The following is a 1,074,885-nucleotide window of genomic DNA, read 5'->3' as shown; positions in this document are numbered from 1 at the left end:
ACGCCTATAATCCCAGCACTTTGGGAGGCTGAGGCAGATGAATCACTTGAGGCCAGGTGTTCCAGACCAGCCTGGCCAACATGGTGAAACCCCATCTCTACTAAAAATACAAACATTAGCCGGGTATAGTGGCAGGTGCCTATAATCCCAGCTACTCAGGAGGCTGAGAGGACAATCGTCTGAGCCCAGAAGGCAGAGGTTGCAGTGAGCCAAGATTGCGCCACCGAACTCCAGCCTGGGCAACAGAGGAAGACCCCGTCTCAAAGAAAAAAAAAAAATTATTGACTTTTTCCCATTATGCATGGGTCCACATAATCTAGCTCTTTAATATTCCAGTTTTGAATCTTCACCCTCCCCAAAGATTATGTAATACTTAGATAAAACTGAGTGACTTGGTTTCCTTCCCCATGAATGTTAAGATAAACATTTAATATTGAGAAGGGCAGAAACATCTTTTACGGAAGTGATAGAAAACTGCCTCACCCTACTGATTCCAATACCAATGCAATGGGAGAGCACAGACGCCTCTTTATGTGCAGTGGCCCGGCAATCCGGCCTCAAAGCAAAAAGCCCCACTCAGAAGTCTAAGAAATGCCTCTGTTTTGGCCGGGCGCGGTGGCTCAAGCCTGTAATCCCAGCACTTTGGGAGGCCGAGACGGGCGGGTCACAAGGTCAGGAGATCGAGACCATCCTGGCTAACCCGGTGAAACCCCGTCTCTACTAAAAAATACAAAAAACTAGCCGGGCGAGGTGGCGGGCGCCTGTAGTCCCAGCTACTCCGGAGGCTGAGGCAGGAGAATGGCGTGAACCCGGGAGGCGGAGCTTGCAGTGAGCTGAGATCCGGCCACTGCACTCCAGCCTGGGCGACAGAGCGAGACTCCGTCTCAAAAAAAAAAAAAAAAAAAAAAAAGAAATGCCTCTGTTTTCTTGGTGGTCCGTGGGTGCTGGGTCACAATCAGCTGATCACTCTCAGACCGACCCCCGAATCCCAGGAAAACCTCGTAAGTGATGTGTTCTGCAGTCTAGTGCATCTTGTAGTAAACAAAAGGCAATTCTGAGCTTCACAATTTCATTAACTCTGAGCTGTTTGAACATAACCCATGTCTAATTCAGCAGAAAGAAACTGATGGAAGACTTTGATGTAATCCTGTCCTTTGACAACAGATCTGCCTTCAACGTTCTAATATTGTTCAGAGCTGTCGTTAAGCAATTGCAGCTACCATCGATGGAGCACTTGGGTGCTGGTGTGCTAAATTTGTTGCTTCTGTAGCTTACAGGACTCCCATGAGAGAAGGGGTTTTTTTGATTTTTTGTTTGTTTTCTTTTGAGACAGGGTCTCCCTCTGTTGCCCAGACTGGAGTGCAATGGCACAATCTCAGCTCACTGCAACTTCTGCCTCCCTGGATTCAAGCAATTCTTGTGCCTCAGCCTCCCGAGTAGCTGGGATTACAGGCGCACGCCACCACACCCGGCTAATTTTTGTATTTTTACTAGATACAGGGTTTTGTCACATTGACCAGGCTGGTCTCAAACTCCTGGCCTCAAGTGATCCACCTGCTTCGGACTCCCAAAGTGCTGGGATTACAGGCGTGAATCACTGTGACTGGCCACGAGAAGGTATTATTATTTTATTAGACAAGGAAACTGAGGCTTGGTGAGGTTGAGTAATTGGTGGAGTCATAAATCAAACTCTTTTTTTTTTTCCTCTGACTCCAAGACTGTTCTCTACAGCTTCCTGAATGGGAGTGAAATGAGTGTGAGGTATAAGGACAGGGAGCATGGAGTAAATCAGCAGACAGGAGTCTGTTGGCTGGCCTCATATGATGTTCCCAAACCCGTCATATGTAGGCTCAGCCAGACCCGCTGTTCTCCCCCGCCCCCCCTTAGCGTCTTAGCCTTTTCATATTTTTGCTGGAGAGTCATGGAGAACAAACGTATGCTGGACAATATACGTTTCCTTTTTTAATCAGCAATGGGAAGCATGATGTAGTATTCTCTATATTTTAAAGATAAGGAAACAGAAGCTCAGAGAGGTTTTAAATAAGAGCCCTGACTGGGCACCGTGGCTCATGCCTGTTATCCCGGCACTTTGGGAGGCTGAGGCAGGTGGACCACCTGAGGTCAGGAAAGAAGAAAAAGAAAGAGAGAGAGAGAGAGAGAGGGAGGGAGGGAGGGAGGGAGAGAGAGAGAGAGAAAGGAAAGAAAGAAAAGAAAAGAGAAAGAAGGAAGAAAGGAAGGAAGGTTTGATTTTCAGGGCTTTTTTTTTTTTTTTTTTTTTTGAGATGGCCCCAGTGCTCATGTTTTTCTTTCTTTCTTTCTTTCTTTCTTTCTTTCTTTCTTTCTTTCTTTCTTTCTTTTTCTTTCTTTCTTTATTTCTTTTCTTTGTTTCTTCCTTCTTTCTTTCTTTTTCTTTCTTTTTTTTTCTCTTTCTTTCTTTTTCCTTATTGAGTTCTTGCTTACTGATTTTTATCCCATCTTATATTTTCATGTCTTCATTTGTCTTGGTAGTTTACCAGGGATTCAGATGAACACAAGATTAAGGAATCTTTGCTTTAGAAAGGACTTTAGTCATTAAAATATGCCTAGTTCTTGGGGAATGTGCCTTTTCTTGGCCTATGCCAGTGCTTCTTGAACTTGAATGTGTATGAATCGTTCGTGAGGGTCTCAGGAAAGTCCGACTCTGTTGGTGCTGCCAGCGATGCTGCATTTTCTAACGAACCCCCTTGTGATGCAGAGGACCACACATAACCCTGTCTCCTTACACCTTTAAGAATCCACTTATTTTGCAGATATTGTGGAGCCTTAACAGCGTGTGTGGCATTCACTGGTTGTTGGAAGAATTCAGCTCCTGGTGGTTACAGGACTGAGAGCTCTGCTCTCTCGATGGCTGTTGACCCAGGGCTTTTCTCAGCTCCTAGAGAGCACACACCACTCCCTGCAAAGGAGTCCTCTCTGCCACGTAGCAGCTCACCTCTTCCAAGCCAGCAAGAGCACCTCTCCCTTCATCCTGCGGAGCCTGAGTCTTCTATAACACAGCATAATCACAGGCGTGATATCCCATCACATTCCCAGGTCCTGTTCATCTTCAAAGAGAGGAAATTATGCTGGGGGATACACCAGGGGTTGGGAATCTTGGAGGGCCTCTTAGAAGCCTGTCTGCCACAGAGGGGAATTCCGATAGGAATTTGTGATCAAAGAAAGGATGTCTGCAAGGGGAGCCCACTGTCTCTGACAGAGAATGAGATCATTGGTTATCATCCTGACCGGCAGGCGTAAGAGAGTGCTGCAGGAGTGTGGAGGGGCTGCCTGACCCAGGCTGGGCATCAGTGAAGGGTTCCTAAGGAGATGACTCTGAGTCCAACATTGACAGGTGGGGCACTGAAGGTCTTCCAGCGGAGGAAACAGTTCATGGGGAAGCAAGATGGCAGGAGCGTCAGGTGTGCTCAGAAGGAGCAATGGTCTGGGGTCACTGACGGGCACCCGGGGCCCTCTCTAGCCTGCGTCCCCTGGCTGCAGGAGGCCCAGTCGTAGACCAGCAACCACAGTGATGACTGACTATGGGGCTTTCAACAGAAAGGAATGGGACTTTCCTAACCGTTCCATGTACTCCCAGAAAGGGTTTGACTGAAATCAAAGGAAAAGGGAGAATTTCCAGGAGTTCTTTTAGGAAGCGGTGGGCCTGGTCATGAGAGCTCCATTCTTGAAGTCAGACGTGCCAGGGCCGCTGTCTCTACTCACCGCTAGACAGCCGGGTGATGGTGAAGCCGATTTACATCTCTGCCCTTGGTTTGCTCAACTATAAAAAAGGAGGAAATCCTGCCCGTCTGTTAAGGCTTTCGTGGAGATGAAAGGCGCTAACACGAGTGTTTATGATGCTTTGTCAACTCCAAACATCCCATCAGTACATGGCGTCGTTTGCTAGAGAACTCTTTATCCGTTATTTTTTTTCTCTTGTTCAGACGTAGTGCTTCATTAAGTGGGAAAAGCGAGCCAAGAGTTTGGTTCTTAAGAACATTCCTGCAACAGAGATTCCTCTGAGGCATTGATCTTAAGAGCTGAGAGCAAACATCACAGGCAGCACTGCAACTGGTTGCTGTACAGTTTGATTACTACAGAGAGAATCAATCATTTCAGAGATGAGAAAACAGGCAAAACGAGCATTATTTTCTAAACTCATTAGCAGAGTAGTCATTGTCTTCTGATTCTGAGTCTCATTTTCTTCACACCTCCCCACACTGACAGAAAGTCAGTATAATTCACTCTCCTCAACTTCTGGAATCAAATACAAATCAAATGCTGGTTATGGTTTGTTTTTTTTTTCTTTTTTGATTTTTGTTTTGTATTATGTCTTGGTTTTTGTTCATTTATTTTTCTTTTTCATACCTTTTATAAAAGAAACAAGATTTTCACACATGCTCTCCTTCTGAGAGCCATGTTTGAATTACAATTTGAATTTGGGACACAGAAAAATGGCCCAAGTGCCTTTGGCAGAGGCAGCGTAAGATCGTCTAAGGAGTGAGCATAGGTAAAGAAGAGAAGGGAGCCTGATATAGGGCCCCAGAATACTTCCAGAAGCCTCCATTTCATTGTTCTCTGGAAGTTTAAACATGGCAAAACTTCCATCAAGATAGAATAGATAAATGAAGGGAAACCACGAGAATATCAGCTACAGTACTGTGTGGAGAAGCCTCTAGCTGTCACAGTAAGTAACCACCTCCACCCTCCTGTCTTCAGGCTTACCTGGGCACTGCTTGAGAGAAAGGACCGTGTCTTATTCACCACTGTGTTCCCACCTCCGGCACACAGGCGAGCACCAAGGGGTGCTGGTACACGCATGCTGAATGAGTGTTGACTGAAATTCCATAATGTTCCGGAGACTGAACTGCTCTTACTTTGGGTCATGCCAGGCATGGTTCTTCCTTTGGGCAATGCATTGGCATTCCATTTTGAAAACCCTGACATTTCTAGGGTGGGGATGTGCCTTTTTCAAGTTCCATGCTCTTTGGAGCACTCTTCGATGAGCCATCAGCAAGACAGAGCAGCCAGGGTGAGCGTTGGGTCCAAGCAGTTCATCAAAAGTACTCTTTCAGAGCCTGCCAGAGCCTGCAAGGGGCTTATGAAGGGGAAAATAAAAGACTCTGGTTGGATGGAGGTTAACAAATAAAGGAAGCAAAGGTTGGAAAGCTTGCAATAAATCTTCCACGGTTTTTCTCAAGATTCCTGCGTGACTGAACAATAAAACTGGCAGGCAGAGGCAGACAGCAAAGGAGGCTCTCGGTTCACTGAAGGTAACTAATGTGGGTTAAGCAAACCCCTGTCCCGGGTCCTCTGCTGGATGCATGGCCGGCATTATCTCATTTAATCCCCAGCCAACCCTATGAAACAGACGCCGTGATCCTCATTTCTCCAGATGGGTCGAGAAGGTGGCATAAGACACTCACAGTCCAGCGGCTGGAAAGGGGCAGAGTGGGGCTATCAGCTCAGGCCAGCCGGACCCCAAAACCCAAGCCTTCCAGCTAGCACATGCCAAGGAGGCCAGAGAGATTTCAAGTGGGGATTCTCAGAAGCAAATGAAAGATGAGTCTGAGGAAGGTGCTTTGAAATGTTGGTTTTACTATTCAGGGATGCCGTTGAAAAGGTTGTTTGTTACGCACCGTTCCAGAGGAGAGGAGGGGGCATGCCACACCTTACAGGGCCACAGGGGAAGCACCAGCGTGGGTCAGGAGGCAGGGGAGTGGGAAGAAAATGTGGGCAATAGCCTTTGGAGGGTTTCAGTGGGGAGGAGCAGGTGAGGTAGGATAAACAGGCTTAGGATTGGCTAGTGTGAATAATTTCAGTGAGCTCTGCGGTGTAAGGATGATCTCTAGTTGCTCGGTACTTGGCCCTGGTATGTTTACAGCAAGGGAATAATGGCCCAAAGTGAAACTGCTTGATTAAGGGAGTTGAGGGTGGTTATAAGCATGGGTTGGGTTAATTTGCATATGGAAGGCAAACTGGCCAGCCCTGGGAGGGCCAGTCTCTCCAGGGTCAGCAAGGCCCCAGATGTCAAAATACCAGACACACATGGTAGATACAGAAGAGCAACACTCAACAAGGCAGGCAGGTTGCCGCACGGACCTTCCAAAGTGGCTTAAGAATGGCACTCCTGGGTCTTCTCTAACTTCTGCAAGCAGAGAGTAGAACTTCATCACACCAGGAGAGACCTCACCATTGAATTTTCATCATTTGGAGAAGCCAGGATGGGCATTCTTTTCAGCATCATGACAGCAAGTAATTGTGGATTCAATGACCCAAGTGGGTAAACTAATTGGAATTTAATGAGATCAATCAGAATAAGCTCTGTAGTTCCTGTATCAGAAATGTCAAGACATTGTTTGCTAAGATGAAGATGTACATGTAAAGTGTGTGCCTGTCCATGCACACACACACGTACTGTGCACACACAAATCAGGCTTGCAGACAGACGGAAGGCAGTTGACCAGCCTGGTTGCTAGAAAACTATGATGTGGCAAGAAACTGAAGGAATTTTTTCCTCTGTGTGTGTGTGTGTGTGTGTGTGTGTGTACTGCTGTTTGGATTTCTTATGGATAGTAGCTGAATCTGCCTTCTCTCTCACTTGTCCGTAACATTGTCAGTGTGGTTAAAGGTAAGGAATGAGAACAAGAATCAGATAAACCCTTCAGCATTTCTTAGAATAAAGATAAAGTCAGCCGGGCGCAGTGGCTCACGCCTGTAATCCCAGTATTTTGGGAAGCCAAGGCAGGAAGATCACGAGGTCAGGAGTTCAAGACCATCCTGGCCAACATGGTGAAACCTCGTCTCTACTAAAAATACAAAAATATTAGCCAGGTGTGGTGGCGGGCGCCTGTAATCCCAGCTACTCAGGAGGCTGAGGCAAGAGAATGGCTTGAACCTGGGAGGCGGACGTTGCAGTGAGCCAAGATCGCGCCACTGTACTCCAGCCCGGGTGACAGATCAAGACTGCGTCTTGGGGAAAAAAAAAAAGAATAAAGATAAAGTTTATATCAAGGCCTACATGGTGCTACAGGTTCTGTTCTCTTTTTCTGTTATAGGAAAGGGGTCCCAATCCAGACCTTGAGAGAGGTAAAGGAAACAGGGCGAGTCCACGGAACAAAGCTAAAGCTAGTTTATGAAGAAAGTTAACTGGTAAAAGTAAAGCTACTCTGTAAGCAGAGTAAAATGTTCCCAAAGTAAGAGGAGGAACGCGTCCACCCTAGGTACAATACTTGTTTATATATAGGATAAAAAAAGATCATGGGGAGATGTACCCTGCTACAAGGGTTTGTAATAAAGAATTAGTTTTCTTAATTACTACATTAATTACTATATTTTGCAAGAATTGATATTATTATCTTTAAAACAAAATTAGGGATGCTTCTGTTCTCAAGATATCAGGATATCAGGACACTCCCAATCTGGGTTTGTTTAGCAAATGTATTAATTTGTTCCTTTAACCGTAAACATCTACAGGCTAGAAATACCGAACTTTCTGGAAATGCAGCCCAGAAAGTCCCAGCCTCATGTTCCTAGTCCTCACTCAAGATGGAGTTGCTCTGATTCAAACACCTCTGACACTTCCATTTCTCCACATCTAACGCCACACTCTATCTAGTTGCCTAAAATGGCCTTTGCTCCTTTACCCAGCAACCTCTCAGGCATTCTTCAGCACTCAGTTCTAGCATCTTTCCCTCAAGAATGCATTGCTTGGCTGGGCATGGTGGCTAACACCTGTAATCCCAGCACTTTGGGAGGCCGAGGCAGGTGGATCACCTGAGGTCAGGAGTTCAAGACTAGACTGGCCAACATGGCGAAACCCCATCTCTACTAAAAAATACAAAAATTAGCCAGGCATGGTGGCAGGTGCCTGTAATCCCAGCTACTTGGGAGGCTGAGGCAGGGAGAATCACTTGAACCCGGGAGGCAGAGGTTGCAGTGAGCCAAGATCGTACCACTGCACTCCAGCCTGGGTGACAGAGCAAGACTCCGTAGTCTCAAAAAAAAAAAAAAAAAAAAAATACATTTCTTGATCCCCCCGATCCAGGTCAATCCCCCCAACCTATGCTCTCACAACACGAAGTACTTCTCCTTCCTAACACCGGTCACTGTTGAATTTCACATTTCTTTGTGCAACAATTTGTTTGATGACTACCTCTTTCTCAAGGCTGTGACTTCTATATATGGGTAAGAACTGGAACTGTTTTTATTCACCAGAGCAGCTCCAGTTCCTAACATGTAGTAGTAGGTCCTAAATAGATATTTGTTTTGTTTTTGAGACGGAGTCTCGCTCTGTTGCCCAGGCTGGAGTGCAGTGGTGCAATCTCGGCTCACTGCAAGCTCCGCCTCCCAGGTTCATGCCATTCTCCTGCCTCAGCGTCCCGAGTAGCTAGGGCTACAGGCGCCCGCCACCACGCCCGGCTAATGTTGTGTATTTTTAGTAGAGACGGGTTTTCACCATGTTAGCCAGGATGGTCTTGATCTCCTGACCTCATGATCCGCCCACCTCGGCCTCCCAAAGTGCTGGGATTACAGGCGTGAGCCACCGCGCCTGGCCGCAGATATTTGTTAAATGAATGGGTGGACGAGTGAATGTAGATTCTCTTCCTAAACCCACCTCTCCACAGCTGCTCATTCTTGAGCAAATTATTACCCTCTCTGAGCTTGCTCTTCCTCGTCTCTAGCATGGGAGGGTTGGTTGAGATGATTTCTAAAGCCCTTCCTGCTCCCATCCTGTTCACGGCTGTTTAAAGGCTTTCGGTGTCCTGTGGGGAGACATGTTATCTCCGAGGGAGGTCTACATCCTCCTCACAGTCAGGAGAAAGTGGCTTCTTTAAGATTAACTTGGAATTGCAGCTACTCATTCCCTCCCTCCCACCTCTGCCTTTTTTTTTTTTTTTTTTTTTTTTTTACCTTCCAAGTAGCTGGGACTACAGGTGTGTGCCATCTAATTTTTGTATTTTTTGTAGTGATGGGATTTCAGCATGCTGCCTAGTCTGGTCTCAAACTCCTGGGCTCAAGTGATCCCCCCACCTCCACCTCCCAAAGTGCTGGGATTACAAGCACGAGCCACTACGCCCAGCCTTCGCCTTCATTTTTTATTGTGGTTGTTATTGTTGGTTGTTTGTTTCTGAGATGGAGTTTTGTTCTTGACGCCCAGGCTGGAGTGAAATGGTGCAATCTCGGCTCACCACAACCTCCGCCTCCTGGGTTCAATCGATTCTCCTGCCTCAGCATCCCGAGTAGCTGGGATTACAGGAATGCGCCACCACACCCGGATAATTTTGTATTTTTAGTAAAGAAACGTTTTCTCCGTATTGGTCAGGCTGATCTCGAACTCTCGACCTCAGGTGATCCACCTGCCTCGGCCTCCCAAAGTGCTGGGATTATAGGTGTGAGCCACCCCACCCGGCCTTACCTGTGTGTCATCACCAGCTTTGGAGAAATTTGGATTTTGTCTCTGAAATTTACCAGCTCTGAGACTGTGGTTAACTAATCATGTAAACTCTTTGAGTCTTGTCTGCAAAATGAATATACGAGCAAAATGAATATACAAACAAAATGAACAGAAATATATGAGTTGATACAGACCGCATGATGCTAGGGTGAAGGTGAAATGAAAACGCATGTGTAACATCCTTAGCATAGGGCCTGGTACCTACTTGGTGCTGAATCGATGCTACTTTTCTTTCTTCTCCTTCCACATGCATGATGGAACAATAATTAATATGGGAATGGAAGGCTGGGATTGTTGGCATATTCAGGTCATGGCAATATTATACATTGTTATGTTCCCTAACACTTTACCAGACAATGTTGTGAGCTATCCAGAAAAGAGATTAATTATCCCCATTTCATAGATGAGAAAAGTAAAACCTAGAAGGTGAAAATGGCTTGCCCAGGATCACAGTGAATTAGTGGCAGAGCAGGAGGTTTAAGTCTCACACTCCTGGTGAGACACATTTCTTTCTGTGTTCTTTTCAACGTCTCTCCCACTTTCGGCTTCAGTTTATTTAACAGTCAACCCATTTCAAAGAACGTTGGCTCTGTGAATGGTTTAAATAACACAGACATTCCTCACAGATATTACTCATACCGTGCCTGAGAATCTCTTCTATTGTCCTCCAGATGTGCAAAACCACATTTGGAAGATTAAAGAAGCTGTACCTCTCTAGGTAGACTAATTCTGCAGGAAGAATTACAGCTGATAAATTCTTGGCTTGTCTTGCTGACAGTTCCCTGCTTCGCTGGCAGAGAAAGCGGCAAGAACTGCCATTCTGGACTCGATTTAGAACATTAAGGGACAACTGACTGGTTGTCTGGAGATGACGAGGAAATGAAAGAAACAGGTCAGCGTGGAATCTGCAGGGGGTGAAGGCAGGAAGCCCCGGGCACTAAACTTTGATAATGCGGCTGTCAAATGGGAAGTGAGATATGGACTTGATCCTGGGAACTGACTCTTCAAAAGCAGAACACCTCAAGTTGGATAACAGGACCCTCAAAATGAGTCTGACAATATGATTCAAAATATTCTTAGCCAGAGATAAAAGAAGATAGTTTAAGCAACGAATGTGGGCTGCACAGATACAACCTATGTTTTAGGTAGGGTCCTTTTGAATGCAAGTAACACATTCACTTTGAGTTAACTGAAAAAATCAAATAAAGGGGAATGCATTTAAAGGATTCTGGGATAAATTAAAAAACCCAAGGGCAGCTACACCTGTGTAGCTTGCTGTTAATCTCAAGCAACAAACTCAGATATACAAGAATATTGCATGACTTCCTTTGATTAAAATCAACTTACATCTGGGTTTGATTCTCTCATTTTGCCAGGCTGGAGGGACACAAAATTTTGATTGTTTTGATGACATCCTCACCCAACTTCATCCAAGGGGCTACCAGAGAGCAGAGGCAGCCTCTCCAGCGTGTGGTCAGCAGTCCAGAGTGCCCATGCATTGTTCCGTTTTTCCTGCTGTTTTAGTCTGCATTTCAGACCTAGCAGCTCGACTACTTTCCTGCTACATGAGAAAGGATTCTATATTACCAAATGTGAAAGTTAAAAACAAAATAGCAGTGACTCAACTAAGATAGAAGTTTACTTCCCGGGCCAGGTACAGTGGCTCACGCCTGTAATCCCAGCGCTTTGGGAGGCTGAGGCGGGCAGATCACTTGAGGTCAGGAGTTCAAGACCAGCCTGACCAACATGGTGAAACCCCGTTTCTACTAAAAATACAAAAATTAGCCGGGCGTGGTGGCGGGTGCCTGTAATCCCAGCTACTCGGGAGACTGAGGCAGGAGAATTGCTTGAACCCGGGAGGCGGAGGTTGCAGTGAGCTGAGATCTCGCCGCTGTACTCTAGCCTGGGTGACAGAGTGAGACTCCATTTCAAAAAAAAAAATCTAGAGGTAGACCATACAGGACTGGGACAGTGACTACGAGATTATTAGAAATGAGCTCCTTTTATGTCACCACCTCCAGCCTCAGAATTCTGCTTCAAGATCCAAGATAGTTTAAAGACCTTGAACTATAGACCAAATAGAAAAAGAAAAGAAGAATGACACTATCAATAAACCTAGTAAGTACTGTGGACCAGAGACTGTCCTAAGTGTTTTACATATTATTTCATTACTTCTAGCAACCCAGTGAGGCAGGTTCTATTATTATCCCATTTAAGAATTGGAAATTGAACCACAGAGAGGTTGGGTGACTTGCTCAAGGTCACACAGCTTCTAAGTGGCAGACCTGGAATTTAAACCGAGCCATTCTGGCTCTGGAGTCTATAGCCTTAGCCATCCCTCCTTTGAAAGGAGATGTCCCCAGAGTGATATGTAGCACATTTGCTTAGCTCGGAGAAACTGTATATAAAATGGACAATGGCCAGACCATATCTGACATAGGAACTCTAACCCACAACCTCTGTAGCAACCAACCAAACCACAACCTCTTCAACAATGGGTCTAGTATTGTCAGAGCTTGGTCAAAGACTGTCAACTGTCCTAGTTTTTGTCTGCTGCTTCCAACACAGGCCCAACCAGAGAAATCCAAACATCCTCCCCAAACCAGTCACGCACGATGTCCCATTTCTAGTTAGCCCACCTCCAGCTTCCCCAGGCCAAAAACCTCCAATCAGAGCACTCCTGAAGCCTTCCCCCTTTTTTCATGAAAAGCTTTCCCACTCTTCAGCCTGCCTTTAAGTCCCTGCCAAATGCACGTGGTGATGGCTGCTTTCATTGCTGTAGCAAGCTCTGAAGAAACAGCCCGTTTGCTCCCACTTTGGGTAGCTTTCACTTATTCCCACACATCTCATTGGCTCGAACTTGGTCACATAACCAAACCTTGCTAAAAGGAGGCTGGGAAATGTAGTCTTTTACAGAGGTGGCCAGCTAAAGATTTGGCATTCTTTTACTAAAAAACAAAAGAAGAAGGAAAGAATGAAAATTGGGAAGGAGCTAGCAGTGTTGGTCATACCCACCATCCCCTGGGCATAGGGACCTTTGGCAAAGCATGCCAGTCAGGCCCTGCTTTCTCAGACTCAGGAGGCAGCCTTCCCCTCCCAGGTGCAGCCCCGTCCTCAGACACTACTCTAGGGTGTTGCACGAGGTGCTGCTCTTCCTGCAAAGGAGTCTGGCTCTGTCGCCCGGGCTGGAGTGCAGTGGTGCTATATTGGCTCACTGCAAACTCCGCCTTACGGGTTCAAGCGATTCTCCTGCCTCAGCCTCCCGAGTAGCTGAGATTACAGGCGCCCACCACTGCGCACAGCTAATTTTTGTACTTTTAGTAAACACAGGGTTTCACCGTGTTGGCCAGGCTGGTCTCAAACTCTTGACCTTAAGTGATCCGCCACTTAAGGTCCACCTAGGCCTCCCAAAGTGCTGGGATTACAGGCATGAGCCATGAAATCTCTGTTCTTTACCTAGTCTGTTTCCTCCCAACACACTCACGGTCTCTGAGGCATTCCTCCATCTTCTTTCACCCTCTGAGACATGTAGTACTACTCTTTAATTAGTTTAAGGCTTGGGGGCAAAACAAGGGTAATAAAAATGACTTGCACTTACTAGTTCCCTTATGATATGATTATAATGGTTCTAAGAACTTTATGTTTTTAATCAATTTAATGGTCACAACAACTCTATAAGATAGGCAGCATCATCCCTGTTATATCTGTGAGCAAACAGAGTGGCTAAGTAGCTTTCCCAGGGTCTCATAGCCTGGTTCGCTGTCTCCACTTCACTTGACATGTCCGTTCATTCTCCTTTCAACAATTCATTTTGTACAATCCAGTCACATTCCACTTCACACCTTCTGAGCTCATACTCTCCCCATTCTGATGACCAGCCCAGACCAAATATGCCAATTCAGTCTCAGCTCCAAATTGCTGGGAGAAAGAGTCTGATTCCTCATGTATCCATCCCTTGTCTACCAAACTTTGGTCAAAGAGCATGAGGACATTACACAAATTCTAAATCTAGCAGTGGGCTCTCAGAAAAAGGGAGTGACCTCAAAGAGTGTCTCCTAAACTCTGTTCTTTAAGCATTTGTAAAGAATACGATGGGGCTCATAACCAAAAAGAAAAACCAACAAAGAATTATATGAACCCAAAAGAATGTGGCTTGGAAGAGCAGAGGCTGACAAAGTTGTAAATAACAGCACCAACAAAGGAAGGTACACATCTTTGGGCAAATGTTAGAATGTTAAAACTTAAAAGGCAGAAAAATAAATGACTCAATTCCTACTTTGCTTCATTGCCAAAGGGAACAATTCCTAACTATAAATGGTAGAAAAGTTATCTTTAAGAGGACACTTCCCTAAAGATAGAAGATAATAATAAGAGAATGTTTAATATGCTTTAAATGAATTCAAATTCCCAGAACCAGAATAATTACATCTCAGGGCACAGAATGTATTAATAAAATGCATGCATGTTGATGAAGTCATCATTACTACTCATTAAGAAATGATGGAGAAGGAGACTTAGGCTGGAAGACTAGAGTAAGGTAAATATTGATTTGTTTACCAACAAGGAAAAAAGGAGGGATTCTAGATATGTATTAATAAGTTTGAAATGAGGGGGGAAAAACTGAAGGAATTATCATTAAAAAGATGGCTTATAAATATTTATAACTTAAAAAGATAATTATGAGGAGTTAGCAAAAGTTTATTTGAGTAATTAACTCATTCATGAAACATTTGTTGAGTGTGAAGTATATCCCAGATATAGAGGTAATAAAAAATTTATAAGATTTAGCTTTGCCATCCATCTAGTATAGCCTTTACTAACAAAAGGTCAGGACAAACTTAGTGTCACTTTCTTTTCTGTTGCTTTTGCCGACTGAATAGAACATTGGGATGCATTTAGACTTCAGCAAGCTCTGTGAGATAGACTCTAATAGCTTATGGACCAGATGGAGATATATGGACTGGCTGGTAGTTGTTAAATTTTGACTCAGCTGGATAGATCACCATAGACAGAGGTTATTGTCTAATTGTCAGCCTTACCATAGTTTGCACTTCTTTATGAGCCAGGCATATTGTTCCCCAAACAGTGAGAAAGATTGAGCTGAAAGACTGTGCAAATTCCCATCACCAAAGTTGGACAGCTATGGCAGAAACTGATCTGGCAATAGAGGCTTGCAATGGGGTTTGAAAGAAGCTAAATAATAGCACCTCTTTTTCCAACTTAATTTACCAAAGGGTGAGAGATATAAAAATAACAAGGAAAGGGAAAACCAAAATTCTGCCTTTATTACCAAGAGTTACTATTGATAAGTGTAACACATCTTCAGGCCAGGAGAATCTTTAGTACTAGAATTAAGCATATATATCCACCATGTCACAGGAAGTGTTGAATCATGTCCAGATTGCCCATGTGACAACAGACCCTATTTCATGTTTGGCATGATCCCAAGAAAAAAACAGAGCAGGAAGTCACTGGCTGATGCATACCCAGTCTCTTCTCCAAAAATCACAAATCAGATAAACAAAAATAGTTAAGTACAGGTGTGTTTCACTAGTTGAGCTCCCTCCACAAAGAGCCATCAGGAGTAAAGAAGGGGCACGTCTTTCTTAACAATGAGCTCCAGAATGGACACATGGGCGTTCCATATCCAAAAGACACAGTATCTTACTGCCAAAGCTGGAAGCAGTTGGCTCTAGGATAAGGCCAGTAGTGTAGAGTGTCAAGGGCCCAGGTAGTGAGCAACACTAAGAGATAAGACTGACTACCAAAAATTTGAGGAAGAAATTGTACCAATTCCCTGTAATCTCTTTCAGAAGATAGAAACAGAGGGAATACTTTCCACATCATTCTATGAGGCAAGCATTATCCTAATACCAAAACCAGAAAAAGCCATTATAAGAAAATAAAACTACATAACAATATCTTCCATGAACATAAATGCAAAAATCCTGAACAAAATATTGGCAAATCAAATTCACCAATGCATAAAAAGAATTGTACACCATCAAGTAAGGTTTATCCCAGCTGTGCAAAGCTGATTCAACATTTGAAATGAACTAATGTAATCCATTACATCAATAAGCCAAGGAAGAAAGATTACATGATCATATAAGTAGATGAATAACAGGCATTTGACAGAATCAAAAAGTCAATCACGATTAAAACTCAGTAAAGCATGAATAGAGATGAATTTTCTCAACTTGATAAATAATACAAAAAACCTGCAGCTAATATCACATGTAGTGGTGATAAATTTAAAACTCTTTCACTAAAATCAGGAAGGATATCTCCTGTACTACTTTTCAGCATCATACTGGCATTACTAGTGAATGTACTAAGACAAGAAAAGGAACGAAGAGTACACAGATGGAGAAGGAAGAAATAAAATTGTTTTTGTTCACAGATGACATGATTGTGTAGAAAATCTGAAAGAACTGAAAAAAAACTCATGGAACTAATAAACAATTAGAGCAAGGTTGCAGGATGCCAGGTTAATGTATAAACATCAATTGCTTTCTTGCATATCAGTAATGAACAAGTGGGATTTTAAATTAAAAACACAAGACTATCCACATTAATACCTTTAAAAATGAAATAGGTAAAAATCTAACAAAATATGCATAAGATCTGTATAAGGAAAACTATAATGATGAATGACATCAAAGAACTAAATAAATGGAGAGATATGTACATGGACGGGAAGACAATGTTACCAAGATATCAGGCCTTCCTAACTTTATCTGTAGATTCAATGCAGTTCATATTTAAATCCCAGCAAGTTTATTATGTGAATATTGGCAAATTGATTCTAAAGTTTATATGTGGAGCAAAAGACCCAGAATAGCCAACATGATATTGAAAGAGAAAAATGAAGTTGGAAGACTGACACTATCTGACTTGAAGGACTTATTATAAAGTGATAGTAAGACACTGTGGAATTGGTGAAAGAATGACTATATCAATGGAACAGAATAGAAAGCCCAGAAATAAACCCACATAAATAGAGTCAGCTGATCTTTGACAAAGGAGCAAAGACAATACAAGGGAGCAAAAATAAATGTTACTGAAATATCATTGTGGGTGACATTAAGCCAAAGTCAGCAGAGTTAGATATTGAATTCTCAGCATCATTAGGTTGGGGAGGAGTAGGCGACGGGAGAGGCTGATCAGATAACGAAGGCTGTGTGGGAGAGGAATGTTGAGGAAGAGGTAGAGGGTCGTCAGATTCAGAAAATTGTGGTAACTGCAGAGGGTCATGGGATTGGTATGTCATTCAGACAGCACGTACCAAGGCCCAATCACCCCAAACAGTGACGGGAACATAATTCCCTGTCGAGACCAGTTCCCGGAATGTTGCACCAACATGATCCCATAGTTCTACATCTAAGGTTTCTTTTTCAGGAAACCAGGGACAGTGTTCTTCCACCACCCTGAATAGAGTGATCATATTTTCTGTGGTTACTTGGACACTGACCTGTTTTAACAGGAGTTTAATATAGCAGAGATAAGCATGATGTTTAGACTCCACGTGACCCATAGTTAACCCGGACAAATTCAGAGACTACTCACCAGTTGTCAGGGAGTTGAACAAGCGTTTCTGTGGACTGAACCAATGACATTTCTCCACAACAACCAAAGGGAATCAGGTTCCCACATGAACTTAGGGAAAAGAAAAACAATGCTGGGCGCCAGATATTGGGGGAAACAGTCCACGATATTTCAACGTAGGTCCTTTCTATTTTCCCTAAGTGTTGGCCAGTCTGAGAAATAAAGAGAAAGAGTACAAGCAGAGAAATTTTACAGCTGGGCCTCTGGGGGTGACATCACATATTGGCAGGTTCCATGATGCCCCTTGAGCCACAAAACCAGCAAGTTTTTACTAGGGATTTCAAAAGGGGAGGAGGGTATGAACAGGGAGTAAGTCACAAAGATCACATGCTTGAACGGGCAATAAAAGATCACAAGGGCAGAGAGGCAGAGCAAGATCTCTTGGCCAGGGTGAAATTAGAATTACTGATGAGGTTCCATGTCCCCCTGGGCACGCGTTGTCATTGATAAATGTCTTAACAGGAAACAGTGTTCGTGAGCAGACAACTGGTCTGACTAGAATTTGCCAGGCTGGAATTTCCTAATCCTAGCAAGCCTGAGGGCACTGCAGGAGACCAGAGTGTATTTCATCCCTTATCTTCAACTGCATAAGGCAGACACTCCCAGAGTGGCCGTCCATAGACCTCCCCTGGAAATCCATTCTTTCCCCAGGGTTATTCCATCCATAGACCACCCCTGGGAATGCATTCCTTCCCCAGGGTTATTCCTTGCTGGGAAAAGAATTCAGCGATATTTCTCCTATTTGCTTTCTGCAAGAAGAGAAATATGAGTCTGTTCTGCCTGGCCATGCAGGCAGTCAGACCTTATGGTTATCTCCCTTGTTCCCTGAAAATCACTGTTATCCTGTTCTTTTTTAGGATGCCCAGATTTCATATTGTTCAAACACATGTTTTACAAACAATGTGTGCAGTTAATGCAATCATCACAGGGTCCTGAGGCAACATGCATCCTCAGCTTACAAAGATGACAGGATTAAGAGATTAAAGACAGGCATAGGAAATTATAAGAGTATTGATTGGGAAAGTGATAAATGTCCATGAAATCTTCACAATTTATGTTCAGAGATTGCAGTAAAGACAGGCATAAGAAATTATAAAAGTATTAATTTGGGGAACTAATAAATGTCCATGAAATCCTCACAATTTATGTTTTTCTGCCACGCCTTCAGCTAGTCCCTCTGTTTGGGGTCCCTGACTTCCTGCAACAACACAACAATATTCACATTAACACCTTTAAAAATGAAATAGGTAAAAATCTAACAAAATATGCATAAAGTCTATATAAGGAAAACTATAATGATGAATGACATCAAAGAACTAAATAAATGGAGAGATATGTACATGGATAGGAAGACAATGTTATCAAGATATCAGGCCTTCCTAACTTTATCTGTAGATTCAATGCAGTTCAAATTCAAATCCCAGCAAGTTTATTATGTGAATATTGGCAAATTGATTCTAAAGTTTATATGTGGAGCAAAAGGTCCAGAATAGCCAACATGATATTGAAAGAGAAAAATGAAGTTGGAAGACTGACACTATCTGACTTGAAGGACTTATTATAAAGTGATAGTAAGACACTGTGGAATTGGTGAAAGAACGACTATATCAGTGGAACAGAATAGAAAGCCCAGAAATAAACGCATACAAATATAGTCAGCTGATCTTTGACAAAGGAGCAAAGACAATACAATGGAACAAAAATAGTCTTTTCAATAAATGTTACTGAAACAACTGGACACCTACATGCAAAAAATACATCTAGAGATAGACTTATACCCTTCACAAAAATTAACTCAAAGTAGGTCATAGACCTAAATGTAAAACCCAGAACTATGGAACTCCCAGAAGATAACATAAGAGAAAACCTAGATGATCTTGGGTATAGTAATGACTTCTAGATACGACACCAAAGGCACGATCTGTGGAAGAAATAACTAATAGGCTAGACTTCATTAAAATAGAAAACTTCTGCTCTGTGAAAGACAATATCAAGAGAATGAGAAGACAAGCCACAGACTGGAAGAATATATTTGCAAAAGACACATCTGATAAGAAACAGCTAACCATAGTATAAAAAGTACACTTAAAACTCAGCAGTAAGAAAAAATGCAGCCAGCTAGTAAATGTGTCAAAGACTTTAACAGACATCTCACCAAAGATATGCAGATGGTAAATAAACATATAAAAAGATGCTCTATGTCATATACCATCAGAGAAATGCAAATTAAAACATGCCACTACACAGCTGTTAGAATGGCCAAAATCTGGAACATTGGCAAGGATAAGGTGCAATAGGAACTCTCATTTATTTCTTTTGGAATGCAAAATGGTACAGCCACTATGATTTGACAGTTTGACAGCCTCTTATAAAACTAAACACACTCTTATCATATGATCCAGCAATTACACTCCTTGATATTTACCCAAGGGAGTTGAAAACTTATGTCCACGAAAACCTGCTTGTGGATGTTTATAACAGTTTTATTCAAAATTGCCAAAACTTGGAATCAACCAAGATATCCTTCAGTAGGTAAATGGATACATAAACTGTGGTACATCCTGACAATGGGATATTATTCAGCTCTGAAAAGAAATGAGCTATTAAGCCATGAAAAGGCACGGACGAACCTTAAATGCACATTTTACTAAGTAAAAGATGCCAGTCTGAAAAGCCAATGCACTGTATGATTTCAACTATATGGCATTCTGGAAAAGGCAAAACTGTGGAGATAGTAAAATGATCAGGGGTTGTCAGGGGTTGGGGAGGGAGCCTTGGGAGCTGACTACACAGAGGAATTTTAGAGCAGTGGAAATACTCTGTATGATACTATAATGGTGGATACATGTCATTATACATTTTCCCAGACCCACAGAATGGACCACACCAAGAGTAAACTCTTAACTATGCACTTTGGGTGATTATGACACGTTAATGTTGGTTCATCAATTGTAACCAATGGACCACTGTGGTGGACTGTGCTGATAGAAAGTCTACACGTGGCCGGGCGTCGTGGCTCATGCCTGTAATCCCAGCACTTTGGGAGGCTGAGGTGGGTGGATCATGATCAGGAGGTCAGCAGTTCAAGACCAGTCTGGCCACAATGGTGAAACCCCATCTCTACTAAAAGTACAAAAAAAAAAAATTAGCCAGGCGTGGTGGCATGTACCTGTAGTCTCAGCTACTCAGGAGGCTAAGGCAAGAGAATTGCTTGAACCCTGGAGGCAGAGGTTGCAGTGAGCTGAGATCACGCCACTGCACTTCAGCCTGGGCAACAGAGCAAGACTGTGTCTCAAAAAAAAAAGCAAAAACAAAAACAAAAAAACAAACAAACAAAAAAACAAAGGCTACACCTACATGTGTCAGGGAAGGCGGCATATGGAAACTCTCAGTATCTTCGTCTCTCAATTTCTCTGTGAACCTAAAACTGCTCTTAAAAAGTAAAGACTTAAAAAAGAAGAAATCAGAATGAGTCACGGGTCAAACCTCAGTTATGAGGTTCCAATCTTGGCAAAAGGAAATGGCAAGAATGAGTACTATTGTTAAATTTGTCAAGAGTTGGTGATTCAGGGTAAATTCCCTGGTCCAGGGTCAGAGGCTTTCAGAAGTAAGAGAAACCTAGTGAGAATTTCTGGAATAGTGTTTCTCAGTTCCTCTGCATTTCCAGACCAGCTCACAGGCATCTGTTGCAGGCAAGGCACCAGTCAGGTTATCTATATCTAGCTTGATAATGAATAGCTTGAGACGTATGTCCAGGCTCAACAATCAGTACACTGCCCTGTTCTTTATCCCATCAATATCGGAAGATTCCCATTCACACTTATAAGAACACTTAGATAATTATTGATATTCAAATAAAACATTGATGCAGAAAGAATAGATTTATCACTGAAGATTATTGTCCATATTTCATTAGACATAAACACAGCATGTGCAAAGATTTAGCTTTCAGCTAATCTTTCAACTTGAAAGATGAATATCAGTCAATTTTTTGGTTGAATATGTCTCTGGAAAATATTTTTACATGATCTGTGGCAGTATCTGGATGTGATTTTTCAAACATCATCAATAATATATCATTAGTTTCTTTCACTGACAAAGGAAGAAAATTATCAGCTGCAATGACTGACAAATTTCTTCACAGCTTGGTCTTCTTAAGACATTCTAATATTGTGTCCTGAGTATTATAAATTATACTCCTTTAGCTCTGAAATGATAGATTCAGTTTATTCTAGATACTGACTACAATTTTGAAATGTATCAATTCATTCTAAGTAATTGAAGTAATTAAATCACAAAGAAATGTTTCCTTTTTATGCCTTTTTTTTAAAAAAGAACTTTTTTTTTTATTGAACCACTATGTACCAGTATTTTATTTTATTTTATTTTATTTTATTTTTTATTTTTTATTTTTTTTTTGAGGCGGAGTCTCGCTCTGTCGCCCGGGCTGGAGTGCAGTGGCGCGATCTCGGCTCACTGCAAGCTCCGCCTCCCGGGTTCCCGCCATTCTCCTGCCTCAGCCTCCCGAGTAGCTGGGACTACAGGTGCCGCCACCACGCCCGGCTAATTTTTTTGTATTTTTAGTGGAGACGGGGTTTCATTGTGTTAGCCAGGATGGTCTCGATCTCCTGACCTCGTGATCCGCCCGTCTCGGCCTCCCAAAGTGCTGGGATTACAGGCTTGAGCCACCGCGCCCGGCCCCAGTATTTTAAAAGTAGAGTTTTGTATTCACTGACCTTTTCTTAACACATCACACTGAAAAGATACACACACACACACACACACACACACACACACACACACACACACATATACTGGCTGCGATTCTCTCACAGTAAAAATTTTCACGGTGTCTTTCAACCTTAGATCAAGATTGTGAGACATGTTGTTGGCTACTGATTATTCTCTGTGAATAAAATGTTAGAGAAAATTTATGTGTACTGTTGGCATAGATCCCAACACATTTTGTGCTGTTCTTCTCATGGCTCACAAAATCACTTTAATGTTTTTAAAGGCTTTTCTTGTACCACAGGCTTTCAGTGATAAGAAGCTGTTGACCACACTCTATGTCATATATACATTACACATATTTGAGAAATTGATTCATACTCTGCATATCAGTGGTTTAATCCAAATGTAAAGCAAAATATGTGCTGGAAATTCATTCTTAATAATTTCTCTTCACTTTCTAAAATTTATTATTTATTTAGTTTTTAGATGGAGTGTCACTCTGGCACCCAGGCTGGAGTGCAGTGGCATGATCTCAGCTCACTGCAACCTCCACCTCCTGGATTCAATCTATTCTCTGGCCTTAACCTCCTAAGTAGCTGGGATTACAGGTGCGCACCACCACACCTGGCTAATTTTTGTGTTTTTGGTGGAGACCGGGTTTCTCCATATTGGCCAGGCTGGTCTCAAACTCCTGGCCTCAGGAGATCCACCTGCCTCAGCCTCCCAAAGTGCTGGGATTAGAGGGGTGAGCCACCGCGCCTGGCCACTTTACTTTATAAAATCATTGACAGTACATAATATCCCAAAGTTTTACTTGATGAAGAAATTTGGCAAAATTTCCATTAAAGTGTTGACTAGTATGGTGGGGTTTTTAGCAATGGTGTGATTTGTACATGTTTCGAATGATACCTCTTCAGTTTTGGACTCTTCTACACTTGAACATAAAATTCTCATATCACCCTAAAAAGCATTATTTGGTGGAAGGACTTGAGGAAAGAACTTTACTGGATTTCCAAAGAGGTTGCTATTTTATTTTAAAATGGTACATTTCTATGGCTACAGCAGTATTTGCAAGGTTTCAAGATCGACAGTTCCCTGAGTAGCAGAAGCCAATGAATTGCAAGTTCGATAAAATACATTTTCAGATACTTCATATTATCTTTTTATTTACATTTTTCATTTTTTGGATGAATTTTGTTTGTTTTTGTTTTTGAGATGGAGTCTTCCTCTGTCGCCCAGGCTGGAGTGCAGTGGCACAATCTCAGCTCACTGCAACCTCCGCCTCCCAGGTTCAAGCGATTCTCCTGCCTTAGCGCCCAAGTAGCAGGGATTACAGGCACCCGCCACCACGCCTGGCTAATTTTTTTTTTTTTTTTGTATTTTTAGTAGAGACAGGGTTTCGCCATCTTGGCCAGGCTGGTCTTGAACTCCTGACCTCGTGATCCACCTGCCTCGGCCTCCCAAAGTGCTGGGATTATAGGTGTGAGCCACCGCGCCTAGCCGGATGAATATTTTTTACTCTATATTGTAGAAACACTTTTCCACAATTTATACTTACAATATCATTACTATTTTCATTACTTTTATGTTTTAAATAACTACTTTAAGCCAATGGTACATTTTTTAAAGAACATTTTGGATCATAATGTAGCACAATATAGTAAAATGAAAAGTTAACAAAAGCAACCACACTAATTATATAAATGATATATAATGTTATAGGATGGCTTTGTGGTATGCATAAAACTTTTAAGAATGTAATGATTTTAGGAAACAATGAGATTGCTATAAACATTATAACTAATTCTAATTAATTTCAAATACATGAACAAAATTATTTCCTGACTTTCATTTCTGACACTGCCAAACTACCTGTAAACCACTGGCTATTTTGGGCAGGGTGTATACTCTTGGCACACAGCTGGAAATGATGAGGTAGGGGAAGAGGAGGTCAGGACGTGGAATGGAATGTACCATGCCAGGAGCGGTTCAGCATGTCATCTTCACTCTCTAATCAGAGGCAGAAGAGAGACCTAAAGGCATAGCTGGGCCACCAACTCACAGGGTCTGAGAGCAAGACTTAACTACAAGCCTTGCTGCTGGCCGGGCGCGGTGGCTCACGCCTGTAATCCCAGCATTTTGGGAGTCCAAGGCGGGCGGATCACCTGAAGTCAGGAGTTTGAGACCAGCCTGACCAACACGGAGAAACCCTCTCTCTACTAAAAATACAAGATTAGCCAGGCATGGTGGTGCATGACTATAATCCCAGCTACTCGGGAGGCTGAGACAGGAGAATCACTTGAACCCAGGAGGCAAGGGTTGTAGTGAGCCAAGATCACACCATTGCACTCCAGTCTGGGCAACAAGAGCGAAATTCCATCTCAAAAAAAAAAAAAAAAAAAAAGCTTTGTTGCTGATAAGGGATGGAAGAAGGTAATCGAACCTTGCTTCAGCTCAGATCTTCTCAGGAGCTTGAGAGAGGCGAAAGCCGATGGTGGTTCCAGATTCCTGAGCCCAGAGTCAGCAGAAGCAAAGGAACTAAAGTGGGGCTATAATCTGTTATCAGAACCCTAGATGTACTCACCAAAGGGAAGCTTATCACACCCACTGGGTAAGATCTAATGGTGAATGACAAAAACAGGACTCAAGATTATCCCAGCAAACTAACGCAATAACAGAAAACCAAACACAGCATGTTCTTACTCTTAAGTGGCAGTTGAACAATGAGATCACATAGACACAGGGAGGGGAACATCACACACGGGGGCCTGTCGGGGGATTGGGGGGCAGAGGAGGGATAGCACTAGGAGAAATGCTTAATGTTGGTGATGGGTTGATGGGTGCAGCAAACCACCATGGCACATGTATACCTATGTGACAAACATGCACGTTCTGCACATGTATCCCAGAACTTAGAGTATAATAAAAAAATATTTTAAAAGATTATCCCAACAGACTGGAATGATGTATCTAAATCAACTAAGTAAATTTGTATAGTGTCAAATGAAAATGTGTGTGTAGGTTCTAAAAAATCAGTTGTGTAAGTGTAGATTGGAAGGACACCCAAATGGACAGAGTTCTTATGAGAATAAAAGGGAGGGTATTTGTAGCACCACAAATTCAATTGTGCCAGTTCAGTCTCTAGAGCACTAATGTAACTCTACATTAATGCAGGCTACATTAATAATCATATCCAGGCATAGATATGTGATAAAGTAATGATAATAATAATGGCTTATCATTTCACAATACAGTTTTAGCAAAATATTTTCATCTTCCGTGTGTTTTTTCCTATTGCAGTTTGCATTATTTGGTCCAAAGTGTGGTAGTTCTTATTTTCACTTTTTAAAAGACGGTGGCACTTTAAGAGTTGTTTTCATGAGGTCATCATACAGAAATAAGATTAGATACGAGAAGCCAGCACAGAGCCTGACACACAGTAGGAAGCTCAGTAAATGACAGTAGAATCTGAATGAATTGAGTCCATAGGGATAAATGGGAGTATGAGGATAACATTTACCTAAATCATTTTATCCAATTGAATCTTCCTGATGACTCCGTAAGCTTGGTTCCACAGTCTTGTCACCTAACTAACTGCTCTATACCCTTAAGGACTTACTTTAGATGTCGCTCCTCAGGGCAAATCTTAAAAGCTTTCCACTCCAATTCCCAAAGTTAGATGTTACATGCAAAATGTTTATTTAGAAACAGAATACTTGTTCCCCAGTGCTGCAAATAAATAGCACTCAAACGTAAATTTAATTCTCTCATCAAGGCCATTTTTACTTTCTGCAGAAAGGGTGCTCATCACAGATGGAACAATGGCAAGAGCACACCTGAACAAAGGGAGTGTAATTTTTATTCCTTACGCAGTTTGTCCTTCCTACTGTATCCCGTCTTCATTGGCTGGAGCCAGACCTCACAATTTAAACTAAAATCCGATTGGCTAACAGTTTAAAACTTTTCTAAACAGATAAAAGTATTGGAAAGACAAAGGAAAAGAGGAAGTTGCTTATGCCAAATAGGGAAGGGGCATAGGCTGTGAGCTGGAATGTGCCTGTGAGCATATTTAACAGCTACATAGGATAGGGCTTAATAAAGAGTTATTAGCACAAAGCAAGGAGGCTTGAAGGAAGTTAGTCTTTAAAAGAAACTATTATTTCTAACACTTATGATTTATTCTTTAATAAGAAGGGAAACTTTGAAGAGGAACTTTTTACTTTCTACATTAAATAACTCTGTTCCATGCCTCTGTCTAATTCTGTAATTTCCACCTCAGGACATCTGTCTCAGTTTCATGTTATGCTTGTTTCGTTATCATTACTCCCATTGGATTCCACGCTTCATGCAGGTGGCAACTATGTCTGTTTATCTCCATGTTATTTCCCTAGTACCTTAGACAATGCTTGGTTAAAGTAACAGTGCTTAATAAAGATTGTTTAAATGAATGAATGAATAAAATTGAGATTCAGTATGTTTGAGATGTTAAAAATCTCATAGTCTGCAAGGGTAGGTGCCCAGACCAACACTCAAATGGTTTGGGAACTATGTCCTGTGCATTTAGCTTAGGAAAGACCTACATTTCTTCAAATCATTGAAAGTCTATTATGTAGAAGGAGTCGACTTATTCTATGTTACTTCAGTCAACAAATCTGTATCTCATTACCTACAGAGCAGGGGACTTAAACTCCAAATAGAAATACTTTTAAAAAAAATTGAATGTTACTGTCTAACAATGACATTTAGTCCATCTGCAGTGAGTCATCGTTGGATGCTTTCGAGAAAAAGCAAGTAACCGCCTGTGAAAAATGCTGGGAAAAGATTTCTGAAGTTGGAGGAAGTAGGGAACCAACAACTTAAAAAAATTTTTAATTGTGATAAAATACACATAACATAAAAATTTACCATCTTAACCATTTGTAAATGTACAGGTTAGGAGTGCTACGAGTATATTCACATGTTGTGCAATAGTTCTCAAGAACATTTTCATCTTGCAAAACTGAAACCCTACACCCATTGAACAGCTACTCCCTGTTTTAGATCCTGGTGACCATCCTTCCTCTTTCTGTTTCTACAGACATTTCCTATAAGTGCTATCATATGCTATTTATCCTTTTGTGACTGGCTTATTTCACTTAGTGTAATGTTCTCGACACCCATCCATATTGTAGCATGTGTCAGAATTTCCTTTCTTTTTAACACAGAAAGTTATTTCATGATATGTACACTGTATACCCCATTCTGTTTATCCATTCATTCATCAGTAAACATTTAGATTGCTTCTACCTTTCAACTATTGTGAATAATACTGCTGTTAACATGGTTGTACAAATATCTCTTTAAGACCCAGGCTGAGCGCGGTGGCTCATACCTGTAATCCCAGCACTTGGGAGGCCAAGGCGGTGGATTACTTGAGGTCATGAGTTTGAGATCAGCCTGCCCAACATGGTAAAACACCGTCTCTACTAACAATATAAAAAAGTTTATGCTCATTCCTCTCATTAAACAAGGGTTTTAATGCATCGTTAGACAACCACCTTGCAGTCCTGATTTGGTTCCTTCTGACTTCTTTTTGTTTCCTAATCTTAAAAAATCTTTAAAGGGCACTCAGTTTTCTTCAGTTAATAACGAAAAAAGAGGGCATTGACATAGTTAAATTCCCAGGACCTTCAGTTCTCTACGGATGGACTAAATGGCTGGTATCATTGCTTACAAAAGTGTCTTGAACTTGATGGCGCTTATGTTGAGAAATACAATTTGTATTTTTTGTTTTTATCTTTTAATTTTATTTTTCCACAAACTTTTTGAAGTCCCCTTGTATGAAGACTTGGTGGGGCATTTTGAGGGTAGGGGCTGTTGTTTTTGCCACTGTTTAAGTTGTTGGAGTTGTTATCCACTTCCCCTCCCCCTCCTTACATACACTCTATGATTACAAGCATCCTGGTGATCACTAAGAGCTCCACCATTTCAACATCCTTTCTTCTCATTATTTCATGAATGGATCAGATTTTAGACATGATGATTTACGCCATCAGTTAAAGATCCTTAGCTGTGGCAGGCATAGTTGATTTCTAACTGCCTACCGAGACTAGGGTATATCTTTTCTTTGAAGACCTCTAAAGGCAGATCTGGTGCCCATGTTCAAAGGGGCTTAGGTTGTCCTGCAAAGTGCTTCTTCCAGGGACTCCCTTCCACTTTGATCCAAACAAACTGAATTTTGGATAAAATTGGGGCTAAAGAATGAAGTTCAGGGAGCACAAAATGATGAGTTGAAGGCTTCGATTCATATTCCAGCTGTCTTCTAAATAATTGCTTAGCCTCTTTGAGACTCAGTTTCCTCATCTGCACAATGGGGATGGTCATCTTTGCTCAGATTTTAGAATCTGTGACAATAATTGAACTAGACAATGAATATGAAAAGACTTTAAAAACTGTAAACCACCACACAAAGTGAAATGACCATATTATTTACTACTGGAATGATGAAACCCACACTTTTGCCTGGAGTGGGTTTCAGGACTTTTATCAAGAATGGGCTCCATGGGTAGTCGCTAACGCCAATGAAGTGCTTGGCTGATTTTACCACTTTCAGAATTAAAAAAAAGTGACCTGAAAACTGTTTATGCATGACTCAACACTTTTTTTTCTTTTCTTTTTCTTCCTTTTTTTTTTTTTGATACAGAGTCTCGCTCTGTCGCCCAGGCTGGAGTGCAGTGGCGCCATCTCAGCTCATTGCAAGCTCCGCCTCCTGGGTTCATGCCATTCTCCTGCCTCAGCCTCCCGAGTAGCTGGGACTACAGGTGCCCACCACCACGCCCAGCTAATTTTTTTGTATTTTTAGTAGAGACGGGGTTTCACCGTGTTAGCCAGGATGGTCTCGATCTCCTGACCTCGTGATCCGCCCACTTTGGCCTCCCAAAGTGCTGGGATTACAGGCGTGAGCCACCACACCCAGCCAATGTTAGCATATTCTTGAAGTGAAATACTACTCAACAATAAAAGGAAAAAATTACTGATACACATAAAATGGATGAATCTCACAGGCATTACATTTACAGAAAAAAAATACCTGACACTAAAGACTACAAAGTATATAATTCCAAGGAATATTTGATGTTCTAGAACAGGCAAAGCTAATCATTGGTGACGGAAATCAAATAAGTGGTTGCCAGAATGGTGACTGGGGTGGGGAATATTGATTAAAAAGAGAAGCAAAGGAACTTTCTGGGGTGATAAAAATGTTTTATATTTTGATAGTGGTAGAAGTTAAATAGATGTGTACATGTGTCAAAATGCATCAAAATATACACTTAAAATACATATAAATTACATCTAAATAAAGTTTTACTTAAAAGTATGTTTTGATATAAAGCTTTATTTAAAGTTTTCAGTGGTTATTGTTAATTCTGTCTTGTTGTGGGTTGAGTTAGCTCTCCCGCCCCCCATGCAAATTCATATGTTGAAGTCCTATCCCTTGCTAACTCAGAATGTGGCTATTTGTAAATGGAGTCATTGTAGATGGAATTAGGTAAGATGAGGTCATCCTGGAGAAAGGTGAGCACCCAATCCAATATGACTGATGTCCTTATAGAAAGGGGAAATTCAGACAAATAGACACGCACACAGGGGAAATGCCATGTGAAGAGGAAGGCAGAGATGGAGGTGATGCTTGTACTAGGCAAAAATGTCAAAGATTGCCAGCAAACCACCAGAAGTTGCTATAGAAACATGGGACAGGCTGTTCTTCACAGTCCTCAGATGGAACAACCCTATGTGACATCTCAGTCTTCTAGGCTCCAGAACTATGAGACAATACTTTTCTGTTCATATGCCACCAATTGTGGTACTTTGTTACAGTCGCCCTAGCAAACTCTTACATATCCCTAGAGTTTAGTTCTCAGTTCACTAACTGCTCAACTCAACTATGTTAATTGAGCACCAGCAAGACCCTGTGAGAAAAACATAAATAAAAATTGTCCTCCTTGGATAACATATATATGAAAAAAAGGGAAAGAAAAACTTAGTTCTGTTAGTTCCCAGTAGGAGTGCTGAGACTGCATCCATGTCAACCAAAATTATGTAAAATAGCTTTAAAAAGTACAGAGCCAACATACTCACTTACAGTGTGCAATCTATCTAGCAATAGACTGAGAATGTATCACTCAGCCAACACATTTCTGTTCCAGTTTAAGAAATCTACTTGGGGAAGTGCATTAAGACTAGAAGATTGATAGGTGCATATAAATTGAATTTGGTTAAGGGATATTTTTAACAAGTGCCAGGAGCAGAATGAATCACCTCTCCCCACCAGAGGTACATAACTGCCCTGAGGTCGTTAGTGATTCAGGGTTCCCACCTGCTAACAGTATTCTATGAATATACTGAAAGTCTACTTACTATTCATTCTTGATCTTTAAAAATGTATTTTTAATTGAAAAATAATATTTTAAATATATTTATGGGACACAATGTGATGTTTTGATACATGTTTACAACATGAAATGATTAAATCAGGCTAGTTAACATATTCACTACCTCACATACTTTTTTTATGGTGAAAACATTTAAGATATACTTTTAGCAATTTTGAATTATGTAATGCATTATTATTTATTATGGTCACCATTCTGTGAAATAGATCACTAAAGCTTATTCCTCTTGTCTAAATGAAACTTTCTACCCTTTGATGGACAGCTCTGCTTTCCCCATCCTCTCCCGTCCTCCAGCCCTTGGTAACCATCATCCTACTCTCTACTCTAAACAAGTTCAACTTGTTTAGATTTTGTGAATAAGAACATGTGGGATTTGCCTTTAGTGTCCTCTAGGTTTACCACATTGTCTCACATGACAGGATTCCCCGCCTTTTTAAGGCTGAATAGTATTTCACTGTGTGTGTGTGTGTGTGTGTGTGTGTATAAATACACACACTTGTTTGGTATATATTCACACTCGTTTGGTTTCAAACAGCAACAACACACACACACACATATAATATACATTGTGTATATATATACACATTGCGTATATACACACACAAATATATACATATATATGTACATATATTTGTAACAGTTTTTTCATTTATCCACTCACTTAATACATATGATGGAGGGCTTTGTATGTGCCAGGCTCTGTGATGAATGCTAGAAATTCAATAGTGAGACTCAGTCTTTGCCTCCAAGCAGCATCATGAGCTAAGTGCTGCAACGAGGAATTGCAAACTGTCGTCATTAGAGCACAGAGAAGGGACTCAACCAGCCTTGAAGAATCAGGGGAAGCTTCTAAGCTAACAGGGTGTGCCTGGGGATCACATTGTTTCAAGCAGCAGTAACAGGATGTGCGCAGGTCCAGATGTGTGTGAGAGAGAGCATATGTGTTCAAGAAACCAACAGTAGCTCCCTATAGCTGAAGCAGGAGTACAAAATAGTGAGTTTAAGTGATGAAGCGAGAGATATGAAGAAGCTTGACCATGCAGCTACACCCGGCAGCATGCCCTCTGAGATATCTCATGGAAGCCAGAAATGGGAGTGCCTTGATACCAAGCCGGAGAGATTATAAAACTAAGTAGATAGACTGAGCAGCACTTCCCTGGGAAGAATGAGACAAGCCTTGAATTTGGAGATAAGTTGTGGATTGGTGATTAGAGGAGAGGTAAGAGGCACCAAAGCAAGAGATAGTATTGATGCAAAGCTGAGGTTAATTGGATGACAACATGAAGAACATAAGGGCTCAGACACAGACTGAGCAGAAAACAAGTAGCATCTGAACCTAGATTGAGTTAGTAATGGATGAGAAAGAGTTCTTAAATTTGATGGCCACAGGATCCATATATAAGAATGCCCAATCTCCCCAAATTGGTCCACGAGTTCAGTGCAATACCAACCAAAATCCCACTAACAAGTTTATTCTAAAATGTAAATGAAAATATAAATTTTTTTAAAAAACAAAGCAATATTGAAAACTCAGGAAAAATTAGGAGGACTGACACAATCTGATTTCAAAACTTACCATTATCAGGACAGAGTGTTATTGGCACAAGGAGAGACAAATAGATACACGGAATGTGGTAGTCTGGAGATGCACCCACACGTATGTGGTCAATTGATCTCTGGCCAAGGCACCAAATCAATTCAAAGGAGCAAGGAAAGTGGTATAGAAACAACTGAATATTGTTTTGGAAAATAATGACAAGGGACTTATAACCAGAATATAAGCATATAAATATAATTCTTTCAAATCAATAAGAAGGCAAATATCTAATAAAAATGAGCAAAGACTTGAAAAGTAACTTTAAAAGGCTTATTAATTAAAAATATGCAAATGTGATTAGTCTTCAGTGGAATTTAAATTAAACCACAAGAGACACTATTATATCTTATGCCCACTAGAATAATCAAAGGAAAAAAGACAAAACAAAATGCTGGTGAGGATGTGAAGCAACTGGAACCCTCATACATTATTGGTGGTAATGTAAAAATTATACAACCATTATGAATAAAGCTTTGGCAGTTTCTTACAAAGTTGAATGCACTTCTCCACGATGACTAGGCTTTTCACTCGTAGGCATCTGGCTCCCTAGAATTGAAAACATATGTTCACAAGAAGACTTGCAAATATATATTCTCCCATGTCAGGAGATATTTGCTATGTGTTTAACTGACGTAAGATTAGTGCTAGAGTTTATAATGAGGTTCTTCAAATCTAAAAGAAAACGCAAAGAATATAATAGGAAGGGGTGCAAAAGATGTGAAAAGGTAATTCACGGAGGAAACATATGGAAGTATCATCAGTTTAGTAACCAGGAAAGTGCGATTAAAACCACTGTGATATACCATTTCACACCCATTTGGTTTCAAACAACAACAACAACAAAAATCTGTTGATACTAAATGCTGGCCAGCCTGTGTGTAAGTGGGCAGTATCTTCCTGGTAGGACTGTAAATTACACTAATTACTTCGGAAAGAAGTTGGCAATATGTATTCAAGTAGACTATGTATACACTCCTTGATGCAGCAGTTTCACTAGGTATGTACCCATCCCTTAAATTCCAGCATGAACAGAGAAACAATAATGTTTAGCATAGCATTCTATTACGGTTTATAAAATATGCAGGTCTGTTGAGGGTTTTTTTTCACATTCTTAATAAGTTAATTTTTGCCTTCTCTCTCCTTTTTGTGATTAATCTTGCCAAAGTTTTAATTTATTTGTTTTTTGAAGATAAATTTGATTTGGTTGATCTTATTTTTTTTCTATTTTATTAATTTTGACTCTTACTTTTATTATTGTTTCCATTGTATTCATTTTGGACTTAATCTGTTATTTCTCTTTGATCTTCTTAAATGTAACCACTTCCTAAATTATTTTCAGTGTTCCTTATTTCTCAATTTATGAATTTAAGGCTAGACATTTTCCATGAACCACTACTTCAGTAATGTCATAAAGGGTTCTGTATGTACTTCATTGTTATATGATGCTAAATGTTTGCTAATTCCATTGTAAGTTTTCCTTCAAACCATGAATTATAAAGATGTGTATTTTCAGTTACCAAGTGACTGTGACTCTGTATTCTTGTTATTGATTTATAATTTTATGGCACTATAAAATATTTATTCTTTGGCACTTGCTGAGATTTTACTGACAGGCTATTCTGTGGTCAATTTTTTCAATAATTTCACATGAGCCAGAAAGCAAATGTATTTTCTTTAGTGGTAAATTTCTTCATTTTGTTCATTAGCTCAACTTTGCTCATGAGATTATTTAAATGTTCTAATTCCCACTAATATCTGGTATACTAAATATATCAGTTCCTGGCATAGACATTGTCAAATCACACCCTATGATTATAGATATATTACTTTTTCTTTGCAATTATGTCAATTTTTGAGGTTCTCTGGCTAGCCACTTACAGGTTCAAGATATATTCCAGACAGTCTCATTTTATCACCTATGTCTCTAACTTTTATTTTATATTTTCTCTTTGTCTCTTTTTGTTGCATTCTGGCTAATTTTCCTGGTGTAGTCATTCTCTCTCTAGTTGCATCTAATTTGATTTTAACCTAACTACTGAGTTTTTAATTAATTGTAGTTACATTTGTTGCTCCTTTAAAAATTCTAAACAGCTTTTTTTGGTTGTTGTTTCCAATTTATTATTATTGTAACCAGCAGCTTAGTAGCTGAGCCTCAAACCGCATTTAAAACCTTTTTCTTCTGTCCCCTTTCCTCTTCCCCATCCCAGTCTCAAGACATAATTTTGAGACAAACTGCATATATGTTACCTTTCATCTTAAAATACAGCCTCTGAATGTGCTGTGAACCTCCACTTCCTTTCCTTTACCATACTATACTCCCATGCCTTATGCACATTTATTTACCTAAGTGCTTGTTAAGCATGGACCATGCTGTCTCATCTGGTCATAGATTTCCTTAGAAGCTTCAGGAGTCGGATCTTGATAGGGGCCAGGCACCGCTGGATATCTCTTTCCAACAAAAGATTACTTCAAGGATGGAACCCACACCTGCCTGAAGAGTGGAATTGCTTTCTGCTCTTCCCCTGCTAGCATGGATAATGAAATCTCACTCCCTTTTATCACAACTCATTATTATTTTTGACTTTTTTCCACAAGTGGTGAGCAGCCAGACCCTTTTGCCAGTTACAGTATTTCTATTTCTTCTTACTATGTTCATTTGAAATATACTTCTAGTTCTTTTAGATTTAACGTATTAGTTGCAGGTTGTTTTTTTTCAGGGGGAGTAATTCTTATTACATCACCTCATAAATATTCATTTCATTAAATATTCTTTTTTTCCCTAGCAAAGTCAACTTTAGCAGGATTTGCTTTTTTTTTTTTTTTTCTTTTTGATCAAGAGGAGAGAACCAGGAAACCACAGAGTTCAAGCATCTTGGGCTAATTTTAGATTTCCTTTCTCAACTTGTGTTTCTTACCATGCATGTTTAAACTTACACGGTTTAAATATACCATGCATGTTTAATTCTTACACTCATGCATGGCAAAGTCATGAATAAATCGGACAGAGAGCAAGTTTCCTCACCATTGATGGCTGGATCCTTAAGATGTCCATATGGCAGTGAGCTCCCTGTCAGTGAAGAAATTCAGGTCAAGCTGCATAATCTCCAGAGGGATGTAGTGGCAGGATTTGGTAAGAGTTGGACTAAAACACCGTTATGGTTCAATTCTAACCGCCCATGATGATCTCTACTCTCTTACATTTGTTACATGTCAAAGCTTGTCCACATCCACTGTCTTACTTGACAATGAGATGCCAGTGATTCGATGGTCTTTAGGCTTCATGTCTTCAATCTCCTATCCTATACAGGCATGTTCAGAAGGCCCAGGACACTTACTTCAGTCTCTCTTTCCCATGATTGGGACAGACTCCATCTTTTCAGACCCTGAGGTAGCTGCCACATCTACCCAATTCCTGTGGTCTCCTGGTAGGTTTGGGCTAGACTGGTCCTAATGCTTTGTGGGAAGGAGCATGGAGAGGAGCAGCAGCATCTACCAACACCTTCATGATTAATTATGGTTCCTTGATCTCAGCCACAGCAGGAGCTCAGAAATTGTCAAAGCTTGAGTTCAGTGTTTACATCCTGCTGAGAAAGTGTTTGAAATTCAGTCTGGCGGAAAAAATCATGAAACTTGCAGGTTGAGGTGTAAGCTGTAGTACTAACCCAGGGGAAAATGTTGGTTTGCTCATGTTCCAGCACTTCCCAAAGAAGATTTTTGGGAGACTTATCACAAGGAACACATACACGCAGTCATGAACAGAAACAGAACATATGAATTCCCAAAGAAAAAGGAAACCAAGCTGGCAACTACTGAGTCTATTATTGCTTTTGGATATAAACAGTTGTAGCAGATTGTCTTTTCCAAAGATGGCACCAGAGTCTCCCATCATTGTTTTATTATGCTGTAATGCAACCTTAACCCACTCGGGCAGGGTATTTCTCCACTTCTGTATTCGTTTCCTAGGGCTGTCATGCAAAATGGGAGGCTCAAAACAATGGAAATTTATGCTCTCACAGTTCTGGAGGTCAGAAGTTCAAAGTCAAGGTGACAGCAGAGTTGGTTCCTTCTGGGGGATCTAAGGAGGGATCTGTTCCATGCCTCTCTCCAGCTGTGGTGGTTGCTGGCAACCCTTGGCGTTCCTGGACTTAAGGTTGCATCACTCATCGCCGCCTCCATCATCACACGGCTTTCTTCCCTGCATCCCTCTGTGTCTGTATATCTCCTCTTGTAAGAATATCAGCCATTGGATTTAGGCCCCACTCAAATCCAGTATGACCTCATCTTAACTAATTATACCTGCAAAGAACCTATAAAATAAAGCCATACCCCAACATTCTGGGCAGATAGAAATTGTAGAGGACATTTTCTACCCAGTATAACTCCTTTGAATCTGAGCAGGTCTTGTGATTGCTTTGACCACTAGAATACTGGAGGAGAGATTCTGTGCCCGTTTCAAGATAGTTTCTGCTTTTCGCCTCCCGCGATGTTTGGTCTTGGACATCTTCTCTTGGAACCAAGCCATCCTGCTACGAGAAGTCCACGCCACCCGGAGAAGCTACATGTAGGGAGAAGATGTTTGGATGGAGCTTCAGTTAAGCTCCTAGATAACAGCTACCATCACTTGCCAACCATATGCCTGAACCACCTTGGACATTCAGTCTAATGAAGCCTTCATGTGACTACAGCCTCAGCCAACATTTGCAACTATGTGAGAGATCTGTTTGTTTGTTAAATGCACCAAGCTTGTCCCAAACTTGGGGCTTTGGAACTAACTCTTCCTTTTGTACAAATGACTTTTCCCTCAAGCATTCACATGGACAGTTCCTTAACATACAGGTCTGAGGGCAAATATTACCTCCTCAAAATAGCCACTCAAATGCATAACGCCTGTTATTTTCATTATAGTACTTATTCATATCTGAAACTCTCTTGTTTATGTATTTGTCTACTGGTTTTTATTCTAGATTTTCTACTCTTTCCCTTAAAATTTAACCTGCATGCAGGAGAAACCTTGTCTCTCTTGCTTACTGCACTATTGGCAACTTCCTAACAGTGTTGGACACATAGTTGATTCTCAATAAAGAAATGTTGAATGAATAAACAAATGAGAATATGTGTTTTCAAGTTAGAAGGGAGTCAAGTAGACTGGGGTCCAAATTTTAGCTGTACCATTTGTTTCAGTCCTCATGCAAGTTATTTAATTTCTCATAGCTCAGTTTTGTGGTCTGTAAAATGGGAATCAAAATATTCATCTCAAAGTGCTCTTATAATTATTTGATGAAATAATTTATGTGTAGCATGTACACATTCCAGTTGGGGAACTCAGATTTTTAAAAAATACAATTAATGTTATTAGAACTTGCTTTTTTAAGATGTGGTGGCTCACACCTGTAATCCCAGCATTTTGGGAGGTTGAGGCAGGCAGATCATCTGAGGTGGGGAGTTCAAGACCAGCCTGGCCAACATGGAGAAAACCCACCTCTACTAAAAATACAAAATTAGCTGGGCGTGGTGGCTCACACCTGTGATCCCAGCTACTCAGGAGGCTGAGGCAGGAGAATCACTTGAACCCAGGAGGTGGAGGTTGCAGTGAGCCGAGATAGTGCCACTGCACTCCAGCCTAGGCAACAAGAACAAAACTCTGTCTCAAAAAACAAACAGAAACAACAACAAAAAATCAACTTGCTTTTTTATTATAAATCCACTGTGTCATAAACATAATCTCAAAACATTGAGGATTCTCAGGTTCTGTTGTCTTGTCACTGAGTGCTAGGTATGTGGGGCAGTCATTAATGCTCATCACCAAACATTTCTATTTTCTTCCTTCCAGACACATGATGAGCAGTATTGTTCCCTTTGAAGGCAGGCATATGCCAATGTGATTCACATTGGCCAATGAAATTTAAGTGGCATAATATATGTCACTTCCTTGAAGGAGCATTGACAGTCAGTGTTTAATATGCCATAGTCTCATTCTGCAAGCATTTTCATTGTGCAAGCACATGGTGAGATGAAGGCTTCATTTGCTAGCCCCCTGAGTGATTTGGATGAGCAGAGACTCCTTGTTGACACACGCTGGATATGTAACATGAGCAAGACTTTTGTAGATTAATTTGCTGGGTGTGAAGGCTGTTACTGCAGCCTATCTTGAATGATGCAATGCATTTCCTAGGGCAAAGGCATTTGGTAGGACATTTTGGTTCATGGGAAGCAGTGTAATATAGAAGTATAGGGCAAGATGTATTCAAAATATTTCACAATTAGTATAACAGAGGCACGCCAATCTAAATGGCAGGAAGAACCAGTTGAAGATGCAGAGAGAAACACCATCTACAAGTCAAGGAGAGAGACCTTACAAGAAACTCATCTTGTCAACACCTTGATCCTGGACTTCTAGCCTCCAGAATCATGAGGATATGTATAAATTTCCGTTGCTTACAAGTTTGTGTTACTTTGTTATGGCAGCCCTAAAAAGCAAAGAAAATTATCTCTTAGGGTGTCACACTACGAGGCCCTTTTCCTAGGGACTCTCACCAACATTGAAGCTAGGTGTCCCCAAAGGATTGTAAATCATGCTGCTGTAAAGACACATGCACATGTATGTTTATTGCGGCACTATTCACAATAGTAAAGACTTGGAACCAACCCAAATGTCCATCAATGATAGACTGGATTAAGAAAATGTGGCCCATATACACCATGGAATACTATGCAGCCATAAAAAAGGATGAATTAATGTCCTTTGCAGGGACATGGATGCAGCTGGAAATCATCATTCTGAGAAAACTATTGCAAGGACAGAGAACCAAGCATCACATGTTCTCACTCATGGGTGGGAATTGAATAATGAGAACACTTGGACACAGGGTGCGGAACACCACACACTGGGGCCTGTCGTGGGGTGGGGGGAGGGGGGAGGGATAGCATTGGGAGATATACCTAACGTAAATGACAAGTTAATGGGTGCAGCGCACCAGTATAGCACACGTATACATATATAACAAACCTGCACATTGTGCACATGTACCCTAGAACTTAAAGTATAATAATAATAAAAAAATGACTGAGGATATCAAAGGTCTAAGAAAAAAAAAAGAAGCAGCTCGGTGTTCCCTCTCCCCTATCACTTGTCTGGGAACTCTTTTCTCATCTGCCCAAGCATACCTCTATCCCAGGAATTCTGATCATGTATTCTCCATGGTCTGAGACCCCACACAGCCTAGACTTTTCAATCCTAGACTAAACATAAGGGAGGAAGGAGGCCAAGAAGGAATGGGGTGAAAGCCAGAGAGAGGACAAGAGGAAGGAGAAAACATGACATCTGTAGACATAGGACACATGTCACATATAAAGGTTCTTAGCACAGGCTTGGCATAAAGTGAATGCTTTACTAGTGGTAGCTGCTATTATTGTATCATCATTGTTGTCATCATCAATCATCATCATCATCTCATCATCATCACTAACACCACCACCACATAGGCTGCTAACAACCTGACTTAAACAACTTCCTATACCTGGAAGTTACCTCTCCTCCACCCTCATTCTGTTCTGTCTCTCCCCAGAGTCTACTCGAAATTTCTTCTTGCTACCTTGCATGCTCAGATGTCTGGACCTGCTTTAGAAAACAAGCTCCTGATGAGGTTTAGCAGCCCTTGGAAAAATGAGAATTTGAATGAGTTCAAATAACTTAGAATTCAAAGCACATTCAACCTTTGAAGCTTTGCAGAGTTTTCCAGGGTTCGTGAATCCCCCAGGCCAGATGATGAATGGTGCGCAGTAATACCACACGAGGCGTAAGCACAGGCTCCTGCTCCCTGTCCCCGGAAACATGGGTTATATTTGGTGTGCAGTCATTTCCTCGTTTTTCTCCATCATTTTGAAGCACTAACTCCAGATTCTAAAAGACTTATGAGTCCATAAGTCAAGCACCTTGCAAAATGGCTGCCATTACTCCCCCATTTTTCACCCTGCCTTGAGAATAGGCCCCATTTATCTGCGGCTTCCATGCTGCACAGCTTTCTTCTTCCCTTTACTGCTCTGCATTTCTGTCAACTAGACTCCAGTGAGACCATCATTTAGGGATGCACTTATCAAAATAATCAGGCCAGGAACTGGAATGCAAAAGCCAAAATAAGAAAGCTAAAGGGTCAAGGCTTTCCAAATACCAGAAGGAAGAAAAGATTATTTTAAGCTAATCTTCAGTCCATCCTCTGCCAGATTCCCACCCTGAGGTAGTTTTATCTTGGTCATATTTTGCTCCCTTTCTCCTGGCGGATGAGCATGACAGAACTCCTCTTTGCCATTGGTTCCCCCTGTCTCCCAGCAGATGAAATCCATGGACTTGTCACTTGCAGGAAACATTGCAAATCAGTGGGTGCCCTTCACTTTGATGCTGTTATAGTTCTTGGAACAGAGGCATCTGCTGTGTGTAGAAAAAGCCATTGGCCTGTGCTTTTCTAAATCATTAAAACGCCATGGGCGTTTTGACAAATTGGCACAGATCTTTAGGCTTAGCAACTGGGAGCAATCTGTTTTGCAGGCTGAGAAAAACAGCTGTAAGACTTTGGTGAAAATCTGTTCTATTGTGTTCAAATAACTTTTAGGCAGAGAGGCAGACTGGTAAAATGAAAATGCATGGTCTTATGAAGCAGAGGGATCTAGTTTGGAACTTTGACCCCTCTGCTCACTGGCTGTGAATGGTAAGTAAGTGAGTTAACAATTTCTGCATCTGTAAAATGGGGACATGCATACAATTCTTTCAGGATTGTTGTGATGATTAGAGATAATACCTTTAAAGTGCCTGGCAAAAGTTATGCATCATAAATGGTTTCTAGTAGAGAGGAGAGCACAACAGCAGAATTAATGATGGTTGTAGTAATAGTAGTAATAGCAATAGTTGTAGTATTATGAGTACTAATAGTAGTTGTAGTTGTAATAGCAAAAAGTAAAGTGATGGAAAGTGCTAGAGAGGAGCCAGGAGACTTGGATTGTACAAGCAGTGGAATTAATGGAGTAAGTGGTAGACTGAGAATCAAAAGACTTGGATTAGTCTTCATAGTTTCTCAACATTTTGAGAGTCAGTATAGAATTACAGAAAATTGGAAAAGTTTTATGGTCTCCTCCAAATCTTCATTTAGATGCCTTCTCTTCACCTGCAATAACATATAAATTGAATAGCAGATGTTTCTTCCTTCTTCTGTGTGATTTAAATGCTAATAAAAATAATGGCACCCTGTGCTAACTTATATTGAGCATGTGCTATGTATCAAACACATTTCAATTTTACACATATTGCTTCATTAAATTCTTTCAAGTGCCCTGTGAAATATATCATAATTTTATTTCTATAGTTAGGTATTGAAATACAAAGGAATCTAATATCTTACCCCTGGTTACAGACCTAGTTGGAGAATCAGAATTACAGCTCAGGAACCTGACTCCAAAACTTCTGTCTAAACTCCTGTTCTGTACTATACCATGAAAGTTGTCACAACCCAGAGTTGAGGACACATGGCTTGCATGTTTGATAGAGAAGATTTACATTTTTTAATGTACAGTCTTGTGCTATAATTTGTCAACAGTGATTTAGCACAGATTAGATGCCAAGATATAAGGACATAAGAACCGTTTTTGTTTATTAAAACAGTCAACAAATCAACCAACAAACAACCAGTATTTACCAATATTTATTTAATCATAGTTATTAAAATGTGACTTTTTTTAAGGGTTAAAGAAGAGTCCATTGGAGAAGGAGAGGGTTAATTCTGGGACAATTGAAAGATTATATTTCAGTATAATAAAGATTATATTATATTGAAAATTTACAATAGCACATGATGGCGAAAGGCCTAGAATGTCAATCTAAGTCTGAACTACAGATGATGAGGAGTTGGACACCTGCTCTCTGGATGGTCATAGAGGTGTCTATGGATGGTCTGAATGGTCTCTTTTTGAGCACACACATGCTTTATGATTATGAACTTACCTATTTGCTTTAGTAAGCTATTTATAAGCTCTTTGAGATCTGTGACAATTTCAAAATTCTTCTGACCAGTGCAGACAACTATGTGTCCACCATTAAGGCCCCATGGGCCAGTCCAATTATACACCCATAATATGAGCCCCACCTATCTCTGAGAAGGGATTTTCTCTCAGAAGTTGGAATAGATTAAGAACCTAAAATTAGCTCAAACTTACCGGCTTTGGGCTTCCTTTCTTTTTCTTGGGAGAAAAAGACATGTTTGTTTTCTTTATGGAAATTCTAGGTTTATAAATACTGTTTTTTTCTCTGATTTTCAGGGTCCTTCTAATCTGCTGCTCTGTAAGGGTAAGACTTAGAAATAATTACTCTAGGAATCTCACCAAAGCAATGTCTCACCATTGCTCTTGAATATAAGAGAGCTGGCACAGAATTTCAGTGTGGCAGTTATTTTACATGAGAAGTTTGAGGCCAGGTGTGGTGGCTCAAGCCTGTAATCCCAGCACTTTGGGAGGCTGAGTTGGGCAGATCACGAAGTCGAGAGATCGAGACCATCCTGGCCAACATGGTGAAACCCCATCTCTACTAGAAAAAAATACAAAAATTAGCTGGGCATGGTGGCATGCTCCTGTAGTCCCAGCTACTAGGGAGGCTGAGGCAGGAGAATTGCTTGAACCCAGGAGGTGGAGGTTGCAGTGAGCAGAGATCGCACCACTGTACTCCAGCCTGGTGACAGAACAAAACTCTGTCTCAAAAAAAAAACAAACAAAACCAAAGAACTTTGAAAATGTCACTCCATAGTTCTCTGAATTCAATTGTTGTTTATGAGACTCTGCTGTCAATCTAACTATAATTATTTTGTAGGATATTTTTCCCCCTCTCCTTGCTTTTAAGGTTTTGCTTTTGTCTTTATTGTTCAGAAGTTTTACCATGATGTGTTAAGATATGGATTGGTTTTTAATTTATTCTTCTCAGGACTCAGTGTACTGTTTCAAGTCATCTTTTTTCCACTCAGAAAAATTCTTAGCCATTGTCTCTCCAAATATTGCCTACACTCCATCTTTCCATTTCCTCCTACTAGAATCTTCTAAGTTTCCTTTTCTGAACATCCTGTAAGATATGTCCTTGCACCTTCTTATGTTATTATTTTCAAATATCTCATAATTTCTGTTCTTATGTTATTATTTTCAAATATCTCATAATTTCTGTGACAAGCTCTAAACTCTACTTTATTTCCTTGTGTTTATCTTCCAGTTTACTAAGTCTCTTTTCAGCTGCATCTAATCTATTTAAATCTACCATGCTGCTTACAATTTTAATGACTATCTTTTATTCCTCAAAGTATTATTTATTTTTAAAATATGCATATTCTTTTTTTGTATTCCCTTTATAATTTCTGTTTTGTCTTTTTGTCTCTACTTATATATATATACACAGACACACACGCATATATATATAAATTATTTTTTCTAGTTAGTGAGATGCTAATTTTCCTCATTATTACTTGCTGAATTTCCTTCATTATACTTTATTTTGTTAGTTTATAATCTTAAGTGCAAACTCATATTTGGATGATGTTGTTTCTTCTGTGGGAGGGTCATGTGTCTTGGAACTATTCTTACATAGTGGTTTTGAATTTGTAGCTGCCAAGATCCTTGTAGTCACACTAATTTCAAAACAAATTTTGTCTTTATTTCTTATTTGGAGTTTTAAAAATTATGGCAATAATGTGAATTTAGATCACTTACAACATAAGCTTCAGGCTTGGCATTTCCATTTCTTATGGTAACTTTATTTTCTCACTTACAGTTAGATAAAAAATTCCTTGAGCTGAATTAAATGTTATCTCCTTTTCATAGATGGAATGGCATTTAAAGGTACCCAGCCTTATGCAAGGGTCTCTGTTACAACTTGTTTCCTTTTTCTTTCTCTCTCTCTCTCTCTTTCTCCACCTACCCCTTTTTCTATCTCTCCACCCTCTCACCTCCCCAGGCCAAATCTCCTACTCACTGTGTGGTTGTAAAACTCCCAGTCACTGGTTGATAAGATCCCTGTGAATCAGTGCAACATTATCTCTTACTTAACACTCTTGCCTTAATTTTCCATTTTGTTTTTATCCCTTAAGTATTTTTTTCTTTCCTTTGAGCTCAGCATAAAGGCCAGCAGCAAAGCTGGTATTGCAGAGAAAGATGTATTTAACTAAAAGACTGTGTATTACTTTTTTTCCTGACTTTGGCCAGTATTTATGGTACTAAGGAAGTCCTGCAACATGAGCTCAGCCTGCCAAGTTGTTAGAGGTTGCCTTCACCCAATATCATGAATGTTTAGTTTTCAGATAGAGCCAATGTTTGAAAGAATTTGCAGGGTTAACTTCAGAGTAGCTTCCATAGCACCACTCTGATTTTGAGACACTAGTCAAGAAGCAGAATAATTGTGCTGGGTAAAATTTTACTCCCGTGTAACATTTGCCTAACAATGTAGCAGTCAGGGTAAGGATGCACTTCCATTTTCGTTATAATGATTTAATTTGAATTGCAGCTATGCTGCATTTATCTGTGTCACTGCTACCCATTGTTATGGTTGGCAAAGAATAACAAAGAACATTTATTGAGCTCTTACCTATGTGCCAGGCAGTGCTCTAAATACCTTAGATACATAATTCCATTTTATCTTTACAACAAAGAACTGAAGCACAGAGAGAATAAATAACTTGCTCGCAGTCACACAAGTGGTAGAGCCAATATTCAAATCTGGGCATTCTAATGCTACAGCCTCATGCTTATTTAAGTGAGCACTTAAATAAACATATGTTGAATGAATGAATAGAAATATGTTGAAATTATTACCATTACTGTGGTCATCATCATCATTATCTTTGGGGAAGAAGAATGCATTTAAAATAGATCCTTGCTGACTGTGAGCAAATAGACGATGGATGAACAAGAAAACCTGCAGGCAAGAATTACATTAAGTAGGTTGCATAGGAATGTGCTCAGCCCAAAGGTTTACTTCTTAATTAGAACCGTGACAAATTGTCCTTTTTTTCCCCATACATAGCTCCAAGCACACTACTTATGTAGCTAAGCATTGTGGAACTTTTACTTTTAGATCCAGAAGACTTGAAATAAAGCAAATTTTAAAATGATCTTTGGTAGCATCCTGTAGATACAATGTTCTGTATAGTGGAAAGAGCATATTTTTAAAAGACAGGTTTGAGGTCAAATCCAAACTTTACTGCTTCCTGTACCTCAGTTTCCCCACTTGTAGAGTGAACAATGGAGAGATAAACTAGTAGGGCTGTTTTGAAGACTAATTTAGATAATGTAACTGGGTGAGGGAGTTCCATGTCTGAGTCATAGTACTTCTGAACTCCTAATGATGGAAAGAGCGGACGCATCATTTCTTTTCTAAGGCCTCACCATTTAAGTTTGGGTTTGTCCTTGGAATTGGCTCTCCCTCTGAGCAGAAGGGGAACCACTGCAGAGCAGCACGGTCTAGTAGTCAGGAGCACTAACTACAGAGCCAAATGACCTGCTGTAAACCTTAATCTGCCACTAGCTGGCTGTATGACTTTGGGCAAGGCTCTCTGCACCTCTTTTTTTTGCAGAGAGCACCTCTGCTCTCTGCAAAAAAAAAAAAAAAAAAAAAAATTAAATGAGCTAATATTTAGTAGCTGTCACTTAGTAGGTGTTCACGTAAGGATCTGTTAAATAAATAATGTAGTCACTCAGAGTTAAAGATGAATGGTGAGTTTCAAATGCATATGCTTTGGACACTTATTTAAAACCTCTACTTAATAATTTAAAAGTTATCTTTATCATAGGTGGATGCATCTCTAGTGAGATGTTTTCATTAAGTTTTTTATTTTGTTGCTTCCTCTTGTGAGGTCCAGAGAATGAGAAAGTATTGGAATTGGAATTGGAATTGCAGGACTTTAAAAGGTGAATTCTTGTCTGGGTAGATAAGTGAAGCTGAGCTCCTCATGGCTACAGGTCAGTGGCTTTAGGTCCTGGTGACAGGAGTGGCCTCCTAGGAACAGACAGGGTGGATGCGTCCTAGAAGAAATGATGTCTGACATCCAGTCACAGTGTAGTGTCCTCATTTTATTTTTGCACTTTGGCAAAACACATCCAACCTGAAGACCTTGTGTTTGCTGTGTATTGGGACTTTGAGAAGACCTTTGGGTCTACTATGGTGGAGAAATAAATGTGCAAAGTGGCCCTGAGAGGCTGGTGGCAATGTGGAGACATGATTTCAAGGCAACCGTGGTGAACAGACTTTAGCTCAGAGAAGCAGCCCAATAGGAGAGGGGACAAGCAGCAAAAATATTTTTGAAACATAAACTAGTCTTTGGAAATTCTCAGAATGCCAGTGTGGCAATTCCTCAAAGAACTAAAAACAGAACTACCATTCAATGTGCCAATCCCATCACTGGGTATATACCCAAAGGAATGTAAGTTCTTCCATAAAGACTCACGCACGCAAACGTTTATTGCAGCACTACTTACCATAGCAAAGACATGAAATCAACCTAGATGCCCATCAATGGCAGACCGGATAAAGAAAATGTGGTACATATACACCATAGAATACTATGCAGCCATAAAAAAGAATAAGATCATGTCCTTTGCAGGAACATAGATGGAGTTGGAGGCCATTATCCTCGGCAAACTAATGCAGGAACAGAAAACAGAATACCATATGTTATCATTTATAAGTAAGAGCTAAATGATGAGAACACATAGACACATAGAGGGGAACAACAGACACTGGGGCCTAGTTGAGGGTGAAGGGTGAAGGTCAGAAAAAAAAAAAAACTATTGTGTATTATATTTAGTACCTGGGTGATAAAATAATCTGTACGCCAAACCCCCATGATGCAAGTTTACCTATATAACAAACCTGCACGTGTACCCCTGAACCTAAGATACAAGTTAAAAAAAGAAAGAAAATAAAGAAATGAAAAGAAAAAACCAGAAATGCCTGGAAAATGCCCTGGCCTTCCAGCAAGCTGTAGGATGAGTGCTTCTATTATTTGATTATTAAAAAATAAAGACTTGGCCGGGTGCGGTGGCTCACACCTGTAATCCCAACACTCTGGGAGGCCGAAGCAGGTGGATCACAAGGTCAGGGGATCGAGACCATCCTGGCTAACATGGTGAAACCCCGTCTCTACTAAAAATACAAAACAATTTAGCTGGGCGTGGTGGTGGGCGCCTGTAGTCCCAGCCACTCGGGAGGCTGAGGCAGGAGAATGGCATGAACCCTGGAGGCGGAGTTTGCAGTGAGCCGAGATAGCGCCACTGCACTCCAGCCTGGGCGAAAGTGCGAGACTCCATCTCAAAATAATACTAATACTAATAATAATAATAATAATAATAATAATAATAAAGATTTAACTATCTGTAGAAGATGGGCATCCAATGTTTATTCTTAAAGCAGCTAACACAGTGCCCAGCACATTGCAGATGCTCAATCAATGATTCCCTTATTTTTCTTTTTTATCCTTTGTGAACTAAGGTCCTCCCAAGGCACCCGGAACTAGTGCCAAGAGGGCAGTGGCTTCCTTGTGTCCTGCTCCCAGGCCTAGAACAGCCTCAACTGCTTTGCCAAGCAGACCGTCCTACCCTGCCTCTCCTGGTTGATCTCTATCAAGGCTCTACCACCCAGGGACACCTCTTCCCCGACATCAGAGTGGATGTGGAAAAGCAGTGTCTTCTGTTGGCATGCTGAGCAGAGGCTTTCTCAATGAACAATTTGACAGCCCTGACAGCCCATGCCAGAGGGACCTTCATCCAGAAAATGTGGAGTATAGAATTATCTGGGTTTCCAGCCAGTGACCTGGCAGGTGCTTGCCTACCCTGCAGGGTCTGCGCTCACCTAAGCATTTCCTGCAAAAGAAGAAAAATCAATCGTGTCCTCCAAACAAATGACTTTGAATAATTGTTCTGATTCACTTCCTCTGGCTGGCAGGCCTGGCTCTGTCTTCTTCTGACAGGGGCTGACATCCTGTGAGCCTGTGGCCTACCTCTCCTTGTTCTTCTAGACACCAGCTCTTTTCGTCCTGTTGCTAACAAGTGTGACACTCTGTGCTGCCTTTGACAAGGCATGCAGGCTGGGATCAGACGCATTATTCAGCTGCCACCAAGGAGCTTGTTGGATCTCGGTTTAGGTTACAGTGGACCCAAGTCCTAGACCCACACTACTCAAAGTGTCATATGTGCACAACGGGTAACAGATGACATGGTTTTCCACGGTACGTGGACTGAACACTTTACTGCAGTAGAAAGACACCTGTTTTCACTTAGCATATAGAGCTTCTCCTTAGGTTAGGTTTTTTACTCAAATCACTTAAGGAAAAAAGTGAGTCAATTGAAAGGAGATAATAGTGCTGGCAGAATATGGGTATGGAAAAAGTCATGAAGGCAATCTATGAAAGAATACCATGTAGGCAAATTTGACTCAGGGAGGAAGCTGAGCTGTCTACACATACAGAGTATTTATTCATCTATCTGTTCACCCAGCACTTTTTGAGCACTTTTTTTTTTTTTTTTTTTTTTTTTTGAGACGGAGTCTTGCTTTGTCCCCCAGGCTGGAGTGCAGTGGCATGATGATCTCGGCTCACTGCAAGCTCCGCCTCCCGGGTTCACGCCATTCTCCTGCCTCAGCCTCCTGAGTAGCTGGAACTACAGACGCCCGCCACCACGCGCGGCTAATTTTTTGTATTTTTAGTAGAGGCGGGGTTTCACCACATTACTCATTATGGTCTCGATCTCCTGATCTCGTGGTCCACCCGTCTCGGCCTCCCAAAGTTCCGGGATTACAGGCGTGAGCCACCGCGCCCGGCCTGAGCACTTTCTATGTGCCCCTCACTATCCTAGACTGTTGCAGAGCTGGGGGCCTACAGGTGGCTATGAGCATACAAGGATGCCGACCAGTGGTGGGGCTGGGTGAGCATTTGTGAATTGTTTTGGGATTGACTGACTGGCGTATAGCAAAAACGAGCTGCGGGGCCAGGTGCTTTGTAATTCTGAGAGGAAGGGTCTGGTACCAGACCTAAAGTAAGATAATGTCAAAGGCTGGTCCAGGCAGAACTTGACATTTTTAGGTAAGTATATAACAAGCACAGTTCCTTGAGTCTAAACCGAGTTGCAGACATGCAAGCCTAATCCAGTAGGTGACCTTTGAGGGGCTGAATTGCATGAGAGCTGCTTCTATTGAACGAGGGAGGGAGAAGTGTGGCGTATGGGTATCACCCTTTTCCCTAACATGGTATAAGAACCATCACTTACTGACCACTTGACAGATCGGGCACTGCACAACCCTGGAGGGCGTCATTCTCATCTTAGGCATTGCTTGCATCTGAATTGTGGCAATTCCAGGCAGATGACAGTAAACTCTCTGGTTCTATCCCAATCAGCCCACTATAATCATTTTCTAGTAGATGGAAGTAAACTATCTTGACGAAAAGGTGCCTTTAGCAAATGCACAGGTTGCTTCTTGAAATACCCAAGTGGCACCACATGAGGCATCACGGTTGTTTTGTTTTGTTTTGTTTTTAATCTGGATGTTGCCTACCATCAAATTCTTGGCTCATTTTCTGCTCAAGCATCTGTCTTGCCCCTTTGACTTATTTCAAGGCTTTAGGAAGCGAACAAATAACAGTCTACTTTCTCCACCCGAGAGGCCAAAGAATCAGGCAGATGGAGATGAAAATATCACCGTTATTACGAATGAAACTGGAGTACAGTGGGTCAGCCTGTTGGAAAGCCATCTTGCTAACTAATCCTGAATAAGGCATGTTTATTCATCCAGATGCTGGCACAACTTCTTCACACCCACATGTCTTCTTTGATAGGGGCAGGCTCTTTACAACGTGTAAGTGAGCAGGTGAGGAAAAGTGTGCAGGTAGGCAGACCCCATTTAGGGGAGACTGGTGGGGGGGTTCTGAAACTCTGTAGTTTGTCATGTTGCTTCCTCTGGGGAAAAAGGCCAGGAATATTACTCAAATGGAGACCCCTCTAGGTGTGAATGAGGTACCTAGGGCTGCGGTAACAAATTGCCAAAAAATCAGGTGCCAAACCAACAGGTATTTATTCTATTGCAGTCTGGTGGCCAAAAGTCCCAAATCAAAGTGTGGGCAAGACCACGCTCCCCTTGAAGGCTCTACTCCTTGCCTCTTCCAGTTTCTGGTGGCTCTAGGGTTCCTTGGCTTGTGGCTGCATCATTCCAGTCTCTGCCTCTGTCTTCACATGGTCTTCTCCTCCTGTGTGTGAGTCTCCTCTTCCAGCTCTTATAACATCACTTGCTATTAGACTGAGAGCTTACCCGGATAATCTAGGATAATGTCATCTCAAGGTCCTTAACTTAATTACATTGCAAAGACCTTTTCTCCAAAGAAGGTCACATTTGCACATTTTGGGAGTTAGGATGTAGACATATACATATATACATATATATATATATATATATATATATATATATATATATATATGTAGGAGGCGGCACCATTCAACATGCTGCAACATGAAAACATGAAGAATGGAGGATAAGTGCTCTCCCCAAGGCCCTTCTTTCTCAGCAGTGCAGACCCCAGGTTCATGCTGGTAACTCTCCCTTCTAGACCCCTCACCCCTAATCCTGGCTGTCTCTCCTGTTGGAGCACTCAGATGCAGCACCCTAGAGGCACAGGAAGGCCCCATGCAGTCTGCCTGCGTCATCAGTGGTGACCACCAACTTCTCTGCCCTTTTTCTTTTTCCTTAAATGTATTTGAAGTGTCATGTTTGAAATGATTCCTTGGTGAGTCCTTCCCTTGTCACCCATCCCACATACTGGCTAGAGCTAAGGCTTTAGTGGAAATAGAGAGAAATTATGTTTTAATGCTCCAGAAAGAAGTAGGAAGGAAAAGAGAGGGAGGGAGAAAAATGGCAAAGAGCCAGCAGAATTAAGTGGAACAAGCTGAAGGGCCAAAGAAAATGTTTAACTGATATATAGCCCGCCCATAGATATTTTAAGAAGGGTAAGGACTATGGTGTTCTTATTGCTACCATACAAACCTCCTTTCCCTTTTAAAATCTTTAGTATAGGCTTAGTGTTCACAAATGATTGGTGGGGCTGGTTCCTATTTGGTGTGTGGAGGTTTCAGGAAGTTTCATATCTGGGTCAACCCAAAGCCCAGAAAAGAGGCAGTCCACAATGAGTCAGTAAGTATCCAGGAAGTAGAGGGGGGTATGGAAAAGGAAGATTCCAAGAATTTTCAAAAATACAAGAAAAGAGCTTTGAACTCCCACAGGCTGTGGATTGGGGAGAGGTACAAGCCGATATAAGTCCGTCTTTTGGGAATAAGGAGATATCCATCTAATAGCTGGGTTACATTTTTTTCTAGTCTTTTTTCCTCAATTATTGAAATAAATGCAAATTTCCTTTGATGAATCTACATTTGCTTGATTTTTAAATTCCAGAATAGGGACCTTGAAGATATATATCCATTTTTAAATAACTTGCATCTTTTTAATGCTAAGAAGCAGCAAAATTTTGACTTTAAAACTATGTCCCAACCTTTACTCAGCAGGTGACCCCTTGCAGAAGAATATCAAGATTGGCAGGAGAGAGAGAGTGGAGACATGAGAAAAAACCTGCACAGGCATTTCCCCTCGATGTTTGTAATTAACCTTGCTAGAGATGTAAATAGCACTAAATTTGTAATCAGAGTTGTGCGTGGAAATAACCTTTGGCTTAATTCCTTTGTGTTATTCCCTCCCTCTCTCTCTCTCTCTCTTTAACAACGGCAAGGTATTAAGCTGAAGATAGATGAACCTTATAATGTTATAAGTTTCTTAGTGATAGGGGGATGTCTGCTTTTGCCTTCAGGTGTGTCTGGGGAGGGTGTGCTGAAGGGGTAAACCCAGGGGTCCCACAGGAATCTTCCCTGACCTTCCAGTTTCTCAGGGCCTCATTCCTGTGGGAGTGAGAAAGAGAGAGAGGAATCGCGAGATCAGAGCCCAGAATCCTTGCTCTAACCATGCAAGGCCGAATCTCTGTCCCCTGCATAGCAAGGGATTACATGCAGCTGTTTATCCGAGAGAGTGAGCATGAAGGATTCAGCTGAAAGCTTTTCCGGGAGATGGCAGGAGAGGGAGGAGGGCAGCCAGCATGAGCCGATAAAGGTACAAGATTCAGAGATTGATTCCTTTTCTGTTCTGCATCCTCTGTTGAACACACCAGACTCCCGGTAGTCAATGGGCAGCTTCAGTGCCGTGCTCAGGCAATTTAAAACTTTCTAAGATTATCCCTCAATACCTGTTCCAGACTCAGAGGAGAGAAGAAACAGGGTCACTGACAATTTTTTATGGATCAGGAAAGTGAAAAGCTGATGTCCAATCTTTCTTCAAATGAAAAGGGAGGGAGGTAGAATCTATTTTTTTTCCCCTTTCACTCCACCCTGTTCTTTTATCTGTCTCTATATTTACTCTGTTCTTTCCCCCTTGTATGCTGACTCTCCATTTCCCTCTCTCTTTAGTCTTTTTGCCTGTTTATTTTTCTGTTCTTCCTTGATTTTCTTCACATTTTAAACAACTGCTAAAGCAAAAACCAAAGCTGACAAAACAGCAAATGTATATCGTTTTATTACCTAGCCTCCGAGTTTCTAACAGTATTACCATAATATCTCTCCCTAGAGAGATGGTCATTTTGAGAAAATGGCTTGAGCTGGCAGCAAACTCAGTAAATTTCATTCCTCCTGGGCTGTGCGTGACCTCACAAATCCAAAGGTGGCCTTTCTTTGTCCTCTTCCATTAACACAGGTTAGCGGTTCTCACAGGAGCCCTCTGCAGTGGAATTCAGGATTGAATCAAATTCACCGTCGGCTGTATGATCCCAGCAGTTATCAGCCCTTGTAGAACGCTACAACAAAAACCAAGGTTAGAGTGGACTGTTATGAGAAAGCATTTTTCTTTTTCTTTTTTTTTTTTTTTTCTCTCTCTCTCTCTTCTCAGGACTAAGGCTGTGTGAGGGGAGGATTCCAGGTCCTTTATGAGAGAGATTGTTGGGAACAAAGTGTCCCTTGTGACAGTGGGGGAGTTTGACCTTCACTGTGGCTCTGTGTTTCAAACTAATTACCTGCTCCGTGGGCAGGCTGAACGGTAAATCCATCAGGCATGGCGTCTGAGTTCTGGTAGCTTCAAAGTGAGGCTCCAGCATCAAGAATAGCAGAAGGTCACTTCTGGCAATGGCTGAACGCCTTTCTGACTCGAGAAGCAATCCTGAGGGATGCTGTCCACTAGGATTTAAGGAGTCAGCACTGGATTTAGGATCCAGAAGAGATGGAAAGTTTGGGGTCCCTTTGCGCAGAAATGCCCTATTGGCTCACACTTTTGTTCATTCACTTATGCAATGCTGCCTGATCCCCTATTCTCTGTAAAAATGCTGTGCTGAATATTAGGAGGGAGACGATATCGTTCATAAAAACCTTTCTCAATATTTAGCCTATGCCAGGTTCTCCTGGGAAGACTGTTAACAAGGCAGATTTTAATCACAAAGACAGAAGATTTTAATTTGGAAAATCTGGAGTGAGGTCCCATGTCTACATCTTTTACAGGCAGCTTTGTAATCCTTGTAGAAATGACCCTTGACTGACACGATGAGAGACACTGGCTTTGTGGTGAAAAGTGCAGGCTTCTGCTGGGCACAGTGGCTCACGCCTGTAATCCCAGCACTTTGGGAGGCCGAGGCAGGTGGATCACCAGGTCAGGAGATTGAGGACATCCTGGCTAACATGGTGAAACCTCGTCTCTACTAAAAATACAAAAATCAGCTGGGCATGGTGGCATCTGCCTGTTATCGTAGCTACTTGGGAGGCTGAGGCAGAATTGCTTGAACCTGCTGAGGCAGGGAGTCTGAGGTTGTAGTGAGCCAAGATCACGCCACTGCACTCCAGCCTGGCCACAGAGCAAGAATCTGTTTCAAAAACAAAACAAAACAAAACAAAACAAAAAACAGTGGAGTGCAGGCTTCTGATCTTATAGTATGGAGTCATATCAATCACAGCCTCTAAAATCTGAAGCCTAGTTCCACCTCTTATTAGCTGTTTGAATTAGTTAAGATAATGCCAGCTGCTGTGTAAACTCCCCAATTTCAGTGCCTCAATACATTTGTTTCTCATGTAGGTGGTGCTTCCAGGTGGATATTCCTGGTCGATTGCTGTAGTCAGAGAGACTCAAGAGCCTTTCTTTACGGTGGGCTCCTTAGAGTTCTCTGCATCTGGATAGCAGATAAAGGCAGAAGTGGGGAAAGGCACAACTGATTCTTTTTTTTTTTTTTTTTTTTTTTTTAGACGGAGTCTTGCTCTGTGGCCCAGGCTGGAGTGCAGTGGCCGGATCTCAGCTCACTGCAAGCTCGGTCTCCCGGGTCCACACCATTCTCCTGCCTCAGCCTCCTGAGTAGCCAGGACTACAGGCGCCTGCCACCTCGCCCAGCTAGTTTTTTTTTTTTTTTTTTTTTTTTGTTTGTTTTTTTTTTAGTAGAGACAGGGTTTCACTGTGTTAGCCAGGATGGTCTCGATCTCCTGACCTCGTGATCTGCCCGTCTTGGCCTCCCAAAGTGCTGGGATTACAGGCTTGAGCCACCGCGCCCGGCCAACTGATTCTTAAATACCTTCGCTTGGAATGGACACACATCAATTGCACTTGGATTCTGTTGCTGGGAACTAGTCACAGGTCCTGCCAGGATGCAAGGTGGCTGGGGAATAATCATGTTGGGTTCTGCTTCCATGCAACCACTCTATATTATGGCAACGAAACATCACATTTTGCCAGACCGTAGCCTTCTTTGCCACATTGTGTAAACTTGGCTGAGTCTCTAAATCTCACTGTCCTTATCTGTAAAATGGAGCTAACACTGCCTACCTCATCAGGTTGATAAAAGGATCATAGGAGCAAATAAATATGATACTATATGTACAGTGCCTGGCACACAGTAGGCACCCAATACATTTTAGCTGTTAGTTATGAATTCTGTCCCAGGGAGATCATGGCATGTATAGACACCAAGGTAGTCAGATGTGAGTACCCTGAGAAAGGAGAAGTTAGAGTGTTACGGGGATTTGGAAGAGGGAAGAGACCACTTACAAATATTGAAATCAGGGAAGACTTCAAAGAATTGACCTATGAACTGCGTTTTGGAGGATGAATAGTATTTGTGCATGCAGGGTATGAGATAAGGGTATTCCAAGCAAAAACAATGGTATGCATATAGGCATAGCAGAGAAAAAGGACTAAAGATGTGCAGAGGACATTTAATATGGTTGGAATATATAGGTGAGTGATGGTGACTTAAATGTCAGAAAAATGAAGTATTCAAGAAGATAATTAAGAAGTTATGGGACCCAGCACGGTGGCTCATGCCTGTAATCCCAGCACTTTGGGAGGCTGAGGTGGGAGGATCTCCTGAGGTCAGGGGTTAGAGACAAGCCTGGCCAACATGATGAAATCCCATCTCTACTAAAAATATACAAATTAGCTGGGTGTGGTGGCAGGCATCTATAATCCCAGCTGCTTGGGAGGCTGAGGCAGGAGAATTGCTTGAACTTGGGAGGCAGAGGCTGCAGTGAGCCAAGATTGTACCACTTCACTCCAGTCTGGGCAACAGAGTGAGACTCTATCTCCAAAAAAAAAAAAAAAAAAAAAAAAGTTATGATAAGGCCAGCTGCAGTGGCTTATATCTGTAATACCAGCACTTTGAGAGGCTAAGTAGGGGAAGATCACTTGAGGCCAGGAGTTCAAGACCAGCCTGGGCAACACAGTGAGATCCTGGTTAAGATGGTAAATTTCATGTTGTATGTTTTTTAAACCATTATTCCTATTATAAGGAATAATACAACAAATTATTTAAGGAATACCGTATTATCAATATAGTTGAAGTCCCCTGTATACCCCTGCAAACTATATATCCTATTCGTTTCCCTCCCAGAGGCAATCACCAGCCTGAACTTAGTATTTATCATTCCCATGCATTTCTGTTTCATTTTACTACTTCAGATGTATGCATTCATGGGCATAATAATATAGTGATTATTTAAACATTTTCTATAATGGTGTCATATGAATGTATTATCATGCACCCGACTTTTTGCCCCACATTATGTTTGGGAGACTAATCTGTGCTGCCATAGCTCAACTTCAGTGGTTCTCAAACTTTAGTGTACACTAAAATTGCCTGAAGGACTTGGTAATACACAGATTGTTGAGCTCAAACCCCAGAGTTTCTGCAGTCAGGCTAAGTAAGGACCTGAGAATGAATATTTCTCATAAGTTCCTAGGTGATGCCAATGCTATCAGTCCTGGAGAACTACTGCTCGTTATTTATTTATTTATTTATTTATTTATTTATTTATTTATTTTTGCTGTTATTGTTAACTACCTATCATAATTTATTCATTCTACTGTTGATAGATATTTAGGTTGCTTCCAGATTCTTTTGTATGATGCTATGAATATTGTGTACATGTGGGAGAGTTTCACTTGCATAGAAAAGGCTTGTCCAAGTCTTTGCTATTGTGAATAGTGCTACAATAAACATACGTGTGCATGTGTCTTTGTAGCAGCATGATTTATAATCCTTTGGGTATATACCCAGTAATGGGATTGCTGGGTCAAATGGTATTTCTAGTTCTAGATCCTTGAGGAATCACCACACTGTCTTCCACAGTGGTTGAACTAGTTTACAGTCCCATCAACAGTGTAAAAGTGTTTCTATTTCTCCACATGTTCTCCAGCACCTGTTGTTTCCTGACTTTTTAATGATCGCCATTCTAACTGGTGTGAGACGGTATCTCATTGTGGTTTTAATTTGCACATTGGTAGAAATATGGATAGTAAATGGCATTCTGATGAGATCTGAGATGAAAATCAGGAACAAGGTTTCAAGCTAGAATATTGGTAGAAATATAGATAGTAAAGGGCATTCTGACGAGAGCTCAGATGGAAATAAAGAACAAGGTATTGAAGCTGGAGGAAAGGCCATCCTTGTTATAAAGGGGCTGAAACCTTAGCTGAGTTATGTCATATCCTCGGACTTTATGGAAGGCAGGGCATAAGAGCAATGAACTAGGATATTTGGCAGAAGAAATCTCTAAGCAGTAAAGCATTCAGGGTGTGGCATGGCTTCTGTTAACCGCTTATAGTAAAATGCAAGAAGAGATAAATGCTTTAAAGAAGGAATTTATAATTAAAAGGGAAGCAAAATGTAAAGATCTGGAAAATTCTCAGCATGACCATATGAAAAAAATAAAGAAGCACATTTTGGAGAGAAAATCAAGGGTGTGGCCAAGTAAGAAAGCTAGGTTGTAGTCACCAAGAAAATGGAAGAATGCCCCTGAAAGTATGTCAGAGATTTTTGAGGCTCCTCCTCACATTGTAGGCCCAGAGTAGGGCCTTGGGGGCAGAGTGGTTTCCAGGGCACCAGGAGGACCCAGGGTGCTCGTGTGACCTTGGGGTTTGTTGTCCAGCGCCACCTCAAGTCTTTACTCCCTCCTTTCTGGTCCAGCACTCCTCAGCTGCCCCAGCTGAGGCCAGGCTGTAACACAAACGAATAAAGCCACATTGCAAAGTCAATGCCCCAGAAAATTCTAATTCTGCCTTAGGTTGGCGAAAACAGATAAATTTCATGTGAAAGACCAGGCTCCCTAGAAAATGGAACCTGAAGGAAAATTCTGCATGCAAACATTTCAGTAGGGAGCCATTCTCTCAGCAAAGAAGGTACGAGATCAAAGAGGGAGTGCAGCAAGGAAGAAGGAAGAGCAAATGGAAGAGTGTGCTGGCGACTGGCCACAGCCTTGTATAGGGCCAGGAGATTCCTTGGTCTCTGAGGTCATCCTCAGAAGGGCTGTCTCAAATGATTGTGTCTTCAAATACATGATGGGAAGAGGAAAGGAGAGGAATTTTTCTATTTGAGCACATTTTTCACACTGGCCAAACATGCCTGTTATTTATATATTTTGCTCCTCCCAACCCCCCAAATTTGTATGTTAAAGTAGTAGACAGGACTTTCAAGGGCAATTAAGTTAAGATTAGGTCTTTAGGTTGGGCCCTACTCCAATATTACTTGTGTCCTTGAAAGAAGAAGAGACAAGGATGCAGATACACAAAGAGAACCCACATGAAGACACAAGGAGAAGATGGCCATCTACAAGTGAAGAGAGACCCCAGAAAAAATGAACCATGTAAACATCTTGATCTTGGTCTTGTAGCCTCCAGAACTGTGAGAAATAAATTTCTACTGTTTAAGATACTCAGTTTGTGGCATAGGCACACCCTGAAGACATTAGAGGTTCCATTTCAGACCACTGCAATAAAGAAGGCGGATCATGAGGTCAGGAGATCGAGACCATCCTGGCTAGCATGGTGAAATGCTGTCTCTACTAAAAATACAAAAAATTAGCCAGGGATGGTGGCTGGTGCCTGTAGTCCCAGCTGCTTGGGAGGCTGAGGCAGGTGAATAGCGTGAACCCAGGAGGCGGAGCTTGCAGTGAGCCAAGATTGTGCCATTGCACTCCAGCCTGGGGGACAGACAGAGCAAGACTCTGTCTCAAAAACAAAAAAAAAAAAAAAAAGAAAAGATAAAAAGAAAATATCACAATAAAGTGAGTCACACAAAGTTTTTGGTTTCCCAATACATATAAAAGTAATGTTTAAATTGCAGTCTGTTTAGTTTGCATTTGCATTATATTTTAAAAAGACAAAGTATAGACTTTAATTTACATATACTTTAAATTTTTATTGCCCCAAAAATGCTAACAATGATCTGAACCTTCAGTGAATCCTCATCTTTTTGCTGGCAGACGATCTTGCCTTGATGTTGATGGCTGCTGACTGACAGGTTGGTGGTTGCTGAAAGCTGGGGTGGCTGTGGCAATTCGTTAGAATAAGACAACAATGAAGTTTTCCGCATTGATTGACTCTTCCTTTTATGAAAGATTTTCTGCAGCATGAGATGCTGTTGGACAGTAGAATTTCTTTCGAAATTGGAGTTGATCCTCTGAAACCCTGCTACTGCTTTATCATTTAGGTTTATGTAATATTCTAAATACCTCATTGTCATTTTAACAATGTTCACAGCAGCTTCACCATGGATAGATTTTATCTCAAGGAGCCGCTTTCTCTGCTGATGCATAAGAAGCAACGCCTTATCCATTCAAGCTTTATTATGAGGCTGCAGCATCTCTACCTCTTTAGACTCTACTTCTAATGCTAGTTCTCTTGGTATTTCCACATCTTCAACTCCTTCTTCCACTGAAATCTTCTACCCCTCAAAGTCATCCCTGAGGGTTGGAATAAACTTCTTCCAGATTCCTATTAATGTTGGTATTTTGACCTTCTCCAATGAATCACAAATATTCTTTTTTTTTTTTAGATGGAGTCTCACTCTGTCGCCCAGGCTGGAGTGCAGTGGCCAGATCTCAGCTCACTACAAACTCCACCTCCTGGGTTCACGCCATTCTTCTGCCTCAGCCTCCTAAGTAGCTGGGATTACAGGCACCCGCCACCATGGCCGGCTAATTTTTTTGTATTTTTAGTAGCGACGGAGTTTCACCGTGTTAGTCAGGATGGTCTCAATCTCCTGACCTCGTGATCCGCCTGTCTCAGCCTCCCAAAGTGCTGGGATTACAGGCGTGAGCCACCGCGCCTGGCCCACAAATGTTCTTGTTAGTATCTAGAATGGTGAATCCGCTCCAGAAGATTTTCAATTTACTTCGTCCAGATTCATCAGAGGAATCACTGTCTATGGCAGCTATAGCCTTATAAAATGTATTTCTTAAATAAGAAGACTTGAAAGTTAAACGTACTTCTTGATTCATGAGCTGCAGAATGGATGTTGTGTTAAAAGACATGAAAGCAACATTAATCTTGTGTATCTCCCTCAGAACTGTTGCATGACCACTTGCATTGTGAATGAGCAGTAACATTTTGAAAGAAATCTTTTTTCTGAATAATATTTCTCAACACTGGGCTTAAAATATTCAGTTAACCATGCTGTAAATGATACACTGTTATCCAGGCTTGTCGTTCCATTCATAGAACACAGAGGGTAGACATGGCATAATTCTAGGGGCCCTAAAGTTTTTGGAATGGTGAGTGAGTACTGGCTTCAATTTAAAGTCGCCACCTACATTAGCCCCTCACAAGAGAGGCAGCCTGTCCTTTGAAGCTTTGAAGCCAGTCATTGACTTCTCTCTAGCTAAGAAAGTCCTAGAGGGCTGTTGTTTGTTTGTTTGTTTGTTTTAACCTTGAAAATCTGTTGTTTAGTGGAGCCGCCTTCATCAACGATCTTAGCCGATCTTCTGGCTTCAGATTCTCCATCAGCACTTGCTGCTTCACCTTGTACTTTTTGTATTATGGAGACAACTTCTTTCTTTAATCCTCATGAACCAATCTCTGCTAGCTTCAAACTTCCTTCTGCAGCTTCCTCACCTCTCTCGGCCATCACAGAATTGAAGAGTTAGGGTCTTGCCCTGATGAGGCTTTGGTTTAAGGGAATGTTATAGCTGGTTTGATCTTTATTCAGATCACTCAAACTTCCTCTGTATCAGCAATAAGGCTGTTTGGCTTCCGTATCATGTGTGCATTCACTGGAGTCACAGCACTTTTTTTTTCTTTGAGACAGAGTCTCACTCTGTTGCCCAGGCTAGAGTATAGTGGTGTAATCTTGGTTCACTGCAACTGCCGTCTCTGGGCTTCAAGCGATTCTCGTGCCTCAGCCTCCTGAGTAGCTGGGACTACAGGTGTGTGCCACCACGCCCGGCTAATTTCTTGTATTTTTAGTAGAGACGGGATTTCACCATGTTAGCCAGGCTGGTCTCGAACTCCTGACCTCAGGTGATCCACCCGCCTCGGTCTCCCAAAGTGCTGGGATTACAGGTTTGAGCCACCACGCCCGACCTCACAGCACTTTTAATTCCCTTTAAGAACCTTCCCTTTGTGTCCACAGCTAGGCTGTTTGGGACAAGAGGCCTAGCTTTCGGCCTGTCTCCACTTTCAACATGTCTTCCTCACTAAGTGTAATCATTTCCAGCTTCCGATTTAAAGTGAGAGGTGTGTGTCTTCCTTTCACTCGAACACTTAGAGCCTTGTAAGTGTAACACTTGTAGCGTTATGAATTGTCCTTATTTCAATACTGTTGTGTCTCAGAGAATAGGGAGGCCTGATGAGGGGGAGCGAGATGGGGGAATGGCCGGTCAGAACATTTACAGATTAAGTTCTCTGTCTTCCATGGTTCCTGGAGCCCCCAAACAATTACAGTGGTAACATCACAAATCACAGATCACCGTAACAGATATAATAATAATAAAAATAAATTTGAAATATTTGAAATATTGAGAATTACCAAAATGTGACACACAGACACAAAGACACAGAAACACAGAATTACCAAAATGTGAGCACAGGCTGTTGGAAAAATAGCACCAATAGACTTGCTGGATGCAGGGTTGCCACAGACCTTCGATTTGTAAATAATGCGACTATCTTCAAAGTTCAATAAAGCGAAGTGCGGGAAAACGAGGTCTGCCTGTACCTGGTTAGGCAGCCAGAGCCAAGGAATGCAAGGCCCCTGGGCAATGACTCTCCCACATTTTTGGGGAGCCACAAGGCATCTGTGATGAGAGCATAGGGGCAGCCTGAGAACAGGGGAGAGCCAGAGAGGTCAGAGAGGTCCACCATCCGCCAGCAGCCCAAGGAACCAGGCCAGGTGAGCCCGTGGCGTGTGAGCACCCACTTCTTCTCTACCACACCGGGAGTGGAAGCATGCAAGGTGCGATGGGTCAGGCTTGAGGCAAGATGCCATCAGGTCATGTCTGCCGGTGATAAAAGGGCTGGGAACAGCCACCATAGCAGCGGGCCTGGTGGCGGGGTAGGCGAAACATCATGAAGGCTAAGACTGAGTTCAAGGAGGACCTTCCTCTGAGGCCTCCAAGAATGAGGTTCAGTCCTGTAGGCCTCCCAGAGCATCATCAGTCGCAGAGGACAGGAAACCATGGCTGAGCCAATCCCAGGCGGCACACAGACCAGATTCCACCGCTGTCGTTCTCTTGTCATTTTACAGAGAATGGGTCCGTTAAGACGAACTTCATTTTTTTAACCACTAGATGTCACCCTTGTGCCACCCCGTCTATCTGCGCCAGGCCGTGCTCTGTGGAGGGCAAAGAGGACGAGGATGCACGCTCCAAAGGCCTGTGGAGGCTGCGAGGGCGGCTGGTAGGGACCCCTGGGTCAAGGACCAAGGTTGAGAAGGAGCTAATGGAAAGCGACAGCCTCCTGGATCTGGAGAACACGGCTCCGGATGACTTTCCAACAGTGTTTCTCAACTTTGGCTGCATACAAGGAAAGCTTTAAAAAAAACGGATGCCTGATTCCCACCCTCAAGAACTTCTGTGTGAATTAGTAGAGGATTGGGGTGGGCACTGAGCGTTTTGAAAAATCCCCCAGTAGTTTTAATGTAGAGCCAAGATGATTCAGATTGAGAACCACAGCCGGGCGTGGTGACTCATGCCTGTAATACCAGTGCTTTGGGAAGCTGAAATGGGAGGATCCCTTGAGGCCAGAAGTTCGAGACCAGCCCGAGAAAAATAGCCAGACTCCATCTCTACAAAAAAATAAAAATACAATCAGCTGGCCTGGTGGTGCACTCCTGTAGTCCCAGCTACTCAGGTAGCCGAGGTGGGAGGATCACTTGAGCCCAGGAGGTCGAGACTGCGGTAAACTGTGATTATACCACAGCACTCCAGCCTGGGAGACAGAGTGAGACCCTGAGACTGTCTCTATTATTTAAAAGAAACGATTGAGAACTGCTACTGTACGCTATGATTGTGAATCCAGATATTGTACGTAGAGCAAATATTTATCAATTGAATTACAGTTGAAATGTACTCTAGGAGTTTGTTCTTATGAGCAAAACTGAATAAAGGAAAGTGAATGGATTTTTTGGAGCAGGGATCAGAGTGTGGAAATTGAACCCACCACATCATATTTTCATATGATTGAATTTAATTTGAAAGGTATCTAACAAACATACATTTTATGTGGCACCCTGTGTGAGTCTCATAATATTCTATCCACTGAAGAGCTCTAATGTTGGAGGAAAATTACCATATATAGCATCTGCTACCTCCTACCTTTGCAGTTGTTAGTTCTGGAGGATGAAGGTGGTGGAAAAGAGCTATAGAAAGAAAGTTAGGCAATGAAAGCGGTAAAGGGCTTAATACACAGTTGTTAAAATGTGACTTGTTTAGTTCAACCATTGTGGAAGACAGTGTGGCGATTCCTCAAGGATCTAGAACCAGAAATACCATTTGACCCAGCAATCCCATTACTGGGTATATACCCAAAGGATTATAAATCATTCTACTATAAAGACACATGCAAACGTATATTTATTGCAGCACTATTCACAATAGCAAAGACTTTGAACCAACCCAAATGCCCATCAATGATAGACTGGATAAAGAAAATGTGGTACATATACACCATGGAGAACTATGCAGCCATAAAAAAGGATGAGTTCATGTCCTTTGCAGGGACATGGATGAAGCTGGAAACCATCATTCTCAGCAAACTAACACAAGAACAGAAAACCAGACACTGCATGTTCTCATAAATTGGAGTTGAACAATGGGAATACATGGACACAGGGAGGGGAACATCACACACCATGGCCTGTCCGGTGGTGGGGGGCTAGGGGAAGGATAGCATTAGGAGAAATACTTAATGTAGATGACAGGTTGATGGGTGTAGCAAACCACTATGGCACATGTATACCTATGTAACAAACCTGCACATTCTGCACATGTATCCCAGAACTTAAAGTATAATAAAAAAAAGTGACTTGTTTTTAAAGGTTAGTAAAGAGTCCATTTGAGACTCTCCTTTCTTCTAGAAGGATGCTTATAGACCTCCAATGACTACTACACTGGGAAAGTTTGGAATGCAGTGACTACAATGAATAACAATGTTTGATCTTTGTGACATAGTTACCTTGTACTTATCTTGTTGATTGCTAAGAAACCCAAGCATCTTTGAAGACCTGGATTGCTTGAAACCTAAAACATCCATGCAAGGTGGAGGGGACTGACATATTCTTAGTTTCTTGGAAGAGAAAATAGAGGGAGATCTTCTAGCCTGTTCTGTGTGGCCTATACAATTTTCATAGATCTCATTTCCTTGGCCTTCCATTTCTAAAATCCTCACCCTAATTCCTCTCTTTTCTAGAACACCTGCATCTAAACAGGTATAATAAGATGGTAAATATACTTGTTGGTGATACTGGAAGCTAGTGCCCCGAAACAGAGCAGTGAGCCTTAAGCATCTCACTCTGTAAAATGAAAGCATGGCTTTCCTCTTCAGGATTGTTAAAATGAGGTAAAGCTAGTTCTACGGCCAACACTCATCCATACCCTCTCCAGTCTAAAGAAAAGACTAGAAATTTGAAAAGATTGCCTCAACTCAATGGAATTTGTGAAAATGTGGAGTAACTGTGCCTTTAGGGGAGAAAAACTTTATTTTTCCCTTTCCCCTCCCCTCCTAATGGGGCCTGCTCCCCACCCAAGTCAAACTAGGGAGTATTCTGCAAGGACCACTTGCAGAGACTACGCATGCCTAGAAGACAAGAGCCTGGCATCCCCTTTGTCCTGTTGGACACCTGTTGGTGCAATGGACTTGCCAATCTTCAATCTGTCTGTGTGAACAAAGGAAAAAGAAAGAAATAGAACAATGGCTGGGTGGAAAAAGAAGCTTGTAATGGGGTCACTGGTACTCTCCGTGGTGGGTAAGGATCATGAGTTTTCAATGGGCCACATGGAAATGAGAGTCAGCCAGTATTGAGCTTGTCTTGCCAGTGCCCTCCCTCCCACCTGCAAAGAATCTAGCCAGCAGGGGAGAAGTACCATAGCAATAAGGTATTTTGGAAAGTATTACCTGGGGCAGAAGGGGAATAGATATTTGGAGGAAGTCAAGTCAAAAAGGTTCTCCCACATAAGAGAATTATGCAGTGAGAAGCCTCAGGGACCTCTGGAAGCACTGAAATAGCAGGGAAGAAGCGTCAACTGTAGCTGCAAAGTAAAAGAGCTTTTGCCACTTACCCATAATCCTCGCTTTCAGATCCTGATCTTAGAGAACTTCAAAGCATTAGGAGGAAAGGGAAGTGGTAATGAAGGAGAATCAAAAGGGCCTACTTCCCAGTGTGCAAGGCAGTTCTGCACTGGAGAGAGGAAATGCTTTGAATTGAATATTAAAAAAAATTTCAAGCTGGACTAACTGGGCTGGACATTTTAACGCCACCTGCGGGATCTGCCCTATATGCCATGAAGGATCTGGAAAGGAACAGCCAACAGCATTTGTTTGAAGACTGATAGAAGAAAAACAAAATCATTTTGTCTCGTAGTCCACCATGTACATGATTGTTCAAAAAACTATTTATGAGAGTTTCACACTAGACACAGAATCCAACTTTTCTCAAAGAGAGTTATTAAGGAGGAGCAGAGACTCATTTGACTGTTCTATGCTTTCCATATGGTTTCTTTTTGACTGCAGGCATGCCAGCCTGCATATATGTCCTTGGGTGACTGGTCATTTGTTCTAGACTAAGTTATCTGTCCCAAAGGACTTGTGAATGAAAGTTTCAACCCTAATGCAAAAAGTCATAGAAAGCATAAATTCGTTTAAAAACATCTGAATCTGTAACTAAGTAAGGCAGTAGGGAAGGGAAAACTTGCATGGCAAAACGGAAATAAGTCATGCAATTTGGTCGGTCGTGGTGGCTCACGCCTGTAATCCCAACGCTTCGGGAGGCTGAGGCAGGCGGATCACTTGAGGTCAGATGTTCGAGACCAGCCTGGCCAATATGGTGAAACCCGTCTCTATTAGAAATACAAAAATTAGGCCAGGTGCAGTGGCTTTCACCTGTAATCCCAGCACTTTGGGAAGCCGAGGCGAGCAGATCACGAGGTCAGGAGATCGAGACCATCCTGGCTAACACAGTGAAACCCCATCTCTACTAAAAATACACAAAAAAATTAGCCAGGCTTGGTGGCAGGCGCCTATAGTCCCAGCTACTTGGGAGGCTGAGGTAGGAGGAGGCGGAGCTTGCAGTGAGTGGAGATCGCGCCACTGCACTCCAGCCTGGTTGACAGAGCAAGACTCCTTCTCAATTAAAAAAAAAAAAAAAAAAAAGCATGGCACAATGGCGGGTGCCTGTAATCCCAGCTGCTCAGGAGGCTGAGGCAGGAGAATCGCTTGACTTGGGAGGTGGAGGCTGCAGGGAGCTGAGATCGGGCCATTGCACTCCAGCCTGGGTATCACAGGGAGACTGTCTCAAAAAAAACCAAAACTACAACAACAATAACAAAGTCACACAATTTAATCAGATTCCAATGAATGTTTTCTCCTGTCTTGAGAAGTACTAAATCAGTGACTCTCCGCATGTATCATATGCTAGAGATGAAATGTCCATTTTTTTTTTTTTTTTTGCTGGAAACTTGACAAAAACCTGTTTCTTGAGTCTTTCTGATGAGTTTTTGGAGGAATCCTACTTAATAAATTCTCCTTTTGTGAAACTGAATTCTGCCGGCTACAGATGAGAATGCTGAGGGAAACACTATTACATTACCCAGGTTCATTGTCCTTAAAACACTGAAACTCTCTTTTTATTTATTTGTTTATATGCTATTTATTTTCTGTCTCCATCCACTGAAATATAAGCTTCAAAAGAACAGAGACCTTTTCTATTTTGTTCAAGTCTTTGTGCTCAGCATCGGGAACTTTTTAAAAGCTGAATTAGGGGTCTGCCTTAGAGATTCAGCTTTGGAAAGAGACTTTCCCTGTGGCTGGCACAGAGCAGTCTCCCAATTTATTTTGTGTATTTTTTATTGTTTTAGTGCATGATCTTTCATAAAATGCAGTAAGTGATGAGGGCCATGTGAGCATTGCCCAGAAGCAAAGGGCTGTATGTTGATCAATTATAGACAGAAGCTTGAAGGGGGCAGCATTTGAGACAGGTCTTAAAGAATGGGTATGATTTGGGGTGGAAATAATGGGACAAGGTGTGACCAGTATATACTGTTGTGATCAGGAGCTACACAGACTGGTAAAGCTATTTTTTTTTTTCAGCCTAACATGTCCTTCATGCTTGTCCATTCATTTGTTTCCATGTCTTTATTCACTTATTTCATAAATGTGTTCTGAGCATTCCTTTGCTGTATTTCATCCATGTGCTAGAATGGAAGACTACAAAGATACTGAAGCTGTGTACCTCCCTTATGTTGCTTTCAGATGCTGGGGAACAGGTCAGGATACTTTCAACAGAAACTTTGTATAGTAATTCCTACAATAGAGGCTTGAAAAAAAATACGGGAATTAGGGCATAAACACAGTGCAAGGGGAACACAGTTGAGGAATGGCCACCTTTGCTGTGTGAAAATGGGAGAGTCTCTTCCCAAAGCTGAGTCTCTAAGGGAGACCTCTAATTTTACCTTTTTTTAAAAAAGGGATTCAAACATATTCCCAGCAGAGGAAATAGCACATTTCTGCTCAAAGGTTTGGAGAAGTGTAAGTGTTTGGAGGTGACTTAAGGTGTTTAAGAGACATTTCTGGGATAACAGTGCTTGACTTTGATTAATTAGGTGTTAGAATCAGGGAGAGTGGAGGTTTATAGGAGTCTTGAAGATACTGAGATTGGGAAGCTGATAAGCCCATTAAGTGAGACGTTTTCAAGCAAAAGGTTTTACATTTTAGTGAAATGCAAAGCTGGAATCCTCTCTGATGATTTTAGTGATCTTCTGAGTTGCAACCCTTTAAATAAGCCATTCTATGACTCTCTTGTGCTTCTGAGATAATAACCATTATTATATTAATTCTGGTATTACATCAATAGCTCCTTCTCTGGCAGTGAAATGAGTTATTTTCTACAACTCAGTAACACTCCCTATCAGTTTTCAGCTCTCTCCAGCCCCTCAATTCTGGTATTTCTTTCCTCAGTTCTGGTATTTCTCCCCTCTCCTAATAACATTGATTTTCCTGCTTTAAAGGCTTTTAATCTGATTTTTCCAAATGTTATATGCATACTGTTTATTTTGTTCATTCATTCATTCATTCATTCATTCATTCATTCATTTGCTCTCCCAAAGATATTAATGAAAGATCTGCTAAGCCTTAGGGACATGCAGAACAATAAGACAAGTTCAATCACACTCCAGGGCCTCCAGGGTTCATGGAAGAAAAATATGGAAATGTTGAGACCCACCTTTAAGTTGTGTAGGGAAGAGGCTATGACGGGCAGAATGAAATCCCTGATTCTACCAGGGTAGGGCCCGAGGAGTGGTGATCAGGCAGAGTTTCGCAGAAAAGGTGAGGCTTCAGCCAGATCTCTGAGAGGCCTGGACTTTCACAAGGCAGAGTCTGTGGGAAAAGCGTTCTGGGAAGAGGTAGCAGCGGCAACAAAGTCACAGAAACCCAAATGCTTGAGTTGCTGGGGAAATCCAGAGCAGTGCCTCGTGGGGTTTTCCTTAGCATGCGTTCTTTCTTTTTTTCTTTTTTTTTTCTTTTTTTTTTTGAGACAGAGTCTCGCTCTGTCGCCCAGGCTGGAGTGCAGTGGTGCGATCTGGGCTCACTACAAGCTCCGCCTCCCGGGTTCCCGCCATTCTCCTGCCTCAGCCTCCCGAGTAGCTGGGACTACAGGCACCTGCCACCACGCCCGGCTAATTTTTTTGTATTTTTTGTAGAGATGGGGTTTCACCCTGTTAGCCAGGATGGTCTCGACCTCCTGACCTCGTGATCCGCCCTTCTCGGCCTCCCAAAGTGCTGGGATTACAGGCTTGAGCCACCGCGCCCAGCCAGCATACGTTCTATCACCTCTGCTTGCCTCCCTAGCTTCATCTCATGCCTCTCTCCCCTCGCTGTAAATAACCTCTCCATCCCCCAGCTGAAAACACTGACAGCTGTGGCAGCCTTCACACCATAACCAACACATGTTGATGTTGTGGGCACACGTGGGAATCCACTGAGCAGTATGAAGTTAAGAAGCCAGAGAAAAGGATCACCGCTCAGTAGTTTTCAGTATCTGAACACAGGGTGGCAGTGTCCACCCACCAAGAGGAAAGGCTAATTCACAAGCCCGGTTCCCGGCATTCTCCTGGGAGATCAGGCTCTAATTATCCTGTATGAGGCTGTGTTGCAGTAGCTCAGAATTTTAATGAGGGAGTGGGAAAGCAGATGAAGTTTCAAGTGTGACAAATAAAAAAATCTAGTTTTGTTTGGGGAGGAGAAAGTGCATCTGTTTATCTTCACTGGGACCTTGAATTGAATCACCAGCCTTTCTCTGTCTGTCTGTCTGTCATTTTCTCTCTCATTCTCTCATGCACACACACACACACATACACACATACACACACACATACACACACACACACACACAGAGTTTAGACTATTTTTCTAGGTTCTATCTTGCCTATCAAACTTTAGAGATACGTTTTTAAAATTTAATTTTTAAAGCCTTATCATATTATTATCCTACAAAAATGAACCATCACTAGCAAAGGGCGGACAAGAACTTGACTAATTCCTGCTAATGCCTTGCTTTCCAGGAAATTTTCTCTTCCATCCATGCTAACTTTTAGGTGCTGTCTTTTCCACTATGTCCTTTGGTTCTTCTTTAAGACAGCCATTTTTCCAGAGAAATCAGCAGGTCTCTGGCTCTTGGGCTCAACCAGATTTGAGGGATTGATGTAAACACTGTAGAACTTCATGGGGTTTCTAGTTATCAGTTGCCATCTCTGAAAATGAAGACCTTGGGGGAAAACAAGGAGAATGAGAAAGGGATAGGAAGAATGGCACTATGCTTTACTGAGCAGCTACTGTCAATCTATACTGTCCTAGACAGTAAACTTCAGGTTACTTAGTTCCCAGACGCCTTTCCAAAGGCAGAAATATTGTAAGCCCGAGGAAATGATGTCTCATCCTTTATTGGCCTGGTATAGAACATAATTTCATGTCTTCTTGAAATAAAATGAATGAAATGAATGGCTTCAAGATCCCTTTGATTAAGAAGGCCAAGCTGGCCTATGGTTTCATGCCTGAGAAAGGAAGTACAGTTATCATGTGGAAAGATAAGGTGGCCATAGTCTGTCCACCCCAGGAAGCACTGAGGTCAAAGAGACCTACCACTCTTGCTGAATGTGGCACAGACTCTGTTCACAGTATAGAAATGGTGGATCATATTCACCTGTCAGGGGCTGGTTTCTAAAGTTTGGAGTGGGGAGAGTAACTCTCTGGTCCAGTGTCCCAGTGCTTCATATCAAAGCAGACCTAAGCTCCTAATGTAATAACAATTGTTACGTTTCTCAGCACAGCAGCCAGAATGATTTTTTTAAAAATTATTTTGTACCATGCCGTGGTACGATCTCAGCTCACTGCAACCTCCGCCTCCCTGGTTCAAGTGATTCTCCTGCCTCAGCTTCCCAAGTAGCTGGGACTACAGGCAAGTGCCACTGTGCCCAGCTAATTTTTGTATTTTTAGTAGAGAAGGGGTTTCACTGTGTTAGCCAGGATGGTCTCGATCTCCTGACCTCGTGATCTGACCACCTCAGCCTCCCAAAGTGCTGGGATTACAGGCGTGAGCCACCATGCCCGGCCCAGAATGATTCTTTAAATGTAACTTGGATCAGGCTACTCGTTTGCTCAAAACACTTCAGTGGATCTCCATTTCGTTCATGAAAAGTTTAAGTTCTGTTGATGACCTACAAGACCCAGCAGGATCTGGCCCTTATCACTTCCCTGACCCTCAGGCCCCTCCACTCTCTTTCTTTACTCAGACCACACTGGGCGTTTCTTGTTTCCAAAATTCCCTCCTGTCCTTCTGCTTTTTCTGGAGTACCTCTCCCAGATGATGACCTGACCGTTTCCCATACCTTTTCCAAACTCTTGCTTGGGTGTCCGCTTCTCAGTGAAAATAAGTTTGACCACTCTATTTCAAATTCCAAGCTGTCTGCCCAATCCATTTCAGTTACCCCTTACCTGTTCTATTTTTCCTTTTCTCCTTTCCTTCCTTCTTTCCTTCCTCCCTCCCTCCCTCTCTCTCTCTTTCTCTTTCTTTTTCTTTTCTTTCTCTTCTTTTTTCTTTTCTTTCTTTTCTTCCTTGTCTTTCTCCTTCCTTCCTTCTTTCTTTCTTTTCTTTTCTTTCTTTTCTTCCTTGTCTCTCTCCTTCTTTCTTTCTTTCTTTCTTCTTTCTTTCTTTTTTCTTTTTCTTTTTTCTTTTCTTTCTTCTCTTCCTTGTCTCTCTCCTTCCTTCCTTCCTTCCTTCCTTCCTTCCTTCCTTCCTTCCTTCCTTCCTTCCTTCCTTCCTTCCTCTCTTTCTCTCTCTCTTTCTCTTTCTTTCTTTATGAGATGGGGTTTCACTCTTGTTGCCCAGGCTGGAGTGCAATGGCGCAGTCTCAGCTCACTGTAACCTCTGCCTCACAAGTTCAAGTGATTCTCCTGCCTCAGCCTCCCAAGTAGCTGGGGTTACAGGCAAGCACTGCTATGCCCAGCTAATTTTGTATTTTTGGCAGAGATGGGATTTCACCATGCTGGTCAGGCTGGTCACGAACTCCTGACCTCAAGTGATCCACCTGCCTCAGCCTCCCAAAGTGCTGGAATTACAGGCGAGAGCCACTGCACCCGGCCCTGTTCTATTTTTCTTTCATTTCATAGCAACCATGACCTTTTAAAAAAATTGAGATAATTCTTATACCAGAAAATCACCTCTTGGATGTATACCATTCAGTGGTTTTTTTAGGATATTCACAAAGTTGTGACGATCATCACCACTGTCTAATTCCAGAATATTTTCATCATCCCCCAAAGAATCTCTGAACCCATTAGCACTCCCTCTCCAATGCTTCCTTTGCTTGGCTCCTGAAAACCACTGATTTACTTTCTGTCTTTGTGGATCTGACCATTCTGTACATTTTATGTAAGTTGAATGACAACATCTGTGGCATTTTGTGCCTGCCTTCTTTCTTAACATAACATCTTCAAGTTTCATCCAGTTTGTAGGATATATCCAGGTTGTATGGATATATTACATTTTGTACATCCATTCATTAGTGGATGAACATTCCAGTTTTTTCTACTTTTTGACTAATAAGAATAATGCTGTTATGAATAAACCGTGAGAAATTTTTTGTGGACATACATTTTCAATCTTTTGGGTATATGCCTAGGAGTGGAATTGCTGGATCACATAGTACCTCCACGTTGAACTTTCTGAGGAACTGCCAAAATGTTTTCTATAGTGGCTGCCCCATTTTACATTGCCACCAGCGATGTACGAGGGTTTTGATTTCTCCACATCCTCGCCAGAACTTGTTATTTTCTCTTTGATATCACCATTATAATGGATGTAAAGTAATATCTCATTGTGATTTACGGTATTTTATATTCTATATAATTTACTTATTTACTATATTTATCTGTCTCTCCCTGCTGGAATGAAAGTTTATAAGGGGAAGAATCTTGGTCGCTTTTGTTCACTGACGTTTCCTAGCAATTAAAAGAGAGTCAACCGGGCATGGTGGCTCATGCCTGTAATCCCAGCACTTTGGAAGGCTAAGGCGGGCAGATCACCTGAGGTCAGGAGTTTGAGACCAGCCTGACCAAGATGGTGAAACTCCGTCTCTACTAAAAATACAAAAATTAGCCAGGTGTGGTGGCAGGCACCTGTTATCCCAGCTACTCGGGAATATGAGGCAGAGAATTGCTTGAACCCGGGAGGCAGAGGTTGCAGTGAGCTGAGATTGTGCCACTACACTCCAGCCTGGGCGACAGAGTGAGACTCCTTCTCAAAAAAAAAGAAAAAAAAAGTGTCTGCACATACCAGGCACACACTATGGACTGAATGTGTCCTCCAAAAATTACTGTGCTGAAACCCCAATCCTCAGTGTGACATATATGGAGATAGAGTCTTTGGGGGTAATTAGGTCATGAGGGTGGGGGCCTTATGGTGGAATTAGTGCACTTATGAGAAGAGACACCAAGGAGATTGTTCTCTCTCTCTCTCTCCACCATGTGAACATTACAGCAAGAAGGCAGCGGTCTGCAAACCAGGAAGAGAGCTCCAACCAGGAACTGAATTGGCTGATACACTGATCTTTGACTTCTCAGGTTCCAAAATGGTCATGGAATAAATCTCTATTGTGTAAGTCACTCAGTCCATGGTATTTTTATAGTGACACCTTGAACTAAGACAGCACACGATAATTAGTTGAATAAATTGAAATAAACATAGAAAACAGTCAATACTGTTGTGTATTTATTCCATGCTACTGTTTTACACCGCAGTAACTCACTCAATCTTCCCCACAACTTTATGGGGCAGATGCTGTTAGTTTCCTCGTTTTAAAGGAGGAAACTGAGTATCATAGAGATTAAGTAGTTTGTCCAAGAGTATGCAGCAAGTAGTTCATGGAACTGTAATTTGTACTCAGGAAAATTTGCCCCCAAAATTTATGCTCTTAACCACTGTTCTTGTGGGTCACCTATACATACAAGCATTCATTATAAGTACATGCATAAACATATCTGCACACCTAGCAGGCTAGACTAGGACAACACGCGAAGACAGGGCAGTTGGCTTAAAGGAATGTTAGCATTAGCTACTCAATGTGTGTAGAACCAGCCCTCTCCAATAACACAGGGCCAGTGTTAAGTTCCAGAAGCACCATTCCTCCCCCAACTCTCTCTCACGATATGTTTTCTGCTTGGTACCCCTAGTCATCTTTCTTGATAGTAAACTCAACCAAGATTTCTCTAGTTTATCAGAGATATTCTAATAAGAATCGACCCCATACAGAAGAGGATACAATCTTGATCATTTTTTTTTAATTGGAGACGGAGTCTTGCTATGTCGCCCAGGCTGGAGTACAGTGGCGCGATCTCGGCTCACTGCAAGCTCTGCCTCCCGGGTTCACGCCATTCTCCTGCCTCAGCCTCCCAAGTGGCTGGGACTACGGGCACCCGCCACCACGCCTGGCTAATTTTTTTTTTTTTTTGTATTTTTAGTAGAGATGGGGTTTCACCGTGTTAGCTAGGATGGTCTCAATCTCCTGACCTCATGATCCACCCGTCTCGGCCTCCCAAAGTGCTGGGATTACAGGCGTGAGTCACTGCGCCTGGCCTTAATCATTTTTTTTTTTAAAAAGGCTCTGTTCTCCTATGCACATATGTCCAGCCTTCCCAAGAGCCTTTCAGCCTTTTATCTCAACTTATGTGGGGATGTGAAGTATCAGGACTCTCTCTGCTGCTGTCTTAGTCTGTTTGGGATGCCATAACCAAACACCATGGACTGGATAGCTTACAAACAATAGTACTTTATTTCCCACAGTTCTGGAGGCTGGGAAGTCCAAGATCAAAGTGCCAACAGATTGTGTCTGGTGAAGGTTTATTTCCTGAAGATAGTACCTTTTTCCTTCATCTTACAGTGGAAGGGGTGAGCAGGCTCAATCGGCCTCTTTCATAAGGACACTAATCCCATTTACAAAGGATCTAATTACCTTCCAAATGTCCCACCTCTTAATCCCCTTGAGAATTAAGATTTCAACCTAAGAATTGTAGGAGAACACAAAATTGAAGATCAGGGCAACTAGTATAGCTAGGACGTGAAGCCAAGCTTGCTAACCTGCCCCCCAAAACCTCATATTACTTTCCTTCAAAACAAACAAAAAGGCCAATTACTGTTTTACATTTATATGGTATGACAAAAATGGGCCACTCAAATTGGTATTTTTCCAAACAAAAATCTCCTCTACCAGTGTAAATGAAAAGGACTGCTTGGTAAATGGTATTTTGTGTGTGTGTGTGTCAGTTTTGATGATAACAATAATCACATTTGGCATTTCTTAGCACCTGTAACACTTCGGTTTTTTGTTTTTTGTTTTTTTGTTTTTTGAGATGGAGTTTCGCTCTTGTTGCCCAGGCTGGAGTGCAATAGTGAGATATTGGCTCACTGCAACCTCTGCCTCCCAGGTTCAAGTGATTCTCCTGCCTCAGCCTCCCAGTAGCTGGGATTACAGGCACATATCACCATGCCTGGTTAATTTTTCGTTGTATTTTTAGTACAGACGGGATTTCACCATGTCGGCCAGGCTGGTCTCAATGAGATACTGTAAAACAATATGTTATAAATCAGGGGTCGGGGGGGAAGCAAATATAAAACATAAAGTAGAGTCAGGGTCAAAGCGAATATGCAAATGCTCATCATAAATTCCTTCATATCTGCTGTGAGGGTAAGACACGGAGTTGAATATGAATGTTCTTAGTCACTGTAAAATGAATTCCTGGCAAGTTTAATTATTTGAAGTTATTATTTGAATTAATACATTGATACCTGGACAATAAAATAGCATAATATTCTGAGCAACATCCTTTACATAGATAAAGCAGTTGGTTTCTTGGACCTGTTTATGACCATGTTACTTACCCAGGCAAATGTCCTAATCAGAGTGCAAATAAGCAAGAACTCTATAGGATGACACCATGACGGTCCGTGTTTTATGGCCACATGGCAGTGAGAGCTTCAGGATACAAATAATTCACTCTCTTTGACTTAATTTTTTGTTTTAAATGCATGCATTTTTAATATTTAGTTGCATTCTGTGTGATCTCAGTCCTTTATATTTTTTTATTTTAAATGCATGCATTTTTAATATTTAGTTGCATTCTGTGTGATCTCAGTCCTTTATAATTTGTCGACACTTGTTTCATGGTCCAGCATATGGTCTGTTGTGGTGAATGTTCAATGCCCACTTGAAAAGTAATATACCATGATCAAGTGGGGCTTACACCAGGGATGCAAGGATAGCTCAACATACACGAATCAATAAACATGATACATCATATAAATAGAGTTAAGGACAAAAACCATATGATCATCTCAATAGATACAGAAAGAGCATTTAATAAATTTCAGCATCTATTCATGACGAAAATCCTCAACAAGACATAGAAAGAATATACTTCAACATAATAAAGTCCGTATATGACAAACCCACAGCCAACATTGTTCTTAATGGGGAAAAATTGAACGAGACAAGGATGCCCACTTTCACCACTTTTATTGAGCACAGTGCTGGAAGTCCTCACCAGAGCAATCAGGAGAAAGAAATAAATAAAAGGCATCCTTTTATTGAAAAAGAAATTGAAAACAAAGAGGTCAAATTATCCCTGTTTGCTGGTGATATGATCTTATACCTAGAAAACCCTAAAAACTCCACCAAAAAATTCTTAGATTTGATAAATGAATAGGAAAGCTTCAGGATGCAAAATTCAAATACAGAAATCATAGCATTTCCTTTTTTTTAAACTTTTATTTTAAGTTCAAGGGTACAAGTGAAGGTTTATTACGTAGGTAAACTTGTGTCATGGGGGTTTGTTGTACAAATTATTTCATCACCCAGGTATTAAGCCTAGTACCCCTTAGTTATTCTTCCTAATCCTCTCCCTCCTTACACTCTCCACCCTCCAAAAGAGAAGTGTTGTCGAGTATGTGTTGTTCCCCTCTATGTATCCATGTGTTCTCATCATTTAGCTCCCACTTATAAGTGAGAACATGCGGTATTTGGTTTTCTGTTCCTGTGTTAGTTTGCTAAGGATAATGGTAAGACCTAAAGGCAGAAATACTATTCAACCCAGCAATCCCATTAATGGGAATATATGCAAAGGGATATAAATCATTCTATTATGAAGATACATGCATGTGTATGTTTATTGCAGCACTATTCACAATAGCAAACACATGGAATCAACCTAGATACCCATCAATGATAGACTGGATAAAGAAAATGTGGTACATATACACCATGGAGTACTATGCAGCCATAAAAATGAATGAGATCCTGTCCTTTGCAGCGACATGAATGGAGCTGGAGGTCATTAACAGTAGCATTTCTATACGGCAATAATAATCTAGCTGAGGAGCAAATCAAGAAGGCAATCCCATTTACAATATCTACAAGAAAATACCTAAGAATATATTTAACCAAGGAGGTGAAAGATCTCTATGAGGAGAACTACGAAACACTGATTAAAGAAATCATAGACACAAACAAATGGCAAAACATTCCATGCTCATGCATTAGAAGAATCAATATTGTTAAAGTGATCATACTGCTCAAAACAATCTATAGATTCAATGTAATCTCTATCAAGTTACCAACATCATCTTTCATAGAATTAGGAACAAAATCCCAGAATTCATATGGAACCAAAAAAGAGCCCCAATAGCCAAAATAATCCTAAGCAAAAAGAACAAAGCTGGAGGCATCACATTACCTGACTTCAGATTATACTACAAGGCTATAGTAACTGAAACAGCATGGTACTGGTATAAAACTAGACATATAGATTAATAGAACAGAATAGAGACCCAAGAAGTAAAGCCACATACTTACAATTAATTGCTCTTTGACAAAGTCAAAAAATATACACTGAGGAAATGATACCCTATCCAATAAATAGTGCTGGGAAAATTGGATAACCATATGGAGAAGAATGAAACTGGACGCACAACTCTCACCATATACAAAAATTAACTCAAGATGCGGTAAAGATCTAAATGTAAGACCTGAAACTATAAAAATCCTAAAAGAAAACCTAGAAAAAACTCTTCTGAACATTGGCTCAGGCAAATAATTTATGACTAAGTTCTCAAAAGCAAATGGAACAAAGACAGAAGTAGATAAATGGGACTTAATTAAACTAAAAATCTTCTGCATAGCAAAATAAACAGTTAACAAAGTAAACAGTTAACCTACAGCATGGGGAAAAGTATTTGCAAACTATGCATCCAACAAAGGACTAATATCTAGAATCTACAAGGAGCTCAAACAACTCAATAAGAAAAAAAAAATCCCAACAAACAACGCTATTAAAAAGTAAGCAAAGGACACAAAGAGACATTTTTAAAAAGAAGACATACAAGCGGCCGACAAGTATATTAAAAAATGCTCAACATCACGATCATCAGATAATTGCAAATTAAAACCACAATGAGATAGTGAGATACCATCTCACACCAGTCAGAATAGCTATTATCAGAAAGTCAAAAAACAATATGTTGGCAAAGATGCGGAGAAAAGGCAATATTTATACACTGTTGGTGGGAATGTAACTTAGTATAACCTTTATGGAAAACAACATGGAAATTGTTCAAAGAACTAAAAGTCTAAATATCATTCAATTCAGGAATCCCACTACTGGGTATATACCCAAAGAGAAACAAATCATTATATCAAAAAGAGACTGGTACTAGTGTGTTTATCACAGCACTATTCACAATAGCAAAGGTATGGAATTAACCTAAGTGTCCATCTACAGAGGGTTGGATGAAGACAATGTTCTATATATATGTATCTCACATTCCATGTAGTATAGTAGTATATATACATATGTGTGTGCCTGGGTGTGTGTGCGTGTGTGCATGTGTGTTTCATGGTATATATATATACTACAAAAGTTTGGAGGGCGAGAGGGAGGTGAGGATTGAAAAATCACTTACTGGGTACAATAGTCACTATTCTGGTGAATATTCCAAAAATTCTAAAAATTCTAGTTTTAGTCTGGTAGCAGAGTGAGACTGTCTCAAATACATACATTTTATGTCATAGCTTGCAGATGTCTTAAAAGTGTCTTTCCTTAAAGATGTCTTTCAAAGAGCAAAGACTCTTAATCTTTATACAATTCAATTCATTAGTATTTTTCTCTTAATACCTCATACTTGTTATATTTTTAAAAATTATTTTCCTAATCAATGTCTTTCTCCTTTTCTGCCCTGCCACTGCTCTGCTCTGGAGGTTGTATATTTTTGCTTTTACATTTAGATTTGTGATCCACTTCAAACTATTTTTTGTATGCATGTGTGGTTTGAGCTGAGGGTCAATGTCAATGTTTTATATATATACAAATTTTCTCTTTTTGTTGCACAGCCTTTTGTTGAAGATCATTTGACCACATTTTAGTGGGTCTGTTTCTGGACTCTATTATGTGGCATTGATCCATATGTCTGTTTATATACCAATTCCATACTTAATTGATTGCTACAGAGTTGTAGTCAATTTTAATATCAGTTCTACCACTGTTATTTTTTAACTGCTTTGCTATTCTCAGCCTTTTATATTTATATAACAATTTTAGTATTAGATTATCAGTGTCTCTGAACAGCCTTTTGGGCTTTTGATTGGGAGTGCATTGGATATATAAATTCATTTGAGGAGAATTGACATCTTTACAAAATTGAGACTTCAATTTTAAAAATATTATACATCTCTTCATTTATTCAGAACTTCATTTATTTAGAACTACTGTTCTCTTAACAGTACTCTTTATTTATAGTAGGGATATTACACTTCTTCTATTAAATTAATCCTAAATAAATTTATGTTTATGTTTTTGGTGCTAGTATAAATGAAATTAATTTTTAATTGCGTTTACCATTTTTTATTCCTAGGAGATAAAACAATTGAATTTTATTAACCTTATATTCTGCAAATTTAATAAATTCACTTTTTAACTCTAGTAATTGTTTTTATAATTTGTTTGAAGTTTATATATAAACAATCACCTTTTCTGTAAATGAAGACGGTTTTCCTTCCTTTCAAACATTTGTGCTCTTTGTTTTATTTTACGTATCTTTGCCTTACTGCACTTCTGGAACCTCTTAGACAAAGTTGAATATAAGTTAAAAGAGCAGGTATCCTTGCTTTGTTTCCACTCTTGTGGGAAATTATTTAATATTTCACCATTAATTATGTTGGCAGGGGGATTTTTGTAGCTATTCTTTAACAGATTTCTTCTCTTACTATTTTTCTGAGTTTTGTTTCCATGAAAGTGCATGGCGTTTTGTCAAATGTTTTTTCTGTTTCTGTTGAAATAATCAAAAGTGCTTTTATTCTGTTAATATATTGAATTAATTCATTAATTTTCAAGTGTTAATCTAACATGGAATTTCTGGGAAAACCACATCATGGGGAATTATCCGTTTTATACATTATGCTAGTATGTTGTATGTATGTATTTTTTTACATTATGCTAGTATTGTGTAGTTCATTTTGCTAGTTAAGTGAGTGTAAAGCCATGAGGCATAGTGGCCTATAATTATCTTTTCTCTTCTTTTTTCATCCTTTCTCACCCTCCTCCCTCTTTTCCTCCTCTTCTTCTTTCTACTTTTTTTATTACTCCTTCTTATTCTTCAGTTCCTCTCTCCCTCTGTCTTCCTCATCCTTTTGCTCTTTCTTTTCATTTATAATATCCTTATTAGTATTTACTATTATTGCTATGGTGATCTCGAAGTTGAATGAAGTAACTGTTCCCTCTTCCCTATTTTGTGAAAAATTTTATTTAAGGTGATTTTTCTTCTTCATTTGCCGTTTGATATAGTTTATCAGTGAAGCAATCTGGGCATGATGTTTTCTTAATAAAAATAATTTTTAATTACAGATTTTATTTTTAATAGATATATGTGTTTGCTTAGAATTTCTGTTTTATCTTGCACTGTTTTAGCTAATTGCTTTTAAAAATACATTTCCCCATTTCATCTAACTTATTAAATTGAATGCAATAAAGTTGTTCACGATATTTGCTTCCTACCCTTTTGAAGTCTGCAGCATCTCTAGTGATAACCCTGCTTTCTTTCCTATATGTTATATGTGCTCTTTGTCTTTTATTGCCCAGTTTAGCTAGGAATTTATCAATTTTATTGCTCTGTTCAAAGATACAATTTTTGGCTTTATTATTTTTCTCCATTGTTTCTCTCTTTTTTATTTTGTTGATACCTGTTTTTATCCTTACTGCTTTTTTTTTTTTTTTTTTTTTTTACTTTGGGTTTACTTTGCTTTTCTTTTTCTGGTTTATAAAGGTGATATGTTAAGAAATTAATTTTAGGCTGGGCGCAGTGGCTCACGCCTGTAATCCCAGCACTTTGGGAGGCCGAGGTGGGCTGATCATGAGGTCAGGAGATCGAGACCATCCTGGCTAACGCGGTGAAACCCGTCTCTACTAAAACTACAGAAAAATTAGCCAGGCATGGTGGCGGGCACCTGTAGTCCCAGCTACTTGGGAGGCTGAGGCAGGAGAATGGCATGACCCCGGGAGGCAGAGCTTGCAGTGAGCCGAGATGGCGCCACTGCACTCCAGCCTTGGCAACAGAGTGAGACTCTGTCTCAAAAAGAAAAAGAAAAAAAAAAAGAAAAAAATTAATTTTAGGCATTACTTCTTTTTTAATAGAAGTGTAGAGTGTCATAAATATTTCTTTAAGCATTGCCTTAGCTGTATCATATAGATTTTAATATATATGCATTTTCATTTAATTTAAACAGTTTTCTAGTTTCTTTTTTGATTTTTTCTTTGACCTATACATTATTTTAAATCTATAATTTAATGTAAATATTTATGGTTTTCTTAGTTACCCTTTTGTTACTTGTGTCTAATTTAATTCTGCTGATGTCAGATAAGTATTCTGGGTAATTTCAATCTTTTAATTTATTAAGATTTATTTTATGACCCAAAATATAGCCAATATTGATAAATATAATATAAAATCTTAAAATTAATATGTATTCTGCAATTATTGGGTCGAGTTTTCTACAGATAGCAGTTAGTTCAGAGTAGTTCATAATGTTCAGATCATTTCTCTGCTTACTATTTTACCAATTGCTGAGTCAGGAATGCCCAAATGTCTAATTATGGAGTTGTCAACTTACCCCTTTTGGAGATATATAGTTATTATATTTAGGAGCATCTGTTTGAAAGAAGGATGTTTTCCTATACTAAAAGTAACCAATTTAAATCTTGATTGAGATATGACAGTTCTGATAACTTGATGCAGACACATATACTACACCACTTCCTGATAAACGCTTGAACAAAGATTTTAAAAAAGAAATCGTTGGTTAATTTATTCCTTTAATGTATTATCCCCTTAGCAAGCTGAAAAAACTTGGGCAACTTTAGGCTGTTGACAGTGTAGTTAAAATATCGGAGCAATGAGTCGTCTAGAGATTTAGGGAATAGCAGATGGTTAAGACTCTGGGCTGAGAGTCAAGAGAAGCACTCTTTCTATCAACCTAGGTTTAATGCTGACTTGTCTGGCAAAAGTCACTCTCTCACTCCGGCTTTCTATTCCCCTTTCTGTAAGATTATGCTGTTGGAATATGGAAGTTTATGAGCCTTCCAGCACTATCATTCTGTGTCCCTGGCATCTCAAGAATGTGGCCTGCAGGGTGGGGCTTGAGAAGAGGCCAGAGAAGAAGCCACAAACCAAACTTTGTGTACTTCCAAGGCCCAGTTGTGACCCTTAATCTTAGTAGAGACTGCAAGAAGTGGATGAATGGAAGTTCTTAACATTCTATGTCAACTTCTCCTGATATCTAGAGTAAAACTATTTCATATAACTCAGACATTAGGCTCAGAAGAGACTAAAATCCAAAATTTAATCAATTGAATAAACTATCTATCTCTAAACCTTGAAAATCAAATGATGGGATAGGAAAATGACAGCTAAAAAAAACTTGGCAAATGACCTTCCGTCCTTTAAATCTGGATGTCTGAGGAATGACTAAGAGTTCATGCCATGAAATTCTCAGGTGAGTTTATATGTTAAGGACGATTGCAATAAAATAAGTCATTTTTCTTGGTTTAGAACTCTTTTCAAAGCACTTTCTTCTGCAATTAATTGATGCCCATAACAACCCCAGGAAACAATTTCACCATAACTTTGGGCAAAGAAACAGATTTCATTTAGCTTTACCAATAGATTTTGAAACAGAATGAAGAAGAGAAGGAAGTCAAATTGGGGTCAATTCTCTTTTAGTCTTTATGTAAATAACTGTGAATTATAAAAAATAAGTATAAAAATTTATGACATGAATAAAGCAGACACTATACAATTTATATTTTATTAACACATATTGTTTTAATAATGTGACATCTATGTTTTATATATGTAAAATTATATATCATATATAAACATATATAATATATAATAAATAACATATAACATATAAAACATGTATAATATAATATATAAACATATAATATATAAAACATTATATAATATATAAAAACAATATATATAAAACATATAAACATATATATAAGTTTTTTTTATAGTCTCACTGTATTTATAAGTTTTTTTGGATAGTCTCACTGTGTCACCCAGGCTGGAGTCCAATGGCAAGATCTCAGCTCACTGTAACCTCTGCCTTCCGGGTTCAAGCAGTTCTCATGCTTCAGCCTCCTGAGTAGCTCGTATTACAGGCATGCGCCACCACACCTAGCTGATTTTTATATTTTTAGTAGAAATGGGGTTTCACTATGTTGCCCAGAGTGGTCTCCAACTCCTGGCCTCAAGTCATTTGCCCACTTTGACCTCCCAAAGTGCTGGGATTATAGGCATGAACCATCGTGCCCAGCCGATATCTATATTGTATTAACCAGATGTGTAATGCATTGCACAGCACATTAATGCATTCTGATTATCTTTCTGATTTCTTGTATCTATCTCTGCTTCTTTCTTTATTGCTCTACCCATATGCGATTTGCTGTGATGTTCGTCCTATTTTATCATTTCTTCCTTTGATTTCTTTACTGTCTCTCTTTTTGCTTCTCACCAATATTATTTAAATGGTTTCCTGCCTATTCTTTCCTTAAATTCTCTTGCTTTTTCACTGATTATATTTTTAAAAAGTAATAAAATGGGTTGTACTTAATGATTTAGATGAAAATATCCAGAAATTAACTAAACTATACTTTTTTCATTCCTTTGTCTACCCACTCTCTTCTCTCTCAGTCTCTCCCTCTTTATTCGTTTTTCCTCATTGCATCCAGAGTATTACACACACACACATACACATACACACACACACATCATAAATGGAATTAGAATAAAGTTACACATGAAAAATAAAAAGAAATAAAATGAAAACTAGGACAAATGGAAAAATTAAAATGCAATTTCAAAATGTTAATTTACTAGTTAATTGATCTTCCACAAAGATACCAAGAACACACATTGAGGAAAGTACAATTTCTTCAATAAATGGTGTTGGGAAAACTAATTATCCACATATGAAGAATGTACTTGGACTCTTATCTCACCCCATACACAAAAATCAACTCCGAATGAATTAAGGTCTTAAATGTAAGACCGGAAACCGTAAAACCATTAGAAGAAAACAGAGAAAAAGCCTCTTGACATTAATCTGGGGAAAGATTTTTTTTAATATGACCCCAAAAGCACAGGCAACAAAAGCAAAATTAGACAAATAGGGTTTCATCAAACTAAAAAGCTTATGCACAGTAAAGGAAATAATTAACAGGGCAAAGAGACAACCTATGGAATGGAAGAAAATATTTGTTAACTGTACATCTGATTTGAGGTTTATATCCAAACTTTGTAAGAAATTCATACAATTCAATAGCAAGTAAACAACCAGATTTTTTTTTTTAAGGGGAAAAGAACTGAAAAGACATTTCTCCAAAGAAGACACACAAATGGCCAACAGGTTTGTGAAAAAAATGCTCAACATCACTAATCATCTGGGAAATACAAATCAAAGCCACAATGAGACGCTGCCTCACACCTGCTGGGATGGTGATTATGAAAAAAGTTCTTTTAATAGGCAGTGGTTCCAACAGAGCGTCAAGGAGCTTTGAGAGTTAACACACAAGTGAGATATTCATCAAAACACCTTTTAGATGTCTCAGTTCCCTCACCTCTAAAAGGGCAAATAATAATTCCTTTTACTAATGCTACCCCTAATGATATGTAAAACTCTTCCACAAAATTTTATGTAGTCACTGCATTTATCTTTCATAAACAATAGATACTAACATTAGTTTTTTGTTTGTTTGTTTGTTTGTTTGTTTTTTTGAGACGGAGTCTTGCTCTGTCGCCCAGGCTGGAGTGCAGTGGCCGGATCTCAGCTCACTGCAAGCTCTGCCTCCCGGGTTTACACCATTCTCCTGCCTCGGCCTCCCGAGTAGCTGGAACTACAGGCGCCCGCCACCTCGCCCGGCTAGTTTTTTTGTATTTTTTAGTAGAGACGGGGTTTCACCGTGTTCGCCAGGATGGTCTCGATCTCCTGACCTCGTGATCCGCCCGTCTCGGCCTCCCAAAGTGCTGGGATTACAGGCTTGAGCCACCGCGCCCGGCCAAGATTAGTTTTTAAAGTAGTTTTCTTAAAACCAGAAGAGAAAATGAAAAGCTTTTTATTTTGACACTTAATCCAGGGTTGGAAAAAAAGAAGTATGTTTAGATGTTTAATGTTCAGTTTTCATATAAGAATCTTCAGAAAAAATTTTCTGATTATGCTTGAAGTCATATGAGAGCCCAGTTCTAAAATGTTTAAGGATTCGCTCTGTTTGATACATTAGTAGGAAAAATCTATGATTAGTTTGCTTAGTGAACACATCATAAGAAACATGTTTGCATGGTCCCTTCTATTCAATTTTAAATTTTTATAATTTTGAATACTTTATTCCTGTAATGTATTTTGGACAAATAAACATGGGCACTGAAAGGGCCACTCACCAATGCCTACATGACCATTCTAGAAACCCTGTAGATTATGTTGTGGCACTCACAAAGTTACATTCTGACACGTGGCCCACTCATGTCTGTGCTCACCTTGCCAGCACCACTGGCCAACATTTCAACAGCACCTGTAACTCTGGGGTCTGAGTGGCATTGTGGGTGAAACCATGGACTAGGAATCTGAGGTCTCCTTTTAGTTCTAAATATCTGATCTTACCATGAAGACCCTTTGAAAACCAATGACATTATTTCAAACGCAGGGATTTTTGAACCTGGTTATGCATCAGACTGACCTATGGGCTTTCCCAAACAGGGACCTCATTAAACATGTCAGTTCCTGGTCACTGCTCCAGAGATTCTGATTCAGAAAAGCCAGAGAAGAGCCAAGATGCAATTTTATTTTTACTATCTCTGTCAATGGTTCTAATAAATAAGTAAGTTTAGGAACTGCTGTTTAAATTCTTTTTTAGTTGTAGCAGAATGTACTTTTTACATAACTTCCTCTGTTTCCATCATTATATCCCAATATTCATCTTTAACTCTATATTTTATGTAATGAAACCCTATGGGCAGTTGTGTAAAATAATATTGAAAAAACATCTTATAAATTTGTTCAATAATTCATTTAGCAAACATACATAAACTGTCAACTATGTCACACACTGTGCGAGTGCTTAAGATACCACATTGAAGAAAACATAGACTCACAGCCTAGTGAAGGAAACAGGTGTTTAAAAAGAGAAATTACAATTCATAGTGCTAAGGGCCATGATAAAACTTAGCACAAGGTGCTGCTATTACCAGGGTGCAGAGGAGAGAGCTTTACCAAATACAGGAAAGGCAAAAAAAGATTTCCCAGGCTATAAGATGCTTAAGTTGAGCCTTGACTAGGAAAAAGAAAGTAGCAGTGAAGGGAGAAATACATTGAGTATAAAATGCATTATTTCAAAGTTGTCTATTTCTACCTTCTACTTATTTTGGAGTCTAGGAGTCCGTGGTTTCTATGGAGAACAAAGGCCAAGAGCAGTAGAAGGAGATATTGAAAAATGTTCATCGCCACCAAGATCTGCATTTGTGGTGAAACTGGTCAGACCCCTCCCAGTGCCCTTCTAGCCTGTTGTCTTCAAGGAAGCCCTTTATAATACTCAGTTCCATTTCCATCTCTCTAGTGGAGGATTCACCTGTACCATACCTAATGTGTACCACTTTGGTTTTGAATTTGAGCTGTTTCAGAGCTGTGTAAATGCGGGTATTATGAGGAATGACATCCATATAAGAAATAAAGATGCTGTGGCCAAGGATGGCTATGAGCAGGGACCACCATATTGCAGCTGAGGCCATATTGCAGCTGGAGCCATACTGCAGCTGGAGAAGGAGCTGTATTGCAGCTGAAGAAGGAGGAAGTGGTCTGGCTGGAGTCTAAGCCATAGGAAGTCTGAAAAAGGAAATATTCAAACTCTGTTGTTTTTATGTACTCTATGGAAATTAAGAAGGCTGGGGAGTAACAGCACTCTTCCCAGTCTCCAAGAAGACCTGGTTTTAAGAGCAAATCTTACTTTCCCAATTCTCTACATAATCCCCCCAGCACTATTGAGCTGCTGCTAAAAAAAAATATTGACCAAGCTCCAAGCTACACATCTCTTCTCATTGCTTACTGCTAATTCAAGTCAGTTTTAAATATTAATTATCTCATAAAAATATGAGCTTAGATAATCCCAGTAGTGTAGACAGGTGAACTAGCCTGGCTTTTCCCTGGAAGGAAAAGCCTTTGTCCGTTTGTCCCTTTGGACAACTTCTTGTGAATACTGGTGTCAAAAGCTTAGATGCAGCCAGCCTGGCTGTCCTTGCTGTGCCCTCTCCCTGTGATAGTGTAACTCCCAATACTCGTCTACCTTCAACTCCTAACTCTGGATCTGGGGTGTATTGCGATGAATATTCCTTGCTTCTGTGAATGTGTGGAAAACTGATGGAACAGTCTGTGCCCTTTCTTCCCAGCTGACCATCTCACCACTCCATTTCCACAATGCTCTTTCCCACATTCCAGCAGCACTGGGGCTTGTTCTCCATCCTTACAACCTCCATCTGGGGAATTATGTGGCAGTCTTTGTTATTGGAACCACCCACAAATTTTACAAAGATTTGTTAATCTTGGAGATCCTTTCCCTAGTTAGGGAAGTAGAGGTCATGTAATTTTTCCTTCTTTCCACTAGAAAGTAGGGCAATAAAAAGAGTGAATATCGTGTATGTGTGTGTACTTGTGTGTGTGTATGCTTGTGTGTGTGTGTGTTAAGGAACTGAGAAAGAAAAAGGTAGAATGTCCAAAAATTTTCCACCATCAGATAATTGAGGATTATTTGGTCATCCATCACCACCTTGGATAGGGAGTTTAGTGAATTTGTTGGTCCTGAGGAAAGTCCAAGTCATTGTGTACTGGCCAAGCTATTACAATGGGAGCTTGGGGACTTCATTCTGGGGTGACAAAACCAGCATTGTGTGCATTTGCCTCCTCTTGGCATGGCTGTGCTAATTCTTATCAGGATGTTGCCCTGCGAGGCACACCAAAGGCTACTGTAGAAATGAGGAGAAAGGTTAATATTCCCACTCTTTCCAGCTTTGTGGACGGACCTCTTGGGATCTCAGATGTTCTTAAACCAGCAATATGGGGATTGCCCGACTGGCCTGTATTGCCCAGTCTTTCTGGCTTTGCCCAGGGATCATAACTTTACTGGGCACCCAACCCTGGCTGAGAGTGCCCATACCTTGTGTCCGTGGTCATTGAAGCCCACTGGGTGGACAATGTTGGTGACCACGTTGACATAGCCCATGACTGCACCTATTCTATAGGTCACTGCTGACAGGCAATAGAGAGGTGCCGTTGTCCCACAACCTCCTGCCAGTGCCTTCCTTGGGATCACAAAACTCAAAGCAGGCAGATCCCCTCACATGAGATCCAAATTGGCAGTGGTCTGGCTATCATATAGGGTGGTTCAGAGTATGGAGTGTGGGCAGTAGGACTCCCGTGAGAATGAGGCTGGCAACTCCTCCCACTCCAAGTGTCATTATATCCAAGCAAGTGATTCAGTGCCTGGTTCCCTTCTGCTGTGTGCTTGTATTTAGAGTCCAGATGGCTTTAGTCAACCTCATTGTTCAGCCGTTGAAGGTGCCCTGCAGTGACCCTCACCTTAGTTGTTGCTTTAGCTACTCTTTGTAATGTTCTCTCAGCCCAGCAGCTTGAGGATGATATGAGTCATGCATCGTCTATTGGATGCCACAAGAGGCTGCCCATTGTCGAGTAGCATTTGCACCAGGCCTGGGGTGAGTTTAGTCTTGTATATCCCATTTCCCCTTAGTGAGGGACCTGTATTGTACCCGCCCCTCCTCATTGGTTAGGATAGTATTGACCCGGTTCAAAATGGGCAGATTGGGCCTCAGCAGCATGGTGGGTTCATGAGTTATGCATCCTGCCTCGATTAGTGTCCAGTAAGAGTTTCTCCTTAATTTTGTGTCTTAGTCTGTCTGGATTGCTATAACAAAATACCATAGGATGGGTGGCTTATGAACAAGAGTATTTATTTATTTACTATTTATTTATTATCAGCACAAACATTTTCTTTTTTAGAAAAAACTTTATTTGATGCATTTAAGTTGAGTATGTTTATTATATACGACATGATGTTTTGAAATATGAATATGTTGTGGAATGGCTAAATCAAGCTAATTAATATAGACATTACCGCACACACTATTTTTTTGTGGTGAGAACACTTGAAATCTATCCTCTTAGTGATTCTGTTTTTTTTTTGAGATGGAGTCTCACTCTGTTGCCCAGGCTGGAGTGCAGTGGCACGATCTCGGCTTGCTGCAAGCTCCGTCTCCTGGGTTCACGCCATTCTTCTGCCTCAGCCTCCCAAGTGGCTGGGGCTACAGGCGACCACCACCACGCCAGGCTAATTGTTTTTGTATTTTGTTTAGTAGAGACGGGGTTTCACCATGTTAGCCAGAATGGTCTCGATCTCCTGACCTCATGATCCGCCCACCTCGGCCTCCCAAAGTGCTGGGATTACAGGCGTGAGCCATTGCACCTGGCCTCCTCTTAGTGATTCTGAAGACTACAATGCATCATTATTAATTACAGTCACCATGTTGTACAATGGATCTCTTGAACTTATTTTCCTTATGTAACTAAAATTTGCTATTCTTCTATTAACATTTCACCACCCCATCCCACCTCACTCTCATCCCCGAGCACCGGTAACTACAATTCTACTCTCTGCTTCTATGAGTTCAACTTATTTAGATTCCACATATAACTGAGATCATGCAGTATTTGTCTTTCTATGCCTGGCTTATTTCATTTCACATAATGTTCTCCAAGTCTGTCCATGTCACAAATGACAGGATTTCCTTCTTTTTAAAAACTGGATAGTATTTATTATGTACATATACCACATTTTCTTTATTGAGCTTATTCATTGATGTGCACATAGTCTGATTCCATATCTTGACTACTGTGAGTAATGCTGCAATGAACATGGAGGACCAAATACTTCCTCAACATATTGATTTCATTTCCTTTGAATATATACCCAGTCATGGGACTGCTGGATCATATGGTAGTTTTAATTTTAGTTTTTTTGAGGCACCTCCATACTATTTTTCATAGTGGCTGTACTTTGAATCACACTGGTGCCTTTCAAAAATCAATTGACCATATAAGTGTGCATCTATTTCTGACACTAATGGAGACAGGATACATAATTCATGAACCTACCATCTTGCTGAACTGAAGGCTTTGAACATTTAGAAAATATATAGATACATAAATTTATATATCTAAATATTTCATCTCTATATTATGAATTAATTTTCAAAATTTTATTTCTCAATGTTTGCTGCTAACATGTAGAGACACAGTTGCCTTATATATTTCAATATTATATCATGTGGCCTTGCTAAACTCATATATTAAGTCTAATAGATTTTTACTTTGCTGTTTTGTTTTTGATTTATTAGAGTTTTCAGTGTAAACAATCACCTTCTTTTTGATACTTATGCTTTAATTTATTTAGTTTTTACTTTATTCCACTGGCTAGGACTCCCAGTAGAATGTCGAGTAGAAGTAATAAGAGTGGTCATACTTAATTAATTTCAAATCTTTAGGAGAAAGTGTTTAGTGTTTCAATATTAAGAATTATGTTAGCTCAAAGATTTTTGTATGTGACTTTTTTTCAGATTGCAGTGGAAGCTTTCTATTCCTATTTGGCTGGGAGATACATTATGAATGGGTGCTGAATTGTGTCGTATACTTTTGCTACATTAATCAACATAATTGATTGTCTTTATTCTGTTAATGCAGTAGCTACTTCTCAAATGTTAAGACAAACCTGCCTTCGTGAGATAAACCTTGTTATGACTTGTTACCTTTTTTATGTATCACTGGATTTGATTTGCTAACATTTGTTGATTTTTTGCATCTATATTCCTGAAAAGTATTGGTTGACATATTATTTTCTTGTTATGTTTTGGTCAAGTTTTGGTATCAGTATTATTCTGGCATTATAAAATGAATTGGAAAATATTGTTTCTTCCTTATTTTCTGGATTTGTGTGAGGATTGATTTTTTTCCCCCATAACTGGTTGATAAAATTCAACAGTGAAACTATGCCCACAGTTTTTTTTGTAGGTTTTGATTATAAAGAACTTTTTAAAGTTGAGTTCTTGAATAGCTACAGAGTAATTCAGATTTTCTATTTTATCTTGTGCTAGTTTGATAAGGTATAAATTCTAGTAATTTTTCTTTGATCAAATTTGTCAAACTTATTGTTATAAATTCTTTATAATATTCCCTTAATATTCTTTCACATCAGTAGGATCACTAATAATAGAGCTTCTTTTGTTCTTAACATTGCTAATTGTGTTTTCTCTCTTATTTTCTTATTAGTCTTCAAAGGCACTTAACGATTTAGTTTTATTAATTTTTGTAAGTAAACTATATTTAGAACAGTTACAGATTCACAGCAAAATTGAGTGGAATTATAGAGAGTTCTCATACGCCCCCTTCCTCACACACACAGCCTCTTCACTCTCAAGATCTCACACCATAGTGGAACATTTGCTGCAATCAGTAAACCTACACTGACATATTATTATCACCTAAAGCCCACAGTTTACATCAGGGATCACTCTTGGTGTTAGATATTCTATGGGTCTCTATGACTTTATAACAAGTTGGATTCACTATTATAGTATCACACAAAATAGTTTAACTGCCCTAAAAATCCTTCATGTTTCACCAATTCATCCCTCTTACCACCTGAATCCTTGGCAAACACTCATCTTTTTACTGTCTCCACAATTTTACCTTTTCCAGAATGCCATATAGTTGGAATCATTCACTATGTAACTTTTTCAGATTGGCTTCTTTCACTTAGTAATACGCACTTAAATTTTCTCCATGTCTTTTTATGGCTTGATAGCTCTTATCTTTGTCACTGAATAATATTCCATTGTCTGGATGTATTACAGTTTGTTTACCCAGTCACCTGCTGAAAAATATCTTGGTTGCTTTCAAGTTTGGACAATTGTGAATACAGCTACTATCAACGTTCATATAAAGGTTTTTGTGTGGCCATAAGTTTTTAATTCACTTAGATAAATACCAGAGAGAGTGATTGCTGGATCGTACACTAAATTATGTTTAATTTTATAAGAAACTATCAAACTGTCAAAGTGGCTGTACCATTTTGAATTCCCAGAAGCAATCAGTAATAGTTTCTGTTGCTTCACATCCTTGTCTGCATTCGATATGGTTAATGTTTTCGATTTAGGCCATAATAAAAGGTGTCTAGTGATATCATGGCATTGTTTTTTTTTGTTGTTGTTGTTGTTTTTTTTTTTTTTTGAGACGGAGTCTCACTCTGTCGCCCGGGCTGGAGTACAGTGGCCGGATCTCAGCTCACTGCAAGCTCCGCCTCCCGGGTTTACGTCATTCTCCTGCCTCAGCCTCCCGAGTAGCTGGGACTATAGGCGCCCGCCACCTCGCCCGGCTAGTTTTTTGTATTTTTTTTAGTAGAGACGGGGTTTCACTGTGTTAGCCAGGATGGTCTCGATCTCCCGGCCTCGTGATCCGCCCGTCTCGGCCTCCCAAAGTGCTGGGATTACAGGCTTGAGCCACCGCTCCCGGCCCATGGCATTGTTTTAACTGACACTTCCTTAACAAATAATATTGAGCATTTTTAAACATGCTAATTTGCCATCTGTATATCTTCTTTGGTGAGATGTCTGTTCAGGTCTTTCGTCTATTTTTAGAATTAGGTTGTTCATTTTCTTATTGTTGAGTTTTAAGAGTTCTTTGTATAGGTACGTTTTTGCAAATATTGTCTCCTATTCTGTAGCTTATCTTTTAATTCCCGTGATTAATTTTTTGTTCTTTTCTTTCACTGATTTCTGGTAGACTTCCTAATTTACTTCCTTTTTATTAACTGTAATTTTAATTTTCTTAGCTTTTTCTAACTCCTATGGTGAAGATTTTGATAACTTACTTTAAGCCATTTTTTCTTATTAATACACAAATTTATAGATATAAAATTTTCTAAAGAATTACTTTAGATACTACTCAATAGTGATGATATGATGTAATTATGTTATAATTAAATTTATAATATTTTTTATTCTCTTGTGATTTCTTCTTCGACTCTTGTTTGTTTGGAAGTGTAGCATTTAGCTTCCAAATATTTTCAGCTTTTCTAGATATTTTATTATAATTTGTTTCTATTGTAATCCTGTTATTTACTCTATAAGATTTCAAGCATTTGAAAATCTTTGGCCTTGTGTCATTGCTCAACATGTGTCTCTCAACAGTTTCAATTTTTTATTTTAAAATATTTAATTAACCAATGAAAATTATATATTTTCAAGGTATATAGCATAAAGATATTATATATATATTATATATATATATACAGAGTACTGATTACCACAGTAAAGTTAATTAACACACCCATTACCACCCACAGTTACCACTGTGTGGGGGGTAGGGGTGGTGAGGACGCTTAAAATCTACTCTTTTATCAAATTTTGAGTAAATAATACAGTATCATTAACTATAGTCACCATGCTGTGCATTCGATCCCCAGAACTTATTCATTTTATAACTGGGAGTTTGTGCCCTTTGACCAACATCTTTCCATTTCTTCTACCCTCCCCCAGCCCCTGACAACCACCGTTCTACTCTCTGCTTCTGTCAGTATGACTTTTTAGTGTCCACATATAATCTCTCTTTCATACAGTGAATATCATCTAGTACTCACCTTTCTGTTTCTGGCTTATTTCACTTAGCATAATGGTCTCCAGAGCAATTGATGCCATCACAAATTTCCTTCTTTTTTATGGCTAAATACTGTGTGTGTGTGTGTGTGTGTGTGTGTGTGTGTGTGTGTGTGTGTCCATCAATAGAGACTTAGGTTGTTTTGCGTGTGTGTGTGTGTGTATCCATCAATAGAGACAGGTTGTTTACTCTGTGTGTGTGTGTGTGTGTGTGTGTGTGTGTGTGCGCGTGTGTTATCCGTCAATAGAGATTTAGGTTGTTTTCAAATCTTGGCTATTGTGAATAATGCTGGGATGAATATAGGAGTACAAATATCTCTTTGAGCCACTACTGATTTTATTACTTTGGAATATGTACCCAGAAGTGGGATTGCTGGATCATGTGGTATTTCTATTTTTAATTTTTTTGAAGAATTTCCATGTTGCTTTCCATAAAGGTTGTAACAATACACATTCCCAGCAACAGTGTATAGGGTTCCCTTTTCTTCAAACCCTTGCTACCACTTGTTATCTCGTCTTGTTGATAATAGGCATCTTAGCAAGTGTGAGTCCTATCTCATTGTGGTTTTGATTTACATTTCCCTGATTATCAGTGATGTTGATCATTTTTTCATGTAGCCATTGGTCATTTGTATGTCTTTGAAAAAATGTCTATTCAGTTCATTTGCCCAGTTTTGCATTGGGTTATTTAACTTTTGTGCTATTGAGATGAGCTCCTTATATACCTTATATATCATATTTTTATATATGTATACATGATACTTCTTGTCAGATATATGATTTGCAAGTATTTTCTCCCATTTTGTAGACTGCCTTTTCATTTTGTTGACTGTTTCCTACACTGCAGAAGGCTCTTAGTTTGATGTAATCCCACCTGCTTAATTTTGCTTTTGTTGCCTGTGCCCTTGATATCAGATCCAAAAAATCATTGCTAAGACCAATGTCATGGAGCTTTTTTCCTATGTTTTCTTCTAGGCATTTTACGGCTTCAGGTCTTACACTTAACTCTTTCATCCATTGAGTTGATTTTTGTGTATGGTGTGAGATAAGAGTCTAATTTCATTCTTCTGCATGTGGATATCCAATTTTTACAACACAGTTTATTGAATAAACTGTTGTTCCCTCACTGTGTATTCTGTAATCAAAGATGAGTAGACAACATAGGCATGGGTTTATTTCTGGACTATCTTCTGTTTTATTGATCAATTTGTTGTTATGTCAGTACCACACTGTTTTGATTACTATAGCTTTGTAATACAATAAAATCAGAGTGTGATGCCTCCACCTTTGTTCTTTCTCCAGATTGCTTTGGCTATTCAGGGTCTGACACAATTTTTTATAAGACTATTCTTTCTCTATTGAATTGTCTTGGCATCCTTGTTGAAAATCAATCATGAACACATAACTGAAAGAGATACAGACACACAGACACACAGACACACACACACACACACACACAATATGAAAGGGAGAAAACAAACAGAAACAGGAAAGAGTAAAAGGGCAAAAAGTTTTGAGTGTTATTTACTAAATTTTGCAGCTGGTCACTTATGCTGTGGGACTATAGAACCCTAATATATAATAAAAAATTCTAAACTCAAATATTAAACATTTCAAGTCTATTGGACTATTTATATTTTACCTTAATCATTTGTTAGTTTCAATATTTGGTTATCGACTGCAAAATAGTCAAGAGTAATATACCCTGTTGGGTGCGGTGGCTCACGCCTGTAATCCCAGCGCTTCAGGAGACCAAGGCAGGGAGATTACTTGAGGCCAGGAGTTCGAGACCGACATGGCCAAATGGTGAAACCCCATCCCTACTAAAAATACAAACATTAGCTGGGTGTGGTTGCATCCACCTGTAATCCTAGCTGCTCAGAAGGCTGAGGCAGGAGAATCGCTTGAACCAGGAGGCAGAGGTGGCCAAGATCGTGCCACTGCACTACAGCCTGGATAAAAGAGCAAGACTCCATCTAAAAAAAAAAAAAAAAAAAAAAAAAAAAAGGCCAGGTGCACTAGCTCACGCCTGTAATCCCAGCACTTTGGGAGGCCAAGGTGGGTGGGTCACAAGGTCAGGAGATCCAGACCATCCTGGCCAGCCGGGTGTGGTGGCAGGCACTTGTAATCCCAGCTACTTGAGAGGCTGAGGCAGGAAAATCGCTTGAACCCGGGAGTCGGAGGTTGCAGTGAGCCAAAATCGCGCCACTGCACTCCAGCCTGGTGACAGAGTGAGACTACATTAAAAAAATAAAGTAATGCAGCCTAATAGCCTAACAATGTGCTCATTTGAAGAATGTCTCAGTTCAAATACTGTCTTTGCCACTTCCTAGCAGTGTAACTTCAGACTAGTTAGGTAAGTTTAGTGAGCCTCAATAACAAATCTTTAAAATGGAGATATCATGCTCATCAATTGATCTGAGATATGGTATAATAATGAAAATACATAAAAAGAGAATATTAACATGTATACAGATAAAACCATGTATCTTTAAATAAAGATTATGTTAATTAAACTGCTGGATTGAACCTCTTCTTCATAAAAATTTTATCCACTGATTTTAGATTCTATTTTAAATTTATAACTCCATTATTCCTTATATAGCTCTACATTCTACTATAAAGAAAAACTTTGCCTTCTTTCCTGTTTATGTATTTACATCAGAATAGACTCATGGGTCTTTAAGCAGCTTTAGTGAGATACAATTAACAGACCTTGTAATTTACCCCCTTTCAAGTGTGCAGCTCAATGGTTTTTCTATTCATAGAGTAGTGCAAATGTCACCACAGTCTAATTTTAGAACCACATCCACAAAAGGAGTCCCTACCTACTTGCTGTCACTCCTCATGCCTATTCCCGATCCTAGCCCCCCGAAATCACTAATTTGCTTTTTGTCTCTGGCTTTGCCTATTCTGGGTATTTTGTCTGAACAAAATCATACAATATGTGCCCTTTTGTAATAGGCTTCTTCCACTTAGAGCAACGTTTTCAAGAGTTATCCAGGTTGTAGCATGTATTCACATTACCTTCCTTTTAATTGCCAAATAACATTCTGTTGCAAGAATTTATCACATTTTATTGATTCACTCATCAGTTAACGGATATTTCGGTGTTTCCACCTTTTGGCTGTTACGAATAATGCTGCTATGAATAATTGTGACACATTTTTGTGTGAACATATGCTTCCAATTCTCTTGGCTATATGCCTAGGAGTGGAATGGCTGGGTTACATGATTACACTATGGTTAACTTTCTGAGGAACTGCCAGTTTTTCACAGTGCCTGCATCGTTTTACATTCCCACTAGCAGGTTCAAGAGTATTAATTTCTCTATGATCTAATCAGCACCTGTTATCTTTTAAAAATCATAACCATTCTTGTGGGCCTAAGGGGTATCTAATTGTGGTTTTGATCTACATTTTCCTATAGCTAACGATGTTGAGCATCTTTTCATGCACTCTTCGTATGTCATTTACATTTGTTTATTTTATCAACTATCTCAAATGTATACCACTCAAATTTATATCGCTCAAGTGTGAAGGGGAGTGTCTTAGTCCATTTCTGCTGCAGTTACAAAATACCTGATACTGGGTAATTTGTAAAGAACAGACATTTATTTCTCACAGGTCTGTAAGTTGGGAGTCCAAGATCAAGGTGCTGGCTGGGGAAGGCCCAGTCTCTCCACTACCAAGATGGTACCTTGTTGCTGCATCTTCCAGGGGGGAGGACTGCTGTGTCCTCACATGGCAAAAGGCAGAAGGGCAAGAAAGGCAAAATATTGCATGACTTCTCTTTTAAAAGGCCTTACTCCCATTCACAAAGGAAGAATCCTCATGATCTATCCCCTTTTAAAGGCCCCACCTCTTAATACTATCACAGTAGCTATTAGGTTTCAACACAAATTTTGGAACAGATGCCATCATTCAAACCATAGCAGGGGATTAAAGTAGTAAATCAGTAAGGAGGAAATTGTATTTGAAGTAAAAAAACCTTTGGACCGGGTGCGGTGGCTCAAGCCTGTAATCCCAGCACTTTGGGAGGCCGAGATGGGCGGATCACGAGGTCAGGAGATCGAGACCATCCTGGCGAACACAGTGAAACCCCGTCTCTACTAAAATATACAAAAAACTAGCCGGGCGAGGTGGCGGGCACCTGTAGTCCCAGCTACTCGGGAGGCTGAGGCAGGAGAATGGCGTAAACCCAGGAGGCGGAGCTTGCAGTGAGCTGAGATCCGGCTACTGCACTCCAGCCTGAGCGACAGAGGGAGACTCCGTCTCAAACAAACAAACAAACAAATAAAAAACAACCTTTGAACCTGCCCGCCATTTCCATAACAAGGAGTCTGCTGGCAGTTGCTAGTCTAATTGAATGCAAATAGAAACCCAGCAAATAAATGGGTAACCCCAAAATTAGTTTAATAATAGGGATAAAAATTGTTGGGATATACAGAAGAGTAAAACACTAGACTGATTTAAGGAGCTACCAGGAGACCACAGTGAAACTTCATAAAGGCAGAATAACAGAAATATTTCCCCAAACAGTACCCATGCATCTTGTCCTCTGCTCTTCTGTCATGAAATTGGCCTCACAGAAAGCATCATGAAGCCATATAAATTTTCATGTAATAAAAGCAAAAACTTTATATTTCCAGGACTATTTCTGTCATTAACCTTGTCCTTAATTAATATGGGAACGATTTTGCTCAAGAAAAGAAAGATCCAGGTATAAGTGTGTAGGGAGCAAAGGGCTTTTCTAGTGCTCCAACCTCATTCTAAATGACAGCTGTCTTCCTCTGTACATGTGGGTGATTCTGATTTAGAATAGCTCCTTCACAGCTTTTGCCCCCATAGCTGCATGTGTGGACTGCTATGGTTTGAATATACCTTCCAAATTTCATGTGTTGGAAACTTAATTCAAAATTCATATGTCGATTGGAGGTGGGATAACGGAGAGGAAATTAGGATTAGATAAGGTTCTTCAGGGTGGGGCTCCCATGATGGGACTGGTAGCTTTATAAGAAGAAACATCAAGGCCTGGGCTGACATGCGTGCTCTTGCCCTCTTGCCGTGTGATGTCCTCTACACTGTTATGATGCAGCAAGAAGGTCCTCACCAGATGCCAGTGTCATGCTCTTGGAATTCTCAGCTTTCAAAACTGTAAGAAATATATTTCTTTTCTTTATAAATTACCCAGTCTCAGGAATAGCCACAGAAAATGGAGTAAGACAAGGATACATACACATTTTATGATAATTCTGGAAACATGAGAGGATGCCAGTAGTTTATAGTTGAGCGTTCAAATATAAATTGGTATAATATGTATGGTTTCAGCATTAGCACTAAATTCACATTGGTATCTAGGAATTATTCAACTCTACTATCCTCTTAGGTATATTGAGGAGGAAGAGAATATTCTGTTCTTCAAGTCAGACTTTTTGAAGAAAGGAAAAAAATTACTGCTTCTCCCCCAGTTAACTTTCATAAAGCAAAACCCCAAAAACTATAGTTTGAAGAATTCATTTTTCATGTTCTGGGTTCACTTTGGACTCCATCCAAACCCTGTTCCTACTCATCAGCTCTAAGACAGCAGTCCCTGAAACCTGTTCATGCCCATTCTAAGCCTCAGCCTCCTTCTGCATAACTTGAATGCCTTTCTTCGTGAGTATCACCTTCACAGGATGCTGGTGTCTTTCAACATCAAAACAAAAGTGGTGGATTCCAGGAATGGCATAAAGACTCCAGTGTTCAGATCAAAGTGGCCTTAATGGTTGTGCAGAACTTCCTTTAAGGCAAGGGGGTGGAAGGGGCCTGGGAAGATATCACTCAGCTTCATGACAAAGGAAGACTTTTGTGTGTATGAACACTGCTCAATATCTTTTGGAAACTCATTTAGCCCTGGTTATCCCAGTGATGCAGGACTTCCTAAATTATAAAATAAATAAAAGTGGTATATTAGTCTGTATTTACACTGTTATAAAGATACTACCTAAGACTGGGTAATTTACAAACAAAAGAGGTTTAAATGACTCACAGTTCGACAGGGCTGGAGGCCTCAGGAAACTCGAAATCATCGCAGAAAGTGAAGGCGAAGCAAGGTAACTTCTTCACAAGGTGGCAGCAGGAGACAGAGTGAAGCTGGAAGAGCCACACACTTATCAAGCAACCAGATCTTGTGAGAACTCACTATCATGAGAACAGCATGAAGGAATACTGCCCCTACGATCCAATCACCTCCCACCAGGACCCTCCCTTGACACATGGGGATTACAATTTGAGATGAGATTTGGGTGGAGATGTAGAGTCAAACCATATCAAGTAAGACGGGGTGATTCTGAGTTGATCCTTTTCACACTAAGTGGTTTCCTACACCATCCCACATCCACCCATTCCAAGCAACCTCTAGTCATCTGTTAAGACTCAACTCAAATATTTCTTCTTTATCTACTTTAGACTGAGATTTTTTTTCTTTATCCTCTAAGATATGAGAATCACAGCGTTATGTGCTAACACTGATGATAGTCCTTGTCATAGGAATTTTGAACCTTGTCTTAATTCTATATTTTCTCTCTTTTTGTGTTATTTGAGGCAGGAGATACGAAGTCTGCATCCAGATTTAGAGGGTAGATTTTGACACTGAACTGACATGCAGTGCATGTTCGTTAAATGAATAATTAAAAGAACAAATGTTCTCTCTAATATATTAAATATCCATATCTATTGTTTTATTTAATAAGGCACTATAATCTTTTCTTCATAAACTATAACATTTTATTATACTTTAAGTTATGGGGTACATGTGCAGAATGTGCAGGTTTGTTACATACATATACACGTGCCATGGGGATTTGCTCCACCCATCAACCCATCATCTACATTAGGTATTTCTCCTAATGCTATCCCTCCCCTAACCCCCCAGCCCTGACAGGTCCCAGTGTGTGATGTTCCTCTCCCTGTGTCCATGTGTTCTCATTGCTCAACTCCCACTTATAAGTGAGAACATGCGGTGACTGGTTTTCTGTCCTTGTGTTAGTTTGCTGAGAATGAAAGTTTGTAGCTTCATCCATGTTCCTGCAAAGGACTTGAACTCATCCTTTTTCATGGCTGCATAGTATTCCACGGTGTATATGTGCCACATTTTCTTTATCCAGTCTATCACTGATGGACATTAGGGTTGGTTCCAAGTCTTTGCTATTGTGAACAGTGCCACAATAAATGTGTGCATGTGTCTTTAGAGTAGAATGATTTATAATCCTTTGGGTATATAACCAGTAATGGGATGGCTGGGTCAAATGGTATTTCTAGTTCTAGATCCTTGAGGAAACGCCACACTGTCTTCCACAATGGTTGAACTAATTTACACTCCCATCAACAGTGTAAGAGCATTCCTATTTCTCCACATCCTCTCAAGCATGACTTTTTAATGACTGCCATTCTAACTGGCATGAGATGGTATCTCACTGTGATTTTCATTTGCATTTCTCTAATGACCAGTGATGATGAGCATTTTTTTTGTAAGTTTGTTGGCTGCATAAATGCCTTCTTTTGAGATGTCTCTATTCATATCATTTGCCCACTTTTTGATGGGGTTGTTTGTTTTTTTCTTGTAAATTTGTTTAAGTTCTTTGCAGATTCTGAATATTAGCCCTTTGTCAGATGGACAGATTGCAAAAATTTTCTCCCATTCTGTAGGTTGCCTGTTAAGTATGATGATAGTTTCTTTTGCTGTGCAGAAGCTCTTTAGTTTGATTACATCCCATTTGTCAATTTTGGCTTTTGTTGCCATTGCTTTTGGTCTTTTAGTCTTGAAGGCTTTGCCCATGCCTATGTCCTGACTGGTATTGCCTAGGTTTTCTTCTAGAGTTTTTATGGTGTTAGGTCTTACATTTAAGTATTTCATCCATCTTGAGTTAATTTTTGTATATGGTGTAGAGAAGGGATCTAGTTTCAATTTTCTAGTCAGTTTTCTCAGCATCATTTATTAAATAGGGAATCCTTTCCCCATTGCTTGTTTTTGTCAGGTTTGTTAAAGATCAGATGGTTGTAGATGGGTGGTGTTATTTCTGAGGCTTCTGGTCTGTTCCATTGGTCTATATATCTGTTTTGGTACCAGTACCATGCTGTTTTGGTTATTGTAGCCCTGTAGTACAGTTTGAAGTCAGGTAGCATGATGCCTGCAGCTTTGTTCTTTTTGCTTAGAATTGTCTTGGCAATGCAGGCTCTTTTTCAGTTTACTTGAAATTTAAAGTAGTTTTTCCAATTCTGTGAAAAAAGTAAATGGTAACTTGATGGGGATAGCATTGAATCTATAAATTACTTTGGGCAGTATGGCCATTTTCACAATATCGATTCTTCCTATCCATGAGCACAGAATGTTCTTCCACTTGTTTGTGTCCTCTCTTATTGTGTTGAGCAGTGGTTTGTAGTTCTCCTTGAAGAGGTCCTTCACATCCCTTTTAAGTTATATTCCTAGGAATTTATTCTCTTTGTAGCAATTGTGAATGGGAGTTCACTTGTGATTTGGATCTCTGCTTGTCTGTTATTGGTGTATAGGAATGCTTGTGATTTTTGCACATTGATTTTGTATACTGAAACTTTGCTGAAGTTGCTTATCAGCTTAAGGAGATTTTGGGCTGAGATAATGGAGTTTTCTAAATATATAGTAATGTCATCTGCAAACAGGAACAATTTGACTTCCTCTTTTCCTATGTGAATTTTCTTTCTTTCTCTCTTTCTTTTTTTCTTTCTCTCTCTCTCTCTCTCTCTTTTTTTGAATCCAGGTGCTCCTGTATTGGGTGCATATATATTTAGTATAGTTAGCTCTTCTTGTTGCGTTGATCCCTTTACCATTATGTAATGGCCTTCTTTGTCTCTTCTGATATTTGTTGGTTTAAAGTCTGTTTTATCAGAGACTAGGATTGCAACCCTGCTTTTTTTTTTCTTTCCATTTGCTTGGTAAATCTTCCTCCTTTCCTTTATTTTGAGCTTATATGTGTCTTTGCACGTAAGATGGGTCTCCTGAATACAGCACACCAATGAGTCTTCACTCTTTATCTAATTTGGCCATCTGTGTCTTTTAATTGGGGCATTTAGCCCATTTACATTTAAGATTAATATTGTTATGTGTGAATTTGATCCTATCTTTATTATATTTTGCCTGCTAGTTGATGCAGTTTCTTCATAGTGTTGATGATCTTTACAATTTCATCTGTTTTTTCAGTGGCTGGTACCGGTTGTTGCTTTCCATGTTTAGTGCTTCCTTCAGGAGGTCTTGTAAGGCAGGCCTGGTGGTGGCAAAATCTCTCAGCACTTGCTTGTCTGTATTTTATTTCTCCTTCGCTTATGAAGCTTGGTTTCATTCTATATGAAATTCTGGGTTGAAAATTCTTTAAGAATGTTGAATATTGGCCCCCACTCTCTTCTGGCTAGGGTTTCCACAGAGAGATCTGCTGTTAATCTAATGGGCTTCTCTTTGTGGGTAACCCAACCTTTCTCTCTGGCTGCCCTTAATACTTTTTTGTTCATTTCAACTTTGGTGAATCTGATGATTATGTGTCTTGGGGTTGCTCTTCTCGAGGAATATTTTTGTGGTGTTCTCTGTATCTCCCGAATTTTAATGTTGGCCTTTATTGTTAGGTTGGGGAAATTCTCCTGGATAATATCATGAAGTGTGTTTTCCAACTTGGTTCCATTTATCCCTGTCACTTTCAGGCACAACAATCAAATGTAGATTTGGTCTTTTCACATAACCCCATATTTCTTGGAGGCTTTGTTCATTTCTTTTTACTCTTTTTTCTCTAATCTTGTCTTCTCACTTTATTTCATTATGTTGATCTTCAGTCTCTGATATCCTTTCTTCCACTCGATTGATTTGACTATTGATACTTGAGTATGCTTCATGAAGTTCTCAAATAGAGCATTATAATCTTGTTACATGATACTTAGCACATTATTATTAGGAGGTGAAGTATACTAATTAGAGTTGCTAGGATGGGGTGGAGAATTTGCATCATAAACAATATCCAGAAAAAATTATATTGCAGAGAAATTTGGGGAAAACACAATTATAATACTCTATTCATTATTCTCAAAAGGATTTATGTGATAGAGAATGTATGATCCATTTTTAACTGCAGATCTCCATAAAACTTTATGGAAACTGGAATGAATTTTATTTTTAGAAAACATGCTATATTATATGTAAACATCACAAAACTCCAAAAACGAGAGTTTATAACCCAAGCCAAAACAAACTTTTGAACTTAACATGATTGCTTGTTCTTGAGTTTTCTCACTAATAGTATCTTTTAGTTGAATCTTCCTTTTTTATCTGCATATACTCACCAGCAGATAAGCAGAAATAATTCTCAAAATATAAAGCTAAGTGCATGAACCCTAAATGTGAAATAATTTTATCTAAGAATTTAGTTTTTTTGCAACTTGAATTGACATTCAAGTGCCTACTTTTCACTAAGTCATTAATTGATACCCATTAAATGACTTCAACTTTTAAAATTTTCCTTGTGAAGAAAATCAGCTCTAAGTTGGTGAAGTGATTTACTCAAATAAAAGAGCCAGTTAGTTGCAATATTCAGTGTCCTTTTGCTTTCCAGCCCAGGATCCTTTCAATGACACCATTCTGTCTCTAATTTTTGTAGGAACTAGACCATTATTCCACTTTTTGTGGACATAATGTCAAAGTGTGCTTGGTTCTCCCATGCTTAGAATTTTTATTTGACTAGATTTCAATTCAACTTCCTAAAAGTGGAGGAGATGCATCTGTATTTTAAACAATATTCCAGGCAATAAATTCTAATACATAACCAACGTAGAGAACCACTCTTGATTAGATTATGCACATAGATTACCCACATTTTGTTTAGTTGTAGAGAAGTTCCCTTTCATATGTGAGGAAAATGAGTATTTGGGAGTTTAAATAATTTATGTCTTTAGAACTGTTTAATGGTAGGTTCAGTATTCAGACCCATTGTTTCCAGACATACAATTAATATGTTGCTGTAAATTATGATAAAATAGCAGCTAACACTTATTATCCACTCACTGTGTTGTAAGGACTCTCCTATGCAGACCACAGGCATATATTTCAAAATACCTCATGTACCCCATAAATATATACACCTATTATGTAGCCACAAATATTTAAAATTTAATCATTAAAAATTTAAATATAATAAAAATAAAAAATCCAAAAAATGTTATATTCAGTAAAAATAGGTGACAAGTCAACTTATGATTGGAACTGAAAAGACCTCTCAGCTGGTGTGATCCAATGTGAGCTAGTGTTTTGGGACCAGTGGGAATCTTATGGCCAGCACAATGCTAGGGCCAGTAGGCACTCTCTTCCCACATGTCATGAGGCAAGGAATCGAAATATTTCTTTGAAATACTGCCTGCACCACAAAAGAGGTGCAGTTTTGGTCAGCGTCAGCCAGCACCAGTCAGCATGCCACTGGGCGCAATCAGAATGTCGCTGTAGCTGGTGGAGAATTCTCAGTTGATGCAGGCAATAGTGGGCTGGTATGTTTCTGGAGGAAAGCTTGCTCTTCAGGCAAGGATTGGCATTGGAAAGGAAATTATGAGGCCTGGAGAGACACGAGCTGGCAGAGCTAGGAATGTGTAAATGCCTACAGGGTCATTAAATAAATTGAAGTTAGAAATCTTCCAAAAAGAGAATTCTCCAGGCCAAGACGATTTCACTGGCAACTTTTATCAAACATTTGAAGAAAAAATAAACACAATTCTATACAATCACTTCCAGAAAATAGATGAGGGAACACTTTACACCTTTTTTTTTTTTTTTTTTTTTTGAGGCCAACATTGCCCCAATACCAAAATCAGACAAAGATAATACAAAGGAAGAAAACTACAAACCAATATTCCTCATGAACTAGATGCAAATATCCATAATACAATATTAGCAAAAGAAATTCAACAATATATAAACAAAATAATATACCACAACCAAGCAGATTTTATTGCAAGAATGCAAGGCTGTTTCAGTGAGCAAAAATCAATCATATTAGCAGATTAAAGAAGAAAAGTCTCATAGTTGTCTCAATGAATGGACAAAACCATTCAAAAAAATTCAACTCCTGCTCACAATAAAACCTCTTATCAAACTAAGAATAGCTTGAACTTCCTCAATCTGATGGAGTATCAACAACAAAAAGACAATAGCTAGTATCATACCATTAACAGTGAAAGACTGAATTCCATTTTGTCAAGAGCAGGAAAAAGGTAAGGATGTCTTCTCTCACAGCTATTTGACGTAGCACTAGGAGCCAATGGAATAAAGCAATTAAAAGAAATACAAGACATCCAACTGAGAATAAAAGAAATAAAATTATTCCTATTTGCAGATGGCATAATTGTCTCTATTAAAATTTCAAGGGATTTACAAAGGAAACTCTTAGTACTTAGTGAGTTAGGCAAGGTCACAGGATACAAGGTAAACACACACACACACACAAGTGAATCATATTTTTATATACTAGCAGTGAACAATTGGAAATATAAATTTAAACAACACAATACTATAAATTATAGCTCTAAAAATTGAATTCTTACATAAAAGTCTAATAAAACCTATAGAGGAAATGTATGCTAAAAACTACATAATGCTCCTCTTCAAAGAAATCAAAGAGGACCAAAATTAATGGAGAGGCATATTGTGCCTAATGTTTGGGAAGACTAAGCATAGTAAAGATGTCAGTTGTCCTGAAATATCTACAGGTTTAATGCACTGCCTCTCAAAACCCCCAGCAAATTTTTTTGAGATACAGACAAGCTGATTCTGAAATTTATATTGAAAAGGAAAAGAACTAGACTAGGGAAAACAATTTTGACAAAAAAAAAAAAAGTTGATGAATCACACTACAGGATTTATAAACTTACTATATAGCTATAGTAATCAAGACAGGATGGTATGACAAAGAGATATGCTCACACATCAATAGAATAGAACAGAGGGTCCACACATAAGCCCATACAAGTAAAAAAACAAATTTATTTTGGCCAACATGCAAACACAATTCAGTAGAAAAATAATAGTCTTTTACACAAATGATGTTGGAATAATTGGATCTCCATAGGCAAAAACTGAACCTTAACTTAAGTCTCACACTTCATACAGAAACTAAAAATGAATGATAGATCTTGAGGTAAACAGAATGGCCTCCTAATGATGATCATGTCTTAATCTCTGGAGTTTGAGAATATGTATTTTTAACTTTGTAGAAGGGATTAAATGTATGGACCTTACACTGGGGAGATTATCCTGAATTTTCAGGATGGGCGCAATCTAATCACATTGTTCCTGAAATGCCAGGGATTCACTATAGGTCCTGCTGCTTGCCCACAGAGAGCCAACCACTGAGACAATGAGAATTGCCAGGGAAGAAGCCTTTAATTGGGTGCTGCAGCTGAGGAGATGGGAGATCAGTCTCAAATTCATCTCTCCTGCTGACTAAAATGAGGGGTTTATTTAGCAGGGAAGAAATGTAACTATGTGTGGGAAAACAGGAACTAAGGGGTGATAAGGAAGCAATCATGATGAACAAGGGGCCTAGTGTCTCATTGTCTGGATGTGATCTGTTGAATTTCAGTTCTTCAATACTTTTTGAGAGGCTTAGGGGTTTTTTCCTGAAGAAGAAACTCAGATAACACAAATGTAAGTTTTAAGCTTTAAGACCAGAAGGGTCAATTTCCACTTTTATTTTAAAAATCCTGTCTATGGGACCTTTGGGTCAGTTTTAACATAGACCCTTAAAACAGAGAACTTTTTCCAACTTATGTGACAGAGAAGTGATTAAAAAATATTAGGTAGAAGGAAGCCACAGCAGAATAGAAATTCAGACAGATCCTAAGCATAAGAAAGATTCAATGACGCATTGCTGGCTCTGAAACTCAAAGACTGGAAAGAGGCCTTTAGAAGCTAAGACTGGCCTCTGTCAGCAAGCCAAGAAATAGAGACCTCAGTCCAGCAACCACAAGGAGCTGAATTTTGCCAAAAACCTTAATTACTCCAGAAGTACAATCTCCTGGAAACTCCCAATAAGAGCCCAGCCAGCTGACACTTTAATTTCAGCTTTGTGAAAAAGTAAAGTAGCTAATTAAACTTATCAGGACTTTTGACCTACAGAAATGAAAAAATAAATTGATATTGTTTCCATCAGCTAAGTTTGTGGTAATTTGTTATGGCAGCAATAGGAAACAAACACAGATCTAAATGTAAAACTACAAAACTTTTAGAAAAATATTTAGGAGAAAACCTTTATGAACTAGGTTTAGGCAAAGAGTTCTTGCACAAAATACCAAAGTATGATTCATGAAAGAAAAAAGACCAATATCGTGGGCCTTATTAAATCTAAAACTTTTGCTCCATGAAAGACACTGTTAAGAAAACAAAAATGAAGCCATAAACCAGGAAAAAAATTTCTGAATCAAGTATCTGAAAAAGCACTTACACTGTAAATATATATTTTAAATCAGTCTCCAAATTTAGTAAGATACCAAACAATCTCATTAGAAAATGGGCAAAACCTAGACAGACATTGCACCAAAGAGGATACACAAATAGCAAATTAACACAAAAAATTTTAATATTTTTAGCCAGTAGGGAATTGCAAACTAAAGCCACAATGAGATATTACACGCCTACTAGAATAGCTAAAATAATAAACTAACATAACTGATATCAAGGATGGAGAGCAACTGAAACTCTCAAACATTGCTGATTGGAAGTAAAATAATACAGCTGATTTTGAAAAAAAATTTTGGCAAAATTTATGTATGAATTTTATACTGTATATATACATTTTATATGACTCAACAATCTCCCTCCTGGGAATCCGAGCAAAATAAAAATTAATGTTCAAACAAAAACTTGTGCATGAACGTTCACAGGAGTTTTGTTTGTTATAGCCCCAAACTTGAAACAACACAAATGGTCTTCAGTGAGGGAATGGATAAACAAACTGTGGCATATTCATGCAATGGCCTACTATTGAGCAACAACAACAACAAAAAATTGACGAACACAACTTAGATGGGTATGAAGTTCATGGTGTTGAGTGAAAAATCCAACAGTAATAGATCACATATTGTAGTATTCCATTTATAATACAGTCTCAAAGTTAAAAACTATAGTGATGGCATCTTAGTCTATTTTCTGTTGCTATAACAGGATACACAGACTGGGTAATTTATAGAGAACAGAAGTTTATTTTGCTCCAGGCTCTGAAGTCTGGAAAGTCCGAGAGCATGGCATTGACATCTGGAGAGGGTCATCCCATGGCAGAAGATATCACATAGCATGTGGGTGTCAGAAAGAGGAAACGGGGCCAAACTCTTCCCTTGAAGAGGAGCCTACTTCCCTGGTAACTTACCCACTCCCATGATAACAGCATTAATTTACACATGAGAACAGAGCCCTCATTTACCTCTTAAAGGATTACTTCTTAATACTGTTACAATGGCAAGTAAATTTCAACATGAATTTTGGTAGGGACATTTAAACCATAGCAGATGGGGAACAGATCAGTGGTTGATGGAATAGATTTGTGTTGTTACTTTATGGGATAGGATGGTGATGTTTCTCTGGGGTAATTAAACAGTAATTAAATTAGTAATTAAATTATCCTAATTGTAGTGGAAGTTATATGAATTTATAAATGTGATGAAATTTCATAGAACTATTTACCCAAAAAATGTGTATGCAAAAACTGCTGAAAACCAAATAAGGTTTGTTTACATAGACAGTCAATACTAAGTTGAATTAGTATTCTTTCAATGTCAGTTTTCTGGTTTTGATAATTGGATCACATATATGTAAAAAGTTATAATTGTGAGAACTGGGTGAGGTTACATGGAAAATCTCTAAATTGTTTTGCAACTCCTATGTGAGTCCAAAATTATTTCAAATACAATGTTTAAAGCATTTTAACATTATTACTTATCTGAAGAACATAAACTAAAACCAAATTATAGTCTATAAACTCACCAAAATGGTTAAAATTTAAAACTCAATAATATGAAATCTTTGTGAGGATGAGGCCCAACTAGATCACTCATATGTTCTTGGTGGTGGTATAAATTGGTTCTATTACTTTGAAAAATCTGCTTCCATTTTACTAATTTTTAAACATACATCTACTCAAAGATCCTCATCACTCAGATGTATATACCTGAAGGAAATGAGAGTTTGTGTTACAAAAGGCACAAAAGGCATACTCAATAATGTATATAACTGCTTTACTTGTAATAGTCTATCCCTGGAAGCCATTCAAATATCCATCAACAGAAGAGTGGATAAACAAATGGTGGTATAGTCATACAATTAAATGGTATACATCTCCATATAATGAAATACTACACTACTGTCACACATAACAGTGTGGGTGAATTTCATTGACATTAGGAAGAGTGAAAAAATACCGGACACAAAAGATTTTATATTTCATGATATTATTCATATGAATCTCAAGAATAGGCAAAGATAACTGATAATGCTGAAGGTCAGACTAATGGGTTGAACACTACAGACATGGCTGTAGACTGGAAGGACACAGGGGACATTTCTGGGGTGATAGAAATGTTTTATAGATTGACTTGAATGGTGGGTCCATGCTTGTATGCATAAGTAAAAATTCCATGCACTCTCTAGATTTTTGCATTTTAATGTATTTAGTTTACAGTTCAATAAAAAAACAAAAACAAAAACAAAACAAAACAAAACCTGCCAAGATTTTTTTTTTTTCCAAAGTGTAGTCCTAAGTAGTATAAAGTTGACAAGATGCTCAGGGAAGTATGCAAGGATCTGGGCCACTTCTTCTGCTCCACCATGGAATACGTGGCTTGGGTTTGCTGCCTGCAAGATGATTGTTGCAAGCCCGAGAACCACATTCTTCAAAGGAAGAAATGGAGAGTAAAGGGCAGAGGCCAAAGCCTGAAGACATAAGCCAACTGAGTCTTTCCCCTTTTAAATATGAATCCTGAAAGCACTACTAACTTACATGTCATTGGAAAGGACGGTGCTTTTTATAGCCACCCTGATTGTAATAGAGACCAATCATATTAGATATCTTCACTGGGCTCATTGAGCCAACTCAAACAAATTAGCTAGAATAGAAATTAGGAAAAAGGGAGAATGGATATTAGGTAAGTAACTACCAGTCTGAAGTAAATTAAGAGTCTAAAATCTATGAAACCTTAGAAATTCTCTCACTTCTATCTTTGACCTCCTGTCTCCAGGTACCACCACCCATGCAATTGTGCTTTAAGGAAATCTCCTGGTGGGAAGCATTTTCATTAGGTCCTTTAAGTAACTTGCTATTTGTCCCAAGGATGTTTACTTTTATATTCATATACTTAATTCCCAATGCAGGTTTGGAATTTGAGCAAGATTTTTGTCCCTTAGAGAGGTGGGAAAAAAATGCTTAATAAAGGAATTGAACGGGAGTTTTCATGGTGTATTCCTAGCAAACTGGCTGGGTAGCTTCCTATCTCTTCCTGTTTCATTGTGAGGTTTCTGTTTGATTTTCCCTATACTTTTGCCACCCAGGATGTTGAATTTTGAGAATGACAAATAAGAAACTGTCAACAAATTGATGAGTTGTTGGTCTTTATTGGTTTCAGTCATTGCTAATACATTCATTTTGTTCAAGCTTAGCCATTGCCAATTTGGTGAGCTATTCACCATTGAATGACACTAGAGGGAATACTTGGGCGGAGAGGAGTAGAAAGCATCTTTTCTTAAGTGCAGAGGTACTTGAGGAAAAGGCCTGTGCTGTTAGTTCCAGCCTTCTGAATTTCCACTGAGTAAATATCCATAGAATACAGTCAGAGAAGTTCCTTTTTCAGACTCCACTTTGTCCAGCTTAGACTGTGGCCACATCATATCCCCCTTCTCAGCTGTGTGATGGAACTTCCTGAAACTTGCTCATGGCTGTCCTTGGCCTCTCCTTGTTTGTTCCTGACCTGGATGTCATTCCTCATGAGACCCACATTCTGAAACAGTGCAATGTCAAAACCGAAGTGGTATACACCAGGGTGGTACAGGAGAATGAAGAACACACTCCAGTGGCCAGGTCAGAATGGTTCTGATGGTTGTAGAGAGCTTCCTGGAAGACAGTGGACTGGGATGGTCCTGGTAATGGCTCATTCAGCTTTATAGAGAAGGCACATGGTGGTAGGGGTGGCATGTCTCAATATCTCCAGGTAACCCAGGTAGGCCTCTTCGTGCTGGTATACCTTGGGGTCCTGGATTCCAAAAGAAACATAAAATAGAATCATATAACTTCAAGGTTTTGTATTTCATAGTACATGCACATCTCCCTCCTTCCCCTTCCAACTACTTTCTCCTCCCCTGTCAGGGCCCAAATGAAGCATTACTACTTCCAAGAAGCCTTTCCTTTCCACTCCAGACTTGGAAAAGTTTTCTTTCTTTGCCATGAGATACCACCTCTGGTATTTACTGTTGCCATAGCTACAAAGGATGATCACAAATAATTGAAATTCCTCTCTTGTCTAGACTGGGAGCCAAGGTCTTACTCAATTTTGTTTCTAAATGTCATTCTCAGTATCAGTTTTAACATTAGCCCTCAAAGTGTATTCAGTGAATGAATAATTAAATGAATAAATATATAAATCAATCTTCAGACAAGCACTGTGATATCTTTTCTTTACTATAAAGCTGAGGGATCACTAGTGGGCAAAAGTTACCTAGAAAAATCCAGGTAACATATGCCAGAATGTAATGGGAGTTTTAAGCAGTGGTGTCCAAACATGCCTGTTTAGTATAACCAGTTGTGAAGCCTTGCCCCCAACCTATCTCCCCATCCCTCAGGGCCAGGTTATGCTGTGGCCCTTGAGAATGAGAATCTCTGGGGATGGAGACTGGGAACTTACATGTTTAACTAGTCCATGGGTGATTCCGGTGCTCAACTAGATTTGAAAATCATTGCTGTAGAGCCATAGAGTTTCAGTAGAAGTTCAGAGTTGACAGGATTCCCATCTGAGCTTAGCCTGGTATACCTCTCAACAGGATGACAAGAGAACAAGAGGCCAACACGTCTGCTGACTCCATATGCCTGAAGTATGACTTAATAAACTTATACTTGGTGGCTCACACCTGTAATCCCAGCACATTGGGAGGCCGAGGTGGGTGGATCATCTGAGGTCAGGAGTTTGAGACCAGCCTGGCCAACATGGTGAAACCCAATCTCTACTAAAAATACAAAAATTAGCCGGGCATGGTGGTGGGCACCTGTAATTTCAGCTACTCAGGAGGCTGAGACAGGAAAATCGCTTGAACTCAGGAGGCAGAGGTTGCAGTAAGCCGCGATCACGCCACTGCACTCCAGCCTGGGCAATAAAGAGCGAAACTCTGTCTCAAAAATAAAGAAAACAAATCTAAAAAATAAACTAATACCTACCCTGTGTGACACCAATGTGAGTGATTTACCCTGATGTACAGCTGCAGGGATAATCTCAAGTTGGACTACATGTGTCCACAGAGTTCTTTTAACATACAGATTTCTTGGGATTCAGAAGCTGTTAGCAAATCAATCTTATGGTAACTCAGGGTTGAGAAAAAAAAATCTTATTGTCATTTGTTACCAAAAATGACTTAACTCAGTGATCAATATTCTCATGAGATCACCTGGAAGAGTTCAACTGGGTCTATGAACACTTCAATCAAAGAGAAACGATGAAAGGCTAATAGAGCAAATGGGTTTTTTCACTTGGTGGACCAGGCGGCCCTGTAAGACTTCTGGGCTGTGGAAGTCCTAGGGGATCTCAAGATTCAAATGGTGGAGGATCTCCTGAAGACTGCACTTCAACCACAAGTAATGAGATGAATGAAGCCAAAAATCCAGAAACTGGAGTAGATGAAAATGGACAAAGTTTCAAGTAGGTTGGGAGATGGGTCAGCTGTTCTTGAAGGAATAGTACTACCAACTTTGTCAAATAACAACATGTTTTTACAATTCCAAGAAATCAGTGTTATTTTGGTCTTCAGGTCTAGCAAACACGACATGCATCAATGTTATGACACACACAGAAAAGGTTATGAGGCACTTTGAGTTGATGTGCTTTCATATTGGGCACAAGAAAATCATTCTGTGTGAATACATTCTGCTTGAAAACTATTCTGCTTTCTCAAACTCATGCCAACTCTAGAGGTTGTTTCTTGGGGACTTGGAGCCTCCTGCCATCTGTGTAGCAGTTATATTTAAATAATCAGTTTGAGGAATCATGTTCTTATGATGATTGAGCATTTGCTTTGCCCATTTCCCATTCTATGTCTTCTGGCTACTGCTCTATCTCTACGTGCTTGGAACATAAAAGATGTATGATGAATAATTCTTGGATGGTGAATGAATTAATACCAAACACTGAATTAGCCAGCTACTCTTTGCCACCACCTTTGGCATTTTTATTTAGTTAAGTGGCTTTCATTTCACTCTGAGATGTCAAACCAATAACAATTTGGTTGCATTATTCTCACTTCTATGAATGCACTTCTTATATTAAACCCTGAATCTGTTATTTGCCTCCAATAATCAACCTCAACATTTATGCAACAACTATATATGCAACAACTGTATATGTGTGTGTGTATATATACGTATAACTCAATATATGCAACAACTATAGAATCAATAATTCTGTAGTTGTCAATACATGCAACAACTATAGAATTATTGATTCTATGCAACAACTATAGAATTATTAATCTTATGATTAAAAACTATAGAATTTTGTTTCAGGAAACACAATTAACTTCAATATGATCAATTACACCTTGAAAGTAGAGTGTTCTAAGTGGTATTAGTCAGTAACCATACTTTGAGTACATGCCTTCAAATTGATACAAGCCATCAATCACTTTTTTGGGCATGAAATCAGGCCGTAATTTCAACTCAAGTGATACTCTTTCAAAACTGAAGTGAAGTTATAAAAGAAAAGTTGAAAGATAATGAACAGTATATTGAAACAGACTTAGGACAAGAGAGATAGTAAATAGAAAACAGAATCAAAAAAAAAATAAAGATTAAATATACGGATGGTCAAACAAAATACATCCGGGAATTAAATCAATATAAAGAAAGGCAGAAACAGAAACAGATACCAAGAAGAGTTAAGACATTAAGAAAATTTTAACATATAAACAATGTAGTATGTTATTGGTTCACTCTGAATATGAGCATCTTCATTTTAAATTTTAAGATTTAATTGAAAGTCAATATAATGGATTTTGTTGTTCATACTCTTGTTTATCTATGTACTAATGATTCCAATTTAATTTGAATGATTTGATATTAATTTTATATGGAAGGCAAGAGTCTTGGTTGCTAGATTTGGCTTCTACTCTTTCTAATATCTTCTATTTGCAATATCCAATTGGCAAGGTTGAGCAGGTGTCTTTCTTTTTGTCCAGAATTATGGGTAATTGTCTTCCGGAGTTGTTCTAATGAAAAAAAGGCACATGCAGGGAAAAGAAAGTGCTTTAGAAAGTGCTCTGGGCTGGGTGCGGTGGCTCACGCCTGTAATCCCAGCACTTTGGGAAGCCGAGGCAGACAGATCACGAGGTCAGGAGATCGAGACCATCCTGGCTAACACGGTGAAACCCTGTCTCTACTAAAAATACAAAAAACTAGCCGGGCATGGTGGCGGGCACCTGTAGTCCCAGCTACTCGGGAGGCTGAGGCAGGAGAATGGCCTGAACTCAGGAGGCGGAGTTTGCAGTGAGCTGAGATCGCGCCACTGCACTCCAGCCTGGGTGACAGAGTGAGACTCTGTCTCAAAAATAAATAAATAAATAAAAAATAAAGAACGTGCTCTGTACTCATGCAATGGGTTAATTTTATTGTGATAGATATTAATAAGAAAACTTACCTGCAATGCTCATAGAAAGAGCTTTTCCCCTTTCTCTGGGCATTGAAGCTCGTTTGGTGACCATCTTCTTACCTGTCCTATGACTGATATATCTGCTTGATTTTTGAAACATTTTGGTAGATGGTTTAATACATTGATTTCCTTCAATATTTGGATTTTTGGCCTCATCAGGCTGAAGTCAGGGTTATTTTTTAACCAGAGTAGCTAAATCTCTAAATATATTAAGGAAAGTTGACCCATTGACATTCAAACTGAAACACTTATGTTCACCAACTTCTGATAGCCAGCCACCTCCAAGTATCATAGCCAAGCCTGGGCCTCTTATGCCAATCAACTTTGTTTTGGCTGTTCCCTTTCTCTTGGTCATTTCATCAATATCACCTTGTGAACCAACCTCTGGCTATTCCAGAGACATGAGAGAAGGAATATGTCTCATTTCCTGTCATCTAAATCCATAATTTTATAGGCTGAAAAAATGATGCCAGGTAGAGGAAGTGGCTTAGTTGATCAAATCGGGGTTAAATATAGGACAATACAGATTTGCCTCCAAATTTAGAGCCCAAACATTTTCCTCCAGTGTCTGTCTCTCCGTTGCTCTCCATATGTTCTGATAACTTTCTGCTTTGCTATAATAATCCTTCTACTGACATCCTCACATGTGCCAGCCAGGCTCTGTGCTTGCCAAGGTAAACCCAAGTTAATCAAAATTGAATTAATTGAGGGTGAGCCTTTGAAAATCGTTGAATGATGAGCTTGGCAGTCCTCACAAAAATCAACAATAAAACTGGGCAAAATAGCAAAAAACAAACACGGAAAACTTTGGAAAATGACCAATGCACACCAAAAACTGAGTATTTATTCAAAACTGTCCACTGAATCTCAGGAAGGACAGCCTGTGGTTTCTTCCTTTGGGGTTACTCTCATTTAACTTCCAGCTCTGGAGTGTAGAAGTTCTACCAGTGTGTGGCAGGCAGAGAGGACTGGCAGCAGAGGGTACTGACTTTAGTTTCAGCAGTAAGAGGGAAATATGCCCAAGGGCACTGCCAGAAACAACAGCATTTTAAGTAGCACATGATCAGGGAAGGCCAACGCCACAGCTAGCCTGAGTTCTTCATACTAGCCGGAGCAAGCAATAGATCCACAAGAAATTTGACGAGGGGGCTGGGGGAATGCGAGAGCCAACAAGGGCTTTGATAAGATCCTATTTATCCATTGTGGTCTGGAAGGCTGTTCACATGCGCAGGCTTCTTTCAAGCTCAGGAAAAGACCAGAAGGAGCAGCACAAAGCCAATTGTCCCTGGCTGACTATGAAGGCTGCAAACACAGAAAGTAAAGGCAGACAGAGCTTGAACATCGCCTGACCTTTGTTTAAGCACAAGCTCTGATCATCATTGGCTGACCACTAACCTATCCTGACCCTGAGACAATCCCTAGAAAGCCAGGCTTAGGATATAAAAAAAGTTTTTTGTTGTTGTTGTTGTTGTTTTAAATAATCAGTAATTTTGAGCTGTGAGAGACATCAGTGGCAACAGAATATGGAATAAATTGGTGGCACCTGAATCCAAAATTGTTACAATCTACTAGTAATGACATTCAAATATAAAAAGTGTAGAATATGCAAAGAAACAGGAAAGTGTGACCCTTTTGCAGGGAGTAAAAGTAATCAGTAGAAATAGTCTTTAAAGATGCCCAGGTATTAGATTTAGCAGACAAAACTTAAAACAGCTGTTATAAATATGTTCAAGAAGCTTACCTTACATATACCAAAAGCGCACCCTGGTGCCTTCACAATTCACTTCATATTGTATGTAGAGTGGGCGCTTGTCTTAAATGGCTTGGAACAGCCTCAGTTTATGTACACCATGCCAATACAATTTCACATTGTATTAGACAGCATCATAACTACGGTCCTTTTTACTCTAAAAATTTTCCTTTGGATGAGAAAATTATCCATACATATAAGTATAATATAGATATAAATTATATGTATTTTATACCTATATGTCTGTAACTATAAAAAGGCAAGAAATATTTAAAAACAAAAAAATTATTTTGCCATAAAGTTTGAGTGTTTTATGAATACAGCAGATAAAATGTAGGTCATATACTTAGTCTTCATATTTTCCATATTTTTCTTCAAACACTAACACTTCTCAGTGATATGTAACTTCTACAAGTTCTACAAGGAACATTGAAGTTTGCCAAACCCTTCATGTGCAATCTTCAAGGCCAGTTTTTAGAGCTATTCTTTTTTGTCATATAAGGAGGATAGATTATTATGTGAATTTCAAAGTGGTGTGTGCGTGTGTGTGTGAGAGAGAGATTCTGAGAATGACTTGACTCCTTTCAGAGTATAAATAATTTTTTCCATAGATCTAAGTAGATATTATGTTCTACTTGTTAATATTTGTGGGCAAAGATGATCTCCAGGATGGCGGCATGAAGAGCTTTAATGACTCCTTCACCAGGAAGCATAATTGTTAAAAAATTTTTTTATGTAAAATATCTTTTTTTTTTTTTGAGACAGAGTCTCGCTCTGTCGCCCAGGCTGGAGTGCAGTGGCCGGATCTCGGCTCACTGCAAGCTCCGCCTCCCAGCTACTTGGGAGGCTGAGTGGGGAGGATCCCTTGAGCCAGAAAGGTCGAGGCTGCAATAGGCTGTGATCATGCCACTGCACTCCAGCCTGGGTGACAGAGTGAGACCCTGTCTCAAATAAATAAATAAACAAACAAACAAATAAATAGTTATGAAGGTTGATATGGTTTGACTGTGTCTCCACCCAAATCTCATCTTGAATTGTAACTCCAACAATTCCCATGTGTCATGGGAGGAACCTGGTGGAAGGTGATTGAGTTATGGGGGCGTGTCTTTCCCAGGCCGTTCTCGTGATGGTGACTGAGTCTCATGAGATCTGATGGTTTTAAAAGCGGGAGTTTTTCTGCACATCCATGTAAGATGTGACTTTCTCCTCCTTGCCTTCTGCCATGATCGTGAAGCCTCCCCAGTTACGTGGAACTGTGAGTCCAATTAACCCTCTTTCTTTTGTAAATTGCCCAGTCTCGGGTATGTCTTTATCAGCAGCATGAAAACGGATGAATACAGAGGTGATATGTTTGGCTGTGTCCCCACCCAAATCTCATCTTGAATTGTAACTCCCATAATTCCCATGTGTCATGGGAGGGACGCAATGGGAGGTAATTGAATCTTGGGGTGGGTCTTTCCCATACTTTTCTCGTGATAGTGAATAAGTCTCACAGATCTGATGATTTTATGAAGGACAGTTCCCTTGCACATGCTCTCTTGCCTGCTGCCATGTGAGAGGTGTCTCTGCTTCTCCTTTGCCTTCCACCATGATTGTGAGGCCTCCCCAGCCATGTGGAACTGTGAGTCCATTAATCCCCTTTCCTTTATAAATGACTCAGGGTATGTCTCTATTAGCAGCGTGAGAACAGACTAATACAAGAGGCTAGGGAGAGAATAGGCAATGAGACATGAGAAAACATCTGGGTATAGGGATAAAGGAAGGCAGAAAAAGGCCATTAAAAAAAGGAAAAACTTCAAACAGAGAGTCACAGTGGCACACTGAGAGAGAGAACACAGTCAGAGAGGGATGGAGACAAAAGTAGAAACTTTGTAGGTTTTACACGGATCCTTACCTTGGGCTATAATAGCAGGTTAAAAGAAGGGAAAGCAGTTCTAATATAAGAGATGTATTTAATTATTCTAGTCCTTAAACAGTACACCCACTTGCAAATCTCATAGGAAGATCTCTTTCAGAAACTTTCCTGAAGCGTTATGACTTACAGATGAAGTTTTTTTATGGTTGCTTTCTCACCTGTCCTGTTCTTGTCTCACTTGCTGAGGGTCAAGGTGTTGAGGTGAATAGTCCAACACTTTGATTTCACTGAATATTTACTTTTCTGGTCTTTCCTGACCGGGGGCTAGTAACCTCATTATTGTTTAGCTAGAAGGCAATTGGGCCAGTTGGCATTCGTTTTTCTGAAACCTATTTGCACAGATAGCCTGGAGTATGCCCATTGCATGGCCTCTGAGCAAGTGGACTTTGAATTTTTTAAGTTATTATTATTATTAGACAGTGTCTTGCTCTGTCACCCAGGATGGAGTGCAGTGGTGCAATCTCAGTTCACTGCAACCTTCTCCTCCTGGGTTAAAGCGATTCTTGAGCTTCAGCCTCCCGGGTAGCTGGGACTACAGGAATGCGTCATTATGCCTGCTAATTTTTGTATTTTTAGTGGAGACGGGGTTTCACCATGTTGGCCAGGCTGGTCTCAAACTCCTGGCCTCAAGTGATCCACTCACCTAGGCCTCCCAAAGTGCTGGGATTACAGGCATGAGCCACTGTGCCTGGCCCTAAAATAGTTTTAGAATGAAATTTGCAAAAATAATAGAGCTCATGTGTGCTTTTCACTCACCTTCCCACGATGATGATACAGTTTGGCTGTGTGTGTCCCCACCCAAAATCTTATCTTGAATTGTAATTCCCATAATCTCCACATGTCAAGGGTTGGACCAGGTGGAGGTAATTGGATCACGGGGGCGGTTTGCCCCATGCTATTCTAGTGATAGTGAGTCTCATGAGATCTGATGATTTTACGTATCTGGCACTTCCTCTGCTTGCACTCAATCCATCCTGCTGCCCTGTCAAGAAGGTGCCTGCTTCTCTGTTGCCTTCCACCATGATTGTAAGTTTCCTGAGGCCTCCCTAGCCATGAAGAACTGTGAGTCAATTAAACCTGTTTCCTTTATAAATGACCCAGTCTTGGGTATTTCTTCCTAGCAGTGTGAGAACGGACTAATACAGATGACTTTTTACATTACTCTAATACAGTGATCAAAACCATGGGATTGACCTTGGTATAGTAATCAAGTATAAAATCTTATTGCGATTTCACCAGTTTTCATATGCTTTTGTATTTTTCTTTTGTTTTGTTGTTGTTGTTGTTAAGTATTGTATGAAAATGCATCAGAGTATACATGCATGTAACCACAACCAAAATTAAGATAAAAACCTGATTCTTCATCCCAGAGAAACTCCCTGATGCTACCCCTTTGTAGTCCCACCTCTCCATCCCTAATTCCTGTCAATCCTTGATCTGTTTTCCATCACTAGATTTGATCATTTACTTAGGTTACATAAATGGAATAATAGAATATATAGTCTTTGGAGGTTATGACTCACCAAATAGAAAATGTCAATTGAAAACTAGCAATTTTTAAAATTTTTATTTTAATTTCCGGGGTATATGTGCAGGATATGCAGGTTTGCTACATAGGTAAACGTGTGCCCTGGTGATTTGCTGCACCTATCAACCCATCAGCTAGTTATTAAGCCCAGCACACATTAGCTATTTTTCCTGATGTTCTCCCTCCCCCAACTCTCCTCATTGTTGTTCCCCTCCTTGTATCCATGTGTTCTCATTGTTCAGCTCCCACTTATAAGTGCGAACATGTGGTGTTTGCTTTTCTGTTCCTGCACTAGTTTGCTGAGGATAATGGCTTCCATCTCTATCCATGCCCCTGCAAAGTACATGATCTCATTCCTTTTTATTGCTGCATAGTATTCCATGGTGTATATTTACCACATTTTCTTTTTTTCTTTTTTTTGAGATGAAGTCTTGCTCTTGTCCCCCAGGCTGGAATAGCGTAATCTCAGCTTACTGCAACCTCCGCCTTCTGGGTTCAAGAGATTCTCTTGCCTCAGCCTCCCAAGTAGCTAGGATTAAAGGTGTCTGCCACCATGCCCAGCTAATTTTTGTATTTTTAGTAGAGACGTGGTTTCACCATGTTAGCCAGGCTGGTCTCGAACTCCTGACCTCAGGTGATCCACCCGCCTCGGCCTCCCAAAGTACTGGGATTGCAGGCGTGAGCCACTGCGCCCGGCCTACCACATTTTCTTTATCCAGTCTATCACTGATGAGCATTTGGGTTGATTCTATGTCTTTGTTATTGTGAATAGTGCTGCAGTGAACATACTCATGCATGTGTCTTTATAATAAAATGATTTATATTCCTTTGGGTATATACCCAGCAATGGGATTGCTGGGTCAAAGGGATTTCTTTGACAAATCTCCATACTGTTTTCCATAATGAGCCACAATGATGGCTGAACTAATTTACATTCCCACCAACCGTGTAAAAGCGTTCCTATTTCTCCACAGCCTCATCAAAGCTAGCAATTATTTTTAAAAGGACAGAATAAAGAAAAATAATTTAAAAATGGTTTTCCTCTGAACAGAACCTCAAACATCTGTGGAACATCATCAAGCATACTAATATATGCATGAGGGGAATCCTAGAAAGAGAAGAGAAAGAAAAGGGGTAGAAAGCACATGAAGAGAGAATGGACAAAATGTTCCAGATTTGATGAACAACATTAACTTACAGTGCCAAGAACTCAGTGAATTCCAAGACAGATGTCAGAAATTCTATCTCCCAATATCTCAGTCTATGATTCTAGGAAATTTATATCATCACTTTCTTTCAGAAAGGGATATGTGGTCTGATTTCTCAGTAAGTCTATCACTTTTGCTACTTATTCAAGGCATGACAATCCTGAAGGGTTTTTTAAATCATACCTTCCTTATTATTACCTATCCCAGTTCCTTGTTCTCTTACCCCTCACTGTCTTCCCCACTATCCTAGAAACAGGAACGTTGTTCTTTAAGTGTGTTTTGGGACAGGAATGATGTGGATCTTTAAAAGAACTGAATATGAGAAAGAACTAGAGATGAAATATTTAAAGAAAAATAAGAGTTCATATTGCTTTCTGTGGTTTACGGTACTTGAGTAAGTTTTTCTTTTCTTTTTCCTGAGGATTGAACAAGACATGCCTCCTGAATGGTCAGAAGAGGTAATTTATGCATCATATTTAGTGAGTTTGACTCTGGACTTGAGTCACTGGCTTGTTCAGAATTCACTAGAGATTCAGTTATGTTCCCGTTGAGACACACTCTTACCTGACCACTTGTGCTTAGGAAGAGAAGGGAATCTTTTTGTTAATCCTAGTTGCTCATTGTCTCAGGGATACCTGGGGACTGGATATATAGGAGAAGGCAGTCCCACTGGAGTGCTAGGGAGGGCTGGGCTGAAGAAAGCTGGGTCCTCCTCTCTCGCTCCTATGCATTCCATTTGATCCAGCAACTACATGATGAGAAAAATCTATTCTCTCAAATGGAACAAATCCCTCTGTTGTCTCTAGAGGGTGCTCAGAAACCACTGATCCAGACACAAGCAGCTTCAGTGCCTAAAGTGAAGAACACTGAAGATGCCAGGAAGGAATAGTGCAAAGAAGGAGAAGAGAGAGCTATGAGAGGACAGAATACGAAGCAAAATCCCCCTGCCTTTGGGGAAAGAATCAGCCATGCTGGATTCTTTGGCTTGGGCCACAGTATTGCAACCCGCATTTGGTCTTCATCTTCCAATATCTTTGGGGACAGAATTTATCTGTGAATTTCACAGTGTCAGGTGCCAGTGGGGTAGCAGTCTATGAGAATGAAGTGAAGCAAATAGAACTTCCATTAAATGTGCACGCATTTTGTACATCACTCTGTTCAAAGTGCTTTACCACACGTTATATCTTGTCCCATAGCAATGCAACAGAATAAGTTAAGTTTGACTACATACATCTTAGAGATGTGAAAGTTGAGTTGCAGAGAAGGGGAGCACCCTGCCCACAAAGAATGCAACTTTTTGGTATTAGAACAGATTTCAAATCCATATCTTCAATACACCACCCAGTCTTTCTTTTCAGACTCTGGGGAAGTTCACAATTGAATTAAGCAAATATTGATTTATATACACAAAGCAAAATAGCAATGCATGATAAAAATTTTTAAATGCAACATATAAAGATTTATAAAATCAAAGAATTTCAGGGCTAACTGTGACCTCAGTGGCCATTTAGTCCAAAACACAAATCAGTGAGTAAGTCTTCATCACATGTTAGAAGAGGCCTCTCCAGCTTTGGTTTGAATGTCTTCAATCACATGGAAATGCCTACTTCAGAAATATATCTTTCCACTGATAAACTGCTCTGTTAAAAAGATTTTCCTCATCTAACCCTAAGTGTGCTCCTGAAACTTCCAGCCATGTCCTAAAGCCATCCTTGGCAGCCACATAGTACATGACCATTCTTCATTTTATATAATAGCTCTTCATATGTTGTGTGCCCATTAAGCAAACCCCATCCCTAGGATTTCTCATCTCAGGGTTATAGAAATAATCCAAATTCCAGCCGGACGCTGTGGCTCATGCCTGTAATCCCAACAGTTTGAGAGGCTGAGTTGGGTGGATCACCTGAAGTCAGGAATTCGAGACCAGCTTCGCCAGCATGGTGAAACCCCGTCACTACAAAAAATACAAAAATTTGCTGAGCATGGTGGCAGGCACCTGTGGTCCTAGCTGCTTGGGAGGCTGAGGCATGAGAATCGCTTGAACCCAGGAAGCGGAAGTTACAGCAAGTCAAGATTGCACCACTGCACTCCAGCCTGGGCGATAAAATAAGATAAAAATGTATTTAAAAAAGAAATAGGCCTGGCGCAGTGACTCACACCTACAATCCCAGTACTTTGGGAGACCAAGGCGGGTGGATCACAATGTCAGGAGATCAAGATCATCTTGGCCAACATGGTGAAACTCCATTTCTACTAAAAACGCAAAAATTAGCTGGGCGTGGTGGCATGCACCTGTAGTCCTAGCTATTCAGGAGGCTGAAGCATGAGAATTGCTTGAACCTGGGGGGCGGAGGTGAGCTGAGATTGCACCACTGCACTCCAGCCTGGCAACAGAGCGAGACTCTGTATCAAAAAATCATAATAATCCTAATCCAAATTCCTTACTACTCTTACTTTATGTGATACAGGTTTCAGGCTTACCCACAATTCTACTTGCCTTACTCTGAACAAATCTGTAAAGGTGGGTCCCGATTATGATCAAATACCTCTTCATCACATGCACAAAAAACAACCTGCTTATGTCCCGTTCATAAACAAACCTACAAACAAGGTGATACTGGTATAATCTGCAAGTCTTTCCCAGACACCCTCTATAATGAGTTCATTGTACCCAACTCTTGGAACCCTTCCTCTTTCTAGTAATGGCATGTAAAATTTCTGGGCTGTGACTGTTTATATCTGTTTCTTTAACAAGAATTTGAAAGCAAAGCTGCCCATCCCCATAAGCAAAGCCCAGGCGCGGTAGATCACACCTGTAATCCCAGCATTTTGGGAGGCTGAGGCGGGCGGATCACCTGAGTCGGGAGTTTGAGACCAACCTGACCAACATGGAGAAACCCTGTCTCTACTACAAATACAAAATTAGTCAGGCGTGGTGCCTCATGCCTATAATCCCAGCTACTTGGGAGGCTGAGGCGGGAGAATCGCTTGAACCTGGGAAGCAGAGATTGTGGTGAGCCAAGATCATGCCATTGCACTCCAGTCTGGGCAACAAGAGTGAAACTCTGTCTCGAAAAAAAAAAAAAAAATTGAAAGCGGGAACTGTACTCATCTTCACAGTCTCAATACAGTGCATGATACATGTAGGATGCTCAATAAATGTCCCCATTCCTCCATGGTAGAGATCTTGTCTGTTTTTTCATGTATGTGTACCCAGCACCTAACCAAATTCTGACTATAGTCCTCAAAAAATATTTGTTGAGTGAATGCCTGAGTGAGTAACTCCACATGAGGTAGGAGGCAGGCAGGACTCATCTCTGGACCAGACTGAAGACTGGTAGAAACCAGGAAGAGTTGCTGAAAGAACCTCCAGTTGCTCTTGCTGCCCATCCCCTAAGACATTACCACAGTTTACCAATCCCTGGAGATGACTGAAGTTACTACCCTTTGCCACAGCAATACCCAGAGAGTTATCACCCATTTTCTAGCTATTTCTGAATAGAACTGCCCTTAATTAGCATGTCATTAGAAGTAGTTATAAATATGACTGCAAACCACCCATATATTGTTACTCAGCTCACTGCCTATGTGCTAGCTTTGCTCCACAAGAAGCGGTCACAGAGAAGTGACACTGCTGCCACTTCAATAACGCTGCTTTCTTTCATCACCAGCTTGCTTTTGAATTCTTTAAATAGGGACAGGGTCTTGCTATGTTGCCCAGGCTGGTCTCGAACTTCTGGGTTCAAGCGATCTTCCTGCCTCGGCTTCCCAAAGGGCTGGGATTACAGGTGGCTCTTGAGTTCTTTCCTAAGCAAAGCCAAGAATCTGGCCTGCATCAGTGATGAGTCAGCCGGAAGCGAAGAGAAGATGGTGGCCAGTGATTGATGAGGCAATGGTGAGAGATAATGTTGGTGAGACAGTGAGAGATGGCAAGAGACAGCAAGCAGCGAGACAGACAGCAAGAGGCAACAATCAGTAAGACAGCAAGAGATGGTGAGGAAATTGGTGATCAAAACTGCAAGAGCAGGAACACTAAGACTGTAATACCAAAGAGCTGCTAACACTGCAGAGAGATGTAACATTAACCAAAAGTTTTTTTCAGAGCCATCATTTTCCCTTCCTTCCTTCCTTCCTTCTTTCCTTTCTTCCTTCCTTCCTTTCTTCCTTCCTTCCTGCCTTCCCTCCCTCCCTCCTTCCTTCCCTCTTTCCTTCCTTCCTTCCTTCCTTTTTCCTCTCTTTGTCTCTTTCTCTCTTTCTTTCTTTCTTTCTTTTCTTTCAAGATGGAGTCTTGTTCTGGAGCCTAGTCTGGAGTACAGTGGTGTGATCTTCGCTCACTGCAACCTGCAACCTCTGCCTCCTAGATTCTCCTGCCTCAAGGGATTCTCCTGCCTCAGCCTCTTGAGTAGCTGGTATTACAGGCACCCACCACCACGCCCTGCTAATTTTTGTATTTTTAGTAGAGATGGGGTTCCACCATGTTGGCCAGGCTAGTCTAGAGCTCCTGACTTCAAGTGATCCGCCCCCCTCGGCCTCCCAAAGTGTTGGGATTACAGACATAAGCCACCACGCCTGGCCAGAGCCGTCATTTATCCTGGCAGGCAGTGGAGCCAAGAGGACAGTCAAGTGGCCATAGCACCACCTCATGTGGGACCTGCCACTTCGGCTGGCAGGTTGCTGGTCTCCACACTTGTTCCCCTCCAGCAGCTGAGCCCACCCAAGCTGGGGGTCACCTAAGCAGGCCTTCGCCCAGTTCCACAAGCCTGGCTGGCACCATTTTGGCTCCTGCACACAGGTGTCTCCATTGCTGAGTACGTTCTCTGGTGAATCAAGGCTCCCAAGGTCTCTCCTTGAGAAATGCTGGTCACCCCTTCCCTTCCTCCCTTCTGTGGTTACTTTCTGCTTAGCCCCTCTCTACCCAAACTAAGATGCTTTCATTGCTCTCTGTAGAATTCACTCTCATCATTCTGCTACTCATTTATAGCTCATAATTGGCTTTTGTAATGCTTTCCTACCTATACTTACACCTTCTTTGCCAAAAGTGAAAATTTGAAAGGAAAATGTGACTAAGCTTTTGCTAGACTTAGACTAACTAAAAAACTCCTGTAGAAATCCTTACTAGACGTGGGAACAGCAGTGAATATCCCATAGGCCTTGCCACTGGGATGTCTTTTAGGCAAGTGGAGTAAATTCAAATCAGATGATTTAAAGAGGAAAAAACCCCTCGTTTTCAAAGGCAACACTGTTTGGGTCGAATACAAATTGGGGGAATCAACAAATTTGGCCTAGAAATGGCTCTTTATGTTATAATGCTATTTTACCATGAGATTTATTCTGTAAAAAGAAAGGAAAATGGGGTAAGTTCTTTATATGCAGGTTTTTATGGCCTTCTACCAAGATCCTAACCTCAGAGATAGCTATAGAATGTGTCTGGCTCATAACACCTCTGGCACCAAGAAGCTACCCCAGATATCCTAGATTACCCCTTCCTAGCTGCTCCAGCTAGAACGCCTGCATGCCCGCCTTGGAACTTCCTCAGTCCTTCATTTCTAAGAAGGTTCCCACCAGTTCTGTAGCACAGAATTCCACTCCAAGGTCATCAAGAACTTCTCCCCCTTATCCAACAGATCCCAGCCTATGCCCCCTGCTGCCCAAGGAAGTAAGCCCAACCAGTACCACCAGGAATAGGGCCCCGTATCAGCCCCTCAAATCAAACCTGTGTCCGTATAAGGAGGTAGCTGACAGAGATGGTGGAAAAATCAGAATATATGTACCGTTTCCATGTCCGATTTGGCTTTATGCAAGAAAATGTGGCCAGTTTTCAGAGGATCCGGGGAAGTTTGTACAGGAGTTTGTTAAATTGGCCATGTCCTTTGATTTAAAGTGGCATGACATGCAAATATTCACTTGTTATGCCATAGAAAAAAATAAAAGAGGCTGGGTGCGGTGGCTCATGCCTGTAATCCCAGCACTTTTGGAGGCCGAGGCAGGTGGATCACCTGAGGTCAGGAGTTCAAGACCAGCCTGACCAACATGGAGAAACCCTGTCTCTACTAGAAACATAATAATTAGCTGGGCATGGTGGTAGGCACCTGTAATCCCAGCTATTCAGGAGGCTGAAGCAGGAGAATCGCTTGAACCCTGGAGGCGGAGGTTGCAGTGAGCCAAGACAGTGCCATTGCACTCCAGCCTGGGTGACAAGAGTGAAACTCAGTCTAAAAAAAAGGAAAAACAAAGAAAAGAAAAAAAGACTCTAGATACTGTCCACGAACATGCAGATGGAGTGGCTACTCATAACCAAGGCCACACCATTTATTGTGTGGGGGGGTTAGACAGGTCCAGATCAGTTCCTAAGATCTTGAATGCAGAAATCACATGCTAACTTGTTTAATAGAAGTCATGAAAAAGTGTGTGGTGAAGCCAGTTATTATGACAAGATTAGAGAAATAACTCAGGGGAAAGATTAAAATCCTCTAACAGAAACAAAATCCAGATTCTTAATTTTCTGGGGAAACAAGGTGATATGGTTTGGCTGTGTCCCCACCCAAATCTCATCTTGAATTGTAGCTCCCATAATTCCCATGTGTCATGGGAAGGACCTGGTGGGAAGTAATTGAATCATGGGAGTTGTTTTCCCATGCTGTTTTCATGATAATGAATAAGCCTCATGAGATCTGATGGTTTTATAAAGACGAGGTCCCTATACAAGCTCTCTTGCCTGCTGCCATGTAAGACATGACTTTGCTTCTCATCTGCCTTCTGCCATGATTGTGAGGCCTCCCCAGCCATGTGGAACCATGAGTCAATTACACCTCTTTTCTTTATAAATTACCCAGTCGCAAGTATGTCTTTATCAGCAGTGTGAGAACAGACTAATACACAAGGGTACCGAGTATCTCTCCACAAGGCCCAAATTTCTGCCTAAAGGGTGAAGTATCTGAGATGTGTGTTTACTCCTGGATAAAGACCTTAGCCCAGGAATAGAAAGGACCATTCTGGCACTCTAGCCCACTCAGACTAAGAAACAGTTAAGTGTCTTTTTGGGAATTGCAAGATTCTGCCAGATTTGGATTGCCAGATTTGGGATCATATCAAAACCACTCTATAAAGCTCTAAAAGAGAGTGATCACAAGACTTTTGAATTGGAACAGAACCTCACAACAGGCATTCTTAACCCTAAAAGAAATGCTGGGAACAGGTCCCAAACCTTTCACTCTCTGTGTGACTAAAAAAGCAAAGGACATCTTTGGGAGTTCTAGCTCAAAGGCTCAAGAATAATCCTAAACCAGTGGCTTACTTTTCTAAACAGCTAGACCAGTTGGCAGCTGGGTGGCCAGGATGCCTTTGAGCTGTGCCCACCACTGCTCTGTTGGGGAGAAAAAAAAAAGGCAATAAATTTACCTTGGAACAACAATTAGATGTTATTACCCTTCCCCTAACCAAGTACAGAGGTCCTAGAGGCAAAAGGACATCAACGGCTAACAGGGAGTCAGTCGTTTAAATACCAGGCCCTTCTGCTTGACACCACAGATGTTACCCTTAAAGTATGTCAAGTTTTCAACCCTGCTACTCTGTTGCCAAACTTCACATCCCAAAAAGCAGATCCCCCAACTCATTCATTCCTGTGTGGAAACCACAGAACAGACCTCTTCTAGCAGGCCTGACCTCAAAGATGAGCCTCTCCATAATCCTGATAGTGAGCAGTTTACAGGCAAGAGTAGATTTATTCATAAGGGAGTAAGAAAGGCAGGTTAGGGCTGGGTGTGGTGGCTCACACCTATAATCCCAATACTTTGGGAGGCTGAGGCAGGCAGATCACCTGAGGTCAGGAGTTCAAGACCAGCCTGGCCAACATGGTGAAACCCTGTCTCTACTAAAAATACAAAAATTAGCTGCACATGGGGGCAGGAGCCTGTAATCTCAGCTACCCTGGAGGCTGAGGGAGCAACTCTGAATCACTTGAACCCAGGAGGCGGAGGCTGCAGTGAACCAAGATCACGCCACTGCACCCCAGCCTGGGTGACAGAATGAGACTCCGTCTCAAAAAAAGAAAGAAAGAAAAGAAAGACAGGTTATGATGTGGTTATCGAGCAAGAAGTCATGGTAGCCGAAGACTTACCTTTCCAGATTTCCACTCAAAAAGCAGAATTAATTACTCTAGTTAGGGTCCTCCAATTGGGAAAAGACTTAAGAGTGATATATGTACACACACATATATATATGCACTAATACCAGGTACTCCACATGTGTCAGTGGCACCCTACAATACCCTTGAAAAAATTAAATGGGCAGAGCAGAAAGTCTTACAAAAAGACCCCTCAGGGTGGTTGCTAGAAAGCAACACACTCTTCCTCCCTGGAGCTAAGCAATTGAAAATAACTAAATATTTCCATGTCTATTCACATATAGGCGTGTATAGAGAGAGAGACTTAAGAGAGTGTGTATATATATATATACATATTTGCTCTTAAGCATATAAAAATATATACTTTTTTTACTGCAAGAGTCAATATATTTACTAATTTCAAATATGGGCTCCTGGTGCACCATGCTTACGTGACCATATGAAAAAAAAAAAAAAGGAGACTATTAACAGCCAGGGTATCCCCCACACAACATCTCTCTGAGGGCTTGGAACTTTTAGCTGCTGTTCAGCTCCCAAAGGAGATAGCAGCTATCTACTGCAAGGGACATCAAAAGGAGACACCTCGATTATCAGAGAAAATGCTCTGGCAGACACGGCAGCCAAGGTCACAACTGAAAAAATACCAGCATTACAGGTCACTGCAGTAATACCAGGTACTCCACATGTGGCACCCTACAGTACCCTTGAAAAAATTAAATGGGTAGAACAGAAAGGCTTACAAAAAGACCCCTCAGGGTGGTTGCTAGAAAGCAACAAACTCTTTCTCCCTGGAGCTAAGCAATTGAAAATAATTAAATATTTCCATGAGTATTCGCATTTGGGACAGGAATCTATTCAACTTGGCTTCTCAAATTTTGAGAAACTGTTCTAGACCATGGGGGAAAAAAAAGTCATCAGGGCCTGGGGACTTTGTGCCCATAACAGCCCAGGAAGCCACCCCATGCCCCCCGCCCTACTCAAACCTATAGAGCACTGAGAAACATACCCTGGGGAAAACTGGCAAATAGATTTCACCCAGATGCCACTTTATAGGGAACTAAAATATTTGCTAGTATTCATATGCACTTCACTGGGTGGATAAAAGAAAGCTTTCCCTAGAAAGATTAAAAAAAAAAAAAAAAGCATTGGAAATGTCCAGATTCTTACTTAAAGAGATCATCCCAAGATTTGGGTTACCTAAATATTTGCAAAGTCATAACAGACCTTCCTTCATAGCTAAGGTGACCCAGCAGTTTTCCTTAGCTTAGACATTACCTATCATCTTCACTCCTCCTGGAGTCCTCAATACCCTGGGAAGGTAGAAAATGCCAGCCATATTTTTAAAAGGACATTAGCAAAACTCTTAAGAGATCTCAGAGGCCCAGTTTCTCTCCTACCCATAGCCCTTTTTGCTCCAAAGGAAATCTTAAAGTTTAGTCCATTTGAAATGACTTAATGGAAGGCCCTTGTTAACTTTAGACCTCCTGTTTGATGAAGAGACACATAGATTGTTCACCCACATTATCAACTTAGACCAGGTTCAAAAGACCCTTCAAGAATATGGAAATGCAGTATTGCCTCTTCCCACAGGGGAAAAAAAATAAACTCTCCCTTTCAACTAGGAGACTTAGTCTTACTGAAACCTTATAAAGATGGATCCTCTGAAGATCAATTACAACCAAAAGAGAAAGGTCACTATCAGGTGGTAATGAGTGCCCACACTACTGTTAAACTCCAGGAAATAACTGGTTGGGGACCAAGATTAGACCTGTTACTTATGAGTCACATGTGCAAAAGGAGGATACCACAGCCTACATCTGTGAACTTTTGGAGCAACGCTGCTACCTATTTAAAAGAATCAACACTCAGCCAGAAGTGGTAATGAGATACTGTGGGTGGGAATTGTCCTTTTTTGTCTCTCTTCTTCCTGATTGTAATACTTCTTTTCTTTTCTTTTCTTTTCTTTTCTTTTTTCTTTCTGAGGCAGGGTCCCTCTCTGTCACCCAGGCTGGAGTGCAGTGGCACGATCATGGCTCACTGCAGCCTTGACCTCCCAGGTCCAAGCAATCTTCCCACCTCAAACTCCTGTGTAGCTGGGACTGCAGGTGCATCCCACCATGTCCAGCTAATTTTTTATTTTTATTTTTATTTTGTAGAGATGGGGTTCCATTATGTTGCCCAGGTTGGTCTTGAACTCCTGGGCTCCAGTGATCCTCCCACCCTGGCCTCCCAAAGTGCTGGAATTATACGCATGAGCCACTGTGCCCAGCCATAATACTTCTTTTGTAATGCTTTGTCCAACTGCCTCCTCCTGGGAAACATGTCTTTTGTCCTTGCTGGGATATAGTTTGGATGTGGCTCCCCATCCAAATCTCATGTTGAATTATAATTCCCAATGTTGGAGACGGGGCCTGGTGGAAGACGATTGGATCATGGGGGCGGTTTCCCATAAATGGTTTAATACCACCCTTTTGGGACAGTCCTTGACATGGTGAGTTCTCGTAAGATCTGGTCATTTAAGTGTGTGGCACCTTCCTCTTTGCACTCTTGCTCCTGCTTTTGCCGTGTGATGTACCTGCTCTCACTTTGCCTTCAACTTGGTTGTAAGTTTTCTGAAGTATCCCCAGAAATTGAACAGATACTGGGGTCATGCTTTCTGTACAGCCTGCAGAACTGTGAGCCAAAAACCTCTTTTCTTTATAAATTACCTAGCCTCAGGTATTTCTTTATAGCAATGTGAGAACAGCCTAATACACTAGGTGTAAAGGTTACTCCAAAGCCCAACTGGACAGCATGCTGTTAATCCTGTTTACTCTCCCAATTAACCTAATCCAGTGCAGGTAGGAACAAAACTCTATAGTAAATATTTCAAAAATTATAGCTTCAGGAAATCATCTTCATGGATGCTGGATTTGTCATCAACACCCCAGGATAGAGACGGTTCCATTTGCTGACTCATCTGGAAAATCTCACAGCCATCTCCCCAGACCTCCTAACTAACCATAGCAATCCCAAAATCCCTAGACCCCTACATGTTGGGTGGAACTTTCCCCAACTTAATGGATTCCACCTGCCCCCCTGCCACCACCACCACTGTTACCTGGACCTGGGAAAGTGGGTATCTGTATCTCCAGTGCACTAATGAGTCTACCTTTCACACCCACTGTGATGTTAATGACACAAAGGCAGAATTTTCCCTGTAATGCTTTGAGCCTACTCTAGATGTGAGCAAGAAAAGCATAGATGGTGCCTCCTCCCAGATCAGAACATACAGGAGGAAAAACAACGGCCTACTCTGAAAAGTGGGAGTACAGCCCACTTCTGGAAAACAGTTGTTCGACCACCTCCATTGGAGCAGGGAAAGAATATCTCTATAGACCCAACTTAGCAGCAAAATATAGATGTCCTACCCCATAGGGCCTCTGTTTGCACCCCACCTGGGCTCATTTTCTTTGTGGTCATGAGTGAGAAAATGTCATACCCCATAACCACTCCTGACTCCCTGGGGAGCCACCTGTTATTTTAGAAGTTGTTTTTCCTTGTATAGCAAACACTTGGAACAGGGTGAATGTACATTGGTCACCCTTTCCCCTCCAGGGGTCACCATCTATATTCCATAAGACCAAAGAACACCAGAAATAAATGATCAATGGGATTCCTTCTGGCAGAAATCAGGGCAGCAGTAGGACTAGCAGCCCCCTGGGGTGGCTTCGCCTACCACAAGTCAACACTAAAGAACTTCACTCAAACTTTAGAATCATTAGAATCATAAGCCACCAACACAGGGCAGGTATTGAAGGAAATTCAAGAGTCCTTAGACTCTTTGGAAAATATAGTTCTTAAAAACAGACTAGCATTGGATTGTTTACTAGCTGAAAAAGGTGGAATCTATGTAGGTATTAATAAAACCTGCTGCACACAAATGAACAACCCCAGAAAGGTTGAGGTTAACATTCAAAAGATCTATGAGCAAGATACCTGGTTACATACATATAACAGGGCGCTAACTAACCCCAACTATATCTGGTTGATCAACAAGAATGCCCTCCCAAGTCTCACCTGGTTTTTATCTCTCCTAGGACCTTTGATAGTTGTCTTGTTACTACTAATTCTAGGCCCTTGCTCGTTTAACGTCTTAGTAAAGTTTGTGTCTTCCAAGTTACAACAGTTCAACGTGAGGACAATGCTGGCACAAGGCTTCCACGCTATCCTGTCTTCCGACCCAAAGCATAAAAGCATCCTGCCTTTGGGCCTCTTAAATCAGGAATCCAGAAATTTTTCCTTCTCCAATGCCAGGCAGGGCCTATGCCCATAAATCTGCAGGAAGCAGTTACGGAAGATGGACCTCTGCCTTTCTGCAGCCCTCTGAAGATTAAGGAGAAGTTCTGATCTCTAAGTGGGGAATGAGGTAGGAAGCAGGCAGGACTCATCTCTGCACCAGACTGAAGACTGGCGGAAACTGGGAAGAGGCGCTGGAAGCACCTCCAGTTGTTCTCACTGCCCAGCAGCGTAAGACACTCCCATCAACCCCATGGCAACACCCTGAAGTCACCGCTAATTTTCTAGTTATTTCTGAATAATTCACCCCTTAATTAGCATGTCACTAAAAGTGGGTATAAATATGACTGCAAATCACCCGTATACTACTACTCTTGATGCACTGCCTACGGGCTAGCCCTGCCCTGCAAGGAGCAATCACAAAGGGCTGTAACACTGCTGCCGCCTCAATAAAGCTACTTTCTTCCATCACTGGCTCTCTCTCGAATCCTTTCCTCAGTGAAGCTGAGAACCTGCCCTGCATCAAACATAATATTCCAGAAAAGACATTAATTCATACGCTATTTTACATAGTATCTGTTGAGCATATACTATGTGCCTGGCATTATTCTATTCAAAGCAATACTATAAATGCAACCCAAAATGCCATCTCATTATTTTGACAGTTTAATACGACCTGACAGTCTAAGGTGGTTTACAATAGTAACAATTCTTTTTTCACAATCTGCTCTTAAGCCAAACCCCTCTTCCCCTCATTGTACTGTTTGGAGGTCTAGAAGCAATGTTCTAGATTTATTTCTAGTACAATTCAGCTTGTTCCTTCTGCCCTTCATGCCAGGCTATTGATAGTTTGGCGAATCCTAATTTTATTATACAATTCATTTATCCTTTCTCTCTGCCTTGGTGCATCCTCAGATTTGATTAGCGAGCCATCATTGCTCTGAAAGGAAACAATGATAAAAAGGTTGAACCGGACAAAACCAAAGCCAGGACTCCTTAACTGAGACCATTTTTCCAGGCTGACATGGGTCCATTAGTCAACATTCTCAGGATACAGCCCTTCAGTTATGATTGCACTTAGCAGTAGTGCCACCAGCATTTTGCCATTTGTTCACAGAGACATAATGAGATTTTGGTAAATGGCTCGTGAAAATCCATATGCTCCATGGGTCCAGTAATCCCCTCAGTCATTCATAAATAAACAAACAAATAAGTAAGGTGATTTTGGTACAATCTGTTCTTTGTAAATGTCTGATGCCTTTTCGTAAGTACTGTTTTATTTTCCAAGTCCTCAGGTACCATCTTCTTGATGTTCCCGTCTAGGAACTCTCCCAGAATTTCCACCAAGCTCACCAACTTATAGCTTCGATTTTCTTTCTCTATTTGGAAATGAAAATATTTTCCTGTAACCTGACCCTCCCCAATCTCCTCAATGTCTTCAAGACCCCCTAAGCTGTTCAAACAGATTAAGCTCCCTTAGAACCCTTACATGTTAAAAAAAAAAAAAAAAGTTACTAATGTGAGAGAAATACTTACAATATCTATGACTCAGGGTAGCATAGGTGTTGTTTGTCCAGTATCCTTTTCTCTGAGGATCTACACCAGGGTGTGTTAGCAACTCAATGCCATCCTCCCGTCTATGCTCTTCCATGTATCAAAGCGGCCGGAAACCTGTGATTGTGAGCCACATATCCCAGAATCTCTGAAAACTAGGGTCTGCCAGTGTGAGGAATTTACACAAGTTTTGCAAGACCAGAATTAGATAGGTAAGTAGGAAGGGTAACTAGGTCGCTAGATGATTGATTGAGAGACAGAGAATCACCGCTCCTTCGGAAACAGCAAGAAGATATAATGAACTTCAGTAGACGTGAGACTTTGAGAGGCCTCTAGGCATTTTCCTGTGACTCACCCACCACAGTACTGAAGATACCTGCCACTGCCAGCAGTTTCCTAGGGCCCTTCACCTTCCTGTTGCCTTGAAAACAAGCAGCATACGAAGATTAGTTGTGACCTCTCTTATTTCCCCCTGCCCCTGACTGTCGTTTTAGAAGCATCTAATGCTCTGTTTTGAATCCCGTGCTACTTGTAAAACATGGAGTAGGCTCTATTTTCCTAAGCTCTGACTGACATAGGAATCTCCGCCTCCTCTCAACAACTAACTCCATCCCCACTTTATGAAAACCTCACAGCGTGCTAAAAATCATGTTCCCTTTTGTTTCCACCCAGAGCATGAGGCTATCTGGCCAGTCAGTGATTGGCCCAGAAATAATCATTGAAACCAATCAGGGAAAGGCAAAAGAGTACCTTAAGGGTTGATCTTAGGGGGCTGGAAAACAACAAATCTCCCCTCCTCTTGCAAAATGGCCTGTTAAGGATGGAGGGTTAGGAGTGCCAGTCGCCATCGACCTGCTACAGTAAGAGCTCCTGCGGGAGACGAAGGTGGATGGATCTGAAATATGAAGAGAAAGACGTTGTCCTGCCATTGTTTAAATCCCTAGGTCCACCCTCGTCAATGTCCACCTTTGCCTGTGATCTGGAATATAAGATTGTTTTTTGGGTGCTGTCCTAGGACACCTAGTGTATTAGTTTTCTAGGGATGCCATAACAAAATACCACAGACTGCATGACTTAAACAACAGAATTTTGTTCACTCACAGTTCTAGAGACTGGAAGTCCATGATGGAGGTGTCAGTAGGTTTGGTTTCTCTTGAGGCCTCTCTTTATGGCTTACAGATGGTCACTTTCATGCTGTGTTATCACATGGCCTTTTCTCTATAGGTGCATCCCTGGTATCTCTTTTTTTTTGAGAAGGAGTCTCGCTCTGTTGCCAGGCTGGAGTGCAGTGACGCGATCTCGGCTCACTGCAGCCTCTGCCTCCTGGTTCAAGCAATTCTCCTGCCTCAGTGTCCTGAGTCGCTGGGACTACAGGTGTGTGCCACTATGCCCAGCTAGTTTTTTTTGTATTTTTAGTAGAGACGGGGTTTCACCATGTTGGCCAGGATGGTCTCAATCTCCTGACCTCGTGATCCGTCCGCCTTGACCTCCCAAAGTACTGGGATTATAGGCATGAGCCACCGTGCCTGGCCTCTTCTCTTCTTTAGAGGGACACCAGTCATATTGAATTAGGGCCTCTCCTTCATGGCCTTGTACATACTTTTTTTTCTTTGAGAGGGAGTCTCACTCTATCGCCCAGGCAGGAGCGAAGGAGAATGGGTTTCACCATCTTGGCCGGGCTGGTCTTGAACTCCTGACCTCGTGATTCACCCTCCTCGTTCTCCCAAAGTGCTGGGATTACAGGCATGAGCCACCATGCCCAGCCTGGCTTTGTAGATTCTTAGTAGGAAAATTCCTATCCCCCACTTCTCATGTCTCCGTATGCTAGGACTGCAACTGGAATATTTTGGGGCTCTTTAAAGGCTCTATCTCCAAATATGGTCACATTGGGGGTTCAGAGCTTCAACATGTTAATTTGGGTGGGTGGGGGGCACAATTTAGTTCATAACACCTACTATCCCACAGATTTAAACGACACACACCAAACATTCATCTGTATCTCCCTCAGTTCTGAACTAGGTAGGAAATGAAAAGAACAGTTTTCAGAACACCAAGGCCCTTCACATAGACCAAGGTAAGGCATATGAATTTAATTCCAAATACAATAAGAAAATTTCAGAGTTTAAGCAGAAAAGTAACGCAGTCTGATTTGTAATACTCTGGCCATTGTGTAGAACACCTATTTTAAATTACTAAGTCTTTTTTCAAGCCTATGTGACAAGGTTCTGTTCTAAGTGCCTTAAAATGCTACATGTTGTCCTCACTACCACTCTATGAGATTACTATCCTCATTTTGCAGATAAGGAAACTATGATTATTCTCCTCGTTTTGCAGATAAAGAAACGATGATTCAGGCAAGTGAAGTTACCTCCCTAAGGTCACAGAACTAGTATCTGCCAATGCCAGAGTTCACACCCGCTATGTTTAACTCAGTTAAATGCGAACATGGCATAGAAACACATTTATGCAGTTGCTTCAAAAGTAACGAAGATACACTAGAAACTATTATTTGTCTCTGGATGATGAGTTTTTTTTAGGTTTGATAATGCAGTGTGAAGAAGTAGCAAATAGAAGTTAAGAGCTTGTGTTGTGGAATTTATAGATAATAATAACAACACATGGGCATAAGCACGACTATTTTCCAGGCACTATTCTGAGTGTTTCATGGTGTGAGCTCCTTGAATTCTCAGAAGAGATCTGCCTACCCTGGAAAGTCCATTCTTTTTCTTCTAATGAGCCTTGCTGGAATAAGTTATGTTGTCCTAACAAGACAGGATAGAAATACTACTGCTACCAATTATATTAATACGAGCTATTAGCTATGAGAGAGCAGGTACTATGATAAGCATTTAGCCTGTATTAGCTAATTTAATCCTTGCAACAGCCCATTGTCACTATTAAGATCCCCAGTTTTCAGAAGAGGAACTGAGGCAGAGGGCTATATGGCTTGCCCAAAGACATAAAGTTAGTAAGTTATACAAGAAGATTTTGAACGAGAGTGTGGTTCTAATGTCTAAGCACACTTCAGTCTACTGGGAGTCCTTATTCTCTGTAACAGTTGAACCAACTGAGGCATAGGGAGATTAAGTAACTTGTCCAAATGAGCAACTCATAGAACTAGCTGTGTGACTCTGGGCAAGTCACTTAAGCTCTCTTGATCTTGGGCTCATTAGTTGTAGAATGAGTAAGTGATACTAGGCATACAATAAGTTTGGGTGATAATTAAATGACAGGCTGGGTGCAGTGGCTCACACCTGTAATCCCAGCACGTTGGGAGGTCAAGGCGGGCAGATCACCTGAGGTTGGGAGTTCGAGACCAGCCTGACCAACATGGAAAAACCCCGTCCCTACTAAAAATACAAAATTAGTCGGGTGTGGTGGCACATGCCTGTAATCCTAGCTACTCAGGAGGCTGAGGCAGTAGAATCACTTGAACCTGGGAGGCAGAAGTTGTGGTGGGCTGAGATCACGCCATTGCACTCCAGCCTGGGCAACAAGAGTAAAACTCCATCTCAAAATAATAATAATAATAAAGTGACATAAATATACATAAAGTTCTAGGCTTACTTCCTGCCATACAGTTGGTGCTCAAAATAGTTTCTGTTGATAGTTGGAGTCTTAAAATGAGCATATATTCCTTTAAAACCTGCAAAAACAGCAAAACATTTGTATTTTCAGTTGAACCCTAACATGTCATTTCTCTGAGCAATGAGACTTGAATGCATTTAATAGAGCATGACATTCTCTCACTATATCTTCATCTCTCTTGGATTTTTATTTCCTCTGACCAATTTTAACACCTGCCCTCCTGACATGATGATTGATTTTCCCAGCACAGAAGACAGAGACAAAGAGGACTAGGGTTAGGGGTGGTACTTCTCCTGTGGGCTTCTTGTACCAGACTAAAAATAGCTTTTTCACACATCTGTGCTGCTTGCAGGCTTTTGTTTCCTGACCCTCTTCAAAAGGACTCCAGCTTGGTTGCCCCACCTGTTCACCATTTGGACACATTCTCTTTGTGTCCTAACTCTCAGAAGAGCTCACCAAGAGAGCGCATTGACCTCTTTAGACAACAACCCTCCCTACCTCTCTCTATCCTTCCTCACCAGGACTATTTATACATTTTAAACAAGATTTCAGTCTTGAAAAGGGCATTTTCTGGCACTCGCTGTCTATTCACTTATTTCATTCATTTAAGCAGCATGCCCCGAATGCACTTTGTGATATTTGCCCACATGACTTCCACTACTAACAATGCTAATAGTCGCTTCCATCTTGCCAGCACATATGATGTGGCAGATGCTGTGCAATGTGCTCTATATGCATTCTCTCATTTAATCCCCTAAAAACTCTAGGATACAGATACTATTAGTGTCCGCCATAAACAATGGCAGAGAAAACCTGAGACTCAACTCAGTGAAGGTTAAGTAACTCAACTGAGGTTAAGTAACTTCCTTGAAGCCATAGCAAGTGGCACAGACATCCAGTTTTCTCAATTCCACTTTTGTCTCTCTGGTTCAGGCTGCCACCCATCCTCTGGACTAGGTCATCAGCCTCCTAACTGGGCTGCCAGTTCCAGCCTTGACCACCTGCAAACTATTCTCTACACAGGCACGGTAAAGTTTTAAAAACACACGTCAAGCTATTCTCTGGCTTAAGACCCTCCTATGGCTCCTCCCTTCTCTTAGGATCATGTGCGAACTCTTTATATGGCTTTGAACTATCTGGATTACCCTTAGCTCTCCAGGCTTAATTTATTTCCTATATTCTATGTTCCAGCTATATTGGACTTTATTTGTCCCCAGGCCTTCCACCGTCTGTTCCCTCAGCTGTAACACTCTTCCTTGCCTTCCACTCTCATCCCTGGGAGAAAATAAAGGCATCTCTCTTGCTTCCCTGCCTCATAATTTCTGCAAAAGCACATAAATTCCTCAGTAATTTCATGCATTTATAAGGTTTCTATTACGTCATTTATTTCATCTCAAACCCCTACAGATGAGGGAGCTGACCTCAAAGAACCTGCTCAAAATCAGAGTTCTAGCAAGAGGCAGAGTTGGGATGCAAATGCATATGTCTCTCTGACTCCATATACTGTGATCTTTCCTCTGATCTTTGTTGCCATGACGTTTTTTGAGGCTATAAACAACAGTAGGTAAATGAGTCTGGAGGCGGGGGGAATTGTCAATGAGGCTGAAATTAATCCAATCAGTGAGGGGAAAGGAATCTTAGCCTATGCCTTTGGGGGTGGAAAGGTCAGGAGTTGGGTTCCAGCTGGAGACTGGCTTTCTGCTTTCCAAATTAGGGTCTTTTCCTTGCCTACCTTTGTGTGGCTACAATCATAGAAGCTGGTTTAGTAACGCCCTTGGTAAAGCCCAGCAAGATGATACATCCTTAGCAAAAAGGGTAGCTGGGGCCGGTCCTATGGAGTCAGAGGCTCACAAGGGTCACTTGCAGGAGAGCAGAAAGGAAATCCACCAAGGAAGCAGCGACCCTGAGAAACGAAGGTTCCAGAAATGGGCTTCAGAGGATTCTTACCACCTCTCCCCCATCTATCCTCAACCCAGCCCTCATCCGTTCACTTGGGGAAATTAGGGAGGTTTGATAATAACTACAACCAGCTCTTCCTAATTAATCGTCAGGTCTTAAAAGTCACTAGTGCCTAGTGGTACGATAAAAGGCTTAGCATCTTTTATCTGTCTTGGGCCCCACCCAGTTTAGCATTCTTTAAATCATGCTAACACACATCATACAGCTTGATCTTTACATAAGCCTCCTAAAAGCACAGCGTTTTTGTTTACCTCTGCCTCACATGGAATTTTCCCCTTTGTTGTTTTTATTATCTAAGCAATACATATTTATTATGAAAGAAATAGGCCAACAGAAAAACAATGACTCAAACCACCACCAGCTTGGCATTGTGACTGATGACCAAATCTGCCACTGTAGCAGAATGCCAAAAACCTCCTGCCAGATGGTAAACAACTTGAGTAGAAGAACCATGTCTGCAGCCGTGCATGGTAGGAAGGCACGGATTGGGGAGTAGCCCCAGTTTGGACTTGGACTTGGAACCAAGTTCCGCGCTGTGCAAACTGTGCAGAAATTCTTACTCAGACTGTTGGAACAATAAGGACATCTGTTGGCCCACATAGCAGGAAGCTTCAGGATTGGCTTTATCCAGTGGTCTCTGTGATTCGCCTGGCCATTCCCACCCCTGCACCAGTGTCATGCACAAGCTTATTGTGAGGTGGCTGCAGCATCCCCAGACCTCAAATCCACACACAGCAATGTCAAAGGATCAAACTGTCTCCTGCTGATGCTTTCTCCAGAGAGACAGGCCAATATCTGCAGAAGCCCCAAAAACATTCCCCTTGCACCTTTTTTACTCAAATGTATGCTCATTTCTGATCTAATCCCTACAGCTGGCAGGATGCTCTGCACTAATTGGCTTAGGCCTGAATCCTCCCATCGGAAATGGAGATGTGATTTCTGTGACTAGCTCACATTAATCAGGCCCCACCCGTGCAGATGGTGTGGGGTAGACATTGCAAAGTCAATAGCAATTGTCTGGCCTTGAACAGGTTATTTAACTCCTCTGAGCATCAATGTCCCCACTTAGAAAATGGGAGTAGTCAGACAGTTTTGGTGGTGGACAGTATCTGAGATAATTTATGTGAAATGAAAACATTTGATGCTGAACACTTAGAGGATGAGTAAGTGTGTTAGTTCACTTTGCATTGCCATAAAGGATTCCCTGAGACCAGGTAATTTACAGAGAACAGAGGTTTATTTTGCTCACGGTTCTACAGACTATGCAAGAAGCATGCTGCTGGCATCTGCTTCTGGTGAGGGCCTCAGGAATCTCACCATTATGGCAGAAGATGCAGGTGGAGCAGGTGGTGTCACATGGCAAGAGCGGGAGCAAGAAGGAGAGGAGGAGATGCCAGTCTCCTTTAAGGAACCAGATCTCCAGTGAGCTCATTATTGCAGGGAGGACACTAAGCCATTCTTGAGAGATCTGCCCACAGGATTCAAACACCTCCCGCTCCCACTAGGCCCCACGTCCAACATTGGAGATCACATTTCAACATGAGATTTGGAGGTGGCAAACATTGAAACTATATCCATAAGTGAATAAATGTTTGATAAAATCCATTAATTAATTATATTTCCTTCAGGTAGCAATAAGCAAATAGAGGTACATTCCCTCATCGCCTTCTGGCTGGACCTTTTGGCAGGGGATGACTTAGGAAAGTCCTTGAATCAGGCATGGTGGTGCATTCCTATAGTCCCAGCTAGTCAGGAGGCTGAGGCAGGAGAATCATTTGAGCCCAGGAGTTCCAGGCTGCAGTGTGCCATGATCATTCCAATGAATAGCCACTGCACTCCTGCCTGGACAACAGAGCCAGATCCTGTCTGTTAACTTTTTTTTTAATTTAAAAAAGAAAGAAAGTCCTTAAAACAGAGTTAAGCATGTCAAAAGTTTGCCAGAGAAAACCCCAACTTTAGCAACTAAACCTGACTTGTTAGATGGTGGAGGGATGGGGTTCTGTGTTGAGACTTCCTGGGTTTGAATCCAGAACTTTCAACTTACTGGCCAGGTGACCTTTGAAATGTGACCTCCTCTCCTCAAGCCTCAGTTTTCTCCTCTGTGAAATGGGTCAATAAAAGGCAACCTTCATTTAACACAATCTATTGGACAGACATTCTTTTAAACATTTCACAGGTAGAATCTTATTAAATCCTTCCCACAACCTCATCAGCTTGGCATTTTTATTACCTCATTATAAAGATAAGAAAACTGGGTCATGGGGAGGTTAAGCTATTTGCCTAAATGTGGAGCCAGGACCTTAACACAAATAATCTAGCTTCAGAGCATGCATTCATAATAATTAAATTCTACTGCCTCTCGGTAATAATAGTAGACACCTCAGGGGCTTTTTGTGGTGATAAATGACATAATACATACGCAATGCTCAGGAGGCTCAGCGGCAGTAGTATAATTGCTAATAATAATATCAGTAATTATTATTATTACTATGTGGAGGTAAATGATATTTCCACATAAGCTCAAAACTTCCACCCCATTGTGAGAAAAATCTTCGCCATAGATTTGATGTACTTACATGATTCTACTAGTTCCCCTGTTCCCAAAGAAAAAGTTCAGCTTTCCCCTGATCCATCCCCCAACCCCCATCCTTCCTGCCCCACTGTGCACAGGGATGAGCCTGCTCACCCAGGTCTCTGTGCCTCTGCTCGTGTCATTACTTGTGGTGGTGGAACAACAGCTCTCTTCCCACCATGCTCACTGGCAAACTCCGTTTCCTTCTGCAGAAAAACCATTCATTCTTCTACGCCCTGGGGCCACTGGGGAGAGCGCTCCACTAACTTGAGCTGTAGTCACTTTCAGTTGCACACCTCTGTCTCCCTCGTGGTGCTGGGATGGAGCACTATGTCTAGCCATTTTTCTTTCTCCAGTGCTTGATAGAAAGCTGGCATAGAATATAAACTCAGTGAATGTTTGTTGAATGAATCACGGACTCACAATTAGGATAAGTACCTACTGAGTACTGAGTGTATATCAGGAAGCACCCTAGGTACCTTATGTGCTGCATTACAGTTACGGTTACAAGTGGCACACGTGTATTTAGATGAAAGTAGAGGAAATCTATAGAACCACAGAACCTGATTTGTGGTTATACAGCATTTGCTTTATAAATATATAATGTAGTACATTTTAATTCAGTCTTCCGTTTGTTTTATTCATTTTCTGTATGCATGATGTCTCAAATTTTGCTTATTTTAATTCATTTTTCAAGCTTCAAACTAAAAAGTTGATGACAAAAAAAAAAAAAAATCCCAAAGAGGAAATCATAAAATTAACTAAAGCCTTTAAAAATATTTATTTATTTTAGAGACAGCGTCTTGCTCTGGGGTAGAGTGGCAAAATCATAACTCACTGTAGCCTCAACCTCCTGGGCTCAAGTGATCCTTCCTTCTCAGCCTCCCTAGTAGCTAGGTCAACTGGTATGTGCCACTGTGCCCAGCTCATTTTTAAAACTTTTTTTTTGTAGAGACAGGGTATTGCTTTGTTGCCCAGGCTAGTCTCAAACTACCAGCCTCAAGTGATTCTCCTGTTTCAGTCTCCTAACGTGTTGGAATTACAGGCGTGAGCCACTGCGCCTGACTGAATGTAGCCTTTTAAATGATCTTTTTTGTTGTTGTTGTTGTTGTTGTTGTTGAGACAAAGTCTCGCTCTGTAACCCTGGCTGGAGTGCAGTGGTGCGAACGTGGGTCTGTGCAGCCTCGACCTCCTGAGCTCCAGCAGGTCTCCTGCCTCAGCCCCCCAAGTGGCTGGGATTATAGGCGCATGCCACCACTCCCAGCTAATTTTTGTAGAGATGGGGTTTTGCCACGTTGCCCAGGCTGCTTCCAAACTCCTGAGCTCAAGCAATCTGCCTGCCTCGGCCTCCCAAAGGGCTGGGATGACAGGCATGAGCCATTGCGCCCAGTGTGATATTTGGAAATATTAAAATACATCATTAAACCTTAACATTTGTTTTAATTGTAGCTTAAAATGCAAATGCCATGAATACATGTTTTTTAAATGTTTGAAAGACATTTTGGAAGTGCTGACTGTGGTGAATCTGAGAGAGAGAGTGTCATTGAAATAGGACCTGAACTCTTCAGTAACGATTTAGTCTCTTACTCTTTTGCATTAGAACTGTTTTCAGTTCAGTGGCTCCCATCGCCACATATGAACGGTTTTTCTCTTAAGTATGGGGAAACTTTGGGATAAAAACCAACCCTGAATTATTCTTGCTGTCTGGGAAAAACTACATGGACATTAAAATGTTAGATCGTCTGAAGAAAGTAAATTCTGATCTCTCTAATCATTTCTTACTGACCTCTTTCTCAATAAAACTTTACTGACATGGGAAAAATCTATTTGGTTGGTGCAAAAGTAACTGTGGTTTTTGCTATTTAAAAGTAATGGCATGGCTGGGCGTGGTGGCTCACACCTGTAATCCCAGCACTTTGGGAGGCCGAGGTGGGTGGATCACTTGAGTTCAGGAGTTCAAGACCAGCCTGGGCAACATGGTGAAATCCTGTTTCTACTAATAATACAAAAATTAGCTGGGCGTGGTGGCACATGCCTGTAATCCCAGCTACTCTGGAGGCTGAGGCAGGAGAATCTCTTGAACCCGGGAGGCGGAGGTTGCAGTGAGCCGAGATCACACCACTGTACTCCAGCCTGGGCGACACAGCAAGATTCCGTCTCAAAAAAAAAAAAAAAAAAAAAAAAAAAAAAAAAAAAGGAATGGCGAAAACTGCAATTACTTTTGTACCGACCTAATGGTAACAGAATTGAATTTCCAGCTGAAGCTCACTCCCATCTGAATTCTTGTGAACCGTTCCTCATTCTGAGCTACTTTTCCAGATCATTCATTCAGGGCTTAGCAAAGGAGTTTGTGTTGTTGGTCAGCTTTTGGTTTTGTCCACATTTTCTACTCATACTCTCACCTGCTGGAAAGTGAGTTCCTGAAGCAACCCTGTCTTTTTCACTTCTGTATCCCCAGCCATTTCCCAGATCCCTGGACAGCAGTGTCCGATCAGTGGGTGATGATTGAACCTGACTCAATGAAGCAATGGCTGCCATAGGCCAGGTCGGAATTCCTTTCTCCACCATTAACAGCTCCCATTATTTAGGGCCTGAGAGTGAGTTTGGGGAGCTGCTTGGACAAACCAAAAGAAAGCCGGGGCCAGAAAGAAATGCAGACATCATCTGGGCTTACATTTTCCTCTTGCAACTGAGAAAAGGGAGACTCTCAGCAGGTAAGGGCATCATTCATTTGACGTGCCTGGTAAGCAATGAAGTTGAGACTAACCCTCGTGCCACTTGGCTTCCAGCCCAGGTTCCTTCCCCTTTGTCACCAGACTTTCCTGCTCCAAGGGATGTATGCCACACCTTTTATACTGGCACAGAACATTTCCAAGCTGTGAAGCATCGTGCCATCTCCACGAAGAGAAGCCTGCTCCCAGCCTGTCTTAGGAGAGCTCATGTTTCACTTACAGCTCTTGGCAATAAACAACTCAGGCGCAACGGGATGTTTCTTACAAGGAGCAGCCGTGCAGTGATTGCTCCACTCTGAGGGTCTGACTCAGCCCTTGCTCAGCTTCTGGGCTTATTTTAGCCCCATGTTTCTGGAGGAGGAAACGAGAACACGATCAAGGATGCCGTGGGAAGAGCCTGGGGCCCTCCAGTTCTCTCGGGGAGCCTCGGGAAGCTCCTCGCAGTTCCAGCTGCTGTAGAAATTCACAGCCAAGGGCTCCTACAGAATTGGGCTGTCAGCCTGACCAGCGTGGGGGGTGCGCCCCGCTGTAAGAAAGCCTGCCATTTGGAAATGAGAATTCGAGCAAAAGGACACATTTGAGGTTGATTATTGACCTGGCAAAGAGTTTCTTTCCTTTCTTTACTAAATGTGGGATAGTAGAAAGAACAAGTCTAGGTCGGGTGCGGTGGCTCATGCCTGCAATCCCAGCACTTTCGGAGGCCAAGGCGGGTGGGTCACGAGGTCAGGAGTTCGAGACCAGCCTGGCCAACATGGTGAAACCCCGTCTCTACTAAAAATACAAAAAAAACAAAAATAGCTGGGCATGGTGGCACACGCCTGTAATCCCAGCTACTTGGGAGGCTGAGGCAGGAGAATCGCTTGAACCTGGGAGGCAGAGGTTGTGGTGAGCAGAGATCGCGCCACTGCACTCCAGCCTGGGTGACAGAGCGAGACTTCATCAAAAAAAGAAAGAAAGAAAGAAGAAGTCTATTGAAGTCCCAGCTTCTATTTATGAGCCGTGAAAACATGGGCTTGAGATTCACCTTTCTGAGGCTGGGAGCTGTAGGGAAGGAGCCTTGGGCTGGGTCTTGAAAGACAAGGGAGGGAGGCAGAAAGGGAGTTATAGGGAGAAGAAGGGGTCTCTGCAAATGCCTGGAGATATGAAAATGCATAACATATTCAGAGAATTGTCTGGAATGGCCTCAGCCAAGTCAGACAGGGAAGATAGATGGGATCGGTGGCAGCCTCCGCAGTCTTCCTATAGCACCCCTTGCATATTTCTGCTCACACAGTTGTGCTTAAATCACCCCCTTACCCGAAGGCTTTCCCTGTTCTCTCCAGCTACCAATTCTTCCCATTGTCACTCGCATGTGCCCCATCTCTCCTATGGAGCATTTCTTGCTGGCCTAGGCCACAGGGTCCCCTCCACAGGCCTCTATCAGCATTTACCATCAGTGCAGCTCATTTAGCCCCTAGCCCTTGCTCTGTGTGACTAGTGATACTTTCATCTCCAACAGAAACGTAAATCATTCATGTAGGAGCTTTCTTATCCTATCTGTCTTTACTCTCGCTCTGTGTTGATTTTCTACTGCTAGGTAACAAATAATGGCAAACTTAGAGGTCCAAAGAAACTCCCACTTATTAGCTCACAGTTGTACATAGGTCAGAGGTCCAGCGACGGCATTTCTAGGTTCTCTTTGCAGGGTCTCACAAGGCTGAAATCAAGGTGTCAGCCAGCCTGTGTTTCTTTTTGGATACTCTGGGAAAAAAAAAAAAAAAATCCATTTCTGTATTAGTCTGTTTTCACGCTGCTGATAAAGACACACCCGAGACTGGGTAATTTAGAAAGAAAAAGAGGTTTAATGGACTCACAGTTCCATGTGGCTGGGGAAGCTTCACAATCATGGCAAAAGGTGAAAGGCACATCTTACGTGGTGGCAGACAAGAGAGAAGTGAAAGCCAGGTGAAAAGGGTTTCCCTTTATAAAACCATCAGATCTCGTGAGACATATTCACTACCACGAGAACAGAAAATGCCCCCATGATTCAGTTATCTCCTCTTACAACACGTGGGAATCATGGGAGCTACAATTCATGATGAGTTTTGGGTGGGGACACAGCCAAACGATATCAACTTCCAAAGTCATTAAAGTTGTTGGCCAAAATCAGCTCCTTGAGGTTGTAGACTGAGGTACCTGTTTCCTTATCAGGGGCTTCTCTTACCTCCTATAGGACACCCACATTCCTTGCCACATGGTCCTCATGGATAGCTTGCCACATGGTTGTTACTTCTTCCAGCCCGGCAAGAGCATAGCTCTGACTCCTTCCTCAGTGACCAACCTGAGAAACACTTCTGCTTTTAAAGAACTCATTTGGTCACTGTCAAATGCTCCATAGGAGAGATGGGGCACATGTGAGGTCAAGTGCACCTGAATGATCTCCCTTTTTTTTTTTTTTTTTTTTTTTTGAGATGGAGTCTCACTCTGTTGCTCAGGCTGGAGTGCAGTGGTGTGATCTCGGCTCACTGCAAGCTCCACCTCCTGGGTTCACGCCATTCTCCTGCCTCAGCCTCCCGAGTAGCTGGGACTACAGGTGCCCGCCACCATGCCCGGCTAATTTTTTGTATTTTTAGTGGAGACAGGGTTTCACCACATTAGCCGGGAAGGTCTCGATCTCCTGACCTCATGATCCACCCGCCTCGGCCTCCCAAAGTGCTGGGACTACAGGCATGAGCCACCGTGCCCAGCCGAATGATCTCCCTTTTTAAAGTGAATGTGTCATTTCACATAACTTAATCACAGGAATAATATCCCTCATGTTCACAGACCCAGGGATTATGTAGGGCTTATACACCGGGGGCAGAGGGGGGATCCTAGGGGACGTCCAAAAATTCTGCATACCACATCCTCCAAGATCCTTTCTATGAAGGAAGAAGTTTTTTCTTTTGGGGTCTGTTTCTGACTCTCCCTTGTTATCCAGGAAATGGGCAGATTTCAACCCAGACACAGTGAGAAATGGAGCCAGATTTCCTCTCCTAAGAGATTGCAAGGTGTGGAAAGGGCTGGGAGTGCAGGCTCGTAGAAAGGGAATCGGGGTGCCAGGTGCAGTGGCTCATGCCTGTAATCCCAGCACTTTGGAAAGCCGAGGCGGATGGATCACCTGAGGTCAGGAGTTCAAGATTAGCCTGCCCAACATGGCGAAACCTGGTCTCGACTAAAAATACAAAAAAGTAGCCAGGCATGGTGGCGGGGCACCTGTGATCCCAGCTACTCAACAGGCTGAGGCAGAAGAATCACTTGAACCCGGGAGGCAGAGGTTGTGGTGAGCCAAGATCGTGTCACTGTACTCCAGCCCGGGCAACAAGATTGAAACTCCGTCGAAAGAAAGAGAGAAAAGAGAGAAAAGAGAGAAAGAGAGAAAGAGAGAAGGAGAGAAAGAGAGAGAGAGAGAGAGAGAAAGAAAGAAAGAAAGAAAGAAAGAAAGAAAGGAAGGAAGGAAGGAAGGAAGGAAGGAAGGAAGGAAGGAAGGAAGGAGGGAGGGAGGGAAAGAAAAGAGAGAGAGAGAAAGAAAGAAAGAAAGAAAGGAAGGAAGGAAGGAAGGAAGGAGGGAGGGAGGGAAAGAAAAGAGAGAGAGAGAAAGAAAGAAAGAAAGAAACAAACAAACAGAAGGGAGGGAGGGAGGGAAGGAAGGAAGGAAAAGGGAAGTGAAGGGAAAGAAGGAAGGAACAAAGGAAGAAAGGAAGAGAGAGAGAAAGAGAAAGAAAGAAAAAGAGAAAGAAAGAAAGAACAAAAGAAAGAAAGAAGAAAGAAAAGAAAGAAAGGAAGAAAGAAAGAAAGAAAGAAAGAAAGAAAGAAAGAAAGAAAGAAAGAAAGAAAGAAAGAAAGAAAGAAAGAAAACAAGCAGGCAGGCAGGGAGGGAGGGAGGGAAGGAAGGAAGGAAGGAAGGAAGGAAGGAAGGAAGGAAGGAAGGAAGGAAAGAAAGAGAGAATGGGGGCCAGGCGTGGTGACTTATACCTGTAATCCCAGCACTTTGGGAGGCTGAGGCTGACAGGTCATGAGGTCAAGAGATCGAGACCATCCTGGCCAACATGGTGAAACCTCATCTCTACTAAAAATACAAAAAAGTTAGTTTGGCGTGGTAGCATGTGCCTGTAGTCTAAGCTACTCAGGAGGCTGAGGCAGGAGAATCGCTTGAATCCGGGAGGCAGAGGTTGCAGTCAGTTGAGATTGCACCACTGCATTCCAGCCCGGTGACAGAATGAGACTCTGTCTCAAAAAAAAAAAAAAAAAGAAAGAAAGAAAAGAAAAGAAAAAAGAGAGAGAGAGAAAGGGATTGGGCCTATGAACATCAGGACTGGAGAAAGAGGAAGGAACTGAAACAGCTTACGGCTGAGGGGATGGGCATATGAGAGAGGCGAGGCTTCAGGCCACTGCATGAATGGGAAATGGAGAGAAAGAGGCAGGAAAGAATCACAGACTTCATTTCAGGTAACCATTTGGTAGGAGAAAGAATAAGAAAGGAAATTGAAAGGAATTTTTAAAAAAGATTTTAAAAGCACTGCTTTCAGTTATAAATTGCATCCTTTGGGACATGCTTTGAAAGGAACCTACAACATAAATTTGTTTTGAATAATGTTGGCTGCTGCGCTGTCTTTCCTTGAATGTGACATTGTGCAGGGACTGAGCCTGGTGACATATCTTCCTATTGCACATGTAGGTACCTTATCTGCCTGGTTAGGCTACAAGCAGGGTTGCCCTATAACGTCAACTGAAACACCAAGCAGCAAGTTAAAAGAGAAGCATTGATTTTTATAGAAATGTGTGCCGTCTAACATCGTGAGACATCTACCTCATTGATTAAACACAATACATAGAATCTCATTCCCAAAGACCCATGCCAATGCCAGACATCTGGGAATCGTGTCTGAGAGTCATTCAAGGTCAGAAACTGGGTCTTGATCATATCTATTTTTCCTAGTTCCTAGCACAGCATAGATACATGAGAAAATGTGTCTTGCAATCGAACCTATTTCATTAATAAATCTAATAGCTAACATGTATAGATTACTTACAGAATTTCAGATAACATCCTAAGATATTATTATTTTCTCTGTTTTGATTATGAAAACTGAGACACAGAGAGGTCAAGTGACCTGTTCAAGTTCACACAGCTGATAAATGCTAAAGCCAGAAATTTAATATAAGGATTTAGGTCTTTAGTCCATGCACCAGCCATAAGCTATGAACCTCTAGTAAGGAATGGTGAGGATTATATAGTGCAGGTCTTCTACCTCCAAAGGCGAAATAAGACCACGAGTGGATGTGAAAGAAGTTAACGCAGGCCAGGCACGGTGGCTCATACCTGTAATCCCAGCACTTTGGGAGGCCGAGGCGGGCAGATCACCTGAGGTCAGGAGTTTGAGACCAGCCTGACCAACATGGAGAAACTCCGTCTCAACTAAAAATAAAAAATTAGCTGGGTGTGGTAGCGCATATCTGTAAACCCAGCTACTCAGGAGGCTGAGGCAGGAGAATTGCTTGAACCTGGGAGTCCGCCTCCCAGGTGGCAGTAAGCCGAGATCGTACCATTGCACTCCAGTCTGGGCAAAAAGAGTGAAACTCCGTCTCAAAAAAAAAAAAGAAGTTAATGCAGAAGCTCCCTTGGCACCACGTATTTTCTAGAAGCACTGGAGAACAAGATGCAGTCTCTAAGCTCTTGCTACTAAATGGTGGTGGTGAACCAGCAGCATTGGATTGCCAGGGAGCTAATTAAAAATACAGAATGAATGAATCTGCACCTAATGAATCATTCTGCATCTAATGAATCAAACTCTGCTTTTTGACAAGATCACCAGGTAATACATGTACACATTAAACTTGAGTAGCACCACTCTAAAAATATTACCTAGACCAGTGCTGTTTTACTTTTTTTTTTTTTTTGAGATGGAATCTCGTTCTGTCACCTAGGCTGGAGTGCAGTGGCACAATCTCTTGGCTCACTGTAACCTCCGCCTCCTAGGTTCAACTGATTCTCAACAGCCTCCCGAGTAGCTGGGGTTACAGGCATGCACCACCATGCCTGGCTAATTTTTTTTATTTTTTATTTTTTTAGTAGAGATGGGGTTTTGCCATGTTGGCCAGGCTGGTCTCGAACTCCTGACCTCAGGTGATCCACCTGCCTCAGCCTCCCAAAGTGCTGGGATGACAGGTGTGAACCACTGCACCCAGCCAAACTTAGATTTAAATAGCCTCATGTGTCTAGTGGCTACCATTTTAAACACTACAGGTTCTAGATTTATTGTTCCCCTGTGTTTATTTCTCTGTGATCCAAAAATCTCTATAAAGTTTTATTAAGAGCCCAGTCTTGAAACAGCTGTTATGGAAATGCAGTGGAGGATTTTGTGGTCTCTTCCTGACTCAGGTCAGAGTGTCATAGGAAGCGTGAAATCACAGCACTGAAGGCATTTCATGATCTGGCCAATCCTGTTCCCTGCCTGGCACACCTATGCACCTCTTCAACAACCTGTGCATTTTCCTATGCTCACATATTTAGTGTCATCCTCTGGTTACTCAACTATATTCAATGCCAACTACAAGCTGTCCAAGCCCACAATCAAATCTTATTAGGAAACATAATACAACCTTCAGGATGCCCTCAGTCATAAGTAAGAGGAAAGAAATATTCACCGGGAACACGCCTTGCCCACCATCTTATTTTCAATTAGCATCCTCGCTGGGCACGGCGGCTCAAGCCTGTAACCCCAGCACTTTGGGAGGCCGAGGTGGGCAGATCACCTGAGGTGGGGAGTTCGAGACCAGCCTGCCCAACATGGGGAAACCCTATCTCTACTAAAAATACAAAATTAACTGGGCATGGTGGCGCATGTCTGTAATCTCAGCTACTTGGGAGGCTGAGGCAGGAGAATGGCTTAAATCCGGGAGGCCAAGGTTGTGGTGAGCCGAGATCAGGCCCTTGCACTCCAACCTGGGCAACAAGGGTGAAACTCCATCTCAAAAAAATTAATTAATTAATTAACTTAGCATCTTCCTCTTCCACACGCCATAGCTATTTTCCATGCCTTATTTTGCTCTGTACCATTTCACACGTATTCAGAAGGATAGAAAACCTTTTTCCTCTACCCTCCTAGGTTCTCTGGCTGGGACCCTGCATATTAGACTGACACAAAATAGATTAAGAGGAGAGAAACAGAGTTTATTAACACATGGGAGAAACCTAATGATGGGTAACTCAAAGGGGTGGTTAGAATTTGTGCTTATGTAGCATCTTAACAAAGAACAATAAATTTGTAGAGAAATGATCAACAAAGGATAACGTTTTAGGCCTCTTAGGCCTCCAAGGTTGGCATCTGTGGGAAGGTAAGCATATGGGGAAACTAATAGCGTGAAGCTTGTTTATTCAGTTCCATCTTGGTACTCACTTTCTGTCCTCTTCACGGCCATGAAACTTCCCTGGAGAAAGTGCGGTGGGGGGTGGGATTTATAACAGTCCTCATTTCTCAGAACTTTCCACTTTCAGTTAAAGAAGGCAAGCTCTAGGAAGGCTTCTTTCTGCATCTATTGAATCACAAATGCCTCCAGCTCAAAGTAAGATTTGCACCAAAGTGGCACATTTTGGGGTAGCATATTTTGATTCCCTCCACATACTGTGTTTTTTATTTTTATGTTTTAAGTTTGTTAATTTAATTTTTGAGACAGGGTCTTGCTCTGTCACCCAGGCTGAAGTGTAGTGGTGTGTGATCATAGCTCACTGCAGCCTCAAGCCTCAAGGGATCCTCCCACCTCAGCCTCCAAAGTAACTGGGTCTACAGTCATGCACCACCATGCCCGGCTAATTTTTTTTTTTCTTTGACTTTTGGTAAAAACAAGGTCTCACCATGTTCCCAGGCTGGTGTCGAACTTCTGAGCTCGAGATCTTCATGTCTTGGAATGGCTAACCTGGGAGGTGGAGCTTGCAGTGAGCCAAGATCGTGCCACTGCACTCCAGCCTGGGCGACTGAGTGAGACTCAGTCTTAAAAAAAAAAAAAGAAAAAAAAAAGAGATCCTCCTGCCTTGGCCTCCCAAAGTGTTGGGATTGCAGGCATAGACCACTGTGCCTGGCTTATATATTTTACTAGCTTATTTGTATGGCCTCATTTCAATAAAAACTTTATGAAGGCAAATGCTAAGTGTTTGACATAGAAAAATGGACATTCCAAGGGTTTCATGTATTCAGTTATATAGTAATGGCTACCATATAATTAAGTTATTGATGTATGCCAGGACCATTCAAAGGACTGGACAAACATATCATTTAATTTCCTCAATAACTCTGAAAGAGTTGTGATATTATACCCGTTATTTTAGATGAAGAAACTGACAATCAGAAAAAGTACAACCACTTTCCTCTTATTTGACCTCAACTGTTAATTCTTTAATTAGCTATAACCATATTAGAAATAATTGGAATAACAAAGATCTCTTAATAGGAGGCACTGGAGCTGATAGTGCTAATATCCAGAGAAAGGGAGCTAATTATCTTGGAAATAGGTGTCTTCAGAGGTTATTAAGATACAGCACTCTGTACTGACTTATGCTTTACTTGGGGAAAAATCAAATTAAACTTGATTGTCTCTTCTGCTGCTCCTTTTCTCCATATTAATAGTTTAATCTGCATCGTGGGTGTTGAATGTGCACCTTACGGCTGTTTATAGCAATTGGTGAAGTACTTAACATTTTGAAGAAATTAACTATCTGGTGAAGAGGACTCCAGAGGACAGAAGGGCAAGATATAGACAGGATGTCTGATAATTCTGCCATTCTGGGGGAAGGAGAATAAATGGAGTTGCTTTCTCCTGGTTCTCCTCCAGGCTTCCTGACCTCTCTCATTTTTTTCTTTTGCTATGGTTTCTTTCTTTGCTAATCCCCTGAATGTACATGTGCCCAGGGTTTATCCTAGGCCATTTCTTCCTCCAGTGCTGTGTTTCCTCCGTGGGCTATCTCATCCATCTTGTGTCTCAGGAGGCAAAGAAAGGGGGCCCAAGTGAGGAGCATAAAAACCCCAAGACATCCAAGGGTGGTACTTAAACACTCACTCCTTCTTTCCTTTTATGTGTGTGTGGAAAATCCTCCAATTCCAGCAGAAGAAGCCTCTGGAGAGTTATTTGGGGGTTCCCCAGTCTTGCCCAGATTAAAACTATAGCCAATCATCTGCAGTAAAAGAACTCAGATTTGAACATATCCGGTCATCAAGTGAATAGACCCAGATACTTTAAAAATGCTCCAGATCCTCCAGAAAACTCTAAAAAGAATGAGTCCAGAAACCCCAGAAGAGTTCCTTGGAGATGCCCTGGCTTAGCCCATCCTCTAAGTCTGGATGAATTGACAAAAATCACAAATGAGTAACTGATGGAGGGCATGTTTCCATTGTTCAAAAAAAAAAAAAAAAAGGAGCCTGGATTGAACCCAACATTACTGAGAGAAGCAGAGCAAAGAGACAGAGAGTGATATGAAGCCTTGATTACATCATTAGGACCCCTGGATCCAGCCATGCTCAAAGCAAAACTATTCTAGGATTTTCCAGTAATATCATTAATATACTTCAAAATCCCTATTGCTATGGTGGCTCTTACAAACCACCATGCCTGGCTGATTTTTCTTTTCTTTCTTTTTTTTTTTTATTTCTTTTTTGTATTTTTTTTAGTAGAGATGGGGTTTCACCATGTTGGCCAGGCTGGTCTCAAACTCCTGACCTCAGGTGATCCACCCACCTCAGCCTCCCAAAGTGCTGGGATTACAGGCGTGAGCCACCATGTCTGGCCAAACCTAGGCAAAATATTGGACTACACTTTCCAGTTGAGTATTCCCCAGGGTTCAGACTGCCCTTGGAATCCAGTAATCTCAGATGCCCTGAGCCTTATCAATAGTGTTATATTCACTTATTGATGGTTTTTTTTTTTTCATCAGACTATGTGCATTACTGAGCAAATACAAAACAGGCCATGGCTTCTGGGAGCACTCAGTCTAAGACTGGGAGTACTTTGTATAGATAGTCTGAAAGAACCTAAAACAGTGCTGAATACATACAATTATTGTATGTATTAAAGGAAGTGCCGTGGATACCTAGCTAGTGTATCAGTTATTTTTTGCTACATAACAACAATCCCACGACTTAGCAGTTTAGAACAATCATAACCTATTAGCTCATGTTTCTGTGGGTTGTCACTTTGACTTGGGATCTCTTGGGCAGTCCTTCTTGGCTCATTCACACAGCTGACAAGTCAGCTGAGAACTTGTTGTTTTAAGAGGGTCTCATTGATATGTCTGACAGTTGGTGTTGGCTATTAGTTGGGGTGATGGAGATGACTGGGCCATATGTCTCCAGTAGATGAACCTAGGCTTACTCCCACAGCAGTTGCCGCTCCAGCCTGGGCAAAGAGTGAGACTTTGTTTCAAAAAACAAACAAACAAAAGAACAAAATAAATGTTGAATGCTAAATAACTAATAATTAGCTTCATCAATGACTTCCATATTTCCTATCTCAACTACTTTGAGAAACTGGTAGTTGAGAAATTGCTGACTTTTTTTTTTTTTTTTTTGAGACGGAGTTTCGCTCTTGTCACCCAGGCTGGAGTACAGTGGCACGATCTCATCTCATTGCAACCCTTGCCTTCGGATTCAAGCAATTCTCCTGCCTCAGCCTCCAGAGTAGCTGGGATTACAGGCATGCACCACCATGCCCAGCTAATTTTTGTATTATTAGTAGAGATGGGTTTTTACCATGTTGGCCAGGCTGGTCTCAAACTCCAGACCTCACGTGATGCACCTGCCTCAGTCTCCCAAAGTGCTGGGATTACAGGCATGAGCCACCGCACCTGGCCTGGGTATTGTCTCCTTTCTACGAATGGGGAAATAAAACTCAAAGGAAAACAGAGTGGAGGAAGTGGGACTTGTTTCAAAAGAGGCCATGGGTTAATTCTATGCCTAGATGCAGAAAGTAAAATCCCCACAGCTGTCAAGTGGGAGCAGGATCCAATGATCCTAGGGGAATGGGGGTTCCAGCTGGACTCCCATGCTCCAAAACTCACTGCTAGGAAGGTCCTGAATTAGTCATGAACACTCTGGTATCAAACACACGGGTAGGTCTATTTAAAGCTAAGGGGCTCAGGGTGAGCTGAGGACTGCAGAGGACACACTACTGGGAAGCTCAGGCACATCGCGGGGAGGAAACGATGGTTGAAGCCACATCTTATTCTCTGTGACCTCCGTGCCTAGCACAGGACCTCACATAGATGGGGCACACAGTGAATATGTGTATATTGAGATAACTTATTCTGTCCTTCTTCTTTCATTTATTCCTTCATCATTTAATGGGCATTTTTATGCACCTTTTATAGACAGTGGCAATGCATAAACATATAAAGCCTAGCGCTGTGGATCGAATTATGTTCTCCTCCAAAAAGATATTTTTGAAGTCTTCACCCTCCCCGTACCTGTAAATATGACCTCATTTGGAAATAGGGTCTCTGCATGTATCAAGTTAAAATGAAGTCATTTTGGAGTAGGGTGGACACTGATCCAGTGACTAGTGTCTTTATAAGAGAAACGAGAGGGAGATTTGGACAGGACACAGTGACACAGGAAAGAAAGCCATATGACAACAGAAGCAGAGGTTGAAATGACACAGCTGCAAGCCAAGGAACAATAAGGATTGCTGATAATTATCAGAAAGTGGAAGAAGCAAGGAAGGATCCTTCCCCAGAGCCTTCAGAGGGAGTGTGGCCCTGCTGACACTTTGATTTTAGCACTTCTAGCCTCCAGAACTGTGAGAGAATAAATATCTGTTGATTTAAGCCACTTTGTGATACTTTGTCATAGCAGCCCTAGGAAAGGAATATAGACTCTGTGGAGGAGATAGATGCATGAACAGAACGTTGTAATATGATAAGCCAAGAATAATACAGTGCAAAGTGCAATGCAATGCAAAGTGCTATAAGAACACAGGGGATAGGTTGGGCACGGTGGCTCATGCCTGTAATCCCAGCACTTTGGGAGGCTGAGGCAGGAGGATCACCGGAGGTCGGGAGTTCAAGACCAGCCTGACCAACATGGAGAACCCCTATCTACTAAAAAATACAAAATTAGCTGGGTGTGATGGTGCATGCCTGTAATCTCAGCTAGTCGGGAAGCTGAAGCAGGAGAATCAGAATCGCTTGAACTCGGGAGGTGGAGGTTGCAGTGAGCCGAGATTGTGCCGTTGCACTCCAGCCTGGGTGACAAGAATGAAACTCTATCCCAAAAACAAAACAAACAAAACAGAACACAAGGGAGGGAGTCAGAAACTCTTCCTGAAGGAACCTCATGGATGAGGTGGTATTTGAGTAGGATGTGAAAGAATGGATGAGAAGAGTTCATTAATCAAAAAAAAAAAAAAAGAAAAAAGTGGAGAAAGAAATTATATCAGGTGGAGTTGACAGCAAATGCAAAGGACTGGAGGTCTGGACACGAATGGTATTGTCAGAGGGTGGCGAAGAATTTTGAAAGGCTGTAGCTAAGGATAGGCTGGATGTGAGGCTGGGAAGTTCAGCTGAGAGCAGAGTGTGGATCATGTAGGAGCCTGATTGCCAGGGGAGATGCTGAGGGGAGCATCACCGTCAGTCACAGAGGGAATTGGAGTCGACAGGGAGGCAGGGCCCTGGTAAGATCAGTTAGTGTAATGGTCCATGCAGGGGATGGGGAGCCTCTAACCCGGACGGTGGAGAAGAGGGCTTGATTTGGCAGAACAACCAGCCCTCATCACGTTCCAGACAGGCTTTTTCCTCAGCTCCTTAACTCCCATATCAAAATGGTTATGCTGGGGCTCAGAAAATGATAACCCTGAAAGAATGGTGCTTTGGGCTCAAAAAATGATTTCCCAAAAGTATGCTCAATGCAAGCTGAGCACTTTGAGCTAAAATAGGAAGGCCTTAGAAGTTGCCTTAGAATAGCCGGGTGCAGTGGCTCACACCTGTAATCCCAGCACTTTGGGAGACTCAGGCAGGCAGATCACCTGACGTCGGGAGTTTGAGATCAGTCTGACCGACATGGAGAAACCACATCTTTACAAAAATACAAAATTAACTGGGTATCGTGGCACAGACCCGCAATCCCAGCTACTCAGGAGGCTGAGGTAGGAGAATTGCTCGAACCCAGGAGGCAAGAGGTTGCGGTGAGCCAAGATCGTACCATTGCACTCCAGTCTGGGCAACAGTGAAACTCCGCCTCAAAAAAAAAAAAAAAAAAAATTGCCTTAGAATCAAGGACTTTCTGACCACTCCAGTCAGCCCCTCCACCCCACCGCCCCCACACCCAGAATAGAATTTTACTCTGATATTCCCTTACCTGCCTTAAGACTAGACCCACCAAAGAGAACACAATTGCCTTCCATCTCATCCCTGAAATTTTATCATCTATGGCAGGAAAGAAGACTGAGGAATGTAACCAGACCTGGATGGACTTTGTTACAAGATATTCTCTCCCTCTCAGGCTCATTCAGATTCCAAAGAAAATCCTTCACAAGATAATTTCTGTCTCCTGGGTCCATTTACTTTTACTGAAATTATTTACTACCCCTCAAAATTCTCCCACCTCTACCTCTCCCATGAAGGAGGATATATAAGCATTACTGGGTTTTGGGTAATCACTCTCCTGTGGTTTTCCCCATACATGTTAAATAAATTTTATGCCTTTGTCTCCTATTAATCCGCCTATTGTCAGTTCATTTTCAGAGACGCTTCAAAGGGCAATGGGGAAGCCTTTCTTTTTCACCCCTACAGTTACAACCATTCAGGGAAAATGTCTCCCTTATCATCAGCTTTAGATGAGCAATGAAAGTCAGACTCATTGCAGAGCTGTGCCCATGATGTTCTGAAATAGTTAGAAAGTTCTGTTACATCTTTGTCCCATATTGTCAAGAAAGGAGCTCACTCTCCTGGGTGAAAATAAGTTCACACTTTATCTGAACATAAATTAGTTCAACCATTGTGGAAGACAGTGTGGTGATTCCTCAAAGATCTAGAACCAGAAATACCATTTGACCCAGCAATTCCATTACTGAGTACATACCCAAAAAGAATATAAATCATTCTATTATAAAGATGCATGCATGCATATGTTCACTACAGCATTATTCACAATAGCAAATACATGAAATCAACCCAAGTACCCATCAGTCATAGACCGGGTAAAGAAAATGTACCTAAACACCATGAGACTCTATGCAGCCATAAAAAGGAGTGAGATCATGTCCTTTGCAGGGACATGGATGGAGCTGGAAGCCATTATTCTCAGCGAACTAATGCAGGAACAGAAAACCAAACACCACGTGTTCTCACTTATAAGTGGGAGCTGAACAATGAAAACACAAGGACACAGGGAGGGGAACACCACATACTGGGGCCTCTTGTGGGCTGGGGTGGGGTAGAGGGAGGGAGAGCATCAGGATAAATAGCTAATGCATGCAGGGCTTAATACCTAGGTAATGGGTTGACAGGTGCAGCAAACCACCACGGCACATGTTTACCTATGTAACAAACGTGCACGTCCTGCACATGTATCCTGGAACTTAAAATAAAATTAAATTAAAATTTAAAAAAGAAAAGAAAAGAAGTCCACACTTTATTTGTTATAAGGTTAGGCAGCCAGGACATAGACAGATCACTTGAACCCCTCCTCCCCATGGGACTTGCCCATGACTCCAAACCACCTCTACAGCCTCTGAGGAGCTGGACCTGGAGCCAATGAAACTTCTCTCCTGTATTTCTTACTTTGTTGAAGAAAATAGAAAAAAAACAAACCTGGAGATTCGAGATAGTCTTACTAAGGATTTAGAAGAAGAGCATAGGCCGGGCATGGTGGCTTACGCCTGTAATCCCAGCATGTTGGGAGGCCGAGGCAGGCTGATCACGAGGTCAGGAGTTTGAGACCAGCCTGACCAACATGGTGAAACCCTGTCTCTACTAAAAATACAAAAATTAGCTGGGCATGGTGGTGGGTGCCTGTAATCTCGGCTACTCAAGAGGCAGAGGCAGGAGAATGGCTTGAAGCCAGGAGGTGGAGGTTGCAATGAGCCGAGACCGCGCCACTGTACTCCAGCCTGGGCGACAGAGTGAAACTCCGTCTCAAGAAGAAGAAGGAGGAAAAGAAGAGGAAGAGGAAGAAGAAGGAGAAGGAGAAGGAGAAGGAGAAGGAGAAGGAGAAGGAGAAGAAGAAGAAGAAGAAGAAGAAGAAGAAGAAGAAGAAGAAGAAGAAGAAGAAGAAGAAGAAGAAGAAGAAGAAGAAGAAGAAAGGGAAGAAGAAGAAGAAGAAGAGGAAGAGGAAGAAGACGACGACGACTATTTCTGCTGGGGACTCAGGAAGCTGGATTTTGTGAGATTTGATTCTTGAAATGAAATTCTATGGCAGATAGTGGAAGGAAAAGAATACTAAAGGAACAGAGGAGATAAAGAAATTAACTTTGAACCTCTATGAGGTGCCAGGCAACTGTAAACACATCAAATCACTAAACTCTCACAATGAATCTCCAGGGTTGGTATTACCATTTTCACTTTACAGATGTAGAAGTAAAGGTTCAGAGAAACTAAACCACCTTTCATACCACACTGAAGGGGCAGAGCTGGGATTTCCATCCATGTCTATCTGACTTCAAAGTCTTTTCGTTTTACCATGCAATCATCTAGAGCCTGACCCAGACCAAGGGTAGGATGTCTCTCTTTATGTCTCTCTTTATTTATTCATTTAGTTATTTTTTTGAGATGGAGTCTTGCTCTGCCACCCAGGCTGGAGCGCAGTGGCACGATCTCGGCTCACTGCAGCCTTTGCCTCCTGGCTTCAAGCCATTCTCCTGCCTCAGCCTCCCAAGTAGCTGGGATTACAGGCGCCTGCCACCACACTAGCTAATTTTTGTATTTTTAGTAGAGACGAGGTTTCACCATGTTGGTCAGGCTGGTCTTGAACTCCTGACCTCAAGCACTCCACCCACCTCTGCCTCCCAAAGTGCTAGGATTATAGGCGTGAACGACTGCGCCCGGCCCAAGGATGGCATGTCTCTGGTCTGGTCTTCCCCAGCTGGACACACCTGGGTTCTCTTCTAGGCATCAAATATATTGACCTGCAGCAGAGTCAAAGGAGAGAGATCTGATGCCGGACATAATTGTCATGTGAGAAATGATAGCAGGAACTGGAGTTGATTGGCTTGGGGAAGAGAAAACTCTAGGGATGTGGCAATCGTCTTCAAATATTTGAAGGGTTGTCATGAGGAAGAGAGATTATGTTTATCCTGAAAGGCCTCCAAGGGTTAGAAATAAAGATGATGGATGGCAGTGACAGGCCGACAGATGTCAACTCTATAAAAGGGAGACTTCTACCATACTGGACTAGAAAGAGGGCTGCCTTGGGAAGAAGAGAGCTCCCTATCACCAGGTGTCCAAGAAGAGGCAAATTGACTATATGGTACCAATGCTTTGTAAAGAATTTGAGGATTGACAAGCAAGAGAACTCAATATCCTTAAAGGCCTCTGACAGCTCAGGCAATCTAATTTTGTGGTCTATTTATACTGTCACTGCCTAAATCAGACTTGAAATAATGAGGGAATAGGAACTCTAACCCCATGGTTACATCCTGTGTCCCCAGATAATTTTGTTGGAAGTAAAACTCATGGTCTTTACAATGTCCTACAAAGCCCTACATGCTATGGCCCCATTGCTCTCACTCCACTCCAGACACATCAGCTTCCTTGCTGTGCTTTGAAAGTTCAGACACGTTCCCAACTGAGAAGTTTTCCAGTGCTACTTTCTCTGCCATTCACCCACTTCCTCCAAAATAGCCATGTGGTTATCTCACGACCTCTTCCAAGCATGTGCCCAGTGCTCTTCTCAGTAAGACCCTCCTGGAGAATTCTGTTTAAATTGTTACCCAACCCTACATCTCATACCTCCCATCTCCCTCAGTCAGCTCATTTCTTTCAGGGCTTATAATTTTGTAACATAGTGAATAATATGCTTATTTACGATTATTTATTGTCCAACTCACCCCACTGAGATGGAAGCTCCATGAGGACAGGAATTTATTTTTTTATTTTATTTTATTATTTATTTATTTATTGAGATGGAGTCTCGCTCTATCACTCAGGCTGGAGTACAGTGGCGCGATCTCGGCTCACTGCAACCTCCACCTCCCGGGTTCAAGCAATTCCCTGCCTCAGCCTCCTGAGTAGCTGGGATTACAGGCGCTCACCACCACATCTGGCTAATTTTTGTATTTTTAGTAGAGACGAGATTTCACCATCTTGGCCAGGCTGGTCTCGAACTCCGAGGGGAGGAATTTTTTTATCATTTCATTCTCTGTTGACTCCTAAGCACATAAACAGTATCAGACACAAAGTAAGTGCTCAGTAAGTATTTGTAGAATGAATACATGGATAAATGAATGAGACTCCATTTCACTCTCAGTCTGCTTCTTAAGAGGAAGTTCTTCTGTAAGGCTACATAAAGAAGCAGAAAAAGGTCAGCCATGGTGGCTCATACCTGTAATCCCAGCACTTGGGAGACCAAGGCAGGAAGATCACTTGAGCCCAAGAGTTCAAGACCAGCCTGGGCAACATAGTGAGACCCCCATTTCTATAAAATATGTAAAAATTAGCTGGATGTGGTGCACCTGCCTGTAGTCCCAGCTGCACAGGAGGCTGAGGTGGCAGGATCCCTTGAGCCCAGGAGTTCAAAGTTGCAGTGTGCTATGATCATACCACTGCACTCCAGCCCAAGTGACAAAGCAAGACCCTGTTTCAAAAAACAAAAAACAAAGAAGAGGAAGAGGAAGAGGAAGAGAGAAGAAGAAGAAAGAAGAAGAAAGAAGAAGAAGAGGAAGAGGAAGAGGAGGAGGAGGAGGAGCAGGAAGGGGAAGGGGAAGGGGAAGAGGAAGAGGAAGAGGAGGAAGAGGAAGAAGAAGAAGGAAGAAGAGGAAGAAGAAAAGAAGAAGAAGAAAGGAAGAAGAAGAAAGGAAGAAGAAGAAGAAGAGGAAGAGGAGGAGGAGGAAGGGGAAGGGGAAGAGGAAGAGGAAGAAAAAGAAAAGGAGAAGGAGAAGGGGAAGAGGAAGAGGAAGAGGAGGAAGAGGAAGAGGAAGAAGAGGAAGAAGAAAAGAAGAAGAAGAAAGGAAGAAGAAGAAAGGAAGGAGGAGGAGGAGGAGGAGGAGGAGGAGGAGAAGGAAGAAGAAGAAGGAGAAGGAGAAGGAGAAGAAGGAGAAGAAGAAGAAGACCTAGCATGGTAACACATCTAAATTCAGCTGTGAGGTGGATTTGGTGGTCAAAGTCAGCGTTGTCTTAAGAGATACTCTGTTCTGAAGAAAATGAAAGACTTACTGTCTCCTCCAGTGGTGAACCGGATCTGGAGTTGTAATGACCTAGTTTGAAACCAGGATACTGTTGGAACCCAGAGGAACTCGTGAGGAAGTAGATGGAAAGGAATCACAAAAGGAAGGAAATTCCCAGAAGCTCATCCATGGGGGACTCAGCATGGATGATAACAATTGCTAACCATTTCTTGAGAACTGAACATGCACCAGGCACTCTTTTAAATACTTTCTTTCCTTTTTTTTTTTTTTTTTTTTTTGTCGAGATGGAGTCTCCCTCTATTGCCCAGGCTGGAGCAGTGGCGCAATCTCGGCTCACTACAAGCTCCACCTCCCAGGTTCACGCCATTCTCCTGCCTCAGCCTCCCAAGTAGCTGGGACCACAGGCGCCCCCCACCATGTCAGGCTAATTTTTGTATTTTTAGTACAGATGGGGTTTCACCCTGTTAGCCAGGATGGTCTCCATCTCCTGACCTCGTGATCTGCCCGCCTCGGCCTCCCAAAGTGCTAGGATTATAGGCGTCAGCCACCGCGCCCGGCCTTAAACACTTTCTAAGGAATATCTCAGTAATTAACCTTGTGAAATAGGACCCAGTATTATCCCCATTTTCCAGATGAGAAAAATGAGAGATGGCAAGTTAATGTGCTCAAAGTCTTACAAGTACTAAATCCTAAATCTTAAATTCTCTAGAAGTTGGAGATTCAAAACCCTAGGCTCTTGAGCCTGTACGCTTAACTATTAAGTTCCACTGCCTGAAGAACAAACAAAACTATGATTAAGTTCTAGTGTCTGGGGCTGGGCGCGGTGGCTCAAGCCTGTAATCCCAGCACTTTGGGAGGCCGAGACGGGTGAATCACTAGGTCAGGAGATCGAGACCATCCTGGCTAACACGGTGAAACCCCGTCTCTACTGAAAATACAAAAAACTAGCCGGGCGAGGTGGCGGGTGCCTGTAGTGCCAGCTACTCCGGAGGCTGAGGCGGGAGAATGGCGTAAACCCGGGAGGCGGAGCTTGCAGTGAGCTGAGATCTGACCACTGCACTCCAGCCTGGGAGACAGAGCAAGCTCCGTCTCAAAAAAAAAAAAAAAAAAGTACTAGTGTCTGGATTTTGTGTGTAACTGATTGACTAACAGTGAGACATCTCTCTCTCTGGTATTGACTGAGCCTACACATGCTCTGCCAGTAACACGGGCCTCCCTGACAACATAGCAAAGCCATCCTGCTTCCTATGACACGGATACTTTCTGAATGGGGTGGCATTCAGCCCGAGACAGATTTCCTACTGGCACAGACAAGATAAAAACACTAACATTTGGACTGTGTTTTAAAACCTGTGAATAGAAATATTTTTATTTGATCCTCACAGCAAATATGTGGAGTATTATAAGCTGTCTCTTTTGAAGAAGGGAAATCTAACACACACAGCTAATGAGCTGTGGCATGGGGACTACAACCCAAGTCATTTGGCCCAAGGTTCAGTGCTTCTTCCATGACTCCATGCTGCCCTCAACTACAGAAGGTTGTCTAGACCCCTCCAACCTCTACTATCCCCACTAGTCTATTAAAAATTGGATATCATCTCTGTGTGATTGATCCTAGATTAGAGAATGGTTAAGTATGATGCAACTACACGTAGATCTTAATTTCTGGGTGTCAGATGTAAAGTTGGGGTATATATCAACGGTGTGTGTGTGTGTGTGTTAGGCCGGTGCTGTTCAATACAGTAGCTACTCTGGCTACATGTGGCTATTAAACACAGTTGATTTATGACTAGTGTTACTGAGAAATTAAATTTTTATTTTATTTTATTTTATTTTATTTTATTGAGATAGAGTCTCACTCTGTGGCCCAGGCTGGAGCACGGTGGCACGATCTCGGCTCACTGCAACTTCCACCTCCCAATTCAAGTGATTCTCCTGCCTTAGCCTCCTGAGTAGCTGAAATTACACGCATATGTCACCAAGCCCAGCTAATTTTTGTATTTTTAGTGGAGATGGGGTTTCACCCTGTTGACCAGGCTGATCTCGAACTCCTGACCTCAGGAGATCCACCTGCCTTGGCCTCGCAAAGTGCTGGGATTACGGATCTGAGCTACCACGCCCAGCCTAAAATTTTTATTATCAATTTGGATTTAAATTTTAAAATGGAAACACCATAAAATACTTTTCTGTTAAACTCAACATTAATGTTTTGATTGAACTCTACCTCACTTTAGCCTTTGCATGGCCTCAGATAGCAATGCTGTATACTAATGCACTTTTTCGATACATATGTTGCTTCCACTATTACGCATAAGTACAAAATTGATCCAGCCAGTGTGGATGGATTGATTCAGTTTAAATGTTTTTTTCCTACAAGGCAAGGCAATATTGTAGCATGTATCTTTCTATATTTTATGTTAACAACTCCAATTACTGTTGTATCTATGTGAATCTTAATTGGTAATTAAACTGAAGAACTTGTTATTATTTTAATTATAATACAATTAAATTATTTTTTAGTATAAAAAATAAATATGGACAAATTTTTCTACTTAAAATAATGGAGATGCAGAAACTAATACTATGATTAGAATAGAAAAAAAAGAGAGTGGAAGAAAGCATGTTGTAAACTTTACAATGAATGATAATTACAGTTTACTGCAGCAGAACAAATCTAAGAAACCCACTGTTTTGAAAAGAAAAAGAGAAAGAAACAAAGCAGAAAGAAAAATGTAATAGACAATATCGAGACATTTATAGCAAATACTTAGTGAATTTGATAAGTTACTCCTGAACAATTAAAAAATGATTAACTGAACTAGCCACCTGGCATCAGAATTAATCAGTCAAAAAATTTAAATGATTTTTAACAGAATCCAAGCTTATAGCAAGGAAAAGACTAAAAATGATATTTTACAAAAAGTGGGGCCGGGCATGGTGGCTCACGCCTGTAATCCCAGCACTTTGGGAGGCCAAGGTGGGCAGATCACGAGGTCAGGAGATTGAGACCATCCTGGCCAATATGGTGAAACCCCGTCTGTACTAAAAATACAAAAATGAGCTGAGTGTGGTGGCACGTGCCTGTAATTCCAGCTACTCGGAAGGCTGAGGCAGGAGAATAGCTTGAACTCGGGAGGCAGAGGTTGCAATGAGCCAAGATCACTCCACTGTACCCTAGCCTGGTGACAGAGAAGGACTCTGTCTCAAAAAAAAAAAAGTAGAAGACCTTCCATTATGCCACCAAACAATTGTCCATACAATTGAAGACTTTTCTAACACTAGCAAAGATAAATTTATTCAAATTTGAAAAAATTGAAAGGACTGCATTTTAGCTTTAAATGAGTTGAAAATAATAGAGACACTACCCAATTGATACCTTGGGGACAGGTTGTCTCAAAATGCTTGCAAATTTAGAAGAAGAAAAAAAATCTGTTATCAACCTGTGACCTAAAATATGGAACTTGTTGCAAAGTTATTTTAAACTCTTTTATATTTGCCAAAGAAGAATTTTACTTAGATGTGGGGAGGGGGGGGGGAATGTTTCTATCATGGTGGATGGTGTTCAAGTTATTTTAGATTTTTTTTTTTTAAATCCAGATTTACTGGAATTCAAAACAACAGACTGATACTATCTTTATTGCTTCATTTCACTAAGTACTGTGAAAATATTTGTACTCCAAAGTGTATTTTTCTGAAGCATATTCTGTGAAAGGTCTCATGTGCACAGGTGTTAAAATTCTTCAGTATATACATATAAAAGTTGTGAACCACTGTCAGTTATCGATCTATTGAACAAAATAGAACAGTTAACTTAATGATCTTATGATATTTCCAGTGTTCATCAGTCATGTGGTGGAACAGTTATACAAAAATTTACTGTATTATCAACTTCAAGACTTGCTTGAAGCAAAATTCACCAAATCAAAGACAAAAAATGACATTGTGATTTACATTCCTAGACAATATCACACTCATATAAACAAGCTACATTTGAAGTTTCATGGAAAGGAAATGTTTATTTGTGACGCAGCAAGACCAGTATGAGAATTTGCTGAAATTATAATTTTCATTATACAAATCAACAATAATTATATTACACATTTTTCTAATGTGAATTAATATGCAGATTGGAATTGACAGTATTATGTACATTGGCTGCAAAAATGACAAGACAAATTTGAAGAACATTGTATTGATATTAGTAAATTTAGAGCTGCTTTCCAATGTTTGCAATACCCTTTTGAACCCAACGTTGATACTGAGTTGACATGAGTTAGTGAATTTACGGTGGACAGACATGATTTTGAAATGAATATGCTTTGGCTTCAAAGTCAAATTGATTGTTCTAAAAATGATGAGTCAGTTTCTTCAATATAGATTTAAAAATTAAATGAAAATGATGTTTTGGTCTTCCATTCTGTTTTTGGAAAACTTTTAAGTATGTTTCAAACAGCTTGAGCATGTGATTCTACTGTTTATTTTTTTATTTTTCTTTGAGATGGAGTCTCACTCTGTTACCCAAGCTGGAGTGCAGTGGCACGATCTCAACTCACTGCAACCTTTGCCTCCCGGGTTCAAGTGATTCTCCTGCCTCAGCCTCCTGAGTAGCTGGGACTACAGGCACGTGCCACCACGCCTGGTTAATTTTTGTATTTTTAGTAGAGACGGGGTTTTCCCATGTTGGCAAGGCTGATCTCGAACTCCTGACCTCAGGTGATCCACCCTCCTTGGCCTCCCAGAGTGCTGGGATTACAGGCATGAACCACCGTGCCTGGCCAATTCTACTGTTTTTGAGAATATATTTTATAAAATCCAAATACAGATAAAATATTTTTGATAAAAATTAGCTTATAAAGATGTGCTGTCAATGTAAAGTACTCACTAGATTTTGAAGATGTTAGGATAAAAAGAATGTGAACTATTTTATTGATAATTTTCCATATTGATTAGATGTTGAAATGGTAATATGTGTATATATTGAGTTAAATAAAGTACATTATGAGCATTAATTTCATCTGTTTCTTTTTACTTTTTAATGTGGCTGCTAGAAAATTTGAAATTACATATGTGGCTTACATTATATTTCTGTTTGTTTGTTTGTTTGTTTTGTTTTTTGAGACTAGGTCTCACTCCATCGCTCAGACTGAAGTGCAGTGGTGCTATCACGGCTCACTGCAGCCTCAACCTCTTGGGACTCAATCCTCCCACCTCGGCTCCCAAGTAGCTGGGACTACAGGTGTGAGCCACCACACCTGGCATTTTTTTTTTTTTTTGAGAGACTAGGTCTCACTATGTTGTCCAGACCAGTCTCTAACTCCTGGTTTCAAGCCATCCTCCCACCTTGGTTTCCCAAAGTGTTGGGATTAGAGGCATGAGCCACTGTGCCTGGCCTTGCATTATATTTCTGTCAGACAGCAATGAGAGTATAGAGATCAATAAGACCTAGTTCCTTCCCTCAAGCAGAAAACTAAACATGGAGATAGCCCATCATAAAACATTGTGGAAGTCTCAAGGGATAGAATTCAAAGATGCTGAAGAAGCATCACAGAGTGTACCTAACTCGGCTTGGGGAAAGCAAAGAGGACTTCTTGGAGGAGGTGGTAACTGGATTTGACCTTAAAAGAGAAGTAGAGATTAAATAAATGAGAAAAAAGAAACATTACTTTCCAACAGAGTGGTCATTATCAACAATGGGCTATAGGAGTGAAGTAGCATACTCATGTGGGAGACGAAAAGCAGTTCTGGTTTACTGCGGTGTAACGTGTAAGGAAGATATGGCTGGAGATCAGGCTAAAGGGCAAATTAGATCATGTGGGGCCTGGTAGGTTGTGCTAAGATTGGGACTTATTCTATAGGTGACAGCTAAGGGTTTAAAGTTGAGCACTCAAGCAGTAAACCCTATAAACTCTATTTCCAGGAGGTTTTCCTTTCCCAATCTGTTTCACTGTGGAAATGGGAGTACTGATCATTTTCATTGCTTGATTGAACTGAGTCAGTGGCAGGGACCTTTCTTGAGAGATGACATCTTACATTGTATGGCAGCTGGTTTCGTGTCACTAGAGACAGTCCTCCCTCATATAACACACTTTAAACTCACAAAGCTGATTAATTTAGCCTTGAATTTCAGCATTTATTTATTCCACTGATCACTATCTGATACAATATTATATATTTTTTCGTGGTTCAGACTTTCCCCCACTGAAATGTAAGCTAAGTGAAACAGAGACTCTGTCAGTTCATGACTGTATCCCTAGAGACTTTCATACAGCAAGTGCTCAGTGAGTACTGTCGAACAAATAATCACATTAGATAAGACAGTGACACCTACTGACAATGTGTAGTATTGTAATCTAGCTCTACTGCACTCTGTAATTACTTGGATATGACACCTAAGGAAGACAAATTCCATCAGCAGGGAGTCCCTATCTGAATGATGCTGACTTAACTGGGCCAAAATTACAAGTGAAAAGCCAAGAAAAGCAAATGCATATCTAGAAAATTATGGCAGCCTAGCATAGTGAAAGAACAGAGACTTGAAACTCACGTTGGCATGGGTTTTCCTCCCCACTTCAGGTACTTACTTGCTGTGTGACACTATGCAAAGTAAGTCACATCTCTAAGCCTTAATTTCCTCGTTCGTAAGAAGGGGCAATAAAACCAACAGTGTTTTGATATTAGAAGTGATATATTTAGAGTGTCTACTGTAAACAGCAGTTTATTAAGTATTAGTTTCTATATAAGGCTTTACGGAGGGGAGGGAACTTGTCTGTTGCTGTCTCTCCTTCATTGTGGTCCGGAAGGAGCCTTGAAATCATTCCCATGCATTTGGTTTTTCAGAGAAGGTATTTCTTTGCTCATTTCGTTGCAGGCCATTTCCTGGTCTTGCACAGTGAGTGAATAAGTAAATGCGTAGATTGCTCAGACTTCTGAGATCAGAAACCTCTCTCAGGAGATTTTCCAGGCACAAGAAAATCAATATCAGATGTCAAGCAGCTTCAAAGCTGATTACCTTGAAATGAATGGTCACACCTCCTTTCCAGTCATGTCTCCATCTTTCTCTTGTTCAAGGATCAGCTGCAATACATTAGATCCCTAATTAAGAAAGAAGATGATCTGCAAATGACTCCTCTGAGCAGAATACTAAACAACCGGAAGGGTCTTGGAACAGATCTGCTGGCATCTGCACAGAGGAAGAACATGTAGATAGAATTGAAGCTGCCTTAATTGGTAGTGGTGTAGGGATTGTATTTCACTGCTCTGCTGGGAGTAATAAAGGCCGACATTATAATCAGTGTGGCAGTAGAGAAATAGAAACTTAGAATCTGAGCTGCTCTGCTATTCAACTAGAGCCAGTGAAAAGGAAATGGATATGGCCTTGGCTGGTTGTAAAGGTAGAGCCTCCACCAAATAATTAAAATATCCTTGGCAGGGTAAAACTAGACCCTACACCTAATAACAACAACAACAACAACAACAACAATAATATCTATGGAGTGAAGCTGACCTTGATTTAAATTCTTTGTCTATTACCCATTTAGCCTAAAGCATATTGCTTATCCTCTCTGAATCTTGGTTTTATCATTTATAAAATGGGATCATGAAAAATGTTAAATAATTAATCTATCATAACTGGCAGAGTTCCCAGCACAGAGAAAGCTTGCAGACAATGAAAATCTCTTTCTCCCCTCCCTTTCCCTATGTACTATTCCAAGTGCCTTTATATTTGTCAGATGTTCCCAGTCTAGGTTCTGGATAGACATGAGGGTAGAAGGCTACAAAACCTCTGGTATTTTCTGCAAAGTGTCATATGAATGTGGTCTTTTCTGATGAACATGTCCATAGTTTTCAGCAGATTCTCAAAAAGGGTTAATCCCTCAAAAAGGCTGAAAAAAATCCCTGGTATATGTTATCTTTCTTTTATGACTTGGCCCCTGCTTCCCCCTGCACCCGTACTGCCTACTGTTTTCTTCCTCATCACTGTATTCCAGCTACTCTGACTCATTCTGTTCCTCAAAGATGCCATGCTCCTTCCTGCTTCAGTCTTTTACTTATCATTCTTTCTCCTCCCTAGGTCTTCACATGCAAAACTCAGCTCACAGGTTACTTCTGGAGATGGTCCTTCCCTGACATCCTGATCCAAAGAATCTTCTCCAGTTACTTTCTATTGTATCTATATTAATCTGTTCAGGCAGCTATAGATTGCTGCATAGACTGGGTAATTTAAACAACAGACATTTATTTCTCACAGTTCTGGAGGCTGGGAAGTCCAAGGTCAAGGTGCCAGCTAATTCAGTTCCTGGTTAAGGTTCTCCTCCTGCTGGGTGTGGTGGCTCACGCCTGTAATCCCAGCACTTTGGGAGGCCGAGGCGGGTGGATCACAAGGTCAGGATATCGAGACCATCCTGGCTAACATGGTGAAACCATGTCTCTACTAAAAAAAAAATACAAAAAAAATTAGCCAGGTGTGGTGGTGGGCACCTGTAGTCCTAGCTACTAGGGAGGCTGAGGCAGGAGAGTGGCATGAACCCGGGAGGTGGAGCTTGTAGTGAGCTGAGATCATGCCACTGCACTCCAGCCTGGGTGACTGAGCAAGACTCTATCTCAAACAAAAAAAACAAAAAACAAACAAACAAACAAAAAGTTATCTTCCTGACTTGTAGATGGACACTCTCTCATTATGCTGTCACATGGCAAACAGAAAGTGATTACTTTCAAAAGGCCCTATGTCCACATACCTCACACTGGGGAATAGGAATCCAACATATTAATTCTGAGGCAAAACAGTTCAGTCCAGAACAATGTGCCAATTGATACAAGAGTGAATGGATGGATAGATGGATGGATGGATGGATGGATGGATGGATGGATGGATGGATGGATGGATGGATGACTTCTGAGTGCATCCCTGTAAGGTATAGAAGAAAAGTTTATTTTCCCGAAACTGAACAGTGGACAGGTTCAGTGCCTCAGAAAATGTTTATGGACAGCAGATAAAAGTATTCTCTGGAGCTAACTGCCTGAATTCAAATCCCAGCTTTGCCACTTATAAATTATGTAACCTTGGGCAAGTTACTTAATCTCTCTGTTCTTCAGTTCCTCATCTGCAAAATGCTGCAAATAATTATATATTGTATCAGTCATTAGAGCTGTTCACCAGCATTCTGATTCTTCTACTTCTAGGCACATAAGCCATGTCTTCCATGCCCACGTGAAGTCAGGTCTGGATACAAAACGCGAGCTGAAGTGACTGTGTCATCCCCTTGTGGAAGCTTTTAAGAGCCAATGTGAGAGCCAATTTTAAGAGCCAATTTTATGTTCTCTGACATAAAATCTGAGACATTCTATATGAAAGTCATTATCTTAGCTTGCATCCTGGGGTGGAGACGGAGTGGAACAGAATTCCCATGAACCTACAATGAACAAAGAGCATGAGTGAGAAACAAACTACTGAGATTTGGTGGTTGCTTTTATCACAGCATAACCTAGCTAAGCTTGACAAATACACATATATACCAACTCACTGAGCTCTTGTGAGAATTAAATGAGGTGATGCAAGTAACATGATTCCAAAACATCTGGCACATAGTAGACACTATGTAAGTGCTTGCAATAATTACTACTCAATGAATGTCGAAGCTAAGACTAAAACTCATGTTTCCTGGGGCTATAATTATAAAACAAATTTTACTGCACTTTTTAATTCTTAAGTCTACAAAGGAACAGTTGAGAGGAAGAGGGGAGGATCCACAGAAGCCTTACCTCCACATACCTGCCACCTCTGGCTCTAAGAAACCCAGCACTGGGAGGGAATGAGGACAAGTTCCTGAGCACATGCAAGAGGACAGTCCCCCGATGGCTCTTTTGTGTTCTGCCAGGCCAATGATGCCACTGTCGGAGAAAAGAGCCGTGATCACGGGTTTTGCCCTCAATAGGTCATTCCTGTTCATCTTTTCCTTTTCTTTTTTTTTTTTTTTTTTTTTTTTTTTTTTTTTTTTTTGAGACGGAGTCTCGCTCTGCCGCCCAGGCTGGAGTGCAGTGGCCGGATCTCAGCTCACTGCAAGCTCCGCCTCCCGGGTTCACGCCATTCTCCTGCCTCAGCCTCCCGAGTAGCTGGGACTACAGGCGCCGCCACCTCGCCCGGCTAGTTTTTTGTATTTTTTAAAGTAGAGACGGGGTTTCACCGTGTCAGCCAGGATGGTCTCGATCTCCTGACCTCGTGATCCGCCCGTCTCGGCCTCCCAAAGTGCTGGGATTACAGGCTTGAGCCACCGCGCCCGGCCCCTTCTTCTTTTCTTAGGGCTCAGAGTAAAATTATGTCTTAAGGGGAAAGTTCCAAGCAACACTATTTGCTAGGTTCTTCTAAGCAGAATGGACAAGTCATTTATTGCCAACCAACTGTGTAAGGAAACCAGAGTTTCCTTAAACAAACTGGGTTGGTACCTCTGAAAAGCTTAGAGACACTTGAAAGCAAATAATAGAGTGTGGTCCAGTCTAGTCTATCTTATCAGTAACATAGCAGTGAGGAGTCAATAGGCATCAAAAATAATAAAATTTGTAGGTAATAAGAATGATAACTAGATGGCTGGGCGTGGTGGCTCACACCTGTAATCCTAGCACTTTGGGAGGCTGAGACGGTTGGATCATGAGGTCAGGAGATCGAGACCATCTTGGCTAACACAGTGAAACCCCGTCTCTACTGAAAATACAAAAAATTAGCTGGGCTTGGTGGCAGGCACCTGTAGTCCCAGCTACTCATGAGGTCGAGGCAGGAGAATGGTGTGAACCAGGGAGGCAGAGCTTGCAGTGTGCCAAGATCACACTACTGCACTCCAGCCTGGGCGACAGAAAAAAAAAAAAAAAAAAAAGAATGATACCCAGATATCGTGGAGACTTATGCCAGGCACTGCTGCTTCTAAGGACTTTATGCACCTTAATCATTTAACCATCACACTACACTACCAGGGAGTTACTAGTATTACCATCCTCATGGCATAGATGAGAAACTGAGGCACAAGAAGCTAAGGAACTCACCACTGACACCAAGGAGAGCCAGGTTCAAACCAAAGCCATCTGGCTCCAGCATCCATGCTTGTAGTTAGTGTGCTGTGCTGTCTCTCACCTGTTTAAGGTGTTATGCAGTTTCACACTTCCATGCCTTTGCACGTGATGTTTCCTCTGACATTTTAAAACCTAGATCAAGAGACATCTCATCTGTGGAGCTTGCTCTGACCTCACCTCTAATCCTCTCCTTTGAGGCAGTCACTTACTTTTCTGTCACCTTCTCTGCCTTTATTACAATAAATTTCACACTAAGTCATGAGTAGTTTAGGGGCAGAGACTACATCTTACAAATCTTAGCATCTATGGTGTCTTGCACTGTCCCTGGCACAAAATAAAGGCTAATTCAATGTTACTAAATTGATTTGTAAGGATTCAAAAAACATGAGTACACAGAAGGCGATACAATATAGTGACAGACAGCATTGGTTGTGAAGTCAGACTGCCTGGCTTCAAATCCTAGTCAGTAATTTTCATAACTAACTGGTATGACCATGGACATATTAATTTATGTTTCTGTGCCTCAATATTTTCCTCCTATCCAATGGGTACAATAACAGTACATGTTGTAATGGATTATTACATGGATTAAATTAGATAATGTAGCAAAGAACTTAACCTAGCACATAGTAGGTGCTCAATAAAAGTTGGCACCTACTGCCTGAGCTTCCTGGTACATTTCTCACTAAAGATGTATTATAGCTATACCTATCACTGACTAATGAGAAAAGAGCCTCATATGAATATGGCTAAATGATGACAACTTGGCAGACTTAGAGGTGTAAACCAAATTATCTGTAAGCTGCAGGACTCTAGGTAATTTAGTCCATGACCAACAGCAATCAGCAAAAGCACCCAGCATTTTTTTCCCATTCAGATGGACAGAGGCAAAGCAGTCAAAACTAGGGAAAGAGAAATCACCTGAGAAAATTGATTACACCATTACCAGTTATTTTCTGGGACAATACTAATGTAGCTTTCATTATTTCTTTTTCATGCCAGTCTTCTACTGCAAATTGCAAATAGTACATGCAATTCAGATTTCGCTGAAAAGGAGACTAGTTTTGAAAAGAGAAGGAAACGAAGCAATGGTGGGTAAACACATTCATCCTGGATGGGCATGAACTACAGATTATTATACTCAGTGTATAAGTGAAATGTAAAGTGAAGAATGTTCAGTATTAAAATTTAGACTAATGATGAAATGAATCTTAAACTGCACCATCAAAATTATTTTAATAACTGAATTAGAGGTGAAGACAGTAAACCAAAAAGCATAAAATGTTCTAATCCCTGTGTTAAGATGATCAGGTAAAGTATGCATAGTATATGTTTAGGATCTACATGCTAATTATACTGATTGGAAAAGGCATGGACAAATATCCCTTCTCTTTCTATCCCCTCAAGGAAAAAAGATTAAAATGTTGGAAATTCATCTCATTTTATTGTGAGATTGTTATAGCTCAGTATTAAAGAAAGACTTGATCACTTACAGAAAATGCCCCTTTCATATCCAATCTGCTCTCTACATTACTAACATTACGGAATCCAAACATTGAGAAGCAGTAAAGTCGTGTCTTATTTAGACTTATTAGTCTTTTAAAACCTAAATAAGAGCCCAGATTTCTAGACAGCCTAGATTTAAATCTGAGTTCCAAAATTACTATCTGACTCTGGGGTAGTTACTTACGCACTCTATGAGGTTCCTCACTTTATAATGGGAATAGTAATAAGTACCTAGATCATGTACTGTTGTAAGTAATTAGTAAATTAGTATGTCTGGTACATAATAAGCACTCAATAACTTTAATCATTATTATGTAACTTGTGTGTGCTATTCCTAAATCTCCTTTAGAAAAGGAATGCAAACAAGGGGTAATAATAATAATAATAATACATAGCACTTACACTGTTGCAGGTTCAATTTTAAGCATTTCTTGTGTATTAACTCTTTTGATCCTCATAGCAACCCTTTGAGATAGTCTTATTGGGTAGAAGTGACATGACTTGCTCAGGGTCACACTGCCAGTGAGTAGTACAACCCCAATAGGAACACTGGCAGTCTGATTCCAGAGACCTCCTACTTGAGCATTAAATATATATCCAATTCTTTGAGCACTGTGACTGAATTTATTCACTGTTCACTAAAAAAAAAATCCATTGAGAATGAACTCGGGGTCAAGTAACATCCCAGTTCTAAAGATACAAGGCTAAAGAAGAAAGAGTCTCTCTCTCAAAAAAGTTATGATTTCCATAGGTATATGGCTTATCTTAAGCTTATTTGTGTTCATTTTGTTTATAGACATATGGATAAACAGTGTTTGACAGATCTGTAGGCGTTTATGAAGTCTAACTCTTTCTCTTTTATCTTTCCCTCTTCTAGCTGAAATATTCATACTTGAAATCTGAAGGACTTGTATAATACAATTCAGCACCACGGACAGCAGGAAAAATCCCATTGACAGAATAAATCTGAAGTTTTCCTTTCAGTATTCATGAAAATCTGGTGCTTCAAAACAGATACACACACATCCAATTAGGTACTCAAAAATATCTTCAGAAGAATCCTAGAAATTACAAAACACAAGTCCTTGGAACAGAGAATGCAAATTGCATCCACAAGGCCACACAGCTGAAGCCAAGAACTAAGTTCCTAGAACTAATCTACTTATAATAAATCCCATCACAAGTATACTGTCACCATCAAGCAGAATTGTGTGTATCTTCAGTGACACGAGTGTGGTTTACTATGGCACTTTCTCAAATACGAATTAAGGAAGAAGTCAGGTACTCTGATTTAAGTATCAGAGAAATTCTTATCCAATCAGTTAGGGAGACTTATTTCCTAAGAGTATAACTTATCATTTCCTGTTTCCTAATATATTTGAAATCATGGGTTGAAAATGAGTTTCAAGGTCAGGTAGAGGAGAAATAGATCCAAGTTACTACTGTCCTTGCCATAGACACTGACTTTCTTTGACCTTGTTGAATACATTAGAATTCTTTCCAGCCTATCGATGTTTATTAGATTTGATACTGCCTAATTCTGACATCCCAAAGGAAGGTGACTCACTCACAGTAAACGTGTTATCATTTTCTAAAGATATGTCTAATCTGCATGACATCATCTTATCTGGAAGATACATTTTAGGTGGATAATCCCCAGAGCTCATGAAAGGAAAATTTTCCATTTGTTATGTTTCTCTAATCCTATTCAATTATAATAGCTATGAGAAGCATCTTTGAAGGGGAAGGAATGTGATACTGTGAAGGAAAATAGAATTATAGATTTAATTACTCAAGACCATATTTACTATAATAGTGCAAAGCTTTTCAAAGAAGTCTTCATTGAGTAAATAAGAGTTGCCATAAATCTTTCTCCTCCAAGATCCTTTCAACAATTATTCAGGTTCTACCACCTACTAGCGATGTAATTATGGAAAGTTACTAACATTCTCCAAGCCTTAGTACCTTTATCTATATGATGAGGGCTGTTTTACTTAGGATTCCTCAATGGGGCATTGAGGAATAATGAGACAATTTCTCACCACATGGTGTAGAATTGTAGGAAACAGAAGCAGAGGAAATGAGGCACAGGTGACTGATTCACCTAAGGGAGATCAAATACATTTTTTGATAAAATGAATTAAGTAAATCCTCCTACAGATAGACATAGGATTTTCTTTGTGACTACTAATGAAATTCTTCAACTGTTCTAAAGTTAGAAGACCATGATACTTGGAGTAAGAAGATCTGGACTTGATTCCATCTCTGTCACATAATAGCTACCACAACTCCCTCCCTGCCAAGCCTTTACCTTTTCAGGCTACAGAAACATAGCTATTTCACTGAAATGATGGCTATCACTATCTCTTGGTAAAGAATCCAATTAGCTACTTGGATTAAAAGGGAGAAGCAGGTGTTGCATAGTGGTTAATGGTGCAGGCTATAACACTGGTATACGTTTAAATCTTGGTTCCACCACTCATTGCCTGAGTAACTTTGGCCAAGTTACATAAGCTCTCTGAGCTTGGAATTCCTCATCAGCAAAATGTAGATAATGTGAATAACTATCACATGCCTATGTTATGAAGATTTTTAAATGTTAACAAGTGTAAAGCACTTAGAACAATATCTGGTACATAATACTCAATAAATGTCAAATATATAGAGAACACGCTGGACTAAAGTAATCCAGGCCCCTAGGGCAAAGACCCCCTTCACTTACTTCCCAGATATAAGACTAAAGACAAAGGACCCTTTCTCCTCTGTAGATCTGCTTACTATGGAACAATGTTTTCCCCTCTCCCCTTTTTTGTTTGTTTTGTTTGTTTGTTTGTTTCTGAGATGGAGTCTCACTCTGTTGCCCAGGCTGGAGTGCAGTGGAGTGATCTCGGCTCACTGCATCCTCCATCTCCTGGGTTCAAGCAATTCTCCAGCCTCAGCCTCCCGAGTAGCTGGGACTACAGGCACACGGCACCACGCCTGGCTAATTTTTGTATTTTTAGTAGAGACGGGGTTTCACCATGTTGGCCAGGGTGGTCTGGAACTCCTGACCTCAAGTGATCTGTCCACTTCAGCCTCCCAAACTGCTGGGATTACAGCCATGAGCCACCACACCCAGCTGGAACAAAGACTTCTATATATTTATTTTTCTTAATACCATTCCTTGCTCAGATCATGATTCACATTGTGGTCATGATTATGCAGGAAAATCTTATCAAAGGTACTTTATTGCAACTCACAACAATGTATGAATGAGTGGAATTCTATGGAGGAGAGAGGTGGGAAGGGGTCCCGGTGAAGGAGTAGGTGATCCTGGCCATAAAGGAGAAGAGTGAGGAGGTAGACACAAAGCCAAGCCACATGTTCTCCTCCTGACATTTACAAGTGCTGAGCTAGATCTCAGCTGATTCAGCCAGTCACGCTGCTTTCCTGTTGACATCAGTCCAGAGCATAGAAACATAGTATGAATCACCAGAATGAGCAGATAATAAGCCTGGACGAGTTTAAGGGGAAAAGGAGAGAGCCAGAGCCAGGAAGGAAGCTTCTAGTTAGGAAAGGTAGGAGATGTGGATGCCCTCATGCTGCCATGGGAGGATTATAGGAATAGCATTACTTCCAGTTGCTGTCTGCAGGGCTGTGGTCTGCAGTACATATGATAACCCCAAACGTACATGTGAAGGAGGTAAGGTTTATTAGCACGTATATGTTCTCGGCTACCATATCCTCTACCTCACTCCTATTAAAGAAATTTTCTTTTTACTTGGTTAGCAATCAGTGATGTTTTGGCTTGCTATCCCAATTTGTAGGGTTTTGTGATATCAATTCAAAAGAATATGAAGAATGTGAATGGGAAGACAGGCTCAGAGATCCAAAAGAAATGCCAAGAGGAAATAAAAATAAAAGTTGCAGGGTATCAGAGAGAGTGGAGGAGACTTTATGAGGGGTGGGCTCTACAGCATCTAAGAGGTGGGAGAGAATGGAGGGAAAGACTAAGGAGGAGTTTAGAAAATTGTTCTAGGTTATCAACTGGATTCCATGTACTGGTCTTCAAGAGAACCAGGCATAGCTTGAAACTCCTTTAAAATTCCTTTTGATTGGTAGATTGGACTTTTAAAAATATGATTTTGAATATTCAGAGGCTGGTCCAGGGTTCAATAATCAGGCTTATGTATGTGCACACAGATCCTTGAAACTTCAGCCCCACTCTACAGAGATGGATTAGGACCTGCAAGACCCTTTATTGTACAGAAGAGTTGTTGATGAAGGCAAATGAGAAAATGTCTGCAAAGTTTATTTAAACTTTAGGAATGAAGTTTAAAGTACATAAAACAAAATCCTCTGTCTTTTCCTGAACAGAAATAGAAGGTATTTCACCACTACCCCAACCCCAATGGGGAAAAAATCGGTCAACAGATGACCTGTTTAAATTGGATGAAAGTTGACATGATGTTCCCATCATCAGGGAAATTATGAACTGTAATGATAGGAAACACACATCCTTTGAGACGGCTGCAGGAAAAATTGGTTTTCTCCCTTGCCCAGAAATGTCTGTGCTGAGCATTATTCACAGACGGTGTGGCCGGAGTGAAGGCCAGCCCTGGGGTTTCATAGACCAGTGTTTGACAGCCAGGACTGTGAACAACCTTCACTGGCACGAGCTGGGCGGGAGAATGAATGAGAAAGGATCTTCAGGCTATGCCCTGTGGCCTGGGGTGGGCGACGCTGAGTTTGGATTTAGACTTGGGAGAGAGAGTCAGAACTGACTGAATGAGAGAATGAGATTGTGCCAAGCTGAGAAGTGCTCCATCACGGACCCACACTAGTCCACCACCCACCAATCCAGGCTATGCATTGGTATCTCCACGGAATATTTTTAGAAATATACATTCAGGTACTTTACCTTTGGAGCCCTGATTCAATAAATCTCAGATGAGGCCTGAGCATCACTTTTTTGTAAGCTTCCCAAATGATTCTGGTGAAGTTTATCCACCAGCAGGAATTTGAAAACCACCAGTTAAGTGAATCACAACTGTCTATTCTCTCCTGATCAGCCAGCTAAATAAATGATTCCCCTTGCCATGAACCAGTCGATCAAGGCCTTTTTACTGTTTTTCATTTCCCTGGAAAATCCTATCCAGGACAAAATGAAGAAAAGTGCTCCAGCCTCTCTTAAAATACCACACAGACATCTCCTCCTCCTCCCCCACCTCCTCCTCCTTCTCCTCCTCCTCCTCTTCTTCTTTTTAATTTGCACATCAAAAATAAAACAGAGCTTAACTGTGTACACAGCCTACATTAAAACAGAAATGTGTTTTGCCTCATAGGCATTTTCGAGCAGATCTCGAGAGACACTCTTGTGGACCTAGGGATGTGATGGTATACCATGAGGGAGGAGTACATTCTGCATGTGGAAGGCAGGGAGGTAGAAACCAGAAGCAAGCAACCCATTTGGCATCCAGTAAAGTGATGGTTCCCATCAGGGTTTGGGCTATAAAGGACCTGTAGTGCTCCAAGCTACATTTAGAGGATCAAAACAAGATCAGAAACAGCACGGTAGTAGCTCCAGAACAGAGAATTCAGAGGCTTGATAGCCCCAAGTGGGAAGAGTCAGGAACAGCCAGCGTAGGAAGGCTGGGGCCTTGATCTCGGTAGACCAATTAAAGAGACCTCATCTCTGATTAGCAGCACAGCAGTTCCCAAATGTGGGCCCCTGGACATCAGAAGTAATCAAGTGACTAGTTTACAATACAGATTAATAGGCCCTTCCCAATTTCTGATCCTCACCGCTTTCTGTCTTATTTATTACGCTAGTCATTCCACCAGTCCATAAACATGTATTAACATAAAGTATCATCTACATGCTTGTTTGTCTGTTAACTGTGTGAGAACAGGGACTCCATGTATCTTGTTTAGCCTCAATGCGTTGTACAACGCCTGAAAACAATATCCATTTATTCATTTAAAAATAGGAGCATGTGCCTATCATCTGTCTGGCTTATCTAGGCACTGGGATACAGTGATCAATAAATGTGCCCCCTACAACAAAACTTTCAGAGTCTGGTGGAGGAGACAGCCCGGGAATCAATAAATCACAGCATCATGACACACACTTTAACAACATATATAAACGTCTCCTACCTACTGAATCCACCTTCACACAGAAGCCAGAGAGATCATCCCAAAACTGAAAGACAATCCATAAATATCTTCATAGCCTGTGGCTCCTCTTCCCAAAAAGGGGTCTGTAGAATCCAGGTACCTAAGTGTCTGGGAAAGAAGTTTTCATGGTCAAAAACCTTTGGAAGAGTCTGGGTTAAACTAAATGAAATCAGTCAAGTTTCTTTTCTTTCTTTTTTTTTTTTTGTTATACTTTAAGTTCTAGGGTACATGTGCACAACGTGCAGGTTTGTAACATATGTACACATGTGCCACGCTGGTGTGCTGCACCCGAAATCAGTCAAGTTTCTTTAATGCAGGATTTGTCAGAGGCTGCATGATACCAACATGCCTTGCAAATCTCTGAAAGGGGAGGAGGCAGCAATCACTACTTTCTCATTCTTATTTGATGTTGGCTTTTTTTATTTTTTTTTATTTTTTGGCATGTGTTGAAGGACTGGTGTTTAGAAAACAGACTTTGTAAATGCTGGCTGATCGCATCACACCCAGCTCTCCACGATTGCCTGCCAAGACTCTGCTCCCACTCTTGTTCTGTTCTTGCACTTTAAGGAACCCAAACTACTTTTTACTTTTGAGCCTTTGCTCATGCTGTTCATCCTTTCTGCGCATTTCCCCAAGTCCTGCAGCTTCTCCCAGAACACGCAAAATGTGCCTGGAACACTCACACATGTTCTTGAAGATTCCCCTCAGACACCAACTCCGCCAGAAACCTCAGCTGTACAGGTGCCTCTTCTCTATTTCTCACAGTCCCGCCCCCTGCCCAGCACTTAGTGTGCTATGCTCTCATGGTTGCACAGAACAAGAGCTTTTGGAGGGAAGGGGGCATTACAAGGCTTTGTTTATCTCCGTTCTATTACCAGGGCTTTTCAGTTTGATGCTACGGATATTGGGGCTGGATAATTCTTTGTGACGGGGGCTGTGCTGGTTACCGTAGGATTTTAGCAGCATCACTTGCCGCTACCCACTAGATGCCAGTAGCACCACCACCACCTTCTCTATCCCATCCCACAAGCTGTGAGAACCAAAGACAACCCTAGACATTGCCTGATATCCCCAGAGGGATCGAAGTCATCTCTGGTTGCAAACCATTCTCCTATACATAGCACAGTGTCCAGCCTTCATTAAACAAATACTTACTGAACATGTACTATACACCTGGCCCATGGCCAGGCACAGGTAATAAAAATGTGAACCAAACACATACCGGGCATTTAACATGCTTGCAGGAATTGCAGGTGCTTGCAGGAATTGAGAAATAAACAGATATTATTAAGAATGTAATAACAGGCTGGGCACAGTGGCTCATGCTTGTAATCCCAGCACTTTGGGAGGCAGAGGCGGGCGGATCACCTGAGGTCAGGAGTTCGAGACCAGTCTGACCAACATGGAGAAACCTGTCTCTACTAAAAATACAAAATTAGCTGGGCGTGGTGGCGCATGCCTGTAATCCCAGCTACTCGGGAGGCTGAGGCAGGCGAATAGTTTGAACCTGGGAAGCAGAGGTTGCGGTGAACCAAGATCATGCCATTGCACTCCAGCCTGGGCAACAAGAGTGAAACTCCGTCTCGGGGAAAAAAAAAAAAAAAAGAATGTTATAACAGTCATGGTTTCATGAAGGCAGAGAGACACTTACCTTTTTTTGATTTTTTTAATATCCAGAGCCCCTAGGGCAGTGCCTAGTACATACAATGTATTCAATAAATATTTATTGATGGATTGTATTAGCAAAAATTTTAGAGTACTTACGGTGTACCAGAAACTATTCTCAGCACTTCATGTATATGAAATTATTTTAGCTCATGATGAACCTATTAGGTTCTATTATTACACTCACTTTACAGATAAGGAAACTAAAGCCTGGAAATTGTAAGTAACTTGACAGTGATCATGTGGTGAGTATGAGGCCGAGCTGAGACTTGAGCCCAGGCAGCCCGGTTTCAGATTCTAAGTTCAAGAGCCCCAAGTGTTATCTCCAAGGATGGCCAACTTTCCTTTGTGCTTTAATTCTCATACTTAACATCATTTTATTTGAGAAAACGTGACACAGACAGGTTAAGTAACCTCCATTCTCCCATAAGTAGTAACTGGCTGAACTGAACCCTGTGCTCTGTCTGGCTGTGAGTGTCTGAATCTTTAATCACTATGCTTCATTGCCTCCATTAAGGAAGTGAAATAAAGCATTGTTAGATAGCCTCATGAAGAATGGTGTCTAAATGGTTTCTGCATCCCTCACACCACAAGCAGGGAGTCTAATACATAGACGGTGCCACACACATGACTTGAAATGATGGCAATGATGTATAAGGAATGAAACATTAGACTAGGACCAGGAGATCCAACTTGTTCACAGAGTTTCTTTGTAACCTTGTGGACTTCACACTCACACAAACAGGCCTCCACTTAACCAACAAAAAGGAGAGGTTTCTAGTTTCCTGGGTTCCCTCCAACTCTGATGCTGATCCCAGCAACCACAGCCCTGAGTTCACCCCGAGAGCCCCTTTTCCATCTTGGAGGCCAACCAGGTAAACCTTTTCCTTCAAGCGTTTTGATTGGTTTGTTCACCTCCTGACGCAGGTGTGGTTTTGGTTGCCTGGCAACACAGTGATGGAGACTACCAATTCCCAGAAGAGCAATGAACGAATGAGCAGAGATAGTCACTCTGGGAGCAGTGGCCACAGCCAGAGGAGTGCATTGCAGAATTCCTAACTCTATCTGTCTTGAATATGCTTTGCCCATCCTGCTAGTACAGCAGCATAATGGAGATATTTGGGGGAAAGAAGAAGAATTTCCATTTTGAAGGTGGTAAAAATCCTTATGCACAATCTCAAGGGATTAAAATGCTACCTGCCCAAAATGAGGTGACCCAACCACAAAAATCACAACCACAGGTGTGTTTTAGTATTAATAATAAAATATTTCCCTCCATGTAAAAAGCCATGGTTTTCTCTGTTCCACTTGCTTTTAATGATACATTCCAGGTTCTGGATTACAGGACAGGTCATATAAATTGGTGCAATTGATCCCTATGATCATCTCACAAGACAGGAAGAGCTGAACTTCAATAGACAGAAAGGTTTTTTTGTTGTTGTTTGTTTGTTTTTTTTGAGACAGAGTCTTGCACTGTTGCCCGGACTGGAGTGCAGTGGTGTGATCGCAGCTCACTGCAACTTCCGCCTCCCTGGTTCAAGTGATTCTCCTGCCTCAGCCTCCTGAGTAGCTGGGATTACAGGTGCCTCCCACCATGCCTGGCTAATTTTTTGTATTTTTAGTACAGACAGGGTTTCACTGTGTTGGCCAGGCTGGTCTCAAACTCCTGACCTCATGGTCCTCCCGCCTCGGCCTCCCAAAGTGTTAGGATTACAGGCGTGAGCCACCACACCCAGCCTCAGAAAAGTCTTTAGAATGAATGGTTAAGAGCAATGCTTTTCAAAGAACGTGGACCTCAGTTCAATTCCTGACCCTGGCACTCATAAAGTGTGTGACTTTAGTAAGTTTCCTAGCTTCTCTGAGCCACTATGTCTCCATCTGTAAAATGGGGATATTAATACCTATCTTAAAGTGTCACTGAAAGAATTCAATAAGATAATGAAGGTTAAACACTTAGCAAAGAGGCTGCTGCATAAGTGTATTATTATTAATCGTTATTATCATTAACATTATTGCTTAAGATCACACACACTATGAAAGTGGTAAAGCCGGGATTTGAACCCAAATCTCTAGTAATGCCAAGGTAAATTTTTGCCATTATCTCATTTCTTCTTTGAAAGGAAAAGCCATTAGAATGTATTCTTTCAATGATTATTTTCAACTACTATGTGATATAGTATTTTTTAGACCAAGCAGGGCTTTCAAATGCCTTCTTTCACTGAATATGGTATGCTTACTCCTCTTAGGTCCAGATGGAGACAGTTTTGAAGAAAGCAATGATCTGCTTCTTGAAGTTAAGCTCCACTCTCCTTCCAGGTGCTTGAAAACCAGGAGAGGGAGCCCCTCTCCCAGTGCAGTGGAGCCAGCCCGAGCAGAAGGTGACCAGGAATGCTGCTGGAACTCAGCATCCAGACTCACAGAGCCTGAAGAAAGGCCAGTCAGCTGGTCCTCCTCTTATGCCTGTTCTGCTGGACACAAAGGACTGGAAGCATCAGTGTGTCTCTGGAGTCCAGCGTGGAGGTACCGGTGTGTGGCCAGATGGCTGGAGTTCAGGCTGAATCTGTTCTTGCTGATGGCAAGTTAGAGATATCCCAGCCAGGTGCTTCTCCACTGCCTCCCCGCAACACACACGGTACAATTTAAATCCAGTTGTCTAGCTTCTGTTGCTACTTGCCTCTGCTTAGAATAGTTGAGCTGAATGGATCTTAGAAATCCTCTCTTTTGCATGTCAATCATATCTGAATAAAGTGGTTCTTTTACAAAAGAAATCTTTTCCCTCTCTCTCTTTCTCTCTCCCTTTCTCCTCCTTCAATTCTCCTTCCTTCTCTCTCTCCTTTTTACCCTCTTTGTATTTGTCTTTATTTCTCTATCTCTGTCTCTCCATGCCTCACCGCCCCCTGCTCCAAACACATGCACACACTTTGCAATGGCATTTGAGCCACCTCTGGCAAATCCTGGGGCACCTGAGCCACCTCTGGCAAATCCTGGCTAATCTTAAGTAATTAGAAAACCATTGACTAGGCCCAAACCCCTCATTCTACAGAGGTGGAACAGAGACCCAGAGGAGGGAAGTGACTTGCTGGAGGTCACACAGCCGAACGCCCTGACTCCCAGTCTCGTGTGCTTCCTTTTTTATGGCACTGAACACAGAACCCTTTTTCAAGTTTCCATTCTAAAAACCTCCCATTTTAAAATACGGTACTGTATTGTTTAAATAAAAAAAGAAATTGCAAGAGTTTGGATTTTTAATTAAATTTTAATTACTGTATATCCATAATAATTATAACATCATAAAAATTTAAACATAATGGAAAAGGCTAAAGCCTTCTTTGGAATCCACCCACAAAAATACACTTATAATGAGGTTCCCTCCTTGCTGCCCTTAGAGATAATTATTAGCACTTTCTGTGTGTGTGTGTATGTGTGTGTGTGTATGTGTATGTGTTTTGATGGAATTTCACTCTTGTTGCCCAGGCTGGAGTGCAATGGCGCCATCTTGGCTCACAGCAACCTCTGCCTCCCAGGTTCAGGTGATTCTCCTGCCCCAGCCTCCCAAGTAGCTGGGATTACAGGCATGCATCACCATGCCTGGCTAATTTTTGTATTTTAGCAGAGACGGGGTTTCTCCATGTTGGTCAAGCTGGTCTCGAACTCCCGACCTCAGGTGATCCATCCGCCTCGGCCTCCCAAAGTGCTGGGATTTCAGGCGTGAGCCTGGCCCCTTTTGTGTTCTTAGAGTAGATGTGTATGTGTATGTATATGTGTGTACATACATGCTATATCAATTTTTCTTCGATTTGCCTTATTCATTGAGCAATAACATTTGGCCATTAGAACACATATGGATCTGCCACATTCTTTTTACTGCTTTGTAATATTCCACATCTATGGCCCTGCCGTTGTATACTTACCCATTCCCTATTGATGAACTGTTGGATGATTTCAGACAATGCTACAATGGGTATCGTCATATTGTGCCCTCCTCCTTCAGCACGTGAGAGAACCTGTCATAAGGGACAGTCCCTAGAGGTAAAGCAGCTGATTTATGGCATATGAGCATTTTAAATGTTGAGACAGCCTCATCTCCTTCCTCTTGATGCACATTGTCGTTTGAGGGTTACTGCTGCCGAATTATTCCTTCGACACCAAAGAGGAAATGAGATAAAATATTTTCTTGATTAAATAACACCACATGCACGGGAACAGATGGGTCTGGAAAATAGATCATGCACAGAAGGGATAAGCTGATGTGTAAATGGAAGAATTTGAAAGGTGTCCAGAGTCCCATGACAAAGCACAATCCCTGTTAGCCTGCAACCATACCTGAGAGTTCCCTTATTAATGGCCCTCCTTCAGAGAAAAAGCATTAAGTCTCCAGAAGGTTCTTACAAGAACATAAATACACTATCTCAGAAGGGTGGCACACAATGCATGGATTAATCAGTTTAACCAACAAAGAAGTGCTAAAAACTTGAACAAACAGTTCCCTTCTCTAAGCAACAATAGTACTAACTTTAGAGGGTTTTGTCAAACCTAAGTAAAATAAAAATATGCAAATACTATTGAAAGGGCTTGACAAATAGTACGTACTCAATAGAATGCAGTCTTTAGGATTGGCTTAGAGTTATAAAGGACAAAATAGATACATTTCAAGCTGGATACGTGACTGGGATTGGAAAATGTTTGGTGAGGAAATGTCCTAAATTGATCTTCACTAGGGTGTAGTTAGCCCCTAACATCAGAAGGCACTTGAATAGTTCATACCCATTGTTCCAGGGTCAATGGTACCTTCAGCCCTACCCTCTCAACACTAAGAAGCAGCTATTATTATGAAGTAGCTGAGGCATAAAGAGTGTCTCACAGCTAGGAAGTTCAGAGTTGGAACCCAAACCAAGGTGTGTATGGTTTCAAAGCCCATTTTACTTTTTTTTTTTTAAACGGAGTCTCACCCTGTTGCACACGCTGGAGTGCAATGGTGTGATCTCGGCTCACTGCAACCTCCGTCTCCCGCATTCAAGTGATTCTCCTGCCTCAGCCTCCTGAGTAGCTGGGATTACAGGTACACGCTACCTGATTACAGGTACAAGCCTAGCTAATTTTTGTATTTTTAGTAGAGACGGGGTTTCACCATGTCGGCCAGGCTGGTTTTGAACTGACCTTGCGATCCACCCAAAGTTTGGAGACATGAAGACGCTAGCAGACAAGAAGTTGAAATGAAGAGGCTAGACAAGGTCCAGGAAGTGGATCTGAGATGTTAACTTCAGCTCAGGTCCTCTCAACCTTGACTATACATTAGTGTCATCTGGGAGGCTGAAAAAACACATATACCTTCTGAAACCCTGGCCCCGCTCCCTGTCAACTGATTTGGTTGGGGAATCAGGGGCCAGGGCATCGGAGGCCAGGTCACTGGTGCATTGTAAGTTCTAGAGGTGATTTTAACATGCAGCCAGCAGTGAGAACTGCTGCCAGGGTGTTTTCATGGCTGTTCCCACTGGACTTAGTCTTCTCTCTGCCTTGCTGCAGCTGCTCCCTGGTGAGTCGTGGAGGCAGATGTATTAGAACAGCACCTTTGAAAGTGACATGATCAGCTAAAACCTTCAAGCACCCTTAATTACAAATGAACACCCACTGACATCTGCCTCCCTTTAAGGGGGACTCCAAGGACTTGGAAACTTATGTCTCTGGTTGCCATGACAATCCTTTGCAACGTCAGCAAAAATGCTCTGTGCTGCAAACAAGCTAGCACAAAAATCTCCTAACGTCTTCAGCTCAGAATGAACCTCAGCACCCGGTCAGGACTTGTCACGTCTGAGCCTTTACTCAGGAATCCCAGGAAAGAACCACAGATGTTAGGAAGTTCTAAACACTCTCTTCATTTGACCAGGTCTCAGAGATAAATTGCCTCATGTTGAGGAATAAACTTATATTTTCAAATTTTCTTTTATTCTATCCTTAACTTCCCCATCTAACTAAAAGATTTTTTTTAATTCAAATAGGAAACAGGTGAAACCAAACAGTTGTCCTACTTTCACCTTGTGGTTGAAACCTCTTTGAAAAGACGCAAGAGTACTTTACTCCTCCAGCTGATAAAACTTAGCATTTTACCCCTCAGGGACAGGTTTGAATTTGTACCCACACTCCCATCAGTTTTCACACCTAGCAATTCATCTTTAATGATGTGGAGTTTAGGCACCATGATAGGTATGTAGGGGAAAATATTAACAAGCTTTTCCTATCGCCTTAAAAATCTTGCTGTGGATGGACAACCAAAAACACTCCACTCTTGCCGGTCAGTATAATTAAGCCTTAGCTGAATGAAGTGGAAACTGTACTGAATTAGGACCTAGCTCCCAGGTACAGCTCTGTCACTCACCAGCTATGTTACATGACACGAAGCTGTGTGTGCTAAAACCACACATGACCTTTGTTGTCACAGATAACTGAGTTCGAGTTCTCACCTCAACTATGTATTATCTGTGTGAGCTTGGGCCAAACTCCATTTCTTCATCCATAAAATGAGGATATTAATACCTCCTTAACAAGATCGGCATATGGGTATATAAAGCATTTAGCAGTGCCTGGTACATAACATGTGTTCAGTAAATGGTAGCTATGATTATAATAATCTATAAACTGTGAATACTATCTATTCTGCCTACTTCACAGGAGTGCATATGAAATGAGGGAATTTATATGAAAGTACTTTGAAAAACTACAAAATTTACATACGAGAGGGCTATTTCTAGAGTGGTTTTGTTATTATAAGAGCCTGCTCACTTAAAAAAAAAAAAAAAAGTCTGTTAAGAATAGCAGACTTGGGTTCTTTTAAAAAACAAATAACCTTTTAAACACTACCACCACCACCCCACGGGGTTGGATTTCTTACTGAGTAGTGAGGGAACGTGTATACCTATCACCCTGTGTGCATCCATCTGTATGCAAATTCCTGCGCTGAATTGCTGCCCTGGGGAAAGGATCATATGATGCAATGTGTTTCTTGTCTTCCTAGATCCATGAGGATTTTTGGTTAAAAGCAAGAGAAATAATTGGAGTGGCTAACACAAGAAGACAGTTTAACAGAGATGGGAGACTCACAAAATAAGATTGGGTAGGGGACAGGGATGGCAGGACCAGACTTGAGAAACAGAAATCTAGGAAATTCTTGAGGTTGGGCGACAAGATTCACGACCAAGAGTCCAGGAAACTGCTGCCACCACCATCATTGTAAGCAAGCAGTCTTATGTCCAATTTCTCTCTTCATCTTTGTCACTTTTGGGAGAGGGAAAGTCCCAGGAGTGAGCATCCAATTGGCTCAACTTAGACGACATCCTTTCTTCAAGGATTTTTGGGGGAGTTGGGGAGTGGCAAATTGTGAAAGAATCTGTCTCTGGGAATTGCCAGGTCACCATACCAAAAAAACAAAAAACAAAAAAACAAAAAAAATATTCCCCCAAAAGAAACATGGAGTACAAATAGAAATTTAAAAATCTTCTAGGAAGCTACCTTTTGTCAGCTCTCATTCTACTGATGAAGAAGGTTCAGAGAACTTATTCAAGGGCTCAGTGTCAGGTCTCCTGGTTCCTAATCCATGTTGACCCTCTTACACAAAACTCAGCAATTTATAAAATCATAAGCCATTTCTCCAGCTTTAAATGATGTCTAAGGTGGAGGAGATAGGAGCAAAAGGGACTGACTCTACAGAAGGTGATTTTCTGTTTTCAGGCGTTTTTCATTACATGAGCTCAGTACATAAGAATAAATAACGCTAGAATGCAGCTGACCTCCAATGCATGATGGGAGAAACTCATTACTGCAAAACCGTTGGTGATATATATTGAGAAGTGGCTACAATACATTGAATTTTCAGTAGAAACCATTAAGCGCCCCTGCATCTAATTGCCGTTTTTTCTTATTCAGAGTGCAATAAAAAATAATTCTCCATGCAATAATTTGCCTGGCTTCTCATATAAACCTCTATCTCATTCTGCTTCCTCTTTCCTTCCTTGCTTCAGATTGACAGTACTGAGGACTTTTAGATTTTCAGACCCAGACATGAGCACACACCTTCCATGTTTCCCCAAGCAACATTCCTGTGCATATTTGAAAACCAGTAGTTAAGAAAAATTACGATGATGTTACAGCTCCAAAGGTTATAGTTGGGAGAAGTCTTGGAGGAGCTGTGCTCTAGCCTGAGGGAAACTGAGGCTTAGAAGATATATGCCAGGTAGATGGAGGTAGGGGCGGGTCAAATGCCATTAAAGACTATGCTGGGTTTGATCCTCTTGTTTCCCATTATTGTTCTCATCCAATCTGGACAGACACTATGAGGGTTTCTTTAAAGGGCTGATGGTATTGTCTAATCCAGAGGTGGAAATAGTTACTAAGGGGATAAATCCAGACTATACATGGGTTTGATCTTGTCCAACAGTCTTGGCCAATACAGTCTTTTAAAAAGTTTTAGTTAATTGGCCGTGCACGGTGGCTTACGCCTGTAATCCCAGCACTTTGGGAGGCCGAGGCGGGCAGATCATGAGGTCAGGAAATCGAGACCATCCTGGCTAACGCGGTGAAACCCTGTTAGTGATTTTAGTAGGTGAAACTACTAAAAATACAAAGAAATTAGCTGGGTGTGGTGGTGAGCGTCTGTAGTTCCAGCTACTCGGGAGGCTGAGGCAGGAGAATGGTGTGAACCCCGGGAGGCAGCACTTGCAGTGAGCCGAGATCGTGCCACTGCATTTCAGCCTGGGTGACAGAACAAGACTCTGTCTCAAAAAAAAAAAAAAAAAAAAAGTTTTAGTTAATTACCAGCATTTAAAAAACTAGAGCTTTAACACAATCTGAATTTCTGGCCTCATTATAAAAATCAAGGTCTGGCACAGTGGCTCATGCCTATAATCCCAGCACTTTGGGAGGTCAAGGCGGGTGGATCATGAGGTCAGGAGTTCCAGACCAGTCCGGCCAGTATAGTGAAACCCCGTCTCTACTAAACATACAAAACTTAGGCAGGCGTGGTGGTGGGTGCCTGTAATCCCAGCTACTCTGGAGCCTGAGGCAGGAGAATTGCTTGAACCCAGGAGGCAGAGGTTTCAGTGAGCCGAGATGGTGCCACTGCACTCTAGCCTGGGTGACAGAGCAAGACTCAGTCTTGATAAAAAAGAAACAAACAAACAAAAAACAGAACATCTGGCAACTCTGGGTCTCCATTCCCATTTGGCAAAAATCAGTTGGAACTGAGCAGTGACTGTACCCTTAGGCAGGTGTGCATACCTCAGTCTGTCACAAGCCCCACCCCTCCTTTCTATTACACCCTGCCAACCTCACTTAGTACATGACTACCTAGCCACATCAGTATTAAAGTTTGGGATCCTTCAGCTAGTCTTATGCCCTTTTAGTTACTGAGGTTAGAGTCACTCCCTCTTAGTTACTGAGATCATGTACTAAAGCTCATGCAGTAAGTGGAAGATGCTGGGTGAGAACCTTTCTGATCTTGGTAATAGTACCATTACTCCACAGTGGCTCAAGTTAAACACCTAGGAGATTTTCTTCTTTCATTCCTTTATGTCAACCCCTGTCATAGTCTATTTTGTGCCACTATAACAGAATATCACAGACTGGGTAATTTATAAGGAACAACAATTTATTTGGCTTATGGCTCTGGAGGCTGGGAAGTCCAAGTATGAGGGGCTGCATCTGGTAAGGGCCTTCATGCTGAGTCATCCCAGGCATCACAAGGCAGAACAAGAGAGCAGCAGAGGAGTGGGGAGAGGACCACTCCTGGCATTAATGGAATCACCTCTTAAAGGTCCTACCTCTCAACACTCAACTACCTCTCACCTACCTCTCAACTACCTCGTCCTACCTCTCAACACTCAACTACCTCAACTACCTCTCACCTACCTCTCAACTACCTCAACTACCTCTCACCACTCCTGGCATTAATGGAATCACCTCTTAAAGGTCCTACCTCTCAACACTGTTGCATTGGGGATTAAGTTTCCAACATATGAACTTTGGGGGTCACATTCAAACCACACCATCCCCTAAATCCAGCCTAATCCATCATCAAGCCTTCCTGTGCTACTTTTGACACATATTTTAGTGGCTCCACCTTTTCCCCATCTTGCTGTCACCACCCTGGTCTTCATCACCATAATCTCTTGCCTGAATTGTTCCCTCCAGATTGATATGATGAATCCCTGATCCTCACGGTGGCCTACAAGGTTCTGGGTGATGGTGATTCCACACTAGTCTACCTCTCTGGCCATAACCCACTCTCCCCTTGCTCACCTCACTCAACCATCCTGGGGGCCAGTTCCAGCTTCAGAACCATACATCTGCCGACCCCTCTGTCAGCAATGCTCCTGCTTCAGCCCTGGAATCGTTTTTGTCCTCCAACTATCAAATATCACAAGTGTCCCAGAGACTACCCTGGGTATAGCAGTCCTAGATCTCTTTCTTTTCTCTCTTTCTTTCTCTCTCTTTCCGGAGACGGCATCTAGCTCTGTTGTCCAGGCTGGAGTGCAGTGGCGCTATCTCGGCTCACCGTAACCTCTGCCTCCGGGTCCAAGCAATTCTGCCTCAGTCTCCCGAGCAGCTGGGACTACAGGCGCGCACCACCATGCCCAGCTAATTTTTATATTTTTAGTAGAGACGGGGTTTTATTATCTTGGCCAGGCTGGTCTGGAACTCCTGACCTCGTGATCCACTAGCCCCGGCCTCCCAAAGTGCTGGAATTATAGGCGTGAGCCACAGGCGCCCGGCCGACATTCTCTTGTTTTTTTCGTTTGTTGTATATAACCTACCCCTTCCCCCACCCCATGCAAAGTCCACGAGGACGATAGACTTTGTCTTGCTCCCTGTTGCATTCTGGCCCTAGGACCTAGCCCACAGTCTGGGACGTTTGCTGACCAGGGGCCCTGGTTTCTCTGAGGTGCCACTTGAGGTCCGGGAGGTCAGCTGACTTTCCCGAAGGTGGATTCCAAGGACACTGCAGTCTTCGTACTCCCCGAGGGGCGTCTAGACACTCCTGAGACCCAGAATTATTAGTTAACTGGGCTCCTCAGCCCGGTGAGAGCTCAGAGTCTAGAAGCAACTTTCCCAGCCTGGAGAGGTGAACCCGGCAGGGCGGAGGGGAGAGGCGTGGGCGAGGGAGTGGGCGCGGGTGGGCGGGGCCGTCCGGGGGCCTCTTTGCCCGAGCCAATGGGGCGCCGCGGCGCGGGGAGGCCGGGCCGCCGGGCGGGGGCGCTCGCGCGCGGTGAGGGGCAGAGGCTGAGCTCCCGGGACCCGGAGCGGATCTACTGGCGGGCGCCGCGCCGAGGCACCACCGGGCGCCGAGTTCCTGGCGGCTCGCACGGTAAGCGGCGCGCCGCCGCAAAGTAGACTTTGTAGGGTTCTGACAGCCGGGAGACCCCACCCCGAGCGGGGGCTGCTGGTGCGTTCTCGCGTCGGGCTGCGTTCCCTGGAGCTCCGGCTCTGTGTCCGCGGGATGCGGGCGCACGCAGGGGCAGGTAGGGAGGCAGGGAGCCGCGCTCCACGGTGTCTCCCCAGGCTGCCGCTGCCGGGGCCCTGGGCCGGTCCCTGGGACAGACAGATCGGCGTGATGGGGCCGTCTGCCGGGCCCGGGAGCCGGGGGCGCGCAAGACTGTGGATCCTAAGACTGCCTCCACCCAGCGCCCGGCCCGGGGAAGAGCTTGCGGGAAACCAGGAACCGCAGCGGCTGGACCTCTGCTCTGCGCCGGCTCCTAGGACCTGCCTTAGGTCCCCAGACCCCTCATGATCTGTTGCCTTGGGTTTGGGGGGTCAGATTTGTCACGCTGTGGCCAATTTCCAGTCAGCCTGGGGGCAGGACGAAATCTCAGAGTGGTTGCCTGGCCAAGCTAGAAGCAGAGAATAGCTCTGGATACAGCACCTCGTGTATCTATCCAGCACTTACTTGGCTCTTTCTGAGTGCCAGGCACGGTGCCAAGCCCTAGCAGCATGAAGAATGGCCTTGGGGAGCTCCTGGGGCTAAGAGGGACAGTAGGAGGAGCAATTGCAGTGCAGGGTAGTGCGGAAGACTCGAGATGGAGAAGAGGACGGTGAGGAAGCCAGGAAGGCTTCAGAGAGTAGGTGACCATTGACTAGAAGTCGGAGGTTTTGCCTGGCTGAAAAGTGTGTTGGGGTTCGGAGTTGATGGGGAGCAGGAATTCCAGGTGGATTTTCTTGTGTAAAGGTAAAGAAACTGAAAAGGTCCGGTGTCCTGACCTAGAACATCAGATAATTCTACAGCAGATAATGGAGTAGGACCGGGTCTTGTTATAGGTAGGAAATAAGTTGTCGACATGGCAGGGAGCTAAAACATGCACAGACCTTAAAGTGCAGCCTTAGAATATTTAGAATTTTATCCTGGAATGAAGGAGGGCCGTGGAAGATTTCTGATCAGTGATCAGGTCTCTCTGGCAGCTCTGGGGACAACGGATGGAGACCGGAGCATCAGAAAGCTGGTAAGTTGTAGCACTTTTTGGACCTTGGCTGCAAATGCTCTTCCCCGCCTAAGGGAGCCCCCTCTGCCCGGGAGCCCTGCTCCCTGGCTTCTGGACATGGATTCAGGCGAAGAGATGCTGTCTGTGTAATGCTTGCTTCTGCAGCCTGCACATCAGTTTGATATTGTTTCTGGAGCCTTGTGACCTCGGTCTTGTCATCAGGACTCTGAAGGGTGCCTCTGCTCTTCTTTTCTCATCTTCAGGCCCTCTGTGTGCCCTTCTGCTCTCCCTGGGCTCCCCTTTCTGTTTCACAGAGACCCAGTCTCAGCCATTGGAGGCAAGGCTGTGTGTAGATTGGTGTAGTAGAAAGAACAAGGGCTAGCTGGGAAATCAGACTAGAATGTCACTTTAGCCATAGGCTTTGGGGACATTAGTAACCTTCATGAACCTTCTTTTTCTGATTTAAAAGGAAATCGTCATACTCATCTGTCATGGGTCAGGTTCCCTGGAGAAAGACTTGGCACTTCTGAGATTTGTGTGCAGATAAGGGAAGCAGGATTGGGCAGAGGGAGATGTTGATCTATGGTGTAGTGCAAGAGAGGCCTCAATCCATCCCATGAGACAAAGGGACGAGGCCTTTGAAGCTGAATGTCGATCAGCCAGTGGGTGCAGGCTGACCCTAGGAAGGGAGCTAGGATGTCCCTTCAGCAGGCCAGTTCCTGACTAGGTACTCAGCTGAGAGCTGGAGTAACCAACACTCTGGCAGCTGGACATGGGGAAGTCATGAGTGTCTTGGTCTTGAAGGGGGGTTGAGAGTTTCCCCAGGGCATCCGCTACACTACCTCACAAATGAGGTAGTGCTTTTTACTGTACCTGGTGTGTAGTATTTATCTTAAAAGTATTCATTTCTCTCACCTTTAAATTTCGTGACTGCACCTGAAAATGAGTTTTGGAATTTGAGTTGAGTCAGCTTTTGTGAGGAGCTTTTAATAATAGCCACAAAAACTACTGCTTTCCATTTTTGAGTGTCTATTATGTATATACATTCTCTCCTAGTTGTCCAGTAATACTCCAACTTAGGTACTTTTATTCTCATTTTAAAGTAAACCCAGTCTCTTCCAAAACCCAACAGAGTTGATGTTCTTTTGCCACAAAATAATAATTATAATAGTGAGAACAATCACTCACAACTCTGTGATTTGTTACACTTTCCAAAGTGCTTTCATTGGTGGATTGATTGATTAATCATTCATTCATCCACTAATTAATCAATCAATGTGTGTTGAGTGCCTCTTGAGGGGCAGGTGCTGTCGTAGGTGCTGGGGAGAAAGCTCAGTCTGTTAGAGGAGATGGACATTAAATACTTGGATTCATCAAAAGCAAGCGTTGAGGGATGGAACATTGCACTGCATAGCCAGGATGTGATAGAGAATAACAGGCTCTTTGTCCAATTGACTCCTTGTCTTTCAGCTTCAATATAACCTTCTCGGAAAGGCCTTCTGTACTCCCTCCTTTTTATTCTCCCTTCGTAACAGTCATTTATCTATTTCACTTACTTTCCTATTGTTGGTCCTCCCCTTTAGACTGCAGACTCCAGGGGATCATATGTTGCTTCATCCCAGGAGCCTACCACAGGGTTTAGCACGTATTTCTTAAATGAGTGACATGAATGAAGGGTGGATGTGCTTAACAGGGTAGTCAGGGAAGGTCTCCCAAAGGAGTGATATTTACACTGAGATGTGGGGGACGAGAAAGATCCAGCAATGCCAAGATCAAGAGGCAGAGAGAACAGCTTAAATTCAAAGACCATGAGGTGGAGGAATGGAGCCCACTGTGGTTGGAGCACATAGTGGGCAGACTGTGTGGAGTGGCCTGAGATGAGTTAGAAGGCGATGAAGTCTTGGAGGCCATGCTGAGCTTAGATTTTTATCTGAAGTGCAATGAATCATTGAAGGATTTTAAACCTGATATAATAGTGTATATTTGTGTGTTGTCTGTTATGCCTCTGGGAGGCAAACTCCTTGAAGAAAGGTGCTTAGTAAATATTGCCTAAATGAATGGATGATCTGGTTTATGTTTTGAAATGAGCCCATCTCAGCTACCAGGTGAGAAGTGGAATAGAGAGAAGAAAGAATGAGATCTTGTCACAGTTGGAAGCTCAGTGAGAGATATATTGGTGTCTGGGCTAAAGGACAGCAATAGTGTTGGAGAAAAGTAAAAGGATTTGAGCTCTATTTAGGAAGCAAAATGGATAGGATTTGCTGATACTTTAAATGCAGGGAATATGGGAAGGGGGAGGGGATGAAGGGTGATGGCCAGCCTTATGGTTTAAGATTCGTTGGCTACTGAAAGTCTGGCAGCTCCATCAGTAAGTGACTGAATAAATAAAATGTAGTGTAACATATAATAGAACGTTACTCAGTCATAACAAGGAGTGAAGTACTAATATGTGCTGCAATGTGGGTGAACCTTAAAAATACTATGTGAAAGCATGTTTTAAAAGCCAGACACCAAAGGTTATATATTGTATGATTCCCTTTATGTGAAGCATCCACAAGAGGTAAATCCATAGAGACAGAGAACAGATTGGTGATTGTGCTGGTCTGAGGGGGAAGTGGGACTGGGGCTTGACTGCTTAATGGCTCAGTGGTTTCCTTTTGGAGTAATGAAAATATTTTGGACCTAGATAGAGGTGACAGTTTGCACATCATCATGAGGATAGTAAATGCCACACATTGTTAGTTTAAAATGGCTAGCTTTGAGTTATGTAAATTTCACCTAGTTAAAAAAAAACAAAAACCGGTTGGGTGGATGGGAGGATTATTCACATAACAGAGACTAGGTGAGGAGCAGGTTGTGCTTAGGGGATACAATTCAAATACTCTCTTGGAGATGCCCGTAAAACATCCACATAGAGACGGGCTTTGGCTGTGAGTCTGGAGTCTAGGAGGGGAGTCTGGGCTGGAGATATAAATATGGCAATTGTCAGCACTTAGATGTCAGCCAATAAAATGGAAGAGTTTGAGCGTGTGAGAGAGAGAGAGAGAAGGAGAAAATCAGAGCCTGGATCATTCTTTAATTTGATCTTTATAACTATTCATAGGAGAGTGCTATTCTCCTCATTTTTAGATAAGGACACCAACCCCCTCTCCCCTGTCCAAACGAACTTGCCCAGAATCAGTTTGTTGCTGTGAGTCTCCAGACTTCCAATCCTTTGTCTTTCCCATCTCAGTGTGATGCCGTTTAGAACTTTGGCAAACACTTTCCCTTCTTTCAGTCATGATTGAGTATTCGCACGTGGCAGGCGCTGTCCAGGTATATGTTAGTGGAGAAAGTAGACATAGCTCTAATCTCATGGGGTTTATTCAGTAAACAAGTAACTGCAGCCCACGACTCCAGGAGACCTTAAGAGCACAGAGCAGGGGCATCTATCCCTGGTTTGGTGGTTGGCGGGTGGTTGGGGAAGGCTTCCAAGAGACAGTGATGGTTAAGCTGAATTTGCAACAGAAGCAGAGGGAATGAGCCCAAGAAAGAGAATAATCCACCATTGTCTTCATTTCCCCATTCCTCCCAGGCTCCTGGCATTTTCCAACTCAAGAGTGTATATTTTCTGTAACTCTAGAGGCAATAAGTAAATAAATGGCTTGGTTTGACTTCGAGCGGGAGCTTCAAAAGGGTAGCAGGGTCAGGTCCAAACAGCCCATCTTTCAAAGCGAGGCTCCATCTCTTGCTCAAGTGACTTATCCTCTCTCTCTCTCTCTTTTTTTTTTTTTTGAAACAGAGTCTCGCTCTGTCAACCCCAGGCTGGAGTGCAGTGGCGTGATCTTGGCTCACTGCAACCTCTGCCTCCTGGGTTCAAGTGATTTTCCTGCCTCAGCCTCTGGAGTAGCTGGGATTACAGGCACCCGCCACCACGCCCGGCTAATTTTTGTATTTTCAGTGGAGATGGGGTTTCACCATGTTGGTCAGGCTGGTCTTGAACTCCTGATCTCAGGTGATCCGCCCACCTTGGCCTCCCAAAGTGCTGGGATTACAGGAGTACTTATCCTCTCTCTCTCTCTCTTTTTTTTTTAGATGGAGTTTCGCTTTTGTTGCCCAAGCTGGAGTACAATGTCGTGATCTTGGCTCACCGCAACTTCCAGCTCCCAGGTTCAAGCGATTCTCCTACCTCAGCCTCCGGAGTAGCTGAGATTACAGGCGTGCGCCACCATGCCTGGCTAATTTTTTAATATTTTTAGTAGAGATAGGGTTTCTCCATGTTGGTCAGGCTGGTCTCGAACTCCCGACCTCAGGTGATCCGCCTGCCTCGGCCTCCCAAAGTGCTGGGATTATAAGCGTGAGCCACCGCGCCTGGCGACTTATCCGCTCTTAACCTGGCTTTGTATACTTGGGATATGGAGCCATTGTTCAGTGCAGGAAATAAATGAGATGATGTAGCAAAGTGCTGGACACGTGAAAAATGCTCAGAAAAATGTTATCTTGTTTGGAGAGGAAGACTTTCTGAGTTGATCAGTGGTTGCCACGCTCTGTACACTATTTAAAATACAGTTATCCATGCTCTCTTTGTTGGTTCTGATTTAGATGGCTTGAAATGAAAAAATGATGATCTGTATGTTTAAAAAGCACCCTGGATGATTCTGATAAAAGCAAGTTCAGGAAGTGTTGATTTAGATCAAATCCTCTTTGCTCTGATGAGCATGAAAGGGTTAAGCACCTAGAAGCAAAATTTTGCCTTCTAGGAATTATTAGCCAATGACGGTGCTGACCGATGATGTAATGTCTTTGGCTGGTGCTCCATTGGTTAAGTGTATTGTTTCTCTTGCTTCAGCTGTTCGAGGAGCAGAGCTGGAGCACAAGGGTTAATAATTTTGTGGAAGCAGTTAGAGCTCTCTCTCTCTTTTTCATTCCTCTTCTGCTAGGTGTGAGTATACAGCAGGGCCCTGCAGATTGTTGCCCTTCTCCTTCCAATAAACATCCACACTCTCCTTACACATCCACACTGTCCTCCTTACCTCCTCCCAAGCAGAGCACATGTGTCCGTAGTACTACGGAGGAGGAGAAGGAGGAGGAGGAGGAGAAGGAAGAGGAGGAGAAGGATTCTTTAGAGAAGAGAGCCCTTTCAAAGTTCCATGCTGCAGTCTCTTACTGCAGTCTCTCCTTGCCACCGGGGATGGGCACAGCCCCAGGTCCCTCTGAATGAATTGCTAAACTGCCACCTGCTTCTGAGTGTTGTTCAACCTGGCAGAATCCTTAGAACCAGGAGGTGAGCCCAAGGTTTTGGAAGAGGGAGTGGGCCGGGTGGGAAGGAGCCGTGCGGTGCGGGGAGGACTAGCTCTAGACTGAAGGTCAGGTGCAAGCTCAAGCCAGTGGCTGCCACTGGCTAGTGATATAAGCTTGGGCAGGGTGGTCTCCCACTCCAGGTCTGTTTGCTAAAGTGCATGATGTAAGGCTTGGATTAGGGCCCTCCTATTCCAAGTTTTAGCAGACACTGTCTAGGGAGTGTGCTCACCAGGAGCTATAAGGAAGCATGTTCTTGGTGTAGCTTTAGCTTTCTGTCAGATACTCCCTGAAGATACATGCTTTCTTTCAGGAATCTGGGCAGGAGGGGAGCTGGTCACGTTATCTCTATATCTCTGAAACCAGTTCTAATCTGGTTCCTCGTTATATTGTCTGAGCTCCCCCTAAAGCACTCCAACTCATTCCAGTGGCCCTTGCAGAATCTGGGCTGAGGTTTCTCCAGAAACTCCTGAATGGTCTCACAGATTTTGATCATGTCATTTGAGGGGAACCTTTGGGTCCCTGACCCTTGAGTTGTTGGTGTGCCTTAATATATTTGGGCACTTTTCTAGGTGTCCCCGGCTGGGGCTCTTAGGGTTGGGGAGAGGAATTCTTTTTGTATTATGGATAGCGTAATTGTGATTTTTGTTTGTTTGTTTGTGTTAAATGGGACATGGATTATTGCCTCTGCCTAAAACTTCTCACCTTGTCCTGAAAAGGTCCCAAGGTAGGCGCGTGTGTCTCAAGATGTAAATTGAAATGAGTAGATATGGGGAAGGGAGAGGGGAGCAGAGCAGCTGGGGAAAACTGCTAGCAAGAAACACTGACCTTCATTTCATAAGTAATTCAAGAAATCCTTGCTTTTGATAGACACACTGCGATGCTGGCTATCTCTGGTGGTCCTCCAAAAATATACAGAAATAGAAAATCCTTCTATTTTTATTTTTTCCGAATTGGATTATAAGTGAGGGGTTCTCAGTTTTGGAGAATGGAGCCTAGATAGGGTTATCTTTGTGTGTTGTGTGGTCCTTGGTGTTTGCCACCCTGTGTTCTAGGCCAGGCTTTGCTGATGTAGGTCCTTGAGCAAGTCACCAAACCTTTCTGAGCCTCAGCTCCCTCACTTGTAAATGGCAGAGGTAGAGAGGAGTTGGGCTTGCTAATTTCTGCAGCTCTTCTAGGTCTGGCCATCTGGGCTTCAGATTGCTATAAGCCTTTGGAATTTGAATATGTTGAAGTGGGCCCAATGGGTCAAGAATGTTTGAATAAAGGGATACACAGCATATGTCTTCTAGGTACTGGGTGCTTTACACGGGTTTTAACTTATTTCACCATCCCAACTGCACTGGGAGTGGGTAAAATTAACCCCATTCTACAGATGTGAAAATCAAGGCTAAAGGAGGTTGAGTGACTTGTCCAAGATGATCCACTTGCTCAGTGGCAGAGCTGGTATTTAGACCTGTGCAGGTAGATGTACTGAGGGAGGGATCCATGGCAGGATAGTGGTGGGGATGGAGCAGGAATCTTTTGTCTGCCTTTGTTTCCTTGCATGCTGTTCTCTGTACTAGAAGTCATGTGCTGGTTTTGAGATAAACTAGCTCAGCCAGGTCACTGTAGCTTATCCACTCACTGTCTGGGACCACAAAAGATTGGAGGACCCTGGGTCTGAAAAGGACCTTACAGTTCTTTGGATCAAGCCCCTCAATTTGTTTTGCTTTGTTTTGTTTTGTTTTGTTTTTGAGACAGTCTCGCTCTGTCACCCAGGCTGGAGTGCAGTGGCATGATCTCGGCTCACTGCAACCTCCACCTCCCAGGCTTAAGAGATTCTCATGTCTCAGCCTCCTGAATAGCTGGGATTACAGACATGCGCCACCACACCCGGCTAATTTTTTGTATTTTTAGTAGAGATGGGGTTTCACTATGTTGGCCAGGCTGGTCTTGAACTGCTGACCTCAAGTGATCCACCTGCCTCAGGCTCCCAAAGTGCTGGGGTTATAGACGTGAGCCACCGTGCCTGGCCAAACCCCTCAATTTGTAGCTGAGAAAATGGAGGTCCACAGAAGTTAGGGGATTTGTTTCACGTCACTTGATGAGTTGACAGATGGGAAGAAATGAACACAAAGACTCCCTGTCTTAAGTGTTTGGAGTTGTATTTTTATAACTTTTTTTTTTTTTTTTTTTTTTTTGAGATGGAGTCTCGCTCTGTCGCCCAGGCTGGAGTGCAGTGGCTGGATCTCGCTCACTGCAAGCTCCGCCTCCGGGGTTTACGCCATTCTCCTGCCTCAGCCTCCCAAGTAGCTGGGACTACAGGCGTCCGCCACCGCGCCCGGCTAGTTTTTTGTATTTTTTAGTAGAGACAGGGTTTCACTGTGTTAGCCAGAATGGTCTCGATCTCCTGACCTCGTGATCCGCCCGTCTCGGCCTCCCAAAGTGCTGGGATTACAGGCTTGAGCCACCGCGCCCGGCCTACTTTTTTTTAAAGAAAAAAAAAACAGCACTCATTTTTTTGAGACACATGGGGCGAGTGAGTTGCATTTAGTTATTCTCACCTCCAGGCCCCTTTCCAGTGCGAAAAGATTGGAGTAGGCTTATGGAACACCTCCTCTGCTTGGCTGTGTGGCTGGTGTCTGAGACACAGAGGGCGACAGGCAAGCTGAGTATGAGACCCGGTCACTTTCCTTGAGCAGGCTCAGGCTGTGTTTCCTGGGGGCTTCTAGCTCACAGGTTAGCAGTCCCTCCCGATGGATGGGCCGAAACCCTGACCCTTTCCTCCTGCGTGAGGCTGGCACCCAATTTGTGCCACTATAAGAGCACTTGCCACATGATGTGTGGTTTTTGTTCTTTGTCTTCCTGACTAAGAGGCACGCTTCCAGAGCACAGCTCCCAAAATACTGAATTTAATTAATTGGTGGAGCTGCCTAATGGGGAGGCGGGTGTCAATAGCTTGGATGAGAATAAAAACCATCCAGTAGTTATTAAAAAGCACAATGCAGATACTTGACCCTTTTCATGATCACTATAGCATTAAAAAAGTATCACCCAAATAACAGGCTTCAGAAACTCAAATTATTATCGTAGGAAAGAGAAGTTATAATTATTCTGCAGGGCTAGAGGGCAAAGCTAGCTGCAGCAGTGGAATTTGGAGAGGAGCAGAGAGCAGATAGAGGAAGAAAGTGCTGGTGGTGGAGCTGTCCAGCAGGGGGAGCCCACCTTCCAAGGCCCTGTCATCACTGAAGCCCTGGCAAGGAGTGGAACTTGGCAATCTGTAACTTCCTTTTTAGATCTAACATTTCTTGATTATCTATCAAGCGGGAGTATATTAGAGGAAGCTGAGGGTACAGCAACATTGTGTCTTACTTATTCTTTAGGCCCTGAACCCATTGTATGGTGTGAAAATCATGTGTAGCCAAAAATACCCTAAAAATATTTTTAATTGCCAGAAAGTTGCATTATACATGGTTTTTGTGTATGAAACCCTGCATAGTAATTCCCTGTGCTACCCAGTGTGCAAAACTCTGGCCTACAGCAAAATAACTAGAAAAAGAAGGTCAAAAAAGAAGTTGTCTGCATTTTCATGCTGCTGTGTTTTTAAGGTAACTGTCAAATCTCTAGGGCATGGGGTTCTTAGGAGTGCCTACTTGCTTGCAAGGTTTCTGTCATTCAGTTTGGATAAACAACCTCTAATACCTTCAGACATGTTGTTTCAGTCCATTTTGCATTGCTATAAAGGAATGCCCGAGACTGGGTAATTTATAAAGAAAAGAGGTTTATTTGGCTAAAGGTTCTACAGGCTGTACAAGCATGGCACCAGCATCTGCTCAGCTTCTGGTGAGACCTCAGGAAGCTTTAACTCATGGCAGAAGGTGAAGGGGTAACAGGCATGTCACATGGTGAGAGAGCAACAGAGAGAGGGGGACGTGTCAGGCTCCTATTAACAACCAGCTCTTGTGTGAACTAATAGGGCAAGAACTGACTCATCACCAAGGGGAGGACACCAAGCCATTCATGAGGGATCCACCCCATCACCAAAACACCTCCCACCAGACCCCACCTCCCGTACTGGCAATCACATTTCAAAAATATTTTTGAGGGTATTTTTGGCTCCACACGATTTTCACACCATACTATGGGTTTAGAACCTAAAGAATGAATAAGATGCAGTGTTGCCATATCCTAATGCTATTTGGAGAAGGCAAACATCCAAACTATATCACATGTTAATAGTTTTTTTTTTTAATGATAATGAAAATTAAATGAGATAATATATGTGGAAACCTCCAGCCAAGAACTGTTGCTACATGGTAGGTGTTCAATAAAAGTAGGTAATCAGCATCTTGCTTCGGCAGACTGGTCCATGCTGGTCTTTTTAAAAAATTTTTTATTTTTAAATTTTTTTGAGACAGAGTCTCACTCTGTCGCCCAGGCTGGAGTGTAGTGGCACGATCTTGGCTCACTGCAAGCTCTGCCTCCCAGGTTCACGCCATTCTCCTGCCTCAGCCTCCTGAGTAGCTGGGACTACAGGCGCCCGCCACCATGCCTGGGTAATTTTTTGTATTTTTAATAGAGATAGGGTTTCACCATGTTAGCCAGGGTGGTCTCGAACTCCTGACCTCATGATCCACCCGGATCGGCCTCTCAAAGTGCTCGGATTACAGGCATGAGCCACCGCACCCAGTCCATGCTGGTCTTTGAAACATCTTAGAGAAGAAACTGGCCACTAGTGTCCAGGTGTTGGCTAGTGTTTTCTACTTGAGGTTGGGATGTTCTGCCTGCCTCCTCCTGACACTATTCATTCTTATACCCCTGAATATTGCTCTAAAGTCCAAAGTGGAAAAAGAATGGAGTTGAAGGCAACACAGACCTGAGTCCTCTCTGTGTTGGTTTTTTTTTTTTTTTTCCTTGACAGAGACTTGCTCTGTTGCCCAGGCTGGAGTGCAGTGGCGTGGTCTCGGCTCACTGTAACCTCCGCCTCCCGGGTTCAAGCTATTCTCCTGCCTTAGCCTCCCGAGTGAGTAGCTGTGATTACAGGCGCCTGCCACCACGCCAGGCTAATTTTTTGTATTTTTAGTAGAGACAGGGTTTTGCCATGTTGGCCAGACTGGTCTCGAACTCCTGACATCGTGATCCACCCGCCTCAGCCTCCCAAAGTGTTAGATTCTACCATGCCCAGCTAATTTTTTGTATTTTTGGTAGAGACAGCGTTTTATCATGTTGGCTAGGCTGGTCTTGAACTCCTGACCTCGTGATCCGCCAGCGTCGGCCTCCCAAAGTGCTGGGATTACAGGCATAAGCCACTGCGCCCAGCCTAGGAGTGTGGATTTTATTCTATGTTGGAGGTCTTGAGCAAGGAGGTTACATAGTTTGAATTGTGCTTTTAATTGATTTTATCTTTTAAATTGTCATATGGTAAAATTGACCTTGTTTTGGTGTATCGCTCTATGACTTTTAACACGTGTATCCAACCACCACCACCACAATGAAGACACAGAACAGTTCCACCATCCAAAATACTCCCTCCAGCTGTGCTTTTAGTCACAAGCTCTCCATCTCCAACATTTGGCAATGATAACTCTGCTCTCTATCACTATAGTTTGTCTTTTCACAAATGCCATCTAGGCTGGATGTGGTGGCTCATGCCTGTAATTCCAGGACTTTGGAGGCTGAGGTGGGAGGATTGCTTGAGGCCAGGAGGTTGAGGCTGCAGTGAGCTACAATTGCACCACTGCACTCCAACATGGGCCACAGAGTGAAACCCTGTCTCTAAAAACAGAAAAAAAGAATGAAGAATGTCATATAAATTGAATCACACGGTATGTAACTTTCAGAGACTGGCCTCTGTCCCTCAGCATAATGTCTTCAAGATTCATCCGTGTTGCTGTGTGTCATTCACTTTTCTTGCTGGCTAGTATTCCACTGTAGAGATGTACCATGGATTGTCCGTCTATTGCTTGGATTGTTTCAAGGGATTATGGACACTTGGGTTGTTTCTAGTTTTTGTTTGTTTGGTTTGTTTGTTTTTTTGAAACAGTCTCACTCTCTCGCCCATGCTGGAGTGTAGTGGCGCGATGTTGGCTCACCTCAAGCTCTGCCTCCCGGGTTCATGCCATTCTCCTGCCTCAGCCTCCCTAGTAGCTGGGAGTACAGGCGCCCACTAACATGCCGGGCTAATTTTTTTTTTTTTTTTTTTTTTTTGTATTTTTAGTAGAGACAGGGTTTCACCATGTTAACCAGGATGGTCTCGATCTGCTGACCTCATGATCCGCCCACTTTGGCCTTCCAAAGTGCTAGGATTACAGGCGTGAGCCATGGCGCCCGGTCTTACTTTTTTTTTTTTTTTTTTTTTTTTTTGAGATGAAGTTTTACTCTTTTTGCCCAGGCTGCAGTGTAGTGGCGCGATCTCGGCTCACCACAGCCTCTGTCTGCTGGGTTCAAGTGTTTCTCCTGTCTCAGTCTCCTAAGTAACTGGGATTACAGGTGCATGCCACCACATTCAGCTGATTTTTGGATTTTTAGTAGAGACGAGGTTTCATCATACTGGTCAGGTTGGTCTCGAATTCCTGACCTCAGGTGATCCGCCCTCCTCAGCCTCCCAAAGTGCTGGGATTACAGGTGTGAGTCATCGCACCCAGTCAGGTTGTTTCTAGTTTTTAAGGATTATGAATAAAGCTGCTATAAACACTTGTATTTAAGTTTTTGTGTGGATGTGAGTTTTTGCTTCTCTAAGGTAGATACCCAAGAGTTGGATTGCTAGGACATATGCTAAGTTTACATTTAACTTCATAGGAAATTTCCAAACTAATTTCTAGAGTAGCCATGTCATTTTTCATTTCCATCGGCAACATATGAAAGTTCCAGTTGCTCTGCATTGGAATCAGTAGTTGGCATTGTTGGTATTTTTTATTTTAGCCATCTTTATAGTTTAGTAGTATCTCAATAGTTTAATTTGCATTTCCCTAACTTGCTAATTATGTTGAATATCTTTACAAGTGTGTATTTACCATGCCTATATTCTCTTTGACAAAGTGTCTGTTCAGGTCTATTACATGTTTTTTGTTTGTTTGTTTTTAAATTACTTTTTTATTGTTGAGTTTTTAGTATTCGATATATACCAGTACTTTCTTGGATGTGTGACTTACAAATATTTGACATGTTTTTAAAGAATCATTCTGAATGCTGTGTGTTAAGAGAGCCGTAGTGGGGGAAAGGTGGGAGCTATAGGATCAGTGAGTGGGTCGTTGTGGTAGTTCATGGGGGAGCGATGATGATGGGCTGGACTAAGGTCCTTGGGGTGAAAGAAGTGAGAAGTGGTTAAGAAAAATTTTTTTTTTGAAAGTAGAACCACCTGACCTGGTTGATGAATGAGATGTGGAATATGAGGGAAAATAGAAGGCAAGAATAGTAACACACCTGGAGATGTTGAGAATTTAAATATAAATCAGGCAAGGTTTCTATCCTCAAATGGCTCCCAGTCTGGAGAGAGGAGATTTACTGTAAACAGTTCACCTGGAACACAGCCAGGTGTGCTGTCAGAGGTCATGTGCAAAGTATCAGGGGAGCAGAGGTGAGGGCGAAATTACTAAGTGTCAGGTTTGCAAGGCTAGATGTCTGGACAGCCGCTCTCAAACTGTAATGTGTTTAAGAATCATCTGGGTCTGGGCGCGGTGGCTTATGCCTGTAATCCCAGCACTTTAGGAGGCCAAGGCAGGTGGATCACCTGAGGTCGGGAGTTCAAGACCAGCCTGACCAACATGGAGAAACCCTGTCTCTACTAAAAGTACAAAAATTAGCCGGGTGTGGTGGCGCATGCCTGTAATCCCAGCTACTCAGGAGGTGGAGGCAGGAGAATCGCTTGAACCTTGGAGGCAGAGGTTTCAGTGAGGCAGAGGTTACATTTAACTTTATAAGAAACTTCCAAACTAATTTCTAGAGTGGCCATGTCATTTTGCATTTCCATCAGCAACGTATGAAAGTTCCAGTTGCTCTGCATTGAAATCAGTAGTTGCCATTGTTGGTATTTTCATGCCATTGCACTCTAGCCTGGGCAACAAGAGCAAAACTCCGTCTCAATTAAAAAAAAAAAAAAAAAAAAAAAAAAAAGAATCATCTGGGAAAGTTGTTAAAAATGCAAGTGGCTAGACCCTGATCCCTCAAGTAGGAGACCTGTGATTAGCAAACACCAGAAATAATTCTGTGTAGGTGATTGGTCGAACGCACTATGAGAAACCCTAGGGGGAGCTGGGGAGAGTTCACAGAAAAGATGATGTTTGAAATGGGATTTCAGTGTTTAGTAGGAATTCTGACTTGGAGAAAGTTAGAGAAATGACAACCAGGCAGAGGCACAAGCAGAAGCAAAGGTCTGGAATAAGGTTAGAGAATGGCTAGAGGCTAGAATAAGCTTATGTTGGGTGATGGTGATGATGACCGATCGAAGACCACGTGTCTGTTTAGGGATGGGATGGGAGTCACTTGACCGCCTGTGCTCAATGAGTCTGTGAGTCTAAAGTGATTAAAGCAATTCATCAGCTCCTCAGTTATTAACAGGGGGCCTGCCGTGGTGAAATACCCAGGCAGTCCAAGAGCCAGGTGGACAGAACGTCTGTTATGCCTTCAAAGTCTCACGTGACTAGGCATGTTTGAGGAAAGCTACTGCTACGGTGAACCAGCTGGCTGGAGGTGTTGTGTTGGCAGAAGGTTGGTGGAAGAACGCACTGTACCTAGTACTGCTTTGGGCCTTCCTTGAAGCTCAAAGACTCTACATCTTCTTTTTGTACATCATCCTGCCCACTTTCCGAGCATGCTGCAGCCACATCTCCTGTGGCCTAACTCCTAGGTTGTTGCATCCTCACTGTGTGCAAAGCACAGTTCAATGCACCTTTTTTTTTTTTTTTTCTGAGACAGTCTCGCTCTGTTGCCGGGATGGAGTGCAGTGGTTCAATCTCGGCTCACTGCAACCTCCGTCTCCCAGATTCAAGTGATTCTCCTGCCTCAGCCACTCGAGTAGCTGGGACTACAGGCGCACACCACCACGCCCAGCTGATTTTTCTATTTTTAGTAGAGATGGTGTTTCACCATGTTGGCCAGGATGGTCTCAATCTCTAGACCCCATGATCCGCCTGCCTTGGCCTCCCAAAGTGCTGGGATTACAAGCATGAGCCACCGCACCTGGCCCAGTTCAATGCACTTTATGTGGCTTAATTCACTTAATTTTCACCACAAGCTTGTCGATAAGTTAGAATTATTATACCTGTTTTACGATGAGCAAACAAAGACACAGAAGGATGAATGACTGGCCCAATGTCACAGAGCTAAGAAACAGAATTGCTGGGATATTAACCCAGGTAGTTTTGACTTCATGTCTTGTACTTTTATTTATTTTATATATATATATTTTTGGGATGGAGTTTCACTCTTGTTGCCCAAGCTGGAGTGCAATGGCACGATCTCAGCTCACTCCAACCTCCGTCTCCTGGGTTCAAGCGATTCTCTTGCCTCAGCCTCCTCAGTAGCTGGGATGACAGGTGCCTGCGACCACACCCAGCTAATTTTTGTATTTTTAGCAGAGATGGGGTTTGGCCATGTTGGCCAGGCTGGTCTCGAACACCTGACCTCAGGTGATCCGCCCTCCTCAGCCTCCCAAACTGCTGGGATTACAGGTGTGAGCCTCTGCGTCCAGATTTTGCTTGTGCTTTTAAACAGTATGCTGCACTAACCTTGTAGGGACATTGTTAGAGAATGAGAAGCAGGGGAAGTAGTAGCAGTGGCAACAACATACATAAGGTACTTACTATAGACCAGTCACTGGCTTATGTGTTATTCTTAGAGTTAGTTCCGGTAAGGACTATTTCAGTAATACACTTTTATGTTCTAAAGATTTTTCTTTTTGATGTTAGTCCTTGGGTTGAAACTTTCTATTTTTCTTCCTTCTCGTCTAGTTAATAACAAAAGGGTATATGGCCTGTGAGACTTGAAAGAGCAGTAGGAAGTATGAGAATATCATGGGAGCAGGAAGGCAGAAGCCCCAGAACAACCCCAGGGCTTCCACCTGCAGCTCAGAGATCCTTTGGCCAGGGCTTCATGGAGCACGACTTTAGCTAATCACGGCACAGTTTAGGGGCGGGAGAGCTGCTCAGTTCTAACCTGACTCCTACTCAAGATTCCTAACCTGACTCTTCTGTTACATAGGATGACTGGCTGCCTTGGGTTGGGTGGCATGGGCTCCAGGATCATGGGATTTCTCCTTCCACTCCTGGCTGCCTCTTTAGTAAAGTAGGGTGCTGCAGCATGCTGGGGACAGGAGCAGGTGCGACCCAGTGTCAACCAGCCTTTAGGGTGGTTGTTCTGTGTGAGACTGTTTGCTCTTATGAGAAAGGGCCCTGGATTACTATGTTTTTAGAGTTCTTCAAAATCTGTCTTTCGGCCGGGCGCGGTGGCTCAAGCCTGTAATCCCAGCACTTTGGGAGGCTGAGACGGGCGGATCACGAGGTCAGGAGATCGAGACCATCCTGGCTAACACGGTGAAACCCCGTCTCTACTAAAATATACAAAAAAAAACTAGCCGGGCGAGGTGGCGGGCGCCTGTGGTCCCAGCTACTCGGGAGGCTGAGGCAGGAGAATGGCGTAAACCCGGGAGGCGGAGCTTGCAGTGAGCTGAGATCCGGCCACTGCACTCCAGCCTGGGCGAGAGAGCGAGACTCCGTCTCAAAAAAAAAAAAAAGAAACAAAATCTGTCTTTCTCTCCACCTTCTCTTGCTTCAAGCAGCTGGTATACTTTCCTCCAGCAAGATTCTTTCTAATTTACCACGTCCATTGGGCTAAAGTCTGGGAAAACAAATGACGAAATATACGTGTATTGTTTACTAAGGAAGAATTATCTGACTAAAGGGCTTTGTTTCTTTTTGTAAGGTTTAGAGAGAGGTGCTGTAGACAGGTGGGCCTGGAGGCCTTTCCTGCCCCCGACCCCCACACTTTTATTTTCAAGTTCTCAATTGTGTTGGTATCTTAGTCAGTTTGGGCTGTTATAATAACTACCAAAGCTTAAACAACAGACAGTTCGGGAGGCTGGGAAGTCTGAGATCAGGGTACCAGACTGGTTAGGTTCTGCTTGGGGGCCCTTTTTCCTAGTTTGCAGATGAGATAGGAAACGAGCTCTGTGTCTTTTCTTATAAATGCATTAACCCCATCATGTGGGCTCTATCCTTGTGACCTAATCGCCTTCCAAAGGCCTCATCTCTAAATACCATCACATTAGGGATTGCAGTTTTAACATATGAATTTGGGGGACACACACATTCAGTCCTCAGCAGCTGAGTGGTTGAGTTTGCTGCACGGAATTCCTCCAGGTAATGCAGGAGTATAGCATGATCTGGGAGAGACAGGTTTGAACTTTCCTTTGGCAGAGGGAGAGAGGGAGTACCTGGGAAGCTTCCTGAGCAAGCTAATATCTGAACTAGGTTTTGAAAGCTGCATGGAGCTCATTAATCCAATGGGGTGGGGAGGGATTTTGAAGTGAATAAAAAAGGATGGGATTCCAGGAAGCAGACACAGCATGTGCAGAGGCATGATATGCATGACAGGTAAGAGGATAAGTGTCAGGGAGCTACTGTGCAAGGATGCCCTAGTGGGAGAGGAAGCTGGCACAAGTTAGAATTACTAGTGCAGGCCGGGCGTGGTGGCTCATGCCTGTAATGCCAGCACTTTGGGAGGCTGAAACGGGTGGATCATGAGGTCAGGAGATCGAGACTCATCCTGGCTAACAGGGTGAAACCCCGTCTCTACTAAAAATACAAAAAAACTTAGCTGAACGTGGTGGCAGGTGCCTGTGGTCCCAGCTACTCGGGAGGCTGAGGCAGCAGAATGGCGTGAACCTGGGAGGCGGAATTTGCAGTGAGCCGAGATCGCCCCACTGCACTCCAGCCTGGCGACAGAGCAAGACTCCATCTCAAAAAAAAAAAAAAAAAAAAAAAAAAAGAAAGAAGGAAGGAAAGAAAGAAAGAAAGAGTTCCTAGTGCTACATGGGAGCTTTGACATTGTATTAGTCCACTGTCATGCTGCTAATAAAGTCATACTTAGGCTGGGCACGGTGACTCACGCCTGTAATCCCAGCCCTTTGGGAGGCCGAGGCAGGCAGATCATGAGGTCAGGAGATTGAGACCATCCTGGCCAACATGGTAAAAACCCATCTCTACTAAAAATACCAAAAAAATTAGCTGGGCATGGTGGTGCGTGCCTGTAATCCCAGCTACTCGGGAGGCTGAGGCAGGAGGATCGCTTGAACCAGGGAGTTGGAGGTTGCAGTGAGCCGAGATAGTGCCACTGCACTCTAGCCTGGCGACAGAGCAAGACTCTGTCTCAGGGAAAAAAAAAAAAAAAAGACATACCCAAGCCTGGGTAATTTATAAAGGAAAGAGGTTTAATTGACTCACAGTTCAGCATGGCTGGCAAGGCCTCAGGAAATTTACAATCATGGTGGAAGGGGAAGCAAGGCACCTTCTTCACAGGGCAGCAAGAGGGAGAAGTGCAAGCAGGGGAAATGACAGACGCTTATAAAACCATCAGACCTTGTCAGACTCACTCATTATCATGAGAACAGCATGGGGGAAACCACCGCCATGATTCAATTCTGTCCACCTGGTCTCTCCCTTGACACATGGGGATTATAGGGGATTACAATTCAAGATGAGATTTGGATGAGGACACACTAAGCATACCAGACATATATCAAGGAGCAACTGTAGTGTTTCAGTAGGGAACAATGTGGTTAAACTTATGTTTGAAAAAAAAATGTGACAGTCAGTGATATGGAAATGAATTTGAAGGAGAACTAATTGGATGCGTGGAGAGCCGTGGGTGCATAGTTTTGCTGTGGTCCGTGAAAGAGATGATGCATGTCTGAGCTAGGGATTGAGAGAGATTAAGGGAGGGTCAAAGCATCCCTTTCATTCGTCCACTCTCAGAATAAACTCATGTTCTCTGTTATGGGGCTGGATGGAGGTGAATTTGGTAGGATCCCTGTCCTTAAAAAGTGTATAATCAGGCTGAGGTGGGCGGATCATGCAGTCAGGCCGGGCAACAGAGCGAGACCCCGTCTCAAAAAAAAAAAAAAAAGGGTGTAATCTAAAGGCATCTAAGAAACCAGTGATAATACAAGAGATGGAGTCACTCAGTTTTTTTGATTCACAAATATCTTTTGACCATCTACTATGAGCTAACCCTTTCTGGTAGGTGCTGGATGTATGACAGTGAAAAATAAGCAAAAATCCCTGTCTTTGTGGAGGTCACATACAAGTTGGGAGGGCACAGAAGTAATACCCTACAACAGTAAATATGTAATAAGTTAGATGATAATGGGTATGACAAAGAAAATACAGGGAATGAGAGAGGGGTGTTGAGGGGAGGGCTACCATCTTTAAAAATGTGACATTTGAGGCCGGGCGCAGTGGCTTATGCCAGTAATCCCAGCACTTTGGGAAGTTGAGGTGGGCAGATCACATGAGGTCACATGAGGTCAGGAGTTCAAGACCAGCCTGGCCAACATGATGAAACTCTGTCTCTACTAAAAATACAAAAAAATTAGCCAGGTGCAGTGGCAGGTGCCTGTAATCCCAGCTACTTGGGAGGCTGAGGCAGGAGAATCGCTTGAACCCGGGAGGCGGAGGTTGCAGTGAGCCAAGATCACACCAGTGCACTCCAACCTGGGCGACAGAGTGAGACTCTGCCTCAAAAAAAAAAAAAAAAAAAAAAGGTGACATTTGAATAAAGAACTTAAGGAAGTAAGAGAATGTTATCATAAATATAAAAATATAGAGGCTAAAACACCTCCTGGAGGCATCATGGCGTAGTAGCTTTGAGCATGGGCTTTAGGGTTAAGCAGACCTAAATTTGAACGCTGGCTCCACACCGTACTGCCCAGTTGACCTTAGACATGCCTTCTCACCCCGTTGAGCGTTGATGTCATTATCTATACAATAGGATCGGTGATACCCATCTCCCAGGATTGCAGGAGCCTGGCACACAGAGTCCTCGCTAAATAGCTCATATTCAGAATGTTGAGGATGAGTCAGGTGGAGGCATCTCAAAGGCTTTATGGAGAAGGGACCCTGGGAGATGAGCCCTGGAGACTTTGAAGCAGGAATTCCTGCCCAGGGCTCTCTGCTCTGCTGTGGCAGGTTTTGTAGAACAGAGTGCCAGGGACTTGGAGCAGAGAGACAGAAACCCCAGAACAGCCCCAGGGCTTCTACCCACAGCTCAGTGATCCTTAGGCCAGGGTTTCATAGAGCACTACCTCAGCTAATCATGGCACAGTTTAGGAGTGCAAGAGCTGCTCAGTTCTAACCTGACTCTTACTCAAGATTTCCAACCTGACTCTTCTGTAATATTGGATGACTGGCTGCCTTGGGTTGGGTGGCAGGGGCTCCAGGATCGTTGGATTTCTCCTTCCACTCCTGGCTGCCTCTTTAATAAAGTAGGCTGCAGCAGCACGCTGGGGATGGGGCAGTCATGGGTCCTGATGTCATGCCCAGTTCTGTGGCCCTAGAGGTTCTCTTGAAGGCCCCAGAGCTTGCTTTTCTGCAGTTCTGAGGATTGTGTCCCTAAGCAGGTCCAGACCCTGGGGGAAAGGATGTAAGAAGTGCTCAATTGGAGCTCACAGTGGAGGTTAAGAGAGCGTGGGTGGGCTGGAAGGCAAGTTGGCTTTCCTTCAGCCGCTCAACCAGCCAGTGCTGCAGGGATGACTGTTTTCTGCAGAGCTGGAGGAGGCAGCGCGGCGGCAGTCATCCCCATCCTGGCTGTGAAAAATCTCTTCCTTGCCTGCAAGTGACAGCAGCTAGGGATCTTTTGGTGGAAAGCTGCCGCCAGGATGTGAAGACTCTGCTTCCCTCTGCCTGTGGTGCACCATCACCCTTAGGGATCCTGGTGCCTGGCCTAAGGGGGTGTTACTGCTGCTTGGCAAAACCCAGCCACTTCCCAGGGCTCAGGAAGCAGCTTTTGGTGGGGAGCCTGGGAGGCGGCAGCCCCTGATGAGAAAGGGAGCCCGCAGGGCACTGGATTCCCTGGGTATTCTTTTAATCTAGTTCTTGTTTCTTGTTTCATTTTCTGGATCTTTTGTTTGTATTCCTTTTTTTTTTTTTTTAATTTTTTTACTTCATTCATTCTTATTATTTTATTCATTCACTGCATTTTTCTTCTTTACTTCCATCCTAATTTTTATCTTTCTTTCTTTTTCTCTTTCTTCTCCTTTTCTTTCCTGACTTTCATCTACTTATTTGTTAATTCAGTATCAATCCATCTAGCATTTTCTCAGCCTCTTGCTAAGAGCTGGAGGTGCAGGTAACACCTTCCTTTCCCTCTGGAGGAGCTCAGACGCTGTGGGAATGTGGGGAGAGAAACAGGCAAGCAGGCAGGACTAGTACTTAAGAGCCTGCTAGTTCTAGACGCTGGAGTCCCACCAGCGGCTTCCTCACTGGGCTACCTTGGGCAAGTTACTGAACCTTTCTGAGCCTCAGATGCTTCAGTATAAAATCAGGATAACAGGAGCTGCTTCACTGGATTGCTAGAAGTGCTAGAGAGAGTGCAGGGAAACTGCCTAGTCAAGTGCCTGGCATGTAGCAAGAGTGCAACAGACTGATTAATATCGTTTGACAAACACTATTAGAAATCAGGATAAAGGAAAATAGAGAAATAAAATACTTTTCTGGATCTGGTTCTTGCTCTTGAAAATGAGAATCAAGGTAGGCACCTGAGTTCTTCAGGACTGAGCCCCTCAATTTCAAATGAGGAAAGAAGAGAAGCCCAGTGGTAGGTTGTATGGGGAGAAAGGAGCTCAGACTTTGAAGCCAAAACATCTGGGCCCAGTTCTATGGCCGTGGCAAGTGGGCAAGTAACGCCACCTTTCTGAGCCTTAGTTTTCTCCATACGTGAAGCAGAGATAATAACAAAGGATTGACATACATGCGAGAAAAAAAAATACACTTTTTCTGCTATTTGTCTTAGGTGCATTGTCCAAGGCCCTGTAAATTAAACTAATGAAAGATTAACAAGAGAAAAACAAACAGAAGTTTATGAGGTGCATATACTTAATTTATTAAGTGCAGCTGTGCATACACGTGGACGTGCTTGGAGTTCAGTAACTCAAAGGGGTGATTAGAACTTGGGCTTGGCTGGGCATGGTGGCTCATGCCTATAATCCCAGAACTTTGGGAGGCCAAGGCGGGTGGATCACCTGAGGTCAGGAGTTCGAGACCAGCCTGACCAACATGGAGAAACCCCATCTCTACTAAAAATACAAAATTAGTCAGGCGTAGTGGTGCATACCTGTAATCCCAGCTACTCAGGAGGCTGAGGCAGGAGAATCAGTTGAACCTGGGAGGCGGAGGTTGTGGTGAGCCGAGATTGCGTCATTGCACTCCAGCCTGGGCAACAAGAGTGAAAACTCTGCCTCAAAAAAAAAAAAAAACAAAAAAAACAAAAAAACAAACTTTATAGCATTTAAAAAAAAAAAAAAAAAAGCATTTTTAGAGAAGGGACAAGACAAAGGAAAAGGATTTTGAATTTCCAGGGCAGCAAATTGTGGAAAATAAATATACGGGGAAAGTGATAGAAGCCAGTAAAGTTCGTTATATAGATGCCCCTGGTGCCTTGGGCTGATGAGGGTTTAAAGTTATCAGTGATTAATTTCTATCCTTTCTGCTGGAGGTTTGGGGGATAAGCTTTGCAAATTTCTGTCCTGCTTTTAGGCAAACACAGGGAGGGCAGAGAGCTTTTCTTATATCTGCTTCTTCTCAACTGCCTTCAGCTCAAAATAATCCTTATGCCAAAGTGGTATATTTTGGGATAGCGTATTCTGGTCCCCTATGACAACTGAAATGAGTGACTGAGGCATAAGCCTCAATCATTGAGGTTTATGAAGGCAGCTTCAGGGCACGTCTGGGAAAAACATAAGCCACAGACACATCTGAGGCTGCTTTTCCAAAGAGGTTTTCCGGAAATTTAGTCTTTATACATTTTCTTAAACAGGAGGAAGGCATGTAGGAAGAGGGGCAGGTAGGCGGTAAGGCAAATGGTTATACTCCCATGGGACTTTCCTTAGTGCCCTGTAAATCTCCATTTTACATAAGATAAGGTGAATGATGAAGAGAAAAAAGGAGAAAAGGAAGAGTGAGTTATGGATGTCTCTGGGTGGATGGAGAGTGAGTCTTGACTTTGTCCTGGACCTGGGAAGATAAACTTATCGTCAACATTATTAGCTTATCATAATGTAGAATCAGAGTTAGACTTAGGCTGGTGCTGTGGCTCATGCCTGTAATCCCAACACTTTGGGAGACAGAAGACAGGAGGATCACTTGAGGCCGGGAGTTCGAGATCAGCCTAGGCAACATATCAAGACCCCTGTCTCTACAATAAAAAATAAAAAAAATTATCTGGGCCTGGTAGTACGTGTCTATAGTTCTGGCTATTCAGGATGCTGATGTGGGAGGATCACTTGACCCCAGGAGTATGAGTCTGCAGTCAGCTGTGACCGTGCCATTGCACTCCAGCCTGGGTGACAGAGCAAGACCATGTCTCAAATAAAAATAAAGACCTTGATTTAGCTCGTGGACCTAAAGTTGCATTTGGCATGTCCTTGTTTAGGGGAGGCCAGCCAAGGTCACTTATGGATGATCTTTGGGGGCAATCCTTTGCAGATGCCTGAGGCCTTCCACCTTTCCATGGGGACCTGGCTGATGCATGATGTTAGTAACAGCTATTCATTTGGAAGAGGGTGTTGCAATGACTCAGCTGCTGTGCTTAACTGACCCTTTTGCATAAGAAGTTTGCTGGGGGGGTCCCGAGATTTTTAATTTTTCTTTCCACCTACAACTGTTAGGATTAATTGGTTTAATATATGAACAAAGCTTAAAATAGTACCTAGCACCTAGGAAACATCATATGAATAGCTGCTATTATTATCATTATAATTATTAGTATGATCATCATCATTATTATTGTTACTATCACATAGCAAGTCAGTGCCGGTGACCGCCCAGCTTCCTTTAGTGACAATATGCCCACGCTGCTCCCTTCCTTCAGCAGTAAAGCTGCCTGTGCCTAGCCTACAAATGGGGAACGTGTCCCCATACTTGCCACTGAGCCTGCTGTTGATGGAATTTTCTGAGCCTGTGACCAGATTCAGCTCTCCAAGGTGAAGGGCACTGCAGTGGCTGCCACAGAGTCCTGCCCAGAAGGCATCAGGTATCAAAGAGAACTCTATTGATCTTGGCACCAGGAGAGGAGACAAAAGGGCCGGGCAGTAGACCAGGATATCATAGTGGTTGAAGGGCTGCATCTTGAGATAGACTAGATGGATCCAGAGGCAACATACCTGGTGCATGATGTTCTGCAAGTTGCTGAAGCCCCCTGAGCTTCGGTTTCCTCATCTGTAAAATGGGGTTAAAAATAGTTTTTGCTTTATGGGGTTGTGTGGGGAATAATGATATGGTGCTTGTAATTAGCTCAGTGCTTGAGTAAACAGCCACATGATGGTTGTTCTTAATATTTAGTTATTTAGGAGAAAAATGCTCCCCATCTGGAGAGAGGGTGAAGTGAGTGGCTAGAAAGTAGTACACACTGGCTGGGCGCGGTGGCTCATGCCTGTAATCCCAGCACTTTGGGAGGCGGAGGTGGGCGGATCACGAGGTCAGGAGTTTAAGACTAACCTGGCCAACATGGTGAAACCCCATCTCTCTAAAATACAAAAATTAGCTGGGGGTGTGGTGGCGGGCACCTGTAATCCCAGCTACTCAGGAGGCTGAGGCAGGAGAATTGCTTGAACCCAGGAGGCAGAGGTTGCAGTGAGTCAAGATCGTGCCACTGCACTCCAGCCCAGATAACAGAGCAAGACTCTGTCTCAAAAAAAAAAAAAAAGCCGGGCGCGGTGGCTCACGCCTGTAATCCCAGCACTTTGGGAGGCCGAGGCGGGCGGATCACAAGGTCAGGAGATTGAGACCACGGTGAAACCCCGTCTCTACTAAAAATACAAAAAATTAGCCGGGCGCGGTGGCGGGCGCCTGTAGTCCCAGCTACTCAGGAGGCTGAGGCAGGAGAATGGCGTAAACCCAGGAGGCGGAGCTTGCAGTGAGCCGAGATCGCGCCACTGCACTCCAGCCTGGGCGACACAGCGAGACTCCGTCTCAAAAAAAAAAAAAAAAAAAAGAAAAGAAAAGAAAGAAAGAAAGAAAGTAGTACACACTGATATCTTGAGAATCTTGTCTTTTAATTGTGATTTTGTTTTTTTTTTTTTGAGACAGAGTCTTGCTCTGTCACCTAGGCTGGAGAGCAGTGGCACAATCTCGACTCACTGCAACCTCTGCCTCCTGGGTTCAAGCGATTCTCTTGCCTCAGCCTCCCGAGTAGCTGGGATTACAAGTGTGCACCATCACACCCGGCTAATTTTTGTATTTTTAGTAGAGATGGGGGTTTCATTGTGTTGGCCAGGCTGATGTTGAATTCCTGACCTCAGGTGATCCACCTGCCTCAGCCTCCCATAGTGCTGGGATTACAGGCATGAACCACCATGCCCGGCTAATTGTGATGGTTTTTGATTGTGATAATTGTACCTTGGAGATCTGTGTTGTGGCTTTGACCTTGCGTCTGCTTGGCTGAGTGACCTTGGACAAGTCCGTTCCCTCGTCTGCGCCTAGTCTCCCCCTCGGCCAATCAGGGTTGCAGAAGCTGGAGCAGGTGTGCCGCAGGGCGCAGTGCTGTTATTCCACGGGAATCTTTCTCCCAGAAACTGTGTTTCTGCCAGCCCAGAGCCCATGACCTCCTGGAGACCCAGAGTCCCCCAAGACATTTGCCCCTTGTGAGTTCTGTGTGCAGGCCCTGGGTGAGGCACCAAGACTAGGGGGCTGAGTGAGAAGGCTCCCAGACCATTCCATGGGGGGAGTCTGACAGGAAATAGAGCGCTTCTTGCTAAACAGAAAATACCATGGGATAACAGAAGAAGTGCGTAGTTAAGGCTGAGAGGTGTTGGGGGTTACAATAGAACTCTGAGGAGGTGACATTGGGGATGGGTCCTGAATGACAAGGAGGGAGCAAGGAAAGAACATTCCAGGCAGGGGAACGGCTGGTACAAAGGCCTGTGAGCAGGAAAACCAAGCTCTGTAACATATTTTAAAGAAGTTTATTCTGGGCTGGGTCTAGTGGCTCACACCTGTAATCTCAGCACTTTGGGAGGCTGAGGTGGGTGGATCACCTGAAGTCAGGAGTTCGAGATCAGCCTGACCAACATGGTGAAAGCTGGTCAACATGGTGAAACTCCGTCTCTGCTAAAAATACAAAAAATTAGCTGGGCATGGTGGCAGGCACCTGTAGTCCCAGCTACTTGGGAGGCAGAGGTTGCAGTGAGCTGAGGTTGCACCATTGCTCTCCGGCCTGAGCAACAAGTGCGAAACTCCATCTCAAAAAAAAAAAAAAAAAAAAAAAAAAAAAAGTTTATTCTGAGCACACATGGGTGACCATGGCCTAGAGAGTAGTCGAGGGGCCCTGAGAACGTGTGCCTAAGGCCATCAGGTTACAGTTTGGTTTCATACATTTCATGGAAACAGGAACTATAAGTAAAATCATAAATCAACACATTGGCTCAGCACAAAAAAGCAGGGCATCTTGAAGCTGGGGTGGGTGATGTTGGGGTGCTTACAAGTCGTAGGTAGGTTTTAGGGATTCTTTAGTTGGCAATTGGTTGAAAGAGTCCAGCTTTGTCTAAAGGCTTAAAGGAATGCCTCAGTAAAGATACCAGAGTCAGGTTGGAAAGTAAGCCACCTTATATGGGATGAATTAAAAAAAAAATTAAAAGGATGTTATGGTTTGTAGGGCATGACTTAATGTTTGTCTTGCATGGCCTCAGGTCTTGTTTATAATTTGGTAGCTTATTGTCACAAAGACTAACATTTTGTTACTCTAATGATCTTTTTTTTTTTTTTTTTTCACTTTTTATTTTTGAGATGGAGTCTTGCTCTGTCATCCAGGCTGGAGTGCAGTGGCGCGATCTCAGCTTACTGCAACCTTCGTCTCCCAGGTTCAAGCAATTCTCCTGCCTCAGCCTCCCAAGTAGCTGAGATTATAGGCACCCACCACCACACCCAGCTAATTTTTGTATTTTTAGTAGAGACAGGATTTCACCATGTTGGCCAGGCTGGTCTTGAACTCCTCACCTCATGTGATCCACCTGCCTCACCCTCCCTAAGTGCTGGGATTACAGGTGTGAGCCACCATGCCCGGCATTTTTTTTTTTTTTTTTAAGATGGAGCCTCGCTCTGTCCCCCAGGCTGGAGTATAGAGGTGCAGTCTCAGGTCACTGCAACAACTACCTCTCAGGTTCAAGCAGTTCTCCTGCCTCAGCCTCCTGAGTAGCTGGGACTATAGGCACCCACCATCACACTCTGCTAATTTTAGTATTTTTAGTAGAGATGGCGTTTCGCCATGTTCGCCAGGCTGGTCTCGAACTCCTGACCTCAGGTGATCCATCTGCCTCGAGCCTCCCAAAGTGTTGGAATTACAGGTGTGAGCCACCATGCCTGACCAGTGATGTCTTTTTCAACATTAATGTTGGTCAATTGTGCCTAAACTCCAAAATGGAGGGCGTAGAATGGGGCATGTCTGGCCTGCCTTCCCATCACAGCCAGGAATTCAGTTTTTCAGGTTTTTCTGGGGTCCTCTTGGCCAAGAAAGGATCCAACCAGTTGGTTGGGGGCTTAGGATTTTATTTTTAGTTTACAGACCTGAGAAGGGCATGGGGGACAGGGGCGCTGGGGGAATGGGGTTGGCTTATTTGAGAAGATGAAGGACAGCTCGGATGTGGAAAATGAGAAGGGGAAGAGGGCCCTCAGGCTATGAAGGAAGCTTGAATTACCCAAAGGACAGGGGGACACAGAAGGATTAGAAGGGGGCAGCTGCCTGTGAAGAGTAAACAGGGAGAACCTGTGCGGAGGTGGGAAGCCAGAGGAGAGCTGCCTTCGTCCAGTGGAGAGATGTCCGTGGCTTGGCTCCCAGTGATAACCATGGAGTTGAAAGGACATGGATTCTGGGGCTGTTTTAAAGTGAAGGGTTGGTGGTGGTAGGGGTCTGGGAGGTGAGAGGAAGGGAGGAATCCTAGAAGACTCCCACATTTCTAGTTTGAACACTTAGTGGGGTCATTTCCTGAGATGAGGAGGGTGGGAGAGGAGCAGTTTGCAATGGGGGTGGCAGGAACCCAGGAGTTCTGTCTTGGACGTGATGAGTTTCAGACACCTATTCACTTTGCTTTCTCTGCTTTCCAGAGGGAACGCGCCAAATTACTCAGTAGGGCAGCACTCAGCCGCCAGAAGTACCGCCCAGCTGGCCATCTGCCCTGCCTTAGGCAGGGGGCCGTGGGCAACTGAAGGTGGTAAGATTGAGTGCTGCCGCATCCACAGCTGGCGCTCAGCAGGGTGTGTTCTCTGTGCCGGGGTCTCTCTGTCTCTATCTCTGTTTCTCTACATCTCTGTCTCTGTTTGTCTCTATCTCTCTGTGTCTGTCTATGTATATCTGTCTCTCTGTCTCTGTACCTCTATATATCTTTGTCTCCATCTCTGTCTCTCTGTGTCTATTTGTCTCTGTGTCTCTCTGTCTCCGTCACTATCTGTCTCTCTGGGCTTCAATGTTCCCATCTGCAAGGGAGAGTAATACCAGTACACCTACCTCCTAAGGCTGGAGGGAGGATGGTATGAGTTCAGGGGTCGGAGCAGTGCCTGACACAGCTGTAATTATTGTATACAAGTTGAGTGACCATAAGTAAGTTATTTATCATCTTTAGGGTGGGGCATGGTGGCTCACACCTATAATGCCAGAGCTTTGGGAGGTTGAGGTGGGAGGATCACTTGAGGCCAGGAGTTCCAGACCAGCCTGGGCAACATAGCAAGACCTTGTCTCTACAAAAATAAAAATTAACATAAAAAATCTTGGAGGTGGTGGCCTGTACTTGTAGTCCTGGCTACTTGGTAGGCTAAGGCAGGAGGATTGCTTAAGCCAAGAAGTTTGAGGTTAGAGTGAGCTGTGATTGTGCCACGGCACTCCAGCCGGGGCAACAAAGTGAGACCCTGTCTCTTAACAAAAATGTCATCTTTGGACCTCAGTGTCCTCATCAGTAAAATGAGGTGATAGTACTTTCTGACTTCCTGACCAGGGTTGTTGTGAGATTTGGGGATCATCTAGGAACTGTCTGAGCAGTGCCTGATTCTTAAAAGGGGCTCAGTTGATGGTAGCAACCCCACTGCCACCAGCACCACCATTACCATCATGGTTCTTATTATACTTCCTAGTGGGCTCTGCCAGCCCCTCCTTGCTGCTTACTCCCTTCCTCAGCCCAGCAAGCATCATGGATCATCCAGCCTGGAGACTGGAAATTACAGGCTATAAATCTGGGCCATGGTTGCCCTGGAAAGATGATCTGCCTTTTGCTGGGCAGCAGCAATTCAAATGCTTTGCTGGCTGTGCAGGCAGCTGCTTCCTCAGCCTTCCCCTAAGCCACATGAAAGGCCAGCAGCACGGCCTTCTCTGAAGCTGGTGCGCATTAGCATTCCCCACAGATGGCTTCAGGGCTAGGCGCTGAGAAGGAAGGAGCTATGTTAAATCCGGGGAAATGCTGAGGTCGTCCAACTCTCTGCTCCCTCCACTTATGTGGAATTGGATTTCCACTCGTGCTCCTCACTGATGATGAGACTGGAGCCAGCATGCTGGAGGGGAAAGGGCAGACTGTGGGAACCACAGGCTGGGATTCCTCTCTGCTCTGTCCTTGTCTGTTTCTGATCTGGAAGGCAACATTCTGTAATTAAAACTGGACCCAGGACCCAGACTACCTGGATTTGAATGCCAGCTCCACCACTGAACCAGACACAGCCTTGGGGAAGATGCTTCATCTCCCTGTGCCTCAGCCTTCACGTCTGTTAGATGCAAAGAGTGTTGATAAGCCTTTGTAGTCATACATCTCATAAGGTTGTTATGAGGATGCAATGAACCAATGTTCAATAAAACTCACCTCTCTTTGCTCAGCTCTTTGTCTCTTCGTTATGAAATGATGTTGTTGAACTGGATCCTCTGAAGATTCTAGTTGAGAATTTTAGGCACAACAATTTGTGAAGTGAGCTCTGCTTTTGCCACTGACCTACTGTTTGATCTTGGATGAGGAACTTAACCCAACTGAAGTTTTCTTTCTTTTTTTCTTTTTCTTTCTTTTTTTTTTTTTTTTTTTTTTTTTTGTTTTTTGAGACAGAGTCTCACTCTGTCACCCAGGCTGGAGTGCAGTGGCGCAATCTCGGCTCACTGCAACCTCCACCTCCTGGGTTCAAGCGATTCTCATGCCTCAGCCTCTGGAGTAGCTGGGATTACAGGCGTCTGCCACCATGCCAGTCCAATTTTTGTATTTTTAGCAGAGACGGGGTTTCACCATGTTGGCCAGGCTGGTCTCGAACTCCTGACCTCAGGTGATCTGCCTGCCTTGGCCTCCCAAAGTGCTGTGATTACAGGTGTAAGCCACCGCACCCTGCCTGAAGTTTTCAATTTATTTGTTTAAAGGAAATGATACCTACATGACAGATTCTGGTTAATATCTGAATTAGAATATATACGTCATATATATATATGAGTATGTAGATAGATATATATCAGAGTGTTTGGCACTTTATAGGTCCTCAGTAAATGACAGCAATGAATTTGACATTGGAAACACTATAGAGGGAAGTTCTATATTGAGTAAGAAATCACATCAACTCTCAAGTCTGTTTCAGATTCAAATTTAGTTCCTGAAAAAGCAGCTCTGATTTAATGGAGAAATGGAAGATATAGAACCAAGAAGGAGGAAAATAAAGAAGAGAGGCAGGAGGGAAGAAGGAAAGAAAATAAAGAAGGGAAGAAGGAAAGAAAGATGGAGTTCCCAGGAACGAGCCTCCTGTGAAGTGCCCTTTTCTAATGGGATAAAAGCAGAAAAGATGAAGTTTGTGCAGTATACAGTCGCCAGGTTTTCTCAACAAAATCAGGATACCAATGCTTTCTGGGTTTTCTTTGTCAGGGATTGAGGGAGCATTTTCAGCCCTGATTCTGGAAATGGCTAGGGTGTGGGTTCCCAACCAGGTCGATGAGCTTGGCAGCCATAGCTCTGGGAACTCTGGATGCTCTCTTAGGAGTTGGGGGTTTGGTCCTCCCAGGGGCAACAGGATCCCAGTCAAGGAGTGAGATTCAAGGCAGAGCCTAGACCCTGGGACTCACTGGATTACTGGGAACTGGCTTCACTGAGAGCCCAACTGGTCAAAGAAAAAGGAGGAACCCAGGCTAAGGTCAGCTGTTGGTTCACTCAGATATTTTATTTTTCGGGTAGTATTTTGACCTGAAGATAATGCAACAGCCCAGGGTACCATTGGACACCAAGCTCTGAGTCTGACTGGCAGAAAAGGTGATCTGGAGCACTCCAGGAGCTTTAGCCCTGGTGGTTGATTTTGGAAAAGTGATTTGATCATCAGCCCTTTCAGACAGGGCCACAGAGAGTATCAATCAGAATTTTCCCAGAAAATGGAGAAAACCTCCATTTATTCTGTTATTAACTAAGGGCCTACAAGGGGTTATGGGTTCAAAGCTGAAATACAGATACACCGTCAGCAAGCCTGAGACCTGAACCAATGTTCACTATCAGGAGTTACTATAATAAACAACACAGACCCCCGAAGGCATGAATGAAAGGCATTTGTTTTGCTCATGTGCCTTCAGGTTGGCTGGGAGTTGACTCTTCTTGGCTGGGCTCTGTATGCAGCCATCTAGCTAGTTCTAAGGTGCATCTCGAGTCCAGGTCTCCTCTCACTTGGATCCGTGGGACAGCCAGGACATGCTCTTCTCATGGCAGTGACAGAGGTGCAAGAGGGCAAGTAGACACATGAGATGTCTCTTTAGTCCATGGTTCAAAACTGGTCACTATCAAGGCTCCCGTGATTAATCAAAACTGGTCACATGACTACCCAAAGTCAGTGGGCAGGAGAGTCACTCAGCTTCTACTGAGAGAACTGAAAACTCACTTGGCAAACTGTGTAGACCTTGGGCGGGGGGGGGGGCCGATGAAGAATTGTGGCTAATAATTCAAACTGTAAATTGCCCTCCCCAACATAAGCATATTTATAAATCATGAATACTGAGAAAGTAGTCATGCAGATACCAGGATGAAATCTTTTTTTTTTTTTTTTCCAGACGGAGTCTTGCTCTGTCACCCAGGCTGTCACCTAGTGGCGTGATCTCAGCTCACTGCAGCCTCCACCTCCTGGGTTCAAGTGATTCTCCTGCCTCAGCCTCCTGAGTAGCTAGGATTATAGGCGCCTGCCACCACGCCCAGCTAATTTTTGTATTTTTAGTAGAGACCGGGTTTCTTTTTTCTTTTTCTTTTTTTTTTTGGAGACGGAGTCTTGCACTGTCACCCAGGCTGGAGTGCAGTGGCGTAAGCTCGGCTCACTGCAACCTCCACCTCTCGGGTTCAAGCAAGTCTTCTGCCTCAGCCTCCCGAGTAGCTGGGACTACAGGTGTGCGCCACCATGCCTGGCTAATTTTTGTATTTTTAGTAGAGATGGGGTTTTACCATATTGGCCAGGCTGGTCTTGAGCTCCTGACTTCATGATAAACCGGTCTTGGCCTCCCAGAGTGCTGGGATTACAGGCGTGAGCCACTGTGCCTGGCAGTAGAGACCAGGTTTCACCATGCTGGCCAGGCTGGTCTCGAACTCCTGACCTAGTGATATGCCTGCCTCGGCCTTCCAAAGTGTTGGGATTACAGGCATAACCACGCCCGGTGAAATCATTTTTGTCAGACTCAAGACAAAATGGGGCCAGGAAGGAGAGGAGACTCACATGTCTGAGATGAGAACTGTTTTCAAGGACTTTCTAAAATCACTTTCATGTCCTTCATGCATCTCTTGCTTTGATAAATCACTAGACATTCTTTAGGACTGCAGTAATTCAGATAAGATGTTCTCAGAAGAACGCTTGCCCAGTAACGGCATCTCCCCACAATGAACTAACAACAGCCTCTGGAACCAATGAACTGTCTTTCTAAGCAGCTTATGTAAATCTCTCATTGCTATAAAAGCTCCCCTTTATCCTTCTCTCATCGAGTGCACTGGTGGCTTGTCATTTCATGCATTCCGGATTGTAATCTTTGTTGTATTCCAGGGCAAACCCAACATAGCTAGAGAGACTTTTCTCTAGTGTCTTTTTATTTTTAAGATTGACAATACTTTACCAATATATGGTGTCCAGAAAATGTACATGCCAAAAAGAAATTTAAGGGTGAGATCAAAGATTGGAATGAAAGTGCTAAGCATTTTCGCCTGTACTCCAATGTATCATCTTGGAAATCCCTAGGGGACAAGTGTCCCATTTTGGAGATCAAGACCAGCTGCAGTGAATCCTTTGGGTCATTTAGAGAGCTTGATCACATGCAGATTCCAGGCTACTACTTTTCCACCTTGTGGAATCAGAGCCTCTGGAGATGAAGCCTGGGAATCTGTATTGGTTAGAAAGCTCCCCAGATGATATGGGTGCATATTAGAGTTTGATACTTATAAATCAAAAAAGCTATCACTCTGTGATGGAAAGAAGCTCAAGAGTGGCCTCTAAGAACACTGGAATTCCACTCCACCATACCCAGCCTGGAGGGTGCTGGTGGGTGGTCAGGAAAGCCATTCTGAATGATTGATACAGGAGTTCAGTTCTGAGAAATAACAAGACCTAGTCATGCCACAAAAGAGGAGGAGGCTGTGCCCGGCAGACATTGCTGCCTGTGGGAAGAGCTTTCATTGAGAGAGCGCCTTCCTTGCTCAGGGAACGTATGGTATGTGTCCACACTCAGGAGAGGATCTAGCCGAGAGGGGCCAGCATTCTAGATGATCACCAAGGCGGACACCTCTCCAGCTTCAGTTTGGAACCAAAAAATCCAGAAATAATATTGTGAAATAGACTAGAATATATATATGATTTGATTTTAGAGTAGGTGAGTATTGCTAAAAATCATTGAAATTTATTTTGAAGGGTTCATCTTGAGCAGCAATCACAGAGGGGCCAAGGTGACACTTGAGCTCCAGACCTCAGCTTATCAAGGGCTTCCATTTGGGTTTTGTTTGTGTGTGTGTTTGTTTGTTTGAGACAGCATTTCACTGTGACCCAGAGTGTCTAGAATCATGCAGATTGTGCAGAGACACAATCATGGCTCACTGTAGCCTCGACCTCCCAGGCTCAAGTGATCCTCCCACCTCAGCCTCCTGAGTTGCTGAGACCACAGGCATGTGTCACCACCCCTGGCAAATTTTTTGATTTTTTTTGTAAAGACAGTGTATTAGTCCGTTCTCATGCTGCTAACGAAGATATACTTGAAACTGTGTAATTTATAAAGGAAAGGGGTTTAATGAACTTCCAGTTCCACATGGCTGGGGAGGCCTCACAATAGTGGTGGAAGGTGAAAGAAAAGCAAAGGTACGTCTTACATAGCGGCAGGCAAGAAAGTGTGTGCAAGGGAACTCCCCTTTTATAAAACCATCATATCTCATGAGACTTATTCACTGTCACAAGAACAGCATGGGAAAGACCTGCCCCCATGATTCAGTTACCTCCCACTGGCTCCCTCCCATGACACATGGGGATTTTTACAATTCAAGGTAAGATTTGGGTGGGGACACAGAGCCAAACCATATCAGGCAGGGTCTCCCTGTGTTTCCCAAGCTGGTCTCGAACTCCTGGACTCAAGCAATCCTCCTGCCTTGGCCTCTCAAAGTGCTGGGATTACAGGCATGAGCCACCATGCCTGGCCACTTAGATTTTTGACATGACCTTCAGATGAGGGTCCTGATAAGCTAGAGGCAATCCAGCATGATTGTTAGATAATTCAAAACTTGGGCCCCAGGCCTGGCTAGTGCTGCCTGTAGGGCTCTATAAATTCTGTTTGTAAATAAATCCTGTGAATATTTTTTGGGAAATTCAGTTATTATGACCTTATAATCTTAGGAGATTAAATGCTTTAATTTGCTAAATGTAAGTGTTCATTTACATGAAAATTTTTTTTGGACCTTGTTTTGGCATTTCTCTATTTGAATATATTTCAATTGTGTGAGTGGTTGCAAATAAATGGAAGAATCTCATCTCCTCTTTTGACTTCGAGGAGACCCTCTCCCACAAAATTTCCTGACACCCTGGGGTGTTCTCCAACCAGAGGAGGGAGTTGTTTGTGCAGGAGGCTCACTCACCTACAAATCCTGTTTCCAAAGCCCAAATTCTTCTTGTCTGGGGACCCACGGTGTCCCACTCATGAGAACAATGTTGCCACCCACAGGAGATCAAGGCCTGTGTGGGTGGATTTGAACTCATCAAAGACAGTGCAATGTTTTCATGTTGATATGGCTGGAAAAGAGCTTTGGGGACAAAAGGGCCAGCAGGTCTGTGTGTGAGAAAGGAGCAGGACGGAGCTGCTTCCTCAGCAGGTGCATGTTGGACCTGCTTTTCGGGAAGTTAAGCATCTCTTAGCTTTGCAGCTGGAGTGACACAGTCTACGGGGTTCTCAGCCTCTCCCTAGACTTCACTGCCTATGCTCATTAATACATTGATGAAGCCCAGGTTATGTTGTCTCCATGAATTTTTAAATTTTCTGCTTGTGCAGAGGGGATTTTAGCATTTCAGGATTAATTACCCAAATACTGATTCCTAATAGGGAAGTAAAAAAATTGTTTTAGCCCTAATCGAGTGGAGAATTTATGAGCCGTGTTGTGTTTACATGGGGGACAGGGGGAATCAGATAGTCCTTTGCATTATTCCAATTTTCATTCAACTTACGTTTATGTGTCAGGCACTGTGACAGCTGCTTTCTTTTGTATAACCACAGATTTAATATTCCCAAACAACAAGTGAAGATAGTTTAACTTCATCCTTGTTGTTTTAAACAGGTTTACTTAAGAAATATATATTGAACCTCTACTATGTGCTAGGCACTGTTCTAGATGCTTAGAATACATCAGTGGACAAATCAGACAATAGTCTCTCTCCCTGGGGAGCTTACATTCTATGAAAGGGAACAGAAAATGAACAATAAGCAAAAAAATAGGTTACAATATATAGTTTATAGAAGATGGTGCATGCTATGGAAAAAAAGAACAAGTAGGATCCAAAGTACCAGACAGTGGCAGTCAGAGGGGAGGCCTCACCGAGAATGTGACATTTCAGCAGGACCTGAGGGAGAGGTGGGTGGGCCATGCATGTGTCTGTAGAAAGAGAGTTCCAGATGAAGGAACAACCAGTGCAAAGGCAACTTTTGTGCAGGAAGTTCAATCACTGGAATTCATCTTCTTTCTTTGTTATCTAAGAAATGTGCCAGGCTTTGAATATTTCCTATCTAATGGAAATATTCAAGGAGAGCCAGGTGTTAGGCTGTGAAACACTATGTCATCAAGATTAAAAAGCTTGATGTGGGGGGGGGGGGCGGTGATGGAACTCTTCCATATCTTGGTAGTGGTGGTTCCATGAATGTGCTAAAATTCATAGAACTATACACCCCAAAAGTCGATTTTATTCTATGTTAACTTAAAAAATAAACATTTGGAAAAGCATTTTAGTGCATTTTATTTTGGTCTGCTCAAAGACCTGTGAATTAGGAAGGGCAGGGTATTGGTATCCCCACTTTGCAGATGAAGAACCTGTGGCGTACATGTCACTGAGCTGCAAGAGGCAGAGGTGAGGCTCAAAGTCAGATCCATGCCAAAGCTCATTCTCATATAAATACTGCACCTGCCATGTTGCCTTCCAAACTAACCACACGGTCAGACTTTCTGGCAATGGGAAACACATTGTCTAAAAAGAAATCGGAATAATAATAGCAGCTGACACAGATTGTTTACTATGTGCCAAGCACTGTTCTAGATACTTTGCGTATATTAAGTTGCAGGAACTCTATGAGGCATGTACTATTATACCCATTTTGCAGATAAGAAAACTGAGGCACAGAGAGGCTAAGTAACTTTCCCAAGGCTTTGTAGGTGGTAGGTAGCAGAGTTGGGATTGGAACCCAAGCAATCTGGTCCCAGGATCCATGAGCTTAACCTTCAAGCTTACTGGCTCTGTCTACCTCTGTCCAGCACCAGAGTGCTGAGGCCGTTGTGGTCCTTAGCCTGGGTTTGGGAGGGGGCTTGCACTTGAAGAGTCCATTTTATACAGGATTTGTTTTCAAAGTGGTATAGGTTGGGATTTTTAGGCCTTTTGTATGACCCAATCTTGCAGAAGAAATTTCTCCCATTTTGCCTGTCATGGTGCCCGAAGTACCATCATTAGAGTCACCTCATTGAATCTTAAAGACTGAGCAAAAAGACTGCTTTCAGGCCTTATACCTTATACCATTGGAAGAATCATTTTAATAGCGTGATTGTATTGAGGTGCTGGTACTCTGGGCTGGGCATCTGGCCTGTCCTCCTCTTCAGATATCCTCTCTTATTCTTAAATACCCCATCTCCTATGTCCTGAGGCTTCTCTGCATTAGAGGCTCCAATGACAAGGTCCTGCCAAGAGAAGTGATCTTAGGGGTGAGGTATTGAGAAGAGGAAGAAGTGAGGAAGATGGGTTTTGAAAGAGGTACATGATGCAGAAAATAAACCTCACCACTTTCTCCATTTTCCTAAGATTGGATCTATGTGAACAAACATGTTTCCATGGTTAACTATTCAACTGAATACTTCTCCTCTGGAAGAATTAAACCTGAAGGTGTTTGGTTAAGTGCTTTGGGGCTTCTGTGTGACTGTGGGGCCTCTGTGTTCACGGAGTCTCTAAGCATTAATGACTCTGTGATGGCTGAAGTCAGGAATAACAATTGTGCATCCTGATGATATTGTAAAGATACCACTACTTAAAACAATGTTTCATTACTATTATTTGTATAATCATTCATTATTTCAAAAGCACTTCTGTGCATTCTTTCATCTGATTTTCCCAATAGCTTCATGTGGATTGGTAAGAATAAGCAGTGGGGCTGGGCATGGTGGCTCATGCCTACAATCCAAGCACTTGAACTCAGGAGTTGAAGACCAGCCTGGGAAACATGGTGAAACCCCTCCTCTACAAAAAATAAAAACATTAGCTCGGGGTGGTGGCATGTGCCTGTAGTCCCAGCTACTTGGGAGGCTGTGGGCGGTAGGATGCCTTGAGCCCAGGAGCCAGAGGTTGCAGTGAGCCAAGATCGCGCCACTGCACTCCAGCCTAGACTCAGTCTCAAAAACAAAAGGAAAACAAAAAACAAACAACAACAAGAAAATCAGTTGTAATAAATAAATAACAGTAGTTTTAGCCCTCATCGAGTGGAGAATTTATGAGCCGTGTTGTGTTTACATGGGGGACGGGGAATCGGGGACAGGGGGAATCAGGGACAGCATCTCGTTCAGTGTTCACATCAATTTGTAAAGTAGCCATTATTTGTTATTCCTGTTTTATAGATGAGGAAACTGAGGCACAGAGGTTGAATAAGCCACTCCAAACTCTCACAGATATTACATGAGTAAGGGGCAGAGCTGGGATTGGAACCAGAGTCTGTCTGCCTTTGAAACCTGTGTTCCCAGCTACAGGTTTCATGGCCTCTCTAGGTATCTAGACAGTGAAGGAAAAAGGAAACAAGATGCAGTATTCCAGGCAGAGGGGAAAGTATATACAAAGGATATGGACTATTGGAAGAGCATGACTCATTAGAAGAGTTTCATCTTGCATGACCAAAGTAGCAAGGAAAACATTGAAGAAGATGGCAATGATTAAGGTCTTTCTGGGTTAGGGTGTGTCCTTTATCCTAGGGATATGTGGAAAGTCATGAGGAGGCTTCCTCTGGTTAGGGCTGTAGTTTGGAAAGCTCTCTTCTCTCTGCTCTGTGGAAAGTTGACTGAATGAATGAGCTTAGAGGGAGGGAGCTGATTAGGAGGCTGTTGTAATAGGCAAGGGGAGAGAGAGAGCTTTAGCAGCATGTGAACCAAGTCTATGGTAGGAATGATGGAAAGGAGGGGATGATGCTGAAGATGTTTGTGGAGACAGAGATGACAGGACTTGGAGACTGAGTGGCTGAAACTCACCAGGGTTAAGGCAGGATTAATTAAGGAGGAGCAAAGTGTGAGACTTGGGTTCACAGGGTTCCAGAAATGGGGAACTCAGCTGCATAAACTCATCTGAGGGTGAGCAAGGAAACAAGTTTGGGGTGTCGATGAGGCACCCAGGCAGACATGTCCACTCTCCTGTCCAGGCTGATCAGTGGCTCATCTCTTCTCAAAGTAGCTGTTGCCACTGTGGGGCAGCTCTCATTCCTCCTGCTTTGATGCAAAACCTGTCCTTACGATTTTCACCTTACTTCTGGCTCTGGCTTCACCACCAAGTATGGAAAGTCTTTCATACTTTCTTTAACCTTTCCTAATGAAGTTTTCCTTCATGTCACAGCCTCCAAGAAGTAAGCTTGCAAAGTTGCCTTATAAAGTCTTTTTTTCTGTCTGGTATGGTCACTCCTGCCCTCTAGTGGCTAGTGCTAGGGCAGCACGGGGCTGGGTACCCAGCAGGCCTACTGGGTTCTATCCCAGCCTGTCTTCCTGCCCATCTTTTCCTAGACCTTCACCAGAATCCCTCTCATCCGCACCTTGTCTTGCCATCAGATTAAGTTTGGCATTGAAGTGATATCCTGTGTCCTATCCTAATGATTCAAGAGGAAAAGACCTTGAAAATTACATAACCCAGCTCCCCACTTTCACACCTGTGGACCAAAATAACTACAACGGCCTTCTAACCTGTCTGGCTCCTTTCATAGACACATCCTCTAGGTCTATTTCTACACAGTGGCCAGGTAGACCAGATATCCCTCTTGTCTCTAACCCTCCAATGGCTTACTTTCACAATTGGCTTCAAATCAAAATTGTTTTCAACATGGCCCTTCATGATCTGACCCCTCTCTGCTTTTCTAAACATTCTCTTACAAGAATCTTGTTCTAACTTCCTGATGGAGCTGGCCATCCTTCTGTTCTTCAAATGTGCCTTGCTTTTTCCTACCTTAGTGCCTTTGCTTATATACCTCTCTCTCCCCATCCTTTATGTTTCAGCCTAAAGATCACTCCTGAAAGAAGTAAAATTGTCTCTGTTTGCTGATGACATGATCTGAAATATAGAAAATCCTAAAGAGTCTACAAAAAAACCTGTTAGAACCAATAAACAAATTCAGTGAAGTTGCAGGGGACGAAATCAACATGCAAAAATCAGTAGCATTTTTTTACACTAACAACAAACTAACTGCTAAGGAACTTAAGAAATCAATTTCATTCACAATAGCACCAAAAAATGAAATGCTTAGGAGTAAATTTTACCAAGGAGGTGAAAGATCTTCATACTGGAAACTACAAAACATTGGTGAAAGAAATTGTAAGTGACACAAATAAATGGAAAGGTATCCCGTGTTCATGGATTGGAAGAATTATATGTCCGTACTACCCAAAATGATCTGCAGATTCAATGCAATCCCTATCAAAATTCCAATGTTACTTTTCATGGAAATAAAAAAAATCCTAAAATTTGTATAGAACCACAAAAGAATCTGAATAGTCAAAGCAATCTTGAGAAAAAAGAAGAAAGCTGGAGGCACTTGAAATCTATTACAAAGCTATAGTAATCAAAACAACATGGTACTGACAAGGACACAATGACTGATAGAACAGCAAAGAGATCCCAGAAATAAACTCACACACTCAATTGAAATAAACTCAATTGAAATTTGACTAAGGTGACTAAGGTGACAAGAACACGCAATGGAGACAAGACAGTCTCTTCATAAGTGATGTTGGGAAAATTGAATATCCATAGGCAGAGTGAAGTTGGACCCTTATCTCACATCATACAAAAAAAAATCAACTCAAAATGGATAAAGACTTAAATATAATACCTGAAACTATAAAACTACTAAAAGAAAACAAAGGGGGAAAGTTCCATGACATTGGTCTGGGCAATTATTTCTTGGACATTGTCCAAGTGTTTCCAAAAGCACAGGCAACAAAAGCAAAAATAAACAAGTGGAATTGCATCAAACTAAAAAGTTTCCGCACAGCAAAGCAGCAATAAATAAAGATGCAACCCAGAGACTGGGAGAAAACATTTGCAAACCATACATCTGATAAGGGGCTAATATCCAAAATATATAAGGAATTCAAACAACTCTATAACAAGAAAACAAATAACCCAGTCAAAAAATGGGCAAGGAAACCAAATAGACATTTCTCAAAAGAAGACATACAAGTGGCTAACAGATACATAAAAAAATGCTCATTATTACTAATCATCAGGGAAAAGCAAATTAAAACCATAATGAGAACTCACCTCACACCTGGTAGAATGGCTATTATCAGAAAGATGTTAGATACAAGTGTTGGAGACAGCGTAAAGAAAAGGGAAAACTTGTGCACCATGGGTGGGAATGTAAATTTTTTTGTCTTTAGGATAAAATAATAGAATAACATTATTTACTTCCTTTTATCAAAGAAGTTAATTGATATGCAATAGGAGACTTGGTTTCAGGACCAAAGGTAGCAGCAGCAACATTAATAATGGAAATAATTGAATGGTTATGTGTGTAATGCCTGTCACCAGCAGGCTATTTCAAGCTCAGCAGTAATGACTCCATACATATTATTATTTCTATAACTACATTTAAATCATTACCAGGAACTGCTTGTTTTATAGTGAACCTTGAATATGTGCTGTTAATGTACCAAATTGGGGGAAAAAATAAGGGATTAATTTCAAAAGTTCAAAGAAACAAGTATGTAAGAAATTATTTTGCCTATTAAATGTTTAGTAAATGGCATTCTCTTGTCAGTAAAATGGAGAAATAAGCTAAAAATAATTGGCTAAGTCCTATTAAGTTATAGGATTAAATGTATTATATTTTCATTCAAAATTGGATGCTCATTAATTTATAATCGGTAGTATAGCTAAATTGCTATCTTTGTATAAAAATTGAGCATAAAGTTCCTGATAAATCTCTCAGTAAGAACAGAAGTTGAAACCTATTTAGTTCAGCAGGGCAGCTCAAGGATTTATTTACACAACATGTATATCTTCCCATTTTAAGTTAGAATTATTTTACAATATCTGGTATACATAAACAGCTGGCCCTGGTTGTCAGCTACATTAAAGTAGTAATGATCAATTAGTTTTGTTGGTATCTGAATAATAGCGTTGTTTCATAGCTTTGTATTTCCTAATGAAGTCTAAGGCTTCTAGCTTTCATTACCAATTCGCCCTGTGCAGTAAGTTCTTTGCTCTTCTCTGGATTCTTCATGTCTTTGTTTTCAAGGAAAATGTTCTTCAAACGCCTTTAAAAATCGCATGGTCCTTTTGGATAGTCTCGTCCAAGATACAGCAGATTTTTTTTTTTTTTTTTTTTGAGACGGAGTCTCACTCTGTCGCCCAGGCTGGAGGGCAGTGGCCGGATCTCGGCTCACTGCAAGCTCCGCCTCCCGGGTTTACGCCATTCTCCTGCCACAGCCTCCCGAGTAGCTGGGACTCCAGGCGCCCGCCACCTTGCCCGGCTAGTTTTTTGTATATTTTAGTAGAGACGGGGTTTCACCGTGTTAGCCAGGATGGTCTCGATCTCCTGACCTCGTGATCCGCCCGTCTCGGCCTCCCAAAGTGCTGGGATTACAGGCTTGAGCTACCGCGCCTGGCCTTTTTTTTTTTTTTGAGAGAGCGTCTTGCTCTGCGCCCAGGCTGGAGTGCAGCGGCGCCATCTCAGCTCACTGCAACCTCCGCCTCCCGGGTTCACGCCACTCTCCTGCCTCAGCCTCCCGAGTAGCTCGGAGTACAGGCGCCCACCAGCAGGCCCGGCTAATTTTTTTTGTATTTTTAGTGGAGACAGGGTTTCATCAAGATACAGCAGATTTTTATAAAGATTTAATACTTCTCCTCTGAAAGAGTTGGCCATTTTCATTTATCATGTAAATTATCCACCTTTATGCATAACGTACTTTGCCTCCAGACCCCAGGATCCCGGAAACGGAACAAAACTCCGCGGCGGCGGCACTCACGCACTTTCCGGCACGCCGGAGCCCGGAGCCGTAAAAGCCTCGACCGTTTCTATGACTCTGTCCGTGGACTGCGAAGCTGGCGTTTTTGAGACGGAGTTACGCTCTTCTTACCCAGGCTGGAGTGCAGTGGTGCGGTCTCAGCTCACTGCAACCTCCGCCTCCTGGGTTCAAGCGATTCTCCTGCCTCAGCCTCCCGAGTCGCTGGGACTACAGGCACGTGCCACCACGCCTGGCTAATTTTATATTTTTAGTAGAGACGGAGTTTCTCCATGTTGGTCAGGCTGCTCTGGAACTCCGGCCCTCAGGTGATCCGCCCACCTCGGCCCCCTAAAGTGCTGGGATTACAGGCGTGAGCCACCCCGTAAAAAAAGTGCTGGGATTACAGGCGTGAGCCACCGCGTCTGGCGGGAATGTAAATTAATATGGCCATTACGGAAAATGGTATGGAAGGTCCTCAGAAAACTAAAAATAGAACTACCATGTGATCCAGCCATCCCACTTCCAGGTATGTATTCAAATAAATTGAAATCAATATATCAGAGATATCTGCACTTCCATATTCATTGCAGCATTATACCCAGTAGCAAAGATATGGAACCAGACTAGGTGCCCATCATCAGATGAATGGATAAAGTAAATGTGGTATATATACACGCCATGGAATACTATTCAGCCTTAAAAGGAGGGGGAAGCTAGGGCCCAGTGGCTTATGCCTGTAATCCCAGCACTTTGGGGTTCAAAGCAGGAGAATTGCTTGAGGCCAGGAGCTCGAGACCAGCCTAGGCAACATAGCACCTCCCCCTCCCCGAATTCTTTTTTTTTTTTTTAAACTAGCTGGTTATCTTAGTACACGTCTGTAGTCGCAGCTACCCTGGAGGCTGAGGTGGGAGGGTCATTTAATCATGGGAGGTTGAGGTTGCAGTGAGCTATGATCGCACCACTGCACTGCAGCCTGGGCAACAGAGTGATACCCTATCTCAAACACACAAAAAAAGGAGGGGAAAATTCTGTTACTTGCTACAACATGGGTGAACTTGAAGAACATTATGCTGCGTGAGATAAGCCAGGGACAAAAAGACAAATACCACATGATCTCACTTGTAAGTGGCATCTAAAACCATTAAACTCATAGAAGTTGAGAGTAGAATAGTGGTTGCCTAAGGCTGGAGAGGGGGCTGAATGGGGAAAGGGGACATGTCGGTCAGAGAGTACAAAGTTTCAGTTACGAGAGATGAGCTCTTGTGATCTTTTGCACAGAATAATGCGTTGTAAATAATGCATTGTAAATAATGCATTGTATATTTCAAAATTGCTAAAAGAGTAGATTTTAAATGTTTTTTTCCACAGAAAATGATAAGTATGTGAGATGATAGATTTGTTGATTAGCTTGACTTAATCATTCCACAATGTAAACATAGCAAAACATTACAGAAATATATATAATTATTGCTTGTCAATTTAAAGTGAAATTTTTAAAAGTAACCTTCTCAGAGAGGTCTTCCCTAACCATCCTCTCTGCAGAAGTCCTGCCCCAGGTGAATTTTGATGACCACACTCTGTGTATTCCTTATGTGCACTTACCCCAAACCATAAATGTTTGTTTGCATGTTCACGATTGGCCTTCCTTTGCCAGCCTATAAGTTCTACTGGGGCCCCTAGTGGGCAGCAGTTACCCGAGAAGCCTTTGACTAACATTGGAGTAGGTTAAAAGATTACAAGAGGTGATGGTTTTCAAAATCAGGGAATTCCTACCAATGAAAGGTTGACCAGAGTTCCTGAAGAAAGAATTGTTAAATAAACGCTGAAGATCCCGTCAACCCTAACATTTTGTTAACTTTTCTGTCTGGTATTTGAAAAATGTAAGAGGCTCAGTTCCAGTAATGATTCCGTAGCCTGTGTTGGACTAAACCTCTCACAGATGATAATGATGAACTTTGGACAAAATATTTCAAACGATTTGAGGTTGTTGGAGAAAAACAAAAAAATAGGATGTGGACAGGATTTGACCCTTGAGGGAAGGAAACCACACCCACTTAGTGAAATATACATTTAGGTGGCTCTTCCCAGGCCACTTGGCATGGAGCAGCTGGAACTAAAGTGGAGAACTGCAGCTTTGCTGGTTTGACAAATCAGTGGTCAGAGTATAAGCTTACAGAGTGGCTGGAAAATGAGGACATCGAAAGAGATGCCCCAGGTCCATGTGCCCACTAGGATCAACTGACGCTTCTGTTGAACCTTTGGTGGGTCTATCTGTCTCTCAGCCCACATCTGCTTTTCATTCCTGCCCACAGTTGTTGAGCATGGATGGAAGCACTGCCTAATAAACTTCCTGCTTGCAAGTGACCAAGGGACTGTCAGCTACCTGGGGAATTGGACTTGAAAACAATCTAAGTAATATTTGCAGAGCATTACACCCAACAACTGCAAAATACGTGTTCTTTCCAAGTGCATCTGGAACATTCATCAAGATAGACTATATTGAACCATACAATTAATCTTTTTTTTTTTTTTTTTTTTTTTTTTGAGATGGAGTCTCGCTCTGTCCCCTATCCTGGAGTGCAGTGGCGCACTGTTGGCTCACTGCAAGCTCTGCTTCTCAGGTTCACACCATTCTCCTGCCTCAGCCTCCCCAGTAACTGGGACTACAGGCGCCCGCCACCATGCCTGGCTAATATTTTTGTATTTTTAGTAGAGACAGGGCTTCACTGTGTTAGCCAGGGTGGTCTTGATCTCCTGACTTCGTGATCCGCCCTCTCAGCCTCCCAAAGTGCTAGGATTACAGGCGTGAGCCACCGGACCCGGCAAAATTAATCTTAATGAATGGCAAAGATTTAAAACCTTATAGACTATGTTCATGAATCACAAATGATTTATATTAAAAGCATTAACACGACAATAATTAAAAAGCACTGAAATCTGAAAATTAAATGCATGTTTTAGTAATACATGGGTCAGAAAATTATAAGGGATATACAGAATAATGTGAAATGAATGATAATGAAAATTCAACATGTGAGAATTTCTGGGAAGGAAGCACATTGCTTTAAATACTTTTATTGGTGGAAAAAAGGGTTTAAAATTAATGATCTGTGTTCCCAGCTCAAGACTCTAGAAAACAGAACAGCAAATTAAACTTAAACCAAAAGTAAGGAGAAGAAAGTAAGTAATAAAAAACAGAAATAAGTGAAATGGAAAACAAACAATGGAGAAGTTGAAAAGGCTGCAAGTTGGTGCCCTGAAAGAGTAATACAATTTATAAATTCTTAGCAACATGGATCAGTCAAAAAGAGAGAAAAAGCAAATTACCAATATCAGGAATATCAGGAGGAATCATAAGATCCTACAGAAAGGATATATTATGAACAACTTTATTGCCAGTAAGTATCACAACCAAGATGAAATGGACAAAATGCTCGAAATCCCATATTGTCAAAATTGAGATAAAAAGAAAAACAAAAGATGAATAGCTTTATAAAGGAGATTCAATTCATCATTAAAAACTTTCCCACAAAGAAAAACCAACCCCAGATGGTTTCACTGTTGAATTCTGCCAATAATTTAAGAAAAAAACCCACAATATTACACAGACTCTTTCAGAAAATAGAAAAGGAGGGACTATTTCCCAATCTATTTTGTGAGGTTAACATTACACTGATACCAAAACCTAGCAAAGACATTGCCAAAAAATAAAACTACAGACCAATGTTTTTGTCATGAACATAGACAAAAAAATAGCAAAATGTTAACAGATTGAATCCACCAGTATATAAAAAGGGTAATACACTATCATCAAGTGGGATTTATCCCAGGAATGCAAGTTTGGTTTAACATTTAAAAATCAATCAATGTAATTTACCACATTGTTAAGCAAATAAATGGTTTCAAAAACACATAATCCTCTCAATACATTTAGTAAATCACTTGGCAAATTCAACTCCCATTCATGATAAGAACTCTCATCCAAATAATAATAAAGGGAACTGCCTGAATCTAGTAATTTACCAAAAAACCTACAGTTAACACCACATTAATGGTGAGATACTGAGTGTTTTTCCCCTAAGATTAGGAACAAAGTAAGGTGTGTGTTTTCATGATTTCTGTTCAATATTGGAGGCCCTAGCTAGGACAATCAGATAAGGGAAATTAGTAAAAGTCATTTAGATTGGAAAGAAAGAAGTAAAGATATCTCGCTTTGTAGATTACGTGATTATTTAAGTAGAAAGTATTAAGGAATCTATAAACAACTAGTAGCAACAACACTTGAATTTAGCATGTCGATATATTGAAAATAATATTATACTGGCAGCAAACAAATGGAAAGTGAAACTTAGAAAACAGTGTCATTTTAAAAACATGCAAAAAACCCCCAAACAAAGTAGGATAAATTTAGCAAAGTGTATGCAAGATCTCTATATTGAAAATCACGAAAAACTTTCTGAATATAGTAGTCCACTGTGTTCATAAAGCAGAAAAACCAATATTGTTCAGTGACAATTCTGCTCAGTCTGTGCAATCTTGAACAATATTCCAACAGACTTTTTCATAAAAGTTGATTTTAAAATGCATATGAAAATAAGACCTAAGATACTTAAGACAATCTTAAGACAGAAAATTTAGGTGGGAGGACTCACTTTACCTGATTTTAAAACTTTCTGGAAAGCCATAGCAATCAATAAATATAAGAATAGATCAATGGAGTGTATTAAACAGTCCAGAAGTAGACCCACACATATACAGCCAATTGGTGCCAACAAGGCCACCAAAGCAATTCAATGGGAGAAAAATACTTTCATAAATGGTGCTGGCAACCTGGATAAATGAACGGGGGTGAAAAGGAACTTCATACTCTACTTCATATCACTCAAAAATCAAGTTTAGATGGATCCCCGACCTCAATAGAAAAGGTAGAACTATAAAGCTTCTATAAGATGTTACAGAACGGTATGACTGTGATCTTGGGGTAGGCAGATTTTTTTTTCTATCGTTTTTTGAGATGGAGTTTCGCTCATGTCCAGGCTGGAGTGCAATGGCGCGACCCTGGCTCACTGCAACCTGCACCTCCTGGGTTCAAGTGATTCTCCTGTCTCAGCCTCCCAAGTAGCTGGGATTACAGGCATGCGCCACCATGCCTGGCTAATTTTGTATTTTTAGTAGAGATGGGTTTCGCCATGTTGGTCAGTCTGGTCTTAAACACCCGACCTCAGGTGATCCATCCACTTCAGCCTCCCAAAGTGCTGGGATTGCAGGTGTGAGCCCCCACACCCGGCCTGGCAGAGATTTTTAAGAACAGATACAGGAACACCATAAATGAAAAATTTGATAAATTCGGTTTCATAAAAATAAAAGTTTCTGACCGGGCACAGTGACTCATGCCTGTAATCCCAGCACTTTGGGAGGCCGAGGTGGGCGGATCAACTGAGGTTGGGAGTTCACAACCAGTCTGACCAACATGGAGAAACCCCATCTCTACTAAAAATACAAAAGTAGCCAGGTCTGGTGGTGCATGCCTGTAATGCCAGCTACTCGGGAGGCTGAGGCAGGAGAATCGCTTGAACCCAGGAGACAGAGTTTGTGGTGAGCTGAGATCGTGCCATTGCACTCCAGCCTGGGCAACAAGAGCAAAACTCGGTCTGAAACAAAAAAATAAAAATAAAAATAATAAAAATAAAAGTTTCTGTTTATCAAAACATCTGCAGATATGTATAATAGACTTTATATATGTATATATATTTATATTACATACATATATATATGTGTGTGTTTAGATACATATATATGAAAGAATATGTAAAGTATTCCCAATACCAGTGTGATCTCATCCTATGGTATGATTTTTTTTCTTATTGGGATGCTTTTATCTCAAATAATTCACTTTTTTAAGAGTTGTTTTATTCTGCCATACTTCTGCTCATGAAGGAAATGAAGTAGCAAGCCACAGAATGGTAGAAGATGTTTAGAATGTACGTGTCTGGCAAAGGACTTGTATCTAGAATATATAAAGAACTCCTACAAATCAAAAATAAAAAGATAAACAACTTGCCTTTTAGAAGTGGGCCAAAGATTTGAATAGATACTCCACAAAAGAAGATATGTCACTGGCCAGTAAACCTGTGAAACTTGTTCAGTCTCATTAAATATCAGGCAAAATAAATTTAAAACACAATAAGGTACTGTGCTACACCCACTAGAACGGGTAAGATGAAAAAGACAACAACCAAATGTGAGAAAGGATGTGGAGGAACGGGAATTCTCAAATGGGGTGTGCAAAATCAAACAACCACTATGGGAAACTTTTTGACAGTTTCTTATTAAGTTAGACATACACTTACCCCGTGACCCAACAAATTAACTCCTGGGTATTTCCTCAAAGAAAAGATCTACTTCTCAATCTGTCTATCCATCCATCCATTCATCATCTATCTCTCTCCACAAAAAGACTTAAATAAAAATTTCTTGCAGCAATTTATTCATAATTCCTGAAAACTGGAAACATTTCAAATTTTATTTTTCTTTTCTTTTTCCTTTCTTTTTCTTTTGTCTCTCTCTCTCTTTTTTTTTTTGAGACAAAGTCTCACTCTGTCACCCAGGCTGGAGTGCAGTGGCGTAATTTTGGCTCACTGCAACCTCCACCTCCTGGGTACGAGCGATTCTCATGCCTCAGCCTCCCAAGTAGCTGGGCGTACAGGTGCACACCACCACACCCAGCCTTTTTTTTTTTTTTTTTTTAAATTATTTTTATTTTTAGTAGAGAGGGGGTTTTGCCGTGTTGGCCAGGCTGGTCTCAAACTCCTGGCTTCAGGTGATCTGCTGAAGCTTCCCAAAGTTCTGGGATTCCAGGTGTGAGCCACCATGCCTGACCTCAAATTTTCATCAACAGGAGAACAGAGTAGCAATTTGTGGTTTATCCATCCATTAGAATGATATTCAGCGATTTTAAAAATAGAATGACTGCTATACAACATATTGCATCTAAGAACCATTGAGGGAAGCAGTTATTAACAAAAGCATAATATATTTGATTACATTTATATGAAGCTCAAGAACAGATAAAATTAATAAATGGTGACATGCATCAGAAGAGTTTGCCTATTGGGGGTATGGATGGACTACAGGGGCACAAAAGAACTTTCTGAGGTAATAGAAATATAATAAACATTATACCAGTATATATATTTATCAAAACTCAAGTATATACCTAAGAACTGTGCATTTCAATCTTAAGTAAATTTTACTACAATAAAAATACTGGCTGGGCACAGTGACTCACGCCTGTGATCCCAGCACTTTGGGAGGCCAAAGCAGGCAGATTACTTGAGGCCAGGAGTTTGAGACCAGCCTGGCCAACATGATGAAACCTCATCTCTACTAAAAATACAATAATTAGCTGGGTGTGGTGGTAGGTGCGTATAATCCCAGCTACTTGGGAGGCTGAGGCAGGAGAATCTCTCGAATCTGGGAGGTAGAGGTTGCAGTGAACCAAGATCATGCCGCTGCACTCCAGCATGGCTGACAAAGTGAGACCCTGTTTCAAAAAAAAAAATGTATATAATAATCTTAACAAAAAATATAAAGTCTAATGGTTTAAATACTCATTGTTCTCAGTGGGATGTTTTGATCTCAAATGAACAGTGTGGGTTGTTTTTCACTTATGTTATTCTGTTTAGAAAAGCAATGGATGTGTATATTATCTGCTTCTGCTGACATAACAAAATACCATAGGCTGGGTGGGTTAAACAACAGATACTTATTTCTCACAGTTCTGGAGGCTGGGAAGTCCAAGGTCAGGGTGTCACCTCTGCCTGGTTCTGGTGAGGGCCCTCTCCTAGTTTGCAGATGGCTGCCTTTTACCTTCGCTTTCACATAGTGCAGGGAAAGCAAGCTCTCTGGCATCCTTTCTTATAAGGGCTGTGCTTCCATTGCGTGGGGCACACCCTAATGACCCCACTAACCATAATTACCTCCCAAAGGGCTCAATTCCAAAGCATCATATTCAGCATTATCTTCAACATATAAGTTTGGTAAGGTGGGGGGCAGGCCAGTCCAAAATAATAAGCATTCTAAAAAATTTGAAAAATATAAGTAAGTGGAAAGAAAAAGAAAAAAAGGCATGTACTTGGATTACCAAAATATAATCACTGTTAACACTTTGATTTCTTTTATTTCCAAAGTTTTGTTCTTTCAACTTGTACATCTTTGTAGTCATTTGGTTCCTATAATTTTGAATCATTATCTTTTAAATTTGTCATTAAAACATGAAATTGTTTCTGTTACCAAAATCCCTCCTTCAAGACACCTTTAAAAATAGCCACAAAAGGTTCATTGAGTAACTGTGCTGTAGTTGACTTATTCGTTAAACTGTGGTTGAATGTTGAGATACTTCCCAGTATTTTGCTAGTGTAAATAACCTGTGATTAACATATTTGTGCATGAAGCTTTTTCTGTAACTTAGAATCTTTCTTTGCAATGTAATTCCAGAAAATGGAAACTGTAGGCTAAAAAGCTATCCTCCTAATACATGTAGCCAAATTCCTTTCCAGAAGGATGTCCTAATTTACACTGCCACCTGCAGTGGGGCAGGAAAATGCTGTATCTGTTTGCTTTTAAGGGGGTGGAGGTCATTTCCACTTATGTATTTGTTGGCTTATTTCCAGCAGGTAAACAAAGGCAGCTAAAGCTGACTGCTGGTTGTGCAAAATCCCCCTGGCTCTTCTGGCGGAAGTCCTACCACTCCCTGTACCTGGCAGCAGCCTGTCCTCTGGGCCTCACCTACACACGTCCGGGTAGGAGCCAGTCATCTCCATCCATCCACAGCCATGAATTTCCTCCGGCGACGTCTCTCTGACAGCAGCTTCGTGACCAACCTGCCTAATGGCTATATGACGGACCTGCAGCGCCCAGATAGCTCCACCAGCTCACCTGCTTCCCCGGCCATGGAGAGGAGGCACCCCCAGCCCCTGGCTGCCTCCTTCTCCTCTCCAGGATCCAGCCTTTTTAGCTCCCTCTCCAGTGCCATGAAGCAGGCCCCTCAGGCCACCTCAGGACTGATGGAGCCTCCAGGTCCCTCCACGCCCATTGTTCAAAGACCCAGGATCCTGTTGGTGATTGATGATGCCCATACAGACTGGTAAGCAGGAATTTGCAAGTTCTACTGCCTTCTGGGGCAAGAGAGGAGTGGGGATTATCTCATCTCTTGGGGAAATAGAAGGGGAGTGCTATGAGAGGCTCAGGTGCTATCAGAGCCTGGCTGGAGAGAAGGAAACTAACATGTACCAAGTGGCTGCTGCATGCTAGGCCCACAGCACCTACTCAGTGCCACTTTCTCTTCTAACAGCTTTATATTTACGGGTCCACAGTCTCTTGCCTGCAAATCCCAAATCCAACACACTCTGGAAACTAGAAAATATTTTGCAATTCTTTTGGTAGCAAAGCCTAATCTGCAGGAAAGTGAGGCTGTAATTATACTAAGTGTGTTTGTTCATATGATTTGCTGCAAGCATCTGAATGTGTTTGATATGGAGCATAGTTCAGAGCCTGCTAGAAGTGTTGTATAAAATATGGTATATTCACCATATTACCTTCCTAAAAATGGAAAACTTTTAAAATCTGAAATACATCTGGTGGTACTTGCCAGATTAACCTGTCAGCCTCAGCCACCCTCCTTCCATAAAATGAGCTTATTATGAGGATAAAAGAAAGCAATACAAGTCCACAGTCCTTATCCCAGACCCTTGGGATCAGAGTGCCTGAGTGTACATCTCAGCTCTTCCAGATACTGGCAGTCTGGCTCCAGAGCCTGTCTTCTGAACACCAAAGGTGGGCAGAAGTGACCACTGCCAGCCTCTTCTCAGGCAGTGCCCCCTAGCTGGTAAGTTCCCCAGTGGCAGAGACCTGACACCTGTGTCAAGATCACTGTAGCAGTGATTCACCAGGTAGTTTACTGAGCACTGATTCGGTGCCAGGCATAGCTGAGATGCATGGGTATAGTGGGGAACAGGCTCCTGCTTATGTGGAGCTGCATTTGGAGAGTAAGTCTCTATCCCAGCTGTTAGGTACTCAGAGGTGATAAATGTTATCAGTCTAGCTGGAGACATAGAAATTGCAGTTCAGGCCGGGTGCGGTGGCTCACGCCTGTAATCCCAGCATTTTGGGAGGCCGAGGCGGGCGGATCATGAGGTCAGGAGATCGAGACCATCCTGGCTAACATGGTGAAACCCCGTCTCTACTAAAAATACAAAAAATTAGCCAGGCATGGTGGTGGGCGCTTGTAGTCCCAGCTACGTGGGAGGCTGAGGCAGGAGAATGGTGTGAACCCGGGAGGCAGAGCTTGCAGTGAGCCGAGATTGCGCCACTGCACTCCAGCCCGGGAGACAGCGAGACTCTGTCTCAAAAAAAAGAAATTGCAGATCAGGGGGTAAGCCCAAACATGGAGATGGAAGCATTGCATCCAGAGCAGAGGAATACATGGATGGGAACCAGAAATGTCTGACAGTGGACACGTGCATGGCCTTTGGGATGGAGAACAGGGTTGCATGTGCGTGTCTCCAAAGGTGACCACGTAGTAGGTGTATTAGTCTGTTCTCATACTGCCTAAAGAACTGCCTGAGACTGGGTAATTAATAAAAGAAAGTGGTTTAATTGACTCACAGTTCCACATGGCTGGGGAGGCCTCACGAAACTTACAATCATAGTGGAAGGCACCTCTTCACAGGGTGGCAGAAGAGAGAATGAATGAGTGCCAAGCGAAGGGGGAAGCCCCTTATGAAATGATCAGCTCTTGTGAGAACTCACTCACTGCCATGAGAACACCAACATGGGGGTAACCGCTCCCGGGATTCAAATTACCTCCCTCTGGATCCCTCCCATCACACATGGGGATTATGGGAACTACAATTCAAGATGAAATTTGGGTGGGTACACAGCCAAACCATATCATTCCACCCCGGCCACTCCCAAATCTCACATTTCAAAACGCAATCATGCCTTCCTAACAGTTCCCCAAAGTCTTATTCCAGCATTAACCCAAAAGTCCAAGTCCAAAATCTCACCTGAGACAAGGCAAATCCCTTCCTCTTAGAAGCCTGTAAAATCAAAAGCAAGTTAGTTACTTCCTAGATCCAATGGAGGTATAGGCATTGGGTAAATAAACGCATTCCAAATGGGAGAAATTGGCCAAATCAAAGGGGCTACAGGCCCCATGCAAATCTGAAATCTAGTGAGGCAGTAATTAAATCCTAAAGCTCTGAAATAATCTCCATTGACTCCATGTCTCACATCCACGTAATACTGACACAAGAGGTGGGCTCCCTCGACCTTGGATAGTTCCATCCCTATAGCTTTGCAGGGTACAGCTCCCACTCCCAGCTGCTTTCACAGGCTGGCATTGCGTGTCTTTTCTAGGCTCACAGTGTGAGCTGTCAGTGGATCTACGATTCTGGGGTCTGGAGTACAGTGGCCCTCTTCTCACAGCTCCACTAGGCAGTGCCCTAGTAGGGACTCTGTGTGAGGGCTCCAACCCCACATTTCCCTTCCCCACTGCCCTACCAGAGGTTCTCAATGAGGGCCCCACCGCTGCAGCAAACTTCTGGCTGGACACTCAAGTGTTTCCATATATCCTCTGAAATCTAGGCAGAGGTTCCCAAACCTGAGTACTTGATTTCTATGCATCTGCAGGGCCAGCACCACGTGGAAGCTGCCAAGGCTTGGGGCTTGTACCCTCTGAAGCAACAGCCTCAGCTGTACCTTGACCTCTTTTAGCCAAGCTGAAGTGGCTGGGACATAGGCAGCAAGTCTTGAGACTGCACACAGGAGCGGGGGCCCTGGACCCAGCTCATGAAACCATTCTTCCCTCCTAGACCTTCTGGCATGTGATTGGAGGGGCTGCCTGCAAGGTCTCTGACATGCCCTAGAGACATTTTCCCCATTGTCTTGGTGATAAACATTTGGCTCCTTGTTACTTCTGCAAATTTCTGCAGTGGGCTTGAATTTCTTCCCAGCAAATGGATTTTTCTTTTCTATCACATTGTCAGGCTGCAGGTTTTTCAAACTTTATGCTCTGCTTCCTCTTGAATGTTTTGCTGCTTAGAAATTTCTTCTGCCAGATACCCTAAATCATCTCTCTCAAGTTCAAAGTTCCACAGATCTCTAGGGCAGGGGCAAAATGCTGCCAGTCTCTTTGCATAGCAAGAGCTACCTTTACTCCAGTTCCCAACAAGTTTTTCATCTCCATCTGAGACCACCTCAACCTGGACTTCATTATCCATATCACTATCAGAATTTTGGTCAAAACCATTCAACAAGTCTCTAGGAAGTTTCAAACTTTCCCATGTCTGCCTGTCTTCTGAGCCCTCCAAGCCTCTAGAAAGTTCCAAACTTTCCCATATTTTCCTGTCTTCTTCTGAGCCCTCCAAACTGTTCCAGCCTCTACCTGTCATCCAGTTCCAAAGTCAGTTACACATTTTTGGGTATCTTTACAGAAGCATCCCACTCTCTGGGGTACCAATTTGCTTTATTAGTCCATTCTCACACTGCTATAAATAACTACCTGAGAGTGGGTAATTTATAAAGGAAAACAGGTTTAATTGACTCACAGTTCCACATGGCTGGGGAGGCCTCAGGAAACTTACAATCATGGTAGAAGCCACCTCTTCACAGGGCAGCAGGAGAGAGAATGAATGAGTGCCAAGTGAAGGGGAAAGCCCCTTATAAAACCATCAGCTCTTGTGAGAACTCATTGTCACAAGAGCAGCAGCTTGGGGGTAACTGCCTCCATGATTCAGTTACCTCCCACTAAGTCCCTCCCACAACACATGGAGATTATGGGAACTACAATTTAAGATGAGATTTGGGTGGGTACACAGTCAAACTGTATCAGTAGGTACCAAGTAGCATGTATTAACTGAATAAATGAATGTATCCCATTCATTAAATGTGCCAGATGCTCTGTTAGTCCAATGTGTATGTATATACGCACATTCACTCCTTGAGACATTAACAGGTTGGGAATGATTAAACCTATGCCTCGCTATTTATAGTTTTGTGTTTTTGGGTTTTTTTTGAGATGGAGTCTCGCTCTGTTGTCCAGGCTGGAGTGCAGTTTCACGATCTCAGCTTACTGCAACCTCCACCTCCCGGGTTCAAGTGATTCTCCTGCCTCAGCCTCCCGACTAGCTGGGACTACAGGCAGCCACCACCACGCCCGGGTAATTTTTTTGTATTTTTAGTAGAGACGAGGTTTCACCATGTTAGCCAGGAGGTTCTTGATCTCCTGACCTTGTGATCCGCCCACCTCGGCCTCCCAAAGTGCTGGGATTACATGCGTGAGCCACTGCACCTGGTGCTCTTTATAGCTTTTAATGCATACTCTATATAAAGTCAACATTAAAGTATGTTCAGCAGATTCAGACGTCAGTCTCCACTTTCCCGCTCAGAAATTGCTTCTTCTTAACTGGAGTGGTCGTGTGAATCACCTGTGTTCCAATCCCATGTGAATCATCTTAGGTGTTGCTGCTTGCTTAAGGGCATTTATCATGAAACTTTGTTTGTCTCTGCTTATGTGTTTATGTAAAGCATCACTATTAGGCTCTGAGCTTAGGGGTTGATATCTGCCGGGGTGTTGCTTTTAGGCCCTCTGCCCTGAACAATGCCTATCTGCTTGGTAGTCAGAATGCCTACATGGCCCTTGAAGTTTTCTATCTCTCTTGAACCCAACATTTGACTTTGATTTTGAGTGTTCTCTGCTGGCTGTGTTATCCCTGGCTCAGCTGTTTGTCAGGGAAGTTACATCTTTGCGTGGAGGTTGATCTTAATAAATGGCAGTACGGTGCAGTGGTTAAGAATACAGACATCAGAGCTAGGCTATCTGGGTTCAAATTCCATCTCTACTCTGAAGTAACTATATAACCTTTGTAAGTTACTGCACCTAAATGGGAATAATGATAGTACCTATGTCGTAGAGTTAATATATGTAAGTGGAGTTAAGATCTGAGTTAGTGTAACAGTGCATAGGATGTGCCTGGTAGACAGTAAGTACTGCATAAGTGTGTATTATTATTGCAGACTATCATGATCCTTCCTGTGCAACATTAATCATCTTAACAGTAGCCCCTTGTAGGCATGCCTGTTTAATTTCTTCATGCCAAATATGCTGGGCAGTCAGGATTAGGATTTATCCCATTGTACTATTTATTTAACCCGTTCGTCTGTTGGTTACTCTTCCCGTGAGTCCTAGGTGATAAAGTTGGGTCTTATTAATCTCTGTCCCTCCAGTGTCCATGTGGTGTATAGTAGGGTAGGGAAATAGTGAATGAGGTTGAAATGCAATGAATGGCCTCCGCCATAACATTTAAATTTTGATTTTGCTGTTCAGTCTGTCTAATCCATAGGAAGGACCAGTGAGTGAATTTTAGGCTATGTGCATGGCGGGGGACACAGCTTTGGTCAGAGGAATTTTTCCCAATGTATTTCAATCATACGTCCTATGCCCACACTTTAATTAGGACTTGACAATCTTAGGTTTATGGTGTTCTTGCCCCTCAGTGGGTGAAAAAGGGGAGAAGAAACTAAGATTCATTAACTCACCTGGCAGTTGGCTCTGCAATTATTAGACGTTTGTGACAGAGACTTCCTACTGCCAACATACCAGCTTCCCCTACAGAACTCCATCCTAGATTTTTCATGAACTTGTTAACCTCTCTGAATCTCAATACCTTCCTGGCTTTCTCCAAATTGATGCTGGCTGCCTTAGAGTCTCAGTCCTGCCCTGAAGAATCCTGGAAAAATGCCTGTCCCCTGCCACCAGGAGCGGCCAGCAGGTGGCGGGGCAGCTCCGCATTGCCTGGGCGGTTCTGCAGAGCCTCCATGCCTCTGGGTCAGCCCCCTCTCCAGCCCCTCGTGCACTGTGTGAGTGGTCTCCCAGGGGAGGAAGTGGTTAAAGGGATGAAGCCAGCTCACAGGCCCCCTTCTTTCCCCTTTCAGATGATAATGAGCAGGAGAGGAACTGCAGTCTGGACAGACAGTGAGCCCATCCCCACCCCAACAGGAACGATGATGCTGCTGCCCCTTTTTCTACCCTTCTCATCTCTTCTCAGGAAGACAGACATTTCTCTGTCTTCCCATTCCTGGTCCAGGGCCTTCCAGTAGAATCAGGTTTCGTTGTGGACAGGTCGGGGAGTTGCAGGATACCACTGTCCCCCACCTGATGTGTCCAGCTTGTGGACTCTGAGCCAGCCTGGGTCCCCTGAGGACGATCCAAAACCTGGCCAGTGACCTGGAGAAAGACCTTTCATCTTCAGGAGAAATAGAGGGTCACAAAGCCATCTTTGCTGGGAGAACTCATGGCCAGGCATTTAAAGATACTCTCTCCTGTTGGGGGTGTCTGAGGAGACGAGCCTGGTTAAGCTAGCCCGGCTCCGGGTAGGTCTGAACTAAAGGTGATACTCTTCTCTGGGATGGTGGGGGACAGTCAGCAGTTTGTTTGTTTGTTTTTAAATGAGATGGGGTTTCACTGTGTTGCCTAGGCTTGTCTTGAACTCCTGGGCTGAAGCGATCCTCACACCTTGGCCTCCCAAAGTGCTGGGATTACAGGTGTGAACCACCGTGCCCGGCCTGATCTGTCGGTTTTGAGAACCATAAGGGAAAGGAGAATTATAATTAATTGATGTCAAACTCAGTTCTCTTCAGCCCCGCTGCCACTCCACTGCTTCTCTTGCCTAGAATTTTCCAGCAGCTTCACTGGTCTGAAGCCTCCCATCTTGAGTTCACCTCCTGGTTACCTTCCATGTGACCACCCGAGGGTCGTCTTTCTGAAACACAAATCTGACCAGTTTCACTTTGCTTCTGCCTGCCCCCTCCCCATGCATCTCCTTTTATTAATATAATCCTGTGGTGGGGGAATCGTTGCCCTCAAAGTCAAAGTCATAAGCATGCCTGCCCTGCCCTCCCTCTAGTTCTGCTTCCAGCTCTGCTTCCTGTGCTATTACTGTTTGTTTTTATTTTGTTTTATGTTTGTTTTTTAGAGACAGAGTCTCACTGTGTTGCCTAGGCTGGAGTGCAGTGGTGCAATCTTGGCTCACTGCAACCTCCGCCTCCGGGGTTCAAGCGATTCTTGTGCCCCAGCCTCCTGGGTATCTGGGATTACAGGCACGGGCCACCACACCCAGCTAATTTTTGTATTTTTAGTAGAGATGGGGTTTTACCGTGTTGGCCAGGTTGATCTCGAACTCCTGACCTCAAGTGATCTGCCTGCCTTGGCCTCCCAGAGTGCTTGGATTATAGATGTGAGCCACCGTGCCTGGCCCTGTGCTGTTTATTCTGCAGGAAGAGTAAACAGCTTGTAGTTCTCAAACACACCTTTTCGCCTTAGTACATTCTGTTCCCTGTTACCTGGAATACCCTTCCCTATATTGTACACCTGGCCAGTTTCCATTCATGTTTGAAATCCTGCTCAGGTGTCCCCTCTTCTGAGAAGTCTTCCTTGACGCCCCCCACCCTGCAGTGTTAATATTGACCTCCCTCGAGTAACTTAAAACATACTTCCTTATGCTGTGGGCACACATACCACACTGTATCTGTATTATTATTATTATTATTATTATTATTTTTTGAGATGAAGTCTCGCTCTGTCGCCCAGGTTGGAGTGCAGTGGCGTGATCTCTGCCCACTGCAAGCTCTGTCTCCCAGGTTCACACCATCCTCCTGCCTCAGCCTCTGGAGTAGCTGGGACTACACACGCCCACCACCACACCCGGCTAATTTTTTGTGTTTTTAGTAGAGACGAGATTTCACCGTGTTAGCTAGGATGGTCTCGATCTCCTGACCTCGTGATCCACCCGCCTCGACCTCCCAAAGTGCTGGGATTATAGGCGTGAGCCACTGCCCCCGGCCTGTATCTGTATTATAATCATCTCTTCTGCAAGAACAAGGCCTGTCTCTTACTCTTCTTAATATTCCTGGAGCTCAACACACAGTAACTGTTCAATTATCATACGTCATTGCCCTACCCTCGTCCAAGCAGGATAACTTGTCCTGTGCATAATGGAGTCTGAAACTCACCTCACCTTAGGGATCAGTAACACAGAACACACGGTGGAAGAATTTCTATTTTTATTCACCTCTGTATAAAATCTTGACTCTTTACTTACCAGGATGCCAGAGTCACTGTAAGGCTGCTATTTGAAATTGTTTTTAAAAAGGGGGATGGAGGGACTTTTTTTTTTTTTTTAAACTATTCTTATAGAATGTACCAGAACCCCAGGTTTGATTTTCAAAATCAAAACCTTTAACATGACCCAAAAAATAAAAAAGACAGGTGGAGCTGGTGTACCTCCCCGCCCTCAGTTTATCCTACAAGGTCTCTGGAGCCTGGATAGAATGGGGAGGAGGGGTGTTGGGGGAGCGGTGGATAGAAGCTCTTCCTCCCCAGCTCACTGCAGTCCTGCCTGGGTGGCCTCTGGAGCCCTGGCTCTCCCGTCCTCTTACTCTGCTGGTAGCCTTTTTCTCAGAATATCTGCTATTCCATTTCCACAATGATCTATTGTTATCTTCGCTTTTATTGCCCACCCTTCCCAATGGTTTCTTTTTTCTTTTATTTGTTGGGTAAGAAATAAAAAGGGTGTCCTTGGTTTGAAACCCTCCGAAACCCTCCCCAGCTACCATCCATCTGGTGGAGGAATATCAGACTACACTTTCCTACTAAACAAGGATTAATGATGCCCATTGTTAAGCACCTTGTGCATTTCTAGATATTCCAAGAGTTATTACGCTGTATGGTCATCACCTGTGTGCCCTTCAGCACTACCTGCCCACCCACTTCTACATGGTGTCTATTTGCCCATGCCTAGAACAGGGCAGATAATAGGTACGTAGGAAATGCCTGTTGACTGAATGAGGAATGTGGGAGGTGGTGTGTTACTGGCAATGACAAGGTTGGGGGTGTGACAGTGAAACTGAGGAATGACATTGGTGGCATTCTTAAAATTCTCTTTTTCCCTCTCACCTTGACCCAGTCCAGCCGAAAGTCACATTGGCTGTTGCGGGAGCATTTACACTGTGGAAATTGGCAAATGCTAGAAAGCAGGGCTTTTTGTTCCCCCATCCAGAGAACTGGTTGTTAAGCATTTGCCAATGAGCAGGAGTTGACTATTGGCTCATTTAAAGGTGAGGGGGGCAGAGCATAGAGAAACCATGCACCTGCTCAAGGAGACAGAAGGGGGGCTGGGCTGGAACTTGAACTGGGCTAACTTCGTGAAAGGAATTTCTGATGGTGCCACTCTCCTGCTGACCACTGCTACTGCTTCAATGTGTGGCACGAGATAGATGCTGAAGAGTGTTGGTCGAATGACTGAACAAGCACATGAATGACAGATCTCTTTGAGGATGGGGTCATGTGTGCATCATCATCTTTTGGCAAGCATCTGTGCACTTCCCCTGACCAGGGGTTCAATGGCTTTCACAGATTCTCTAATTTAGCCCTCCCAATAACTGTGTGGAGCCCTAATACTATTCTCATTGTATACGTAAGGAAGACTGAGGCTCTGAGTCCAAAATCAAAGCAAATGCCAGTAACATCTGTGATCTGGCTCAGGCCCATCCAAAGGACCAGCCTGGGCACCGCAGTTCTTATGCCACTCCCTGATCTCTCCCACCCGAAGCTCAGCCCCTCCTGTACTGCTCCTGAGGACATTGGCCTTGGGGAGCAGGACCCTGGGGCCTCACACCCCGGCACACACCCAGCATCTGAGAGCAGTGTTAGGCAATGGGTGGCAGCACTCCATGTTACAGTGCAAAGCCAAGCACAGGATTCCGGTGACCTCACCCTCAGAGGAAGGCGCCCCACCTCTAGCCAGGCGGCCCCGCCCTGCTGGAGCCCTCCGGGAGGCCAGAGCATTAAGGGTGTCCAGGGAAAAGGGAATTCCTTTAGCCATACACATACTTACGAGTTCAGGTTTGCAAATTGGACCTTCTACAGAAATTGTCCTTGGATGTGCATAGAATATTTTCCTCTTTTTAAAGCACCAAGGGATCTCAGGCAAGATCTTTTCTGTTCTTTCCCCTTTGTTTAGATAGTAAAGATGTGATTTCCTAACACACATCAGACATATTCCTGAGAGTTAAATGGGAAAGAAGATAATACTCGAGAGAACTCTAGGCAGGTGGTAGCATGGGCTTGAAGTCCCAGCTCTGCCACTCACTATCTCTGTGATCTTGGCCAAGATACTGTACCTTTCGGCACCTCAGTTTCTTTGTCTGTAAAGTGGGATCACAATGCCATCATCTTCCCTATACCACTAACTTCGCAGGGATGTTATGAGTGTCCAGTGAGAATGCTGAGTTCCTCTCCTCCACGGCCATTTTTCAATGTAGGTGTGAGTGACTTTGTTTGGTCCATATTGGACCAGCTCTGACTCAAAGTTAGAGTTTATGCCTTTCCTATGCAACCCCTGACTCTCAGAGCCTAGCACAGTGCCTGGCTAGGATAGATGGATGGGAGGCCGGGATAGATGGATGATTTAAGGAATGAATGGATACTCTTGCCAAATGCTGTTACTATTAAAGGGAAAGTTCAGGATTAAGGATGCCCTGGAAGAGAGCCTTAGAAAATATTCAGTTGCCCTGGAATTCAAGGAGAGCACCTGATACTTGTATGTTATTTACAAAGCTTCCCCTCCTTCTGGTGCAGCTGGTAACTCAGAGGCCAGCATTTCCTTTAGGGAAAAAAAAAAAAAAAAAAAAAAAGGGCCAGGCGCGGTGGCTTATGCCTGTAATCTCAGCACTTTGGGAGGCCAAGGCAGACGGATCGCAAGGTCAGGAGATCGAGACCATCCTGGCCAACCTGGTGAAACCTTGTCTCTACTAAAAAACAAAAATTAACTGAGCGTGGTGGTGCATGCCTGCGATCCCAGCTACTCAGGAGGCTGAGGCAGGAGAATCGCTTGAACCAGGGAGTCAGAGGCTGCAGTGAGCCAAGATAGTGCCACTGCACTCCATCCTGGCAGCAGAGGGAGACTCCATCTCAGAAAAAAAAAAAAAAAAGCAGCTTCAGGCTGCTTTGACCAAAGGCATGAGGACTGCAGGGCATCTTGGCCTGTCCCTGTAAGGACTGTATTGGGCTTGATCAGCCCTGTGATGATCAGGACATTCTGCATCCACCTGTGCCACCTGGAGGAAGGATAGGGGGGTGAACTCAGAACTGGCACCACCAGCAGTGGCTTAGGGGTAGGGTTGTCAGATTTAGCAAATAAAAATACAAGACACCCAGTTAATAGATAGACAATGAATAAGTCTAAGTATATCCCATGCAATATTTGGGATAGACTTATACTACAAAATGATGTATTGTTCATTGGAAATTTGGATTGGATGGAAAATTTGGATGTCCTGGATTTTATCTGGCCTCTCTGCTTATGGAGGGCAGCAATAAGAGACACTGCTGGCTCTGCTACCATGGGGTCAGTGAGAGGTTGGCCTTAGAGCTGCTTTGTTTTCTGGCTGGAAGAGCCAAACCAGATCTCCCTATTGACCCCATTCTCAGAGAGTAGCTTTCCTTGCCTGTGACGAGGACTGTCTGTCACCAGCAAGGAGGGAGGGAGCAAAGCTGAAGGGACAGTCCAGAGCCAGACGGTCTGGGTACTGTGGGCTCTGGTCCCTGTTTTCCTTCTCAGTTATGTGACCTTGGGCAAATGCAACCTCCGAACCTCACATTCCTCAGCAGGAAGGCAGGGTCATGGAATATCTTCCTGGAAGGGTAACTGGAAAGATTAGAGATAATGACATGGGTGGAGCTGGTACATGGCTTAGGCTGTCCTAAGAGGCCCTGAAATGGTAACTGTTATTAACAATTAATTGCAATTACTAATTGCTTGTGAATATAATCATTGTGGAAGCCAGGGGGAAGGAAGCCACTTGGCCTGCCCCTCAGCTCAGCTGGATGTGCTGGAGGGCCGTCTTCCAGAAGCCCTAGAGGAGGGTGTCAAGATCCTGGCAGGCTGGCAGTCCCTTCGCTGGGAGGATGAGGTGCCGACTCCAAGTCAGTCCCCTCCTCCTAGAGTTGGTTGAGAGGCTTAGAGTGGAGACACACAACTCTCTGTTGAAGACACTTGGCTCTGAGGAACGAAATCCTTGTGCCTCTCTCCACCGCTTCCCCTACCCCTAAGGCTCTCCTTGAACAAGGGCAGGCCCTGCCTGTTTGCGTGGGGAAATGAAGGAGTTTCTGGGATGGCTGGAGGGGCTGGGGGTGGAGATAGGAAGGGCCTAATGAAGGGAGTTTTGTCACTTTCTGCTTGCTTCATTCCATGACTCAAACACACCACCCAACACCACCTGGAGGGGCTCTGAACTTCATTCCTCTCCCTCTGGGCACCCACGCTGCACCCCCTGCCCCTCCCTACCCCCTCGCCGTCCTGGCCCTGGTGTCTGGGGGAGGGAGGGGTCCTGGGCATTCCTCAGCAGCCTACCCCGTCGCCTAGAGACGGCTCCGTTTTCCCAGGCCCGGCCCCTTTTATCAGGGAGACAATGTGCACACAGTGAGGGCCTTGTGCGGCACCCAAGCCCCGAGCCCTTTGACTTGAGGAATTTTTCAAGTGCTGACCCCTCTCCGTGAGGTCTACATGCCGTCCAATCCAGCGGCCTGGTGCCTCTGCTGCTTCCTACCCAGCTCTTTTGGGGAGGAGGGGGGGAACAGTGAAGAGTTGTTACCCCCGTCCTAGTGGAGTCTTGGGGGAGAGCTTCACCCTCGGAAATAGGAGCTAGAAAATCTGGAGGAAATGTCTTTGAGCAGAAGAGAGTGTGGGGAGAAATCTGATGGGTGCTGTTTCTTCCTAAATTTTTCTCTTCTTGGCTGCCTTTCTAAAGAACTCTGCAGATGCTGTGGGGTCTTGAGGCTGGTACTGAGGGATCACCTTCTCTGGCCTCTGTTTCTCCTATGTTAAACAGTGAGGATGGACTAAGAGCATGGCCCCCAAAAGACTTTCCATCACAATGACATTCAGATTCCCAGGCACCATCTACACCCTCTGTGTTGGATACAGTTCTTTGCACGAAAAAGAAATAGACTTTGGGACGGGCGTGGTGGCTCACGCCTGTAATCCCAACACTTTGGGAGGCCGAGGCGGGTGAATCACAAAGTCAGGAGTTCAAGACCAGCCTAGCCAACATGGTGAAACCCCATCTCTACTAAAAATACACAAATTAGCAGGGCGTGGTGGCGGGACCCTGTAGTCCCAGCTACTTGGGAGGCTGAGGCAGGAGAATCACTTGAACCCAGGAGGTGGAGGTTGCAGTGAGCCAAGATTGCACCACTGCACTCCAGCCTGGGCAACAGAGCAAGACTCCGTCTCAAAACAAAACAAAACAAAACAAACAAACAAAAGAGGTTTATTGAAAATGTATGGGGAAGCTCTCAGAAGCAAAGGAAAACAGGGAGACCTGAGTGTCAGAAAGATGGGGACGCTGGGTCCCTGGATCCCTAGACTCCTCCACAGATGTAGGTGGCAGGAACAATCTCGGGATAAATCAGCTCCTGCTTGCTTTCATCCTTGTTTCTCTCTGTTCAAAAATCAAATTCCTGGGGAAGAACAAGCCCGGCTTGTTCCACTCCTTGCTCTGCGGGCACTTTGGGACAGTCGCACCAGGACTGCACAAAAAAAAGCCTTGCTTCCATCAATGCGAATGCAAATAGAGCTGCCGTTACCAGAAGAAGGCAGAATGGATACAGGACAGGCCACACTGAGATGTCCCCCTGCAATGATGGAATCAGAATATCTAGATTGGAGCTCAGGAGATGAACTTTCTTTTTTTTTCCCTAGATGGAGTCTCGCTCTGTCACCCAGGCTGGAGTGCAATGGAGTGATGTCACCTCACTGCAACCACCGCTTCCCAGGTTCAAACAATTCTCCTGTCTCAGCCTCCCCAGTAGCTGGGACTACAGATGCCCACCACTACACCTGGCTAATTTTTGTATTTTTAGTAGAGATGGGGTTCCACTGTATTGGTCAGGCTGGTCTTGAACTCCTGACCTCAGGTGATCCAACCGCCTTGGCCTCCCAAAGTGCTGGGATTACAGGCGTGAGCCACCATGCCTGGCTGAGATGAATTTTTTAAATGATGTAAAGCCAAGTTTAGAAATCCCCCAGCTAGAGGACTTGTTTCGTGAGACTTCCACCTGGTAGAACTGGAACCAATGGGGGAAAACAAAGAGGGAGACATATTTCAGCTCAATATACAGAAAATTCATCTAATTGACCAAGTCATCCAGAGACTGAGTGGGCTGCCGGGTGAGGCAATGAGCTCCCCATCACGTGCAGGTGTTCAGACACAGCTTGGCTACCCATTTGGGAAAAATAATGGGGCTTAGACCATGAAGGGGTCAGGCTGCAAGCCTTTAAAAAGGAAGTTCGGACTTGAAACCTTTTGTTTTCTCTCTGATGTCTTCTCTAGTCACTTCTCATGCCCTTGCCTTGGGCAAACTCTGAGGAGTTTCAGCATTTCACTTGTGAGTCGTGTTTTATCCTCCACAACCTGGCTTTCTGGCCCAGGCCCTCCAAGTGACCTTCTTTCCAAAGAGTCCCTCGGATGCACGAGTCTTCTTGAGCAATAGCTACTCCTGGGGTGGAGTTGATTTCTGCCTGAGTTACAGCCTTGCCCTGGGGGAGGCAGGGCTCTGGGCAGATGCCAGCCTCATTACAGAACGTCTAGGAAGCCCTGGGGCCTGTGGAGGCCTGCCTGGGACGTGCATCTTCGACAGGAGAGAAGCCATCTGTGACGGCAGGAGAAGGGATGGTGCTTCATTTCCATTTTCCTGACTTCCTGCCCTGGGTTTGCAGGAGGGACAGGAGTGCGGGTTTCCTGAAGATTTGCGCTGAGCTAATTGCCATCTTCAGAATAGGCTTAGCGAAATTAGGGGTTGCCTGTGCAGCTGCTCAGAGGGGACAAATCAGTCTGTGAGTGAAGGGGCAGGTGGTAGGAAAAAGCACAGGCATAGAGAAATATTTCCCTGCTATAAGAAAAGCAGCAGCATAGGCTCTCTGACAGATGATATCTGCCACTTGGCTTCGGCTGCAGAGATGACAGGGAGCACTGGGAACTGTGTTGGGTGTGAGAACTGATGCCTCCTCTGAGGCAGCAGCTGCAGGCCATGCAGCCAGTTTTTGCCATATGGGAATAAGGGCCTGGTGTTGTCGAGTTACTGATTTTCAAGAAAAGTCAGAGATACGAATTTTTATATGAATGTTCTATTATTATTATTATTATTATTACTATTATTGAGATGGAGTCTCACTGTCTTACCCAGGCTGGAGTGCAGTGGTGCAGGTTCGGCTCACTGCAACCTCTGCCTCCTGAGTTCAAGCTGTTCTCCTGCCTCAGCTTCCCCAGTAGTGTGCACCACAATGCCGGGCTAATTTTTTTTTTTTTTTTTTTGAGGCGGAGTCTCACTCTCGCCCAGGCTGGAGTGCAGTGGCACTGTCTTGGCTCACTGCAACCTCCGCCTCCTGGGTTCAAGCAATTCTCCTGCCTCAGCCTCCTGAGTAGCTGGGACTACAGGCACACACCACCACGCCCGGCTAATATTTTTTGTATTTTTTTAGTAGAGACAAGGTTTCACTGTGTTGGCCAGGATGGTCTCAATCTCTTGACCTTGTGATCTGCCTGCCTTGGCCTCCCAAAGTGCTGGGATTACAGGCGTGAGCCACTGCGCCTGGCCATTTTTTTTTTTTTATTTTTAGTAGAGATGGGGTTTCGCTATGTTGGCTAGGCTGGTCTCGAACTCCCAACCTCAAGTGATCCGCCCACCTCAGTCTCCCAAAGTACTGGGATTACAGGCGTGAGTCACCTTGCTAGCGAATGTTCTATTTTAAAAGTAAAATTATACAATTTAAGTGCAACAAAACAAGACTGTGGATTCTATGAGGTCTACTAGTTAGCAACTTCTGATAAAGAAGACAGGCGTCAGAGTAACTATTTGGTCTAGTTCCTCTTCTGGGACTATCTCCTGGCTAGACAGTAAAAACCAGGATGGCAAGGGGGCTGTTTTGTTCAGTGTAATTTCAAGGGCCTATCTAACACAGTGCTGAGAATATAGTATATCCTAGATGGATGGATATGTGGATGGATGGGCGAATGTATGGATGGATGGGTGGATGGGTGGGTAGGTGGGTGGATGGATGCATGGATGGATGCATGGATGGATGAATATGTGGATGGATGGATGGATAGATGGATGGATGGATGGATGGATGGATGGATGGATGGATGGATGGATGGATGGATGGTTGGATGGATTCATGGATGGGTAGTTGGGTGGATGAATAGATAATAAATGCTCTTAGCCTCTCTTTTGGTGCTCTGCACTTTTCACCTTGACAGGCTCCACATTCCCTTGCCAAACAAGACACACAATATCCCCATGATCCCCTTATCTTCCTTATGCCATCAAAAACCCTTTTCTGGAATGATCAGATATTAGTCACTTGCACCTTGGTATGAATTACTTTTTAGTATATTACTTTTCCTGTGGGGATTTCCTCAGTTGGGCCCTTAGTAGATGCTCAATAAGTGTTTGCTGAAGGCATGATGTAGCCTTCCAAATGTTAACCCTTTCTGTGGTACGAAGACTGTGAACTTGCAGACATCTGTAGGAATGAGGGTCACATAGTGCTGTGTCTTTAGAGAGGAGAGGGGTAGAGACTGGGGGATGACATTCTAGCCTGTCCTCTGCAGTCACAGGGAGTGGGTGTTTGATGACTTTTTTTTTTTTTTTTTTTTTTTTTTTTTAAGATGGAGTCTCACTCTGTCGCCCAGGCTGGAGTGCAATGGCTTGATCTTGGCTCACTGCAACCTCCACCTCCCAGGTTCATGTGTTTTTCCTGCCTCAGCCTCCCGAGTAGCTGGGATTACAGGCTCATGCCACCATGCCTGGCTAATTTTTGTATTTTTAGTAGACACGGGGTTTCACCATGTTGGCCAGGCTGATCTTGAACTCCTGACCTCAGGTGATCCACCCACCTCGGCCTCCCAAAGTGCTGGGATTACAGGCATGAGCCACCTTGCCTGGCCCTGATGACTCTATTTACCCTAAAGGCCTATGCTGGAGGGGAAGGGAGCTCCCAGGGATTAGACAGGGAAGGTCTCCATCATGCTCAAAACCAAGTAGGATTTCATTTAGAGCAAGGCAGACACTGCCATCTTCTTCCTCTTTGAGGGAGAAAATGTCCTGTCATGTTCTCAGGGACATACCCAGCTAGTCTCCACCCTCCACCCATCATGTTGACGCACAGGAGGGAAAGAGGTGAACATTAGTTAAACACCTGCCATGTGTCAGGGGTATCATTCATGGGGTCCTTACAGCAGATGTAGTAATGTCCTTATTTTTACAGATAAGGAAACCAAGGTTCAGGAAGGTTGACACTGGCCTGAGGCAGCACTAGGAAATAAATAGCTGAATGGGACCTGGGCTTGTCTCCAAGGCGAGTTGTGCTCATGCACTTCCTTACCTGGGGAGATCAAGTTCTACCCCTGCAGCCCACCGGGGAACAGCTCACTTGCTAGCACATTCTTGGCAGGTTACAGAGGCCCTTAAATCTGTGTCTTCATATAATCCTGTTGACAACCCTGTGAATAGATATTCTTATCCCCATCTACAGAAGAGGAAGCAGAAGCTGGTCCAAAATCAGGCGGCAGGTGCCAGAGCTGCCCACTCAAACCCAGGTCTTCTGCTCTGTGCCTGTTGTACATTAAAGGACATACCCAGGAACATTCATCTCTCTCTCGGGTGCCCCCAGGGTGTACCTACCTCCTTTGTCCTTGCCTGTGTGCTTTCAGCAGACACATACATCCAGATCCTGCTGCACTCACCTTTGCAGCCCTGGCAAAGACTAGGTACCAAACATTGGCTGGATGGATGGACCGTGACCTCAGGAAAGTGACCCCTGACCTTCAGGCTGAGTTGGCTGCTTTTTCTGTGAGTTGAGAGTAATATTTGTGTGAATGCCCTGTGTGGTCATTTTCTATTTTTGTGTCTGTCCCTCCCATTAGGTAGTAAGCCCCCTGAGGCCAAGAGCTAGCTATGTTGTCTCTGTGCTTGTTTCCTTAAAGCCCGTACACTCTAGCACATAGTAGATGGTCTATCTGTATATGTTCAGTGTCTTTGAAATAAACTTTTTCTACCAGCTGAAGTCCAATTTCCTCTGCACCCCACTTCTTATCCTCAATCACATTGGTTGTGCATTTTATTCATAGTACTCTTCTCTTTATCTATTTATTTTTAAATTATTATTATTGTTATTATTATTGTTTGACACAGAGTCTGGCTCTGTTGCCAGACTGGAGTGCAGTGGCGAGATCTTGGCTCACTGCAACCTCTGCCACCTGGGTTCAAGTGATTCTCCTGCCTTAGCCTCCCAAGTAGCTGGGATTACAGACATGCACCACCACACCCTGCTAATTTGTGTATTTTTAGTGGAGATGGGGTTTCACCATGTTGGCCAGGATGATCTCGATCTCTTGACCTCGTGATCCGCCCACCTTGGCCTCCCAAAGTTTTGGGATTACAGGCATGAGCCACTGCTCCCAGCCTCAGTGTCTTTCAAAGAAGCCTTTTCTACCAACTGAAGTCCAATCTCCCCTGCACCCCACGTCTTATTCTCAATTCCATTGATTTTGCATTTTATTCATAGTACTCATTCTTTTTATCTGTTTATTTATTTATTTACTTTTGTCTTTTCAATGAGCATGTAAGCTCTCCAAGAACAAAGACTACATCTGCCACTGTATCTGCTGTATCTACTCCTATGTCTGGTGTGGTGCCTAGTCCACCTAAGGCTTAATAAGTAGTGATCGAATGAGGGAGTGAATAAGTGATGTCAACTGTGATCAGATCCTTCCCACAAAAGTCTCCTTCTCTATTGTTCTCAGAGGTGAAAGGTGGCGATCATTTGTCACATCCTCTGACCCTGTTATGTCTCAGTCTTTTGCCTCCGCAGATCCCCATACAGGTGTAGGGAGTCTCATCACTCTTAGAGCATTCCTTCCCTTCCTGGTTCACTGGACCTTGCTAATTGCATGGAGGACTGAGAGGCTGCACCATCGTTTGGGGTGGGGGAGTCCCTCTATCTGGCAATGGGAAGGTGCCAGGAGGGTGAGCTGTTCTCAGGAGAAAATAATGGAGCTAGAATCATCAGATCTTGGGTCCCTCTGTGTTCCAAGGTCTTTCTTCTCCCACATCTCTGCCCATCCAGCCTGCCACGTGACTCTCCTGTTAACTGGCAAAGCCTGAATGTTTTGCCTTCAACCATTTTCTGCATGGCCCATTGACTGTCTCCCCTACTTCTGCCTGGGCCACAAATCAGCAACCGACGTGTTGCATCAGAAACATGAAAATCTTTCTCTATCTCCATCCCACCCCCAGTGGGGGTGACCTGCGGAGAGACAGCTGTCCCTGGGACAGGACATTCCCAACCTCTCCTTCCTTGGAAGGTCCATCACCAAGCCCTGCCTGCGTTAACTCTACATACAGGATCAATTTATTGGGAAAAAAAGTCCTGTTTGAAGACAGATCCTGTTTGTATGAATTCCCCTTCTTCTGCCCCTGCTGCAGCCACAAAAGAGCACCATACCCATTCCTCATCAATCTGTCTTGTGCACACTTCCCGCCTCCCCCAACTAGGCATTTCCCATCCCAGGCAGCACCAGTTTTATAATATTCTTCTTCCTGGGGCCTCAGATGTGGCAGTAAAATATGAGACCACCCACAGAGACAGAATCTTCGTGGAATCCAGAGCTCTCCCCACCTTCTTCCCCAGGCCAAGGACTTGATTGATTGGCTGAGGTATTCAGGGAGCCCGTTATGAGATTGAACATACTAGGGTGTGAGGAGGAGGCGGCAGTCGTGAGAGACAGAGCCCTTAGGCACAGCGGGTCCATCCATTTTGCCTGAGGTCAGACAGCCAGTCAATTACAGAGGCAGCAACCCCAGCCCCCAAAGGCATCTAGAATTCCAGACCATCCCTACCCTTCCCTCTGCCAGACAGAGCCGTTCAGAGGCGGCTCAAGCCTGAATGAGCCCCCGGCAAGGAGGCAGCAGTCTGTGTGGCCCATCAGGAGACAGACTTCTGACTTGCAGCCAGGCGGGGGGATGGACTCCCTGACCCTCAGCTTCAGCCCCAGTCCGTCTGCCAGGCCCTGCAGTAAACATTCCAGAGATGGGCAAAACAAATGTTTCTCCTGGGAAGGTGAGGTCTCATTAAGACCACAGCTGCTTGGGTGGTATTGGGGTAGTGCAAAGTGCTTTGGGTTCCAGATTAGAATCAAGTCGAGGAATGCCAGTTGCGCAGGTTGGCCTGGTACATGCCCCCACATCGCAGTGGCTGTAGATCTGTAAATGTATTACAATGGTGCACCAGTAGATGGCAGTCAAGTATTTCCAGGAAAGGCCGGCCTACAGACAGTATCTCCTTACCCGGTCAGGGAACATTTGTTAAGCCTGTGCGCTGTGCCCTAGTTGATCGTGCTGGATACTGGAGACAGTGAGCATGGAGACTCAGTTTCTGGTTTCCAGGAGCTCACAGAATAGATGTTTGGGGGCAGAGGGCAGATAGGTGATGTGTAATAACAACGTGGAGTGATAAGGGCTGGAATGGTCGTAAGTGCAGCGTGCTGTAGGAACCAAGGGAGGACGCTCAGCCCAGCCAGGCAAGGGGGTGCTGTCAGGGAAAACTCAACAGAGTAGATATCACTCATGGGATCTTGGAACATGAGACAGAGACAGTCAAGGAAGCTCCAAGCAGAGGGGATGGCCTGTGCAGAGGCTCAGAGGCATGACAGCACAGGGAGTATTTAGAGAAGCGCAGGAAGTTGGATGCGACCATGAAATAGACAGCAAACCGGAGGGGAAGCAGACCCCCAGTCAGCAGGGTCCAGATCATGAAGGACGCCAGGGCTCTGGACTGGATCCAGAAAATCTGAAAGACCACTTAGTGTCTCCAGGAAAGGCTGGAAATTCTTCCCTCTAGGATTTGGGTACCCAGATCACTCGTGTGACTTTGAGCAGAGACTTCTCCATCTGGAACATGTGGGGAGTGATCCCAGTCCTACCACCCCTCAGGGTTGGCATGAGGGTCAAATAGGAGGAAGGATGTGAAGGGGCTGGCTGTCCTTATAGACCAAGGCCACCTCTTTGTCCCCATCACCAGCCATCACTCTTTGCACCTATGAGACAGATCAAGGTGAGTCATAATTCTGCTTTGTAACCCCCAAGAGGGTCAGATTGTTTTATTTGTGGGTCCCCGCCATGCAGCACCCACTAGGTACAGGGTAAACACTGGATAGCTCTTTGCTCTTGTGCATTGTTTCAGGCCGTGGGCTATACACTTTGGAGCTTATTATGTGCCAGGGACTATTCTCAGTGCTTTGTATGTCTTGTTTCATTTAATCCTCATAACAACTCTCAGAGGTGGCTACTGCTATTATCCTCATTTCCTAGGTGTGGAAACTAAGGCATTCAGAGGTTGGCTTACCCAAGCTTGCACAAGCGAGTGGAGGAGTTGGGGGTCCTATCCAGGCTGTCTGCCCTGAAGCCATTGCACTTTACTGCCTTGTTGCATAGAGGATTATGTGAGTTTCTCACCACACTCTTCCCTGGTAGTTACTATCACCACTTGACAAATGAGGAAACTGAGACCCAGAGGGCTAAGTGTCTTGTCTTAGAACACATGGTGGATGAGTAGTAGAGCTGAGATTTTGCCCAAGCCTGTGTGATTGCAAATCCATGTTTTTGTTTTTGTTTTTTTTTCCAGTATGCCGGTGATTGTAATCATAGGTTACCATTCCCGGTCCCAGGCCCACCAAATACTTCTTTTAAATTTGGAGCTTGGATTTAAAAGCTAATGACTTGTTTAAATCCACAAAGGACACCTACCTTGGATCCTGCTCTGGTCTTTATTAGCCACACCTCTTTTGACAGAGGAGTTAGGACTGAGGGGATATTCCCACCAAGACCCTGCAAATTGCACTCTTAAGCCATGCCCTGGGTACCCAAACTCTAGAATTCCCTCCTCAAAGGGACCTTAACCCAACTTCAGGGCCTATATAGGCCAATTTCTTGGTCCATCTTCCAAGAGGTGGCCAAAGGACAACCATTTGGGGAGGGGAAGGGAGTAGATGAAGCTTAGCCACGTGGTCTGGGTCATCCACATACCCGCACCAGGAGCCTCAGTGATGCAGGACAGAGGAGAGTGGGTGGGGAATTAAGGAGGATCTTGGGTGAGGTCTGAGAACCAAGAGCTGGCAATCCTCATGCTACCCTGTGCTGGGTAGAGCGCAAAGAATTCTCAGAAGTCTACATTCTGAATCTTTAAGGTCATTGTGAAGTTGTATCTGCCAAGGAAGGGAGACAGACGTCTTTTTTTTCTTTTTCTGTTCTTTCTTTTTTTTTTTTTTTGAGGTGGAGTTTCACTCTTGTCACCCAGGTTAGAGTACAATGGCACAGTCTCGGCTCACTGCAACCTCTGCCTCGCGGGTTCAAGCGATTCTCCTGCCTCAGCCTCCCGAGTAGCTGGAATTACAGGCACCTACCACCACGCCTGGCTAATTTTTTGTATTTTTAGTAAAGATGGGGTTTCACTATGTTGGCCAGGCTAGACTCAAACTCCTGGCCTCGTGATCCACCTGCCTCGGCCTTCCAAAGTGCTGGGATTACAGGCATGAGCCACCATGCCTGGTGGACAGATATCTTTTATTTAAATGTTTGCTGGCTTGATTTTGTCAATTTTAAATATTAGACGTATGACACACAGGTTTCCATTTGTCACTTTGCCCCAGGCGCTGTAAATACTAGACATGGGCATGTCCTTGTGTCTGGAATTTGCCGATACCACCTTTAAGGATTCATGCTAAAATTCACAAACTATATGAAAAGATTCTCTTTGCATGAGGCTGTCCACACAGGCATTTATTTGAAGACCATTGCTGAGAGAAAAAAATCAAAATCTTGCTTTCGAGTCACACTAATAGTTCCTTTCCTACTAAAGTACTGCCTAGTTGACATCTAAGCCCATCAGAATGTAAGAAAAAGTGGTGCTAATATCAGAACTGTCAGTCAGTCTTGGGAAGAGATTAACTTCACCGGCATCAGCTAAGAGTAGGTAGAGAGACTTTGGAAGCAGACAGACTGAAGCTATTAGTAAATTCGCAAAAAGGATTCTTTCACAAATGGAAGGCTGAAAAAAATGGGTGATGACACCCATCTTCCAAGGAAAAGAATAGGAGACTAAGAAGGTTGTTTAATGCTTAAAAAATTATCCATTAGAAATCAATCTTGTGGCTGCACCCAGCCGATGGGAGAGTTGGGGTGCACATTTTTATGTACCACTCTGTCAACTCTCTTACTGTGGAAAAAGGGGAGAATGAGTATTAGGAAGCAAAGAGCTATCTCTGTCCCAAAGAAGTTTATGGAAATGCTTAACACAATGCCCAGTTCACAGCAAGTCACCAAGAACTATTAGTGTCATCATACCAATAATCAGAAAGAGAAAATGGAAATTTTGTTACTTTTTGTGAGACGATATCCAAACCCATAAAGACCCCAGTTTTCACTGCTATTTTTCAGAGTTGAGCAAAAGCACAGATACGGAATTAGAAGTCCTGGGTTCAGATCCCTTAGGCAAAGTGTTTAGTCTCTCTGGGTTTCAGTTTCTTCATCTGTAAGTTGGAAATAACGACGTCTACTTCGTGGTGGTGGTTGTGAGCACTAATGAGAAAGGATGTACGTTAAACTCTGTAGCAGAGTTTCTGGCTTGATAGAGTTGATACTCAACAAGGGTTTTTTCATCATTCTCTTCACTCATGTATTCATCTAACAAATATTAGTCAAGCTCCTACTATGTGTTAAGCACTCTAGTAGGTGTGAGGAAGAAAATGATGAATATGATAGGTTGTTTCTGACCTCAAGGAGCTGTGTTGTAGTTTAGTGGTACACAGGCATTAAACCCAGCTATGAATTATAATTAATTGTCATTGTAATAAATAGTATGAAAACAATACGAAGAGACTCTCAGTAGAGAGATGAATCATAGGTCAGGATTAGGGTGCTTATGGAGAAAAATGACCAGGCAAATGAATTTGAGAAATAATTAAAATGTAGAATCAGTGAGTACAGGGATGATGTCTAAGCAATGGGTAGATAGGGATATCATGTATTGATGATGGAGAAGATGGAGGCAGGGATGTAGAAGAAAGTCCATGGAAGGAAAGAGGGAAGGAAGGAAGGAAGGAAGGAAGAAAGGATAGATGGATGGACGAATGGACAGATGGATGAATGGATGGATGGCAGATGGACAAAGGAATGAATGAGGACTGCTTTATTAGACACACAGAAAAAATAGAGAAATGGGTGAGAGTGGATAGATCAATAATAAGTCTTTGGTGGAGTATATGGGGTATATAGGTAAAACTCAATAAAACAATACTGCATTATTTATGTAGGATTCTCTTTTTTGGATAGTTAGAAGATTTGGATATGGATAATGGGCATCACTAAAACATTGATTTTTGTTAAGAGTTAAAATGCCATAACATTTTTAATGTTAAAAGAACACAAAAATATATACTTGAGAATGAAACTGGATCGAACAAAACTGTATTTTCTAAAGACTTTAAATTACACACTTTCTAGCAATCATCATTGTTTTATACATTCAACATATTTCTGAAGACTAAATTGGAGGGTTGGAGGATACCAAGGTAAACCATTTGTGGTTTTGCCTTCAAAGGGTAGGGGACACAGGATTAACATATATGTGAAGATAACATGATGAGAATCATGAATTTAAGATAAATATGGATAAAACATTATAAACATCCTTTCGTTCTTTTAAAATCAATACACAATAATTTGCATATTTATGGGGTACGTATTGGTGTTATGATACATGTAATGTATAATGATTAGATTAAGATAGTTAGCATAGCCATCATTTCAAATCTTTTTATGTGGGATCCTTTTTCTTATTTAATCCTCAAAGTAACCCTTAGAAATATGTAGCACAATTTTTATTACTATTATTATTGTTTGAGACTGAGTTTCGCTCTTGTTGCCCAGCTGGAGTGCAGTGGCGTGATCTCAGCTCACCGCAACCTCTGCCTCCTGGGTTCAAGCAATTCTTCTGCCTCAGCCTCCAGAGTAGCTGGAATTACAGGCATGCGCCACTACCCCTGGCTAATTTTGTATTTTTAGTAGAGATGGGGTGTCTCCATATTGGTTGGGCTGGTCTCGAACTCCTGACCTCAGGTGGTCCACCTGCCTCAGCCTCCCAAAGTGCTGGGATTACAGGTGTGAGCCACAGCGCCCGGCCTGTAGCACAATTATTAATATCATTCTTTTACAGATGCTAAAACTGTGATGCAGGGAGGTCAAGTGACGTGACAGAACCAGAACTTGAGCCTCCAGTCTTCTCATCCACCCTCTCCCCTCTACCACACACCACCTATAAAGAATGAGAAAATCGGCCGGGCACGGTGGCTCACGCCTATAATCTCCGCACTTTGGGAGGCCGAGATGGGTGGATTGCCTGAGGTCAGGAGTTCGAGACCAGCCTGACCGACATGGTGAAACCTCATCTCTACTAAAAATACAAAAATTAGCTGAGTGCGATGGCGAGCACCTGTAATCCCAGCTACTTGGGAGGCTGAGGCAGGAGATTTGCTTGAACCTGGGAGGCGGAAGTTGCAGTGAGCCGAGACTGGGCCATTGTACTCTAGCCTAGGCAACAAGAGTGAAACTCCATCTCAAAAAAAAAAAAAAAGACTGAGAAAATCAGCAGTGAAGGTGGGAGGAGACAGTAGGATGGCCGAGGATGTGTCTCAATATGCACCTCTGGGGTAAGGCCTGTGGGAGAAGGGAGAAAAGAGTAAAACAGCCTGCATCCTTACTCAGCTGATTTCTTCCCCTTTACAGGTCAAAGTATTTCCATGGGAAGAAGGTGAATGGAGAGATTGAGATCCGAGTGGAGCAGGTAGGTGGGAGCTTATCTTTAGCAGTGTCGTCTGACCTTTTCTGCAGCTGGGACTGTTCTTACACGCAATCTTGGTCCCCATCTTATGTGGTCATAATGAGCTAAGATTACCAGAAAAGTCCAAGCTTATACCTGGGAGTCTCATTAAATTTCAGAATTATTTGGGCCAGTGGTTTTCAACCTTTTATGTTTTAGCAGAGACCCTTTCTTCAAGGGAAATGTCAAATAGGAACTCATTCTACAAAAGAGAGATACGTAGAGCTGCTTTGATGGAAATAGGCAGGTGGAGCCCAACGTCTGTCTGTTCCATACTGCTCCTTTTGGCCCCTGGGGCATCTCCTTGCAGCCACCTGGGCTAGAGAGCATGGTTTAGGAACATAATGAAGCGCCTTGAATCCTGTGTCTCTCATTTTCTAGATTTTGGGCAGGTGACTTAATCTCTGTCTGCCTCAATTTCCTTGTATCATTGTGGGGATTAAATTATTTAAAACCTCAGAAGGGATCAGAACCGCAAATACTATCTCTTGCTATTGCTATTAATATCAATATCCAAGTCCCTTATTTTATGTGGAAAGAGACACGGATTTGTTTAGGGCTGTGTAGGGAGGCAGTGGCAGAATCAGGAGTAGAAGGTGTGGTTCCTGGCTCCAGATCAAAGCTTTCTCCTATTCGTTCAGCGAGGAGCTCCTCTCTGTCAAACACTGTGCTCAGCCTTAGGAGAGCACATTTGAGCTTGGGCTCCGGAGCCATACTCCAGATTTGAATCCCAACACCACCCGCTACTAACCTTGTGACTTATGCTCTCTCCAGCTCAATTTCTTCATCTGTCCAACTGGGGCAATAATAGCATCAGCCTGCGTTCATAGGGGGCTGTGAGGATCAAACGAGTTAGTCTGTGAAAAGTGCTCAGAACAGTACCTGGCACATACTGAGCACTTAGTAAATGTTACCCATTTATCATCAGCATCATTATTCGTTATCCTCCTCCTACTCCTCCTCCTCATCAAAGGCAAACAGTAACTAACATAGACAAGGTCCTTGCTGTAAAAATGATTTCAAAATACAATTTTTAAAATAGGGGAGTATGACTGTTCTTCTCCCTGCACTTTTTGAGCTTAGTGTGTCAGAGAAACAGAAAGGTCTCCTAAGCATCAAACTGAGTTGGTTTAATATTAAAACACCTACACTTTGAATTTCAGTTTGATTCTGTGGCTTTCAAGTCAACCCAATGTCTCCTGGTTTTCCTTCCATGGCAGAGAACAGGTTATTTTTGTTCATTTTGCAAATATTTGTCAAGAGTCTACTATGCTAGCTAGCTAATATGTGGAGAACGAGTATATAGAAGAAGAGGCCCAGTCTCCAAATGCCTGTGGTCTAGGAGGAGAGGTGAGCTAAGTCTTTTTTCTTTTTCTTTCTTTCTTTTTTTTTTTTGAGATGGAGTCTCACTCTGTTGCCTAGGCTGGAGTGCAGTGGCGTGAAATGCAACCTCTGCCTCCCGAGTTCAAGCTATTCTTCTGCCTCAGCCTCCTGAGTAGCTGGGACTACAAGCATGTGCCACCATGCCTGGCTAATTTTTTTTTATTTTTTTATTTTTAGTACAGATGGAGTTTCACCATGTTGGTCAGGCTAGTCTCGAACTCCTGACCTCAAATGATCTGCCTGCCTTGGCCTCCCAAAATTCTGGGATTACAGGCATGAGCCACCGCACCTGGCCTACAGAACAATAACATTGATGATGGTAGCAAACTTGTATTGAACGTTTACTATTTGCTAGATGCCATATTAAGTGTTTTCCATGCAATAACTCATTCAATCCACACAATTTGCCTGTTGCTGAGGAAACTTGGGCTCAGAGAGCTTAATAAATTGCCCAGGCAGGTCACACAGCTAGTAAGAATGCAGTGAAGCTGGGGTTTGAACTTACAGGTAGAAACCAGGGATGAGAGGTCCAAATTTAGCGCTCCCAGCAGCAGAGGTCACAGTCAACTGAAAGACTCAGATGTGGCCTCGAGGAGGGAGTGGTGTTTGAAATAGATCAAAGGATGGATAGGATGTCAACAAGTGGAGATGGTGGCATGAAGAGTGTGTGAATGGAGGAGGCAGTGTGAGCAAAGATAAGGAGACCAGAAGTACAGGGTATGGAGTGACAGGGAATGCGGTGTGGTTCTCCAAAACAGGACACATCATCTTCCCCTGCACCCACCTTACTCCTCCCTAATTCTCTCTCTCAGTAAAGAGTGTGACCATCTACCTTCCACTTTTACCAGAAACCTGCTCCGGCTCCCGAATGTGTCCCTCTCCCTGTACCACTGCACCCATTCAATGACTGGATCCTGCTGACTCCACATCTGATATTTCCTAGTCCCTGCACTTCTCCCTTCATCCCCATCACCTAGATCCTTGGCTGGACCACCCTCAACTCTTGTCCAATCTTCCTCATCAACAGCCTCACAACTTCATGTTTTCAACCCATCTCCAATGTATTCTTCATACCAAAGCTAGAGTGATCTTCCTCAAAAAGCAGATTAGATCCTTTGAAGTGTTAGCTTTACAATCCTTTCCTCAAAGACTCCTTCTCTGAGCCTTTTCCAGATTTATATCAGGTAACCTGGTTATTCCCTTTCATAGCTCCTCAACTTTTCCTTCCTGGCCCTTATCTGAGTTTTTAGCCATACATTTTGAGTGGGATGATTTGCCTGAGGGTAGAGACCATGACTGTCTGGATCTCACCCTAAGTAGCACTGGGCCTGGCACAAAAGAGAATTGAAGGAAATATTTGCAGAATGAATAACTGATAGATTCTACAGATTCCAGGCTGCTTGTGAGTTTCCAAGGGCGATAAGTCACCATTCACCGCTTCTTTTGTTGACAGTCGCACCCCGTCGCCAGGCTGGAGTGCAGTGGCGCAGTCTCGGCTCACTGCAACCTCTGCCTCCCGAGTTCAAGCGATTCTCCTGCCTCAGCCTCTCAAGTAGCTGGGACTACAAGCATCCCCCACCACACCCAGATAATTTTTGTATTTTTGGTAGAGATGGGGTTTCACCATGTTGACCAGGATGGTCTCAAATCTCTTGACCTCGTGATCCGCCAGCCTTGGCCTCCCAAAGTGCTAGGATTACAGGCCACCGTGCCCAGCCACCACTTGTTAATCTCCCCTCAAAACTCTGGGTTTTCCATAAGCCATCTGGTAAATACTTGGTTGCCAGCTGAGCTCACCCTGCCTCATCCCATTTGTGGAAACCCCAGGGGCATGTTTTAATTTTCCACTTTTATCTCAGCAATGCCATTGGCCCAACTTGTAGGTACAAAATCTATGAGCAGGACCATCAGGGAATTGCCCTAAGAATAACTCACCCCGGGGCTCTGGGGCCCCTCAGCCCGTCTATGAGGTCTACAATCACACTGAAAAACCTTGGCTAATTTAGAGTCATTCTGATTTCCAGCCATGCCCCTCTGTGAAAGCCAAAAGGTGAATTAGCCAGGAAACCAATTAGCAGGTCATTTGGGCATTTTTCCCCAGAAGACATACCTTTCCAAATCCATCTTGGAATCAGAATCACTTGTCTTTGCCCATCTGTATCAATGGGCGGGACACACAAATAACCCCCCCAGGAATCTCACATGCATCCTTTAGCACTTGGGAAAAGTCTCAGGACGGAAGCCACTGTTTAGTCTGAGCTGGCCTCACATTTTGGGATCCTGTCTCCCAACCAAGGGCCAAATTAACCAGATAATTGCACTGTCTGGGTTTTGCTGGACAGAGCGAATGAGTTAGTTGTGGTTGGCCTAGAGGAAGCCTCCACCCATTCTCTCCATCCTCTTCCCCCACCCCCCCTCCGAGTCTAAAAACTGCTTGCCTCAACTTTTACAGAGCCAGGAATCAAGAAACCCTAGGGAGGCCCGTGGGGGAGATAGCATCATTTTGCATTCTGTTACCCAGAATGCCCTACTGGCTCTGCAGGGCCCTCACAGCAGTATCCTAGTAGGGTCTGAGAGGATCAGGCCAGGATGGTTGGCATGTCAAACTCTCCTCTGTTTATATTTGAAGTAAAGGGTCTTTTTCTCCACAGGCACAAGTCATCCCTCTGTGGGACCAAGCAATGAGGTTGATGAATGGATTAATATTAAGTAGACTCACAGTTCTGGGACATCAGTGGGCTAGGACTTGCTAAGGTAGAACCTCAGTCTCTGATTTTTAAGAGAAGACTGAAATCACCACCGCTAGTCTTTCCTCCGTGTTAATGGAGGTACGGAGGCAGAAAGAACACTAATGCCTTGCTCTAGCAGGCGGAGAAAAAGGCAAGAGAAGGGTTTATACCTGCCCTTGAGCAACTCCCAGCCCGATGAAGGAAGCCAGATGACCCATGGATTTACGTATGAATACTAGTTGCTCCTTTGAGTACTGTCCTTGTGTAATATTGGGTTGGGTTGGGGTTAGGAAGCTGTCCAGGGGAGGCTGCTGTTGGGAGACTGTTCATCTTCTGCCCTTTATATATTTAACATCAATGTCTTCTGAATGGAAAGGTGAGATATTCCTCTTAAGATATTTTAAACACTGCAGACCCTGTATTTATATTTTTTTATATGCACTTCAGCCTTCAACCCACAATTCTTTCTGGGACAACATTTCTTAGAATGGATCTTAGCTGTAGATACTGACCATAAAGACCTATATTTCAAGAAACAGTTGTCAACAAGATAGAGAAGTGGAGGTTGGATGTTAATTCAGTTTGGTGGTTTGGTGACAGGTTGAACATCATCCTCGTTAGGAAATGATTACTTGATAGAAATAAATACACCTTGGGAGAAATCTAATGGCTTGCCAAAAGGCTTTGTAGTTGGCTTTGTTCTCCTTCTTACTAGTGACTTATGAAATTATATATGCTAATGACTTTTAACTAGACGGGAGAGAGAATACGCAGGATTAAATTTGATGTGATCAAATTGAATAGGAATACAATACAAAGTGGAGTAGGTGGCGGCAATTCCTGCAGCCTCAGTGAGAGTGCAGGAGAGTGCAGGTTCGGCTGGTTACAGTAGCTCACACCTGTAATCCCGGCACTTTGGGAGGCCCAGGCAGGACTGCTTCAGCCCAGGAGTTCATGACCAGCCTAGGCAACATTGTGAGACTCTGTCTCTACAAAACCAAAAAAAGATGACTGATGACCTCAAGCTGATGGGCTGAGTTCAAAAACTCAGCTGTGAAGGAGCAAGATTAGGGATTTTTTTTTTTTTTTTTTTTTTTTTTTTTTTTGAGACAGAGTCTCACTCTGTCGCCAGGCTGGAGTGCAGTGGTGCGATCTCGGCTCACTGCCACCTCTGCCTCCTGGGTTCAAGTGATTCTCATGCCTCAGCCTCCTGAGCAGCTGGGATTTCAGGCACATGCCACCAGGCCCAGCTAATGTTTGTATTTTTAGTAAAGACAGGGTTTCACCATGTTGGCCAGGATGTCTCAGTCTTCTGACCTCATGATCCTCCCGCCTTAGCCTCCCAAAGTGATGGGATTACAGGCATAAGCCACCGCACCCAGCCAGGGAGACCTATCTTACTAACATCACATGAGAAAAACCAAAAAGACCTAACATTTGAGTTGAGCACAGCTTAATATGTGCGGGAGGAAATGTGGTGTAGGGGTTAAGATCGTGGCTCCAGCGTAAGATAGACTGAAGATGAAATCTCAGTTCAGTCGTATTTTAGCTGTGTTTGCTTTTTACCTAAAACATCTCTAAATCAATTTCCTCACCTAAAAATGATGATAATAAATTTATTCCCCAGAGTTATTGTGTGAAAAAATGAGTTAATGTAATACGCTGAGCATTTGTTTCTGGCACATGTATTAGGTGCTCAATAAACTACAGTTGAGATTTTGCTACTCCCCTAAAACCTGATATCACTTCAGGCTGCACTATCAAAGCACAGCAGTGAGAATGCAGGAAGGTGATAGTTCATACACTCCCTCTTATATGCACACACACACACGCACACACACAATGCTAGTGAGACACTCTAATAAAACATCCAGTTGTGTGTCACACTGGAAGGGGGTCGCAGCAACCTGGAATGCCTTCTGAAAAGGGTTTGGAGTAAGAGAAACTAAGGCCAATAAGGAAAGAGGATTCGTTTAAGGAGCTGGAGATGTTTAGTCCAGAGGAAGAAAGGTCTCTGATAGGTCCCAGTTTACTCTTTACAAATATGTACCTCTTGAACAAGTATGGTTGATAAAGTGAGTTACCATTTGTTGAGTCCTTATGAGATAAAGCTAAATGCATTTTATGGTTGAAGTAGGCACCTCCATCTTTTAGAAACTGAGACTCAGAGAGAGTAAGTGGCTTGCTCAGGGTTGCCCAACTAATAGGTGGCATGGGTCTGTTTTTGAACCCAGCCAGTCTGACTTCAGGGTCCTCTTCTTATCCACTATATATATTTTTTTCTTCCAGTGTTGTAAATATCAAGAACAATAACCAAAAGTATTGATTAAAGGACTTGATATGCATAATCTTATTTCAACCTCACAATGCCTCTTTAAGATGGGTACTTTGAGCTGGGTGCAGTGGCTCGTGCCTGTGATCCCAGCACTTTGGGAGACTGAGGCAGGTGGATCACCTGAGGTCAGAAGTTCAAGACCAGCTTAGCCAACATGGCGAAACTCTGTTTCTACTAAAAATACCAAAATTAGCCAGGCGTGGTGACGCACACCTGTAATCCCAGCTACTTGGGAGGCTGAGGCAGGAGAATCGCTTGAACCCGAGAGGCAGAGGTTGCAGTGAGCCAAGATCGTACCATTGCACGATCGTACCATTGCACTCCAGCCTGGGCGCAGCAAGAGCAAAACTCTATCTGAAACAAACAAACAAACAAAAGATGGGTACTTTGACTGTCCCCTTCTGCGGATGAAGAAGCTGGGGCTCAGAGATGTTAAACAAGCAGAAGAAATGGGTGATAGAGGAGGAATCTGAACCCAGGTTTCTGTGCTGAGCACCACCCTCTATTGTTTCACTGGGGTTCGAATTCAGTCTATTGGTGCAATCCTACAGGAAGATCGATTTCAACTTGGTCTACACAGAAGCTGTTAAGTAGTGTTGACTAATGAGGAATGGGCCATGCCCCTTTGGTAGGTAAGGTATCTCCTGTGCTGGAAATGCTGTGGCAGAAACTTGGTGGCTAACTTGGGGAATATTTCACAGGAAATTAATGTACTTAGTAGGAGATAACCTTTATTAATCTTTTTTCTTTTTTGGGGGGGGAAGTAGTATATTCAAATAGTTAAAAATTGAAAAGCTACACAATGGTATGTGGTGAAAAGTCTGCCTCCCACTCTGCCTACACCAATCTAGTTCTCTTCCGTGTACTTAACTGTTATCACTAGTTTCTTGGGCAGCTTTCCAGAGAAGTTTTAAATGCAATGAGCAAATACATATACATGCTTTTCACAAAGGGTGGTTGGTCAGAAAAACATTGACCATGCTATATATTTCAGAGGCAATTTAATAAGGAGGATTGATTACAAATGGATCAAAAGGGGAAATCATTTACCAGAGGCACGGGCACAACCGTCCTACATTCACTGTTTATCACTGTCACTATTGTCACTGAGGAATCAGGAGCCTGTACTCTTTTTGTTGTTGTGGTTATTTTGTTTTGTTTAGTTTTTGAGACAGGGTCCCCCTCTTTCACCCAGGCTGTAGTGCAATGGTGTAATCACAGTTCACTGTAACCTCGAACTCCTTGGCTCAAGTGATCCTCCCACTCCGACCTCCCCAGTAGCTTGGACCACAGGTGTGCACCACCATGCCCAGCTTTTTTTTTTTTTTTCTTTTTTTAGTTTTTGTAGTGATAAGGAATCGCGATGTTGCCTAGGCTGGTCATGAACTCCTGGGCTCAAGCAGTCCTCCTGTCTGGACCTCCCAAAGTGCTGGGATTACAGGTGTGAGCTACTATACTTGGCCAAACCTGTGCTTTCACTGAGGCTGCAGGAATTGCCACCACCTGTTCAAACTGCTGTAGCTGTTGGTGAAGCTTCTGTAACCCACCCGAAGCAGAATTGTTGCTGCCTTCTTTGTACCTTCAGTTCCTGCATGAATGCCTCCCATTGGTAGAAATGAGCTGAAATTATGTGGCTAAAGGATCTGGGGAATGCAGATTTTAGGCTTTCAGCTCCCATAGTGCAGGAGAGACTATAGAAGGATGAGTGGCAATAGACAGTGACTGGCACAGTCCACCCCTTTGGCTGCTCGACATCTACACATACCTTTCTACTTATCCACACTCCTCTGCACCCTCATTATTCACTTAATATTTCTTGGAGTTTATTCCACGAGAGTATATGCAGACCTGCCTCATTCTTGTTAATGATGGCCTGGGGTCTGTCATGTGGATACACCATAATTTGTTTTCTGTAATTTTTCTATTATAGACAATGCTAAACTTGTGTCATTTCAAACATTTATTAATCAATCTGTAGGATTCACTTCTAGAAATAGGATAACTTGTTCCAAAAACATTGCAGGTGGTGGATGCTGTAATGCACATTGAGGAATGAAGGACTTTTCTTCCAGCTGCTGGAATTGCTACCAGAAGGTAGCCTTCCTCTGTCATTCCTCCTTGAAAGTGCCTCAGGTGAGGAGAGCTGCCTCTCCCAAGGTCACATCTCCTTCCTGGTGGCAGTTCATCCAATGACTGGCTGTCAACGGCTATAATAAATCCCTGTCCCCATCACCCCAGTTTGGGAGAACTCTGAACGGCTATCCAGCTTCAGAGCTTCTTGCAGAGTTGCCGGAGACCTCTGCTGAGATGGCTGTGTGGCCCAAATTCTCACAGTCCTGCATCCTTTCTTTTCTTCCCCCTTCCAGTGATGGAGATCCCAGAGAATTCCCTAATAAACCTCCCCCAAGGCTAATATCCATCCCAGGGTCTGCTTTCCAGAGAACCCAACCTGAGAGAACACATTTATAATTTTGATAGATATTGCAAAATTACTCTCCAAAGAGGTCATATAGAATTCATCTGTAAGACTCTTCTGGTCTTGATTTCTGGGACTGTACGTGACCCGTGAGTTCTGGAGTCCATCCTGCACAGAATGCTCTCCTGGTTACAGCCCAGGCATGGATGCTGAACTCTGAAGTGCTCCATAATTTGATCTTCCTATTTGACCTCCTTGTGTTTGAAATTCACCAGAGCTTGGTGTTTCTCTGCAGGACTGAATCGGACAGAACTCTACCCGCTCTGATCCACTAAGCCTTGTTTTGTTAACACAATCCTGCAAGATTTATTTGTTTGGCTTGGCTTACCCTGACCTCAGACGTTCTGTTTTGTATTATTTTTAAAAGCGTGCAGGTCTCCATGGAGGCCTTTTTCTTTTCAAATCTAAGAACCAGCTGGGGGGATAAAAAAAGCAGGTGGAATACTAGGGCCCATTAGCTGAAACATAACTCATTAGAGGAGCGAGTGTTTCCCTTCTTAACCGTGACATTGATTATTGTAGGTTTATCAGCTTCCTGGGTCTACCTTTAGGCTCATCAACTTAAGAAGTCTCCAGAAAATGGAGAAACAATAACATTGATGATGGTAGCAAACTTTATTGAACATTTACTATTTGCTAGGTGCCACATTAAGTGTTTTCCATGCAGTAACTCATTCAATCCACACGGTATGCCTGTTGCTGAGGAAACTGGGGTCCAGAGAGCTTAAGTAAATTGCCCAGGCATGTGACACAGCTAGTAAGAATGCAGTGAAGCTGGGATTTGAACCCAGGTCTATCTGACTCCAAGGTCCTAGTTCTTAACCAGAGTACATCTATCAGAATATATGCTGGTCATGAACTTGTCTTTACAAAGCTTTTTGCCTTTCCCCTCTCAGCTTGAGTACATAGCCCACAGTATCTTCCTATCTCACCCTACTCTTTTGATCTACTGGGTAAATTACAAATTCATATGAGATGTTTTCCCAGCAAAACAGTCCTCTTTTCTTGACTAACCCCAATGGTTCTTATTCATCATTTCATGTTTCTGGCTTATTCTTGCATAGTTTCTCTGTTAACAATTCTGTTTCTTTTCATTGTTTTCCCCGAAGGGTTGATGTTCATTATTGTCTTTAAATGTAGCTCTCCATCTTTATCTTTTTTTTTTTTTTTTGAGACGGAGTCTCGCTTTATCGCCCATGCTGGAGTGCAGTGGCTCGATATCTTTTTTTTTTTTTTTTTAATAGAGACAGGGTCTTTCTGTGTTGCCCAGGCTGGTCTTGAATTCTTGTGCTCAAGTGATCCTCCTCCCTTGGCCTCCGAAAGTGTTGGGATTACAGGTGTGAGCCAACACGCCCAGCTAAGCTCTATGTTTTTAAATTATCTGGATAGTATAATAGCTTGGACTCTCAAGCCAGATCACCTAGGTTTGAATCCTGGCTTCACCACTTCCTGAGTAACCTTGAAGAGGTAATTTAACTGCCCCATGCCTCAATTTCCTGATGTAAAATAATAATAAGTGCCCATATAGTTGTTGTGAGGCTGAAATAGGTTACTGTAAGACTGCATGAAGCACTTGAAGCAGAGCCTAGCATATAGAAAGTGCTTAGTAAATATTATAACTGTTTTTATGATCAGCTTCACATCATTGAACACATTTGCCTGAGTAATTTCTAGGCTTCAGTCTCTTGAAGCATGCAGAAATAGAAAGGATATAATCCATGCACTAAAGAAGTTTGCAGTGCAGTTTTTGGGATAAAAAAACATAAAAAGCTCATGTTTCTCTGTGTGTGTTGATTATTTACACATATGTTCAATCATAGTTCCCACTGATACACAACATTCATTTCTGGATGGCACCTGTCATCCATTTCTAACTTCTTGATAGTAGATAGCACAGACTCTGGACCTGAAGAAAAAATGCAATGAATGTTTGTTGAGTGATTGTGTGAGTGAGTTGAAGGTGTAACATAGTCATAGAAGGATAGAACCAGGGAGTGTCCTAGGAGACTGTCTATCCTGCTCCCTTGTTTAACAGCTGAAAGGTTCAGAGGGTGGAAGTGACTTAGCACACACGTGAAATTATTGTTGGAGCCCAAAATGTGGAGAGCACTAGCTTTCATCTCCCAGGTCACTGCTTTTCCTACTACAATTCTCCCCCTGCCCATGGCATCTTTTGTTTTTCCCTTTTAAGAAGCCATTAGTCCCTTCTGATGGTTTTAATAGCAAGAAAATAATAGCAAAAACAAATGAAGTTTATATTTTTCACATTTACCTGTGAGAAGCCTTCTTCTTGGGAGGAACCTAGGATAGAGTGCTGAACCATAGCTGATAGCCAAAGGAGAGCTCCAAGCAGTGAGGGCTTGGGAATGCCAAGACCAAGGCTGAATGAGCCCCACTGATTCTAAACACAACAAGGACAGCGTTGCCCGTTGCATGACCCTTTAGACTCTCCTCTTCTTTTCTGCTGGAGGAGAGTACAGCATCCTGGTTTGGTAGCACCATTTAGCACCCGCACTGGAGATGAGAAGGAAGGAGGGATGGGAGTCAAAGGGAGTTCATCCTCTTGCACTAGGAAACCCAGCTCAGAGTTCCTTAGCCTTTAGCTGCTATGTTTGGATTCACCTTTCCTTACTGCCACACCACTTCATCAGCATCAGCACGGCCCCCTGTTAGTACCATTGATAAACGAGACTCCAGGGGAAATGAAGTGGACATTCTGAAAGAGAACTCAGTAAGCCCTTTCACTTCTTGAAGGATGTATAACAAACAAACAGAGCTTGTCTTATCTGAACCTGTTCCTTCATTCAAGAAACAGTCACTGAGCACCTGCTCTGTACTTTGTCCTAATGACAGAGCCCTCCACACTCAAAGAGTTCTTTATCTGGTGGGAAGATAGACATTGAAGGCAGTGGCCATAATGTGTTGTGATGAGGGCTGTTGTAGAGATTTATCTAACCTTGGGATGTTTTCAGGAAAGACCTCACAGAGAAGCTGATGTCCAGCAGGGTTTGGGGACAAGAATTAGGTGAGGGTGAGTGGGCACATGTGCACACTGGGCCTTTTAGCTAAAGAGCATGATTCAAGTCTCAGCTTGTCACATAAAGGGCAAATGACCAGGGTATGCCCTGCATGAGAAAGGAGGTGGGAGACGAAGCTGACAAAGAAGGTGGAGGGCAGTCTATTCAGGGTGGGCCATTAGTGCAAGGCATGCAAGTAAGAATTGTGTCCTAGAGGCAGGATGTACGTACTAGACTTTTTAAACCACGGAGTGCTGCAACCGTGATTTCATTTTAGAATGCACAGGCTGACAGTGGTCTTAGAAGATTGGCTGGATAGGAATGGTGGCTTGAGACTGGAGGCAGAAAAACTCAGCTCTGGATTTGGTGCAAAAGATACCTTATCCTTGAATATGATGCTTGGGTAGGAGGCACATTTAAGGGACTTCATAAGTGTTAAGTGAATGCATGTACATCCTTGCCACTGTGTTCCTTAGCCACTTGAGCCATTCTCATACCTGCAATTCGTATTTGAAACTAGAAGAGAAGAGATGATCTATTTTTCTCAAGACTGACAGGATGGAGTCAAACGCACATGATGTGTTGGAGCTGGCATTTCTTGAAAGTGAGCCATTGCCAACCTCCTCTTGTTCACCACCTTAGTCCAGCCACTTGGAGTAACCCATTTCACACTGCACATTTCAACTTGCTCCCAATCTGCCTAATCCCCAGCCTTGTGATTCCTTCGTCTGTTGATGATCTCCCTCCCCATGCACTACTGCCCCCGGTTACACCACTTCTCCAGCATGGCCTTCAGCTTTTGTGTGGCTAGTCTACATTTTCTGCCAGCTCTGCTGTTGTCTCTACCATTTGGGGTCTGGCCCACTCCCTGATGAGAGGAGCCCCCACTGGGCTCACCCCGGCCCTGCCAGCAGCCTCTGCCTGGATGTGCTTACACACTGGATTTGAGCCTTTGCATTTCAGTGGGAATCAAGGGTTATTAATTAACCTAGGGTGGAACCTATTATGAAACATCCCAGAAAACTGGAATGAACCAAAGAGACTTCTGAACTCACAGCAGGGAAAAATGCCTTTTAATTGACTTGGATGACTTCACCGCAAAAATCTGTCTGGCTGTTATGCTAAACTGGAAACTAATCTATTAGATTGTCTAAGGAGTCTCCTAGCCCACTCTAAGCAGAGTCTCCTGAGGAGGGGAGTGGGCCGACATATCAACAGGACTTATGCATTGAAATGGCTTCCTTTGGATCATACACAGTTAGGGCGCATATTTCCGGTGTTAGAGAATGAGTTTATGTGCCCTACAATGTCAGAGAGAGAGAATTAGGGAGGAGTAGGGTGGGCGCAGAGGAAGATGATGTGTCCTGTTTTGGAGAACCTACAATGTCTATCTTTAATATCCCATAGGATTTTAGTAGTTCTAAGACACTATTTTCTTTACAATAGAATTCAACCTAAACTGGACCCATCTTGGTCTAGTCTTGGCCCTCTCATCTCAGGAAGTTTTAGAGGATGACATGAGAGAGTTTCCACTGGTGGTGCATGAGGCAGCTGACTGCTGTACAGCCTGGGCTCTGAAGGGATTAATGAGCATAGCCAGTGTCTAATCACATGCTTACTAAGTGTCAGGCACATGCTGAGCATTTCATATGGATTAGTGTGTTTAATCCTCATCATGACTCTATCATGAGCAGGTACTGTAAGTTCCCCCATTCTCCAGATGAGGAACCTGAGGCTCACCCAAGGCCACACAGCATACAGGTGGCAGAGCTGGAATTCACAGTCAGTTTAACTGCAGAGTCTGTGTTTATGATTCTTTTTATTTTATTTTATTATTTTTTGAGACAGGGTTTCACTCTGTCACCCAGGCTGGAGTGCAGTGGTACAGTCATGGCTCACTGCAGCCTCAACCTCCTGGGCTCAAGTCATCCTCTCACCTCAGCCTCCTGAGTAGCTGGGATGACAGGTGCACACCACAACACCCGACAAAATTTTTAAAATACTTTGTAGAGACAGGGTCTCACTATATTGCCCAGACTGGTCTCAAACTCCTCTGCTCAAGCGATCCCCACAGCTTGGCCTCCCAAAGTGCTGACATTACAGGTGTGAAGTACCGTGCCCGGCCTGTTTATGGTTCTTAATGTTTATGCTGGCTTATCTGGGAAGGTGTATCCTGAATAAATAAAATCCAGGGAAGGCTTGGTGACTTTCCTCTCATGCACAAAGTTCTGACTTGTGCATTAGACTTGTTTTGCGGGTCTCAAGCTCTGCACACCAGGCGCTCCGTGAGCTTGCCCCTGTCTGCCTTTCCCCACTCATCTCCTCCTGTGCTCTACTTTCAGTCTCACCAAACTGCTGTGGTTCACCATCGCCTACCCATGGTAATACCATCTTGGAGTCACATCTCCATGCCTTTGCTTATGCAAGTCTCTCCTCCTGGGACATCCTTTCTTAGATTTTGCCATAGATTCTTCAACATTTGCTCCAGCATGATGTCTGCGTTGCTTCCTCTGCCCACCTGCTCCGTCCAGGCAGGGTGAGGTGCCTCTTCCCTGTACTCCCCCAGCACCTCATACCTGTGTCTACCATCACACTTCCCAGATGACTTTGAGCTTACTAATTCACCTGCCCTTGCTCCCTCTAGACTCTGGGCTCATTGGGAATAGGGATGGTATCTTTATTCATTCTACAAATATTTACTGACTGCCTATATGCTGGTGCTCAGGTTACAATGGTGATTAAAAACAGATGGAATCTCTACCTGATGGAACTTAACATCTAATGGCAGGGGACAGAAGTTAATCATATTATCTATCTCTCTGTCTTACACACACCATAATTACAAACTGTTAGGAGCTGTGAAAGTAGGGTACACAGTGCTATGGTGGAATGTGATGGGGAGGTTGATAGGGCACTTACTCACATACATAATGAGTGCTCCAAGGACCCAGATACCTAATCTATGTTCAGTATATATTTCTCAAACTTATCCAAAGTAGGGAAAAATGAAAGAAGCTAAGGAGAAAAGCTTTAGTGTACTGCAAGATCCCAAAGATCCCTTTGCATGGTAAACAACACAAACAGAGCACTAGCCCTGCAGGAATCATGCAGGTAAGTCATTGATACATTACAGTACAGTGCAGGTAAAGCAAGATTTGACATGAACATTTACACAATGCAAGCCACCCTCTAAGCAGTTTATCTGTATACATTTAATTTTCATCACCACCCCACAGAGTACTGATGGAACTGAGACTCAGAGAGGTTAAGTGTCCTGCCCGAGGCATCACAGCTAGGAGATGGCAGAGCTGAGATGTGGACCCAGATGCTCCAGAGCCCACACCACTGAGCCCTGCGCTGACCACCTTTCTGTCTCATCTGTTGAATGGGGACTGTTCGAGGTGCATTTCCTTGCTTGGGTCATGCTGCCTTTGTCTCCCCCTTGCCAAGTCTGACTTTAGACGTCTGAAGGGGAAGAACTTGGCAGTGATAAAAGGTCAGCACCAGACAGGAAATGGAGCTAAGCTCTATCGTGGGGCATCAAGGGTTGTACTTGGGGAGTTCTGAGTACATGGTCAAGAAGGAAAAGAAACTGTTAGTTCAGTGATGTGCTTTTCATTGCCCTAATGCGTTTAACTTTTCAACATATTTTGTCCTTCAGCAACTCCTGAGGTGTAAGGCTCATTATTATTCAGACAAGGAAATTGAGGCTTGGCGAGGTTAAATAGGTCATTGCTTCGTTAGTGGCAGAACTGTGATCATAACCTGTGTCTGCGTGTTTTCCCCTGACTCACCTGCTGTCCAGCCAGACCTGAAAAATGACTGCTTCTTACAGCCTAAAGCAGTTTTTCAGATCCATGTTCTCAGGGACCACAGACAGTCTCTCTGGGTCTTCTGACCTTTCTTAAGCCATGTTGCTGGAACCTTCCTTTCTTCCCTAAGCAACAGCCCTGAGGTTCATCTCGTGAGCTAATGGGTGAGTTCTTGGCCTGTTTAAAATGGAACTGAACCGGTGCCCTCCCCACCCAGCTCACCTCGGGGCCTGCCTTCTGTCCAGACAGGGAGGAGACGGGAAGGCTCTCCCCCTCTAGTGCTGCCAGGAAAAGCAAGGGAAAGGAGAGGGGCCTGAACCTCCCCTTGCTGGGCCAGCGAAGTGCCAGAAACCCCAAACTGTGCATTCATTGGACAGAACCAGATTTTGATTACTCATCTTAATTTGCTTATTCTTGTACAATTGCTTTGGTCTCTCACTGGCTCCCTTAGCTCTCCACGGTGCAGGCTCCTCAATGTCTATGGGATGAAGGCCAAAGTCTTTAGGCAGCACCAGGGCCCTTCCTAACCTGGCACCAGCCTCATTTTCTCACCACCTCTCTTTTCCTCTCTCTGCTTAGTGGTCCCCATGAGAGATATTGGAGGAGGCAAGTAATTAATTTATAAGGTTTCTTGTTTATGGTGGCTTTCCCTCAAGTTCTATATGTTGGTGTCCAAAAATGTTATTTCTATATAATGAATATCTATGCATGTGACCATTTGTTCAGTCACCCATTCATCCATCCATCCATCCATTCATCCATCCATCCATCTATCCATCCATCCATCCATCCATCCATCCATCCATCCATCCGTGTACTTATGCTTTCTACATCTCTCTAGAACCTAACTCTCTGTCCAGGCTTTTGTTTTTGTGGTCTCTAATCAGTTCAGAATTAGGTTTTCCTTCCCCTAAACACCTTCATTAAACTTAGTATTTTGGGCCAGGCACAGTGGCTCATGCCTGTAATCCCAGCACTTTGGGAGGCTGAGGTAGGCAGATCACATGAGGCCAGGAGTTTGAGACCAGCCTGGTCAACATGGTGAAACCCTGTCTCTACTGAAAATACAAAACAAAATTAGCCAGGCATGGTGGCACATGCCTGTAATCCCAGCTACTTGGAGACTGAGGCACGAGAATGGCTTGAACCCAAGAGGCAGAAATTGCAGTGAGCCGAGATTGCATCACTGCTCTCCAGCCTCGGTGATAGAGTGAGACTATGTCTCAAAAATAAAAAAAAAAATAGTATTTTATAATGTCAATGATAGAGATAATAATAAAATCTTAAGCAATTTCTCCTTCTCTCTGTATAAATGTATATATACAGATTTGTAGATGTATATATACATTTATACCTATATAGAGAGAAATTGCTTAGGAGTCATTATTATCTATATTGATAGATAAATATTTATATAAAGAGAGAGATAGGTAGATAAGTATGTAGGTAAGATAGATAGATAGATAGATAGATAGATAGATAGATAGATAGATAGATAGATAGATGCCAGATACTCTGCCAAGATTTTACTATCTATAACCCAATTTTCTGCTTACAGTGACTTTGTGAGTTATCTGTTACTATTACAGACAAAGAAACTAAGGTTCTGAGAGGCCCAGCAACGCAGCTTAGAATTGGCAGAGCCAGGATTTGAACTCTTGTCCATCTGACTCCCAAGCTGCCCGTGCTCTAAAAAAACACTGTGTCCTCCTCACTCCCACAGCTAACTCCGCCCCCTCATTCCTGGGATATCATCCGCTTTCTCCATCACGCTGCTTCTGCGTGGCTTTGGGTTTCTTTTCAGTCTTAACCTTAACTGTGCTCTGCATGTATTTAATGGGAAATTACGTTAAGATTCTAAAAGTAGGCCGGGCATAGTGGCTTACGCCTGTAATCCCAGCACTTTGGAAGGCCAAGGCAGGCGGATCACGAGGTCAAGAGATCGAGACCATCCTGGCCAACATGGTGAAACCCCGTCTCTATTAAAAATACAAAAATTAGCCAGGTGTGGTGGCGGGCGCCTGTAGTCCCAGCTACTCAGGAGGCTAAGGCAGGAAAATTGCTTGAACCCAGGAGGCAGAGGTTGCAGTGAGCTGAGATCGCACCACTGCACTCCAGCCTGGCAACAGAGCAAGACTCTGTCTTTAAAAAAAAAAAAAAAAAAAAAAATCAAGGATTCTAAAAGTAAAGTAAACAGGCTCCTCCTTCTCACTGACTTCTCTATAGTATTTTATTTGTGTAGAGGAACATTTTTTCCTGCCTCAGTAGGAACAAGCCATATTTTGAGACACTTTGATTTGATGGACAGAGCTGTGCCCAGGATCAGATGGACAAGGGCTTGAATCGTGGCTTTGCCTCTTGTTACCTGGGGGACTTCAAGGAAGTGGTTCAAGGTTCCAAGCTAATGTTTTTCTGTTCACAGAATGCAGCTAGTAACCGCAACACTACTATGTCCAGCACACGTTGAGAATTTGGTCTGTTTTAGTTAACACTAAGGGAACTTTGGATGTAAGTTGACTCGTTTGTAAAAAGAGGAACTGGGAAATATACAGAGCATGTGCAACCCCCGGCCTTCCACTGCTCAATGAAGGCAATGCCTTCCAGCCCAGCTGAGGGGCAGCCTCATTATCTTTCTCTGCACAGCAGCCAGAGCTGGCAGCAAGACCAAACCCACTGGATGACCTGAAAAGAACTTGCAGTTCTCACATTCTGTGGGATTGCTACCAGGCTACTTAAACAGGATGGTAAATTATGGATAAGGTGGTTGGATCATGAGATGAGCTCAGTTGGTAAATATATGATGGGGGTGAAACCAAAACCCACTGACAACACAACTCTACTTTTTCTAGCCTAGAGTGTCCACTAAAACAACTATTTTCCAACCATACTCCTTAGAACCCTAGTGTACCACAGAGGTAGGTGGAGTTGAGAACTGTTAGGCATACTTGGAAGGAGAGAGAGAGAGAGAGAGAGAGAGGGAGAGAGGGAGAGAGAGAGAGAGAAAGAGAGAGAGAGATGCTAGAAAGAGGAAGATACGCTTAGCCTAACCTGTCTCCTCTTCTGTATTAGTAGCTAACAACCAGGGGTGATTTTTGCCCCACTCCCCCCAACAGGAGACATTTGGCAATGCCTGGAGACATTTTTGGTTGTCACAACAGGGGAGATCTCCTGACACCTGTGGGTAGAGGCCAGGGATGCTGCTAAACATCCTGCAATACACAAAACAGCCTCCTGCAACAAAGAATTATCTAGCTCAAAATGTCAGTAGTGCCAAGGTTGAGAAACCCTCTTCTAGACTGAACAGCCCAAAAACACACCTTTGTGCAAGAAGCCCTTGGGTACCTAAAGACAGTTTACGGTGGTGTGGGCTTCACTCTGGAGAAGCTTTGCCTTTACTCTCTCCTGCAGTTCCTGTTAGCAGCCTCAGGATAGCGACAGGGTCAGGACCTTATGCCCTGTTTTTACAGGTAGAGCCACTGAGGCAGAAGGTCCTGTGATTTCCCCAAGATCCCAGAGCTAGGAAGTTCTAGAAAGGCAGTGGAAACCCAGGTCTGTCTGACCCCACACTCAGCACTGTTTGTGACATGATCCACACCGGTCAGTGTGTCCCAGGCTTTGTGCCCGGCAACCCAGCAGAGGCCTGACACCTGTCAAAAGTCCTGAGGGACGTGGGGGAAGCTGGTCAGAGCCTGTTGTCTTAAACATACCCAGGATTTGTTTTAGTTGAGCATGCAAGACGTGCAGTCAGATGCATGACTGTCATGAAGGAAGGAGCTCTTACGTTCACAGTCCCCTAGAAGGAGGAGGCACAGCACCCCATGCCACATGCAGGTGGGGGGCACAGGGGAGCACTGAGGTTGTTCATAGACAGAGGGAATGATGGGGAGAGTGGGCAAGAGCTTTTATTGTGGATTTGTGGGGAGGAGTGAGCAAGGCAGGGGAAACAGGTTTAGGATTGGTGAGTTTGAATTATTTCAGCCGGGCTTGGAGAGTAGGGGCTGTCCCTGGTTGTCTCGTGCCTGTCCGTCAGGGCGGGTGGGCAGTACCCTGCAGTGTGAGAACCCCATAGATAGAGGAGGTTGAGCCTGCATTTGTTGGTTTGCATTCAGAGGGCGTGCTCCAGGCAAGCTCTTTGGTATCTCTAAGACTTGGCTAACCTAGGAAGGGCAGTCCCTCCAGGGCCAGCAAGGCGGAGGGGTCAAAGCATCAGAATGCAGACAATGAAAGACATAGTTATGATACCTGTCTAACTCCAAAGCCTCAGCACACTGCTGCTTTCTAACAGTTTTTCAAAATAGAATGTTTTTGTTTCCAATTAAATTTTATGTAAAACCCAATATTTAAGCAGATTAAAAAATTAAAATTAGTGCTCTACTTGATGCATAGCTGGAAGGTCCTGAACCCTTTGAACCTCAAAAAAATGTATCTGAAGTCGGGCATGGTGGCTCACGCCTGTAATCTCAGCACTTTGGAAGACCGAGGCAGAAGGATCACTTGAGCCCAGGAGTTTGGGACCAGCTTGGGCAACAACATAGTGAGATCCTGTCTTCACAAAAAATTTAAAAAATTAGCCAGGCATTGTGGCACACGCCTGTAGTCCCAGCTACTGGGGAGGCTGAGGTGGGAGGATTGCTTGAGCCAAAGCAGGCCGAGCCAGCAGTGATCCGTGATCACATCATTGCACTCCAGTCTGAGCAACAGAGTTTCAAGGAAAAAAAAAAAAAAAAGTGTCTAAGGCCTCTCCTTAGGCTGCCTCTTGAGAAGTAATTCTTTTTTTTTTTTTTTTTTTCCTGAGACAGTGTCTCACTCTGTCACCCAGGGTTTGGAGTACAGTGGCATGATCTTGGCTCACTGCAACCTCTGTCTCCTGGGTTCAAGTCATTCTCCTGCCTCAGCCTTCCAAGTAGCTGAGATTACAGGCGTGCACCACCACACCTGTATTAGTCCCTTTTCACACTGCTGATAAAGACATACCTGAGACTGGGCAATTTACAAAAGAAAGAAGTTTAATTGGACTTACAGTTCCACATACCTGGGGAAGCCTCACAATCGTGATGGAATGCAAGCAGGAGCAAGTGCCATCTTACATGGATGGCAGCAAGCAAAGACAGAATGCGGAAGACGTAAAAGCGGAAACACCTGATAAAACAATAAGATCTCATGAGACTTACTACCATGAGAATAGTGTGGGGGAAACTGCCCCCATGATTCAATTATCTCCCACTGGGAATTATGGGAGTGCAATTCTAGATGAGATTTGGGTGGTGACACAGCCAACCCATGTCAACACCCTACTATTTTTTGTATTTTTACTAGAGACAGGGTTTCACCATGTTGGCCAGGCTGGTTTTGAACTCCTGACCTCAAGTGATCCACCCGCCTCAGCCTCTCAAAGTGCTGGGATTACAGGGGTGAGCAACCGTGCCCCTCCGAGAAGTAATTCCCTCACTGGGGTTCTATCGTCCTGCTGCTCCCATTGCCTTGGACTCTGCCGCATATTGGGAGGAGCCTAGTGAAACAGTCCAAAGCAGGGACCCTGGATTCAGACTCATGTTTGCATGTCACCTCCCTGCTATGTGTTCTCATAAAACATACTAATCTCATCATGCCTCAGTGCCCCTTTCTAAAGTGGGGATAATAAGGCCTATCTCACCAGGTTACTGTCAGGATTCATTACTACATGCAAAGCCCTTAGACCAGTGCCTGGCACATAGTAAGTGCTAAAAAATAAATAAATAAATAAATAAATAAACTATGATAGATTTTAATTCTAATATAAATATAGTATGTAATATTATAATTATTGTCACTGGAACTACGAATAGTATTCATACAGCTACTATATCTAGTGCTATTACTACTAGTATCACCATTTTTGTATCTACCTCTCCAAATACTCCAACCACTACTTCTCCTACTAATGTACTGGCTGGGATAACTATTGGCATCACCACCCTTGGGCATTGCTACCACTCAAGTGTGAAGATGCAGAAAGCGACATGAGTAATCAGTGGGGGGCCACTCTGGACACACTTACCCTGTTTTGCTTATATCCTGTTTGCACTTCCCTTGCTCTGGGTCTAGGGAGAGTCATTTATGAAGTCCCTAAGATGTGTGGAGCTGCTGTTGATGAGGTCGTGGAAGTGATGCTACGTTTACGAGGTGTTTTCTCGGAGCCTGCAGGGTTGGAAATGATCCATTACAGCTCTTTGTGGACACTGGACATATGAATGTCATTGTGAGTTGAGCATGTTGTTGTCTCAAAAGTGCAGAGGGCCTGTGTGCTCCTCAGAACGTGGACAGAGAGACGTCCTTGCCTTTGCTTCTTGATGCAGAATGCATTGGCCACAGGTGGGTTCTTTTCCCTGACACTGTCCCTTGCAGTCCCCATTTTGGAGATTAGGTTCAGGTTAACTCGAAGTTCTATCTGGGTTATGCTGGGTTGGTAGCCCCTTAGGAAGAAAATGAGCATCTGAGAAGAGGAATTCAGCCTTTAGAAACATGAGTCTCTATTGAGGGAAAAGGGATCGGGGAAACATTTGCAAGGAGCAAAGTGGTGCTTGGGCTCCCTCCTTTCCTGAGCCCAGCCTTAACTTGGAGCTATTTCACAGCAGACTTTTGAAAGGGTGACCAGTTCATACCAAGCTGCCTTAAATGCTTGGAGCAAAAGCCTATGGGGATTTGCAAATCAACCTCGGGAAGGGAAATTAGCTGTGTCTTGCTCCAAAGCTTGCTCCAAAATAAACACATAAGATGTGCCGGCGGGGAGAGCACGGGGCTTTTTCTTCTTCATTTTAAAAACTCCATGTGTGCATTATTTTAAATAGGCGCCAGCACATGAGGCCCTTTTAACAAGATTGAAAACAGATGGGGCCTTAGGCTGTTCAGTAGCTCTCAGAAACTCACAGGAGAAGTGCTAAGCCATCCCGCATCCCAGCGATGTTTGTTCTCTCGTGGAAGCACAAGTCCGGCCAGGCCTCTCATTCCCAGAGAGCCCGAGTCTGCTTCCTGCATCAGGTGTGTCAGCCAGGGGAAGGAAGTATCTCCTTTCACTGAATTTACCCGTGTTTGCGTTTACTTAACCCTTGGGCAGCTTGGGAGAAAAGAGGATTGTGCTAGTCTTGGAGCCCTTGTGCTTCTGGAGTTAGAAGCATTGGGCTTAACTTCCTTATTGTAAATCAGATTATGCCCCTCTGTGGGTAGAAAAACATCTCTCCAGAGGTGCCAGTCTCACTCCAAGCCATAGCCAAAGTCCTTCCCACTACCTGAGGGCCCTTCCTGATTAGCCTGCCCTGACCTTGTTCCTGACCCTGTTTTCCTGGCTTACTCCGATCCATCCACATGGGCTGTCTTGCTCTTCCTTAAAATCAGACAATGGGAAATAACAAGTGTTGGTGAGAAGGTGGAGAGATTGCAACCTTTGTGCACTGACGTGGGAATGTAGAATGAGGCAGCCGCTGTGGAGAACAGTATGGCAGTTCCTCCAAAAATTAAACGTAGAATTACTGTACAATCCAGCAATTCTACTTCTGGGAATTTACCCAGAAGAATTGAAAGCAGAGACTTGAACAGATATTTGCACACCCGTGTTCACAACAGCATGGTTCATAATAGCCAAACGGTGGAAACAACCCAGATGTCCATTAGCAGGTGAATGGGTGTACAAAATGTGGTATGTCCAAACAATGGAATATTATTCAGCCCCCAAAAAGGAATTCTGGCATATGCTACAACATAGATGAGCCTTGAAAACATGATATTACGTGATAGAAGCCAGACACGAAAGGACAAATATTGTATGATTCCAGTAGTCTGAAGTACCTAGAGTAGTCAAATCTATTGAGACACAGTAGGATAGAAGTTAGTAGGGGTGGCCGGATGAGGTGGCTCACACCTGTAATCTCAGCACTTTGGGAGGCCGAGGCATGTGGATTATTTGAGGTAAGAGTTTGAGACCAGCCTGACCAACATGGTGAAACTCTGTCTCTACTAAAAATACAAAAATTAGTTGGGTGTGGTGGTAGGCACCTTTAATCCCAGCTACTTGGGAGGCTGAGGCAGGAGAATCACTTGAACCTGGGAGGTGGAGGTTGCGTTGAGCTGAGATCATGCCACTGCACTCCAGCCTGGGTGACAGAGCAAGACTCTGTCTCCAAAAAAAAAAAAAAAAAAAAGTTAGTAGGGGCTGGGGAGGGGACGGGGAGTTCTGTATAACATTTGTGTGTGTGTGTGTGTGTGTGTGTATTAGGGTTCTCTAGAGGGACAGAACTAATAGGAGATATATATATGTGTGTGTGTGTGTATATATATATATGAGTTTATTAAGTAGTATTAACTCACACAATCACAAGTTCACGCAATAGGCCATCTGCAATCTGAAGAGCAAGGAAACCAGTCTGAGTCCCAACTCTGAAGAACTCGGAGTCAATTGTTAGAGGGCAGGAAGCATCCAGCATGGAGAAAAAGATGTAGGCTGAGAGGCTAGGGCAGTCTAGTCATTTCACGTTTTTCTGCCTGCTTTATATTCACTGGCAGCTGATTAGATGGTGCCCACCCAGATTAAGGGTGGGTCTGCCTTCCCCAGCCCAGTGACTCAAATGTTATTCTCCTTTGGCAGCACCCTCACAGACACACCCAGGATCAATACTTTGCATCCTTCAGTCCCATCAAGTTGACACTCAGTATTAACCGTCACAAGTGGTAATGAAAAATTTCTGGAGATGGTTAGCGGTGGTGGTTGCACAACACCATGAATGTACTTAATGCCACTAAAAATACACTTTAAAAAGGATTAAAATGGTAAATTTTATGTTGTATATGATTTACCACAATGAAAAAAATAAAAACCTTAAATATCAAGTGAGCGCATCTTCCATCAAGGCCTTTACCTGGCCCCCTGGTCCCCAGGCGTCCTCATGGCTCATGCCCTCACTGTATTCAGGTGCTTTGCCCAAATGTCACCTCCTCAGAAATGCTTGCCCCTCATCCCCCATCTGAAATGGCACTTCCGTGCACACTTCTCCATCACTCTCTATCACTTTATCTGCCTCATTTTTCTTCGCAGCATTTAGCATCCTGAGTGCTGAACCCGCTGGCCTTTCGAAGTGTCTGGTGCTCAGCTGGAGCTGCGATAGGAACAGCAGGGTCTCTGTGTTTGGGGTTCAATGGTGGCCGTATTCCTGGAGGTCCCAGTAGTAGGAAGTGCTAGGTCCTCACCTGGGGGTGAAGGGCTGTCCCCTGAATGTGCAGATTGGATCAAATGGAGGGTAAATGAGATACAGGGAGACAGCAGTTCTAAAACAAGAAGGCGAGGTCTGCACTATGGGTAGCAATGAGAATAGAAAAGGAAGTCTGAGTGCCTTTTTTCCTTCCTACAATCCTGAGAAAGATTTTGGACCTTTAAAATAAATTAAAAAAAAAGAAACGGAAAAGGCATTTGAATTTCTTAGAGCTTTGATGAACAAGATGTTCCTCTCATCACATTATAACTTTGAATTTTCCATTTGGAAAAGAAAAAAAAAACATTTACAGAAATATAATTGTGCCAGCCCCGCTTCAGCTCCTTCAATATGTCTCCTCACTATGGTCTGCAGAATTAGAGTCCACAGTGCCCAGCTTCAGCAGCATCTTCTCACCCCAAACAGCCTCTCTTCCCAGGACCGCTTTCCTCTTGTGGTTTCTCACTCATCTGTGGGACTACTGAGTGTTAGCCCCCAACGATGGACTGTGCTTCCACATCTCCATCTTAAAGTGCCCAGAACCCATCCATCAGGAGAGCCAGAGGGCTGTGAGGAGACTTTTCTCACACTTTGCTGAGCATTCGGCAGAATGGTGTCTAAGCATGTGGAGCCCAGCTCGCAGCAATGAGACGTAAATGTCAAGGAAACATTAACCACTGTTCTTTTCTTTGTAGCTGAGCTGTGGTCTTAAAATCTCTGAACATTTGCCCTATCCACTGCAGGTAGCAAAAATTCTTTGCAGTTAGCAAAATTTATTTCTAGGTCTCTTGACCTTCTGAAAGCTCTGGAGGTGGGAAGAGATGAAGCTGTGGTGGTCTCACCATCCTGTTCCCCTTAAAGGCCCTTCTTTCTCCCCTTCGATGAACATCCTTCCTGTCCTAGGGACATTATTAAAGGCTCTCCCCAACCTTGAAGTCTCCCCCGGCGTTGGGCAAAGGGCAGTGGTGTTTTACTTTGATTTTCAGGTGCGGTTGTTTTTTTGGGGGGGGCAGGGGGTACAACTCGGGAACGCCGAGCAGGAAGGGGCGACTATTAGGACAGAATTAGGGCATACCTGGTCCTCTGGCTTCCAGTCACCAGAACCCCACCTCGATCTCTAACAAATGTACATCTAGGTTTTTGGAATCAAAACTTTGCGGTTAAGAGATTCCTTAAAAATCAGAACAATACGTCTAACTGGTGATCTTTCCCAAACTTGACTCCCTGATGTCTTATATTGCCAAGTGTGATGATGTTGATGAAGAAAGAGGAGGGGGATGAGGAGGAGAATCATTTCCATCATTATCTTCATTGACAATAGTGGAGATGATGATGTTGGTGATAAGGATGGTAAAGATGCCAACATCTTCCCATCTCGTGCAGAAAAAATCCTAAACCCTGACTGTGATCCGGTCCATCATCCCCTCTCAGATATCATCTTCTTTCCTCACCCCCTTACTAGCCCTGTTCCAGCCACACCAACTTTCTTGCTGTTCCTTGAATTCTGCACACATACTCCAGCCTCAGGGTCTTCGCACCTGCTGGTCTCTCTGCCTGGAAAGCTCCCTCCCCCGCCCCTTATTAATAGGTTTTGCTCCCTAACTTTACTCATATCACTGATCAAATTTCACCTTCTCCTGAGCCCTTTATTTAACACAAAACTCAACTCCTGGCACTCTATCTTCTTGCCAGGATTTCTCTTTCCTCTCCCAATGTATTATTTATGTTTACTGTTAGTGGTCTGCACTAGAATATAAGGTGAGGATCGGAAATTTTGTCTGTAACTTTCACTGCTGTGTCACCAGCCCCTAGCCTTGGCAGAACAGCTACTCAATAAGAATGTGTTAAATGAATAAATAGATACAAACAGAATCAGACTGACCTGAGTTCAAGTCCTTGCTCTCTGGCGCAATAACTTTGTGATCTTAGCCAAGTCATTTGCACACTGTCTGCTCTCCAGTTTTCTCACCAACTATGAGGAGGCTAATACCTATGCTTCTATCAATGTTGTTGTGATAATCAAGTTAATTAATATAATCTTGATGGCTAACATTCATTACACATTTATTTTCACCTAGGCACCTTGCTAAGAGCTTTCAAGTGGATTAATTCATTTAATGCTCACAACTGCCCTATGAAGGCACCATAGCCTCTTTTTACAGATGAGAGACTAAGGCAAAAGAAGGCTAACTTGCCCAAAGTTGTACAGCAAGGCGGGGGTGGAGATCAGATTCAAACTCATTTGGTCTGATTCCGGAAAACATTATGTTACACCAAACATTTTGTAAACTTCGAAACACTGCTGTTTATTTTTAAATTCTATCTATTTATTTATTTGAGATAGGGTTTTGCTCTGTTCCTTGGGCTGCAGTGCGATGGTGCAGTCATGACTCACCGTAGCCTTGAGCTTGTGGGCTCAAGTGATCCTTCCGCCTCAAATCCTAAGTAACTAGGTCGATAGGCATGCACCACCACACCTGGCTGATTTTTAAATTTTTTGTGGAGACAGGGTCTCACTATGTTTGTCTAGTCTGGTCTCGAACTCCTGGGCTCAAGCAATCCTCCTGCCTCAGCCTCCCAAAGTGCTGAAGTTACATGTGTGAGCCACCGAGCCCAGTCTTACTTTTCAAATATAATGTGGCAAACCCGTCCTAATCTTGAATATTCGAATACATGAACATTTAGGAATGTAGGTTTTTATTATTTTATTTTTTCTGTGTTTTTATATTTACTTGGACATTTTTAATGTGTTTATCCCTCCCCACCCTGCCTGTCCACACACACACACATTATTCACATGCATGTGCACACACACTCAATATTCACCAACACCACACACAGGCATGCTATGATTTTTCTGGGGGGCCAGGCCTTCACTGAGATGCCGGGTGCTTCTACTGAGCAAGATTTCCTCATCTGGAATGGGCTGCTAGGTGAGTGGGCAGACTCTCAAAGCCTTTTTTGTCTGCAAGGTGAGTCTGAACTGGTGGGAAAGAGCTCAGCCCTGAGATGCCAGCCAAGGAAGTCACTGATTCCCCCCCAAGCTCAGCAAGCTAAAAATACGGCCTGTGCCGGGAAGTGGACAGGAAGCAGTTCTTGCCGACTGCAGGCCTCGGGCCACCTGCCAAGTGTCTGCCATCGGTGGAGCAGTCAGAAGAGGCCGAGTGGAGGAGGGGCGGGGGCCCATGGGCTTCGCTGACAGATGCTGCAAACTGGTGTGCACAAGACCGGGAAGGTGAAAGGCAAGGGCGACTGTAGGCCACAAGCCGAGCCCGAGCTGACCCAACTCTGCGCACTCCAATGGGATTCACCTCAAATAACTGGCATGCACTTGATGTCACCTCCTGCCCACCAGAAAATCACACTTGCAAAGCACGTTGGCCTGGGTATGCGTCCCAGCTGACATAATTACCAGAGTGGAACTTGGGGCACAGTCTCTGTGCTTCCTTAAGTCTTATCTTTGACATCTGCAAAATGGGCATTGGTTCATTGAGTGGTATTGACGGAGCACTGGCTGCTGTATACCAGGCACTGTTTTAGGTGCTGAGATAGAGTGGTAAACAAAGCAGACAAAATCTCTGCCCCACAGAGCTTCTACTCAAGTGAGAGAGGTAGACCATTGAAGAGTTAATTGAGATGGACGTAAATCTTTATGTCACCTAGGGATGAGTGCTTTGGGGAAGAATAAGAAAAGAAATTGACTGTGGAGCCCAGCAGGGTGCTTTGCAGGGAGGATACGGCTTGGGACACCACTGAGAAGGACTGAATGGCCTGAGGAAGGCGGCCATGCTGCCGGCTCAAGGAAGCCCTTTGGTGATGGGGACAGGAGGCTGGAGCTTGCTTGGTTGTTTGACAGTGTGGCAATGGCTGAGCGAGTCGGAACTGGGGGGATGGTGGGAGGCATCAGAGTAAATCATGTGGGACCTTGTAAGTCATGTAGGGTTTGGGTTTCCTTTTTATTATCACTGCTATTGTTTATCCTTTTTGAATGAGTGTCTTTGGCTATGAAAGAATTTAGGAAGTGAGGAGGATCATAATACATGCAGACTGCTGATGTTTTTTAAAGGAATTTAATGATACAGTTTCTTTCCCAAGAGTAAACATATCAATCTGCTAGGAATTAGGGTAGAATTTTGATGATAATTTGCCAGAGGGCTCAGGAATGCCCTAATCCTTGATAATCACCAGCACCACCCCCGCTACACCCCTCATTCCAGGTTCCTAAGGTGGCTGACAACCAAAGAAGGAACAGCAAATCACTGTTGAAATTACAGTCCAGCGTTAGCTGCCCTAGATTTGCTACCCCTAGTTCCAGGTTCTCTGCTAAATCTGGGCTGAATCCCTCAGTTTAGGCTTTAGAACTAAGCAGTGCAGCCTCTTACCCTCCCTTGAAGCCAGACCTCATCTGTGGATGTTACTAACTAGATATGTGGCTGTTCTTACTCAATAGTCACATGGCCTCACAATGACAACTAAGGAAAAATAACAGGACATCCGGGCCTCCTGGGAATCAGAAGAAGCTCCCGGGAATCAGAGTTTATGGCTGCCAACTCATAGATTGGAAGACAGAGTTGCAGAGAGAAAGATGAATGCTTAAAGATAGCATCTTTCAGGACTTACCAAGCAGGAAAGAGGAAGTTAACACAATGACCACCCAAATCAACAGACACGTAGCTACAGAGAGGCAGAATGTGGAGGCCAGGATCACCCCTGGCCATGACCCTGCCTACTAGCAAATGTGGCATTGTGATGTCCTGCCCGGTAGACTAACTGCTTCTCTTTATGAGATGCAGTAAGAAAGCTTACGGATAGAGCACAGGGTCTGAGGTTGTTCTGGCATTAGGAGAATGCTGAGAGTACTGACTTTTTCCTGTGAACTTCGTGTCTGTCTGTCTCTGTCTCCTCTCTGTCTCTTTTTCTCTCTCTGTTTCTCCTGCAGAATATGCGAGTGCCCAAGGCCATGGGCAGGGGAACACGCCTAAGCATTGAGTTTAAGGGTACAGTTTGGACCAGATACTTCTTCACCAACTGACAGGAATTCCCAGTATCTTATCAGTCACCCTGGGATTCCAGACAAATCTATCTGCCAGCATCTTGCCTTTCTCAGGAACTCTGGACAACATCTCTTTGTGTCAAAATCCTCCCTCAGTCAGGCTTCAAGGTCAAAGCTGATAGCTGCTACCTTCACATTCCCACACATTCTTGGTTTCTTGTGTACATTCCAGTCAGTCATCCACTTCCACGTCTCAATTTCCGGTTCTTTCTTATTGACCTGTTGGCCTAATAACATGCTTCAACTTAGTACTATGATGCTGATTACAATCACCATTTTCCATGCTGTCATCAACATGATTATCATTGCAAATGCAATTATTAGTAACTAGACATGAATACCCCATGCTTTCAGTAATGTTGTCTGCTTGGCATTACATACTTGTCAGGTGTCAGTGCCGGCGAAAATGCAGCCAAAGACCCTACAGGAAATTGAATGCATTCTACCTCTATTCCTGTGTGCAGGCACGCATGCATGCGTGTGTGTGGGTGTGTGTGTGTGTGTTCCTGAAACTGGACACGAGTTTAATTACAAACAGGTGCTTATAGGTTAAGCATCCCAAGTCCAAAAATCCAAAATCCAGAATGCTCCAAAATCCAAAACTTTTTTTTTTTTTTTTTTTGACGTAGAATCTCACTCTGTCTCCCAGGCTGGAGTGCAGTGGTGCAGTTCTAGCTCCCTGCAGCCTTGAACTCAAAGCTCAAGCATCCTCCTGCCTGAGCCCCCTCTCCGGTAACTGAGTCTACAGGTGCACGCCACCATCCCTGGCTAATTTTTTTTAAAAGATATAAGGGTCTTACCTTGTTGCCCAGGCTGGTCTTATCCTGGCTTCAAGTGCTTTTCCCACCTTGGCCTCCCAAAATACTGGGATTAAATCAGTGTGAGCCACTGCGCCCGGCCAAAATCCAACATTTTTAGTGATATGATGCTCAAAGAAATGCTCACTGGAGCATTTCAGATTTTGGATTTTGGGATTAGAGGTGCTCAACTGGTAAGTATATATACTGCAAGTATTTCAAAATCTGAAAAAAAAATCCAAAGTGCAGAACACTTTTGGTCCCAAGCATTTCAGATAAGGAACACTCAACCTGTATCTCCTTCTGACCTAGGAGAATGTCGAAGAGATTTTCTTAATGGATGAGTCCAATGATATCTAGCACCTATAACGGAACCTGGAACTTCGAACGTGCTGCATAATATTTGTTGTTAGGAATTGAGTTACTCCCCTCCTCTGCAACCCCTAGTGTTTCCTAGTAGCCCCCTATAGTGTCTTTGCCCTAGTCCCTGGAACCCGTGAAAATGTTACTCAAAAGGAATTTGGCAGATGTGATTATAGTTACGGACCTTAAGACAGGAGAGGATTCTGCAGTATCCAACTAGATCCCATCAAACCACACAAGTCCTTTAAAGCAGAGAACTTTCTCACACTGGAGATGGAGATGTGGCAGACAACAAGTCAGTAACAATTTGAAAAGTGAAAAGGACTCAGTGTGCCATTACTAGTTTGAAGATGGGAGTACAGCGTCATAAGGAAAACACACAGCCCTAAGCAGCTGGGAGTCTCTCCCAGGAAACGAAGACCTCAATCCTATCATTGCAGATAACTGACTTCTGCCTGTAACCTGGAGGAATCTGGAAGCGGCTTCCTCCCAGAGCCTTGCAATGAGAGCCCAGCTGGCCAACACCTTGATTTGGGCCATGTGCAACACAGAACAGAGAAACCAACCAAGCTAACCTGGACCTTTGACCTACATAGCAGTGAGATAATAAGTTTGTGTTGTTTGAAGGCATTAAATGTGGGATAATTTTTATGGCAGCAATAGAAGACTAATATGCTGTAGAATGCTATTCACATTCCTTCACAGGACACTCAAAATCTTCATGAACTAGTCTCTCAGCAGCCTTTGCCTTCTATTGTGTACTTCCAGATACTCCATGTCCCAGCTACAAATGACACCTCACCATTCCTTTGGCCCCACAGCCCTCTGTTCTCACCTGTGCTTTTGTTCCTGGAAACTTAGGTTGAGCTTTTCCCCTGCTCTCGGCCTGAAAACATCTTCCTTGCTGTCACAGTCTGGAGGCCCCGGCAATGCAGTTTCAGAAGGCAAGTTACTTAATGTGTGAGGGTATCCATTCATCCGTAAAATATACAAACTTTTGGTGATAAGTATTTTTGAATACCTACTATGTGCCAGGAGCTGGGTATAAAACAATGAACAGCTTTCTTATAAAAAGTATTCGTACTTGGCTGGCATTTCTTTCTTATAAAGTATGCTATGATAATAGGTGATTTCTTTGATGACAGTTAGGGGACATTGGTTTAGAAAAAGACAGACATATAACAATTAAATAGACCAGGGACATCATTGACTCAATTAATTATAGCTCTTTAATTTAAAGATGAAGAGAGTTAAGAGTAGAGAGAAAGTGAGGGGTTTGCTTAAGGGCATACAGCAGGTCAGTGTCAAATTCAAGATTTAGATCTCTGATCTTCAGACTTCAAGGCCAATGCCTTTTCCACTATTTATTCATTCCTCCGAGTACATGTTTAAAGAGTTATACACAAACAGAAAAGCTCAGATAGTCCAGTATGTTCAGTTATCATTGAGATCAGTGTTGAAAACCTCTCACAACTAGTTTAACAAGAGTAGCAAAATACTAAGAGCTCTGTCTGTGCCTATATATAGCCCTCATCTAGAGACCAAAGAATTAAAACCATTTGTGCTTAATGATGTCTAGAGGTAATCTCCTACAAATGTATAACATGGCTATTTCCCCCCACAAAACAATCAGAATTACATGCAGCCATCTTCATTTTCTAAAGCAATATATTGTGGTATGGGGTCTTTTTTTCTGTTAAAAATAAGGAAAAGAAATTTTAAAAAATGCAGTGGCTGGCAACAAATGTGCAAAAAATAATGCAAATGAGAGAGTGGGCTCAACCTTTCAACAAGCTGGAAAAGAAGTTAAAATGTTAAAGAATGTTTAAAACTGTGCTGAGATGCGAACGTTCATTATAAAGCAAAGATAAACCTTTAGAGGCATGTGAGCATGTCAATAGTGAGATGCCATAAGTGCCAGTCCTCAGTATAGGTGATGATCTAAAAGAATAGATGTGCTTTCTCCTCCATTTATTACCCTCTCAACCAGCAGACCGTACTAACAAGCTGTTAAGAACTGTAGGTTTTTTAAAAATTAATAAAACCTTTTTTTAACCTTTAAGAGAAGTGGGGATTTCCTTCAGGAGGTCTTTGAGAGGTCTGGCTGCAGTGGTGGGTTGGTTGCAAAGTAAAGAATAGAACACATTCTGTCTAGTCAATCATATTGCTGGGGAAACATCCAATCAGTTTATTCAGGACAGAGCCTTTGAGGTCATCTGATTGACCAGTGTCTATGCGTGTTTTGCAGTGAGCGAATAAGACGACTATTTTTCTGGTCAGGAAGTTAAGGGGACAGAGAGGGTGGTCATCCTACCTTGCCTTTGCTCCTGTCATCCCTGGGACTTGTTTGAGTCACTTCTGTCTTAGACTATTATACTATCTGATGTCAAGACTCACTGTAAAGCTACATTAAGTGTGACAACTTGAAACAGGATAGATAAATTGATAAATAGAATAAAATAGAGGATTTAGAAATGGACTGTCACCTATGAAGTGACTTGGTGGTTGGCAAAGGCACCGATGCAGTTCTATTGAGAAAGAGTGCTCATTTCAATAAATGGTACCAAAGTATATGAATAGCCATACAAAAAAAAATTGAGCCTTGAGTCCTACTTCACATAGTATATATTTAAAAATTCTAGATGGATTACAGACCTAAATGTGAAATATTCAACAGAGAAGCTTCTAGCAGGAAACATTGAGAGTGCCTCCATGACCTTGGGGTGGGCAAACATTTTTAAAGCTAAAGACAATAAATATACTAACTGTAAAAATAAATCAAATTGTACTTCATATATACATATATGTGTGTATAAATATATTCTTCATTAAAAAAATAAGAAAGTTAAGAGACAAGCCACAGAATGGAAGAAGAAATTTCTAAATGAATATATCCAGAAAACAGCTCCTATCTTGAATATATTTTAAGATACCTTTACAAATTAATAAGATAAATGCAAACAAGAATACAAATATGAACAAAAACTTAAATAGGCACTTCACCAAATGAAATTACCTAAATTGTTAATTAGCACATGAAAAGGTGGTCAGCATCATTAACCATCAGAGAAATGCAAACTGAAACCACAATGTACTATTACTACACACCCACCTGAAGAATGGCTAAAACTAAAAACATTGGCAATACTAAGTGTTGAAAAAGACATAGGGCAACTATAATTCTCATATTGCTAATGGGTATGTAAATTGGCAAAACCGCTTTGGAAAATTCTCCATCTGTATCTTCTAAATCCTGTATGCCTGTCCTCTGACCCAGCAATTCCACTTCTAGGTATGAAATGAATGTATATGTCCACCAAAAGAGATGTATAAGAAGGTGCATAGCAGCTCTTTTCTTAGTAGTCAATGAATGGAAATAGTTAAAGTGTCTGTCTTTGGCAGAATGGATAAACACATTATTGAATATTCAGACAATGAAATACTACACAGAAATAAAAAAAGAATGACTGCTGCTAACCACAACAGCATCACAGATATGAAAGAAGGCAAATACCAAAGTGCATATACTGTGAAATTTCATTTATAGCAAGTTCACGAACATGTAAAACTAATCTATGGAGATAGAAGACATTAAAATGGTAACATCATGGTGTAGGGGTGAGATCAGCTAGAATGAGGATGCGGGAGGATTCAGGGGTTCTAGAAATGATCTATATCTTGATGCGAGGATTGATTACACAGCATAAATAAGTTAAAATTCGTCAAGCTAAAACTTAAAATTTGTGTACTTTACTGTATGTTATCTATATTTTCTTTTCAAGGCACTGTTCTATGATTTAAAATATACATCTTTAGCTCATCAACATCTACCTTCAAATAGTGTTATTCCACTTCACATATAGTGTGAGAACCTCTCAGCGGTATATTTCCATTTCTCATTCCCTTTCTTTGTGTCCTTGTTATTGTTCATTTTACTTCTACAGGTTATAAACTCCCACGATGCCTGCAATGTTTTGCTTTAAACTGTTAATAATCTTTTATGGAAGATTTTTAAACTGAAAAATGAATGTGTTGTATTTATCCACATATTTACCATATCTAGAACTCTTTATTTTGTGTTGGTACAAATTTCCATCTGGTATCATTGTCCTTCTATCTGAAGAGCTTCCTTTAACATATTTTGGACTTATAATAAATTCAACTTCTCTTTGTCTGGAAAAGTCTTTATTGTGCCTTCACTTTTTTTTTTTTTTTTTGAGACAAAGTCTCGCCCTGTTGTCCAGGCCAAAGTGCAATGGTGAAATCTCTGCTCACCGCAACCTCCGCTTCCCATGTTCAAGTGATTCTTGTGCCTCAGCCTCCCAAGTGGCTGGGATTACAGGCACGTGCCACCACACTTTGCTGATTTTTTGTATTTTTCATAGAGACTAGGTTTTGCCATGTTGGCCAGGCTGGTCTTGAACTCCTAACCTCAGGTGATCTACCCACCTTGGCCTCCCAAAGTGCTGGGATTACAAGCATGAGCCACTGTGCCTGTCCTATGCCTTCACTTTTAAAAGATAATTTTACTGGGTATAATATTCTATACTGACAGTTGTTTTTTGGTTAGTTTTCTTTTACTTTTAGTTCTTTAAGGAAGATTTACTACTATCTTCTGGTTTTCTGTTTTCTCACAAGAAGCTGTTTATCATTCTTATCTTTGTTTCTCTTTATGTAAAATGTATTTTCTCCCCTTTGGCTGCTTCGAAGATTTTCTCTTCATCACTGGTTTTTAATAAGTTATTATATGCCCTGCTGTTTATTTGCTTTGTTTCTTCTGCTTATGATTCATTGAACTTGTTAGATCAAGTTTTCATTAACTGTAGAAAAATTTTGGCCATTTAAAAAAAATTTTCTGGCCCTACCTCTTCTCTTAGTGAGACTTTAATTACTCAGATATTAGACTGTTTAATATTATCCCATAACTCACTGAGGTTCTGCTCTCTTTTTCTTTCTTTCTTTGCTTTTTTTTTTTTTTTTTTTTTTGTATTTTTGTCTTTCTGCTTCATTTTGGATTGTTTTTTTGGTTTTCTCTTCAAGTTCAACTGAACTTTTTTTTCAGCAGTGTGTTATGGTTTGGCTCTGTGCCCCACCTAAATCTCATGTTGAATTGTAATCCCCACTGTTGGAGGTGGGGCCTGGCAAAAGGTGACTGGATCATGGGGTTGGTTTCTGATGATTTAGCACCATCCCCCTTGCTGTCCTTATGATAGGGTTCTCACAAAATCTGGTTGATTAAAAGTGTGTAGCGCTTCCCCCTTTGCTCTCTCTCTCTCCTGCTCCTCTGCCATATGAGGATGGTGCTTGCTTTCCCCTTTGCCTTCCACCATGATTGTAAGTTTCTTGACACTTCCCCACAAGCAGAAGTCTGTGCAGCCTGCACAACTGTGAGGTGATTAAATCTCTTTTCTTTATAAACTACCTAGCCTCAGGTAGTTGATAGCAGTGTAGAACAGACTGATACAAGTGTCTAATCTGTTGTTAATCCTAGCAGTGCATTTTCTATTTCAGATATTATAATTTTTATCTCTACAAGTTTCATTTTTAATTTTTAAAATATGTTTCTTTCTCTCCCATTATGTTGTTTCCATCTACATTCTTGAGAACCTCTTTATAATAGTTGTTTTAACTTCCATTTCTGCTCTTCCCATCATCTCTCCATTTCTGCGTCTGTTTCTATTGGTTCATTTCTCCTTGTTTTGGGTCATATTCTTCTGCTTCTTTGCACTCCTGGTAATTTATGATTGAATATCACTACTTTTACATTGTGAATTTGATGTGTTGGGTGCTGGGTTTTGTTAGATTCCTTTAAACAGTGGTTTAGTTTGTTCTGAGATGCGGTTAAGTTATTTGTAATAAACTTGATCCATTCAAGACTTGCTTTTAAACTTTTCTTGGGACAGATCTACATGGAGTGATCAATTATTCTAGTTTTTCTGGGATTAAGGAGTTTTCCAAGACATGGGACTTTCACTGTAAAACTGGGATTGAAGGGTTTCTGAGAAATGGGACTTTTGGTTTTAAAGCTGGGAAAGCCCAAGGCAAACCAGGACAAGCTGGTCATCCTAGACCCAGAGCATGCTGTTGGCCAGAGATAATTCAGTCCCACTATGAAATTTTGAGTAACCTACCCATTTGACAAGGTCTTTACCCTCTAGCTGGTAAGCACATGGGTTATTCCCAGCTTTGTGGATTCTGGAGATTGTTTCCTGATGGCTTTTTCCTGGCCTTGATTACTTTCCTTTCATGTATGTTCAAATTAGTACTCAGCGAAAGACATAGATCTCCCTGGAGTTTGTGAGGTTTTTTGTCTGTTTGTTTTATTTTTTCTGTGCAGATCCATTTTTCCCTATACTCTCCTGCAAATTTTAGCCGCCATGGCTACCCTGAACTTCAATCTATGTATCCTCAACTCAGTGAAACTGATGAACTCTGTATTCTCCCATGCTGTTCTGCTGCCTGGAAACTGCCTCTAGGCAGTAAGCTAGGATAAACATAGGGATAATTTTGTTCGCTTCCTTTTTACAGGAATCATAGTCCTGAAATGCCTGTCGTCTAGTTCCTGAAAACTGATACATAATGTAGTTTGTCTGGCTTTCTTGTTGTTTAAGATGGGAGTGTATATGTAGTCTCTGGTACTTCATTGTTGCCATATGCAGAAGTCTTTACATTTCACACCTCAATATATTTTTTAAATGTATATGTTATAAATACTTGAAGGAGTTGTTCTTTTTCCGGGTACACCAGTTTGGATGCTTTCAGTTTAAGCTTACTAAGACAATGGAATATTTGAAAATAATAATGGCAACTGTTTACTGAGTCTCAGCCCTGTGCTGGATGTTTCATATACATTGTCTTGAATCATCACAAAAACATTTAAAGATAGATATTATTGATATCATTATCTCCATTTTAAAAGTGTCAAAATTGGTATTTAAATCGGTAATTTAACTAAACTCATCAGCTAGTATATTGAACAGCTTACACATGAATATAGTCTCTTGGAGTACTCATTTGTCCATACCACAGTGCCTAATGTGTAGTATTAAAATGATATCACACCGGCTGGGCACGGTGGCTCATGCCTGTGATTCCAGCACTCTAGGAGGCCAAGGTGGGTGGATCGCCCTGAGATCAGGAGTTTGAGACCAGCCTGATCAACATGGTGAAACCCTGTCTCTACTAAACATACAAAAATTAGCTGGGTGCGGTGGCAGATGCCTGTGATCTCAGCTGCTTGGGAGGCTGAGGCAGGAGAATTGCTTGAACCCGGGAGGCAGAGGTTGCAGTGAGCCAAGATCACACCGTTGCACTCCAGCCTGGGCAACAAGAGCGAAACTCCATCTCAAACAAACAAAAACAAACAAACAAAAAAAGATATCATACCAAAAACCGTAGAGGTCAAAATAATTTGTGGTGAAAAGGTTAGCTCTTGCAGAAAATTTAAGTAATTCTGATAATAGCGTTTTTTGCGATATAGGTGAATAACTAATGTGTTATTTTGTTTGTGTGTGTGTGAGAGAGAGAGAGAGAGAATGAATCTGGGTGCAGATTTCTATGTGCATGTTTTTGGTGAAGTGAATAAAGGAGCTTTACCTGGCCACATTGACCTTCTTCAAGCCCTGGTGACTTTGAATATGATACTGAAATTGCGTTCACTTCCCAAAGTTATTATTTTAATTTCCTAGGCTCCTAGGGCTGTTCTAACAATTACCATAAACTTAGTGGCTTACAACAACAGAAATGTATTTTCTTCCAGTTCTGGAGGCCAGAATTCCCAAATCGAGGTTTCAGCAGAGCTGCATACCTCCTGAAGGCTCTAGGGGAGAATCCTGCCTTGGCTCCTCCAGCTTCTAGTGACTCTCGGCATTTCTTGGCTTGTGGCAGCATCAGTCTCTCTGCTGCCGTCTTCCCATGGTCTTCTTTCCTGTGTCTTTCTGTCTTTTCCTCATCTCTTCTCTTCTAAGGACTTGCTAGTGGATTTAGTGTGCCTCCCCGCAAACTCTCACCAATCTAAGATGATTTCATCTGATATCCTTAACTGGATTACATCTGAAAAGATCCTAGTTCCCAAAGAGGTCACATTCACAGGTATCAGAGGTTAGGACTTGGACATAGCTTTTTGAGGAATACAATTCATTTCACTATTGTTTTTATGAGAGCTCTGAGAGTCTTCCAAATGGCTGCTCTTTCATATTCTACCAGGGAGGCTATCAAGCTGTCTTGAAGGAAGGTGGTTTGGACACCTCTGTGTTCATTTCCAAGGTGTTGAAGGTTTTAGACAGTTAAATAACAGAAGCATGCCCTTTTACTTTGGTAGGCCAGCTCTCCGCTTGATCCCACAGAAGCTGGCTACCTTGCAACCCAGGCAGTTATCTCCTGTAATTATTCATAAACCACAACTGAGAAATAACTCTAGACACCCACATCCGAACAAGATGAACCCCTAACTTGTACATCCAAGCCTGAGTGTGACTTCTCTCCAGGTATCTCTCTTTCCATTTGGGCAGCAAGACAGCCCTTGGGTCCTCACCACTTTTGAGTCAGAGATTCTATCTTCCAAGGTTCTGTTTCACTCCTTCTCTGCATATATTTGGTGACCAGGTATCCTGTTTTGTAACTTTCTTATAATGTCTTTTTATCTGCACACGTAAGCAACAACTTTTCTTCTTAATTCTTCTTTGTGACCTCGCCAACTAAGAATCTTGAACATGATGGGACTGAATGTTTAAGGCATTAGACTTAATAACTAGGTCATTACCACTATTTACTAACCTGGACTCATTCACAGTGATCTTTTCTTTTCGCCTTGCCACAGCATAATGAGGTTATTAATTACAGCAAAAGGTGTAAGTACTCCCAGTTTGCTCTAATGCTGTCTGGGGAAATGGCTGGGTCTTTGGTCATAATTCCTGTTAGATGACTCCAAGGAGATACAGTTAAGTTGCCATGAAATGATATTTCCCTTCTATGTAAACTTGTTTTTTCTTTAAATGGGTTGTTTTTAGGTCCCTAAAATTCCCAGTTATAATCCACCTAATGCCTCCTTCGGCTGAACAGTGGAGGCCATGGAATGTGACAGTTAAAAGCACAGGCCTGGCTGGGCATGGTGGCTCACACCTGTAATCCCAGCACTTTGGGAGGCTGAGGCGGGAGGATCACGAGGTCAGGAGTTTGAGACCAGCCTGGCCAACATGGTGAAACTCCTTTTCTACTAAAAAAAAAAAAAAAGGGAAAATTAGCTGGGCATGGTGGCGGGTACCTGTAATCCCAGCTACTCAGGAGTGAGGCAGGGGAATTGCTTGAAACTGGAAGGCAGAGGTTGCAGTGAGCCAGGATCGAGCCATTGCACTCCAGCATGGGTGAAAGAGTAAAACTCCATCTGAAAACAACAACAGCAGCAACAAAATACAGGCCCCAGAGCCACACTGCCTGGGTTTGAATACCAGCCCTGCTACCTACTGTATGATGCTGTGCACATTTTTTGAATTTTTTCTGCCTCCATTTCCTCATCTGGACAAATGCGAGGATTAAATGAATTCATATATGTAAAATGCTTAGGCCAGTACCTGGCACATAGTGAGTGCCTCATACATGTGAGTGATTATGTTCATCCATTAAACCCAAATAAATTGCTTTTGGCATCTACTGTGTATAAGGCACAGTTTGGTGCTATGCACGTTAGCCAGTAGCATTATAGGTTGACTTGTCACCGCCAAAATTCATATGTTGAAATCCTAACCCACAGTAGAATGTGACCTTATTTGGAAATAGGGTCTTTAAAGAGGTAATCAAGTTAAAATGAGGCCATTAAAGTGAGGGTAGTGTATATGACCAGTGACCTTATAAGAAAAGAAACTTTGAATATAGACGGAGGACAGTGTAAGGAGACACAGGGAGCAGATGGCTGTCTACAAGCCAAGGAGAGAGGTCTGGAACACATCCTTCCCTTACGGCCCTCAGCAGGAACCAGCCCTACCAGCACCTTGATTTAGGAGTTCTAGCCTCCAGAACTGTGGAGAATGAATTTATGCTGTTTAAGCCACCTATTACAGCAACCTTGGGAGACTAAGACAGATGTCTTAGTGAGATTATAGTGAGAAATCCCAGGGAGCATGTCATCTGGTAAGAAGGATGTATTCCATGGGACTCTGGTTGTAAGCAACAGAAATCCACGAAAGCTTGCTTAAACCAATAGGCAACCCAAAAGATGAACTCACAAAATCCAAAGGTAGGTCTGTAGGTGGCACGTAAATATCAAGTGGGCTTCCCGTCACTTGCCCCTGTCCCCTCTCTTGGTGACTGTGACATTCCTCTCTCTCTCTCTCTCTCTCTCTTTCTCCACCCTGGTTTTCTGTGCTTCGCCAGTGCAAATGGGAGAAAACATGGTCCTAAATAGCACCCAGGGTTGTGCATTACAGATACAACCACCTAGAAAGAAACTGCATGACTCACTCATCAGTTTCAAACTCACAGGGAAGAGTATCTCATTCTTCCACCCTGAGTCAGATGCTTACCTCATCAACCGTGACCAAAAGGGCAGTATGTCAATGAACAATCATGGTGCTGCTGCTGTAACCAGATGGATAGAGCAAGAGGAGGGGGCCATTTCCAAGAAAAGAAAACTGGGCATATGACCAGGGTGGGGGGTGGCTCCATTAATAGAGATAAATAATCACAGAATTATGATGCCATACTACTGTACAGCATGAAGGTAAAAAATTCTAGAGAAAATGTCCCATCAAACAGCATCTGGCATGTTCTAGTCTTGGAGCTGGAGTTGCTTCTTCCACCTTCAAAGAGGCGGAAATTAGCAAGGATTAAAAGCATAGGTCCTTGAATCAGAGACCATATGGGCTTCAATCCAGTTTGGCCTTGTATTAATTGTGCTGCCTTGGACATGTCACCAGGCCTCTTAGAGCCTCAGCTTCCTCATCTTTCAAAAAGAAAGATGAAAATGTCACCGACTTCCCAAGTTTGAGGTGAGCTTTAAAGGTGTATTTGGCACCTCTAAGTACCCAATATGTGTTAACCATTGTTACCACCATTGGTATTTGATGAATCCTTTTTTGCTTTGCTTTCTTCTTCAGGCTGAATTCTCAGAGTTGAACCTAGCAGCCTATGTTACCGGGGGCTGCATGGTGGACATGCAGGTCGTGAGAAATGGGGCCAAAGTGGTGAGGTAAGTAGGACTAAAATATGCAGAACCTTCTGAGAATTGCATATGTAGAACCTCATGTAGTCCACCCCTCCGTCCACTGCCTGCGACCTAACTCCTATGCTACATGTACTTTCCTATACAGAATGTCTGCTTCCCAGGTGTGGTTGCAGTAGTAATGACCAGCGGCACATATCATAGGGGCAGCGCCTGTGGTGTCCCCAACTGAGCCCTGGGCTTGGAGAGAAAAGACTTGGGTTCCATTCTGGCTTCGAGGCTCTGCTCTGGCATATTATTTAGTCTCTTGTGTCCTCTGCTTCTCATCTGCAGCATGATGATATGCACTGAAGTTAGAGGCTGCTAAAGTTTACAGAAACTCACTTATATGACAGCACCCTGTTAACTCTAAAGTGCGGTACGAATGGAAGGCTTTATTAGAATAAATGAAATTCAGCTTCCTGAATATGGCAGACTAAGTGTTCATAGAATCTTCTCTGAGGAGACCAAAACTAAAAGCGCTAGATATATAATATGTTCAAAAAAATCTGTTTGTAATTTATGCTGAATTGGAGAGCAAGTGAGAGGTTTATTCAGAAGCCAGAAATGACAAGAATGTGTATATCCATAGGTGAGATAAGCACGTGCATAAATACATTGCTATCTACTTAAGTACCCAGAGAATGATACACACTAGGTCTTGTGAGGGTTTAGAGAAGGAAGAGATAGGATTCAGATTTGGGAAAGGAGGAAAAACAGGAAGAGCTTTGAGGAAAAGGTAACATTTGTTCTGAGCCTGGTCCAATGGTAGAATGTGGACATTCTCAGACTGGGTGTAGAGAAAGAGAAATATATCCTAAGAGTAGGAAACAGCCTCTGCAAATAAAGACAGATCCAAAAAAAAGGTGCGTGATGTTTGGTGTATTAGTCTGTTTTCATGCTGCTGATAAAGACATACTCAGGACTGAGTAATTCATAAAGAAAAGGAGGTTGAATGGACTCACAGTTCCATGTGGCTGAGTAGGCCTCACAATCACGGCGGAAGGTGAAAGGCGTATCTTACCTGATGGCAGACAAGAGAGAATGAGAGCCTGTGCAGGGAAACTGCCCTTTATAAAATCATCAGATCTCTTGAGACTTATTCACTATCATGAGATCAGCATGAGCAAGAGCTACCCCCATGAGTCAATTACTTCCCACCAGGTCCTTCCCACAACACATGGGAATTGTGGGAGCTACAATTCAAGATAAGATTTGGGTGGGGACACAGCCAAACCATATCATTTGGGAAATTATGATAATTCAACTAATTCAGCTCATTCTTTATTGAGTACCTACTGTATGCCATGAAAGACATTACATGTCTTCCTATTTCTGGTAACAGTGGGCTAGGTCATTTGGACCAGCTTTTTCCCTGAAAACAACTTAAAAACTGATACTAAATAATTACAATCTTTAAAGGCCTTCTAAGAGTTGGTGTGACAGTAAAGAATTACCAGGAAGAGACTGATGGGAAAATGAAAACCCAGAGAGGTAAATAAGTACAAAGCCACCTGTATCCTGAGAGTATTCGCTAGGTCAGCCAAATTTGGAACAGGTTTTGAGAGCTTAGTGGAGGCAAGGAAGACAGAAATCAACACTCAGGGCCACTCAGAATAGGGAGTGTAACAGTAGACCCTCTCCACAATAAGCTGAGATTCCCCAAAGGACTATACCTTCTAGGTGAACAAGAATTACAAGTAGGTGAGCCCTCACAAGTACTTGCAGCTTGAATTGCAGTTTGAATAACCCAGCCCTCCAGGAAACCTCAAGCATTGAACTTGGTTTATGGTGATCCCAGACATGCCAGAAATAAAAGCAAATCCTGTGTAAAGGAAGGCACTTTCAAGCTAGACTTCAAATGATCCTTCAGATAATTTTTTTGTATCATAGCTAGCACGTAGTCAAAGATAACCAGGTGAAACAGAAACAATAGACAATGGAGACAGAACCTCAAAGACAGAAGACATTAGAATTATCAGACAGATTATTTTTAAAAACTATACATATCAAATTGAAAAAAATCAAGTTTGGAGATATCTGCAGAGAAAAGGACACTACAAAAAGTGATATAACCAGGTTTTTTTCTTTTTTTTTGTTTTGAGATGGAGTTTTGCTCTTGTTGCCCAGGCTGGAGTGCAGTGGCATGATCTTGGCTCACCGCAACGTCCATCTCCCAGGTGTAAGCAATTCTCCTGCTTCAGCCTCCTGAGTAGCTGGGATTACAGACATGCACCACCACACCCGGCTAATTTTGTATTTTTAGTAGAAATGGGGTTTCGCCGTGTTGGTGAGGCTGGTCTCAAACTCCTGACCTCAGGAGATCCACCTGCCTCGGCCTCCCAAAATGCTGGCGTGAGCCACCGCGCCCAGCCGATATAACCAGTTAGAAAACACACACACACACACACACACACACACACACACACACACACACACAACACTTCTAGAAATGAAAACTACAATAATCAAAATTATTGTGTTTAACATCCAGTAGACACAGCTGAAAAAGTGTTTATGAAATGAAAGGTACAGCTGAAGAGATTATACTGAACGAAGCACAGAGAGAAAAAGATTGGAGGTGCAGGAAAGACTATTGGATCCTAGGAGAGGGTCTAACATTCATTTCATCAGAATCTCAAAAGAGAGAGGTAAGAGAATAGAGCAGAGACAGTATTTGAAGAAATGATTGTTTTGTAACAAAAAACAGAAGCTTGGCAAATTTCAAGCAGGATAAATAAAAATAATTCCACACCAAGACTCGATAGTGATATTTAGAAAGAAAAAGCCAGAGGGAAAAAGGCAGATTACAGATGGTCCCCAATTTATGATGGTTTCAGTTATGATTTTTTGACTTTATGATGATACAGAGCGACACTCATTCAGCAGAACATTAATAAATTTCATGAGATCTTCAACACTTTATTATAAAATAGGCTTTTTGTTCAAATATTTTGCCCAACTGTAGGCTAATGTAAGTGCTCTGATAATGTTTAAGATAGGCTAGGCTAAGCGATGACGTTTGGTAGGTTAGGTGTAATAAATGCATTTTCTTTTTTTTTTTTTTTTTTTTTGAGACGGAGTCTCGTTCTGTCGCCCAGACTGGAGTGCAGTGGCGCAATCTCGGTTCCCTGCAAGCTCTGCCTTCTGGGTTCACGCCATTCTCCTGCCTCAGCCTCCTGAATAGCTGGGACTACAGGTGCCCACCGCCATGCCCGGCTAATGTTTTGTATTTTTAGTAGAGACGGGGTTTCACCGTGTTAGCCAGGATGGTCTCCATCTCCTGACCTCGTGATCCGCCCGCTTCGGCCTCCCAGAATGCTGGGATTACAGGTGTGAGCCGCTGCGCCCGGCCAATAAAGGCATTTTCAACTTAGGATATTTTCAACTTACAATGGGTTTATTGGGATGCAGCCCCTTCGTAAGTCAAGGAACATCTGTACTTTTATTAAAGTAACAGACTAGCAGCTTCCTGAGAACAATGGTGGAAAAACGTCTTCAGTGTGCTGAGAGAAATTAATTGCCAGCCTATACTTCTTCCCTTAGAGAAACATCTTTTATGAGTGATGGCAAAACAAAAACATTTACAGACCTTCGCAAAGGGAAACTATAAAGTATGAATGTACTTTAGGCAAAAAGAAAGTGATCTCAGACTAACACAGAACTGCAAGATTATGTGAATGGCAAAGAAGGTGGTGTTAATAGGTATTGTCTTCAAAAGACAATAAAATAATTTTATGGATTTAAAAATATGTGAAGGATTAAAATATACAACAATAAGTTAGTAGAGATTGAGGGTAAATGGAATTAAGATGTTCTGAGGCCCTTGTATTGTCAGGGAAGAAAGTAAACATGGCCAGGTGTGGTGGCTCACGCCTGTAAATCCCAGCACTTTGGGAGGCCAGGTGTGTGGATTGCTTGAGCTCAGGAGTTTGAGACCAGCCTGAGCAACATGGTGACACCCCATCTCTATGAAAAATACAAAAAAAACCCCAGCAGGGCGTGGTTGTGCACACCTGTAATCCCAGCTACTTGGGGAGGCTGAGTTGGGAGAATCAATCAAGCCCAGGGAGGTCAAAGTTGCAGTGAGCCATGATGATGCCACTTCACTTTAGCCTGGGTGACAGAAATACCCTGTCTCAAAAAACAAAACCAAAAAAAAAAAAGAAAGTAAATATATTGATTAATAACAGGCTTTAAAACCAACACAGGTGTTATAAATAACCCAAAGTAAATGGTTGATTAACACCCAGTATATCAGCAGGTCTGAGCTGCTATCATTCTGAATTGCTTATACAGCAGTGCTAGTTATTAAAATATTGAAATTTTTCTATATGAGTTGGTAAACAGCCATTGCCTTGAGCCTGCTGAGTGCCTTCAGCCACCCTAACCCCATGGGACTGTTCCTGTGTCCCCCAATCCACCACACTCCTGTCCCCAAGCCCATATTCTTGTTTTCCCCTGGCCAGAGGATGCCCAGACATTGTAGGGAAGAACCTCAGAAGTAGTAGTGGAACCCCAGAGAGTGAATGCCTGGTTTCTCCCGTCTCTTCAAGGCTATAAATGCCTGTGCATCTTCTGGAGTCGCCCTCTCATGGTCATTTGTGAGAACTGCAAACCCCACAAAGTACCCTGGGAGTTGTTCAATATTTGTATCACCAATGTATGTATACCAATAATTACATTAAATGTAAATGGACTAAATGCACTAATTAAAGAGAAGGGTTATCAATGTAACTTTTAAAAAATCCAAATGTATTCCATTCAAGACATTCATCTAAAACATAAGCATACAGAAAATTTGAAAGTTAAAGAGGAAAAATATACCATGCAACTGTGCAGCAAAAGAAAGCTCACAGATGCAACTGCATTAATATCTGGGGGAAAATAGACTCCCAGGTGAAAAGCATTACTAGGGAAAAGGAAGTAATTTATTATGATAAAGATTCATTTACTGAGAAGAAATAATTTTAAATTTATAAGCACTATATAAAAATACCTCAAGATACACTTCAAAAATGGATAAAACTAAATAAAGAAATAAAGAAGTTCCTGATTATTGGAGATTAGGAGAATAATGCTAAATATGTAAATTCATGTACTTCTCCTCAGCACCCTCATTTTGAATACAAGAACTGTAAAAAGCCTAAAATGCCATTGTTTAGGAATCTGTGCTCATATTTGGTATTTTTTGTACTTGTGTCCTACTTCCTTATTTGGAAGAGTGGCTGAATCTCCTTCATTTGTAACAGGTAGAAACAAGAACATCTATCCCGGCTGGGCACGATGGCTCACGCCTGTAATCCCAGCACTTTGGGAGGCCGAGGTGGGCAGATTGCTTGAGATCAGGAGTTCGAGACCAGCCTGGGCAATGTGGCAAAACCCTGTCTCTACTAAAAATGCAAAAATTATCCAGGTGTGGTGGTGCACGCCTGTAGTCCCAGCTATTTGAGAGGCTGAGGCACGAGAATCACTTGAACCTGGAAGTGGATGCTGCAGTGAGCCTGGATGACAGATTGAGACCCTGCCACAAATAAAAAGAACAACTATCCCATTGGTCCTCAAATTTAGCTATGGATTAGAATCACCTACGAATTATTTTAAAATCCTGATACCCAAGCAGTGTCCCAGACGCATTACACTAGAATCTCTGTGGGTGGGATTTAGATATTGGTATTTTAAAAGCTCCCCTGGTGATTCTAGTGGCAGCCAAAGTAGGAAACATCCCCAGATTGTTCTCATGGTGGCCCTGCACTGGGGCAGGATGGGCTGAAAAGCTGAGGACACTCCTAGGTAAGCTGCCTGAACACAAGAATCACTTTGCAAAAATAGACCTCTCCAAGTCTTATTCTAGACCTGCCATATTCTTCCTGAATTTACAACATTGTTTACAAAAATAAAGTTACAGAAATGTGCCAGGTATTTGTTAATCGGCAGTTCTTCCAGCATTCGGGAATGGCAGGCTTTGAAGGCAGTTGTTACGAGTTGAATTGTGTTCCCCTCGAAAAAGATAAAGTCCTAACTCCTAGTACCTAAGAATGTGACCTTACTTGAAAATAGCATTGTTGCAGATGTGATGATTAAGGTGCAGTCATACTGGAGTCGTGTGAGCCCTTAATCCAATATGACTGGTGTCCTTATAAGAAGAGGGAAATTTAGACGTGGGGAAAATGCCATGCAATGATGGAAGCAGAGATTGGGGAGATACGTTGACAAGCCAAGAATTGCTGACGATCATCAGAAGCTAGGAGACAGGCATCCCCTGCTAAGCCCTCAGAAAGAACCAACTCTGCTGCCAACACCATTTATTTTATTTATTTATTATTATTATTTTTTGAGACAGGGTCTCTCTCTGTCACCCAGGCTGGGGTACAGTGATGTGATCACTGCTCACTGCAGCCTCAACCTCCCGGGCTCAAGTGGTCCACCCACCTCAGCCTCCTGAATAGCTGGGACTACAGGCACATGCCACCATGCCTGTCTAAGTTTTAAATTTTTGGTAGAGATGGGGTCTTGCTCTGTTGCCCAAGCTGGTCTCGAACTCCTGAGCTCAAGTGATCCTCCCACCTTGGCCTCCCAAAGTGCAGTCATAAGCCACCGTGCCCAGCCTGCCAACACCTTGATTTTGGACATCTAGCCTCTAGAACCATGAGAGAGTAAATTTCTCTTGTGTTAAGCTATTAAGTTTGTGTCCATTGCTACAGCAGCCCTAGAAAATGAATACAGCAGTGCCTCTTGAAATTTAATGTGCGTACACACACCTCTTGGAGATCTCATGTTAAAATTCAGATCTTCTGGCCGGGCGCGGTGGCTCAAGCCTGTAATCCCAGCACTTTGGGAGGCCGAGACGGGCGGATCACGAGGTCAGGAGATCGAGACCATCCTGGCTAACACGGTGAAACCCCGTCTCTACTAAAAAATACAAAAAACTAGCCGGGCGAGGTGGAGGGCGCCTGTAGTCCCAGCTACTCGGGAGGCTGAGGCAGGAGAATGGCATAAACCCGGGAGGCGGAGCTTGCAGTGAGCTGAGATCCGGCCACTGCACTCCAGCCTGGGCGACAGAGCGAGACTCCGTCTCAAAAAAAAAAAAAAAATTCAGATCTTCATCCATTAGGTCTTCAGGTGGGGCCTGGTATTTTGAGTTTTCTTTGAGCTCCCAGGTGAAGCCAATGCACCTGGTCTTGCTGACTCAGTTTGAGCAGCAAGGATGTGAACAAGCTCCTAGATGCTGCTGGTGCTGCTGTTGGAAGATCACATTTTAAGTAGCCAGGGCTGTGAAGACGGTACCAGTATAGCTAAAGATCTGGGTTCAGGAACCCATATGGCTGTAGAGATTTGTTCTGTCTCATGCCCAGGATGGTGCTTACAACCTCAGCCAGGTAGCTCGCTTTAGCAAGATTTGTTGCAGGATGTCAGACCCACGAGAATGTGCACACACACCAAGTAACCTGTGACTCAGTGTGTCCTGCAGCAGGGGGAATCAGTAGAATCTTCCAAAGTACCATTTTATCCAGTAATCCCATTACGAAGTATATACCCAAAGGAATATAAGTCATTCTACCATAAAGACGCATGCATGCGACAGTTCACCGCAGCACTCTTAGCAAAGACGTGGAATCAACCTAAATGACCATCAGTGGTAGACTGGTTAAGAAAATGTACATGTGGTACCACCATGTATTTGTGGTACATATACATGGAATACTATGCAGCGATAAAAGGAAGGAGATCTTTTTGGGAACATGGATGGAGCTGGAGGCCATTACCTTTACCAAAGCAACACAGGAACAGAAAACCAAATACCACATGTTCTCATTTATAAGTGGGAGCTAAATGATGAGAACTCATGGACACAAAGAGGAGAACAACAGATACTGAGGCCTACTTGAGGGTGAAGGGTGGGAGGAGGGAGAGGATCAGAAAAAATAACTATTGAGTACTGGGCTTAGTACCTGGGTGACAAAATAATCTGTACAGCAAACCCCTGTGACACAAGTTTACTGGTATAACAAACCTGCACATGTAACTCTGAACCTAAAATAAAAGTTTAATAAACAAATAAATAAAAACAGTGGAATCTTTCACAGGCATATAGGGCCATAGCAAATCCTAGCTATGGTCTCTCAAAATAGGAATGTTAAACAGTGCTCTTGACTTGCTGTGTATTCTTTCAAAGACGCGTAGACATTGTATTGAAATTGCCTGTAAGCACTTCCAGTATGCATTGTGACCAAGGTCTAGATCTCCTGAAGTCTTGCTCACAAGGAACACCTTCAGGGAAGATGATGTGATGGTTAATTTGCCAAGAGGGCTGGTAAAACGTTATTTCTTGGTGCGTCTATGAGGGTATTTCTGGAAGAGTGTTTGAATCAGTAGGCTCAGCAAGGAAGATCTTCCCTCATCATGTGGGCAGGCAGCATCCAATCCACTGGGGGTCCCACTAGAACAGAAAGACAGAGGAAGAACTAAATCTCTGTCTCTCGACCTGGGACACCTATCTTCTCCTGCCCTTGGACATCAAAGCTCCTGGTTCCTAGGCCTTCAAACTTCAAGACTGATGCCAGCAGCCACCCAGTTCTCAAGACTCCAGCCACAGACTGGAAAATTATACGGTTGATACCCCTGGTTCTGAAGCCTTCGAACTCAGACCAAATCACACTATGAGCTTTCCTGTTCTCCAACTCACAGCCAGCATCTCGTGGAACTTGTCAGCCTCTGTAATCATGTGAGCCAATCCCCATAATGAATCTCTTCTTCGATATATCCTTTTAGTTCTGTTTCTCTGGAGAACCCTGACTAATATAGGTGACCAGGATGGATGGCAGAGAAGACCATTGCTGGCTTTCTCCAGCTTCCATTCCTTCTGCTTTGGCAAACAGCACCTAGGATTCCACTGAGGTGACCCCCTCCCCAACTTGCAATCTGTGTAGTGTGTGCAGCTGATGGCACATGACCGGCCCTAGTCAATTGGAATATCTCATTGGGACCCAAGCCAGGCCAATGCCAGAACTCTTGGATGAAAGGCACATGTGTTCTGCTGGGACCACTGAGGGTGGGATGTATGTCTGGAGCTGCTGGTGGCCATCTCTCTCCTTGAGTGAACAATCTGCCAAGAATGAAGCCAAGGTAAAGGAACGCACAGCCAAGCAGAGAGACGATGCCCTAATGATGTTATTCAAGGCTCTGAATCCGGACTCATCCCCAGACTTGAGCCAAAAAAAATCCCTTTTTGTTTAAGCCAGCTTGAATTGCACATACAAAATTCATGAACTTTTATTTATTTAGCAAACACTTTTATAGCATTTCCTACGTGCTAGGCACTGCTCCAAGCCCTTAACATGAATTAACTCATTTCATCCTTTCAACAGTCCTATAGGGTGTGTGCTGTTCAAATCACCATTTTATAGATCAAAAGGCTGAAACACCAATGGACGGGGTAATGACATCCAGTTCTCCAGCCAATAAGTGGTAAAGCTAGGATTCAAGCACAGGCAGTCTGGCTCCAGGGCCTATGTGTGGCAAGGGGCAGAGCTGCCTAAAGAAGCCATATGTTTCCTACTATGAATGCCACGCAAGAGTACAATTGAACAACGACACGGAAGAAAAATATGGAGAGGATCCATGCATCTGACTTTTAGGTGGGGCACAAGGAAAAGTCAGTCACCACTATTAATGGTACCTGGTGCACCAGGGCTGTGCTAAGTGCTCATCATAGACGGTCTTATCTAGTTGTTACGAACCCATGAGATGGTCTAATAATAATGTAGACAGCCAGTATAGCCTGAAGGTTAAGAACTCAGTTCTGGAGCAGGCTGCAGGCTGCCTTGATGGACATCCCAGATTTGCCATGGTGACAGAAGCTGTGTGACCGTGGGCAGTAACTTATCTGCAATACTACTACTACTACTACTTCTACTACTAATAATAATAACAATACCTCCTCATAGGGTTGCAGTGAGGATTACATGAGTTAGTATAATGTGAAGTGCTAAACACAGTGCCTGGATCAGGATAATCACTAAATTAAGTGTGTAATAATAATTATAGCCCCATTTACAGAGGAAGAAACTGAGTCACAACTGGGACAATTAAATAATTGTCATTGATTTCATTGCCCCAGATCACACTTTTAGAAAGTAGCACCACTTGGATTTGAACCCAGGTCTCTGAGTCTATACCAAGTGAATTTCCAAGTGTCTTCGAATCTTTGTCCACTCCGCCAGCCTCCGGTCCTGTTGAGCCCACACCAGGCTGGCGTGAGTGGACACTCAGTCTCTGTACAGAAAGCAGCAGTATGTAGAGATTTCTCCAGGGTGCAGAGTGAAGCTACAGCTCATTCAGGGTACAGTATGGGAGCGTTGCCCTCCCTTAAAAATCTATTGCTGAGGTACGAGAATTTACCTCTCTGAGCCTCAGTGTGTTTTAATCTGTAAAAGGTAATAATATTATTTTGCATAGTTTTTGTAAGGGTGACATGAGATGTCATCTATGAAAAGTTTGTGCGTTCATTCCACAAACATTTATTAAGGACCTACTATGTTCCAGGGACCACTTCAGACATTGGGTATTGTATCAGACAGGAACCAGGCAAAAGACAGAATTCACCCCTAAGTGGTCTAAATAAAGAGACTTTAATGAAGTGGCAACTTATAAAAGAGTGTAAGGGGCTAAGGGAACGCAAGGTATTTAGAATCTAACAATAGAAGGAAACCGTTATCATCCCTAGGGGTGAAGGGACAAAAGGGGAAAATAGAATTTCTAGACTAAATCTAGTAGGTTTAATCTAGACTTGAGCAGGAGAGCTGGTCATTGCTATAACTGGGGAGGAACTCAGCCACCTCCAGAGTCATGGCACTAAAGCACGGTGGGCACTAGAGAGAAGTACCACCCCCCTTCTCTCCCTCTGCCTTCCAGTCTCCTGCTGGGGCCTCATTTTGCCAAAGGCAAGCAGAAACCATTCAACAAGGGAGCTGAGTTGATGCTGCCCACAGGGACCCATCTCCTGTAGCTCAGCAGAGCAGAGAAGAGTGGAAAAAGCATAGAGTGGGGTCAGGAGGGCACAAAAAGAGAATATCTCTTAGGGGACCAGTGAACAAAACAGAGCAAGTCCCTGCTTACAAGGTCAGATTCTAGGAGTGCTTTGTAAATGGCTAAGCATTGTACACAAGTTGGTTAAATCACCAGTATTTGCAGCAGCTGCATTGATAGCCCTCCTTCTTCTGGTTTTTGTCCAAACCCAAACCCAGAGTAGCCGGCCAGCCAGCTCGAGGTGCTCAAGCGCAACCCAGACATCCAGGTTCTCTATTTAGAAAGCAGAGCAGGGGCCATCCTGGGGCATGTTAAAATTCATGCTTTGTGGGTACCTTGGCTGTTCTGGTCCCAAATTCTAGCCTGGCTCCACAAGGGAGAGATAAAAAGGGACAGCCATGTTTATACAGACAGAGGGGATTGCAAATACAGGGCAGGAGAAACCAAGAATGAAAAACACCCGAGGAGGCAGACGTTAATGAGGCCCCAATCTAATTACGCAAGTCCCGCTCTCAGTTTCCAGCATTAGGCAACACTAAATTACAGGCACCCGTTCAAACCGCAGCGGCTGATAATGTGCATCCGCTCATTAGAAGGTCAGACCTCAGAGAGGCCTGAAGAGCAGGAGCCAGGAAGCATCAGTAACGCAAGCCCTTGAGGAAAGGCATTAGAGACTCTCAGATGCTCCCCCTCCCCAGCTCCCACCAAGGCTTACTGTTTGCAGGGAGGATGTGTGGGGCAACAGGGAGATGCATGGGCTTGTCCCAGAGGAGGGGATGGTCTATAAAAATCTTAGAGTTCCAGAGTCAGAAGAGCCCCTTAGACTTTTCTACGTGTCCCCATTTTACAGATGGGCAAACTGTGGCCTGGGGAAGAGAGAAGGGTGGCTTTTCCAAATCCTCCCAGCATATCAGCTCCTGAGCCACAGTCAGCCCTTGACTCCTGAATCTCTACCCTGGGACCTCTCTAACATCCCATCAAGAAACTTAATTTTTGTAATAACATTTCTTTACTCCTTATTTCATGCATAATTGCTCAGATTATTCTGGGCTTCCTGAACTTTTAATTTCAAGTTCCAGATATCCATTCATTCAACAGAATTTATTAGAGGCAAATTCCAAGTGCCAGGCTCCAGCAAACATTACATGGAACACGGTTCCTGCACTCACTCCCAGGTACCTGTGTGTGTTTGGAAAAGTGTTCCTTTCGTCTCTCCTAAATGTTTCCGTATGCGTTAAGCTGCTTCCTCCTTTCCTTCCTTTCATTCATTATGTGCCAGACACAGAAGGCACAATGGTGAACGAAACAGACAATAGCTCCTGTGGAGCTGATACTAGAGTTGCAGAAAACAGTCAGTCAATAAGTAAGCAGATAATGTGGGCTAAGGGCAGGTCATGAGAAACGGGTGAAGCAAAAAGAGAATACAGAGAAGTTGGTATTTGAGGTGCGGGAAGCAGGGAAGGCCTCCTGAGGAGGTGACTTGAAGAAGAGGGAAACAGAGTGAGCAGAGTGAGCCTTGTGTGTATGGGGAGTGGACCTTCCCCCTCTCTCAACTTTGGGTGGACATGCACACAGGTAAGTGGCAGCTTGGGGGCCAATCGAGGGAAGAGAGAAAGTTAGAGACTTCCTTGGCTTGGCGAGTTCCTCACTCTTATCCATCAAGATAGTGCTTCTGTGCCCGCTTCTCTCATCCCTCCCTGAAGTTGAATTTGGTGCCCGCCTCTGAGCTCACAAAGTGTCTAGGACTAGCCCGAGTAGGCAGCCTGGCTTCATGACACAGAGGCCACCTGTGTAGGCAAAGCAGACCGCCTGGGCTGGATCCTGGCTCTGCCTTCTCCAAGCTGCAGAGCCTTGGGTTGGTCACTCCCTGTTTCTAGCTCTTGGCCTCCTCACCTGAAGTGGGGACAGAGTCCTCACTTCATAGATGCAGTATGTGTAAAGCATGTCCATGGTGTCTGGTGCACCAGTTTGGCACTTGCTAGCTCTCCTTCTTCCTGAAACATTTCTGTGGATGCGACCGCTCTCACCCATGCACCTCCTTCTGAGTTTCTGATCTCATGTCCCCTCAGGGAGACCCTGCCAGACCATACTGTCCGCACTCTCTAGGCCCAACTACGCATTTTTTTTCCTTCAAACATCACTGCCTGAAATGATTATAGCTAGATCGCTAATACAGAGACATATAACATTAAATAATATGTAGTGATATAAGATATGCTATTGTATAATTTATTTTGTTGTTTCTTTTCTAGAACAGGTCTAGATAGCTAGAAAGATTGCTTTGTTCCCACTGTATTCCCATATCACACGTCAGGTTCTCAATAACTATTTGTTCAGTGAAAGAAGGAATGCACCAGCCCTTCACCAACAGCTATGTGTTCTGGTCTTACTGCTCTTCCTGTACTATAACTGGTTCAGGAGGGTAATTATTATTTACTTCCCCCGTCTCCCCCTGGATTGAACCTTCCTTGAGGATCAAGTTAAGCTGTTTTTCCGAACTGTGGCCCCAGCACCTGGCACAATGCCTAAATCTTTGCAGAAGGCATTCATGACCAGCTGACTCTTTGCATGAATAAGAATCCTACAACTCTGCAAACTGAAAAGCTCACGGCTGAGGGGAGTCAGGCCTTGGCTTGCACCAGGCACAGACTTCCTGACAGCACACCACCCACAGCATTCTGTCCCCAGGAGGGGATGGGGTCTGCAAGGCCAGGCACTTGGGGTCGTCCAGGGGCCCAGCAGAGCAGCCTTGGAGGGGGAAGGCCCCATCTAATCTCTTCACCCAGGGCCTCTGCCCTTGCCACTGCCGGAGAAAGCAGGATCCCTGGGGACTTGCAGAGGTGGGGCGTGGGAACGGGAAGAAAGCAGCACAAGAAAGAGGCAGTGTGAGCCTGTAAAGCGATGCCAGGCTCCGCTGCTGTGCACCTCCAGCCAACAGGCCAACGGCAGATCTGCCAACTCCCCTGGGAGAGAGAGCTCGGGTCCGACAGAGAAAAACAGTGTGGCTCCTGATTCCCAGAAGCACAGAAACTGGGGATGGGAAAGACTGTGAGGCCACTGGCTGCGCCCTGCCGACCCTGCGCACTTTCCCATGTGCTGGAACCACACCCGGAATGAGTCCAGCTCTGGGTCCCACTTCACCACCCCCGGAACCTGTCCTGCCCTGACACATGCCACTGTGGGAGAAATTGCCCTGTGGCCACTTCAGACTTTTGGCCTTGGCATCCTGGTGTCTTCTCATTTTCTCATTCAGAAGCAATCACCTTTTACTAAAAGGCTGTTGGGTGCCCGGTACTTCTCAGTGGTAGGACATTTCATCCTCCCTTTGAAAGAAATGAAATGTCGTTTTTCTGAGGGCACATAGCTGACAAGTGGAGGAGTGGAACTCCAGTTCTGATATGATTTCATATCACATGATCCTTCCACCTGGTTGGCACAGCTTAATACTGGAAAAAACACTAGCATTGGTGTCTGGCAGTCCTGGGTTCAAATCTTGACTTCCCGTTTGCTGTTTGTGTGGCTTTGCACAAGTAATCTTACCTTTCTGACTCCCAGGTTCCTTAACTGTAAAATGGAAAGAATGCCTCTTTTTGAGGACTAAATAAGGAAGTCTTTCAATTGTTAGTGCCTGAAATATAGCGAATGCTCTCTGAATGTTCCCTCTACCCCTGCTTCATCTCATACCCCACAACTAGTCTTGTACACCCTTCCTGGTTCCCTGAGATGAGCCTCATGGGGAGAAGAGTTGGGGGGAGACCATCTTAGGGCCCCCTTCTCACCCAGGCAACACAGTGTAGTGAGGAGAGCCCCACAACAGGGATGGAGTGCTCCATTTACAGTTTGCATTTACTGTTTTCAGACTCTCCATCTTCATTTAAAATGTCCATCTGCTTCCTGAGGGCTTGTTGATCCACTAGTTTATTGACATTCAAACCTTTCGTGATGAGAATAATTTAGGAAACTTCTGCCCTACTTACTAAAATGCAAATGCTTGTGCCCTGGTACCAGAAAGTCAGATTCCTGGTTCAGACCCAGGAGTTTGCATGTTTTTAAGCTTCACCTAAGTGACTCCAACACCAGGGGTCTACAGACCCCACTTTAAAAGCCATTGCACAGCTAGCCTGGAAAAAATAGCAGCATCTAGGCAACTGAAACAGAGAATAACATGTTGTATGATTTTATTTTGTTCTATGTGGTTTTAAAATAATGTAGAAATTTTAGCAACAGTCATAAACCAAGAAAAAAAAATTGAACTTGCCTAGAGAAGATATAGGTTCACAGTCTAGCTCAACCACTTACTGACAGTAATTATTTCCTTTCTAGATCTGTATCCTCATTTATAAAGTGGAGATTTGTATAAAGTTTTTTGTGGAACAGACTACTCCAAATCTTTGTGGCATAAACCCACGACCATTTTATTTGCTTTCAATCTGTGGGCCAGGAATTTGGGCAGGGATTAGCTGGGTGGTTCTTCTGCTCCATGCAGTACTTCCCAGGATGACTCACTTGACTGCATTCAGCTTGTGGCTTGGCTGGGCTGGAAGGTCCAAGTAAGCTTCACCTTCAGTCTGGTACCTTGATGCTCCTTCACGTGGCTATTGAGCTTCCTCACAGCCATGCGATCTCAACATAGTCAGATTTCTCATGTGGTAACTGGTTTTCAAGAGGGCACATTGCAAGAGGGGCAGAAGCTGCAGGTATCTTAAGGACCAGCATCAGAAGTCACACAGCATCATTTCTACCTCGTTCTAGTAGTCAAAGACAGGCACAGGGAAAACCTAGGTTTAGGGACACCCCACCTCTCAGTGGAAGGAGGGCCAAATAATTTGAAGACATGCTAATCCACCATTTCCCCCTTCAATCTGTTCTCTACACAGCAGCCAGAGTTATTCTTCTGAAACTAAATCAGATGCCAAATGCATGTTTAAAATCCTACAAGGGCTTCCCATCCCTCTTAGAATGAAATTCACAGTCCTAACTATGGTTTGCAAAACCTCATATGATCTAGGCTTCTGCTGCCTCTCTGCCCTCCTCCCCCTTACCCACAATGGTACTTCCATCCTTTGCTGTTCTATGTAGGTCAAGCGTATTCTCTCCTCAGGACCTTTGCACTTGCTATTCCCTCAACCTGGAAAACTTTTCCCCTAAATATTAACATGGCTCACCCCTTCACTACATTTTGGCCTTGCTCAAATATTACCACTTCTTTCTCTGACCATCCTATCCAAAATAACACAGGTGGATCTCTATACCCTCATCCTGCTTTATTTTTTAGCAGCCCTCACTGCTACTGCTACGCTTGCTTATATGTTCCTTACCCAACCTCTGGCACCAGAATCTAAGCCCCTTGAGGGCAGGAATTTTATCTGTTTTGTAAATAATTCACTCCATCCCTAGTACCTAGAATGAATGGCACTATTTGGGTTGAATGAATAAATCTTTTTAAAATTTATTATACTTTAATACCTGTGGTACATGTGCAGAAGGTGCAGGTTTGTTACACAGGTATACATGTGCCATGGTGGTTTGCTGCACCCATTAACCCATCGACCCGTTATCTACATTAGGTATTTCTCCTAATGCTATCCCTCTCCCAGCTCCCCACCCCCCAAATAGTCCCCAGTGTGTGATGTTCCCCTCCCTGTGTCCATGTGTTCTCATTGAATGAATAATTCTTATAGCCTGCTTTAAGAAAAATAATTTGCGCTGAGCCTCCCTCCCCCACCAGACTGTCAGGTCCCTGTAGGCAGAGGTCAGGGACCTCTGGGGAGAAGAGTTGGGGGGAGACCATCTTAGGGCCCCCTCCTAAGTTGCTTTCATCTTTGCAGCCACCAGCTGCAGCACCTGGTTATATGAGGACTGTTGATTGGGACCTTAGTTTGAGTCCCACTCTTTGCTTGAAGCTCCAAACTGACTCTTTTAGAAATCTCTATAGCCTTCCTTTGTTTTCAAAGATGTATCAAGTTCTTATGATTTGCCATGTAATGTGATAAGCTCTGGGTTCCACTCACTAGAGCTTCCATGATTTTCCAACTTAATCCTCAAAACATCTCCACATGATATGTTCTGTTACTATCCGCATATTACAGATTGGGAAACTGAGTCACAGAGTAGCCAAATAACTTGCCCGAGGTTACCCAAAAAGTGGAGGAGCCAGAATTTAAATCTAGGCTGGCTTACTCTAAATCCATGCTCTTAACTTCTATACCATGCTGGTTTCTACGTGATTGAGTCCTTGACTCTGACTCTTATTTTTTGTGCTATTTCAAAACTGGTCTAAGCACGCTCATCCCATTTCCTCTGTTGACTGGGGTTTGTATCTTTTGATTCTCTCTTAAGCCAGCACTGTCGCTTACATTGGACAAGTTAATGAATCTTGCTGTGTCCCAGTTTCCCCAAACACAAAATGGAGATAATAACAGAAACTAACTTAAGTTATGGTTGGGAGAGTGAAATGAGCTAATTCACCTTAAGCGTTTACAAGCATGCCTTGCAACAATGCCATATAGTCAGCACCCAATAAATCTTAGCTATGATTATTATTGATTATCATCAAAGCACAAAACACAATTTTATGCTTGGATCATATGCTTGTTTTGCCTTTCTTGTTAAACAGTGAGACTTTTGCTGTTTTTATTTGTTCCTGTCAATAAACAGTGAGACCTGCCACAAAACAGCACCACAGGATGCCCACTGTGCCCGCACAAAGAGCTCTTGTGTCCTGACACCTTTTGCGGCTCTTCGCATTGTCATTCTTCGCCACTCCGCCAGCGTGAATTGAACGCCTGCCCTGTGCCAGGCTTTCTGTGAGGCATTTCCCCACACACTGTGTCACTTTATATTCTTGTCCCCATATCACAGATGAAGAAACTGAAGATCTCAGAGCTTCTGTAACTTGCCCCTAAGAGCCCAGCAAGAAAATAGTAAAACCTGACTGTTGCACATTCTCCTCTGCCTGCCCCCCGTCTCTTCTCTACACAGGAGCCAGAGTTTTTCTGTTTTTTTCTTAAAAAAAAAAAAAAAATTAATAGACTTGGCCGGGCACGGTGACTCACGCCTGTAATCTCAGCACTTTGGGAGGCCGAGGCGGGTGGATCACGAGGTCAGAAGATCAAGACCATCCTAGCTAACATGGTGAAACCCCGTCTCTATTAAAAATACAAAAAAAAATTAGCTGGGCGCGGTGGCGGGCACCTGTAGTCCCAGCTACTCTGGAGGAGTGGGAATGAATGGTGTGAACCCGGGAGGCGGAGCTTGCAGTGAGCCGAGATCATGCCACTGCACTCCAGTCTGGGCAACAGAGCGAGACTCCGTCTCAAAAAAAAAAAAAAAAAAATTAGTAGACTTTCAGTTCATGGCAAAATTGTGCAGAAAGTACAGTTGGCATAGGCCTCTGCATCTACACGTGCAAAGCTTCTCTCCTTCACTATTCCGTACCAGAGGGGTATAGTTGTTACAATTGAACCTCATCTACACACCATTGTTGTTCAAAGTCCGTAGTTGACATCAGGGCTCATTCGTAGTGTTATTTAGTCTATGGGCTTTGGCAAATGTGTGACATGTATCTACCATTGCAGTATCATACAGAATATTTTCACTCCCTTAAACATCCCATTCCACCTGTTTATCACTCCTTCCACCCAAACCTTGGCAACCACTGATCTTTTCACAAACTTCATCTAGTTTTGCCTTTGCTAGGATGTTATATTGTTGGAATTATTCAGTATATAGTTTTGTTAGAGTGAGACACTTTTTTTGGGACAGAGTCTCGCTGTGTTGCCCAGTCTAGAATGTAGTGGTACAATCATAGCTCACTGCAGCCTCAATCTCCTGGGCTAAAGGGACCCTCATGCCTCAACCTCCCGAGCATCTAGAACTACAGGTGTATGTCACCACCCCTGGCTAATTTATTATTATTTTTAGCAAAGATCGGGGGAGCTCACTATGTTGTTCAGGCTTGTCTCAAACTCCTGGCTTCAATTTACCCTCCCACCTTGGCCTCTCAAAGTGCTGGGATTACAGGTGTGAGCCACCGTGCCCAGCCAAGAGTAAGCATTTTAAAACTTTAATTGTTGTCTCAGTTTCAGCCACATCAAGTTTTTCTCAGCTCTTCAATCTTCGTCTCTTCTTTCCTATCCCAGGTCCCCACATATTCTGTTTCCTCCGCCTGAAAAGCTCTTCCCTCCTTATTTCACCTAAAAAAACTTCTGCTCATCCTTGCCTCAGCTCAAATGTCACTCCTCAGAGAAACCACTGGTGCCCTCTCATCTTGACCTTCATCGTGCCCAAAGTTCTGCGGGCAGCTGTCAATCTTTGCTGAGTCAGTGGAGGAACTACATGTATAGCTCCCATGTATTAAGCACTTGCTTTGTGTCAGGGAACTGTGCTGGGCACTTTGCATGTATTATTTCTAATTCTTACATTCTCCCTGCTTGATTCGTATGGTAAGCTACATCTTATAAATGTGAGATCAAGGCTCAGAGAGGGTCAGTGTCTTGCCCAAAGTTCGACAGCTTTTGAGGGTGGAGTTGATATTTGAGTCCAGCTCCGTCTGAATTTAAAGTCCGAGTTCTGACAACTACACCATGCCACCTTCTTTTTCTGATGTCGGAGTGGGTGTTGGGCCTCTGCTGGTGACAGAGCATTGGGGCTTTCTGAGTGGGTGGGCTGGTGACTGCCCATTTCCATGGTTCAGGGGTCAGAGGAGAGGTTGTCACCTTTTTAATACGGTGCAGCAGCAGCTCTGCAGTTGAGCGATCACCGCATTTGTTCACCACATGATGGTTTGGCTCCTGTTCAGTTTCCTGGGGAGAGCCATACGGCCATCTTTTATTACCACCCTCGGAGCTGAGAGAAAGAAACATAAAGAGATAAAGTGACTGTGTGGCTTGCATTTGCTTCCTGCCTGCGCCGCCTCCATGCTCCTGCTGCCGCCCATCCCGGGCCTCTACAGGCGTCAGGGCAAGGTTGAGACCGTTCTTTGTCTCCCATCTGGCCGTGTTTATTCTCTCTGCACTTCTCTCCACCAAACACTGAGGCAGGGGAAGAGTCAAGATGGCTGGATAAGGTTGCACAGCTTGTGCACCACGCAAAGGCATACAGTGTCCTCCAAGTGGGGCTTGAAAATCAGCCAGATGTCTGCTCACCTGTGCCCTAGCTTGGGGCCGCCTCTGCCCTTTTTCTAATTTGCACAGATGTCTTGTAGGTCAGTAGGATAGGCTGGAGAATGTGGCTTGCAGGAAAGAACGTTGGATAGCCCTGGGCTCTGATAACCAAATACCTCCTTTTTGTGTGGGATCTGAATTTACAAAGATGCCCAGACCCCAGACTACTGACAGCAGAGCTCCTATAAGCATAAATCACTATAGTCATCATTAGCAACTCTTCTATCTAGACTTGGAACTCCTCGTGCAAATTGCTATGACCCTATATCTGCATGTGCCTTCTTGGGTCCAGAGCAAAGCAGTTTAGGCAGGGTGTTAAGACCACAAGCCATGCAGTTAAGCTGACCTGGATTCAGGTTCTCCCTCCATCACTTACTAGCTGTGTGACCTAAGGGCACTCACTCCACCTCTCTGAGCCTTAGCTTCCTCACCTGTGAAACAGAATGGTGCTTAGAAAGATTAGATAAAATCTAGGCAGCCATGATAAAAATGGCCAGCATCAATTACTTACTATGTACCTGCCACTGTTCTAAGCACATTTAGAGAGATTCATTCCTTGAATCTTCTGAACAACCTATTTTCCAGATGAAGAATCTGAGGCACTGAGCGGTTAACTATTAGGTTGGTGCAAACGAAATTGTGATTTTTGCCATTATTTTCAATGGCAAAAGCGCAATTACGTTTGCACCAACCGAATAACTTGTCCAAGGTCAACAGACAGCTGCTCAGCTGGTGAAGCTGGGGTTTGAATCAGAGCTGTCTACTAACTCTTGAAGTAAAGGACACAGAAGTAAAGTCCAGTCCCTTGCACAAAGAAAGTACTCAATAAATAATAGCCATTGCTGTTATCAGCAGTGGCAGTTGTAGCTACCAGGATCCAAGGCTGCCAGGGCAGGGGCAATTCTACAGATCATCCATCATGTCATGTGGCTCTCGAACCCTGTTCCACAGAGGCGCCTCCTAGTTTCTTTGAGCTTTTTGGGGCTATGGGGTGCTGAGTGGGCAGAATTCCACCTCCCCTCTCCCCACCCCCATCTCCTTGATCCAGGGAATTAGTTCCACTTTCATCTGTTTATATCTTAAAATTCCAAGTAAAAATGTTTCTGGAAAAGAGTTCCACTGCCAGGCAAGAGTTTAAAAGCATGTGGACTAGGCTAACCCATTCATTTTAAAATAAATGTGCCACAGAGAGGGCAAGTAGCGTGCTCAACGACACACAGAGTGAGGTGGAGACCGTGCCAGGGCAGAGCTATTTCCTGATTCCCAGAGCAGTGGCTTTTTGCTAAGCCTCCTTCAAGGTCTTGTTTTTTCCCCTCCAGTGCCAACCCAGAGAATGTATTTTGCTTGCATTTCCCAGAGCCCCTCATTCCAATGCGCTTTCTCCCAGTCTCCGAGCACACCGCCTGTATGTGCGTCTGACTGGGGTGCACTCTTCATGCAAATGCTGACAGGTGCCCCCAGTCCTGGGCCGACCGACCCGGGCACTGCACTGCTTCACAAAGGCGAGTCTAGGAGGCTGGGCTCATGCTACTGGCTCCGTCTCTCGCCGTGATGGTCGGACCTGAACTGAAAGAGGAGAGAAGGCTGACAGGTTCATAGTGTTAATGGGATACATTTGAGAAATACTAAACCAACAGTGTTTGGAAATTCAGGCCAGCAGCCAGGCACTGAGCCGGCCAAATTTCAGCTGGGGGTGAGGTAGGGGGCGGTGGGGGGCGGGGGTGGCGGTATATTCTGAGACAGAATTAGAGTGTCTTTTAAAAACTGGATGAAGACATTGTTTATTCAAGACCCTGGGAGAGCAAAGATAAAACATGCATAATAGATTTGGGGTCTTTCTGTAGACAGCTCTTCTAAACTGTCTCCATCATCGTAATAAAGAATTGCAGCCATCCACTAAGGCCTACTGTGTGCTGGGCAGCTTTACCTAGATCCTGTCCCTGAAGTAAACTAGTGCACAGATTAGGAAGCTGAGGTTCAGAGAGGCAAAGTCACTTGCTCAGGGTCACACAGCTAATGGTTGTGAAGGAACCAGGATTTAACCTGCCGTTAACCACTGGGGTATATCCAATGTTCAATACCGAAGCTCAGAGAGTGGAGTTATGGCCACAGCCAGAAGAGAACAGAGGTGGGATATGAACCCAGATGTATCTCTAAAGACCATGACTTGTCAACTGTATCTTGCTGTGTACTTCCCTCAGGGGTGCCCATGCGTCCTTCTTTCCCAGGGTTTAGCATGCCGCCTAGTCCAGGGAAGGGGCTCCATAAATGTTGACTGAATGAATGAATGAATGAATGAATGAATGAATGAATGAACAAACCTCAGTGTATCATATTGTGGTGAGGCTATCAAGCCTAAAGAAAGAATTAGATGGTCCTTACTTGGGAATGTCCAGTCTTTCTCTTGTGGTCTCATTGCCATGGTAATCTGCCCTAACAGCCTAAATTAATTGACAGGTTTAGGGTTTTTTAGGATGCCTTAATTCTCTCTTTACCTAGTGTTCTGCTTATCCCAAGTTAGTTAGAGTGTCTCAGTGGTCTCCACCTAAATCCATAGTATTAACCAGCTTAAACTGCTTAGCCCTTGACCCTAGAGGTCAGGGTCCTAATCTGTTTTCGGCTTTGTAGCCCACGCGGTCTGTCATACTTAACTCTGTCATTACAGCATGACACACACAGTACACATATGATTAAGTATAGCTGTGTCCTAATAAAACTTTATTTACAAAAACAGATGATAAGTCAGATACAGCCTATGGGCTATAGTTTGTCAAACTCTGTTTGAAGGTATGGCCTTGGGTCAGATGTGGAGTGTGTCTGTAGTTCTAGCTAATTGGGACGCTGAGGTGGGAGGATCACTAGAGTCCAGGAGTTGAAGGTTGCAGTGAGCTATGATCATACCACCGCACTCCAGCCTGGGTGACACAGAGACTTCATCTCTTAAAAAAAAAGAGAGAGAAAAGAAAAGGCCGGGCGCAATGGATTACTCCCTAATCTCAGCACTTTGGGAGGCCAAGGCGGGCAGATCATTTGAGGTCAGGAATTCAAAACCAGCCTGGCCAACATGGCAAAACCCCGTCTCTAGTAAAAATACAAAAATTAGCCAGGCGTGGTGGTGGACGCCTATAATCCCAGCTACTCAGGAGGCTGAGTCAGGAGTATCATTTGAACCTGGGAGGCGGAGGTTGCAGTGAGCCGAGATCGCGCCACTGCACTCCAGCCTGGATGACAGAGTGAGACTCTACCTCAAAAAAAAAAGTAAAAAGTTATGGCCTCTGGGGGTGTGCCTGTCTGGGTTAAAATCCCAGCTCCAGCCCTTACTGACTGCATTGGCATTGGACAAATTATAAAACTTCTGTGTGCATTAGTCTCACCATTTGTAAAATGTGGATGATAATGATCCTTCCCTTATAGGGAGGTTGCAAGGAATAAAATAATTCTTCTAAGGCAGTTAAAAGATAGTGTCTGGCACTCCATAATTGTCAGCCTCTATAATTGTTAGTTACCCATAGAGAGAGTGGTATATCTGACCCTGTAATGATATCAATACCAGCCTTTTGGGGCCATGCATGGTAAGAAATGGATAAGGTCATTTATGTAAGCTCCATTAGAGCAAGGTTTTTAGTATCTCATTCTTTATTGTTTTTTATTTCCCTTTAATAAAACTATTTATAAAAACAGGTGGCCAGCCCATGGGCCATAGCTTGTTAATTTGATTTTTTTTTTTAATATTGCACTAAAATATTGTTTCCCTCGATTAGTGGATTTTTTAGCTCCCTACTCCCACCTTAGATTCAGTTCCTAAGGTGAGTGCTTCACTCACCTCCCAGCCTGGCTAGAGCTTAGAGCAGTTCCTGGCACATAGTAGGCATTTGCTGAATGTTTGTTGAATGCATGAAAGTACCTGGAAATGGGGCCTAGCACAGAGTGAGTCTTCAATAAATGGAACTTCCCACAGTGTCTGCATGCTGTAGGGGTTTAGAGGTCATCAAGCTTGGAAATCAGACTGCCTGGGTCCATGTTCTGGCCCAGCCACTTACTGTGTGGCTTTTTACAGTTTCTTAGCCTCTCTGTGCCTTGGTTCCCTTATATGTAATCCTAGGCTGGTGAAAGTACCTTCCTTGGAAGGATGTTGTGAGGATATTAAATGACTTAATTCACTTAAAATGCTTACAGGAATCTGGGACACATGACAAGCACACAATAGATATTAATATATCTATTAATTAATGGTGAGAGTGTAAATTAATTCAACCATTGTGGAAGACAGTGTGGTGATTCCTCAAGGATCTAGAACCAGAAATACCATTTGACCCAGCAATCCCATTACTGAGTAAATACCCAAAGGATTATAAATCATTATATTATAAAGACACATGCACATGTATGTTTATTGCAACACTATTCACAATAGCAAAGACTTGTAACCAAACCACACACCCATCAATGATAGACTAGAAAAAGACTGGCATATATTCACCATGGAATACTATGCAGCCATAAAAGAGGATGAGTTCATGTCCTTTGCAGGGATGTGGATGAATCTGGAAGCTAATATTCTCAGCAACTAACATAGGAAGAGAAAACCAAACGCCGAACAATGAGAACACATGGACACAGGGAGGGGAACATCACACACCAGGGCCTGTCAGGGGGTTGGGGGCAAGGGGAGGGTGAGCATTAGGAAAAATGCCTAATGCATTCAGGGCTTAAAACCTAGATGACGGGTTGATGGGGGCACATGTATACCTGTGTAACAAACCTGCACATTCTGCATGTGTATCCCAGAACTTCAAGTTAAAAAAAAATAGATATGAATATATTTATTATTTTTCCCCTGGGGTTAAGAGTCACTGATGGGCAAAATGGCAGAAACGAATAGGGCATCTAAGGAAGAACTAGGTAGAATCATTTCAAAGAAGTGGGATTTTCCATTTTTAAACTCTGGTGAGTGTTAGAACTATCTGACGAGGTTGCCTAAATGCAGGTTCCTGTTCCCCACTCCAAGGGATCTTGATTCATTATGTTTGAGGCCCAAGAATCCCCTTTTTCAACATGCTAAGTGAGCTGTGTTGCAGAGGGTCCCAGGAGCACACATTGAGAAATGCCAGATCGTTGTTTGCAGGGAAAGACGTTTCTCTCTTCCAGGTCATGCGCCTTCCTGAGAACAACCAGACCAGCTACTTCCTGCCGCTTTTCTTCCCTCTGTGTCCTTGGAGGGGATCTGCTTCCAGGTGGGGTCAGTTAGTTTCAGCTGCTCCTCGGTCTCTCCCATGGGTCTCCAACTGTGCAAACCTTGGAATTTTTGTACCAGAGTTTCCCAGTTAGAATATCCAGGGCTCTGCCAATGATACCAAACCTGCTGCACCTCTCTGTGAATGTCCGACCTCTCTGCCTTGGGATGCCCTGCAAGCCGAGGTTTCCCCAGGATACCTGACTCTGTGATTCGTGACTGTGAAAGGGCATGAAGCCCTTAGAGGGGGTGCCAGCATCTCTTCTTCAAGACCCGGGGAAGTGAGTGCAGCTTGAGTCTCAGGCCAGAGCTACCCCTACAGGAGGGCAGAGGCAGAGTGGAGGGAATACAGGCTCTTGCAGCCACACAGACCTGCTCTAAACAACCCTATGTACTTATCAGCTATGTGGGAGCCTTGGATAAGTGACTTACTGACCATGTGCCTCTTAGGTCCCACTTCTTTAACCAGATAGAATCGCCCTCCTGGCAGTGCGCCTGTGAGAATCAAATGCAGTGTGAAAGCAGAACACCCAGCCAGTGTCTGGCACACAGCAGGTACCCAGAGCGTAACTGTCTGCAGTCAGGAACTTGAGGCGGGGTGGAGGGTGGCAAACCAAGGTAGGTCTCTTTCACTCTGTCCCCCTTTGTCTTCCTGACCATGCAGACTCTATGCCTTATGCTCTGGGACCTTTACTAGTTCCCTACATGTGGTTTTTGTCCTTCCACCTAGATTACAGGCTCAATGAAGTTGCAAACTCGAGTAATACTGTGTGCCACTCTGCCACTCCCCTAAAGTTTATTGAATACAAACTCTGGAGGAAACAACTGAAGGTGGACAATTCCAGTTTCTCTATTATTTTCCCCAAAATACCTTCTTTGTATCCTGCTTCATTTCATGACTAAGTGAAATAATGTGGGAAAGTGTCTGACGCATACAAAATACTGCTTTTTTGTGAGAGTATAGCAAATTAGAGCTCGCAAGAGATTCTAAGTTCACTTAATTCCACCCTGTGCTTTTATAGATGAGAAAACTGAAGCTCAGAGAGGGGAAGGGGCTTGCAATTGGGGGGTTCTCATCTGAACCACAGAACACAAAAGCACATAATGATTACTATTTTCACAGTTATCTGAGGGATGATATATAATTTGTACCATTATCCATGGACAGGAGAGAAGTTAATTCATTGCATGCAAAGAATGCCTTGCAACACTGACACTTTATTTTCTACCAGGACAATTGAGAAGGGCTGAGCAAATGATACCAGAGCTGTGGCTAGCCCAGACATCTTACCCCACCTGAAAGCTTCCCACAGTGGACAAGAGTCACAGTCCAAGTGTTGAGTGGAGTAGAAGGAAGAAACTGTCCCATTACTTGTTCAAATGCTTTATGAAGTCCCAAGACTCTATATACATAAGGAGATTTTTCTGCCTGTTTGGAAGATGGTAGAAAAAACTGTCACATGTACAAGCAAAATGCCTCTAAAACCCCAATTCTGCTTTTACTATGTATGTTAGAGCAGGCTATCTGTTACAAAAAAAAAAAAAAAAAAAACTTGTGGTCTAACACAAAAGAAGCCTAGGTCTCACTCACTCAAGAGTTGAGTGTGGCATTCAGCAGATGACCTTCTGCAGAGTTCCTCAGGAATTCAACCAGGCACCTTCCATCTTGTGGCTCCACCATCGTTAGGTGCTCAGAGCCCTCTGCAGACTATCTGCATCTGCTAACCAAGGGAGGAGGAGAGGATAGATTGCTTGGAAAGATTTTTATGGGCCAGGCCTTGCAGAGCCATATAGCAGGATCACTGGCATTCCATTCATCCCATTGGCCAGAGCTCAGTCACATGCCCACACTCAACCACAAGGCCTGCTGGGAAATGTAGTCCAGCTGAATACCCAGGCGGAAAAGGAAACAAGTTGGCCAAATATCTCTACCATAATTTATAAGTTTAAACAAGTCTCATTTATTACCCATCTTTAAAGCAAGGAAATGAGTCCTGCTTACATCGTAGACTTGTGCCAAGGATCAAGAGAAATAATGTCTGTTGCGGTGCTCTGAGGCAGTAAATACAGGTGAACTGCTATTATTATTAATTTCACCACCTCCTGAAATGTATGTACTACTATGTACTGGGCCTGGCCCAGGGCCCAGTACATGGTAGGTGCAAAACAAACCATTGTGCAGTTGATGGTCTTCCCACCAGCCTCCTGAATGCATGCTTTGCTCCAGCTAGCTGGCATTTGGTTCACACACACATCTTTTCGACAAGTCACCCATTGTCATCAGTCATTGCCGATTGCCCCTGCCAGCTATGAGCTGGAACACAGGAAGGGTTTTATCTGAAGCCTGAGACATCCTGAAAGGATGAAGCCTCCCTTCTTGGGTCCCTGGAAGGCTGCCCATTGCACCTCACATTCTTTACAGCCTGGAGGCCGACGGTAACCATGAGCTCTGTGAGGGGCTGCAGCAGCCAGCTATGGAGGCTACTGCTGATGTGCGAAGCTCATGGCTTGTGGCCTAGAGACTCAGTTCTTTTCCCAAGCCCCCTCCCACTACCCACAAGCTCTAGTGTTGCTCAGAAGGAGGAGGAAAAGGCCCCAGAGAAGCTGTGAAAACTTGATCCATCAGTGGTGTACCCAGTTCCCTGTACTCTGTATAAGTGGGTTTTTGAATGTTTAAGACATAGAACTTGTTAGATGGGTTTTTTTTTAAAAAAAAAACTCATGTTTAAAACAAAGATCACCTCGCAGGTCATAACAGCTTGCACTTATATAATGTTTACCATGTGCCAGGCATGTTAATTAATTTAGTCTTCAAAGCAACCCTATGAGATAAAGAGATAATTATAGCAATTTTAGGGTGGAGAAAATTAGGGCACCAAACATTCACTGGCCTTACTCAAGGTCAGTCAGAGGAGTGTTCCTTTAGTCAGAGCATGGACTCTGTAGCTCACCACAGTCCCCACCACTCCCTAATGTATCCCAGACATAGGGGCTGAGCGTCAGTTATCATTTCTCTGTACTTGAAAAACAGTAGAGAGCATGTTTTTTAAGACTGTGATACTGAATCCAGACCACCATAGTTTAAATTCTGGCACTGTCACATTTTAGCCATGGAAACTGGGAAAGTTATTTACTGCTCTAAACCTCAGCGTCCTCCTTGGTAAAATACATCCAGAACCACCAACTTTTTTTTTTTTTTTTTGTCTCCAGGGGTTATACTTAATGCAGTATACTGGTTTGCAAACTCTACTTGAGGCATATTCAGATCTTCTCTGTTTGCCAACAGATGTGGAAAATGGAGCTCAGAAAGTTCCAGTAATTTTCCCATAGTCAGTGACGGTACCAAATCTTCAGTTAGAACCTAGGCCCATGAACCTGCCCACGAATCCCATCCTCCTTGCATTTGCTTGTTTTATGAAAGCCTCTATTCTCAGAACCTGGTGTGAATGCTTTGGAGTAAACAGCTGTACCATTTATTAGCAAGGTGACCGTAAGCAAGGTACTACGTGGGACTCAAGTTTCTCATCTGAAAAATAGGCTAATTAAAAAACCAATGAATTTTTACAAGATTGCGGAGATTGAATGGAGAAGGTATTTCAAACGGCTTCCTCTATCTTCAGACCTTGGAGGTATTAGCCAGTCTTGCCTGGAATACCGATGTTGCCATCCCATCTCCAGAAAATATCCTTGGCAGGGCCAACTCACACCCATCTTCCTGATTCCTTGTTACTGCTCACTTGTGCTTAGAAACCCTCACTGACTACGTTCTCCCTTGACTCAGCCCAGCCTGGAATTTGGGGGCTGCACGGATTATAAGCTCATCATATTGTTTCAAATTGTTTCAGTTGTTTCATATTGTCTTGCTTAAGAATTTATCCCCAGAACCAAGCCCCAGGCTCATGCTAAATAAATGTGCGTTGGGAACAGCCACCACCTAGGGGGCTGCCTGGAAGGTGCCTCCACTTCCTTTCCTTGGTGAGGAATTGGGTGCAGAGCTGGGGGTCTTTTGGTTCCATTCTCATGTGGCCCGACAATGCTGTGCAGCCTCCCAGGTCTCATAGATGTCTCTGGTCCCTTTCCAAGAGGGGCTCTGCTCTCCTCAGAAGAACAGAGATGTTGGGAGGCAGGAACTAGGCAATCCTCCCCTCCAGTAGCTTCAGCTCCAGCCAGCAAGACTGGCCCAGCTCAAACAATGATTGGTTGACATCGTAAGGCAGAAAAGCCATGTGGCCCTTGGCTTTCCAAATGCAGCATCTGCAGCTAGACTGCCTGGGTTTGAATACTGGCAGGACTGTTGTGTGCCCTCGGGCAAGTTAGTGACATCTCACTGGTGCCACTTTCCTCATCTGTAAAATGGCAACTGACTTCACAGTGTTGTCCTGGGGATTAAGGAACTAAAACCTGTAAAGCATCTGCATGAGGCTATGGTGCATATTAGGCACATTGAAAGTATTTGATAATTAGAAAGCTGAATATGTGAAGCAGGATGTAGGCTGATCATTATGAGAGGAGCTCCAAAACAAGCAGGACGACTGTGAGCTGTGCGGTGAGGGAAGGGTTCACCAAAGTAAGGAACTGGACTTGGGCCTGAAAGGAGGGAGAAGATTCTCTTTAGTGGCGGGAAGTAAGAAGCAGTAACATTTATGTAGCATCAACTAAAAGCCAGACACTGTACTATATACTTGCTAATTCCGTGCTCATGTCCCCGTGAGGAAACTGATGTTCAGGTGGATTAAGTATCACCCAACGGCCCAGCCTCTAAGAAGCACAATTAAGATTTGAACCCAGATCTCACTGGCTCCAAAGCCTGTTTTCCAGCGCTTATCTATACCAGAAATGTGGCACTTTGTCACACGCAACTGTGTATTAGTCAATGTTCAAATACTTGTTACTGTATTAAAATCCCAACTCCTATTCATAAGCTCTTAAGTTTACGCCATGTACGTGCTCGCAGTACCCAGCTAGACTGATCAGCATCAAAGGCTGCAAATTGCGTAATTTTGTATCACTACATTTTCCTCTTCATGTCCTAACACCCATTCATTCAGCAAACATTGATGAGCGCTACCTGTGTGCTAGATACATCTATTGGTTTCTGTTGCTGCATCAGTAAACCAAATATTTTCTCTGCCCTCATGTAGCTTATAGTCTAATGGACAAGGGGCAGATATTGATCAAATAATTAAATGTGCCATCTTAGAATATAAGTAGGAAAGTACTAGGCACTAAGTCTTCTCAGAAAAAAAATGCTAAATAAATGTCAGTTTCCTGGCTAGGATGGCGAGATAATGACCATAGTATACATGTCCAGGTCTTTAAATCCTCGGGAAAAAAAAAAAAATTACAGGCAGTCTGCTAGGTATTCCACTGGGGAACTGGGGATCAAGTGAGGAGTATATACAGCTCTTGGCCTCATGGAACTTACAGTCTAATAGGGAAGCTGACATGTCAATTAGAACAGTACAACTTTCAAAGTCTGTGCAAAAGGCCAGTTGGTCAAAAAAGGATGTCTCTGTTAAAGTATGGAAGGCATAGATTTTTGTTGTTGTTTGTTGTTCACTGCCAAATGCCTTAGAAGAACACCTGGCACAGAGTATTTACTCAATAAATCTTTGTTGAACGAACAAATGACCATAACATTTACAATGGGTTTTAAAAAATGAACAGAGTTTGTCAGGAAATTTGCCTGGAACTTGGCAGTGACCCGGATGTAAGGGATTCCTTCAGGGCTGAAAAGATGAAGAGGGTCTGCCGCTTCAGAACAGGGATCTGAAAAGATGGGGCTGGGCTGAGTGGCAACTCAAGCCCAGTTTCATTTCAGCTCTCTCTTGCCTCGAGTCCATCTTCATCAGCTGGTCTCTAGGTTTCACCAGGGCAGTTCCATGGGAGACAGTACTAGAAGGTCACACTCTCTCAGAATATTTTAGCTAATAAAGGCCTCAGAAGCATACCATCTGACCTCCTCATTTTCGCTGTAAAAGAACGAAGGCTCAAAAGAGGGAAACTTCACTTGTTCAAGGTCTCTGGCTAGTGAGTTTCAGGGCCAGGACAAGAACCCAGCATTTTAACTACAGGCCTTATTATATGTGGTGTTTCCAAGCCTTTTAAGCTTATTAATTTTAAGCAGAATAACCCTTTTTCCTAATTAAATTTTATGTGGATGAATTCAGAAATGCTCTAAATAAAGCCATATAGAGGCCACTGGTGGGTCCATAACATCCATCGTGGACCAACTCCTCATTCCCTGCACACACACCCCTTCTTTGGTGGGAACAGTTAACCTTTTCTCAGTTGTATGAAAGTCTCATGTGATTAACGCCTCAGTTCCCCAATCTGACTCCTGCTAACAAAAGGATTTCTTCTCCTAAACCCCATTTCAAAAGCACTGCACTGTAGAGAATATAAGCAAAGTTCTTAGCACAGTGCCCTGTGTACAGTAAGTGCTCAATATGTGTTCATTATTGCCATTTTCATTGTGCACAGGCTCAGTCTATAGGCATCAGAAAAGTGGGGAAGGGAGAGCTGCCATTTGTCAACCACCCGCTAGGATTCAGGCACAGTACTTGATGCTGACCACAATTTACCTTGGTTAATCTTCCTAATCACGTCAATCCACCATCTCATTTTTTTGTTGTTGTTGTGGGTTGTTTTGTTTTGTTTTGTTTTGCTTTTGAGATGGAGTCTCACTCTGTCACCAGGCTGGAGTGCAGTGGCACAATCTCAACTCACAGCAACCTCTGACTTCCTGGTTCAAGCGATTCTCCTGCCTCAGCCTCCCGAGTAGCTGGGACTACAGGCACACACCACCAGGCCCAGCTAATTTTTTGTATTTTTAGCAGAGACGGGATTTCACCATGTTAGCCAGGATGGTCTCGATCTCCTGACCTCATGATCTGCCCGCCTTGGCCTCCCAAAGTGTTGGGATTACAGTCCTAAGCCACAGCGCCCGGCCTACCATCTCGTTTTATAGCTGAGGACACTGAAACTCAGAGAGGTCAGCTACTTGCCTACAGTCACACAGGTCATAAGGACTAAGTTAGGACACCAGCCCATTTCTCCATGGTCCAAATTCCTCCTTCCCCAAGACATGCATACACATGCATATGTGTATATAGGGATTTCACTGTTTTTTTCTATCAGACTGGCTATCTTTGTTTCATTCAGTCCTGACAACAGTGCCATTTCTTCTTTTGATGAATATTTACTGAGCGCCTGCTATGTGTCAAGCCCTCTACTAAGCCTCGGGAGATGGAAGTAAATGGGCACAGTGCCTTGCTGCAGATACATGCAGATAGGTGGACAACAGATGAGTAGCTGCAAGTGTGATGAGATCACCAAAGGGAGAAAGGAGAGTGAACTCTGGACACATGTAATTATCCCCCTTACATAGATGAGAAAGCTGGAGCTCAGATATGTTAAAGACTTGCTCAAGCCTGGGCAACATAGTGAAACCCCGTCTCTACAAAAAATAAAAACAATAGCTGGGGCCAGGCGCAGTGGCTCAGCCTGTAATCCCATCTCTTTGGGAGGCCAAGGCGAGCAGATCACTAGGTCAGGAGTTTGAGACCAGCCTGACCAACATGGTGAAACCCCATCTCTACTAAAAATACAAAAATTAGCCGGACGTGGTGACACACACCTGTAATCTCAGCTACTCTGTGAAGCTGAGGCGGGAGAATCACTTGAAGCCAGGGGGTGGAGGTTGCGGTGAGCCAAGATTGCACCATTGTACTCCAGCTTGGGCAACAAGAACAAAACTCTGTCTCAAATACAAACAAGCAAACAAAAAACAATAGCTGGGTGTGGTGGCCCATGCCTGTAGTCCTCGCTACTTGGGAGGCTGAGGTGGGAGGATCAGTTGAGCCCAGGAGTTCAAGGCTGCAGCAAGCTATGATCGCACCACTGCACTCCAGCCTGGGTAACACAGCAAGACCCTGTCCCTAAAATAAAAATTAAAAAAAAAAAAAAAAAAGTCTTGCTCAAAAATCACAAAACAAAATAGCTAAAATTCATCATGCACTCACTACATGCCAGGCATTTTTTTCTTTAACTCACTGAAATCCTCTTAACAACTCTATGATGTAAGCGCTATTATGATCTTCATTTTCCACAAGGAATCTGAGTCACAGACCATGAAAGTAACTTGCTTGCAATAATAAAGCTAAGAAGTGACTGAGTCAGGATCTGAACCCGGATCATCTAGCTATAGACACTGTGTTCTTAGCCCTCTGAATCCAGGTCTGAGTCCACAGCTGCCTTCTCTGCAGAATGGGAGGCCAGCCGGGAAGCAGGTTTACAGTGTCTGCCCATTGGGCATCCTGGGAACCTCCTCCGTGTGTAACTGTGATTGTCATGACTGAGAATCTGCTTCAGGAAGGCAAGGACCTGGTTCCCAGGCAGGGATGAGCTGCACGCAGCATCCGAGAGAGGAGCACAGCTCTTAAAGCACCTCCTTGGATGTGTGGGGCTCCCTAAGTGTGGACCTTAGATCTCAGGAGATTAGAGGGAGAGTCATGCTTTGGGAATCTGAGACTTCAGAGAAGAAAACAACAGTTCCACCAGTACTCTTATCTCACACCCATGGGCGCCAAGTCCAGGTACTCACATTCTGTGAGTACCTCAGGTGCTCAGTGGTCGGGCAGGTGGCCTGGCCGGGGTGGAGTCAGGAGCAGGTCCTTCACAACCTACTTGGCCCCAGGGAACGGTAAGTTTAGATACTCACAGGGAGCCAGAAAGAGTCCTCTACGTAAGAGTTCCTACAGCTCAAGGCCTCAGAGAAAGAGACGTAGTTCTTTTCTGGAGACCAGGGTGGGAATAGGGGCATAGGTTACCAAACATCACTGAGGAATACGTGACTTCTGAGCCACCACTCGGTGATGAATGTCTTGCATTTTTTGAAGCTGTTTAAGAAAAAGTTAGAGACTGTGTTCACTTGTGTCATCTGAGGTAAGCCTCACCATAGCCCATGGCCTCTCAACTGTAAAAGGAGGATTACATACATCTTCGAATGAGGTGACGGCCAAAATGAGATCACATGTGGAAAAAATTTCACGTTTACCCTTTCTTCACAAAGTTGTTAGAATTCATGAAAATACTTTAAAAACTATAAAATGCTATGAAATGTTTTCTTTTCCTATTTTATTTGGTTCTAATTGATTTCAAATTCTGAGGCTAGCCTCAAAATGCCTAGTTTCTTTGACTAACATATTATTATGGTTTTATCATCTACCTATTTATCTAAGTCTTCTCTGGAGGCAGTTAAGTTTTTAGCCCTTATGGCTTATGATAACGAGCTGCTAAGTTTACCTTATTTATTTTTATTTTTTGAGACAGGGTCTCACTCTGTCATTCAGGCTGCTCTGCAGTGGCACGACGTCAACTCATTGCAGCCCCTGCCTCCCGGGTTCAAGCGATTCTGCCTCAGCCTCCTGAGTAGCTGGGACTACAGTGCATGCCACCATGCCCAGCTAATTGTTGTATTTTTTCAGTAGAGTCGGGATTTTACCATGTTGGCCAGGCTGCTCTCGAACTCCTGACCTCAAGTGATCCTCCCATCTGAGCATCCCAAACTGCTGGGATTACAGGCTACGTTTACTTTAGAATTAAATAAGTAAAGTGATTCTGTTTTCAATTATACATGTGTATCTTTATAGTTTCAATATCATATTTATATGTGTGTGTATGTTTCTCGACTTGAAAGCTAGACTCTAAACTCCCAGAAAGCTTGACCTATGTCTAGTTCTTAGCTATAATTAGCATTTATTGAGCATTTTTCTATGTGCTGGGTACTATTCTAAGGGTCTTACATGGATTAACTAATTTAATCTTCCCAACAACCCTATTAAATATTAATGGTACTAGTATGACCCTTGTTATACACAGAGAGGTTAAATAACAGGCTGGGATGGTGAACCTGGGCTTCCAAGCCAGGCAGCCTGGCCCCAGAGTTCCTACTTTTAAGCTCTACTCTGCTGGCTCCCTTTGAACCCCTCACTCAGAGCCCTGCATCTGAGAGACATTTGGAAATGTTTGTCGGTTTCATTTAAGGCCATTGTGTAACCCGAGAAATACGGCTTAGAGATGGGAGATATGGGTCAGGAATGCATTTAGCTGCAAGTAACAGAAAACCTGACATGTAGGGGCATAGGCAATAAAGACATTTCTTTTTCTCACATAGCAAGAGTCTAGGTGTTTCCAGATTTGGTGCAAAGAGAGACTTGCTGTCAAAGATCAGGGCAGTCTTTGCCATTCCTTCCTGTCATTCTTAGATTATTGGCATTTTGTTATCGTGCTCAATACTACACTATCTGTATTAGTCTGAGTTTTCCAGAGAAACAGAACCAATAGTAGACGATAGGTAAATAGATAGATAGGTGTACCTGCAGGTATAGCTACAGATTTACTATAAGGAATTGGCTCACTGGATTATGGAATCTGAGAATTCCAGGATCTGCAGTTGGTAAACTGGAGACCCAGGAGAGCCAATGGTGTGAGTCCCAGTATGAGTCCAGAGTCAGGAGGAGACTGATGCCCTAGCTTTTAATACAAATTATTAATTACTCATTCATTTATCTTCCCACACCATCTAACATTTCTATATGATGAAACTTCAACTCACTTCTTGGTGCCTGCCTAATCCTCCAGATCATTACAGGATTATTCTTGGCCATGCATTACACGTCAGACACTTCAACTGCCTTCTCTTCAGTCACTCATATCAGCTGAGATGTAAACTACGGCTGAATGGTCTGCTATTTTCATGCTAACGATGCTTCAATATTTTTCATCTGCCTCTTCTTACACGTTGGGCTAGGTTTATACTATGGATCATTTACATTTCTAGAAACCTGAAATATTGGCATTATCCTCCTACTCACAACTCCTACTTCAACAGTCAGGCAGGGAGAGTGAATTCTCCCTTACTCAGCTTTTTATTCTATGCAGGCCTCCAGCAGATCTGATGAAGCCCACCCAGAATGGCTCAGGCAACCTGTGTTACTCAGTCTACAGATCCAAATGCAAATCTCAGCCAGAAACATCCTTACAGTCATACCCAGAATAATGTTTAATCAGATGTTTAAACACCTGTATCCCAGTCGAGTTGACACATAAGATGAACCATCTTGCTGTCCCAACTTGACTGCCAAACGTGGAGGCATCATGTCAATGTCAGGTCAGGAAGAAAGGGTCGTGCCTGGTGGCTCTTCTCCTCTCAGGCCTCCTCCTTTAAGACAGTTTGCCAGAAGTTCCTAGCAGATTTCTATGTTGGCCTCATTGACCAGAATTGGGTCACATGTCACTAGCAGTAGTTACAAGGGAGGCTGGCAAGATTGAATATCTGGATTTCCACCCTCTGCAATAGAAAGAGATAAAAGAGAAGAAGGTTGAGTTGTTGGGTTAGCCAACCCACAGCATTTATCAGAGCAGCCTGTGCAAAGTCACAAAATCAGTAGTAGGAACAGAATTAGGACCCTTGACTGTTTTCTTCTTTCTATAATATGTGAAAGAGAAGGACATTTCATTCACTAGGCTACAATTTGGTGACTGAAGCCTTTACGCCACTGTTCCTCCAATTTCTGTTTCTTAGCAGTGATTCACCAGGCCCTTGCTCTCAGTTTATTGTGTAGAAGACATAAGTATTACAAGGTGAAGACTTTTAGAGGATAAGTGACACACAAGTAGGCCAGTAACAGGGTCCCAGGATCTTGTCTACCCTAGAACAAGACTCAATCCAGTTGAACCAATTCTTATTGAGTGTCCACTGTATAACTGTCATAGTATAGGCCGTGATAATGTTGCAAGAAAGGAGGTACCATCATCTATGCTCTTGATGAGCTCACAGCCTGGTGGAAAACCAAGTTGGGAAACACATGTGCACCGTTGAAGGACTGAGGGCCATGAGAGAGGAATGTATGGGATACAGTGAAGCCCAGCAAGGGACAGGCCAGCTCACTGCCATGTTCAAAGAAGGCTTTCTTTGCAAAGAAGGAGATGTTGAAGCCAACTGTAGAAGGATGAGCAGGTATTTTCCAAGCAAACAAATAGAGGAGGGCATTCTAGGCCAAAGGAATAGCATATGCAGCATGTGGAGGTGTGGACCAGTTGGGTTTGCTCAGGCTTCACTAGGCTCTGGAGTGAAAATGCTCTTCCCTACACGTGGACAATCACACAGCTACAAAGTGCTTATACAAGTATTCTCTTATTGGAGTTCCTTAATTCCTACTTTCCACTTACTGCAAACTGTACTGATTTTTAAGACTCTACTGAAGGGTTGACTCCTCCACGAGACTATATCCTGGGCCCCTGTTACTGTGTCAGCTGACACAGGCTCCTTTCTCTGCTCCTGTGGCATACTCACCATTTCCCTTACCATGTTGGCAATGTCTGTCTCTATGTGAGTCTCTTCCAGGGCTCCATGAGCTCCGTGACAGCAAAGACTATGTCTCATGCATCTCCACAGTCCAGTGCCTAGGGCAGTGCCAGGTATCCAATTAATCCCAATATGTAGTTGAGGAATGGAGTGAATAGATGAGTCTTGGGAGGTGGGCAGAGCAAACACGATTATTCTCATACACGAATGGAGGAAGTGCAGATGAAGAAGGGTCAGAGTGTTGGGCCCCTGGTCATCTAGACTAGACTAGACTGGACTAGAACCCAGGCAAGCTGACCCTGATTCAGATTCTTTCTATTCTACCATGTTGTCTCCAGAGGAAGCAGGTCTCATCTTTTTAATTTTATAGGGTCCAGAAATAGATTCCAGGCTATCAGAATTCCTGGTCATTTCCCAGTTTCTTCTTCTCCCAAGCTTCTCTTTATGGTCCTGATTCTCATATTCTCTAAGCTTCTCCTCTCTTTTTCCCTTAAATTTACTTCTCTAAGTTTTCACAATTCAATCATTCACCTAGCCCACCCCAGAAATAGGCAACTTCCCCCAGATAATCTCCAGGCTTCAGCAAACTGGTATTCATGAAGCCTCCCTGATAACCCAGGGACCAAGAACTCTTCATCCTTTTCCTGGCTAAGACCTGCAGCAGAAGACTGGAGATGGGAGATGGGTAGGAGGTGATTCTGGGGCTGTGGGTGGCTGTGGTATCCAGTTTATATGTCCACTTAGCAGAAATGAATTCCTAGACCACCTCTTTAAAATAGATCTCTCCAATACTATACCTTCAAGGATCTGAAATACATCCCTGTCTCCCATGCTAGTACCAGTGTCTGATTTTTACTACTTAGAGTCTCCTGTTTCTTTCACGGCACTCATCACAATTTGTAATAGCATGTGTGTGTTTACATAGGTTTTGGGTTTTGTCTGTTCCCACACTATCCTACAAAACCAAGGATCACATCTATCCCGTTAACCTCTGTATCCTCAGCTCCCAGCACACTGCCTGTAATAGGTGCAGAGTGAGTATTTGTTGAATAAGACAATGACTGCACAGGTTGGCTTTTTCTTTTTTTCTTTTTTTTTTTTTTTTTTTGAGACAGAGTCTCACTCTGTCACCCAGGCTGGCGTGCAGTGATGCAATCTGAGCTCACTGCAACCTTAGCCTCCCGTGTTCAAGCAATTTTCCTGCCTCAGCCGCCTGAGTAGCTGGGATTACAGGCACGTGCCACCATGCCCGGCTAATTTTTTGTATTTTTTTAAGTAGAGATGGGGTTTCACCATGCTGGCCAGGCTGGTTTCGAACTCCTGACCTCATGATCTGCCTGCCTCGGTCTCCTAAAGTGCTGGGATTACAGGCGTGAGCCACCGCGCCCAGCGGCTTTTTGTTGTTATTATTATTATTATTATTATTAGCTAAAAAGGAATCTTGAAGCAATACCTGTTATCCAAATAATACCTTTTCTATAGACCTGGAATTTACTTCCAATTGTCTGATTTCCTCTGGTCCTCACAGCGGTTCTGTGAGGATGGTATTAAGGTTCCTAGTATTAAGGAAGGAAGCTGAGGCTCAGAGGGCTTAGTAACTTTCTTAGAATCACATTGAGACAGGAAAAGGGAGCTGAATTACTTATATGGAGGTATGTATTCAGTACTTGCTACCTGCCTTGGTGTGCATGGCCCTGAAAACAGGTCCCTATATTAGGCATTGCCATCACTGTGGTGTAATTTTTACAGATAAGCAACCTGAGGCACAGAGAGTTTAAGCACTTTGCTCAAGCAGGAATGGCTGGTCCAGGATATGAATCGAAATCAGATGGCAAGCTCATTGGTTTCCACTACATTATTTGCAAAGAAATCTGGATGTGGGGGCCGGGCGCGGTGGCTCAAGCCTGTAATCCCAGCGCTTTGGGAGGCTGAGGCGGGCAGATCGTGAGGTCAGGAGATCGAGACCATCCTAGCTAACATGGTGAAACCCTGTCTCTACTAAAAATACAAAAAAAAAATATATATAGCTGGGCTTGGTGGCGGGCGCCTGAAGTCCCAGCTACTCGGGAGGCTGAGGCAGGAGAATGGCGTGAACCCGGGAGGCAGAGCTTGCAGTGAGCCAAGATTGTGCCATTGCACTCCAGCCTGGGCAATAAAGCAAGACTCCTTCTCAAAAAAAAAAAAAAAAAAGAAATCTGGATGTGAAGAATTCTGTAAATCCTCAGAGAATGCTGAGGGCTCTTCAGGCCTCCTTACAGAGAAGAGGGAATCACTCAGTGGCTGGAGTGGGATGTGGGAAGACCTGGGAAAGTACAAAGAAGTGACAGGATTTGGAAGCCATGGGAAGTACGAGAAAAATCCATCAGGGCCCAGCATAAGCAACAGAAAGTATTGTAGGGATTTTATGCAGAAAGGTGCTTGAGATATGGCTTTAGGTTTCGAGAATGTCATCAAAAGGACTGGAGAAGTGGCCTTCAGGAAGCTTCTGAGCCCTGCAGAATTGACCCCCCAGATGGCCGGCATGTCCATTCAAGAGCCCTCTGCCATAGCTGGGATTCAGAAAGCAAAGTCTGGAAGCTGCTGCCACCTCAGCTCCTCATTGATACCTAAGAAACTGGAGCAGGGCCCTGGAGAAACCACAATCCCATGCAGTCAGGTCTTCAGGAACTTGTCTGAATACAGAGAACAGCCAAAGAGGTGGGAAGTGATTGTGGTCTCAGTTCTGCCTCCCAGAGTCCAGCAAGTGCTTCCAGTTGGCTGAATCTGCTATTGTTAGGCTCCCAGCTTCAAGGGAGTCTAGGAAATGAAGTTTTTACCATTGCATCCTTTGCAGTCCAAGAGGACATACTAGCAGGAAGGTGTAGTGCCAGCCAAATGAGCATCCATCCCAGGAGACACAAGGGGAGGTCTTATGTATATATATAAATAGTTCTTATAAAACAATTAAGGTGGATATCCTAATCTAAAAATAAGCAGTGGATATAAACAGGCAACTTGTTTATATCCAAGAAGAAGAAGTGGCCTGTGAAAAAATAGGTTAAAAAGGTGCTAAATTGGCCGGGCACGGCGGCCCACGCCTGTAATTCCAGCACTTTGGGAGGCCAAGGCAGGCGGATCACAAGATCAGGAGATAGAGACAATCCTAGCTAACACGGTGAAACCCCATCTCTACTAAAAATACAAAAAATTAGCTGGGCGTGGTGGTGTGCACCTGTAGTCCCAGCTACTCAGGAGGCTGAGGCAGGAGAATGGCGTGAACCCGGGAGGTGGAGCTTACAGTGAGCCAAGATCGCACCACTGCACTCCAGCCTGAGCAGCAGAGCGAGACTCCATTTCAAAAAAAAAAAAAAAAAAAAAAAAATGGTGCTAAATCAGGCCAGGCACAGTGGCTCACACCTGTAATCCCAGCATTTGGGGAGGCTATGGTGGGAGGACTGCTTGAGCCCAGGAGTTTGAGACCAGCCTGGGCAACATGGGAAAATGCTCTATAAAAGATACAAAAATTAGCCAGGAAAGGTAACACACACCTGTGGTCCCAGCTACTTGGGAGGCCAACGTGGGAGGATTGCTTGAGCCTGGAAGGTTGAGTCAGTAGTGAGCTATATTTGTTCCACTATACTCCAGCCTTGGCAACAGAGTAATACCCTGTCTCAAAAAAAAAAAAAAAAAAAAAAAATCTAAATCTCAGTAATTACCCAGGGACAAATAGAGGAAACCAGGAAATTTTTTTTAGAATAAGAAAATATTAAACATCAATTTAATGTTGCTCAGAGTAGATGAAACTGGCCTTCTAGTAAATTATTGATAAACATGGAAATTAATACAAATATTCTGAGAGAACAATATACCTTTATACATTCAAAGCCTTTGATTCAGTAAGTAAATTCCCTACTAATGACTTCTGATAAAAAGTTAGGAAAATCCAAAGAGATATAGAGGCATTTTCCCCAGGAGTCTTTGTAATATATTTTTAAAAGTCTAAAGGCCCAACAACTGTGAAATACTAGATCCTCAATAAAAGGATCTAAAAGTTTATATTTTAGTATGCAAAGATCCCTGGATACAGTCAGTTTAAAAAAGATTACAAAATGGCATATGGGTATAATTCTGTTTTATTTACAAATATATGCATTGATTTGTTTACATATTGAAAATATGAGAGGGAACACATTGAAGTGTAAACATTGTCTTTAAATCCTGGGACTACTGCTTTTACCCTCTTCTTTATACCTTGCTGCGCTATTTGATTTTATTTTCTTTAAATAAGCACATGTCACATTTATTAACAGAAAAATTCCTATAAATGGTTTTGTTTGTTTGTTTGTTTGCTTGTTTCCTTGTGGAGGAAAACTTGGGCCCTGAGAAGCTCGTTCTACCCTTACCCCATTCCGGAAGCTTTAGAAAGCAAACCCTTCCGAGGCCCCCCTGAAGCAAGGGTGTTTAGAACCCAGGAATGGAGCTGGGGGCAAAGGTGAGTAATTACAGTAGGGGCAAGAGGAGTGGTGAGGAGGGAGATGAGCTAATTTTAGCCTCCCTGACAGAGAGTTATTCCAAGATCCCTATACTCCTCTTGCACATGCTTAGCTCTGTCCTGCAGCCTCCACCCCAGTGACTGCAGGGCTGACACATGCACTAATAGACTTCAGATTGTAGTAAAATGCTTGAGATCTCTGCTGCTTTAAATAGAGGTGTTTGGCACCCTTTGGGATGCCACATCTGGCAAAGCTGGGCTCCTCAGCACTCACCCTACTTTGAGGCCCAGTGATGAGACCACTTGGAGGGCCAGCTTTCCCTTCAACCTCAGCGTGGCTAAGGCAAAACTCATCATCCCCTAAACTGGGTAATACATATCAAGTATCCCTCATCTGAAATGCTTGAGACCAGAAGGGTTTTGGATTTCAGATTTTGGAATATTTGCATTATACTTAGCAGTTGAGCAACCCTAATGAAAAAAATCCAAAATGCTCCAGTGACCGTTTTCATTGAGTGTCATGTCAGTGCTCCAAAAGTTTTGAATTTTGGAGCATTTTGGATTTCAGATTTTCAGATTTGAGATGCACCTGTACCTCCTGCCCATGAAGTCTTCCATCTCAAATTCTGGGGGTGTCTTGCATTCCTGCTTCACCCCCTCTGTTATTTAACCTTTACCTTCTTTCTCCTTCTCCTCTATTAAACATCACTATCATCAGGAAAATGAAAATCCAAATTATAATGAGATGTCAAATTAAAAAGACAGTTGAATCTGTCAGCGAGACTGTAGAGTAACTGTAACCCTCCTCCATTGCTGGTGAGGATGTAACATGGTATAGCCCCTTTGGAAAATAGTTTGGCAGTTTCTTATAAAGTTACATATATAGGCACCATGTGATCCAACCATTCCCCTGCTAGACTTTTCCCCAAGAGAACATGATTTAGAACAGATTCTTAAAGCATACTGTGTGGGGCCCTTTATCGAATCATATAACTTTATCTCTAAGTGACCTTAAAAATAATAACATCAAGACTAATAGTTCTCTTTTATTTAGTGTCTACTAAATGCCAGTCATATTATATACATACGCTTTCCTAAAACATCCCTAGGGATGGCAATATCTTGAGACTCAAATAGCCACTTGACAGAGCAGATATCCAAAAATAGCCAACAAGCATGTGAAATGATATTAAACATCATTAATCATCAGGAAAATGAAAATAAAAACTCTAATGAGGTATCAAATTAAAAAGACTGACAGTACAAACTGTCGGTGAGGCTGTGGAATAACTTTCCTACATTGCTGGTGGGGATGTGACGTGGTGCAGCCTCTTCGGAAAATAGTTTGGCAGTTCCTTACAAAGTTAAATATATAGGCACCATATGAGCCAACCATTCTCCTCTAGACTTTTCCCCAAGAAAAATGAAATATGTTCTCTAAATGACTTTTATAAGAATCTTCATAGCAATTTTATTCATCATAGCCCCAATCTGGAGACAACCCAAATGCCTGTCAACTCGTGAACAATAAACAAAATGTGGTACATGCACATAAGGGGATGCTTCTTGGGGATAAAGGGGAACAAACTACTAAGAGATGTATATTAGTTGTCTACAAACTTATCAGCTTCAAACAACACATATTTATTACCTCACAGTTTGTCAGGGCCAGGGGCTGGGCATGGCTTAGCTGGGTCTTCTGTAAGACTGACATCAAGATGTCATCTGGGGCTCAGTTCTTATCTGGAGGCTCAACTGGCAATGGAACCACTTCCAAGCTCACTTGGGTTGTTGGCAGAAGTCATTTTCCTGTGACTGTGAGATTAAGGGCCTTGGCGTCTTGTTGGTTGTCAGCGGGAAATTGTACACAGTTCCTTTTTTTTTTTTTTTTTCCCTGAGACACGGTCTCGCTCTGTCGCCCAGGCTGAAGTGCAGTGGAGTGATCATAGCTCGCAGCAGCCTCAAACTCCTGGGCTCAAGTGATCCTCCTACCTCAGCCTCCCAAGTAGCTGGGACTACAGATGTGCATCACGATGCCCAGATAATATTGTTTATTTTTGGTAGAGATGAGGTCTTGCTATGTTGCCCAGGCTGGTCTTGAACTGAGCTCAAGTGATCCTCCCACCTTGGCCTTCCAAAGTTCTGGGATTACAAGCATGAGTCATGTGGGCCTTTCCATGGGTCTTCCTATAACACGGCAGCTTGTTACTTCAAAGCAAGGGAGAAAGAGAATACATCTGGAAGCAAGACTGAGACTTATCTGATGTAGCGTTATCATGGGGTGCCCACCCATCTCCTATGCCATATTCGGCAAGCCAGTCACAGATCCCACTCCCTCCAGGGGAGAAGCACGTGAGGACTTGAACATGAGCAGCAGGGTCCTGTGGGCTGCCTTCCAGTCCATACTTCGCAGCACATAACTATGCAGACAAATCTCAAAGCCATTATGTTGAGGAGAAAAAGACTAGAGACAAAAGAGTACACATTTCATGATTCCACTGACATGAAATTCTAGAACAGGCAAAACTAATCCACAGCCACTGTGAAAGATCAGTGGTTGCCCAGGGCCAAGGGAATAAGGGGCAGGGGATTGACTGTAGAGGGACACAAGGCACCTGTGAAGGTGACAAAAGTATATCTTTTATTTGGCATGATGATTATATGAGTGTTACATTTGTTGAAGCAAATCAAACTGTACATTTCAAATGCGTGCGTTTTATTTTATGCAAATCATGCCTCTATAAAGTATATATTTTTAAATGACCCTATGAATTGCACATTTTTATCCCCATTTTTACTGATGAAGAAACTGAAACTCAAAGCGTGTCCAGAGTCACACAGCTAGGGGAGCTGAGATCCTAAGCCAGGTCTAACTGCAAAGCCCCTTCTCTTTTCCTTTATGCATCACCCCTAATTCTCCTCGAAGATGCCACTTTCACAAGGGAGAAAAGCGAGGCTTGGGGAGCGAAAGAAACATTCTCAAGACCTCACAGAAGCAACTGAGTTCTCAAGCTTATGTGTTCTGATTCCAGGTTAAGGGGTTACCAGACCCCATTAAAGTCTTCTAGCATATTTTAAGAGTTACTGTTGCATTTTTAAAGTTTACCCATGTGTGTCATTGAAAACACACTTAGCAATATTGTTCTTGAAAACACATAAGCTTATGAGCCAGTTCTTTACAAGAACAACATATGACTGTCCATGAAAATAAAGGTTTCAGAAGGTGTGCTGTCTACTGTTGGTTTCCCGCCTTCTTTCATGCTTGCCAAATCCTGAGTTTTTTCAGCTGTTTGGTGGCCATGTGCTTCAAGGAAACATAGGCCCCTCTCTGGTGCCACGAGGTGAATCTTGGTTCGTTTCAGCCAGCTGCGGTCATTCTGTTCCCACTGGGAAAGGTGTTTAGAAAATGGAATATGGGCCGGGCACGGTGGCTCACACCTGTAATCCCAGCACTTTGGGAGGCGGAGGCGGTTGGATCACGTGGGGTCAGGAGTTTGAGACCAACCTGGCCAACATGGTGAAACCCGTCTCTACTAAGAATACAAAAATTAGCCAGGTGTAGTGACGGGCGCCTGTAATTCCAGCTATTTAGGAGGCTGAGGCAGGAGAATTGCTTGAACCCAGGAGGTGGAGACTGCAGTGAGCTGAGATTGCGTCACTGCATTACAGCCTGGGTGACAGAGTGACACTCCATCTCAAAAAAAAAAAAAAAAAGGAAAAGGAGTATGATGCAGTTCTGACCAGGAAGGCCTGAGAGGTACCTGCTGGCAGGATTCTGGAACATCCATCATGCTTCTTAAAAGCGACACAAGAAGGAGGCTGTTTTTCACAGGCATGAGGGTATGGCCCGGGGTGCTAGGGTGACTCCCTGATAACATGAAGGAACAGAATGAGAACAAAAGTCCATCCTTGAGAATGGGAGTCAGAAGGACACAAAACATTTCGATCCTTGAGTCTGACATTGAGCCTCTGATTTACTTGGCCCTGTGATTGCCCTAGCTCAGTGATGTCAGCTCATGCATTTTCTTTATTGATTTAGTCATCACTGTTATTTGCAGCCAAAATCATCTTCATATTCAGAAGATATAAGCAGATACTGTCAACAGTCTTTTTTTTTTTTTGCACCCAACTCCCTGGTGCATAAAATTCTTATGAATGCTTTTATGCACGACAGTCCATTCAAAATTAGTGGCAGGCAATTGAAATTATACAGTATGTGAGTGTTAAGATTAGTTTCATTCTCAGAAGTGTTTGTTAATAGCTAAAACTTAGAAACAACCTAACTGTCCATCTGGAGGGAACTGGTTAAATAAATGAGGGTAGAGCCATATAATGAGATACAGTTATAAATAAAGAATCATCTCCATTTGTACTAATATGAATTTTTTTTTTTTTTTTTTTTTTTTGAGACGGAGTCTCGCTTTGTCACCAGACTGGAGTGTGGTGGCGTGATCTTGGCTCCCTGCAACTTCTGACTCCCTGGTTCAAGCTATTCTCCTGCCTCAGCCTCTTGAGTAGCTGAAATTACAGGCGCCCGCCACCACAACCAGCTAATTTTTGTATTTTTAGTAGAGACGGGGTTTCACCATGTTGGCCAGGATGGTCTCTATCTCCTGACCTCGTGATCCTCCCGCCTCGACCTACACAAGTTCTGGGATTACAGGCATAAGCCACCGAACCCGGCCGTGAAATGATTTTGAAGATATGCTACTTTGAAGAAAAACAAGTTAGAACAGTGTACAGGAGACCTTGAAATCCGTGGACATAGAAAAACATCTGAAGTTTACTGCCTCAGTTCTTTGTGGATTGGCTTATGTGATCCTCTTAGCAACACTCTGAAGTACATGTTATTGTTACCATTCTCTTTTTGAAAGATGGGTAAACTGAGGCATGGAACTGTTAACTAGTGTTCCTGAGATCCTACAGTTGTTTAGTCGTAGAACAGGGGCATGAGCCCAAAGTCCATGCTCTAAACATGCAATTAATCGACCCCTGGGGCTATTGGAAGAATTAAATGAGCTCATATGTGTTTAGCCAGTTTTGGCCTTAACCAGTAGTTCTCAAAGGGTAGTTCATGCTCCAGCAGTGTTAGAAATTTATTAGGAGTATTTGTTAGGAGTATATTTGTTTGGAAATGTGTTAGCTTAGAAACGTTTCCCAGGTTTGGCCAGACTTTGTTTTACATGATAGCTGCATGCTGATGTGTTTCTTGGCTGGTATGAGTAAATGAAGTCCCACCTAGCAAGGGAAAGAATAAGTCCCAGCTAAAACTTGAGGAAACATACCTAAGTATTGTTACCACCTTGCTTTCTTGTCCAGCAGCCATTGATTGGCCACCACTATGGACTCAGCAGGAAATTTTCCTGTAGTCAGTGATGTCTGACGTGAGCTTAGGAGATACTAAGATTCTACTACTACTCTGAGGCCGGCTGTTGGATCTGTACACACCAAAACTTGCCAAATGATTCCTCTCATCAACTTAGCTACGCCATAGGACAGGAGACTCAAGCCCCTTTCCTTCCTCGGTGCATTTCACATAAGAGATGCTCAGTAAATGTGCACTGAATGGAGATATCATCACAGTTCACCTGGTAGCAGCTTTTTTTTTTTTTACAGAGAGAACCTAACAGGAGTTCTCATCTTTGGCTGCACATTCCAATTACTTAGAAAGCTTCTAAAAATTCCCAAACCCAGGTGGGCACTTCAGGTCAATTCTGTCAGAATATCTTGGGGCAGAGAAGAGTTGAGAAAGGACTAGTTTTGAGAGCTCCTTGGGTGATTCCAATGTACAGCCAAGATTGGCGAGCCACTAAGCTAGAATGAGGAGGGTTGATCTGACAACTGCCAAACCAGCAAAGACACACAGCCCCAGACACAGTGGGTAAAACCCAGAGGGCTTTCTAGAAAGCTGCTCCCACCCTCTGCTTCTTTTGATGGGCATGGGAACTGAGCTGGAAGCCACCAAGATCCTGTCTTAAGAGGTTCCTAGGTTCCTGTCCACAGTGGAGGGTGCAGCTGGAAGCATTTATGCTGGAAGTCCTGACTGGGTGATGGTCCTAAAAATTACTGCCATATGTCTCCAGCAAGGAGGGCAGGGCCCACATTTGTTTCCTGCACCTTCCGCAGCCTCTTTACATAGCTGCTCAATACTCACCCATGGGGGCTCCCTAAATAGCTCCCTTTAGTGTCACAATTTTACTGAGCTTCTAGATTCCTTGCATTTTGGCCAGACCCTGGAAATTCAGATATAAATTCAACATCACCACTCCCTGGTGGAGTTCACAGCCTGGAGTGGGAAACGGGAGGTAAATCAGCCGCTAGCATGTGACATGATCAGGGCCTGGTGGAGAATGGTTCAGAGAAGCGAGGGCTTAGAGGAGTGGGTTGGGGGGGCCGGGGGGGCTTCAGAAGGCTTCTGAGGAGAAGTGGTAATGGCGCTGAGGCTTTTCTTGTTTTCTTTTTAAATATTCATATACATATTGTAAAGTTCGGAGTAATCTTAAACATAGATAGTTGAACACACTACTTTGACAAATATTAACATTTTGCCATGTTTGCTTCAGATCCTAAAAAAAAAAAAAAAAAAAATCTGAACTATTTTAAGCCTAGAAAAAGTACAGAGAATAATTTAGCAAACACTCATAAACTAAGGTGGTTAAGACAGCCGCTCTGGAACCAGGCTCCTTGCATCTGCCGTGTGACATTGGAGAGGCTGCTTGTCCTCTCTGTGCCTCTGTCTCCTTTAAACACACACTTCAAAGGGCAGCTGTCAGGATCAATTAAGGTAATGCTCCGAAAAATACGAATGCCCAGCGCTCTTAAATGCTAACTGTTGTTTCCCTTATGTTCACAACTGAGCTTGTCAAATCTTAACATTTTGCCGAATTTGTTTTAGATTTTTTTAAATGAAAAGAAATATAATATCGTAGGTACTTTTAAGGACTCCTGTCTACACCATTCCCTACACTGATGACAGACAAAAGGTTAGCCAGGCAGTCAGGGTGGGAAAGTCCCTGTTAGAACATAGGGACAGGGAAGGCCCTGGCTTCTGAGGAAACCCTCTGGTGTGGTCAGAAAGGAAGATGACCCGACCGATGGGCAGGGGAGGAGGCTGGAGAGGCAGCCGCAGCTTGTCAGGGAAGACCATCAGGCGTTTCACCTGCAAGCCCAGGTCCCTTCACAGACAGACGACACATCCTGCCCTCCCCTGTCTCCCAGGAAACCCTCGAGGTTCTTTTTTTTTTTTTTTCTCGAGACGGATTCTGGCTCTGTCGCCAGAGTGGAGTACAGTGGCACGATCTTGCCTCGCTGCAACCTCCGCCTCTTGGGTTCAAGTGATTCCCCTGCCTCAGCCTCCGAGTAGCTGGGTACTACGGGAACCTGCCACCATGCCCACCTAATTTTTGTATTTTTAGTAGAGACGGGGTTTCACCATGCTGGCCAGCTGGTCTCGAATTCCTGACCTCAGGTGATCTGCCCTCCTCGGCCTCCCAAAATGCTGGGATTACAGGCGTGAGCCACCGCGCCCAGCCTCGAGGTTCCTTTTCACGTCTCCTTACTGTTAAAAAAAAAAACTACCAAACAATGGATAAAATAAAGAAAGCTCACCCACTCTTGCCCCTCAACCTGGAAAATTCCATCCTGTGTCAGCTAGCTTTGAGGGAAGATGGAGAACCTAGGGAACCAGCGAGAAGTGGCTGGGCCACCTGAGATCAGCGCCACCGGGGTGCTCTGGGGGCGGAGATGGGTGACTTAGGGTTGTGGGCCAGGCAGGAGCGTTCAGCATCTTTTGGGCCCAGCTTCTCAGGCTTGTACTGAGGAAGCGGCTTGGGAGGGGTGCCCTACGAGGCAGATATTTCCTGCTGAGCGAGCTGATAAGTGAGCCCTCTGACTAGTTCAGCAGTTAACCCGACAGAGCACAGATGTGACCTGTCAGACAGAGATACGTGTGGGGAAGGCCTTGGGTATAAGTACATATTAGCGCCTGGCCTGGGTTTGAAATGTGCTCTCCCATCACCCCTCGGCAGTACCATCATTTTTCATCTCAAAATGGACTTTCCTCTTCCCCTACTCCTCTCTCTTCCCCTCCACTCCCCCAGCATCCGTTCCAGCCGCTGCCGAGGAACAGCTGCTCTGAGGCCCATCTCTCATCGGCTGCCTTATCTCTCGGATGAATAATGTTCCCCTTCCCCAAGCAGCAGCCTGGCAGGAGGCCCGCCCCAGCGCTGAGCAGACTGCTGACAGCACTGGAGCTCAGGCAGCTGTCGGAGAGCAGGGCTGTCCCAGGCCCCCACGTGGGTGAGAGCTAACCCCTCTGCCTCCCGAAGACATGCCACCCGAGGCCCCATGGCCCTGGTGAGCTGCAGCTCACAAACTCAGCCCTTCCAAGCACATCTCAGCAGTCCCTAGGTGCAGTTGCCATGCTGGGTGCTGGGGAAACAGGCGTTTCAGACATGGGCCCTGTCCTTCCGTGGCGAGGGCTGTTTATGAGACACGCGACTTGTACCTAGCAGTACAGACCTCTCTACTTAGTAGTTCTTAGGAACATACTGACTACTCCAGGTTTCAGTTATCCTCATCTGCAAAATGGGCTAGTAAGAGTGGAGTGTAAATGCTTGTAGGTTCTCTGCTCACATCCTCTTTGCCAGCCAGTGCCCACAGCGGCTCCAGGTGTCATGGTAACGCTGTACCTGTGGCCTTCTTCATTTCTTGGGCTGATGGTAACTGCATCCCTGAGACAGCTGAGAGGGTAAACCCTCTCCACCACCACCCATCAGGGGGTCAGTGGCTGATTGCTCTTGGGGATACAGAAGCCCATTGCTCTTTCCTCAAAATGAGACACCTCCATGGTACTGTTTTTGCCCCAGAGCCCCCCTGTGGACCAGGTCAAGGCCAGAGCTTCTCTAAAACAACATCCCTCCTTGGCTTCTTCCCCTTTCTTGTGGTGCCACCCTCACCCCTTACAGTTTTCCTGAAGAGCACTCCCTCCATGAATCACTGGCTTGCAAATCCCTACTTTAGCCTCCACTTCTAGGGAACCCAGCCCAAGAGAAGTACCTACTTCACAGGGATTTGGGGTGAGGATGCTCTGAGATCATGTTGAAACGCCCTTTGCAAGCGTCTGGCACTCAGCAAGTACCCAATAGTGGGTAATCGTGATTCTTACAAACCAGTAACACCTGACAGAATGTAACAGGGGAGCTCAGACGCACAGCTTCAGTGGGAGGTGGAAGTCGAAAGCCTTGGCTCGAAGTTCTGGCATGGGAGACAGTCATCCCAGGAAGGTCCCCCAGAGGTCACATAGCCCAACTCTCCTTTGACCAATCAGGAACCTGAAGCTGAGAGAGGAGAAGCAACAATCTCAAAAGACACAAGAGCAGAGCTGGGACTAGGAGATGTCTTGATTTTTCCCACCACCCTTGTTATTTTAACCACTTTCTGATCCTCTGTTTTCAGTTACTTTTATTTAAAAAAGCGTTGATGACTTTATGTGGACCAGGACTCTGAGAAGGGAAGCCATTTCCGTTGTGGAGCCATTTCCGTGTGGATCCCCTGAGTACCTACTATGTGCTTAACACCAGCTAGGTACTCAGGAAGGGGTCACAAAAGTATATTCTTATCCTTATTGCTGTGGTGTGAATGCCTGTGTTCCTCAGAGTTCAAATGTTGAAATCCTAACCTTCAAGGTGATGGTATTAGGAGATGAGGCCTTTGGGAAGTGATTAGTCATGAGGGCAGAGTTTTCATGGACGGGATTAATGCCCTTGTAAGTAAGAGGCCCTGAGAGAGCTCCCTTCCCCCTTCGACTATGTGAGGGCGCAGTGAGAATGTGCCATCTGTGAACTAGAAAGGAGGCCCCCCACCTCCCCAGCGTCACATCGGTTGATGCCTTGGTCCTGGACTTCTCAGCCTCCAGAAATGTGAGAAATAAATGCTTGTTGTTTATAAGCCACTCAGTTTATGGCATTTTGTTGTAGCAACTCCAAGGGACTAAGACACTTAGTGATTGCAGAGCGTTTTACTGTTTTAAAAGTTTGTGTTGGTTACCTTTATTTGTTTTTTAACCAGTCAGTATAGTGATTTTCAAAAAAATTTTTAAGGCATTGTCAACATTTAAGTTATTGAGACTGTGACATTAATATCCAGATTTAGGTATCTTTTGAAAAGTCACAAGGGCCATGCAGGACCCTCATTCCCACATGGCCATAATGGCTTAGACCTTAGACTGGGCCCACATTTGCTTATTCATCACTCCTGGTTTCTCCCTCCTCATCCTCCACAGAGGCTTCCTTCCACTAGCTGCCCTTTGTCTTAGTGGTTGTGCCCTCCTACAGAAAAGTGAAATATACCTCATACTATTGAGTGGCAAAATGAAAGACACGTGAAAGGATATGCCTGCGTCCAAAAAAGGTCGAAGAGAGCATTGTGGAAATGAACGATATTCTTATGTGCTTTATACGGAAACAGAGAGTGTGTGTGAGAAGAGAAAACCGAAGAGGCCCACCTCACTCAACCATGATGGTACCTGCTTGGCCCCCTGGGGTAGTAGCAGGGAAATCACATAACACTTAACACTCAGAAGTATGGACGCTGGACTAGGCCCGGGCTACAGCGAGGAATAAGATGAGGGATTTGTGTTGAGGATTTAGAAGCTGAAGGTCTGTTAAGGTGTCTCAGGCATGAGGCATTGGAGGAAAAAACCAGAGTGGAAATGAGGAATGGGGAGTGTAGGGACCAATCCTAGACACTTCTGGAGGGAAGATTTAGCAGCTCTGGTGGCTCCTTACTTAAGGAATGTCAGGGAAAGAATTGCACATGACTTCAGGGTGATGGATGCCCAGTTCCTGGGAGCATGACAGACCTTTAACATAAGTCCTCAGATCCACTTTGGGGGAAGCTGGTGACTTGGGGTCCAGTCACGTTGAGTTGGAGGTGATGATGGGAGGTTCAGGGTGGTGGAAGGTGCTAGTTGCACGGTGATTGTGACCACAGACTTCGAAGCCCAAAGACTTGCACTCTAGTCTCAGGTGGACACCTTCTTGGCTGTGCTTCGTCTCTCTATGCCTTTGTTTCTTGAAAAATGAAGCTTTTGTTATCGTATCTACCTTGTAAAGTCATCGTGAGGATAAAGATAACATAAGTAAAATCCTAAAAATGATTCCTGGCGCCAAGGAAGTGCTTTGTAAATCTGAATCACTTTCATTATTGCCTTTGAGGACAAGGTAAGGGAAGTCCCTGAATGGAGATGATTCCATGAAGCAGAGAACCAAAGACTGAGAGCCTTGGAGAAGAGCTGCAGTAAGGGAGAAAACAGTGAAGGAACTGGGAGTTGGGAAGCAAGGTCGGAGAGTGTCTTCGAGGCAAGGTGGAAAAGGTTTGCAGAGGAAGAGGACAGTGATCATGCCTCAGAAGCCACAGAGAACAAGAGGAGCTCTGCAGCAGGGCTTCTCTAGCAGGGTGCATTTCCACCCAGGGGACACTTGGCAATGGCGGGAGACATTGCTTGTTGTCACAAGTGGGCATGGGAGTGCTACTGTATCTAGTGGGTAGAGGCCAGAGATGCTCCTAATATCCTACAAGGCACAGAACAGCCCCCCACAACAAGGAATTATCCAGCCTGAAAATGTCCACGGTGCTGAGGTTGGGAAACCCTACTCTAGAGCCAACAGGCTGTGAGGTTTGACTCATGGTTCCATCACCAATAACTGCGTGACCTTGGCGAGTTCCTTAGCTGCTCTGTGCCTCGGATTCATTGTAGGTTTTCCTTGTTAGGTTTAAATGAGTGAAGTTATACAGAGGGCCTAGAGCCCCATTGTATTTTACTAGAGCCTCATTGTGTTTTAGTTGTAGTTAGAAATTGGATAAGGTAAGGACACAGAAGAAGCCATCTGATCTGGGGGTTTCACACTTAGAAGTGACCTCAGAGCGATTGTATTGGGGTGTAAAGGGGCTAACAGCCAGGTGCAGAGGGCACATTGGAATTGGGGCCAGTAGGCACAGACTGCCTCGTCCAACAGGCATAGCAATGGACAGAGGAAGGGGAATGACTAGTTAGAGCTGCAAGGCCAAGTGCAGGGGACTTATTTCTCATCTCTGTCTGTCTATCTATCTATCTATCTATCTATCTATCTATCTATCTATCTATCTATCATCTATCTACTGTCTTCTATCATCTGTCTATCGATCGATTGATCATTTCTCATCTATCTGCCATCGCTTTATCTATCATCTATCTACTTATTTATCTATCTATTTATGCATGTGTACCAACCAAAAGTTTTAGTAAATGCACAAGCTGCGATATCATGAAAATGGAAATTTTCAAAAGAAGAGAAATCACCTGCCACCTGACTACCTTAACAAATGAGTGGTTTTCCATCTCTCCTTCCAGGCCTATCATTTTGACAGTGCTTTAGTCATAAAACAGGTCCTCTTTTCTATTGTTTTATGTCACATGAAATTGTACCATAAGCATTTTCCATGATGTGACTTCATTGTTACATTTTCCTTTTTTTTCCAGAATGAAGATAACCTCATTGTTTTTTTCCTGATTGTAAAAATGCTCTATGCTCTTTTTTTTTTTTTTTTAAACAATGCAGGCAGTACCAAAAAGTATGAAGAAGAGTGTAATAGTTCCCATTTCCCATCTCACTCTTTAAGGCTAGCATTTTGGTGAACATCCATCCAAACAAATCTCCATGCATTTATCAATTTGTTGACTTCCTCCTTCTTTTATGTAAATATGAATACGATTTAACTGCCAGTCAATTTGGAACCTTGAAGTGAAGGGTTTTTTATGGTTGGGGTCTGCTATGGTCTGAATATGTGTGTTTCCCCAAAATTTATGTTGAATCCTAACCCCCAGTGTGATTAGGAGGTAGGGCCATTAGGAGGCGATTAGGTCGTGAGGTCATCAGCCCTAATGAATGGGATTTGTGACCTTCAAAAGGGACCCCAGAGAGCTGCCTTGGCCCTTCTGCCGTGTAAGGACACAGTGAAGAGCCAGGAAGGCGACCTCACCAGAGACCAAGTGTGCTGGTGCCTTGATGTTGGACTTCCCAGCCTCCAGAATGTGACAAATGAATTTCTGTTGTTTATAAGTCACCCCGTCTATAATATTTTGTTCTAGCAGCCCAAACAGACTAAGTCAGGGTGGTTGTTTTAGGAAGTGGGGAACGGGGCCATGCATGGTTGTACACCAGAACAAAGGAAGCCAGCAAGTCCTGAAAGATACTAGAAAAGGGAATAGTGGGCACATGCAGTGTGTTAGTTTCCTGAGGCTGCTATAACAAAGCACCACAGGTTGGGTGGCTTAACAACAGAAATTCATTATCCCATTATTCTGAGACCAGACGTCTGAAATCAAGACTCCCATGCCATGCTCCCTCTGAAGGCTCCAGGGGAGGATCCTTCCTTGCCACTCCCTAGTTCCTGAAGGTCACCAGCAATCCTTGGAATTCCCTGTATTGTAGACACATCACTCCAATCTCTTGACTCCCTCGTCGTGTGGCTTTCTCTTGCCCTGTGTGTGTCAGTTTCTGAATTTCCCTCTTCTCCCAAAGACATCAGTCATTGGGTTAGGGTTCACTCTCCTCCAGTCTGACCTCATCTTAACTTGATTATATCTGCAAAGGCCCTATTTTCCAAATACGGTCACAGTCACAGGTACCAGTGCTTAGGACCTCAACATATCTTCTTGGGGACAACAGTTCAACCCATAACATGTGGGGTTCCCAGGGTGACCAGGAGGAATAGGATAGAGCAAGGACAGAGATTCACGGATTTAGTCTCTGAAGTGACAGGGAAGGAAGAGACCAGGATAAAGATACCAGGATTCTGAGGCTGAAACAAGAGACGAGGAAGCTTCCTTCCTCCAGCAACTCGTGTCTGTGTTTTATTAACCTCCTAGCACTTTACAAAGAGGGCCCCCGGATTCAACAGAGAGCCGGGCTGTCTGTAAACCCCACCGGGCCCCTTCCCCACCGGTGTGCATCTGGCAGCTGCCGTGGGGGCCCCACAGGCCTCCCTCCTGCATCCTGTTGTCTGCTCCTCACCAGATTCTTGGTTGGCTGCCACCTAATTTCTTTTTGGCCTGGGCTAATTTCTTGCAGTCCTCGGGCTGGCGGGAAGCATCACTAATTCCCAAAGTCCTTCCATATGGGCGATTCAAACCCCTCCATCTGCAAAGCATGCACATTTCCCCGGCTTGATCCTTACAGAATAGCGATCACCCTAAGTCTGCAGGAGCATGGAGCTTGTTTCAATGTTTTGAATTCCCCATCCCCGTTCGCTGGTTTACTTGGTTCCCTGTGTCCCCTTCCCCCCAGATTTGCTACCCAAGGTTGAGCTTTCCAAGGTGGCGTGTTAGGGAGAGTGTGGAGACAGTTAAGAGAAAACGTGAAGTCTCTCTGCCAGTTGACATGGACGTCAGAAAGCCTGGAGCCTTCCCAGGCCTGGCTGGAATCAACTCTGGGTGTGATGGGTCTCAGCATGTGAACAAAATCAGCATGAACATCACCCTTTGCCAACTTGGCTCTTGGGGACCAGGGGACAGTTACGAAATAGTGGTCAAGTGACTGAGAATAATGAGGCTTCTGCTCATTAACTTAGGTCTCAGGCAAAGCCCAGCCAAGAGCTGTTCTTGCCACCACAGGCCTCAGCATATTTGGGGGAATTATTACACTTCTCCAATGGTTAAGAGTCACTTCACCTCTGGCCTCCAGCTTTTTGACGCTGCCGGAAGCATTCAGTAATCCCCCAGTGACGCGTCACCTGTCCCATCTTTACCGTTAATTATTTCTTGTCCTTGATTTCCTCTCAAGCGTCAACAGCCACTTCTGAGAAAGACTTGGGATCAGGAACCCAAATATTATAGCTCATATTAAGGTTAAAGGTGATATAACAAGAAAACCCAGCTACAGCTTGTGGCCAGGATGTGCCAGTTTGTGTGAGATTAAAGGAGACCTTACCCAGGCACGAGAGACCCAGGTCATGGGCTCAGTGGGACTCCACGGCAGGAAGACAAGGAAGGGGCTTAAAGGGTTGGGGGATTTCTTTTCTTTTTTTTCTTTTTCTTTCTTTCTTTTTTTTTTTGAGACAGATTCTCCCTCTGTCGCTCAGGTTGTAGTGTAGTGGCATGATCTCAGCTCACTGCAACCTCTGCCTCCCTGGTTCAAGCAGTTCTTGTGCCCCAGCCTCCCAGGTAGCTGGGGTTGCAGGTGTGCGCCACTATGCCCAGCTAATTTTTTTAAATATATTTTTTGTAGAGATGGGTTTTTGCCACATTGGCCAGGCTGGTCTCAAACTCCTGGCCTCAAGTGATCCGCCTGCCTTGGCCTCCCAAAATGCTGGGATTACAAGCCTGAGCCACTGCATTTGGCTGGCTCATCTAATATTGACAGGTGTCTTGCCTCCCTCCTTACCTCTGTTCCCAGCTGGCACTTCTACTACAAATGGGATTTCTTCATGTCACAGAAAATGGTCTCCCATTAGCCCAGCTTACATTACTTCAGTGTCGCTGGCCACTCCTGTCTTCCGTAGCTCAGATACAACACGCCTGAGGATGTTCTCACAGGCCCATTTTATATCAGGGGTTCCATCCTTAGACCAGTTACAGCCCAGGAAAATGTGGTTCTCTGATCAGAGAGGATTTCCCCATGGGCTCTGTTTCTAGAAAAAGGAGGGGTACAGAGCAGATAAAACCAGCACAGTCCACTACACCCCCAACCACGAGGGCACATTCATTCAGTCGCAGGTGTCTTCCCCCTGCCTGAAATACTCTCCAAGCCCAACCCACTTGACAAACCTCGGCTCTTAAGACCAAGCCTTCCAGCACACACTTGCTCACACTCATCCCTTAACAGAGTTGAATCCATCCTTTGGGCCACCTTTGCCCCTTGTACATGCCTCAGTTATTTCACTCACTCGCTCACTCACCCACTCACTCCCTCCTTTGTTAATTTAACAAATGCTGGCCGGGCATAGTGGCTCACATCTGTAATCCCAGCACTTTGGGAGGCTGAGGCAGGCGGATCACCTGAGGTCAGGAGTTTGAAACTAGCCTGGTCAAAATGGCAAAACCCTGTCTCTCCTGAAAGTACAAAAATTAGCCGGGTGCGGGTGCACGTGCCTGTAATCCCAGCTACTCCAGAGGTTGAGACGGGAGAATTGCCTGAACCCAGGAGGCGGAGACTGCAGTGAGCCAAGATCGCACCATTGCACGCCAGCCTGGGCAACAGAGCCAGACTCTGTCTCTCAAAAAAAAAAAAAAAAAAAAAAAAGTGCTTAGGGCACGTTGCACCCAACTCCTGTTGGGTTGTGAGTTTCTTAAAAGCAGGAATCATCCCTGTCATCTTGGGATCTCCAACCTTTGCCAGAGTGCTTGGCCCACTGTCAGGGTTTGGTAACTACTGGACGTCACAACCTTAAATATTGGGGTGACTGCAGGACTTGGCCACCCCCTGGCCAGATGGAGAACCTGGGGTGCTGGGTACAGAGGGAGGAACTGAATGCCACAGGTTGCCCAGCTCAAGTCAGTAATTTCTCTATGGGCATTGTAAATCCATCATACCCTAGACTTTCAAGAAGGACTCTGTGCCTTCTGTAGCAGTGAATGGCAGAATTCAAACTATAACACATGCCTGGTTTGACCTAATATATTGTGCATGGGAAGTGGTTATTTTTCACATGTTAGATCTGATACTCTTAAGAGGTCATGGCAGCCAACTTGAATTCCCTGTGGTTATGAATTTCTTCGTAGTGTTACTTGTTACCTTGTAAGGCAGCCCTATAAGGGGCAACTCGCTGTCTCCTGGCTACTTTGTCTATCAGTCTAGTTTTTTTCTCTAGGACCACAGGGAAAGTGATCCGTCACCTTTCCAGTGGCCATTTCACATCATGTTCATTCATTTATTCATGTGTTTATATATGCATCTATTAATGCAATCATTCATTTAAAAACAATTTTAAGGCCTATTTTGTTCAAGACAGTCAAGTCCTCTGTTCCCATTGAGCTGACATCTTTAGAGAAGAGAACTAGACAGTTAAGCAACTAATCAAACAAACAGGAGAAATAAAATTGTCACAGAGCCATGAATAAAGAAAATAGGGCAAAATGAGGGTTGGGGCAAATTTTGATAGAGTAGATAGAACGATGGCTTTGAGGACAAGGCACCTACACACAGTGTGGGAGAAGAGCATCCAGGGAATTGAAGGAAGGGAAGGTGGTGAGTGTGGCTTGCGTGGCAGTGAGGGAGGGGAGAAAGATAGAAAATGAAGATGGAAGCCTGGGCAGGGTGGTTCATGCCTGTAATTCCAACACTTTGGGAACCTGAGGCAGGAGGATCACTTAAGTTCAGAAGTTCAAGACCAGTCTGGGTAACAGCAAAATCTCATCTCTACAAAAAAAAAAGAAAAAAAATTAGCTGGATGTGGTGGTGCGCACCTGTAGTCCTAGCTACTTGGGAGGCTGACATGGGAGGATTGCTTGAGCCCAGGAGTTTGAGGCTGCAGTGAGTGTAATGACGCCACTGCACTGCAGCCTGGGCAACAGAGTGAGACCCTGTCTCAAAAAATAATAATTTTTTAAAAAGAGAAGAAAATGAGGATGGAGTGAGGGGCCAACCCATGTGGGACCCTGTAGCCATGATAAGGTGCTAATGATCTCTTGTCAGAAAGAGAGAAGCCTTTTGAGGGTTTAAAACAGAGGAGTGATGTATAATTTTGCAAGAGCACTTTGAATATGGGATCTTGAGGTAGATTTCCAAATCTGTAAAGACAACGAGGAGCTGCCTGCTACTTTTATTTTGAGGAATCAGAAAGGTTCTGATTTAGAGGTGAGTTTTGGAAGCCCTGGAGAGAGAGAGCACCATAATACCTGGAGCCAGAGTCGAGCATCCCAAAACAAGTCATGGGATTCTCCTCTTGGAAGGTCGTCTTGGAAGGACATCCTCCTTTTCTAGATAGCCAGGTTTGGTATTCTTTGTTTTTCCCATGTCTCTCTTATGAATTCTCAGCAACGGGGGAAAAAATAGGAGGCAAGAGACCTTTCATTATTTCCTCATGGAGAAGGATGTCTTATCCTTCACTGCCACTGCTGTCTGTGATGGAACCCACGCTGCCAGGGCGGAGTGGAAGTCTCATTGTCGAGGGTCATGGACAATGTATTTATGTGTTGTTTTTTAAGATGCACATCCATTTAAAAAAAAAAAAAAAACAGACAAGCATCTAGTAAAAACATTGCCACACATGATGGTTAAAGGGCAGTATCCTTAATACACAGAACTCACCTCAGTAGGAAACCAGAGGCCCTATTTTGTTTTGAATGGAAAAGGATGTGAACAGACTTTTACAGAAAAGAAAATGCAGATGGTTAATAAAAAGTGTTTAATTTCACTAGAATCGGAGAAATGCAAACTCAAACAATAGCAGGATACAGGGTGTCTTTTGAGGGGGAATTCTGTTGTCAAATTGAAAAACAGTATTTTTCAAAAACTGCAGTGCTGGTGAGGCTGTAATGAGATGGACACTCAAAAACAATTTGTGAGATGTACCTTAAAAAGGGGACTTTTTTGGGGTATCTTACAAAAAGCTTATACTCTTTAATCCATTAATCCCACTTCTTAGGATCTATCTTATGAAAATAATTTAAAATAATGGCACTGATTTGTATGTAACATATTGGAAATAGCCTATATGATAATAGTAAATGATTGGTTGACTTAATTATGATATATCATTCAGTGAACTATTGTGTAGAAATTAAAAATTATATTTTGGAAGATATTTTTGGTAGTAGAGAAAAATATTTATACTATACTATTATGTGGAAAACATTAAAATCAACTAATAGAAAGTATGGAGCAATTATGAATGTGAATGCATACTATATACATTGAAATTGATCATTGGATCAAAAATGTATATACAAAGGTTGTTAGGAGTTTCCTCTGCATTGTAAAATTGTGGGTACTTTGTTTACTTCTTTGTACATGCCAAGGAATTTTTATTTTGTTATGCACAAGGAGTGTGTATTACTTTTAAAATCAGATAAAAATAGCAAATGGTTATAAGTGCTCCCTATTGCCCCAGCCTGGGCAACATAGCCAGACCCTGTCTCTGCAAAATAGAAAGCAGTAAGTGCACCTTATTGCCTGTCAGAGACACACCCACAGTCTCCCTTCATTCCTTCTTCCATCACTCTGTTGCTGTAATTCCAAGATTCTAACCCTAACCCTAACCACAGAGTGATACGAATACTGTCATACCCTTTTGAATGTCAGCATCATTTCTACAGTGAGACTGATTTTTTGTGTGTGATTTAAAAGTAAGGAATCCAAAAATAGTTTGATCTTTGGCGGTATGAATCAAACAATGTGTGAATCCTCCTGGGGCCCTGTGATGGAGTCAAAAGCATGTGGACTTGGAGCCAGATGACCTGAGTTCAAATGCGGCTCTCCTGCTCCCGAGCTTTGTGATTCAAAAAGTTCATAATTTCCCTGGGCTGCAGTGTTTCCATCTATAAAACAGGGAGATGGTCCAGACCTTTACCCAAGTCTGTTTGTGAGCACTCATCAGGATCCTATCTGTAGAGAGACCTAGCAAATAGCCTGGCATGGACTTGGCCATCAAATCCATACTCTTGCTGCTTTCCAGAGGTGGCTACTTGAACAACAAAAAACAAGACGTGTTGGTTGATTTGAGATCTGCAGGAACAAGAGCTGGAGCTGTGAGGCTACACAGACCCGGCCCTACTGCCTCTCTGCAGCGTATCTTTTTGAACGAGTGACTTAGTCTTCCTGAGGCTCAGGGTGCTCGTTTGTGAAATGGGAGTTGATGACAACACTCACCTCCTAGGGCAGTTGTCCTCACCATAGATAATACATACATTCAGTAGAGTGCGTGGTACCTTGCAGAATCTCAGTTGATTCACTGAGTTATTTGATATATTTTTTTCTGGTTGCAAGTGAAATACATATTCAATGTAGGGAATTTAGGGAAGAGCCTTTAAGAGAGAGAGAGAGAGAGAGAGAGAGAACGTGCTTCCAGCCCTTTGACTTGATGGTGGAGTAGCTGTGCCTTTGCACCTAACCGCCCTCATCCCCTACCCTCTCCCTGCTCTGAACTAAGCTGCCGGCCTGCAGTCAGTACTATCATCCCCAGCAAGCTGTGGCCGGACGCCCTGGTGTTTCATCAGTGCCCCAGTGTGGTAACACGGCTCTTGGCTCTCTCAGCAGATCCTTCAAGCCAGACTTCATCCTGGTCCGCCAGCACGCCTACAGCATGGCCCTGGGGGAAGATTACCGCAGCCTGGTCATCGGCCTGCAGTATGGAGGTCTGCCTGCTGTCAACTCTCTCTACTCTGTCTACAACTTCTGCAGCAAGCCCTGGGTGGTAGGTGACAGGGCAGGCTGACCTGGAGGGATCTGGGAGGCAGTGGGTAGCCTCCCACTCTGCGACAAGCCCACTCCCTAGCATGGAGACCTCAGTAGTAAAAATTCTTATTTAAGCAACTGAACTGAACTTCGATCCTAGGGCTCTTATTAGAATTGTTGCCTAACAATTATATTAATGTTATATTTTATATATTATTATGATAAATATTTATACACCGGGCACGGTGGCTCATGCCTGTAATCCCAGCACACTGGGAGGCCAAGGCAGGCGGATCACCTGAGGTTGGTAGTTGGAGACCAGCCTGACTGACATGGAGAAACCCCATCTCTGCTAAAAATACAAAATTAGCCAGGCGTGGTGGCGCATCCCTGTAATCCCACTGTAATCCCAGCTACTTGGGAGGCTGAGGCAGGAGAATCCCTTGACCCCAGGAGGCAGAGGTTGTAGTGAGCCGAGATCGTGCCGTTGCATTCCAGCCTGGGCAACAATAGCGAAACTCCATCTCAAAAAAAAACTTTATAATAAATACATACATATATATTAATATATACATATTATATATTATACATGTTACATGTAACATATGATATATTACATATATGTAATAATAATTGATCTTTGTAATATATATAATACAGTGATACAATATATACTATTAATATATAACAAAACATGTTATTATATAACAACATATTATGATATAGTGTTACATTATAACATTAGTCATAAAGATGTGCCATATTGTTTTATGAACATTCTGTCATTATTGTTGTTAACAGCAGACCCCATTTATTGAGCACTCCCTATGTCCCAGAAAACTATGCTACCTGGCACTCATACTGTCATTCTCATGTGAAGTGAGTGTCACCCCTTCGTTTTACAGAGACAGAAGCTCAGCTTCAGGCCAGTTAAGGAACTTGCTCAGTGAGTGGTGAGGCCAAAACTTGAGCCATCTATCCCCAACACCCAACATTTAATTTCTCTTCTTTTATTCCTTAGTTTCAGTCATTCATTTCATTTATTTGCGTTTCCATCCAAATGTTACCTATAAGAAAGACCTCTTAAAATACCACTCCTCGGCCCAGCATGATAGCTCATGTATGTAATCCCAGCACTTTGGGAGGCCGAGGCAGGTGGACCACGAAGTTAAGAGATCGAGACCATGCTGGCCAACATGATGAAACACCATCTCTACTAAAAACATAAAAATCAGCTGGGCGTGGTGGCGCATGCCTGTAGTCCCAGCTACTTGGGAGGCTGAGGCAGGAGAATCACTTGAACTTGGGAGGTGAAGGTTGCAGAGAGCCCAGATCGGCCACTGCACTCCAGCCTGGAGACAGAGCAAGACTCTGTCTCAAAAGAGAAAAAAAAAAAAAAATACCACTCCTCCACTTGCTCAAGTACTCTCAAATCCCTTACCCTGCTTTATTTTTTTCCTAGATACTTATCTCCACCTAGAATGATAAATTCATCCATTCGTTTGTACATTGTCTGTCTCTATGATTAGAAGTTATTCATTCACGCAACAAATACTTCTTGGGCACTTACTGTGTTTCCAGTACTGTCCTAAGTCCTAGAAACATAGCAGTGAACAGCTCAGACCAAAATCCCTGCCCCGTAGATCTTACATTCTAGTGAGCAGGGGCATGTGTGGTGCTTTAATACATATGCAATATGTCCTGTGATCAGTGACAAGGGGGAAGATCAAGGATGGAAAGAGGATGGGTAATGTGGAAGCTGGGGGGTATGTAGATTGTGCTCTGTGAAGCTCATAGCTGTCTGGTCTGTGGTGTTTTGCTATCTCTCTGTGTGACCACCCGGTGGTGTAGGGTCGTAGTTGAGAGTGTGAGCTCTGAAGCCAGATTCCTAGGTCCGGGCTTCTCCACTTATGAGCTGTGCTACCTTGAGCAACCCCCTTAACCTCTCTGAACTTAGCTTCCTTATTTAGAAAGTGGTGATAGTAATAGAGCCTTCCTGGTAGGGTTATGATTTAATAGATGAAAGTGCTTAGAATGTGGCTGGCACAAAGTACACACTCAATAAATGGTAAAAATTATCACTGCCTTCGGTACTTGAAACAAGTTCCATGTAGAGTTGGGATGCTCAGTACTTACTGAATGGCTACATGCATTAATTTAATAGGTATGGGTAGACTTTACCACTATTGTCATGGCCCTGGTCTCCTTCTCATTCTGCCCTAACTGGGCTTTTTGGCCAATGGCATCCAAGATTTTCAAGTCCCACTGTTAGGAAAGGGTCCTAGATGGTGTTAGCCCTTCCCCACCTTTTTCTGCAGTTACCACGATAGTAGCAACCACCATTCATCAGAACTAACTGTGCACTATCCTGAGCCCTTAACATGCATATTGTGTTTAATTCTCAGCACCCTTATGAGTAGGAGTGCTAATATCTCTATCTTACAGATGAGGAAACTGAGGCTTACATAGCTAGTAGTAAGTGGTAGAGCTAGGCCTCTTCCAAACTCATGTGCTTACCTGTGGAATAACTCTCCCTTTCTGGACTCCAATTTCCTTGTCTGCAAAATGGGGGACCCCACACACACGTATCATTTTCCATATTTCCAAGTTCTCCTAAACCTTCCAAGTTGACCCCCTGTTGTGCTGCATCTGAAGGCCACCCCCCAAGGGTTTGCAAACCAGTCCTGGGCGGATGCAGAAAGTTCCTAGTTACTCTGTTTTCAGTGTCTAGGCTCTTAGTATTGAGTGACCTCCAAGTCAGCTTGGCCACTCCTTTAGCCACTGGGCATCCACATGGGACCACAAATTCCAGTTGATTCCTTTACCTTGTTCAGAATCTGATTTGCTCTTCTCTGCTTATATCCACCAGCAGCTCTCCTTCACCTTCTGGGTGAATTCTAAGCTTTCTGGTCAGGCCTTTAAGGCTGGTGGTCTGTGATGGATCACGCTTTGACCTCGTCTCTCTCATCATCACCTGCAACTGACACCACAGCATGGCAGCTGCAGAGGGTCTCCAGCACACACTAGTCTCAGTGCACACCTGGAGGGCCCTTTCTCCTTCTCTTATGTCGTCTGCTCCAGGGAATCATCCTGACTCCCTACTCTCTCCCCCTTCCAGGTCCCATCACCCACTATGCTTCCCTCCAGCAAGACATTAGTATCACAGCCATGCACCTGCAGCCTGTCTTCCCTCAGCCCTTGCCCCCCATGTTCAGCTTGTTGCTCCGATAATAAAGCATAGTGATAGAGCTCACCTTCGAGCTCTGGAGACAATAGCTAATATCTGGCAAAACAAGCAAGTGTTGAAGCAGGAGGAGAGCAGTGGGAAGGAATGTGGCTTGAGCTGTTGGAAATGAGAGGGGTTGCAACAGCAGAGAAAATATTTATTAATAATAACACCTAGCATTTTAACATTGCTGTGAACAAAGCACTGCCTTTGGCACACTGTATCCTTACAACAATCCCATGAGGTTGGATCTCCAGTTTACAAGTGAAGAAACCAAAGCTCAGAAACCTGAATTGACTTCCCAGGTTATACAGCTAGTAAGTGGCAAAGCAAGAATTAGAACCCAGGGAGGCTGGATCCACATCTAACACCATCAATTACCATGCAAAGCTGCCTCTCTAGAAAGAAGACATTGCAAGCAAGGAGCAGGGCATGAACATCAGCAGGTGGAGAAGGACCTTATGTGAAATGCTGAGGCTGTAGTAAGTGCTCGTTAAATATGGTTGAACTGAACCCAGTGTGCTGCCTACTTACTAGGTCTTGGGCAGAAATGGAGGGGTTAACATGGCTGGATGATGGAGAGGATGAATGTCCAGCCAAGGAATCTGGTCTTTATCCTATAGGCAGGGAGCACCTACTGAAGCTCAGCTCAGAACAGTCGATGCTTGAGGCCTCAGATCAAGTGGGAGGTTTTGCCCTACTGGGTAACAATGGTTGATCAACATTCTCTCCTCTTCTATCCTAGTTCTCTCAACTCATTAAGATCTTCCATTCCCTGGGTCCTGAGAAGTTCCCGCTTGTGGAGCAAACATTTTTCCCCAACCATAAGCCAATGGTGAGTGCCCTTTTTTACTCTGTTTCTTTGCGTGATGTGGAGTGAATACAGATGTCTTGTCCTCAGTCCCTTTGGATGAAGGAGGTGGACTCTAGGGGTTGTACACTGATCACGCAGACTCTAAGGCGGAGTCACAGTGTCCTGTGGGAGTGCCTGGATTTCCTAAGGGAAATCATCTCTCCAGGTGAAATTCGGGCAGTAGGGCAAATGACAAAGGTGTACCACATTCCTTGGACCTTGGAGATTTTCCGCAAATCAGGGGACAAGTTCTGGGGGCATGTTGGAGCCAGAGGCTGGTTATAAAGGTAAAAGGTGTTTTCAAGGTGAGATGTTGTTTTACTTGAGCCTTTTGTGGAACCTGATTTCAACTCATATTTTAATAAAAAGCAGTAATATTAATATTTGATTTGCATTGGTGGTTGAAGGGCAGTGTCCTTATATGTCCTCTTCACTTTCCAATTTCTGAATGCACCTGAGCTCTCCTCTGGGAAGCATTTAGGGCTTAGCTCAGAGTATGTGGTACAGCCTCCCATTTGGAGGATACCTGGGTGGAAGAGGTGAATGTCTTTTTGAATGGGGTGAAGGGTTCTCCACCTGAAGCCAGAAAGTGTTGTGGGGAGGAGGTCTGAGCAGCAGGAAAGAGCCTGCAAACATGTCTGCTTGCATAGTTGGTGGTCTTCTTAAACTGGTCAAAGGAATTCAAGGCCGTGACCCTGCGCTTGGCCTTGCAAGGAATGAGTCTTTGGGAACAGAATAATGAATAGGGTATCCCATAGTCCCAGCTGGGGACTTACTGTGGCTGTTTGTAGAGGCCAAGCTCAGGCTGCTGGCTAGACAGTCCTGTTTGAAGACACTGATGGTTAGGACTGCAGGTTGCAGGAGGAATCACTCTAACCAAGCAGAATTTTCTATTGATGATCTTTCCCCTATATCTGATCGGGCAAGAGTCACAGAATCCAGAACATGCTGGCTGAGATAAGAAGGGCACATGTGAGGCCGGGCGCGGTGGCTCACGCCTGTAATCCCTGCACTTTGGGAGGCCGAGGCGGGCGGATCACCAGGTCAGTAGATCGAGACCATCCTGGCTAACACGGTGAAACCCCGTCTCTACTAAAATACAAAAAATTAGCTGGGTGCGGTGGCGGGCGCCTGTAGTCCCAGCTACTCCGGAGGCTGAGGCAGGGGAATGGCGCGAACCCGGGAGGCGGAGCTTGCAGTGAGCCGAGATGGTGCCACTGCACTCCAGCCTGGGCGACAGAGTGAAGACTCCGCCTCAAAAAAAAAAAAGAAGGGCACATGTGAAACCCAGCATATCCCGAAACCCTGGATTTTCCTTACTGTATGCATCCTTACAGTGGGGAAAATTCAGAGGTCATTATCAGACCAGCCTGAATTTGAATCCCAGTTCTGTCTACACACTAGGTCTCAGGAAAATGACTTTATCTCTGTGAGCCCCAACTTCTTCAGGTAAAAACTGTGGTTGATTGTGGAGCAACCTCATCGAGTAGTCGGGATTTCATGAGATCCTGTGTATAAAGTGCCGTACCTGGCCTATGGTAGGAGTAGCTTTAAAACAAGGGTGAAAACCTGGAACATTGTCAGTGGCAGTTTGAAAGTCGGGCGAGGGGTCTGCAGCCAGCCCAGCCCATTGACAGTGACAGGCCCTGCTGTAAACTCTGAAAGGAGGTTGTTATAAGCTCTGGGAAAAGGTCGCCAGCTGTCGTGAGACCTCATGAGTTCCTGGTGTTCCCAACTAGGCCAAGCCATACTTGGAATTTCAAGCAGGCAATTGACATCAAGGACTGCAGTTTGCAGGCCACCCCTCCCCACCTCCACCAGGTTGGGATTCTTAGGAAGAAAACAAGGAGAGCTGAGTGAGGACTCCAGTCTGGGGGTACTTGTACCACCAATAGGTGATTAGGTACAGGTGTATTAATAGATCCAGATTCAGCAGAACTAGGGAGGACTCGAGCAATAGAATCAGGGAGCAAAGTCAAGGCAGGGCACCTCTCCTGAGATTCCTTCTGCAAGGGAAAAGGACTGGAGCGGGGTGGGGCCAGGCCGTAGCAGTGCATGGAGGGAGGGACGTGTCCAGGCCTGGAGCTGGGGACAGACTTCCAAGGCCTGCTGGCGTGTACATAACTCCCCGTGGCGGTCAGAACACAACAAGGCAAGAGACAGCAGATGTGTGATAGAAATAAAACCACTTTACTGTTTAGAATAAAGGACACACTATAAAAAGTGAACATTATGCAACATTACAAGACAATATACATTCACGGAATATAAAATTCATAAATAACATGGAGGAAAACTGTAAACAGTGCTACAAAATTTAGCAACAAATACATTCCTTCTAGACAGGGTTCGAGATCTCTGGTTGGTTTCTCTCCATCACTTCTGGGTTTCAGGACAGCAGACTGGCTAAAGGGAAAGGCGGGTGCTGGGAGAATCTAAGAAGCCCCTACCCCCAAAGCAAAACCTATTTTCCAAGTTCTTCCCTTCCTCTTGCCTCCAAAGAGTCAATTTGGAAGTTGTTATCACATCCACCTCCCCTACTTTCCCCCATTTCGTTTTGCTTTTGCCGTCAGATTTTTATAATGTTTCTCTCTGATAAAAATACTCTAGTGACATGTTTACCTTAGGTAGCCAGAAGCCATCTTGGGGTAGTCCAGACTGTCAGCTGTCACGTGCAAGACAGAGGTCTGGGGCACGGAAGGGTAGTGTCTCCTGCAGGCCACAGTTTCCCCTAGACAGGGCTATTACAAAAAGTCATGTTTCTTTAATTGTTCAAGAACCATGTTGCCACCATGAGGCTGGTCTGGAACTAGGGGAGGGTAAAAGACAGGAGCCTCTCGGTGTTACCTACCCTGGACAGAGCAGAGCACTGGCCTGAGAGCTGAGAGCCTGGGCGTGGAGCTTCGATTGGCAGGCAGAAGAGATGCCCAAAGGAGGCAGCGAGAACTTGGAATTGTATCTCCTGTGGCCCTGGATTCTTAGAAAAATCATGGCTTCCCAACTGGATGGGCAACAGGACTTGGGGTGAAGTAAATGGTAGACTGCCCAGGGCCGGGTGACACAGAACAAGAACATGAATGTACTTTAAACATTTTTCCTACTCCAGGAACAATTGGGATTCCAATAGGGAGGAGGCTGGAGGAGTCTCAGTTACTAGTTCCTTCTAGTTCCCCCAATTCACCAGTCTAGCTGCTTGCCTAGAAGTATTTTCCTCTCCATTCCACTGTAGAATTTGATTCAGGAAAATGGCGGCATGTGGGTTTCATTTTTTTTTTCTCTTAAACACAATGTACACATATTACAGCCTACACATGACACAAGATTTAGCAAAATAAAATGTTCACGATATGATTGAAATACAGAAGTGTCTCAGCTACATAAATGACTTTAAATTATACAGTAAGTGAACGGGTGAAATAAAAAAGCTATAGCTTATAGAAAGCTCAAAACCGCCCTCTGACATCGCTTTGCAAAAGACCCTTCTTTGCCCAGGGCCTCCTCACCAAAGCCTAACAGATGGAGCTGTGGTTCTGCTAATTTATCGACTCTGCAGGGAAACGTCAGGTGCCTCACGCTCAGCCTTCACCCAAGTTCCTCCTTGTGTGAGAGGGGCTGACCACCCCAGGGAGTGTGAATGGCCAGATGCCCCACAGAGAAGACACTGATGTCCCCTCATGGGAGGGAGCTTGTGTAGGTTAGTCAGGGGCCCCCACCATGCGAGACCTTGAGGTGAAGATAAGGACAATCCCAAAACATCAAGTCTGGGCTCATCCCTTCAAAACCACTGACCTGCCGGCCTCAGCTTCTTCTGCTCACACTGCCTCTGCCTCACAGAGAAGGCCAAGCCTCCCATTCTCCCCCTGCCAAATGGCATGACCGCAGAGGGAAAGGTACATGGTAATGAAACTGATCCCAAGGAAACCCGATGCCTGTACTGTCTTCCCGCTCTGGGGTTCTGCCAAGCACCTTGCCTGGGCACTTGTGTGTGTGCAAGACACTACAATGTGTTGTCTGCTGCTTTTTTTTTTTTTCTTCTCCTGTTTCAATTGGCAGCTCTGTTTCCTAAAGTGGAATGAACTGAAGATACAAATACTAATAGAAGATAAATACCCATAAGCTGAAAAAAGAGACAGAGAGCAATCATGTTCAATGTCACCATCCTACCACCCCCCGCCTGTAAAATATACATTATCACCTAGTCTCAGCATCTCACTTTTGACACTAAAACTTAGAATAATTTTATTTAATAGGAGAATTTATATTATAGTTTTATTTAAAAAAAAAAAACCAAACACAACAGAAACCCTACAACTGGTTGCAAACTCAGGCTTTCCCCAGTGACCAACAATTTTAATTCCAAGAGGTGAGGATCTCAGGAGGTGGCATTCACCCACCGGGAAGCTAGGGAAAGGGGACCAAGCTGTCTCCACACCCAGGAGAGGTGTCCCTCCAGCCGAGGCAGGACGCTGCAGCTCTCCCTCCTGTGCCCAAGCCCGTGACTACACTCTCATCTGCCATCTGAGCCAAGCCAGGAAGGCAGTTAAAAGGAAGGCCCCCAAACATGAAGCAGAGAAAAGGAGACGGACAGGGGTCAGATGACCTGTGATAGGGAAGAGAGGGTGCTGACGGTGTTCAGAATTTCAAATTTTAATTAAAATGAAAAAAAAAAATGTCAACTTGGAATGTCATGATTTTCTTCAAACAAGCAACGACAACAAAATAGAAGAGATTAAACTATTGGCATATTTAACAGCATTGAACAGAATTCTGTGTCCTGTAAAAAAATTAGCTTATGTCCCCATGTGGGTATATGCAAATGTGTATACAAACATATCCCCCTAGGTGAGCTAAACACTATTCTGGAAATAGTATCCTCTACCCAAATCTACTTGGCTATATCCGTGGATAGTGTAAGATGTGTGTATTTCACCAATTTACATAAAAGCAAGCTCCCGGCCAAATCTACCAAAGAGTTTTCCAGGAGGAAATCTGGTGGGAGGAAGGGAGAGGAAAGACATTCATCTCAGTCTTTCACCTGAGCTTTTGTACAAGGCAGGCAAATTGCCTCCTGACCTCAGGCAGATGTTTAAGTCTTCACCAACTAAGAAAGCTCTGTTATTCTGGCCTGGGTGCTTGCTCCAGACTCAGGAACATCTGGTCAATGCAAGCATCACTGGGCTGGGGAACTGCGTGTGTGCTGCGTCATCTCCGACTCTCTTGTAGTTCCTTCCTTCCCTCCCTCACTCTTACATGCAGACACAGACAGACAGTCTGGTTGGGACATGCAGTGGCAGCTCCTGGTGTGTAAGATCTTTCACACACCTCGAGTCTATCTGCTTGCTGCCTTTGACTGATCCTGAAATGGTTGGCCTTTCAGCCACTTCCTTGTCTGTGTCCTTTATGTATTGGAGGAGAAGGACAAAGGGAAGAGGGTCTGGGAGATGGTGAGGTGGGGAAGAAGCAAGAGGGGTGGGAATTATAATCCCCAACTGGAGTAGTTTTTCATTTTTGTTTTCCTAAAAAAATAGAGATTATATTATCACGAAGAAGAGGAATACAGGTTCCTCATTCTTTCTGGCATGGCACCAGAAATTCCCAGGTGGAAATGAGTGATGTCAAAACCAAAAAGAAGGGGCAGGGTGGGGCCAGGAGGATAGTTCCCAGTAAACCCCATATGATAGCATAGACCTTTCTTTAAGTGTTCCAAGTGCTAAATTTGCAAGAAAACAGGCACTAATTTCATTGTCATCATCTGGGAAGAGTTAGTGTCCGAGGGAAGCTCAGCGGGAAGGGAGGGAAGTGAGGTGGGGCAGGGTCTGGCATTCAGGGGTCTGTGGCATTGATGATGCTTTTGTCCGGGGGGGCCCATCCTCGGTACCAGCTGCAGTAGCCGCCCTTCTGCCGGATGCAGGCATAGTGTTTGGACTGGTAGCCAGGGTAGCCGAAATTGGAGAGCATGTCGGTCCAGAGACACTCGTTCTTGGAAGTAACAAAGCAAGGCAGGTAGTAGCAGGACTTGATCTGCAATTAGATAACAGGCAGCAGTTGATGGAATCTGCCATGGTATGCCCAGGCCTGAGGCTGCCGAGCCTGGATTCAGACCCTGGGGCCACTGCAGGGGAAGCCTAGCCATGTCAGTCTCTCAGTGATAATAATATAAATAGCACTAGCGAACATTTGTTGAGCACCTACTATCTCACAGACATTCTGATAAGTGCTTTGATAGTATTTTCTTTAATTCTCATCACAGTTTTATCTCCCTTTTTACAGATAAAGAAATAGACATTCTGATAAGTGCTTTGATAGTATTCTCTTTAATTCTCATCACAGTTTTATCTCCCTTTTTACAGATAAAGAAATAGGAGGCTCGGAGAGGTTAAGTAACTTGCTGCAGGTCACACAGCCAGTAAGTAGCAGAATTAGACCATTGAGAGGGCTTTTTCATCTCAGATAGATAGGAGATCTCAGTTGTTTTAGGAAATTGAGGAATTAGAAAGGTTACAGTATAAACTTTGGAGTCTAGCTGCCCTAGGTTGGAAACCAGATTCAGTGAACTGTGGGATCTAGGGCTAGTTACTTAAGTTCTCTGAGCTCTCATCTGCAGAATGGAGATCATAGTAATTAAAACCACACAGGATTGTTTTGAAGATGAAATGAGAGAATGGCCCAACTTCCCACAACAGCAGGAAGGCTGCACCTTGGCCCTATACTTGGGTCAGGGGGATGGGCTTGGTTGAAGAAAGACTTTCTGTAGCATGTGGTCTCTGTAGTCCTGGGCCCATTTGCCCACCTGACTTATGAGTCAGCTACCAGGGTGAGCCCACTTGAAACCACTTGGCAGAACCTGCCACTGTCAGGATCCTATACCTACAGCCCTGAACTGCCAGGTGGGGCCAGGGACTCAAGAGCCCTCATGCCCCAGGATCTTGCAAGTGGTCATCATGGAGGCAGCCCATTACAGCAGAAAGGCATTCTTCCTTCCCTGCCTTCCTCACTGCCCCACCTGGGGCAACATTCCTTACTGTGTCTGCTCAGACCTGCCCCTCTGCCCTGGCCTAACACATGCACACCTTTCCCAGCACGAGGGCCTGGCTCCCAATGCATTGGGAGCTGATGTTTCTACGGCTGCAAGTCAGCACCTCCCCTCCTTCCCCCAGTGACCCCAGGGCTTACCTTGCAGTTACAACCCAGGTGATACCGATAGTTCAGCCCCTTGCGCTGGGAGAGGGTGAGCTGGTCCCACCTCTCCACAAAGTTGCACAGCCCTGTGTACATCTTGCCATCGTAGACGCGACCTACAGGAGGAAAGAAGAAAACAAGGAGAGGGTTGTTTTGTCCAGAGCCCAGCCCAGAAAGAATTCACACCTACTATGTTCCCACTTAGCCCAGGCACTGTGGCTGGGTACTTTTCAGACCCATGATTTTATTTCACCCTCCCCAACACCTTTCAAAATGGACTGTAGCGCCATTTTTCCAGATGAGGATAATGAGGCTTGGAGAGGTAAAGTGATTTGCCAAAGGTCCCAAGCCCATTAAATACTGGAGCTAGGACTAGAGGCCAACTTTTCACTCCCTTTATAACGATTTGTGTTTTTGTTTTCTCCTTTACTACCTTGACTGCCTAAAGATGAATAACTTTCAAAGGCAGGCCTAACAGGTTGAGTGTGAGGTAGAGAGGAACACACACTCCCTTTTTATTTACAGTAAAGTTGAGAAGCTACAAATTAGGAGATTTGCCTCACAAGGTGAGTGGTGGAGCTAATTCCAGAGTTGAGCCTGAGTGTAGGAGCCTCAAGCTCTTAGCACTGGGTAAGTAGGACGAATTCAACATTAGAGACTCCTTACGATTTACTGGACATTTGGTGAGTCAGCTACTCATTGTGTGTTCTTCTGAAGTCAGGAAACAGTGGACTTTGGCCAAACCCTGGCCTAGAAGCTAGAGTTGGCCATTACCTGTCAGCAGGTACTGGTACTTGTTGACCTCCAGCTTAAGGCCACAGAGACTCTCGGAAGCTTCCGTGTGGATGTACTGCACGTGGGGCATCTTGGTGAAGCCTCGGTACATCTGTGGGCAAAAGGAACATCATGACTTCTTCCTTTCCCATTTGGACACCCGTATGATCCATAATCCCACTGCTGGGTATATAGCCAAAGGAAAGGAAGTCAGAATATGGAAGAAGGGTCTGTACTATCATGTTTACTGCAGCAATATTCACAACAGCCAAGATATGAAATTAACCTAAGTGCCCATCAGCAGATGAATGGAAAAACAAAACCTGGTATCTATACCCAACGGAATATGATTCATCCAGAAAAAAGCATGAAATCTTGTCATGTGTGGCAGCGCAACTGGAACTGGAGGTCATTTTGCTAAGTGAAATAAGCCAGGCACAGAAACACAAATATACCGTGTTCTCACTCATATATGGGAGCTAAGAAAGTAAATCTCATGAAGATAGACAGCGGATTTGGTGGTTACCAGAAGCAGGAAAGGTAATAGGGATTGGGGGAAAGAGATGTAATTAATGGGTACAAAAATACGAGTAGGCAGAAGAAGTAAGACCCAGTGTTCATTAAATCAGTAGAATGACTACAGTAAACATTAACTTATTGTATATCTCAAAATAGCTAGTAGAGGATAATTCAAATGTTCCCTGCATAAAGAAACGATAAATGTTTAAGGTTATGAACATCCCTGATTACTGTACATTTTTGAATATATCAAAATACCACATGGACTCCCAAAATATGTACATTTATTATGTATCAATAAAATAAAAGGAACCCAGGAGAGGAGACTCAGCACCCAGAAGGCTTGCTGACATTGGATCTGAGGGAATCTCGCTCCCCTATTCGGCTGTCCAGTGGCCTGTCACTGATCTACCCACCCAGGGCCCCCTTCACCCCAGATGAAGCCACCGATCCTCTTGTCTAGCCTTCCTGGTGCCTTCCCAGGTTGGTGCCTTCCCAAAGAAACCTTCCTGTGCAGCCAGCCACACCCCCCATTCCAACTGGCCCACAACACTCCTTCAGCTACACGTCTCACATCCCAGCACCTTTTCAGAAATCCAGAGAAGTAGCTGTGACAAGGGTACTTTTTCTTTGTCAACCTCAGGACCTGAGTCCCATGAATTCAGCCAGCATTCTCATGCTATCTCTGTGACACTCTCCAGCCCACAAAAACATTCTCACTCACATTCCCCTTGCAGTATCCTTAAAAGAGCCCTGGGAGGGATGTATTACAAACTCCACTTTATAGAAATTCTGTTTGGCTGGTGAACGTTGAATTCAGGTTAGAAATTCTCCATGTTTTTTATTCTTCTGAGCGTCTGATGAAAGCATTGGGATCCTTTATCCCAGATGAAGCACATAAACATATCTACAAAGTTCAAAGATTTTTAACTGTTGAACACTTTATTATAATTATTAGATTGAACCACATGAAATTGCTGATATTTGGCTGTTTGTATCTACGACATAATCTAATACAGTGGTTCTCAACTGGAGGCAATTTTGCCCCCCTAGGAAATATTTGGGACATTTGGCAATGTCTGGAGACATTTTTGGTTGTCACAACAGTTAGTAGAGGGTAGGGAGGTTGCTAAACATCCCACAGTACTCAGGACAGCCCCAGAACAAAAAATTATCTGGCCCCAAATGTCAGTGATACTGAGGTTGAGAAATCTCCTTTAATATTAGCCCGCGAATCACCGTGACAACCCTATGAGGTAGAAACTAGTATGCCCATTTTATAGATGAGGAGCCTGAGTCACGGGCAGGCTAAGTAGCTTGTTAAGGCCACATAGTTGGGAAATGGCAGAGCTAGGATTCCAAGCAGGGGAATTTGCCTTCAGAGTCCATACTCTTACCCATTATCTTAGACTGGCTCCCAGGAAGCCTCAGAAGCCTATGACCAAGGTCCCCAGAAGCAGGCAAATGCTATTTCCATTTATGGCCACTGTGCCTCCTTCATCAGTGTGTGCTCAGAGTCACTGGGTGACTGAATGCAACAGAAGCTGAGTCCTCTTTGTGATTCCAGGTCAAGTCCAGGAGTATTATACAGGCCCAGTGTGCCAAGGCGATGCTGTGAACTGTGGGATCTGGTAAGGGTGGGGTGGGGCACTAAGGTGTTGCAGAATTCTGTTATCCCCTCAGTTCTCAGAGTACACAAGCCCTGGACCGCTGGTGGTCTCTGGGCTTGTCCCAAGGGTTTATAATAGGAAAATGCCTCTACTTTACTTCCTGGCATGTGTTATTAATTTACTTACAGTAATTAATACAAAACCAGACATCACTTCGTTGGTGTCTCTTCTAAATGCCTCCCATTTGGCCTGTGAACTGGCGTTTTCTCATCTTTTAAGTGGTGACTGGTTGGCGGGGGTAGGTGGTCCACAAGACCTTCACGGCATAACTTGGTCTGTTGGACCTACTGAGTTTGGGCGCCCCTGCCTTGTTAAAAGCGCACATTGTTCTGATGGACTCAGATGGTCTTCCTTCTGAACCCCTCTTTTCCCCCAAGGCTTGCCAACTGAGCACAGACACGCAGCCAAGTGCTGGAAGAAATGCCCTCTGCACTCAGCATTCAATTATGCGGGGGGGGGGGGGGGCGCGGGGTGGGTAGAGTCACGATGATGACTTCTTCTATGTGAATGGTGCCTCTCTAGCCTTAACAGGAACCATGTTTAAGTGTGCTGCTGTATGCCTGCCATGGAGTGTGGCCTTCGAAGAACATCCCCTACCCTGACTTCTGTGCCGAGCAACTTCTTATTTTTGTGTGGGTGTTCCTTGAGGTTTTGGCACATGTTTCAACTAAGCACTCGCTCTAGGTCTTTTGGACCCAGCCCATGGGAACCTCATTCCTTCTGCGTCAGTCTTTCCCCTTCACTGCCCTAGTGCTTCGTGAGTGAGAGAATGAAGCCCCTGGTTACAGTCTGGTCACTTGAACTGCTCAGTAAGAACTAAACTCATCGAAATCAGCTTGGCATTGCAGCTACTTGGAAGTTTGAAGGAACCTGCATTTTAACTCCTAGCACTTGCCTAGAGTTGAAATTCTGATACATTACAAATGACTGGCTGTGACAAACATAGTGCTGTGTTTTAGGTTCAATTCTGAAAAGAACAACATGGCAAAGGTAAATTCTACTCAGTTGTGTTTTCCGTATAATAATTCTACCTTGATTTAAATATTGATTCTAAAAGTATCATGTCTGTAATCGTAGAGATCTAGAACTGACTTGACAAATTTAGGAGAGTCATAATAGATTTATAATGTCCTGACATCAGAGAATCCTAGAATCTCAGAGTTGGAAAAGATGTTAAAGGTAATCTAATCCAAACCAATGCCATGGAGATCAGTGGTAAATTCAGGTTTTGGAGGCTGACAGCCAGAGGTTGAATCTTGAATCTTCTCTGCCACCTATTCGCCACTTGAAAAGTTACTTCACCTCTTTGGGCCTCAGTTTTTTCATCTGTAAAATGGGTCAAAGCACTTACTTCTTAGGGTGTTTGAGAGAAGCAAATGACTTAGAATAGCAGTCAGCCCACAACATTCAATAAAATTTAGCTTAGAACAAGTTATACTGAAATTCGTAAGGAGAGGAGGAACGAGTTTGATCCCCTTCCTCCTAAGTCCCTTCCTCAGCTCTTAACAAGAGTAGTTAAAGCTGGTTTAGAACTTCAGACGTAAGTGGGTTGTTCTTTTTTGGCTGGGTTCTGCATGCCTCTAGGCCCCTCTTCTTGGTAGCATCTACACAAGTAGCGTCTATGCAAAGTTCCAAGATGTTAGCTTCCCTTGGAGAGAAGGGACAAATAAAGTAAAAAAGAAGTTTCTGAGTCTGGGGACATTTGCACATTTCTTATGAAATGTCTGGCCTTCACTCTACATTGACAGCATGAGTTGCTACAATGATGCCAACTATGTCTTGCATGCCTACCAGAGATCAACACTGTTCTGGATGCTGGCGTACATCATGGACTCATTTAAACCCACAACTTCTTATTTACAGACCGACCAAGCTATCGGGGGCATGATCTTTCTCTACACAGCAATTTGTCTAGCAGGACAGGCAGAGAATGTGGAAATGGAGCCAGTCTCTGCAGAGGGCTGGATGAGAGTCCTAAGCCAGGAAGAGCCACAGGCATTGCAAGAAGAATGGTTCCCTGTGGGCTGGGGGTCAAAGATGCTTCCAGCTGGAGCTTCAAAGGCAAGACCCTGCTATTGCTCATTTGGTTAGACAAACCACTAAAGGAAGGAAGTCCCCGGAGGTCTGCTCTGCCTACAGTCAGGACATGCAAAGCACATGACCAGCGGGGCTCCCCATGGGACCCTCCCAGGACCAGCTGGGACATAATGTCCCCCACGTTCTGTCCCCTGCAGCCAGCCAGAGAGCATGTCTCCACTACACAAACAATAACTCCTAGCACAGTGGATCAGTTTCTCATGATCCTGATGGGAGATAAAGTCCCCACAGCTTAGAGCAGCCAGTTCTGGAAACTTTCACCTTCACCCCACAGCCCAGGGCCTCAGCCCCAGCTAATTTCCAAGTTTGGGATTGCAATAAGCTCTCTCAACATTCTAACACGCTTGCTCCCTCTCTCTCTCACACACACACACACACACACACACACATCGCAGGTCTCTGCGTACTAAAGTGTTCCTGAGAGACGGGTCAGAGGCTCCAGAGTTAGCAGACGGGAGAAGGTCTGCCTGCCCTTCATCAGTGAGAGTAGAGAGGGGTCAGACAGGGCGGCTCCGAGTCTCAGCTTCTCCCAGTTCCTTTAGTCCTGCTCTGAGGGAGCCCTTGCTCACCCCTTCTGACTCTCTAGGGTAGACTCTCTAATCCGCTAGAACAAAGCCTCCCAGGGACCAGTGCCAAACTCATGCAGGCTTGCCTCTCTGGCCTCCCCCTTCCCTCCTACAAAGATTTTTCTGATACATCCTTTGCAGGATATTATAAGTCCAGCCCTACACTGCTGGATGATAAACCAACAAACCCAAGCTGACTTCTTTTTGTTTCCCTGGGAACTAAATACATATGGAGTAGGCATTTATATCCCCCAAAGCAGGTAGGAATGATGAATCAGCCTGCTGCTCCATACTGTATTATCTCCTTATAGGCAAAGACCCTATAGTTTTACTCAGGTTTGCCACTTTGTAGCTGTGTGATCTTAACTGTTATATGACCTCCCAGGTCTCAGTTGCCTCACCTGTCAAACAGAGGACAAGGTGTTATCTATTTTACAGTGTTAGTATAAGGACTGATCTATGCAAAGACCTAGCAGAATGCCTGGTACAAAGCAACTGCTCAGTAAATGTTACTGATGCAGAGTCTTATAATTGTAAGCAGTGTTTTATCTTTGTATCCCCAGCTCATAGCACAGTACTAAGCACAGAGAGAGGGTGGGAGGGAAGCATGAGAGGATGGATGAATGGACTATTACTTCTACTTCTAGCCTGTGTCTTCTCTGACTTGCAAGCTGGTACCTAGAGACAAGCAGATTCCAGTGGCATCCCTGGATAGAAGGGCACTGACCAGTTCTATGGATCATGATACCCAGCTGTGGGAGGGTCAGAGTGAATAAAAGCCATGAGATGGTGACTGATGATTAAAGTAAGATGGCAGGGAGATTTGGGAGTCACATAAAGAACACAGGATTGGGAAGAAATTCCGATGCCTCAGCTTGGGGATCAGATCTGCCCCTTAATTAAATGCTTGACTCTGGGTAAGTCATTTCCCCTTTGCGCCTCTGTCAGAAGTGAGACGAGGGACCTTACGTCTAATTCCAGCAACATGATTCATGAGCTCAGATGAAGGATGGTGAACAGAAAGCCTAAGCCCACCAGACTGGGAGTGGGAGTGTGTCTTCTGAAACTGATGGGCTAGCAAATGTTTGGTCTCTAGACAGACCCCCGTGGCTGGACTGACACCAGCAAGGGGAAATGGGACATTCTGCCCACAGGAAGGGCCTCTGGTCACCCTGGTCTCCAGGCCCTGATGGTAGGAAGGAAAGCAGGCAGGCTTAGGAATTGCCGCCTCCCAGCTATTTCCCTCTCAGCTCTCTGCTGACCACCAAGTGTCTCGTAATGAGGATTGTTCCAGACCAGGCAGGTTCATGTGTTCTCTGAACCTCTGCTTTGGTCTAATATGCTTTGGCATTCCTGCGCTGACTGCCAGAGGTTGCAAAGTGGATTTTTTGGGTTGTTGTTGCTCTTGCTGGTTCCCCACCCCCGCCCATTCTTCTCTCCCCAGGGCTGTCTGAAGACATAAGCTGGTCTCATGACCAAGCTTAGGCAGCCAAGGGCAACTGGCCAGGGCTGACTCTGGACATTACATAACCAGAAGGCTGTGGATGTTTGCAAAATTGAATCCAAAGCAACAGGTTCCACAAAATTAGTACATCCAGCCACAGGCCTCAGGACACAGGAATAAGGAAGCCTGGAGGTTGGCATCGGGGATGGTTGGGTACCACCATGGGCTGTGTCACTGCCCCACTCCCTTCTACCTGGACATTGTGGCTTGTCTCCTCCCGGGAGTTTCCAGGCCTATGGGGTCTCACCCTCATGCCCGTATTAGATGGGTAAGCATTCACCAAGTCACTTTTGCATGCCAGGTCCTACCCTAATTGCTACGGATGCAAATATGAGCAATAAGTTAAAGGGCTGGACAGTTCCTGTGAACCTCAGCACACCCCACATTGAACTTCTGATGAGTCACACACATACATGCCTCTTCTCTCCCAACCTGACTCTAGCTCCTAAAGATGGAAACTGTATCTCCCTCACGGCTTCCGTGGCTCCTGGATGGGAGCTCTGCATGTAGAGAGGTGCTTACAAATATAGGGTGATGAACCAGTTGCTGAGTTATTCAAGGTGAAGCCCCAGTCTTCTGTGCTAAGGCAATCACCAGTACACCCTTCCATTGTATACCACCCACTCCTCCTTACAAGTTACACGGCCCGCATCCCAGGATGCTTAGAATGCCTGAGCTAGAGAGGATGTTAGGAGCACTAAGCCTGACCCCACAGTGTTAACAGGTGGGAAAACTGCGGCCCAGGAAAAGGGACAAGCCCAAGGTAAGCAGGCTATTTAGGAGTAGAGCTGAGACTCGGAGCAGGTTCTCTAGATTTCAAATCTGGTGTTCTTTTTCTTAAGGCGTACCTCCTTCCTGTGCTTCCTGATGTTCATATCCTCAGTAATATGTTTAATGATAAGAATATGTTTAGCAAGCATTGCTAACTATCTAGGATGCAAGAAGACCATCAGCTGGGAAAATAGGGAAAGAAGATGAAGTTCCTGCCTCGGGATGAGGTTCCTGTGATCAGCACAGTTTCCGTGTAAACATTTGAGTTAAGCTGTAACCTCAGTGGCCAAATGAGACCTGTAAGCACTGTGGAATCCCAGATAGTCAGAGCTCGGAAGAGTCCATTGAGATGATCTAGTCCAACCCCCTCATTTCACAATTGGGAAGATTAAAGCCCAGAGAGGGGCAGTGACTTGACCAAGGTCTCATGGTTACCAGCTAACAAGGCTATCTGCCATCTGGCTCCAGAGCTCAGCCTCCTAACAAGTGCCTTGGAGTGACTCCACCTGCATGGGCTCTTGGACGAGGCAGCCCCATGCCCCCTCCCTACCCATCCCTTTCTGCTGCCTTAGCAGCTCCCTCTCCGGCAGGCACAAGGGCTGGGTCTGGCTGGTGCTTAGACACACACCCCAGTTCCAACCCATTTTGCCTCCCTCAGCCAGGACTCTTCTGGCAAAAACCCAGAAACCTTCCTGGAGCCAGACTGATGACATTACCTACCTTCATCTGCTTGATGGTGTAGACCAGCGTGCCGAAGGGCCCCTCCTTTACCAGCTTCTTCCCCACCACCTTGGCCCGGATCACTGCAGAGACAGCAAGGAGGAGACAATAAGAGGTTAGGAAGGCCTGAACCACATCAGGAACAGCATCTCAGGGCGGGCATGTTAGCCTCCGTGGAGCCTAGAATTGCTCTCTTACCTTGGAGCCAACTGGAATAGATGATTGTGTTTATAAGAGTGGGAATTCCCTGGGGTGAGAGGGAGGTTGGAGGAAAAAGCAGCAGCCACCATTCAAGTTAATTACCCCACATGTTCACAACTGCCAGCTCCAGAACTTCCTAGGCTATAGTCATCCCTTGGCCCCGCCCTGACCCTGGGGATTTTCTTGACTTTGTGACTTCACCATAATCTAAAATCTACTTCTCCTGTTAGAGCCGTTGTCCCCCCTTCCTTGTCCACCTGACAATGCCATGGTCTCCCAGAGCTGTTCTTTTTCCACTAGGACTCCTTTCTAACCACTTCGTTTGGGGCTCTTCCTTTGCATGCATTAATTCGCCACATCTTGATATGTCCACAGGGTTGTGGTGCACCCCAGCTTCCCACAGTGCCCCCAGTTAGCATTCTGGTTGAGCCCTTGGTATCCAGTGCTTAGATAGCAAGGGATGCAATAGAGTCTGAGCTCTGTGGGGATGTGGTAAAGAAGGAGCAATTGGGAGTGGGGGCTCAGGAGCCAGACAGACCTGTTCCAATCTCAGCTCTGCTGTTTATGGCTATTGGGACTGTAGGCAAGTAAATGACTTTGTTTCTGGCCTCATCTTCTATAAAACAGGAATCGTAATGATACCAATCTCCTGAACTGAAGGGATTAGTCAAGATGATGAATTTGACACCGTCTTGAACATAGTTTGCACTAGACAAATGTTATTAATATAATCATCATCATTATCATCACCAAAAATGAAATGGGCTAACCGTGGAAGGACTGCTCCAATGAAAACAGCTCCCATTTATTGCACACCCACTATGTGCCATGTACATTTCACTTATTTACTTCTCTCAACTGCCTTACAAGGGCAATATTAGCATCCACATTATCTAGATAAGGAAACTGACCAAGAAGTGAAACCACTTCCTCTTTCTGAGCCTCAATTTTCTCATCTATAAAGAGGGTGTAACTCTCCTTACATCAGGGAATTGGAATCAGGATTGAACAAAAAATCTTATGAAATTTCCCACTACAGTGTCTGGCAGAAAGGAGTTACCCAGTAGATATTAGTTCACTATGAGTACAAAAGTAATTACACCCAGTGGGTCGAGGGCTGAAAGAGAGGCATTTACCACATACCTTGGGAACACAAAGAATAGAGGACTTGACTTTTAGATTCTACAAGGTTGTGCTTCTCTTTCTGCTTTGTGTGAAAAAGAAGCACCCAAGAGCTGTCTACAGGTATTTGTAAAATCGGCACATGGAGAAGCAAATGGACAGGTCTTGAATACAAAAACTGGAAATTGCTGAGAGTAACATTCGTTGGCTCAATCAAAGAAAAAAAATCATCTAATAATAAGAACCAGCAACAAAAGGCAGGGGGGCTGCCATCAGGGCAGGGAGTGCCTCTGTCCGGGGTTACGATGGGGGTGCTGGATACTTCCATGCTGAGACCTCAACAGGAATTTGGAATGGGGCTTGCTTATGCAGTCATACTTTGAATTACAAATTGAACTCTTTCAGCCCTGAGATCCTATCGTTCTTTCTTACCTCAAGTTGCACTTAGCCCCAAAAGGAGTAGATACTCAATAAATGCTTAAGTAAAATACCCTACACACACACACACACACACACACACATATTCTGGTAGCTCCATTATCCTTCCTCATTGTGGATGCTCCACTATGTATCCCAGTTCTTTGACTCCAGTCTGTTTTTAAAAAAATCTTTACTAAGAACTGATTCTTCATCCCTACTGGATTCTGTCTTGTTTCTTTCCAAATGAGCTTGGATCCTACCCTTCCAGTCAGACATCAAGTCAGGGTTCAGATGAATCAATGGCCCCTTCAGACCTTCCCTGCCAGGGATGGCAATACACAGAGTCATTGGCAAAGTGAGCAATTTAGTGGAGGCAGCTCAAATTAGGAGGAGGCGAGTGGTTGTTTCCAAGTCTGCTGTAAAAACGGGAGGTTGGCAAGATCCCAGGCCAATGTCTCTCAAGATCCTGCATCCACCTCTGTTTCTAACATTGCGGTAGCATTCTCGGCAACAAGCCAGCCTCCCGGAGGCCCTGGGGACTGTTTCCTCCATATTAACTCTCACAGGCAGGTTATAACGGCTTCACCTCCTGGCAGAGGCATGTCTGCCAGCTTTTACCACTGATTCTTCCTGAAGTGATTTGGACCCATCTTCTCTGCTTCATTAACACAGAAGGTAAACAAGGGAGTGAGTCTTGGCCGGGGAGGGGTGGGAGGGGCAAGGCAAAAGGGATTCCTTTAAATAGCAACATCCTGGTTCCAAAATGGCTTGACTTGATTTAGACAGAAGATGTCACAAGCAGACCTGCCCTATAAAGCTAGGTACTGCTGGAAGCTTCTGCACATACAACCAGCCAACTCCTTCCTTACCCCAAATGGCCTGAGCTTGGAACCTTTTCATCTGAGGATAGTTTAGTGAAAAGGATACACTTTCATAGTGAGGAAGCTGCATTGGAGTTTGGGTTCCACCATTACTGTTTGATCTCTCTGGGGCTCTTTCCTCCTAAATCTCTCTGGCTTTCTTAGCCCAGTGCCTCTCATGTGGCTTACAAGTGACTTGCTTATTACGATTGGACCAGCAACATAGCATTGCATTAAAGAGCCTGGTCTCTGGAGCCTGATAGCCAGGGTTCAAATCCCAGCCTTGCTGCGGGGTGACCTTCAGAAAGTTGCTAAACCTCTCTATGCCTTGGTTTCCTATCTGTAAGATGGAAATGATGACAACAATGCCTCATAAAGTTGCTGTGAGGGTCGTATTAATACAAGCACCGAGAACAGTGTGTAGTCCATCCCAAACCTCATGTGTTTGCTACCACTGTTATTAGCATTATCACCACTATCGTAATGTCTATTTTTTTTCCATCTGAGGGCATACCATCTTCAGACTTCTAACATGCACTATAAGCTAAGGCCTGGGAGTTCTCCCTAGGATGAGAAGAAAGGCAACCTCATAAAAATATTCTAACCTTACAGAACTTCAGGGAGAGGCGGAGAAGCACAGATGGAGTAGTCAGAACAAGTGTAGGAGGTATTTGGGGGCCAGGAGTGCCTACTCCATCACTTGTACCCATCCCACCTTATCACCCATGTGTAACCCAAGAATGGCCTACCAAGACCAGCCAAACAAGATCACAGTCATGGTTCCAAAAGTCTGAGGCAGAGATGGCCCAGTGAAGAGGCCACACCAGTGTTTTCCTTACAAAAACAAAACTTCACTAAACTGAACTACAATTAAGTTACATTCTACCCTCAAAATAGATTCTCAGAGTCCTTCCAAAGTAGAATTGCTGGCCAACCCCAGATCCACCTATTTGGTTTGTGCATTAATCTGTCTGTATTTGCTCCAGTTTCTCCTCTGTAATTCAAATGCGTGCTATTTTGTACTCTCCTGTTTGGCAATCAGGGTTCTCCCGAGGCATTCGCTGGCCCAGGGGCCACAGGGAACAAGGGAAGTGGCGTAGGGGGAGGTTGTGGTTTTCCAACAACAGAAGACACTTTTCAAACTCGTAGCTGGCAGTATGTCCAGCCTCCTTCCACCTTGTTGTGGTGGCTGGAAGCCAGCTTTACAGATGGGCCAGGCTGGACACAGGTTGTCTGTACTCCCATTCATGCTGAAGTATGGCCCCTACACTGTCTACCCAGTGCCCCCTAACAGCCAAACCAACACAGGCGTGAACTAGGTTGGTGTCTGGAACATTGGGTTGGGTGCTGGTGAGGGTGACAACAAGAAATAGAAGTCCTATTTCCTGCTTCCACTGATGGCTAGTCTAGTGGGGAGATAAGGTTTAAAAGTTTATGGCTGGCCGGGTGCGGAGGCTCACCACTGTAATCCCAGCACTTTGGGAGGCTGAGGTGGGCGGATCACGAGGTCAAGAGATTGAGACCATCCTGGCCAGCACGGTGAAACCCCATCTCTACTAAAATACAAAAATTAGCTGGGCATGGGGCTGCCTGTAGTCCCAGCTGCTTGGGAGGCTGAGGCAAGAGAATCACTTGAACCTAGGAGGGAGAGGTTGCAGTGAGCCGAGCTTGCGCCACTGTACTCTAGCCTGGCGACAGAGCGAGACTCCGTCTAAAAAAAAATTTTTTTTAAAAGTTTATGGCTAGAGGACTTGTCTCCAAGGTACAGAAGCACCAATCAGAGAAGGGAGAGGTGAGGCTCAGCGTGAATCTCAGCCTCTGAGTCTCTCTTGTCTCTCTAGAATCTCTTTTGCTCTTAGGAAGAGAATCTGGGCTTCTGGGGGTCTGGTGGTCAAAAGAAGCAAGGAAGAGGCTGGGTGTGGTGGCACATGCCTATAATCTCACCACTTTGGGAGGCCAAGGCAGGAGGATCACTTGAGCTCAGGAGTTCCAGACCAGCCTGGGCAACACAGTGAGACCTTGTCTCTATAAAAAATAGAAAATTATAAAAAATTTTAAAAATTAGCCGGGCATGGTGCCATGTATTCATAGTCTCATAGTCTCAGCTACTCAGGAGGCTGAGGTGGGAGGATTGCTTGAGCTATATCATGCCATTGCACTCCAGCCTAGGTGACAGAGCAAGACTCTGTCTCACTGAAGAAAAAAGAAAGAAGAAGAAGGAGAAGGAGGAGGAGGAGGAGGAGCAGGAGGAGGAGGAGGAGGAGGAGGAGGAGGAGGAGGAGGAGGAGGAGGAGGAGGAAACAAGGGAGAGATTGATTAAGGAATAAGCAGTATTTCAATGTAAAAGTATCTACAAAGAAACTAGGATGTGTATTCTTATGTAATTGGCACATTGATCTATAAATATACATGGGGCCCTCTTGCACCTGAGGAGCCAGGCATAAAGGGGTATCTCTATTGAACTGTCTTTGCTTCCTTTGAATATTTGTTTGGGCAAGAGTGCTAGTAAGAGTTTACAAAAGCAAGGCAAACAAGGCACACCTCTTCCACAAATATACCTTCATGCTGCCTTTCCCCACCTCCAGCTCTAGCAATATAGACCACAGTGGCACAAGTTTTAACAAAGAATAATTTTCCAATGGCAATTGGGATTGAGTTTCCAGAAAAGCTTACTGGTGCGTCTCCAGAAACTGCACATGTGCTGTTCATCAGCATAAACAGAGTGGGGCAAGATACCCTTGAGCTGTCTTCCCTCTCTCAGTTTCTATCCCCCATCCAACCATTGTCAACCAAATCCAGACCCTTCTTCCCCGACCTGATGGTTGGACTTTCCTACTGGCAGGCTAGAAGGCTGAGCAACAATGCTACCCATTTGGCTGGTCTGGGGATCAAGGACCCGTAACTAATTAATGGGTACTAACTTAGGACTCGGGGTTCCACCCATGTTAGCATCAAGGGAAGAGCAGTACAAATCCTCTCCATGACTTAGGAGTTGATTCATGCCATCTAGCAGGTGAGATACCACTGCCACCACACACGCACGCACACACGCTCACACACACATACATATGCACACACGCGCACGCACACACACACATACACACACACACACGCATACACACATACACACATGCACACCCATTCCTGTCTCTCCAAAGGCCCCATGGAATGATTTTGCTGGTTTAAGGCATGGTTTTTAGAAGGACAGCAAGGATAAGTAAGGGACGTCTGGCTAGCGGGTAGACTGCATTTCTTCAAAAGCAGAAGTCACTGTTAGTGTCAATCCCAGGGAAGGGGCTGCTCTTCTGATGGGACCCCAGCAGGCAGGCTCTAGGTAAGAAGAAAAGCCTGGACCATGGGCTCACATCTTGGGCCTAGACTTGGAGGAAAAGAGAGATCTGGAAATGTTGGAATGATGCCCTCCCCATGAAAACACACCAAAAAGGAGGAAAGAGGGATCCCTGTCACCCAGCTTGTCTCACAGCCCCTTCATGTGTATTTTATCATCTCCCACAGGATGACAAAGGGAGGGGCCTTGCTGAGGCGGGAGTGCTCACGGCAAGGGCAATAGGTCAGGGACCCACAGGGAGTTCGGCCCGGAGCCCGCCAAGCAAGTCTTTTTCCTGCCCACCTTGGACACTCCACAATGCAGCCTGCCCAAGGAGGGCAGAGCCGGGCTCTCACACTCTTCATTCAAGAACTGCAAACTGCTTGCTTTTCTTAGCATCACATCAGTGAATCTAGAGGAGAAGGAAGGGAACTAGAACATATTGATAACAACCACTACCATTTATCAAATGCCTCCTAGGTGCCAAGCAACGTGCGCATGTTCTTTAACGCTGTCCTCATGGCCACCTGGTGAGGTGGCTACTGTTGTGGCTATTCATGTCCCTACTTTCCAACTGTGGAAGATGAGGATCAGGTAGCCTGTAAGCAGTTTTGCATCCTATTGGGAAAAAAAAAAAGGGAGGTCCTCAGGACAGCAGACCACCTAGAAACCTTTACATGAGATTCACATGGGTTGCAAAATAGTTCATAATTTTACTGCACACTTTCACTGCAGAGGATCAGAGAAGAAGATTGATACCTAAAAGGAAGGACCCTTGATAAGCTCCCAGTGAGCCTCACATCCCTTACATCAATCACCCACCCACAACCCTTCCCAATCACTTACGCAAACACACGTCCTCTGATTAGTAATAAAAATCTAGAAGTCATCGCCATCAGCAGTATAACAGTGTATCTATCATCTGTTTAGACTCTTGTGCTCCCCAGCAAGGCTTTCATGGAATAAAAACAAATAACTTGGAAACCACAAAACCACACGCTCCCTCAGGTTTCTCCCAACACTGGAAGTCTGAGGTTAATTAGATTGATTAATTAAATGAGACAATATATACGTACAAAGGTACTTTGTAACCCTGAAGCTAGACAAATGATACACTGTTATATTGCTGATGGTGATTACTTGTAGATTCTTAAATTTACTAATCACAGGAAAACAGCAAGAGGAATCCAGAAAGATTCTTGTGATTCAGCATTTCCTCATCCCCCCAGGATCTTGAGAGCCTTCCTCCAGTGACGCTTCTCAAGGTCCTTCTCAGGTATCTGCTGCCTCTTTGGGGATGATTTGATGATGTCTAGGTGAGAGGAAAGGGCCTTCGGAACTAAGGATGAAAAGCAGAGGCCTGAAGGGCCTGCCTGGACCGGGTCCCTCTGATTACCAGCCTATTGATCACCACAATCCCAACCCCCAAAAAAAATCCTCCCGAAAGACTCAGAAGCTGAAAGGACAGATCAAGAAAACTAGAGAAGTGATCACGGCGTACTGGAATGAAAAACAAGCATGGAGCGCGTGGGGTCTGGGTGAAGCTGCTGCCCTGCTTCTGTGTGACCTTGGTCAAGTCACTTCCCATCCCAGCAGATAAATCGTGGGTGATAATTACCAGCCTCCAAGGGTGCCTACAATAACCTAGGCAGCCTCCCCGCAAACCTCTCCAAAGCCGTGCTTGTCAAAGTCACCCATGACCTTCTTGGTGCTCAGTCCAGTCATCGAGGAGCAGGTTCTTGGTCCTGCTATTTTCTTCCAGCTTGTGGGTCTCAGCACCATCTGCACAACTGACAGCTCCCACACTTTTGCCACCGCCAACCTAGAACTCTCATGACTTTTTTTTTAAAAAAAAAACAAATTGTATTTTTATTTTAAGTTCTGGGGTACATGTGCAGGATGTGCAGATTTGTCACAAAGGTAAACATGTACCATAGTGGTTTGCTGCACCTGTCAACCCATCACCTAGGTATTAAGCCCAGCATGCATTAGCTATTTTTCCTAATGCTCTCCCTCCCCCTACCCTACCCACCACCAGGCTCCAGTGTATGTTGTTCCCCTCCCTGATGACCTTTTTACTTATATATCCCAGAGTCTACATTTAATCTACATTTATACCTGCAAGTCTAATAAAACATCTCAAATTCGACCCATCCAACTCATGGGTCAATTTCCCGAGATTTTCCTTCTTAATCTCAGGAAATTACAGCTCGCTGCACTGCACACCCTGGCACCCAAACGTGTTCTCAGGGTCTCTGACCATGCAGTTCCCTCTGCTGGAACACTCTTTCTTCACTTGGTGGGGGACCTTCCCTGATCCCTGATCCCTGATCCTGATCCATGCACATTCCTCCCCCACCTCACAATCGCTTGGCTCCCCGCACTGTGCTCTATCAGACACTGGCCACCATCTGACACTATGCATTAACTTGCTTCTTTACTGATCATCTCTCCCCATTAAAATGTAAGCCTCCCCTGGGCAGCAGGTTCTTTGCTTTACCTATTGCTGTAGCCAAAGCTGCCCGAAGAGTGCCTGGCACTTAACAGGTACCTCATATGTATTTGCTGAATATGGGAAGCTAAGTGTGATTTCATGTATAAAGTGTCACACAGAAAGGGTGATTTAAAAACAGATACATAACTACTGTGCAAGCTCTGCCAAATGACCAATTTTTCTGAGTCTTATTCAATCAAAAGGGGATAATAGCAATTCTCAGTTCACAGGGTCAGATACACAACTGTTCAGCAACCAGGAAGGTGCTTGAGTGCTAGACATATATAGGGATACAGGGATAAATAAGGCTCCTAGGAACTCAAGGGCTAGAGGTAAGAGAGACTGGCAGTGATACTCAACTAAGGCAGGCTCAGTAATATAAGCAAGGATGGAAAGCCAGGATAGAGCCAAGAGGAGATGAAGTCCGTCTCAGAGGAGGGGTGTCAGGGAAGCGCCCTGGAGATGGCATCAGATCTGAGCATCAGCCCATCCTGCAGAAGAGACTCAGTTTGCTGCGTCTGAATCCAGAGGAGGCAGAAGTCTGGACCCAATCTGGATAGGGGGAGGTAAGGACAGCAGCTGGAAACAAGGCAGAATCACAGCCGGGCTCTGAGCAAAGCCAGAGCCGATCTCCCGCCTTTCCAGGAAGATGATGACCCCCCAACTCCCACTGCAAGAGCATGGGGGCTGGGGGCTGGGGCTGGGGAGCAGCGAGCAGCCTGAGTGAGGAGGAACTCTCCTCTCTCTTCAGACAAGTCCCACAAATAGGCTCTTCCTGCATCCTACCCCAGTCCCCCAGGGCCCTTCTCTCTTGTCCATTTCAAAGGCCCTTTTTGTTGATGTCAAAGCCAAGGCCAGACCGTTAACATGCACTCCCCATCAAGATAAGGAGTCCCAGTTCAAAGCCTGTCCTGACTAACTCTTTCCGTTAAGTAAAAATATTAATGTTGGTTTTATTTAAGCAGGTTTTTTTGGCAAGAAATGAACGCCTGTGGCTAAAAATAAACCCAAAGACACACACTCAGAAAATCTGGAAAGCTGCAAATCATTTCAACCCAAGTTTCCATCTCAGGGAAAGCTATTAAACCCGGAGGATATGAAAACCTCCCTGCCCAGAGACTCCTGTTTCTCAGTGCCTGCCTTGTGTTCCGGGGTCCCCAGGGCAGGTCTGTCCTGGGGATGCCCTGTCCTGGACCTCTCGGGGAAGAGGAGGAGGGGCCTTTGTGAGCTCCTGGCTCTCCTCACCTTGTGAGCAGGATGGGTTTCTGCTTGAGCGGTCTGGGAAACACTCAGGGCCCCTGCTGACGTCTGTTGCAGATGAAATGAAGGGGCCGCGGAGGGGAGGGAAGGAAACACAGGCTCAGGAAGGTCAGGCTTCCTGGAACTTTGAGATTACCCAAAAGAACACAGCACAAAATTAGCATCCCATGCTGGTGTTCATGTGTTATGGGGCGACCTCAATTTTACACAATGAAATGACAAAATTTAAGAGGAGTCTCTCCTTATAGGTGTATGCCTAGACTTGGGATGAATGCATTTGATGTTTAATCTAACTGCCTAAAGTCAGCCACTCTTGATTTCTTCCTGGGGCCACCAGTAATTTGGGAGAAAGGTACAGATCCCTTGGTCTGGGACAGGGCGAAAGTCCCAGGGCTGGCTGATTCCTGGATTGAGGGCCGACTTACCTGGGGAGGGAGGACTTTGAATCTCAGAAGGGTGATGGTGTTTCTGTGACCTGGGTTTCTAAGGGTCCAGTGAGGCGACTGCCCCAAAGCATTCACCAAGCATGATTAGAATCACTGAGGCTTTTACTCTGCAAAGGGCTGTCAGGTGGGAAATGTCAAAGCCCCAAAGGATAGACAGTGGGAAACACAGTCCTTCTTCCATAAGTCCCTCACATTCTCCCAGGAACGAATGGGATCCACAACCCTCATTTACATCCTCACCTACACCTCCCTTGGGTTTGCAGTATCTACAGGACTATTCTGCATAGCTAGGTGACATATATATGGCTCTCCAGAGCTGGGACCATACCTCAAATGCTATCACTCTAAAGCTTCCAGCCCCCATCACTATATGAACCTATCTTATGATGCCCCTTGCCTGGGTGAGAATCACTTCCTCCCCGTGCATCTGCCTGTACCTTTGGCTTCCTGCAAGACCCACCCATCTGAAATGCCACTTCCTCCAGGAAGCCTTCTGTCCACCCCAGGCCAAGCTAGTCCACCTCTCTTCTGCTTGGTTTCCCTCTCTTTCTTCCAGCACGTGTTCTTCTTTAATGATTGGTTCCTTGGACACTCACTAGCATCACTAATTACCAGATGGCAGGGACTGCATCTGGGACTCCAGCACCTGGCATAGAGCCTAGATTGTGGCCAGGGTTCCCAAAAATGTTGAATGAATGAATGAATGAGGCTGTGGGAGGGCACCAAAGGTATACAATAACGAAGACGGGGATGGTTTTGTGTTTGGCTTCTTGGAGCGCTGGGTCAGGAATCCTTGTTCCATAGGGTTACTCAGAAAAGGAAGGGAAGAGTAAAAATGTGATCTAGAGAGGCCAAATATGGACGTTGTTCCAAAATATTGAAGACTAACCTCAAAAAAGAGGCAAGTCACAGGACCCTATTACAGGAGACCCCCATGAACTTGTTGATGTGTCTGTGGGAGGACAGCACCCAAATGCTACCAACGGATGAAGAACCCAAGGCTCAGCACCCTAAGGAAGTCAGTGGTGACACCAAAATTAGCCCCAGGAGTCTCCACCCAAGGCACTCCTTGCTAGACCTGCTGGCTCCTCTGCAGGCCCTCCGGCCTCCAGCTGCCCCTCTTCCTTGGGGTAGCACTCAGGAAATATGTGGCAGACTGTTTCTTCAGGCCCCATCTCCAGGTCCTGTGTCCCTCTCTGCCGTACTGTTAGTTGTTTGTTTTATTTTGCCCACCCCCCTCCTCCTTCTCTTCAAATATACTTGAAATTCATTGATTCACTTGTCTGCTGTTTATTCAGAAGTATTTCAGGAAGCATCTCAGATCCTGTGCCATGTCTTGAGGATTCAGTAATAAGCAGGTAGACAAAGTTCCTACCTTTAATAACCTTATTTTACTCTTGTGAGACAAGAAGATAGGCAGTTATAGTCCAGGGAGCCACAGGAGCATGCAGCAGACACATCTGGCCAGCCTGGACGTGCCGGAGGGCGACATCCTGCCTGAGCTGGGATTAGAGAATCACTAGAGACAGTTAAGAGAAAGAGAAAGGAAAGGATCTTCTGGTCATGGCTGGAGCAGAGGCAGAGGCCTGGAGGCTGGAGAGTCCGGCCCATTGGCGAGACAGAAAACAGAGAGTTCAACAAAGTACAGGGGTGCCTTGCAGTAGGCGATAATTCCCAGCTTGGTCGGTTGGGTCTTGCTCCATCATGGGATAGTAACATTTCTTAGGTGGACTTCTCCCTGAGGCTAGTGATAAAGACTTATCACTCTGTCACTGCCCATAGCCTTTAGGATTGCATGTATCCAAATGGGTGCCCAAACAGTCCATTGATAGGAGGCCCCCGAAGCCCCAAGAAACCCCTAGAAACAAGTCTGGGTCTTTGCATCAGACCCCCAAATGATCTTATTCCAGTACACATCTCATTTCTAATCTTCAAAGTTAATATTTAATGTTTCTCTATCTCTCTGTACCCTCTCTCCCCTGAAGCCCTTTAACCTCTTGGAGTGGTTTCGCCCTGGGTGTTTTGGCTGGGCATCTGTGCTGTGCTCTGAGGAGACACCAAGTTTAAGGGGGCATGCCGACCTCTTAAAAGCTCAAGCCCACTCAGGGGTCAGAGGCGCCAACTTGCTCAGTGCCATGCAAGTGCACTCGGTGAGGGGGGCTGAGACCACCCCCAATCCCCTGAGAGTGGTCCAGCCTCTCCACAGGGGCCCATGGGAAACTTTATCCCACACAAGTGGCCACCAGAATAGCAGCATGGTCTTCAACCACAGCCTCTTTGAAGCAGTGCCCAGAAAAATACCATGCCCTCAAACGGTTCTCAGAACTTCCAGCTTTCAGGTCGGGGCATTCGTGAAGCCCAAACAGCTGGCAACATCTCAGGAGCCATCTATAGCATTTTATTTTTCCCCTAATTGGGATTTGGTGTGCTAGGAGAGCTGAGGGACTCTGGCATAGGCCTAGGAGCAGGTCCACCGTTAGCCAAAGGACCACCCTCCTTTGCACACCAGACCTGCAGATGCAGTCTTTGCAGACAGCAAATCTGTTCCCAGAATGCACCAGCAGTGGGCAGGAGACTTTCTTGTGGTTTGAACAAGAGCCAATGGCTGCTCTGTCCCTGGAGTTTACACAGCACAGATGCCAAGGAGACCCTGGTACATCTATAACTTACCCTTCATGTGGCTTTTAAAATAGTGTAGGCTTTCTTCACCTTTAAGTTCCACAAGCTTGAAGGTCGTGGATGCCCAGGGACAGAGTTTGGAAGGCCCACCTGCTGTAGCAGGTATCCCCTACCCAGGCTCACTCAGCACCTCCCCGCCAGCTCACAACCACGTCACTCACATAGTGGGCACTCAGGTAGAAACAGGTATGAGAAAAATGAGCCCATTCATAGGTCTTCAAGCCCTAAGACCATTATCAGGAATCAATAACACTGAGGGTACGGAGGAATGATTAGAGATAAGATCCAAGTCCTTTTAAGGAAACCTTCGTTTTAAATAAAATAAATAAGTAAAGAATGCTAACTGCTGCCCTCTTTGGTCAAAGTGGGTAATGGCAGAACTATAAAGCCAACCTCTGGTATTTCTGAACCACCTGCCCCGACCTTGAAGTGTGACAGGGAGATGGAGTCATCAATAAAGAAGGAAAAGACCATCTATTCTATGAACATCTTGTCTGCAATCACGGTGCCTAAACCTCTTATTCATTCAGTAAATATTCATTGAGTGCTTACTATGTGCCAGGCACTGTGTGAGGTGGCAGAAACAGAAAAGTGAACAAGACAGACACACTTTACAAACAGTATATCTTACTCTTAAAACCAGCTCCCAAAATGTGTCGCTTTATTTCCACTGAGCATAGAAAGAAAACAAGTCTCAGGATATAACGTTAAGAAACTTGTCAAAGGTCACACAGTTAGGAATCCAAATATGCCCAGCAGCAAAGCTCATCCTCTTTCTACTACTAAACATTTAACAAATCTGCAACACCCCACCAAGTCAAATGCATTGGAAATGCAGAGATAGGGAAGATTCCCAAGTCTGAATTAGGAGAGAAGGGCTTGTATAAGTCACAGATGGTGAGAACTTTGAGGTGGAGTTAACTCCCCATAACTCTTGTAATGTCTAAGAATGTCATCCACTGGTGAAGTCTGGATTCAAATCTCCACTTACAGACTGGGTGGGCCCCAGGGCTCTCAATGTCAGGTTGAGGGTACCTTGGCTTGCAGACAAAGGGCAGGAAGAGAGAAGTCCAGTAACTGACCTCAAGCCCCATGGTTTGAAGACAGGGAACTCAGGCCTTTGCACCAAAGAGAATGGCAAGGGGCGAACAAGTATACTTTTCTAGATGTCGCATCGGCAGCCGTGGTCTAAAGCTCTCAGTTGCAAAGCCTTGGGGCCTTTGCACATGCCATTCTATCTGCATGAGACCCTCTTCTGCTCCCCATTACCTATCAACTGCCACTCATACTTCACATTTAAAATCAAAGGACACTCCCTCACATAAAGCCATCCCCAGCCACCTCCTGCAAACATGAGACTAGAACAGAACCCCTGTTTTGTATTCTCAGGGGTCCTAGTGTGTATGTAACTATATGTTTGTAGATTCATTTGAATCACGTCTCATGCTCTTTCTTCCCCGCCCCCACATATTCACTAAATTCTGCCAAAATTACATCTTGCTTTGCTCACCATTGTATCTAATGGCAACATCTCACAGTGTCCGGAACATAGTAGGTACTCAGTAAATAGTTGCTGGGTGAAATAAGACATCTTTTCCATCTTGGCCCTTATTGATTACTTCCTAAGAGGAGTCTATCACGCTGCCTTTCTCTACTGTGCACTCTGTCACCAAGTATGTGCAATTAGCTGCAACATTCCAACGCCAATTCCGTTGCATGAGCTGACTCAGAAGAATGTATAGGGTTTTGATCATGGAAAGAAAAGAAAGATGGTCCAGGCAATGGAAACAGCACAAACAAGGGCACAGCAATCAGACCAAGCCTGGCATGTCGGAGGTCACATGACTGAGGACTGCAAAGACCCTGGCTGGAGAGAAGAAGAGGAGGCCACTAGTTCATTGTGACCGAAGGGAACGTCCAGTTCCCTGGGTGACAGATAGAAGCTTGGATGGAGGATTATTTAAGACTGTTCCACAGACTAGGTCTGCTGTGGATCCAGTCATTTCTGGGTCTCACGCAGACCCCTCTCCAGGTGCCAGGATGGTATCCTGTACCAGATAGGAATCCTGTTTTCTGGGTTTATGGGCCACCCGGAGTGCACCTCTCCCCATAAAGCATAGGACCAGCTGTACTCTTTGAAGGAGGACTGTAATGAAAAACTGCACATGCCTGCTTCTGGACACTAGGGTCCTCTAGAGCAATCGCCACACCACAAAGTATCTGCAAAGCATACACAGTGCCAGCCACCTCCCCCTGCCACCTCCACTGCACATCTGAAAGCTGGCAGGGTTTTGCCTAAGTGACCAGTGGCCGCATGTAACACTTCTGACTCTGCCTGCCCATGGGAGGCTCCTATCAAAAGGTGGGCTCGGCTGGGTGCAGTGGCTCATGCCTGTAATCCCAGCACTTTGGGAGGCCAAGGCTGATCACCTGAGGTCAGGAGTTCGAGACCAACCTGACCAACATGGTGGAACCCCGTCTCTACTAAAAATACAAAAAAAAAAAAAAAATTAGCCGGCCATGGTGGTGGAGGCCTGTAATCCCAGCTACTTGGGAGGCTGAGGCAGGAGAATGTCTTGAACCTGGGAGGCGGAGGCTGCAGTGAGCCGAGATCGTGCCACTGCACTCCAATCTGGGCGACAAGAGTAAGACTCCATCTCAAAAAAAAAAAAAAAAAGGGTAGGCTCATGTAGTGAAGCACACCTCCAACCCCTGTTGCTAGCTGTTCCTGGCTGGAACAAATTGGAATACATTTTCCATTATATGCCAGTGCTCTTGGAGGATAAGCAATGAGAGTACCAGGGATGAACACATTTGGTCAAACACTGACACAGAAAGCAGGAGGATGGTCATGTGGGTAGTTCCCCACTTTCCCTAATTATAAAAATCCTATTGTCAATGATTACAATACTAATTATAATACTGTTAATAGTCACAATAGGTGCCATTAGCTATCAGGCGCTTTCCATGCATGATCAGTGCTAAATGCTTTCCATGGATTTTCCCATTTGAGCCTCACTAAGGCCCTATAAAGTAAGTGTTGTCATGAGCCCATCTTTTAGAAATCAAGGCCTATAAAGAAGAAGTGACTCTCCCCAGATCATCTAATGAGGAAGTGATGGACGTAGCATGCCAGTCCGGGCAGCCTGAATTGGGAGCCCCTACTTTTCATCTCTGGGTCCTACCTGCCTTCCAGAAGGACACGTTTAACTATAGCACAGTGGCATGGGCACATTTCACAGGCCACAGACTTTAGGTTGGGTGGGACCTTCAGGGTCACTCAGTGTAAGCTCCTTTGAATTTCTTCTACAGTCCCATCCCAAGGTTAAACTGCCCGGTGTGCAACCATCTCTGACCTAGGTCAGCCTGTTCCATGTCAAGCCATTTTTTTGACTTTAAAAAAAATTCTCCTTTGGACTGCCTCCCTGTGGCTTTCTCCCACCTAGGTGACATCTTGGGCTTACAAAAAAACAAGATATTTGAAAAGAAGGGTCATGTTTCCCAAATCAGATCCAGGGTAAATATTTTCATAGATTAGGATGGTCTCTCCCTGCTTATGACATGGTCCCATGTCCTTTGACCATCTCAGTCTTGCTGGGGGCCAATGACTCTCTAATTGCTTTGTCAGGGATTAAATGCAAATTTCCCAGGAGCCACTGATCAGTACACAAGGTTGAGAGTTCACCTTCCCCACTTGGAATCTTTTTACTGCTGGTAGGACAGCTTGAGACTTTGCCGTCATCTATTTAAATACTTCTTCTAGTGTTAAAAAATGTGTTAAAAAGGTAGATCTTGCTGGGCGCGGTGGCTCATGCCTGTAATCCCAGGACTTTGGGAGGTCGAGGCAGGTGAATCCCTTGAGCTCAGGAGCTTGAGAGCAGCCTGAGCAGCAAGGTAAAACCCTGTCTCTATGAAAAATCCGAAAAAAAAAATTAGCTGGGCATGGTAGTATGTACTTGTAGTCCCAGCTACTTGGGAGGCTGAGGGAAAAGGATCACTTGAGCCTAGGAAGTTGAGACTGCAGGGAGCCAATATCGTGCCACTGCACTCCAGCTGAGTGACAGAGTGGGACTCCATCTCAGAAAAAAAGGGGGGCAAGTATATCTCATGTTAAGTATTATCACAATAAAATAAAATAAAATAAATAAAATAAAATACCCGAGGGTTTTCAAACCAGATTCTGTCTCCCAACTTTGATGTGACTTAGTAAATAATTCTACCTACTCTACTAAATAACTGTACTCATCTGGGTGGCCAAGTACAATAGTTTTTTTGGAAAAAAAAAAGACCCGGCTTATTACGTAGAAAGTATTGAATAGCAAGGGAGCCCTGGGCCAGGAGTTGGAAGCTAGATTCTCTTTCTGGTTTTTTCCATTCATTTTCCATGTGAGTTTGACAAATCATTTCCTCCTGGAGCCCTTGTTTTTAATTGTACAAAATGAACATGTTGGACCGGACATATCCTAGTGTCCCAATTAACCCTAGAATCTAAGAGTCCGATCACTTCATATTTCTAACTCATGCATTTTGCCTGTGTTCCACTTTCTCTTCATTGTAATGGTCCAAGTTGTCACGTGCTCCCTGTTTGCTATGTTCTAAAAATAACATTTCTGAAAAGTCAAACTTGAGTAAGACATTAGGATTCTTCAGCTGCCTCTTCTAGCTTTGTCTTCAGCCTCTTTCTTGGCCTGGGATCTGTCTGGATGATCTGCACTTACCAAAACTGGGGACAGAAACAAGTACAGAGTGGGCCCCTAATCACCCCACCTGGTCCATCAGCTGCATATTCAAACTGAGAGGGGCCCATTTGCTAACTAGTGGGACATTGCTGATCTGTGACAATGCTGACAGCCTTCCATGCCTGTCCTGCTTGCCCCTGAGGAGGGCTCATTATTCAGCTCCTTGCCTCAATTTTAGTGCCCCTCAACAATCTGTTTTCTTCATTCGCCACTGTCTTTTTTTGGTGGCGGTGGTGGGGGGCAGTGACATCCTATTTTCCAGGCTGACAGTCCAGCCAAGAGTAAATTAGTAACAATGTAAACAAACCTGGGATAACTTCACAGCTTAGAGTGCATTAAGAAAGCACTGGACATTAATGCCAGGCAGGGAGGGGCAGGTGGATCCTGGTGTTAATGCCAAGTAAGGTCTTTTGCTCTGGCTCTGCCTGTTCTGAAATCTACATACAGAAGAATTCTAAAGAATGCCAAGAAGATGAGGGCTTCTGCCTTCAATCTTCCAATTATATGCTAATCCTTGGTAATAAAAATGCTTCCAGGATAGCATCTCCATGGGGACCAGGCTCTACTGCCCCCCGACCCCTACATATCAAGTGGAGATGTGCACAGCCATGAAGATGAAAATCCAGCCCTGCTGCCCTGATCATCTGGCTTCCAAGTAGCTGAAACAGCTCTCACAGACAAGTAGACTCTTCAGATGATATCAGCCCACTCTAATGTTCTGAGTTAACTTTAAACAATTCACCTCTCCTCTGGGTCCCTTCAATTCCAGGGACACCATCCAGCCCCGTCCTCCCTCTTAAAAATGACAGAGCACCTTGGATGGCTGATTTCAAACAGTCTTTGAGAGCCCCAGAAAAAGGTGTTGTTAAAACAGGAAGGAGCTCTCTTCTGCCTCAGGTTCCCACACCCTCCTGAAGCACGTGCTTCAGGCATAAGTGCCACGCTGCCACCGTGATCTCAACTTCAACCTCTGCCCAACCTGAGCCTAGCCAGCCTGCATCCCAGCCATGGAAGCTGCTATTTTTGAAACAGAAGGAATATTCAATACTTTTCACTCTGTCAATATTTTTACCTTCATTTTTCTCTTCTTTCCCCACCCCTGTGCCCCTGGTTGGGGGGAAAACACACACACACACACACACACACACATTTTTTTAAGGCTAAACAAAAACAAAACCCCATCCAGGCTGAGGCCAGCAGATCGCGGTGTTCTGGGTGGATTTTGCTACACGCCAGCAAAGACCATCAGCAGATCGCGGTGTTCTGGGTGGATTTTGCTACGTGCCAGCAAAGACCATCAGCAGGACTTGCAGGAAACACCTTGCGGAATCCACTGGGAGAAGCCAGGGGCCGCAGAGAAGCGTGACGCGGATACACTCACAGTCCATGTGACTGGCTGGTTCCCCAGGCCTGGGTACAGGAAACAACTGTGGGATTCCAGGGTCCTGTGGGGGCAGACACACAGCAGTTGGGGGATGGCGGGGAGGGGGAGGGCTGTGGATCCCTCTGGTGTTTTCCGACGAGAATTCCTTTAACTTGCCTATCTATTCCCAGCTGCCTGTGCATGACCTGTGCTGAGGGTACACAATAAGAAAGGTCACAGGCAGCTTCCCAAGAGCTTCCGTTCCAGGATTTGGCTGAAGCTCTGTTCCTGTGAAAGAGGGGCACACGGGGCAAAGACATGAGGATTTGGGCACCAGAGAACCTGGGGTTGAATCTCAGCTCCAGCTCCTCCTAGCTATAGACTGTCAGGCAAAGCATTTAACTTCTTTTCAGCTTGAAAAGCGAGATGCAATCATACAAGGCTTATAGGATGTTGCAGACATTAAGGGAGATACTCCCCTTGAGGTACTTAGCACAGTGCCTGGTGCAAAGTAAACACTCAGCGAACAGCAGCGGTGATTACTGTTTTGTGAGAGGCCCCCTTTCCCAAGGCAGTGAAGAGGCTAGAGGGCAGTGGGAAAAAGGACGAAGGGGTTCCAAGAAGAGAGAAAAGAAAATGCAAAGTACTAGCTGGGACCCATATGGGGCCGTGCAAGCTCACAGCAGCCTGGCTGCCAACCTTCCTCCCCCTGAAATGTCGGCTGCCCCACTTACTCTTGTTTGGAGCATTCAGTTTCAGGTCAGGTTGGAGCGAGGGACATTGACTGGTATCAGTCCAAGTGCAGTGAACACCCCAGAGCGGTACAGAGAGAGGCCCAGCAAGAGGCAGGGAGAGGAGGCGTCACTGGAAAATGCTCATTTCTCATTTAAGTCCTTCAGGGTTGCGTCTTGGTCCCATTCTACCCAAGAGTGGGGTCTAGTTTGGTTGGGCCAAAAATGTCAGAGTGCATGGTGAAGCCTCTCAACAAACCTTCCTTCTGGAGGAGCTGTGGGTGTGGGAAGCCAGCACTGATGTGCAGAGCGAGAAGCGAGAGCTATGGAATTGGCAGGCCTGCCTGGGCCAGGGTCAGTGCCCGGGGACCGGCATTGTCCTGGCTGGAGGAGGGAATAGCCAGTGGCCAGCAGTCTGTGAAGAGGCTGGGGTAGAGTGAAGGCCAGACCCAGGCCAATTAGGGTCTGATGAAAACCAGGGCCGTTTTTCACGAAACAGGAGGCGGGCGGCCCCGCTGCAGTGGGGATGCTGGCTAGATAGAGCATCTGGCACCGATCAATTCCCAGGCCAAGAAGCGAGCCTACATGTGGGTGCAAATGAAATGCCGAAGGCCCGGGGGCCCCCGCCCCCTCTGTCTTTGCCGTAATGAAGTGCCAATTGGGAGCCAGCTGGGCAAAGGGGACATGTTTCCTTGCTGCGTCCACTGTTTGGTAACAATTACGGGCATTCTTTCGGCACCAACAGGAACAGTAAGCTGGGGGAGCAATTCTTTGAACCACCAGGCATGATCATGAAAGGAGGGTTTACATCAAAGAGGGTATCGGTAATGTTCAACGCACCTCATGTGTCTCTGGCCGGGGACTAAAGCCGGCAATGGGGTGGGGGAGCTGCTAAGAAGTGCCGAGTTGAATTAAGCAGTTCCTCTTTCATCCCTGCCCGTCTTCTTCAGCGGTACCCTCTGAGGGTAGAAATGGTGCCAGTTTCGGCTGGTTCCATGTGCCAAGTTCAAGTCCGCTATAGGGAGGAGGCTGGTAGTCTCCTCCAACCCTCAAGCCTGCCCCTGGGGCAGTGGGGAGGTAAGGACCAATGTACCCAAGATCCTTGTTTTTGTCTTTCCCTCCTCATTGCGGGGCCCCCCAATGAGAGGCGAAGAGTGTGAATCTCCTTATGTGGCTGTCTCCCCCAAGCTTGGCTGATGTACTCTTCAGCCCTACACCCCTCCCCACCGCTGGCTCCAGCACTGACTCTGGGAAGGCTCAGTCCAGCGTGCTGATGAGGCAAACACAGGGAAGGAAAGAGCTCCGTCTCTCCCAGAACCGGCCAAGAAGTCTACAGTGGGCAGGCAAGAACTCCCGCTGGATGGGGAAACCTTGGTTCTAACTGCCTGGACCACTGAGTCATGGGGTAGCATCAGGCAGGTCGCTTCCTGTCCCTGGGCCTGTTTCCCCAACTGGGAAGCAAAGAGACCAAATAAAGGCCCTTAAAGTCTGCGCATGGGTATGCCCTGCCTGTGGTCTAGAAAGCTCATCTGGAAGAGTAGAAAAGACGTCTTTCAGTTCTGCTCCCTCTTTCCCGGGTGCATAGCACCCAGCCAGGGGCTGGATCTCTGACCATAAGAACTTTCCCTCTTGAGTTTCACCCACTTGAAGGCTGGAGCACAGGAGCTAAGTTTGAGTCCAGCATAATCACTCACTAGCTGGGGAACCAGGGCAAGACACTTCACCTGTCTGAGCCTCAATTTCCTAGCTGTCAAAGGGCATTCTTTCCTGCATTTAACAAATGTTAGAGTTTCAGGTATCTTCTAGGTGGTGAACAAGACAAACAAGGTCTCTACTCTCCTGGTGCCTAAGTAATGGAGGAGGAATCAGACCAAACAATAAAACAAATACCCAATATGATGGCAGGTGCTAGGAGGCAAGGGGGAATAGAGAAGGAGGCTGGTAGGAGGGGAAGGGAGGCACGGAAGGCCTTTCTACGAAGGTGACATTTGAGTTGAGACCTTCATGATGAGAAGGGGCCAGCCAGTGAGTATCTGGGGGATGAGGTGTTCCTGGAAGAGAGGACAGCAAGTTCAAAAGACAGTGACAAACTTGGAGCCTGGAGCATTTGAGGAATAGCTAGAAGTGTGTGGCAACAGCAAGGCCAAGGGAGACAGAAGCCAGATCCCATAGAAACTTCTAGAGCTTGCTAAGGAATTAAGAAGCCACTGGAGGGCTTTGAGCAGGACATCGGCGGAGATGCGACTGATACTTTTTAAAGTTCACTGTCTGTTTGTTGGAGAAGGGATTGTAGGGGAGTGGGCGTAAAAGCAAGGGAGTTCATAATAGTCATAACCACCTCTCCCTTGCCCATCTACCCTGGGGATCATTGTAAAGCTCACATGAGATTCCGCTGACACCTAGAAAAGCCCAGAGGCACGGGAGGAGGTAGATATCATCACATGTTTTAAAATCCATTTGTACAAGTAGGAGCTTGCAGGGACTGGCACCAGGGTGTTTGGAACTGTGTTCCTGTATAGATTTCAAGGAAACGGGGTAGGGTGGCAGATTTCTGCCCTGCCTGAGCTATGCAGCTGTCCAGGCCCAGATGAATTCACATATTTAAACTGGGATCTTTGCTATAGGCCACGCCTGGCTCTGTTTTTGCTGCTGGTGCCGGACAGGGGTAAGCTAACACCCAGCAATGTGGAGAAGCTGACACTCCACGCAAAGTCACTCGCTGAATTCCTGGCCAAAGCTCATCTCTCCTGCCCTCACTTTCAGAACCGGGAAGAAAAGAGCAGGAGAGGCTGGAGATTTATTCACTCGGGGATGTTTAACTTCAGAGCAGGTCTCTGCGAGGACAGTGATCAGCAAAACTCCAGCATTCCACTGAGCAAATCTCGGTGCTCAGAGCAGCAGGGATTGAAAGCATCTTGGGTTCTAGCTTGCTTCCATCAGCTGGAGTTTGGAGCTGGAGGCCTGGATTCAAATCCTGTCTCTGCCTCTAGGTTCCCTCAAGTGGAATAAGATCAGTGGCAGCAGGCTCTTAGGGTTGTCATGGGGATCAAGCGGGAGAGCAGGATGCAAAAACCCTGCTTAATGCCTGCTACATGCGCTCACTCCCCCATGAACTCATTCCGAGTGGCAGGCTTGGGACTGGACAGTGGATGCCCTGGTGCCTGGTAAATGTTCACAGAATCTGAAGACATGTAGTACATTTTATTCCAGCTCAGTTATAATGCTATCTAAGATGCCAGGAAGTTCAGAGAAGAGAATAGTCAACATGATGACACATAGTGAATATCTAGTTCGTTTTTTTTTTCTTCTTTTAAAGTGTTAACTTCTCAAGATTCTGCCTGTCATCTGTACAATGCAGATACTGAAATTTCCCAAAATTTAACAAAATGGGACTGAGGTTATCTGGTTTTCTACTTTCTCCATGGTCTTTATTTGCTTACATTACCTTTTTAAATTTTATTTATTTATTTATTTTTGAGACGGAGTTTGCTCTGTCTCCCAGGCTATTGTGCAGTGGCACAATCTCAGCTCACCGCAACCTCCGCCTCCCAGGTCAAGCAATTCTCCTGCCTCAGCCTTCTGAGTGGCTGGGATTATAGGTGTCCCCACCACGCCCAGCTAATTTCTTGTATTTTTAGTAGAGATGGAGTTTCATCATGTTGACCAGGCTGGTCTTGAACTCCTGACCTCAAGTGATGCTGCTGCCTTGGCCTCCCAAAGTGCTGGAATTACAGGCGTGAGCCACCACGCTGGGCTCATTATTTTCTTTTAAACTTAAGTAATACAATTTCACTAAAGAAAGGTTGGGAAAAAAAGAAGTCAACAAACAAAAACCTATAAAATAATTGTGTAAATGACTTAAACTCCCACTGTCCAGTTCTAACTATGCTTTATATTTATATTACCTTCAAGACTTTTCCCTGTGCTAATACAAACTTGTGGATATGTCCCCCGCTAATAGAATCATACAAAATATGCTTGGTGATCTGGTTTATTTCAATCCCACTGTATCAGTTCATATAGCTCTGCTTCATCCCTTTGAATGGCTATGTTGTTTTCAATTGCATAGATACAGAAATGTTAGTTGGATGCTTTTATAAACAACTCTATGATAAACATCCTTGTGTGTTTATATCTGTACATACACATATGTACAGATAAATATTTATTATATATAGAAGCATACACACACACACACATAAACACAATTTTTTTTTTTTTTTGATACAGAACCTCACTCTGTCGCCCAGGCTGGAGTGCAGTGGCACAATCTTGGTTCACTGCAACCTCTGCCTCTCGGGTTCAAGCGATTCTCTGCCTCACCCTCCCAAGTAGCTGGGATTACAGGGATTACAGGTGTGCACTACCACGCCCAGCTAATTTTTGTATTTTTAGTAGAGACGAGGTTTCACCATGTTGGCCAGGCTGGTCTTGAACTCCTGACCTGGTGATCCACCCACCTCCGCCTCCCAAAGTGCTGGGATTACAGGCGTGAGCCACCATGCCCGGCTAACACACACACACATTTTAGCATACTTACCTGATTATTTCCTCCGGATCTAGAAGTTATCTCCTCTTTCTAAACCTGTCATTTTAGTAGTAACTGAATCCAAGTCAGCAGACCTTCTGCCAGCCATCAGCTGGCTACCCTGCAGACCTCTACATGCAGCATCCAGTATAACTAAGGAGGCCCTAGACACAATTTCTCAGGTCCCACGAACTCACCGGTCCCTCCCCCGTGTCCTCCCACCCACTGCCCCGTCCCTACCTCTAGAGGCCAGCTGTTGACCAAACCCGAAAGAAATCCTATCAGCCTGAGTCCTGTCCCTTTTCTGCCCTCATTGGACCCAGCCTGCGATTTCGAAGTTCCAAGGTCTGAGTAGACATCCCAAGACAGGCGAGGCCAGGAAGAGCCTAATCGTTTATGTCATAAAGTCACTGCTCAAGGCCACCTCCCCAAACAAGGTCCCTTTCTGCCTTCTGTGTGCTCCTTTTCTTATAAAAGCACTCTGGTTGTCATGGATTGTAATCTTAGTATTCTGCATGAGTAGGAGCATCTCTGTTGGTCAGAGAGTGAATGCAAACTGCCATGTCTTTGCTCAGTATCAAAGACATCTGCCTCAAACACTGGTTCGGAAGCAAAAGAACAACATCGAAAGCAGAGAAAATGGATCCAAATGTTTCCTATGAAGGGAGTCATCATAACAACCCATTCAACGAATACAAGTAACTTCCTTTTATTTGTATACAGGGAATTTATATCATACATGCATGCCTCTAACCAGTCTGAATTCAATGACATACATATTAATTAATTATGCAAAAAATACATACATATATACACTTCATTTTAAAAGGGCAATTCCTCCCACCCATGGTTCTTCAGTGAGCTCCAGACAGGGATCTGCTGTTGTCTCTGGTGATGCCAGTCCCTATATGACTATGGGGTTTAAAGACAGATCCTGAGATTGTCTCACTCCCTAAAAGCATCTCAGCTGCTCAACCTGAGAGTACTTGACAACAAAAATAAAATAGTGCTCTGTCACAACACTGAAGGAAGAGCTGGCTCAGGTGGAGTTATGGAGAGATGGCACTGTATTTTTTTTTTTTTTTTTTTTGAGATGGAGTCTTGCTCTGTCGCCCAGGCTGGAGTGCAGTGGTTGGATCTCAGCTCACTGCAACCTCCACCTCCCAGGTTCAAGTGATTCTCCTGCCTCAGCCTCCCACGTAGCTGGGACTTCAGGTGTGTGCCACCATACCTGGCTAATTTTTTGTATTTTTAGTAGAGATGGGGTTTCACCGTGTTAGCCAGGATGGTCTCAATCTCCTGACCTCATGATCCACCGCCTCGGCCTCCCAAAATGCTGGGATTATAGGCGTGAGCCACAGCGCCTGGCCAGCACTGTATTTTACAGGAATGTAAGGGCGTTTTGACTTTCTATGTGCTGACTTCATAAGGCATCACTCCAAGACCCTTAGAGGTATAGGTGTCAAAAGACCTTCACCTATAATCACCTGTGGCAGGGCACTGTGGGGATGCCCCATCTTATAGGAGTGGACATGGGGCTCTGGAGGTACAGTGACTTGCCTTAGACCACTTGGATGGCTGGGGAGTTCATTCTGACTGCACCCCACGTCTTTTCACTCCAAGTCTGGCGCTGCCTCCCCTGCTCCTACACGGTCTGTTAGCACCATGTGAGTCCACCAAGCTTCTTCCCTCAGCCAGTTACCATGCAGCCTGTCCAGAAACCTGCCCTCACGGCCCCCTAAGTTGCTCTTGGCAATGCTTCTCCTTCCCTCTAATTGCTATTCCTGCTGGTGGCTGCTCACCCAATCCCAGCCCACCACCCTCCAGGCCTGGTTGGCTCTGTGCTAATCCACTGAACCCTGGCTGTTTTTGGGCCAGGACACAGAGGTCCCACAGAATCCTGGTTTCTGAGAGGAGACTCTCTTTGGCCACCCCCAGGTGCAAATCTGGCTCATCCATTTAAGAGAGAGGCAGAGGACATCCACCCCACCCACAGCTCCCAACAGAAACATCCCTTGTAGCATTGTCTGTGGCAGGTCCCACCTCCTGCAGGGACTTTGGAGACAGAGGAACTCCAGCTTCAGATCCATAAGAGCAATCAGGTAACTGACCATGGGACTTACAAGTCCCACCAGGAGCCAAAGGGTGGCGCCCAGGAAAGGGATGGGCTGTGGTAGCTTCCTATGATCTCTAGACCCAAAAGCAGGGGTCACTTGAGTCCTTGCTTTCCCACCATTGTTCTTTTATCTGATTATCAAATGATGTGTCACCATAGTGAAATTTTATTTTCCAGAAGATACTGCATAAAATTAAAATCATCCAAAATCCCACACCCCAGAAATAACTAGTGTTGATATTTAGTATACAGACATTCAGACTCTTCTCTAAGCATCTGGATGCACATTCATCTCTCTCTCTGTTTTTTTTGTTTTGTTTTGTTTTGTTTTTGTTTTTAATTGGCTTCTGTTACTCAAAAGTGCACCATAGGGCTATTCTGGCATCAACAAAGCACTACCTCAACATCTTTCATGACTTTTTCATTCACCTTTCTTTGGACCATCCATTATATTAATCCATTTCTATCAACTCTAGCTATGAGGTTCACACCCACCTTCTTTGACTTCTGATTTTAACAGCACAGCACTGATGACACCTTAGCAGTTAGCAGAAGAGGAAGTGCAGATCTTCACTGTATGAACGCACCATAAACTAAGCAGTCTATTTGCAATAGACATTTAGATTAATTTGGGGATAATGTAGCAGTGGACTCCATTGCCTAGTTATTTCTTACAACTACACTTCTAGAAGTAAGATTGCTAGTTAAAGGGTATGCACATGTTTGAGGCTTTTGATGCACAGGAACATACTTCCCTCCCCAGACGTCACACCAGTTGCCTTTCCTCTCAGTGGCCTGTGAAGGTAAGAAACCAGACTCCATGAGGATAGGAAATGCAAGTCCCAGATTCCCCACGCTGCTCTGCCAAGTCCAGGGACATCATCTGGAAATCCCCAGAGGCATCAGCACATGGAGCACATCCCATGCAGGGGAAATGCCCTGTGATCATACCCAGGGAGAGTGAGGAAGACTTTGGGCACAGGAGCCAGCCTCGGAGATGGGGAGTTGGGGAAAGGACAAACAGAGAGAGCTCTAACTTCTTCCTCTTTTTTTTTTTTTTTTTTTTGAGATGGAGTTTCGCTCTTGTCGCCCAGGCTGAAGTGCAATCGTGCGATCTCAGTTCATCACAACCTCTGTCTCCCAGGTTCAAGCGATTCTCCTGCCTCAGACTCCCGAGTAGCTGGGGTTACAGGCATGCACCACCATGACTAGCTAATTTTGTATTTTTAGTAGAGATGGGGTTTCTCCATGTTGGTCAGGCTGGTCTCGAACTCCTGACCTCAGGTGATCCGCCTGCCTCAGCCTCCCAAAGTGCTGAGATTACAGGCATGAGCCACTGCGCCTGGCCTCAACTTCTTACAGAATAATCGGAAGCAGGGAGTGGAAGGCAGTGAGTGACAGGGGAACCATGAGGCCCTCTGTCTCCTAGGAAGTATCCCTCCACTGAGTGGGATATACGATGACAAGAGGAGCTACATGGGACTGTGACAAATACCTGGTTCAGGAATCCAACCCCCGGAAGCTGCCTCCCCCCACTCCCCACCTGCTGTGTGACACTGGGAAAGGCCTTCACTTCTCCGGGCCTCCACTTTTCCATCCGATTTGCCTTGCCCCTCAGCTGAGATCATCTTAATTCTGTGATTTCAGAACCAGCCTGAAGACCAGGGCAGACAGGTCTCCACTCCATCCCTGTCTGTTCACCAGGTCATTCACCTTTCTGTGGACCATCCGTTATATTAATAAATCCATTTCTATAAACTCTAGCTATGAAGGCCACACCCACCTTCTTTGACTTCTGATTTTAATAGCACAGCACTGATGACACCTTAGCGGTGAGTAGAAAAGGAAGTGCAGATCTTCAGTGAAACGTAAAGAATGTGCTTTTCAAATTCAGCTTCAGCTCAGCCTTTACTGAAAGTCCCTGTCCCTGCTGGCATCTCTCACCCACCTGCATTATAAACGGGGTCTTTCCTATTTTGCAATTGGGGAAATGAAGGCTCAGAGTTTACATTTTAGTCAACTAACTCCAGTGGTAAAAGACAGAGATGGGATTCCATCTCTACTTTCTTTGACTCTGAGTTCATCTCTTTCTTCATCCTCCACTGTCTCTAAAACCAGCCCTTCAGAAGAGCCCAGGAGACTGCACCAGTGGGTATTTTTCATGCTCAAAAGTATGAATTCTCTAGTGCAGGGATGAGATCACATTGAAAGAGCATGAAGCCACCTGGATTTCTCAGATTGGTCATGCTTGGCTCAGAGACCTTGAAGCCAATGAACATGTCTCTCCCTATCCTTTATCATCCATAAAATAAGCAGTGAGAGCATTAATTAGCAGTATCTGGCAAACTCTGCTCTTTATTATTCATACATCACTTCTGATCTAATAAGCAAGCAGTTAACCTCCTTTCCTCCTTCCAAGAACCCACATCTATTGACTTGGCTCTCAAACAGGTGTGAGCAAGCTTCTGTGATCTTCCACCCCAGAACATATCCCAAGCCCCAAACCTCCCCTTGGTCCCAGGTGCTCCTTGGTGCCTGGGGGTAATCAGGTCCTGGTGATGCCACGACTTGTGTTCTCTGCGCCCCTGCCCATCCCTAAGCAAGCATGTTGCAGAAGCAAGATGTGCCAGCTAAGCATGGGTCAGGAAAAATCTCAGCCTGACCCTAAAGACTGTCTCCATCCTCAAAGTAAATGGGGTTAAGGGGGAAAAAGCCAGCCAGCCAGCCAGCCGTGGGTCACGGATTTCAGATGCAGGTTTTCCAGGCCCCTAGGTAATGCTAGGTGCTGCAGTGGAATGGGTGGATGAGCAGAGGAGGAGGGCACACACACGGAGTAGAACACACAACACACACACACACACACACACACACACACACACACACACACACACACACACGGAGGAGAAAGGAGGAATGCTAAGGAAATGCCCTGTGATCATGCCCTGAGGGTATGAGGAAGGCCTTAGGCATAGGAACCAGCCTCAGAGACGGCCTGAACAGGGTGAGAGGGCTGACTCCGCTCTGCTGAGCCAGGAGCGACACCTACACTCCACCTTCATCAGAATCAAAAAAGCACCCACTCTCGGTGTTGGAAGCTTGCATTACACCCCACACCAAAAAATCCCCTCAAGGCCCTGATTCCCTTGGGCTCCAAAACAAACAAAAAAGCTGATGGGCTTCTCAGGAAGCCATGTGGTAGGATGGATATCACAGAAAACCATGGATGGGAGAACTTCCCTTGGGCCCATGAGCAGAACAGGAAGTCAGGCAGTCAGTGGGCTCCCAAGAAGTTAATATATGCTATGGACAGATAGCAAGTTATGGACAGATAGCAAGATAGCAAGTTAATATACGCTATGGACAACCCAGCAAGTTGGCTGTTTCAGAATCCTCCTCTTTTGTTTTTTGAACTTTTGAAAACAAAAGATGTGCTGGGAGACATGGCCCTAGAGTGTGCTTCCCCCGGGTCCTTGATTGTCCAAACTGCAGAGAGGGAAGGGCAGATCTATGCCAAGAGGGGCACAGGCTGTAGAGGCCACAGCTGATTCGTCTTTGGGCCCTTAGCACTCTGCCCAGCACCTGGAATATGGTAGGTGCTCCATAAACCTGTGTTCAAGGAATGAATCTGTCCATAGCGTATGTATTAATGGGACCTTTAGAGTCATTGGACATCCTTGGGAATCACATACCCGCAGTTGGCTGGTGGTTGAGAAAAAAAGGTAAAAAATAAGATGCAGCCCTCTACATGTTTGGCCTCCTATATGGGGCCAGGCTGGGCCTTGAGAAGGAGACCACAGGACCTGACGAGCAAGGCACCCTGTTCTCTTTGTGTCCTGAGATGCCTGCTCACTAAGCCTCTTTCCAGACCTTTGGTCCTGGGGATCTGCAGTGAGCAGAGGCAGCTCCTTGCAGGTGAAACCCAGCACCCGCCCATGAGGCCAAGCCTCCCCGTGCCAACACGGCTTATTTCCTCTTTCACTACCTCATTCCCTCGTGGAAAAAATAAGAAAACAAAATTCCCCTGCGCAACCTGAAACCCTATGACCCCCTGGCCAAGTGGCAGATCCAGCTCCACCTTGATCCCCTCCACTTTCCTCTGGCTCACCTATACTTAAGAGCAGAGGCCAGCCTCGAGGTTATTTATAACTGTGTCAGAGGAGGAGGAGGCAGGAAATAGGAAATTACGCAGGAGGGGGCTAGGAGTAGCTGTAGGGGCCAAGTGACCCCGCTGGCTGACTTGAAATCCCCTGCCTGCCTGGCCCATGGCTTCAGAGCCCCGTGACAGAGAATTCTTACCCAGCCTGGATTCCTCCTGGTCTCTGAGTCCTACCTGCAGCTCTCTTGCCAGCCACTTCCCCTTCTCTAGATCCAGGTGGAAGCAGTTTTATCCTGAGACTTTCCCCCTGGGCCGGCCACAGTGACATCAGCTTTTCTGACTGCAGTTAATGGTGCAAAAGCTGGAGGCCAAGCAGGAGGCCCAGCGCTGGAGGGGAGACGGACAAACACCCAGCCCTGGGAGCGAATGGGGTGGCAGCAAACACGCGGCTTTTCAAGTCCACCAGCCCTATCCTTCTGTTTCCTTTCCTCCTTTAAATGCTCTGAAAGCGAGAGTCTGAATGGTGACTACTTGAGAACCCAAGACTTCTTAACTGCATCCAGAGGACTCAAAGGGAAGGCCACTCAACCAGAATCACACAGCAGAAGGAGCAGAGCCAGGCCTGGGGTCCCATTTTCCGAAGGCACTGGCCCATTGTCTTTTTTTTCTTTTTCTTTTTTTGAGACAGAGTCTCGCTCTATTGCCCAGGCCGGAGTGCAGTGGTGTGATCTCAGCTCACTGCAACCTCCACCTCCTGGGTTCTAGTGATTCTCCTGCCTCAGCCTCCTGAGTAGCTGGGACTACAGGCACGTGCCACCACACCCAGCTAATTTTTGTATTTTTAGTAGAGACAGGATTCACCATGTTGACCAGGATGGTCTTGATCTCTGGACCTTACGATCCACCCGTCTCGGCCTCCCAAAGTGCTGGGATTACAGGCATGAGCCACCGCGCCCGGCCAGCACTGGCCCCTTTTACTACACTACCATGCTGCCCCCAGTCCCCGGGCTAGCTAAGACTCTTCCGGTACAAATGTGAGTGCCCCTGATGGACCGCATAGGCTGGATGTGCCTGTCCTTGCTTTGCCCAGCAGAGCCACGTCCAGAAAGATGGCATCCCACCTCAAATCCTACAGACTGCTGCAAAATATCCATCAGCCAATTTCTTCTCCAAAACGCTCTGAGCAGCCACTGAGCTGGCAGCGCCATTAATTTTCAGACAATTTCAGACTAAGTTAGGTTACCTTTTTTGGGGGATTTTGTTGCTGTTTAGTTTCAACACCATCATTGACTCAGTGATACTCTAGGGCAAGTGTTCTAATGATCCAAGATAGCTTTTAGGAGAATTTCTGAACCTCTTGAAATTTGTATGCATAGCTTTAATCAGAATCCCAAAGGTGCTCCTATTGGTAAATTAATTAGGACAGTGATACAAGAGAAGTATAGAACAGAGGGGAGAGATCTGGCCCAGATGACCAGGGGACCAGGGTGGCGTTGCACCGGTATGTCCCCTGCTGCTCATTACCTGCTCCCAGAGTGCCTGTCCCCTGGACCTTCAATCAGAAACATCTCACCTTCACACTCACCACACTGTCCTTCAGTCATGTCTTAACGGTATAAACAAGATCCTAGGATTTAAGAATCTGATGTGTGCCCAGAACTGAGCCAAGCAAGATTATAAAACAAGCCGTGAGCACAGGAAGGAACTTTAAATCTGGCAAATGTGTGACCTTGAAGGTCACCCTTCCCTTCCTCCTTTTTCTTCTGGTCCCTACAAAACACCCACTGGCACCACTACAGCCATTTCTGTTTGGCAACCCTAGAAGAGCAGCTTCCCTGTGTAATGCAGATGATACCTCCTACTTTCTTCTTTCCTACTCAGCAATCACAATGGCAGGCAAGTGGGCAAAGGGGGTTTTCAGAATCCTCATCTGGGCAGTGTCTCACCAACTGCATTTGTAGGTGCTTCTTGGGAAAATTAGTTCCTTGGCTAGATATGTTCAGAGAACACTGTTTTAAACAGCTAAACAGGTCACCATGTAGCAGGACTTCTCAGAGCCTTTACTATGCTACTAGCCACATGTATCTCCAAGAGGGGAATACAATAAACAGCTCTCCCAAATAACTTTTTTTTTTTTTTTTTTTTTTGAGATAAGGTCTTGCTCTGTCACCCTGGCTGGAGAGCAGTGGCACAATCATGGCTCATTGCAGCCTCAATCTCCTGGACTCAAGCGATTCTCCCACCTAAGCCTCCAGAGTAACTGGGACTACAGGCCCAACCACCTTTTCTTTTTCTTTTTTTTAAATTGGTAGAGACAGAGAATCTTACTATGTGACCCAGGCTGGTCTTCAATTCCTGGGCTCAAGTGATCCTCCCGCCTCAGCCTCCCAAGGTGGGCTCACATGTGTGAGCCGCTGCACCCGGCTCCAAAGAACATTGCTTAAGATTGGTGGTATGAGGATCACACCTTGAGAAACACTGACTTAGGCCTTCCCACAGTACAAAGAAATGTTGCCTGCCCCGTCCTTACAGCACACCTGATGACTTACAAGAGGTGCTGCTGAATTCCTGCCAGGGAAGCGATCTTAATTCTTCTCAGCAAGACAATGAGGCAGCCTTCACAAAGCACCCGGGAGCTTGGTATTAGAGGATGATCCAAGTCTGATGGCAAATTTACAGTGCTCCAGGGAACACTAAAGTCTTGATGATAGGGCAAAAGGGAGTGATTCCATCTTTCTAACCTGGCAGGATAGCAGGTAACAAGACAGAAATAAGGAAAAAGCAAGCTGAACTTGTGTTTCCCTGACATTTGAACTGCCTGCTGTTCTCCTCGCCAAAAATAAAAAAGCTGGTCTCCAGGCAGCAAAAGTAGAGAAGTGAAGGTAACAGAGGTCTCCAGCCTGCAGGAAGACTCATATAACCTCAGTCCAAAGTTCTTTTTTTATATAGAGCGCAGAGTTTTACTGGCTAAGTGCTCACCCAATGACCCATTTTCAGTATTTGTTTATTCCTGTATTTCACCCATGTTTATTGAGCACCTACTGAGTATGATGGCCCGTAGTCAGGAATGCCCATCAATTTCCAGGCAGCAAGGCTATTCTTAGTTTTCTGATGTCTATTTAAAGAGTGTTAATCCTCTGGGCCCCCCCGCCCCTGCAATTAGACACATACCACTTTCCAACCTGGTACACTGACCTCGCCCAACTGGGAAGGCGGAATGGACAAGTGTTCTTCCCACCCTGCTTAACTTGGCCAAGAATCTGGCTTCATGGGTTAGGGCAGCCTGGGAACCAGCCAAGCCAGAGGAGACGAGCCTGCTCTGCCTGGGCCCTTCAATCAGTGCTGGAGTCAAAAGCCTCCCTGTTCTGTTCTTTACCAGCAACACAGTAAGGCAGAAAGTGTTGGGACTCAAGAGCACAAAAATCCAGGCTGTCTAGTGGGGTGGTGAAGACCACAGACCACAGAACAGACACACCTGCTCAAATACTAGCTCTGCCATCATAGAGTAGGGTGACCGTGGGCAGAATTGGTGAGATAGCTTGAACTCTGGAGTCAGGAGGCCTGGCTCAAATCTGGCTTCACTGTGTAGGTACATACTAGGCAAGTTACCTAGTCTCTCTCAGAGCCTCAGTATTTTCATCTGCAAAGTGGAATGAGGAGGACGAGGATGATGACACTAATAATTTCTGATATGTATGTTTATAGTAAAGAATAGAATTTATTATGTGTATATATGTATATAAAGGTCTTTAAATAGCTGTCAGTAAATGGTAGCTGCTTTCATATTTAATTCCTCTTAAGTCTCAATTTTTTTCATCTGCAAAGTATAAATAAGAGCACCTACCTCAGTGAGTGGTTATGAGAGTTGAAAGGAGATAATGCTTGGAAAGGTCTTGGCATATAAAAACAAATCAATCAATGTTAAACATTATCAAATTGTTATTATTTTTGTTCCAGTTCCATCTCTAGCTCTTAAACCAAGCTGCTATACCTCTTTGGACCTCAGTTTCCCCATCTGTCAAGTGAGAGAACTGGATCAGATGGCTTCTCTAGTGTCATGGCACATGGGTTCCCTGCACTGGGACCCACACGGCCTAGAAGTGACTTCCAGCAAAACTGTCAGTAGCCTCTGAGCCTTGGTCAGCCAAATGTACCTCCAACAGCCCCACATCCCTATGCACAGTTCATGAAACAAGTAGAAATGGGGAGGGAAAGATGCCTTGCCTTTGCGAACATTATCTTGACCTGTTAGTATTAATGTGGTGGCCACTAACCACAGGTAGCTGAAATGCAACTAGTCCAAACTGAGATATGCTATGAGTGTAAAATACATATTGGATGTCAAAAACTTAATTTTGAAAATGTAAGATCTTATGAGTAAGTGTAAAATTGATTACATATTGAAATGGTCATATTTTATACATATTGGGTTAAGTATAGTATTAAAATTAATTTCACTTTTTCCTCGTTTTGTTAAACGTGACTATGGGAAAATTCAAAATTGCATACATGGCTCACATGTAGCCACAATCCTGTTTCTCCTGGGCAATACCAATCTAGTTTTTTTTTTCCCCTTTCTGTCTCCCTGCTTGTGAGCCACCCAGTAAGAAACTCTTCTCAGAGGGATACCAGAAGGAATTCAAACTATTTGGAATTAACTTTTTAAAACAAAATAAAATCCAGATGTTAACTATCCAGGTGGAGCATTCTATTTTAGCAGCCTTCGGAAATCTCCTCTGGCTTAAAGGAGCCCTGAATAAATAAAACCTGTCCAGCTGCCAAAGTACCCCATGATGTTACCATATTTATCAGCACCTGAAGTTCTAAATCTCCACTCTGGTTAAGCCATCTCTTGTCTTTCTCCGTTAGAAAAAGATGGGCAATGGTTTCTGTTTTATTTTCTAAGGTGCTTGCCACTGTTTAATACGGTAGCTTAGCAGTTAGGAATGGCTTTTTCTCATTAAGCTCAGCTCCCAATGTTTCAATCCTGCCTACCTGCCTGCCTGCCTGCCTGCCTGCCTTCCTTCCTTCCTTCCTTCCTTCCTTCCTTCCTTCCTTCCTTCCTTCCTTCCTCTTTCTTTCCTTCCCTCCCTCCCTCCCTCCCTCTCTCTCTTTTCTCTTTCTTTCTTTCTTTCTTTCTTTCTTTCTTTCTTTCTTTCTTTCTTTCTTTCTTTCTTTCTTTCTTTCTTTCTTTCTTTCTTTTTCTCTTTCTTTCTTTTTCTCTCTTTCTTTCTTTCTTTCTCTCTCCCTTTCTCTCTCTCTCTCTCTCTCACACACACACACACACACACACGAGTACACTATTGCCTGGAAAGGCTGGAATGCTATCTTTCTCAAATGTTCTCATTAATTCATTGATACTTTCATTGAATGCCTACTAACATCAGGCAATGAGCTGGCAAGCAAGACTTGGCTCCCATCGAAGGGGAGGCAGTTATACCACATAGTAATAATATGGTGGCTGACATTTATCAGGTCCTTACCACATATCAGGCAATAAGCCAGGCCTTTTATTTCCATTATGTCAGTGAATTCTCCCACAACCTATGAGGTTAAAAGCACTATTGCATTCTCCATTTTACAGATAGGAAAAATGAGACCAGAGAGTTAACTTGTCCAGGGATAGGCAGCTAGCCATGAATGAGGCCAAGGTTTGAGCCAAGTGGTCTAACTCCAGAACCTGTGCTCCAGCTCAGAAAGTGTGGGAAGCGTAGGACACATTTTGCCAGAAAAAAAAAAAAAAAAAAAAAATTGGGTATTACTCACTCAGAGATCTGAGAATTGAAAGGCGATTCTAGAGATCAAATGGATTCCAGGTCACAAAACTGGTGACCCATAAGGCTGAATCTGGCCCATGGACATGTTTTGTTTGGTCCGTGTGTGTGTGTGTGTGTGTGTGTGTGTGTGTGTGTGTGTGTGTGTGTGTCTTTTCAGAAGATGTTACATTAAACATTCGGATTTCTTGCTTATCCTAAGAGACTAGAAATCTGGCATCACTGGACTCACATCCTAATAGGCTGGAGCTGGACAGCAGCTGCCCCTCCAGAAGGGACCTAGACTGTACGGTTCACCACAGTTACTGCCACTCTCTATTGTCTCCCCACCTCCAAAGCCAAAGCTCAGATGCTGTTTATCATCACACTTGCCTACTGTTTTATTGCTTGTCTTATAACAAAGAAATCATTTTTAGTACTTGTTTAACTCTCCAAAATGGAAACCAAGAGAATGGGGAACCATATACATATTTGGCAGGAGTGAGTAATATTCCAGTACATCTGATACTCAAATATCCAGCTTCTGTGCCTGGTCCCTGTAGGCACTGGGTTTGTGACAAGGCCTGGATGACAAGTGAGAAAATCCAGGCCAAAAGAGAATCCGCCAAAAAAGGAACTGGAACCCACACCTACCTTCCCACCTCAAGTATAAGCTTTTTCCCACTGCACCCATTTGTTCAGAACTGCAGCCTGGAGACCAACCTGGATTCTGAGCTTCTTAGATCTCTCAGTCCTTCCAGTGGTGAAGTTTGACCCTCCAAACTTCCTCAGGATCTTTGGAGCTTTCTGTCCCATCACTGGGGTTTCTCCCTATCAGGGAGCAGATAGTGACTGCCCAGTGGGGCACACATTTGATCTGTGTCTTCCAAACGCCCTCCTCATTCACTTAAACAAAAGTTCCATCGGATCACTCATGTGTTCATCTGAGCCAGTCTTCCACAGAGAAGTCCTCTCAGCTGCGGAAAATGTTTGAGCTGAGCCATGAACCACATTTTCCAGAGTGAGGGACTTCTCAGGTAGACTGTGGATAAGAAAAGCCTTATTTTGATGAGTATTGAGTCTTAATCCCACTTCTTCTCCATCAGCTTCTCTAGTGGTATTAATGAGGTTCAATTTTTATCAAGCCCTCCCGCGATCAATGACAGGCCCTGAAGTGACCTTGAGTCTTAATTCTAACCATCGACTAAGTCTGCAAGGTTGCTATCTGTTTGGCAAATCAGCCCTGCTCCAACAGGAAGTTTGGTGGTCAAATATGTCATCTGATAAAGTATCTCAGCTCATTAGAGGTTTTGTTCAGAGCCCGCATCCACTTTTGCAACCACAGAAATCCTGGCTCTTATCTTAATAGACCATATTTCTAACAAAGTTACCTACTAAAGGGTGTTGTTGACAGATTTAGGTGCTCAGTTATCAGCTAAAGTAGAGAGCCCTTTCCAAGGGAACTTAGAGCCAGAAAAACTTGACCATAGTAGGCATTCAGTGAAATACACACCACATAGAGCCAATCCTGCTGTTTTACAGATAAGAGACCAAACCCAGGGAGGTCATCATCACCAAGGGGACTCCAGAGTCAGATGATGAACTAGGACTAGACCTCAGGCCTCCTAACTCCAGCCAGTGCTCCTCCTCCATGCCACACTGCAACTCCCAGCCCTGGCAGTGGATAGGGGAGCAGGTGCTGACTCTTCAGCCAAGTTCATTGTCACCAATCCATTTCTAGGGCCCTCTCTTTGGCTACTCCAGTGACTTCTACCTCTGCTTATCAGTGGGAGCTGTCTAAAGAGGGAAGGGCAGCACCAGATCCTTGACAAGTGTTGGGCTTGGCCTCGGAAGACATGGGTTCCAATCCCATTCCACGTATTGGCTATGCGGCTAAGCCACTGAACCCCGCCATTCTCAGTACTGACATCCACTAACTGGGAACTATGACTGACCCCCCAATGCCATCCTGCTTTCCTTGTTGGGAGGTTGTCATCAAATGAGATCAAATGGACTTAAGACTCTCAAATGTGAAGAGTTGTGAAAATAGAGTAGGAACTTTGTTGTTTCTTTCTGTGTCCCGTGGGAAGCACCGTGACAAAATGGAACACATTAGATTTGGAGGTGGGGGGGTCAAACCACGACTCTGAAGCTCAGCTGTCTGTATATGACCCTGGAAAACATCACATCACACCTCAGAGCCCCCTTTTCCTTACCGAAAGTGAAGTGAGAATATCAGCTCTGCTCTGTAACAACACTACTACTAAAAGCTCATGCTTATTCTTATCGAGCTGTTCTGTGCCAGGAATCAGTCTCTTGTATAGACCAAGGGCTACAACTTTTTAGACTTGGGAAGATTCTACCCACTTTGCGACCTCTCCATGTGAGTCTTTGGCTCCCCACTGTTGGGCCTCCCCTCAGTCTGCTTATCTTTGGTTTTCTTCCTCTTCAGACATGCCTTCCCTGCTGCCCCCTAATTTTATTACTGTGTAGTCAGTTCTGGGATCCTAACATAACCAAGCCTCATCTCCTAACCCAGCACCCTTTCAACTGTCTCAGTGGTTCCCAGCCTTTCAACACTAAGGAATATTTAGTGCTAAACATTCCGTGAAGTATTTCACTTAATTGCCAATGAAGTTACCACGTGGTACATAATATATGTCCCCCCATTTTAGAGATGAGGAAACTGAGGCAAAGAACCCACCCGAGCTTGGGAGTAGCAGAGCTCACGAGAGCTATTATGTTTCCAAATCTAAAAGGCAGGGAGTTTATTCATAATGATAAAGTCTAAGTCAAAAGGGAGCCCTTCCTGATACATGAAATGCAAACACCTTAGTCAAACACCTCAAGTCACGAAAGTAAGTCTTCGTGAAATCTGACCCTGGTTGCGAAACTCACCATCCCCACATCCTAATCCAGGGATTGCAGGAGCCCTGAAGTTTCTGAATGAAACAGCTCTTCTCTGCAGGCGGCCGGGCGGCCCTGTGTCTGGCACCCTCATGGGCAGAGGCAGAGGGGATAATTGCCATGTAATATTTAAGATCTCTGGTTCCGGAATGGCTCTTGGAGGCTTGGTCAGCTCAGGACTTCCCCGCTCCTCCGCTCCTCAACACCCACCCCCTGCCTTGCCCAATCATCTAGGGCTCTGTTTTTCCACTAACTGAACTTTACCTTGGGCTCTCTGAGGCCGGATCCTACAGCTTTCCTTCCCTTCCCCACCCCCACAAAAGGCCAGGTGGCTGCAGGCCTGGAAACACTTAAAGTTTCTTGTCTCCAAGGCGTGGATGCCACCATTAGGTGATCGGATTTTCATGAACATAAATCAGACTTGAGTGTTGGGTAGTGTGGACCGTCCCTTCTGTGACAGCAAAGCCATCCTGGCCATATAGGTGGCCTCTAAATGGATCAGGAAAGGTTCTCTGCGGCCCCTCTGCAGCCACAAACACTAATTTTTTAACAACTGAACAAAAAGACCTCTTAGTTCCACTGCAGCCCAGATAGACACCTGTTGACCTCCTGTCAAACAGTATTTAGTAAGTCCTTTAGCTAGAATCAATACTTTGTGTACCCCTGGATGCCAGACATGAACACAGGAAAATACCTGAACTCATATCACCTCCTCTGAAAGGACAGAAACCTCAACCAGGACACATCAGCGACCTGCTGTCTATCCCAGGCATGGTGCCAGCACTGTGGGTAACAGGGAGAAGTGACAATGGCAGTAAGTGCATGGGACCTGCCCACGGGGAGAAGAGATGCTAAGTTGGCATGAAACTAAAGCACCATTCTCAGGAGGGGCAAAGGACAGCGATATACCAAAGAAGGCAGGAGCTATTTTTGGCATATCAGTAAGTCAACCCAAATTCGACAACGCAATCACCCAGGAACCCATGAGAAAGCTTCCCAGGCTTACGAAAACACCAACCAGTCCTTGCTTTGGGTTGTAATTAATTAGTATATTAGCTGATTGTGTCAGAGGAATGACTGGCTAGTATCAGCAGTTCTAGTTATATTTTAATTTGTTTTTTAATGGAAAGTTAATCAACACTCAACACATGAAATTGTGATGGATAACTGTTCCAAACACAGAACTCATTGAAGGGAAAAATTAATTTTAAAAAATTCCTTAGTGTTGAAAAGGCTGGGAACCACTGAGACAGTTGAAAGGGTGCTGGGTTAGGAGATGAGGCTTGGTTATGTTAGGATCCCAGAACTGACTATACAGTAATAAAATTTGGGGACAGCAGGGAAGGCATATCTGGAGAGGAAGAAAACCAAAGATAAGCAGACTGACGGGGGCTGCCCAACAGTGGGGAGCCAAAGACTCACGTGGAGAGGTCACAAAATGGGTAGAATCTTCCCAAGTCTAAAAAGTTGTAGCCCTTGGTCTATACAAGAGACTGATTGGAAACACAGGTTTTGGAGATAGGCTAAGCAAGTGTAGGTTGCAAGTGGTGTGAGTTGGGGCAAGCCATTTGGCTTCCCTAGCCTGAGACGGCTCATCAGGCAGCTGGGATGACTGATACGCAAGTAAGGAGCTTGGGACCGTGCCTGGCACATAGTAAGTGCACCACACTTACCGTGAAAAGTCATTACAGTATTATGTTGTGATCTCCTGCAGGCTTGGCATTTAGAAATCTCCACTTGCTTCTCTGGGAGGGTGCTAGGGTATCATGTCCACCAGAAGACAGGACTAGACTTATCAAGTAATGCAGAGAGCGTAGTGGGTGCTTTCCCTCTCAAGTGGGTTAGGTGCATCCCTCTGGGTGGCACACAGCCCTAAGTTCTCTCTCCCAGCACAAGAATGATCCCCTCTGGGAGCTTCCCATGCAGCTTTGGAGAATTTGGCTTTTACTAGAGATGGCATTTTTAAGCATGCTTAAAATGTGGGCACGGTTTATGACTGTTCATCTGCTACCAATGCCAAGGAGTGATCAGGGAAAGGAACCAAAGGAGACCTAGAGAAGGAGAAGTTCATGAGGAGTGTTCAAAACCGAGGGGGTGTCACGGGCCAAGAGCCAGAGAGACAGAGTATGAACAGCTGGAGCAGGACAGACCAGTGGGGAGACTATGAGGATGAGGTGGGCAGGGTCCACACTGGCCCTTGTAAAAGCCATTTGATGATACTTTTTCCTAAGAGTCCACTGAAGAGCTTCCATCAGAACAGGAATTCTTTCCTAAACCAGCCCTTCTAGCTCCCATAATAATGAGACTCCAGTGTCCTTCTTGGCTGGGGTCCACCCAGCCTCCCTCTCGGCAGTCCATCCTCCTCCTTGTGACCATCCCACCGCTGTCACCCAAGCGCCATCCATATGCAACAAGAAGGGAGACAGAGCAGTGAGTGCCCTTGCTGCCACCATGAGCCTCGCCAGTGGACAGCTTTGAGTCAGAAAGCAAAACCCTGTGTATGTGTGTTCAAAACACAGTCACATATACCTTTGAACCTGAGTCCATGTGAGTCCTCAAAGTCAAACAACTTGGTATAATAAATGGTCCATTGCTTATTATGAAAGCAAAATAAATACACAAATAAAACTATCTTCAACCGAATTACTCCAACATGCAACAAGTCAAGGACCACAGCTTTCCTGGCATTGCAGCCTTCCTCGCCCTATGAAAATACTCCCATTAACTTGATCTTCATGGCCCTAATTTTGCTCCCTTTCAAGGAGACAAAAAGAAGGAAAAGAAAAAAAAACTGAAAAAGTCAATAAAAATTATAAATTGTTTTTCTATTTGAGAGAAGCATGGAAGTCTCTTAAGCACAGGGCTCTAATACTCCTCCATCCCCTCATGTTGCATATATGAAAAGAACTATGTTAACACAGCCACTGTGGAGGCCAAATTGGCAGGAACTATTAAAATGGAAAACGTACATTATATACTTATAAGAGTATGTAGTAACATATATAATATGATATAGTATAATGTGATCTATAGTATAGTTGTTGAATATATTTTAGAGCCAGGGTGAAGGGGCTTAAATACAGGCTCTATTCCTTGCTAGCAGTATAACCTTAAACAAGTTACCTCATTTTTCTAAGCCTCAGTTTCCTCAGCTGTGAAATGGAGATGAAAATAGCACACTTTCCTTTATAAAACTGAGAGCATTAAATGAGTTAATGTAAGTTAATGACTTAGAATAATGCCTGGCACATAGTAATCACTCTATACTTATTAGCTGTTTAAAATTATAACCTCATGAAATACATAAAAGAAATTTTTTATATATGTATATATCCTCCAAACCATCAATCCACAGTAATAAAAGGACTTTGTTTGTCTCACTGTGGCCCAGGGAGAAGTAAAGTTAATAGAGACAAGACATTTCAGGGCTCCAAGACTCTTCCCTTAAAGGTGGAGATGAGTTGGGAGTCCCCAGGGGGAGCTACCCAGTCTGCCAGTGTGGTGGGAGGAAAGCCAGGGGTCAGTCAGGAGACTGGGTACCATCTGGAGAAGGTGCCCCTCTGACAGTTATAAATATATTAAGTAGAAAGATCTCAAGTACACATTGTTGAATGGGAAACAAGCAGAATACTATATGTGATATTATGTGGTATTCCACTATTTTTAGTGTTCTACTATTCATGTTTCTAAGAGAAAAACTATAGATTTGCTATGGGTGCCTATGTATGTAAATGTATAGGAAGAAAAGGATTTGGAGAAGGAACTAAAGTGTGCAACAAGTAACACACTTTTCTGAAAAAGTAATCAGAAAAGATTTTACTCTTCTCCGATTTTAGATAGATAGATAGATAGATAGATAGATAGATAGATAGATAGATGATAAATAGAAATGGATATATCATAGATCATAAATATATCATTTAGCAATGTATCATATACACAGAGATACATACATGGACATAGAATGCATGCATATACTTGTAGCTCTTAAAATGTAGATAAAACAGGCCAAGATGGTACAAATTGTTATTCCCCTTGTATAAATAAGAAAACTAAAGCTCAAAGATTGCCCATATGTGCCTAGGCACACACAGCCAGCAAGCCCCAGAGGAAGGAGTGGAGCTCGGATCCGCCCTCCCCATTGCCTTTCCACCACCCCACCCTGCCTCTCAAGGCCACCCAGGAGTTGACTACGACAAAAGGTAGAAGAAGCGGCCTCCTTGTCCATACTGGCTGGAATGGTAAAAGCCAAATGCAATGGAGAATTGTGTTTTTGTTTTTGTTTTTAATTAATGAACCTGTTGGAATGTGCCATTCAGCAGTGGAGCTGAATGATTCCTGCTGTTCCTGCAAAACAAACAAAAATCCCTCAACCCAAGCTACTTCTGTGGCCACTTTTCTAGCCTTATCTATCCAGGGATTGTGAAAGGGACACAGAACTGTCCGAGGGGCACCTTCTCCAGCTGAGACCCAGTCTCCTGACTACCCCCCTGGCTTTCCTCCCACCACACTGGCAGACTGGGTACCTTCCCCTGGGGACCCCTAACTCGTCCCCACCTGTAAGTGAAAAGTCTTGAAGCCCTGAAATGGCTTGTCTCTATTAACTTTACTTCTCCCTGGGCCACCGTGAGACAAACCAGGTCCTTTTATTACTGAGACTTGATGGCTTCAAGGGTCTTTTCCAGTTCTAATATCCAAAGAATGTTAGAGTTTTCCTCTATGATGCCCTAGAATAACAATAAGCTCTCCCTCCCTGAAGATGATGTTTAACTAAAACCTCTGGCCATTTTGGCTGTCTTCATATTTTTAAAGAAAACCCAAATGTAGAAGAAAGGCATTCTTCAAATGTTAACCATCCATTCCATCTCCTGGTCACCTTAGAATATCATGTGTCAATGAAAGTTGACACATTTTTGAAGCATGGTATAACTGATAATATGTTTTAGCTGTATCATTTAGCAACTAGGTGGCCGTAGGCAAGCACAGTCTCTTCAGCCTCAGTGTTTTCCTTCTGAAAAATGGGTGCAATACCTACTCTTAAGGTTGCTGGGCGGGGGAGGGGGTGAAAGAGATGGCATTTGGGAAGTGCTTGCAACCAGGAGGGGCCTGAGAGATACCTCTTCCTTCCTCCAGCCGGATAACAGCTCTCCTCTTTCCATGGTTCCCAAGATATCCACAGCCTGGGTCCCCCAGACTTGCCCTACCAAGTGCTGGCACCTCTCCAAAGTCTGACTCTTTCTATTTTCCTTAAGTTGCAAAGCCCAGTGTTGAGGTGTCATTGTGTGTGAGAGGGAGAGGGAATGGATCTGGTTTCTTTGAAAATGGCTTCTTTGCTAAAGCGACAACTTCAGATCTGATCCTAAAAAAAATCTGCTGGCACTGGCCCCTGTCAAAACAATTTGGAGATATCCAGGGGCCATCCTCTGGGGCTGGCAGCCGGCCCCCCAGCTGAGCCTCATGCTCAAATTCCCAACAGGCTCAGAGGCAGGCCCCAAATATGCTCTATCCTACAGCCCCATTCCTCCCATGCAAAGGTGGCTGGAGAGGAGGAGAGAAGGGCTTGGCATTCTGAAGCAAAATTCTCTCTCTCTGCTGCACCCCCCTCAGGCCTGCCCGCCACCTTTGCAGAAGCCACACACACACTCACGCACGAACATTTTCAGAAAGCCCTTGGCACAGCCCAGCCCTTCCTAAGCTGGACAGAGCTGCCAGAGTGGATCTGCCCTGGCTGAGGCTGCCTCCTTCATCCCCAGCCCCCTCCCATTCCTCTTCTAGAGTTAAGGTTTTGTCAGGAGTTTCAGGGGCAATGACTGGCCAGGGAGGGGGGGCCACAGACATCCTGCCTGCTTCCAAGTCCCTTTCTTTCCCCAACAGTGTGTCTTATAAGTTGTCATGTAGTTTATTATTCTCCTAAACACTTCCATAGGGTACAGGGCCTGGAGTTGCCATAGAAACACCTTTTAACTCCTCCTCCCCCAGAACGCCGTGCCAGGCCCTAGGACTTTGGGGGAAAAAAGACAGAAAGACACACCTGTGGATGAGCAGAGAGAGAGGGAAAGGCCATCAGGCAGCCCCCCGGGAGAGGGCCGGGCCAGGCCTCCTGTGCCTTTTGCTAGGCCAACATGGCACCAAGCCATGAAGAGAAAACCACCATGATGGTTTTAAAAGAGGAAGTTGACAGGCTTGCATGAACACCTTTAGGGGGCTACAAAGTTGACTGGTGGGGTTGTGCAGGTCCCAAGGAATGGGGAGCTCCTTCATATTTTTTTGAGGGAGAGAATGGACAGAGTTTCAACCCAGACTGGAAACCAGAAAGGCTCTGAGCAAGGAAACTTGGGAGCCAAGTACTGGATGCCAGCAGGTTGCTGTGCAAGGCGAGGGAGGTCGGCAGGCAAGCAGCTCACACCCACACCTCCCATTTTAAAAGCATTAGCTCATCCCTGCCACTAGTGCAGTGCACCAAAGCCAGGCAGAACAATTTGGGATCTGTGCCAGAGCATCGAAGATTTTTTGTTTCTTTTTTTTCTTTTAGATTCCATAATCTCCTGGTCTTTGGGTACTTCCTGGTAACTTAGCTTTTCTCTGGGAAATTTATGAAGAGGAGCAAGGGAGCTATTTCTTGAATCAATCCAGAGAAATTGTAAGAAACTTTCTGCATCGCTCAGACCCACCGCAGGAAACCTAAGCAGTAAACAGACGGGAAGGCCCCCATTGGAAGCAGGATCTACTCACGCTGTTTGCACTTTTCCGTCATCAATTTCTAGGGTAGAAACCCCAAAGCAAAGGGCAAGGGGGAAGAATGGGGACCCACTCCCACTACATACCAAAAAAACATACATGAACCCACCCAGCTCATTTTCCAGCAGAAAAAGACTTGGGCTGCACCCCTGCACACCCTGATTCCACCTGCCAGCCTCCTGGCCGCATGTGTGCGCTCCCCCTGGGCAAAACTGGAACTCAGCCGTAGCAGCAACTCCCCACACTAATCAGGTGGGAATGTCACCAACTGGGATGAGGAGGGAAAGGATAAGTGGAATGTGGGTGAAGGTGGTCACGGGAAGAGGGAGGAAAACCCTCCCCAGGCTTCAGGCTGCCCAAAAGGATCTTTCTAAGCAATCCACAAACCCAGGACCAGCTGGGTTCCCCCGGAGGGGGAGGGGAGGATGTACCCTGCAGGCCCCAGGGAGCCTCTTACAAGGGTGACCTCAGGTCACACAAACACCCTCAGCTGCCAACTGCACTGACATTCTGGTCACCACACCCCCACTCTGACCTCTAGGCTCAGCCCAGCCCACCAGCAGTGCCCCTCCTGGCCTCCACTGTCTCCCCTGCCAAGCTCCTGCCTCCTCCCCCTCCTCACCACAACACACTGGTAGAGTCCCTCACCCAAGACTCAGTGGAAAATTTCCTTCTCCTTTATGACTGTACTTAAAACACACACGCTCCATTCTTCACCTCTGAATCGACACAGGCAGAGGGCGGCAAGGCTGTCCCACCCCACCGCCCAGCCCAGCGCGTAAACACACACACTCTCCCAGGAGGGCCACTGGACTTGCACACTTTATGGGCTGGAAAGGAGGAGAGAAATGTTTCCCAGATGCCACTCCGCCTTTGGCCATCCAAACACGACTGTCCCAAACATTCCCAGACAAGCCTCCCAGGATGCTCTCAGGGCCCTCCATACACGCTAAGGAGTAGGAGGTCTACTCTTTACAGGGTCTCTCTACTCAAGACACTAAGTCCAGTCTGGAACTGTCACCGTGATGTGACCCCTTGGCAGCTTTGTTCTTTTGGTGACAAATCTGTTTTCCACTGCCCATTCTCCCCCTCCCCACATGCATTCAAGGAAAAAAAAAATAGCCTTCCTGTGAATTTTCACAGCTATGTGGTAAGTGACCCCTCGCACACGCCACCTTCTGCTGGCTATCAGCACTCTCAAACACAGTGCCTCCAGGGGGTGGGTCAACGCCACAGCTTTCTCCTCATTTTCCCCCTTAAATCCACCCAAACTTGGCAGTCCCAGAAGCTCAGTTAGCGCTTGCTTGGGAAGCCTGCAGCTGGGTTGGGTCTCAGTGAAAAGAATGAATTTCATGGGCGCAGGCGATGATGCAGACTCGGAGTACTCCGAGTTTCTCCTGCAACTTTCCGTGCACATGGCTGGCAACTTTTTTTTTTTTTTTTAAACTATTCAATTTCCCAGCACTTTAGTTAGTATTCCAAGTTTGGGGAACCCACCCTTTCCTCACCCTTCTCTTCTAGCCCTTCCTCGTTAGTAGTGAATGGGGACATTTTCCAGATGTCAAAAGGACCAGTAGGAACCCCACGCCCTAAGTTAGGAAAGCAAAGGCGGCCAGGGGCTCACTCAGCCACTGTGAGCCTCCTCTGCAGGGCATCTTCCCCTCTCAGTTATGCCAGCGCCCCCGCCCAAGGACATCGAGTTTCTCCACTCCGTCCCAACCCCATTTGCCCCTCTCCTGGGGCAGAGGAAAGGAGTGGGGCTCGCCCTGCCTCCCTAAGCAGCGCTGCAGTCCCGGCTGCAGCTTGGAGCTCGGGCGGGGCACCAGGAGCGCTTACCGATGTCGGAGTTGCAGAAGGCGTCCTGGGGGTGGCTGGGCGAGCATGTGCACGCCTCGGCGCCCCAGTCCCCCAGGCTCCAGCTGCCCAGGAGCACGATGAGCCCGAGCCAAGGAGTCATTGCCGCTGCTGCCGCCGCTGCCGGGGCTGCTGCTCGCCTCTCCAAAGTTGCCGTGCGCGCCGCCGGCGGGGCTGCTGCAGCCCGAGCTCGCTCGCCCGCCGGGCCGTGCGGGGCAACTTTGGCCTCCGGCGCGCTGCCCTCCGAGTGCCCGGCGGGACGGGATGGGGTGCGGCGAGGCTGCCTCGGCGCTGGCGCAGGACTCCGCGGGCGGCCTCCCTGCGAAGGAGCAGGAGCTGGAGGAGCAAGAGGAGGAGGAGAAGCCGTCTGAGCGCCCGCCGCCTTCCTGCTGCCCGCTCTGCGCCGCTGCCTGGGCGGCCGAGTGATATAGCGCTGGGCCCCCGGGGACCCCGCCTCGGGCTGTTGGGGCCCGCCCCCTCAGACCAATGGCAGAGCCGCATTACCTCATCGGCCCTCCAAAAAGGGGGCGGGGCCGGGGGCACGGGGCAACGGGGCGGGGCCGCCCCCGGACCGTTCAGATCCTTATAGGGAATAATACCGACGTGGGCACGCGAGTGGGTGGGCTGGGGCGCGCCCGGGACCGGTGCTTGCAGCTGGGTCCTCCGAGCGGTGCCCTCGTGCCCCTTCTCGTCTGCGCCCTCTCCCCACGCTCACCTGGGCCACTGGGTGCCTCTGACCCAAACCAGAACGAACTACCACCCACCCACCCCAGCAGGACCGTTTACACAGGTCAGGGGTGGCCATGTCCTAGAGACCTTGACTGAGCCTGGTGGAACCAGTGGGGGAATGCTGACTGCTACCCCGAGCAGGGACAGAGGAGGAAGACCCAAACACTCTCTCTCTCTCTGTCTCTCTCTTTCTCTCTCGTTCTTACTCTCTGGGATATGGGAAGCCATCTGCCTTTTGCAGCTGGCTATGATACATGATAGAAGACTGTTTTTCTATGCTCCCCCGGAGCAAACGGGGTTCTGTATTGATTCAACAAACACGGTTCAGGATGCTGGGTTAAGCAACACAAAGCCCTTGCCCCCGTGCACATCAACGAATGCACAGGGTGATTTTCTATGATGCTAGGGCTATGAAGAAAACAAAACAGAGTTCAGGGTTGGACATGACTGGGGAGGGCGCTGCTCTCTCTGCAACAGCAAGGGAAGGGCTCCCTGAAGTGCCATCTTTGCTGAGAAGTGGACAAAGAGAAGGATCAGCTATGGGGCAAGCCACAGGAGAGAGGTACCAGGCAGGGGGAACAGCAGGTGCAAAGGCCCTGGGCATGTTTGGAAGACAGAAAGTAGAAAGGCAAGAGGAAGTGGTTCCCCGCCCATGGCTGACAGGGCTCCACCCTTCAGCAAGGGATTTGGGGGTGAGCTGATCCAAAACTCTAGTAAAACCAGGAGAATGATCCAGGATCCTGGATGACTAACTATAATGGATGATTGCAAATAACTAACACAATTACTATCCTTATTATTGACATCTTGATTCTGCTTTGTATTTTTAAAAGCGGGATTTTGTACCTCACCTTATAGCTCTCACAATAATCTTTGTAGATAGGAAAAGCAAGCACAAGTATCGCTGCCACTTTCCAGATGAGGAACCCACACAGAAAGATGGGATGATTGGTGGCCAGCCAGGAACTCAAGTCACCCCTTTCCACTGCCCCTTCCCATCTGAAGAGAGACATGCATTTCCCTGAACATCAGCAGCTGTTCCATCTAACTGCAAATGGCCATTTGCAGCTGGGATCTTCCATCTTTCTACACTTGCGTCTCTTTTCCTTTCTCTTCCACTTCATCCTGTTAGAAATGCTACAAGTTTGGAACAAATAGAAACAGGGAGAAATGCAAGTTCAGCTTGTTTCTCAGAACTCCTCTGTTTACATCTCAGAGAAGTGACACTGGGACAGCAGAGGCCGAAGAATTCGTGAGAGATGGTATTTTATTTCCAAGAACATTTTTGAAACTCCTTTCTCCTGTTTGAGCATTTTAGCCATAGGAAAGGGAAACCAGTTTCCACATGATTTTGACTTGTCCCCCTCGCCCCGGCCCACCACCCAGCTTTAAAAACCCTCCCTGCCTTCACTCTAACTGTGGCCTGACTCTTAGAGATATTTCTGTCTCTCGACGTTTTTCTAGCACTGTTTTCATTGTTTTATGGGGTGTGAGTCTATCACTTCTCCAACCACAGTAAGAATACTTTGAGTCCTGAGATATTTAACCACACTGCCTTTTAGCCCTCTGAGAACCAAATAGGGTCTCAGGAGACTGGAGAGCATGGGTGTGGCCAACAGCTGACTGAGTCCTGAGCAAAGTGTGCCCTGGAGGCCACTCTAAGGATCCAGGTTGAATGAGGGCGTACGTGGTGGAATTTGAGAGATTCGCTTATCCCCGTACTCCACATGACTTATTCCACAGTCATGTGGAAGGTTTTAGAAGACTTTCCAGACCAAATCCACTTTGGATAAGCATCTTACATGATAGAGGCCCTCTCTTCTCTTTCTTTTCACCTTACAGTTTTGTCCAAAGTGCCGATATTTTCTCCAACGGAAGGCCTTGCCTGGAATTTAAGTATCAAGTAGATAACTTCCACTGAACTTCAAGCAGCAGTTTTCTCATAGAAAGCATCGGAAGCGTTTTATTCCGGCAGCTACTTAATTATGAAAGCACAAGTGTAATCTGATCTTTTTTCCAGCTGAAAAGTAATGAAATCACCTTTCGGTTAATTTCTTCTCACTCCTGATCCTAAGCTGGTCCACACAGTGTCTTGAAGTTCAGCGAATTCCAAGAGCTTTTCAGTTGGGATGTTCTCTCTTATTCCTAACCTGAGTCAGTTCCCCTCTGCCCACCGTGTGAAGGCAGTTTGGTTCTCACCGTAAGGAAAAGAAAGAGCAAACTCCATGAATCCTTGCGTAGGGCAGTCCTCCTGCTAGGGTCACCCCCTTCAGCAGGCACCCATCAGTCTGGATGTCATGGTGTCCATGAGCCTAATAATATGTAAGAATTGTTTATTCAATGCCACTTAATAAGATAGGTGGGGTGAACCTGAGGCTAACGGTAAGAATGAAGATGCAGGCTGGGTGCGGTGGCTCATGCCTGTAATCCCAGCACTTTGGGAGGCCGAGGTGGGCAGATCACGAGGTCAGGAGTTCGAGACCATCCTGGCTAACACGGTGAAACCCCGTCTCTACTAAAAATACAAAAATTAGCCAGACGTGGTGGCGGGCGCCTGTAGTCCCACCTACTCGGGAGGCTGAGGCAGGAGAATGGAGTAAACCCGGGAGGCGGAGCTTGCAGTGAGCGGAGATCGCTCCACTGCACTCCAGCCTGAGCGACAGAGCGAGACTCCATCTCAAAAAAACAAAAACAAAACAAAAAAAAGAATGAAGATGCAGGCTCTCCTGCTTTCCCTTGACAGCTAAGAACAATGATAGATTTATAAATCTGGGAAGAACTGAATAAGTTTCAAGATCTATCTGGCCCGTCTACCCACCTACCAGGATGACCTGGTATTCCCTTTCCTGGAACTTTTCTAGGAAAGGTGAGTTCATATCCACCCTCTGTGTATCAAGTTATAGGATGCTAGAGTCTGTGGGAAGAGAAGTCATAAAAAGGACCTCAGAAACTACCCATCCTTGTTTTAAATGTGGGAAAAAGAAGGTTCAGACAGGTGAAGGAACGTGCCCATTTGCAGGGCTCAGTCCTCCAAGCTGTAAGGTGTGGCCCATGCTTGAACTGTGGCCTTGGAAACCCCAGCCATTCACAGATCTCGTATCTGCTTTTCCGATCTGCAGACAGATTCGTGTGAGTCTCTTTGTACAGTGCTCAGCCCACAGAGAACTTTTACATACATGGATTAAATAATTATCTACTATGATAATAATCGCCCTCTGAGCCAATCAGAAGAAATACAGGTTTATCCTTATGACAGGTTTATCTATTTTTTCCCTTCCTAAATTACTAGCTAATGCATTCCAAACATATCACCATAGAAAGGCACATGAAAACTTTGTTTCTGGGAAATGAAAAGAGAGTAGAGTGGAAAAAAAAATCAAAATACCTGAGATTCATTCCCAGTGTTGCGGAATAGCTGTGCACCTGCCTTAGTCAGGTCACTTTGCCTGTCCAGGCGTCGACTTCTGTGTTTATTGGATGAAAGATAGAACTCAGTGGTATCTAGGATCCCTCTCGCCTCAGAAACTCCAAGGTTCCATGGAAAATCCTGAAGGACAAGTGAATGCTTCTGAAGGGGAGATGAGTCCTGCCATTTAAACAGGTTTGACACAAGGGAACGTACCCAAGACTGAAGACCATCCATCAATTTCTCAACCAACACTGAGTTCCTATACTGCTACCTCCCCCAAGAATCGATGCTGAAAACAGAATTTCAGAGAAGATTGTGATGCCAAAGTCCTCGGAGAGACGGGGTCTGGCTTCCGGTGGAGCCCAGGGTAGTTGTGTGTTCACCTGCTCGTTTGTCTCTTGGATCATAGCACTAAAAGGTTAGGAAGGAGTCTTTTTTATCTCCATTTTTTTTGGTCTTCAGAAGTTATTGAATTCTTCCACATCCTTCAGACCTCAGCTTAGATGTCACCTCCTCCGGGAAACCTCCTCTGATTCCTCTCCCATGTATCCCCACAACACCCTGTATTAACTTCTTCGACAATACTTAGCTGACTCTAATGTGATTGTTTACCCACCGGTTTCCCTTCCTGGACTGTAAGCCCCTAGTAAACAGGGATCAAGTGTTGGTAACAACGAATTTAATAAGTATGGGTTGAATGGGTCCAATGATCAGCACCACCGACCCCTTTCCAGCATTCAGACAGGCAGGTGGTGGTGGCTCCTTGGAGAGTTCACGGAGCTCTATCCCTCTGGCCAGTGCTAGGGGGCGCTATAAGCCAGAGAACACCCATTTGCTCAGTCTGCAGACCTGGTCGGTCGTCTCACTGCAAGGGCGGGAGAGCACAATTCCACACTCATCGGTGGGGTGCGGGTGCCTTTGAGTGGGTGAAGCTCACCCCTCCCATCTGCCATGGCCACAAAGCTCTCAGTCAACATCCCGTCTGGGTTCGTGGCTGCCGGAGCTCCTCCACCCCTGAGCTGGCCACATGTCAACCAAAGGGGGAGATGCTTTCTGGGGAAGCAACATAGTTGTGAATCATTGGTTTGGGGGCCTTAGGGTGGTCTGGGAACACTGCAGAGGATGCCACAGTCCCACTCTTCCAGGGCAGAGCTGGGTTTTGGAAATTCAACCTGGAGAAGGTGCTGTCATTTCTGTTGCCTCATAGGGAAGCTCCTGTTTGCTTTCCTCCCTCTTCCCCTCCAGACCCTAGCCACAATGCCTTCCCCCAAGCCCCACAGTCCATGTGAAAGTCATTATATTCAAAATGGCCTTTTCCAAGCAACAGACAGCCTGGTCCACCCATCCCTCTGAGCCCTGGCCAGACCCTCAGTGGGGTTACTGCCTACCACTGGGCAATTCTGAGCCTAAGATGCTAGGTACTGCAGGCCCTCTCTGTGTCTGACACCAGCAGGGGGTAAACACCTTTCCTTGCCTCCATCTGGAGCCAATTTCGTGGCAGTAAAATCGCCCCAGCTCTCCCCCAGCCCTGCCAGCAAAGTGAAGATCCCTCCGTAAGAGTCTCTGGCTACATTCGCATGAATCCTGAGGTTTTCATATTTCTTTCGACAGGGATCTACTCCCAGTGTTTTTAAGCCGGAAAACATATGTGTGCAGTAAAGCCGTGTTGTATCCTGTGTTATCTAGGGTGGTGGGAAATGGAAAGCAGAGTCAAATATTCCAGTTCTTGTTTTCATGTGCATGTATGTGTGTGTATGTGTGTTCTAATGGCCATATATTCAAGCAGTCAGTTATTTCTGTGAAGGATAATATGAAATGGAAGGGGAAGAACTTCTCCCCAACCCTGTTTTAATGTCTTCCTTATGCTCTGGAGTTCATGTGTTTTTCCTTTAAAAACGAGTAGCTCCTTTGTGGTTTCTTTGAAGGTTGCATGCACAGCTTCACACAGAGAATACACATGAGCATCTCAGGCAGGCGCTCTCATGCCCTGGGAGGGAATGGGATGGACATGTGGTTGGTCTCCTGTTAGACTGGGCTGGAGGTCTTGTTTCTCCAAGGCACATGAGCTCTCTTCAGTGGAGCCTGCTGGAACTGACATGGTCTTGTCCTGTGATGTGGGGACAGTCCAAAGAGCAGTTAACACCATTGATGGCATCCTTATTTAAACTTGGCTGCTGAGACCCTACTCTCTCTCGGATTTCGCTTTCTACCTTTCCAACTGTACCTTCTCAGTCTTCTTGGCAGACTCCTCGGGTTCTTCCTGAAATTAAAATGTAGCTTTTTCCCAATTTTCTGTTCTTGGCTCTCCCCCCTTCCCTTTTAGCCTCCACACTCTCCCTGGCCAACCCCAAGTACCCCCATGGTCTCTACCATGCTATGTGCACTGGAGTGCAAACTGCAAGCAACAGTGTCCATCTGATTGCTTGTCTTCTATCTCCAGCTTCCTCCTGCCCAATTTCACCTGGAGATCCTATGGCCTCCTCGGACTCCAGGTGTCCAAAACTCATTGTCTTTTCCCCTAGTCCCCTCCGGGGTTACCCATTCTGGAGGATGACACCATCACTCACCAGGTCCTATAGATTCTCACTATCCACATGTCTTCTAACCATCCCTTCCTCTCAGGCTTACCATTTCTACCTTGGATCAGGCCCCCGTGGATTCTTTCCTGACAATTTCAATAGTGACATAATTGGTTACCCTCCCCAGAGTCTTTCAACTTCAACTTTGCATTGCTGCTTCTGTACATTTTTTAAAATATAAATCTGAAAGCATGCTATTCTTTGCTTGAAATGATTCACTTGTGCTCCGTGGCTTTCTGAACAAAGTCTTAAGCTCCAAAGACAAACAAGGCCCTCTGTGATCTGGCTCTTCCCCAGGGCCCCACGGTCCACAGCTGAAGGAGGCCCTCTTCACAGAGAATACAATGAGATGGCTGCCCCTGCAGTTATACAACAGCAGGCCCTGTTCTTGCTTATCTCTCTAAACCCATGCTGCCCTCTTCCAACCCTTTATATGCCAGCTATTGGTTTCTCTGAGCCTTGTTCACAATGCACTCTTGGCCTGGAATCCAGCCGCCGCCAGTGTATTCCCCTACCCTCCTCCACCTCATCTGCCAGGAATCACATATTCATCTTTCAGGATTCAGCTAGAGTCACCAATTAGTGAATATTTTCTGGTCCTCTCTCTGCCCCAGCAGAATGGACCACCCCCTCTCAGGCCTCTCCTCTTCTCTCACTCACCTCCCACCCACACTGGGTCCTCCAGGCTTCCAGCTGGGCTCCTCACACACTCTGTTGCCCCTAGTGGTTTATATCCCTGGTTCTCCTCTACATTTTGAGCAAATCCAGGTACTTCTGTGACTGCCTAACACAGCATATGCACATAGTAGGCACTTAACAAATATTAAAGGAATAAACTAACCAATGAATGGAGTGGAGAAAAGGAGGAGTCAGAGTATCGCCTTCACACATTCACCCCAACAGAGGTTCTGAAATCCAGCTCCTTGGGTCCAGAAACTCAACTAGATGAGGCTCCCTCAGTTGATCAGTCTCACAGACTGATTCTAAGAGCCCAACAAACCAACCACAATCCCACTGGGCTTGTTTCTCATGAGGTATTTCATTGTCACATAGGCTAGAGGACTCATCTCAACACCACCCCCATATTTTCCTCCTGATCATCACAAAGAGCTTCATGTGAAGCTAGTTTCTCATCAGAAGGTTGCTTTGGTGTATGTAGATTCAGAACACAGGAATTGAGGGCATCATAGGAAGGGTCTTTCAGCTGAAATATCCTGGAATTCTCCTTTTCCTGGAAGCAAAAGCTTTGCTGAGGAAATGCCAGTGCTCACAACCACTGGCCAAAGCCTCTCTTCCTGAACAGTGGCAATGCTGGACACACAAATGCCAACTGCGGGCTCTTGGATCTTCTTGGTTCTCGGCACCAGGCTGGCCACTCTGTCCTTCTCTTCCGCAACACTTTCTTTGCACTTAGAATATTGGAATTCATTTAGCTTCTACATTTTAGTATATAAGCCACCACTGAAAGATTACCCCCAGGTCAACTTGTTTGGGCTCTGGTATTCCCAGATTTTCAAATCTGCCCTTGCTGTATGTTGATTTACTACCACAGATGGCTAAGCACAAGCATGGTGCATGAGTGTATGGCTTCAGTAAGACAGACGACCTTGTTTCCAGGTTCTGGGTGTGCCCTTAATTATGAATCCTCCACTGACAATCTCCATTTGCCTCACATCTTATGTGTCATAGTGTGATGACCAAGTCTTTGGAGGAAAGGGACAGGGTCCTCTCCTTCCTTCCCTCCTTCCTTCAGATATCCACCAGACATTGACAGAATGTCTATTACTCCATGCTAGGCCCTGGAGATACCACCATGAACAAGGCATAGACCTGTACCCAAGGAGCTCCCAGTCTTCTGGGAGAAAAAGACAAGAAAATAATAGTTGGTGGTAAGAACTACAGTGGGATAGTCAAGTGTGCCATGAGATCGTAGAGCTAACTATCCAACCAGGCAGCAGGGAGGTGTTTAGGAACTCATATCATGGTAAGACAGAAGGTCAGAACTAGGAGAGAGCTGTGGGTTACCAAGTTGAACTCCCTCATTTTACAGATACACAAACAGGCCTAGAGAGGTAGACACCAGATTATTGGCAGAAGCAAACAAACAATCAGACCCCTTGGTCCTCGTCATCTTCCCGTCACTCCAGGCTGCTCTAATTCAGTGCTGGGTCCATGAGAGATAATCAGTAAATAATTATCTCCCTGCTCTGCAACTCGTCAACCTTGGAATGATAAGCTGAAAAATGTTTCTAAGACGAGTAAAAGAGAAGAACTTGCATTAGTTGAATACCTGCTATGTACAAGGCACTTCCAATACAGTATTCCCTCTAATCCTCACAACCCTTAATAATAGGTACTAGGTATTATGGTATTATGCCTATTTTAAGGAAACTGAGGCTCAAAGAAGTTAAATTGCATGTTCAGTTTCTTACATGCAAGGAAGTGGCAGAGCTGTGATTCAGATGCAGGGGTCGCTTTCCAAACCAGCACTCTTTCTGAAGACTTCAAAGTGAATGTGCCCACAGGCTCATTGGGGCATTTGCAGCACTGGTGATTTTCTCTTTATCTTTTGGGTTCTCATTGAGTGCTCAGAGCTCTTGATGCAGCCAAGCAGAGAGAAGTATAGTACCTACCTCTGATGGCCAGGGAGGGGGCTTTATCAGCAGGCAAGTGAGATGCATCTCTGTTTCATTTGGTTTGCAATGGAGAGAAGGCAGGAGAAGTGACTTGGCAGGCAATTTCTAGGGGTGTGGGCGTGTCCTTCCTTACTCAAAATTTTGATAGATGCCATAGGAAATTTACATTTGTATTGCAAAGATAGGGCCCAGAACCCAGAGGCAAGCTGGTGGCATACTCATCAGTCTATTTTAACAGCTAATGAACCTGGCTTCATTTCCTCCTGAAATTTCAAACATGAGATTGAGGCAATATACCAGGTTACTATCCTAGTCCTACCACATAAAATATCTGTGTGACCTTGAGTAAATCAATGACTCCTTTCTTTAAATGTAAAACCAAGTGGGTTGGATTTAACAATCTCTCAAAATTTCCCATGGAATATTCTAGAAGGCAGCCCAACAGGGAGGTTAGGAACCAACCAAGGCCTTTGATGTCATAAGCCTGAGTTTTAATCCTTCTTCCCTTTTTCACTCTGACCTTGGACAAGTTCCTTAACCTCTCTCTGAGCCTCAGCTGTCTTGTGGTAAAAGGGAGGAAAGATGCATACCTCGTAGGATTTTCATGAAGATCAAACACTGTAAGCTGAATAAGATGCATGGCACAGCGCCTGGCACATAGTAAATTCTCACTGAGCATTATGTATACCAGGGTGTGGCCCCAGGGGTATAAAGATGAATGAGAACAGCTCCTGCCCTCAAGTAGCCTACAGTCTAGTGACCTGTGCTTATAAAGAAAGAGCATGTGCTTATATCCCCTTTGACTTTGTAATTAATACTCAAAGAAGGGTTGGAAGAAAGGAGGCAAAAGAGAATAAAAAACACTTGATAGTCTTAACTAATTCCTATAGAGTGCCTGCTGGGTACCAGGTGTTCTTCTAGGCAGTTAGCATATATTAATTTGTACCAATTCTTATAGTAAAAGCCATGAGGTAGATGAGATCACCATTGCCATCCCTTTCCATCAGCAGTGAAAACTAAGGTACACAGAGATTATGTCACTTACTCAAGATTACATCGCCAGTATGCTGCGGTGCTGGAATCGGAAGCCAGAGCCCATCCTCTTAACCACGCCACCACCCTGCCTTCTCAAGCAGAAGGTGAGCATTTGGAAAATAAGAAGGGATGCAAAGGTCAGATGCCCAGTTTCGGAAACCAGATGGGTCTTTCTTTGCAGAATGCCTGTACCCGCCAATCAAGGGTGAGGAACCATTAATTAGATATGGCCCCTATCAGAAGCGACACTTAGTAGGGCATCGAGTTTGTCGGCAGCCCCTCTTGGAGAACAGTCCTCAGCCAGGTCAATATGCCTTCCAGCCCTGGGGGTAAGCGCCGAAATTAGAATCAGAACATTTGAGTCCTATCTCCCCCAGCCTCCTCCATTGCTCTCTAAGCATAAATTGAATCCCTATAAAGTGAAGGCAAACATCTAATTCACAGAGGCAGCTGCAAAGATCAAACAATAAGTAAGTAACGTTTACTGAATGCTGCTATGTGCCAGGTCCTATTCTATGTAATATGCAAGTGTAAACGTATGTAATTCACACAACTCTATGATGTAGGGGCTGTTATGATCATGCCCATTTTATGGAAAAGAACACTGGGGCACAGCGACGTTTAGTAATGTAGCCAAGATTACACAGTTAATAGTGGTGGAGCCAGGTTTCCAAGTTCAGCGTCCCATCCTGCACTCCTCACTATCTCTGTGTACTCTAGTGATCAGTTAAAAAGATTTTGTGAACACTAAATGTGATTGTGTTTCTTTTCTCTGGTAGTCACGTCTTAGGTCTTTGTCCATTCTGTTCCCTGGACCTTTTCTCCTAGCTACCCTTACTTGTCTGCGATGGTGAAGAGCAAGGTTCTAGAGACCCCAGTGCTGCACTGGCGCTGGCTCACCCTGGCTTGTCAGAGCCAATTGTTATACGTTCGGGAATTTTGCAAGTCAGTCATTAAACATAGGTGTTATTTAAAATTTTGGCCGGGCACAGTGGCTTACACTTTGAGAGGCGGAAGCAGGTTAATAACTTGATGCCAGGAGTTTGAGACCAGCCTGGCCAACATGGCAAAACCCTGTCTCTACTAAAAATACAAAAAAATTATATTTTTGTATTTTTACTCCCAGTTAGCTGAGACTCCCAGTTTTTGTATTTGTACTCCCAATTAGCTGGGACTACAGGTGTGGTGGCACGTGCCTGTAGTCCCAGCTAATTGGGAGGCTGAAGCACAAGAATTGCTTGAACCCAGGAGGTGGAGGTTGCAGTGAGCCGAGATCATGCCACCGCACTCCATCCTGGGTGACAGAGCGAGACTCTGTCTCAAAAATAAATAAAGTTTAATTTAATTATATGTTATAACTAATAAATTATATTAACGAACACTTGAAACTCCTCACTCCCTAATTATTTATTACCGTATACTCTTGTCTATGCTTTCAGGGTAACTTCCATCTGTTGTGTCTGTATGATGGAAATTTTATATAATGATGTGCTACTGCATTCAGGAGCATTACCTTGGTAACTTAAAATTGTATATGATGGAAGTATTTACACCACAGAAATTGGCAAACACTGCAAATGAGGGTTTTTTGTACTGTAGAGCTACTTGTTAAATATTTACCAGCTCACTACTGCCTTTTCTTAACTGCGTTACCTTCGACAAGTAACTTAACCTTCTTGTGCCTACGTATCCTGGTCTGTAATACAGGGACAACAATAGCACCTACCTCACAGAATTACAAGGAATAAACAAGATGATATATGTGGAAAGGGTTTAGCAGAATTCCTGGCACAGAGCCAGCCAATCAGTGAATGGCCACTGTCAATATTATTAAGACAATCTATAAGTAGCCTTCCCTCCCACCCAAGCTGGAAGCACCCATCAGAGATGAACTGACTTGAAGTTCATCACCCTGAACTGGGATTGTCAGTTTCTGTGTAACTTTCCCTCTTTAGAAAGTGAGCTAATTGACAGGGCTAATTGAATTTCCTCTTCCGAGAATGTAACACAATACTGATACCCAGTAGGTCCTCAACAAATTGTTGGATTAAATTTAGTTAAGGAAGTTTAGAGGCTACTGAAAAATCAGAATTAGGAAACATGGAAGCTTCCCCAATCACATAAATATTTAAGTATTAATAATTCTCCACACAAAAGCATTGCTGGAACATTCTGTTTGGAGTTTATTTCTTAGGAGTACCCTATAGAAAGGTCATTTAGGAACTGAAAGCACCCTGAATTGGTGCCTGGACAGATCCACTGCACACTGAACTCTGTTTTATAACAAAGTTCTCAGTGTATACAATATGGAGTCCTCTGATTGTCTTAGCGGGTCAAGTAGGAATATGACCAGTAACTTTCCAAAACACTTGAAGGTAGCTGGAACTGCTTTTTGCCTCAAGTATTTAGAGAAAAAAGACCTTGATGTCACATCAACAAACTCGAAAAGAGATTGTGCATACCTGGAGTGCTTTCCTAGGCCTGGGAGGCAGTGACTGGGGGCTGGTTTCAGGAGGAAAGAAGGGGAGAGGCTGAAGGCATGTTGAAAAATCATTTTTTGTCTGTTGCTCCTTTGTATGAACTGGTTGCTGGCTTATGCAACACCCAGTAATTAAAATGGCTGGAATGCTTTGCATTTTTAAGGCAAAGTAAAGGCGGCTCAGAGGCCTGGAGCCGGAGGCAGCTGGAGGGGGGCCCAGTGATCCTACCCTGGCCGCCCCTTGGCCTGGCAGAGGTGACTGGCATCTGGCTTGCGGGGGGAGGGGGCATGTGACAAGGAGGAGGGAGGAAGTCAGAGGTGTCTGAAGTTGCTCCTACTGCTCTCCCCTTTCCCCAGGCAGGTGGGTGCACCAAGGTGCATGCCTCTAGAATGAAGGTAGGCACAGGCTGCCCACCTTCTAGAAGTCCGTAATGACTAGTGGCAATGCCTAAGAATGACAAACAATAATGAAGCTGTTCTTTATTAAATATCTACCAAGTTTCAGGTCCTGTGTTAATAACATTGATTCCAGGCCTCTCACAGGTGCTCAAATCCTTGATAGAAAATGGTATAGTAGTTGCACATAATCTACACACATCCTCCCACGTACTTTAAATCATCTCTAGATTACTTATAATATCTGATACAATGTAAATACTATGTAGGTAGTTATACTGTATTTTTAAATTCATATTATTATTATTATTATTATTTTAGATGGAGTCTTGTACTGTCGCCGGGGCTAGAGTGCAGTGGCACGATCCCTGCTCACTGCAGCCTCCACCTTTTGGTTGCAAGCGATTCTCCGGCCTCAGCCTCCGGAGTAGCTGGGATTACAGGTGCACAACACCATGCCCACCTAACTTTTTGTATTTTTAGTAGAGATGGGGTTTCGCCATGTTGGCCAGGCTGGTCTCGAACTCCTGACCTTGTGATTTGTCCACCTCAGCCTCCCAAAGTGCTGGGATTACAGGCGTGAGCCACCATACCTGGCCAAATTCTTGGATTTTTTTTTTTTTTAATAATCGTATTGTTATTTTTTATTGTTTGTTTTTTCCAAATATTTTCCATCCATGGTTGGTTGAATCCTGATGTGGAATCCACAGATACAGAGGGCCGACTGTATTATCCAATTTCAAGAGAAAAAAAAAAATGAGATCATATTACTCTTTTGCTCTAAACTCTATGGTGGATCCCTAATGCACTTAAAATGAAGTCTAAATGCCTTGGCCTTCTGGCCCCAGCACAGCATTGCCCCTGCTGTGACTGTCCATGTCTCTCCCACTCTCACTTGTGTTTACACTACACTGGCCTCCTTTTCGTCCTTTAACCAAGCCAAACTCAGTCCCAACTCCAGGACTGCTCTGACCCTCCCTCTGCCTCTCCCAGGTCTTGCCGTGGCCAGCCAGATCCTTCTAATTCTGCAGCTTCCAGCTCACGTATTATCTTCTTGGGGAGGTGTGCCCTAGCGGAGGAGCACAGCCATCCCCATTCACTGGCGCCTCCCAGTGTCTCATTTTTCAGATGGATTTTTCTTTTTTGGGCTTATCAGTATCTGAAAAAAACTTATTAAAATGTTTGTTAATTGTCCTTTAATTCTCAACAATTAGTGTTTCTAATTGCACAAAGAAAACAGTTCAAGACTCCTGTCTTAGTCACTGCTCTGTCCACAGTATCCCAGATCAAGGCTCAATAAATATTTTTTTTGAAATAGTGAATCTTCACAACAACCCAATGAGGGTAGACATCATCATCCTCATTTTCCAGATGAGAAAACTGAAGCTCAGGGAGGTTAAGTCACTTGCTCAAGGACACCAATAGGAAGTGATGTCACTGAGGTCTGTATGATCTCAAAGCACATATTTTAGGATGGGTATGTATAACCTTCCCCCACAGACAGCTACTCTAGAAAACAGTAGAAAGGGTTGGGTGTGGTGGCTCACGCCTGTAATCCTAGCACTTTGGGAGGCCGAGTCGGGTGTATCACTTGAAGTTGGGAGTTTGGGACCAGCCTGGCCAACATAGTGAAACCCCGTCTCTACTAAAAGTACAAAAAATTAGCCAGGCGTGGTGGTGGACGCCTGTAATCCCAGCAACTCGGGAGGCTGAGGCAGGAAAATCGCTTGAACCTGGGAGGCGGAGATTGCAGTGAGTTGAGATCATGCTGCTGTACTCCAGCCTGGGCTATGGAGTGTGATTCCATCTCAAAAAAATAAAAAGGAAAGAAAGAAAAGAAAACAGTAGAAAGATGGTATCTGTACTACAAGGGAAGGACTCTGGATTCAAGGCTAACTGTGAGTCTTTTAGTAGTGAAATGATGGTGGTAGAAAGAAATAAGAAAGTAAGCACTTGGGAATCACGACACTGGTGTTCTAGTTCAGTTCTGCCACCTGCGTGGCCTAGGATAAGCTCATTACCCTCTCCGGACACTTTCTCACATGTGTCGAGGGTGTTTGCTTCCGCTTCCTCAAAGGACAGTTACGTGACAAGTGCATAAAGCCCCAGCACTCAATGCCCCCCTCCTGCCTCAGGATGGAGAGGGTGGTGGGGTACATGGACCCTGGAGGGAAACCACATGGTGGGAGAAAGATGCTCTTCCTAATCACCTCTGTGCTTGCCTGTGGGTAATTACAGGAATAAACAGGCTGGATTTAGAAGTTGGCACCTTCAGGCCAGGCACAGTGGTTCACGCCTGTAATCCCAGCACTTTGGGAGGTCAAAGCAGGCGGATCACTTGAGGTCAGGAGTTTGAGACCAGCCTGGCCAATATGGTGAAACCCTGTCTCTACTAAAAATACAAAAATTAGCCAGGCGTGGTGGAGCGCACCTGTAATCCCAGCTATTCAGGATACTGAGATAGGACAATCACTTGAGCCCAGGAGGTGGAGGCTGCAGTGAGCCGAGATCACACCACTGCACTCTAGCCTGAGTAACAGAGGGAGAAAAAAAAAAAAAAATAGAAGTTGGCACGTTGGGGATGCTGAAGTATGGGTAGACTTTGTTAAAGACACAGTATCATCACTGGTCCTATCCATGTTGAACACTGCCTCCCTGATGAAGCCTGGTCCTTCCAGCCCCCCAGAGTCTGCCCCAGCCTCCCATTCCCGTCCTGTATTGTAGCCAAGCAGGACCTGTGCCCTTCATCCCATGACACGAGTCTCATCTTCTTCCCACCATGGGCTTTTGAAAGTGTTTTATTTTGATGTAATTCACTTACAGAAAAGTTGCAAGAATAGTTCAGAGAATTACCAGATACCTTTTACCCAGATTCCCCAAATGTTAACATATTACTAAATCCCCCCTCCTTTAGGCTGTTTAAGAATAAGTTGCAGGGCCAGGCGCGGTGGCTCACGCCTGTAATCCCAGCACTTTGGGAGGCCCAGGTGGGCGGATCACAAGATCAGGAGATTGAGACCATCCTGGCTAACACGGTGAAACCTCGTCTCTACTAAAAATACAAAAAATTCGCCGGGTGTGGTGGCGGGTGCCTGTAGTCCCAGCTACTTGGGAGCCTGAGGCAGGAGAATGGTGTGAACCCGGGAGGCAAAGCTTGCAGTGAGCTGAGATCACGCCACTGCACTCCAGCCTGGGCAACAGAGCGAGACTCCGTCTCAAAAAAAAATAAATAAATAATAAGTTGCAGACGTGATGCCCCTGGGCCCCTGAATATTTCATTATGTACTTCCTAGAAATAAAGGCACCATTAACTTTTGCAGTATGGAGCAGTTCAGCCCTGGAGGTACACAGGCCTGCATTGCAAACCCTAACTGTACTTCACTGTGTGCTCTTATGCAGAAGATTTTGCTTCTCTGGACCTCAGCTTCCTTGGCTACAAATAAGGACACTAACAGCACCCACCTCATATGGCAGATATGAGAATTAAATGAGCTATCCCAATTAAATGGGAGCCCTAAGGGCCAAGCACTGCTTGGGATGTGGAAAGTGTGCAGTAAGTAAATGGGATTGTATCTTGCTAGAATGCTGTATTTTTTTTTCTCCTTCTTCTTCTTCTTTGAAGTGGTTTGAATTCCTTGGATTTCTCCCTCTTCTTCTCAGGCCAAGTCTCATAGGCAAAAGCAAGACAGGTTCTGTCATTCATTCAGCCTTTATTTACTGAGCCCCTACGCCAGGCCTGACCCTGTTCTGGGTACAGAGACAGAGCAGGAAGCAAGACAGACACGGTCCTGTTCTGAGAGCTGAGAGAGCTTGCGTTGGCATGGTGGACATGGAAACAGATGGATAAACCATCTCAGCGGGTCATGAGTGCAATGAAGATGATAAGACAGAGTAACTTGTGGGATATGGAGCATATAGGGGCTCCTTTACTTAAGGTAATCAGGGAAGGGGAAAGTTTGACTACTTCCTTTTAATCTGGGAAAACACTCTCTGGGAAAGTGTCAGGCACAATAAATGTTTTCCCAACACTTGAGTGCACAGTGGGAGGCACAAGCATTTGAAATCCTCACAGAAGAACACACTAATGGGAGCAAGCCAAGTGCTTCTCTCCCACTTTCTGGGAGTCATGCATCTGTTATTCCATCAGCCCCCCAGGACTGCATTTTATAGAGGAGACTGAGGTTCAGAGGAGGGAATCCCTTTGGCCAAGAACAAAAAGAAAGTAAGAGGGACCCTCTGACAACATATAGCACCCAAGACTGTACGCGGAAGCATGGTGTCAACTTCCTAGTACTCACAAGGAAAAAAAATGACAGGTTTTAATTGAAGGAAAGAGCACTAGGCCAAGTGTCAAAGGCATTCTGACCGTGGCTCTGGCACTTAGGAGCCATGGAGTCTCTGTATAACCCTCCACAACACGGAGCTACACTGAATGGCCCCTCTCATCCCCTCCAGCTGTAACAGACCATATGCATTCACATGTTTTTTTGTCCTTTTTTTTTTTCTTCCTCTGCCTCCTCTTCAATAAAGAAAAGTAACAAAAAGAGGGAAGAGAATTAGGAAGGAAAACAGATCAGCTGCCACCATCACTGGTACCAAGTGATCATACCTGGAGGCAAGAAGGGGAGAGAAGGCTCCTCTCCTCAGAAGATCCAGCCCAGTGCTTTGTACACAGTTGAGGCTCAAGCCCTGCCCTGGTATAAACAGGAGTATTTGCATGCATTTGTTCTCTCGTGCCCAGTAGAAAATCAGCAACATTATTTTATGGCCACACCTCATGCAGTGTGCAAATAATGCCTGCTGCGATATGCTATTCTCTTCCAGAACTTCCATTTTAAATAGGACACTGACATAATTAGAGAACTTCCAAAGTAAGGTAGGTGAGGGAGAGTTACCATTGTTGTTAGTTACCTATGTATTGCTGCATGACAATGTTGCCATACACTTTGCAGCTTACCATAACATATATTTATTCTCTCATGATTTCTGTGAGACAAGAGTCTGGACATGGCTTAGCTGGCTCCTCTGCAAGGCTGAAACTAAGATGTTGGCCAGGGGTGCAGTTTCATCTGGAACTTGACTGAGGAGGCACCCACTTCCTCACTCGCCTGATTGATGGCAACACTTGGTTCCTTGGTTTCTACCTGGCTGCAAGCTGGAATTCACCCTCATTCTCTTGCCATGCAATTATCTCCACAGGCAGCTCACCATGTGGCAACCTGCTTCTTCAAAGCCAGCAGGAAAAAGTGCCTCCTCCCATGATGGGCATTCCAGTCTCATGTAACATGGTTGTCCATATTCACATAATCGTGTATGCCCTGTCACCTGCGCCATGTTCTATTGGTCAAAAGCATATCACAAACCCCACCATCCCTCAAGGTGGAGGGATGAGGCAAGGTTATGAACACCAGGAGTCAGGGATCAAGGGAGGCACATTAGCTCACCCCCCAAACCGAGTAAAGAGAATGGCAAAAGCCCCAGAAAACACAGGGTCTGGAGATAGTTGGAAGCACTTGCAAAGTTTAACCCAAGAAAGAGGAAAAAATAACAAACACTTACATTGCCTTAACAAGGACTTTTGAGTATATTAGCTCACGTAAACCTCATCAAACTTGGTAAGGTAAATACCATTATCATCCTCTTTTTACAGGTAAGGAAACTGAGGCACAGATAGTTCAAGTCACATACCTACTACGACACAGTTACAGTATTGTTGGGAGTCGAATCCAGGCAGTTTGGCTCTCGAATTCATGCCAAAGATGAGACTGGTTTGTGTAGTTTCCCCCAAAAGACACTAGGACCAAAGGGTAAAAGCTGCCAGGGGGTGGACTAGGGGGTTATAATGATAAAGAGCAAGTAAAACTGTGCGTTCTGGTGAACTTCAAACCCGTAGCAGTAGAGAGCAGGGGTATTTGAATTGGAGGCTGAGCAACTGTATTTCAGAGACGGTGGAGAGGGGAGTCCAGCATGGTAAAGAACGGTGGACAAGACATCCTCTAAGCCCTCTTAAATCTGAAGATTAAAAACCAGGTAAAAACTAGCAATCTCAAGGCTCGATTTGGCCCACCGACATCTTTTGTTTGGTTCATGCAGCATTTTAAAATATAATTCACAAACTTTCAGAAAAATTCAGATTTTCAATAATTCCAGTTTCCAGCTTCTCCTGAAAAACCAGAAGCTCCGGGCCCACATGGCAAGGAATTCCTTAGCAGGGGCTTAGAAGAAGCTGTCCAGGTTAGATGAAGCAAGTGTGCTCCAATTGGCCCCAGTCAATAGCCTTCTCTATTGTCTCTCCAACTGAGGCCACAGGTCTGTTATGTGTCATACTCACCTGTTTCAAGGCTCCGAACTGCACCATGAACTTCCAAGTCAGGCATCCAGGCAATATAAACCTCCATCAAGAGAGGAAGCACAGGAGAAACCTGGTCTTAGTGACTGTCCGAGAAACTAAGTAAAGATAAGAAGGGAGTCATTGAGCCTAGTTCTCTACTGTGGACTAAGATTAAGTACCTAGCTTCCCCAGATCTTCAATTCACATACTGTTTAATGGGAATAACAGGTTCTGGTCTCATTGCTCTCTGGGATGCTTCAGTGAGAATTGCTTAACTAACTCCTTTCAATAGAGAATTGCTTCACTAACTCCTGCTCATCCTTCAGGGCCCAGAGCCATAGGCTGAGGGAAGCCAAATCCTCTGTTAGAATTATAAGGCCTGGGCTGGGCGCGGTGGCTCACACCTGTAATCCCAGCACTTTGGGGGGCTGACGTGGGTGGATCATGAGGTCAGGAGATCGAGGCCATCCTGGCTAACATGGTGAAACCCCGTCTCTACTAAAAATACAAAACATTAGCCGGCTGTGGTGGCGTGTGCCTGTGGTCCCAGCTACTCAGGAGGCTGAGGTGGAAGAGTCACTTGAACCTAGGAGGCGGAGGTTACGGTGAGCCAAGATCGTGCCATTGCACTCCAGCCCAGGAGACAGTGCAAGACTCTGCCTCAAAAAGAAAAAAAAAAATTACAAGGCCTGGCTAGGTGCGGTGGATCTTACCTGTAATCCCAACACCTTGGGAGGCCAAGGCAGGTGGATCACCTGAGATCAGGAGTTCGAGACCAACCTGGCCAACATGATGAAACCCCATGTCTACTAAAAATACAAAATTAGCCGAGCGTGGTGGCACCCGCCTGTAATCCCAGCTACTTGGGAGATTGAGGCAGGAGAATAGCTTGAACCTGGGAGGCGGAGTTCGCAGTGAGCCGAGATCATACCATCGCACTCCAGCCTGGGTGACAAGGTGAAACTTTGTCAAAAAAAAAAAAATTTACAAAGCCTGAAACTTATTTTGTTTCCTTCTTACTATGGAATTTTCCTTCAGAAAAAAAGTTCCAAAGGGGAAAAACACCAACCTTCTGAGAAGATAGAAAGAGGAGAACACATGGAAGGAAAACTTCATTGTGAAATAAGAAATCTTTGCCATTGCTTGTCTGTTCTGTTTAAAAAAAGAAAACTGTTTTGTAAGAGAATGAAAAAGGAGGAGAAGCATAGTCTGCTGTAAATCTACTCAGAAATCCAGTTCTCTGTGCCCAAGGATCCTAAGGCAGTCCTGGAGGAGAAAAGTATCAGAAAATGAACTGGGAGGCTCTTAAGTAGAAATTGTGTCTCAGCCCTAGCTCAGCCAATCAGCAACAACAACAACAAAAATAATAATAGCAAACACCTAAGTAACACCTACTATGTGCCAAGCACTGATATAAGTATTTATTATTAATTCCTTTAAGCTTCAGCCCAGCCCTGTGTGGTAAGTGCATTATCGTAATGCCAATTTATAGGTGGGGAAAACTGAAACCCAGAGAGGTTAGGTAACTCGCCCAAGGCCATGTAGCCTATTGGTGATAGAGTCAGGATTTAAACCCACGTAGCTCTGCTCTCTAAGCTTTGTGTCCTTAACCACCATCGTCTGTTCAGGCTCTCAGGGATTTATTGAGGATGTACTTGTTGTATAAGGTACTATGTTAGGCACCATGAGGATGAGAGGGAAGATGAGAGAGGAGTCAGACAAGAGTGAATTCCTAAAAGATAGAACTTCCCAGTGAGTCTACTTTCTGTCTGTGGAACCTTGGACAAGACTACGAGCTATTGAGCCTTGCAGGTCTTGGTAGTTCCAGTGCTTTATTCAATTTAAAAGTTGTTTTTTAATGAAAGGAGGGATGCTAGAAGGAAGAAGGGAGGAAGCGAGGAAGGGAGGATGAAGGGGAGGGAGGGAGGGAGGGAGGGAGGAAGGAACGAAGGGAGGGAGAGAGGGAGGAAGGAAGGGAAGGAGGGAGGGGAGAGAAAAAAGAGAGAGAGAAAGAAAGAAAGAGAAGGGGGTGAGAGAGAGGAAGGAAGGAAGAGAGGGAGGGAGGGAGGAAGGAAGGGAGGGAGGGAGGAAGGAACGAAGGGAGGGAGAGAGGGAGGAAGGGAGGGAGGGAGGGAGGGGAGAGAAAAAACAGAAGGAAAGAAAGAAGGGGGTGAGAGTGGAAGGAAGGAACGAAGGAAGGGAGGGAGGAAGGGAGGGAGGGAGGGAAGAGAAAGAAAAAAGAGAAAGAAAGAGAAGGGGGTGAGAGAGAGGAAGGAAGGAAGAGAGGGAGGAAGGAAGGAAGGGAGGGTAGGGATGGAGGAAGGAATGAAGAGAGGGAGGAAGGGAGGGAGGAAGGGGAGAGAAAGAAAAAAGAGAGAGAAAGAGAAGGGGATGAGAGAGAGGAAGGAAGGGAGGGAAGGGAGAGAAAGAAAAAAGAGAGAAAGGAAGAGAAGGGTGTGAAAGAGGAAGGAAGGAAGGAAGAGAGGGAGGGAGGAAGGAAGGGAAGGAGGAAGGAAGGAAGGAAGAGAGGAAGGAAGGAAGGAAGAGAGGGAGGAAGGAAGGAAGAGAGGGAGGAAGGAAGGAATGAAGGAAGGAAGGAGGGAGGGAGGGAGGAAGGAAGGAAGGTGGGAGGGAAGAAGGAAGGAAGGAGGGAGGGAGGAAGGAAGGAGGGTGGGAGGGAGGAAGGAAGGAGGGAGGGAGGAAGGAAGGCAGGCGGGCAGGCAATGATAATATCAAGTTGATCTCTTTAAGTGCTTATTATGTTGGGTACTGCTAAGTGCCTTACCTACATGAAATCATTTAATGCTCATAGTAACAAGCCTACAGTGTGGTTAATATTATTACTACCTCCATTTTAAGGACAAAGAAACTAAGGCACAGGAAGTTCAGTAGATTGTCCAAGGTCATGCAGCTGGTAAGTCAGGGAGCCAGGATTCCAACCAGGCAGTGTCATTTCAGTGCCCAGGCTCTGAGCCAGTGATGAAAACAGCAAATATTTGAGGTCAAGGTGTAATCCCTCCCATGTGCAAGGTACTTGGTGAATTACAAAGCTCTTTGTGGAAAGGCTTCTAAGGGTGGAGATGGGGACAGAAATTTCCAGGGTCCTCAGGCAGAGATTCTCTGATAACACAGGTAGAAAATACCAAGGGCTGCAGAGATGCGAAAAGGAAAGCAGAGTGGCCGACAGCGCACTGCACGGAGGCCCTCTGGTTTTTGAGTCGACTCAGGCGCTGCTCTGTCTCCATCTCCTACAGCAGTTGTCTGATCACCTGTAATTTTACCCCCCAAGAACAACACTCCTGAGACACTTCTCTCATTCACCTCCTGGTTCCCCCCAGGGCCAGCTGCAACCTGTGAAATTCCAGCACAGTTCAGCAAAGCACAAACCAGACGTGGCGTCCCACACCAGTGAGCTGGCAGCTGCTTCCTTTGTAGCCAGACAGATACACAAAGCAAAACAGAGATCAGGGCAGAAGGCTTCGGGCTCAGTCAGGGCAGGCCATTTCTGGTTTGTTTTGTTTTGTTTTGTTTTTTTGAGACAGAGTCTCACTCTGTCACCCAGGCTGGAGTGCAGTGGCACAATCTCAGCTCACTGCAACCTTCAGGGCAGGCCATTTCTCTGCGGGCCTTGGCAAGGCCTGGAGGCAGATGCAGAGGCTTGCGCAGTCTCACCTTAAGAGGGAGCGTTTTGTTCCCGCTCCCCTGCTGTGTTTGGTTTTTCTGCCCAGGTTATCCCAGGGCAGAATGGAGGTTCGAGTACTTGCCCAACCTCGACCCTCGATGGTACTAAAGCATGGAGGAGTTGCTAGCAAGGACATCACGGTAGTAACTTGCAAAGCATGTAAGGTCTTGTTTTTCCTATTCATGCATCTCCTGGGGAGACTGGGCATTTGGGGGAAAAGCACAGCGTAGGTTTGATTCCCAGCTCTGCCACTAGCTGAGTGCCCTTGGGTAAGTCATTACACTGCTCTGAGCCAAGGTTTCCTCTCTTGTAAAGTGGAAATAATAATGCCTGCTTCGGAGAGTTGCAGCGAAGATTAAATGAGACAACCTAGTTTGTGGAAGAAACTTAATGAGGGGTGACTAGTGATGTTTCTCCTATGGTTGCTTCATATTTTGTTTGTTTGTTTGTTTGTTTGTTTTTGTTTTTTGAGATAGAATTTCACGCTGTCGCCCAAACTGGAGTGCAGTGGCGCCATCTCGGCTCACTGCAACCTCTGCCTCCCGGGTTCAAGTGATTCTCCTGCCTCAGCCTCCTGAGTAGCTGGGACTGCAGGCGTGTACTATCATGCCCGGCTAATTTGTGTATATTTAGTAGAGATGGGTTTTCGCCATGTTGTGCAGGCTGTTCTCAAACTCCTGACCTCAAGTGATCCACCTGCCTCGGCCTTCCAAAGTGCTGGGATTACAGGTGTGAGCCACCATGCCTGGCTCGTTGCTTCATATTTTAAATCCATCATTCATCATTGCTATCAATCCTCTGTGGCCACACATCACATTTTACATTCATTTGGATGATTATTTGATTAATGTCAGCGTCCCTCACTAGCAGTATGAAGGTAGGGACTATGTCTGTCTTGAGCCATAATTCTAACCCCAGTGCCTAAAGCAAGCTGGGCACATAAGAGGTACTCAGTAAATATTTATGGAATAAATTAATAAAGGAAATGAGAAGTACCCAATACAATGATATATTCATTTATTTGGAGCTAAGTGTTACAAATCAGTTTTTATTATTGATAGTAAAAGTCCTGGAGTTTGTGTGTTGCTTTCTTATTAAGAAATACATTAAGGTATGTTGAAGGTTGTCTTTAAAATAATGTCATCCTCTTTTGCTTGCATTTTGATGTGCTTTCTTAGGTGGGGCTGCAATTAAATCCAAGCCCTGGGGATTATGCTTCACTAAGCGTAAACCCTGAGATTGGCTCCCACAGGAATATCACCCGTCATTGTGTTGTGATGGAAACAGGAGATTTAAAAAATGCAGTCTTGGTCGGGCGCAGTGGCTCACGTCTGTAATCCCAGCACTTTGGGAGGCTAAGGTGGGTAGATCACAAGATCAGGAGTTCGAGACCAGCCTGACCAACATGGTAAAACCCTGTCTCTACTAAAAATACAAAAATTAGCTGGACATGGTGAGGTGTGCCTGTGATCCCAGCTACTCTTGAGGCTGAGGCAGGAGAATTGCTTGAACCTGGGAGACAGAGGTTGTGGTGAGCCGAGATTGCACCACTGCACTCCAGCCTGGCAACAGAGCGAGATTCTGTCTCAAAAATAATAATAATAATAATTAATTAATTTTTTAAAATGCAGTCTTACATCACAGATCACCTTTGCCTGTAGCTTCTGGTCTAGAAAATGAGGCATGAGAATAGCCTTGTCTCCCACTTAGAGGGCGTGAAAACTCAGAAGTTAATGTTTCCGAGATCCTTGAATGAAAGGCACAGACTTACCTGCTTCCTGCCATAGAACGTCCTGCCTTGAGATGTTGTTTATCAAACTGTTAATGTCTTACCAACCAGCACTTGATAGGATAAAAGCATTGTTCTCTTGAAGTGGCAGCTGGCAGACTCTATTCTAACACGTAGGGGCCTCCTTAGCAATAATGTAGTGTTTCCCAGTGAAAGCTTCACATACCTCTGAAATGCAGGATGGTTTTAGGTGGCATCCCAGGAACTCTTTATTTAATAGTTAAACTTTTTTTTTTTTTTTTTTTTTTTTTTTTTTTTTTGAGACGGAGTCTCACTCTGTCACCCAGGCTGGAATGCAGTGGCCGGATCTCAGCTCACTGCAAGCTCCGCCTCCCGGGTTCACGCCATTCTCCTGCCTCAGCCTCCCGAGTAGCTGGGACTACAGGCGCCCTCCACCTCGCCCGGCTAGTTTTTTGTATTTTTTAGTAGAGACGGGGTTTCACCGTGTTAACCAGGATGGTCTCGATCTCCCGACCTCGTGATCCGCCCGTCTCGGCCTCCCAAAGTGCTGGAATTACAGGCTTGAGCCACCGCGCCCGGCCAATAGTTAAACTTTTTAGTACAACATGTAGTCAGAGAAAACTAGCCAATTAAACCCATGAATTCATGGATATTATTGCTTAGGGTGACCCCAAAGCTAGCATTTAAGTAAGACAGAAAAAAACGAGTCAATTCAAAGAAAATACTAAGTAAATATGAAGAGTAAACTATAACAAGAAAATGACAAAAATCATAAGCAAGAAAAGCTAATATGTGAGTTTCAGAAATGCTGCAATTATTTATTTTCTTGTCTCTCTCTCCCTGTAAATCTGAGGGTTCTTTGGGGGATATTCTTTATATCCCAGGGTCTAGCACGGTACCTGACACATAGTAGCTCAGTAAGTTTAGTGAATGAGTGATGGATGGATGCAAAAATGATGAACTGATGACAGAATGTTTGGATAGACTTGGCGTCTGGGGCTCTGACAGATCCACTGAAGTAAAGTGCCTCCCAACATATTGGGGACAATATTGCACCAAGTAAGGACTTTTTTTCCTAAACAGGTTTTTGTGTGATAATAATTGGGGGAAAAAAAAAGAGGGAGTGGACTGGCTCCAGGCCATGAAATGAAATCTAATGTGCCCAAATGCTGGTTTCCCTTTCTTAGGTTCTCCCAACCAGAAAGAATTTCCAGCTGCCTGAAATGAATGGGGAGCTGAGAATACCAAGACCCACAGCTAGGACATGAAGGATGCTTTCGATAGAATATACTAGCTGTGTGGTCTTGGATCAGTCACTAAATGTTGCTGCCTGTCTTCTTCTCTGTGGAATGAAGGAGTCATTACAGCTAAAGAAATTCAGTGATTCTGGGAGGAATTGGTTCTGAATTTGAAACCCACGGAGAAGGGTAGATGGAGGTGCTTGATGAGCTGGTACAAGGCTGGATTCAGGCTTGAAGAATTCACATGACATCCAGTGATCATGCTGTCAGGTCAGCATCATGGTTCTGGGTGGTAACATCTGTGAGGTCACCCATGGGCACTTCCAGGCTTAGAAACTTTCCTGTGTGTGCTCAAGGGATAGGGGGTGGCGCCTGCTGCTGGTGCCCCCACCTATCTCAGTGATGACCAGGGTAGCCTCGCCATGCCCAGCCAGGTAAGCAGGTTTGCTTCCACTTTGAATTTTTATGCCTCCTCCTTGCACTGCAATTTCCAGTTTACAAAATGCTTTTCATGCCCTCTGTCCCATCTGATCCTCATGGGATCCCAGAAGAAGAGGCCACTTAGGATAGTACAGAGGGAACGTGGTAAGCCATTGCTCAAGGCTGCGTGGCTGGCTCAGGAGACAGAGCATCAACTCTGGTGCAGAGAGCTCGCCTAAAGGTGGCCTAAGGCAGCGACTTGGAGCCAGACCCCTCATTCAAAGCCTGGCACAGGTGCCCGCTGTGTGACCTTAGGCAAGCTACATCACTTCTCTGGGTGGCAATTCTTAACCTGTAAAATGGGATGTTGACAGTATCTGCTTCCTAGTGCTGTTGTGAATATTGAATGAACGCTACCTGGCACCTGGTAAGGCATGAATATCTTACTGCCTCACGAGTGACTTTGAGGATTTATCGAGATAATGGGTGTGTGTTTCTTTCCTTGGGCTGCCATAACAAAGTACCATGCACCGAGTGGCTTAAAATGACAGAAATCTATTCCCTCACATTTCTGGAGGCCAGAAGTCCCCAACTGGTCTCACTGGGCTGAAAAAAAGGTGTCGCCAGAGTTGTGCTCCCTCTAGAGGCTTGAGGGGAGATCCTTTCCTGTTTCTGATGACTGTCCGAGTTCCTCGGCTTGTGGACACAAAGCTCTGACCTCTGCTGCCATCTGCCTGGCCTTGTCCTCTGTGAGGGCACCAGATCTCTCTCTCCCTGCCTCGTATAAGGATACACGTGATGATATTTAGGGCCCACCTGGATGATCCAGGACAATCTCCTCATCTCTGGGTCTTTCACTTAATCATGTTAGTAAACCTCTACCACCCACAGCACCCTGCCACTTCCTTTTTCTTGGCCACAAGAGGTAACATTCACAGGTTTCAGGGATTAGGCATGAATATCTTTTGGAAGGCCATTTTTCAGCTGATGACAGATACTAAGCCCTTAGCAGGTACTCAGAAACAGCTATTATTGTTAATCACCCTGTTTTACATAAAGGGAAACTGAGGCTCTGAGAGGTGCCGGGATTATCCCAAAGGGTCACATACAGGAAGTGGCAGAATGTAGCCTTGGCAGCAGAACTCCTGATCCCAAGGACTTATGGCTGTACTACCATGATACCTTGAGGTTGGTGGGTTGCCAAGTTTGTATGACTGGGGCCACCCTTCTGGGTTGCACAGACTGGAGGATGCATTAGGCTAAGGATACATGTACTCCCTGCTGCAATGCAAAGGAGAAGGGGTGCTTTTGCCTCTCTCACCCTCCTCGTCGACAATTATCTGCTATGGGAAGTGGGGACAGGGAGGACCAGGTCACCACTCTCTTGGCATCCCACAGGTATTTGTAGCTCAGACGGTGCTAAGGACTGAATTATGTCCCCCTAAAATTCATGTTGAAGTCTCAACCTCCAGTGCAGCTGTATTTAGTGACAGGGCCTGTAAGGAGGTATTCAGATTAGACAAGGTCATAAAGGTGGGACCTGATCTCATAGGATTGGTGTCCTTATAAGAAGAAACTCCAGAGAACTTGCTCCCTAGTCCACCTCTCCACACTCCTGCATGCACACCAAGGAAAGGCTACATGAGGACACAGTGAGAAGGTGGCTGTCTACAAGCCAGCAAGAGAGCCCTCACCAGCCAAAGCCTTGAACTTGGACATCCAGCCTCCAGAACTATGAGAAAATAAAATCTGTTGTTAAGTTTATGGCTGTCCAAGCAGGCTGAGACAGATGGGCCAGGGAAGGAAGCTGGCGCCTTCCTCGGGACGGGCATTTGGCTTATCTGCCTTGGCTCCACAGAAGCACTCAGAGAGCATTTGTTGAATGAGTGGAAGGGATGACCAGACAAGACCCCCATTCAGTTTAGAAGTGCAAAGCTGGGAGGCCGAGGCGGGTGGATCACCTGAGGTCAGGAGTTCAAGACCAGCTTGACCAACATGGAGAAACCCCGTCTCTACTAAAAGTACAAAATTAGCCGAGTGTGGTGGCACATGCCTGTAATCTCAGCTTCTCGGGATGCTGAGGCAGGAGAATTGCTTGAACCCAGGAGGCAGAGCTTACGGTGAGCCAAGATTGTGTGCCATTGCACTCCAGCCTAGGCAAGAAGAGCAAAACTCCGTGTCAAAAAAAAAAAAAAAAAAAAAGCAAAGCTTAGAACAGAGGAGAGGGTGAGCCTTAGTTGAGGCTCCTGAAAACTCTTGCCTGTGCTGTTCCAACAGCACCCTACCCAGTCTTCTTGCCTCCAGAGTGTCGGCAGGGCTACATCTCTGTGAAGACTCGAGGGAAGGAGGGTACTTCCTTATCTCTTCCAGTTTCTGTTGGTTGCTTGTAATCCTAAGCGTTCCCAATTTTAACCTCTACCTCCATCATCACACGGCATTCTATGTATGTCTGTGTCCAAACTTCCTCTTCTTATAAGGACACCAGTCATTGGATTAAAGCCCACCCTAATCCACTGACTTCATTCTAACTCGATTACATTTGCAAAGACCCTGTTTGCAAATAAGGTCACATTCACAGGGACCAAGGGGGAGGCATTGAACATATCTTTTTGGAGGTTACATTTTTCAATTCATAACAAACGCTCACGGTTTTTCTTATCCCCAGGATCAATCCAAGATCCGTTCATGGCTATCCCATCAAGACCCTCCCTTCCTCTTCCTCCAAGCCCATCTCGCTCTTTCCTTTCCTGTCCTTGGGACTAGCACACTGGAACTTCTTGCTCCTCAGACACATTCTGCTTCCCCGGGTCTCCCTTCCTTTGCTGCTACCAGCCCTCCTACCAGCAGTCGCGTTCCAAACCTTGTCCACTTCTGACTCCAGCTCATCTTGCAAGACTCACTTTGGATATCGGTTCTCTCTGCAGCCCTTCCTCACTCTCCCTCCTTCCTCTTCAGATAGAAGCAGCCCTTCCTCTCCCATAGTACCCTCTACCCAATTCAGTTGCAGGCCCTGTAATGCTTCGCTGAAATCAGTGTGTCTGTCTCCCTCACTTGACCATGACCCTCTTATGAACAGACACTCTCTTGGAGGCCCAGCCCAGAGCCCTGCATGCAGTAGACCACTGGATGCAGATTGGAGGCCCAAGGGCTGGATATGGCTGAACAGATGTGTTTTTCTTCAGTCTGCATGACATCAGCCAGAATTGAAAATAGCTACCAACAATTACATCCAGAAAATTTCTCATAAAAATCTGTAATTCTCACCTCTTTGAGAAAGAGAAGGATCTGGCCATCTCAGCTCTTTATCCCCAGCCAACAAGAACCTACTGAAGCTGAATCACTACTATCACTGTTGCATTCTATTTTTTTTTTTTTTGGGGGGAGACAGAGTATCACTCTGTTGCCCAGGCTGGAGTGCAGTGGCACAATCTCGGCTCACTGCAACCTCCACCTCCAGGGTTCAAGCAATTCTTCTGCTTCAGCCTCCCAAGTAGCTGGGACTACAGGCTCATGCCAACACAGCCGGCTAATTGTTGTATTTTAGTAGAGACAGGGTTTCACCGTGTTGCCCAGCCTGTCTTGAACTCCTAAGCTCAGGCAATCTGCCCACCTCGGCCTCTCAAAGTGCTAGGATTACCCATGAGCCACTGCGCCCGGCACTGCTCCATTCTTTGGACAGGGCTTGCGCTCCCCAGTTGTATTGGGACACGACCACGCCTATTCATTTGTACCTTGTCTATGACTGCTTCTACATGGCAACATCAGAGCTGAGTAGTTGCGCGGGAGAGCATACGGCCCCAGATATTTACTGTCTAGCTTGTACTAGTTTCTTTTGGCTGCTGTAACAAACTACTACAGAATTGGTAACCCCAAACAAGCAAGATTTGTTCTCTCACTGTTATGGAGGCCAGATGTCCGAAGTCAGTTCTACTGGGCTGACAGCAAGATGTTGGCAGTGCCATACTCCCTTCGGTGGCCTGAGGAGAGAGTCCCTTTCTTGCGTCTTCCAGTTTCTCCTGGCTGCAAGCATTCCCGGACTTGTGGCCACATCACTCCAACCTCTGGCCTCATGGTCTCCTTCCCTTATCATTTTTTTGGCTTAAGTCTTCCTCTGCCTCTCTCTTCTAAGGATATAGGTTATTGCATTTGGGACTCATCCCAGTGATTCTGGATAATCTCCTCATCTCAAAATCCTTAACATAATCACATCTGCAAAACCCCTTTTTTTCAAATAAGTTAACATTTATGGGCTTTAGGGTTGAGGACATGGATATCATTGGTGGAGGGAGGGGGAGCACTTTTCAGCCTATCTCATGTCCCTTTACAAAAAGCTTAGGTGACCCTTGTTCTAGAAGGACAAGGAAACTTCCCTGAGATGGGAGAGTTCCCACCTCTGATTCTGCCCTTCTGGAAGCCCCAGGCTCACTCCACATCTGTATCTGGGGTCACATGAGGGTTCCCCATTTTGTTAGATACTTTTTTTTTTCTTTTTTTTTTTTGAGACGGAGTCTCACTGTGTTGCCCAGGCTGGAGTGCATGGCCGGATCTCAGCTCACTGCAAGCTCCGCCTCCCGGGTTCATGCCATTCTCCTGCCTCAGCCTCCCGAGTAGCTGGGACTACAGGCGCCCGCCACCTCGCCCGGCTAGGTTTTTTTTTTTGTATTTTTTAGTAGAGACGGGGTTTCACCGTGTTAGCCAGGATGGTCTCCATCTCCTGACCTCGTGATCCACCCGTCTCGGCCTCCCAAAGTGCTGGGATTACAGGCTTGAGCCACCACGCCCAGTCTGTTAGATACTTTCTAGTACTGCCTTGGTCTCCCTCATACCTGCCTCCCTCCTCTTGAAAAAAAAAAGAAAAGAAAAAGAAAGAAGAACAGCAAAACAACACCAACATCTGCAGCATTTCTTGACCTTCTGGTCCTGCTTTATTTCCCCCACTGTGGCCCAGCGCTATCCTCAGGGACAGAAAGAATGAGGGAAGTTTCTAGCAGAGAAAGTCTATTTTCCAATGTAGGATCCTTTCTTTGCCTTATTTTTGAGGCTTAATGGCTTTTTCAGATGTCCTAGGAGGGTTTTGCCCCATCCTCTCTGGGCTAAAACTGCTCTCCAGACAGCCTGGTCCAGCCTCATGCACACAACCACCCTTCCCACATTAAACGGCTGTGCTCCCCAACCCTCAAACAAACCTGGTTCCAAGCAGCAGCTGCCTAAGAAATGTACTCCCTCTCCCCTTTCTAATTTTTACCATGGGAAGAGAGATCTAGGTTCATTTCTGAGTGTCCTCCTTGGCCAGTAAAACTGTAGCACAAATGTGATGAATGACTGTTTGCTTTGGGAATGAATGAATACCAAATAGACTCACGGGTAATCTCCCATGTGCAGTGTGCATTGTTTAATATAGTCCCCAAGCTTGAAAATGAATAATGGGCATTTTTCATCTTTTGTAGGGTATTTGAAATGGCCAGTCACGTACACCGAATATGATGCAGACGTTTTTGAGCATCAGTGTGTCCTGTGACCTTCCCTTGTGAGGGAGGCAGGCAGATATTATCTCCATTTTAAAGAAGGAAAATGGAGGCTCAGAAAGGTCAGGTAACTGGCCTAATGTCAGACAGCTAGTAGGTGCAGACCTGGTCCTGGTGCCCGTTCTTCACCAAGTGTTGTTCCCACCAGCCTGGTCAGGGTTCACTGTGCTATGTTGCAGGTGCAGTGCACAGGGGCCCAAAGAGCCTGGCAGGGAGGTCAGGGGTGGCTTCTGGTGCCTTCTCTGTTGCCAGCTCTGTGGTTGAACTTTTTTCCTCTGGTACTCAACTTTCAGAATTTTAACATCTGCATGGTGGACAACTCTAGAGGGCTAGACTGGTTACACACCATGGAATACTATGCAGCCATAAAAAAGAATGAGTTCATGTCCTTTGCAGGGACATGGATGAAGCTGGAAACCATCCTTCTCAGCAAACTAACACAGGAACAGAGAACCAAACACTGCATGTTCTCACTCACAAGTGGGAGTTGAACACATGGACACAGGGAGGGGAACATCACACACTGGGGGGCCTGGTGGGGGGTGGAGGGCAAGAGGAGGGATAGCATTAGGACAAACACCTAATGCATGTGGGGCCTAAAACCTAGATGATGGGTTGATATGTGCCAGGGCACATGTATACCTGTGTAACAAATCTGCACGTTCTGCACATGTATCCCAGAATTTAAAGTAAAATAAATAAATAAATAATAATAATAACTGAACACATATGTGTTAATTGAACACATCTGAGCCAGGCACTCTTCCATGTGCTACATATTGAGTGATCCATTTAATCCTCCCAGAATCCTTATAAAATGGGTGCTCTTGCTATAGTTACCTTACAGAGGAGAAAACAGAGATGCAGAACTGTTAAGAGCCTTGACTCAGGGCCCTACACCTGCTAATTGGGGAATATGGAATGTCAGGAACCACGTAGTTGCTGTATTATATAGACGGGTAAGGAAGGTCTCTCCAATGAAGCAGAGACATGAATAGGGACAGAGACAGAGAGCCACGTGGGTTTCTGGGAGAAGAGGTTTTAGAACAAGGGAACATCAAGTGCAAAGGCCCCGAGGTGGTAGTAAACTCCGGGTGTTCTAGGAGCATCACGGGGAGCAAAGGGAGTGAGGAGGAGAGGCAGAAGATGAGGGTAGAGATTGTATGGGGATAGGGAAGGGCAGATCACACAGGCCCTGTGGCTCATGGTAAGGAGTTTGTTTTAGTCAGTGGGAGATGGGAAGTCACTGCAGAGCACTGAGCAGGACAGTGGCATTTGACTTACATCTGAAGGCATCAGCACTCTGCTATGAGAAGAGACTGGTTGCAGGGAAAGGACAGAAACAGAGAGAGCATGTGGAGGTGAATTCGCCTTGAATCAGGGGTTAGCGATAGACGTGGCAAAACGCGGTCAATTCTGATTTTATTTTGAAGGAGAATTTGCTAATGGATTGGATGTGGAGTGCAAGAGAAAAAGTTAGTTAAGGGTGACTCCAAGGTTTCGGGGCTGGGCAAATGAAAGGAGCTGCCATCAACTGAGATGGGGAAAGCTGCAGATTGAGCAGTCGGGGGTCTGGAAGTCAGGGTTTGCCTGCTGACATATTAGACTAGAAATGCCTATTAGGCCTCCAACGGGAGATGTTAAAGAAGCAGTTGGATCTATGTAAATTTGGGAGTTGTCAACACATGGATGATATTTAGTCATGAGACTGAGTGAGATCAACAGGGGAGGGAGTGTGGAGAGAGAAGAGCAGAGCCAGGAGTACTGCAGTGTTTAGAAGTCGGGGAGAGGCCGGGTGTGGTGGCTCATGCCTGTAATCCCAGCACTTTAGGAGGCCGAGAGGCAGATCATCTGAGGTCAGGAGTTCGAGACCAGCCTGACCAAGATGGAGAAACCCCGTCTCTACTAAAAATACAAAATTAGCCGGGCATGATAGCGCATGCCTGTAATCCCAGCTACTCAGGAAGGCTGAGGCAGGAGAATCACTTGAACCTGGGAGGCGGAGGTTGCAGTGAGATTGCGCTACTGCACTCCATCATGGGCAACGAGAGTGAAATTCAGTCTCAAAAAAATAAAAAAATTTTTAAAAAGTCAGGGAGATAAGGAGCCATCGGCAAAGATGACTGAGTTCAAACACCTGGTAAGAATCAAGAGTGAGAGGGTGGTGTCCCAGAAGCCAAGTGAGGAAAGTGTTTCCAAGGTGGAATGATCAACTATGTCAAGTGTAGCTTCATGGTGAAGTAAAACAAGAGCTGAAATTCTGCCATTATATTTGGCAACATGGAGGTCATTGATGACCATGGCAGGTGGAGGGAGGTCAAGAGAGAATGGAAGAGAGAGAACAGAATCCAGAGGTAGAGACTTTTTGCTGTAAAGTAGAACAAGGGGGGAAATGGGTGGTAATTGATGGAGAATATAGGGTCAAGAAAGGGTTTTTGTTTTTAAGGAAGACAATACAATAGCATGTTGAAATGAATGGAAATGATCCATTAGAAAAAGACAAGTGGATGCAGGAGAAAGAGGAGATATGGGGGGAGCATTGTCCTAGAATCGGTGAAAGGGTGATCTATCTAGAGCACAAGTGAAGGGTTTCCATGGAGCAGGAGCACAGGGTTCATGCAAAGCAGCAAGAGGGAAAGCAGAGTGTTGGGGATAGGTACTGAAAGATGGGTAGATACGGTGCTGAGAGCTTTGGCAGTTCTCTTCTTATTGCTTCTAATGTTTTCAATGAAATATGAAACAAAATAATCATCACTGAGAATCTAGAGGAGAAGGACATATGAGAAGTGTGAGATGAAAAGATGCAATGTTAAATAGTTGCCTGGAAGAGTGGGAGAGTGAATGGGCTCGTGAAGTACCATGGGATGAGTCCTGCAGTTAATGGTCACAGTTTTCTCCAACCATGTTCAGATGTGGTATACTTTTGCAACTGAGAGAAAAAATAAGATAAAACAGAGTGTTTATAGTATATAGAAAGGCAAGATCGGTTTTGAACATATGTTTGAAGTACCCGTGGGATACACACATTAGATATCCAGGAAGCCGTTGATTATATATATATATGGCTTGGAGCTCAGAAGGAGGTCTGGAATAAAGGTAGAATCATCAGCAAAGAGGTGGCGATTGAACCTGAGAATGTAGGTGAGGTCTCCCAGGAAAGAAATATAAAGAGAAGAGAGTTGGGCATAAACTTGGGAAACATCCTAATTTTAGGGGTAAAAAGAGGAAAGTCATCCATCAAAGAAGGCAGAGAAAGGGGCGAACGTGTAGATGAAGCATGTCTTCCCAGAAGCCTAGAAATGAGACAATTCAAAGAAAAGGAGTGTAAAGTTATTCAGGGAGACTAAGGAGAAGGAGAAAGACCGCTGAATTTTCCCAGAAGGAAGCCAGAGCTGGGTTATCTCGGGGCACTTAGCAGAAATGCAAAGAAAAGGAAATCATGAGCAAAAAGATAGGGGGCATGAAGGAACAGACCCAACAGAGCTATGTGCAAATAATAGGAACTTTGGAAGGAGAGAGAGGAGTAACTGGAAGAGAAGTGATACTTTTAAAGATATAATAGAAGAAAATGTCTCTGAACTAAAGAAATACCTAAATTGTCTGATCAAAGAGGTGACATGTTAAACTAGAAATGCCTGTTAGACATCCAAGGGAAGATACTGAAGAAGCAATTGAGTCTAGGTAAATTTGGGAGTAGTCAACACATAGATTATATTTAAAGTCATGAAGCTGAGTGAGATCAACAAGAGAAGGCAGTGTTGATAGAGAAGAGTCCCCAAGTCCTAGAAAGATTAATGATAAAATCAATACAAAGACAAAATCTGGTGACAATTCTGAGCTCTAAAGAGAAAATCCTAAATGTTTTCAGAGGAAGAAAGATTACAGTCTACTTACAAAGAAAATAAAAGAAAAGAAAGCTGATACCAGATTACTCGTCTGCAACAATGCAAGTTCAAAGACAGTGGAACAATGTTCTCCTACTAATGAGAGACATGAATATGAGCTAGAATTCCCTTACCTAGTCATGATGCCATTCATATTAGAGGGGCTCTAACACCCTAGGATACCATCCATAGGCCCTTTCTGGTGAGATTACTTAAGATGTATTCCTATCAAATGAAAATTCAGTCAAAACACGGATCTCAAAATGAGGGAAGATAAATCATACAAATAAGTGAGTGTGTGTGCATGTACGTGTGTGTGTGTGTGTGTGTGTGTGAAGTCACCAGCAATCATTTGAAGGAGCAATCCTATGAAAATAGTGGGAGTAGAAACTGGATTGCAGGGGATATGAAAGCAGTAACCAGATAATATTCCTTTAAGAAACGTGAAGACAAAAAGAAGAGAAGGCTACTTGAGGGTCAGAAGAACACTTTATTCTATTGACGAAAGCAAAACCCCAAGTGTGCTTGTGGGCAGAGGCAAAGGAGTTGTGAGTAGGCAGATCTGCAAAGTACACAAATAACATGTGTGGCATCCCTGATGCACAGTAGGGATTGAGTCAATTCCGATGATTGCAGAATAGGACTCATTCTATTCTGGAAGGCACAGGCCTATGACTGATTTAGATTTGGAAGGGAGGGAGAGATGTAAGAATTGTCTGGGGGAGAGAAGGAAGTTGAGGCCGTGGGGAAAGGCAAAGAAAATGGTCTATTATGGATACTCAACTGTCTATCAGAATTGCACACATAAGTCCTGTATTTTAGTATCAGTGTTTCTAATTCTATAATCTGGAGTGTTGTCCGGTCAGTGCACTATTCAGCTTGGATCTGTCTATTATGACCTATTCCCACTCAACTAGAGTAAACCTCTGAAAGGGTTCATTCTGAAGGGTACAAGGGACTGATACTTTATTTATTTAGAGGAAGGATGAATTGGAGCATATCTGGGAATCCTAGACTGGGTACCTGGGGGAAAACATCAAGATGTTTGGTTCTCAGTGATGTAATGAAAGTAGAAGGGCTCATGGAGGTGGGGACAGGAGCCTAGGACAAAATCAAGTGGCGATGTGAAACAGCGGTGCGTAAGAATAGGATTGGCTGCGCCGTGCAATAGGTATGGCCTTCTGGGCACAGAGATTCAAATCTTGGCTTTCATTCACTGTGGAACATTGAGAAAATGATTCCACTTCTCTGAACATCAGGTCCCTCATCTATAAAAGATGGCAATAGCAGTGACCTTGCAGAACTGCTGTATCACACTGATTGAACAGGTTATTGTGGGGGGCCTACTATGTGCCAGGCATTGTTTCTAGTGCTGGGAATTTCTCAGTAAAGAACAGTGTAGGTGTTTCTTCTTCCCAGAGCTTCTATTCTAGGTGATCATGAGAAGTAGAAGAAAGGCTGCAGGCACACAGCTGGGGTCATGGAAACGCAAAAGATGCTCAGCACATACACACTTCCACCTGACCTCTTCCCTAAGTGCCTTTTCCAAAGGCTCTATATCTCACGCACACCCCAGTCTTTCTCCCCATGGCGGGCAGAACTGTATGGCTCCAAATACCTCCTCCCGTTCTCCAAACCACAGAGGTGCAACCTACCTGGTTTTTCAGCAAAAACAAAACCCAAATGAACAATAGCAACAACAACAAAAACCCTGAACACCAACCTCTCTCATCTGGATAAGGAGCTAGAAGAGGAAGCCTAGTGCTTGGAGAGCCCCTGGCTTTACAGGACTGGAATCTCAGACCCAGCTTATAAGTTTTTACTCCCTATGGGTTCTCCATCTCAGATTGGCTCCTGGCCCTTCTCTGAGGTTCTTCCGCACAGCCTGAGTTTGACACACAAGCTCCAACCACTCAAAAACACAAGACCCTGCCTTCAGTGGCGTGTGATCTTTTTTTGAACACCCAATCTTTGTCTCTGTGCAAAGGGGCACACAGTCCTCCAGCCTTCCTCCTCCCCTCCTCTGCCTTTCCCAGGCCTCCCGCTCCTGCCAGTCGTGCCCAAACTCTCATTCATGTGTCCAGCTCTCCCAGGAGGGGAATTTCCGTTTGTGGAGAACCCTCCTTGCTATGCGACCCTCTTCCACTGTCACCCTCTCACCTGTCATTTTCTCGTTATCGTCACCACCCCAGCCCCAGACTTGTCCTCCACTTTCCTGTTTTTCAATGAAACCTTGTCCTATCACGAATCCTCAGCCACCTCGTTCTGTGGTTACCAGAGAAGAACATGACAGCATACAGGGGGAAATTCCTATGGACCGGCCTCATGGACTTGGCCGGAGATAGTCCGGGAGGAGTGAGTGAGAAGCGCAGAGACCCCAGGGCAGATGAAGTGGGCGAGCGAGGTTTGTGGCGGGTGTGGGATGGGGTGTATTTTCTTTCCTCGCCTTGTACTTTCTTTTCACAGCTGCTGCTCCTTGAAGACCCTGACATTCCAGTTCCCAGAGCTAATTTTAGCTTCTTGGGACTGGCTTGTTCTGAGTGACCCTCACCACTGCCTCTCTGGCCCTCTGGTGCACACAGTCCACACTCAACACACATTCTCGCTCTCAAACCGGGGAAAAATAGTTGTCATCCAGGCCAGCAAACGGCGAGGTCTCAAAGACCCTCAGGAAGCCGGAAACTGGACAGCGGGGTGGGGTGGGGGCGCAGGATGGGGCCCTGGAAGGACAAGAGGGTGGGGGTGGGGAACAACTTCCTGCCGCCCAAATAAGGAGATGATGTCGATCGCCTCAGTCCTGATTTCACAACCTACTTAAGAGCTTTGGGGAGAGTGACTACGAGGGAGGAAGAATGTGCAGAAATGAGAATGAGGACAGATGGGGGAGGCCTGCCATTGCTCCCCCCACTGCAATATTCACACGTGTGAACTTCCACCTGCTGAAGGGGCTGAGTTCAGATTCCCACCTTGGGGTCTCCAGTCAGGAGGTAGAATTTGCGCTGAGTTTTAAATGCCCCTAATGCCATAGTGGGGAGGCACCAAGACTCAGAGACATCACGTGACTTCCCCCAGGTTTGGGGTATTAGCAGGAGATTATGTAAATCCACAGCCAGAGCCAACACTGGAACCCTGGCCAAGACCAGAACCTGCCTTCCAGCCCAGTGTTCTTTCAGGCCACCAGGCCGCCTTCTGCTGCATTTCTGATCCGTTTTCTCGTGACCGAAGGCAGGCCACTGGTTCCTCCAGCACTCGCAGCAGTGAGTCTGTTGGGTTCTTCTCTTCCAGACTTGCTTTCTCAACGCAGCCTTTGCCTGCTTCTCTACAAAGGGTGAAGTTGGGGGTGGAGGGTGACATCCATGGGGAAATGAGTGGGCCCCAGCCTGGGAGTGGTTTAGCAGTTACAGAAAACGGGGAAATTTTGTTTCTGTGCTTGATCCTCTGTCTGCCAGTTAAAAATGGCGTCTTTGCCAGGCGCGGTGGCTCACGCCTGTAATCCCAACACTTTGGGAGGCCGAGGTAGGTGGATCACCTGAGGGCTGGAGTTCAAGACCAGCCTGGCCAACCTAGAGAAACCCCATCTCTACTAAAAAAAAAAAAAAAAAAAAAAAAAAAAAAACCAAAAATTAGCTGGGCATGGTGTTGGGCGCCTGTAAACCCAGCTACTCGGGAGGCTGAGGCAGGAGAATCACTTCAATCCGGGAGGCAGAGGTTGCAGTGAGCCGAGATTGCACCACTGCACTCCAGCCTGAGCGACAGAGCAAGACTCAGTCTCAAAAAAAAAAAAAGGGGGGGGTCTTCTACACCAAATTTTGGGGGCATCAGTAATCAGCAGCAATTGTTCCCTTCCCTCAAATCCTCCCCTACTATCTCAGCCTACTTTTCCATACCCTGATATCCTTTCCCTTTCCTTTCAGTTTCATCTACTTTCTTCCCTGAGCTTCGGATCCTGGCCTTTCCTCACCTGGGGAAGTAACAAAACAAAACAAAACAAAAACACAAAAGAATAAAAGCTTCCTACTAGGGCAGAATCCTCCATTGGCTTCACCTGTCAGACTCCCAGTCACTCCAGACACTCTCTCCATCTCGATCTACTGGATTGCCTGGGCAGCACTGCATGGCTACCAGCATGCAGACAGTCTGGATTTGAGTCCTGGCTCTGCCTCGGTTTTCACATCTGTAAAATGGGAATAAACAGTGTAGGATTGCCGTGAAGACTAAATGAGCTCGTACGATATGTACCAATGTAAAGCTTCATCAAGAAGTACTCTTAAGATTAGAGCACTTGGCCGGGCGCGGTGGCTCACGCCTGTAATCCCAGCACTTTGGGAGGCCAAGGCGGGCGGATCATGAGGTCAGGAGATCGAGACCATCCTGGCTAACACGGTGAAACCCAGTCTCTACTAAAAGATGCAAAGTAAAAAAAAATTAGCCGGGCGTGGTGGCGGGTGCCTGTAATCCAGGCTACTCCGGAGGCTGGGGCAGGAGAATGACATGAACCCGGGAGGCAGACCTTGCAGTGAGCCGGGATTATGCCACTGCACTCCAGCCTGGGTGACAGAGCAAGACTCTGTCTCAAAAAAAAAAAAAAAAAAAAATTAGAGCAGTTTACTAATTTACTGTATATATGTTACTTACACTTTAAGAAAAAGATGAAATGAGTTCACATCTTCAAAGCATTCCAAACAGTGTCTGGCATATAGTACGCACTCAATAACAGATACTGATTGTTGTTATTGTAGCTATTGTTATTTAGCGTTGGTCCCCCTGAGGACGATGTGATTAATATTCTTGCTCCTAAGTGTCTAGAGTAATGAAAGTATCTCCTACTTGACTCAAGCTTTCTGGCTTACCAAGCACTTCCCTGTGCATTCTCTCAACAGCCCTTTGAGATGATTACTATTTTCCTTACCTTACAAATGGGGAAGCTGAGGCTCAGAAAGAAGGAGTTGACTTGCCCCAAGTCATCCCATCAATAAGTGGGAACAGGGCATGCCCCCAAGTCCATGTGACTCTCGTGCAAGGGCGCCCACCCCACCTCACTGTGCCCGTCAGCAGACCCGTTCTTCGATATCACCTGACTTCCTGGTTGCAGACACTGGGTTTCTGCGACCCTGGTCATCTTTATGCCCTTTAGGAAGTGACCTCCCCAAGGTCCCATGGCTTAATACACCAAAGCTGGAATAGATCCCAGGTATCCTGAATTAATTTCTAATCTGGCACCATCTCCACCACAACCTTTTATCTTGTTGGACCTTTTCCAATTCAGATGTGTTATAACAAAGAGAAAGACATTTTCTGTTTGTTCTTCCCACTGAGTTAAAGGAACCAAAGCCATTGCATTAGGAATTGGGGAAGGATGTATGGACGGAGACCAAGACGGTGCCAGTCCCAGCCCACCGCTATAACCCTGGGGAAGGATGTATGGAGGGGGAGCAAGAGGGTGTCAGTCCCAGCCCACCACTATAACCCTGGGGAAGGATGTAAGGACAGAGAGCAAGAGGGTGCCAGTCCCGGCCCACCGCTATAACCCTGGGGAAGGATGTAAGGACAGAGAGCAAGAGGGTGCCAGTCCCGGCCCACCACTGTAACCCTGGGGAAGGATGTATGGAGAGGGAGCAAGAGGGTGCCAGTCCCGGCCCACCGCTATAACCCTGGGGAAGGATGTAAGGACAGAGAGCAAGAGGGTGCCAGTCCCGGCCCACCGCTATAACCCTGGGGAAGGATGTAAGGACAGAGAGCAAGAGGGTGCCAGTCCCGGCCCACCGCTATAACCCTGGGGAAGGATGTATGGAGGGGGAGCAAGAGGGTGTCAGTCCCAGCCCACTGCTATAACCTTGGGGAAGGGGAAGGGTATATGGAGGGGGAGCAAGAGGGTGCCAGTCCCAGCCCACCACTGTAACCCTGGGGAAGGATGTATGGACGGGGAGCAAGAGGGTGTCAGTCCCAGCCCACCGCTATAACCCTGGGGAAGGACACATGGATGGGGAGCAAAGGGGCACTAATCCTACCCCACTGCTATAACCATGCTGCCTTGAGTCCCTTCTCTTGCACTTAAAGTTCAAATTACTGGCTCATTCTGTTTTCAGGAAGATGGCACCCTCTGGAGTCTGTGAGGTGGGAAAACTGATGCCATCACCCACCCAAGCCCTTGTTAGGACAGGTGGCACTCAGGGCAGGCTCCTGGGAGTCCTCACTCCAGCATCTGAGTCCCTCACAAGCCCCTCAGGACCCTGTTTTCAGGTCTTCCCCTTCCCCATCCTGCACCCGACAATCTCCGGGTGCAGTTATTTTAAGGAAAATTCCACCAGGCAAAACCTCACAGAGACACTAATGTTTGAGGGTTTGGTTCTTCCTGCCTCCCATTGGAGACTGGTTTTGAGGTTGTTTCGCTGAATCACTGGGTGAAAAGTAAATAAATAAATGGAGGAAGGAAATCTTAGCTTTAAAAGGAATTTTGTGGCCTTCCCCCAAAACAAAGCAGCTGTTATCACCAGAGAAATCTGCAGGACCTGGCCTCTCTGGGAGTGTACAGGATTCTGGGGTTTCAGAGGCACCCCCACCGGAAGCACCTGCCCCAGTGCCTGCAACCTCCAAAAGGTGCTCAAAACTGGGCTGCCAGCCCTCAGGAGCAAGCTGGCTGCATCCCACGGCCTCTGGGAGGCCTGACCTTGCTGTTGTCCCCCTACTCCCTTCCAAGGTCAGTGAATGACTAGGAGTGACCTGCCCTGGGGTGTTGACATTCTGCAAATTTGCTCAGCTTCCTTTGGGGATCTCACACCCCTTCTCGTGACTCATGCACATGGCTTCTACCAGCCCCCCTTGCCTCTCTCTCATGTCCTATTTCTTCCCTGGGTTCCTGCTCATCATAAAAACCAAAGGACAGAGAGCTCTTGGTAATCAACTAGTCCAGTCCCCTCATCTTCACAATATGGAAACTGAGGCCAGGAAAGTAGCAATAACCGGCTCTGGGTCACACAGCACCTTCGCGGCAGGGTTAACACTGGAACTGAAGATGCATTGCCCCCTGCCGCATTTGACCAGCAGATGACACGGTGGGCTTCAACTCCCCACCTCCCAGCCCTCAGGGGCTGGCAGCCGCCGCTGTCCTCTGGACTGAAGAGCTGGCTGGGACACCGTGTATCCCGGGAGCTCCCCCTGCGAGAGGGAACAGACTGGAAATGGGAGGTTGAGAGGAACACTGTAAGAAAGGAATCCCCTTACAGTATCTATGACGCCAGGTTTCCCTGACCCTGGATCAGCTGCCTGGGCAGTGCGAAGTGTCCTGGCCCATCTTTGTCTTCTAAAGCATCTCACTCTCAAATATACTCAAAGTATCTCTTTGGTCCTGCTAAAAATTCATCCATTGCTCCAGTTCCAACTCACTCCCAGTACCCCTGGCATTCGAGGCCTGCTGACATTTTCCTCATCTTCTGTCCCTGTCTGTCTTTACACCACCCCTCTGAACCAGTGGGGAAGGGCAGAGGAGCCCCACCCTCAGAGCCTGGTGAATTTCAGAAGCCTGGGTGCTGTGGGTGTGGGCTAGCGTGGTGAATTTCAGAAGCCTAGGCACTGTGGCTGTGGGCTAGGGTAGATGGTGGGAGGCTGGTGTGATGTGAGCTCTTCCCATGGGGTGCCCTGCACAGTCAACCTTCCCTGACTGTAGTGGAAAGGAAGACCACTCCAGAAGGTTCCACCTCATGCCCACTCTGAGACCCTGGGCACATGACATTACCTACCATCTCTGAGCCCCATTTCCTCATGTGTGGGATGTCGCTCCCCTTCACCCCACTTTGAGAACGAGATTTAGCAGCATAACTTGGGGAAAAATAAAGCTCCAAGCATGCAGGAGGTGCTCAATAACTGTTTGCTTCTCCTCTCCTTCACCCTAAGGGCAGGGCAGGAGCAGAATGGCGGGAGACTTTCCTTTAGACCTAGTCAAGGAAGGGTCTCAGGCCTGCGTGGGTGCTGACTGGGGGTGGGTGGGTGCTGGCTGGTGGTGCGTGGGTGCTGGCTGGGGGTGCATGGGTGCTGGCTGGTGGTGCGTGGGTGCTGGCTGGTGGTGGGTGGGTGCTGGCTGGTGGTGTGTGGGTGCTGACTGGGGGTGGGTGGGTGCTGGCTGGTGGTGCGTGGGTGCTGGCTGGGGGTGGGTGGGTGCTGGCTGGTGGTGCGTGGGTGCTGGCTGGTGGTGGCTGGGTGCTGGCTGGTGGTTCATGGGTGCTGGCTGGGGGTGGGTGGGTGCTGGCTGGGGGTGGGTGGGTGCTGGCTGGTGGTGCGTGGGTGCTGGCTGGTGGTGGGTGGGTGCTGGCTGGTGGTGCGTGGGTGTTGGCTGGTGGTGGGTGGGTGCTGGCTGGGAGCAGGTGGGTGCTGGCTGGTGGTGCGTGGGTGCTGGCTGGGGGTGGGTGGGTGCTGGCTGGTGGTTCATGGGTGCTGGCTGGGGGTGGGTGGGTGCTGGCTGGGGGTGGGTGGGTGCTGGCTGGTGGTTCATGGGTGCTGGCTGGGGGTGGGTGTGTGCTGGCTGGTGGTGTGTGTGCTGGCTGGTGGTAGTGTGGGTGCTGGTGGTGTGTGTGCTGGCTGGTGGTGGGTGGGTGCTGGCTGGTGGTGGGTGGGTGCTGGCTGGTGGTGTGTGTGCTGGCTGGTGGTGGGTGGGTGCTGGCTGGTGGTGTGTGTGCTGGCTGGTGGTGGGTGGGTGCTGGCTGGTGGTGCGTGGGTGCTGGCTGGTGGTGTGTGTGCTGGCTGGTGGTGGTGTGGGTGCTGGCTGGTGGTGTGTGTGCTGGCTGGTGGTGGTGTGGGTGCTGGCTGGTGGTGTGTGTGCTGGCTGGTGGTGGGTGGGTGCTGGCTGGTGGTGCGTGGGTGCTGGCTGGTGGTGTGTGTGCTGGCTGGTGGTGGTGTGTGTGCTGGCTGGTGGTGGTGTGGGTGCTGGCTGGTGGTGTGTGTGCTGGCTGGTGGTGGGTGGGTGCTGGCTGGTGGTGCGTGGGTGCTGGCTGGTGGTGGTGTGGGTGCTGGCTGGTGGTGTGTGTGCTGGCTGGTGGTGGGTGGGTGCTGGCTGGTGGTGTGTGTGCTGGCTGGTGGTGGGTGGGTGCTGGCTGGTGGTGTGTGTGCTGGCTGGTGGTGCGTGGGTGCTGGCTGGTGGTGTGTGTGCTGGCTGGTGGTGGTGTGTGCTGGCTGGTGGTGGGTGGGTGCTGGCTGGTGGTGGTGTGTGTGCTGGCTGGTGGTGTGTGTGCTGGCTGGTGGTGCGTGGGTGCTGGTTGGGGGTGCGTGGGTGCTGACTGGGGGTGGGTGGGTGCTGGTTGGGGGTGGGTGGGTGCTGGGTGGGAGTGGGTGGGTGCTGGTTAGTGGTGGGTGGGTGCTGGCTGGGGGTGCGTGGGTGCTGGCTGGGGGTGCGTGGGTGCTGACTGGGGGTGGGTGGGTGCTGGTTAGTGGTGGGTGGGTGCTGGCTGGGGGTGCGTGGGTGCTGGCTGGGGGTGCGTGGGTGCTGACTGGGGGTGGGTGGGTGCTGGTTAGTGGTGGGTGGGTGCTGGCTGGTGGTGCGTGGGTGCTGACTGGGGGTGGGTCGGTGCTGGGTGGGAGTGGGTGGGTGCTGGCTGGGGGCGCGTGGGTGCTGGCTGGGGGTGCGTGGGTGCTGGCTGGGGGTGCGTGGGTGCTGGGTGGGGGTGGGTGGGTGCTGGGTGGGGGTGGGTGGGTGCTGGCTGGTGGTGGGTGGGTGCTGGGTGGGGGTGGGTGGGTGCTGGTTAGTGGTGGGTGGGTGCTGGCTGGGGGTAGGTATGTGGAAGCAGGCAGGTGGAGGGCGGATGAGGACATTTCTCCTCACCACCAGCTCTGTCAAGACAAGGGTCTCAGAACTGCCAGATCTCAAGGTTGGAAGAAATTACCTTCCAAATGGTCAAGTAATCTAGTCACAGGCTGATTTGAAAACACTGTTCTGTTAGCTGTGCCATGATTGAGAATTTCATCCCAGTCCAATGGTAGCAGGACCACGATTTTAATGATCAACTAATAGTCGTTGAGCCCCTTGTACCTGTCCTGGGCTTTCTCATATTTGGTCTCATTTAGTCTTCTCAAGAGCCCCATGGTGTGACCATCCATTTACCAAGAGGGAATTGACAGTTCTGGAAGATGAAATAATTTCCCCAAGCCTACACGGCGAATAATTTCATGTCATGAATATTTGTTGAACACCTCATGTGTGCTGGCCAGGCCTGGGAGTACAGCAGTGAGAAATGCAAGCTGGGATTCCCTGTCTAATTCCGGGGCTCCTTCCACCTCCTCTTGCTTCTGCCTCTTCCATCTGGCTGCCACAATTAAATACAAGGCTTGAAGAACTTAGAGAGATATTGAGAGGTTGGGATATAACCTTATGAGTAAAGCTTAAGGGTGTGGTTAATGGTCCTCCATGGGGACAGGACCCTCCCTTGGAATGCAGTTTGGAAACCTGTGGGAAGACTCTTGGTTATCATCACAAGCAATGGCCACTACAGACAGCTAGTCAGGGGGCCTGGGAATGCACGCAGGATAGTCTGCACAGCCGAGAGCTGTCCTCCTACCCACAGGACTGTTGGATTTGGTCCTACCAGACACCATATAGGTGAAAACTCATTTATAATTATCTGAGCCTAGAACCTAATTCAATATTCAATTCAAACACAAAGTATTTGGGCAGTGTATTAGTCAGGGTTCCCAAGAAGGACAGAACTAATAAGATATATATACATATATATGTGTATATATGTGTGTGTGTGTGTGTGTGTGTGTGTATATATATATATATATATGAGTTTATTGAGTATTAACTTACGCAATCACAAGGTCCCACAATAGGCCGTTTGCAAGCTTGAGGAGCAAGGAGAGCCAGTCTGAGTCTCAAAACTGAAGAACTTGGAGTCCAATATTTGAAGGCAGGAAGCATCCAGCAGGGGAGAAAGATGTAGGCTGGGAGGCTAGGCCAGTCTTGTCTTTTCACGTTTTTCTGCTTGCTTTATATTTGCTGGCAGATGATTAGATGGTGCCCACCAGATTAAGGGTGGGTCTGTCTTTCCCAGCCCAGTGACTCAAATGTTAATCTCCTTTGGCAACACCCTCACAGACACACCCAGGATCAATATTTTGTATCCTTCAATCACGTTGACACTCAGTATTAACCATCAAAAGCCCACCCCTTGTTAACTTGAACCTATACACATCTCCTCAGATCATACATAATCTTCAAATAAAGACAGTAATAAGGTCATCATTATGCCTAACATAATACAACTATCCTTTGTACAACTGGAAACAAACCGATCCCCAAACCAAATACTATTACACAAAGTTAGCAATATTTAAATGCTGATATGAAGTCAGTAAATCTTATGTCGCATGACAAAGGAAAAGGAAATAAAATGAAGATATTTTCTCAGTACAAGTGTGTAAGTGCACAAACATGTTTTTTAACCAAAGAAGGAGGAAATACTCATGACAGTTACAGTCCTTGTTTCTGCAGCTGGTCACGTGGTCGTAGCTGGTATTGATGACTACCTTCTTCTACTACCCATTTTGTATTCCCTTTGCCTTCAGCAAGCACTTCAGCAGGTTGTGTTTTTTTTCCTGGTGGAGTGACCCAAACCTTCGTTCCTGAGGGGTCTGGACCACCTGTAGTCCTGCCTGGATTGAGCTGTGGTAGTTTCCCATTGACCTTAATCACAGGGCATGGTAGTACTAAGAGATGCCCTAATGGATCTCCTGTATTCCATCCATACTCTTCCTTACCTCCTTTATGGAGTAGTAGACTGATTTCATCTTCATAGTCCAGGTCAATCACCCCAGCCACCACTGTAACTCCCTTCTTAGCTTGTTGACTTAAAGGTAGGAGGAGCCCAGGCCGGACACGGTGGGCTCACACCTGTAATCCCAGCACTTTGGGAGGCAGAGGCTGGCAGATCACCTGAGGTCAGGAGCTCGAGACTAGCCTGACCAACATGGAAAAACCCCATCTCTACTAAAAATACAAAATTAGCCAGGCGTGGTGGCACACGGCCATAATCCCAGCTACTCAAGATGCTGAGGCAGGAGAATCGCTTGAACCCGGGAGGCAGAAGTTGTGGTGAGCAGAGATTGTGCCATTGAACTCCAGCCTAGGCAACGAGAGCAAAACTCCGCCTCAAAAAAAAAAAAAAAAAAAAAAAAAAAAAAAAGGTAGGAGGAGCCCAAAGTGTCCAGGTGGCAATCTTAACTTCCAGTGTAATAGAACCTCTGTTTTGTCTCCTGGTGGCAGCATTCCTCCCTCTGGAACTAAGACCTGTGTGCCAGCAGAACGTAATGCTGCAAGAACAGGAAGCAAAAGCAAAAATCATGCTAGTGGATCACTAGGGGTGATGGTGAGTGGCAGGACACACTTTCAAATTTGCTTTTCCTCCAACCCCCCACCCCCCGTGCAACACACACACACAAAAGTGCAACCACTGTGTCAACTAAGGGACAATTATACTTTATTTTATTCAAAACATTTCCAAGAGTTGTTAATCATTTCAAAAAGTCAAGTCACTGATGGCAATGGCAGTCCCACTTCTGGCATTTGAGTTGCTAATGAAACATTTCAGTCAGTGTGTTAGACTTTTCTTGCATTGCTATAAAGAAATACCCAAAACTGGGTAATTTACCAAGGAAAGAAATTAACTGGCTCATGGTTCTGCAGGCTGTACAGGACTGGCACCGACATCTGCTCGGTTTCTGGTGAGGGCTTCAGGGAGCTTCTACTCATGGTGGAAGGCAAAGTCACATGGTGAGAGAGGGGGCCAGGGGTCAGGGGAGGTGCCACACACTTTTAAACAACCAGATCTCATGAGAGAGAATTCACTTACTATACTGAGGACAGCACCAAACCATGAGGGATCCACTCCACTCCCATGACCAAATCCCCTTCAACCAGGCCTCACCTCCAACACCAGGATTACATCTCAACATGAGATTTGAAGGGGATATCCCAAGTATATCAGTCCACATGTATAGTTGTAAAATGCATGGCAATTCTATGCATAGGTGCAAGCATCAGACTGTCCATTTTCATTATAAATTATTTGATTTTTCCTTTATGTTACAGTTAGGGAACTCTAGCTAACTTTTTTTTTTTTTTTTTTAATTGAACTTTAAGTTCTGGGATACATGTGTAGAATGTGCAGGTTTGTTACATAGGTGTACACGTACCATGGTGGTTTGCTGCACCCATCAACCTGTCATCTACATTAGGTATTTCTCCTACTGCTATCCCTCGCCTAGCGCCCCCACACCCCCCACAGGCCCTGGTGTGTGATGTTCCCCTCCCTGTGTCCACGTGTTCTCATTGTTCAACTCCCACTTATGAGTGAAAACATATGGTGTTTCGTTTTCTGTTCCTGTATTAGTTTGCTGAGAATGATGGTTTCCAGCTTCATCCGTGTCCCTGCAAAGGACATGAACTCATCCTTTTTATGGCTGTATAGTATTCCATGGTATATATGGGCCACATCTTAACTTTAAAAAAAAATGTGTACGTAGGTTCACTATGAATTTTATTTCAACATAGTACAAGGGGCATTAAGTGGTATTTGTCATAGAACGGCATTGGGGTGTAAGAAGGTGGGGCTGGGGCCACCGTGGTAGATGAAGGTTGCCCACAACAGAATGATGAAGTGTTCTTCCTCCTCCATCCTGGGAGGACAGAAGAGTGGAAGCTCTGCTTATGGCATTTGCAGTAGGCTTGGGGCATGATTTCCTGGGCAAGAAAGTTGTTTGTCTTTAGAGTAGATAAACTAATGGAAAGAACACTGAGTTCAGAGTCAAAAGATCTGAGTTTGAATCATGGTTCTGCCACCTCCAGATGTTGAAACCAGGCAAAACCTCTCTGGTCTTTGTTTCTCCATCATCATGGGAGCCCCTTGGACCAGAATTAGGTAATCTTGCCGTGTAACTCTTGAATGCTTCGAGGATTAGCTTTCAAGGGCTCTCAAGATTCCTTTCCCCTCTGGAACAGTCAGTGCAGTGGGTCTGAAGGCAGGGGGTGAAAGTGACAAGAGCATTCACTGGTTTGAACCTGGAGATGCCATCTTGAACCAGTCATTTAATTTCTCTGAGCCTTCGTTTTAGCCTAGATAAAATGGGAATCATAATAGTCCTACCTCGTTGGGGTGATGAGATTTAACAAGATGACCTTTGTGAAAAGTGCTGGAACTCCATAGTTCTCAGTAAATGTTCGATGTTAGTTTCCTTCCTCCAACCTTCCCCAGACCAGTTCCCAGCCTCTGCCCCTCTGCTCTGCTCTCTAGTCCCTCATTCCCAGTGCCAGACTTGGGAGGGAAGGACATGGAATTTTGCTGAGTCTCACATTGTCCTTGCAGGGGGAGCAGAGGTTAGAAGTCAGTCCCTATCCAGGGAGTTTCCACCTCCTTCTCTGGACCAGCTGTGGGGCCCATGGGGAAAAAAGTGACTAAGATAGGGAGAATTTCTGGAGGCCTCTCTGGCCCTGACCAAGGCTCCACAAACCAGGAAAAGCACAGAAAAGTGATTTCTCAATCTGCAGACTTTGGACCAGGGTTTGGCCAACGTTACATGGAGACGCTTACCTTCCATTTCAGCAAGTGCCAAAGGAGCAAAGGCATCAAGGTGTAGGACTGTATTGTATGCTCAGGGAACGTCTGAGGACTTGCTGGAACTTACAGTGCAGATCAGAGTGAGGGGAAGGGGGAGCCAGGTGGAGGAGCTAAGACAAGGCGAGATTCTGCAGAATCTTGTTTGCCTTGCTCAGGACCAACTCTTCACATATCAGGTCTGCGGCCACAGGAGAGAATGGTCTGGTTGACTTGGGCAGTGTTCAGTAGTCCAGGATTGGGAGGATGACTGAAGTGCAGGGAAGGGGAGGAGATCCAAGCATCTGCCACAGGAGAGTCCCTCTCCCACAGTGCCCCCATAGGGCACCCTTAGCAGCAAAGCCTGCAGATGGGAGGTCTTCCTTATGCAAGCCAACTCCAGGAGCCTCGTTCCCACTGAGATGCGAGGGACTCAGCCGGCTCCTCCCAAGGCCATTTTACTTCAACAGGAATCAAAACTTCCTTCCAGGGGGGTGCTTTGCCAACTATGCCCAACTGAGTCCCAGGGCTGTGTCTCAGGATTAGGGGAGGGTGAGCTGACAAGCCCTGTGCTCCCCAGCCAGCACCCCTGCTGGGCACTGGTGACTCAGACCTTGGGGGAAATAGTCCTGCCCACGTTCTAGCAAAGATGATGGTTAAAGGTGTCGTGAGTGACCCTATGGACGGCCGTGAACCTGAGGTGTCTGGGAGAGTGTATTAGTCTGTTCTGATGCTGCTAATAAAGACATACCCAAGACTGGGTGATTTATAAAGGAAAGAGGTTTAATTGACTCACAGTTCCACATGGCTGGGGGAGCCCTCACAATCAGAGCAGAAGGCAAAGGAAGAGCAAAGTCACATCTTACATGGCAACAGGCAAGAGAGTGTGTGCTGGGGAACTCCCCTTTATAAAACCATCAGATCTCATGAGACTTATTCACTATCACAAGAACAGCACGGGAAAGACGAGTCCCTGGGACTTCGGGAAGCCGAGGCGAGCGGATCACCTGAGGTCAGGAGTTTGAGGCCAGCCTGGCAAACGTGGTAAAAACCCCATCTCTACTAAAAATACAAAAAGTAGCCAGGCATGGTGGTGCACACCTGTAATCCCAGCTACTTGGGAGGCTGAGACAGGAGAATTGCTTGAACCTGGGAGGCGGAGGTTGTGCTGAGCCGAGATGACGTCACTGCACTCCAGCCTGGGCGACAGAGCAAGACAAAGAAAGAGAGAGAGAGAAAAAGGAAGGAAGGAAGGAAGGAAAGAAGGAGGGAGGGAGGGAGGGAAGGGGGGAGGGAGGGAGGGAGGGAAAGAAGGAAGGAGGGGAGGAAGGGAGGAAGGAAGGAAAGAGAGAGAGAGAGAGAGAAAGAAAAGAAAGAGAAAGAAAGAAAGAGAGGAAGGAAGGGAGAAAGAGAGAGAATCAGTTGGAGAAGAGATGAGGAACACATTCCAAGCCAATGGAGCAGTCGTCAAAAGACCCAGAGGTGTGGACCACCACCATGGTCCTGGGGCCTCAAGTGGTTATGAGAAAGGATGGGGATTAAAAGAAGAGCTCCGGAGTCAGACACGCCTGTGTGCAGATCACCGCTGTGCTGCCTACACACTCTCAGAGCCTCAGTTTCTCATATGTAAAATGGGGATGAGAATTCCACACAAGCACGCGAGCTCCGTGAGAGCAGGCCTCTGGCTCTCTCATTGGCTTCTATTAGGACAAGTCCTGGAGGGCCTGGCCTGGGGTGACCCCTTGGTCTGTGTTGGCCGAAGGAGGGATCGGATGAAAGGCATAATGGGTGTTAAGTGTCTGGGATAAATCAACACCCAAGAATAAAGATAACTTTGGAGTGTGGGCTTCTTAAAGATTGTATAGACGAGAATGAAAGGATGGTGGAAACCTTGGAAGCCAGAAACAGGGACTTTTCCTGTGAAATGTGGGGAGCCAGTGAAGGTCTCTGGTGGGCTAAGAGGCCCAGCGGTGGCTGTGTGTAGGCCCCTGCTGGGGAGTCTGTTGGGCCTGGGCCCTTTCTGAGGTGGAGCCAGCCCTTCCCCAGGAAGCTCCCTATGTGTCATCGTCATGGAGCAGTCAGGGTCTTCCGGAGGCAACTGCAGCCCCTCTAGAGACAGCCTGAGTCAGGAGTTGAGAATTTCTGGAGGTGGCCAAGTGTGGGCCCCTGGGGTTGTTCCCTGGGACTAGGAAGGAGCTCCCACTGGCCTGACTCGGAGTCATGGGATCTGTATCCACAGGCCTGCAGGACCCGTGACCTTTGACCCTTCATACAACCTGACCCTTTGACCCCAGCAGAGTCTACTGTTTGGTTTTCTGGGAGGAAAGAAGAGCTCAGGCAGAGATGGAGAGGGGCAGTGCTGCTGATGGAACCCCCATCATATACATCCTCCTCAGGGGCCCCTGAGGCTCTTCTTGGCCTCTCCTGAGACTCTCCAGCTGGTTCACTGCCAGAAGGAAGTCCATGTTGTTTGGGACCAACCCCTGACCCTTCTGGTGGTTTCAGCGGTTCTGAGGGAGGCTGGAGCTGCTCCCCAGAGTGCTCGGTTTTCCCCTTGCTGCATCCTGGGGCTTCCGCTCACCCCCGCTCCATTTCTCTGCTTCCCACACACTTCCACCAGAGAAGCCAGCCCCCCATGCATGCTCCCCATGGTAAAACATGGAGTTCACCACTCTGCACTTCAGCCTTGCCCCGCCATCTCTGCTTCAGGAACTCTCCTGGGGACAGAAGAAATTGACACAGGAGCCAGATCCCCCAGAAGGAGGACAGATGACTGGCCAAGAGCAGGGGCTGCTTGCTTGTCTGCAAAATAAAAGAAATAGGATGCCCTTCTGGGGTGGTGGGAGGGTGAAACAAGATGAGGCCTGGACAGGGACAGCAGAGGCCTGGCACCTCCAAGTGCTCAGAACAAATGCAGTGAGCCTAGAAGCAGCAGCAGTTATCATATTATAGTTTTTGTGATTTAATGAGTCATTTTAATTTAATCGCAACTCAGACCCGCAACCTTGTGCTGAGGAGGCTGAAGGGAGGCTGGGGCCAGAGGCAGGCCAGCACCATCAGAGGTGGCTCCGTGGAGGATGAGAGCTCGTAAATGAGCAAGATTTTGGTAGTGAGGAGGGCAAAATGTTTGGTGAGAAGGATGGAGACAAATGTTCTCTCAACTGAGTCAGTGACCAGGAAACACAGCCCTCAGTGGTTGGAGGATATGGACCTATATTTAGAGGGCACAGGCTTAGCACTTTGCACAGAGTTGGTGCTTAATAAAGAATGGCTGCTGTTCCCAGCTTTACCCTCAGTAAGGATTCACAGTGAGGGCTCATCAAGTTCAATGCCTAGAGGACTCGTAGTCATGCACTTACTCAACAAGTATTTATTGAGCATCTACTATACTTCAGGCACTGTTCTAGGAGTTGGGGATGCACCAGTCAATAAATCTTGCCTTCAAGAGGTCACTGTCTAATGAGGGAGCAGCAGATAATAAACGAACAACCTAGAGAATATGTAGTATGCAGTGTTTTTCCTCAGGGAAGGATCATTTATGCTTTAAAACATCAGAACATGCATAAAGCACTTAGAGAGTGCCCAGCTGGCACATAGTAAGTGCTCAGTAAATGCTTCCTGTTGTTTTAGCTCTGGCCTCACCAGTCTGGGGGTAAACACTCGCTATGACCATCATAGAACAAGATGTCTTTGGCTCTGCTTCCGCTGTTTAAGCATTTTAGCCCCTGCAAGCCTTTCCTCGACAGCTCTGAGAGGGCCTGTCCCAAGGTCTCCCAGTATTTGTCCTCTTGGCAAACAAGTGGCATTATTCCTCCTGTTCTAATTCTGCGACTCTGACTGAAGGTGGTGATATCCCACTGCTGTCAACACCCTCTGCCGAGGTCACCACCAGAAACTACCCACAGGCCAATTCTGCCGGGCGCCCACGGAGGCCTGCGTGTGACTGACCGTGGTTGAGTCAGAGACACACCTTGCCCAAGAGAGCTGTCCCCCGATCTCTCCCATGACCCCCAGCACCTGGACTCCCCAGATCCCAGGGGAACATTGGAGAAGCATGCCTTGTTTCCCCACCGCACCCCTCTTCTTTAATAACCACTTTTGCCTTACCCCTGGAATTCCGAGTTAACTTCTCAGGGCCAGAGCAGAGGCCACTTCTGAGGGGCCCTGCCGCCATTTACCACTGCACTGCAGCTGCGCCTGCCAAGGTCAGTGACCTCTATAGGTCACTGCTCCATCTTACCTCATTTGACCTACAGCTGGTCCATTGCTCCTCCTTGAAACACTGCCTCCGCTTGGCTCCAGGATGACACACTCACCAGGGTCCCTTCTGGCCTCACTGGGTCCCCCTTCAGCTTCAACACCGGCTGGGGGCTGGGGGCTCGGCTCAGGGCTCCTGGTCCTCTTTTCCTCCCTGCCCGCACACACGCCTTCATTCCTTTGTTGCTCTAACCTAGTGTCATGGTTTGAAAAGCCGCAACCCCAGATTCACATATCAGAGACTGCTATGAGGTGTCTCCTCTGGATGTCTGATAGGCCTTCACCTTCACCATTCCAGAACTGAACTCCTGATCTTCTCACCGTCCGAAAACCTGTGCCTTCCTCCGCCTTTCCCATCCAAGTTAGCTTAGGCAACTGTGCCTTAGACCCCAAACCTCAGAGTCTTCCTTGTGTGCCCCTTCTCTCACCATCCGCCCTCACACCCGATCAAATCCATTAACAAACCCTGTCATCCCAACATCCAGATCCCTCCAGAATCCAACCATCTCTCACCCTTCGATGCAGCCACCTTCTAGCTGGCTTTCTGGTTTCTGCCCTTGCCCGGTTTCAGTATGTTCTCAGCAGAGCAGGATGACTCTGCAAAGTGTAGGTCACCCTTCTAGCACTCCACCCCATCCAGTGGCCCCATCCCACAAAGAGTCTGTCATTGCCATGTCCGACAAGGTGCTACAGGATCTACACCTGCTGCCACCTGTACACCACCCTGTTATTTCTCAGACCTCATCCCCATGATGCAGAAGGGGTTTAGGCGATAGGAGCTCTAATAGATATGAAACCCTGGCTGTCGTCTGAAGACAACAGGTGTGCTCCAAGTTCAGGGCCATCGCCCTTGCCCTTGCCCTGGAACAATCTTCTCCCAGATACCCATATGATTCTGTCCCACACCTAGTTCAGATTTTTACTCAGATCTCGCTTTCTCATAGAGGGCTTCCCTGACTGCACTGTTGAAACTTGAACCCATTCTAACCCATGGCGTTCTCTGTCCCCTTCTCTTGATTTATTTTTCTCTGTAGCTCATCTCCCAGCTAACATACTATATAGTGACGTATTTGTATGTCTGTTGCCTGTCTCCAACCACATAGATCTTATAGATCTTATTCACCACCATGTCCCTAGCACCTAGAATAGGGTCTGGCACTTAGTAGGTACTTACAGAATGAATTTGTAAAAGATACCACTCTTGATATTGACCCTACCTCTACCCTCCTTCAATCCTGGCTCATGGCCTTGAACTCTACTAGTAGGCCCTGACTCCTACTGCACTTAGGGAAGGCATTAGACTCTCATTCAAACAGACCCCTATCTAGCCCTGACTCATTACGATCCAGAGGAGTTTGGCATCCTAAGTTTGACCTGGAACTGCTCACCTCACTCTTTCCTCCAACCACAATTCAGTCTCTACCAAATGAATGTTTATCATTGCCAGAGAGGGCTGGGTTGAAGTTTAGACCAACAGTACTGCAAAGCAGGGATCTTCAGAGAAGGCTAATGCCATAGACTGAATGTTTGTGTCCCCCCCTAAAAAATATATATGTTGAATTTGTTGTTGTTGAGACGAAGTCTTATTCTGTCACCCAGGCTGGAGTACAGTGGTGCGATCTCGGCTCACTGCAAACCCTGCCTCCCGGGTTCAAGCAATTCTCCTGCCTCAGCCTCCCGAGTAGTTTGGATTACAGGCGCCTGCCATTGTGCCTGGCTAATTTTTGTAGTTTTTGGTAGAGATGGGGTTTCACCATCTTGGCCAGGCTGGTCTTGAACTTCTGACCTCATGATTCACCCGTCTAGGCCTTCCAAAGTGCTGGGATTACAGGTGTGAGCCACTGTGCACGGCTATGTGTTGGAACTTAACCCATGAGGTAATAGATTTTGCGTGTGGGGGCAGGGGAGGAGGGCTTTGGGAGGTGATTAGGTCATGAAGGCAGAGCCCTCATTAATGGGATTAATGCCTTTGTGAAAGAGACCCCAGAAAGATCGCCTGCTGTTTTTGGCATTTGAGGACACAGTGAGCAGACAGTCGTCTATGAACCAAAATGTGGACCCTCCCTGGACACCAAATTTGCCAACACCTTAATATTGGACTTCCCAGCCTCTAAAACTGTGAGAAGCTGTGCTTATGAGCGACTCAGTCTTTGGTGACGTGTTACAGCTACCCAAGTGGACTAACACAGCCGAGCAGGGTCAGCTATTAATAGAGAGGGAATTGGGAGCAGGGGGCAAAATGTCCCAGAGTTTCAATAAGCCCCAGAGGGAAGCCCAGGAAACAGAACCCAAGAGTATCATCAGAATGAAGTTTTAGTCACTCACTAAGCCAGAACCGTGCCATGGGATGGCTCAGGAAGGCCGAGGGAGACAGAAGCCACAGGTGCTACTGGGGATACCTGGGGCAGAGACCAGGGGCTGCTAATGTTCCATCGTAGTTGGCCCCATGCCTTCTAGGGGCTACCTTCGTTCTGGTCGAGGATAAGGCCTGAGTCCCTCTCCCCACAACTGCGCTGTCCCCAGATTGGCAAGGGCACTTAGCAAACAGCTCAGTCCAACCACCTTCCAAGTTATATCATTATTTATCTACATGGCAGTTAGTCTGCTTTCCAAAAATAGCAAGCCATAGGAACTCATCCTGGTACCCCAGAAATAAGCCAAAAGCCCATAATGCAAATAATGTTTCTAAATGTTAGCTGGATGCATGAAATAATGAATGAATTCTCCCATGTTCCACTCCAAGGAAAGGAAGAGGGGAAAATCAGCTTTTTACTGTTGATGTAAGATACTCTTCACTGAACTCCGATCACACCCCCACACCCCACACCCTTTCTTGGTTTTGCCATTTTCTCTAAGGTAGTTATTGTCAGCCTTGTTTTATTGATGAGAAACCTGAACTCAAGAGAGGTTGCTGTCTGTACAAAGTTATACAACTTATAGCTGGCAGAACCAGCATTTGAAACCAGATCTGTCTAACCCTAAATCCCATGCTCTTTCTCCTGGGCCACCCTCTCTTAAATGAAGAATTATAAGTATCTACTATCTGCTGGCTACTGCATTCAGATACCTCAGGTAGGTTGTTCTAGTTCATTCTCATATTATAAGACTCATGTTATGCCCTTGTTACAAGTGAGAAAACTGAGGTTTCGTGAGATTATCTGCCTTTCCCAAGGTCATCCAGCTTCTAAGGTTTGGAACTGGGTTGGTACCTGGCTTTGTTTGACCCCAACACCAAGCTCTTTTCACTGCTCCACAATGCCAGGACACGAGGCAGTGTCCAGGCTGGTGGACTCTTGGTGATGAGCTCAGGCTGCCAAGAGCAAGGCTTCTGTTTGCTTCACCCTTGGTCTCATTAGTTTTATGCTGCTCAAGCTTTGCAAATAGTGGCCAGTATACATGTACTGGCCAAGTCCAGGCAAGAATCAGGAATGAGTGGACAGGGCAGGCCCAGGACAGGTCAGTCTCCAAGTCTGGAGACACAGGGCCAACAACATGCCTCTCCACTGACACTGGTGCATGAGCTCATCGCTGGGTGCTGGAACCCACTCACTGCATGATTATTGCTTTGGTGCAGAGAATTAAATCTTAGCAGCATGGTGGGTGGTTGAGAGCTCGGACTCTGGAGTCTGGCTTCTTGGGTTCACATCTAGGCTACTCATTGGCTTTATGATTTTTAATTGGTTCCTTATTCCTTCTGAGCCTCACTTTCCTCATCTGTAAAATAGGGTTAGTAATAGAACCTGTCTCATAGGGTCATCGATGAGATTAAATATAATAATATTGATAAAGGACTTACAACAAAGCACTTTACCAGTTTCCCATCAATAGCAACCCCAATTGTAGTAATTTTAAAATATTGATAGGATAAGAAAGACTGAACCATTCATTAAGCCACCAGTGAATGGGAAAATAACACAGACCCATGGACATCACCTCCCAAGTTTTTTGGGTTTTTATTTTGTTTTGTTTTTTTGGTCTTGGAAGAATACTGGACCTGAAATCTGAGGATTCGAGATTCAACTTCAAATCTGGCTGTGTGACTTCTGGCAAGTCACTTCGCCTCTCTCAATCTTGTCCCACTTGTCTGAAAAAGAAAAGTCGTGCTATTGGAACTGCTCTACTTATAGCCCTGGGATTCACATGAGGCTCAAACAAAATGGTGTTGTAGAAATATTATGTAATGTAGAAAATGCTGGAGAAATGCTAGCCATTGTGTTGAGACAGTTCCCCTTTCTTGTCCCCCACCCGGGCTCCCTCCAGCCAGGGAGTCTACCTCCCACCCTTTTTGGCTCTCGGCTGCCCTGGAATCTCAGTTGGCTCCCAGAAAGCATTTGGAGCACAGCACAAATTGTCCAAAGGTTGCTTCCAAAGCCTCCGGCGGCTAAGCCTGGCCCCAGCCCTTCCTCCTTGAAAATGTCTGGCTTAATGGGAAAGAATGTAGGCTGGCAATTCAGTCCCATTCAAGTCCACAAGCATCCACTGACCACCTTCTAATGCCAGGCCCTGGACCCTGGGCACCTGGGGCTGAACAAGGTAGTCTCTGCCCTCAGGAGCTCATGGTCCAGGTAGGCAACAGTCGCCTCACAGACAACCATACCATATGTTAGGGTAGCACTGGACTAGGGCCCCAGAGGAAGGCACTGTACCTGTGCTGGAAGAATCAGAGAAGGAAGGGACATCTGAGAAGAGCCCAACCCTTACCCAGTGACATCCAGATATGAAAGCCTTCATCCCATGGTGAAGCCTTCACTGCACTAGCACCTCCTCATCCCTGTGGTCATGGGTTTGTCCACGCTTTAAGCTAAAGGTAGCTTTAAAATATTATTTAGTCCAGCTGTCTGTCATTTCAAAGAGGCCCAGAGAGCTGAAGTGACTTTCTCATGGTTACCCAGCTGGATCTGCTGGAAATATTCGGCGTCTTTTATGTGAAAATTAATGTTTTCTTCTTGGAGATCCTTTTCCAATCAGACCAACTCCCTGGGAAAGGGCACCAGCTGGTCACAAAAGTCAGCCCAAAGGGGGATTCTTGGAGCTCCTTTTCTTCTGCCCCTCAGGCTGCAACCATGGACCTGATCTTTGCACAGCATGTCACAGTCTATGCAGGCTCCTGCAACCCACTCAGTCCTCATAGCAACTTAGTGAACTGACTGTCACTTAACTTGTTGTACAGATCGTCCCTGAGTTTGGACAACAATTCTTAAGAGGTGACTGTGAAACTGAAAAATTTATTTTAAAAGTCAAAGAGCCCTGAGTCAACATCCAACTTCAAATTGGAAAGTCAATCTCATTACTTAGGAGTAACCGTTTCCTCGCCCTCTACTCTTTTATAAAATTGCCTTCTAAGCAGCAGGAATGACTGGTCGGCACCATGCTGGCTGGAGCATTGTCTCTTTCCTGCCTTTTGATCCTGCCTCTGTCCTCCTCGTTCTCTTCCTGGCTTTCTGCCTCTATTCCTGTCTGTGTTTCTTTCTCCATATTACTTTTTTCTCCATTCTGTCCCTTGTTCTCTTCCCACCTCTGTGTTTTTATCTGCTGTATCTGGGTATATATGTCTGTTTCTCTCTCTGCCTCTGTCGCCTCTCTTCCCCTTCCCCTCCCAGGAAGCCTCTCAGGTACTTGGAGGTGCCAAATACCTTTGCTGTGACTAACCCAGGGCTGTGCAGTGGCTGCGTCTTGCAGACCTCTCCGAGTTTCCAGTCACCAGTTCCCAGAGCAGTGGGAGGGGGAGGCCACTGAGGGAATCTGACAAGGCCCCTGCCCAAAGCTGCACATTCCCTGGACAAGAAAGGAAAGAGGATTACCAGAGAAGAGACAAACAGGAGGCATTGGTCAGCGACAGTCCGCCATCCACCCCTTCCGCCCCCGAACATCTGGTTTGAAGAAGGGTGGAGTCCCACCCTCCAGATGTGCGGCCTGAGGCTGAAGCAGCTGGCAGGAAAGACAGGCGGTGACTTCACAACCCACTTAAGCCGGGGGAGCTGAGGGTGTGCATGGGAAACAGGAGCCAATATCAGTGAAAGCAAAAGTCCAGGCTCTCCATCTGCTCTGGATGGGCAGCTGGGTGCTGGGAGCGAGCACGGAGTTTAGAGAAAGAGAGACCCTCATCCCTGCTGGCTGGATTCAAATCCTGGCTCCTCCTGGTTCCTAGCAGTGAACTGCGCCACCGATTCCCTTTCCCAGCCCATAATTCCTAACCCATCAGAAGAGTGCCACTTCTTCCCTCACAGAGCCATCCTAACGTTTTGTTAAATGAAATCACTTCTCTGAAATGCCTAGCACAGAGTGAGCACGGGTGCCCCATCAACATTGCTATCCTTCCTTCACCTTCCAGAAAGTCTTCCTGGACAAGCCCGACTCCCCAGCTCTCCCACTCTCCCCTCTCTGCTCCCTGCCGGTCTCTGTGGGTATTTTCTGCCGCAGTCACCCACACCATCATTGTTCCTGCGCTTGCCCTTGGTGGTGGTGGTGGTGGTGGCGGTGGTGGCGTTAGTTCTCAGCGGGGTTTCTGCCTAACATCCTGTCTCTTTACCGACACAGTGAGCCGCTTCTCCAGGTTGACAGAGTCCTGCACTAAAAGAGAGACACTCACAGTAGCATATTGGGTGAAAGCATGGACTTCAGGTTCCACTAGACCCAAATTTGCGTTTGACCATCTCTTACTTATTAACCTGTGAAATGAGGATAAGGAGAGAAGCACTGGGTTCTGAAGATTAAATAGATAAATTTCTTAGCACACTCGGCCCTCAGGAATGGTGACATTTAGCTATTATTACACGGCCTGTTAGCTCCTTCAGTACTCAGCATACTGCTAGGTATAAAGCAGGCATTAATGAGTAGAGCTGCAATAACATGGAATGGCTCTCACAGATCGCTTCCTGTTGGTGGTTTGTTTATTACAATTTAGCTTGGACTGGGCTCCTGGGAGTGCCTAGCCTCTCGGACTCAGAATAATTTCAGAAATCATCTAGGTCTGCCATCCATTTCCACATTTTGAAGGGAAAAATGAGTTCCCAACGAGGGAAAGAGATTTGCTTAAACTTCTGGTAAATGCGTTCATAGGGTTGTTTGTTCTCTATCGAAATGCAGAGAAGGTAGCATAGCATCTGCTCTGAACTCCTGAGGGCACTGATGTACGAGCCACTCTCTACAGTAGGTTTGCACTGAGAAGGGGGAGTGAGAGCAAGAGGTGGCCTGAGCACGAAAGGGGTCATCTCGTGAATAATCCCTCCACCTGGCTGGTATGGCGCCTCTTATTCTCTCTGAAAATTTACTCGCTCAAGATCACGCAGGTAGTAGTGATGAGTCAGGATTCAAACCTAGGTCTATTTGAGTCCTGAGCTGGGTTCTCCATGACTCCTGCAGCCTCTGGAGGGAAACAGGTGCCACCAAGAAGAAAAAGGGGCCCCCAAAAGGAGGCTTGGACCCCAGGAAGACCAACTCATTGCCTTCTGCGGTTGCCTCCGGCCACCCAGTCTCCAGGAGGGAAGGAACAGGAGAGGGAGGAGACGTTGACTGCCCAGGTGGACCTTCAAGCTCATCTGTGCAAATTAGAGTCCAAGGGGAGACGTAGCTTAAGACAATTGTCACCTGAGCCCCAAGGATACAGACCACCCACCCTATCTAGCTCAGGCGAGCAAGTGGCTGGTGAAATTGGTGGAACCTATGAGACTTACCTCTTCCCAAGCAGGTGGGCAGCAGGCAGCAGAGACAGCTGTCTCAGCCTTCAGCCTCTCCTCTCCCTCCCTCTTTCCCTAATGTTCCGTCCCTCTCCTCTGTCTCCAACCTTTCTTTCCTTCCCCTGTGTCCACTGCCCCTGGTTAGAAGGGATTCTAGGCCACTAGCTGTCTCGGGGCACCAGGATGGCCCAGAGTTGTCTGCAGAAGCCAGCCAAGGGTTGTTCCTTTATTTCCGTTCTGCTGATGAGATGTCGAATGTTCAGAATTGGAGCTAGGATATTAGGCATCAGATGACTGTGGCATCCCACAAGGCTACCCCCTTCCCCACCAGGGCTTAGGCATCCACTGGCAACTTCCTAGATTTCTCAGAGTCCCGTGTGGATCATACATTTATACTCACTCAGGGGGTAACTGAAATAGCCAGTGTTAAAAAATGCTGATTATCTCTTATTGATCACTTGACTGGTAATTGGAGAAGTCTTTGATTACCTCAAGGTTTTCATTGATTTGTTTTTATTCCCTGTTATTGAATGGGCAATTCACCATGTTACTTTGGGTAAGTTACTTAGTTTCTCTAATTTCTTCCCTATAAATGGAGGGATCATACGTGATAGGGTCTTAGTGAAGATTTAATGAGCTAATACTTATAAAAGGCTTAGAACAGTTCCAGGAACCTGATAGCTATTCGTGTGAGCTGTTTTTGTTGCTAGTGTTGCTATTAATGGCGTGATAAGATGCAATATTTTAAAGCATAGTATGCACGATGGAGAAAGTTGTTAATAACGTGGACTTCTCGTTGCTGATGAGAAAACAAGCCCAAGGAGGTGAAATGGGAAGGCTGTAGCATAAAATGGAAAGAATATGGGCTTTGGACTCAGGCAGAGCTAAATTCACATCCCACCTCGTGTGCTTCCTCGCTGGGTGACTTTGGGTGAATTGCTTTTCTACTCTGATCCTCTATTTCTTTGTCTATAGAGTGAGAAAGAACATGTCTGTGCCTGGCAGAGAATAGGTATTCAAATAGCAGTGTCCTTGGTGAAGATCCTCCCTTCATTTCCCATGCTCTCCCAACCTTTCTCTTCCTTGCCTCCACTGCCAAGCCAGCTAGTATTGAAGCTCTGAGTTGATCCAGGTCTTCTGTCCTTCTATTCTCTGCTTTTCCAGAGATTTCCATGAGACCCTATGAGAATCCAAGCTGAGACCTAGGAGTCATTCTGGGCTGAGTGACTAAGGGCTTGGTGCTTTATTTATTTATTTATTTATTTATTTATTATTGTTATTATTTTTGAGATAGAGTCTCGCTCTGTCGCCCAGGCTGGAGTGCAGTGGTGCCATTTCAGCTCACTGCAAGCTCCGCCTTCTGGGTTCACGCCATTCTCCTGCCTCAGCCTCCCGAGTAGCTGGGACTAAAAGCACCCGCCACCATGCCTGGCTAATTTTTTTGTATTTTTTTTTTTTTTAGTAGAGACGGGGTTTCACCATGTTAGCCAGGATGGTCTCGATCTCCTGACCTCATGATCCACCCGCCTCGGCCTCCCAAAGTGCTGGGATTACAGGCATGAGCCACCGTGCCCGGCCAGGACTTGGTGCTTTAACTTCCTGTCTGGAAAAATGGAAAGTGTTAAACTAGAAAGGTAAATACCTGGGTCAAAGAACTAATTTCCTCTTTGCCTTGTCTTAGTTATAAGGAAGAGTTTGGAACCCTTTGGCTTGGGACATTTGACTATAATCTGATTAATAGTAGATGTTCGGGAAGATACTAGTTAAAGAGACCCTATGAGAGATTGATCTATAAAGTGAACACTGTCTCTCACTAATTTAGCTATTAACAAAGGTTTCTACTAATTCTTAGAGCTTGTCCTGTGAGGAAAGGCACAGGTTGGTATGGTATCGTGTTTAAGAATTGGGCTCTAAAGCCAGAATGCTTGGGTCTGAATCCCAGCTTTAGCATCTTAGGCAAGTTGCTTACCTCTGTGTGCCTCAGTTCCCTCATCTGTAAAATAAAGATAATAATATTACTGTGTGTGACTGCATGTGGGATTAAATGATTTGAGCAAGGTAAAATGCTAAGAACAGTTCTCATGTTTATAAATACCAGCCTATTATTGTCAACTCTGCATCCCCCAGCGTTTTGAGGGAAAGACATTTGGAACCTGTTCTTCGTGCCCTGATCCTGTGTCTCCGTTTTCTCAGCTACCTGGAAATAAAATTAAGCCAGAGCCCAAATGGTAACATTTAGCTACAGTGGCCACCCTACTGTGCCCCAAACCTTCTTTTGTCCCCATTGCGTGCAGCCCCCACAGGACTGTGATTTTCAGTTCTCAGAGAAGCCCAAGGTTGGAATGGACCATCAAGATCACTTCATTTGATCCCTCTTTGGATACTGGGATCTGTTGGCTAACATCCGTTCAAAACGGACCTCCCATCTCTCCTTGAATGCTCCAGTGGCAGAGAGCTCACCACCTCCTGGGCAGCCCACCTCATCTCTGAATGGCTGTAATTCAAGAAAAGGTCTTCTTGAACTGAACTCAAGTCTGAGCCTGTAAAAGCATCCCAATCAGATCATTTCCCTGTTAGTTAACTTCCAGTGTTTCCTCACTGACCCCAGGGTTATGTCCAGACTCCTAAGATGTCCACAATTTCCAGCTGCATTTCTGATCCCCAAGCCTGGTATTCTAGCCACACTGTGCGTCTCACCTGTTTTTAAATGTTGTGCATCCTTTTACAACTCTGCTATTTTGCATATGCTGTTCCATCTCTCTTCCCTTCTCTGATTGGCAGTCTCCTACACATTCTGTAAGATTCTGATCAAAACCCTTATTCTCCAAGAGCCTGACCAGTTCCCTCAAAGGGCTTCAGGGTTCCATTCCCCAAGCTTCTCCAGCACCTCTCATTTTTGTGCTGTAATCATCTGTTGATGTGCCCATCTCCCCCACGAGTGGCAGCTCCTTATTCATTTTCAACATTATACCTCTCGGGCCCAGTTTAGCACCTGCACAGAACAGTTGTCCAGAAAGTATTTACCTAGTGAATGAACAAGCACCAAATTGGTTGGTAGTTATGCCTGTTGGTGCAAGTTCCATTTTGAGTCTAACCCTCTTCACACACCTGCCCTTCAAATATTAGAAGACAGTTCTCAAGTCCCCTGAATCTTCTCTTCACCAAGTTAACATCCCTAATGCTGCCAGCATTTTCTTATACGATGTGGTTTCAAGTCATTCTTTACCTCTGTCACTCTTCTCTGGACAATTCCAGGGATTTAGGATCTTTCTCAGTGTATGTCTTCCAAAGCTAAACCCTAGACTTCATAGTGGTCTGACATGTGCAGGGGGCAGCTGGACTATTCTCCACTTGTTCTGGGCTTGACATGGCTCATAGCATGAAAAGAGCACTGGCATTAGAGCCAGCTAGACATGGGTTCAAACTAATGTTGGCATCCATCAGCCATGTAATTAGGGGTAGTACTCAAAATATTTAACAACTGACATGGTTCAGGAACTAACTCATCAAATATAGCTTTGGAGCAGAGTCAAAAAGCCCCTGCCATGCCCGATGTTATCCTTTTTGTTTTTGGATCATGGGGTAGAGGTGGAGGTAGGGGATCAGGGTAGCAGCTAATTAGCAACTGACACACAATATCTGAATATTTTAACAGCTGGTACAACCACATCTGTGTGAACCAGGTGGATATCAGTAATGGATACGACCAGATTCAAGTAACTTCAGTGCTCTGAGCCTCAGTTTCCTCATCTGTGAAATGGAGTTGAATGTAGTAGCCACTGTTGGGGACTTTGAAGGGACACTGTATTAGTTCATTTTCACACTGCTGATAAAGACATACCCGAGACTGGGTAATTTATAAAGAAAAAGAGGTTTAATGGACTCACAGTTCCACATGGCTGGAGAGGCCTCACAGTCATGACGGAAGGCAAAAGGCACATCTTACATGGCGGCAGGCAAGAGAGAAAATGAGAGCCAAGTGAAAGGGGAAACCCCTTCTAAAATCCTCAGCTGTCATGAGACTTGTTTACTAGCATGAGAACAGTATGGGGGAAACCACCCCCATGATTCAATGATCTCCCACCGGGTCCCTTCCACAACACATGGGAATTATGGGATCTATAATTCAAGATGACATTTGGATTGGGATACAGCCAAACCCATATCAGACACAATAAGTAACATCCCCTCTTTCCTGCCAAAATTTAGAACCAAGTAAGAAATGAGAAAAAAGAATGAGCAGATGGGAAAGAAAATATCACCTTTATTATATAAGAAAAGTTAGGCTGGAATATTCAGCTTATATCTGCAGGTGAGTAGGCTCCTACCTGAATGCAGGATTAGACCCACTCACCTGGCAGGTCCCAGACTGTGCTGGTCCAGGAGGGCCTCCCTCACCACCTCAGTCTCCAGCCTGATCTCTGTCACACACTTTGTGTTTCAGCTACACTGAGCTTTTAATGATCATTTTTTAAAATGCTAACTCCTCTCCTCTGATAACCCCATGTCTTTGCCTGCTGTTCTTTTATCCTGGAATGTTCTGTTTTCCCTTCTCTGGCTGACAAATTCCTACTCATGCATTAATACTTGATTCACACATCCCCTCCTCCAAAGCCTAACCCTGTCTGCAAACTTCAACTGGGAGCCCAGGATGTCATTCCTAGGAACAACAGGAAGCCAACAGGGAATACCTGGAGGGGATTCATTTTTACAGGAAATCAGATATCAAGAAGCACGTTCTTCAAATTCAGAGTCATGCAGCAGGAGCTTCATGTTGGCGCTTTGCATTTGCCAGTGGGGACGGGGGAGGATCCTACCTGTCCATTTCTTTTTCCTCTTTCAATGCTGTGTTTCTTGCTCATTGATGAAGTAAGTCTGCATTCTACTTAGTGACATCGTGTCCACACTCATGGAAGCAGGCACAAGCAGGTTGTGCCACTGCAGGTGTTATCTCTGGTAGTAGAGTCGCTTAGGGCTGAGAATCCTGCCTCCTAGAGTCTTTCACTCATATGTTATTAACAAACTCAGAGCCCCCTTGAAACCACACATCTGATACATCTGCAGGTAAGCGACTGAAATTTAAGGACTTGGCAGATGAGGAGTGCTTAGCACGGTGCTTGGTACGGGCTCAACATTAAACAAGTGGTGGTAGCTGTGGTTATGATGACTGTATTACTACCAGGATAATTGATAATTAGTTGCTACAACAGACAAACCCTGGGAATCTCAGTGGCTTACCACAAGAAGATGTCACAACGTGAGATCTGATATGGGTCAGGCAGTCCTCCTCCATCTGGCCTCCACACCCTCTGGAGTGCATGGCCTCCATGATCATCATGGCAGGAAAGCAGAGCAATGTGGAGGAGGCACATCAGCTCTGACCTGCCCTGCCCAGAAGTGACATCTCAACCCCTTTGCTCATAGTCCTTTTCTCAGAATGAGTCAGGCACCTGGTCCTGACCTCTAGGGAGGATGGGAAGTGGAGAGGAGAATTGGGAGATGTGGTAGTTAATACCATCTCTGAAACCATTATTTAGGCAGACAGGAATAGATATGGCTCCCTCACCTCCTTCGAAAAGGATTTGAGAATGAGACTATGTATAGAAAAGATCCAGAGGCCCGGCGCGGTGGCTCACGCCTGTAATCCCAGCACTTTGGGAGGCTGAGGTGGGTGGATCACGAGGTCAGGAGATGGAGACCACGGTGAAACCCTGTCTCTACTAAAAATACAAAAAAATTAGCCAGGCGTATTGGCGAGCGCCTATAGTCCCAGCTACTCGGGAGGCTGAGGCAGGAGAATGGCGTGAACCGGGAGGCGGAGCTTGCAGTGAGCCGAGATCGCGCCACTGCACTCCAGCCTGGGCGACAGAGCGAGACTCCGTCTCAAAAAAAAAAAAAAAAAGAAAAGATCCAGAAGAATGGCTCAGTCACATCACTTAGCTTCGCCAACCCTCAGTTTCCTCTTTAGCAAAATGAGGAGAATATGAGTACCTAACCTCATGGGTTGTTTTGAGATTTGAGTGATAAATATGACAGTCTGTAAGACTGAACTGACCTATTAAGACTGTTCTATAAAAATTAGTTGGATTGCGAGCCCAGCTCCAACTGTCTGTTTGGGTCTACACCATCATTGAACATTTTGAACTCAGCACACACAAAAGTCCTGAACAAAAATCCTGTTGTTTGCAGTTCTCTTCTTTCTGTTTTTGTGTGGCTAGTGTTTTGGACCCATTGATTTATGTTCAGAGAGGTCTGTCTGCTTGCTTACTGGTATGCCTGGCCCCGAGCTGGTGAATGTTTAGTGAAAAAATAATAGGAGAGCATTTGAAGAATACACAGGCTTCAGGCAAGTAAGGAAGGGGTTGGTGGGGTCTTTAGGCCCCCTTTAAAGAAAGTCACATGATATGCCAGGAATCGGAGCCCTTAGATTCTCAAAATATTCTGCTGCAATACAATACAATGCTGGTCAAATTGTTTCCATTCCTGTCTCTGTTTCTCAGTCTGTAAAATGGGAGACAGTAGAGCATGATTCTTAAGGGCATAGATTCTAGAGTCAGATTGTCTTGGTTCAAATGTAGATTTTGATTTTTTTTGCCCATTGCATGTTTGGGGACAATCACATTATCTCTCCTGAGCCTCAGTTTTTTCCATCTACTCCATAAGATCGTTGTGGGGACTCAGAGAAAAAAAGTTATACAAAGCGTTAACACTGTGTCTGACATGAATCCACGATGTTGGATAATATTATCAAAATAATGGGGTAAGTACTCTACGCTATGCAGTAACAAAAGAGGACAAACTGTTGATAAAGCAGCAATATAGATGAATCTCAAAAACTTGATGCTGAGCAAAACAAGCCAGATGCACATAAGTCCGCTTTTATATGAAACTCTAGCAAAGACAGAATTACTCTAGAGTGGCAGAAAGCAGATAAGGGATTGCCTGGGATCTGGGATGACTACAATGGGGCATCAGGGAATTTTGTGTATGACAGTAATGTTCTATATCTTGATTGTGGTCGTGGTGCCATGTATGTATCCTTTAGTCCATTAGTATTTCATGTGTGAAATCTTAACACATAAAACTGATGCCTTTATTGCATGTAAATTATACTTCAGTAAAGTCGATTTTAAAATTAACAAACAAATGAAAACACAATAAAATGAGAGGGTTGAACTATTTGAGCTTTAGCTCTGATTCTAGGAAATCCTGCCAGGCGTGGCCCCTCCCCTTCCCACCAAAGAGAGCTTCCTGGGCAGAGGCCCCTTGCTCCCATCCCCCTGCCTCTGGGCCTCTTCCTCCTCAAGTCTTGGTCCCTTTCTCTGCCCTCAGGTCAGCCAGCTTAAGTGCTCTGCTTTGTCAACAAACCAACATAAGGGTGCAGACTGGAGTGGTTCAAGTTCCCAGACATGAGTGGGAGGCCAAGATATTAGCTCATAAAAGGATGAAAATGTCACCAGCCTGCCTGTGGGCTGGGGGACCCAGTGACTCCTCTGGCTGCTAGAGACTGCTGACCGTGATTCAGGAGTCAGCGTGGGAGGCCTCAGGGCAGCTGGCTGATGGTGATGCTTGAAGATCTGTCATATTGAGAATAAGACAGATCCCCTTCTAGATAATCAGAATTTCCAAAGCCGTCAAATTCCAGAGCTGGATTTGCGGGGAAGCTATGGGGAGGGAAAAAAAAAAAAGAAAGAACAGGAATGATGTTCCAGCCTGCACTAGGTCATTTATACAAATTATTTTGCTTCCTACTGCAACATTATGGGTTTCACCTGCTAATCGTAGTGATAGTAATAATAATAGCTAGCATTGATTGAGAATTTACTATGTGCCAAGTACTTCCCTAAGCACTTTACGTGTATTACCTCAGCTACCCTGTCATGTAAGTGCCACCACTATACCCATCTTGCTGATGAGGAAATTAGGGCACAGAGAGGATAAGTTACTTACCCAAAGTCTCACAGCTAGAAATGCAGATGTGGGGCTTGAACCCACTCCATCTGATCCGGGAGCCTGCCAAAAGCCTTGTGTCCTGCCCCTCAACACACACAGAGCCAGCGGCCAGAAACGAGGGTCTCAGGAAACACTTCCACAGAACAACCCAGTGGTGGCAGTGGAGGCAGATGGCGTGTAACCGCCTCTCACTTCCACCCCCAAATCCTGCACAAATGCCCCTCACTGGGAAGCCTAAATCACACCTGGAGCCTTAGCTCCCAAGAAGTCTAGGTATGTGGGTTTAGCTTTTTATGATTTCTCCAGAACAGGTAGGCACATTAGAAGGAGAATAGAAGGGATGCCAAAGACCGTATCCACCCTGAGAAGCAACACTGAATTGGGGAGAGTCAAAGGCCATGAGCGATACACAAAGTATTAGGAAGGACCCCTGGATACCAAGTAGTGGAAAGCAGTGTAAGCATGGTTCCATGCGGATTTAGCCCAAGACCTAGGGGGAATGTCTTGTGCGATCCAGAGGCACAAATAAATCCAGGAATATCCTAGAATCAGGAAACACTGTCAGGACTTTCTCTTCATCTCTGATCTCAGCCCCACTCTGTGTGTTGTCTTTTTCCTTCTCTGTCCCTGCAGATGGGGTTCCGTTGCTTCCTAAATCCACGCAGCAGGAAGCACGGCAGCCATCACAGGGCCAGCTTCCCAGGGCGATGTCTGTCTGTCTGTCTGTCTGCCTCTTCTCTGCTCCTCCATCACCCATTCCAAGTTCCCAGGGAAGAGACCTGGTTGAACTTAGATCAGGGTCTCTTCCCCTGTCCCTCGGGTCACATGAGTGAAGGCTGGGGCAACCGAGGATGTGTACAAAACAGCAGCTGCCCATACTCTCTCCCCACCTTCCCTGCACCTGGAGATGAAGGTGGTGGTTAAGATGATAGAGCAGATAAGGTTGTTGGCCCCATAGGCTAAGAACACCCTCTAAGATATATCCCGCATGCGTGTATCCACTCATACCGTTAACCAGTCTAATCAGGGCTCAGGAAGTTTCCCGATTGCCCCTAAATGCAAAGAGGCCTCCAAGCTGCTGACACTCAGACACCAGATGACGGATCGCCTCTGTCCACCCACCCCAGGCCCTTTAAAGCAGCAGACTCAGCTGCTTAATATACCCATGGACCATGACAGCAATGGCCCTAGACAGTCTGTTTAGTTCTGGACCTTTTCTTGTTCAGATTGCATCTCCTTTAGAGTCTTGGCTGTTTTCTTGGCTCAGCCCTGGCTTTTGGTCCTTTTGAATAATTGTCAATCCTTGGTTTCCCTGGTGTAAATCTCTGTCCTCTCCACCAGGCTTTAAGTAAGTGTGGCCCTGTGATCCTATAATGCCCTTCCTTGTCCAGAGTGTCCTCATGAAGGCCACTGCCCATTACCTCAAAACCCACCCCCCAGCTCTTATCAGTCAGCGTCCTGGCTGGGCCCATCTGAGATGTCTACACTGAGGGCTTCAAGAGCATCACATGAACTTTCAGCTGTTTGTACTTGGCCAAACTCTTGGGCCTTGGTTCAGCATTTTGTGAGTTTGGGCTCCACACCAACCCCTATGCCAGACACTGGAACACAGAGATGAATAAGATAAGGCTGTTGCCTTAAGAAGACCACAGATATGGCAAAGACTGAGCTCCGCCAGGCGCCGGCCATGTTAGACATCAGATAGAAACCAAGAGCCAGCTACTAGGAACCACTCTTCTGGGCCCAGACAGCCAGAGGAAAACTCACAACAGCCCAGAATGTCAGAGATAATTCTGATCCTGGAATAGGAAGCTGGAAGATAAGACATCTTTGTTAGTTCCTCCTCCATGGGTACAATGAGGTATTCATGCTGTTCCCCGTGGGACTTGAGCAGCATTTTAGGCCCAAGAAAGGTCTATGCGTCATCATAATTGTGTGATATGTTTGTCCTCTTTCCGCCCCACCCTTTGACAAATCCTGGTTGGGTAAGATAAAGTTCTGTTGATGCCGATGCTGCTGTGATCCCCTTCAATCAAGCTTCGCTTTGTGGCATTAGATTTAGACTTCTCAAGAGTTGAAAATCTGGGAGCCTCTTCCTTCCATTGCCTTTACCCTCAACACTCAGCCACCGTGTAAAGGGATCAGCCAATTCCCCAAGTGCTCCAGGGGCAGACTTTATTGAAAGATACCATGGCATGGGGAGAAGGACATGACCTTCAAGTTTAACGATCCTGAGTCTGAATCATTTATCAGCTGTGAAGACCTGGACAATTTATTTTACCTCTCTGAACCTCAGGTTTTTGTCTTGTTTTGATTTTTTCCAAAGGGTAATATAAGACTTACGGAAATAGCTTTATAAAGTTGATCAATTGATCGCGGGATTCAATGAAACAGCATATGTAAAACCCCCGGTGCATTCTCTGGCACTTAGTGGATGCTCAGTAAATATGGTTTCCATCTGTAAGTTCTAAGTACATCTGGCGAAGTAAATGAACATGGTTCTCACCTTCAGGAACCTTAAGGTCTTCAGTGATTGGGCTCACCTGTGTGAAACATCTTAATCGGTCAAGCAGGCAGTAAGATTTACCTCATAGGATATGAAGACACTGTTAATCCTCGCCTTACAGATGAAATGAGGATGCCCAGGGAGATTGAATGACTCATCCATGGTCACAGAACTGGGAAGCAGTGGAGTTGGGATTTGAACCTGTCCTTCTGGCTCCAGCGCCCATGGTCCTACCACTTCACTCTGCTGCCTGCGCCATCTTTCCGAGCTAGGTTAGTGTAGGGAGTCACCAAGAAGCTGAAGGTAGTGGAAAGGGCTGGATTTGGAGTTTGGCAGGTGAGAATCTGACTTGACAATAATGGTGAAGGTACTCTGCTTCTTCGTTTGGAAAATGACACCAATAACAACCACTGCTTCCAGAGTTCTTGAGTAGATCTGATTAAATCCATTGGTTCAGCAGGCTTGCTGTGTGTCAGGCACTGTCCTAAGTGCTGGGGATGAAGCCTTGAGAAAGACCATGATCTGGCCACAAATGGGTCCCTGCCTTACAATCTAATGAGAGAATAAAATCTCATTGGGAGTACTTCCCAAACAGAGGTTCGCCATTAGTATTAAGCAAGTGAAATTGCTGCGTGTCTACAGGGACTTAGTACAAACAAAACAACACATAATAATAGCAATAGTAATGAGCATGCATTAAACATTTTTTTCTGTGCTGATCACTGTGTTAAGCTCTTTGCATGCATTTTCTCAGTCGCCTCAAAACATTGCACATAGGCCTTATAATTGATCCCTATTTTACACATGAGAAACCTGAGGCCTGGAGACATTGTTGGTTCACAGCTAGTTGAGCAGTGAAGCTGGTTTTCCAATGTAGGTGGCCTGCTTTCAGAGCCTTGAGTTCTAAATATCACACCATATGGCCTCTACTACATCATGCTACTGCCTCTGGTTGTTTGCCTCTTGGTGATATATTTAGAAACATTTGGAAGCCTTGTAAAGGGCTTTGTCATTAACCATGGAGGATTTAGCCCACAAGTCTCTATACCTGGTCTTGATCGTGCACCTACTTTAGACATAAAGACAGACTTTGGGCTGTAGGCTGGGGAGCAGCACCCCATGGCACTTGCTGGCAAGGCCCCACATCCTTGGCAGTTACCTCACCACTGGCCTTGACATCACTGCTGGCCAAGCCAAGAACCTGGGTTGTGTCCTGCATCTAAAAGCCTGATCATAGGCTTTTATGAAGCTGTATCTTTCTGAGAACTTCCTGGATATGACCTCACTTGTCCTCCATCAGCTTCCCCAGAAACTGTGGCTGGCAGCTTCATCTCAGATTTATAGATTGTGGAGCTGGAGGTGTCAGAAAGAAGTCACTTTTTCTAGGTCACCCAGTAAAGTTGGGTGCAAAGATGCCCCCAACCCCCAAGTGTCCTGAATCCCAGTCCTGGCATGGCATCTGAAGCCGTAATGGCCGGAGAACTGAAGTCACACACCAAAGGGCAGCTCTTGACTCTCAACCCAAGACTCTTTCCCCTGCATGGCACTGGAGTCACTGTTTCACTGAAAATACATTTATTGATCATTTACTCTATGCCAGGAGCTGAGCTGGGCACTAGGGATGCCAGGGTGGATGAGGCAGATATGTCCTGCTGTTATGGAGCTCATAGGCCAGCAGGGAAGATAGCCAGGTGACAAGCAATCACCACTGGGGTGAGTGTCGTGGAGAGAAAAGCACAGGACCTCTGGGACCGTCCATCCAATGACATGCCTTGTCCAGGGGGTTAGAAAAGGCCATCCTGGAAAGTGATGTTTGTGGTGATACATACAGGGTGACGGAGTTTTTCAGGTGAGGCGGGTGTGCTCCAGGCAGAGATATGGCATGTGCAACTGGAGAGGACACTCTAGAAACCAAAACATGGCAAAAGGGAGAGCAGCAAGGGATGTGCTGGGTAGGTGAAGGTAAGACACGGAAGGCTTTGAGATCTGTATTAGCTCTGTATGCTTCGTAACAAACTACCACAAATTTAGCGTTGCAAGACAACACCCACTTACCACATCACAGTTTCTGTGCCTCAAGAGATGCCAGAACCTGAATTTTTCAGCAAATCCTAAGGAAATACACCATTCAGGTGGGGATACTTGATAAGCAAACACAATATTATTGTCTATAAAAGTGAGATGAGAACCTTAAGTAACACTTAGACCGGAATCCTCCCGAACACATTGTCAACTCATCCTCTCCCATCAAGTTATGTAGGAAATCAAATGGAGATCAGAATACTGGTCTATTGATTCATGATGAGAAAATTAGCTGAAATGGGAAGATCCTGGAATCTGCGTCTCTAGCCCATTCTAAAGGCAGAAACACATGGGAAGCCACAGCTTACCCAGGTGGCTGCTCAGTAAGCTGAGTGTCGAAGTGATGGGAACCAATTAAAGCACGTGTTTAATGGTACCTCACTGTTATATGGTCTGATGCAGCCACCCCACAGTAGGTTTAGTCAGGCCAATGGGATGAAATATACTCAAGATATGCATTTAGTAAATGGTAGCCACCATTACGATGATTATTCTTTGTCTTAAGCAATGTCATTGTCTAAAGGCAGTAGACTAGGTGACTTCTATGGTGCTGATGTGCTCTGATCTCAAGGGCAATTATTACTTACCCAGGAAAATAGTCTAGAGTCTGCACATTGCCCTCATGAAAATCTAAGCCTTTACTATTGTCATCCACCTCATGATCATTAGTAGTAGTATTATAGAAAGCAGTCATTCTCTATGAACGGCTGCCTATGTTTAGGGCACACTATTAAGTACTACTAAGGTTTACTACAGCCTTATAGGGTAGTTTTATCACTCTCATATTGTAGATGAAGAAAGAAGAAACTGAGGCTCAAAGCAGTACAATCATTTGCCCAAGGTCACCCAGCAAGTGAATGGAAGAGAAGGGATTCCAATGACCTTCAACACAAGCCTTACTGCAGCATGGTGAAAATGGATCATGCCTCACACGCCTGCTGAGCAAGTGCACGCTGTAAATTCAACCTTTTCTCTCCCACTCAAGAAAATAGATTGGATTGCAAGTCAGTGAGAGTGATGTCATTATGGCGGTAACCTTGAACCCACTCTAATTTATTAAAAGAGGAAGTATTTGTACAAACATCAGTACTCTTACTAATACAGTGACTGCTGGCTTGCAAGTTTCTAAACACGTGGTAGCAGGGCTTCAGTCTCCATCACTGTAGGTCCCAGTTACTTTGGAGGATCCCCTGAAGCTGCCTCCCATCTGCCCACAAAGCAGGTGACCAGCTATAATTATGTATGGGTATCAGCCCCCTTCTTCCTCTCCCGCTGGCTCTACCTGCAACTTATCCACGTCCATCATCCACATGGAGTCAACTGTTCGCTGAATAAGGATCATGCTTTTGCCCCCACACCATGAAGTAGTACATTCTTTCATTCACTCACTCATTCATTTAATATTTATTGAGGATCCACTTTGTGCCATGCACTGCTCTCAAGCCTGGAAAGAGGATGGTGAACTAGAATGAGAGGTCCTTGTTCTTGTATAGCTCATCATCTAGTTGTGGGTAGGGGGAACAGACAATTAACAAATGGATAGCTGAATAAATGAGCAAGAAAACTTCAGACAGAGTTCAGAACTAAAAGGAAAATAAATAAAACTGTCTGGCTGGAGAAGCACTAGTTAGGATGGGGTAACCCCACCCCACATATCCTGGACCCACCGTTGAGCTCACTCACACCTTCTGTGGTCAGTTCCCAGGCATTCAGACATCGCCTTCCTTCATCTCCTCTTCTCCTTCTGAAGGCTTTCTCTGGTGCCACAGGAGTGTGCTCTGCCCATGCATAGGGACTGACTACCCACCCCATCCCCAGGGCAACCTTCAACTCCCGAGGGCAAGAGCCCGTTGGATAAATGCTTCAACTCCTCTATCTCAGTGGGACAATTTGGAGGCATGTTCCACACCACGCCTCAGGGGTCTCCAACAAGACTAAGCCTCAGTTTCCCTCAGGGGTAACCAACTTAGTAACACATCCTGTTAACACATCCATCTGTGTCACATTTTCATGACTCCCCCAACCTCTTGTGCTCTCTGATATTGCCTTGCAAATAATCCACCTATACCAAGTCTCTTTCGGTGTCTGATTGGCAGGAAGCCAAACTGAGATACATGGTCAAGGTCAGCCTCTCTGAGAAACTGATGTTTGAGCCAAGATCCAAATCACATGAAGCAACCAAGATGCAAAGTTCTGAAGGGGAGGGCTTTCCAGCCAAAAAGAGGAGCAGGAGCTCAAGCCCTAAGACAGGAAGGAGTTGATGTGGGCTGGGCCTAGAGGCAATTGGTGTGGCCAGAGCACAGGAAGCACTGAGGAGCATGACGGCAGATAAAGATGGAGAAATAGGCAATTAAACTTCATTCCACCCTGATGATAGTTTCCTTTGTTGTGCAGAAGCTCTTTGGTTTAATTAGATCACACTTGTCAATTTTTACTTCTGTTGCAATTGCTTTTAGCATCTTCATCATGAAACCTTTACCAAAAGATGCTGGCGAGGTTGTGGAGAAAAAGGAACACTTTTACACTGTTGGTGGGAGCATAAATTAGTTCAACCATTGTGGAAGACAGTGTAGCAATTCTTCAAAAACCTAGAGGCAGAAATACCATTTGACCCAGCAATCCCGTTACTGGGTGTATACCCCAAGGAATATAAATAATTCTATTATAAAGATATGTGTATGCAGCACTATTCACAATAGCAAAGCACTATTCACAATAGCAGCACTATTCACAATAGCAAAGGCATTGAATCAACCTAAATGCCCATCAATGGCAGACTGCATAAGGAAAATGTGGTACATATACACCATGGAATAATATGCAGCCATAAAAAGGAATGAGATCATGTCTTTTGCAGGGACATGAATGGACCTGGAAGCCATTATCCTCAGCAAACTAATGCAGGAACAGAAAACCAAATACCGCATGTTCTCACAAGTGGGGGCTGAATGATGAGCACACAAGGACACATGGGGGAAACAACACACACTGGGCCTTGCAGGAGGGTGGGGGTGGGAGGAGAGAGAGCTGCAAGAGCAATAACTAATGGATGTTGGGCTTGCTACCTAGGTGATGGGATGATCTGTGCAGCAAACCACCGTGGCCACCTATGTAAGAAAGCTGCACATCCTGCACATGTATCCCTGAACTTAAAGTAACAGTTGGAAAAAAAAAAAAAAACTTCATTCCAGTTTCACTACAAGCATTGGAGGGTTTTAGACAGGGAAGGGACTGCAACTGATTCTATCTTCTACCTGTAGGAGATCTTCTGGGTGCTTTGTTGAGAATGGGTTGTGGGATAGTAAGGACAGAGGCTGAGGAACCACTTAAGAGGCCAGTTCAGTTGAAACAAGAGTCTCACCATTGCCCTTAAATAAATAGTTTCGTCAGGTTTTTCCTCTAATGCCCTCCTGGCCTTTGAGGATGTAATGCAGACAAAGAGACCAGGGAAGTCTAGATCCATTTTGTCCCGTTCGAGCTTCTTTTCTCCAGCCCATGCCGTATCCCAGCACTCCCCCTTGCAAAATGTGAGCTCTCATACATGAAAATGAAGGCTGATTCAGATGCACTGGGGAGTGGCAGAGATAGGAGATGAGAGCTGTTGTCATCAACAGCCAGATCATAATGCCACATTTTGTGGGCATGACACTGTAAAGCCAACATGGATACAGAGTTGAGATCCCCTCTGAGTACCCCAAAATAATCCATACTGGGGCCGGATGTGGTGGCTCACACCTGTAATCCCAGCACTCTGGGAGGCCAAGGCAGATGGATCATGAGGTCAGGAGATTGAGACCATCCTGGCCAACATAGTGAAACCCCGTCCATACTAAAAATACAAAAATTAGCCGGGCGTGGTGGCATGTGCCTGTAGTCCCAGCTACTTGGGAGGCTGAGGCAAGAGAATTGCTTGAACCAGGGAGGCGGAGGTTGCAGCGAGCCAAGATGGCGCCACTGCACTCCAGCTGGCGACAGAGTGAGTCTCCATCTCAAAAACAAACAAACAAAAAACCAAAAAAAACTATACTGGGTTACTAGTTATTATTATCTAGACTTTATTGAATATTTCATGGGAAATATGAAGACTAGAGCTCACATGGCACACCTTACATATTCCTGTTTTCGCCAAGACCCTCTCCTAGGATAAAAAATAGATGAAAAGGAGGCATGTACCAGGAAGGAGCCAGAGCAAGCAGGGCCTTTTATGTCATGCTCAGGAGAACTTTTACATATTTTGGGGATTATACAAAAAATAAGACTCAAACTAACCGTAGTGGAGAACGGGGCTACAATGACCAGTGTCAGACTACATGTTGACTAAGCTTATTTGCTTCCTGAGGCTGCTATAACAAAGAGCATACACTTAGTGGCTTAAAACAGCACAAATTTATGATCTTCCTATTTGGAGGTCAGAAGTCTAAACTGGGTCAGCAGGACTGGTTCTTTCTGGAGGATCTAGGGGAGGACCTGTTTCCTGATCTTTTCCAGCTCTGGAGGCCACCTTCATGCCTTGGCTCATGGCCCCTGCCTTGCGTCACTCTGACCTCTGCCTCAGTCATCACATCTCCTCCTCTCACTCTGATGCTTCTGCCTCCTAATTTCACGGACCCATCAGCCCACAAGTAGAATGCAAGATAATCTCTCCATCTCAAGATAGTTCACTTCATCAGCAAAGTCCCTTTGGGCATGCAAAGTGATCTATTTACTGGCTCTGGGAATTAGGATGTGGGCATCTTTGGAGTGGAGGGGCGGGGAATTGTTCTGAAAACTGAAAGCAAAAGTTGGTGCCAAGTTTCATAAAAAATAGTTAAATCCTGTTTTATGGCCTCAGTTGACCTCCCAGCTCTGGAGCAGGGATGACCCTGTGCATTGTGTCCCCACTCCCGGGAAACCCAGGCATGCTCTACTGAGATCATCCTCCAAAGCAGCAAAAAACCCTGCTGTGGTGGAAAGAAACCCCTGGGCATGGGTTCTCATCTCTGCACAGAAGAGGTGTTTTGTTTTGTTTTGTTTGAGAAAAAGTCTCACTCTGTCACCCAGGCTGGAGTGCAATGGCAGGATCTTGGTTCACTGCAACCTCCACCTTCTGGATTCAAGCAATTCTCCTGCCTTAGCCTCCCGAGTAGCTGGGATTACAGGTGTGCACCACCACACCTGGCTAATTTTTTGTATCTTTAATAGAGACAAGGTTTCACCATGTTGGCCAGGCTGGTCTCGAACTCCTGAACTCATGATCCACCCACCTCAGTCTCCCAAAGTGCTGGGATTACAGGCGTGAGCCACCACGCTCAGCCCAGAAGAGGTGTTTGGCCCAGACTAACGTTTGGCCCACCCACTCCTCTCGGCATCTGCCATCTCCCTGGGGCCAGGTTTTTCAGGATGCCAGGGTTCTGACGGCATCCTTCCCTCTCTTGCGCCATCTCTAGACATGTCAAAATTTACTCTCTCTGGCCCCAGCAATTGACTGATCTCTTACTGGGCATTTAATACATGAAAAAAATAAAAACTTTATTGAGCTCTTACTATCTGTCCAACACTATACTGAGAGGTTCATATAGATTATCACACTGAACCCTTCCAGAAATCCTATTAGGTAAGTAGTGTTACTGTCCCCCATTTTATTAACAGGAAAAGGAGAAGACGACGCTGAGGCACAGAAAGGTTAGGTAACTTGCCTAAGATTACTCAGCTGGGAATTGGCAGTCTTCGTTGAACTCTGGTCTTCTGACCTGGAATTTATGCTCTTACAAAATTACCCTTCTATAGTCCCAGACACGTGGGAGACTGAGGTGGGAGGCTCACTTGAGCCCAGGAGTTTGAGGCCACCCTGGGCAACGTAGCAAGACCCTATCTCTAAACAAAACAAAACAAAACAAAAAAGTACCCTATATTGGAAGAGGTGAATGGATGGGTGGCAGGAAATATACTGACTGTTGTTCAATAACATTGGCTTAGGTGCTTCTAGACTTTCTAAGTCTAGTTTCGTATCCTGCTTCACCACTCTTTGCTGGATGACTTGGACTAGTTGCTTGCCCTCTCTGGGCCTCAGTTTCAACAGTTACAACATGAGGGGCTTTCACAGAAAGGAGCGGGTTTGCTCCGACACTAGCTTTCTGTGTGTCTAATGCTGGTAGCCTGTTGGTTACCACCCCACCTTGCTTTGACCTTTAAATATGCCCACAAGACGTGGCATTTGCTGTCACATGGCCACGTATGGTCAGCAGCACCAGGGCTAGGTTCCTGAGGCCCCCTCACGTGGCATGGCCTACAGCTCCCCCATCCCAGGGGCCTCCGGCAAGGATCCAGGCGGCAGCCGGCAGCCGCAAGCATGTGCTGTTTCTGTGGTTTCTACTTAGAACAGTTTCCTGTTTCAACCTGCCAGTTCCTTAAAAGCATTAGCTTGAGGTTTTGCCGAATGACTCCGCTCTATTTTCATAAAGGGGTGGAGGGGCTCCTCCTGGGAGCTGAGCCCAGAGCTGAAATTCCACATGAATTAAGGGTATATAGAGCTTGGAAGTCCGTCTCCTAGAGAAAAAAATAGTCTGACTTGGGGTGACTTTCAGAGAGTAGGGAGAGTTCCTCCACCAGCCAGATTCTTGGGCCCAACTTGACTAAGAGGCTGCCACCATTCCCTTCTCTGGGCCTCAGTTTCTCCATCTCTTACATGAGGGGGCTGGATCCTCTCTCCAGATTCTAGGCAGTTGCCACGTCTCTGTTTAGTGTATATGAAAGTAATGAGCACAGTAGTAGCCAACACATGTGTAGCTCTTCCTGCACTGATCTAAGCACTTTATAAATGTTGATCCTCTGAAGTGAACGCTCTTCCTGTCCCCATTTTATAGATGGAAAACAGAAGCAAGTGATGTTGACTAATTTGCCCATGCTCACATTACCTTCAAGTGGCCAAGTCAGGAGTTGAACCCTGGTGATCTGGCTCCAGAGCCCTTGCTGCTGGCTCTCTCAAAATAAGATCTTTCTGGCGGCAGGTGGCTTACTATTGAGCAGAGCGCCGTACATGTGATCTCAGAGGGTTCAGGTTTGAGTCTTGGAGTCATCATCTGCGTGACTTGGGGAAAGTCACTCAATTCTTCGGAGCCTCCATTTTCTCATCAATGAAATGGAGCTAGTTGGAGCCATGCTGCTGTTCTGACAGAGTGTGTAGGGAATTTGAGGTGATGACAGTTTACGGAGAAACTCAGGACCAAGACAAGCAGTCTCCTAACATAGGCTTTTATTATTATTCCCATATTTCGCATCCTCTACTCCCGCCCTCCGTTCTGGGGTTATTAACTAGGTCTGCTTTTACTAGGGAGGGACTCCAGAAGGAAGGTCCAATTGGAATGCTGACAGCTCCAAAGCCACCTTCCTGGCCTAGAGATGGGGTTCGGGGGACTGGCAGTGACTTATTAGCAGCCTTGAGTCAGCTGCCCAGAGTGGACGGCCCTGTGAGAGCCAACACTTCCTCCCCGCCCCTGTGAGGCATCTGGGTACGGGTGGAGCCCCGTGGGAAATTGGCCTCGGCCACCAATTCCAGACTTCTATCCGCCTGACTCCTTGGCACTGTCCAAGCATCTAAGAGACATCTCCAATTTAATCCACCCAAACAGAACTCTTGATTTCCCCCTTAAATCTACTCTTCCCTCGGTCTTCTCTATCTCAGTGAGGGGCATGACCCAGGTTTCTCAGCCTAAAACCCTCCATTCACCTTTTTTCCTTCACAGCTAGTATCCAAGCCATGCGCAAATTATGTGGACTCTTTGATTCTATCTCCAAATTATTTCCTGACTTTGTTCTCTTTTCTCCACCTTGCTACATCATCAAGGGTCAAGGGAGAAGTGCTGGTAGCCACCACTGTTGTTTATTTAGTCTACTTATGCAACCCCAACCCACCACCCTGTGGGTACATTGCCCCCGGCCTCCCCTTGACACAACCAGAGGCATCTCCTTGGGAAAATACTTCATCAACCCCCTGCTTAAAACCCTCTATGGCTTCCATTTGGACAATGACTAAGCTCTTTACATGGTTTCCAGACCCTTCGAGATGCATTGAACCATCCGGCCTCATCTTCCACTGCTCTTCCTCTCGCTCATTTGCTCCTTCCATGCTGGTCTTCTCTCTGCCTTTTTTTTTTTTTTTTTTGAGACGGAGTCTCACTTTGTTGCCCAGGTTGGAGTGCAGTGGCACGATCTCTGCTCACCACAAGCTCTGCCTCCCGGGTTCATGCCATTCTCCTGCCTCAGCCTCCCAAGTAGCTGGGACTACAGGAACCCGCCACCACGCCAGGCTAATTTTTGTATTTTTAGTGGAGACGGGGTTTCATCATGTTAGCCAGGATGGTCTCGATCTCCTGACCTCGTGATCTGCCCGTCTCGGCCTGCCAAAGTGCTGGGATTACAGGCGTGAGCCACCACGCCTGGCCTTCTCTCTGCTTCTTAAGCAAGCTAAGCAAGCTCCTTCCTGCCACACGACCGTAGCACCAGCCACTTCCCTGCCTGGAAGGCTTTACCCTCAGATGTTCCTGGAGCGAGCCCTTTGTCATCAGTCAGGTTCCAGTTCGATTGTCCCCTTCCCACAGAACCTTCCCTGACCACCCAGTCTAAAGTCATTCCCTGCTCCCACTCACTGTTCTCAACACCTCTGTTGTTTTCTCAGGGGATTTATCATCTGACATTGTCATGTTTATTTAATTGTTTAGTTGTTTGCCATCTGCCCCCTTCACTAGAGTGATAATGAAGGCTGAGAAAAGTGCATGTTTTCACAGCTATATTTACACTGTACCACCACTGGGGGCTGGGGGGAATCTGGCACATAAAAAGCACATGGTAAATAGTTGTAGAATGAATCCAAAAGTGTGCTATGTCCTGGATCAAGTTAACTCTCTGGGCTTCAGTTTGCCCATTGATAAAGGAGAGTGAAATGGGTTGTATCAAAGGATTCTCTTTGTTCTCACATTTTCTGGATCTCTAGACCCACAAGTTGCCCTTGGGATGGATGGATGGATGGATGGATGGATGGATGGATGGATGGATGGATGGATGACTTCTGGGGGTTTTATTGAAGACACCTGGTACAGAGGAGGTATCAGGAGCAAGATGGAGTCAGGGAAAGGGGGCAAATAACTCCAGTCAGAATGTGCTGCTTTTACCCCAAGTGAGAGAGAGGCATGATCCCCTCTTTCCTCTCTGCCCACCCTACAGACCATCTTTCCCCAGGGCCGCGCCAGGGGAGGTGGCAGCAGCAGCTGCCTGCCCACCACCAGGAGCTCCACCCAGGAGATGAAAGGAGCCGAAGGAATGTGCTGGCAAAGCTGACGTCCCTGTCTTCTCAAGGGTGTAAATGGCTTTCCTGCTCTCGCAGGTTCAAAGAGCACTTCATTTCACAGCAAAAGTACAGCTAATGAGAAACAGATTCTCTGGCTCCAGCTGCAGCTCTGAGAGCCCAGGAGACAAAGGAAAGCCCCCAAGAACCTGGATGTGAACATGTGCACTAAGAGGCCGTTTCCTCCCCCTTTCTCTGGGGCCACAGAGCTATTTCAATGGCAGGGGAAGGGGTTGCAGCCATTCCCCTGCCATTGGGGTAGAGGCAAGAGCAATGTCCCCACTGGCAGTTAAGAGGAGCCCTTGGGAGGGGGCTTCTGAGCTCTGGGTCGTCCAATCATGCAGAGTTCTTTTTAGGCCTGGGAGCCAAGCCAGGCAATGCCTAATAATAATAATAATAATAATAATAATAATAATAATAACAACAGTTTTCTGGTACTGAGAGCTGCCAAGGTGCCACCTGTGGGGTGGCACAGTGCAAAGGCCACGGGCTTTGAGGCCACAAGGGCTGTTTGTGGACTCTGGTCCTCAGTTTCCTCCAGCCAGTTAGCACAGTGGTGGTGACCAGTGAGAATCCCAACACTGCTATTCATTGGGCAGTGAAAACAACACCATTTGGAGGTCCTGAGGACCTAGGTTCTAGCCTTGGTTCAGCCAAGTGTGATCTGGGGCAATGGGCCTTGGATAACAAAAAGGTCTTACCTTAAAATTTTGATTCTTCTCACATGGGCAAGTCACTTGAGCATTTCTGAGCATCTGTTTCCTTAACTGTAAGTAGCACCAATAACATCAACCTCATGGCATGTAGCAAGGGTCAAATGAGACGAGACACATAAACTACTAGCACTTAGTAGGTATTTGAGGTTGGGGATGGAGCCCAAAGGCCTTAGAGGGAACAGGGCAATCTGTGACCAAACCAGAAGACAAACCCAGGCTGGACTCACACTCAAACAATACAATAAGAGGTAACCAATAGTAGAGCGAGTACAATATCCCACGCTCTGTGATGTAGATCTTAGTGTATCCTCACAAAAAGCACATGGGGCCAGTACTACCATTGCCCTTAAATAGCTGAAACCAGGGCTTAAACTGAAAAGACTGGATTGCAGTGTGTGCGCTAAGTTACTAGGCTATTCTTCCAAGTTTCTCTACAGCTTCTCCTCTCTGCTCTGGGTATCTGCCTGCTTCCCAGGGTCCAGTTGTCAGCAGACTCAAAGTGCCCAAACTGGGTAGCCAACTGTCCCCTTGTCCCCCCTTCCCCTCTAGGGTATTAGAAAGACTATTTCCCTCATTCAATAAATATTTATTTTCTTCTCTCTCTCTTTTTTTTTTTTTTTTTTTTTTTTTTGAGACAGAGTCTTTCTCTGTCACCCAGTGTAGTGGCTACAGTCATAGCTCACTGTAACCTCAAACTCCTGGGCTCAAGCCATCCTCCCACCTCAGCCTCCCAAGTAGCTGGGACTACAGGAACATGCCACCACACCTGGCTTTTTTTCTTTTTTCTTATTTTTTTTGGAGAAATGGTGTCTCACTGTGTTGCTCAGGCTGGCCTTGGTCTCCTGGCCTCAAGCGATCTTCCCACCTTTGCCTCCCAAGGTGCTGAGATTACAAGTGTGAGCCACCACGCCTGGCCTCAGTCAGTGTTAGAGTGTTCATTTCTTGAACATTTACTATATGCTGGGCATTTGGATGCAATGATGAGCAGAACAGCCACACACAAAACAATCCCTATCTTCATGGAACTTATCTTCTGGTGGGGTGGTGGGGAAAATGAACAAATGGACAAATGAGATTTTAAACACCAAGCCACAGTTTCACCAGTATTCATTTATCAAAAGTTAGTAAGATACTTATCTGTGGGCTCTAAAAGAGTTTGGTTCTTGCATTATTCCTTATAATATTTAATACCAACAGTATGCCAGGAATTATGCCAGGAACTGAGATGCAAAAGATGAATAACACGTGTACCTTACCTTTGGTGAAGTCCTATGCTAGGAGAGAAATAGACATATTGAGTAATTTTAGTACGTGGTGCTAAGAACTGTTTTAGAGGAATCCCCGCCTTCCCAGGACCTCAAAGAGGGAATGAGGGAAGAACCAGGAGAAGCCTGAGGAAGGCTTCATAGAGAAGGTGATGTCTGAGCTGATCCTTGGAAGATGAGGTTGATCTTCTGTCCACCAGATAAAAATGGAAGTCAAGACCTCCTGGAATGAGGAGCGGACATAAAAGCAAGAATATACATAGCATGTTTGGGAACAGAGAGTAGTCGTTCTTAAGTGGATAAAGAATAAGTTGGATGTAGAGGAGAAATGGGACAGGAGAATAGAATATTAAAAGGAACCCTGGATGTCGGTAGGTAAGTCATGTGGAGTTGTCGGAGACCTGTAAGGGTGTGATCAGTCACGCATGTATTTTATCTTTCTTTCTGTCTTCCTGTTCATTGACCCTGTCTTCATCTGTGTCTAAAGTTATATTGAACCTATCTCTTGGACACTTAAAATGAGTTACTTCATTATTCAATTCTGGAATTTCTGGTTGATTTTTTTTTTGGTCAGTTTCACTTCTATGTGGAAATTTTCCATCTTTTTCATTTATTTCCTTGAACATATAAATCAATTGTTACAGTCTATGGCTAAGAATGCCAATATATGGATTGCCTTTTCTACATTTTCTTTCTTTTTTTTTTTTTCAGTCCTTGAAAAAGGACTATGAGACGGTGCTTGTTTCATAGTATGCTTGGCTGCCTCCGGGTCAGGGGCCCACCTCGGGTCCTACCAGTGACCACCCCTTGCTCAAAGAAGCAGTTTAGAGTCTTTCCCTTGGCAGAGCATTGAGGTCAGAGAAGGGTTCCTTTAAAACACGCAGTGGACATAGCAGAGATCATGGTGGACTTGGTGGAGCAGAATCTGGGGTGATTCTGATGGAGAGGGCAGGGCAGCAGGGAGGGCCCTAGAAGGGCATGTGGGAGAATATGGGGAGCAAGGCCGTAGACTGCCCAGCCTGGGCCCCTCCATAGTAACTGCCTACTCGCCAGACTGGGAGTAGCACAGCACCAATCAATCTCCACCCCACCCTGCTCCAGCTGGGAAAGACATCCTGGCCATGTACACTAACCTTATGAGTCTTATTCCAAGAAGTCCAAGGAATTCGACAGGAAACAACACAAGCTAGTCGCCTCAAATCTTTGTCTGGGCTTGACGTGATTGGATCTGAAATAGCTACAGAGAGCCTCATTCTTAAACGTGCTGAACCCACATAGATACATGCACGCTTGCATGCACAAACAGGAAGCTTTAAGATGAGGCCACCACGGGGTGAGGCCATATCAGGCCTCCATGCAGAAACTGAGTCCAAAGCTCCCATGTCAAGTCAGATCCCCAGTGGAAGGTGTTTGACAGGCCTTGTCAGTCAGACTCTAGCAGTCTGTCTCCACGCCAAGAATCCTTTACCTCTCTCCCCACTCTTCAGCTTGACTGTTCTTGGGAGCTGGAGTCAGCCCAGCAATGGCTGTTTTCAAGTGCAGAGTGAGCCATCTCTGCCAAGAACTTGTCTTGCCAGCCGCTTCCTGGCCCCAGCCCTCAGCTTGCCCAAGTCTGACATCACCCGTAACCCCCACCACCACCCCCAGAATAAAGAGCCACCTCAGAGGCTGAGACTGCCAGGCCTGGTCCCCCACTCCTTCCTGGACATGTCTGGCTGACAGCTCAGAGAAGCAGCATCTATTCCAGCCACATGCACAGCCCTCGCTGCTCAGGGTGACCTGACTACCCCAGATCACCATTGCTGGGGCCTCATTCACCTGATATGGGAGAGATGGGTGATGTCAGGTGTTGAGCCTCAAACACTGAGGGCTTCCAGCCTTCATCGACCCAGGAGACTCAAGGGACCTTACAGGGGTCTTTCTTCTTACTGAATCTTAGTTCAGACTCTTCCCTGAAGTAGACAGGAGTATAGCATCATGGGCTCAGGGGTGAGATCTAGCTGAGCTCTCATTCTGCTCTGCTACTTGCTAGCTCTGGGGACTCAAGCAAGCTGCTTTACCTCGGTTTCTTCATGTGTAAAGGGCAGACAGTTACCTTCCAGGGTTATAACAGGACTAAATGAGTTGATCCATGTAAGTTTCTTAGAAGACTGCCTAGGACCCAAGGAGTGGTCAAAAGTAATAACAGGAGAGGTGAATGGGGAGTTAGCATTTACTGGGTGTAGAGTTTCAGTTCATGGAGATGAAACGGTTTTGGAGATAGATGGTGGTGATGGTTGTACAGCAATCTGAGTGTCCTGTATTTCATGCTACTGAATTGTACACTTAAAAATACTTAAAATGGTAAATTTTGTTATGTATGTTACCACACTTTTTTTAAAAAGGTCAGAGAGGGCATGGTGGCTCACACCTGTAATCCCAGCCCTTTGCAAGGCCGAGATGGGTGGATTACTTGAGCTCAGGAATTCGAGACCAGCCTGGGCGACATGGCAAAACTCCGTCTCTACAAAAAATTAGCCGGGTGTGGTGGCATGTACCTGCAGTTCCAGCCACTCCAGAGGCTGAGGTGGGAGGATGGCTTGAACTTGGGAGGCAGAGGTTGCAATGAGCCGAGATCGTGCCACTGCACTTCAGCTTGGGGGACAGAGTGAGAATCTGTCCCCAAAAAAACAAGTGAAAGTAACAGCTGTGTTATTACCTGATGAGGCCACCTTCAGCTCCACATGAGGCCCTCGGGTAAACATCAAAACTTTGCCAGCTGGACAGAGGAACGGCCTCCTCCTTCATTATGGAGTTTAGGCTCCATGGTGAGCTCCAGAAGCTTCTCCTACCCGAGTGCATTAAACTGAAGTTCTCAAGTGGTTCTACCCATATACCTGGTTGCCTGGGGAGCCCTCTGAATGACAGACAGGCACACATACACAGAGATCTGTGCCCAGTTTCAGAAAGACACACACAGACACACGTCCAAGAAGGCAGACAGGAAGGGATGAGGTACTCAAGTGCGAACTTTACTCTTTGAAGATGGGTACACCAGCTGCTCCAGGGAAGCCCCTGGAGGAAATCAGATGGGGTTGGGGCAGGATCACCAAACACAGCCTCATTGTCCCATCCAGATCTTTGTGCAGGCTCTACCCGTTTACAGCATCCTTTCTCTCCGTTGATCTTCTCCAAAACCTCCCGAGCCCTCCAATGCTCTAAGGCTTAGCTGACAGCCACCTCCTCCAGAGGCTCTCCAGGATTCTCTAGCTCTTTCTGGGCTCATTCTCTGCACTGACAATCAAAGCCTCCATGGAGTACTTGGTTCCAGCGCAGCTGTTGTTCACCAGTCACGTTGTGTGTGCTGTCTCATATCTTCTCTGTACGTCTTTCCTTGCACACTGCCCCTAATTGTGCAGACTATGATTTTCACTTTTTTTTTTTTTTTTTTTTTGAGACAGAGTCTCACTCTGTCACCCAGGCAGGAGTGCAGTGGCGCGATCTTGGCTCATTGCAACCTCTGCCTCCCGAGTTCAAGCAATTCTCTGCCTCAACCTCCCGAGTAGCTGGGATTACAGGCGCCCACCACCCGCCCAGCTAATTTTTGTATTTTTGGTAGAGATGGGGTTTCACCATCTTGGCCAGGCTAATCTTGAATTTCTGACCTCGTGATCCACCCACCTCGACCTTCCCAAGTACTGGCATTACAGGCATGATCCACCGTGCCCGGCCACCTTTCACTTTTTAAAAATGGTAGCATGCTGATGAATTTTTAGAAACGAAAAAACATGTACATTATTTCACATCGGCAATTCCCAAAGTGTGTTTCAGGAAACACCAGTGCCATAGGATGTCAAGAGGTGTTAGGAGTCAAAAGGCTTCCATACATTTGAGAAACACTGAGCTAAATAAAGTAAACAGTTTTATTTATTACAGGACATACCAAAGACTACAAAATGCCAACAATTACTTCAGTAGTGTGCTGGAACCAGCTCTTACCATTCAGGGACACGAATTTGGTAATTTGGACTTGGCCAGGGTGACGGTATTTATTCCATGAAAATAAGCAAACACTACCTATCTGTGGCTTTGTTTGTGTTTTCTTTCAGAGAGCTGGCATACCAGCATATTACTGAATACCACTTCAAGAAGAGACTATGGCCCGTAGGTTTTCCTAATGTATTTCACCATAAAATTCCTTTATTATCTTGTATAAAGCATCTTGAGGGAAGTAATATTCCACAGAACATATTTTGGGGAAAGTTGTTCCATGCAAACATACCCAAACTAAATACCACGGGAGATGAGTGGGACGAACTTATATTCCTTGAGCATCTACCATATGCTAAGTATGATACTGGATGCTTTATGTACCTGGCCTCGTGTAATTCCCACAGAAACACTAGAAGAGGTACAAATATTGCCCACGTTTTATAAATGAGGAAACAAAAGATCAAAGAGTTTTCCCAATTTCATACAGCCAGGAAGTAGCAGCACAAAGCCTATCTTAATCAGAGATTATAATGTCTAGTGGGTGGCGTTTGCAACAAGATTTAGGTAATGGTTTTAGAAGAGTTTGTTAAATAGCTCATATGCAGGTCATGAGCTATACTTAGAATCTCGTCATCTAGAGTTGCCAGAGACGCTTCAAGAAAAAAAAAATAGAAAATTACTGGAAGTCTCAGCTGGTCCACAGTCTTCAGTCTTGTCATCTGCTATGGGCTGGCATTCCAGAATATGCCAGACTTCTGAATCCCTTGGGCACTTTTAAAAAATGCTGGTAGCTCGGCTCTACCCACTCCCCAAGGCAATTCTAACCTGCAGCCTGGGTTGAGAACCACTGAAATTGTTATGCAAGGGTCCTTAGAGACCAGCCAGACAAACTCCCATTTTACAGATGGGAAAACTGAGGTCCACAGAGCGGAAGTGACCTGACCAGAGTCACATAACAGTCACGTGCAGGATAAGACTACAGTCTGGGTCTCTTGGCTCCTGTATAGTACCCTCCACTTAGCATGAGGGGCCTTCAGATCTCACTGCCTAAACAAATATGATTTCAGCTGAAATTCAAACCCATTTTGGACAACTGAGGCTTGGCTACTTTTCCATGGAAAAGCTAACCTTATCAGCTAAGGGCATTCAGGAAAAGATGCTGCTCCTTGCAAGGAGACCATTGTCCTGAGCTGCATACAGAATCAAGCCACATAGTTCCTTCTGTGTTCCTCGCGCTCATCTGGGAAGAATCCTCCTCCGTAGTCACACATAACTCGGTTACTGGGAAGGTCACTCTAAGGGGATTTGTCCAGTAGCATTTTATTTTCTGTGTCATGGTTTCCTTTGATGTTGATGCAGATTTGGCGCTCCCTGGGATATCTGTTTTCTAGGACATATTGTCAAGTCTGAATGGAGGCACAGGCCACCAAGGCAAGGTCAGTCGAAATGACCCAAAGACAGAACCCACATGATCTTCAACAGTAAGCTGGAGCCCACTGAAGGCTTACATGAGGAGCAAAGCAAGGCCCTGAAAGTGTACCCGGCCACGGAGGAACCAGGGGCAGAAATTTAAAAATGTAGGTGAAGTTAAAGCCCATAAAACAGTTTCTACAAAGCCTACAGTGTTTATTCTTAAGCCTATAACTTTCTGGTGTACCCCTGAAGATGACTGAATGCAGAAATTTTCTGGCAACTGAATTAATTTAATATACAGAATTATCAACCATGAGTCAGTTAAATGTTAGAGGTGGCCTATTCCAGTGGCTGGCTTTGATTTTAGAATAGCTCATTCATTCATCCATCCATTTAATAAATAATGGCCAAGCATCTGTCTTGGGTTTGACAATATAGTGATAGACCAAAAAAGGGAAAGAAAATACAGCGTCTCCACCCATGACGCTTAAAATTCATGGGAAAGAAAATGGGGAGAGGCACATAATCTAAAAGCAAATGAATAAGGAACTATCACAGCATGTGCAATGAAGGAAGTGAGCATGTAGAAGTGACAGAGGCCACGCCCAGTGGAAGAAGCTTTGATATGAAGGTCACAGAAAGTTTCTCTGGACTGCAGATAAAACAGGGATTTGCACATTCCAGGCAGAGGGAACAGTGCATGCAAAGGCTCAGAGACAGACAGAGCTTCTTGACTCAAGGATCTCAAAGAAGGCCAGTGGGGCTGAAGCTGAGTGAGAAAGGGGCAAAGGGGAGGAGAGGGCACTGAGCAGATGAACAGAGGTCAAGCCCTGCAGGCCCTGGTATTTCAATTGCAATGGAGAGCCACTGAAAGTTTCAAGCAGAAATGCCACACCAGAGTTTCTGGGAAATAAATCAGAACCCCGAATCACCTGGTCTTGTGAGCTATCCCCACTCAGGCTGATTATGACAAGGGGCCAAGCCACTTTTGCTGCAGCAAATCTTCTTTGCCTGTCATGAATTAATTAGTTCAGTTAAGCAGTCAGTACCAGCTCACCTGCAAGGCACTGTCCTACACACTGGGGATACAGTGAGCAAGACACCCTAGACAAGTCCCATGAAGCTTGTGTCTGGTGGGGGAGGCAAACAACAAAAATGAATCATATGCTTTGAAACAGTGGTAAGTTCTATACAGAAAATAAAACATCAATATTAGGAAGAGTGCATGAAGCAGAAGCCACATTAGTTGAGAGAGTCAGGGTAGCCGTCTCAAAGGAGCTAATATTTGGGCTGAAACCCACATGATAAGGAGCCTGTGGCCATGAGAAAACTAAAGCACACACCTGGCAGAGAAAAGACCAAGGGCAAAGGCAGCCTTTATTGAGGAGTCAAGGTGAAGTTCTTCCTGCTCGGCCGCAGAGATGGGTTTAATCTTGGTGAGGTTGTTAGCCTGGGATTAAAAAGCCAGAAAGACCAAGAAGTAGGGCCGTGGCCCATGTGACCACCCTCAGGTCACCGGCCAGAGTCAGTGCTGGAAAGCTGAGGCAGGTTTTCAAGCTGAGGTTAAGAAAAGAGGGCATGAGACACCTGATCAAAGCATCCAGCGAGTCTTGTCCTGTACCTCGTTCTCCACCTGCCCCTGGCCCACAGACTAACTCCTGGAAGCAAGCATTTCTGAGAAGATGTTTGAACTTAGTGGTATTCAAGAAATGCAAATTCTAACAAAATTAGATAAGAAGTCCATTCTGGCCAATCAGGTTGGTTGGCAAGGGTGAAAGTGATAGGTTATACCCAGGAGTGTTGAATAGACATTTTGGCTTGCAAAGAATTGAGATTTCTTCCAGTGATAGCAAGTTGATAAGAAGGAAGAGGCATAGGCAGTTCTTTTGAGGACAGGTGCACAGGAATCTGGAGAAGGACAACAAGAGAGCCTTGGAATGGGCAGGAACATTGAAGAATCTTTCTTCTCCATAAACACAACACAGTTACTCTGCTTGCCCCTCTCTCTGTCTCTTACTTAGAAACAGCTCCTCTTCTTTACCCTCAGTTTCTCCTCCCCCATTCCTTTGGCTGGTGTTTAAGCCTTTTGGGTCATCCTTTAGTTAATGACCTTTCAGACCTATTTCTCACTTCTTGTTCCCAAAACAAATTCCCAAGAGAATAAATCCAATTGGTTCAGATTGTCTCCCCATGCCAGGTCATTAGACATCCTAGGGCCAGGTATCCACTCCTGGTTCAATCAGTTGAGGCAAAACTCAGCACTGGAGCATGTACACTCATAAAATACTGGCCACCTAGCTGTCATGGGCTGTGTAGGGTGACCAACCCATCCCAGTTTGCCCAGGAGTTTCCTGGTTTGAAAACTGAAATTCCCATGTCCAAAGACCTACCTCAGTCTTGGGCAAACAGAGACAATTAGTCACCCTGCAGCTGTGGGTAGGACTGCTCCCTTTGGAGATGTGGAAGGAGAAGCAGAGTAAAGAGCATCTCTGGCATGTCACTGTTAGGCAGGGTATAGAGAAATAGGGATGTTCATCTGCGGACGGTGAGAGTGAAAATTGTTATGATCTTTCATGGGGGGCATATATTAGTTCATTCTTGCATTGCTATAAAGAAATACCTGAGATGGGGTAACTTATAAAGAAAAGAAGTTTAATTGGCTCATGGTTCTGCAGGCAGTACAGGAAGCATGATGCTGGCATCTGCTTGGTTCCTGGGGAGGCCTCAGGAAACTTACAATCATGGCAGAAGGCAAAGCAGAAGCCAGACGTCTCACATGACCAGAGCAGGAGGAAGAGAGAGAGGAGGAAGTGCTACACACTTTTTTTTTTTTTTTTTTGAGACACAGTCTCACTCTGTCGGCCAGGCTGGAGTGCAGTGGCACGATCTTGGCTCACTGTATCCTCTGCCTTCCAGGCTCAAGCAATTCTCCTGCCTCAGCCTCCCGAGTAGCTGGGATTACAGGCTTGTGCCACTACGCCCGGCTACTTTTTTTGTATTTTTAATAGAGACAGGGTTTTACCATGTTGACCAGGCTGGTCTTGAACTCCTGACCTCAGGTGATCTGCCCTCCTTGGCCTCCCAAAGTGCTGGGATTACAGGCATGAGCCACCACACCCTGCCCACACTTTTAAACAACCAGATCTCGTGAGAAATCACTATCTTGACAACAGCTCCAAGGTGGATGGTGTTAAACCATGAGGAACCACCTCCATGATCCAATCACCTCCCACCAGGCCCCACCTAGAACACTGGGGATTACATTTCACATGAGATTTGGGCAGGGACACAGATCCAAACCATGTCAGGGGATATTTGGAAATATGTATGAAAAGTAAATATATATATATACACACACACACATACATACACACATACACACACATATATATACACACACGTGTGTGTATGTATATATGTACATATATATGTTACGTGTATATGTGTGTATATAAAACATATAATATATAACATATTTTATATAACATATATAATATATATTTTATATATATTTTCTTTGACTTAGAAACACTTTTCTGGGGTATTGTATCCAAAATAATCAGTCCAGGGTATGAAGATTCATATGCAAAGCCATTCACTGAAACATTGTTTGTAAAAGTAAAATAATGGAAGTAACCTAAATAACTACCTGTAGAGTAATACGATTAGTGAAATGAACCAGTATATGTCCATGGAACTTTTCAAACATTAAGAATAATAACTTGACTTTCTAGATATTGATAGGGAACTTTTCCATGAGATAGTCTTAATGAACAAAAGCAGAAGATAAGATAGCCCTTATAGAACAATCACATTTATGTAAAAAGGAAAGAAAGAGAAAAGATGCACTGAAAAGAGTTGTTGGGGAAAAAAAAGAAAAAGGAAAAAGCTTTGGAAATATCCCACTGGTGGGACTGGAGGTGATATTCCTTTTTAAACTGGTAGGGTTTTTCTGAATGTTTTGTACTGAGATTATTACTTTCACATTTGGAATTTTTTTCCATCTCTTAAAGGGGCAGAAAAAAAAATCCTGGTTCAACAAACCTGATGAAATGGTGTTTTCACTCAAAAAAGTTTCTATTTTCCAATTTTGTTCTGGTTTGTTAATTTTAGGACACACAGAGGTTTGATGCGAGTTCCAACTGATCCACTTGGGTTTGGTTTTGTTTAAAAACAAAAACAACTTTGATTCCATTTGTATTACGTTTATAGAAAAATTAATATTGGGATTTGGTGCTGGATTCAGCCATTTGAACCATTGGTTCCTATTCTTGGTTTGATGCCGTTCAAGTTGTTCCTCAGAATTCCCGCAATAACCCTGAATCATTGGAATGAAGGCAGAGAGAGATTTTGGAGCCTGAATTATCCAGAAAATTGTTGTCTGTCTCATCCTGGAAGGGCCTGCAAGAGGTCATTTTCCCCAGGGCACAGAACAAAGCCACAGCTGGGACGTTTCCAGAAGGCCTGTTGGCCCCAACCACAATGTGGCCAGAGCCACGCTGCCCTGGGACCTCAGCTCCTCTGTGCTCTTAGCCTCTGCTTGCTGCCGCAAGACAGGAGCTGGCTCCACTTCCCCTCAATGCCCCGCAGGGCCCGGGTGCTTCTCTCTTCCATGCCAGGCCCGTGCACAGCCCCCAAAGCAGCTCCATCTGGGCTGGGCAGCCTGCGGCAAAAGTCCTTCCGCACGGAGTCATCAGGCTTCCCGCGCCAGGAAATGGCTGGCTCAAGGGCCCCGTGAGGGGTAACTGAGCTACTCACCAACAGCACATCCATCTTGCTCCTTTCTAAAGGTTTTTAGGGTGTGCTCTCTGGCTCCGTCGAGGCCTGGGTGCCTTTCTCTTGAAAGAAGGTGTGAAGGTGAGGAGAGGGAGGCACGCGTGATAAAGGCCAGATGGGATCCCAGGGTTCCTGCCTCAGGCAAGCTGCTTCTGTGAAATGAACGGGGCAGCCCTGTCTCCCCAAATCACCAGGTAGGATCCCTAAAGGGCTCATTGAGGACCCTGGCCCTTGAGGCTTTTCTGGAGACCATTTAAGCCTCAGCAGGGAGAGACAATGGTTTTAAAACTGTGTCTTTCTTGGAAAAATGTCTTCAACTGCACCTCATTTTCCTTTTTTGTAAACCAGCAGAGACGTGCACCTCCTGCACAGGGTTGTGAGAGCCTTAGAGAAAGTTCTGAAACTGCCTGCTATAGCATAATGGGAATGGGCCGCCTGGAGAGAAGGCAAGAAGGGGCTGCGTTGTCTGCAAATAATTTAAAAACCATTAGAAAGCTGACTAAAATCTGAGCTGCTTTGTATTATCCCCACGCACCACCGTTTCTAAACAATGCCAGTAATAAATACTCTCCATCATCCGTGTCGACCGCCGCCACAGCTCCCAACCTGGCCACACCACTGCCCGCTGCAGATCATACACTCCATTAGTCATAGTGCTTTTCTTATTACTAGACAATATTCACAATTTTATGTAATTGGCTCTTGTTCATACGCACTAATAATCCAGCTTGCAGATGTGAATGCTAAGCTGTAAAGTTGTAGATGGGGAGATGCTGAGTAGATCATCTAATGGCTCTAAGTCTCAGTTTCTGATCTGTGCTGCAGAGTACTGGCAGATTACGAAGTGTTTTCACAAAAATTCCCTCCAAATTCTTACACTGGCCCTATGAAGTGGCACAATGATGCCCATTTTGCAGTTGAGGAGACAGAGGCTTAGGCAGGTGAAGTGAACAGCCCAGGAGCCTTTATGGAAAGGAGACACAGTGCCTCCAAGCTCCTTCCCCGTGGGTCTGCTGTGGCACCAGGGCTTAAGACATTGTCTACCAGACTATCAGGAGGCAGCAGGCCAAAGCATTACCACTTGGAGGTAATTGACACAGATAGGAAAAGGGAGAAACATCTCCATTTCATGCCGGTTACTCCCACTTACTATCTCATTTGGGCCTCTCAGGTGCCTCAAGAGTTTATTCCCAGTTCACAGGAAAGGGAATCAAGTCCCAGGAAGATAAAGTATACTTGGAGGTACACAGACAAATAAGAGGCAGAGCCAAAAGTAAACCCTGGTCCATTTGAGTCTAACCCTCTGCACCTGATGCATTTTCATAATGGCCCTGAGAAAAGGGAAGCCTTGCAGCATGGTTAGCTGTGGAGGACATGAAGATTCTGAGCACCCAAGCAAGGAGTGTTTAGGAAAAGAAAGCCTGAGGTCCATGCTTCTCAGAATCACAAGTGACTACAAGTTGAGGTCTAGGAGTGAAAGAGATGACTAAAGTTTCCTCCATATGGCCTGGGGTTTTTCTGACTTACACTAAAATGAGTCCTTGATTAGTTGTGTGGCAAGTGCGCTTGGCTCCAGAGGAGACTTGGAAACATGTCCACATCCGCTCATGGATCCTCTAAGATTGCATCATTTGTGATAGTCTGGGACTGAGAGTCTTTATGCATTCTCTCATTCATTCATTACCTATCATGGGTTTTTATCAATATCATCATTATTATTATTATTAATATGATTGAGGCAATGTATGCACGTGAGAAAAATTCAACAGATACTGAAGGGAGGACAGCAAACAGTAAAAGTCATAGAAGGAGATCATCTTAAAGGGTGAGCAAGCATTTAAATGTGGGTATGATGACACAGGAGACAACAGGAGGAAGATGGTCTCTTGGGGAGGGGAGGTGGGCAGGCAGAGAGAAATGTCCAGCCCTCTAGGGAATTCCAAGGGCCAAGGAAGAAGGTGAAGAGTGAGTAGGGTTGGGGTGAGCAATTTAGGAACAGAGACAAGGAGAAGGAGCAGCCCTGGGACAAGATTCAGGACTACTGGAAAAGAGACAAAAGAAGATAGTGGGGTACATATGAAAGAGACTGATCAGGAAGCAAAGGGAGCCTCAAAACCAAAAGGGTCTAAACCAGTTGGATCAAAGTCAGTGTGCTGCAAATTAATTATTTCTGAGTCTCCCTTCTCAGGTCCTCCATCTGCCCCTCAGTTGCCCCCCTCTCTTTGCCATGGTCTCCCTTTTTCTATACCTTGGTCTCCCCACTTCTACCTGAAGAATTCCTGTTAACATTGCTTTTAGGGCAAATCTGCTAGTGGTAAATTATCTCGGCTTTTATAGTTGTGTAAAAGCCTTCATTTTTTCTTAATTGTTAAGATATATTTTTGTTGGGTGCAGAATTCTAATTTTAGCATTTTCTGCATCAACACTAAATACACCATCCCATTATCTTCTGGCCTGCATAGTTTCTGATGAGAAGTCTGTTGTCATTCTTGTTTTCGTTTCTCTGTACTTATGGCATCATTTTTTTCTGGCTGCTTTGAAAAATTCGTCTTGGTTTCACTGTTTTCTGCAGTTCAATTGCAAGTTCCTTAGTATGTAGGGATTGGAGGACCATACCTCAAAATAATAAGAGCCATCTATGACAAACCCACAGCCAACATCATTCTGAATGGGCAAAAGCTGGAAATGCTCCCCTTGAAAACTGGCAAAAGACAAGGATACCCTCTCTCACCACTCCTATTTAGCATAGTATTGGAAGTCTTGGCCAAGACAGTCAGGCAAGAGAAAGAAATAAAGCACATCCAAATAGGAAGAGAGGAAGTCAAATTATTCCTGTTTGCCAGTGACATGATTCTATATCTAAAAAATCCCCATGATCTCAGCCCAAAAGCTCTTTAAGCTGATAAGCAACTTCAGCAAAGTTTCAGCATACAAAAAAAAAGTCAATGTACAAAAATCACTAGCATTCCTATATACCTACAAGAGCCAAGCTGAGAGCCAAATCAGGAACACAATCCCATTCACAATTGCCAGAAAATGAATAAAATACCTAGGAATACAGCTAACCAGGGAGGTGACAGATCTCTACAATGAGAACTACAAAACACTGCTCAAAGAGATCAGAGATGACACAAACAAATGGAAAAACATTCCATGCTCATGGATTGGAAGAACCAATATTATTAAAATGGCCATATTGCCCAAAGCAATTTACAGATTCAATGCTATTTCTATCAAACCACCAATAGAAAAAATTATTTAAAAATTTTTGTGGAATCAAAAAAGAGCCCAAATAGCCAAGGCAATCCTAAGCAAAAAGAACAAAGCAGGAGGCATCACACTACCTGACTTCAAACTATACTACAAGGCTACAGTAACAAAAACAGCATGATACTTGTACAAAAATAGGCACATGGACCAATGCAACCAAATAGAGAGACCAGAAATAAGGTCGTGCACCTATAACTATCTGATCTTTGACAAAGTCAACAAAAACAAGCCATGGGGAAATGACTCCCTATTCAACAAATGGTGCTGGGATAACTGGCTAACCGTATGCAGAAGATTGAAACTGGACCCCTTCCTTACTTCATATACAAAAATTAACTCAAGATGTATAAAAGACTTAAAATGTAAAACCCATAAGTATAAAAATCCTGGAAGACAATGGAGGCAATACCATTCTGGATGTAGGAACTGGCAAAAATTTCATGATGAAGACACCAAAAGCAATTGCAACAAAAGCAAAAATTGGCAAATGATATCTAATTCAACTTAAGAACTTCTGCACAGCAAGAGAAACCATCAACTGAGTAAACAGAAAACCTCCACAGTGGGGGAAAATATTTGCAAACTATGCATTTGACAAAGGTCTAATATCTAGCATCTATAAGGAACTTAAATGTGCAAGAAAAACAGACAGCCCCATTAAAAAGTGGGCAAAGGACATAAGCAGATACTTTTCAAAAGAAGACATACCTACAGCCAACAAACATATAAAAAAAGCTCAACATTGCTGATCATTAGAGACATGCAAATCAAGACTACAGTGAGATACCATCCCACATCAATCAGAATGGCTTTTATTAAAAAGTCAAAAAGTAACAGATGTTGGTGAGGTTGTGCAAGACACTTACACACTGTTGGTGGGAGTATAAATTAGTTCAACCACTGTGGAAAGCAGTGTGATGATTCCTCGAAGAGCTAAAACCAGAACTACTATTTGACCCCACAATCCCATTATTGGGTATATACCCAAAGGAGTATAAATTGTTCTACCATAAAGACACATGCATGCATGTGTTCACTGCAGCACTATTCACAGTAGCAAAGATATGATGGAATCAGCCTAAATGCCCATCAATGGTAGACTGGATAAAGAAAATGTGGTACATAGCCATAAAATAAAATGAGATCATGTCCTTTGCAGGAACATGATGGAGCTGGAGGCCATTATCCTTAGCAAACTAATGAAAGAACAGAAAACCAAATACTATGTGTTCTCACTTATAATTGGTAGCTAAATGATGGGAACATATGGACACAAAGAGATGGACAACAGACACTGGAGCCTATTTGAGCCAGGAGAGTGGGAGGAGGGAAAAAATCAGAAGGAATAAACACAAGGTACTAGGCTTAGTACAGGGGTGACAAAATAATCTGTACAACAAACCCCTATGATGTGAGTTTACCTGTATAACAAACCTGCACATGTACCCCGAACCTAAAAGTCTTTTTAAATTATCTTAAAAGAAAAAAGGCAACTTAATATAATTTCAGTTTCAAGGATAAGTTATAATAATACAAACATTACCATTTCTACCCTGAAATAATACAATAACATTTAAATATTTATTTTAGTTACAGAAGTTGTATGCTTTTTACATTAGTTAAGTGTAATTATGTACCTCAAACCAAAAATATGTCAATGATTTTTATCAAAAATGCATTTTAAACAAATAGACTATGAGTCTTCGTAATAAAGCCAATCTTATGATGAGGAGACTGATTTTAGACAACTTTGTTTAGATGAAATTACATTGGGTGGGATGAATTTAAGGACATTATGAAAAGCACCTCAAGACTTTTGCCCTCAGTTTTCTTCTGTTTTTCGCCTTGGGGTGGGACTTAAGAATACAGGCAAAACGGCAAAACTCTTTATTAACTCCATTGGGTCAGAAATGTACAGATCCTGAGGGTGTATAATACCAGATTTTATTTTCCCAGTGAATTGTCACTGTTAGACCATTTAACTGCTCTAATTTATTTATTGATTTTGAACCCAAAGCAAAGCCTACCTCTTAAGGAAAATAAAAGAGCAAAGAGTAAATTCTGGATAAATCACATGTATTAAATAGTCTAGTGAGAACTTTTTCAAGAAAAATAAAAATTGCAATAATTTTATCTACCCTGATTTAAGGAGACCCAAGAAGTGATTTAAAAAAATATCTGGCAGCATAAAATGCCTCTAACTAGCCCCAGCATCTAGACACTCACTAATATGTGATTTCTAATTACTTTTGTAGTTTGTCAATCTTTAGCACAATGAAATCCAGTTGACCAGAAGATTTTAGTTAGATTGCACTTAGCTATGACTAAATTTTTACTATTATTCTTGTTTCTTTGTGAATGTCTCAACTTTACTGCATCATTAAACTTTAAATTCTATTTTGATATTAAGAATATTTTATAAAATTTTTCAAATAACTGCAATATTCATACAGGAACTATAGTACTCTTAAAACCACTGTCATTTTTTTTCTAATTTTAATTCATACCCAGTTCTTTCAGGATTGTTAAAGACAATAGCACTTTGATTTTAATTAAGTACTTCATTTGAAAGCCATGACTAATAAATGTCAAATGCTAAAGGTGAATGTATGTTAAGTGGATATCAGAAGATCTTTTGTAACATGAAAAGATTTCAGGTCTGAGGGCTCTTAGTTTCAGAATCACTGATAAATAGTACAGACAAGATAGGTGAAAAATAACCACTTTAATTTAGATGCTTCTATTTATTTATTTATTTATTTATTTATTTAGTGTGCGATCCTGGCTCACTGCAAGCTCCGCCTCCCAGGTTCACACCATTCTCCTGCCTCAGCCTCCCGAGTAACTGGAACTACAGTTGCCCACCACCACGCCTGGCTAATTTTTTGTATTTTTAGTAGAGACGGGTTTTCACCATGTTAGCCAGGATGGTCTCGATCTCCTGACCTCATGATCTGCCCGCCTCAGCCTCCCAAAGTGCTAGGATTACAGGCATGAGCCACCACGCCTGGCCTATGCTTCTATTACTTTATTTTTGTCTTGGGAATCAGTGAGCTCAACAATGGATAAGATATCCATGTCACTAATTCTCTGTGCTTCAGAAGATCATACATAAATAATTAGATTTGTTGTTTACTGTCTACATTGTCCATATCTATTATGTGTTACCAAAATATTGAAAATAAATACATGAATTTATTCTTTAAAGAAAATCAAGAAAATGCTTAAATCACACACACAAAAATAAGTTCCTCAGTATGGTTTTCTTTGTGTTTTTTCTTCTTATTTGAGGTTCATCGAGCTTCTTGGGTTTAAAATTTCCATTAAGTTTGGAAACATTTTTTCATTAATATTTTCAAAATCTTTTCTGTGCTCCCCTCTCTTCTTCTGGGATTCCAATAACACATAATGTCAGACTGTTGGCTATTGTTCCACAGCTCACTGCAGCACTGTTTTGTTTTCTTTTTCTGTGCTTTATATTGGGTAGATTCTATTGCTACAGCTTCAACTTCAGTTATCTTTTCTTCTGTAGTATATAATCTGCATTTAATTTCACTTAAAGTATTTTTCATTTCAGATATTATATTTTTTATCTCTATAAATTCTATGTGCATCCTTTTACATCTTTAACCTCTTTCTTCAGCACCTCCATGTTTTTCTCTATATTCTTGGACATATTTGTAAGACTTAATGGCAGCTTTTTAATGGTCCTTGTCTACAAATTCAACCTTCATAATAATTTCTCGATCTGATTCTGTTGATTCATTTTTCTCCTGGTTATGGTTTATATTTTTCTGCTTCCTTACATACCTGGTAATTTTTTTTTATTGGATGCTGGGTATTGTGATTTTATGTTCTTAGATGGTGGATTTCATTGTGTATATTTTAAGAACACTAGATTTTGTTCTGATGAGCAGTTAAGTAATTGCATCAGTGGGAGGGCAGTTTCTGTAACAGCTAATTATTCATGGATGGAATCACAAGTCCTCACTGAAGCTTTTTAAGCCAGAGTGTGATTGAATCAACTATGTATTTCTTTAAAAATCAGTCTTACTATTACTCTGCGGAGAACATAGAAACAACAGTGGATTCTAGAAGGCTAATTCTGAGTCTGTTGAGAAAAGTGATTATGTTGACTTGCTTTCAGGGAAGCAGCAGTTAAGACAGGGCATATTTAAATACGTTTAGAATGTATAGGACTTTGGGATTGATTGAATGAATATGAGGAGCTGATGAGGGAGAAGTAGTTATCGAGGATGATTCCCATTTCTGGAATGAGCAACTGAGTAAATGATGGTGTCACTTATTCTAACAGAACAGTGGAAATTTGGGGTGAAAAACCATGAGTTCTGTTTTAAAGATGTGTTACCTATGAGACATCCAAGTGGTTGATGTTAGGCAGGCTGCTGGTCTGAAGTTCAATAAAGAAATCTGAGCTGAGGCTGCTTCATATTACATGGTGTTTAAAGCTATTTTTCATTTGCAGCCTAGAAGCACTGGCCATATGAATGCTTGTCTAATCCCCTAGAATTGTGAGGTCTTGGAGGGCTGGCTTGATGTGTTGTCCTCTTGTGTCTTCCAAAGTTGCTTGATGCATTGATTAGCATGTGACAGGCGCTTAGTGAGTGTTTGTGAAAGGGACAATGGCTGTCGGGGACTCCTTCTTCAATGTTTCTGAGTTTCCCATTGCCTCCTGGTTGTCTAAAAAGTTGCCTTAAATTTCATTGTTCTTGTTTGTTTTTCTAGTCCCAGCAGACTTTTCAAATTAGCATGCTAGTCATTTGTGGAGGGTCATGACCCTCCCTTGTTTACAATAGGGCCATATTATGTCAGCTCAGAGATCCTATTCTGGAGCTGGAGTTGGGACCAGATAATGCAGGAAGCCACATCCCTTCCAGGGAGGCTGCTGTCCAAGGCTTGGGCTACTTGGGCAAAATCGCTGATTCCCAAGGGATACTTAAAGCGTGTGGAATTTCACAGACTTCACATGAGCTTATGACTCTCATAGTCTCCATAGTCAATCCCTGAGTTAACCTGAAAGTTGCCCAAAGGAGGGAGGAGTCAAGCCTATTTTAAAAAGAAGAAACATCTGAAGGCTTGGAATTCAGAGACACTATATGAAATTTCGGGCAGAAATTTTTGATTTTTTGGATCAAAAAATCAAATTTTGATTGTTGGAATGAGCTTTGTTCTAGGAGCAGAGAACCTGAGTTGTGGGCCTGAGATTCATTGTATAATACTGAGAAAACAACTTCCCTTCTTTGGTCCCATTACCCCATCTAAAACTAAGAAGATTGGATTCAGTGACCTCAGAGTGCTCTTCTATTTATTACATTCAGAGGAATTCTGTGTCCTGGGCAGTATGAGTCATAGACCTTGCCTCAAGGTGCTTAAAATTCTAGAACTGAGATGAAAGGTTGACTCTGATATTCCCATTAAGACAGACACCCTGTTTCCTACAAATGCGTTTGTATACAAATCTCTCTAGAGGAGAGGCCCTATAGATGAAAAACAGAATCTTACTTTGGACTTCAGAAGTAAAACAGCTTTTAGAATTTTACAGCTTTATCCAGAAATGAATCTTAAATTTTTTTTGTCTATCCTCATCTTTTGAAGGTAAACAAATTGGGCCCCGAGAGGGAATATGACTTGGCCAAGGTCACACAGTGAGTCCGTGGTAGAGCCTAACTCAGCACCTACCCCTGTCCCTGCACACACAGCACCCTAAATCTCATGAAAGCTGTTTCTCCACCACTCTCTCCCTTTTGGCACCACCTCCTGTCTCTGCAAGCTCTGCTGTCTCTGCAGTGGAACATTCCTGCACAGAGGGGATTAAAAGAGCAGGGGTGGAATGCTAAGCCTCCCTGCCCATTGGCAAGAGCATTTCTTCTGAACTGAGCCCAGCAGGGTTCAGGGGAGCCCAACGGCCCATGTGGAGGTCTGGGTTGTCAGAACCAACTTCAGTCCACATGCCAGGGGCTGTCCACACCCTGCCCTCCATCAGGTAAAGCCCCCCAAAACAAGTACTCCATGGTGGGAGCACTGCAGAGTTTGGGTGTTGTCCTGTAGTCTTTCTGGGCCAACTCTTTCAATGTGCTCCGCCAAGCTCAAAGGAGCCATTGGAGACCCTGGGCCAAGCTCTGTGGGAAGCCCGGCCAAGTTTCGGAGTGTCTAGCGCCAAGGCTGAATGTCTGGTTCAGCGGAGAGTAAGTCCAGATGTTTGTCTCCGGTCAATCTCTTATTGGCTTTCTAACTTTCGGCCTGGATGACCTTTGGGGCCTCACAATCTTGTGTAGATAGAATGAAGACGATGTGTCACCCCACCATCCTGGAACACGTTATCTACTCTCCACCATCCCATGTCACTGAGTACTTGCAGAAATTAATGTCCCATATCTTCTTCAAGTACAGAGAAGATAAATAATATTTACTTCCTATAGTTAGCTCTCAGTTAATCACCAAAGGGTGACATTAAGGGTATATAGATGCTCTAAAATTCTTTCAATAACAATGTGTATTTCCAATTGCATTTACTAACTACCTACAATGATTCTGGAGCTTTGCTAGGTACTAAGGATAACAGAACTAATAATCCACCATCATTGCCCTTTACAGACTTTCTAATAATGAAGAAAAACAAACAAGAGTTACTATTTATAAAACACTAGCTTCTAAGGAGGTAGGTCCTACAAACAAGAACAACAACAACAACAACAACAAGTTTGCCACGTTTTTGGGTTTGGAATATCTGGGATAAGGATGAATTGTTCTGTGAAAGAAAGGGTAAGAGATTTTATGCGGGAGATGAACAGGTAGAGAATAGAGTGGATATAAGTTGGCAGAATTTTGTGCACAATTCTGATAAGGTAACAGTGAAAGAGAAGCTCTGGTTAGCATCTCAGGCAAAGAAACGGGGGAGAAAAACCGTGATCAGTAGAGATTCATGCAGATATGTGATGTCAAACGCCTTCAGACCACACCTTGAAGTTGTCAGTAGAATCTACCATGTGAATTTTTTCTGAGGAATATGAAGAGGTGCAGAGTTCTGTACACTTCAGAACTTGAAGCCAACGGAGGGTATATCAGCTATCTATTGCCACAATAATGGTGTTTAACAAAACAGTCCCCAAACCTCTACATACAACAAACTATAAGTGTTTATTGCTCATGAATCTGGAGTCAGCTAGGGTTGGCGCTTCTGATCTTGCCTGGTCTTGTTCACGTAGCTGGGGGTCACCTAGATGTCAACTTAGAATGGCCCAGAGGACTGGGCATCTCAGCTCTGCTCCGTGCATCTCTCTCGCTCCAGCACGCTAGCTCAGGCATGCTCTCATGCTGATGGCAGAGTATCAAAGTTCAAGCAGAAATGTGTGAGTGCTTGCTCAAGTCTGTATTTGTTTCAAATCCCCCTGGCCAGAGTAAGTCAAGTGACCAGACTTGGAATCAAGAACTAGAAAAATACACGTTGCCTGTGACTGTGAATGCACAGTGACTGGTAGCATTCTAGGTGGTGACTGTTCTATCAGCCTCAGGATGACTTGAAGCAGAGTCCCCAGCTGACCCTTAGTGAACATGTTGCATCATGAAGAAATAGACTTTCTTTGTTTTAAGACATGGGATTTGGGAAATTTGGTACTTTTGTAAACCTAGCCAACCTAGCCTATCATTACTGATACAACCATCTTATATGGATTGCTTATCATGTGCCAGGTATTACGTTAGGAACTTTATGTACATTTGGCATTTATTCATTCAAAAAATATTGAATGCCTCTTACATGCATAGAATTGAACTCAATTCATCCTCATAACAACCCAGTAGGGTAGATATAATTATCTCAGTGTTATGAATGAAGAAACTGAAGCTCAAATTGCTTACATAATGTGTCCAAAATCATACAGCCAGTAAATGGCAGAGCAGGATTTAAACACAAGTCTGTTGGATTCTAAGGATCATGCTCTGAGCTCCTTCATTCTCCTCCGTTTCTGTTGATGTTTCCTCCTGAGAACTGTCTATTTTAGAAAAGTAACTTGCCACTGTAGGTGAATTTTAATAGAGTGGCCCACTTAGATCAGGGCATTTAAAGCAGGAGAGGGTCTCTTCTTGGGCAGGATCCACATCCTAGTCCTGGTCAATGTCCATGACTTTTAACACCAGCTGGAGTGATAGGGCACCTGGCTCCCTCACCGGTGAGTTATGGTTCCATGGACAGAGAGAGATTTTTTCTTTCCCCAGTGTCTTTCCCCAAGCTGCAAGGAGGACATTGTTAAACGGTTTGGCAGCAGGAAGCCTGCTGCACCACAGGCAAAGCTAGAATGAAATTTCATTCTGGGGAGAGGTAAATCAGTGCTGGAGACAGGAGACACAAGCCTTAAGGCAAACCATGATAGGAAGGGGAAACAGAGAAAAGAGAATGGAGCCATCCTGACAATTCCTCCTTTCTCCTACAGAGAGAAGAGAGAGGAGATAGGAAGAGTAAGTTAAGAATAAGAAAGATGGGAAGAGCAGTTTTCACCCACTCAGGACAGGAATGCATTCATTTTTTCATCCAAGAAACATTTATTAAGCATCTGCTCTGTGTCAGCCATCATTCTGGTTGCTGGAAAACAGAAAACAAGTTAAATCATGGTCTCCATTTAGAGGAGATCACAGATGGGTGGGAAAGACACACTTGTAAACAAGTTAAAAGATGTTTACTGTACTCCCTTCTCTGAAACCCACTGAAAGCAACAAAAAGAATGAAAATATAACAGAAAATTCCATCTTCAATACAACTAGAAAATGGCTATGGGTTAAGATGATTAACTGCTCACCACAGTTCATTCCTGTCTTTCCATAATTGAGAGGAGTGGGTAAGGAACAATTACCCAGGAAGGGACCATATTTCTCAGCCCCTCCTTTGCATTTAGTTGAGCCATGTGATGAGTTCTCAAAGCTGGAATGTGAACAGATGTGATCTATGTCACTTCTGGGCCAGGATGGTCACGAGATGGAAACACCTTCTCTACTCTCTCTCTTTGCCCTTCCTATAGTAGAATTCAGGGTACTCCAAGACCCATCAAAAGAGAAGGTGCCCAGGCCTCTGACTCATCATATGGCATCTGCCTGCTAACCAGGAACATTAGCACTGGACCCTTACACTAGTGAGAAATGAATATATAACATGTTAAACCATTGACATTTGGAGGTGTGTTCAGTTGTTACAGAAGCTAATATTATTCTAAAGAAAACAGGCTAAAACCCGTATCTGCCACATTCAGTGAAGTTTGGGTTTCATCAGAGGAAGACAAAAAGAGGAGTCCTATATGTTGCCAGATTTTCTTGAAAGTAAGATAAAAGATCCCTAAAGGCCGAATAAATAATCATTTATTGGAGAAAAAAAAAGGAGTAGAGAATTAGGTGAGTCACAGAAGAGTAAAGTTCCCTATAGTGACTCATTTCTGTAAGGCAAAGAGCAAGGGAGACAGGGCTACGGATAGGGAGGCACTATGTGGATAGCCAGTAGTACAAACCCTGACCTCAATTGCTTAAATGTCTTAGAGGTGAGGTGGAAGAGAGAGGGAGCAGCAGTCAGCCTTGAAGCTTATCAGCAGAAGAGATGCATAAACATTAAATGACCAGTCGGAGAACCACAGATCTGTGGGGCTTTCTGATGACCCACACTGACCTCATACTCATGGGAATTCTTCAAAACTCAGGGGAAATGTGTCCCCAGGGAAGAGCATATCTGATAAATTCTGAGACACCAAACTCAAAGGGAATCTGCTGGTAGCCCCAGCTTAACTCCATCCCTGAGAAAATAACAGACCAGAACAAGACATTTCCAAAGTAAAACTACAAACAAACAGACAAGATCTAACATGGGATGAAAAAACGAAAATGATAATGAAAGCCATTACAGAGGAGAAAATTAGCATCAGCAAAATGTGGGATTTATTCAGTTGATAATAGATTCACTAACATAAGAGACTTTTTAATGAAAGAAAAGGAGAAATAATAAAAACAGTGAAATAAAATAATGAAAAATAATACTTATGAAATATGAATATGCATGCTGGGCATTCCTAAAGAAAGGAACAGAGCAATGGGACAGAAACATATTCAAAGATATTATAAAAGAAAACTTTTCTGAACTAAAGGAATGCCTCTACAGAATTAAAAATGGTCTTAATATACCAAAGAACTTTGATGGAGAATGTTCAGTCAAAATTCTGAAGGAAAAATAAAGCTGGCCTCCAACTTCTCTTTATTCTTTGGTGCCAAAAGGAATAGGTACAAAATTCTGAAGGTATTATAACAGCACATTTTCAAATTTAAAAATCAGTCTGGTTGACTTTCATGTATAAAGTAGCTGAAAGACATTCACCAGCACAAACTCAGAGAAAATAGTGCATAGCATTCATACGTTCAATAGAGGAGGTGGACAACTTGATAATGAAGTCTAGTCCCCCCAAAAATATATAGTCATTTCTCAGTATCCATGGAGGATTGGTTCTAGGATCCCCACATATACTAAAATCCATGCATACTTTAGTACTTACAGTTGGCCCTTTGGAACCCGTGGATACAAAATGTTGGTCCTGCCTATACATGATTTCATGTTCTGAGAATACAATATTTTTCATCCGCCTTTAGCTGTGGAGGCAGAACTAAGGGACATGGGGGGCAAACTATATTTATTGGAAAAAATCCACATATGAGTGAACGAACACAGTTCAACTCTGTGTTGTTCCAGGATCAACTGTACCAATATTACCAATTTAGGAATAGAAAAGCTGTAGAAAGCATTCATTGATGGTAAACATTATATCTATTTAAATATAGAACTGAGGCTAAACAGCTGAGGGGCTCCTGGTTAGAGAACAGAAGGTAAATATCCTAAACCACTAGAGAATGAAAAGAAATGACTTATCTGTGGCAGGGGAAGGGATATGGGGAAAGGTATACGTGCCCCAGTTTCCACATCTTTCATAGTCGAGAGTCTGTGGATATAAAATAAAATTGGTAAATCAACAATTAGATGTTTCAGTATACTATTTAAAGCATAATGGTAACCAGTTCAAGAATGAAAACCAGACTATAAACCTTCCAAATCATTATAAAGTGAGAGGACATTTAAAATAAATAAATAAATAAATAAATAAATAAAAGGCTCACAAAACAAAGGAAAAAACAGAAACTGCAAAAATATAGCAAAAAAATAGAAAACAAACATTTCATTTTAAACAACAGGATAAAATAAGATGACAGATTTCAACCAAATATATCCAACAGAACATTAATGGAAACAGAATGTACATTTCTACAAAAATAAAGATGTTCAATAAAAGTACAAGTACAAGTTATAGGCCGGGCACAGTGGCTCATGCCTGTAATCCCAGCACTTTGGGAGGCTGGATTACTTGAGGTCAGGAGTTCGAGACCAGCTTGGCCATCATGGTGAGATGCTGTCTCTACTAAAATTACAAAAATTAGCTGGACGTTGTGGCTTACGCCTGTAATCCCAGCTACTTGGGAGGCTGAGGCAGGAGAATCACTTGAACTTGGGAGGCCGAGATTGCAATGAGCCAAGATTGCACCACTGCACTCCTGCCTGGGTGACAGAGCAAGGCCCCATCTCAAAAACAAACAAACAAACAAACAAAACAAGCTACAGAAAAATAACGTTAGATTACCCGATTTGGGTCAAAAAACTACCTATACAGGGTAATTCTCCTTATCTACAGTTTTACTTTTCCCAGTTTTTAGTTACCCGAGCTCAATCGCAGTTTAAAAACATTAAATGAAAAATTCTAGAAATAAACAATTCATAATTTTTCAGTTGCACATCGTTCTGAGTAGCATGATGAAATCTCGTGCTGTCCAGCTCTGTTCTCCCAAAGACGTGCATCATGCTTTGTCCACTGTACCCACGCGGTCTATGCTACCTGCCTGTGAGTCACTTAGCAGCCATCTCAGTTATCAGATCGACAGTGGTGGTGCAACAGGGCTTGTGTTCAAGTCACCCTGATTTTACTTCATAATGGCTGCATAGCACAACGGTAGTGATACTGACATATTATTTTAATCATTTTATTTCATTATTAGTTATTGCTGTTAATATCTTACTCTGCCTAATTTATAAATTGAACTTCATCACATGTATGTATATAATTGGAAAAACATAGTGTATATATATAGGGTTCAGTACTATCTGAGGTTTCAGGAGTCCACTGGTGGTCTTGAAATGTATCCCCCTCAGATAATGGGGCTACTGTACATCCATCCGTCCTTATGTATGCTTACTTATACATAGAAATTTCTGGAAGCCCTCCAAATGTATTGCTACTTGTGATTAGCTTTGGGACATGGTGCTGGAAAGATTTGAGGAGGAGAGGGATTCTATTCTTCGCTTTATACTGGAAAGATGTAGTACATCTGTATTTTGAAATGTAACTTAAATATCAAGTGTGTATAATACCGTATGAAAAGTGCCATAATGGCAGACCCTACAAAGACAAGGCTTTGGGAAGTGATGGGAGAGAGGAACTAATTATGACTAATTATGCCTGAGGAAGCTAAAAAAGGCTTCAGAAGAGTGGGTGACACATGAGCTGAACTTTAAAGAATGGCTGTCTTTTTTTGGAGGTTCAGATCAAGCCGACAAAGCAGAGGCAGTGGAAACAGAAAAGCACACGGGTCTTTCACAAATGACAAGGCCTGTGGGGTGGTTGGAGCCCACAGTGCGTGTGTTGGTGGCCTGCGTCGGAGGCTTGGGTCTGCTCATCCTAGGGCCTGAACGCATGCTAATTGACACGCTGTGCTGGGGTCAGGAATGATGCAGAAGAAAGCAAACGTCATTTCTGGGTAGAGGACCAAAGGCTGGCCATCCTCTGAGCTCCAGCAGGCCAATGGGGATGCAGAGGTGGCTTCTCAGGGTTTCCCCACCTCCCAGGCTGCTCTGAGTCTCATCAGGACCAGGCAGTGGTTGTTTGCAGCAGCTTCTGAACTGAAGGACCTACTAGCTCATGTGTTGCATTAAGATTTTTTGGGCTGTGTCTCTGCTTCACTCTTTTCTCTTGTCTTTTTTTTTTTCTTTTCTGTGTTAACGACAAACAAAAAACAATGACCACAGCAGCTCTAGAGTAACATCACTTCCTTCCTGCAAGGCTACCAATTACCCCAGTTGTTTTCTTGTTTTTGTTCCAAATGTTCAAGAGAGATAATCTGATTGGCTTGCATGGGACTCCAGGGTCCAACCCTGGTCCCACCTGCTACCAGTGTATTTCCTACTAGGGAAAATAAACTTTTGCCCCAGGAGCTCATTCCATGGATGGAGGCGAGAGACAGTTTCAGAAAACGTGGTGAGGGCCTTCAGGTGTCTTCTAGACTCTGCTTTTATTGGTGGGCATCTTAGCAGGTGGCTGCATTTCTTCCAATTTGCCCCTCTCTCTCTGCCCCATGCCTCACTTATACTTGGCCCTTTCTCTCCCCTCCCCGCCGCCCCCAGAACTAAGCCAGCTCACAAGATTCTGAAGGCGGCTTAGCCAAGCGTTTCTCCCCCGTAACTACTTTCCTCTCATTCTCCTCTGATCTGGAGTACTCCCTGCAAAGTCTCCCAATCCCAGTCTTCACCCTCATCTGATTCATTGAAATGCTTTGAGATTATGGGAGGGTGGATGTAGAAGTATCCTTACTTTTCGGGAAGGCAAACATCTATTTCTCTTCTGTCAAGCAAGACCTTACCTAAATCCTGGCAGACACACAAACATATGGCTTCTTTTTAAAAGTTCCCCAGAAAAGTAAAGGCAGCCCATGTCCCTGGCTACTCCTTCCCAGATCCACCTGCTAAGGGAAGTTCTCCCTTACAGCTAGCCAGGAGCTCCAGAGGGTGACCAGCTGCCTCTTGCTCAGTCTTCATGGCTGGCATCCTCATGACCAGTCTGACAAGCACAGCGCTGTCCTGGCAGTAGTCTTCTTCCTGATTTTGAATCAAGCTGTGTTGATGTTCCACAGAGCCCAGGGTATGGGTGAAGGGAGTGGGGCACCCAGCAAGGCCACTGGTCAGTCTCTGTGAGACTGCAGGAGTCGGGGGAGAATGCAGAGGAGTGACGTTCTGTAGGAGAGAAAAAAGGGAGGCAAGCATGGACTGAGAAACCAAGCTTTAAAGGAGCGGCTTATTCCACAAATGTGTCACCCCAAGCTCCCTCTTCATCCCATTTTGGCTTTCCCAGCAGCCTGAGCCCACAGTCACCTCATCCTGTGGGGCTCAAATTCAATGCCACCTCCTCTTTCCTACCAGTCCAGCCTCTGCCTCTGGAGTGTGATGCTTACGGACTTCTCTCTCCCATTTGCAGGGGGCAGGCTCATGAGCCCTCCCTTCCCCCGTGGGCAGAAGAAATGAAGGTAAATTGGTCTCTGCCCTAGAATCAGAACTGTCCCCTGATGTCCTGCCTTGATCATCTTTAGCCACTTCCTCCCTGTCCTCCTGGGAGCACCTGATCAGCCTTTCTTCCTGCCACAGCTCCCGCCTGGTGGAGGGATGCAGGGAAGGTGGAGAAATTCCCACCACTACCACCGCCCGAAAATCACCTGCCTGACATGCTGGGGACAGTGCAGTTAGTAAACTGGGGGCATTGATATCTGGAAGGAGCTCCTGAGTGCAGGGAAAGGGGATGAAACTACTGTTCCCATAAGAGTGACCCCATCCAAATAAAGCCATAACGGCTGGCTCAGGTCCATCTGAGCCTCAGGAATCCAGGCTCAGAGTGGTGAGAAGAGAGTCAGAGAGGAGGTAGGTGTGGGGAAAGAGTATGTGCTTTGTGAGTGTCTTAATCCATTTCTGCTGCTATAACAAAAATACTATAGACTGGGAGGCTGAAACAACAAATTTATTTCTCATCATTCTGGAGGCTGTGGCGTCCAAGATCAAGGCACTAGCAGATCCAGTGTCTAGTGAGGGGTTGTTTCTTGGTTCATAGATGGCATCTTCTAGCTGTATCTCCACAGGATAGAAGGGGAGATGGATCTCTCTTGGGCTTTTTTTTTTTTTTTCTTTTTGAGAGTCTCACTCTGTCAACCAGGCTGGAGTGCAGTGGCACGATCTCAGCTCACTGCAACCTCCGCCTCCTGGGTTTAAGTGATTCTCCTGCCTCAGCCTCCCAAGTAGCTGGGATTACAGGCGCCCACCACCATGCCTTGCTAATTTTTGTATTTTTAGAAGAGATGGGGGGGTTTCACCATGTTGGCCAGGTTGGTCTCAAACTCCTGACCTCAGGTAATCCTCCCGCCTTGGCTTCCCAAAGTGCTGGGATTATAGGCTAAGCCACTGTGCCCAGCCTCTTGGGCCTCTTTTATAAGGGCACTGAGAACCCATTCATGAAAACTCTGCCCTCATGATGAATCACTTCCCAAAGGCCCCGTCTCCTAACACCATCACGTTAGGATTTGGTACTTAAACACATGACGATTGAGAGGACATAAACATTCAGGCCATCATGAGGACCAGAGAATCCAGCTCTCTCCTTGACCCTCTTGGTGGCCTTGGACAAGCCACGGTCTCTGGGCTCTAGTTTTCTCACTATTAAAAAACACTAAGACCAGTTGGTGCCCAATAAAGGAAGCTGCTGTAATTTTGTCATTTAGGAAACAAAGAAAGCAGGTAAGAATTCCAGTTCCTATTTGTGCCTCCCCAGGAGATGCCCTGGAGGAAACTCAGGGCCAGAATAGCCCCATTCCTTTAGAACACGAGATCACAGAGTAAAGGTCACTGGGCAGAATAAATGACTTCCTGTATCTTACTCCAGTTCTCATGGTACCCTGTGACATGGGAGTCCCTATTTTACAGATGCAGCAACGAAGGCTCAGAGCAGTTCAGTCCCCAAAGTCACCTGGCCATTAGGTGGCAAAGCCGGGATTTCAACCAGGTCTGTCTGACTCAACGTCCAGAGGTCACTCACTTTCCACTCATACTGACACGCAGCAGGGCATAGACTACTGTAGCCTCTGCCCTAGACTAGACTTTTCAGCTGCCCAATCTCCGCAGAGACCCTCCCTTCCCTAACCCATCTCTGTAATCTTCAGTGTACCTGCTACCCCCACTATCCCTAGTTGTACCAAAAGTTAGATGAGAAAAGAAATGATTTTTTAAATTGCCTATTATGTGCTGTGTGTTTCCACCACAAATCCCAAAAGACATATAATTATTCCCATTTTGCAGTTAAGGAAATTGAGGTTTGGGATCTTAGGCCATTTGCCCAAGGCCCCAGTGCTAACACAAGGAAGAGCAAGCATTCAAAGCGGGCTTTGCTCACTCCCAGGCCCCTGCCCATGGCTGCCTCTCCCTAGACACCAGAGTAAGTATTTTACCCGCTGAGGACTGCTTCAGGACAACCACCAGCACCGAAAAACACAGCCCGGCATGGGAGGCACAAGGAGGCTTCCATCCAGTGAGGAAATCAAGAAAGAAGCATGGCTGGACAGCCCCCAGGCAGGGAATTTGGGAGGAACGGGAATGGTGGAGGACAAGGCTCTGCCTGAGGTGCAGGTGAAAAAAAATCTCTTTGAAAAACCGGGTACGGAGACGTGGAATGAAATATGGGCTACCATCCAAGCTTTGGGATTTAGGTTGTTTTCCAAATTCCTATCAGAAATCCCATAATTGAAAGGGATTGAAAGCAGGTCATTATGTCCCAAGCAGCAGACAGTGAGGATCAAGAGTTTTCAGGCTGCCCAGAGCCAGCTAACAAAGGGAAAAATATTTCTCTTTCCCCCCGGTATTAGCCCAGTAACATTCCCACCTCAGGCAAGACTTCCTGCCACTGAAAAATATATATGTTGACCAATTTTGAATGGAAAGCAGCCGAAGTAACTGTTCTCCCAGCCAGTAGAACCAGAAGCACAGGCCAGAGCACCACACTAAGGCCTCATGATTGGGAGTTTATGTTCTCATAAGCCACAGACCCATGGAGTCACTTATGACCCCCTGACTTTATGTTTCCTCATCTGAACGTGCTCAACGTGGAAGTGGGGTTGAAGGCTCCACTGGACATTAGAGTTGATACAGGTGTACAGACGTAAGCATTCACTCAGCCGCATCCAACCAATATTTATTGAGTGCTTTCAAATATACTCTGACCTCCACTGGGGATATACAGAGTTGAACAAAACTGACTCAGACTTTGTCCTAGAGGTGCCCTGGAGTCTCAAGGAAGCAGTGTCTGGGGAACAAATAAGGGCAGTTGATGACTGAACTATGGCTGTGCCGATTGCTGTGAAGGGGAATCACAGGATGACCTGACCTGGGAAGGTGACATTTGGGCTGAGATGATAACAGTAAAAATCACAACAGCTGACACTTACATGGCACTTAGGATGGGCCAGCACTATTCAGAGACCACGGGGATTCTTTGGAATTAACAATAGGAAGAGATGTGAACAGAGAATGCCAGACAGATAGGGAGGCATGGACAAAGTCCTTCAAGGTGGGAGGGAAACAGCAGGTTCGAGGAGTTGAAAGACTATAGTAATGGGGAGAGTTCATACAAGGTGAACTCAAGAGGGAGGCGGGAGTGGAGCAGGGTCTTTTCTCCTCTTTGGAAACCAATCAAAGTTTTAAGCAGAAGAGTGACAGGACCAGAGGGTAGTTAGGAAGATATTGCAATGGGCCTGGCAAGAGTTAATCGGGGCTTAGACTTAGCAGGCAGCAATGGAAAGAGAGGGAAACAGAATGAAGGCAAGATATATCTAAGAGGCAGACCGACCGGCCAGGCACAGTGGCTCATGCCTGTAATCCCGGCACTTTGGGAGGCCAAGGTGGGCAGATCACTTGAGGTTGGGAGTTCAGGAATAGCCTGGCGAACATGGTGAAACCCTGTCTCTACTAAAAATACAGAAAATTAGCCAGGCGTGGTGGCGGGCGCTTGTAATCCCAGCTACTCGGGAGGCTGAGGCAGGAGAATTGCTTGAACCCAGGAGGCAGAGGTTGCAGTGAGCTGAGATCACGCCATTGCACTCCAGCCTGGGTGAGAGCGAGACTCTAAATAAATAAATAAATAAATAAATAAATAAATAAATAGATGGCAGACCCACTGGGTCTTCATGTTTGATGAGTACCAAGGAGAACACTCAGCTTGAGCCTGGGCACCTGGGGTGGTGCTGGCACCAGTTTTCTGAGATGGAGAAAGCTAGAGGAGGGAAGAGGTGATGGCACTGCAACAGTCAGTTCTGGTCTGAGAAGCAGCAACTCCTCTTTGCTTCAGTTCCAGCTCTGCTGATATTTAGTTGTGTGACTGTGGCTAAGGCATTTCATAACATCAAAATCAAATGGAGCAGCTGGGCCAGGTGCAGTGGTTCACGCCTGTAATCCCAGCACTTTGGGAGGCTGAGGCAGGTGGATCACCTGAAGTCAGGAGTTCAAGACCAGCCTGACCAATATGGTGAACCGCCATCTGTACTAAAAATACAAAAAATTAAATGGGCGTGGTGGTGGGTGCCTGTAATCCCAGCTACTTTGGAGACTGAGGTAGGAGAATCATTTGAACCTGAGAGGTGGAGGATGCAGTGAGCCGAGATCGTTCCACTGCACTCCAGCCTGGGTGCAACAGAGCAAGACTCTGTCTCAAAAAAAAAAAAAAAAATGGAGGAGCAGCTGGACTAGACAATCTGTAGAGCAGGCATTTCAAATGGGTGACTTGGGAAGCTGGATTCAGGCGGCATGAGTGGTTTATTTGACCCACACATATCAGTGTGGTAAATCCCCATAGCAATCTAAATTTCTGACTTCTCTTGAGAAAAAAAAAAGGAGATCTAGAAGATGTGCAACACTCAGTCTACATCAGATCCCCACATGGCGATGGTCGGCAGAGTTGAGTGCCAGTTGTCACTGCGGGATACAGACACTTCTCCTGCTCCAGGACCCTCATCCTCTTCCACTCACCCATATGCCCCACATGGCCCCTGTTGAGGATAATACCCTTTTTCTATATAATAAGAGGGTAACTCAAATCATCAGTTATTTCTCAAGCTTATCTAACCCATATTCGCTATATTATTCCTTTTCAGATTAAAAAGAAATAAAAAAGAACAAGAAAAATGAAAATTAACATTATAAAAGGCCTCTTGCAATTCCACTACCCAGAGAAAATTGCCATGAAATTGGGATGTGTTTCCTGCTAGTTTTGCTTGATAAAATTGGGATCATATTAAATGTATTTTTAATGACTTTTTTCTCACTAATACTATAACAGGCACATTTTCCCATCCTATTAAAAATTCTTTGGAAACATAATTTGGAAAGCCTATATAATTTGCTGAATAATTTAAGCAATTATTCCAGGATCATTTCTTAAATTTGTAGATACATCTCAACTCTGATTATTTCTTAAGACAACTTCTTAGAAATGGGAGGTTGAGGTCAAGGCGAATGTTATACAGTATTGCATCAGTTAATGACTGGGTTATGTCGTGAGCAATGCATCGTTAGCCAATTTCATCATTATATGAACATCACAGAGTACACTTACACAAACCTAGATATTCTAGCCTACTACACACCTAGGCGAGATGATACAGCCTGTTGCTCCCAGGATACAAACGTGTGCAGCATGCTACTGTACTACTGAATACTGCAGGCCATGGTACTACAGTGGTATTTGTGTATCTAAACATAGAAAAGGTGCAATAAAAGTATGGCCACAAGATAAAAAATGGTACACCTGTATAGGACAGCTCCATTACAATCTTGTGGGACCACTGTTGTATATGCAGTTCCTTATTGACTACAGTGTCGTTATGTGGCACACGACTATATTTTTAAGGCTTTCGAAGTGTTGTCAAATTGCCCTGCAGAAAGTTTGTTCTCATTTTCATCATATATCTTGCCAATTTTGGATGTTATCACTTTCAAAAAACTCCTTGAAGAAGCTTTCCAGGTAGGGATATAGGAATCACCTGAGGAAGCCCTGCTGTCAACAGAAACCATACCTTGAGTTTGTAGAGCAGGAATTGTCAAAGTTCTTCTGTAAAGTCCAGATAGTAAATAGAATAGGAAAATATCCTTGACATAATGTTACTTTTCTGTTTGCTGGCCATAAAGTCTGTCACCTGGCTCTGTTGCTGTAGTGTGAAAGGAATGTAGCCATATGTAAACATTGGGGCATGGCTGTGTCCCAATAAAACTTTATTTATAAAAAAAAAGTCAGTGGACTCTTTTAGCCCATGAGCCACAGTTTGCCAATTCCTACTTTATCTCATTTCGTCCTCCCAACAATCTTGAGAAGAAGACAGGGCAGGAAATGAGTGTGCCTGTTACATTGATAGAGAAACTGGGGCTCAGAGAAACCAAGTAACTTTTTGACAGTCACACTGCTAGTAATTGGAAGAGCCAGAACTTGAACCCACATTTTCTGACTTCTATTTTGGAGCTCTCTTTATTGCATTACTTATTTATTTATTTATTTATTTTGAGACGGAGTCTCGCTCTGCCGCCCAGGCTGGAGTGCAGTGGCCGGATCTCAGCTCACTGCAAGCTCCGCCTCCCGGGTTCACGCCATTCTCCTGCCTCAGCCTCCCAAGTAGCTGGGACTACAGGCGCCCGCCACCTCGCCCGGCTAATTTTTTGTATTTTTAGTAGAGACAGGGTTTCACCGTGTTAGCCAGGATGGTCTCCATCTCCTGACCTCGTGATCCGCCCGTCTCGGCCTCCCAAAGTGCTGTGATTACAGGCTTGAGCCACTGCGCCCGGCCTCTTTATTGCATTACGAACCCCTTTTCATGAATGTGTAGCAATGACAGTAAAAAAGCCATGAATGTAGAAAATATCCAAGGTATTTTGCCAAATGCATGGTGTGCTTGAGGGCTCAAAGTTCAGCAAGGGAAATCCTAATTCAGTGCTTTCAAGTGCAAGAAAGTGCTTTGCAGAGTGCCTGGCATTGTGAAGAGTTAGCGTTCATGGCAATGTTTGACAACGATGTGGTTGCAGTTTTAGAAAAGAGCTTGGTGGCCGGGCGCGGTGACTCACGCCTGTAATCCCAGCACTTCAGGAGGCCGAGGCGGGCGGATCACGAGGTCAGGAGATCGAGACCATCCTGGCTATCACGGTGAAACCCCTTCTCTACTAAAAATACAGAAAGTTAGCCGGGCGTGATGGCGGGTGCCTATAGTCTCAGCTGCTCGTGAGGCTGAGGAAGGAGAATGGCGGGAACCTGGGAGGCGGAGCTTGCAGTGAGCCGAGATTGGGCCACTGAGCTCCAGCCTGGGCGACAGAGCCAGACTCCATCTAAAAAAAAAAAAGAAAGAAAGAAAGAGAAGAAAAGAGCTTGGTGATGGTGGAAGGCAGCTGAATTAATAAACTCTTTCAAATGCAAGTCACAGAAAACCCAACTCCAAGTAGTTAAGAGAAAAAGGAAAGTCATTGTTTTTGTTTCTTAGAATTCCAGGGCCAATGGCTTCAGGCACAGCTGGATCCAGGACCTGAAATCATGTCATCAGGGCTCTATCACTGTCTCCTCTCTCTGTTTTGCTTGTCCCTACTTCATTATTTAGATTAGATCACTTTATGTGGTAGACAAGAAGGCTTCTGCAAGCTCCAGCTGTGTTCAAGAGAAAGGAAGACCCAGTCTCCTAACGCCATATTTCAGTATTTCATAGAAGAACTCTGATCGTCCCTTCTTGGGTCATGTTCCCCCACTGGATCAATCATTGTTCCCAGGAGGGATGCAGCACTCTGATTAACCACTGCTGTTTGGGAGTCTATGCATCATATTTGATGGTCAATTAGGATCACATGGGTGGGAAAGGGATTGTTCCTTTTAGGAATGAATACTAGTGGACCAAAGGACCACAAATGCAGCAAAACAACAATCTGAAGAGACCTGCATCCATCCATTCAGTGAAGGCCCCAGTAGCAAGAGAGCCTGAGAATTCTCCCAGAGACTGTGGTGCGAGCTTGCTTGCTAGTGTACTTCTAGACCATAAGGGGAAAGTAGAGGAGGGTATTGTTTTGGGTTAAATTGTACCCCCCCACACAAAAAAAGGTAAGGATGATGACATCTGCAAGGACCATATTTCCAAGTAAATACTTCCTTCCGAAGTACTGAGCATTAGGACTAGCGTGAGGACATCTTACAGATGTCACCACAGTATCACCGTTGTCATTATAGGAAGACAGCCATGTGAAAATAGAAACCCACGGGAACACCGTGTGGTGACAGAGGCAAAGATTGGAGCGACACAGCTGTAAGGCAAGGAATGCCGAAGATTACCAGCAACCGCCGGAAGCTAGGAAGAGGAAGCCCCTACTTATTTCAGACTTCCAGGCTCCACAACCGTGAGAATAAATTTCTGCTGTTTTTAAGCCACCCAATCTGTGAAGCAGAGCTAGAGGAGCCCCAAGAAACAAGCATTCCAGGCAGAAGACATGGCACCAGGAAGGCACTGAGGGCATAAAAAGTATGGCCATGGAAACCTAAAGAGGAGAGAGTTCTAAGGAGGAGGGGCTTGTTCAGCCTGATCACCTACCCCAGGAATGGGGAAGGCAATTAGGATGCAGAAAATGTCGTCAACAGCATCTCCTGCACCGCCCCCACCCTGCTTTTCCCCACAGAAGAGAGAGCAGGACCACACCACTGATACGATCATGAACTATTTCACTGGCACGACAGAGACAAGCTCGCTTCATCATCACTTGCTGTGAGTCACCATCTGGCATTTTATTGGCTGATCTTCTTGCTCCTCTGCAACCCCTCTCACAACTATTTGTCCACTCTTGCATGGATGACCTTCCAGTTCTTGGGGGAAAGACCCTAATGTAGATATTTTCAAGAGCTTAGCTCTTCTGGGAAAAGTGGCAACAGCTGCCTGGCTTCAGGTACCCTATGCAAATGCTTATTCTTAACGGATTGTGTCACAGCTAGCCTTGCCAAGGCACCTCCCAAGGGCATATCTGCTAAATGATAGCAAACAGGTACCACAGAAGAGCTCTGTCTGGGCTTCTCCAAGAGTTTCTTCGTGTGCCTTTAGAAGGGCATGTGCCTACCTGCAGTCCAGGCATCCAGCCTATTCGTGGAGAAATAACATTACCCAGAATAAACACTGAATCGTCAAAAGCTGTGCAATAAAAACATTCTATCTACTCAAAGTCTCGTTTACATCCAGTGATGTCAAACTACTTAAACAACTCAACTCCAATCTAAGTGCTGGGACTAATAAACATCAGATGGGGTCTAAAGAGATAATGTACCTGAAAGCATAGGACCCTCTGGGTGCTCCATAAATGCTACTGCCCTTCCTCCCTGGCTTCCAGAGCCTTCCACCCTAGAAGGGGATGAGTCGTCCTATATCTAATTCCTGGTGACTGCAGTAATCTCCAGACTGGCCTCCCTGCTTCCTCCCTTGCCCCTATCCGTATAGTCTCTCTATTCTCAATACAGCAGCCAGAGGCATCTTGCAAAATATAAGTCAAATCATGTCACTCCTCTGTTCAAGATCCTCAAAAGATCTTGGCTCTCAATCAGAGTTTCTCAGTCTCTACACAACTGATATTTGGAGCTGGATAATTCTATTTTGTGGGGGCGAACTTGTGCATTGTAGGATGTTTTGCAGAATCCCTGACCTTTGTCTACTAGAGGCCAGTAGCATCCCATCCCCACTCCCAAGTTGTGACAACCAAAAATGTCTCCAGACATTGCCCATATCCCCTGGGGTCAGAATGGCCCCTGGTTGAGAACCACTCCTCTGCACCCTCTGCAACCCCTGCTGCCCTGTCACCTCATCTCCCATGCCCTCTCCTCCCTCACTTTCCCCAGCTGCATCAGCCTTCTTACCATTCCACAGACCTGCCAGGCAAGCTCCCACCTCAGAGCCTTTGTACCTGCTGTCTGTCTGGGGTGCTCTTTCCACAGACTGTCAGCTTTGTCACCTCATCTCCCATACTCTCTCCTCCCTCACTTCACCAAGCTACATCATCTTTCCCCAATCCCATGTGACTAACTCTCTTCCCTCTGCTAAGTCTCGGCTCAAACATCACCCTCATGATGTGGCTTCGTGACCGCTATGTTTGAAACTGTGTCCACCATCCCATACCTCCAGGACTCTCTATCCCACTTGCCTTGCAGCTCGTTTCATACCTCTTCTTACTTTCTAGTACTTCATAACTTGTTTTATCTATTTATCGTTTTTAGTATGTCTCCCACAACTAGAATGCAACTATCTATATGCCTTCATAGACCTATGAAGGCGGGGCTTTTGTTTGCTACATCCACTAATGGTGTTCTGAGTGCTTGGAAACCACCTGGTGCCTAGGAAGTGTTTGCAAAATATTTGTTGAATAGAGTGAGGTACTATTGCAAATGGTGGATTGAGTCAACAGCTGCAACAGCCCAGTAGGATGGAGAAAGCACTGTCTTCCCAGTCAGGTGAGCTGAAGTCCAGTCTTGCCCTGGTCACATATTGACCAGGAACCTCAGCCTCTCTGAGTTGTGGTTTTCTCATATGGTAAATGGGATCATATGTGGGTTCCATGGCTGTTGAGAAGATGAGAGGGCATGTAGGTGAAAGTGTATCTAGAACAAATCCAGGCACAAGGTAAATATCCAGACATTGCCAAATGTCCCCTGGGGTCAAAATGACCCCTGGCTGAGAACCACTCCTCCACACCCTCAAACCTGCCAGGCAAGCCATTTGGTACTGTCCCTGATCTTTGTCTACTAACTCGATGCCAGTAGCATCCCACCTCCCACTCCTGAGTTGTAACAACCAAAAATGTCTCCAGATGTTGCCAAATATCCCCGGAAGTCAAAATGGACCCCCAGTTGAGAACCACTCCTCTACACCCTCTGCAACCCCTGTCGGCTCTGCCATCTCATCTCCCATACTCCGTCCTCCCTCACTTCACCAAGCTACATCAGCCTTCTTGCCATTCCTTGAGCCTGCCAGGCAAGCTTCCCACCTCACTTATCATAACAAGTGATATGTGAAACATAGAAAAGATTGATTGTGCTGAGCCTTAAATAAGAAGTAGAATTTAACAAGTAAAGATATGTGGAGAAGGGGAGGAATCACATCTTGCTGAGTTTCACAGCTTTCTTCTAGAGAATAGAAAAAAGTCAGCCCAGCCTACATTTCTGGAGCTGGGACATTTGATGTTAGCAATAGCCTAGATATATGGAAGGAACCTCAAGAGAGAGGAAAAACTAAGTTTGGAAATCCTTTGATTTTTGACTTTAGATGTTGACTTTGAAATATGCCATGAACATAAAAGAGAGGATAATGAAGGAGTTGGACTTGTAGCTTGGCACTGAAATTTACAAGTCTGAACAAATCAGAAATTCTGAATCTAAAGGATGAAACCCATTAGCAAGTTGAGTACACAGGATTGCCTTCTGGAACAGGGAGTCAACCTAGATCTAAGGAGGCTTTGTTGGGCAAACCAGGTAAACCAGTTGGCCAGTCTGTGCAAGCAATGGTGTGAAAGTGCTGTCAGCCAGATCCCATCCCATTCAACAAGGTATCTTGATTTGAAAAACACACTGAACTAGATGCTGTGGAATACAGACGAAATTAGAGCATGACCTCTGTCCTCAAAGAGTTTACAGTCTTCTGGGGAAGACAAGCAAGGAAAAAACAAACAGTACTATCAAGTAGAATAAACAAGTGCATGAATTCAGGCAGAGGCAAAGGGTATGGGAGCACAGAGAAGGGAGTGAATAATTCTGCCATAAAAAGTCAAAGGAGACCACATGGAGAAAATTGAATTTGAGCTGGAGCCACAGAAAAGGAAGCAGAATATCTGAGGATGTGGCTAGAATGAGAGATTTATCCAAGGCACCATGGTGAGCTGTAGTTTAGAAGTAAATAAAGAAGGACCCTTTAGAAGTAGAAATCAATAATTATTTATTTATTCATTCAATTACAGAATATTTCCTGAACCTCTATTAGGTGTCAGGCATTGAGGTGCTGAGGACATAAATAAACCAGACTAGGCCGTGCCCTCATGGAGTTTATATTCTAGTGGGAGAAACAGAGAAGAAATATATAGACAAGGTAAATAATCAAGGTAATTTAGTAAAATAAGCATGAAGAAAACTACTGTGGAAGCTGTAAGGGATACATTTCCAAAATATATAAAGAATTCCTAAAACTCAATAGCAAAAAAAAAAAAAAAAGCCAAAAAACAAACCCCACCCAATTTTAAAGTGGGCAAAAACCTTGAATAGGTGTTTCTCCAAAGAAGACATACAAATGGCCAACAGGTATATGAAAAGATGCTCAACATGGCTAATCATTAGGAAACGAAAATCAAAACCACACTAAGATATCACCTCACACCTGTGAGGATGTTAGGATGGCTGTTATTTTTAAAAAGTGTTGATGAAGCTATGGAGAAATTAAAATACTTATACACTGTTGGCAGGAATGTAAAATGGTGCGGCTGCTACGGAAGACAGTATGGAAGTTCCCTAAAAAAATAAAAGTAAAACTACCATCTGATCCATCAATCCCTCTTCTGAATATATAACCAAAATAATTGAGATCAAGATCTCAAAGAAATACCTTCACTCTCATGTTCATTTCAGCATTATTCACAATAGCCAAAATATGGAAGCAACACAAAAGCCCATCAACAGATGAATCGATAAAGAAAATGTGGTATTGCCAGGCGCAGTGGCTTATGGCTGTAATCTCAACACTTTGGGAGGCCGAGATGGGTGGATCATGAGGTCAAGAGATCGAGACCATCCTGGCCAACATGCTGAAACCCCATCTCTACTAAAAATACAAAAATTAGCTGGGTGTGGTGGTGGCTGCCTGTAGTCCCAGCTACTCGGGAGGCTGAGGCAGGAGAATTGCTTGAACCCGGGAGGTGGAGGTTGCAGTGAGCCAAGATCGCACCACTGCACTACAGCCTGGGTGACATATCGAGATTCCATTAAAAGGAAAAGGAAAAGGAAAAGGAAGGAAGGAAGGAAGGAAGGAAGGAAGGAAGGAAGGAAGGAAGGAAGGAAGGAAGGAAGGAAGGAAAAGGGAAAGGAAGGGAAGGAAAGGAAGAAGGAATGAAAGAGGGAAGGAAGGAAGGAGGGAGGGAAGGAAGGAAGGAAGGGAAAGAGAGAAAGAAAGAGAAAATGTGATATACTCATACGATAGAATATTATTTAGCCTTAATAAAAAGAAAGAAATCCTGATATTTTGCTACAACATGGATCGATCTGGAAGACATTATGCTAAGTGAAATAAGTCAGCTACAGAAAGGCAAACACTACATGATTCCCTTTAATGAGGCATCTAAAATAGTCAAAGAAATAGAGCAGCAGTTAAATTTCAGAGTTTAAAAAAGAAGAGCCAGCAAAGAAGATGAAGGAAGAGAAGAAAAACTGTGAGAGTTGTCCTGTCACACAAGCTGAGATGAAAAGTGTTTGCAAAGGAGAGGATGGCTCCTTAGTCAAATGCTTCTGATGAAAGAAGAAGAAAGAGGAAGGAGGAGGAGGAAGAAGAGGAGATGGAGAAGAAGGAGAGAAAGAGGAAGGGGGACGAAGGAGGAAGAAGGAGAAGGAGAAGAGGGAGGAGGAGGAGGAGGAAGGTCTTTCAACAACAGGGATGATCTTAGTAAGGGTACTTCCCATGGAGCAGTGGGGACAGATATGTGGTTAGAGTTTGTTGTCCTGCCTAGACTAATTGTTGAGGGACCTTGCCTGGATGTGGCTGGGGTGTTCTGTGTGATCTGACAGCACACATTTGGAGAGAGGTGGGAATCGACAGGAGAGATTCAGAAAGGAGAAGGGACATCTGAGAGCCCATAGTGAGTTTGTGCTAGACTGGACTGGGCCGCAGGTACCTGGATTCTCCTGTCCAATGTTTTTCTTGCTTCACTTCATTGACTGGACTTCCATTTTAGAGCCAAATTTCATTTCCACCCTTTCTGTCAGGCTGTGACCATTACAACACCCAATCCCAGTCTGAATTCAGCCGTGAGTCTCCCCAGATTGGGCCAATTCCTAAAGATGCCTATCCAATTGCCAAATCAAACTCTCATTCCAACCACACCTACTATTCAGCTCCTGGGAACTTCATGCCTCCCTGTGAGGCCTCACCTTCCTCATGACACTCCAGCAGAACTGAGTTCTTTGTAGTTCCCCAGACATTATTTGCATCTCCTTACCTTTGACCATGCTGTGTCTTCTGCAGGGAATCCCTTGCTCTGAATTCCTATCAACATACATGGCTATCTGTGTACACACACACACACACACACACACACACACACACACTTCTCTCCAGCTTGCTTTTCACTCAATCTTATGTCTTTTTTTTTTTTCTATTTTATTTTATTTTTGAGATGGATTCTCGCTCTGTCACCCAGGCTGGAGTGCAGTGGTGCGATCTTGGCTCATTACAAGCTCAACCTCCTGGGTTCATGCCATTCTCCAGCCTCAGCCTCCCGAGTAGCTGGGACTACAGGCACCCGCCACCACACCCAGCTGATTTTTTTTTGTATTTTTAGTAGAGATGGAATTTCACCATGTTAGCCAGGATGGTCTCGATCTCCTGCCCTCGTGATCCACCCGCCTCAGCCTCTCAAAGTGCTGGGATTACAGGTGTGAGCCACCGCGCCCAGTCGCTCTTGTGTCATTTTGATATGACTCTAATTTGTTTCTTTCAATGGTTTCAAAATATTCTTTGATGTGATTGGGCCACAATTTATTCCACCAGTCCCCTACCTATGCACACTGCCCTGCAGTCTCCCATGAACAATGGTACAGTAACCATCCTAGTACAGATGTGTTACATACTAGTGCATTTGGAAGGGTCTTCTTCCCCTGGCACACTCCTCAAAAGTTGGATCGGGGATCACTGCTTCTGAAAAACTCATCACCAATTACCTAGAAAGAGTGAATTACTCTTTCCTCTAAGCCTTCTCAATCCCAGGTGCTAGAGCATTTTCAGGGGTATGTCAAAACTTCCGGTAAGCTCCTAGAGGATAGCAACAGTGTTATCCATCTCTGAAGCCCCTGAGTCTAGCATCGTGTCTGCCACAACATGTATGTCCAATATGTATTTGTTGAGTTAAATCGCAAAGAATTTGAGCTTTGAAACCATACTGACTAGACTTCAAATTGTCGTGGTTCTGCCACCAGCCTCTGAGCTTAGTTTTCTCACCTGTAAAGGGGAAGAATAATCCCCAAGTGTGCATGGTTCTCAGAAGGATGTGAGGAGATCATGTAGAGCTGGCTGCACAAGGCCTGTCACGTGGGTGCCGTTTGAAAATGGAAGCTGTTGGCCGGGCACGGTGGCTCACGCCTGTAATCCCAGCAGTTCGGGAGGCCGAGGTGGGTGGATCACCGGGTCAAGAGATCGAGACCTTCCTGGCTAACACCGTGAAACGCTATGTCTACTAAAAATACAAAAAATTAGCCAGGCGTGGTGGCGGGTGCCTGTAGTCCCAGCTACTCGGGAGGCTGAGGCAGGAAAATGGCGTGAACCCAGGAGGTAGAGTTTGCAGTGAACCGAGATCGCACCACTGCACTCCGGCCTGGGCAACAGAGCGAGACTCTGTCTCAAAAAAAAAAAAAAAAGAAAAGAAAAGAGAAAAAAAGAAAGGAAAAGAAAAGAAAAAAGAAAAGAAAATGGAAGCTGTTATGATTGGTGTGTGCCTGGAGAAGGAGGCTAAATTGAGACTTTGCATTGGCACAGCGTCCTGTCCACACACCTCCGGGCTTCTGCAGAGAGGGAAACTCCCTAGGACAAGCTGGCAGTTCTGACAAGTGCCCGGATAAATCTTGCTGGTGCCAAGCTGTCTGGGACCTGTTGCCTCTGCCCAGCTCCTTCCAAATATCCAGGCCCTTCCCTGATGAGATGACTGGCTTCCAGTCCCTGGGATACGCCTTAATGAACCAGCATTGTGGACATCACCCAGAACTTCTCTCCAAGTGGACACACTGTATTGTGCAGGCAGGAGGCTTGATGAAAGACAGTTCAATATGGGTGCTCAAGGGCAGGGGCTGGGAGGGCTCCTCAGGGGAGATCTTGGACCAGTATCATCTGAGATACCTTTCAGGTAGTCTTCATCCTCAGAGTTCATTCTGGGGCTGGAAGAGTGCCCTGGACCACTGGATCGGGAATTGACCACAGAATGACAGTTTGGATGAGAGCTGAACAATGTCTTCAAGACAAATATTTCCTCCAGTTCACCTGTGGTCCTCATGCAATAACAACCACCAGGACACCTGGGCTCTAATTAGGTTTCTGGCCATCAGGGGGCTCCTAGGGCAAAGGGGGAAATTCTTCCCCGTCACTGCATCCCTATCTGTGATCTCGCCTCCCCCTCACCACTTGCTAGCTCAGGGAGACTTTCGTCAAGTTTTCAGTGAGAAGAAAACCAACATAAGCAGGCAACTGAATCAGCCTTCATGCAGGTTAGCTGGCTCTTAGCTTAATAATCAGAGTTGTTGGCCATTTAAAAATGGAAGCTGTTGACTGGGCACGGTGGCTCACGCCTGTAATCCCAGCACTTTGGGAGGCCGAGGCGGGTGGATCACGAGGTCAGGAGATCGAGACCATCCTGGTTAACACGGTGAAACCCCGTCTCTACTAAAAATACAAAAAATTAGCCAGGCGTGGTGGTGGGCACCTGCAGTCCCGGCTACTTGGGAGGCTGAGGCGGGAGAATGGTGTGAACCCGGGAGGCGGAGCTTGCAGTGAGCCGAGATCGCGCCACTGCATTTCCAGCCTGGGCGACAGAGCAAGACTCCATCTCAAAAAAAAAAAATCAGAAAAGTGGCACCTTTGATTTCAGATTCCATAGTAACTTCCTTCCCCCAGAGCAGTGACTCATCTCTCTAGAGGGTGCCCTTGGGTGAAAGAGAATAAACGTATTACTCTGGGGCTGAGGTGGGGTGCAGAGTTGCACAAAGCACTTTTTAATAACATCTCCAGCATCAGCCCCGCACACCAGATGCCAGCCATTCTCCCGGCGGCTCCAGAATCACCCCAGCCTGAGATGCCATGTCCTGGGCAGCTGGACGATAGCCCTAGGTTGCTGCACTGTGATTCCAGGAGAGGATGTGGCAGGCACCTGCTCCTGGCTCTCCCATCTCAGAGTTGGGGGTGGTTTTGAAAAGACACTAAGCAGGGACAGGGCTGTGTTAGGTGAGGGTCTCTTGGTATTTTGTCAGGTCTGGAAGATACATGACAAGGCTTGCAGGTGGATGGTAAATTAACAAACCCACAAGATGATACTTCCTGCTGACTGTCCAGCCAGGTCAGGGGCCAAAGCAAGTTCTCTGGTCCATTTGGACTCTTAACAGGCCTAGAGGTCTCCTGGGACGTTGTCTAGTTTTCTCTCTACCCACAGTTTCTGTTTCAACCACATTTGTTTCTTCCATGAAATAAGAGCTCAGACTAGAGGGAAAGTGGCCTTAGATTCAGACAGAACGTTGTTGTCTTTGGCCCGGCACATCTGAGGTGTGTGACAAGGGGCACCTCTGTTACCTCTCTGAGTCTCAGTCTCTGCAGGAGTCTAACTATAATCATATCAGGATCTCCTCCATAGGGTTCCTGTGATGATTAGATGAGATAATGGATATAAAGCGCCTGCGAGTTTTGGTGTCTGGTACACATTAACGTCTCAATCTAAGCTAGTGATGACACCCATGCTGATGATGACAGGGAAAGTTATTAAGCCATCCTGGTGTATTTCCTTGTTTATCATCTAGGGCGTGTACTTTACATACCTATGTGTGCATACATATGCCATTATACCTCTTCTCTCCATTCTGGTCATCTGCACCATCTTAGACAACCTTTGATCAAAAGGAATGATGAGACCAGAGCGACATTTCTGTGACATATCAAAGTTATACAGTTGTCCCCATTTCACTGATTGGAATGGTAAATCCCCCCAATCCTGTACCTGTAGCCACCATCATTTTCCTATTCAACAAACATTTTCTGTGCATCTCCTGTGTGCCAGGCATTATTCCAGCAACTGGTAGCACTGATAGGCATTATCTGTAGCAACAAAAGAGAACAACAGAAGTAAAGCCCCTCCCTTCATGACATGAACATTCTGGTGGCAGAGTCAGATGAGAAATACGCAGGCTAGAGTCCAGTCTTTCTATCAGAACCACTATCTTCACTGGAACACTGCTGTCCCAGGTGCCTCCCCACCCCTAATCCCAACTCGAGAACCATCCTTCAGGGACAGACAAGACTAGCTGCAGAACTGGCTTCCCCAGAGCTGGAAGGGTACAACTGGAAAAAAATCTCAGTCTCTGCTAAACCAGAAACCTGGCATCACCTTTGACCTCTCCTTCTCCCTCTCCCACTCTCCCGACATCTAGGCTGCCCTCCATCTGTGTCCCTTCCCGCCCAGCACTCATCCCCTGTGCCACTGTCCACACTCTCACCATTGTCATCTCTTGCCTAGGTTTCAGCAACAGCCTCCCCACCTTTATCCCCTTTGAGTCCAACTCCCACAGAGTAGCCACACCTCCAAAGAGTAGTTCACACGCAATCGTGCCACTCTGGAGCTCCATACCCATCAGGGCTCCCAGGAGATGATTTCGCCCCCAGGAGAAAGCCTACACTCCTCAGCACCATCCTGCATATCAGAGCCAGGCTCATTTCTCTGACATCACCTCATTTGGGGAAACTTACATATGGTAAAACCTTCAGCCATATTGAACTCTTGGAACTCACCATCTTTCTCTCATCCCTAAGCCTTTGCACGTACAAATCCTTCTGTCTAGAATAGGCCCTCTGCCCCTCCTTCATCTGACTAAGCCCAGCTCATCTCTGAACTCTCAGCTTAAAGGTTGCTTCTTCCAGAAAGCCATCCCTGGCTCTCCAAGTCCTGATGGGGTTCCCTCCTGGGAACTCCCACGGCTGCCAGCCTTCCAGTATCATGGTGCTATGTCAGATCTGCCTGTTGGCTTGTCTGCCTTCCCTAGTACACAGTGAGCTTCTTGAAATCTTTTGTTTATTGTGCCTGAAACATGGAAGACAGGCTTGGTCATTTCATCCATGTGCAATGACCACACGGCCCATGCTCTGCATCAAGACCCACAGTGGGGAGGGTCCTACTCAGCTGTGTTGGGGACAATCCTTGACTCCTGTTGCTGGGTCTGGAGATAGTGAGGAAGGAGAAGCTGCCTCCCTCTTCATTTCTGACACAACACCCTGTATGTGGGAACCTCCCTTCTTCCCTCTCCCTCACAGCTCCATAGAGCACCCCCCTTTACAAAGCATGACCGCCTTTGCTAAAGAACATCCTACATACCCTTAATCCCAAGAAACCTCCTTCATCCTGCTGAACCTACTCTACTTCTTAGGAGGCAGAAGGAAGAGTTATTGTTTTGTGTTTTTCTCCATACCCAGAAAGGAATCCACATCAGATTCTGCCCTGAGATCCATTTTTTCCCACGTGAACCCCATCTGGGGCCCTCCAAAGGGGATTGGGCCTCGTCCTAACCAGCTGCTAGCCCTGGTAAAACAACAGCCACTTCTTTCAGCCCACATTAGTGTCAGTGGCCAACCAGCCCATGTCCCAATGGGACATGTCCCAATGGGACACAAAGCTCTCTTTCTCTCGCCACGTTTGCATTATATAGAACTCCCAGGGAGGGACCTGGGTCTGGCTTCTTGACCAAGGCCAAGGGGCTCTCCAGACCCCACCCAGTTTCCCAACGTGGGAACCACCCTAGCTGGCCGCCTCCCCAGCTCACAGGCTGCAGGGAGAAAGAAAGGGCTGCTGAGAGTGACTCTGGGTTCCCACGCAGGAAGGTGCCAGCTCAAGACAGTGTGGCTTTGGGCTTGGGAGAGTCTGTCTTCTCACCAGGCAGAGGGACATAGCAGCCTGTGGAGAGATCAGAGAGATAGCAAAGGATGGCAGGGCCATCCCTGCCCCAAGCAACAGGAACACTGGAAGCACACACCTGCCTACGGGGAGAAGACGCCTGACCCGAAACTTAGCGCTGAGATTTCTCCAAGACGATCCATTTCTCTCCAGCCTCACCCATCAGTTTCTTTATGTTGGTGACTGTTCACTGAGAAAACAGCTCCAAACCAAAACATACCATGCATCTTAATTTTATTCCTCATCTACATATGTTTATTTTATTTCATTTTTTGCCAGATAGTCTTATGTTTGGATTTCATTTTTACATGTAAAGATGGATCAGTACTGTAGAGATGGACCCAAGGATGGGCAAGACATTGTATATTAATAGGGCTATGCAGACCTTTTTTCATAAGTGCAGCTCCCTGGGAGTCTACAGATGTTCTCTATCTTCCATCACTAGTGAAAGGACACATCCCGCTGCTGGCCATGATGGATGGGGGAGGAAGAGCAAGGGAGGGTAGAAAGTCTCCCGTGGTTGTTTGGACCCTCTTCAATATGACTTTTCTCTGTATCAACTGCTGCTCTCCAGAATTTAGGGCTCAAAGCCTTGGACAGTTCCCAATTTGAGTGGAACCACCGATGCTGAGAACTTGTGAGGGACACTTGAGATCATCCAATCCAGCAAGCTCTGGAGAACAAATGTGACTCTGCATATGCTAAATGTGTGTGTGTGCACCTTTGTGAGAGCATGTGTGTGTGCACCTTTGTGAGAGCCTGTGTGTGTGCACCTGTGTGAGAGCGTGTGTGTGTACCTGTGTGAGAGCATGTGTGTGCACCTGTGTGAGAGCATGTGTGTGTGTGCACCTGTGTGAGAGCATGTGTGTGCACCTGAGTGTGTGTGTGCACCTGTGTAAGAGCATGTGTGTGCACCTGTGTGAGAGTGTGTGTGTGTGCACCTGTGTGAGATCATGTGTACCTGTGTGAGAGCATGTGTGTGGGGGTGCACCTGTGTGAGAGCTTGTGCATGTATGTGAACCTCCGTTAGAGTGTATGTGTGTGTACCTGTGTGAGAACATGTGTGTGTGCACCTGTGTGAGAGCATGTGTGTGTGTGCACTTGTGTAAGATCATGTGTGTGCACCTGTGTGAGAGCGTGTGTGTGTGCACCTGTGTGAGAGCATGTGTGTGTGTGCACCTGTGTGAGATCATGTGTACCTGTGTGACAGCATGTGTGTGCACCTGTGTGAGAGCTTGTGCGTGTGTGTGAACCTCCGTGAGAGCGTATGTGTGTACCTGTGTGAGAACATGTGTGTGTGTGCACCTGTGTGAGAGCATATGTGTGTGTGTACACCTGTGTGAGACCGTGTGTGTGCACCTGTGTGAGTGTGTGTGCACCTGTGTGAGAGCATGTGTGTATGTGTGCACCTGTGTGAGAGCGTGTGTGTGTGCACCTCTGTGAGAGCATATGTGTGTGTGTACCTGTGTGAGACAGTGTGTGTGCACCTGTGTGAGAGCGTATATGTGTGTGCACCTGAGTGAGAGTGTGTGTGTGCACCTGTGTGAGAGTGTGTGTATGCATGCCTGTGTGAGAGCATGTGTGTGTGCACCTCTGTGACAGCATATGTGTGTGTGCACCTGTGTGAGAGCATGTGTGTGTGCACCTGTGTGAGAACGTGTGTGTGTGCGCACCTGTGTGAGAGCGTGTGTGTGTGCACCTGTGTGAGAGCGTGTGTGTGTAAGTGTGGGTATGTCTGTGTGTGAGGGAGGGTGTGTTTATAGGCGGGTGTGTGTGTTTGTGAGATGAGTGTGAGAGGATGCCAATGAATGTGGAAGACTGCAGGTGAGTATGAGGAAATAAGAGTGAGTGTGGATGTGGATGGGTGTATGTGACAGGAAGTGTGTGAATGTGTGCGTGTCTGTGAGCATGGGTGGGAGTGTAAGTGTGTAAGAGTGCACATGAATGCGTGTGTGTATGAAAGTGGGCGAGTTTGTAGCGAATGGAAAGATCTAGTGAAGATCCCTAGCACCCTAACCTGTGCCCCTGCAAAATCTCTGTGAACTAAAAAATGCTTTGAAAACAACTGAGCTAATTCAAGCTGATTTAACATCATCACTTGACAAATGTGTAAACTGAAACCCACTGAAGAAAGAGATGTGCCAAATAGCCTTATGGGGCCAGGGCTAGAATCCGGGTCTCTTGACTTCCACCGGGTCCACCACACTTTGCTCCGTTGTCAATAGAATTGTTCTCACTATTCCTGAACACCGTAGTGGTCACCTAGGAGTGTGCTGTCAGCGCTGTCTTTTTAGGAAGCCCATCCCCCCATGCCCTCCTACTTACCACGTCCCACACTTACCTCATTACTCCAGACATTCATCTCATCACTTACGATAAAAGTAACACATGCTCATTATGTACAATCCACATAGCCACATTCTGCAAGAACAGTTCTTTTGCACAGTATGCTTCCTGGCAATGACTGATAGGTCTCTAGGGAGAGCAGCTGAACCAAGATTGGCCAGTTAGAGCTCTTCCCTGAGAGCCCTCACAACAGAGTGAAGAAAGGGAATCATCCCTCTCCAATGGCTAATGCTGTAAGATAACAAAACTCACCTTGTGGAAGAAGCCACAAAGCCACCATGACGAAGACTGAATCCAAACGATAGAGACGTAGGGTTAAGAGACACAGAGAATGATGGTTTCCAGCTGCATCCATGTCCCTACAAAGGACATGAACTCATCTTTTTTTATGGCTGTATAGTATTCCGTGGTGTATATGTGCCACATTTTCTTAATCCAGTCTGTCATTGATGGACATTTGGGTTGGTTCCAAGTCTTTGCTATTGTGAATAGTGCTGCAATAAACTTACGTGTGCATGTGTCTTTATAGCAGCATGATTTATAATCCTTTGGCAGCAAACTATCGCAAAAACAGAAAACCAAACACCGCATGTTCTCACTCATAGGTGGGAATTGAACAATGAGATCACTTGGCCACAGTAAGGGGAACATCACACACCGGGGCCTGTTGTGGAGTGGGGGGAGGGAGGAGGGATAGCATTAGGAGATATACCTAATGTAAATGACGAATTAATGGGTGCAGCACACCAACATGGCACATGTATACATATGTAACAAACCTGCACGTTGTGCACGTGTACCCTAGACCATAAAGTATAAGAAAAAAAAGAAAAAAAAAAAAGAAACACAGAGGATCCCTCTTTCCAGCTTTTCAGAGACCCACCGTCATCTCTGGTCTTGCTGTAGCTTGAATGTTTAATCCTGTCTCTGTTTTGTGCTTACATCAATTAATTAAGCAGGATCTCTTCCCCCTATAGCCTAAAGCCAAAATATACCAGTGTAATCAGATCCCCTCAGACTTTTTTGCATCCACTCCTCAAATCTGTATTCTCCTTTCTATGCAATGTATTTTACTATGATATAAAAATCAATGCATGTGAGGGAGATATATCTAGTTCTAATTTCTATATTGGGAACAAGAGAATTTAGAAGCATATATGTTAGGGGAAAAGATGGAAATAAAACAAATCTTATTACCAATTCTGAAATCTTTCCAAGAAGCCATGATGAGGTATATTAATTGGTATAAATAACAGAGTCCCAAAATAACATTCCTTAAATATGATAGAAGTTTAATTTTCTTGTGCAGTGAAGTCCAGAAGTAAGCAGTCTGGGGCTCGTATAATGACACTGTTTCATCAAGACCTCAGGGAGTCAAGCTCCTTCTAGCTTGTTGCTTCCATTGCGTTCTCAGTTTCTTATCTGAAAAGTACAGATGTTGCTATACCTGCCTCATGGCCCAAGATGGCTGCCCTATCCTGCCATCCTATTTGCATTTCACCCAACAGGAAGAAAAAAAAGGATGAGAAGAAGGGAGAGAATGTCTCAGCTCCCCCTTAAGGAAGTCTCCCAGAAGTTGTCGGATGACACTTCCACTTAAATCTTACTCACCGGAACGTAATCGTATGGCCACAACTAATTTGAAAACAGTCTGGAAAATATAGCCTTGATTCTGGACAACCATGTATAAAACTACAAATTAGGAGTTCTTTAACCTTGGAACAAGGGAGAATGGGCATTAGAGAACAACAGGCCCACCATTACTGTCACTGTTATGCCGTCTTCTTTTACAGGTTCTGCCATCTTTCTAGTGGTTACTCCAACTGTGGCAAATGAGAGCCCTTCTCTTTTCACTGATGCCTAATTTGCATACACCAGTGTTTATGACTCCAAACTAGAGAAACTAGTGTGTAGAGCAGGAGAGAATATAATGAATCTCACTTGGAGGTTGGGACCAAAGGGATCTGTTGGAGAATTCAGGAACAGATCATGTGGTTCCATTTTTCTCTTCCCCAAACATTTTTGGCTCTAATCCTCACCAATCTGATGGCCCGTAAGGAATGACAAGCTAGAAAGCTCCCCCAACACACACCTCCCATCCCTATTTTATTAGAGAAAAATATCTCCTGACAGGACATAAGAGCAAGTCTGATTCATTCAGCATAATTTTTGGAGGCAGTAAAAGGTGTAGTTAAAGGACTAGCCCTAGAGTCTAAGAACCCGGTTTCAAATCCCAGATCTACAAGCCTGGGGAAATTACTTAGTCTATGACTCAGTTTCCTTATCTGCAAAATATAGATTTGCATACCTGCCTCATAGGATTTCCGAGAAATTATAAAAGGTAACCTAAGTCAGGCACATAATAGTAAGCCCTTAATAAATGTCAACTGTTTTTATTAAGCGTCTCCTTTGTTCCAGGGCCCTGCTAAGAATGTAGCAAATGCAAGGGTGAGTTTGTGAAGTCCTGTGGCTCCTAGAACACAGGGCACCATGAGCCTGGGCCCACTCTGGATGCTAAGGGGAATTTCAGCAGCAGCATCTGAACACTGGGGCCTTTCATGGGGCAGATGGCAGGTCCTGGAGTGCACAGGGACAATGTGAAGCTAAAAGCCAACCTCTCCTCCTTCTCCTTGCCCTCATCCCCAAATAGACTCACCGGAAGAATTTTTGTGTACCATGCACTACATTTGGGTAGCCCTAATTCCATGCTGTTTGTCCCTTTCCATCAGTTCTGTAAGGGTTTTGCTGGCTCCTTGAAATACACTGCAGCTTCCAACAACAACAAAGGAAGAAGGGAAGGCAGGAGGGGAGGAGGGAGGAGGAAGGAAGACGGGAAGGAGAAGGAGAAAGGAAGGAAAGGAGTGAAGGGAGGAGGGAGGGGGGAAATGAGGGAACAGAGGAGAAACAAAACCAATTGTCATTTTCACTGAGAAGTTAGTAACAATGTTAACAATTTCTCCTCCACAGTGTCTTTATAACACTTCCAAACAATTGATTACTTTTAAAGTAAAACCTAATTTACGCTCTTCGTGTATACTGTCTTTTCTTTTTTTTTTTTTTTTTTTTTTTTTTTTGAGACAGAATCTCGCTCTGTCGCCCAGGCTGGAGTGCAGTAGCGCGATCTGGGCTCACTGCAAGCTCCACCTCCCGGGTTCACGCCATTCTCCTGCCTCAGCCTCCCGAGTAGCTGGGACTACAGGCGGCCGCCACCACTCCTGGCTAATTTTTTGTGTATTTTTAGTAGAGACGGGGTTTCACTGTGTTAGCCAGGATGGTCTCGATCTCCTGACCTCGTGAGCCGCCCGCCTCAGCCTCCCAAAGTGCTGGAATTACAGGCATGAGCCACCGCGCCCAGCCTCTTTGTGTATACTTTCTATTTCTGCATCTATGATGTGATTTTTCAAACATTTATTTCATTCCTCCTTGTAAAAGTGTCCTTGTATACAATTCAAATACTGTGAAGGAGCATAAAGTAAAAAACAAACAGGCTGGGCACGGTGCCTCATGCCTGTAGTCCCAGCTACTGGGGAGACTGAGGCAGGAGAATGACGTGAACCTGGGAGGTGGAGCTTGCAGTGAGCCGAGATCGCGCGACTGCACTCCAGTCTGGGCGACAGAGCGACACTCCTTCTCAAAAAACAAAACAAAACAAAACGAAAACAAAACAAGACCCAAAAAAACCCCAAAAAACAGCCATGCATAGGTCCACTGGAGTCACACAGAACACATATTCAGGATACTCAGAGGAAACACAGACAGAGATGGAGAGTCAGAAATGAGTAATTGAAGGAGTACTGCAAATTTCTCCTTCCCTTCTCCTCAGTGAACACACAGTTCCAAGGAGGTCCAAGAAGGGAGGCATGGACCTGCGGGTTTCCAGGAACTGATACCAACCGAGGGATGCTCTAGCCTTTACAACACAGTGGCTGTCTTTTATGCAGCGTGGCCCCGAAGTGCAGTCTAATCATTACTTTATCTGGTGCTCCGTGGAAACACCAGAAATGTGCTTCAATATTGGAGGAAAACATTGAGAAAATGGTGGAGCTTTGTACTGTCTTTTGTAGAAAGGGTAATTTTCATCTTATGCACCGCACCCCCCCTTTTTTTGAGACAGAGTCTTGCTCTCTTGCCCAGGCTGCCAGGCTAGAGTGCAATGGTACAATCTCGTCGCACTGCAACATGTGCCCCCCAGGTTCAAGTGATCCTCCTGCCTCAGCCTCTCGAGTAGCTGGAACTATAAGCATGTGCCACCACACCTGGCTAAGTTATGCCCCTTTTTGTTTTATCCGCAGACTTTAGAGCCAAATCTCAGGGTAACATACAATCTGTCTTCCTTCCTTCCTCCCTTCCTTCCTTCTTTCATTCCTTCTCCCTCACTCACTCACTCCTTCCCTCCCTTTCTTTCTTCTTCATTCCTTCTTCCTCACTCACTCCCTTCCTCCCTTGCTTCCTTCTCTCATTCCTTCTTCCTCCCTCGTCCCTCCCTTTTCCCCTTTCTTTATTCTCTCTTTCCTTCCATCATGCTTTCTGTAAGACTGAAGGGATCATACTATGCATATCATTTGACACTTAGTTTTTTTCAAGATGGAAAATATCTGGACGTATTTTTCCATCAACCTGGAGTAGTCTATAGTATTAAAGGTTATTAAACCAGCCCCTGCTGACCATATGAAAGTGTTGCAAAGTCTTGGCACACATGTCTCTGCATGGTTGCTCAGTTGCTTCAAGTTCCTTGAAGTGGGTTGCTGGGTCAAAGGGGGTGCACATTTTAATTTGCCAAATTGCTGGATTGCCTTGCAAATACATACCACTGTATACTTTGGTGTGTGTTCATTTTTATCTCCATAAGGCATCATATAAGAGAGCTCTCGGCCGGGCGCGGTGGCTCACGCCTGTAATCCCAGCACTTTGGGAGGCCGAGGTGGGCGGATCATGAGGTCAGGAGACTGAGGCCATCCTGGCTAACACAGTGAAACCCCGTCTCTACTAAAAAAAATACAAAAAATCAGCCGGGCATGGTGGCGGGCGCCTGTAGTCCCAGCTACTAGGGAGGCTGAGGCAGGAGAATGGCATAAACCTGAGAGGCGGAGCTTGCAGTGAGCCAAGATCGCGCCACTGCACTCCAGCCTGGGTGACAGAGCGAGACTCCATCTCAAAAAAAAAAAAAAAAAAAAAAAAAACCGCTCTCCTTCTGCATTTCACTTAGTTTTCTGGAAAAGTCAAAGTCAGTCAAGGTCGGGAAAGAAGAGGATCAGGGAAGGCTTCCAAGAGGAGGTCACTTTTCAACCAGACCTTGAAGGATGGCATGGTATTCAGAGAAACAGACAAAGGACATTCCAGGTAGAGGCTGGAATATGGAGTCAAAGACATTCATGGAGCTTGGTCAAGGTGGGGAGATGGTTCATTATTCCTTGGCCATAATGTTCCCTGGACCACAGCCCACCGCAAGGCAGACTTAGATACTTGAACAAAATACATCAAGACAGACAGATAAGCAATTACATTCCAACAGGGAGAAACAGACAATAAACAGAAAATAAAGTCAACTGGATGGCATGTTAGATGGAGATAAGTGTTATGGGGAATAACAATCAGGGATGGGAGATGGGAATGTGCATGGGGAGTGGAAGGGGCCGCCGTGTTAAACAAGGTGACCAGAGAAGGCCTCATGAGAGAGTGGCCTCTGATAATGACCCATAGCAGGTGAAGGAAGGAGCCTTCCAGATTTCTGGGGAAAGAGCATTGCAGGGAGAGGCCAGCAAGGACAAAGGGCCTAAGGTGGGAGAGTCCTCAGTGAGTTGGAGGAAGAGCAAGGAGGCCACATGGCCAGAACAGAGTGAGAGAGGGGACAAAGGGGACAAGAGAGCTGAGGTCCTAAGGCCCTGGGGGCTGAATGCCTGAATGCTGTCGGGCTCTGTGACTTGCTTGACTTGTTTGGTTTGGGCTATTTTTTAGAGTAAGATGAGAAACTATTGAGAGCTTTTTAAGAGAGGAGTGACACACTCTGACATGTGGTTCAAGGAGATCCTTCTGGGTAAAAGAGAGATGAGGACCAAAAGGAGGCCAATTCAAAGATTACTGGCATCATGCAGGTAACTTGGGCCAAGGTGAAGCAGTCACGGTGGAGGAAAATGACCATATTTTGAAGGTAGAGGCTTTAGAATTTGCTCATGGATTGGGTGTGAGGTGTGAAAGATGAGGAAGCATCAAGATAGCCACAGGGTTTTGACCTCATGCTGCCATAAACTGAAGTAGGACTTAGTTTGGAGCTGGGGGAGAAATTCAAGGGCTCAGTTAACAGATATAGTGTGTGATTCCATTGGACATCAGAGTGCAGATGTCGAGCAAGCAGTTGGACATGTTAGAACAAATTCAGGGAGAGGTCAGGGCTAGAAATATAAACAGATGAGTCATCAGCATATAGATAGTGTTAAGAGTCATTAGGCGACATGAGGTTACTAAAGGAATGAGTATGGACAGAAAAAGAGAAAAGATCTGAGAGCTGACCCCTGAGACACTTCACTGTTACAAAGTCAGGAAGGTAGGGGAGAATCTGTGATGGGGACTAAGGGAGAGCAGCCAGCAAGGTAGGAGGTTGGGTCCTAAAGGCCAAAAGACACGAGTATTTGACAGAAGAGTGCGTGATTAAATACTGCTGCTAGGAATTCGCGATTGCAAAAATATGGAACCAGCCCAAATGCCCATTAATCTGTGAGATTAATGGATAAAAATCTGTGAGAGAGAGATATATATGTGTGTGTGTGTATATATATGTGTGTGTATACACACACACACCGTGGCATACTACTTAGCCATAAAAAGGAATAAAATAATGGCATTTGCAACAACCTGAATGGAATTGGAAACCATTATTATAAGTGAAGTAACTCAGGAATAGAAAACCAAACATTGTGTGTTCTCATTCATAAGTAGGAGCTAAGCTATGAGAATGCAAAGGCATAGTAAGAATGATACAATGGGTCACGTGTAGTGGCTCACACCTGTAATCCTAGTGCTTTGGGAGGCCAAAGCGGGTGGATCACCTGAGGCCAGGAGTTCAAGACCAGCCTGGCCAACATGGCAAAACCCTGTCTCTATTAAAAATACAAAAATTAGCTAGGCATGATGGGACACACCTGTAGTCCCAGGTACATGGAGGGCTGAGACACGAGAATCCCTTGAACCAGGAGGCAGAGGTTGTGGTGAGCCGAGATGGCACCACTGCACTCTAACCTGGGTGATAGAGCAGGCTCTGTCTCAAAAAAAAAAAAAAAAAAAGAGAGAGAATTATACAACGGACTTTGGGGAGTCAGGAGGAAAGGGTGGGAGGGGTTGAGGGATAAAAGACTCCAAATTAGGCTGGGCATGGTGGCTCATGCCTGTAATTCCAGCACTTTGGGAGGCTGAGGCGGGCTGATTACGAAGTCAGGAGATTGAGACCATCCTGGCTAACACGGTGAAATCCCATCTCTACTAAAAACACAAAAATTTAGCCGGGGTTGGTGGCCGGCGCCTGTAGTCCCAGCTACTAGGGAGGCTAAGGCAGGAGAATGGTGTTAACCCTGGAGGCGGAGCTTGCAGTGAGCCAAGATCGCGCCATTGCACTCCAGCCTGGGCCACAGAGCAAGACGCTGTCTCAAAAAAAAAAAAAAAAAAAAAGACTACAAATTGAGTACAGTGTATACTGCTCGGGTGATAGGTGCACCAAAATCTCAGATATCACCACTAAAGGACTTATTCATGTAACCAGACACCTCCTGTTCCCCAAAAATCTATGGGAATAAAAAATAATAAATAAATAAATGCTGCTGTCAGGTCAGGAAAGACAAGGACTAAAACACCGACCACTTGATTTTCCCCTGAAAATGATTTATTACTTTTAACCAAGTGCTGGTCAAGTCTCCCTGGCCTTGGATGGAAGGCATGTCAATTGCACATCATCAGCCAAGTACTGACTGGATGGTTTCACTTGCAAAGGGGAAATCTTACCTCCACGTCCTAAGGTGGGATTTCTGACAGAAGGAAGAGCACACATTAGGTGAAGAATTCTAGACTGGGAAGGAATGGAGTCCGATGGCATGGGCACCAGTCTTGGTTGATCTGCTTGCTCCCTGTGTGACCTTAAGACCCCCTGTAGCTCTCAGCATCTTCACATGCAATATGGTGGGTGGTGAGCAGAGCAGCGTTCTCTGAGAGGCTTTTCATAGTCTCTCCTCAAGTCTAAAATTCAAAGACATTTCCCTCTCTCAGTCAGGGATGGCTGTATAATTTGCAGGATCCCTTTTTCAAAACGTGCAGTGTGTTGGGTGGCGGGAGGATGCTGTTAAAGATACTAAATATAAAGCTTTTTCTTTTCTTCCACTATCTCTCTCTTGACTTGTCATAGTGCTTTTTTAATTGCTATTTAATATCATTCTAGGTAAAATAAATAAATGAAATTTTACATTATCAGCATGGATTTTACCATTTACGTTTACATTTTGCAATGCAAAATTTTAAATGCAAATATGAAAACGTGCAACTCCTAAGCAGAATCAATAAAATTACACAATTCATATTTCATAGTTCCTATATGCTGTATTAGTCAGTTCTCACACTGCTAATAAAGACATATCCAAGACTGGGTAACTTATAAAGAAAAAGAGGTTTAATGGACTTACAGTTTCACGTGGCTGGGGAGGCCTTACAATTATGGCAGAGGGCGAAAGGCACATCTTACACGGTGGCAGTAAGAGAAAATGAGAGCCAAGCAAAAGGGGTTTCCTGTTATACAACCATCAGATCTCGTGAGACTTATTTATGACCATGAGAACAGTATGCATGAAACCACTCCCATGATTCAAGGATCTCCCACCGGGTCCCTCCCACAACACTTGGGAGTTATGGGAGCTACAATTCAAGATGAGATTTGGGTGAAGACACATGCATATGTATTTCCTGACCAAATGCATATCACATGCATATGTATTTCCTGATCAAATGCATATCACATGCATATGTATTTCCTTCTGACCTGAATAGTCCAAATACTGCACAAAACTCACTCTACTGTTTTTATTTCACTTCTTGATGCACACACATTCTTCCAACCCCCTCTACTTGAGGCTTACTGTTGAATAAAGAAGGACTAAAAGAAAAAAGGAACTATGAATTGGCCTACCATTTTCTTTTGTTCTATGTCATCATATTCAGTATAAATTGTTGGCTAGTAAGAAGGAATATGAGGGAGTCTCTTGGTTGTTTGTTTGCTTTTCTTAGAATGTGATGATTGTCTTCCTCATCTGTAAAATGGGGATACTTTGCAAGGCAATTTTAAAACAGAAAATTCATTTATCCGCTCATGTAATTCTATACCAAGCACAGTGCTTGGAGCACATATGTGGTCAGTAAATATTTTAAATGCTAAGAATTCAGTGTGGCTCAAGTCGGGAGGATGCTGAGGTACATAATAAAAATAACAGCTTAGCAGTAACTGAGTATTTACTATGTGCCAGGCATTGTGCTAATGCTATTGTATTAACTCATTTCCTTGTAATGACAGCCTTATGAAGTGGGTATTTTTATTATCCCCATTTTACAGATGAGGAACTTGGAAAGGTCAGTAACTTGGCCAAAGCCCCATAGCCAGTTAAGTGGCATATCTGGGACTCAGGCCCAGGTCAGTAAGACGCCAAAGCACGTGCTTTGGAACACTAACTATATTGGTCCCATAGTTACTTGGTAATAAAATCAAAGTAGTCAAAGAGCTGCAGAGGGAAATGATGAGTTCCGTCTGGGGAATCCAAGAAAGGCACTGAGAAGGCAGCTGTGTGTACACGTCTGTAGCTCAGGAATGATGAACAGACTAGAGATAAGATTTGGGAGTCCTCAGCTGAATGATAGCCACTGAAACCATGAACATGGACATGAGATAAGACAAGAAAGCCCTGTAGAACTAAGGCATCTGAGAGCCAGGGAAGGAGAAAAGAATGCTGAAAAGGAGACATTACAGAGGTAGGAGTGGATGTATAGGGGGAATACCTGGAAACCCATGAGCATTAATTTCACGTTAATTTCACTGCACAGATGGCCAATCAGATGACAACTGCAAAAAGACCTTTAGATTTTGCACGTGACCCCACAGATGACACTGGGTAAAACAGACTCCCTAGACTGGTAGGTAAGAGGAAAGGGACAATGGAGAGATTTATAACTAAACTTGGTATGACTTTTCATCTGTCACATTCCATGGAAAAAAAGTATCCTTTGTCAAACTACATTTCCTGACTTGGAGGCTAAGAAAATTCAGTCGCTGCAGCAAGATGCAAGATGCAACTTGGCTGTGGACATTTGGCAAGCCACGTACATCCCCTCTTGAGGCCTCAGTTTCCTCATCTGCACATAGAGTTATTGGATGAGACATACTCCAAGTTTTCTCCCAGATCCAAAATTCTATTCCCTTCCGTTCCAGATGCTCTTTGAGGATGTTGGTGTTGACAAGAAAGGTGGGGTGAAAGAGAAGGACCCCACTTGACCACAACAGGTCCCCTTGTATCCTGTTCCCTCTCCATCTTATTTTCTCCACTGTGCTCTAAGGCAGTTGTGGAGCCAATGATGAAAACCACATGTTTCTGGGCAGCCCTGCTGTTGCACAATGCCGCCAAGGGGAGGGCAAAAAGAAAGAAAGAAAGAAAAAAAAGAAAGTAAGTAAGAAAGGAAAGAAAAGAGCTTTGGAATTCTCAGCTTCCACAGACAATTCCCCCATTGATGTGCTGTGAGTCACGGCGGGCCGCCAGGCCATCATGGTTTCTGAATCACTTCCTTCAAGAGGGGCTCTCCACTTGTTCCCGGGCTGACTTTGACCAGGGCTGGAATGCAAGGAGGTTGGACCCTTTGAGTGGCTCTGACTGCCTTCCTCTTTGCTGGAGCCCCAGGGGGGAAGGTGGAGGTGCTAGGCAGCAGGGCATAGGGGTCTGAATGGAATTGAAGACAGCAGAGAAGCAGGTTGGACCTGCTTGTCCCAATTGGTGGACCCAACTCATGCCCCTCTCTCTCTCTCTGTTAGAGGTGCAAATGATATAAAATCCCAGATTAAAGGCCAAAGTTTTCTCTGGTGGACACTAGACTCAGCCAGATCCGGAATTTCTATCCTCTCCACCTTGACATCCTGGCTGATGTGGACAAGGCTGACATCTTTTGAGCAGAGATAGGAAAGTTGATCCCAGCCATTTCTCCAATGGCTCACATTAGGGAACTTTGAACGGTGCTCTCAGTCTCCCATCTTGCAATTTCCATCTTTGAGGTCAAGGATGTTAGTGGACCAAGAAGCCCTCACCTGGGTAGTGGTCCTTAGGTGAGAGTCTGTTTTAAGTTCTTGCTTAAAATAAGCTTCATTTTTTTCGACCAAGAGCCGTATTCCTTACTCTGGGTCAGACTCTGTGTAGGCACCATGGATTCCAAGAGGAAACAGACATGGTGCCAACTGAACAAAAGAGAATGACAAGTAAATAAGTAATGATGCAAATTTATCAGCAGACGCAGACTTGGGGACAAGGGGAGCTCCAGAAGGCAGCCAGACCGGTTTGTTGGATGGAGCATTTAGCGCCATTTTCCTTTGCACAACCACCATTCCTTCCCCCGCAAGCCCCCTAACCCCAGGACTTTCCAGAAGATCAATATGAATGGGCCCTGGATTAGAGATGAAGTGGTCTCTCCTCTCCACCAACACAAGGTGCTGTTTCTCAATGACCCCAGATGTTGGGGAATATGCTAGAATGCCGCCACCTGGTGGGCGCACGGAGCCGTGTCCACTGCGCAACTGCTGCATCTGGGGCAAGTGTCAGAGACGCGTTGACCCGGAAGCCATGCCCAAAAGAAACCAGGTTTGACACGGCTACTTACTTGACTAATGTTATAGGTAATGAGGAAAAGAAGCATCTTTACCTTTTAAGGAGTCCTCCTGTTCACATTCAGCTGGCTGTCTCCTCTTAAGGAGGTGGACTTGGAGGAAAAGTTAGTTTAGAGCAGGCACCGTATCTTCATCTTCTCTATGCCTCTCATAGCCTCTAGCAGCAGATCCAGGAGGTAATGGGTGCTCAGAGAATGGATGTTCAATAGGATTACTTACTGCGTATGATCAGCCAGAACAATAGCAAGGGTTCTCTCTATCTTGCACCCCCATATCTCCTAGCACCATGCCTGACTCTACAAATATACCTTGAACCATTGAATAAAATTAGACTCTCGAAAGTAAAGGTTCTGGAAACAGCAAACTTGATTTGCTGGAGGACAGTTTAGGTATTGTCTGTATCGTCTAGTACAGCCTCCTTCCTCTCAGATGCATCCCAGGAAGACACAGTGACTTCACCAAAGTCACACAGCCACTCTTTAGAACGGGGACTGGTGGGCGGGTCAACTTGCCACCTGGCTGCCTGGCAGAATCAGCCCATGCATATATGAGAAACAAGGCAGGCAGCAAAGAAAGTAGGGAGGAGGCATTTGTCCAGGGTCACACCCAGTGGAAGAGATTCCCACTGAGAATATCTGAAACACCTTTTCAAGGACTCTAATACTACCCTGTGCTCCTAGGGTGAAAAGAAACACCAGCTAGTGCATTAAATAAAGAGGTAAAGAATGTCTAGCAATCCAAGGAAAACAGAGCCAAATGCAGTTACTGGGGGCACAGAATGTGACATGGGAGGTACCAGTCATGTCATAGGTCCAGGTGGAGCTCTTGCCTCCCAGGAAGAATTTGTGAAATACTATAACCCATATCCCGAAGTTGAGCTCCAGAGTGGGTGATGGTTACCCATATGGAAAAAGCAGTCTGGCTTACATGTAACAAGGGATCTGGCTACCTCCCCAGCACATTCTTCGTGGCTTTATTCTCTCTCTCAATTTACCCTCTTTCCTGTGCCACACGGACCTTTCTAACACTCCCCTGCTTAGACCATCAAAGGCTCCCTATTGCCTCTTAGATAAAATCTAAATACCTTCCCTTATCATCACCCCACTCCAACTCTCTAGCCATATACTTCATCCCTTCCTGCCTAGCCCTTACCACCTTGATTACACTGTTGGACTCTTGTCCCTCAAGTGGGTCCTGGCTCCACCACTTGCTCTCATTGTGACCCTAAGGAAATCACTTAATTCTCTGTGCCTTCACTTCCTCATCTATGAAATGGAGTTCACACTAGCATCTACCAGATGGGGCAGTTGTGAGAACTGATTTGAGCTCAGTATATGAAGTCCTCCGAACAGCACCTGGCATGTGGTATGCCTGCAATGTATGTTAGCAATCATTCCTGTTACTGTCGCTACATACAACATGTCTCCTCATGCCCCCATCCTTTCACACATGCTCTCTGTGCCTGAAATGTCCTTTCTCTGCCTTCTCCCTCAGATGGACAACAGCTCATTCTTCAAGTTCCAGCTCAATGTCCCCTTTTTAGCAGTAGGGAAGTGATCTTCATCTTTGTACACATACCGACCCCATGTTCACCCTAAATCCCTTGTCACCCTGATCATCCTCACTCATCAAATGGGGGTGTAATAGCATCTGTTGATCATGGTACCTGCCTGAAATGCCTTGTGGATGGAATGGGCGACTCCACAGTCATCCTGTAGCCTGTGTAAATTACAAAGCCTTCAACGAGCATGTGTATTTGTGCCATCATGGAAGGGCTGTTGACTGTCCAACTTCTAACCTGCACAAGGTAGGGTCACCGCTGACCCAAGGCCCAGTCTCCAGGAGGACCCCTGCCTCTCACAGACACCAGCTCACTCTGCAGCCTGCTGAGCCACACTTGCTTCTCTCGCCCATCCACCTGAAAGTGGGGTTGGGGGAAGTCAGACACCAGCTATGAGCATGGAGCACTGCCAGCAGAGCCCACTCAGGGATTTCCCACCTGCTTGTCCCTGACCACCTTCCTTTGGTTTCTCCTGGGCTCTGTTGGTGGGGGGCGGTCTGCAGCCCCACTGCCCTCACCCTAGGCTCTGCCTTTATTCTCCCTCTGCCTCACTTGGCCTGTTCACAGTAAGAATGGAAAGGTTGCCTCCCGACTCCCGGCCCACCCTCCTTTTTTCTCTGTCCTCCCCCTCAGCTTGCTTTAATGTCCTTAAATCCATCCCAGAGGCTTTCACAAGGCTTCCTTCATCCACTCATCAAGCACTGTGTGAGTCACTTACTCTCCACAGGGCCCTGAGGGAGATTCAGGATGAATAAGATGCAAACACTGTCCTAAGAAGACAGGAGGAGAGACGAGTGTTTGTTGAAGGTGCCAACACAATGCCAGAGACTTAGGGTGGCAGGGGGTGATTGTCTTCTGACATGGTCCTTGGCCAGTCTCCACTGGGAGGCTGTAGGTCTACACTTTGGTTGTACCTGGCTGGCATGCATGCAGGAGGGGCTGCTGGCCTGATCCTGTCCCAACATTCAGCTGATGAGTGACATTGGAGCCCAGTTCGTGACTGCTGTGTCCTTTGAGCATAGGTAAGGCTCCGGGGAGCACAATCTGCAGCCCTTCTTACCAAGCCCTGCCTTGTTCTCAGAGTGATGCCACCCTCGCTGTGGTCTGCCTGGGCAGCCTGAATGCGAGTGGCCCCTGGTCGAAGGCCATTTGGCACTGGGGCAACAACCTTCCTCGGCCGGCACCCCAGTCTGAGTCTCAGCTAACTTCTGTGTCTCTCTCAGTGGCTTATGGGAGCCTCTGGTTCCCTTCCATGTCAGACAAGAAGGAGGGTGGTGCAGGAGGGCAAATGCAGAGTCTCTCAGGCTGAGACTGATGTCGAGTACAGAGGGAGGGGGACGCCTAGGAGGGGATCCCTTCCCAGAATTCCAAGTCAGAATGGGGTAGAAGCTCCCCACCCACCTTGCCAGCTTTCTCCTCCACCTAACAAGGTGCCCTTGGCTAATACTTTAGCTCAGAGACCTCATGGACACAGGCTTCTCGCTTCTCTTTCCCTCTCTCCCTGTCTCCCTCCCACAATGCCCTGCAGTGAAAGGCTTTCTTCTTCGTCCTCTCTGGTATGGACGTCTCTACATCCCATCTTCCTCCTATGGGCATTCAGCCTCCTGCTCAGCCTGAATAGAAGAGATACCTGCTCTATCCAGTAAAATAAAAAACAAACAAGCAAAAAAAAAAAAAAAAAAAAACCTATCTCCTGCTCCCTCTAAGTCAATAGCAGCTAAAATAATTTAGAAATTCTGATTTTGCTTATGACAAGTCTCCTTTTACAGACTCAAAAACTCCTACTCTGAATGTTAAACATTGACTATCGATCCGCTACCACTCTTCGCTTTGCTAACACCTCAAACCTCAACCTTCCCGAGACAAGCACATGCTGGGCAAGTAGCAGAAAGTTTCCATCCAAGCAGATGCACAGGAGAGCTCTTTCTGTATCATGTTTCAAAACCACTATCCTGATACAGCAACTCATATTTATTGAGCATTTACCACGAACCAAGCACTTGATATACAGCATGTCGCTTAATCCTTTCAACAGTCTATAAGATGGATTATGTTACTTTTTCCAATTTACGGATGAGCAAACTGAGGCTTGTTTAGCCTAGGGTCAAGCAGCAAGTATGTGAGAGAGTCAGAAATGGAGAAATGGAGCACAACGTATTTGACTCGTAACCACTGTGCCAAAAGGGGATGTGAGACCTGCCCTGCAGAAATTTGCAGGATGGAAGGATATACTTGTGACACAGCACACGGTAGTGTTATGAGCCATTCAAAACCCCTCGCTAAAGGAAGGTCACTTACTGGTTTGTGTGCATCTACCACATAGCAGACATTCCCAGAGACCATATCCTCTCATTTTCACAACAATCCTGCACCCCCGTTTTACAAGCAGGGTGGGTGACTGGGCTTAGGGAGATTAGTTCTCCAATGGTCATGAAGTGATGAAGCTGGGGTTTTGTCTTAGTCTAGTGATTGCCAACCTTTTTGGCACCAGGGATCAGTTTTGTGGAAGAGAATTTTTCCACTGACCAGGGATGGGGAGGGATGGTTTCAGGATGACTCAAGCACATTACATTTATTGTGCACCTTATTTCTATTATTATTACATCACAATATGTAATGAAATAATTATAGAATTCACCCTAATGTAGAATCAGTGGGAGCCCTGAGCTTGTTTTCCTGCAGCTAGATGGACCCATCTGGGGGTGATGGGAGACAATGACAGATCATCAGACATTAGATTCTAATAAGGAGCACGCAATCTAGATCCCTCGCATGTGCGGTTCACAATAGGGTTCACACTTCTATGAGAATCTAATGCCGCTACTGATCTAACAGGAGGCAGAGCCCTGGTGGTAATACGAGCAATGGGGAGTGGCTATAAATACAGATGAAGCTTCACTGGCTCATCTGCTGCTCACCTCCTGCTGTGCGGCCCGGATCCTAACAGGTCCCACGTTGGTACAAGGCCACAGTCTGTGGCCAAGGGGTTAGAGACCCCCGTCTTAGTCCATTCCTGCTGCTGTGACAAAATAACCTCAGACAGGGTCATTTATAAAGAATAGAAATGTATTTCATAGTTCTGGAGGCTGGGAAGTCCAAGTTCAAGGCACTAACAGATTCAGTGTCTGGTGAGGACGCTCTGCTTCAAAGAGGGCACTACCTGCTGTGTCACCACACAGCAGAAGCAGCATAAAAGAAACGAACGCTGTGTCTTCACATAGCATGAGACATGGAAGAGCCAAGCAGCTCTCTGAAGCCTCCCAAAGGCCCCACCTCTTCATACCATCACCTTGGGGTTTAAGTTACAACATATAAATTTGGAGGGACACATCCATTCAAACCATAGCAGCTTTAAGCCCAGGTCATGTGATTTCAAGGCTTAATTTCTTCCATTATTCTATGTTTGCCCTGTAGCTTAGGGGAAAATGCATGAGGCTTCCTTTCCTGCTCTAGAAGAGCTAACAACAGTAGAAGAAATGCAACATAAACACAAGTAACTACAAAAGGACGTAGAACATGGTAAATGTCAGGAGAGAAAGGGACAAGCACCTAGAATATCAAGGGGTGGAGCCTGGCCCCAGCCCAGAGTAGCAGCAGCAAATGGCTGCCAAAGATGTGGGACGGGGCTAGGCAGGCATGCTGGGAAGCATGTATGGGAGACAGTGACAGATCATCAGACATTACATTCTCACAAGGAGCGTTCAACCTAGATCCCTCGCATGCGTGGTTCACAATAGGGTTCACACTTCTATGAGAATCCCTGAGCTGAATATGGAACTGAACGGGATCTCAGTGTGGACAGAGACTGAAGTACCTCCAAGAGTGACCCAGCCAGAGCAAAGGCTCTGAGCCAGGTAGGCAGCGGACAAGCTGTCCTGTCTGGGTGGCATGTAGGGGACACAAAAAGGACCAGCAGAAGATAAGGCTGGGGCCAGGCCACAGGAGGCTTTGGAGGCAGAACCAAGGAACTTGATCTGGGGGTCACTTGGGGAGGTCGCCATTGACAAGTTTATGTTTTACAGTCAGGTGTGACTGGAGCCAGGCTCTGAGAAGAGGGATGTGGCAGAGTGAGCAGGCTGGAGTTGAGAGTAATAGTACAGTCCAGACAAGAAAAACAGCCAGGACCAAGGAACTGAGAAAGTGGAGGGAGGGGAGTGGGTGTCAGAGTAGGGTGGAGGAATTGAAACAGACACGAAGGGCTTTAGCAAACTGGCGGTCCAGGCTGCTCTGGGCTGACTTACCTGGTTGCTGTCCTCTCTTAACTCTCAGGCCTAGGCCTAGCAGGAGACACCTTGGGCACCATAGGCCCCAGTGTGGGTACTGGGACCCGGCATTATAGCAGGAAGATCTTCTGCTGCCCCTGGTCCAGGTAAGCAGAGAACGTGTTGGGGTCAAGGCCAGGCAGGAACTAACGATGCAGTGTCACGTGTTCACAGAACACACCTACCTCTTCCGTTCTGTCAGCCAGAGTTCAGACTTCAAAAGGCTGGAAAGAAAGCAGAGAGAGAGAGGAGATACCTTTATTGGGCATTCGTTCTAATCCTCACTACCCAATCAGAAAAGGCTCTGTATGTAGAGTTTAAAAATTGAGATTCAGAGGCCGGGGGCGGTGGCTCAGGCCTGTAATCCCAGCACTTTGGGAGGCTGAGGTGGGCGGATCACGAGGTCAGGAGATCGAGACCATCATGGCTAACGCGGTGAAACCCATCTCTACTAAAAATACAAAAAATTAGCCGGGCGTGGTAGCGGGTGCCTGTAGTCCCAGCTACTCCGGAGGCTGAGGCAGGAGAATGGCGGGAACCCGGGTTCCGCAGTGAGCCGAGATCGCGCTACTGCACTCCAGCCTGGGCGACAGAGGGAGACTCCGTCTCAAAAAAAAAAAAAAAAAAAAATTGAGATTCAGAGAAGTTGAACCATTTTCAGAGAAGTTGAACCATTTTCTCGAAGTTACAAAGCTACTAAATGGCTGTGAGAATTGGGACCCAAGTCTTCCTCATCCTGTTGACTCAACACACTGTCTTCCCCAGAGCCATGTCCCACCTCCTGACCCCCAACCTTTCACCTCCGGCATCTCCTGATTAGAAGCTGGCTGCCATGTGTGAGCAAACTAAAATTCTCCTCCAAAGGAAGCCTCCACAGAAATACACCATGGGCCTGGTCCCTGCAGCCCCTCCCATAAGGGACACTGACTCTGGGTTTGGTTGGAACTAAAGTCCTAGCATTTTTTTTCTTACCTTATTTTCTAACCTCTTCTTCATGTTTTTCTTGTAAACCATTTTTGTTTGTTTCATTTTTGGTTGGCAGCACAGGCCTTTGGTTTTAAAGGTAAGGCAGACATCAACTTCAGAAAATAACTTGATAGGGATTTTTTAGCCATCATTTTGCCATTGACAAAAAATTCTAAAGCCTAAGGGGCATCATCTTGGCCCATCATACCTTTTTTTTTTTCTTTTAAGGAAAGAGGGAGAAAACGTGTCCAGTTTGGGAAAAACAGTGATGGAAAAGCAATTTGATAACTGATGATTTTCTGAGCGCTTCAGCCTCAAGGAAACCAACAGCTGCAACATATTGGTTACATGGAAATCTTTAAGTCATTCTAGGAAGAAATTACAAATGCATGTGCCTGTGTATAGATGGTAGACATGTGTTTACATATGGAGCAAAGCACCCACAGAGGGAATTACTTTAATATTGCCTCTAGGCCAAGAGAAGAAAAAAACACGTGCAATGAAAGCCCCATTGCAAGAGATGATTCTGAACATTAAATTCCTATTTACTATGAGGTTTGAACTGAAAACGTAGGGAGAAGTCATCTTTTCCTTGACACCTAAGCTCATAGGGATTTTCCTTAGGGAGAGGCAATTCTGTGGGGGTGGAGCCCAGCCTGGACAGGGTTGTCAGGACCTCTCGGTTCTGATCTCCTCTCTGCCGCTAACTAGGGAGTGACGCTGAGGAAGTTTCCCTCCCTTTGGGCGTCAGTTTCTCAAAGGGGGTTTGACAAAAGGGTCTCTGACATCACTTCCTGCTCTGACATTCTGTGGATGTGCATTAAGTTTTTATAGCATAAATTCCAAGGAACTGAGCTTCTGCTTCATAGAATTGAGCTGCGGGTCCCCCATCCCCCACCAGAAAGTGTTTCCTTTAGTAAAATTAGATTTTTATATAATCTCATTTGCCTAGTTGCATATAACCATCTGCATTCACGACTTCGTTAGGCCTCAAACCCAGCTCCCCACTTGAGGTGATGAAAGCAAAACAATTAGCCACTTCCAACAAAGGTACTTGCATCGCAGACTTAGGTGTGGGAAGGATGCCGTTAGCGTGGAAGGGCTGAAGCATGTCATGGCTCATGGAACAAAGAACCTGCTTGGCTTGAGAATCCATACGAGTTCTGTTCCTGGGCCATGGGGAAATCTGGCTGACTGTTCTACATTGAGTGTGTGCATTTTGGTGGGGATTAGCAGAGAGGAGATGGCAGAAGTTGGTTGTTGATAGACCCAGTTTAATTATTTTGATGACCCTACAGGTGAATACAATTATCATCTCTGTCTCAACCTAGTGGCAGAGTCTGGAATCAAACCAGTCCTCTTAAATTCCAGTGAGCGTGCTCTGAACCATGACACTCTAATGCAGAGCCTCTCAACTCTAGCACTATTAACATTTTGGATAGGCTAATTCTTTGTTGCAGGAGACTAGCCTGCGCATTCTAGGATGTTTAGATGCATCCCTGGCTTCTACCTGCTAGATGCCAGTAGCAATTGTGAAAAGCAAGAATGTCTCCAGACATTGACTCACGGTGGAACCACACTGCTCTAATGTCAGCCCAAGTGAGGAGGAGGAAAGGGCAGCCACGAGGCCCATATGTCACCATCCCCTAATGTGAATCTGAAGGATCAACCCAGAGATGGAGTTGGCTGCAGCATCAGTAGTTTGGAAAGCAGGGTGCAGGTTAGGAACATGGCAAACTGAGATGTCTAAAGCATCTTCTTATGATGAGATATCATGCATGGCTGAGTTGACGTATATCTGAGCAAGCACGGGCCATCCTCAGGTTAAAGCGTTTTCATTCATTCATTGAAAGCCTTCAAGCATGCGTCGAAGGCTTGCTGACTTCCCAGCACTGAGCTGGCCCTGGGGGAGCCAGAGGAACAATCCCACCCCAACTGCATGCTCCAGAAGCATGCATACCATGGAGAGAGGCAGGAATGTTAGCCACAGCACTGAAAATAACAACCCTACCCAGAGGCCAGCTGGGGACCTCCTGACTCGAGGAAAATTCCCTGGCCTTCCTCAGATTCTTGCTAATCACTGGTGGGCTCATCTTCTTCTGAACCTTCTTTGGGGCACTGTCTCCCTCATGGCCATCACCCCACATGCATCAATGCTGGCATCAAGTTCAGTGGCTTCTCCTTCTCCCACCACAAGCGAAAATGTCTCCCACCAAAAGCAGTGTGTTTAGTAGGCTCACTGACCTCTTTAGTGAGGTCCCAAGAAGGGAGTCTTATCTCACAATACAGAGCCCTTGTCTGTCTTGATGGCCTTCTGTGCTCTTCCATCTCTACTCCTCAGACCTCTTACAGTTGGCCAAGATCTCCAATTTCTTCTCCCCAGTCCCTGCCACCCATGAGGCCTTGACTGCAGCTGACCCCAGACCCTCAAGAGACTAATCTTCTATTCCAATGGCTAAGTATGTTCCCCACAAAGACTTTCCTCTCTAAGGAGGACTGGGAAAGCAGCTGTTATAAGGTAATAAAATAAAATTCATATCAGCATAAGAATACTTGATATTGTAATATTTTTGGCCCACTCTAATACTGGGCCATAAGCTAAGTGCTTGGCATGCAGTATCTCATTTAATAAGAGACTCGGATCATCACAGCGCTGTACAGTAAACACGCGGCATAGTGACTCAGAGCGTACTCTCTGAAATTAGAGCTCCAGCCCCGCCTCTGACCAGCTGTGTGAGCCTGGGCTTTTTTTAGTTTCTATCTCTGGGCCTCTGTTTTTCTCCTTCATTTGTGTAATGGAAAAGACTAGGAGCATCTTCTGCTTAGGATTCTTGTGAAGATTGAGAGGACCAGTAAAAGTGTAAAGTGGCCTGCCATCCCAGCACTTAGGGAGACCGAAACGAGGGGATCGCTTGAGCCCAGGAGTTTGAGACCAGCCAGGGCAACATGGTGAAACTCCATCTCCATAAAAATGCAAAAATTAGCCAGGCATGGAAGTACACGCCTGTGGTACCAGCTACTCGGGAGGCTGAGGTGGGAGGATTGCTTGAGTCTGGGAGGCAGAGGTTGCAGTGAGCCGTGATCGCACCACTGCACTCCAGCCTGGGTGATGGAGTGAGACTCTGTCTTAAAAAAAAAAAAAAAAAAGAGAGAAAGAAAGTGTAAGGAGCTAGAATAGTGTCTGGCAATTAGTGCGTGCTCAGTGAATGCTGGCCATTGTCATAATTGTTGGAGAATGAATAGAAAAATTTGAGATTGCATCTGTCTTATGATGGGATAACTCACAGAGCGGGGAAACTTGAGGAAGAGTTCTAAAGCATGAGTAAGAGTTCGCCTCCAGGAACATCTGATGCTCTGAATTTTATGAAATCAAAGCCTACTGGTCATGAGCCCCTTCTCAGCCTCATCAGCTTTTTCTCCTGGCTTTTTCCCCACTGATTTTCTCATTCCCACAAGGCCCAGTGAGACACTTGGGAAAATATTTTCCAAAATAAATTTCAAGTCATTATTTGTCCTAAACCACCCAATTCTGTGGCCCAGCCCTGTCTACTAATGTTACCGCCCTGTCCCTATTTAGACTGAGGTTTTATAACCGACCAGCCCCTTACCAGGGCTTCCCTGTCCAGCCACCCCCTGCCTGAGTCATCTTGTGTTGTCACAATCCTAGATTTATGATGTTGGCTCTTGTGGTCTCAAAGATAACTCTAGATGGGACCAGCCTTGGGCCCAGCCGCGAAGCTAGTTTCATTGTGTTCCACCTCCCACCATACCCCCGTTCTTCCAGGGTGTATTAAGAAGAGCATGTTCTGGGAGTCGGAACAGGGTTGCCTCCAAGCTCAGCTGTTTCCTTTCTGTGTGATCTTGGACCAGGAGGGCTTTCTCAAAGTCTCCATTTCCTCATTAGTAAATGGGGATGTTTGAAGATGAAATTAAATAGACTATAAGAAAAGGCCTGTACCCAGTACGTACTAGGGGTCATTAACATCTATTGTCACAATTTTGAAACATAATACACCATCCCAAAGCTTGGCGGCTCAAAAAATAATTATTCTTACTCTCACAGGTCAGATGGGAATCGGCTGCTCTCGGCCTGGCACCGAGTAGACCAGCAAGCTAGCCAGGACGTGGCTAACTGCAGCAGTACAAGAGGGTCATACCCCAATGCACAAGCACATTTTAAGCCACTGTTTGTGTCATGTTTGCTACCACTCCATGGGCCAAAATAAGTGACATGACCAAGCCCAAAATTAGGGATAGGGAAGAATACTCCTCCTCTAGTGGAAGAAACCATCAAGTCACCTGGCAACAGGTATTGATACAGAGAGGGGTGAAGAATTAGAAACAGTGATACAATCGACTAGAATAGGTGGTCAGGAGATACTTGTTTCCTAATGTCCAACTCTCCTCCACATCCAGGGGCCTCTTTGTTTCACCATGTGCGCAACTAGACTCGCTGCAGGGAGAAAATGTAAAACGCACATTCATTGGTATGAGCGGCCAATAACTGTTGTGTAGCACCTCAGAGTAAAGGGGTGCTTCTCGGACTATAACAAAAATCATAATTGTCCATCTTAGTGTTTGCTGTGAGCCAGGCTCTGAGCTCAGTGTATACTCTGTGTGCATGATGTCATTTAATCTTTCAGCAACCCCAAGAGGTAGTATGTTCCCATTTTACAGCTAAGGAAACTGAGGCTTTGAGAGGTTAATCAGCGTGCCCATGGTCATACAGCTAATATGTGCCAAACAGGGCTTTACAATGCCAACTCTCAAATGCAGATATTTCTAACCAATGCTGTGCTCTTTCCATTAAACTGCTAAGGGCAGGATTTTCACTGGGGCCAAAACTTAAGTCCGGGTTTCCCAAACTTCAGTCGTTGGTCACAACCTTTACAATTTTTACCATATTACATACTATGTATACTGTAATTCATATAATTATTGATGTTTTTAAGTTTTCTCTTAAATAAACATATTTTCAAAGAAGCTGATGACTACCATAAATGGAAAACCAGTATCTCCTGTCATAAACAAGAGAAAATAACCATAAAAAACACAAGAACAAAGCAATATTATTGAATTCGTGCTGGATACTCTTGCTTACTATGGGCTCCAAGCTTTCCAAGAAAGTGAGAGGTTTGCAAATATTGGGGAGGTGTTGAAAGAGCACAGGAACCAAAGTAAGACTCTCCTTGATAGAATCTCAAAAGCTAAGCCAGGCGTGGCGGCTCCTGTAATCCCAGCAATTTGGGAGGCTGAAGTGTGCAGGACTGCGTGAGGCCAGGAGTTTGAGACCAGCCTAGGCAATGTAGTGAGACCCCCGTCCCTACAAAAACTTTTTTAAAAGTTAGCCAGATTTGGTGGTGTGTGTCTGTAGTCCCAGTTACTTGGGAGACTGAAGTGAGAGGATCACTTGAGCCTAGGAGTTCAAGATAAGCCTGGACAAGATAGTGAGACTCCATCTCTACCAAAAACAAAAAAAGTAAACAAATTAAATATATATATATGTAATCCCAGAACTTTGGGAGGCTGAGGTGGGCGGATCACAAGGTCAGGAGTTCAAGACCAGCCTGGCCAATATGATGAAACCCCGTCTCTACTAAGAATACAAGAATTAGTCGGGCATGGTGGCACGCACCTGTAGTCCCAGCTACTCGGGAGGCTGAGGCAGAAGAATCGCTTGAATCCGGGAGGCAGAGGTTGCAGTAAGCTGATATCACGCCACTGCACTCCAGCCTGGGCAACAGAGCAAGACTCCATCTAAATAAATAAATAAATAAATAAGTAAATAAATAGCTGGGAACAGTGGCATACGCCTGTAGTCCTAGCTACTCAGGAGACTGAGGCAGGAGGGTCACTTGAACTCAGGAGGCTGAGGCTGCAGTGAGCCATGATCATACCACTGCACTCCAGCCTGGGCTACAGAGTAAGAGCCAGTCTCAAAAAAAAAAAAAAAAAAAAAAAAAAAAAAAAAAAACTCAAGGCTAGAAAATTAATTGAAAAGGAAATAACTTTCTCAGCATATGGTTCAGTCTGTTGATGATATTTTCAAGCATCACCAAACATCATTTCAGATGCCACCAGGAGCTCTGTCCCTACCTCATATACCTGTAGCCTTGGAAGAGGAGCCCACAGTAGGCTCCTGTGGGGATCCCTCAGTCCCTCCTCTGCTGACTCCCTTGGATTTGGAACTCGTAGACCTGCAGAGGGGCATTCTGGGTGGTGTCTTCCAAGACCAAAGGCCAGTTTTCTCATGACATAGAGCATAAATAGAAGAGACAAAACCCACATGCATAAAACAGGTGACCAGACCAGCCCCCAAGCCTTTGGCAGTTACAGGGACACACCGACCTGTATTCGGGCTGATTTGAGTTAAAGAGAGTTTCACTTGGTTCCCAGCAACCAGCGAAGGCAGGGGTCTTCAGGGGAGCCAGCCCTTGTCTCTTAACCTGATGGCTTTTTACTCTCCATACAGAACCAAAACCTCTCCCACAAGCCAAACAGGTCTCCACTCACTTCAGCTGCTCCACCTGGAATGTCTCATCCAAAACAGAACCCCAGAGGGAGAGGGGGACTTGTCATTTGCTGTTCTTGTATTTCTGCAATATCCACCTCCATTCTTCCCACCGTTTCATTGTTTCTCAGTCTCTGCTCACAAAGGCAGTCGAATCAGAAGTGCCTCAATCCTTCACTCAAACCCGAGAAAACCCTTATTCATAGTTTGCAGGGCCTAGAAAGACTTTCTCAACATCCTCCTGCTCCCATAACGCTGTATTTGCAATCTTCTTGGAGCACCTCTTATAACCCATCTGCTCCGTCTTTATCCCTCTATTACCCCCAAAAAGATCTAGCACAGAGAAGCACTAGACAGATGTTTCAAACTCAGTTGTAAATATTTATGGAAACTGCCAACACTAAATAAGCAACCTTGAGTCAGGTTCTCCATCCACCTTCCCAGGGGGACTCAGATGCAAGAAATGTAAGTGGATTTTTCTAAGGTTCATTTTCTATTTTAAGCGCCAGCATGGACAAAAGTCAGTTTGGGGTTCCCTCCCTTTCTCCTAAAGTTGCACCAGACTTTTGGAGCTTGAGTTAGTTCCAAGACAGTGGGAGGAAACAGCAAGGTTATTGATCCAAATGGCATTCATGGAGACATCCGTCACTATGGTGCTCAGCTAATGGGTCCACACAGGTTGCTGTTGAGCCAGGGATCCATTCCACACATCTCCACTGCTCTGTGCTCTTCCTGGATTCACAGGAATCTTCCTGCTATTCTCGTACCTCAGTAGGCACTGGAAATTCTTTCCGCGGCTCCATCCACCTAGAGGTTTCAAGCAGCCACTTCCTCTCTAGGGTCCTGCTGCTTCTCCAGTGACATAGTTCTACCAGGAAACAATGTGCAGGTCCCCTCCTTGCCTGAATCCCCCTTGGGACTTGTTCCTTATCCCAAGGCTTACGTGCCAGAAGTGGGGTACAGCTCCCCACCCCACCCCAACCCCCAAAATATCCCCTTTTGTGGATTTACCTCCACATTTCCCCTTTCCCCCAGACAGGGAATTCTTGTCTCGTCTTAGAGGTGAGAAGCCCTGCTCTTACACGCCGTATTCCTCCCAAATCTATGGTCTCCTATGCCAAGAGTTGTTTTGGTTTTCCTAAGAACTTGGGCTTTGGAAACAGAAGCAGAGGGCAGGGAGAAGTTACGTGCCTTTCCCAAAGCAGTACTGTTCCCACAGAACAGCCCTCTGGCTCAAATGGAGAGGGGTCTCAAGAGAGAAGGGACATACCAGGTGGAAAAAATGACCAATTAACGTTTCAGAAATATCATCCAGCCTCACAAGCTTTAAACACACACGAAAGCACATATTACTTGTAAATTATTAAAGCAGACAAGTTTAAGAGGCAAGGAGGTATTTTTCTGCCATTCCTGGGCCCTTAGCTTTTTTTTTTTTTTTTAAGACGGAGTTTCGCTCTTGTCGCCCAGGCTGGAGTGCAGTGGCACAATCTCGGCTCACCACAACCTCCGCCTGCCGGGTTCAAGCGATTCTCCTGCCTCATCCTCCCAAGTAGCTGGGATTACAGGCATGTACCACCATGCCTGCTAATTTTGTATTTTTAGTAGAGACAGTGTTTCTCCACTTTGATGAGGCTGGTCTTGAACTCCCAACCTTAGGCGATCCTCCCACCTCGGCCCTTAGCTCTCATCTAATTATTGTCTGGCTTTAGGGAGGATTCTGGGTCCCTTGTCCTTGCCTTCTTAATTTTCTTAGGAAAAGTGTTTTGAAGGAAGGAACGTCACTGTCAAAAGGCCCAGTTTTGCCTCTGAGCCCTCTCTGGATTCTCCCCTCCGGTGTTTTCTCTCAGACCTGGGAACCTCTTCTCTCTTCCTGTGTCTTCCACCTCTCACCACCCTTTCCACCTCTCACCACCCTTTCCCCAACGGCTTCCTGCTACGACGTTGTTCTAAGAACTGAGCTGAGGCTGGAGAGAGCTAGGCACAGGAGAGTCAAAGGCACTGTGATTCCAAAAAGAGGTCTGAACCGGGTTCTCCCCCATCCCTCCCCTTTCCCAGAACAGTCAGAAAAAGGAGAAAAGCCACCAAGGCCACAGAACTGGGAGGCCCCAGGCAGCCTCCCCAGGAATGAGGAAGGAGGCCACGGGATAGTGGCCGCTGCTGTTCTTCCAAAGGGGATTTCTTCACTTCCTGCCAGGCTCTGGTACACAAACCTGTGTGTTTAGGAGGGAAAGGAATGTCACTGATTGCTCCAGTGGTGGTGGAAAGGGAAAAACAAAAATAACCTGCCCAGCAGTTCAGTTTCCTGTGCATGTGCCTGCGTGTGCGAGCGTCAGTCCGTCCGCCAGCCCAGCACACTTCCTGCTTGTCTGGGCTGGAAGGCGTTTATTTGGGAGGCTTACATGGAGCCAAGGCCTGCTGAAAAGGCCATCCCCAGGGCCCCTGACACTCACGTGGCAGGACAGCTGCCACCTGGCACCTAGAAGGAGGACCTTTATCCTCAGTGTGGCTGCAGGGACTGGTGGAGAGCACCTCCCTCCTCCTCTTCCCCACCCCACACCCCTCCCCTCCACTGCCATCCTCCAACCCTGAATGTAGGGTTGACTTTCTGCTTATACGTCTCGTTTCCCTACTAAACTTCAGGCTCCCCAAAGGGTAGCAATGGGGTCAAATTCCATTTTGTATGTCCTGCCTAGCACAGTTTCTGGCACTCAGTAGGTATTCAGCATATGTTTGTGAAACTGCACTCTGTCTACCATCTCCCTCCCTGAATAGCTCCTTCCTATCATCAGTCTTGTCTCTCTTTTTTTTCTTTCTTTTTTTTTTTTTTTTGGAGACAGAGTCTTGCTTGCCCAGGCTGGAGTGCAGTGGTGAGATCTCGGCTCACCGCAACCTCCACCTCCTGAGTTCAAGCAATTCTCCTGCCTCAGCCTCCGAGTAGTAGGGATTACAGGTGCCTGCCACCACACCTGGCTAATTTTTTTGTATTTTTAGGAGAGACAGGGTTTCTTCATGTTGGTCAGGCTGGTCTTGAACTCCTGACCTTGTGATCCCCCCACCTCAGCCTCCCAAAGTGTTGGGATTATAGGCATGAGCCACCGCGCCTGACCCCTTACCTCTTTCTTTAAGCACATCCTCTCGGTAAATGTTCTGAACTGTCCTATAAGAGAAGTATTCTTATTTCCGTTTTACAAATGAGAAGGCTAAACTCAAGGTCAAATTCACACCAATCAGAAAATATTAGAGCTTTGAAATATTGAGATTTGAACATGGGATCTTCTGATTTATATCTACTATGACTCTCTTTTCCCTCCTCTGTTATCCATTTATCTTTCCTTTATGGGTCTGTTCTGCCTCCCTGCACACACATTTCTAATTTGCCCTCTCATTATTCTTAGAGATCTCTTTTAGTGATTTCCAGGACTCTCTGGGCTTTCGGCAGAAGGTTTAAGTAGACCCCTGTGGGGCATGATTAGGTAGCAACACAAAAGTGTGAAGATAAACTTCCTTCACATCCCTGCTCAAATCTCACCCCCTTGGCCGGGCACAGTGGCTCACATCTGTAATCCCAGCACTTTGGGAGGCTGAGGTGGGTGGATCACAAGGTCAGGAGTTCGAGACCAGCTTGGCCAACATGGTGAAACCCCATCTCTACTAAAAATACAAAAATTAGCCGGGCATGGTGGCGTGTACCTGTAATCCCACCTACTCAGGAGAGGCTGAGACAGGAGAATTGCTTGAACCTGGGAGGCAGAGGTTTTAGTGAGCTGAGATCATGCCATTGTGCTCCGGCCTGAGCAACAGAGTGAGACTCCATCTCAAAAAACAAAAAACACACAAACAAAATTCCTCAAAAAAGGTTTCCCTATCACTCTTTTAAGCTCATCTTTTTAAGCGTAAATTGTGTGCACATTTTATAATGTCCATATAGATCAGCATATTAATACAAGTATAATTTTTAGGTAGATTTTAAAAACAAACAACCCGTCATATATTGAAATGCATCCTCCCCTTTTTTTCATAGGGGGCTTGATCAAAAAAGTTTGGGATAGGGCTGAGCATGATGGCTCACGCCTATAATCTCAGTACTTTGAGAGGCCAAGGTGGGAGGATCACTTGAGCTTAGGAGTTCAAGACCAGCCTGGGCAACATAGTGAGACCCCCATCTCTAAAATAAAAATAAAAAAGTTTGGGGTAGGACACTGAGTGTGGCTTCAGTCCTTTCACAGTTTTGTGATTTGGATTACCCTTCTAGAAAATGGTGGGAATCCTTAATCAGAAACTTTCTTTTTTTTTTTTTTAAGATGGAGTCCTGCTCTTTCACCGAAGGCTGGAGTGCAGTGGCGCAATCTTGGCTCACTGCAACCTCCGCCTCCCAGGTTCAAGTGATTCTCCTGCCTCAGCCCCCTAAGTAGCTGGGATTACAGGCGCTTGCACCACGCCCGGCTAATTTTTGTATTTTTAGTAGAGACGGGGTTTCCCCATGTTGGCCAGGCTGGTCTCGAACTCCTGACCCCAGGTGATCCACTCGCCTCGGCCTCCCAAAGTTCTGGGATTACAGGTGTGAACCACTGTGCCCGGTCCTTAACCAGAAACTTAACCAGCACAGTGTGAGAATTTCCATAGGAAATGCCCTGGAAATGTTGGGGTTTCCATCTTTGGAGGCTGGGGAAGGGCAATCTGTACCCCTGAAAAGAGTTTCTCAAACAATGAGGTCCCCCACTTCTCAAGGGGCACTTGTTCGTTTTCTTAATAACAATTTTATTGAGATACAAGTCACTTACAATACAATTTACCCATTTTAAGTATACAATTAAGTGGCTTTTAGTATATTCGCAGATATGCGCAACCATTACCACCTTCAATTTTAGAGCAGTTTCCTCTCCCCAGCGGGAAACATCATACTCATTAAGTAGTCATTCCCCTTCTCTCCTTCCCTCCTCCCACACCCCAATGGCCCTAGGCTTTTTTTTTTTTTTTTTTTCTCTTTGAGATGGAGTCTCCCTCTGTCGCCTGGGCATGATCTGGGCTCACTACAAGCTCCGCCTCCCGGGTTCACACCATTCTCCTGCCTCAGCCTCCTGAGTAGCTGGGACTACAGGCGCTCGCCACCACACCTGGCTACTTTTTGTATTTTTAGGAGAGACAGGGTTTCACCGTGTTAGCCAGGATGGTCTTGATCTCCTGACCTCGTGATCCACCCGCCTCAGCCTCCCAAAGTGCTGGGATTACAGGTGTGAGCCACCGCGCCCAGCCCAGAACTCACATCTTAATGTTTAGCTTCCCAGGGATTCTGAAGCACATACAAGTTGCAGAGCCTTGAACTCCAGTGAGGTGATGTTCATTCTGAATACGTGAGCTCCACGGTTCAGATCACAAGTTGGAAAAAGGCCAGCCCTGCCTGACTGCCTGTAATTTAATCACCATTGTTGACATTCGTGCACAATGTATTGCGGTTTTTCTCATATATGATGATGCCACAGGACCACATTTACTCTCCATAATCAGTCTATGAGGCTAGTTTGGTCACCCCCGTTTTGCTGCAGCAGCAGAGACCTGGGCCAATGCCCAGGCACACCCAGCTTAAACCAGAGCCTTCTGACTTGAAGCCGATGCTTATTTATAATACCGCTGTGACTCTGTTTCTAAATCAAAGATGAATCCAAGTGCTCTGACAAATATGAATAGATTTTTTTTTTTTTCCGAGACAGAGTCACTTGCTCTGTCACCCAGGCTGGAGTGCAGTGACGCGATCTCTGCTCACTGCAAGCTCCGCCTCCCGGGTTCACGCCATTCTCTCGCCTCAACCTCCCAAGTAGCTGGGACTACAGGCGCCGCCACCATGCCTGGCTAATTTTGTTTTTGTATTTTTAGTAGAGACGGAGTTTCACCGTGTTAGCCAGGATGGTCTCGATCTCCTGACCTTGGGATCCGCCCACCTTGGCCCCGCAAAGTGCTGGGATTATAGGCGTGAGCCACTGCTCCCAGCCAAATATGAATAGATTTATGAAGACTGTGAGAGTTGGGGGCTGGAGTCTTCTCTGCTTAGCTCCTACTCCATCCCAGTAGTACTCCTGCAGCCTCTTAGGGGACCTAGTTCTCTGAAGAACACAGTTTAAAAACCACTGGCCTAGGAGCCCAATGTCATCTCTCAAGGAGACTTTGATCTAAATGAGATTAACAATGTCTCATTAATTCATCAACCCTTTCTAAACAACCACCTTGTGCCAGCACTGTGGTCGATTCTGAGTACACAACAAACAAGGCATAGTCCCTGCCTCCAAGGAGCTAACAATCTAGCAGGGAGGCATGGGATAAATGCTAAAATAGAGGTTCATTCCTGGGAGTATGGGCAGAGGCGGCAGCCAATGCGACTTGTGGGGTACCAAGGAAGGCTTCCTGGAGGAGGTGAGGCCTCAATGGAGACTTGAAGACAAGTATAGTCGTTCACCAGGCAGAGGGAGGAGAGAAAAAGCATTTCAGTTGGAGGAACAGCAGGTGCAAAGGTAAATAGGCAAGAGTGGCCTGCGTGTTTGTGGAGAGCACAGTTTTGTAGTTCTAGAAATTAAGGATTGTAGAAAGGAGTGGCAGTAAGAGCATGAGACTGGAGAACTGGATCAGGATCAAATGGGAAGGGGATAGGAGTTTATAACATCCAATAGCCATACAAAGTGTCATCCAATTCAGCGCTAAACCACAGATTCTGACAACAGCACTCATCCAAGTAAAAGGGATGTGGTGGCTTACACCTGTAATCCAAGCACTTTGGGAGGTCAAGGTGGGAGGATCGCTTGAGGCCAGGAGTTTGAGACCAGCCTGGGAAACACAGCAAGACCCTGCCTTTACAAAACAAATATTTAAAAGTTAGCCAGGTGTGGTGGCACCTATAGTCCCAGCGACTTGGGAGACTGAGATGGTAGTATCACTTGAGCCCAGGAGACCCAGGCTACAGTGAGCTATGATAGCACCACTAAGCCATGATCACACTACTGCATTCCAGCCTGGCCAACAGAGTAAGAACCTGTCTCAACAAAAGAAAAAGAACTTAATTCACAAACATGAAAGAAGGAAAAGAGGCTACAGTAACCAAAACAGTATGGTAATGGTACAAAACAGACACATAGACCAATGGAACAGAACAGAGAACTCAGGAATAAAGCTGCACACCTACAGTCATCTAATCTTTGACAAAGTTGCCAAAAATAAGCAATGGGGAAAGGACTCCCTTATTCACTAGATGGTGCTGGGATAGCTGGCTAGTCATATACAGAAAAATGAAACTGGGCCGGGCGTGGTGGTTCACACCTGTAATCCCAGCACTTTGGGAGGCTGAGGTGGGCAGATCACGAGGTCAGAGATCGAGACCATCCTGGCTAAGACGGTGAAACCCCATCTCTACTAAAAATACAAAAAATTAGCTGGGCGTGGTGGCAGGCGCCTGTAGTCCCAGCTACTCGGGAGGCTGAGGCAGGAGAATGGCGTGAACCCAGGAGGTGGAGCTTGCAGTGAGCCAAGATCGCACCACTGCACTCCAGCCTGGGCAACAGAGCGAGACTCCGTCTCAAAACAAGAAAAAAAAAAAAGAAGAAGAAGAAGAAGAATGAAACTGGACTCCTACCTTTCACCATATAAAAAAATTAACCAACATGGATTAAAGATTTAAATGTAAGACCTCAAACTATATGAATTCTAGAAGAAGACCTAGGAAACACCATTCTAGACACAAGCCTTGGGAAAGAATTTATGACTAAGTCCTAAAAAGCAATTGCAACAAAACCAAAAATTGACAAGTGGGACTTAATTGAACTAAACAGCTTCTGCACAACAAAAGAAACAATCAGCAGAGTAAACAGACAACCTACAGAATGGGAGAACATATTCACAAACTAAGCATCTGACAAAGGTCTAATATGTGGAATTTATAAGGTTGTTTTTTGAACAGCCAAAAAACCGATAATCCCATTTTAAAAATTGGCAACAGACATTAACAGATGCTTCTCAAAAGAAAACATACAAGTGGCCAACAAACATATGAAAAACTGCTCATCATCAGTAATCATCAGAGCAATGCAAATCAAAACCACCATGAGATACCATCTCACACTGGTCAGAATGGCTATTATCAAAAAGTCAAAAAACAACAGATGTTGGTTAGGCTGCAGAGAAAAGGGAACGTTTATACACTGTCCGTGGGAATGTAAATTAGTTCGGCCACTGTGGAAAGCAGTTTGAAAATTTCTCAAAGAACTTAAAACAGAACTAACATTCAACCCAGCGATTACTGGGTATGTATCCAAAAGGAAACAAATTATTCTACCAAAAAGACACACGGACTCACATGTTCATTGCAGCACTATTCACAATAACAAAGTTATGGAATCACATAGACACCCACCAATGGTGACCTGGATAAAGGAAATGTGGTACGCATACACCATGGAATACTATGCAGTCGTGAAAAAGAACAAAATCATGTCCTATGCAGCAACATAGATGCAGCTGGAGGCTATTATCCCAAGGAAATTAATGCAGAACAGTAAACCAAACAATGCATGTTCTCACTTATGAATGGGAGCTAAACATGAAGTACTCATGGATATAAAGATGACAGTAGTCACTGGGGACTACTAAAGGGAAGAGGGAAGGAAGGGAACCAAGGGTTGAAAAACTAGCTGTTGCTGGGCGCAGTGGCTCATGCCTGTAATCCCAGCACTTTGGGAGGCCAAGGCAGGTGGATCATTTGAGGTTAGGAGTTTGAGACCAGCCTGGTCAAATGGTGAAACCCCGTCTCTACTAAAAATACAGAAATTAGCTGGGCACAGTGGCACATGCCTGTAATCTCAACTACTCAGGAAGCTGAGGCAGGAGACGTGCTTGAGCCTCGGCAGCAGAAGTTGCGGTGAGCTGGCATTATGCCGTTGCACTCTAGTCTGGGCAACAGGAGATCCTGTCTCAAAAAAAAAAAAAATAGAAAAAAAGAAAACCTAACTGTTGGGTACTCTGCTTGGTACCTGGGTGACAGGATCATTCATATCTCAACATCCCAACATGATGCAATATACCCACGTAACAAAGCTGCACATGTGCCCCTTCAATCTAAAAGACACGTTAAAAAAGGGGGAAAAAAAAAAAAGCAAAAAACAAAACCAAAAACCCAGGGAGAAGGTGGAAATTAATGATAATACCTGACACATCCACCAGGCAGACTGTGTATTCGGTAGACTTTAAACACATTAGGTATAATAACTCTGTTCCATCCTCACAACATCCGTATGACGGTGGGACCATCATCATCCTCGTTTTGAAATTAAGGAAACTGAGACACAGAGATGTTAGAAAACTTGCTCAGCATCACACAGCTAGCAAGCAGGAGTGGCAGGATGTAAACCAAGCAGTCTGGCTGTAGACATTGTTCTCCAACACTTCGCTTTGCCCCTGGTAAGATTTAGAACTGTAGGCACACCCGCCTTCCTCCCTGCAAGGACTCCCTGTGTAGAACAGAAGAGCATTCAGTAAAGATTCATTGCTGTTGTTGTTGTTATTGTCATTTCTAGTTCAGTGGTTCTCGGACTGTGCACCTCCCCCTCTGCAGGATGAGTCCAGTTTATGGTGGAGGCGGGACAGGGTGGAGTGGCCTCACTTTTATCTGTTTTATATACTGGGACACTGGCGATAATTTTATTTTTTCAAAAAGAGGTTCATTGCTTCAAAAGAAAAAACTGAAAGCCACCTGTCTAATCTGACCATCTCGTTTTATAGATAGAGGAGCTGAAACCCAGAAGACTTGAGCGACTATTGCAGGATCATACAGCAAATGAATGTCAGGATTCATTTCAATGCCTGGGTCCAAATTCCCTGATACCACTTAAAGAGCCTATTTCTCCTTCTGGGGCTGTCAGATATCCAAGGCAAAGAAAGATGACAGAAATCAGAGTGTCTAGATCCTAGGCCAAGTTTTCCATCCAGTTTCAACTATACTGAGTGTTCAACCATGATTATCCCCTCAGGATCAAGGTCAGCATTACTGAACCTCACTGATGGCAGATGGCGAGAGGTCAAGGTGTCAGGTCCATCTAGCAATGGCCCATCATGGGGACGGCCACTTTTAAGATGGATCTTCTCTCTTTACCAATGACTGGTGAAGGTGGTAACAGCAGTTCCAGCAGAATAGTTTTGATTTTCTTACAGTCCTTGTCAGGGTTCTTGGCAGGCTCCTCAGAATGAAAAATAAGGTTCATTTCTTTGGGGACAACATACAAAAATCTCAGATTCCTTCTGCATCAATACTTAAGGGAAAAATATGTATGTAGAATTTCAAGTTCAAAAAATCTTATTTTGTTCCAATGAGCAACTGCCTAATGATTTCAAGTAAAGGAAGGATCAGAAGGATTTTTTCTTTTTCTTTTATCATTCTTTCTTAAATCTTTTTCAAGAAAAAAAGTTAACTCAGTTAAAACAAAAATAACGTTTGGGTTTAGTTTGGGAGATTCGGGAAATTTGCATGGCTTATTTGGGAGTCTACTTAGTCATCGCCTCCGTCTGATTTGGAGAGCAGACTCCCAGAGAGCAACCATCAAACTGCGTTTTCTGTCTAACGTGGCTCCGTCATTCATCCAGCACATGCCAGCTAAGCACCTGCACTACAGCAAGTACTAAGCCAGATGCCAGGAAATTCACCATCCACAGAAACCCAGCATTGCACCCAGGGACCTTGAAAGCATCTGTCAAATATTTGCTCTGATATCCTACAATGTCCCTATTTCAAATATTTGGCCCCAATGTTTGCAGATATGTTCTGATTTGGGTTGAAAAAAAGGAAGGTAGTAGGTTAACTCAGCATCAGCTATGAATAAATATCTCCCTGTATCATAGGCACTGGAAATGCTGATCCATTTAGTTCAACCAACATCTGCTGAGGTTCCCAAATACGTGCCGAATACAGCCCCAGATTCTGAAGATGGAAAATAAAGAAGAGAGAAGATAGATACATATAGAAAATAGGAGACGGATGACTGATAGACTAGATAGATAGATAGATAGATAGATAGATAGATAGATAGATAGATAGACAGACAGACAGATGAGTCTACAGACATACCATCCTTAACACACTGCTTTTGTCTGATCTTGGAAACTAAGCAGGGTCGGGCCTGGTTAGTATTTGGATAGGATGTAGACAGATAACAAGCACAGAGTTGAGAACATCATGAGGGTTTTCCCAGTAGAACAGGGGTGTCTAACCTTTTGGCTTCCCTGGGCTACATTAGAAGAAGAAGAGGAATTGTCTTGGGCCACACATAAAATAAACTAACACTAATGATAGCTGATGAGCTAAAAAAAAGTCACGAAAAAAATCTCATAATGTTTTAAAACAGTTTACAGATTTGCGTTCGGCCACATTCAAAGCTGTCCTGGGCCACACGTGGCCAGCAGGCCACAAGTTGGACACGCTTGCAATAGAGATAATTTCTTCCCAGGGTGGGAAGGCAGAGGTGGCCACGGGATTTGGGAACACTGAAAGGGCCTGGAACCCAGCCTGGGGAAACCAAGAAGGGATTCCTGGGGCACAGGTGAGTAGTAGTTAGATGAAGAAGAAGACAAAAGGGGAATAGCATGAGCAAAAACCAAGGAAGCCATGAAGCCCCTCACAGGGAGGGAACCACAGACACTTGGATTTCTGGAGGTGATGCCGAGCTGTCTAGTGATTTTAAGTTAGAGTGCAGTGGTCAGGTATGCATTTTAGATCTTATCTGAGAATCCTTTTCACGGATGCCTTCAATCCCTCGTTCCCATATGCACGATCTCTACGTTGCCTCTGTGAACACAGGAACATATATTTGAATTCGGTGCCACAGCAAGTAGCAGAAGATGCTGAGAATCCCGAACTGATTTGGGTGATCGTGCTTCTTTTGTGGTTCGGAACATAGATTCCGGTGCCAGACTGCCTGCTGAGTTTGAATGGTGGCTCTGCTGTTTATCAGCTTTGTAGCCACAGATGAGTTACTTAAACCTCTCTGTGCCTCCAGTTTCCTTATCTATACAACAGGGATAATACTGGTTCCTACCTGGAAAAAACAGTTATGAGACTTTCATAAGTTATTACATATAGAGAGAGAGTGCTCAGAGCAGTACCTTGTAAGCATTCAGTAAATGTTAGCAAGTATTGCTTCCATTTTTATCTCCTACAACTTCCCTCCAAGAGCCCTCTGTCCCAGGTGGCAGTCCCTTGACGGTCCTCTAAATAGGCTGTCCATTTCTAAAACTGAGTCTTTGCCACTGCCAGTTCCCTCCTAAGATGCCTTTTTTTGTGCCAGGTGGGGTGGCTCACACCTGTAATCCTAGCACTTTTGGGAGGCCGAGGTAGATGGATTGCTTGAGCCCAGGAGTTCAAGACCAGCCTGGGCAACATGGCAAAAATCCTTCTCTACAAAAAAAAAAAAAAAAAAAAATGTGAGATTGAGAAAAACACACCTGTGGTCCCAGCTACTTTGGGAGGCAGAGGAAGGAGGTTTGCTTGGTTCTGGGAGGTTGAAGCTGCAGGGAGCTGTGATCACATCAATGCACTCCAGCCTAGGCGAAAAAGCGAGACTCTGTCTCAAAATTTTAAAAAAGATATTTTCCCTTTCCTCACTCCCTCTGCTTTGGAGGTCAAAATCTGCTGTCCTCGGCGTACCAGCTGAGGCCCAAAGGCCTTCCTAACAACTAGGATTCCCCTCTTTTCTTAATGCCTATGCACATAGGACCAACCTTGTTTGGGGGGTACTTCATCCAATATTGCCTTATTATTCTACAGAGAAATTTGGTCTGGGGGAAGAGCAGGGCGAGATAGTGGAACATGCCCCAGCCTAGGTTTCAGGAACCCCAGGTTAGAACCCCAGGGGCTCTGCCACTTAACTGCGTGAGCTGGGACAACTCATTGCTCCTCGGAGTCTGTCTGCTCCACTCAAAAGTCGAGATAATAAAATCACACCAGTCTGATGGAGGTGATGGGTGTGACAAGTCAGAAAATGAATGTGAAGTGTTTCGTAAAAATAATAGCTGGTAATTTGGTTATTACTATGGGTCTGGTGCTAAGTGCCATATATGATGTCAAATCCCTTAATCCTTACAGCAGCCCTATGAGGCAAAGTGCAGTTATTCCTCCCATTTGATAAATGAGGAAACCAAGGTTCAGGGTGGTGAAGTAATTTGCCTAACGTCAGGAGCCTGTATGTGGAGGAGCCGGGTTAGAACCGAGGGTTGTGACTTCAGAATGAACACGCTTGACCACTGTATAAACTGTCAAGTGCTGGCCAAATGACAGGCTTTGTGTTGTTATCCATAACTACCCGATGAACTAATGGAAGTAGAAGCCAAAGGCGTCCACGGCAGTCCCCGGGTCTTGCAAACCCTGTATGCGTCACATAAATCGAAAATGACAGTAAGAAAACACAGTGAAGCAGCAATTTCCCTGGGTTTGGGTTTAATTTTTCTACCAGTAATACAGTCAAACCTTGAGCCAGGCTGAGAAGTAAATAGGAAGGGAAAGGTTAAGGAGGAGGATTGCCAAACAGCTGTTGAATGCCTGCAAGGACCTTTGCTCTGCCCCTAGCTTCCTGCCCCAAACCCTCAAGCACCAAGCTGCAGATTCTCAGTCATCAAACCTTAGGGCAGGAAGGAACTTTGGAGATTCTCTGGCCCATCTCCCATTAGTTCACAGACAAAAGATCGAAGACCCCAAAGGGAAGGTGTCTCGGCCAAGGTCAAGGGCTACTTCCCATTAGTTTAGAATTTATCAAACACTGCACCACTCACAAACATGGTCTTGTTTGTGGATGAGCCACTGACACCCTGAAAGAGGAAGTAGTTTGCCCAAGGTCCCATACTAGTAAATATCAGAACTGAGATTCTAAATGCCCAGGTGAGAGCTCTCACCACCGTAGCACCGTGCCCAGTGGAGAGCAGAACCCCAGGTCCAGGCTGCCAGTTCAAGTCTCTTCCTAACACTAAACTGCTGCCTGCAACGTCCTGGGAGATTTACCAACCCCTCCTGGCAGTGTATGCTGGAACACCCGGGACTCCACGCCGTGCCTGGTAACATGGACGCAGGCCCACTCACATACCTCCAATACCCCTGCATTAAGCAGTGAGGCCCCCTGTTCAGGAATTGCCACAAGACCTTTGTCTGTCTGGGTCAGCCACTATCTTCCCCTTCAGCATCCCTCTGGCGCCTAGTAAACCCACAGATCCTGGCTCTTCACTCTCTGACTTGTTTTTATAGGAAGTCAATCTAAGAGCCAAAGGCAAATTCCTCACCTCATAGACTCTTTGTTCCCTGCCTTGGGTGACACACAAAGGGCTCTGGCTTGGGCAATGCAGGCTTTAGAGTGGAGGTGCTGGAGTCTGATTATGCTGGGTTCAAATAATACATGATCACTTGTTGCTGTATTACTTTGGGCAAGTTACTTACCCTCTCTGGGCCTCAGTGTCTTCATCTGTAAAGCAGAAAACCTTAACAGTACCTACTTCACAGGATGGGGAGAGGATTAAATGAGATATTGAATGTAGAGCATTTTGATGCCTGGCACATAGTGGTTTCTCAATGAAAAGTGTAATTGTTATATTACTGTAACCTTAGGAAAGACACAGTACTTCTAAGGTTGCCCGTTTTCAAAAGCCCAGAGTTGTATCAGGTGGTTTCCGAAGGTCCTTCCTGCTTTAAAGGTCTGAGAAATTACTTGACTCCAGGCGAATTTATTTTTCGTTCCTTCTTGCCCTTGAATGAACTTTAGGATTGGAAGACTTGAGCCTTAAGCAGAGCTGTACAGAGGATGCGCTCAATGATTTAAGAGCCTAGAGAAACAAGCATTTCAAAATACGCACAAAAACCCGACATCTCAAACATCATCTGGCCTCTGCAGGTTTTTGTTTGTTTGTTTGTTTTGTTTTGTCTTGTTTTGAGATAGAGTTTCGCTCTTGTTGCCCAGGCTGAAGTGCGGTGACACAATCTCCCCTCACGGCAACCTCTGCCTCCCAGGTTCAGGCGATTCTCCTGCCTCAGCCTCCTGAGTAGCTGGGATTACAGGCGCGTGCCACCACGCCCAGTTAATTTTTGTATTCTTAGTAGAGACAGGGTTTCGCCATGTTAGACAAGCTGGTCTCAAACTCCTGACCTCAGGTGATCCATTCGCCTCGGCCTCCCAAAGTACTGGGATTACAGCACCCAGCCCTCTGCAGGTATTTTTAAATACTCCTCTAGCTGAGGTTAGCATTAGGGTTGGAATCAGCGTTGCTGTTAAATTCAGGGCCAAGGTCAGCTTTGAGAGGCTCAGCAGTGGGATGTGCTAGATACACTGGTGTTTTCAAGTCAAACACCTGTATTTGGCTTCTCATAGAAAAGTAGGGAACACACCTGCAGCTTGTGAAGGGGCCAGGACAAAAGGATTTGATGTTTATCTTGACAGCAGTGAACACCCATTGAAGCGTTTTAAGCAGAGGAAGTCCTAAGGGGAAACTTTCTGCAGAGATGGAAATGGACTATGTCTTGATTAAGTGTTGGTCACATAGCTGTGCACGTATATATAAACATGTATTGATCTGTACTCTTTAAAAGTATGTATTTTACTGTATGTAATGTACACATCAATTTTTTTAAAGTGTGCCCCAGCTAATAAGAGGCAAAGCTGAGATACAAATTCAGAAAGGACCAGATCAGGGCAGGCAAGTGAGACAGGGATATGCAAATGCAGGGCTGTATCCTATCTTCATTAAAATATTAGTGTTTTACTCGTCATGAATTTATTTGCATTGATATTCATTTACTTAAATGTCACAATAATAAGCGAGGAACAGTGGGACATATGTGTAGCCTCAGCTATTTAGAAGGCTGAGGCAGGAGGATCACTTTAGCCCAACCTGGGTAACATGGCAAGACTCCATCTCTAAAAATACATACATACGGCCGGGTGTGGTGGCTCAGGCCTGTAATCCCAGCACTTTGGGAGGCCGAGGGGGGCCGGATCATGAGGTCAAGAAATGGAGATCATCTTGGCCAACATGGTGAAACCCCATCTCTACTAAAAATACAAAAATTAGCTGGGCGTGGTGGTGGGCGCCTGTAGTCCCAGCTACTTGGGAGGCTGAGGCAGGAGAATTGCTTGAACCCAGGAGGCCGAGGTTACAATGAGCCGAGATCGCGCCACTGCACTCTAGCCTGGCGACAGAGCGAGACTCTGTCTCAAAAAAAAAAAAAAATACATACATACATACATAAAATAATATTAAAATATTTATTTTGATTTATGAGTTTGGAGGCACCTTCTCAGATTTTTATTTAATTTTCATCTCATTTCATTTTCATTTTTATTGAATTTTCATGTAAGTGTCTCACCCTCCTTACCCTAGTCCTGGCCCTGATCGTCCAGCTCTGTTCCCCGCCAGGGTACATACTCTTAACCACCCCACTATGTGGCCTCTCCCAGACAAGGGCGCCATCAGGATTCAAGGAGATGTGAAGGAGATGCTGGGAGCTGGATGAGAAGGAAGATTGCAAAGAGGCTCCCAGGGAGTGGCTCTGGCAAAATACAAAGAAAAAAGTTTATAAAGCTTTTAAATAAACCTGTGAATGACAAGAAAGATAGTAAGAGAAAAAGGAGGTGTTTGGACCCAGGAAGCAAATCCCTGCCCACCAACCTCCTGTCCACACCATGCCGCCTGCCTGAGAAAGTCTGGGCTGGCTGTCCCAGGGCTGACCCGACCAGCCCGCTCTTGCAAGCGTCTTTCATCATCGGGTTCAACTGCTCAATGCAAACATTTTGATGAAGATTTTTGTATATAACAAGGATAGCAAATGATTCTTTGCATTACATAGTGGTTGAAGTTTGCAAACACTTTCCCATATGTTACCCAGATGGCATCTGGGCCTCTCTCCTTGCCTCACCGATCTAGATGTGATTTTCTTGGACTTTCATTCATTTCACAATCTCCTAGTATACTTAGGCAAATTCCAAGAGGATCGGGAAGCCTCTGCTACTACTTCCAGGGCTGCTCCTGTGCTATCACGGACCCAGATTCCATGCTCAAATCCGAAGTGATTTCTGGGTGGGATGGATTTCACCAAATATTTGGGGAGCACACACGACAGGGTCAGAGCAGAAGGAGAGCAGCTTCACCTTTCACCTCTCAGGCTCCGAGCTCATAAACCTGCCCAGGTTGTCCAGAGAGCTCCAGATTCTCTTTCTAACAGGCAGAGCAATTCTACCTGCTCAGGTCTAGGAGCCCTGCCGGGTCTCAGTCCCTCCCTAAAGAGCCCAGCAGGGCACCTGGGAGACTAGAGACGCTTCCTGCAGAGAAAAGGCCCCCAGTTATCAGTTACAATGAGGGAAATTGAAAACCTCTCTCCTTGCCACGCAGATCTAGAAGTGATTTTCTTGGAAGCATGACCAGTGACCAGCACAGCTTACAGGAGGGAGATCCCGGCGTCTTCCAGCTTATAACTAAAGATTTGAATGACTTTTTTTGTTTGTTGTTGTTGTTGTTGTTGTTGTTGTTGTTTTTTGATTAAGTCTCACTCTTGTCCCCAAGACTGGAGTGCGATAGCGCAATCTTGGCTCACTGCAACCTCCACCTCCCGGGTTCAAGCAATTATCCTGCCTCAGCCTCCCAAGTAGCTGGGATTACAGGTGCCTGCCACTACACCCGGCTAATTTTTGTATTTTTGGTAGAAACGGGGTTTTACCATGTTGGCCAGGCGGTCTTGAACTCCTGACTTCAGGTGATCTGCCCGCCTCAGCCTCCCAAAGTGCTGGGATTACAGGCGTGAGCCACCGCGCCCGACCAGATTTGAATGACTTTTAATCTTTCTGTCTCGTTTTCTTGTCAGAGGAATTGTGGGAGTCCCCTGAGAGCTCTTCTTCCAACCTCTCTGACCCAGCCTCTTTGGGGCTGCACTTTGTCAGCACCAGCTTGGGAATGTAGAGAAATCCCCAGGCAGGGGCAGGTGACCCAGCTGCTGTTCCCACCAGTCCCAGATGTCCTTCCAGGACCTCTTCCTCCTCATTTCCCCTCACTTCCACTAATGGTCTTCAATTTACCTTGTGACAGAAGAATTCAAATTTGTAAAATAAATGAGGGCACTACATGGAAGCTTCTAGAAACACTAACATCAAGAGCAAGAGGAAAATTAAAATGACTCATTGCCTCCTCTATGTGGAGCCTTTGGGAACCGTATCTTGCCTGCCCATACTCTGATGGTAGCCAAGGGCAGGGCTGAAGGTGTGCAGGCTCCCTGGACCCTTGGTAAAAACACGCCTCTGGCTGGGCGCGGTGGCTCACACCTGTAATCTCAGCACTTTGGGATTTGGCAAGCGGATCACAAGGTCAGGAGTTTGAGACCATCCTGGCCAACATGGTGAAACCCTGTCTCTACTAAAAATACAAAAAATTAGCTGGGCGTGGTGGCACATTCCTGTAGTCCCAGCTACTCGGGAGGCTGAAGCAGGAGAATCGCTTGAACCAGGGAGGTGGAACTTGCAGTGAGCCGAGATCATGCCACTGCACTCCAGTCTGGGCGACAGAGTGAGACTCTGTCTCAAAACAAAAACAAAAAAACGAAAAAAAAAAAAACGATCCTCTGTGTTTGTACAGGTGGAGGGTCTTCAAGAAAAAGGGATGGGTGTGTACACAAGCCTGCATATGTGTGTGTGTGTTCAGTCTGGATCTGTCTATAAGTATGGGGGTCTTGGAGTTTCCAAGCATGTCTCTGTGTGTCTGGGTGTCTGTGCATGGAAGCTTCACATTCCTACATGTGTGTATGATTGCACTTGCCCATCTGTGTGTGTGGATGTCCCTCTGCCGTTAGGTTTGGGAGGTGTCCCTGCGTACCAAAGTCTCGGCTTCTGGGTGTCTCCCTGCCCAGGTAGATGCGTGTCTGCATCCCTGGGTGCCAGAGAAAGGTGCAAGTACAGATGTGTGGTGTGTCCTGCCGTGAGTGTGAGTCAGGGTGTGTAGGTGTGCATAACTGTAGAGGGACAGCAGAGCATTAGGGCTCACAGAAGCCGCAGCACATGTACACACTATCTTTGCAAAGCAAGTCATCTGTTTTCCTGGTTTTGTTTCTTTCCTCCCCATGGACTCTGGACCCTCCTTGAAAACAAAGGGAGCTTAAAAAACGCAGCCCTTCCTGTGTTCCCAAATGTTCAGAGTGCTGCGGTGCACTTGAACCGTGCCAGCTCAGATACCCAGCCCTGCCGCTGTCGCAGGAAGTTACCCGCCCGCCGCCCACTTACACAGCGAGCCCGGGAGGGCGGGTGGGAAGGAAGGAGGAACCGCACAGCTCGCTGCGCCCCGATGCCCCAGCCAGTGGCAGGCCCTCCATGGGAACTGAGACTCTGTGTGGGGGCATAAGAGCATCATTTGGGGGTTTCTTTCAAAGCTGGGGTTGCAGGGAGATAACACCTTTACATGGAAATTATTGCCAACCAACCAGGTGTCCAGGGACCCCACTTTGCATTTCACGGGTCAGTTCTAGGTAGACATCAACATTTTCATCATTTCAATGCACATTCACCAAATACCTACTATATGTTAGACGCTGTGGAAGATAAAACCACAGCTTTGCCACCCCAGGATTGGTTCCCCCACCTCCCCACTCGGGGCAGCCAGTGTCCTCCATAACATGAGGGTGTTAAACTGGGTAGCACCAAAGCCTCTTCCACATCAGAAATTCTGTGATTCTTTTGTGGCAAGTTCATGAGTCTGTGCTCCCACACTTCTCCCTGCTCCACCATTCCCCGGATGGGGCAGGTCAATAGTGTCCCCATCTCTCTCAGCTCTTCCCAAGTGCTCATGCCTTTCCCACCTTCCTTCCTCCCCTCTGAAAAACCTATTCTCAGTCCTTGTTTACTCAAAGCTGTAAATTCCTCATGAACCCTTTCTTCTCTCTTTGTCTACACTTGAACAGGTTCCCTTCCTTACTCTAACGCCACTTTCTACCAGGACAAGCAGAGCCCTCCCAGAAATGACCGCAGCCCATCTTGGCGACCTTAGGTCCTACATCATCCCTAACATCTCAGCAACAGAGTTGTCAGGTTTGGGAGGTGTACAGAAGTCTCAGCTTCTGAGTGTGTCCCTGGCCAGAGAGGTGCAGATGTGTCCCTGGGTGCAGAGGAGGGTGCCAGAAAAGATGCGTGGTGTGTCCTGCCTGTGAGTGCTGGTCAAGCTGTGCTGCGCGAGGGGCACCCCCAGCACACAGTCTCCTCCCAAGCCCAGCCTCTTCTCAAGCCATTCCCTCTGCTACTGGGAACACCCTTTCCTCCCTCTACCCCCAACCATTTCCTTCCCTTGAGATCACAGTCATTTCAAGGTCCATCTCAAACACCTCCTCCTTCCTTAGGCCTTTCCTGGTTCCTCCTTCCCCACCCAGTAGACATGAGCTCCGTCTGATTTGAAACCTTTCCTATAATGCAGAATATTTGGCCTTGACTTTCAGTGATCGGTATCGTTATCTGTTCTGCACAAGAAGACTTAGATCCTTAAGACTAAGCATCCAAACGTGTGTCTTGCTCATGCTTGGATCCCCACGTGGCATCAACATTGCAGGCGCTCAGTAAGCGTCTGCACAACTCAGTGCAAAACTCAGCCATGGAATGTCAGGAGTTGGGCAGTCTGGTTGGAGAGCATGCCACTGTCAGGGGAAGAGGTTGTAAGAGCAGAAGGAAAGAGTCTTTTTTTTTTTTTTGAGACGGAGTCTCGCTCTATCGCCCAGGCTGGAGTGCAGTGGCGCGATCTCAGCTCACTGCAAACTCCGTCTCCCGGGTTCACGCCATTCTCCTGCCTCAGCCTCCTGAGTAGCTGGGACTACAGGCACCCGCCACCGCGCCTGGCTAACTTTTTGTATTTTTAGTAGAGACGGGGTTTCACTGTCTTGGCCAGGATGGTCTCGATCTCCTGACCTCGTGATCCGTCCACCTTGGCCTCCCAAAGTGCTGGGATTACAGGCTTGAGCCACCGTGCCCGGCCAGGAAGGAGTCTTGGAAGTCACAGCCAGGTAGTCAATCAATGACTGTCCCTGTGATGAGCCTGAGACCCCAAACATCTCCCTTATCCAAAATGGCCTGAATGTGTGAAGAAAAGAAAGATGCTGAAGTGGTCTATGTATTCCATCTGGACCACAACTTTTCCAAGAAAGAAAAAGCAAGGCCGTGTCATGTACTGAGATAACGCTGGGCTGGGGATGGCAAACTTGGGTGCCTTCGGGCCAGCAAAGGACCAAAGCCAGCTGGGCGAAAGGGGTGGCTGGTGACAAACTAGAGCATCTGTCCCATTTATAGGGAGCTGGCCTTGCCTGCAGAAATGTGGCACATGGGTGACTGGATCTAACCATTGTTCCAAAAAGCTGCATATCCAGAGTTTTATATGAAATCCCTCACTTTATAAGTGTGGGCAATCTATTCCATTAGAAAGAAAAATCAACAACACTGAGTGGTCCCAGTGAAATCTGTCCACATTCAGCCTGTGGGCTGCCAGACTGAGGTTCCTACCTAGGTGCATGCCAGGTTATGAAGTGACATGACTGTGACCCGCTCCCTGCTGAAGCTAATTCTAAAATCCACCCAACCAGAGAAAATGCTGGGTATGCCAATAAACCAACCCTGGGTACAGAAAGGCAGTGGACAAGGGATAGGAGAAGGTTTAGAAAGTCTTCGTGGTCTCTGAAGCCAGGATCTTTGCGTGCCTTGAGAATCATGACCCAGAGGGCAGGCAGAAGGCTCAGGTCGGTCACCAGCTTACTTGACTTGAGCAAGTGACATCCTCTTTCTAAGCTGCAGAGTCTCCTTGTACAATGAGCGGGCAGGACTGGAATATCCCTGAGGTGCCTTCCAGCCTCTGGCGAGGAAATGCTAACCCATGACTGTGAGACGAATGGGTCCCATGGTGGCAGTAGATAATTCCTGTTGGCAGGGCCCAGACTTGGGAGCTTAAGATGTGGACCTTGCCTCCTTCCACATGGCAGTGCCTTCCAGCAGGTGCCCAGCCACCAAAGGCCCAGCCCAAGTCCTCACAGTTCCACCCCGATCCTGGAGTCATCGCCAAAATCTCTATCCATGGGTGTGGTGCAGGCACCAGCAATCAGAGGACTGTTGGACAGGTCCCTACAGGTGTTAGATGGTAGGGGTTATGGAGAGGTGGCCCAGGGGAGAAGCCAGTCCAGCTAAGGTGGCAGGAAGGTTTTCTGGTGAATGATTACCAATGAGATGAAAGTATTTCAATAACCTGATGATGGGTATGAGCGGGCAGGTGTGTATCCACCAACCATCAGTTCAGCCCTCCTCAGAATGCTGCCCTTCCTGGGGACTGCAAGGCAGACCCAGATGATGGCAACAGATTTGAAAGCAGCCCCCCACCCAGTCTCTGGGGACATCCCCAGCAAGCCCAATTCACTCCAGAGCCCCCGCCCCAGGCCTCCCTGGGCATTGGCAGAGAACAGGCACCGTTCCAAACCCTGACTTCATGCTGACCACCAAATCCCCAAGCCAGGGAGGGAGCGATGATGTCACTGTCCCCATGTTTCAGAAAAGCAATAATCGGACTCGGAAGAGGATCAGCTTTCAAGGCAAAAGTCCAAACAGTTGATCTTGGCAAGGGCCTCCCAGGATTGCCTCATAGAAGGAGAGGGCTGGCATGCTTGTGAGCATCATTTGTTATGAGCTGGGAGGCGGCAGTGTCCTTGGACTCAGGAGAACCTTGGGGACCCTGTCAAGACGGAGAATGTCGAATCTGAAACAAATGAGCATTGGTGTCCTCGATTCCTGTCAGAACCTTCTTTTATGGTGGGAGGGGACACCTCGGCGCTCACAGAGAAGCCTTTCTGACAGAGTTCCGCCACCCCACCCTGGACCCAAGTCCCCTCTTATTATTATAAAAATGCCACCAGTTTCCTCAATTCGAATAAGTCCTATGAAGACGGGGACTTTGTTCACCACTGTATCCCCAACGTCTCTTATGGAGTTAAAGAAATCAATAAATATTGGCTGAATGGATGATGAGGAGAGGAATGGAGTGGGAAGTGGCACGTCTGGATTCCAGGGATCCAGGAGCATATCCAGGTTTGCCAGCTGGGCCTGCGGGCCAGGCAGGAGAGGCAGGTTGGGGTTATGGGAGGACCCGCCGTTGATTGCTGGAAGTGCACGTTACGTATTTTCAAAAACTTGGCCTGGCATGGTGGCTCATACCTGTAATCCCAGTGTTTTGGGAGGCCGAGATGGGAAGATCACTTGAGCCCAGGGGTTCCAGGCCAGCCTGAGCAACATAATGAGACCCCATCACTACAAAAACTAAAACATAAAATATTAGCCAGGTGTGATGGCATGCACCTGTAGTCCCAGTTGCTATGGAGGCCAAGGCGGGAGGATCACCTGAGCCCAGGAGTTTAAGACTGAAGTGAGTAATGATCATGCCCCAGCTGTTCAGCCTGAGCAACAGAGTGAGATCTTGTCTCAACTGAAAAAAAATAAAAATAAAAACAGCAAAAAAAAACTATCCTTTGACAATCTGTGACAGCCTTCTCCCTGGGGTTCACAATCTCACTTTCATGCTCCTTCCATTAAAGTCTGGTCGCTTTTTTAACAGCTGTTTGGCTAACCTATTGAAAAGGCCCCACTGCAGGAAAATGTGTTCAGGAAGAACCAGTCTCCCTCGCCCTCCCGCCCCTAAATGACACTCCTACTACGCTCTCAAATGAACTCAGTCACATCTCTGTCCCTGAGCACGTCACGTCCCCTCCCTGGGCTTCAGTTTCCCCTTCTACATAAAACACAAGCTAAACTAGAAACATCCAGTGTCCTTAACTTGTAGGAAGAGTGTCTCAGCCCCCTTTAAGAAAAAGAAGCTTGGAGCCCCTCCCTGCAAAAATCCGATTCCTCACTAGTACAGAGGAACGTTTTTTCGCATCCGATTTCTGGAGATCACAGCCCCCTTGCAGCTCAACAAGGTAACCCAGGGTCAGAGCCTTTTGGACTTGCTAATCTGGAAGCCCCTGCCAGCTCTGACTTTCTGGAATGTTAACCGAAGTGTGGCTGTGAGAAAACACGTTCCAGCTGCTCTCCTCTGAGGCCAGCACTGGGCTCCCCTCTCAGCTGCCCCTCAGGAAGGAAGCAGCCCTGGGCTTCACTAATGGCCCCAAATTCAGCCCCCAGTTTCCTCAAGACTCAGGTCCCAAATCAATAAACGTAGGCTTCATGGAAATGAGGCAGGATGCAGAAGGAAATCCAGGCAGCTCGACCTCAAAGGAATTTCCTTTTCCTTGCCTCTCCTTCCAGTTCTCTCTTTCAAGAGTTTGATAGAGGTGGGAACGGGGATTTTGGGGTGGGGGAACTGCTGAGATTTTTTTTTTTTCAACCGAGGCCCAGAGGAGGAGGTGGCGATAGGCCACAAGATAGAGAGGTCAGCGTTGGGGAGACAGGGCAGGGCACAGTGATGAATGTGGGTGGGGTCTCTGTGCATTCTCCAGGACAAAGTGGACTTTTCCAGTCGGCTGGTTTTTGAAAGCTATTTACGAAGCTGGACTAATCCAGCCCAGCTGTGCGGACTGTAAGCAAACAGGGCCTTTTGTGGGGTTCGGATTCCCCACCCCTAGCCTGTACTTACAGAGCTCACTCCACCCTTCCTGTAGGGGAGGAAATGAGGTGCCCAGGTCAAGCAGAAGAGTTAAACCATGTGGTGACCTATCTGTCACCACCACCCTCAGCCCTAGCAAGTCTCACCTGCGCATTGGGATGGACACATCGATCTGAGTCGGGACACCTGCTCTTCCACTTCTTAGCTGGGTGAACGTGGAATGTGAGTGAGTCCCTTAATTTCTCTGAGCCTCAGTTTTCCTCTCTGTGAAATGGCCATATTACCTAACCTCAAAATGCCACAGGCAGTGCTTAACAGAGGAGGTTCCATAACGTCTTTCTCCCTCTGTCTGGAATAGAGGTTAGCACATACGAAGACCTTGGGTGAGGCAGGTAAAAGGCACCCCCTGTAAGGAAAATTTGGGAAAGGCAGCACTCACTTCAGGCCGAGAAGCAGTTCCCAGCCCCAGGTGCACGGCTTGGCAACATCTGCCTCTTCTTACCCCCAAGCCCAGGGCTCCTGGGCAGACCAGCACCCACACAGCACATGGAAACAGCAGCCACAAAATCCAAGCTGTCCCGCCCACCCTCCAATGGAGATGGTTTTTCTATTAGAGCCCCAGTCTTTCAGTGGATCATTATTCCCTCTAAAATGCCTAATAAGGGGTAAAATTGGAGCATAAGTTCCTGGTTCATTCCTGAAGTCACTGGGGTGATGAGATCATGAAGTCACAGGTCAGAGAGGCCCTTAAAATGGGAAAAAAAAAAAAAAAGGCAAAAGTTACCAGGACCAGCTTTACCTAGCCCTCAGCGTTGTTCTAGCCTGCCTGACCCTCCTAAAGCTGCAGTACCATCATTTGACACAAGTGGCCCAGCCAAAGGAGACTTCCCTGGCTGGAGCTGCTCTCCTGGCGAGCCCAAGGGAGCATGGAGGGATCTGGGGTAAGTGTCTTAAGCGGTCATGCACGCTTGCTCCAGAGCCCTTCTGTATTAGCCGTCCACACCAGGAGTCTCTAGCTGTTGACCAGCTTCAGCCATCAAAAGCGTTTTGTTGGTCAGGCACGGTGGCTCACGCCTGTAATCCCAACACTTTGGGAGACCGAGAAAAAATGCAAAAATTAGCCGGCTGTGGGGGCATGTGCCTGTAGTCCCAGCTACTCAGGAAGCTGAGGCAGAAGAATCGCTTGAACCTGGGAGGCGGAGGTTGCAGTGAGCCGAGATTGTGCCACTGCACTCCATCCTGGGCAACAGAGTGAGACTCCGTCTTAAAAAAAAAAAAAAAGTGTTTGGTTTGGGTTGTGAAGCTTCTTAAAACAATTTGAACCGAAGTTTGAAAATTAGGTAAGTTCATATCCAAAAATGCAGGCTTCCAGGTTCTCTTGAAAATTGAGAAGAACTGGCAATTTGGGGCCATCTTTCTTTTAAGACAACCGTTGACCCACTGAAACCGGGTATATGCTCCTTATTTTGCCCCAGTCCCCACCACTCCAGGTTGTTCCCCCACGCTGAGGCTGCGTGTTGGTTGGTCTTATCATTAGGAGAAAAGAAAATGCGTCTTATTTACCTTGTCTATACCAAAAGTGGAGAAACAAAAGGTAAACTGAGAGGATTCAAGGAAAATGGAAGCCACAAGATTTCTTTGTGGAAGTAGAAAAATATGCCTTTTGTGATTCATATGTAAAAAAAAAGTTTTTGGAGCACACTGGCTCTCTTCACTCAAAGCCCCTAAAGGCATTCACTTTTAACAACCATATTCCAAACCTTTTTTTTTGTAAAGAACCATGGCATTTTCAAGCTAGAGGCAATCTTAGAAGTTTGTAATTTTTTACAGCCAGATTTAAGATCTTTAAGTTTTATGTATCAGTTAGCTATTGGTGTGTAACAAACACCCCAAAAACTCAATGACTTAAAATAATAAGAATTTGTTATTGCTCACAAATCTATGAGTCAGTTAAGTGGCACTTCTAGTCTCAGCTGGGCTTATTCATCTGTCGGTGGTCAGCTGTGGTCAGCTGTGGTCATGTCAGTAGCTCTGATCTTGGCTGGGTTCTGTCCTGTGTTTGGAGGTCAGCTGGCTGTGAGCCAGTCCTGGCTGTCCTCATCTGAGATGTGTAGGCTCTCTTCCACATATTCTCTCAACTTCTAGCCAACTAACACAGGCTAGTTCACAAAATGATGACAGGGGTCCCAGAGAGAGCTGAAACATGCAATGTCTCTGGGGATCTAGGCAGAACTGGGACACTTCTGCTGCACTGCCTTGGCCAAAGAAGGTCACAAGGCCAGCCCAGATTCAAAGGGTGGGGAAAGAGATGCCATCTCTTGGTGGAAGGAACTGCAAAGTCATGTTGTAAAGGCCACGGACACAGGAAAGTCAGTAATTGATACTATTAGTGCAGTCAATCTAACATGAGTTGGGACTGTGTCTGATGCTGTGGAAGCTGCTATTTGAGATTTAAGGGTTCATGGTGTAACACAGTATTTCAATTGGGTTTGTCCTGGACACTCCAGAATGAATGTTCACATTTATTCCTCCATATCACTCTAGCACAGTCTGGCCCAGTGACCTCCACTGTTGATTATCTGACCCAATTCAAAACCTGGTATTTCAGAATAGGGGTGGAACTCCTATGTACATTTTGGGATCAAAGCCTGGTATTTATTAGCAGGCCATTAACTTTATAGGAGTTCAGGTCTATGTGCCGTTTAAGTCAATCACTTTTATTTTACAAATGAATAAATTAAAATCCAGTGGTAAAGTGACTTAGCCACGATCATATGGTTAGGTAGGCCAGTGCTGTCGGACCTCAGCATGTTCATGAATCACCTAAGCATGCTGTGAAAATGCAGCATCTGAGCAGGATGTCTGGGGTGGGGCCTGAGAGTCTGCATTTCTAATAAGAGCCCAGGTGATGCTGATGCTACTGGCCCTGCAACCAAACGTTCAATATTAAGGCTCTGGATCTCACAGATTCTATAGCGAGGAGGTCACAGGTAGAAACACCTGCATTTAGAATCCTATTCGTTTGCAGTCCTTCAGCTTAGACCCATTTTACCAGTGGGTAAACTGAGGTTCACAAAGGAAGTGTTGGCGTTGGATCTACTCCCTGAGGTTTTACAGAAGGGGTTCCAAGGTCCTCCATCACCAGGCAACTCCCAGAGAGCTGAGCTTAAGGAGCTGTGGCCCGCTTTGAACTTTCAGCTGTTGAAGGTAGGGGCTTCCTTTCCTGCTGAGACCTTGGGCTGTGGGCCATCTTTTCAGTTGTTGGGGACTCAGCTCATGATGTTGTCCCAGGGGTCTCTAAGTCCCAGGGCCTGAGATTGTCTGGTTAGTGATTTAGGAGCTTGGCAGCCTCTCTTGTTCTATTATGCAGCCTCTGAACATTCCGTCCAAAGGCCTTTTGGCACGCCACACATTTTCAGAATGAAAGGGGGGAAAATGAACATTGCCCTTGCTCATTTGCCTAATTTAAAAGCATCTAGAAGCTTTTTTTAGAAGTGGGAAAGAAACACCATCCATCTGAAATGGAGGAAGCACCTCATCAAGGAGCCAAGAGAGACGTGGAGACATAAGTTTCGAGGGCTGACACATTCATAGACAAACCTTGTGCCCGGTTTGTTTGTCCCCATCCACTTTCAGCTTGGAAACCACTGCCTTTTTGGAAGCTCTTGTGCTGGGAGGAAATTGCTTTTTCCTAAGGGGAGACCTGAACCCTCCTCGCCCCACTCAGGCATCAGTTTCCTACAATTTCACATGAGCTCAGTTCGGCTCCCGAACATTTATTGAGGGGCTACTCTACGACTGTGTGTCAGGCACTGTGCTGGATCTGTCCATTCGATCATCAAAGATTTAGTGGTTAGGGACAGCCCTGTGCTACACATTTGTGTATTCACTTAACAGTGGTTTATTACCAGGCGTCATGCCAGGCTCTGGGGATAAGAAGGGACTGAGATAGGTGTGATGTGGCTACACCTAGTCTAGCCAGAGAGAGAGTAACTAAGTGATCCTCATTGGTGTATTGCAATAAGGAATTACTTATTGTGACAAGTAATCACAGTAGAGTGCCTACTGGAAAGGCGGAGATAGAAGAGGTCTTGCTCCAGAAACAGCATAGAGGAGAAGGCAGGTCGCCCACCTAGACTTACAGCCGACAAGCTCTCCTCAACCTGGGGCAAGGTCCTCTCCCTGACCCCAACCCCTCCTCTCCCTAACGCAAACCCCTCCTCTCTCTGACCCCACCCCCTCCTCTCCCTGACCCCAACCCCTCCTCTCCCTGACCCAAACCCCTCCTCTCCCTAACCCTGCCTCCCACACACCCCTTCCATCTTCCAGGCACCAGCCAGAGAAGGGCTCTTTCTTAAATGAGAATCTAATGGTGTCATTCCCCTACTAAAAATTCTTTACTGGGCTTCCCACTATCTGCAGGATTAAGTCCAAACTTCTCAGAATAGTTTATGAGGCTTTTTACAATTTGGCTCCAAATCTGCCTTTCAGCTCTGGGTCCCACCTCGCTTCCCCATCATTCATCCTTCTATCTCCCTGTGCTGAATATCCTGAGCTCCACGGGATGACTCAGAACATGGGGCTCTCTCTCTTTAAAAAAAAAAAAAAAAAAAAAGTGTTATGGAAATGTTCAAATGTAGGCAAAAGCAGAGTCAGTGATGTGGGGTGCCACCGTGTTCCCATTGCCCAATTCCAGGAGAGGCCCAATCTCATCACCTCCACGTCCCCACCCATCCCCGCTCCAAACCTCACACGGGATTATTTTAAAGCAAATCCGAGACACGATGTCCTTTCATCTGAAAATACTTCAGCATGTATTTCTGACAGATGAGGAGGGTCCTTCTTTCTTGTTGAGGCTCCAAGTTTGTTGCAGGCAGAATAACTGAATTTGTGGTACAGTTTTAATGTGCACATTTTTAACAAGCCAATGTTTTTAACACACACCCACATCCACACACACACACACACACACGGCCCAGTGACTGTGTGTCTATCCTCATTTGGAGAAACCATTGGAGGATTTCTATTTGAGGCCCTTCTTAAATGTGAAGCCTTGGCCAGCCCTTCCCTCCCACGGTACCTTCCACTAACCTTTCACCCCTGTGGTTGGCCCTGTTTCCTGAATCCTCCAACCACTTTCACACCTTTGTGCCTTGTGTCCCTTGTGGCCACTTCTGCCTGCAATGTCCTTTCCTCTGCTTGGCAAACTCCTGCATGACCAGCAAAGCCCAGTGCAAATGTCCCCTTGTGCACTGTCCACGATACCTCTTGCAACAACCTCCCGTCCTCCACAGGTCACCACTCACTGTTCTTTGCTTCTATAGCATTTTGTCTTCGTAATTCTCCTGAATGTTTATATTTCTGAGTTGAAATCATTTGCTTATGGATCTGCTGCCCACGCCAGCCTGGGAACCCTTCGAGGGTAGGATCTGGGTCCTTTCTGTGTCCCCCAGAGAAGCAGTCTTGTCCCCAAGCGTGGATTCTGGCTTCAGCCTCGCCTGGATAAGCTATTGAATTCAGTCTCGGTGTCTTGTTTGTGAACTCAGGATGCTATTACACTCAGCACTATGACAGGCCTCTCGTGTGGATTCAATGCCCCGTGTCTGTGCAACTACCGCGGCCCGACTGCCACAAGGAGACACCGAAAACAATTGTGGCCTCTATCACCAGGTGTTAGCAACGACTCCTCCCTTAAAGGGGCCTCTGAGCCAGAGACATGTCTCGCCCTCGGCACAAGGCCCCAGTTGTGTTTGGACCCTGGTCGTCTTCCCCTCTGTGAGAGACACTGAAGGTTTCCCGGTTGGTCCTGGGCCGCTGAGGGTGGGGAAAAGGACTGTGGACCAGCTCGCCACCTCGAGGATCCTGCTGCCCCTCACCTCCTGCCCCCATGCAGGAGAGCAGGCCCTGCGAACTCTGCACCGTTCCCTGGGCGCTCCTACACAGAAACTCAGCGCTGTCACTCCGGCTCCTGGCTGGGTCCAAGGGAGTGCCCCACTCTCCTCGCAGCTGGCAGGGAACTCCTGGCATTCCGCATTCCCTGGGAACCTCAGGTGCCTAGGAAGGCTCCATGTGCCAGGCCAGTTGTGACCCAGGGAAGGTCTTGCAGCTTGGCTTTCAGCCAATCCATTCCCACACATTCACTCGCCAGAGTTAGGGAGACTCCGCCCCCATTGCGTTGCCTCCACTTTGTAGCTAAGAAGCTGTCCCTGTCCTACCTGGAGGCCCCTTTTCCCAGAAAGACCTCCTCTGGCCCAGCCATGCTGTGAACGAGCCCCAAAACAGCCCTCCTCTTCCCAAATCTCTACTCCCTGCAGACAGTTGGGAAAAAGAGGCCTGTGTTATATCTCGCCGAACACCGCAGTGATGTTTCACACACTAGGGTGCGTTTAAAACTGCTTCATGGCCAGCCTCTTAGAACAAGTGTGATTCCCTTATTAGAGCGTGCATTCCCTCAAAGCCCACTCCCTAAACTGAGAGCAGTGGTGTTCCCGCCCGGTGACTTTTCCCACCTCCTCCAGAATGAGGCAGAGCTGGATGGAGCCGAGCCCTGCTAATTACTGTGACCCTGTACCCCTGTTGTCCCCTCCCTGAATCCATTTCCCCATCTGTAGTTTTCTGGTTTTGTTTTTTTTGTTTTTTGTTTGTTTGTTTGTTTGTTTTGAGACGGAGTTTCTCTCTGTCACCCAGGCTGGAGTGCAGTGGCGCGATCTCAGCTCACTGTAACCTCTGCCTCCCGGGTTCAAGTGATTCTCATGCCTCAGCCTCCCAAGTAGCTGGGAATTCAGGCTCCCGCCACCACGCCTGGCTAATTTTTGTATTTTTAGTAGAGACGGGCTTTCACCATGTTGGCCAGGCTGGTTTTGAACTCCTGACCTTAGGTGATCCACCCGCTTCAGGCTCCCAAAGTGCTGGGATTACAGGCGTGAACCACCCGCACACGGCCCCCCATCTGAGGCTTTCAAAGGGTTCTTGCAAGCATCGAAGGAGTTAAATGCACATCAGCACTTAGCAGAGTGTCCACCACTGTCGGCCCCCAACCACGGTGGGGGTAATCCTTTAGCTTCCAACCCTTCTTCCCCACTGGCAGCATTTTTTTGAACATTTGTCTGGAATTTGCAGAATAAAATGTCCCTTGGAGTCAGGAGCTGCTTCCATGGGGCCAGCACAGTATGTGCTTCATAAAAAATTTTTTCCAGTGCAGAAGAAGACCGGGGATGGAACCAAACTACTTCTGGATTCGGAGGAGGGGGCCCCACTCTTGAGTTTTAAGGCTCAGGTTTCATAGTTTCATTTGATAACCTTGAACCTCAGTTTCCTTATTGATAAAGTTGAGGCAATGCCTTCTGCCTTTTGTATCTCGTTAATAATAACTACAAATGCAGAATGAAGTGGAGATTGAAGGATGGTTACTAGAAATGGGATCTGCCCACAGTCTCTGCTTCCCAGGCCTCAGTTTCCTCCTCTGTGTGATGAAGGAGCTCTGCTGCCCTGGTTGACCTGTGAGTCCCCACGTCCCCACCTCTGGTCAGACAGGGTTCATCCCCCTGTCCACTCAAGGGGAGACCCCGATATAGTGTAATGAAGAAGACAAGGAGTCTTGGCAGCTGAAATAACCCTCAAGGGGTCATCACATCCCTCCAGTGGGTCCATACAGAGCTGCCTGACCCCAGGCCCAGGAAGGAGCTGGAGGGACCCTTGTCCATCTCTCTCTTTGGGCTCAGAGTCAGTATCTCAGGGCTGCCTTCCCTGTTACCCACATACATCCATCTGCTGCAGATACATGGCACACAGGTAGCCCATTAAATCCCTGCCAGCCAGCCTCCACCACAGAAGCCCCGATTCCTCCTGTCGGATGTCACTTTGGAAAGCTGAGCGCAATGGAGTGAGACAGAAGAGCAGTTGCAGGAATGCAGGTGGGTTAACAGTAGTAATACCAAAAGCCAGCACTCCCTGTATGCCCAGCTGAGGGCTTTGTGTAGTTTAACTCTTTTAAACCCTGAGAGCAGAACTTGAAGCACAGAGAAGTGAAGCAACTTGCCCGAGGACACACAGCTCAGCAGTGGTAGAGCTGAGATTCAAGCCCAGGTGGTCTGGCTTCAAAGCCTATAGTTTTTTAAGTGCTCACTGTGTTCTGCAGCTTCTTCCATAGATGGAAGGAGGGGTGAAGGAGAGGCTAAAGAAAGCATGGTGTACCCTAGGCAGGGCTGAATAACAACAAAGACACCAAGAGAGCACCAGTCACCTGGAATGGCAGAGGGTTTGATACAGGGGAGAGGGACGGAACTACTCTAAAAGTTCAGTCAATACGTAATAATGATGATGGTAACAACAACAGCACCTGACGTTTACAGTGCTCTCGGCAATCTGTGTGCCCACATTCCTTAAATGAATCCCATCAGCGAATCCTTACAGAGCACCTACTCCATGCTGGGCAACCAATGAACCAAATGAACGCTATCCTTGCCCTCACGAAACTCAAATAAACATGGAAATAAATATATCAGGGCAAACCCAACTTTAGCTTTCCTTGTTGGTAGGATTAACTCCAGGCCTCAAAGCTTCCCCTCTGAATGGCTTCAAAGTTAGCCATGGCGTAAGAGCCCTTGAAAAATGAAGGTCATTTTCAGAAGGGAGAAGGCAATAGCCTTGTAAGGAGGAGAGAGGGCTAGAGATAATTCTCTCTCCTACCCTGCTCATGGTGTCCCGTACCAATATTTATTTATTTATTTATTTATTTATTTATTTATTTATTTATTGTATTGTATTGTATTAGTTCATTCTCACATCACTATAAAGGACTACCTGAGACTGGGTAATTTATTTTTTTTTTTAAAAAGAGGCTTAATTGACTCACAGTTCCACAGGCTGTACAGGAGGTATGGCTGGGAGGCCTCAGGAAACTTACAATCATGTTGGAAGGGTGAAGGGGAAGCAGGCACATTTGCACATGGCGGCAGGAGAGAGAGAGAGAAGAGGAAGTGCCACACACTTTTAAACCATCAGCTCTTGTGAGAACTCCCTCACTATCATGAGAACAGCAAGGGAGAAATCTGCCCCCGTGATCCAATCACCTCCCACCAGGTCTCTCCTCCCAACATTGGGAATTACAATTCAACATGAGATGTGGGTGAGGACACAGAGCCAAACCATATCATTTATTTATTTATTTATTTAGGACACAGGGTCTCACTTTGTCACCCAGGCTGGAGTTCAGTGGTGCAACTGCTCACTGCAGCCTCCAATTCCTGGACTCAAGCGATTCTCCCACCTCAGCCTCCCAAGTGGCTGGGACTACAGGCATGTGCCACCATGCCTGGCTAGTTTTTTTTCTTATGTAGAAACAAGGTCTTACTATGTTGCCCAGGCTGGTCTTTAACTTTTGACCATAAGCAATCCTCCTGCCTTGACCTCCGAAAATGTTAGGATTTCGGGCATGAGCCACCATGCTTGGCCTCCAATATTTCTCTGTACTTTCTTCTTTAGCCCCTAAAGTGAAACTGTTTTTCTACTCGCAGCACTTCTGACACTAAATGTGTGGGTTTTCCATACCAAGCGATTATCCAGTTCTCTATGGATACCATCTGGGTGTCCTGCAATTGAATTCAATTCTGACACTAACTAATTGCAGTTAGCACAGATCCTGCAGGTTAAGGGCTCAGTCCCACAAGACTGTCTCCCACTTCAGATGCCAGCTGCAAATTTGGATGCCCAGGGTGCCCACACTTCTATCTGACTTGGCTACAAGTTGGAGTTCCCACAACTCCCTACTCGTATTTGATAATTTGCTATAACTGCTCACATAATTCAGGAGACACTTATATTTATTGTGCATTATAAGAGATGTTAGAAAGGATATAAAGAACAGTCAGATAAAGAGGAACATAGGGCAAAATCCAGAAGGGTCCCAAGGACAGGAACTTCTGCCACCGTGGAGTTGGGGCACACCACCCTCCTAGCGCACGAAGGTTTTCAGCAACCCGGAAGCTCTCCAGTTCCGTAGTTGAGGGATTTTTATGGAAGCCTCATCACATAGGCACGAACCATTATTAACTCAATCTCTGCCCCTTCTCTCCTTCCCAGAGGATGAAGGGTGGGACTGAAAGATTCAAGCCTCCATCTGGTGACCAGCCCCCATCCTGAAGCTATCCAGGAGCCCGCCCACCAAGAGTGGCCTCATTAAAACAAAAGATGCTCCCAGCACCCCTGTCACTCAGGAAATTACAAGGCTTTTAGGAGCTCTGTCTTAGGAACTGGAAGCACAGACTAAATGCATGTTTCTTACCATGTCACAGCACCCTGAACATTCTTGCTTCTTAGCCCTTCTCTTTATCACCTTGCTCATGGGATGACAAAGTGAGTAAGAATAAGCCAGAAGCAGAGATCTTGCTCACCCCAATAATTGTACAAAAGATCCAGCTCGGCCGGGTGTGGTGGCTCACATCTGTAATCCCAGCACTTTGGGAGGCCGAGGCAGGCAGATCATGAGGTCAGGAGTTCGAGACCAGCCTGGCCAACATAGTGAATCCCCGTCTCTACTAAAAGTACAAAAATTAGCCAGGCATGGTAGTGCGCGACGTAATCCTAGCTACTCGGGGGACTGAGGCAGGAGAATCATTTGAACCCGGGAGGCAGAGGTTGCAGTGAGCCGAGATCGTGCCATTGCACTCCAGCCTGGGCAACAGGGTGAGACTCCGTCCCAAAAAAAAAAAAAACAACTCTAGCTCAAGCCCTCTGCTCTCAAATGGCCAAAGATACAACAGCGGATGAGACAGAAAAGGTTTCACACAGGATGCGAGACCCTGGTTCACCTGTAAAAATCCTCCTTCTTCCCAAATGTTAAAAATTCATGAGATGCCCAGTTAGGTTTAGAAATCATTTCTGATCCAGGGCATGGCCAAAGTATTACCCATATATTTGAGATTTGTTAGACATTTATTTGCCTTCATGGTCTGCAATCACTGGAAATACATATCCAGGTTATTCTAAAATATATTTAAACATCAGAAACCATCCATACAACAGAATACTGTGTGGCAATAAAAAGGAATGAAGCACTGGTAAATGCTACAACATGGATGAACCTTGAGAACACACAAAGTGGCTGGGCGCGGTGGCTCACGCCTGTAATCCCAGCACTTTGGGAGGCCGAGGAGGGCGGATCACCTGAGGTCGGGAGTTCGAGACCAGCCTGACCAACATGGAGGAACCCCGTCTCTACTAAAAATACAAAATTAGCCAGGCGTGGTGGCAGGCACCTGTAATCCCAGCTAATCGGGAGGCTGAGGCAGGAAAATCGCTTGAACCCAGGAGGCGGAGGTTGCAGTGAGCTGAGATCATGCCACTGTGCTCCAGCCTGGGCAACAAGAGCGAAATTCCGTCAAAAAAACACATGCACACACACACATACAAAGTGAAGGAAACTAGTCACAAAAGGCCACATATTGTGTGAGTGCATGTGTCTGAAATGTCCAGAATAGGGAAATCTGTAGAGATAGAAAGTAGAGCATTGATCATCAGAGGCTGGAAGGGGCTCCAGAGAAATAGGGAATGACTGGTACTATGTACCGGGTTTCTTTTTGAGTGATGAAAATGTTCCAAAATTAGATAGTGTTGATGGCTGCACAACTCTGTGAATAACCTACAAGCACTGAATTGTACATTTCTTTTTTTTGGAGGGGGGGTGTGGTGGGGAACAGAATCTCGATCTGTCACCCAGGCTGGAGTGCAGTGGCGTGATCTCGGCTCACTGCAACCTCTGCCTCCCGGGTTCAAGTGATTCTCCTGCCTCAGTCTCCAGAGTCGCTGGGATTACAGGTGCCCGCCAATACACCCGGCTAATTTTTGTATTTTTAGTAGAGATGGGGTTTCACCATATTGCCCAGGCTGCTCTCGAACTCCTAACCTTGTGATCTGCCTGCCTCGGGCTCCCAAAGTGCTGGGATTACAGGCGTGAGCCACCGCGCCTGGCCTGAATTGTACATTCTTTTATGACTAGTTTCCTTCACATTTCTAAAAGGGTGAATTTTATGGTATGTGAATTGTATCCCAATAAAGTCATAAAATAACAGCTTTAAACAGTTTAAAAATTCAGGCACCATCTCTGCAGCTATAGTGGATCAGATTTCACTGAATTACATAAAAAGGTTATGCAAGATTCACAGGATAAAAACCAGGCAGAGGTCAAGTGCAGCGGCCACACCTGTAATCCCAATACTTTGAGAGGCTGAGGTGGGAAGGTTGCTTAAGCCTCGGAGTCTGAGGCCAGCCTGGGCCATAAAGCGAGACCCTGTCTCCTCAAAAAACACTTTTCTTTCTTTCTTTCTTTCTTTCTTTCTTTCTTTCTTTCTTTCTTTCTTTCTTTTTTTTATTAGCTGGGCATGGTGGCACATGCTTGTAGTCCTAGCTACTGGAGAGGCTGAGGCAGGAGGATTACTTGAGTACAGGAGTTTGAGATTACAGTGAACTATGATCACACCACTGCACTCCAGCCTGGGCAACAGAGAAAGATCCTGTCTCTTAAAAAACAAAACAAAACACCAGGCAGGGTGTCATCACTAGAGTTTAAGTATATTTCTGCACAGGTAAATAAATACATAGGATCATTACTTATATAAGGAGTATCAGATAAATTCATTATTCAATTTAACGATAACATTTATTTATTTATTTATTTATTTATTTATTTTTATTGAGACAGAGTCTCGCTCTGTCGCCCAGGCTGGAGCGCAGTGGCGTGATCTCGGCTCACTGAAAGCTCCGCCTCCCAGGTTCACGCCATTCTCCTGCCTCAGCCTCCAGAGTAGCTGGGACTACGGGCGCCCGCCACCACGCCCGGCTAATTATTTTTTGTATTTTTAGTAGAGACGGGGTTTCACCGTGTTAGCCAGCGTGGTCTCGATCTCCTGACCTCGTGATCCACCTGCCTTGGCCTCCCAAAGTGCTGGGATTACAGGCGTGAGCCACCATGCCCAGCCCAATTTAATAACTTTAAAAATAATTTCAAAGCAGATGTTTTTATGATAAATAGTACAAAAAGGAAAACTTTAAAAAGAGAAGAAAAAAAGAGCAATGGCCATCGCTGTATCAAGTACCCATTTGAAGGAGGGGGAGTTGTACTGATTTTAACTGCGTGTCAGTTTAAATTATCCCCAAAGAATTTCTGGCTAGGATCCAGATACCTATAACACGTATTTTACATGAAAACTCAAATCTTCACAACAACCTCGGTCTGGGGTGTGCTTATTCCCATTTATAGATAAAGCAGCTGAGACTGGAAAGGCTAAGAAACTTGCCAGGGGTATCCCCATAGGAACTGACACTAACGATATTCAAATGCAAGTCCGCCTGACTTCAAAGCCTACCTTCTCTCTTCCAGCTAATTTCATGGCACTGCACAAATAGTTTCTCATAACCAGATGAAATGCCTTTGCCTGCAGCCCCAAGCAAACAAGTATTTCTTCTATGCAATACCAAGACAACAGTACTTTTAAACAAAAGCTTACATTTATCTTTAATCTTAAGACATTACATGTGTGAACATCAACTGAAGCAAAGAAATGTGGATACTGAAGTAATTGTTATTTAACTATTTTCTGAAGTAACTTAGAAGAACAGTAATTCCCATATTAAGGATCATCTGACTTGGGCTGGGCGCAGTGGCTCATGCCTGTAATCCCAACACTTTGGGAAGCTGAAGCGGGTGGATCATTTGAAGTCAGGAGTTCGAGACCACCCTGGCCAATATGGCAAAACCCCACCTCTACTAAAAATACTAATAAAAAAATTAGCTGGGCGTGGTGGCACCTGCCTGTAATCCCAGCTACTCGGGAAGCTGAGGTGGGGGAATCGCTTGAACCCAGGAGATGGAGGTTGCAGTGAGCCGAGATCACACCACTGCACTCCAGCCTGGGTGACAGAGCGAGACTCCATCTCAAAAATAAATAATTTAATCCCAGCACTTTGGGAGGCCGAGACGGGCGGATCACGAGGTCAGGAGATCGAGACCATCCTGGCTAACACAATGAAACCCCGTCTCTACTAAAAATACAAAAAAAATTAGCCAGGCGAGGTGGCGGGTGCCTGTAGTCCCAGCTACTCGGGAGGCTGAGGCAGGAGAATGGCGTAAACCCGGGAGGCGGAGCTTGCAGTGAGCCGAGATAGCGCCACTGCACTCCAGCCTGGGCGACAGAGCGAGACTCCGTCTCAAAAAAAAATTTAAAAAAATATAAATAAATAAATAATTTTTGTAAAGGGTCATCTGACTTGAAAGGGGTGCTTTCCCCCATCTCCAGATGCAGCTGAAACGAGACTGTCAAAAAAAATAAATGATAGCAGCAAGCCCCGAGGGTTTGCCATCCTGCGGCTGCCTGCACCCATGGAGCTCAGTGTGCTCTTCACTTCCCAGTCATTTAGGGTCACTCACACCCTCCCCAGAGCCACAGTTTGCTGGGGATGTTGTCTGAATGGTGAGTGTCACCCAGGAGGATCCTCATGGGAGACTGAGCCTGTTCTATGCTATAAACATCACACAGGCAAGAACAAGAAAAGCAGACAAATACTGCCATCCTATCAGTTTGTTTATTTTTGACTATTCCGTTTCTCAGGGAAACAGGAAATGTAAGAGAATGGAATGTTTGTTTTTTTGGTAGGGCAGGTTTTGTTTCATTTCTCTGAATATGCTACTGGTATTTTTCTAAGACACACTAAAGGTGGAAGGAGGTGATGCAGGAAGCTCAGAGGTAGGATTAGAAGACCAGAGAGCTCCAGGCGGGGCAGGGAGACCACAGACCTCACTCTGCAAATATCTCCTGGGCCCTCCTGTGTGCCTGACCGGGGTCAGGACAGGTATAAGGATGAAGAAGGCAGGCAGGATCTCTATCTTGGGCACCTGGGGGGGTGGTGGCAGCGTTTACTAAGGTTGGGGTACAGGAAGAGAAGAGCACATTTTTGATGGGAATTCATGCAGTTGTTTGGAAATGTTGAGTTTCAAGATCTGCAGCAGCACCTGGTGGCCAGGGTCAGGAGGCAGGTCTGTCATTCAGGAGAGGCCTGAGGGTTCAATGTTGAGTAGCCACAGACACTGCCCCACCCTTCTCGTGGAGTCAGACATTCCTCAGCAATCACACAGATCCATTTAAAATGGCTAAGAAAGAAGAAGAGATGAGTAGGCTGTGACATAGGCCGGGAGATGCAAGCCAGCTGCTTGGGGAGGTGACATTGGAACTGACTTCTGAAGCATGCAGAAGAGTTGGCTGAATGAAGAGAAGCACGGAGGGACTTCGCTGCAGGCAATTAAAAACAGCATATGCGAAGGGCCTGTGGCCAGAGGGGACAGCGTTAGTATCGGGCTGGGGAGAAAGCCAGTGAGCCTTGGACAGAGACGCTGACGTGGGGAGTGTGGGTAAGATGGGTTTGGAGCAGAAGGCAGGGGTCAGACCACACAGAGCCCTGTAGGCCGTGAAGTTTTGTCTTAACATATTTGCGTTTCCACGTCTCACTCCTCTAGGTAGATGTGTCACAATGTGGCAGAATTACAGAAGACATGCAAAGGTCATCTTGTCTGTGCTCCTTCTCCTGATGGGAGTGTCTCTATGTGCCGTGCTTAAAATTCCAAGGAGAGTCTGTCAGATGCTACACACCGAGGTTAAGCTTTATGAAGCAGCTGTGGGGATGCCCCCGTGCTCTCTGTTGCATGCGTCTGTTTTAAATGTCTACCACACACCCCATTTCCGGACTGCCCCATTTCTGTCAAAGACTTCATAACGTGCTCCCTGCTCACAACCTAGGCCTCAGGCTTCCTTCCCTTCCTGCTTCCAAGGAATAACAGATCAGCCTTTGACATCCCCCAGCCCACCCTTGCTGCCGTGCCCCTGAGATCATAGATGTGGAAGAGATGAGAGCAAGGACAGACTGCCGTCCTACGCCAGGCCAGGCCCTGGGCATCCTCTAAGTTCATTTGCGCCTCTCCACTAGCAACAACCGTCCAGTGACCAACTCCTTAGTGACTGAAATCTATTATAACGTCCATTCCTCCCATCAATCTGGTGGGATTCAAGTGATCTTCCTATTTGGGGCGTGAGGAAACTGAGTCACAGAGTGGTCAGTGACTTGCCCAAGGGCTCACAGCTGTAAATGTGGGAGCCAGAAGTGAACTGGCGTCCTTCTACCACTGTTCATGCTGCTGCCATCTTGCCCTGCCCTGCCCGGTGATGACAGCAGCCAGTCTTGTCCTAACAGGTCTGCTGGCCTCCACCCACGTGCTCCAGTTCTGGGTGCAGGGGAAGTGCTGGATGATCAGAGTAGTCCAAAGGAGGTACCATGCGGTAGGGAGCAGGGGCAGGCGGGTCTGGCTGAATCCTAGCTCCTCCACTTTCTTGCTGAGTGATCTTAGGCCAAAAACTTCAGCTCTCTTTGCCTTTATTTCTGCGTACGTAAAATGGAATAAAGATAGGAGCTACCTCATAGAAGAAGTGTCAAGAAGCTTACGTGGGGTCATATATGTAAAGTGCTTAGCCCCATGCCTGGCACACACTAAGGGCTCAAGAGATACGAGCTGTTGTTTCCACAGCCTCCCGAGAACTCTCGTAAAGCCTGCTCTACAGGTGTCTACCCCACTGCATCCAAACCCTCGACGGCTGCCTGATATCCATGAAACACAGTTCAAACTCCTACCTCTGGTGCCAGGCCCCTCACAAGCTTGCCATTCCTGATCTGTCCACCCTAATTCCAGCTGCATCCCCAACAAACCTTCCACTCGAATTGACCTTACCCACTCCTTGCCCCCACATTCCTCCTGACTCTGCCTGTTTGCATATGACTTTTCCCACGTGTCATGGAAGACTTTGTCTAACAGCCATTCAACAAACACGCTTACTGTGTGCTGGGCCTTGTGGAGAGTTGAGAGATGCAGTGGTAAACAAAACAGCAAAGGTTCCTGTCCTCAGATCACCTATGGGGAGTGGAGAAACAGACAGTTGAAAAAAAAATGAACGTATAATTCTTTTTTTTTTTTTTTTGAGACGGAGTCTCACTCTGTCGCCCAGGCTGGAGTGCAGTGGCACGATCTCGGCTCACTGCAAGCTCCACCTCCCGGGTTTACGCCATTCTCCTGCCTCAGGCTCCCGGGTAGCTGGGACTACAGGCGCCTGCCACCACGCCCGGCTAGTTTTTTGTATTTTTTAGTAGAGACGGGGTTTCACTGTGTTAGCCAGGATGGTCTCGATCTCCTGACCTTGTGATCCGCTCATCTTGGCCTCCCAAAGTGCTGGGATTACAGGCTTGAGCCACTGCGCCTGGCCAGAACGTATAATTCTAAATGGTGTCTAGAGCTAGGAAAAGAGAACTCTTAGAGTGAGACAGAGAAGATAACAGGAAGCACCTACTGGAGACCAGTGGCCAGGGAGGGCTTTTCAGGGACAGAATTTCAACGGAGACATGAGTATGAGACGGGACTGGCCTAGGAAAGACTGTGGGGAAGGGTCTCTCAGGGAAAAGGGGAACAGCATATGCAAAGACCGTGGCTGGAGGGAGTGCGGCACATTCAGTAAAGAACTGAAAGGCCAGTGGGCTGGAACGTAACTGGGAGGTAGGAGTCGGGCTGAGGAAGAGGAGGGAGACACAGGAGATGAAACAGAAGGCTTGGGGGAGAGCTGGATCAGGCAGAGCCTTGGAGGCAGGAAATGGAGGCCAGCTCCTCCTAGAAGTCTTCCCAGACTTCAGTCCTTGATTTCCTCCTCCAGATTCTTCTCGATCTTGATTTTCCCATCACTTGCATAGGACCAGACTCTGCCTATGTAAATCTCCAGAGTCAAGAACATAGGAGGAGTTGCCTCCTTTGGTGGGAGGCTGCACAGGTCACTCCAAAGTCCTGGTTCTCTGACTCTGTGGCTTGAGGATGCGGCTGTGACAAGGCTGCCCTGGGCTTCCACTCCCATCTCTAATCCTCCCAAGGGAACACCCAGCATGGGCACTGGGCTACCCCCACTTATTTTGGTTTCTTTGAGTTCTTTTGAATAAAGCCCTTATCTGGGTGGGGATCTCTGTTTTCCAAAATCGGTCTGCCCCTTCTGACAGGATGTCAGGCCTCTTACGCCACTGGGCAGTGCTTCACTCTGGAGTGCCCAGGGCATGTGAGCGGGACAGGGAGGCTGTGAGAGGCTGATGCAGACCTCGGCATCCCCAGGGGAACTAAATAAAGCTATTGTTGGGAAGGGAAGAGAGAAAATAGCCAGCAAGATGTTTTTTGTTCTCTGTGACCTGTCTGTGTTTGGGGAGGGGCTGGCATGTTGAAAAGGGGTAGAAGTGGGAATGGCCTTCAACACCCATTTGAATAGCTTGGGAAGTGGGGGGTGGCAGGAGGACAGCAGGGCAGCAGCACCATCTTCACTGTCTGACTTCAGGCAAAGGGCTGTGTTTTCTTTCTTTCTTTCTCTTTCTCTTTCTTTCTTTCTCTTTCTTTCTTTCTTCCTTTTCTTTTCTTTCTTTCTTTTCTTTCTTTTTTTTGATGGAGTCTCGCTCTGTCACCCAGGCTGGAGTACAGTGGCGCAATCTCGGCTCACTACAAGCTCTGCCTCCCAGGTTTATGCCATTCTCCTGCCTCAGCCTCCTGAGTAGCTGGGACTACAGGTGCCCGCCACCACGCCCGGCTATTTTTTTTTATTTTTTTTGTATTTTTAACAGAGACGAGGTTTCACCGTGTTAACCAGGATGGTCTCGATCTCCTGACCTCATGATCCGCCCGCCTCGGCCTCCCAAAATGCTGGAATTACAGGCGTGAGCCACCGCGCCTGGCCAGCGCTGTGTTTTCTTATCTATAACATGGGGGAGGGAAAGGATGCTACCATCCATAAAGTGCCTGGTCCCATTCCTGGCCCTTACATGACAGTAACTATAGTCATTTTAGCCTGGAGGTAATATGGTGGGTGATTCACCCCGTACGCAATGCCGTGGCATCCACTTTCATTTCTTGAGCTCTAACAACTGACTTTAGAAACTGAAGCCTGGGCAACAGAGCGAGACTCCATCAAAAAAAAAAAAAAGAATGTCTGCAAATTCTGCTGGTTCTCCCTTTAAAAATCTCCTGGCCTGACCTGGAGGAATTAAAACACTAGCTCATAAGGACATGTGTACAAAAATGTTTAATGAGCTCTTGTTTATAGTAGCAGAGAGAGAGAGAGAGAATGAATAACACAAATGTCTATTAATAGGAAACCAGTGCATGTGTACATGTGTAGATGGTGCAGCTATTCTTAAAACTATCAGGATTGGCCAGGCACGGTGGCTCACGCCTGTAATCCCAGCACTTTGGGAGGCCGAGGCAAGCAGATCACAAGGTCAGGAGATCAAGACCATCCTGGCCAACATGGTGAAACCCTATCTCTACTAAAAATGCAAGAAAAATTACCTTGGCATGGTGGTGGGTGCCTGTAATCCCAGCTACTCGGGAGGCTGAGGCAGGAGAATCGCTTGAACCGGGGAGTTGGAGGTTGCAGTGAGCTGAGATCGCACCACTGCACTCCAGCCTAGTGACAGAGCGAGACTCCATCTCAAAAAACAAACAAACAAAACAAAAATAAAAACTATCGGGATAGGACTATCTTTATTGACACGGGAGGAGGGGTGTATATGGTGTGATGTTAAAAGATAAGAGCTATTTTCAAAAATACAGACATCGGCCTCAGCCATATCCGTGCATTCATGTTTGCAAAGATTGCACATGGTGAGGGATGGGGAGGACTAAGCCCCAGACACACTGGGGAGGTGAGATTAGTTACCTGGTCCTGAGAAGGGGAGTGGGAGAAGATAAAAGAAAATAAAAACATTTGTAGCAAAAATAAGAAAACACTTATGGTATAATATTAAGTGAGAAGATAGATGCAAAATTCTACCTCGAATATTGTTATAAAGTATCCTGGGGGTTTTATTGGACCTATAAAAATTACAAGGTAACGTGGACCAATACAAACACTGATTTGGTTAAATGATGAGATTGTAGACAATTTTTGTCTTGAATTTCTATGGTCATTTTAATACTATTATTTCAATAAAGAAGTGTCACAAAAAAAGAAAAGAAAAGAAAAGCTCCGGGAGTGCTCCCACTCCCTCTACCATCTCTTCCCAGTCCAAGCCCAACCGGTGGTATTTAGTGTCTTTACAATCAATTCCAAACTGGCCCCTGGCCCTTCAGTCACCCCTAGCACAAATTCATCCTGCCCATAGCTGGCAGGTCACTCCCTGGTTCCAGAACTATCCTGCTTCCCCACTGTCCATCCAAGCAACCTGAACTCCCCTCTTTGGTTTCAAAGGCCCCCAATAATCTGGCCCCAAATTACCTCTTCTGTGTCCGCAGCACTAACCCGGAGTCTTGCCAGCCCATACGTGGTTCTAAAAAGAATGCTGTTTCCAACAAGTCAAAGGAAAAAATGGCAAAGGATATTTTCCCCTAGTATCAGGAAAATCCATTGCTTTGGATGAATTCTGAAATGTTTTCTGTGAAATATCTTACTTAAACATTCTCAGATTTTTCTAGATTGAGGCAGGCAGATTACTTGAGGTCAGGAGTTCGAGACCAGCCTGGCCAACATGGTGAAACCCTGTCTCTACTGAAAATACAAAAATTAGCCGGGCATGGTGGCACACTGGTCCCTGGTGCCAAAAATGTTGGGACTTCTGCTCTGGAGACTTGCACATGACCGCAACCTACCCCCACGCCTTCCTGCCATGCTGCCTCACTCTGGTCTTTCATTGTACAGCCCATGGGTCCAAGCAGATAGTAAACCCTCTGAGGGCAGAAATCTTGTCTCAACCTTCGGTGTGCCCCAACCAGCACAAGAACAGAACAAGTCACATAGTTCTCATTCAGTCGTGCCCACAGAATTGATTTCATATTATTTTATTGACCACTATCATGGGGGGGAAGCATTTGTTACACCTCAGATATGCATGCGATTCCCAGAAAAGTGTGCCTTGATAGAGAGTGCTTGACGGAGAGTCAAGACACATAAACTTGACTTCCGGTTCTGCCTTCGTGTGCCTTGAAAAACAATCTCGTCCCTCTTTGGGCTTTGGTTTCTGTGAAGACATGTGTATTTGTTTTCTATTGCTGCCCTAATAAATCACTGCAAACTTAGCAGATTAAAAGAACCGCTCTCCTCCCCGTCCCGCCTTATCATCTCACAGTCCTGTAGCTCAGAAGTCCGGATGGTACAACGGGGTTCTCTGCTCAGGCTCCCACAAGGCTGAAATCAGGGTGCATTCTCCTCTGGAGCTCGATTCTCCTCCAAGGTCATTCTTACCACTGAAAGGATTCCGCTTTTTGTGACCATAGGTGTGAGGTCCCCATTTTTTTTTTTTTTTTCCTCTTTTTTTTTGAGACGGAGTCTCGCTCAGTCGCCCAGGCTGGAGTGCGGTGGCGCGATCTCGGCTCACTGCAAGCTCCGCCTCCCGGGTTCACGCCATTCTCCCGCCTCAGCCTCCCGAGTAGCTGGGACTACGGGCGCCCGCCACCACATCTGGCTAATTTTTTGCATTTTTAGTAGAGACGGGGTTTCACTGTGTTAGCCAGGATGGTCTCGATCTCCTGACCTCATGATCCACCCGCCTCGGCCTCCCAAAGTGCTGGGATTACAGGCGTGAGCCATCGCGCCCGGCCGAGGTCCCCATTTTCTTACTGGCTGTCAGCCAGGGGCCACCTTCAGCTCCTGCAGACAGTCCACACACCTAAACACATGGTCCCCATTCCTCTCAAAGCAGCAATGGTATACTGAGTCTTTTACATGATTTCAACCGCTCTGACTTCCTCTTCTGCCACCGGCCTGAGAAAGCTATTTGCTTTCAAAGGCTCGTGTGATCAGATGAGGCCCATCCTTATTTTAAGGTCACCTGTGCCATATAACATAACATGATATGACAGTCTCATTACACTCACAGGCACTAGTGGTCACAGGGTGATACCTTCGAGGCTATTCCTAGAATTTCACCTACCACAACACGGTAGCATGAGGGTTCCATAAGGTAATTGATCAGGTTCTTTCACATTGAAAGCGCCAACCTATTGTCACCCTCTGACTCTGTGCTCTGGTGTGATCTCCTGGTTTTCCTTTGTTTGATTTCATTTCATTCCCTCCGTTGTCAGCAGATGCTGCCAGGCCAGAGCCTTCTCTCTCCTTCCTTAATCATCTAGTCTTCCTTTACCTCTCCCCTGACCCCCACAAAGCCAGAGTCAATTCTTTCCTCCCCTCCCTTCTACTTTACACTTTAGGTTTCAGCACCATTTGGTGCTAAGTGGTTTTACATTCCTTATTTCTTCTTGTCCAAACAGTCCTGTGAGTTAGGCATGATCATCCCCATTTTGCAGATTAGAAAACTGAGGCTCAGAGAGGTTAAATATCTAACCTGAGATGAAATAGGGAGTAAATGGCAGAACTGCTGGCACTCCCGCAACCATGCCCTTTCCAGTTCTCACCAAGGTAGCATACGATCAGACTTGAGGGGACAGAAGGGAAGAGAGAGAAAACCCATTTCCCCTCACCTCAAGCTCCACCTTAAAATGAGATGAAAGTGAAGCTCCCTTAGTGATCCAGGCAGTCCCTGGACTGCTGGAGATGCCTAAGGTCTGCATAGGTTGGCTGGGTGTGATGATTCAGCCAGGTAACAAAAGTCCTTTGGTGAAAAAAAAAAAAAAAAAGTTTGTAGTAATATTGTTTATAACTGGAAAAATAGAAACCACCTGAATGTTCATCAACAAGAAATGGAAAGTGGTAATGTAATCATGAAATGGAATACTATGTAGCAATGAAGATGAATCAGAGTTATACATATCCATGTACATGAATCTTACAAACATTATGTGCACAAAAAAAGTTGTATAAGAGTATTTCTTTTCTTTTTTTCTTTTTTTCTTTTCTTTTTTTTTTTTTTTTTTGAGACGGGGTCTCGCTCTGTTACCCAGGCTGGAATGCAGTGGTGCAATCTCAGATTTCAGCTCACTGCAAGCTCTGCCTGCCAGGTTCACACCATTCTGCTGCCTCAGCCTCCCGAGTAGCTGGGACTACAGGCACCTGCCACCACACCCAGCTAATTTATGTACTTTTAGTAGAGATGAGGTTTCACCGTGTTAGCCAGGATGGTCTCAATCTCCTGACCTCGTGATCTGCCTGCCTCAGCCTCCCAAAGTGCTGGGATTACAGGTATGAGCCACCACGCCTGGCCAAGAGTATTTCTTATACTACTTATATAAAGATTTGTGAGTCAGGTTTTTTGTTTGTTTGTTTGTTTGTATTTGAGACAGGGTCTCACTCTATCACCCAGGCTGGAGTACAGTGGCACAGTCATAGCTCACTGCAGCCTCCAACTTCTGTGCTCAAGTCATTCTCCTGTCTCAGCTTCCCTAGTAGCTGGGACTACAAGTGGGTACCATCATGCTTGGCTAATTGTTTTTTATTTTTTGTAGAGATGGGAGTCTCACTATGTTGCCCAGACTGGTCTTGAACTCTTTGTCTCAAGTAATCCTCCCACCTCAGCCTCCCAAAGTGCTAGCATTACAGGCATGCACCACTGCACCCAACCTTATAGAAAGTTTAAAATTATCTAATATATATTGCTTGGGAATCATATGTACTAGTAGAATTACAAATAAATGCAAGAAAATAATAAACATGGAATTTATATAATGGTTACCTCTGGGATGGGAGGTATGAGAGAGTGATCAGAAAGAAGTACATCAGGGTGGCCAGGCGCAGTGGCTCACACCCGTAATCCCAGCACTTTGGGAGGCCGAGGCGGGTGGATCACGAGGTCAGGAGATTGAGACCATCCTGGCTAACAGGGTGAAATCCTGTCTCTACTAAAAATACAAAAAATTAGCTAGGCATGGTGGTGGGCACCTGTAGTCCCAGCTACTTGGGAGGCTGAGGCAGGAGAATGGCATGAACCCGGGAGGTGGAGCTTGCAGTGAGCCGAGATCGCACCACTGCACTCCAGCCTGGGTGACAAAACGAGACTCTGTCTCAAAAAAAAGAAGTAAATCAGGGGCTTCAACTGTCTAGGCAATGTTTTATTTCTTAAGCAAGCTGATGTCCATAGTATTGCTGTTTAAGGCTTTTTCCATATGTGAAATATTTCATAATTATTATTAAGTTAACAAGTAATAACCACCAGGAGTATTCTCATCACATAATATTAAGTGGAAAGAGCAGGAAACAAGATTGGATATCCACTATACTCCCAATTTTGTAAAAACAGAACAAATCAAGGGAAACAAATACAGATTTTTTTTTTAAAAGAGCAGCAGATAATAAACCAAAACTGTTAGAAGTCTGAGGATGATTTTTATTGACTTCTTTATACTTAAAGTAATTGATATCTATATCAATCAGTAAGGTCATTGATGAGGTTCTTTCAATTAATCTTATCTTATTTTCCAAGGGTTTTTTTTTTTTTTTTTTTTTTTTTTTTTTTGAGACGGAGCCTCGCTCTGTCACCCAGGCTGGAGTGCAGTGGCTGGATCTCAGCTCACTGCAAGCTCCGCTTCCCGGGTTTACGCCATTCTCCTGCCTCAGCCTCCCGAGTAGCTGGGACTACAGGCGCCCGCCACCTCGCCCGGCTAGTTTTTTGTATTTTTAGTAGAGACGGGGTTTCACCATGTTAGCCAGGATGGTCTCGATCTCCTGACCTTGTGATCCGCCCATCCGGCCTCCCAAAGTGCTGGGATTACAGGCTTGAGCCACCGCGCCCGGCCTTTTTTTTTTTTTTTTTTTTTTGAGACGGAGTCTCGCTCTCTCTCCCAGGCTGGAGTGCAGTGGCGCGATCTCGGCTCACTGCAAGCTCCACCTCCCTGGTTCATGCCATTCTCCTGCCTCAGCCTCCCGAGTAGCTGGGACTATTTTCCAAAGTTTTTATAGTGAGTACTTATTGCTTTTGGAATCAAAATCAAATGTTGCTGTTTTTTTAAACATGTATGTATTCACCATAGACACCAGGGTATGGTAAGTTTTAGCCTGAAATCAAGAAAAAAAAAAATTATGGCCGGGCACAGTGGCTTCCGGGGCTGGAATCCCAGCCCTTTGGGAGGCTGAGGCAGGCGGATCACCTGAGGTCAGGAGTTCAAGATCAGCCTGACCAACATGGCAAAACCCCGTCTCTACTAAAAATACAAAAATTAGCCAGACATGGTGGCGCATGCCTGTAATTCCTACTAATCGGGAGGCTGAGACAGGAGAATTGCTTGAACCCAAGAGGCAGAGATTGCAGTGGGCCAAGATCATGCCACTGCACTTCAGCCTGGGTGACAGAGTGAGACTCTGTCTCAAAAAAAAAAAAAAAATTATTTAAAATCTACTGCAGGCCACTCTAGTGCTAGACTTTAAAAGGGGACTGTTCACACCAAGCTAGGAGTCAGACAGACCCAAGTTCAAGTCCCAGCTCCACCCCTTCCCAGCAACTGACTTGAGTCTCGATTTTCTTATCTGTAAAATGGTGATTAAAATACTTTCCCTGGTTGCCTCATGAGGCCAATGTGGGGGTAAAATGAGATGAGGGCTACAGAATGGCTTCATGATGCATGGGCGGACTCCTGCAGAGGCTCAGCAGCTACTACAGGACAGACCAGGCAGGAGACATCAAGAGGGCAAGGCTGGGTTCCTTCGGTGCCCACAGTGTAAAAGGACAGACAGTGCTGTCCACGGACAGCCAAGGAGAGGGGGTCAGGATGGCCCCGGCTAGGAATGGTCCACTTGGAAGGAAGTGATGTACATAACTGGGAGGGATAACCTTTGGCCTCAAGCAATGCAAAATGTACTTCTAGAAACTGAGAAAACACTCTCAAAAAATGCACGAACAACATGAAAGGGGGAAAGCAAAGCTCAGACCTGAGTCCTGGCTTCCTGGCTCCCTGGTTAAGTGATGGTGGCTGTGGGAGGTAAACAATCCTCCCAGCCCAACTGTCTCACTTGTGTCGGAGGGAGAAGCGTGCACGCCTTCTAGGTCTTGCTAAGAGGCCTGATTGAAGGACAGATTCAGTATCGAGCACCTTCCCTGGATCAGGCCGTGTTCTAGGAGCTGGGGGTGCAGCAGGGAACCCACCAGGCAAGGATGCTGTCCTCAAGTGTGGCTCCCTAAGGGAGGTGACGCAGAGCAGTTGCTCATCACGGAGCCTATGTGGTGCAGTCAATAAATGCTTGTGCCAGAGGCAGGCATGGCCACAATGGTTAAGCAGCCTCGTATGGTGGCCTGGGGAGGCTTAGGGGAAGTAATGAAAGTTTTCAGGTGGTTGAAGTGTTATTTGAAAGAATAATGGGCCTGGCACAGTAACTCACGCCTGTAATCCCAGCACTTTGGGAGGCCAAGGCGGGCGAAACGCTTGAGGTCAGGAGTTGGAGACCAGCCTGGCCAACATGGTGAAACCCCATCTCTACTAAAAATACAAAAATTAGCCAAGCATGGTGGCAGGTACCTGTAATCCAAGTTACTTGGGAGGCTGAGGCAGGAGAATCGCTTGAACCCTGGAGGCGGAGGTTGCAATGAGCCGAGATCGCGCCATTGCACTCCAACCTGGGCAATAAGAGCAAGACTTCATCTCAAAAAAAAAAAAAAAAAAAAAGAATAATGTAAGACAGGACTATGCTAGGAATCTTTAAGCTGCCATTCACTGAGTGCCACACATGTAATAACTCAATCCTCACAGCAACCCCATGGGATACTATTATTATGATCTTCATTTAACAAATGAGGAAACAGAGGCACGGGTCAGTGCAGTGACTTGCCTGAAGTTGCATAGCGGTAAAGCCAAGATTGGAAACCAGTCAGTTTGTCCTACTCCATTGTCTCTGCAGCTTGGTGGGTGCCCCAGACAAGCTGGTCTTAAGAACTCAGAGCTTCCTTTGGAAGCCAAAAGCGCTGACACTGAGAGTGTCTGGTCCATGGCAGGGTGACCATCTGTCAAAGCATTCTTATGGGGATTTCCGACCATATCAGATGAATGGATCTTTCTATGGAACAAACAGCACCCAGAGCCTTGGTGGCAATGCTCTGAGATGCTAAGAGTGACTTCTTCTTGTCTCTTTCAGGTCACAGCCCCACACTTCCCGGTGGTGGTCAAGCTGGGACATGCCCACGCTGGAATGGGAAAGGTATGAGAAACAGCCCTTCTACTCACAGTGGACACACCTAGAGATTCCTCAGACTACCTGTTCCTCTCTCCCTCCGTCCCCCGTCAACCTCTTAGCACAGGCACCCAGAACAGAGTGTTAAAAAGAATCCACAGTACATCTCCCTCCCCTCCCAGCCCACCTTCCTCGGAGCTCCTGGTGCACAGAACATCTCTCCAGTTCGGTCCATCCTTGCCATACCCTACCTGGAATTGCTAACTAATCATTCTCTATGATTGCGACTCGAGAAAGGGATGTAGAGCATTTTATTGACTGTAATTCTTTTGTGAGGGGTTGCTGCCATCATCTCCACAGCCTTGTAAGCCCATGTCTTACTTACCTCCGTATTACTGTATTAGTCCGTTCTCACACTGCTATAAAGAAATACCTGAAACTGGGTAATTTTAAAGAAAAGAGGTTTACTTGGCTCATGGTTCCACAGGCTGTACAGGAAGCATGGCTGGGGAGGCCTCAGGAAACTCACAATTGTGGCAGAAGGCAAAAGGGAAGCAGGCCCGTCTTACACGGCTGGAGCAGGAGGAAGAGAGAGAAGGGGGAGGTGCTACACATTTTATTTTGTTTTTGAGACAGAGCCTCACTCTGTCACCCAGGCTGGAGTGCAGTAGCTTGATCTCGGCTCACTGCAACCTCCACCTCCCAGCTTAAAGTGATTCTCATGCCTCAGCCTCCCGAGTAGCTGGGACTACAGGTGCGTGCCACCACACCCGGCTAATTTTTGTATTTTTAGTAGAGACTGGGTTTCACCATGTTGGCCAGGTTGGTCTCAAACTCCTGACCTCAAGTGATCCACCTGTCATGGCCTCCCAAAGTGTTGGGATTACAGGTCTGAGCTACCACACCCGGTCACACACTGTTTAAAAGTGCTACACACTTTTGAACAACCAGATCTCATGAGAACTCACTGTTACAAGAACAGCAAGGGGAAAATCCGCCCCCATGATCTAATCACCTCCCAACAAGCCCCTCTTCCAACAATGGGGATTATAATTTGACATGAGATTTGCGTGGGGAGCCAAATCCAAACCATATCAATCACTGTAGGACTGACACCTAGAAAATGACAAACACATCTGGCTCCGTGGAAGAAGCCCCCAGAGTCAGTTAACTGCAAAAGTCAATAATATACTGTATTTCACACAGTCACATATAACATCCTGACAAACTGTATTGGTCAGACTGTTTCAGTTGCAAGTGCCAAAACGTTCAAGATATTAGGATGTCTGAGATAGTTCTTGGTAGATTCGAGCAGAGCTGGATCCAGGAGTTCAAATGAAATAGAGCCTGATCTCCCTCTTTATCTCTTGGTTCTGTTCATCTCTACTTGGCGTTTTCTTCAGATGGTCTAAATGGCTGTGAGCCACCCAACCTGGTCCCTAAGCTCACCATCTCTAACGGATAAAGACCCTCTTTTTGTCCAGCACCTCTATATCTAATCCCATGGAACCTTGTTTGGATCAATGTGCTTGGCCTCAACAATGGGATGTGGAGATGGTTTAGGCCCAGTCAAACCATATGCGTCAGAGTCCCACAGGAAAGGGGGCACTGGGTCTCCCACAGTTTGCCTCTCAAGCCTCTGGCTCTGAAGCAAGTGGGAACATGTGGATCTCAGTACCTGTCACTCACATTGGAGGGGACTTGAGCCCAGACACAATGCCTAACACAGTGGATCCTAGATAAAGTACAGCTGGAGCTAAACAATGTGGGGCCAAGTAGACACCTTGCTTTGAGTAGGCCCACCCAGACATGAATAATTCTTCATCTCACACCTATAGTCGTCCCCACCCTGTTATGCCTTCTGTATGCCTAAACTCCATTCCCTTCAGGCAGTCTAAAAAGGAATGGGTCAGCCGGGCATGGTGGCTCACACCTGTAATCCCAGAACTTCGGGAGGCCAAAGAGGGCGGATCACCTGATGTCAGGAGTTAGAGACCAGCCTGACCAACATGCAAAAACCCTGTCTCTACTAAAAATGCAAAAATTAGCCAGGCATGGTGGCACATGCCTGTAATCCCAGCTACTCAGGAAGCTGCAGCAGGAGAATCTCTCGAACCCGGGAGGCGGAGGTTGCGGTGAGCCGAGATCATGCCATTCATTGCACTCCAGCCTGGGCAACAAGAGTGAAACTCCATCTCAAAAAAAAAAAAGAAAAAAAAGAAAAAAAAAAGGGGGGGGAATGGATCCGGCAGGTCAGGGCATGGCCCACAGCTTGGACATCTGCATAAACTTGAGCGAGTTACCATCTAACTTCTCCTGTTTCCCTCATCAGTCAAACAATAATTCTAATAACTACCTTTTAAAAAGAGTCCTCCCTTCAGAATATATCTCTCTAGAAAGCACACAACTTGAGGGCAGGAAGTTCTGCCTGTTTTTCCACTGCTGTATCCCAGGGCCCTGAGTGGCACCCGGTACACAGGAGACCCCGTGTCCTACTTCTTGCTTGGGTGGATGAATGAATGAACCTCTCTTTAGCCATCATGCTATGTCTGCCCCCCAATTCCCTTGCCTCCCACTCCCTCTTCCACCCCTGCGTATGGCTCCAGCCCCCTTCACTCCACTAAAGCTGTCCTCTCAGTGGTCTCCAGTGATCCTCTGTTGCTAATTCAGTGGGCACTTTTCTGTCCTTATTGGAATCCCCCTCTCTCTATCATTTAACGTGGCTGGCCATCCTTCTGTCCCAAACTCTCTTTATAGTGGCCTCTGGCGCTTGCTCCTTTTCTGGCTTTCCTCCTTTCTGTCTCTGGCCACTCCTTCTTCATCTCCTTCAAGAACTTTACTTCTTGCATCATGCATAACCATGGCTATTCCATCTGCACACCATCCCTGAGTGCTCTTGTCAACTACCTCAGCTTCAGCTGCCATCTGCATGCCAACAGACTCCTGAGCTGCCTTTTGCCTTCCCAGAGCATCAGGCTCTTATATCCAGTTATCTCCCCTACGTCTCTATTTTGTCTCCCATGGAAACCTCAGACTCTAAACATTCCAGACCAGGCTCAGCATCTTCCCAGACACCCTCACCTCCCTCCTTCTCCTCCTCTTCCTCCTCTTCTTCCTCCTGTGACCTCCATCTCTGCAGCAGGAACCACCAGTTATTCGGTTGCCTCAAAACAGAAATCTGGGAGTCATCTCCCCCTCCTCCATGTCCAGATGGTCTCCAAGTCTTGTCAATTGCCCCTTGTTAATGTTTCTCTGACCTGTATCTTTCTCTCCACCCACTGCCACCATCTTGGACAGCTCTGGCAAAGTCAAAGCATTCCCAAGAATTCAACTCTGTGCCTAAAGCTTAAAATAATCCCCAAATGACATAAAAAGAAGGAAATACTTAAAGAGATGAGAAACTCAGGTCCAGAAGGGCCTCCCAAAACATGGAAAGGAGGGGGCACTCCAAGGATTAAAAAAAAAAATGACACAGACCAGAATAAACTGAGGTTTGCAGAAATGCTGAGATCAAGGGAAAAGGACTTTTCTCCTTATGTTTGGAATGAGAAAACTTGCAGGAGCAGTCTAGACCAAGTTGACGAAGTAAATGATGTCATGTTCATAGCTGAGAGAGAGAAAAACAAAGCTGGTACCTCCTGTGGTGCATTTACCATCTCTTGAGAGTGAAGATTGTCCTCCTGGAGACAAGCAAAGAGAACATTCCTAGAAGAAAGCTGGTAAGGAGGCTGTCAATGAGCTCAGTGTTGCTTGAAATCTACCCAGGCCCCCATGGATGGAATTGCTGGCCTATCCCAAACTATACTTCACTCCCTTGTTCTTTTACACTTGTGGTGCCTACTCTATGCTGAGAATCAGAAAATCAATAGGACCCAGTCCCTGTCCTCAAGGAATTGGAGAGATAGTCGCATAAATATGCATCATGTGTTGTTGGGGCCTGGTAGAAGGCTGTGCAGAGGGTATGAGGCTTAGAGGAAAGAACTTAATTCCACCTAGATGGAAAAGGCATCCTAGGAGAATTGAGGTTTGATTTAGAAAGACAAGTGCATGGCCTTCATTGGTGCTGGTGATTAAGAGCATGCCCAGGAAAGGACAAAACTCAACTAGGAAGAGGAAACCTGGCATCAGGGAAACTGCATGCGGTTGGGTGTGCCTGGAGATTTAAGAAATCCTAACAAACAAAAAAGACTAGAAGACAAGAGATGGAACAATTACCCCCTTGTATTAAAATAAAAAAAAATAGTGGACATCATGAGAAACAGAAATCAAAATATAGTGAAACTCTCATGCCATTTTGGGAGTGCTTAGACAGTGGTCCATATTCATGGGGCTACCATAAGTTCCTTAGAAGTCAGTCAGGTTAGACAAGTGGTTGAGAGGAAAATGATATCTGCCCCCGGGCGGGAGGCATTTGGACGTGTCTGGAGGAAATTTTATTTGTTATAACTTGGGGACGGTGAGGGTGTAGTACTGATATCTACCAGGTAGAAGCCAGGGGTGCTGTAAACATTCACAGTACATAAGACAGCTTCCCACGACAAAGAATGGTACTGCCCCAAAATGTCAATACAGTCGATCCCACTTATCTGCTGGCGATACATTCCAAGACCCCCAGTGGATTCCTGAAACCACAGATAGTTCTGAATATCGTTTATTCCTCTACATGCCTATGATAAAGTTTAATTTATAAATTAGGCACAGTGCTCTTGAACTTTGGGGCCACTATGAAGTAAAATAACAGTTACTTGAACATTCTATGACAATGTATCCGGTAACTGAGATGGCTCCTACGTGGCTAACGGGTGGGTGGCATATACAGCACAGACGTGCTGGACACAGCGATGATTCATGTCCCAGGCAGAATGGAGCTGGATGGTACAAGATTTCATCACGCTACTCAGGATGGTGCGCACTTTAAAACGTCGGAATTCTTTATTTCTGGAATGTTCCATTTAATGTATTTGGACCGCAGTTGACCGTGGGTAACCGAAACCACAGATAAGAAGGGACGACTGGAGTATCAAGATTGAGAAACATTGGACAAAACTAACTTCATTTCCTTTTTTGGAGATTTTACCAGACTAGAAACCAGAGGAAGCCGTGGTGACAACAGAGTTCAACATGTTTCAAAGCATGTTCTGAAGAATTATAATTACTCAGGATGCCAAAATATATTTTTGTCATATAGGTTTTGGAAAACTCTGCATTAAAGTGCAGAACTTCTTAGAGTCATAAATTTTGTCATATACATTTTGAGGGTATAAGAATATGGAAAAGTAAGCAGAAATTCCCAGATTTATCTGACTCCAGAAACCTTTGGCCATTTTCTGTTGAGATGGTTGTCCTTTTATTAATTTGTAAGAACATCTCGCATTTGAAGAACATTAATGCTTTGTCATACTTTGGAACTGTTTTCTCCTTTTGACAATGACCTGTTCGCCTTATTATTCAGTTTTTAGCAATTTTTAAAGTTTTTTTTAAATGCAGCCATATGTCTCCATGTTTGGAAGCAGATTGTTATTATAGCAGCTAAGGGTGTTCATTTGAATCTAGGTCACACCACCTAATAGTTGTGAGACCTTAGATAAGTTGCCTCCCCCACTTTAGTTTCTTCTTACGTAAAATGAACATAGTAATAGTATGAGCTTCATAAGCTGGTTGTGAGGATTAAGAGACATTATGTACGTCAAGCACGTAGCTCAGTGCCTGGAACAAGTGGGCACACTAGAAATATGACCTGTCGTCATTAAGAATGTTCAGACCTGCTCTGGGGACCCAAAATCCAACCGAAGTCAGTAGGGGAGATACAACTAAATAGCATCATATGTCAGAGACTTTATTTCACTTGGCTACAAGTTTAGTATGACTCAGATGAGGACTGGGTTGCCAAAAGCTCTAATCAACAAATGCCAAATAAATAGATGAAAATAGGCTCAACTTTATTAGTCATCAGGGAAATGCAAATTAAAACCACAATGAGTTGCCACTTTATAGCCACGAGAATAGCCAAAATTAAAAAGATTAATAATGTTAAGTGTTGGTGAGAACATGGAACAATTGGAACACACACGCAGAAAGTATAAATGTTTTGTAAAAGCATAAATTTGTACAACCACTTTGGAATATAGCTTCATATTGCCTACTAAGCTGATTACACAGGAGCTATATCAGGTATAGCCAACCTAAATACATGAATGTGTGACTGATGCACATGATTATACTAGCTTTGTTTATAATTGCTGAAAATTCATGTGTCCATTTAACAGAATAGATAAATCAATTGCAGTATATTCATATAAATGGAATATTTTCAGCAATAAAAATGAACTACAACTACATATAGCAACTTGAATGAATCTCACAAATGCACCATTTAGTGAAATAAGTCAGAAACAAAAAATTGACTATTTCTATAGTTCCATTTATACAAAATTCGAAAACCAGGAAAACATAACTATAGCATTAATTCACATACATATTTAGGTGATAAAACATCTAAGAAAAGCAAGAGATTATTACCATAAAAGTCAGAACGGAAGTTATCTTTGGAGAGGAGGGAGAGGATAGTCATGGAGATGAGGCAGAAGTGGGCAAAGTTCTAGTTCTTGATTTAGGGGGTGGTTTTGTGGGTATTAGCTTTGTGATAGTTCATTGAATTGTTGTTTTTGCCCTTCTTCATAGTTGTGCTATATTTCAAAATAAGATTTAAAAAACATAGTTCACTCTTAGGATATATGAATGGAAAGATCATACCCAAAACGAAAATGAGAGCCCTGCACCTAGCTGGCCAGTCCACAGCCAGAAGATTGTGTTGTTCTGGGTTGCACCAATTTTGGGTATTTGAGAGGGATAGTGACAAATTAATGTATGGAAGAATGAACCAAGTAGTGAATGGATGAGGCATATACCCCAGAAGAACTAGAGACAGTGTGACCAACATCTTCAGAAACATGGAGGATTGTCACAGGAAGATAGATTAGACCAATTCTACATAACATCTAGTGGGCAGAGTTGGGACCCAATCAGTGATATCAGTCCTGTGGAAAGAGCAACTTTTTAACAATCAGAGGCAAATCTTACTGGACTGCCCCTTTAGGTAAGAGGTTCTCATCACTGGACAGCTGGAGCAAAGATGAGAGAGTTAGGAAACTTGTTGAGAGTTTCAAGAGATTAGGTATTATGTAAGGTTCTTAGCCTGAGATGTTTGTACCCTCTGAAATAGAGACAAACTTGTATGTGTGTTTGTGTGTGGATGTGACATGAACATTTTGGGAGAAAAGCATCCATAACTTCCTTCAGCTTCCCATTAGTCGCCTACGACCAGCCCAATTAAGACACCATGGAGGTGACCCTTACATTATCCTCCAATGATGAGATTCTGTGGTTTTAACCAATGTTATGAGCTGTCCATTCAAAGGAATTGCACAATATCATGTTGATGCAGAGTAGGCAGCCCCACAACTGGGACTTAGCCTGGGAAGGTTCTTGGCTTTGTTCAGGAAAGAATTCAAGAGCAAGAGAGCAAGCCAGTGGTAGAAGAAAACAGGTTTATTGAGTCAGCAGTGTTACAGCTCCGTGACTGCTCCTGCAGAGCAGGGCTACCCCACAGGCAGTGTGTTGAGAAAAGGAGCTCGGGGCAGTGTTTCAGTCATATTTATACCCATTTTTAATTACATGCAAATTAAGAGGCAGGTTATTCAGAAATTTCTAGAAAAGGGGTGGATCTGTCAATTCCATGGAAAGAGGCAGTAACTTCCAAGTTACTGGCAAGGGTAAACTGGCATGGCACTGGTGGGCATGTCTTATGGAAAGGTGCTTTTGCCTCTTCCCTGGTTCAGCCAGTCATCAGTCTGGTCTGGAGTAAAGACCTGCCTGCCTCCTACCTCAGTGTTTCCATCATAACAACCCTGTGAGGTGGATATTATTAGAACTTCTGTTTTACAGATCAGGAAACTGAGGCACAAGCAGTAAATGGAGGAGTGGGGCACAACCCTCAGGCAGTCTGGCTGAGCTCAGGGGAGTGACATGGTGCCAGGTATTCTAACACTCCACCTTGCAGGCACAGGGTTTGTTTTCCTTCAAAGAAGACCCTAGAATAATGAGTGACAGGTTGAGAAACCTCTGCAGACACCCCTGACTGTTCCGGGTGATGAGGGGGCCGCTCCTCCATGCGATGTTTCCAGCAGCACCGGCATCTTGCACACCCTGACTTGGCCAGGTTCACTGCTGTCATCAGCTCCAAGTGACCTGGACTCGGATCCCTTCTCTTAGGCTGACTCACTTAATGAGCTTTCCGGGCATGGTTGGCCTTTGGAGTGGGAGTCGGTGGCCCAATAACACGGTGATGAAGAGGGAGTATTAGAAAATGAACAAATAGAGGAATGGATCCCAGGCGAACAGTTAAGAAATCAAAAGGTTCCCTGCAACTGGGAGACTGCCAGAGAAGAGAGTCTTTCTGTGTTTCACACATCAGCAGAAGTCCAGCCAAAAGTGAGCAGAGGAGAGGCACCCACCCACGAGGTGTTCGGGGGAGGGGAGTTCTGGGGCCCAGCCAAGCCACGAGGGACCCCCCACCCCAACACCCACTGCCCTCCCTCTCAATCCCACCTCCCTGCCTATGTCCTCTTTCACCCACCCGCCACTCCCTTTTGATGGCCACCGGCCTCCTTTATTCTCCACTTCTCTCTTTTTTTTTTCTTTCTTTTTTTTTTTTTTTTTTTTGAGACAGAGTTTTGCTCTGTCACCTAGGCTGGAGTGCAGGGGTGCGATCTCGGCTCACTGCAACCTCTGCCTCCTGGGTTCAAGCAATACTCCTGCCTCAGCCTCCTGAGTAGCTGGGCTACAGACACAGGCCACCATGCCCAGCTAATTTATATATATATATATATATATTTTTTTTTTTTTTTTTTTTTTTTTTTGAGACGGAGTCTCGCTGTGTCACCCAGGCTGGAGTGCAGTGGCCCGATCTCGGCTCACTGCAAGCTCCGCCTCCCGGGTTTACGCCATTCTCCTGCCTCAGCCTCCGAGTAGCTGGGACTACAGGCGCCCGCCACCACGCCCGGCTAGTTTTTTGTATTTTTTTTAGTAGAGACGGGGTTTCACCGTGTTAGCCAGGATGGTCTCGATCTCCTGACTTCGTGATCCACCCGCCTCGGCCTCCCAAAGTACTGGGATTACAGGCTTGAGCCACCGCACCCGGCCCTAATTTTTATATTTTTAGTAGAGATGGTGTTTCACCATGTTGGCCAGAATGGTCTTGATCTCCTGACCTCATGATCCACCCGCCTCGGCCTCCCAAAGTGCTGGAATTACAGGCATGAGTCACCGCGTCTGAACTAGTCTCTGCTTCTCATGAGCACAGTGGGCCCTCGGGAGGGAATACATCAGTCCCCTACACCTTAATGAAGACTTTAGGCACTGTGCTGCCTTTACACAGCCTCTGCAATGAAGTTGTCCTCTCCACAAGTACAATATGCACAGTCGTCCTCATCATTCACAGACTCCATGTTTGCCAATTCATCCACTTGTGAAAATTCCTTTGTAGCCCAAAATGAAATCTCACAGCGGTTTTGTGGCCATTCACGAACCTGCTCAGAGTGGTGAAAAATTTGAGTCAAATAACACTCTGTCTCCTGGTTTCAGCTCTCAACCCATAAGCAGGTGTCCTTGCGGTCTATTTGGTGCCACATTTATGCATTTTTGTGCTTTTTGTTGATGATTTCACTGTTTTTCATTTTAAATGCCCTCGAAGTATAGTGCTGAAGTGATGTCTGGTCTTCCTAAGTGATATTCTTTATGGAAAAAAATACATGTGTTAGATAAGTTTCATTCAGGCATGAGTTATAGTACCATTGGCATTGAAGATAAGTTTCATTCAGGCATGAGTTATAGAACCATTGGCATTGAGTTTAATGTCAATGAATCAACAATATATATTAAGATGTCTTTTAGCAGAAACACGTATAACGCAAGTTTGTATATTCATCACTGGATGAAAATATTGTGACCAGAGGCTTAAAGGAACCTAACTCTGTATTTCTCCTAGGAGCAATGGGGTGTTCACCACAACTTTATAAGGCATAACTACCATTAATAATGAGAATCAACTGCATGTGTATATTTGCATGTGTGTGCGTGTGTGTGTATATATATATATATATATAAAAGACACACATGCCCATTAATAATGAGAATCAACTGCGTGTGTATATTTGCATGTGTGTGTGTGTATATATATATATATAAAAGACACACGTGCCCATTAATAATGAGAATCAACTGCGTGTGTATATTTGCATGTGTGTGCGTTTGTATGTGTGTGTATATATATATATACAAAAGACACACATGCCCATCTTGTAAAGAGTCCTTAAATTTGTTTCCTGCCTTTGAAAGCTAAAATGCCATGATTCTAGGCATAAGCAGAGCTAACTGAAACAGTCATCGTATGCTTCTGTGTAATCTGATGTTCACCTGTTGAAGGCAGGACCATCTGGATCATGAAGTCATTTTTTAACGAGGGTTTAAAGCCAAAATCTCTATGCGAGATCTTCCTCTGCCACCTCCTGCATCCACACACCATCCTTGGTTCACTGGAAAGAGCCCTGGCCTAGGTTTGGGAAATCTGGGTCATCCTGCCAGCCTCACACTCCCTAGGACCAGCAGTAACCACCCGTGCCAGTCACTTAAACCTATAAATGCAATTTCCCCTTATTTCATGATTTTCCTCACTCAATCACTTGGGACAGCTAGCGAGTAAAAGTGCATTAGAAAGTCTAAAGCTTCATAGAAATAGGAGATGGGGAGATAAGTAAAAGAGAGTATGGGCTTTGGGCTTAGACTGATGCTGGTGAAAACCAACTGATGGCTGGGGTTCTGAGTTTGGCTCTACCGTTTGCCAGCATTGTGACCTTGAGCAAATTTCTTAACTTCCCTGGGTCTCAGCTTCTCTGGGATAACTCAGAGCAGATTACATGGATGAATAAGGACAGAGAAGGAGGATATTAACAATTCCCAAGTGCCCGTGCACCACAGTGAGTGCCTTGTGCATCTCCTCTAACCTTGAGAGGCATGCCAGAGGTATTTCTAATCCCTGTTTTATAGAGGTACCAACAGTCATTCTGCCCAAGGTCACAAGTAAGTGGTGGAAGCAGAATTTGGACTGAGATTGGCAGCCCTTTTCTACTTGCTGCCGGGGACTCTCAAGAACACCCTGGTGGAATCATCTCTTCCCAGTACAAGGCAAGGAGCCAACTTAATTGGAGAGTTTATTTATAAAGAATTTCACAAGGCCCCACCCAAGAAACATGTCAGTACCTTTGAGACCAGCACTGACCTTTTGCATATGAACTGCTCTTGTGTTTTGGTCAACTGATCTCACATCAGGCCTGAGGCCAAGACCCAGAACATTCATTTCAAAAGAATGATTAAAAAAAAAAGAAGAAAGAAAGAGTACCACTCCCTGGCACTGTGTTTTAAAGACAGTGTGTACCATCTATAAGCCCCATTTTGTCAAGAGGAACACAGGCCCAGGAACAGACTCGTTTGGAAGAAATAAATTGCCTGTTCTTATGAACACTGATGCACAGGACCCCCTCCATGAAAAACAAAGAATATCACTTTTTTTTTTAAACTGACATTGAAAAGCATTAAGATTTCCTTTTTTCTTTTTTCTCTTTTCCTGGTGATGTCTGTTGAGCCATCCTGACATTGCATCTAACAAAAGCCAGAGAATTCTTCTCCTTAGGAGACCCTCAGACAGAAGAGGGACACACATCACCCAGTGGGGTGGGGAACATTATAATTTACCATACTCCAATCACCAAAAGCTCCTTGCTTTTCCCCAGCATCAGACAGTCACATACAATTTACAAATTTGTAAACTTTTGAGGCTCCCAGCAGTCCTTTGAGGTGGATATTGCATCATGATGTAATCGTAATCGGTTGGTTTGCCCGATGCACAGCAAGTCAATAAGCCAAGGCAACAGGGATTGCAGCAAAGAAAGAGTTTAGTAATCATAGGGCAGCCAAACATGGAAACAGGAGGAAACCTCAAATCCACCCCTCCTGGGAGTTTGAAGCCAGAGATTTCAGGGGGTTTGGAGTGAGCCAAGGTGTCGGATTATTGATTGGTCAGAGTGCAGAGTAAAGCCATGGGACAGGGAAATGAAGAAACCGCATTCTCATGCTGATTCGATTCCTCTGTGGGTGTTTTCAAACTGGTTGGCATCAGCTGTCCTGCTGGAATTCAGGATCTGAAGAACATCTTAAGCAATTCTTAAACAAAAAGCCTTATAAAGCCTTATAAGTCCGTTGTCACTGATTGTAGCTATAGGAACAATGGGGATATAAATCAATTCGTAAACAAAAACCTATGATTCTAAGGTTAGAAATCCTACCTATAGGAACAATGAGGATGCAGATGGTCAATATCTAGTGCTACCTGACTCTCAGTTACAAGGAAGTGGGCCAAAGTGTGGCCTGATTCGTGCTTAATAGACCTGTATTTCTGCACAGGACCCAGCATGTAATTCTTGTTAACCCTGTGAGGACAGTTTCCATAATACTCATTTTACAGATGAGATAAGCAGAGATCAAAGAGGAGAAATGATTTGCACAGGGCCGCATATCACATGCACACGTTCTTTCCACTGGTTCTGGCATCCATGCCAGGGGAGGTAAGACTCCAGAGGGTTCCACCAGGCCTTTTGAAACACAGCCTGTGCATCTACTGAGGGCTTCTCTAGCCAAAATGCTCAGGCACAGCCCGTTCTTATCATCAGTAGGCATGAGAAGCATGATCGTACAACCAGGGAAGGCCCCCTGCCCTACCGAGGTCTGGGGCACAGGGCAGCCTTCCAGCAAAGCTTCCAGGAAGTGAAACCAGCCGCATCTCTGGAATCTTGGAAATAGCTGTACTGGGGAGAAGCTGGCATCACTGCTGACAGGTGGCCATGGCAGGCTTGTTTTCCGAGAAGACCAGAGATGATGCAGACCATGGGTTTTTACATTTTGGGGTGTGTGTCTGTGCCCATGTGTTTGGGGTAGGGGAAGCAGCTTTCTAAAATACAAACATCTGCCTCTATTAAGCCTCCAGATCCATAGGACACTAGTAGCCGACCCTGATCTCTTGCTTGACTCTTGGTCTTCAGCCCCAAGAGACCTCCGTACAATAGCTCCATCCTCCAGGGGTGAAGCTGGAAGACGAAGGAGGCACTGTGATGGGCCAGTGAATGCTACTCAGTCTTGTTCACATCATGACACTCCTAGAAAAGAGTGGTAGTTATACAACTCAGCAGGTCGATGGAGGAGGCTGCTAACAGCCGAAGAGAAGGACCTAGAGGCCCCCGGCCGCTCCAACAGATAACTCCAGTCAGTAGCCAAGGGCACCGATTCAGACGATCTGGACAATGGGCCCTGAAGTCAGACAGTCCTGAGCTCCTTGACAGTCTTGCTACTCAGTGTGCCCTATGGAGGTACTGGCAGCATCCGTATCACCTGGGAGCCCCTTAAAAATGCAGAACGTAGACTGGGCACAGTGGCTCACACCTGTAATCCCAGAAGTTTTCAGGAGGCTGAGATGGGAGAATCACTTGAGTCCAGGAGTTCAAGACCAACCTAAGCAGCATGGTGAGACCCACCCCCCACCCCCAGCCCATCTCTACAAAAATTAAATAAATAAATAAATAAATAGAAATGAGCTGGTTGTGGTAGCATGTGCCTGTGGTCCCAGCTACTTGGGAGGCTGAGGTAGGGGGATCACTAGAGCCTGGGAAGTTGAGGCTGTAGTGAGCTGTGATCACACCACTGCACTCCAGCCTGGGCAACAGAGTGAGACCCGGTCTCAAAAAAAAAAAAAAAAAAGGAGAGGGGAGAATGCAGACCTGTTTCCAGACCTGCCAAATCTGAATCTGCATTTTTAACAAAATGCCCAGGTGATTTGCAGGCTATTCAGCATAACCACTGGTTTTGACCAAGGGATGCAAACTCAGATGCCCAAGGGACCAGGCATTACCATGAGTCAGAAGCCCAGGCTGGGAGTTTGAGGCTATCCTGCAAGGGAAGTCACAACTTAGCCCCAGCCAGGGAAGCCTGATTTCCAGATTCTTTTGTAACAATCAATTCTCAGGCTGGGTGTGGTAGCTCACACCTGTAATCCCAGCACTTTGGGAGGCTGAGATAGGCAGATCACGAGGTCAGGAGTTTGAGACCAGCCTGGCCAGCATGGTGAAAACCCATCTCTACTAAAAATGTAAAAATTATCCAGGTTTGGTGGTGCACGCCTGTAGTCCCAGCTACTTGGAAGGCTGAGGCAGAAGAATTACTTCAACCCAGGAGGCGGGGGTTTCAGTGAGCCAAGATCATGCCACTGCATTCCAGCCTGGGCCATAGAGTGAGACTCCGACTCAAAAAAAAAAAAAAAAGGAAAGAAAAAGAAAAAAAGAATCAATATTGGCAACTAATTTAAAAATCTTTTGAAACACTGTATACGTCAAATAAAACAGCCACCCACTTAGGGTATCTTAGGGTGCCAGTTTAGTGCCCCCACCTTCAGACAAAAGACACTGAGTTTGGCCTTACCCTCTCTGTACAGGGGATCATTGAGCTTAATGGTTAAGGCCACAGGATGTACAAAGGACCTAAGAGTTTAAATCTTACTCAGCCAATTCCTAATTATATAACCTTGAGCGAGCACTTGACTTGCAATCTTTGTTTTTCTCACCTGTAAAACAGCCCCAATTGGCCGGGAGCGATGGCTTATGCCTATAATCCCAGCACTTTGGGATGCCAAGGCGGGCCGATCACCTGAGATCAGGAGTTCAAGACCAGCCTGGCCAACATGGCGAAACCCGTCTCTGCTAAAAACACAAAAATTAGCTGCTGGGCATAGTGGTGGGCGCCTGTAGTCTCTGCTACTCACGAGGCTGAAGCACAACAATTGCTTGAACCTGGGAGGCAGAGGTTGCAGTGAGCTGAGGTTGCGCCACTGCCCTCCAGCCTGGGTGGCAGAGCGAGATTCTGTCTCAAAAAATAAAAATAAAACGGGCCCAATAAATGTCCCTAGTAGAAAAGGGATTAACCTAAAGACTAATTGAGATAACGCACTCTTAAAAAATTGTAGATACTTAAGAGATGTTGATTTGCTTCCTCTAGCAGCTGACTGTGCACACAGAACACCCAGGGGATCTTGTTAAAATGCAGGCTCTCATTCACTCGATCTGCAGTCCCGCCTGCCTGGGGTTCTGAATTTCTAACAAGCTCCCAGGTGATATCAATGCTGCTAGACCATGATCTAGGCAAGGGTCATCAAACTTTTTTTTTTTTTTTTTTTTAGACGGAGTCTCGCTCTGTCGCCCAGGCTGGAGTACAGTGGCCTGATCTCAGCTCACTGCAAGCTCCGCCTCCCGGGTTTACGCCATTCTCCTGCCTCAGCCTCCCGAGCAGCTGGGACTACAGGTGCCCGCCACCTCGCCCGGCTAGTTTTTTGTATTTTTTAGTAGAGACGGGGTTTCACTGTGTTAGCCAGGATGGTCTCGATCTCCTGACCTCGTGATCCGCCCGTCTCGGCCTCCCAAAGTGCTGGGATTACAGGCTTGAGCCACCGCGCCCAGCCAGGTCATCAAACTTTTCTGCACAGAGCCAGATGGTACCTATTTGAGGCTTTGCAGGGCACATGGTCTCTGTTGAAGCTACTCGGTCTGCCCTTGTAGTGGGAAAGCAACCACAGACAACACGTAAATGAATGAGCACTGCTATCTTCCACTGGAGCTCTACTCATGGACACTGAAATTTGAATTTCCTATCATTTTCCCACTTCGTTTAATATTGTTCTTTGTTTGATTTTTTTTCCCAACTACAGTAGTTCCCTCTTATTGGCAAAGGATACATTCCAAGACTCCCGGTGGAAGCCTGAAACCAGGAACAGTACTGGGTTTTCCGATACATACACGTCTATGATATAGTTTAATTTATAAATTTAGGCACAGTAAGCGAGAAATAACAATAAATCATAATAAAATAGGACAATTATAGCAATCTACTATCACAGAAGTCATGTGAATGTGGTCTCTCCCTCTCAATATGTCCTGTTGTATAGTACTCACCTAGATTTGGGCCATGGTTGACTGTAAGTAACTGAAACCACAGAAGGTGAAACCATAGATAAGGGGAGACTGTTGTGTTTAAAATTTTTTAAACTCTTCTTAACCCATGGGCTGTACAAAAACGGGTGGTGGGCTGGCTTTGGCCCTCAGGCCATAGTTTGTTGATGCATGATCTAGGTCATCTTCAACTCTGAGCCTGGCCATCTCCCTCCCCAACCAGGCTGTAAGCTCTGTGGACGCACAAGCTATACCCACTGACCTCAGCTCCCCTCCCCGCCTAGGCCAGGGCCCTGGACAGCGGAAAGCCCTGTCTTCTGCCCTACACAATGAGCAGAAGCCTGGGAAGAGAAAGTGTTGCCTTTCAGAGCTGACACTTCTCTGGTGCCTCCCTTCCCCTCCATTCAATTTCACGCTGTAACTCTATAAACATGTGGTTTATATGATTCCAAAGAATCAGTGACCCGAGGGCTCAATAACAACAGAAGGAGTTTTCATTTATTAAGGGAAAGAGCTAAGGAAAGGAACCAGCACTGATAAGCAGGATAATTAGACAGTTCCCCAAACAGTCCATCAAACCCTGTTGTTTCCATCACCTTCCCACCACCCCTTCCGGCCCCTGGCAGCAATTGACCCAAGCGGCTGCGGCAAGGACACCTTTGAGCTCTAAGTTCTGGTCTTCAGAAGGGTTGGAGGAGGGGCAAGGGCTTTTGAGAATTTGAGATTAATGGCTTGCCATGGTCTGAATGTTGGTGTCTTCCTAAACATATTAGTTTCATATGTTGGAACTTAATACCCAGTGTGATAGTATTAAGAGGTGGTTCCTCTGGGAAGTGATTAAGTCATGAGGACTCTGCCCATGTGAATGGGATTAGTGCCCTTATGAAGGAGGTGTGAGGGAGCTCCCTTGCCTGTGTGAGAATGCAACAAAAGGCACCATCTATAAAGCCCTTATCAGACGCTGATCTGCTGGCACTTAGATCTTGGACTTCCCAGTCTGCAGAGCTATGAGTAATAAATTTCTGTTGTTTATGAATTATCCAGTCTAAGATATTTTGTTATCTTAGTCTGTTAGCAGCCCTAACAGACTAAGACAGGGCTCTTATATTCATTCAACAAATACAGATGAATTTGGTGCCCAGGTCTTTGGAGTTAGGGAGTCAATAAATGTTCATTGAATATATTGGCAAACATTTCATAGAACATTTGTTGTTATGTTTAATGAATGGGTTAAATGTTGGGATGACACACTCATGGTTAAGATTCAGAGATGAAAAAGACATAGCTCCTGTATAAAGGGAATTTACACATATAAAACATAGACACAGGCTAGACAACAGTCTAGTGCAGGGCTTGGCAAACTACCACCCACAGGCCAAATCTAGCCCCACAACCTGATTTTGTTAATAAAGTTTTATTATAATATGGCCCTGCTTATTTGTGTACATAATGTCTATGTCTACTTTCACACTACAAAATCAGAGTTGAATAGTTTTTATGTCCTACAAAGCCTAAAGTATTTACCACTGGACTCTTTACAGAAAACGTTTGCCAGTCTCTGGCCTAACACAATGCTTTTCCAAAAATGCGTACAACAAACCCCAATGAGGAATGCATTTTGCCTTGCCACCTGATTGCTAGATACAGTATACTGACCAAGATAAGTTTTACAGAATAATACTTGCCCTTACTATGTTCAAGGCATTCTGATATCTTCAGTTCTAGTGTATTTTATTTTTTTAAATGTTGGTTGTGATCCATTAAGTTGATTTGATGACCAATTTCAAACTCACAGTTTGAAAAATATTGGTTTGACTAAGGTCAGTGGCTCATGCCTGTAATCCCAACACTTTGGGAGGCAGAGGCAGGTGGATAGCTTGAGTCCAGGAGTTCAAGACCAACCTGGGCTACATGGCAAAACCCCATCTTTACTAAAAATAGAAAAAAAAGAAAAAAATGCCAGGTGTGCTGGTGCACACCTGTTCTCCCAGATACCTATGAGGTTGAGTTGGGAGGATCACCTGAATCTGGCAGATTGAGGCTGCAGGGAGCCATGATCATGCCACTGCACTCCAGCCTAGGCCCCAGAGTGAGACCCTGTCAGAGAGAGAGAGAGAAAGAAAGAAAAAAGGAAAGAAGAAAGAAAGAAAGAAAGAAATAAAGAAAGAAAGAGAAAGAAAGAAAGAAAGAAGGAAGGAAAGAAAGAAAGACAGAAAGAAAGAAAGAGAAAGAAAGAAAGAAAGAAAGAAAAAAGAAAGAAAGAGAGAAAGAAAGGGAAAGGAAAGGAAGAAAAGAAAGAAAATACTGGCTTACTAGAAAGCAAATCATCTTCATTCATTCGTGTATTCAAGAAGTATTTATAGCATGCCAGGCACTTTGTACATGCCAGGCACTATTCTAGGCACTGGAGATGCAATATCAAACACAATCAAGTTCCTGCCTCATGCAGCTTACATGCTGTAGAGGGAAGCAGATGAATAAAAGAATAAACAAATAAATCTGCCATATGTCAGGAGACGAGAAGGGCTCTGAAAAAGAAAGACACCAAGTAAGAGGCAGAGTGTGATGAATGTGATCAGAGAAGCCTTTGTGTGAGGTGCCATGTAAAGGAAGGAGAGAGTGAGCCACGTGGACATGTGGAGGAAGGGCATGACAGCAGAAGGAACAGCACAGACAAAGGCCCTGGGGCAGGACCCACTCTATGTGGTCAAGGAAGAGGGAGGAGGCCAGTGGAGCAAGAGTGAGTGCTTGAGGTAAAATGTGGTAGGAAATGAGCTCCCAGAGTGGGGACAGGTGGTGGAGGAAGATTATGTAGACAACATACTGTGATCAAGGCAGAATGAGTAAACTCTGAAGCAGAAATATAAGCCAAGAGCTGAGAATCCAGTTACAGTCATGGCGGAGGACGAATCTCCATGATACTTTCATTTATCAAAAAAAATGTAAGCATGTGTAGACACTGTACTTAGAGAGCCACAACAGTGTGAGGAGCCAAAGATGAATGCACACTGGGCCTCCCAAGAGGGTCCCTTTCTAGCAGGAATCTAGCCATGCAAGCAAATGATTACATTGTCATAGCAGGAAATGTCATGGGCAAGAGGAGCCCCTTCCAGGGGGTCCCAGGGAAGACTTCCATAAAGGTGGGAAACTTGAGCTGTGTTTCCAAAGATAAGGAGACATCGCAGGTAGAAAAAGCAGAGAAAACTGTCCAAGACAGCAGGACCTACACACAAAAGCATAAAGCACGCTGCTTGGAATGGGGGGAGCCACGATTCTTAACCCTGGCAGTGCATTCGAAGCACCCAGGAAGCTTGTAAATTACGCTTCTGCCTGGGGCCGAATCCCAGGGACTCTGATGTGATTGGCTGGAGTAAGGCCCAGACACTGGTGTTGTTGTATCCCCACTCATACTAGTGTGAAGCCAGTGTGGACAAGCCCTGGGCTGGAGTGAGGCCAGGAAGAGAAGGTGAGACTGGGGCCAGACCATGAGAGTGTTTCATGCTGCACTCTAGAATACAGGCTTTATCTTCTTGGTGAGAGAGACCCACTGGTGGGTTTCAAGCAAAGAATAGGCATGGTCAGATTCATAAGGGAGAAAAAGGTGCCCTGGCAGTGGTGTGAAGAGAAGAGAGGTGTGGGGGTTGGAAAGAGGGGATAAGGGTCCCGTTAGGAAGAAACGGTGGCAGTTCAGAGAAGAGATGATAAGGGTTTGTACCCAGGCAGGAAGCAAGGCTGTGAGGAATGAGATAAGGATGCAGTCAAGTGATATGAAAAACAGCAGACTTGAATGAATTTGGGAACCAACTGTGCCAGGCAGGAAAAGAACTCAAGACTATCATGATTCCATGACTGAAATGTACAATCAAGAAAAATTGGCTTGAAGGGAAAAGAGAATGGGTTTGGGTTTTAACATTTTGAATTTGAAGTACCTTATGGAAAATAGTCACCATCAGGAACCATGTATTTATTGACCACACACTAGGTGCCAGGCCCTGTGCTTCGTATTTCATGTGTGTTTTCTTACTCAGTTGTCACAGCAGCTCTCTGGGGTAGGTGATCTGATTAAACCCATTTACAGAAGGGAAAACTGAAGCTCAGACAAGCAAAGCCAATGGGAGGAATGGTGAATTATATCTGTTATGGTGTGCAGGGGATAGTCGGCACACAGCTTGGCACATGATGAATGCCCAGAGAATGGCCATAATATTAATAGTTATTATCTCCTCCCCATGGTGGGAAGACTTCAAGCCAGGTCTGCAAGAGAGAGAACCAGGAATACTTGGGAGCCCTGTGGATGTGTGGGTGCCTCAGAGTGTGTCTATATGTCATTAGACCCATACTCAGACTGTTGCTTTGTTTTATTTCCGGCTTCCTAATGAAGGCATCTCAAATACTCTTGATATTAACCCCTCACCAGCCCTATCCCATGACCACTTGTCATTATTTTATTTTTTTTAATTTCTTCCCACAAAGTTAATCTCAATCTACTCACATTTGTTCTGTTCTGTGAGGGAAATTGTGTTGTTGGCCATGAAACCAGAATAGGTTTGTTTTTTTTGTTTTTTGTTTTTTTTTTCTTGTGGAAAGAAGGGGAACTTTATTTATTTTTTAATATAACTCCTCTTGCCTGGTCCCATGCCAAATAAACAAAGCTGCTATTCATTTCCGTATCTCCCCATCTCTACCGTGCCCAGAGTCATTTTAGCAGCAGCGCCTCTTGGGCTGCCTCTCCGAGAGCCTGGAACAGCAAAGAAGAATGTTCTAAAAGTGAGTGCTGTGAAAATAGAATCCTATTTAATGAGACCGCAGAGAGCAAGACCGTTGCTCTCTTAGTGAGTGCAGGAGCAAACATTATGTTTAAAGTTGTGGTCGGAAAATGCTGGATCCTCAAATGTGGCCTCAGCTAAAAGCATCAGCCAGTGCATCACAGGTCATGACTCAGGGGCAGGTAGCTGAGGCAGCTGCAGGGAGAACTTAGAATCAGGCTACCGCTCTCCTGAAGACCCCCACCCCCACGCCTGAGGAACCCCCACCCACTCCCTCGCCAGAACACATCTGTCGTGGTCCTTCTCTTCTTGCCACCGCATCTCAGTATCAAAGCTGATTCGACTTGTGTCGCATTCACGGACTCACAAGTATTGGGGTTAGAGAGGACTTCCAAAGATGTGGCATCCAACCTTCTACCCAATGCTTCCTCAACAGGGACCTGGCTTTGCTCTTTTGACTTTGAGCCCTTTGTCCAATGAGCAGTGAAGACACTCAGTATATTAAACAGATCCTAGTGGAACTGTTCTGGATGAAAAAAGAAAGGAGCGCTAGAGACCCACCCAGCCGGTCTCCCGGCGTGGCGCCATTCACTCCATAGAATCCAGTTTGAAAACCACCCGCTTAGGTCCAAAGAGGGCCCAGGTACCAGGGTCAACATCCCTTTATTCATTCAGTAATTTGTTCCCAAACATCTGCTAATGTGCAAGGAGCAAGGAATACATCTGCAAGTTTAAAAGACCGAGACCCTACTCTCGTGGAGGCTGTATTTTGCTTATTATTTTGGAGGGTGTAGAAAACTATTAATACAAAATAATTTGAGACAGTGCTAAGTGTGAGGAAAAACACAAAACAGAGTAATACAATAGCATGCGACCAGGAGTAACAGAAGGGCTGCTTTAGATGGGATGATCCATTAGCTACTCAGATCATGAGAAGGGCTGCCTAGCTATGGGACTGGCTGCAGGGAGAGCTTTGCAGGCAGAGGGAGTACCAAGGGCAAAGGCCCTGAGGCAGCATTGGGCTTGGCGAGTTCTAGGAAGTAAAAGAGAGAGGGAGGGGGCAAGTGGTAGGAGATGAGGTCAGAGAAACCAGCAAGGCCAAACCACATTAGCCCTTGTAGGTGCACGTTATGAAACACTAGCAAGCGTAGGTTGTGTTCAGGTGCTGTTGGCATCAAACGTGATGGTGATTTTTTTTTTAAGAGATAGAGTCTCTCTCTGGTGCCCAGGCTGGTGTACAGTGGCATGATCATAGCTCACTTTAGCCTCAAACTCCTAGGTTCAAGACATCCTCCCACCCAAGTAGCTGGGACTACTGGCGTGCACCACCAAACATGGCTACTTTTTTTATTTTGTTAGAGCCAGGGTCTCAGTATGTTGTCCAGGGTGATCTTACCCTCCTGGCCTCACGCGATCCTCCTGCTCAGCCTCCCGAGTGGCTGGGACTGTGGGTGTGAGCCACCGTACCCGGCTCTTGATAGTGGTTTTGTTTCCTGCCGAAATAATGAAATTTGGACACTTTCACTTCTTTCCTCATCAAGGAAAGGGCCCTGAGAGGCAGATGAGAGTCCTAACTTAAAAAAATCCCGGCTGAGCGCGGTGGCTCATGCCTGTAACCCCAGCACTTTGGGGGGCTGAGGCGGGAGGATTGCCTGAGCTCAGGAGTTCGAGAGCAGCCTGGGCAACACGGTGAAACCCTGTCTCTACTAAAATACAAAAAAAAAAAAAAAATAGCCGGGCATGGCGGCGGGAGAATTGCTTGAACCCGGGAGGTGGAGGTTGCAGTGAGATCGCACCACTGCACTCCAGCCTGGGCAACAGAGTGAGACTCTGTCTCCAAAAAAAAAAATCCCTTCCTTACCCCTTTCCCCTGTGAGTTTTCCTTTCCTTTTCCTTTCCAGTTGTACCACCAAAGCAGAGTGACTTCCCTCTCGGGGGCTTCTGTGTCCTCTTTTGAAACATGAGTGAACTGGGCCACTCAAAACTCTCCTTTCACATGAAATCCTACAGGGAACTTGAAATCATGGATGAAAGTAGCATTAGATTAGCTGTAATTTTATTCAGTAACTTTTCATGTACAACATGTATGATAGACTCCATCAAGAGAACAATAAGGCCCTTTTGATGAACTCAGTCCTATGTTAGCCTCAGCACCCAACTTCCCTTTCTATTTTGTGTCCTTGAATAGCATAGTGTTGACAAAATCACCAGTATTTTACTGACTTTCTCTGCAATCTCCAAATAAACCAAGATGGAAGGAGAGGCCTTATCCTGAGGACAGCACCAAAAAGGTCACCCGGGCAGCTCATACATGTGCAACATTTGAGTGTCCTTTTTTGATGCCTTAAAAGGAGGAAGGGAGGGAAGGAGAAAGAAGGAAGGAAGGGAGGAAAGGAAGGAGAGAAGGATGAAAGGAAAGGAAGGAGGAAAGGAAAGGCGGAAGGAAGGGAGGGAGGGAAGGACGGAGGGAGGAAGGAAGGAAAAGGGGGAGGAAGGAAGAAAATGGGGAGGAAGGAAGGGAAAGGGGAAGGAAGGAAGGAAAGAGAAAGACGGAAGGAAGAAGGGAAGGAAGGAAGGGGAGAAGGGAGGGAGAGAAGGAAGGACGGAAAGAAGGGAAGGAGGAGGGAAGGAAGGAAGGAAGTGAAGGGAGTAAGGGAAGGAAGAAAAGAGTGGGAAGGTGGAAGGGAAGGAAGGGAGGGAAGGAAGGAAAGAAGGAAGGAATGGAGGGAGGAAAGAAGGAAGGAAGGGAGGGAGGAAAGAAGGAAGGAAGGAAGGGAGGGAGGAAAGAAGAAAGGAAGGAAGGAAGGAAGGAAGGAAGGAAGGAAGGAAGGAAGGAAGGAAGGAAGGAAGGAGCGAGCCAGAATGTGACTCCAGGGGCAGAAATGGTAACATCTCTTTAAGCCAAGCTCTCCCAAACCTACCTGTACTTTATACACCTCAGATCACACCATAGCCTAACTTCCCCTTGAGAATCATCCTTCAAGACCCAACTGAAGTACCTTCCTACCTTAGAGCCTCCTCTGCTTGCCCAAGAATGATGCGATTCACGCCCTCCTGTGAGCAAGCTCTGGGCCTAGCACAGCCCCCTCTTACTGCACCATCTCACCATCTGCAGGTTCTTCTTCTGGGCTAGACCTTAAGGGCAGAAAGCACAGTTGGAGCACCAGCGCCGAGCACACAGCCTGATACTCTCATTAGTTTACTCAACAAATACCAGTTAAACCCCTACCCAGTGCCAGGCAGTGTTCTGGGCACTGAGGATGCAGTGGTAACAAAACGAAGCCGATGCCTTCATGAAGAGTTTTTTTGTTTTGTTTTGTTTTGTTTTGTTTTTGAGATGGAGTCTTGCTCTATCGCCCAGGCTGGAGTGCAGTGGCGTGATCTCCGCTCACTGCAAGCTCCGTCGCCTCCCGGGTTCACACCATTCTCCTGCCTCAGCCTCCCGAGTAGATGGGATTACAGGCACCCGCCACCACACCCTGCTAATTTTTTATATTTTTAGTACAGACGGGGTTTCACCGTGTTAGCCAGGATGGTCTCAATCTCCTGACCTCGTGATCCGCCCGCCTCGGCCTCCCAAAGTGCTGGGATTACAGGCGTGAGCCACCGTGCCCGGCCTGGTTTTATTTTTTAACTATGACTTTGGGAGAAGGATTGAAGGTGTATTAAGGTACCATCGCCATAGGTCAAGGGCTGTGGGAGGAGGTGGCTGGTTACATATTTATCCACTATAACCCATTAATAGCTTAGGCTGGGTTGTTTCACAGGTTAGGAAACCCTGCCAAGATGATAGATGGTGTGAGCTTAACATGCCTAGAGATAGGATGAGCAAAAGGCCTGAGGCTTTGCCCCCTGGTGGCCAGGGTCCCATGTAAATCCAAGCTCCTGGAATGGATAAAGTGAGACAGATACTGACCTTCCAGAGCAACCCAGGGCCAGCCACTCCCACTACCCACTGGTTGTTGTGGGCACTGGGGATGGGAATGAAGAAGACAACATCACAGGAGGAGAGAAATGGAGAAGAAAGGAGAATGAGAAGGAGAGCAGGGGCGCTCTGGGGAAGTTTGCTGCTTCTCAGACTTAAAACTCTAGGAGAGCCTGAAAGGCCTTCCTGAGGCTGCCCCCTGCATCACCAAAAGCCCTAAAGATGGAGTAGACTGTGGTCATGATTTAGGACACCCTACAGGTCACCAGTTCTGTTATTTAGCCAACATTTTAGACACACACCCACACACACACACTTCCCTCTTGCTTTGCTTAAATATATTTTTAAATGGCGTTTTGTATCACTATCATACATTACAAGTTTTAGGGGCCAGATAATTTTTCCTAATACGCATTGAAATAAATATCTAACTGTTAAAATTATCCATATTCATTTGTGTCCCCTCTAAATCATCCTGTGGGCCACCAGTGTCACGCATCGTGGGTCACTAGTAGAGAGAAGTCTGCACCCCAGTGCTGAGCAGACTTGAAGCCAGTCTTGGTCTTTGGCTCACGGGTAAGCAACCCCATCCAAGTCACCTGCTCCTCCCTCTGTGCCTCAGCTGCAAAATGAGAGGGTTGACCAGATGCCATCTTGGGCCCCTTCACACTGAGGTTCTAAGTTGTTTCTTCTATGAGGGTAGAGTTGCTAACTGTGGCATACTCAGAGCACAGTTCTCAGCACCCTGCCCTCTCTCTCCCTCCTGAGACTCCTCCCCCAAACCTACTACACCCCCTTTTCCCTACTCCCAGATCTACCTGGGAGAGAAACCTGCACAGCTTCAACTCCAAAATTAAAATTCAGTGTTTTAATCAGAAAACAAAAACCTCCAGTTCTTCCTAACCTCAGCACAACGCTCTAGACCCTTTAACTTTGGTAAAGTGAGTCACATCCCTCTCTGCATAAAAAATATCTTTACTGCTTTTGGGAAATGTTTACAATGACCTGTAATATCCCAGTATTTCACAAGGGAGCCAGACAGACAAGGAGTCTAGCCATCCCCTGGCGGGACCCCACGCTCAGCATCCTCCTCCGCCGTCTGTCTTTCGGATATAGACAAGCACCTCCCAAGTCCTGCAGGACAGTCAGCAGGCTTTCCAGTCCTCCCTAAGAGGCGGTGTGTGTGGAGGGAGGTTGGTTAAATACCATGTTTAATCGACCTCGGAAGCTGTGCGTAAGCAAGATAAGTCCAGCCATTGTGGCACCGAACACACCTTCAGCACGTATTAAAACGCTTTTCAGAGGACTGGGAGAGAGGTGTCCATGCCCAGAAAACATAAGCCATCAGGGCCAGGAAAATGAGGACAATAGCTTTAATGCCATTAATGTATCCTGAACTTTACAAAATCTCTAGATACCTTTTTGATAAAGGTGCTTACAGTTAATGACAAACAGCTAACATTCGTTGCTTTGTGCCTGGCACTGTTAAATCATTGGGCCAGTTTACTTCTAAATCTTCACAGTAACTCTGTGAAGCATGTACTACTACAAACCCCATTTTACGGATGAGAAAATTAAGGTTTAGAGAAGTTAAGAAATTTCCCAAAGTAACATAGTTAGGAAGTAGTAAAGCCTGACTCCCAAACTATGCTCAAAGCCATACCTTCCATTTGTGGAGTATTTTGTATTTTTAAAACTCTTATGCATGCAATAATAACCATCACCTACAAGAAATAGATAGATGATATATAGAGTTAGATAGATAGATGATAGATAGATAGATAGAGTTTAGATAGATAGATAGATAGATAGATAGATAGATAGATTTTAGATAGAGATAGATAGGTAGATTTTAGATGGATATAGATAGATAGATTTTAGTTAGAGAGATATAAATAGATAGAGAGATAGATAGATTTTAGAGATAGATTTTAGATATAGAGATAGATTGATTGATTGATTGATTGATTGATTTTAGAGATAGATAGACAGATTTTAGATATAGAGATAGATAGATAGAAAGAAAGAAAGAATTAGATAGAATTTCTAATCCTCCCAACTCTCTGAGAAGGAGTATAAATAGTATCATCTCCAATTTACACATGAGGAAATTGAACCCCAGAAAGATGTAAGAACTCATTCCAAATCATGGCATTTGTAAGTCCCTAAGCTAGGATGTGAACCTAGACCATCCTGACCCTGTCATCTATATACTTTCATTGTGCTGCCTGGAAAATTTCTTCTAATTTCTCTAACAACCTTGTGACTTGCATGGGAAGAATGTGTCATAGCGCAGCCTAAACACCCATCAAATGGAATTCTACAAACCCAGCCCGACTGATCAGCTTCAGGAGGTCCCTCAATATTCAGGCAATACAAAGCAGTACATCCCCTAGGACACCCTCTGGTTGTGTCTTTCACAGGCTGTGCAAACTAGCTATTTTCTACCAATTCGTTACCAACCTAGCTAGCTAGGTATCCACCTATCTGTCTGTTACAGATACGTTAAAATATGATATATGCTAAAATCCTACCCCCCAAGGTGATGGAATTGGGAGGTGGAACCTGTGGGAGGTCATGAGGGCAGATCCCTGAGGAATGGGATTAGTGTCTTTCTAAAATAGGCCCTGGGAGCTTGTTTGTCCTTTCCATCCCGTGAGGTTACAGGAATAAATCAGGGCCTCACCAGACACTGAATCCACGTTGACCTTGGACTTCCCGGCCTCCAGAACAGTGAGAAATACATTTCTGTCCTTTATAAGTCACCCAGTTTATGGTATTTTGTTAGAGCAACCCCAGTGGACCAAGACACTATCTGATTATTTGTTTTCCAGCTCCCTGACTAGAATATAGCTGTCTTATTTATGACTGTATTCCCAGTGCCCAGCACAGTACCCTCAATAAATATTTGCAGACTAAATACAAAGCCCTGTGGGAGTCCAGAGGAGGAAAGAGAAATTCCTGGGAGCTGGAGAAGGAGCTGAGTTTTAGGGTTTTGAGGAATGAGTAGGAATTAGGTAGAGGAGCAAAGAGAGCATTCCAGGAAGGAAACAAGAGCAAAGGTACAGGGAGCCCAGGTTGGTGTCATTCAGGACCCCCCAGAGGCAGAGCTCCCCACAGCAGCTAGGAGCAAAGGTCTGGCTGTGCTTTTGCCTGCCAACTCCAGGAAGATTCTAACAGCTTTGCCTGTCCCATGGGGAGCTTTAATCATCCAGAGGACTTTATGCAGCTGTGACCGTCCGGTCCCTTCTGGAACTGGGGATCATCCTCATTAGCAAGCTTCCTCCTCCAAACAACATCAATGCATAAAATGGCCATGGCTCTGGCCCAAACCAGGGTTGGCAAGAGAAGAAGGAGGGAGGCAGGGAACCTATATCCGCAAGGAGTTCAATAAACCTCCTCTTCCTGGGATTTCATCAGCTTGGGAGTATAGAAAAGTAAAAACAGCAGACTCTGGGCCCAGACAATCTTCCCACTTCCTGGCTGTGTGACCTCGGGCTGGTCACCTGCTGCCTCTGAGGCTGGTCAGCCCCATCCCAGGATATGTGGATGATAATCCCTACTTCCATGACCTCAAGATTAGTATCCACTGTCCAAAGTAGTCACCCTCTCCCCGACCACACAGTAGACCATGCCAGCTCCACATATGAAATGTTACCTATCAGTCCATCCCAATTTTTTATCTAATGTTCTGAGGACCAATACATAACCCTCCTCTTCCCCTTCCATATTAAGGACCAATTGAGAATTTGCAGAAAACCATTGCCATAAGCTCCATGGAGGCAGGAATCTTAATCTCATTTGGCTCTGAGTTCTATTTCCACCACCTAGCACAGTACCTGGCATAGAGCAGTCTTAATACATTTTTGGTGAAGGAAGGAAGGAGGGAGGGAGGGAGGGAGGGAGGGGAGGGAGGGAGGGAGATCTCCGTCATCGTTCTATTGCACCTGCCTTAGAACACTCAACCTTGAATCAATTCACTTATGGACCTTCTCCTTCCCTAAACTGGCACTGCTGAGCACAGCTGGAGAAAACCTCATCACTGGGCCAGGCGCAGTGTCTCACGCCTGTAATCCCAGCACTTTGGGAGGCTGAGGTGGGCGGATCACGAGGTCAGGAGATCGAGACCATCCTAGCTAACACGGTGAAACCCCGTCTCTACTAAAAATACAAAAAATTAGCTGGGCGTGGTAGCGGGCACCTGTAGTCCCTGCTACTCAGGAGGCTGAGGCAGGAGAATGGCATGAACCTGGGAAGCGGAGCTTGCAGTGAGCCAAGATCGCGCCACTGCACTCCAGCCTGGGCAACAGAGCGAGACTCCGTCTCAAAAAAAAAAAAAAAAAAAAGGAAAAAAAGAAAACTTCATCACTGATCTCATGCTGCTGCTACAAATGCCTCATCTCCAACCCCAGCAGGGCCCTTGTGGGTCCTGGTGAAGCTTTTACATCTCCCTAATCAGTTACCTTTCCCAGTCTTCACTGTGGCATTTCCAGAACTTTGCTGCTCTGTTCAAGTCCCACGTCCTTCCCATCAAAGAAGAGAATCCAGTCCCCTGTATCAAAGCTCATCTTCCTGCACCTCTGCCTGCCCCCACACCTTCTTTCCCACCTCAGTGGAGTCTTTTCTCCTTTCTAGACTTCATTTTACCTCTGAGTTCTGGCTCTCATTTCCATCATAGCCTCTGGGACTTGGCTACCCCGTCCGTTCCTCCCCACTCCTGGCACTCAAGGTTGCTTTCTGAAGGGCATCTTTCAACACTAAAGCATGTTCAAGTCTCACTTAGATTTGAAAAGAATAAATAAGTCTTTGCTGAGCCCTTGTGCCCGTCTACCCTGCCTTCTCAGCCAAGTTTCTTAAAAAGGAGCCTGTAGTTGTCTCCATTCTCTCTAGCTCCCTAAGTCAGCTCCCACCACTCCCCAAAGTTTGCCTGGCAAAGATAATTCATGACCTCCAAATAGAAAATCCTGATAAAGTCTTCAGCCCCTTGTTTTGCTCGCTCACCTCGGGGTTGGGTCGCTGTTGTACCCGTCTCTCTTTTTTTTTTTTTTTTTTCATTTTTTTGTTTTTTTGAGAGGGAGTCTTGCTGTCATCCAGGCTGGAGTGCAGTGGCGCGATCTCAGCTCACTGCAAACTCTGCCTCCCCGGTTCACGTCATTCTCCTGACTCAACCTCCCAGGTAGCTGGGACTACAGGCGCCCGCTGCCATGCCCAGGTAATTTTTTGTATTTTTTAGTAGAGATGGGGTTTCACCGTGTTAGCCAGGATGGTCTCGATCTCCTGACCTCATGATCCGCCCGCCTCGGCCTCCCAAAGTGCTGGGATTGCAGGCGTGAGCCACCGCGCCCAGCCTGTTGTACCCATCTTTTAACACACAAACTTTACCTTGCCTTCAGGGACACCATGCTGGCTGCCTTTCCTCCTTTGTCTCCAGCCAGGCTTTCCTAGGCTCCTTTGCAAGCTCCTCTTCCATCCTTCCCTTGAGCATCCATGTGCACTACGGTTCTGACCTTGCCCCCATTCTCCTCATTGTCCGCAGATCCCTCGTCCTGCACTGTCCAATTTGGTAGCCATCAGCCACGTGCACCTACTGACTGCTTGACACGTGGCTCAATTGAGGTAGGCTGAGTATAAAATACACACCCAATTCCAAGACTAGAGTTACAAAAAAGAGAACATAAAATATCTCAATCATAATTTTTATATACATTACACATTGAAATGAGAACTTTTTTATATTGGGTTAAACAAAATATCCTGGCCAGGTGCAATGTCTCATACCTGTAATCCCAGTGCTTTCGGAGACCTAAGCAGGAGGATCACTTTAGGTCAGGAGATTGAGACCAGCCTGGGCAACATAGCAAGACCCCATTGCTAAAAAAAATAAAATAGGTGGGTGTGGTGGCTCACACCTGTAATCCCAGCACTTTGGGAGGCCGAGGCGGGTGGATCACAAGGTCAGGAGATCGAGACCATAGTGGCTAACATGATGAAACCCCATCTCTACTAAAATTACAAAAAATTAGCCAGGCGTGGTGGCAGGTGCCTATAGTCCCAGCTACTCGGGAGGCTGAAGCAAGAGAATGGGGTGAATCCGGGAGGTGGAGCTTGCAGTGAGCCGAGATCATGCCAGTGTGCTCCAGCCTGGGGGACAGACCAAGTAAATAAATAAATACATACATACATAAATAAATAATAAAATGAAATAAAATAAAAAATTAGCCAGGTGTGGTGGTGCATGCCTGTAGTCCTAGCTACTTGGGAGGCTGCAGCAGGAGGATTGCTTGAGCCCAGGAGTTCCAGGCTGCAGTGAGCTAGGATCGCACCACTGAATTCCAGCCTGGGCACAGAGCATGATGCCGTCTCCAATATATATATATACACTATATATGTGTGTGTGTGTGTGTGTGTAAACTAGCTATTTTCTACATATATGTGTGTATATATATGTACATACATACATACACTATTAAAATTATGTTCACCTGTTTCTTTTTACTTTTTTTAATGTGGCTAATAGAAAACTTGTAATTATACATGTGACTCTCACTAGAGTTCCAGAGACGACAATGCTTTAGACAATCCCATCCACTCCCATGGTTTCACCTGCATCACTGTGGCACCCAAAGCAACTCAGCATAGTGATAAGCAATGTGGTCCAAGAGCACTGTTTGGGTGTAGTGCGGGAGCACTGTTTGGGTGCAGTCTGAGATCACTGTTTGGGTGCATTCTGGGAGCACTGTTTGGGTGTAATCCAGGAGCATTGTTTGGGTGCAGTCCGGGAGCACTGTTTGGGTGCATTCTGGGTGTAATCCAGGAGCACTGTTTGGGTGCTGTCCAGGAGCACTGTTTGGGTGCATTCTGGGTGTAATCCAGGAGCACTGTTTGGGTGCTGTCCAGGAGCAGTGTTTGGGTGCAGTCTGGGAGCACTGTTTGGGTGCAGTCCGGGAGCACTGTTTGGGTGCATTCTGGGTGTAATCCAGGAGCACTGTTTGGGTGCTGTCCAGGAGCACTGTTTGGGTGCAGTCCGGGAGCACTGTTTGGGTGCAGCCTGGGAGCACTGTTTGGGTGCAGTCTGGGAGCACTGTTTGTGTACAGTCCGGAAGCATTGTTTGGGTGCAGTCTGGAAGTACTGCTTGAGTTTGAATCACAGCGCTGTCATTTACTAGCTGTGTGACCTTCAGAAAGTTACTTAGAACAATGCCTGGCATATGAAAAGCATTCAACAAAGGCTGGCCATGGTTACAGAGAAGCAGCCTTGGGTTATGGCTGGGAGCCGCGAAGCCAGATTCCCGGTAGGCATCCTTCTCCTTTGCTCACCAGCTATGTGACCTGGAAGAAGTGACTCAAACCTCCTGGGGCCTCCTCATCTGTAGCAGGGCAGAACTCCCAGTATGAAGGACGTGCAGTCATGGCCAGCAAATGGTTCTATCATTTGGCTCCCCTTTGGGTCCTCACAGCCACTCCGTGATTGAGTCCTGTGCTCCAGCTCAAGCATGGGTTGCATTTTCCTGCCTCCCTGCTCTCGGTGCCTCAGGTCAGCTCTGCATCCCTTCTGGTCTAAACTGCAACAATCACTGCCTAAGGATTGCATGGCCTCCTGGGTGGCCCCTCCCATCCATTTGCAAGGGTCCTAAAACCCAGAACTGGCTACCTCACTTCCCCTGCTTGAAACCCAACAGGGGCCGGGCGCGGTGGCTCATGCCTGTAATCCCAGCACTTTGGGAGGCCGAGGGAGGCAGATCACCTGAGGTGGGGAGTTCGAGACCAGCCTGACCAACATGGAGAAACCCCATCTCTACTAAAAATACAAAATCAGCCCAGCAAGGTGGTGCATGCCTGTAATCCCAGCTACTCGGGAAGCTGAGGCAGGAGAATCGCTTGAACCTGGGAGGCGGAGATTGCAGTGAGCCGAGTTGGAGCCATTGCACTCCAGCTTGGGCGACAGAGTGAGATTCTGTCTCAAAACAAACAAACAAAAAACCAACAGGGCTCCAGGTTATCCAAGGGTAAAGCCTACAGGATCCACCCTGATCCATCAACTCTTCCGGGGTCCTCTCGGCACATACCTCCTCACACCCACTGCTCCAGCCAACCCGACCACTCTCCAATCCCGGAACATGCAAGCCTGCTCCATGTTCGCTGGCTTGTCCCTCCATTTTATCTTCCACGAGTGTCCTACACCTGTGTCGGCCTCATCAAGACCAAACTCGGCTCAAGTTCAAGAGTTTCCTGAACTCCCCAACACCTTCAGTTGACATGACCCTCCCTGCTTTGCATCCACACTGTGCTTATGCAGAATTCTAGGGTCCCGTCTGTAATCTACTGGTGGACTTAACTGGCATGTCTCGTTGCCCTTACAGACTGTGATCTCCATAGGATTATTCATAATAATCATGATGAATTTATTGAACACATGCTATATGCCAGGCCCTGCCCGGAAAACTTCCCATGAGTTAATTTACTTAAACCTCTTACCTATAGTGCCTCTAAGCTGGATACTAATAACCAGTGTACAGTTGAAGGAGTGGGAACACAATGAGTTTATGGCATTCGGTGAGTCAGAACTCAAAGCCACATGCTCTGACTCCAGAGGCCACTCTCTTAACCTTGATTTACTTTTATACCCTATGCTTGCATGGTCGAAATTTGAATCTGAGAGTTGAGAGAGGGAAAGTTACTTGCCCAAGGTCACCCAGTGTGGTCTCTTCCCAGCTGCAATTAGAGTTCGGGCCCCCTGGCTCTTCTTTCCCTTGTCCTGGTTGGTCCTGTGTCCTTCCCATGAAAGCCCGGGCTGAAGGCCCCCAACAATGGAAAAGAAGGGCCCTGGGCCAATCACCTGCAGACGTGGCCCGAAGCAATGCAATGTCCATATAAGACTGAAATAATAAGCAGGGCTTAGGCCAAGCATCTGCTTTGTTTGCTTGGCTTGGTCTGTTTTCATTACAAACAATCTGGAATCCCGCCTGGGAGGCACTGATGCTTCCTTTATTCTTCTGTTGGGCAGAAAAGGGAGTAGGGTGGAGCGGCTTAGTGAGGAAGTGCTGACAGGGGGCAGAGCCGGTCAAGTCCGCTGTCAGGCACTCCCCGTGAAAGACCAGATTGTGGGGAGTGTTAGGCAGAGACCAGGCAGAGAGGAGCTCTCTGTCAGGGCCGGTCACTGCAGGGCAATCATTTCATGGGTGAGCAATGTCCCTCCAAACCAACCCAGATGGTTCCTTGACTAAAGGTCAAGTTCTCAGACCCTGAAGAGGAAATTTACCAAGGATCACTTTGAGCCAGAGAAAAGCAAATCTTAATGAGCTCTGGAGGAGCCCACTGCCCCGTCCTCAGCCTGACAAAGCCAAGGGGTCATGCAATGAAGGTGGGAAAGGGCGGGAGGAAGGTTCCAGTCAGCTGGAGACGTTTCAGCAGCTTTTATAGAACCACCAGTAATGGTGCTATTTGTTATCCATTGTGAAAAGTCTCATGAGGAACCATTGAATATGTGCCTTTCAGAATCAAGTATTGTGGGGGAAGTTATCTCTTCTACAGAACCGGGGTGCTTCTTTTTGTCAGATAGTGGAATCACTGGATCTCGGATTGGAAGAAGCGTTCAACCCACCTCATGTTTGGCTTCACTCCTTCGATATGCTCTTCCAACCCATCAGCCACGTTGCAGGCTCTGTGCTGGGGTGTCGTAAGAGGAAGGGACTTGCAAAATCAAATAGATCACCTAGTAGAAATCAAGATGTGGAGGAATGTGGCTTTGCTGTGCAGGCAAATGGGCTCCTCAGGACTGAACCCCAGAACGAGACAGATTTGCCCCCCAAGGCTTGGAGACAGCGTTGGACCTCTACAGGCTTCCCCACGTAGGAGTCTGGCCTGCAAAGTCTCCAGTCAGAAGCAGAGTAGATTCCGTGCTCTTCGTGGGAAAGAGAAAGGAGAAAAGAATGAACTGGTCCACACTTGCCCCGTTTCTCCTTCAAACCCTCTGATCAGAATGTCCCCTGCTCCGGGGACGGGTGAGTGGCAGGCAGCCGACAGGCCAGGGATGTTGTTCCCTCCACATGGAAGGAAACTGCCAGAGTTTGGAAATAAGAGATACCCCCAATATCATCCCCCCAAATGAAAGGTCCTCTGCTGTTGAAGAAAATCAGCCAGGACCCCCCCAAGTCCCTCCAGAGTGACAAATTCTGGAGACTAGAGGCTCAGCAAAAATACCTTCCACGTAGAACACACCCATAGGCAAGCAAAGCAGGTGTGGGCAGCCCGTAGCCAGCGAAGGCACCTACCCTGTATCAAGATTATTTTGGCCGCAAATACTAGAAACTTCCAGTTCAAACTGGCCTAAACACCATGAAGGCCTGCTGAGGAGTGTCTCGGTGACGTCACCGATGCCCTAGGCTCTGTCTGTCTCTGCCTGCTGGCCTCAGGGGCAGCTTCCTTCTTGAGCGAGTTCCCCTGACCTACGCTGGCTGCAGGTGGCATTCTGGGCTGCAGGGGTCTCTGTTCACACCCACTAGGAGGCGGAGAAACCTGAAGGGAGACTTTCTCTGTCATCTGATTGGGGCAGTCCACAAGGACTGTGATCCTGAGCACAACTGCTCCTCCACAGGCTTTCCCATGTGTGCGTGGGCTGCAGGGGCAGGTAAACCAGGATCTTCCTTCAAAGTGCTCCAGCCAAAGCCCTTGGACTCATCCTTCATTCCTGCATTTCTCTCACACCCCACACCTTACCCATCAGCAAATCCTTTCAGCTCTACTTTTAAAATATTTCTAGAATCTACCGCCCTCATTCAAGCCACTGTCCCTTCTCATGGGGATTCTGTGATAAAAGTGGGCTTCCGACGGGTCCCTTGCTTTTCAGTCCTTGCTTTAGTCTCCTCACAACAAAGCGATCCTTTCAAGCCGTCATGTGATCCCCCTGCTTGAAACCCTCCGTGGCTCCTCATGCCATTTGCAGTAAAAACGAAAGTCGTTGCAGTGACTCGGAGACCCTACATGACCTTCCCCTTCCCCATCTTTCTGACCTGCAGCCCACCTCTCTGCCCTCCGTCCACTCCGCTGCATGCACATCGGCCTCTTCTCCAAGCACACACACCAATGTCGCACCTCAGGCCTTGGTTCTTGCTATTGTCTGCCTGGAATCCACAGGATAGGCCTGTGACTTGTTCCTCCACTTCCTTTGGGTCTTTACTCGACGACGTCTTATTAGGGAGAACTCCAGCTGCGCTATGAGAAATAGTGTCCCAAGTCTGACCCCCAGTCATCCCTACCCCACTTTACAGAATTTATTTTCCCCATACTGTTAGCAGTGGAACCTTCAGCAACCTCCATTCTTGCCTTAAATTCGACCAAGAGGCCTAAGGCAGAGGGAGAGAGGGAGGCAGGCTTTAGAGCGGGAGTGAAACTGTGTTTAAAAGCTTTACACCAGGAACAAAAGGAAGTAAAGTACACTTGGAAGAGGGCCGGTCGGGCAACTTGAGAGATCACGTGCACAGTCTGACCTTTGACTTGGGGTTGCTTCCGGGGTCTTGCATTCCTTCTCCGCTGATTCTTCCCTTGGGGTGGGCTGTCTGCATGTGCAGTAGCCTGCCAGCACTTGGGAGGGGCTGCAAGCACAGTGTGTTTACTGAAGTTGTGCACATGCTCACTTGAGGCGTTTTTCCTCTTACCAGTCGCGTGTTCCTGGAGGAAGGTCATATACCAGTTACTCCGCCATTTTGCCTCTTTAGTGCACATGCTTGAGCCCAGTCGCCCAACTCCTGAGATCTTATCAGGAAGCTGCTGATGATCAGTTTACGGTTTTTCCTTTTTTTTTTTTTTTTTTTGAGACAGAGTCTTGCTCTCTCGCCCAGGCTGGAGTGCAGTGGTGCGATCTCGGCTCACTGCAAGCTCCACCTCCCGGGTTCTCGCCATTCAACTGCCTCAGCCTCCCGAGTAGCTGGGACCACAGGCGCCCGCCACCACGCCAGGCTAATTTTTTGTATTTTTAGTACAGACGGGGTTTCACCATGTTGGCCAGGATGGTCTGGATCTCCTGACCTCGTGATCCGCCCACGTCGGCCTCCCAAAGTGCTGGGATTACAGGCGTGAGCCACCACTCCCAGCCAAGGTTTTTCTATCTATTGGGAGACTGCTGTTCCCTGGTGCCAGCTGCAACCAATTATTACTTTAGAGAGACAATTAAAAACTGCCTGATCACCTGAAAGTCGCCTGACATTTCTGGTGGATGGGGAAGGGCCCTCTTAGCCTCCTCATGTCTGCCTGACTAGCTACTCTAACAGTAGTACTCATCTGTCATCTCCACCTAATATGTCATATATCTGTTTGTTTATCTTCCCACCCAACCCTGCCATTGTCTCCTTGGTGTCTACAACAGTGTCTGGCTTGTAGTAGAGACTCAATAAATATTAATTGAATGAATGTCTGGGCTTTAGAGTTAGACGGACCTAGTTGAAATCTCAGTTTTTCTGTTCCAGCTGTGAGTCCTGCAGCCAATGACATAACCTTGCTGGGCCACAGTTGTTTCTATATGAAATGGGAATAATAGTACTTACCTCATAGGATTGTTATGAAGACTAAATGAATACTGTATATCGTGCATAGACAAGCACCCAGCACATAGAAAGCACTCGTTAGAGGTAGCTGTCACTGTCCATCATTGTTATTATTACAATCCCTGTCATCATTATTTATTCACAGGCTGAGTCACATGGTCCCAGACCAGTGCCCCACCCCAGCCTCCTCAGCCTCTTCTCTCCAGCCAGAGGTGGGGCGGGTGATTCAGGTGGTGGCAGCCTGCCCTGTGAGTCAGCCCTGAGCCCCGGCCATGTTAGGGTCCCCTGGCACAGGCTGCCTTGGCCAAGGGGCCCTTGAGTTGAGTCATCAGGGCCGTGATTCCAGTGGGGGATACCTTGGCAATAGAGTTTGGCTGGTACAGCTTGCCCTCCCGGATCCTTCCAGGACTGGGCACCTGCCCCGTGGCACTGTCAAGACCTGCACTTTGCCAACTCAAGCCCATCTGTCACTGGAGTTTGCAAAAACCCACATGAGGGGAAGTGGGAAAGGGAAAAGACAGGAAAGAGAAAAGATAGGGAAAGAGAAAAGTTGCCTCCATCCTCTGCATTCAAACCAGGGCAAGTGGACAGGTCATGGGGTTCTGAATTCTCCAGACCCAGATTCACATCCTCATTCCTCCACTTACTAGCTGGGTGCCCTCAGGCAAGTTCTCCACATCTCTGAGCCTCATCCGTGAAATAGGAAGGACAACATCTCCCTCCCAAGATTGCCAAGAGGCTCTACTGAGTGGACATGCACTGTCTTCATATCCCTAATCTTTCACAAAGCCTTCTCAGATATATCCTACAGGGTTTCTGAACCTCAGTAACATTGTAAAGAGGAAGGAGGAATTGCCTCTCTCCCAATTTTCCTCCTAACTCCTCATTCCCTCACTTGCTCCAGGAAGGAGAGGGGCCAATCTAATCCTTCTTTCTTTTATTCATTCAACAGCTATTTATTAAGCACCTACTATGTGCTAGGTGCTCTGCTAAGCCCTGGGTAGAGAAGTCATAGTCTAGTGGAATAGGCAGACAATGCAAAAGCAAGCAAATAAATACATGAGTTAGAAGCTCAACTTGGTACTACTTGTTGAGAAGAAGAGATTGTTAAAAGAGAGAAAAACGCAGTAGAACTATCAGAGAAAAAAACTTCTGACCTGGTGACACTTACACAAAACATATGAAAAGTGACAACAAGCCAGCCAGGCACAGAACAATGGAGAAGAACTTTCCAGGTAGAGAGAACAGCAGATGCAAAAGCCCAAAGGCAGGAAAGAGTTTGGGTTGTTTAGGAAGTGCCGGATCAGTAAGTTGGAGTGTCACGGACGAGGGCAGAGTGGCATGTGACAAGGCTGGGAAAGGTGCCGGGTGAACACGAGGCTCCCCTCCCAGTTCCCTTCTTCTTAGGATCACAGCCTTGCATTGCCTGTTTCTGCTGCCTAGAAACAGTTGCTTCATAAATTATTTCCAGTTTTATGGTTGTTTACAGAGACAGGGCTTGTCTGGATACGTCATGGCCAGAGGCCCATCCAGTTGTTTTGAAGATTAACTGAGATAATACATGTAAACTGTGCAATACAGTTGCTGGCACATAGTTAATGCCCAATAAAAAGCAGGAAAGAGATCTTGAAAGAATGCGTGTGAAAATGAGATAAAGCCTCATGCCAGCACCCACTGTGAATTATTATTTTGCAGGTTAATCTCCATAATCATTACCAAGAAAATTCAGGCGGACTCCATCCCCTCACTGGGGAAGCCTTCTGCGCCCATGTCCCCTCCCCTTGTGAATCAAGGTCCCTCAGCCACGTGCCCATTGTGGTGCTGGTCACCCTCTATAGAATTATCTGTTCATGTATCTGCCTGTCCCATGGACTGTGAACTCCTTCATGATAGGAATGGTACCTTAATAATCTTTTTAATACAGCATTTGAGCAACATTTTCTTTTCAGATATGCTTAAGGACTGTTCTAAAGAGCGAGCTTACTCTCACTAACTAACCCACCTTTGTATGCACTAAGAACATGGTCCTGATGCATCTGTCTTGAACAGAGTTTATACCATCTTAAAAAGTGTGATGGGCGCGGTGGCTCACGCCTGTAATCCCAGCACTTTGGGAGGCCGAGGCGCGTGGATCACGAGGTCAGGAGATCGAGACCATCCTGGCTAACACGGTGAAACCCCGTCTCTACTAAAAATGCAAAAAACTAGCCGGGCGTGGCAGCGGGCGCCTGTAGTCCCAGCTACTCGGGAGGCTGAGGCAGGAGAATGGCGTGAACCCTGGAGGCGGAGCTTGCAGTGAGCCGAGATCGCGCCACTGCACTCCAGCCTGGGCGACAGAGCAAGACTCCGTCTCAAAAAAATAAAATAAAATAAAAAAAAAAATAAAGTATAGATTGACTAGGCTGGGTGCAGTGACTCACACTGTAATCCCAATACTTTAGGAGGTCAAGGCAGAAGGACCATTCAAGGCCAGGAGTTCGAGACCATCCTGGGCAACACAGCAAGACCCCATCTCTTAAAAAAAAAGATACAAGAAAACTATAGAATAGGTCATGGGGTATACCTCCTCCCCCCACCCGCCCCCATAGGTTTCTCAGACCTATGTTTTACATGAGGAGCAGTCAGGCTTTTTTCCCCAGAACATTCCACCAGAGACTTCTGTTATTTACTGTTAGGGGGGAACTCCAAAAGCCATCACATTAGGGCTCCAGTTCCCAAACTCTACACTGAGAAGTCCTGGAGCGCCACAGACTCATGGGGGTAGCACAATATACTTTTTAATTTTCAAGGGAAACATAGCAGTTCTCAGCGTCTGTCAGACGCCATGCAAATTAACGGCCGAACTAGTTTCATTTCTAAATTAGATCATATGTTTCCTTCAGTGATGTTGCATCTTTGTGAAGCTGAGTTTTTGGTGGTGGTTGTGCCAAAAACTAAGTACCATGTGAAAATCATGTGGGAGAGGAAATGAGGAAAATGGTGTCCAGTCTGATTCTAAGGTTCAGGAATTTGTACACTGCCCAGCAAGCACCCACATCCCATTAATAAGTAATTGTAGTTATTTAGGAATGAAATAAAAACATTCTGTACTTTTTTCAAATGGTTACTAAATCGTTAGGATGTAAACACTTACGAAGCTATTTCACTCGAACTACTTAATACATGAATCTGCTTAGTACTTCTTTGGCCCTAAGAATGCCATGAAAAAATTCTTGAGATGGTCACCATAAACCAAGAAGGCTTGGGAACCTCTGCTTTAGGGTTTTTGCAAGTCCCCGTTGCTTTTTCTGAGTCTTTGACGGTGAACTCGGGAATTGATTCTGAGCGAAACTCTTTGAGCATGACCTGGTATTAATATTAGTCACACAGAACTTATACCTAATTCTGTCTTGAGAGTCTGGGACATGCAGGCTGGTTAAGAATTTCCGGGGAGGTAAAACAGAGATTTAGTCCATCCCTCTTGACCCCATCCGACTAGTTTCTTAATAAGCTGATACCACTTTGGAATGAGCTGGATGCATGCCTTCCTGTTATAAAAACAGGAAAACAAGCATCCATTTGTGTGCCTGGGTTATGGTTTTATTATCTCCAACTAGGAGTGGCCTGAACATCCAGTTGGCCCTGCCAGCTAATTTTTGCCAGAAAGAAAGGCCACAGAGTGACTGTTCTGAACCTATGGTGATTATTTTTGGTATGTGTTCTGCTGACTTTTCGCTGATTTGTAAATAACCTGGTTCAGTAAATTACCTCATGCAGTTATCTTTATTTTAAAAAAAAAACCAGTATGTCCTGGCCATCACACCAGGAGGGAGCATGCTCCAAGCTGGGCCTTCTCTGGAGACTTGCTGGAGAGAAACTCAGCAGGGTGAGCAACTGGTCACGGTTGCCTTAAATGTTTTCTGGGTGATTGAAATAGGGCAATAAGCTTCAGTTGCTCATGTGTCTCTGTATCAGGATTGATTCCAAATCACTTTCTGGGAAGGATCTTGGCCTCACTCCTTGTGTTCCTCTCTCAGGAGAGATGAGATGCCCCCTCTTCAAGCATTATTCCCTGTTAGCCCTCAGCTTTCACAAAAAGATGTTAAGACCCAGTTTTCTGTTAAAGCTTGTGAGTTTCAGCATCAACCTCAGGGCTATTGCACCTCCTTTTTTCCTCTGCCTAGACTCTCTTCCCTCTACAGTTCTCATGACTGGCCCCTTCATTCATTCTTTCAGCAATTATTTATAGAGGACCTACTATGTGCCAGGCCCTATGCTGAGTGCTAGGGGTATAAGAAGGAATAATAATGATAGTTATAACATTTATTCAGCATTCATGATGAGCCAGGTGCTCTTTTAGTGCATTTACGTGTAGTATCTCATTGAAGGCTCAACAGCAATCCAGTGTTCAAGTTATCCACATTTTGTTGATGAGGAAAGTGAGACACAGAGAGGTTAAGTAAGTTACCCAAGGGTATGCAGCAAATAAGTGATGGAGTTGGGATTTGAGCTTGCATTTTTTTTTTCTCAGCAAGGCAATTTTACTTCTATAGAAGGGTGCATCTCGCAGATGGAGCAATGGTGAGAGCACACCAGACAAAGGAGGGAAAGGGGGTCTTATTCCTAATGCAGCTAGTTCCTACTGCTGTGTCTTTCCTCTGTTGGCTAGGGTTGGACCACACAACCTAAGAATTAGGAACTAAGCTAATTCCAATTGGCTATTTTAAAGAGAGCAGGAGTACAACCCAGAGTGGTGGGGTGAGTAGTTTGGCGGGAAGGACAATTACAGAGCAGGTGACTAAGGATGCCTAAGGACAGAGAGCTTGCATTTTTAAACACCCCTCCCTATAGAGGAGGATGTCTCCCTAGCAAGACACTGAAGGTTCCTAGTCTTATGGGCTTATATTTTAGTGAAGGAGAAAGGCAGTAAATATATTAACAGACAGGTAATTTCAGAGAGGTGAAAGTGGTAACAAAAATGATAATAAATCAGGAGATTTCAGTAGAGACCTCCCAGAGCAGACAGGGAGGAGTGGCCACTGTATATCAGGTACTTGGAAAAAGCCCCTGTGGAGGGATCATCTGGGCTGAAACCTGAAGCAACTAGCCATGGACAATATTCAGGAAAATTGTTCCAAGCAGCAGGAATAGCAAGTGCAAAGGCACTGAGGCAGGACCAAGTTTGGCTGAATGCAAAAGAGAGATGGCCAGACACCATCTCTCCAACCTGGGCTGCACACATCTGCCTGCAGAGCTTCAACAGACACTGGTACCTCTAAAGATTTTGAGGAAATCAGCCTGAAATTTGGCCTGGGCAAGGGGAATTTTCAAAGGAGATGATGGCCGTGGTCCAGTGAGGGATGGTGATGGTGTGGACCAGGGTGGTGACAGTGGAGGTGGTGATGTCTCTCCTTCAGCTGCTGCTCCCCCATGTACGATTTTTAAGTGGCTAAAAGCCAGCCTTTCTCCCATACAACCCAACTATAGTCCACAGGAAGCATTTGCATTCTGGGCCTGGATAAACTCTGGGATGTGGGCTAACCCCAAAGGCTGGGATCCTCACCTACAGATGCCCTAGGGATCAGTACCAGTCCACCAGGCCCCACCTCACTGGGTGTCCCATAGACTCTCTTACCAGACCTATCCACCAAAAGGCCAGAGTAGGCTGGCACAACATTTTCTAAAGAAACCACCATTTCAAAAAACTTCCCTTATCTCCAGCAACCTAACCTTGTTATATAAACATGGGTGAGTTGGCTAGGTCTTGACTATAGCAGTCTCTCATAGCACACTTTGGGAAATAGCAACTTTGTCTTCTTGATTCATCTCAGACTGAGACAGAGTGAGACCAATTTTCTATCACCTTACATTATTATATTTATAGAATATTTCCAGACAAGTACAAAGAAATCTTATCACTAGGAGGCTTGAAGTTTAGAGTAAGACAGAATTTTTTTTCCAGATTTCCTTTTTATATATTTTACCTTTTTTGCCATGTCTATATATAATTTTTTCAAGTAAATAATAAGCTTTATTTAAAAATGGATCAAAGTGATCACTGCATTGCATTTATTGGCCATCTGCAAACTGCTTCCTTTGAATAATGCTTTAAGAAGAGGACATGAAGACATGAGATGCTGTGGACTGAATTGTGTCCCCCATAAAGCCCATATGTTGGAACCTTAATCCCTAAAGTGATGGGATTTGGAGATGGGATCTATGGGAGGTAATTAGGTTTAGATGAGGTCACGATGGTGGGGCCCTCATGATGGGATGAGGGTCCTTATAAGAAGAGATACCAGAGAGCTTGCTCACTCTCTCTCTCTGGCACATGAGGACACAGCAAGAAGGCAGCAGTCTGCAAGCCAGGCAGAGAGCCCTCGCCAGAACCTGACCATGCCAGCATCTTGATCTAGGACTTCCCAGTCTCCAGAACTGTGGGAAATAAATGTCTGTTGTTTAAGCCGCCTAGTCTCTGGTACTTTGTGATAGTAGCTCCAGTAGAGTAAGACAGAAGCCTAACTAAGTGACATTATAGGAAACAGCCAATCATCAGAGAGCACTGTTGAGGCTTACATTTGTTACATATCACAGTGTCCTCTATAGGAGGAGCTCAGGAGAAAACCCATACAATTTTATTGCAAGAATGGGTTGTAATTCTCTTAGATACCTTGTGCTTTTTCCTCTTAGGGAGACTGAATCATATTACTGATCAAAGTTTCTTTTCTTCAACAGACACACAAAAAGGGGTCACATCTATATCGAGACATAACCACTGTTAACTCCAGTCTAAGTACAATTTTATGTCCTCATCTTTGTTTTTCTCCTTTAGTCCTGCTTGTTTTTAACCTTTTATTATGAAAAGTTTCAAATATACACAAAAGAAGAGAAAATGGTAAACTGGAACCCCATGTACATTTTAGCTCACACTAAAAAAAAAATAAATAAATAAATAATAAATAAATAAATAAATAAACCTTTGACTCAACTTCAGTCATTATCCACTGATGGTCAATTTTGTTCTATGTGCATCTCAAATCTTCCTCTCAAACACCTCTGGATACTTTTTTCAGATCTAATTCTCATGCTATAAAATTCACCCTTCTAAAGTGTTTTCAGTTTTTTTTAAATTAATTAATTTATTTTTTCGAAACGGAGTCTCGCTCTGTCACCCAGGCTGGAGTGCAGTGGTGCGATCTCAGCCCACTGCAACCTCCGCCTCCTGGGTTCAAGCGATTCTTCTGACTCAGCCTCCTAAGTAGCTGGAATTACAGGCACCCGCCACCACGCTCAGCTAATTTTTGTATTTTTAGTAGGGGTGGAGTTTCACCATGTTAGCCAGACTGGTCTCCAACTCCTAACCTCGTGATCCACCCACCTCAGCCTCCCAAAGTGCTGGGATTACAGGCGTGAGCCACCGCACCCGGCCTTCAGTGTTTTTAGACTATCTACAAGGTGGAACCATCACCACCATATAATTCTAGCACATTTTCATCATCCCATGCCAATTAGCAGTGACTACCCATTCCTCTCCCCCAAGTCCTTGGCAGTTGCTCCTCTGCTTCCTCTCTCTATACATCACTGGAATATTTTAAAGCAAATCTCAGATATCAAGTCATTTCACCCATAAATTTTACAGTGAGTATTTCTAACACATAAAAGCTTCTTTTTTTTGGTCTCTAATGTAGCCAAAGACCTAAAAACATAATAATAATTATTTAATATCATCTAGTATATCATCAGTGTTGAATAGCCTCCTGTTAATTGATGTGTTCCATTGTATGCAGACAAGGCCTTCATATTCACGTGGTTAGTATGACGTAAGCCTCTCGTGATGTATAACAGTTCCCTTTCCTCTGGTTTTTTTTTTTTTTTTTTTCCTTGTCATTTATTTATTGGTGGGGGAGACCATTTTTCCTGTAGAATTTCCCACACGCTCATTTGGCCAATGGCAGCTCCATGTTGTTCCTCTATCACCTGCCTTCCCTGTAAACTAGTAGTTAAATGCAGAGATTTTTATCTGAATCAGGTTCTGGATTCTGGCAAGAATACTTCCCTAGTGCAGGGTGGGGGTAGGGGCTATTATCTTGCATCACATCTGACTGACAAGTCTCTCTGCTGAGATGTTAAGATTGGTCCTTGAGCTCAGGTATCGTCTGCCTGATCCACACATTATCACGTTTCCCATCAACCTTTCCCCAGTGGCCCTGGTATTGATCAGCATTGCCTCAATCTGTTACTGCATTAGGGGCTGCAGAAGGATGATGTTCTAATTCTCTTGCTTTTGCATTTAGTAGCTAGAAATCATCAAAGAGAACATTTCTTCTTCACTGTTACTTAGTCATCTTTTTGGAATAATCAGATAGTGTCTTAGCATCCTCCAAAGATAACCAATGACCTTTTTGTCATTGGTTATTAACAATTTAATATATTTCAATCTATTGAAGTCACTATTTTTTCTGATACTTAAGTTATCCCATCTTTGGCTAATGGGAGCCCTTCTGAGTTGATTTATATGTCTTCTTAACATGGTAGCTTTCCTTTTACTAGCATGATAAGATGTTTTGAACTCATCTTGTACATTTTCTGCCCAAACCTGGAATCAGTCATTTCTCCAAGGAGTCATGGAAGTCTTTCAATAACATAATGGTTTTTAGAGACCACATCTGGATGCTAAATACTTTTATTCTTATTTTTTTGGCCTTTCTGGGCCTTTTTGGCAGACACAGGAAAAAATGTATATATGTTTTTAAGAGAAAAATGCATCATAAATTCATCCTGATATCTTGAATTCAAATCTTAGATTACAACACTTATTTATTTTATTTTGAAATTGTATCCCTTTTCTCTTACATTTAAAAATATTGGGTCCTAATAGCATTATTACTATTATAATGGCTTTAAAATAGCAATACCATTATTATTACTAACAAGTTGAATAAAATTTTATATTTCTTAGCAGTTTTTAAAAATCTTTTGGATATTTTCTGCTAGGGATATATAGTTACTGTTGTGTTGATTTTTTTTTTTTTTAAATCTGGTTAAACATGTGCCAATTACTGATCAAGCTGTTAAGAAATAAATTCTAGGCCGGGCGTGGTGGCTCAAGCCTGTAATCCCAGCACTTTGGGAGGCCGAGACCGGCGGATCACGAAGTCAGGAGATCGAGACCATCCTGGCTAACACGGTGAAACCCCGCCTCTACTAAAAAATACAAAAAACTAGCCGGGCAAGGTGGCGGGCGCCTGTAGTCCCAGCTACTCGGGAGGCTGAGAAAGGAGAATGGCGTAAACCTGGGAGGCGGAGCTTGCAGTGAGCTGAGATCCGGCCACTGCACTCCAGCCTGGGCGACAGAGCGAGACTCTGTCTCAAAAAAAAAAAAAAAAAAAAGAAAGAAATTCTAGTGTGAAGGACAGTCAGGTAAGTATATCATAATACTGTGGGTTATAAGTAATAGTAAGAATTTATTTATCTAAGAAATGGAATAGCACAGAGATCCACATTCTCAGCTTTCTGTTACAAAGTCTCTTGAAATAATTCCTCTCTGTAAGTTTAAGCCACCAGCTTAATATATTGTTAGACTGAATAACTTTATTTTGTTTTCTATTTGCAGGAAATTCTTTTCTCCAGTTGATTTATTTTGTTTTATAGTTAATAACCACTTTTGCTTGCTTCCAAAGTCAAAATTATAAAAACAAGATATATACAGTGAAGACTAGCTTCCATCCCCATCATCTCCTGCTTCCCTTCCCTCTATAGGTAACATTCTCATTTGTTTTTGGTTCATTCCTTCATTGCCTTTTTTTTTTTTTTTTTGAGATAGAGTCTCGCTCTGTTGCCCAGGCTGGAGTACAAAGGTGCAATCTCAGCTCACTGCAACCTCCGCCTCCCAGGTTCACACAATTCTCTTCCCTCAGCCTTCCAAGTACAGGTGCACACAACCATGCCCAGCTGATTTTTGTATTTTTAGTACAGACTGAGTTTCACTATGCTGGCCAGGCTGGTCTCAAATTCCTGTCCTCAAGTGATCCACCCACTTTGGCCTCTGAAAATGCTGGGATTACAGGCGTGAGCCACCACACCCAGCCTGTATTTTTTAATCAAATATGTGCATTGCCCTGCCCACAAAAAAATTCTTGATAAAAGTTTGCATGTTGGCTGGGCATGGTGGCTCATGCCTGTTATCTCAGCACTTTGGGAGGCCAAGACTGGAGAATTGCTTGAGCCCAGCAGTTTGAGACCAGCCTGGGCAACTTGGTGAGATCCTGTCTCTACAAAAAATAAAAAATTAGCCAGATATGGTGGCACATGCCTGTAGTCTCAGCTACTGGGGAGGCTGAGGCAGGAGAATTGCTTGAGCCCAGGATGTTGAAGCTACAGTAAGCCGTGATCATGCCACTGCATTCCAGCCTGGGTGACAGAGGGAGACTCTGTCTCAAAAATAAAAATAAAAATAAGGATTGCATGTTATCCTCATTATTCTGCACCCTACTTTTTTCACTCCATAGCAGTATGTAGATCCTCCTCATTGCCTTCTCGTGACTGCAAAGCATTCGATTGTATTCATGCAGCACCATGGATGCAGCTGTCCCCTGCTGAGGAACATGTGGGACAGCGGTCAATGCACCATCCCGGTGGCAGTCTGCCCTAGATACCTTCTTATCCCAAATGCCTCCTCTGGCCAGAGGACCATCCCAACATCCCTCCAGCTCCATCCACACCTCTAGGCTGCCCACCCCTGTCTTCAGGATCTCATCTAACTCCATCCTGTCCTCAAGGCTTATGGTGGAGCTATAAACCTCTGAGAGTACAGAATATGGCCCAATTGTTGACAAAAAACTTTCTTTTTTTTTTTTGTTTTTGAGACGGAGTCTCACTCTGTCACCCAGGCTGGAGTGCAGGAGCACGATCTTGGCTCACTGCAAGCTCCACCTCCTGGGTTCATGCCATTCTCCTGCCTCAGCCTCCCGAGTAGCTGGGACCACAGGCACCCGCCACCTCGCCTGTCTAGTTTTTTTGTAGTTTTAGTAGAGACGGGATTTCACCATGTTAGCAATAAAGTGGGATGAAGGGAGTAAGGAGAGCTGGGTGGGAGGAGCGACCTCACCTAGAGTAGCTGGGGAAGACAGGTCTGAGATGCTGATGCCAGACAGGATCCTGAATTAAGAGAGAGGTGAGCCGTGCAGGCTAGGAACAGCACATGCAAAGGCCCTGAGGCAGGAATATGTCAGGTGGATTCTGGATAGAGGGAGGGGACAGTCTTATCTGATCTCTGCTGACGAAACCATACCTGGAGTCTGTTGTGTAATTCTGGGTACCACATAGTTTAAGAGATTGTCAAATGTGGGCATTTCAAGATGGTGAAGGGCCTGGAAGCAGCTCGTATTAGGAATGGGTTAGGGAAAGAATGACTTGTGCACACCTGGGTGGTCCATTCAAGTGGATGAAGTGCAGACACAAGGCAGAGGGCTAAGACTTGCTCTACAGGATAATGAGGGCCATTCATTCATTCCTGGTGCGATATACAGCAAAACAGGTTAGAGGTTCCCTAAAGGGGAATGAGCTGCCTTGCCTGATAGTAAGCTTCCTGCTACTGGAGATATTCAAGCAAATAGCAGACAGTCTACTAAGTATGTGGATGACTTCCCCATCCCGGGTTGGATTTTGAAATTTGGAACAGGAGACCTCTAAGCTGAAACCCATTCAGAAGATTTGGAATTGCATCCTGACTCCTCTCTCCAGTTTCTCTGCCTCTGTCTCCCCTCTCCCTCCTTGCTCAGCCTCAGGACAGAGCATACATGCATGCATACACACACACATACACACATGTGTGCACACAAGCACACAAGAGGGTAAAGCAATTCAGAAAGCAGGAGAGGAGAAGAGTGTGAGAACCTGAATGGGGGAACCATGAGGGGAAGGAGGCAGGAAAGACAGAGGAAGGAATGAAGAAGAAATGAGAAGCAGGAGAAGAATGGCGACATTGAAAAGAGGTCAGGAAAACTGAAGGAGACAGAGTAGGAGGTGGAAGGGAGAGGCTGGAAAAAGATAAGACAAGAAGTAAGCAACAAGGAAAAATCAAGGAGGAAAGAGGTGCAAGAGGAAGACAGATGACATTAAAAGTAACAGGAAGAGTGGCTGGGCATGGTGGCTCATGCCTACAATCCCAGCACTTTGGGAGGCCAAGGTGGGAGGATCACCTGAACCTAGGAGTTCGAGACCAGCCTGGGCAAGATGGGGAAACTCCACTTCTACAAAAAATACGAAAAAGAAAAAATAGTCAGGTGTGATGTCATGCGCCTATAGTCCCAGCCACTCAGGAGGCTGGGGTGGAGGATTGCTTGAACCTGGGAGGCAGAGGTTGCAGTGAGCCCTGATTGCACCACTGCGCTCCAGCTTAGGTGACAGAGCAAGAGTCTGTCTCAAAAAAAAAAAAAACAAAAAAAAAAAACAAAAAAAAAAAACAGAGTAAGAGAGAAGGCAAGGAGTGAGGAAAGGGGAGAAAGGGGAGGGAGGAGACAGTGAGAAGGCAAGGAAGGAAGAGAAAGGAGAGAGAGAAGGCGAGAGGAGATAAGAGAAGGGAGAAGAGAGGCAAGGGAGGCTAGGGTGTGGGTGGGTCTGTTTTGGAGAGTTCACAGTGGCCCCATCATAGCCCCTGGGCAGCGAATGGGTAATCTTGAATCACAGCTCATTGAGGGCTTCCTGTTTTCAGTTTGTCTTTGTGAACCCTTGGAGGGATTTCCAGCCAGTAAATAAAGCAGAGTGCCAAGACTCCCTGCCCAGGCCAGCAGCCATTTCACCATCCTCAGGACTGTGTCCCCAGTGCCCTCTCACCCCAACTACCCTCTCTGGCCTGAGGACCATCCCAGAGTCCTCTCCAGCACCCACCCACCCAGGTTCCAGACCACCTGCCCCCTTCGCCAGAATCCCGGAATCCTTCCGGTTCTCAAGAACTTGTGAGGAAGGCAGAAACCCTCAGAGAACGCCGCACCCACCCAAGAATGCACGGAAATATCCACCTTGTAAAAGACAAGTTTCCTTGAAACACAGTTTCTTTGTCTTTTTGTAGAACTCCCTTGTTTTTCCTTCCAGTTTCTTGCCCCCCTCCCAAATTATAAGCAGGTCTTGATCCAGCCTTCTTAAATTCAATCCAGAAAACTCGTGTAGAGCATGTGCAATGTGCCTGGCACCAGTGCAATAGCTGGGGACAGCACTCGTCTGTCCTCAAGAAGCTCACAGTCTAACGGGGAGACAGAAATGGTGGTTCCAGGGGTAGAATCAGTTTTTTATTGCCCAGGTGTCATACAATGTGGGAGGCCCTCCGTAACGAAAAAGAACATAAAATCAGCTGGATGTGGTGGCACCTGTAGTCCCAGCCACTCAAGTGGCTGAGGTGGGAGGAATGCTTGAGCCCAGAAGTTCAAGGCTGCAGTAAGTCATGACTGCACCACTGCACTCCAGCCTGGGTGACAGAGTGAGACCCCGTCTCTTTAAAAAAAATAAATAAATATAAATATAAAATAAAATAAAAAGGAACATTTGGCCAGGGCCTTTCCTGAAGCTTTGAAATGCCTTTGTATAAGAGACCTGGGCTCACACCTGTAATCCCAACACTTCAGGAGACTGAGGTGGGTGGATCACTTGAGGTCAGGAGTTCAAGACCAGCCTGGCCAATATGATGAAACCCCATCTGTACTAAAAATACAACAATTAGCCAGGCACGGTGGCACACACCTGTAGTCCCAGCTACTTGGGAGGCTGAAGCAATAGAATCGCTTGAACTCAGGAGGCAGAGGTTGCAGTGAGCCAAGATTGCACCATTGCACTCCAGCCTGGGCAACAGAGTAAGAGAGACTCTGTCTCAAAAAAAAAAAAAAAAGAGAGAGAGAGAGAGAGACCTGGGTTCCATGCTCACTGTTGGAGAGAACAGAATGGGACCCCAATGCACAACCACTCAAACAAAGACAGAAGAGAAGGGTTCCCGGAGGGTGGCTGCCCACTCCGGAATTAAACCACTATCTCTCTGCTTTCTCCCTTTGCTCTCTTTGTCTGCTCTGTGAAAGAATGCATGATGTATTCCACAAAAATTTACTTCGGGCTTATATAATAATTGGGATACATTTCAGCTGCCATAACAAAGACTTACAATGGTGTAAACAAACTAGGACTTTCTTTCCCTGCTCTGCACAAAAGCAGCCCAGGGCTGGCGTGGAACCACCATGGTTTCATGGCCATGGGCTTCTTCCATCTTATGGATCATCCATCCCTGGTGTATTGCCCTCAGCTACACTGTCAAAGATGGTCCACACTCCAGCCAGCAAGGAGAGAGAAGTGGGGAGTAGAAAGCCCTCCCCTGCCCTTTAACGGCACAGCCTGGAAGTTCGTACACCTCTTCCGCTAACATCTTGTTGGCCAAAATGTGGCCACACAGTGGTATGAAGATGCCAGGGAAAGGAGAGAGAGTAAAGTGTACCCTGGGTGGACACATGCCCCCCATATCAGGGTGTATCATGACTGTAAAGCAAGAAAATGATGCTGTGGGCAGCTAGACACCTCCGAGGTAGCCTGCTCTGTGCTCAGGGCTGTCTAGGAAACCAAGGTGCTAAAGAAGTTCTGGTTCTTCCCAAAGCCACCAAGGACAGAAATGTGAATTAAACAAGCCGTCCCTGCAAACGCTCACCCGATTCTGTCATTTTGGCAATTCCAATTCTCTCCACCTGACCCTGGATTCTGGCAGAGATGAAAGCCCAGGACCATCAGAGGGGCACTGGAGAAAAAGGTGGCAACATAGACTGTGACGAAGTTGCCAGAAAGGAAGGGTGAGAACTGGGAAAACAGTGGTATGGAAATCATATTACCCAAAGTTCAGCAATTTCAGGTGCTACAGAGGGTCAACGCAGGGCAAGGACCAGAGGCATTCTATGGGATTTGCCAAAGAGGGGACCAAATCAGTCGCAGGAGAATGGTAGGGAGTGAAACCTAGAGAAAGTGGGTTGAAGGGCAAGTGGGGAATGAAGATGTAGAGAGAGACAGTGGAGACTGAGGTTCTGAAAAGCAGGAACGTGTTGAGAATGGTGGATTCTTGATCACGTTAATCCAAAGCATAAAGAATCGGTGAAAAGCAAGAGACTAAAAATAATGAGCAGAAATGTCATTTGGCTGCTTTAACGAAGACCCACATAATAGGGGCCAGGTGCAGTGGCCAAAGTGTGTAATCCCAGCACTTTGGAAGGTCGAGGTGGAAAGATCGCTTGAACCCAGGAGTTGGAGACTAGAGTGGTCAACATAGTGAGGCCCTGTTTCTACAAATAATCAAAAATTAGCCAGGTGTGGTGGTGCACACCTGTAGTCCCAGCTACTCGGCAGGCTGAGGCAGGAGAATTGCTTGAGCTCAGGAAGTCAAGGCTGCAGTGAGCCATGGTCACGCCACAGCACTCAGTTGAGTAACATATTGAGACCCTGTCTCAGAAAAAAAAAAAAAAAGACCCAGAGAACAGTGGCTTAAACAAGATTAAAGTTTCTTTCTCTCCCATGTAAGAGTCCGAGTCGAGGGCTGATAGCGAGCTTCACACTGCTAGTGACCCAGGTCCTTCCAACTTTCTACTCAGCCATCCTCAACATGCGGTTTCCACCTCATGGCCCAAGATGGCTGCTGCTGCTCATACCATCATGTTCACATTCCTAGCCAGAGCAAAGAAGGAAAAAGGACGGGGAAGATTATCTTCATCTTCAGGGCACCACCCAGAGGTTGCTCATATCACGGCTACCCAGTTTTCATTGGCCAGAGCTTGGAGACTTGGGCACATCTAACTGCACGAGAGACTGCAGCAAAGTAATCTCTGGCTGAGGAGATCAGGTGCCCAGCTAAAACCAAGGGCTTAGAAGACCCAGAACGAAGGGAGGAGGCACACCACCACCGCTGCAGCTGGGAGGAAGAAGGTGGGGTAGCTGAGTTTGAAAAGGGCTGGAAAATAGGGAACTCTTGCCTGGTCATGTTTATTTTCTCTGCAAATTGAGACTTGGAGTCATCACTTGCAGAGACGGCTTGTCCAGCCTCTCTCCTGTTGCTGTTTGTGTCCGTTATGGTAGAACAGGCAGGCACCTATACACAGACCCCTGAGATGGTTCAAGGAAAAGCTGTGCCTTCGGAGTCCAGAGTTTCAAGCCTAGCTCTGGGCTCAGCTGCTTTACAACCTTGAGCAAGTCAAGAGATCTCAGTTTCCTTATCTGTTAAGTGACCACAACAGTGCCCAGCCTGCCCACAATCCTGTTTGGACCCCACGGAGAGCTGTAAATACCCTGCGTAAGCAATGCAGCTGGGCAAATGTGAGTGGGCATTCTTGTGGGAGGGACAGAGTCGCCGAGTCAGTGCTGAGCCTCGAAGGGCAGGCAGAAAAGGGCTGAGAGGGAGATAGGAAGGACATGAGATGGGGTGTGGCCGAGACCAACCCCACGCAGACCGCCCAGCGCCCAGCCACTCCACAGGGCTCTGCCCATCTCTGACCCAGCATCAGAACTCCTCTGCTGTCGGGGTGAGGGTGACAGGGAAGAAGGGAGCTGCTTCTGAACAAGCAGGGCTCCCACGGCCAGTGGGAGGGAGCAACTGGCCCAGCTGTCCACAGCCGCTGGGAGTCAGCCTCTGTTCTGTCTTAAGATCACTATCACGGAGCCTTGGCCTCGTCCTCTGCGCTTGGCCTTAGAAGCTCTCCTGGGACCTCTCCCCAAGCCCGGGACACCTCTCTGTGTTCCTGGCTCAGCCCAGTCAACAGTGTGAGTTTCTCTCCCAGCCTCTGGCCTAGCAAAGCCAGCCTCTCCAGTGTGTGGCTGTGTGTGCGCACACACACACACACACACAAACACCACATACTATACACCACATGTACAACACACAGCACACACAGCAAGCACACCACACACATCACACACCACACACATCACACACCACACACATCACACACACAAACAAGCACCACATACTACACACCACATGTACAACACACACCACACACAGCAAACACACCACACACATCACACACCACACACATCACACACTACACACACACAGAAGCAGCACATACTACACACTACATGTACAACACACAGCACACACAGCAAGCACACCACACACATCACACACCACACACACACAGAAGCAGCACATACTACACACCACATGTGCAACACACAGCAAACACACCACACACATCACACACCACACACACACAGAAGCAGCACGTACTACACACCACATGTACAACACACAGCACACACAGCAAACTCACCACACACAAATACATCACACACTACACACACACACACACCATGTGAACACACAAAGAACATACCACACATAGCATACATCAAACACATGCAAACACACCACACACAGACATCTCCCACAAACTCCACAACACACACCAGGATACACGCTCCCTACACATACACACCACACTCACATATGCACACTCCCTTCTTCCTAACTGGACCCTCTGTGTCTCATATCACACCCCTCCATTCAATCCTCTACACAACTGCTTCAGTAATTTTGTTAAAACGCAAACTACGCCATTTCCTTGTTTAAACTCCACTCCCTCTTTCAGCGGCTCTCCAGAAAATTCAGGCTAAAATCCTAGCTCCTTCCCAGAGACGGTGGCCCTCCAGTCTGTTCCCCGATGGCCCGTGCAACATCCCCCGTCAGTGAGCCCGCGCCACCTGCCCTTTCCCCCACTGTGGGTTCCTCGCGCATCTCTGGAAGATGGCCCCACAACTTCATCCATCTGAAACGTGTTCATCCTTCCAAACCCAGTTCAGAGCTCACCTCTTCTGTAAAGCTTTCTCGACCACCCAAGCGGAATCGCTCCCTTCCTTTCTACAGCTTGCATGGTGTGTGGTGGAATGATTTGCTTCCCCTGTCTGTCTTCCCTGCCAGCAGGTGACCTTCTGAAGGGAATTCATGTCTATAGACAGAGCACTTGTTCCTGGCATGGGGTGGGCTCAGTGAACACGGGGTGGGTGGCACTCATCCCCCTCGTCCTCCCACACAGATCAAAGTGGAAAACCAGCTTGACTTCCAGGACATCACCAGCGTGGTCGCCATGGCCAAAACCTACGCCACCACCGAGGCCTTCATCGACTCCAAGTACGACATCCGCGTCCAGAAAATTGGATCCAACTACAAGGCTTACATGTGAGTCTCTGGGGCAGGGGCTGGGGGAGCGTGGGAAGGGAGCCCAGAGGTGCATGTCCAGCCACTGTCTCCTGCACCCAAGGGCGCATCATTATCCTCCATCCTATCTCCTTACTGCCTTTCTTCTCTGGCCAATGCGGCCGAGGGGCTAATACTCAGTCACTGCTTATCCCCAGGCAGATATTTGCCTACCCAAGCAAGGGCTGTTTCCTCCAGAGCAAGAAAGGTGCTTGGCACGTCTAGGGAACTGCACATACACACAGGATATATGTCTTTGAGAGAGAAATCTGGGGACAAATCAAGGAGGGCTTTGAATACCTTGCTGAGGGTTTTGGATTTTTTTTCCTCTTCTGAGCAAAGGATCTGTGTTTATTAAAAGGTGACCATGAGGCTGCGAGCTGCCAAACGGTTTCTCTGAAGCCAATAAGACCAATGAGGAGGTTACACCGGATTTCTCTGCCTGCAAGCAACAGAAACCACACATCATTAACTTAATGGGTTTTTTAAAGGGAATTTATTAGAAAACCATGGATTATCAGAAACTTAAAAAAAAGCAAACAAAAAAATCTCCCAACTCAATTATCAGTTTCGGAAGCATTAGGATACAGAGCAACCCAGGAATGTGGGCAGCCAGAAATAATAATAAACAATTTTCACGGCATCCCCACCGGTAAATGAACCTGCCCTAGTCATTTTCAGGGCTTAACTCAAGATTGCGATTCCATGGAAAAAGTACTGATTAGTCCAACTTTGACTGTGTTTTATTGATTAGAGAAAAGCAGTATGGAGAGTCCCACCATGAAGGCATGCAGTGTGGGCAGGGCCATTGCCTAGTGGAAATAGAGGTGCTGAATCTAAAGGAAAAGGAAAGAATGCCAGGCGGAAAAAAGCAGCCCGCCTTCACCTGGGTGGTTCAACAAAGGATGGATTACATGGGGCTGTGGTTATCAGGATGAATGGGGACTTCTGGAGTAGGTGGACTGTCTCGTCCTTGGGAGAGCTCTTCGCTCCAAGCCCTCTCTGTGTTTCACTCTGGAATGTTATTGTTAGTTCCACTTGAAATGATGGGACCCCAGAGGGCCAATCGCTGCCTGGTTGACAAGCATTTATGGGGCACTGACTGTGTGCAGGGCTCCATATGTGAGGACTGCAAGGGTTAGCCCTGGACAGCTGGAAGGTCCCTCCATCCATAGGCTTCTGTGTGGGTAGCTTGTGCTTTAAGCTAGGGGTTGGCAAACCACAAGCACAGGCCAAATCCAGCTGCCACCTGTCTCTAAATACAGTCCTGTTGATCACAGCCTTGCACACCCATTTACAGATTGCCTGTGGTTGCTTTGGCACTACCTGGATTGCCTAGACCAAGGGTCAGCAAACTTTTTCTGTAGAGGACCAGGTGGTAATTTTAGGCTTGACGGACCATATCGTCTCTGTCGCAACTGCTGCGCCCTGTCATTGTTTGTGAAACTAGAGGAGGTGCAGGCAGTTGCCCTAGAAGGAAGTATTCGCAGGAAAGGGATGGAACTCATTTTCAAGGAGTAACTCTGCCCTATGCCACCAATCAACCTCTTCCTCCCACGAGGCAGGCCAGACCTGCCCCTGCTCTCAGATGGCCTTGGGGTGATAAAGTCACCTCCTCCCTGCCCACCGTGAGTTATGGCCCATTCCAGTGCATTCCTGAGGCCCCCGCCATAGGTCATGATATCATTTCCCTCCTCTCTTCATTGTTTCAGCTTCCACTTGACATTGACGACACCTTGTCCCAGTTTTTTTCTGCTTTTTTTTTGTTGTTGTTCTTGAGGATTACCTCATTGCCGCATTTTTTCTGCGGAGCCTCCCTGGCCTGACAGCTCCACTTTGTCATGACTTACGGAGTTTCCTGGACCTTGGCCTGGCCCACCTCCAAAGGAGGGGGTTCACGTCAGAGTTCAGTGTAGAATTTCCCCAGCCGTTCAACCTCCTCTGGCCCCACTCCCTGCCTTGTACTCGCGCCTTTGTGCTTGTCGCTGCTGGGCTGTCATTCTTTCTAGGTCCTAGCAGACACAATAAGGAAGTACATGAGTGTATCCTTACCCATGTATTCATATATATCCATAATTATTTCCGCATATCCCCATCCACATCCCTATGAGGCTGAACAGAATCCTATGGATGTCCCGGACCTTCATCTGGTACCACTTGGTTCATTTTAGCCTTTCCTGGTTGCTAATCTATAACTTCCCACTCCAACAGAGAAAAATCCAGCTCCCCCACTCACCATCTGTCCACTTTTTTGGTTCCGTCTCAGTGGATGCGCCCAGTCTCAGAACTGCTCACCTGTAGCCTCATGGGAAACAACCTTGCCAACTATGGTGCGGTGCCTTATGGCTCCTGGTGGTCATCTATTCTCAGCATTTTTACATTTGATTTTCTCTTTTACAATGATACAGTTTTGTGTCAATTCCTCTCCCCAGTTCACCCTTTGATCTCAACCACATACCTTCCGTTGACCATAAGACAAATAGCTTTACCTACACCCCTGTGCTTAAACTTGTTCAGTCTTTGCCGAGGCCAGATGCACCGTTAGGGATAGGTAGCTTGTCTGGATTCTCCCCCAGTGTACACAGTTCCTCACCCAGTAGGTACCTACTGGGCACCTACTGCCTGCCAGGTCCCACTGGATACTGGATATACAGGGGATGAAGTTAAACATGTCCCCTACCCTCAGGGTTCCCCTCCATCGGAGAAGAGAGGACACTAACGCAGTCATCAGAAGGGAGATGAGCATTCCTGAGCATTCGTGTAGGGTGTAGCACCGGGCAGTCTGTTTTTGCTGGGGAAGGTGGGCTGTCAGGAAGTCGTATGTCAGATGAAACCTGAAGGATGAGCAGGACTTAGGGAGGCGAAGATGGAGACAAAGACTCTGTGGAGTAAAGGGAAGAAGGCATGCAGAGGCTGTGACACTGGGAAAGAGCCATAGGCAGCGGAGCACCGGAAGAGAGGTCGGTTGTTACTGGAGCAGAAGAGGCAAGGAAACAGAGAAGGATGGCAACACAGTCAGAGACCAGAAGGCATTCCTAATCTTTACCAGAAAAAAGTAGTCACTTCTCTCTAAGGGTCACTTTTCTAACATTTTGGGGCCCTCAAAAGATTCCAGACTCATCAGGGGCTACACACACTGCCCTCATTCTCCTAAAAAACACGCCAAAGTTTGGGGGATTTCATCAGATGATGTAGGCATTTTTGAATTCAATCTTTCAATTTCAAAGATGACTTAGAAAACAATACCTAAGATCCAACAAATAAAAAAGGCAAACAGCATGAAGGGAAATAAACATAGGAAAATATAGTTGAAGATAAAGTATGTACCTAAGAATACATGCCATTACGTGAGCCAGTCATTTCAGTCAGAGCCTCCTGACAGCCAAAGCAAAGAAGGAAAGCAGATCAGGACGAGCATCCCTAATTCCCTCAATGTGTTATTTGTTCTGGTACAGGAGAACCTCCATCTCTGGGAACTGGAAGGCCAACACAGGCTCTGCCATGCTGGAGCAGGTGGCCATGACAGAGAGGTAAGAGACAAAGGAGGTGTAGGGAGAGGTGCTGGCCATGGTAGGAGCTGAAGGGGGAATGCAACAAACAGCCCTGAAAAGAAGGCCACTCTGCCCTCCATCCAGTGCCTCACCATCCACAGAGCACTTTTCTAGGTATGATCATCTTCACTGCCCACAACAGCCTACAGGGCAGGCATTAAAATAACCCCATTTTACAGAGGGGAGAAGAAAGCTCAGAGAGGGGAAGTGATTTGTCTAGGACCACAGAGCTAATTAATGACACAGCTGAGAGTAGAACCCTGCTGTCATGACTCCAAGTCCAGGGTCTTTCCAGCCCTGACCAGCTGCTATAGGAAGAGGTCAGGAAGCCCTGGCCAAGCCCTCCTGTGCGCTGACAGCTGCAAGGAAGCGTTATTAGGCGACCAGGCATATTGGAGAGTCCACTTCTCTCTCAAGCTTCTTTCCATCTCAGTACGAACAGGGAGAGGTTGATGTCCCCTGAATCGTGCATATTTTAGGGATGCTTTCTGGCTGAAGGTTTTTTTCGGTCTTTCTCCCTTTAGACACTTTGTGCCAGCCCCGCTTAAGGAAAGGCCGGCCGGGCGCGGTGGCTCACACCTGTAATCCCAGCATTTTGGGAGGGCAAGGCAGGCAGATCACCTGAGGTCAGGAGTTCAAGACCAGCCTGGCCAACATGGTGAAACCCCATCTCTACTAAAAATACAAAATTAGCTGAGCGTGGTGGCACATGCCTGTAATCCCAGCTACTTGGGAGGCTGAGGCAGGAGAATCACTGGAGCAGAGGTTGCAGTAAGCTGAGATCATGATCATGCCATTGAACTCCAGCCTGGGCAAGAAGAGTAAAACTCTGTCTAAAAAAAAAAAAAAAAAAAAAAGGAAGGGCCGAAGGGCCGAGTCAGCTGGCCTCAGGGCCTGCCACATACATACCTTCTTGCCTGCATGCCCTGTGACCTCTGCCAGCAGCCACACAATAGCAGTGGACAGAGCGTGGGCTGTGAGCTCAAAAGCTCTGTTCAATAAACACTTACTGAGTACCTACTGCAGGCCATGTTCTGCTGAGCACTAAAGGATGAAAAAATCCAATCCTTCCCTCTAAGAACTCTGTATCAGTTGCAAGGGCTACCACACAAATCAAATTGATTTGCACAAAAAGGGGGATTTACTGGCCCATGTCACTGATGACTCCAGATATACAGTGTCAGGTAAGGCCTTGAGGCTCCTCTGCCCACCCTAGTTCAGCTTCTTTCTGTGTTGGCTTCATCCAGGAGGCTCTTTCATTTTATGGTGGCACACGGTGGCTCCAGGCTTTCATCCTCACAGTGCGTTCAAAAGAAAGAAAATTTCTCTTTCCCAATCATTTCAACCAAAGCCTGAAATTGAGCCATATGTACTGATTGGCCTGGCTTAGGTCACGTGACCATCCCTGAACCAATCACTATGGCCCAAGACACTGCAACGCTGTGATTGGAGGCCTATGTCAGGTCTGCACCCCTGGAGACTGGAGTGGGACCACCCCCTACAGCAATAGAGACTGAGTGTGACCTTGGGCATGTTCAGGAACATTTCTGAGCTTCTTCAACTGCAAAATGAAAGCAGTAATACCCAAGTCAGAGTGCAGGTGTGAGGACTGAATGAGAGAGGGCTGTGAAGCACCTAATCCAGAACCGGCCCCTGGCAGGGAGGCGCACCTGCCCTTCCCATCAACCCCAGGGGGCAGCTGCCACCTTCAACCTGGGAACCCACCTGTGCTAATAAGTCTCCTGGAGGCTGCGCTCGTGACCTGGCACAACTGAATCATGTGGCTGAGGCAGTCACCTCCTTCCCCCAACAGGTGTTCACGGGACAGTCGTGGCCGTCTTCTCTATGGCCCTTCCCGAACGTGAGCCCAGCCTTCCCCAGTGCCTCCTGAGCCACTCACAGATGTCCCCAGCACGCCACCTATCCCTGGCTCTGCCAAGTCCCAGGTTGCATGGGCCATCCCTGGAGGAACCTACCATGGGAGTGGGCCTGCCCAGGCCTGGAATCCACTTTCCGTTTTCTAGTCACAGGCAGTACTTCAGGGTCTGGGCTGGAGAGATTCCCCAGTCCTATCCCCACAGGAACAAAATCCATACAGGGACTCATACACAGGGCCTGACCCCGCCCTCCACCTGGCTTGCCTGCTTGCCAGGTGGCCTGACTCCTGGGCAAAACCAGTGATGTCACTCGGTTGGTGCTAGTCCCACCTGGCAGGAGGAGAGCAGGGCCCCCCATTCTCCAAGCACTCTCATGCTGCTGTACGCCTATAGCCCCTTCCTAGACCCTGGGATGCCTGTGTCCTATGGGGTGCAGCCAGCAGGGGACCCCAAGGTTCATCCTTTCAAAACAGCCTCTGGAAACAGCTGCCTCTGGACCTCGGCTCAGATTTCCATGTTCCATTGAGAAGATACCTGATTTATGAGTGTGTCTCAGGGCACAGCTCACCCTAAGTGTGTGGCACCCACAAGTCAGCCACTGGGGCCGAAAACGAGGACCCCGATCAGAGATTCCAGAGGACTCTTCAAGCTCCAAGGACCCAAGGGTGTCCCCAAACGTGACCACATAGCAGAATCACATGGAAAGCTTTCAAAAATTACAGAAATTACTCTAACATAGGGCGGAGCCCCAAGTCTGGCTGTTTGTGCATTTAACTCTCCTGGTGATTCTGAGGTACAACCAGAATCAGATCTAGGCTTTCCCATTTTATGATAAGAGGGAGAGGCTTCGCCAAAAGTATTAAGGAATTAACAGCAAGAAGGCAGGTCCCTGGTCTGCCATGCTGAGTGAGAATGGATGTTCTGGGGCACCTTCAGAATGAGAGGAAGGGTGGCTCGCTTGGAATCTGGAATCAGACAGGATCTAGGTTTGGAAGCTGCACAGTCACTTAATCATCTCTCTGAGCCTTTTCCTCCATTAGTAAGAGGGTTAAAATCTTCCTCATAGAGTTGTGCTGGGATCCGAGGGGATGAGGAGTCAGCCCCCAGGCCCAGAATGTCTGGAACATAGCAGGAGCTCCATGGGTGTGAGTTTCCATCCTTCCTTTTACTTTGATGATATCACGTGCTCCATGCTACAGCTGAATGAGAAAACTGGACTGAGAGTCAAGCAGATCGAGGTGATCCTGGTGTTCTCACTGCCTTACTGTGTGAACTGGACCAGCCAGCCTCCCTCTCTGGGCCTCAGTAGGCTTTTGTGGATGAGATGAGAATCCATTCTAAGAGCATTCCAGTCTCAGTCCCTCCTCATCCCAGCACTTATGGCTCAGACACGCAAAGTGATGTGAGAGTAGGCATGCCCTGCATGACCCTGGAGAGTGAGAAGCAAGAACATTGACACAGAGTCCCCTGTGACTCCCAAATCCAGCCCACAGGGGAAGCTAAGTGCAAGCCGGGACGGTTTCTTCACATACAACCACCTCCTTGTTGCAGGGTCAAAGTCCAGCGCTGAGATCTGTCCCCAGCAAAGCAAACTGGCCTTGCAGACATCAAGTGGCTGGAAAGGGAACAAAAGCAGTGGGTCTAGAGGGCCAGGCCCCCTGGGCGAGGCAGAAGCAGCCTGCCAGTCTCCCCAGCCCACCCGCCCCGGGCCCGGGAAAAATGCACCCTTTGTCCTCCACAGCCTCTTGTCCGGCCAGGGCTGGGACTGGAAGGGCGGCCTGGAGGGATTTCTGGAGCCCTTGGAGCAGCTTTCCCAAGGGAAAAGGGACACAGGGGTAGCTGGGTGTCCAGGATGACTCCGGATGGGGGCAGGGTAGGCTCCCCATTACTGCAGGGCCAGCAAGTCCTGGGGTTGGGGGAGACCTGTCCCAACTCTGGTTCCTTCTCTCCCCTACCCTGCCTCTCTCCCCTCCTTCCTGGCTCTCTCGTGTCCTTTCTCTGGGTCTCTGTCCCACTGTCATTTGTGTCCCTGCCTCTCTGCCTGCCTGTCTCTGCGTCTTGGACTCTGACGCTGTCCATCTTTCTGGCTCTCTTGCTGCTTCTCTGTCCCTCTCCATCTCTGTCTGGATGTGTGTATCACTGTCTCTCCCTGCGTGTTTTTCCGTGTGAATCCACTTCTCTCCTCACCCTCTTCCCCACTTTCCCAGGCCACTTCACTGTCTGTCCATCTGTCCCTGCAGGTACAGGCTGTGGGTGGACAGCTGCTCGGAAATGTTTGGTGGCCTGGACATCTGTGCCGTCAAGGCCGTCCACAGCAAGGATGGCAGAGATTACATCATCGAGGTGAGGGATGAAGCAGGCAGTCCTCCTGGCCGGTCCAGCCTGGCAGGCGTGCCAGGGGGAGGGAATCCCTGCATGATCTTTGGCACCATCAGCTGTGTCCTGGCTCCAGGGCACACGCAGCCCAGGCCTCAGTGAGCTGCTTCTGGAGGCTCCTTCCCACCCTCAGAGGCATCGAAAGGCTTCATGCCTGGGGATTCGGAACTCAGTCGAGAGACCTCAGGGCACGAGGTTTAACAACCTCCCTGACCCACAGGCCTAAGGAAAGGGAAAGGGCATCTGGCCAAGGGTCAGCAAGCCACTGTCCCATAGGGCCCCTGCCATTTCCTCAGCGTCCAAGCATGTAAACTGGGCACCCTTCCTTGGTCACCATGCAGACAGTCCCTCATTTGTTCATTCAACAAACATGGCCTTAGGGGGCTCCCATGGGCTAAGCATGGGTGTGGCTCTGGGGATACAGCCATGGACTTGATAGACATGGGGTGTGCAGGCTGGCAGGGGAGAGGGTGAGAAACAGTGGCAGAGCACTGAGGATTTGGAAGGGGGATGGAATGGTACAGGGGCATGAATAGAGGGGAAGATGGAGGGAAGCAGAATGGTAAGAGGGGGTTCACAGAGGGCTGTGGGTTCCGGAATCTCTCTCAAGACCCTCCAGCAGCCCGTGCCTCTCCCCATCCTACAGCCCTCCCAGCCCCGCCACTTCCTCTCCATGCTTACCGTATCCCACCACCCCCCACCTCTCCTCCATGTCTTCCCGGTGTCTCTCATGGTCCTACAGCCCTCCCGTCCCCTCCCCAACTCCTCTTCCCTGCCCCCCACCCCATGCCCCGTGGCTCTCCACTGCTTCCCCCTGAAAAGGCCCCTCTGGCCTCAGAGTCCTCCATAACTTCCCATCTCCACACTCACAGCTCCAGTGCCACGTTCAGCCCCCTCTTTCCACAGGCAGTGCTGACACAAGGCCAGGACACGTGAGGGACAGCCCTGCGGCTGTCCCCTCCCCGGGGTGTGGGCGGCTAATGGGAAGCACATGGCTGGGGTGACCACAGGAGCCAGCCAGCCCTCCCATCCCTCATGTCTGCCTCACTCCCCAGGAGCCCACGGCCGAGCAGGACCAGGTGACTCAGTGGGTGGGAGCCCAGTCATGCCAGGAGGGTGTTCACGCCCAGGACTTGGAGGTAGGAGGAGGGAGTCCAGGATGAACATGGCCCCTCTCTCCTCCCCAAAGAGGCCAGGAAGCTCCAGCAGGAAGAGCTGTGTCTGTATTGGCAGACTCAGTCCCATTCTGAGAACAGCTCTCCTCTCAAGGCCCGCAAACACCTTCCCTCTGGCTGCCACCAAACCTGAAATTCCCCAAGTAGCCCCTACTTGGAGGAGCCGTGGAAGAGGCTGGGAACAGATGCCTTGACCTGTACAGTTGCTCCCTGGAGGAGCTCATCCTCCACCTTCCTGGGAGCTTCAGCCCAGAGGTGGGGCAAGAACCCCCAGCACAGCAGCTCCTCAGACCCCACCAGGTCCTCCTGTCCCCGCATCCCCTCACGGGGACCACCAGACATGAACCCAGATTTGGCACACAAGCACTCATTTATTTATTCACTGAGCCGCTGCTCCGGGAGCCAGCCCCCAAGCCAGGTGGACACAGTGCAACCGCAAACATGAGAACAGGGGCCCTGTCTCCTAGAGCCCCTGGACTCCCCTGACCCCCAAAGGCCAGCTCCTCCCTTGCACCAGCAGTCTCTCTGTCCCCCGTGAGCCCCTGCCTCTCCGGGTCTCAGCTTTCACTCTTTTTTTTTTTTTTTTTTTTTTTTTTTTTTTTTTTTTTTTTTTGAGACGGAGTCTCGCTCTGTCGCCCGGGCTGGAGTGCAGTGGCCGGATCTCAGCTCACTGCAAGCTCCGCCTCCCGGGTTTACGCCATTCTCCTGCCTCAGCCTCCCGAGTAGCTGGGACTACAGGCGCCCGCCACCTCACCCGGCTAGTTTTTTGTATTTTTTTTAGTAGAGACGGGGTTTCACCGTGTTAGCCAGGATGGTCTCGATCTCCTGACCTCGTGATCCACCCGCCTCGGCCTCCCAGAGTGCTGGGATTACAGGCTTGAGCCACCGCGCCCGGCCAGCTTTCACTCTTAGGGAAAAAAAAAAAAAAAAAAAAGAATCCGTGCTCGTGGGCCCAGGCTTCCTGCCTTCAGCCATTCAGAGGGTTGGGGATGAAAGGCCTTTCACATAGAAAAAAAAAAAAAAGTAAAAGTAGTGGGCTCGGACTTCAAAAAAACAAGAAAACAATGTCTCCCAAGAATGTTCCAGAGGGAAAATGAAAGATAGCTTTTCAGATTTTTTTTTCCTCGCAGAAACATTCCAGAGTTGTTTCCTTTGCTTTTGAGTTTGGAGTGGGGTCAGGGGAGATGGGAAACTTGTTACCAAAAATATAAAAGGTGTTTTCCCCGAGTAAGGGGAAAAAAAAGGCAGAAGAGGTCCCAAAACACTGGTTTCTTCAGCCACCTCTACGGTGAGAACTGAAAATGTGTGTGAAATGTGTTGTGAAGAGGCTCACCGTCAAATACTCGGGGAAAAAGACCCTTGAACTTGTCCTCTGTGACCTTGTCCGGGGAATGACATTGCCCACTGGAAAATGTTTCCCTGGGGAGACCAGAGCGGCCACTTCCTTTGGCTGTGTCTACCGTGGGGATTCCAAAATGAACCTCAGGTTCCTTGTGGTGGCTGTTTTCCACTGCAGGGAATGTAGGAAACAGAGACCAGAATAAAATGGGGTGGGCAGGGGCAGGGGGAGAGAGGACAGGCAGGGTGCAGGACGCCTGTGTACCTTCGGGGCAGACTCCACCGTCAGAGCTCAGCCAGTGGTGACTGAGTGACTGTCCCTGCCCGGAGCACTGGGATCCAGGAGACCTCAGTTCCAGGTACAACTTGCGCAGAGCTCAGGACCCTGCTGGAAGCAGTATTCACATTCTTAAGCTAGCTTTTCAGTTTCCTAATCAAAGTGGGTGCTAAACTCACAGATCCCTACAAGTCCCAGCTGGAAGGGTCTTAGCAGCTGCCCAGATCCCTCAGTTCACTGTTGAGAAAAACAAAAAACACCCATAGAGGAAAAGAAACTTTGACCAAGATCACAGAGCAAGTCCACCGCAGAAGCCAAGCCTGGAACCCATGTTCCCTCTTCCCAGTTCCTACCCTGTTGTGCTGTTCCAATGCTTGCTGGGAATTAGCCTGATGCAGTGGGAGGACCATGGGTTGCCAGTGCTGTGTCCTTGACCTTGCCACTTCTTTGACCCTCTGCTTCCTCATCATTACAATGAGAATAATAGTACCTGCCTCAAAAGCTATTCTGAGGTTTATGAGAGATCCTCCACACCCAATGCTTACAATAGTGCATAGCACATACAAAGTGCCCGATAAATTACGGCGCTTCTCATTATCCTTATCCTTATGAGCCGGGCTTATCGCAAGGGCCTCTTATTCCTCCACTAAACAGGTGTCTGTGGAGGGCACACCGGTTTAGCAGGACACAGGGTCCATCCCTAACCTTGGGGGCTCCCAGTCTGGTGGTGGAGACATAGTGAGCAGGGGGTGACAGTGCTGTGGATAAGCTGTCCAGTGTGAAACCAGGTGAGGACGGCAGGATACAGATGGGAGGTGGCTCGTCAGAGCTTGCACCATCAGAGAGGGCTTCCTCGAGGAAGACCTAGTTAGCGGTTCCCTGTTGGATGAAATGGAGTTGGCCAGGTAAGGAGTGGGTAGAGGGAATACTTAAGAACCTGGAGGAGGCCGGGCGCAGTGGCTCAAGCCTGTAATCCCAGCACTTTGGGAGGCTGAGACGGGTGGATCACGAGGTCAGGAGATCGAGACCATCCTGGCTAACATGGTGAAACCCCGTCTCTACTAAAAAAAAATACAAAAAACTAGCGGGCAAGGTGGCGGGCGCCTGTAGTCCCAGCTACTCGGGAGGCTGAGGCAGGAGAATGGCATGAACCTGGGAGGCGGAGCTTGCAGTGAGCTGAGATCCGGCCACTGCACTCCAGCCTGGGCGACAGAGCGAGACTCCGTCTCAAAAAAAAAAAAAAAAAAAAAAAAAAAAAAAACAACCTGGAGGAGAGAGAAAATCTAAGGAGTCCAGACCGTGGGAACAAGGGAGACAAGACGGTGAGTCTGATGGGGTGGTGTGGGTGAATGCAGGCCGCCGACTCCTGCAGTGGAGCAGAGAGGGTGACAAGGCCTGACAGACACCCCTTCCAGACCTCCCATAGCTTCCCATGCCCAGAGAATCACGTGGAGCATTGGCCTTTGTGACCTTGGGCAAGTCCCCTCCCATCTCTGGGCCTCAGTTGCTCTATTTGTAAAAAGAGCAGAAGGGGAAACTAGGATCCCTCAGGCTCCTCCCCATAGAAGTACTTTGAGAACAGCCCAGCTCCCTGTGGAACGCGTTTCCCTCCCACCTGTGTTTTGCCAGGGCCCCGGAAAACAGACCTTTCCTCTTTCCTCTGAACCCTGGGTCAACTCTATGTCATATTTTTGTCATGATCAAGCCCCCCACCTTTACTGTTTCTACTTTGCGGAAAGCCTTGAGCTAGGGCCAAAGGAGAGGTGGCTAGCCCTGACCCTGGGAGGGGGCCAGGGTGAGAAAGGAAGGGACGGAGAGCGGCTCCCCAAAGAAAAGCACAGAAAAGGTCGGCAGAGGCTCCCTGGCCCTTGTCGCATTGCTGTCATCCAGCAAACGTGGGCCGAATTGAACTACATCCAGGGAGTGGTTGAGACTGAACCGAAGCGAGCTGGTGTCGCTGCCGGCCAGTCCCAGCTGGAGGTGGTTTGCATGGAGGACATCGCCATCTGGTGGTCACTTCTGTCCTGAACCCTGAGCCCGCACTTCTGGGGTGTGATGCCCAACGGCCAGTCTCTCCTGGCATGGGGGTCCCTCAGCTCTCCCGTCCTCCCCACAGGTAATGGACAGCTCAATGCCGCTGATTGGAGAGCATGTGGAAGAGGACAAACAGCTGATGGCCGACCTTGTTGTCTCCAAAATGAGCCAGCTCCTGATGCCAGGAGGCACAGCACCCTCACCCCTGAGACCCTGGGTAAGACCCTCGTGATCAAAGCAGACTTTATAACCATGAGAAATGCCAGGCTGTCTGGAAATGGGGAGCCCCTGGATCCAAAGGAGATACCCCCAGGAAGAAACCACCTTGGGGAGAAGGAATGGGGGTGTGGGTGAAGGCCAGACATCAGGGAGAGCGTCCACAGCCTGCCCCAGTGGGTGAATTTAGGAGGCTTTCGGGGGCCCCCTCCCTTCTTCACCATCCTGGGGAGAACAATCTTGTCTCAGTTGGCCTTTGGGCACTGTGGGGAGAGATGATTGACTGCTGTCCCTTCTGTGCCCTCGGTGCTGGGCCTGAGCAGGATGTGTGTGCGTGCGTGTGCGAGAGCATATGGACACACAAACCCTCTGTGTGCTCCCAGGGAACCGGTCAATGGATGCTATTGTGTCTCCCATTTCCCCCAACCTCGATGAGCTCTCACGTCGCTCCTCCCCTCCACAGTTCCCACCATGGATGACCAGACTGCTGTCCAAAGAATTTGCCAGCTCCTCAGCTTTATGTAAAAGCAAGTCCCCAAACTTCCACCTCCCACCCCAGATTTCCCCATGGAAAGTAATCTATGATAACAGACATCAGAATCATAGTTACTATACTGGGGGACTGCTGTCTGGGAAGGGTTATGAGGCAGGCTTCATCGTGGGAAATGGCCTGTGTTTTGATCTGGACAGCGGTTACACCGATGTATACACATACAGAACTTCACTACACAGTACACTCCAGAACTGTACACTTTATGTGTACGAGTCTCTTCTCAATGATAAAAAGATCTTCATAAATGTTGCCCTCTCACCCAGGAAGTAAAGGGCTGTGGTGATACCAACAGGCTTCTTTTCTCTTCTGCTCTAGGCGCCACAGATTAAATCAGCGAAATCCCCAGGGCAAGCCCAGCTGGGGCCTCAGCTAGGACAGCCCCAGCCACGCCCACCTCCGCAAGGTACGACCCCAGACGCGCTACTGTGAGAAAGCATGCAGAGAGGGTGCTGAAATGTACTGAGGATCCACACGTGATTCCCACAAGGGGCTCCGGGAAAATGCATCTGAATACTTTATCCACAGAATGAATCAGACTATGGGGTTGGTCAACCTCTTTAAAAAGTCTAGAAAGGAGAAGGGAAATAGACGGTTAATTTATTAAGAACCTAATATGCACCAAGCACTGTGCCAGGGAATGTCCCATCTATTTTCCCAGCCATCGCTGGGAAAATAAACGTCAGTATTTCCTTTTTTTTTTTTTCCTTTTGAGACAGAGTCTTGCTCTGTTGCCCAGGCTGGAGTGCAGTGGCGTGATCTCGGCTCACTGCAACCTCCACCTCCCAGGTTCAAGTGATTCTCCTGCCTCAGCCTCCTAAGTAGTTGGGATTACAGGTGCACACCACCACGCCTGGCTAATTTTTGTATTATTAGTAGAGATCGGGCTTCACCATGTTGGCCAGACTGGTCTCAAATTCCTGACCTCAGGTGATCCACCCACCTTGGCCTCCCAAAGTGCTGGGATTACAGGCGTGAGCCTTTTTACAGCGAGGTAAATGTTGAGGCTTTGCCCAAGGAGGTAGAAAATAGTAGATTTACAAGTCTGGCCTTTCAGACCTTCTAGAAAGCGTTTATTCATAGCAATGTGTGGTGCCTGATGATAGATTTGTGAGTCAACCAGCTAGAGTAAGAAAGAAAGAAAAATGGAACATCATCTATAAAACCTTGGCCATTGAAATTCTTCCTCGAATATATTGCAGCATTACTGCCTTCCACCACTTATTAGAGAATGGACAAACTATTGATGAAAAGATGAAAAGCAATCATGGCAATAGCTAACTTTCTCAAAGAATGTCAGCTGCTCTGGTATTCTTGCATGCGGGTCTGGAGACAAATCCGCCCCATATCCTCTCTTGCAATCAAAACCTCCTGAACACACTCACTCAGGCACCAGCAGGAGCTTCAGAGCACCTGTGCACCAAGAAACCAAAGCAGGCAGTTTCGCTGCAGTCTTTTAAGGATCTTCTTAAAAACATATCAGAGGCTGGGCGCAGTGGCTCATGCCTATAATCACAGCACTTTGGGAGGCCGAGGTGGGTGAATCACGAGGTTAGGAGTTCGAGACCAGCCTGGCCAATATGGTGAAACCCCTTCTCTACTAAAAATAAAAAAAATAAAATAAAATAGCCGGGTGTGGCGGTGTGCACCTGTAATCCCAGCTACTTGGGAGGCTGAGGCAGGAGAATTGCTTGAACCCAGGAAGCGGAGGTTGCAGTGAGCCAAGATTGCACCACTGCCCTCCAGCCTGGGCAATAGAGGGAGACTCTAAAAAAAAAAAATATATATATATATATATATATATACACACACATACATACATACATATATCAGAAAGAAAGAAATATATATCAGAAAGGAAGATATATATATATATCAGAAAGAAAGCATTACTGTCATATTGTGGCCTTCCCAGTCACTATTATTAAAAGCAACAGATTCATTACTTCCTGAAGAAAAGTCAACCTTGGCCACCGAATGTCTTCCTCTTCCACAGGTCTTAGATAAAATGCCCCATTCATTTTTCTCGTCTGTGTTTCTCTTTCTGAAAAAGCAGAAGATATTTTTAAGAAAAGAGAAATTGTATAATTGTACACAACTGTGTACAGACGTACCTCAGAGATATTGCAGGTTCAGTTCAAGACCACCCCAGTATAAAGTAAATATCACAATAAAGTGAGTCACACAAATTTTTTAGTGCATATAAAAGCTATGTTTACATTATACTGTAGTCTCTTAAGTGTACAATAGCATTATCTCTGAAAAAAAAAAAGTACATACCTTAATTATAAAATACTTTATTACTAACAATCATCTGAGCCCTAGGTGAATAGTAACGTTTTTCTGATGGAGAGTCTTGCCTCAATACTGATGGCTGCTTACTGATCAGGGTACTGGTTGTTGAAGCAAGGGGTGACTGAGGCAATTTTGTAAAATAAGGCAACAGTGAAGTTAGCTGCATGAATTGAGCTGCCCTTTCACGCAAGGTTTCTCTTCAGTACGTGATGCTGTTTGATAGCATTTTACCCATAATAGAACTTCTTTCAAACTTGGAGTCAGTCCTCTCAAAACCTGCTGCTGCTTTATCAACTAAGTTTATGTCATATTCTAAATTCTTTGTTGTCTTTTCAACAATCGTCATAGCATCTTTACCAGGAATAGATTACATCTCAAGAAATCACTTTATTTGCTTATCCATAAGAAGCAGCTCCTCATCCATTCAAGTTTTATCATGAGGCTGCAGTGATTCGGTCACGTCTTCAGGCTTCATTTCTCATTTTAGTTCTCTCGCTATTTCCACCACATCTTCACTTACTTCCTCCACTGAAGTCTTGAACCCCTCAAAGTCATCCATAAGGACGGGAATCAACTTCCAAACTCCTGTTGATGTTGCTATTTTGGTCTCCTCCTATGAATCCCAAATATTATTAATGGCATCTAGGAAGGTAAATCCTTTCCAGAAGGTTTTCAATTTCCTTTGCCAAGATCCATCAGAGGAATCACTGTCTATGGCCATTATAGCTTTATGAAATTTTGTTTTGTTTTGTTTTGTTTTTTGAGACAAAGTCTCACTCTGTAGCCCAAGCTGGAGTTCAGTGGTGCAATCTCAGCTCACTGCAAGCTCCACCTCCCAGGTCCTGGTTCTCAGTTCTCCTGCCTCAGCCTCTCAAGTAGCTGGGATTACAGGCACACGCCACCTTGCCCAGCTAATTTTTTTATTTTTAGTAGAGATGGAGTTTCACCATGTTGGCCAGGCTGGTCTTGAACTCTTGACCTCGTGATCCACCCACCTTGGCCTCCCAAAGTGCTGGGATTACAGGCATACAGGCATGAGCCACTGCATCCAGCCGAAATGTATTTTTTAAGTAATAAGACCTCAAATTCTAAATTACTCCTTGATCCACGAATTACAGAATGGATGTTGTATTAAAATACATGAAAACAAAATTATCTTGTACATCTCCATCAGAACTGTTGTGTGGACAGATGCATTGTCAATGAGCAGTAATATTTTGAAAAGGATCTTTTTTCTGCACAGTAGGTCTCAACAGTAGGCTTAAAATATTCAGTAAACCATATTGTAAATACTATGCTGTTATCCAGGCTTTGTTTTTCCATCTGCAGAGCACAGGCAGAGTAGATTTAGCATCCTTCTTAAGGGTCCTAGGATTTCCAGAATGGTTAATGAGCATTGGCTTCCACTTTAAGTCACCGGCTGCAGTAGCCCCAACAAGAGAGTCAGCCTATCCTTTGAAGCTTTGAAGCCAGACATTGACTTCTCCTCTTTAGCCATGAAAGCCCTAAATAGTATCTTCTTCCAATAGAAGGCTATTCCATCTGCAGTGAAAATCTGTTTAGCACAGCCACCTTCATCAATGATCTAAACTAGATCTTCTTGATAACTTGCTGCAGCTTCTTCATCGGCACTTGCAGCTTCACCTTGCAGCTTTTGTTATGGAGACAGCTTCTTTCCTTAGACCTGGCCAACCAACCTCTGCTAGCTTCCAACTTTTCTTCTTTAGCTTTCTCACCTCTCTCAGCCTTCATAGGACTGAAAGTAGTTAGGGCCTTGCTCTGAATTAGGCTTTGGCTGAAGGCAATGTTGTGTCTGGTTTGATCTTCTTTCCAGACCACTCAAATTTTTCCATACCAGCAATGAGGCTGTTTTGATTTCTTATCATTTATGTGTTCACTGCAGTGGCACTTTTAATTTCCTTCAAGAATGTTTCCTTCACATTCACAACTTAGCTAACTTTTTGGTGCCAGAGGCCTAGTTTTCAGCTTGTCTTGGCTTTCAACATGCCCTCTTCACTAAGCTTAATCATTTCTAGTTTTTTATTTCAAAGTAAGAGATGAGTGACTTTCCCTTTCACTTGAATATTTAGAGGCCATTTTTGGGTTATTCATTGGTCAAAATTCAATATTGTTGTGTCTAGGGGAAAGGGAGGCCCAAGGACATGAAGAGAGACAAGAAACGGCTGGTAAATGGGGCAGCCAGAACATACACATTTATCAAGTAAGTTCACTGACTTTTTTTTTTTTTCTTTTTTTTTTTTTTTTGAGATGGAGTCTCGCTCTTTTGCCCAGGCTGGAGTACAATTGTGCAATCTCGGCTCGCTGCAACCTCTGCCTCCTGGGCTCAAGAGATTCTCCTGCCTTAGCCTCCCAGGTAGCTGGGACTACAGGTGTGCACCACCACACCCAGCTAATTTTTTTGTATTTTTAGTAGAGATGGGGTTTCACCATCTTGGCCAGGATGGTCTCGATCTCCTGACCTCATGATCCACCTGCCTTGGCCTCCCAAACAGCTGGGATTACAGGCGCGAGCCACCACGCCCAACCAGTTCACTGTCTTATATGGGTGTGGTTCATGGCACCCCAAAACAATTACGAATACAATCGTAGTATCAAAGATCACTGATTACAGATCACCATAACAGATATAATAATAATGTAAAAGTTTGAAATTTGTGACAATTGCCAAATGTGATGCAGACACCAGGTGAGCACATGCTGTTGGAAGGATGGCATTGACAGACTTGCTTAACGCAAGGTCACCACAACCCTCCAATTTAGAAAAAACACAGTATCTGCAAATTGAAATAAAATGGACCACAATAAAACAAGGTATACCTGTATAAATACACATTAGTATTCTCCTTCGGGCAGATCTAGTGTGCTTGAATCCAGTTCCATGTCTCACTGTCCTTGCAGCGTTAGGCAAGTCACATTACTTCTCAGGGCCTCAGTTTCCTCAGTGTAAAGGAGGAAATAACAGCTTCCATGTAAATGCAGGTGAAGCAATTAGCAAAGTATCAGACACAGAGATAGTGTGTAGAAGGTGTTAGTTCTTACTACTAATAATTTACTATTAATAACTATGACATAATGCTTACTATTAATAATGTGTGTCTTATCCATATTGCTTTTCTTGGTTATTATTAACAATCCTTATAACTAACGCAGCTCCCCCTTACCCAGCAATAATTCTGTAGTAATAAGTGTTCCAAAACTACATATTCCTCTCTCTACCAGGCTTCTGGCTGTGCCTCTGCCCCACACCCTCCTTTCCCCTCTGCCCTGGGACCTACTTTTTAAAAGCACATTTGAACAGAGCCATTTTAAAACAGAGAGCTACTGTATTCTGATTTCCTCTCTGGCCCAGAGTAAAACATGCTTGATAAAGAGATATTATTTTAAGGGAAATGAGGCTAAACACACTTTTAGTGAGTTGAAAAACAATCAATTTAAAACCAATTAAGGTAATTAAAGAAAATGCCCAGTGAATTAACGCTCAGATTAAAAATAACAAGGCTAATTAAAAACAACGCTTTCATTGAGTTCCCCAATTAACAAATCACATTATTATTTTGAACTTGCTGTTCATTTCAACTCAGTAAAAGTGAAATTTTCTTTTAATAAGCTTCATTTCTGTGCTTAGGCAAATACTTTCTATATATAAGTCAATATTTTGTGTATGTATGTGCTCATATAAAAAATATTAAATTGTTTGCTTTGCCAAGAAGCTGAAAGAAATAACTAGGGCAGTGGTAATGGTTACCACTCTGGTCTCTGAATCCAGTAACTACGGTGTCTCTTGATAAATCCCAGGTGTATGATAGGGACTTAACAAAGAGTTACTGAATTAATGAACGAGTATCCAGATTTTCTAAGATATCAACCTGGGAAGGGGGGCGAGTCAGGGCAAACTGAAGATAAAAGTAGAAAACAAATGTTTTCTTTGAACTGCGGTGGGTTTAGAAAACCCAAAAGTAACCAACATTTAAAAATCAGGAGGTGAGCTGGGCGCGGTGACTCATGCCTGTAATCCCAGCACTTTGGAAGGCTGAAGTGGGGGGGCGAATCACAAGGTCAGGAGTTCAAGACTAGTCTGGCCAACATGGTGAAACCGTGTCTCTACTAAAAATACAAAAAATTAGCTGGGCATGGTGGCAGGCACCTGTAATCCCAGCTACTCGGGAGGCTGAGGCAAGAGAATCTCTTGAACCTGGGAGGCAGAGGTTGCAGCGAGCCGAGATCGCACCACTGCACTCCAGCCCAGGTAATAGTGCAAGACTCCGTCTCAAAAAAAAAAAAAAAATCAGGAGGTGTTACTTAAACATCTAGATTTCCAGCATCTCTTGATAGCACAGAAGCTCTAGAAACAATGGGCCTGTGTTTCTATACAGCAACACAGGCGATACTAACAGCGGTTACTAACAGCGTTACTGGCGTTACTAACGGCGGCTCCCTTGATCAGAGCAAGGGCTCCTAGGGGTTCCTGTGTTTGCCTCCAGCCCTACTCCTCACTTCTATAGTGACAGTGAGGGGTAATTGCTATGTTCTGTATGCTTGCACCTCTTTAGAGAAATAGTTCTCTGGAATGTTTTTATCTCAAGTGGGAAAATTTTTGAAAGCCACATTACTTTTCATATATTTGCCTGCTTTATTTAGTTACGTACCTGGTTGGCCCTAGAGGTGTTTGAAATAAATGTGACCACCCATCTACTGGGATATACAATCATGAAAGAGGTAATGAATCAAAGCCATGTAATACAATCACATGCTAAACTGGTACCACAGTTTAATCCAATTTAGTGTTCCGCAACCTCACAAAAATGTTCAGATCAGGAGGGATGTTTGATGTACAGTCCAATGGCCTTATTTTACAAACAAGGGCCCGGAAGCCCGGAGAAGGGGAGTGACTTACCCACGGTCACACAGTGAGTTAATGGCAAGGCTTAAGTCAGGACCTGAGGCTCCTGGTGCCAATGTGGAGTCAGGGCCACCAGACTCCACAGGTCATGGAGGTTACACAGGTGCCATGTCCTCTGAAAATGTGCTCAGTTGATGTGGCATCTGATAGGGGAGGCTGGCTGAAATCTAGTCCTTGCCCCCTTGGCATCTGGCTCAGAGCTGCTTCCGCTGAAGGAAGCCGCCTTTTCTTAATTAGTAAAAAAGATGTTATGAGGACTCAGGGGATCCTGCGTGGTGTAGTTTTCATAAAGGAAAAAGAAACAAGACAGGGCGTTTGAGTCAAAGAGATCTAGGTTTGAATCTTGACTTGTCCCCTTATTCATAGTGACATCTCAAGCAAGTCACAATATATCCGGGTCTCAGTTTCTCTGTAAAAATGGGGCAAAGTACAGTGGTTCACACTTGTAATCCCAGCACTTTGGGAGGCCAAGGTGGGAGAACTGCTTGAGGCCAGAAGTTCAAGACCAGCCTGGGCAACATAACGACACCCCATTTCTACAAAAATAATAATAATAATAATAATAATAATAATAATAATAATAATGAAAAAGTGGTGTTGGGCCTGTAGTCCCAGCTACTCTAGAGACTGAGGCAGGAGCGTGGCCCAGAGGTTCACTGCTGCAGTGTGACCATGCCACTGCACTCCAGCCTGGGTGACAGAGACCCCATCTCTTCTATAAAAAATTATATATATACATACATACCTATATATGCATACACACACACTATTAAAATTATGTTCACCTATTTCTTTTTACTTTTTAAAATGTGCCTACTAGAAAATGTATAATTATACACGTGGCTCTCTCTAGAGTTCCAGGGACAGCACTGCCATGGCTGGGGGTAGGGGATGAAAAATAATGCCTAACCCACAGAGCTGTTGTGAGGCTGCCCAGTCCTAAAGCTGGTGACATAATAGGTGCTCAGTAGAAGCCCCATTGTTACAGAGTCACAGAGGTGGGGTCCAGCACCTTTTAGTTTTCAGTCTCCTAACGTGCCCATAGTGCTCTCAAAAAAACGTGGCAAGAATCACCCCAGCCCAACCCCACTCTCCCAGCAGCAGCATGTCGCAGGGAGAAGAGATCAGCGGGCAGACAGTCAGCTTTGGCAAAGTGCAATTCACCATCAACAGCCCTGACACCCAGAATTTGAGGGTGAGGAGAGTGCACCTCGATTGTTGGGGGCCTTGGAATTCTACTCAAAGTCATTTCTGAGTGGCTGCAACATCCCCAAGCTTAGATGCCCCTTGGCTTGCTTGTGAAAGCCTGTGTGCCCTGTGCGGTGATAGAGAGAAACCAAGATTCTCTTTGAGCTTTCTGTGGCTCCTCTTCCAATTGGGAAACCTTAATAAGACTCAGTCTCCACCTCTATGTGGTGAGAAGAGTGGTATCTTCCCTACTGACCTCTCTAGATCGAGTGATATGTTGCTTTTAAAAGTTCTTGGAAAAGTTGAGAGAGCAACCCAAAAAGTAAGAGTTAATTCTTGTCATTGTTTCCAAAGAAACACATCTTCAGTGTGGAAAATACCCGTGAGAAGAAAAAAAAAGGAAATTAAAATCCTTCATAATCTCACCACTTTAATGATTATTTAGTGTCTCATTACTCAAAGTAGGATAAGCTGGGAACCCATTAGAAATGCAGAATCGCAGACCCCGCCTATATTAGTTTTCTCAGGCCACCTTAATAACAAAATGCCATAGACAGTGGGGCCTTAAACAACAGACATTTTTTCACAGTTCTGGAGGCTGCAGGTACAAGATCAAGGTGCTGGCAGGGTTGGTTTCTGGTACAGCTTCTCTCCTTGGCCTGCAGATGGCAGCCTTCTTTGTGTATCCTCCTGTGTCTGTTCCTCTGTGCCTGCGTGTGTACATGACACTCCTGATATTTCTTTCTCCTCTTATAAGGACACCAGGCCTATCAGATTAGGGCCCCACCCTATCACCTCATTTAACTTTAATTACCTCTTTAAAGATCCTATCTCCAAATAGAATTGCATTGAGGGTTAGGGTTAAGGCTTCGACATATGAATTGGGACAGGGCGAACACAATTCAGTCCATAACACAGCCCGAGACCCACTCTATCGGAATCTTGATTTTGACCAGATCCCCAGTGATTCATATGCACATTAAAGTCTGAGACACACTGGTTTTAGTGTACAATCTTCCAGTCCTTTTTATATATGTTTTTACATATGTGCCAAAATAAAACCATATGTACTGTATTCTAAGCTATTTTGTTCAGCAGTATATTTAGCATATGTTATCAACAGTATCCTATGTCATTTAATATTAGCCACATCCTATGTGATGACCACAGCATATTCCATTATACAGATGTATCTTAATGTTCCTAATTACTTCCTTATGCTTAGGTATTTATATGGCTTTCAATTTTTCACCGTTATAAGAAACACTGTAATGAACCTCCTTGAAGCAACATTACTTATGTACAGCCATATCTATCCTAAGAAAAAAAATTGAACTGAACCTTTTTTTTTCTGGCCCTTTAGGAGGCCCTCGCCAAGCTCAGTCTCCTCAGCCCCAGAGATCTGGAAGCCCCTCCCAGCAGAGGCTCTCCCCACAAGGCCAGCAGCCCCTGAGCCCCCAGTCCGGATCTCCACAGCAGCAAAGGTCACCAGGCTCTCCACAGCTATCCCGGGCATCCAGTGGCAGCTCCCCAAACCAGGCCTCCAAGCCAGGTGCCACCCTCACCTCACAGCCCCGGCCCCCTGTGCAGGGCCGTAGCACCTCCCAGCAGAGTGAAGAGTCCAAGAAGCCAGCACCACCCCATCCGCATCTCAAGTAAGTGCTTTGGGAATTGGAAAAGGTATAGGATCGAGCTGGGGTGTAGGCAGGGCTTGGCTGATTCAGGGTTAGGGACTTGGAGACAAAGGAAGACCCAACGAGGCCTTGCCTAGACTTCAAATAGGTAAAAACAAGACTAGAGGATGGAATTTGCTGGGGAGGCCCAAGAAGGTGAGAGTATAGATTAGACACCACCGTGACCCTCCATGTATACACATATCAGTTATTTTTTGCCGCATAACAAACCACCCCAAAACTTAGTGGCTGAAGGAAACAATCATTTTCTTTGTTCGTAATTTTTTGGTTCAGCTGTCTGTTCTGAGTATAGCTCAGTTGGGAGGTTCTTCTGCTGGTGTCTCCTATAGCGTTACAGGATAAAACACAGGATACCCAGTTAGATTTACATTTCAGATAAAAAACAGATGATTGTGAGTGTAAGTATGCCCCAAACATTGCATGGAATATACTTACACTAAAGAAAAGTCTTAGCTTTTCATCTGAAATGCACGTTTATCTTCCTATTTGTATTTGCTAAATCTGGCAACCCTACTTTCCTGGGATCACTCATACAACTGCAGTCACGTGGCAGCTTCACTGAGGCTGAATGGTCCAGGAAGGCCTCACACACACATCTGGTTGCTGGTGCTGGCTGTTAGCTGGGGCCTCTCTCTCTCCATGGGGTCTCATCCTCCCCAACACTAAGCCAAGCTCTCTCACATGGTAGAACTGCTTTTAAAAAGGGAGAGAGTGCAAGTTGCAAGGCCTCTTGAGGCCTAGCCTTGGGAGTTATGAAGTGTTATTCTATCACATGCTTTTAGTCAAAGCAAGTCACAGGGCCAAACCGACATTCAAGAGGTAGGAAATAAACTCTTGGTGGGAGGAGCCATGAAGTCACATCTCAAAAGGGCAGGCTACAGGGACAAGAGGAATCATTGCAGTCATTTTTGTAAGCCATCCATCACAATACGCATATACATCCTGTTTCCCCTCAGGCCTATCTCTTGGTTTGAGGTCCTAAAGAGAGGTCCCAAGTAACTGTTCTTTGGAAAGCTCTACCTTCCTTCAAGGCCAAATGTTGATCACCACAGTTCACAGCTAACAGCTATTGTCCACTTACTATGTGCCAAGCACTTTACTTACTTGGGTTTTTTTAAGTTCTCACAAGCTTAGGAGTTAATAACTATTTCTTATCCCCATTGTACAGATAAGTAGCAAAGAAAGATTAAATAACTTTCCAAAGGTTCCAGTTAATAACTAAAAGAGCTGGGATTAAACCCAGGACATCCAGTCCAGGGATCATGTTAACAACTATTTTTTTGTATAGGTAATATATTCACATGGTTCAAAGATCTAAAAGATATCAGGCCAGGTGCGGTGGCTCACGCCTGTAATCCCAACACTTTGGGAGGCCAAGGTGGGTGGATCACCTGAGGTCCGGGGTTTGAGACCAGCCTGGCCAACATGGTGAAACACCATCTCTACTGAAAATACAAAAATTAGCTGGGTGTGGTGGTGCACACCTGTCGTCCCAGCTACTTGGGAGGCTGAGCTAGGAAAATCGCTTGAACCTGGGAGGTGAAGGTTGCAGTGAGCTGAGATTGTACCACTGCACTCCAGCCTGGGTAACAAAGTGAGACTCCATCTCAAAAAATAAGTAAATAAATAAAAGATATCAAAGATGTATGTTGAAAAGCCTCATTGCTGCCCGATTCTCATCCAATGCTTTGCTGCCCTGTTCCCCAGAAATGACTTTTGTTAGTTCCTATGTGTCCTTTCAGTGCTTCCTTATGCAAATAAAAAATATTTGCATAAATAATAAAAATGTTCAGCTCCTTGCCCTCATTTTCTTACACACACAGGAGTATTCACTCTCCACACCATTCTGCTCACTGCTTTTCATGTTTAATAATAAATCCTGGAGCACCCAGTTCCTTGGAATTTTATTTTTTATGGCCATATAGTATTCCACTGTACAGTTGTACTATAATTTATCTAACTAATCCACCACAAATAGAAACTTGGTTTGATCTTACAAATAATGCTGCAATTAATAAATCTTTTTTTTTTTTTTTTTTTTTTGAGACGGAGTCTCGCTCTGCCGCCCAGGCTGGAGCGCAGTGGCCGGATCTCAGCTCACTGCAAGCTCCGCCTCCTGGGTTCACGCCATTCTCCTGCCTCAGCCTCCCGAGTAGCTGGGACTACAGGCGCCCACCACCTCACCCGGCTAGTTTTTTGTATTTTTTAGTAGAGACGGGGTTTCACCGTGTTAGCCAGGATGGTCTCGATCTCCTGACCTCGTGATCCACCCGTCTCGGCCTCCCAAAGTGCTGGGATTACAGGCTTGAGCCACCGCGCCTGGCCAATTAATAAATCTTAACATATACTTTCATAGTTGCAAGACTCACTCTAGAGAAAATAACCTGACACGGTATTGTTGGATCAAAGGATAAATGTATTTTTAGTTTGACAGACACTAGCAAATGGCCCTCCTGGCAATATGGAATAGCAGCTGACAGCACAGACTCTAGAGTCAGACTGTCTGGGTTCAAATCATAGTTCTACCACTTAACTACACGACTGGCCGGGCGCGGTGGCTCAAGCCTGTAGTCCCAGCACTTTGGGAGGCCGAGAGGCGGATCACGAGGTCAGGAGGTAGAGACCATCCTGGCTAACACGGTGAAACCCCGTCTCTACTAAAAAATACAAAAAACTAGCCGGGCGAGGTGGTGGGCGCCTGTGGTCCCAGCTACTCGGGAGGCTGAGGAAGGAGAATGGCGGCGTGAACCCGGGAGGCAGAGCTTGCAGTGAGCTGAGATCGGGCCACTGCACTCCAGCCCGGGCGACAGAGCGAGACTCCGTCTCAAAAACAAACAAACAAACAAACAAACAAAAAGATACGCCCTCACATAAGTTGCCTAACCTCGCTGTGCTTCAATTTCCTCACGTGCAGAATGGGGACAATAACCCCATGGGGTTATTATAAGGATTGCAACGAGTTTCTGTACAGTTGGTGCTTACAATGCTGCTGGCACCATAGAGGCTTATCTGTGTACAGCCTGTCACCACATAAGAAGGTCAGTCCAGCTAATCACAGGACAGACAAGGGCTCTGGGCCTTAAACCAGGTTTGGTCACTGACCTTACAGTGTTCTAGCTAAAAACACGTAAATTTCCTGACTTACTGCTTTGAAGAATTTGGCTCAATTCAAGTCAGCGGGTATTCACCAAATACCTACTCTGTGCCTTGTTCTAGGTAAGACTTTCCGAGGGGTAAGAAGGAGTAAAAGACAGTCCCTGCTTTAAAGTCCCGTTTTTAATGTGATGACCGCATCACATGCAGAGCTCTTAAACTTTTGACACATTTACATCATCTCTTCCTATGTCTGTTGCCTCCCCTCCTATGACTGTGAGCCTCCTGAGGCAGGGCCTGAATCATATTCATCTTACACCCCTGTCCCCTAGCACGGGGGAAGTGCTCAACAAGCAGTTGCTACAGGCTGGCATTTGGGAAGCACTCAGAATGGCACCTGCCATTCAAAAAGTTGGCACTAAAAGAATTCCAAAAGGGGGTGGGGGGCAGAACTGGCCATAAAGACATTGGAGAAGAGATGGGGATTGAAGTCCAGAATGTCAGAGCTGGATGAGGCCTGAGGGTCAGCAGGACGAAGCCTTCGCTCTACAGATGAGATAAATGAAGCCCTGAGAAGGTAAGTTCCTTGCCCAAGGCCACAGACATCAAAGAGCAGAGAAGGTTCTAGAATACAGGCCTCCTGATACCTAAACTAGTGCTGGAAATAACTATAACCTGATGTTGATACAGCACATTGCAGTTTACAAAGTGGGTTTGTACCCACAGGCAGGAGAGCAGCGAAGCTACTACTCCAGCAATGCCTGCTGCCTCAACAGCCTGGCATAATGGAAAGAATGTGACCTCTGGGTGCTCCCCCATTACTTGCTGTGAGGACCTGAGCAAGTTAATTGACTCTGTGAACCCCTATTCCTGAACCTAAGAAATGAGGAACAAACCACCTTGCAAATTATGTGTGTAATGTACCTAACATCATGTTAAGCATTGGAATGCCTGGTTTCTGACCTTAATAACCTTATGATGATTGGGGTAGCCCATCTGGCTCACAGGCAAGCCCCCAAGACCCATTTGATAGTCTATGCCTTGTCTTCCTCAACCCCCTTGCCTTTCTGTTTCAGCAAATCTCAGTCCCTGACTAACAGCCTCAGCACATCCGACACCTCCCAGCGTGGGACCCCAAGTGAAGACGAGGCCAAGGCCGAAACCATCCGCAACCTGAGGAAGTCTTTTGCCAGCCTGTTCTCTGACTAACACCATCCAGGCTGGGAGGGGAAGAGTGCTCTGCTACACTCGTCCCCCTCCTGCCTCATCTTCCTTCTCAGCCTTGGTTCCTGATGGGAACAGAATGGAGGGCCTGAGAACATACTTTCTAAATGCCTTCGACCCAGGAACTGATTATATTTGTTCCCATTTTCCTTTACCGTGACATTCCAGCATTGTCTGACTGAGAGGTGGGCCTTTGAGAGCCTCCAGGTTCCTCAAAACAGGCCTGAGAGACGGGCGTCACATCCCTCTGCCTACCCACATACCCCGCTTCCCTGCCAGATAACCAAGTGAGATGTCTGCGAGTGGCTAGTTTTCACATCCTTATTAGTGTTTTGCTCACCTTTGGGCAAAGGCCCCCTCTAGGCCTTGCCCTACCTCCATCAAATGCAGACACTGTAGTCGGACCTCAGCAATATAGGAGGCAATAATCTTTTAACAGTGTTTTGCAAACAAAAAAAGAGAAAATCCCAGCCAGGGGAACTCGCCACCTGCCCACGCTAGTTCCATCCATGCTCAAGACTTGCCCTTAGACCAGACAGGCAAAGGCCCCCATCACACTTGGCCACTAGTGGGGTCCTGAAGCCAAGAAAGAAATGAGACCCTGTATGACAAGTGGGGTCTTGGAGAACACAACAGAAACAGAGGGGCCCTGGTAATGCCACTCATACTCAGAGCATTATTCTTATTTGGACAGCCGAGAGCAGATCACAGGTTCTTATAGGAATAAAGACGAGTTCACAGAGGAGAAAGAGGCCCGGGACCTCCCAAGGAAAGGGTCAGGTTAGGATCCTGTACCCATTCTGTTACACCACTGTTTGGTCTCTCTGGCCTCCCACCAGGAAAGCCGTTTCCTTTTTACGGATCTGTTGGGAACCAGAGAGAAGCAACAGATGAATGACGTAGGATCTGAAGTGCAATGGCAGTCACTTCTAGTTTGGCATCTCACAAACTCTGTACAGAAAGGTGTTGGCAGGTTACTCAATTTCAAAACGGGCCCCATGGTCAAATATGTTTAGGAACTACTGTTTGTATTTCTTTTTTGGAGATGCATTGTATATAATATATGTCAAAGGCTTTTGGAATTCCTGCAGGAAAGAAATCAGCTTTGTTAAATCCAAACTGATTTGACTCAATAAGTTAGCTGCAGAGCTGGAAAAAGTAGGCTAACTCCCTTCCCAGTGCTCTTTCCCCTGTACCAGCCTGCCCCTCATGCTTAGATAGGGTTCAGAGGTGACCTAAATCACCAAGCACCTGGTGCTAGAAACATAGTAGGTGCCAGAAGCAGCCTCCTGGTCTCGAAGAGAGCCCACGATACTAGAACATAGCTATGTCAGCCCCTTGCCTCCCACTTTGCAACCCGAGATACGTCTTCCCTTTGCTGTCCACGGGGAAGGGAGAGAGGGAGGTAAAAATGGAAGTGCCTCTGGCCTGGAGCAGCTTCTAGTTATGCGCAAGTAATGTAGATTGCTTGGTAATCAGCCGAGATCCATCCAGGTTCCCAGGAGCATAAAAGCAATCATCTCCTTTTTGGTCCTCCAAAACCAAACTGGGGTGGTGACATCAGGGCCAGAGACCCTCTCCTTCTGTGGGCATTGGGTCACTTAGAACTCTCAACCTCAGAAAAGCCTGCCTTCAAGCTGGCTTTTGACAGGTTATTGGCTGGAGACTGGCTCAGTATCGAAAGTGCTAGCTGTGCACCTGGCTGCCAGAAAGCCACTTGGCCTTTAGGACGGTCCTCTTCACATTGCCCTCTTCCCTCACTCATGATCAGGTCTGGATTTAAGAGCAAGAGACCCCAGGAAAATTCAGAAGTCGTCTCTCTCCTCTTGTTCAAGACCCTTGGTCTGGGATTCAATAATAAGTAGCAGACCTGGCATAAGAAAGATCAGATAAGTCAATTGCCAGTGACCATCGGGAGCCATAATTTGGCAGCTGGAGACTGGTAGGCGCAGGTCTGATTAACACTGGCGAGGATCCGCAGCAAATAAAATAGCCATTGTGTGAGGTGAGAAGTGAACAGCTGAAGGCCCTGTACTCTTTCTAGTGCCCAAAAGCCCACCACCCTTACTCTATCTCCACGCTCGGCTGAGTTCCGTGTTATAGGACAGTCCCGGCATGTCTGGAGCTCACTCTGCCCAGTAACACATCTCCCTTCTTTTTGCTCAATGCAACAGAATAGTCTGGCCAGGAGCTGCCAGAATCCTATCCAGAGGCAGCTGAGATGATGCGGTGGGCAGTCAGACACATGAAGCTGCTGCTTTGCAGGCATGGCTCTCTCATCATCACATTCTTCTAGACCCCCAAGGTGGGTGGAGGTGGGGGTCCTGGGGTCAATATCCCACAGTCATGCCTGGGGGAGGTCAGGTGATGGCAAGGAATAGATCAGACCATTTATAATCCGGCAGAACTTTGCTTCGTCCTCCTGCTGCTGCTCACTTAACCCTTTCACCGCTCCCTTGCAGCTTCTGAAGAAAGCCAAGTGGGGCATGAGGAAAAGAGACAGGAGGTGAAATTCAAAACGTCAGATGCGGGTACCTTTTAAAGCTATTCTGTTAAAAGAAATCTATCTAACAGAAGAGAGTATAAATATTGATTAACGTAAGGTTTGATGATTAGCCAATGATTCTAGGAGTCCCATTACTTAAACGCACACACACGCACACGCACACGCACACACACACACGCGCACACATACACATACATGCCTGGATGATAACTGGGAATTGACAAATGCACATCCTAAAATCCTGTCACCTCATGATCAGTTCATAGTTGTCTGAAAACCTGCTTCAAGAGAATGGCTTCCCGACTTGTCCCCAAGAAGATAGGGGTCACTAGTATAAGTCACACGATGAGAGAACCAGAATATCAACCTCTCAGACTTGAGGGTTCCTGGGCCCTTGCCCCTTCTTTCCTGACAAGGGCAGGTGAGGCTTCCCCATTAGAAGGACATGGGGCACTGCTTATAAGAGCAGCCTATTACAAGATCCAAGCACAGAGAGCTACAGGAGTTGAAGTTTGGTTCCTTCCACTTAACAAAAATACATCCACCCTCCTTTCTCAGGGGTAGACCTTTCAAATATTAATAAATAATGCTGTGCGCCATCCTGAATAAACGGGTAAAAGAAAACTTGTAGGGCAGGATGTAGCCACAAGGTCCACAAGTTTCAGGAGATTAGGAACATAGGAAACCCCTGTGGCAATCGTCCCTCTTCAACAATCTCACCCAATTTTCACTTAGTAATAAAAGACAGCACAAAACACACAACTGAATGGTAACAGGCTGGCCAGAGTTTCTCAATGTGTGGGCCATGGCCATGGGCAGAGCTAGTTACAAAGGCAGATGAAGCTTCATTTCGGACCAAAGGAGTCAGAATTTCTGGTCACAGGACCCAGAACCTGCATCTTTGTCAATGTCCCCACTTTGAGTCCACTTTGAAGTGAGACCAGCAACCTAAGCTGGGCTGTGTGGGAAAGCCACTGCATGAGAAACAGTACTGGTATGGGTGTGCTATAGTCTCCAACGCAGCTAAGAACCCACTCCTTTAGTGAACAAAACTAGTGGCCCCGTGAACAATGACCACATGGCCTAAATCCTCCCATATTCCTATATTCCGTCCTTTGTCCTCAGACACACCTCCGCATTCAAAGGATAGCTCCCAGATACTCCAGTATCTGCGTACAACAGCAGCAGAAACTCCTTCCAAACTCCAAATCAGCAGGCATCCTGATTTTTATAACCATGCACAGATATATCCAGATCCATGACATAACACTAGTTTATAGTCAACATGTTTAAATAATTTCCCCACTGGTCTGTGTATGAACATAGAAACCAAGGGCACATAGGTCTCATGGTGACCCCAAAATGGTTGTTTTGTCACACAGGCTAGCACGTGTTCCTTCCAAAAATGTAACCTTTAGTAATTGTGACATTTTGAAATGGGAAAGGGCAAAAAGGAGGGAGAGGGGAGTCATGCTATATAGACTCTAAAATGTTATGTTCGTTGTTTTTTTTTTTGTTTTTTTGCTTTGTTTCGCAACTTTGAGCCAGAGAAAGGCTAGCATTTTCCCTCCAAGCTGACTCGGGGAAGCTGAAACACAACAAAGACCTATTTGATTTGTGCACAATGAACAGGGATTTAAAAACGCAGCCTTAGTGGACAGCTCTACCAGCCAGAGAAAAGTTCTTCCAGATCTTCCTCCCGTCAGCACGATAAAATGGTACTATGCTTTGGTTAAATGTGAAATCAGCTTTCCAAGAACAGTGGAATATCCTTTCTCTTCCATCAGTTCCCTAGATTCTCTTCGTTACTACATTCTCTAGCCTAACATTCAGTCCCTGCTGAATTAACTAATATTCAGATACATTCAAGATAGAACTCACACTCAGTTCTATCTTTCCAAAATTTAAGAGGATGAGAGGTCTTCACTCGCATGGTAACAAACGCAGCAGCAAACCCCATAAAACTGAACATCAACTGCCTTCTGGAAGTTCTCATCTGGCAAGCTAGTGCAGGTATCTTGTGCATGGGTCAAGAGAGTGAAGCTCAGAGCACACTGCTTGGCACCCAGCAGGTGTTCAGGACAAGTTTTAGCTCAGCTAGCTCAGCCCTCCTAGAAAACTATGAAATAAAATCCAAACAAAAGTATTAAGATTGAAATAAAAGGATGTTTTTCTAAGAGTATCAATATATGGAAGTGACTTGCCCAAGAACAGACTCAAACCAACCAAAACCCAGTAAAATGAGATAATTGAGAAAGCAGCAGCAGAAAATCAATGTCAGGTTTTCCACCTCAAAAAGACCTCTTCTAAACTGAATCTGAAGAGGGATGGGAGGAGGCAGAACGAGAACATGACACCGCTCCTCGGGGCCTACAAGAAGGTAAGGTGACTGCAGGGCTGTGAGCCGTAGGGGAGTTGCCATTGTCAGCATCAGTCAGGGAGGCTGGAGTGAGCAGACCAGGACAACTCCACAGCTTCGGCAGCAAAGGTCCAGGACCAAGGAAAGCAAGTACACAGATTGTGCTTCACACAACAAACACAGCAGTTTCCAAACAGCACAGCCTCAGTTCGAACCGGCCCAGGAGCACACCATGTCCTTTCAGGACCTGCCCCTTCCAGTGCCCTAGGGCAGACTAATCTCTTAATGCTTTATTCAACTTCGTAAAACACTGGTGGCTCATTTTATGTGTTTTGAATTGGTGAAAGGATGCAGGTTGGTCACGGGTTAAGCTCGGTAAGTCAGCCTTGCAGATACAAGTGGCAGCTTAATTATCCTGGAGGCAGAGCTCATTGCCTAAGAGCACTTTCACACGAGTCTCTGCTTTTCCTTTATCCTAGAGGGCAAGCTGGCTGGTTACTAATTATACCGTCAAAAGCTGTCCTAGGCTCCTAAGTTGCTGCTGATATAAGTGTTTCAGCCTAATATTTGGACTCTAATAGAAGGCAGCACTTTTGGTTTGGTAAGAGACAAACTGGAAGGCTGGGCAACAAGTAAGTTAAAGTTGTCCATTTATCAAACACAATGCCTAAGAGACACAGAGGCTCCCTTCTGTTTCCATGCACTGGCTGTTTCCACACAGCTGAAAGAGATGAGCTGTGGACACTTAGACCTTGTATTGAGATGAATTCACTGGCCAAGAGGAAAAGAAGAAAGTGGTTGGGAAATATTTTTTGGAACTGGTGGGGCATTCCTGTAAGGGAAATCAATCTAAAACTAAACATTCTTTCTACAACATGTGTATAAAATACACTTTTTTTTATATATACAGACACAGTCTTGCTATATTGCCCAGGCAGGTCTCAAACCCCTGGCTTCAAGCAATCCTCCCACCTAGGCCTCCCAAAGTGCTGGGATTACAGGTGAGGGCCACTGCACCTGGCTACACATTTTAATCCCTGAAAATCCTACATCCCTTTCATTGTTTTTACACTGATTAATCTTCCCAAATGTAATTTGTTTCCATCCTCTCACATTCTAAGTGTCTGCTCTCCATGGTCTTTCACTGAGTCTAGAGCAGAAGCAAGATCACAGTTCTTTGGCACTCAGTTAACGTACTATGTTTTGCTATGGATTAGCAGAAACTAAATGCTGTAACCTATTGGGGAATCTCAGGAGTGATATTTAAGCTAGTCAGTTTAAATCAAATCCTTGTTCTATGTGACTTACCCAGTACTTCCCAATGATCTTATCCAGTCATCTTCTACAGTCAACTGAAGACTACACAAAGAAGCACTGCTCATGCATATGGCACAGCAGAGCACTGGGACCCGCCCAGCTCCTCTCTGAAGCTCTGTAATTGGGCCGCTACTGCCTAGAGTAGGAGAGAGGCAAGCCTTAGTGCTGGGCCCTGAGTATAGTGAGCAAAAGAAGAAATGTCCAGCTCCATGAAAGAATTACAGAGGTAATAAGCAAAGCAGTGGTCTCAGGAATTGGAAAGACCCAAGCAAGAGTCAGAATTCAACAGTTTTTACACAAAGAATATCAAAATCTTAAGTTGGAAGGACACCTTCCATGATTTGATTCCCAGCCACATCAAACTTCCATTTATAAATGAGGGGAATGGGGCAGAGAAAGCTCCTGTTAATAAAAGAGGAGGCCACGCACAGTGGCTCACACCTGTAATCCCAGCACTTTGGGAGGCCAAGGCGGGCAGATCACGAGGTCAAGAGATCAAGACATCCTGGCTAACACGGTGAAACCTCGTCTCTACTAAAAATACAAAAATTAGCTGGGCATGGTGGTGCGTACCTGTAGTCCCAGCTACTCGGGAGGCTGAGGCAGGAGAATCGCTGTAACCCAGGAGACAGAGGTTGCAGGGAGCCAAGGTCATCCACTGCAGTCCAGCCTGGCAACAGGGCAAGACTCCATCTCAAAAAAAAAAAAAAAAAAAAAAAAAGAGTAAAGGGAAAATAAGGGGCTACAGAAAGGCGTAGGACATACCAATGATGTCGAACCACATCTTACTAAGATGCGTTGCTGTGGCACTCTAAACTCTTGCTTGCTTCCATTACAATACATCCAGGTGATCTCAGAAAATCGTGCAGTGAACAGGCTTCTGTGAAACTACGATTTTCCTCTCATTATACACCAGCAATACATACAGCTCAACAGTCTCAGTTTAATGACAAGAATGTAGGACTTCACAAGCTTCTAACTATAAATTCAGCTTTTCAAGAGGAAATGCGTTGAGGATTGTCTTAAGAATTATTAAAAAAAACTATTGTGAGAGATCTGCAAATTTAGGTTTAGGCATACTGCCAATATCCTAAACTAAGCGAGATTTGTAATGTCTGCCAGTTAGTCTGAGGTGAGGATGGAAAGCAGCACCAGTATCCACAGGACACCAGCACCATCCATGGAGTTCTCAAGGGCCACTCAAAAAAGACTGCATTCTGAACACTTGTTGTTTTATAGTATTTGGTGCTTCTAGTCGTCACCATGTCCTCCCACACCCATTACACACATACACACATCCGCTGCATAGTGCAATACAACATTGCAAAGCCACAAAGAAATGTATCAGAGAACTAGTATATGGACCCAACAAAGCTTCAGGAGGACCTTGTTAGACCCAATTAAAGCCATATGGCATCTAGTGAACACATTTTTAAAAGGCTGTCCTGTAGCTCAGATATTACAAAATACCACAGAAACAAATGTAAACAACTCCAATCCTTTACTATACATTAAGCTACTAAAAGTAACAGGCCTCAAGAAAATCATATTATTGACTGAATTTTCTTCACTGTGATGATAAAAAAAAAAAACTCAATATACATGTGTAGCAAAAAAAAAAAAAAATTCACTTGTATGTAGGACTCAAAATATTCTTGCAGCACTTAACATTCCAAGCCATTTCCTTATATGCAAAACAATTTTTAAAAAAGCAGGAAGACATTGGCAATATTCCTATTTTCTGTAGATGCTAGTAGTGGTTTATTCCTATGTTGTGAATCAGATTTTGTCACTATAGCATGTTTCTATAGTTGTTTGTATAAGTCATTTGTGTTTGGCCTTTTTCTTGTTGTAGAAAAAATAAATCTTGAATTTTGTGTATTTAAGTCTGAAAAGCAAAATGTTCTTCGAATAAGAGGCTATCTTTGAAGAACCATACCTGATTAGCACTCACAGCAGTAAAACTTTTTTAAAAGATATCATCTACTTAAATTACAAATTAGGGACTAAGTGTTCAAAACACAAGGAAAACAAAATCATAACCACCTCATCCCAGGAGCCATAAACAGGAGTCCCTAATACCAAATGGCCTTTGAACAACATTGCTTCACAGCCCAGAAAGTTCCACCACAGAACCCAAGAAAGAGCTGCAGAGAGAGAAGAGGTGGACCTGAGTGGGTGTGTGGCCAAAGCACCCACCCCAAGTCCAGTTCAACCAAACTAGCTGCTTTCATTCAGTTCATAAATCAGGCCTTTGAAAAAGATAGAGCACTGCTAAAATGAAAAAACAAAACAAAAAAAAAACCCAAAAAAACAGAAACCCCTTACAAAAATTATCTGCCTATGCTATGTTCTGATAATTCTGAAATGTCCAAATAACATTGTGTATCTGTTCTGAATATTTATTACATATCTTTCTGTAATAAAAATCAAGACCACCATGTCATTTACACTTTTTTTTAATCTGGTAAGAACAGCATCAGAAAACAACCTTCGATCTAGAGGAGAACCAAGAGCAGGGAGATCAGCAGCCAACTATTCCCAAGGCCAACCTTGCCACAAAGGAACCTTTGGGTCACACCACCCCTAAGGGCTGTAAATATATCTCTTAAAAGGCTTCTGGGAGTGCAATTCTCACCACTACAATCAGAAATAACACTTGAGATCAGCACCCCAAGGAGTTGACATCTGTAGTTTAGAAACAAAAACAAATGGAGCTCCAGAAATGAAATTACAAATCAATCACATGAATGACAGGCGGCCGTCAGTTGGCCGACCCCTACTGGGTCTAAAGGGAAATCTGTCATTGGGGCCGCCTCGCCCTGGCAAGATGGGGTTAGGTCCTGGGAGTGGGCCAATTGGATCAAAGCGTGGTCTGAGTGGAGGGAACTGGCTGGGCGTCTCCCCAGGACCAGGAATGAGTGAATTGATTGGGTCTCCAACATAGGGAAGTGTTGGTCTTTGGTCATATTCACCCCCGATAATTCCTGGAGGAAGGCGGGAGCTAGGAAATGGCCTAGGGTGCAAGGGGTTGGGATAGAATGGAATGCCGTGAGTTGACGATGGCAGGAGCATCACAAACCGCCCTTTGGGGGATTCTTTTCTTTGTATGTGCCTCTTCCTGTACAGCTGTAGAAAAAAGAAAAATAAAAGAACAAGATAAGGTCAGTGATCTGGATGTTTCCCTGTAGTTCTAATTTGCTTTCATAGTAAAGATCTATAGGTACACCTTAGAGATATTGTGGATTTAGTCCCAAACCAATGCAATAAACCAAGTCACACACATTTTTTGGTTTCCCAGTGTATATAAATCCTACGTTTACTATACTAAGTGTGCAATGGCATTATATCTAAAAAGACAATGTACTTAAAACTATTTTAAAATACTTACTGATAAAAAATGCTAACAATCACCTGAGTCTTTAGCAAGTTGCAATCTTTTTGCTAGTAGAGGGTCTTGCCTCCACGTTCATTGCTGCTGACGGGTCAGGGTGCTGGTTGCTAAAGGCTGAAGTGGCTGTGGCAATTTCTTAAAATAAGACAACAGTGAAGTTTGCCACATTGACGGACTCTTCCTTTCATGAAAGATTTATCTGTACATGCGGTGCTGTTTGATCGCATTTTACCCACAGTAAAACTTTCAAAATCAGAGTCAACCTTCTCAAACCCTGCTTCTGTTTTGTCAACTAAATTTATGTACTATTCGAAATCCTTTGTTTTCCAGGAATAGATTTCATTCCAAGAAACCACTGATAAAGAAAAGGTGGTATATGTATACCATGGAATACTACTCAGCCATAAAAAGGAATGAAATAATGTCTTTTGCAGCAACTTAGTTGCAGCTGGAGGCCATTATTTTAAGTGAAGTAACTCAAGAATGGAAAACCAAATCTTGTGAGAGCTAAGCTATGAGGATGCAAAGGCATAAGAATGACGTAATGGACTCTGGGGACTTAGGGGGAAAGGCTGGGAGGGAGGTAAGGGCTAAAAGACTACATCTTGGGTACAGTTCACACTGCTTGGGTGGCGGGTACACTAAAATCTCAGAAATCACCACACTAAAGAACTTATCCATGTAACCAAAAACCACCTGTAACCCAAAAACTGATTTTTTTTTTTTTTTTTTTTTTTGAGATGGAGTCTCACTGCTCTGTCGCCCAGGCTGGAGTGCAGTGGCGCGATCTCGGCTCACTGCAAGCTCCACCTCCCGGGTTCACACCTTTCTCCTGCCTCAGCCTCCCAAGTTAAGCTGGGACTACAAGCGCCTGCCACCACGCCCGGCTAATTTTTTGTATTTTTAGGTCAGATGGGGTTTCACCGTGTTAGCCAGGATGGTCTCAATCTCCTGACCTCGTGATCCGCCCACCTCGGCCCCTCAAAATGCTGGGATTACAGGTGTGAGCCACCACACCCGGCCGACTTTTTTTTTTAAAAAAACCACTTTCTCTCTTCATCCATAAGAAGCAAGTTCTCATCCATTCAAGTTTGACTGTGAGATTGCAGCAATTCAGTCCCATCTTTAGGCTCCACTTCTAATTCTAGCTCTCTTGCTAGGTCCATCACATCTGCACTCCTCCACTGAGGTCTTGAACCCCTCAAAGTAATCCATGAGGATTGGAATCAACTTCCAAACTCCTGTTAATGTTGATATTTCATCTCCCCGCCATGAATCCTGAATATGCTTAATGGCATCTAGAAGGGTAAATCCTTTCCAAAAGGTTTTCTGTTTCCTTTGCCCAGATCCATCAGGAATCACTGTCTCTGGCAACCATGGCCTTACAAAATGTATTTCTTAAATAATAAGATTCAAAGTCAAAATTACTCCTTGATCTATGAGCTTCAGAATGCAGTTGTGTTTGCTGACATGAAAACATTAATCTCCTTGCACATCACCGTCAGAGATGTGGGATGACTGGCTGCATTTGTCCATGAGCAGTATTTTAAAAGGAGTATTTTTTATAAGCAGTAGGCCTCAATAGTGGACTTGAAATATTCAGTAAACCATGCCATAAACTACGTATTGTCATTCAGGCTTTGTTGTTCCATTTACAGAGCAAAGGCACAGATTTAGCATAATTCCTTTTATCTTTTTTTTTGAGACACAGTCTTTCACTGTCTCCTGGGTTGGAGTGCAATGGAGCGATCTTGGCTCACTGCAACCTCTGCCTCCCCGGTTCAAGTGATTCTCCTGCCTCAGCCTCCTGAGTAGCTGGGATTACAGATGCGCACCACCACACCCGGCAATTTTCTTTATTTTTAGTAGAGACAGAGTTTCACCGTGTTAGCCAAGATAGTCTCAAACTCCTGACCTCAGGTGATCCGCCTGCCTCGGCCTCCCAAAGTGCTGGGATTACAGGCGTGAGTCACCGCACCAGGCCTGAGTGAGCATAATTGTTAAGGGCCCTAGGATTTTCAGAATGGTCAACAAGCACTGGCTTCAAAAATCACCAACTGCATTAGTCCCTAAAAAAAAAGTCAGCCTGTCCTTTGAAGCTGGGCACTGACTTCTCTCTAGCTATGAAATAGATGGCGTCTTCTTCCAATAGAAAGCTGTTTCATCTACATTGAAAATCTGTTGTGTAATGCAGCCACCTTCATCAGTGATTTTAGCTACCTCTTCTGTATAACTTGCAGCAGCTTCTCCATCAGCACTTGCTGCTCTACCTTGCAGTTTCTGTTATGGAGACATTAGAATAGTACCTTATGAAACAGTATAATATATTCTTTTCATAAGGTACTATTTTAACTAGCTGAACAGCTGATGACTACTCCAGCACAAAGACAATTCATTTAAATTTTGTTGCAACAAAAGAATGTTTTACAATAAGTAAATATGAAAAATAATCATTGTGTTAACATTTTTTCCATATAATTATAAGAAAATAAGGACTGAGTCTAAAGTAAAAGTTGAAAACATTTTCATTTACTGAAATTTAGCGTAAATTAAATGAAAACAGATTTCATTACATCATATAAAAGTGAAAATATACCCTTAATATATTAATTCACTAGTCATTTCTGTGTTATGGACATTAGCCTTAATATTTAAAAATACCTACTTCTTTCCAATCTGTGTCTTGAACTCTGACAGTATTGTCTGCAAAGGAAAAATGAAAAATAAGGATTTAAAAACATTTCATTCATCCAGCATTAAACAATGGGTTTTGTTTTTCTCCTAAGAAAAGTGAAACTTACCCATTAAGCATGAGAAAAAAAGAAAATAAAAACTAATCATTTATATAACACACACTATGTCATTCATATTTTCTTATCTAATTCAAACACTTTCTTGATGGTTAAGGGTGATCACCGCTGCTCTGTGCTACCCAGTAATTCAATGCAGTGACTCCTCAGGGACTATGGAGAAACATGTGGCTACTCTCTTCCTACATTAACTGGTTCTACACTGTATCTTCTCCCCCTAATCTCATTTAGGTGCGTCACCTGCTTCTAATCCAATGTCTCATGTTATACCAAACTGGGTAACCTCAGAGTTTCTGTATTACAGCCCATGTTCATTACTGGAGGTCACGCTGACTTAGTCTTTCATCCATATTCCGGTTACACTATTTTCTCCCAACCATGTCCTGAATGACTCAGCTATCAGAAGCATGACCATAACTAAGTATTTTTTAATGTACTTCTTTATTTGAAATATGTGAAATGGGGAAAAAGAAACCCATTCAACTTTAAGTATACAAAAGTGTTTGGACAAAAGATGATGATATCTTCTCTACAAGTTACTACATTAGCAAGGAAGTAAGGTTTATAAAAGCTCTGGCCCCGTAACATTGTATCTACAGAAAAATCTGAATAGCTTACAAATGAGCTTGTGGGCCACAATCTAAAAATTAAAGAATAATTGTGCTTTAATCCTAAACTTGAATATACAAGTGAAAGGATATTTGTTCCTTTTATGAGTATTTATATCATACCCTGCTTTTTCTCAGTGCTTCCATATACATCAGTAATTCTGCCTTTTCTTTTTTACTATATTTTTAATTCTTTTTTGAGTTGGAGACCAGCCTGGGCAACACTGCAAGACTTTGTCTCCACTAAAAATAAACAAACAAAAAAGTTGGCCAGGTATGGGGGCGCATGCCTATAGTCTCAGCTACTTATGAGGCTGAGGAGGGAGGATCACTTGAGCTCAGGAGTTGGAGGTGGCAGTGAGCGATGATTGCGCCACTGCACTCCAGGGCAACACAACTAGACCCTGTCTCAATAAAATAAAATAAAATAAAATAAAATGAATTATTTTTTGAGATGATGCTTTCTTGCTGCCAATTGAGACAAAATAACATTTTAAATGTCAAATTCAGGGACATAAAAAAAGCAAAAAGAGGACCTCAGGAATCAAAGAAGAGGAAAGGAACAAACCAGGTCATTTACACTTCTTACATTTTGAAATTTTAAAAGAAAAAAACATAAATAGGAATGCTATTTATAAAATAAATATGGATTTTTCCATTGTGGGTTTTTTTGTAACACGACCCATTAAATGGATTTCATGACCCACCCCAGGGTCAAACAATCTGAAAACACCAATATGTAGTAAAATGGTGGCAGCAGAAAAAAAGTTCCACAATCAGGTTTTTGGCCTTGTAGCAGGAAATCCTGATGCACAAGTTCTACCATCACCAGTGCCACAATAATTACCAGGTCACCATAATGTGACCATACAGAAATAAAGCTGCCCTGGCAACATGGAACAGGTCAACAAAACTCTCTTAACTTACACACTGGTCTCAACCATGAAAGCAGTTCAGAAATGCCAGCTCATTTCTAAGTCAGATGCTGACTATTGTCTCTAGCGAGAAAATAAGCCTGTCTTACTTTCATTTTTCTATCCTGAAATAATCTTACACTAATGAGCGATTTGTGTTGTGCAAAATACAAAAATGAGAGGGTTTTAGGGACACAGGCAAAGGTATATGAAGCTTAGAGTCAGTCTCTTTAAGGCCATTAAAATTATTTGCAACAGAAAAATCCTACAACTAAAAACTTTTGGTGAGCCGAGTAATTAAGACAATAAGAAAGAGCCTTTTCTTGCGAATATGTCATTATGGAAATCACCTCGAAAATCACGCAGATACAAAAACCTCCACAAAAGTGGGTCATTTGAAGCAGTAAAGAGGTCACGACAAACTGCAGACAAAGACAAGACGGAACGAACATCCAGAAGTCGGAAGATCCGTAGTTTCAGTTCCAACGGGAGGACGACCAACCCAAATACATCTGGTAGGCTCAGTGCTAAAAGGAAAAAAAGAGAAGTAACAGGTATTACTGAGTAAAGAACATCTGGCTTTCTCCACACAGTCAACAAAGTTGCCACCTGTTCCTTTCTAAAGTGGCAAAAAATTAGATGGTACTCTTAATTATTCCCAAGTATGCATCATCTACAACGAATTTTTAACCCCAGCTTGACTATAATTACTACTAACTCATGCAACTCTAGGCCCTTACTCCCTTGATGTTTTAGTAGAAAGACAAATGCTTTTTAATATAAATCAAATAACTATAACAATTGCTAAATTCTAGCCAATGGCCTCTTCTGTCTCAAACATTATTCAATACAACAGTATTTCTTTATTCAACTACAGAAAATGAGTAATTCTTGGCTTTTATATCTGATTCCCTGCCAGTTATTAACTGTGTGCCTTTGGACAAGTTATTTAAACTCTAACTTAATTTCATCTGTAAAATGGATTAATATTACATCCCACCGACTTCAATGAGTTGTTGTGACAAGTAAACGTATTAATACATATTAAGTGCTTAGAACAATGTTTGGCACACCAAGCATAAGCACTCAAGTGTTAGCAAATTACTATTACCTGAAGTCTAGCAGGCTAAAAAGAGATAGATAAATTCAGAAACAAAGCCAAGAAAGGAAAAGAAAAATAATATGTTCCAAGTTCAGTGAAAATTATGTTTTGGTTATCAGCACCTTCAAAATATTTGTGATACTATCCTCCACTAGCAAAAATAATCAAAATCCAACAAAGACATATCTATATGTGTTTTTCAATTGACATTACTTCCTTTCCCTCATCACCAACTACAGAGAAGACTACTGTTATAATAGACACGCCACCATTCAACTTGACACCAAAAATGTTACTTACTTCTCTACACACAGAGAGCAAATAAAAGCCACTATCTGTTCACATAAGTCAGAAACTACCTACTAGTTGGAGAATTGTGGTAGATTGTATTGTGGTTCTCAATCACTTCCTACACATAATTATACTTCCCCACCCCACTACCATTAGGCTTGGCCATTTTTGTCTTATTTTTTCAATAAAATGTGAGTGGAAGTGACATATATAATTTCTGGGCAAAAGCGTTGAACCAACACATAATTGGGCCACTGGCACACCACAAGAGGAGCATGTCCTAGATAAAGACAACTCCTTCAGCCAAAGCAAACCCACACACAACATGTACACGAGCGAGAAGTAAATTTCACTGTAAGTCACTGAGATTTAAAATTTTTTTAACTGCAAAAAAAAATAAGAGAAAGCTAATATAAGGATCTTGAGTGAATTATAAACCTTACTGAATTATGATTTCATCATGTATAAAATAAGTACCATAAAATTTACTTCAAAGTCATTAGCAGTAAATAAGAGTACATGTGAAATATCCAACAAAGTGCCTGCATAGAGCCTCCAATAAATGGTTTAAAAAAAAAACTCAGATCCAATTACAGACCATATATTATTTATATGTGTGTGTATATATATATACACACATACATATATACACACACATATATATAAATATATGTGGTTCTCATATATATATAAATATTGTGGTTCTCAATCACTTCCTACACATAATTATACTTCCCCACCCCACTACCATCAGGCTTGGCCATTTTTGTCTTATTTTTTCAATAAAATGTGAGTGGAAGTGACATATAATTTCTGGGCAAAAGCCCAAAATATAAATGTATGTGTGTATAGAGAGAAAGAGCATCTATTATGTACCTGACCCCATGCTAGACCACAAGAATACAAACGTAAGATATATTCCCTACCTTCGAGATATTCCCAACCTTAGGTGGAAAGAAATCATATCAACAATTATAGTCCATGGAAAAGAGTCTATAATAAAAATATGTACAAAATAGCATGGAGATACAAAGAGCAAGTAAATAGCACTTAAGGAATATTAAGCTTAGTCTTAAAAGAGGAACATTTAGCTAGGAGCAGAAAAGAGGGCAGTCAGATGTCATACCCACCAAGAATACTAAGTATACTTATATTCTTTACAGTCCCTTGAACTGAGACAGTATTTCATCTCTTACCTTGTCGGGTAAAAGCCAGAAGAGGGTACACCAGCTGGTCTTTAAAGAGGCGAGAGAGTTTCTGAAGATCTTTGTATATCTTGGCTACATGTTCCCCTAGAATATTTTTTAATGAAAAATCAAAACCCAAAATCAAGTGGAAAAACTGTCCTCTATTTCTGCCAAACACAATCAACATGGCAAATAAATATTCACAAATAATTCACAAAGATAAGCATGAACCAAATTCCTTCATGGAAGAAGTACAGTGCAAGACTTGATAAAACTGAATCTTAGATATAAAAGCTAAAAATTCCATGCTATCAAATTAGTAGAGTTGTGCCCAACCTCTCTAGCTCATAGGCTGCAACTGTAGAAAAACCTCGTGTGAGATTCATACACAGGAAGATTTCCTGAATAGCTATCAATCTGTGCTGGGCACTGAGGACACAGTGGAGACCTGCTCCTGTAACGCTTAGAACCTGGTAAATTAATAGCATTTATCACATGATGACTATGTATCAGCACCTGTGTCAAGCATTTTTCAAACTTTCACATCAGAAGTTCTTTCCTAATTACTATCGCCATTTTAAAAACAGGTCAAGCTACAGAAAGCCTGTCCAAGGCCCCATGGTTAGTGGCAGAACAGTGCACAAACCCAAGTCCGTGTGGCTCAAAAGCACTCATTTTTAGCCACCACACTGCTACTCAAAATGTGGGCGACAGATCACCAGAATTGACAATACCTGGAACTGTTTAGAAGTACTGAATCTCAGGCCTGCTGCAGACCTACCAAATCAGAACCTGTAGTTTAATAAGATCCCCATGTGACTCATATTAAAGTATGGACGCACTACCAAATTGCAGCTGAGGTTCCCACTTGTTTTGCTATTTACCAAGTGTATAGCCTTGGACAAATAACCTGCCCCTCTGATCCTCACCTTTTTGCTCAACTGTTTAAGGGAGACGCCACCACTATACCCGATAAGGTTGTTACAACTGAGAGCTCCACGAGCAGTGCCTAGTGTATCAGTAGACAATTTATGCTTGCTCCTTCCCCATTCCATATTTATGTATTTCACTATCTATAACAAATAAAACACTCAGTATAACGGGATCGATAAGAAGGAGGAAAGAGACACGCAGCTAATGTCTAAATCTTTGTTGTGTGACTTGCAATCTTGAACTGAAATTTGCTGTCAAGGTATAATTTTTAAAAATCAATTTGGCTCAAGGGCTTTTTTCAAATGTGAAAACTGATTTTCTTTAAATGAATTTTTTCCTTCAGCAACCTGGTATGTAACTATTTAATTAGAAACTTATGAATAAAAGGATAAATAACAGTGCCTAGTTGTAGTTACTAGGTGCTATCAGCCACAGTAAAAATTCATTAAAATGACTTGCCAAATGAGCAGCATATTCCTACTCAACGTAAAAGACTTTATTAAAAATACTTCATTATAACAGTCCATAAAGTTGTAATTTAACAGTATTTAACATTCTTCCTCCCTTCCATTTCCTTTTTCCTTATCTAAGAAAAAGCAGAAAAAGAATAGCAATCTGAGCTACATTCCTGTAAAAGTTGTTTTAAAAGGCTGGAAGTCAGCCAAATCTATTCCAATCCTGTATTTCACCATTGATTAGCTCTGTGACCCTTACGTAACTTAGCTTCCTCTAGATCTGTTTCCTGATCTAGAAAATGGGCATAAGAGTGTAGAGTATTTCTACTCTCCATAACAAGGTCCTCCCTATACGGTGATCAATACGGAGTGTCGTAGCCAAGGAATTTCAAGTTTTTCTGACCCTAATGATAAAAGCCATCTATACAGATTCATCAGTCCAGTTTATGCAGTTTCAACAGGGGCAAAAACTGGTCCTTGACAGGTTAAAAACTATTATATTGGTTTGTGATCCTTCAAAGGGTCACAGTACATAAATAAAATATATTTGTGGTATTAAATTTCATGAAGGAGAGAGATCGAGGGGAAAAATCTCCGAAGGCTCCTTTGGGAAGTGATAATAAAAAGATTGAGAAACTCTGGCCTAGTCTGCCATTAAACGTTCAACTTGGCCAGGCGCAGTGGCTCACGCCTGTAATCCCAGCACTTTGGGAGGCCGAGGCGGGCAGATCACAAGGTCAGGAGTTCGAGACCAGCCTGGCCAATATGGTGATAGCCTGTCTCTACTAAAAATACAAAAAAATCAGCGAGCGTGGTGGTGTGTGCCTGTAGTCCCAGCTACTCGGGAGGCTGAGGCAGAAGAATTGCTTGAACTCGGGAGGCGGAGGTTGCAGTGAGCCAAGATAGCACCACTGCACTCCAGCCTGGCGACAGAGTGAGACTGCGTCTCAAAAAAAAAAAAAAAGCTCAATTCACCTAATGCCCAAGTTCTGATTCTACGTCCAACCAGAGACCATTATAAATATGTATTCTGCTGTCTCCTTTTCCCATCAGTTTTAGTTAGTATAAATCAATCTCTCAGGGCTGATCTCCCCTAGGAATGAGCAAGAATAAGTCTTTAGACCTTCAAAGCAACAATGTCAATCTAGCCAGCCTTTCCTAAAGGACTGCTATAAATGCCATCTTCCCACTGTACCACAACATTCCCACTAGGCTCTTAAAACCCTCCTAAGTTTACTAAGAAGATTAAATGGAATAACATATGTACGGACACAAGTGCAGAATGAAACAGGCACTTAAAAAATGTCAGTTCCCCTCTCCACCTTATCTCTTCTCCTCCAACCACCTGTAACTGCCTCTCACAGTTTGGTTTAACTGAAAAATGATAAAAAGGAAAATCTGTCTTTGCATCTATTAATAATTTTAGAGAGTTTAGGCAAAACCTTATCTAGAATGCAAACTTTTGGTAAAGTATCAATCTGTATAAAACAGCAAATCAAATTTATGTAGGTTTAAACAAAGATTTTGATTGCAGTTTTTCCTCCAATAATCTTTAATAATGAACTTGAATTACTTCCATGAAACACAGATCTCTATATTGGTTAAATATGATACCAGAGAGATCTCCAAAGATTAGTACAGAAACTATGAACTATCATCAGAGTGTAATAAATTACATACTAGTGTTATCTCATAACAATATAATTCAGCACTCTATGACCCTAAGAAAAACAGGAAAGAAACAAACTCCTCAAATTATAAGCAAAACTTTCGCATTTTTTAAACCTTTGCATTCTTAAGCAAACCACATTATCTTACATATGCTTTAATCTCACATAGAAATTTTCTGTCTTTTGAACATTATCTTTCAGATTTTTTTCTTACACGAATTTCACAGAGTTCCACTCCAAAAGTTAAATAATGTTTATATTACCTAGTTTCTCTTTGCAAATAAAAGATTCTGGTAGCAGCTGCAATCTTTTCACACTTCTAATCTCATTGTTGATTTTCAGTGTAGCTGTAAATAAACAAAAGAAAGATGATAAAAAATTCTGTCACTTCATCAACTGCCTTTCTTTTTTAGTATGGGCTTGCATTTCCTTGCTCCTAATATACTAAGGACACATTATATAAAACAAACTGTTCTTCGCCTATTTCTTTCTCTGACAGCAAGTTCAAAAGTGTAAACCTGGCATCACATGAAGTAAAATCACTCTACAACACCACCTTTAAAAACTACAGTAAGCATCTTTATATAAAATCTACTAGGCAGCAGCTTATTAGTAATTGAAAGATACGCAACAAGGCTAATCAGAGGCAACTAAACACAATAAAATCATTATTTCTAATGAAGTCACTAAAAACTCCATTTATCTTTTATTTAACCCTTGGCAATGAGTCTTCCCTTGTTCATTAAAATAATCTTGCTAGTTTTCAGAGCATCATCTCTCTTCCAGACCCAAAGGACCAATATTCTTGACATCACCAGAGGGTTCAATTTTAATCATGTATACAAAGGCGCACTTCAACTCATTCCATGAAAGAGCCCAGTGATGTGCTTATGCACATGTGCACCAAGCAGGATGCCTGGAGTGAAGGAAAGATTTAAAGACACACTGCTCTTTTCAAATAATCAATCCTGGAATGGCTGGCTGCCATGCAAGTCTGCCAAGAGCTGATTTGCCAAGAACAGTAAAGAAACAAAGTATGAGAAATTAAGAAATCATCAAGACATTCAGTAGTTATTCTTTTTATATTAAGTATTCTGAATCTAATGAATAGAGGTTATTATACATGTCATTAAGTGCTTTTATAAGAAATCAAGGCAAAATTTGCAACTACACATTTACTATTTGGTAACTTCAACCTTGCAAGTTATGATGTGATGTAGCAGAATGATGAGATGAAGGCAGAAACTGTTGACACTCTGTATACAAGAATGCCAGACTAAAAGCTACATTTGCTAATTATGATGAACTGCTGAATAGACATTGCTAGGTCCTAGTGTCATCAGACAGTCATGTCCTGACAAACGTGAAGTACCACCAAAGCTATTAAAACCTAACGTTTTGAGACTTTTAAATAACATTTCAAAGAATCTTATGACTAAAGAAATAGAAATTTCTTAAGAGGCCAGGCGTGGTTCACACCTGTAATCCCAGCCCTTTGGGAGGTCAAGGCAGGAATACTGCTTGAACCCAGGAGTTTGAGACCAGGCTGGGCAACACAGTGAGACTTCATCTCTACAGAATATAAATAAAAAATAGCCAGGTGTGGTGGTACACGCCTGTGGTCCTAGCTACTCAGGAGGCCAAGGAGGAACACCGCTTGAGCCCAGGAGGTCAAGGATGCAATGATCCATGCTCTGGCTACTGCACTCCAGCCTAGGTGACAGAGCAAGACCTTGTCTCAAAAAAAGAAAAAGAAAAAGAAAAAGAAACTTCGTAAGAGGGGAATGAGAACTATCCAACATCTCAAAGATCAAGACAGCATAAGTCAGTAGCTTTCAAAATAGATTTTAGCAGGAAAAAAAAACAACCACCATTTTTTTCAAACAGAATCTCAAACAAAACTTCAATAAATGAAACAGATAAACATTTTGCTGCTTTAAGTGGTGATAAGGCTTCTACCTAACTTTCATCTAGGCAAAGGAGCAGCTGCAGAACATACTGAAAACCTGACCTAAACCTTTGACCTAAGGCTTACCAAAGCAACTTCCTTTGCTAAACAAAAAAGATGATCTATACTGAATAAACAAAACAACAAATGCAGCCCTCCCAATCTTGCCACACTATCTTTCTAACTAAAAGGATAAACCTCAAAAAACAAAACAGAATAAAAATGAAAGCTCCTAGTCATTCAAATGGATCTCCAGGATGTGTGATTATGATAGACTACTAGGAGTTGATATGAACCAAAGTGGTATCTGAACTAAAACACAAAGATGGAATGCCTTGCTATTCCAGTGAAATTTATTAATATGAAAAAGGAGACAGGAAAAGTTATTTATGCAGAGTGACATTTGTTGGGGGAGGCCCAGTAAATAAAACACACACTTACTAAGGCCTCAGTAAACTTAGCATTGTTGTTGTGCACTGCTGGCCACAGAGATGCGAACTTGGATAAATGGTGACCCCAGCTCTAGTTCCCCATGTCTCAGTTCAAGACCTTCGTTAAAAAAATAAAGCCATCCACAGGGATAAAGAAAAAGTATTCTCCAAAGAGTTCATGTATAATAGGCTCATTTCACTCATATTATCAAATATTGATAATATTGGATAATATTAAATATTACCCCCCAGAGCAAAATATTACAAAGATTAAGACATCAAGAAAATGGATGCCCTAAGAGTGAAGGGTGCTGGCCTAAACAACCCAACAACCTCTTACTCTATAATCTTCCAGACACATGTTATCAGTGGTCTAGGAATTCAATAAAGTTGAGAAGGACTCACAACTGTATCATGATAGCCAATCACTGAAGTGGCTATAAAACATTTGGAAAGAAACGTCTAAGAATCCATAAACGAGCAACCATGACTATGCTATTCAATTACCATTTACAACAATCAGGTTTCCCAGAGGCACACAGGTGAGAGTAGCGGAGCTGCCCTCGCAGAGAGGATGCATGTACTGCAGCTTATACACCCCGCTCAACTTCCACTTCTCCGGCATGGACAGTGCTTTGGCTTCGGTGCCCTGGGGAACGAAATGAAAGGGAAACAAATAATGAAGAAAGGTGTTACTCTCAAAAAGATTAAAAATCCAAAAGACTCCTAACTTGTTTGAAATAATCATTCCACATAGTCCTCTTAATACAATGCATCATTAATATTGCCATTATATTTTATATTGTAGGATAATATATTACAACACTTTTAATCAAAATTTTTGTTCAAACAGGTAAAATTGCATCATGGAAACAGGGATTGATCTCTCTCTTCCAAGACTCACTTCTCTGCCTAGCAAAACCATATGATTATTTAAAACTCCAAAATAATCAAATATCACTTCCTCTGTAAAGCCTTTTTCAAAGAAAAATTGTTTGCCATTTCCTTTCGTCCCCTAACAGTCTATTCATATTTCCGTTACACTTCAACTGTATTATTATCTATGTTTACTTGTGTTATTTCTGATTATCTTTTTATTTGTCTCTCTCCTCTATTTATGTATGGACTCCTTGAGGACAGGAAATATCCCAATGTTTTTATATCCTAATTTCTGGGTCAGTGCATGGCATGCTGCAGGTGTGCACTGATCACCGAATTACTCTATATCTTTTTAACTTATAACAAGGCTCTCAGACCAGCAACATTGGTATTATGCAGGAGTATGAAGAAGTACATGGTCCATTCTACAGTTACTAAATCAGAATCTGCATTTTAATAAGGTCCCCAGGTATTCCAAAGCACATTAAAGTTTGAGAAGCAATATTCTAAATGTTCTCCTCCATGAATTCCTGGCATCCTATATATGAATATGTCTCTCCCAGAACTTCACCAATATAGCACAGTGCTTTATATTTCTGTCTATCTCTGCCACTCTCAGACTATGGGCAACTTGACAGCAGGAACCATCCACATGTATGAGCAATTATAAGATGTCTGTGTTTTGCTTGCAGTACTTACCTGAGGCATGTAACCTGACTCCAACATGAGAAGATGTATCAACACTATCAAGGCATCATTGGCATCAGAACAGTCAGCTGATTGATACAAGGTCTCTAATGAATGTGGCACTTGCCCTTCCACCGATTCACTACAGAGCATGGGTTCTGAGGGATAGAAACCTGTGCCCTCTGCCATATCCTCAATATCTTGAATTGACTCAGCTTCAAAATTTTGACTAGGCCCTAACTGAAAAAGGAAAACAAAACAACGAATTAATTAAAAAGACTTATTTTTACACAATACTTTTTTGTATCCTAACGTGAACTAAGTGCTGAAAGTCAAAGTACATCACTGGGTTCAGAAATGGGAGACATTTTAAGTGAGTCCTTATAAATAAATAAGCCTGCGACCTACTCTTCCATCCTCAATTCCTCACCTGTTAATTCTAGCCGATATGTCAAAAACCTGGAAATCATCCTAGACTCCTCCCTCTACCTAACTAAACCTTGTCCCAAATCTGATCAGTCTTCAAAGTTCCACTGAAACTAACTCCTAAACATGTCTAAAAGTTGCCCCTTCCTGCTCCATTGGTACTTCAGACTCTCATCATGTATTTCCTGACATCCAGCAAGAGCTTCCCTTGCAAGTACCCCTTCTTCAACTTTGTTGTCTTCCAATACATCCCATCCCCTGCTGCCAGAGTTTTCTTGACAATTAAAAATCCGATCATGTACTATGTCCCAGCTTAAAATTCACCAGTACCTCCCCAACGCAGACAACAGCATTTCCCTCAGTTGTGCCTTAGATGTTCTTAGGAAAAAAGGTGGTCCACATGGAATAAGTGTGGAAAATGCTACATGCTGCAGCCACCTAACTTCACCCTCCATATTCACAAAATACTATATTTGCATTACAAAAGCACTGAGGAGTCTAATAACAATAATAATAGTGTGTGCATAACACTTTACCAAAAAACTCCGTCTTCACCAGTCAGCATCCCTGTAACACCACCTCACGAAACTAGATTTTCAGAGGACACTGAGAAATGCAGGCCTACAAATGAAGCCCAAACTTCTAATTCCCTTCGCATACAGAGTCCTTCATCACCTGATCTCTGACTCATTACCAAGTTCACTTTCTGCCAGTGCCTTCTTACTCACCCCAATATTCTCCACTTCTTCAAAAGAGGTAACACAGACCACAACTCTGCCTTACAACGGCCTTGATTATTTAACCTTATCACACTGCACTGTACTGCAATTTTCTGATTACATATCTGCGTCCTTCCATGACTACAAGCTTATAAAAAAACAGACTACATGTCACCCATTTTTGTAACCCCAGTAAAGTACCTAGCACAAAGCAGGTATTCAATGTCTGCTGAACAAATGCTGAAGGATAATACCTTACAACTTCATAATGTCTTTATTTTCAAAATGTTTTCTTATTTGTACCTTATAACAATCCTGTAAAACAGGCATGGCAGGTATTGCCTTTTTATAGATCCTGTAATTATAAATCTGAAAGATTAAATAACATAATCAAGGTTATCAACTAATAAAAATTTGAAACGAACCCAGATCTCCAAACTTGCAGCTCAGGACTTTGAGATGAAAAAAAAAAAAAAAAACTAAGTTACCTGTATTAAGTTTGCTCAGAAAGCTTGTTTCCTAGGCATATGCCCAACTCTTAATGCAAAGCGTAAGTTTCTTCTTTTTAGGGTTTGCATTTCCATTAAAGAAGGGGCAAAGGAAATTAAAATTACACAGTATATGTAAAAGGTTGGAGGAATGTAAGGGAGCCAGAGGTGACAGCTGTTCTTCCAAAATCTCTGAGGACCCAAGACCTGTGGCTTATGGAAAAGATCCAAAGTCACTTGTAAAAACCTAGAGGCCAATGAGAAGTCACACTACCCAAAAATGAGGTATGGCACAAAAATATTTCCGTATTTCCTGAGAAAATAGAAACAACTATATTAAAAACCACTTAACATCAAGCTAAACTATGGAACAATAGGTTTTGCTTCTTTACCACTATGTCTAACTTTTGGCCACTTACTACTTATTGGCAGTTGTGTGGGACAGAATATATCTGGAAAAATGAAAAAGAGTTACCCTAGGCTGAAGTACATGAGAGGGAGATATCAAAATCCTCTGCTGGGCTTGTCAAACCTTACTCCTACTCTATGGGAACTACTGACATTCTCTGGGCTATTCTGATATGAGTATTTATCAAATTCTTCACATGTGTGAAAATGAAAAAAAAATGGTGAGCACCACACCTCTCTGAACAGATCATTTCGCCATATGTCATTTACAAAAGACTAAAACAAGTGACTAAGATGCATGAGAGCTAATATTAGATTCTGATACCTGCTACCCGTTTCTCATTCAAGACTCAAGAGGTACTGGATGAATTCCCAAATATGACGAAATAAGAAAATTGATATTTAATTACAAGAGTAAAATTTACCTCCTATGGTTTCACGCATCTATTTTCCTTTTCTAATGCTCCATTCTACATTACAGAGTGTAATGTACTTAAAAGCATTATTTATGAGATCTCGAGCTCAGTTTCCATACTCTTAAGGTTTTCCTGTCACCCTTTAAGGTCTTGGAATACAAAACAATATGCAAAATCTTAGAACTGAAATTAGTAACTTCAAGCAACATTAATTTCTCAAAATTTTCCAAAAGGAAACTAGCAAACTATCACAAATACTATGAAAAGTTTCATCTTACTAGACAATTTTAAAGTACACAGAAGTAAAAGTAATGGGCCCTACTAAGTTATCCCAGAACAAGCCTATCAGCAAAAAAGACTCAGAAACATAATTTAAATATACAGCAAAATATTCTTACTCATTCCCCAGTTTACCTCTGTGAGGCAGAAACACACTGATACAACAATAATTTTAAAAATAAACTAAAATCCACATATCTGGACATAATTTTCACAACTTACCAATCTATTAAAAAGTATTTTTTAATATGTCTATACTTAATGCCATGACAAGTTACCATGAATACTTATACCCAAAAATGTTTAAGGTCAGCAATTAAGTTGAGGTGATAAGTGTACATACAAAAAACAATTGACAAGATGGCACGTGTATTGGTATTAAAAAACTAAAAGTGATCATCTGCACCATTCAAACAATTAAAAGGTCGGATAAAGGCTGGGCATGGTGACTCATGTCTGTAATCCCATTACTTTGGGTGGCCAAGGTGGGCGGGTCACTTGAGGTCAGGAGTTCAAGACCAGCCTGAGCAACATGGTGAAACCCCATCTCTACCAAAAATACAAAAATTAGCCAGGCGTGGTGGTGTCTGTGGTCCCAGCTACTTGGGAGGCTGAGGTGGGAGAATCACTTGACTCCAGAAGGGTAAGGTGGCAGTGAGCTGAGATTATGCCCTATACTCCAGCCTGGGTGAGAGAGTGGTACACTGTCACAAAAAAAAAAAAAGTGGGAAAAATGATGAGGCATGTACAAGGCAATAAAGATAATCAGATAATCAATACAAAGAAATTAAAGAAAACTATTGGGCTATAGTTGGCAAGGGCTTAGGAAGATGGGTAGAAAATATAGACAAGAGAGGGAGGAAAGGTAACAGGTTCCAGTCTGGGTGAACAGTAAGATCAAAGTCACAAAAGCAGTCAGCAGGTTGTGTGTATGCACATGCATGCAAGCAGGTGCATGTGCTGGCTGGTGGGGGCGGGGGGAAATGATGGTCTGTTCTGATTGGAGATGACAGTTTAAAGGAGGGAAGAACAGAAACTACCCCTAAAAAAGTTGAGTGGAGTAACTTTCCAGAAAGCCTTGAGCACCAGGTACAGGAGGACAGACGTCATTTTCCTCTTCTGTAAAATGACAGGGTTGAACTAGAGATACATGGTATTTTTCAGCTAAAAAATTATGAGCACAAGTTTATGAGAAAGAGTTAATGAAAGACAGCAAGGGAACAATAGCATCAGAACCATGTAGGAAGAAGGCAAACCCAGAAAACAGACTGAGGAATAAAGCCATTGGAACCCGAAATGGAAAAGAAAAACTGACAAAGCTTATTAATGGGCTAGATTTAAGCAGTCAAAAATCACAGAAAACCAGCAGTGCCACTGACAAAGAAGGGAACATGAGCACACATATTTCCAAATTTATGTTGAACATATAAAGTCTGCAATGACAATTTAAAAATGCAAGTATAAATATCCTGCAAGTCATTTGGAAATAATTGGACCACATCCATAGCCTTAATGAGCAGACCAGATCAGAGAAGCAAGGCTAGGAATCATGAGCTTAGGAACAGTAATAGAAGTCAAGGGATAATTCATCTGAAGGACAGTATGTGAACAAAACAGGCAGAAACTAGGTACTTTGGGATGCCAGCCCCATATTGGTATAGGCATTTAGCAGTTAAAAAAATATATTCTATAAAAATATAATCTGCAGTCAGGCGCGGTGGCTCATGCCTGTAATCCCAGCACTTTGGGAGGTCGAGGCAGGAGGATCACGAGGTCAAGAGATCAAGACCATCCACACCAACATGCTGAAACCTCGTTTCTACTAAAAATACAAAAACTAGCTGGGAGTGGTGGCGTGCACCTCTACGCCCAGCTACTTGGGAGGCTGAGGCAGGAGAATCGCTTCAACTGGGAGGCAGAGGTTGCAGTGAGCCGAGACTGTGCCACTGCACTGCAGCCTGGTGACAGAGCAAGACTCCGTCTCAAAAAAAAAAAAAAAAAAAAATATATATATATATATATATATATGAAAAATAATGTGCAATCTATTGATGATAATTATCCTGACTGGAACAGAATTCAACTGAGGTGTTCAATATGACTTATCACCTACTCTATTTGATATATTGGTCTTTAATACCCACCGTACTGTCGTCATTCCAAACATCAGACTGGGCTGCCTGTCCTTGGAATGAATCACTTGGTTGTTCATCCTGTATGCTAGTCTCATTGGAGCTGGTGGCCAAAGAGGGTTGGTCATTATTCTGGAGTGAAGAATGCTCTGAATCTGTGGATGAAGGTAAATTAGGCGCTGGAATGTCATCTTGAAGAATCAAACATATCAAGTCCCCAGAAACAATCCCATAGGAAGCCAAGGTCTCTTCATCTCCAGTGAGGGCATCCTTGTAGTTCAATGTAATTGTAAATCGGGTATCAGAACTGCCAAGAAAGATGGATAAGCACAGTAAGAGCTACCTACTTCTGTTACCTTCAACAGCACATCTGAAGCATACATAAGCACACAGTATGACCCTAGAAGAACTAAGTCATGAAGAGACAAGGTCTCACTATGTTGTCCAGGCTGGTCTCAAGCTCCTGGCCTCAGGCAAGCCTCCTGCCTCAGCCTCCTGAGTTGCTGGGATTACAGGCATAAGCCACCATGTCCAGTTACATTTTTGTTTTTGTTTGTTTTTTAGAGACAGGGTCTCACTCTGTTGCCCAGGCTGGAGTGCAGTGGCACAGTGGCACAATCACAGCTCATGGCAGCCTCAAATTCCTGGGCTCAAGCAATCCTCTCACCTCAGCCTCCAGAGGAGCTAGGACTATAGGCACAGATGACCCTACCTAGCTTAAAGTTTTGAGAAAATTATCAAAATTATTTATCAATGAATGCCTAATCTATAGATTTCTAATGGCCAAAACTCTCCACCTGGGGGACAGGATACAGTAATTCTCTATCATTAATCCATGCTTTCCTCAATTCTAAGATGTACTTTTTTGTATTTTGACATCTTTGAAATTAAGATGCTTCCTAGAATCAATCACATATCAACTGACAGCATTTTTCCCCTGCTGTTACATAAAACAATGTGTCTTCCAAGTGACAGCATGTAAGATTCAATGAAATACCTTTAAAATACAAATTAGATCACATCATTCCTTCACTTAAAATCTTCTAATAGCTTCTATTTGGAATCCTTAACATAACTTCCAAAGCTCAACGTTTGATCTCTTCCCATTTCTCCTACTGCATCCTATGCCATCCGTCCTCTCTCACTGTTCTCTATTCACATGAGCTTTCCATCAGTTCCAAAAAGTAGATCAACTTTATTGCAGCCTTCGGGCCTCTGCATTTGCTCTTCCAGATCTTCAAATGACTGACTCCTCCTCATCATTCCAGTCTCAGCCTTCAGAGATGCCTTTCATTCAGACTCCAGCACTCTCTATTCTGCTATGCTCTACTTGAAAACGTCATTATCTACTTATCTATTATCTGTCTACCCTACCCCTGCCACTAGAACTTCAGTTTCATAAGATCAGGGATCATGTCTGAACAGTTCAAACCATATCTTCAACACTGGCAAATAAAGTATTTGTGAAATAAATGCAACCACCAAACATTAGTTGGAAAGATCAAGATGAGTGTGAAATCAAGGATGTCTATTCAATATCCTTACAGGACAGTTTACTCACAATGGTCCCAAAAAACCAGATCCATATATTCATAATCACAAAAAGTTAGGGGAGTGTATGTATATGACTGAGTATAAATTCATCTCTCTTACTGATGATGACAAGCTAAATTCACCCTTCTACTGACTGTCAGTTATGAGGCCTTTTAGTGGAACACAGCACAAACCCAAAAGCTCACTGCTAAACAAGCTCAGAATTCAAATAAGCCTGAAGCAACAAACTCCCATTCTTTCTGCATTGCAGATTATTTGACATTAGAAGAATAAAATGTTTTTCATCACACAGTGGTGAGGAATAACTAACAAAACATTATAAAACATTTTTAAAAACATTTACACTCAGCAATACTAATTTCATTACTTTTTTGAGACGTTAACAAAAGACGAACTCCTTTAACAATTATATTGTTTATTCTCACAATGCTGCATTTTGAAAAGTGCTCCAAATAATTCATGTTTTTATTTCACTCGTAAATATATTTTTTCTAAGTGTCCTTGGTAGAGAAATTAAAATTACTGAAATAGAAGCTACTCCTGTTTGTTAGAAAACAGTGGCCCTGCTTCTGTTTTCAAAATGCTTTGATAAACAAAATGTTGAAAATCTGCCATCTGCCCACAAAAACACCACCCCAACTTTGGCAGAAAAAGGAAAAACACCTCAAAAGAACTATGTGTTTATGGGTCATCTGTCACAGCAAAAGGTTGCTTTTTAAAACAGTATCTAGTACAATGTACGTTCAAATATCTGTTTGTAGAAAAGGTCATGGTCCGCTCAATAAATATATCAGCTTTTCCTCCCACTTTAGAAACAGGGAAAAGCTATTTCTAAAGTAATATGTAGTTTTCCAGGATTCTACCTCTGAAATTGGGGAGTTAAGAGGAGTATGTAATTCTAGGAAATGAAATTCTAGAAACTCCAGGCTTTTCAAAAGTATTTCATGGCTACTCTGTCTATGGAGTAGCCATTCTTTTATTCCTTTACTTTCTTAATAAACTTGCTTTCACTTTTCTCGTAAAAAAAAAAAAAAAACAAAACAAAAGCATTTCATGAGAATCCTAGCTCCACTTGCTCAGTAAAGATTTTTTTAAAATAATATCAAATGGACGTATTTTAAAACTGCACATTTATTAGAAAATGAGAATACTTTCAGAAAAAATGAGTTTACTTTCACAAGCTGAAGTTTACATTCTGTCCAGGTAATCAGCCTCAACCGTAAAAACAAATCTGAAAGAGAAACCAACGGGCCCTTTTGCGCAAACAGTCATACTGAGTTTCACATCCTTTCAAGACTGCCTAATTTAAAAATAAAAAAATATATATATACGCATGGTAATACCTTTAAAAGATTAAGTTTGAAGATTTATTCAATCTTCTACTCATAACCTACTGGTAATGATGCCAGTATGTGAAACACACGGGTTTAACAACAAGAAATACAGTAGGCATGTCACTTACCATAATGTTTAAAAGGAGTTATGTCAGCATCTTATTTAGGGTTTATTTTTTTAATCAGGAAAAAAACAGGCTTACTTTCAATCTAATAATGTTTTATCCAGAAAAATGAAAGGGCGAGAAATTCAGAATAACGGCCTCATTTTACCCAATTCCCTAAAAATAAGGTGAAAATGTAGGAAGGTTTTTGTTTTTGAAGAATTCACCTAAAAATCCCCAGGGAACATCATTTTTATTCGTCCTTAGCACACTCAAGTTTCAAATCCACTAGCTCAGTATTTGAAGAGGACCACTCTTACCGTGCGGCTTTACTCCCAAATTGTTGTTCCCCAAAAAGTATCTTTTAGGGAAACAAAGCAGCTTCATCTGCAGTCCCATAAACCAATAACAGAATATGATCCTTTCTCAACTTTACTGCCCCCAAACTGCAAGCTCTCAAGATCAACCTTTGCCTCAGTTTTAGCAAAAAAGCAACATTTCGCCCAAGAAAATCAAAGGGCTGAAACACGCCTACACGCTGTACTTTCTAAAACTTTTCAGCGGCTAAGTCCAAGCGCTCGCCGCGATGCCTGGCGCATGAACATAACAATCTAAAATTGCTGCCGCTTCACAGCAGCCATACAAGCCACCGGTGGCCTCGGATGGAGGGCAGATTTTTAACTTCCAGCAATTTCCAAACTTTTTCACTGAAATACTCCCAACAGCTGAAGAAATTAACTCGGACCCCTGACAGTCCAGAAAGGTTTAACCCAAGCCAAGCTCATCATTTCCAACTTGAAATCTAACCAGTTGTGGGAATTTTGCGTTCCCTCCTCTCCCCGGTTTCGTTTACTGCAAGACCAGAGGCCATGACTCACCCAGAAGGGGACCGGAGCCCCCGGGAGGCCGCGCCATGTTCTCCAGGAGCAGGACCCCAGCCGACCACCCGCGCGTCCAGTCGCCGGCACCCCCCCGCCCCCCGCTCCGCGACGCCCGGAAGAGCCGAGGCCTCCAGTGAAGGTCCCCCCACCCCCGGCGTCCCCGCACCTGGCCTAGCGCCCGGCCACGCCCGCGCCTGCAGCCCACAGATGACGCCAACCCGCCCTGCACCCACCCCCAGCACTCCCCACTCCCCGCAGGCCGCCCAGCCCCGGCCCCCGCGTACCTGTACCCCCAGGTGCACAGCAGGGCCTGACTCAGGTGCGCGCGCAGCTGCCCCAGCGTCGGCTCTGCCTCGGGCACCTCCAGCGGCCAGGTCCGCTTCTGAAGCCGCACCCGCAGCCTCATGACGGCGGCAGGCGGCCCGTGGGGCCTGGACCCGGAGGCGGCGACGGGGACGGCGGCGGGGCCGAGCAGCTCTCGCCCCAAACGGCTACAACCCCGGACCGGCGACTACCGGAGTTGAGGGGTTGCTGAGGCGAAACGAGGAAACAGCCCCGCCACCGAGACCGCCCTGCTGGTGGGGCTCTGGAATATGAGCGCCCGCCCCACTCCTGAGGGCGCCGCCTGGAGCGGACCCCGAGAGCTGGAGGCGGGCAGGCGGCCTAAAGGAGCCAGGCCTCTTGGGGTCGGCCGATCGATGACTCGGCGCGCAACGGCGCTGCCTGAGAGTGCGGGCACAGTGCGCAGGCGCCGAGATGCGGCCGCTCCCTGGCGTCCCAGTCTTTCCTCGGCGGTAGCTGGGACTCCGTGTATTTGCTCCCTGTGTGCATGGAACAACGGTAGCGCAGACAGGGATGCTGCAGACAGACAATACAGTCGCCACTCCCCAGGACCAAGTGTCACCCCATTTCTTCTGTGGCCCGCAGCTCCAGCGGCATCTGCTCTGAGAAGCCCTAGGTTAATCCTTAGGCTTGGCCGGGCGCGGTGGTTCACGCTTGTAATCCCACCACTTTGGGAGGCCGAGGCGGGTGGATCGCTTGAGCCCAGGAGTTCGAGATCAGCCTGGGCAACATGGTGAGACCCCCATCTCTACAAAAAAGACAAGAAATTACTCAGGCGTGGTAGCGCCTGCCTGTGATCCCAGCTACTTGGGTGGCTGAGGCAGGAGGGCCGATTGAGCCCGGAGGTCGAGGCCTCAGTGAGCTGTGATCGCACCACTGCACCTCAGCCTAGTTCCACAGAACGAGACCCTGTCTCAAAAAAAAAAGTAGAACTATTTGTAGCCAGTAATCTATGTTCGACAGTTTATTAGAACTCTATTGCTGCGTAACAATCACCCCAACGTTTAACGCAATAAACATTTGTTGTCCTACAGGTTTTAGAGGTCAGGGATTTGGGGATACGTGGCTGAGTGGTTCTGTCTCCAGGTCTCCCATGAGATTACAGTCAAAGTGTAGGCCAGGGCAGCAGTTATTGATTAGGGCCGGAGGATCGGCCTCCAGGATGGCACACTCATGACTGTTGGCCGGAGACCTGTTTTTCACCACGTGAACCTCCCCATAGGGCTGTTTGAGTGTCCCCATGACATGGCAGCTGGTCTCCCTCAGAGCAGGTGATCCCAGAGAGACCAAGGCATAAGCCACAATGTCTTTTATGACCTAGCTCCAGAGGCCACATATGGCTTTTGTCATATTTACAAACCAACCCTCTGTGTGAGGGGATCCACCCGAAGGTATGAATGCCAACAGACAGGGATCGCTGCAGGCCATCCTGGAGGCTGGCTACCAGAGAGGATCTAATTAATGATAACTTAGATGAGAGAGAGTATCAAGTTTCATCCTTGTATGATAACCGTAGTCCAAAACCTTAGAGTCAAATAAAGTTTCTCCCAATAGGTGGCAGCACTTGTCCACATCCTGCCCTCGATTCTGCAAGTAAATATGTATTGATTGCCTGCCTTTTGACAGGTAACCCCACATGCTGGAGACTCAGAGACCAAAAAGACATGTTTCTGTCCGTGCAAAGTTTACAGTTGAGTGAATCAGCTCTTGCAGTAGAGTGTAAAAAGTGTCTGCTTTATGACAGACATACAGACCTGAGGATTGGAGTTGTTAGAAATGTTTGTTTTTTTGATGTCGTAAAGAAACAGCACTTGAATATAAATTTAATTTTTTTAGCAAGGCCGTGTTTACTTTTTGTGGAAAGGGTATACTCGCCAGTTTTGTCACGAGAGCACACTGAACAAAAGAGACAGGTCGTTTATAACCTGACGCATCCGCTTTACCGCTGTGTCTGGTTTTTATTGGCTGGAACGGGACTTTATATTTTGTATTTGTCTTGATTGGCTAGTAATTTAGAACTTTTTAAAAGAGGCAAAGGCAGAGGAGAACAAAAGAAGGAGGAAGGAACTTGTGGAATGTTGAGAAAGGTAAAAACCCCTTGAAATAAGGAAGAGGAACAGGCTGTGACTTAATGTTTGTTTGGACTAGTGGAAGTATGTCAGGGCAAATATTTAGCCTAAATTGTGGGAGTTCAGAACATAAAGTACACTGACTTTTTATGGCGAGCAGATATTTAAGAATGTTACCACAGGTCTTTGAATAAATTTTGGTTTTAAGAGTGTACATAGAGGTTTGCCGTGCCCATAGAATTCTTTAGTAGTGAGCAACGAGGAATGGTGCCAGGAGCAGGTTGACTCTGTGTGAACAGAGTGATGGACAGCACAGGTACATCCCAGATAAAGAAGAGCCTTGGGCTAAGCACAGGGCTTGGGACATATTCTAGAATGTATGGGAAGCCGCTAGACAGTTTGTAGCAGGGCGTCTTTACTATCAGGGTTCTTAAGTAGAAGCTGACTCTGGCTCAGCAGAAAAGGTGTGTATTAAAAGGATGCTGTATAGCTCAGGGAATTCTAGGGAGGATGCAGAAGTGGCCCCAGGCTAAGCTTCCAAGAATGAAGCTCAGAACCAAGCTGAAAACTGGCCTGATAAGGAAACTACTATGACTGGGATTGCTACTGGAGGAAACCGCCATCACAACTGCTGGGACGCACTGGGGAATGGCTGCCACTGCCGCTGTTAACATCAAATCCCATATGCTTTTGCAGCCTCCTACATGATGCCAAACTTCCAAAAGAGTCTGTTTCCTTTTCCCTCGCTCACTTCCACATCAAAAGCTCATAGGGGTGTCTGATTGAGGAAGTCTGAGCCCCACACCTGAGTCCTGGCTACAAAGGAGACTGGGAATTTGGGGTCTGAAATCCTTCCTCGGGGAGGCAAGACGTAGAATATTGGAATTTCCTCCCGAAAAAGGGAAGGCTATTCAAAAGATGGTAGGAAGCCTTGAATCTGACAGGTGTACACTAACTACTAGGGGCAGGCTCAGATCTGTAATGTGAATCTATCACTAGAGATTTTGATAGGATGTGGGGGATAGATAGGGTTTCTCAACTTCAGCACTATTGACATTTTGGACCACTTAAGTCTTCGTTGCAAGAGGCAGTTCTGTGCATAGAATGTTTACCGGCATCCATGGTCTCTATCCACAAAATGCAGGTAGAACACTCTCTCTCCCCAGTTGTAAGAACCAAAGATGCCAAATATTCCCTGGGAGGAAAAACCACCTTGAGAACCACTGGATTAGAGACCAGCTCTGTCTCTATAGAAGATTTTTTAAAAAATCATCCGAGCATGGTGGTCCCAGCTAACTAGGGAGGCTGAGGCGGGAGAATGCTGGAGCCTGGGAGGTTGAGGCTGCAGTGAGCCGTGATCACACCACTACACTCCAGCTTGGGTGACAGAGTGAGACCCTATCTCAAAAAATTAAAATTAGAAATAAAAAGAGGGAGAGAGAGGGACAAAGTTTGGGTGGGGGGTGCAGTAAGAATTTTCCCAATTTGATCTGTAAACTTCAGTAATTATTTGAATCTTTTATCACAAGAATGTGTTCACGTATTTATTGGATACTTAAGAAAAATGTTATTAGGAATATTAGCATCTGATCATAGTGAGGAATGCTGTTTTCTGCTGCAAGGGCTAGATAGAATACTTGAATATACTTTATTTCAGTGGCTCTCAACTGTGGCGACTGCCTGACAGGAGACATTTGGGTAGGAAGTTGTGGTGCTACTGGCATCTAATAGGTAGTGGTAGGGATGCTGCTAAACGTTCTTTTATTTATTTGTTTGTTTGTTTGTTTGTTTATTTATTGAGGCGGAGTCTTGCTCTGTTGCCCAGGCTGGAGTGTGGTGGCACAGTCTCAGCTCACTGCAACCTCCACCTCCAGGGTACAAGCCATTCTCCTGCCTCAGCCTCCCAAGTAGCTGGGATTACAGGTGTGTGCCACCCTTCCCAGCTCGTTTTTGGATTTGTAGTAGAGACAAGTCTTTACCTCATTGGCCAGCCTTGTCTCGAATTCCTGACCTCAAGTGATCCACCTGCCTTAGCCTCTCAAAGTGCTGGGATTACAGGCATGAGCCACTGCGCCTGGCGTGCTAAACATTATATAATAGACAGGACAGCCCCCTACAACCAAGAATTGTGTAGCTCAAAATGCCAGCAGGACCGAAGTAGGGAAATCCTGGTCTACTTGAATTGGACTCACACCACTGATTCCCCAATGTTTCAGAGTAATATCACACTGTCTTGTTTGTTTGGTTCCATAATACCCTTCATATCTCAAAAAGTCATACATATATGCATTTAAATTTTAGCATGAATTTAAATTCATTTTGAACTGCAATAATATAATGTGACTCCCTTCTAGATAACTAGTAACAATGGAAGGAACCGACGTGAGTAGGTTCATTTGTCAAAACCAAGAGAGCATCACCACTCTAAATGGTTCCAGAGCGTGGCTGGTGTGAGGAGTCACAGTCTGCGTCAGTCATTGATGTCCACCCAGAAATATCATTACACAGACATCAATGGAGTGTGTGGCCTGGGACAGAGCGGGGACAAGAGGAGGAGCTACTGCTGGGTGATAGGATGATTCTGCCAGACTTCTCCCTAGCCCTCCCAGGGTGAACTGTAGGATGACTCATTACCTCCAGAGCCACATGAACTCCAGGCAGCTGCTTCTGGTTAGAAATCAACTAGTTATTTCAAACAAACACATAAATCTGTGCTGTGCAGATTCAATTAGCAGCTCAGAAAACCAGATGGGTTGCCTAGCAACAGCATCCTTCCCTCTTCCCACCTTCTGCATACCCTGGGTTGTGGGTTGCCCTTTAGTGACCTTCCTAAAAGGGCAGCATAGTATAGTGGTAAAAAGGCAGATCCTTGAAAACGGAACACCTGGGTCCTGAATCCTGGCTCCACAACTTACCAGCTGTAATGTCTAAGCTTAGGCAAGTTGTCCCACCTAGCAAATGGAAATAACATTAGTTCCTTATACAGTCTTGAAGAGTATTTAGTGAATTGATATATGGATGGTGCCCAGAACAAAACAAACACTCAATAAATGTTAGCTCTTATTTTTCTCTACCCTATGTATCCTTCTTTAGGGTTTCCTTTTAACTAGATTTCACCAACACAAATATTGGGGGCAATAAGGGATTGGAACTCACAATGTCTTTTGCCCCAAGACTGCCTTATGTGGCACCTCCCTCCATATCCACATAATCCCTCTTCCCTCCCACTTTTGTCTCCTACCAAGAATAATATAATTTGTCCTCCAATTTCAAAAATGTTTGATCTTCAGTTAACTCTTTCTATATGGTTATAGCTCAGACATTCTAGAAACCAAGAACGGGGATGCTCAGTTCCCTAACACTGTCTCTTGACATCTCGCCTTAATGAACCAGTATTTCTACCTAGTTATTTATGATTTTTCTTTTGGAGTCTTAATTAAGAGTGTTCCCCGATCTACAAAGACAAACACACTGTCAGCTATTTGACAGTGTAATAATTAATCTTGCATTTTAGATTGCCATCGTGAGTAGGCTGAAGAAGCAGGCATTGCCAGCAAATCTTATGTTAAATATGGAAAGCTAAAATAAACAGTGAAACTGGATAGGGTGCTGCTGGCTTTTGTTGTTGATATTTTTAAAGATGAATTTGGCAAAAGTGCCCTAAACAGCTAATTAGGAAGGCTAATTAGCTGATTTCTAAGGCCTCTTCCAAATAAAAGACAACAGACTAGCTACACTCTCTTCTTAGATCTTTGTTTCCTAGGCTCTAATTATTTAAGCCCCTTTTTCAAAAATTATTCTGTCCTAAGGCTGGGTATGGTGGCTCATGCCTGTAATCCCAGCACTTTGGGAGGCCAAGTCGGGTGGATCACAAGGTCAGGAATTGGAGAACAGCCTGGCCAACATTGCAAAACGCCATCTCTACCAAAAATTAAAAAATTAGCCAGGTGTGGTGGTGGCACCTGTAATCCCAGTTACTCAGGATTTAGTGAATTCATATATGGATGGTGCCCAAAACATAACAAACACTCAATAAATGTTAGCTCTTATTTTTCTCTACTCTAGATATCCTTCTTTAGGGTTTCCTTTTAAACAGATGTGAGGCAGGAGAATTGCTTGAACCCAGGAGGAAGAGGTTGCAGTGAGCCGAGATCGTGCCACTGCACTCCAGCCTGGACAACAGAGTGAGACTCCGTTTCAAAAAAAAAAAAAAAAGTATTCTATGTCCCATGTGAGCTGTACTGTTATTTACTATTTTTCCCCATAAATCAACCCACTTCCTAAAATGTATATAAACTCATTTAAAATGGAAAAGTTATATAAAGGGGAAACTTTTTAAATGTCCAAATAGAGGGTAACTTTAAAAAGTAAATACCATGAAAACTGAACTTTGTATACTTCTTAAAAACAAAACTGGTTTAAGATATCTTTGTAATTATTGACTTCAAATAAAAATAGATGAAATGCATCTAATTTATTGACACTGTGTGAAAACAGCGTAGGTGCCACCTCGTCTAATTTAATTCTCACAGTGGCTCTTCAAAGTAAATGTGAGCTCCACTTTTAGAGGTGATGGCTCTGAGACCTGGAAGTGAAGTAAATTGTTCAAGGACCCAGAGTTGGAATGGGTAGCGCAGGTCCAGGTCCAGGGCAGGCGAGAGTCCTCAGGACTGCAGGGCGAATCTCTACACCTTGCACTGTCTCTCCTCATCATTCTCATCCAAGCCATCCTCCCCCTTCTATCTTGTGGCAGACTCCTGGAATACACTGCAATGATTCTGGGGTTTTCACCAAAGATATGGTTAGACTTTCAGGTCTTTTGTAACAGGAAGAACAAGTATCTGCATCAGGAAAGATACTGTTATTTTACAGTTGTTGGGTTTTTTGTTTTTGTTTTGTTCTGTTTTGTTTTTGAGATGGACGCTCTGTCGCCCAGGCTGGAGTGCAGTGGCGCGATCTCAGCTCCCTGCAAGCTCCTCCTCCCGGACTCATGCCACTCTCCTGCCTCAGCCTCCCGAGTAGCCGGGACTACAGGCGCCCGCCACCACGCCTGGCTAATTTTTTGTGTTTTTAGTAGAGACAGGGCTTCACCATGTTAGCCAGGATGGTCTCGATCTCTTGACCTCGTGATCTGCCTGCTTCAGCCTCCCAAAATGCTGGGATTTCAGGCCTGAGCCGCCGTGCCTGGCCAGTTGTTGGCTTCTTTCTATAACAGAGAAAAGGAATTGAGAATGAGCAGGGGATGGGCCGGGCAGGGACCAGACAGTGAAGGTGGTAGCCAGGGAAGAAGATGGAGCCAAGAAGCTGCTTGGGAGAGGAGAGAAATGAAAGGGGAGACCTAGGACCCTGGAGAAAGACAGAGAGAGAGGCGGCGGGGGAGGAAATTGATGTTGCCACTCGGGAAAATAGTGAGGAAAAGGTAGAAAGATGCAGAGGTGTTTTGTGATTTCTTTTTTTCCATGTAGTGCTTGTGATGTTGTCCTTGGTCTTCCGTATTGTCCTTCGTCTTCCATGTCTAGCTCTGTATTTTTTCTAAGGCACAGTACAATTTCAAGAGTTTCTCTGCATAGCGCCTGAAATCATCTTCCACACCTTCAGTAGCACATGCACGTGGGAAGCTGCCTCTGATGATCTCATTCATTTCTATGGCTTTAACTCCACCTTTTGGATGATGACTTAGACATTCGTATTTCCAGTTGACCTCTTCCCTGAACTCTGCCCACCTGACATCACCATTTAGATGTCGAATACCATAACTTCTGCCCCACTCCATTTCAGACAAACTGGCTCACCTTTGCAGTTCCCTCCACCTTTTCCTTTCAGCACTTTGCCTGCCTGGTTTCTAAGGGTCAGATCTCAGCTCAAATATCACCTCCTCAGAGACGCCCACCAGAGCATCCTGATAAAATAAGCCCATCTCCCCCAGTTGCATTGCTCTACCAATTACAAAACCACCTTACCAACGACATTCCCTTATTTCCTTCATAGTACATGTCACAATTTATACATTTTTGTTTATTTTGTTTGCTTACTTATTTTGTCTCCATCAACTAAAACATAAACTCCTTGTGGACAAAGATTTCGTCTGTTTTGCTGAAGAGAACTTTGCACATTGTTAGGTGCTCAGTAAATCGGTTGATTGAATGAATGGATTCATCTATGATGACTGACAATAAATGATTCCATGAACAGTGTCTCTACACTGTATCATTATTGATACGGCCACATGCTAATGAGTAGAATTTCACAGCAGTTGACAGTTTTAATAGCACATTCTCACATGTTATTATGTTTTTCTTCACCAGAACCTATCAAGGAAGTTACTATTTCTATACCCACTTTACCCTAAGGAAACTCGGTTCAAATCAGTAAATATAACTCAAGGTATAACTCCGCTGAAAAGCTGTGAGAGGTATGGACAATGCCAAGTGAAAGCATCTGTGGTTCCTTCCAGACTGACTTATCATCCTGATTTTCCCAGGACTATCCTGGTTTTAGTACTGAAAATCCTGCATTCTGGGGGAAACCAGGACAGTTAGTCACCCTGTCTTACCCAGAAAAGTGTAGATAAGTCATAAGAACTTCAGGCAATCAGGCTGGGTGCGGTGGCTCATGCCTGTATTCCCAGCATTTTGGGAGGCCGAGGCAGGCTGATCACTTGAGGTCAGGAGTTCGAGACCAGCCTGGCCAACATGGTGAAACCCCGTCACTACTAACAATACAAAAATTAGCCAAGCTTGGTGGTGTACACCTGTAATTCCAGCTACTCAGGGGTCTAAGGCACAAGAATCGCTTAAACCCTGGAGGCAGAGGTTGTAGTGAGCCAAGATCACGCCACTGCACTCCAGCCTCGGTGAGACTGTCTAAAAAAAAAAAAAAAAAGAACTTCATACAATCAAATCCCTGGCCATCTAAAATACATGAATGGCCGGGCATGATAGCTCTTATCTGTAATCCCAGCACTTATGAGGCCAATGCGGGTGGATCACTTGAGGTCAGGAGCTGGAGACCAGCCTGACCAATATGGTAAAACCCTGTCTGTACTAAAAATACAAAAAATTAGCTGGGCGTGGTAGTGCACTCCTGTAATCCCAGCTACTAGGGAGGCTGAGGCAGGAGAATTGTTTGAACCCAGGGGGCATAGGATGCAGTGAGCCAAGATCACTCCACTGCACTCCAGCCTGGGTGACAGAGCGAGACTCTATCTCAAAAAATAAATAAATAAAAATAAAAATAAATTAAACACATTAACTAAAATGCATTTATCGGAGATGAGAGTAGCGTTGGGGTTTGGAATCTAAAAATGTTAAGTTGCGTAATAGTTGATGAACCCATCCACCCAACTTACGTTTAAGGAGTGCTGGAACAGGAAGTCATTAACAACATTCTGAAAAGGAGCGGACGGACACTGAGAGATGCCAACTGAGGTCCTACCCTGAATGATAAAGATGGTAACTAGGTCAGCCCGATTGTCAAGCCTCATGCTTTCAGACTGAATCTGATGATCCACCACAAGTCCCAAAGGTATTCTGGGCAGTAGCAGAGCCATCCACTGCAGGCACCCTGACCAGAAGGAACCAGCTTATGATTCCAGACAGGAAAATTCTTCCTCTTCCAATTCAGTTTAACACCGTTTGCAATCATTTTGGTAAAGTAGCCATCACAATTTCACAAGCTGTGTGTGTGTGTGTGTGTTTGTGTGTGTGTGTGTGTATTTTGCAGGAAGATAATTATTGCATAGGTGGCATTGTCTGTTCATCTAGGTAGATACTGTAGTGTTCATTCATGCCATTGGGTAATTGTAGTGAAGCAATTATGTATCACATTTTGAAAGAGGCATTAAAAAAATTCACCACTGAGATGAGTCAGACTTAATTATCTTGGCTTTTCAGCAGCTGAGTTTAAGGCGCAAGGTGGAGAACACATCAGCTTCAAAGGCAGAGGGAATTGAAGGTGCTCTCCAGCTTTGGATACTTCCTCGGCTTGAGGTAAGAATCATGAACAAACTTCGTGTCTCTGCCAGCCACGATCTCCAAACTGGAGATGTCCCAGATTTGGTAGGACACTTTAAACAGGCAGCTACCATATATCCTGGGTTATTATTATTGTCTGCCTAGAATTTTCTGTATCTTTGTTTGTGTGATGTCCCACCTGGAGGCTTCTTAGGCAAAAAGCTTTAGTGAAAACTAAACAGCCATAAGAAAGAGAAAAGAGCTGGTTTAAACCACCTACTTAGTTTTGTATCGTGGAACGAGGTTAAGAGGGTTGCTCAGTGATCTTGACTTATTTTTGTCTCCATTTCAGTGGGGAACCCAGCACAGTGGCAGAAAATTCTATCTTGTCTCTCAAAATCAGCATGGTTAGGACTAAGGAGTTGTTATAATCTCTGTGTTTTCAAGGCAGGTCTTGAAGCACATCAGTGACCTAGATCCTGCCAGAGCAAAACTAGCCACCCAGTTGCCTGGACTGTTGGACTTGTTGGTGTTAGGCACAGAGTTTTGGGGAAAAGATGTGGTGTGAATTCTCAAGGTCCTTGTCATTAGAGATGTTGCTATAAAACTAGATGTGAGGACTGGATCCCTTGAAATATTCCGCCCATATTCCGGAGCTATCGATTTAGACTTCTTAGGTACAGTCATTTTGTCTTAATCAATATGTTGGAATACCCTTCTCGTCTAGACTTCTTTAAACCTGTCAAACTTAATTTTTCAACCTGCGCCTCTGTTTTGAAGGCTACGTTTTACTCATTCATTACTCCCTTAATCAGTTTCTCCAGAGTCAGTCAAAGCTCTTGCCAAGGAGCAGTAGTAGTAGGCCCATCTGCGAGTTTCAGGTGTTTCCTAAACTGGACTGGCATTTTCTTATTCCTAGTTGTCAGGATGACTTACACAAGGACCATTTAATTTAAGAGTATTATTCTGACTGTATATTTGTATAGAAAAATAATGACTACTGAGATTTTGAATCTTGGAAAGAAGCAATTCCCCAGAAGCAACAAAATAGATAACTTGCTAGCAGGGTTTTTAAGTGATCTTGGATCCTAGTAACAGGCAGCTAGCCCTGCCTGCACTTGTCAGCCAAATTACTTAACCTTTTAGTAGTCATCACCTTGCTTGACAAGGTTCCTTTCCTCCCCTGCCCACAAGTTATCATCCTAACTGAACAATTCAACCAAAAGTTAGGTACAATTCACCCCTTCACACCCCAGGAATTTATTTCACTCACAAAATTTCTAGAGGAAAAATACGTTTTCCTGTCTGCAATGGTAGATTCCTGGATCTCCATCAAAGTGTACCACTTCAGAAACTTTTTTTAACCAAGAAGGGAAAACAGGTTTTACTGCTGGCAGGGAATTTAAAACTCTAGTTGTGTCCGAGAAAATAAGAAGGGATTTGCACTGTGATGCTTGAACGTTTCTAGATGCTTATTGAATTTTTCCACCTTGAAAATGGCGTCAAGCAACTTCTATTTAAAATTCCCAGATGAAAATGAAAGCCCTAGCATATATAGAGTCATTCAATAAAAATAAATTCATCAACACTAGAATTAGGAACCAGAAGAACAAGGTTGGGTTCCCAGGTGCCTCACTTACTGTGGGATCCTGGACGAGTCATCAGATTCTCTAAGCCTCCACGTCCACGTGTCTAAAATGGGAGTAAGATAATAATAACATCTACTTCAAACAAGTGTAAGTTTTGTAAAGGGTAAAGAAATAAAAATTTATTATTTTAGTTGTTATTCCATTCACAAGTAATATCTCTTCGTTGGTTTATTATGTTCTTTTTCACTGTGGAAATGGAGAGCTCTATATTAAAAATATGGTGGTTTGTTTTTTCCTCTATTTTCCTAACCATTTGTAGAACCCTTCTTAGTTAACTGGAATCTTTTAAGTCACTCAGTTGATCAGTTAGCACATATTAATTGGGGTTCTTCCATGTGCCAGGCAGAGATATCATGTCTGCCTTAATTTGTACACAATCTAATAGGTACAAACATTTTGGTCTTAACATTCTTTCCCATTGCTTTCCATTGCTATGAAAATATTTTGGTTTTTTTGTTTGTTTGTTTGTTTGTTTGTTTGTTTGTTTGTTTTTTGAGACGAAGTCTCGCTCTGTCGCCAGACTGGAGTGCAGTGGCACAATCTCGGCTTACTACAAGCTCCGCCTCCCGGGTTTAAGCGATTCTCCTACCTCAGCCTCCTGCATAGCTGGGACTACAGGCGGGCGCCACCATGCCTGGCTAATTTTTGTATTTTTAGTAGAGACGGTTTCACCGTGTTAGCCAGGATGGCCTCGATCTCTTGACCTCATGATCTGCCCGCTTTGGCCTCCCAAAGTGCTGGGATTATAGGCGTGAGCCACCGCACCCGGCCTATTTTGCTCTTTTAAAACAAAAATCTCTCTAATGCCTATCTTGGCATAACACACTCATTTACAATTTTTAGCCAGCAGTGATATTAGCAAGACTGCTTTTCAGTTTGGCCTCGCCATATGTTAAAATGTGGAAATGCTTCTATACCAGTTGGTCAGTAGCCACTAACCTGAGTCCCAGAAGTGTTCTCCTCACTCACATAATTCATCTCTACTTATCCCCCTTTCCAGGACACCTTGACTAACCCCCAAGGGCAACTAAAGGATCAAGAAAGGCCCAGCACAGCAGAAGACCAACTGGACCTAGCAACTGCAGGAGGTACGTGCATCCATTCAGAGTGTTAAGATGCTGTTACTGTCACTCTGCCTTCCAGGACTTGGAGGGCTTTACACCCCCTTATCCCACTCACCACATTTCCTCCAACCTTCAGATCACTCATTGCTTGGCCAGAGATCGTCTTCTCCTACCCAAATCCCTTCCCCTCGGCTCTCAACCCTCCCATTTCCCTGTGCTTCCCTTAGTGCTGTCTGCACTCTGACCATCCTCAAGTGATCCTTTCTTAGCTCTGCTCCCAACACTGCCGCCCAGGTTCCTTCTGTAGCTTGTCCTGTAGAACCCAAACCAACTCTTCAGGGCGGAAATATCACACTGGATTCATAAGGCCATATCAGTGGTAAAATATTGAAATGCCTTAACAGCTAAGGGTAAGAAGCCATTACTCTGAGTGTCCCCCTCCTATTCCCAGTGCCCCCAACTACTCTGGCCCCTCCTGCAAGACATCCCCTGTCCTCCCCAAGATCTGGCACTCAACTTCCTGGCCCCTGCTCCAGGAATGTGGCCAACATCTGTTTTGATGGATGCCTGCAGTTTACTAGTACATAAATACTTTGTTTACCATCTCTGTGAAGAAGTGTAATACATGATAGAGTAAGGTAAGGGATATTCCTTCATTTATTATATTCATCAATTCGTTCTACCAACACTTAACAGTCACTCACTCTATCCCAGGTACTGAGCCAGACCTAGGACCTCCAAACCAGATGCAGTCTCTGCCTTCATGCACTTATATTCTGGCAGGGAAGGCAAATAATAAACCAAAGAAGAAACACACACACATAAAAAAACACACACACATAAAAAACCACACACATAAAAAATATATATTTTTATCAAGGGTTCAAGAGGAAATGAAATTAGCTCAGAGAAGTCATAAATGGCTTTAGAAAGAAGACAGTGTTTTAAATGGGCCTTAGGGATATGCAGGGTTTCTGCAGACATAGGTGGAGGGGAAAAACATAGGCAATAGCATTTGGCAGAAAACATGGCATGTGTTTAGGGACCAGTAGTTCAGTTTGGCTGGATGGTGGGGTGTAGAGGGGGCTCCTGGGAGATCAGGTGAGGGATGTAATTAGGTTGACCCAGCCAGCCTTCTCAGACCTGAAGATGAACTTATGCACAGACAGGTTAAGACCTTGTTTCTAAACCTTTTGGCCTCCAGCAAAATACCCACATGAGCATTCACTAATCTGAGCACAGGCCCCCTGTATAAGTTGGGGAATTTTTGCACTAGACAAAATTCCAGCCCAATGGGTACATAGGATAGCCCTTCCACCTCCCACCCAGCTGCGTACACTGGTGTGGGGTTTTCCTAAAATGCTTTCCACTGGCTCTACTTTGTGCCAAGAGGCTGGCATCTCTCCAGAGGGGCACCTTTTACCGTTTCACACAAAAGCCCAAAATAGGCTAGCAGTGGCCTTGCCTGGACACTTCCATCCCTAATCAGACTTCTCTGTTCTTATCAAGTAAATTCTCTAGAAATTCCCTTTGTCTACATTGCCCCACTCCCACCTCCATGGCCTCGCCTTAAAGCCTACCCACCCCCCTTAATCAAACCTCTCACCTACTTTGGCCAAGTGCTCCACCTCTTACAATGACCTCTTTTCCTTCACCCAGGGTGTGCCTGAATCCTAGTCCTCTCTGAATCCTTACTTGGCCGCCTGGCCGGACCCTACCCTCTGTCTAAACACTTGGCCTTCACAGTTTCCTCTTTTATTTTATTTTGAGACAGGATCTTGCTCTGTTGCCCAAGCTGGAGTGCAGTGGCATGATCACAGTTCACTGCAGCCTCCACCTCCCAGACTCAAGCAATTCTCCCACCTCACCCTCCCAAGTTGCTGGGACTACAGGTGTGCATCACCACCCTCAGCTAATTTTTTATTTTTATTTTTTATTTTTTTGAGATGGAGTCTCGCTCTGTCGTCCAGGCTGGAGTGCAGTGGCACGATCTCAGCTCACTGCAAGCTCCGCCTCCCAGGTTCACGCCATTCTCCTGCCTCAGCCTCCCGAGTAGCTGGGACTACAAGCGCCCACCACCACACTTGGCTAATTTTCTGTATTTTTAGTAGAGATGGGATTTCACTGTGTTAGCCAGGATGGTCTCGATCTCCTGACCTCATGATCTGCCTGCCTCAGCCTCCCAAAGTGCTGGGATTACAGGCGTAGGCCAACACGCCCGGCCTAATTTTTTATTTTTTGTAGAGATGGGGTCCTGCCATGTTCCCCAGGCTGGTCTCAAACTCCTGGGCTCAAGCAATCCTCCTGCCTTGGCCTCCCAACGTGCTGGTATTATAGGCATGAGCCACCACACCTGGCCTACTTCTTCCTCTCTGACCACATCCACAAGGTCACCTTCCTGGGCCTTCCTTGATTTGTTTCATGTTTGTGTGTTAGCACAGTGGTACCTGCCACCTGTGAATCTTTTGCATGTGTAAATGCAGCAGTGATAGCTTACCCAGATTGTAACTTCCAAACTAGAAACAAGGCCTGTGAATGCATTACTCACTTGATTTTCATTAAAAGAAACCCAAATTACTGCTGCTGTTGGGGGCCTGTGCTTCATCTCTCAAGAAAATGTGATGGCATTAATTTGTTTGGTCTATTCAACAAACATACATTAATCATTCATGTATGCCAGGTATGGGTGATATAATGGGAAAGAAGATGTGGTCCCTCTCTGCAGAGAATGTTTATTTAACCAAAAATTTGTTGTGTGCCTACTATGTGCCAGGTATTGTACTGGACTCCAGAGTTATCGAAGTAAGACACAATCCCCATGACGAAGGGATAGACAAGTAAAAAGACAGTCACAATACCAGATGGTGTATACTAAGATCAAGGGCTTCCCCAGATGCTGGAGAACCCATAAGGCACACATGGCCCAATTCAAAGCTTGTGAAAGAGACTTCATTCATTCATTCATTCAGTCTGTCATTCAGTAGTTCCCTAATGGCTGCTGTGTGCCACTTGCTATTCAGGGTGCTGAAGTGACGAAGTCCTTCCCCACGAAGCCTAAAAATTCCAGTAGAGGAGACAGACAATACACACATCAGTAACTGGATACTACACTAGATGACGATAAGTGCTTTGGAGAAAATAAAGCAATGGTGGTCATAATAACAGGGCCACAGGGAAAGTGTCCGTGTTCTGCATAGAGTGGCTAGGAAAGACTTTGCTGAGATGACACTTGAGGAGGTATCTGAAGAAGTGCAAGACCTGGTTCTTTGAGGAAGATTAGGCCAGGAAGAGAGGAGAGCAAATACAAAGATCCTGGCATACAGGCTACTTAGATCATTAAAGAAAGATCAAGTTAGCCAGTGATGCTGGGACCATGAGAGCCAGGTGTATGTGTTAAGGACAGAGGTCAGTGAGGAAGTAGAGGCACAGGGTCATTCCATCAGCTACAAGGCCCTCTACACCTTGTAGCTGATGAAATGACTTTGGCGTTTACACTAAGATGGGGAACCACTGAAGGGTTTTAATGGGGGTGGGGAGTAACATGATCTAACTTTCATTGTAAGAGACTCACTCTGGCTGTGATGTGGAGAATGGCCAGAAAGGAGCAATGGCCAAAGCAGGGAGACCAGTAAGGAGGCTATCACAAAAATCTATGTGAAATGGTACTGGCTTGAACCAGGGTGAGAGGAGGAGTCCTGCCTGCAAACAGACAACATGGTGTGTCAGATGTTCTAATGGACGCATATGCATTGTGTAAAGTGTGGTGGGATCCCAGAGGAGAGTGTGATGAGCCCAGGGTAAAATGACTTGGTGAGGGAAGTTTTCACAGAGAGGGACATGGAGCTGGCCCTGAAGGATGCAGATTCACCACTAGTCTGTGAAAAGCATAGGTCGGGGGCCATGTGTAGGTCAACACTACACCCTCAGCACCTAGAACACATTCTGGTGTGTTCAATAAATGATTGCTGAATGAATGGATGGATGGTTGGGAGAGTGGTTCAATAAATGATTGCTGAATGAATGGATGGATGGTTGGGAGAGTGGATAGGTGGGTGGATGGATGGATGGATGGAAGGATAGATGGATGGATGGATGGATGGATGGATGGATGGATGGACGAATGGATGGATTGAATTCTGGAAGTAAACAATAAAAATGAGAAAACCTAGAAATGTTGGATTTCATTGACCAAAGAGAAAGTCAAGAATAATAAAGGAACCATAACTGTTGGTTAATTTCAGATGTGTACAAAGACAATCCCAGTCCTCTGGGGATGTTTCCTCCTGTGGCATCTCTGCCTCTCATCCTCTCAGACCATTTACCCTGGAATCAAGGCAAGGATTACTCAGAGGGCACTTGACTATGGTGAGTTGGATGCTTTCAGAAGCCAGACCTCAGGCCCACTAGGTGGGGTCTGTGACCCAAACTCAACAGCTCATAACTTGGGCTGTCTCCTGACTGAGACAAGCTCTACTGTGGGGTGATCCAGTACCTTATGCAGAAACTCCTAAGATGGCTGAGAAGAAAGTGCTGCCTAAAAAAGAGTCAACTTGATGGGAGGAGTGTCCAAACACAGTGCAGTAAGTAAGGGACAGCGAAGCTATGTAACTTGCAGAGTCACACAAGCTATTCAGTGGGAAAGTTGGGATTCGAACCTAAGCTCTCTGGTAGTATCTATCTTCACACTGTTTATATCTATCTTTGCATCACCATATTGCAGTATTTTTTTCTGGCATTTTAGAGGATAAAACCTGCTCTTTGTCATCCCCAACAGGGATAGAATAACTGGAAAGGAACTTAAACTGCAAAATAAGGGATAAAGGCAGTATTTCCTCCTTGAAAAGGGTGAAAGTAAATGTTCTTCATTAACTATGGAAGTTACTTTTCTCAAGCTCTTTAATGTGGGAAAGGTCTCCTTTCCCCAGTGAGCTCAGAGAAATGTGTTCTGTGATGCTTCCATATAAAGAAGCTGATGGGTTATTCCAGGATGAAACAAAAGCAGTGGTTAGTAACTTTTTAAAAATATCAGGAGAAATCTGGTGAAAATGTAGATTCTCTCCCCCCCAAAATGAGACACATATGCACACACAAGTCACCCACAGTTTTTTATTAGAATTTCAGGTGGTTCAGGAGTTTCCTACAGCCCATGAACCTCAGGCCAAAAATTCTTGAGCTTAAAGAATCTGAAACAAAAGAAGAGTGTAGAATAACCTTCTGGAACTGTCCATAGCACACAGATTCTGGAGCCAAAGTGTCTGAATTTGACCACTGGCTCCCCCAGTTCTTAGCTGTATGATTTGGGCAACAGTGAACTTCTCTGAGGCTCAGGGTCTTACTCTACTGCCCAGGCTAGAGTACAACGGTGCAATCATGGCTTACTGCAGCCTCAATCTCCAGGACCAAGCAATCCTTCCAACTCAGCATCCTGAGTCACTGGTACTATAGGCATGCACCATTATGCCCAGCTAATTTTTAATTAATCTTTTTTTTTTGTAGAGACAGGGTCTTAGTGTTTCCCAGGCTGGTTTCAAACTCCTGGGCTCAAGCGATCCTCCCACCTCAACCTCCCAAAGTGCTGGGATTACAGGCATGAGCTACTGCTCCTGGCCTGAAGAAAATGTTATACTTTTCTTCTCACACTGTCCTGTGATAAAACTCTCTAGTCCTCCCGACATAATGAAAATTTCTCATGGTCTTGGACAAGTTCCTTAGCCTCTCTGAGAACCAGAGTTTTCATCTGTAAACCAGGGACAATAATACCCACTTCGTGGGGTTGCCGTTTTCTAGGTTATCTAAGGGCTTGTCTTACTGAATAAATTGTATTTGTGTGGTTAATGTTATTATGTTGTTATTATCTTTGTCATTATCAACAGATACTTTCTTGTTTCCTTCACAGGTGTTCAAGCTGGAATGGAGATAATTGAGCGAATGCTAAAAGAAAAGAACCTCCCAGATTTAAGGGGTTCTGAGTCTCTTGAATTTCTAAAGGTTGATTACGTAAACTACAATTTTTCAAAGTAAGTAAAAGAGAAGAGCATTTTGCCTCTTATAAGAAACTCAAAGGAAACAGTGAAGGAATCCTATGGAAGCCCCGCGATTTCATCAGAATCCAGCCTTCTTATCTTTTTCTGTTCTGCTATCTTTAGCTCTGGTTTCTATTCTCAAGTTTGCCTCATGGCTCAATATGGCCACTGCAGTTCCAGCCATCAAATCATGTTTCAGACAGCTAAAAGGAGGAAGAGACGAGGGCAAAGGGGTTCTTAAAAGCTGAGTCAGTCTTATTTATTAATGAGTTTTTCTGAAGCTCCACCCTAATAAGATCCTGCCTAACCAACAATAGACAGAGCTTAATTATATGGCCACATTTATTAGCAAGGGAGACTGGAAAACTAGTTTTCCAACCAAACAACTTTGTCATTCCCAATAAAATCAGGGATGTTTAGGGAAGAAAGTGAATTGGAAGTTCAGACAGCAACTGACAATCTCTGCCATAGTCTCCAGCAAAAGCCCCAAAGGCCGTATAAGGAGAGGGTAGCTTTGTCCATCTGGAGCTGAGTCTTAAAGGTCAAGGGAGAGTCGAGCTTTTCTAAGGGGTTCTCTGTGTGACTGTGATTCACAATTTGCCCCAATTGTTAAAGATTTTAACAATCCAGTGATAATTCCCTGCTCTCCGACCCTTTAAAGTGATCATTCCCCTGCTGTCAAAGATAAAACCAAGAGGGTTGTTGGTTTTTTTTTTGAGATGAGATGGAGTCTTGCTCTATCGCCCAGGCTGGAGTGCAGTGGTGCTATCTCGGCTCACTGCAAGCTCCACCCCCGGGTTCATGCCATTCTCCTGCCTCAGCCTCCCGAGTAGCTGGGACTACAGGCACCCGCCACCACGCCCGGCTAATGTTTTTTTGTATTTTTAGTAGAGACAGGGTTTCACCCTGTTAGCCAGGATGGTCTCGATCTCCTGACCTAGTGATCCGTTACCCTTGGCCTCCCAAAGTGCTGGGATTACAGGCGTGAGCCAACACACCCAGCCCAAAACCAAGAGGTTTTGACAACAAGGAAGAGAGATGGTGACTTAGGGAAAGTTCCTGGCTAATGCTCTGGTCTGTATAAAGTTAGCCATTCAATAAGTATTTATTGAGCACCTACTACATACCAAGCCTTGTCCTAGGAATAGGGGATATTAGGCTGGGCGCAGTGGCTCACACCTGTAATCCCAACACTTTGGGAGGCCGAGGTGGGAGGATCACTTGAGCTCAGGAGTTTGAGAGCAGCCTGGGCAACATGGCGAAAACCCATCTCTACCAAAAATACAAAAAAATTAGCCGGGCATGATGGCGCACACCTGTAGTCCCAGTGACATGGGAGGCTGAGGTGGAAGGATCACTGGAGCCCCAGAGGTCAAGGTTGCAGTGAGCCATGATTGTGCCACTGCACTCCAGCCTAGACAGAGTGAGACCCTGTCTCAAAAAAAGAGAAAGCAATAGGGGATATTGCAGTGAACAACATACCTGCCCTTAAAGTCCAGTGGGAGAGATGGACATTAAAGATATATTTACAAAACATTCAATTACAATCATAATACCACAGCAGAAAAGTACAGGAAGAATTCTATAGTATCATGTGTAGGTGGAGATGGGGAGAAACAGGTATTTTCATGCATTGCTCAATAGGGTAGATAAACCAATACAACAGTTTTAGGCCTGTGCTGTCTAAACAGTAGCCACTAGCCGCAGGTGGCTATTAAACACTAAATGCAACTAGTACAACTGAGGAAATACATTTTTATTTATTTAATTTTCATTAATTTTAATTATAAAAACTGATGCTCAGTTTGACTACTGAAAAGCTTCTAAGTATGTTTGCAACAATTTTGGAAGATTACTTTTTCAACTGAAAATGTTACCAAATCTAAATACGGGTTGAGTATCCCTTATCCAAAATGTTTGGGACAAGATGTATTTCAGATTGGTAATTGTTTTGAATTTTGGAATATTTGCATTATACTTCCTAACCAGTTCAGCATCCCTAATCCAAAAATCCAAAATGCTCCAAGGGGCATTCCCTTTGAGCATCATGTCAGCTCTTAAAAATTTTGGATTTGGGATGCTAAACATATATAGGTCAGTATCTCTCATAAAAGCCAATGTTTGAATTAAGGTGTATCGTGATTATAAAATACATACCAGATTTTGAAAATTTATTTTTAAAAAAAGAAAATAAAATATCTCATTAGTAGTAATTTTTATATTGGTCACATGTTGATATGACAATGTTTTAGATATATTAGCTTAAGTAAAAATATTAAGAAAATTAATTTCACCTCTCTTTCCCCTTTCTAAATGTGATTACTACAAGATTTTAAATTACTGTCATGCATTGCTTAACAACAGGAATATGTTCTGATAAATGCCTTATTAAGTGATTTCATTATTGTGCAAATGTTATAGGGTATATTTACACAACCTAGATGGTATAGCTAACTACACACCTAGGCTGTATGAGATAGCCTAATGCTCCTAGGCTACAAACCTGTATAACAAGTGACTGCACTGAATACTGTAAGCAATTGTAATACAATGATAAGTACTTTTATATCTAAACATATCTAGTCATAGAAAAGGGACAGTAAAAATACAGTAATCTTTTTTTTTTTTTTTTTTTTTTTTGAGGCGGAGTCTCGCTCTGTCGCCCAGGCTGGAGTGCAGTGGCGCGATCTCGGCTCACTGCAAGCTCCGCCTCCCGGGTTCCCGCCATTCTCCTGCCTCAGCCTCCCGAGTAGCTGGGACTACAGGCGCCGCCACCACGCCCGGCTAATTTTTTTGTATTTTTAGTGGAGACGGGGTTTCATTGTGTTAGCCAGGATGGTCTCGATCTCCTGACCTCGTGATCCGCCCGCCTCAGCCTCCCAAAGTGCTGGGATTACAGGCTTGAGCCACCGCGCCCGGCCAGTAATCTTATATATATATATGTGCGTGTGTGTATCTATGTGTATATATGTGTGTGTGTGCCTATCAATCTATCCATCCATCCATCTATATGCTCTTTGACCCAGCAATTCCACTTCTCAGCATCCTCCTTAGAGAAGTACATGTACACGGCCGGGCGCGGTGCCTCATGCCTGTAATTCCAGCACTTTTGGAGGCCAAGGTCAGCAGATCACAAGGTCAGGAGATCGAGACCATCCTGGCTAACACGGTGAAACCCCATCTCTACTAAAAGTACAAAAATATTAGCCGGGCGTGGTGGCGGGTGCCTGTAGTCCCAGCTACTCAGGAGACTGAGGCAGGAGAATGGCATGAACCCGGGAGGCGGAGCTTGCAGTGAGCCAAGATCATGCCACTGCACTCCAGCCTGGGCGACAGAGGGAGACTCCTTCTCGGAAAAAAAAAAAAAAGAGAGAGAGAGAAGTACATATACACAAGCAGAGTATGTATGAGGATGTTCACTGTGACATTGTGTATAATACAGCAGTGCTAGAAAGAACCTAGATGTCCACTAACATAGGAATGATTTTTTTTGAAGTGGGACATCCATCCACAGTTTGAAATACTCTGCAGCAGTTATAAAGAATTGGTTAGACATGCATGTATCAAAATTAAAATATTTCCAAGATATAGTAAATGAATCTCCCACAGTGGGACTCAGGATGTGTGACAGAGACTAGGTAGGAAAGGATGCATAGAACAGGAAATATTATGAGTAAATAATTGTTTCTTATCAGTTATCACATTTATGTTTTAAATTTTTCCTAATCTTTGTTCACAACAGTACCTTTCTTGGGTGCAATAATTCACAGATGAACTCATTTTGTCTCCCCCACCTACCTGTCAGTAGCACTTCTTCTGAGTGATTGACTGAATGTGGTTAAGTGTCTTGCCCAAGTTTTTACAGCTGGTACTAAACTTGGCTCCAAGTCAAGCACCCTTTGCGCAATCTGTGAAGTGGCATAGCCTCATGGTGAAGCAGACAGTCTGAAGTCAGACTGAGGAGGGTTCCAGGTCTGGTTCTGTCACTTATATACGACTTCAGCCACTTTTCTTATCTTCTTATCTCTGAAATGGGGATTGCAAAAACAGCAACCGCCTCACAGGATTACTGTGAGAGTTAAAATGAGCTAATGCATGTAATGCACTTACCACAATGCCTGGCAGGTAGCAATCACTCAATAGATGTTCATAATATTTTTTTTTGTTTTTTGAGACAAAGTCTCACACTGTCACTCGGGCTGGTATGCAGTGGGGAGATCTCGGCTCGCCACAGCCTCTGCCTCCTGGGTTCAAGCGATTCTCCTGCGTCAGCCTCCCGAGTAGCTGGGACTACAGGCATGCACCACCACACCCAGCTAATTTTTGTATTTTTAGTAGAGATGGGGTTTCCCTATGTTGGCCAGGCTGGTCTCGAACTCCTGACCTCGTGATCTGCCCACTTCAGCCTCCCAAAGTGCTGAGATTACAGGCGTGACCCACCGCGCCCAGCCGTTCATAATAATTTCTTATAATGCATGTGGCCATCTACCTTTGCAGATTACATGCAACTCACTGCCTCCTAGTTACCCTTTTGACAGCCCAGAGAATCCTAGGGGAAGTCAACTCCCTAAGTTTCTCCACTAACAAAGATATTGTCCACATAGAGGACCTTTGGAAATAGGAGGAAGGCACATTTCTGATTGTCCCAATGACAGGTGGGGAGGGACACTACTACTGGCATATGCACCAAATGTCCTGTAATGTGTATGACAGTCCTCTACAAAACTAGCTGTGCCAAGGGCTGGACGCGGTGGCTCACACCGATAATCCCAGCACTTTGGGAGGTCGAGGTGGGCAGATCACTAGGTCAGGAGCTCAAGACCATCCTGGCTAACACGGTGAAAGCGCATCTCTCTAAAAATACAAAAAATTAGCCAGGTGCAGTGGCATGTGCCTATAGTCCCAGCTATTCGAGAGGCTGAGGCAGGAGAATCCCTTGAACCCAGGAACTGGAGATTGCAGTGAGCTGAGATCATGCCACTGCACTCCAGCCTGGGCAACAGAGCGAGACTCTATCTCAAAAAAAAAAAAAAAAAAAGAAAAGAAAAAGAAAAAAAATAGCTGTGCCATGCAAAATATGAATATCACCCCTTTTGTGAAACACTGGAACTGCTGAAGGAAAATAATGATGGCAATGTTGTGCCTTCTTTTTGTCTTTAAATAAACTAAACAAGCATATTGTTTGATTATTTACAAATATATTTCTAGGCCAGGTAAGGTGTCTCATGCCTGTAATCCCAACACTTTGGGAGGCTGAGATAGGAGGCTTGCTGGAGGCCAGGAGTTCAAGACCAGCCTGGGCAACATAATGAGATCCTGCCTCTACAAAAAAAAAAAAAATATATTAGCCAAGTGTGATGGCACATGCCTGTAGACCCGGCTATTTGGAAGGCTGAGGCAGGAGGATTACCTGAGCCCAGCAGTTCGAGGTTGCAGTGAGTTATGATCACACCACTGCACTCCAACCTGGGTGACAAATGAGACCCTGTCTCTAAAAAAAAAAGACAGAGAGAGAGGAAAAATTACATATATATATATTTCTAAACTTGCTCATTTCCCTCATCAACTGAATTCAAGGGACTTCCTGGTAAGAGTTTGAGGAGAATTAGGAGGCAGTTCCCAGAGACAGCCCTGAAGACAGGAGGTTCTTTTCTCTGTAGGAATTCACAATGGCCTCAATGGTAAGAGTTCTGCAACTGTGTTCCCAAGTTTGCTTGATTGAAGAGAGAAGCTGGATGAGTTGCCCTAACTTCTGTTTCTGGTTTTACAGTATAAAAATCAGGGCCTTTTCATTTCCAAATACCTCATTGGCTTTTGTGCCTGGGGTGGGAATCAAAGCGCTAACCAACCACGGCACTGCCAACATCAGCACAGACTGGGAGTTCGAGTCTCCACTTTTGTGAGTATTCCACTGAAATGTCTGCAGCTGTTCTGGGGGAACGTGAGCAAAAATGGAAAATGTAGAAATTCACCAATGTTTTTGGCAGTAGACTTATTTCCCTCACTATTAACAATCTTTCTCAAAAGAATTTTTTTTTCCCCAGGTGAGGCTTAAATTAGGAAATCCCTGCTAGGGGATCGGGGTGAAAAACATTCTTCCCTTAAAGGTAGAGCATATGATCAAATGTCATTTAAGATTCTCTAAGAACTAGAAGTCCCTGACTATCAGAGAAACAGATGCATGCTCAACCTTTTAGATCACCCACAAATCACTGTATGATCTTGAGCCAGCCATTCAACACACTTCCCCATCCGCAAGAGTAACTGATGGGAAGTGGAGCCTTTCTCCCTCACACAGAGGTTGAAGGTTAGTAGTCAGCGTAAGCCCAAGCCCAAGTGGAAGGGCCTTTGCACCCTCGTATAGAAGGAAGAAATCAGATTCAAAGTACTTTTACAGGTCAGTTACAATGTGTAAATCACTGTTCTGGGCGTAATGTTTAGGTCTGCCTTGGTTGGTGCCACAGGAAAACACATTCTTTCATCCACTAAGTCAGTCAACAACCATTTATTGAGTGCCTACTATGCATTTACCCCCATCTCAAGAACTCCAGTCTTGTAGATTGTAGAGAAATGACACGTTCCCCACAGCAACATAGATTCATGTATTCATTTATTTATTCAATGACTCGTCAACCATATATTGAGTACTTACTCTGTCAGGCCACATGCTAAGTCTTGGGGACACAGAAATGAGTAACACACAATGCACTCCCTCAAGGAGTTCACAGACTACATCTAAGCCTCCCTTTCTCATCTATGTCCCTCCTGAATAAAGTGTTGCCAGTCTTACCCTTGCTTTTCTCTCCCTAAACAAACATTGTATATGAAGGGTGCTCAATGCAAGCTCAATCACTGTCAGGGCCAGAGCACTCAGGGTGAAATCATTAGAATATCCCCATAGCTGTTAGCTTTCACATATTCAGTACTTCGACTGTTCTGTGAATATTCAATCAGCACTCTACTCCTACCTGTTGTAGGTGCAAGGAAGTCAGAGGTGAACATGACAAAGTCACTGCAGTCCAGGAGCTACCCAGTCTCTGGATGATCAGAGAAACAAGGTCCAGCTCTGTGCCTGACTCAGGCTTGGATAACCTTGCACTTTTTCTCTAAACAGCCAAGACACAGGAGGAGCTGATTTGTTTCTCTCCGGAGTCTACTTTACTGGTATCATCATCCTAACCCGAAATGACTTTGGTCATCCTACACTGAAGCTCCAAGATTGCTACGCCCAAGTGAGCCATGCCCATGTCTCATTTTCCGGAGAACTCAGGTGAGTGAGAGCCCTCGGTTGGGCAGTGGCTAATCAGAGGCTGGATACTCAGGCATCGCCTAGGGAAGGTTTATAAATGGCTGATTATGGTCTCTGGGTAACTTCTTTTTTGTTTGTTTTCATTTTTTCCTCAGTGTTCTGTATAACTCCTTTGCTGAGCCCATGGAGAAACCCATTTTAAAGAACTTAAATGAAATGGTGAGTCTTTAGAGGTTAGACAGCCACAGTAAAATGCCATTAGTAGCAGTTCTACCATCCTTTAATTAATTAATTTTTTTTTTTTTTTTTTTTTTTGAGACAGAGTCTCGCTTTGTTGCCCAGGCTGGAGTGCAGTGGCGCGATCTCGGCTCACTGCAAGCTCCGCCTCCCAGGTTCACGCCATTCTCCTGCCTCAGCCTCCTGACTAGCTGGGACTACAGGCGCCCGCCACCTCGCCTGGCTAATTTTTTTGTATTTTTAGTAGAGATGGGGTTTCACCATGTTAGCCAGGATGGTCTCGACCTCCTGACCTCGTGATCCGCCCGCCTCGGCCTCCCAAAGTGCTGGGATTACAGGCGTGAGCCACCACACCCAGCCAATCCTTTAATTCTTAATCAAGAAAACTTTATTGAGCACCTACTCTGTGCTAGGTACTACCCAAGGCACTTTCACACACATTAAATATCCTTTGCAGCTTAATAACAGTTTCTCAAATCCCTACTATGTGCCAAATATTGTGGTAGGTGCTTGGGATGCAGAGATAAAGAAAACAACAGCACATCTCTCAAATTTCTTACCATAGGGTGGGCAAACAACCAACAAGAATTTACTTATTATGTGCCTATTATTGCATGCCCAGGTACCATGGACTAGGGTCTGTTGGGAATAGGAAAGAGGGATACACTTGTCTATTCAAAAACGCAAACTCGGGCTTGTGAAACAATAACTAACTGAGTACTTGAACTTAGTACACAGTTACATGATCATTAGATTGAACAGGACAGCTTCAGAGAAATGGAAAATTGTAAAGAAATAGGGCCTGGAAGTGTCCCGGGAGATAATTTTTAGAGGATACAAAACTTGAACTAGATCTTAACATATAGGCAGGATTTGTATATGTAAGGAATGAAGGATAAGAAAAGGCATTTCCAGGAAATACAATAGGAATGAGTTAAGAAAATACAATAAATTAAGATCCCTTCCAAAGCTGTAAGTATTCCAGTCTCAGAAGTCAGTGTCTGAAGAAGGGAAAGATGGAATTGGCTATGCACTCTCTTTCCAATACTGACCACACCTTCCCTGAACCCTTTATCTGTATTTTGGGGGAGATAAGGACAGGGATGACAAGGACTAGAAAAGAAGGAAGACTCTTCTGGAAAAGAAGGGACAAAGACAGTGTGTGGCCACCTCCATCTCTCTAGTGCTCAGCTCAGTGCTTGACAGACACTAGGTACTTAATGAAAGTCAGTAAGGAAATCAACACTCAGAAGCATCAAGCAGCTCATCCCAGGAGGTGGCACAGCTGTCCAGGACTCTGAAGCCTTGTGGTCCTTCTCCATCATTCCCTGACACATGCTGAGTGCCAATGAATGTGCACATTAGAGAGTCCCTGGCAAAGTGCACTGTCATTCTCAAGGACCCCAAACTTGATCATTCCTCTGTTTGAAACAAGGCATGGTCCTTTGGCCTCTGACAGGAGGCCAGTGAAGAATGAGTTATGCCACAGAAGCCAATAATTAAGTTTGCCTGAAATTGATATATGGCTTAAAGATAATAGATGCTTCTGTGATTCTCTCTGTGCCACTGGAAGATAGAAAAGAATGCTGAGACCACAACTGTCTAGCTGTGTAAAACCAGAGTTCAAATCTTGGCTATGCAACACCTGGCAACTCACTTAACCTCTCTAAGCTTTGGTTTTCCCATCTGTAATTAGGGGACAGTCATGCCCCCGTCTCAAGGCTGTAGTAAAGGTAAAATGGAGTTAAACCAACAACAGCTGATACTTACTCAATGCTTACTATGAACTGGACAATTTTACATGGATTACTTCCATTTCTACTCACAGCAACGTGATGAGGTGGATACAATTATCATCCCTGTGCAAATGTTGCAGGATGTGTAAACTGAGGTCAAAGAGTACAAGTAACTTGCTAAGGGATTCAACCTTCGGCCCCAGGCACCCAAGCCTGTGCTGCAACTGCTATGCCAAGCACATCAATGAGCACACAAGAGGCACACCAGTGCTGACACCTCTGCCTCTTCCTAAAAATATTAATCTGACTCAAGACTAATTTTCAAATTCCAAAAAGATGGCAACAAAATAGATCTCTAAGTAGATCTCTGATATAATGTGCTCTCCAGCTAGCCCAGGGGGAAGGTAAAAGCTCCAGCTCTAACCATTCCAGGTAGGGCAGGCAGCTGCTCCTAGAGGAAATGGCAAGCTGGCAGCACCCCCGGCAGTCAGGAAAGACACAGAAGCCCCAGCAGCAGGTTCCTCGGATGTAACAGCACGGACTGGGACGCATGCCCTGTCATATCACAGAAAGAAAAGCCAAGGGCTCACTCACTCTTTACAGGGCTGATTGGATGTAGTCCCAGTTGCTACGAAGTTCAGCTGGCATTCAGTGACATACCACCCATATCTACATAAAGCGAGGCCCATAGACATCAACAAATTTAAGAGAAAGTCTCGATGACCAAAGGGATAATGACTGCTAACCAGAAGGCCTTTGTTTGCAGGGTCTAGGCCTATCAATAAGGGTTTGCAATACAACACGATAACTTGCTTTTTTTCTTTTTATTCCTTTGTGGCCAGCTCTGTCCCATTATTGCAAGTGAAGTCAAAGCGCTAAATGCCAACCTCAGCACACTGGAGGGTGAGTCTTAGAACTGTCTTTTCCAGATGGTTGTCTTTCCACCTTCAAAAGCTGGTACTGTCTGGGTTTGCTTTTCAAGGCTGTATAGCTCGAGCTCTCCATCCTGCTTCACATTCTGCAAATTAGAGCCCCAGGAAGGTGCATGGGAGGGCGTGCCTTGCGTATAGAGCATGCACACTTTGGCTAATAACTAACTTCACTGCTGCAAGAGGGGCGGCTCCAGGGAGATGAGATGTAGGTTCAGGAATTAAACCCTCACAAGCACTAACCCAAGCAGTGGCATTACATCCCTTCTCTTCAGAGAGATTAACACTAATCTTGACCAGGTTATTCTGGGGTTCTCAGCCTGCAGTGGCTGCCCTGAGCATCGAGTCCACGCACCTTAGCATGGACTACAAGATTCACCACACCCCATCTCCTACTTTCCTCTCTCCGCGTCATCTTTCTCTTTACCTTTCTCTGCCCCAGCAATCAAACTGTTTCCACTGCCCTCCTCACCCCTTGCCTTTGCTTTTGCTGTTTTCTCTGCCTGGAAGAGCTTCCTCTCCCCTCCATCCTTTCATTCCTTTAACACGGGAGTTCCCAATCCCTGGGCCATAGACAGGTTAGAAACTGGACCACACAGCAGGAGGTGAGCAGTGGGCAGGTGACTGAGCATTACTGCCTGAGCTCTGCCTCCTGTCAGATCAGCGGCAGCATTAGATTCTCATAGGAGTGCGAACCCTATCGTGAACTGCGCATGCAAACCATCTAGGTTGCATGTGCCTCATGAGAATCCAATGCCTGATGATCTGAGGTGGAAGAGTTTCATCCGGAAACCGTCCCCCACAACCCCAGGCCATGGAAAAATCATCTTCCATTAAACTGGTCCCTGGTGCCAAAAAGGTTGGGGACTGCTGCTTTAACAGATACGTATTGAGTGCCCATTTCTAAACCTGCAGAGCTTAGCCAGCACTGTGCTAAACCCTGGAGGATTTAATCCTTTCCATTCTCTACCTCTCTTTATATGTTGTGTTCTCTCCTCTTTGTATTTAAGACCCAGCTCAGACACAGCCTCTTCCAGGAAACCTTGACAGTCCCCACTCCATAAAGTTACACCTCCTCTGTGCTCACATGATACTCTGGACATCTCTCTCTCTCTCTCTCTCTCTCTCTCTCTCTCTCTCTCTGCACTGCATCCATTCATTCACCAACGGCACGCTGAGCACCTGAAACAGACTGAGCACCGTTCTTGGTGCTGGGGATGCAACAGTATTCCTAGGCAACACACATACCTGCCGTCATGAGCCTAGTGGGAAGAGACAGACGGCAAGCAATATAAATAAGTAAAATCTATGCTATGGCAGTGATAAGTGGTAAGAAGAAAAATAAAGCAGTGGAGGAGCTGGAGAGGAATTTCCATTCTAGACAGAGTGACCAGGAAAACCACCACTGAGCAGATGACTCTACTAGAAAAACCCAAAGGGAGTAGAAAGTGAGCTGCTGCTCAATCTAGATGAAGAGTCCAGATTGAGGAAACCGCAGGCACAAAAGCCCTGAGGCTGAATATCTCAAGTGTGCTGGGGAAGCTGTGAGAAGGACACACTAGGAACAGGGGGTTGGGGGGGAGCAGGCAGTGAGGCCAGAGAAAGGGAAAAGGGATGGTTTGATCTTCAGGGATGTGTAGGGACTGCAAAGCCCACCTCTTAATCTAAGATGGGATGCCTTTGAAGAGTAAGGCTGGCATGACATAACTTACAGTTTAAGGAGATCAGTCTGGCTTCTGTGCTAAAAAAAATAGACAGGAAGGAAGGGGGCCAAGGGCGAAAGCAAGGATACTACTTAAGAGAAGAGTGCGGTGACCCATACAGGTAATGATGGTGGCTGGCCTAGGGTGGCGTGATGAAGATGGTAAGGCATATTGGGATTCTGGATATACCTTGAAGATCAAGACAGTGGTATTTGTCCAACAGATCAAATGTGGGTCACGAGAGGAGTGAAGGGTGACTTTGGTGGGTAAAACTCTAAGCAACTGGAAAATTGGAAGAAGGGATTTAACATTTATTGAGATGGGAAAGAACATAAGAGCAGGTTTGTAGCAGGACCATGAGGAGCTCAGTTTAGATCAGCCCTTGCTGTGTTGTATTATAATATCCTATTGATATGTCTGTCTCCTCCCCAAGACTATGAGTTCCTTGGGTGCAGGAAGTTTGACTCACCGCTGTGCCCCCAGCGTCAGGCGCAGCACCCAGCCCATTAGGTTAAGAAACATTGGATTGTGGCCAGGCGAAGTGGCTCACTCCTGTAATCCCAGCACTTTGGGAGGCCAAGGTGGGAGGATTGCTTGAGGTCAGGAGTTCAAGACCTGCCTAGGCAACATAGTGAGACCTTGTTTCTGTAATTTTTTTTTTTTTTAATCAGCCAGGCATGGTGGCGTGCACCTGTAGTCCCAGCTACGGGGAGGCTGAGGTAGGAGGATTACTTGAGCCCAGGAGGTTGAGGCTACAGTGAGCCAAGATCATGCCACTGCACTCCAGTCTAGGTGACAAAGTGAGATCCTGTCTCAAAAAATGTATATATTAGATGGATAAATGGATGCAGATGGATGAAAGAAAATGAATGGATTGGAGATGTAGGGAACGAAAATGAGATATAGTGAGGAAAGAAGTAGCCAAGGATTGCCATGTTCTAGCTTTCCTTGAGCAAGTTCCTTTACCTCTGAGCCTCACTCACCTCGTCTGTGAAATGATTGCTGTGCTTCCGAGTAACGACTTGAAAGCATTTTAAAAACTGTGGCAATGGCCAGGCACAGTGGCCCACACCTGTAATCCCAGCACTTTGGGAAACTGAGGCAAGCAACTCACTTGAGGCCAGGAGTTCAAGACCAGCCTGGCCAACAGGGTGAAACCCTGTCTCTACTAAAAATACAAAAATTAGCCAGAGGTGGTGGTGCAGGCCTGTAATCCCAGCTACTTGGGTGGCTGAGTCAAGAGAATCGCTTGAACCTGAGAGATGGAGGCTGCAGTGAGCCGAGATTGTGCCACTGCATTCCAGCCTGGGTGACAGAGCAAGACTCTGTCTCAAAAAAAAGTGAAAACTAAAAACTATGGTGGCTTAGGAAAATATTGTTCCTTTATCTTAGCAAGACACTTCATCTCTTCTTGCTTTTCATCTCCATCTATGACATGCAAGAAGAGAGAAGACGTGATGCTCAGGTAACTGTTTCTAGAACAGGGAGTAGGTCTTCATATTGTAGAACACATGTCAGTGGTCAGGAAAGCAGCTCTCCAAAGCCAAGTGGGAAACCTGAGCCCTGCATCACTGCACATACAACTAGCTTCAGACAGTAAAATCTGTGCTTTAATTTTTTTTTTTTTTTTTGACGGAGTTTCACTCTTGTCGCCCAGGCTAGAGTGCAATGGCGCGATCTCAGCTCACCGCAACCTCTGCCTCCTGGGTTCAAGTGATTCTCCTGCCTCAGCCTCCCGAGTAGCTGAGATTACAGGCATGCACCACCACACATTGCTAATTTTGTATTTTTAGTAGAGGTGGGATTTCTCCATGTTGGTCAGGCTGGTCTCGAACTCCCAGCCTCAGGTGATCCGCCCACCTCAGCCTCCCAAAATGCTGGGATTACAGGTGTGAGCCACCACGCCCAGGCCAATCTGTGCTTTCTGGAACTTCACCCAACACTGTACTCTGGTCCTCTTGACTTCTGCTTTATTCTGAAAATGATAATACATAAAATTATTTGAATTAGTAGCACTGTGCCTAAGAATTTCCTTGGCCTCTCCAATTTAGTGGACTTTATTTTCTCTCACACAATCTGTTTTTAAAAATATTTCTAATGACAACAGTAATGCATACTCCTTGTAAAAAAAAAAAAATGAAGTTCTAACTGCAATTTATAACATCAAACTGAAAAGTCTTTCATTATACCAACCCAATATATATGGCTAAATATTGGTATGAGTTTTGTGTTTGTACTAATTTCCTTTTTTAAAAATAACTTATATAGGGCTGGGCACAGTGGCCCACGCCTGTAATCCCGGCACTTTGGGAGGCCAAGGTGGGTGGATCACTTGAGGTCAGGAGTTCGAAACCAGCCTGGCCAACATGGTGAAACCCTGTCTCTACTAAAAACACAAAAATTAGCTGTGTGTAGTGGCGGGTACCTGTAATCCCGGCTACTGGGAAGGCTGAGGCATGAAAACTGCTTGAACCCAGGAGGCAGAGGTTGCAGTGAGCCAAGATTACACCACTGCACTCCAGCCTGGGTGATAGAGTGAGACTCTATCTCAAAAAAAAAAAAAAAAAAAAAAAAAAAGCTATACATACATTTTGTGATTGTATATGTGTATACCTAAAAAGGTATACAAAAGTCCTCCCTTATCTGCAGTTTTGCCTTCTGCAGTTTCAGTTACCCGTGGTCAACCACGGTTTAAAAATATTCAATATCTCAATGTGAATTTGAGAGAGAGAGAGAGAGAGAGACCACATTCACATTCACATTCCTTTTATCACAGTGTATGTAGGTGTTGGTACTGTCCACACTTTCAGGCATCCACTGGGGTCTTGGAACATATGCCCTGCAGATAAGGGGGACCACTGCACACCCAAATTTTAGTGATGCTTCTCTCAGATTAATTCGCTTGGAAAAAATGTTCACTTTCTTCTTTTGATTCATCTACTTTTCCTGGGTTTTCAAAAGATAACATGTATTCCTTATGAAAAGCAGGAATTGATCTTTTAAACAGAGAATTTAAAGTTATTTTGTTCTAGATAGACATCATTCATATATTATACTATGCTTTTAATGAATATGGATTTTCTTTTTTCTTTGTTGGTTATTTAGTTTTAACCAAGATTGACAACTACACTCTGTTGGATTACTCCCTAATCAGTTCTCCAGAAATTACTGAGAACTACCTTGACCTGAACTTGAAGGTAACTTTATCATCATCAGAATCCTCAGCCTGGCTGTCAACAGCCAATATTTAGAAAACAGTGATTATGGACCGGGTGCAGTGGCTCACAACTATAATCCCAGCACTTTGGGAGACCCAGGCAGGTGGATCACTTGAGGCCAGGAGTTTGAGACCAGCCTGGTCAACATGGTGAAACCCCATCTCTACTAAAAACACAAACAATTAGCAAGGCATAGTGACACACAGCTGCATTCCCAGCTGTTTGGGAGGCTGAGGCAGGAGAATTCCTTGAACCTGGAAGGCAGAGGTTGCAGTGAGCCGAGATCTTACCACTGCATTCCAGCCTGGGTGACAGAATGAGACTCTGTCTCAAATAAACAAAAACAAAAATAAAAAATAATGATTCTATATGGAAGGAAATATATATACATCCTCTTTGAATAATTTTTCTTTCAAGCAACTGCCTCATGTTTACACCTTTTCAAAAGATTCTTGAACATTTTGTTGATAAGCAAATGATTGTATTGTACAACATATGTCTGCCCTCTTCAGGAGAAGGATCATATGTCTTTGCCTCTAGGTTTGAGGCTAGGAGGCAGCAAGTAGAGCGGTCTGTATTTATTGGAACGTAACATATCAGTAGGTGGTACACGTTGGCACTTCCATTTCTAAGTGTCAGGTTAGTGGATTTAACTGAGGGCTGCTGACCTCTGTCAGGGCCATAAGCACGTGGAATTAGTGTTCACTGATCATGGAAAAACGATCATTGTGCTTATGTTTCCTTTTGCTCCAAAGCTAATATCATTATCTTTTAAAAAGCATATGGGCTCATACTTCACTCACCAGAGTCTTTCAACTCAGTTCAATGTTGGACAAGACAATATTTTGTAATAACGCCCTATAGCTAATGAGAGCAGTGCTAGAAATGCCACAAAAATGATTTAAATCATTTGGAGTCTTGGGTGCTTCTTTCTATGATTCCCCAGGTACTCAGCAGACACAGATTTTGAAGGTCAAGTGTTTGACACCACTTCACAGCACCTCAGGAACGACTTTTACTCAGAGTTGTCCTTCCAGCTAAATACACCTCCTTCTTTGTCTGAGAAAAGTTCGAACAAGGGTTCTCATTGGGTTACACCCTGGGGTGAACAGACATACCTAAATATGCCCAAGAATCCTAAGAGCTTTGAAAAATAGTCACTGGTCAAGGAGTCAGAAAGCCTTAACAGTTTTTCAGCATTACTGAGTTTCTAGGATTCTTCTTCTTCTTCTTTTTTTTTTTTTTTTTTTTTTGACAAGATCCCCTTCTGCCACCCAGGCTGAGGCTGGAGTGCAGTGCCGCAGTCACAGTTCACTGCAGCTTCAACCTCCCTGGTTCAAGGGATTCTCCTCACTCAGCCTCCCAAGTAGCTGGAACTACAGGTACATGCCACCACACCTGGCTAATTTTTGTATTTTTTATAGAGACAGGGCCTGCTATGCTGCCCAGGTTGATCATGGAAAAACAATCATTCAATTAATTCAAACTCCATTGCTCCAGTGATCCACCTGCCTGAGCCTCCCAAAGTGCTGGGATTATAGGCGTGAGCTACCGTGCCCGGCCCGAGCTTCTGGAATTCTTGTTCTATTTCAGAGGATCCACCTTCTTAGCCTTCTTAGAATTTGAGTTTTGACCCGATACATTGGTCTTTCTCTCTGTTTTCCCACAGGGCGTATTCTACCCACTGGAAAACCTCGCCGACCCGCCCTTCTCACCAGTTCCTTTTGTGCTCCCAGAACGCAGCAACTCCATGCTCTACATTGGAATCACCAAGTATTTCTTTAAATCTGCGTCCTTTGCTTATTTCACAGCTGGGGCTTTCAATGTCACTCTCTCCACCAAAGAGGTGAGGAGAGTTAACTGAGGATGTCAATGGTCACCACCATTCAGCCTTTTTATAAGTATCCTGTTATAGGACTTTTACGCCATAATTTCGATTCCTGGGTTATCACTCTCAGTAAGACAGTGGAGGAATGAAGGAATTGTGGAATGAACACGGTTATGGGTTGAACATCCCTTATCCAAAATGCTTGGGACCAGAAGGGTTCTGGATTTCAGATTTTGTCAGATTTTGCGATATTTGCATTATATATACTTACCGGCTGAGCAGCCCTAATCTGAAAATCCAAAATCGAAAATGCTCCAATAAGCATTTCCTTTGTGTATCATGTCGGCATTGAATAGTTGGATTTTGGGGCACTTTGAATTTCAGATACTCAGATTAGGGATGTTCGACCTGTATTCGCTGGGGAGTTGTCGAGTTTCCAGTTCTGCTACATTTGTTTTTTCATGATACCTCACCACTCACCACTGTACTAGATTCATCTCAGATAATACCAAGATCCCTTTCCATCATGTATTGCCTGTGACCTTAGAGGTCATTTCAATTTATATAACTTCTATGTGCCAGAATGTCTTCATCTGGAAAAGGCAGATAATAATAGTTCCATACTCACAGAGTTGATATGGGCATTAAAAGATTTAAATATGTGTCAAGCATTCAGACCAATCCCCAACACAGAATAAGTGCGATATAACTGTTGCTCATCATCATCATCATCATTATTTCCTGTATTATGCTAACATAAAGAGTTACCCTGGCTGTAATTACAGCTGGTTTATCTACAATGATTAGTAATAGTACAGATATTCATTGATTCTCTGTCATGCACCTCCGTTTTATAATGACAGCACCGTCTGTAGCCAGCCAACCAAAAACTTTTATTGAGCATCTCTTTTTGAATCTTCTCATTCTATATGTCTTAATTATACAAGTAGATATAAAGCTTATGTTCAGAATGGTAAGTATGGCAGCTACCTTACGATGCTGAGAATTAGACACTTCTAGCTGCAGACTTGAAAATCATTCATCTGTGAATGTAAATTCCTTAAGCATCTGGTATCTCAGTAATCCCTAAAAGTGAGGACAATAACACAAGGCTTATTGTTAATGACTGTAGAATATGTACACATAGATTGTAATATATGTATAAATAAAGAATATGTACACATAGATTGTAATATATATAAAGAATATGTACACACAGAATGTAATATATATAAAGAATATGTACACATAGATTGTAATATATATAAAAATAAAAGTTTTTGTGCTATATACGTACAATCCATGTGTAAATATTCTACAGTTATTAACAAGAGACTGTATTGTTCCCAGAGTTAAAAGAAATATAACTTCCTGTGTGACCTTGGGCAAGTCACTTTACTTCTCTGAACTTCGGATTCCCTATGATTGGGCTATAAAATGATAGGTCGCCTTTAAACACTGAATATTTTATGGTGTAACAGCTTCACAATCCATAAAATTGTAGGGAACACTACATTTTCCCTGAAAAGACAATCCAGGTAAAATCCTAACAGTGACACAATGGACTTTATTTTCCAGATTTCCAACCATTTTGTTCAAAACTCTCAAGGCCTTGGCAATGTGCTCTCCCGGGTAAGTGCTCAGGGTTTGAGTCCTGATAGTGTATTTGGCTCCGTTGCAATTACTTCTGGAAGACTTGTGGGTTCTATGTATTCCTTTTTGGATAAGTCCCTCTGTCTATTATTGGGAGTTTTTTCTCTTAATCAACTATCCACGAATATTTACTGAACAGTACAGTTTAAAGTGCAATTAACATACAAGTTAGAGTATAATTGTAAGTTCACAAAATAAATCACCTGTGTCTTCCACAATATTCCACCACACTTGAAATAATTAGTGTAAATAAAGGATTTATTAGTGTAAATGAAGGATTCAATTCTTAAATGAAGGATTAGTGCCAACACTTGTAACTGTAGTAAAGCAACCGTTAATACTGTGCCTTCATAGCACAATTGAACATAATGAACCTATGGGCTAGGAATTGCCCTTGAGGGCAAAGAGATGTTCATGTAGCATCTGGTTTTGGAGCAAGGATCTTGAGTCAGATAGACCTAGATTTGTTTTTGTTTGCTTGTTTTTTGAGACAGGGTCTCGCTCTGTCATCCAGGCTGGAGTGCAGTGGCACAATCTTGGTTCAATGCAATATCCGCCTCCCCGGCTCAAGTGATCCTCCCGCCTCAGCCTCCCGAGTAGCTGGGACTACAGGCACAAGCCACTACGCCCAGCTATTTTTTCTATTTTTTGTAGAGGCATGATTTCTCCGTGTTGCCCTGGTTGGTCTCAAACTCCAGGGCTCAAGTGATCCACCCATGTCAGCCTCCCAAAGTGCTAGGATTACAGATGTGAGCCACTGTGCCCAGCCCAGACCTAGATTTGAATCCCAATTCTACCACTTATTCCCCTAGAACCTTGAGAACATCATTTAACCTCTGTAAGACTCACATTCTCCACTATGAAACAGGGATGCTGATAGAATCTGCCTCACAGGGATTTTCTGAAGATTCAATGTGATAATACATAAAGCCCCTGGCACAGTGGGTAGTATCAAGTCTTATGTTCAGTAACTGCCAACTGTTATCATCGTTTGATTTTTGTGTGTGATTATGATTATTAAAGAGCTGTTTTTCTATTAAAACTGCACGATGTAAGATTTAGTCACCACAGGCCGTCCTAACCTTGTGATTTCCCTTCGTCAACTCACGTCTCACAATCTTTCTTTCTTTATTGGAATGTGGGCAGATTGCAGAGATCTACATCTTGTCCCAGCCCTTCATGGTGAGGATAATGGCCACAGAGCCTCCCATAATCAATCTACAACCAGGCAACTTCACCCTGGACATCCCTGCCTCCATCATGATGCTCACCCAACCCAAGAACTCCACCGTTGAAACCATCGTTTCCATGGACTTCGTAAGTCTGGGGAGACAGTGGAGCAGCCTGTAGATGCCAATCCTGCTCCTGCTGTGGACTGTTGGCCAGCAGCTTTGAAATGTCCGAAGAGGGTGGGGATGCTCCATTGATTAAGAGTGAGGATGGAGGCTGGACGCGATGACTCATGCCTATAATCCCAGTGTCTTGGGAGGCCAAAGCAGGAAGATTGCTTGAGGCCAGGAGTTAGAGACCAGCCCGGGCAACATAGCAAGACCTCATCTCTACAAAAAAAAATTGTTTAGCCAGGTGTGGTGGCGTCGTGCACCTGTTGTCCTAGTTACTCGGGAGGCTGAGGTGGAAGTGTGGCTCTGAACCCAGGAGTTTGAGGCTACAGTGAGCTATGATTGCACCACTGCACTCCAGTCTGGGCAACAGGGTAAGACCCTGTCTCAGTGAGGTTGGAGTTGAGGGAAGGGTATGTGTGGCAGGATGGGAGGCCAGCACTCACACTCTCATACATTGTAAAATCTCTTTCCAGTCTCTACTTCATGCACACTCTTTCCACCACCTACCTCAGTTACATGGAGAGCTGGAATTCTTTTTTTTAAATCTAAATAAGTCAATCAAGGTAGAATTCATTTTTACTTGAGCAAATGAAGGCCAAATGCAATCTGATAGAAGGATATAATAAACCTAACAAAAATGTCATACGCACATAGGCACACACACACACGTACATAGAGAAGAGAGATTAGGAGAAAAAAAATAAATCAAAGGAGATCATCAAACAAAAAGTCTTTGCAGGTAGCTTCCCTAACTTACAAGACAGGATTTTCAGAGATATTTATTCCCAATGTCTTTTAGATTTCCAATGTCTTTAGACTAAGAGGGAAAGTTGGGCTTATAATGTTTCAACTATTGGAAATTATATTGGTGGCCAAAATTGACACTCTCTCATCTTAATAATAAATGCTTTTATTGTCTATAGGTTGCTAGTACCAGTGTTGGCCTGGTTATTTTGGGACAAAGACTGGTCTGCTCCTTGTCTCTGAACAGGTAAGATCAATCAATTTGACTGTTGGGACACCTTAGTAATAAATGAGTCAACTGACCAGAGACAAAATGACCATTAAAAAAACAAGTGATCTGTAATCCCAGCTGCTCAGGTGGCTGAGGCAGGAGAATCACTTGAAGCTGGGAGGCAGAGGTTGCAGTGAGGCAAGATCACGCCACTGCACTCCAGCCTGGGTGACAGTGAGACTCTGTCTCAAAAAAAAGAAAAGAAAAAAGAAAAAAAGTGAAGTTAACCATCGTGTGAACATGAGTCAGTTAAGCACCTCTCCTGTAATGGGCCAGATGACTTTGAAGTATGTACTTTACTAAAAATTGTACTGTCAAGCTTTTCTTTTTTCCATTACAGTAACATAAAAATAAAATAGGGAACAAAATAATTACAAATATAATTGTGTAATATGTCCAGGTGCCATCTTACAGGCTCTTACCTGTAATCCCAGCAATTTGGGAGGCCAAGGTGGGAGGATCACTTGAGGCCAGGAGTTTGAGACCAGCCTGGGCAACAAAGTGAGACCTCATCTCTACGAAAGCTTTTTTAAAAATTAGCTAGACATGGTGGCGCACCCCTGTAATCCCAACTACTCAGGAAGCTGAGGGGGGGAGAATTGCTTGAGCCCAGGAGTTTGAGATTACACTAAGCTATGATCATGCCACTGCACTCTTAACACGAGCAATAGAATGAGACCTTGTCTCTCAAAAAATATATATATCTCTCATATATTTTATATTGTATATTTTATATACCTACATAAATTAAATACATAAAATATTACATATTTAATAAACATATTTTATATACTATATATAAAACAATATATTTTATAAAATGTTTTATATAAATATATAAAATATATTTCCTATATTTTATTTTTATTAATTTTATATAAACATACAAAGAATATATACATATAATTCTGTAATAGAAGTGCACATTCTAATGGTACAGCAATATAAACTACAGTCCTTCTTTATCAAATTCATAGAGCATGCTAGTGAGGAAACAGCATAAAGCTTTGGGAGTTAAGGAACCAAGTTTCCAGTTCTTACTCACAGGATCTATGACCCTGATCAAGTCTGTTAACCTCCTTGAGCCCCGGTTTCCTGTAACGATCTTTATCTTATCTGTAAATAAGGAAGCTGAACTGGATCATGCCTAAGGTATCTTCAGACTGACCATCTGATCCCATTGCTAGAACGTAGAATTTAACAAGATCTGCCCCGTGGCCTGCCTGCCTGTCAAATGCATGTGACGCACGGTGAAAGGCCATGTGCAGGCCACATACGTAGATCACTGAACACGAAATGCCATTCGGCAGAACCATCTGCAAAGCCCATTTTCCTCAGGCCTATAAAGCTGGAAGTTGAAGTCATCCATCAGACTACCTGGGGGGAGAATTTACAGAAAGATCAGGTGGCCCAGACTAAATGTATGCAAGGAAGAAAAGGAAGCAATGAAACACACGTAAGCAGAGTCAGAAAAGATCTGAGAAACCAGCAGAGGGGGAGTAAATCGACCACAAGTCAACATGGTAGTTTTGAAGACTATTGTGGAAACATGGAAAATGGCCAGGCGCGGTGGTTCACGCCTGTAACCCCAGCACTTCGGGAGGGCAAGGCAGGCAGATCACGAGGTCAGGAGTTCGAGACCAGCCTGGGCAACATAGTGAAACCCTGTCTCTACTGAAAATACAAAAATTAGTTGGGCATGGTGGCACACGCCTGTAGTCCCAGCTACTCGGGAGGCTGAGGCAGGCGAATCACTCGAAGTCAGGAGGTAGAGGTTGTGGTGGGCTGAGATTGTGCCACTGCACTCCAGCCTGGGCAACAGAGTGAGACTTCATCTCAAAAAAAAAAAAAAAAAAAAAAAAAAACACGGAAAATGGAAAATGTATTCAATAAAATTATGTTAAACAGAAAACACAGAATACAAAACTGCACAAACACAACAGCCATTATTTGTGTAAAATAGCTTTGCATCTGGAAGAAGGAAATTGCTTTGCATCTGGACAAGGAAGTGAATCACAAAAATGAAAATGAAAAGTTGTGTTAGGATATGAGATTATGAGAGGTTCTTTTAAACATTTTCTTTTCTTTTTTTTTTTTTTTTTGAGACAGTCTCGCTCTGTTGCCCAGGCTGGAATGCTGTGGTGTGATATCGGCTCACTGCAAGCTCTGCCTCCCGGGTTCACGTCATTCTGCTGCCTCAGCCTCCTGAGTAGCTGGGACTACAGGCGCCTGCCACCACACCCAGCTAATTTTTTTGTATTTTTAGTAGAGACAAGATTTCACCGTGTTAGCCAGGATGGTCTCCAACTCCTGACCTCATGATCTGCCTGCCTCGGCCTCCCAAAGTGTTGGGATTATAGGCGTGAGCCACCGCGCCTGGGCTTCGTTAAAATTTTCTTTGTAGGGCCGGGCGCGGTGGCTCAAGCCTGTAATCCCAGCACTTTGGGAGGCCGAGACGGGCGGATCACGAGGTCGGGAGATCGAGACCATCCTGGCTAACACGGTGAAACCCCGTCTCTACTAAAAAAATACAAAAAACTAGCCGGGCGACGTGGCGGGCGCCTGTAGTCCCAGCTACTTGGGAGGCTGAGGCAGGAGAATGGTGTAAACCCGGGAGGCGGAGCTTGCAGTGAGCTGAGATCCGGCCACTGCACTCTAGCCTGGGCAGCAGAGTGAGACTCCGTCTCAAAAAAAAAAAAAAAAAAAAAAATTTTTCTTTGTAATTATACTGTTTTTCCAACAAAAGGAATACAATTTTATTTATTTATTTATTTATTTTTGAGACAGAATGTTACTCTGTCATCTAGGCTGGAGTGCAGTGGTGCAATCTCGGCTCACTACAACCTCTGCCTCCTAGGTTCAAGGGATTCTCCTGCCTCAGCCCACCGAGTAGCTGGGATTACAGGCATCTGCCACCAAGCCTGGCTAATTTTAGTATTTTTAATAGAGATGGGGTTTCACCATGTTGGCCAGGCTGGTCTTGAACTCCTAACCGCAGTCGATCCGTTGGCCTCGGCCTCCCAAAGTGCTGGGATTACAGGAATGAGCCACCGCGCCCGGAAATACAACTTAAAAAAAAAAAAAAAGCCAGTATGGTTTCCCAGAGAGAAAAGGTTTTATAAAGGCTTTACTCACATTTACCAAGCCCTTCAAAGCAGTCCTGACTTCTTCATTAGCTTCCGTTAGGCACAATAGGCACAGTGCCTAGAGCCACAATACTTTAAAAAGCCCACGAAAGACCAGGCAGGGTGGCACACGCACTTTGGGAGGCCAAGGTGAGAGGATTGCTTGAGCCCAGGGGGTCGAGGCTACAGTGAGCTATGATCTCAGCCTGAGCAACAGCGCAAAACCCTGTCCAAACAAAAAAAAAAAACCACACATGAAAATGTTTTAATATATTTAAAAACAAGAATTTAAAAAAATGAATACAATTTAGACTTGATCATACTTATCTTTATACCAAAAGAGTTATAAAATATAATTTTCAATATTTTTTTAACAGAAGAAAGGCCCCCAAAGACAAAAGTGCCTCAGGCCTCCAGAAGTCATGAAGTGGCCCTATTTCTAGGGAATCAGGCTGATGAAACTCTGAACCATGATCTTTATTTGGCAGTTCTTTTTTGTTTTGTTTTGTTTTGTTTTTTGAGACGTAATCTCGCTCTGTCACCCAGGCTGGAGTGCAGTGGCGTGATCTCAGTTCGTTGCAACCCCTGCTTCCCAGGTTCAAGTGATTCTCCTGCCTCATCTCCCGAGTAGCTGGGACTACAGGCGCATACCACCACGCCCAGATAATTTTTGTATTTTTAGTAGAGATGGGGTTTCACCATGTTGGCCAGGATGGTCTTGATCTCTTGACCTTGTGATCTGCCCACCTTGGCCTCCCAAAGTGCTGGAATTACAGGTGCAATATTTGGCAGTTCTAATACTGAGGATGAAAGCCAGAGAGCAGGAGGGTGAGGGGGGAAGGAACCAAAGGTGAGAACTTGGCAGCATCTGAGATTGGCCATGAGAGGAAGCAAGGAGAGAATGTGGATAGCATTGCTTGAGCATTGGGACTGCGATGCTTAGTCTGTTGGAAAACAAAGAGGAAAGGACCAGGAGGAAAGCAAAGGCTGGAAATGGGGAGTGATGCAGGGCGGGGCACAGGGGCAGGGCTGCTAATTGAGGCAGAAGATTCCTAGAGAAGATAGAAACAACACTTACATCTGAGCAGGTGTCTGGTTTACTGGCAGAATCTCAAGGAAGGATTTCATCGTGATTCAACTTCAGGCTTGTGGCAAGAAGGTGCAAAAGATTTTAAGAAACATGGAGACCAGGTTCACTTTTCTGCTTAAATCAAACTAATCCTTATCTCTTATGTTTCTGTAATACTAGTAAGCAACAGCACGTTCAATGGCTGTTATGTTTATTTATGAGAGTAACTGAAAAAACTGTTTTAAGCCGATAAATTTACATTATCCCGGAAATGTTTGAATTCATTCTCTTGGCTTCCTGCAGTCCACAGAGTTCTTTGACCTCATGAATGTGAACCCTGAAATTAGGACCCCTGGCTTGTTGTCTGTTGCCCAGCAGTCTCCTGGAGATTCTCTGCTGGGCAGGCTTCTGGTGTTCTGATGCCTTTGCTGGGTCTGAGCAGGACTGGCTACATAATTTGCAGGCCCCAGTGCAAAATGAAAATGCAGAGCCTCTTTTCAAAAGGATTAAGAATGTCTTTCTTTTTTTTTTTGAGACAAGAGTCTTGCTCTGTCACCCGGGCTGGAGTGCAGTGGCACGATCTTGGCTCACTGCAGCCTCTGCCCCCCAGGTTCCGGTGATTCTCCTGCCTCGGCCTCCTGGATGGCTGGGATTACAGGCGCACGCCACCACACCTGGCTAATTTTTGTAGTTTTAGTAGAGATGGGGTTTTACCATGTTGGCTAGGCTGGTGTCGAACTCATGACCTCACGTGATCCGCCCTCCTCGGCCTCCCAAAGTGCGGGGATTACAGGTGTGAACCACCATGCCCGGCCGAGAATTTCAAGATGGAGATGTCAGGGCATTAAACCAAGCACAGGGGCTTTCCAAGCACAAGTGAGGTTGGCTCCCGCATGGGGTGTTATAGCAAACCTCAGGCAGTGAGTAGGCTGGGGCAAGGCAGGTGGGCTGGGTTTAAAGCAGCCAAACCAGGAGGCAAGACTTTGCAGAGGAGTCAGGGCTGTGTTGAAATGACAGCCCTGGGCTCTGGCAGTAGGATCCCTAGTCCTGCCTCCCATGCAGGCTGCCCCAGCTGGCTCCTCCACTCCTGGGCTCCCCAAGCTTTTCAGGATGAGCTGGTTTGGTCTTGGGTGATGTCAGAGAGACGCAGCAGGAAAAGGATCAAGTGGGTGGGGATTGTGGAACATTCCTGAGAAGAACCAGGGAACATGAGGGCTCCAAATTACTCTCCCCAAACAACAACAACATGGCCTCTCTAACTATCCCCTGCCTGAATATGCCTCTTCCTGGAGCTGCTCGGGGCTGGCTGCATAGACAGAAAATAGAGAAATCAGAGACAAACCCAGTGTTGGTGGTCTAGACAGACCGTAGGATCACAGGCTTTGGAGTCAGACTGGCTGGTCTGGTTCTGATCCCAGTGCTGCCACTAATTAGCTGCAGCATCTCAGGCAAGTTTCTTAACCTCTCTTGGACAGTTTCCTCCTCTGTAAAATGGTGTAATAAAGCCTACTTCGGGAGAAGGCTGTGAGAAGTATGAGAGTTAATATAGGTAAAGTGTGTGGTAGCCATTCAATAGCTCTGTGATCTTGCATAAGTTATTTAACCTCCATAAAGTATAAAACGAGGATAGGACCTACCTCCAGGACCATTCATTTAATCTATTGACCATTACTGAGCATGTGCCAGGTCCTGGAGACACGGAGTTGTAAGGTTTAAATGAAATAACAGAGGCACCGGGCTTGGCATGGGACCTAGTAGACGGTAAACACCCAATAATAAAGAAGAGTAGGCCGGGCGCGGTGGCTCACGCCTGTAATCCCAGCACTTTGGGAGGCTGAGGCGCACAGATCACGAGGTCAGAAGACTGAGACCATCCTGGCAAACACGGTGAAACCCTGTCTCTATTAAAAATACAAAAAAAAAAAAAAAAAAAATTAGCCGGGCGTGGTGGCGGGTGCCTGTAGTCCGAGCTACTCGGGAGGCTGAGGCAGGAGAATGGCGTGAACCCGGGAGGCAGAGCTTGCAGTGAGCCAAGATCACGCCACTGCACTCCAGCCTGGGCGACAGAACGAGACTCCGTCTCAAAAAAGAAGAAGAAGAAAAAAAAAAAGAATAGTCATGAACTGTACCAAAAAATGACTATTTCTTAGCTGTTGGCTTTGACTATGATTTCAAATTTAGAGCTAGCCTCAGCCAGGACAAGGAGGTGCTCAGTGGTAGCAGATCATTTCCAGAGTCCCCCGATTCAGAACACGCCTCACTCCCCTGTATCCTGCCCATGGAGCACTAAGAGAGAAATAGTCTTTTTTTGCATAATTCATGACTATTGGAGAAATAGTCTTTTTTTGCATAATTTATGACCATTCTTTATTATTGGGTCTTTATCGTCTACTAGGCCCCGTGCCAAGCCCAACACTTGTATTATTTCATTTAAATCTTCCAACTCTGTGTCTCCAGGGCCTGACACAGTGCTCAATAAATGTCAGTTGATTAAATGAACGGTCCTAGAGGTAGGTACTATTATCCCCACTTTACAGTTTGTAGAGATTAAATAACTTACTCAAGGTCACAGAGCTACTGAATGGCTGAGCCAGAACTTGAACCTGGGTGAGTCCACTTTGAAAACCGTGAGTATTTACTTACCACAGTATACTGCCTTTGATGTAGTGAAGAGCTACGACTTAGAAAATAGGACTTAAGGCCAGGTGCGGTGGCTCATGCCTGTAATCCCGGCACTTTGGGAGGCCGAGGTGGGGAATCACAAGGTCAGGAGATCGAGACCATCCTGGTTAACATGGTGAAACCCTGTATCTACTAAAAATACAAAAAGAAAATTAGGCGGGCATGGTGGCAGGCACCTGTAGTCCCAGCTACTCAGGAGGCTGAGGCAGGAGAACGGTGTGAACCCGGAAGGCAGAGCTTGTAGTGAGCCGAGATCACGCCACTGCACTCCGGCCTGGGTGACAGAGTGGGACATCATCTCAAAAAGAAAAAGAAAAGAAAAGAGAGAAAGAAAAAAAATAAGACTGAAGGCCAAGTGCAGTGTCCCACGCCGATAATTTCAGCACTTTGGGAGGCCGAGGCAGGTGGATCACCTGAGGTCAGGAGTTCAACACCAGCCTGGCCAACATGATGAAACCCTGTCTCTACTAATAATACAAAAATTAGCTGGGCATGGTGGTGCATGCCTGTAATCCCAGCTACTCGGGAGGCTGAGGCAGTTGAATCGCTTGAACTCAGGAAGCAGAGGTTGCAGTGAGCCGAGATCATGCCATTGCACTCCAGCCTGGGCGACAAGAGCAAAACTGTGTCTCAAAAAAAAAAAAAAGAAGAAAGAAAGAAAAGAAGACTTAAGATTCAGGAAATAAATACCCTTGCCTGAAAGAGGAAACCCACGAGCATGGAGTCACGCTAAATTGAAACAGGCAGCATGCCCTTTTTCAATATTCAGCATTGATAAAAGAAAGAGAAAATACTCGAACTGGTTATCCTGAAATCGAAAAAAATACACAGCACTTTTCTCATTATATCAAGGAATCAAGGGGAGAAAATGGTAAAGAAAGTAAAAAACTAGGAATTCTAATAACACACTTGAGCTCTTTGAGCATGTCTAGTTAAGAGCACAGTCTCGGCCAGGCACGGTGGCTCACGCCTGTAATCCCAGCATTTTGGGAGGCAGAGGCAGGTGGATCATGAGGTCAGGAGTTTGAGACCAGCCTGGCCAATGTGGTGAAACCCCGTCTCTACTAAAAATACAAAAACATTAGCCCGGTGTAGTGACACGCCCCTATAGTCCCAGCTACTCAGGAGGCTGAGGCAGGAGAATGCCGTGAACCCGGGAGGCGGTGCTTGCAGGGAGCGGAGATTGCGCCACTGCACTCCAGCTTGGGCGACAGAGCGATACTCTGTCAAAAAAAAAAAAAAAAAAAAAAAAAAAAAGCACAGTGTCTGGAGTCAGGCATATCTGGATTTGAATTCTACCTCTTCCACTTGCTACCTGTGTGACCTCAGGCAAGTTACTTAGCCTCTTTAAGTATCAGTTTCGGCCGGGCGCGGTGGCTCAAGCCTGTATGGGAGGCCGAGACGGGCGGATCACGAGTTCAGGAGATCGAGACCATCCTGGCTAACACGGTGAAACCCCGTCTCTACTAAAATACAAAAAAAATTAGCCGGGCGAGGTGGCGGGCGCCTGTACTCCCAGCTACTCGGGAGGCTGAGGCAGGAGAATGGCGTGAACCCGGGAGGCGGGGCTTGCAGTGAGCTGAGATCCGGCCACTGCACTCCAGCCTGGGCAACAGAGCTAGACTCCGTCTCAAAAAAAAAAAAAAAAAAAAAAAAAGTATCAGTTTCCTCATCAGCAAAACAGAACACTGCTCCATAGGTTGTTGTATGGGTGGATGAGATAATGTATGTAAATCACTTAGCACAACAGTCAGCATATAGTCATTGATCAAGAAATATTTGTTCCTAGTAGTACTAGTATTCCATTCTCTTTCCCCATTCTAAAATCAAATTTTGACCAAATAACCGGGAGAAATTGATCCCAAGAGACATGACAAGTCAGGATGGTTTTTAAAGCCGTGGAGTTTTAAACCAGACTCACTGCTCCATCTACAATTGAGAGTTATTCCAAACATACTTCTCTTTGGAGGCAACCTCAGTACAGTTTGGCCCACATAGTAGACATGTTTTAGATTACTTCAGAGGCCAAGTTAAATGACACGTTCCCTTGGTCTTCATCCAGATGACTTAATTCTAACCCTCTTAATCCCATGCAAAGCTCAAGGCAATCAGATGTACGTTATTGTTGAACCATTTATAACCTAGGAGGTTTTTTGTTTTTGTTTTTTGACATTGCATTGATTGAGGCTTTGGACATTCCAAACTGAACTCCACCATCAACACACATGCACACCACACACACACACACCCTACAACTCCTCCCAAGCAATATAGTCTGAGAATGCAAATATAACTGACTACAAGCAGATGGAATCACTACCTAACTATACTCCTCAAGCTTGGGCAGATAAACATTTCCCAATGATGAGCAAGCCATTGGAGCTCAGACTTGGCACCTGGGTTGACCCCCAGCTCCACCCTTCCTCTAAGCTACTCTTGAAGCCATGGCAGAAGAATACCACAGTGGGGTAGCCCCTGTCAGAGGAGGAAATCCCAAATGGAAGCTTCTTCCAGAATTTCCAGGCTGCAGGAAACAATGAAATTCAAACATTGGATAACTCTTACTCATCAAGAGGGTACTTTAATGGTGGAATGGGTTCAACACATTCTTCCCCTTAAAACTTTTCATCATCGGATTAAATCCACAGCCTGAGGTTTTCAAGCTCTTCATCAGCTGGTCCTGCTTCTCAAGCCAGCCAACCTTATCTTCCTCAGCTCACTAAAACGAACATTCTGCTTTAGACTGGCTCACCTTCAAAGGGACCCCAATTCCAACAAACACTCCCCAACCCATGTCCTTCGTCTGCTCATTTATCCACATATCCATCCAGTAAGAATTTACTGAGCACCTATTATGTGCTCTGCACTGTTTTTAACACAGAAGGACAATGGTTTCTATTTTCCAGGTCCACAGCCTGGTGGGAGAAACACTACCAGGTGACAAGGGGCATGCCAGAGAGGTCTACAGAGTCTTCTCTCAAAGGGAAACTTGTTTTCCCCCCATGATATGCCTCATATCACACACACATGCACGCTTACACACACCTACACACAACTCTAACCTACACTGGTTTCTTTATCTTTTTGCACTTTTTTTTTGAAATGGAGTCTTGCTCTGTCACCCAGACTGGAGTGCAGTGGTGTGATCTCGGCTCACTGCAACCGCCACCTCCCAGGTTCAAGCAATTCTCCTGCCTCTGCCTCCCGAGTAGCTGGGATTACAGGCATGCGCCACCATGCCTGACTAATTTTTGTATTTTTAGTAGAGACGGGGTTTTTCCATGTTGGCCAGGCTGGTCTCAAACTCCTGACTGCAGGTGATCCGCCTGTCTCAGCCTCCCAAAGTCCTGGGATTACAGGCGTGAGCCACCGAGCCCGGCTTCACACCCTTTTTAGAGCCTCTGCAGCAAGTCTCTGTGGTGTATAAACTTATGAAGAAGCACCTGAGTATACGTTGCTTTGTGTTGTTCTCTAATCACCTCCTACAAATGACTTCTCGCCATCCCTCATAATCATAGATAGAGGTTAAATTTTTCACATTGCCTTGCACTTTTCCTGAGCACAGAATGAGCACCTGGGTAGCCCCTTGGCCTGCTGATCTTTTCTCCATGCTGCAGCCAGAATGATCTTTACAAAACACAGACATCATCTCCTTTCTTAAAAAACCTTCATTGGATTTCTTGCTCTGAGGATAAAGATGAAAATCGTAACACAACCAGAGGCTCTGAGCCTGGTCAATCTCGTCTGCCTCTCGCAGTGCCCTGCTGTGCTCTCCCAGCTATCATTTCCCTTCTTGGGACTTCTGCAACCCTGCCTGGAACCCTCCCCACTCCCTTCCCCATTTTGCCTTTTGAATCTTACTCATCCTTCATATTTCCGCTCAAGCAGCCCTCCCCTGGAAACCTTCCTACATCTACCAAATGAGATCAAGTTCCTCTTTGTCTTTTGACTTCATGAAATTGTTTATTTCCTTAAGAGCATTTATCTCAGTTGTAATTAAACCTTAATTAGTGGAATGATTTGATTAATGACTGCCACCCCACTAGGTTGTAAGCTTCATGAGAACAGTGGTTGTGTCTAGTTTTGCTCACAATGCTGCTATTTCTAGCACCTGTCCCAGTACTGACACATAATAAATATTTGCTGGATGACTCAATCCATGAATAAGTGAACATTAAATGCCTAAATGTACCAAGTTCTCAATCCTGAGAATACAAAGATAATTAAGACTGGATCTCTACTCTTACGGAGTTCAGAGTCAGGGGGCAAAGACATAAACAAAAGTTCAAAGGGTACTGAGTGGTGGGATTGATTTTCAACGTCTGCCGTGGACACAGAGTTGGAGGAATAACACTGTGAGCGCTGTGGCACTTGATCTTGACGCTTAACCTTGACACTTGGTTACCATTAGGTCATATTTCCTATATTCACCCAGATCATGAAGGGCCTTCGCCATGCTTAAGAGTTTGCACTTTAGCTCTGGTTTCAATCCGGGCAATAAATCTTCTATAAAACTTTTTTAAGTTTTGTGTTTTAATAGACACATAGCAGTTGTACATATTTATGGCGCACAGTAAAAATAGACTACGCTTTTGTTTGTTTGTTTTTTGAGAGAGGGTCTCACTTTGTCACCCAGGCTGGAGTGCAGTGATGCAAATATGGATCACTGCAGCCTCAACCTCGTGGGCTCAAACAATTCTCCTGCCTCAGCCTGCAAGCAGCTGGGACTACAGGCTCACACCAGCACAGTGGGCTAATTTTTTTAATTTTTTTGTAGAGATGGGGTTTCATCATCTTGCCCAAGGTGGTCTTGAACTCCTGAGCTGAAGTCATCCCCCTGCCTCAGACTTCCAGAGTGCTGGGATTATAGGTGCGAGCCACTGCACCGGGCTGGCTACACTTTTACATGTCTGCAAAGTAGGGCTATTTGAGCTCCCTTCCTCCCCAGTGACTCCATGGTTCTGCAGTAACAATCAGTTCCCAGTAGCAGGGCTTCAAGTAATAGCTTAGGGACCTGGCAGAGGTTAAAAGGTCAAAGGACTGGAATTGGATGCCACCTGGTGGCCTGAATTGAGCTTCCCTGTTTTTCAGCGCCAGGGGCAAGGACAGTTTGCCTTTTTTTTGAGGGGGGGGGATAGGGTCTCACACTGTCATCCAGTCTGAAGTGCAGTGGTGTGATCTCGGCTCACTGCAACCTCGGCCTTTCAGGCTCAAGCAATCCTCCCACCTCAGCCTTCTGAGTAACTGGGACAACAGGCATGCAACACCTGGCCTGACTAACTTTTTAAAAAAAATTTAGCTGGGGTTTTGCCATGTTTCTCAGGCTGGTCTTGAACTCCCAGGCTCAAGTGATCTGCCCGCCTTGGCCTCCCAGGGTGCTGGGAGAGTTTACTCTTTGCTCTGCCTCTTTGCATTCAGTGAAAATCGTTCATCAGTACTCAAAAATGGTAAGTGTGCCTAGAGAACTAGGAAAGAGACAGAATTAATATGTCCATAGGAGGAAAGGATAGCCTGGTTCAAAGAAAATCCCTGACAAGCTCACCCATAGCAGGCGGTCTTGGGGTGGCCAGGCATGGCTTGGACTTGGGATGAAAGAAATGAAAGGAAACTCACAGGTGTAGGCTAATTTCTAAACTGGAATAGGTTTGCCCATGATAAAAGGTGGTGTAACCAGAGAGAGGAGTCCCCTCACATTTCCTCAGAACTGCCCTCAAGGATGCCCTACAGATTCTGGTGCTCATTTTCCAAGGCAATCAGTTTGAGCCTCCATGCCACTGATAGTCTTTCTGTTCTTTGCCAGACCTGTCTCTCTTTTTGATTCTCAGTTATCACTCTGAAGCAATCTCAAAGCCTAATTGATACAAACATGATACTGGCTGAGCAAGAGCTATCTTATCTCTACTGTGAATATCCGCTTTTTAAGTGCAGTAACAGAAAGATTCTTTTTTTTTTTCTTTTTTGAGACGGAGTCTTGCTCAGTCGCCCAGGCTGGAGTGCAGTGGCACAATCTCGGCTCACTGCAAGCTCCGCCTCCTGGGTTCACGCCATTCTCCTGCCTCAGCCTCCAGAGTAGCTGGGACTACAGGCGTCCGCCACCACGCCCAGCTAATTTTTTTGTATTTTTAGTAGAGACGGGGTTTCACTGTGTTAGCCAGGATGGTCTCGATCTCCTGACCTCGTGATCCACCCACCTCGGCCTCCCAAAGTGCTGGGATTACAGGCTTGAGCCACCGTGCCCGGCCCAGAAAGATTCTTAGAGGAGGTAACCCTGAGTTAAATCTTAAGAATTAAAAAGAGTTCACCCAGGGCCAGGAGTGGTGGCTCATGCCTGTAATCCCAGCACTTTGGGAGGATGAGGTGGGAGAGTCACTTGAGTCCAGGAGTTCAAGACCAGCCCAGGCAACATGGTGAAACCTTGTCTCTCCAAAAAATACAAAAATTAGCCACGCATGGTGGCACACAACTGTAGTCAAAGCTACCTGGGAGGCTGAGGCAGGAGGATTGCGATTGCCTGAGCCTGAGCCCAGGAGGCAGAGGCTGCAGTGAGCTGAGATTGCACCACCGCATTCCAGCCTGGTTGACAGAGCGAGACTCTGTCAAAAAAAAAAAAAAAAAAGTTACCTGGTCAAAGAGAACGGGAAAGGGGGAAGTCCATAAAAAGAGAACATCATGTGCAAAGGCACAGAGGACAGAAATATCATAAAATGTGCACAGAAATACCCACAGTTGTTAAGATCTTCTTTGGCCTAGTCCCTCTAATGAATGGAGACTCCAGCAGAAGATATATTGCATTTATTCAAATACAGTTCACATTAAATATAAATTATATTTAACTATGATGGGGTTGAGTTGCGTGACTCGTGGCCATAATGTTACCTTTTGTAGGCATGTACTGATGTTAATTTTTCAGGATTTTTTGGTATATGTTTTGAAGCCAATACCTTTTTTTAAACCTCAGGTCTATATGGCACCTGATGAATAAAACAGCATAGCACTGAGCAGTTCAGAGTTAATGAGGATAAAATTCAAAGTAGAGAATGAAGAGATGAGAGCAGAGAAGCAACTGGGAGCCAAGGTATAGGAAGGCTCATGTGCCATATAAGTGACTTGGACTTTATTGCAGCACTACATAATGTTAATTAGTATTAACAGCATTCATTTACTTACGAATACTTATGGAGCCTGGAACTGTTCTAGACAAAACAAATAAAATCTCTACCCTCAAGACACTTACATTATCACAAGTCATTAAAGAATTTTGATCAGGAGAGTGTCTCCATCAGACATGCCTGGAACATAGCTCCCCCTGGGGATGGTATAGAAGATGGATTGGAGAGGGTCAAGAGTGGAAACAGGGAGATTTGTTAGAAGGCTGATGCAGAAGTAGGGCTCTAGACCTGTGCAAAAGTGAGCCATAGAAAGCTAAAAAGAAAAGCAAGATATGAAAAAGAGAGCTCCGGGATGGGCATCAAGAGATCCAAATCCCAGTAACAAATCTGCCATTAATATTTCTCCTCTTTGACCCTCAGTTTCTCAAACATCTGCAAAATGAAGGAGTCTTTTCTATTCATTACTATTTCTTCATAGTACTATTATTATTGCATAGAAAAATCAAGTGTGTATATTGGGAGGACTACTTACGGATCAGCTCTTGGCAAAACTGGGAAACAGACAACGTTGGCCTTGAGTTTTCTTATGAAAATTCCCATAAAATATCAAGCAACAGGACACGCTGTCACTCAGCCTTACCAAGCTGGGAGAGGGGTCAGGGGGGAGGACTCCCTTCTACTTGGACCTACAGCAAGTGCTCTGTTGATATTTGAAAAAGAACATCAAGGACATTGTGTGCTGTTCTAACTGTTAGCATTTCTCTTCCTAATAAAAGTGGCTCATATTTAGAGTGATAAGGATATGCCAGGCACAGTTCTAGGCATCTTATGTGCATCATTTCATTCAATTTTCACTACAGCCCTGTGAGGCAGGTATTGTTCTTTTTTAATTGTATTGTTTAATGGACATGTCATAATTTTACATATTCAAGGAGTACCTAGTGATGTTTCAATATGTATCAATATGTATAGTGATCAGATCAAGGCAATTAGCGTGTCTATTATCTCAAACAATTTGTTATTTATTTGTGTTGAAGGTGTTCTATCTTCCCTCTAGCTATTTGAAACTATACAATATATTATTATTAACTATAGTCATTTCACATATTCTTATTCATATTTCATAGTTGAGAAAATTAAGATCCAGAGAGATTAAGTAAATCTACAGAGTTAAAAAGAGGCAGAAATGGGGTTACTAACAATTACACTGTACCTTTCACATCAGATAGCTTTCTTAGCTAATACTTCCCTTATGTGCAACGATTGAACAGCTAAAAAAAATGGTGTGAGTAATGTGGCTTTCTGAGGGGTGTGGCCTAGACTGGTCACAGGATTTAGCATCAAGTAGATTGGGATTACAAGGGCTCAGGGAAGTGACAAGGCTGAGTTCAGAGCCAGAAGACCTGAAAACTGTTTCTTAAGATTGTTCTACATTCCAAGTTGCCAAAATTAAGTCCCGTATAGCAAATGCACTTGGGGAACCCACCCTGGTTACAAATCCAAGTCCTAAGCTATTCCTGATCTGCTTCTTAAGCAGCAAAATATAGGGGTAGAAGATGTAATAGAACTCGATGTCTTCCCAATTTTATTTGTGTGTGTGTGTTTTATTTTTGTCTATTACTTTTTTTGACAGGGTCTCACTCTGATACCCAGGCTAGAGTGCAGTAGTGTGATCTTGGCTCACTGTAGCCTCCACCTCCTGGGTTCAAGCAATTCTCCTGCTTCAGCCTTCCAAGTAGCTGGGACTACAGGTGCATGCCACCATGCCCAGCTAATTTTTACATTTTTTTTAGTAGAGTCGGAGTTTCACCATGTTGGCCAGGCTGGTCTCAAATTCCTTACCTCAAGTGATCTGCCCACCTTGGCCTCCCAAAGTGCTGGAAGTACAGGCGTGGGCCACCATGCTCGGCCTTGTGTTTTTTTTTTTTACAGTGACTTTTGAGCTGAAAATATCCTTTTACTTTTTGGTTTCTTTCTACTATGGCTGTTGTTTTTAAATCTACCCCCCTTTAAACTTTTCTTGTTTTCTTTTAGATTCCGCCTTGCTTTGCCAGAGTCCAATCGCAGCAATATTGAGGTAGGAATCTGAGTTCTTGGGGTTACCGGACACTGGAAGAGCAAGGATTTTCCTACTATATATAATACCGAGTTAATTGTTTTCTCTGCCTCGGAGTCCTTGATTTCTGCATAATTGTAGGACTTGACTTTGAAATTCTGTATGCAGCTACTCATCAATTGAGCTCATTAACCATTCAAGAGAGGAACTCTACAGTTTACTTTTATTTACGCAGAAATACTTTTTTAAAAACTCAAAAGACTGTTGAGACATTATATAATGCTCATATAGTAAAATGCTCATATTAGTAAAATGTATAAGACAATGTATAAGGCATTCTCAGGGAATGCCCGTTTTCTCACTAAAATAATCCTCTACAGTTAGAGACGAGAATCCCAAAGGAATATGTAAATTATTAAGCCATGATTAGGTTTACGCTTTGAACACTTTCTGCCCATCTCCTAAAATTAGGTCAATGCTGCTTGTATGGAGACCTTTGTGGGAGGGGGGTTCCCAGCCTGATGACTTTCTGATGGGAAGAGGACACCTCAACATGTGACTTGGAATCCCCCTTCCCTCAAGCTTCAGGAAGATCAGCAAAATCACTACCTCATAGTGCCATGGATGGCACTATCAGAGAGAAGTTAAGTGGATTTTGGTGTCAGAATGCCCGGGTAGAATACTGCCTAGTTCATGGGCAGCACTACATAACGTTAATTATTAGTATTAGCAGTATTCATTTACTTACAAATACTTATTGAGCCTAGAACTGTTCTAGACAAAACAGATAAAATATCTACCCTCAAGGCACTTACATTCTAAAGCAGTGGTTCTCAACTAGTGATTCTCAGCTAGGAACATTTGGCAATGTCTGAAGACATTTTTGGCTGTCACATCCTGGGATGGAAGGAGAGATGCTAATGACACTTGGTGGGTAGAGGCCAGGGATGCTGCTAAACATCTCACAGTGCACAAGACAGCTCCCAACAACAAAGAATGATCCATCCCAAAACGTCAAGAGTGCCACTATTGGGAAACCCTGTTCCAGAGGGTGTGTGATTGTGCTTATGTGTGCGTGACAGGCTGAGAGTAGCAGAAAACAAACAAATATAGTTTTTACTAAAAAATACTATAGAGTAAAAGAAATTGGAATAGGCAGTGTGAGTAGGTATGGAGCTGAAATTACAACCTTGGGGTTTTTTTGTTTTTTTGTTTTTTTTTTTTTTGAGACGGAGTCTTGCTCAGTCACCCAGGCTGGAGTGCAGTGGCACAATCTCCACTCACTGCAAGCTCTGCCTTCCGGGTTCATGCCATTCTCCTGCCTCAACCTCCCGAGTAGCTGGGACTACAGGCACCCGCCATCACGCTCGGCTAATTTTTTTATATTTTTAGTAGAGATGGGGTTTCACCATGTTAGCCAGGATGGTCTCAAATTCCTGACCTCAAGTGATCTGCCCGCCTCAGCCTCTCAAAGTGCTGGGATAACAGGCGTGAGCCACCACGCCCGGCCCAACCTTGGGGTTGTTGAAAGTATTAGCTGAGATTATACATGAAATGCACTTAGCACATTGACTACATAGTAGGCATTAAAGAAACAGTGGTCACTATTTTCATATTTGCAGTAACTATTTCAGTTATTGTCACTTCTGTGTTTTCATATTTACAATAATTATTTCAGTTATTGTCATTTTTATGTCAAGAGGCAGTGTAGCATAATAGTTTCATACATAAACTCTGAGGTCAAACTGCAAAAGTGAATTCCCACTGCCCATTTTCACTCTGGTGATACAGACATACCCACTGCACTCCATCCTGGGCGAGAGTGAGCCTCCATCTCAAAAAAAAAAAAAAAAATTAATTTAAAGAAAAAGATAAATTGGGTGTTCTGGGGACGGCATTAGCTTTGGAGCATGATGTAATGCAAGGGAACTCCTGTGGCTGAGACTCTCAGTAAGTAAGGGAAGATTGCTAATTGGGAAATCTAATAGTTGTTCTTGATTGTCTTGGTAGATATCTGAGCTGCCACGTTTTCTGACACCTTGTAGTCCCTCTGAATTTGTATCACCAAAATCCAGTGCAGAGGGAAGCAGAAGTGTCCATCTTCAAGAGGGAAAAAGTTAGAAAACCCTGAAATATGATTTTCTACAAAGCTAGTATATCCCTCTGAGAAGATCCTACTGCATGCACTCTAGCCTGGGTAACAGAGTAAAAAAACAAAAAAGCCCAATCTGGCAACTGATTCTATTTCCTCTTTTATTTTAGGTCTTGAGGTTTGAAAATATTCTGTCCTCTATTCTTCACTTTGGAGTCCTCCCACTGGCCAATGGTAAGGGATTATTGGTAAACAGTATGACTGTAACATCGGCTAACATCTAACATCTGCATCAGCTGCGCTGGGGATTGTTTGGGACTTTTCACCCTGAAGCTTGTACTTCTATCATGTTATCATGAATCCAGGCCAGCGTCAGAATTTGCAAAGTTTGTACCATCAATGACGTGGTTGCACAATTAGTTATTCTAGATCCAAGCCCTGTTAGCAATTCTATTTGCAAACTCAGCAAGATCGGCTAACACTGGTTGAGTTAAGAAGATTGAAACCATGCTCCTTAGGCAGTAAAGAATCTCCTTCCAGTCAACCAGAAATGGGATTATTTTCCCTACGGGATATCTCTGTGGGTCTTATGCAAGGACCACTAACTGGATAGACACAGTTTTCAAGAATGATAATCCTGGGCCTTCTCCTTGCATAGCAGTTGTTCATAAACTGCAGTATCTGGGGTCTGGCCCAGTTAAAATATTTTTTATATTAGACACCAAAATGTTCTCAAAACCCACTAATTGGGTATTTTCAAAATACACATTGGGCAGGCTAAAAATGGACAGCATTTCTCTACTGTCCAAATGAACATAATTGTAAGTGCATTTTTTATTAATCACGGATTAATGAGCAATTCTTCCAGGAAAATTCTAGGGACATATCAGAGAGATGCAAATGTGGAACCAGGGAGAATGAAAAGATCAATTATTAAAAAGCTATCCATGCTGGGCGCGGTGGCTCATGCCTATAATCCCAGAACTCTGGGAGGCCAAGGCAGGCAGATTACCTGTGGTCAGGAGTTCGAGACCAGCCTGGCCGACATGGTGAAACCCCATCTCTACTAAAAATACAAAAATCTTAGCCAGGCATGGTGGTGGGCATCTGTAATCTGAGCTACTCAGAAGGCTGAGGCAGGAGAATCGCCTGAACCTGGGAGGCGGAGGTTGCAGTGAGCCAAGATCATGCCATTACATTCCAGCCTGGGCAACAAGAGCAAAACTCCATCTTAAAAAAAAAAAAAAAAAAAAGGTGTCAGTCAGTCTCTTACTAAAAAGCTTGCTAAAACCTCTGTGCTTGTGCCCAATTATTTTATGTCTTGTTCTATATTTTAGCAAAATTGCAGCAAGGATTTCCTCTGCCCAATCCGCACAAAATCTCATTCGTCAATTCAGATATTGAAGTTCTTGAGGTAAGAATGCAAATCTCACCTCTTAACTGACTCATTTCTTTTTATAGTAGACTAAGCCTCCTCCTGTTTTGCTTGTTGTTGTTGTTTTTGTCCTGCTTTGCTTTTTCCCAGACCAAGGAATTTTATAAACATGTTTAGCTCTTAAATTACAATTAACAGAAAGTATTTACAGTTGAGTTTAAAAATCAGACCAAGATCAATTCCACTTAGCAGCCAAATCCACAGTACAAGAAGATGCCCTTTAGCACGCTTTATTTTATTTATTCCACAAGACGATGTGTGAGGCTGGGATTATTACTCCCATTTTACAGATGAGGAAAGTAGGACTCATAGAGAAGTGGCTCAGGCAGCTGGAAAGGAGCATGGCTGGGACAGGACTGGCTCTTCTGATTCTCGCAGTCAGATGACTTTCCCCTGAACCAAAGACACCCCTCTGAGTTCAGGAATCGAATTGTTTTCTGGCTAATTATTATGAACTCACTTCAGAATACCTTTTTTTCTTTCTTTCTTTCTTTTTGTCATTGTTGTTTGTTTGGGGAGGTAGAAATATGTTTCTAAAGGAATTCTCCAATCCTGTACAGTCCAGGGGTCCCCAACACCCAGGCCTAGGACCTGTCTGGGTGTGTGGCCTGTTAGGAACTTGGCTGCACAGCTAGAGGTGAGCCGCCGACGAGGGAGCATTACTGCCTGAGCTCCGCCTCCTATTAGATCATCAGCAGCATTAGATTCTCATGGGAGCACAAACCCTATAGTGAACTGTGTGTGTGAGGGGTCTAGGTTGCACGCTCCTTATGAGAATCTAACTAATGCCTGATGATCTGAGGTGGAACAGTTTCATCCTGAAACCATCCACCAATCCCAGTCAGTGGAAAAAGTGTCTTCCATGAAACCGGTTGCTGGTGTCAATAAGGCTGGGGACCGCTGCCCTACACTACCCCATATGCTCTCCCATCTCCCTGTTTCTCCCCCACTGCTTCTACAATGGCTAAGTCACATCAGGTGACAGTACTCCAACATGGCCTTTCCTTTGTCTGGGGCGTTCACAAAGCAGGGCAAGGGTAGAGGAGGCCCTGCCTCTGTAGGACCTGGTAAAGAAACCATCTCTCAGTCGGGCATGGTGGCTCATGTGTGTAATCCCAGCACTTTGGGAGGCTGAGGTGGGCGGATCACTTAAGGTCAGGAGTTCGAGACCAGCCTAGCCAAAATGGTGAAACCTTGTCCTACTAAAAATACAAAAATTAGCTGGGTGTGGTGGCATACGCCTCTAGTCCCAGCTGCTCAGGAGACTAAGAATCACTTGAACCCAAGAGGCAGAGAATCACTTGAACCCATGAGGCGGAGCTTGCGAGATTACACCACTGCACTCCAGCCTGGGTGACAGCCTTTGGGACTCCATCTCAAAAATTAAAATAATAAAAAAAGAAGCCAGCTGTTCCTCACTCCTCAGACAAACCCAGACATGCCCAAGGTTTGATGTTATCTTCATTGTCATATCCTTTCCAGGGTTTCCTTTTGATTTCCACCGACCTGAAGTATGAAACATCCTCAAAGCAGCAGCCAAGTTTCCATGGTTGGGAAGGTCTGAACCTGATAAGTGGACAGTGGAGGGGGAAGTCAGCCCCTTGATTGCCAGTTTGCAATTCACCCCGGGAAGTAAATGGTCCTTAACCCCACAACTACTGTAAACCCAGAAGGGGAAGACAGTATACACTGGAATTGTAAAGCCCTTGTGAATTGCTTAGGTAGAAGGTTTTCTTTCTCAAGCCTTCAGGAACCCAGAATAAGGCAGAATGTGTTAAAGGGCTAAATAGAGGTGTATGAATGTGAGTGTATGCATGCCGCGTGTGCTTGTGTTTATGTTTGTTTGGGGCAAGAAAGATTCTAGGAACAAGAGCTAGGCATGTACTTCTGACCAGGTGGGTAAGAAACTCTTAAGTCTGTATTTGTATTGGTCATTCTCAGTGGAGATCCCTTAGGCCCTCTAGGGGTTTTCCCCTACCTGCATATTGGATTTCATGTTTTATATTCACTGTTACTGTCTTCTGTGTTTAATTAAAATTGTTTTCTATCAACTTCAATCTTGGTTTTTTTATTTGAGAAATGTCCTGCCCTGAATTTTTAAAAAATGAAATAAGAGGCCAGCCACAGTAGGTCATGCCTGTAATCTCAGCACTTTGGGAGGTCAAAATGGGTGGATCAGGGGTCAAGAGGTCGAGACTATCCTGGCCAACATGGTGAAACCTAGCTCTACTAAAAGTACAAAAATTAGCTGGGAGTGGTGGCACGAACCTGTAGTCCCAGCTACTTGGGAGGCTGAGGCAGGAGAATCGCTGGAACCTGGGAGGTGGAGTTTGCAGTGAGCCAAGATGGTGCCAGTGCACTCCAGCCTGGCAACAGAGTGAGACTCCGTCTCAATAAAATAAAATAAAAAATAGAAAAGGGAAGAGACCTAAGGTTGCACAGACGTCAAGGCTTGATTTTAAAAGAGAATTCTTTATGTCTGAAATCTTTCCAAGAAACAGGGTAACCACAGGAAACTCTAAAAGTTGCATCACTTCAAGCTTTAGGATTTTTCACCCACCACAGATTCAGTGAAATGGCAGTGTGGAGTACTAAACTCAGACAATTCATAATTGAGAATGATATCAATGTGTCAGAGCACCTAATCAGTGGGGAGAAATTGGGGCAGAAGAGAAGAAGACCGGAACCAGTGTAGGTAATGCGATAAATGAATGTAAACTACATACTGGTTTTTTTTGCAGCACTTACAGTCTAGTGGGGGAATGGAAGGAGAGCTGTTTACAGAGTGCTTGCCGTGTGCCAAACCCTGTGCTGATTACTCCTCCGGTGTCACTTCATTTAGCCTTCTACTCAAGAAAGAAGTATGATCCCATTTTAGAGATGATGAAACAGAGATAAGAAGGGTTAATCACACCAAGCCAGTAAATGGCACAGATAGAAATGGAATCTTGCAAGTCTTTCTAATCCCAAAGTTGCAGTTGTTGACATGAGGCAGAACTCGAAACTGAAATCACTTAAAGCTCACTTACCACTATGAACAAGAGGCTCACTTACCACTATGAACAAGAAACATGGCGTATAAAAGCATGATTAAAGAGGTCTTGATCATCAAAGGATGCTAGACGGAGGAGTTCTGGCGATCCATAGGGCTGTGATTTGATCATTTTGTAGTACATGTCTGGCCATAATAGATGCATCCACAAATGTTTGTTAGAATAAACGATACGCTGCCATGCTTCATTCTTTAGGATGCTTCTTTCCGATAAAAAAAAAAGTTATTTGATGTATATCCAGATTCATTCCGAAACATAAATGTTCAGCTATGGTATTTATTCAAACAGGTTTTTCTTTCTCAGCTGCTGGCGTATCTTTTTCCCCTCCCAGCTGAGGTTGTAAACTCCAAGCCGATGCACCGGACCTGACCCAGACTCAAGGTGTTTTCATAAGCTGCAGAAAAGCGTCTCCAAAACAAAAGATAACTACATTAGAATTTAAACTCCTGGATTTCGCTTAGCTGTAGCTTAGAGGAAATCGACTAATAAAGATCCTAGCTATACACTAAAGGACAATGCAGCTTAACCAGAGGAAAGACGTTGGCCTGAAGAGTTTCGAGCCTCGGCGCTTGCCGTTGCTCATCCTGCTGCGGCGCTGGTCGCGCCTGCGCTTTGGTTGTTGGAAGGCGGTGCTCTGGGAAGCCGGACAACGCGGCAGCCGCTCTTCAAAGCCGAGCCGGGAGTTTTCGCTACCGTTGTCGCCGCCATGAGTCGCAACTATAATGATGAGCTGCAGTTCTTGGAAAAGATCAGTAAAAACTGCTGGAGGATCAAGAAGGGCTTCGTGCCCAACATGCAGGTAAGTCAGGAGAGTAAATGGCGGGGCCTTCCCTGCTCCGTCCCCGGCCCGGCCGGCGTCCACCGCGCCCTCTGGACCTCCCTCGACCACTGGGTCCGCCCCGGCCCCTTGCAGAGTTTCTCTCATCCCCTCCTTCTCCCCTCACGGTTCTGGGGCCGCCCAACTTGTTCCAGCACCACCTCCCGCCAGGAGAGGTCCCCGAACCACGAGGAGAAGCTAAGCGCAGTGGATACGGGGAATCCAAATAAATACGAAATTGGGGTTTCCAAAGCGTTTTCACAGATCAGTCTCATAAACGCATCGTGAGCTGGTTTACGTTCCTGGTCTTCAAGGTGGAAATTGCCAGCCCTGGGTTCATTTGCTAGGACTGGAATTCATCTCCTCTGAGTCATGCTGGTTATTTATATAACGTTTACAGACCTTTGTTCACTGAACCAAGTTTTCAGCATTCAGTATTCCATGTTGGTTTTTAATTAAGCGATGTCATTTCTTGCAGTAGCACAGGGGAGGGCCTGACTGATTTTAATACTTCACAGAAGGACCTCGAGGATCTGTCGGTGACATAGTTTCCTCTACCTACCTAGGAAGAAGCTCAGCCAGGACTTGATGTCCAGTTTACTAGTTTTTCCTCTGATGTCCCAAATGGAGACTTGAGGGCTTGGGATCATCAGACAGTTTAAAAGCCTGGGCTCTGTATCTCTCGGCCTTCATCACCATCTGTGCTCATATTTTTCATTAACGTGAAAAAAGAAAACGTTTGTGAAGTTTTGCAACGTATTTTTAAATAATTTTTGAAATCCCTGAAGATGCCAAGTAAATGCCTCAAAGGTTTACCGTCTCACGTCTTGGTAAACAGCTCCCAATAGCCACTCCCCTCTTTTATTCGGAATCAAAGCTTATTGAGTTTCCCTTGTGGGCAAGTCATTTACACTGAGGGAAGAAAAAGCCCACAGGGATAAATCTGTGTTCTATTTGCTGTTTGGCCACTTTCTTTGTATGGAAACCGATACCCTGAAGGAAGGAAACATAAGGGGAGCACAGTGGTTCATGGCCTGTAATCTCAACACTTTGGGAGGCCAAGGCGGGAAGATTCTTTGTGCTTAGAACTTCCAGACCTGTCTGGGCAATATAGTGGGACCGCGTCTCTACCAAAAAAAAATTTAATTAGCCAGGCGGGGTGGTGTGCACCACAGCTACTCAGGAGGCTGAGGCAGCGGGAGCCCTTTAGCCTGGGAGATCGAGGCTGCAGTGACCCGTGATCATTCTAAACTGCACTCCAGCCTGGGTGACAGAGTGAGTCTCAAATAAAAAAAAAAAAGAAAGAAAACACCATGACATGATCATCTGTAGGATCTAATAATACAGCCTTCATTATCTGGCAGGTGTTCTGACTTAGCCTTTGATGCACACACTGCTGCTCATTGATGGGGCAAGTCTAATTTTGCTAGGCAGTTCTAGTGTAAGTATGTATACAGCACTTTACTACCAACTTTTCTTTGGGAATAGAGACTTGGAATGTTGATGCATTGCTCTTAAAACGCTATTGACTTCTAAGCATGAATTGTGCTTCCCTCCTCATGGGAGCAGTGAATTTCACACGGATAATCATCTGTTACTAAATCTCCATTTCTCCCCCAAGGCTACCATCCACTTGTTGGACTAAAACTTTCTCTTTGTTCCCTTAAAACGCTTCCCTCCCATCTTTGTGTCATTTTTGCATTTGGCTCCTAAATGTTCTGCTGCACCAGTGATGTCTCTTGTCTTTAAAGAGCCAGCTCTGCAGGATCTCTGTGAAACCTCTCCCAGCTCCCTAGACTGTTGAGGCACTCCCTCATCAGATTCTTCCATAGCACTGTGTACTTAATGTTATGGCACTTGCTTCATTGCACTCTGATACTCTTATGAGAATATAAGGGCTGTATTGGCCGGGCGCGGTGGCTCACACACCTGTAATCCCAGCACTTCGGGAGGCCAAGACGGGCGGGTCACGAGGTCAGGAGATCGAGACTATCCTGGCTAACACCACGAAGTCTCTACAAAAATATTAGCCGGGCATGGTGGGGGGGGCGCCTGTAGTCCCAGCTACTTGGGAGGCTGAAGCAGGAGAATGGCGTGAACCCAGGAGACAGAGCTTGCAGTGAGCCGAGATTGTGCCACTGCACTCTAGCCTGGGCCACAGAGCGAGACTCAGTCTCAAAAAAAAAAAAGAAAAAAGAATATAAGAGCTGTATTGTGGTGTACTGGGAGCTCCTTGAAAGCAATTTTATCAATTTTATCATAGTCTTTGTATCTCCCCTAGTGCCCGGGACAGTGCTTCATGCATAGTAAATCCTCAGTTAATGTTTGGTGAATTAATAAATGTGACCCTTAAGAAATTGTACTGGAAACATTTTCCATCAGTGGGTATTAATTGTTATTTATGCAATGGTCGTGAAGTCATCTTTCTGATAAAAACTACATTCAGTTGATTAAGTGTTAAGTCTTTGGTTCTCCGTTACTGGACAGCTCCTTCAAAATATTTGACCTATGATAAAAATGTCCTGCTCTTTAGTGTTAAATAAGTATGTCGTCCATTGCCTTTTGTGTGCCGCCTCTATTGTCAAGCTTTAAAATTACGCAGATTTTTAAAAAAATTATATAGCTTATAGAACTGAGCACACAGCTACATCGCTGTATGTTAAATTTTTCTTCTCACTATTTACCTAACTAGAGATTTGTAAGTCACCACTAGAGCAAAATAAAGTGTAACTGGCTATTGGCTTAAACACAGAATAAATATACTAAGGTTAGATGACTATGTTTTATGTTTAGAATTTGAGTTTTTTATTGATCTGGGTTTTTTTTTTTTAATTTTCAAAAATCCATTGATATTTTTGAAGCTTGAGGATTAAGACCTTTGGGCTTTGTGAGAGCATAGTTGGAAGATTTTTCTTTATCACACAAAAAGATGCTTGATCTGTTGAATTCTTAAATGTGGTTTTGAGGGTATAAGAATAATTAAAACAATTAGTGAACATTGCAAAATTTTTCTTAAGATATATTTTATGATGGGAGCAGCTTGTAGCCTTTGATAGGAAGTTTTCTGCATGCTTAAGGTAATGTGAAAGTGTTTGGTAAAGAGTAAAGCACAGTAAAGATTGCATACAGCATATTCTGTCCAGTGCCTACACTTGCCACACATGTACTCACACATTGCTTTTCACTTTCCTTGGTACCAGGTTGAGGGCGTTTTCTACGTGAATGATGCTCTGGAGAAATTGATGTTTGAGGAATTAAGGAATGCCTGTCGAGGTGGTGGTAAGTACATTAGAGTGTCACTTGTATTAGTACAGTAGTGCCTTCCCTGTGGCCTGAAAAAGTGGTAACTCAATTACAATTTTGAAATATTGTCAGGGAGTGATTACAACTTAAGGTAAGACCGAAAGAACTTACTTATTTGTGATCACATTGTTAGCCAGTTGGCATTACAGAAAGGATTTGAAGCTGGGTGGAACTCGTTTCTCAGCTAACCTTGAACGGTAAGAGCAAGTGACCTACCATTTGTTTTACACTTACTATATTCCAGGCATTTTACTAGGTGCTTTGCTAGTTTATCTCATGTAATACTTGAAGTAACTCTAAAAGGAAGATATTATCTCCAGCTTATAGATGTGTAAGTCAGCTCAGTGAGGTTAAACGTAGTAACAGAAAACCAAACACTGAATGTTCTCACTTGTGAGTGGGAGTTGAACATTGAGAACACATGGATACAGGGAGGGGAACATCACACACCGGGGCCTGTCAGGGTATTGGGGGCTACAGGAGGGATAGCATTAGGAGAAATAGCTAATGTAGATGACAGGTTGATGGGTGCAGCAAACCACCATGGCACATGTATACCTATGTAACAAACCTGCACATTCTGCACATGTACCCTAGAACTTAAAGTATAATAACAAAAAGTTTTAAATTTTAATTTGCCCAAGGTCACAGCTTTTTGATGACAGCCAGAATTCAGATCCAGTAATGCCTGATTTTAAAGACAGTGTTCTTAACCAGTACACTAATTAGGCTTACTGAACTTCGGTTGTCTCATCCATAAAACAGGAATCATTACACCTATCTTGCAGGGCTGCAGCAAGATTTAGAGATAAAATGCGTGAAGCTCTATGATAATCTGATGGTGATAGTGTAGAAATCATCTAGTGTTGGGCCGGGCACAGTGGCTCACGCCTGTAATCCCAGCACTTTGGGAGGCCGAGGTGGGCGGATTATGAGGTCAGGAGATCAAGACCATCCTGGCTAACACGGTGAAACCCCATCTCTACTGAAAATACAAAAAAATTATCCGGGCATGGTGGCGGGCACCTGTAGTCCCAGCTACTCAGGAGGCTGAGGCAGGAGAATGGTGTGAACCCGGGAGGCGGAGCTTGCAGTGAGTGGAGATCGAGCCACTGCTCTCCAGCCTGGGCAACAGAGTGAGATTCCATCTCAAAAAAAAAAAAAAAAGAAATCGTCTAGAGTTACCCCTTTCATTTTTTTAGATCAGCAAACTAAAGCCTTCCCTCCCCAACCAGGGTATGCTCACTTGTCTAAAATAACACAGCTGCCAAGTGGCAGAAATGGGACTGGAGCCCTGTATCCCTTCATTCTCAATCCAGTGTTTTCCAGAGCTTCCACATTGCCCTTCTTTGTCACTTAGAATAAACCAGCATTGATTTTCTTTATCAAGGGAACTACTGAAAGAATACTTTTTTCAGGCCAGGTGCCCTGGCTCACGCCTGTAATCCCAGCACTTTGGGAGGCCGAGGCAGGTGGATCACGAGGTCGGGAGTTCGAGACCAGCCTGACCAACATGGTGAAACACCATCTTTACTAAAAATACAAAAGTTAGCTGGGTGTGGTGGCCCACGTCTGTAATCCCAGCTACTCAGGAGGCTGAGGCAGGAGAACTGCTTGAACCTGGGGGGTGGAGGTTGCAGTGAACCAAGATTAAAAAAAAAAATTTTTTTTCAGATATTAATAACGTAAAATTTGGTATTTGTATTTTACATCCCAGTACAACATTTGCAAGCAGCCTTCTCATGGTATATGCAGAACACTGACAGCACATTTGTGGCTATCTTTCCTGTTTGTCTGCTTCCTTCTTGAAGAAGCTCCCTTCCACCTTGCATCTCAAATATCTTTCTAGACTTTGTTGTCTTAGTAGCCCTGATGACTACCTCTTCATGTTATACAGTCTAGAAACGTGAATATAATTAATGCTAAAACTCAAGTGTGTTGTCTTTTCTAATACCCAATTTTTGTCTTCAGGTGTTGGTGGCTTCTTGCCAGCCATGAAACAGATTGGCAACGTGGCAGCCCTGCCTGGAATTGTTCATGTAAGTCCGAGTTCAGAGCTTTAATCATTTATATTTCTTAAAGTCCATTGAATGGATGAATGGCCATGCCTGATAATGGTGTCATTTAGACAATGACCTTTGGACAGCCCGACATAACCGTGAAGCCCGGCTCAGTGGCTCATGCCACCCGCAACAGTTTGGGAGTCCAAGATGGAAGGATTGCATGAGCCCGGGAGTTCAAGACTAGTGTGGGCAACATGGCAAGACCCTGTCTATACAAAAAAAATTAGCCAGGTGTGATGTCACATGCTTGTAGTCCCAGCTACTCAGAATGCTGAGTGGGAGGATCACTTGAGCTCAGGAGTTCCACACTGCAGTGAGCCATGAATCACGCCCCTGCACTTTTAGCGTGGACGACAAAGTGAGACCCTGTCCCTAAAAATAAAAATAAATAACCATGGACCTAAAGAAATAATTGAATCTGGATGGCATTTCAGTTTCTGGATGCCTTTGGTTAGAATCTATAAGTGTTCAAGAACCTTTGAAGTAGTTTTTATGTTTTGTTTCTTTATCATGGTGACATCATTATTCCTGGATCAGTGCACCTCCATTGTAGGTTTCATTGTAAGTTTCACTTCATTGTTTCAATGTAAGTTTCATTTGGTTGTAAGTTTCACTTCCCATACAGAGGATCATTGAAGAAGAAATGCAAGGAGTTTAAGGGTTAGCACTGAGGGGGAGGAAGAGAGGACAGCATAGCCCCCAGCAGTCTAACATTCATATTCTATCATTAGAGGTAGATGTTGAAAATCGATCTATTCGGCAGACATTTTTGAGGTCTTTATGCCAGTTACCATGTTGGGCACTTGGTAGAGGGAATGAAATGGTATGGCTTGTGTATATAAGGAAGTTGTTAGTGTCTGGGTGTCTGCATGTCTGCTGTGTTTGACCTGCATGCTTCCTGGGTCAGGGTCCTTTCCTAGGCTCCGCATATGGGAAGTCTATAGTATTTATACCATCAAATGGATTACATTTGGCTGTGATTACTTAAACTGATGACCTCTATAAATCAGTTATTTTCCTCTTAACCTGACAAACCAACATTTGTCAGTGTCTTAATATTATTTTTAAAATGTAATAGTACATTAAACTTAGTATGTGTTACTCCTGTATCATGTTATTTTGAGGCTTTTCTGTTTTGGATTTCCTTAACATTCAGATCTTATAAAAAGGTGTTTTTCTCACCGTATTTAGCTTTGTGATTAGGAGTTCTTACGATTTCCCTGAATAGAGAAGATTTTGTGAAACCACAGTCTTAATTTAGGGAAAGCTTCAGCCTGCAGCCTCTTTGAGAATCAGTGTCAGGTCCATCAGGGCAACCAGGGTGGCAGGTCAAGACACTTGTATTTCACTTTCTAATTCTCTTTCAGCGATCTATTGGGCTTCCTGATGTCCATTCAGGATATGGATTTGCTATTGGGAACATGGCAGCCTTTGATATGAATGACTCTGAAGCAGTGGTATCCCCAGGTAAGATTACTGTGCACATCTGCTGTTAAGTGTGTAGCTTTGGCCAGGCACGGTGGTTCACGTCTGTAACCCCAGCACTTTGGGAGACCGAGGCAGGTGGATCACGAGGTCAAAAGATCGAAACCATCTTGGCCAACATGGTGAAACCCTGTGTCTCTACTAAAAATAGAAAAATTAGCTGGGAGTGGTGATGTACACGTGTAGTCCCAGCTGCTTGGGAGGCTGAGGCAGGAGAATCACTTGAACCCAGCAGTCAGAGGTTGCAGTGAGCTGAAATTGCGCCGCTGTACTCCAGCCTGGTGACAGAGCAAGACTGCGTCTCAAAAAAAAAAAAAAGTGTAGCTTCTCTCTATGGACCATAGCCTTTGTGAAACAGAGCACTTCTCTCCATGTGCATGACTGAGTCTCATCATGTTCTGTCATTTTTCTTTGAGGCTATTACAACATCAAGCAAAGCATATTTTCAGTGAAAATTTTGGGAGGCTCCTACCAAACATCATGGTATTCAGGCTTTGGCTACAAAACAAACTGGGAATTTTTTTTTATCTTTGTAACTCAGTTACCCCATGGACACATCATGTCTAATAATGTTAATGACCATAGAGTGTTAGTAGATTAGATGAGTTTAACTGTGTAAAATATTTAAAACAGTGCTAAGCACATAGAACATATTCAGTAATATTGTCATTGTTATTTAGTGATAACATTGAATATACAGAAGGCTGTACATGCCTTCTGCTGTGGTTATGGGGTGCTTTCAATGAATATTCTATACCAGAAATATCTTTGCTGTTAAAGAGTGTGCATTTAGAAATGAAGTTTAAATGACATCTTGAGAGTTCTGCTTCTAGCAGTGGTGGATTGGGTTGTTTCAGACCAATCCCTGCTGAAAATAATGAGAAAAGTTGGGTAAAAAACGTTTTCTGAAATCTGTTTGAAGGCACAGAAAATCTTCTAAGGCAGGAAGAATTTGCGAGGTCAACATCTAGAGGAAAAGAAGAAAAAGGTCCAGATATGTGAGCCCTACATGTAGGGCTGTTTTGAGATGACTGCAAATTTCAGTCAATAAGAATATACATGATTTGAATGATCCAACAACAAACTTGACACTTGACCTCTAATATACATGTGTGGTTGTGTGTGTGTGGTGCACTTGCATTGCAGTGCAGCCAAGCAGTGCAGAGTATACATTTTTTTCAAATGCACAGTTTACCAAAACTCACCACATGCTGAGCCGTAAAGCAGGCCATCAAATTTCAAAGCATTGAAATCATACAGACCAGGCCGGGTGCGGTGCCTCAAGCCTGTAATTCCAGCACTTTGGGAGGCCGAGACGGGTGGATCACGAGGTCAGGAGACCGAGACCATCCTGGCTAACATGGTGAAACCCTGTCTCTACTAAAAAAAAAAAAAATACAAAAAACTAGCCGGGCGAGGTGGCGGGCGCCTGTAGTCCCAGCTACTCGGGAGGCTGAGGCAGGAGAATGGCGTGAACCCGGGAGGCGGAGCTTGCAGTGAGCCGAGATCCGGCCACTGCACTCCAGCGTGGGCGACAGAGCGAGACTCTGTCTCAAAAATAAAAAAAAGAAAGAAAAAAAAAAGAAATCATATAGACCAGCAGTTCTCAAACTTTTTGCACTCGGGACCACTTTAGTAAAAATTATTGAGGATTGATCTCAGACTCTTATCAATGTTTATCTTATTAAAAATTAAAACAAATGTTTTTAAGACGAATATATACCTGTCTCATTATCCATTAGAACGAAGATGTTATGTCATATAGCTTCTGAGAAATCTCACTGTACAGTCATGGGAGAATATGAATAAAATAGACAAATAATGTCTGAGTATTATAAAATGAATCTTACACACCTGAAATGGTCTTCCCCCTCGCCCCCACCCCAGGGTCTCTGGACCATGCTAAAGAATCCACTCATATAAGAGGGTATTTTCTGACCACAGGGGAATTAAATTAGAAATCATTTAAATAAAAACTAGACCTAGCACTTTGGGAGGCCAAGGCGGGTGGATGGCTTGAGCTCAGGAGTTTGAGACCAGCCAGGGGCAACATGACAAAACCCCATCTCTAAAAAAAAATACAAAAAATTAGCCAGGCATGGGGGCATACACCTGTAGTGCCAGCTACTTGGGAGGGCCAAGGTGGGAGAATCACTTGGGCCCGGGAAGCAGAGGTTGCAGTGAGCTGAGATCGCGCCACTGCCCTCCAGCCTGGGCGACAGAGTGAGACCCTGTCTCAAAACAAAAAAACTAGAAAAAGTTTGGGAGGCCAAAGCAGGAGGATCACGTAAGACCAGAAGTTTGAAACCAGCCTGCACAACACAGGGAGACCCCCATCTCTACAAAAAGTTTTAAAATAGCTGGGTATGGTGGTGCACACCTGTAGTCCTAGCTACTCGTAAGGCTGAATCCAGAGAACCAGTTGAACCCAGGAATTTGAGGCTACAGTGAACTACGATACACTACTGCACTAGTCTGGCGTAATCTCAAAAAAGTATCTCAAAAAAGAAAATCCATATATTTGGAAATTAGTATGCTTTTAAATAACCCATGAGTCAAAAACAAAACAATGGAAATGAGAAAAAACTAATGTAAGTAGAAGATACTTATGTCTAAAAATTGACATTGAGTTGAATAAAGGAAACCCTTGTATGCTATTGGAGGGAGTGTAAATTGGCACAGCCATTATGGTAAACAGTATGGAGATTCCTCAAAAAATTGAAAATAGATCCGTATGATCCAGCAATCCCATCACTGGGTGTATATCCAAAGGAAATGAAATCAGTATCCAAAGAGATACCTGCCCTCCCATGTTCATTGTAGCATAGTTCACAGTAGTCAAGATTTGGAAACAGCCTGAATGCATTATTCAACCTTAATAAAGAAAGAAATCAATCTTTTAAAATCGAAGGGAAAAGACAGGGAATCCTGCCATTGACTACAGCATGGATGAAACTAGAGGATATGCTGAGAAATAGGCCAGACACAGAAAGGAAAATACGACATGATTTTGCCCATATGTGCAATCTAAAAATGTTAAACTCACAGAGAGTAGAGTGGTGCTAACAGGGTGGATGTCAGTCAGAGTATACAGAATTTCAGTTTTAAGATGAATGAGTTCTGGAAATCTAATGCATAACGTAGTGACTGTAGTTAATAATAATATATTGTAATAGTATATTGTATTACTTTTAATGGCAAAAACCACAATTACTTTTGCACCAGCCTAATACTTATAGTCCCAGGCAATTGAGAGGCTGAGGTGGGAAGATAGCTTGAGCCTGGGAGCTGGAGGCTTCAGCTGAGCTATGACCTAGCCTGGGCAACAGAGCAAGACCCTGTCTCTAAAATAATATATTGTGTACTTGACATTTTCTAAGAAAATAAATCTTAAGTGTTCTTACCAGAAAACAGAAGGGGAAGTAACTGTGAGATCATAAATATGTTAATTAGCTTGATTGTGGTAATTATTTTACAATGTAAATGTACATTGTGTACACCTAAATATATACAGTTTTTATTTACCATTTATTTGCCAGTCAGCTCTCAAGCTGGGGGGAAAATGATTTAAAACATACTTATGGGCCAGACGCGGTGGCTCATACCTGTAATTCCAGCACTTTGGGAAGCGGAGGCAGGAGGATCCCTTGAGCCCAGGAGTTTGAGACTAGTCTAGGCAACATGGTGAAAACCCATCCCTACAAAAAATACAAAAGTTAACCAGGCGTGGTGGCACACCTCTGTAGTCCCAGCTACTCAGGAGACTGAGGTGAGAGGATTGCTTGAACCCGGGAGGTCGAGGCTGGTATGAGCCATGATTACTCCACTGCACTTCAGCCTGGGTGACAGAATAAGACCCTGTCTCAAAAAAATAAAAGCCAGCAGGGCATGGTGGCTCACGCCTGTAATCCCAGCACTTTGGGAGGTGGGAGACCATTCTGGCCAACATGGTGAAACCGCATCTCTACTAAATATAAAAAAAATGAGCTGGGTGTGGTGGTGCACACCTGTAATCCTAGCTACTCGGGAGGCTGAGGCAGGAGAATCACTTGAACGCAGGAGGCAGAGGTTGCAGTGAGCCGAGATCGCGCCTCTGTACTCCAGCCTGGTGACCGAGTGAGACTCTGTCTCAAAAATAAAAATGAAAAATCAAAGTACTTATGTCTAAAATTTTGAGGTTACTGTCCTTTTTGAATGGAAACATGCAGCCTTAAATGCACAAATTAGGAAAGAAGAAAGGCTGGAATATCAGTGATCTTAGAAAGCTAAAGAAAGAACAACAAATTATACCCTAAGAAAGTAGAAAGATGGAAATAATTAGGAGTAAAATTAATGAAATGAAAAGTTATATGATAGAAAGGACCAAGAAAGGCAAAAGTTGGTTATTTGAAAAGACTGAAAAAAAATTCATGAACCTCTGAAAACAGTGGTCAAGAGAAAAAGAGAGGCACATTTTGGTCTCTGTTTTACATGTTACTCAATGTTCATTGCTGCCTCCTTGGTCCATAAAGTGCCTTTAGTGTGTGTGTTATTTTAGATTATTTCGGTGTCATCAAGCTTTCCCCAGCAGAGAACCACTTTGTTGTCTACTTTAAAGCATAGTTGCCAGGCGCGGTGGCTCACGCCTGTAATCCCAGCACTTTGAGAGGCCAAGGCAGGTGGATCATGAGGTCAGGAGATCGAGACCATCCTGGCTGACATGGTGAAACCCCGTCTCTACTAAAAATATAAAAAGTTAGCCAGGCGGGGTGGCGGGCACCTGTAGTCCCAGCTACTCAGGAGGCTGAGGCAGGAGAATGGCGTGAACCCGGGAAGTGGAGCTTGCAGTGAGCGGAGATCATGCCACTGCACTCCAGCCCGGACGACAGAGTGAGACTCCATCTCAAAAAAAAAAAAAACAAAAAACAGTTATCTGTAAAAGAATGGGTATCTTTGGCCGGGTGCAGTGTGGCTCATGCCTGTAATCCCAGCACTTTGGGAGGCTGAGATGGGTGGATCACGAGGTCAGGAGGTTGAGACCATCCTGGCTAACATGGTGAAACCCCATCTCTACTAAAAAATACAAAAAATCATCCGGGCATGGTGGCGGGCGCCTGTAGTCCCAGCTACTCGGGAGGCTGAGACCAGAGAATGGCGCAAACCCAGGAGGCGGAGCTTGTAGTGAGCTGAGTTCGCGCCCCTGCACTCCAGCCTGGGTGACAAGGCGAGACTCCCTCTCAGAAAAAAAAAAAGAAAAAAAGAATGGGTATCTTTATAGCCCTATATCAATGGCAAGAAACTGCAGGTAACAATGCCTTACCAGCTGGTTTTGCTATAAGTTTTCTCTATTTTGTAGGTGGTGTCGGGTTTGACATCAACTGTGGTGTCCGCTTGCTAAGAACCAATTTAGATGAAAGTGATGTCCAGCCTGTGAAGGAGCAACTTGCCCAAGCTATGTTTGACCACATTCCTGTTGGGGTGGGATCAAAAGGTGTCATCCCAATGAATGCCAAGTAAGAGCACATGTTTCCAGTACATGATATGGGAGGGATAATAACCACATGACCTTCAACTTCCTTTCCAGTGCAGTACACTTGAGAGATGAGGATTGTTCAGTTACTTTTCAGGAAGTAGTAAGAATTGTTTTTTTAAGCATGACGTTCAGCCCATTTATTGGAGACATAAGTCAACTGATGTTGTAACAGCCTTCGACATTTGTGGATGTGTTTGTAATAACATCATATCCACCAATGTTTATGGAGCACTTTCTATGCTCAATCCAGGAAAAGTGTAGTTTTTCCTGGCAGTGTTTTAGATGTTTTAGATGAAGATTAAAGCTTGTACCCTCTAAGGATCTAATGTACGTGTACCTCAGCTTCAAAATGGAGGTGCAGTAAGCCATTCAGAACTTCTGTGAAGATGGGAAAAGAGCTTAAAATTTAACCTGTGTTGCCTGAGGGATTCTAGATACCTTCATTTATTTGACTGTAATTCTTCATAAATCATTAAGGTGTGTACCTGGTTGAATTAGTGGTTAGAGAGTGATAGCTGATTAAGGTTACAAAGTTGTTGATGTTGTTGTTTTTTGTCTACTTAATAACTACCTCATGGAATTCAGGATCAGAGAGGCAAAACTGAATATAAAAAAGATTTGAAAATTAACAAGTAGCCATATAAATGTCAAGTAGAACTACAATGATGTCTAATAGGGCATTTACCATTTTATATTGCAATTATTTATATGACTGCATTCCTCAAAAAACTAGTTACTGAGAGCTTAAACTTTGTATCTGACTTAAGGCCTGAAACACAGGCGATAGTAAATGTCAAGTTTTCCTCTGCCCTTTAAGATGTGATCATCCTTAGGTTTTGCTCTGCCTTGGTTGTGAAATGACTAGTACCTTTTATACTTATCCAGAGACTTGGAGGAGGCCTTGGAGATGGGGGTGGACTGGTCCTTAAGAGAAGGGTATGCCTGGGCTGAAGACAAGGAGCACTGCGAGGAGTATGGAAGGATGCTGCAAGCTGACCCCAATAAGGTTTCTGCAAGGGCTAAGAAAAGAGGCCTTCCTCAGGTAACTCACTTTGGAGGGGCAACATATTAATTATTTTTCATATTTTGTTTTTATTGGGGGAAATATCTATATCTTACATTTAGCAGACATATTCCCAGGTTTTTTTAATGGTATATCAAAAAATACAATTGGTTATGGTATATCAAAAAATACAATTGGTTTATGCTTCATTTTTATTCTAAAGAAACCATCAGGGATGGATACGGTGGCTCACACCCGCTTTGGGAGGCCAAGGAGGATCACTTGATAAAAAAGAGACTAGCCTGAGCAACATAAAGAGACTTAGTCTCTACAAAAATTTAAAAAAAAAAAAAAAAATTAGCCAGGCATGGTGGCAAATGCAAGTATCCCAGCTACTCAGAAGGCTAAGACAGGAGGACTGCTTGAGCCTAGGAGTTTGAGGATGCAGTGAGCTGTGATCACGCTACTGCACTCCAGCCTGGGTGACAGAGCAATCAGGAGCTTGCAAATATTCAATAAAATAAGAAATAATGAATTAGAAGTGAATGGGAGAAAAATAGAATGTTTATAAGGTTCATACGTCAAAATTATATATATACATACTTTGACAGTCTACATATGGTATCCATGAGATACTAGATGTTTGAAATTACAGCTAGTTGTGAAGGCTTTGCCACTAATTCAGTGTGACACGTGGGCAAGGCTATCTTCTTCTGGATCTCATTTTCTTATAGAAAACTGGGATGGTTAAAACCAGGCAACCTCTAAAGACTCTTCCAGCACTGACATTCTCTGGTTCTTTAAATCATCTATTAATATTAGCTCTAGTTGTGGTATATGTTCTTTCAGTTATAGATAATGGTGGATGTCCATGAACTCATAGATGTTTCAAAGTCATTTGAATTGGACCTTGTCTAAGAGTCAGCATTCACCAACATTTATCCCAAAATTTGACTCTTCGTGATGTTTAAAATATCCCATGAACCATTTAAAAGCTTGATTGTTTGTTTGTTTCTGAAGCTTTTTTTAAAAATTAATTTATTTACTTTATGTTCTGGGATACATGTGCTGGTTTGTTACATAGGTATACATTTGCCATGTTGGTTTGCTGCACCTATCAACCCATTATCTAGGTTTTAAGCCCTACATGCATTAGATATTTATCCTAATGCTTTACCTCCCCTTTCCTCCTACTCCCCGACAGGCCCCGGTATGTGATGTTCCCCTCCCTATATCCATGTGTTCTCATTGTTCAGCTCCTGCTTACGAGTGAGAACATGTGGTGTTTGGTTTTCTGTTCCTGTGTTAGTTTTTTATATGTGTATACCAAGCATATCATGATATAATACAATTTAGGAGCCAGTCTACGTTATTATGTTGTGTAGAATATTGTTGTAAATGAAGCACTTCTATAGCTTAGGAATTTTTTTGTTACAGAAACACTGTTTCTATGGTTATTTTGTTGTTAGTTTGTTTTTATCTTTTTGGTTTTTAAATAGATTTTTTTTAAAAACTGGAATCAAAACTATCTTACCAGACATTTTTACATTTGCAGTTGGGGACCCTGGGAGCAGGCAACCATTATGCAGAAATCCAGGTTGTGGATGAGATTTTCAATGAGTACGCTGCTAAAAAAATGGGCATCGACCATAAGGGACAGGTGTGTGTGATGATCCACAGTGGAAGCAGAGGCTTGGGCCACCAAGTAGCCACAGGTATATTCTAGACTTCATACTAAAATGTACATTTTATGGGCAACCAGATAGAAATTTAAGAGCGAAAACTCTGAAATATACTGCATGGGTTTTATCTTGAGTCCTCAACAATCAAATAACTTGAACAAATTAACTTCACTGGGCCATAACTTTCTTGTCTAAAAAAATGAGTATAATAATGACTTCATATAGGATTATTATGGAAAGTTAATAATAAATGTAAAGCACTTAAATCAGTGTCTGACATTAGTAAGCACTCAATAAATGTTAGTTGCATTTATCATTATGTTTACTCTTATGAGTTACTATCTGGCCAAGAAAGAGCAAGAAAATATTTAAAGAGTGGAATTTATGAAATAGGCATTCATTTGGCAGATAATGTACATATTGTATACCTGCTCTGCAACATTAGGTGTTACGGTGGATTTGCTGATGAAATAGGCTGATACTTTGCACTCAGATTGTCTCATGAAGTAAAGGTCATGTCCGTTTAGAAGAAAAAATAAATATTAAAAGGTAGCAATTAATAATATAGGAGAGTCAAACAAAACACATTTAGGAAAAAGATTTTGGAGATGGCTTCATGGACCCAGTGTTGAGCTCAGCCTCACAGTTTGGACAATTACACACAAAGAACATTGGTGACAAAGGCAGCATGAACAAAAGCAGGAAGCAGCGAAATATTGGATAGGTCCTTTTGGATAGTGTGTGAAATAATGTATGAATTGTGACAGTTACTACAGGACTGAATGAAGCAGGACGAATGCAGAAATGAAAACAAAAAAAACCAAAAGAAACTGTTTTAAAGGAGTCAGGGGGCTTCTTGCTTCTAGTGAGCAAGGGCCTTGAGCTTCCATAGCCCTTCGTATTTATTGGGTAGAAAAAGCAGGGAGGAGGAGGTAAGGTTGGTCAGCTGCTTGATTGATCGCAGGTTCATATTAATAACAGGCTTCACATGTGTCTAATCACAAGAAACACGTGCCTGGGGTATGGCTGCCCTCAGCATTCCTTCTGGGCGGCAGACACAGTTGTCAGCTTGCCAACATCCTGCATTCGTAAGAACAGTTTACTGTTTACTCATGGTATACTGAGTTGTTCACGACCCTCATTCTTTCGGCTTCCAACAGTGGATAAATGAAAAGGTATACAGATGTCTGGAAATTGTTATAAGCTTTAAATTTCATGTTATAGATCAGCCTCTAGTGCATTGTATTGTGTGAGAATTTAGTAATTTGTGCCAGCTTGACCCTTTAGACTATTTAATCTAGCAGATGTATAAAGCATCGACTAGTGTTTCAGAACACTCCCCTGGATTCGATTAATCATGAAGGCAACAGAATGTGTTTTACTACTACTATTCCTATTCATTCACATGTTGAGAAAGGAGTAATGAAGACCATACTGTGGCTATTTGTTTACACATCCCATTCTCTTTCAAGTTCCTAGAGGGCAAATGCTGACTTTGTGTCCCACAAACTGTCTCTGCACTCTAAACGATTCTCAAGTACATCTTGACTGAGCAAATAGATGAACTCAGAAACACATTAAAGGGAAAGTTGGCTTTCACTTGGCTTTTTTGTGGAATGAATTTGAATGTAGCCTGCCTTTCTGCAGTAAATCTAAACTGTTCATTTCAGGGAAAGCTAATTCATTTGGACTTTGCTGCTCTTGTTCCAGATGCACTGGTAGCTATGGAGAAGGCCATGAAGAGAGACAAGATTATAGTCAATGATCGGCAGTTGGCTTGTGCTCGGATCGCTTCACCAGAGGGTCAGGACTACCTGAAGGGAATGGCAGCGGCTGGGAACTATGCCTGGGTCAACCGGTCTTCCATGACCTTCTTAACCCGTCAGGTACAGTCGACATTGCTCTTCTGTTCCAAGTCATTCATGATGATGTTAAGTGCTTTAAAACATAGTGCAGTCCAGGCCGGGTGTGGTGGCTCATGCCTGTAATCCCAGCACTTTGGGAGGCTGAGGGGGGCGGATCACGGGGTTAGGAGATCGAGACCGTCCTGGCTAACACAGTGAAACCCCGTCTCTACTAAAAATACAAAAAATTAGCTGGGTGTGGTGGTGGGCGCCTGTAGTCCCAACTACTCGGGAGGCTGAGGCAGGAGAATGGCATGAACCCAGGAGGTGGAGCTTGCAGTGAGCCGAGATTGTGCCACTGCACTCCAGCCTGGGTGACAGAGCGAGACTCCCGTCTCCAAAAAAGAAAAAACATAATGCAGTCCAGTCAAAGCCTGTGGTGTTTGGTTTTGGAAATTCACATAGTTAATGTTCAAAATACCAGAGAAGTGTCCAAGGTTTTGGTGTCATCTTAAACTAAATCATCAGAGTATCAAGCATGAGAAGTGAGAGAAGAGAACCCAAATTATTCCTAGAATTTGTCTTGAACAGCATAAAGAATCGAAGTGCCATTGACTAAGATTCAGAAGGCTGGGGAAGAAGCAATTTTGAAAGGTGGGATCAAAAGTAGCCAGGCAGCTTTTCAACCAAAGATGAAAATGAAGATGAAAATGATGTGGTGGCATTTGCTATGTGGTCTAAAAGACTAGCTTTTGTCCTTTACGTGAGATAATCTTACGATTACTTTTGAGCTTTTAAATCTTTTACTCCCTTCAGAACAGACTACCTGAAATCAGTGAGATAAGTCATGAAGAGCTGAAGATGAGTCCTGAAGTTCTGGCTGCTTTTATCTTCTGTGTTTTCTTCTAGGCTTTTGCCAAGGTCTTCAACACAACCCCTGATGACTTGGACCTGCACGTGATCTATGATGTTTCTCACAACATTGCCAAAGTGGAGCAGCATGTAGTGGACGGGAAGGAGCGGACACTGTTAGTACACAGGAAGGGATCCACCCGCGCTTTCCCTCCTCACCATCCCCTCATAGCTGTTGATTACCAAGTACGTAGCACTGCATTTGTAGTTTTAAGCAGTGGAAGCACGATTTAGATCGTCACAAATGTGAATTATATTTAAAATACAAAGCAGCAATTGTGAAAAGAAAACACTCTGTCACCCATGAGAACAGTGATTCCCAATTTTCCCTGAAGCAGTAGTTCCTCCCCCCATCATTTGTGCTTGCAGTGGTGCCATGTGCTAACTAGAAAGTGCTGCAGGAGGTGTATTTTACTCCACTCCTGTGAATTGAGGCCTTTGAATTAGTGGAAGACAGGATTAACTCAGTTACAGAACACACTACACTCAGTCTGTTTCATTCCTCCTGTCCTCTTGGTGTCTGGCTGTGGTGGAGTTAGAAAGACCCCATAGTCTGCTCGCTCCTTTTACAGATGAGAAACCCAAAACAGAGAAGACAAGCACCTTGCTCAGGATGGTGGTTCTAGCAACACTTCCCTACACTTTTGGATTTTGCTTTGCTTTTATTTTGACTCTTCTGCATTTTTACTGGTCCTCATATTTTCACTGTCATCCACTTCCTTCCCCTCCGAATTATCAAAGAATCAAAGTACTATCTTTAGTTTACAAGCCGTGTGTTTAGAAGTCTGGGTTTCTCCTACAATCCTACAGTGCAAGAGAAAATTTAAATTTTATGCATACAAAGCTTATGCTTTTCTGAATTTTAACATGTTTCATTTATGTGCATCCTCAGCTCACTGGACAACCAGTGCTCATTGGTGGCACCATGGGAACCTGTAGTTATGTTCTTACTGGCACTGAACAGGGCATGACTGAGACCTTTGGAACAACCTGTCATGGAGCGGTAAGGAAAACAGAAACTTCCTTAGAAATGCTCTCTTCAGTTGAGCTATTGTTTTCCATTTTGACGGGTAAATGTAGCCGACTGAACATTAACAGAGTTGAGACTTGGGTCTATCGTGTCTTGTACTTCAAATTGTTCCCCATAATGTATACTATTTAGTAAACTGACTGGGGTCATTTAGTATCTCTACCTTAGTGAGATCTGGTAGGGTTAGGGACCGTTTCTTATCTCTGCAAGTCCAGAAAATCCAGACTGGGAAATTGTCACACTAGCTGAGCTTACCGTAACTAGTTTATAAGTGGTGGAACTTTAACGGATGCAGATATCACAGTTGATCTCAGCGATTGGCTGAACCTGATCATTTGTTTAATTTACCCTTTCCTATTATGTAGGCCCACTCAGGACTGCAAGGATAGGCCCTATTTGCAAATTAGAGCCCATGTACAGTCTACACACACACCCATTTCAAAACACGGCCTCTCATCTTCTAAGCCCAGGGGTCAGTAAACTCTTCCCATAAAGGGCCAGACCGTAAATATTTTAGGCTTTTGGGACCAGATGGTCTGTGTACCAGCTATTCAGCTATGCCATTTCAGTGCAGAAGCAACCTTAAGTACTGTGTAAATGGGCAATGCTGTGTTCTAATAAAACTATTTTAGGCCAGGCGTGGTTGCTCACACATGTGGGAGGCCAGGGCAGGAGGAGCACTTGAAGCCAGGAGTTCAAGACCAGACTGGGCAACATTAGCGAGACACTGTCTCTACAAAAACTTTTTTAATTAGCCAGGTATGGTGCCACACCTGTAGTCATAGCTACTCAGGAGGCTAAGGCAGGAGGATTCCTTGAGCCCAGGAGGTTAAGGCTACAGTGAGCTATGATTATGTCACTTCACTCCACTCTGAGTGACAGAGGGAGACCCTTTCTCAAAAAACAAAATAGTTTATTTTAAAAAGCGCTTAAGTGGTGGGCCAGATTTGGCCCATACACTGTAGTTTGCCAGCCCCTTTTCTAAGCCATCCAGAGTGTTGAGCCAGTGTTGAAATGGGAAAGAGAAACTGTCCAGAATACCTTCTTCTAGGACAGACCTTCACAAATGTATTTAATCCTACTTTTTTCTCTGATTGTTTCTCATTTCTAGCTGCCTCCCAACTCCTAATTTTAATGCAGTGGTTTTCAACAAAGGTGTTCCCGCTACCCCCACGGGGACATTGGCAATTTCTGGAGGCTTTTTTTATTGTCATGGTTTAGTGGGAGTTGCTATTGGCATTTAGTGGGTAGAGGCCAGGGATACTGCTGAATACCCTGCACAGCACAGCCTCCCAACAAAGAATTCTCTGGTCCAGAATCTCAAAGGATATGGTGAGGCTTAAAAGGCCTGCTACCAGTTTGATAAAGTAGAAAAAGATGGTTTTTAAAGCTCCTTTTTAGTGTAAGAGAAAATCAAGGAAAGGGCATATAATCTTAGGATTTGAAGTGAAGTTCATTCCTTTCCCATTCTAGGGCCGTGCATTGTCCCGAGCAAAATCTCGACGTAATTTAGATTTCCAGGATGTTTTAGACAAATTGGCAGATATGGGAATTGCAATCCGTGTTGCCTCACCCAAACTGGTGATGGAAGAGGTAAGTGAAATTCTGATAGATACATGAATATTTATTGTCCCCCATTTGTAATTTATGTCATTCTACAGAGATAGCAATTTAGGGTATTACTAACAGAAATTGTTTGTTTGGGTTTTTTTTTTTTTTTAATGACCTCAATTTTCTCTTATGTTCCTTGCTTAGCTTATTTCAGTTTTATATTTTCTTTTATTTTGGCTGAAATTATGAGCCAGGTCCTTAAGAATGATTTTTACTGTTCATTTTATAGTCTCCATCTACATACTAAGTTTTTCAAAAGTAGTTTGAGCTGACTCTTGCTTTTGCACAATTGTATACTTAGGTTTCAATTTGAAAGCAAATTTGAAAAAGGAAGGCATAGGCTGGATGTGGTAGCTCACGCCTGTAATCCCAGCACTTTGGGAAGCCGAGGCAGGCGGATCACAAGGTCAGGAGATCGAGACCATCCTGGCTAACATGGTGAAACCCTGTCTCTACTAAAAATACAAAAAACTAGCCGGGCGTGGTGGCGGGCGCCTGGAGTCCCAGCTACTCGGGAGGCTGAGGCAGAAGAATGGTATGAACCCAGGAGGTGGAGCTTGCAGTGAGCCGAGATTGCGCCACTGCTCTCCAGCCTGGGTGACAGAGCGAGACTCCGTCTCAAAAAAAAAAAAAAGGAAGACATAAATGTTTGAAGCAACTTTTATTTGACTTACAGGAGAATAGATTTTGTTTAAATTCTGTACATATGTGTACACATATGTACATATTTAAATTAAAAGCAATATAATTCCTTTCTTAATGATTTAAGAGAAAGGAAAAAGTCATCCAGAAACACAATGCCCTAACACAGTTATTACTTTATCTTTTAGAATACTTACTATTGTCGGCCGGGCATGGTGGCTCATGCCTGTAATCCCAGCATTTTGGGAGGCCAAGGCAGGCAGATCACTTGAGGTCAGGAGTTATAGAGGTCAGCCTGATCAACATGGCGAAACCCCTACAAAAATACAAAAATTAGCTCGGCATGGTGGTGGACGCCCATAATTGCAGCTACTCAGGAGGCTGAGACAGGAAAATCACTTGAACCCAGGAGGCAGAGGTTGCAGTGAGCCAAGATCATGCCACTGCACTCCAGCCTGGATGACAAAGCAAGACTGTCTCAAAAAAAAAAAAAAAATACTTATTGTCATAGTTTTTTCCTATTTTTTTTTTTTTTTTTTTTGAGATGGAGTCGCCCCATCGCCCAGGCTGAAGTGCTGTGGCGCGATCTGGGCTCACTGCAAGCTCCACCTCCTGGGTTCACGCCATTGTCCTGCCTCAGCCTCCCCAGTAGCTGGACTACAAGTGCCCGCCACCACGCCTGGCTAATTTTTTGTATCTTTAGTAGAGACGAGGTTTCACTGTGTTAGTCAGGATGGTCTCGATCTCCTGACCTCGTGATCTGCCCGCCTCAGCCTTCCAAAGTGCTGGAATTACAGGCATGAGCCACCGAGCCCGCCCTTTGCTAATTTTTTTTTTAAACTAGTCATAACTATAGTTAAAAAACATTTTGTAGTTATTTTTGAAATTTAGCATATTATTATAAAATTGTTTTTGTCACTTTTTAAAATCATTGCTGAATATTCCACCAGCTGAGTACCTTACTTTCTGCCTGTAGTGGACATTTAAGTAGCTTCCAAATGTTTGCTACTATAAATTAAATTGTAATGATTATCTTCATGCATGCAGCTTTTTTCCAGTTGTTTTAGTAATTAGAACAAAGTCTCAAAAGTGGAATTACATGGTGGCTCATGCCTGTAATCCTAGTACTTTGGGAGGCCAATGCAGGAAGATCTGTTGAGGCCAGGAGTTCAAGATTAGTCTGGGCATAGATTAGTCAGGTGTAGTCCTAGCTACTCAGGAGACTGAAGCTGGAGGATCGCTTGAGCCTAGGATCTTGAGGTTACAGTGAGCTATGTGATTGTGCTGCTGCATTCCGCACTGGGCAGCAAAGCAAGACCCTATCTCTAAAAAAACAAGGAAACAAAAGTGGAATTACTGAGTCAGAGTATGACAAAGACTTATTTTTTTTTTTTTAAATAACGATTCATTTTTCCCATGATCTTAAGAATGCATGTTTAATTTAAAAGATTTGGAAAATACTGGCCAGGCGCGGTGGCTCACGCCTATAATCCCAGCACTTTGGGAGGCTGAGGCAGGCGAATCACGAGGTCAGGAGATTGAGACCATCCTGGCTAACACAGTGAAACCCCATCTCTACTGAAAATACAAAAAATTAGCCGGGCGCAGTGGCGGGCGCCTGTAGTCCCAGCTACTCAGGAGGCTGAGGCAGGAGAATGGCATGAATGCTGGAGGCAGAGCTTGCAGTGAGCTGAGATCACGCCACTGCACTCCAGCCTGGGCAACAGACCAAGACTCTGTCTCAAAGAAAAATATTTGGAAGATAACAAAGAAGAAAACAGAAAACATTTAGAACTCAATCAGCCAGAAATAAGTACAGTTAACATTTGCATTTTTAGTTTTTTGGTTTGGTTTTGTTTTTTCATCAGCACCATGTGATTATTTCATTCACTCATTCAACGAACACTTATGAACCATCTGCTATAGTTAGGTACTGTTCTGTGTGCTAGAGATACTGCAGTGAATGAAAGAAACATGAATCACTTCCTTGTGGAGCTTTCCAAATAATAAAACATACAGTGTGTTAATGACCATACAAGTTCTATGAAATAAAAATGAAGCAAGGAAACGGGGTAAGGAAAGGTGGGGAGGGTACAGTTTTAAACAGGTGGTTGGAGAAGACTTCAGCGAGGTGACTAGAACAAAGACTTGAAGAGAGAGAGGAAACAGGCTACCTGGGCATCTGGAGGTGAGCTTTCGAGGCAGAGAGAACAGCAAGTGCAAAATCTGTGAGCCGAATGCAGGAGTGTTCAAGAAACAGCAAAGAGGCCAGGCATGAAGAGCAAGCCAGAGGGTGATGAAGTCAGAGAGGTAGGGGGCACCAGAGCATTTGGACTTTTGCTTTTACTCTGATTAAAATGAAGAAACGCTGGAGGATTTTGAGCAGAATAGTGACGTGATGTGACAAATGTGTTTGCATGTTGATGGGAAGAATCTACAAGAGAAATTAATGATGCAGAAAAGAGGGAAGAAACTGCTGGAGAAGTGTCCTTGAATAGATGAGAGGAGATAGAGTCTGATGTACAAGTGTATGGGGTTGCTATTTGCTGGAAGCATAGATAATTCATCCTTTAGAAAAGGAGAGAAGAGGCTGAGCACAGTGGCTTACACCTGTAATCTCAGCACTTTTGGGAGGCTGAGGTGAGAGAATTGCTTAAAGCTAGGAGTTCGAGACCAGCCTGGGCTACAAAGCAAGACCCCATCTCTACAAAAAATAAAAGGATTAGGCACAGTGGCACATATGTGTAGTCTCAGTGAGCTATGATTGTGCCACTGGACTCAACCGTGGGCAGCATTAAAAAGTAAAAGGAGAAAAGGTATAGATACAGATATGTGGAGAAGATAAAGTGAGTGTTATTTTGAATATTCTGGCTGCTATTTTTTTCAGTGTATTACATAGTAAGGTCAGCAAGTGAGAGTGAGGATCTGAGAAAAGGTATGAAATATTCATCTAGGGGAGAGATAGTCATTGGCCCAGTGGAATTTTATCTGATTTCCAGGAGCTAGAAATGGTCAAGTAATGCTGGGGAATGATTCAGGCTCCCACAGATAACTACAGCCAAAGGTAGTTTGTGGTACGATGTAATGACTGCAAGATTCACAACTGGGAGTGCCTAGGGAGAAAGGGAGAATAGAAACAACCTTGAAAGCCAGGAGCACACCTGTCCCACTCCTGGGACCAACGGCATGACCTGGTTTGGGAGAAAAAACAGCCACCACTTCAGAAAGTTGGAGGTGAAAGTGATGTCCTCGGGAAAGATCCATGTTTCAGTAAAACAGGAAGATGAAGGGAACGTTCAAAGAAGGGAAGGAGGAGATTTTGCTCCTTCTGGAAGGAGCTCCAGAGGCCCCAGTGAGAAAGTTTCAGAAACTGGAAGGGAATGGGAGATGGGATAGAAAAGGATATTATGTACAGAACCATATGGGAATCAGCATGGCTGGCCTAAGCTTGTATTGACAGGAATGAAGATAAAGTGAGTGTGTGATGAAATTAGTGCTAATGGTGGCAAGGCAGTGTGGGTAGGATGGAAGGGTGGGAGTGTTTCTAGAAAGTCACAGAAATAAATTGTGTGTGAGTGTAGGTACACATATATACCCACATACACACGGGCACACAGTTTTAGTTTGTTTTATACATACATGAATTTTATCACTTACTGTGAAGGTACTACTTGTTCATTCCAGAAATTTTGATAACTGCAGAAATATATAAAGAAAAAATTAAAATTGCCAGTAATTCTACCATCAAGAGATAATTACTACTAACCTAAGATGGTTTGGAGCCGTTCCTTCCTATCACGTTCTGGCGTGTGTTTTCTTTAACTACATTGACTACATTTCCTAGTTCTACATGTAATGTAATACATGTAGTAATACATGTTCTAAGTAATACATGTTCTTTAGAGACATTTTGAAAAATACAGAAAAAATATAAGACAAGATGAAAGTGTTTTGGAAGCTACCACTGACCAACATCAGGCTTACTCCTTTTTTAAATTTTTGCTAATTTGATAGGCAAAAAACTCTCTGTTATTTTAGTGTGCATTTCTTTAATCACAAGTGAAGTTTGGTGCTTGTAAAGACTGTGTTTTTGGTGGACTTGTACAATGTTTAATTCCTCTCTTGCAGGCTCCTGAGTCCTATAAGAATGTGACAGATGTGGTGAATACCTGCCATGATGCTGGAATCAGCAAGAAAGCCATTAAACTGAGACCAATTGCTGTGATCAAAGGATAGAACCTTGGACAGCAGGGCTGCCAGACACCACCGACCCTCTGAAGTGGAAGTGGACTGACGTGCTCTTCTGACATCAGACTCCAGGCGGGACAAGTTCCAAAGTGTGCAGCTGTAACTGCTCGTGCCAAAATGGCTGATGCGGAGGCTGCTGCTTTCAGGGGCCTGTGCTTATAAAATAACCTTCCAGGAAGAGGCACATCGCCCACCTTTGGAAAGGGAGGAATATGCCTTCTCCTTGGTTGTTCCACAGAGTTTTAGGAAAATCTGTTAGGCATGGGTAGGTGTCAAACTGCCTTAGGCAGTCATACAGATCTTTAGCCATCAGATTGAACTTCTTTACACCAAGCTCTGTTTACATTCCGAGAGGTGTCATGAAGAAAGTTCTATTAAATAAGGTTTTGGAATGTTTACTTTTGTCCGTTGCTTTTGTCAGTTTGTCCATTCATCCACCCATTTGGGCACCACCCCTCTTACTAAATACACTCTTACTTGGAGAGCACCCAGGGGATTATAATCAGGCTGTTAGATGAATAGATAGTGTAACACATTGAAGAGGGAGTATGTAGAGGTTTGAGGAATAGAGGCCCAAAGACAAAATTGTTTTTCCTAGCCTTGCTACCTTTCTTATTCTAAATACAAGGCAGAGTTTTTGAATCCATGGGGCCAGGTGAACAAAATGTAGGTGATGGTGCTGGGTGGGCAGCAGAACCAGAGGCCTGGCCTCCCTCCTACACATGCCCCACAGGGTGCTTTATTGTGCCTGCTGCTGCCTGTGTAGAGGACAGCTCCACTCCACCCCCAGGCGTCTGTGCTGTCTTGGCAGAGGCAGGCCTGGCCATGCAGCAGGGCTGTACAGACCCCTGTGGGCTGCAGCTTCCCACTGACATTCTCTTCCCAAAGGCCCTGGCACATAGCACTGAGCACCTGGGCACTCAAAACTGCAGCTCCAGGCAGATTTGTGAGCAGGTTGCTCATCAAAACTCCAGCTCTGGGCCACTTGGTGCTTGGGTTGGGAGAGGCAGATGTGGGAGAAGCAGAGATAGGAAACCACTGTGCTGGGGATGGTTCTGTTAGGGGTCAGCCCTGGCCACAGCCTCCCCTATATTTTGCTAGGGACCTAAGGCCCCATCTACAACTCCTTTCCTCTTGCAGAGAAAGCCCCCAGATCTCAACTTTCTCATGGCAATAATACGAGGTATGAGACCCAGGGATTTTTTAGGCTCTCCCCAGCTACAGTCCACATATTTCCTCCAGCTATGTTTGGGGGTCAAAAGACCCTTCTTTAGAACCCTAAATCCAATTATATTAAGTCTAAGCGTTCTTCTCGAGGGTCTTCTCCTGTGCACTGTCTCTAAAATGGGGAGAGGATGAGGTCTCCCCAGGTCCTTTCCCTCCGTATCAGAAGTGGAGCTTCAGGTGGCCTAGAGGGGATTTCGTGTAGCCCTCCCTCTGGAAGATGCTCAGTTCTGACCCAGGAGCTGGGTTTATACTTGTTTATACTTGTTTATACCCAGTTTATACTTGTTCCTGGGCTTATGTCATCCTAGTCAGAACCTGGGAAGATGCCACTGTACCTGGAGGAGGCCATGAAGCTGTCACATGTAAAGTTCTGTGGATATGACCTGCTGATGCTGTCTGCTGTGAGTATCTGACGCTTCAAGTAGAATTGAAGCCCAGGCATTGTCATCTGCTTTCTTTACTAAATTATGCCAAGCCGCTGGAAAAGTGACTGCACAAATTACATTTTTCATACATATCTGTTGAATGAATGAACCTCAACCAGAACCTCTCCAGATACCTGAGTGAGCCTAGGGCCCCTCCTTCAGGACCCGAGGGACCCCTGTTCTGTCTGTGTCAAGGACAAAGACCAGTTAGAAGAATTACAAACATCCTTTACAAATGCAAAAACAGACTTGCTTTCTGTGTGCTTTTCCAAACAGAGGTATATGGGCCATTGAGACAGGATGCCCAGAACTCCATTGAAGGGAAAGAGAATAATAAATGTGAACCATAGCATGCCCAGCAGCCCCTTCACAGAGCCAGGCACTTGGGACCTGCTTGCCATGCCTTAGGCCATTTAGTTCCTTCTAGAACCCTATGAGGTTCATCTCACTACTTCACTTTACAAAGGAGCAAACAGGCTTAGAGGACTCTGGTGACATCCTCAAGACACAGCTAGTCGGAGACAGTCACCACTGTCAGTTGGAGGTGATGGACATTTCACCTGGTAAACAGTTCCTCCATGAAGCTCCGCACAGTGATAAAATCCCAGGAGGGGCCCAGTCAGATGGCATAGGAGGAGACGGTTCTACCCAGAAATGCTGAAACCAGGGCTTTCACCAGCTTCTTCCCTGTACCTATCTGGAATGTTCGCACCCTGTAAGTCTCATTTTCATACTGGGGTGACAAGGAGAGACATGTCATTAACAACACCATGAACCACCAGAGGACTGGGATCTGGAGCTCACACAAGGAATCCCCAACCCTTCGGGGACTTGTGGATGAGGAGGACATGAGTGCCCATGGTAGAAAAGGTTCTAGACTTTCAAAGTAAAGTCTGGAGAATGGGGCCGGGCACGGTGGCTCATGCCTGTAATCCCAGCACTTTGGGAGGCTGAGGCAGGTGAATCACAAGGTCAGGAGTTCGAGAACAGCCTGGCTAATATGGTGAAACCCCATCTGTACTAAAAATAAGAAAATTAGCTGGGCCTGGTGGCATGTGCCTGTAGTTCCAGCTACTCGGGACGCTGAGGCAGAAGAATTGCTTGAACCCGGGAGTCGGAGGTTGCAGTGAGCCGAGATCGTGTCACTGGACTCCAGCCTGGCTGACAAAGTGAGACTCTGTCTCAAAAAAAAAAAAAAAAAAAAAAAAAGAATTATGAAAACATTAGTGTCTTCAAGGCGTTGTCACGGTGTTTGTCAGCTGTGGAGCAGCGGCACCTGCTGTATTAGTTAGCCTACAAGAGCATCACTCCTGCGAGTCCTCAAAAATCATCATCATGGTAGAGATTAGGGGACGCAGGCTTTTGGGTGTCAAATGGCCATGCAGCAGCTCCTGGGTCAGAACTGAGCATCTTCCAGAGGGAGGGCTACACGAAATCCCCTCTAGGCCACCTGAATTCCACTTCTGATACGGAGGGAAAGGACCTGGGGAGACCTCATCCTCTCCCCATTTTAGAGACAGTGCACAGGAGAAGACCCTCGAGAAGAACGCTTAGACTTAATATAATTGGATTTCATCCTTTAACATGAAAGGGAGTCTGGAGAAACAGCTAAGGCCATTTCAGCCCTTGGCAGGGGGAAAATGCAGGAAGACTCCAGGGTGGGAGAAAGCCCATCACAAGGCCAGGATCTGAGAGGAGACTTGCTTCTTCCAGGTCCCATCTCCTATGCTCCCTCCTTCCGTAAGACCTACTGAAAGGCCCCACTGGGCTTCTGACCACTCACCAAACCCCTGTTCTTACCTGTCCTTACCAACTTCTTACCTGTTCCAAATTATGCAAAAAGAGTGCCCCTTCATCACCCTGGGAAGACCTGGAGGCAACTCAGGCCCTAGGTTTGAGGAGACAGTGCTGGGCCAAACCTCCTTGACCTTACCAGTTCTGTGACCCTAGAGAAATTTTTGGTGTTTTGGGGCCTCCCCAGCCCTGCAACATGCACAATGGGGTTATGCTAGCATCTCCTTCCTACTGAACTCATCAGGTGTGTTTGAGATAAATCTTATAAAACTCATTTTTTGGTGTCCCCTGTAGATATTGGACACACTTAGAGACGGAAGAATTTCAAGGAGTGAGGGGTGAGAGGTAGCACGGAATACAACTCCAGTAGGCCTGGGGTCCACAGTGTGATCTCAGGAAAGGCACTTTTGCTCTGGGCCTCGTTTTCCACGCTGCACCAGTAGAGGTTGAGATTAAAGGAAATTCAGCCATCATCATCCTCTGACACTGCACTTTCCAGTGCCTTCTGATTCTATTTAAAACCAGACCCTGTGCCTCATCTCAGCCTACGGTGGGCAGCATCCACAAAGGCTCACAGCACTGAGGGGTTAGTGACTCCCTTCTGAATAGAATACAACACAGATGATGGGATAGCACTTCTGTGCTGGTTCAGGCTGTTAGAGCAAAGAGCCATAGCCTGGGGAGCTCACCAAAGACAGAATTGTATTTCCCCCAGTTCTGGAGGCTGGAAGTTGGATATCAGGTTGCCAGCCTGGTCGGGCCCTGGTGAGGACTGTCTTCTGAGTGGCAGATTGCAGACTTCAGGTTGTGTCTTCGCCTGGCAGAGAGAGGGGAAGAGAGCTCTCTGGGGTTCCTTTTAATAAGCCAGCAATCCCAATCATGTGGGCTCCACCCTCAGGACCTCATTACCTCCCACCTCCTGATACCATGAGATTGAGGGTTAGAATTTCAACATATAAGCATAGGATCAGGCATGGTGGCTCAAGCCTAGAATCTCAGCACTTTGGGAGGCCGAGGTGAGAGGATTGCCTGAACCCAGGAGTTTGAGAGCAGCATGGGCAAAATAGGGAGCCCCTGTCCCTACAAATTTTTAAAAAATATATTAGCTGAAAATGGTGGCACATTTCTGTGGTCCCAGCTACTTGGGAGGCTAGGACAGAGGAACCACTTGAGCCTGGGAAGTGGGTGCTGCAGTAAGCCATGATGGCACCGCTGCATTCCAGGCTGGGTGTCAAAGCAATACTCTGTCTCTAGACAAGTAAATACATTTGGAGTGGGGAGCATTCGGCTCACCATTCCTTGCCTAGGCCTCCTCATCTTCCCAGCCTCTGGTAACCACTATTGAACTTTCTGCTTCTAGGAGATAAATTTTTTGGATTCTGCATGCCTGAGATTATGCAGTGTAGATCTTTCTCCAACCAGGGTCATTTCATAGTTTACCTAATGTCCTCCAGCTTTCTCCACCGGGCTACAGAGATGATAGGATTTCCTGGAGTGTTATGGCTGAAGAGTATTTCTATATATATATATACACACACACACATACATACACACACACACACACACACACACACACACACACACGGCATTTTCTTTATCCCTTCGCCTGTGGGTAGACGAATAGGTTTATTCTGTACCTTGGCTGTCGTGACTAGTGTTTCAGTCACCATGGGAAGGCAGATATCTCTTTTGAACATGAGGATTTCACTTGCTTTAAAGGTATACCCAGTGGTGGGACTGCTAGCTGAAATGGTAGTTTTGAGAAACCTTCAACTGTTTTTCACAGTGTTTAGAGTGATTTAATTCCTACCCATAGTGTATGAGAGTTTTCCTTTCTGCACGTCCGCCCTGGCCATCCCCTTCAAAAATTATTGCTTTGTTTTGGTAATATGCTTTTTTTTTTTTTTTTTTTTTTGAGATGGAGTCTTGCCCTGTCACCCAGGCTGGTGGAGTGCAATGGCATGATCTTGGCTCACTGCAACCTCCACCTCCCGGGTTCAAGCGATTCTCCTGCCTCAGCCTCTTGAGTAGCTGGGATTATAGGCACGTGGCCCCACATCTGGCTAATTTTTTGTATCTTTAGTAGAGACGGGTTTTCACCATGTTGGACAGGCTGGTCTCGAACTCCTGACTTCGTGATCCACCTGCCTTGGCCTCCCAAAATGCTGGGGTTACAGTCATGAGCCACCACACCTGGCCTGGTAATGGGTATTTTTAGTGAAATAAAATAGTAACTGAGTATGATTTTGATTTATGTTTTTGTGAGAATTAGTGATTGTGAGAAACTTTTCATTTGTGTCAATTTCATGTCTTCTTTTCAGACAGGGTCTATTCAGGTCTTTTAGGATTGGGTATTTGAGGTTGCAGGGGTTTTTCGTTTTGTTGTTGTTGCTGTCTATTTCACCTTAGTAGTGTCAGTTTGTTGTATGTGTTAGATGAGAATCCATTTCAGAGATAGAATTTTCTTCCAAAATTCTCTCTCAGTTTTTAGGGTGCTTAACTCTTGGTTCATTGTTTCCTCTACTCTGTAGAAATTCCAGAGTTTTACCTAGTCCCACATGTTTATATTTGCATACATTCGTGGTAATTTTCTGTGCACCCATTTCCAATCCCTTATCATCGCCCCTTCTTCCCCCAAGCTCTAGTAACCACTGTTGCACTCTCTAGGTCTTTGAAATAAAGTTTTTTTTTTTTTAGATTCTGTATGAGTGAGATAATGAGATAATACAAGGTTTGTCTTTCTGTGCCGGGCTCATTTCATTTACCGTCACATCCTCCAGGTACAACCACAGGGCTCCCCATGAGGTGATGTCATTGAATTTTCCTGGCTGAAGAGTCGTCCATTGTGTACACATGGGAGTTTATTTTTTCATCTGCATATGGACGGTAGGTGGATTCATTTCCCTGACTCCCGTGAATAGTGCTGCAGTCCACACCAAAAGGCATCACCTCTCTCTTCCATGTGCCAATTTCATGTGTGTTGAATGTATTCCTAGCAGTACAGTTGCTAGTGGAAATGGTCGTTGTAGTTTTAATGTTTGGAGGAAGCCTCATGTTGTTTCTGTAGTATAGGTACTAGTTTACTTCCCCAACAAGTGTGGAGAAGAGTTCCCCCTCTCTAAAAATCCACACCGGCCAGGCATGGTGGCTCACGCCTGTAATCCCAGCACTTTGGGAGGCTGAGATGGGTGGATCACCTGAGGTCAGGGGTTCAAGACCAGCCTGACCGACACGGGGAAACAATGTCTCTACTAAAAATACAAAAAAAAAAAAAAAAAAAAAATTTAGCCAGGCGTGGTGGGCATCTGTAATCCCAGCTACTCAGGAGTCTGAGGCAAGCAAATCGCTGGAACCCAGGAGGTGGAGGTTGCAGTGAGCCGAGATCGTGCCATTGCACTCTAGCCTGGGCAACAAGAGCAAAACTCCATCAAAAAAAAAAAAAAAAAAGGCCGGGCGCGGTGGCTCACGCCTGTAATCCCAGCACTTTGGGAGGCCGAGACGGGCGGATCACGAGGTCAGGAGATTGAGACCATCCTGGCTAACACAGTGAAACCCCGTCTCTACTAAAAAAATACAAAAAACTAGCCGGGCGAGGTGGCGGGCGCCTGCAGTCCCAGCTACTCGGGAGGCTGAGAAAGGAGAATGGCGTAAACCCGGGAGGCGGAGCTTGCAGTGAGCTGAGATCCGGCCACTGCACTCCAGCCTGGGCAACAGAGCGAGACTCCGTCTCAAAAAAAAAAAAAAAAAAAAAAGAAAGGAGAAAGCAAAGGAGAAAGGAAAGGAAAGGGGAAAGGGGGAGGATATCCACACCAGCATTTGTCTTTCTTTTCATGTTTTTCTTTTAATCTTTTTTCGTAGCATTCAATTCAACTAAAGAGAGATGATATCTGATTGTGGTTTTGATCTACATTTTTCTCATGATTACCGATGCTTGCCAAGTTACTGTGTACTTGTTTTCAATTTTATGTCGAAGACTAGGCGAAGGGACCTGAAGACATGAGATTGAGAAGCAAAGATTCTCTGCATCACTGATCTTCACAATAATGTGGATCAAGACCACACTCAGATGCTGCCTCACTACAGTTAGAACAGATATTACCGAAATTGTATGGCAATTTCACTGCCATTGTGTACATGCATATAATGGGAGGGTTGGAGGGATGTTTTGATCTATATATATGTAGCATGAGGATGAAATTACAGTATTTGGCATCTCTGTGACCTTCTATAATTATTTCTCTGTGAAGAGAACATTCAGAATCCTATTTTCTAGCTCATTTTTTTCTAATGCAAAACATTTTAATAGGTTTTCAAATATGCAGTTTTTAGAATTATGTAACTATCACTTATAAAAATTGGTATATCACATTAGATGATTCTATAAAATCATCTAATATATAAAATAAATATATAAATATGTATTGTATATATAATGAATAAAATAAAAACACAAATCACACATTGACAATAACCCCTGCAGTCCAAGCATACCCCCACAATAGTACAAATTACACTTAAAAAAAAAAACTCTAAAGACATTTATACATTTAAACCAAAGTAACTGTGACCAGACTAAATACATTCATTCATCAAGTACAATAAATTTAGCATTGCTGTTTATAGTCACTAATAACACAATTTTAGGTGCGATTTCACATGCTTTCATAAATCTTCCAGTACAGTTCCCATAGTAAAGTGTCTTTGTGCATACCATTTTAATTTATATGCAGGTGCATCATGCATCATACTTAAAACTATTTCACATCACAAACTGTTAATATACATTTTAAGTGGACAGCAGGTAAAAAATTTCAGCCTCAATGATGATGAAATTTAAAATTAAAGTCTTGAAAGCCTATAGTGATTTGTTTACTTGCATAAATACTATTTTCACTTAGTACAGGCTATTAAAATAAGCAGAGAATTTAAGTATTAACTCAAAAAAAGATAGAGGCTCCAAAGCTTCCTGAGAAATTAATGCGTTTTCAAAGTAATAGTATACTGAGTCTGTAAGTCAAAAGGAATTTCATATTTATTCCCAAATTTAAAATACCAGTGATGTGAAGAGAAGATTGAGGCCTAAAATTGTTGTACCAAATTGTAAAATAAAGTAAAGAAGATGCAGCTCATTTGCTTGGGAATATGTAATGGAATATTTTTCACATTAATGTTATGTTAAACACTAAATGGACAGTCTAAATAAATGTACCTTTGCCAGCAAGGAAAGTGAAAAATTAAGGCTTTTTTATGCTATCTGTAGCTACTACCCAAACTTAAATAGAGGTTACAATACTGCAAAATATTACTTCTAACTTCTTTAATATATTGTTAGATGCTTCATTTCAACCCCATACTTATTATCTTATTTAGATGCATATTTTTCTATATCTCTAATTTAATTAAGTCCCCAATCCTGCCCCATCTAAACAGAATGCTGAAATGGTTAGGGCCTTATCTGTTTGATTTACGGTTGTAATACTGGGGGCTAAGAATGCTTAACACATGCCATAAATCCAAGAAATATTTATGAATGAACTAAGAAGCCTGGCCTCCAAAGGCAACCCTACTTGTTTTTCCGAAGCAATAACAGATAATTGTTACCTCTTTAGATAACCAGATTGACAATTATTAAAAAGGAGTCGGCCGGGCGCGGTGGCTCAAGCCTGTAATCCCAGCAATTTGGGAGGCCGAGGCGGGCGGATCACAAGGTCAGGAGATCGAGACCACAGTGAAACCCCGTCTCTACTAAAAATACAAAAAATTAGCCGGGCGTGGTGGCGGGCGCCTGTAGTCCCAGCTACTCAGGAGGCTGAGGCAGGAGAATGGCGGGAACCCGGGAGGCGGAGCTTGCAGTGAGCCGAGATCGCGCCACTGCACTCCAGCCTGGGCCACAGCGTGAGACTCCGTCTCAAAAAAAAAAAAAAAAAAAAAAAAGGAGTCAATGTTTCCTAGGCTATGAAAACGTCAAAAACATGTAATAGGAAAACTGAGGGTACAAACGTATCAAATCAAGACTAAAGGCACTGGAGAAAGAAGGTAAGCATTGTAAACAATTTTTAAAACAAATCAAGTTTTAAAGTATAAAATGCCAAACTACTAAGAGAAAATGTACTAAAATGATGACGATGCTTTACCATAGTGGACACAATTCCTGTAATATCACAAACAGAATTCTTTTGTTATTCTGTCATTTTCTTTCATCCTGCATCTTCTATAATATTCCAAACCCTAGAAACAAATATATTTTCAATTGCGTGAAACAAAAAATTCCAACTGAAATATCTGTGGAAATTCCTTTTTCTTAAACGATGTTATAAATTTGACACATAGACTTGATAGACACAAGAACATCATTTTGGAAATCATAAAATACTAAATTATGCTCAATCAAAATACAGACAAAGGTTCTTACTCAGTTGAACACAGTTTAGTGCCCCATAAGAGCAAATTGTAGTGTAAAGATGAAAAGTAAGTACAATCTTTCTAGACACACAAAACAAAGAATAATGAATACTGAATTGAAATATTACAAGCTCCACATTACAGTCATTTAATATACACACTTTCATAACTGTTTCTTGAAAAACTATTTAGATAAAATATATTTTTAATTTTTTTTGTTATACTTTAAGTTCTAGGGTTTCTAGGGTACACGTGCACAACGTGCAGGTTTGTTACATATGTATACATGTGCCATGTTGGTGTGCTATTTAGATAAAATATTTAGCATTTATCATTGATTTTAATTTATTTGAATCTATGCAATGTCTACCCATATTAAAATATCAATTCATGTAAATACTTTATTATAAAACTATTATGCAATTTAAATTTTTATTAGAGAAAGGTATTATTCACATATACAATTTCTTAAACTCCTTTTTAAATGAGTATATTCCATAAGAAATACACTAAAATCATTACTTTTGTTTCATAGGGGAAAATATGAGAATCCTATTAACCCAACTATATCCGTATTATGCTTATTTTTAAAGCATTTACATGTTCAAATACACGTGGTGAATAGTGATCATTCATCCCCCACAGTGGTAAATTTCAGCATAATATTAAGTGACTGAGAGAGACTGAAATAGTCACATGTAGATTAGAATAAACAGATACTTATTCTGTTATACCTAAGCTTACTTATAAAGCAACATAAAATGAGCATTGGATAACAATGATAACAAATGTAAACAAACAGAATTAAGTGTTAATCCCTTCCCTGAAAAACAACAGATAAAAGGGCTTCTTGCTTTATTAAAAATAAACCATGATCTATTGTATCAAAAAGGTAAGACACTGATTTTACAAAATTACACTTCCAAATACAGATTAAAAAATCTTGAACAGTTACTCAGATTTTATTGAGCTAAAATGTGTAAAAAATCTGATAATACTTTTTATTAAATTCATTGTACATAGACTGATATCATCCCATACAAAAAAAGCCTCAGTATCTTCTTAAGATTAAAAATAGTGTTTAATTTTCTGAGCTTAAGATTTATTGAATCACTATACAAAAAATAACAAAGTCCATATTGTAAAAGAAAAAAATAAAACTAAAAATTTCCTGATGATTAATTATGACCCGAAATTCATTCCCATTAAAACATAAGACTATAGCCAATATCCATTTGAAAAGTGAAGAAAAATTGGAAGTACCTATGAAAAATAACCAATTCTAAATAAAAAATTAAAATCAAATTTTACTGTTACAAAATACACATGATCTTTTAAGTTATTCAGGTTTAATAGTTTACTAAGCATAGAATTCATAGAGCATTTATTTGGTACTTCTGTTTGAACTCGGGTATTTGCAAAGTTACCTTGGGAAGGTAAGAGAAACATAAAATTGTGATGCTTTTCTCTACACCTCAACAAAGGTGCTTGGACTTAAAAATACAATTTGCAGCCGGGTGCGGTAGCTCACGCCTGTAATCCCAGCACTTTGGGAGGCTGAGGCGGGCGGATCACGAGGTCAGGAAATCGAGACCATCCTGACTAACACAGTGAAAACCCGTCTCTACTAAAAATACAAAAAATTAGCCAGGCGTGGTGGCGGGCACCTGTAGTCCCAGCTACTCGGGAGGCTGAGGCAGGAGAATGGCGTGAACCCGGGAAGCAGAGCTTGCAGTGAGCCAAGATTGCACCACTGCACTCCAGCCTGAGTGACAGAGCGAGACTCTGTAGCAAAAAGACAAAAAAAAAAAAAAAAAAAAAAAAAAAAATTGTAACTCTAGAAGAAAAAGAGAAGAAACAATTTGAAATGGGGCAAAACTGCTAACTACTTAGAAATGTTATTTGTGAATCAAAGTGCAAGTGATGCATTAACATCAAATGTATTTGAAGACTCAAAGTTTTAAATGTTTTCAATGACACATAACTAGCTGATTTTTTTAAGGTGGTGGATGTGAAACAAAGATAATACAAATCTGATTTTTCCAGGAGCTGTAGCACTGCCCCTGCCCCCATGAAATTAAATTATAATTTCACTGTTGAACATGATATAAAATTGTTTTGAGTGAGAGTGAAATAGAAGCAGGAATTTAGATACACACCAAATGCCATATGATGAACTTATTTAAACATAGTATTTTTGGTAACAACCTAACTAGATATTGTCTTTCATAGCTTACCATAATTCTGAGAAATGACTTTTAACAACATACATTTACACTACCACTTAACTAAACAGGAACATACAAATACATAAATTTTTAAAGAAAAAAATTCAAGTTATTTAGAGGAGAAATAAAACTTCAATTATTTACTTTTTTGAAGTTGCATTTAGATAAAAAGGTATATGGTTTATGCTACTTTTCACAATGTAATAAATTTATATTCCAATTTTCTCATAAATGAAAGACTGTAAAGAAAAATATTTTGTTTGTTGAAAATAACATCTGTCTTCTCCTAACCCCGGTAAGAACAGTTAGTGTGCCTTTAATTTCAAGTGTGCCTTTTGTTTTTGTTGTCATCCATGTCAATTGTCTTTTTCATGAAGTATAATATCTTAAGAAAGAGAGAGATGTAAAAATCAAAGAGAAAACATGCCTTTGGAATGCAACAATTTTAAATCATTTCACTGAGAAGCACCCTTTGATATGCTGGTCTGAACTTTTAATATAAAACCTAAACAGTACTTCTTTCTGAAGTAGAATTTTCTCCAGTTTTAATAACTTCATACATAGCAACACTAAGGACATCTACCTGTGCTTTCGAGATTTTGGTAGGTGTTCTAATAATGTAATAGTTTAGATATGGCTTGTTGTCAAGGTTGGGTGGACAGAGATCTCATGAATTGGCTACAGAAAGCTAACTAAACTCTTCATGACTGATTAATGGTTTGCATTTTGCTTGAGCCAAAAAGATGTTTAAGCCATGTACCACCACATTCCCTGCTTAACGTTCCTAAGTTTCTTTACTCTTCATAGTTTTCTAATGAACAAACAATTAGTTTTCCTGAGTAAGATTATGAAAAAGTTAACCTTTCTTCCGAAAGTATAAAGACAAATAAAATGTCAACTCACAATACAGATTTTTTATGTAGCATTACAGGTGCAGAGATATTGGCTGCTGCTCTTCATTATGATTGACCTACCCCTTAAAAAGACTGCAACAAATGATTCAATTATCTAAAATACTTCAAAGTACAGAAACTAAATGCTTTAGCCCATAAACATATCCCTCATCTACTGTGTTGCTAGGGAACACTTGAGCAAAATCTGTCATTCCCACTTACACTTCAGCAATCTCTTGGCAACCAGTGGGAAGATGGTAGAAAACTTTTTCCAGATGGGAAAGTACATTTCCATTTAAGTGTTCCTGTGACATGCTTTCCATGCATTGTCTTGCTTCAGATTTTCAACTTTCAATGAAGTCTGACTGTGATGCTTTTTTGTATACATTTCCCTGTGACGGGCATCCATCTTTGACAAGCTTTTGCCTCCTGAAGCCTCTCTTTTTCCCTTCACTGTGGAACTTAACACATGAAAGTTATTGTACTCTATGGCCGGGCGCGGTGGCTCAAGCCTGTAATCCCAGCACTTTGGGAGGCCGAGACGGGTGGATCGCGAGGTCAGGAAATCGAGACCATCCTGGCTAACACAGTGAAACCCCGTCTCTACTAAAAAACACAAAAAAATAAACTAGCCGGGTGAGGTGGCGGGCGCCTGTAGTCCCAGCTACTCGGGAGGCCGAGGCAGGAGAATGGCGTAAACCCGGGAGGCGGAGCTTGCAGTGAGCTGAGATCCGGCCACTGCACTCCAGCCTGGGCGACAGAGCCAGACTCCATCTCAAAAAAAAAAAAAAAAAAAGAAAGTTATTGTACTCTAGTACTTCTGTGTCTGGCAGTTATCCTTTGGACAAAACCTTTTCTACCAAAGTTCTGTCATTCAATTTTGGAGTGGTTGACTGAGATGAACCTTCATAAACGGTAATGAACTTGCACAAAAATTAAGCTGCTTCTGGGCCGGGCTTGGTGGCTCATGCCTGTAATCCCAGCACTTTGGGAGGCCGAGGGAAGTGGATCACGAGGTCAAGCTTTGGAGACCAGCCTGGCCAACATAGTGAAATCCCATCTCTACTAAAAATACAAAAAATTAGCTGGGCATGGTGGCAGGTGCCTGTAATCCTAGCTACTTTGGAGGCTGAGGCAGGAGAATCACTTGAACCTGGGAGGCAGAGGTTGCAGTGAGCCTAGATCGCGCCACTGCACTCCAGCCTGAACGATAGTGCCAGAGTCCGTCTCAAAAAAAAAAAAAAAGAAAAGAAAAAAGTTAAGCTGCTTCTAGTTTTCAAACCACTGCAGTTTTCTCAAGCTTCTGAATGCTAGCAGCAACAAACAGCATCTTTTCTTAAGCAGTACCCATTATGAAAAAATCTGGAGACTCCATCCTTTATAGTTTCTTTTGTTAAGCTTCTTCCTTAATTCTAGTTTTGTGTCTCATAGCTATGGGAACGAACATGATAAACCCTCATGCCAAGGACCAGGAACCCAATCTCTTCCATTAATGGGTACTTGCTGACCTGTTGCTGAATGTTCTCAGATGAGGCAAAAGGATTATAGCTTTTTTGCCGTTATCTTTACATCCATTATACAGGGCTTATTAAATGTATGGGTCGCATCTTCCAGTTTTAGGTATAAATCGTTTGGTGCAGTGGGAGGTGACTGGATACCATAATATTTTGGCAAATATTTTCGTGGCTCTAGAAGAACAACATCAGTACAGTCAGCAGCATAAACCATATTATAGAATTCCAGCGCTCTTGGGCCCCTTGGAGGTGGCTGTAACTGTTTCACAACCGTGCCATCTGGATGTTGCAGTATACCCACTTTGTCCACGCAGCCGTTTAGGAAACGGAGTCGGCCGTCCGCCGGCCGCAGGGTGCCTTCAGGGGTGGCCTCGATCGCCGGTGGGGTAAGCATTTCTGGGGAACCCGGGGCCTCGACCCGGAGGTGGGGTTGGCGGCTTTGTTGCCATAACGGAGAGCAGAAGCGGTAGCGGCAACGAGAGCAGGAAAAAAAATAGGGTGATGGAGGGGGCGCCGGAGAACCCCGGGGCCGCTCAGGCGCCAGGAGACCCGGGGGTTGCCGCGGCTGGTGCCCACTGAGGCCCGGGGAGGGGGCCCCTGGCGCCGCGGGGGCGCGGGCGCTCCTCTGCCCAACTCTCGGGGGAGCGCGGCTCTCGGCTCCTGCTCCTCTGCCGCCGGCCCCGGCGCTGCCCAGTAGACAGCTGGACTTGGTGGCGGGCGCCTGTAGTCCCAGCTACTCGGGAGGCTGAGGCAAGAGAATGGCGTGAACCTGGGAGGCAGAGCTTGAAGTGAGCTGAGATTGCACCACTGTACTCCAGCCTGGGCCGCAGAGCCAGACTCCGTCTCAAAAAAAGAAAAGAAAAGAAATTATCAAGTTTTACCTGGTCCCATGTGCTTATATTTGCATATGGTAGTGGTGATTTTTGTGCTCCCATATCCTCCCTGGCCATCCCTCTTCTTCCTTCACAAGGTCTGGTAATGACTATTGCACTCTCTAAGGCTTAGAGATAATGTTTTTTAGATTCTGAATGAGTGAGATGACTCAAAAGTTTGTCTTTCTCTGTCTTCCTCTGCCTGGCTCATCTCATTTACCATCGTGTCCTCCGGGTGCAACCGTGTGGCTCCACGTGGCATGATTTCCTTATACTTTTCTGGTTGAAAAGCATTCTGGTGTCTACGCATAGGACAGCTTCTTTATTCCTTATCTGTAATGGACAGGTAGGTTGATTCCTTATCGTGGCTCTTGTGAATAGTGCTGGAATTCATACAGGAAAGCAGATCTCTCTTCTGTGTCCTGATTTCAGTTGCTTTGAGTGTATACCTAGTAGGAGAGTTGCTGGTTGAAACAGTAGTTGTAGTCCGAAGGTTTGGAGGAAGGTCCAAGTTGTTTCTGTAATGTGTATACCGATTTACCTTCCCACCAACTGTGGAGAGGAATCTCTGGAAACTCACACCAGTAATTGCCTTTCTTTTACGATTTTTCATCTTTTTGGGGGTAACATTCATTGCAACCAGTGTAAGGTGCTGTGAGTGTGGTTTTCATTTTCTTTTTTTCATGATTAGTGATGTTTACTGAGTTACTGTGAACTTGTTTCACTTTGATGTGTAAGACTGGGTGAAGGACCTGAAGACATGAGGTTGATAAAAGAGAAGGTAAAAGCGAAGATTCTCAACATCACAAATCCTTACAAAAACATACATCAAAACCATACTCTGATACTGTCTCGCTCCAGATAGAATGAATAGTACCAATATTTGATGACAATTTCATTGTTATAGAATTTGATGTTATAGTCTATAACAATGAAAAATATATATAATGAAATATATAAATGAATGAATATATAATTAAATATATAAAATGAAATATATATATATATATATATTTTTTGAGATGGAGTCTTGCTCTGTTGCCCAGGCTGGAGTGCAGTGGCACAATCTCAGCTCACTGCAAGCTCCGACTCCCGGGTTCATGCCATTCTCCTGCCTCAGCCTTCCGAGTAGCTGGGACTACAGGTGCCCACCACCACGCCCAGCTAATTTTTTGCGTATTTTAGTAGAGACGGGGTTTCACTGTGTTAGCCAGGATGGTCGCGATCTCCTGACCGTGATCCGCCTGCTTCAGCCTCCCAAAGTGCTGGGATTACAGGCGTGAGCCACCGCCTCCTGACATTTTGATATATTTTTATGTAGCCTCATGATCAAATCATCATATCTGGCATCTCTGTGACCTCCCACAGTTATTATTTCTCTGTGGAGAGAACATTCTGAGCCATTCTTTCCAGCTTATTTTGAAAAATTTGCTTTGATACTGTGATCTGAGTCACCTTGCTGTGGTATAGAATGCCAGAATGGATTCCTCTCATCTGAGCGTCACTTTGTACCCATTACCAATCTCTGCCCAGGCCCCCTCCTCCTCCCAACCTCTGGTAACCACTATTGGATGTTCTACTTCTAGGAGTCAATGTTTTTTGGATTCCAGGTTCCTGAGGTCATGCAGTGTGGGTCTCTCTCTAGCAGGCTCATTTCATTTCACCTATTGTCCGCCAGGTGTCTCCACATGTCTGCAGATGATACGATGTCTGGAAGTGTTAGAGCTGAAAAGTATTTCATCGTGTACATGTACTGCAGGTCCTTTATCCCTTCATCTGTGGATGGACAGGTAGGTTGATTCCGTATCTTGGCTATTGTGACTAGTGCTTCAGGAAACGTGGGAAGGCAGATAACTCTCAGACACCGGGATTTCATTTCCTCTAAATGTGTACTCTGTGGCGGGATTGCTAGCTGGAGTGGTAGTTATACTTTTAATATATTCAGGAACCTACAAGTACTTTTTATAGTGTGTATTCTTTTTTTTTTTTTTTTTTTTTGAGACGGAGTCTCGCTCCGTCGCCCAGGCTGGAGTGCAGTGGCCGGGTCTCAGCTCACTGCAAGCTCCACCTCCCGGGTTTACGCCATTCTCCTGTCTCAGCCTCCCGAGTAGCTGGGACTGCAGGCGCCCGCCACCATGCCCGGCTAGTTTTTTGTATTTTTTAGTAGACACGGGGTTTCACTGTGTTCGCCAGGATGGTCTCGATCTCCTGACCTCGTGATCCGCCCGTCTCAGCCTCCCAAAGTGCTGGGATTACAGGCTTGAGCCACCGCACCAGGCCTTCATAGTGTGTATTCTAATTTACACTCCCACAAAGAGCGTACAAGAGTTTTCCTTTCTGCAAGTCTATTGCCTTCTGGCCATTGCCTTCAACAATTTTGATTTTTGTTTTTCGTAATATTAATTCTAAGTGGCGTGAGACCATATCGGAGTGTGGTTTTGATTCACATTTTTGTGAGGATGTGTTACTGTTGAGAAATTTTTACCTGTGAGTCAGATTCATGTCTTCTTTCCACACATGTCTGTTCAGGGCCTCTTAGCTTGGGTGTTCCTTGTTGTTTTTCACTTAGTAGTGTCAGTTTATTGTTATGTGTTAGAAAACAACCTTTTTTGGATATAGGATTTTCCATAATTCTCTCCCAATCTTTAGGATGCCTTATTTTTAGGTTTATTTTTTCCTTCTCCCTGTAGAAGTTCTAATGTTTTCCTATTTATGTTTTCTATTTATGTATGTTAGTGGTGATTTCGCATGTTTTCTATTTATGTATGTTAGTGGTGATTTTGGTGTCCAACCCCCCCACCCGCTGCCACAAGGAAAATGTACACACATACATATGTGTGTGTGTGTATAATGTGTGTGTTATGAGGGGAACTACGCCCACAGACAATGCAATGGCTTGGCTATATCTATATATATGCATATACACCATATGTATATGCATATACACTATATATATGCATATACACCATATGTATATGCATATACACTATATATATGCATATACACTATATATATATAGAGAGAGAAAAAGAGACAGAAAGAGAGAGAGCCAAATCATTTACAGCAGTGGGGAGATTGGACACCAAAATCACCGCTAACATATGTAAGTAGAAAATATGCGACACTAGGAAAACTTTAAAACTTCTACAGGGAGAGGGAAAATATACACCTAAAACCAAAACATACATACATATGCCCACAGGAGCATTTCCCACATTTAGGAAAAGATGTATCTAAAAGAACCATCTGAGGGAGCCCCAGCTACCATCTCTGGGTCACACTGGGAACATCACAGTCTCTCTAGCCTCAGTCAAGTTTCTGTCCTGGGAAACCCTGAACTCTTGTTCCTTCTATGACCTTCAGGCTAGATCCACCTGTCCTGTTAGCAGGAGATGGGCTTCGACTCCAGGTCAGATTGAATGCACATATTGTGATAGCTTTGAATATCACTTAATAGCAGAGTGTACTTATATCATCACAGATGGGAATGGAGAATGATATATATATGTATACAATATATATGTTCACACAATCATATATATGGTTTTCTGTGTGTATATATAATATATATAATGTATGTATGTATAAAAGAAAAATTTGAAGTTACACAAAATATAAAGAATAGCCCAACAATCCCTCTGCACACATCATCCAATCTCAACCATATCTTATTTATCTGTTATCCTAATCCCTCATAATGATATGAAAAAATTCAAACATTAAATCACTTCACTGATTTCTGCTTCACTATATGCATACACTTTTAGTGTTCCCAAACTCTTTTGTATTAAACTCTTTTTCATTTCGTCTCTTAAGGATCTGGCTCAGATTCTAAGTGGCATGAGACTGTATCTGAGTGTGGTTCTGATTCACATTTTTGTGAGAATGAGTTATGTTGAGAAATTTTTACCGGTGAGTCAAATTCATGTCTTCTCTCCTGAGAGAGACCTTGGAGTCACGCATAGACTGTCTGTCCTGCTGGATTCTCTGTATTATTTGAAGCCGATACAAAGGCCCCACTCTGTACTGGGGGTGGAAAAGAGAAACAGTGAAGGAGCTCCTGTCAAGCCCTTTTCAAACCCTTCAGTCACTCACCTGTGCAGAGAAGGGGGAGAAAGGGAGGTCAAGCCAGTGCAGGGTACCCCCAGAGTCGCTTCCTGAGACCCCAAGCATGAGGACACAGCTCCCCTACAAATCCATGATGCTCCTTCACTACTGTGTGAGATGGATCTTATTCATTTGAGGATGTCCCTCATTCCTGAGTGTCCCCAGGCTCACTGAAGTCTCTGCATGAGCAGCAAATGACCTGAAGATGCAGGAGAGGGTGCCCAGTACAGGACCTGACTCGGAGGCAGAGGGAGCCTGATGCTGGGAGTCCTGTGCATGCTGGGAGATTATGAACACAGTCACATCTCACTGTGGACATCTCTCTCTGTTTGTCCAACATCCTTGGAGTCACAAACATCTGCTTCCTTTGAGTCTCAGGAGGGAAGCCCGGTTTGCAGAGAGGCCGACTGAAATGAGCAGTTATGGGGGAGGTGACCTCACTCTCAGAGCTGCTCAGGAGAGCTGGGGATGGGATACATGGGACCCAGTGACCAACAAGAAACTCTCATACCACATACATCTCTGAGTCAGGGCTAGACCCTGGGCTTGGCATAGGTGAGGTCAGCACCTCCTTCCTCCTCCATCAGCTCCCTGGAGAGATACTGAGCCCCGAGAACTGATTGATGCCACTGTATACATGATCCAGGTGAGAAGCTTTGAGTACTGTATGAAATTAACATTTTAACAACAACAAAAAGACATTTTCACATTTATGTGTCCTAGGGAAATTAGGTGTTTACTGAAGAAATGAGAATAGCAGTCACTTGCTGATCTAGACTTGGTGCAGCAGTGACAGCACCAGGCAGAGAGAACATGGGAGGTTTTAGCCTCAATTACCCATGGGTCTGGAGCGCCGCGTAAACATCACTGATTTCCGCACATCCACTACAGCAACAGAGAGCCTCATCCTCAGGTCGCATTCCAGAGATGTGCAGAACCCCTGCATTGGTCAAGGCATCTTTGGACTCAGCGAAGCCCCTGCATTTCTCTTTTTGTTTGTTTGTTTGTTTTTTGAGACAGAGTCTTGCTCTGTCACCCAGGCTGGAGTGCAGTGGCGTGATCTCAGCTCACTGCAAGCTCCACCTCCCAGGTTCAGGCCATTCTCCTGCCTCAGCCTCCCGATTTAGCTGGGACTACAGGCGCCCGCCAGCATGCCTGGCTAAATTTTTGTATTTTTAGTAGACACGGGGTTTCACCGTGTTAGCCAGGATGGTCTCGATCTCCTGACCTCGTGATCCGCCCGCCTCGGCCTCCCAAAGTGCTGGGATTACAGGCGTGAGCCACCGCGCCCGGCCAAGCCCCTGGATTTCTAATCCCCACGGTGGACTTGAGGAGTACAGTTGAACCCAGAGAAGATTGCCTGGCTTCTGCTGATACCACGTGGTCACAAAGTCATCAACACTAAAGCCACTGCTCAGGGCACAGGCAAGTCTCGCAGAAGTTCTCAGAGATCAAGATAGGGAGGTGAGCGACTCAGTGCAGACTGGGAGAGCAAACCAGGAACAGAGGTGCTCATGGGTGAGGCAGCGAGGATACAAGTCTAGCTCTTCGAAGAGAGGAACAGAAGGCACTGACCCAGGCTGGGGTCTGCCCAAGACATCTGAGGCCTGCCCCACGGCCTCAGCCACAGCTGCAGCAGGTGCCAGTTCAGCCTTCCTCACACCTGCCAGCATCCCTGTAATGAAGTAGTCAACCCCACCAAAAATATGTATGGATTCTCCTGTCTTCTTCACTCGGGGGCTGTCTCTCCCTATGGGTCCTAGTGCCCCTCTCTCCCTGGTCAGCCAGTAGCTGCATGCGCAGCCAGTTCCAGGCCCTCAGCCAGCACATCTGCAGGACTGGCTCCCCAGTGGACACCACTGTCACCCCACAGACACCCCTCCCCTTTCCTAGCCTCTCATTGTAGGGCCTCCTGCTAGCTCCAGTGGGAGCCTCTTTCCATCTTCCCAGACGCTTCCTACACCCCTAGGTGGCAGCACAGCCTCAGCCAAGGACACTACCACCTTCCTGCACTGGGGTTCTGTGGCCCCACCCCAAATTTGAAACTTTCCACTAACCCTGGAGCCACTGCTTAGCCCATACCTGGGCCCCCTGAGGGGCAGCAGCACAGACCCCCGCCTTTGACCACTGTCTCCAGTTTGGAGGCCTGGCACCTCCAACTCCAGTCCAGCCCCAACCTCTGCTGTGGGAGGCCAGCCAGCCTCGGGCACCAAAACACGTTCAACCTCGGGGGGCCATCACTCACCACTTCTACCTTGACCCCACAAGCGCCCACCCTGCCGTATCCCCCCGGGCCCATCCACTGCCTCTGGCTCTGCAGCTGCCACCTACACATCCAGCGCCATGGCCAATATTTGGACCCACGTACATTCTGGTAAGATGAGAGGGACAACATTTTTATCCCATTTTTCCACGGATCAGGAGCACTTTCTGTTTTTGAGGCTGTGTTCAGCTGTATGCCAGAGACAATCAGCCTCACCCATAATTCTGGGGTCCAGAGGTGGACAGAGGGGTTCTATGGACAAACCGGCATCTGGGTAATGAGGCTCAAATCTCTGAAGGTCCATCCTCCCTGTCCTAGGTGACAAACACAGTGGTTCTGCCCGAGTCCATTGTACCAGTTGCCATGGTAACTCCCGATGTCTCTACTGCCGCTTGTGCAGGAGAAGGTGACCTCGGGGTCTGGGGCACAACAAGAGCTTTACAGGGGGAATTCTGCATGGACAGGTTGGGGAGTTCCTGCTCTGTGATGTCCCACAACCCTCCCCGCCACCTGGACTGTTGAAAAGCTCCAATGGTAGAAGGCAGGAGAGGAGGAAACACTAGATAGTTTCTGTGATCTCAGAAAATCACCCATGGGGGTCCCCGTGGTCCTGAGTGGGATCAGCTGTAGGAAAGTCACATACATGGAATCAGCATCCCCCAACTCCCCCAGAGCAGGCAACGGTGTTTTTCCAGCAATGGTGGAGCCTTCCCTTCACGTTCTCACGCCCCACAGAAAGGTTTGCTGGCCTCGGGCCCTCATTTCCCCCCATCCCTGCCTCCCACCTCCTGACCTGAACACTGAAGGTGCACGTACCTACCTGTGAGTGACTCAGGCCAGATCCTCGCTGGAATTCCTCTGGGACCTGTGTCCTCACCTTAGTGCCTCATCCCTGGGTCACAGCGGGCCTCAGGCAGCCGCAAGCACAGATGATCGGGGTTGGAGAGAGGTGACTGGAGAGGAAAGAGGAGGTTTCTGCTCTGATCCCTCAAAGACAGAGTCCATGCTGTAGAGACTGTCTATCTGCTTGAATGCTCTCCAGCCTCTGGCCAAAAAGAAAACTAGGAAAGCCTCATTTCCCTTCATCCAAATAATAATAATAATAAAAAGTCAGCTCCACGGGCTCTGGGTTTTGCTCATCTAGATAACGGGCGACACCGCAGCGGTATCTCGAGGTGTTTGTTTTTGTTTTCAGCATTCCTGAGACTTCAGAAACATTCCGTGGAGAATTGAGAAGAGAGTATTGTCTGAGCCAGAAAGTGCGTCCTTGTGGAGTTTGTATATGTGAGTTATTTTAATATCTAAACATTGTCAGAGAACAAGACTCCGAGCAGGCGGAGGTTTTATCCCACCTCCCCACCTGTGTGTGTCAGTGTGCAAAGCACTGCGGTGCTCAGTCACACAGTAATAGCCTCGTCCTCAGACTGGAGCTCAGATATGAGCAAAAGTCCTTTGTTGGACCAGCCTTCCATCAATCCAGAGGAGCGACTCGGGACCCTGGAGCCCTGGTCATGAAGTACATTTTGGTAGTGGCTCAGGAGATACCAGGGAGGGCTCCCTGGCTTATGCCGGTACCAGTATATCCAATAGAAATCAGCATGGAAGCCACTGCTCAGGGTGCGGGGGAGTGTGGCTGGTGCTCCCAGAGATGCGGAGAGGGAGGGCGGCTGAGTCAGCACAGGCTGGGAGAGGGAACCTGCAGACACAGGCGCACATGGCTGCTGGCTCACCTACCAGCATGAAGTTGCTGAAAGATCTGAACCAGAGGGGTCTGCTGAAGCCTGGGGGACCTGACCTGGACGTGGGAGGCCTGTCCCTACCTGAGAAGTGAGAGAGGAGCAGCAGGAGGACAGTAGCCATGGTGGACACAGCCCTTCTGAGGTCCAGAGCTGGAGTGGGCTGCTCCGGGCCTTTCTTATCCCCTCCACTGACCTCACAGAGGAGGAGTTATAGGTGCCAATGTGTCTCCCACATTGCCTGCTTCGACCTCACTCCGTGTATTTATTCAAGTCCTAGGGGCTGGCGGACCGGGGAAGTCTGACAGGCCAGACCTGGGAAGAAGTGGGTGCTGGAACCACACCCAGGGAGGGCACAGCTTCCAGGTCAGCCTCAGTGAGTGCAGGCTCCAACGCCCAGCCCTGGGGAATTTGTGGGGTAGGAGGGGGTTGGCACAGCTGTGGCTGCCCACTGCACAGACCCTGGGAGAGACCCGTAGTGTCTCCTGCTGCTCTCTCACCAGACTGCATTCTCTCAGTAGAAATCATGTGAGTGGTGTCGGCCTGAGAGCCCAGTGAGTGTCAGTCTGGAAGCATCCATGGCCACGCCCTGGGTCATGCCCCGAGTTACTGATACTAAAAAACATCATTTTTTTTGTATGTTATACTTTATGTTCCAGGGTACATGTGCACAATGTGCAGGTTTGTTACATATGTATACACATGGCATGTTGGTGTGGGCACCCATTAACTCATCATTTACATTAGGTATATCTCCTAATGCTATCCCTCCCCCCTCCTCCCACCCCACGACAGGCCTTGGTGTGTGATGTTCCCCTTCCTGTGTCCTATTGTTCTCATTGTTCAGTTCCCACCTATGAGTGAGAACATGTGGTGTTTGGTTTTCTGTTCTTGCAATAGTTTGCTGAGAATGATGGTTTCCAGCTTCATCCATATCCCTGCAAAGGACATGAACTCAACCTTTTTTGTGGCTGCATAGTATTTCATGGTGTATATGTGCCACATTTTCTTAATCCAGTCTGTCATTGATGGACATTTGGGTTGATTCCAAGTCTTTGCTATTGTGAATAGTGCCGCAGTAAACATACGTGTGCATGTGTCTTTATAGCAGCATGATTTATAATCCTTTGGGTATATACCCAGTAATGGGATGGCTGGGTCATATGGTATTTCTAGTTCTAGATCCTTGAGCAATCACCACACTGTCTTCCACAATGGTTGAACTAGTTTACAGTCCCATCAACAGTGTAAAAGTGTTCCTATTTCTCCAGAGCCTCTCCAGCACCTGTTGAAAAACATCATTTTTCAATACTTTTTTTTTGTGTTACCAGAAGGACATAGGCAAAATATCACCCCCATCCAATGAAAGGAGGCTGCAGGGAGGCTGCAGAGGGCTCTGGGAGCAAAGTCCTGGGCAGCTCCTTCCACGGAGGCCAGGGAAGGGGGTGATTGTGACTTGGGTCTCACTGGGTTGTGGGGTCCTGCTCTGGAACAAATACTCACACAGCATTACTAGGGAGAGATAGGGCTTTGGAAAAAGAAGAGACATTTTAAATGCCATGACATGCTGAGGCGATGACGGAATACATCATGGACGAGAAGACTGAACAAGTGAAGTGTAAGTGTCAAGTCAGGTAAGGACATTGGAGTCCAGACTGTAAGGTCCTTGTGTGTCAGAGTGAGGGGTTTGGTTTGATTCATTATCTGAGTTTGTTTCGGGTTGTGAACTGAAGGCAGAATAGATGAAACTGACAGTTTAGAAAGACATCCTTTGGTGTCAGGTTCAACAAAGAGCCTGAAGGCAGCCATGCAGGAGAGGGGTTATCAGGAGGGTTGATGGTTGATCCCAGGGATCTGGAGGAGGAAGGAGAAAGAGCCCAGGAGAAACCACAGGGTAACTGTGTCCCTAGAGGAACGGTGAGAGAGGGATGGGGATAAAGCTGAGTGTTGTAGACGGGTTGACCAGGTGGGTTTTATTGTTATTAACTGTCTTGCAGAGAGAGAGAGAGAGAGAGAGAGAGAGAGAGATTCTCCTGAGAGCTGGCAGGGCCAGGCCACACTGTCCACCTAACTCTGCTGCTTATTCCAGTACAGAAGAAGGTGACCATTAATCCCAGATGGTGGGGCCGGCTGAGTGAGCACAGACTTCAGGCAGGACCCTGGAAGGGAAGACGGGGCACGCAGCTGCTGGCACAGAGCCTGACACAGGAAGGCATAGCCACTCTTTTATGATGATGAGTGACGCATCCCTGCCTTGACATCTGAGGAGCCTGTGCTGTCTCCTTTGCTGACACCCAACTGTGCACTTTCTCAGGAGAAAACCTGTATCAATAGTCAATAATAAATTGTACCTAGATCAGTCTCCTCTGCTGATACCCAACTGTGCACTTTCTCAAACCTGTTTCAATAGTCAATAATAAAATGTACCTAGATCACCTCTCTACCCGTTGCTGGAACTTTTACCTAGTGTCCTTTATGAAAGAAATACCTAGTGTCTTTATGTAAGAAACTATTTCAACATTTCTTCAAATTATCTCCTGGGTTAATTGCTGAGTTTTGTAATTATTCTCCTATAGATATGTTTGAAGTTTATCATTTTTAGCGAGACTAGAATAATAAACATTCTACGCTACTTTTAAAATTACATAAGCAATATATTTGATCTTATTAATTATAACCTTGATAATTTTATTATTTATTCCAATAATTTTTAACAATGTTTTAATTTTCTTCATATATAGTTGCCTTTAAAATGTTAACACATTTGTATAAACTTTTTTTGCTCTTCTAATATCCTTGGCCTCTTATTTCTCAGAAACAAATTTCTACCACAGAGAAGAAATATTAGAAGTTATATCAAAAATGGAGTATGTTGTGAATTTTAAAAACCTTTTAAAATATGGCTTTTTAAAAATTTTATTTATTTTTTATTATACTTTAAGTTCTGGGATACATGTGCAGAACGTGCAGGTTTGTTACATAGGTATACACATTCTATGGTGGTTTGCAGCACCTATCAACCCATCATCTACATTAGGTATTTCTCCAAATGTTATCCCTCCCCTAGCCCCCAACCCCCTGTCAGGCCCCGGTGTGTAATATTCTCCTCCCTGTGTCCATGTGTTCTCATTGTTCAACTCCCACTTAAGAGTGAGAACATGCGGTGTTTGGTTTTCTGTTCCTGTGTTAGTTTACTAAGAATGATGGTTTCCAGCTTCATCCATGTCCCTGCAAAGGACATTAACTCAATACCATTCAGGACACGGGCATGGTCAAAGACTTCATGACTAAAACACCAAAAGCAATGGCAACAAAAGCCAAAATTAACAAATGGGATCTAATTAAACTAAAGAGCTTCTGCACAGCGAAAGAAACTATAATCAGAGTGAACTGGCAACCTACAGAACGGGAGAACATTTTTGCAAAAGATGGCTTTTAAGTAATTTTACACAGCAGGTTGTCTATTAATATGTAACATGCTAACAGATCTCTTTGATCAACCCTATTTCCTTGAGATTAAAAGTAGATTTGGCATTTTCTTCAAGAAGCTATTTTTATTCTGTTTCTGTAATGTGAAATTTTACTTCATTATAAAGTGATCTCTTATGTCTGTCGTTAAAATAAATCAAATCAGAAACTAAATCCAGATCTGGGAAAACTACATTTTATTTTATTTATCTCTGATGCATCTTATAATTTTTTTTTTGCTATGAATGTCTATGTGGATACTCTTCACTAAGAAAAACAGATTCTTGGCCGGGTGCGGTGGCTCATGCCTGTAATCCCAGCACTTTGGGAGGCCGAAGTGGGCGGATCACGAAGTCAGGAGATTGAGACCGTCCTGGTGAACAACGGTGAAACCCTGTCTCTACTCAAAATACAAAAAAATTGTCGGGCGTGATGGCGGGCGCCTGTAGTCCCAGCTTCTCGGGAGGCTGTGGCAGGAGAATGGCGTGAACCTGGGAGACAGAGATTGCAGTGAGCCGAGATCGCACCACTGCACTCCAGCCTGGGCGACAGAGCGAGACTCCGCCTCAAAAAACAAACAAACAAAAAAAACAAACAAAAAAACAACCAGATTCTTTTGGAATACATTACCTTTCTACACTACATTTATTTCTTAAAATTGGTAAGAGCAACATGTTAAATGCTAGCAAAACTAAGAGCCCTCAGTTCGACTCCCCATCCTCGCACTCACAAAATTTACTTCTAAGCTCACTAGACGCAAGTTCCATGAAGCTAGAGTCTGTTTCATTCATCAGTGTATACCCAGCACCTGACAAAGGAGTACATGGTACAGAGGGAGTGTGCCACAAATATTCGTCAATGATTAAACAATTCTAACCAGCAAGTGAACAGAAACACATGACTTTGAATAAAACGGCATGAGATAGCAACTGTTTTGTTATGCAACAAGAATGTTTATAAAAATTCTAGGATTATTATAAGTAGATAAAAAAATTAGATAAAAATCATTTCCTCCAAAAATAAAGAAATTCTCATAATGGAGAAAAATGAAAAGCTATAATATGTAATCCTACCATTAAAATATTAGCTAAATGGGCTGGGCGTGGTGGCTCACGTCTATAATCCCAGCACTTTGGGAGGCCGAGGCAGGCAGATCACGAAGTCAGGAGATTGAGACCATCCTGGCTGACACGGTGAAACTCCGTCTCTACTAAAAATACAAAAAATTAGCCGGGCGTAGTGGCAGGTGCCTGTAGTCCCAGCTACTCGGGAGGCTGAGGCAGGAGAATGGCGTGAATCCGGGAGACAGAGATTGCAGTGAGCTGAGATCGCGCCACTGCACTCCAGCCTGGGTGACAGAGCGAGACTCCGTCTCAAACTAAAAAACCAAAACGTCTAACCTACAGTACCTATTAGATAGTTAACATTTGTGACATCCTCATGATTTTGTTCTGATATATGTATTTCACTCAGCATTGTTGAAATCAACTGGAATAAAAGCCAAATAAAAACATTCTTTTATATATAATTTCAAAAATTATTGTTTGAAATTTATCAACAGAGTCATAACATCATTGTGTTCTTAAATTAGACAATTCTTAGCACATATAAAAACATATTAACCTCTTTCAACTAGGACAATGTCAGGATTTATCAAAATTCTTCATCATCAATGTTTTATTTCAAAATCTTGATTGTTAAGTACTGTAAAAATGCACCCTAATCAAATGATGTGTTTTTGGTCTGGGAAATTCAAGGAAAAAAATACTTGTACAATTAAATTTCATATCCTAAACATTTAAGTATTTTAGCCTGCCTCTCTAAACTTAAGATATCAGTTCCTCTAATAGGATGAGTACATTTTCTCACTGTATTTCCTACTTCTTTTTAAATTTTCTCCTCCAATTGGGCATTCAGAAATGTGAATCTGTTTGTTGCTTTTTTTTTTTTAGTTTTGCTGCATTTCTGAGTATACAAATACACATATAAATATAGTATCAATGTGTGTGTGTGTGTGTGTGTATATATATATAATTTGTGTATATACATATATTTGTTCAATCTGGAAGCCACTGAAATTTTCTGTTTATAACAACACAGAATGACCTATCCTTTCAGCACCTACCCCCATTATACCCTCTGTTTTATAATCGCTGGACAAAATATAGCATCATCTATATTAATGCAGATGGTATACGTCATTCGTGACCTATTTATTTGTTCTAGAAATTTGTACTTAACAATGATAGACATTTGTACTATAATATTTATATCATGAAGGGTACCTATTCTCTTTGAAACATAGCAACTCTCTCATCTTAACCCTAAAATTTTCATTTGTTCTATTTATGTTAGGGTAGGTCATGTTCCTTTCAACAGCTTGTTCTCTTGAGCGTATCATAAAAGGATTTGTGGGCCGGGCGCGGTGGCTCAAGCCTGTAATCCCAGCACTTTGGGAGGCCGAGACGGGCGGATCACGAGGTCAGGAGATCGAGACCATCCTGGCTAACACGGTGAAACCCCGTCTCTACTAAAAAATACAAAAAACTAGCCGGGCAAGGTGGCGGGCGCCTGTAGTCCCAACTACTCGGGAGGCTGAGGCAGGAGAATGGCGTGAACCCGGGAGGCGGAGCTTGCAGTGAGCTGAGATCCGGCCACTGCACTCCAGCCTGGGCGGCAGAGCGAGACTCCGTCTCAAAAAAAAAAAAAAAAAAAAAAAAAAAAAAGGATTTGTGATTGGGTGTTGATTTATCAGCTGGAATACACATGTAGTTATACATTTTGAAAGTTATCTAAAATTCTGCATTCAGAAACACTTTAATTATATGTGTTAGGCAGGGCGTGGTGACTCACGCCTCTAATCCCAGCACTTTGGGAGGTCAAGGTGGGTGGACTGCTTGAGTTCAAGAGTTGAAGACCAGCCTGGGCACCATGGAAAACCCTGTGTCTATGAAATATTAGCTGGGCGTGGTGGTAAGAACCTGTAGTCCCAGCTACACAGTAGGCTGGGATGGGAGGATCACCTGAGCCTGGAAGGTCAAGGCTGCAGTGAGCTGTGATCACACCACTGCACTCCAGCCTGAGTGACAGAGACCCTGTCTCAAATTTAAAAATTATATGTATTCACCCAAAGTGTTCACCCCCCGAGAAGATGCACTGGTGAAAATATAGTAATTTTTTTGCTTTAAATACTCAGTGAATGGCCAGCCATTTACATATACAACGGTAGACAAATTCCTCTGTGAATTCACAAAGTTTGGGAGATAAATAATTGCATAGTAATATATAGAGATAAGTGGAAAAATTAAGTTTGATAATTATATTGTAGAGAAATATGATTTTTATAACAATATCAACTAACACTATCTTTTATCTAATTCTGAACAGTTTATTGGTTCTAGAAACAGTAGATCACTCAGGAATGGTAGAAATATGACTTTTTAGGGAACTACAACTTTCCAAAAATGTGACTTTAAAAAATGTCACTTTTTACAGAAATATGACTTTTATAACTGAATATCCATTTATGCTGTCTTTAATTCTGAACAGTTTGCTTATTGGTTCTAGAAATACTAGATGACTCAGGAATGGTAGAAATATCTGGCAATGGAATTTCAAATTGAGAATGGAACTTCTGGTTGTTACTAACATATTGGTTTTGCCCCTGCTCAGTTTGAAATTCTTGCCATTGAGTATATTTTGGGGTACACAATTTCTCCTCCTAAAACTTATTTTAATAAGCACAGAATAATAATTAATGAGCTTGGGGGTTTTTTTTGTTTTTTTTTTGAAGTAAAACGCCTAATCTTTAATGACACTCCTGTGCGTGTGAAAGCACTCTTGTTGGTGAAGCAGAAAGTGGACCTCACAATATGCATTGTGACTTTACCCTGAGACGTTGATGATGCTCCCGTCGCCATGGTTATGTGATTGGGTATGTCTTGCCCTCGGTCCTAACTGCCACTGTCGGTGCTGAGTTTTTCAAAGCTCATAGCAGGTTGAACATGCTTGCTGTCATTTTCACAGATTCTGGTCTTTCTTATGGGGAACCTGAGTTCCTGCATTAAAGGTATGTTGACATTGGCCTGGTGAATGCTGTCCTCTCCAATGTACTAGTTAATATTTAAAAATACATTTCATTAAAAAATTCTCCTCTGCATTTTTCATACGCAGTTATACATGTGTTTTCTGGTTATATTTTATTCCTCAATTTATATATTTGAGTCTAGTATCAAGCAGGATGCTTTTGAACTTTTCCTTTATTTAAAAGACATGTCTTATTTCCTGTTATATCTGGCGCCCCTCAAACCGCCCATTTAGGTATCCTTCTGGAAAAAATATGGCAAAGTATGTTTTAATGCAGTTTTTACCTAATTAAGAACCTATTAAAATCATTAATTTTAAAAACTAGAAGCAAAGCTAGAATGATGCAGATGTCTTTGAGGCTTTTAACACAACAAAGCGTATCTATCTTTGTCTTTTGTTGTTGTTTGTTTGTTTGTTTGTTTTAGAGGTGGAGTCTCGCCCTGTCGCGCAGGCTAGAGTGCAATGGTGTGATCTCGGCTCACTACAACCTCCGCCTCCCGGGGTCAAACAATTCTCTCGCCTCAGCCTCCTGCGAATAGCTGGGATTTCAGGCGCTCCCCATCATGCCCGGCTAATTTTTGTATTTTTGTAGAGACGAGGTTTCACCATGTTGGCCGGGCTGGTCTTGAACTCCTGACCTCAGGTAATCCACCTGCCTCAGCCTCCCAAAGTGGTGGTATTACAGGCGTGAGCCACCACACTGGGCCCTGGCCTGTTTTTAATATGTCCTTCCTCCTTTTTCATGAAATGTGTATTCAGTTTAGTAAATTTGGAATATGTCATTTATATTCACATATTCACTTTTTGAAAAGAAGAAAGAATGTGTGTTGTCTATGTGTTAGTGTGTGAAACAAAACACACTTTTATTTTTATGGTTGGGTTTTATCCAAGATCATAGAGATAACAATTACAGTCAATCACCCAACCTACTTACCTTTCCAAAAGTAAATATAATCAAGTATAATCATTTTTTCTCATCCAAAGAGTAGTTCATATTTCAACAAAGATAGAGAAGTGAAATGAATCGGTAAACACTACTAACCAAGAACATACAGATTTACTCACACCAGGAAACACATAGGTCATATACATATACGTAAAGATACCTTTAAAAATAATAAGATGATAATTGTAGACGTTTGCATATAGAGTGTAGCTTTGAAAAACTGTTAATACTGTTTTTGATGGATTGTGTGACTTAGTTCTCCTGACTTATCATTCTCAGTTCTTTTCAAGGAGGTTGTTGCTTCCATGACTCAGAAACAATAGAAAGTTAGAGGCACTTAACATTTGTTAAGAATAAATAAGGTGGCCGGGTGCGGTGGCTCATGCCTGTAATCCCGGCACTTTGGGAGGCCGAGGCAGGCGGATCATCTGAGGTCAGGGGTTTGAGACCAGCCTGACCAACATGAAGAAATCCCGTCTCTACTAAAAATGCAAAATTAGCTGGGTGTGGTGGTGCACACCTGTAATTCCAGCTACTCAGGGGGCTAAGGCGCAAGAATCACAGAACACAAGATGCCGCTTCACAATTAGCCTCAGGTGTCACCCTTGTGGCAACTGTCTTGTACGGCTGGGTTAAAGAGCCTCGGTGCTCATATGGGGTCATCTCCTCACCCTGCCTTCCCTCACTGTGGGTAGCTTGGGCTGAAATTAGACCTCACCTTGCTAGGTGATCTAGACCTGGCTGAAACTAGGCCCCCTCACGCAATGATTGCAAACACAAGGGATAGGAAGGGAAGACTAGAAAGAAAATGTACGATTTACAGTGGACATTTTAACATGTATTTCAGTATTTTCTAGTTTTTAATAATTGATTTATAACAAAGAATTGAATACATATAATTTAACCCTGGTACCTGATATTGAATTTAGTTCCTCAATAAAAGTTTACACATAAACAGGGGCTGAACCCTATGCCCAAGATGTTAAATGTTACAGCAGCGGATGGGGGTCTGTGGAGGCTGAAAGGGAGGTGGTCAATGGCAAGGAGTCAGTGGCAGTTCTGCTGGACTTTAAAATGGGCTGAGGGAGTGACAGGACTCTGTGGTTGAATGCTAGCATGTATTTTAGTATTTGCTCATTTGTAGTTTGATTATTTCGTGTTGCTTTCATTTGCTATTACCTGGAAAGACGAAGGTTCTATTTCTCATTTCCTTTCTGCCCATCTCTCTGTCTTCCCTGGTCCATGGAAGAGGATGGCCCAGGAGAAACTCAATTCATGCTGGTTAACCAACCACATCCATAAGTTCTAGCCCTTGGTTCATGTCACCACCAATGAACTGACAGTCATGCTGCATCCTTTCAGGTTCCCCAGAAGATCAACAGAAGGCGGATTCCAAAGACTGGGCAAGTGAGGACCCCTTCTCTATTACCAAGGTAAAGTAGCCTGTCTTTGCCTAAAATATGTGTTATTTTCTTGGTTATTTCATTTTTCAATTGATATCAGGGAAAAATAATCAGGTGCATTGTAGGTGTTAGATAATGTTTCCTTGGGGATGGAGGGGGTGCACCTCACCCACTGACACCTGATTCAAGAGGAAATCCTGAACTGGCAGGGCCGGGTCACACACGGCATGTTAGGGGACACCTTCCTTTTTTTTTTTTTTTTTTTTGAGACGGAGTCTCGCTCTATTGGCCAGGCTGGAGTGCAATGGCGTAATTTTGGCTCACTGCAACCTCCGCCTCCTGGGTTCAAGTAGTTCTCCTGCCTCAGCCTCCTGAGTAGCTGGGATTACAGGTGTGCACCACCATGCCCAGTTAATTTTTGTATTTTTAGTAGAGACAGGGTTTCACCATGTTGGTCAGGCTGGTCTCAAACTCCTGACCTCGTGATCCACCCGCCTCGGCCTCCCAAAGTGCTGGGATTACAGGCTTGAGCCACCGTGCCCGGCCAGGGGACACTTTCTTCTGCAACAAGTTTTCCACTTTAAGAATTTTGTGGCCGGGCGCGGTGGCTCAAGCCTGTAATCCCAGCACTTTGGGAGGCCGAGATGGGCAGATCACAAGGTCAGGAGATCGAGACCATCCTGGCTAACACAGTGAAACCCCGTCTCTACTAAAAAATACAAAAAACTAGCTGGGTGAGGTGGTGGGCGCCTGTAGTCCCAGCTACTGGGGAGGCTGAAGCAGGAGAATGGCATGAACCCGGGAGGTGGAGCTTGCAGTGAGCTGAGATCTAGTCACTGCACTGCAGCCTGGACGACAGAGCCAGACTCCGTCTCAAAAAAAAAAAAAAAAAAAAAAAAAAGAATTTTGTAACTGCCACCCCAAAATTGTCTTGACAAAGATATTTTTCAACAGAAGCTGTTGTGCTTTCTACATATGAACTCTACTCTAGATTTTGGGACTTTAGACTTAAACATTCTTTCCCATCTTGGTTACCGAGAGCCCCTAAGAGGACAAAAGACCTGTGCGAACAGCCCACAGTATGATCTCATCCTCAGAGTGTTTTCTTTCTTCTAATTGCAGGTGACTCCAAAGAACACAATTAATGGTGTGTATTCTGAAATCATTCACTGGGTGTAAAAAAAGAATGAGAATTTGAGGTGGACTAAAACTGGTTTTGCAGGTGACAAACTCTTGTCACCTACGTGCAATCCCTGGAAACAGGCGTATTCACTTTAGGTGGTGTGGATTTGTGTGCACCAAGCTAGAAGGTGTCTGTGTGTAGGTCTGTGATGTCTTTGTGAATGTGTGTCCAACACACAGGTGGGTGCAAGCTTAAGGGGTCTGCACACTCAATGAAGGTGAGACTGGACTTCATTATTCATACATTTTCAATAATCTATTGTCTCTGTAACATGAAATTAATGATGTAATACCAATATTTCCCTAATATTGAATCTTGTCTCTCAATAAAGAGTTGCTTAAAAGCACATGAGAAGTGCTACTCAACAAATGATATGTGCTGTAGCTGCAGTTAAAGCATTCATTTGGGAAGTCATAAGACTTATGACTAAAGTTATGACTTATGCTCTAAACTCAGCCATGAGTTTTGTAAGACAATTGAAGGGGAGGATAAAAGACCTGATTTGCCTCCTCTGTTCAGTGGTTCTGTTATATGCCTTGTGAAGTACAGTTACATGGGAAGTTGATGGAGTAAACACAACAAAGAATTGAACAGGCTAATTGAATCCATAAGACTGTGGTGAGGTTAGTGAATGAGATGGGTCATTTATTTTTTAACTTTTATTTTAAGTCCAGGGGTACATGTGCAGGTTTGTTATATAGGTCAACTTGTGTCACAGGAGTTTGGGTTCAGATTATTTCATCATCCAGGTACTAGGCCTAGTATACAATGGATCTGTTTTTCTGATCCTCTCCTCCCACCCACCCTCCACTCTCAAGTAGACCCAAGTCTGTTGTTCCTCTCTTTGTGTCCACGTGTCCTCATCACTTAGCTCCTGCTTATAAGTGAGAACATGCAGTATTTGGTTTTCTGTACCTTTATTAGTTTACTAAGTATGATGGCCTCCAGTTCCATCCATGTTCCTGCAAAGGACATGATCTCATTCTCTTTTATGGCTGCATAGTATTCCATGGTGTATATGTACCACATTTTCTTTATCCAATATGTCATTGGTGGGCATGTGGGTCTTTGCTATTGTGAATAGTACTGCTGTGAACATATGTGTGGATGTCTTTGGGGTAGAATGATTTACATTTCTTTGGGTATATACCCAGTAATGGGATTGCTGGATTGAATGATATTTCTGTTTTTAGCTCTTTGAGGAATCACCATACTCCTTTCCACAATGGCTGAACCAATTTACACTGTCTCTAACAGTGTGTAAGTGCTCCCTTTTCTCTGCAACTTTGCCAGTATCTGCTATTTTTTGACTTTTTAATAATGGCCATTCTGATGTGTGAATTGGTGTCTCATTTTGTCCCACCAGTTTTTTTTTAACTGTTAAGTTCAGGGGTACATGTGCAGGTTTGTTACATAGGCCAACTTGTGTCATGGGAGTTTGTTGTACAGATTATTTTGTCACCTGGGTATTAAGCCTAGTACCCATTAGTTATTCTTCCTGATCCTCCCTCCTCCCACCCTCCCCCATCTGATAGGCCCCGTGTGTGTTGTTCTGCTCTGTGTGTCCCTGTAAGATTGGTCATTTTTAGGTCAAATTTTACACAGTGTGTTCTTTATGTGCTTTCTTCTAGTACTTTCTATTTTTTGTTAATAACTAGGCCACTGCTGCTAAAATCTCTACTAAAAGTGGGCACATCTTTGTGATAACAAACAGAAGCCTGTAAAGTTGTGACACCTTAAATTCTGCCAAGTTATGAGGGCTTTGCCTGAGACCTGGATGACAGAGTTGTGTAAGAATATGGGGTTCCTCTGAAGACTATTGACCTTTCTGAGAATAAAGATCTTATTTGTTTCTATTACATAGGGTTAAAGCAGGGACACGGTGGTCTCTAAGGCACATAGGAGGCTCTGAGAACGGAAAATGAGATCTCTCCAAACTGGAATGTAAATCTCCATTTCTGTATGTAGGATCCCTCTGAGAGCAAGCAGGGGTTCACAGAAGGATACAGATCACTAAGAGAAATAAATAATGGGAAACACAGGTTTACAGCATTTAGAAGAAAATACCAAGATGAACATATTAATATCTAAAGTGAGTTTTGATGAAAACAATTTAAAAATTTTTTTTAACTCAAAATGTAAATATCAGGACCGTGTGACTTACTTTTATTTCTACCAAATAATAAAATAAAGACTGGCAGTCCTGGGCACACACTTCCAGAGAGTACACAGAGCAAACACAGCCATAGTGGTTTATCATTTTAGGAGAATCTTGATTCCACTCCTGCAATAATAGACTTGACTGGCAAAGGGGAAGGACAGAAACATTCCTCTGAATGTAGAACCCAAAATCTGAAAACAAATGTTAGTGATCTAGAGTTGGACTTAAAAAAACAGTAGGATGAACAATGGTATTTTATGAGAGGACTTTCATAGGGCTCACGAGAGAGAATAAATGGGATTTTCACTAGTGAAGGATTGGGAGAAGAGGCAGAGCCACTGGGTTAATGGAAGGGACATCTGGAGACAGAGGGAAAGGGGGATCAGAGTGAACCTGAATGAGAGTCCTGGGGCAGAGTTTCCAGGCTGTGGCTCTGGAGGGGCCTTTTTTTTTTTTTTTTTTTTTTGAGACAGAGTCTTGCTCTGTCTCCCAGGCTGGAGTGCAGTGGTGCGATCTCGGCTCACTGCAAGCTCCACTCCCCAGGTTCACGCCATTCTCCTGCCTCAGCCTCCCCAGTAGCTGGGACTACAGGCGTCCGCCACCACGCCTGGTTGATTTTTTGTATTTTTAGTACAGACACGGTTTCACCATATTAACCAGGATGGTCTCGATCTCCTGACCTCGTGATTCGCCCACCTCGGCCTCCCAAAGTGCTGGGACTACAGGCGCCCGCCACCACGCCCAGCTAATTTTTTGTATTTTTAGTACAGACAGGGTTTCACCATGTTAACCAGGATGGTCTCGATCTCCTGACCTCGTGATCCGCCCACCTCGGCCTCCCAAAGTGCTGGGATTACAGGCGTGAGCCACTGCACCCTGCCAGAGGGGTCTTTCTGAGAGGAGATAGGACTGTCCCCTGCCACAGCAAGGTCAAGGAATGAATGTGGAGTTTGTAAAATAGAAAGTGATCTTTGATGAGGAAAGAATGAGCTGATAAGGGGCACACTCCATGCTGGTGCACGTGCTGCCCATTCTTAGCCACATCTTGTTCCAGGTGGCTCAGATCAGCAGTCAAGGAGAAAGTGGGAGAGGCAGACTAAATTCATTAAACCACCAAAGCACCAGCCCAGATGGCCACTTTTTCAGTTAATTCGCATCAGATACTTATTGAGGTTTGATAAGTAGGAGAGTTACTTGCAGAAGCAGCTTGTGATAGATGTTTTGCATAAGGCCTGAGCAGTCTTGGGGACAGGCAGACACTGGCCCCTCACTGTGGTCACCGGAGGAAACAGTTACTGAGAGACAGCTGACAGGGTGAAGGGAGTGGGGGAGGAAGGCCACGCATTTGTGCTTCCAAAGGTCCCACAGATGACATCCTTTAAAAACAACTGTGTGATATTTGGGGTGGAAGATTTGAAAGGCAGAGGAAAACAATGCTTTATAATTAGGGACCTGTCTTCATCTCAGGCAACTCTTCCCAAGCGCAAACTCTGTCTTTCCACATACCTTGGAATAAAAGGATTGGAGAAAGAGAGTGAAGGGGTCCCTCTGATCAGTGGTCCAGGGCATGATACAGAGGTCTCAGTTGTTCAGGAATCTCTGTCTCTGGGGAACCAAATTCATTTCCCCCCCAGATCCTTCACTCATTGGAATCGGATTCTGCAAATCACTCACCATCTCTAAGTGATACTCAGTGCCCCCCACTGGAAAATCTGAGCGGCGGCCCCTCCTCTGCCCACCCTGCCGGGCTGATGTGGGGATTCCCGGAGATAATAGCAGATGTCCTCCAGAAGTTGTAAGGCAGCACACCCACGTAAAAGATGAACAGGGACCCATCCTCCACTGGCCTGGAGCCACCCAAACAGCCTCTCCGTGTTCAGCCACTACTAAGTGTCCAGCTTATTCCTTCCGGCATTTAGTAAACCCTTACATATCACTACTGAAGTTCTGATTCTCTTTCTTAATATTCTCCTACATGTAGTGATTTTTCTAGCCCCATACTGTGATATTAATAAGTAGGCCCTATGAACGTTTCAACATGACAGTGCAGCGATCTGAGGACCGAGGGATTGCATGACCTTCCCAGGTCCACGTGTCTCTAGTGGGACTGGGGTTCAGGCCCCCACTACGTCAACCCTCTGCCTTTCTGTATCGCCTCATCTATGTGAAGGCATCGCCCACGCAGTCTTTCTAATCCACATATAAAGTGCTCACTGAACTCCATGATCTTCCTGAGACCCAACTTTGATTCACATGACCCTGTTTGGAAGCCAGTAAACAATGGGATCAGAAGTTAGAACTCAGAACCAATGATCGCAATTCTCCCTCTGGTCTTTTTGTCAGTAACATATCAGTGGCTCTCTGCGTTGCAGAAAGATTAACCAAGATCTTCTCTGACAGAGATTGTAAGAAGATACAGCGTCTACACCAAGAGGCACATGACGCAACCTGGACTCTGGGCAAACCACCGGGTGCACCTACATGAAGGTACCATGGGAATTTATTAAGTTGATTTAAGAATAACAATTGTGGGTTATATTCAGTGTCCCATATGTTAGAAGAAGCTACAGAGGAGGTTAAGCCATATGTTCAAATGTGCCAAAATTTTTATTTGCCTAGTCAAGAAGTATTGCTGAAATCACAGAATTAAATACACATTTAAAAGTCAATTTTGGTTCACATTTAATAGTAAGACAATCTTTCAAGCTAATGTCTAGACATTACTCAATTGTTGAACATTATTGTGAAGAGATCTCCCTGAAACAGTGGAGCTATAATTTTATGTTTCTTTAACCAAGAGAGTTTTAGATTGACATAAAAATCGAGCATGTAATACACAAAGTTCCCATATCATTCCATTCTCTCACCCTACCTTATAATTCCACCTAGTATTCCCATCTTACATTACTGTGTTACATTTGCTAAAATTAATGGGTAAATATTGATACTTTAGTATCAATATTTGTGGCAATAATACTTAGAATTCAATAATCTAACCAAATTAGATTAAATACAGATTATAGAAATGTCCCATATTTTTCTCCTATGACTTTGTATAATGCTTTTACCAAGTAGAAAGTTCCTAAGTCTACCCACCCAAGTAATTTTCTGACCCTGTTTTCTTTGCAGTGGGGGCCTATCTGGCCTCCCCAGGATGGACTGGAGTATCAGTAGTGCCTGAGTTCATCACAGGACAGCTACTCAGGACACCCTGATCACCATTAGGTGGAATTGAAGGAGCCAGAAACGGGCGCAGTGGCTCCTCAGGAGAGACTCTCCTGAATATATAGACATGGGAATCACCTTCAGTATCAAAAAAGGAAACATTCTGCATGCCCATATCCAGAAAAATCCCCACTCGCTGTAACTTGCGGTCTACGAAGAGGAAAGTCAGAGGCACCGTGCTGGCAGAGAGGCGGCCTCCAGCCCTCAAACTCACAGTCCAGAATCCACGCTCTGTGGTCAGCTGGATCCTTCCTTTGCGGTGAACAGATTCTCTGCAGACTCCCAGGTCCCATTCTGTGCTTGTTCCCACGTCCACCTCCCAGTAGTGGCAGTCACAGGTAAAGCAAGGGGAACCCAGGACACAAATGGACAAGTCAAATCTCTCGGCAAGGTCTTGCCGATTCTGTCTGATGCACCCACTTCGGACGCTCCTGAGGTCGTCGGAAATGAGGAGGAAGTTGTTGGCTGTGTTGGCATCCAAGGTCATATCCACTGTGAAAAGGAAAACAAGTTGCTCAGCAAATGGACAGAAGCCAACCCCATGTCTCTCCTCTATTTCCAAGGCCCAAATATCTCTTGACTTTAGTTTAATTCTGTTTCTTCCTCCGAAATCAAAACTTTTTATGAGAAATATTCCCTATTTCATATTCTCATAGGTATGCTTTGTGGCAATATGTGACTCTTATTCACAGTAGCAATTCTTATTTTACTTTATGTCACGTGTTTGCTTCATTGAACTTTTCTTCATTTAGAGTGGAGGGTCTCTGAAGGCAGACACCATGACCCCCTTTCTACCACCTTGATGCAGGAACAAATAAATAATAATTAAGACAATGCAAGTGGTCAATATTAAATATGTTTCTGCTTCCACATGTTATTACTCCAATTTAGTATATAGAGCATGATTCCAGGCTTTTGTTATTTTCCATGTTTGTAAACAAATTAACTGTGCCCAGTTCTGACAGCAGATAGAATATCTCTGCAGCTGACGGTGTAATGACAGAGGTGCCGATCCTGGACATTAGGAGGCTCCAAGGCCAGGAGGAGGAGGGGGCCTTAGATGAAAGAATATTTTCCATTCTACATGGGAGGTGAGACCTTAAGCAAAGCAATGGTAAATTTTGGAGCCAGGAGAAAGGTATTTGAAAGTTGTTTGTCATAACCGACTGATTGCAGAGAATAAGGGCAGCAAATACAAAGGTCAATAATGTAAGGCATTGGGTATGTGGTTGACAGGTGAAGCCACCAGTTCTCATGGAGGAGGCAGTGTGATATGGCCTAGAGAAAATTAATTGTCCAGAGCATTCTGAAAAAAATTTCTACAAAACATATTATCCTTCAAGTCGAAAGACTGATATGATCACTAATATAGGTTTTATAGATTACAGTAAGACTTGCGGGGATTGATTGCTGTTTAATGGTGAATTAGGGAATAGACATGGACAAGGAAGGAGGAAGACGGTTCCAAACATGACTTGGCCAGGGTGAATGTGTCCTCCGTATTTCAGCAGAGAGACAGTCAGGTATTGGTAGGTGGAGGAGTAGAGATTGTGAAAGGGCAGAAGCTACCAGTGTCGGGGACATCATAGGGGCCCACCCCCATTTATAGGTATAATTTTTTGCTCAGGCTGACCATAACCTCTTCATTGAAATGTCCCTTTTCTCCAGAGTTATGGAGACTTTTAGTATTTTCTGTAGCCAGGACCACTGAGCATTTCCTCTAATTTCATTCCTTGGACTCCAGTCTGCACCCAACTTCCCAGTGGGCCCTCTCAAGGGCCAGGATGGGGACTACATCTGGCAACCCTGAGAGAGGCTGCGGGAGATGGGCCTGAGCAAGCTCTGCACCAAGAAGGGGCCCCCACCGATGCCATTCGGGAAGGAGTGACTCTGGTGCTAAGATAAGAGAGAAGACGCTCTTAGGGTAGGGAGGTGTTGGTCTGTGGTCAGCGCTTGGAGGCTGAGGCCCCCAGGTCCCAACCCTACCTTGCTCCAAAGGCCAAGCAGGCAGGATCCGAAGAATCTGGGGGTTTTTCCCTCTGCCCCTGCCTCACCTGGGCTGAGTGACAGAGTCAGACTGGACAGTACTGCCCAGAGCCCTGGTGCCCACTGCACAGGCTGGGAAGAGTACCCTGCATCTGCTTGTGTGCTCAGCTGGGGACTCCAGGCTCCATGTGCAAGCAATGTGGGCAGGGGAGCTGGACAGAGCAGCCCCAGTACCCACACTGGCAAGGGCGTCCCCCTCTAGATGAGCTGTGGGGACCAGATCATCCGTTGCTGGGAAGGCCCTGTCTAAGCTTCTGCTCTCCTGCTATCTCAGCTCAGGGGTAAGTGGCATTTAACAGTCCCACAGAGACAGCCCTGGGGCCACTGTGGGCTGCTGTAATCTCCAGAGCCGAGTTCCACGAGATGAGTGGCGGGGAGGCTCCCTTAAGAGGAGATGTCAGCAGGTGAGGGTTGATGTGGGCTGGGAAGACCGAGGCAGGGAGCTTCATGTGAACCCTACAAGTTTGAGGCCCCTGGGAAGGCGCCTGAGGCTTCTGGAGACTCAAGTCAGGGGAGCCAATTTGTGCTCTTGATCCCTGTCCACACCTGGTGCCGCGCTGAAGGCTTGGGCCATATCCCAACAGTGGTGGGAAGGAAGCCTTCTTCTCAGGAGACCTCAGATTAGCATTCCCAGGAGAGGAATCTGGGGTCACAGGGAGACATGTCTGGGGCAGCCAGCTTGACATATCATCCAGCTTCGTGCCCCTTGGCCATTCCCCTGCCACCGTACCTCACGGAGGGCTCAGCAGGAAGAGCTCTTTCATTACTTTCCATTTTCGTTTGTGTTCCCTTCCATTTACATGATTTGGGTTTGTTCTGTTGTGGTGGTGTGGTGTGTTGCTCTTTTTTCTTTTTCTCTTCTTTTTTCTTTCTAAAATATTGCTTATTTATAGTTTTACAATTTGTTTTGTGCAGGCCGGGCGCGGTGGCTCACGTAATCCCAGCACTTTGGGAGGCCGAGACGGGCGGATCACGAGGTCAGGAGATCGAGACCATCCTGGCTAACACGGTGAAACCCTGTCTCTACTAAAATTACAAAAACTAGCCGGGCGAGGTGGCGGGTGCCTGTAGTCCCAGCTACTCTGGAGACTGAGGCAGGAGAATGGCGTGAACCCGGGAGGCGGAGCTTGCAGTGAGTGGAGATCACACCACTGCACTCCAGCCCGGGTGACAGAGCGAGACTCCATCTCAAAAAAAAAAAAAAAATTTGTTTTGTAATACATGTCCAAAATTAGGGGGCGCAGTGGGATTTTTTCCTATTTGTATACACTGAGGAATGATGAAATCAGGGTGTTCCTCACATCTGTTCCCATATCTAGTTTTTATTTCTATGTGTTGTGAACCTTCATTGTCCTTCTTTCTAGCTCTGCTGAAAAAGAGGCTGCCATATTGGTACCACCAGTCACCCTGCTGTGGAGTGCCTCAACAGAATTCATCCCTTCCTTGGAACCGCAGCTCTGCACCCATTACCAATGACTACCCCTTCCCTCTCCTCCCTGCTGCCTCTGCTAACCACTATTGTACCTTCACCTTCCATTAGATACTTTGTTTTAGCTTCCACATGGTTCCGATGATACAGTGTTTGTCTTTCTCTGCCTAGCTGACTCAGTTTATGACTTCCAGGATCATCCCGGGTTGCTGTAAATGACATCAAGCCATGAATTTTTAAAGACGAGGCATCTTTCATTGTGTCTGTGTGCCGAAGTTCCTTCATTGCTCTGTCAGTTGATGGACAGGTTAGGTTGATTTCATACCTTGGCTATTGGGAGTAGTGCTTCCCTAAACCTGGGAAGGCAACTATTGCTTCACTATACTGATTTCATGTTCATGAAGCGTGTACTCACTATTGACATTTCTAGATAAAATGGCAGTTTCTTCAATATACTGATTTCATTTTCATTAAGCATATACTCACTATTGGAATTTCTAGATGAAATGGTAGTTTCTTTTTTGGTTATATTCTAATTACAGTATGTGGTGTCTGATTGTAATTTTTATTTGCAGTTTTGAGACGATTAATGATGTTAAGAACCAATTTTTTTTACCTGGTAGTGGATTTTTTTTAACCTGGTAGTGGATTTTTTTTTAACCTGTTACTGGATTTAATATCACTTTCTTTTCCATGACATGAGGCCCCAATTCACCCCACAGGCAAATCTGGTCTGTCAAGAGCCCAGACAGAGGCACACAGAACAGAGCAAGTCTGGGGGACCCACATGCACCCGGCAGACAGACAGAAGAGTCTCAAGAGGTCACCATTTGAATGCCCTGCCTCTGGGGTCAGAGGTGAAGGGGTCACAGTGACCAGCTGAGGCATACAGAGGTCTAAATAGGGAGAGGAGAGGTCAGCCTCTCAGAACCAAGGTCCACAAGGAAACCCAGGCCACAGACTGTGAGAAGTCGCAGAAAAAGATGAAAACCAGCAAAAAACAAAACAAAACCAAAAACAAAAAACTTGACAAGAGCAGGGAAGGAAGGGGAAGAAGGGACTCGCCTAGGACAGTCAGCTTGGTCCGTCTGCTGAACATCAAACACTGTGACACAGGCTCATGTAAAAACTACTCCCTAGGACCGTCTATGCCCCCCTCCCCAGCCCCCAGCAGCAGCTGTGATGCAGGAAAGTTGAACCACTGACTCCGACAGGCATTTGCTCGGCAAGGTGTCCACACCCCTGCCTGCCCTTCTCAAGCTGAGATGAGACAGTCAGCCCCACACACGCAATGACGGGACATCTGGAAATGCGGAGGCCCAAGGAAGTTCGTGTCTAGATCAGGTTTTCCCTTTGACTGTGGCCCAGGAATGGGAATGGGCTCCTGGGAGGGCGTTTGCTTCCCTAAGGAGGGAAGTGGCATGGAAAGGGACAGGGATTCTCTACATTATAGGGTTGTTGTAACCCTGATCTCTTGGTGTGACCACAAAGTAAGAGCAGGGAGGCATCCTCAGGTGTCCCCAATGCCCCAGAGAAGGGACAGCTTGTCCCAGAGTCTCAGCAGCCATGGGAAGGTCCAATCTGACCACACAGCCACAATGCCAGGGGTCTCCCTTCCATCCTCTCTGGTGTCTTAGTTTGGGATGGGTCTCGCCAGGTGCTAGTAAGAAATTCCAGCCTCAACCTCCAGGGAGAAGTTGGAAGCAAGACCCTGTCACCCTCGCAGGGTCTCGTGTCCATTCTGAGTGTCTGACCCAAAAGGGCTGTGTCAGTAGCAGCCCAAGTGTGACCTCTAAATCCCGCTTTCCACTTTAAGGAACCAGTACACTCTGGGTTAATGGGCAACTTTAGATATGAAGCAGGAGAAAGATGTGCCCAGGACAGATTGTGAACAGAGAGCAGAAAGTCCAGGCCTACTGGGTTCTCTCAGGAGGATCCTGGGGCCATCAGAAGAGGAACAGTGGGTCATTGTCATCAGAATCAGGGAGGGCATAAGATCTGCCTGGCCTGAGCAAGATGCCGTGCGGGGTTCCAGGCTACAGTGGAGTATGGAGGGAAGGAGTGACCAGGTGAGGAAGAGCCTCTTTGGATGATGTCTCAGATAGATGAGAGCCTCTCCTGGAGGTTGCACATTGAACATGAGATAAAAAATAATGAGATGGAACAGGATTTCTAATTGACAATATTTATTGAGGGTTACTTGGATGCAGGGAGAGGGGCTGGATGCCTTGGAATGAGAGAGGAGACCCCTGCCCTGGGATCCTGCAGCTCCCAGGTCCCTGTGGATGGGGTGAGGGTCGGGGGCCTGAGCGCATTCTGCAGGGACCACTGTCAACTCCACAGTGGTCCCTTCATGTGTGACCTGGCAGCTGTAGCTTCTGTGGGACCTCCATTGGTCAGGTATCAGACTCAGGTAGCTGCTGGCTATGTACTTCCTGTTGTTCTATTTGGAGGGCTTGATGGTCTCCATGCCCTGGGGGATGGGGGTGCCGTCTGCCTTCCAGGCCACCATCACAGCACCGGAGGAGAAGTCACTGATGAGACACACCAGTGTGACCTTGTTGTCTTGGAGCTCCTCAGAGGAGGGCAGAAACAGAGTGGCTGTGTGGATGGCCTTGGGCTATCCTGTGGGGTGTAGAGTGTCCTGCACTGGAACTGGGAGACCTAGCCCTGAATCCCTCAGAACAGAGGAGTCAGGTCACAGATCTCCCCAGCATAGACCACACCAGAGGATCTAGGGGTCTAAATAGGGAGAGGAGTTTCTTGACAGCATTCCTGTGCCATTTTCATGACTGGTTGTGCGTGGTGTGGTTCTTGGACTTGGCCATGTCTGCACCTTCGGGAGCCGTGCCTCCTGAAGCACCTGGAAACTGAAGGAGAAAAAAATTCTTATGTCAATCCACAATAGAGTGGATACGTTGTAATATGTGACTACATATTGACTGCATTGACTATGTGACTAGTATGCAACAAGGAAATGAAAGAACTACAGTTACACTTAAGAACATGAATGAATTTCAAAATTAATGTGAGCAAAAAAGCCAGGCATGAAGAAATGCATATTGATTTATTCTATGTATAATAGTCCAAACCTGGAGAAGTCTAAACAATTCATTAGCAGTCAGAGTAGTGACCTTAAGGAAGAAGTAGATTTGAAGGTTGCAGAGAAATTTCAGGGAGGAACCAGGGCTGTCTTCGTTTCACAGGGGAGCTCCATCTCACCCTCTCTGATGTTTGCTTCTAGACCCTGATATTGATTGAGGGTCTCTAATAAAGAAGGTGCTGGAGATGCCTAGGTGGTCGGCGGGGGGGGTCTCACGAGGAAAAGCAAAATGATAGGCAGCATCAAACTCAAGAGTTCTGAGTCTAATGAAGTACCCCAGATTGGATAGAGGGTGCCCACTTAGTTTTATATCTCATTATGTAAAATGAGGATCCTCTAAAGATAACAATGTCATCTGTAGCATGGACACACTTCTGTGCTATCCGCACATTTTATCACGTAGAGCTTCCTGCATAAGTCTTAGCAATCTGTGAATAAAAAGACTAGAACCTAAGTTGTAAATACCAACTTAGACAACAAATGAAGCCTAATTTTAGAAGACGGGAACTAGCGTAATGCCATCTTCTGTGGGAAGGAACTCTTGGCTTCCCCAAAAATTAGAGAACTGAAGAGAAAGAAGCCTCATCTCAGAATCTGTGGTAGGGATGGGAAGTGGAGGTTGGAAATGTGCTCAAGGTCAAACTTCTCCCCTGCCTTCCCAGAGGACTGGAGCTTTACCAGTGAGGCCAGAGTGAATATTCACTCTGCAATCCATCCATGGAAAATCCCTTTAAACGCCCAGTGAGTACAGAAGCATGAATGTGCTATAACAAGACCTCAAAGTTCAGAGGGCGATTACCAGCTTCCCCTTGGCATACAGCAGAAGAGGTTTTTCCCTAAGTTCAAGTAAATGCCTGTGAGAGAGCGGTGTCCCACAGAGTCCTTTCATTACAGATGACACTCAATGCCCAGCCCTACATCCCTTGTGCATAACCCCAAGGAGTGCTGATTCATCCAAACCAAAGGTTTGGATGTTTCACTGGGCAGAGGAGAACAGGCGTACTGCAAAGTACCCTTATGAACACAGCACCCTTATAGCCCCTAGAGACAGTTCTTACCATTATGCCAAGAAACTTTGAAAAGAACAAACCAGACCTCACACATATTTTCATTTTGTTTCTGATTTCATATCCCCTCCTTTAGCCCCTCAAGCAGCAGGGAGAACCTGAAGGCTCTTGGGAACCCTTTCCCATCAGATGCTACCTGGAATCATTCCCTACCTGGAGGGTCGTCCTCTTTGCCGAGGCTCCCCAGAAACAAGTCTTTAGAAACAAAAACATCAGTACAAGTGATTAGAAAGAGTGACTCACCCACTCCTCCTCCTGCAGCTGAAGCCATGCTGCCTCACACATGATCCCCTGGTCTTTGCTGTGCGTTGACAAACCTTCCTACAGCCTCTCTGGCCAGAGTCCTATACCAGCAAAATCACTTTCTCTCGCGAGACCCCCAATCCTCCTTCCCAGCAGGATCCCAGAATCAGGTTTCTATACACTCAAGCAACACGTTTGTCCCTCATGAAGTAACTTCGTGGTGCTTACTACATTTGCTGCATGCGATGTTAGCTGCAGTCACACAGAGGAAAACACTGTGAGGAGCAGATTCTGCTGTGTACTTCCCACAGATCTGTTATTCCCTTGACAATGTTAGAAAACCAGAGGCGGTAGGGTGGTTGAGCCATAGGTCAGCATCCCCAAACGCTATGAGGATGCCTATGGAAAAATAAGATGTTTATTCACAGAATTTACCTTTAATGCTGATTTAATAGGCAAACACACAATGCTTAACCCAAGGAGGAAAACGTGTTGAAGAAAATGCCTCCGCATTACAGCCAATAATGGATGCTGTCCTTTAAAAACCTCCCAGTGGGAAAACTTCCAGGTAGGACCTGATGGGAAAGGGTTCCCAAGAGCCTTCAGGTTATCCTTGCTGCTTGAAAACTTAAAAACTTCCCAGTTGGGAAGACACTCCCACTGAATTTCACCCCCACAAAGAGAATTGTATATGTTGTACATAATGTGCATTGTCAGATTTTCATATCATAATTGAGAAGAAATCGGGAAAGCAAAATATCTTTAAACCTGCCCATCCTGTCCACGTATCTCTGAACTTAAAGTAGAAACTAAATTAAATTAAATTAAAAAAATAAAGAAATTGCCAGAGTAGGCAAATCTAGATAAACAGAAAGTAGGTGAGTGGCTGCCTAGGGCAAGGAGTGTGGGGGTTGGTGAAATAAAAAACCGGATGTCAAACAGTGATCAAGTCACTGGCCCCCAAGTAAAGCACAGAGGATGCTTCTGGCAAATGCAGTGGGTTTTCTTGGAATATTTAGTGAGTGTCCATGTTGGCTGGCAAATACATAATTATTTTTCAAGGAGAAAAGGTTGCTACTGAGAAACATACTCACTACCAGACAGTTTGTAAGTGATGCCGTCCTTTGACACCGTCAATGAGGCCTCCTTTGGTCATAACCTCCAGTGACCAGTCGCTAGAGTTCATGACCAACTGAAGCCTGATCCATGATGGCAGTCAAAAATGATATTCACTTGATATTCTAGAAGCCACAGGGAAAAAAATAAACCAAAAAATTTCCAGAGAAAGAAATACATCTTAAAATTTGGATGTCATAATTCTCCTCCGCACTGCCATGTGCAGACTCCTGCAAATCTTCAACATGACCTAGGAGAAAATCGAGCCACAGTCAGTGCATTGGTGCTGCCAAGGAATCCCACAAGGAGCCTTGGGGGCTGTGGACCGGGGCTGGGGTGTATGGAGGTGGGCCGTTGACTAACATGGACTGAGCTGCTGCTGGACCATTCTCCTTGGTGTTGAAGGAAGGCAAAGGAGAGGGGCAGAAAGAAATGAAAGAGCCTTGGCTTTCTAGCTAGGACAACCTCATCAATGTGAAATAGTCACCTTAAGAACCGGTTAATACAGAAAGCCACTGTACTATAGAAACAGGAAGTAGATTCCTGGCTGCCTACATCCAGGGGTGTGGGAGGTGGGAAAAACAGAGGAGTGACTACTAATGGGGTTTCTCTGAGGGGGAATAAAGAGGTTCTAAGATGAGATTGTAACAATGGTTGCACAACCCTGTGAATATAGTAAAAACACTGAATCACCTACTTTAAATGGGTGAATTGTTCTACATGTCAACTACATCTAAACAAACCTGATTTTTAAAAAAGAATACGTACAGTGGTGGTACTGGGCTCTAGATGTTTCCTGCAATAAGAGAAAAAAAGAAACACCATGAGAATCAAATGATGCTGGGTTCTGTTGGCAAAGGCCTTTTATTCACTTGGTGAAATAAAAAACCGGATGTCAAACAGTGATCAAGTCACCGGACCCCAAATAAAGCATAGAGAATGCTTGTGGAAAATGCCGTGGGTTTTTTGGAATATTTAGCAAGTGTCCATGTTGGCTGGCAAGTACAGAATTATTTTTTAAGGAGAAAAGGTTGCTACTCAGAAATACACTCCCTACCAAACAGTTTGTAAGTGATGCCGTCCTTTGACTGACATTGTCATTCAAGCCTCAGTTGGCTGTAACCTCCAGTTGATCGGTCGCTAGAGTCCATGACCAACTGAGGCCTGATCCATGATGGCGGTCAGAAATGATACTCACCTGATATTCTAGAAGCCCCAGAAAAGAAAAAAAAAATTTCTCTTCCAGACGAAGAAATGCCTCTTACCATGTCGGATGACTCGCCTTCTCTTGATTACAGAATACACACTCGTCTAGATCTTCAACAAAACCGGAGAGAACATAGAGTGACAGTGCATTGGTGCTGCTGAGGAATCCCACAAGGAGCCTTGGGGGCTGTGGACCGGGGCTATGGACCGGGGCTGGAGTGTATGGAGGTGGGCAGTTGACAAGCATGGACTGAGCTGCTGCTGGACCATTCTCCTTGGTGTTGAAGGCAGGCAAAGGAGAGGGACAGAAGAAATGAAAGAGCCTTGGCTTTCTAGCTAGGGCAACCTCATCAATGTGAAATAATCACCCTAAGGTTAATACGGAAAGGCACTGTACTATAGAAACAGGAAGTAGATTCATAGCATCTGTTTCAAAGAATTTATTACTTGATTAAAAGGCTACTTGATGGTTGAAATTGATTCAATTTTAGCCAAATTCTAATTACCACACATTCTTTTTCATACAGGTCATGAAAAAATTAAATGCTAAAATGCTACAATTAAGAATCGTCTTGATTTCCTTTTTTAAGTCCTCTTGTGGAACCATGGTGTGTGCACACGTACCTTTTTGGGTCCCTGTGATCAGAGGCTCCAGCAACTTCTGTGTCATTCTCGCTGAGGAAATCCCTAAACATCAGGTTTCATTCAAACAGGCCAGGCTCACAGAGCCTGCTCTGCCTACACCAGTGAAGCGGAGGGACATGACTCTGAATACTTTCTGCAATGAGAATAAGTTTCCAGGTTCAACTGTATGTTATCCACTGAAACGAGGAAATGCATAAAAATAGCAATGAATAAATTCATTAAAAATTGTCCATGCGTGGGGGGTGATTTTTTTTTTTTCAACTAGCTTACAAGATGTTTTTGGATGCCTATTCATTCAGACATACAAAATATTGGTATAAAAAATCACAAGTTTATAAAAAACATCAGTCATGTTAAATCTAACTTACCGACTGTCAACATAAAGATCATATCTCATTTACTTTGTGGCCTCCAAAAAAATCTAGCACATAAAAAATTACAAATATATTTATGAAATAAAAACACAGAGACAGAGAAGACTGGTCAGGCACACAGAGAAGATTGCATTTCATTACCTGGATGATAATAAACTACATAACTTTTGAGGATTAGTATGGAAATTTGTTTCTGTTTATGCTATCTTCCCTTGTGGAAGAAGGATGACAAAGATGAGCAGGAAAGAAATGAGAAACAGAGTCCTTGGCTTAGTAGCCAAAGTTCACCTAATGTAACACAAAATTGTCTCCAAAAGGTCTTGAACTATATGCTGTGATTTGGTGACAGGGTTCCCTCATTCCTCCTACCTGGCTTGAGTTAAATTGCCATTGTCTTCCTCACAGGTTGCAGGATCATGCTGCTATGCATTTATCTGTTGCATGAGATTTATACTTGCTTCCAAGCTAAATTTCATTTCCATCGGGCTGATGGCTGTCCAGGTGACACTAGGCAGTCAAGGGGGAGATTTTTCATCATGGAGGAAGGGGATGAGTTGAGGCTGAACATCTGCGATTCAGATGTACAAGAAAGTTGCCACAAAATGATGGAACCCAGGCCTAATAACCAAGTGGTGCGTTGGGTTCTCATTTGTCACTCTCCTCACCACTTTTAGCTGTCAGGATTTCAGCATTTTAGGATTTCAGCACTTTCTCCCCAATGGAGGTCATATTACAAAATATACTAAAATAGATCACTGATCCTTACAGGGTTTGGTCAGCTGCTGAGCCAAGTAACTTCAGAACTGACAGAGGTGGGCCACAGGCCTATGTGATGCCTCTTAGACTCTTGAGCTGACAGAAAACATCTGGGTGTCTCTGTGCTTTTAACACTAATGACTATGCATCTGTCTGTGTGAAAAGTACCTGTCATGACTCTGAGTTATGTGACCACAAAGCCTGCTTTATAACCATGGTCAGTGTCTGGGATCTCTTAGGCTCAGTGCTTTAAGGCTTATAGGGAAATGCCGAACTCTCTACATAGAGACTAAAACCCCATGGCTGAGGCAGAAATGCATGTCAGGAGTTGAGAGCATCAGCATTGGACCATGTGCCTGGGTTCATGTTTTGAGTTTTTCATTCAGGAACTCCAGAACTTGGATCACTCATATTGGCACTTCATATTCTCCACCTGAGCAGTGGGAATAACAAGTCAAACTCCAGGTGTGGCTCTGGCAAGGGTTGAATGAATTAAAGTATATAGAGTATTGAAAACTGAAAGTAAAATTGTGAACTGCCCAGCTAACTGGATGGACCCCTCCTCTTGGCCAATGGCATTCTAAAGAAAGCCTGAAACACTAGTTCAGGCCCTAATGGGAATGGGCGGTCAGACACACCTCATTATACTCTCCTCTCTTTGGAATTCAAGCACAACTCACCTGCATTCACATTAAAATAGAGACCTTAAGGCTGACAACTCAGATGCTTTGTAGCAGCAGTAAGATACCAACATGACAGAAAGCAGGCCCTGAAAGAAATCGAAGTTTTTTTTCCTCAAAATATATTTCCTTGACATACTTTGAAATGGCCCCTTAAATCTGTCTCTTGTGGGGAAAACCTATATTCTGTAGAGAATACCCTTCCCTTTCTGGGTCTTTTTCCTGATCCGGGAAAGAACTAAAGGTCTGGCATTTTTTTCAAATCAGACAAGAAATATTTACAATCTCTTCTCTCTGAAGTCTGTTACCTGGAGCCGTCATCTGCATGATAAAACCCTGGGTCTCCCCAACCCCTTATCTGAACTCACTTTCTTCTATTGTTTGCAGGCTTTTAGATAAACTCTTTCAACCAATCGACAATCAGAAAATCTTGAAATCCTCCTTATGACCTAGAGCCCACCCTTCTCCCACTTTCTGTTGTCCTGTCTTTCTGGACTGAATGGATTTACATCTTGCATGTATTAATTGATGTCTTATGTCTCCCTAAAACATGTGAAAACCAAACTGTAGCCCAATCACCTTGGGCACATGTACTCAGGACCTCCTGAGACTGTGTCACCAGCATGTCCTTAACCTTTTCAAATTAATTAAATTGATTGAGACTTGCTTCAGATAACTCTTTGGTTTACAATGTGTAATCATGGTGGGTGTTATTTTTTAGAAGAGGACACTAGGGATTTATTGTGTCAATGAGAAATAACAATATTTGTATGATTTATGTCTCAAGAACATTTTTTCCATTTATGGATTCACACTGGCTGTGACTGCAGTTCTGTTTTTAGGATTTTGAATTCTTTTTTTTTTTTTTTGAGAGGGAGTCTCACTCTACCGCCCAGGCTGGAGTGCAGTGGCGCGATCTCGGCTCACTGCAAGCTCCGTCTCCCGGGTTCACGCCATTCTCCTGCCTCAGCCCCCTGAGTAGCTGGGACTACAGGCACCCGCCACCACGCCCGGCTAATTTTTTGTATTTTTATAGTGATGGGGTTTCACTGTGTTAGCCAGGATGGCCTCGGTCTCCTGACCTCGTGATTCGCCTGCCTTGGCCTCCCAAAGTGCTGGGATTACAGGCGTGAGCCACCGCGCCCGGCTGGATTTTGAATTCTTGAATGAAAGCTAAGTTGAGACAGATGGATTCAATTCTAGGCAAAACAGTCCATTGTATTTACTGATCCTTTGTTATAGTCAATGGAAGAATTGGAAATATTGAAATTATATCCTGTAAAATAACTGGTTTTAATCGTGATATTTCCTTATTCAGTCTACCTTTCCTTTGTCATGCATGTGTACTAATTGCCTATGGAGAGTATCTGTCCTTGTACTTGCCAGTCAATTGAGCATAGTTTATTTCAAGGAAGGAGACATAGACTGGATGCTGATGTGTTTTAACACTGCAGTGCAGAGAGTTGCAATGAGTGTGGTGAACTAATAACCAAATGCTCTTTTGCTGTCTTATCATTGTGTCTAATGTATGTAGCTTGCAGGATTTGATCATTCCTAGGTCTTGTGTTGATAGAGTTTTCAACTATCTCAAAAATATCTTTTTCATCTTAAAATGTTTGCGGCCAACTGCTGAGGAATGTTCCCAGCACTGAAAGGAGTTTATCGATATTTCTAAGTACTGCTTCCTGATATTCAGAACTTGTATTCGACCCTGTTGTCAGAGGTATCTGGGGCCATCTCCGTACTTTTCACATCAATGGCTGTGCCACATCCTGCAGTTTTATTCACTGATGTCTGCCCTAAGCTACGTGACTGCTGCAGCCACCATTTTGTAATCATAGACAGTGCTTGGGATCTCCATAGACTCATGTAAATCTAGGACTTGCATGTGTGAGGGAACCACCTTATGGCTACATGTGATGGTAGGGTTGATCTTCTCAGGGTAATTCGGGGTAATAACTGCAGCTCAACCATTCATTATCAATTCAACTTTAGGGCTACATGCTTAGGTTTGCATCTTGCCTCCTTCCCTTATGGGCTTAGAAGCATTGGCACATTCATTAGCACTTCGGTTTCTCCATCCAAGGAGAGTGTGAATAGTAAACAACCACTACTTAGGTGAGGTCTGTAGTGAGGATTGAATGGGTTAATGAAAATAAAGTGTGCATTGTCTATCTTCAGGAGGATAAACTAAAGGAGAACTGACTTGCTTCTCTCACAGCTTAGCAAGTTCCAGAGCTGCATGCAAACCCAAGAGATAAGCTCCCAAGTTAGGGGTGATGTCATGATGCACAGCTGCTTTGTCCAAAAACAATCAGTTCAACTTAACTCTAACCTGGTGCCAAAAGAATGAGATACAAGTGTCAAAAATGCTTTTTGTGACATCCTGATTCCATACAGTAGCTACTTCTGAAAAAGATTAAAAAAAAAAAATTTAAGTGCACGCTGTCTACAAAATGAAGCGGTGACCTGATGAAAGATCAACAGATACCTGGTCAAATGGAATCAACACCAGTTCACTTGGGGAGGAGAATTATCTACCATCGTGGAAGCTCCTAAGCATATGACATACTATTCCTGTATGATTTATTTCTCTTCAGTGTAAAGTGGCTCAAACTGAGCCTGTTGCCAAGTTATGGAGATGACCGTAGCTTAGCCTTGGAAAAGTGCTCTGTGTAGTGTCACAGGAGACCTGATTTGTGTATTCCCTACTTCTGAGGAGAGGAATAGGTTGGGTAAAAGCATATTATTGATATCTCTGTACATAGGGAATTTTGAATAATCCACAAAAATATGTTTTTAAATTATGTTTTGGTAGATAAACTGTCCTAGACACAGATATTATCATTATATATTTGCCATTATTCACTTTTAAGGTGGACTTGGCAGGTTGTCTTAATGTTAACACTAGCACACAATTAAACACAATGGCTTATTGTGTTTTGTACTTGATAGTTGTGACACTCAAATTAGTCATTGCTTCCCAGTGCATTTTTTTAAATGATTCATTTTGGGGGACTGTGCCTGACACGTAGGCGACAGGTCAAGGAAGGACAGAGCCCCACTTTTCCACATTGGCATGGGCACGATGCTTTACAGCCCATGGAAAAACATTTCTTATCTCTTGTGATATGGGATGGGCAGAGTAGGAACTGACTCCTATTTTATGGTTCGTGGCACTGAAATTTAGAGAGATTCAGTGACTTTTCTCAGAGTTACAACACTGATGAGTAATGAAGCTAAGGCAGGGAATTTACTTGGTTCCCCGGGGATGGAGATTCTTGAATGCCTGAGACCAGGAGTCCACGCCCTGGACTCCAAAGCAAGGACCCTCCCCTCCTCACTCCTTTTCCAAATCTTCCCATCCCCAAGGCTGCTGCAGGGAGATGCTGATACCCTGGAGGAGGTGCCTGGCTCAAGAGAAGGGCCCAAATCCTGACTCAACTCCCGGCTTTACATTTCAACCCCTTACCCAAAATGCAAGACTTTCACCCAAATGAAGCCCTGTTGAAGGCTTGGGAGTCCAAGTTTGTCTCTGTCTCCCCCCGACTTTACTCTGTAGCTGCCTTGTGGGGAGACTTCCCTGTGGTCGGGCGATCACCCTGAATGACCAGTAGCCACCTTGACTCCCAACTGACCTGGAATGCAGAATGTTCCTAGCCAACTGCCCACATGACAGTTGGACTCAGATTCAGATTCACCTTCAACTGACCAAACCAGGGTGCTGGGCAGTTAAGATTCCTTAACTGAAGAAGTGGCCTGTGGGGCTGGTGCGGCTGGTGCTTGGGCAGCTCAGGGAGTGAAGCCTACAAGCTGCCAGGCTCTCAATGCCTATTGACCAGAACAGCTGCTCAAGCAGCCTGGACTCAGGTCTGACTGAGAAGGGGTAGTAACTGCTCCAGCTCTGAGCGGGCGGCTCCCTGCTCCTGCCCTTCCTACCAAGACTCAGGCCCTATTGTATAAACCACAACAACGACTCCAATCTCCTGATGGTTTCAGGTCCGCAGCACCTTCAGTGGAGAAGCTGGCAGCGGTTGATATCTGAGGTTCCACCTGCTGTTGGTCAGGTGCTGATTGAGATGCTTCTGGGGATAGGCAGGAGGTTTCCTTGACCCCAGATCAATTTTTTGGCATATCCTGTGTTTGAATCTTTCATGATCTCTTGTTGTGTCCATGAGCCATGAGCTTGAGAAAAATACATTCAAAGTAGAGACCTCTGTTGATAGGCTGCTGGCAGGAGACCATGGGCCAGTGTTCATCTTTCCCAGGTCACACTTGTGGTCACCAGCGGCCTAGGGAGAGACAGAGTCAAAGTTGGGCTTAGGAGGAGGGGTCCTGCAGTGTGGTCGGCACTTAAAATACACAATGGGCTGATTGCATGGGGATGTTACTCTAATGAGAGGAGGCAATTCAAGAAGGCAGTTGAGCTCAGTGACCCAGAGCAAAAGGAAGGTGCCTGATGGCCTGGGCTCAGATACCAGCTAGAAGCTGTGTGACCCTGGGAAAGTGACTTAACCTCTCTGTGCTCAGTTCCCTGCCATGTGATGTGGAGATGTTAATGGGGCCTGCCTATTAGCATTATGTTATGAAACTTACTCTAAGCAGATCCAGATTAAGCCTGAATAAGAATGACCTCCTAAGTGCTACAAAAGTGTTCAAATATGAAATGTCTGGAGGAATGAGGCAGACATGTAGCAATGGCTGCCTCCAGAGAAGAAGCCTGGATGGCTACAAGTCATGCAAGGTGTGAGGTCAGTTTCCAGCCTTTATATGGGTAGGATACCTTATAGCCTTTCAAGAGGATCTGCTGTCATCTCGTGACCCTCACATGAGCCCTGTGGGGTGGGCAGAGCTGGGCTGTAACTTACATTTTACAGTTGAGGGCACTGAAATTTGGAGGGGTGAAGTGACTTTCCCAGAGCCACAAAACTGAGGAGGGATGGGCCTGAGCTAAGAATGTATTTGGTTTCCTGGAGATAGAGATCCCCAAGCCTGGAGTCCTCTAGATCATTCCCTGGGCCCCTGAACCGGGGCTTCTCTCACTCCATTTCCCAAATCCTCTTGCTGTAAGATTGCTTTGGGGAAAGGTGATGTCCTGCAGGAGCTGTCTGGCCCAGGTTTCTGCCTCAGTATTTTAATCTCTTGCCCAAAATATGATGCAACTGACCCCGAACAAAGGTCCCTTGAAGAACCAGGCTGTCCAAATCTGTGTCACTCCTCCCCCAGCACCTTCACACCGTGAGCTGCCTCAAGGTGAGGTTTCCAGTGCTTCAGCGACTACCCTGAGTGACTAGTGGCCTGCTTGACTCCCAGCTGGCTCAGAGATCAGGACACACAAGCCAGACACACCCGTAGGACACAGCCTCACAAAGAATAGCTTCACTGCAACTGACAAAGTTATGAGCAGTGAAGGTGAATTAACTGGGGAAGAGGCCTACTGGGCTGGTGCTTGGGCGACTCAGTGACAGTAACCTACAGGCTCTCAAGATTTTATGGACTAAAGGTCTGAGCAGCTGTCTGAGCAGCCCGGACTCGGGCCTGGCTGAAAAGGTACGGTAATGGCTGCTCCAACACAGAGCGGGCGCCTCTCTGCTCACGTCCTTCCTCACCAAAGCTCAGTCTCTACAAACTCCTCTTTCCTACCTAGACCCTGTGGGGGCAGAGGCAGTGTTCATCTCCTCTTAGAGGGATCTGTCGTCCATTGCCATAGCCTGGAGACCCCCATCCCAGGATCCTTCCTGAGAACTACCCAGGGCTGCCTCCTGTCTGTCACCAAATGTGCACTCCACAAACCCAGTGGCACTGTCCCTCCTCATCTCTCACCCCAGCAGCACCTAAACAGCCAGTGGTCCTGTCCTCATTAATCCCATGCAAATTCCACCATGAGATTTCAGTTGCTTTCTTTTCCAGACATCTCTGAATCGAGACTCTGCTGAAGATTGGCGTCAGATTTTGCTAGACACACTCAGGAGCCTTTGGCCTGAGATTCGTTCCCCTTCCCTGCAGTGTTCATTGCTAGGGTGGCATCAAGAGTCTCTTGATCTGTTGAAGGCAGTGTGGATGAGTCCCCGGACATCTACCCTCTGGAAGAGTATGTAGGAGACCTGGCATTCTTTCTACCTCAAACATTGGGTAGAAATCAGAGGAAATCAACCTGTGCCTAAGGTTGGCTTTGTGGCAAAAAAAAAAAATTTTATTCTTGCTGTATTTTGTCTTTAAATCGATGCTGATTTTACCTACGGTACGGTGCACAGATAGGAAGTGTACAGCCTTACGACTTCTATGAACAAGTCTGTTGCTAACCCCCAGTTCAACACACAGAATGTCAACAGTACCCTAGCAGTGTGCTATGGGTGGGGACGGGAATCACACCTAACATCAGGGTTTAAGAAAGAAACTAGTTACTCCATGTATGTTCTGAGCACAAGACATATGATTAGCACAGAATGAGTGGGGCAGTATCCTCAGAAGGTGGGGGGCAGAGCAGAACAGCTGGAAAAAGCCAACAGAGGTGCGGGGTACTTTCCATAAGGAAGTCTGAGGACAGGGCCAGGAAGCCAGGAGAAACTTACCGGGATCACTGGGCTTCTATGGAAGGAAACGCGACCACTGCACCAAGTGTAGTGCTCAGAACAGTCCATCCAGGCCTGCCTTTGTTTAGGCTGCTTTTTATATTTATATATTTATTTTTTATATAAAATATTTTAAAATAAAGCTACTAGTAGATAAAGCCTCCAGCATTAAAAATAAATGTTTCTAAACGCAATCCCAAATCTACCGCCTTTATCTTCCCACTTCCCCGTTTCTATTGGATTATAGCTCTCACCTCCGGTCTCATTAACCTGAAATTCCAACTTTGATGCACAGGCTTCTTAATTAGATGAGTTCGATGAAGAGACCCCATTCCAACAGCTTCCCAAGAGTGCGTTCTGTGCAACTGGAAATGCTCTCTCTTTGCTGTTGAATATGGTGGCCAGCAGCACGTAACTCTCTGGGGCACCGGAAATGTTGCCAGTGTGACTGATGAGTGGAATGTCTCATTTTATTTTAATGAACTGCACTAATTAGTTATAAACAGCACCTCCAGGTAGGGACACTCCCATGCTGGATAGTGCAGCTCTAGAGATACAAAGATGAGGAAGACGTGACTCTCCTCCCCAGGTATTTCCTTGCAGAAAAGTTGGCGGTTCTGATCCAATCATTCATGTATGGGTGCTTTCTGGGCCCCTGCACAAGGGCCAGGCACTGTGTGAGGCCTGGGGACACAACAGTGAAGAGAGCAGAGGGCCCAGAGGGATCCAGTGGGAGTGAGGGAGTGCACCTGCACATAGAGGGGAGGAGCAGACCCTGTCTAGACCGGATCAGAGCAGAGGCACACCCCTCACCTCCCCTGACCTGGGTCAGACCCTGGGAAAATACCTCTCCCAGTGTGAGGTCCCGCAGTCTGGACAGGGTGAGGAGGGAACCTTTGCCCACTCAAGCTTGACTAGAGCCCAGCTAAGGGTGTGTTCATGAGACCTTCATGGGGCCTAAGACGGGCTGCCCAGGGCCGAGTGCTATGATGAGAGGAAGTGCGAGGGCAGAGTTCCTGCCCTCACACTGACCAGCCGTGGCCAGAATTCCTCTCCCCGTGAGTGGGAGGACACAGTTTGGGCCTGAGGACTCCAAGACCATTTCAGAGAAACTCTTAAATGCATGTCCTCTGGGCGATAAAAGGGAGGAACAAAGATGACCTGAGGTTCTGGGATCAGCCTCCCTCACTTTGCTGAGCTGGCCCTGCGTGGGAGCTGGTGCCCACCCCCCTGCCCAACAGCTATAGTGAGTGCAGACGCCGTGGCCAGGGGGTGCCACGCAGCCTTCAGTTTCAATGCGCTTCTGAGCTGGGCAATCCTTGGCTAGCACTGTCTACACAAGGGCAGTTGACAGGCAACTTCCGGAAGCAGGTGAAAGAATGTGATCCCTGCCCAGGCCCAGGGAGATCCGGCCTGGGAACCTCTCTGTGTCTGGGCTGACCTTGAGGTTGTCCCTGCTGACCTATGTCCTCCCAGTCTGGCTCAGAGGACTGGAAACCTGATTCCTGCTCTCTGCCCCTCATTAGCTTCCATGATGGGAAAAGCCTGGTTTGTCACAAAGGAGGATGAAGACGCCAGCCCCCAGCTCCTGTCACAGAGCTTCAGCAGGAAGGAGCCCCCTGTCCTGAGAAGTTTCAGAGATGTCTATGCTGAGCTCACTCAAGCCACAACAGCCACTCCTTGCTCTTTCCCACTTAGAAGGAGCAGAGAAATCACTGGACTCAGGATGATGATGTGATAATTATTCCGAGATTAAAATCCTGGGATTCATCTTCCCCCATCCTCATCCTTGCCTGGCCCAGGCAGTGTGTGACATCCATCTGCCACTCTATATTTTCTCCTCTAAAGGTCAAGCCTGGGGCCCTGAGTCCTGCTTTCTCCCGCAGAGCTCACCGGGTGACTGTCTCGGAGTTCTTGGAGCCCTTGGTCTTGGTGTCACTCATTTTAGCATTTGGTCTCTCACCTCAGGTTTTTTTTCTCAAGCACCGCTGGGAATCTATGTTCTAGAGAAGAAAAATTTCTAGGAGAATCTTGATATGAGAAGCGTGTTTCTGTGGCAAAAAGTTACCCTTTTCAGCGGTCTCATCTTTTTGTTTTGTGGGGAAAAATACTAAGAACTCAATTGTAGGGCAATGGAATTCTATGAAAATACAAAGCATTTCACGTGGTGTTTATGATCCCAAAGGTTCCTCAAGCCATAATTTGCCTCATTTTACCTTTGCTGAAGCCAGAATCCTGTTTCCTTGCAAAGGCCCTCAGAAGCCAGCAGGAACCTGTTTCACCCAGAAGGTTTGGCAGAAACTGGAGTAGGGATTCTTCTGTTGCACGGCCATGTTTATCTTTCCCCACCTTGCAGTGCACAACCTACCATGTCCTCCTCCTCAGGAAGGGAGCCCTGTGCCCACCCTGATGCTCTATCCCTGAAGAAGCCCCTTGTCACTTTACATAGTGTGTGTTGCCCTGCCACACAGAAGCCATGGCTGCCATAGTTGATGGGAGGCAGATTTTCCACATGGGCATGCGATTTCATATTCCTGGCAACATTTTCTTCAGTGAAACATTAGACCTCAACTGAGAAGCTAAAGGAAAATGTACCTGACTCTGCCTGGAGACCCCTCCTTTCTCAGATTCCTGCTGGAACTCGTGGTGGTGGATGTCTGCACTAGGGGCTCCCTGAAAAAGGAAGGAGCCCTGGCTAGGACTCGTTGCTTTTAACATGGGGTGAAAATTGATTTTGAGGCTTCCTGTAATAATAATGCCTTTGGGGAATACGGAGAGAGGTACAGGAGTGAAGCATCAATTTGGAAAATATCCCTTGAAATGCTAAAAGTTATCTGAGGGGACAGGGGCTCTGAGATTCCTCCAGTCTTTGCCCTGGAAAGTGCCCTAGGCCAGGAAACTCAGGAACAAGGATTAAAAATCCGAATGGATGCCAAACTCATAGTAGAAGTCTAGGATCTCTCCCAGGAAGTAAAGGTGGGAAGAAAGTGCATGGGATTGGGAATCACAGGGTGAATCTAAAAGGGACTCCCTTTCCATTTGCTGGATGTGCAACTCTGCATAAGTTGTCCACATTCTCAAGCCTCTTTTTTCTCATAAGTCACCTAAGGAGTTACAGATTCTCTTCTATGATCAATCAAACTTCCACAAGAAACAGTCAGGGCCTACTTGGAAGTGAAATTATTATGAATGGAAGGTGTTGAGCCAGTAATAGGAATCCTGGCACACAGCTTTTCTTCTAGAACGCTGTGAACATTTTCCTGGATGGTGACAGTATTTTTTCCCCTTGTTTATTGATGTATACTTGTGTCAACGACAAGAGTCTCACTCTGTAAAATATTCAAGGAAGTTTATTCTGAGCCAAATATGAGTGACCAAGGCCCATGACACAGCCCGAGGAGGTCCTGAGAATGTGTATCCAAGATGGTTGGGTTATAGCTTTATTTTATTCATTTTAGGAGGATAGAAGTTATGGGCAGATATCAAATCAATACCTGTAAGGTATACATTGATTTGGTCCAGAAAGGCAGGACAGCTCAAAGTAGGGGCTTCCAGGTTATAGATGGATTCAAAGATTTTCTCATTGGCAATTGGTTGAAAGAGCTATTATCTAAAGACCTGGAATCAATAGAAAGGAATGTCAGGGTTAACATAAGGGCTCATGGAGATCATGATTATTGTGCTGCTGAAGCCTCCAGATAGCAGGCTTCAGAGAGAATAGATGATAAATGTGTCTGATCAAACTTAAAAAGGTGCAACACTCTTAAACTCTTCTGGGTTAGGAAAAGACCTGGAAAGGGAAGGGGAATCTCTATAGGATGTAGATTTTCTCTGCAAGAGACAGCTTTGCCAGGGCCATTTTTAAATATGTCAGATAAAACATTTTGGAATACTTAGATTGCTTTCAGGACCTGCTGTCTGTCATGTGATGCTATAGTAGTGTCAGGTTGGAATTTAGTATCTTATTGCTACAAAGAGTCTGTTTTTCAGTCTTAAGATTTATGTTTTAATAGTAATGCCGGTCAGTTGTGCCTGATTCCAAAGGGAGGAGGGTAAAATGAGGCACCTCTGACCCCCATCCCCAATCCCATCATGTCTTGAATTAATTTTTCAGATTTACTGTTGAATGTCCTTGGCCAAGAAGGGGAATCTCTTCAGTCAGTTGAGAGGCTTAGAATTTTATTTTTGCTTTATACTTTACATACAATAAACTGCACATACTTAAAAGTGTACAATTTGATAAATTTTGTCATACATCCTGAAGTGTAATAATGAATATAGCCAGTCTGTGTCTTCAGTTCTTGTCACAAGATTTTGAAACCCCTTGAAATTTCCTGCATGAGAGTGCCTTTGTTATGCCAATGAGGGGGCTCAGTGTGGGCCCTGGACAGCTTATGGATGAGAGTGAAAGACCAACCACGTTATGAGAGGGTTGTTTGGGCCAACCAACCTTCAGAAAGGTGGGGGTGGGGACTAGAGACTGACTTCAGTCACATAGCCAAGTCTTTAATCGATCATGTCTACTTACAATGAAACCCCAATAAAAACCCTGAACACCAAAGCTCAGTGGAACTCCCAGGTTTATGAACAATTGATAGGCTGAAGGGGAGACACCCTGTGACTCCCAGGAGAAAGGATGTGGAAGCTATGCTTCCAAGACCCTGCTCCCTGCCACCTTCCCCCCACACACCTTGCCCTATATGAGTCCTTTATAAGCAAATAGTAAAGGTAGTGCTTTCCTAAGTTCTGTGAGGTATTTCTAGTGAATTATTGAGTCTTAGGGTGGCAGTGTTGGTAATCTCTGAATTCATAGTGGCCTGCACATCCCTAAAGTGCAGCTGGTGTCTCAAGTAAGGGCAGTCAGGTGGAAGGTTTTGTCCTGGACTTGTGGGATCAGATACAGACTGTGTGGTGATCATCAGAACCGAATTGTAGTACACCCAGCTAGAAGACACATATGCCCAAGGGAGCAATGGTGAAGCGATTATTAATGGAGGAAACTGACCCTTGCAGGTTTGCTGTGTAAGGGAGATATAACTCTAGGGGAAACACAGACATACACACAATCACACCACTTAAATTCACATATAGACACACCCCACTGTCCATGTACACAAACATGGCATCGAGAGGGAACACAGCTGCTTGTCAACACATGAACATAGTGCTGTGCCTAGAAAATATTTTTTTCCTGTCACACCACCAATCCTCATTCCCCTCAGAAAACTAGAGTCAGGGTGGCTCTCTAGACTAAAGTCCCCTCAGGCATATCATCTAGATTTTCCTCAGCAAAATCTGGTCCAGTGACTTTACCAGAATACGCATGATTTTAATTTTTTTTTTTTTTTTGCTTTTTTTTTTTTCTTCTGAGACTACCTGCAATTACAGAAAAACAAACACTGTGAGAATCAGCTCATATTATGTACTGTTTGTACAGGCCTTCTTGGTGGCTTTGTAAAAACAAGATGGGAAATGGTGGTCAAGTCAAGGGAATATAAAAGCAAGAGCAGAGAAAATCTACCTGTGCCAAAGGACACACACTTTTTCTGGGGGATGTTTCTCTCACATCTATTTTGGTTGGCAAATGCAAAAATCTTAACCCAAGGGGGAAAAATTGCAACTGAGGAAAAGGCCCCCTATCAATAGCTTAGAACCTGATACTCCCAGATCTGAGTGTCCTCTTGCATCAGGGATCAGTTTGTAAGAGACTCTCCTTCTAGCCCCAAGAGGAAACTGTCACTAACATCTGTAATGTATATGATTGAGTTTTCATATCTGAATTCAACTGATAAAGAAAAAAAAAGATAAAGCAACACTGCTGTCTCAGACAAAGAAAGGCAATCTTAACTTGGCATTAGATGAAAAATCATGCTGAACTTCAGTAAACCTTTCTGTTTAAGAAAGCCTTTGCAGGTTTGATGCTGAACATCAAACACTGTGACACAGGCTCACAGACTGTTGAAATGATGGAATCCTCAGAGGGACACAAGGCATTGGCTCGGCAGAGTGTCCACACGCCTGCCTGCCCTTCTCTGGCTGAGATGGGATAGTCGACCTCACACATGTAATGACAGGACATCTGGAAATGCAGAGGCCCAAGGAAGTTCGTGTCTGGATCAGATTTTCTCTTTGACTGTGGCCCAGGAATGGGAATGGGCTCCTGGGAGGGCGTTTGCTTCCCTAAGGAGGGAAGTGGCATGGAAAGGGACAGGAATTCTCTACATTACAGGGTTGTTGTAACCCTGATCTCTTGCTGTGACCACAAAGTAAGAGCAGGGAGGCATCCTCAGGTGTCCCCAATGCCCCAGAGAAGGGGCAGCTTGTCCCAGAGTCTCAGCAGCCATGGGAAGGTCCAATCTGACCACAACACAGCTCCAGGGTTCTCCCTTCCATCCTCCCTTGGTGTTGTCTTAGTTTGGGATGGGTCTCGCCAGGTGTTAGTAAGAAATTCCAGCCTCAACCTCCAAGGAGAGGTTGGAAGCAAGCTCCTATCACCCTCTCCGGGTCTCGTGTCCTTTTTGGGTGTGTTCGGGGTGTCTGACTCAAAAGGGCTGTGCGAGTAGCAGCCCGAGTGTGATCTCTAAATCCCGCTTGCCACTTCAAGGAACCGGTCCACTTGGGGTTAATGACCAACTTCAGGCATGAAGCAGGAGAAAGATGCGCCCAGGACAGAATGTGAACAGAGAACAGAAAGCCAGGTCTACTGGGTTCTCTCAGGAGGATCCTGGGGCCACCAGAAAAGGCACGGTGGGTCATTGTCATCAGAATCGGGGGCGGGGTGGCGGGGGGATTGCAAGATCTGCCTGGCCTGAGCAAGATGCCATGCAGGCCTCCAGGCTACAGTGGAGTATGGAGGGAAGGGGTGACCAGGTGAGGAAGAGCCTCTTTGGATGATGTCTCAGATAGATGAGAGCCTCTCCTGGAGGTAGCAAATTGAACATGAGATAAAAAATAATGAGATGGAACAGGATTTCTAATTGACAATATTTATTGAGGGTTGCTTGGATGCAGGGAGAGGGGCTGGATGCCTTGGGGTGAGAGAGGAGACCCCTGCCCTGGGATCCTGCAGTTCCAGGACCCTATGGACGGGGTGAGAGTCGGGGGCCCGAGCATGTTTTGCAGGGGTCACTGTCAACTTCACAGTGCTCCTCTTATGCGTGACCTGGCAGCTATAGCTTCTGTGGGACCTCCACTGGTCAGGCTCAGGTAGCTGCTGCCTGCGTACTTCTTGTTGTTCTATTTGGAGGGTTTTGTAGTTTCCATGTCCTGGGTGATGGGGGTGCTGTCTGCCTTCCAGGCCACCATCACAGCACCTGAGGGGAAGTCACTGATGAGACACACCAGTGTGACCTTGTTGTCTTGGAGCTCCTCAGAGGAGGGCAGAAACAGAGTGACTGTGTGGGTGGCCTTCGGCTATCCTGTGGGGTGTAGGAGGGACAGGACATCAGAGGCTGAGCTTCCATGGAGGGAGCCCTGACCTCAGTGTGTAGCAGGGGTCAGGCCCCCGGTTCCAGTGCAGGACACTTCAGATGTGGGCCACAATGTCCCCGAGGAGGGTGCCTCAGAGTGTTCCTGAAACAAATCTGCCAGTCCTGAGAACTCCAGAGCCCGGCCCCTGCCTGTTTTGAGACCCTCGTAGGCCTTGACCTGTCACACACACAGGGGACCTTCAGTCATCTGCCCCTGCCACCTCCTGACATCCTGACAGGGAATCTGGGATCTCTTTGCCCCCCGATCTCCTAGATCCTCTGCTGTGGTCTATGCTGGGCATATTTGTGACCTGACTCCTCTGTTCTGAGGGATTCAGGCCTTTGCCCTTCAGGTCTCTTTTACCCAAATGTGGGTCCTGGAGCCTCCCTATGGAGTAAAGGCCTTGGAGGACCAGAGAGTTTGTCCTGGACTTCTCTTACTCTACAGGGTCTTTTCTGCTGTCCTCTCCCTGCTGCCCTCCAGCTACCTGGTCATAGGACAGGGGTCTACGCTATGTACCCTGCCCCTTGTCCCCTCTGGGATTCTCGTGTGGAAGGAAGGGAGTGTGTCCTGCAGACTCAGGAGCCCTGTCCTTAGATGACCCTTCCTGCAGCCCCCTGGAGTCCAGGGACTTCCCCTCCCTCCTCCCTTCTGCAGGGTTCCTGTGTCCCACACTGGCTCAAGGCCTTGTCACATGGGGGCGCTGAGCCACATGAGTGAGGGAGGGAGTAGGGCCTGGTGAGTTGGGGTCTAGGGTAGCTGAGTCCCGTGAAAGCCTGTTCTTGCCTGTAGCCCTCAAGTCACATTCACCCTGCCTTGACCTAGTGTGACCTGGCCCCAATTCCTAACGGAATAGGATTCTGACACAGCCTCCATCAGACAACCAATGGATGCCCATTCTGTGATGGGGATGGCACCTTTCTCATTTGACCCAGTCCACCTGAGTCCTAACTTCACACAGGCTGGCCATGATGGCTCCAGCCATAACCATACACTAACTGTACCCTGCACCCTGTCTTTAGAATTGGATACTCTTCAAGGTTGAGATCTCAGCCCCATGCTCTGTCCCTGGCCTGGCTGGTGTCAACACTGAGCCTGATCCTTTTAATCACAGTGGATCATCTGTGTGCCTCGTGTCCCAGCACTAGCGACATGAGCACCAGTGTCTTGAAGGAGCATTCTAGGGCTTGCTAAGTTGGTTGGGACAGTGAATAGAATTATTGACTTTCAAGGTTATATAAAATTAACTGTTTTCCAACTGCAGGACTTGCCAGTAGCTTTTATAGCTAATGTGCATTTAAAACTGAAAACTACACGGAAGTGTTCCCTTTTCCAGCCTTTTCATGCCCCTTGGTGATGGCACAACCATGGACCCCTCACCGAGTAAATGGTCCTCTAACAGAGTTCATGGATGGGACTGGGAGATTCATCCCTGTTCCTGGTCGGGTTATGGCCTGGGCTGAAGGGTTTTCTGCCTCTAGCCCACAGCAGAGCTCCTGGAACACTCCTCATTTTTCCCTGATGCCCCTCTCAGGGCCACTATTGTATCCTCACTAGACTCCACATCCTTCCCAGGTGAGCAAGAACCGCACCCCAGGACCCACTGTCCAGGGAAAACTCCCTACTGCTCAGGCATCAGGCTCAGTTAGCTGTTGGCTGGGTACCTCTCTGATATCTCATCCCACTCTGAACCTTCCCTCCTCTCCTCAGCAGCCTCCATCCCCTCGGTGGCCTCTCCCGGGGCCAGCACCTCTGTGACTCCCCATACATCCGCTCCTCCACCTCGATTGCCTTTGCTGGGGCCACTGTGGGGCCCTGCTGTGCCTCCAGGCCACAGACCATATCTAAAATAGTCAAGGATAGAAGAAATAGGCAAAGGTCAGGGAACAGGCAGGCCATGGCACAGGAGGGAAGCCCTTGTAGGGGCTCACATCTCATCCTCCTTGAGTGCAGTATGAAGACCCACAGGCTCACTCCTAATATGAAAGGACAGTTCTCAGCACCTGGCTAGGGAATGCCTCCAACCCTCCTCAGAGAAACAACAGAGATTGGGGTGAGGGGCATGGGGAGCACCATGGGATCAGTATGGAGCCGCTGAGCCCTCAAGTGGGTGATGGAGGTGGTGTCACAGCTGCACAGGCCTCCCTGGGGAGCTGCAGCAACGCCACCCTCGCCTGTCTCCATAGGTCTAGGGCAGGTGGTCGCTGATCCTCTGAGCATGTCCCCTGCATCCCCTTGATCAGGAGGACAGAAGCAGCCCCTTCAGTCATGGAAATAAACACCACTCTTTTTGGCAACATCTTGGGGAATGTCTTCTCAAGGCAGCTCCCAGTTTCACAGCCTGGTCCATAGTAAGGCTCGCCCTGGAACCTCACATGCACATTCCTGGTGAGGTCCAAGAGAAAAGCCCAGGAAGGCACAGGAAAGTCGCCATCATTTCTCTAGGCCACATTAGGGAAAATGCTTAACTGTGGAGCTTGAACATTGCTGAGATGTCCCTGTAGCACATGCGGGCCTGCCCCTTGGGGCCTGCTCACCTTGGGTCAGCACCCTGGTCAGCTCCTGGAAATGGTTTCCCCTGGATGAGGAGGGGACAACCCCTTTGTTCAGCGTTTTTCAGTTCACCCACACCCTTGTCTCCATTCTCAAAAGCCCATTTTGTCACACCATTATCAGCTTCTGGGACCTAAGAGGCTGCTAGTGGGAGTGGGGCAACGGGGAGCCGGTCTGGAAAAGGCAACTGGTCATTCAACTGCAGCCCAAAGGCACAACTGCCACCCCAGACAGCCAAGGCTGGACAAGGGCAGGGGGACAGCCAGTAGCTAGGAGCTCACACTGTGGAGGGAGCCTGCTTGTGTTGAGACCCCAGCTGTACCCTGACTGTTTATCTACGGAGCCTGGACAAGTTAACTGCTCAGTGTCTGTTTCCCTAGCTCTAAAATGGGGATAGCAATTGTAATTGTGCCTATCATAAATGGGTGTGAATTTGTCAGTGTTTAGTGCATTATACTGAGAGCAAGTGCCTTGCCCATTGTGGGTACCCAGCGAGCCAATTTACACCCCCTCAGAGGAGAGCCATCAACAGGCATCTGAGGGACCCTGGAGCCCTGCATCCTGCAGGTGCCTGAGGTCCTGTACCTAGGAGAAGCCACTCCCCAACCCCACAGCAGTCTACAGAGCACTGTCTGGCCAGACTACACTTCTTTGTGCAGGTGTCAGGAGGGAGCTCTGGGCCTCCCTGGGCTCTGTCCTTCCCAGGCTGGACTGTAGAGAGCCCAGGACCCTGCCTTCCTTTCAGCCAGGCCCTTTTTTCCCTCCCTACCCCAAACTCACAGCCTCCTCATCACTCTCTGCCTCAGATTCCAGACTAATCTCATATGTCCTTTATCCCTGTTTACATCAGGGGCTGCAAGAAGCTCAGGTCACCCACCCACTATGGCCCTGAACACTCCTTTTCTGACCCCATCTGCTGAAACCTTTCCTCTGAGCCCTCAGGAGACCCAGGGCAGCCTCTCCCTGGAACATTCTCTCCCTTGCTGTTTGGACTGAAACCTAGTCCTCCCTGAGACCTGCTTCCCCACCCTGGGTGTCCTGCTGTGCAGAGCTGATTTCCTCACTTCCTGCCCCTCAAACCCTAACTGGAGTTAGACAGGTCCTGACAGACCATCTCCTGCACCCATTCTGAGGAGCCCTCTGGTTCCAAATCCCTGCACAGGCTCTTTGACCCCGGCCCTCTCCCTTTTCTGGCACCACTCCACCAGATTGCTCTTGCGGGGCACAATGTGGTCTCTGTGTGGCTGAACCCAACCGCCAGTCGTCAGGCTTCATCTTTCTTCAGCCATGAGCATTTCCCTTCAGTGGATCCTCACCACTTCCCCACCGGAAAGGTTTCCAGGAAACGAGGCGTTTCTTTGCAATCTTGGTTCTTCAGTCACGTGCTATTGTGCTCTTTAAAAGACTGATAAACATCTTGGTGCATGTAACCCTTTAGGGAAGTGGAAAGACACCAGGGGCTGCTGCGTATGTACCTCTCTGCCGTACCAAGTAAGACTGGCAAAGGAAACTGGACCACCAAGCCACATCCCATCACTGGAGACCTCCCCTGGCCTGCACTCATCTTGGGCCTCCCTGTCCTCTCCATGTGCTACTGGGGTGCTGATCAGGTAATTAGCGATGCTGTCACTGAACTGACTGCCCTTGGGAACTGGTGGTCCTTGGTGCATTCCAGGCCTGCCACTGTCTGAATCCACAGGCAACTCTCTGTTGTCAAGTTTCCCTTCCATTTTTACTTATTGCCTAAGTAACTTCATAAGAAATCCTATATTTAAAAGCAGTTTCTCCCACAATCCCACATAGAACACAGGAACTATTTTCCTTGCTTTTTTCTATCATTGTCTAAAAACATTTTTTTTTTTAACAAAGTAAGATCCAGCTTGGTTGACTGTATCTAATTTTTAATCTATTAAATGGGAAAATATTCTTAAAGTCTTAAAACATCAAGTGTTGGCTGGGGCAGTTAGGAAACATGTTCTCATACATGGCTGAGAATGTAAGCTGTCGTTGTCACTTTGGAGAATAATTTGTGGTGTCTCAACAAAGCTGGGCTTATTCCAAGGATGCAAGATTGAATTAGTGTTTAAAACCAAGGCAGTATAATTCAACATCAACAGAGAAAAGGAGAAATACAATGTAATCCTCTCAGTAGAGGTAGAAAAAGATACTTGATACAATTAACAAACCATTTGTGATAAATAATCTTAGCAAACCAAGACTAGAAGGAAACTTTGTTACTCTGACAAAGGGTAGCTACAAAAAACTGACATTAAATATTTAGTGCTGAAATACTCAGAGCTCTCCCACTAAGACTGGGGATGGGGGAAGAAGGCCTGATGCCTCCACTTCGACTCAAAGCTGCACTGAAGATCCTGACCAGTGTAACAAGGCAAGAAAAAGAAACAAAGTTGAAAGGAAGTTGGGAAAGGAAGAAAACAATAGGTCCTTTCTTGACCTGGTACTGCTCACCAGCGTGTGTTCACTTTGTGATATTTCATCTGTCTTTGCACTGTGATTTGTGCACTTTTCAGTAAAACACTTATTACAAATACAAAGTGAAAAAGGATGTAATTGATCTCATTCATTGACATGGATATCTATGATCCGGTACCAGTGGTTACAAAAAAAAAAAAAAAAAAAAAAAAAAAGGCTGTACCATGTTATGATTCTATTAAATGCATACATATTATACATTTTTAAAAGTTTATATATGGGAAGAATATCTTTGGAAGTTTATACACAAAAATGTTTAATATTAGTTGTCTCTGGGGAGTGGAAGTGAGAAACCGAAGGTGACCAGTACTTCTTTGGGCCCCCTTTTGTTTACTGAAAATTAAAACTAAAAATTCTGTGTGCATGGGTTCCCAGAGTGACTTATTTGAAGAACGACATTCACTTTGGTGTGTAAGATGTGGTATATTTCTAAAAGAAAAAAAACTATTTCCTTACTTTATAAGAGTTTACTTATCAAAAAGAACTAACCTGAATACCCAAATTTAACATTAAATTTCTAAGTAAAGAATATACACTTATTTAGAGGTATAATTGCTAATATTAAATAGTGTATTCCACCAGCTCCTGAAGTTTATTTTATTTGGATGCCATTATCAAGAATTAAGATGGACTTGGCCAGTCTTTTTTTAATGTTAATATTTATCACTAGCGCACAACTAAACACAATGGCTTACTGTGTTTTATACTTGATCGTTGGGACACTCATATTAGTCATTGCTTCCCAGTGCATTTTAAAATGGTCCATTTCGGGGGGGCTGTGCCTGAGATGTATTTTATGTCCCAGCAACACAGCACTGAGCATGGCATGCCAATGCTTATTGAATGGTACAACCGAAGACTGGGTGATTCTGTTTATCTGTTCTTACTCCGAGAGGCTCAACAACATGTTCTATGGAAGCATAATCCTTCAGTTGCACTCGTATATCCTTTCAGTAATTTTTCACTCCCTCAGCCAAGAGCTTCTCCATCTGGGTTTCTGCAAGACCAATTTCGAACCCATGGAGCAATGATTGGTAACACCAACCCCACTAAGCTCACACCCCCAGCTGCGGAAGCAAACTTCATCTTATGGCGAGTCTACTTCACCACTACAGGCAGTGTAGCATGTTAGGTTATAGGTTGGTCTTCGGTGTCAGAGAGATCCAGCTCTTGGTGTGTCTTGTGAATAATTTACTTAACTGAGACTCACATTCTTCATCTGTGTAATGAATATAACCGAACTAATTATGCCTCAAAGCAATTGTGATGCTTCAAGGAGGCAACATGGAGAAGTGCCCATATAGTATCCAATTCTCCATTTATATCAATTATCCTTTTGATTCTTATAACTTAAGCAGCTGCTTATTAAGTACAGTCATATGTGGCATAATGACATTTTTTGGTCAATGACAGACTGCATATATGATGGTGGTCCCATAAGATTATAAGAAAGCTGAAAATGTCCTTTTGCCTAGTAATTTCATGGCTGTAGTAATATCAGCGCAGTACATTACTTATGTGTCTGTGGTGAGGCTGGTGTAAACAAACCTACTGTGCTGCATCATTAGATTAAAACAGATTTTTTTTGGTTAAAATTTAAAAGTAAAATGCTATACAAATGAAAGACTAGCCACAGTGATGGAATTTTTAGAGAGAGATAAAACTAAGAGTCCACAAGGATTTGGAGAAATGTCTGCTCACATATGCTACTACATGAGCATGAATTGGCATGGTGATTTTGAAAAACATTTGGCATTATTCATGACAATAAAAGATATGTTCCCTTCTAATAATCTACTTCAAAGAAATGAGTGTCAGTAGTATTCCAAAACCATTGACAAAAATACTCAAAGCACCATTACTTGTCATAGCCACAATTATTAAAAAAAAGAAATTATTTTTCTTTTTTCCTGCCTCAGGTTTATTTGTACAAATAGCACATGGTGACCCCAGTCCCATTGCAGATGGCAGCCCGAGGGTGGGGTCGCACCAGTCCTTCTGTCCTCAGGCACTTTTGAGAGCCCGAGCTGGAACTGAAGCTGGAGCTGCAGCCTGGGTCTTGGTTTGATCCTTGGCCTTGGCCTTTGGCCAGCACAGCCTGAGCCCCTTAGCAATGCGGGCATGAGCACACTTCCCAAGCTTGGAATGGGCAATGTAGGCAAGTCAGTCGAGCTTACGGCTGACACCCTTTGGGATCTTGGACTTAACCTCCTTGGGCTTTACAAAGGCCTCGATAGCCTCGGCACATGCACTCATGGCTTTGGGATTGTTGGTCTGCACCTTCTTTAGGCCCTTCTTCATGTGCTTCTTGGCAAAGCGCATGTCCCTCAGGACCTTGGCGTCCACCCCCTTAGGAGATTCATATCTTTTGATCAGGGTTTCTTGATACCATTTCTGGGCCATTTTCGGGACTGGTTGTGGGTGGTGTGATCTACACCTTAAGCTGTGCCACCTGAAGTGCCTAGAATCGGAAGGAGGAAAGAATTATGTCCATCAACAGTAGAGTGGTTACATTATAATATTTGACTACAGTGGAATACTATGCAACAAGGAAATGAAAGAACTATAGTTACACTTAAGAACTTGAATGAATTTCAAAATCATGACATGAGCAAAACAGCCAGACACAAAGAAATACATATTAACTAATTCTATGCATAATAGCCCAGATCTCTGCAGAAGCCTAAACAATTCATTAGCAATCAGAGTAGTGACCTTAAGAAAGAAGTAGACTTAACGGTGTCAGAGAAATTTCAGGGAGGAACCAGGTCTGTCTTCAGGGAACATGTCTTCACAGGGGAGCTCTATCTCACCCTCTCTGATGTTTTCTTCTGGACCTTGATGTTGATTGAGGGTCTCTAATAAAGAAGGTGCTGGAGATGCCTAGGTAGTCAGAGGGGGTCTCATGAGGAAAAGCAAATGATAGGCAGCATCAAACTCAGAGTTCTGGGTCTAATGAAGTGCCCCAGACTGGATAGAGGGTGCCGTACCCACTTAGTTTTATATCTCATTATGTAAAATGAGGATCCTCCAAAGATCAAAGTCCTCAAAGTTCAGAGGGCAATTACCAACTTCCCCTTGGCATGCAGCAGAAGAACTTTTTCTCTAAGTTCAAGTAAATGCCTGTAAGAGAGCCGTGTCCCACAGAGTCCTTTCTTTACAGATGATACTCAGTGCCCAGCCCTACATCCCCTTGTTCATAACCCCAAGGAGTGCTGATTAATCCAAACCAAAGGTCTGGATGTTTCACTGGGCAGAGGAGAGCAGGCGTACTGCAAAGTACCCTTATGAACACAGCACCCTTTTAGCCCCTAGAGACAGCCGCTTACCATTGTGCCAAGAAACTTTGAGAAGAGCAAACCAGACCTCACACATATTTTCATTTTGTTTCTGATTTCATATCCCCTCCTGCAGCCCCTCAAGCAGCAGGGAGAACCTGAAGGCCCTTGGGAACCCTTTCCCATCAGATGCTACCTGGAATCATTCCCTACCTGGAGGGTCGTCCTCTTTGCCGAGGCTCCCCAGAAACAAGTCTTTAGAAACAAAAACATCAGTACAAGTCATTAGAAAGAGTGACTCACCCACTCCTCCTCCTGCAGCTGAAGCCATGCTGCCTCACACATGATCCCCTGGTCTTTGCTGTGCGTTGACAAACCTTCCTACAGCCTCTCTGGCCAGAGTCCTATACCAGCAAAATCACTTTCTCTCTTGAGACCCCCAATCCTATTTCCCAGCAGGATCCCAGAATCAGGTTTCTATACACTCAAGCAACACGTTTGTCCCTCGTGAAGTAACTTCGTGGTGCTTACTGCATTTGCTGCCATGCGATGTTAGCTGCAGTCACACAGAGGAAAACGCTGTGAGGAGCAGATTCTGCTGTGTACTTCCCACAGATCTGTTATTCCCTTGACAATGTTAGAAGACCAGAAGTGGTAGGGTGGTTGAGCCATAGGTCAACATCCTCCAAAACTGTGAGGATGCCTATGGAAAAATAAGATGTTTATTCACAGAATTTACCTTTAATGCTGATTTAATAGGCAAACACACAATGCTTAACCCAAGGAGGAAAACGTGTTGAAGAAAATGCCTCCGCATTACAGCCAATAATGGATGCTGTCCTTTAAAAACCTCCCAGTGTATCACGTATTAGTTGGGAAGACACTCCCACTGAATTTTACTCCCACAAAGAGAATTGTATATATTGTGCATAATGTGCATTGTCAGATTTTCATATCAAAATTAATTGAGAAGAAAAGAAATCAGGAAAGCAAAATATCTTTAAAACTGCACATCCTGTACATGTATCTCTGAACTTAAAGTAGAAATTAAATTTTAAAATAAATTGCCAGAGTAGGCGAATCTAGAAAAACATAAAGTAGATGAGTGGCTGCCTAGGGCCAGGGGTGTGGGGGTTGGGGAAAAGAAAGAATTGACTACTAATGGCTATTGGGTTTCTTTGAAGGGGGAATGAAAACATTCTAAAATTAGATTGTAATAATGATTACACAATCCTGTAAATATTGTAAAAACACTAAATCACCCTTATTAAATAGGTGAATTGTTTTGCATGTCAACTATGTCTCAAGAAAGCTGTTTTTTTAAAAAAATATACTTATGGTGGGTTGGGCACGGTGGCTCACGCCTGTAATCCCAGCATTTTGGGAGGCCGAAGTGAGTGGATCACCTGAGGTCAGAAGTTGGAGATGGAATATTTAGCAAGTCCATGTTGGCTGGCAAATACAACATTATTTTTCAAGAAGAAAAGGTTGCTACTGAGAAATATGCTCACTACCAGACAGTTTGTAAGTGATGCTCTCATTTTTCACTACCATCATCCAACTGGCCTCAATTGGTCATAAACTCCAGTGACTGGTTGCTAGGGTCCATGATCCATTAAGACCTGATGGATGATGGCAATCAAATATGATATTCCCTTGATATTCCCTCCAACAAAAAAAATTGTATTTGTCTTCTATAATGTACATGGTCAGATTTTTATATCTTCATTTCATTAATAAGACAAGAGGACTCAGAAAAAACATTTCTGTTCCAGACAAAGAAATGCGTCTTACCATGTCAGATGATATCTTGTCCTCCAGACCACCATATGGACCCTCATCAAGATCTTCTACAAAATCTAGGAGAACAGAGAGGGACAGTCAGTGCATTGGTGCTGCTGAGGAATCCCACTGGGAGCCTTGGGGGATGCAAAAAAAATGCATCTTACAATGTCTGATGTCATCTCCTCCAGACTTTTAACTGAACCCTGCTCCAGGTCTTCATCAGAACCTAGGAGAACATAGAGTGACAGTCAGTGCATTGGTGCTGCTGAGGAATCCCGCAAGGAGCCTTGGGGGCTGTGGGTCAGGGCTGGAGTATATGGAGGGGGGAGGTTGACAAGCATGGACTGAGATGCTGCTGGACCATTTTCCTTGGTGCTGAAGGCAGGCAAAAGAGAGGGGAAGAAAGAAATGAAACAGTCTTGGCTTTCTACCTAGGGCAACCTCATCAATGTGAAATAGTCACCTTAAGAACCGGTTAATACAGAAAGCCACTGTACTATAGAAACAGGAAGTAGATTCATGGCTGCCTAGACCCAGGGGTGTGGGAGTTGGGAAAAACGAGGAGTGACTACTGGTGGGGCTTCTTTGAGGGGGAATAAAGAGGTTCTAAGATGAGATTGTAACAATGGTTGCAAAACCCTGTAAATATAGTAAAAACGTTGAATCACCTACTTTAAATGGGTGAATTGTCTTGCATGTCAACTACTAAATCTGTTTTTTTAAAAAATGCGTACGTTGGTGGTACTGGGCTGTAGATGTTTCCTGCAATAAGAAAAAAAATAAGGAACACCATGAGGATCAGATGATGCTGGGTTCTGTTGGCAAAGGCCTTTTATTCACTTGGTGAAATAAAAAACCAGAGGTCACACACTGATCAAGTCACTGGCCCCCAAAATAAAGCATGGATGATGCTTGTGAAAAATGCATTGGGTTTTTTTGGAATATTTAGCAAGTGTCCATATTGGATGGCAAATACAAAATTATTTTTCAAGGAGAGAGGGTTGCTACTGAGAAACATACTCACTACCAGACAGTTTGTAAGTGGTGCCGTCCTTTGACTGCCATCGTAAATCAGGCCTCCATTGGTCATAACCTCCTGTGACCGGTCGCTAGAGTCCATGACCAACTGAGGCCTGATTCATGATGGCAGTCAAACATGATATTCACTTGATATTCTAGAATCCCCAGGAAAAAAAAATTCTCTTCCAGGGAAAGAATGTGTTAACAAGTTCTGATATATTCTCCACACCGCCATGTGTAGACTCCTACAGATCTTCAACAGGACCTAGGAGAACATAGAGTGATGGTCAGTGCATTGCTGCTGCTGAGGAATCCCACAAGGAGCCTTTGGGGATGTGCACCGGGGCTAGAGTGTTTGAAGGTGGGCGGTTGACAAGCATGGGCTGAGATGCTGCTGGACCATTCTCCTTGGTGTCGAAGGCAGGCAAAGGAGAGGGGCAGAAAGAATTGAAAGAGCCTTGGCTTTCTAGCTAGGGCAACCTCATCAATGTGAAATAGTCACTTTAAGAACAGTTTAATACAGAAAGGCACTGTATGGTTCAGCCACAGCATCTCATCACACCTCCTCCCCATTTGAAGGTCCAGTCAAATCCCCAATTTTATGAAATGTTACAAGATCATTTAACTTCTGTGGATCTACATATCCTGCCACTACATTTATCATCTACCCTGTTGTATTTTTCAAATTGTAGTAAAGCATACATATTTATCATTTTAATTATTAAGTGTGCATTTTAATGAGATTACATTCAATGAGTTACATTCAGGATGCTGTGTCAATGTTGAGAAAAATCTTAATTCATAATCGAAGCTTCACCTTGGGCAATGAGAGAAAAACAGCAGTGTAACATAGAACAGATGAAAAATAATGATTGCAGAATACGGTGGAATAGAAAACAGGAAATCCAGAGAAAATCAACAAAACGAAAAGCCAGTTCTTTGAAAAGATCAGTAACATTGATAAACCTCTACCACGGCTACCCACAAAGGAAAGAAGGAAGTCACAGTATACTAATAATATTAGTTTAAGAGGAGTCAAATCAAAAACTAGTAAATAATAAAGGAATATTCTGAACACATCTGTGCTCCCAAAAGTCTTCTCAGGAAAAATAGATCATCTGAATAGGCCTATATTTATTTTAGAAATGGAATCAGTGATTAATATCTTTTCAAAAAAAACACTATATTCAGATGATTTCACTGGTAAATTCTACTAAAATTCTTAAAAGAAAAATGTAATCTTACCATACAAGCAAGTAATCATAATCTGAAGTATTTCCTCAGTTACATTTTAAAAATTATGTTTCCAAACAAGACACAGGAAGGTTTCTAATAGCTGTATTCATAATTGACCAAACTGAAAGCAAATGTCTAAACATTTGAGATGTCCTTTACTGTCAAAAGTGAACCCAGCCTGGGCAGAATGGTGAAATCCCTTCTCTACAAAATAATAATAATAATAATAATAATTAACTTGCTATAGTGGCATGTGCCTTATGGCCACCTACTTGGGAGGCTGAGGTGGAAGGATCACCTGAACCTGGGGAGGTCAAGATCGCAGTGAGCTGTGATTGCACCAGTGCACTCCTGGGTGACAAATGAGACCTTTTCACACACACAAAAAAGAACTGAACTCTAAGTCGTCAGTGTTACTTTACTTGTGTAGTTGTATCACCCGCCATTGATTTAATGCATAAATTGGCACAAGTGAAATAAATGAAGAACATGACACAGCAGTTACTGAGTTTCTCTAATATGGGGCACTGAATGAATAAAGTGGAATTATTTGCTTAAGTGAATTTAGTGATTTAATTTCCACACTACCTTTATTTTCTACAGGCAAATTTTGTTCCGTCTCCATATTTTTGTTGCCTAGGACTTGGGACGGGCGGCCAAACTTGCAAGGTAGAGCAGACTTCTTATAGATTCTAGGAAATGTATTATAATAAAGACAGTGCTTGACATGTTGCTGGCAGAGGACAGCAGAGAAATTAGTAAAAACTTATTCCCAGATGAAACTTTTGATCCCAGTTTTTACCGTCTGCTTTTCAACTCTACCTGAATTAGATTTGGGTTCTAGGAGGATTTTGCAAGGTTCATTGTACTTAAAATGGACTGTTTGTGCAGGCAGATACCTTTAATTAGATGAGACAATATAGAAAAGCCGCAGATCCAAGTCACCAAGAATGGCCTGGGTTCAAATCCTATTTGGCATCTGCACATATCAGGGAAAGTGAAATGAACCCCTCTGTGCCTCAGTTCCCTATTCTGAGATGTGGGAATGTTAGTAGATCTATGCTATAGACCTACTAAGATCTATTGGGCTAAAAACGATGAGATACAGATAAAGGCTTAAGAAGACTCATGCTTTGTAAATGCCCAGAAGTGTTCAATCATTCAATGTCTGGAAGAATAGTCCAGATACTTGGTAGTGGTAGGATACAGAGAGGGAGCGTGTATGGCTCCCAGGCAGGGGAGGGTGGAAAGTGACTTCACTGTTTCCATGGGCATGATGCTTTCCGGCTCGTGAAAGAAATCTGTCATTTCCTTGATCCCCAAATTATCCCCGAGGGATGGGCAGAGCAGGGGCTACAACCCGTATTTTCCAAGTCAATGAATTAAACCTTAAGACGTTTTGAGTGACTTGCCCAGAGTTACCACAGTGAGGCATGAAGATCTGGGGCAAAAATGTAGTTATTTCCCTGGGGACAGAGGTCCCTCAACACCTGAGTCCTCTAGATCATGCCTTGGACCCTGAACTGAGAGCTCTTCTCACAAGCTTTGTCAAATCCTGCTGCCCCAATATTTCTATGGGATGATTGATGCCCTGGAGAGGTGGCAGGTGGCTTACTGCATTTACTCACCTGCTCTATTATCCCTGTGTTGTCACTTTGATTAGCGTTATGACCCATCAGACAAACACATAAGTTCTCTCAGTTGCGATGCACAGTCTGAGATTTTACCTAAATCCACTCTTTCCACCCATCAGGTGATTCTCATCTGCTGACCTGGAGGTGGCCTGCCATGTAAGAGGACACACAGCATACCATGGAGCTGCTGCGTGCCCCAGTCCTGTGCACACTCACGCCTTGCTTCTGCTTTCCCAGCTCTGACAATCCCAAGTCTGGCTTCCAAAGCAATCCTGTACTTCCCTCTCAGTTCTCAGACTTGCCTGAACTGTTCTACGTTTTAATCACTGTTGTAGTGACCATGACTGAGCTGTGACATTTGACATATCATACTATATTGTTATCCATTGATAGATTTAACAGCATATAACTTCATTTTTCAGACTTTTAGGAACATTTCTGGGCTAGGTGTGCTGGCTCATGGCTGTAATCCTGACATTTTTGGAGGCTAAGGCAGGAGGATTGCTTGAGGTCAGAAGTTTGAGACCAGCCTGGGCAACATCGTGAGGCCTCTTCTCTAGAAAACATATTTTAAAAATTAGCCAGGTGTGGTGGTGAGCTCTGGTATACCTAGCTCCGTGGAAGACTGATGTGGGAGGATCGTTTGAGCCAAGGAGTTTGAGGCTGCGGTGAGCTATGATCGTGCTACTGCACTCTAGCCTGGGTGACAAAGCAAGACCCTGTCTCTTAAAAATAAAAAGCATTACTGAGTTACAAGTATCTCCATCTTATTTCTCATTATCTAATGTTACTGTTTTAATCCTGAGGCTTAACTCCTTTAATAAACTAAAGGCAAGATTTTTTTAAAAAGGTAGTATCCAAAGCAGCCCATATGTACCTTTTAATAAATTCTAGTTTTATATGCCCTATGTCTAGAATTTACATCCTTGATCTGACTCTTACTTTTTCAAACTTTGAAAAACTCAGTTTATACTTCTTAGAATCAGCCTTCTCATATGTAACACAAGAAAAATTACCATATAACACCTAACTTAAAACATAGGATCAAATAATATGTAAGAGCCATCTATATACTACATAATGCACAATCAATTACAAAGCAAAACTTTCTCAAATTAACTGAAAGGCGAAAAGTAAAACAGTTAACATCCTTTGCAAACCTATAGCAAAATAACATTTTGAGAAAATACGCACTTCGGCTACCCACTGAAGTTAAGGAGAGAAAACAGTCCCGTCATCAAGAATTCCCCAGCGTTGTTTTTTGTTTGTTTTAATAATCACACATTATTCCCCCTGCTTTCTTTTGTGTATATTACTGCGTGTTCTCCCTTTTTCCTTTTCTGTATAACCTATCTTGGGAATCAGTCGGTAGCAGTATAAAGACATCTTACCCTTGTTTACAGCTCCGTAGTTCTCCTTTAGGTGGAAGTACCAGCTAATTTTACTAGGCCCTTACTAGACATTTCAGTTATTTCCCATATTGAGCTACGGAAAACAATGCGACAAGGACTTTCTGCATAGGTTGTTTCATATTTACGGAGTATACCTTCAGGATAAAACGCCTCCAAGTAGTGTTTCCAGTTTAACTGTATCTGCAAGGTTGTGAGATTGTGCCAAATTCCCCTTCGTGGAGTCGAGCCATTTTGCATTTTCACCAGCACTATATGAATGCAACTTCCCTTACAGCCAAACCAAAGAATGTATTGCCGTGTTCTTGGAATTTCCCTCAATAGGAGAGACACTGCAGTATAGTTGTCATTTGCCTTTCTCTTATGTGTGAAGACGTGTTTAAGGATCATCTGCATTTCTTTTCCTGTGACTTGTCTACTTACCACTTTATTATCTTTCAGATTCACTTGAATCTAAAGATTCTCAAGTCAGCCTATTTCAGGTCATTGTTTGTCTCTTCACTGTTGACTCTCACCTGAACTACCCAAACAGCCTCCTAGCTGGTCTCCCTGCTTCCACCCTTGCCTGCATTACAGTGTATTCTCACAGAGCCGCTGGTCTTTTTCTTGGAGAATTAACTGTGATCCCCAGGCTAGATTCCTCCAGTGGTTTCCCATATCAACTAAAGTCCATATTCTTTGTCAGTGCTCACTGTGTGCACACGGCCTTAACCCATCACATTCATTTCACTCTGCTGCAGCCACCCTTGGGTCTTTCTGTTCTTTGCCCAAAACAAGTTTGTTCCCATTTCAGGAATTCCATGGAAGATATTCCTCTCTGGAAGTCCCTCCCATCATCCTCACAAGACTCTCCCTCACATTTTTGCTTATTTTTAAAATCAAATAAGATGGGCTCTCTCTCTGCCTGTGAAGGTGGGGATCTTCTGTCTTATTGCAAAAAGAAAGGGACGCAGCAAGCTCCAAGAGGAACATAAACAGTCATGAGAATGAAGTCAGAGCTCCTCCTCTTTCCACTACCAGCTGCCGACTGAAGGCTGCTGGCCCAGGCTGATGGCTAGTACCCACAAAGCCTCCTATGTCACCTGGTTACCAGGAAGCAACCAAGTCAGGTTACTGGCTCACGATGCCCCACTCCGCAGACCCACCCAATGGCTCACAATGCCCATCCCTGCTGCTGCCCACCTTGTGGCCACCCTGCCCGTCTGTGGTGACTGCACTCTTCGTCCTGGGTTGCCTGATCTTTCCAGTCCTGAGAAAAGTGCAGTGGAGTGGGGGGAGCGGGTTGTTATTGGAAGTCACCCTGGGCAATGAACTCCATAGAAAACCCGGGTTACTGATGTCAGTTCCATTAGCATCTCTGTTTTTCTGAGTCCGGCAGCTTTCATTTGCTCACAAAATGTTCTTATATATACATTTCTGACTGCTTTTGTAAGGACATGCTTCTCTCCTGTCTTACAAGTGTTAGTTTTTGTCTTTAACTTGACCATAGCCTCTCATTCCCAGAGCCCTGGTCTCACTGTCAGTAAACAGTGATGACTGTGACTTGAAGGAAAGCCTAGGACACATGACACTTTCCGTTCCTTGTCTATAAAATAGGGACTAAACTGTAACAGGGCTGAAGAGACATTCATGTCAAAGTGGGAATTTTCAAGTCATCAGAGCTCCATGGCTAAACTCCTTTGGGTAAAACCAAAACAAAAACAACTTCTTTACGGCTCGGGCAGTAACATGTCATACCTTTCGCGGTCATTTTAAGCATGTCTCCCAATTTGTTTTTCTTCTTTGTTCAAATTACAATTGGAAGAAATAAAGCAGCTTCTGTCAATGTGACTCACTACTAAGAATACCATATAGGCCGGGCGCGGTGGCTCAAGCCTCTAATCCCAGCACTTTGGGAGGCCGAGACGGGTGGATCACGAGGTCAGGAGATCGAGACCATCCTGGCTAACACGGTGAAGCCCTGTCTCTACTGAAAAATACAAAAAACTAGCTGGGTGAGGTGGCCGGCGCCTATAGTCCCAGCTACTTGGGAGGCTGAGGCAGGAGAATGGCGTGAACCTGGGAGGCAAGAGTTTGCTGTGAGCTGAGATCCGGCCACTGTACTCCAGCCTGGGCGACACAGCGAGATCCATCTCAAAAAAAAAAAAAAAAGAATACCATATAATCTCTTCCATGGCAAACTCTATTTTGAATTTAAGAATTCTCCACATATTGGAGTCTGAATTATCCCAGTTATTAGCTTACCTTAAGGAATGGGAGAAAAGAAACACTGGGCCCTTAACTGGCTCGTTCACTTAGGGCCCAGACCAGCTGCATAGGTAAGGATAGAGAATGGGATGGGGACTCCGAAACTGGAGTATTTGAAATTTTACTGAGAAAAGGGAGGGACTGGACCAAAAAGGCCTCAACGAAGAAGGCTCAACAACAAAGACAGAGGCAGAACCAGCCTTTGTCCCCCATGCTGAGCCCTGGGAAAGCCGGCTGTGGGCAGGAGGGAGCCGAAAGCTGAGGATATTTCTGAGGGGGAGGGACGACAAAGGGGTGGGGGCGGTGGGGGCCAGAGAGATGCCAGAGAGCAAATGGCACCCATGGCTTCTTTACCTTTGGGGATCTTGGGGTTGCTCTGGTCCTGCACGGGATGGACCTCCGTGGCTCCCAATTTCAATCTGGCAGGCTCTGCAGCGGTGGATGCTGGTGCCGCGGCTGCTACAGCCTCAACAGTCTCAGATTCATTGCAGGGTCCCACGTTCAGCCTGCAGCACTCACAGCTGAGGCCACAGCAGGGGCCCACGGAAGTCAGTTTGTTCCCCATCCGGCACCTACACTACTGTTTCTTCTCTCCTTAGTCCAGTGAAATCCACTGCACTGCCCTAGTCTTGCAGAAGTGCCCCACCCCGCAGACCTCAGCCAGCACCTCTCACAGTGGCTGCTCTATGGAGTTGGGAAATTTTCCTGCTATTTAAGGAAGACAACCAAAAAACGCTAAGGGGCAAAAAAAGTGCTGTGACACAATGTAGTCGGAGCTCCTCATCCTCACACTCCCAGCTACCGACAGAAGGCTGCTGGCCCTGGCTGATGCTTTGTACCCACAAAGCCTCCTATGTCACCTGGTTACCAGGAAGCAACCAAGTCAGGCTACTGGCTCACGATGCCCCACTCCGCAGACCCACCCAATGGCTCACGATGCCCATCCCTGCTGCTGTCCACCTTGTGGCCACCCTGCCCATCTGTGGTGACTGCACTCTTCGTCCTGGGCTGCCTGAGCTTTCCAGTCCCGAGAAAAGTGCAGGCGGTGGGGATTTTATTGGAAGTCACCCTGGGCCATGAACTCCATAGAAAACCCTGGTTACTGAAGTCAGTTCCATTAGCATCTCTGTTTTTCTGAGTCTGGCAGCTTTCATTTGCTCACCAAATGTAGTTATAGATACATTTCTCACTGCTTTTGTAAGGACATGCTTCTCTCCTGTCTTACAAGTGTTAGTTTTTGTCTTTAACTTGACCATAGCCTCTCACTCCCAGAGCCCTGGTCTCACTGTCAGTAAACAGTGATGACTGTGACTTGAAGGAAAGCCTAGGACACATGACACTTTCCGTTCCTTGTCTATAAAATAGGGACTGAACTGTAACAGGGCTGAAGAGACATTCATGTCAAAGTGGGAATTTTCAAGTCATCAGAGCTCCATGGCTAAACTCCTTTGGGTAAAACCAAAACAAAAACAACTTCTTTACGGCTCGGGCAGTAACATGTCATACCTTTCGCGGTCATTTTAAGCATGTCTCCCAATTTGTTTTTCTTCTTTGTTCAAATTACAATTGGAAGAAATAAAGCAGCTTCTGTCAATGTGACTCACTACTAAGAATACCATATAGGCCGGGCGCGGTGGCTCAAGCCTCTAATCCCAGCACTTTGGGAGGCCGAGACGGGTGGATCACGAGGTCAGGAGATCGAGACCATCCTGGCTAACACGGTGAAGCCCTGTCTCTACTGAAAAATACAAAAAACTAGCTGGGTGAGGTGGCCGGCGCCTATAGTCCCAGCTACTTGGGAGGCTGAGGCAGGAGAATGGCGTGAACCTGGGAGGCAAGAGTTTGCTGTGAGCTGAGATCCGGCCACTGTACTCCAGCCTGGGCGACACAGCGAGATCCATCTCAAAAAAAAAAAAAAAAGAATACCATATAATCTCTTCCATGGCAAACTCTATTTTGAATTTAAGAATTCTCCACATATTGGAGTCTGAATTATCCCAGTTATTAGCTTACCTTAAGGAATGGGAGAAAAGAAACACTGGGCCCTTAACTGGCTCGTTCACTTAGGGCCCAGACCAGCTGCATAGGTAAGGATAGAGAATGGGATGGGGACTCCGAAACTGGAGTATTTGAAATTTTACTGAGAAAAGGGAGGGACTGGACCAAAAAGGCCTCAACGAAGAAGGCTCAACAACAAAGACAGAGGCAGAACCAGCCTTTGTCCCCCATGCTGAGCCCTGGGAAAGCCGGCTGTGGGCAGGAGGGAGCCGAAAGCTGAGGATATTTCTGAGGGGGAGGGACGACAAAGGGGTGGGGGCGGTGGGGGCCAGAGAGATGCCAGAGAGCAAATGGCACCCATGGCTTCTTTACCTTTGGGGATCTTGGGGTTGCTCTGGTCCTGCACGGGATGGACCTCCGTGGCTCCCAATTTCAATCTGGCAGGCTCTGCAGCGGTGGATGCTGGTGCCGCGGCTGCTACAGCCTCAACAGTCTCAGATTCATTGCAGGGTCCCACGTTCAGCCTGCAGCACTCACAGCTGAGGCCACAGCAGGGGCCCACGGAAGTCAGTTTGTTCCCCATCCGGCACCTACACTACTGTTTCTTCTCTCCTTAGTCCAGTGAAATCCACTGCACTGCCCTAGTCTTGCAGAAGTGCCCCACCCCGCAGACCTCAGCCAGCACCTCTCACAGTGGCTGCTCTATGGAGTTGGGAAATTTTCCTGCTATTTAAGGAAGACAACCAAAAAACGCTAAGGGGCAAAAAAAGTGCTGTGACACAATGTAGTCGGAGCTCCTCATCCTCACACTCCCAGCTACCGACAGAAGGCTGCTGGCCCTGGCTGATGCTTTGTACCCACAAAGCCTCCTATGTCACCTGGTTACCAGGAAGCAACCAAGTCAGGCTACTGGCTCACGATGCCCCACTCCGCAGACCCACCCAATGGCTCACGATGCCCATCCCTGCTGCTGTCCACCTTGTGGCCACCCTGCCCATCTGTGGTGACTGCACTCTTCGTCCTGGGCTGCCTGAGCTTTCCAGTCCCGAGAAAAGTGCAGGCGGTGGGGATTTTATTGGAAGTCACCCTGGGCCATGAACTCCATAGAAAACCCTGGTTACTGAAGTCAGTTCCATTAGCATCTCTGTTTTTCTGAGTCTGGCAGCTTTCATTTGCTCACCAAATGTAGTTATAGATACATTTCTCACTGCTTTTGTAAGGACATGCTTCTCTCCTGTCTTACAAGTGTTAGTTTTTGTCTTTAACTTGACCATAGCCTCTCACTCCCAGAGCCCTGGTCTCACTGTCAGTAAACAGTGATGACTGTGACTTGAAGGAAAGCCTAGGACACATGACACTTTCCGTTCCTTGTCTATAAAATAGGGACTGAACTGTAACAGGGCTGAAGAGACATTCATGTCAAAGTGGGAATTTTCAAGTCATCAGAGCTCCATGGCTAAACTCCTTTGGGTAAAACCAAAACAAAAACAACTTCTTTACGGCTCGGGCAGTAACATGTCATACCTTTCGCATTTATTTTAAGCATGTCCCCCAATGTTTTTCCCTGTAGTTTCTGTCAATGTGACTTAAAACCTTCTATTAAGAATACCACAGAATCTCTTCCATGGCAAACTCTCTTTTGATTTTAAGAATTCTCCACATATTGGAGTCTGAATTATCCTAGTTATTAGCTTACCTTAAGGAATGTCAGAAAGAAAGATTGGGCCCTTAAATGGCTCGTTCACTTAGGGCCCAGACCAGCTGCATAGGTAAGGACAGAGAATGGGATGGGGAATTCAAAACTGGAGTATTTGAAGTTTTACTGAGAAAAGGGAGGGACTAGGCGAAAAAGGCCTCAACGTAGAAAGCTCAACAACAAAGACAGAGGCAGAACCAGCCTTTGTCCCCCATGCCGAGCCCTGGGAAAGCCGACTGCGGGCACGAGGGAGCTGGAAGCTGAGGATGTCTCTGAGGGGGAGGGACGGCAAAGGGGTGGGGGCGGTGGGGGCCAGAGAGATGCCAGAGAGCAAATGGCACCCATGGTTTCTTTAACTTTGGGGATCTTTGGGTTGCTGTGGTCCTGCACGGGATGGACCTCCGTGACTCCCAAATCCAATTGGGCAGCCTCTGCATTGTGGATGCTGGTGCCGCGGCTGCCACAGCCTCAGGAACCTCAGACTCATCACAGGGTCCCACGTCTAGCCAGCAGCAGTCACAGCTGAGGCTAACTCTGGGGCCCATGGAAGAATTAAGTTCGTTCTCCATGGGGCACCTTCACTACTCTTGGCCTCCCGCCTGAGCCTTCAATGAAATCGACTGCACTGCCCTAGGAGCCACACTAGTCTGGGGTGGTCCCCAACTTGCAGAAGTGGTGTGACCCCAGGCGGGCCTGGAGCCTCAGCCCATACTCTGCCGCCACCTCTTGAACTGGCTGGTCTATGAAGGTGGTTAACTTCTCTGTTGTTTAAAGAAGACATACACAAACGCCAAGAGGCACATAAACCGCCATGACAGAATGAGGACAGAGCTCCTCCTCCTTCCACTACCAGCTGCCGACTGAAGGCTGCTGGCCCTGGCTGATGCTTTGTACCCACAAAGCCTCCTATGTCACCTGGTTACCAGGAAGCAACCAAGTCAGGCTACTGGCTCACGATGCCCCACTCCGCAGACCCACCCAATGGCTCACGATGCCCATCCCTGCTGCTGCCCACCTTGTGGCCACCCTGCCCGTCTGTGGTGACTGCACTCTTCGTCCCGGGCTGCCTGAGCTTTCCAGTCCTGAGAAAAGTGCAGGCGGTGGGGATTTTATTGGAAGTCACCCTGGGCCATGAACTCCATAGAAAACCCTGGTTACTGAAGTCAGTTCCATTAGCATCTCTGTTTTTCTGAGTCTGGCAGCTTTCATTTGCTCACCAAATGTAGTTATAGATACATTTCCGACTGCTTTTGTAAGGACATGCTTCTCTCCTGTCTTACAAGTGTTAGTTTTTGTCTTTAACTTGACCATAGCCTCTCACTCCCAGAGCCCTGGTCTCACTGTCAGTAAACAGTGATGACTGTGACTTGAAGGAAAGCCTAGGACACATGACACTTTCCGTTCCTTGTCTATAAAATAGGGACTAAACTGTAACAGGGCTGAAGAGACATTCATGTCAAAGTGGGAATTTTCAAGTCATCAGAGCTCCATGGCTAAACTCCTTTGGGTAAAACCAAAACAAAAACAACTTCTTTACGGCTCGGGCAGTAACATGTCATACCTTTCGCGGTCATTTTAAGCATGTCCCCCAATGTTTTTCCCTGTAGTTTCTGTCAATGTGACTTAAAACCATCTATTAAGAATACCATAGAATCTCTTCCATGGCAAACTCTATTTTGAATTTAAGAATTCTCCACATATTGAGTCTGAATTATCCCAGTTATTAGCTTACCTTAAGGAATGGGAGAAAAGAAACAATTGGGCCCTTAACTGGCTCGTTCACTTAGGGCCCAGACCAGCTGCATAGATAAGGATAGAGAATGGGATGGGGACTCCAAAACTGGAGTATTTGAAATTTTACTGAGAATAAGGAGGGACTAGGCGAAAAAGGCCTCAACGAAGAAAGCTCAACAACAAAGACAGAGGCAGAACCAGCCTTTGTCCCCCATGCTGAGCCCTGGGAAAGCCGGCTGCGGGCAGGAGGGAGCTGGAAGCTGAGGATGTCTCTGAGGGGGAGGGACGGCAACGGGGTGGGGGCGGTGGGGGCCAGAGAGACGCCAGAGAGGAAATGGCACCCATGGCTTCTTTAACTTTGGGGATCTTTGGGTTGCTGTGGTAGTGCACGGGATGGACCTCCGTGGCTCCCAAATTCAATCTGGCAGGCTCTGCATGGTGGATGCTGGTGCCGCGGCTGCCACAGCCTCAGGAACCTCAGACTCATCACAGGGTCCCACGTCCAGCCTGCAGCAGTCACAGCTGAGGCTAATTCTGGGGTCCATGCAAGAATTAAGTTCGTTCCCCATGGGACACCTTCACTACTCTTCGTCTCCCGCCTGAGCCTTCAATCAAACGGACTGCACTGCTCTAGCAGCCACACTAGTCTGGGTGGTCCCCCACTTGCAGAAGTGGTGTGACCCCAGGCGGGCCTGGAGCCTCAGCCTATACTCTGCCGCCACCTCTCGAACTGGCTGGTCTATGAAGGTGGTTAACGTCTGTGTTGTTTAAAGAAGAAAGACACACTCCCAAATCCAATTTGGCAGCCTCTGCAGTGGTGGATGCTGGTGCCGAGGCTGCACAGACTCAGGAACCTCAGACTCATCACAGGGTCCCACGTCCAGCCTGCAGCAGTCACAGCTGAGGCCACCACTGGGGTCCATGGAAGAATTAAGTTCGTTCCCCATGGGGCACCTTCACTACTCTTCGCTCCTGCCTGAGCCTTCAATCAAACGGACTGCACTGCTCTAGCAGCCACACTAGTTTGGGTGGTCCCCCACTTGCAGAAGTGATGTGACCCCAGACATGCCTGGAGCCTCAGCCCATACTCTGCCGCCACCTCTCGAACTGGCTGGTCTATGAAGGTGGTTAACTTTTGTGTTGTTTAAAGAAGAAAGACACACACAAACGCTAAGAGGCACATAAACCACCATGACAGAATGAGGTCAGAGCTCCTCCTCCTTCCACTACCAGCTGCCGACTGAAGACTGCTGGCCCTGGTTGATGCCTAGTACCCACAAAGCCTCCTATGTCACCTGGTTACCAGGAAACAACCAAGTCAGGCTACTGGCTCACGATGCCCCACCCCGCAGACCCACCCAATGGCTCACAGTGCCCATCCCTGCGGCTGTCCACCTTGTGGCCACCCGGCCCGTCTATGGTGACTGCACTCTTTGTCCTGGGCTGCCTGAGCTTTCCAGTCCTGAGAAAAGTGCAGGCTGTGGGGATTTTATTGGAAGTCACCCTGGGCCATGAACTCCATAGAAAACCCTGGTTACTGAAGTCAGTCCATTAGCATCTCTGTTTTTCTGAGTCTGGCAGCTTTCATTTGCTCACCAAATGTAGTTATAGATACATTTCTCACTGCTTTTGTAAGGACATGCTTCTCTCCTGTCTTACAAGTGTTAGTTTTTGTCTTTAACTTGACCATAGCCTCTCACTCCCAGAGCCCTGGTCTCACTGTCAGTAAACAGTGATGACTGTGACTTGAAGGAAAGCCTAGGACACATGACACTTTCCGTTCCTTGTCTATAAAATAGGGACTGAACTGTAACAGGGCTGAAGAGACATTCATGTCAAAGTGGGAATTTTCAAGTCATCAGAGCTCCATGGCTAAACTCCTTTGGGTAAAACCAAAACAAAAACAACTTCTTTACGGCTCGGGCAGTAACATGTCATACCTTTCGCGTTTATTTTAAGCATGTCCCCCAATGTTTTTCCCTGTAGTTCCTGTCAATGTGACTTAAAACCGTCTATTAAGAATACCATAGAATCTCTTCCATGTCAAACTCTCTTTTGATTTTAAGAATTCTCCACATATTGGAGTTGAATTATCCCAGTTATTAGCTTACCTTAAGGAATGGAGAAAAGAAACAATTGGGCCCTTAACTGGCTCGTTCACTTAACGCCCAGACCAGCTGCATGGGTAAGGATAGAGAATGGGATGGGGACTCCAAAACTGGAGTATTTGAAATTTTACTGAGAATAAGGAGGGACTAGGCGAAAAAGGCCTCAACGAAGAAGGCTCAACAACAAAGACAAAGGCAGAACCAGCCTTTGTCCCCCATGCCGAGCCCTGGGAAAGCCAGCTGCGGGCAGGAGGGTGCTGGAAGCTGAGGATGTCTCTGAGGGGGAGGGACGGCAAAGGGGTGGGGGCGGTGGGGGCCAGAGAGATGCCAGAGAGCAAATGGCACCCATGGCTTCTTTACCTTTGGGGATCTCGGGGTTGCTCTGGTCCTGCACGGGATGGACCTCCGAGGCTCCCAAATTCAATCTGGCAGGCTCTGCAGCGGTGGATGCTGGTGCCGCGGCTGCCACAGCCTCAACAGTCTCAGATTCATTGCAGGGTCCCACGTTCAGCCTGCAGCAGTCACAGCTGAGGCCACAGCAGGGGCCCACGGAAGTCAGTTTGTTCCCCATCCGGCACCTACACTACTGTTTCTTCTCTCCTTAGTCCAGTGAAATCCACTGCACTGCCCTAGTCTTGCAGAAGTGCCCCACCCCGCAGACCTCAGCCAGCACCTCTCACAGTGGCTGTTCTATGGAGTTGGGAAATTTTCCTGCTATTTAAGGAAGACAACCAAAAAACGCTAAGGGGCAAAAAAAGTGCTGTGACACAATATAGTCGGAGCTCCTCATCCTCACACTCCCAGCTACCGACAGAAGGCTGCTGGCCCTGGCTGATGCTTTGTACCCACAAAGCCTCCTATGTCACCTGGTTACCAGGAAGCAACCAAGTCAGGCTACTGGCTCACGATGCCCCACTCCGCAGACCCACCCAATGGCTCACGATGCCCATCCCTGCTGCTGCCCACCTTGTGGCCACCCTGCCCGTCTGTGGTGACTGCACTCTTCGTCCCGGGCTGCCTGAGCTTTCCAGTCCTGAGAAAAGTGCAGGCGGTGGGGATTTTATTGGAAGTCACCCTGGGCCATGAACTCCATAGAAAACCCTGGTTACTGAAGTCAGTTCCATTAGCATCTCTGTTTTTCTGAGTCTGGCAGCTTTCATTTGCTCACCAAATGTAGTTATAGATACATTTCTGACTGCTTTTGTAAGGACATGCTTCTCTCCTGTCTTACAAGTGTTAGTTTTTGTCTTTAACTTGACCATAGCCTCTCACTCCCAGAGCCCTGGTCTCACTGTCAGTAAACAGTGATGACTGTGACTTGAAGGAAAGCCTAGGACACATGACACTTTCCGTTCCTTGTCTATAAAATAGGGACTAAACTGTAACAGGGCTGAAGAGACATTCATGTCAAAGTGGGAATTTTCAAGTCATCAGAGCTCCATGGCTAAACTCCTTTGGGTAAAACCAAAACAAAAACAACTTCTTTACGGCTCGGGCAGTAACATGTCATACCTTTCGCGGTCATTTTAAGCATGTCCCCCAATGTTTTTCCCTGTAGTTTCTGTCAATGTGACTTAAAACCATCTATTAAGAATACCATAGAATCTCTTCCATGGCAAACTCTATTTTGAATTTAAGAATTCTCCACATATTGAGTCTGAATTATCCCAGTTATTAGCTTACCTTAAGGAATGGGAGAAAAGAAACAATTGGGCCCTTAACTGGCTCGTTCACTTAGGGCCCAGACCAGCTGCATAGATAAGGATAGAGAATGGGATGGGGACTCCAAAACTGGAGTATTTGAAATTTTACTGAGAATAAGGAGGGACTAGGCGAAAAAGGCCTCAACGAAGAAGGCTCAACAACAAAGACAGAGGCAGAACCAGCCTTTGTCCCCCATGCTGAGCCCTGGGAAAGCCGGCTGCGGGCAGGAGGGAGCTGGAAGCTGAGGATGTCTCTGAGGGGGAGGGACGGCAAAGGGGTGGGGGCGGTGGGGGCCAGAGAGACGCCAGAGAGGAAATGGCACGCATGGCTTCTTTAACTTTGGGGATCTTTGGGTTGCTGTGGTAGTGCATGGGATGGACCTCCGTGGCTCCCAAATTCAATCTGGCAGGCTCTGCATGGTGGATGCCGCGGCTGCCACAGCCTCAGGAACCTCAGACTCATCACAGGGTCCCACGTCCAGCCTGCAGCAGTCACAGCTGAGGCTAATTCTGGGGTCCATGCAAGAATTAAGTTCGTTCCCCATGGGACACCTTCACTACTCTTCGTCTCCCGCCTGAGCCTTCAATCAAACGGACTGCACTGCTCTAGCAGCCACACTAGTCTGGGTGGTCCCCCACTTGCAGAAGTGGTGTGACCCCAGGCGGGCCTGGAGCCTCAGCCTATATTCTGCCGCCACCTCTCGAACTGGCTGGTCTATGAAGGTGGTTAACGTCTGTGTTGTTTAAAGAAGAAAGACACACTCCCAAATCCAATTTGGCAGCCTCTGCAGTGGTGGATGCTGGTGCCGAGGCTGCACAGACTCAGGAACCTCAGACTCATCACAGGGTCCCACGTCCAGCCTGCAGCAGTCACAGCTGAGGCCACCACTGGGGTCCATGGAAGAATTAAGTTCGTTCCCCGTGGGGCACCTTCACTACTCTTCGCTCCTGCCTGAGCCTTCAATCAAACGGACTGCACTGCTCTAGCAGCCACACTAGTTTGGGTGGTCCCCCACTTGCAGAAGTGATGTGACCCCAGGCGGGCCTGGAGCCTCAGCCCATACTCTGCCGCCACCTCTCGAACTGGCTGGTCTATGAAGGTGGTTAACTTTTGTGTTGTTTAAAGAAGAAAGACACACACAAACGCTAAGAGGCACATAAACCGCCATGACAGAATGAGGTCAGAGCTCCTCCTCCTTCCAATACCAGCTGCCGACTGAAGACTGCTGGCCCTGGCTGATGCCTAGTACCCACAAAGCCTCCTATGTCACCTGGTTACCAGGAAGCAACCAAGTCAGGCTACTGGCTCACGATGCCCCACCCCGCAGACCCACCCAATGGCTCACAGTGCCCATCCCTGCGGCTGTCCACCTTGTGGCCACCCTGCCCGTCTATGGTGACTGCACTCTTTGTCCTGGGCTGCCTGAGCTTTCCAGTCCTGAGAAAAGTGCAGGCTGTGGCGATTTTATTGGAAGTCACTCTGGGCCATGAACTCCATAGAAAACCCTGGTTACTGAAGTCAGTTCCATTAGCATCTCTGTTTTTCTGAGTCTGGCAGCTTTCATTTGCTCACCAAATGTAGTTATAGATACATTTCTGACTGCTTTTGTAAGGACATGCTTCTCTCCTGTCTTACAAGTGTTAGTTTTTGTCTTTAACTTGACCATAGCCTCTCACTCCCAGAGCCCTGGTCTCACTGTCAGTAAACAGTGATGACTGTGACTTGAAGGAAAGCCTAGGACACATGACACTTTCCGTTCCTTGTCTATAAAATAGGGACTAAACTGTAACAGGGCTGAAGAGACATTCATGTCAAAGTGGGAATTTTCAAGTCATCAGAGCTCCATGGCTAAACTCCTTTGGGTAAAACCAAAACAAAAACAACTTCTTTACGGCTCGGGCAGTAACATGTCATACCTTTCGCGGTCATTTTAAGCATGTCCCCCAATGTTTTTCCCTGTAGTTTCTGTCAATGTGACTTAAAACCGTCTATTAAGAATACCACAGAATCTCTTCCATGTCAAACTCTCTTTTGATTTTAAGAATTCTCCACATATTGGAGTCTGAATTATCCCAGTTATTAGCTTACCTTAAGGAATGGAGAAAAGAAACAATTGGGCCCTTAACTGGCTCGTTCACTTAACGCCCAGACCAGCTGCATGGGTAAGGATAGAGAATGGGATGGGGACTCCAAAACTGGAGTATTTGAAATTTTACTGAGAATAAGGAGGGACTAGGCGAAAAAGGCCTCAACGAAGAAGGCTCAACAACAAAGACAGAGGCAGAACCAGCCTTTGTCCCCCATGCCGAGCCCTGGGAAAGCCAGCTGCGGGCAGGAGGGTGCTGGAAGCTGAGGATGTCTCTGAGGGGGAGGGACGGCAAAGGGGTGGGGGCGGTGGGGGCCAGAGAGATGCCAGAGAGCAAATGGCACCCATGGCTTCTTTACCTTTGGGGATCTCGGGGTTGCTCTGGTCCTGCACGGGATGGACCTCCGAGGCTCCCAAATTCAATCTGGCAGGCTCTGCAGCGGTGGATGCTGGTGCTGCGGCTGCCACAGCCTCAACAGTCTCAGATTCATTGCAGGGTCCCACGTTCAGCCTGCAGCAGTCACAGCTGAGGCCACAGCAGGGGCCCACGGAAGTCAGTTTGTTCCCCATCCGGCACCTACACTACTGTTTCTTCTCTCCTTAGTCCAGTGAAATCCACTGCACTGCCCTAGTCTTGCAGAAGTGCCCCACCCCGCAGACCTCAGCCAGCACCTCTCACAGTGGCTGCTCTATGGAGTTGGGAAATTTTCCTGCTATTTAAGGAAGACAACCAAAAAACGCTAAGGGGCAAAAAAAGTGCTGTGACACAATGTAGTCGGAGCTCCTCATCCTCACACTCCCAGCTACCGACAGAAGGCTGCTGGCCCTGGCTGATGCTTTGTACCCACAAAGCCTCCTATGTCACCTGGTTACCAGGAAGCAACCAAGTCAGGCTACTGGCTCACGATGCCCCACTCCGCAGACCCGCCCAATGGCTCACAATGCCCATCCCTGCTGCTGTCCACCTTGTGGCCACCCTGCCCGTCTGTGGTGACTGCACTCTTCGTCCTGGGCTGCCTGAGCTTTCCAGTCCTGAGAAAAGTGCAGGCGGTGGGGATTTTATTGGAAGTCACCCTGGGCCATGAACTCCATAGAAAACCCTGGTTACTGAAGTCAGTTCCATTAGCATCTCTGTTTTTCTGAGTCTGGCAGCTTTCATTTGCTCACCAAATGTAGTTATAGATACATTTCTGACTGCTTTTGTAAGGACATGCTTCTCTCCTGTCTTACAAGTGTTAGTTTTTGTCTTTAACTTGACCATAGCCTCTCACTCCCAGAGCCCTGGTCTCACTGTCAGTAAACAGTGATGACTGTGACTTGAAGGAAAGCCTAGGACACATGACACTTTCCGTTCCTTGTCTATAAAATAGGGACTGAACTGTAACAGGGCTGAAGAGACATTCATGTCAAAGTGGGAATTTTCAAGTCATCAGAGCTCCATGGCTAAACTCCTTTGGGTAAAACCAAAACAAAAACAACTTCTTTACGGCTCGGGCAGTAACATGTCATACCTTTCGCATTTATTTTAAGCATGTCCCCCAATGTTTTTCCCTGTAGTTTCTGTCAATGTGACTTAAAACCATCTATTAAGAATACCACAGAATCTCTTCCATGGCAAACTCTATTTTGAATTTAAGAATTCTCCACATATTGGAGTCTGAATTATCCCAGTTATTAGCTTACCTTAAGGAATGGGAGAAAAGAAACAATTGGGCCCTTAACTGGCTCGTTCACTTAGGGCCCAGACCAGCTGCATAGGTAAGGATAGAGAATGGGATGGGGACTCCAAAACTGGAGTATTTGAAATTTTACTGAGAATAAGGAGGGACTAGGCGAAAAAGGCCTCAACGAAGAAGGCTCAACAACAAAGACAGAGGCAGAACCAGCCTTTGTCCCCCATGCCGAGCCCTGGGAAAGCCGGCTGCGGGCAGGAGGGTGCTGGAAGCTGAGGATGTCTCTGAGGGGGAGGGACGGCAAAGGGGTGGGGGCGGTGGGGGCCAGAGAGACGCCAGAGAGGACATGGCACCCATGGCTTCTTTACCTTTGGGGATCTTTGGGTTGCTGTGGTCCTGCACGGGATGGACCTCCGTGGCTCCCAAATCCAATTGGGCAGCCTCTGCATTGTGGATGCTGGTGCCGCGGCTGCCACAGCCTCAGGAACCTCAGACTCATCACAGGGTCCCACGTCCAGCCTGCAGCAGTCACAGCTGAGGCTAATTCTGGGGTCCATGCAAGAATTAAGTTCGTTCCCCATGGGACACCTTCACTACTCTTCGTCTCCCGCCTGAGCCTTCAATCAAACGGACTGCACTGCTCTAGCAGCCACACTAGTCTGGGTGGTCCCTCACTTGCAGAAGTGGTGTGACCCCAGGCGGGCCTGGAGCCTCAGCCTATACTCTGCCGCCACCTCTCGAACTGGCTGGTCTATGAAGGTGGTTAACGTCTGTGTTGTTTAAAGAAGAAAGACACACTCCCAAATCCAATTTGGCAGCCTCTGCAGTGGTGGATGCTGGTGCCGAGGCTGCACAGACTCAGGAACCTCAGACTCATCACAGGGTCCCACGTCCAGCCTGCAGCAGTCACAGCTGAGGCCACCTCTGGGGCCCATGCAAGAATTAAGTTCGTTCCCCATGGGGCACCTTCACTACTCTTTGCCTCCTGCCTGAGCCTTCAATCAAACGGACTGCACTGCTCTAGCAGCCACACTAGTTTGGGTGGTCCCCCACTTGCAGAAGTGATGTGATCCCAGACATGCCTGGAGCCTCAGCCCATACTCTGCCGCCACCTCTCGAACTGGCTCGTCTATGAAAGTGGTTAATTTCTGTGTTGTTTAAAGAAGAAAGACACATACAAACGCCAAGAGGCACATAAACCGCCATGACAGAATGAGGTCAGAGCTCCTCCTCCTTCCACTACCAGCTGCCGACTGAAGACTGCTGGCCCTGGCTGATGCCTAGTACCCACAAAGCCTCCTATGTCACCTGGTTACCAGGAAGCAACCAAGTCAGGCTACTGATTCGCGATGCCCCACTCCCAGACCCACCCAATGGCTCACGATGCCCATACCTGCTGCTGCCCCCCTGTGGCCACCGTGCCCATCTGTGGTGACTGCACTCTTCGTCCTGGGCTGCCTCAGCTTTCCAATCCTGAGAAAAGTGCAGGCGGTGGGGATTTTATTGGAATTCACCCTGGGCCATGAACTCCATAGAAATCCCTGGTTACTGAAGTCAGTCCATTAGCATCTCTGTTTTTCTGAGTCTGGCAGCTTTCATTTGCTCACCAAATGTAGTTATAGATACATTTCTGACTGCTTTTGTAAGGAAATGTTTCTCTCCTGTCTTACAAGTGTTAGTTTTTGTCTTTAACTTGACTGTAGCACCTCCCAGAGCCCTGGTCCCACTCTCAGCAAAGAGTAATGACTGTGACTTGAATGAACGCCTAGGACACATCACACTTTTCCTTCCTTGTCTACAAAATAGGGTCTGAACTCATTCTTCCCAGTTCTGAAGTGCTAGGACCTACCAACTCTCTTTTCTCCCTCTGTTTCTTCCATGGCAGGGATATTCAGATATTTCTTTTTTTTTTTTTTTTTTTTTTTTTTTTTTGAGATGGAGTCTCGTTCTGTGCCCCAGGCTGGAGTGCAGTGGCGCGATCTCGGCTCACTGTAAGCTCCGCCCCCCCGGGTTCACGCCATTCTCCTGCCTCAGCCTCCCGAGTAGCTGGGACTACAGGCGCCCACCACCTCGCCCGGCTAATTTTTCTTGTATTTTTAGTAGAGACGGGGTTTCACCGTGTTAGCCAGGATGGTCTCTATCTCCTGACCTCGTGATCCGCCCGTCTCGGCCTCCCAAAGTGCTGGGATTACAGGCTTGAGCCACCGCACCCGGCCAGATATTTCTTTTACTAACAATGCATAAAGCATGTTTTTCTTATACAAAATTGAGAACCACACAGTGGGATACCACTGTCCTCATTTGATGAAGACAAATAGTCAGCATCTGGCAAGCCTCTGAGTGTTCCAACTGTGGCATACTAATTTAACCCCCAGAAATCATTCCGTTTTATGGATTTTACAGAATCAATCTAAATGGAGAAGTTAAGTAGTTTCCCCAAGTTTCCATGACTGCTCAAGATGGGGCCACAATTTAATCCTGAGTAATCTGGATCCCCACAAGCCGATCACGATTATCAGAAAGTAAAGGTAGAAGTCATGCTTGGAGGGGAAGTCACATAGTAGATTAGGTTTTTTTAAAAAAGAATAATAGTTTTTTGATGTGAATTTTGAAATGCCTCCCCTTCATTTAACATTAAGTCTCTTATAAGGCACACTTGGTTTTGTTCCAGTTTGCAGAGGAGTCAGCAGGGTGAGTGCTTGGAGTGGGTCTCGTTGCAGCTCCAGACCCTGCCCATTGGGTCATATTCCTTTCAGGATACTTGACCTCTGACCGGCCAGCATCATTAGCCCACTGCCCCCTGGCCTGTGAGCGGCACCCCCAGCCTCTGCCCCTTCTTCCCTCTCAACCAGGTGGTGGCCAACGCGGTGGCAGCACTCTCAGAAATCGCCGAGTCTCACCCCAGCAGCAACCTGCTCGATCTGAACCCACAGTCCATCAACAAGCTGCTGACAGCCCTGAACGAGTGCACCGAGTGGGGCCAGATCTTCATCCTGGACTGCTTGGCTAACTATATACCCAAGGACGACCGCGAGGCCCAGAGGTGAGCGGGCTGCCCCTTGCTTGCCAGCCCAGCCTGAGGACCCTGGTCCTCAGGGGCTCCAACCAGGCACTGGGCCTCAGGCCTTAGTGGGCCCCTTTCTAGTGCCTTGCCCCACAACCTACCCTCAGACACACCTAAAGGGAGGCCTGCCTGCTTCCCACCTCTCCAGAGCCAGGCAGGCAGGATAGCTGCCTTGGGCAGTCAGCTCGGTGCCTGCTGTGGGCATAGACCTGGCCTGGCCTGGGAGCTCGCAGAAGCCCCGGGCACCTCTGTTGAGTTCAGTAGATGGGTAGCGCCAGAGCCACTGCCCATTGAATTCTCACTGGGTGTCTGGGGCTCTGCCGGGTGCTTTCCACACACTAGAGTCTTTAATGCAACTTTCATCATCATCCCTCGCTTTCTAGATGAGGGAGCTCCAACTTAGAGAGGTGGAGGGAATTGTGCAGGTCCCCCGGCTGGGGCTCACCTGACTCATGGTCTTAACCACAAGATACCCTCCAAGTCGGAGGAAGTGGGGAGTTGGCATCTGTACAGTATGTACTACGTGCCAGTACTGTGCTTGTTCTTTTTTTGTTTGTTTGAGGCAGGGTTTCTGTCCCCCAGGCTGGAGCTGCAGCCTCAACCTCCGGGGCTCAATCTATTCTTCCAGGTAGCTGGGACTACAGATGCATGCCAATATGCCCAGCTAATTTTTATATTTTTTGTAGAGGCAGGTTTTCACTGTGTTGCTCAGACTGGTCTCAAATGCCTGAGCTCAAGCAGTCCACCCACCTCACCCTCGCCCGGCCTTGTTTTTTACATGCGTTATGTCAGTTAAGCTCCTAGCAACCCTGCGAACTAGGCATCACCATTTGATTCTATAGATGAGGAAACTGAGGCTCAGAGTGATTTGAACCTGCTGGGGGTTAGTTAGCATGCAGCAGAACCAGGATTTAGATCTTTCTCCTACGAAACACATGTTTGTTTTTTGTTTGTTTGAGACAGGGTCTCGCTCTGTCACCCAGGCTGGTGTGCAGTGGCACAATCACAGCTTACTGCGGCCTCAAACTCCGATTCAAGTGATTCCCCTGCTGTCAGTCTCCCAAGTAGCTGGGATTACAGACACGCACCACCATACCGAGCTAATTTTGTGTATTTTACTACAGATGAGGTTTCACTATGTTGGCCAGGATGGTCTTGATTTCCTGACCTCGTGATCCGCCTGCCTCGGCCTCCCAAAGTGCTGGGATTACAGGCATGAGCCATCACGCCCGGCCGATCCTCAGCCTCTTAAAGTGCTGGGATTACAGGTGTGAGGTACTGCACCCGGCCTCCAAGCTTCCAGCTTGTTAATTCCTGCCCTAACAGTCGTCCCTCACTGTTGCCTGGCCCACCGAGGCCAGGCGCCTGAAGCTGCCCTCACCAACAGCATAGGATGTCTTACGTGCCTCCCTCTGGTTCTTCTGGAAGTTAGATACCGGGAATCGTCCCCTGCCAGGGTAGGGAGGGATCGCTCATGCCTCCTTTCCTTAGGGGAGATCTTCGAGCTGAAGGCAGAGCTCAACAGTGACAAGAAGGAGAAGAAGAAGGAGGCAGTGAAGAAAGTGATTGCATCGATGACCGTGGGCAAAGATGTCAGGTGTGCAGGAGCAGGCCTGGTGGCAGCTGGAGGTGGCTGACAGGGGAGGGTTTACAGCTTGGGTCCACTTCAGTCTCTGCCTTCGGGTGTCTAGGGACCCATGTCTCCCCTCATACAGCCCCCTTCGTAGAACTTTCTTCCCCGTCGAAGGTTTTGTTTACCCGGGAATCAGGAGCCCAGATGCTGACAGTCAGGTGGTGATGGAGTTAACTGGAGTAGGTGGGAAAGGCAGCAGGGGATGGAGTGGGTGTGGCATGAACCCTTTCAGAAACTCCAGAGGATCATTACTGGCTGGGGAAGAGGACCCAGTGTGGCCAGGTCTTCTGGTTTTTAAAAAGAATGGGAAATCTGGGTCAGGCGCGGTGGCTCATGCCTGTAATCCTAGCACTTTGGGAGGCCCAGGTGGGCAGATCATGAGGTCAGGAGTTGGACACCAGCCTGGCCAATGTGGTGAAATCCTGTCTCTACTGAAAATACAAAAATTAGCCAGGCGTGGTGGCGTACACCTGGAGTCTCAGCTACTCGGGAGACTGAGGCAGGAGAATTGCTTGAACCTGGGAGGCGGATGTTGCAGTGAGCCGAGATTGCACCTCTGCACTCCAACTTGGGTGACAGAGCAAGACTCTTGTCTCAAAAAAAAAAGGGAAATCTGAATTTTTCATTTTAAATATCCCTGTCTTAACTGGCCAGATGATAGTAAACACTGCGTGGTACAAATAAAACACACGTGCAGATTGTATTTCTCCTAATGTGTCACCGGTGTGCAGCCTCTGTTGCACCTGATGGCTAAAGCAGGTTGTGTGTAGAATGGCTGCTGCACCTTGGCTCATGCTTCCTCTGTGGGAGCGCCCAGTGACCCAGCTTGTCTGCCCAAATCTTTAAAAACCCATTCAAGGCCAGGCACGGTGGCTCACACGTGTAATCCTAGCACTTTGGGAGGCCGAGGTGAGTGGATCATGAGGTCAGCAGTTCAAGACCACCTGGCCAAGATGGTGAAACCCCATCTCTACTAAAAATACAAAAATAAGCCGGGCGTGGTGGCAGGCACATGTAATTTCAGCTGCTCAGGAGGCTGAGGCAGAGAATTGCTGGAACCTGGGAGGCAGAGGTTGCAGTGAGGCGAGATCACGCCACCGCACTCCAACCTGGGCAACAGAGTGAGACTCCCTCTCAAAAAAAAAAAAAAAAAAAAATCACGGTCTGCCTTCCCCGCGGTCCTGCCTTCCCTCATCACCCCAGCCCACTACCCCAAACTCAAAGCATTTGTTTTCTGTTCCCATCACCCAGCACTAAATGGAGACTGTTTTCTTGTTATGTGTGCTTGTGTTTACCTGCTCACCAGATTGTAAAATCTCAAAGGCAGAGACTGGATTTTACAACAGTTTAATATTTGCACAGTATTTGAGAGTCTGCACAGAACATTTTAAGATTTGTTTTTTCAGTAGTTCCTTACAATTCCCATATTGTAGGTAAGGACAGTTTTACTGCCAAGGAAATAAAAACATAAAGTGACTGCCTAAGAGTCACATGGTTTGTGGCAGAACTAGGACTCAAGCCCAGTTCTTCTGAAATCCAAATCCAGGCTGCTTTCACTCACGGCCTCGTGGTGCCCAGCCTTGTGCCTCATAGTCCGGGTGCTGAGGTGGAGCAGCTGCCGTCCGGGTCCCAAATAGGCTCCCACTGATCCAGATGTCCCCATGGATTGCCCCCCAGCAAGGACCTCCTGCCAGCAGCTCTGGGAAGGAGCTCTGCAGAGAGCCCTTTGGAAGCCAGAGCAGAAAGGGAGCAGGCGCCTGCTGGACAACTGGGCCTCCTTCCAAGTAAGATTCCTTCCAGGACAAAGCTGCTGTCCTTCACCCAGAACACCATTATCACCTCCTCACAGAGGAGAAACATCTTTGTTCTTCCATCTCAAAAGAGCTGGCTTTGCTGATACGACGGGCCCCAAAGAGCGAGTTGGCCTCATCAGCGGTTTTTCCTCCTCCCTCCTCCCCATTCTTCCTGGGGCATCATCTTCCAAGGTGATACATTTTGGCTTTGGCAGGACTCCTGCCTGTTGGGGCTCAGGAAGTTCACTTTGTCCTCCTAGGTCTCTACGTTGACACGTCCTTGCCTGTAAACACATAAGAATTGAGAGGGGATATGATGATTCCAGAGACAGAAAATTGATCTCTAACCAAATTTCACATCTGAAGAAGGCCTGTAACTCTGGGACCACGGGTACCACGTGGTTATGAGCACGGACCTTGTTCTCGGACCTGGCTCCTCCAGGCAGGTTATTTGACATTTATGAACCTCAGTATTCTGTGAAATGGGGATCATCCCCTGACTTCTAAGGGCAGTTCAATGAGATCAACTATGTAAGGTTCTTAGCACCAAGCCTGGTGTATGGTGTGTGCTCCATGCATGCCGTGCTGGTTCTTACTGGGTGCCAGAGCTTGTGGTGAAAGCAACGTGAACCATCCTGCTTCCCTGCGACCCTCCAGAACCAGCAGCCCAAGGTAAGGGGCCACGTTAAGTATCAGAGAGGGAGAAAGGATCATTTTCATTACTCAGTATCTCTCAGATATCAAGGACCAGATACCTAAGTATGTTGTCTCATTCAGTTATCATGAAGGCCCTGTGAAGTGAGTTTCTGTTGCACCTTTCTTTAGGATGGTCAGATGGGTCTCTGCTAAATATCAAACACTGTGACATAGGCTCATACAAAAACTACTCCCTAGAACTCCCTGTGCCCCCCTCCCCAGCCCCCACCTGCCACTGTGATTCAGGAAATCGGAACCACTGACTCCGGCGGGCATTTGCTCAGCAGAGTGTCCACACCCCTGCCTGCCCTTCTCAAGCTGAGATGAGACAGTCAGCCCCACACACGCAATGACAGGACATCTGGAAATGCAGAGGCCCAAGGAAGTTCGTGTCTGGATCAGGTTTTCCCTTTAACTGTGGCCCAGGAATGGGAATGGGCTCCTGGGAGGGCGTTTGCTTCCCTAAGGCGGGAAGTGGCATGGAAAGGGACAGGAATTCTCTACACTACAGGGTAGTTGTAACCCTGATCTCTTGCTGTGACCACAAAGTAAGAGCAGGGAGGCATCCTCAGGTGTCCCCAGTGCCCCAGAGAAGGGACAGCTTGTTCCAGAGTCTCAGCAGCCATGGGAAGGTCCAATCTGACCACAACACAGCTCCAGGGGTCGCCCTTCCATCCTCCCTGGTGGTGTCTTAGTTTGGGATGGGTCTCGCCAGGTGTAAGAAAGTCCAGCCTCAACCTCCAGGGAGAAGTTGGAAGCAAGCTCCTATCGCCCTCTCAGGGTCTCGTGTCCCTTTTGGGTGTGTTTGGGGTGTCTGACTCAAAAGGGCTGTGCGAGTAGCAGCCCGAGTGTGATCTCTAAATGCCGCTTCCCACTTCAAGGAACCAGTCCACTTGGGGTTAATGGGTAACTTCAGGCATGAAGCAGGAGAAAGATGGCCCAGAATGAGGACAGAGGCCATTCCTCTTACTGTCTCCTCTCTCCAAAGAAAAGGAGGAAGTAAAAACTGAAAAATAACAGACTGATCGGGGCCATTGGCCAGGCCTGTGGGCTAAAGATTAACCCCCACCCTAATCACTTGTGCTATCTGTAGATCACGTACCCACCTGGTCATGTACCCCAAGCTTGCTCAGCCTATCACGACCCTGTCACGTGGACGCCTTAGAGTTGTAAGCCCTTAAAAGGGCCAGGAACTCTTTCTTCAGGGAGCTCGGTTCTGTTCTTGAGACGCAAGTCTATCGACGCTCCTGGCCGAATGAAGTCTTTGGAGAGCTCAGTTCTGTTCTTGAGATGCAAGTCTATCGATGCTCCTGGCTGAATGAAGTCTTTGGAGAGCTCAGTTCTGTTCTTGAGATGCAAGTCTATCGATGCTCCTGGCTGAATGAAGTCTTTGGAGAGCTCGGTTCTGTTCTTGAGATGCAAGTCTATCGATGCTCCTGGCTGAATGAAGTCTTTGGAGAGCTCAGTTCTGTTCTTGAGACGCAAGACTGTCGACCTCCTGGCTGAATAAAGCCTCTTCCTTCTTTAACCTGGTGCCTGAAGACTTTTGTCTGTGGCTCATCCTGCTACATTTCTTGGTTCCCTGACCGGGCAGTAAGGCAGCCCCTTAGGCGGCTTAGGCCTGTCCTGTGGAGCATCCCTGCAGGGGACTCCGGCCAGCTTGAGCTACGTGGATCCTGAGCATGCTCCTGGGCAGGCATTTGCCCTGGTGGAATGCCTCGTCAGAGCAGTGCACTGCAGGCCCCCGCGGAGAATCAACACACTGGTTGAACACCGGGAAGGAACCGGCTCTTGGAGTCCAGATATCTGGAATACAGTAGGACCGGTCTTGGGAACTTGCCCACTCCATTTGAGTGGAAGCGTGGCCCGATCACCCATAGCATGCCTTTATCGGCACTTTTGGGTTTTTTTTTGTTTGTTTTTTGTTTTTGTTTTTTTTTGAGACGGAGTCTCGCTCTGTTGCCCAGGCTGGAGTGCAGTGGCCAGATCTCAGCTCACTGCAAGCTCCGCCTCCTGGGTTCACACCATTCTCCTGCCTCAGCCTCCCGAGTAGCTGGGACTACAGGCGCCCGCCACCTCGCCCGGCTAGTTTTTTGTGTTTTTTTAGTAGAGACGGGGTTTCACTGGGTTCGCCAGGATGGTCTCGATCTCCTGACCTCGTGATCCGCCCGTCTCGGCCTCCCAAAGTGCTGGGATTACAGGCTTGAGCCACCGTGCCCGGCCCTTAACTGATTTTTAAAAAGAAATGGTTATAAGTCTTTATAAGTCTTTTTTTTCTTTTTTTTTGAGACGGATCTCACTTTGTCACCCAGGCTGGAATGCAGTGGCCGGATCTTAGCTCACTGCCAGCTCCACCTCCCGGGTTTACGCCATTCTCCTGCCTCAGCCTCCCGAGTAGCTGGGACTACAGGCGCCCGCCACCACGCCCGGCTAGTTTTTTTGGTATTTGTTTAGTAGAGACGGGGTTTCACTGTGTTAGCCAGGATGGTCTCGATCTCCTGACCTCGTGATCCGCCCGTCTCGGCCTCCCAAAGTGCTGGGATTACAGGCTTGAGCCACCACGCCCGGCCTGATTTGGGTTTTGATTTTGACTTGGTTTGAATTGCTTGACAGGACCAGTCTTGGGAACTTGCCCACTCCATTTCGGTTGACGTGTGGCCTGATCACCCATGGCGTGCCTTTATCGGCACTTTGGTTTTGGTTTTGATTCTGATTTGGTGTGAATTCCTTGAACCCAGTATCCCACAGATGGTTCAAATGCATTCAGTCTGTAGCGGCAACTGCTTTGCTAACAGAAGAAAGTAGAAAAATAAATTTAGAGGAAACCTAATTGTGAGCACACCTCACCAGTTAAGAAGTATCCTAAGTTAAAAAGAAAAAAAAAGAAAAGAAAAAAAAAGAAAAAAGGTAGCTTACTAACTCAAAAATCTTCAAGTATAGGGCTATTCTGTTAGAAAAAGATGATTTAACATAAACCCCTGAAAATGCTCTTAACCCAGCAGATTTCCTAACGGGGGATTTAAATCTTAATTGCCATACAAAGGTCCGACCAGACCTAGGAAGAACTCCCTTCAGGACAGGATGATTGATAGTTTCTCCCAGGTGACTGAGGAAAAAAAACCCACAATGGGTATTCTGTAATTCAGTGAAACTCTTGTAGAAGCAGAGTTAGAAAAATTGCCCAATAATTGGTCTGCTCAAATCTGTGAGCTGTTTGCACTTAGCCAAGCCTTAAAGTACTTACAGAATAAAGCCATCTACACTAATTCTAAGTTAATTTGGACTAAACAAAGTCTTGTTAATACAAAGGATAATTGAAATCCCACACTTAAAAGCTTTCAACAAAAGTAAAGTTTGCTAAAAGTTAACAATGTAACATGTATTACAGTAACTTCTAATCTGTGGCCTTAGACAGTCTAGTCCACAGATATGAAGGAAGTCTGCTTTGCAAAAGAATGGTTATCATCTTTGAAAACAACAACAACAACAACAACAAAAAAGGGGGAGGCAGAGTTTATATAAAAAGGAATGTTATATGGAAAATTCTGTTTTCCATATGTTATATGAGGCATGTCGAAGAATTGTCTGTGAAAGTCATAAAAAAAGTGTCAGAAAAATTTATGAAAGAAATGATGTATAATTTAAATTAATTAATCCTCCTGAATGTAAAACTATTGAAGAAACAGTTTATGTGCAAAGTGTATAAGGAAAGTAACATATGCCTTTGGTAAAAGGATTATAAGGAGGCATAAGAATGTTTATTTTTACTTACATTAAAAGGTTAAAAATTGTTTTGAAGGTTTAAGCAAGTTTTGAAACATTAATTGTAAGGAAAATTCTGTGTGTAAACATATTGGCTACAGTTAAAGGGGTATCATCCAGTTTTTCTGTGAACTGGACATTAAAAGAAAAATACAACGGGTTTTTCTGAAAGCACTAGCCTGCTCTTTGACAAAAATTATAAAAGGTTAAAAAAGTCTATAAAAATCTTATCTTATGGTCAGACATTAAAAATTGAATAAATATGTTTACAAAGTTTTATTAAAACTAAGTGGAACATTAATAACACTAATATAAAGGTGAAATCTAGCTTATCTGGTATAAACATACAGGAAGCATTGTCAAATATAAAATGGTGTTTGGATTTCTTTGGTCTTAAAAACTAACAAAAATAGATGCTAAAGGAAATTTCTCGGTAAGAAGGCACCAAGGACTATAAAGTTCACTGCTGATGTCCCCACATTTAAAACAAAAGGTCCATTTCTTAAAAATTATATACTTGATTTGATCTTTCACTTTCCTTTCCCTCAAAACTAAAAGTCTTTTAGCACATGTACCACCCCTAGAATTTCCGGTAAACCAGCGCCAGCCTGAAGATCATGTTCTCATCAAAGGGTAGAAAGAAGGAAAAGTCGAGCTGTATAAACATGTGGCTGCTGGGCCATTGCATGGTGGCTGTTGTGATGAGGTTCTGAATTTTTAATTGTATATATTTAAATTTATTTAACCATGAAGAGGCACATATATGACTGAGAGCCACACTAGACGGGACAGCTCCAGAGATCCAGAAATGAGGAAGATATGACTCCCTTATCCTGGAGTTTCTCGTTTGTTTGTTTGTTTGCAGAATCATTTGCTGCTCTGATTCTAGCCTACATTTAAGGTTACTTCCTGGGCATCTGCACAAGGGTCAGTCACTCTGTGGGGCTGGGGATATGATCATGAGGACAATATCCAGGTCCAGATGGATTCCAGCAGGGGGCGCTCTTGCACCCAGTGGACGAGCATGGCTCTGCACGCCCTGTTGAGACAAGATCAGAGCAACAGGAGCAGAGGGGTAGGGGCATCTCGCCGTCCTCAGGAGCTCACCCTCATCTCCAGCGACCCTGACTCAGAAGCTGGGCAGGCTCCAGGATGAGTGTGGGGCTCAACAGGCTGAGAAGAAAACCCTTCCACACCTGCACTAGATCCCAGCCTGGGGGCGACCTAGAGCTCATCCTAGGGGGTGTGTTCATTAAAACATCCATGGGGCCTAACATGTCTCCCCCAGGACTGAGCTCTGGGATAAGGACAAACGAGGAAGAGACAGTCACTGCCCTGGCAGTAAACACCCATGGCCAGGGTTCCTCTTCCATCTGCGGGAAGACTCCGAGCGTGATACTGACGATGTTAAACTACCTCCAAAGTAAGTGGAAACTGAGGTGTTGCGGATTCCACAGAAGAGTTGCGAGGATGACCTGAACTCTAGGGTCAGTCCCCACCCCTTTGCTGAGCTCACCCTGTGCTGGATCTCATGTCTCTCCCCACCTCCCCTGCTACTCGGGAGCGCTGTCACTGCCCTGGCCAAGAACTGGGGGGCTACGTCTAGTTGAAACACATTTCTGGGCCAGAAATGTGTTTATATTATATATAATATAATATATATTATATATTTGTATTATATGTAATATATATATTATACATTTATATTATATAGTATATATACAATATATTATATAGCATATATAATGTTATATACTATATTATATATAAATATATTTTTTGAGACAGAGTCTCCTTCTGTCTCCCAGGCTGGAGTGCAGTGGCGCGATCTTGGCTCACTGCAAGCTCTGCCTCCTGGGTTCACACCTTTCTCCTGCCTAAGCTTCCGGAGTAGCTGGGACCACAGGCGCCCACCACCACGCCCGGCTAATTTTTTGTATTTTTAGTAGAAACGGAGTTTCACTGTGTTAGCTAGGATGGTCTCAATCTCCTGACCTCGTGATCCACCCGCCTCGGCCTCCCAAAGTGCTGGGATTACAGGCGTGAGCCACCGTGCCCAGCCATATGTATTCTATTTCTATTATATATATACACACTTACAGTGGGCTGGGCGCGGTAGCTCACGCCTCTAAGCCCATATATATACACACTTACAGTGGGCTGGGCGCGGTAGCTCACGCCTGTAATCCCAGCACTTTTGGAGGCTGAGGTCGGGGGGAATCACTTGAGATCAGGAGCTCGAGACCAGCCTGGCCAACATGGTGAAACTCCATCTCTACTAAAAATACAAAATACTAAAAATAGAAAAATAGCCTCATTTATAACACAAGCCCCCAGTATATTATGTTCCCCATGTCTTACCATGATTTCAAACAACTTTCAGATTTATTTTCAGTTCCTGATTTCTACCACTCAGACTGGGCTGGAGGAACTCTAAGAAACGGACTTTGTCCAAATTTGGGCTCCCCTTCCTCCCTCATGCAAACGAACTCTTAAAGATTAGTCCACCAAGTCTTCTAGAGATGTCTACACAAGTCTGAATTTTAGGGTAAAAGTGGCTGAGGTTTAAGTTGAGAGTCTGCATGGCAGGTTCCTGACTCTTAAAGGTTTTTAGTTTGAAGAAGATAAAATGCATGAATCATACTAGGGCAGAAAGAGTTCACAATAGGTGTTTTGGTGACAAAGCACTTGTCCTACATAGCCCAAGGGTAAATGCCAATGCATATTCAGAATGGAGCAGGGAAATTGAAAATAAATTTGAACCCATCTAATATAAAGCTTCTGTTTCATAACCTGGCTCTTAGCAACTGAGTGACCTTGGGCAAGTTATTTAACCTTTCTGAGCCTTCATTTTCTCACCCTAAAATGGAGGTAACAGTATTGTCCCTATCACTCCCAACCCCCTTACTGTTTGGTAAGAATTACATGAGATAAAAGGATATGTAACTAGTACAGTGCCTGGTACAAAATAAGGAGTCAGTTAATATTACCTCTTCTTCCTCCCCCAGCTCAGCTCCTTTCCTCTTCCTTATCCAGGAAACACAGAAATATATGGATTCACCGTAGAAGCTGGACCCAGCTCCTCAGATGCAGCAGATGGATGGGCACACCCTGTAATGACCCAGGATGGGGCGGGTGTTCTCCTGCAGGGTGACTGAGAATGTGAGCCTCAGAATGAAATGTAAGAACACCAGGCTCCCTGAGGACTGGCTACAGCCACAAACTGCAGGTCACTGTTCACAGGTGCTCAGTAGGAAGAGAAAGGGGTTTGCGATGTTTTTTTTCACCCAGATGGAAATATGCATTCATAAAATGATGGTAGCTGGGGGTGGTGGCAGGCGTCCCTGATCCCAGCTACTTGGGACGCGGAAGCCGGAGAAGTCCTCGAACCTGGGAGCTGGGGGATTCCTTGAGCCGAGATTCTGCCATCTCAGCCCAGCCTAGGGGAAAAGAACAAGGCTTCGTCTCAAATAAAAAACAAACAAAATACACACACACACACACACACACACACACACACACACACACACACTTACAGAGGTAAGCTTGGCGTCTCTCCTTTGCCTGCAATAGGAGAAAGGAAAACACTATGAGGATCAGATCACATGGAGTCCTGTTGGCACAGATCTTTTATTTTTTTTGACGGAGTCTCGCTCTGTCGCCCAGGCTGGAGTGCAGTGGCGCGCTCTTGGCTCACTGCAAGCTCCACGTCCCGGGTTCATGCCATTCTCCTGCCTCAGCCTCCCGAGTAGCTGGGACTACAGGTGCCCGCCACCACACCTAGGTAATTTTTTGTATTTTTAGTAGAGACGGGGTTTCACCGTGTTAGCCAGGATGGTCTCAATCTCCTGATCTCGTGATCCGCCTGCCTCAGCCTCCCAAAGTGCTGGGATTGCAGGCGTGAGCCACCACGCCCGGCCAGCACAGATCTTTTATTCACTTGGTGACATTACAAAACAACATGTCAAACAGTGATCAAGTCACTGGCCCCGTGAAGGAAGCATAGACGATGCTTGTGGAAAAGGCAATGGGTTTTCATGGAATATTTAGCAAGTCCATGTTGACTGGCAAATACAAAATATTTTTCAAGAAGCAAAAGTTGCTACTGAGAAATATGCTCACTACAAGATAGTTTGTAAGTGATGCTGTCATTTTTGACCACCATCATCCAACAGGACTCAGTTGGTCATAAACTCCAGTGACCAGTCACTAGAGTCCATGATCAACTAAGACCTGATGGACGACAGCCATCAAATATGGTATTCCCTTGATATTCCAGCCAACAAAAAAATTGCATTTGTCTTCTATAATGTACTTGGTCAGATTTTTGTATCTTCATTTCATTAATAAGGCAAGAGGAACCAGGAGAAACATTTCTTCAGACAAAGAAATGCATCTTACCATCTCCGATGTCATGAGATCTTCAAGACCACCAGATGGACCCTCACTGAGATCTTCGACCAAATCTAGGAGAAGATAGAGTGACAGTCAGTGCATTGGTGCTGCTGAGGAATCTCACAAGGAGCCTTGGGGGCTGTGGACTGGGGCGGGAGTGTATGGAGGTGGGCCGTTGACTAACATGGACTGAGCTGCTGCTGCTGGACCATTCTCCTTGGTGTTGAAGGAAGGCAAAGGAGAGGGGCAGAAAGAAATGAAAGAGCCTTGGCTTTCTACCTAGGGCAACCTCATCAATGTGAAATAGTCACCTTAAGAACCGGTTAATACAGAAAGCCACTGTACTATAGAAACAGGAAGTAGATTCGAGGCTGCCTAGATCCAGGGGTGTGGGAGTTGGGAAAGACAGAGGAGTGACTACTAGTGGGGTTTCTTTGAGGGGGAATAAAGAGGTTCTCAGATGAGATTGTAACAATGGTTGCACAACCGTGTAAATATAGTAGAAACGCTGAATCACCTAATTTAAATGAGTAAATTGTTTTGCACGTCAACTACGTTTAAATAAAGCTGTTAAAAAAAAAAAATACGTACAGAGTTGAGACTGGGTTTTCGAAGTGCTCTGCAATAAGAGAAAAAACAAAAACAAAAACAAAACAAAACAGTAATCAGGTCACTGGCCCCGAAAGAAAGCATAGAGGATGCTTGTGGAAAACGCAATGGGTTTTTTTTTTTTGAAATATTTAGCAAGTGTCCATGTTGGCTGGCAAATACAAAACTATTTTTCAGGGAGAAAAGTTGCTACTGAGAAAGACACTCACTACCAAACAGTTTGTAAGTGATGCGGTCCTTTGACTGCCATCGTCAATCAGGCCTCAGTTGGTCATAACCTCTAGTGACCAGTCACTAGAGTCCATGACCAACTGAAGCCTGATCCATGATGGCAGTCAAAAATAATATTCACTTGATAGCCTAGAAGCCCCAGAAAAAACGAAAAACAAAACAAAAAAAACATTTCTCCTCCAGAGAAAGAAATACATCTTACAAGTTCTGATTTCATATCCTCCACGCCGCCATATGCAGGCTCCTGCAGATCTTCATCAGAAACTAGGAGAACACAGAGTGACGGTCAGTGCATTGGTGTTGCTGAGGAATCCCACAAGGAGCCTTGGGGGATGTGGACCAGGGCTGGAGTGTATGGAGGGGGGTGGTTGACAAGCATGGACTGAGCTGCTGCTGGACCATTCTCCTTGGTGTTGAAGGAAGGCAAAGGAGAGGGGCAGTAAGAAATGAAAGATCCTAGGCTTTCTAGCTAGGGCAACCTCATCAATGTGAAATAGTCATCTTAAGAGTTGGGAAAGACAGAGGAGTGACTACTAGTGGGGTTTCTTTGAGGGGTAATAAAGAGGTTCTAAGATGAGATTATAACAATAGTTGCACAACTGTGTAAATATAGTAAAAACGCTGAATCACCTACTTTAAATGGGTGAATTATTTTGCATGTCAACTACATCTAAACAAAGCTGGTTTTTTGTTTTTAAATACGTACGGTCGTCATACTCAGCTGTAGATAATTCCTGCAAAAAGAGAAAAGAAAAAGAAACACCATGAGGATCAGATGATGCTGGGTTCTGTTGGCAAAGGCCTTTTATTCACTTGCTGAAATAAAAAACCGGACGTCAAGCAGTGATCAAGTCACTGGCTGCCAAATAAAGCATAGAGAATGCTTGTGGAAAATGCCGTGGGGGTTTTTTGGGAATATATAGCAAGTGTCCATGTTGGCTGGCAAATACAAAATTGTCTTTCAAGGAGAAAAGGTTGCTACTGAGAAACATACTCACTACCAGACAGTTTGTAAGTGGTGCCATCCTTCGACTGCCATGGTCAGTTAGGCCTCAGTTGGTCATAAACTCCAGTGACTGGTCGCTAGACTCCATGACCAACTGAGGCCTGATTCATGATGGCAGTCAAAAATGATATTCATTTGATAGTCTAGAAGCCACAGAAAAAACAAAAACCAAAACAAAAAAACATTTCTCTTCCAGAGAAAGAAATACGTCTTACAAGTTCTGATTTCATATCCTCCACGCTGCCATGGGCAGGCTCCTGCAGCTCTTCAACAGGACCTAGGAGAACACAGAGTGACAGTCAGTGCATTGGTGTTGCTGAGGAATCCCACAAGGAGCCTTGGGGGCTGTGGACCAGGGCTGCAGTGTATGGAGGGGGGTGGTTGACAAGCATGGACTGAGCTGCTGCTGGACCATTCTCCTTGGTGTCGAAGGCAGGCAAAGGAGAGGGGCAGTAAGAAATGAAAGATCCTAGGCTTTCTAGCTAGGACAACCTCATCAATGTGAAATAGTCACCTTAAGGGTTGGGAAAGCAGAGGAGTGACTACTAGTGGGATTTCTTTGAGGGGTAATAAAGAGGTTCTAAGATGAGATTGTAACAATGGTTGCACAACCGTGTAAATATAGTAAAAACGCTGAATCACCTACTTTAAATGGGTGAATTGTTTTGCATGTCAACTACATCTAAACAAAGTTGTTTTTTTTGTTTTTTTTTTTTTAAATACGTACGGTTGTCATACTCAGCTGTAGATAAATCCTGCAAAAAGAGAAAAGAAAAAGAAACACCATGAGGATCAGATGATGCTGGGTTCTGTTGGCAAAGGCCTTTTATTCACTTGCTGAAATAAAAAACCGGACGTCAAGCAGTGATCAAGTCACTGGCCCCCAAATAAAGCATAGAGAATGCTTGTGGAAAATGCCGGGGGGTTTTTTTGGTTACATATAGCAAGTGTCCATGTTGGCTGACAAATACAAAATTATTTTTCAAGAGGAAAAGGTTGCTACTGAGAAACATACTCACTACCAGACAGTTTGTAAGTGGTGCCATCCTTTGACTGCCATCATCAATCAGGCCTCAGTTGGTCATAACCTCCAGTGACTGGTCGCTAAAGTCCACGACCAACTGAGGCCTGATTCATGATGGCAGTCAAATATGATATTCACTTGATAGTCTAGAAGCCCCAGAAAAAAACAAAAACAATTACTCTTCCAGAGAAAGAAATACGTCTTACAAGTTCTGATCCTGTATTCTCCTCCACACCGCCATGTGGGAACGCCTGCAGATGTTCAACAGAACCTAGGAGAACACAGAGTGATGGTCAGTGCATTGGTGTTGCTGAGGAATCCCACAAGGAACCCTGGGGTGTATGGAGTGTATGCAAGTGGGCGGTGGACAAGCATGGGCTGAGATGCTGCTGGACCATTCTCCTTGGTGTCAAAGGCAGGCAGAGGAGAGGGGCAGAAAGAATTGAAAGAGCCTTGGCTTTCTAGCTAGGGCAACCTCATCAATGTGAAATAGTCACCTTCAGAACAGTTTAATACAGAAAGGCACTGTACGGTTCAGCGACAGCATCTCGTCACACCTCCTCCCCATTTGAAGGTCCAGGCAAATCCCCAGTTTTATGAAATGTTACAAGATCATTTAACTTCTGTGGATCTACATACCCTGCCACTATGTTTCTCATCTACTCTGTTGTATTTTTCAAGTTGTACTAAAGCATATATCTTTATAATTTTAATTATTAAGTGTGCATTTTAATGAGATTACATTCAATGAGTTACATTCAGGATACTGTGTCAATAATCAGAAAAATCAATTCATAAATTATAATCTAAGCTTCACCTTAGGCAATGAGAGAAAAACAGCAGTGTAACATAGAACAGATGATAAATAAATAATGATTGCAGAATACAATGGAATAGAAAACAGGAAATCCAGAGAAAATCAACAAAACCAAAAGCCGGTTCTTTGAAAAGATCAGTAACATTGATAAACCTCTACCATGGCTACCCACAAAGGAAAGAAAGAAGTCACAGTATACTAATAATATTAGTTTAAGAGGAGTCAAATCAAAAACTAGTAAATAATAAAGGAATATTCTGAACACATCTGTGCTCACAATTGGATACAGTAGATGAAATGAGCAAATTTATAAAATCTATTTTAGAAGACCAAAAGTCTTCTCAGGAGAAAGAGATCATCTGAATAGGCCTATATTTATTTTAGAATTTTAGATATTCAATCAATGATTAATATCTTTTCAAAAAACTAAAACACTATATTCAGATGATTTCACTGGTAAATTCTACCAAAATTCTTACAAAGAAAAATATAGTCTTACCATACAAGCAAGTAATCATAATCCGAAGTATTTCCTCAGTTACATTTTAAAAATTATGTTTCCAAACAAGACACAGGAAGGTTTCTAATAGCTGTATTCATAATTGACCAAACTGAAAGCAAATGTCTAAACATTTGAGATGTCCTTTACTGTCAAAAGTGAACCCAGCCTGGGCAGAATGGTGAAATCCCTTCTCTACAATAACAATAATAATAATAATAATAATAATAATAATAAACTTGATATAGTGGCATGTGACCTATGGCCAGCTACTTGGGAGGCTGAGTGGAAGGATCACCTGAACCTGGGGAGGTCAAGATCGCAGTGAGCTGTGATCGCACCAGTGCACTCCTGGGCGACAAAGGAGACCTTTTCACAAAAAAATAAAATACTGAAAGAAGGAACTGAACTCTAAGTTGTCAATGTTACTTTACTTGTGTAATTGTGTCACCCATCATTGATTTAATGCATAAATTGGCACAAAGGAAGTAAATGAAGAACATAACACAGCATTTACTGAGTTTCTCTAATATGGGGCACTGAATGAATAAACTGGAATTATTTGCTTGAGTGAACTTAATGATTTAATTTCCACACTACCTTTATTTCCGAAACGCCAAATTTTGTTCCATCTCCATAGTTTTGGTGTCCAGCGCTTGGGACGGGCGGCCAAACCTGCAAGGTAGAGCAGACTTCCTATAGATTCTAGGAAATGTATTATAATAAAGACAGCGCTTGACATTGTTGCTGGCAGAGGACAGCAGAGAAATTAGTAAAAACTTATTCCCAGATGAAACTTTTGATCCCAGTTTTTACCGTCGGCTTTTCAACTCTACATTAGATTTGGGTTCTGGGAGAATTTTGCAAGGTTCATTGCACTTAAAACGGACTGTTTGTGCAGGGAGATACCTTTATTTAGATGAGACAATATAGAAAAGCAGCAGATGCAAGTCACCAAGAATGGCCTGGGATCAAATGCTACTTAGAATCTGCACATACCTGGGAGAGTGAAATGAACCCCTCTGTGCCTCAGTTCCCTATTCTGAGATGTGGGAATGTTAGTAGATCTAAAAACGCTGAATCACCTACTTTAAATGGGTACATTGTTTTGCATGTCAACTACGTTTAAATAAAGCTGTTAAAAAAAAAAAAAAAAAGAATACGTACAGAGGTTACCCTGGGCGTTCGACTTTCTCTGCAATAAGAGAAAAAAACAAAACAGTATCAGGTAACTGGCCCCGAAAGAAAGCATAGAGGATGCTTGTGGAAAATGCAGTGGGTCTTTTTTTTTGGGAATATTTAGCAAGTGTCCATGTTGGCTGGCAAATACAAAACTATTTTTCCGGGAGAAAAGGTAGCTACTGAGAAATACACTCACTACCAAACAGTTTGTAAGTGATGCCGTCCTTTGACTGCCATCGTCAATCAGGCCTCAGTTGGTCATATCCTCTAGTGACCCCAGAAAAAACAAAATAAATTTCTCTTTCAGAGAAAGAAATGCGTCTTACAAGTTCTGATCTCATGTTCTCCTCCACACCGCTCTGTGCAGATTCCTCAAGATGTTCATCAGAATCTAGGAGAACACAGAGTGACGGTCAGTGCATTGGTGTTGCTGAGGAATCCCACAAGGAACTTTGGGGTGTATGGAGTGTATGCAAGTGGGCGGTTGACAAGCATGGGCTGAGATGCTGCTGGACCATTCTCCTTGGTGTCGAAGGCAGGCAGAGCAGAGGGACAGAAAGATGGAAAGAGCCTTGGCTTTCTAGCTAGGGCAACCTCATCAATGTGAAATAGTCACCTTCAGAACAGTTTAATACAGAAAGGCACTGTACGGTTCAGCGACAGCATCTCGTCACACCTCCTCCCCATTTGAAGGTCCAGGCAAATCCCCAGTTTTATGAAACGTTACAAGATCATTTAACTTCTGTGGGTCTACATATACCCTGCCACTACGTTTATCATCTACTCTGTTGTATTTTCAAATTGTAGTAAAGCACACATCTTTACCATTTTAATTATTAAGTGTGCATTTTAATGAGATTACATTCAATGAGTTACATTCAGGATGCTGTGTCAATAATGAGAAAAATCTTAATTCATAATTGAAGCTTCACCTTGGGCAATGAGAGAAAAACAGCAGTGTAACATAGAACAGATGATAAATAAATAATGATTGCAGAATACAATGGAATAGAAAACAGGAAATCCAGAGAAAATCAACAAAACCAAAAGCCGGTTCTTTGAAAAGATCAGTAACATTGATAAACTTCTACCACGGCTACCCACAAAGGAAAGAAAGAAGTCACAGTATACTAATAATATTAGTTTAAGAGGAGTCAAATCAAAAACTAGTAAATAATAAAGGAATATTCTGAACACATCTGTGCTCACAATTGGATACAGTAGATGAAATGAGCAAATTTATAAAATCTATTTTAGAAGACCAAAAGTCTTCTCAGGAGAAATAGATCATCTGAATAGGCCTATATTTATTTTAAAATTTTAGATATTCAATCAATGATTAATATCTTTTCAAAAAACTAAAACACTATATTCAGATGATTTCACTGGTAAATTCTACCAAAATTCTTACAAAGAAAAATATAGTCTTACCATACAAGCAAGTAATCATAATCCGAAGTATTTCCTCAGTTACATTTTAAAAATTATGTTTCCAAACAAGACACAGGAAGGTTTCTAATAGCTGTATTCATAATTGACCAAACTGAAAGCAAATGTCTAAACATTTGAGATGTCCTTTACTGTCAAAAGTGAATCCAGCCTGGGCAGAATGGTGAAATCCCTTCTCTACAATAATAATAATAATAATAATAATAATAATAATAATAATAATTAACTTGATATAGTGGCATGTGACTTATGGCCAGCTACTTGGGAGGCTGAGTGGAAGGATCACCTGAACCTGGGGAGGTCAAGATCGCAGTGAGCTGTGATCGCACCAGTGCACTCCTGGGCGAAAAAGGAGACCTTTTTACAAAAAAATAAAATACTAAAAAAAAGAACTGAACTCTAAGTCGTCAGTGTTACTTTACTTGTGTAGTTGTATCACCCACTATTGATTTAATGCATAAATTGGCACAAATGAAATAAATGAAGAACATGACACAGCATTTACTGAGTTTCTCTAATGTGGGGCACTGAATGAATAAACTGGAATTATTTGCTTAAGTGAACTTAATGATTTAATTTCCACACTACCTTTATTTCCTACAGGCCAAATTTTGTTCCATCTCCATATTTTTGGTGTCCAGCGCTTGGGACGGGCGGCCAAACCTGCAAGGTAGAGCAGAGCAGACTTCTTCTAGATTCTAGGAAATGTATTATAATAAAGACAGCGCTTGACATTGTTGCTGGCAGAGGACAGCAGAGAAATTAGTAAAAACTTATTCCCAGATGAAACTTTTGATCCCAGTTTTTACTGTCGACTTTTCAACTCTACCTGAATTAGATTTGGGTTCTGGGAGGATTTTGCAGGGTTCATTGCACTTAAAACGGACTGTTTGTGCAGGGAGATACCTTTATTTAGATGAGACAATATAGAAAAGCAGCAGATCCAAGTCACCAAGAATGGCCGGGGATCAAATGCTACTTAGAATCTGCACATACCTGGGAGAGTGAAATGAACCCCTCTGTGCCTCAGTTCCCTATTCTGAGATGTGGGAATGTTAGTAGATCTAAAAACGCTGAATCACCTACTTTAAATGGGTACATTGTTTTGCATGTCAACTACGTTTAAATAAAGCTGTTAAAAAAAAAAAAAAAAAAAGAATACGTACAGAGGTTACCCTGGGCGTTCGACTTTCTCTGCAATAAGAGAAAAAAACAAAACAGTATCAGGTAACTGGCCCCGAAAGAAAGCATAAAGGATGCTTGTGGAAAATGCAGTGAGTTTTATTTGGGGAATATTTAGCAAGTGTCCATGTTGGCTGGCAAATACAAAACTATTTTTCCGGGAGAAAAGGTAGCTACTGAGAAATACACTCACTACCAAACAGTTTGTAAGTGGTGCCGTCCTTTGACTGCCGTCGTCAATCAGGCCTCATTTGGTCATAACCTCTAGTGACCCCAGAAAAAACAAAATAAATTTCTCTTCCAGAGAAAGAAATACGTCTTACAAGTTCCGATCTCATGTTCTCCTCCACATCGCTCTGTGCAGATTCCTCAAGATGTTCATCAGAATCTAGGAGAACACAGAGTGACGGTCAGTGCATTGGTGTTGCTGAGGAATCCCACAAGGAACTTTGGGGTGTATGGAGTGTATGCAAGTGGGTGGTTGACAAGCATGGGCTGAGATGCTGCTGGACCATTCTCCTTGGTGTCGAAGGCAGGCAGAGGAGAGGGGCAGAAAGAATTGAAAGAGCCTTGGCTTTCTAGCTAGGGCAACCTCATCAATGTGAAATAGTCACCTTCAGAACAGTTTAATACAGAAAGGCACTGTACGGTTCAGCGACAGCATCTCGTCACACCTCCTCCCCATTTGAAGGTCCAGGCAAATCCCCAGTTTTATGAAATGTTACAAGATCATTTAACTTCTGTGGATCTACATACCCTGCCACCATGTTTATCATCTACCCTGTTGTATTGTTCAAGTTGTAGTAAAGCACACATCTTTACCATTTTAATTATTAAGTGTGCATTTTAATGAGATTACATTCAATGAGTTACATTCAGGATGCTGTGTCAATAATCAGAAAAATCTTAATTCATAATTGAAGCTTCACCTTGGGCAATGAGAGAAAAACAGCAGTGTAACATAGAACAGATGATAAATAAATAATGATTGCAGAATACAATGGAATAGAAAACAGGAAATCCAGAGAAAATCAACAAAACCAAAAGCCGGTTCTTTGAAAAGATCAGTAACATTGATAAACCTCTACCACGGCTACCCACAAAGGAAAGAAAGAAGTCACAGTATACTAATAATATTAGTTTAAGAGGAGTCAAATCAAAAACTAGTAAATAATAAAGGAATATTCTGAACACATCTGTGCTCACAATTGGATACAGTAGATGAAATGAGCTACTTTTTAAAATCTATTTTAGAAGACCAAAAGTCTCCTCAGGAGAAAGAGATCATCTGAATAGGCCTATATTCATTTTAGAATTTTAGATATTCAATCAATGATTAATATCTTTTCAAAAAACTAAAACACTATATTCAGATGATTTCACTGGTAAATTCTACCAAAATTCTTACAAAGAAAAATATAGTCTTACCATACAAGCAAGTAATCATAATCCGAAGTATTTCCTCAGTTATATTTTAAAAATTATGTTTCCAAACAAGACACAGGAAGGTTTCTAATAGCTGTATTCATAATTGACCAAACTGAAAGCAAATGTCTAAACATTTGAGATGTCCTTTACTGTCAAAAGTGAACCCAGCCTGGGCAGAATGGTGAAATCCCTTCTCTACAATAATAATAATAATAATAATAACTTGTTTTTTTTTTGTTTTTTTTTTTTTTTTCTTGAGACGGAGTCTCGCTCTGTCGCCCAGGCTGGAGTGCAGTGGTCGGATCTCAGCTCACTGCAAACTCTGCCTCCCGGGTTTAAGCCATTCTCCTGCCTCAGCCTCCAGAGTAGCTGGGACTACAGGCACCCGCCACCTCGCCCGGCTAGTTTTTTGTATTTTTAGTAGAGACGGGGTTTCACTGTGTTAGCCAGGATGGTCTCGATCTCCTGACCTCGTGATCCACCCGTCTCGGCCTCCAAAAGTGCGGGGATTACAGGCTTGAGCCACCGCGCCCGGCCAATAATTAACTTGTTATAGTGGCATGTGATTTATGGCCAGCTACTTGGGAGGCTGAGTGGAAGGATCACCTGAACCTGGGGAGGTCAAGATCGCAGTGAGCTGTGATCGCACCAGTGCACTCCTGGGCGACAAAGGAGACCTTTTCACAAAAAAATAAAATACTAAAAAAAAAGAACTGAACTCTAAGTTGTCAGTGTTACTTTACTTGTGTAGTTGTATCACCCACTATTGATTTAATGCATAAATTGGCACAAATGAAATAAATGAAGAACATGACACAGCATTTACCGAGTTTCTCTAATGTGGGGCACTGAATGAATAAACTGGAATAATTTGCTTAAGTGAACTTAATGATTTAATTTCCACACTACCTTTATTTCCGAAACGCCAAATTTTGTTCCATCTCCATATTTTTGGTGTCCAGCGCTTGGGACGGGCGGCCAAACCTGCAAGGTAGAGCAGACTTCTTCTAGATTCTAGGAAATGTATTATAATAAAGACAGCGCTTGACATTGTTGCTGGCAGAGGACAGCAGAGAAATTAGTAAAAACTTATGCCCAGATGAAACTTTTGATCCCAGTTTTTACCGTCGGCTTTTCAACTCTACATTAGATTTGGGTTCTGGGAGGATTTTGCAAGGTTCATTGCACTTAAAACGGACTGTTTGTGCAGGGAGATACCTTTATTTAGATGAGACAATATAGAAAAGCAGCAGATCCAAGTCACCAAGAATGGCCTGGGATCAAATGCTACTTAGAATCTGCACATACCTGGGAGAGTGAAATGAACCCCTCTGTGCCTCAGTTCCCTATTCTGAGATGTGGGAATGTTAGTAGATCTAAAAACGCTGAATCACCTACTTTAAATGGGTACATTGTTTTGCATGTCAACTACGTTTAAATAAAGCTGTTAAAAAAAAAAAAAAAAAAAAGAATACGTACAGAGGTTACCCTGGGCGTTCGACTTTCTCTGCAATAAGAGAAAAAAACAAAACAGTATCAGGTAACTGGCCCCGAAAGAAAGCATAGAGGATGCTTGTGGAAAATGCAGTGGGTCTTTTTTTTTGGGAATATTTAGCAAGTGTCCATGTTGGCTGGCAAATACAAAACTATTTTTCCGGGAGAAAAGGTAGCTACTGAGAAATACACTCACTACCAAACAGTTTGTAAGTGATGCCGTCCTTTGACTGCCATCGTCAATCAGGCCTCAGTTGGTCATATCCTCTAGTGACCCCAGAAAAAACAAAATAAATTTCTCTTTCAGAGAAAGAAATGCGTCTTACAAGTTCTGATCTCATGTTCTCCTCCACACCGCTCTGTGCAGATTCCTCAAGATGTTCATCGGAATCTAGGAGAACACAGAGTGACGGTCAGTGCATTGGTGTTGCTGAGGAATCCCACAAGGAACCCTGGGGTGTATGGAGTGTATGCAAGTGGGCGGTTGACAAGCATGGGCTGAGATGCTGCTGGACCATTCTCCTTGGTGTTGAAGGCAGGCAGAGGAGAGGGGCAGAAAGAATTGAAAGAGCCTTGGCTTTCTAGCTAGGGCAACCTCATCAATGTGAAATAGTCACCTTCAGAACAGTTTAATACAGAAAGGCACTGTACGGTTCAGCGACAGCATCTCATCACACCTCCTCCCCATTTGAAGGTCCAGGCAAATCCCCAGTTTTATGAAATGTTACAAGATCATTTAACTCCTTTGGATCTACATATACCCTGCCACTACGTTTATCATCTACTCTGTTGTATTTTCAAATTGTAGTAAAGCACACATCTTTACCATTTTAATTATTAAGTGTGCATTTTAATGAGATTACATTCAATGAGTTACATTCAGGATGCTGTGTCAATAATGAGAAAAATCTTAATTCATAATTGAAGCTTCACCTTGGGCAATGAGAGAAAAACAGCAGTGTAACATAGAACAGATGATAAATAAATAATGATTGCAGAATACAATGGAATAGAAAACAGGAAATCCAGAGAAAATCAACAAAACCAAAAGCCGGTTCTTTGAAAAGATCAGTAACATTGATAAACTTCTACCACGGCTACCCACAAAGGAAAGAAAGAAGTCACAGTATACTAATAATATTAGTTTAAGAGGAGTCAAATCAAAAACTAGTAAATAATAAAGGAATATTCTGAACACATCTGTGCTCACAATTGGATACAGTAGATGAAATGAGCAAATTTATAAAATCTATTTTAGAAGACCAAAAGTCTTCTCAGGAGAAATAGATCATCTGAATAGGCCTATATTTATTTTAAAATTTTAGATATTCAATCAGTGATTAATATCTTTTCAAAAAACTAAAACACTATATTCAGATGATTTCACTGGTAAATTCTACCAAAATTCTTACAAAGAAAAATATAGTCTTACCATACAAGCAAGTAATCATAATCCGAAGTATTTCCTCAGTTACATTTTAAAAATTATGTTTCCAAACAAGACACAGGAAGGTTTCTAATAGCTGTATTCATAATTGACCAAACTGAAAGCAAATGTCTAAACGTTTGAGATGTCCTTTACTGTCAAAAGTGAACCCAGCCTGGGCAGAATGGTGAAATCCCTTCTCTACAATAATAATAATAATAATAATTAACTTGATATAGTGGCATGTGACTTATGGCCAGCTACTTGGGAGGCTGAGTGGAAGGATCACCTGAACCTGGGGAGGTCAAGATCGCAGTGAGCTGTGATCGCACCAGTGCACTCCTGGGCGAAAAAGGAGACCTTTTTACAAAAAAATAAAATACTAAAAAAAAGAACTGAACTCTAAGTCGTCAGTGTTACTTTACTTGTGTAGTTGTATCACCCACTATTGATTTAATGCATAAATTGGCACAAATGAAATAAATGAAGAACATGACACAGCATTTTCTGAGTTTCTCTAATGTGGGGCACTGAATGAATAAACTGGAATTATTTGCTTGAGTGAACTTAATGATTTAATTTCCACACTACCTTTATTTCCTACAGGCCAAATTTTGTTCCGTCTCCATAGTTTTGGTGTCCAGCGCTTGGGACGGGCGGCGAAACCTGCAAGGTAGAGCAGACTTCTTCTAGATTCTAGGAAATGTATTATAATAAAGACAGCGCTTGACATTGTTGCTGGCAGAGGACAGCAGAGAAATTAGTAAAAACTTATGCCCAGATGAAACTTTTGATCCCAGTTTTTACTGTCGACTTTTCAACTCTACCTGAATTAGATTTGGGTTCTAGGAGGATTTTGCAAGGTTCATTGCACTTAAAACGGACTGTTTGTGCAGGGAGATACCTTTATTTAGATGAGACAATATAGAAAAGCAGCAGATGCAAGTCACCAAGAATGGCCTGGGATCAAATGCTACTTAGAATCCGCACATACGTGGGAGAGTGAAATGAACCCCTCTGTGCCTCAGTTCCCTATTCTGAGATGTGGGAATGTTAGTAGATCTAAAAACGCTGAATCACCTACTTTAAATGGGTACATTGTTTTGCATGTCAACTACGTTTAAATAAAGCTGTTAAAAAAAAAAAAAAAAAAGAATACGTACAGAGGTTAGCCTGGGCGTTCGACTTTCTCTGCAATAAGAGAAAAAAACAAAACAGTATCAGGTAACTGGCCCCGAAAGAAAGCATAGAGGATGCTTGTGGAAAATGCAGTGAGTTTTATTTGGGGAATATTTAGCAAGTGTCCATGTTGGCTGGCAAATACAAAACTATTTTTCAGGGAGAAAAGGTAGCTACTGAGAAATACACTCACTACCAAACAATTTGTAAGTGATGCCGTCCTTTGACTGCCATCGTCAATCAGGCCTCATTTGGTCATAACCTCTAGTGACCAGTCGCTAGAGTCCATGACCAACTAAAGCCTGATCCATGATGGCAGTCAAAAATGATATTCACTTGATAGTCTAGAAGCCCCAGAAAAAACAAAAACAAATTAAAAAAAAAATTCTCTACCAGAGAAAGAAATACGTCTTACAAGTTCTGATTTCATATTCTCCACCCCACCACGTGCAGGCACCTGCCGATCTTCATCAGAGCCTAGAAGAACATAGAGTGACAGTCAGTGCATTGGTGTTGCTGAGGAATCCCACAAGGAATCTTGGGGAATGTGGTCCGGGGCTGGAGTGTATGGAGGGGGGCGGTTGAAGCATGGACTGAGCTGCTACTGGACCATTCTCCTTGGTGTCGAAAGATTTGCTTAAGTGAATTTAATGATTTAATTTCCACACTACCTTTATTTCCTACAGGCCAAATTTTGTTCCGTCTCCCTATTTTTGTTCTCCAGCGCTTGGGACGGGCGGCCAAATCTGCAAGGTAGAGCAGACTTCTTAGATTCTAGGAAATGTATTATAATAAAGACAGTGCTTGACATGTTGCTGGCAGAGGACAGCAGAGAAATTAGTAAAAACTTATTCCCAGATGAAACTTTTGATCCCAGTTTTTACCGTCTGCTTTTCAACTCTACCTGAATTAGATTTGGGTTCCAGGAGGATTTTGCAAGGTTCATTGCACTTAATACGGACTGTTTGTGCAGGGAGATACCTTTATTTAGATGAGACAATATAGAAAAGCAGCAGATGCAAGTCACCAAGAATGGCCTGGGATCAAATCCTCCTTAGAATCTGCACATACGTGGGAGAGTGAAATGAACCCCTCTGTGCCTCAGTTCCCTATTCTGAGATGTGGGAATGTTAGTAGATCTATGCTATAGACCTACTAAAGATCTATTGGGCTAAAAACGATGAGATACAGATAAAGGCTTAAGAAGACTCATGCTTTGTAAATGCCCAGAAGTGTTCAATCATTCAATGTCTGGAAGAATAGTCCAGATACTTGGTAGTGGTAGGATACAGAGAGGGAGCGTGTATGGCTCCCAGGCAGGGGAGGGTGGAAAGTGACTTCACTGTTTCCATGGGCATGATGCTTTCCGGCTCGTGAAAGAAATCTGCCATTTCCTTGATCCCCAAATTATCCCCGAGGGATGGGCAGAGCAGGGGATACAACCCGTATTTTCCAAGTCAATGAATTAAACCTTAAGACGTTTTGAGTGACTTGCCCAGAGTTACCACAGTGAGGCATGAAGATCTGGGGCAAAAATGTAGTTATTTCCCTGGGGACAGAGGTCCCTCAACACCTGAGTCCTCTAGATCATGCCTTGGACCCTGAACTGAGAGCTCTTCTCACAAGCTTTGTCAAATCCTGCTGCCCCAATATTTCTATGGGATGATTGATGCCCTGGAGAGGTGGCAGGTGGCTTACTGCATTTACTCACCTGCTCTATTATCCCTGTGTTGTCACTTTGATTAGCGTTATGACCCATCAGACAAACACATAAATTCTCTCAGTTGCGATGCACAGTCTGAGATTTTACCTAAATCCACTCTTTCCAGCCATCAGGTGATTCTCATCTGCTGACCTGGAGGTGGCCTGCCATGTAAGAGGACACACAGCATACCATGGAGCTGCTGCGTGCCCCAGTCCTGTGCACACTCACGCCTTGCTCCTGCTTTCCCAGCTCTGACAATCCCAATTCTGGCTTCCAAAGCAATTCTGTACTTCCCTCTCAGTTCTCAGACTTGCCTGAACTGTTCTACGTTTTAATCAATGTTGTAGTGACCATGATTGAGCTGTGACATTTGACATATCATAGTATATTGTTATCTACTGATAGATTTAACAGCATGTAACTTCATTTTTCAGACTTTTAGGAACATTTCTGGGCTAGGTGTGCTGGCTCATGGATGTAATCCTGACATTTTTGGAAGCTAAGGCAGGAGGATTGCTTGAGGTCAGAAGTTTGAGACCAGCCTGGGCAACATCGTGAGGCTTCTTCTCTACAAGACATATTTTAAAAATTAGCCAGGTGTGGTGGTGAGCTCTTGTATACCTAGCTCCGTGGAAGACTGATGTGGGAGGATCGTTTGAGCCAAGGAGTTTGAGGCTGCGGTGAGCTATGATTGTGCTACTGCACTCTAGCCTGGGTGACAAAGCAAGACCCTGTCTCTTAAAAATAAAAAGCATTACTGAGTTACAAGTATCTCCATCTTATTTCTCATTATCTAATGTTACTGTTTTAATCCTGAGGCTTAACTACTTTAATAAACTAAAGGAAAGATTTTTTTAAAAAGGTAGTATCCAAAGCAGCCCATATGTACCTTTTAATAAATTCTAGTTTTATATGCCCTATGTCTAGAATTTACATCCTTGATCTGACTCTTATTTTTTCAAACTTCAAAAAACTCAATTTATACTTAGAACCAGACTTCTCATGTGACACAAGTCAAATTCCCATATAACACCTAACTTAAAACATTGAGAGGATCAAATAATATGTAAGAGCCGTCTATATACTACATAATGTACAATCAATTACAAAGCAAAACTTTCTCAAATTAACTCAAAGGTCAAAAGTAAACAGTTAACATCCTTTAGAAAACCACAACAAAATAATATTTTGAGAAAATACGCACTTCGGCTACCCACTGAAGTTAAGGAGAGAACAGTCCCATCATCAAGAATTCCCCAGCGTTGTTTTTTTGTTTGTTTTAATAATCACACATTATTCCCCCTGCTTTCTTCTGTGTATATTACTGCGTGTTCTCCCTTTTTCCTTTTCTGTATAACCTATCTTGGGAATCAGTCGGTAGCAGTATAAAGACATCTTACCCTTGTTTACAGCTCCGTAGTTCTCCTTTAGGCGGAAGAACCAGTTAATTTTACTAGGCCCTTACTAGACATTTCAGTTATTTCCCACATTGAGCTACGGAAAACAATGCGACAAGGACTTTCTGCATAGGTTGTTTCATATTTATGGAGTATACCTTCAGGATAAAACGCCTCCAAGTAGTGTTTCCAGTTTAACTGTATCTGCAAGGTTGTGAGATTGTGCCACATTCCCCTTCGTGGAGTCGAGCCATTTTGCATTTTCACCAGCACTATATGAATGCAACTTCCCTTACAGCCAAACCAAAGAATGTATTGCCGTGTTCTTGGAATTTCCCTCAATAGGAGAGACACTGCAGTATAGTTGTCATTTGCCTTTCTCTTATGTGTGAAGACGTGTTTAAGGATCATCTGCATTTCTTTTTCTGTGACTTGTCTATTTACCACTTTATTATCTTTTACATTCACTTGAATCTAAAGATTCTCAAGTCAGCCTATTTCAGGTCATTGTTTGTCTCTTCACTGTTGACTCTCACCTGAACTACCCAACCAGCCTCCTAGCTGGTCTCCCTGCTTCCACCCTTGCCTGCATTACAGTGTATTCTCACAGAGCCAGTGGTCTTTTTCTTGGAGAATTAACTGTGATCCCCAGGCTAGAATCCTCCAGTGGTTTCCCATCTCAACTAAAGTCCATACTCTTTGTCAGTGCTCACTGTGTGCACACGGCCTTAACCCATCACATTCATTTCACTCTGCTGCAACCACCCTTGTGTCTTTCTGTTCTTTGCCCAAAACAAGTTTGTTCCCATTTCAGGAATTCCATGGAAGATATTCCTCTCTGGAAGCCCCTCCCATCATCCTCACAAGACTCCCCCTCACATTTTTATTCCTTTTTTTAAAACAAATAAGATGGGCTCTCTCTCTGTCTGGGAAGGTGGGGATCTTCTGTCTTATTTCAAAAAGAAAGGGAGGCAACAAGCTTCAAGAGGCACAAAAACAGTCATTAGAGTGTAGTCAGAGCTTCTCATTCCACTGCCAGCTACCGACTGAAGGCTGCTGGCCCTGGCTGATGCCTAGTACCCACAAAGCCTCCTATGTCACCTGGTTACCAGGAAGCAACCAAGTCAGGCTACTGGCTCACAATGCCCCACCCCGCAGACCCACCCAATGGCTCACAATGCCCATCCCTGCTGCTGCCCACCTTGTGGCCACCCTGCCCATCTATGGTGACTACACTATTCGTCCTGGGCTGCCTGAGCTTTCCAGTCCTGAGAAAAGTGCAGAGTGGGGGGGTTGTTATTGGAAGTCACCCTGGGCAATGAACGCAACAGAAAACCCTGGTTACTGAAGTCAGTTCCGTTAGCGTCTCTGTTTTTCGGAGTCTGGCAGCTTTCATTTGCTCACAAATGTAGTTACACACAAATTTTGAACTGCTTTTGTAAGGACATGCTTCTCTCCTGTCTTACAAGTGTTAGTTTTTGTCTTTAACTTGACCATAGCCACTCCCAGAGCCCTGGTCTCACTGTCAGTAAACAGTGATGACTGTGACTTGAAGGAAAGCCTAGGACACATGACACTTTCCGTCCCTTGTCTATAAAATAGGGACTAAACTGTAACAGGGCTGAAGAGACATTCATGTCAAAGTGGGAATTTTCAAGTCATCAGAGCTCCATGGCTAAACTCCTTTGGGTAAAACCAAAACAAAAACAACTTCTTTACGGCTCGGGCAGTAACATGTCATACCTTTCGTGGTCATTTTAAGCATGTCCCCCAATTTGTTTTTCTTCTTTGTTCAAATTACAATTGGAAGAAATAAAGAAGCTTCTGTCAATGTGACTCACTATTAGGAATAGCATATAGGCCAGGCGTGGTGGCTCAAGCCTATAATCCGAGCACGTTGGATGGCCAAGACGGGTGGATCACGAGGTCAGGGGATCGAGACCATGCGGGCTAAAACAGTGAAACCCCATCTCTACTAAAAAATATAAAAAAACTAGCTGGGTGAGGTGGCGGGCGCCTGTAGTCCCAGCTACTTGGGAGGCTGAGGCAGGAGAATGGCGTAAACCTGGGAGGCAGAGTTTGCCGTGAGCTGAGATCTGGCCACTGCACTCCAACCTGGGCGACAGAGCGAGATCCATCTCAAAAAAAAAAAAAAAAAAAAAAAAAAGGAATACCATATAATCTCTTCCATGGCAAACTCTGTTTTGAATTTAAGAATTCTCCACATATTGGAGTCTGAATTATCCCAGTTATTAGCTTACCTTGAGGAATGGGAGAAAAGAAACAACTGGGCCCTTAACTGGCTCGTTCACTTAGGGCCCAGACCAGCTGCATAGGTAAGGACAGAGAATGGGATGGGGACTCCAAAACTGGAGTATTTGAAATTTTACTGAGAAAAGGGAGGGACTAGGCCAAAAAGGCCTCACTAAGAAGGCTCAACAACAAAGACAGAGGCAGAACCAGCCTTTGTCCCCCATGCCGAGCCCTGGGAAAGCCGGCTGCGGGCAGGAGGGAGCTGGAAGCTGAGGATGTCTCTGAGGGGGAGGGACGGCAAACGGGTGGGGGCGGTGGGGGCCAGAGAGATGCCAGAGAGCAAATGGCACCCATGGCTTCTTTACCTTTGGGGAGCTTGGGGTTGCTCTGGTCCTGCACGGGATGGACCTCCGTGGCTCCCAAATTCAATCTGGCAGGCTCTGCAGCGGTGGATGCTGGTGCCGCGGCTGCCACAGCCTCAACAGTGTCAGATTCATTGCAGGGTCCCACGTTCAGCCTGCAGCAGTCACAGCTGAGGCCACAGCAGGGGCCCATGGGAGAACTCAGTTTATTCCCTATGGGGCACCTGCACTGCTGTCTCCTCTCTCCTTAGTCCAATGCACTGTCTTGCCCAAGTGGTGTGACCCCAGGCGAGCCTGGAGCCTCAGCCACCACCTCTCACGGGGAGTTGGGGAATTTTCCTGGATTGAAGGATGTCAATCAAAAAATGCTAAGGGACACAAAAAATGCTGTCACAGAATATAGTCGGAGCTCCTCCTCCTTACCCTCCCAGCTACCGACTGAAGGCTGCTGGCCCTGGCTGATGCTTTGTACCCACAAAGCCTCCTATGTCACCTGGTTACCAGGAAGCAACCAAGTCAGGCTACTGGCTCACAATGCCCCACCCCGCAGACCCACCCAATGGCTCACAATGCCCATCCCTGCTGCTGTCCACCTTGTGGCCACCCTGCCCATCTGTGGTGACTGCACTATTCGTCCTGGGCTGCCTGAGCTTTCCAGTCCCGAGAAAAGTGCAGGGGAGTGGGGGTTGTTGTTGGAAGTCACCCTGGGCAATGAACTCCATAGAAAACCCTGGTTACTGAAGTCAGTCCATTAGCATCTCTGTTTTTCTGAGTCCGGCAGCTTTCATTTGCTCACCAAATGTAGTTATACACAAATTTCTGACTGCTTTGGTAAGTAAATGCTTCTCTCCTGTCTTACAAGTGTTAGTTTTTGTCTTCAACTTGACCATAGCAACTCCTAGAGCCCTGGTCCCACTCTCAATAAAGAGTGATGACTGTGACTTGAATGAAAGCCTAGGGCACATCACACTTTCCCTTCCTTGTCTACAAAATAGGGACTGAATTAATCCTTCCCAGTTCTGAAATGCTAGGACCTACCAACTCTCTTTTCTCCCTCTGTTTCTTCCATGGCAGGGATATTCAGATATTTCTTTTACTAACAAGGCATAAGGCATGTTTTTCTTATACAAAATTGAGAACCACACAGTGGGATACCACTGTCCTCATTTGATGAAGACGAATAGGAAACGTCTGGCAAGCCTGACAGTGTTCCAACTGTGGCATACTAATTTAACCCCCAGAAACCATTCCATTTTATGGATTTTACAGAATCAATCTAAATGGAGAAGTTAAGTAGCTTCTCCAAGTTTCCATGACTGCTCAAGATGGGGCCACAATTTAATCCTGAGTAATCTGGATCCCCACAAGCCGATCACGATGATCAGAAAGTAAGGGCAGAAGTCCTGCTTGGAGGGGAAGTGACATAGTAGATTAGTGGTTTTTTTTAAAAGAATAACAGTTTTTTGATGTGGATTTTAAAATGCCTCCCCTTCATTCAACATTAAGTGTCTTGTAAGTTCCAATACTGCACGTGTGAAACAGTCCCAACCCTCAGTGAGTTCAGGCAGATGAGCAAACAAAGGGTTTGTCTGAGGCTACACTGCTGGACAGTGAATCAACCTGGAATAAAAACGCAGATCTGTCTGACCCAAAATTTGGTGCTGGGGTAGAGTTTGAATTTTATTCTGGAAACGAGAGTCACTGAACCACACAGGGGCGAGGAGTCTCTCTCAGATGTGTTTGCAGTGACGTCGCTCTGCACAATGGAGAGGACTTGATGAAAGCAGTAGGGCTGATTAAGAGACCCTATGTTCGTCTGGAGAACAGTAAGGCTAAAGGCAGTGGCAGTGACTGAAGTGGAAGGAAAAGTTTTGTGGTCATTTGGGAGATAGAACAGGAAGTGCTTGGTGATTAGACGAGGAAGAAGAGGGGGAGGAAAAACAGGCTGCTAAGGCCCTAGTTTGATGGACTGTGTAAATGGCAGTGATTCTCCCCTAGACAGAGAATGTAGGAAGAGGAATAGGTGTGTGGAATGAGACAGTTTTGAACTCTTTAAGTGTCACATTGAAATGGACCCCTCAGGTTGAAAATTGGATATAAACCTCTGTAGGCTAAGTCCATGCTGTGACATCCCAACTCATGTTTTCAAAAGTAACACACACACAGTAACTCAAACCATTAAGGAAATTTCCTACAATTTACATACTAAGAATATGACAATTTTTTAGTGATTACTTTCTTAGGGAAACTTTGAATTTATGGTTGTACAAATGAGGTGTCGCGTAAAATAAAACTGTTATATAAGAACAACATTTAAATTCTATTGTCATAACAGCATATAGAAAACAATGGAAGCCATGGGTATGACCATGATTGCTTTAAAAAGCTGTGTCTAATAAGGGGAGGGGTTTGGAGAGAAAGGAGACTTGGGGAATGGGGAAATGTACGTGGCATGAAGTAAAGCCTGCAAATGTGGAAAGTGAGAGTCAAGGCACCTGAGTGTTCATCAGAAATGGCTGATCTGGTGAGTCTCATCAGAATGGAGGTGGTGTCTACTTCTCATTTCTGTGATGGCTGCACCTGGCGTAGTGCCTGGTCAGTAGGTACTTTATACCTAATACCCCAATGAACAGAGTCATATTTTGCCAAGAAGGCAGAAAAGCCCCAAATGCCATTGCCTGTGGCAACTCAGTGATTGTGGATGTGTGTGAGTAAGCTGAGTGTTAGCAGTGGGGAGAGAGTGAACCAGAGGTGAGAAAGTAAAGATATCAACTGAGGGCTTCTCCTCCTAAAAGTTTGGCTGAAAGGGAGATGGGGGAATAGTTAAAGGCAGATATATGGTTAAAAAAGCTTTCATTTCCTCCCAACCCCCACCGAATAAAGGTGAGTATACTTTTATGTTAAGTGGTAAGAACCAATAAAGAAAACATGTTTACAATTGGAAGAGAAGGGAGAATTAATAACACATCATGCCCAAGAACGCACAAGTTCATGCAATCCACAATGAGGACAGATTAGCTTTGGACTGATACAAAATCAAGAAGGCAGGAAGCACCGTGTGACTAGAGACATTTCTTCTAGAGGAGAGGTTTAGAAAGAGCTCTTTTCATGACCAGTTTCTCTCTGTTTCAATAGATTTTTCAGATAACTACTCTAGGAAAGAGGCAATTACGTATAGAGAAGTCTGCACTTTAGAAAAGCTCGATACACGGTACAAACCCCAAACAGTGTCTTTCCTCAAGAGTGAGTAAACTGAAAAGCAATTTGAGCAAAACCAAGCGGCTCATATATAAATAGGTGCATCACAGAAGTTGAAGAGGGGTCTAATTAACTCCCTCAGAGTTAAAAGAAAAAGCAACAACTGGGGGAAGAGTGAAAAATAAGAATAAAAGTATATGTAGTTGGAAAAAGTACGAATGTTTACAAACCCTGTGACCACAAGAGAGACCACAAAAGGGGCCACAGGGAGTGTGATCGCAGGAAGAAAAGGGTTGCTTCAAAAAGCAGAGGAGCAGGGGTAAGAAAGATTCCACTTAGTTGAAAAGATTTAAGTAAAGTTTGAGGACAGTTAGGTGACATGTTGAAATGTGGATAACCACAGTGGAAGGGGAAAAGACCCGATAAAGTTCAGTTTCAGCAACCAACATCCAATGAAATCCTCAGGATGCAGTGACTGCATTCTATGTAAATAATAATATTGGCTCAGGTCCCAGTAATGTCATTAGATAGCATTTTGAATGATTCTTACGGACTTGAGGTGAGGTCTGTTTTGTTACAAATCAGTGCCTGCATTTAACAGCAGACATACACAAAAATACGCATGCATGACCATGAAAACTGAAGAATTTAAAACTTGCTAAGCAGGAATATACTGAGAAGCACTGTTATGAAAATAGATTTTAAAACATTTTTTTGAGGGAAATTTCGGAGCACATTTAAAAAAAACACTATCCTTCTATGGCAGGTGCAAGTTTGGCAGAGTAAAGGAAGGCAAATAGAAGTAATGTGACTTAAATTAATCAAGAGTTATATTCTGTGAAGGAAGCTGAGACCTTATTTATTAGTGGGTCTGGAGTAAATTCATTTATTCATCCATTCAATACTCATTCAATACCTGCATCCTTAGCATATGACACACACTTTGAAGTCTTGTGGAGGTTGCTTTGACCAAGATAAACAAGATTTCTGTTCTTGTGTAACTTGTCTAGTAAGGGAGTCAGCAGACAGTGTGCTGCTATCTTTGTGGCCTAGGGTGTCTGCTTTCGTATATTCATTCCAGATACCAGGATGGAGGAAAGGAAGAAAAAGGAAGACTTTGTGGAAGTTCCATAAAGCACAATGCCTACAAATCATTGGCTTAAAGGTTCGTCATATGGCCATACCTGGCTATCGGGGAGACTCAAAGAAAAACCATAATCATATCTCTATGGTGACCAATGCAGCAATAACAATTTGTTATTGATAGGCAAGTAGCGGTCTATTCCAAATCTCTAAGGAAAGATTAGGGATTTTCCGCTTAAGGGAAGAATAATCACAATGAAATTTCGTAACCCTTTGCAACCACATTTTTAAAAATACTAAATTTTTAATAAGAGCACAGAAATAAATGGAGAGGTTAAACTACAGAATAAAACTCTGAGTTGCATGCAAGAAAGATTTTATGGCAGTCGAGAGATCAAGGTTATACAGTATGTGTGTCATTGTGACTAATGAGTTCCATCCTGGGTATCATGATGACATTTTTAGGTGCCATTTTTGATGAGAATTTTCCAGGTGTTCTATAAATTCCTGTTCCATCAGAAGCTAATAATAATGTTCCACATTCTTCAGTCACTTTAATGGCTTCTTTTAAAGTCTTCAGTTTTTTAGTTTAGATAAACCTAGTATTCATGTTTGGGTATTGTCTCCTTGAAGCTGCTGTAATCCATCCTCATAATGAATCAAAGAGGTTTTGGTGATAAATATAAGTTCATTATTCATTTCTCACATGTACAAGAGGAACAGGTCTTGTGAGCAAGAAAATTCTCATAGTAGCCGGAATGGATCCAAATACAGCAAAGTTCAGATAGTACACTCTACTTATTAAACCTCTACCCTGGCTTACCAAACAAAGCAAAGAAAGGAGTCACAATATACTAATAATATCTGTTGAAGAGGAGTCATTACTGCTGAACCTATTAACATTAAAATAATAATAAAGAAATAGTTTGTATAAATCTATGCTTACAGTTTGATACCTTAGATGAAATAGGCCAATTCCTTCAAAGGCAGAAACTACCAAAAGTCTTCTAAGGAGGAGCAGATAAAATGAATAAATCCATACCTATTTTAGAAGTTGAATCAATAAAAACTTTTCAAAAAACACCCACTGAGTCTAAATGGCTTCACTGGGAAATTCCATCAAATTCGTACAAAGGAAAGCATAGTCTTATCACACTTAGCAAGTAATCATAAACCTAAGTGTTTGCTTAGTTACAGTAAGTAAATTTATGTTCAAAAAAAACTGCACAGAAAGGTTTATAATAGCGATATTGATAATTTCCCAAACTGAAAGCAAATTCTAAACATTTGAGATGTACTTTACCATAGAAGTTAACCAAAATTTTAATTCTCAATGTGTAATCATACCACTATTTGTTGACTTAATATAGTTAAATTTGCACTCATTAAATAAAAGAGGAATATGACATACCATTTTTAGACTCTTGACTCTAGCATGGAACACAGAGTAAAGTGGAATCATTTGCTTAAATAAACTTAGTAATTGAATTTCCACATGACCATCAATGAATTGTCCACCATGGTGGATTTTCTCTTGTGTCCAGATGCAGTTTTTCTTCATCCACTGCTTGGGGCAGGCAGCAGATCTTCTGGAACACTGAGGACACAGCCTCATATTCTTGAGGAAAAATCCTAGGGAATGTATTATAATAAAGAGAGCTGTTGATATCTTGCTTGCAGAAGACCACAGAGAAATTAGTGATACTTTATTCACAGACATAGCTTTTGATCCCATTTTTCACCATCTGCATAGCAAAGCCACCTGAATCAGAGTTGGGCCATAGGAAGATCTCGAAAGTTTGGTTGGATTTAAAACCAAACTGACTGACTGTGCAGGCAGATACCTCTATTTAGATGAGGCAATACAGAAAGGCAGCAGATCCAAGACACTAAGAATGGCTTGGGTTCAAATCCTACTTAGAATCTGGACATACCTGGGAGAGTGATGTGAACGCCTCTGTGCCTCAGTTCCCTATTCTGAGACATGGAAATGTTAATATGGTCTATGCTATAGTATGGGGTCAAAAATCAATACAGATAAAGCCTTAAGAAGACGCATGCTTCATGAATGTCTTACGACATTTAGGGCTCAATTATTAAGTGTCTGGAAGAATAAACCAGATACTTGGTAGTGGTTGAATACAAGAGGGAGCTTGCATAGCTCCAGGGCAGTGAAGGGTGGAAGGTTACTTCACTCATTTTGTGGGCATAATGCTTTCCAGCTCATGGACAATATCTGTGATTTCCTGTGATCCCCACAAAGGAATTTGTGGTAATTTTGCCCACTAGCCCCAAAGGATAGGCAAAGCAGGGACTACAACCCATATTTTTCAGATCAGTGAATTAAAATGTAGACATTTTGAGTGACTTGCCAAGAGTCACAACAGTTAGGAGTGATGGATATGGGATAAGAATGTAGCTGGTTAGGCTGGGCGCAGTGGGTCATACCTGTAATCCCAGCACTTTAGGAGGCCAGTGTGGGTGGATTACCTGAGGTCAGGAGTTCAAGACCAGCCTGGTCAACATGGTGAAACCCCATCTCTACTAAAAATACAAAGATTAGCCGGGTGTGGTGGTGCACGCCTGTAGTCCCAGCTACTTGGGAGGCTGAGCAGGACAATCACCTTAACCCAGGAGGCAGTGGTTCCAGTGATCCGAGATTGTGCCACTGCACTCCAGCCTGCGTGACAGAGCGAGACTCCATCTCAAAACAAAACAAAAAAGAATGTAGCTGGTTCCCTGGGAATGCTTCTGAAAGCTTTGTCAAATCTTCCTGCCCCAATATTTCTTCAGGAAGGTTGATGCCCTGGAGGAGGGGGCAGAGGCAAAATCTCAAATTATAACACAGCCTTTTGCCTGCAGGTCTCTAACCCTACCCTAAAATCTGACAGTTTTCTTCAAACAAAGCCTCTCAAAATGGCAAGTTCAATTGTGTGACCTCCTTCCCCAGCATCTTTGCACCATCAGCTGCCTCGTGGGGAGCCTCCCCATGACCAGCTAGCTGATCACTCCAAGTGACCACTGTTTGGCTTAGGTCCCAAGCTGGCTCAGAACTGAGGATATTACAAACCAACTGCCACAGGATGGCCGTGCCAAGAATTAACTTCCCTTCCACTGACCAAGCCTGGATGAGCAGTTAATAGAAATTAACTGGGATGTGGCCTGCTGAACTGGTGCTATGTGGTTTAATGGGTTGAGTCTGTGACCCCCACTGTTTCACTGACTTCTGATCTCAGCAACTGTGTGAGCAGCCTGGACTAAGGCCTGGCTGAGAATGGGAGGCAGCTGCTCCAGCACAGATTGTGCACCTTCCTGCTCATGTCCTTTCTCACTAAGACTCAGGCTCTACTATTCAAGGTCCTCATGCATCCCTAGGCCCTGCCCAGGTAGAGGGCAGAGCCCATTTTCTTATTAGATGGACATCGTTACAGCCTGGAGAACCCATCCCAGGACCTTCCTGAGGCCCAGTCAGGCCCTCCTTTCCTCTGTCACCAAATGTCCATTTCACTAACCCAATGGCATTGTCCCTTCTCACCACTTTCCCAGGCATCACTCAAAAAGCCAGTGATCCTGTTGTCATCAACCCCGTGGTAATTCTGCCATGAAATTCCAGTTTCTTGCCTTTCTAAAACTCTCTAGACTCAGACTGCTGTAACATGTGGCTTCAGAGGTTGACATCTACATTCAGAAGAGTTTGGCCTCTAATTCTTTTTTCCTGGAAAGTCTACCTTGCATTTCGTATCAAGATTCTCCTGATCTGATGAAGGCAATGTGGGTGTGTTTCTTCCGTTCCCTGTTCTCCAGAAGAGTGTGTACAAAGTTGGCATTAGGAAATAGTACATTTTTCTAAATTGAAGGCAACTAACTTGATGGAAGATTTAAAAATACAAATTGATTACTCCAACAAAACTATAAAACACATTTATAAATCTATACACAAAATGTTGAAGGAGGAAGTAAAAAATTTGAAATATATTGAGTACATGGTAACTGGCCCATCTGAAGAAACAGCAGTCAGAAGATCAAAATGGCCATAGCTCCCAATCAGCAATTTAGATGGCCCATCTGGAAGAAATCGTGTTATAAAGCTGAGAGCACCGCAATTCCCATCAATAAAGTTGAGAGCTCTGCGATCGCTATGAATTTCAACCTCTCCACTCTCAAGAGTAACGGTTGAAATGGAAGGCAAGAGGTATACCCCCCACATTACCATGGCAACAAGTCCTACAAAATATTAAAGTGAACAGAGGCCACACCACACCACACCACACTAGGGGGTCCAACTGCTGCTATCTAAACAGGTGTAGTAGTTTTACATTTACAATTATGTCACATAAGAGTACATGTTTGGTTTTAAAGCCTGAACCCCAAGCCCACAAATTGTTATTTTCTGTTTATGAAAATCAATTACAACAGAAAAAAAATGACCTGCTCCTCAAATACAGTTGATAATGAAATTTTCAGGGTGAAAAGGGACAAAGATAGCATGTTGGAAAAAAAAAGAGGTTCCATTCTTGATTAGAAATACCATCCCCCTCATTTCTACTATTCCTGAGTTATCAAACTTTTCTACATCAAACAGTGTAAAATTTGTGCCAGACTAAATTTTTAAAAGTAATATAAACTAAATTTTTAAAACTTAGTGTCTTTCTGTAAGAATAGAATTATGAAATTATATAAATCCTACTCATCACCTATATATATAGTGCCTGTTTTATTTTTGTATGCAACTAAATCTGTGTACTCAATTCTTCCTCAATTCCTGTGACTTAATTTAGCAATCTCTATTGCGTTGTATATGTGAAATATTGGCTATTCCTTGAGTAATTTAAAAGAATAGTCCCTCTGCATTCACCTGTGGGTTGACCGAAAACATATAATGGATGCTTTTTTAAATGGAGAGATTTAGATAACTTCAAACTCCAAAATTAAATTTGTGCTCTGGTTTATACTTCTCTGTGTAGTCACAGCCATTCTATTGATCTGATCATGGATATGAGCTATAAGGAAGTTGATTGACAAACCCTCAAAAACGTGTGTCAAGTAAAAATTTTAGGATAAAAGCAAGAGTGTTGTCATGAAAAGTTGGAACCCTTCAGGAGGTGAACCACTTCAGTGCAAATCTCTATCACTGCTGATTCACCTCACATTTCCAGAACTAATGAATCAAACAGACCATTGATGAGGTATAAAAGTCCCTTAACATAGGTAGTGCCATATTTTCTAAAGGAATTGTCCAGTTGAGTGTCTCATTGAGAAGGTATGGGACAGAACAGGTGATACGACGCTGTGGTAAGTAGAGGATTTTAATAATGCCCAGTTGGTTAGTAAACTGTGTATGTCTTTGTGTGTGTGTTATTCCAAGAGCCCCTTTGCATGCCAGTTTTTGTCAAGCCCCTTTTACCATACTTAAGTGAAACTGACCCAGCACATCACAAAATGCCTGAAATCAAGGGTCTGCAAACAATGGCCTCAGATAGGCTGCTTATTTTCCTTGCCCGTGGCGGCATTGGTGCAGGGTCTGATGTTAAGGATGCTGTCACACACCTCAAAGGTAGGTGGCCAGCTGTGTGCCCGACTGGGCCTTGCTGCCGTACACTTCAATCTCATCCACGTCGTCCTGTGACAGGGACTTGTCCCTGGCTCACCAGCTGATGGTGTGTCCACTCACTTCTTCTCTGAGGGAGGCTCTTCCTTGTCAGCAGCCTCACAGATGGCACTGGCCGGGGGCTCCTGCAGCTTCTCCGTGTTCTTGAGGAGGAGGGAGTTGCCCAGGTGAGAACCCAGGAACAGGTACACAGGCTCCATGGTGACCATGCTGGTGGTGAGGACGCTGGTGACCGCCTTGTCAAAAGTGGAACGCTTGGATGCTGCACATGCCATCGGTGATGAGGGTCAGCACTTAGATCTCGCTGTGCTTGAAGGAGATGACCGTCTTGTCATAGAAGATGAAGGTGGCCTGGGCACAGTCCAGGATGATCTGCACAGCCATCTGGGTGTGCAGTGGGAAAGCCATGGCGCCTGTGGTGAGGCTGTTGAGAGCCACGCCCTATGGGGGAACTCTCTGGTTCAGAACAGCAAGCTGACCACCACCCCACCTATGGACTTGGGCACGGCCAGAGCCTGCATGCAGTCAGTGGGTAGCTGGTGAGGGACCAGATGATGGGGTGCACCTTCTACGTGATGTCAGCAAGATGGCCACAAAGCAGCACTGTCTGCTGCAGTCATTGTCCACCATTGCAGTGCGGCTCACTGGCTCCGCCTCCAGGGTTCACGCCATTCTCCAGTCTCAGCCTCCTGAGTAGCTGGGACTTACAGGCGCCCGCCACGACTAATTTTTTGTATTTTTAGTAGAGACGGGGTTTCACCGTGTTGGCGAGGATGGTCTCGATCTCCTGACCTCGTGATCCGCCACCCTCAGCCTCCTAAAGTGCTGGGATTACAGGCATGAGCCATCGCGCCCGGCCAGGACTGGATTCTTTCTTTGGGAAACTGATGTGGTAAAAGTGTCTCTACTGGACTGTCCTGCCACATGTGGCTCTTGAGCACCTGAAATGGGGCATCTAGAATTGAGATGTGCTTTCAGCGTAAAATGCACAATGGATTTGGAAAATGTAATGAGAAATAGAGAATGTAAAGGATGTTGTTAAGATCTTTTATTTTTGCTTTTTTTTTTTTTTTTTTTTTTTTGAGATGGAGTCTCACTCTGTTGCCCAGGCTGGAGGGCAGTGGCGTAATCTTGGCTCACTGCAACCTCTGCCTCCCGGGTTCATGCCGTTCTCCTGCCTCAGCCTCCCGAGTAGCTGGGACTACAGGCGCCCGCCACCACGCCCGGCTAATTTTTTTGTATTTTTAGTAGAGACCGGGTTTCACCATGTTAGCCAGGATGGTCTCGATCTCCTGACCTTGTGATCCACCCGCCTCGGCCTCCCAAAGTGCTGGGATTACAGGCATGAGCCAAGAACTTTTAAAGGTTGGCTGGGTGCAGTGGCATGTGCCTATAGTCCTAGCTCCCTGGGAGGCTACATCGGGAGGATCACCTGAGCCCAAGAGGTTGAAGCTACAGTGAGCTGTGATCGTCCCACTGCACTCCAGCCTGGGTGATGGAGGGAGACCCTGTCTCTTAAAAACAATTTTAAAATGGATTTCATGCTGAAATAACATTTTCTGTGTTAAAATTTTAATTTTGTTCTTAATTTATTCTCACCTCTGCTCTGCTAGGTTGTCCCCTGGCCTCCAACTGCTTCCACTGACAACTCAGTTTGAGGGAGCTCCACTTACAAGGGGTTTTTGTGTAGAGTATCCCTCCTCCCACCTTATTCACATCCTGCTTATCATTCTTAATCCAATCAGATTTTGATTTAATTATGCCATATATTAGATTTTTACTGAAGTCATAAGCAGATTGCCACAAAGGAGATCATCCTCACTGAAAGGTTTTCAAAGGTGATATGGACAAATATTGCCACATAATTCTAAATTAGGTCTTGTATATGGTGGGTGTTGATAAGATTTGGGATCGGGATTGAAACTATTCAAACAAAATATTTGGCATCAAAATTGTTATGAATGGAGCTAATTTCAAATTGTTTTTGATCATGAAAATAAAAACTCATAGTTTGATTAAGAAAATTAGTCAAACTTACTCAGAGAAAACCACATTCATTAGACCAGTCGTTTATCAAAAAGGACTTACTCTTGTAAAGATACACGTTTAGAAGAGGTTGAATTCACTTCCACATAATACATTGTAAATATATTTTTTCTTCATTATGATTTTCTTAAGAACATTTTCTTTTGTCTAGCTTACTTTATTGTAAGGACACAGTATATAACACATATACGAAATATGTGTTAACTGACTTGATATTATGGTAAAGCTTCCAATTCATCCTTATTATTGGGAAGTCAAAAGTTATGCACAGATATTGGACTGCCGGGGGCTCAGTGCCTCTAAAACTCACGTTGTTTAAGGGTTAGCTGTATCTAAAAATCTCAAGGACATTACCTGTGGCCAATATTTATAATTTTTTCTTTGCTTTCAGACAAAATCATTCCTGTACATTTAATTTCATTAATATTACTCCCTATATTTGTAAATAGCTTGTGCTTAATCTGTGAAGTGTGAATAGGTTTTAGTTTTTGCATGACTCTTGCAGACATATTTAACCACATTTGATGAGTGAAGTGATAGTGAAACTACCTGGGGTTTTCTCTCAGCTGCCTCCCTCTTCTCTGTCTCCAGGTGACGCTGGGTGGAAGTTTACGAAGAGACCCGGTCCGGATTCAAGCTTTCTGTTCCCATTCTACTTTCTGAAATGCCCACCAAAAGCCACGGACCCCTGGCATCTCATGACCACTCGGTTAGTCATCATTTCTGTTTTTTAATAGCTGAGGATATCCTGACTACCTGCTCCCCACAAGATTATTACAAATTATACTAGTTTAAATTCAAAGGCAAAGTTTCCCCCTTCCTGCTCCCTGGAAACCTTTATCCCTGAATGACATGGCTAAATGGCTAAGCTCCCCTGCACCCAATGCGCTGATGAAGTGTTTCTTCTGTAGGAGCCTTTCCTTTTGCCCCAAGGCGGATCCTTTCTCTTTTGTTCTCCCCTGACAATTTATAAACACTTGTAACAGAATCTGTTACTATTCTTATTTGTATTGATGTGGTCTTAAAAGAGACAGTTGAGAGCTGTATCTGTGGCCTACATTTTGTTCTGTTTTTGTTTTGTTTTTTCTTTTTTTTTTTTGAGACAGAGTCTCACTCGGTCACCCAGGCTAGAGTGCAGTGGCATGATTTCAGCTCACTGAACCCTCCACCTCCTGGGTTCAAGCGTTTCTCGTGCCTCTCCCGCAGAGCTGGAATTACAGGCGTGTGCCATCACACCTGGCTAATTTTTGTATTTTTAGTGGAGAGGGGGTTTCACCATGTTGGCTGGGCTGGTCTCGAACACCTGGCCTCAAGTGATCCACCCACCTCAGCCTCCCAAAGTGTGTGGCCTACATTTTGGATATGAAATATGAAAAATATTTACCAAAAAATAGACAACAAATAATTACTATTGGATCCATATATAATTTAATCAATCTGGTTTCCTTCATATTTCCTCTTGCTTTTCATCCTCCTTGCAGTTTCATGATTCTCTGGAGGTCATCTAAAACAAAAACATAATTTAAGGAAGCAAATTTTTTTTCTTGAGACGGGATCTTGCTCTGTTGCCCAGGCTGGAGTGCAGTGGTACAATTACAGCTCACTGTAACCTCAAACTCCTGGGCTGATGCCATCCTCCTGCATCAGCCTCCCCAGTAGCTGGTACTACCAGTGTGTGCTACCAAGGCTGGTTAATTTTTAAACTATTTTGTAGAGATGAGGGTCTCACTATATTGCCAGAACTGGTCTTAAGCAATCTTTCCACCTTGGCCTCCCAAAGTGCTGGGATAACAGGTGTGAGCCACCAAAGCTGGCAAGGAAGCAAATTTGATTTTACGTCATCCAAAGACTAACGCAAAGGAAGTGTATCTGAGTTGTAGTACGTCAGTAAGTGGAAATATTAAGATTCTATATAAATTATTTGTGATTTCCTTTCTGAGAAGAAAGAGACTACAATTCTCATTATACATGTGCTTTTCAAACATTTCCAAACTTGCGATGAAAAAAAGAAAGAAAATATGAGACAGTGACTATATTTGAGGTCTATTCTTTCAACAGACTATAAACATGTGGGGTTCACACATTTTGTCAGCCAACAACAGGTTCAAAATACATACATTCTTAGTGTTAACAAGGGCTATAAAAAAGTGTACAACAGCCATCAGTAATATTTTTGTGTTAATATGAATTCTAGGCTTGGATAAAACACGCGGGATATGATTTATTACAACTCTAGATGTCTGCTTTTTAAATGTTATTTCTTTTTTAGGACTTCAGTCTGATTAAATGTTATTTCTTTTTTGGGACTTCAGTCTGATTAATAGATGTCTTCTTTATCTCTTTTTCTCTGGTTTCTTGTTTGTTTTGCTTTGTTTTGTTTGAGACTGGGTCTCTGTCACCCACTGCTGCTGGAGTGCAGTGGCATAATCATGGCTCACTGTAACCTTAACTTGCTGGGCTCAGATGATTCTCTCACCTCAGCCTCCCAAGAAGCTGGGACCACAGGCACATGCCACTATGCGCAATAAATTTTTTCTATTTTTTGTAGAGATAGGAGTCTCATCATGTTGCCCAGGCTGGTCTAGAACCTCTGGCTCAAGTGATCCTCCTGCCTTGGCCTCCCAAAGTGCTGAGATTACAGGCGTGAGCCACCACACCTGGTTGAGATTTCTTAGTTCTATTGTATTCTCTAATACAAAAAAAGAAAGGTCATCATCCAGTTTTAAGTGCTTTCAGGGCAATTTCTTTTTTTAAATTTTTTTAAAATTATACTTTAAGTTCTGATACAAGTGCAGAACATGCACGTTTGTTACATACGTATACGCTTGCCATGGTGGTTTGCTGTGCCCATCATCAACCCATCATCTACATTAGATATTTCTCCTAATGCTATCCCTCTCCCAACCCCCAATCCCCTGACAGGCCCCCATATATGATGTTCGGCGTTCATGTATTCTCATTGTTCAACTCCCCTTATGAGTGTGAACATGTAGTGTTTGGTTTTCTGTTCCTGTGTTTGCTGAGAATGGTAGTTCCCAGCTTCATCCATGTCCCTGCAAAGGACATGAACTCATCCTTTTTATGGCTGCATAGTATTCCATGGTGTATATGTGCCACATTTTCTTTATCCAGTCTATCACTGATGGTCATTTGGTTTGGTTCCAAGTCTCTGCTATTGTGAACAGTACCACAATAAAAATACGTGTGCATGTGTCTTTATAGTAGAATGATTTATAATCCTTTGGGTATATACCCGATAATGGAATTGCTGGGTCAAACTGTATTTCTGGTTCTAGATCCTTGAGGAATTGCCACACTGTTTTCCACAACGATTGAACTTATATACACTCCCAGCAACAGTGTAAAAGTGTTCCTATTTCTCCGCATCCTCTCTAGCATCTGTTGTTTCCTGACTTTTTAATGATTGCCATTCTAACTGGTGTGAGATGGTATCTCATTGCGGTTTTGGTTTGCATTTCTCTAATGACGAGTGATGATGAGCTTTTTTTCATATGTTTCTTGGCCGCATAAATGGGTAGACTGCATGTTTCTAAGGAACCGGTTCATTTTATCTGGGCTAACCAACTTGTTGGCATACAAATGTTTATAGTATTCTCTTAAAATATTTTAAATTTTTATAAAATCAGTATTGAGGCAGGGCTCAGTGGCTCATGCCTGTAATCGCAGCACTTTGGGAGGCTGAATCACTTGAACCCAGTGTTTGAGACCAGCCTGAACAACATGGTGAAACCCTGTCTCTAACAAAAAACAATAAACACAAAAACTAGCCAGGCATGGTGGTGTATGCTTGTAGTCCCAGCTACTCAGCAGGCTGTGCATGTGCTCCAGCCTGGTCGACAGTGATACTTTGTCAAAAAAAAAAAAAAAAAATGTAGGGTCAGGCACAGTGGCTCACACCTGTAATCCCAGCACTTTGGGAGGCTGAGGCGGGTGGATCACGAGGTCAGGAGATTGAGACCAGGCTAACACGGTGAAACCCCGTCTGTACTAAAAATACAAAAAATTAGCCGGGAGAGGTGGCGGGCACCTGTAGTCCCAGCTACTCGGGAGGCTGAGGCAGGAGAATGGCGTGAATCCGGGAGGCAGAGGCTGCAGTGAGCCGAGATCACACCACTGCATTCCAGCCTGGGTGACAGAGAAAGACTCCGTTTCAAAAAAAAAAAAAAAAGGCAGTAATGTATGCACTTTTATTTCTGACTGTAGGAATTTGAACTTTCTTTTGTTTTTTGCACTTGGACGTTCTGTACATGTATCCCAGAACTTAAAGTATAAACAAAAAAAGAAACATGCAGTCCACCAGCTGTGAGTCATGAGGAAGGAAACAACAGACCTGGAACTGGTAAGAAGACTGAGTCGATAATCAAAAACTTGTTGATAAAGAAGAGCCCTTCAGAGGGGACACAGGCCCCCTGGACCTGTCCTGCCTGGCCCCCGAGGCTGCATTTACCCACCTGCCTGCAGAAGGTGGGCCATCAGGGTAACTAGAAGCTGCCAGCCATCAGTTTTCACAGTGAGGCCCCCCCGAGTCCCTCTCATCAGACCTGCTGTGAGCAGCAACCTGTGGCTGTGGCTGTGACTGGCAGAGGTGTCTGGGGGTGGGGCCAAAGTAGTCCCTTGGAGTCCTCACACACTATTGGTGGGAATATAAATTAGTACAACCACTATGGAGAACAGTGTGAAGACTCCTCAAAAAACTACAATTAGGGCCACCATGTGATCCAGCAATCCCACTGTTGGGCATATGCCTAAAAGAAAGAAAATCAGTGTATTGAAGAGATATTTGCACTCCCGTATTTATTGCAGCACTGTTCACAATAGCCAAGATGTAGAAGCAACGTAAGTGTCCATCAACAAATGAATGGATAAAGAAAATGTGATGTATATGCACAATGGAATACTATTCAGGCATAAAAAAGGAAGTCATGTCATTTGCAACAACATGGATGGAACCGAAGATTATTATGTCAAGTGAAATAAGCTAGTCACAGAAAGACAAACATCTCACGTTCTCACTTGTTTGTGGGATCTAAAAATCAAAACAGTTGAACTCATGGACATAGAAAATAGAAGGATGGTTATGAGAGGTTGGAGAGGGTATTGTGGAGCTGGGAGGGAGGTGAGGATGGTGAATGGGTGCAAAAAAATAGAATGAATAAAACGTACTATTTGATAGCACAACAGGGTGACTAGAGTCAATATTAATTTAAGTGTACATTAAAAAACAAACACAAAGTTGCCCCCTGGCTTTGCTCCTTTGGGGGAGAGTTGTACAAATTGGACTAGTGGCCCAGCACCCTGGGCGACCATCCTGTGCTGGCCAGGCTGTGCCAACTTCATCTGGCTGGAAGTTCGGGGCGGCAGGACTCTGACCCTGCCTCTGCTAAGGGGCTTCCCCAACCAATGCCATTTAGTGGGACGCTCTGGGTGTGGACCTGAAAGTTCCAGCTCTCTGCCTTGCCATGTGAATGTATTCTTTGCACCACAAGCACCCACCTTGCTCATGCCTCGCTCCTGTCTCACTCCTGGGAACAACGGGTGGACAATTGCTTTGGGGGCTGCAGAGAGAAAGCTAAGTGGACTGAGTAGGGGCCTGTGAAGGGGGCAGGAGGATGGACTTTCAGAGGCTAAGGAGTGGGCAGCTTAAGGTTGCAATGGCAGAGGGGGCTCTGACCCAGGACCTGAACTGCAGCCAGCTCTTGGGATGTGGGCCACCCAACTCTGCAGCTGACCCCTCCACTGACCAAACGGGAGAGGAGCGAGTGTTCTCCCCTGTGCATATTGATGCATTGTTTAGCCTTGGCTGACGGTGGGGTGAAGAGAAGTGTGGGTCTCCTGGGTCAGGGGAGGCTGCCTTTTCTAGTGCTCATGAATTTTTTTTTTTTTTTTTGAGATAGAGTCTCGCCCTGCCGCCCAGGCTGGAGTGCAATGGTGTGATCTCAGCTCACTGCAACCTCTGCCTCCTGGGTTCAAACGATTCTCCTGCTTAGCCTCCTGACTAGCTGGGATTATAGGTACCTGCCACCATGCCCGGCTAATTTTTGTATTTTTAGCAGAGACAGGGTTTCACCATGTTGGCCAGGCTGGTCTTGAACTCCTGACTTCAGATTATCCACCCACCTCAGCCTCCCAAAGTGTTGGGATTACAGGCGTGAGCCACCGTGCCCGGCCTCATGACTTCTTATTCCTGGTCCCATACCTGGATTTGTCTCCATCCGTTTTCAGATTTGTGATAGTTTGTTTTGTCTTTTAGGTTTTTCATCTAACGCCTCCCGTAGACCGCATTGCTCAGAGTGCACTGTTAGGGCACGGTTCTGCCACTGCCACCCTCCGTAAACAGATTTCTCCCTCCTGTCCTGGGGATATGGAGAGTGGCTTGTTTCTTTCCCTATCTATCCTAGAAAGATGATTTGTGGGTTTTTTTTTTTTTTTCCCCCACCAAAGTGGCAACTGGGTTGGTGTTGGGCGTTCAAGCTGGCCTTGGGTGGTAGCGCTCCTCCACCGTTTCTCCCCGGTTTCGACAGTGTTAGCATTTGTCCATGAAAAGACAATCTTTTCTCTAAAGCAATAAGGGGTAACAGCCGGGGGTAGTGACTGCTGCTGCCGCCCCCAGCTCCCCCTTTCCCCTAGCCAGGTGTGGGGGAGATTTCTGTTGTGACTGAATGTAAGCACCCCCAGCTCTGCTGCAGCCAATGTAGAGGAAGTGGGGCACTCCTCCTGTCTCTTTCTGCTCTTTACCTCCAGCTAAGAAACATCGGAGTTAGGGGGCCCAGGAACCTGGAGAGGCCTTAACCCTGTGAGGAAGTATAGGGGGAGCCCTCTCCCACCCTCATCCCCTTCTGAGAGTGGTCAGTGTTTACTAGCTCCTGAGTCCCCAGCCCAGGGACCCTGTTGCTTTCCTTCACCGGCCTCAATCTTCCTGGGCCTTCACTGCTCCCCTGCCCTTCCTGGGGTTGGGGTGGGAGCAGGCGTTGCTCTGTGTTCCCCTGTCTACCTTGTACCCACAATCATCCCACCGTTCCACCCTGTGTGACTTCCTTTCTTTTACCTACTCCTGTGAGTACTCCCTTCTCCCAATAAAACTTGGTGTGTATTCTCAAAAAAATTCAAAAGAAAAGCCCTTCACCAAATGACTCCCTGGGTGAATCCTACCCAACAATTATGGAAGAATTAACACCAATCCACCTTAATCTCTTCCAAAAAACTGAAGAGGAAGGAACACTTCTTAACTCAGTACAGGAGGCTTGCATGACCCTGATAACAAAAAGAGACAAAGATAGTACAAGAACAGAAAAATACAGAGCAGTGTCCTTTATCAACACTAATGCAAAAATCATCTAAAAAATACTAACCTAATGTAGCAGCATCTTAAATTATACACCAAGAACATGGGGAATTTTTTCTCAGAATGCAGGGATAGTTCAACATCAGAAAATCAGTCAACATATGAAAAGCAGCCACGTTAATAGAACAAAGGAGAAAAAAACACCTGGTGCAGAAAAATCATTGACAAAATTCAGCCCTTTTTGGATAAAAAACAACCAACATGGAATATAAGAAAACTCCTTCAACATAATAAAGCCACATATGAAAAGTCTATAGCTAATATCATACTCAATGCTGAAAGACTAAAAGCTTTTCCCCTGAGATTATGATCTAGACCATATGGTCCACTTTCATGACTTTAATAAAAAATTATGCAATTAGAATACTTAACATGAGCTTTACCCCCTTAACAAATTTTTCAGTGTACAAAACAGTACTTTTAATTATAAGTACAATGTTGTACAGCAGATCTCTGCCACTTATTCATCTTGTTTAACTGGAACTTTCTGCCTGTTAATTAGCAACTCTCCATTTACCTACCCCCACGCTCCCTGGCAACTGCCTTTCCACTCACTAATTCTATGTATTTGACCATTTGGAGTACCTCATGTAAGTGGAGTTACACAATAGTTGACTTCGTGTGACAGATGATTTCACTTAGCGTTAATGTCCTCAAGGTTCACGCACATTGTCGCATATTGTAGAATATTCTGCCTTCCAAAGGCTGAATAATATTCCATTGATGCATATACCACATAGTCTTTATCCATGCATCTACTGATGGACATTAGGTTGTTTCTGTATCTTTTGTGAATAGTACTTAAGAACATGGGTGTGCAGATACATCTTTTTGAGATGGCGATTTCAGTTTTTTTGGATACATGCCCAGAAATGGAATTGCTAGATCACTTGGTAGTTCTATTTTTAACTTTTTGAGGAAAGTTCCTACTGTTTTCCGTAGGAGCTGCACCATTTTACATCCTCACCAACAGTGTACAAGGGTTCCAGTTTCTCCACATCCTGGACACTTGTTGTCTTTTTTTCTTTCTTTTTTTTTTTTTTTTTAATAATTAATAGCTATCCTGACAGGTATGAGATGATACTTCATACTGGTTTTGATTTACATTTTCCCAATGATTAGTGATGTTGAACAATTTTTTATATACCTCTTGGCCATTGGTATGTGTTTTTTTGAGAAATGTCTATTTAAGTCTTTAGCCCATTTTAATTGGCTTATTAATTTTTTTTGTTTTTGCCATTGAGTTGTGGGTGATTCTTTTATATTTTGGAATCAACCATACTTCCTCTATTCAACAGAGTATTGGAAGTCCCAGCCAGAATAAGCGGGTAAGAAATAGAAATAATTAAAAGGCATTGTAATTGGAAAAGAAGTAAAATCATCTCTATTCACAAATGACATGAGATCAGGAGTTCAGGACCAGCCTGGCCAACATGACACAACCCTGTCTCCACTAAAAATACAAAAATTAGCTGGAAATGGTGGCGCAAGCCTATAATACCAGCAACTCGGGAGGCTGAGGCAGGAGAAGAATCGCTTGAACCTACGAGGTGGGGGTTGCAGTGAGTGGAGATTGTACCACCACCCTCCAGCCTGGGCAACAGAGCAAGACTCTGTCTCACAAATAAAATAAAGAATACATAAAGAAAACCTTAGCTGGGCATGGTGGCTCACACCTGTAATCCCAGCACTTTGGGAGGCCGAGGCAAGAGAATCACCTGAGGTTAGGAGTTCGAGACCAGCCTGGTCAATATGATGAAACCCCGTTTCTACTAAAAATACAAGAAATAGCCGGGCATGGTGGTGTGTTCCTGTAATCCCAGCTACTCAAGAGGCTGAGGCAGGAGATTTGCTTGAACCCAGGAGATGGAGGTTGCAGTGAGCCAAGATTGTGCCATTGCACAAGAGCCGAACTCCATCTCAAAAAAAAAAAAAAAAAAAAGAAGAAAAAGAAAACTTTACTGGGTGCAGTGGCTCATGCCTGTAATCCCAGTACTCTGAGAGGCTGAGGCAAGAGGATTACTTGAGCCCAGGTGTTCAAGACCAACGTGGACAACATAGTAAACGATCCCCCCTTCTAAAAAAAAATAATAAAGTTAGCCAGGCATGGGTGGCATGTGCCTGTGGTCCTAGCTACGGGGGAGGCTGAGATGGGAGGATCACTTGAGCCCAGGAGGTTGAGGCTGCAGTGAGCCATGCTTACCTCACTGCACTCCAGCCTGGGTGACAAAATGAGACCCTGTCTCTGAGAAATAAAAAGGAAATTTTACAATTCAACAACAACAAAAACACAACATAAGGCTATTCTGCGCAGACTGCCTATGAGTTGGTCCTGCTCCACAAGAAGCGGTATAAAAAAGAATACAACATAGTTTTTAAATGGGCCAAGAAGTTGAATATATATCTCTCCAAGAAGATGCACAAAAGGCTATAAGCACATGAAAAATCATGAACATTACTAGCGATTGTGTTAGAAGTGTAAATCAAAACTATATTGTGATACCCACTTGATACCTACTAGCATGTCTATAATTAAAAGGTAAATGACAAGTATTGAAGAGGATATGGAGAAATTAACTCTCCTATGCACTGTGGGAAGAATGTAAAATAGTGCAGCTGCTATGAACAACAGTTTGGCAGTTCTACAAAAAATTGAACAGAATTGTCACATGCAATTCCACTTCTACATATATACTCAAAATAATTGAAAGTAGGGATTCAAACAGATCCTTGCACACCAATGTTTACAGCAGCATTACTTATAATAGCCAAGTATAGAAAGAACCTAACTGCCCATCAACAGTTGAATGGATAAACAAAATGTGGCCTATGCATGTACTGGAATATTATTCAGCCTTAAAAAGAAAGGAAATTCTGATATGTGCTACAATATGGATGAATCTTGAAAATGTTTTACTAAGTGAAATAAACCAAAGAGGAAAATATTGTATGATGTCATTTGTATGAGGTACCTAGAATAGGCAAATTTATATAGTAAGAAAGAATAACAGAGGTTACCAGGGCATAGAGAGAGGGAGAGATGGGGAATTAGTTTTTAGTGGGTACATACTTCTGTTTGGAGATGATGAAAAAGTTCTGGAAATGGATAGTGGTAATGGTTGCACAACACTGTAAATGTACTTAATGCCAATGAGTTGTATACTTAAAAGGGATTAAAATGGTAAATTTTATGCTATGTATATTTTGCCACAATAAAAAAATGAACTATAAAAGAAGAATTTCTGGGCTTTCCAGTTTTTTTGTTTGTTTTGTTTTGTTTTGTAGAGACAGGATCTTACTTGGTTGCCCAGGATGGAGTGCAGTGGCATGATCATGGCTCACTATAGCTTTGACCTCCCAATCACAGGTGATCCTCCCTCTTCGGCCTCCCAAGTAGCTAGGACCACAGGCATGCATCACCACACTCAGCTAATTTTTGTAGAGACAAAGACTCCCTATGTTGCCCAAGCTGGTCTCGAACTCCTGGTCTCAAGTGATGCTCTCTCCTTGACCTACCAAAGTGCTGGGATTACAGGTGTCAGCCACCACGTAGGCTTTACTTCTAACTTCTTCTTAGCTGTGGTCCAGGGGTCTTGTTTCCTGAGTCCTCGTGATCCCCATCACATGCTTCCAGGTTGATTCACTTATTGTACAACCCTCTGACCCAGCGCTCTCCACAGCTCTGCCCTCAACTCTCCACATATGGTGCCTGAAGAGCCACTTCCTTTCCTATACAGGCCACCAATGTCTTTTTGTGGCATATGAAACTCACTTCAGAGAAATGTGGGACTTTGGAATCCATGAAAGGCATAATTCACTTCATTGTCAAGGGATATAGCTCATTGGTCAGAAATTGTATCTGTTCTCTGAGGGACCATTGCATTCGGCCTCTCCTGGTTGGTTTCTGGTTCCTTCTCCTCTGTCCTTCTCCCCTCCTTGTCTGTCTTCATTTCTCTCAAATCCCGCCTCCACCTGGTCAGATCTCCTTAAAGACCCTGTCTTTGCACTCGAGAGAACGCCCCATGCTCCACCTCAGATTCTCCCCTCATTTCTGGCCCTGCATCCCTCATTCTCACACTCTACCTAGGCTAGCACTCACTGGTGGAGGGCTAGGGTGCCATAGCTTTGGAGGAGAGGTTTAAAGGTCTCCATACCCAGGAGCTGGCTCTGATATCTCGCCCCACCTGCCTGAGGCTGATAATTAACCCAGAACTTATATAAAGATGGCTCATGCTGTGGAATGGATATAGCACTGCCTGCAGCCATGGCCAGTACGGTTAGTCCCAGCACCACGACTGAGACCCCAGAGCCACCTCCATTGTCTGATCGCATCCGAAATGCTGCTGACGTCTCAGTCATTGTCATCTATTTTCTGGTGGTGATGGCTGTTGGGCTGTGGGTAGGTGGAATCCCAGTGGCTTTTAGGGTGGGCACAAGGTTTAGGAGGGGGCATCTTAAGGGGGGGAGGGGTGAGGTCGTGACAAAGCTTTTCACAAATGTCGTGTTAGTATCAGAATCATTTTCTTGTGTGTTGCATAAATAATGCTTACAATGAGCTAATGTGTTCTCCTAACGACCCCATCGTGTGCACAGAGCCAGCACCGGGACCTTCAGATTTACTTTGCATCCCCAACACCTGGCATAATGGACAAAGATGGTATTTTTTATTATTGCATTTCTTTCACTTTCTTTTGTTGTTTGCTCACTTTCTGATTTAGTGAGTTGGACTCTTCATTTACGTTGACTTTTTTTCTTTTTAATAAGTTTGAGACTGCAAATTTTCTTGCAAGCATGGCTCTGTGATATCTCACATGGTTTTTGTAAGTGAGAATAATCACAGCAGTTAAGACAGAAGTTGAGGATTATGATTTTTTTTTAAGTTCTTCCGGCTCTGGGTTTTTACGGAGCGATTGTTTTTGAAGTCCTTTAAAACTTGATGCTGTAGAACACTTTCCAGCGAAACGCTTCTCTCTGTAGGAGCACTGAAGTCACCCCTGTCAGCACCCTGGCCAGAGCCTCTGGGGTATCTGGGTGCACTTGCTGTGGCTTGACCCTCATCTCTCTTCCCTTCCACTCAGGCGATGCTGAGGACCAACCGAGGTACTATAGGAGGCTTCTTCCTCGCTGGTCGTGATGTGGCCTGGTGGCCGGTAAGTTTTCTGGACCGGTAAGCGGACCAAAGTTTTCTGGAGATAAATTTCCTGAGTGTGTGCTTAAAAGTGAATGTAGGCCAGGCGCAGTGGCTCACGCCTGTAATCTCAGCACTTTGGGAGGCCAAGGATGGCAAATCATCTGAAGTCAGGAGTTCGAGACCAGCCTGACCAACATGGTGAAACCATCTCTGTTAAAAATATAAAAATTAGGTAGGCGTGGTGGTGCATGTGTGCAATCCCAGCTACTCAGGAGGCTGAGGCAGGAGAATCACTTGAACCTGGGAGGCGGAGGTTACAGTGAGCCTAGATCATGCCACTGCACTCCAGCCTGGACAACAAGAGTGAAACTCCATTTCAAAGAAAAAAAAAAAAAAACAGTGAATGTAGAAAACATTGGGAATGTTGAACAGTTCTGACGTACATTAGTTGCCTCCTCGCTGGGACTGCTTTCCTAAATCCCTGACCTCATGGCTCCTCTCTGTAATTCCAGGACATGACAATATGTCACCTATTATGACAGCAGGTTCAGTCTGGCACTGAAGGACCCCAGTCCAGCGCCACCTCATGTTCTTTTCTTCTGCTCCTTATCAAGAGTCTTCTCCTGGCTTATGAGCTCTGCACATTCCTGCTTTGTTGCCAGTCCTGAGCTGATGCTGGCCCTCTCGTTAGGACTGGCCCTCCCTTGTCTGCTGTCCTCCTTCAATCCCTCACCTCAGCCCTTCCTCATCTGAGGAGCCGCCCAGCTCTCCCCATGGGTCCCTACGTCCCGTGCAGTTATTGATTGTGTTCCCTGTGATGGTGCTAATGCTGATGCCTCCTGATTCGTGCCCAGTGGGTGTTCTTGTGGGGTTTTGATGTGCGGCCCCCTCAGCCAGGGTCCCACTGCAGCAGAGGCTGCATCTTCCCCTCTGCACCTGGAGAGTGTCAGCCCGGCATCACATTATACAGTGGGTGCTTGGCAAATGCTTCCTTCACAGGTCTGACTCATTTTCTAAATGGTATGAGGGGAAGTGGAGATGGGCAACTGTCCTGGCTGGGGTGATGGAAGCAGAGCAACTGGAAGTTTGAAATGAATTTTATTTGGGGCATCCAATCAGACATTGCATTTTTAGGACTGTTTAGTGAAACACACAAGGAGGCTCAAGCGATCTTGAAACCAAAAAGCAGCTGAATCCCATCCTCTGGCCCCATGTAGCTGAGTAGAGAAAGTGATTTTACAGAGGCCTTAAAAAGTGGGAAGAGCCATACCCCAATTCTCTTCTGCCAGGACTGGTGCTCATCCACGCCCACTCAAGAGACCTCTCTTGATCTTTGGGTCTTTAGAACAGCAGGCACTGTGATGGTGAGGGGATGAATGAAAAGAGGGTCCCGTGGCTGGGAGGGTGGAGAGAAATTCCCTCCTAGACAGCTTGGGGTCTTTACATATGATTAAGGGGACAAGAGTTGATGGGAGATCTGGCAGTGCTTGGCCAAGGACAGGCTCAACTCAGAGCATTTTAGTAGATTGACCAACGCTCTCCCAAGACAGGGGCCAACAAGCTTTTCTGTAAAAGGCCAGATTGTAAATATTTTAGGGTTTTCTAGCCATATTGTCTATTGCAGCCACAGAACCTTGCTATTGTAGCACAAAAAGCAGCCCAAGTCCGTATGGAAAACCAATGAGCGTAGCTGTGTTCCAGACAATGAAATTTGAATCACATAATTTCACATTTTTACAATTTCACATTTCACAAAATATTTTGCTTATTTAGATTGTTAACTATTATTTAACAATGCAAAAATGTAAAAACACATTCTTGGCTCATGGGCCATTCAGAAACTGACCATGGGCTGGATTAGCCCGCGGCCGTCGTTTGCTTGACTCCTGCTCTGAGGAGTGGTGACTGAAACATCTCAGCATCTATTTTCAAGAAGTCTGATTTGGATCTTTTAACCCCAACCCTGGTCTGTTCTCTTGCATTCCAGATGGGCGCCTCTCTCTTTGCCAGTAACATCGGCAGCAACCACTATGTGGGGCTGGCTGGGACAGGAGCAGCTTCAGGAGTCGCCACTGTCACATTTGAATGGACTGTAAGTGACATCATAGGCTTTTTCCTTTAAATCAAAACCATATCCAGTGTCTTAGGATGTTTTATGCTGCTAAGACAGAATATCACAGGCTGGGTAATTTATAAAGAACAAAATGTGTCTCTCACACCTTCGAAAGCTGGGAAGTGCAAGAGCTGAGGGACCCACATCTGGCAAGGGCCTCTTACTTCGTCATCCCACGGTGGAAGGTGGAAGGTGGAAGGTGGAAGGGCAATAGGGCACGAGAGAGAGGGAGAGAGGGATGGAGGATGAGAGAGAAAGAAAGAGAGAGAAGAAGAGAAGAGAGGAGAAGAGGAGAGGAGAGGAGAGGAGAGGAGAGGGTGAAACCCATTTTTTAAATTCAGGAACCCACTCCTACTATAACCAACCTACTATCTTGATAATGGCAAACATCTATTTATGAGAGAAGAGCTCTCATGACCTAATCACCACTTAATTGTCCAACCTCTCAATACTGTTGCATTGGGGGTTAAGTTTCTGACACATGAACTTGGTGGTACACCAAGTTGAAACCATAGCATCCAGGCATATTAATGAAAGTCATATCCCGGGTTTTTCTGGGTGTCTGTATAGAATGTTCGCCTCTTTAGTTTGATTTTTTTTTCGCTTATTTGTTTGTTGTTGTTTTCTTCGTCAGTTTTAAGTTCTGGGATACGTGTGCAGAACCTGCAGGTTTGTTACATAGGTATACATGTGGCATGGTGGTTTGCTGCACCTATGAACCCATCATCTAGGTTTTAAGCCCTGCATGCATTAGGTATTTGTCCTAATGCTCTCCCTCCCCTTGCCCCCCACCCCCTGACAGGCCCCAGTGTCTGATGTTCCCCTCCCTGTGTCCGTGTGTTCTCATTGTTCAACTTCTACTCATGAATGAGAACATGTGGTGTTTGATTTCCTGTTCCTGGGTTAGTTTGCTGAGAACGATGGCTTCCAGCTTCATCCATGTCCCTGCAAAGGACATGAACTCATCCTTTCTTATGGCTGTGTAGTATTCCATGGTAGATATGTGCCACATTTTCTTTATCCAGTCTATCATTGTTAAGCATTTGGGTTAATTCCAAGTATTTGCTATTGTAAATAGTGCTGCAGTAAACATGCATGTGCATGTGTGTTTATAGTAGAATGATTTATAATCCTTTGGGTACATACCCAGTAATGAGATTGATGGGTCAAATGGTATTTCTGGTTCTAGATCCTTGAGGAATCGCCACACTGTCTTCCACAATGGTTGAACTAATTTACACTCCCGCAGCCTTGCTCTGTAACCCAAGTTGTAGTGCAGTGGCAGGATCATGGCTCACTGACCTCTTGGACTCAAGCAATCCTCCCACCACAGCCTCCCATGTAGCTGGGACCACAGGTGTGCACCACCCTGCCCAGCTAGGTTTTTGTTTCTTTGTAGATATGGGAGTCTCCCTATGTTGCCCAGGCTGGTCTCTTAACTCCTGAGCTCTGTGATCCTCTCACCTCAGCCTCCCAAAATGCTAGGATTACAGGTGTGAGCCACTGCACCCAGCCTCCACCTCTTGTTTGACCTTCAGCACTTCTGTGGCCCCATTCTGCCTAGCCCATTCCATGCACATTATTGCTCACCTCTAAGATTTTTCTCAAGCAGTTATTCCCACCAGGAATGTCATTTCTATATGCCTCGATCTCTATGTTCACTTGATCATTTTAGCTCTCCTTTTCATCTCTCCTCCCTGAGTTCCCACTATGTGTCCAGCCCATCCTCTAGCACAGGGGTATCCAATCTTTTGACTGCCCTAGACCACACTGGAAGAAGAAGAATTGTCTTGAACCACACATAAAATACACTAACACTAATGATAGCTGATGAACTAAAAAAAAAAAAAATCACCAAAAAACCTTATTATTTTAAAAGAAAGTTTACAAATTTGTGTTGGGCCACATTCAAACCAAGCTTGAGCCACATGTTGGACAAGTTTGCTCTAGCACATGGCTGGACACGTGATGGATATGCTACCAGTAGCTCTTGAGCTGCCTGAGTTTTTCTATCCTTCTGTCTTACTCTTTCTGGTGTTTTCATTTACATGCATGTGCATATTAGGCAGAAGACGATGCCTGTGGAAACGATTTAAAGGAAAGTTGTATCATAGTGAAAGTTTAAACAGACCATCCCTGGCTGAACTCAGAAAGTGATCTTGAGTGATCATACATGCCTGTGCCCCTCCACTGTTGAAGATTTTGCCCCTACATTTACTTCAGTAGTATCCAGGAGTCCAGGATGGACCCAACCTCCAGATAGGCCCTTGCCTGGAGCTTTGTTTTAATAGTGCCATGGACACCAGAATGAAGCCAGTCTCCAGAGGCGTGACCAGAATGACCTATGGACCAAGTGGGTGTGACGAGCCAGCTGCAGAGAACTCAGCTGCTCCCCCTGTCACTGTGACCTTGGGCCCCCTTAATCTCTGTAAGGTGTAAGGCTCAAGTTCCCCCTCTGTAAGATAAGAATTACTGTGCTTCTCATATCTGCCTCACTTAGGCTGAGAGCAGCGTAAGTGATATATGTGAAGACTCTGTAAAAGTTGCATATTAATGCTAGATTGTATTACTATCATCATTGTATGTGGGAAGACTTAGGGAGCACTGGTGATATTCTTCTATCTCCAGGTTCCTTTCTCATTGCTTTGTCACTCCATTTATCATTTATGCAACTCAAGAAAAATTCCCTTTGGCCAAGATTGTATGATCTTCCAGGGGTTCCACTGGGATCAGAACCCTTATCTTCTTTCCCTTTTTCACCACAACTTAATCCCCAGAAAATGGTGGCCCCTAAGTCATAGAAACAGAAAAAAAAAAGGAACTCACAATTATATCGGGATTGTAATTGTTTGAATGGGACAGGATTAAGCCAACTTTTTTTTTTTTTTAATATCCAAACTCAGAGGTCATATAAGGAGAAGGTCCACAAACCAAGCCTCTTTAACGTCTCACTGTCTCTTATTTTGGTTCCTTGTAGTCCTCAGTAATGTTGCCAATTCTCGGGTGGATCTTTGTCCCCATCTACATCAAGTCGGGGGTGAGTATCTGTTACCAAAATGCCAGAGTTCAGTCCTAGGCACTGCTGCTTACTGCACAGAAGACCACTCACTGAGACAATGAGTATTGCCAGGAAAAAAGGCTTTATTTGGGTGCTGCAGCTGAGAAGATGGGAGCTCAGTCTCAAATCCATCTTCCTGATGGACTAAAATTAGGGATTTATATTACAGGGAAGATATGTAACCATGTATAGGAAAACAGGAATTAGGGGTGGGGATAAGGAAGAGAAGTCAGTCAACAGGAAGCAGGTGGTGGGTTAGACGATTATAACGGGCGAGGGGTCTGGCTTCTCACTGTCCAGGTGTGGTGATCTAGTGAGTTTCAGCTCTTTGACCCTATCTGGGAGAACTGATGGTTGATTTCCTGAGAGAGGAACTCAGATAAGACAAAGATAACTTTCTCAATTTGTAACAGTGGGAGGATCAGTTTCTATGCTTATTCAAATAAACCACAGACATCAGTTCTGTGGGACAACCGGGCCAGTTCCATATCCTTAGTGTTCGGGTAAATCTGTCAGACATTCATTTATTTACTTATTTTTTCTCTTCGATCATGAAACATGGGTCCCTGCCCTTCACCTGGCCTATTGCTAGAAATATACAGAGAGACAAAAAAATCAGATTTCTTGACTAGAGAGGTTTCTGGTATAGAACATGGCTGCAGCCAGCGGGGAAATCTGTGGTGCCCCTGCATAATGACCCTGGAGCAGAGATGACAGGTTTGATGGCAGAGTAAAGGTGAAGGCAGTGGAGGGGGAAGCATTATGATCAGCTCTAAGACTTGAAGCTCGAGGGTTGGAGTACACGAGGCCACCATTAATGCAGCCAAAGATTCCAGATCAGAGGCAGATGATGGATGACAAGGAGAATGATGATTTCACTTTTCAACAGGATGAGTGTTTGGTGCATTCAGGACACTAAGGTGGAGATGCCCAGCCGGCAGTGGGAAAGTGAGATCTGCAGATGGGTCAGGAGAGAGACTTTGGCTGGAGTTATCCATGGGAGTGTCCATCTCTTCAGAAGCATGGTTTGAGCACCCACCCTCTGCCAGGCACAGTCATTGTGCCTGGCATCAGGGGTGCCTCTATGAATAAGAAGCCATGGTTCCATCACCAGGAAGGGGCCATACACAGCACTTTCACTCACAGGTGCTTAGGAAATGCTGAGTAATCTGAATGCACAGGGCACTAAGGGTAAGTCCCTGTTAATGTCTGTCTCTGCAGGTGATGACCATGCCGGAATATCTCAAGAAGCGGTTTGGTGGGGAGCGACTCCAGATCTACCTCTCCATCCTCTCCCTCTTCATCTGTGTGGTTTTGTTAATTGCTGTGAGTTCAGAGCCTCCTGGCATTTTAACTTCAAGAGGTTGTCAGATGGGGCCAGAGTGCTAATATCAGCAAGCTGGATGTGTAGACTGTCAACAGCCTTTAAAGGGTCAAGGTTATGGATGTCTTAAATTCGCAGGGGTGTCTCTTCAAAGCCTTAATGAGAAAAAAGGGAGCTTCCAATATCCTGTGTTCACAGAGTGGTAGACTTTTAAGTTGTGAGCGGCTCTAGGGTATAAATCTCCCCTCTTATCAAGGATATGAAAAAATGGATGTAAAGAAAGAACAAAACGTCTCATTCAAGAACTTGTGTATATCTGGGGAGGCTGGCAGTGGAGGATGGCACTGGTATAAATGCCAAACACAGCTCTTTAGTAGTAAAGAGAAGGACTTGGTCTCCTGCCTTTTCCATTGCGAGATAACCTTTATATTCTTTCTCAGACCATGTCCAGATTTATATTTTCATTTTCAGTTTGATTATCTGACACGTGAACCACAAGGAAAGTACTTTGTATTATTATACTGATTTTTCTTAAGTTCACTCTATCTAAGACCACCATGGTAAGACATATGTCACAAATAAGTGTTAACAAATTTTAAAGTACATTTTAAGTACTTTTTTAATAAAGTCACATTTTTGGGGGGCCTGGTGCAGTGGCGCACACTTGTAATCCCAGGACTTTGGGAGGCCTGAGGCAGGTGGATCACTTGAGGTCAGGAGTTTGAGACCAGCCTGGCCAACATGGTGAAACCCCGTCTCTACTAAAAATACAAAAATTAGCCAGACATGGTGATGCGCACCAGTAATCCCAGCTACTTGGGAGGCTTAGGCAGAATAACTTGAACCTGGGAGGCGGAGGTTGCAGTGAGCCAAGATCACACCACTGCACTCCAGTCTCGGAGACAGAGCGAGACTCCATCTCAAAAACAAACCAATAAACAAACGTTACATTTTGGGGAGATAATCAGTGAGGAAAGAAGGAATCTGAAGATTCAGCAGCACATGTAAAAAACAAAGAGTAACTTATTTGCTCCTCATGTATCAGTGACTAACAAAATAATCTCAAGTTCACAGTCTAGGCAGGTGTCTGAGAGTTCATGAGAGAAAAGGCTGACCTTTCCTATTGCTTCTCTGTTGTGCTGAGTCGTTGTTGGAAGTGAACTAGATGCTTAGATTAGATGGCATGAGCCTTCCCAATGCAATGTGAGCATTGCCCAGCACTGACTGCATATTGTTGAGCTGTGTGTGAGTGTAGCAAAGATTCTTGAGCAATGGGAGTTTACCATCTGGCTAAGGAGATAAGAATTCTGCACATGAAATAATTAGTCTCGTATGACAATACATGCAAACATACTAAAATACATGCTGAACTAGAGTGCACGGACAAGTACAGAAAATGTGCTGTGCACACCCAGAGAAGAGGATACTCCCTGATGGATGGCATTGGGGGTCGTACTCTTGGAGAGGGTACTTAAGTATTCCCCAGGATGGGAAGGTTAGGTGAGGCAGAGGGAAGCAGAGGAGCTCACAGGTGTCAGGGGCTTAGAGTTCACACGTTTCTTAAATCGTTGGACTTGCTAATCTCCCAGTTCTCCTCTGGTGCTGACATCTACAGCTTTATGATTCTAAAGCAGACCAGGGGCAGTGGCTCACACCTGTAATCCCAACACTTTGGGAGGCCGAGGCAGGCAGATCATGAGGTCAAGAGATGGAGACCATACTGGCCAACGTGGTGAAACCTCATCTCTACTAAAAATACAAAAATTAGCTGGGTATGGTGGAATGCACCTGTAGTCCTGGCTACTCAGGAGGCTGAGGCAGGAGAAATGCTTGAACCCGGGAGGCGGAGGTTGCAGTGTACCGAAGTCACACCTCTGCACTCCGACCTGGCGACAAGAGCGAGGCTCCGTCTCAAAAAAGTAAATAGATAATTTTTTTTCAAAAAAAGAGCATGAGCAGGCATGAAGACAGAGAACAGAGGACAATGCACAGTGAAAGGGGCCCCCGAAGGATGCAACCTCCCAGGCTGGAAGGTTGCTGGTGGATAGGGAGGGACAGAATGTTGGTGATCTGAGTGTGGGTGCAGGGAAGCCATGTATGGGTCCGTGGCTGTGCAGAGTCCATGGTTGGCTGGAAAGACACCTTAGCAGGAGTCCATTCTTGCCTGCAAGTTTATGTCTTAAGTGACATTGATAATGATTAACCTTAGACATGACCTTTTGTGTACTCTTACACTGTGATAACGGATTGTGTCCTAGTTACTTATTAAACAGATCGTTATGAGACATTAGGACAGTACAGTTTTCATAACTCTCCTCTGCCCAGGTTGGAAAAGATCATCTTGTTCACTGGTTCTCAAACTGCAATAACATTTGTATTGAGATTTGATACAAACTATTACCTAATCTACAGTCTTTATTCAGATATTGACTATCGTTTTAATACAGTCCTTTATAGCAAAAGAAAATTCTGATCCTTGCAATTCCTCTTTATTATGAGAAATATTTTACAGTCATTGTTAGTGTAATTAATGCCACTGAATTATATACTTAAATGGTTAAATGGTAAATTTTATGTCATATATGTTTTACCACAATTTAAAAAAAAGTCATTGGTGGCTGAGCCCAGTGACTTCTGCCTGCAATCCCAGCACTTCGGGAGGCTGAGGCAGGAGGATCACTGGAGGCCAGGGGTTCCAGACTTGCCTGGGCTAAACAGTGAGACCCTTGTCTCTACAAAAAAAAAAAAAAAAGAAAAAAATTATTTAGCCAGGTGTGGTGGCACACATTTATTGTCCCAGCTACTTTGGCTGAGGCAGAAGGATCACTTGAACCCAGGAGCTAAGTTATAGTGAGCTAAGATCATGCCACTGCACCCCAGCCTGAGTGACCTGGAGTAGTCCCTATTTCTTTAGAAAAAAAATCATTGATAATATGTCAACTACTTATATATAATTTCAAAACCATGGATTTAATTCCTTAATAGTACTATGTAATAGAAACAAAGGTCAAGGAATCCATTATAAGATAGTGTGTTGTTTTTTTTGGGGGGTTTTTTTTTTTTTGTTTTTTTTGTTTTTTTTTTTTTTTGAGACAGAGTCTCGCTCTGTCGCCCAGGCTGGAGTGCAGTGGCCGGATCTCAGCTCACTGCAAGCTCCGCCTCCCGGGTTCACGCCATTCTCCTGCCTCAGCCTCCCGAGTAGCTGGGACTACAGGCGCCCACCACCTCGCCCGGCTAGTTTTTTGTATTTTTTTAGTAGAGACGGGGTTTCACCGTGTTAGCCAGGATGGTCTCGATCTCCCGACCTCGTGATCCGCCCGTCTCGGCCTCCCAAAGTGCTGGGATTACAGGCTTGAGCCACCGCGCCCGGCCGATAGTGTGTTTTAATATGAAAATGATTAAGTAGAACTACACATCAAGTCAAAATGCTGTGGTGTAATACTCACCCCTCTGTGGATGAGGATAAAGCAGTATGAATGAAGACAGCTATAAATGCAGACAGAGGCAGATATGCATGTGTGGCACCTCCACAAGTAACACTCTTTCTGAAATGCTGAACATTTTTTTAAAAGTGAAATGTTCCCTCGATATTAGTTAGTATTCCTGGAAAACCCCAATGTGCAATAGAGTTACAGAAAGTACTTTGTATTTGTACAACTGAGTTGGGATCTAGGCTCAGAAAATCAAGAACAGGTTTTTGGCCAACATCAATATCGGGTGGGATGATAAAATGTCAGATTTTATTTCAAATCTTAGAGAAAAATACAACCGTCTCCTGCTACACCTGTTTCCAGTCCCAAGTTCTGCAAAGAAACAGAGACAGAGTCTCACTGTATCTTCCAGGCTGGAGTGCCGTGGCACAGTCTCGGCTCACTGCAACCTGTGCCTCTCAGGTTCAAGCGATTCTCCTGCCTCAGCCTCCCTAGTAGCCAGGATTACAGGCACGCACCAACACGCTCGGTTAATTTTTTTTTTTTGTATTTTTAGTAGAGATGGGGTTTCACCATGTTGGCCAGGCTGGTCTCGAACTCCTGACCTCAAATGATCCACCCTGCTTACCCTCCCAAAGTGTCTCTCATATGTTTTTAACTATTTGAGGTTGTTATATATATCATTGCCCTTTAACCCCAAAAATTTCAATGTAAATTTTCCCCCAGATTTAACACTCATTGATGATTCTACCTGATCCAGTGATTTTTACCTGATCCAGTCTTTACTGTGGCAGTTGTAAAATGATGGTTTTTTAAAACTAAGCCTTCTCTGTATATCGTTATTCCTAGGAGCAGGGATAATTTCTTGCAAAACCACAGTGGAATTATCAACTCGAGTAAACATAACATGGATACACTAATCTACCATTTATATTCCAACTTTGTCAATTGACCCAGTAATATCCTTTTTATCATCTTTTCTTCTCCAGTGCAGGATGCAGTCTAGGGTTAGGTGCCACATTCAGTTGCCAAAGGTCTTCAGCCTCCTTTCTTCTGGAATATTTCCATATCCCTTTTCTGTCTTTGATGACACTGACATTTTGAAGGATAGAGTCCCTACTCCACCCTTCTTAATATGACAATCTTTATTTTGGATTTGCCTAATATTTCTTCATGGTTGGATTCAGGTTATGCATTCTTCTTGGCTGGAATACTGCATAAGTGATATATCCTACTAAAAGTATCCTGTCTAGAAGTATTCAGTGCCCATCTGTTCCTCAATGGTGATGTTAATTTTAATCACCTGGTCAAAGTATTGCCCAATTTCTCCACTATAGAATTACTGTTTTATTTTCCCCTGTAACCAATAAACGGTCTGTGACAGATGCTTTAAACCATTGAAATATCCAGTTCCTCTTCAAATTTTTCCACTAGATTTAACATTCGTAAATGATTCTTATTAGATCCAGTCTTTACTATGATGGTTGCCAAATAATAATTTTCCAACTCTAGCACTCCTTCCGTAGTTCCCAGCCAGCATTCAGCAGGCTACTGAGGGCAGGAGTCTTCCCTTCTCTGTTTATCTATTACTGATATTGGACTGATACATTCCTATTTATCATTGGTTTACCAATATTATTATATGCAGTTATTTGATACTTTTTTTTTTTTTTTGAGACAGAGTCTCACTCTGTCACCCACACTGGAGTGCAGTGGTGCGACCTCAGCTCACCGCAACCTCCACGCCTGCCAGGTTCAAGCGATTCTCCTGCCTCAGCCTCCTGAGTAGCCGGAACTACAGGCACCTGCCACCACGCCTGGCTAATTTTTTGTATTTTTAGTAGAGACCGGGTTTCACCATGCTAGTCAGGCTGGTCTCGAACTCCTGACCTCGTGATCTGCCTGCCTGGGCCTCCCAAAGTGCTGCGATTACAGGCATGAGCCACCACGCCCGGCCAGTTTTGATACTTATACCACATTTGGCCAGTGAGAGTTCCTCAAACTGGATTCTGTGTAAAGGATGGAGCATGATCCCATCATTTTGTTGAGCAATTTCTTAAATTCTGGCCTAACAAAATGTTTCAGACTCGTCTTGTACCAACCCTTTTCCAGCCCTGGAATCACCTGTTTTTCTGGGACAGCCCTGGCTCCTTTAGTGGGGAACGGTATTAGAAACAAAAATCTGGGTGCTAAGTGTGCTTATTGGGTTGACTTTTTTTCTTGACTCTTTTAGCTGACAGAATTAGGAAATAAATGCATACATACACACATGTAAATGCACACACAGAAATAGATATATTCATACACACACATACATATACTTTCTAGGCAGCTATACACATACATATACAGTTTAGAAATCATGAGTTCACACGAATACCTCCAATTCCAATCCAGCTTTATAGAGCATTTTATTGCCTTCTGCAATTCTATATTTATATGTTCCTTCTTCCACAATTGAGACTCCTGGCCCTCTAAGTCATCAACATATACATATATATATATATACACACACACAGATATATATACACACACACATATACATACACACACACACACACACACACACATATATATATATAGTTTGTTTGCTCAATCCTATAACGCATCAAAAATGGTTTCAGAAATGCTTCAGGACATTGGCCTGAGCAAAGATTTTTTTGGCTAAGACCTCAAAACCACAGATAACAAAAGCATAAATTTAAAAAAAAATCTCAAGTGATCCACCCGCTTTGGCCTCCCAAAGTGCTGGGATTACAGGCATCAGCCACTGTGCCTGGCCGAAACAAAAATAAGTAAATATTTTTAACAAGAAAATTATTTCCGAATTGCCTCACCCATGCTGTTACAAACAAACAAACAAACTAAAAATGAATTCAGAACTTATTTGCAGTTCTCCTCCATCCCCACCAGAAGACTAGTGTATCATCAAACATGGTGTTCCTCACTTTGCCAATTTTTTTTGCCTTTTCTAGAAGTTTCTCATCGGTGTAGGTCCCTGTTCTGAAAGGCAGCTTTGGCTGTTGGTTTTGAGAGCTTGTTTGACCCAGACTACTCTGAACCCTTTTGGAACTTATCAAGTAGCGTTTATAGTTGCCCACTGGTTATTAAAGCAAAGCCTCTTCTATGCTCTGCTGTAGTTCTGAAATTGTCCTACTGTGCTTCTCAGCGGTCACCTGGTGGCTCTGTGGGGATGTCTAAGTTCCTTCAGATAAGCTACTGTTTCTCTCTGCCTCCTCCCAGATCTTGCTGTCATGCAGGTCTTGCGGCTGAGGTTGATTTGCACCTGCCGTCTTGCCTTTTGGGCCTCATGGAAATACCCGGTCATCTAATTTTGTTGGTTTTGCCATAAACTTGCTCTGTCTAATGTAGAGAGTCATGGAAGTTCACAAACCATGCTGCCACATTCACCATCTTCCTAGAATAATTTGTCTATACTTCTCTAAGTGTTCCCCACATATTTCACTAAGTAAAATTCCAGATAGCAGTATAACAAAGTGCTTAACCATGTAAGCTTCTGAGTCACACCACACAGGTTTAAATCCTGAGCTTACCACTTTCTATCTGGGTGATCCAGGACAAATTCCCTAAGCCTCCGTTTTCTCCGATGCAAAATGATGACAATAATGCCTACCTGACAGGTAGTTTGGGGACATGGAGAAGGGTAGGGGTGCATTCTGTCAAGGTTTCAAGGAAGAGATGATCCATTGGCAGCTTAAGTTTTTCCAGAACAGAGAAAAAAATGTTACCCAATTCGTCTCTTAAAAACGGACTCAGTTCTGTTAATAATTTTAGGAAAATTAAAACGAACAGATAATTATAAAAATCCTCATTGGCAAACAAGAATACTAATTTTAAGAACATATATCTTATTAGTTTTATATATATATACACACACATATAATAACTAGCAGGAAATTGTCCTAAATTATTCATGTTAATTATGCTGAGCCAAATATTGTAGATAGGAAAATGTACTTCCCACTGAAATATGTTTGCCTTAGAGAGATTTCTAAGTTGATCATAATCTCCCTTTTTTATGGTTAGACCTAAAGGCCCTAGGAGGGTCAGAGACACATGTAATTAATTGAATTCCAGCCAGCATCATGCTTTTACAGCACAGTCTGCATAATCTAAATTAATTCTACATTTTCCCCTCAATTTCAAAAATAATCATAACTGACCCCCCAATTCAAACCAATTTTCAATCATTGTAGCACATATATATTTGGAATATATATGAAACAATGTTCTTTGGTTGTATTCTATTTTGGTACATACTCTTTCTTTCTTTCTTTCTTTCTTTCTTTCTTTTTTTTTTTTTTGAGACGGAGTCTTGCTCTGTCGCCCAGGCTGGAGTGCAGTGGCGCGATCTCGGCTCACTGCAAGCTCCGCCTCCCGGGTTCATGCCATTCTCCTGCCTCAGCCTCCCGAGTAGCTGGGACTACAAGCCCCCGGCCACCATGCCCGGCCCATTTTTTGTAATTTTAGTAGAGACGGGGTTTCACCGTGTTAGCCAGGATGGTCTCGATCTCCTGATCTTGTGATCCGCCCGCCTCAGTCTCCCAAAGTGCTGGGATTACAGGCTTGAGCCACCGCGCCCGGCCGCTTGGTACATACTTTCTATCCAATTACCGCTCACTGCAGCCTCAAACTCCCGGGCTCAAGGAGAAGATATATTCCTAAATACTCCATCACAGTTGAGGAGCTTCCTATAAGCAATTACTCAGCCTCTCTAAGCCTCATGGCACAGAAAAAGTTCTCAGGACATGTCACCTCATGTAATAAGCACCTCAATTGAGCAAAGAACTAACTTCTATGAGAATATAGGAGAGAGTGAAGACAGTGAAAATCATTTTTGATGCTTTATGGAAGGTATTACACTGGGGCCATCCCAGTGGATTCTTGAAGAATAAGTAGGAGTCTATCAGAAAAAGAAGGGTTAAGAAGAGTGGACATTGGGGCAGAGAAACCAGTGGCCTCAAATGCATGTTTCTTTCTCATCCTGACTGTTCCCTTTTTAGTCAGACATGTTTGCTGGAGCTATATTCATCAAGCTGGCCTTGGGATTGGACCTTTACCTGGCAATCTTCATCCTCTTGGCTATGACTGCTGTTTACACCATCACTGGTGAGTGTGTTGTATATTTTGCTCACTCGGACTGTCTTTTGCTGATCCCACCCCAACCTGCAATTAGCATTCTCAGTGTTAGCCTTGTCGCTGCCGAGGTAAAGGCACCATTTCATTCCCACTATGAGAGTCAAGCACAGCACCAGAAACACAACTAGAGCATAGAACACAGAATCCTTGATATTAGAAGTGAGCATCTTGATGGAAGGGAATTATGTGGGGAATGGGGTGGGAAACGGGTCATTTGGTTCAGCTATGTGTTTGGTACCCAGACTGGCACTTAGAATTTAGCATATCATCCACACAGACGGTTGGGAGGAAATAGCAGCTCAGATAGGAGACTAGCAAATGAAAGGTGAGGTTCAAATGAACACAGGATGCCAGGGCATGGCGTTGGCCGTGAATGGTGCAGTTGAGAGAGGAGAACTGGAGCAGTGGGTTGCTGGCAGGAGACGATGTGTGACAATAGTCCAAGCAGGCTCTCATGAACCAGGTATGTTGATATGCTTCTCATGCATACTAACATAAAAATTAAAGTATACCAGCTGAGTTGGAAGACGTAAGGAAAAATACCAGCTAGAACGGTCAAAACAGTTTTGGGGCCATTTCCGTGCATTTGAACTGTCAACCTAAAATAAGCGACAGAGAGACCAACTCTCCAAAATGAGGAGTTTCTTTGGGGAATAGTGAGGGATTGCAAACCAGGATACATGTCCTATGGCAGACCATAGGACTTCCAAGGGGGTTGGGGCAAAGGGGAGGCTTTTAAAGACAGAGAGGGAGAGCCCACGTAAGCTGTTCTGAAACAAAGATGATTGTTTCACCTGCTTCTTGCAGGCGCTGGTGTTTGTTCATTGGTGGTACTGGCTGTTGCTAGGAGACAGTCTTCATAATAATGTCTTCCAACAGTTCCTGTTACCGGCATAGGTGTATGAGGGCCCTACCTGCGTGACCTCCCAGCCCCATTTTGTTAGGGTTTGGCATAAGTGTCTCTATTTTGGTACAGACCACTTCCACAGAGCATGTGTTTCCGAATAAGGGAGCGATAAGGGCATGAGTATTCTGTGTTCAGGATTCATCTTATTTTCTCATGACACTCTCATAAAGGGAATATCTTGTTGCAGGTGCTGGTGACTAACTAGACTGACAGCTTAGTTAGTCTAGACTTGAAAAATAAGCTGGGTTTGGGATTTTTTGTTGTTCAACACTACAGCAAAACACAAAACACGGTAACTATATCTGGTACTGAATTAATGAAACAATAATACGTTCCAGCACTAGAGCAAAAGTGGTTTCGCTAGATATTTTAGAGCAGGTGCACTGTGCTGAATGGCTGTAAATTGAGGGATTGTTAAGAGAAACTTTCATGGTATTAAAGTGCTGCCTTTTCCCCTGCTTAATATTCAAAAACTCACACAAAGATGAAACTTCACTGTAATTCATAGAAACTTCGAATCAGGGCAAAGCAAGGGAAGTAGGAGAACCAGTGCTGAGGAGATTATGATGTCAGGACAAGCTTGTGGCTCACCTAGGAGCTTTTGATGTCTTCTACTGGGTCATTTCCAGGGTTCTGGGTGGAGGAGAACCCAGTGGTGAAGGCAAATACATGGGGACACATGGATAAAATGCCCTGGTTCTTTTCTTTCTCTCACCAGGGGGGTTGGCCTCAGTGATTTACACAGACACCCTCCAGACCATCATCATGCTGATTGGCTCTTTTATTCTCATGGGGTTTGGTAAGTGATGACCCTGCGTGCAGTGCCCAGGGGCCGGAAGTGACGGGGCTTGTTTCTGTTCAGTCTGTCTGCTCCTTATTGGGATGCCTTCCAGTTTCATCTCGTCACACTTTCCCGTCATTTATATAATCCCCATCACTGAAATATCTGCCTGACTTCTTTCTTGCTTTATTATCTCAGCATAAGGAAATGGATGGTGGGGAAAAGAACATTACTTTCTTTTAAAAATTATTGCTGGCCGGGCACGGTGGCTCAAGCCTGTAATCCCAGCACTTTGGGAGGCCGAGACAGGCGGATCACGAGGTCAGGAGATCGAGACCATCCTGGCTAACACAGTGAAACCCCATCTGTACTAAAAAATACGAAAAACTAGCCGAGCGAGGTGGCGGGCACCTGTAGTCCCAGCTACTCGGGAGGCTGAGGCAGGAGAATGGCATAAACCCAGGAGGCAGAGCCTGCAGTGAGCTGAGATCCAGCCACTGCACTCCAGCCTGGGCAACAGAGCAAGACTCCGTCTCAAAAAAAAAAAAACATTATTGCTTAGGTAAGTTATCTCATTTAACCTTAATTTCTTTGTGTGAAGGACAGACAAAATCAGTAGCAGTGGGTTGATAATTTTACAGAAGTATTTGTACATTAGATTCAAAGCCTAGAAACCTTTCATTTACATAGAATTTTTATGAAATGAAGGATTAAATAGTAGGAAAAAATTTGAGAACTGAATATTAGTTCAACTGAATCATACACAGACATAGAATACACAACCTATGTTTGTGTACTCAAACAATGTATTGTAGTGGATTTTCATCCAAAACATCCGTAACCTCATTATGACTATTTTGGATGGAAATCTATTGCATTGTGACAATACACAAATACAGGTTGGAGTTTTCTTAATAATGCTCACTTATTAGTATCATTCAGTTCATTGCCATCAAGCAATATTGACCTAATTTACAGCTTGCCAATATTTGTTTTCTCTTATTATGGTATTTATCTTTGCATAGGAAAACTAGCCATACTGGACGGCATGGATACAGGACAGTTCTATCACTGCAGAATGTTTCTGTTGCACAGTGCCACTCCAGAGGCTAGTCGTTAGCACCAATTATTTGTGTACTTTCTATTCAGTTATCCAGAACTTCTGTGCTGTTCTTGTTCATGGTGCCTTGGTTTCTGGCCTCAGTGATGCACTCCCTGGCATTAGGTCTCTAAACCTCAATTCTGCCATCTTTAGGATGAAGAGGGGGACTCTCATCTCTTAGAGTCTCCTATGTATTTTTGTTACAATCCATATTTATCTAATCAAAGCAACTTCCTCGTATTGTCTGTATCCTCCACTCGGCTAAGTTCCTGCCTTGCACATTTATTTTGTACATGATCCTAGCACAGTGTTTGGCACATAGTAGTCCTTCAGCTAAATAATGAAGTAGATTAATGTTAACTCAACCCTACAATTGTATAATACTCTGATGAATTTTTCATCATTTAAAGCTATACTAAGCTACCCCAGATGCCTGGGCTCAGCTTTTTAAGAGCAACCACAATTCTCTTCTGCACCTGACTGGCCTTTCCAGACCCGAACAGGCTGAGTCTCATCATTTTCCCTTGTCACATCTAACCTGCCACCCCCAATTTCTGCTTCTTATCTTTCCAATTTTTTTTATTGTAACAGGCAAAATATAGTGTTGCACCAGAAAACCAGATTGCAAGTAAGATCAAAAGAGCCAAGCTCTGGGTCAAGAAGAGAGGCCTTTGCCTCCTGATCTTTTCAGAGGAGCTGGGGCTTTCTGATGGATAATTTCATGGGGCTCACTTTGTTAGTTCACCTTCCAGTTTGCTTATGCTCTAAATGGTTCTGAGATATCAGTGCCAGCCTGTTGGATAACAGCTTCGTTTTTACCTTAAAAGAGACACTAACTCAAAATTTCAAAGAGCAATATAGGAAGACAAGTCAGAGTTATTTGCTTTCTGTACTTCGTGAAAGTCAATCTGGTAGCATAGCCAGTGCCAGTGGAGGTACCAGAAAGACATGGACCTGGGAGAGGGTGACTGAGGATTGGACTGGGCTGATGGGAGGTGATTGTGTACCTCCACCAAAAAGTAGTCATCATAAACATTGGATGTCTTAGATTTCAGTAAGACATCTCGTTTTACTCTGATGCCTTTTTAGCATTTAACGAAGTTGGAGGTTACGAGAGCTTTACCGAGAAGTACATGAATGCCATCCCGTCCGTAGTCGAGGGGGACAACTTGACAATCAGTGCCAGCTGCTACACACCTCGGGAGGACTCCTTCCACATCTTCCGAGATCCTGTGACTGGGGACATTCCATGGCCCGGAATTATATTTGGAATGCCCATTACAGCTTTGTGGTACTGGTGCACAAATCAGGTGAAGTGTGTGTGTGTGTGTCTGTGTGTGTGTCTGTGTGTGTACATGTGTTTGTTGTTCTTGTCTCATAGAAAAACATTTAGTTTCCATTTTGCACACACATCGTTTAAAGAGTCAAATACTTCTTCATTTTTGTTTTTTGTGTTTTTTTAGATGGAGTCTCACTCTGTCACACAGGCTGGAGTGCAGTGGCATGATCTCAACTCACTGCAACCTCCACCTCCCGGGTTCAGGTGATTCTCCTGCCTCAGCCTCCCTAGTAGCTGGGATTACAGATGCACACCACCATGCCCAGCTAACTTTTGTATTTTCAGTAGAGACGGGGTTTCACCATGTTGGCCAGGCTGGTCTCAAACACCTGACCTCAGGTGATCTGCCCACCTCGGCGTCTCAAAGTGCTGGGATTACAGGGATGAGCCACCACATCCAGCTTAAAGAGTCAAACACTTCTACAAAACTTGTTATTTAAAAACAGCTACACGGTACCCTGCTTTCTACTCTATTTCTTGTCCTTCAGAGGCAAATGCTTTCAGCTCTTTTAAGTAAGTGTTTTGGCATTTATTTCTGTTCCCTAAATCCTTGTGCTCAGTGTGCAGTCTGTGAGCCATCAACATGGACATCACCTTGGAGCTCACTAGGAATAAATGCTCTCAGACCCTATAACCCTATCTAGACCCTTTGAATTGGAATCTGCTCATTAACTTGATCCCCAAGTGATTCAGATAAATGCTTGTGTTGCTCCCTGTTAGTTTTAGGATTTTATTGTTGGCTTCCCTATGATGAAGGATGAGAGTTTAGCTGTCTTTCAACTTTCCCTTCCCAGCCCCATGCAAGCACACCTGTTCCCCCATCCTCCCAATAGCTGTCAATCACAATTTTGGAGAGATCAGCATTCGGTGCCACCATTTTTGTGACTACCCGAATGTAATTCACAGCTGAACCATGTGATTATACTGCCTGACTTTTCCTTAGCTTTTTTTGTTGTTGTTGTTCCTGGAATTAATAATTTTAAGTCTTGTTTTCTTTCTTTTTTAAAAAACATTATTTTTTGAATAGAGACAGGGTCTCACTATGTCTCAAACTCCTGGACTCCAGCAATCCTTCTGTCTCAGCCTCCCAAAGTGCTGCACTTACAGGTGTGAGCCACCGCACCTGGCCAATTCTTAATTTTTCGTTTTGAATTTTCTTGCTAATTATTACTCATTGAATGAAAGGTTCTCCTAGAGTCTTTTGCCCTCTCACAGTCTGGCAGCACTCCCTCTGGTGCCCAACTAACTTATCCAATGACCCCTTCACTGTCATCTTTGGGAATTCATTTTTGCCCTACTCAGGTTATTTCTCCTTTTTCCAGTACCGCCAGTTGTCTTCTTTCTTCGTTTATTCCGTCTTTCGGGGCAAATCCAAGCCTTCAGTATCTTCCTGAGCTAGGCCTCAGGAAGTGAGAATGAGTGGGGAATGTGTGATATTTGTCTTTCTGTGCCTGGCTTATTTCACTTAGCGTAATGACCTCCAGTTCCATCCGTGTTGCTGCAAATGACAGGGCTTCATTGTTGTGTGCGGCTGAATGGTTTTGCATTGTGTATTATGCACATTTTCCTAATCCATTCATCCGCTGATGGACACTCAGGCTAATTCCACATGCTGGCTATTGTGAATAGTGCTGCAGTGAACATAGGAGTGCAGATAGCTCTTTGGTATACTGGTCCACATCATTTCTTATTGCAACATTAAACTCTGGAAAGAGACACTCACTGCCTTGGAAATCATCCCCTGGTTGTTTCATGAGTGTGTCACGTTCTCCCGGCAGGTCATCGTGCAGCGCTGCCTGAGTGGCAAGGACATGTCTCACGTGAAGGCTGCTTGCATCATGTGTGCTTACCTGAAGCTGCTGCCCATGTTCCTCATGGTGATGCCAGGGATGATCAGCCGCATCCTGTACACAGGTAAGCCCTGAATCTGTATGTTCTCTCTTTTCTTTATGCTTGTATTCTGAGAAGTGTTCTTAAAATGTCATAAAGCCTTGAGAAAATCCATTCTGGATGGAAGTAAAAGCAGAATTCCAGGTGGAGGGCACAGCCTGCACAGCGGTCAAAGGCAGGAAAATGTGGCATATTGGATGCTCTGTTCCTTTATCCTTGTCATACCATCTGCCTGTCTCATAGACATTTGAGTCTGTGAGTTCTGTCTTCATGAGTTGCTTAGATTTAAGGAAGTCCAGAGAATATGGCAAAACGACACTGCAGGATGAGGTAGGATTGGGTTAATTTGAGTCAAGTGAGCTGTACCGTCTGAGTTTGGTGACATCTCTGACTGAGAAGGTCTTGGTCCCTCTGAGAAAACTGGAGAACTGAATCAGTTTTCACTGCTTTGGAATCAGGCTGTTTGAGGATATGTAAATTTCTGAGTCAGCTGAGAGTAACTGCTAGTGTTGAATTCAACTTCCTTTATTATGAAAAGTGAAGAGAATATAACCAAATCTTTCTTGACTTATCGAGGAATCATTTTTATCGGGGTAATCCATCAGATAACACTAAATCCACATCATGTTTTCTCAACTGGGCATCAGTTGATTTCACTGAAATATTGTTAAGTGAACATCAAGGGACCAGCATCCTTCTTATTGCAGCTTTGTAATATTCTTTATAAGGGTAAAGAATATTCATGCCTATAATCTCACCTACTTGGGAGGCTGAGGCAGGCGAATCGCTTGAGGCCCAGGACTTTGAGACCAGCCTGAGCAATACAGCAAGATCCCATCTCTAAATAATAAGATAAAGTAGCTAGGCATGATGGTGTGTTCCTATAGTCTCAGCTGCTTGGGAGGCTGAGGCGGGAGGATTGCTTGAGCCCAGGAGTTCAAGGCTACAGTGAACTATGATTGCACCATTGCACTACAGCTTGGGTGACAAAGTGAGATCCCATCTCTTCAAAAAAAAAAAAAAAAAAGCGTAGGTATCTAACTAGTGGGGAATGGCCAAAGAAATTACTGTGCACCTCCTTTATGGAAAAATGAAAACAGGAGACTGAAGACTATCTCAAAACTTGGGAAAATGCTGAGGTTAGGATGCTAAGTGTAAAAAGAAACTTGAAAAATAATGTCTCAACAACTACCATAGTTTTACAAAAAAGACATTTCTGTATAGAAAAGGATTAGGAACTAGTGAAAAGAAGCTAATGTGCTGAGGTGTTATTTTTCTGGGTGATTCTTTATCAAGCCTCCCTGTCTGTTGTCATAATGTCGTTTAAGCAAAAACAAAAAACCAACAAGGTATTGTGCAACTGCCACAGAGGTGAGGCATCATGACACATGGGACAGTCACCCAACTGACCATCACAAGTGTCACCTCTTCTTAGATGCAGGTGAAAGATACTAGGCTAAATGTGACTGCACTCAGGACCTAACTTCCCGTTGCTATTTTTGTCAGTCTCTTGAGTTCTGTGTTCCTGGAAGAATGACTTTTTTGCTGTTTTCCCAGAGGATGGGGTCCACTCCCTCTCTTTGCTCAAATGCTCTTGCTAGGCCACGTCCCAAGAGATCCCCTGTCCCATTGGTCAGTGTAAGGGGGCTACAGGGATGAGATACTTAGGGTTGTGTTTTGGGAATAGAGGGGCCAGATCTGTGGTATGGAGTTCAAAGTTGAATCTTCAGTTTCCAGGCAAATATCTTTCCTTCCTTATGATCTTACAACTTTTCTCTTTGTTTAATGATTGTTGGTTTTGCCTATTTTGGCCTCATTGGACTCACTTCTGAATTCTTCCTCAGATAAGGTAGCATGTGTGGTACCTTCTGAATGCGTGAAACACTGTGGCGTTGATGTTGGCTGCACTAACTATGCATACCCAACGATGGTGCTGGAACTGATGCCCCAAGGTAGGAAAATGTCCCTGCTGGGACAGCCCCAGAGCCCTGTTTACAGATGGGTCTCGTGGAAGGGTTATGGTGCAATTCTTGTACCTTCCATTAATTCAATCCAACTCATCAGACATTTCTTGAGCACCTTCCACAGGCTACCAGCTCTGTGCTAGGCCTGAACATTTCAGAGATGAACCGGGTACAACTACTGTTAGAAGAATTCTTACTCCTTCAGATTCAAGACTGTTTTCTGAGGCAGCCAAGAACAAATTAAATGATCCATTTGTCAATAAAAGAGTTGCATAGTCATAAACTTGTAAACACGAGACCTAGAGGTAAACTATTTTTTCTGCTTTTTGGGGGCTAGTGATAACCAAATAAACCAAATAGAATAAACTATTTATCCTTCTTTTTGGAGGGCATTTTTGGGGCTAGTGATAACCAAATAATAGATCTCAATCTATTTAATCTGCAACTATTTATTGAGTGCCTACTGAGTGCCAGGCACTGCTTTGGTGCTAACAAAACATCAGTGAAATAGGCACAAAGTCCCCTACCTCTTGGAACTCAAAATCTAGTAGTGTGAGATAGAAAATAAACCACATAGGAAATACATAAATTATTAGGATGCCAGAAGGTGATCATTGCTGTGGTGAACAGAAATGGAGCAGGGTACAGAGCTCAGGACTTGACCAGGTGATCCCGTACCCCATCAAGAGTTGGCTACACTTCTTCCACCTTCCTCCACCCTGACACACAGGAGGGTGGAAGGGACCAGGGCCCACAATCATGACACCACATACTCCCCATCCACACACACTCTGTCCTAGGAGGCTTAGGGCCATTACTAATGGGCAGAGGGAACTGGAGGATGAAGTTCCCATCATGGCTCAAAACTCTTGGCTTTGCCCCTCCAAAGACTTGTTTAGCAGAACTGCCTACTGGACTTCTTCCTCTCCAGTTCTCTTAAGTCTTCAGGAAGCCAACAGCCCCTACCCAAAGAAAGATGGTGTGATGTTGTTTCCTCTCTTCTAAAACTAGGTTCCAGTAGATGATCTCTAAGTTCATGTTTAGGACTAAAATTCTTTTTGCTTTAATCTGTCCCCTCAAGCATTTATTTTTTGAGTTACAAACAATTCAATTACACTCTTTAAGTTATTTTAAAATGTACAATTAACTTATTACTGATTATGGTTACCCTGCTTTGCTATCAAACAGTAGGTCTTATTCATTCTTTCTCTCTTTTTTGTACCCATTAACCATCCCCGCCACCACCCCTAGTCCCCCACTACCCTTCCCAGCCTCTGGTAACCATCCTTCTGCTCTCTATATCCATGAGTTCAATTGTTTTTGATTTTTAGACGATACAAGTAAGTGAGAACATGTGATGTTTTGTCTTTCTGTGCCTGACTTATTTATACTGGATTATTCTCAGGTGACCAGGAAAATATGCAGGAAACTCCACATGCTGATGTGTATTGATAAAGACATCAGTTAACCAATGTTCCGGATGGTGCTTTTACCTTTCAACACTCTCTGGTTTAGCAAGGCGCTGTCCAGCCACTAACCAGTGCTTGTACCCTCTCCCGGCTCCAGGACTGCGAGGCTTGATGCTTTCGGTCATGCTGGCCTCTCTCATAAGCTCCCTGACCTCCATCTTCAACAGCGCCAGCACCCTTTTCGCTATTGACCTCTACACCAAGGTGCGAAAGCAAGCGTCGGAGAAAGAGATCCTGATAGCTGGACGGTGAGTTCCCACCTAGAATCCTCTGGAGAAGTGCAGATGTAGAAGTGAACTAGAGTTCCCTTGCCTTTGACTTTGGTGAAAGTAATCCTAGCATCTGGATGCGGGGATGAGACATTGGAGTACATCGAATTCAAGTGATCACTTTCCAGATACAAAAATTTGAACCATACCTTTAAATGAAATAATCACTTTTTCGGTCTTTCAAATGCTTCTGAATGGCTCTTATTTCTTCCCCTCCTCACATCACCCCCCTATCCACATCTTCATAAAACTCCACTAGTATTTTAATGGGGTGTAAAATTCCCACCTACTCTGATAGGTGAATGCATTGTCTCTAGCAGTTTCTGTGTATATCACATGGAGGTAACAGATTACGTCTTCTACACATGAACACAGAGGACTTTATCAGTCATATTCATGAATGATTGGGCTGTGTTACAAAGGAGCAGGGAAGAGACTAATTCCAAGAGGATGCTTGGAGAGTTAAGTCAACCCAGGGGACCCTGAGCAGCCTGGGGGCCTTGAAGATAGTGGGAGTGAGATGGAAGGAAATGAGGAAAAAATGGATACCAGAATGTCCTTCTTCCCCTTCACAATTTTCGAGAAGACCCTATATTATCATGGCTTTTTTTTTTTGACAGAGTTTCACTCTTTTTGCCCAGGCTGCAGTGCAATGGCACACTCCCAACTCACTGCAACTGCTGCCTCCCAGGTTCAAGCGATTCTCCTGCCTCAGCCTCCTGAATAACTGGGATTACAGGTGCCCGCCACCATGCCCAGCTAATTTGTTGTATTTTAGTAGAGATAGGGATTCACAGTGTTGGCCAGGCTGGTCCCAAATACTGACCTTGGGTGATCCATTCTCCTCGGCCTCCCAAAGTGCTGGGATTACAGGTGTGAGCCACTGCCCCTGGCCTGTCGTAGCATTTTGTAAAATGTTTTAAAAATCAAAGTACAGCACACATAAAGAAAACAGTTAAAACATGGATGCACAGCTCAGAGATGCGTCACAAAATGAGGACCATGTAACCATCGATCAAGTCAAGACATGGAAATTGCCAGCACCCAGAAGTTCGTCTTGGTCTACATCATTCCAAAGCTAACCACTGTGACTTGTGACGCTATAGCTTAGTCTTTTCCAACTTCATGCTATTATAAGTAGAATAATTGCATTTGTATCCCTTGAAATACGATGTTTTTTTTTTTTTAAGACAGAGTCTTGCTCTGTCACCAAGCTGGAGTGCAGTGGCACGATCTTGGCTCACTGCAACTCTGCCTCCCAAGTTCAAGCGATTCTCCTGCCTCGGCCTCCTGCGTAGCTGGGACTACAGGCACCCACCACCATGCCAGGCTAATTTTTGTACTTTTAGTAGAGACGGAGTTTCACCATGTTGGCCAGATGGTCTTGATCTCTTGACCTCGTGATCCGCCCACCTCGGCCTCCCAAAGTCCTGGGATTACAGGCGTGAGCCACTGCCACCTGCTGAAATATGGCTTATTTTGCTCATGTTATGTTTGCAACATTCAACCGTGTTGCTATGTGTAGTTGTAGTATAATCATTTTCTTTCTCTGTGATGTTCCGCTGTAGTCAGATATCAGAATTTGTCTAGTCTTTTCAAAGAAATTGGTATCAAGAGAAACTGACCAACTATTTAAAAGACTGTCCTTTGTTGTTGACAGTAACAATAACTTTAGCAAATTAAACACTTGGGGAAAAACCCAAAGGTCTCACTTGGCCCAGAGCTTGACTCTGGACAAATGCTGTAGGAGAGGGAGTACAGGAAGGCAGGAGCATACCTGTAGTAGAGAAAGTACTGGTTGGTGTTCAGGAGGCCCAAGATGCAGTCGTCCCACTAATAGGTATATGATCTTGGACACACATCCTCCTTAAGTCTCAATGATAAAACAATGACTTGTTCTTTTCCCCTCTCTCTCTGTGTTATCAAATGCCTACTATCTCACAAAACACAAATAAGAAAAAAAACACATATGCTTTTAAAATTCCTGCCTCATGGAATGTATGCCTTTGTCAGGAAGATAGATAATAAAGGTGTGCTACCTCAGGTGACCAGAGGCGCTAGAAAGACAAAGCAGGAAGAAAGGATGGAAGCAACCTCATCCAGGTGCTCAGAGAGTCCTCTCTGAGGGGGTGGTGTCTGAGCAGAGCCTGCAGGAAGTGTGGGAGTGAACCCCATGGTGCTCTCGGGGAAGGAACAATGAGGGCTGCTTTCCTCCTACAGTCACGTATGTGGTATGTTTGAGAACAACCAGGAGTGAGTTTCGTCCATGAGAAGCCAGTGGGAGAGTGAAGAGCAAAGTCAGAAAGGTGCCTGGAGGCGAGGTCACGCAGGGCCATTGAAGTCATAACAAGACAGGATTTTATTCTACATGTGATAGGAAACTGTAACTGAATGAGTTGGGAAAGCACGTGATTTGCCTTCCAATGGTGATAAAAAATAAATACCAACAGTAAGTGTAATTTATTGAATCCTTACTGTGGTTTAGGCATTATGCTAAGACTTCCCATAGTTTATCACATTTAGTTGTTGCAAGGATGCAGTGATTTTGTAACATTTAAATGAGACATTTGTCTCCTTTAAATGTTTAAATGCCCAAATACTTGTTCCTTCCTCCACCCCACAACTGCTTCTCTATTTCGTGTGAGCAAAGAGAGATGAATGGCCTTTTATGCACATTCTAGTAAATTATGTTGGTTCATTTACTCACACAACAAGCACAGACAACGCTGGAGTTTGGAAAGGTGAAGAAGTCATGCTCCCTGGACAACAGGAGCCTTTAACACGCTTTTTATCTGCTGAAGTACTCAAGTAGTAAAATGCACAAGTTAGCATTTCTTGCCGATTTACTCAACATTCTGAGATGGAGGCTGTTTCCATTCTAACCTATGCAAATCAACTTTGTTCCCTGCAAGCTAGGAAAAGAACAAAAAAATGGAAGTCTGCTTTCTTTATTGTACAAATAATTGCTGGTTAATAGAAATAGTGTGGTACTTATTTCCAATTGATATACTACATATAGTGTGTTGGAGTTATTAATCGCTGATATTTTAACTTTTTATGAATAGATATTTAATCTCATAGATGAAGCTATTATGATTGATTATAGACAGGCAATTGTTTTATGGCATTTTACTAAAAGATCACCATTAAGCACAGCATGGGTTTATGTATGGTCAAGGAGCTTGATTTTGTTTGGAAAATCAATGAATGGCAACAAGAATGAACTCTAGAACTAAAGCACAGTGGAAGTACCTATAGTGCTTTTGTTTAATGTTTAAATTATGTTGTTTTCTTCTCAGGATATTTGTTCTTCTATTAACTGTTGTGAGCATTGTGTGGGTCCCATTGGTACAAGTGTCTCAAAATGGACAGCTAATCCATTACACAGAATCAATTTCTAGCTACCTTGGACCTCCAATTGCAGCTGTCTATGTGCTTGCCATCTTCTGTAAAAGAGTCAATGAACAGGTAAATGAAAACTGGAAAAAAATTTCCCTGCTGGAGTGAGAAAAAATTGTTTATTTCACTGGGGTATCAAAATACATTCTTTCTACCCTATTTACGCAAGTCATGGCCCATCTTAATTTTAGTTGAGGTCAGCCACAATTCCTGATCCTTACTAAAGTATAAAAATATAGCGCACATTCATAGTACAGTCTTTATGTGTTTATTACAAAGTATTACATACATACACGGTGCAGAGTTGAGGAACATGTTTGGGAGGCAGACTGCCAGGGCCCAATCATGGCTATACCACCTAATCGTATTGTGATCCTAAGCAAATTACTTGAGTCTCTTTAAAATGAAGATAATGATAGCACCTATCCTATGGGATTGTTGTGAGGATTAAGTGAGATAAAATATGTGAAATTCTTAGAAGAAAACCTACCACACTAGTAAGAATTCAAAATGTGTTCATTGCTATTTTGATATATGTAAGTAATTGATTATTGGGCATCATGTACCCTTAATCTTTACATGTTTCCTTAGTACTAGCCTTACTATTATGATTTTCAGATGAGGAACAGGTGCAGAGGGGTTAGTATCTATGTGCTTTCCACGTGTTACTTAGTATTAGTAAGTGGGATCTTGGTATTCAGGCTTAGATCTTCTTCCATCCAAAGCTCATACCATTAGTCTCCATGCAATACTGTTTTTCTAAAGCATAACATCTTGAGCAGAGGAACAGACACATGTTTCCATCCCCATCAATTCCTCACAGAAATAAATTATCAAGAGCTTCACAGAACTGTCAAAACTACCTAATACCAGCTCTGGAAATTGTGTAACATAATTGATACTTCTGCTTATTTTATCAAATAAATCACAAGTGTTTTGATCTAACTGTGAAACAAAAGTCAAGGAAAACTTCAGCTTGGGTCAGTGTAGACAGTAGTGTCCTAGTATTGGAGAATCAACAACGGTGCAGTGGTATATACAGTTCAGGACCATGGAAAGCAGCATCCAACTAACAAGCACGGGTATTTGCAATTTTCTCTACTTCGGTAACCTTGTGCCCAAGGTTAGCCATTTGTGGGTCCTTAACTGAGAAAGCAGGCAGGATTATAATTATGACTTACTTGAATAAGCTTCTCATATTTTCTAAACATTCTGATTTTCTTCTTGCTTCTTTTGCAGGGAGCATTCTGGGGTCTAATGGTCGGACTTGCGATGGGCCTCATTCGTATGATAACAGAGTTTGTTTATGGAACACCGAGTTGCTTGGCTCCCAGTAACTGTCCCAAGATTATCTGTGGAGTGCACTATCTCTACTTTTCCATCATTCTCTTTTTTGGGTCCATGCTGGTCGTCCTGGGAATTTCCCTCTTAACAAAACCCATTCCTGATGTACATGTGAGTGATGAGTAATGGATATATGCTAATTTTAAAATAAGAGTTATTTACCTTTTAGTGTATGAGTTCCAGGAAATGTATTTACTGTACCTCTAGAGCTAGAAGAACCCTAAGATTTTCATTCAGTCATTGAAATAAAGAAAAGTTTGCACTTAGTTTATGCAAATCGCAGTGAATTAAAAAGTAAGGGATTAGAAAATGGACATTATATCTTGTAAATTTCACAGTGTAGTTGGTAAGTCAATCTACAGCATTGTCATAGGACACCAGGAAGAGAATAATTGGTGTTTCCAAAGACACTGGGAAAGATTTCACAGCAGGGCTGTCATCTGGGCTGTGCCTGTTTGGGCCAACAGGATTTCATATACCACACGAACACTGACTGGCACAGAGATGAGGGGAAAGTAAAAGGTACCAGGGGGCAGGAAAAGAAAGAATAGAATAATGAGATGCATTTTTGCCTTTCAATTTAGCAGAAATGTTTAATATGAATAATATTTAATGTTAGTGGTTAATATTAGCATTGTGGGAAAATTCTCACAGTCCAAAACTGTTGGAAAGTACATAGATTTTATAATTGATAGTAGAGCAATTGGGTAGTATTTATGGATAAATACTTACGAATACTTACGAATCAGCAATCCCAGTTTTAGGAATTTATTGTGTATAAATACTTGTTCAAGTAGGAAAAATGTGTATAAGGATTTTCTCTGCAAAAGTTTTCAAATAGGAAGTAGCTGGGAGAAAATCCAGATTTCATCATAAAAGGAATGAGCACACAAACACAGTGCATTGAACGTTATACAGCTGTTTAGAAACACGAGGGAGCTCTATTATTTGCTTTGAAAAAAATGTTCGTAATATGATTAAGTGGAAAAATATGTGCAGAATAATATAATGTATAATAGCACTTTCTGAAATAAAACACATGTAGGCATATAGACGTTTGTCTAAGTATACAAAAAAAAATCTTAGAGCATATCCACCTAAGATTTTCAACAAGAGGCATTTCAGGGAGTGGGGAGACACTATAGGGGCCTGGCAAATATTAATTAATTGTTTTTAAAATATAAATACTGCTTATATACTAATATTGTTTGAATTGTTTGAATTTATGACTAAATATGTGTAGCTTTTATATATTTTGAATGTATCACTCATTATTTTTGAAGCAATGCTTCTTTATGTATTTTCCTGAGAAGCGGCCAGTAGATTATGTGTGGATGGAAAACCTGAAATAAGCACAGTTCAAAATGTTTTACCAAGGACATGTCACTGAAATTCCTAACTAAATATTTATGCTGAATATTGAGTTAGATGAAAGAACACGAGAAAACACAGTTTTTCAATAAATATATATGTTAAATTCTTACTTGCTGATAGAAATAACCAATTTTTTTTTTAGGAAAAATTTTTTTAGGAAAAAATTTTTAGGAAAAAAATATTGTCTGAAGGACCAAGTGAGATCATTTTTCTGATTTATGTTTCTGTTTCATTAATATGCTGCAAGGTTTAACTTTCAAAATAGACTTGATAAATATCATGGTTATTTCAGAGAAAGCCATGAAAACTGTTGTGAATCTAGCCTAACAGTGCAAAAATGAGATGTCCCAGGATGATAGTCTTTCAGCAAAACTAGTAATTACGCTATGCAAGTTAAAAAGAAGTTGAAGGACTCCCAAGAAGAGAGTTTTTAACAAAGAAAGTGGATCTAGTACAAGAAATCCTGTGAATAAGAGCTTATGAAGATATGATTAGGAATCTTATTGAGAAGGTGAAGGCATATGTCAAGAACAAATAAAACCAATTACAAATTCTAGTCAATTTGTACAAGAAAGTCATGAGCCAAATTAAAATGAGGCATAACTTAGAATATGATCGATTATAAAGGTTTAAAACCCATTGATAGGCCGGGCACAGTGGCTCACGCCTGTCATCCCAGCACTTTGGGAGGCCAAGGTGGTTGGATCATCTGAGGTCAGGAGTTGGAGACCAGCCTGGTCAAAAACATAGTGAAACCCCATCTCTACTAAAAATACAAAGATAAGCCAGGCATGCTGGCAGTCCACCTTTAGTAATCCCAGCTACTTGGGAGGCTGGGGCAGGAGAATTGCTTGAGCCCAGGAGGCGGAGGTTGCAGTGAGCCAAGATTGCACCATTGCACTCCAGTTGGGCAACAAGATAGAAACTCCATCTTATTAAAAAGAAACAAACAGAAAAAAGCCATTGATACTTAGAGCAATTTCCTTAGAATGACCCAGGGCTGATATTTACTTCTTGTGTCTAATCGGTACATACAGCATCAATTCTATTTATTTTCAAATGCTTAAATCAACATACAGACTAACTATGGAAATCTTAATATATTTACAGAAAATAATAAAAATTATATAAAGCATAATAGTTTAAAATGATGGTATAGCTGACAGCAGTTTGGAGGTGGGTTAGGAAAAGGGGTGTGTAAGCATACTAATTGCAACTGGAATTCAAGAATAGCACATAGATACCAGCCAAATGTGATGAATCCAGAAATGAATTTAAGAAGATAGTTTGAAAGTTATAAAAGCAAAGACTAGATAAACTGAATGAAATAATGATGAAATAATGATGTGGCTAATAACTGTTGGATGTTAAGGACAATGAGTGAAACTGGCGTATAGTGCAGGTTAGCTAAATCTTCAACTTTGCTGAAATTACAAATTCAGAAGTAGGTATTTTTAAGTATATCATTTGAGGTTCTGAATAGCAACCAGAAGAATTAAAAACAGAAAAAAATTTTTTAAATGATTAGTGTGTTTTGGTGAGTGACTGTGGTAGGAGGCCTTTTCTTTGCAATCTATATTCTCCTGTGTGGTTTGACTTTTTAAAAAACCAGACAATAAACAAAGGTACCGTTGTATTATGTTATTGCAAACATTTGCCTATTACTAATGTATTTTCGTATGGTCCCTGTTCAGCTGTACCGCCTGTGCTGGGTTCTTCGGAACAGTACAGAGGAGCGAATCGATATAGATGCAGAAGAGAAAAGTCAGGAAGAAACAGATGATGGTGCTGAAGAAGGTAATATTTGATTTACATTTGGTTTTCATGTAGGAACTCTGCACAGGCTTTTGTAATGGTTTTCTTTTAATGTCATTAAATCCAGCTTCTGAAAAGGCTGGTAGATTTACGATAAACTGAAACTTTAAATTTTTACCTTTCCAAAAATCAAGGCAATATTATTAAATCCGTCTATTCATCTGCCTGTCCATTGGTTTGTCCACCCATCATCCATCCGTAGTTACTGAGATCTCAGACAATCGGTTACAGACTCGCCTGTTCCTAGTTACATAGTGAGTGTTCAATCTTGATTGACTGCAAATAAGCATCTAGCCCCACCTTCTCTCCAACTTTGTTTCTCAGTATTTTCTCTAACATACCCTCTCTTCCAGGCAGACAGCTTTTCTGACTTTTCCCCACAAGTGCCAAGCTCCCTAAAATATTTCTACCTCCTGTCTAAGAGAAAAAATGCTTATTCTTTAAAACTAAGTTCTAATCTCACTTCCTTCATGAAAATTTCTCCATCAAGTCATCCCTGTGGCTCTTTGTTTACCTAATATTTTTTAAACCTCAGACAAGGTTTAGCACTTCACAATATGTTGTCTTAAACTGGACAATAATTGCTTTGTCTGTTTTGGTTTGGTTTCTTCAAAGTGAAGGAAGAGTCAATGCTTTCTGTTCCTTTTGATTTTTTATATCAGTGTTCCTGAGTATGACTGGCCTATCATTTTCTGGTTTTGTACTAAGTTTTTGGTTTTTGTATTAAGATTATAGAGTTATCATAGAATGAATCAGAAATTAGCCCATTTTTCCATTTTATTAAAATATTTCAATAAGATTGAAATAATGTTGCCATTGAATTTTGGTATTTTGCCAATAATACCATAAGGGCTCTGTGTGTGTGTGTGTGTGTGTGTTGCACATCTTAATTACTGATCAAATTTATATAATGGCTATGGAACGATTTAGAGTTTCCATTTCATCATTAATCACTTTTGGAAAATTATGTATTTCTAGGATTGTGTCCATTTAGTGCACATTTTAAATATATTGGCATAAAGTTATTCATAGTGTCTACTTATCCATCTATGTTGCCTCTATAGTTGTGTTACCCTTTCAATCTCTAGTATATTTTGTGATTTATCTTTTTTCTTAATCTTACTAAAGATTTGTCTAGTTTACTTTTCTCAAAGAACTAACGTCTGGCTTTGTCATTTCTATTATTTTCCTTCTTTTCTATTTCATCCTTCCTGTTTTTATTTGTATTCCCTTCCATTTACATTATTTGGGTTTATTCTCTCTCTTTTTTTTTTTTTTTTTTTTTTTTTACTAAGTTGGATATTAACTCATTCATTTCCTGTGGAAATTTGATTTTTCTTTTGATTTTTCTTTGATTGTTCTTTTCTATATAAATAACTAAGGCCATATAAATTTTCCTCAAAGCAATACTGTTTTAAATCTCACAGCTTTTAATTTGTATAATTTTCATTATCATTTATTTTTTAAGTATAATCTTACTTTATGATTTTTATAAACATTCGAGTTTAGAAGTATTAAATTTTCTAGTGCTGCAACAGATAGCCATATATATGAGTCTTTTTGTATTTTTGCCAGTATAAGTTGGGGATAGATTTTGTGGAGTTTAGTTGTTGGGTCAAAGGGTTCATGCCTATATGATTTTGCAATATGCTACTAATTCCCTTACTAATTTCCACGCAAACTCACCAGCATAGTATGTTGTGAAACCTCGGAATTTTTCCCACTGATAGATGAGAAAGTGGTATAGGTTTAGTTTAAATTTCTCTTTTTTGAGTGAGCTTGAGAACCATGTGTCTTTTTTCTTTCAACTGTTTATTCATCTCTCTAATATGCTGACATGAGCTGTTGATAGCCTTTTCTTACCGACTTTTAGAAACCCATTATATATTAAAGATATTAAACCCTTTGTAATAGAATATGCAAATGTTTCCCCCATTTTGTCATTTGTTTTTACTTTGTTTATTGAACTTTATGCCATGCAAAAGTTGCCTGTTTTTATATGATTAAACTTATCTACATTTTCTCAGGGATTCCTCTTAACAGTCCCAGGTGATTGTGATCATTTTTTACCGTCATAGGTACTACACTGACAAGGATTTCTAGTTCTTTTGTGATCTAGATCTTCTGCAACCATTTGCTTATCTTTGTTCCAGATTATCCTGAGCAATCACGTGGATGCCTCAAGAAAGCTTATGACTTGTTCTGCGGTTTGCAGAAGGGACCCAAGCTAACCAAGGAGGAAGAGGAAGCCTTGAGAAAGAAGCTCACAGACACATCTGAGAGGCCCTTGTGGAGGACAATAGTGAACATCAACGCCATCCTCCTCCTGGCTGTGGTGGTCTTTATTTATGGCTACTATGCCTGAACTGTATCCGAGCCATTAGAATAATGAATAATTCTTAATAATGAACCAAAGGATAATTTGAGTGATTTTCATTTTATAGTATGTTGGGTGGCAAAAAAAAATCAGCAGTTGGTAATTTTATCCAATGAGATGACTACAGACTTGATATTTTGCTTTTGTTGTTCCTTCGTGTCACTAAGAGTTGATATAAAACTGTGAAGTGACCTCTACGTGTGTAAACAAGACACACAGGTCTAAATTTTATTTTTCCGGCTTTATTGAGGTACAGTAAACAAATGAAAATAGTTTATATTTAGGATGTACGATGTGATGATTTGATATATGTATACCTTCTGAAACAATAACCACAATCAAGTTAACACATCTATCACCTCACATGTTTACCTTTTCTGTGTGTGTGGTAAGAACAACTGAGAGACTCTTAGTAAATTTCAAGCACACAATACAGTATTATTAGCTATAGTCACCATGCTGTCCTTTGCACCCTCAGAATATATTCATCTTATGAGTGAAGGTTTGTACTCTTTGACTAATACCTCCCCAGTTACCTACCTCTTCACCCCAGGCAACCATCATCTACTCTCTGCTTCGATGAGTTCAACTTTTCACTGCAGCACTATTCACAATAGCTAAGATACAGAAACAATTTAAGTGTGCTGTGATGGATGAATGATGAGAATGTTATATATATACATAATAGAATACTATTCAGCCATAAAAACGAAGGAAATCCTGCCACTTGTAACAATGTGGATGAACCTGCAGAACATTATGCTAAGTGAAATAAGCCAGACACAGAAAGACAAATGCTATAGGATCTCACTTATATGTGAAGCCTGAAAATGAAAATGACCAAGTGATATGGTTTGGCTGTGTCCTCATCCAACTCTCATCATGGACTGTAGTTCCCATAATCTCCACGCGTTGTGGGAAGGATCTGGTGGAAGGTAATTGAATTGTGAGGGCAGTTATCCCCATGCTGCTGCTGCTGTGATAGTGAGTTCTCATGAGATCTGATGGTTTTAGAAGGGGCTTCCCCCCGCTTCACTTTGCACTTCTTTCTTTTGCCGCCTTGTGAAGAAGGATGTGTTGTTCCACCATGATTGTAAGTTTCCTGAGGCCTCCTCAGCCATGCTGAACTGTGGGTTCACTAAACCTCTTTCCTGTATAAATTACCCAGTCTTGGGTATGTCTTTATTAGCAGTGTGAGAATAGACTAATACACCAGGCAAATTGCCCTACCTCATACTTGCCTTCTGAAGTTTCCAGAGATTTCCATTTGAAAAGAATGCCTCTTCCAACTCTGCCTCACCTAGTAACCTCCTCATCTACACAACAGTGACTTCTCCTGTGGAGCGACCTTCACTCAGTTACTTCAAGGATTTAAAAAATAAAAATATTTTCTAATAGTTGATGGGGGTGAACTAGAAATATCCATTGTAAATATCTTTTAAATATACTGGAAATTATTGCTTACATCTTAAAGTCATTTGTCACTAAATACTAAAATATCAAACCATTGATTTTTAACTGCTACATTAAAATATAATTCATATAGTATAAAATGTATCTATTTAGAGCATATAATTCAGTGTATTTTAATATACTCACAGAGTTTTCCAATAATTATCAAAATCTAATTTTAGATATTAACATCCTATTGGCATCCTTGAATATACGTATTTCTCTGTCTTTATTTCTGTTTTAACACAGTGAATGACAATTATCTCTATGTAGAATTGTAGAGAGGTTTAAAACACCTTTTTGTAAGCAAGTCAACAAACTAAAATATGTTTTAATAAATTACGTAAGAAGCATGGAAGAGGGCCGGGCGCAGTGGCTCACACCTGTAATCCCAGCACTTTGGGAGGATGAGGTGGGCAGATGACAAGGTCAGGAGTTCAAGACAAGCCTGGCCAACATAGTGAAACCCTGTCTCTACTAAAAATACAAAAAAATTAGCTGGACGTGGTGGCACGCGCCTGTAGTCCCAGCTACTCGGGAGACTGAGGCAGGAGAATAGTTTCAATCCAGGAGGCGGAGGTTGCAGTGAGCCGAGACTGTGCCACTGCACTCCAGCCTGGGTGACAGAGTGAGACTCCGTCCCAAAAAAAAAAAAAAAAAAAAAAATCATGGAAGAGAGAGCACTTTCAGCACATGCTGGAGACTGTCTCTTCCTGGGTAAAAATAATAAAAATTAAAGAAACACATCTATCATACTGTTATAAAAATCCAAACAATGCCCTTGGGTCTGTAGAATTAAATATAATACTCTTCACTGACAACCCAATCCTCTCATCTACTGTCACTAACTTCCCAAAGAAGTGTTGACAGGTTAAAACATACATTCTAGTAAGTAATTTTTCTATTCATTTATATACATATGTAAACATACACATACATTTACAAAATGTAATCTTCCTTTATGTGTTATTTTGTGACTGGCTTTTTCACATGAAATATATCTTGGAGATCTTTGCCTATCTGTACAAATAGATCCCCCTCATTTTTCTTATAGTTGCACTATTGTTCCATAGGATAGTTCACCATAATTTGGCCACTTTTCTACTGAGGAACATTCATGTTGGTTTCAATTATTTGCTATTATCTACAATACTCAAAGAGACATACCTGTATATTCATCTTTTGACATACTTGCTAGTTTTATTTTCTTTAACTCTATTTTCCTAGAAATAGAATACTGGAGCAAAGGGTACAAGCATTAATATTTTGATTAAAAATTATGTTTCAAAAAAGATTTGCCAATTTATATTCTCATCAGTGTATGAGAGTTTTTATTTACTCACATGCTTGACTACAGGGTATATTATCAATCGTAGTCAATTTTTGTCAACTTGATTGAAAAATAATTTCATTTTTTAAATTGGTGTTTCTCCACTTACTAGTGAGATTGTATATGTTTGCATGTATTTATTAGCTATTCATACTTTTTCTGTGAATTACTTGATATCCTTTACCAACTCTCTAAGTCATTTACAGATATTCTTTACATATTCTGTATATTATTTGTATATGAATAGCAAATATTTTTTCTTAAAGTCTGTGTCTTGCCTTGTAACTTTATGTTGTCTTTTATTGTACAGAAGCTTTTATTTATATTTAGTCAAATTGTTTCATTTTCTTATGACTTCTGGGTTTTGTGACTTACTTTCAATTGTCTTTTTAGGGTTTTGTTGTCTTTGTTTTGTTTGAAATGACATACATGAAATCCTACATTATATTGCAATTCACTTTTTTCTCTTTATACTGCAGTGTGGACATTACTAAGCCTAACTAATGTAGATCAAATGTATTTATTTTAATTTCTGCTTAATAATTTATAATATTGAGTGTATTTGATTTCCTTAGTAAATCCCCCTTTTTCTTTTCTTTTCTTTTTTTTTTTAAGACAAGTTCTTGCTCTGTCACCCAAGCTGGAATGCAGTAGCACTATCACAGTTTGCTGCAGCCTCCAACTTCTGGGCTCAGTGATTCAGTAAGGCCAGAAATTAAAAGAAAAAGAAAAACTTCTGGGTCAAAGAAATCCTCCTGCCTCAGCCTTCCAAGTATCTGGGACTACAGGCACATGCCACCACACCCTATTTTTTTTAGACATGGGATCTTGCCATGTTGCCCAGGCTGATCTTGAACTCCTGGCTTCAAGTTACTCACCTCAGCCTCCCAAAGGGCTGCGAATACAGGCATGAGCTACTGCACCCAGCCAACAATTCCCCTTTATATGGACATTCAGGTTAAGTACCCTTTGCCACTACAAATAGTGTTGTAGCTATCATCTTTCACACTGGAGGATTTCATTTCTACAGGATAGAATCTTTGTAGTGGTATAACTCAGCCATAGCTATGTTTACTTACACTTTTAATAGATACTGATTAGTTACTTTCCAAAAAGTTGATGCAATTCACATTCCTATCAACAGGGAACAAGCAGGAGGACTGTTTCCCCTGTAGGCTCAGTAGCAACAAAAGTTGTTGCTTTTTCATATATATATATATATATATATATATATATATATATATATATATAGTGCTATATATATATATATAGTGCTATCTCACAGGAGTGCTAACTAATCAGTTATTTTAACTTCAGTGAGTTTCCTATTTATAACCTTTTTTTTTTTTTTTTTTTTTGAGACGGAGTCTCGCTCTGTCACCCAGGCTGGAGTGCGGTGGCCGGATCTCAGCTCACTGCAAGCTCCGCCTCCCGGGTTCACGCCATTCTCCTGCCTCAGCCTCCCGAGTAGGTGGGACTACAGGCGCCCGCCACCTCGCCCGGCTAGTTTTTTGTATTTTTTAGTAGAGACGGGGTTTCACCGTGTTAGCCAGGATGGTCTCGATCTCCTAACCTCGTGATCCGCCCGTCTCGGCCTCCCAAAGTGCTGGGATTACAGGCGTGAGCCACCGCGCCCGGCCTATTTATAACCTTTTCCTATTTTTCTATCAGGTGGTTTAAGGTGAGGAACATTCTTAAAACAGGAAACCTAAAAATAATAAACCATTGACATTTTGTATATCAAAAGGCAGCACAAATGAAATTGAAAATGTGGAGTCCAAAAGATATTACAAAACATGAAAAAAAGAGCTCCCATAAATAAATGAGAAAAAGACAAACACAATTGTTGAAGTGCATTTGGATTTGGATAGGAAGAAACAGACTTGGGCTTCCCTGCACTCTCTCTCTATATATATATATGTATGTATAATGTATATATATGTATGTATATGTATATAGTGTGTGTGTGTATATACACACACATTGTATATATTCACATTGTTGCCCAGGCTGGTCTCAAGCTCCTGGGCTCAAGCAGTACTCTTGCCTTGACCTCCCAAAGTGCTGGGATTACAACCCTGAGCCACCGCGCCCGGCATATACCCAAAGGATTGTAAATCATGCAGCTATAAAGACACATGCACACATATGTTTACTGCAGCACTATTCACAATAGCAAAGACTTGGAACCAACCCAAATGTTCATCAATGATAGACTGGATTAAGAAAATGTGGCCCGTATACACCATGGAATACTATGCAGCTATAAAAAAAGGATGAGTTCATGTCCTTTGTAGGGACATGGATGAAGTTAGAAACCATCATTCTGAGCAAACTATCACAAGGACAGAAAACCAAACACCTCATGTTCTCACTCATAGGTGGGAATTGAACAGTGAGAACACTTGGACACAGGAAGGGGAACATCACACACCGGGGCCTGTTGTGGGGTGGGGGCAGGGGGGAGAGATAGCATTAGGAGATATACCTAATGTAATGACGAGTTAACGGGCGCAGCACACCAACATGGCACATGTATACATATGTAACAAGCCTACATGTTGTGCACATGTACCCTAGAACTTAAAGTATAATAATAATAATAAAAAAATAAGTAAAAACAAAAAGAAAAAAAAAGAACTTGGCTTCTGGACTGTGGGTGTGAGGAAAGAAAAGCTCTTTGCAGCCAGCACTGTGCCTTTAACTACCCTCTGCGTGAGTCCCGGGCTACGCAGGGTAGGCGTTTTCCTGGATATGGGTATGAGAATGATTTCCTTTTATAACATTAATGATGGGACCCATATCTTTACATTTGCTAAGATTTCTGCTGCAGAGCCACTGTGCCCATTTTTGGCTCTTGCAGATTCAATTATCGATGACCAAGGCTTCGTGAGTATCTGTCCTGTGATTAATCTTGGCACTGACAAATCTACAGTTTCTCCTGAGCAGGGCAAATAAACTTTTAGCCACAAAACCATTTAGACACTCACTTTATGCTCAATGCTAGCAACTTTTCTGCTTGGTACAAGATAATGGAACAAAGTTACAGCAGAAAAATATGGAACATCTCAAACTATGAACGTCAATGAAGTAGATTAATAAGAAATTGCATTTTAAATACTAAAAAGTATTGTTACAGTTGTCCTTTGGGTTTTATGGGCCGTGGCTCCGTGTCCCTCCCACACCTGTCCGAGTGGCTTTTGCTGCCTCTCTGTGCTCTGGCTGCCTCACCCTGCACTGTGCCGCTGTCACTGACGTCACAACTCTTCTGCAAATTTATCTTGCTGTCTGTCTGTTCCTTCTTCCCTGGAGCAGCTGAAAGGATCATCTTGTGAATCTGACTCATTTCATAAGTCATTCTCACACTCTTTACGTTGTATCCAGCCTGGTTTTGGCAGAAAGTTTTTCTCACATACAGGATACGCCAGGGCTGGACTCTGTCTTTATACGTGTATGTGGAGTGACCCAGAATCCAGCCAAGAGCAAACCCCAAACGGTTACTTTATGACTGGAATCCAATTCATTCCAATCACGTAAAGTTCACCGGGCTCCCTACACACTGTCTCCCAAGCTTTGTTTTCTTGCTCAGACACTGAATCCCGAGGAGTGATCTCGTCCCATTGTACATCATTATTAATAGAACTAAATGCAGGTCTTTTAAAAATATATATACAAAGAAAAACTCTTCATTTAATATATGATACACTTTAGGAGGGGGAAATAGATTATATTCAAGTTATTTGAAATTTGAAAACAAAGCTATTATTTTATGAATTAAGTACAAATTAAGTTCTAACCTGGCCATTTCCATGATACCTGCAGATTCATCACTTCTCTCGGTCAAGACCTGAGTCTCAGCCTGGAGGACAAGATGTTAAGCAAAATAAATCAGCTCCGGAAAGATAAATACCGCATGTTCTCACTCCTATATGGGAGCTAAAAGAAAAACGCTGAGCAGAGAATAGAATCGTGGGTGTAGAGGCTGGGAGGGTAAGGGGGAGGGGAGCTTGGGGAGAGGTTGGTTATTGGATACAGAATTACAACTAGATGGGAGAAATGGGCTCTGGTGGAGGCTGGGAAGGGTAAGGGGGAGGGGAGCTTGGGGAGAGGTTGGTAATTGGATATAAAATTACAGCTAATTGGGAGAAATGGGCTCTAACACAACTGCAGTTTAGGTAAATATGGTTACTTGTATATGCTTGCATATTTTCGAAAAGCTAAGAGGATTCTGAAGGCTCCCATCACAAAGAAATAATAAATGTTGGCCAGGCACGGTGACTCGCTCCTGTAATCCCAGCACTTTGGGAGGCCGAGGCAGGCGGGTTACCTGAGGTCAGGAGTTCGAGACCAGCCTAGCCAAAATGGTGAAACCCTATTTCTACTAAAAATACCAAAAAAAAAAAAAAAAAAAAATTAGCCAGGCGTGGTGGCACATGCCTGTAATCCCAGCTACTCAGGAGGCTGAGGCAGGAGAATTCCTTGAGCCCAGGAGCCAGATGTTGCAGTGAGCCAAGTTCATGCCACTGCACTCCAGCCTGACCGACAGAGCGAGACTCTGTCTCAAAAAAAAAAAAAAAATTGTTTAGAGTGTGCTAATTATCCTGACTTGATTGTTACACACTTTATGCATGTATCAAAATATTACTGTGTGCCATAAATATGTACGATTATTACATGTCAACTGAAAGTAAAGAGAAAAAAAGTAAACCAAAACAAGACCTGAGTGTCTCAGAGTCCTCTAATCCCATGAGGGATCATCTTTAAAGCTGACCAAAATTAGGTCTTTATTTTTAATTATGCAAAAAGAGAAAATTCCTTTAATATGTGCCAAGGGGAATAGGGAAAATGATAAGATTATATTCAAATTATTTGAAATTTGAAAACAAAGCAGTAAAGATCCCACTACACAGAAAGGCATGAAAAGGAAAAGGTTCGGGGTTGATTCAAATGGAAGAAAGCACAACTCACATCACGGGTAGCAATTTCTATTTGAGAACTCAAGTTTCACAAGAAAATCATCTTTTTTTTTTTTTTTTAATTGTGGTTTTTATCCTAACACTTTCTGAAGTACTCAAGGTCCAAGAAGCTTAAGGGTCATTTGTCAAAATAGTAATTATCCAATTTTTTCCTAAGAATTATGAAATTTTTTCAAAACCAGAAAAAAACCAATGGAAATTAAAAAAAAATTACCTAGAATTTCCTCAATGGGATGCATGCCCTTATTACCTTTGAGTCTGATGTATACGAATTTAAACCATTTTGTAAAATTGCAAATCCAATCATACTTAATACTTTAGGATTCCAAGCAAAGCTTGAAGCCTACAACATATTACAGGAATTATCTTTCCTGACAACTGATGGAAACATCTCTAAAATAAGCTTTTGAAGTTAGTACATTAAGCCTAATTTAATATAAAGGCAATTTAATCTTACCTTCATATGAAAGAAAAATACACTGTCAGGATGGAGGATTTAGTAAAGTTACAGTGAACTGGAGATATATTACCAATAAAAACCTAACTCCCGGTTATAATCAAATCAAAGCCTCATTAGGTTAGAGGGCGTGGCAGGGTGTGACCCAGTGGGAGGTGGGAATCTCACCAATGAAAGGCCCTCGTGTGCCCCTTCCCCACAAGACCTGAGCTCCTGGTGGAAGCAGCTGGAGGACAGAGGAGCTTCCAGCAGAAGAGGTGAGTCCATGCCTGTGTGTGTTTTTCCTCCTTAGATGTCTAGAAATGGGGGTTATGACTTGGGGGAATGAATGAGAGAAATTTGTAAGTAAGGAATTCAACAAGGGCTGTCTGAGCGCTGCCTCAGAGTTAGAAACCAGTCACCCTGGATCCCCAGTCTAGGAGTGGTGGCAGTCAATTTGGTATTCATTTCCAAGGCTGGAGAAGGATGTAATTTTTCTTTTTTTTTTTTTTTTTTTTGGTGAGACAGGGTCTTAACTCTGTTGTCCAGGTTGGAGAGACCTGACATGATCTCTGCTCACTGCTAATTTTTGTATTATTTGTAGAGACAGGTGTTGCCCAGACTGGTCTCAAACTCCTGGGCTCAAGGGATCTTCCTGCCTCGGCCTTGCAAAGTGCTGGGATTACAGATGTGAGCTACTGCATCCAGCACCTCTTTTCCTTTTTTTTTTTTTTTTTTTTTTTTTTTGAGATGGTGTCTCACTCTGTTGCCCAGGCTGGAGTGCAATGGCACAATCTCGGCTCACTGCAACCTCTGCCTCCCAGGTTCAAGCGATTCTCCTGCCTCAGCCTCCCAAGTATCTGGGATTACAGGCGTCTGCCACCGCGCCTGGCTAATTCTTTTGTATTTTCAGTAGAGATGGGGTTTCACCATGTTGATCAGGCTGATCTCAAACTTTTGATGGCCTCAGATGATCCACCCACCTCGGCTCCCCCAAAGTGCTGGGATTACAGGCACGCCTGGCCTCCCAACCACTAATTCTTATGTTCATCAATCAGTCTCTCGCTCGGGCTGCCCTAGGAGGAGGTGAAGTGACCCCAGCTCTCTGCTCCTCACATGGGTGCTGCCGTGTCACTGGCTCAGGCTCAGCTGCTGGGTCTCCTGGCTCAGGAGAATGAACCCTTCCTCCACCTCAGCTCAGAGCACAGTGATGATTTGTGACTTCCTTCCCAGTAGAACTTCAGATCTCTGAAGACGGGGGTGGGGGGATGTACTTGAGTGTTTGTACTCACGGCCTTGTTCTAGGAGTGACAAAGCTGGAACACAATACCTGTATGCATGAAAAGGTTGTCACTTGTCACAACTGACAGGCTTTCATCTCATGGAAATTTTCTTCCCTTGTGCACTTTTCCCCTGGCAGTGGACATGGCTGCACTCTTCCAAGAGGCGAGCAGCTGTCCCGTCTGCTCAGACTATCTAGAAAAACCAATGTCCCTGGAGTGTGGATGCAGCGTCTGCCTCAAGTGCATCAACTCACTGCAGAAGGAGCCCCGTGGGGAGGACCTACTTTGCTGTTGCTGTTCTGCGGTCTCTCAGAAGAACAAAGTCAGGCCCAATCGGCAGCTAGAGAGGCTGGTTTCCCACATCAAGGAACTGGAGCCCAAGCTGAAGAAGATTCTGCAGATGAACCCAAGGATGAGCAAGTTCCAAGGTAAGGAATCTATATACCCTGCCCCCTTCCCACGACCAGACCAGGAAAAATCATTTGTGCAATTGGCCCCCCATTCCATATGGGGATTAGCTGCTGTCTGGTATCTAAAATTGAGATGCTTCTTCATCATCAGATTCGCAGCCCTGACAACACACAGAATCACCTGGTGATCTCCAAAACAAAAACAAACAAAAACGCGATGTCTATGTCATGGGTTAGACAAGGGATTCTCTAAACTTAGTGTGCTTAAATTACCTGGAAATCTTGTTAAAAGGCAGATTCTGAACTAGGAGGTCTCAGGATTGTTCCCTGAGGGGGAACTGGCTTAGGGACTTTGCTGAGTAGCAAAAACATAGAGCAACTGAATTTGAATTTCTCTTTAGCAAAGGTTCCCAGGACTCTGACATTAAAATGGGCCTGGTAATTCTAATGCACAGTGAATATTGGCATCCATTGCACCAAACAACCTCACCCCAGGGTTGGGAAGAGTTTGGAATGGAGCACCTGTGGTTTCTGTGACTGTGGGGAGAGCTGCAGACGCTGGTCTCCTCATCCATGCACCATGGGCTTCAACAGGGGTCCTGGCTACAGAAAATACTGTCACTCTCCATAACTCCGGAGAAAAGGGACATTTAAATGAACAGATTATGGTCAGCCTGGGCAAAGAATTACACCTATAAATGGTGGTGGGCCTCTATGATGTCCCTGACACTAGTAGCTTCTGCCCTGACACAATCTCTACTCATCCACCTACCAGTACCTGTCTCTCTGCTGAAATATGGAGGACACATTCACCCTGGCCAAGTCATGTTTGGAACCGTCTTCCTCCTTCCTTGCCCATGTTCATTCATTTCATTCCCTAACTCACCATCAAACAGCAATCAATCCCCTCAAGTTTTACTGTAATCTATAAAATCTATATTGGTGATCATATCAGTTTTTTGACTTGAAGGATTATACGTTCTGTAGATTTCTTTTTCTGAATGTTCTGGACAATTAATTTTCTCTAGGCCAGATCTCACAGCCTCCTTCCTCTGTCATCACATTGTCAGCTGCAGAGATGTCCCATCTGCTGTCAGAACTGTGCACAATTAATTTGTTTACAAACATGGAAAACAAAGGCCTGGAATCATGCTCTAGATACTATTTAAATTGAAGCAATAAAACGTGGAAACAAATATCATTTAATATCGACCACTTGCATTGTCTTATTATTTATTTGTTCCTGCATCAAGGTGGTAGAAAGGGGGTCATGGTGTCTGCCTTCAGAGACCCTCCACTCTAAATGAAGAAAAGTCCAATGAAGCAAACGTGACATAAAGTAAAATAAGAATTGCTACCGTGAATAAGAGTCGGGTATTGCTACAAAGCATACCTGTGAGAATTTGAACTAGTCAAGGAAGTTGCCTCATGAAGTTTTGATTTTGGGGGAGAATTAAAGAAACTAAAGTCAAGAGACATTTGGGCCTTTGAAGTAGAGGAGAAGCATGGGGTGGGCTTCGGTCCATTTGCTGAGCAACCTTTTTTCCTTTTCACAGTGGATATGACCTTGGATGCCAACACAGCCAACAACTTCCTCCTCATTTCTGATGACCTCAGGAGCGTCCGAAGTGGGCGCATCAGACAGAATCGGCAAGACTTTGCCGAGAGATTTGACTTGTCCATTTGTGTCCTGGGCTCCTCTCGCTTTACCTGTGGCCGCCACTACTGGGAGGTAGACGTGGGAACAAGCACAGAATGGGACCTGGGAGTCTGCAGAGAATCTGTTCACCGCAAAGGGAGGATCCAGCTGACCACAGAGCGTGGATTCTGGACTGTGAGTTTGAGGGCTGGAAGCCACCTCTCTGCCAGCACGGTGCCGCTGACTTTCCTCTTCGTAGATGGCAAGCTACAGCGAGTGGGGATTTTTCTGGATATGGGCATGCAGAACGTTTCCTTTTTTGATGCTGAAGGTGGTTCCCATGTCTATACATTCAGGAGAGTCTCTGCTGAGGAGCCACTGCGCCCGTTTTTGGCTCCTTCAATTCCACCTAATGGTGATCAGGGTGTCTTGAGTATCTGTCCTGTGATGAACCCAGGCACTACTGATGCTCCAGTCCATCCTGGGGAGGCCAAACAAACCCCCACTGCAAAAAAACAAAAAACAGGGTAAGAAAATTACTTGGGTGGGTAGACTTGGAAACTTTCTACTTGGTAAAAGCATTATACAAAGTCATAGGAGAAAAATACGGGACATGTCATGATTGTACTTAATCTAATTTGATTAGATTATAAATTGAGTCCTAAGTATTAATTATTGCCACCATCCAACTCATTGAGTCTTATGTTCACATCTTGTTTCCTATAGAAATGTCCTGTATTCTGGGATCAATTTCCAAATGCTTTACTTTTTTATTTCTGTAAGTTCAAATTAATGTATTATAGAAGTTATGAGTTAAATAAACATTGGAATATCACCTAATGGATTATGTGATTTTCCTTCCTCAGCCTCCTGAGTAACTAGGATTACAGGCACTCACCATCAAACCCAGCTAATTTTTTGTATTTTTAGTAGACAGAGGGTTTCACCATGTTGGCCAGGCTGGTCTCGAACTCTTGACCTCATGATTCACCTGCATCAGCCTCCCAAAGTGCTGGGATTGCAGGCGTGAGCCACCGTACCCAGCCGGATTATGTGATTTTATAAATGATAAGAGTGCAATAGATTTTATTCATAGTAAAAGTGTGAGTGTGTGTGTATACGTGAGTGGTGCATGTGTGTGTATTTGAACAGAGAGCTGGATAAATGCCTATGTCCTATCCAGAACTGAAAAGACAAGTTGTCGCCATCATTGCTCAGTGTAGGTAGCATTTTCCTGGATGTGCGTTCATCTACATTAACAATGATAATTCCCCCAATTAATTATTGTAATTATTAATTGTAATTGTTACAATTAATAAATATGCAGGCTAACAAAGCAAAAAAAGATGACACACATTGTTAATATCAGAAATAAAAGAGGGGCCATGTCTACCAAACTGTTGAGCATTAAAAGGATAATCTGGGACTGTTATGAATGACTCTATTCCCACAGTTTGATAACCTAGGTGAAATATATCAATTCCTTGAGAGACATAATCTTCCCAAGTTCGCACTAGAAACAGATCATCTGAACAGCCTCTGCCTATTAATTGATTTAACATTAAGAACTTTCCAAAAAAGACAACACCAGAACCAAATGATTTCTCATATGAAATCCACCAAATTCTTACGAATCCCAACATATTTTCACAATACAATCCAAAAATTGTGCTCTTAGGTATGTACTCAGTTGAGATGAAAAGTTACGTCCACACAAAGCCTGTACAGGAATGTTTACAGCAGCTTTATCTATAACCACCGAAACTAGAAGCGAGATGTTCAAGAGGTGAATGAAAAAAATAATCATCCATAAAACACAATATTATTCTGTCATTTAAAGGAGTTCTCCATCAAGGCATAGAAAAGACAAAGGCATGTATCAGAAAGACTGTAAGGGCATGGCTTCAAGTGGATGAGACCGTACAGAAAGGCAGCAGAGCAGGGTGACTTTAAGTATATTGATTAGTGAAGTAAGTTCATCTGAAAAAGCTACATAATACTAGGTTGGTGCAAAAGTAATTGCGCTTTTTGGCATTAAAAGAATGGGGAAACCACAATTACTTTTGCACCACCCTAATATATGACTCCAACTATATGACATTCTGGAAAAGGCAAAACCAAGGGGATGGTAAAAATATCAGTAGTTGGCAAGATTTCTGGAGAAAGAGGACAGAGATTCATAAGTAAAGAAGAGGGAAGTTTTGGAGATCAAAATGGTAAACATAACATGGCAAATATTTCAAAATTCATAGAACTGTGTAACAGGAAGAAAGAACACTATGTGAATGGTAGACTTTAGATACGAATGTATCAATATTTGCACATTAATTTTAGCAGATACAACACGGTAATGTAAGATGGGAAAGTTAGGTGGAATTATAAGGTAGGGTGACAGAATAGAATAATACGGGAACTTTGTATATCACATGCTCAATCTTTATGTCAGTCTAAAACTCTTGGTTAAAGAAACATATTCATTTTTTAAATTGTAATATAGCATGACTGTTTCAGGGAGATCTCTTCACAATAATGTACAACAATTGAGTCATGTCTAGACATTAGCTGGAAAGATTGTCTTACTATTAAATGTGAACCAAAATTGACTTTTAAATGTGTATTTAATTTTGTGATTTCAGCAATACTTCTTGACTAGGCAAATAAAAACTCTGGCACATTTGAACATATGGCTTAACTTATTCATAGCTTCCTCTTACATATGGGACACTGGATATAATCCACAATTGTTATTCTTAAATCTACATAATAAATTTCCACGGTACCTTCATATGGGTGCACCCGGTGGTTTGCCCAGAGTCCAGGTTGTGTCACGTGCCTCTTGGTGTAGACGCTGTATCTTCTTAAAGTTTCTATCAGAGAAGATCCTGGTTAATCTTTTTGCAATGCAGAGAGCCACTGATATGTTACTGACAGAAAGACCAGAGGGAGAACTGCGATCATTGGTTCTGAGTTCTAACTTCTGATCCCATTGTTTACTGGCTTCCAAACAGGGTCATCTGAATCAAAGTTGGGTCTCAGGAAGATCATGGAGTTCAGTGAGCACTTTATATGTGGATTAGAAAGACTGCGTGGGCGATGCCTTCACATAGATGAGGCGATACAGAAAGGCAGAGGGCTGGTGTAGTGGGGGCCTGGACCCCAGTCCCACTAGAGACACGTGGACCTGGGAAGGTCATGCAATCCCTCGATCCTCAGATCTCTGCACTGTTATGTTAAAACGTTCATAGGGCCTACTTATTAATATCACAGTATGGGGCTAGAAAAATCACTACATGTAGGAGAATATTAAGAAAGAGAATCAGAACTTCAGTAGTGATATGTAAGGGTTTACTAAATGCCGGAAGGAATAAGCTGGACACTTAGTAGTGGCTGAACACGGAGAGGCTGTTTGGGTGGCTCCAGGCCAGTGGAGGATGGGTCCCTGTTCATCTTTTACGTGGGTGTGCTGCCTTACAACTTCTGGAGGACATCTGCTATTATCTCCGGGAATCCCCACATCAGCCCGGCAGGGTGGGCAGAGGAGGGGCCGCCGCTCAGATTTTCCAGTGGGGGGCACTGAGTATCACTTAGAGATGGTGAGTGATTTGCAGAATCCGATTCCAATGAGTGAAGGATCTTGGGGGGAAATGAATTTGCTTCCCCAGAGACAGAGATTCCTGAACAACTGAGACCTCTGTATCATGCCCTGGACCACTGATCAGAGGAACCCCTTCACTCTCTTTCTCCAATCCTTTTATTCCAAGGTATGTGGAAAGACAGAGTTTGTGCTCGGGAAGAGTTGCCTGAGATGAAGACAGGTCCCTAATTAATAATCAACCACAGGAAAAACACTCGCCTAGCAGCAGATGGCTCTGGGGCCAGGTGTAAGGCTCCCCCCAGCGCAGGGTTCTCCCAAAGCCTGCAACTCCCCTTTTCTGCATCCCTCCCCACACCCCTCCTAACCACCCACCCACCCACGCTCAGCTATGCTTTCTCTTGCTTTCCAAATAGCCAAGCTAGAGGAATACAGACAACTGGACACTGCAAAGAGTTTCTCGGGAAAACCAAACCAAAAGGAACAAGAAACACGATTCATAATGGCCAAAAGGGGGAAACTAAGTGTCCATCTGCCAACAAACAGATAAATGAAATTCGGTTGTTCCATACTATGGAATATTGTTCACCCATAAAAAGAAGTAAAAATAATTAGTTTTCAAAAATAAAAATAAACAAAATAAACAATGATAGCGTTTGACTATAAAGACAACAGAAAGAAAAGGAATGAAGTCCTGATGCATGCTACACACGGATGCACCTAGAAAGCATGATGCCAAGTGAAAGGAGCCAGGCACAAAAGGCCGCATGTTGTGTGATTCCACTTCCATGAAATGCACAGAACAGGCAAATCCACAGACAGAATGGTGATAAGTGGTTGCCAGGGAGGGGCTGCAGGGAGAGGGGAATGGGACGCAATTGCTAATCAACGCTCCTGCTAATCAACCCTCCAGCACCACTCCTGATTCGCTACGTGGTCAGGTTATCTCACCTCTCTGTGCGTCAGTTTCCTCATCTATAAAACGGTGTGACTACTACCTACCTCATGGGGTGTTAAGAATAACACCCAGAAAGCACTTAGCACAGTGCCTGGTACATGGCAAAAACACAATGGCTGGTCACCTTGTGGGGGTGGTGGTTGCTGCCAAGGCTCAAGTCAACTGGAAGAATGGACAAGGAAGAGGACAGGCCAAGGCAGAAAGCTGATCAGAAGGCAGAGGTGGACAGGGGCAGGGATGTCTTCAGATCTGGGCACTTGCTGCCCCACATACCATGGATGCTAAGCTGAGAGGCAGGGACATGCGAGCCCAGCTGCAGTGTGGGAACCACCAGGCCCCGAGTGTATGCACATGGCTCAATTCCAAGCTCCAAGGGGACAGACATGGAGATGAGAGTCCTGATGACCCTCATGCCTGTGCTGGGGCCAATGTGGAAGGGAGAAAGGTCATGAGCCCAGCAGACCTGGCAGAGTGCTGGGGAGGGAAGAGGGCACTGGATCCAGGAACGAAGACTCCAACAGGTGGAGTGAATGGGTGGCCTGAGAAGGAGCAGGTGTTGCTCACCTGTTCGCACCTGGCAGGGCTGACCTTGGGGTCACAGCCCATCCCAGCACACGCTGTAAGAGGATTCCAGAGATTTGGGGCACCAACTCTAGACCTTTGATGATTCAAAACTCCCCAGATGGCCAGGCGAGGTGGCTCACGCCTGTAATCCCAGCACTTTGGGAGGCCAAGGTAGGAGGATTGCTTGAGCCCATAAGTTCGAGACCAGCCTGGGCAACATGGTGAAACCCCATCTCTATAAAAAAATGAAAAATTGGCCAGGTGCGTGCCTGTAGTCCCAGCTATGCAGGAGGCTGACGTGGGAGGAGGTCAACGCTACAGTGAGCCTAGGAGGTCAACGCTACAGTGAGCCATGATCACGTCACTGTACTCCAGCCTGGGTGACAGAGCAGGACTCTGTCTCAAAAAAAAAAAGGACTCCTTAGAAATTGCAAAATGGCAATCCCCACCCCTAATTCAATCCCAGAGTTCACGGAAGAAGAGAGCACCAGCCATGGGAGAAAGCATCAGATGCCATCTAACAGCCTCATTATGCAGACAAGCACATGGCAGCTGGAGAGCCGAGGGAGCTGCCCTAACCCCACAGCAAGCCTCTCTTCTCTTCTCCAAGGAAGGGGCCCCATTTCCAAATCACCTCAGGCCAGGTTTGCGGGAAGTGAGCAGCAAGTCTCCAGGAGGGGCGGGGCATGGTGACTCACGCCTGTAATCCTAAAACTTTGGGAGGTCGAGGTGGGCAGATTACCTGAGGCCAGGAGTTCAAGACCAGCCTGGCCAACATGGCGAAACCCTGTCTCTACTAAAAATACAAAAAAAATGGCCAGGTGTGGTGGTGGGCGCCTATAATCCCAGCTACTTGGGAGGCTGAGGCAGGAGAATCACTTGAACCCGGGACCCGGGAAGCAGATGTTGCGGTGAGCCAAGATCACGCTACTGTACTCCAGCCTGGGTGACAGCGCAAGACTTGTCTCAAAAAAAAAAGAACAAAAAGGGGATTAGGGCATTATGTGAAGTGATCCACATACACTATTTAATCCCACAATCCATTGAAGGAAATAGGTGGGGGTTTTTTTCTTTTTCTTTCTTTCTTTTTTTTTTTTTTTTTTTTTTTTTTTTGAGACAGAGTCTCACTTTGTCACCCACGCTGGAGTGCAATGGTGTGATCTTGGCTCACTGCAGCCTCCACCTCCCAGGTTCAAGTGATTCTCCTGCCTCAGCCTCCTGAGTACCTGGAACTACAGGTGCATGCCACCATGCTCAGCTAATTTTTGTATTTTTAGTAGTGATGTGGTTTTGCCATGTTAGTCAAGCTGGTCTCAAACTCCTAACCTCAGGTGATCTGCCCACCTCAGCCTCCCAAAGTGCTGGGATTACAGGTGTGAGCTACCACCCCCACCCCTCCACTCAGATTCTCTAAAGCGTTCCTAACAGCTCCCCCTCCCAAAGTTTAGAGATGCTGACATCGTTTTTTTATAATTTTATTTCTATCATAAGAGCAAATCTAATATTGAGAAAGACCAGAGCAGAGATAAACAGAAAACTGAAACACGAAAATCAATAGTAAATACAGAAACCA

At 44.4% G+C, this 1,074,885-nt stretch overlaps 9 protein-coding genes, 7 long non-coding RNA genes and 1 pseudogene across 43 annotated transcripts; 9 read left to right on the top strand and 8 right to left on the bottom strand.

The window, feature by feature from the left end:
• Positions 1–51,906: 51,906 nt before the first annotated feature.
• On the top strand, positions 51,907–73,043 carry LOC105493995 (uncharacterized). Its single transcript, XR_011614444.1, has 3 exons — positions 51,907–51,989; positions 52,626–52,742; positions 72,919–73,043. It is a non-coding gene; the product is annotated as an uncharacterized lncRNA (long non-coding RNA).
• Positions 73,044–136,814: 63,771 nt separating this feature from the next.
• On the bottom strand, positions 136,815–144,252 carry LOC112428916 (uncharacterized). Its single transcript, XR_003020989.2, has 4 exons — positions 144,155–144,252; positions 143,547–143,677; positions 142,139–142,373; positions 136,815–136,901 (listed from the first exon to the last, which is right to left on the bottom strand). It is a non-coding gene; the product is annotated as an uncharacterized lncRNA (long non-coding RNA).
• Positions 144,253–196,874: 52,622 nt separating this feature from the next.
• Positions 196,875–746,895, top strand: LOC105493997 (synapsin III). 9 transcript variants are annotated; one of them, XM_024796611.2, is made up of 14 exons: positions 196,875–196,965; positions 249,080–249,549; positions 275,365–275,422; positions 317,732–317,823; positions 380,333–380,492; positions 384,445–384,534; positions 660,874–660,936; positions 716,263–716,405; positions 719,879–719,953; positions 724,092–724,194; positions 729,134–729,268; positions 730,136–730,223; positions 739,585–739,876; positions 744,085–746,895. In XM_024796611.2, exons 2-14 carry the CDS (start codon positions 249,239–249,241, stop codon positions 744,215–744,217), a joined length of 1,743 nt encoding a protein of 580 aa, XP_024652379.1. In that variant the 5' UTR covers positions 196,875–196,965; positions 249,080–249,238; the 3' UTR covers positions 744,218–746,895. The 9 variants fall into 9 exon arrangements, with proteins under 9 accessions (XP_024652379.1, XP_011760339.1, XP_011760340.1 ...); XM_011762037.2 differs by having other exon boundaries at positions 196,884–196,965; positions 249,077–249,549; XM_011762038.3 differs by lacking the exon at positions 196,875–196,965 and adding an exon at positions 197,316–198,094 and having other exon boundaries at positions 249,077–249,549.
• LOC105493996 (TIMP metallopeptidase inhibitor 3) lies at positions 386,720–448,388 on the bottom strand. The gene is made up of 5 exons (XM_011762036.2): positions 447,970–448,388; positions 400,353–400,435; positions 392,506–392,617; positions 391,726–391,847; positions 386,720–390,573 (listed from the first exon to the last, which is right to left on the bottom strand). Exons 1-5 carry the CDS (start codon positions 448,088–448,090, stop codon positions 390,376–390,378), a joined length of 636 nt encoding a protein of 211 aa, XP_011760338.1. The 5' UTR covers positions 448,091–448,388; the 3' UTR covers positions 386,720–390,375.
• Positions 592,137–605,067, bottom strand: LOC139358717 (uncharacterized). Its single transcript, XR_011614089.1, has 4 exons — positions 604,954–605,067; positions 601,929–601,967; positions 601,723–601,841; positions 592,137–592,253 (listed from the first exon to the last, which is right to left on the bottom strand). It is a non-coding gene; the product is annotated as an uncharacterized lncRNA (long non-coding RNA).
• Positions 746,896–752,857: 5,962 nt separating the features above from the next.
• LOC105494000 (F-box protein 7) lies at positions 752,858–839,630 on the bottom strand. Of its 3 annotated transcripts, XM_011762052.3 has the most exons (10): positions 839,097–839,630; positions 788,468–788,519; positions 772,604–772,898; positions 767,736–767,963; positions 766,665–766,806; positions 764,042–764,125; positions 760,730–760,825; positions 758,491–758,667; positions 756,474–756,511; positions 752,858–753,543 (listed from the first exon to the last, which is right to left on the bottom strand). In XM_011762052.3, the coding sequence occupies exons 1-10, from the start codon at positions 839,149–839,151 to the stop codon at positions 753,157–753,159; spliced, it is 1,554 nt and encodes a 517-aa protein (XP_011760354.2). In that variant the 5' UTR covers positions 839,152–839,630; the 3' UTR covers positions 752,858–753,156. The 3 variants fall into 3 exon arrangements, with proteins under 3 accessions (XP_011760354.2, XP_011760353.2, XP_011760355.2); XM_011762051.3 differs by lacking the exons at positions 788,468–788,519; positions 839,097–839,630 and adding an exon at positions 776,749–777,160; XM_011762053.3 differs by lacking the exons at positions 788,468–788,519; positions 839,097–839,630 and adding an exon at positions 776,462–776,599 and having other exon boundaries at positions 772,604–772,746.
• Positions 777,170–838,121, top strand: LOC105493999 (BPI fold containing family C). 2 transcript variants are annotated; one of them, XM_011762048.3, is made up of 18 exons: positions 777,170–777,539; positions 786,768–786,863; positions 789,477–789,564; positions 793,782–793,905; positions 795,437–795,557; positions 801,334–801,462; positions 802,678–802,833; positions 802,968–803,031; positions 805,628–805,688; positions 810,523–810,614; positions 812,305–812,481; positions 814,042–814,095; positions 815,263–815,433; positions 816,383–816,450; positions 832,494–832,536; positions 834,778–834,841; positions 835,945–836,021; positions 837,525–838,100. In XM_011762048.3, the coding sequence occupies exons 4-18, from the start codon at positions 793,782–793,784 to the stop codon at positions 837,645–837,647; spliced, it is 1,524 nt and encodes a 507-aa protein (XP_011760350.1). In that variant the 5' UTR covers positions 777,170–777,539; positions 786,768–786,863; positions 789,477–789,564; the 3' UTR covers positions 837,648–838,100. The 2 variants fall into 2 exon arrangements, with proteins under 2 accessions (XP_011760350.1, XP_070936582.1); XM_071080481.1 differs by lacking the exon at positions 777,170–777,539 and having other exon boundaries at positions 786,632–786,863; positions 837,525–838,121.
• Positions 839,631–839,709: 79 nt separating the features above from the next.
• Positions 839,710–865,643, top strand: LOC105493998 (RNA 2',3'-cyclic phosphate and 5'-OH ligase). The gene is made up of 12 exons (XM_011762045.2): positions 839,710–839,894; positions 843,113–843,191; positions 845,187–845,254; positions 846,646–846,745; positions 852,099–852,255; positions 853,161–853,317; positions 854,834–854,993; positions 856,671–856,846; positions 857,714–857,902; positions 858,609–858,719; positions 860,220–860,339; positions 865,128–865,643. Exons 1-12 carry the CDS (start codon positions 839,802–839,804, stop codon positions 865,233–865,235), a joined length of 1,518 nt encoding a protein of 505 aa, XP_011760347.1. The 5' UTR covers positions 839,710–839,801; the 3' UTR covers positions 865,236–865,643.
• Positions 864,606–888,872, bottom strand: LOC105494003 (uncharacterized). 2 transcript variants are annotated; one of them, XR_011614098.1, is made up of 4 exons: positions 888,793–888,872; positions 887,789–887,925; positions 869,383–869,510; positions 864,606–864,695 (listed from the first exon to the last, which is right to left on the bottom strand). It is a non-coding gene; the product is annotated as an uncharacterized lncRNA (long non-coding RNA). The 2 variants fall into 2 exon arrangements; XR_011614097.1 differs by having other exon boundaries at positions 887,793–887,925.
• LOC112428915 (uncharacterized) lies at positions 866,712–891,333 on the top strand. Of its 7 annotated transcripts, none has more exons than XR_011614094.1 (8): positions 866,712–866,875; positions 871,474–871,579; positions 874,646–874,729; positions 882,281–882,392; positions 888,168–888,256; positions 888,983–889,084; positions 890,225–890,326; positions 890,798–891,328. It is a non-coding gene; the product is annotated as an uncharacterized lncRNA (long non-coding RNA). The 7 variants fall into 7 exon arrangements; XR_011614093.1 differs by having other exon boundaries at positions 888,983–889,074; positions 890,798–891,326; XR_011614092.1 differs by having other exon boundaries at positions 890,225–891,333.
• On the bottom strand, positions 878,324–880,179 carry LOC105494002 (inositol polyphosphate multikinase-like; annotated as a pseudogene).
• Positions 891,334–896,066: 4,733 nt separating the features above from the next.
• Positions 896,067–906,014, top strand: LOC105494004 (uncharacterized). The gene is made up of 5 exons (XM_071080477.1): positions 896,067–896,245; positions 898,571–898,641; positions 899,734–899,758; positions 904,356–904,442; positions 905,085–906,014. Exons 1-5 carry the CDS (start codon positions 896,218–896,220, stop codon positions 905,168–905,170), a joined length of 297 nt encoding a protein of 98 aa, XP_070936578.1. The 5' UTR covers positions 896,067–896,217; the 3' UTR covers positions 905,171–906,014.
• Positions 906,015–937,076: 31,062 nt separating this feature from the next.
• LOC105494005 (uncharacterized) lies at positions 937,077–946,006 on the bottom strand. 2 transcript variants are annotated; one of them, XR_011614087.1, is made up of 5 exons: positions 942,161–946,006; positions 942,006–942,070; positions 940,515–940,914; positions 939,649–939,816; positions 937,077–939,394 (listed from the first exon to the last, which is right to left on the bottom strand). It is a non-coding gene; the product is annotated as an uncharacterized lncRNA (long non-coding RNA). The 2 variants fall into 2 exon arrangements; XR_011614088.1 differs by having other exon boundaries at positions 940,515–940,767.
• A 15,179-nt stretch (positions 946,007–961,185) lies between these two features.
• On the top strand, positions 961,186–970,837 carry LOC139358716 (uncharacterized). Its single transcript, XR_011614086.1, has 3 exons — positions 961,186–965,584; positions 967,097–967,202; positions 969,292–970,837. It is a non-coding gene; the product is annotated as an uncharacterized lncRNA (long non-coding RNA).
• Positions 970,838–971,242: 405 nt separating this feature from the next.
• On the bottom strand, positions 971,243–997,593 carry LOC139358715 (uncharacterized). 3 transcript variants are annotated; one of them, XR_011614084.1, is made up of 24 exons: positions 997,131–997,592; positions 992,082–992,156; positions 991,826–991,887; positions 991,395–991,422; positions 990,823–990,897; positions 989,132–989,196; positions 988,791–988,818; positions 988,221–988,295; positions 986,207–986,271; positions 985,868–985,895; positions 985,290–985,364; positions 983,579–983,643; positions 983,238–983,265; positions 982,671–982,745; positions 980,961–981,025; positions 980,458–980,485; positions 979,946–980,007; positions 979,431–979,458; positions 978,927–978,988; positions 978,476–978,503; positions 977,891–977,955; positions 977,026–977,053; positions 976,480–976,929; positions 971,243–972,515 (listed from the first exon to the last, which is right to left on the bottom strand). XR_011614084.1 is itself a non-coding variant. In XM_071080476.1 (23 exons), the coding sequence occupies exons 1-23, from the start codon at positions 997,318–997,320 to the stop codon at positions 976,844–976,846; spliced, it is 1,386 nt and encodes a 461-aa protein (XP_070936577.1). In that variant the 5' UTR covers positions 997,321–997,592; the 3' UTR covers positions 975,758–976,843. The 3 variants fall into 3 exon arrangements, 1 of the variants encoding a protein (XP_070936577.1); XM_071080476.1 differs by lacking the exon at positions 971,243–972,515 and having other exon boundaries at positions 975,758–976,929; XR_011614085.1 differs by lacking the exons at positions 989,132–989,196; positions 990,823–990,897; positions 991,395–991,422 and having other exon boundaries at positions 997,131–997,593.
• Positions 997,594–997,734: 141 nt separating this feature from the next.
• On the top strand, positions 997,735–1,057,647 carry LOC105494007 (solute carrier family 5 member 4). 7 transcript variants are annotated; one of them, XM_071080474.1, is made up of 18 exons: positions 997,735–997,958; positions 1,000,263–1,000,644; positions 1,001,407–1,001,490; positions 1,009,654–1,009,771; positions 1,021,504–1,021,575; positions 1,023,544–1,023,648; positions 1,026,647–1,026,706; positions 1,027,949–1,028,053; positions 1,036,507–1,036,612; positions 1,038,268–1,038,348; positions 1,040,522–1,040,742; positions 1,042,550–1,042,685; positions 1,044,506–1,044,613; positions 1,046,192–1,046,342; positions 1,049,663–1,049,831; positions 1,051,002–1,051,217; positions 1,054,175–1,054,277; positions 1,056,449–1,057,646. In XM_071080474.1, the coding sequence occupies exons 4-18, from the start codon at positions 1,009,727–1,009,729 to the stop codon at positions 1,056,658–1,056,660; spliced, it is 1,890 nt and encodes a 629-aa protein (XP_070936575.1). In that variant the 5' UTR covers positions 997,735–997,958; positions 1,000,263–1,000,644; positions 1,001,407–1,001,490; positions 1,009,654–1,009,726; the 3' UTR covers positions 1,056,661–1,057,646. The 7 variants fall into 7 exon arrangements, with proteins under 7 accessions (XP_070936575.1, XP_070936573.1, XP_070936572.1 ...); XM_071080472.1 differs by having other exon boundaries at positions 1,001,379–1,001,490; XM_071080471.1 differs by lacking the exon at positions 1,000,263–1,000,644.
• Positions 1,057,648–1,062,329: 4,682 nt separating this feature from the next.
• On the top strand, positions 1,062,330–1,068,729 carry LOC105494008 (ret finger protein-like 2). The gene is made up of 4 exons (XM_011762064.2): positions 1,062,330–1,062,343; positions 1,064,999–1,065,144; positions 1,066,287–1,066,577; positions 1,068,116–1,068,729. The coding sequence occupies exons 1-4, from the start codon at positions 1,062,330–1,062,332 to the stop codon at positions 1,068,727–1,068,729; spliced, it is 1,065 nt and encodes a 354-aa protein (XP_011760366.2).
• The last annotated feature ends 6,156 nt before the right edge of the window (positions 1,068,730–1,074,885 follow it).

Source organism: Macaca nemestrina, chromosome 15, assembly GCF_043159975.1.
Source record: "Macaca nemestrina isolate mMacNem1 chromosome 15, mMacNem.hap1, whole genome shotgun sequence".
Lineage (NCBI taxonomy): Eukaryota > Metazoa > Chordata > Mammalia > Primates > Cercopithecidae > Macaca > Macaca nemestrina.
This window is presented reverse-complemented; position numbering and strand designations above follow the sequence as displayed.

What these genes read in the sequence shown, in the direction of transcription:
- LOC105493998 (XM_011762045.2), top strand. Translation starts at nt 839,802, where the DNA reads ATGAGTCGCAACTATAATGATGAGCTGCAGTTCTTGGAAAAGATCAGT. An exon ending in TGACCTTCTTAACCCGTCAG is followed by an intron (nt 856,847 to 857,713) that starts GTACAGTCGACA and finishes GTTTTCTTCTAG; the next exon opens with GCTTTTGCCAAGGTCTTCAA. An exon ending in CCAAACTGGTGATGGAAGAG is followed by an intron (nt 860,340 to 865,127) that starts GTAAGTGAAATT and finishes CCTCTCTTGCAG; the next exon opens with GCTCCTGAGTCCTATAAGAA.
- LOC105493996 (XM_011762036.2), bottom strand. Translation starts at nt 448,090, where the DNA reads ATGACTCCTTGGCTCGGGCTCATCGTGCTCCTGGGCAGCTGGAGCCTG. An exon ending in GTACCAGTACCTGCTGACAG is followed by an intron (nt 391,848 to 392,505) that starts GTAATGGCCAAC and finishes TTCCTCCTGTAG; the next exon opens with GTCGCGTCTACGATGGCAAG. An exon ending in ACCTGGGTTGTAACTGCAAG is followed by an intron (nt 390,574 to 391,725) that starts GTAAGCCCTGGG and finishes ATCTAATTGCAG; the next exon opens with ATCAAGTCCTGCTACTACCT.
- LOC105493999 (XM_071080481.1), top strand. Translation starts at nt 793,782, where the DNA reads ATGTGTACAAAGACAATCCCAGTCCTCTGGGGATGTTTCCTCCTGTGG. An exon ending in GAGTTCGAGTCTCCACTTTT is followed by an intron (nt 801,463 to 802,677) that starts GTGAGTATTCCA and finishes TTCTCTAAACAG; the next exon opens with CCAAGACACAGGAGGAGCTG. An exon ending in TCACTCTCTCCACCAAAGAG is followed by an intron (nt 812,482 to 814,041) that starts GTGAGGAGAGTT and finishes TTTATTTTCCAG; the next exon opens with ATTTCCAACCATTTTGTTCA.
- LOC105494008 (XM_011762064.2), top strand. An exon ending in AGGAGCTTCCAGCAGAAGAG is followed by an intron (nt 1,065,145 to 1,066,286) that starts GTGAGTCCATGC and finishes TTCCCCTGGCAG; the next exon opens with TGGACATGGCTGCACTCTTC. An exon ending in AAGGATGAGCAAGTTCCAAG is followed by an intron (nt 1,066,578 to 1,068,115) that starts GTAAGGAATCTA and finishes TCCTTTTCACAG; the next exon opens with TGGATATGACCTTGGATGCC.
- LOC105494007 (XM_071080475.1), top strand. Translation starts at nt 1,009,727, where the DNA reads ATGCCCACCAAAAGCCACGGACCCCTGGCATCTCATGACCACTCG. An exon ending in GCTGGAACTGATGCCCCAAG is followed by an intron (nt 1,044,614 to 1,046,191) that starts GTAGGAAAATGT and finishes TCCCGGCTCCAG; the next exon opens with GACTGCGAGGCTTGATGCTT. An exon ending in GAGATCCTGATAGCTGGACG is followed by an intron (nt 1,046,343 to 1,049,662) that starts GTGAGTTCCCAC and finishes TTTTCTTCTCAG; the next exon opens with GATATTTGTTCTTCTATTAA.
- LOC105493997 (XM_024796611.2), top strand. Translation starts at nt 249,239, where the DNA reads ATGAATTTCCTCCGGCGACGTCTCTCTGACAGCAGCTTCGTGACCAAC. An exon ending in TCCCCAACCATAAGCCAATG is followed by an intron (nt 384,535 to 660,873) that starts GTGAGTGCCCTT and finishes TGTCTCTTTCAG; the next exon opens with GTCACAGCCCCACACTTCCC. An exon ending in GCCACGCCCACCTCCGCAAG is followed by an intron (nt 730,224 to 739,584) that starts GTACGACCCCAG and finishes CTGGCCCTTTAG; the next exon opens with GAGGCCCTCGCCAAGCTCAG.
- LOC105494000 (XM_011762051.3), bottom strand. Translation starts at nt 776,870, where the DNA reads ATGAGGCTGCGGGTGCGGCTTCAGAAGCGGACCTGGCCGCTGGAGGTG. An exon ending in CTGTGCACCTGGGGGTACAG is followed by an intron (nt 772,899 to 776,748) that starts GTACGCGGGGGC and finishes CTTTCTTGGCAG; the next exon opens with TTCTGATACCCGATTTACAA. An exon ending in TCTGGCTTTTACCCGACAAG is followed by an intron (nt 758,668 to 760,729) that starts GTAAGAGATGAA and finishes TTTTCCTTTTAG; the next exon opens with CACTGAGCCTACCAGATGTA.
- LOC105494004 (XM_071080477.1), top strand. Translation starts at nt 896,218, where the DNA reads ATGGGGAACCTGAGTTCCTGCATTAAAG. An exon ending in CCTGAGTTCCTGCATTAAAG is followed by an intron (nt 896,246 to 898,570) that starts GTATGTTGACAT and finishes GCATCCTTTCAG; the next exon opens with GTTCCCCAGAAGATCAACAG. An exon ending in ACCCCTTCTCTATTACCAAG is followed by an intron (nt 898,642 to 899,733) that starts GTAAAGTAGCCT and finishes TTCTAATTGCAG; the next exon opens with GTGACTCCAAAGAACACAAT.
- LOC139358715 (XM_071080476.1), bottom strand. Translation starts at nt 997,320, where the DNA reads ATGGGCCCCTGCTGTGGCCTCAGCTGTGACTGCTGCAGGCTGAACGTG. An exon ending in GAACGCCCAGGCTAACCTCT is followed by an intron (nt 990,898 to 991,394) that starts GTACGTATTCTT and finishes TCTACCTTGCAG; the next exon opens with GTTTCGCCGCCCGTCCCAAG. An exon ending in TTGGCGTTTCGGAAATAAAG is followed by an intron (nt 986,272 to 988,220) that starts GTAGTGTGGAAA and finishes GTGTTCTCCTAG; the next exon opens with ATTCTGATGAACATCTTGAG.